Genomic DNA, 1,109,691 nt, shown 5'->3' with positions numbered 1-1,109,691 from the left:
TGTTAAACAATGAAAATTAAAAAAAAAATGAATTTAATCCTAATGCTTCAATAATCCTGATATAAATAATTCAAATATATTTATAATTGATAAGTAAATTACTTTGTAACATTGCTGTCAAATTTTTAAAATTTTAAAAACATTTTTTAAACAATGAGCACGACAAATATTTAACTAATTTAATCCTAATTTTTCAAAATTTTGTTATATATATATTATATATTTGTTAAATAATGAAAACACAAAAAATTAGTCAATTAAATTTTGTAGAAATTCTGAAAAGATAAATCATTCAAATATATAGTAATAAGTAAATTATTTTCCTTAAATTTAAATATTTATGCTAATTTTTATAAAAGTATTTTGAATATACTTTTTAAACAATGAGACGATTTATAAATAAATAATTTCGTTATTCCCTTGCCATGTGTGCCATTTATACAAAATATCGCTTTAATTTTTTGTTGATTATATTTTTTAAACAATAATCCTGCGAAGACAGATTATTCAAGTATACCTATTTATAGTTGTTAAGTAAATTACTTTTTAATATTTCTGTTAAAAATTTTTAATTTTGTTCAATTTATTTTTTAAACAATGAATATATAAATATTATAAACTAGATTAATCCTAGGGAGATAAGTATTCAAATTATAATTGATAAATAAATTACTTTGTTATGTTCCTGCAATTTTTAAAAAATATTCCGTTAAATATTTAAAATTTTGCCTAAAAATCAATCATAAGTACTATTTTTTCAAAGAGACTGAGAAGATAAATCATTCAAATATATTTATAAATATATTTTTGAATATATTTTTTAAATCATGAATACACAAAAATTATTTAAGTTAATTAATTATAATTTTTAAATAATCCTGAGAAGCACCATTCAAATATATTTACTTAAATAAATTATATATAAATATTTATTTAAATAAATTATTTTGTAACATTCCTGCTATATGTTTAAACTTTTGTTAATATATAATTAAATTAATTCTAATTTTTCAATAAATCAGAAAATAAATTATTCAAATATATTTATAATTGATAAGTAAATTAGTTACTGTTATTTAAATTAATTATAATTTAATCTAATTTTTTACAATTTTTTGAATGTATTTTTTAAACTACGAATACACAAAATATGTTTAATTAATTTAATTTAGTTCAGATATATATACTTAAATAAATAAATTATATATAAATATTTATTGAAATAAATAAATTATTTTGTAAGATTACTGATAATTGAAAGTTTTATTAAATATATTTTTTAAACAATGAAAACAAAATTTTACACAGTTAAATTGGTCCTAATTTTTTAATAATGTTGACAAGTACTTTATTCTATTTCCAGGGGTACTTTTCCTCCAATTTTTAATGTAACCTCCACAACATACATATCTTTAATGTATTTAAATTTTGTTAAAATGTATACAATTAACTTTCTGAATTATTCCCAATTTTTTAATTATCCTGAAAAGGTAAGTAGTTCAATTAAATTTAAAATTGCTAAGTAAATTACTTTGTTGACTTTCCTGCAGCCTCTTAACAATTCCTTCAAAATATTATGTTTAGATTTTTAGAAATGTTTCGTAAACAACATTAACACAAAAATTATCTTATCGGAATTTCCCTAATTAATATAATATTATATATATATATTAAATTCATCTCATATTTTTACTGCCTTTTTTATTAAAAAAATGTTAATAATTATATTTATGGAATAAAACGTTCGGTAAACAAATTAATTTTAAGTTTTCAATTATCTTGAGGTAACAGATTAATGTAAAATTGCTTTAGAAATTATTATCTTTTTTTCCTGTAACTCTTGCATGTGATTTCTATTTAAAAAAGCAAGGGGAGATTTTCCTCGAAATCCTAACAGAAACTTTTCCACGTCATTAGTGCGAAGTTCAACCGAGAACCATCAATTGTTGTCTAATAAAAGAACAAATTACTCTAATCACATATACTTTTAATGAAGGAAAAACTCATTCGGGAAACTAATTAGCCACTACGAAAACCGCACAAAAAATTAATTCCCGTCCATTGTTTTAAAGTTGTATTAGGTAACCAATAACGTAGACTTGTTACTAAAATGTTGGATTAAATTGTAAATTTTGTTTTTGACCATTAAAACAGCACGTAAAGTGTGTATAAATAGTGTAGCTGCATAATAAATGACGATTATCCGACAAATTTACAACAATTTACATTTCGAATTATGGTAGAAACAGATGTTAACATAATTCAAATCGCGAAACTGATTAATGTCGGTGCACAAAACCGAGATTAATTTCGTTTACAACGCATTAAACGAACAATTTTTCTGGTGCTCCAGTTCGTTGAAATCTTTAGGGTCGCCGGAAAAGTTCTCGACAGTTAATTGAACATTTGTTTACATATCTTAATAACGTTTTAATTGGAGACCCAAAAATAAAACATGATAGCAGGTGTTTTGGGTATTTTATTAAAAATAACTAATAACAGTAAATTGTATTTGTGGAAGATATTACTGGCTATCTTCAGGTTGAGGCTATATTATTATTTTATTTCAGTAATTGGCAATAATTTAACTAATTATATATTTGACAAATAGTAAAATACTTCCGTTTAATCACATAATGGACGGTTGGTTGCTTCCTGGTTATAATTGACAAAATTGGGCAATTTATTTGCATTACTGAAAATCTTATAAACCATCCTTGAACTCACCAAAAATAATCAATACTCACAAACGGATTGTAGAATATATTTTGCATTATTTTTATATACATTCATGTTTGGCATCCTTGAACCAACTAAACAAAATAACAAAAATCAACGGTTCGTCTATAAAGGAAGTATATTCAAGAGTATATGATAAATATTGCAAATAAGTATTTGGACCTTGTGCTACTAACTGAAATCAAAAACGAAAAAACCGAAAGACAAATAAAATGTGTGTAAATCTCTAATTGGAATTGAAATGTTGAGTTGTGAAGGTCTCAATTCAGTCACGGATCATCGGTTAAATCCTTAACATATGCAACATATCGAGTGTTAATGAACTTGCGATCGCCGGTGGTATAATTACCTTGTCTATAATCTTGTTTAATTATTAATTACATACCCAAAATATGTCACAAAAACAATCGATTGTTGTTCGAACTGCGATGATTGCACCCTGATTGTAATACTGATTTCAGTCGATGCGAATTTTTGGTTATTTTCGGTGCATGTGGGAGGAACAGAATCATCCGGTAGATTGTGTAGGTATGAAATTAATATCAGTGTGCAATTTGCAATAAATAACGAAACGAATATAATAATTTAACCTGGTTAAATGTTTTGAACACGTGCTATTATGATTGTCTCTATTATTCTTATTAATTTAAAATATTCCTTGACGTAGTTTAAGAGGATACTTCTGGCGAGCTGTGACATAAATTAACATAATTTACCATTGGCAATTAATTAGGATTTATAATGAAAGTTACGTAGCAAATTATAATATGAATTAGTTTACTCGGTGACGATGAAAAATACAATAAACAATCTAATTCAATTGGTGTTAAAAGTGTGTTTCATTGCCAAACGTCAGGTGATTTGTTAGTTAATTAATTTCTGCCATATATTCATCAAAAATTATCTCTATTAATAAAGCTTTACCACTTTTTGTACTGCCAGATATAAATTATGGGGTATTAAAGTGATAAAATATCTTATGTAATTCCAAAAAATATATTTACAGAACTTTAAGTTGTACAATTTTAATCTTTCACTCGGGATAGGAATACCAATGTGACCGTTTCAAACATTTAAAGATTATATAAGAAACACCATTTAGGAAATTATTTAATCGGGAGTGATTTAATTTTATTATGATCATTACAATCAAGAAATGTTACCGGCTCATTATTACATTTTATAGCACAAGTTACATCAATTGCTTGAAATTATTTGTGGACAAATATTAGTCATTTTAAAGTGGACCATAAAATTCTATTTCAACATCAAATCATCATGTGCAAATTTTGTGATTTTCCTTCAACTTTTATTGTCTTCGAATCACTGTTTACGGCTTTAAAAAAAAATACGGAAATTTCCTTTCAATTTCAATGCCAAGTACCATTTTAAGATTAAATCGAGTGCCAAAATAACAAGGAAGTCGGCAATATTAAAAAACGCATTTGCAAATATGATTAGAATCAGACTAATTTAATATCTTACACACGCCTTCACTTACTAAGAAAATGCAGATTCGCTTAGAATGCCTCTTCATGTACAAACAACACCAGATGCATAATAATGGCCTGATAAATGGTTGCAGGTCCAAATACGATTTATTAATGTGTACCACCAATTTAAAATACATTTCCTGCAACTTTGTTAATGGAAATGGCTCAGATTTTTCTCCGCACAAAATCAGAAAGTGATAATTCACAGATAGTTACCAGGAAAAAATGGTTAAATGGAACAAAGTCGTGCGAGCCTTTCATGTAGTGTAAGGCGAATAAAAAGAAGTCAATGTTACATTCTCTTATAGACTTGTATGTAATTTGTGTTATATAATCATAAATTTCGCTCATCTATATTATAAATAATCCTGCAGTTTTTAATTTTAATCATTTAACAGACCAGAAAATATTTGAGATTATTTCCTTAGTTCGCATATTTCAAATATTTATTAAAAAACCATGAAAAAAATAATCTTCCTTTAAAGTTTTTATCATTATTGTTAAATTTATTTTTAATAGCTATTTATAATATGTAATAATAACTATTTGAAATGTAAAAGTGTATATCAGTTTTATGAGATTTTAATGCATCTTTTTGTCATAAAATCTTTCATAAAGTCAGATACATAAATATTTTAAAGCATTTATATGATCAATTCAGTAATAAATTAATTAACATCTATTTTTTACTTACTTTTATGGGTATGCATATTTTAAAGTGTTATCTTTATATAAAACTTCTATAGAATCCTTATATAATAATTTTTGAGGTATTTTACAGTATTAAAAATTATTAAGAAACGTATTTTTTTTAGAAATTCGTAAGCAAAAGTTTATAATTTATTACTATTATGAAAAACTTTTATAAAAACCTAAAAAAATTAAATGATTTTTCAGGATTAAAAATATTTAAGAAACAAATATTTGTTTAACAATTCATTTGTAAAAACTTTTAAAATATTACTTTAAGGGAAAATTCTTGTGAAAACCTATACAAATAATTCCTAAAAGCTTTTGCAGGATTAAAAATATTTAACAAACAAATATTTTTTTGTAAATTTGTCTATAAAAGGTTTTAAAATATTATTTTAACATAGAACTTTTAATATAAACCTATTAAAAATAATTTCTAAATAATTTTGCAGAATTAAAAATATATAAGAAACATATATTTATTTAGAGATTCATCTGTAAAAGCTTTTAAAATATTACTTTAAGGGATATTCTTATGAAAACCTACACAAAAATTTTGCAGGATTAAAAATATTTAGAAATTTATCTATAAAAAGTTTTAAAGTATTATTTTAACATAGAACTTTTATGAAAATATATTAAAATAATTTTTAATGATTTTGAAGGATTAAAAATATTTAGTAAACAAAAGATTTTTTAGGAATTCGTCTGCAAATGTTTTTAAAATATTACTTTAACAAAAAACTTCTATAAAAAACTGTTAAAATAATTTTTAAAGAATCTTACAAGATTAAAAGTATATAAGAAACGTTTATTTGTCTAGAAATTCATCTGTAAAAGCTTTTAAAATATTGCTTTAAGGGAAAATTTTTATGAAGACCTATACAAATAATTTCTAAAAGATTTTGCAGGATTTATAATTTTTATAAATTCGTCTATAAAAGGTTTTAAAGCGATATTTTAACTTATTAAAATAATTTCTAAATGATTTTGCAGTATTGCATCTGCAAAAGCTTTTAAATATTACTTTAATATAAAACTTAAAAAAAAAAAAAACTGATGAAGTAAAAATCTTGCAACTTTTATAAAAAATTGTTAAAAATAATTTTAAAGAATTTTTAATTAGACATGTCTAAGAAACTTTTTTTTAGAAATTTGTCTGTAAAGGCTATTAAAATATTACTTTTATTCACATTTTTTATATAAATCTGCAAAAATAATTTTGCAGAATTAAAAATGTTTAAGAAACGAACATATGTTTATTCTCGAGTTCTTATGCACTACACTTAACACCAGAATTCAATTTATGATTACTAATATTTACAATCTTGACCATTTTTGTTAATAATTGCCCAGCAATTACGCTTGGCAAATAGGAAACGGTAACGTATTAAATCCCTTTCATCCCAAACCAATAATTACACGTGCCGAACAATGTTCCGGTTGGAATATCGAAAATAAACACCTGTTGTCCATCAGTACACATTCATTTATAATTTTTAATGTGCGAACTTTTGCAAATTGCAGGATCCATACGTTGGCGAATTGTTTTGCGAAACGGTAAAAAACAAACAACGACGAAGGACGAACAAAAGGTTATTGATATATCGTCCGTTTTCAAAAGAAGGATATATCATTGGTGCAGGTCGGACATTATGCAAATGATTTTTTAATTGCGGGGCATTAAAATTAATATTAATAATTGATAAATGGCCCGCATTCACGACGCACACATCCCCCATGTGCGTTTCAACAGCGGTTACGCAAAATAATTTATTGTCGCCGTACGAATTTCCTCTTTCAGAGTAATTAACACAATAAAAATTGTCCCGTGTGTAAATATTTGGTGGTTAGTAGACACAACCGAAATAAATCATTCGTATCTCAAGTTCATCGTTGATTAAATATGCCGGATAACTGTGCAAATCAGCCGTATCAGCGTCGCAGTGAAATGGTGACATAGGCGTTTGAAGACGATCGGAGGTCATGTACCAGTGGGCCAAGGGGACCTGCGCTTTACTTTTAGATCAACAGACAGATTTTTTATCTACATAATCCGAGGGGGGCTAATCAGATTAATTCGAAACTAATCTGGGTTTCCCCGATGTGTTTAAGATAATCTTAAAATTCATCTAGTCTGATTTCTGAATCCACAATTGAAACACCGATGAAGAAAACATGATAGCAATTGTTTTTCATTCATAAAAATCATTCATGACACATTAAAGTAATAATTCTTGCACACACTTCATGCATTTGCGTTTTACTTAATAGAAAATTAAAGACGAAGTATTGTTTTCATATTTAATTCCAATTGTAAATTTATAGATATTATAATTAAGAAAATCTCCCATTGTTCACAAAGATATTTTGAAACCACTCCTATCTTTTGTTACTGCAATTAACAGTAATTACCATTAATTAAATCAGTTAAGTACTACTCATGTACAACAATATTTTGTATCATTTTTAACCGATTGTCGTTAAAATAACAGAATTATTTTACTACATTCAACCTTGATGAATTCTAATCAAAAATCATTTACAGTTTTTACTGCAAAACATTTACAGAAGGCATAATTTTTTAATTAAAATCTAAACGCATCTAGATAAAACGGTTCCTTGACATGTTTTAGTGGTTGCGTCAAATTAATACCGTTTTTCCCTCAAAAACAAACACAGACGTTATCAAAAGACTTACAATTTGACATTAACATTGATCTACATGATTTATTTATTGCTGACAACTTTAAGTTGTTGTTTTTTAACAAATTCAATATTTCAAAAATTGCTTCAGCTACACAACGATCTCGCCTGATGACTAACCAGTCTTAATTGTCAATTAGTTGACAAAGGAATAAAAAACTTCTCGTTTACAACGCTGCCTTGAATGATTTACAATAATATTGTTACACATGCTACACGACTTCATTAATTACTATATATTTATTCGTTTTATTATGTTTTTTTATTTTGTGTAGTAAAAGAATGTTTACCATAAAATAAATTTCGTTAAACGTTAAACTTTTGCTTTCAAATATTCCTCGAAATTTGCTCACCTTAGGCGAAAAGAAATTTCCGTCTCGTTTAATGTTTGCAAAATCCGCGGCGCCAAAATTTATTGCCAATCAATTATGGAAGATTTTTTTTTAAACGAACAATTTTGTTAAATGATAATACGATTTAAATAAATTATGGTGCATTGTTTTCTTGTATTGTGAAAGTTTATATTTTATAAGTTAAACTGATGTGAAGAAATTCAATAATATTTTTATTCATTGTTCTCGTGTTGACAAAACATTTGCACAGTTGCTGCACATTGTAACAACAATAGTGATTTAAAGGCTTTAAATTGTGGTGTGCAAAATGTTTATCGTTTTATCAGGTGGACTGGATAAATTATTAATCTTGTTACAGGGACAATTAAATTAAATTCCTCGTTAAATATTTGGTTTGTTTGATTTTGAATTGCTTATGTAATTTTCATGTGCGTCGAAAATTTAAGGTTTGTTTGTGCACAGCAATAAATTATCAGTTTTCTATTTTCGGCATTTTCTTCAACCTTCACCTCAGCACCGTTTAATAATTGATCTGAAACTATGTTTAGATTAAACGTTTCTGTTCCTCATCAATAATTAGCGAATGCCACTAAGAAGTCAACTATTTAAAGTCCGGCTCAAGGACAACAAACTGTTTTATTAACAACAAATTTCGGTGGGTACCTATTTGTCCTTTTGTTCGCACATATTGACGGAGTGGAATACGCAGAGCCATACCATTAAAATTAATTATCTCGAACATGAAAACGTAGCATGCGAATATCAATTTTGAACCTATCATTATTATAGTGGCAAATGGTAGTTCGCATTTTCGGTTTTCACTAACAGTTTCGCACTGTTGCAGCTGCCACAGATGACGAGTCAAGGTCAAATGTTATGGGAATTTGACAACACGATCGCCATTAATCACTAATTGTGATTTCGTTGTTGTCTAATTGTAATTGGTTTCGTGTATTTTTGTGACCGCTCAAATTGATCCGTATGGCGCAAATTGCTTTTATAATCACCCACGAGCTCATTATGTACACCTAAATTGTCTGAGAACTTTTTACAAATTCTTGATTTTATAAAATTTATAATACAATTTTTGAAAAATGTAACAACAATAATAATAATGTTTATTATAAAATAAAATAATCGCAATTATTAATAAATAGAAATATATACTATATGTACACTCCTGGACAAAAGTTTGGAAACGCTAGGATTTAATTGTTGAAAATAGCAAATAAATTATAAAAAATAATATAAAAATAAAATACAAAATAACAATGATACACAGTTACACTGCAGTTTATTTCAGTATTATGAAAAATATTATAAGAAGAAGGTTAAAGATTTAGTTTTTTACCAAGACATAATTTTGGAAACCCCTTAAATTTCATTTATATTGACCAGAAATGTTTAGCTTCTCATTGTAGTGCGAATTAGCAGTATTAGTTTTAATCATGACAAAAAGAAAGCAAATCCCAATGATCTTACAAAAACAATGAGGATATGTCTTACAATCGAATTTCTGATAAATTGCATATCAATAGACCATATCTAAAATTGTGAATAAATATAATAAAAAAGTAAATAAAAATACAGTTCTTGAAAGGCGCATAAAGAGTGATATTCATCAAGAATTGCTGTAGGGTAATGTACAAAATTTATACGCCGAGACTGTGCAAAGGAGACAGAGGGAAATGGGACTGTTTGGATAAAACCCGCAAAGAAACCCTATATATCAAAGAAAAATAGAAAGAACATGTTTAGTTTTGTAATAGAGCATATTTCGTGTTCTAATAAAAAGTGGGGGATTGGTGTTATTTAGCAAGTATGTTTAATTTATTTGGAAATGATGGTAAGGGGTTTGTAAGGTGACCAGTAGGCAAATGGTTCCATGGTCTTCACAATCACTGGATCTAAACCTTATGGAATATCTTTGGGATTATTTAGAAACGAATATACGGCAGCACACAATAAAAAATAAGACAGAGCTACTGAAAAGGCTTCAAATGGAATGGCAAAAAATACTTCCATATTTTACTAGAAAATGGGTTGACTCCATAAGCAAATGATTTGCAGCAGTCATACAAACTGATGGTTATGCAACAAAATATTAATGCTTCTAATTATTATTCCTCTTCCTTTATACAGGATATTTAAATTATTTATTATGTATTCATAAATTATTATTATAAACAATTCAATTTTAGGGTTTTCAAACTTTTTTCCAGGAGTGTATATAGGGTAATTTATTTAACTTGTTCATAAAAAGTTCATGAAAAACGGAAATAAAAATTGTTTTAAAATTTTATAGCAATTATAACTTGACTCGAACTGATTTTCTGATTTATTTATTTTGGACAAAATTTTATTTCAGATTTCGCCATAAACTTCATGTTTATGTTATATTCAATGGACTACTATATGAAATTATAAAATGCTATACCTAAACTCAACAGTTTTTGAGTTATTTTTTTTTTCTAAAAATTTTGACAGATTGGTGGTATAATGAAACCACGAATTTTGATGTTGATAAATCAAGGTATACCAAGGCCCAACCTATAAGGAGCCATTATTAGTACTCCAAAATTATATGCTATCCATAGTACAGTACTAGAGTACCAATAAAATCTCTGTTAAATTTTATGCACAGCAAAGTCTTATATCAAATGAAAGACTTTTTAATATTCAATTTAATTATGCTAAAACAGACATGGTGTCACACTTGAAAATAATAAATTTATTGATGTTTCAAGATTTATAAAATGAAACAAAAATAATGAAACCCCGTATAGAATTTGGAAATACTAATAATGGCTTCTTATAGGATAATTCTTGATTAACGTTTTTGCCAAAAATTAATTTTACCACAAATTTCTCAAAATTGTTGGAAAAACTTAAAAACTATTGGGTTTAAGCATGGTAATTTTATTTGAAATTACATGTAAAATTTAAAATCCAAAAATATAGGGTGTGTTCCATTAAAGACAACGAAGTTGATGTGACTTCCGGCGAAAACTGCAATGAAATTTTATTTCAAATTATAAATGTAGCTCAATTCAAGTCAATTGTTAAAAAAATTAAAATAAATAAATATCACAATAATTATAAATTTAAATATTATACAATATAATATGTAAATAGAAATTAAAAAGTATATATTTGAAGTTTATATAATTAAACATTTTATTACCAAATATAAATGTAATAATTATTAATAAGTAATATAAACATTTTATTCACACTATTAAAATGCTTTATAGACATATTAATATTAATTTGTCTTTGAACTTAATATAATAAAATAAAATATGCAAATAAAATTTTAGAAATTTATTTTGTAATAAATATTTCGTGTATTCGTGTAGTTATAAAATAGTAATTAAAAAAATATTGAATGTTGAAAAAATAAATAAAAAAGGGAATTTGTAATTAGATGAATGTAATAAAATATTTATTAATAACATCTATAAATATATAAAAATATTGTTTTTGTCAATAATAATAAAATATTTAGTATCTATAAATATTCATTCAAATAATGATTTACTTAAACACGTTTACATATTCATTAAAAATTCAATAAAGAAACAGTGAATTTATATATGCAGTTAATATAGTTTATTGTAATACTGGTTGCCTATCCGCACCAACCGGTCACTGTCTTTCAGTATGAACGTCCCGGCCACTGGCTACGAGATGTCGCCCGCGCATCAATTTTGGAATTCGAATCCACATGAACCTGTTTGAAAGCAACAATTTTGAATCTTGCAAACCGCTTCGACCATCGAGTTAGACTTGTACGCTGCGTCGGGGGCAGTTGTCTAACCAAAAAGCGGCCGCACGACGCGTGCTTCGTTCCGTCGTGAGCACGTTGTTCTTCACCGCAGGAATAAATAAATATTAACAGCAGGAACTGGCGTAAATTATCCCCTAACGAAAAGGGTTTTTGGTGCGAACATGCTGGGTTGTTGAATGTTGTGTGTCGGTTTGTTGATTGTTCCAAGTGAGTGTGGTGTCTTGTCTTTGTGGAGGTACCCATAGGTAATTGGTTTTTATTTTTGTAAGAGTAATTAATTTTGGCCGTGCGGGCGAGGCGGGTGATCTCACAATGCGGTTGTAAAAATAAACCGAACGACTCGGCACAGGTTATTTCTTAATCTTCTAAATATTTGGACCGAACGTATTCCTGCACATTTTATGTCTTGCACTTAAACATTTATGTCTTTTCGCTTGCGATTTTAAGGTATTCTTTTGTTCTTAAGGTACTCTTGTCTTAATTTTCAAAAAAGATACATTAATAGTTCACGATCATGTTTCTTGTTGCATGCCATTAAATCGTTGCAACATTCTTTGGTGCAGCAGCTAAATAATAAATAAACTTCGGCGTGATGCAATGTTAATTTCATTAATGGATTCTAGATGTTGCGTTCAAAATGAATCGTTTATCTTCTTTAAAAATCGAAGTAAATCTAGAGTATATAATAAAGTACAAATACGACAAGAAGTATATTGTTTTTTTGAGGTGTTTGATGACTAACAATTTCGTTTCAAATTAAAATTCATACTAAGAACTGTAGTGAATAAAAATGTCTAAAAATAGAACAAACTTCTTTGCTATTTTTAGTTGGCGAAAGATTTTCTCATGGAAAAAATTAGCACTCTAGAATTTATTATAATATTATTATAAGTTAGACAAAAAATTATGCTGTCAGAACAATTTAACTTAATTGTCAATGTTACTAAGTATTTTTTTAAATTTATTATAAAATAAAAAAGAATATTTAAATTAGAAATTCAGGAGATAATTTCATCGAATATTTACACCAATAAATCAATTAAACTTAATAAAACCGTTTGCTAACATATTATTGACAACTGAACTTTGCCTTTAATTTCCTCATTGTAAATCTAATTTTAAAAGTTAAATCGGAAAATATATTTTGAACATTAAATAAATGTATTCTTGAACCCAAATGCATTTACTTAATCTTTGTGATGACTTTGGAAACAATCCAATATTATGTTTGTATCTTCCTTAATCCGTTCAAAACTTCACCTTATTCTTGTTTTGCTAAATAACTCATAAATATTTTGAAACAACATTTCGCCTTAACATTGTCTATTTACATAAATTGAACTTCAATTCCAAATACAGATTTATACATGACGAGGGATTTGAATCAAATGAATTTGTTCCGACCGAAATGTCTGCACGTCTGGTAATATAAAATTATCACGAATTTTCGTTTGAATCAAAAAACTACGTGAGCGTTTCCCGTCGTTTCAAATTGGCGGTTTTGGTGATGGATTTAAACTGCACGAATGTCAATAAAAATGGATCGCGAACAGGCTGAACGTTGTTATCGTGATCAGTGACAATGAACAAGACGGTTTTGTTCGTCGATTGAAAAAGCCTGTTCGGATTTATTCAATTTGGTATCGCGAAAATGAAATTGCAATTCTCCGGTGTGAAAAATGAAATTTGTGGCACAGGTGTTTAATGCCCGTTAATTTCCAGAGAAGGTTGTTTATAGTCTGGTGCTTTCGTTAAAATGAACACGTTTTTATATTAAATTATTATTCATATAGGTATATTGTTGTTAGGATGTCACATTCTGATGAATGTTAATTTTAACGAACAGGAAATCCATTGTTGTTTCCTGCAGAATTCATACGATATTCAAATTTACTTATATTAAATGTCACGTGTGATGGTTTAAAGAACAGTTAACAAAAATGAATAACCATTTTAATTAACAGTAAATGAACTTTTAGTTAACGAATTGCGCCATGATTTCGTCCAAATTAAATTTTGCGAATCGGATTCGAACCGGTTATCCTTGTGGAAATGTATAAAAGATTTTTTTGTCAAAATTTGCATTTGTTAAACATATTACATAATATTTTGTCATGATGTTGCTATTAAACTGATTTATTAAAGCGGTAGTAATATAGAAACATTAATTGTCCTTGCAATAAACACGAATTTCAATGGTGAAACCCCCAAAAATTCTTAATTGTCTTCAATTAAATCATAAACTGGAATGAACACAAAAATAATGTTTTATAACGGATCTGATTTGTTTAAATTGTCGGAAAACTAATAAATTTATGTAAAAAGTAATAAAAAATGAATCGATGTGGAATTGTTCTTAATGAAATACAAACAATGTGCTGCAAATCCCATTAACTCCTGAATTTACAAATAGAATGAGGTAAATTATCGCTTTGGGCGTTTAATATTGAAGTAATATAATAACAGGTGGTTTTACAAAAAATTATTTCCATTCCAATTAATATTGCTCGCATTTCAAACTCCAATAAATCACATTTATATAAAATAAATCAAATTATTCGCTCTGCATTTTATTTGATTACCTATTTCCTGTTTCAAATAATTTTAGTTCTTAAAAAAAAAAATGAAAACAAATTAAATTCTTGTCGAAAATATTTTATTTTAATGTTAAATCCAAATTTATCTTAAAAGAGTAAAAACTAATTTCAAAGAACTTTAAATATCTGAAATATTAGTCCAATATTAATGAAAAATATTTTAAGGCAGTAATCAATATTAATTAAAAATTGTCTAGAAATGCCAAAAATATTTTAAAGTGGACATAATTTTGTCAAAAATCTTGAAATTTCAAATATATTAAAATGTCTTCTACTAAATTTGTCCAACATTGATATTTTAAATAGGTTAAAATGTTTTTGTAAATATCTTAAATATATAATTATAATGAGAAATGAAATATCAAAAAATATTTTAGATTGTTTAAAATATTAGTTAAACATTGAAATTTTAGATAGTTTAACCATAAAATATTTTTTGATTTATCCAGATTTTTTTCTCAATATAATTATATATTTTTTATGATAAACATTTTAAGATACATTTAAAAATTCTGACACATTTTAAATTTTTTAAATAGGTTAAAATGGTTTTGTAAATATCTTAAGATATATAATTATAACGAAAAAAAATCATGAAATATCAAAAAATATTTTAGCTTGTTTAAAATATTAGTTAAACATTGATAGTTTAGATAGTTTTACCGTAAAATATTTTTTAATATATCCTGATTTTTTTCTCAATATAATTATATATTTTTTATGATAAACATTTTAAAAATCATTTAATTTTTTTTAAATAGGGAAAATAATTTTAACATTTCAAAACATGATTTAAAATATCTAAAATATTATTTTAACATTAATTTAAAATATTTTAAGAAAGTATCTTATAAAGATATTAAAAAAACTCTACAATATTAAAAATATTTTAAATAATTGAATTATTTAAAAAATATATAACTTTCTATTAATGTTAAAAAATCTTCCAAAATTTTGAAACAATTTTGACATATTATGATTTGTTTTCCAATTTTTTTTCTCAATTATATTTAGACATTTTAATCTTTTTTTAAAAATTATTTTGAAATAGGGAAAATAATTTGAATACTTCAAAATTTTATTTAAAATATCTAAAATATTAGTTTAACATTAATGTAAAATATTTTAAGAAAGTATCTTATAAAAATATTTAAAAAAAGATATTTTGAGATATATTTAGAAATTTTAAAACATTTAAAATTTTTTAAAATTTATTTTGGAATAGAGAAAATAATTTCAACATTTCAGAACAGAAATATCTAAAATAATAATTTAGCATTATTGTAAAATATTTTAAAAAAGTATCTGTAGTATACAATTCGAAACATATTTTAAAATATCTAAAATATTAGTTTTAAATTAAAATATTTTAAATGACCGAATTATTTAAAAATATCTATAATTTTCTATTAATGTTAAATAATCTTGAAACAATTTTTACGTATTATGATGTTAGTATATATTTTAAGTTATTTACAATTTTTATAAATTAAAAAACATTTTAAAATAAATTTTATAATTTTTAAATATTTTAATTTTTCTTTATACATTTTAAAATATGTAAGTTTGTTTGTTTTTAAAATAGAAAAAAAATAATTAATTAATGTAAGTTTGTTGTATGTGTATAATATATGTCAAAAATATTTTAAAATATAAAGTGGCTAAATTATTGAATATTTCCCATTGTTTCACATTCGTTAAATGCCTCCTCCAAGAACTAAACAACAGAAAAATCGAACCCCAATAACCATAAAGCTCATTCGTGTGGTACAATATTCAGTAGTCCGCGTTTTCTTTGTTTTCAAAGGAACTGGAGGAGAAGGTTAAAAAGGTGCATCGGCTCCGCTCGTCGTATTCTAGGCACAAGAGGCACGTTGCACTTGCCGTTCTTTTTCTTTTCACGTTAATAAAAACAAGTCGGGACGATGGTATAATTTCCAATGCTGCAACATCTCGACTTGTGTGTGCTTTTTGTTTTGCATCGTTTATCATTGTAATTCGATCCAAATGAATTAAATCTATGAAGATATCACGTTTGTCGTTGCGTTTCTGGTTTGGTCGTTGCACGTTTTTTGAGTCAACCTGCTTTAAATTGTGCTACGGACATGATTTAATTTTACCTTGAAGAGAAAATCCGGTCTAGACAATTTTCCCATCTTATCATGCATGGATGTGAACGACACGAATTCGGAATGATGAAAACGAAGGTGTTCAGCGTCTAGACTGAATTTACATATAAATAAATATAAATAACTCGTTACGTTTACGCGATAAAATTTTATGTAATTTAAGCGTCTGTCGTAACTCGTCACTTTTGGAGTTACAGCCGACGTGACAAGTACAAAATTATGTTACGGCTCTGGGAATGTTCGTATTTTATTCATTTTTATTTACGAAGCCACGTATGTCGCAAATATCTTAGAATAACTGTCTAAATAATTTAAAGCATGTTTTAAAATGTTGACCTTTACGAAACATTTTGTGTCTTTCGGATCATAAAACATCTGCAAGTTCGATTTTCAGTTCGATCGAGAGTAAAACATTTACGCTGTGTTTTATCGTTGTAAAATAGTATGTGTGCGAAAAGGCAGAAGTTTCCATGTCAATGCAAACCTATTAGAGCACGAGAGCTATTCGAGATAAAGGCAGTCGGAAGTTATTAATTTATGGCGTGTAATAAGACCACACACGGATGTTACGTTGTTCGGAAGGGCTCAAAACTACGGAATGCGTAGTTCTCGTTGTAATTGTCTTTAAGCCGGTGATTCACAACTATCTAATTTAAGGATTAAGCGTAATTTATACGTCAGGGATTATTAATTTGTGGCAACTGCGGTAACATCAAACACTGTTTAGTGAGTTGTTAAACTTTGTCGCTTTATAAATTAATTGATGTATATTGAGTCGTTTAAAATGGTTGATAAAAATTAAGTGAATGAGTGGAATTTAGCAAACATTCATATTATAAAATAGCACTGTGTGAAACTTAAAAAAAAAAATAAATGTTTAGACATATGAGAAATATTTTAATGATTCAAATATATTACTGTATACAAAAGTGTCATAAATATTATAAATATTTTTAAAATATTAGTGAAAAAATATATGTCTTAAACATATCGAATTATTTGAAAATATTAATTTTTTTCAAACAACTTACACTTACAATGATGAATATGAGTCTAAAAAATTCTTTAAAATGTCTTTAAAATATCACAATATAATAACAACATATATATCAAAATAATTATAAAAATTACAATGTTGTGAAATGTAAAAGCCTCTTGAAAACATCAAAGCATTTAAAAATTCCTAAATATAAAGATTTTTTAAAATATATTGTTTTACAATATCAATTTATTCAAAAGGTTTATTACCGTTTTTTTCAAAAATATTACAGTATCTTAAAATATTATAATAATTTAAAATATTAAAACTTTTATGTTAAAATGATAATAATCACTAAAATATTTTAGAGAGCCCTAAAATATAACAATATTTTGAAATATCTTAAAAAGAGTCATTAAAAATATCTTAAAATTTTTCAAAAAACTACATTAACAAAATATGCGAAAGTATCTTACAGTGGGTATCTTAAAATGTTGCAATGTTTTAATAAATTAAAATGTTTAGGATCACAAATATATTTTAAAAAGCTTTAACAATCATTATGTAGAAATATCTTAAAAAGTGTCTTTAAAAATATTAGATCATTAAAAAATATCAATATTTTTCAAAAAACTGCAGACACAAAACAGAAAATATCTTGTTGCAATGTTTTAATAAATTAAAATGTTTAGAATCACAAAAATATTTTAAAAAGCTTTAACAATCACTATGTAGAAATATCTTAAAAAGTGAAAATATATTGAAATATTAAAAATTATTTAAATTATTAAAAATATCACAATATCTTTAAAAAGTATTAGTAGTATTTAGTAATAAAAAATGCTTTGAAAGTGTCAAAACATTTAAACATTCTTAAATAAAAATATTTAAAAATATTGGTGTTTTAAAATATATCACAATAATTAGATATATCCTAAAAATGTCAAAAAAAGAAAAAAAACATGTGAAAAAGTTTTAAAATTATTGCAGTGTTTAGAAATATATTAATTAATATATATTTCTAAAATATCAGATCGTTTAAAAATTCTTAAATAAAAAAATTAGAAAGTATTACAGTGTGTTGAAATATCAATTTATTCATAAGGTTTATTAAAGTTTTTTTCAAAAATACCAAAATATTACAGTGACTCAAAATATTATAATACTTTAAAATATTAAAATTTCAAAAATATTTTTAAAAACTTTTAAAATATCACAATAATTAGAGATATATTAAAAAGAGTCTTTAAACCTCTATTACCTTTTAAAAATATCAAATATTTTTTAATATCTTAGTTTGTACAATATTTTCTAAATTTTCTAAAAAACCCACGAAACGTGAAAATATCTTAAAATGTTTTAAAATATTTCCATTTCTAAAAATATCAAAATATATTCAAAAATTACATTTCTAGATTGCAACATTTAAAAATGTATAAATGGAAATGTCTTTAGTATTTGAAAACGAGGCAATGTCTAAAAATATACAGGAATATCTTAAAAAATATTTAAAACTTTTATAAAACATTCACTAAGTTAAAAAACAAATTAAAAACTAACCAGTAACTGGTATTAAACATTCATTGAAACAATATGATTCGTTCACCCTCCTTAAATAATAAAAGAGCGTGATGTGGAAACCGTGTTGGCCTTGGATGCTGGAGCAAATCTGTGCATAAATAATAATCCGCAGACAACACTTTGTATAGTGCGTTCGAAAATGCACTACACTAGCATTTTTTAGTCTTTGAAGGATTAAAACTGGTCGGTTTTAGGTTGACTGCGAATGTTTGATAAAGTTACACAAGTTAATTCCGGGCTAACAAGGATTTTGGGGGAATTTCCTCTGGAGGAATAAAAGCGACCGTAATAAATCCAGGAATGTATGCAAATGCATCGACCCATTTATTATAAGTGTAATTTACAAGTCGGTTATTATTAACTAAAATCCACACGTCTGCACGTTTTCATTGTTTCGGTGGCATTTTAGCGTGCGTTATTTGCATACGGTTAATTTCAAACAATTTTGCTTTTGTTTTGACGAATAAATATACCGAGTTTGTGAAATCTGGTGCAACACATTCGACGGGGCAAATGTTTGTTCTGTTATTTTTTCTAAAAAAATCCATTGAATATATTAAGGTTACCGTTGCTATTTTGTCTGTACGTCGAAGTAATCAGCACGTATTATTCATATGAACTTCAACATTTATACGTGCTGCATAACTTGTAATTGGATACTGAATTATTTTGTTCAATATCTGTTATTTGTTAGCTTTTAATTTTTGATGGATTTAGCGAATTTTTGAAATTTTACGACTGACGCCAACAATTTAAAAGCTTTTATCTTATGTTTTCTACTATTTCAAATACGTACTAATCTATTATACTCTGTTCCAAGAAATTAACACACCACTTATAATTTTGTAAATAAAGACCATGGGACGATAAGAATACTGAATCAGCCCCAGAAAGGTATCGCGCTCATAATTTCAGGAAATGTTGGTACTCATAAGATATTTCGATGTTGCAAGTTTCATATCTTTATCTGTTACCGTTTCTGAATAAATCAAAAAATACTGAAAATCAGTAAAAATTGTTATTCTCAGCACCTTGTGAATCGATTGATCCAAATACCGGATGTTTTTGAGCATGAGGCTCTAGCAAAAAAATAAGAGCTGTATATGTTATTTTCTTAATTTTGATTTTTAGCCTTGTTACGATAACGATTCGCATTCAACTTTCAATGAAATTATGAGCTTCGGGAATTTTTTAAAAAGGTACGTCACATTAAAAATATTAAAAATCGATTTTTTGCTCATTGGGACTAATGTTATGGCCTGACCAGATCTCAGTTCAGATCTTAACCCAATGGAATATATCTGGGACATTCTTGAGGGATGTTTAAGGGACTATCCTAACCGTCCGAATAACTTAGAGAACGTGGAGCGTCTTTTACTCTAAATTTGGGAGAATTTGGATCAAAATGAAATTTGAACCCAGATTTTTAGTTTGATTAGAAGATGTCATTCGTAGTACAAGTAGTACTTAATACCCCATATTAAGTTCAAATTTTTATTTTTTATGAACAAATTTTGTTGAATTAATAAATAATAATGATTATTGGTGTGCTGCTTTAATATCTTGAAACAGTGTATCATTTAAAAATCTGTCATACGAAAAACTCATTTAGAAATATCGGTAACAGTTTCAATCATTTCAAATTTAATTGACTATATTATCCCATATTTGCGGTAAAAAATGGAATGTTTGTGTATTGAATCAAAGTGAAAATAAAGGCTTTCTATTGTGTGGACTTAATTAACATGTTTTCAAATATACTGCAGAAATTTCATTTTTATGATTATTCGGTACAACCTCTCAAACGTAAATATTGATTTAAATTTAATAAACGTCAGAATTTTTGTTAATAAACAAATAATTTAGTTTAATAAAAATAATGTTAAATAAATGAGTTTCGATTATGAAATTTGTAAATCACAAAGGTGTGTAGATGAGTGCGTTGCAGCTTTGAAAATGCGGTCCACGATATTTTTTCGTATCGGATAAACTTGAACGTTGCAGGAGAGACAGTTCACGGCCGCAGTCATGGTTTCGTGCCTCCGCACCGCACTCGCCTTTGTCGTGTTTTCCATCGGGCACACGTGCATGTAACTAAACCTTTATATGTTGTAACTGCAACGGCGATTCACCCCCATCGCCAGCTGATCGCCACCCGGAAACGGGTGTGTTATGGGTTTTGGCAAAAATTTTTTTCGGTGTGGCGCACCCAATGTTTGTATATGTTACTCGATTAATGTTCTCCCCTTTATTTTAAGTATATTGAACAATTGCCGTCCAATTGGGACAATTACAGCGATTATGAAAGGCCCTTCTTGAAGTTAATGATCAAATCGAGTTGGATGCGTGCGTATGTTTTCGAGTTCGTTGATCTGTCTGTCTGACGGCTCGGTGAAATGCACAGGTTTAATATGCACGATGTCCGTTGGGTGTCATTTCGAAAACTGTGTAGCCATCGATTTGGGCGATTAAATTTGATAGATTTTTAAATTAAGCTTTTTGTACGGTATTATTTTATAGCTATATATACATATATAAAAATGTGTCTAAAAGGATTACAATGTATAAACGTATATCTCAAAATAAATGTTTTTAAATAACACATATAACAAAATATTTAAATATTATGTTTAAAAATCGAAAATAACAATCAAAAATATCTGGAACATGTTAAAGTGTTTTTAAGAATATAACAAATTGTTTAAAAATGTCAAGAATATCTCATAATGTTTTTAATATAATATATATTAAAATATCTTTAAAATATCTATATTTAAAATCGTCAGACTTATCAAGGATATCTAGAAAAAATGTCTGAAATATAAAGTATTTTTCTGAAAATATTAAGAAATGTTTTCAAATATAATTTACTAAGAGGATAATAAATTGCTTAAAAATATCATAAAATATAATGTATGAAAATGTCAAGAATATCTCAGAATGATTTTAAATATAATATACGTATAATAAAGCATCTATAAAATATCAGAACTTAAAATCTGTAGAAATATCAAGAATGTCTATAAAAACATCTATGGACGAAACACAATGTATAAAAATGTTTATAATATCGTAAGGTATTTTTAAGAATACACTAAATTTCTTAAAAACCTAAAAAAATATTAGAATTAGAATTAGAATTATAAAGAATATCTTAAAATATTTTCAATATAATATATAATAAAACAATCAATATTTGATGGCAGAAATATCCAGAATATATATAAAAAATGTCTATGAAAGAATTGTAATGGAAAAGTTTACTAAATTGCTTAAAAATATCATAAAATATTATTATATAATGTATGAAAATGTCAAGAATAATGAAAAATGATTTTAAATATAATAAAATATAAAATGTAAATATATAAAAACGGTAGAAATATCAAGAATATCTATAAAAATATTTATGAAAACATAATGTATAAAGATGTTTAGAATATGTATAAAGGTGTTTTAAAAAATATAAAAAAAATGCTTAAAAACATAAAAATGAGAGTGAATAGAATTTTCAAGAATATCTCAAAATATTTTCAATATAATAAACTATCTATAAAATATTATATAAAATATATTTAAAAATGGAAGAAATATCAAGAATATCTATAAAAAATTTTTATGAATCAAAATGTTTGGAATATCTTACAGTGTTTTTAAAATAAAATGCTTAAAAATATCATAAAATATTAGAAATGTCAAGAACATATTATATATATCTCTATATCTATAAGATATTAATATTTGAAAACTGCAGAAACATCAAGAATGTCAATAAAAATATCTATGAAAGGAAATGTATAAAAATGTCAGGAATATCTTAAAGTGCTTATAAGAATATAATAAAATGTCAAGAATATCTCTAAATGTTTTTAATAAAATACATATTTAATAAAATATAAAATATAAATATTTAAAAATGTAAGAAATAACAAGAATATCTATTGTCAAGAATATCTTAAAATGTTATTAAATATAATATATAATAAAATATCTATAAAATATCAATATGAAATCTGTAGAAATAATATCTATGAAAGAAACCCATTGTATAAACATGTTTGGAATATCTCAAAATGTTTTTTTATTTAAAATCGTCAGAAATATCAAGAAAATCTATAAAAAGTCTGGAATATATTAAGGTGTCGAAAATGTTAGGATTAAGAATAATGGTAGAAATACAAAGAATATCTATAAATAACGTCTATGAAAGTATCACAATGTATCAAAATGCCTGGTTTATATTGAATGTAAATATATTTAAAAATGGCAGAAATGTCAAGAATATCTATAAAAATATCTACAATGTCTGGAATATTTAATAACAATATGAGTAATATCTGTAAAACATGTCTGTGAGAAGGATCACAGTCTATAAAAGTATTTGGAATATCTTAAGTGACTTTAAGCATATAATAAATCATAAATAATAAAATGTGTGATAACGTTAAGAATATATCAAAATATTTTTAAATATAATATACAAGAAGTCTTAAGTCTAGAAATATTAAATATATCAAAAAATGTTATCTAAATTTCATAATTGTCTAGAAACGACTTTAATATATTAAAATGTGTTTGAAAATATCATACTAGCAAATCCTATTAGAAATATGATTAAAACACTTGTTTACTGATGATATATAAATTAAGTAATTATTTATTCATAAGAATTTCCTTATCCTTGATAGAACCGACTAAAAAAAAGCTATTAAAATATTTTGAAATCGTCCCACAACATCAAACTTAAGGAAATACGTTTTTAAAATGTGTGTACACGTCTCCGAGATTTTCTCAGAAATACATAATATCATTTCCCGTCCGTTGTGTATTTGTATTTTTATTTCCGAAGATAAATTTCCCTTCGAAATGAAATATTCACGTGAAAATAAAATTAATGTTATACATCCAAACCTCTAATAAAATCGTGGATATGTGGCAACCCACAAAAATACGTTTCCTGCGGTATTTCATATTTCATTATGAATTAAATATGGCATTAGGAGAGATTGAGTCTGGACGATTTATTAAGGGTTGAAATACATACATATGTATGTGCAAAAGCAAGATGCTGACCGTTTCGATGACTGAACCGCTCTTTGCCAAACGAACCGTGCGAAAACTAGATCTAAAACAATGGCAATAAACCCTAATACGAATGGAGGAAAGAATCAATGCTGTAATAATGAATTCGCGAAGGCAGCTGCAACTTAATTGTATCCACCTGGACAGCTGTTGTACGTCGGTTTGCAAAACCGGCATGCTGTAAAAATTTTAACGCAACACAATTTTGTTAAACGATTTTTAAGTTGGGTATTTTTCCACTTTTTTGGCAGTTAATTGTTTATATAAAACTGTTTGTGAACGTTTGGAAATATAAGGAATATTTTATTTCATTGTATCTAGGAAAGAACTTAATAATATATAATACATACAAGAAACTAGTATGTAAAAATGTGTATCATATCTTAAAATATAAAAAGTATCTACAAATTATCAATATTTGGAAACGTCTAAAATATTTTAAAAACCAAATATTACATTATATAAATATAATATATTGATTAGAAATATTACAAAATATATTTTCAACTTGTTTACTGGTTAATTTTCATATAAAATTCTCTTTAATTGTCTGAAAATTGGAAAAAAATAATTTAAAGTATTTTAAAACATTTAAAATCTGGAAAAGTCAAAAACATTAAATGTGTAAAAATACATCTTAAAATATCTTTGAAAATAAACTCTCTACTAATTATTAATTTATTTATCTCAAATAGTCCTTAAAAACAGAATATATTGATTAGAAATATAACTAAATATGGTTTTCCAGTTAATTGTTTATACAAAATTATTTTTAATTTTAAATTTAATAAAATATCTTAAAATATTATTTAGGGTCTATAAAAGTTAAAATTATCTTAAGATATTTTTAAAAACTTGTTTTTCCATTTTTTTATAGCCACTTGTTTATAACATATAAAATTGGTTTAAAGTATATATAAATTAAAAAAATTGTTTTAATATTTTAATATATAATATAACTTTAAAAATATAGTAAAATAAAATAAAATATTGTCATAAAATATTAGTACCTAAAAATGTGAAGTATAACCTAAAATATTTTAAAATATATATTACACTACCTAGAAATGATAATATCTTAAAATGTTTTTATAAATATAACATATTTATTACGAATATTACAAAATATCTTTTTTCAGCTTTTTACTACTTAACTGTTTATACAAAATTGTTTTTAATGTTGTAGAAATTTAATAATATATTTTAAAATATTTTAGAATATTTAAAGTTAAAAAATATCTTAAGATTCTTTAAAAACTAAAAATATTTTTAAAAATATAATAAACTGTTTACAAATATTCAATTTAGAAAATATCTTAAAAATTAAATCTTACACTACCTATAAATGAAAGTATCTTTAAATATCTTTAAAAGTTAATCTATTAATTATAAATATAAAATATATTTCTCAAGTTTTTTTTCTCGTTTCTTGTTTATATAATATAGTTTTTTTCTAGTATCTTGTTTATATAAGATTGTTTTAATTTATTTATAGATTTGAGAAATATATTTTTTTAAATTTTTCTACAATACTCAAAAATATTTTAAGATATCTTTAAAAATATAATAAAATATACTTACAAGAGATTAGTTTAAAAAAATGTGAAACATAACGTCAAATATATTTAAAATATAATGAATTACAATATTTAGAAATTATTAAAATTTAAATTGTTAAATATATAAAATATTGATTAGAAATAGTACAAAATATGTTTTTTCCAGTTTTTTACTAGTTAATTGTTTATATAAAATTGTCTTGTTTGTTTAGAAATTAAAAAAATATTATTTTTAAAAATATTTTAGAACATAGAAAAGTAAAAAAAATGTTAATACATTTGTAAAAACATAATAAATTATAATATAATATTCCTACAAGTATTTAAAATATGGAACATCTTAAAATATCTTCTTTTTTTTTATCGGAACAAAGAGGGGGAAATCTAGAAGACGTAGTGCCGGACTTTACCGACTAAAAACCCCTCTCCGGGCATAAAATATCTTCAAAAATATGATAAACTATGTTACCTACAAATATGTTATATGTCTTTGCAAATATCACAGCTATGTTAAGAATAATTACAAATGTTTTCCAAAATATTCTTTAAATATAATCATAATTCAATTATTGTTTCTCAACAAAAACATCATAATAAACAAAGGCACAGTTAAGTTTACTAAAACAGGATTAGGTAGTAGTAAAAGTGACATTAATTTGGGCTTGATACTTTGATATTTTATTAGTCTAAGCCGTAAAATCAAACAGTATCATGAGGAAGTCTAGGAGATAAAAGGATGACGTCGTAATCCCACTGACTCGTAAAGACTGAACGAAAGAAGCGACAAGCTAGTTCTTGCAAACAGAAACGATTCATTACCGGTTTTACGACCCGAATCTTGAGGGGGTTTCGAATTGCCCAATTAAATATTTTTATTGTGCGCAGCGGCAAAAATGCTGAACTCAAAGGACAAACAATCGAATGAAGAATATATTTGGAGCTGTGTTTTAATGAAAGTGTAGGTATTCTTCGAGTGTTACGTCGAGACGGCTGACCTTGACCACTATTTTAAAAAGAACTCGAACTTACTTTTGTTTCGTTTTTCGGGAGGTGAACGAACGTGACTATTAGTTCTGTGCGGAGAGACTAATGAACTGTCCCGAAATGGGTCAGAATCGTCTTTGAGGATTTTCCGTTCTTTGTCCGTTTTATCTCTCTTGCGTTGCTTACAATTAGAAACAAGAGCTAATATTTGTAGTTTAAGATGTTACATCGAAACAAACTTCTGATGAAATTTGGAGTGGGAAGATTAAAATGAATGCACATTTATCAACTTTTAATAAATTGATTTAGCTTATAAAGTTGAAAGAAAGCGAGGTATAAATGGGGACTTTGAACCGTGTGGGATTTTATTGTCCAAGGAACTGTCATTTTTAATATATTTCGCAAAAAAGTTTATTAATAATTTATTTTACAGTTATTTCTTTGATGACTGCAACTTTTTAAAACCTTTTAATTGTGTTAATTCTATGGGATATTAAAAGATGCAATCTTTAATATAATTTTATCAGGTTTCATGATGACAAATTTTATTAACTATTTGAAAGGTTAATTAGTGGCTTTTATCCTATTAGTTTTTTATAACACTTATGATCAGTAAGAGCTGTATATTTTCATTGCAAAAATTTAATGATGAATAGAGAATGTATTAACAGCATTTATTAAATTTAAATGAGCAGTTTCTTCTTATTTAAAGTATAAAAATATTTTATTGACATATGTTTCTTAATTAACTTTAATTAAAATTTAAGATCTTTGAATTAGTAACTAGTTATTAAACATAGTCTCATTATTTTGATTTTTGTTGTGCTATTTGTTAGTTTGTTTGTATTTAAGTGAATAAAATTATCAAAAAATAATTTTTGCTTGTGTATATAAGCAACACATAAAACGTTGAAGAAGAAATAAGAAATTTTTACTTTATTTATTTTATGTTTAAAATATATTTAAAAAAATATGTGATTATACTTGATTTTCATATGTTAATAATATAAAAATGTTAAAATTACAACATTTACAATGAACATTATTTGAATAATAATAATAATAATAATAATGAAATAGTAATTATATGAAAAATAACTGACAATGTATAGTCGAACTTCGTTAACTCGAATTTTTCGTAACGCAAATTGATGAAAATTATGTGTAAATTTGAAATGATAACTCGATTTTTTTCTAATAAATCATGGTTCGATTGTACTTATATTATATTTTTAAATATCAAAAATAAATTTAAATTTCTTAACAATTAACTAGTAATTAAAATTCATAAATTATTAAATTATAAAGTTTTATAAATATTTTAAAATACTTTACCGAATCTAATTGGATTAAAATTAAAATATATAAGAATATTTACTTAAAAATGCATGTGAAAGAATCACACAAAATAATCAATATAAAAATGTGAATTACAGTGTATAAACAACTCTGGAATATTTTTAAATGAATTAAAGTAATTTATTAAATTACTTATGAATATAAAAAAAAATATTTAATACATTGAAAATACAGTCGAACGACAACTCAAATCATGATTTTCCACAAAAAAATTGGAGTTATTAAATATAATACATACATACATACAAAGTTACAAATGTGTATTTATCATTTAACTATGACTTAAAATAGATATTACAAGAAATACCGCTAAAGTACATTACTTATCAAAAAATAACATTTTGAAATCTATAAAATATGTGCTAATATTCAGTTTGAGTTATCAAGATATTCGAATAATCGAAGTTTGAGTTATCAAGTAAAAATTACACGTAATTTTTATCCTGGACGCCTCTGCCAACCAATTTACTTTGAGTTATCAAAGATTCACTGGAAGTTCGACTGTATTACAATGCATGAAAATGTGAAGAATATCTTAAAATTACTTTAAATACAACATATAATATCAATATTTAAAAGTCAGTATATCTTAAAAAAAAATCTAAAAAGTGCTGAAGTATCTTGACGATTAACAGTGACTAAAAAAATATTTAAAAATCAAGTTAGATTTAAACAATTTTTAAAGTGCTTTTGATTTGTTGCAGAAAACGTGAATCATTTAAAAGTATTTAAAATAATAATTTTAGAATTAATATTTTTCCTCCGTGAAATAAATGTAATGCCTTAAAAGAAGTTTTTCTAAAATCAGTCAAGGATGCTTAAATTGTAAAATATAGCTGATAAAAGTAGCTGTTCCCAAAAAGTTTTAATTGTTGAAGTTCTGGTACGTCATACTGAAACTTATTTCGAAAAAGTTCTTTCCACTACTTTTATATGAAAACTAGTTCTCGTATGTTTAATCTGAAGTTTTATATGTACATATTATATGAAAAATCGCCTTTTCATGGAAACCCAATCGTTTACAATTTTTATTAAATTTTTCGATGTAAATTATTAATGAAATACGAATGATGTCATAACGTTGTAAATTATACACCGTATAATTTTGCAATACATTGACACTAAATTGCATATTCATTGATTGAGTTGAGAGAAATCAACGTTATTCACTTAATTCGATTCTAAAAAATAAACGTCACAATTTTACATATAAATTATGAATCACCATAGGAAAACTAACGCCAATCCATTACACACACACATGCTTAAATGACTAACTGTATCATTTCATTGTACGAATCTTAAAACAAAGCGAAGGATCGCAGTGCACCGCAGCACAGTCAGCAGCAAATCTCCGTGTTCTTGCATCTTCCCCACCATAAATCCTTGGTGTGTAAGACCTTTACAGCATCAGCTCATTGAAATTTTTAACGTCGGTATGTGAACGCTCGTCTCACCTGCCTTAAACCAGTCGGTGGGAACCATGTTTACCAACAATGTACAACGAATCATCGAACTATTTCTCTTCCAGGTGTCCTGCGATCGGATCTGAATCACGTTATGATCTGAACGCGTGGTGTTATTTTCGACTGGCCAGACCGTTGGATAACGTCAAAGTTGCAGCACGTGCTGCGAAACCACGAATCGATCAGTATTTGTGTTTGTGATAGTGGTCCGGTGTGATGTTCTATTGTTAGGTGCGGTGTGGAGTCGCCGAAATGCCGTCGAAGAAGCAATACGATTTGGTACAGAACGACGACTACGACACGAGGATCCCGCTGCATCCTGAAGAGGCTTTTCATCATGGAATCACCTTTCAAGCTAAGGTAAATTGTCTTTGTGTAATGTTTAAGAGGAAACGGTTAAGAGAACCCTTGTTTGAAAGAGAAGTTGTGTTGCTCATTACATTTCTGGACAGGAAAACGTTTTCAATAGGTGAATGAAAAGATTTCAATATTTTCTAAAGCTTGTGTTGAACAAAACTGTTTTCCAAGCACGAGATTAACATGAAAGATAGAGGTGACTATACATATTTTATTTAAATGAATGTTGTTAACACTTTAGTATTCATATTGAATATATGGATAAGAAACTCAATATTTTCTATTTGTATGACAATCTGTTCATAAAATTTAAATTTCTAGGAACTCAAAGAATCGAACTAACAAAGTAGTTAATTCAAAATTTATGTTGATAAATGTATCCAAAACCTGTAATAATGGTTTTGAAATTTATTTTTGGTACCTGGACCAATGATAAATGTTTTCCTAAAATAACTTATTAAATCAGCCAGACTTAATATACTGAAAGCTATTTTATTATTACATTTTTCAGATGTTATATGAAAGATTAGCACATGTTTCATCTTGCAAATAAATTCGGAGAACTAATTAACAAACTTCCTGCTCTCGAATCTCAAACTTTCCAAATACCCTACCAAATATCCTGCTAGGCTATTTCTAATACCAAGAAAACGTTACCATTAGCGATAGTCCTCACTTTTGTTAACAATTAACGTTACTAAAAGTGTAAATAAGTCAGGTTTGTGTAAAGCAACAACTAACGGATCTTCTGTCTGACCAAATCTACAAAGATGTTTGTTTTAAACTACGTAAGTGTAAAAATAGTATTATAATTTAAGTTACATTTAACCACCCACGTTTCGGTATTCCTAGAACAAACTTGAAGAGACCAGTTTTGAACCATTGCAGGCAGAATATTTGTGGTCGACCTTCCTGTCGACTGTAGTAGAAAATTTACCTGCTTCAGTTCCGAGAATAGAATTTTATTGACAAAAACTGAAACATTTGCACATTTAACGGTCTGAAATTCTGCACCGACGTCCTGAAGTGCTTACGCAATCCTAAACTGGTAATCTGAACACTTTTGACATTGTAGAATGCGAATTTCGCTGAACCACCTAATCATATTTTATTAGCACAATCGTGCAAACAAAACGTTTCGCTGTATGAATTTTCCGGCATAATTCGATGCCGATTCCGGATCGTGATCGAATGAACAGTTAAATGGGAAATATAGAAACGTGATACAGATGTGGATTTTTCTTTGGCACTGAAGAAACTCGTGAACATTACTTATGGCATTTCGATTAATTTATTTCCACAAGATTCAAAGTTATGATCAAAGTGTTCATAAATCCTGATCGTAATCTTAATTAAAATGTAAAGAGAAAGATTCCTGTTTTTGGGGTTTAAATAGGCTCCGGTTTTCCATCAAGCCTCTTTGTACGCCCTCATAAATATTATAATCTCTACAAGCACGTGTTGATGGAATTAAATGATAAAATACAAAATAACCAGACACAATTTTTAGAAATAGAGAAAATGTCGCAGGATCTAAATAATTATGGTAATTGAAAGTGGCCATGAATCTGACTCATTTTCATTCCAATGACACAGTGATGAGGATGGGAGCTAGCAGCATTACAAATTCGTTTATTACAATTCCGATCAAGTCCTGAATGAAACGTTCCTTCCTATTTGGCAGGAAATCAAGGATATTCTCATCACATTCTACTCAGAATCGATTTTACACGTGTTATTAAATCGCGATGCACATACTTACATGCTTTGTGATTAGTGGGAAAACTATTGTTACTCATTACTCTTATAAACGTTTGGGATTTTATAATTATAATATTTATGAGTTTCATTGTCGATTCTAAATTGAATTTCCTCAAAGTTACGGAGACAGTTCTTTGACGACATATTGCTCGGATTTCCATTAAAGTTTTTTGATTTTAATTAAGATTATGTTGGAGACATTAATTAGCGCTCTGTAAGAACTTGTGCCTTAAAGCACTCACGTAAATGCAATTTTATTACGTGACAAAACTAAAATTTATATTCCACAATTTATTTTTTATAATACACATTTAGCCGAATTATGTATAATTAATTTAATGGTTAATGTATGGTTTTATTATTTAAGTTCTGTATCTAAAAACAATTTTAATGAAACTCAGCATCTTAATCCTGCTCTCAAAATAATTAATGTGATTAAAATTTTGCAAACATTTTTTTAATACCTTCATTATTTTTTATATACAGGGTGATTCATCTAATTTATTCATTAAGAGTTTAGTGAAAATATATTTGTATATATGTATATGAATTTTTACAGCAATTATAACTTGAACTGACATAATTTGTTTTAATGTCAATGGAATACCCTGTATATTTTTGGATTTTTAAATTCTATATGTTACAATATTTTTTAAATTATTATTTTTTTTCTAAAAACCTTGTCAATTTGATAGTCTATTACCATTCTCAAATTTTATACCGATGTTCGTTATTCATGTTTAATTTTGTGTATCTTAAAACAATTCCTTTATTATTTTCACTGAAATGACTTGAATTGACAGATATTTTACAAAATTGTAATAATAATGGTCATTATCTTCTCTATGTGTATGAAAAGTAGTGTGCCACTGATGACATTTATTACACCACATTTTTTATAAAATCTCTGTTAATATTCATTTTACTTAAAGAGAATGTTTAAAACAATCGAGGTTTTTTAATTTTCAATTTATGCCCAAAAATACATAAGGTAAGATGCACAAAATTATATGTATACGAACATCTTGTAAAAAATTTGGGAGCTCTAACATTGCCAAATATTAACTGGATTTAAAGACATTTAATTAGTATAATTTAACATTTTATAACAATTTTATTTGCAATTATATGTAGAATTTTAAAAACCAAAAATATATACCTTCAACGAATCTGGAAACGAAATTTTGTTAAAAATAAATGAAAAAAGTAATTCAAGTCAAGTTATAATTGCTATAAAAATTTCAAATAAATATTTTTTTGATAAACTCCAGAAACTTCTAATGAGTAAGTTAGTTAAATTGTCCAGTATATAATTAATTTAATAATTTTTGATATTTATAATTTAAGTTCTGTACATAAAAACAACTTTTAATGAAACTTATAATCTTATTCATAATCTGAAAATAATTAATATGATTAAAACTCTGTAGAAACTTTTTTAATACCCTAAATAATTTTATAATCTTAAAATAATGAGGTTGCTTAACGTTTTTCTTGAAATTTATAAATATTTAGTTAAAATTTATTATAAATAAATTATTTACGCTTGTTGTCATCAATACAAATGGAAATTTTTCCAACATATTAATAAACTGCTGTAACAATATTATATTACCTTTAATCTTTTTTAACATATAAATATTTAGCCAGTAATTTATTATTATAAACAATTTGCCAAGACACAACGTTGTCATCAGTTCAAATAGAACGTCTACAATTATAAATTTTTACGCAACGTGTTATTCAAAGATTGATGATGGTTTGACAGCAATTGTTATTTTGTTTGGCACGTTCAGCACATTTTAATTAATATTTCACATCATCACATATTCTCCCCCTTTTCACCGCCTGATCCAATTTAATTTTGATTGAAACGAAACTAATAATTGCGATATTTTTGTAACCCCAACGTTGCATTTTCAAATAATTGATGCAATTAATCATTGGCTGGTCCACAAATTTCAGATTTGCTTAATAATTTATTATCATTAAAAACTAAACCATTAAATGTAAAATAAAATAAAGTTTCCTAATTGACTTCAGTGTTAATTCGGTCCAAAAACATCTCAAATTAGAATTCACCCGAAATTAAACAGTATCAGCACAGTATTTACACAAAAGCTAATTCAACGAATGCAAAGATACGCCGCAAAGTTAGTAATTCACAAATCCCGTACGAATTTAATTTCGCCTGCAATTCCTTAAGTTTACAAACGGTTTATCGGAGGGTGTAAAGTTTCCTACGAATTTTATCTGCTAATTAATGGGCTAGAGGCAACAGAAGATTATTTTTGTCCGTTGCAGTGGTGCACTTACATTTAATTCGTTTAATTAATAACTAAAATAGATGAAAAACCGACATGATTTTGTGCTGGATAATCAAAGATTCGCATCGGGTACCGTTTTATTGTGCAAAAGAAGAAATAATGGCGCTACGTTGGAAATTAAAACAATGGGAAATTGGAATTAACAACTGGAAGAGAGAAAATAATTGGCAGAGATGAGATAAAGTCCGACATAAAACATTCGGAAGGGCAAGACAAAAGACAAAAGAAAATAATAAAATCGGCAAAGCAATTTACACCGTTGTTTGCAATTTATTTTTTTGATCACAATTAAATATTTTTTAATGACGTTAATTTCAGAACGAGGACGTTGATATTTCAGGCGTTTGTGAATGAATTTATGAGTAACTGTTGCATGTATTGTAAACATGTGTGCATTTTTATTAATGAAAACTTTATAAACACCGAATAAGTTATGCAGAAAACAATCCGTAATCAAAGTATAAACGCGGGAGGAACGCCAAGGTCAATAAGAAACTGCATTCAATAGAAAGTGCAAGTTATCTCATAGGAATTGCGTTGCATGATTTGGATTTTTCTTTGTCCAATAACTCGAAGCGAAATAAAATAAACGCAGCGATTAAACAAACAACTTTTGCTCCGAGTTAAGAAATCTGCGAACGTAACAAAATTATTAATTTCGTACGTTCGAATGATACATGTTAATTTTAATAAATTTTCTTTCACCTTTCGACATCAAATCATACGTCTGTGGAGGAAAAATCAGCAACAAACGGCAAATATAACTGGAAACTTATAATTTGTTCTCTTTGTCAGTCAATAATTGGATAATTGCGCATCTCGTACATAATTTTCCGAAAACCGTTTTTCCATCGCCATTATTAAACCGATTATCGTTTCATTATTCTCCGCAATCAAGATTGAACCGATATCTTGCTGATTGTGGCGCACTAAAATAAATCTTACGCTATTTACGACGGGCTGATTGGTTTCCTGCGCTTTATTAATTGATTGCTTCTAGTAAATGCATTAGCCAGGGCCGCAACGTTTCGTGTTTCGTTCTCGCGAGATTTATTAATGAATTGCTATTAAAATTACGAATGGGGTTTATTGTTAAATTTATGATTGATCGTTTGGCGGCGGAGAAAAATCGTAAACGGTCCCGTTGCCATCTGCAAGAAGTTGGTGAAGTTGAAAAAGTCCGTTTTTTGCACAATAATTTGTGTAATTTATGGCTCACCTATATTTCCCGACGGCCGCAGCAGGATTAGCTGTCGTGGATTAATGAAGTAATTTGTAAAATGTTTCGCGAAATTACTCAGTGGTTAATATAAATCATGTAATATTATAATTACGATAAATATTAGTGGGAATTAAATCTGCAACGTTATTAATTTTGTCACATTTATATCGTTGTACCGTTTTGTACATTAAGGATATCAGATATTTGGCACGACCATCATTATTTGCGATTGTCAAAATAACTTGTTGTTTTATTAAACGTGTTGTCCGATTTTGCGATAAGAACAAATGTTTATACTCTTAAAGTAACGGTTTTAAAAAAATCAGCGTGTAAAAGCTGAAGTTCATGTCACTAAATTGTGCCTCTTTTATTTATTATTTAATTTATTTGTAAAACGTCCTGTAAAATTAATGCAAGAATGAACGTTTTCATAATAAACTGGAAAATGCGTGGAACACGAGCAAAACTGCAATAATTATTTATGATTATATGTTAAATGTTGCTTTCAACTGTTTTTTTAAAAAACGAAAGAAAACGAGTCCTTGAGCGCAAAGTCGTTCTTGTAGTTGGTTCTTTCATATTTTAGTGGTTTTTAGTTAACAAATGCGCTTAATTAAATTGTGGAGATTTAATTAAATTTATCTAACTGAGTGTGTAGGTAAGTCAATTGCAGATGTTGCACACTTTACTAGGTTAATTAATTTCGTTGTAAAATTCGATTCTTATTAAAATATTAATAACCATACGAACATATGATTTACATCGTGTAATTTATTAATGATAATACAATTTATAAATAAATTAACTTATAATTATGAAGTCTTTTAAAATTATTGTTTTTAACTTATTTCGATTTCATGTTTTAAAATATATAATCATTATTTTGTAAAAAAATATTAGTATCTAATATACAAAATATAAATTAAATATTTGTATTTTTTACAATTGAAAAACGTCATATTTAATTTAAAATAACTACACTATATATGTTAATTTGTACCTAAATCAAAATTATTTATACTTAAATCCAATCTCACAGAGATAGCACATATTTCAAAAATATATTTTTAATATAAACTGCGCCACAAAATTATGGAATATTTAATTTAATTAAACAATTTCACGGAACGGGTACCAATGAAAGAAGGCCTGGACAGTGGCGAAAAAGAATAACTTCACCGCAACAAAACCGATATTTAAGAATACAACCCTTTAGACAAAGGTTTGTAACCAGTACTTTACTGGAGCTACAGTTTTCATTGACTTATAACGTAAGAATAAGTCAGGACATCATAAGGAGAAGACTAAAGGAAGGACAATATAACCCCGTACCGTGCTGTAACAGATCCTTATGGTCTGCAACACATCGTAGGAATTGACTAAATTTCGCTCGAGAATATCTTCATCAGGGAGAAGTTGAGTGGTATGTATTGTCTAGTGATGATCATCGTAGAAGAGTATATAGACACCCAGGAGAACGTTACGCTTAATGTAATATAGCTGAAACTTTTGGTGGAGGATGGTTTTTGGGGAGGCATTATTTTGTAGGCATATACGGAACTGGTTGTCATTACTATTTATGTTGCTTATAAGTCATAAATATTAAAATTTTGTTATATTTGATTATTACTCTAATAGCATTGTATTTTTTTCTTTTTCTATAAATATTCATAGATTTTTCTTAAAACTGTATAGTTTATTTTAACATACTTGTTTCATTTTTGTTAATTTTTAAAAGTATTCAATAATTTTGCGGCGCAGTGTATGTAAATGTATAATTAATGTACATAAATTTTTGATATTAATTATATTCTTGTATTATTATTATGTTAATATTAATTGTTACCTTTTGTTTGTTATAACTCCCTGTTGTTCTTCAATGAATTACCACAGTTCATCTAATTTTGATGCTTTATTTTGTTTTAATCGAGACTTGTTGTTTCATAAATTTTAAATTGAATTTAAATTTGAACTTTACCTATTTCGAACAACTTTGGACGCATGCTTTATATCATTAACATGGTAACTTATAATTGACAAAAGGTTCTATTACATCTAACTTGATATCTATACATGAAACGATCCAAGTTTCAAATAATTTTCTGTATTGATCCTATACCATACCAAAGCATAATAATTCCTACACTATGTTTTTTTAGTGTATCTAGAGTCCAAATTATATTTTTATTTGGATGACGAACATATTGTTACCATCTGATCCCATTCTATTGAACTGAGATTCAAAAGTAATTTTCGCCAAAATTTGTATTTAATAATATATATTGATATTTTTGTACAAACTTTAATCTTGTTCGAATATTCTCTTTTGATACCAATGGTTTCTTTATTGAAATACATCCCTTGTTAACTTTGTTCATTCACTCGACGTCTGATTGCTCCATTAGGCACACTGATACTGACTCAATTAATTCATTGTATATTTGTCTAGAAGACAAAAAAGGATTTTATTTATTTATTTTTCTTCTAATTGGTCTGTCTGTTTATAAAAGGAACTCAATTTTCGTTAGGTAGTTTTCTTATTGCATTTTCATATTTGTTAATAACATTGAAACTATTTATCGAGGATATCTCAAACTTTGAGCGACGTCATCAATATTTAAATTTTGATTTTTTATATTAATTATTACTTCTCTTATCCCTGGATTTTTCCCATTGATAGTACCAAAATAATATATATTCTACTGAGAATAAATTCTTACTATTAAGTATTGATAAATATTGACACAAAACGTAAATATTTGAATTTTTTGAATTTTTCACCAATCAAACACCTAAATATTTTTAAATTATTACAAGTCCAAAAAAACTAATCTGAAAATATATTATAAAATGATATTACAACCCCTTCATAAATCATTTTATAATGATGTACCGCCAAAATTAGCTGCTGGTGGTCTCCTTAATGGTTTTGGCTATTCAAGAATCTTCTTTTCATAGCATCCCATTCTTTTTCTATTAAAGCAAAAATGTACATAGAATATTGAAATATTCTGTTACCAATATGCTTATTGAATTAATTTTAAATTAAATTCTTTTATGAAATCAAAATGTTTAAATTTAAATTTAAATCTTGTGCCACCACTCTACATGTAATATAATGTAAAATATATGAATGTGAATATATGAATAATTAACATATGAAATCTAATATTTTGTTGGTTTGTTGTCAAAATTGCAAAAATTAATAAATCTCTCAAATATATAAATATTAAAACAAAATTTTATAATTTTTTGATTAGATTTGATAAATAAATTGTGAAATATTAATTATAATAATAATAGTTTACGAACAATAATAAACATACACAATTAATGTACTGACATATTTAAAGTTATTGAACTTCGTCATGTTAACAAGTATTTATAGTGTTAAACTGTAAAATATTACAATTACACATTTATGATTTAAAAATTAAATTATTTTAATTAATTATTACTTTAAAAATTATTTAATTTTTTTTAAAAAAACATTGAAATAAAAATAAAATTTCATATAATAACAAATAATACATACTTTCAAAACTAATTTTAAACTTTAAACTAATAAATAACTTAATAGCATCATTATTCTATAAATAAATAGTTGTAAGAACATTTCTATTACTGAGAATTAATTTTTATTTGGAAATTGACATAATAGTTCATTTAAACCAACAATATTCCTTATTAAACCGGTTTAACTCAAGCTCATTGTCTTGATTTTATGTACCTACTTTAAAGCCACATAAAGTTGTTTCAGCAATAATTGATTTCCTGGTCTTCTGTGTTTATCAACAAATTCGCGCAAGGTCGCACTAATATTGATTCAAAAGATTAAATTTTGTTCAACTTTGTTCCTTTGAAAAAAACAGAAAATGTGATAAATTAAATTTTATATCTGCAGGCTTTTTAATTCTAGCAGTGTAAATGAACGATTGCCCAAAAGCTCGGAACTAATCTCTATTAATGCCCGATTTAATTTCTACTATCCTTTTGAAAAACTCTGCAAAATTATTCACCTAACTGGAAATTTCAAAGGTCAAAAGATATAAAATGATAAAATATACATTCAAGTGATGAAATATTTTAAAGACACAAAACGCCGAACTTTGCTGAATAGACATCTTGAAGCATCATTAAATGGATGAAAGATTAAAATTCATCAAAAGTGATTCGCTTAAAAAGTTTTGATACGCTTTAACAGTCGCAAAGTCACGGTTTAACTAATATAAACAAATAAAAAAACACAATTCGGTTGTGAACAATTCAACCAGCGAATTAACAGGAACCAGTTAATTGTCCATTAGCATTTTAAAAGCGACACCGAACTTTATTGCATCGCTTTTTTTCGTATCGGAAACAGTTATGCCATGAAATATGTCTACGAAATCCAATACCTAATTTCCTCCGTACGCGAAAAGCGTGTCCGACTATTAAATTTCCTAGAACAGATTTATAATCGCCATAATACGGTACATTTATGCTGGCACAACTTCATATCGTAAATACTCTATAAATTATGCGTCACGAAAGACACAGTTTTTAGTGTCATTTTAACAAATTCGAAACTGCGGTGATGTACCGTAATTATAGTAATCCACTTTAATGCTGGCTGGACTAAAAGGGCCCCTAACAGTCAAGTTATTTGTCGGTTTTCACGGTTTTCACAGTGCACTAAATTAGAACGTGCAAAACGAGGTATTAGTCAGGTGGCCATTAAGTAACTACCTCCATTAAACTCCCGGGAAATCGGTTATGTATACACCCTGCAAGTTTGCCTCATTAATCCCCGGAATAATTGAATGAAGCGCCATTAACACGTTTTGAACATGTCACAGTGCAGACACAAACGATCATAAACTATATTGTTGAAACCGCGGTTGCTGAGTATCTTTCTGTGTTTTCGGCCTGCGGAAAAAGCCGACGAACTTTTCAATTTATTTGTTAAAAACTTTTTCCTATTACGCCCCAGGTCCGCATACTTTATCCCCCCGATCGAACAAAGATTGGCCGGCATCGGGGAACCGTTCGGGGAGGAACACGTCCTAATCTGTAAATTGGGCAAATTTCTCCTCTAAGCCCGACCATTTAAATGCCTTAGTTTGCGTTTCTTTGCCCAGAATTGTGTTAGATAAAAGCTGAAACGAAAATCAGTCACCCGCAACCGTTTTAGGGAACAAGACGAAAATGTAAGGGGAACAAAAAACTAGAGTCTAAATGTCTCTCAAATTTAATCAGTTGTTTTGTATTATAATACATATTATCAATAGAGTTCTTTTTCCGAGGTTGGTTAAAATTTTTACTTCAACTGATACCTCCTTTCATGTCTTTGTGTATAAATAGGGACAAAGTAAAAACGTCCTAATCTATTTGCAACGAGAATTGAAATTCAGGTGTAAGTAACGCCCGGAATACATTTCAGTTGTTACATTGTTTGGATTATGTTTCCTGCATATTCATCGCATGCAATTCAGACCTAATTCCAAACTTCCTGCTAATAAAATTTATGTGCTTATGGTTTATTCAGAATTTTACAATAATATTGTGTTATACAATGTGATTTTTACGTGAAAAATAAACGATAAAAGAAACTTCAGTTTCAGTTAACTATTCGTATTAAATCAGAGTAGAGGAGATAACATGCAGTAAAATTGAAATGGGTAGTAAAGTGCTATTATAGTGAATGTCCTAATAAAATAAATCGTTGGATTTCTGATATGGGTTTTTAAGGGATGAAATAAAACGAAAATGTAACTACATACATTGTTACAATTTTAAACTGTCTGATTGGTTTATCAAAGAAATAAAGTATTTAAATATATTTATTATTATTTAACAATAATATTTAACAGTAATTTAACAATAATATTTAACAGTAATAACATTTTATTGAATAAGTCATTTCTAGCGGGAAGGAGGAATCCAGAGAAAAAGGACATATAATTAATAGCTTAATCTGCTTCAGAAAAGTACTTCACATTGTTACTAAAAAATATGAATCAACACATTCAGTCCAAATAACAATAAACAATCTTCCTATGAAAATAACACCTTCATTTCCCTTCAAATAAAAATTTGGATCTCAGATATACTACAAAACCTTCGAAACACGGTTGAAGATGTTCAAAATTACTTAAAAGATACTCTATTTAAATGAATTTTGATTATTAATTGAAAAGTTCTCGAATTTAATTTCGAAGGACCGTTGCGAATACTTTTAAAAATTAACAAACATGCAATAAACAAAAAAAAATGTTCAAACTTTAGTAAATATTCCATAATTTTACGGCGCAGTTTATTACGCATCACTGTTTATAGACGGTCATAACTTGCACAGGGTACCCAACAAAATATTAATAATTTTTACACATTAAATGTTTGCCATTTTATGAGCAGTTACATTGTCCATTTATTATGTTTAAAATTGAATTTAACGGGGAATTATATTGATATAGATGCAAAATGAATAATAGCAGATAGAATATAATATAATTATTTTAAATAAAATTAAAATATTTTGATTGCATTTAATTAGAGGTGTGCTTTTTCTAATTAACCATAAATAATAATGTATGCTATTTCCCTGAGCACCTCTATATATCTGTTTTTTCTACTAAATAGAAATAGTAAATATAAAAATATTAATTTTTTAATTACCATAGATGCGCATTCACCATTTTTAATATTTACTGATGTTTTTATAGTAGCATTATTAAGTTTCCTTAATCCATTTATTTAGGAACATAAATCTTAATCCCAAACCTAATTTGCTTCCAATATTTTGTGATAAATCTGAACCTTTCAGGAATTTAATTAAATTGCATAAATTATCCTCCTCCAATTTCTTATTATTGTCCCGAATTTAATTTTAGTCGGAAATTAATTATTAATCTGAGCAAAGCGTGCAACTACAACAACTTCAATTCGTGCATCTCCTTGTTTATTTACCATAAAGCGGCAGTAAATTAATATAATCCGCAACGTATGAAGTTTATTACATACCCGAGTTTGTACCAGGAAGCGAAAACGTTTTACTACTCCATTGTTAGAGTGGTTTTTTTATTGATCTAAGTGGCAAGTTGATTATTCCGTTCAGACGTATGTGTCGGAATTTATGAGTGGAAGAGATCATTAGTGTGGTCCCGAAAAAGGAGTCCCGAGGGTGGATTCAAATGATTAGATGGCAAGAGAAAAAAAAGATTCTGCGTCACTTGCAGGATTAAATTCTTTTTATAATAAGATGAAAAAAGTGGAGATTTTAACATCAAATTTATTTTTTTATTTGATATATATTAGATTAGACTATTTTTTCACCAAAACAATTAGAGTATTAATAAATGAACTAAAATTTTAATTTAATTAAGTATTGAAGAGCGAGGAAAATGACGGTCATAAAGCAGCTGCAAGGAAACCTACACGGTTTCCTTTTCAGTGAAATTTGAATAGGTTTCACCTAAATTCAACTGAGTTGAAAAGGGTTTATCGGTATTTGTGCGTAAATCGTGAAACAACGATCCGCGAACTGCAATATAAATATTTTACAAGGTACGTTTTCAGTCCCGTTCGCTTTTCATCGTTCAATGAGGCATTCATTAATTTCGTTTCGGAATTTAAGTTTGATTTTCTTGATAATTAAATATTTATTTTGATTCTCGACTTTTAGAGGGACTTTTTTAATTCAGATAGAAATGAGTTTTGGAAATGGTTATTAATTAATTTCGTAAAACTTTTTTGTGAATTTCTAAATAATTAAAATTTAAATATAATATTTTTATCTGGAATTCCATTAAAAAACTGGATGTAGTTTATTTTTTGAATTTTCAGTATACAGTAGTGGTCATTATTATGGTAACTTTTTAAAGTTTAATGTTATATACTATGGCCGTAACTATTTCACTTAATGTGAACTCTTAAAATAATTTACTAATATTGTTTTATGCTGTAAAAGTAATATTTTTATATTCTATAAAATGTTAATTTATATTTCTGAACATACATATGAATATAAATACGGTACATACACCAAAATAACATTTTTTACAATTTTTGTTTCTCTGTCTGTCTGTTTGTTCCGGCTAATCTTTGAAATGGCTGGACCGATTTTGACGGGACTTTTATTGGCAGGTAGCTGATGTAATAAGGAGTAACTTAGGCTACTTTTATTTTAGAAAAATAAAGTAATGTTGCAATGTCCAAGTATTGTCCAGTACCACGCGCAATTCACGCGTATGCCACCACTGGGTCAGGTCGGGCGCCTCTCATCACTTCTCCCACCAACGATTGATTGATGTTTGATTTGATTGATAGGTATCTTTTATAATTCCACCGATCCGTTCTTCTTATCTTATCTTATTTTAATTCAAAATATTTTGTTACATTTTTACTGATTTCCTTTTTTACCTTTAAGTAATAATTATAAATTCATTGTTAAGGGCTCAATAATCTTTGGAATCTCGAGATCACCGTCTAGAAAACAATTGTATTCAACACGCTGTCGGACGAAGTCGCGAGTACAGCTAGTTTTTAATATAATTTAATAGGTAGCAAAATAATATTTCCATTACTGAAATTAAAAGTTAAATAAAATATCTTTTACTTAAAATTTGTGTAAATTTTTCAAGATAATCAACGATCGAATCCAAGTAAAAGTTTTCTAGAAATACATACTAGGTTTTTGTAACTGTTCAACATGTTTAATTGTTGTATTGTAGTTGTTGAACAAATATTTTTTTAGTCAGTAACCTCGTCAATGTTGAAACAGTACAACTGTCCGAACACTTACACAACGCAACATCTCGCATTAAAAATAAATAGACAACTGCACACCGAGGTGAACGATCGAGTATTTTCGAAAAATCTAAAAAAAATAAAAACGAAAAACTCCAAGTAGGCCCAGTAGTAATTATATACGACGTCGGCGCCGTAACATCTATTTTAAGAGCGCATACACACATGTGTTATGACGTATGACGTCTCCGTTCGCCAAAATATACAGGTGATTGTTTTACGCTACAGTTAGGACGTTTTGTGTATAAATAAAGTCGCTAGTTGCGTCCAGCATCCATTTTATCGCTAGATTGATTGTGAACGTTTTTGTCATCGAGGTAAATTTCAAATATTATTAATACAATGACAGATTGTTATGGGGCAATATTAATTGCAATTAGCCGATTTAATTTTATTACGAGTCATTTTCGTTATTAATTCCATTTTTAGCAGGCAATAATCATTCATCATGACGTTTCTAATTAAATGTTTTGACAAATGTTGTTGGTTTACATTGAATGATTGCAATTTAAAATTCGGTTTAATTACAGGAACTATGCTAAAATTGTACAGTATAATTCTCAGTTAATTTTGTATAATTAAATGAACAGTGATGCTTTTTAAATTATAGATACTCTTTAATTAACAAAGGATTTTATTGAAATGATGAAACTATTGATAAACGAACAAACTGTAAAAAAATAAATCACTGATTTTATTAAAATCAACAGGCAAACAATCAAACAATGTTTTATTGAATGACGTAATCAATAAATCAGTCTATTTTATTGTTGAATGCGAAATTTTAATTTAAAACAAAATTTTATTACTCAAAGCGATTGAAATTATAGAATATTTTATTAAAATAACGAACAAACATTAAAATAGAACATTTAAATAGATTCTAAGAAATAATAAGGAAGAATTAATTTGTATTGTCAGTAGTGAATTCAATCGTTTGGCTGACAAGCATAATGTTTACTTTCAATTACATTAAACAGATGGTCTTTGTGAATCATGTATGAGCACGTCTTTGTTAAAAGTCCTGCCTCACTTTGGACTAGTTTAACCATTTAATTAAGTTCAACGTCCAACAATGATTGCACTATTTTTGTTTTATTTTGTGCCCCACAATCTAATGTGTCTGTGTGTGAGATTTATATTTGAGTTGAGTCGCAAATTATGTAAATTCATTCAGATTACTCAAAGCTGCGGCTTTTGATAAAAATGTGCAAAGCACGATTCAAATGTAATTAGGTCCTAATTAGATTTGCCCGCCGAAAACATATTGGTTTCGAAGTTCTTGCCAGACGAAATATCAAAGGAAGGAAAAAAAGACGTGGATAAGCGGATTACAGGATAACGAGATAACTCCTCGGTTATTAAAGATGGAAGTCACTGTTTTAATATATGTGTTATTAACATTTTGTAATGGTGGAAATCAATCTGGTATGAAAACAAATTATCTGGACAAATTGAGTTGGGATAGGTTGGATATTATCGTGCTATTACGGAATTACAATTTAATGATGCGAATTATACCTGGAACTTAGTGTCAGTTGTACAAAGCGTTTCAGAATGTAATATCGGCTCACTTTGTATTACGGACTATTATTATTCGAATTGCATTCTGTTGCTTGCAACGTCTGTGCTCAATATTCCTGTAATTAAAACTTGGATATACAAAAGCTAATAACATATAATAATTTCTAAACAATTTTTATTATTTCGGAGATTAAAAATAAGAATGAAATTATAATGCAAAATTTTATTATTCAATTATTACAAAAATTCCAGGACGTCACATTAATTCAAAACGTTCAGCAACAAATTTTAGTGTTGTACCGCAATTTCATCAGGGGGGTCAGACATAAAAATGCAAATTTTCGTTTATCATGAATTAAAGACGGAACTCGTCGTAAATCTGGCGGACGTTTTCATGTTAACCGACCCCTTTTTCCGGCGACCGTAAAAGAGAACGTCGCTCGACATAAAATTTTCTGATACATTTTTTTTTTATTTGGTTCGTATTCATAAATTGTAATTTTACTCGACACTGTGTTAAAACAAAACGGAACACTGCTTTTATTCGGTCCGACTGTTGAGATGAGACGTTTTACTGTTCGTTTGCATTAAATTAAAATGTTTCTTTTCTAGGATATGACAAAGAAATATCTAGATCTTGTGTAATAAAGGAAAGGAATTAAAGTTCATGAAATTCATATTACATTTGCGCATTCGCCAAAAATGAAACTTGTCTCAAAACACGGTTCGTCATTTGGAGTGGATAATTTGAATTATTTTAAAAGTTAGAATTCGTTATTACATTGCAACAAATATATTTTCAAAATAATTTTTAATGCATATATTAAACAAAGTAGCATCAACTATAGAACTTTTAAACCAGTAAAGTTTGTTGGGAATTAATAAAACAAAATTAATTAAAATTAAAAGAATAGAATATTAATTGTCAACCCAGCCCTTGCTCTACGAACAGCCTTCAGCTTCCTTGACATCCTCAAAATTAGTGAATGAATAAATTTTTAAAACATTATCAAGCTACTACAAATATTAAGTCTGGTTGGTTTTGAGTGTAAATTTGTCGACCCATACCAGTTCTATTGGATTGCAGTTTGGTGAACATGAGGTCCACTGCAAACGAGTACTTCCAGAATGTTCAAGAACTAAATAAAATATTATTAAATTCATTTAATTTAGAAAATTAAAGACTTTTCTTGGTTTGTTAGAAATCTATGAATAATATATTCTTTTATTTACAGTATATTGGAATGCTGGATGTTCCAAGACCAACAAGTCGAGTTGAAATTGTTGCAGCAATGCGAAGAATACGTGTAAGTATACAGTTAAATTTATATCAATTAAATATTAATTTAATGTTTTTTAGTATGAGTTTAAAGCCAAAGGAATCAAAAAGAAAAAAGTGACAATAGAAGTTTCGGTGGACGGACTGAAAGTGACCCTAAGAAAAAAGAAAAAGGTATAAATTCTATTTTATAATTTTTTAAAATTTTGCTGAGTGCGGATTCCGACTGAAGAAATTACATTATCCTTTTGGTTGAATAATTTCCAATAAACCATTATAAAGAGCTGGATAAAAGGAAGTCACGAAGTCTACTTGTGAAGTAGAGGTTGGCGACAAATGTTTGCTGAAGCAATATTGAATCGTTCCGTGGTTTATTTCATTATTGGGAAAGTTGTTCCATTTTTCCGAGAATGAGATAACTCTATTAACTTTAATGTCCAAACGGACGTATGTTTTTAACAAAAACTAAATGATAAACTTAATTTTTAGTAAATTTAACAATATTTTTCGCCATGTTAAAAACTCGTTGTAAACCAACTCGTGTAAAAATATAAGGAAATACAACATTAAATATAATTAAAACAATTTCGTTCTAAATTAAATATTTTCACCTAAAATTCTCTTGACCACCCACCATGAATTTTAATTACGTTTCACGCGGGACAAAACAAAAGGACCATCACTAAAACAATGTAACATATGTTCCCGTCTCCGGAAAATATAATAATATTTCATGTAAATGTCGCACATGCGAAAAATATACACGACAAGAGTTGGTTCTAATCCCCGGAAAAATTGTGTAGTGACAAAGGGAAGCCTTCGAAATATAAAAGTCACTAATAAAAATTTAGTGTCCGCCATTTGCCGGCGATGCAGCCGTTAAAAGTATTTTCTTGTTCTTTCCGCCCGAATACAAAACTTCCCGCTTCGCGTTTCCACTCGCATTTATCTCACTTCTAGGGATATTTCTTAATTATGTTTATTCAATCGCTTCCCGTTTGTCTAAACAGATTCTCCTTGTGTTTGTCGAAAACCGTAACGGTGGAACGTAGTTTGATAAATCTATCAGAGTTTATAAAAAGGGAGTTAACACAATAAAAGTAATCCCGTATCGAATCGTGGCATTATTGCGTTTTTCTTTGCAGAGAAAATATTGGCTGGATGATGGGAAATCCGTATTGTTGTGCCACCCGATCTACAGAATATTCTACGTGTCGCACGATTCGCAGGATATGAAAATATTTAGTTACATTGCCAGAGATGGATCGTCTGATGTTTTCAAGTGTGCTGTGTTCAAGTCCAATAAAAAGGTAAATAACCATAATTTTCCTTTGTGTTTTTAATAGAAAATAATAATATATTATTATATATATCTAAATTTATTATATTAAAATCATAATTTTCTTAAATATTTATATAAAATTTGTAAAAATATGCTGTAAAATTTAGATACCAGCAAACTTGAATAATCTGAACATTTTATTTTCTAAACAAATTTGCAAAAAATATATAGTCTCTGAATTAAAAATAAATAAATATTTAAATATGTAATAATTTTTTTAAAACAGTTTAATGAATTTTATCATTATTTAATAAGTGAATTTTATCGTAATTTGAAGCATATTTAATTTTTTTAAATATTGTTAATAAATATCTAACATTTTTATTAATCAATATATTTAGTAATTTAATGATTGCTTAACATATTTTTATACTTCCAACAATTTAATAACAATAATACGATTTTATTTACAAAAATTGAATTCAAAACAGTAAAATTTCTATAAAATTGCTGGTTATCTATTTTTAATTGGTATTATTAAACAAATTTACAAAAAATATACTCAATATACACATTGAATTAAAAAAATAAAATATAAATTAAAATATTTAAATATGTGATAAATATAAATGTATTTTATTTTTTAATATTGTTAATAAAAATTCTTATTTTTTTATTAAACAATATAATTTTTAAATAATTTAATGACTGTTTAACTAATTTTTAAACATTTAACAAATTTAATATATTTCTATTATTATATCTATGTTTATTATTTTAAAAATTATTTATTTGCCTAAATTTTAAAATCAAATTCATAAAAGCATTCTGTAAAATTTGGATTCCAGACAAAATTGAATAATCTGAAAACTGTAAGATTGTATTTTCTAGAATTGAATTACTTAAATATATCAAATAATATAATTTCTAAAAAGAATGTATCAACTGTTTATCTATTTTTTAGCGATATTATTAAACAAATTTGCAAACAAAATATATTTAATATAGACAATTAATTAAAAGAATAAATAAAATATTTAAATGTGTGATTTTTAAATATTTTAATTAATTCTATGATTTATTATTAGTTATGTTTATTTTTTATAATATACATTATTTATTTGCCTAAATTTTAAGCAACATTCATAAAAATATGCTGTTATAAAATTTGGATACCAGACAAAATTAATTTGAATTGTAAGATTTTATTTACAAGAATTGAATATTTCAGAGGGTTTATTTTAAAAAAAAAATTTTGCCTCAACTGCTTATCTATTTTTAAACAAATTTGCAAATAAATAAAATATTTAAAAAAGTGATAATTATTTTTTAAATATTTTAATGAATTCTACTATTTATTAATTAACTTTTTATCATTATTTTTACCATTTTTGTATTTAATTTTTTAATATTAAAAAAATCAGTTTTTTTATTAACTAATATTTTTATTATTATTTATGTTTTATAAAATAAATTATTTATTTGGCTAAATTTTAAAGCAACATTCATAGAAATATGCCCTTGTAAAATTTGGATACTAAAATTGACTAATCTTGAAGATTTTATTTACAATAATTGGATTAGTTAAATATTTTAAAGGGTTTATATTTCTCAAAAAATACATTACATACTAACTATTGTTCCTCTTTTAATTGATAAACAAATTTGTAATAAATACATTTAATATTGCTATATAAACCCTAATAAATATAGATACTCAAACAATGGTCATGAAAGCCTTAACTTTTACTACATTTTTTTTAATAATCAATATATTTTTAATGATAATTTTAGGTTTTTAATAAATTTAATATATTTTTATTATTCAAACATTTCAATTAAAGAAAGTTTCACTATTTACTGAGCAGTACGTAGTATAGTACAAGATAAAAAATAAATGACTAATAAATTTGTTGTGCTGTAAAATAATAACAGAGATAGAAACGTTGTTTTGTTTATGTTATAAATTTGCATTAGTCAGACAGATGGAAATTAAACGGTGTACTGAGTTTCAACCGAAATCAAATAAATTTCCTGTGATTAATACGTATGCCACAGCAATTTATTATTACGAATATTGCAAATTACACACGATTTGATATCCGGAATTATAAATACATCGACTAAACATCATTTTTTAGTAAACAATTATCCATTCATGGCGTAGCAAAACAGTTTCGTTTAATTTTAATTTTGTCGCTTACCAGGATTATAAACAGACTCAATTGCGATATGTCCAGAAGATGATTGACTCCTTTTGATCTAAAAAATATATATATATATAATTAGATCCTGGCACGGATGCCTGCAAAAATTAATGAAAGTCAACTCATCTCATTGCCAACTGAGCTAGACGCGGAAATCTCTTCTATTCTATTTATTTGTTTAATGACTATTTCCATTTTTTGGTACAAATATTTTCGGGATTTGTACTAATAAACAAAAACACCATTTGGAAAAAATATTTATGTCCAAAATATATCTACATTAATTTATGATTAAATATACGTTTAATATAGTAACATACCTCTGTTTTTGTTTTGAAATTTGCATAAGAGAAGCTAAAATTAATTGGGTTAACGATAAAATACTAACAAAGTTTCAGTAATTTATTTCAGTGTAATTTATAACTATTATTTTTGTCAACGAAATTTGATTTTCTATAATTTCGATAGTTCAAACATTTATTTTTAGTGTCTGTTGAAACATGCCATCTCTCAAACTCTGTCGACATAATTATCCAACTAAAACGAAACTGTCAGTACGTTGTAATTAAATTTGATAAATTTTAGCATATTTCTCTCAGTAATTTATAAACAATTTTCACACGTTTTACTTCGAATGTGCAACTTATTAAAGTTTTTAACTAATCAAGACTTGAACTACAAAAATAAAATTCAATAACAAATTAGTACCTTTACAAAAAATTAAATATTTTTGTAGATTAGAAAATAGTATTAATTAAATTAAAGTAGGAAATTTCAATAATTATTTTTTTATTGAATTTTTGTGAAATTTCCCATTTGTTTAATACGAATCAATTCACCATCGATCCTCGAGCAACACAAGTACACAGAACAGAACCAATTTTACGTACGCGATAAATTGTCGGTTTTAAGATCACCGACGGAATTCGGTGAAATAAATTTTGCTGAGCAAACAGCGAAATACGTTTGAGGATAGGGCCACCCTCGCATAAAGCATGCACGATACACCGCCGCCACTTCGCACCACCAATTGACCGAGATGACAATTTACGGCACCGTTCAACATGCACAAATCGGACACGCGAATATTTATGGACCGCAATTTTCGGCTTTTCCGATACGGAACACTGTTTTTAAGGGGTGCATGTTAAAGTTGAATTTTTTGTTTGATCTGGAGATAAAATTAGTCCCGGTTTTCGATGCTTGTGTTGAGTGATTTGTTGTTGTCCACAACGTGTTCAGTGTCAGGCGATTCCAGGAAGCTCGTTAGTTTTTTAAAATGGAATGCGGGAGTTTAAAATTATTAAAACCTTCACCGACAATAGATGTGATGGAATTCCGGCATTTTGGCGCCGAACGGACACTGGCAACAATTCATAAGTGACATCTTATAAATAAATTTAAAAAATACATATTTTATATCTCCAGTAATTTATTATATTTACATTTGATAAAATATGATTTCCGTAAAATCTACTCTATGAACTTTATTTAGATACTGAGGCAAATTGTTTAAATTTTTCACAAATATCTTGAATCAATCTCACAAGCTTAAAGGATACATCAATTTATTATATTTACATTTTACATAAAATTTGATTTCTGTAACATTTACTATACAAACATTATTTAGAGATACTGAATTTAATGAGGTTACATATAGAATTTATTCAAAAAATCTAAAAAACAGCTTTATATTTGTTATTTGTTTAAAAGTGTTTAAAAATAAATTAATAGGTCAATAAGATTTTGATATCAAAATCGTGTTAATCTAAATCGATGGCAGTTGGCAAAGTTACAATTAAATTTAATGACGTTGTTAAAAATAATGACGTAGCCCGGAAAAAATATTTGAAACGTCGCCGAAATAAGCACACGACAAAGAAAAGATGTCTCGATATAATTAGCACAGATACATTTTACGCAATAATTGAAACGAATTGTGCAACGAAGTTTGCTACTTTTGAACAACTTCGTTTTCGAAAATATTTTCCAAAAAATTCTTTATTCATCACTGCGCAACAATTTGTTGCTCCTGGTGTCCTGGCTTATCCTTAAATTATAAGACAATGAAAATTGTTGCTTCAAAGTACTGGTTACAAACCTTTGTCTAAGAACTTGGATTCTAAAATATAGGTTTTGTGTGAAAATTATCTTTTTCGCCCCTGTCCAGGTCTTTTTTGATTGGTTATCCGTTTCTTAAAATTCACTTTTGAACTCACCGATTGTGTTACATACCTTATTTTGACTTTTACCTTCGTTGTAAAGAGCAACAGCCACCACATTTTATTTTGAAATATTCCGATTATTTATTTAAAGATTTTAAAATACTGTTACAAATACAAAACTAATTGTTTTATAATTATAAGAAATGTCGATGTTTAGTTTTTTATCCTGTTTAACGAAAAAAAAAACAAATACATCGGAGATAATTTTAGGATACCATATGGAGAAAATTAATAATTAACTAATAATTTAATATAGAGCCTGTTTAAAATTTTATATTAAAAGAAGATATTAAAAACTTAGTAAATATTCCATAATTTTGCAACGCAGTGTATTTTATTAGAGAATATTTTTTCCATTTTGTTTCATTATTTTGTAACGTTAAATTCCAGCGAAATATATAAAGTTAAATAAATATTTTTCCATAACATTTTTATGAAAAAATAATTTTTTAATATTAAAATTGTGCTTCCATAAAAAATAGAGAGGAATAAATTGAAAATGTCGCACCTGCACATGATTAAACAATAGCTTGCAAATGGCGTCGATAAAATCAGCACACTTTTAGTTAACAATTTAATAACCTATGTTTGAACACCTCGCATAAAAAAAAATATTGAAAATTATCGCTTATTACTAGGTGCGTTAACGTTCAACGTATGCTTGAGTGACGGCTCTTGAATTGGATATTAACCGTGAGAACTGCATTATATTTAATGAGAATTTTAACAGCCTGAAAATAAAATCATGGTTTTAATTAAGAACTTCCCATTAATAGTAATAAAGTTCGCAATTAAATGGGAGCGGAGGATTTAATAATTCCAATATCCTTTAATAAAATCCATTATGTTGAACACACTTGCTGTGAATAAACACAATCTTGATTGTGATGCTTCAATAATTTCCAAATTTATAATAGTGTTAACAAAAAGATTCAAAGTATTCATTTAAATTTCTTTGAAAACATTATTTATAGGCTTATTTATAATTAAATTTTTAATAAGTTAAACATTAGACTTTCGAAGAAAGTTGCGAATTGTGGAAATCCTAAAAATAAACACGTGTTCTATTGCCAATTTATTTTTAATGTCGATAGTAGATTTAACTAGTTTGTGATGTTTCATACACCAAACAAACTCTGTCTCTCTATTTGGCGAAAAAATAAATAACTCATTTTTTATCTTGCTGTTACTTTAGATTGTTAAAGTTTTGCTATAAAAATCCTAAAGACAAAAATATTATGTTAAATGAACAGAAAATAAACAAGTTGAACCATTTAAAACAATGACTGTTTTTAAGAAACGCTTAATGGACGCGAAGAGAAGAAGCGCAATGAAACTGACACAAAAAACCATTAAGGAACTCCCACTCTTATATTTTTAATGATCCCCATGTTGTGTTATTGAATTCTGATTACCGAAGTGAAAAAGTGCCCCGACATTGTTTTAAAACTGTTCATAATTGAAATGGTAAATTATTCCAGTCTATCGAGCTGATGGAGGTTGCCTTTAATAACGTTTTTCTGCCGGACTTTATTAATGGCAGTTAAATTGGAATTAAATCCACCCTCACTTGGAATTTGCGTTATTGGAGATATATCGAAATTGGTTTCAACGGAGAGGAATTAATTTCTAAATAGTTTCAGGGACAAGCAATAGATTTATTTTGTTTTGTGTGAATTTTTAAAAATTCTTTGAATTATATTTGTGTAAGATACTAAAAACAACCAAATAAATAAAGAAAATATTTATTCATGAAATTTTATTTTTAAGTAAAGCAGAGTTCTGCTTTACACATTGATGTTAAATTTCCTCAAAAGTGTGTGTGTAATTATTTTATCTACAAATTTACAAAATTTGATTGTATAAATACACTGTACAGTGTGAATAACTTCATTCCTTGAAAATTCATAATACGAATGACATCATCAAAATAAGTTGTAATAAAATCTGTAACCCGTAATAAATTAAACAAAATTTCATTAACAGCATAACTTCTAAACCAGTAGCAAAACTAAAATTCTCTGCGAAATTAATTAAAATTAAAAAATAACTATATTAACCGGTACATTTTTCGAATCAGTACATGATCGTTACCCCCTCGCTCAACGAACAGCTTCCATCCTCCTTGGCATATTCGAAATTAGTGAACGAACAAATTCTTGATTTTGCTAGCTTACTATTCTTCTCTGAGAGCATTAGCAAGCTTTTCCACTTTACGCTGGACGTTTCGATCTGATCCAAATTCTTGAGCAATTGGAATAATAATTAGTTGAATAACCAATTGTTGTCGTGGTACATTTATAGTCCCGGTTTAATATGAGCAACTCCGTATATTTTAAGATATTATCCAAAATTAGCAATTGGAGCTATGTTTTTCTCATATCCCTCCTCACATTCATATCATGATCAAATATCCAACGGAGTGATATAATGGGAACCCAGACTCAATTGTAAACAAACAATTACGCCTTTCGACTGCAGTTTATAGACGGTGATCGTTGGGCCATGCTTTGCAGGCAACCTGATACTCCTTCTTTAACAGAGACTATCTAAAATATCTTCTAGCTCTAGCACCAGCTTCAAGAAACCTGTTTCTGATAGTACACATACTTAACAGTGATTCCAACGGCTGGATATAAAGAACGACCTGTCTTCTGGTCGTAGGTTTTTGTTCACCACCACCATATCGTATATTGACATTATTAATTTGCCAATAATGATTCCAAGCGCGACTTACTACACTTTTTGATACATTATACATTTGAGCTACTTGTTGAGGACTCAGATTGATATCTTTCAAAGTTACAATTATAACGACAATATCTTCAGTCTTTTTGAGGCATTTCACGAACGCAATCAACAGATACATCCACTTTAAAATTTCCTGGAAATTGTGTAATTATTTTATCTAGAAATTCAACACTTGAGAAGTTATATATATATATATATATATATATATATATATATATATATATATTAGACTGTTTCAAAAAAATCGACAAATTTATTTATTTATATTGAAAATCTTGTTGGAAATGGTAAAAAAAATACTGTGAAAGTTACAGCTCTTAATATTAATATTAAGAAGTGCCGCATCGTAAATTTTAATTTCCCGTTTAAATAACACGGGAACGGTGTTGGATTTTGAAATTTTTTAACTCTCGCTAAAGATAATATTTCAAAATGATCAAAACAGATTTTATAGAAAATTTAATGCTCTGCAAAAAATGTCTCTTACAGTTTTTTGATATATTCATTTTTTCAAAAGTTATTTAACATTAAAGTTGGATTGATTTAAAATTTTGACATTTTTCTCATTTTCTGACGCAACCATCAACTTTATGGGAAAATTTTATATGACATTTTTTGTAGAGAATTTTGATATTTTTTACAGATCATAAGTTATCTGCAGAAAACTAAAATTTTATTAAATAAATGTTATTTTACTGCTTAAAATTAAGCATTTTATTTAAATAAATAGATTTTTACTAAAACAATTGAATGTTTATTATAATCAAAGTAGTATGTATATATATATATCGATACACTAACAGACTTTTACTACAATTTGGCAATTTTTTTCTGTATTCACTTATAACTAGCAATAAGTGTTTCACGAAAAATGAAGAGCAATTACAATACTTATTGCTCATGATCTGTAAAAAATATCAAAAATTTTTTCGGACATTGAATTCTCTACAAAAAATGTCATGTAAAATTTTTCCATAAAGTGGATGGTTGCGTCGGAAAATGAGAAAAATGTCAAAATTTTAAATCAATCCAACTTTAATGTTAAATAACTTTTGAAAAAATGAATATATTAAAAAACAGACTTTTTTGTAGAGCGTTAAATTTTCTATAAAAATCTGTTTTGATCATTTTGAAATATTATCTCTAACGAGAGTTAAAAAATTTCAAATTCCAAGAGAACACCGTTCCCGTGTTATTTAAATGGGAAATTAAAATTTACGATGCGGCACCTCTTAATATTAATATTAAGAGTTGTAACTTTCACAGTATTTTTATTTACCATTTCCAACAAGATTTTCGATATAAATAAGAAAAAAAAATTTGTCGATTTTTTTGAAACAGTATATATTACATATTTATATGTTGTAATTCTTTTAATTTCAAATTTAGTATGTTTTCAAATTTTTCTTATTTTAATACTGAGATGTAGTAAAGACTAAACAAATTTTTATTAAATTCTGACCAGTTTATTTGTGAAAATGGCAAAATTGATGAAATAATCAAATCCAGCAATGAAAAAACAACAGCTTAAGTTTTATCAAAAAAATATATTTATTTGTTATACCACTGTGTAGAATTATTTATATAAAAGTACCAGTATATATAAATATAATTTTTAAATAGTTAATCAAAAAAAAATTGCGTGCTATTTTAAGACCGAATTCATCCTTCATTAGCCCGAGACCGTTGTTACCGTTCGAACAGTCAGTTCCGACCTCCAAAAGCGCGAGTTGAAGTCGCCTCTGCAAACTTAAATATAAATTGTAAGTGAAGGCACCGAGGACTAAATGTGTGTTCGCGGTGCCAACCGACGCATCGGTTCCCGGCGTCGCCGTCCGTAATCATCAGTGTGTTCTACCGTCGGTCACCTGGTCCCCGACGACCGGACCGTCCATAACTCAAATCAAACGCCGGCTATGCCAATCCGAGCGGACTGAGCACCAGTGCATGAATTCCGTGTTGCAGTTGTGCCCGTTGGACCTGTACCAATTGTTAACAAGATGCCAGTTTTGGGACGGGTCAGGCACGGCTTCTGTCACTTCGTAAGGATGTACGTACGTGGAAGTTGAGACTGTTTGTGGAAATACGTACGAGTGTGTGGAAATAATATGAGTAGTAACAAGAAAACGAAGATGGTGCGAGCAAGACACACGAGTTTAGAGATGCCGGACCCCGAAGCGGCGCTCAAGAACAAGAAGCAGGACGTGCTGTCGAAAGCCAGAAGCAAGTTCCTGACGCTAGGCGACGCCCTCAAAAATAGAACGACCCTCGAACCGCCGCAACTGAAAAAGTCCATGACACAAGCTACCCTTGAATATTTTTTCAAGCACTCGCACAACAAAGACAGACACCATGTGTATGCCAACACACGTGTTGATCCGAAGCGGTCGTCGCTGCAAAAACAAAATTCGGTCGGTGCGTATCCGATAAAAATAGAGATCCACGTGGAAGACGAAGACGAGTACATGAACACCATCAACCGGTCGCGACCTGCCACAGTTTGTGTTGACAAAGTGAGTGCACGTGACACCGACGCCTTGGCGTTGGAACGGCCGAGGAAAAAGATCTCGTTCCGCGACGATATCATGGGCTACGAGGTGAACGGACAAGGGAATCTGGTCAGGAAGAACGGCACCAATGGGATTCTGCACAGGACGCCCAGTTACGATAATTTCGATTTGGAGGTAACATTAACGTTGGATTGGGCTATTTTTGATCGGCTGCTATTTATAATTTTTTACTAGTGCATTGTGTAAACAGTTTTGAGTATTGCGGCCGCAAAACTGAAAGGTGTGTACAATCTATGTCAAAATGTTATTTTTAATTGCGTTTGCACGACTACGTGATTTTCAGTTTTCGAAAATGCGTACGTGATTTTGATTTATTGAGGCTCATTAAATCCAATGCTCGAATTTAAATTGGGTCATAGTAAACTATTTTAAGAATACTGTGATCATATGGTGACTTTATTTTTGAGAAAAATATACAATATGAGTTACATCAACTCAATTCCATAATATATTTATAGCAGAATGAATAATCCAAGTTTAAAGGTTGTTTTAGTTAGTAGATAAATTTTATAATTCGGTACAGGATTTTATACAACCATACCACAAAGCAAATAACAAAAATAAAGGAATAACAATTCCTGTTATCCTCTTCGATCTTTTAAATCCATGTCCATACTTCCCTTAAAATTCCTGTGTTGCGTGTATCATCTAATATTTCCCGCAGGACTCATATCTAAACTCTGGAGGCTATTTCGAAAGTTTAGTTTTTGCATCCTCATCTCCTTTGTAAGTTTGGACGACCTCCCTTATCAGTCTGTAAATTGTGGTGATGGGACTTGTTCAAAAATAGGTTTTAGTTAAATTTAACACACCATGTTTGCAGAAAAAACAGCTCGGGATCGTGAAAACCTTTTGTTATTAAAATGTGGGTGATTAATGAAGGTGTTAGTTTGGTTTATATTTAAATGAAACTTAAAAGAAATATATTTTGATACTTCGGTATATTTATTCGGACTTTTATAAATAACGTATTTATTTGGTTACCTTGAATATATTTATTTTTTGGTCTAATTAAACAATTCTTTATGATAAACTATTGAAAAGAAGAAATAGAATATAGAATTTATTAGTATTAATTTTTTATGACTAGAAATTCTCCAAATTTATCCAACATTTTCTCTATTTTTTATATTTATTTACTAAAGAACCTTTTATTAATCAATTTTTAAAATTTCATTTGAAAATTTGTATATTTGAAGTTATTATATATTTTATTTTCTGTTATCTATTAATTTCTTATCGATTATCCTTTATTATTTTTAATATTTAGTATCATTATTTGTATCATTCATATTGAATAAACTTTAAAATTTATTTTTTTTATTTTTTATATTCATTTATTTCTTGCTTGCCCATTTAATGTATGGCTTTTTTAATTTAATTTTTCACCTTACGTTCAGACACATATTTAATTTTGTAACAATTTCTTATATTAATAGTTATTAAAACAAATCAAAATTGTGGGAAAATTAATTAAACTTCTAGTAATAAAATAAGGATTTATCTAAAGTTATAATAACTATTTCCAGAGTCAAGCGATGCGGGTGGTGAGAACGGTGGGCCAGGCGTTCGAGGTGTGCCATAAACTATCGATAAATGCACCGGAAAACGACAATCTATACCAGGACGAGCAGGAGACACTGACCCAGGACCTGCACAGCGACCGTTTCAGCGATAACGCCAGCGATAAACCTAAGAAGGGTAAGTGGAGGTTGTTTGTTCGCACGCCCGGAAAATCTCCCTTGAATGCCATAAAACGTATGAATGATCTACTCAGTTCAGGACGTGTCCTATTACAAGTGAAAGCCACGTTTTCTGGTGCGACGTAAAAATTTGTTTTTGTCGTAAAATGAGTAATGGTCTGATTTTAATAAATTACCGACAAGACTTTCTTCGACATATCGCAGATGGTTTGTGTTGCGTTATAAATATAGTAGTTGTAGACCTGGTTTATGGATGCGCTCATAAAACAGTTGTAAAATTGTTATATGATCAGTTCAAATAAACACACTTCCGATTACATTCTTAAGATGTACTTAATACGTGTAATTTTCGTTTCGTGTAAACACCCACGTCTGATCTGTTTATAAAAGTTTCTGATTGATTTAAATAAATCCGACATCATCCATTTTTCGCTCGGCTTTATGATGGATTGTTGTCAAATTTGTTCGCCATCCTTCATTTCGGATTTTAAGGGTCCGTTTATTTTCGTTAGCAAATGTAAACTTAACGACTGACGTTTTTCCCTTGTATTATAACAATGGATAACAATATTTAGATTAGACGTCAGAAATTTTGACGAGTCTACGTTTGATGAACGTTCAGGGAATCCAAGTGTTGCCGAGAACCTTTTAAAACTCGAGATGCTGATAATTATAACTCATCTTGTTCTGTTTTACGTCTCGTTCATTTTCGGCGTCATTTATATTGCCAGTGTGTAAGACAAATATGACAGAAAACTGACTTATTTGCATTTACCTGTTTAATTATCATCAAGTTTTCGATGTTTTTTACTCATTAAAAGTTACGAATTGAACGATGAAAATATTCATGAGGGTATTTTTAGATAACATAATTCACACATCAAAAGCAACCGATGATTGCGCCCCAGATTCCAATAAAACACTGACAAGAAACATGTCGTTAAGTCAACACTTATTCTTAATATATCGATTGGCTTGACGTCAGTTTTGTACTAAAATTAACTTCAACAATTAATATGCAATCCATTTCAGATCTTAACGGAATTAACTTAAAACTGTTTAGACTATTAAAAGGATAATCGTTTCGAAAGTCGTTAAAATTTTTATGGCAACAAATAAAACATTAAATTATTAATGCATAAACAGCTCAAGGATGCAGACATAGTTAAATTTGTATTGAAATTATTTCAATATTCTGTAAAGTTAGACCAGTTTCAGTCTCGAAACTTGTTGGTCACTATTATAAAGTTAGGTGGAAAGTTACTTCGGATTCCTTGTGTCTAAGAACTTTGTTCGAAATCGCATAAATAATTATAGTGGAATTTCTGAGCTTTTAGGAACGATTCCCGTCTAATTAGTTTTTTACCCATAACATTTCATTGTGTAAGAGGAGTCAGAAAGGTAACATAATTTTAACACTGCTAAAAATAAACAGGTAACAATAACGAACTTTTTTTAAAAAACGTAGTAGAAAATCACATTCTGACGTCAACTGCATATCAATTTTTTGGAGACAATCCAATCGGACACCAATTTCATATTCTTTAATGTTCGGTGTCAAAAAACTATTTTCTAAATAAATCGTCTTTTACTACGTAAATGTGTGAAAACAGTAAACAAATGTCTAGTAAAATTTATAATGCTTATTCGATCATCAATTCAAATTGAAATTTTGTTCGCTATTATAAAGCATAATTCTATATTTTATCTGTTAATAAGCTATATTTTTTACCATTTTATATACTGAAATTTATTTATTTATAATTTAAATAATAATATATATTTTACAGAGTGAACTTTATGAAGAATGGAAGAAGGTATTAATTTGAAATCATTTTAACAATCATAACTTGTCTTGAACTATTTTTCTAATTTATGTGAAACAAAATTTCATTATTGATTTAGTCGAAAGTGACATATATATGTATTAGAATGGTTCTTTATTAACGTAACTTTCCAGTGCCAAAAATGGTGACATTACAGACATTTTTTGAAAAAAATCTACTAAAAAACTATAAGATGGTAAATGTATGTAAGAATATGTTTTCATCGAGAAAAAAATTAATATTTTTTAGGAAAAAATTAATTTTAGATTTGAAAAAATGCTGATTTTTGCGGTTTTAGCTTGAAAATTTTTAAAAATTAACAATTTTTATTAAACTGAGTTTTATATCACAAAAAATCAAAAAGTCAATATTTTTTCATATATTTTTAGAATAGAATAGAAACGTAACCTATCCTATTTGTTTTTCTAAAAGTTTATCAAAATAGAATAATTTCAAAACAAAAATTGTCAATAACATAATTTTTAGATTTTTTATGAATTTTTGAAAATTTTGTAATTTTTATTAAATTTATTAAGCTATATTTATATTTTTTTTATGATTTCTCATGTTTTTTTTTTTAATTTCAAAACAAAAATTATCAATAACATAATTTTTAGATTTTTTATGAATTTTTGAAAATTTTGTAATTTTTATTAAATTTAATAAAACCATATTTATATTTTTTTCATGATTTCTCATGTTTTTTTAAATATTCTATTAATAATAATTTACGAAAAATTTTAATCAAATATATTTCAAATTTTTAATATTTCCATTTTAAATAATTTCTATTTTACCATCTAAGTTTACGAGATATATGTCATATATTTATGACCTTGTTTATTAAAAAAAATGTTTTTGTAATTATTTACTTGAAAATCTTATTATTGTTAACACACTATAGGCGGGTAGCAAAACAGTCCAAACTAAGTTGTTGAATGATAACAAAAAATAAGAGATAATTCTTTCAGTTCCGTATGTAAATCAATAGAGTAAAATTTAATTAGAGTAATTTAAAAAGAAAAATATGAAAAAGTGTCATGCTTTCCATTTTTATAGTTCAAAATAGGAAGAGCCACGATTCTAAACAATTACAGAAGTCACATTATAATAATTCTATAAATTTGTAATAAATAAAATAGATGAATCACTCTGTATATTGTTAAACTATTTGATTTTGTTGTTTAATAACAATTTTAATTACAGTTTTAATTTAACAGATAAATTTAGTTAATTATTATTTAGAGTTTACAAAAGTTTAAAAGGCACCACAAATACGAAACATACCATCAATGAAACAAACAAAACATAATACGATATAAACAACGAATGAATACAAACAGAAAAAAAGTAATATAGGTATTGTAAATAGCTTTATCACAGCACAAATAATTTAATAATTTTTGTTTTACTTCTTTAGTTTTTTCCAATACCCGAGAAAATTGATTATAAATTTGAATATAAAACTTATAATTTAAATAATATAAACATTAAAAATTGTATTTGAAAAGTTCATAAATTTTAAATGTAGAATATATTAATAAATGAATAAAATGTGCTTTTCATTTTTAAAATTCATCAAAAATTTTACTACGTAAAAGCGTTTAATAAATTTTATTGAGTCATAAATTCAACAAATTTAAAATTCGATTTAATCGAAGTAAACGTAAAACGCTGTCAAACATGCAGCATGAATTACATGAGTAGTTAAACATTCAGAATTACACGACAAAGACCCGGATTGTAAAACAGACAGTTAAACCAATTTGGGTCAACAGATATCCATTGATTTATCATTGTTTTACGCAAATCTATATTTGCGATCGTTCAAAACAAATATCCGCAACAGATAAATATTTGTTCTTATCTTCGATCACAGGAACTAAACACAAAATTTCATTATAATTTCTGACATCTTCCGCGGTGCGTACTTCCTCTAAAATTTTGCGATGTGTGGTAATAAACGTCTTGTAGTTTACGGTACGGAAAATTTGTTAAGTTGCCTATTTATTTACACTGGCTACATGTTTACATACTTTCCATTTTTAGTGTTTACATCAAGCGCGCTTTATTAAGTTTTTTGATGAAAAATTGTTTATAATAACTGTTGTACGGTCTATTCCAAGCGGCTCGTTCGCCCATTTATTCCGGTCTTTATGGCCCATAACTTTATTCACTTAAAATTATTATTGTTAATTTTACGCAGATTATACACACTCGTGCGTTTTATTTAATATCGTATATTGTTTGTTCTTATAATTTTTATTAAGGGTTATTAAATAAGTCTGTGTTCTTAATTTACTAAACACAGCATTTACTAAATACAGAGAGAAAGAATATTTTAAGGCGGTTATTGTTTAAAATTAATAAAAGGAATAATAAATCTAGATGCATTTTTGACGCAAAGGATGAATAAAAGCCATTTCCTTGATTTATGAAATCGTCGAAGTAAAATACCATTTGATTGAGCTGACCGAGTTTTATTTTTCATTGATTTTATTTATTTATACGTCAGCTTTCATAAAACGGATTGACAGGTTTATTTTGCTTTTTTAAAATCTCTATTTTATCTGTAGCTTTGTATTGAAACTAAAAAAAGTCAACGGTTTAGTGAGTGTTTTTAAAAAATCAACCACAACAACATAAAATTCTTGTTGCTATTTTTAAATGCACTATTAATCATCAACAAAATTTATATGGCTTCAAATATTTGGTGGCATAATTGACGGAACGAATTCTGTCTGTGAAAACATTTCAAGATTCCTTCAGCTTGACTCAATAATCGTTAAAACCAAAACAATAACACATAAAAAATACCAATTTTAGAACAGCAAAACCTCAACCGTAAATGATCGAGATTATTCGCTTTATTGATGATGTAAGGCCTGCTAAACATTCAGAGTTGACTTGACAAAGGTCTGAGCATCGACCAGACAGCTTAAACCTATGCAGGCTAATTGGAACCCATTGATTTATTAATACGTATTGTTCCAATTTATCCTTGGTCATTAAAAGTGGACAATCACACTAATTGGATGATTTATTTGTTTGTGATTAAAACAAGAGTTTTCCCTTCCTGTTTCAGACATAGTGTCAGAAGGTGCGAGTGATAAACTGTCGTTACCACCAGACGACGGCAGCGTCAAGGATTCGTTCCTCGAGCCGAAAAACAAAAAAACACCGCAACTTGATATATTGCCGCCGCCACCTGAAGTAAACACAAGAAAAACACCGCTGGTAAGGATGCGTGCTCCTAATATTTTGCAGGTTTTTGCGCGTCCGTGATTTATTGCGCGAACCTTTTTTAATGGAAGCTCGCGGCGATGACGTCCAATAAAGATGCTTCGCAGGCAAATTTCTAACCGATGTGTCGCTCACACAACCGAACAACGTAATATTAATTACCTGTACGCTAAACTACGTTTCAACGCGCTTCCCTAAACTAATGCGAGCAATTTAGAGGACAATTCTCCGCCGAATTAAACACCGGGTGCAATAAGATTAAAGAGGATTCCTCGAGTCGGACGCCCAGGATATGGCGGGATTAATTCGACTCACCAGTGGGGATTTATTCTTGTGTACATGCTTTAAACGCTGGAAAAGGACAATATGTCAAATGAGGTTCGTTGGTGGGTTTTAATCTAACTTATTTATGACACAAAGAAGTTCGTAAAATGCCCTCGTCTCGCATGTTTCTTTAATAAATTATAGTAGTATAAACTACATTTATTTAACTTAAAATATGCAAATTGGAATAAATCGAGGCTTAATTACTCCTTAAAAGGCGAATTTTTGATGAAAATTTCATATTTTCAAATTTCAAGCATGTGTGGCATGAATGGGACAAATAAAATTTTCCCCTTTGAATGACAATTTTTCAATTCAGAAAGACAAATTTTTATTTGGCCTGCCAGATCATTAATCCGAATTGTCGCCCTGGGGAAAAAGACGACGAATTCCCGACAGATTTATTCTGTCTAGGTAATGATTTTCCGTCGGAACAGAACATTTAACCTATTATGAGCAGTACTGAGCCACATAAAGTTTAAACTTCCAATCAAGTTGGTCTTTAATCAATCTGACGGCACACGATTTTTCAACGCGTCAGCCCGAACGCGCGTCACACAACAGTGACGTCGTGATAAGTGAAACACTAATGTACTTTAAACAGTATCAACGAGAATAAAATATTTTAACGGGAACTGCTGCAGCCTTTTATTTATTTACACTGTTTAAATATTTCATTATTCAATTACTTCTTGATACAGTTTCAGGACGGAAAAATACCATCTAAACAAACTGAATTTTTAAAACGTTTACAAACGACCGACTCGTTTTGCCTTCATTGTGATTATTTTTTAATCAGATATCGGCAGAGACGTATTCATCACCCCAAAGTGATGCTCTTAACAGTGGCGGCAGCGGGGGCAGCGGAAGCGGATCGTTGCCACCCGCGGGAAGCAACCTATCCGCCCATCACGAGCTTCAGCTGATGAAAGAGCAGATGGAACAACAGACGCAACAGACCCAAGCTGCTATGGCCCAGTTGCAGCTCACCATGGAAAAACTGGCTGCTGAAAAGGTAATAAGACTTTTATCCGCTTCTTGCATTAAACGGTCGTTGTTTTAGAGCGCTAGAAGAGAGGCACAGAAGACGATCAACCAGTTGTTGATACAAAACAAGGAACTGCTGGACCACATTGCCGAGTTGGTGGCCAGGTTGCAGCGTTACGAGAACGCGGGCCAACAACCAACTTTGGCCCACATGACGATGCCGCAGGTATGTTCCTAAGATGTCCTGCTGCATGATTGAATGTTGCAAGAGCCATCGATATTAATACTCGTTAACTTATAGAAGTTGCTTAAAGTTTTTCGTTGCATTCGCACAGTAAATCGATATGAATATACTTGTTTCGAGATCCACGTAGTATTACGTGGGATCGGAATCTATTCCGGTTACTCCGTAGACTAATTCAGAATTTAATAAAGCCCGCAAGAAAGTTTTAATCCGCCACGAAACGTAGAGCACTTCAGAAAATGAGTATCATATTATCAACTTTGAGTTTATCTCCACTCCGGTAATGAGTTCGTATTTGTTTATTTTGGCCAGAAACACATCAAAGTCTCACATTTATTTTCGTCCACTGTTTTTTTTTTTCATTTTATTACACCGAATGCAAAATTAAACATTTTTTTTAATTTGGTTTCATTTTGATCAGTTGCTTGTTTGCAATTGTGATCCATCATCTGCAAGTGTTTCTTGCTGTTACACGCCGACACAATAGTGATTACAATACACTCTCGCATGTGCTAATTTGCGGCCTGTGATTTATGTTGCTGCTAAATAAACCGAAATTTCGCGACGCTAGTGATTAGTGAGTGTTTTTTTTGCCTTTTGTTGTTATGCAGGTCTTTGCAAAGCCGGCGGATAACAATAATTTGCTTCTGGATATTTTCTCGAATGATTACTAGGTAATAACCCAATAATTTTATAAACCTTTGATTGCATTTTTTCACAATGTGAAATCATGTAATAATAAATAATAAAATGGAGGTAGAAATGTTTATAATGGAATTTAACACTTAAACGAAATGTCAGTCTAAATTTTTTGTTCTAAAGGAAAAAGTTTTTGTTCTCGTAAACATTCTTACCTTTTTACAAAACTTTGCCGTTCTAACACACATACACAATTATCTTACATTTATTTGAAAAAAGCCCTTATACCAAAGTAATTTAGAAACACAAAGTTTTTCCTTAAAGTGAATGTTATTTAAATTATTCATAGACCACTTGGAGGAGAAAAAAGCTCAAGCTGTGAACGACAAAGTTTTACTTGTTAGCTTCTTGCTCTAAGATTTTGCCACTGATCCTTTATTAATATTCAAGCATGCAATATTAATGCTGAAATTATTTGAAAGTTATTTGATTAAAATATATATAAATTTGTTTTTCAGTCCAAATTAATGTGCACACTTGAATATAAATTTATCAGAGTTTTAAATTTAAAAACTATCTAATATTTGAATTTTATTATTCAGATTTATGTAAACAAATATTTGATTATTTTTATGTCCATCAGCAAAACCAACAACAACAACAACAGCAGCAACAGCAACAACAACAACAACCACAACATTCATCTTACCAAGATAATTCGTATATTCCGGATTATTCCGAAAGTGTCGACAACAGTGCAATGCTTCAAGCGCTCGCAAACCAACAAAACCTTATAGAAAACAGGGCAGTAACATCCTGCCTCCCATCATCCCCCCTGAGAACAAATTTCAACCCTGCAGGCAACGTATTTAACTTCCCGTACCAGCAATCAGTCGAGTCATCATTGGAATTAATGCAAAGATTGCAAAGTCTCGGCGGCTTCAATCCCCAAATGTACAATTATCAAACGTTGCCGTTCATACAACAGAACTTATACAATCAGCAGCCGCTGTTAAACAACAATTACAGTACGTTGCAGCCCGTTCCGAAGAAACTCCCCCAATCCCCGTTGACGGTTCGCCATTCATTCGCGGACGGCAGGAACAGCGAGCCGCGCCAGTTGTCCACCCCCACATCGCAGTATCATTCCCATCAAAATCTATCGCAGTTCCAATCGCCGCCCCAGGCGCAAATAGCGCCCACGCAGCATCTGCAAGTGCAGCAGAACGTACAAAGGGCGGCGAGCCCCAAACCGCAGGAGTCGGAGGCGACGTTCATTAAGCCGCTGTCGCAGATGGGCACGCTCACGACGACCGACAGTGAGGGCAGAGTTAGGGTGATCGTCCCCGTGCCCTCGAATTCTGGCGAGGATGCGGGGAATCTGATGGCTAGTTTGAGGATAAGCGACGACTCTCGACCGATTACCAGGTCGACGAGCGAGAAAGTTCCGAACAGAAGTGAACTGATGTCGCAGGTGCAACGCACCACCTGGGCCAGACACACCACTAAGTGACAGTTGGAGTTGTTTTTCGTCAAGGAGAACTGATTGGGTTTATTTTAGCGAATTCTTGCAGTAATTTATGACTGTATTTAGTATCCGGATAATTTTGTGATAATTTCAGAACGAGATGAATAAATTATACAAACTTAAAAAGTATTATCAGTTTTAGCACAAATTTTAAAAAATACAATTATTACCACATACATATTAAGCGAATAGAGAGAGGAAGACTGAACTCTTGCCCCAATTTGTGTTAAGATTGCTTTAATTAATGCCAAATACTCTATACAAAATTACGATGGTACTAAATACAGATATTACCCAAAATGTATTATGAAATATAAGAACAAGTTACGTATTCGTCATCCGCAATATTAATGTGCCAAAAAAGAAGGATTTGTAATGAGTAACTTAGAACATAGTAACCACCTGCAAAATATTCATATCTCCGTAAATGAATGTTAAACTAATAAATATTATGTTATTTCTTAGCTATAACTTAATAATGAATTTTCAAAGAACTTCTTATTCAATCAACAATCTTTAAAGCTAGAACACTGTTTACAATAAAACTATATGTCGTAGATTAATAAACCTGAAAACTCATATCAGATTAATAAAATGCTTCCATAGAAAAATGTATTTATTTAGAGTTCTATAAAATAGCAAGGCAATTATTTTTGTAAATTGTAATTGTTACTTTAAAGACATTAAAATAGTAGGTCGTTTTAGACTGAACAGAAATTATATCACATTAAAGTTGTTTTTAATTGTGGTGATAAATTAAGGAATAGTCTTTTAATATTCTTTCTGAACATTTCTCCTTTTATTAACTAGTCAATTAAGATAATTAAAAACTGTGGTTATCAACTGGTAATGTCTATTATTTAATATGTATATTACTGTGTAATTTATTAAAACTTTTTTATTGAGTGATGTTTTGTTAAAACTTTTAAATATTTTTTATAGAATTATGATGTATTTTATGTAAATATGTTAAAATACTTTCGTTGTATTAGTGTTAAGACTACATAAGTCAGTATTTATCGATGTAAATAATTTTTTCCTGATATTTGTTCAAAATCAATATATGTATAAATTAATAAAATTTTAAGTATTGTTATATATTTATTTTCCCCAGAAAAAATAATTTAACAACCAAAACAAAATATTTTTATCAAGTATAATTTATAATCCAGTTAATCAGTTTTAATAGTAATAAATTTGTATTTGTATTTCTATAATTTTTTTTTTTTTTTTGAAGAAATAAGTGAATATTATTAAAATTCTGAACTTTTACGTAGATGATAAATTTTAACACTGCAAAAAATCGACCATTTTTCCAAACTACATAATATCTACCAACTTATAAAACGATATGAAATAATAAATTTTCGTAGTACGTAACCGGAATTTAAATCAACATTCGTATTTCCTGCACAATAAATAATACTTTAAGCTCTCGCGAACTATTGTGACATATTAAAGCCCTTTAAATTTATTCACGTGCACATGTATCATAAATATACGTTTTATTTTACGTAACACATGTTCAAAACGACCTCTTAAGATTATTTATCTAAAATAAAATAAAACTTGTCCTTTTTAGTTGAGCTCTACTGCGAAGGTGGAACGGTGGTTCGAACTGTTGGAACCGAATTCGCTGTCGAGACCGGAAAGCGGTTTCGTCTCCTGCCAAGACCCGGAAGCTGAAGATGATGAGCAGGCCATTTTGGAAGGTACAACGAATCTTTTGGCGAAGCTGAGCGCGAAAAAACAACGGAAGTTACTGGGTCTGAAGCTGGGGAAAGTCACCACTTTCTGACGGATGGACCGGGTTCTTTATAGGTTTAGGTTAACACGATTTTAAATGTAGAAGTTTTTTAATTATTGTCGTATCAGAGCTGTTTTGATTGTACAATTAATTATTAAGTTATTTATTCTTTAGATAGATAAAATAGTTTAAGATTCATTCGGAAACATGATGATAAACAATTGTTGTGACTAAAAATGTTCGTTGCAATTAAAATAATCATATTAGTCACTGTTTACATTTTATAATTGATAGGATTAATTATAATTATGTTATGGATTCTTGACTGTCCTTTAATTTGCAACAGTCGTGCTGTTATCCAAGAAAACATACGTCAAGAGGATTGTAAAAGTTTTAACTCTACAAACTTTCCTTATCCCTTTGATTGTTACTTCTCGATATAGGTTTAGTTAAAATTTATTGTCGCAGCACCAAACTTTGTTCATTGATTCGGATTTGCTCAAAATCACTACCACGAAAAACGTTCAATATTTGTTGCTTGTGTACTTTTTTTAAAATATACAATATTCGTATACTTTACATAAAATAATATTATAGGTAATAAAAAAATTCTTGCGTCTCGTATTCAAATATGAAATCAGAAAGCAAAATAACCCCATTTTCAACCTCATATTCGCCCATTTCCATTTAAAACAGAACATACGAGCATATTTGATGTAACGTTTTCATTAAAAAAAGCTTTTGACTTTTTCCTTTTAAATTACACGGATTCCCATGGATTCGTTTGTCTCGTGAGTTTTTTAATGCCGCCAATAACTAATTTCAGGGCACGTACCGTTTGTCATTTCGGGGATATTTAATGCCACCACAAATTTCCTTTCTCTCTTTGCGACTCGGAATGATTTATCTGTGATTCGTTTCCAGAAAAAATACAAAAGATAAATCGCTCGGTTTTTTCTCCGAGATGAAAGATAACATCTGAATTATGATGTATTGAGGCACATTGTAAACTTGCCTCCAAACTGAGCTCTATTTGTTTTTCTCCTTTTTTGTGTAATTTTTTAGTTGCAACAAAAAATTAAACTGTCATGTTTTTAATGTACATTCCGCATTAAAAAGACAAATGGATTAAGATCAAATAATTTACTGTGTTACATATTTAAGAAATATATTTATTAGTTATTAATTTAAAAGTGTACATATAAATATAAGACATCCTTAATTCAGTATTTCACCAAAAATTGTAGATACCATAACATTAATAGAATAATTTGAATCCCATGATTGTCTATAAAATAATGTATATATTCAAAACATTTTAAATCCAATAAAAAGTATGATTTTATAATTTTTGGTTGATGTTTCAACTCGAATTAAATTAATTAAATGTTAAAATTCGTATAATCGTTTAGAATAAATGTGTTAAGTCAAGGCTGATTAAACATACATGTAGATGAGATAGGATGATAGTTAATACAATCTTCATTTATACTTTATGCATGACTGACTACATTTAATTTTGTATTCAAATACATATTATTTCAATGGATATGTGTTTCATTTCACTAAAATCGAACTTCTACATAATTAAAAATCGAAACGCGCGCAAAAAATAATAACGGTCATAATTAAAATAACGCATGTTAAATGCATTATTATTTTAATTATATTATTGCCTGTTTGACATTTTTCAATCCATTTGTGCGTTACATTTTACGAGCCCCTGGCGATGGTTATTAAAGTCCGACGATGGAAAATCAGTAGCAACTTAATTAAATTAAAACGTGTCGTTTCATGCTGGTAAACAAGTTACAGGAAAATGTGTGCTCTCCTAATTATTCTGTCAGTCTATCTATATTCCAGGAATTTATATGGTAGGTATAAAAAATGGATCGATGTTAAGGCATGGTGAAAATTATGTTAAAAAAAAATTAAAATTAATACAATTTATAGCTTGAAACCTTTTAAACGTAAACAAAAATTTGAAAAAGATTACTTCACTAACTTCAAATTGATGGTGAAAATGTTTAAAACATCCATTCATGATTCAGTACTTAATGATTATTCAATCCAATTAGGCGCACAACTAGTTAGGTAATTGAGATATTAAATACCCCGTAAATATCAGAAAGTAATTACCCCCCCCCCACATTAATATAGTGTTTCATGTATAATAGGGGATGCTTTATGCAAACAACGTGTTGCGCGAACCGTATGTGAAATAAACTCATTATGGGGGTGGCTGTCATGTGCACTAGTATTTAGACTAACTAGGTGCAGTTACAAACACAATATTTTAAATAAAAAGTTATCTCAAAGTAAGTAAATCCCTACATGTCACTAGTTTCTATTTAGTTTTATAATCTTTTGTATCACCATTGTTCTATTTTTATTATATTATTATAAATTTTAAAACGCACATTTGTTTCTTTTTGAGAAACATTTCCATTTCATTTTATTTGCATTTCATATTTGTTTTAACTCAGATAAAAACGTTTTGAAGTAAAATCTCTTTTCTTAAACGTTTTTATTATGTTCAATTAATATATACAATACAGTCAATTTAGTCTAATTTTTTAAAGATAATTGAAATAATTTATGTTCTTCACTTCAAATATTTATTTATTAACCCTAATAATTCTTACTTATTTTGAACAAGCTTTCATTTTTCGTTTTAGCAAATAGTATTTTGAATAAAATTTAAGACTTTCCTTGAAGTCACGTTTTATTTAGAAATAAACACTACTTATAAGATTTGAATAAAAAAAATAATATCCAAAACTTGATTCGGCACAATTAAATTGACGTGTTCGTAAGTTTTCCAACGTTCTTATCCAAAAAACAGTGTTGGTTGTGAAAGAAATGTTGACTTACGCATTGTGTTGTGTTTTATGTAGTAGAAAATTACTTCACTCTAAATGTAAATTTGATTTTCAGCCTACCCGTATAAAATGGAACGGGCCACCATATCGCCCGAAGAACCTGCCAAAGGCAAGAGAGAAATTCCGCCAGGAATATTAAGACTGGATTTGGGAAAGCCTAGACGGCTCTCGTCGGAATTTAAGATTCTGACACAGGTAACAAACCAATTTTCGAACGACCAACACGAATCAATCAATTTAGTCTTTACATAAAAATTCCTTGAAAATCTCATTGTGGTTTGACTAATGGACAATCGTCACACATGCCCAGTTATCTTTTGGACATTTGAAAGCAAGACAAAAAATAATGTGTGGCTTGTAATTCAAATCACTCCCACACCGGTGTTTAATTAATGAGGAAAATTGCAATCACAATGGAAATAAATTTTCATGCTTTTAGGAATCTTGTGGCATGCACGCTATCTCCTACATTAATAATCATCATTTCATTACTGTGCTCGGGTGTGGTCTATAATGCTCCCGTTTTCTGTTATTAAAGTTTATCTATCGCGGACACTTTGATCTTACAACCACTCGTTAATGGGTGTGTTCAATTTAAATTCACTCTCGTTTTTATCTCTGGGGGTTTGTGTATGTTTTTACATGGCACAATTTAATACCGATTCAAGGTGGAACTTTGTTGTCCTAATTAAACTGAAGGAATTAATAAGTTTTTTCTATACCACATGTTGAATTAGAACTTACTTCATTGGAATTAATGCAAGATAAATATATGATTGATCTGTCCTTGTCACCCTTTTCGTAATTCCATAAATTGGAGCATCTTCCACGTCGGGACAAACAATTTGTTTTATTATCTCCACAAAAACACTTGGTGGGGACCACGTATTGATTAAAACTTGCATTTTGCAATTACTCATACGGTTTTGTGACATTGTCCTTAATTGCAGGTAATATAATAAAGCTTGGTTAATCAGTGCTTTTATGCAAATTGGTTTATTAATTCCCTTGTCCATATTTCCACGCCGTAAATCAGTCCGCTTTGGAAGGAGTAGCATTCAGACGCTCCGACGAAAAAACTATTAGCTTGGTGTTCATAAGGTGGGGCTGAGATTGAATAAATGCGTGTTTGAAGGTTTTTTTCCACGATTTTGATTAAATTATAACCCTTTATTCTCGCCCCCTCACATCAGTTCTCCGTACGGGGATGTGGTGAACGTTCAGGAGTTAGTTGGTTCCGTCTAGTCGTACATGTAGTTATTAATTGAATTGCGGAAAACTGTGATATTGTTTCAAGTGCCGTGAGTATTATATTTGAATAGGGTGAACGAAATTCGATTGTGTAGGAAATTCGTCGTGTTAATTAATCCGATTACAAGGGTTTCGGCTGCAATATGTCCAAGGAGTGTGTTATTCCTGATTTTGGAGGATCTATACTGAGTGTTGTATTTTATCAGTGAGGTTTCAAAGTGCTGGTTAAATAAGAACAGATGACTTTAGAAGTCAAAAACAAATAATATTCATGACTCACAATGTAGAATGGGAAAATATTAATTTTGAACAAATATTTAATTCAATTTGATAAAATTTCCAAGAAAATAAAAAATCAAAATACAAAATAGAGAGGTTTTTCAGGGTGAACCAACATCTCCCCAACCTTCAATAGATCGATTGTCTGTAACATTTGCGGAAGATTCATTAAAAAGTGACACTTCTACAAAAAACACATTTACTCCAACTCCAGTCAAAATGGACAAAGTTCACTTTCCACAAACCCAAGGTAAGTTATTGGGTTTTCACAAAACTCTTCTGGAAAGTAATTTTTTAAATAGAACGTGAAGACTCGGATGCTGAAGACTATTCAGCAAGTGTAAACGCTATAATACAAAGAAGGGCGTCTACAAGACGGTCGAAGAGAAGGAACAGTAGAAGAGCTAGTTCGCCATTTAGTCCAGACATTCTTCCTGGAAGTGATGAAAGAAGACGTTCTTCAGTTTTCACGACAAGTTCTGGAGAGTACGTATATTTAATTACCCATTGGCATTGCGATAATTGGTAAATTATTTAAGTACTGCCATAACAATGGATGAAAACTTTGCTAATGAAGTAACTCAAGAGGAAATATTCGAGAATATCAAACTCCATAAAGAAGTTTTGAGTAGTGTTAAGATGCAACCTTGGAATATGAGGAAAAAAATCAAATTAGTTGAACAAGCAAAGGCTTATATTAAAAAACATGAAGGTGCCTTGCAGGAAAGACTAGCCCAAAGTCACTCAACTAAAGATATGTTAGCTAGATGGAATATTTACGTTATAAAGGCAAAACAGCAAAGAATATTAATCACAAAATGTTAAATGATGTTATTTGTAGAGATGGCAACGTTGGAAAAGGGAAATGTTAAATCTATCAATGTGGTTTATTCCTTGGGAACTGAAAATTAAGGAAATAGAGTCACATTTTGGTTCAGTTGTGGCTTCGTATTTTACGTTTTTGCGTTGGTTATTTTGGGTAAACATTGTTATTGGGGCAGTTCTTGTATCCTTCGTCGCTATTCCGGAGGTATGTATTTTATTTATTATTATTATTAAAAGTATAAGCGAGGAAATTTGATTAATTAATTGATTACATATGATTTTATTAAACGCTGTTATTAACGCGAATGCTTACTGCATACAAAACAATATTATTAAAGTGTCGTTGCTTGCGAAGCATTATTTTAAATGTTGTGATTAATGCAAATTATTCAGTGAAGAATGTGGTTTAAGATTTTTCTAACTATAAATTGTATCTCTATTACAATATATGCTATAATATTTGATAGAGAGTATATTCCCGATGAAAATGACGTGACATTTCATTTATATCACAGGTAAGTACTCAAAATTTCTACGTGTTTTTAAAAAATAAAAAAGACATAATTGTATCTGTAAACTAAATTGCAGTAGTGACCTTTCGATATGTGATCAACTATTCGTAGATGATCCACAGTCAGTGGATTTATCTAGATTCGATCCAAACCTCCCGACAAAATTTATAATCCACGGTTGGACGCATGGAAGAGACGTTCCATGGGTGGTCGAAATGAGAGAAGGTACGGCCTAAAACTAACCCTAACCTTCTCTTTAAGTTTATTTATTTCAGCCATGGCGAGTTTGAATTTGTGGAATGTAATAGTGGTAGACTGGGCGCCACTCTCCCATTCAATCTACGAGGAAACTCGCGAGCATACCCCCATAGTCTCCAATCAGTTGGCGAAGTTGCTTGATAACCTTTCCAAATACCAAGACGTTCCGATGTCCTCGATTCACTTGATAGGTCACAGCATGGGCGGTCAAATATCAGCGTCCGCAGCCTACAAGATCAAATATCTGACGGACGAAACAATCGGCAGGATAACTGGATTAGATCCCGCGGCCCCGTTGTTCGAATGGCCCGAACCGGAGAATCTGGACGAACTTTTGGATCCCTCAGACGCCACTTTCGTAGATGTCATTCACACAAATGCGGGGCATTTGGGAATGATCCGACCTGCTGGACATGTCGACTACTATCCCAATGGGGGTGATTGGCAACCCGGATGTGGATTTTGTAAGTAGTATTCCATTTTAAATTATTTTATATTTTGATGGACCCAAAATATGTTGTTCTATTGCTTATGGTATAACTTAGTTTTGGAACAGACTTCTAGTTTTTAACGGAGTGTTTTTTAGGGATTTGTTCGCACATGAGGGCAGTGGAATTTTGGACGGCCTCTATTAGGAATCCGTATTTGTTTAAAGCGTTTCCGTACAATTCTTGGGATGAATACTTGACTGAAGATGGGAATGGTTTGAAGGGAGTGCCGATGGGAATTGCCGCCGGTCCTGAAATACCCTATGGGGTGTATTATTTGAAGACCAACAATGAGGAACAAGACTATGTGTTTTCAAAAACCACTTTGTTTGATAGTCGTGTAGACAAAATAAAGATTAACAAGTAATTAAACAACATTTTGATCATTTATTGTTCTGTTAAAACCTCAGTCATTTCCTTATAAACCATATTATTAAAATAATTGCGAAACAATACAAACATGTTTTAGATGTTGACTGCAAGCCCGAAAGAAGCTGGTGCTCGCCGCAAGTTTATCCTTCCGGAAGAGAAATATAGCTCTACGAACTTTTTAACTTTATGGGACTTCGAGGGCGTTTTCAAGTATTCACCTTTGTTTTACGGATGGTACACGAACAGCGATTCGAAATTAAGAGGATACAGAATGCCTTTCGCATATTTCGTGACTGGCCTGTGTGTTTATGCATACAGTTTTTTTGCAACTTTAAGGAAGTAGGTTAAAAATAATAATAATAATTATACGATGTTTAATGTACAAGAATAAGCATACATGAATCAAGGGTAGTGAAAATGAATCGAATACGGATATACAACATTTAACACATTTGTCCAGCTACAACCTGAGGAGATAGCTGGCGGTCCAGTGGTAAATGTGTATAATCCCGTATTTTCGTTTTTTGCTTTTTTATTAAAGTAAGTGTATCCAATATTTTTACCTATGCACGTTTTCACGCACATAGATTCCAAATATTTGGATCTGAGGAGCTCTGTCCCTGATTCTCCTCTTCTGCAAATTTCGGAATTCTTTGCAGCTGGTAAGCCCATGGCCTAATTGTCTTCATATCACTACATGCTGACTGCCCTGATTTTTTACCACAGTGGGGACATGGTGTCTGAAATATAAAAATGTTTGTTAACTATTATGAAAATCAACTACTACAATATTTGGTACCAGTTTAAAAGTATTTTTTCTAAAGAAAAGTCTCAGATAAACTTGCAGTTGGATTGGCTGACGGACAGTATGTTATGCGTATCAGTGAAATAGCATTTTTCAGCCAAATTAAATAAAATATCGACGCATTGTTGTCAGATTTATGGCGGAATATTTATCATTGCTTAATTAATGTAGACCTAATTATTACAATCAATATAACAATACTATTTTTTTCGAAATAGATCAATATTTAGAAATTCCGGTAATTAAGTAAATAAATATACTACTTAGTTAAATCTAATTTTTGTCAACCTGATTTTTATGATATACAAGAAAATAATTGTAGGGTGCAGCATAATTTGAAAATATTAATTAGCCGTGAGTCAATTTATAATTTTTATTAATTTATGATCACATTATGAGCAAAAAACCTTTGAATCTGATGAAATCTAATTTTATTGCTTCCGTTACACTTAAAAAAAAAAATAAATCTAGATAGATACATTATATAATACACACAATATTCAATTCTACCAATAAACAATACCACCAAAAGTAAAACACAATCAACACCTAAACCTGAAAATACCGAAAACAACGATGTATTATGATGTGTTAACTCTGGCAACATTGTGTAGAGGACCAAAGTAATTTAAAGGGCGTATATGCGGAGACCGTCCATCAGCCAATCCAACGCAAGTTTACCAAGTTTCAAAATCCTCTCTTTCCCATTATAAGATATAAATATATAATATATAAAAACATAATAAATATGTACTGACCTTGTACGTTTAAACACGGGCAATTTTCGCTACGCAACTACCTTGTTGACATCTCGAAAATTACTGCGTAGCTAAGCCAAAACTGTGACTTATAAAGTGACTCTCCCTACCACCACTTATACGTATATACACAACACTACATAGGCATACTTAGGAGATTCCCCGAACTATATTACAATCTTATTAACAATTAATATTTGCAAAATCAGTACATAAATATAATAGAAGGAAAAAACTAATATGTAACTGTGAAAAATGTTTTCAGAATGGCCGAAAACTCTCGTATGTCCAAACTGTCGGAGAAAGACGACGAATGCATTTTCTCCTGGAAATTGTTCACGGCATGGGATTACATGATAGGGAATGCTGAAACTGCACACAACCGCGTAGCTTCGATTGTTTTGGGTTTCAAAGAAGCGCTTCTAGAAGAAGCTGAGAAGAAAAAGCAAACCCGAAAGTAAGTAACACAAAAAAGTCTTGAAATTCATAGAACGCATTTCGCATATATGTTATTATAGTTTACAGTAGATTTGCCAGACCAAACACTTAATGGTGTTTGAATGCTGCGTATGTTTGACCTCGAATATTTTTAGCGCAACGAAATGGGTTTAAACAGAGATTGAAATGTAAACTTAACAAAGCGGTTTTAAAGATTTTGTTGTTGTAAAACCATTGAATATTTTCACAGGGCACAAAGTAGAATAATATTATTCAATTCAGATTTATGTACTAATAATTAAAATTTATTATAAAATCGAAACAAAATTATTAAAAGTAAGCATATTTAAAAATAAGATATTAACATATATTATCGGCAGATACGTTTTCTAATTCTCCGCAACCTCAGTTCATGAGTAATTCACACATTCACACGTCATTATGATGTGACCATATCCATTATCAATGCTAACACCCCGTTTTTCAGTTAAATCAATGGTATGGTAGTTCCTATTATTGATAACTTACCAGAAACAGATAAAAAAATGTGTCTTCGAAACAATAAATAATATGCAATTTTTTTACAGAATCTAAAACTATTTTTCAAATAAATTAATAATTGAGACTTCATTTTAGTTGGAAGGTAATCTGTTTCCGAGTACTAGTAAATACAGGAGTAGTTGGTTTATTATCGTTTTCCGCATTTGCTGTTATAATGGTTGTAAAAAGATCCACGGAACCAGAAGCAAATTCGACCGTTTGGAGAAAAAACGAAATTACCATCGTTATGTCCTTGATTACACTTTTTTTTCCCATGTTGTTTGAGGCACTTGGATTTTTCGAACAATACCATCCAAGGAAGCAACTTAGATTACAATTGGCAAGGTAAGAAAAAATGAAAAATATGACAAATGTAATTATAATGAAATAATAACTATATATTAAAAAGAATTTTCTTGTTTTAAAAAATATTATATTAACAAGGTTTTTATGTAAACATATATAGTGTCTATAAAAAGAATTACGTCTGTGAATCCCCTAAACTGAAAAATGATACGTTATTTACATTGTTACATAACAATTATATATAAATTTTAAGCATATAAATTAGGGACTCCGTCATGAGAAACTACAGGTTGTGTTGTGTAATCAGGGTTGCCTAATACTATACAACTTTAGCAAATCGTATTTCTCTATTATTTTTATTTTTAATAAAAGAAATTAATGCATATTTTTTTTCAGGATTATGGTATTAAATTTACTAAATCTGTATTCTTTGATATTTGCCTTATTTGATAAAATATCAGATATGGTAAGGTATACAGTATATTAATTCACTTATCACAAAACAATCGCTATATTATTTTTGTAGACAACCGAACTCCAAGATTATAAAAACTTAACGAAATCTCTTTATACAGCAGAATCTCAATTGGCTTTATCCAATTCAACAGCTTTACAACTAGTATTAAATACATCAAAATGTTATGGAGTTTCTATAAAAAATGCTGATAGTCCACCAACTGTAGTAATTGCTGCTTTAGCCTACAATATTTCCATGACCACATATCCCAAATTTACCCAATTATTTAGTGAAACATTTACAACACCCAGTTATAACGTCACAGATTTTTTTGACATTATTTCCACTACAGAAACATATAATTTTTCAAGTTTAAATTATAACAACACAAATGTTACTAACGAAATTCCAATTTATTTCGACGATTTCACAAACAGTTTAATGGATTACCTATCGTATATTTTACTACCTTTTCTTGACGCCAACAGTACATATATTAACAGCACATTTTTTGACTCACCAAACATCAATGAAACATTTCCCACCGAAACTTATGAATTGTTTAAAGCAACAATTTTACCTATAACAAACATCACAACGGATTTTATAGACGAAAGATTCGACAACGAATTAACTACAATATACGAAGAAATAAGCTCTACAATAGGAACTTTTAAAGAAAACACAACAGACTTCCAAAATTCGACAGTATGCGAAGATGTGCCTTCCAACATTACCACTACAATAACTCCTTTATTGGAGACCAGTATGAACTACACCGCCAGAGCGAGGTTAAGATCTTTGTGTTGGGAAACAATGTTTGGACAAGAGCTCATCAAATTGACTGTCATGGACTTGATAATGACCGTACTCTCTACTCTATCCATAGATTTCTTCCGAGGTATTTTCGTTCGAGTTATGAACCGTTGCTGGTGTTGGGATTTGGAGAAGAAGTTTCCTCAATATGGTGATTTCAAAGTTGCAGAGAACATTCTTCATTTGGTTAACAATCAAGGTATGGTTTGGATGGGGATGTTCTTTTCGCCTGGATTGGTGGTTATCAACATTGTGAAGTTATATTTGATGATGTACTTTCGGGCGTGGGCCGTGCTGACCTGTAACGTGCCCCATGAAATTATCTTCAGGGCTTCGAGATCTAATAATTTCTATTACGCTTTACTCCTAATGATGTTGTTTCTTTGTGTTTTACCTGTTGGATATGCGATTGTGTGGGTTAAGCCGTCCTGGCACTGTGGACCATTTTCGTCATACAACAGAATTTTTCACATTTTTACCCAGACTATTAAAAACACTGTACCCCAACCCGTACAAACAGCTTTAGATTATATTGCTTCACCTGGAATAGTTATACCTCTGTTGGTGCTTTTGGTACTTGTCATTTACTATTTAATCTCCTTAACAGGGGCCCTTAGAGAAGCAAACAATGACCTCAAGGTAAAAATCCTAATGATAATAGCAAAAAAGTAATGTTGCAATATTTTAGATTCAATTAAGAAGGGAAAGAACAGAGGAAAGAAGAAAGATGTTTCAATTAGCAGATAGGCGTAGGCGAAATGGTTCTGGTGGGTCCAACGATCTAGCCAACACTCCGTTCAACAAGTGGAAGAAGCTATTAGGAACGATGCCGAGCGCCAAAAGTTTCGACGATACACCTCGTCAAGAATCTGAAGACGTACCCACGATAAAAGAAGAAAAACCAGAGAACAAAAATAAAGGTACCATTCACATATTTTCTAACATACTCTATTTGATTGGTTTCAGATTTTTTCGCCAAATTGATCAAAAAAGCTTTGGGCAAGTCTTCCACTTCCGACGAAGATCGAAATGCTGAAGATGGAACCGATACAGAACAACAAGATTCGTTGCCGGACGATGCGGTGGTGATGAGAGACAAAAAAGTTCACCGACCTGTAAAAGCTTCCATATCTTCAGGAAGCAATGAATTTTCTTCTATGGTGCATAGAGCTTTGTCGTTGAAAAAATCTTTGGAGAAAGCCGAAACGGTTCAAAATGGCAATGACGAACATAAACATGTAAAAATTCAAGAGTACAAACCACCGACCGTTTTAAAAAGAAAAGATTCAGATTTTAAAAAGCCGCCATCATTTAAAGACATTTTAGAAGAAAAGACGACAACCAGACAAGATTCCGGTTCATCGATTTGGTCGGATAATATACCTGTAATAACCATTAGCAAAACTGAGAGTTGGGAAAATATGTTGGAAGATAAGCGAAAATCTAAAGAAGAATCATCGGCGACCAAATACAAACCTAAAATCAAATGCGTTTTAAAGAAACAAAGTACCGAAATAGACGAAGACGTTATCTGTCATTTCGGAAAAGATATTGAGAAAAATATCGCGGAGCAAACTATAATTCAAACGGTTGCGGAAGAAGAGGTGGAACGATCTGGTGCCACACCTTTTATAACGAAACAGGAGGCGCTTTCGGAAGATCCGGACGATTTGAAAACTGATGAACTAACCGACAAGTCTTCTTCCGATGACACGGAAATAAAGGAGAGCAGTGGTGACACAATCTTGAATTCGCCTTACGTTGTTCCAGATGAGGAAAATTTGAAATCTGGTAATAACAGTACTTCTACTGAATCCAGCTCTGAGTATAAAGAAAAGAGTTTGAATAAGTAATTGTTTAGCGATTATTGTTTAATTTATTCATTACGTATAGATTATATATAAATAAAATTAATTATATTTAAATTTGTTTTTTTATTTTGTCTGTCCAAGAAGAAGAAAAAATGCTGTTATGAACCTCCAAATTTATTGCGAACTTAAAGTCATTTTTTAAATTGAGTTTTAGTTTTCTGTTTAGGTAATATATTACAAATATTTAGGTGATATACTACAAACTGAAAAGAAAATACTTTAGATATGAATCTGAGTTACGGAAGTGCTTTACTGGATTTAAAAATTGAACCTGAGAATGATAGTTCTTCTATTGAATATATAGTATTGGCAGAAAGTAGAGCAACTTTAAAAATATATAAATTGCTACCGTATCTGTATATGCAAATCTAATATAATTTATACCAATTATGAACACACTGTATACTAATCGGTGAATATTTCTTGTATTAAAAATAATTTTGCTAGTTGCAAATCAAAAAACTTCAGCTGACAAAAAGAGCACTTTTTACTAAATATCACTAATCTCTACAAAATCCACAATATTTTTATAATTTCTCATTATATAACAAAGTAAACACAGTTAACATAATGCCTCGTGAATAAAAAATCAATTTTGATCGATTATAACACGTGTTTTACAACAATTTTCAAAATTTGGTAATGTGGAAGGAAAAAATAAAACTAGAAGACCAAGAAAAACCAAAAGGTTTCAGAATAAACAAATTTTATCCCACTCCAAAAAAGATACTTTCCTAAGTTCCAGCAAAATAAAAGATCTACTTGACACAACTTGGAATTAATGTTTCGTCAAGAATCGTAACAGATAGATTATTACAAGAGGGGTCTTCATATAAGAAGGTGAGCCCAAAACCCACTACTATCAGAGAAGAACAGGCGAGCCAGAGTTGAGCTTACTATGGTATGGGGTTGCTTTTCGGGATTTGGAATGGGTCCTTTCTTTTGAATAGAGGGTATCTTGGATCGTTTTATGTATAAAGAAATATTGAGGAACAACATGGTACCGTAGCACACTGTAAAATATTTGAAGCAGTCGCTTTTAATCATTAATATCATCAGTAAAATTAAACTGTTTATTTTTTATTGTTTAACTATGTAATTATTAAATTTAAAAATGTATATTAATTTTTAATATACATTTTTTTTAACATAATAACCAGGACAAAAGTTGAAATTTAACAAAGTTGCTCTATTTTCTGCCACTACTGTACGTCTAAGAATTAAGAATAATTATAATTAGATATGTAATTGTTTTATTTTGTATATTTAAAGAGAAAAAGAAATATAGTACGGACTATGAACAAATTCCTGTCGTAATATAGTTTTATTTTTAAAACTCCCTGAAAATAGAGAAATCGGATGGCCGTATTATAACAAAATCGAGACAAATAAGGAAAAAATAAGCAGATATATATATACTATACTACTATATACTTTGTAAGCTGTTGATTTGAAAACTTTTTGAAAACAGGTAAAAATTTTTTAATGCAGTGATTTTAGTCGGAAGCTTCCAGTTAAGCAGGAAATGAGTTAACGCCAATATCAATTTTTGAGAAGGGGGTTCACAGAGAAAAATGCCTATTGAAAGAAATCTCTAAGTTATATAGAAGCTGAAATACAAATTTTTGAAAGACTAAAAAATTAACTTTCTCAAATTTCAAAAAATTCTCCCGTGGACCGATTTCTTTGAATCAGGATCAAATTTTGAAGATAATCTTTATATCTGATGTATTTTCAAGGAAAAAATCGGCGTCGAAATCGATTACTCACGTGGGCCACTCTCGTCGAAAACTAATGGATCTGCCCATATATCTACAAACAAGAAAAAATATTATCGATATTGTTTTTGAACTTTGAATCCATATTATGGATACAAATTTATTGTTTTTGTAATAAAACTATACAAATAGGAAATTTGATTAAATATTTTCATTTCTAATAAATTCTCGAACATGAACTTTATTTGTTTCGGTGATTAATTTTAAATAAAGTCATTCTTATCAAAAACGACTTCATTTACTACCATAACAATAAAGATAGAAATTTTTGTCATATAGATTACAAATAAAATTGTTTAGTAGGGTTAATTTACACCCCAAGAAACATATGAATATGTAATAGTATGTAGGAGTGTTGATTTGGTTTAAAATTAATTTGTAGCAATTGAGGGCGTATGAAGCAAGATAATTTATCTCATTTCCGTATATGCTTCCTTTGGTAAATAGAGATAATTTATATGTGAATGGCATATCTGTACTGGATTTATGAATAATAAATTCTAAATTTAAATTATTATGTTTCTTCAGGCGTCCATTGTTTAAGTTTGACTTTGCTAAAATTAGCCTGTAAAAATACATCATACGTGCGTACACGAGAAAAATATCAATGAGTTACGAAACTGGACGCTGTAATATTTAAATTTTAGATAAATGAAGACTGTTAATAATTTTATTGTGGGATTTATATATTGAAATTTAGTTCATTGACTTTGGTGATAATTTGATAATTTTTGAACTTCTTTAGATCTATTAGAAAGGTCAATAATAACAACATTTCCCAATTAAATCACAGTTATGGTATTATTTGAATGTGTGACTTTTATCATTATATGAGTAACGACTTTAAAATATAATAGAAAGCATTTGGGCATTTTATTGCCGACAAACGAAGCGTTCCGTCTTTAACACCATCTTTACAGGTCCAAGGTCTGAGGGTGTAGTTAAGGGAAGCGCCCCGCGGGTTTCTTTCGAACCGATGCCCATGAATCCGTCACGTTTCCCTTAAACGTCCGTCCGTCGCATACCAGAGGCTGGCAATAATCTGTGCGGCCAAGTGTTTCGGTCTGTGCCAGCATCTGGAGCTGAAACAGCGCCTCACGTCTCAGTCAACGAGTGCTGTTCTCCCTGGTGATTTCGACGGCTTGAGTCGAGGATGCGTGAGCGCCCGATCTGTTACACTGGTCGATTTGTGTAGGAAAATCGACGGTTCACGCACCCGCTCATCAAAACACGACCGGCATGGCTATTTGAACGGATCCAAAAAATCGGTTTTGTATTGCTTTGTGGGAAACGTGCGATTTAGTGAAGATAGTTTTAGTTGAAATGAACAAAATGTGTTCGGTGGTGTTTTTGACTGTGTTCTCTTTGATCTTTGTGGGCACGATCAGTGGATTAGATGAATTGGAGACCACACCAGCGATCGGCGTTGCAAGCACCGCGTGTTACGACAAATTTAACAGACCTCAGGTAAAACTGCATTTCTGTGCGACATACAGAAAATAAATTAAATGCAGAGCAGTGAACTCAAAAGATTCTATATTTATACGTTTCTTGGTGGTGCTGTGTCGCCCTACTCAAAACAATTTAACTAGAAGTCGAACTAACGGGTCTTTATGGTATCAATATCGGTGGAATGCACTTTTGTATGATAAGAGTTGATTGTTATAATCGACCAAACAAACACGGTCATTGTTTGAAATCTTATTTTTAAATGTAATTTTAAAATTGTTCAAATGTTATATGTACCACATCTTGAATAAAATCTGGCAGCAGAAAAATGTTGAATATACTAGAGTTATAAATAACGGAGGTTCAAGACATGAAGGGATTTTTTAATTGAAGCTAAAAATACATTACATCAACAGCAATAATCTGGAACTGCTTCTCAAAGGAAGGGATATTTATTTAATTTTCTTATTTACATAATTATATTAAAGAATTCACAAATGCTACATAATCATATGTACTCGGTAAAAAATATCTGAACAATTTATTATTACATTAACTAAATATAAACTTTTTAACACAAATAATTTGGTGATTCTTTTTCTAATAGTTGGTACAAATATAATATTTATTCCGGATTGAAGAAAATATTTTAGGGAACGTTGACTTGTAAATGAGATAAATTGAAATTATCACCAGATTGAATTAGTTGTCTCGGTTTTAATTTAAACAATTATACTTGATTAAAAAGCGTATTTTGTTATGTAAAATTTTATTAAAGTAAATCGCCTTCAATTTTCAATGGATCAGTCAGAATAATAATTTGGAGGTCAAAAAATATCTTCTCTATACTTGAGGCAGGTAAGAAGCCACGCCATCATTAAGAAGGCCTATAGGAACTAAAAAATTATCAATAATGTCCTCTTTAAAAAATTATTCACGAAATACAATACCTAACTGAAAAGATCAATGTACTAATTAATCTCTGCTGAATTGTCCATAAATTACTGTTTCTAAGCAGAAAAATGTTGCTAATTGTTTGCACAAATATTTGTACGCATTTAATTTACGAACGTTTACACATAATGTGAAGGTTATATTAATAATATACAACAATTCACTAAAACTATTAAAAAGTTAATTATTCGCATTTTTACTTTATTAATATGTCATGCAACCACATTAATGCACCGAGACGAAAACAAAATATAAATTAACACATTAATTAGATTTCATTAACATTCAGTTTGTTTTGATTACATCCTATGCTGTTCCATTATGTAACACAGACATAATTAATTCACTACTGACTAATAGACTTAAAATAAAATTATACTGATGACTCCATTCACTTAGAAAATTATTTATTTGGTTAGTAAGTTTGTTACATCATAGTTTATGCATTTAATAAGCACGAATCCATTAAATATTTTATTTAAAGCCATAAAGACGGTTTAATGTCAAATAAGATTAATACGACAAGCTAAAAAATACGACCCACATATTACCAAAATAAAATAAAACAAAATAAGTACCGTGCTGCACATTCTGGACAATCCCGTCTGAGGAGAAAGTCTTTCCTTGAATCTGCATCTCGTGTGCGGTTGCAAATGGCACAAAAGCAGGTAGAGGTCAAAAACCCTTGCACGTGCACTTACCTGAATTAATGCTCAATTATTTTACTTGCAACGCCTTCAGTTTTTCTTATTTTTTGATTATCTTTCATATCGACCTATCGATCTCTATTGAAACAAGTCGGCTGAATGGTTTTGTTCATTCAAAAACAACCGGTCGGACATAAAGGAATATGAATCTACCTGTGCGGAAACGATCTCTTAAAACCTTCACATGCATAATACGTTATCGTAATCACCTCCTTCTACCTGTGTTCTCGATTCAACTGTTCATCTCGTACACTTGTTTGCCATAAATACACAGGAATTTATGAATTTCCTCGTCGTAATATAATGAAGAAACCGAACAAATATTTGGAAGTGTTCCTGTTTACATTATGTCAAAACATTCGCATTGTTCGTAAAAGAAACGTTCACCATTTATAAATATGTGACACGATGAAAAATAAAATGAAGCAAATGTGTGTCATACGAACACAGAAATATGATAGCTAGAAACACCATGGGAAGTAATTTAAAGTGACTTTTTCAATTCTGTAATTTAATAAGCCAAGACGCGACGGTTTATTTAAAAGCCATGTTTTTGAACTTTATGGGCGTTTTATTGGGGAAAGGAACTCATAAACTTATAAATACAATTGTGTGCTTTTAATTAAATCAATGACGTAATCCTCCAAACGACTCCACATTCGGTATACATCAAATATAAACAAATGGTAATTAGTTTATTCCTCATTCATAAGGTAATCTGAATACAAAATAAAGTTGCAGTTGGCCTATTGCATTTCAAATAGAACCGTCTGAATAGCTGAATGAGCTATTATATTTTGATGACACCAAAATATGTTGTTACATTAATAATTTCATTAAATCTGTAATTTGAATGTGTTTTTCGCCATAAAATCTGTAGAAATTTACAAAAGTTCAATTACTCTTTAAGCTAAAGAAGATTGACTCATTGTCTCTATACAAGTTCCTGAAGAACTGTAAACTTATCCACCAAATTATTAACTTTAAATAGTGGTAATTTTTATTGCCTATTTGATTATGTGAAAATATTCACCTTTGTCTTATTTTCTTCAAGTAATTTGATGAGACTTTGGACACTGTATGTCAATCTTTTAGAAAAAAGGTTTCAAAAATTCTGAACCTATATCCTATATGGAACATGGTACATCTAGAATTTTTTATTGAATTATTCTTCCCCAAAAAGTCTCCATCAAATTGCTTTTACAACAAGATATTTTAGTTCCGTAAAATTATAAGTTGATGATCACAATTAATTGGTCGATTTGAAATGGAGTGAGCCTGTTTAATGTTGAATTTAAAACTATGAAAGAGACACCGTTTAACGTCAGCGTTCCGAGAGTTGTGGCAGCGTCGGTTTTCCGAGAAGGAGATTTGTTGAATGTTATTATTAATTTGCAGACCAGCAACCGTATGCAAGTAATAAACTGGCGTGGCAGCATTCCCAACGAGCCGCGCCATGCGGTCTCCTTAGCGGAACACCAAGAAAAAAAAACCGCACTCCATCGTTCACAATGCAATTTAAATTGGACGAATTCCTCGTCCCGAAACGAGTTCCAATCATAATCGGTACTGTTTTACAGAAATGCATCCCGACGTTCGAGAACGCGGCGTACGACGTGCTGATGGAGGCGACGAACACCTGCGGCGAAAACGGTGAGATGGAGTTCTGCGTCCAGACCGGAGTTTCGGAGGTCAGGAAGTCGTGCGAGATGTGCTACCCGAACCAGCACAGCGCCAAGTACTTAACGGATTTGCACCGGAACGATCGTCCGACCTGGTGGCAATCCGAGACCATGTTCCAGGGCATCCAGTACCCGAATCAAGTCAATCTGACTTTGAAATTTGGTAAGTCGAAACTTCCACGCTCGCGACAAGTGCAGAGGTGGTTGTGTAAAAGTGGTTTCTTGACATTTGGAAACTGGTAGTTTGGGTATTAATTAACTTTTGACATTTTTGTTTGTCGCATTGTTTTGTGCTGAATTGCACGTTGCAAAGGCCCAACTAATTTTCGCCCACTGTTCCGCACGCCAGCGAATAGATTTATGTATCCTACCGTATCATTCGTTACGATCGCGTAGGTGTATATTCCGGCTATTATTACAAATTGTTGTCCCATTGATTTTCAAAGTTGCATTCGACAAAATGTAAACACAACTAAACTACATACGAATGTGTCATCAACAACAAGGAATATGGCACAAGAAAAATAAACGATTAACATAACCAGTTGTGGCCATATAAAATTAACAATGAGCACGAGATTTTTAATGCCGGTTGCAGCATCGTCCATTTAGGGAAGTGTTTCTGTACCTGCAGACATGGGAAAATGAAAGCACGATCCGATGTCCGTTTATCAAACTTAGCCTCTTAAATATTTTTATAAAAAGTGAAATCATTTAAATGTTCAATAGTAAACACGACTCTTTATTAATGTTTCAGGAAAGGCTTTTGACATCACATACATTCGATTGTGGTTTTACTCACCGAGACCTGAAAGTTTTTATATTTCCAAAAAGACTACTGAAGATGGACCTTGGATACCATATCAGTACTACAGGTAAACACTTTTTGCCATAATATAAATAGTCAAAAAAGTGTATTGTATTGATAATTAACAAATATCATTGTACACCAGTATTGGAGCAAACATCTCATTAAACTTTATCGCCAACTGATAAACCTCTTTCCTGACCTGAATTGCCCGATATGAACATGATTGTAAGAAGGTTTCACAATTAATTAGATTTGCAATTTCCTATTTTCTTATCTTTTAAACTTATCAATCAGATTTAGATGTATAATATTTTACATGTCAAGAGATCATTGAGTTTAAAACGATTAATTCATAACTCAATATTTACACAATTACTTCAATTGAGATATAATTTAGTGTATAACGATTATGAATTCCCTTCTACGGATAATTCTATTCTTTTAACTGAGATGTAACAAACTATATTCAATATTATAACAATTACAACATAAATTCTCAAAAATACCCTTACAGTTATGCAACACAGATTACAGCACGACAATTTTTTGCAGTGCAACATGCAGGGACACATACGGAGTACCAGAACAAACGTGGGCGTCGAGGGGTGAAGAGACCCGAGCACTTTGCAGGTCCGATTATTCAGACATTTCGCCACTACGTGGAGGAAACATAGCCTTCGGTACCATCGAAGGCAGACCATCCGCCTATCAATTCGACAACAGTCCCGAACTCCAGGTACACATTAAATAAAATCTTTCGTAATAAAAATATATTTCGGACACTTACAAATAGGCAATAGTAGAAATTTATATACCAGCACCAAACACGGTAACAATACAGTACATGGAGTCGTTTTCCCAACGCACCGTGGTCTGTCCATCAGTGGAAGTGTCCCAGAAACATGCACTGGCTGTGTGCAAGCCGGATCCGGTTTTCTGCATGATGTTGCACGTGATGATGTACTTGAAGTTCTTCTTCAGTTTGGCCAGTTGGTTCAGACACTGATCGGAGATGTTGGTGCTCCAGATTTTGATGCGGTCGACGTTGTACATGCTGCCGTTCAGCACCGCTTCTAAAGTGTCTTTGATTATTTGCGACACGTCTTCGACGACGAACGGTTCGTTGTCATCCATGTTGACGGGAACTGGGATGTTGTTTTTTGTTTTTGACAAGTTACGTTTGGTGAACATGGCAGCGGGATTCGCGCTGTTCATTGTTGCCGTCTGTTAGGAAATGCGGTCTGAAAGAACGCGACACGGTTTATGTAAACAGACGCGCTACTCCGGAATTATGCAGGCACGCGATGCTTTTATTGATGGCAAAACTTTTATGCGAAAATATAAAATGCTAAATCAGCCAGATTTATTATTAAACGGCATGCATCTTTATGGAGCCATCACAATGGAAGAGTGAGAAGAGTGCAAGAAACTTTAATGCCAAGTGGTGTTTCGTGACATCAGTTTTTATCTTACCTAAACTTTATTTTAAATATTGCACACCGACTATTGTGGGCTCTATTGAAATTATTGTCTCCAGAGCTATAAATGTTCACACAAAAAAGATTACAACTTAGTAAAACGTTTACCTGAATCAAAGTTGTCTGCGTGCCTTCGTAACTTAAAGGTGAACTACAAAATGCCGTGAAATGGGTGAAATAAACGAAAGTGATGGAAAAAATCAGGACGAAAATGGAAATCAATTTTGGTGCCAGGCATCACACGACTACCACCTAAAAAATATGAGCGATGCACGTGCATGTGTAGTGTAGATATGAATAGACCTATTTGACGAATATCCTCATTGTTAATGGCACGAGAACCATTAATCCGAAATTGATTAATTACACCACTAAACTCGCATTTATTTAATTCATAAATCAATTTTTGTTGTTGGTCTTGGTAAATTTTCAGGTTTTCAAAATTAATAGAAATATTTAATAAGTAGAACTTCGATAACTCCTAACAAATTGGTTGGCAAATGCGTCCCGGGTGAAAACTAGGTGTAAATTTTACTTGATAACTCGCATATGTTGTTAACTCGAACTAAAAATTTGGCTCAACCTTCCGTAAGTAAATTTTTTTTTACTCCAGATAAACTCTTCCAGGTTTTTCTTTATCGACAATAACTGTCGCATTGCCTGTCATTCTAAAACCAATAATCGATTGATTAAAATAATGTCGGGAACTCCTACAATTTAATTTATATTGTTCACTAGATTACAATATCCCAAATTTTAAATGGAAGTATATTTTATTAAGAGTTTTTCCAAATGTCTTAAAGATAACCTATACAATGATGATGCTTATGTTTTGCTACTTAACTAAAAATAAAAATACTTTCGTCAAACACAAATAACTACTGACTTTTATGCGTTAAAATAAAAACTTTACATAATAATAATAATATTGATTGTATTATGTATTACATATACTTCTAGACAAAAATTTGGAAACCCTAGGATATAATTGTTGAAAAGAACTGTTAGAACAGGCTTAGTTTTGCAAGAAAACATCTTTCGTGGTTTAACGAAAAATGAGAATTAGTGTTATTTAGTGATGATAGTATGTTTAATTTATTTGGAATTGATGGTTCCATAAAAGATATCAGTTACGGTCAGTTACACATGAAGTGGACAATGGTATGGGGTATGGTTATGGTATGGATCTGTTTAAATTGATATGGCGTTGGCCCTTTGGTCCATATCGGATCGATTAGTTTATGGAAACATATTAAAGGACCACATGCTATCTTTTGCGAAGGATAATATGCCACTAAGGAGGTAAAATACCTCCAGAATTTACCAGAAAATTGACTCTATGAACAAATGATGTGCAGCAATCATAAAAGCTGATGGTCATGCAACAAAATATTGCTTCTATTTGTTTTTGGTTCATTATTCGAAAATTAAATTATTTAATAAGGTTATTATTTTACTTTATATTATTTTAATAAAAGTAAATACAATTTCTAGAAGCATTTCTATTAATTTCTTATACAGATGGTCGAACAATAATTTTATTTAAATCATTCATTGTTTATTAATTATTCGAATAATAAATAATTCAATTTTAGGATTTCCAAACTTTTTACATTTTTATTAATTTCTCATACAGGAGATCGAATAATAATTATATTTAAATAATTCGTTGATTATTAATTATTAGAATAATAAATAATTAAATTTTAGGATTTCCAAATTTTGTATTGTGTATTTCATAGGTTTCAAAGTGTTGAAATATCTAGATTAAATCATACTTACATGATAAATACACATTTATAACTTTCTATGTGTGTATTTTAGTTAATATTTTATTTATTTTAGTTTTCGAAAACTGGAATGGAATAAAACTCCAAACAAGAAGTATTTATTAAACAAATAAAATAAACCAAATTCACCTCCATGCATTAACTACAAGATCCGATTTTATTAATTACAGGAATGGGTGACGGCCACGGAGATCATGATAACGCTGGACCGCATGAACACCTTCGGCGACGAGATCTTCAGCGATCCCCAGGTGTTGCGTTCGTACTTCTACGCGATAGCGGACGTGGCGGTGGGCGCGAGGTGCAAGTGCAACGGCCACGCGTCCGAGTGCGTCGCCTCCACCGGGGTCGACGGCTCCCGCAGGAGGGTGTGCAAGTGCGAGCACAACACCGCCGGCCCCGACTGCAATATCTGTCTGCCGTTTTACAACGACGCGCCGTGGGCCAGGGCCACCATTCAGAACGCCAACGAGTGCAAACGTGAGTTTATAAATCGGTTCTCATTCGAAATTCATCTAGCCGAAATCATCAATTTTAATCAGTATATCAAATGTGTTAATGATTTTGATAATCATCGAAAGAAAACCAGTTCAACAGATGAATGGTCTAAAAATTATACGCTTCTTACTTTTTATTCAACAATCAATTCTTCATTTTCACATCATTGGTTGAACTATCAATTTATTTGCCAATTTTTTGTAAAAAATAAAAAAATCTGCTTAGTCCTTTTTAAATTTCAACATTATTTCTGTTTTAGAAATAAGTAAATGTTATTAATTTCTAAAGTCAATTAAATGTGACGACAGTATAATATCCCATAAATCTTAACTATCGTGACTTAAGACAATATGTAAATTAATTTTCTATTGTAGAAATATTTTTTATTACCTGACAGCTATAAAATGAGCCTAAAATATTCTTGCATGATTTGACACAATTAAATTTGCCCCTTTTTTATTGCACTATATTTCTGAGAAATATTTTAATGGAACTTTTAACAAATTCGTTTCACTAATCTTGATAAATTTTTAGTGTTCTTTTAGACAACGGTTAATATAATATTTTATTCAACAAATGCGGGTAAAAACAGAATACCTGTTTCATTGAAAAGCAAAATTTATAAATAACACAACAAAATATAACAATTTACCAATTACACGAAACCCATTAAAACCCGTTAAAACGTGGGTACATTGGGCAGAAGTATAATACAATGAAAAACAAATAACTAAAATTGTTCATAAAATTGGGACAACACACAATTGTGTGTTTTATATAGTTTTCATTTGCAAATTGCTCTATTTAAATAATCTAATCTCGTATTTCTCAAATAAATTTGATTGTACTTTCCATTGAGTTTGTGCTTCAGTCAATTAATTTCGTATATAGATAAATAATTATTTGTGTCCGTTTATGTAATCAATATAGATAAAAACGAATATTTGATTGGCTTCATTAAACCTCAAAATTTGTAGATAATACACAACAAACAGTGGCGGGTCGTGAGGTTTAATTACACATCCATACAATTCGAAGTAAATTTAATCCCTTTTATACCAAATATAATATACCGAACGGAAAGTGTTCGATCCAACTCAATTTTAAGAGAGACATCATGCATGACAGGGACAGTAAAAATCTCTCAATACGGGGTAAACTTGCTGGTCAACTGTCTCTGTCGCACTTGAGTCTCTCTCAAAATTTAGTAGGGTCAATCGATTTTCGATCTGTATACTAAGACATGGCCAGCAAAATAATTTATTTATTCCTGTATTTTCCGTTAACCAATCAAATTTAATATAACGTAAATAGTAAATCCGCAGTTTTTTGTCCTGTTTTTGTTAAAGTACTCAAATTAGGAATCGTACAGTTTAATTCTTTAACAACAAATATTAAATCATAGCAATTTAAATTGGAAAAGCACATTTACTTAATAAAAAATTCGCCTCATGAAGAGCATTTCTTAATTACGCCAGATAGAAAGATGCAGTATTACAAACATTTTCACAACTGAATCCACCAGACACACACACATGATCAACTAGTTTTTGAAATTGAAGAATAGGCAATGTTCCAGAGCTTGTCGTTTGTGTCAGTGCTGTAGTTATTTCATCGGCTAGAGGCACGCCTCAGTTTCCCTACTATTGAAACAATAGCCCGACCTTAAAGCGCATGCTCGAGAATTTGAATCCCATAGAACCAAATATTCAAGATTTATTTATGAAATGAATTGGTGAGAAGAAGCACATTTAAAAGTGCTTCTGGAGAACTTGTCCTCAAAATATTTATTGAAATTTAATATAAATTTGTTATTGCTTGTTTAATTGTCGGTTTTACAACATATTACTCTTCAATCTTTGATTAAATAATATTCTTTCTATTTTGCAGAATAAAAACATAAAAAAATGTATTTTTTAATATTAGCCTTACGTCAATAAAATCATTTTCATAGGTGAGGCATCGCCTCACCTGCTTCATTTGGCCACTGGTAACATAACAATCATTCAGTGATTTGCCGGGTAAATTAATTTATACAAAACCATTACAACTAACAGTTTAAATATAAGTGAAATGAAAAATGAATAAATCTTACCTAAAATTTGCATAAAACTGGGATAATCAACACACGCATACCAACTTCGCCATTTTTTAAACTAATTAGTCACCGCCACCTATCAATTTCTGCAAGTTTTTATATTTTATAGAATATTTATTTCCAGAATTATTGTCATTGTTGCAATACTCGTTGTTGTTCGCGTTTACGTTGTTAATTTGACAATTTTGTGTGTGTTTAATAGAGTTTTTCAGTTGTAAATTCACTTTTAAATGAGAAAAATTAATTTTAAACTAGTCTCGGAATTAGATGCGCATGTGTGCGTCTTCATTTGTTTATAGACTGATTTTATTTCTCAAATAAATTTGATTTTAAATTACTATTCAATGAGTTTGTATTTAAATTAATTAATTACTTAATACGTCAAAATGTATACTTAATACGCAACAAAACAATTATTCAGTAATTTGGCAACTACATGAATTTATATAAAACCATTAAAACTTACTCTTTATATGTACGATGAAAAGCATCTGATTTAAAATTTGCACAAAACTGGAACACATAACACACGCGTCGCGAATTCGCCATTTTTAAACGAATAAGCCACCGCCACCTATCAAATTATTACATGATTTATTAGAACGCGATATTTATTGCAACAATTATTGTTATTCTTGCAATACTCGTTGCTGTTCACATTTATGTATTTATTATGCTAATTTTTTGTTTGTTTAATATAGTTTTTCATTTGCAAAGAAATTTTTAAATCGGAGAAAAACTGAATTTCTTGATATTAAACTGAACTCAACTAACTGCGCATGTGCACGTATTCATTTGTCTGATTTTATTTCTTGAATTTTAATTTTAAATTACTTTTCATTGAGTAGTTAAAATAATTAATTTCGTAAATTGATTAATAAATTTTTTTTTTATTCATTTAATATAGATAAAAACAAATATTTCATGGAATTCATGGAACTTCAAAAGTTATAGTTAATACACAACAAAACAATTATTTAGTGATTTGATAATTAAGTGAATTTATTGAAAATCATTAAAACTTACATTTTAACTACAAGTGCAATGAATAACAAATAAATTTAACCTAAAATCTATAATACTTGGACATAACACACCCGTCGTGAATTCACCGTTCTCGAACTAATGAGTATTTATCTAACCTAACCTAACATATTTGTTTATGTTTTTAATATACATTTTTAATTGAAAATTTTCTTTTAAATCAGAGTAGTAACGCATGTGCGCGCATTATTTTGTTGTTTGTTTGTAAACTCGTCTGAATAGATTTCTCAAATACGTCTGAACTGAAATCAGGTAATATAACAAGTAATTTAAAAATAAAAGTATTAAATCAAGGAAAAACTAAGTTTAAATAAACAATTGAATTAAATTAAATCCAATAAATGCCATGGTACGATAAGAATAACGAATCGGCCCCAGAAAGGTATCAGGCCCATAATTTCAGGAAATGTTGGTACTCATAAGATACTTCGATGCTGCAAGTTTTAGATCTTAATCTATTACCGTTTCTGAATAAATCAAAAAAATACTGAAAATCAGTAAAAATTGTTATTATCAGCACCTTGTGAATCGATTGATCTAAATACCGGATATGTTTTGGAGCATGACGGTATCTTCAAGGAAAAAAAGTAAAAGCTATATATATTTGTTCATAAGAAACTTAAAAAACAAGTTATTTTTTTAATTTTGATTTTTATCCATGTTACGATAACGATAAAAATGTGAAACTACTTTTCTGAATTCCTCAATTTTCGATGAAATTATGAGCTACGGGAATTTTTTAAAACGGTACGTCACATTGAAAAAAATTAAAACTAGATTTTTTGCTCAAGAATTAATTTCTTTTTATAATTTAACTCTTGACATGATAAAATACAGAACCTTTGCGATTGCTGTACTAGTGAAAACAACAGAATAAAATAGGAATACTTATATAAAAATAATTGTTTTTCATGTAATGAACTCTGATCATTATTATAAACTTTATTTCTAGCGATAATGATTAAATCAGTATAAAATACTATTGTTTATATAATTCAACTAAGTTTTAGAGAATTTAAACTTTAAAGTTCTGTAGTTTTTAATAGTTAAATCATAAAAAGAAATCGATTTTTAAGCAAAAAATCAATTTTTAATTTTTGTTAATGTTAATTCCCGAATGCGCCAAAACATATCTGGTATTTAAATCAATCGATTCACAAGGTATTGAGTATAACAATTTTTACTGATTTTCAGTATTTTTTGATTTATTCAGAAACGGTAACAGATAAAGATCTAAAACTTGCAGCTTCAAGATATCTTATGAGTACCAACATTTCCTGAAATTATGAACCCGATACCTTCCTGAGGCCGATTCGGTATTCTTATCGTCCTATTGCCTTTAATGTTAATTTCATTTCGAATTAGGTTGTTAGTTATTTTTTGATTTATTCAGAAACGGTAACAGATAAAGATCTAAAACTTGCAGCTTCAAGATATCTTATGAGTACCAACATTTCCTGAAATTATGAACCCGATACCTTCCTGAGGCCGATTCGGTATTCTTATCGTCCCATTGCCTTTAATGTTAATTTCATTTCGAATTAGGTAGTTAGTCAAAAACATATAATCTAAAAATTAAATCTTTCTCCTTGAATCAAGCTTTATACTAAAACACAACAGTTTCTATTATAAAGCCATAAACAATTTAAATGTGTTGATGGCGAAGAATAAACTAGCGGTGCATCTCTTTCCCATTTACGTGGGCCTCTCGTGCGTTTCCAACGAGCCGGAGGATGTGCAACGTGAGTCGTTGTCTGTCCCTTGTCGTGTTCGCATCGAAGAGTTCCTTCCTTCCCATGCGGTGATATGTAAATTGCGTGCACCACCAAACGACATCGATCCGCGTTTTCGAAAAGAGGTGAAGTGATTTGCACGTGACAGCGATTAGGTGCTCGACTGATTCAATTCGATAATGGAAATTCAGTCGCGTGTTCACAAAGTTTTTGATTGAGACGTTAGTTCTTCAACTTGAATATTTTAAAAAGTCTTCAACTAAATATAGCTGGGTACCACATACTTAAGTATAATTATTATGTTAACGGAAAATTATGGTTGTTATCAATTGTGGTTTCAAAGCCTGACTGTGCGTAATTTATAATTTTAATATAATAGTTGAAACGAGTTGCTGATTGTTATCCGTAATAATCTACTAATTAACTTGGTAAGAAATATAAATCGGATTCTCCTGTAAAAGGTAAAACCATTACAAATGTTAGCTATACCATTCCCTTATTTGGCACCCAACATGGATTTTTACTAATTATAATAACGGCCAACGTATAAATTATCACACTTCTTAACTATTAAATAAAATTCGAAATATTTCTAATTTAACAAGTCGGTGAGTGTTGCAACAAAATTCCAGTGCCATGCTGAACAAGCATACAGTTATACAGTTATAACACAAAATCGGCTTGTAATAAGCTGACCTTTTACTATTATATGATGTTTTAATACATAAAAGAAGTTATGTGAACGGAATGGCATCCAAATTTCTCTTATTTATCCTCCTGCTGGTTTGGAAGGAGACACAATCAACTACTTGGGATGGTATCATTCCTTGGTATTCTGGAAGCAGTAAGTAATTTAATGGAAATTTCTCTATTATTTTTTTTTTCGTTGTGATTTCTCTTTGTATCCTTATTAACAATTTATAGTAAAGAGAGATTACTGTGAAAAGGAAAACATTTAAGTGCTTCAAATATTAAATACCATGATAATTAACCCAAATTGCAAACAGATCAAAATTTAATCCGCATTAAATTTTATTAAATAAATTACAACTGCAAAATTATCAAACTTACACAATTTGTGTCTGTATTAAATGTCACAACGAATTCTTAACAGAATACATAAACGGGGTTAACTCATTATCAAAATTAAAATATGTAATATCAAGAACCACATGCTGGGAACTAGTTTAAACGGTTGGCTTCAAGCTGCGCCCATTTATACAATACTAATAACACAAACTAAGGAACCGAAGTACCAGATCAGTTGGTCCATAATTGATTATCGTTAAGATCTGGTGTTCACATACTGTTTTAATAAAAATTACAATAGAACCATGAGCATTGTTCATGTACTCCGTTGTTTTTTAGTCGTGAGTTCATGTAGCAATTAGGGTTGGAGTATGTGATTAATTTTAAGATTCGTGACTCATATTTTCTCAACGAGTCCGTTTGCTATAACTTGGGGTATTGAATTTAGTATGTATGGTAACTTATTAAATCCGCCCTTTAATTAAAAAGGTTCAAAACAAAAACCTATGATGAATCATTCATCCTACGATGTACTATGGTATTTTATACAAAGGGCACACCCACAACGACCCACGCGTTATGTTTCAATTTTACTTGAGATACTGAGCGTTTTACCGTGTACCTGTCTGACACGTTGTCGTAAAGTTTCTTGGTCACTAATACGTCCATTTATCAAACCGCACTTTATGGGAACGAGCCGCATTCGAAGGTCCGCCGTGATTGTGATTTAGAAAGTTTTAATATTAAATTCTGATAATAATGTTTACTTTATAACAATAATAAAATTAGTGGCGTTTCGTTCACATGCAAAGTGATTTAAAACGGTTGTTGCCTCATTATCATAAATTTGTAAAACACCGATTGGAATCAGATCATTAATTGACATTTGTGATGAGTCGTCAATAAAGTATCGGCTCTGAGAACTCGTCTTATTACCGGCGGAATGGCCTGCTTCTAAACATGCATCCCATTGTTCATGCACATTCTTCTCCATCTCGAAGACTTCACATTTTGTCTCGTTAATGATGTCGCTTTTTGGACTACGCATCCTTATATGACTATACGGTTCTGACGGCCTTAAACAGTGGATCGTACTTGTACTATCACGTTTTTAGCCGGCTCCTGTGCTCATTAAACCCTGGACATTGTTACTGAAACACCAAGGTCGATTTTTTATGTCGAAACATCGCATTAATTGGCAAAACCTTAACACCGATATATTTCTTTTCCAGAATGTAACTGCAACGGATACTCCAACCGTTGTTTCTTCGACGAGCAGCTCTACAAACAAACTGGACATGGAGGGCACTGTTTGGATTGTACGGCAAACCGCGACGGACCAAACTGCGAACGTTGCAGGGAAAACTATTACATGCGGGAAGACGGTTACTGCGTCGCCTGCGAGTGCAACCAGGTCGGTTCCAGAAGTCTGCAGTGCAACTCGGAGGGTAAATGTCAGTGCAAACCGGGAGTCACTGGCGACAAATGCGACAGATGCGATGTCAACCACTACGATTTCAGCAACACGGGCTGCAAAAATTGCGGTTGCGAGATTGCTGGCTCTTTGGATAATCAACCTAATTGCGATCCTTACACCGGTACTTGTTTCTGCAAGGCAAACGTTGAGGGACAACGTTGTCGCGAGTGCAAATTAGGGTTCTTCAATTTGGATATTGAAAATGTGTTCGGTTGTAGTCCGTGCTTCTGTTACGGCCACTCCAGTGAGTGTACATCGGCCGTTGGGTACTCCAAGTATCAGGTGGAGTCGACTTTTGCCAAAAACAACGAAAGGTGGACCGCAGTCGATGAGTACAACAGACGTCTGGACTCCAGATATGAAAGTGTTAGCCAAAGCATTGGCGTTCAGTCTCTTGGTGATGAACTGGCTTATTTCGTCGCACCGGAGAGATACTTAGGTGATCAAAGAGCGTCGTACAATCAACTAATAACATTCTCTTTAAGAATCGGAGAGTCAAGAGCCATACCGACTGCGAGAGATATTATTTTAGAAGGTGGTGGAGTGGAAGTCTCCAACACAATTTTCGCACAATCAAATCCCATACCTAATATCCAAGTACAAGAGTACAAATTCCGCCTGCACGAACATCCAGATTACGGCTGGCAACCAAGACTTTCCTCCACTGGTTTCATGTCACTTCTAACCAACTTAACAGCCATCAAAATTAAAGGAACGTACGCACCTCAAGGCGTTGGCTTCTTGGACGACGTTAAACTTGAAACTGCCTCCAGAGGAGTGGCTGGAAAACCTGCTAAATGGATCGAAACTTGCAACTGCCGAACGGGTAATTAATCTAAACGTATAATTGTCCAACCAATTAACCGAATATTTTTCAGGATACGTCGGACAGTTCTGTGAGTCCTGCGCTCCCGGATACAGACACCACCCATCCCAAGGTTCGTTCATGCCCTGCGTTCCGTGCGACTGTAACAAGCATGCGGACATTTGCGACTACGAAACGGGAAGATGCATTTGCCACCACAACACGATGGGAGAGAACTGCGAGTTGTGTGCCCGAGGTTATTATGGAAATGCTCTCGGCGGAACTCCTGACGATTGCCTTCCTTGCGGCTGTCCTAACGGCGGTGCTTGCATCCAAGTTGACGAGGAAACCATCATGTGCACAGAGTGTCCTTTGGGATACAGCGGAGCGAGATGCGAATCTTGTTCTGATGGGTACTATAGATCGGAGGACAATAGTTGTGTTCCTTGCGAGTGCAACAACCACATTGATACAAATGGTATCGGAAACTGTAACACGACAACCGGTGAATGTTTGAGGTGTATTCACAACACCGCTGGTTTCCACTGCGACAAATGTTTGCCAGGTAAATTTGCATCATCAAATAATCTTCACGGGCTAATATTTACATTTTTTTAGGACACTACGGAAATCCAATCCTTCCAGAAGGCTGCAAGATGTGCGAGTGTTACCATTTGGGAACACAGGCGAATGACGAAGGATCACCAGATTGTGATCAAACAACAGGCTCCTGCTATTGTAAACCACACGTAGTTGGAAAGAATTGTGACAAATGCGAGGATGGTTACTACAACTTGCAAAGCGGCGAAGGTTGTCAACCTTGTAATTGTGACTCCATCGGCTCTCATAACTATACATGTGACTCCTACACGGGCCAATGTTATTGTAGACCAGGAGTAACTGGGTAAGAACAAAAACACACACCTCAACTTCCATAATCTAACTCATTTTTGTTACAGATTGCGTTGTGACCATTGTGAAACCCTCAAATACGGCTTCTCCACAGAAGGTTGCAAGGAATGTGACTGCGATAGAATTGGGTCTAAGGACTTGCAATGTGACGCTTCCGGACAATGTCCTTGTTTAGAAAACGTGGAAGGACGTAGATGCGATAGATGCAAGGAGAACAAATATGCTCGTCAAAAAGGTTGCATCGATTGTCCTGATTGTTATAATCTTGTTCAGTTTGCCACCCATTCTCACAACAACAAGCTGCAACGTCTCAACGAAATTCTAGACGAGATTGAGCGTAAACCGACTGTTATTGCTGACGACAAATTCCCTGAAGAACTTGACAAGCTACAAGATGAAATTGAGACGTTTTATCACAAAGTTAAGAACGCCACAGGAGACGACAGCATTGTTCAACAAGTTCATGATATAAGAGAAAGAGAAAAGGACATTTCCAGAACGTTGAACGAAATCGACGAAAACATTTACTTAACAAATGACAAAGCACAAAAGACTAAAGCTACGATGAATGAGGCTGAAAAACTTTTGGAAGAGGCTGACGCCAAATTAACTGATGTGTTGAAACACTTCGAATCTGAAGCCAGACAAGTTTTAGAAGACGCCAAAAACAGATCCAAAACCGTTGGGCAACAGTCAGAAAAAATGACTGATATTGCACATCAAGCTCGAGAATTAGCTGACGAACTGGACTCGAGAGCTGATCAGTTAATTTTAAAAACGCAAGAGACTAAAAATAAATCAATTGAAGCTTTGGAAAAGGCGAGAAATGCTACATTCAATCAGCAAAGAGTTGGAGATCAAGCCCGTGAACTCAAGAACGAACTGATTACAGTCGAACAAAACTTGAACAACACCCAGAAATTAACCAAAGAGGTGAGTGAAAGAGCTAAAGAAGTCAAGAAGGAAGCTCTTAATCTTCTTAGTGAAGTGAACAATATCTTCATTCCTCAAATGAACATTGACGAGTTGAAGATGAAGGTCAAACAGTTGGAAAATGAAGCTTATAAGCTTAGCAACATGTCAGATGAAGTATTCAAAGGAAATGAAATGACTTTGGTGGATATCAGAGAGAAATTGATACAAGGACGTTACCTATTGTCGGATGCCAAAGATCAAGAGGCCAGCACAGAACAATTATTGGCTGATTTGAAGTTGTCCCAGGATCAAGCTAACAAATCTGTCACACTTGGTAACGACATAATTAAACAAGCACAAGACTACTACCTCTTGTTCCAAGGTAAATTAGTAACAAAAAGTTAACAATACAAGTTTTAAAACAATAATTTAATTACAGATTTTGATGCACAAACAAAGAAGAGCAAAAAAGAAGCGGAAGATGCTCTAGCAACAATCGACCAAATAGTGGCCATTATAGAAGACACAAACCGCAACATTGAAGAGGGTGAAGCTTCACTTAGAGACGCGAAGGGTGGAGTTGGAGTTGCTCTAACAAATGCCCAGAATGCTGAAGAACTGGCCAAAGATGCCTCAACCACTGCCTTTAAAATCAAGAAGGATGCTGAGATGCTTCACCAAAACGCCACCAATTTGGGTAACGAGGCGAACTTGATGTTCGACAGAGTCAGAAATACTGAAGGAAGATTGAGCACTCTCTTGGAGATCACCAAGAGCAACGATACCTTAATAACCGAGGCTAAAGAAAAGGTATAATTAGACAAATATTATTAATGAATGATTTAACTGATGTTTATTACTATGTTAATAGGTTGGCCGAGCAGGAAAAGACACAGATGAAGCTTCAAAGAGTGTACATGAACTTCTGAACAATGTTAATGCAATCATCAGCGAATTGGAATCAGCACCTGACTTGAACGAGGAAGAAATAGACAGATTCGAGATAGAAATCCGCCAAATCGAACAACAAATAAGGGATGCTGAATTGGAGGAGTCGTTAGAAAAGTTAAGGAATAAACATAAGGAACAAGACGAACTGATTGATCAATACAACAAAGAAATTGAAAAATTAGAAAGAGATGTTTTAAATATTGAACAGATTACGAGATCATTACCGAATGGCTGCTTCAAAAAAATCAAACTTGAACCCTAAATATTATAGCTGAATTAAAGAATTGATCATGGTATTCAAATAGGAATTGTTTTAACCTTTTTTATTGGTCACAGTTGTACAAAACACTTTTCCTGTTTAAATATCCATATTATATTTATACCAAAGAACCAAATGATGTTATGTGAAATACTTTTATGTTTTCTATAAACATTATGTAATAATATTGAAATATGAATGTTTTAAAAGGAACTCAATATCTAATTTTACTATTGTTAATAAATACACTCTGTTGTAATGAGCATCCACTGCCATTGTTTAATTTAGTTAAATTTAGTTTTTGTATTACTTAGGATAGACAATAGGAAACTAGATTTGTCTAAAACGAAATATACAGTTTTTGAATATAAACCTCGTGTGTTTTAATTCCACTGCCACTATGAACATATTTAAACTCTAAACTTCCAATTAAAATTAATTTATTTACATCAACTATATACAAAAAATATATTTAAACGTTAAATCTTATTAGAAGGAACAGTATAACTGAGAGTCCCCGTTTCTGCACTATACAAAATATTATTTATTTGATGCTCAACTTCAGCCCTCAAATGATCATTAAATTTTCTAAGTTTAAACGCAACGTGTTCAACAAATACACTGGTTTCATCACGTTTTGGTCGCAAGTTTTTAATTATGTTGAACACTTCATTAATTCTGGGATCTTCGATATAACTTTTCACTCTTTTCTGTGGTTGTCTATAAGATACGAAACGTTTTCTTTCCATTTTTACAGCTGGGGCAGGCGACTCAGGTTCATCATCAAATTCATCATCTGATTGATTGGGTGACTGATCATACTCCAAGTTATTTTCTTGTATTTCGATTTCGGACTTGACGATTTCGGGCTAAAAATTTTTATTCAATTTGTGGTTCACGTAAGTTTTAAAATTACTTACTGTTTCAGGTTCAATTTTCTTTCTTCCTTTGTTAAGAAATTTCAATGCTTCAAAACCAAACCATGATGTAGCTCTTCCTAAAAGTAATAATAATAATAATAATTTAAATCTAATAATAATAATAGGAACATAATTAAGGAAGGATTTGTCAAAATATGTATAATTCTCATAGATATTGTTACAATATATCATACATTTTAAATGTACACTATAAATTTTTGTTTTGTCTGATGACACATGTAATTCGAAAATAAGGGAAGATAAAAAAATATTTACTTTCAATTTCGTTTAAATTTGACTATTTTCTAATTTAATATTTCATATGATTGTGTCTAATAATTTTATATAGCATTAAAAAGTATCATGGATTCATCCAGACAATGATTAACAAACATTGGAATGATAAAGAAAGTTATCACGGAAAGAGAGTAATAAAAACAACACTGTTTTAATCTTCATGTGAAACATATTTCATGACATTGCATGTAAAATTATATTCAACCTCCTCAACAATTAATGATCAGGTTTGCGCAAGTGCGTTCGAAGCGTTTGCACACGTGCAAACCAACGTTATGGCGCACACCGCGAATTCGATACTTGGCGTCGCCAGCGACCCGAACAAAATGAAATACTCTACCTCGCCTCACTCTCAACGATTCCCTTCTAAACGAGCTCTTTAAACTTTCCATTTTCCTCTTCACCTCGTCCAAATCACGGCCGAACTTTTGTGAGATTTGATTCCATGTCTGCTCCTTCATACTATTATTGAAGAAGTTCTTGTCCTTAGGATTCCACAAGTTCTCGTACTTACTGTACTCCGCGATTAGATCGAGGCATCTGTCGTGGTCCCACAAAAAATCGGAAGGCATTTTCAATGTTCGTTCAAATCGTAGTAAAAATTTAAGTATACAATGCACCAACGTAAATGCGGAATTCGTGGCGACTGGTGTTTGCTCCGTGCAAGCCGTTCGACCGGTACAGAACGTTCGGCGCATGTGTGCGAACAATCTGAACAAACGGGATAGAACGAGGGTTCGAGCCGAGCAATACGTTGTGTTCCTAGCCTCGAACAGTTTTAAATACGAATCTATTATTATTTCTACTTCTAACTGGTTATAGTCGTTAACAATAAATATTCTTTAAAGATATAATAAATGGATGGCAAAAAATCATCTTTTTGGTCTATAACAAGCAGGGAACCAAATAGAATGTTTTAAATGCCTTGTGGAGAGGTTTGATTTTGATCAGGCTAATTAGATATGTGACAATACACAATTATATGATCTCCATTTATTTAAAATATTTCACTGTCTCATGAAGACAATTCCAGGAGAATTATTTTAAAAATATTTCTTTCCGGAGTGAATCACATAAATAAATATTTCAAATATTATCTAGAATATTTTCTGTTAAATATTTACAAAAGTGGGTACTTTATTAACGTTGTCATTTAAACATAATTTTCATCAACCAAACATAAACTGTCAGACATCAAAGTCAACATCACCAAGAGTCATAAATTTTCGTAACACACAATGTTCCCAAGTAAGTATAAAGGCCTCAGACGTGGGAAAACTTTAATGTTGAATTTTTTTAAAGTTTCCCAAGTAGCTTTACCACAAAAAGTGGACAAAGAGTGCGATCACATAGAATGCAGAAATTTAAAATGGAAGATCTGCTGCAAGGCGCAAGGTTGTACCAAATCGTGCACACATTTGAGCTGTTGCATCAAAATGGCACAGAAGGGTTGTCAAAAGTGCATCTCTTGTCAACTGGGATGCTGCCAAGCCCACTGTGTCTGGCACCATTGTTGCAAACACGATTGTAAAAAACCACGCGGCGGTATCCAAGGTTGGGGATGCAAGTTTGGGATGTTTTATGGGTAAAACGTTGTTACTGTTTCAGTTCCTTGTTGCTATGATGGAATGTGCATCCAGTGCCAGATGCAACACATTGGGGACAATTAGTCGCATTTTACGCCATTAATAAACAGTTCTAAAATATTTTCGTTTTATCATTGTATTGAACACATAAACAGTAAAACGCAACTAATTAATTTATATTTTTTTTTTGTAATTTAATGCATCACATCACGTCTGTGTTCTAGATTTTACGCTAATATACAAATATAAAAACAGATACAAAAAATCACGACCCAATTGAACTCGAAGATTAGATTGTAGTGATTTTCATTAAATCGGTGTTGCACACGGTTCCACTTCAAATCGCGTGATATATAAACATTTCATTGTTCGGCTATACAACAGTATTTAAGTCGCTGTTGTCGTATAAACTTGTGTTGATTAAACATGGATGCTCCAAAAGGTGAGATGTGTTCTTTTTTCAAATTACATCTTTCAATTTGTTAAGATTATCAATTAACAATTGTGTAGATAGTTTTTGGTCCAAAACTAATCATGTGATAGTTGGTGATTCGACAATAGTTTTAATCTCAAGTTGACCATGTGTATCAACAATGACAATTAATTTTTAATCTATTAAATTGTTTTAAATTCGTAAAATTTAGTCAATTGAATAACAATTTTAAACACGCCCCTTAAATTATTTTATTTTAAATAATGTTTCTTATTTGCAGAAGGTGATGCTTGCTGTAAAAAAACAGCAGCAGATGCTTGTTGCAAAAAACCAGCAACTCAAGGCACGGAAGATAAATGCTGCAAAACCGAGAAAAAGGAAGGTGACCAATGCTGTCGCAAGAAGTAAATGACTTCACACGTTTTATTATAGACAGTATTCTCAAATATGTACTGATTAGATTATGTATTTAATATAATAATGTGAAAGATAACGTTTAGTTTCATTGTTAAAGTCGAAAATGTCTCATTATTTCAGAATTTATTTGTAATGTAACTATTTTATGCTACATGAGTCACATTACATAATTGGTTATTATTGTAAAATTCTTTATTAATGGGTAATAACTAAAAGTTGTGTCATAGTTTTAGTCTCCCTATTAGTTTCTAACCTTAATAAATATTGTTTAGCAGATTTTTAATAAAAAATAAATACGTATAAGATTTTGTGAAGTTGCGCCAATTCAAAAATTTTAAATTTAATCCATTTATTACCCTGTTCTATTTTATATGTATAGTTCTAAAAAAGTTAATTTTTCATGCGTTTTGTATAGTCAGATTGTTTTAAAATTATACGATATAATTTATTATTTTACATTTGTGGGTATCCAGTCGTAAAGATAAAACAACATAAAAAATCAATTAAATTTAAACAAATAGTTTGATAAACTTCTATTTTTTAATCCAGGTAAGAATTCCTGACAACAAAAATGCATAATTTTATTTAAATAACCGGTTCATCAATACTAATATCTACGGGTGAATCCTAAGAAGTTGGTGTAATATGGGTTGCCTATGGCAGACCACCGGAGTCCAATTGGGAGTGCGTCGGTAAAACAGACAGTGACCCGACATGTCAAAAAACCAACTAAGTAAAATGGTAGAAGTTATGACAAGTTCGGTGTAACGAGTGTGTGCAATTGTGATGTTTACATGTGAAATTTGACAAACTAATTACAATGGGGGACATGAACATAGACATTTCCTTGTTGCCCGAGGACGTCAGGGAAAAGCTGGCCGAACTGGATTTAGAATTGTCCGAAGGTACGAAAAGCCCTTTTGGCAATTCCTCAAACAATGTGCACCGCAATCAATAATTTTAATTTTTAATGAAAACACACGAATTACGTACGACCTGACGGATGGAACGGTACGAATGTGTCCATTCAAAATAAACGTTCATTGTTTACATTTCGGCCGATTTTCCAATCGCGTTTTGTTGCTACTTTTGACGTTAAACAAGTTTCTGCGCTTCCACGACCGTTTTTACCATAATAATTGTTAATGGACACAATTAAAGACGCCGTATTTTACAGGCAATTATGTGTAATTGCTTTAGGGTCAGCCGGAATTTTAGCGGTTATTAATTTTACAACGGTTTTTGTTTGAAAATTTAAGATAAAGATTATTGGGATTGTACCTGTTCAATTCAATCAAGTACACAATGAGTCATGTTGAGAAAATAACGGTACAAAAAACGTTAGAGAGATCCTAATTAATGTGCTTGAGAATTGTATGTAAGGTGTTTTTTGATCACATGTTGCTATTGCTAATTGTAAGGCTTAATACGTTATACAGTAATGTAGAAAAGTACGTGCAGTTGGACAAAAAGTGGAAAAATGATTAATGCATATTAATTTTGAGATAAGATTATTGAAAGTTTTAAAAAATTCAATTAGATTAATTTAAATCATGATTAATAACTTCTGAATGGCCTTGAGGTTGCTCAAAAATTATTACAGATAAATATCTTTAAAAAGCCTTGATTAAACCTATTCCTATAATAAAAGTTTATTTTTTATTTGTATAAGAAAGTAATGTAAGTCTATAGATTATTTTAATCAAACAAGAAGATACAGATACAGTGAAACAAAGCTAATAAATATTATTTTGCAGCTGATGATAATATAAAGTGTATTTTTTTATTTAACACTTGTTACATTTATGTGAAGCATCTAATTGGCTGTTGCATGCATAGTAATGTTGTTGAAATAATACAGCACAATTAGGAACTTATGAACTTTGATTTTAATACCAATAAGAGTCATACAGAATATGTTTAAGAATGAGTAAACAAATGTGTTTGGTAATCTGTACAAATAATAAAATTACATTGTTGTCACATTGTAAATATTGTGCCATTGTATCGAATATAATAATATAGTTTCATATTTCCATTCTTCGGCGTTGACATTGGCGAACGACAACTTGTCCGCAGACCGGACACACAAAAATGCGTCCTCGCACCTGGCGAATGAGTCACGCGATTTTCAAACGTATGAAATTAATTAAACTCCGTGCCGGCTCGCATTCCTCGTACTTATTCTAGCAGCCGAAAAAAAAAATATTGAGGAAAAACTACGACCCACTTTATTACATACTCGATTGGAATTCACACGTCGTCCGAACGACCGAACCTTACCCAACGCTGCTTGTGCATTTCGATGGCGATTCGTGTTTCCTGTCTTCCCGGTAATTCACCGGTTCCTCATGTAAATAAGCGATGGGCGAACAATAACAGAAGGAAGTGTAGATGGCGGCGATAAGCGTGTACGGATGGACGGTGTTTGGTGTTGTGAAAGTCAACGCTCTTGGCCAATTTATTCTCGGTCGTACGACACAATTTCGGGGTACCGAAAAATTGGCACTTCCGCGTGGCATACGCGCGTTTGATGATGACCTGTCTCGCATTAAATTTACGACGGCCGTAAATATCGGTTTCGGGTGATTGTTGTAATCGCGGTAAGGTTCACGTGCCCGGTTGCACTGATTTTATGCGGCAATTTTACGATTTTTCAGCGCCGCAAGTCTGAAGGGTCTACGACCTCGAGGAATAATCAAAGCTTGATGACTGGCTATAAAAGTCGGAAGTGTGTTTCAATATTGTAAATTATCTCGGTGCTCGATTAGTGCACTTTTTGTTTGCTCTTACATTATGTTTACTATTCAATTTATCGCTGTTCTGTTGTAATTGTCAACAAGGTTTTGTTGTTTTGCGATTTTCAGTGTTTATTTTATCACTAAGATCGAGTTTTTGTAATGTGTGTACACAGAAATTTGTTGTAATAAAACCGCATTGATAGAATTATGTCTACCAAATACTATTGTATATTTACAAATCAAAAATCGAAATGCACAAGTGATCTTGTAAATAGTCACCAAAAGTGATATACCACTGAAAAGATTACAGAAACAATGTTTTATATTTTAAGAGGGTATACTGAGTGATTCATTTAAATTATTCATTAGAAGTTTATGGAGAACGGAGAAAGGTATTGATTTGAAATTTTTATAGCAATTATAACTTTATAATTTATTTTGTTGAAAATTTAACTTCTAGAATCGCCGTGACATCAGTTTTATTATTTTCAATGGAAAATTATATTCATTAGAAGTTCATAGAAAACGGAAAAAGGTATTGATTTGAAATTTTTATAGCAATTATAATCTTATAATTTATTTTGAACAAGATTTAATTTCTGGATTCGCTGTGACACCAGTTTTATTATTTTCAATGGATCACCCTGTATATTTTTGGATTTTTCAATGATTCATTAGAAGTTTATGGAGAACAGAGAAATGTATTGATTTGAAATTTTTATAGCAATTATAACATTATAATTTATTTTGTACAAAATTTAATTTCTGGGTTCACCGTGACATCCGTTTTATTATTTTCAATGGAACACCCTATGTATTTTTGGATTTTTCAATTATTCATTAGAAGTTCATAGAGAACGGAAAAACGTATTGATTTGAAATTTTTAAAGCAATTATAACTTTATAATTTATTTTGAACAAAATTTAATTTCTGGATTGGCTGTGGCACCAGTTTTATTATTTTCAATGGAACACCCTGTACATTTTTGGATTTTCCAATTATTTATTAGAAGTGCATAGAGAACGGGGAAAGATATTGATTTGTAATTTTTATAGCAATTATAACTTTATAATTTATTTTGTACAAAATTTAATTTCTGGGTTCACCGTGACATCAGTTTTATTATTTTCAATGGAACACCCTGTATATTTTTGGATTTTTCAATTATTCATTAGCAGTTCATAGAGAACGGAGAAAGGTATTGATTTGAAATTTTTATAGCAATCATAACTTTTTAATTTATTTTGTACAAAATTTAATTTCTGGATTCGCTGTGACATCAGTTTTATTACTTTCAATGGAACACCCTGTATATTTTTGGATTTTTCAATTATTCATTAGAAGTTCATAGAGAACGGAGAAAGGTATTGATTTGAAATTTTTAAAGCAATTATAACTTTATAATTTATTTTGAACAAAATTTAATTTCTGGATTGGCTGTGGCACCAGTTTTATTATTTTCAATGGAACACCCTGTACATTTTTGGATTTTTCAATTATTCATTATAAGTTCATAGAGAACGGAGAAAGGTATTGATTTGAAATTTTTATAGCAATTATAACTTTATAATTTATTTTGAACAAGATTTAATTTCTGGATTCACCGTGACATCAGTTTTATTATTTTCAGTGGAACACCCTGTATATTTTTGGATTTTTCAATTATTCATTAGAAGTTCATAGAGAACGGAGAAAGGTATTGATTTGAAATTTTTAAAGCAATTATAACTTCATAATTTATTTTGAACAAGATTTAATTTCTGGATTCGCCGTGACATTAGTTTTATTAATTTTAATGGAACACCCCGTATATTTTTGGATTTTTCAATTCTGCATGTAAATACAAATAAAATAATTATATCATGTCATATACCTAAATAGCTTTTGAGTTATTAACATTTTTCTAAAAACTTTGACAGATTGATCGTCTAAAATGTGTGTATAATAAAACCATCAATGTTGATGCTGAAAAGTTCTTTTTTGTTATACATGTTAACGAACAACCATCCTGTCAATTATTAGTACACCCAAATTTTATACAGGGTGTTCATTACTTAGTTTTATCTTGTGCATCTTGAAGCATCAATAATTTTAATATTTTTATTGGATCACCATGTGTAATTAAATTAAAAAAAATCGATTGGTGTAGGCATTCCCTATACACATTATAGAATTAATATTAACAGATATTTTACCAACATTTTAAATATAATACTCATTTTTCTATATGTACTGATTATTATTTGGTTTATTTTAAATTCAATTTAAAAAATAAAATAAAGAAAAATGAATAAAATTTTTAAATTAATACAAATGATTTTTATGTATTTTTACTTTTTTGTTAAAATCTCTGTTAATATTAATTTGATTTGGGAACGTATTAAATTTAGGAGTGATAATAAAGTATCTCTATAAGTCGGCTCTTGGTTGATGTATATACCAAAAATTATCTTTCCTGCAGAAAATGAAACGTAACTAACGAACACCCCGTATGAAATTTGAGGGTACTAATAAATCTCCTTATAGGATAGTCCTTGGAACCTTCCGCCTTTAGAAACATTTGTTACACTATCAATCTATCAAATTTTTTTGAAATATATTAACTGAAAAACTATTGGGTTTAGGTGTATGACGTGACACAGATATTTTATTTGCAATTTCGTGCAGAAGTTAAAAATCCAAAAATATGCAGTATGTTCCATAGAAAATAACAAAGTTACGGATGTTTTAAGAAGCACAAAATGGAACTTCAATAACGAACATACTGTTTAAAATTTGGGAGTACTAATAATGTCTTCTGATAGGATAGTCCTTGGTTGACGTATATGCCCAAAATGAACTTTCCAGCTTTACAGACATTTAAATTACATCATCAGTCTGTCAAAAATAAATTCAAAAACTATTGGGTTTGAGTATATGACATGAGATAGTGATTTTATTTGGTATTTCATGTATAATTTAAAAATCCAAAAATATGCAGGATACTCCATTGAAAATAACAAAGTTATGGATGTTTTAAGAAGCACAAAATGGAACGTAAATAAGGTACACTCTGTATAAAATTTGAGAGTACTATAATGACTTCTGATATGATAGTCCTTGGTTGATGTATATACCAAAAATGAACTTTCCAGACATTTAAACTACTTCATCAATCTGTCAAAATTTTTTAAAATAAATTCAGAAACTATTGGCTTTAGGAAAATGATATGAGATAGTGATCTTATTTACTATTTCAGTACTAATAATGTCCCCTTATAGTCCTTGGTTAAAGTATATGTAAAAAATGAATTTTTCATGTATTTATTAAAAATTTGAAAGTAGCAAATTTATTGATGTTTTAAGATGCACAAAATGAAACGTAAAAAACGAACATTCTGAAGAAAACTGTAAAAAATTGTTTCATTTGTTTTCAATAAATCGTTGAGGTAACTAATAAGATGTGATATAGATTATCTTGATTTTTTATGCATACAATGATAAAAATATATTCAGTAAATATTGAAGCATCTTCCTTAAATTTGTTTATATATGAAACATTTTCCTCCATATCATCACAATACAAATATATCCACAAAAGTCTTTCGGTAAAAATGGCAAAACGGCTTTAAACACAAAACTCGTGTCACGGGACGTTCACTTTCGCCATAAATCAACCAATTACCATCAAACCATAAATTGATGCATGTAAATTATGCCCGTGTTTATTACACTGGACACAATGGCACATTACGCAATGATTTATAAATAAAATTAATGAACCTAAATTGGCTGGTTTTTAACAAACTGCAGAGTGTGAACAGAGGCGTCCCAATACTTTTACATTTGATCCATTTTTTTCACATTTCCTGATCCGAAATCGGCTTTAAAACCGGTGCTTTCACGTTTATTTTTAGATTTGTGGGTCGCATGTTTCGGACAAGGAGGAAAGGAAAAAAAACATTGTTGCGTGCTCGAAAATTAATTACAATGAACGTTGATGCAATCACGATGTGCAATGCGATTATCTGTCCTCAACAAAGTTATAACTTCGTTAAAAAATTAAATAACACCACGATGCGATTTCAGTAGAAAATAACGGTGTGCATGAATTTCTTGGCTTCGTCGGTTTTCATCGTCACCACATTTAAATATCAGCGATTAATTCTTATCTGTACCGAGAACTTTATTTACATTCTGCAACACAATTATGAGTGTGCTTTTGAACAAATGTACTGAAGTAATCGGTTTTAGAATGTTATAATTTTCCGTTAACTGGCGAGAAATGTTTTATTCAATGGCACAACACAAGAGTACCGTGAAATTAAATCGTCCATGCATTACTCACATCAACAAAATTGTTCAGTAATTAGACGAATTGCATCACCTGCGTTAAAATAACTCGATTGTTGATTAAAATTAATTACCGTTTCGTGGACAATTAATAAATCTTGGTTTGGATGCGTTAGGTTTAAGTTATTTTTGGCTTTTCTTAAGTAGTTTTTCATCGTGTTTCTGGGTGTTGGCACTTTATTATTTTTAGATTGTTTTCAGTGTTCGACGACATGGTTTTACATATGTTAAGTTCCGATTATAAATTGTGATTATTAGCTGTTGACTTATTGCGTTTTACAAGAATTTATGCGTATGGTATAAATGTACACATTTTATCATTATTCAACGTGATTCATGTTTCTTTGAAGTCGTCCCAATTCACTTCTTTTTATCAGGTATATGTTGACAATATCTTTTTCTACATCCTTGGCAAATTTATTTGCTAGTTTTACACTTAATTAACACTTAACGTTAATTTTGTAGCTCGTTTTTATATTCATTTTACAATTTTCTAGTAATTTGCAATAAAAAAAAATTAATTAACAAAATTAAATATTTTCAAGTTATAAATATATAACTATTGTTCTTTTGTTTTAACATGTTTTACATATTTTTTTCAATTCTTACAATTTTGAGACATTTTTGAATATTATTTTACTTTTTTTTACATTTTTCTATTTTAAATATTTGTATATTAAGGCTTTTTATAATATTTAATAAAATAGATATGTGGTAAACCTTTTATAAATTTTTTAAATTCCTTACTTTTACAAATGTTGGTATTACTGTGTTTATGTTTATATACCGATAGGAAAGTCTTTGTTCCTACTGAATTTTTAGAGAGACATCGTGCATGACAAAGACTGTAAAATATTCCCACTACGAAGTAAATTTGCAGAATTTTATTCTCTGTCATGCATGATGTTTCTCTCAAAATTCAGTCGGATCAAATGGTTTCCGATTGATATATTTAATTTATTTATCAAAATATAATGTAATGTTTATTTAAATATATATCTAAATTTTTCTTTTAAAATCTTTATAATGTAAATTAATATTTCCAAGATATTTAGTGATTTTAAAGTGACACAAAAAATAAGTGTCATTTTTAATTTATATGATTATATCGTACTTGCTGTGAGCGAGATTATAAAGCAGTGAAACACGGCGTAAATTAAATATCGTATATTATATGTATGAGCAATCGTACTCGTGCTAAACAGTAACTAAAAGGAAGAAGAAAAACATATTGATACCAACTTAGAAACAATACATAAAGATTCAGTTACAATTTGGTAATATCTAACACTTGCAAATTCAAATTATAATTTGTAATTTTTCTTTTTTTAAATGTGTACAGTGGTGTGGAAAATAATGACACTTGTCGGTATACAGAAAAATTATTAAGCCAATGTTTTCAATACGTTTTGAAAGGAGTTTATTTGTAAGTTATTTTATGTTCATTGAATATAATGTTGTCAGAAAAAGAAGTTACCATAAATGTAGATAACGAGCACTCTGTATAAAATTTGTGACTACTCCTTGCTTAAAATGTATGCCAAAGGTATATAATATGACATAATATAGTCATTTTATTTGCAATTATATGTAGAATTTAAAAATCAAAATATAAACAGGAGTATTGCATTGAAAATAACAAAGTTGATGTCACTTCTAACAAAACCGGCATTTATATTCAAAGAAAGTAGTTAAAGTTAAGCTATAATTGCTTTAACAATTTCAAATCGATACCTTTTTTCATTTCCCATAAACTTCTAATGAAATAATAAATCTTGCATTTTTATATATACAACCAAACTTATGTGGAATCACCTAGTTATTACGAAAAACGGTATTTCATTGGGAAAAAAGTGTTTTTAAAATAAAAAGCTGTTTATCCAAACCAATTTTACTACAAAACTCATCAAAACAAATTTTATATAGAGTAAATAACAAAAATGTGAATTTCTCAGAAAATAAATTTTAGGGTAAATTAGATTTTAAGAAAAAATAAAAGAATTTTTCTAATTGAATTCTACTTGACATGTTCCCTAATTATTAATTTCTTATTTTAATATTATTCCAAAAGTGTTCAATGGGATTAAGATCTTTCCAACAAGAAGGCCACTCTAATTCAGTTACACCTCCCATTTCCAAACAACTGGCAACTCTGCTGGTATGTGTAGGAGCTTTATCCTGCATAAATAGGAAAGAATCCCCGAAAGCATCTCTCCAGAGGTTTATCTACAGGTTGTAGCATTAAATCCACATACCTTTGATTGGTTAGTGATTGACTAATGAGAATCAAAGGAATCTTCACCAATTATAATGCCAGAATTCTAGTCTCATCCGAAAATAGCATAATTGTCCAGTTTTCATGATAAATCACTAACTTAAGCGGTCAACTTTATTTTGCGCTGATAGTTGTGGAACTCTGTCTTCTGGTAACTAATTCTCAAGCGCGAAGTCTTTTCTTAACTGTTTCGACCTGTAGCTTGCACAGGTTGCCTTTGAAGCTCGGGATAAAATCTTGTGGGATTTCTTTTCGAGCTAAAAAACGAACCTGGTCTTCTTAGGTGACTCTTCCTCTATTTCTCCTGGGCCTATTTTTTGGGTACCCAACTACAGAAGTCTTAACTAGGTTTTTCGAAGTTACACCCTGTGTGACCCCAACAGATTGTGCAATTTTCCTTTGCGACATGCCTTGTTCTGACAGAGCAATAATTCTTCCCCTCTAGACTTCTGTCTACCCCACATAAGGCATTTTAAATAAAATTTGCGAAAATAAGTAATTTCACTTCACTACTCTATATATGGGAACAGTAAAATTGACACTGTAGGAACAAATCTTATCACGCATTTACATTTTTTTTTATCAAAAAAACATTTCCTTTTTATTCATGGCTAACTTTGTTTCAAGAAAAAAATTGGTTCTTATGACTACCAAGTGATTCCATATAAGTTTGAATGTGTGTATATATTTTTATATCTTTTGAACATGTTTTAAATACGTTTTTGTAATTGTTTTTTTTTTCGTTTTTGAAAAATACTTGTATAATAGTAAGTATATTTATCACAGAATAGTTTTTTTAGATTTTTATCTGCCTTTTAAATTTTTAGATTAAATTTAAAATTTTAGATTATAATGCTATTCATTTTTTTTTCAGTGGTTACTTTAACCAAATTAATTAGAATTTTTTATTATATAGTTTTGTCCATTTTTACGTTGTAATTTGTATATTTTATTTTTTACAAGAAACAATATTTGCAATATAATGCAATATAATCATTACTAATTTTTTGTAATTTTATTGTAAATTTTAATATTTTGACAATTGCTCAACGCTTGTTGAGCGGTTGCATTTTCGTCACAATTTATGTCGATAGTCCTCTTCTAATGCGCCGCATCCCAATAAACATTTCATCGTCAGTCGGTCCGTTCAGCTGAACAACCAAAACTAAATCCGTTCCGGCGATAAAAATATAATAGACCGCGTGCGGCGAGACCAGACTGTCCCAATTAAACTTGATGCGTTTGACCCAATAAACCGATATCGATCCGATGAATTAATCATCGTTTTACCCCCAGGATTGTCTAGGAATGGTTCATAACGGTATTTCCTTCGAGAAAAACGATCGAACGTAATTATTGATGTATATTACGGTTTGACACAGATGTAATTTAAAATAACAAATTGAGTCATTTGTTTTAAAACCAGACCATTTTAAACATTAAATAATGATTTAATAACGGACATTTTGGAATCTTGCAAATATAAATATTTACTCCAATTAGCCAACTCCGTATCACTTTATTTACCTATCAGTGGACAGATGATTGAAAACTTTTGGCTGATCTACCGCCAATTTTCCCGCACTACTAACACCGGGTCCCTCTAGTGGACGGTAACTGTAAACGTTAAAACATTCTGCCAATTTTCCTGCTTACACGACTAGAGTTTTCACGTTCTCGACGTTGGATGTCGCTGGCATTCGGTCTGGAGTATATTGTGAACGAAACGTATCGACCAAGGTGCTTTGTTTTATGTTTGAAGGTGTCGTTTTGTTTTAGGTAGATTCTGGAATGTTTATACCGGTTTATATTCTATTCAAAGAATGAAATTTAAATTTATCACAATTTACATAAGGTTTAAAATGAAGTTTGGGTAGATATTAAAGTTTAATTGTAATTATTATTTTAATGAAGATTATTTGCCATATATTTTATTGTGGTTTAAAGAGATTTACTATTTTTATTACAATTATTATTTAAATTTAATTACATTCTTTATATTGTAAATGTAAGTTTGTTTTTTTTTGACATTTATAAATTTTTGTTGAAAAATAATAAAAATTTAATAACATAACATAAAAAGTTTTACTTTTCATTAATCATAATTTTTATTGTTTAATTTATTATTTATTGCCAAATTTTAACATTGTTTATGTAGGATATATAATTTTATATTAAAATCTAAAATAGGGTTTCAATGATAAAAATTAAATTTTAATTAAAATTTTAATTCAGTTTTTAATTTAAATTTATAATATTATTTCAATAAAATTAACTTCATTTTACGCATTAAAAATTTAAATTTTGAATACAACATTAATTGTGAGTTGAATTAAGTTCATAATTTATTTTAATCATGAATTATTATTAATGTGATATATTTATCATAGTGTAAATCCAGTTTTATGAAAATATATAATCAAATTTTTATATAATTAAGTATATAAACTAGTAAAATACTTACATTCTTTATTCTTTAATCCACGTTATAGTTTAATTTGATTTACATTTTTTTAGTTTATTTTAGATTGCATGGGTTAAATTATGTATAATTTAAACTAGGGTTTCGAAAAACATTTTCATGAATATTTAATTTTGATTGGGTGTATTAAATTGCAATTTTTAATTCGCATTCATTGTAATTACTAATTAATATTTAATAATTTTTTGATTTATTACATTATTAAAATTTAAATTTCAAATTCACACAAAATTAATTGTGCGACATAATGGATTTCAATAATTTATATTTATTTTCGCCCTTGCTTTATTTTTATTGTGTTTAATCGAATTTAAAAGTTAATTAAAACATGCTGTAATTAATTAATTGCATATTAAAACATGGCGATACAAAATTTAATCCTATTTATTCAATTTATAGCTGATCTAGTTTGTTTTACACTTGATTAAAGTTCTCATTAATTACTTGTTTATTGAACTTGTTTTTGTTTGTAATACACCAATCAGAAAATGTAAATTTTAATCATCCCCATAAATTCGTGCGTCATGTTTTACATTAGCTTTATCGTCAAGTTTTATACCCAAAATAACCGGAGAAAAAAATTGTGTTCAATAAATTCTTTTACTGGAACATTCTAAGCCATGTAATGTATATAACTTTTATTTTGTTTTCCTCGCTAAAATCACGCAATCAACCGGGACAAATGTGTGTTTGTTTTTATTATAAGGCCTGGAAGGTACAATAACAATAACGCCCGTTACGTTTTCGGATGCGAATGGTTGCCGGAAAAGTGGATCTCGTAAAAACCGGCACCGGTTATCGGAAATCTAATTTTTTGATGGTCGTTTAAAAACGTTTTTAATGGCCGCGTTTTTCATGCCCGTTTCGTTGTTGATGCACTTTTCTTTTTCCTGCCCTAAGAGATTTGAATGGGGCGCAATTCGTATGCAAGAGCTGGCATCCGCGATTCATCTGGTCACCGGTCGTCCTCGGATTTATCATCGTTGTTTTTTCACCTGTGCACTGTGGGATAAGTTTTATTAAAGAGGGTTAAAAATGTATGAAATAATAAAGAAAACTATTCATAGTTTTATAGAAACAGACTATCGTTCATATGTAGAGCAACTTCATTTGTCCTTATAAAACTTGCAGTATGTTTGATTACAGCAATACGGCAGTATAATTGTTTATTTGTGATTTTATTCAAGTATTTATTAATATTTAAAAAAAAATCAAGGGTGAACAGTAGAGGTTTCCTTTATTTATTATGTTATCTAGTAGCATATCCATTATTTTTGATAACTTCTAAATACCTTTTTTGATTGGTTTCAGTGGCTTTTCAATTTAATTGTTTGATATTTTTTTCCAATAATATTGCAATTCTTTATAGAGTTCGTTTAAATTGACATGATAATCTTTTTGCATGGATCGCCTTCTCCACCATGGTTCACAGTAGGTCTACCTTTCATTAATTGGTTTTATCATCCAGGAAATGCCATCAGATGTGAATAATTGGAACCGACTTTCATTGGAAAACAACGGTTTGGTTGCTTTACTTATGAATCCTGTTCGAAATAAAAATTTATATAAATAAAAACTATGCAAATAAATATATCCGTATATGAAGAGAGGTACGAAATGTGTAGACACATTATAAAATTCATTTAAATTAAAAAGAATTGTTCTTTTAATAAAATGATTATATATTGTAATTTGTTCCTCTACACATGAGCGATAATGTATATTTACATTTATAGATTATAGAACCAATTCATCATTATAATATATATATTTTTCAATCTGTTTGAGGCTGGGTTATTGGCGAAATGATCAACGTCAACTTGATCTTCCCTTTCAGAGTTAAGCTTACTGTATATATAATTATTTTTAATGGATATAAAATATTAGTATTTTCATTGGATATAAAAATTGTTAGATTTAAAATATTACTTTATTCAATTAAATATAAAATAAAGCCAAAAATTAAATATAAAATAAAACTAAAAAAAAAACATTTTTCTGTTGAAAAGTAAAAAAGGGAGGAAACTTTATGGCATGATAATTATTTTTAATGGATATAAAATGTTTTAATATTTTATTTCATTAAATCGTGAAACACAAATATTTTAAAGCAAATTCAAAAGAAACATACTTCATCAACTACAAAGGACGCAAATTAATTTTGACCAGATACCCGGGGATCCATCCCACTGTGCCGCGCCATAATTTATCGTTTGTTTAATCGCCGCACTGTTTCGAACAAAAGCAAATTGTCTTTGTAGATTAAATAAATCCGGTCGGCGTCTTCATTTTTCATCCTCCCCGGTCTGTACGTGTGTGTGTATGTGCCGGTCTCGGGGGTTTTTTGACGTTCTGTTGTTTCCGATGAAACCCCGCTCCGAACTACCCACTCGCTTTTTTTCACCCCTATCTCAACGACGAAAATCGATGTCGCGCCAGTAATTTAACTATAAAACGCACGGCGATATTTTATTTAAAAGTCGCAGATTTATAGGGAATTTATCGGCCCGAATAATGCTAAATAACACCCGGGAGATTTATGAATTTTAAGGGGCGAGTTGATTAAATAAATTTATGGTCGCGGTCTACTAAATTAACGTTTTTACATGTATATAAGGTTCTTGTCGTGAAGCACAATTTTGCACAAAACTTTTTAACTCTTAATAAATTCAGAAATGTACATTTTAGGAGTTAAAGTGTGTAAATTACCATTAGAAATTTCATTGTGTGAAGAAAATATACTTATATATGTTGGACATATATGTCTTAGGTTTATTTTTCTGTAGCAATAAAATATCATAAACATGAATTTATCGTGTGCTATCGAAAATCGAACAAAATCGTAAATACATATTTTATTGACTAGGGTCTTTTTTCCATCGCGTTTTGGGGACAAACCATAAAGTTGTTCGGCTCATAAATATACAAAAAAATGGGTGAGGATAAAACTACCATAAAATACAATTCTTCAAATATAAAAATGTTTTCAAAGTAAAAACAGAAACAATTTTTCTTTAACCGAAATATATTTTCCACTTAAGACAAGTGTTAATTTTGTTTATTCGTAAAATTAAAAATCCACATTCTTAAACAGGGTTCGTTATCACTAAAACTTATCTTAATACTTATCGTGACATTTATAGCCTTATAATTAGCAAATGATAATTATCAATCAAACAGAACACGTTTCTACACCTTAATTTTTGTAATTTTTTTTGTTGAATTATTAACATTTTTTATTTTCAGGAGTTAATTAAATTTTATAAATTATAATCGTTAAGTAAAAAATCAGAAATATTAAAATCAATTTTATAATTATAATTTTATTACCTTTATTCTAAAAATTTTTACAGGGATTTTATGTTTGCTTATTTAAATCTTATTATATATTATGTTAAATTTAACGATACTTCAAAAAAACTTTGAAAGAGTAGTTTATTTTGAGTATACTTTTAATTTGGGCATTTTATCAAAATATATTCCTAAATTTCGTCATTCATTCACCATTTGGCAAAAAAATTCTAGAATTATAAAATTTCTAGTGAAATATTCTAAAATATATGAAAATATAAAATTTACAAATTAATTATTTAAAATATATGGAACATTGACATAGAATTAATTAAATTTTATAAATTATAATCATTAAATAAAAAATCAGAAATATTAAGTCAATTTTTTATTTATAATTTTATTACCTTTATATGTTGTGTCAGTCATAAGTAATGTAAGAAATTGATTTTAAAGAAAAGTATTCTAAATAAATTTGTATATTTAAATCTATATTAAATTAAAAACAGTGTTTATACATTTATATATTATATATAAAATGGATAAGACACAAACAAGTAAAAAATTAAGAGACGAAAATAAAATATAATAAACAAGGTTATAAACAGCATTCTAATAATATTAATAGCTTCAAACAATTCATACGAGTTTTGAAATTTGCCTTGAGTGAGATTTTCTCATTTTAAGATTTATCATGTCCCAAAGACTTTCTATGGAGTTCAGATCGGGACTTTGGGGTGGCTATTTCATAAAACACATTATTGAAAGCAAAAAAATCTTTTATAATTTTGACTGTATGCTTCGGTTCATTGTCGTGCTGGAAAATCCATGACAGAGGCATATTTTCCTCAGAATTTGGTATAATACAATTGGCAAGGATGTGTAAATACTGAAACCTATCCGTTATTCAATTTGTTTTTACTAATGGTCCCAGTCCAAACCCAGAAAATGAGCCCCACACCATTATTCCTCCACTCCCATGCTTAATTGGTGTACTTACGGTCAAACATTTTGTTGTCTTGGACGTCTAATCCATCAAATTCCATTTGCAGAAAATAAATTAAATTTACTTTCATCAGAAAACAATACGGTTTTCCATTTTTTTTCAGACCTGTCTAAGTGTGTACAAACTGGCAGCTCTATTTTCTCTTGAGTTTTTTAGCGGGCAATTCTTCCATGTAAATTATTTTGCTTTAGAGTACGTCTTAAGGTACTAACTGACATTCCTAAATATGAATATTTATTCTTAAGATCTTCGGTAATTTTATTCGGGTCCTCCGATGGTCAGTAATGTTGGTTTTTATCGGTCGTTCAGGTTTAGAAAGTGTTGCTACAATTCCGCTGGTGTTAGAATCTTGAATTGTTCTTGACACAATACTTCGATTTAAATTTAATTGCAACACAATTACAATTTGTTTAAATCCTGATTTGTACTTGAAAACAATCAAATTTTTAAATTCATTTGACATAACTTGTCAACTAACTTAGTATTAACTAACCACTATTAAAGACAAACTAAAATTAAATGCAGTGTTTATATATTTATGACTATTTAGGATAAATTATATTTTAATAAAAAATTAAAAACACTAAAATAATTTATTTTGTATTTATTGATGTATTTTCATATATTTAAATTTTTTTAATTTTTCGATTTTTTATTATTATTCGTGTTGAAATTTACAATTTACTATTATTACAATTAATTATTATTTTTAATAAAACTATGATGAGATGTATGTAGAGATAGATACAACGAATTTATTAAAAAAATCTATGAAATTATATACAGGAAAATATTTGAATATTATGTTCTAAATTACACTGATATGTTACATATTTTCAGAATTAAATTTATTCAGCATATTTTGGCTGGCTTCAAAATTTACATAGTTATTATGTAACAAATAAAAATGAATTTTCTGCTGAAAGTTTGTTCTTTATTGTGTTAGCATTGAAAAATATATAATGTTCATAATGTTTTTATTTATTTTTTGAATAAAAGCTTATTTTTTATTAGTGTATTCTATCATAATTTAATATTTTAAATGACCAAAAATAATCAAAACTATCATAAAAATTAACAATCACCTGGATAAATATATTTTTTGTTTAATTCCAAGAATCCCAAGTATTTTACATAATTTATTCCCAGGAAATGCTAGATTTGCCACGACGTGCATTTTATAGTTGACATGCACGCCCATAGAAATCCACCTATGGGAATCTCATTCATAAATTCCGTAATGATTCAATAACAACTCATTTGAATGTATCCGCGAATCGCTGGAACAATGGGCGGATCAAAAAACGGATGCAAATCCGAAAATTTTATAAATTTTCATTTGGAAAGTCGAATTAATCATCTGTTAATTGTATGTTAATATTATGAGCGAATTAATAAATAAATCAAACATATTTATGCCGATGACATGGTGAGTAAAGTAAACCCATCTGTTGACAATTGCAAATTGGATTTCCGGATAAACATGTTTATTAAATATCAGCAGAAAACTGATTGTGAGCGTTGGAAATAATCAAGTATTCCTTTTGAATATGTAAAAGGGCACAAATAAAATATAATAAACGCTGGATGAGCGGCTTGCCTCTCCGTTAATACATCCGTTTTTGGGCCCCGAGCGAAATAAACTCGCGAAAAACGGGCAAAACTCCTCGAAAATTTAAATATTATCGATTCGACCAAAGCCCTTTCCGCCGTACGATATTATTCGAAAACGCAATAAAACTATTTTTATGCGACGGTGCTTTATTAAAATTACGGGAGCCAGTTCGAACCGAATCGCGGCATTAAATTACAACAATGGGGTGGCTTTTAAATGTTTAACGTCGGGTCGTCGGATTTATATCGGATTCGGCTGACGAAACGTGCGCCAGTCTCGTTCGGTCTCGTACTCGGATGTTTTAACCGAATGGGTTTTCACTTTTTTGGTGTCGTGAGGGTGAACAAAAACTCCGGCTGGTAGACAAAGTTAAGTCAATTTTGGTCGTAATTTTGTATATTAAAAAGTCTGGCGGGACCAGACAAAGACTATTATTGAAAGGAATCGCTTTTTTTAATGTAATCGATGGCGTTTTAAAGTAATCGATTATCCCAAGATATAAATTGAGACGGACAAAAAATTTTACAGGGATTTTATGTTTGCTTATTTAAATCTTATTAAATATTATGTTAAATTGAACGATACTTCAAAAAAACTTTGAAAGAGTAGTTTATTTTGAATAAACTGAACTTGAATTTTTAATTTGCGCCTTTTATAAAAAAATATTCCAAAATTTCGTCATTCATTCATCATTTGGCAAAAAAAATTCTACAATTATAAAATTTCTATTGAGATATTCTCAAATATATGAAAGTATAAAATTTATAAATTAATTATTTAAAATATTTGGAACATTGAAATAGAAATAATAAATTTCAATTTAAAAATTCTGGAAAAAATTGAAATTTTGTGTAAGATTATACATGAAAAAATCTAATTTGTATCATAAAGATTCAACAATTAGAAAATTTTAATTTAAAGGTTCTAAAATTTATAAAAATAAAAAAAAATCTAATTTATTTGAAATTTTGAAGTTTAAACATCAAAAAATGTGATTAGTTAACATTAAAATTCAACAATTAAATAATTTTGATTGAAACATTCTTAAATTTATGAAAATTGAAAAATTAATTATATAAATATGTATTTGAAATATAGAAATTGAAAAATTAAAAAATTAAAATTTGAAGCATAAAAATTTAACAATTAAAATATTTTAAAAATTAAAATTTTTGAAAATAGATCATAACAAAAATAATTATTATTAATATTACAAATATTGAAATTTAAAAATGAAGAAATAAAAACAAATTTGCAACAAAAAAATTTAGTAATTACAAAATTTTAATGTAAAAATTTATGAAATTAAAAATATTCTAGAATTTAAAATTTTTGAAAATATATAATTATAAAAATAATTATTTAAAACATTTGAAATATTGTATAAAAATAAGAAAAAACAAATTTGCAGCAAAAAATTTAGACAATTAGAAAACTTTAATTTAAAAATTTATGAAATTAAAAATATTTAATATAATGAAATTTTAATGTTTTAAATTGAAAAAATTTAATAGTAACATTAAAATTTAACAATTATATAATTTCCACTAAAATATTCTGAAATATATGAAAATTTGTAAATTGTTTATTGTTATTTAAAACATTATTTTGAAACATTGAAATTGAAAAATTAAATTAAAATTTCACAATTAAAATGTTCTGAAAATGTTGTAAAAATTTACGAATCATTAAATTTTGATTAAAATACTCCATTATTTAATTTCATAATAATAATAATAATAATAATAAATATATAATAAAATTAATAATTTAAACATTTGAAAAAGTTTAGGAATAGAAAAATTCAACATTTATGCATTAAATTTCTAATTTTAAATTTTTGAAATATTAAAAATGATGAATATCTAATTTATTAAATAAAAATTTAACAATTATAAAAATGAAATTTGTCACCTAATAATTGTAATGTAAATAACACTTAAAATTTCGATTTAATACAATATAAAATGAATAAAATGTGTAAATAAATACGCTTAAAAATAAAAAAAAAATCAAATATGATATAAAAATTTAACATAACTCTTCAATTTAATAATTTAAAATATGTATTTGAATAGGAATTTTAAATCTATAAATTTTCCAAATTTACACAATTTTAGAATAAAAAGGGTTGAAAATTTAAGTATAAAAATTTAAAAAAAAGCTTAATTAAAAAAAAAAATGTATATAAATATGTAATTGGTACTTATATTAAAACAAATAAAATTGTGACAGAAACTCCCGATGTATCCTAGTCGGACGATGGGATATTGCGTTGATCGCGAAACTGTCCCCGTCCGCATTATTCCGAAGATTGCACACAGTTTTCGGATATCCCAGTACCGTCACCGTCTTAATTGACGGGCCCGCCGCCGCCGTATCAGCCGAAAAACCCGAGGGAGCGTCCCCGAAGGCGCCGGTTTCGAAACAATTCCAATCCACTGATTTGCTATTCATAAATCGCTACTTCTAACATATTGTTCTCACTGCGACATGATTACATTTACATACGCATACATATATATGTCGTTCGTGTAGTTCTTTTTATGCACATACATTTGCATTGTTATTGTTGTCGGCCGGTTGCATAATGTGTAACGAATTAAGTGTTGCGTAAAACTGATCGGCCCTATTTTGGACGTAAACAAATGTTACGCAATTCCACACTTATTGATTGCCGGGTCTAATTAATTATTCAATTCGGTGAACGACGCCTTAAGGACAAATATTGGGACGTCTTGTTAGCTTTCAATTACCTTTATTTATCTTAACTGCTCACTTTTAAAACTCGAACGCAAATATTGTTCACCCACACGTTAGAAATATTTCAACATTGTCCAAAAAATACACTCGCTGCAAAATTTTGGAATACATTTAAAAATTAACAAAATTGAATTAAGTATGTTACCCTTCTTATATTTTTTAAATTAATTAGGGATACTGTTTTAAGGAAATCTATGAATATTTATTGAAAAAGAAAAAAATACAATGCTATTAGAAGAATAATTAAATATAACACAATTTTAACATTTCAAGTTAAGTTTATTTACACTAATATAGAGTATTTCCACGACGTGCGTTAATGACTTTTTGGCAATACTTAAAATTAATGTTCTTATGACATCCTGACCAGTGCCTTCCCAAATATTTATGATCTTTTCCTTTAGTTAGTTTAAAATGTTTGGTGGTGGTTGAAGTGCTCTTATTTGTCTTCCCATATTCAATTGGACATAAATCTGGACTTCTAGCTGGCCCGTTGATTAGAGGAATATTTATCTCGTTAAGGTAGTCTCTGAGAATTCTCGTAGTGTGAGGTCGAGCATAGTCATGCATAGACATAAACACATCACTAATAAATGGAGCAAAAGGTATAACATGATGTTCTCTCTAAACTTTCTCCAGCAGTGACATTCTGTTACGTACAGTCGGCTGCAGAATGGCATTACCACCCTAAGGTCGAGTTTCGTTTGCGACCTGAAGAAGCGGGTTCGCATAAATTATCCCCAAATTTACATTTATTTGTATTTTAGTAAGTAACAATTTTGTGTGACCATCTCAACGCAATAATTGTGGAACACTTCTGTAAATTTATGTACATGCCTCCAAACGAATGCCTCCCCAAATCATTATCTAGCTATATTACATACAACCTAGACTTATCACTAAACAATACATGACTCCACTCAATTTCTCCCCAATGAAGGTACTCTCGAGTGAAATTCTATCCGTACGATGTGTTCAGTCAAAAAGGGGTCTGTTACAGCACGGGCTATATTGTCTTCGTTTAGTCTTTCCTTATGGTATCCTAGCTTATTCTTATATTAAAAGTCCATGAAAACTGTTGCTACAGTAAAATACTATTTACAAACCTTTGTCTAAGGGTTTGGATTCTTTAATATTGATCTCGTTGTGATGTTATTCTTTTTCGATCCTGCCCAGGTCTCCTTTCCTTGATGTCGTTTAATCATTAAAATCGGCGGTCGAGTCGATGTTTATGTTAATTTTATTTGTTATTTCCGTTCAAAGGACAAAAACAAATATTTTGGCGCATATAGGATATCGTAGTACCAAAGCGAATAATTTAATATACAGGTCGTTTAAAATTTTATATTTAAAACTTTAGTAAACATTATATTAAATAAACTGCGCTACAAAATTTTTGATAAAAACATATCAAACATTTTTTTAAATAAAATGTACTGCAAAATTAGCGAAGATTTTAATTAATGATAAAATTTAAATAAGACAAACAATAAATTTAAAGAAAGATTTTATTAATAAAAATTAGTTGATCTTCTAAAATATCTACAAAAACAATATAATTATCTATTTTTGATATACTTTGATTTAATTAACTTCTTAATTAGAAATTTATGGAAAACAGAAACTATTACTATTAACTATTACTAAAATTTATTAAGTGTTCTAAAAAATAAAAGGTAATGAAATTTGAATTAGGATAATGTAATTTTTTAACGAAATTATTAATAATTTTAATTAATATATCTTAAAAGGATTGAAATATCAATATTTTGTAAAGGTGTTTAAAAACATTAATTCGAAGATATTCCTTTGGTTGTAAAACAACGGTGAGGTGGTCCATACAGAGATCAGCCATTTTCTGTTCACAAACTTTAGTTTCGATTTTCTATTTTGTTTTAATGCTCACCCAGATGAATCTCAAAACGACGTTTTGTTTTTGTTAGCTTCGAAGTTTGTACTGGAAAACTTCCTGCCAAGTGAAACGAGTGTCTGATTCTTGTTGATGGACTTAAAAACACCGACACTTTTTATATTTTAATATTTACTGTTATTGTGTATTTTATGAAAATTAAAAACGGAACAATTTTTTATTTTTTTGTTTTATTTTTGCTTATTTATGAGAATGCCAATACACACTTATTTCAATATATTTATAAAGAATATAGTTATAAATTTAATATACATAAATCGTTCTAATTTCCTTGGAAAAATGTGTGAAATAGTAAAAGTTTTATAATTATCACTTTCTATAATTTTATCGCATCTGTAAATTAAAATTTACCATTAACAATTTATTTAACCATAACAATAAGAAAATAGGTAATTAGTTCAAAATAGAAATAAACATCGAAAGTTTTGTTTTAAATGCCTAATTATTTATAGTGGTTAAGTGAACGTTTAATTCGTTGTAATTTGATCAGACTAATTATTTTTATTATTGGGTAGTGGTAAATATAATTTTTTATCATTCGTTTAAAATGCATCATAAATAAAATTGGATCTGATAAAATCGTAAATTAAAATTTATGATTTGGTTAGTTTTCGGTTCCCACGAAAATTTCACACAATCTCACAAATCACACGCGTTTAAAAATTGATAGAACGATAAAATCTGATTAAAACAACTTCCTGGGCGAAAAGAAGGTGCCATTCAAGCTAATTAGATGAATAAGAAATGCCGAGTTTTCTTGTTATTTTCCGGGATATTTCCCAATCGGTGAGGAAAGTTTTTTAAATTGCATTATTCCCCTGGACGCAAGGTAGCGAAATGCACGCGGAGGATTAAACAAGTGCAACGAGGATTTCGTCCAATAAGCTCATTTCTAAACAGGAATAAAAATTGTCGTTAAATCCGAACATTGAGAAAAAACCTTGAATTCAAAATAAGAACTAATCAGATAAAACGGGTACAAACATATACTCTAATTTGTATATTTTTTGTATAAAAATATTTAATTAAATTATGCTAATTTTTAAGGATTTTTACGTTGTATAATAAAGTTAAGTAGGATTTTGTTTGTTTATTTTATAATTTTAAAAAATGAACAATATTTTGCTTATTAAAAGATTCTTTAATATTGAATAAACAGATATATTATTTATAGTTTTTAATTATTAAATAAAAAGCAACTTTAGATAAAAATGTTTTGTATTTATTTTAAAAATAATTAAATATTTAATAAATAATTTAGTCTTGAAGTAATTTATCAAATTTTCTAATAATATATTTTTGTGTATAGAAAATATTAATAAAATTATATATATTTTATGTCATTTTTATCTTGCTGTACATTTGTATAAATTACGTAGGGGATAATAAAAATAATTATATATTTTTCAATTGTTAAATAAAATATAATTTTAGAAAATCAAAATAAGCAACGAGCTAAATATTTTATTTACTTAAAATATAATTAAATATTTAATTAATAAACTATTTAGTCTTGAACTAATTTATCAAATTTTTCACAATTTTGTATAAATAGATGATTACTTACTTAGAGGTAATAAAGAAAATGATATTTTTTTAAAATTATCAGATAAAAGAAAAATATAAAATATTTTATTCTCGAAGGTCTTTACTAATACATTTTTATGTTATTGTACATTTGATTAAATTGCTAATTAAGGGGTAATAAAAAGAAATATATAACATTTAATATTAAATAAAAGACAACTAAAAAAATTGTTTTAATTTATTAAAAATAAGCAACTAGTAAACTATTTTATTTAATTAAAAAATAATTAAATATTTGATTTAAAAATCATTTTAATTTTGAACTAATTATCAAATTTTTCAATTTTATTTTTTTATGTATAGGAAATATTAATTAAATTTGTAAACATGTTGTGGTACTTTTATGTTGTATATTTATAATTACTAATATTAGTTAAATTCTGTAATATTTGTGACATTTTTTATTGTTGTACATTTAATTAGGTAACAATAAAAATAAATAGATAACTTATAATATAAAATAAAAGGCAATTAAATTATTAATTATTAATATTAAATTAATTTTAATAATAAATTATTTTTGTTTTGATCTAATTAATTATTAAATATAAGATAATTTTAGAAAATAAAAAAATGTTTGTATTTTTTAAATATAAGCAATATATTAAAAAATAATTAAAAATTTAAATTTTAAAATATTTAGTTAATAAAATATTTTATTGTTAAATTAATTTATCAAATTTTAAATTAATATTTTTGTATTTAGAAAATATTGATTGAATTATGTTTGTATAAATTGCTATTTAATTAGGAGATAATAGAAATAAACATAAAACATTTAGTATGAAATAAGAAATAAAAAAATTATTAAATATTTGATTAATAAATTATTTTGGTCTTGACTTAATTTTTCAAAATTTTATATGTATTTTTTATGTATAGAAAATTAATTAAATTATAAAAATTATATATTCTTTGATTAATAATATTGAAATAATTTATCAAATTTTACATTAATATATTTTTTGTGTATAGGAAATATGAATTAATTAAATTTTGTGAAATTTTTATAGATGTACTTCTGTAATTAATTAGCAATTAATTAATTAAAAGACAACTTAAAAAAATGTTTTGTATTTTTTCAAAATAAATAACTATTTCAAATCTTAAACTAATTTATCAATTTTTTTACAATGTATTTTTTATATAAAGAAAATAATTAAGGATTTTATAGAAATTATCCTAAAAATTTGTAAAAAATATTTTCTTTTATTATGTTTATTGTAAACTAGTAATTTTAATAAAATATTTTTATTTGCAGGTAAGAATAAGTTCCAGTTCAACAACCGCAAGTAAACAGATGGTAAAAACTAATTTAAATTTTATAATAGCTGTATTTTTATGCCGCAATTAACGTTACGAAAACTGTGAAATACACTGGACAACATATGTAAAACGCATGTTTCGGAAGCTACCACTTTATTATTTATATTTTATAGTTTGAATAAATAAAAATGCAGTTTTTTATTTACTTTTTTATAATGTTATAAAATCTTATTATGTGGCTGCTGTTTAAACGGTAGTTTTCTTACTTTAATTCCATTGCTTTACGGATTAAAAATAAGTTTACTAGAAAAACACCAATTATCCACCAATCCACACAAGTTTAGAAACCCTAGGATATAATTGTTTAAAATAAATATGAATAAAATAGAATACATAATAATAATAATATACAGTGTATCCTGCAGTTTATTTTGGTAATATGTAAAATACTGTAAGAAATATAAGACATAAGTTTGGAAATATCTTAAATTTCATTTATTTTGACCATCTACCAGTATTGTTTAGCTTATTATTGTCGTGTACGTTTTAAAATTATTAGTTGTAATCACGGCAAAGCGAAAGCAAATCCCAATGGCCTTACGAAAACAAATTGTAGACTTCAGAAATAAAGGTATGTCGCACAATCGAATTTCTGAAATTATGCACGTTAATAATGGGACCATACCCAAAATTGTTAATAAATTTGATAATTGTGAATCTGTTGAGCGTCGCCTCAGGACTTCGCAGTACGGATACAATTCTTGTTAGGCACATAATACGTGTATCTCAGAAAAATCCCAGATTGACAGCCAGTGATATTCATCAAGTATTACAGAAAGGTGTATAATTTATCCGCCAAATCTGTGCAAAGAAGACTGCGGGAAATGAGGCTGCTTGGGAGAAAACCTGCAAAGAAAGCCCTTATATCAAAGAAAATTAGAAAGAACAGGCTTAGTTTTATAAGAGAGTATATTTCGTGTCTCAGTAAAAAGTGCAGATTGGCGTTATTTAGCGATGAAATTATATTTAATTATTTGGAAATAATGGTAAGGCATTTGTAAGGCAGTACGGTAAATGGTTCCATAAAAAATACCAATTACCGACAGTTAAACACGGGGTTAAAGGGGCAATCTTATGGTAGAGGGCTGTTTCAATCAATATGACTTTGGCTCGTTAGTCCATATTCCCGTAAAAATTGATCCATTTGTTTATGGATCACGTACTACCTTTCGTGAAGGATAATATGCCACTAAGATGATTGTTTCAACAGGACAACGATCCCAAGTATGCTTCCAAGTACATATGTTAAAAGTCTGGTTCAAAGAAAGAAAATTTTTTGCTGCGGCCTTGAAAATCACTGGATCTAAACCTTACAGAACATTTTTGGGATGATTTAGAAAGGAATATACGGCAGCACACAATAAAAAAAAGACAGAGCTACTGAAAATTCTTCAAATGGAATGGCAAAAAATACCTTATTATCAGAAAATTATTGACTTCATGAACAAATTGTGTGCAGCAATCATACAAGCTGATGGTTTATTATTTAAAAATTAAATTATTTAATTAATTAATTTAAGGTTTCCAAATTTATGTCCAAATAAAAAAAGTTTAATTTTGTATAAATTTTTTTTTTATTTTATAATATCTTAATAAAAATAAATATAATTTATAGAAGCTTTTTTTAAATCCCTTTATACAAGATTTAGAACAGTAATTTTATTTAAATCATTTATTGTTTATTAACTATTCAAATAATAACATTCAACTTTAGTGTTTATAAACCTTTATCCAAGAGTTATATTAACGAAACCTAACAGATATTTTAAAAAGAAATTAACACATAATGACCGTGTTACAATTGCAAAATAAAAAACTGGGGGAGCTTGTCGATTTTTTCGCCGTTCCACGTCGTTCCGAGGGTGGAACAGAACGAACCCGACGCGAGCGCGAAATTTACGACCCGGCCCATTTATAACTCCTCGCTGACAGGTCTGCATTTGCACTCCTAAAAAGGAGCGTGTGTGTGTTTGTGTGCACGAACCAAGCGGGAACGAACGCAGGTGGATTTCGACTCGTCGCTCTCATGCTCAAAATATGCACGACGTACCCCACTGCTAAATTGCCGAAAGATGTGAAACGTATAATTTCATTTTTTTTTACCGGAGTTTTTCTCGCGTCGCAGCGACAAATTGTCGCGTTGACGATTTTCGGCCGCGTAAATCTTGCCGTTGACGTAATTGAAATGGAATTTGGACATTTTTACGCACAGTTAAGGAGCAGCGGTCGTAAATATCGTGGTACTTATTGAAAATATCAAAATATGGAATGTTCATGATGTATTATGTACCAGAAAAAGTAATTTACGTTCATGATTCATGTGAATTTTTCTAAACATAATTTATTATTTGGAGTTGAAGATCACTATCTGATTGTGAACATATAATGGATTAAACTTTTATGGATATTTTGGAATAAAAGCTACAAGTTGTTTATTATGTTTATTTTATTCGAGATACATAAAATATTTGAAATAAGCTTTAAATGAAATAGAAATTTAATAAAATAAACATGTCAGAGAATTTTAAGATTATATTTAGGATTCGAAAAAAAAAAAAAAAAAAAATAAAATCGGGAGCATAATAAAATTTGATTTATCTTGAAAATATAAATTTAAATATTTTAATTGTTCTACATTATGCATAATTATTTCATCTGCCTAAATTATTGATCAAATATACAAAAGTCATGTTATTTATTAAATTTGTTTTATTAATTATTTATTTGAAATATAATTTATTATTCGGAGATACACAGAATAACTGAAGCTGCCAATAATAGAAATTTAGTTAAACAATCAAAGGATTACAAATAGGATTAGAAAAAAAATTGAGGTCATAATTAAATACTATTTATACATGAAAAATAAAGCGAATTTAAATATTGTAATTGTATTAAATTTAATAAATATGAATAATTATTTCGTTGAATTAGATTTTGATTATATTTATTTTATGGATTAATTATTCAAAATATAATTTATTATGTGAGGATTAATTGAAAAAAAAAATCTAATTAAAATAGAAATTTGATAAATCAATAAAAAAAAATTGGAGGCATAATAAAATACGAAAAAATAATAATATATGAAAAAATTATGAATTTCAATATTTTAATTGTTTTACATTTAATAAGTATGAATAATTATTTCGACTGATTACATATTGAACAAAAAGAATGGATTTATTTTAAATATTTTAGAATAAAAGCTACAAGTGTATTTTTTGGATATATTAAACTAGAAATTTGATAAAACAATAAATGACGTCACAGAATTTTGGAATTACTATTAGAAATGAGAAAAAAGTCGAGGCATAATAAAATATGATTTATATATGAAAAAATATATATAAATTTAATTTTTTTAGATTGTTCTAAATTTAATAGGTATGAATAATTATTTCATTTGATCAGATTTTGAACAAAAATAATTTATCAAACATTTTTGAATACTTTAGAATAAAAACAAGTTATTAATTATTTATTTTTTAATTAATTATTCAAAATATAATTTATTATGTGGAGAATTATTGGAAAAAACTACAATTAAAATAGAAATTTGATTAAACAATAATTGATTTATCACAGAATTTTGGAATTACTAATACATGAATTATACCTGAAAAAAAAAATGAATTTAATTTTTTTTTAATTGTTCTAAATTTAATAAAAAAAAAAAAATATGAATTTAATTTTTTTTTAATTGTTCTAAATTTAATAAATATGAATAGTTATTTCATCTCATGAGATTTTGAACAAAAATAATTTATCACACATTTTTGAATATTTTAGAATAAAAGCTACAATGTTGTTAATTATAATTATTTTATGGTTTGATTATTCAAAATATAATTTATTATGTGAAGAAAAATTTAAAAAAAAATAACTGCAATTAACATAAAAAATTGTCGTCATAGAATTTTGGAATTACAAATAGAATTGAGAAAAAAATTCACAATTTAAATATGAAAAAAATGTGAATTTAATTTTTTTTTTAATTGTTCTAAATTTAATAAGTATGAATAATTATTTCATCTGACGAGATTTTGAACAAAAGTAATTTATCAGACATTTTTGAATATTTTAGAATAAAAGCTATATGTTGTAAATTATATTTATTTTATGATTTGATAATTCAAAATATAATTTATTATATGGAGAAAAATTGAAAAAAAAAAACTAGAATTAAAATAAAAATTTGATAAAATAATAAATGACGTCGCAAAATTTTGGAATTACAAATGGAATTGAGAAAAAAATTCGGGGCAATATTACTTTAATTTTTTGTTAATTGTCGTAAATTTAATAAGTATGAATAATTATTTTATCTCATAAGATTTTGAACAGAAATAATTTATCAAACATTTTTTAATATTTTAGAATAAAAGCTACGAGTAGTTAATTATATTTATTTTATGGATTGATTATTCAAAATATAATTTACTATATGGAGAAAATTGAAAAATATGCAATTAAAATAGAAATTTAATAAATAGAATTGAGAGGAAAATTCGTGGCTAATAAAATACGATTTATTCATCAAAAAAATATGAATTTAATTATTTTTAAATATGTTCTAAATATAATAAGTATGAATAATTATTTCATCTGATCAGATTTTGAACAAAAATAATTTATCAGACATTTCTGAATATTTTAGAATAAAATCTACAAGTTGTTAATTATATTTATTTTGTAAATTAATTATTAATCTACAATTTATTTCTTGTGGATACATGGTAATAATTGAAAAAAACCTGAAAATAAAATTGAAATTTGAAAAAATAGTTTTTTATTTATTCTCTGGCATAATTTTTGCTATTTTTAATCAAACTTTTATGAATATTCTAAATTATTCATGTTGTTAATTATATTTATTTTATTTATTAATTGCCCAAAATATAATTTATTATTTGGATATACACAGAATAATTGAAAAAAGTTAATAGAATTTTGATAAAATAATCTTGGAATTAATATAAGTAATCCCTGAAAACTTGGGGGAATAATAAAATAACATTTATATATGAAAAGGTATAAAAATTTAATATATATGAATAATTATTTCATCGGTTTTGATTGCCACGACTCTAATATTTAATTTTTATGTAGACATCACACTATCCCTGTAAAAAAAGAAACGTGTAAATGAACAACAAGAACGGAATGTTTAATTTAAGTTTGCAATGTTCCGACATTGTTAGAGACACAGTTTCCAGCGCTAATCGATCGTTGAGATCTCTCGGGCGCGAATCGGACGCGAAACGGGGCGGTCCGCGGGCCGCGAAACCGACTCTGCACGCCATAAGGTCGATTGAACACACATTCTTTCGATGCGAAAAAACAAAAAGGGGGACGAACGGTAAGAAAAACGGCCGCGGGGACCGCCACGGCGCAATTATTGTTGCGCTCGGTGGATACGTGTAAAAAAAGTAGCTTTTCTGAAACGGAAAGTGAAAGCACGACCAACGGGGTCAATGTCTAGTGAAATTGGACGATGCGTATTGTGCGAGGAACGTTGTAAACAAACAAGGTAGGTGGTCGAATTGTTTGCTGGCCCGTTGGGTTTTCGTAAACGTTGGGAAAAAAACATGTCTGCGTTTCAGTCTGTATTTGTGATGTAATTAGAGTTGGAAAAAAATCGCGGGCGTAAAAAATTACTATTAGTTCACAAAAAAAGTATTATATATGTAAATGTATTAATTATTTAAATAATTGATCAAACTTTTATGGATACTCCACAATAAAAGGTGCAAGTCGTTTATTATACTAATAAATTATTCATCAATTAAATGTATTATTATTAAATTTTATGAGAATTTAGAAATATGTTTGAAATATAGATTTCTGACATAGAAAATTATTAATTATATGATTAATTAAAAAATAAGCATAGTAAACAACTGATAACATTTATTCTAAATATCTGTAAATATTTGACCTTTTCTCACGTGCAAATTATTATTATTTTTTTAATATATTTATTTATATATTTTTATTAATATTTTTTATTAATATAAAATTCTGTCATTTATTATTTTACCAATATTTTGTACTTTATTTATAACTCCTTTGAATAGTCTCCAAATAAAAAAAACGCTTTGTAACTTTTATACTCATTATATTCATAAAAGTTTGATTAATTATTTGAATCAGTTCAATTAGACGTAACAATTGTTATATTTATTAAAATTAGAACAATTCAAATACTTAACTTCATACTATTTTTAAGAATATGTCGTATTTTATTATAATTCCGAATTTTTTCCCAACACTTTTTATGATTCCAAAATTCTATGAGATGTTAATATTTTTTTATCAAATTCCTGTATTTCATTTAAAACATTTTTCATTTACTTTTTGTATCTCTAAATTTATAACAATTCAAATATTTAATTTTTTACTGTTTTTAAGAATATAATGTATTTTTATTATACTCCCGAAATTTTTTCCAATATTTTTTATGATTCCAAAATTCTATGAGATTTGAATTTTTTTTTTATCAAATTCCTATATTTTATTTAAAAATTTTTCCAAATATTCTTTCTATCTCAAAAGTAATAAATTATATTTTGAATAATTAATCAATAAAATAAATATAATTATAATAATAACTTAAAGTTTTTTTTCTAAAGTATCCATAAAAGTTTGATCAATTATCTGAATCAGTTTAATTATACAATACGTAACAATTATTCACATTTATTTTAATTTCATACTATTTTTAAGAATATATATACTCCCGAATTTTTCCCAATACGTTTTATGATTCCAAAATTTTATAAGGTGTTGGTTTTTTATCAAATTCCTATATTTTATTTAAAACTTTTTCATTTAATTTCTGTATCTCTAGATAATAAATTATATTTTGAATAATTATTCAATAAAATAAATATAATTATAATAAAAACTTAAAGTTTTTTTTCTAAAGTATCCATAAAAGTTTGATCAATTATCCGAGTCAGTTTAATTAGACGTAACAATTATACATATTTAGAATAATTCAAATATTTAATTTCATATTATTTTTAAGAATATATCGTATTTCATTATACTCCCGAATTTTTTCCCAATACTTTTTATGATTCCAAAATTCTATGAGATTCCTATATTTTATTTAAAACCTTTTCATTTACTTTCCGTATCTCTAGATAATAAATTAAACCAATAAAATAAATATAATAATAACTTATAGCTTTTATTCTAAAGTATTAATAAAAGTGTGATCAATTATTTGAATCAATTTATTTAGACGTAATGATTATTCATATTTATTATAATTAGAACAATTCACATATTTAATTTTATACTATTTTTATGTATATATCATTGACATGTTAATATTTTTTTATCATATTCCTATATTTTATTTTTTTTTAATTACTGTCTGTATCTCTAGATAATAAATTATATTTTGAATAATTAATCAATAAAATAAATATAATTATAATAATAATTTATGGCTTTTACTCTAAAGTATCCATAAAAGTTTGATCAATTATCGAATCAGTTTAAATAGACCCAATAATTAATCATATTTATTAAATTTAGAACAATTCAAATATTTAATTTCATACTATATTTAAGAATATATCGTATTTTATTATACTCCCGAATTTTTTTCCCAATACTTAATATGATTCCAAAATTCTATGAAATGTTGATATTTTTTTGTCAATTTTCTATAATTTATTTAAAATCTTTTTTCATTTACTTTTTTTTCTTTGAATAATAAATTATATTTTGCATAATTAATCAATAAATATAATTTATACTTTTTTACAACGTTCTTCGATTACTCTGTGTATCTCCAAATGATAAATCATACTAATAAAAGAAATAAAATCATATTAATAAAATAAATATAAGAAACAATTTGTTTATTTATTCTGACATATTTAGAAAAGTTTGATCTATTATTGGACCAGTCATCTCAAATGAAAGAGTTATTCGTATTTACTAAATCAAGAACAATTAAAATATTTAATTTTATAATTTTTTATACAGAATTCTTGTTTTATTGTGCATTTTTCACAATAAATTCTATTAGGTTATTGATAATTCAAATCATGATTTTTTGAATAAGGTTTTAAATAAAAACAAAAAATTATATAAAGTGTAGTGAAAAACTTAAAATTTGTATATTCAGTTTTCTGATAAATATTGCATTAAAATATTTTGTGTATATTTTAAAAATTAACTTAATTAATTAAATTGCATTAAACAAACACAATTTAAGAATAGATTTAACGTCCCAAATATTAGAATTTTGGACGGTAACATTTAATTGCACAAGAAGAGATTTTACACGTGTAAAAATCAATAGAACAAGCAACATCATTACAAAACGAAACCCCATAAACGTTCCCGGCTGAAAATAAATTAAAATAGAGCAAGATAAACGTAAACGAGAGAACGGAGAGCGGAATCTCGTGAACAATAGATCACGGCGGCTCGAGTAATTAGCGTTGCGAGTCTAACGTAAAATTCAAGAGCCTCCCTTCCTCCCTGCTAATGAATAACCGACCGGCCCCGTAAATAATTTCCGTTTTGATTCCTAATCCGGACCGCATCGGTGCGCCGCGATTGTAATTCATGCGGGGTGGCACCGGTGATTGGCCATTACGACCACTTTTAATTACCGATCATTGACAGTTTCGGCCGTACGTCCTTATTTATCTGGCGGCGTTCCTAACAGAGCACAACCCGACAATTATCTCTGGGCACGGTCTCGGCACAATTTGCGGGACGCGTTCGCCGCTGTTGCATGCGTTTGTTGGCGTCGTAGCGGTCCCGGAGACGGCACCGCTTTACTTGTTGCCGGGGCACGGAATTCGCTCCTTCAATCGGCCCGGATTGGATGGATTGTGGACGGATTGATGGTATCGCGTTGCGTTTTCTTTTAACGATTGTCGGGAACGATGTGCCGATCGATAAACAGCACAAATAAATCTGAAACTATCAATTTCCCTTCGAACAGGTGTCCTCAAAGGATCAGATCATTTTGATCTTACTTCTGTCCAAAAAAAAACCAAGCATATAATTAAGATTATATTTTATATAAGTTTATTTAATTAAAAATAATAGAAAATTAAGTTAGATTATTTAAGAATATTGCCCTATTACTCTCCTGCACAAAAGTTTGGAAACACTAGGATATAATTGTTGAAGATAGCAATAATAATAATTATAAAAAATAATATAAAAATAAACGCTCTGTATATTAAAATACAAAATAATAATAATAATAATACACAGTGTATGCTACAATTTATTTCAATATTATAAAAAATATTGTAAGAAGTAGGGAAAGACCTAGTTTTTTACCAAGATATAAGTTTGGAAACCTCCTAAATTTTATTTATTTTGACCATCTGCCAATATCTAGCTTCCCACTGTAGTGTGCGAATTAAAAATATTAGCTTTAATTATAACAAAACTAAAGCAAATCCCAGTGTCCTTATGAAATCAATTTGTAGACTTTAGAAATGAGGGTATGCCGTACAATCAAATTTCTGATATTCTGCACATCATTACAGGGACCACATCCAAAATCTGAATAAATTTGACACTTGTGGATCTGTTGTGGATGGTTTCAAAACAGGTAGACCTCGCAGTAAGGATACAATTCTTGAAAGGCGCATAAAGTTTAACAGCCAGTAATATTTATCAAGATTTACTGCAGGGTAATGTACAAAATTTATCCGCCAAGACTGTGCAAAGAAAAATAGAAAAACAGGCTTAGTTTTGCAAGAGAGCATATTTTGTGGTTATTCAGCTATGAAATTATGTTTAATTTATTTGGAAATGATGGTAAGGAGTTTGTAGGGCAGTACGGCAAAGGGATCCATAAAAAATACCAATTACCAACATTTAAAAAGGGAAGGGGCAATGTTTAGGGCATTTTCAATCAATATGACTTTGGCTCGTTGGTCCACATTACCGAAAAAATTGATCGACTTGTTTATGGAAAAATATTAAAGGATCACATACCATTTTTCGTCGTGTATAATATGCCACTAAGATTATTGTTTCATCAGGACAAAGATCCCAAACATGCTTACAAGTATATAAAAGACTGGTTTGAACAAGAAATAGTATTTTACACTACAAGGGAAGAAAGTTTGAGATTCCTGCCCTGCGCGCCATATATAAGATGGCGCGCAGGGCAGACTTAAATTTAAACAATCAGTCAGGATAGATTTCCAATTTTAACAGAAGGAATACGCTGATAGGAGTTCCCAAAAATGGTAGAAATCGCAAGACTAACAGAACCGTGGACATGTACATAAAAATGATTATTGTTCACTAGCCATTTATCAGCGCATTCGGCATAAATCAAGAAATTAACGATGTTATGTATGTGTACTTACGTGAGTCCCTTAAAACAAAGTCTAAAAGAAGACTATGGTGGAAAATTTGCTAAGAAGCCTTTCTTGTGAACTGCACAGATGGACAATGAAAACAATTTTGTTTTCCGATGAAAGTCGATTCCAATTGTTACAAATTATCAATTAATGAAAGGTATAATTCCACGTACACTGATTTGGGGTTGTTTTTCTCAGAGGTGAGAAAAGCTGCATTCCGTACTACGTCGAAACGGCGTAACATCGGGCTCTATGGGCTAATTTCGACCCAAATGTAAAAATTTTGGGCTCAATAAATAACTGGATTTTTCTAAAATAGGGGTGTGTAACTTCACCGTAAAGCTAAACCCCATTCTGCGTTTCAAGGACAGGCCCTATCGAATTCAAAATTTTTGAATGCAGAAATTTCGGGCTTTTTATGGACTCATGAATGGTAAAAAAAAAAATGGATGCTTTTTTTAAATTTTTAGATTTCTATGTACAGTGTTCTTATTGACATTTTAAATAGTTAATTCTATTGATTCCGAAATCTTCTTAATAATAAAATTTCGGACTTCAAAAATAACCCACTTTTTATTTAATTTTTAAGTTTACGAATAATCTGTTACCTTTTTGAAATTTCGAAGTCGATTTATTTTATTAATAATAAATAAATAAAAATTCCTACAAAACAAAAGTGAAATAAATACAAAAACTTTTCAATAAACAACATTTAATTATTTTTAGTCCCCATATGGACTAGTGTATACACCAACCTTTATTAATATTTGACCAGTAGATTTCTGTATTTCTGTTTTTTTACAAATTAAATATATTAGAAAATATGGTGAAAAAATATATTTAATTAAATGCTCATGAAACAACAAATTTCAGCTTCATTAAAATCGTGACCAGAATCGGCCGGTCGATTTGTAACAGAATAGACCTACATAACATGATAATGATTCGAGTTATTGTTAATGTGCAGACAATTACACAAAAAATTAATTTTCTTAAACGAATCTTGTAATTCGATCTCGGTAATTACTTTTAAATTGGCTAAAAAATGATTAATTTACTGAGACATTAGTTGGTTGCGATTAATCATTTCTCTAAATGAAACGAAAGAAATAAAGAAACGATTAAATTTTTTGCCCGACCATTAATAATTTCCTTTTCAAATACCACAAAAAAGTTCCTCATCGTCAGAACGAACGAAATTTTAATAAAACCCGACAACTTTCCGAAATCCTCCTTTACTTTTGTTTTAGTTCCCGAATGGGGGGGAAACGGGTGTTAATGCACCTGCACCGATCAATAATCATCTCTCACGGCAAACAAAACCCTCGAAATCCGTAGTGTGTACAATAAACATCCGCATTTATAATCCAAACAGTTGCTAAACCCCCACACGACCGTAACGAGGGTAATTTAAAATTTAGATCGTCAAAATTCCGATGGCCGCACAAACTCAAACCCAAAACAGGTCAAGAAAAATAATTTCGTCCTGCGATAAATTTTCACGAGGTGAAACAGAAGCAGATGTTACACAGAAGTGAGGGCGAAATAATTAATGCAGTATAAGAATTTCATTTGGCGTCTACCTAATAAATCGCCGTAAAAAGCCGTATTCCAGGACAGGCCAGTTCGTTATCATTAACGCCTATTTTATGTGTGCGTTTTTTTTTTTTATTTTCTTTTTTTCCCATCGATGGCCACGATACGGTAACGTCTTGGGACCGACGAGCTACTGCTCCCAAGGCACACGTTGCCGGCGATCATGTTTCCTTGCAGGATGTCTCGGCGGTGCTTCTAACGAACGTTCTCGTAGACCATTAAAGCGGCACACGAACTGTTAATTTCAGTTCGTACGATATTTACTGTTTTGCCCGGGCCATCTTACGTATCGTTCCGGCCGGAGAATGTGCCCGTAAAGTGCATGTGTCAATTGCTTTGGAATTAGCATACAATCCGGGCGACTGCGCCAGTCGTTTTGAATGAGGGTGGCGTGATGTGTCACTCTTATTTATCCAGAATCCACATTTCATTCAGATAAAACAGAAGACATCCCTCTCATCTATTCCAAAGTTCTAAGGTGGTCAAATGAAAATATTTTTCTTGCCTTGTTGTCTTTTTTAAATCGTGAGTATTATTTAGAAAAACAGTGCTTGGATTTTATGAAAAATATATAATGAACTATTAAATAGTGTAAGCCGAATTGGACAAATGACGATTCAATAAGAAAATCTTTTGCATATCTTGTTGTCTTTTTTACTTCTTTGGTATTTTTCAGAAAAAACAACCAAAATATCACACGTTGAAATCAGAATTGTATTTTTTCCAATTTATCATTTAAACGATAATTTAAGAAAAAAATAAGAATTAATTTTTGTTTTATTTTTTATACTTTTGAAAATATATAATAAACAATCATATGCTGAAAACGAAGTTGTATTTTTTGATTTCCAAATATTTTCCTGGAGTGGCAATTTAATAAATAAATTTATTGTTTAGTTCTAGTTATTATTTAAAAAAACGAGACTAAAGCACTTTATATTAAAGGCATTATTACATTTATTCCAATTATTCATTTATGCGACGATTTAAGAAGAAAATGTTTTGATTTTTCGTTAATTGTTTTTATATTTTTGAAGAAATACAATATACAATCATATGCTGAAGGCACAATTGCATTTCTTCCAATTTTCCATTTAAGCAACTATTAAGAAGGAAATGTTTTGAGTTTTTTTGGTTATTTCATATTTTCAAAAGAATATAAAAAGCAACCATTTGTTGAAGGGGGAATTGTTTTTTCAAATTTCAAATATTTTCTTGGAGTGACAACTTAATGAGAAAAAATCTTGTTTATTGTTTAGTTTTTGTATTATTAAAATAACGTTATTAAACAACCATATATATTGTAGAAGACATAATTACATTTCTTCGAAGTTTTCATTAAGCGACGATATAAGAAGAAAATGCTTTGATTTTTGTTTAATTGTTTTTATATTTTCGAGGAAATACAATATACAATCATATGCTGAAGGCACAATTGCATTTCTTCCAATTTTCAATTTAACAAACTATTTAAGAAGAAAATGTTGTGATTTTTGTATGGATATATTATATTTTCAAAAAAATATAAAAAGCAATCATATGCTGAATGTGGAATTGTATTTTTCAAATTTCAAATATTTTCTTGGAGTGACAACTTAATGAGAAAAAATCTTGTTTATTGTTTAGTTTTTGTTATTATTAAAAAACGTGACTAAATAACCACATATAGAAGACATAATTACATTTCTTCGAATTTTTCATTAAGCGACGATATAAGAAGAAAATATTTTGATTTTTGTTTAATTGTTTTTATATTTTTGAGGAAATACAGTAAATAAACAATCATGAGCTAAAGTCAGAATTTCATTTCTTTCAATTTTTCATTAAATCAACGATTTAAGAAGAAAATGTTTTGCTTTTTATTTGGTTATTTAAAAAATATGTAAAAAGTATCCATATGTTGAAGGAGGAATTGTATTTTTCGAATTCCAAATATTTTCATGGAGTGACAGTTTAATGAGAAAATCTTTTGTTTATTGTTTAGTTCTTGTTATTATTAAAAAACGTGACTAAACCACCATATATTGAAGACAATATTACACTTCTTCCAATTTTTCATTTAAGCGTGATTTCTGTTTATTTTTATTATATTACATTTTATTAAAGCGGTGTAGTTTATGTTGAAGAAGGAATGGTTTAAGCGAAGAAAGTCTCTTGATTTCTTTAGTTTTTAGATATTAAAAGAAAATATAATAAATGTTATAAATTGAAGCAAAATTGCATTTTACCCAATTCTATTGGAATTTGCATACAATCCCCGCGTCTGCGGCAGCCGTGTTATATATACGAGGACAAACTGATGTGTCGCAATTTAAACCGCTGTTATTTTCCCCGAATTCCTAATCGAAACAGATAAAACAAACAGAAGACATTCTCGTCGAGTTCCGGCCCGCAGTTAATGGAGCAGGTGCGGCCAATTGCGCGACCGGTTTTCTTCCAAGTTAACCGGAGTTCGAAAATTCGACAAACTCGGTACCCGACCTAATTAAGCGGTGTGCATTTCGGACCCGAAACTCCCGACACTCCGATGCGGCCGAACCGTAAGGACGTTCCGAACAAAGGGGCCGTACTACAAGAAATTAATTTCGTTTCTCGGAGGCATAAGTAAGTAATTTGTAAAGTGCATCGACGTAATTTACAACGCTATCGATCCACTTGTACACGTACGGTGCACAGTTGGTCTGGAAATTATCAAGAAAACACTTTAAACCTTCGGAATTAGAAACCTGAGTTATTACGATACTACAAGGAGCGGATTCGTTTTGGATGTTAAATTATCCAATATGGATAAAGGCTGATACAATTAGATGTGACCTTATTATGGGCGCCGTTCAATTTGAAGAACAAAACTCGTTAACAATGCCTTCAAGTATTTGAAAACAATTAGTTAAGTGATCCACCGTGACACATATTCACATGATGTGCCCAGTTTAGTCATCTGCTTTACATCTTGATTAATTCCTTTCGTTTCGAGGACAAAACACCGGAAGTATCTTGCGTGTTACCATAGTTGAATTTAATATCCACCTCCTAAACAACAACGGCGATGGATGTGTTCATGTTTAATTAAATTTTACGTAGAACTACTGTAATTTAATATCCAACCCTTTGTTTAAAATCCTGCTCCCAAATTATCTCACACAAAATTTCTTTGCTCTTGCTCAGATATTTTATGAATGAATATTTCTTTTTCAGGTAAGAAATAACTCGTGCATATCATTAACTTGGAATGGCTTCAAAGGCCCGACTGTCGTCAATGTAAGTAATTTTTTTTGTAAAGCCCACACATTTCAAAATGGAACGTTTCCATGTGGCACAATCAAGTCGAGAAAAATCCTGCAACTAGTTTAAAGTTACAGTAAATTCTGTATGAATGTAATCCGGATTGAATGCGACCAGAAATCACGTAAACAATTCAATCAATAACGATTTATACATATAATCCGCTGCAATTTGATTAATCTAGATTTCGAACAGGCAGCCTAGAATTCTGCATCAATTGTATTCGGGTTTGATTGACAGGCAACAGAAGATAGCGAACGTCGGTATCAATACCCAATAATCCTATTACGAAAATGGTATTATTAGTTTTTTTTATTCCAACGATTATGTTCAATAATTTCAAAATTCTAGTTATTAATTTATAATTTGATGAACAATTCCGGTACAGTAGTATTTTTCCGGGAGGAAAACAATTTTATCGTTTTGAATAAATTCATTTTACCATAATCCATGCTAGTTTCTCCTGCATTTTTTGAATATTATGTGAAAAAATTTATTTATTAAATTAAATTATTAATATGTTGAAAGCAGAAATGCATATTTTTTTTATTATTTTTTTATATGTGTGACGATTTAAGAAGAAAATCTCTTATTTTCTGTGCATATCTTGTATATTATGTGAAGAAATAAAATACAGTAAATAACCATATGTTGAAACTGTAATTGCATATGTACCAATTTTTTGATAAAGCGACGATTTAGAAGAAACTTTCTTGTTTTCTGTACATTTCTTGGATATTATGTGGAAAAATTCAATAAACAATAATATGTTGAAAGCAAAATTGCATATTTTTTATTATTTTTTTATTTGTGCGATTTAAGTAGAAAATCTCTTGTTCTCACTACATTTCTTGGATATTATCTGGAATACTTCAATAAACAATAATATGTTGAAAGCAGATTTGCATATTTTTCTTTTTTTTTTTAAACGAATTTAAGAAAATCACCCATTGTTTATTTGTGCAGTTCTCGGATGTTATGTGAAAAACTACAATAAATAACCCTTTATTGAAAGCAAAATTGCAATTTTTCCATAAACAATAATAAGTTGAAAGCAGAATTGCATATTTTTCACTTTTTAAGGTCATTTCTTGTTTTTTTGTGCATTTCTTGGATGTTATATGAAAAAATACAGTAAATAAACCTTTATTAAAGGCCAAATTGCATTTTTTCCATTCTTCTTTTATTTAAGCGATGAATTAAGAAGATCACCTTTTGTTTTTTGTTCATTTCTTGGATGTTATGTGAAAAAATACAGTAAATAACCCTTTTTTGAAAGCAGAATTACATTTTGTCCATTTTTATATTTAAACGATGATTTAAGAAGATCAGCTGTTGTTTTTTGTGTACTTCTTAGATGTCATGTGAAAAAATACAGTAAATAACCCTTTGTTGAAGGCAGAATTGCATTTTTCCCATATTTTTTATATAAGCGACGATTTAAGTAGATAATTTCTTGCTTTTTGTATACTTCTTGGATATTATATTAAAAAATATAGTACATAACCCTTTATTGAAGGCGAAATTGCATTTTTTCCATTCTTTTTTTATTTAAGAGATGAATTAAGAAAATCACCTCTTGTTTCTTGTACATTTTTTGTATGTCATGTGAAAAAATAAAGTATACAACCCTCTGTTGAAGGCGGTATTGTATTTTTTTAATTTTCTATATAAATGACGATTTAAGAAGATAATATCTTGCTTTTTGTGTACTTCTTGGATATTCTGTGTAACAGAAAACATCTACTGAAATTGAATGAAGAATTGCATTTTTTCCAATTTTCTTACTTAAGCGACAATTTAAGTAGAAACTTTTTTGTCAGTTCTTGGATGTCATATGAAAAATTCAATAAACAACTGAAAGCGGAATTACCTTTTTTGTCTTTTTCAATTTTTTTATTTAATAGACAATTTAAGAAGAAACTTCCTTTTATTTCGTTCGATTCGTGAATATTAGTACAAAAAACAATCATATATTGAAAACAGAGTTGTATTATTTTTTGTCTTATTTAAGCAACGATTTAATATGAAAGATTCCTGATTTTGTTCAGTTCTTGAACGTTATACCAAGAATATAATAAACAAGCAAATGTTGAAATCTAAATTTTAGTTTTCCCAGTTTGAAATAAAATCCTTTCGACGGCGCCAACCGTTTTATACGAGGGACGCCCGATGCGTCACTCATCAGGAACATTCCACTCACGTAACTTACAAATTATCAGTTTTGAATCTCCAGTTCCCGGTGCAAAGCCGGGGAATGCGAACATCTTAATTTTTACACACTCGCACAGGTGATCGGAGATCAATACGGGCATTAACACGTCCGTATCGAATCGTCCGGATTTCGAATAATGGGTAAAATTCCTTTCTGCTCCGCTCTCGTGGTAGATTTAATCGACGACCACGTTGTAAATTAGTTTTTTATTTGTTATTGCCGGTCTTTAAAACCCCGCGGGAGACGATTATGAAATGCGTACGTGGTCCATATCCGATCGTGGAAAACAAGATGTTCGATAGATGAATTTTTCTTAGACCGACGATGTTATTTACTGAGTTGCTCGGTTACGTAACACTTCGATTTTCCACGACTGTACGTCGAATTAAAAGGTGTGTAACTTGATTAACTGTTGCCCGTAGATTATCAACGCTATCTAAAATGATCTTACTCGGTACCATTATTCGCAAGTCATTCATCCTCGTTTCTCATTACGGGTTGCATCATCCGATGTGTTGCTGTCTTCATCCGAATGCCCGTTTTTTTAGGACTGTTGAATTAATTTAATTTGCCGTCAGCGGTAAGGGAAAACTAATTACGAATTCGCGAATTGCTCTGAAATTATAAATATAAATTGTTTTAGACATATTTGGATGTGGATGTTTGAAAAAATATGCCTCGTTATAATTTTACGGACTAAATTTGAATTAAATTAATTTTAACGCTTGTTAGACAAGTTTCCGTTCCATATCAGTTAACTTATTTAAGTTTTTAGTAAAACATCTTAAATAATACAATCCAGTCGACTGCGCCAACATTCGAGTCGGCTCCTAATTGGGTAAATCGTCATCAGAAGTGCGAAGTTTACTGTCGTTAATTGGCTCAGCCGTTCAGATTAAAATGATCTCGTTTCAATTACAGCTAATTATCCACCGCAGCAAGCCGCGAATCAAACGTTTTCCAATTAACGTAAACGTCGAATTTAGTCCCATCGTATACATGCGATGCAGCGACGCGAATTTTACGGCGGTTACTTAAAAAACCCACTCGGATCCGTTGGGTCGTCCAAGGTCGCCCGGGTGCCCACACTCGTCAGGAATGCCCGCCGAACAAAGGGCCCGTGGGCCGAAGTGTCTCTTCAATGCCAACCGTCCACCACTGCACCCCATTATCCGTTTTGGCTTTTCGATTTTAAATGATGTGTGGAAGTGTGGCAACGGGAAGCAGGAAACTGCGGTCGTGTGGATGAGTTTGCCAACACACCATTAAGAAATCGTGTTTGTGTACCAGAAACAATGCCACATATCACGATTGCGAACGCAACACACGAAACTTGTTAGCGGGTCGAGGTTGGGCTTTACTTAAGCATTAATTGTTTATGAATTTAGTTATAATCCAGTCGGCAGCGCCAACCATTTTTATCATTGCGGTTAACAGTTGCGAAGGCAAAGACAAATGGATTGGGTGAAGAACCGCTGATAACGTGTCTTGAGGAACAAACGGAACAATTTGCGGATGGAAAACCGACTCATTTAACATGTCGCTTCGGGTTTTGTTTATTTGTGAAACGCCCGGGAGAAAAATGGATCGGTTGAGGTAACTGACGGTGCACGGTGATTTATTCAAAAGGGAACTGATAGTTTGTCTTGTCGTGTCGTTTTGTTGTTGGGCAATGTTTATGTGTTTTATTGTAATTGTGTGGGTTTTAGTTTATAAATGTGCTAGAAAAAAACTAAAAACAAACATATGTTCTCTCTTCATTGGGCAACGGCTATTGCGTTGTAATGTGAACCCGTGTCCGTTTTCTTGAGTTGTTGGAAGCAGTGGAACCTGCATCACGAAGAATATTGATCTCGGTCGTGAACACGTGTTATTACCCGGCAAAAACGTAAATTGATTAATAACTTAATAGTTTCCGCGTTAAATCCGGTTAAAAAGTTTTTCATGAAATACATAGCGGCATACACAAAACGATGATGAAGCAGATACTGAGTCCGCATTACTTGACCACACTTTTTAATTAACCCTAAAACAGTTTAGCGGCTTTGCAGAATTAAATATGCAAATTAACTTTGCGATCACGTAGAGCGTCGCAATTAAGCGCACTAATTTTTCGAAAATATTTGAATTATGCATCACCATTTTCGTCCGAGATCTTAACATTAGATTATGTGAATAATATGGTGTAGTAAAATGTGTTTTTTTCCTCTAAAATAACTGTGAACTGTGTGTAGGGTGATTCATCTAACTTATTCATTAGGAGTTTATAGAGAACGGAAAAAAATATTAATTTGAAATTTTTATAGCAATTATAACTAAGCTTGAACAAATTTTTTTTAATAAAATTAAGCTTCCTGTTTCGTCACAAGTGATATCTTTTCTATTTGAAAAATAACATTGTTATTGATGTTTTAAAATGTAAAAAATTAAACATTCTATATTTAATATGTATAAAATTTGGTAGTATTAATAATGGCTCCCTATAGGATGTTCCTTGATTAACAATAGAAGTATACATATTACTGTTAACAAGAAATTATATAAATATTAATATTAAATAAAATAAGGATATAATATATCACTGCAGATAATATTTGAAAAATTTAAACATTTTATAACAATACAACATGTCAAAAACTAGTACCAAATAGGTTTTCGTCTATACTATAATAAATTTTTTCAAGTAAAATCTGTTGGCCTTTTTCATTGAATATTTTAAGATTTAGATTGTGTGTTTGTATACTTATTTATTAAATAGTTTTGGTGCATAATAATTTAGAGAAAACCGACTATTTTCAATTCTGTTAAAATGGATATGATAATTGTCACCTTGGTGAGTTCTATATTGGTGAGTATTTAATATAAGATTGTATATTGAGTCGATTTTTTATACATAACAAATACTGATAAATGAAATGCTGCTAGAATTTGATGGATCCGAAAGTATTGTTTAATATCTTCCTGAAAAGAAAGACCCAATATGACATTCGGAGCTCTTCTGTGGATGGAAAAAAATCTTTTAAAATGACTGCTGTGTGCCCAAGATAAAATTGAATACTGTTTATTAATGAATGGAATGAGATAAAGTATACAAACTTTGAAACTTAAGTTGTGTAGATTTTGTAGCAAATATACGTTTTTCTTAACAATTTGTGACGTGATTTTCTCATATTAAATGAGGATCCAATATTACTCTCAAAAATTTAATTTATTGATCATATTTCTTAATGTGTCTTCGACTGAAAATTATTTTTTGGGTTTTTTTAGGCATTTAATGCAAGGTTGTTAGTTTCGAACTAAGACTTTACATTAATTTCTGCTTTTTTTAACATATTTAATAATTTTTGTAATTCACTATTCATATTAAAAATGACGTATCATCAACAAAAAATAAAAATTTCGAATCTGGAACCTGGATATACATGTCCTTTATATAAATAAGAAATAGTAAGGACCCCAAGACAAACCCTTGAGGAACACCTATATTAACTATTTCTGATTCGGTCTAATTTTAATTGAAGTATACTTGCTATATTCGAATTGATAGATAACTTCGAATTAACTAAATAACAGATTCATTTAAACCATACAATTTAAGTTTATCTAGCAATATTGCATGAGAAATGCATTCCAAGGCCTTGGTCAAATCACAAAAAAGTACCAACAACATTATTTTGTTCAAAAGTCGTTGTTATACACTCAAATAATATATTTATAGCTCTGCTTGTGGATTTTTTCCTTCTAAACCCAAATTGACCAGCTCCAGTATTACTGAAATAGGTATTCCAATTTTTTAACATCAAAATTGGTGTCATTACAAACATTTCAGTTATGTTAGGCTATCAATTTGTCAATATTTTTGAAAAAAAAAAAATAACTTTTGGATTTAGTTATAGAATATGGTATAGTCATTTTATTTGAAATTAGATATAAAATTTAAAAATACAAAAATATATATTTATATTATATTCTTTTATTAAATTTCAGCAGACAGTGACAAAAAAGTTAAAAGTTATACATAGTTTTATAGATAAATCTTCAAATCTTCATAATTTGGTCTCTAATTTTGAATATCTTTAAAGTTAGAAAATATACAACAAACGTTTAAATTGACGGTATGTCTAAAATTGATAGTTCTGGAAATTAAAGGTAAATATTTTCTTTGTACCTTCGATTGAGCAAAATAATAATATAAAAACAAAACAATTTATTGCATTAATTGTTGTATAACTTAGATATTAATTAAAACTCAAACTTTAGTATTTTTACACATTTATCTCAACCAAGTTGAAATTTTGATAATCATAATCCCATATATGGTTGTTGATATATAATTAGCCATTGATGTTGATACATAATTAGTTAAGAAATTTATAAATTCAGTGGAAACAAATTAAAATAATTCATATTTGAAATATTAGTACTTAAAGTATTTGTATATTAGTACCTAACATTTTATATAACTATTATAACTAATGGACTAAGATCTGTAAAAATTGGTGAAACCTCTGTTAATATGTTACTAATTTTATGTACAGGAAATACTTATACTAATCGATTTTTTTATAATAATCAATATAATTGTTCCAAAACAAACTGGTCCATTTAAAAGTTATTGATGTTTTAACAAAATTAAATGTAAGTAACCTTGTATAAAATTGGGATATAATAATATAATCTACATAAATGCTGATTGCCAAAAATGAACTTTCCAGCATAAAAATAGGTGTCTTTACAGAAATTTTAGTTAGACCCAAAAATTTTAATATACACAGAGTGTTCCATTGAGAATAACAAATTACTTGAAGACGTTTTTAAATTATTTATTTATTATATACTTTTTACAAATAATTTTAAGAAATTGGTTCAGTATCTTTCAAACAATGTTCTAAAATTTTAAAAATTCTAATTTTCACTAAATATAAACTACTTCTAATAATTCACATGATATTCACATAATAATTTCTGATAATTTGAGTGAAATGTATTGTTATATTATTCTAAAGGCTAATTCTAAAGAATAATTTTACAAAATAATCATTTAATTTGATGAAACTATTTTTTATATATAATGCAAATTAAATTAAAGTATTAAATAAATATTTCATACATTTTAGTTATTATTCATGAAAATACTGATTATTAATATATTTAAATTACATTTGTAATGTGTAAATTAACATGCGTCCAATCACAAATTTCAGTTGTGCACAAAAGCTTCGGTTATTTATTACATCAATTTTTGCGCATTATTAATGAAAATAGATTGGACCAGACCAATTCCAACCGGCCGAAATTTAAATTCGCCAAACTTTACTACCAGCGATTTCGAAATAACACAGAAACACACGAAAACCGGGTGCGACCTGCGCGATACGCGCCCGAACATGTAATCATTTCATTAAATATTGATTTTGCGAAATGCACGTAACTCTTTATGCTTGACCAAGCCGTAAACTTCCTTATGCGAGATGAGGTCCGGTTTATCCGAGCGAAATATAGTACACACACAGGTGGAAACACAAGCGAACCGAATTGGATTACCCTTTCGCCAAATCGTCCCACAGGCCCTCCCATTTTTAATCCGCAAAGATGCGAAACGTTTTAATCGCGGCGTGATTTATTTATTTATCTGTTTGTGTGTGTGCTGGAAAACCGTTCTTTCATGGAACAAAACTCGGCGGCTCTTTGAGATCTCGTCCACCCCAAGGATTACCGGTTGTCGATTGAATGGAAGCATGCAGAAAAAGGCACGCCACCCATGTGTTTGCCGCGGCGGCGTTGCAACAGGACCGTGTGTGCCGTGTCGTTTTTCGCAATAGTGTCCCGCTGTAAAACTGAAAAATCGCACCGTAACCGGAGCAAAGAATGCGGGTACGGAACGGCGCAAGTTTAACAATCACACTCGGTGAACAATGATTAGAAAAACGACACAGCCAGCTGTTGTGTAAAAGATCATTAAGAAAATTTGTATTGGCCATTTTGGTCATGATTTTAAATTTTGAACAGTCATTTTTCGAAGAAAACGCCCTTTCTGACGACGACTGTTGCAAGTTTCAACAATTAATTGAGAATTGTATATAAGTAATATAGTAATAATTTTTTATTAAATTTGTTCCTCTTATAATAATATTAGTGTGAAAAATACAATATAGTATATCAAATTGAATAAACGTATACATACATTTTTTGTATTTTTATTTATAATTGTTACAAAAAATCTTAAAAAACGTTGCTTTTATAAAAAAACAAAATTTGATGTTTATAAAAAATAAATATTTGAGCTTTATACCTCTACTACGGATGACAGTCCACATTTTCTGTTGATACTCAAAATTTGGATTTGAATTTCATTTTGGTCCAAATTCGGATGGTTAGGATGGTGCCTTAAATGTCTCTGAAGAATGCCCAGATATGTTCTATTGGGTTAAGGTCTGTACTGTGAGCTGGTCATTAATTCCGACGTCAGCAAGATAATTTCAGACAATATGGACCATATGTGGTCGTGCATTATCCTGCATCAGTAAAAAATACAGCATAATTGAGCCCCCACCAAAGAAGGTGGTATTTACCAAGTTACACTAAGCACATCGTTCATTTAGCCAATTATATACATTTTAAAAAATATGATAAATCGACTGTTTATGCAACAGTGAATATGTGGTTAAAATTTTTCGAATAAGTTGAGGAACATCCTGTATATAAAATTATTCTCAAAATTAAATGTAAAAATGAACACCATGTATAAAAGTTATAATTACTACAAAAATTTTAAATTAACCTGTAAATATAATGTTATTACGTTTACTTACCAAATTGCAATTTATTTAATGAAATATAAAATAAATAAATAGAAATTAAAATTTTATGAACAAGTCTAACACACTAATTATTTAATAAAAGTTGAGTAACTTCATTAAAAATTTCAGTTATATTAAATAAATTAATAATTTAATTAAAATTAAGCATATTTATGAATATTTTTATTGAATAATAATAATAATTAAATAAAAGACAAAAACATTCCTTCAAATAAATATAAATTTTGCATTGAACAGTAGCAACATAATATAATTAAAATTATTAATAAACATTCCAGAATTGTATAGAACAGATCAATACTGTAATTATATAATATAATAATGCAATTGAATTTATATATTAATTAATTCAAATATTTCATTTAATAATGACTAAACAAATATTTAATACGAATATTTCATATAAAACAAATAATAAAATAATTTTAGAAAAACTTATGTATACGGCAATTTTGCAGAAAAACAATGTAACTTCAACAAACATTACAAAGTTTTAAAAAAACAGATCAATACAATAATTATTTGATAAAACTGGAGTAATTGTGGTGGAAGTTGCGATTCATAATTAAAACGGGGACGATTCACCGGGACAGTTCTTAAAGCGCTGATTAAAACTTCAGAATGTGACGCGTTCGATTGAAAAGCTTGGAACAAACATCCTTGTTAATTTTAAAATCGCTCTCCGGTTCTCGTGTCAGTGTTCCACTCGTTTTGCGGAATCCGTTTCCCGTCATCAATGAAAATGAAATTGTACCCGTTTGAAGAACGAGTCGGATAAGTTTTTTTTTTTTGTTGCCTTCTCCCCGTTTTCCCTTCTCATCTGCGGTGCTGCTCTCGCTGTTTGCCAAACGACTTTTGCACTGATTTAAGCAATTATTGACAATTTCAAAATTGAATTGTTGCTGTTGTTTGCCATTTAATTTATGATGGAATTAGAAATTATGTTGGGTAGTCAGTGCCTGTAATTAATCATAATACTAAATTAAAAAATATTAATTAATTTTTCTAAAGAACTTTGAAAGTTCGAAGTTCTGCTATTCGATAATAGATGTGGCTATAATTTTTAAAAAATTTTTTTGATTATTAAGTAAAAACAAAATTATTTTCTAAGATAAACATTATTCTAAATGAAAATCCAGAATCTAAAAGACCGTTATCTGAAAATTGGTTCCTCTCCACTCAATAATTTCAAAGTGATACATGTACTTAAACAAATATTATCTTTAAATTTATTATTATTATGATATAATAATATTATTGTAAATTTTAAATTAATATTAATAATAATAATAATGTAATTTGTTTAATTTTATTTTATAATGCTTAAATTTTAATAACTAAAACATATAAAAAGTTTTAAATTAAGTTAAATTAGAAAAAATGTATCTATAATTTTCAATGTAACATTTGAGGCCTGAGAAAACGGATCTGCTCTGGAATTTGATACTTATAAATTTATTTTTGTATTTAAATTATCGATAGTAACAATGGGTCTGCTAATGTGAATTAATTATGCAATCGACTTTGTATCAACCTAATGGCGTCCTACCGAAAATGTTAATGGATTCGATTTTAGTTTCGTTGCTGCCAAAGCCGTTGACCCAACGTCTGGTATTTTTCACGCATATCTTAACAAAACGAGTCTAATGACGGGATTTAGATTTATTAACGAGAGTGTCGCATTAATTACTTTCTTCGATAAGAATTATTACCTCGACGAACAAATAACAAGGTTCCGGGAGTCATAAACATCTACCACATTCTCATAAAATATCTGAAGAAACAATCATTCTTCAAATAACAAGCCACATCAACGGTCCATGAAAAAATTACAATGATTATTATCGTCCGTTGTTGTTGTTGAACATTTTTATTGGTCCAGAGTTATGATTTATGTGATTTGGCGCTTCGGGAAAAAATCCGTATAATCACAGAAATTATGATACGTCTCGAACGGGTTCAAGGATCGATTGGTACCATTAAATTCCGGCGCCAAGGACGCCTTATTTGAGACAATTAAATTATTCGTGTACATTTAAAAGGGAAATTCTTTTAGTCGTTGAATAAAAATTCTCACGTGCGTCGTTTAGGTGTGCAAGAAAGACCTACCACATTTTTTTTTAATTGGAAACGTTCACGGAGCATCCCCCGAAACGGTGCACGGAAAAAGAACCCGTACAATAACATCGCGTTCGTCGTGAGACGAGATCACTCTCTCTTGTTTTCCCCCCGTCCGCCGTTCGGGTGCACCACAGCCTCCTCCTCTCCGGCCGATGCTCGGTCCGGCGACCAGTCCCGCCGGTCGAACGTACCCACGTACCACGCACGGTACGCCGCGGTTCTCCGTACACAAGTTCCAAAGTGGTGGCCGGTGTAATATTTTTATTTGTATTTTGTGCAAGTGATTTTTGTTTTTTGGTGGTTCTGTGTTTTGACCCGTTCGGATAATTGACATGTTATTATGGTAATTGAGGTTTTGAACGATAACTGGAGGCGATGGATTTTGAAGTACTGCTGAAACTAGCAGTAGAGATTTGTGGTGGTGCCATCATTGTTTTGTTTTGAATTAAAATTGAAAGTTCTCAGTCACATCGCTATTGTTTGATGGTACTATATTTTAGTACCGTGGAACATGTGCTTTTGCTTTCTATTGCGGTGCCTCGATTTTGTTTACTGAAGATAAAAACCGGCTACAATAGTCACAAAAGTATGTTAACGTGTTTAAATAAAAAAGTGCCTGGTACTTTGTACTAAGAAAAATGTTTTATAATTATAAACAGTCATAAAAACAACAAAAAGTATTTATATTTCGTTTTATTATGATTAAAAAAACATGTAATTTAGAAATTTATGTTCAATCAATTCTAGTTTATTGACTTTTAGTTTTGTAAAACTTTTTATTAATCAGTACTCATAAATGTAATTTAATAACAGTAAAATGTGGGTCTATGTTAATGTATCACTTTACTTTCACCGATATTACTTTAATTAGATAATGATAGATAGCATTTGTGCAGCTGTAGTTTACATACTATTGAAGTTTTTTCCACAATTCAGGTGGCATTCACCTTTATATTTCATTTTAGTTATTTTTTAAAAAAATAATCGAACTGAACACGTCGACGTTGTTATATTTAACAAGAGTTTTCTTGCAGTTCTGCGTCCTTTGGGAATATATCTGATGTTTCAGCATCTTTTAGAAATTCCGATAACAACCTACCAAGTTTTAAGACCACTAACTCTAGTGCCATGATTATTAATAAGACAAACTTCACAACAACTTAAATGGTTGTATTTACTTAAAGAGTATAAATAAAGCTTCTAACTATTAATTGCTTGAGTTTAACGTAGTTATTATTTTATTACTGAGATGTTTTATTATTGAAATTCAAATACAGTGTGTTATTGATATTTTGAGAGATAATTTTTGAGATATTCTTGATTAGTGAGATCGTAATATAATTAATTAATAATTAAATCAGTATTTATTTATTTTTGAGCTATTGACTGTCGAAACTTCCAAAATTATAATACACAATTAAATTATTTTTTTATATAATTTGTTTCTTTGATATTTTTTGCAACCAAAACTAGAGGTTGGTTACTTAGTTTTAAGACCAGTAAACTCTAGTGCCATTATTATTATTTTGACAAACTTTACAACTGTGCGTTTATTTTAAGAATGTACTGATATAAGCTTCATTAAACAATTAACTACTTTATTTCTTAAGATTAACATAGTTAATATTTTTTAAGACTTTTTGTTATTGAAATTTAAATACAGTGAGAAATTATTCGACATCAATTTCGTTGAAATAATTTATGATGTAATCTTAACAACGTAAAAATTTTATTTTATCATTATTTATTGTTACAAATATTTTTTGGAACTAAATATTAATAATTTTGATTAATTAGTATAATTTAGGACTATTAAGTCTAGTACCTAGATTCTTAATAAAACAAAGTTCAAAACAATTTAAATGGTTACATTCACTTTAGGAATATATTCTTTAGACAGATAACTACTAGTTATGTTCTAGATATTAACATAATTATTACTTTTTATTGAGATGTTCTACTATTGAAATTTAAATACAAGGAAAATAATTCATTATTGCTTCCCTCTAGATACTTGATGATGTAATCTTGATTAATGAGATTGCAATACAATATGTTGATAAAATTAATTAACGTTTATTTTTATGCTATAATATCTAAAATTATACTACTCAACCAAATAAAACACTTTATTTTATTATCAATTTCTGTAACAAATATTTTTTGAAATAAAAAAATATATTTATATATATTATAATTTATTATTAGTAAGTTTTAAAATTATTAATTCTAGTATTATGATTATTAGTAAGAATAATTTCAAAACAACTTAAACGGTTAAATTTAAGAATATAGTGAAACAATCTTCTTTAGACAATTTAATTACTATTTATTTTCTTGATATTAACATAATTATTACTTTTTATTGAGATGTTTTAATACTGAAAATTAAATACAAGGAAAATTATTAGTTATTGCTTCCCTGCGGATAATTTATAATGTAATCCTGATTAGTAGAATTACCATATAATTTGTTTATAATATAAATTAACAAGCATCTTTTGGCTATTAACTTTTTATGCCACAATGTCGAAAATTATCCCGCTTAAGCAAGATAAAATTATAATTTATTATTAATTGTTGTTGAAATATTTTTTGAAATCAAAATTCTTATAACAGTTTGACTAATTTTCTTGATATTAAAATAATCATTTTTAACTTTTTATTGAAATTTTAAACTTGCTAGTTATTCATTCCCACGAGATAAATTATGATATCAATTTGATTAGTGGTATTACATTACTCTTTGTTTATAAAATAAATTAACATATATTTTTAGGCATAATGTCTAAAATTATACTGAAAAATATTGTTACAAATATTTTTTCAAATCGAAACTTCTTTAATTAGTTTTAAGACCATTCACTGCAGTATCATGTATGTAAGACAAATTTCACCTCAACATAAATAGCTACATTTACATTAAAAATACAATGAAGTAAGCTTTTTTAGACAATTTAACTACTATTTATTTTCTGGACATTAACATAATTATAACTTTTTATTGGGGTTACTTAATATTGAAATTTAAATATAAGGAAAATTATTCATTATTGCTTTCCTTGAGAATATTTATGACGTAATTTTGATTAATAATGTAATACAACAATGTGTGTGTTAAATTTAACTTTTTTATGCTATTTATTTTTTATGCCATAATGTCTATATGAATATTACACAACTAAATAAAAATTTTATTTGTTGTTACAATATTTTTTGAAACCAATAGTTAATGATCTTGATTAGTCAGAAGTTTTAAGACCATTAATTTTAACCAAAATTTTAAAAATTTAGTGAAAGAAACTTCATTAGATGGTTAACTGCGCTTAATTTTTTAATATTAATATAATTATTATTTGATATTGTTCGCTTCGAGATAATTTAATGTCAAAAAGACAAATTGCTTATTAAATACGCGTTAAACATTCATTTTGTGACTATTGACTTTCTTAAAATCTTCCAAAATTAATGATTCTGATTAGTGTGAAATAAATTGGCACCCCCTCAGATCCTGAAAACATCCACCGTCTTCCACCACCACTAGCGTTTTGGCACCGTCATATCGAGCCGTCACAAAACGGTCCAATTAGCACAGGACGTAATTTTATAGAAAAAACGCCACACAATGCATATTCATGGACAATTTGTGCGGCATAAGTTTGTCGTAAATCATTCGCGAAACGCAACAAGTACCGAGAACTTGTAAAAGCAAGGCCTCTCGCGGGCAATTAGAGATAAGCACATGCCATTATTGAAAACAAAGGCCGGCCTAATCTTTTTCAGAGCCGTGCAGAAAATTGTTCATTATTAACTGTACATTGCACGGACGTGTTCAGAGCCTCGCGCATCGCCGAACATCTTTTAAGGGTTGCTAATGGAAACGAAAGATTGTTTGTTTAATCCATTTTGGGTACTTTAAATGACTGATTTCTCGGTAATCCGACCCAAGGTTGTTGACGTTGCTTTTAGGGATTCGGTATTTTTGTTTTTGATGATTGTAGAGCCGGAAATTCTTGGTAACAGAAAAGATGTATCATTACGTGCGGCACGTTACACAGATTGACCGGCTAATTACATATTCTATTATTCGAATAACTGTTATTTACGACTATTTGTTTTCATAATAAAAAGTAAAGGAGACGTATTCTTTCAGTTCCTGCAACGGCCCGTGTGGCAGGAATGTAAGGGTCTAATGAGAATCACGTTTCGCAGCGCACAACATAATTCGATCTTCTGGCACCGCAGGAAGCGCTCGTTAGAAAATAATATCGAACCGAAATCGGTTACGCAACCGGCCTATGTGAACGGTAAAAAGTCAAGGTCGTCGGCCACCGGCAGGAACCGCATTTTTGCCTCGCAGAACCGCACACAAAACGAAAACACTCCGTTTCGATAATTGAGGCTCTGTTTTTGTGTTTTCCTGTTTTCTTTTGTGGCCGGCAAATATCGAATCCCATCGGGACGTGTCGATGAGAAAGCGAAAACATTAGGCACGACCGAATACGTATTAACGATCGTTTTCACTTTAACCGTAAGAGCTTCTGTTTTTTTTTATTCCTAGTCGATGCGAGGCAAAAAGGGCGTAAGTACCACAAATTCTCTGGTCTAATGTGGCAGCGCACAGTGGGGCGATTTTGGCCAAAATATATGAGAACTGTATATTGTTTTATATAAAAAACAAATTTTCATAATTTGAATCCCAAATTTTATCTATAAAATTTATAGAGATAGTTATACAAGCGTTTAAATTGACGTTGTCAAAATTAGTTTCACAATAAGTGTGATATCAAAATATAAAAATTAATCAAAAAAAAGTTCTGAGTTTACATATTTATCTTCTCAACCAAGAAATTGTAAATTATGATTGTTGATCTATATATAACCAGCCGTAATTATTGCATTTGAAAAAAAAAAGATGGGGGTCGTTTCCGCTCTCCTTGAAGGACACAATTTTAAATTTCTTCGTGATAGGGGTAGGTAAACAAACACATTTAAACGTTGACGTGTTTCCGGAATTTTTCGAAAAATTATTCAGTTCCCTTAGTAGTGAATTTATTCCAGTTAAAGTCTCCACCCTGTATAATTGAAGACCACATAATTTACTTAGATTTGAACTATAATTTATGCACAGAGTATGAAGTTTGTGAATTGTGAAATTAAGATTTTTTCATTTACCATGGTAAAAATTATGAAAATGAAAATGAAGCAGTTCATCTTTGGAATTATTTGCTGTAATATTTGTATATAAGTACCTAACATTTTATATAATTCTTTGGTATAAAAATATACATAATTATTTTCCATGGCTATAAAAAATGTTAAATATAAAAAATTATGATCCTGTCAACGAATATTAACGTAAATTTATTTTGCCCACAAACAGGGTTCTTTCACAAATGACACTGATATTCTGTCACCGTTTTCCAAAATCCTTAGCATTAGTTTCTGACTTCTGACTGAGATTAGTTTATTATGCATTCACATTTAAGAATTTTGTTGCACCAACCAACAGAACTTTTACCAAAAACAGATAAAGATGTTTTTTTTTTGAACATTTCAAATGCAAATTTTCGAATTATGAATATGAAAGGTTGCAGCTTTCGTTTGGCAAAAATGACGACTTAATTATTAGAAATTAGGAAATTTATTTTTATATAACAACCGGTAATATTAAATAAATCACTGATTATTTATTATGAATTTTGTCGTAACAGTAAAACACAACATCGAATAAAGTAATTATAGTATGGCAATATTAAAATTAAATGGTAAATAATGTTTCTGCCGTTTAACTGTTCGTGTTTAATATAACAGTGATGGTTCAAGATGTTTTTCCATTTAAAAGCCATAACGGTTTCTAATATCTGGTCGTGAATTGATGTCCTGCAACTTTTCATTATTCAAAACTGTGTATATTTAATAACCTTATTTATTATTGATCCGTTAATGAGAGGTTCGAACTGGTCGAGGATCAAGTCAAGAGGATTGTCTGTTCTAACATACATTCTATGTTAACAATCAGAGTTTATCAATAATTAACACGCCTAATTAACTTGATAATTATGTTCAGATGGTATCAAGGATTATCAGGCTTAATTTTTGTAGAGTGTATATTTAAAATTCGACTAAAATATAATTTAATCAATCATTAAACATAAAATTTAAAAAATTTATAGAACAGAGGAATAACTTAACATTACTCATATTAAATACATATTTGTGTTTAAAATTTCTACATTTCTTATTAGCAATCTGTTTCTAAATTTGCCTCCTTTTATATTAACCGATAAGAAAGCTCGATGAAATTATTATTTTGTTTAAATAAACAAAATAATAATCAGATTTCTCTATTACATGGTATTATTTTATTTACTTAATTATTTAAATTTATGTTATTTTTATTATTATTTTTTAATAAAGAAAACTTAAGAATTCTTTAATTTATTTTTTATCTATATCTATATGAAATCACTTCACAAGAAGCAAAATAATATTTTTAGAATGTTCATATGTTTTTTGTTAAAAATCTTAATTTTTAATTTTTTTATTAATTGCTAAATATATTTGAATTATCTTTTATTTAAAATATTCTATAAACAAACAATATTTCTTATATCAAAAAAAGTCTAATTACATAGATAATTATCAATTTATGATGATTATTTTTTGTAACTTTTGTTAACAATAAATTTGAAATTTATTTAGAGGTATTTTGGTGAGTTCGGTCTGAAAAATGTGTTTTCAAGCAATTTTTTGTAAACTAGTGCGAGATTAAATTTTTGGACCTCATCCATTTCTGCTTTGCAACCCTCAACACTAAATTTGATGAGGAATCTATAATATCAAGAACCTTGAGTCGTTTAACAAACGAACAATAAAACGATCGGAGAAAGTTTTTAAGCACATAAAATGCAACGAACAGCGATGAACTTTAAAGTGTGGAATTAATGCAATCCATAAGTCTTATGGCATTTTCAATTATTCACAGCGGCCTCCATAAATTTAATAAGAAATATGCCTCCGTTACACTTTATGCATGAGTTATAAATATTCTTCGGATGTGCAATTTAAATTTTTTTTCGCTGGGAATAACGTTTTAATATCAGATCACTTCTGTGGGCACAAATACAAATAGGATCCTTTTTTCGAAATGTTGTCGTCCGATCGCCGATAAAACATGATGCGATCATTTTCCGTACGTACCATCGACATAAACTCATTCCAAGCTGGTAATTATGTGCCACGCTGAACCACTTATCTTTCGCATCGGGCATAAATAAAACTGGCACCGTTCATTCCAAATAAGATTATCATTGTTTACGTTTCAATTAATTATGCATTTTATATGGGCATGTGTGGGCAGTTATGTATAATGAATTTTTTCCAACTGAATCACAACAGTCATTAGCAAGTGACAATGTATAATTATGCGATCTGGATGTAATTATCCGTTTCGCTTCGTTATTGTTCCTGTTGTTTTTTTTTTGTTTATAATAAATTGCCGTGTGCACGTGATTTTTATTCGTATTAACGACGCCCATGCATTTTATTAATAGTCCCATCGTTATGCTGATTGAAATGTAAATTATTGACCAGTTTATGGGAACCTCTCGAAAAGCTGGTTCGTTTTTGTTATTAATATAACAACAAATATCCAATTAGGTAATAGTAAAACACGTCTGAATAAACGATCGATTTTTTTCGTGCGGTCGTTAAGTATGTGCCCACATGGTATATCGTAAACTGGATCACCCACACGATTATGGACACACATTTTTTCACCTGGACCACGTGGGTGTCGCGACACCACAGACACGACTTTTGATTTCAGTCAATAATTTGCCCGTGTGGGCAACTAATTGCTGCAAGGTCGGTCGTTAGTTTTTCCATGTGTAAACAAAAATACTACATAATTTGACAAGATAAATTAGATAATTTGTTACTTGCTAAAACCCGATTGCCTTTGAATCGAAGTGGAAAGAAAACCATATCCCGTACTGGTTTTTTACTTGCCTTTTGTTATCTCGAGTTTGAAAACTTCTACGCTCCTTTTAAAACTGAGTGAGTGGAGCACACTCTTAAAACAGAAAAACAAGTCTAGACCTATTAAAAGAATAACTCGCGACTAGTTTTTTATCTCCCCTTCGTACACGTAAATAGACAAGCTGATTTATACTCAGGGTTCGCTGATAATTTTCATTGATAAATTAACTTGATATTTATCTTGACGTTTATGTCTTGATAATTATCAACTGAAATTTATATCAAGATCGTACGTAGGGTTGTGTAATTAAATTTTAGTTTTTTAGAAAACCTTTAAATAAGCGAATTTTGCTAAAATGATCAAAATAATGTTTAATGTATAAGAAATTGTTTTTACTAATTTGTTTATAATTTAAACGTAATATTATTAAAGAAAATTTAAAAATTAAATTGCCTTTTATCTCATAATCTCATTGTCTTGATAAATTATGTTTAAATAACCATATTATTGTCAGTTATGCAGTAAACCAATATGGGAATATAATTGTTTATTAGTGGATTTACGTGTATTGAAATTTAGCCTCCCTTTAGTATCTTAAGTATCATTCGTAGTCTTCATTCTTTTGTATGGATTTTCCAATCAGTTTTGTTCCAAAATTGTTCAACTGGATTGGGGTCTGGGCTTTGTGCTGGCCAAGACATTACACATACTCCTTGAGAAGCGAACTATTCTTTAACTAATTTAGACGTGTGTCTATTATACACTCATGTTATCTTCGATAAATGGAAGCATATTATTCTCCAAAATGTCACGATAAACGAAACGATCCATTATACCATATATATATTAATCAGGGAGTCTATACCAAACCCAGACAAACATCCCCAAACCATAACAGCTACACCACTGTGCCATAGTAGGTGTAGTGTACTTGGAAATAAACCTTCCATTAATTGTTCTTCCCATAAAATGCCATCAGATTTGAATAATTGGAACCGACTTTTAACGGAAAACTGCAAAAATTAGTCTCGTTGCTCTATTTTTTGCAGAAATGAAGAACTTCTTTGTTGATTTTGTCCATGGCTCTGTTGGTCTTGCGTTTGGGAGACCGACTGTAATTTTACTCTACTTTTCACCATTCCAGAACATTTCTACAATTTGATATTTAATTTGTATCTGCTTTAGCTTTAAAGAACGATGTCGGACACAGAAATAAATTAAAATATGAACTGTATTGAAATAAAAGTAATATAAAAATTATATATTATCATAAAGATATCCGTATATACAGGAGGTACAAAATGTTTACACACTTAAAATTATAAAATTAATCTAAATTAAAAAGAATCGCTCTTTTAGTAAAACGATTATTGTTTTTAATTTGATACTCTACATATATGCGACAGAGTGCATATCAAAAATTAATAATTAATTTGTTTCTTGATTTTCCTAGAATAAAAAATTCTTTTATTAATGAAACATCTTATAATTACTTTATAACATTCGTTTTTAATGAAAATTATTTTTTATTTTAAATATTCAAGATTTCATGAAAATAGTCAATAGTTTTTTAACATGTAAAGTTGAAGGTTCACTTGTTTTTTATTGAGAAAACTATATATATGTAGCAATAAATAAAATTTAAAAGTTATTTAAATTATCTTTTATCTTAAATATTTTTTAAATATGGCAGATTTCTTGAAAAATAAGCAAAATAACAATATCTAAAATTGATTACTATATTGTTTTCTTGCCTTTTAAGAACATTTACTTATTTCCTATTAAGAAAACTCAATACTTGTAGTAATAAATAAAAATAAAAAATTGTTAAATTATCCTATCTTAAATAATCGTTTTTTAAAACAAGTAAAATAATAGTTTTTTATATATCACAATTGATAATTATGTTTTGTTGAACATTTATTTGTTTTTTGTTGAGGAATCTTTATATATTTAGTAATAAATATAAATAAATTACATTATCTTTTCTTAAAATTTTTTCAACTTAGCAAGATCTCATTAAAATGGATAAAATATTATAATTAGTTTAAATTTAATAATAATTTAATTTAATTTACCTTTGCATACCTGACTGATAACTATTTTATGTTAAAAAAATTGATTATGATTTTTAGAATCATTTATAATGATTACGAGTGAATATGTGATAGAAGGGTTGCGATTTGTTAACGATTGAAATCTGGTGTGCATTTATCCGTTGTCGATGGGAATGTCTCCGACTTGGGTCAGCGATGCCATATGGCCTGGAGAACGGACTAACGGCACCGACATAAACGCGGCTCCGCGGCCAGAATTGAATTTATAATTTTACACAGATGGATTATTTATTTAATTAGGAATGCCGCGGGGTGGGTCGCCGCTGGCTCGTTCGTCGAACCTGCAACGCGCCACGTGACGGGACTGTTCGATGATTCGAAGACCGACTGAAAGTGAAGAGAGTCCAGTTGCAGGACCGCTGAACCGGCTCGCATGATCCGAACTCTTCATCTCAAATGTTACACACGCCTTTATAATACGATTAAATTATACGTGTTTACAGTTAAATTAACATTTAAAACGGAAACCTCGACACAACAATATTTTTTCAGCAAACAGACGAAAAGCACAAACGGTGCGAAAAGTGCTTTAATCCCAAATCAACAAACGTCCATTTTAACCCCCAACAAGCGTAGTACGAACGCGTTTCAACGAATTTGCATTTCATTTGACTTGCGGAAACTATATTTCTCATTGTTCCAACCTCGGTGATTTATATTTTGGCCTACACTCGAAACAGGACACTCGTATTTGTGGATGCTTTTTTTAATTTGAATGGCTTGTCTTGTTGTCTTTTAAATATTCTGGACAACACCACGCATAATTTGCGCACATTTGGCCTTCCTTTATTTAGATCTAGTAGCATAATCCAAACTTCCAAACACATCATTCATTGATTTCAGTAACTTTTCGCTATAATCGCTCGATATTTATATCTTTTTGCATGGATTTTCCGATCAATTTCATTTAATTGGATTGAGGTCTGAGCTTTGTGGTGACCAAGACAATACACGTACTCCTTGAGAAGCGAACTATTCTTTAATTTACTTGGATGTATGTTTCGGATCATTATCGTGCTGGAAGCCCACCTCAAACTCATGTTATCTTCAACAAATGGAAGCATATGATTCCCCAGTATGTCACGATAAAGGAAACGATCCATTATCTGGCCTATCTTAACCAGTTGACCCAGAAAAACATCCCCAAATTATGCTTCACAGTAGGTCTAATGTACTTGTACCGTCTAGAGATACAAACATTCAAATAATATTAGTGGTCAAAATAAGATATATAATCTATTTAATCTGCTAAATTCAATTCAAAATATCTACTTTAAAAGACGCACAGTAAAGCGTTGACCATCACCAGCTAAAAATGACATTTTTTTCTGAAAATAGTTTAAAAAGGTTTGAACAAGAAACAAATCCAATACAACAAACAAAACAATTTGCTTCAACAAACCTAGTACATACACGTTCCAACGAATTTGCATTTCATTTGACTTTCGGAAACTATATTTCTCATCTTCCCCCTCAGTGATTTATATGTTGGCCTCCACTCGAAACACTCGTATTTGTATCTGGTGTTTTTTCTCATTTAAATGGTCGTGGTCTTTTAAATATTATTATGGGTCCTGTTTATAAACGATCCGGTATCCCCAACGCATAATTTGCGCCGTCGGAAAACCCATTAAACTTTCCGAAGGTCAGATATTAAAACCATTAATTTGAATTGTTAATCAAAAAAATACTACAGGCCATGCATAAAACATCAAGCCAAAGAAATTAATACCGCCTTACTTGACATCCTTATTAAAAAGAATCCGCGATGATTAACGTGTCCAAATATAAATTCAGCCGAAAACAACACCGACATAATTCACGATTATGTCAGTGTGCCATTAGATCCGTCCTCGTGCGAAAATCGAAATGAATCCGGTACGAACGCTTCGTTGTTTTTCCACTCGTTAAATGTAACGACGGTTTTCCGGCAGGAAACGGCAGTTGAAAATAATCGTAAACCCATTTATCGGATGTTGATTTATGAAAAAACTTGCATAAAGGTCAATAAACAGGCAACGTTTGACCGTGCATCCATCTCTCTGTGTCGCCGGCTCGGTGTCGATACGTCGTAACGGTTCCTGCAGGGTGCCGGCAGCCGATCACGCCTCGGATTAACGTTTCGCCAACGTGACTTTTCTAATATTTATTGTGTTTTAGTCCGGTCAAAATGTTCGCAAATTTCATTCAGATTTTTTTCTATTCAAACAAGAATTTTCGTTAATTTACGGTTATTAATTTTAACGTTTTATTATGTTATAAGATTGGATTAATAACTATTTTCAGGTGGAAGGAATTTATATCGTGCACATTTTAAAAACATGTTAAAGGAATGTAATATAACCGTCCAATCATTTCTTAAATGTCAGTTTAAATAAAATTGTTTCGTTTTAATAAAAAACCTTAATTGAGAACCAATCAATCAATATTAATTTATTTCCAATTTGCATATGTACAAACCGAAAAAGTAGACCTGTACATGACACGCTTGTGATTAGTACGTTCAATAATTGACACCGGATTTATATAAAAAAATGTTAATTATTGGCATGCAAAAAGAGTCCTTGAATTGCTAAAATAAATTATCCGTTATAAGACTGCTTATTTATCTAGTTTTCACTTATAAATATTAAACTCATGATGAAAACGAAAGCTTAGCAATGTTTGTTATGGGAATCCCTTACATGAAATAAGAAAAATATGATAAACTATTTGCCAGAATAAAATTTACATCAAGTTTTGTTCTAGTCTTTATTTTCGCTGTTGAGACGTGAATAAGATACATTATATATATATTTTTAACTATTTTAAAGCATATAAGTATTTTTAAATTTGATATACATTTATACAAGATAATAAACTATATTATACACGGTAGATTCAATTAACATACTCATTAGAAGTTTATGGAAAACGGGAGGAGGTATTAATTTGAAATTTTTATAGGAATTGTAACTTGACTTAAACTACTTTTCTAATTTATCTTGAGCATTTCATTTCCGGTTGTGCCGGAAGTGATCAACTTGGTTATTTTCAATAGAACTCACTGTACATTTCTAGATTTTTAAATTAAATATTAAATGTAATTGCAAATAAAATGGCTTTACCATGTCCTATATCTCAACCTAATAATTTTTGAGTTATTATTCTCCAAAAATACCTTTTTATACATTTTTTCGGTCTCTTCTAATGAATGAGTTAAATTAAACAAAAAACTCCGAAACTCAAAAAATGTGTTTATTTAGTTTTCACATAATAATAAACTAACATCATGGAAAAAGAAATGTAAGTTATTGGTACAATATTGATTTTAGGAATTCTGTAGATGAGAATAAGTCATTCACCTTTTTAACAAACCTTCACATATAAAAAAGTATTAAATACTCATTATGTACATATACAAAAGTTCTCCACAGATAGTTGTGATAAATAATAATCTTATTCCACGAAGAAAAAATTAAAAATTCACCGCGAAACTTGAGACATTCGTTTATCATCAACGACATACTATTAATTTATTCTGTCAGTGTTCATCTGAAGAAGGATCAGGAATGACAAATAAAACAAAACAATAAATAACATTTATTACATGAAATTGTATCTTGAAATGAAAAAAAGTTTGTGACATTGTGACCGCAACCCAAATTATCGATTTGTTACACGCCTGGAAACTAACAATTTCATACATAAAAGATGTTGGTTTTATCTTTGTTCTCGTTGAATTCTTAACGGCCATCCATTCCACCTGTTGTTTTTCGAACGAATAACATTGTTTTTTTTTCTTGAGCGGCTACGTTTTCCAGTACATTACAATTGGATGTTGGCAACAAAAGTTTCGCCACTTAACGATCCGATTAGCATGTTCGAAGCAATGATAAAATAATGAACAATAATCTGCCACGCTTTGCAGCGTTATTCAACAATTTTTCCCTCATCTCCGGCATTAGCAATGTACAACGTGCAAACGCAAACATAAATTGAATGGCACGCCGTCCGTAACAATCGCAACAGTGCACAAAACGGTTTCCTATCCAATCGGTACGATGTGGCAAGACGGCACGATATGACTGGCGCAAATTCACGATCCGCCTGGGGCGATCACAGCGAATTTAATAACCCCGGCTCAATGAATAAATTGTCCGTAGGTTCGTCGGAACGGGGCGACTGCCAGCAACGATGTCGCGGCGATAGTGCCATCGGCCGAACGGGCCGTCATCCGACGATCGCGCGCTCTCGATGACAGCCTTCGTGGCATGGCAACGACGGGGCACCGCGCCCACGCTCCCACCGGAGGCCCGCTAGAATGAAACCTATCACCTTCGAGAACCTGCGGCGTCTCGTCGGCGCCGGCAGGAAGAAGAAGGACAAGGAGTCCTCCTTCAAGCGGAGCGACTCCTTCAAACGGATCTCGATCCGGAAGAGCTACCTCGACAGGGGCAAGAAGAAGCACCTGCCCAAACTCGAGGTGGCCACGCAAACCGTAACGGAGGAACTGACCGTTATCGTTGAGGACACCAAGAGAGATTTCTCTAGTCAGGTGGATAAAATTGATCTCAGCAGTTCTGTGAGTGAAACTAACAATGAGCAGTGCGGCGCGAAGGCGAAACCGAGCCCCAAAAGCGGTCCGGGACAAAGTGTAATAGCCTACGGGCAGTGGCTCAAGGGTATACGAAAGGATGACGCGCCAACCCCCAGTGGGATTAAAGGCTCGGAGCGGACAATTATTTACGTGCCTGCCTCCGATGAAATACAACCTCCGGCTCCAGTCATCCGACAACTCTCCTCTTCCCCAGTGTTTAGGAAAAAAACCAAAAACCCGAGTCCAAGTCTGCAACGCAAGGAAAGCAATGATTCGGCGGTGGAAATGTTTCCTTGGGGCGACTCGGTGGATGTCAAGAAGTCACCGTTGATCAGACGTAGGTCAAGACAGTCACCATCTCTGATGCCTGATTCGGGTACGGAAGAGATGTGTTCCTTATCGATTAGCTTGGGTCGCATTTGGATGGATGCTCCACAAGTCATGGCGCCTAGAAGTTTGGAAATGCCTAGACCTTCTAGCTCCGCCGCCCCTGTACACCATTCGTTGGATAGCGCTTTGAAAGATCTAAGAGATGATCCGATTGTCTTGAACAGACTGCAAAAGAGGCCTACGCCTCCGGTTGCTAGGACTTTGTCATCAACTAGCAACAACACTACGTCAACCGGTTTGTTTTCGAGCAAGGATTCAGGATTTTCTTTCTCGATATCAGCTCCAAAACTCAGCGACTTCCACTCAAATTTCGAGCCGTCCACTTCCAAAGGTTTCTTCAGGAAAAAGCGGCCTAAGCCAAAACTTTCCGTTAGCAGAGACGGTTACTTTAAGCGCACAAGTGGTGCCTTAGTAGAAACAAAACGTAGTTCAGTGCGAAGACGAAGCAGCAGGAAGAAAAAGGGTAAAGGCGCCAAAACTAAGAAAGGCAGGAACAATAACAGCACCGTCAGAAGCGATTTATACCAGGTGGTGGTGAGTCGCCCTGCCAGGTCTATGCGGTCCTTAAAACTAGATCCCATGATATTCGTGCCGCCTGAGAAACGAAAGACGGCCATCACCAAGAAACAGTCGTTCAAAACGGGCATGAGGGAGATCCGCAACTTCAACCCCTTCGACAGTTCCATGTATTCGGCCAGCGTGAACGAAAGCGCCGACGAGGGACTGTACGAGAGCCTCCCCGGCGACTTCGACTACTTTTCGGACGAGCAGCCGCTCAGCGGCCGCATGTCGCGGATCAGTCTCAGGGACGACGACTACGACCTGCCGTCGAACGCGTTCCCGTGCCCCTCCGAAGGTTCGATCAGCACGGCGAGCAGCGACGGCGACGGCGACAACGACGACGACGGCAGCTCGAAGTGCGTGTCGCCATACGTGCCGCAGGGCGTGTCGCCCGTTCCCCGGAGGCGGCCGGTGCGCCGGAAGAAGTCCGGACTTTCGCATAAGCGCAGCATAACTTACGTCGTCAAGCCGACCGTTATGAGGGCGCCGTCCACCCTCAGGAGGCCTACGAAAAAGTTAGGTAAGACCGGCCCGAATTATTGTTTCTATTATACCGGTCGTGTGTTTTTCGTTTCGTAAATTGCTTTAAATCCCCATCTGATCTCTTTTTTGTTTTGTTCCATTGTCTCGAGATTTTTTTATTGTAATTATATGATTTTAGGGGACAGGCAAAATGAATTTTTTTGTTCCTATTTTATGGACGTCCCCCAGAAGAGTACTTGCACCCAAGTTGGCTACAAAAAATCAATTGTAGCTGGTTAGAATGCAAGGAAACATTTCTTTCACGTAAAAAATATATTCGGGGCAATTTATTTTCAATTCTTTTTTAAATTATTTTTTACTAGAGTTTTTGTTAAACGTCTTACAAGTATTGAAAGTAATAAAACCATATTTTAATTCACGAAAATTATTTTATTAATACGCAACAAGAAGTAATGCAGGGGAAAAAAGTATATTTTTGCCAATCGTGTTTTGTTTATATTCCTTCCAACATCCCCCTAATTTTTTATACTGACGTAAACTTTAAACATTCTTCTAACATTTACTGATAAAAAACCTCCCTCATCTTTCCCCGTTGTATGTTTTAAATAAAAATAAAATTTTATGATTGTATAATTTTTAAATTTATAAATAACTTCATGTTTTTGGTTGATACAATTCTTAACTAATTGAATAGTATACCGAGAATTTCAGAATAAATGATAAGAAAAGCTTTTGGGCAAAAAATCTAGAAGTTCTTTAAAAGACTTACGATAAGAAGATGTGGAAATGTATTAGGACAATTAACCAATATAAAACCTTACACAAATTCATGAGTAAAAGGCAAAGCTTGTTTGTTCTAATTAGATTATGTAATCTAATGCCTATTTTATCCGTAATTACTTTTTCAGTAAAACAATTAGTGTATCAAGAACTTGTGGTGTCTTGCCTTTTATTAACACGACTACTTAGATGTAACTAATTCTAAACAATAATTTTTAATTCAAAAATAGGTTTTTTATATTAAAAATAAATAGTTGTACTTCTCATATATATTTTTCAGTTCATTATTATTTTATTTATTTAATGTAGATAAATATAAATATATAGAGTGATTCATCTAATTAATTTGTTATAAGTTAATGTAGAATGGAAAAAGGTATTGATTTGGAATTTTTAGGGAAATCATTATTTGATTCGAACTACTTTTATACTTTATTTTTAACAGAATTTCATTTTTGGTTTCGTCGGAAGTGAAAACTTTGTCGTTAACAATGTAACACCCTATATATTTTTAAATTTTTAAATTCTACATGTAATTGCAAAAAAATAACTGTACTATGACCTATATCTATTCCCAATAGTTTTTGAGTTGTTTCTTTTTTTCGAAATTATGATTCAATAAAAATATCTGTACTATATATCAATAGTTTATGTTCGAACTTCGAATTTTACCAAAAATATAATTGTATTATCAGACACAAAGTGATTGATGTTTTAAACTGCACAAAATTAAACTTAAATAACGAACACCCTGTATAAAATTTGGGAGTAATAGTAGTGGTTTATTCTAGGATGGTCCTAGGTTAATGTGTAAACCAAAAATTAACTTTCTAGCTTCAAAATTGGTGACTTTACAGGCATTGTAGTTAGACCACCAATCTGTCAAAATTTTTGAAAAAAAATTAATAACTTAAAATCTATTGGATTTAGTTAGGACATGATATAACCATTTTATTTACAAATGTATAGAATATTAATATCACTTTTGGCTGAACCGGAATTGAAATGGTTCAAAATAAGTTAGAAAATTAAGTTGTAATTGCTTTAATATTTCAAATCAATGTCTTTTCTTGTCCTCTATAAACTTCTAATGAATACATTACGTGCATCACTCTGTATTGTATTGTATTGTTATTTATCTATATCTACCTAATCTGAGTCTGTTTTAATTTTAACATATATGTAGAAACTTTTAACTACAGACAGTTACTCTAAAAGTTAAGAATTTCAAGATAATATTGTATGTACTTGATTGTTTATTAGATAATAAACATGTAAACATGTAAGGAACAATTTTGGCTCCCTTTTGGGGGCAAACAACACTCTTCCGTGCGTCCTACGAACACACGAACACGATTCGAAATTGCAAGAGGCTATCGCCGGATTAAAGATATGTGTAGCATCTAACAACCCGTTATTTCATCGTTTCATGTTCATAATTAATACATTTCGTGAACGTAGCAAATTAATCCCCCGCTAACAATAACGATAGCATCGAATAATGCACCTGGCTATCTGTACGAAGTTAATGTGTACATTTCCGTACAGAACCGCGGACTGGTACAGCATGCACACGAACATACCGTACACACGGGGATCATGCAAAAATGCCATAACGCGCCCGACCTTCTTGTTAATTCGCGAAGATCGGATGCCCGTAGAGCCATTCCCACGCCCCATCGTTCTGATTGAATCGGGACCAGTGAAAGTTTAACGTAACACACGCTCTTTTATCGTACGCAACTATTATTCATCGCGGCGATCGGCCGGCTATTAATTTCGACGATTACGATCGCGTTTATTGGTCACGCACTCGTATTTTTTCCTTCTAATGTCTAATTTATTGATTGGAAAATTATGCAACAGCTAATTGTTGTGGTTAAGTGGAAGTCGAAATTTCGTCGGTTGTTTGTCCAGCTTCCGTGGTGGCTTATAAATTTATAGCCGATTTGGGATGGCGAAGTCGGTAATAAAGTGTTGGAAGATGAAAGTATGCTCGTAACTTTTTTGTTTATAACCCTAACATAATGAATAATAGCCAAAAAGATAGGCAACGATAACTCTTTGCATGTCATAAATATTATTTTCTGTGTTACTGATGGAAGTCTATAAAAGTCAATGGGAAAAATTGATTGGAGCATTTTTTAACTACTCAAAATGAATATATGCCAAAATTCATCAAAAAATGTAGCACATCAAAATATCTGGCGGAATTTCAAAGATACACTGTTCCAAGAAATTATTAATATTTTCAGAAAACGGGAAAAATAAACGAATACTCTCTTTGTATATTTATTTAAAAATGTTGTGTTTCTAAAAAGAATTAAAAATTAACGAAATTAGACTTCATAAAAAATAAAAATTTGGACATGGTCTAGGTTCAAACATCATTGTGATCCAAATTCTCCCAAATTTTGAGTAAAAGATGTTCTACAACCTCCAAATTATTCAGACATTAAACCTCTCCCAAGAATGATCTAGACATTAGGTTAAGGTCTGGACTGTGAGCTGGGTATTAGGCAAATTTTTTTTTCATTGTTTAACACGTATTTTCTTTAAGTAAAAGGTTCTTTTTGTATAGAAATTATTATACGAGGTCAAAACAAAATTTGCCTTTAAAATATTGGAAAAAATCAAGCATTCCAAAAATATACAAGGTTTTACTAAAATAGGTGGTCAAAATTTGAAAGAAATATCGTTTTAATTATTAATATTTTGTAAACACGGGAAAATAATCGTATACATTCTATATATATTTAATTAAAAATAGGTTTTTATTTATAATTGATATAAAAAAATCTTAAAAATATTGGTTTTCTTAAAGCCAGGCCATAGCATTAATTCCAACACCAGTAAGATAATTTTGGACCTATAAAAAGGACATATGGCACGACATGTTCTTCTAGAATGTCCACAATGCTCAGCATTAAGGTTCTAATTATTTATTACCTCCAAGTCAGTAAGAGCTGTTACAGAAATGCCTCCCCACACCATAATTGAGTCCCCACCAAATAAGGTGGTATTTACGAAGTTACATTGTGCATATCGTTCATTTGGCAATCAAAACACATGAAAACGTCTATCGCTTGTGTTCAGGTAAAATCTAAATTCATCTGTAAACAAAACTCACTCCTAATCCGCTTCTATCCAATTCACATGCTATCTAACAACATTTAGCTAGGCTCTGCGATGATTCATGGTTAAGGTCGGGCCTGGAGCAGAAACAACACAGAGTTACAAATTAACTTCCTTAAGATGTCAAATAGTTTCAATATTTATTCGAACCCCTTATACTTTTTCTAACTGAGACTGTAATCTTCTTGTATTCACAAACCGTTGTCTCAAACTTAAAGTCTCAAAATACCATCTTGAGCAGGAGTTGTAGCACGATTTCATAAAATCATCTTGAACAGGAGTTGTAGCACGATTTCTATCCTCACTTGGTCTCCTAGTATGGTAACCAGTCTCCATGTAGCGTTGTAACTCATAGGAAATGGATGTATGGGATACACCAAACCTTTCAGCTATCCTGCGGTAACTCCAACCTTCTTCCACTAAAACACCCACTTGAGCATGCTCACTACGAGTTAAATTTCTAGATTGCCGTTGCATTAAGGATGAATCAAATAAAGGCATTCAAATTCACAAAATGTGTTTAAGAATTTTACAAAAAATGGAATGTTGTTTATTTTTATGTCTATTAAATATATAAAATCAATAATCAAATATTCAAGTATTATTACGAGTCAAAATAAAAGGTATTGAAAATATCTTTAAATTTAATCTAGGAAATTCTAATTATTCACTTTGAAAGACGTCCAGTGTACGTGTCATATGATACAGGTCACATTTTTAAAAGAAACATTGTCTTTTGAGCCATTATTCATTAAAATCGAGATCTTAAATGGACCATACAATGAATTATATCATACATTATATTTTATTAGACACTGGAAAGAATGGAACAGGAATATACATTATTTTTTCTATACTTATTTTATTTATTTTTATGTTGTCTATCATTATTCATCATATTTTCATTATTACAGGGATTTCTATCTTAAGTGAACCATCTTGTATACATCCGTTCTCTTTGTTCATTTTATTAACGACATCCCCATCGGAAATCGGCCCGACTCTAATGTTTAAACTAGCTATAATATTACAAATTATATTCGTATTAACATGTGTTCCGTAGCATTTATTTAATCGTTATTATCTCGGCGTCCAGTTATTTATTAGCAATTTATCGAAATAATTACATCAAATACGAATTAATATTGATTATCGCACTTTAATGGCTCCAATAAATCAGCGAAAGAATGCGCCGTACATGCTGGTCGCTTCCATCGTCCGATATTTCCTAAAAGACGTTGGTTATCCGCTTTTTGAAAAATCCATCTTGCACCTGGCGTCCGCGCAGATTCGCTCCGTTACCGGTTAACGTGTACACTGGTATACTGTTAACGTACCACGTAGATATGTAATTTTTCGCTCAAATGAAAATTACACAGTTACCGACGCCACAGTTAATTAGCCAGTTTTCGTGCACTTTGTCAATGTTCGAGTGAAAAAAAATAAATTGATATTGTATTCAACAATTAAGCCGCGAGGTACTTTTGTTTATTCATGTTTTTTTTCTAAAGGTTGCCAGTCAGTTTTGTTCTGTTGTCGGATTTTTTTCATGACCTGAGGCGTGATTATTAAATGGTAATTAATAATCGACCGCGTCATGTGGGTAGTTGTGGCTGAAGTTTTAGCCACCAAAACTAATTATAGTTGTACTTTAAACAACATGCAAGGTGTTTCAAATTGATTGATTTTGACTATTAGAACTATTTCTATGTCAGCCCGATATAAAAAAAAATTGACTAAAGTATCCACAGCACATTTTTTTTAAATCGTGTCTGAAATGAATATATAAGGATGTGTAATGATTTTTTTATTCATTTATTTGTTTTTGAGACGATTTTTTTTTTAATTTCGAGACAAAATTTGCCTTTTAAATCTAAAATAAAACTTCCCATAAATATTTTTGAGGTACCATATTTCATACAACAATTAAATATATCAAAATTTATTAGAAATATGAATATTTTGTAGGTAAAGATTATATAAAATGTCTAAAATCGTGTATTTTGGAGATGACTGTTTCCGAGATTTAAAAGATAAATTGAAATGTGTTTTCTATTTTAAAAAATACACATTTTATCTGAAAATTTTAAGTAGGTATATTTTTTGAGATAGTTGGCAGCTTTAACATTGTTTCCATATTTAAATACATATTATATCAAATACCTTGATAAGAAATATTCTAGGTAAAGATAATAAATATATACATTTTATATTTAACTTTGGCGGCAATATTAAATATTTCAAAATATTACCTATAAAAAATAGGTAAAGATATTCTATGAATCTCAAATTATGTATTTTTTTAAATAATGACTTTCACCATTTTAAAGGCAACTTGAATTACGGTTGATATTTTAAGAAAATATATTTTTTAGTAAACCACAATATTAAATATCTCAAATTGTGAATTTTTGAAAATAATAACTTTTTCACCATTTTAAAGGAAAATTGTAATATGGTTTTTATTTGAAATTCTGTCAAATTGTGTATTTTGGGAAATAATGAGTTTTTCACCATTTTAAAAGGATATTGAATATCTATTTGAAATAAAAATAATACACTGTTTGTCTCGAAATTTTAAGTTGATATATTTTTTGGTAAAAAATTGATTATATCGACATAGTTTTCGACAATATTAAGTATTTCAAAATTGATAAGAAATATTATATTATAGGTAACGATAATCTAATAAATCTCAAATTGTGAATTTTTGTAAATAATGACTTATTCACTATATTAAAAACGGATTGAATTACGGTTTCTATTTAAAATAAAAGAAATACGCTGTTATCTCGAAATTTTAAGAAAATATGTATTTTTAGTAATAAGTTGGTAACTTTGATATAGTTTCCATATGTCAAAATCAAATATCTCAAAATTTCAATAAGAAATATTTTATATTAAAAGTAAAGATAATTTAATAAATCTCATATTGTGTAATTTTGTTTATCTCGAAATTTTAAGGAGATATATTTTTGGTAAAAGTTTCCATATTTTCCATTATTAAATATCTCAAATTAAGTATTTTTGGAAATCATGACATTTTTTCACATTTTAAAGGCAAATTGAATTATGGTTCCTATTTCAAATAAAAAAATACACATTATCTCGAAACTTTAAGAAGATATATTTTTTGAGATACTGTAATTGTTAGCTTTAACATATGTTTCATAGACGACTATATCAAATATTTCAAATTGTGTATTTTTAGAAATCCTAACTTTTCAATATTTTAAAGGCAAATTGAATTATGGTCTATATGAAACAAAAAAATACACATTTACACAAATATACCAACGATAGTTGGTAGCTTTGACATAATTTACAAAAAATTAAATATAAACGTTAGTACAATTTTTAGAAATCTAATAGATATTTGTATATTCTTAACCGACGTCATAAAAATATTGAGCTCTGGTCACTTAGACACTCGAATAGTTTTGCCCCACCTGGTTAGGAAATACTTATAGCAACCAATTTCGGATTTTAATTACCGAACCGTTAAAATGAATCCATAATCGAACCGTTGTAAAACAAAATAACTGTGCAAATCGTAGATAATTCTGTGTTAAACAGATCGTTTCGAAGGCGCCCGTGAAATATTCTAATTGGTGCGAAATTTCACACACACCGGAGGATTTGGTTGGCGACGCGTAAAACAGTCGCTTTTCTAATTCCGAGCCATGCAAATTCCACCGCGCAGATAAACGATCCGAATCAGCGTAAATCGCTGCGCATCCGAACTATATATATACTATGCGGATTGTACGGTCGCTAATGCCCATTACGATTTCCCGTTCTAGTTTGTAACTGTAAAAAGTGAAATCGCGCCCGCGTTGTTACTTAATCTCCAACTTAAACAATGCCGCGTCGCAATTAGCCTAATCTGATGCGCTGAATTGACCGTTCATTTTTTTTTTTTGCGTACGATTAGGTAGTTGGGGACGGAATGCCCAAATCGGGACGTTTAAAAGTGTTTCCCGTACTAGAATAACGATTGCATAAATGATTATTTAATTAATTTTATTATTGCAGGTGAGTTGGAAAGTGGCTGCTTTGTGGAGTAAGTTAAATGTGGTTTAAATTCGATAATTCTTTTTTGTTCATACATGTTTTTGTAAATAAATTGCATAAACAGTTATATTCTGATTATACTATTACAATGTGTTATTTGAAATATCTATTTTACCGACACTAATGTCAAATTGTGTTACCACCAATGATCATAATTATTGTATTATTATTTTTTTTTCAAATATTGTTTATAATTATTTCTGCTAATCAAAAGTCATACTTTAGATTTAGTTTTATCCTTTGTTCTGGTCATAAAAGTTTCTATTTCTAATTTTTAAGTAAAACATAAATACTTGACACTTTGACATTAACATTGATGAGTAAATTTTTAACTTACTAATTTACCATCAAATATCTTAAATACATATTTTTTAAATATTTTATGCAATGCCATTATTATTTATATTAGTATTAGTTTCTACTAAATTCAAGTCATATGATTGCAGGCATTGGTTTCTTCTCTACAAAAATGTTTTAATTTGGAGTTATAAAATAAAATATAACCATAAACATTGAATAAAAATTATTACTAAATATTTTGACATTAGCATCGGTATAGTAGGTCTCTAACTTAACCATAACAATTCATTATGAAATAATTCTTTCTGGTAAATCAATTTGATAATATTTCTATGAAATAATACAAGAATTAATCGCTATTATCTTAATTATTACATTTCTTAATGTTTTATGTAATGTTATTATTATTTATAATAGTTTTTACTAAATTCATGCCATATGATTGAAGGCATTGGTTTATTCTCCATATAAATATCTTAATTTGGAATTGGAAAATAAAATTTGATCTTAAACATTGAATAAAATAAATAATACATATTTTGACATTAGCATAGATATATCTCTAATTCTCATGAATCTTAATTATTACATTTCTTAATATTTTATGTAATGCAATTATTATTTATAATAATTTCTACTAAATTAAAGTCACATCATTGGTGGCATTGATTTAATCTCTATAAAAAGTCTGAATTTAGGTTTAGAAAATAAAATTTAATCTTAACATTTAATAGAAATAAATTCTAAATATAATGATATTAGTGTCGGTAAAGTATGTTTGTAACTTCCTTACATCAAATAATTACGAAATAAATTATTTCTTGTATTTGAGAATATTTCTATGAAATAATAAAAGAATTAATCGTAATTGTCTTAATTATTATATTTTTTAATATCATTATTATTTATATAATAGTTTCAAGTCACATGATTGAAGGCATTACTTTATTCTCTATAAAAATGTCTTAATTTGGAGTTGGAAAATAAAATTTAATCTTAATTATTGAATGAAAATAAATATTAAATATTTTGACATTAGCATCGGTATAGTAGGACTCTAACAGCCATATCAATTCATTATGAAATAATTCTTTCTGATATAGCAATTTGATAACATTTCTATGAAATAATACAAGATAATCGCTATTATCGTAATTATTACATTTCTTAATGTTTCGTGTAATGTCATTATTATTTATAACAGTTTTTACTAAATTCATGTTATATGATTGAAAGAATAGGTTTATTCTCTATATAAAAGTTTTAATTTGGAATTGGAAAATAAAATTTAATCTTAAACATTGAATGAAAATAAATAATACATATTTTGACTTTAGCATCGATATATCTCTAACTCCCATGAATCTTAATTATTACATTTCTTAATATTTTATGTAATGTAATTATTATTTATAATAATTTCTACTAAATTAAAATCACTGATTTTGCCACATTTGTGGCACTGATTTAATCTCTATAAAAAGTCTGAATTTAGATTTAGAAAATAAAATTTAATCTTAATCATTGAATGAAAATAAATATTAATAATAAATAAGTATTTTGATATAAGTATCAGTATAGTGGGTCTCAAATTTAGGTAAATTAAATCATCATCATCAATTATTGGATGAATAGTCATTTGAGAATATTTCTATGAAATAATACAAGAATTAATTGTAAGAATTGATTATTTGTATTAGTTTTATGAATGGTAACATTGGTTTATTATTTATAAAATTGTCTTAAACTGGAGTTGAAAATAAAATTTAAGCTTAAACATTGAATAAAAATAGACACTAAATAAACTGACATTAGCATCGGTATGTTAGAAAAAGAAATTATTACTTGTATAGTAGTTGGTAATTAAAATATTTTATCTTTTGTTTTTACACTTATTTGTTGAAAAATGCATATTTTACAGCATTCACAACCTTGTTCTTAAAAAGAACGGAACGTTGCGAATGCACGGCAGCGATCAAAACTTAATCGTGGTTGCAGTCTTTGATTCATTTACCTGGCAAACCATAAATACAGTTGGACTTAACTGTTCCTGCGATTGCATTTAAATTTAACCATTTGAATAATTTACCGTCCCATTATAGTAAACAAACCCGATTTTGTAATCCGTAAATTGACTATCGGTTTTCCTGTCGAAAAACAAACCACAACCGAATTGAGCAAGAACTAAATCGCTGTTAGAGAATAAAAAAAGGAACCAGATTTTTTTCGCCTTGTCGTTTTCACGTCGCCGATAAATCGCCGATATTTCCTTAATTTCGTCGTCGCCACCCGCAAAGATCGTGACATTTATTGCCGGGGTATTACGGGGCTCATGTATATGAGCACGGCGAAACGTGAGCTCGTGACGTCCGGACGCAGACATCGCTGCACGTATGGGTTCTTCGTTATTTTCCCATTTTTTTCTCCTTTTTGATTTCGTTGTACAAAAGGAAATGCACAAAAAGAAACGCGGGAGGGAACTTAATTAAAAGGGTTCGTTAGATGAAGACGACGCGTCGCCGAGGACGAGGCCGACTTCATTTCCTCGCCGCATTGTACACATAATGTTATTAAAGTTTCTGTTCTTCTGTGGCGGTTTCGAAGTCTGGCGTGTTTGCGGGTGATTTTAATGAGGAAGCGCTGCAAGAAGGCACCGAAAACGGTTGTGCAATGTACTGACGTTTATTAATCGACTCTCAAATTAATAATTTAACCCGACCATCGAGAACTTATTTTTTCGCAAAATTGGAAACGTAAATCATTTTTATTTATCAGTTTTTTAACAAACATTAAAACTTTCTGCAAGCACTCTCTTACCTTGCATAAGATAAGATAGTTGCCTCAATAAAAGTGTATCTATTTAATATTTTAATATTACAGATAACATATGTAACTTTTACTTCAATTAGAAACTATAATTGAATTTATCTCTAGAATATTGAAAAAACTATTAACTAAAATATATAATTTGTGATATATTAATTTATATTTATTATCTCGAAAATGGAATATATTTTTTAAAATATGTGTAAAAATGTTACAATAAAACAGGCGCATCCACCAAAATATGAAATGGCTATTAAATGTGGCTATTTGTTCCTACGCTATTTTTTCATCGTTCAACATATTAACCGGTAACACTCGAGGTAAAATAATGGACATCGTGCCTTTAACACTTTCGTTCAGTCCTTCAGGTTCGAGCCAGAGAGGTGGAGAGGCGTTTTGTTTCAGCGATGGCATCAGGTGTGGCGAGGGCGTGCGCCATTAAATTGCACAATTTGAACTTTGAACGGGAGATTTCGGAATTTGTTAAGTCGCAAGTTATGCACCGCGATGCGTCTTCCGTCATCCTCGATTTATGCACTTATGCCGGTTGTTTGTTTGCACGATTTTCCTCAATGTTACACCACAAACTAATACTGGCTAAATTTAATTTAAATGTTTTCTTGAATTATTTTGTTTTGAATTGAACACATATTATTTTCGCAAAATGAAAATGAATTCGATTTTTTTATATATATTTTAACAACATAGATAAAACCAGAATCACTTGTAACTTGTCTTGTTTTATTATTTATAATAAAATACTTTTTAGATATAATTTTTGATTTATAACCATTTTTTTATTAAATTTCTTTTATAGTAATATTACAGGATATTAAATATTTTATTTAATTCTGAATTTCTAATCCGTTTTTGTAATAGCATTGCTTTTTTTTTGATAATGATGATTTTTTGATTTTTATCATTCTGAATTCTTAATCATTTTTTGTTTAATTTTGTATATAATATTTCGACTTTTTAATTAACAAATTAATACAAGAAAGTATATTATGATTTGTAACAAGATAAATATTTTTATAATTGCGATTTTCTGATCATTTTTTGGTTAACACTTATAATTTTTTTGATTTTTAAATAGAAAAATTAATCTTATAGAGTTTTTTCTTCAGGATTCTACAATTAATTGTCTCAGCTCTATAATTTGTTAATATTCATTCATTGCCTTGAATATATAATTTATAAAATATAAATAAATATATTGTTGATAATACATAAAATGATGATATTTTAAGTGGTCGAAAAATCTCTTTAAATAGGTTATTTCTTGTGATTTCCTGTACGATAATGCTTTCCAAGTAAAACAGTAGTTTATTTGCTTTTTGTAAGTGGCACATTGTATCCGTACAACACTTTTTATGTTGTAGTATGTCATAATGGGCAAATAAAAAAAGGAATTTCGATTACACATCGAGACACGATAATTAGTTCTACTGCTGTGCCAATAATAAAAATTCCAGACCGTAATTACCCATTACAATTAAAATTCGTATCCACGCCCAAAAAAAAAAGGACTGACATACTATCCCCCTGATATGTCTAATACGTTTAACGCCCATTTTTAAAAAAAAATGCGACCTGGATCTGTCCGCCATCAAATTGATTGCACAAAGGACTAGTTGTACCGAAAACTAGCACGATTAATCACGCGTCGTTAAAATAGTATTACATCTGATAAAGGTGATGTATTTTTCGTCAAGTCGAGAGTTCATTTTTATTAATTTCGGAGTTTTGCAATATAGAATTTTCGTCTGCTGTATTATAAAAAAGGAGGCGAGGCGCTTAACAAAAGACTGATAAATAGTCGTTGCACAATTTATTATTTAGGATGTTTAGAAAGGTGTTCGTTTAATTAAAATTTTGAATGTCGATCGATAAACGGGCAGATTGTTGCCCAACAATTTTTGGCTATTTATCCTCAACATACACTTTTTACCCTTCCTTTGCGAATATTTTAACAATTTAGGGTCTCCCTAATTAGTTGATTTTTGCTACAGGGCTCCAAAAATATTTAATTTGTGAATTTTATTTGTAATATAAACAAACTTTTTTCTTTAAAGGATACCATGTAAAAAAAATATAATTTTTATAATTAATAATTATGATGGTTTATTGTACTGTTACGATGAGGACAAAATAGTTTCTCACTTTTATATATTATTTTTTGGTATATATTTTATATTGGTTTAAATTTAGATTAAGGTCAAAAATGGAACATCCTGTTGTTTCCGTGCTGCTCTTCACTAGATATTAACCCAGTTCGATTTCTTCCGTGTTATTTGTAATTTATGCAGTTTTTCTGTTGCCCTCAATCTACATTTTCGCTCCAATATGCAAATTTATCTAACAATACCAATAATGATAATAAAAGGCAAAACTGCAAAGGATAGACAAGTTTAAACGTGAACAACTATAAACTCGCTTAATTTACAGAAATTTACACACTCACGGTTCTTCTTCCATAAACATTCCATCGTTTATCAGCGACAATTGGAACGTATCCGCTCATTCTCCAATTTTACGACTGTCATAATAACTTATTACATGGTTATCATCGTAAAACTGTTCAACGTTCAATTCGGAAAACGTCCATATGGCAAATATGACGACTGACAAAGGATTATGCAAAGGGCGTCGTAAACTTTGGCCTTTGGACAACGGTAATAAAAATGCAACTGTGAGGATATTGTGGCGGGTCACGTGTCTATATAGCTGACATTAAAAGTCGTTTTATTAGCTCACAACGATGGTTTTTGTTGTTTTGCTGTCTTGCACGGACCCGGCCGTTTTGTACGTACATAATTGCGATTGGTAATTGTCGGTTTAACGATGTTACCAATCCGTATAGAAGTCAACTTTCACCTCGTCTTCGAACATTCCGTTTAGGTACGGAATCGTAGAAAGTAAATCACCCACGTTCCCTCCCGTAAAGTTGCATAACGCCCGTTACGACATTTACGAAAATTGCCTGCGATAAAAACCAAGAAAGCAGCGGCGATTTTTTTTTGTCGTCATCGCGTATACAGAACTAATTCATGTGAACTTTAATTTCACTCGTGCAAGCGTACTTTTTTTATCGGCACGTTTCGATTTTAAGGCTGGAAAATGTCGAAACGAAATAGTTGTACGGTGCGCAATAAAAATAAAATCTTTTATGGACGTGTTTATTAAAGTTTTCGGAGCGGAATTTTAATCTGGAATGGGACTGCTAAATATAAACAATGTGACTTTCAGACTTTAAATTTATATCGAATTTATTTCAGCATGAAACGGTGGAAACTTTCGTACACAGCAAAAATCTCCAACTGATGCGAATTAGTTAATATGCTAGAGGAAATATTGACAAAGGACTCAAAAATATATTATAACAGGAAAACTATATTATAAAGCTTTCTATAATTTTATCTAATTGTAAATTAAACTTTATTTTAAAATATCTTCAAAAATAAATTGTGAAATGCAATTGCAAAAAATATGTCAAACTAAAGAAAATATATGAACAAATATTTTTAATTTAAATATAAAATCTCTCTTAATAGTCATTTTGAGTATATACAAATCGATTTTTTTTAATTTTCAATTTAATTATAACAAAAATACGTCTATGTTAAAAACTTTCGAGGTTCAAAATTGATGGCTTTACAGACTCATTAGTTGGATCATCAATATGTCAAATTTTTTGGGAATAAATTAAAAACTTAAAGACTATTGGGGTTAGATGTAGGGTATGGTAGTCAATTTATTTTAATTACATATAAATTTTAAAAATTTAAAAATATACAGGGTGTTCCATCGAAAATAACAAATTCTATATCACAAAATTTTTATAAGAATCAAAACGTTTTTCCATTCTCCATAAACTTCTAACGATAACGTGACTCGCCGTGTATAAATTAAAGTAATATGCAAATAGACAAAAATTATTTATATATTTACGTACACTTTTCCAAGACAAATGAAAATTTTTTAAGTTACTCTACATAGCTATGGTGTATATAAAAATGACATTGACAGATTTATACGAATTTTTTGTTTATTTATATATTATTTTTACTTACGTTCAGTTTTTAAATTTCAAATATTTTTAAATTTTATTCCAAATGTAAAACTTTGTTTTAATAATTTTACAGCTTGTCAAAAAAATTTATTAAAGACCTAATACAATCAATTCCAAACACAAATTTTTTTAACTATAAACAATTTAATTTTGCTTTGTGCCTATGGTGAATATGTTGTCGGCAAAATTCAATTTATAGTTTGAAAAATGTCGAAATAAAATACTTTTGCATGAAACAAAAACGCCTCGTTCATATTTATGTAATGCACTTTTCCTGTGCTGAATAAAATCTTTCATAAACGTGTATATTAAATGTGAATTTCCTGCACGGAATTTCAATCCGGAACACAACAACAGAACGTAAAAAAATATAACTGTGCATTGTAAAAATTTCGACATGTTTACTAGAGAAAACAAAACATTTAAAAAATCAATAAACACTTCGTTCCTTTATGTGGTTATAACAAATATTAATTAGATATTTCATTACAACATCCGAAATTCAACATGGAAACGATAAATCAAAATTTGTACGCGTAATAGGGAATTCGACACAATTTACTGATCCAGGAAGAGATTATAAAAAGGAGCACGAATCGTTTCCATCTCCGTACATTTAATTATTCAATAAATCCGTTTTAATTATATTGTTCGCGTGAAATTTAATAAGCAAGATTTACCGGAGACTCGAAACCCAATACTGCCACGTGCGCATTGAATCGGTCCAACGATTTAATTCCGCCATTGACAAACAAACACAAATGGTTTTAGTTTAATTGTACAAAGTACGGATTAATGATCCACTGGAAATCATAAGTGTTTTATTTGACTAATTGATTTAATCGTCGAACAATGTCGAGAAAAATTGAATATCCGTCGCACTAATTACTAATTAATTTCGTTCGAAATTGCAAAATTGGAACAACACGTAATTAGATAATTGAACGTTCTGCACCCGTTACATAAATTTACGTCATTTTTATTCATCATAATACACCGAAATCCATTTAATTACGGTTTCGCGAGGATTTTAATAAATAAGATTTACCGAGACAGAAATCTAATTTTCCCCGGTTTCGAATTACTCTCACGTGTGTTTAAAATTAGCTAATCGCATCCGAATTAAGTTCCAAAACTGAACGTGTAACAGAATAATTATTTCACTCGAACTCCTTATTATGTAACGTACGTCTTAAAGTCGATATCAATATTTTATTATCATTAGAGACGACCTAATTATGTCGGAGGGTTGGGGATATTGGAAAATGTGGGTGTTTCTGGCTCATTTCACCGGAGTACGCTTATTACGATTATAAATTCCAAAGGGGTAATTAATTATTAAATAATATTGATTATGGGAGCGAAAATAAAATTAAATTATTTTTTAATAATTTTTTTTACTTTTTTATGTACTTAATTAAACTAATAAAGGATAATATTTTATTTATTTTATTTTAACATTTTTATTATGAAAACTAATTACAGCTTTCGGTAAAGTAATGTAAGTGAGAGTATCTTTGAATTCTTTCAATGAAGCTGGCTTATTTCAGTTAAAAATTCTAAAGGAATAATTGATTATGAATATGGGGATAAAATTAGAAAAAATAAAAAATATTTTTGTCAATTATTTACGTTATTTGTATATTTAATTTAATTAAAAAAACAGTTACAGTAATTTAAAATAAATATGTATTTTTTAAAGTTTAAAGGGGCAATTGATTATTAAATAATATGGGGATAAAAATAGAGGAAAATAAAAATATTTTTTTGTAAATAATTTATTTTATTTGTACATTAAATTAAATTAAAAAAAAAAACGCAATTATAATATTTTAACATACATATGCATTTTTTAAAGTATTTTATAATTTTAAATAAACTGATATCTTTCAGTGAAGCTGGTTTATTTCAGTTCTTAATTTCAAAGCTGTAATTGATTGTTAAACTATAATGAATATGATGGTAAAAATAGAAAAAATTAAAAATATTTTTTCTCAATTATTTATTTTATTTGTATATTAAATTAAAATAAATAAAAAAATTACAATATTTTAAAATAAATATGTATTTTTTAATGTTTTTCTTTTTTAATTTGATATAAACTGACTGACTTCTTTCAGTGAAGCTGACTTATTTCAGTTCTTAATTTCAAAGGGGTAATTGATTATTAAATAATAATGAATATGGGGGTAAAAACAGAGAAAATTAGAAATACTTTTTGTCAATGATTCACTTTATTTGTATATTAAATTAAATTAAAAAACGCAATTACCATATTTTAAAATAATAATTTCTATTTTCTGGAGTATTTTTGACTAATTGACTTCTTTCAGTGAAGCTGGCTTATTTCAGTTCTTAAGTCCAAAGGGGTTATCGATTATTAATTAAATAATATGGGTATAGAGAAAATTAGAAATATTTTTCCCAATTATTTACCTTATCTGTATATCAAATTAAAATTAAAAGTCAATTACAATATATTAATGTAAATATCAAAATTTATCATTTTTATGTTTCTATTGTTTTGTTTTTTATTTTGATATAAAGTAATTATGACGATAATCATTATTAAATAGAATCGATTACAGAAGTTAAAAATTATGGATATTAAAATTATGTTTTACATCACTTATTTTATAAAATTGTTATTGCTTTATACCAATGTTAATAAATAAAATATAAATTCTTAACTTAATTAAAAACTGTACATTTTATGTCTCTAAAATTGTCTTAATGAGAAATATGCAATTTACTTATAAAAATAACGGTTTTCACATATTTCCATTTACTGCTCACTTAACAACTATATTATTTACGATCGTTGTATTATTTTGGATCAGTAGATGTTTATCTTGTGAAAGATGATAAATATTCTCGTATTCTTTCACAACAAAATCAATGTGGTGATCTTGTTACACGGAAAACATTATTAATAATATCGGTAAGTTGCGACACGCGTCAGAAAATCGAAAGCGACTCATTATAAATCGATAGCGTCTTTCTTTCACTGTTGCTGCAGCTTTCAGAACGAACCGCGAAAAAAATAATATTGTATAGAAACCGTTATTTAATAAATATAAAACTAATTGAATCCGTTTCGAATCCGATTGGAAATCGCTTTGCGGTAATTGCACACCATCCATACGGATTAACAGAGAAATCGCACTGCAACAATTAACATAATATAATAACGACTATAATTTATAACAAAATATCGCGTACAGAGTACTTCACTTGGGTATCAGTTTTAATGTTCAATTAGGCGATAATTTACGTTTTCGAGTATGTGAAACCGAAAACGGAATTAAATCGAGTTCCAATATTTCTCACACACGATTCTCCCCGTATATCGGTGATTATTATCGTTTGTGGCGATAAACTTGTGTATGTATGTGTATGTGTATGTACTAATTGACGGTTTGCGCAATTAATAACAACCATCGCATTTGCAAATTGATGCTGTAACGTCCATTATAAATTTTAATTAGGGGGATATTAGGCAAAATTGTCATTCTATTGTTTAACTCGTTTTTTGTTAAGTAGAAGGTTCTTTTTGTACAGAAATTATGTTATGTAAGATCAAAACAAAATTTAGATATTACATTTGCCTTTAAAATATCGCAAAAAATCAAACATTTCAAAAATATACACTGTTTCAAAAATTAACGCACCACATAAATAATAATTGATTATGGAAGCCTTATCCTAGGCTTTAGTGACCATTGTTTCCATATCTACATTTGTTCGGTTTGACGGAATTATCTCCTGACGTTTCGCTAGCACGAGTGGCTGACATCTTCAGAGGTCTCTTTGACATCTGATGGACAACTAAATGAACTTAGACCACTGTTCTAGAAATTTCGTTCTGTTCGTTAATCTTTCTTATTTGTTTAACGATTTTGGTGTTTTTAAGCACTAGTGTCCATATTTTTATTTATTAAGTTTCAATGTTTATTCTCTTCTGTTGAAGTTGTTTCCCTAATCATTCTGTTGTTGTATCCAGTTGTCGAAACAAGCAATTGTGTACCTTGAAACTTTCTTATGATTTCCATCTAACACTTGCATGTTCAGCTACAGCAGACTTGTCTGATTGTCCTAGTTTGCAGTTTCGATTGTGTTCCTTAATCCTAGTCCCCATTGAACATTTTGAAGTACCGATATATACTTTCCCGCAAAAGCATGGGATGCGGTATATCCCAGAAGTTATTTGATGTCCTCTTTTATCTTTGGCAGATCTGAGACTGTTGAATCTTCCTTGTTGGTATAAAAACAGTATGGATGTTATGTTTTAATAAGATTTTTCCGATTCTGTCGGTAACTTTACATATATATGGGAGAAAAGCTTTACCAATCGTGGGCTCACTAGGTGGATGTTTATTTTTATTTATTTACATAGTTATAGGTGGTGCGTTAATTTCTTTCTGTCTATATTGCCGTGTCTTTGATCCAACGCTAAATTTGGTATATGTCACACTAAAATACATACCTACAATTAAATGTAATGTACTTTTTTCATAATTATACAATAGCACAGTTTCTGGGGGACACCCCTCATTCTCGACCTATTTTCCTTCCCATAGAATATTTTTTAAACCTATTTAACTTATAATCTTTGCACAAGAAAAAAAATTTTTCAGTTGTAATGTTGAAAATTTTATTGTTGAATATTTAATGTGATATATTTCCAAAACGATTATTGATTTCTAAAAAACAGAATGTAAATAAAGTAAAGTATCTAAAAAATGCTTAGAGAACATTTTACTAGCTATGAAACTAATTTATAACAATTTTAATTCCAAATAAGTAAAAATTATTTAACATTAAAAATGTAAATTTTAGTGAAGTATCATGTGGGCAGACGAGACAAATAAATTATATATCAGACATGAAGTTTACGATTATTACACGTGCATAATTGATAATTATCTCTGGTACATGCACGATAATATCGAGCGTAAAAGGTATCTCTTATAATTAAATATTTACCATCGTAAACCCACACACGTTCGAGCGCTCCGTTTTGCTAATTATAATTATTGATACAGAAAATCATTTTAATTATGTCAAAATGGCAAATTAACGACTGAAACTAGCACTGCAAAGTTGTAAAACTAACCTTAGGAATCTTTGTATTAGACTAGATTTATAGTTTGTCCTTTCTTTGTTTTGTTCCTCTATTACAAAAAAGTAAAAACAGTTTATTATATATATTATTAGTCGTCTTATTTTGTTAAAACAACAGTTAGTACGTTTATGACATTTAATATTATATAATTTTGATACTTCTTCATATTTAATTTAAATTAAAATTAAAACTGGTTTTTTTAAATAAAAAATATAAATATAAAATATTTTATTAACATTGCTGTTAGTTTATGAATATTTACCATGATTTTAAACAATTTATTTGACATTATTTTTTTATAACAACATAAAAATGTTTCATTATAAAATAAATATATTTTAAATACATACATGTACATTTATTGCGGAAATAATAAAAGTAAAAAATATAACATATATAACAAAATTGTAGTAATTCAAAAATTAATATAAATAAACTTACATAAGGAAATTTAAAAATTTACCATTTTAGTATTATTTTTGTTTTATTCAAAATTACTTTATTTGTTTTAAAATAATATTAACATTTTCCCGAAAACTGAAGGAAATAAATAAAATCAATATTATTTTATTATTTTTTCTTCTATAAGCAAAAAATGATTCTAATGATTATAAAAGTTTTTTCTTATAGACCCATTATAAATATTAATTATTGCCGTTAAACCGTGTGTTTAATTAAGATATCGTGTTAAAGTAAGAACCTTGGATGCGTCAATTAAATTAAGTGTTCGGCCCGACAGTAAAAAAAATGTCTGCGATATGTTAAAGTCGACGTGCCTAATTACTTACAAATTAAGATTTAGTCCCGCCATTTAAGCGGGCAACGCTAACTTTCTTATTCCGGGCGAACAGGACGGAATTTATGTTTGTCGCACGCTTTTTTCCGTCTTTTGGGTTTTTATCTGGGCGTTGCGATCGAAATTGCAGGAGCGTGTTGCCTGTTGTCTTCGGTGGGAAGTGTGTCGAAACGATTATTCGTGAAGGCTGAATTTAAGTGCGTTCAAGTTCGCAACACTTTTTTTTATTGTTCGCGTTAATTGCCCGTTGAATTAATGTTAAATACGGATTTAGGTGTTTTCCTAACGTCGGTCATGTTGTTTTGTAATTCAGTTTTTGTTTTTATTTTTGTTGAAATTGAATTTTCCCCTTGACACAGATTTAACTTGGAAAAAACTGCCCCATACCCAACATAAACATGCTGTTGGGGCCATTTTTTACCTTGATGGTGACAAATCGTCCTACGGTTTGAACAACTGGTTTGCATTCTAGTTAAAAGTTCCGTGACTAAAAATGTGTGTGTGTGTGCTACACAAATTGGGGACAAATTTAAATGCTATTTGGTTTTAAGAAAATTAAATTTTAAAGCTGTGCTCTTAATGATAGTTTGGATAAATTAAATCTAATAATAAATTAAGTGAATTAACTAATCGTAAATTTCTCAATTTTATGAAAACGTTTATCCCAATTTTTAAATTTTTCGTAAAAGTAAAAAATTCAGATTTCATACTTTAATAAAATTATTTGATTACAAAAGGAAAGTAAAATAAAAAATACACAAAATTTTTTAGTAGTTAAAATAAATAGAAATAGTTAAAATTAGCAATTTAGTCTTAAAATTATTAAAATTATAAAATTTATCTAATCGGAGAAGATAATGTTTCAAATTTACCAAAATAAACTAATCATAATCCATTGAAATAAGAGAAAAAATTGTCATATGCCAAGCTATAAAATTTCTGTATGAATATAAATAAATCTAAAAATGTGGTCTAGATTGATAATTTACAACTGCTACTGAAATTTAATTAAAAATGGATCAATTTTAAGCACAAAAATAAAGTGGTGGTGATTTTTTTTTGTAAAACGACGAAAATTAATAAAATTAGCCGAGAAAGTAAACTAAATAAAAATGTATTTTATGAAAGTAGATTAATAATAAAATTGTTCAAATGAGAAAAAATTGTCTTAATTAAAGAAAAATTATTAGTTTATTAAAAAAAAGACCTAAATTAATAATTTACAACAATTGCTAATAAAATTTAATTGATAATGGATCAATTTTAAACGCTAATTGAAACTGGTGGTGATTTTTTTTGTAAAACTATGAAAAATGATAAAATTGGTCAAATTAGGTAGAAAATAAACTAAATAAAAATGTATTAAATTTACCAAAATAGATTAATAATAGAATTGTTCAAATAAGAGAAAAAATTGTCCTAATTAAAGAAAAAATTCTTACTTTATTAAAAAAATATTCTAAATTAATAATTTATACCAATTGCTAATAAAATTTAATTGAAAATGGATCAATTTTAGCTACAAACACAAAATGGTGGTCGACTATTTAGAAAACAATGAAAAATGATAAAATTGGTCCATCTATTCAAAAAAATAAACTAAATAAAAATTTACCAAAGTAAATTAATAATAAAATTGTTCAAATAAGAGAAAAAATTATTAGTTTAAAATTAAGAACAATTTATTAAGTTGATAAAATAGTCAAAATCAATTAATTTAACAACTGTTACTGAAATATCATTAAAGATTTATTAATACTGAAAACAAACAAAAACAGATTGTTTTATTGTAAAATTATGAAAGAAAAGTAAAATTAATTAATAATAAAATTGTTCAAAAAAGAGAAAAAGTTGTCCTAATTAAAGAAAAATTCTTAGTTTATTAAAAAAATATTCTAAATTAATAATTTATACCAATTGCTAATAAAATTTAATTGAAAATGGATCAATTTTAGCTACAAACACAAAATGGTGGTGAATTATTTAGTAAAACAATGAAAAATGATAAAATTGGTCCATCTATTCGAAAAAATAAACTAAATAAAAATTTTCCAAAGTAAATTAATAATAAAATTGTTCAAATAAGGGAAAAAATTATTAGTTTATTGAAAAGTAGTCTAAATTAATAATTTATAACAACTGCTAGTGAAATTTAATTAAAAACGGATCATTTTAAGTACAAACACAAACTGGTGGTGATTTCTCTTATAAAATAATGGAAAATGGTGTAATCTGTCCAATTAAGCAAGAAAATAAACTAAATAAAAATGCATTAATTTTACCAGCGTATAATAATAATAAAATTGTTCAAAATAAGAGAAAACGTTGACTTAATTCAAGAAATAACTATTCTTTAAATTTTCTGTATGAATAAAAATAATGAAAAATTATTAGTTTATTAAAATCAATTTAAAGCACAAATACAAACAGGTAGCGATTTATTTTGTAAAATTATGAAAAATCTAAAGTGAATATATATGTATTAAATTTACCAAAGTATATTATTTATAAAATTGTTCAAATAAGGCAAAAAATAAAAATTAATCAAAAATTATTATTTTAATAAAAAAAATATCAATTTTAACTACAAACAAAAATTAGTAGTGGTAAAATTATAAAATTTCTCTAATTAGAGAAAAAATAAAAAATATAAAAATAAACCAAATTCAATTAATAGAGAAAATTGACCTAATTACAAAAGGGGAATTTAGATAATAATTCTCATTGGAAATTAAACCGTGCCTAAAAAATAAAATCGATCGACATCGCACACACATTTGTGTCCCATATACTAAATATAAAATGGGCACGTCACTCTTTAAAATGTCACACCGTATCTTGCGGTCCTGTGTCGGAATGTCGCTCGGAAGTCGTTAGCACTTGGCGCCCCCTAATAACACTGACCCCCTTCCAGTTTTATGGTTCACCAAAAAGACATTTTGGGCCGGGCTAGGTGTGCGATACATTTTTCATGTGGCGCTTTAGCGTGGCCGCATTAAACGAAATCTATTACCGGCGTATTTTAACCGTACCCGGAATAATTCCAACCCGTAATGCATTGCCGGGTTGTTGGTAACTTTTCGCCATCGTTTGTAATTGACTTCGATTTATCATTGAGGAAACGGTGAAATCGCATCATGTGCGTGCGAGCATGCATTAGTGCCCATCAGAAAACACGTTCCATCGCTTAAAAGGGGAAACACTGAAATTGATTTAAAGAGTTCAACAACTTGCGACTCGGTCCGTCATTCAGTCGCAAGAACTGATTTGTTTACGAAACGGGGCTAAAAATAACGGAGCACGGATTAAGCGGACTTCATTTCTGCTTTCATAATTTTGTTTACCCGCCTTTCGGAAATTGATGAGATACACAACAAGGAAACGGGCTAAAATAAACGCATTTTGATGCAACCCGTATTTCATAAGTTTTAATGCGTTTTGTAATTCTAAATTTGTTGTTGTTGTGCAGTTTAAAACTCCGTTTTACAATTTAAATTTAATTATCTTAATTAAAATCCGACGTTTTAAAAGTGCAACAGCCAATTATTAGCAGGTGGCGGATCCTGTAATTTTTGATATTACGGATTTTCATTTCCAGATGTGTTCTTTTTTTTCGTGCTGGCGTCGCTCGTTAAAACTTCTGCAACTCCGCGAGGCGTGTTTATGATTCATTAGCTTTTGTTTGCATATTTATAGAAAAGTTCGCTTAATACGTGGAATATTGATTGTTACGGTTCGTTTGGTTTTAAGCTCGCATGGTCTTTAGCTTCCTAAATTTTTTTGCCGAATTGTCCAAATGGATATTTCAAATCTCGTTATTTATATGCCATATTATATATTTTTCTGTAATCTTGTCTTTTAGAATATTTAATTTTGATAATTTTACAAAAGCTTTATTTGACGATAAACAAGTATAAAATAAAATAAAATTTGTTACCAAATATTACTATATATAATACTTCTGAAATTTCGTTAAACATTTATCAATTTTAAGAATAAACAAAAACTGTGTATTGTTTTATTATAAAATGGTTGAAAAAATACTAAAATTTATCTAATATCAATTTCTTTTAAATTATTTAATTCTGTTTTTCAAATAATTTTCTAATTACTGATGAAAACTTAACTAAAAAACATACAATATATGTATATTGAAAATAACTACTTTATAACAACTGCTGCCGAATTTTCATTAAAGATTTATCAATTTTAAGAACAAACAAAACGGATAGTTTTTTTTATTATAGGTGGAAATAGTAAAATTTATCTAATACCAATTTATAATTAATTACATGAAAAAATTGTCTAATTACATACTAAAGTGTAATATATTTTTTTTAATTGCTATAAAGTTGTGCAAATTATAAAAAAAATGTCAAATTATGGAAGAATACTAATTTATTAGCAATGGTAAAAGTAACAATTTATTAATTTGATAAAATAGACAAAATCAATTAATTTAACAACTGCTACTGAAATATCATTAAAGATTTATTAATACTGAAAACAAACAAAATTGTTTGTTATTGTAAAATTGTGAAAAATTGTTTGTTATTGTAAAATTGTGAAAAAGTAAAAATTATCTAATACCGATTTTTTTAGTTAATTAATTCAATGTCTGAAGTAAACTTAATTAAACAATGTATCAAACTTTTAATTAATATTTATTAATTAAAACTATTACTGAAATTTCAAAACTGGTGATGTTTAAATGGATAATAAAATAAATTATAAAATAGTACATTATTAGCAGAAACTAGAGCAAGAATTTTAAAATTCAAATAATTTTTGTCCCGGTTATTATGCTAAAAAAATGTATATTAATTTTACTAATAATTATGTGAGCAACATATGCTATTTAAAGTTTTATTAATACAAATAATATTTTAATTAATTCTACTTTTGTAAAATACCCATTATTAGGTTATGAATAAGTTTTAAACACCTTTTTTATGAAAAAGAACAGATGATCAATAATATTTGAATCCATATTCTGCCAGGCCTCCTGCAGAACCGTGAATAAATATTGGTTGATTACTATACTTGTTGTTGTTAACTATTTCCCATAAGTTTTCAATGGGGTTTAGATCGGGAGATTGAGATGGCCAGTTCATACATTAACTTTTTCCCTTAAAAACCACTGCTTCAAATATTTTAAAGTATACTTCGGGTCATCCTGTTAAAAATAATATTTTAGTGGCATATTTTCATCTGAATACGGTACCATGCTGTTCCCCAATATTTCTTTATACATAAAACGATCCATGATACTCTCTATTCGATGGGGAGTGTGGAAATATTAATAGATGGGATGATTGACCGTTAATATTAATTGATTTTATTCAGACATTTCTGTTTTGATGTATCACACATCAGACTCATTTTATTTTCTGTTTATATATTTCTATACACAATACAATATTATATATATATATATATATATATATATATATATATATATATATATATATATATATATATACATACATATATGTATATATACAAAGTTTAGAAAAGCAGCCCCATACCACTATTCACCTGCCACCGTGTGTAACAGTTGATATTGTATTGTAATTAAATTATATAAATACCTAATAGTTTAACTGAAAAGGAGATATAGAATTGATGAAATATTTTTCAAAATATTTTTCCCTCCTATTTTTAAATCATTAAACGAATTTTATTTTTATACATTTATTATTTATTGTGAAAGGATTTTTCAATTTTGCAAGAGTCATTTGTTTTAAAATAAACATTTTTTATTTTCACGTAAATTTATTTAATTTTTATTTTTGTGACAAGTTTATTACGTTAAGTTTCAAAATCAATTGTTATTTTTTACAAATTGAAAGAGAAATGTTTAAATATCTTCAGACTAAGACTAATTGAAAAAGTAAAAAATAAATCGCTTTTATGTAATATTGTGTATTAAACCATTTTCATTTAACAAATCACGTAATTAAAAAAGTCATTAAAATTTATTAGATCGGTCGTAAAGTTTACGATTGGAAAATTATTTGATCAGTAAAACATGTTCACATTACATTTAGAATATAAATAAAAAAGTATTTTAATATTAGTAAAAAGCAATTTAGCGATTAACTCTTTTGTATTTTTTTATTAACCACTCATATTTTTTGTTTCCATTCTCGAACATTGTGCAAACGTATGTAGATTAACAGCGCAAAAAAACGAGACGACAGGATGTGTTTCACGTTTATGCAAATTTTTTCGTTTATGAATATTGATACACGCGTGTAGTTTTTTTTTTAATAATTTTTTGCGATCTTGTAAATTCCAACTTTACATGTCAACTTTGACATTTTTTCCAGAGTTTTCGTATTGGAAAATTGAAATGGTGTTTTTTTCGAATTATCTAGATCATTGATTTGGTTAGGGCAAATAAAAACTTGCCCCGAATATATGAAATAGTAAAAACCTTTTTAAGAATGACAATGGAAGCCAATAATGTGTAATTTAAAATGGAGGTCGTCGCTAAAAATAAAAAGAAATTATGTTTGTATTGTTACTAAAAAATGTATGTTTTGTTGCAGGTAAGAAGAAATAGGTCGACGATCACGAAGACTTACAGAGGCCATATAAATTAGGAAAAAAGTATAATTTAAGTTTTTAACTTGACATAAATATAATGTGTGTTTTTATTTTATTCAATATTAATTTTTTCGTCGTCTGTAAATAACGTTTTTTACACTGCATGAATTTATAATTTATCAATATTGTGCAATAATAATTTGGTGGTAGAAATATGTGAACAATAACAAGAATAAAAAATAAATAAACAATAAGTACTCTGTGAAATTTAACGTGTTGTAATAAATTTTATTTTTAATTCTTTTATGTTTTATTTTAAGTAGGTAGTTTGCTGGGCGCATTCGCCACAATTGACACACGCACAAAGTTAACGTGCGATACCATAAAAAAATGTGGTAAATATCGTAAATAAACACCCGGGAACATTTTGTTTAAATATGTTTCCGTGCGTTCATTTTACGACTCAAGTTTGTAGCCGTTTGCGACTTTCATCCCCCGTGTGTTTAAATGTAACGATCTAATAAATACCGTACTTCACGTGCCGACACAAGTATATCTAACGTTTTTTTATTGTACAGAGTGTTACAAACTCTGAAACAGTTACCAAAAGTGACATTCCTCACTTACAGCATGTCGTCCAAATATATTGTCAATTCAACGTGCTATTTCTATTACTTTAAGCTAATTTAAGAACTCGTAAAATCTAATTTATACGAACTTTTATACAAGGTATGTTCAATTGAATTGTATTGATGTTTATTAAAATTGGACCAAAGTAAAAAGCAATTTTTGAAATTTAAATTTGAAGGACAAAACTGGAAATGAAACTTGCTCAAAATATATAAAAATAATAATTGAAATTAAATTATAATTTCAAATCATTACGTTTTCCCTTCTCGTTAAACTTGTAATGGATAAGTTAGATGAAACACTCTGTACACGGTTTAATATGAAAATTTATTCAAATTTATAATGAGCCTAAAACCTAAATTACTTTTTCCAGTACGGAATATCAGACAGTAACTCGTAGGAGTCAAAATCAACCAATTTGTGACACCCTGTACTCGCGGTTGGAAAGAAGTACGCCGATGAAATTTTAATCGGGGTTTTTCCAATAGTAGTCGAACCCATAAATTCGCTACTTAAAACCGAGTCAATTTCGTAATTACCCCGGGGAACACTCGAATTAATTGGGCCGACACGTGAACGGGTGGCCGCCCTTCGCGACATTTTCGTACGACTGTTTACTCGGGCAAACAGTCCAGACGCCGCGTCGGACAAGACGGCCGAGGCCCCGGCCCCCGTTTCTCATTTGCCGGATTGCAATGGCGTGTTAGAAACGCACACATCCACTTAGAACGTTGCGTTGCGGCATAACGATAATTAAGCGAATAATTTGCATTAAATTACACGGTCACTTATGAAACGTTTGTTGCGCTGCGGGAGTGCATCTCTTTCGGTTAATTGCGAACGTGTTACCGGTGAATATCAACGACGGTTTCTGTGGTAATTGCACATTCAATCGGTCGGAATGTTCTCCATATCGAAATTGGAACGATGAAATCATTTTGCTTACTTATACTGATTAAAAATTTAATCATTGGATTTATTTTTAAATAATTCTTTTAATATTATCAGATTTTCAAAAATTCTCTTATTAATTTATGACATTCCTCAAAATATTTATTATTTATTTCACCTGAAATACTATTTACTGAAACTTTTTACGTTAGATTAAAAGTAATTATTATATTTAAATGTAAACACAATGGAAAAAAATAATGAAAAAAAAAATCAAATACGTAAAATATTAAGCATATGTAATAATATTTAATAAATGTAATAAAATATTTTATACATTTTCATACTATCGCTCATAGAAATATTAATTTTTTCTTGATGAAAGAGTACTATAACAACAATTCGGCAATATAATTGTTTATTAATGGGTTTAGTTAGGTGTTTATTAATATTTGAAAAACATTCTAGGGTCGAAAGTTGAGCAATTTTAAAATAAAACAACCTTTACGTACATTCAGCCTTTCTTTATATAGTATCTATAGCACATACATTATCCTTAATAACTTCTAAATACCTTTTTTTATTGAATTTAGTAGCTTTTCAATATAATCGTTCGATACTTCTTTCCACTGATTTTGAACTTCTTCGTACATTTAAATTTGACCGTCTTTTTGCACAGATTTTCCGATCAATTTCATGGTTTCATGGAAGGTTTTTCAATTGGATTGAGGTCTGGGTTTTGTGTTGGCCATTACACACATTCCTTGAGAAGCGAATCATCATTAACTAACTTAAACATGTGTTTCGGATCGTTATCGTGCTTGAAGGTCCACCTTAAACTCATGTTATCTTTGGCAACTGGAAGCATATAATTCTCCAGAATGTCACGATAAACTAAACGATCCATTATCCAATTTATATTAACCAGCGGGCCCATACCATATTTAATCTTTTAAGTTGAAGAATTTTCTAAAAAAAATCCTCAAGTTTCATTTTGAAAATTTTTAAAAATACACAAAAAATGGAAAATTTTAAATTAATTTACATTATTTTATAATAAAAATGTAATTTGTTTTGTTAAAAATGTTTTAAAACATTTCATTTATGTGGTATTATTATTCTCCATATAAAATATTTTATGTAAACATTTATAAAACGTAAAATTACAATAAACATTTGAGTACTATTCAAATTTGTGATAATTTACATATTAGGATTAAAGTAAAATGCGTTTATATAACTGAAAAGTCTCTCTCATTACAAAACTAATTTACAAAGAAACGTAGAACAAACAGCGCGTTATCATATCCGAATTTCTCATTTTCCCCTCCGTTTATTTTAGTCTACTGTTTGTTATTAATAAAATAGGAGTGCTTTTCACGTTAAAATATATTAACCATTGTTCGAGTTCCTTTTGTCCTTCCGGCTAAGCACAACTTGAAAATTTACTAACGTGTCCCCTTACAATTCATTCAATTACCCTTAATTTATTCTTACACATGTCACTAAAACGATATCATTGTCATCACAGAATTATTAAATACCTACGATTGTTCGTCTGGCAATTATACACAATCAATAACACACAACGTGTAAATTAATTGGGCCGAACTAATATTGCCTTACGTGTGACGATTATTGTTGCTGTAATGGTCCGAATTTCGAATGACAATAGTTTCGATGGGGCTGATGGTGGCGTTTGAGGGTTCGTCCGGATATAAAGGTGGTCATAACACACGTCGAAATTGATTCCCTATTCAATGTCTGCATTTAATTCGGTTAGGACGTTTTCCTGAATTAATTTGTAAATAAAATGGTCGCGGTAGAACTGAATTGAAATACGTTTTCCACGAAACCTATGGATTTTGTCGACTGAAAACTAGAACGCCTCTATTGTTCGTTCTTTTTAAATGTACTGTCAAATTCGTAATGTTGTAAAAATTTTAAAACATTTTCGAAATACAAGGTGATTCACCTTATTTATTCATTAGAAGTTTATGGATTGTGGTCTATTTCAAATTAAATACTAGTTTCAAACTTGTTTTTATTATGTGATAAATATGTTTTTTAATTTATATAATAAAGTTTATTATATAATAAAGTAGGAAAATATTATATTTTTATTATAACTAACCATACTATAAGGTTCTACTAATAATATCAAAATATTATATTAATTTTTTTATACATGTGTATATTTATTTCGATTACTTGAATCATTTGGTTATTTTATTGTCATATTTAGTTTTGATTTATTGTGGACTATTAAAATGGCAATTTAATAATTTTAAGGTAATTTAATGGCTTGTTTAATAAATTCATGTTATAAAACAGTTATTTTAATATGTTAAAATTAGTTTAAAATTTAATTCAATTATTTTATGATTTACCGTTTTTATTTTATTGTAAATTAGAATTAAAAATGGTAGAACATATTTTCATAAATGAAACAATATATATATATATATATATATATATATATATATATATATATATATATATATATTAGCATAATTTAAATGATATATATATCATTATACCATATATTGTATAGCCATATATATTTTAGCATAATTTAAATGAATATTAAAGAAAATGAACATTAAAATTATTTGAATTTTTTCAAATAAAATTTATTAACAACTATAATTTAAATTATTTTCAAAGTAAAAATTATAAAAATTTTATTCCATTATTTTTATAGTTTAAAGTTAAATTTTAATTTCAAATTCGATTTTATTATGTGATAAATATATTTTTTGTTGTAAATAGTTATTATGGAATAAAATAGGAAAATATTATATATTTATTGTAACTTACAAACTTATAACTTAATATTAAATTTTATTATGTTTTTTATACATATGTTATGTATATTTATTTAAATTATTTGAGCCATTTGGTTTATTTTATTAACATTTAATTTTGATTTATTGAGTCCATTAGAACAACAATATAATAATTTTAAAAATAATTTGATTATTTACTTTACTACTATTTACTTTAATAAATTCGTGTTAAGAAAACATTTTATTTATTAACATATTTTATGATTTATCGAATTCGTTTTGTTGTAAATTAGAATTATAAAATGAAAAAATAATAGAAAATATTTTCATAAATGAAATACAAAAATTAAGGAAACTTAATTTTTTAATGAAATTTAAATAAATTCTATTAATAAATAGTAACAAAAGACAAATTTTGCAACATACTTCTAAAATCTTTGATTTTATAAAAAATATTAATTATTAAACTGATTAAGAATTGAATATTCAAATTACAATTTTTAATTGTTATTAATTGTATAAAAAAATTGAGAATGCTAAATTTAATTAAAAAAGTTATAAAATATAAAATTTCCAAAAAGGTTTTATTTCAAAAATTATTTTTTTTATTAAATAAGTTTAAATACTTATTGAAAATTATATATTTTTATATAAAAATTAAATGCAAAAAGAAAATAATTTTTTAATTGATTTTTAAAAATTAAATCCGAAAGGAAAAAAATAATTCTTGATTTTTTTAACCCTGAAATCTTTAATTTTCATACTTATTTTTTGGTTAAAAATGTTTAACTAGTTATTGAAAATTATATATTTTATTAATAAGTAATAACAAATATAATTGTTATTGCAATTTTATAAGTATTTCAAAATTTTTAATTGCATTATTTTATGATTTATTGAATTTGTTTTTATTGTAAATTTAAATTATAAATGGAAGAATAGGAGAAACAGTTTCACAAGTGAAACTAAAAAATTGTGGAAACTGTATGAAATGTAAATAAATACTATTAATAAAAAGTAATAAAAGATAAAATTTGCCAATATACTACTAAAATCTTTAATTTTATGAATACATTATAAAAAATATTAATTATTTAAACTGTATGTTCATTATTTACGTTTAATGTTACATATCTGTTGTCATGTTGTAACATAAATTGCAAATTAATTATATATATATATATATATATATATATATATATATATATATATATATATATATATATATATATATATATATATATATATATATATATTGTGTGTGTGTGTGTGTATATATATATTTTCTTGTTATTATTATTATTAAGTCAAAGAGAGACTGATGTTAAAATGACGAAATGTGGCGGTTATCTTAATGTGTATTCTTAAAATTTCGAAATAATATGTATAATTTTCTTATTACATGATCACGATTCAATTTATATTTAAAATGTCGAAAAATATCAGGCTTTCCAATTATATATAATTTTATATATACTAAATTATCTTTTATTTAAATGTAGTGACATTTCTGATATATTTTGAAATATTCTATAAAATTTCAAAATTAATTGATTGTCACCCAAAATTAAGCTTCCGAAAATAATAATGAAATAGAGCGTATATCCAGTTTTGAAATAATTATAACAATCAAAATCAACCAGTCTGGAACATCATACATATCTTTTCATCTGATATTTAATGAAACAAATTAAAAATAGGCATTTACCAAATAATTGCCACAACGCAGGCGAATAAAATTTTACGTCGGCCGTGCATCATAATGAGCATTATCAAAACGAAAACAGAAAACAGCGGAGAGGCGCAATAAAAAGGAGTAATAATAAATTATGGCCTCTCGCGGATGTATTTTATCAAAAAAGAAAAAGAAAAAAATACTATTTACTTTTATAAATAAGCGCCCACTTTCCCTTAACGTTACTGCTACTTATCTGGCAGATGAGAATCGCGCTGCGAAGTCGGGTCGTAAAATAAAAATGATATTTTCCATTCTCCTGCAACAATACAGCCGCGCCGGCCGCGGCATTGTTTTCCACGCCGGAATATCCCTGTTCCGGTCCTCCCGTGAACCCCGCCCGCCGCAAATGAGAAACAATACGAGTTATAACGATAGCACGAAAAGGTCTCCGCGCCACGCCGTTCTTTTCATGCAACACTTAATTTTCTTACCGAATCGAAAATGCGCCATCCCCCATCCCGCCCCATTAACGTAATTACGAGACGTTCATTCTATTTTTCGCGTCGCTTAATTAAATCGAGGGGGTTCGGTTTAACGTCGAACGTTTTTCAATTCGAAGACGTTCTCGATCATGTTGTTGTTTGTTGCAACCAACGTCAACGTCGTGTCAATGTGACGCGGGTGAGCTCGACGAAACGGCGACAAATATCGCCTGTCTCGCATTTTATAATAAATGAGCGACCGGGCAAATCCGAATATATTCTAATTATGTTCGAACGCCTGCTTTTTTTTTCACGCCCGTGAAATCTGGGTAAAATGCGTGAAATTGTCTCGCATCAAAATTGATGTGCTTTTTTCTTGTCGTGTCTTAGAAATTTCGCATTGTTTCATTTGGTAATTGAGGTTTTTTTGCTTGGAATAATGTGGAAAATGCCTCGTGTGGAATTATCAAAGTTTCAGGTCTTGAGGGAGTCGTTTTAAGATATTTACATTTTTATGTTTCTGCATTTATTTTCTAAGCTTTTTTTGCAATTATGTTACGCTAACTGAATTATAAACTGACCTATTTACTTAATGTTTATAATCATAAAATATTACAGAATTTAAAAACAAAGAAAAGAAAAGTATTAATAATTTAATCAATATTTTTATTAAATTAAATTAAATCTAATAGGAAAATAATTAAATATTAAATTAATTTAGTTAAAAATATTATAAATTGTTAAAAATTAAGGGACAAATCCAAATAAACGAAAAATATCAAATATTTAATTAATAATTTTATTAAAAAATTAAACTGAAATATGAAATTAATTAAAGATTACATAAGACACAAAAATATTGTTTTTTAACATCTTCGCATTGTTCAATTTAGTAATTGAGACTTCTTTTTTGTTTAAATAGTATGGAAAATACCCCGTATGGAATTATCAAAGTTTCAGGTCTTGAAGGAGTCGTTTGAAGATATTTACATTTTTATGTTTCTCCTTTTCTTTTGTAAGCTTTTTTTGGGATTAGGTTACGTAAATCGAATCGTATTTCGGAATAATATAATTGATAATCAATATGTTTAACGTAACTAATTTTAAAAAATATTAACAATCATAAAACTCGTCACACATATAACATAGAATCTGCATATATTTTATGTTAAGTATATATTTATAAATGAATTTGATTACGAACTGGAGATTCAAATTATAATTTTTGCTACTTTTGTAAAAAATCTTAATGTAATTTGAATCAATAATAGTAATAAAAAAATAATGAATAAAAGATAAAAGTACTAAAAGTACATTACAAAAAATTAGATTTATTAAAATTATTATTTGTATAAAAACTTTAGAATGCCAAAATTATTTACAAATTACTCAGTTCAATAAATTAAATCTTCATGAAATTTAAATAAATACTAAAATCTTTAATTTTCAAAATGATTGAGTTGAGAAATTTATGTAACATGTAACAATATTTTGGTTAATTTGTTTTGATAACAAAAATATACATTTTTCTAAAATATTTTACCAAATTAAAAATATAAGTGATTAAATAATGTAATTATTAAAGTGTTAATCATGTTAATTATTAATAAATCCAACAGAAAAATAATTAAATAGAAAAACAACCATTTCTGACAAATATTTCAAACGAAAACAGTAATTACATACTAGTAAAATTTTTGATAGTTACTAATTAATTCCATAAAAAAAATTAAAAAAATACTAAAATCTTTAATTTTCAAAATTATTTTTTAATTAAGAAAGTTCATCTAGTTATTGAAAATCATTTATTTTCTATAAAAAAAAATTAAAATAATTTATAAAAAACAAAAAATTAATAATTTTTTAGATTATAAAAATAATTTATCTAAAATATTTTACCAAATTAAAAATAAAACAAACAGTTTATTAATAAGTAATTATCAAAGTAGTAATTATGCCAATTGATAAAAAATCTAATAGAAAAATAATTAAATAGAGAAACAAATTAGTTAAAATAATTAAAAAAAATATTTATGGTATTTAAGTAAAAAATTATATAGCAAAAAAAAACATTTATATTTCAGACGAAAATTGTAATTACGAACTAGTATAATTTTTAATAATTATCAATTAATTACATAAAAAATTTAGAATAAAATTATATAAAAATTAAGGAATCTTCATAAAATTTAACTAAATACTAAAATCTTTTCAAAATAATTTGAAAGTCATATATTTTATATAAAAAATAAACAAAAAAAATTATAAGAAAAAAAATTTAACAATTTTTTGGTTTAAAAATATAATTAAATTTTTCTAAAATATTTTACCAAATTAAAATAAGTAATTATAAATGTAACAATTATATCAATTAATAAAAAATATAAATAAATAAAAATATTTATAGTATTTTGGAAAAAAATTATATAAAAAAATATTTCAAATGAAAACAATAATTATGAACTAGTATAATTTTGTATAATTATTAATTAATTGTTTAAAAAATTTAGAATCCTAAAATTATGTTAAAATTAAGAAATCTTCTATGAAATTCAAATAACGGTACTAATAATAAAGTAATATAATTTTCAAAATTAAATTAATTATTTTTTGATTAAAAAGGTTTAAAATATTGAAAATAATTAATACAAAACTCAAAAGGAAAATAATTAAATGTTAAAAAATATTTAATATAAAATTAATAATAATGAAAAAATTATAAATAATTAAATATATCAAAAATGTTGTTGGGCAATAATTTAAAAAAAGAACGAACGATAAGAAAACGATTAATATTTAAATAATTTAAAAATTTATAAAACACATAAATGGTTATAAAAAATAATAAACAATTGTCTTATACATTTATTTATTAATAAATTAAATATTATACGAATATAAATAAAATAAATAAAAATAAAAAAAATAAAACGAATAAAATCCGAATAAATGGATTTATTGAAGTAATATTTTTAGTTTTTATTTTCTTAATCCGCGTTAAAATTATTCCTTCATTATTCCCGGCGCGGAAGGATAATAGTGCCTCGTATCCAGTATCAATCACGATAATCGGGCACTAACGACGAGACACTTGACCCCGACTTAACGTATATTTTACGCGCGTGTTAACGCGCCGTTTCCCCCCATAATTCGGCTCCCGTTTTCCATAAGTGACACTAACGCGGATTTAGGTCGATCGTCGTCCTAAACCTCCCTCACATATATAGGTTTCAGGTCGGGGTGGGGGAGGGGGTAGGTGTGAGGCAAATATGCAGTGTTTTAATTAACGTCATAATATCAGGAAAGTCGACCGTTAGGCCGACCATTAACTCCGAGTTAATGTGTTCATTTAAACCGGCTTTTGTTACAGGAACGGGGGGGTTTCGTTCAGTTTTCCACGTGCGCACACCCGGTTATTAGAAGATTGCGAGCCCGGCAATTTTTTATTGTCCCGTTTTTAACGGGCGCCGCGACAAAACGACAGATGGAACTCGCGGCCACGATTTCCGACCCCGTTTTTCCCGAACGACTCCGATTTAATGTCACTAATTAATTTACGTCGGTTTTTGCGTTGTTAAGTTTCGCCGGTGCGGTGGGGTTGAAGAGTTTATGATGAGTGGGGATTGTGCAAGGAACTTGCCTTCCAACTTTCCGCATCAACGTGACGCCCTCTCTGTATAAATCTATGTTTAATTCATACACAATACTACTTGGGCTAATGGATATAAAATTATTCATTTACCGAAAATCTTATACATTGTTCATAATTTATTTCGATTTTTGGCGAATGCGCCACGGTGTTTCACCTTATAAGAAATTAACCCACCACATCAATAATAAATAATTGATGAGTATTAATATTTTTTGAAAATGGTAAAAATAAACGTATACACTCCCTGTATATTTATTTAAAAATATTATTTTTCTAATAAAATTAAACATTAACAAAATTTGATGTTCATAAAAAATAAAAATTTGAACTTTATATAGGGTATTTCTACTTCTATTACTAGTGACAGCCTTACATTTTCTGTTCACACTCAAAATCTGGGTTTGAAATTCATTTTGGTCCAAATTTTGAGTAGAAGACGTTCCACATCCTCTAAGTTATTCGGACGATTAGGATGACCCCTTAACGTCTCCCAAGAATGTCTCAGATATGTTCTATTGGGTTAAGATCTGGAGTGTGAGCTGGCCGGGTCATACCATTAATCCCAACATCTGCAAGATATTTACGGACAACGTGGGCTGTATGTGATCATGCATTATCTACATTAGTAAAAAATTTGAACTTATAAAAGGGGCATATGACATGCCTTGCTCCTCTAAAATATCCAATATACAACGCTCAGCATTAAAGTTCCCATTATTTATCACCACCAAGTCGGTAGGTGCTGTTAAAAAAAGAGAACTCGTACCCAAACTGCTTCTACCCATTTGACATGCTCCCTAGAAAAATTTAGTTGGAGTAAGGTCGAATCTCGAGCAGGAACACATGGTTGCAAATTATCTTCGCTAAGTCGTTGTTGAATAGTTTCCACGGTCCTAGGCAGAGTCAAAATTAGTGACCGAATAAATTCTTGGTCCATAGCTTATGAGGTTGATGGTTTCCACTATAAATTTGTCTTTGCAGACACTCCCATACATGGATTGCAGCCTGGTGCACGAGGGGAACGCTGGATTCGAGTAATATCATGATTTTGCAATGTTAAATTTATCTCTCACTGCGGACAAAAACGAAATTCGGTTCAAATTTTGTTTATTGGTCCTAGGCGCCGATCCTTGGCCCATGATCAGCAGAGAACACCATAAATCCTGATTAACAGAGTATGTCAAAAACGTCTTCTGGCTCTGAGATCAACTTCATGCAACCTTCTTCTGATAGTAGGCAAATGTACACTGATTCCAGTGTCAGCACGAAACCTTATGTAGAGATTGTGTAATTTCATCTAAAAAAAATAACCGGCCGTCTTCTATATGGTATATGTTACGAATTTACTGATAATGTTTCCAAGCATGACTTAATAATGTCTCACAAAGTGTAGCTACACTTGTACATTATAAATTTGGGTTACTTAACATATTGTCAACTAAGATTGCCCCGTCCCAAAGTTCCAATTATATCAGAAAATCTTCGGAAGAAAGTCTCCTTTGAAGAATGACCGAATAAACTGTGTTAAAATTTTCAAAACTCATTTTTTGGAATTAAAAATTTTACAAGAAATAGAATGTTGTTTATTTTGTGTCTATTAAATATATAAAAAGTAAAATAAATTTAAAATACTGACCCTATGAGTTGCAAATATTCAGATAATATTACTGGTCAAAATAAAACATATTGAATATATTTTTAAATCTGGGAAATTCAAATTATTTACTTCAAAAACCGAGTATTTCTTTTCGTTTTTTTAAAAATTACTTGATAAATTGCAATTTTGTTGCCGTTGGTTTAAAAGTAGCAATGAATGCATTGAAGATTAGTAACGTCAAATTCTTCCTGAAACCTATACTGATAAAGAAATTAAGCAATATTTTGTGGACAATTCTGTTGCAAGATGTCAGTTAAAATGTTGCGAAGAATTAACCATCACAAAGAGACTTCAAACAATGAAATTAATCAAAAAGTTTCCTCTTACATACATGAATTTTTATTGGCAAAATTTGCCGAAAGTTATAGTAGTTTAATGTTAAATATTAAAAACGTATTTTACCTTTTCTAGTACTAAAAGTGTATGTAGAAAGTTTTTCTTGCTTGTAAAAATAATAATAATAAAAAATTAATAATACTTTCATAAAATCTGGACACATTTTTCTATCGAATGTGCAGCCAAAATCAACCAATTGGACCACACTGTACAATGAAAATAATAGGAAATAACTAACCTATATTGAAATAATTCCTATTCGAATATGCATTACAATGTAGTATTTAATTCTTTCACGTTTTTAATTAAAAAGTATTATATAATCAATACCTACATAAAATAGAATAAAATATTTAAAGTGAAATATTCGAATTACTCCAGTCCATTTATTATATTAAAAATTTTTACTGCCATTCTCTTGTAATATTGTTATTTATGTATTATAAAATTATTCATTAAAGCTGTATCTCTAATGCTTTTCAGTATTTGTACAATATATGTGCGTTTTTACTGTATTTTACTGTATTTTCATTTTTAAATATTTAGCATGATAATGCAGCACTTTTTCCATTGTGTGTTACAGTTTTATGCTTTCAATTAACTTAAGCGTGTACCGGTCAATAATAAATTAGAGATTAAACAAAAAAAGGAAGATAAAATCTGCGCAACGGAATAAAGAGCTTTAAGAGTGGAAAATTTATGGCGCATGTTAAGGGATTTTTATCGACGAAAATAGTTGTTTATGACTCGAATATTTTTCTAAACGTACAAAATATAATGAAATCGCCAGTGCAGCATTTTTATCTCGCCCCTTCGCGATTTAATTTCGCCATCCAAATTATTTGCTTTTATTCGATTCGTTGTTGATTCTGGAAGAAATCCGGTGATATATTAAATAAACCGATCGCGTTCGTGCGTAGGGAAAAGTAACCCCTGTTCGACGACGGCACAGACAAATAAATTTAAGCAATATGAGATCAAGTGGACCATTAAACGTTAATATAAAGGCGAAGAGGGAAGGTTATAAAAATCATATGCTCACGCAAGAAAAAACCTACAGTGTCTTGTTTTAGTAGAACTGAGGAACGAAAACAATGGTTGTAGTCATTGTCCATTTCACTGTTATTGTTGAACGAAATTAATTAACAAACGTAACAAAATATAAATATTTATGTTCGTTGAATTCATGTCAAATTGTTTACAATTATATGCTTGTATAATTTGCATACTTCAGCAAATTGATTCTGCCAAACAATTTGATAACAGTTAACAACTGGAAAAGTTATAACAAATAATTCAATTCGTTGGATGTGTGGATGAATGTAATAAATAAAACCAAAAATCATTTTTAAATTACATAATATACTGTCTAGTTTGACATGTAAATTTATCACATAAATGATGTTATTTTTCTTTGTTTCTATATAAACGACCCAATTTTTGTTGTTTTGCTTTTATAATAATATCATTATAAATATTATAGTTTAATATATTTCATTATTTATTTATAAATTAAAATAAATTTGTTACGGAATTTAATGTTCTATTCCCAAAATGTTTATTTAATATTAATATTTAATATGGAAATAGTAGTAGTTTTTAAATACTAATAAACAACATTAGTAAAATATTAAACATTATATTGTAATTATGTCAATAATAAACAAATATTTTTCATATAATTTGTATAAAATATAAAAATATACGGGGTGATTCACTTAACTTATTCATTAGAAGTTTGAAGTACGAAGTTTTTATTTCAGATTTTTATATCTATTATAATCTGACTAAATGTACTTTTCTAATTTATGTTAATAAAAATTTCACTTCATTTAATTATTTTTGAGGTATTTATTTTTATCCAAAATTTTAACTAACCCAAATGTTCATTTTTAGCATACCCGTTAATCAAGAATTATCCTATAAGGAATTGTAATTAACACTCTCAAATTTGTACAGAGTCGTTGTTATTTACAATGCATCAAAACATGCTTTATTGATATTTTTAATGGAGCACTGTGTATGCCTAATTAAATTGAATATTAAATCTTTTGATTGGTATAAGCATTCCTTATATATAAACAGAGATTTTATCAACATCTTAAAAATCGAAAAGTATACTCCCATTAGATATTAAAGTATATCTCAAATTATGTATTTTTTGGAAAACTAGGACTTATTCCGAGAAATTTATAGTGTATTTGAAATATAAATGGTGGATATTCTAGTTAGATCATTAATCTGTTAAAGTCTTTCGAAACTCAAAAACTAGTTATGTTATGTGATATACATAATTTTTTTTAATTTAAATAGTTATCATAGAATAAAATGGAAAAATATTATGTATTTGTTATAATCAAAAATGAATATTATTTTTTGACATTAAAACGACAATTTTATCATTTTTAATAGATGTTTTTGTTCAAATTTATTATTTTTATATCATTTTCTTAAAATTTTCCACTTAGTCACCAATATTATATATATTTAGTTTTTCATATATTGTAAACCATCAAAATATCACAAAAGTTTTTTTGCTTTTATTTTGTTGTAATTTAGAATTTAAAATGAAAATATAGTAGAAAATACTTTCATAAATGTTTTTGTTAAAATTTATTATTTTTATATCATTTTCTTCAAATTTTCTACTTAAATTCCCATTTCTAATGGGTTTAATCATATCATATTTAGTTTTTCATATATTGTGGATCATTAAAAAGGCAATTTAATAATTTTAAAGATAATTTGTTGTTTTTTTTTGATAAATTCATATCATTAAAACAATTTTTTTTGTATTTATTATACTGTATTTTAGTCGCATCCTTAGTTTACTAACAATTAATGAAAATAATGAACAACATCAAAAACAAAATACTCTCTGCATTATAAATTATAAAGAAGAAAAATATAAATTTGGTATGACAAATAAATATTGGAACAATGTGCAATATTTTATGTTTAAATGAATCTAATAAATTTGGAAGTTTTATTTTTGTTCCAAATAATTTAATTTATTATGGTTTTAATTTTCCATAAATTTGGCAAAAATTACTCTTCTTTAAAAATTTTAATCAAAATTAAATATTACGTACAATAAATTGCAAATATTCTCTTTTTATCATAGTTTTAATTCAAGAAATTGGGAAATCTTTTAAAAAAATTAATTAATATATTTTTCTTAACAATATAAACATTTTAAAATAAATAAGATTAAATAAACATTATGTAATATTGTAAATTTTATATATTTAATTTGTTATTTTACTACTGCTGTTTTTATATTGGGAAAGTGAATTTTTTAAGAAAGTTTATAAATATATATATATATATATATATATATATATATATACACCTTTTTTCATTTTATCAAGTTATATTTTCTGTAATATTAGTCTTCGTCTTAATTATTTTTTTTACTTTTACTGTTTAAAAAAATTACTTTAATAATAATTCTATATTAAATTATAAAATGCGAAATAAAATTTTTATTTTACCATAACTGATAAATTATTTTTTTGTATTTATAATATTATAAATTAGGATTTAAATTGGAAATATAGTAAAAACATTTTCATGAATGTTTTTTTTTTTTAATTTATTATCATTTTCTTCAAATTTGATATTTAAATATCCATTTCCAATGTTTTTATTATTTAAAACTGGAATGGTTTTAAATTTCCTATTTATTCGAAATTATTTAGTATATTTAATATATATTAAATATTATTAATAATTTTTATATGTATTTTATTGTAAAATGATATCAATTTATAACACAATTCCGAATTAACATTAATTTTTTTTTGTTCAATTTTAACACAAATACATTTTTCCTAATAAAATTGATTTGATTATGTTTTAAGAATAATTAAATCAATCAATCAACGTAAAAACAATTTCCGAATTAGCACGGGGCACAACACAATAGAGAAAACCCTTTGTAACATCGCGAGCATTCAATTAAACCAATTAGTGAGGGCCCGTCGTTGACCACCGGCCAGGCCGAACCCGAAGACGGTTGAGGCGTCGCGACGCGCCGCCCGACTGCACGTGGCGCGCAGGTCGGACAGCCGCGGCGGGGACGCCGAACCCGCCGCCGCCGCCGCCGCCGCCACCGCCACCGTCGGCGCGTTCCCCATCGCCGGTTCGTTCCTCAGTCGCCGAGACGCCGCTCGACCGTCGCTATAGCCGTCGAGATGACACACGTGTCCAATCGACGTGCATGTGTCGCGCCGGCCGCATCGCGATCCGCGGCCGGGAACCGAGTGCTGATCCACCGCGTCCGCCACGGCTGATCCGTTTCTCTTGCAGCGTCGCGTCAGTTAGTTGTTTGTTGGACCTGTTGGAAGTTACCGTTTTTAAAAAGTTGTTGATCATTTTTTCTTTATTTGGAGATAAAATTTTAATGCGACGTTGATGTCGTGCGTTGGGGCACGACGGTGATCGTTGTTAGATAAATTTTTGCACCGGGAACGGACTGTGTGCAGCATTTTACGTGTTGATTAGTGCGTATATATTTCCCATCAAAGGAATTTAGCTACGCGAAGCGCCATTCTAAATAGATAATGTTAATGCGGATGCGTTTCGCATCTTCGTAGACGTTTCACGTATGACTAACTCTTTTATTTTATCAGGAAATTGAGGTGCTTTAAATTAAATTTACAGCATTAAATAGGTGCACATAATTATAATTATTTCGATCGTGTGACAAACTTTAGAAGAAAGGTTTCGTGCAGTGCCAAGTTTACTCTTTGTTACTCAAGTTCTCAAGTTTGTTCTTCGTTTTTGTGCGTTTTGTCCTCGTTAAAATAAAATTAAATGCACTGCCAGTTTGTGTATGTTAACTTTTGGACTTTTTTTAGCAACTATAAATTTAAACTGAGCAGTAGTTTTCTGTATATTTTTATTTATTATACTTTGAAATTTTATTATTTACAAGTTTTATAAACGTTGTCTGTCTCTCTCCAATTAATTTTATCAATTAAGTTATTCGTTCCAGTTTTTTTGAGAAACTGAAATTTAATTAAAGACAATTTTAAATTTATATTGTAACAAATATCATACATACTCCGTTATAAATTATACAATTTTAGAAGTAACTATAATTTTAACAAGAGGCCTCAATCTTTTTGATAAGCTTCATATATTTTATGAATTGTTATTGTTTATTTAATTTCTTGTAGTTTTCATTTTTCATGAATTTTGCAAAAATTACTTTTTTTTTAATTTTTAAACATAATATGCTATTATTTGCAAATATTCTATTTTATCATAGTTATAATTCAAAAACATTGGGAAACCTTTTAAAAAAATTAATAATATATTTTTCTTGTTTTTTTAACAATATAAAAATTTTAGAATAAAAAAAAAAATATTATTAAATAAACATAACAAAATATTGGAAATTTTATTTATTTAATTTGTTATTTTATTACTGTTGTTTCTATATTGAAAAATTGAATTTTTCAGCTCTAATGAATTTTGTTATAACTCACTTTGGAAATTTTATTTTTGTTTCAAATAATTTAATTTATTATTATTATTTATTTTCCATAAATTTTTCAAAAATTACTTTTCTTTAACATTTTTTAACAAATTTAAATATTCTGTTTTATTATTTGCAAATATTCTTTTTTATCATAGTTATAATTCGAAAATATTGTGAAATCTTTTAAAAAATTTAATAATATAGTTTTATTGTTTTTTCAACAATATAAAAACTTTAAAATAAATACGATATTAAATATACATTATAAAATATTGTAAATTTTATTTATTTAATTTGTTATTTTACCACTATTGTTTTTATATTGAGAAATTGAATTTTTCCCTATAATATATATATAAACTACTATTTACATCATTCGTCTTAATTAATTTTTTTACTTTTACCAATTTTGTTTGAAAATAACTGAAACGTTTAGTTTAATAATAATAATTTCATATTAAATTATAAAATACAAAATGAAATTTTTATTTTACCATAACTAATGAATTATTTTATTTATATTAATATATTTATATCATATTTTTTATTGTTCTAATGAACTTTAGTGAAATTACTTTATTTTAACAAATTTCTGAATCTAAATTATAATTTCTAGAACTTAGAAAATCGTTTGAGTTAATTTTGATTTTATTTATTTTAATTACATAAATATTAAGATAATTTTGTTTATTTAATTATTTTTTTCCTCCTCTATACATTTTAGAAATTGAATTAATATAAAATTAATATGAAAATTGAAACAATTAATGTTTGTCTTCAGCTTGTTTTTACAAATAATTTTTAATCAGTCACTTTATGCATTTAATTGAACAATTTTTACAACTGTAATTGGAAAAAACATAAATGTTTTTTAACTTTCCATTTATTTTATTGCATAGTTTAACAGTTATTTACATGTTTGTTCATTTTTGTACAACTTGTTTCATTTCAATTTAATTTGATAAATTAATCAATATGTTTCTTTTTGTCATTTTAAATCGAATATTTTTCAGGTATTGAAAATTTTGTAAATAACTATCATTACTTTATTTGCACGTTATAAATTTGTTCAAACTGTTTCATTTCAAAGTTAATTTGTTTGGGTGTTTTATTATTATGTATCTTCTATTAATTCTCTATGTGATGTACGGATTAAAATTTTATGATTTAAAAATTTTTATCGTTCATATCGTTAAACTGAACAAAATGTATAAAAGAAACTTTTGATTAACTTATAAACTTTTATTACTTTTCCCCATGAATATATAGCGTACAATTTTCATTACAGTCCCACATTAAATTATATAAAAAACACGTAATATAAAAATTTTAATCTAATCTTGGAACAGTTATTGAAGAATTTCGCCAAGAATACATTCATCTTACAGCATACCTGAGAATCTTTATCGATGTCTCAACTAAACTATTTTATATTAGTTTGTAACTTTTGCTTTATCACATAATGAATTTCCAATTTACGATCGACCGGAGAAATTACTGAAACATTATTCCGTTGAATCAGTTTTCTGGTACATTTCACCGAAATTTCTAATATAGAAAGGACTCGAACTTAATGGTATTTGTTGTAATATACGATGCCATAAAAGATCCGTTTTATTGTTTTGTGTTCTTTCTATGAATTATTTTACCGCCCTTGTGTCACGTTGAAATGTTTGGATTAATTAAATGGTCGTAAATTTTTATCCTCCTAACAATAACAATTTAAGTTTCCAGCCGTCGAAAACGTTCCATAATCATTGATTGAGACAATTTTGGTATTCGCACTTTAAATGGCAATGTCGTACACAAAAGACAACGGTCTATATATAAACAGACATTTCGCTTATCTGTTCCCCGCATCCATCTCTCTATTTCCTATTTTAAATACGGTATGGAATTTTAAACTGTGACTAATGAATGAGTAACGTCACCGACACCAAATGTTTCGAAATTTACCCACGTCCATTATGACGATACGAACTCGAAACACAACTGTTTTCGTGTCTTATCAACACTTAAAGCACCTCAATTTCCACATTCGATTAGATTTCAATTGCGAATCGGTCGTTCCGTGTTTTTTGCACAAGCCCCTATTTCAGGTTACCTGTATAGAAAATAATCTACTCCCTTTAGAAATTATATAAATAATTGCACCTTTTGAACCATTTCCGAACTGCGACCGACTAGTTCGTTGAAGTGTAACTGTAATGGAGTGAAAAATGGAGAGCCTAGAAGAAGTGGCGGCCAGAGAGGAGGCCGAGAGGCAGCAAAGTCTCAGAGATCTCGAGCAACTTTACGAGTGGCTCCAGCAATTCGAGGATCCGCCTCCGGCTCCCAGACCACCACCACCCCATCAATTCAGAAACGGTATTTTCTTTGACGCCCTTCATAATTGATTTGACGCTAGTTTTTGAGCCTCTATTTTTGTTTCAGGTATGTTTTGTTCGTCGCAATACTCAAACTAGGGTAAGATAGTTGGAATTTGTGCGGTTCGTAAGTTTGTCTGGACATGCGGCAGGGCGTTGCACCCGTCCTCTTTCGGTCAGTAATTATATTCGCGAGTGCAATTCCGACGAATCTAACGTGCGGGGACTTTCGCTGCTTTATTGTGTTGGGTTGGAACAATTTTCAGGTCAGCACTCAATTTTGAATGTTACACGAATTGTTTTTTGTGTTGGGAGTTGAAAAGTATTGATTATTTGATGTAAGCAAATGTGACAACAGTAAAAAAACTGTCTTAATTAGATACACAGCTGCTTTAACTATATACAAAATTGCTTATATTTATACAGAATTGCTTAATAGTTGTATAAATGGCCTTAACTGAATACTTATTTAAAAATATTACAAGTGGCTTAACTTTATATAAAATTTGTTAAATATTCACAAAATTGTCTTATCTTTACACAGAATTGCTTATTTTTTATAAATTTCCTTAATTCAATTCATAATTGCTTAAAAATATTATAAGCGTCTTAACTTTATATAAATTTGTTTAAAAATTTACACAACTATCTTATCTTCACACATAAGTACTTAAAATTTTATAAATAGCGTTAACTGAATACAAAAATTACTTAAAAACATCACAAGTCTCTTAACTTTATACTTTGTAGAAGATCAATATGTGTATCAGTTACTTGACATTTAATATGTTATTTTCCGGCAATTTGATATTAAGGTTTTTATTAATTTAGAACACAATACAGATACAGTCCTGCCTTAATTTATACGCAAAATTGACTGCGACGTTTCTCAACTCTTTTATTTTTATATGAAATTATCTGAGATTGCTCTTCAAATTTATACAGAACCATTGGGGAAGTTTTATAATTATCTCAATTTTTTATATGAATATTTGTTGAAGTTTCAACACTCCTAATTTTATACAAACCTGTCTACCAAGTTTGAAAACTTTTTAAATTTTGCACAAAAATAGCACAAGTCTCTTAACTTTATATAAAATTGGTTAAACATTAATACAATTGTTTCATCTTTACACAGAATTATTTAAAAAGTTTTACAAACAGCCTTAAGTGTCTTAACTTTATATAAAATGTGTAAAAAATGTACACAACTGTCTTATCTTTACACAGATTTGCTTAAAAATTATTACAAACTGTATTAATTGAATTCATAATTTTTTAAAATTATCACGAGTGTCTTAACTTTATATAAAATTGGTTAAAAAGTTATACAACTGTCTTATATTTTCGCAGAATTGTTTAAAGTTTTATAAACTGCCTTAACTGAATACAAAATAACTTAAAAACATCTCAAGTGTCTTAACTTTATATAAAATTGGTCGAAATTTTACACAACTATTTTATCTTTACACATAATTGCTTAAAAAATGTTATAAACTGCTTTAATTGAAATCATGATTACTTAAAATTATCACAAGTTATAAAAAAATAGTTAAAAATTTACACAACTATCTTATCTTTATACAGAATTACTTAAAATTTTATAAACAGCATTAACTGAATTCAAAAATAAGTTGAAAACATCACAAGTCTCTTAACTTGGTTAAACATTCACACAACTGCTTCATCTTTTCACATAATTATTTAAAAAGTTTTTGAAACAGGCTTAACTGAATGCAAATATTACAACTGTCTCATCTTTAAACATAATTGCTTAACATATTTTTATAAACTGCCTTAATTGAACTCATGATCATTTACATGATGTTTACACTGAATTGCTTAAAAAAATTGTCTTTAAGTTAAAAGTTACACAACTATCTTATAGTTATACAGAATTGCTTATAAAGTTTTATAAATTAATGACTTAAATTATTTAAATATATCACAAGTTTATACAAACTTGCAAAGTTGCATAAGTTTCCATTTAATTATACACAGAATTGCTTAAACGGGCACAGGCTTAATTGTATACAAAATTATTTATTTTCATTCATGTATAGAGACTGACTTAACAAGTTCTATAACTGCCTTAATTACACACATAATTACTTCGAAAGTTTACAACAAACTTTATTTAAAAAAATTTTCAAAAACTGGTTTTAGCATTCTCTATACAGGATATCATACTGTCATAATTGTATACGGAACTGTTTTAAATCGAATATTTAACTTTAAAAATGATCTCATAAATAAATTGCAATTATTCATAATAACTAATATTTAAAATGATCACGTATTAATCAGGAAGAATAATGTGAACGACATCTGTTCATATTTAACTGCCGTTCATCGGGGCTAATCAATATCAATTTAAAAACACTCGAAAGACTCTTTAAGCATTCAATTATCAGAATTCATTATTACTTCGGTCGTCGATAAAACATTTTACGATTTCTTAATGCAATCTCGAACTCGATTTGTTTTCCGTTCCCGCATCGAAACGTAACTAATAATTGAGTTATGATGTGTGCTTCTTTTCGTTTCGCAAAACCGGATTGCAGGTGGAGAACTTTCGATAAACAACAAAATTAACAAGTCAATCCGTACAAACAATAAAAGTCAACGAAATGTGTTTTAGGCTTCGCACCGAGGCCGCCAATTTTCCTTCAAGCATCCGCGATAATCATTTCCGAGGTGATTGTGAAAATGTGGGTTTTTTCATCAAAATATCTTGTTACAAGATTCTCGTTACACAATACACGATAAAATTCACAAAACCCGCAGTCAATTAGTAAACTCGTAGATAATTGAGACAAATATAGTAGTTCATTCAATGACTGACGTGATAAATTTTGGAGCTCACTAGATCTAACAAGTTATTAATATAGCCGGGTAATTAATCAAACACCTCGACGTTGTGGAACACGTCTATTGTAATCAGACTTTTGTAGAAGATCAATATGTGTATCAGTTACTTGACATTTAATATGTTATTTTCCGGCAATTTGATATTAGAGGTTTTTATTAACTTAGAACACAATACAGGTACAGTCCTGCCTTAATTTATACGCAAAATTGACTGTGACGTTTCTCAATCAACTCTTTTATTTTTATATGAAATTATCTGAGATTGCTCCTCAAATTTATACAGAACTGTTGGGGAAGTTTTATAGTTATCTCAATTTTTTACATGAATATTTGTTGAAGTTTCAACACTCCTAATTTTATACAAACCTGTCTACCAAGTTTGAAAACTTTTTAAATTTTGCACGGTTATATTAAGAAAATTTACAACTATCCCAATTTTATACAGAACTATTTACTATTTACTGTTTACTACATTTCACAAATATCTCAACTTTATAGAAAATAATTTGAGAAGTATCACAACTAACCCCCCCAACTATCTTAATTTTATACAAAATTCTCTACCAAGTTTTTTTTGAGAAAGTTTTACAATTTTTTTTAATTTTATACAGAACTGTGAAGGAAGTGTCTTGAGTGTATTAAATATTTACATTAATTGTGTTGAATATTTATAACTTGTTATTTTTTACTAAACTATTAAGTTTCAGAAATATCTTATTTTTATAGAAAATTGTTTGAGAATTATCAAAATTATCTTAATTTTGATAATTCTCACAGTTGTCTTAATTTTATACTGAACTCTGTGGCATGTTTGAAAACTGCCTTAATTTTACATAGTACTATCTAGAAAGTTTTACAATTGTCTTAAGTTTATACAGAATTGTATCAAAGTTTTATAACTGTCCTAATTTTTTACAGAACAATTTAGAGACTTTCAGAAATTGTTTGAGAAGTATCACAATTATCCCAATTTTATATATGATTCTTTAGCAAGTTTAAAAACTGCTACTGAGAAAGTTTTACAATTGTTTTAACTTTATACAGAACTGTTGAGGATCTGTGTTAAGAATTGTGTTGAGTTTTATTCATAACTATCTCAGTATTTTACCAAATCATTAAGTAGGTTTCAGGAATATCTTATTTTTATAGAAAATATTTGGATAAGAATCACAACTATCCTAATTTTATATATGATTGATTAGAAAGTTTCACAATTGTCTTAATTTTATACAGAACTCTGTAGCATGTTTGAAAACTGCTTTAATTTTATATAGGACTATCGAGAAAATTTTACAATTATCTTAAGTTATACAGAATTGTTTCAAACTTTTATAACTGTCCCAGTTTTCTACAGAACTGATTAGTCAGAGTCACAAATGTCCTAACTTCATAGAAAATTAGTATCACAACTATCCCAATTTTATATATGACAGTTTAGGAAGTTTCATAACTGTCTTATTTTTATACAGAATTCTCTAGCTAGTTTAAAAACTTACTTTCTCAAAAGTTGTATAAAATTAAAACAATGGTAAAACTTTCTCAATAGTACTGTGTGTCTCAAGGGTATTAAATGTCTACAGAATTGTTTTGAAGTTTTACAACTGTCTCAACTTTTTACTGAACTATTAAGTAAGTGAGTTTCAGAAGTGTCTTATTTTTATAGAATATTGTTGGAAAAGAATCACAATTATCCTGATTTTATATAAGATTGATTAGAAAGTTTCACAATTGTCTTAGTTTTATACAGAACTCTGTAGCATGTTTGGAAACATCCTTAATTTTACACAGTACTATCGAGAAAGTTTTACAATTGTCTTAATTCTATACAGAATTGTTTAAGAAATTTCTCAAGTGTATTCGGTTTGTAGTAAATTTTACCACTCTCAATTTTTTACAGAACTATCAAGTTTGAAAATTGTCTTAATTTTACACAGGACTGTGAGGAAAATTTAACTGCGTTAATTTGATATACAGAACTGTTTAGGAAGTTTCACAAGGTCTTAACTTTATACAGAATTGTTGTGGACGTTCCACAAGTGTCTTAATTATATTAAAGAAGTGTCTGAAGGTTTCACATCTGTCATAATTTTATGCAAAATGGGGCCAAATGTCTGAGATTTCTGTTGTATACGAGGGTAAAACTGAAAATAAAATTTTATTAAGTCTTCCGTAATATACAGCTAACTCCTTCTCTCCAAGATTAACATCCATACTTTTTTAAATGCAAGAAACATTAACATCCTCGGATAACTGTTTGCGTTGCCTTGTAAAAACGCGTAAAAGGTTCTCCTAACTTTATTCTAGAATTCATATCTTCGACCACTATAAAATCGCTTTACGACTTCTTAATGCAATCGCACTTAAACTCAATTATCTTTGCCGCATAGGCACCTTCACAAATTGTGTTATTAGTTATTCGTGAAATAACTTAAATAACTTAGTTTTGTAAATGGTCGGAGATTTTCCAACAAAAATCCCATAACTAAACGTTGTAATTGTGACGAATGGCACGGACACTTCTGCACTCCATTAAGTTGGCGTTAGGTTTTTGGGGGCTAGGCGAAATCCGGCCGATCATTACCCAAAGTGATATTAATTTAGTGCGATAATTAATCAAACACCTCGATGTTTCGGGCGTTCATCAATTTCAATTAGTCATCCGAGTGCGGATCGATATTCGGATCACACGCTTGACATCACTAAACAATAACGGATTTGTGTCAATGTTATGGGAAAATTTTAATACGGAGATAAATGGTTATGCATATTTTGGTCGTTAAAAATTCTTAGTTTAAGCTTTAATCAAGATGGTTCGTTAACGTATTCGAGGATTATTAAATGAGGAATTTGCAAATGTTGGAAACAATTCATATGATGATATCTTGACAAAAATGTGCATATATTATGCAAACTACTAAAAACACACAAATTAAACATTCCTAACTCTCATGTTTATATACAAAGTCTTTCAAATTAGTTGATTTTGAATGTTATTAGTTATTATGCACGAAAAATATTGTTTTTCATATGTTTTTAACGTTTGAAATAATAATAAACTTCATTTACATCAATATTTTTTTCCAGCATTCTACAAGCTAATTCATACCATTAGAAAACGATTGTGGTTTCTTAGAACTGAACTGAAGGAGGATCAACCTCAAACTTAAACTCCTCTTCAGATTTAAACCGATTATTACGTAAAAAATTGGAGAATGATCCCATTTAATATTTTGAAGCTTCCTATGAGCCTATAATGTGACAGAGAGTCTTGTATTATCTCATTTTTGAGTAAGTTGATCATTTTAAAGAACTGCTTCTGATCCATTCTATACAAATATCGTGGATATTCAAACAGGTGAACGTGCCAACCTAAATCTATAAATAACTAAAGCACATCGTCCTATTAATCCGAATGATTTAAGAACCTATTAATATTAGATTACATCATACTGTGGTTCATGTATAAGGAAGGCACTTGCGGTAAATTGCGAAGTAGCCTCGCAAAGTTCACCTCTGCAACATAATTCGTTAAACATTGTACGGCCAACTAAAATAGATGGTTAATTAATCGTTCAGCTACGGGCAAGAAATTTCGTTAAAACAAGTTATTCGTTGTGGGCCGCATAGATCGATTGGTTAAACCGGTTAAACTAAGTTCGTTCAACCCCGAATTAACCCTATATATTGCAATACAAACATCGTCGTAAAATACGAAACTTGGACGCTCCGAGTCGAATTTGTCTGACTCGGATGCGAACAAATGCGAATTAATTATGAAATATCGCGGCGGTGCAGGTGATTTATTAATTTAAACAAAATATACAGTGGTCTCACAAATTGATTTTGGCCATTTGGGGTATTTCCAAATGAGATTTGGTGCAGCATTAACGTACATGTTGACATCAGTCGAAATATTCATTCACATTAATTGGGATATTCAAGACTGGGCTAATATCCTTTTCACGTATGAGTTGAATTAAATAATTCAACTGGCGTTAGAAACTTTTTTTTTGTCATCCTGGTTTTTCTCATTTTTGGTGATTGTTTTGCTTGTTTTTCTTTAATTTTTAATTTTTATGCAATAAACCTTTATTAATCATTGCTAAGTTGTGTTATTTGCCACTTCCGAACAGTTTTAGAAGGTAAAAATAACAATTTTTTGTCAAAAATACTATACTTTTTGTGACGAGTATATATATATATTTTTAATCATATTTAGAAACATAGTCTCCAATATATGTTTCACCGATGCTAATATTTCAAAATTTATCATCATTAAATTATAGTTCAAGGTCAAATCTTTTTTTTTTCCAAAAATTTTAATTCCAAATTGAGTTATTTAGGTTCATGTTATCTGCGGCAAATGAAAACATATGAATGATTCTTCAGAATGTCACGATAAACGAAACGATCTATTATTTCGTCCATTTTAACCAACGGGCCCATTTCCAAATCATAAAACCTCCACCATGCTTCAAAGTTGGTCGAGTATACTTATACCTTAATAATTGGTCTTCTTACCCATGAAATGCCATCAGATTTGAATCATTGGAATCGACTTTCATCGGAGTTACCTATCCTGTCCAGTTCACATGTTCTCTTGCACAAAATAGTCTCGCTGCTCTATTTTTTGCAAAAATGAAGAGACCGGCTTCTTTTTGTCTTCTGATTTATGCGGGATGTGCTAATAAAAGGGCCGCGAACACCATTTTTATTTTCCTGTCCACGGCTTTGTTAATATTGCGTTTTTTACCACTTTTGGAAACTCCTCCCAGTGTATTCCTTCTGTTAAAATTGGAAATCGTCCTTGAAATGTTCTATTTGTTGCCTACAATTTGTTGTTTAATTTGTATCGATAAATAGGTAACTCCAGACATTTTTAGCTTTAAGGAATGATGCCGGACACAGAAATAAATTATTGGTTGTTTTATTTATGAATCCTACTCAAAATAATAATTTATATAAAAACTATGTAAATGAAGATATTCATATACAAAAGGAAGTGCGAAATGTTTAGACACTTATTAATTATAAAATTAATTTAATTTAATATCTCCTTCCATGTTTCACCTATGCCAATATTTAAATATCTTAAAATTTATCACACATATCGTCAAATTTGATTTAAATATAATTTAACATATCCCCAATTATTTATTTTTGAATAGAAGCTATATTATTTTTAAGACAGGTGACTTATATGATGTATATGAAAGAATCATACTCGTTACGACCAAAATCAACCAATTTGGAACACCGTGTACAAATCTTGTGTGGACCAGTAAATAAATTTCAACTTTCTAATTAAACACACCCCGCGCTTCTAATCTGATAAAGGGCTGTTAGTGAGGGCCTGCAACACAAATACGTTTGTTTCGGCGATAAATTCGACGTTGCTAGCGAATGCAGACCTAATTGAAGTTAGTTTCTCCGGGATTTTCGTGCACCGGAAATCTTTTACCCCGAAACTAAAACATAGTCGGAGATGTGTTTTCGGCTAATGCCGTGTGCGGTTTTTATAATATCATGAATGTGTGACACGGGTTATTTTTTTCTACTTTCAGTGGGTGGGGGCCGGATTATGCGAATATTTTCCGGCTTTTGTTTTCGTAATTCCAGGTGTGGGGGTTTTTAGCTCGGCATCTACTTTACGGCAGGTCGTACGGTAAACTCGGCTTTTTATCGACATGTATCCAGTCGGTTTAACGTTTCGTGAAATAACTCGGCGAATAACAATTACTGACAATTGCCGCGGGTTAAGTGAAATAGCAGCTGCTTTTTAGCATATCTAACTTTGACCTTTCATAATTTTATACATGTACAACGAACGCCTGCCTGGTTTGTTGCTTTCAACGGGACGGAACACCCATTGTTTGTTTTGCTATCTTGTTTCTCTCGTGCTAATTGCATCATAGGAATAGTTTTCAATCGCACAATTTGTGCCTGTCTGTCTTGAATCGTGTGTGTTGAACTGTTGCGGTTTATGACGCTCTTTTATTGCAGAATTCCAACTGTTAGTGAAGGTTTCTTTATACTTTTTTTATTCAACAGCATAAATATATTTTTAAATATCAGCTGTGTGATACACAATATCATACTATTAATTATATTGTAATAAATATATTCAATGTAATAAATAAACTATCCATAATGATACGGTAGTCTATATTCTAGAGGTTTCTTTTTTTTCGCCTTATTTTCTAGTTCTCTGATAGATAGATATTTTGTTAAACTTTTTATATTATTTGCGCCAACATAACATAGAACAAAAAAAGTACTCTTGTTCAATTTTGATTTTGGAGATTTTTGAGATATCACACTTTTAATGTTTGAAAGAAATTAAAATTAACACTTAAACTGAAATATCTCGAAAACGACAGTATTAATCAAAATTAAACAAGAGCATTTTTATTCTTCTAAATTATTATTATTATACGTAGAAATCTTGATAGTTGATAATAGAGTGAAAAAAGAGGAGAACCCCCAAGAATCTACGCTACTAATTGATAAAATTTATTACAAGGAATTGTAGGTATATTATCGTATGTAGGCCAACTTTAAAAATTTTCATTTGTTTGTGATAAAAGTGTGCATTTAAAAATCTATATTATTGCAGTATGTTTGATAACAACAATACGGTAATATAATTGTTTATTAATGGATTTACGTAAATTTAGCTTCCCTTTATTTAGTATCTAGTAGCATATCCATTATTTTTAATAACTCCCTAAACACCTTTTTTCATTAATTTCAGTAGCTTTTCAATATAATCATTCTATATTTCTTTTCACTGATTTCTTTTTGCATGAATTTTCCGTTCAATTTCATCCCAAAGGATTTCTAGGAAAGCTGATGAAGAAAATATAATTTTTTTTTTTTTTTCATATTTCCGTAACTTTTTGTTCAATCCACTTTAAACTTGGTATATATTATCTTAATCTTTGAAGAAAATCAAAGTTAATTAAACAGAAATATTTTAAACGATTTTAGCAATAAAAATTAATCAAAATTACCTTTTAGAGATACCAAATTTAAACAGATTTAAGCAGAAAAGGTTACAGAAATATATGACAAAGAAAAATATGACAAATTTAAATACGATTAAGCAGAAAAGGTTACAGAAATATGAGAAACAAACAATTTTTCAAATTCAAATTTGAGAGGCTGTATTTTCTTCAGGAGAAACTCTAGAAAAACTTTTTTTTAATTAATTTTTAATTTTTTTAATTTTCTTCAATATTGGGCATGTTCAAATTGCTCCCAAATTTTCACTATTCATTTTTGAAACACCTTGTATAAAAAGCAAAATAAATTTAAATTACTGGCCGACTAGAACTGAAAATATTTAAATAATATTACTAATCAATAAAACAAAATTGAAATTTTTTTTAAACTAAATAATCAATTAAAAATAATAAAAAAGTAAAAGATAACTAAAAATAATTCTGTCTAATTTCATTAGTTTTTGACGCAATATCCTCGTATCGAACAATATTCAATGAAATGAAAACCAAAAATGCTAACTAATCGGAAAAAGTTTTTCCGTCGAAAAAAACTAATAACTACTACCAATTGAAATTGCACATACAACAACATATTTCTGTTCCATCAAACTATAAAAATATGATCGGCAATAGACTAGTAGACTTAAAACTGAATAAACCAGCCGAATGAAAAATGTATTCCGTTCCGTAATCAAGCACCAACGTTTTTGTCAGTCAGAAAATGATTTTTAAAACGTGGAATTCCAAACGAAACTTTCGATTCACGTCTGACTAGTCGGTCCCAATCAATTATTTCGTGAGCAATGACATCACCGAGTGAAAAATACAGAGATTCAATAGACCGTGCATTTAACCTATCCAGATCCGTGTTCTCAATTATTCGTCTCCGCTTTTTCGTGCGTTTGCACTTGATCTGCGGCCATAAATCTCGCTCTCGTCCCACGAAAATACACTACACGATATTGTTTCCCCGCATCCGAACTTAATCTCGCACTCCCGCGATAATCACTGTCCCCGGCTAAATTGCATTGTTGAGATTGCCGGAAGGATTGTTAAAAATAAAAAACCGGTGTCCCCGAGGGTGGTTGCAGTTTTTCACCTATCGATCCGGTGTGTTCACGTGTGTTTGAGCAATTGTGACGGTGCGGCGTCGATTTTAAAGTTGGCCTACTTTTATTGACACGCCAAATCGCACAAATCCCGAATTGAGTTATTCCGTTTCTAATGAAATTTTGTTATCGTTGCAATTTTTCAATTTACACCGTTCCCGGTTTTGTTATTTTGTGATGTTTTTTAATTTTGTCTCGTTTCAATTGACACTGCCGGTTTCAACTGGTAAAATTAAATTTATATTTCGTATTTATTATGTTTGTAAACTTATTGATTAAATCTCGATTTTTTTAAATTTTGATATAATTGACTTGATTACTTAATTAACACACCAGTATTTTCTCTCGCCTTAATTTTCTTCAATATTGGGTGTGTTCAAACTGCTCTCAAATTTTCACCATCCATTTTTGATACATTGCTTAAAAAGCAAAATAAATTTAAATTACTGACCAACTATAACTGAAAATAAGTCTACATAAAACATATTGAAATTATTTTCTAATAAAAAATAACAAAAAAGCAAAAGTCAATTAAAAAAGCTTTGTCCAAATTCATTAGTTTTTAATGAAAACCATAAATTAAGTTAAATAATAATACTGTTTTAAGTTATTAAGAGACTATTTTTTATTTTTTGTATTTATATTATTAATTTTATTTTATTTTTTTTTTATTATTTGGACAGAATACAGAATTTTGGTTAATACAACGATTTTTGAGATATCTTTTAATATTAATAAATAATTAAAATAAACATTAAAATTAAAATATCTCATTAATAGAGATATTAAAATGTCATGTATAGAGATGTTTTTAGAGATGTAATGGAACCATTTGCCAACCATTATTTACCTATTACATGGATTTTTATGCACGACAATGATCCAAAATTGTTCAAAATTAGTTAAAATATAATCATGTTCAGGTTTTCAGTTTGCCAGCGCAATGTCCGGAATAATTATAGGCAGAATATATTGTAATTATTTTAATAAAACATAAAATATTCCTATTATGTTACTTTTAATTAGAGGTGCTCATTTCCTAATTAACAATTTACAAAGATAAAGAAGAATGCCATAATTGAAATTAAATAACTATATTTGAATTTATATAAATTAATAAACCTTTCTACATATAGAATAAGGATGAAATAAATATGAAGCTTATTGTAACTGTAAAATGAAAAAAAAATGTTTCCAATTAATAATGAATGAAAAATGATTTAATTTGAATTTTGTTTCATTGAAACTGTTTTATATATCTGCGATGAACGTTGTTAGTGGACGAATACTTTCCAATTTTTGTGTTTTAATTGCCAAAAGTCCCTTTAATTCCGCCATGTTAACAGCAAACTGTAATAATACAACACAATAAATTTAAATTCCAGTTTAATGACGACGATTTAATTAAAACGTAAATTGAATCTAAAATAAAGTTAAATTATAATTAAAGTTAATCTATATAATACCATACCGAATTAATTTGAAGTGTAGCATAAAGTAGAACAAGAAATTCCAATTTGTCCCAAACATAGAACGTATTGTTGGACCTTGTGATATTTTCTAACGAATTTACTTCCATAGATAATCCAACATAAAATGGAATTAGTATTGTAATTAGTCTAAACATGTTTATGCCCACGTTTTATTAATTATAAATTTCAATTACGTTCCTGTTTGATTTCAGTTTTTCGATATCAAATTATTATCGCGTTTCACTAATTACCCAACCCCGAACGGGAAACTAAAATTTAACGGTTACAATTCCGAAATCACATTACATTTTAATGGCAACACAACCCATAGATCGTAAATGTTGCGGCACTCTAATTGAAATTAAACTTAAACGATCTCACACCGTTTTTGTTTCGCATGTGCAAATTAAAACATTACAATTAATATGTCGCCATTTACCGAACTCAAATTGAAACCGTTCCAGAAACTTTTGGGCCGACATCCTCAATTAACGTGTGAAACATCGTACGACTCCGTAGTGGCAAATTGAAGGAGGTAAAAGAAGGCATTAACGGCCGGCAACCTAGATTGCTCGCACAAACCGTCCCCCGCAGGGGTGAAAAGTGCACGCGTCGCAAAGACAAAGGTCCCGACCCCGTCGGAGAGTTATGGGGGTCGTTCGGAACTCACGGACCTTTTCCTTCCTTCACCTCCGTTTAAATTCGTAAAATGGGTTCGATAACCAATCAAAGCCAAAATAATTATTATTTCTCTCAAGTATACAATTAGGTTTATACTCTGTACCCAATAAATTAACGCACTATACCAATAATAATTGACTATTATTAATATTTTCTAAAAACGGGAGAAATAAACGTATACACTCTTTGTATATTTATTTAAAAATAGGTTTTTACTTAAAATCATTACAAAAAATCTTAAGAAATATTGTTTTTCTAAAAAAAATTGAAATTTACAAAATTTGATGTTTATAAAAAATAAAAATTTGAACTTAATACGGACTGTTTCCATCTCTACTACGAATGACAACCTCACATCTTCTGTTCATACTCAAAATCTTAGATCGAATTTTATTCTGGTCCAATTCTTCCCAAATTTCGTTAGAAGACGCTCCACATCCTCTGAGTCCATTTAGGAAGATCTCTTAAACGTTTCTCAAGAATGTCCCAGATATGTTCTATTGGGTTAAGACCTGGACGCCGAGTTGGCCAGGCCAAACCATTAATCCCTACGTTTTCTAACAGAGACTGTAAACTTCTTGTAATCACAAACCGTTGTCTCAAAGTTATAAGTCTCAAAAAACATCTTGAGCTGGAGTTGTAGAAAAATTTCTACCCTGACCTGGTCTCCTAGTATGGTCACCAGTCTCCACGTGCTGTTGTACCATACAGGAAATGGTTTTATAATTTAATACACCAAGAAAATTAAATATCAATAAATATTAAATGAAAAATATTTGATTCTAGTTAAGATTCTATTTTTAAAAATGTCAATTATTATAAATAAATTAATATTAATAAAAATGGTGAAAAAACTTCACCATTAACAATATTCAGAACATTTTTCTAAAAGTTTATAATTTTTGTTGTACAATTTAATTTACATATTTGTTTTATTTAATTATTTTTATATTAAAAAGTACCATTGAAAGTTTTTATAGGTTGGAATATAAAAAATGTTAAGTTTTAATATTGTCTGCGCAATAAGCACATTTCACTGTTATTATTGTTCACCAAAATAAACTCTCATGTGCAATAAACGAACCAGCCGAGAACAAATGCAACTTTTCCTCTATTTATCCATAAAATTCGCCCCATTTTCTCCCGTAGCACAACAGAATCGCGATTCTCCTTCGCATCACTTCAATTTACACTCGAAATACACGATAAAAAAAAGAAAAACTAGCAACTGCGTTTATGAAACGGAATGCCATCCTCCCAGTCAGTAAAAGCATTGTTTTTCGTTCGCTCATCAGTTTGTTCACTTCGTCGCTTTTTCCAAATACCTACGGACGTTGATGGATGTACCTAAAAATAACATTGGGGAACGTTTATTTTTTCGCCCGCTCCCATTAACAACAAACTTTTGTTTAAGCGTGTGTGCGTTTAAATATTAATTGAACGGAAGATTGATGACATTAACGGAACGTTTTATTTACTCCGTGTCCAATTAATAATCGTAATTAACTTACGGCGTGTAAGTGAACTTTTCCGAGCGCGATAAAACTGTTATCTGGCTGAGTGGTCAAAGCTCCTTTACATTTCGCCCCGGTGGAACAACACCGAGTGCCTCGTAAAACGAGGATTTACCGACGCCATCGTTTTCATTCTCTGCCGCCCGATTTCTATGTTAATCAAAAACAATATAAACAGTTTTTTATGTCCGAAACATGATTGGTTATCGGGCCAGTTTTATGAATTTAAAACGGAGGAGCGGGGAAAAAGGTTCGTGACTTCCGGACGACCCTAATAACTCTCCGACGAGATCGGGACCTTTGTCTATGAGATCGTGCATTTTTTATCACTAAACTAAAATAATTTGTTTTTCTATTTTAATATTATTGAAATTTAATTTGCTTTGCAATAATATTGATGCTGGAAAGTTCATTTTTGGCACACACGTTAACAAAGGATCTATAATTAGTGTTTAAACTTAATACCATTTTCCGTTCTCCATAAATTTTTAATAAATAAGTATCACCCTGGAGATGCATAATATTTTAATTTACTAATAATACTTATTGTTGTGAATTGACAAATTTTGATATACAGTGGTGGAAAAAAGTATGTAAATTAGTCATTTTTCATTAGTCTTTTCGGTTTGTTTTCAACGTACTAATGCCTTTGCTTTTCTTCTCAATATAGGAAAAGAATAATTGAACTTTGTGAAAATTATCGAACGCAGTATGTCGTGACAAAAACTAAAATTAAATATTACTCAGAGTGCTGTTTAGAAGATTCTGTATAAATTCCGCACTCAAGGTGTTGTTGAAACTCGACGCAAGCCAGAAGGAAAAACCACTCCCAAGATAGACGAAATTATAAAAAGGCTCTGCCTCAAATATAAATATATATATAAACACAATTTAATCTAGATGTTAGTAGCAGAACAGTGAGAAATCGCGTTATTGATGGGGAACTATATGGCCGAGTTGCAGCTAAAAAATCACTACTATCAAAAAAAAAAAAAAAACAGAGCGTCCTGTCTGACATTTGCAAAATCCCACTTGTCATGAACTCCGAAAAAATGGAACACTGTCCTTTGGAGTGACGAATGTAAATTTAATTTGTTTAGGTTGAATGGTAGAACACTTTTGTATGGCCAAATTCCTAGAGTTATAGTGGTGGAAGCATTATGGTCTGGAGATGCTTCTCTCAATCCCAAGTTGGACACTTGATTGAAGTGGAGGGTAAAATGGATCGTTTTCAATACTGAGACATACTGGAGAAAACCACGTTTCAGTTTGCCAAAAATCCCAAACACACGTCTAAAACCTAAAGAGTGGTTATTAACGAACAACTTAACTGTGCTTAAATGGTCGTCTCACTTCCCGGATCTAAAACTTACTGAGCACCTTTGTGATGTGTCAGACCATCGCATCCAAATAAAAAACATCAAAATCAAACGATAGGGAAACAATGGTAACAAATTCCAGTTGACATATTGCAGAGACTAGAAGATTCTGTGCGTAATAAATGACAAAAAGTAATGAAAGCCATGTTAATTATTTATGAATATTAATAAAATGTTCCATACTTTCTTCCAGACCAAATTGATTATTTATTTAAATAGTAAAAATGTGTGAATATAATGGTCATTGCTATTAATTGACGATCTTGAGGCAAATTAGATTTGTTCAGATTTGCAACAAATTAGAGAAAACATTTGTAACAAGTAAATAAATATTCCATACTTCTTTCCACCACTGTACATACAGTATATACATATATAAATTCACGAAGGGAGTGTTCAAATTTAATATTGTTTTCGTAAAACACTAAAAATTTACTTGTAAAAAATTAAAATAAATGTTTTTTAAATAAATCATATTAAATAAACATTTTATATGAAATTTCAGGGAAATTACTCAGAATTGTTTCTACAAGGTATAGAATATATAAAAAAATGTGTACCTCAAAAAATGGAGAGCTTCAAGATCAAAAATGGAAAAATACATACTTTTAATAATTTTATATATTTATTTCTAAAAAATATTAAAAAAAAGTTTATATAAGAAATTATTTAATTTGATTTAAAATCCTTAAATCTATATGTAAAAGAATAAAATAAGTGTCATTTTATAAATAAATTATATTAAATAAACAACTTATATAAAATTTTCTACAAGATGTAAGAATATTGTGTACATCAAAAAATAGAAAGCTTCAAACTCGAAAATAGAAAATACATTGTTTTAATAATTTAAAATTAAATTATTTCATTTATAAATAATTACAATAAATCATGTATTTTCAAAATGTAATATCAAGAAATAGTTAAATACAAAATTTTTCGAACAAAAATGCGGATTCTGAATTTACTTTATTACATTTAATATATTAATTCTATTCAATTAGCTTTCTTGTTTATCAATATACGAATGTAATTACTTAAATCAATTATAAATCTAAAACCAATTATAAAGTAATAAATATTCCATACTTCTTTCCACCACTGTATGTACATAAATTCACGTAGAAGGGAATGTTCAAATCTAATATTGTTTTGGTAAAACACTAAGACTAAAGTGGTGTAAAGAACGACAACATTGGAATGTGGAATGGCATCAAGTCATCTTCTCTGGTAAATCCTGATTCTGCTTGGGTGGATAGAGTTGGACGACGTCGGGGCGTTATGATATGGGGTCCTATTGCTCATGAAAGTAGTAGACTTTTAGTCCTTATTGGGCGCAACGTTATCTTCTGAAAGTAGTAAAGCCGAATGTTCTTCTCTTCCTTACCTTAATCGTCTCAGTTATCCAATATGTCATCAAAATTGTGGGCCCTATCTTGCCAGTGTTGGTTTCAACTTTTTTGAATGAAGAAATTTGAATCTCATGCCATATCCCCCGAACTTTCACCCATGGACCGTGTTTGAGTTATGATGGGTAGAAAGATAGGTAATTTACCCCAGCTCCCACGGACGTGGAAAGTTCTAAGGCACGAAGTACAGGTTGGAATACTATACCTCTATAGAAAATAGACCACCTCTTTGAATCAATGCCAAGAAGTGTTGGAAAGTGTTTATAATTATTAAAAACATTAAAATTTTAGATATTTTAATTCCAAATTTTAATTGTTTACTACTTGCTATAACTATCTGTGTTTTAACAAAACAGTATTAAATTTGAACACCCCCTGATACTGATAATTTCTAATATTATAATTTAGAATGTTGTTAACATTGCAAAGAAAAAACATGTTATATGCAAATTGTACTTCATTTAAACATTTTCCGACAAAATTTCCATGAAACTGCAACTATAAATGACTGATATTAAAATTCAACACATTCAGTCAAAGCCCAAACAATTAGACATCCCTTTGAGTTCGGTTTGAACGTTGAGTAACGCATCCACTCGAAAGTAACGGTCTCAATTTAAAGCCGGAAAATTTTACATTGTCACGGCGAAAAACGAAAAGTGGCAGAATTGCACGCCTCCCCAATTCAAAAACGGGCCGAGACAAACGACAATACGTCTCGTTTTAAGGACGGCCGTCATTCGTTCCCGAGTTACGGCGCGTCGAACTTAAAACGTGGAATCAAATGGACGTCAATAAAACTATTCCGAAATGAAGTGCTCCGAGATTTCGATGCAGTTTTAACCCGTCAAGTGTGCCGTTCGGACTGTCAGTTCCCCGACCGATTTCCGTTGGTTGATTTCGGTTTACGCGTGATCGATTCGAAATTTCCGGCACGATACACCCTCGGATATTTATGTCTGCCTCGCATTATTTATGCCGTGCGGTTTTCTCTGATTTTTTTGCAGTCTCGGGACGATCCTCTTTTTGCGGATCGTCGAAACAAATGTATCGGAGAATTGAAAAAAATTGCTTTGGATCGAATAATATATGTATGAGGATGAAATGTAAAGGAAGTTTCAACCACTGATTGTGGGCAATAAAAATGGAGTAATAAACATAAAGTTAGATTATTTGAAGATTTGATTTGTAAAAAAAAGTATCAATATAATTTTTTAATTCAATCTTTATAATCAGTTAAATTATATACAATCATTTTCAAAAAATTATTGGGAAATATCCAGAAATTCTTTTCATAATGTATCAGAATATATTATAAAAATATGTTTATTAAAAATAAAAATTAAAAATAAATGGAGAATAAGTGCTTTTGATATAATATGTATTAACTAAACAGTTAATATGAAATTTCAGGAAAATTACTAATAATTACAGGTATAAAAAATGTCTACACAATAAAATGAAGAATATGCATTCTTTTATTATTTTTTATATTTATTATTGGGGAAAAAATTTCAATAACAAATTGTCTAATATCCTTATATGTAATGTGTCAAAAATAAAAATAAGGTAATAGAAAATGTCAAAAAATGAGTACAGCTAAAATAGAATGTTCTAAACATAAAATGAAGAAAATTTAATAAATCATATTAAGTAAACAATTTCTATAAAATTTTAGGGAAGTTACTGAGAATTCTTTTTACAAGGTTTAAGAAGATATAAAAAATATGCTTATCAAAAAATAGAAAGCAAAAACGGAAAACAATATACTTTTAATAATTTTATATATTTACTTCTAAAAAATATTGAAAAAATATATAAAAAAATATTATCATATTTGATTTAAAATGCTTAAATTTATGTGTAAACAATTAAAATAAATGTAATTTATTAAATAAATTATATTAAGTAAACAATTAATATAAAATTTCAGAAAAAATACTGAGAATTCTCTACAAGGTATAAGAAGATATAAAAAAATGGGCACAACAAAAAATGGAAAGTTTCAAGCTCAAAAATGGAAAAATACATTCTTTTAATAATTCTATATATTTATTTCTAAAAAATATTGAAAGAAAAGAAAATTTAAATAAAAAATTAGCTAATTTGATTAAAATCCTTAAATTTATGTTTAAAAATTTAAAATAAGTGTCATTTTTTAAATAAATCATATTCAATAGAAAATTTGTATAAAATTTTAAGGAAATTATTGAAAATTGTTTTTACAAAGTATAGGAAAATATAAAAAAATATGTGTATATATATATATATATATATATATATATATATATATATATATATATATAGAAAATACATTATTTTAATAATTTTTATTTTTTTTTGCCAAAAAATATTGAGAAAAAAGATAATTTAAAATTAAATTATTTCATTTATAAATAATTTTAATACATCATATATTTTCAAAATGTAAAGAAGAAAGAAATAGTTGCATTCTGAAATTACTTTATTACCTGTAATATATTAATTCTATTCAATTAGCTTTCTAGTTTATCAATAGACGCATGTAATTACTTAAGTTAAAGTCAATTATAAATCTAAAACCAATCTCCAATTATAATGTGCGAGCATGTTTTCAAATTGGTTAAACTTTGCGTGTAATATTGGATCGATTTGTGTTCTCCCACGGTCCGCAAGCGTGACATCCAGTTTGTATGTAGATTATCCGTACGACGGACAAAAACCCTCGTCACAAAATGAACACAGGAACTGCCGGCTCCTTCTGCGGCCCAGATCGTAACTCTAGCCGTTTCGGCGTTAAACGCTTTCGTTGTATACAATTTCGTTTAATTAATGGATGCATGTGTTGAATTCCACTATCAAATTTCCAAGACATTCCGTGTTGATGCTCATCGGAAATTGATATCTGCATACTGCACCATATTGTTCGCATTGTTCCGGCCGATATTCGGCGCGCGCCCTTTTGCATTCCCGCCGGTGAAATAATTTTAGGTGCTCGACATGTAAATAGATCTGATTTAGTGCGGTTTTATTTACCCACTTTTCCAAGCCGGAAAACTTTAACCGCATTTCTGCAAATAAGTGAAATGGGGGGAATGGAGAGTCGTCGCTTTCCTTCAAATGCGGCTGCAACTCAATGCTAATACTTTCCACACACCCGGCAACCAAAGCTGGTTTTAATCATTCCTTATGTTTAATGTGACTAACCGTAAGAAATTTAATAATAAAACTTGTCCAAACTCAATATTATATTCAACCAACTAAAAGTATCAAGAGCTTTGTACTGCGTGTAAGTGTGGGGGGTTTGTCTGTTTTTCTACTAGCGCAACATAAACTTTTGTCATTTATTTTTATTGGTGTTTCTTTATCATTCTTTTCGTTCTGTCGACGTTAAAATTGCTACGGAAAGTTCGTCTAAAATCGAACAACTCGGTTTCAAAATTCTACACGCGTAAGTCGATTTATGAAACTGCCTGAATTTTCGATTAAATGTACCGATCGTAAACTATAATGTAAAGTAAATATTATTTTTATGCGAGACAGGTATGCAAAAATACAATATTTGTGGGTCATATAAACATTTTTTTATTTTTAAGATCGTGCTAATTGTGTAAGTTTATAAAAATATACCGTTAGTTTATAAACAACTTTGTTACAGTGACTGTTTTTGATAACTTGTGGTAACACAAAGTTCACCGATTATTATCATAATATTTATGCCTTGGTAATTATCAAGTAATAGTTAATTATATAAAGATCTGTTATTTTCTCAAAATTCATCTAAAAAACGTCCAAAAATGTCCAGAAAATACCCAAAACACGTTTGTTATTTAAAAATATACATAAATTAAACATTAAAATAAAAAGTTTCAGTTCCAAATATTAGAATGACTATTCGTTAAAAATATTTCGAATTATACACATGGGAAATATTTTAAGAACATTCACATTCTTAAATTACTCAGGTACATGTTTTCAAAATTAAATTTATTCAATATGTTTTGGCTGAGTTTAAAATTTATATAGTTATTACAATGTATTAAACAAAAACGTACTCAATTAAGGCTTTCACTAATAATATTTCTCTACGTTGTCTTATAATATGAACTATTGAAAAAGCTCGTTATTCATATATAAAAAACTTTGCTTTTTCTTTCATTAATTGTTGTCTTTTTTATTTTATTTTCTTAATTATGATTATTTAAGTTCATAATTTTTTTTGATTTTTTACAGTAACATTATTTCAAAGCTCCAAAATTAACATTTCACAAAAAATATCATTAATACAATTTTTTATTAATTTTATTACATTTTATATTATCTATATTTAACATTAAATATTTTAAAATTTTGAATTTAATTCACGAGATTTTATATTTGTCATAAAGGAATTCTTTAAAACCCTTGAATTTTATAAAGGAGATTTTGTAATTCAAAAAATTAAGAAATTTTAACAATTATTTTTTAAAAATAATTGTTTCGACATTCTTTAATATACAAAATCTCTTTTAAATGAGTAAAATAATATTTTTGAATATTTTATTAACAATCATATAGATAATAATATAATTTTTATTTTTATCCTATATTTGACATAAAAATATCAGATTTTTTAAAACCCCTTAATTTAATAAGGAAATTTTATAATTCAAAGAACAAAGAAATTTTAAGAGTTGTTTTAAAAAATAATTATTTCAATTTTTTAATATGGAAAATCTTTAATAATAATATTTTTGCATATTTTATTTACAATCATCGGGTAATTATTAAATTTATCCAATATTTGACATAAATATCAGATTTCTCAAAACCCCTGAATTTTATAAAGAGGATTTTATAATTAAAATAATAATTTTAAATGTTTTACTAATAATCAACTGGATAATTATTAGATTTTCATATTTATCCTATAATTGACAAAAGTATCAGATTTTTTAAAACTCCAGAATTTTATAAAGAAGATTTTATAATTCAAGAAATTAAGAAATTTTAAGAATTATTTTTAAAAATAATTAAGTTCTAGAAATAAATAATTAAAATAATATTTTTAGATATATTATTAACAATCATCTGGATAATTATTAATTTTTTATATTTATCATATATACATTTTTTTGAAACCCCGAATTTTACAAACGAGAAAAAATTTTAAGAATTATTAAAAACATAAATCAATAAATTTAAATAATTAAAATAATAATATTGAATATTTTATTAATAAGTATCAGATTTTTTAGAACCCCAAATTTTAAATAGAAGATTTATAATTAAAAAAAATAAAAAACATTAACAATTATTTAAAATATTTTATTGAATATCATCTGGATATTTATCCAAGTTTGATAATTACCCTATATTTAATATTAATATCAGATTTGTTTTAGAATTCCCGATTTTTATAAGTTGGAATAAAGGTATATTTTTTTAAAATAATTAAAATAACGATTTGGAGCAGAATTTTTTAGAAACCTACATTTTATTAATGAGATTTTATATTTGTCATAAAGAAATTTAAATAATTAATTAAATAGTTTTTATCTTAGCGTTCTATAAACGTATTTAAAATAAGTTAAATAATAGTTTATTTATTTTTTTAGTACCCCGGTTTTTATTAATGAGATTTTATAATTAAAAATATTGTAATAAAGCAAATATAAGGTTTTATATCTTATAGCTTCTTTAACTCTGCAACGGCTCATTAAAACACACAAAACAAAACAAAAATATCGTATTTTTTTAGAAAACCCAACGTTAATGAGTTTTTATTAAGCACAAAGTGTCAATAGTGAATAACGAGAGCAAAAGAACCTAATCCTTTGATGTGCGGTAGTTGATTAGTCCAATTTTATAAACGAAACAAGCCACTTCAGCGTTTCCCCATCGATCCAGTTCCGTTCAAAAATCCAGTTTTCACAAACCACGTTGTCATACGGACGTTTCGCCTCCCAGGGATCATCGCAATTCGCACACATCGAAGATCCCGGAGCCCGAGTTAATTCGGGGATAGTTGCACTACTCAAACCGGCGAATAAATTTAGCGCCGCATGTTTACGAGGCCCGCCAACTTTACGGCGTGCAATATTTTCGGAATGCATTTAATTAGGGTGGTGGGGGCGGTCGAATTTATTCGGGGAAACACCGACGTCCCGTTCGGGCGAACAGTGAGAGGTTCGTTCACATTTCACCTCGGCAATAATTCATGCCCGATGCGCTACGTGAAAAGTCCATTACTTGGCCTAGCACGCTGATCAATGTCAAGCCGTTTTGGCACGCTTATCCATAAATAAAACGGTCCCACCTTTTCTGCAGCGGGGTTTTGTTTAAATATTTGTGGATGCGAATTCGGTCGATGCGATGCGAAATTTTACGAAAGGATTACAAATTTGAACGGCACGACTAAATCGGTTTTATTTTTAAATATATCGACATGGAACAATTGAAAATCAATGTTTGTTATCGCTTGTTTAAATAAAATAATAGATCATAAGCGATTTGTTCACGTGGTAAACACTGTTTTATCATATATTATGCGGAATTGATGAGTTATGGAAGTGGGTTTATAGATCTGCATAATTTTGATTTATACCCTCGTGTCCATAAATGCCATTGATTGCTGATTTACTGATTATAAACATTACAAATGTACTAAACTCTTTTTATTTTTTACAGGTATGCACAGGCCTAGAATTCGTAAGAATATTAATAATCAATAAAATTTAATGTTTTGAAATTAACAATAGAATATTGTTGCAATATTTTAAGTAATAGAAATGAGAAATAATACAACTTTGTCGTTGTAACAGTTGTGTAATTAACTTGGAAATCGATTCCCGAATGAAATAATTAACTTCTGGCCCCCTTCGATTTATGCATGCCCGATTTGAATTCGGGATTAAAACAGTTTCGGTTTGATTTCGGCCCCAGATTAATTCCAAGTACTGTTTATGCACGTTTCAGTTAATGGTGGGACATTTATAAAGGGGGATATCTCTAACATCTGGGGACAATTTATGGTGTTGTATTTTTTTGATAATTCAGCAATTAGTCACATAAATGTGAGTACAAAAAGTACTTTATCATTGTTGTTTTACTCCTTTTTAATATGGAAAATAATTTGAAATGAATAATTCAATTATCCAGTCCGAATATGAAAATAAATAAATAATAATAGTTATTATTTTTTAATAATTCGTTATTGTAATAAATTAAAATGTCAGTATTAAATTACTTTTTATTTAACCTAAATCAAATTACAAATGAATTAATATAATTCAGGATTATTATAAATTTATCAGTATGTTATATATTAATATAATATACTAATAAATTTAACAATATTGGATTGCTTTTTTAATTTCAGAGTTTCAGTACGTACAATTTTATAGAAAAAAATTATTAATAAATAAATGTAATTTATATTATATATAATAAACAAATGAAAGAATATATGCCAACTGTAAAAAGACACCCAGAACGCATTCAAATATTTTTATAAAATTTGGTATACCTATTGAAATCAGAAATGATTAAAATTTGAAGTTAATCGGAAAACATATTGTCGGTTTTTTGTTCTTTTTTTCTTCATATCTTTAAGTATTTCAAATAAGCCTAAAGTACGAGACGAGATAATTAAGGGAGTTTGATAGAGGTACAATAGTGGTTTCTGAAGAAGCAGAAATTTTGTTTCGAGAAATAGTGCATCCTGTTGTTAATAATAACTTAAGTCAAGTAATAAATAAAAGAATATAATTATCTATAATAAGTAAATTAAACTATACTAAATTGTCTTTTCGTTTAGAAGTTTATTATCTGGAGTTATTTAGGACAAAAAAGTAAATAAAAATTAATAATAACATCCTGAAAGTTAAATCAAATATACAAATAAGCAGTATAATTTATGTTATGTACGTTATATAAATTAAACTTCATATATTAAACTGGTTGTCAATTTACTGTTTTAGCACGTCCAATTTTAAGGTCACAAAAATTAAATATAAATCAAGTAACAATATACTTTAACAATAATTGAAATTAAGTAACAAATCGAGTATAATTTATATTAACCATAATAAATAAAAAATATATAATACATTTAACATATAAAAATTATATTTAACTACTTTAAATTCCTTAAAAAGCACAAAGAAATTAAATAAAAGCGAATGAAAGCATCCTGCCTTTAACAATAAAACTAAAACAAGCTTCAAATAAAAGAATAAATTGTAAAATATGTTGTAGATTTGCTTTGTAATCTAATTTGATTCAGAAGCACTTATTTTTATATTGTTCAAACCACATTCGTAGTCGAATCGAGTTTCAGTCATATAATATTTAAAAAGGTTATTCAGGAAATGTGCACAAAAGCAAGCTTTTACACTTAAACTTCGACGTCGAAAATTATTTAATTCAATGAAACCTATCGATTCGTTCATATAAAACTTGTGATTCAATTCCCATTTCAATTATTCTGTTATTTTACCTTTTTTGTTCCACAAAATATAAGTAATAATCGGCTGGTCACACGAATTATAGTTGAATATAATGAAAAATCGATATTTAATTAACCGTTCCGACGTCCCGCCTCAAAATTTAATTTAGTTATTAAACGGAACAAAAATAACCACTTCGTTTTGAAAGGAAAAATTAATGTATGACTAAGCAATGTTTAAAGACTCATTGTAACTTTTCTAATACGGATTTCCCGGAGTATATCCGGAGTCATGGAAATTGAAAATATTTTATGGCCTCAATTAAACTTCCAACATATTTATTGCCGCAGTTTCTGCTTTATAGGGAAACTTTTTAATTCGCTTTCCGATATACAACTCGGTCGTTCTTCGCCTTTTTAAAAACACACCGTCGACGTCGACGCCGACTAATATGAAGATATTTTCGAAAATTTTAATTAAACCCCGGCTTATTTAAGATTTAGCCGGCGTGCGGAATTGGCGAAGTTGTGCCCAACAATTCCCATGGAAGTAACTTCACGCCAACATTCGAGATTAATTCGTCTCGCAATTAGTACAACATCAAGAACTAGTTACGAGTTGCAGAGCCATTACGTTTTATAAAGGCCATAACGCATAATGGACAAGAAAACGTTCAATTATTGCGGGTACGCGCCAATCAATTGAACGCACGGCAATAATTGCTGACAGGAAATGTACAAACTGCAAAAAACTCCCAATGAATGTCTGTCAATTCGACACACCTCGTCGTTCTTTTAATAGCGTGATTGATTTAACACTACGCCCGTTGTTGTGTAAGTAAATATCAATTCAGTTGTTAATTCACTTTTCGATTTGCGCAATAATGGATTTGGCGTTCGTCGACGAACATATTTGGACCATTTATGCTCTTTTCGGGCCGACAAAATCGATGGCACGGATCTGTCATCGTCCCGAATCCATCTTAACATCCCATTATCTGATAAGCTTTTTAATAAATTCCCATTGGCAGTTTAGTTAAGAGTTTTCCTTTCCACTGTGCCGTCAATCTAAATTACAAGCGGCAACAAGAGGTTTTAATCAGTTTTCAGTTCCTGCGATGAAATTTTGTGGAATTTAAATCTCTTCTAGCTTAGTTAGGAGTGGTTTTTTTGTGTTTGCCAGTTTCCACGAAATTACGCGTTTAAAGTATCATTTTATGTATCAGTTTTCAGGAGGGAGCAACTTTCGGTTTTCCACCGCAGTTGCTATATGTAAACGTCAGTTTATACAGAAACTTTACCATGAGTATGTACGTTTTTTCGAGACTAATCTGAAAAGTTTCGAATATATGAACGCAGCTTTTCAGTATCGTTTTGCAATATATTTTTGCATTCAACATCATGAAAAATTGATAAAGCACCCTTCAACATTTAAATATCAGTGTATTATGAAAGGAGTATTAAGTTTAAGAATGTTTTATAAATTCAAATATAAATGAGTTTTTAAATTAATGTCTCAAAAATATGCAATTTAGCCTGTTAGGGACTTAATTTTGAACTAATTAATAATTTTAATGTAAATATGCTACAAAAACCTCTTCTTTTTTATGTTAATAACTACTTTTTTATATTTTTGAAAACATTAAGGAAAAATTGTTTGAAAACACCTTCCACTAAATTTATACCACTTAAAGTAAAAAATTTAATGTCTCAAAATTTTGTTCTTTTACTCTGACAGGCAGTTAATTTAGAACTAATTAATAATTTTAATGTAAATATGCCACAAAATAACTTTTTCTATTTATATTACTTACTACTTTTTATTTATATACAAATGTTTAATTTAATGCTCCAAAAATTTATTCTTTTACTCTGATAGGGACTTAATTTTGAACTAATTAATAAATTTAACGTAAATATGCCACAAAACACCTTTTTCTATTTATGTTAATTTCTACATTTTATATATTTTTGAAAATAATAAAGGGAAATTGCTTAAAGACAACTTCTACTAAATTTATACTGTTTGGAGTAAAAATTGTCTAATTTAATGCCTCAAAAATTTGGTTTTAACTCTGAGGGAATTTTGAACTAATTAATAATTTTAATGTAAATAAAATGCCACAAAACACCTTCTATTTTTGTTAATTACTACTTTTTTAATTTTTTCAAAAATAATAAAGAGAAATTGCTTGAAGACACTTTCTACTAAATTTATACTATTTAGAATAAAAATTGTCTAATTTAATACGTCAAAAATTTGTTTTTTACACTGACAGGGTCTTAATTTTGAACTAATAAATAATTTTAATAGAAATATACCACACAACACGTTTTTCTTTTTATGTAAATTACTACTTTTTATATTTTTAAAAATTATAAAGAGAAATTTCTTGAAGACATATTTTACCAAATTTATACTATTTAGAGTAAAAAATGTTTATATATACATATATATGTATATATATTATATATATATATATATATATATATATATATATATATATATATATATATATATATATATATATATATATAATACTAATTAATAATTATAATGTAAATAGGTGAACATTTATCATTTTCTTTCAGTTCAGTTCTCCTTTTTGATTTTTTGAAAATATTTAAAATTTAAATGTTTAGTTGTACAATAGATTTTTTAGTGTTTTCTACGTTCCTTGAAATTATGCGTTTTAAAATATCATTTTATGTATGTATCAGTTTTCTGTTGGGAGCAACTTTCGTTTTTCCACCGCTGTTGCTTTGTGTAAACGTCACCTTGTAAAAAAACTATGAGCATCTACGTTTCTTTTAATCTGAAAAGTTTCGAATATACCAGCGCGGCCTTCACTTAAAATATATTTTTGCATTCGAACAGCAAGCGTACGTGAAAAATTGATAAAGTTCCCTTTAATATGTGAAAGTTGCTGTATTACGAAAGGAGTGATAAATTTAAGAAAAATGTTACATAACTTTCAAGGATCTACCGCACTCACAATAGGTAGAATAAATAACTTCCCACGTCTATTTATCACGAAATAAATCGACCTCCGTTTTCCATTATTGTCTCTAATTTATAACGTTGTCAAACCACCCAAAGTAACGCATCAAAACTCTTCTCGTATCCATCAGCGTTCGCATACTCGGGCCAATCAAAATTTCCAACATCAACACCGATAAACGCGGAGCATTTTCATTACGCACCATTGTTGTTGTGTTTGTGTTTTGCGGCGGGTTCTCCGCCCGTTTAAATTTAAACTATGCCCGGATTTAATTTTAGCTAGTACACGGGCTCCGTTCCACCTCGATTATCTGTTCGAGAGGAGTCTGCCAGTCGTAATTTTTTTTTTTTTTTTTCATCTGACAATACGAACGGGAGTTGTGCAATCTTTCCCGCGACGCGATTATCTTTATTGTGTCTGAACGACTTTAGAATTTGATAAGCCCACTACGTCTTGCGAGTTTAATTAAATTTATCATTAACCGTCATATCACAAGTTGCGACTTCCGCGTTACCCTTGTTTTAAACTAATTAGACAACTCCTGAAATCTCGTATTCCGATTTTTCACTCGTTGTCAGTTTAAAAGCAATTTTTAGATGGCGGGACAGCTTAATTCGGGATGAGCCTTACATTTTTATGTCGCCAGTTATGGTTGGAATCTTTTTTTCCAATTTAAAGCGAAGATAACTTGAATACATTCTTGAACGATCGATGTTTTAATTGGATCTTCCGTGGAATACTGATTTCCTCGAGTGGTTTTTCTGTGGAGAATTCCCATCTTGGTTTTATAGGTCAAACCATTACTTTAATGTAAATTTGATATAGGGTTCGAGCATGACTTTTTCTAATAACATTTTTAATTAAACAATGAAAATTGTACCACTAAATATTTTTCTGCGGCTTCATAAAAACCTCTTGAAAGTATTGATAAATCCTTTTTCATCCAGATTCATTAACCCACTTTTCTGTTGATCTATTTTCTAAATATAACTGGAAAGTTCAAACTTTTATTATTACAAACTTCCGATTGATATTAATAATCTCAGTTCGAACTTCTTTTTGAAATATTAATCCCAGTTATTTTAACTAATAAAGTACTTGAGAAGATTTGGCATTAAATTAATGCAGCAACTTCGCTCCCCCCAAAAAAAATGACCCGAAAGTTTAATAAACCCCCGATTCATTTAAAAATGTAGAACAGCTGTACGAAATGTCCATATAAAATACATTCGTTCTAGTGTTATTGCCTACTTTCTGGATCCCGTATACTTTTCCGCGTCGCCGGATCCGTCGCGGGGGTGGCTACCCCGCTCCCGCCACCGGAAATATATCGTTTCCACTATATCAACCGGATTAAGTTTTAATCCACCCGGTCGTATTTAACCGTCGAAATTACAAATCACCATAGATAATACGAAATTGAATCGTAAAACCGTCCGCGGATCCCAATCAAAATGCCTTCTCCGATATCGCGTCGATAAATAAGAGGATTATTGGGAGCGTTTCTCGGGGAATTATATCCGATATGCGGGAGGACTTTCTTGTGCGGCACAAACGGGGAAACGGCTTCCCGAAATGACAACAAATCACCGCAGACTCGGTGGAGTTTATTCGTTTGAACGGAATGTGTGCCTTTCAATTTCGGAACTGTTGGCTTTTCCACCTGACGTATTAAATTATGGAGAGCCACATTTGGAACTTTTTTTCTGGATGACATAGGAACACTTAAACGGAAATAAAATGGTTAAAATATTACCAAAAAATTTCAAGAGGGTGACAAACAGAAATGTCAATGTTACGTTTTGTCTATTTATAATATTTATATTTATTGAAATATTTAGTTTAATAGCTCAAAGAATAATTGTTCATACTGACATTTTTTAGTAATAAACAATGACATAATAATAATAATTATATCCTTTTTAATAAGTTTAACTTTAGAAAATAGTGACGAAAAGTTGTTCAAAAATGTCTTATTCCTAAAAAAATGTTTTCTTTGTATTCTTTCAAAATATTATTTTTTATTTTAACAGGTATTTTGTTTTTTACCGTACATGTTTCAAATTTACACATTTTATAATAAATAATATTCAGCTTAATGCCTCAAAAATTTTATTTTATTCCGACGGATATTTAATTATTTCCTGTTTAATAAGTTTAACTTTTAATATATGTATTTTAGAAAATAGTGACGAAAAGTTGTTCAAAAATACTTTTTTAAATTTCTTCAGTTTAGGAGAAATAATTTCTGTTCTAATAGTTTTTTCTTTCAAAAAATTATTTTTTTTTTTTTTTTTTTTTTTGACAAGTATTTAATTTTTTATTGTTTATACTGTGTTTTACTGTATATGTATTTTAGAGAAGAAGAAGAAGAAGATTATTTTTTAAACAACAGACATTTAATCTTTTACTAATAAATAATAATGTAAATATGTTACAAAATATCCTAAAATTGTGTAATTTTTACAACTTTTGGTAAATAAGTCTCAAAAATTGTTTAATATAGCTCTTCATTAATTATTATTCAAGCAAAGTAAAATTGCAAAAAAACCTTTTTACAATTTACACTATTTATCGCAAATAATGCTTAGTCTATCTCCTCAAAAAAATTATTAATACATTGAGATCTCCTTCAGCTATAAAATTGGTATCACAACAAAAAATTTAATATGTCAGATCCTGTTTTTACTTTTTAAGAAAGTAAGATATTAACGTCAAACATATTATTCTTCTGACTTTATAACACAATAACTTTCTTAAAATAAATCTGATATTGTAAAAAGCAATTTCTTTGTCAACAAATTAATTTTTGTCAGTTAAGAGGTCTTAGATGTCATTGAAAGATAAATTTTTTTAGATATTTATGATTGACAATCGATTAGTAAATAACATTTTTCTGATAACAGACTTTTTTAACCTAAAACTGTTTCTGTACACAAAAAGAAAGAATATTTATTTTTAAGAAAGACATTTTGTCGTTTTAACTAAATTTTCGTCATGAGAAAGACATGAAACATAGAGATGAACTTAAATTCAATCGTCTGCTACCCCATTTGTGATCCTCACATATTTTTAAATTATTCTTAGTTTTTATACCACATATTTTTTGGTGTTGTGGCAGCTAGTTTTTAATGAAAATGAATGATGTAGTTTTCGGGAAATTTAAACCGAGCGAAATAATTGCACCTTCCACAATTAACCAAAAAAAAACCACTCGTCCGATATTAAAATATTAAAACAAACCGGCCGCAGCAAGGAAACGTCGTGTGCAGGTGCGTTTTATCCGGGTAATTACACGACGAGAGAAAACGCGACATCTGCCCACGCAAAACCGCCGCCCCCGGAAATTTTCCAGCGAACCTTTTCTCGAAACAACGTTCGTCTACCGTTCATTTTTACATAATGCGATTTCGTCAGCGAGTCGCCTGTTTATGGCTGACATAATTCGGTGACAGATTTATTGCAAGTTTAATTCAAAATTCGATTTGCGCCTCATCGATTCCAGATATTCCCGGTTAAAGAGTAAAAAATGGTTTAGTAAGTTTATAAAATTTGTATTTACAGTAATAGATGCGGGATCAACGTTGCAGCTGTTTATGTAATGGCATGCAGCACGTTTTTCCCGGATGCTCGTACATAAAAGCAACGGATCCGGGGTGGATTTTTCATTAAATATTCGACAGAACTGCACCCACGTTCCTCTTTTAATATGCACTTTCGAGCGTTTCCGGTTTATTTGCAATCGAAACGTTGGTTTTAACCGTGTCTGATGTTTCTTTTCGATGTCGTTCGATTTTAGGGTAACGACGGAGTTTTGTTGAATGTGTAATAACATTTTGCCATTGTCAACGAATGCTCTCCCTTCTCAAATTAAAACAGTATCTAAATTCAATTTGGCAGTGAGGTAAATACATAATGGAGGGTAAATAAAAAACTACCAAATACCCACTATTTAGACAAAGTTATTTTATGTCAAGGAAAATGATTATTGTATATTACCCTAAATATTTATTTTGGGTTAATACCACTCAAGTTTATGATTTTTTTCTGGGTTTCTCGTGTTTTAATATATTGATTTATGTCTAAGTGAACATACAAAAAATGGTATTTTTTTAAGATTTCATGATTTTAATCATATTTAATGTTTCATTTGACTATTGTTGGCTTCTAGGTAATGCCATTATTTTATTAAATGTGTAATAACAAATTGCCACTGTCATCATGTCCTTCCTATTTAAATTATAAAATTATCTAAATTCAATGTTGGCAGTGGGATATAAATAATGGGTGGTTAAATTAAAAAAATAGCAAATACTCGCAATTTTCCCATACTTATTTTACATACCTAGGAAGATGGGTATTAAGATGGGCCAAGTATTTTTTTAACTTCTGACACTGAAATATTGGTTCCTATAAAAAATGCTTTCTAAAGGTGAACTCTTTAATAAGGAGGTCGTCTCCTCATCAGTTTTCCATTTTTTCTTCTGTTCCATATGGCAAAATCCATAACTCGCCATTACTTTATCGTACAAAAAATTTCTATTTACATTTTTGTAGAAAATTGAACGTTCTCCAAAAAAGGTATATTACAATTTTTTTATAACTCTTACCATTTAGAAGATATCGGAGGACAAAATTTGAAGAATTTAACAAGCCTAAGAACCAAGCTTTTAGTGGTATATTGGATATTTCCGTAAAATGGGTAAATACTTATTTTTAGTTTATACAACTCAAGTTCATTTTTTCACAAATTCCCCTCTCAAGAAATAGACATACTGAATATTATGCTAAAGGGATTCCAATGTTTTGTTCTAGTTTAATAAATAGGTATACACTGGAAAATTATTCAGGTAGATACTAAAAACATTATTTACCAAATATATGTATATACTCCCACCACTGATCTAATATAAGTAATCAGAAAGTTGTGCATTTTAATATAACCAGAGGTAACCAAAACAGACTCGAAGCATCCTTCAAACGGCGTAAAAGGTCAGGACCAAACGACCGTAAAAAATCTCTCCCACGTAATTAGCTAAATCCTCCACTCGGCTTATCCGGTTAATAAAATCCAGTTGGTTTCTTTTACGTCAACCGTAAGTTTTCAACATGTCCTGCATTTTTATATTCGTGGGACGTAACCCCGTTCGCTTGGTTAGAAGTTTCGCACTCGTTGCAACGATCCCGCGGGAAACTCCTGCAAAATGTTAATAGTCCGTGGTTTCGTTTTTTTTCCTTTTGGTAATCGCGTGTTACGGGAATATTGCCGCTTGTTAACAATGTGCAACATGTTGTCGAATAATTTTAATTAAAACTAAACCAAAATGGGACTTTGATGTTAGCGGTAAATAATCTACTTTAGGCAATTATAATCGACGGTATTCATGATACGGTTGTGTATTATGGATAAAGGATCCTTTGATGAATGTAAAATATATCCGACTTTTACCGGTGCAAAGTTTGAAGTTTTGAATTGCACCCCGAATACAAAGCAGGCTGATGCAACTAAAAGATGTGATGCACAATATGTGAAATCGATTCGTGACTATTTATTCAATGGGCCATCATAGAGCTTCTTTATAGTATTTAATATTTTTAAATCTAGTTGTTATTAAATCTACATATGTTAAGGTAATATGAAAACTGGTGTGTTTGAACTCTGTAACTAAAAGATGTGACCATCAAAAATATCTATATATTCAATCAATGATATAGGAGTGAAGAATCTTCTTTCAGAATATATATTCAATGGTCCATTAAAAAGGTTTCTTTTTAATATTGAAAATTTTTAAGTATAGTTGCGCATAAGACTAGATTTGTTATGAATAATATATAACTGAAATGTTTGAGAAATCTTCCCATTACAACTCTTTATCTAAAAGATATGACCCACCACCTATAAAATCTACTGGTGTCTATTCGTTTAAAGTAGCATCAAACATATCCTTTTAAAATATTTAATATTTTTAATTTTAGTTGAAATAAAACTATATATTTATGGATGATATATAAACTAACATATTTGAATAGTCTTCCTTCAGAACACTCACTAAAAACCCAATGCACCGTCTATAAAATCGATTGATCGCTGTTAAATAGACGATCAAAAAGTCTCTTTATAATATTTAAAACTTGATTTTTTATGAGTAATTTAAAAAATGACGTATTTGAAAAATCTTCGATCAAAATACTTACTTTTATACTGATACGAGTTATTTCTATCGTTTATCATTTTGACTTATCTCAGCAATAAATCTGAACGAATCTCATTTCCAACTATTATTTTACGTTACTTAATGAATCGTTAAAACAACAGGGAAACGTTTTTTCGTGTACTAAAGGACGAAAGCAAAGGTCGCCCATAAACATGACTGGGAAGAGATTTTATGGTCCGTGTAGGAAAACCTCTTTTCTTTAGCGAGGTTATATGATACGTACAGCAGCAAATCCTTGTAATTTATTGGCAGCGACGTAATGAAAATTCAAATATGACATCTTATTTAGTTAGATGGTTTATTGAAATTTATGGCTAGGTGTGCGTTGTACATTTCTGATTATCTTCTTGTCCCTTGTCTCTTGTCTTTCTCCGTAACATAATTATTTTTGGCCACACAATCAAGGAACAAAACATTTTCTGCAAAATTACGTTACTAGATGGTTATTGATATGTTTTGGCTCCGATACTGTGATTAAATACACAGAAAGTATAAATTTTGCAATTGCCTCACAATGACTGTCTATAAACCCCATAGTACATCTTTGGGATTATTTAGAAGGGAATATACAGCAGCACACAATAAAAAGACAGAGCTACTGAAAAGGTTTTAAATTGAATGGTAAAAAATATCTCCAAAATTTGACAGAAAATTGGTTAACTCCGTGAACAAAAGGTGTGTAGCAGTCATACAAGCTGATAGTTACGCAACAAAATATTAATGCTTCTATTTGTTTTTGGTTTATTATTCGAAAATTAAATTATTTAATAGGGTTTTCAAACTTATGTCCAATTTTGATTAAAAATCTATTTTACTTTGTATCTTAATAAAAGTAAATACAACTTATAGAAGCATCTTTATTAATCCGTTATACAGGAGATAGAACAGAAATTTTATTTAAACCATTTATTATTTATTAACTATTATTATTATTTATTAACTGTTTAAATAATAAATAATTCAATTTTAGGGTTTCCAAACTTTTGTCCAATAGTATATATGAAACCTGTATAACTAAAATACGGATTGCTAGTAGCTGAATTGTTTTTTAATAATGAAACGTGCATGTTTATTAATAAATAATAATGGCCAAAACAAAACTGTGCGAAACAACGCTCTTTTCATAAAACCATTCCACAAACTAGTCTCTCAAACAAAAAAATGCGGCGTTAAATTATCATTGTTGCACGTAAAATTCCGGCATATCCAAGGATGGCAGCAAATTACCTATTTATTTCTCTGCTACCGAAGCACCGAACTATCATTCTCGACGAAATAATCCGAGAACTTATGACGTTCTCCCGTGACAATTCCAACCCCGTAAATTCATGTAAATTGATTGCGCAGATACATCTTCACTGCCGGGCATTGTTTTCTTTTACTGCTGCATCCGGCCGCTTTGTATTCGTGGTGCAATCTTGAAACTTTGTTGAAATATTACAATTTACTTAGTCCTGAAATAAAAGCGGGGAAGTCTGTGATCGCAGGTCTTATTAAATCAACGAATTGGAACTTGCACAATTTATTTAATGTCACCCGAAAGTTTTGCAATTACTATAAAACTGTTTACTCACTAATTAAACATATTTACTGAATATAGTTTAATCAGACAGCATATTAATTAGCTCTTTCAATCGAAATGTTACAATGATTAGATGATGTAATTAAACTACTTGGATATTAATGTTTCTGGCAGGTAAAATTGTAATTCAATCACACTTTAATTAATTATGATACTTCCCTTTGTACGTTCTAAATATTCAATGTTCGATGTACAAATTAATTTTGATTAACACACCGCTGTTTATTTGGACGGAGTTAATTAATATTTTATCTGAAAAATTCAAAACGACAACTGCTCCACCAGAAAAACGAGTATTGCATACACGCCAAGTCTGACATGTTCATGAATTATTTAACAATTTGTTCTTTGTTGCAGGCGACATAACTCAAAAAGGATATGAAAAGAAGAGGACTCGACTTTTATCTCCCTATGTGCCTAAACTAAATACAAGTAAGTTTACTCCGGAGTAATGTATTTTATATGTTTATGCCGTACCAGGGAAAATTCTTCTCTGAATTTTTTTTATTTATTTAATAAACCATTTTTTTATGCCGATAGGTAATTCGTGTGCCTAACAAAACGTTGATTCGATTTTGTTAGGCACTTCGATATTTTATCTGGTCGGCGAGTTTTTTGCTCAGGTTTAACATCGAAATCAAATTTGTTACTTTTAATGCCTGGAAAGCGGGGCGCAATTTAATTGGATGAAAATTTAATTAAAATGTAACCCGCTGTTTAAAAATACTGGTTTTTGATATTAGAGGTGCATTAGCGAACGAAACTATAAAGTAGTTGTTTTTTAACAACGGTACAGGATTATTGATTATATTTTAGCCCCATATAATTTATTGTATTATGAGAGATGCTAAAAAAGCTTTTATTAAAATGTGAAACAGTACAAATAGACTACATGGTGGATGAAATAGAACATTTTGTTCACATTTAACATTTTTAAACTTTATTATTTTTAACAAAATGATTCTGGTTTCACCGATGTTCTGGATGTTCTATTGAAAATAAAAAGTTAATGTCATTTCCAGTAAAACCGGAAATGAAATTTTGTTCAAAATAAATTAGAAAAGTAATTCAAGTCAAATTATAATAATTGCTGTAAAAATTTCAAAATAATACTTTTTACCGTCCTCCTGTTGTAGAAAAAAAAATAAATAGCATAATAAGTATAAAAAAGCAACTGTTTAATATAAAATTTTAATAAGAACTTTATCTTTTGTAGAAAAATATGTACATAATAGGATAGTCAAAATACAATCGGTAACCCTGTATATAATCCAGTAACAATAAAATGAATAATCAATATTACCCAAACAATATTACAAACGTTTCGCTCATTTTATGCACTTCACGTATTAACATTAACAAAACTGGGGTGTGTACAATATTGGTGTAATGGTTATACGTATTTCCTGTGTAAAACATCAAAAAGGTCCTAATCCCTTTCAGGAGTAGAATTCAAGCCTATTTACCATACAAATTTAAACTGCACATTAACATAAATTGTTTGCACTCGCGTTAGACGCCGTGTAAATAACCGTATGGCTTATTAATTCGCGAGTGCAAGACCTCGCAACTTCCACTAATCTCTTATTCATATACGGCCTCCCCATTTCCATTTTACGCTTGTATATCGTCTTACCATTCGCTTAACGTCATTTCGCCGTTGCCTTTCAAATGCAAATCGCCGCCGTAAACGGAAGTATTTGTGCACTACAATACGCACAAGTACTTCTGTCGTACGTGCAAAAAAAAGCAATGGTGATTGGTGTCGGGGTGGGTCCTTAGCTGAAAGATGTGTGTGAACTTGTTTAGCCTGCGGCGGTGGCGGCAATGACGCGGGCAACGGAAACGACGTGCCCGGCGTCGGCGGCGGTAACAGCGGCGGCAAACAGCAGCACACCAGGAGACGCACCCAGCGTCGCGTCACCCACAACGAGAAACGTTACCATTCAGGTTCGCGATCACCCTCTCTGTCTATCCCCTGTATACGTGTTCGCTTGCTTTTTATTTATTTATTTTTTTGGCTGTGGTGGTTGGATGTGGTTGGTGGTTGGTGGTTGGTGGTTAACGTTTTTGCAGGTTACCCGGAAGGAGGACTGATTTTATTTTATTTGTTTTGTTTTTAAGTTTTTCCTGTCAATCCGGACATTAAGTTCAAAATGTTTACATGGACGTTTAATAATTAATAACGTGACAAATAAATTAAATAAAGCTAATTAATTCATTCATGTTTTTAGTAAACATTAACGGACAGTTTGTTCAGGATACGGCAGATCTTTGTTTTGCGAAACATATTGTGATATACACACACGTACACGTCGCCAAATGAAAATCTAAAACTTTCAGGGCCGCCCCAGTAAAAGTTTATATTAATATTTGGCTTTCCGAATAAAATTTATTTACATGCAAAATTTGTACGTGCCCATAAACTTTCACGGTATCCGCGCCAGTAATTTAGCACGAATAAAATCGGTAAAAATATATAAAATTTATACTTTATTTGCGCCGTTTGCATTTTTATCTGCTAGTTGAACAAATAAAATGTAATATGTAGGGAACAGTGGTTTACGTCATAATCAAACATGAGAATTATTGTTTCGCATTGTTAAATTTAAAAATCTCTGTTGCAGCATTCGAACAAATCCGGCGATGAAAAATGTAAACCGATATTGAATTAATCCCTTGATCAAACTAGGAAACATTTATTACTATATGTTGAACATTTATCCACTTGAAACTTTAGCGGCTTTTATTTGTTGATGTTTATTTTATTTTTCTTCGTCCAGACTAACAATAAATCATGAAACGGTGTGTATATCACGATTGATTTCGATTACAATTTTAATATTATTTTTCGGTAAATTTTGACCGTTGTCGTCGAATCGCATGGCTCAGTGTGTTGTTGTTGTTGCATGTAGATGTGGGTGAGGGGCCGAAGGAGGCGGCGTCCAAGGAGGGCAGGACAAGTGCTGGCCCGGCGGCCGCCAAGGCCCAGCGCAGGGGCAACAGGCGGCTTACCCGCAACGAAAGCCGCTACCACTCAGGTAAGTCACGGATGCGCTTGTTTCTTTTTGCACCCTTATGTGTGTGTTTATTTTTATCAGTTTCGTTTCACTGTCGTTCTTTCACGTTTCCACCCCCCGTCATAAGTGTGAGTGGACGCCGAAGCTTTATTGCTTGCATTAGTGTCTTGGCTGAGTACTTGAATCGCATTGTTTAATTTCTAATGCACAAAATCGAAGGTTTTTATTTTATTTTTGTTTTGATTTCTTTGAAAAACTGTATTTTTGTATTATAAGTACAAACTCAACTGAAGAGAGGAAGAACGGACGTAAGTATATGTGCCTGAAAGCTTATCACAATCAGTTGTATTGTATTCCACTGTCGATAATACTAAACTTCCATTATAATTTAATCTAATAATCCTACGTAAAAGTTTGTCATCTTTCCTCTGAACATTCTTTGTTGTCTTCCCTAAATTGTTTAACAGAAACATACTAAATTAATTCAAATTGCGCTTATAGAAGTCCGACAAGAGGCAGTCCAACAAGCCCTCGCTCAAGCAATGACAAGACACAAACCGTCGATGCCGATGCCGTCCAAACGAACATCCGTTATGGCCAGAAGCCCGGACCGAGATCGACACGACTCCGGTAAACACTCGTCAACCGTTCTCAACTAACAACAAGTTATAAGCCCGTGTTTGTGTTTCTAGAATCTTCCTCGGATGAAGACAGCATAGTGAACGAGGAGACGGTCGAAAGTACACCAGAAAGAGAAAAGGTGAAGGACAGGAGCACACCGCAAATGTTCCCGCCGCCACCACTGTCCGACACTAGCAGCACGGGCTCGCCGCCCCCGTTACATCACAGGCCCCGGCTGCCGCAACCCAACAACTGGGACCACAGGATCACCGACATCACCGAGGTCATGCAAAACTTCAGACCATGTAAGAAATTTACTCCTAATATGAATGATTTGTTGACATTGTTTTGTAGATTCACAACCACCGGACGTCACAAATAACACCGCACAAGGCGGCAGAAGGGCGGCTGCAGACAGGGTTAACAGATACACGTCATCTGCCTCCGAGGATGGAACAATGGGCACCGGTACTGGAAGGTGGAAGGTGTCAGCGAAAATTCAACAACTACTTAATACTTTAAAAAGGCCTAAGCGACGACCCTTGCCCGAGTTCTACGAAGACGATGACATTGAACTAGAAATCGCCGCTAATCCTAAGGATCCCAACGCCCCAAAACCAGAAGGTTCAACTTTCAATACATATTATAAACGAGTCTTTATCGAATTGTTTTTAGGTGCATGCATGAGCCCTGCGGTTGGAGAGCAACTAGTTGTGCCATCAGGACTTCCCAGAAGTCTAGAGGCCGCAATAACAAGGTACGGTAACGGTACCTATAAAGCACCGGTCGCGACAGTACTCGACCCGAACGGCAAACTCACAACCACCCTCACATACGGCAAACTATTGAGCAGATCACACAAAATAGCCTACGCATTACTGACAAAACAGTTCAGCAAGAACGGAGACACTAGCCTCAAGTCGGGCGACAGAGTCGCCCTGGTTTATCCAAATAACGATCCGATAAACTTCTTGTGTGCGTTCTACGGTTGCCTGCACGCCGGAATTGTGCCCGTGCCGATCGAGGTGCCGATCACCAGAAGGGACGCGGGTTCTCTACAAATCGGCTTCTTGTTGGGCAGCTGTGCAGTACAAGTCGCCTTGACTTCCGAAGCCTGCTTGAAGGGATTACCCAAGACCACTTCCGGCGAAGTAATCCAGTTCAAGGGATGGCCGAGACTGACGTGGTTCGTTACTGAACACCAGGGCAAAACACCCAAAGACTGGACACCGACACCGCGATTGACGGACGAAACGCCGGCTTACATTGAATACAGTACTGATAGAGATGGATCTGTGATGGGCGTGACAATAACCAGGGCTGCCATGGTGCAGCACTGCAGGATGCTATCGATGTCCTGCAGTTACACGGAAGGAGAGAACATGGTGTGCGTTTTAGATTTTAAGCGAGAAGTAGGACTGTGGCATTCAGTATTAACTAGTGTTTTAAATGGCATGCACGTCATATACATACCTTATGCTTTAATGAAGGTAAATCCTGCCAGTTGGATGCAAATGATCACCAAGTACAGGGCTTGCGTGGCCGTTGTTAAATCAAGGGATTTGCACTGGGGTTTATTGGCCACAAAAGATCACAAAGATATTAATTTGTCGTCACTGAGAATGTTGCTAGTCGCTGATGGTGCTAACCCTTGGTCGCTCAGTTCGTGCGACCAATTCTTATCAGTATTTCAACCCAAAGGACTGAGAGCCGACGCCATTTGTCCCTGTGCCAGCTCCAGCGAGGTACTCACTGTTTCTGTTCGAAGACCTGGCCGAGCCGGTAGGTGTTTTATATCATTCACTTTTCTTTTTCTAATATCTAACGTGTTGCAGGAGTGAACTCCACCGGTAGAGGTGTTTTGTCTATGCAAGGTTTAAGTTATGGAGTTGTACGAGTGGACCAAGAGAATAGTTTAACATCACTGACGTTACAAGACTGTGGCCAGGTTATGCCAGGCTGTGTTATAGTTGTAGTACGACTAGAAGGACCATCTTATTTGTGTAAAACCGACGAGGTTGGAGAAATCTGCGTGAACTCAGGTGCAACCGGTACTCAGTACTGGGGACTGCAGGGTCTAAGTAATACCACCTTTAAAGTACAACCGTTGGGAAGCGATGCGAAACCAATATCCGATGCGGAGTATACGAGATCAGGACTGTTAGGTTTCTTAGGTCCTGGAGGGTTGGTCTTTGTTTGTGGGTCAAGGGACGGCCTGATGACTGTAACCGGCAGGAAACATAATGCTGACGACATAATAGCCACAGTTTTAGCTGTGGAACCAATGAAATTTATTTATAGAGGACGAATTGCCGTATTCAGTCATAGAGTGTTAAGGGACGAAAGGATTTGCGTAATTGCCGAGCAACGACCCGATTGTAGTGAAGAAGAAGTAAGGATAAACATTCATGGTACGAAACATTTGATTATAACAATTTCTTGCATTGTTTACAGTCATTCCAATGGATGTCGCGGGTTTTACAAGCCGTCGATTCCATCCATCAAGTGGGTATATATTGCTTGGCTCTCGTGCCTCCAAATTACCTCCCTAAAACACCTCTTGGAGGTATACATTTGACGGAAACTAAGAGACGCTTCTTGGAAGGCACACTACACCCTGCTAATGTTTTAATGTGTCCTCACACATGTGTGACCAACTTACCCAAACCAAGAGAAGTCCATTCAGGTAACTATGGTGCAGTTTCATTCACATGTTATAATTTTTAAGGAACACCATGGAATTTTTTCTTCAAACCAACACACTTTCTTATTTTTTAGTTTTACACTCGTTACAAATCAAATTATGTATTAAGCACATTTTTAAGTTATTTTAGAAATTGATTGTACTTCAGGAGGAAATGATAATCTTTGCTTCTGAATTACAATAGATGATTCAATTTTTTACATTTTATAAACACATTTAACCACCAAGCTGCTCTGTTAACCAATCTTTTTGGGCAAATTAATTTTGTACTACTGTATTAAAAAGGGTTTTCTCTCTTTTATGTGATAATGGCATGCGCAATAAATGGTGGCATTTATGTAATGGTGGGTTTGTGAATTAACAATTGTTTTTATTTTGTATTTTTCACCTTCCACTAGATTCACAACACGCTTTTTAATACCTATATTAAAAATTGTGACTAATACTTTTGACACATGGTATTAATTTCAAATATTAGTGTTTTGGTGGTGGTGGTGACTAAATTTCTCTGTTTATTTATTAAAAGTGTATAAAAGTAATCACTAGTGCAACCCTTGTAAAAGTTGTTTGAAAATCTACAGTTTAATTTTGCACTATTTATTTCTACTTAATATTTTTTTTAAGAATGTCTTTAATTCTATTATACTTTCTTCTGAAATAGATTTTCATATTTGAGTAGTATCCCTATACCTAAACCAATATTTATGAATTACTACGCTTTTATTAAAATCGAAATGCTTCATTACAAAATTCGTCATATCGTAAATCATAATTACATTGATTAAATTAAATGTATAAATTGTTCGCGTAACATAATTTATCATTATTCACAATTGATTGTTTAATAATCTGTGTTTTTCCATTTTTTATATAATAGAGTCGATACTAGATATGATATTTTCTATTTATAAATTACTTATTAGACAAAAATTCTCAATATTCCAAAACCAAAAATATTATGTTTAATTACCAATAACTATGGTTACTATTATTTTTTCAAAATTTACATTTTAATCTGGTACTTCAGTTTTAATTACAAAAAAGTCAGTTTCCATGTATAAATATATCTCTTAAAATGTATATTTATATATAAAATCCCAGCAATATTTTAGTGAATCTCCCCTACAATCACCTATACCAATACTAACAATTTATGAAGCTTCTGCTTGAGTGATGCTACAGCATGTTGTTCCTCTGCGTTTCAGCAACCGACTGTGTTTCAGACGTGGGGCCCGCGTCTGTTATCGTTGGCAATCTAGTCCAAGGTAACAGACTCGCCAGTGCTCAAGGCAGAGAAATCGGCGGATTCCTGGATGAAGATGATTCATCCAAAAAGGTACAAAATACTGCTTCTTCGCAATGTAATTCGATGGCTCAACCCCATTTTTCCAGCAGCAACAATTTATTTCGGAGATCCTTCGATGGAGGGCCCAAGGCACTTCCGACCACGTGCTCTTCACACTGCTGAACAGCAAGGGAACGGCCGCCAAAGTACTGACGTGCCTTGAACTCCACAAGAAGGCGGAACGGATAGCCAACCTCCTGACCGAGAAGGGTAAAGTGAAACCGGGAGATCACGTCGCCCTTATCTTCCCACCGGGTCTTGATTTGATATGCGCATTCTACGGCAGCCTCTACGTCGGAGCTGTGCCAGTTACTATAAGACCACCACATCCCCAGAACCTACAAACCACCTTGCCGACCGTACGAATGATCGTCGACGTCTCAAAGTCCGTGCTGGTGCTCTCGACTCAGGCTGTGATGAAACTGATACGTTCGAAAGAGGCCAGCCACATCGGCCTGTCAAAACCTTGGCCGAACATCTTAGATACCGACGACATTCCGAAGAAGAAACAACCAGCGACTTATAGAGCCCCAACCGCTGAGATGCTCGCGTACTTGGACTTCAGTGTGTCGACGACCGGCATGTTGGCTGGCATTAAAATGTCGCATGCCGCCGTCACGAACCTTTGCAAAAGCATGAAATTAGCTTGCGAGTTGTATCCCAGCAGACACATCGCTCTCTGTTTAGATCCTTACTGCGGACTAGGTTTCGCACTCTGGTAAGCTTAAACAACTCGCTTTTTTTCATCTTTGTAACTTCTGATTGACTTCACAGGTGCCTTAGCAGTATCTACTCCGGTCACCACTCGATCCTAATCCCGCCGTCGGAGGTGGAGGTGAACCCGGCGCTATGGCTGACTGCAGTCAGTCAATACAAAGTGCGGGACACGTTCTGTTCATACGGCGTGATGGAATTGTGCACGAAAGGCTTAGGATCGTCCGTCAACCAGTTGAAATCACGTAACGTGAACTTGGCATGCGTCAGGACGTGCGTTATCGTAGCAGAAGAACGGCCTAGAATTAATCTCACGTCCAGTTTCTCCAAGTTGTTCAGCGCTCTCGGTCTCAGTCCGAGGGCTGTGTCCACGTCGTTTGGATGTAGAGTGAACGTGGCGATTTGCTTGCAAGGTGCTTCCAGTCCAGAACCATCCACAGTTTACGTGGATCTAAGGGCGTTGCGCAACGACAGAGTAAGTTTGGTGGAGAGGGGCAGCCCGCACAGTCTCTGCTTGATGGAGAGCGGGAAACTTCTGCCCGGTGTTAAAGTTATCATCGCCAATCCAGAGACGAAGGGACAATGTGGGGATTCCCACTTAGGCGAGATCTGGGTGCAGAGTGGTCACAACGCTAGTGGTTATTTCACGATTTACGGCGACGAGAGCGAATACGGTGACCATTTTAATGCCAAACTGGTCACTGGTAATACAGGGGAAGTATATGCAAGGACGGGATATTTAGGATTCTTGAGAAGGACTGAAGGCACTGAAAGAAACTGCGTATCCGAAGATACTATTATAAGCAGAGAAAGTGACAACGAATCTGTCGGTTCATCACATCATTTGGTACCTACCGATTCCCCCGAGTTACACGATGCCGTTTTCGTTGTTGGTGCTTTGGATGAGACGATAATGCTTAGAGGAATGAGGTACCACCCAATCGACATCGAAAACAGTGTACTCAGATGTCACAAAAAGATAGCTGAATGGTATGTTAACATTTTAACATTGTTTCAACATAAATTTAACTGACCATGCTTTGTTTCAGTGCTGTATTTACTTGGACAAACCTATTAGTGGTGGTGGTAGAATTGGACGGAAACGAAAGCGAGGCGCTGGATCTAGTACCCTTAGTAACAAACACAGTTTTAGAAGAACATCATTTAATAGTTGGTGTAGTTGTTGTAGTCGATCCTGGAGTTGTGCCCATAAATTCTAGGGGCGAGAAGCAACGCATGCATCTACGGGATGGATTTTTAGCTGACCAATTGGACCCCATTTATGTTGCTTACAATATGTAAACCTGTTGTTAATTAGTAGATTTTATTAACGTTTTTATTATACGACTTTTGTATCAAAAAAAATTGATGATTGAATTGATTTGTTGTAAGCATATCTGCCATGAATTCGTGATTTTTTTAGTTAAGGAATTTAGATTAAAATTTAGTTATACATCATAGAGTAATATATTAAAATTTTTATAAAAATTTCGGCTCAACTGTCTTAACGTCTGAACATTTTCATACGGAATAGTGATAATGTGTAGATGTAAATTATGTAAGCCTGCATGGCTCTAATGTATAGTTATGTAACTTTTGAATTTTCATTGTACAGTTCTATTTCACAATATTTTGCTTTTATTTTGTGCAATGTTACTTTTGTGATTTAATGCGCGACATTTCTTTAAATTATTTCAAGTGAGTGTGTCAAGTCAAAGCGCACATTATTTTCTTTCAGTTTAATTTTTCAAAGAACAGACGGTTTTTATTTTTGACGCACATTAATTTTGCAAGTACAAATTAAATTTCAAATACATCACTTTTAATCTAAGAATCACAGATCATCTTTGGACTTGATACACGAAACATCTTAAATGTAGCTGTGCACTGAAGTGTTTACTTTCAAATATTTTACTCTCTAAAATCAAAATATAAGCCTCCATTTAAAAGTGTTTAGTTTTGAACAATTACTAAAAATAGTACTAATAATAATATTCATCCTATTTAATATAAGAATATAGTACTCTAGTCTCATAAACCCTATTGGCTGCTCTATTTTATTTAGTCTGTTTTATTTAAGCACCTGGTTGTGTATGCCCCTATACCTATTTTTATACTTTTGATTTTATTAGCTTTATATATACATTTTTTTGTTTAATCGAAGCTTTTAATTATATGGGCAATTTCCAATGCTCAATTAGTATTTATGTATGTATGCTTTCTTTGCACAAAGCTCTGTTGCAAGAAGCAGAGTGTGACAATAGTTAATTTTATGTACATATTAATGTAGTGTCTTACAGATATTGATTGTGTATTTCGTTTTACGTTTTAGTTATAGTTAAACAAAATACAAAAATTCTACGTAAATTGTGGACACAGTTGCAAATAATTATTAAATGTATCTTTGTAAAGGTTTGGTGTTTTATTTCAATCTTTTATTTTTTTGATGGTATGTCATAACCTGAATAATATTATGATTAAATCTGTAATATACTTAATTTATCCCAATACATTAACAATGCAATAAAGTGAAACATTTTATGATTATACAAAAATATAATTAATTTGTTAATAACATAAACCACAACTTGTTTTTGAGTCAATTATATTTAAATATGAAACATAAATAACCAAAATATAAATCCAAATTTTAAATACAAATAAATAAATAATACAATAAACAGAAAATAAAGAAAAATTAATTATATTATGAATATCCTAACAATTTAATTTATATTTATTATATTATATTATTTATTGTGAAAAATACGTAATAAAATAAAATTATTTAAACAATTATTTAAAAAAAAGCAAGTGATATTAGTTAATATAAAATCATATATGTTAATGAAAAGTTACTACTACACTTTTGAATATTTTCATGACGCGCATGAACATAAATCCCAATGTTAGCCGATGTCCCGCAAGGGATGACAGATCCCCGTGCATTACATCATAAAACCAATCTATCTGTTATCGACCCGCATATTGATCGGTCGTATGGTAGTACGCGCTTTCTCCCTTAAATTAATTCAGTGGTGCAATACAGAGTACGATTAAGTATTGTTGTGATTAAGCCTTTCTGGATTTAGATTTTTAAGGTAGGTGCCAGTTATTATAAATTAATTAAATAAATAACAATGAAATTAAGAGAATATATTACTTGTTCGAATCCTAATATAATATTTCATGAATAATAAAAAGTAATAAGTTGTGAGGTAACACTATTTCATTAAATATAATATATTAAGTTTTTTAATCCCAAATTTAAACAAAAAAATTTGTATTTTACCTCATAAAATTATTATGAAAATAATTCTTTTATAGAACAAATAAAATTCATGATTTCCGTTGAATTTGAAATATTAATTAATCAACTACATTAATATAAATATTATTGTTTCTTTTTTAATACAGCAATAGAGCATTACAAATTACACGTTAATTTGAATTCGAACGAATGCCCATAATTGATTCTTATATACAACTAAACTAAATTGTAGGATTACCAATAACTTCTTCTGTAAACGTATATATTTAATTTTGATTCCGGTTTCACAGAATTTAGTCCGGCACTACGACATGGCAACGTTGCATTTGACAACATCAAAGCCAGCTGTCATTTTATGGTTTTCAAAAACCGAAAAGTCTCTAATAAGACAAAACAAAACATCAAAACTAGTTGTTTTGTTCAAAACCCAGATAAAATTATAATCGGATTCTTACTTCGATATATTTCGGTCGTTGGCACCGCGAAACCCACCGCATTTAGTTGTTATTCAAGGAGAAAAGTGGGTGTGCATACAAATACCTATTCTGTTTTGAAATGACTTGATGTGTCCACACAACATGGATTCTAATAAATACAGCCCAACAAAAACATATCCAGGTTGTTTACTAATAAATTTTATCTTATCAAATAACCCAGTGATTGGTTTGTAGGTGCTCTTGATAACAATGATGAGCCATATCCAAGTTTATCAGATTATCATGATTATGAGCCCAATCTTGAGTTTGATGACACAGAACTACATCAAGCACCAAATATTTTGGAATCCACAGGTACTCATTTAATAAATCAATGAATCATTAAACTAAACAAAACTGTCTTTAGTTGAATTACTCAACGCTGAAGCAAATGGTATTGTATCACCTGAATCAGATTTTGGGGAAGACAATTTTGAAGACCTGGCTGAAAATTTAGACAGCATGACTTTTTGTTCCACTTCTTATCCAGAGGTGGGACAAGAACCTGCTGAGGAGTTTGCAGAAATTGCCAAACATGGGATTATTGATGTGAAAGGTGATGATTCTGGTGGCAGGAAAATTATTGTGGTTTATGCCTGTAAATTACCTCCTGCCAAAGACATTGATCATGGACTGTTTTTAAGGTATGCTTTACAAATATTTTAAATTAAAATGAATAATAGTATAGCTTAGTCAAATTTCTAGATATTTAGTATATATGATCTAAAATGAGATTTATTTTATCACATAACATATTTCTAAGAAAAAACAAAATTTCAGATATCTGATGCAAACACTACAAACATATGTATCGCAAGATTACACCTTAGTCTACTTTCATTACGGCCTTAACAGTAAAAATAAGCCATCTTTAAAATGGTTGGTACAGGCTTACAAAGCCTTTGATCGCAACTACAAGAAAAATCTCCAAGCTTTGTACTTGGTGCACCCAACAAGTTTTTTGAAATTCGTCTCGCAGCTGTTTAAACCACTGATCAGTGCGAAATTCGGCCGCAAATTAAATTATATTTTTTCCCTTGAAGAGCTCAATACACACATACGAACAAGTAATTTGGATATACCACAGGAAGTTATAGAGTAAGTTTTGGTTTGTGATGTCTGATATGTTGGTTAATGTTTTGACTTTCAGGTATGACCAAAAAATCAATGTTTCTTCCGCAACTCCAACTGAAGCTGAGGAGGCTGTGGAACATTTAGCTACGCAACAATTCGGTGTCACGTTGTCCGACATCAAGATTCATTACAATGTTTCCATTCCGCCTGTTGTTAAACAATGCGTGGAATATCTGGACCAACCTGACGGTAAAAATTATAATTGTGTCTTGTTAAATAACAACGTATGTTTTATTTTCAGCGCTAGAGACTGAAGGATTGTTTAGAAGGTGTGCGGGCATAGAAACAGTGAGAGCTTTACAACAAATTGCTGATAGAGGAGAAGCTTTACAATTCGAAGGTCCTCATCAAGCTGCAGATCTACTCAAAAAGTTTTTGCGGGAGTTAAAAGAGCCTTTGTTAACTTACGACTGCTATGATGAAATACTTCAATTCCAAAGTACGAACTGCGAATCACTCACATATGTTAAACATTAACATTTTATAATTTTTGCAGGTTGGTCCAAGGAGGAACAACTTCGTAACGTACAGATTTTAGTAATGGAAAAGCTGCCCAAAGAAAACTACAATCTTCTGAAATACATAGTGAGCTTCCTAAGCAGAGTAAGTAAAGTACAGACCACAAACATATTGACTGTTATAAATAAATGATATTTAAGGTTCAGGAACGATCCGACTTGAATAAAATGACAGCACAAAACTTGGCTGTGGTTTTCGGTCCGAATTTGGTATGGTCTTATAAATATTCGATGTCGCTTGCATCAATTGGACCTATTAATAACTTTACGGCGTTTCTTCTTCTGCATCACAATGAAATATTCATCATATAGGAGTCCTGTAATAACTGTGATTTTTTGTTTTAAGTTTAGGGTACAAACGTTGTTGCATTTAATCCTATAATTTCAAATTCCTGCTTCTGATATAAGCTTTGGCGTTTCTTACTTGGTTCTAATGACAAATCTTCAAGATGTTTTCTCATGGTTATTGAATAAATTGTTATCTTATTTGGAAGTGTAATTTATGTAAGCGAAAAATTCGCAATGTTAGATTGTGCGACGAGTTTAAAAAAATATGAAATGAGTTTTTTTGAACGTGTCGCATTTGTATAATATTTAAAGTACTGAATGTGTTGCTTATTTTACAAAAAACAACATATAAAGACTTGTAAAAATATAGTTATAGACAAAAAAGTATATAAAATGTATACCAGAACAAATGTAGTAGTTTTGTATAATATACCGCGTACCTGTACATTAACGGAAATCACAAGAAATTTGTTTATGCTGCTTGTGATTACTATTAATGAATGCGTTAGCGATTTTATATTAAAAATAGTTAGTCAAAGTACCAAAGAAAACGTATATTTTTTGCTATTTTTTATTGTTCATAAATTATTTTGCTACATTTGTCTGAATTAATTTTTGTAGGAGGAAGTTAATTTGATTTATTAAAAATTTAACAATCGGAACTGAACTAGAGGTACCTACATAAATCAATTCTGCTACATTACAATTTCTTATAGATAGTGCCATTCATATTTGACTTGATTGTTTTCAAAAGTATATACAGGGTATTGTTAGTCTTGCTGCTATGTATATTCATATCATTTGTTTATAATGTATGACTTTCTCCTATATAAAGATTATTAATAGTTTTTAACAAATGTATGTATTTAATGGCGTAGTTAAGATTTTGTTTTTATATATGGGCTACATATTTTCAATTATCATCTATTTTTGTGAATGATATTTTTATATAAGTTTATTGATGTCGCCTACTTATACTTTTGTAAACATTAACAGACTGATTTAATTCAAATTTTCTATGTAAATTCCTGTGTATTAACAACTGTAAATTAACAATTATTATTATTTTAAGTCATTTTCTTCCGTTAGTTAATACTTCTACCTCCTGTTTTATTAACCATTCCATGAATTCTTTATAATGCTTATTTTTATATGTTTCTTAATATTTATTTTAAACATGTTAATTTGAAACTATCAATAAAATATACAATGTACACTATAATTTGTTTTAAATCTAAAAAATTAAGTAAACAAACACCAAGTCATAATAATAAATCAAACCTATAACCAACACCACTTGTTAAACTATTTTAAACATTTACCATTAGCTAATAAAAGATAACAGCAAGGGGATGGGAAAAGTTTCCTCTTATTAATGGCAACAATAATATGAAATAAAACAATATTTTAATAGTAAACTTCTTGCCAAAATAAATCATTTTATAAATAACAGCACCAGGTTTAAAATAAAATACAGAATAATTATAATTTATTTTGCAGATTGTGTAAGACATCATCCACCTATAAAATATATAGTAAATATTGGTTATAGTTATTAGTATACACAATAAACTAATGCACTTACAGTGATGAACCACCATGATTTAGGTCTGAACATAATTTGGCTTAAAAAGGACATTTCATTTCTTGGACTTATAACATGTAAATGTAGATGTGATATAGCATTGAATGGGGGACAGTGAAATCCTAGAAGCATATTCTCAGTTTCACCCTTTTGCTCAAGTAAGACCTTCTTTCCCTCTTCAACCAGTTTATTAACTAAAAGATATGTTTTTATTTGGTTTATGGAAATATATCTGATGGTAATACCTAATGGAATGTCATCTTTTGTGAGGCTGTTAATATTTGTAATGTGTTTCTTTGGTATGGATAAAAAATGATGTTTAGCTGCAGGTTTTATGTCCTTAAACACAAGTGTTTCTTCATCCTCATAGTATTTGGTACTGTTAGCTTCACCAGTTATAATTTTGCAGAATATACAATTTTGATTCATTTTCACTGAAGTCACAGACAAGATATTGAATATTTTTAGCATATTTATTACAATACGTAAATAAAACTTACCTTTGAACTTCGCTACAGTAGTTCAAGTACAATGTCAACAATATTCTAGGTTATCATTGTTCATCTATCATATTTAAATGGGGGGTTTAAATCGGAACTTCCGATTCGGAAGGTGAATGAAAACAAAACTGCTACGAGATAAATTTTTATTATAATAGATATTCACAATTGTGCTTTTCAATTTAAAATGGCAGTGTTGCTGAAGTTTCCAAAACAAATATTTACTATCAGCTGTTCTCCAGTTTGGCAATAACATCTTCAGCCTAAAATTATGACAATTATAATTATAGTACACCAGTGTGTACACCCTGAATTAACTTACAGTACAAAACCATTGTAATTCAGGTTTGTAGACCAATTTATTCAAGTAGGACATTTGATCAATTGGACTGATAATGTGCAAATGTAAATGTGGCACTGAATTGAATGGTGGACAATGAAATCCTAATAATACTTTTTCCATATCTCCTTGTAAATCCTTTAATGCCTTTTTACTACATTCGACCATTTTTTGCACTATAAATTAGACAAAGTGATTTTTATTTTTTCAACTCAAGTCAATTATTTTACCTAAAGGAATATCTTTTTTTGTAAGACTATCAATATTTTTGATGTGCATTTTAGGAATTGCCAAAAGATGGTGAGTTGATGCTGGTTTAATGTCTTTAAAAACTAAACACTCTTCATCTTCATAATATTTTGTACAAGGTGCTTCCCCAGATATTATTTTACAAAATATGCAATCCTCTTTATTATTGCCTACAATTATTGTTTTAAATACAAATTTAACGTATATTTGCAATATTACAGCTATACCCTTAAACCAGTTTATCAAAAACATATTGATTCACACCGTTTAATAATTTAGACCTAAGGAAAAATCAATATAAATAACATGATTCGTCAGGCCACAAAAAAATGATTGTTGTCAATTGAACAGCTGACAGTAGATCAAATTAACCATACAGTACCTGAATTGTCATGTGCAAATTTGAGTAGGTTATGTATTTGTTGTCCTCATAAACGTCAAAATACCAAGTGTTGATTTTAAACAATTAATATGGAAGAGGACAACTGTTATTTAGAACTATCCAAAGATCCTGTGCGATTCGAGGCAGTGAATCAACTCACCAATGTATTTTTTGATGACTCAAACAAGGATGTATGTTGAATCTTAAGCTTTAACAATATTTAAAAAGTTTGATTTTTGAAGGTCTTTGCTGTAAGATCTGGAGGAGTAATGGGGGTTGTAGTAAAAGGACCAAATAAAGATGATACTCCTTTAAAATTTAGAATGGAGGACCATGGACCAGTTTTATCCATAAAATTCTCATTGGATCATAAAATACTGGCTGTACAAAGAACCACCACCTCAGTAGAATTTATGAACTTCAATGGTGATTCTATTGATACAGAATATGCACAAAGTTCCAAAAAAAACTCCAACATATTAGGATTTGTCTGGACAAACACTACTGAGGTAGCCTTTATTACAGATCATGGTATAGAATTGTACATGGTTTTACCCGATAAGAAAGCACTGAAATATTTGAAGACTAGTTCCATAACTGTTCAGTGGTTTGTCTGGTGTGCACAGAACAAGATTGCCCTTTTAGCTTCTGCTCATGGTTCACAACTGCAACCTGTTGTACTTACTGGTGGATCAATAAGCAAGCTACCAAAAGTTGAAAGTAAGTCACATGTAACTTATGAAAATTGTTATTAGTTAAAAACATTTCAGCTGAACCTGGTAGAATGGCTTTGGAAAGAGACGTTACGTTGGCGACATTGTATGGAGTACCAGCCGTTTTGATTCTTCGCCACCAAAGCGGGCCGCAAACGGCCGAAGTTCACGTACATACTTTAAGTGGTCCTGGTCAAGCACCTGTTAAATCCCATGTTTTAAAGTTGGGCCTTTCTGGCCGGTTTGCCATAAATGTCGTCGATGATCTGATCTTAGTTCATCACCAAGTAAAATTTTCTTAACAAATGTTAAAGGTAATTGTGATAAAATGTTGTTTATAGGCTTCCAGGAGTTCCAAATTGTTTGATATTGCTTTGCAAGGTGAAACTGACGGAAGTGTTAAATATCATAACTCAGTAGCTCCTGCCAGATCTTTTAAACCAGCAAGTCTTGACATTCCTGGGTTAGTTGAACCTCAAATTCATCTCTGTGATCTTTGTATCCTTTTGACACAAACTGAATCACATTACAGTTTTTAAATTAAATATGTACCTTAATTATAGTTATAGATTCGCCAAACTGGGTAGTTTTTCAACCAAATGTTGTGATAGATGCCAAACTAGGTTGTCTTTGGCACATCCATTTATGTTTACCAGAATTATGCCAGTTGATAACTGATTTGAGCATTTGTACACAAGTAGCTTTAAAAAGAAACCACGCCAAAGAAGTTTTGATAAAAGTAACAGCACATTCTCAACTCAATATTTAATCTAATCCCAGTAACATTTCAGATATTACTCCAACAAGCAAGACAAGAAAAACCAGATCTATACAAATTGCAAGAATCCTTTAACAATATAAACAGTGTGTATAGAACTTGGGCGGATGAGGCAGTACAATATCAAATCGCCACTCCACCCAACGTACAAATCACAACGAAAGCACCGCAAATGCCAAGAGTTTTGATCGATCAAGACGACATGTACGACGGAATTTTTGTCAAGCTGGACAACGAGAATGACTTACAAAAACTCGAATGGGTTTTGCTTAGTTATATAACGTCTCTGACCGAATACGGAATCGCCGTGCAACACAATCTCAATGAACTTATGATAACTACTTTGGTAACGAGTTTGAAGGCAATTTAAAAATATTTGTAAATATATATTTTTAGGCCCGGCAGGAAAAATTTACGTCGCTCCAACAACTGCTGCAATACGGAGTGGTCAGCGATTCGAAACCTCTAGCTTGCTTACTGCTGTCTCTCGGTAACATGCATCCGGCAGCATTGCAAATGGCTCTTGATATGCTGGCCAGAATTGACGCGAAAGAAGAAATCCAAGAGGTGTTACTGAGCGAGGGACAGATTTTGTCGGCGCTGAAACTGGCCGGAGATTCGGCGAATCCCCGCAAATTTTTGAACGCAGCCCAAAATGCGAACGATAGCACATTGTTCCACAGTGTACTGTTTCATTTCAGGAACAATACGCAGTTCGCTGCAACTTTTAAAAAAGGTATTTATTCAAGAATGATTATGTTAGAGAGTTAATGGATGGTTTGTTTCAGATGAAAGGCTGTTAAATTTTATACATCATTATACTACTATATTTCAGGACAATTAAATATTATATTATGTAACTTTTATGTGATTTTATACTGCTTGTTTTCGTTGATGTTTGTTATTTAATTTTTATGATAAAAGAATTTTATTAAATCAGTTTTAAACAGTATCCAGGGTTTAATATGTAAAAAATTGATAGTTGATGCTTATTTATATTTCGTATTATTAAACATACATTATGACTAGTGCAAAAAAATCACAACATGGAATATATTCTTTGGTATATACACTTAAAATATTCATATATGTAAAAATTCTAAATAAAACATTGGTATGAGGAAACATTAAGCTCTATCGCCGGTGTTCGTCGAACAGTTTTCGTTAGCCAAAGGATCCAGTTCCGCAAAAAGACTTAACCAGGAAACTTGAGAACCACTTGATTCACCCTTCTTTTTCACTTTTTCATCTACATCTTTAGAAACTTCATTTTCAGTTTTGTTGTTAATAGGAGATTCGTCTAAATTAAACGAATTATCTTGTAAAAGTTTTGATGGCATAAAATCACCACCCAGAAAACCAGAATTTGATGACCAGTTTAAATCCAAAAGCGCCGAACTCGGTTTTGATTCGTCTATAATTGACGGAGATTCTTGTTCAGCTGTTTCAGACGGGATTGTAAAGCCTTCGCCGAGGAGATTCGAAACGCTCTCGCCTTGTAATTCCTCTTTTTTAGACCTGCAATTAAAAATTAATTATATATTATTTGACTTCCAGTTTCCTGTAAATGTGAATCTTACTTTTTTGTTTCTTGGTCCTTTTTGTCTTTTCCCGGTTCATTGTCGGAATACTCGGCATTAAAGAACGTGTTTTTATCCTTGTCAGTCTCTATGGCATGTGCCAAATTGGTACATGCACTGAAGTCATATGGTTGTTGAACCTGATTCAATTTGGTATTGGCCAAACATTGGGTCTCTGCAGCTTTTGTTGCAAAACTGAGAATAACATTCTGATATGGCACTAAAGCATGTGAAAACATGTTACATCTGGCTGCTGCAAGAAGATCAACTTTCTGTAGGCAAGCCAGTGTCAAACTATCAAATTTTTTCTTTGTAGTCTTAACATAAGATTGAGCTTTGCGAAATTTCTCCAATCCATGTCCAGTATCTGGATCTAATTGTGTAGAAGCAGATTTCATCCAACTTAAGGCAGCCCTATATTCTGTTCTGGCCTTCTCCATTTCACTTATGGTGTTCCTGGTGTCTGCCACAGCTCTAGCCCTAAATGTTTCAACTTCATGGTGAAGTCTCACCAATGGGGGCCTAACTGTTAAACGTTGGTGGCCTGTGTATGCCAGAGCTTTTCCAGCTGTGCTCATGATGTGGGCAGCGCTCGAATTTTTTTCAATCTTCCCACATTCTTTCAAATATCTGCCCAACGCGTTCTCCTCTTGAGCCAAATAACACAAACGTTCTTGGTACAAATCTATAACACGTTGCAACTGCAAACAAGTCTCATTTATCGACTTGAACAGCTCCAATTTCGCGTCCAATTCTGCATCCGACGACACAATGCACTCGTCCTCTTTACCCCCCAGCTTTCGTAGCACGCTTTTTTTAGTCACCCAATATTGGTGTTGCATTTTAATAAGTAAAATAAAATAAAAACATACGTCTCAATAAAAACACTTCGGCTTGACAAAACTGTCACTTCGATGTGTTGCGGTCACGCGCCGTTGTCAAATGTCTCATTTATTTTGTCTTCATCTGCGATGGCCTCTAGATTGAGGCTGTTTATTTAAAATAATGGCTACAATATAATATACTACTGACTTTAATGCTATGCATAATTAGATCTTAACTAATATATATGCAAATTTTAGTATTTATATAATTCAATCTATTGCCAAACATTTCTTTTAAAAACAATAAATTCTATATAATGGCAACATTGCTTTCGTTAAACATGCGCACAATTGTCAAACGCATAATTGTGCAGAGGAGGTGTCAAAACCAAAACTGTCATTTATAGCAATAAATAAATAGTGAAGGGTTAAGGGGATAAATTTTAGTAAAAATAACTTTAATGTTATATAAAACAAATAGAATTTGATATTGGTTATCAAAATGTGCATTGGTCTTTATTTATTTGTGCCTTAAAACATAAAATCTGGTTAATAAACATTTAACCTCCCATCAAATTGCATTTTTCGAATGTCTGCCGGGTGGTAATTAAAAAAATTCATAGAAATGGGTTCGGAAAGCGACGATATGATTATCGAGGATGTTGATGAATCATTCCTAAACATTAAAGAGGTGTGTTTGAAGTTATTTAATAAAACAAATAAATCTAATGGTTATTTTATTAAAGATCAATGATGTTGAGTTTGATATACCTCCAGTGGCTCCTCCCTCATTGGAAAGTATTTTGTGGGATATGGAATCAGAGGAGGGCAGTGATAGTGCCTCCTTGCACTCATTCCAAAGTATGACAACCAAATTCCGGTCCATGTTATACCATTGCATCTTACAAGGTTTATCCTCACAAATTTCATCAGCTGGAGTAAATTAAATGGAATAATAAATTTAATTAGGGAGTGAATTTTAATTATTTTAGGAAAGGGCCAATGCAGGACTTCCCACAGTTATAACAAATAGTTTAAAATTTGTGGCTGTTGGTACTTCTCATGGTTTTATCTTAGCATTTGATTCTGAGCAGAAACTTTGTTGGTGTTCACATGATATTGCTGATCAAGGAGCAGTTTCAGCACTTGCTTTCAATCTTGAATCCACAAGACTTCTTGTGGGGTAAGGAAAAAATAACTTTAATTTTATCTGTTTTTTACACCTTCATATAATTAAGGACATTTTACACTGTATTTAAATAACTTTTTAGTTATGAAAGGGGCTATATTTCGATGATAGATGCGACGAGCGGTGATGTAATCCGAAAACTTCCAGATGCACATGCCCCTCAAACCGCCGTTCTACACCTTAGATTCACGTTCGTGAGCAACCTGGCGCTTTGCGGCGACTCCTCGGGTTGCGTATTCATACTGTCGTTTAACCGACGTCTAGGCGTGCGTAGTTGGGACTCGAAATGTTTGTTTTCGGGTGCGCGCGGCGAAGTGTGCGCCTTCGAACCTCTTGTGCAAGGATATGATACAAATTTTTTGAACAAGAACATCCTGGTGGCCATGGCTACAATGTCTAAGGTAACAACCGTTAATCCTCCAACATTCCATAATCAGTTACAAATACTATTTTTAGGTGATTGTAATTTCGGTACGTCCCAAACTGAAGGTACTATTCAGTCAGCAATTGCCCAGGATATCTACATCCCTCCCCTTAATATCGTGGCAACTAGTCTCAGTAGGCAAAACGTTTCAACCCGTGCTGGCGTGGGCTAGAGGAAGCGAATTGCACTACACTAGAGTTCTAACATACGGTCCCAACAACAACAAAATAAGACTGCTACCTTTAAGGAGCGTGCAACTCCCGTATACACTAAATGCATTGCACTGGCTCGGTACCAGACACCTCGCACTTCTAGACACAAGCGAGAACCTACGTCTAGTAGAGGTGCGCACTCAGCGTGAACTGGAGATGCTTGAGGTGGCGAGTGCAGGTTTAGTATATAGTTCCGCCCACTTTAAAGCTCTTGCGGTTGGCGGAGGGGTGAGCGAAGCCTTCGCCCTAGCGGGGGAAAGGGCGTGTTATAACAGTTTATCTAGTCGAGGCAATCAGTTGCTTATCTTAGGAACCAAGGCTGTCCACATGGTGAAGCTGCGAACGTGGCCGGAGAGGTTGTTTTATCTTAGCGAACAGGGACGATGGGCGGAGGCTTTAAACTTGGCTGCCGAGGAGGGGACGAACAAAGAAAAGTTTACGTTGTCGCTCCTTAATAATTATTTGGAAAGTTTGAATCAGAACACGGTCGATCTGCACAGTTTGACTGCCGCCATCAATTGTTGTGTCAGATTAGAAAAAATGTGAGTGTTGTAACACGTTTTTTATCATAATTTCAAATTCTAATTTTTAGCGATATACTCTGCAATGAGTTACTGGATGCAGTTTCAACAGACAAAAACAATGAAGACTGGTACTACACATTACTGACTGATCACATTTGCAGCAGACTGTTGACCATATTAACACCAGCAGTTGCCCAGACCTTAGTTAGCCACTTGGAAAAAAAAGACCCTCAAACATTAGAAAACATTCTCCTCAATTTGGATATCAGTTGTCTAGATCTTCATCAAGTACTAAATCTTTGTAAAAAACATAAACTTTACAATGCCTGGATTCATATCACCACGAAAACTTTAGGCGACTACACCGGACCACTGACTGAATTTTTAGGCGAACTGAGCCCGGATAATCATCGACTCGGCAACACCATTTTAGTCTACGTTTCTTCATGTTTAGCAGGTTTGGGTTATCCCAATGGGAACATACCGGAAGTTGCTATACCAAGAGTCAAGCACGACGTTCTGAGATGTTTGGAGACTGCCCATTCATTTAACGCCAAGCCGGACGAACCGACGTATCCGTATTTAAGAGCTCTGTTAAAATATAATACCAGAGAGTGTTTGAATGTTGTTGGTTTAGCATTTACAGAAGCCGAGTTTTCGGGGGAAATGGGACATTTGCAAAGGCAAAGATTGGTGCAGATACTTTTGAAAATTGTCATACCACCTGAATTTACTGTAAGCAATACTGTTTGTGATATTATGTCAGATTAAAATGTAATTTTACAGGACGGTCAAGTTATAAATTTGGCTTGTTTTATTACTCGCCTGGTAGTATCAAATAATCTACAAATTGATGATGGAATGATGAGCAATTTGATGCATTTGTTAACAGAAACCACAGGTAATTCTCTATCGTTACGCGATCATTCTGAAAAGGAACAATCATGGCTTGAACTACTAAACGGCAATAAATTGACCCATTTGAATTTAGAACAACTTCTTAAAATGGCACTAGAGTCAAAATGTTATAGAGTGGCGGAAAATTTGTATGAACGACTAGGAGATTATAGCAATATTTTAGACTGTTATTTAAAAGACGAAGTGCGTAAATCAGAAATATTTAACTACATCCTAACTCACATAAATACAAGTGAACGCTTAATCCAAGAACAATTTATGGTAAACTTCGCCAAATTAATCGATGTTAACTACAAAAAGACCAGCGAAATAGTGATAGAAAACTATTCGGAATATTTAGAGCAGTTCAATGAAATCTTACAATCCACTCCCGATTTACAATACAATTTTATACACGAAATAGTCTGCAGTGACCTAAAACTACCCTCCCACATCGCCGAGCAATACTTGATCCAACTGTGCGAAAAAGATGAACCTTCAGTTGTAAAATACGTACAGAACAGTACATGCAGGCCGGAACAAGCTCTTCAAATCACTCGGCAATACCAAGTCCACGCGGCAACCGCACTACTTTTGGAACAAGCGGGAGAATGGATGGAATCATTGGAAATCCTCCTCGAACACGATCTGACCGACGATGCAGTCGGCCTTTGCATTAGAGGAGCGGAACACTTGGACAACCAAGATTCTCAAAAACTGTGGCTGAAACTGCTGCAGGAAAAGGGCCAATCCCAGACCACATCTTTGAGGCAACTACTGCACGCTGCGGCTCCCCATGTGCCGCCAGCGCAACTTCTCGAACTCGTTTCCAATGCCAATTTTGGAGATGTCAAGGTTTTGCTGAGGGGGATGCTAAGCGATTACACCCACGATGTAAATATGTTGTCCACGACCCTGAAATTGTTGGGGAAGGACTTGCACCATGGTCAGTAATTTAATAAATATTTAGAGGGTTAATAATTTTAAATTTTTACAGGTTTAGCAAAGGCGTTGTCATTAGGTGGTCGGGGAATTTCCGTGATCTCTTTAATATGTAATCTGTGTCAGAAATCAGTTTCAGTTCAAAAGGAACTGGAGACTGATAGAAACGTTGTAGTTTGGGGTTGTGGTCATTGTTTCCATTCCAGTTGTATAAATGCATCTGAGTCAAATGGTTTATGTCCTCAATGTCGAATGAAAGGAACATTGTTGAGAGCAGTGAAAACCAAAGATATTACCTTTAGTCAAGTGAAACCACATACCAGACCTAATTTAGAAGGTCATTTTTAAAGTAATTGTCTTTATTAGGAAATACCGTATTTATTGTACACTGAATAAGTCAATAGGAAGTAGGTTTGTATAAATATTTTATGTATAAATTTGTGATATTTACATATATTTTTATCATTTGCATAAGAATACCTATACATATATGTACATTTAGGCAAATATATTTATTTATTGTTATCTATAAGAATATCATTAAATAATAATTCACAATTTTCCCAATTTTTAAATGTATATAAAAAATTAAATACGGATTTTCGGTTGGATTTATATATAAAAATACAACTTTTAACTGAAATAAATTTAATTTTTGGTTTTTTATAACATATATTTAATGTGCATTCAAAAGTATAACACAAAATAAAGTAAAACAATGTATAAGGTACATTTCAAATTTCGTATAATTTTCATTCTACTATAATCATTTAAAAAGGTAGAACCATATTATTACGCTTCTTCAGTCTAAACATCACATTTAATCAGACAAGGGTGTGTCAATGGAGTAATCTCTTCCTTTTATATAACTTTAAACATCCGGGAAATGCTCAAGGGTTGTTTTGATTCTGAAACAGACAGAATTAGTATATTAATTTGACACATATAATATAAAACTCACTCAAACCTAAATGTTTAGTATCAAGCGAAAATTTAAAAGTATTTTGTTGACTAAGAATATACAGAAAAAATGGTAACCCATTTCTAAAGAAAAACACTGTTATTTGATTACAATTTATTAGTTATTTTAAGCCAAAAATATTTAAAACAAGACATCATACTATATTCAGCGTAGCATTTGTCTAGAAAATAAAAGGGACGTATAGTTTAATACTAAAAACAACACTATATACATAATATAACGACATTTCCTAGAAAGCTCATATTTGTAAAGAGTATTAATTTCAATTAATGTAATCAATAACACACATGCATTAAACAGTTTCCAAATCATTAATGGCCCACCTGTTTGCCAACACAGCATCTGCAGAGCCCAAGATTTGCTGCAGTATATTCTTCACACCCATGTCTCTAAGCCGGTTCTGCCTCTCTTCCGCTCCGATTTCGCCGCTCTGCGTCAAATTATTGATGCAGAAGACTGCAGCCTCCTGTAGACATGGTGCCGGATGTGTCATGTAATCGATCAACTTCTTAAGTACATCCTCGTTCGACATGATGTGATCCTTTGCCTTTTCGCCGTCGGCTATGTTTGCGAGGATGCACAGCGCTTGTTCCTTAATCTCGGGCGAGTGCGGACCTTCCAGTACCAAAACCACCACTTGCATAACGTGGGGACCGTGTTCTGCCATCATCGCGTCCGCATGTGTTCTCGGAGAAACCAAATTACGTAGTAATCCCAACGTTTTCATGAGAACACGCGTGTCCGAATCCGCCAACAATCTATCAAAGTATAATTGAATGCATTAAAGAATACATGAAAAGTTGAAGTTTACCTGAAAATTTGGTCGGTGCCGAGAGTGGTGAGTATTTGATTTTTGACACGTTGTTCGGCCTGGAAAGCGAGGTTCATGAGCGCCCACACGCCATTGAGGCGAAGAGCGGGATCAGATCTAGACGTAAGAGTAGCTAATAGTTGTACGACTCCTTGCTGCAACATGGGTTCTTTGGCTGGCGAAAATTCCAACAATAAATTGCAAAGAGCTGAAGAAGCGGCAGTTAATAATTCAACTGAAGGTGATCCTAAACAAAAACGAATAATGTAAAAGCCATTTATAAATAATTTAACTAATTTATTACCAGCAACAAGTGTCATAAGTGGCTTCCAAATAGAGTGGTCTTGAAAAGTGGTGCGGAGTTGGTGGACGGATCTGCTGAGAGAGTGTAGACACCGGACGGCCGCCAATCTAATATCTTTATTCTCGTCCACCAACCCCTGCACGACACAGTCCATCAGACATTTAGTGTCGATTATCCTTTTCCTAATATCCTCGTCGTTCGCACCTAGTGATGCGAACACTCTAAATGACGCTTGTCTAGCCGCAGGACTAGAACATTTGAGAAGGTCAACTAATGCACTAACCAACTGGTTACTGATGGCTGCTATCTGTTGGAAATTGCTGTCCACTTCAATTAAATAGGCCAAAGTTTCAGCAGATGCTGCTCTATGTATCTCTGAGTGCTCCACCTGAGCAAACACAAAAAATATATTAGTCAGCACATCCTGTATTATTTAGCTTCAGTCACATCATGTGAATAAAATAATAATTTAATAAAATAGTTTTTTATTGAAAGTTTTTACCGAGATATTCATATTTGTTTATTGAAACAGTACATACCTGACAAAGTCTAACAAGACAAGGTAGTGTGCGATGTGTAATAATAGGATCATTCTGTGAAATTGCAAAAGCCCTGTACAAATTAGTTAAGCATCTGGCAGCTTCCAGCTGCATTTCAATCGGTCTATCTCTGGAAATCAAATTGGCCAAATAGTTGGGTATCTTCATATCTTGGCAAATAGTGTTGGCAATTTCAGCTGCCACAGATTGATTGTTCCAGGACATGGATGCCAAACAGGTGATTACCGGGATCCGTACTAAACTGTTTTCAATAGTTAAAAGTGTGGATAAAACTCTAGGGGCGCCCACTTGGCAGAGAGCATTTTGTTCAGCTGGTGATTTGCATGCACTACTCAAAATACTGGCCACACATGCCTGCCTTTGTAAGCTGTCCTTGGGACCAACAAAACTCAACAGTTTCTGCAGGTTTCCGACGCTGTATTTAGCGACGTTCACTTTTTGATGTGAGAGAGTGCGCAAACAGCATAAGCATGCATCAATGAGTCTAGGCTCATCTTCCTCCAATAAATCTAACAGAATTTGTATTATTCCAGAATTGATTAATAGTTCAATATGATCATCTGTGCCTTTTGCCAGTGATCCAATTGTCACGGCTGCCTCGACTCGCACATCCATTTTCATGTTTTTGTCTTTCAGAAGGTAAATCAATCGTGGCACAATACCCTGTGCAATAACGCTTTCTTTTTGCCGATTCGAGCCAATTACAGAGTTCTTGATGCATATTATGGAAGCCAAACATTTATTGGAGTCTTGGGAGTACAAATCGTCGATGTACGAACGTGTACTTTCTACGTTCTATAAACAAATAGGCTGGTTAATAGGAAGTTATAGGTTAGTCCGACTTACCATAAAAGCAGTAAACGGGTGCATTTCAAATAGCATTATACATAACAGACACAAAAATATATGAATACATTTACACCTAGGCTATGAATATATACATTTACAACTACTACTTTACAATAAATTACAAATTGCCATAAAGCAATTTGGTTTGAAGTTTGTGACAATGCAGGTTAGGTTTGTGACAGATTCATTTTTTGCGCAACTGGCATCGACAGTGTGGCCAATATTCTTGAAACGACGCCAACGGCGTTGCCAAGTCTATTTTCATCGATTATTTAAATAACGACATTAATTTTCCACGACAAAACATACACAATACCTTCACATCTTCATGGATTCTAAAAATTGTTTACTGAGTGAAGTTATTTTATTAAGGGTCCAAAGTACAAATGTTGCAGGAAGGCGGACGGCAACACCGTAAGACCTCCTGCACAAATGTTTATTTTGTTTTGAGAAAACCAAAATAACCTGTTTGGGCCGATGTTGACGTTCGGCCGTACGGTCCAGAATTAGCGAAATGTCCCACAGCGACAGCGAACTGCGAGACGAGGATCGTTTCCGGATGCGGTTGCGGTTCAAGTGCAAGGCCAAGAATAAAATCAACACCCCTGATGATTTCAGACAACTAAAACGTAAATTGCAGCCGCTGTTCCAGGAGATCCGTCTAGTGCAGGCGGCCAGCTGTCATAACACCGAACAGGTGAAGCGGTTGTTGGAGATTGGTGTGAGCCCCAACAGCACTGATGCTGAAGGTAGAAGTGCCTTGCATGTAGCAGTCAGCAAGGGTTATGCCGACATTGTTAAGCTATTGCTTACTCACGGGGCAGATCCGAACAAAAGAGATGTAATTCAGAATACTCCATTGCATTTAGCTGTATGCTTGCATAATTTGTCGATTATTACCATGCTGATTGATGCCAAGGCAGATATAAGATCCATCAATTCCCATGGGAGGAATCCTTTGGAGTTGGCCTCAAGCAAACTCGCCATTTTGAGGAGGGGGTGGAGGGATGGTGCCATTGAAATGCACAATTTAAGATCTGAGATCAGTCAAGTAAGTTTTTAATCATCAAAAATATTTTGTATGTGATATGTGAAGAGCTTTGTTGTGATTACATATGTGTAATAAAAGTTGTATGGAAAACTGAATATTTAATCTGGCCTTGGAACAAATTTATTGGCTTTATCAATATTTTGGTACACTGGTTTATTTATAGACTAATGTTAATTTTAGGTGGTTGATTTGTTGTTGTCACTTTTCTCCAGAGGACTGGAACAACAAATGGAAAAATTAAGTACAAATGATGTAGATCACCTGCAATCAATGAAACTGTCATTGGATTCCAAAAAACCAGAAGAAATGGATGATGAAATGTCCAAACTCTTAGGTGATATTGAAAAGTTTAGAATTACATAATTTATTTTCAATTCATTGTGTTTTACTTCTGAGTGTCCAACAATACAACCTGTTATCAAGCTATAATATATGTTGGTAAAGGCAAACTGTGCATATTTTTCATGACAGCATATCAATAATTTTAAATAATACATAATAGTCAAAACAAAACTTTAAACATCCTATGGTGGAATCAAAATCCATTTTTGGTTTAACTGATTTAAAATACAAACAAGTCAAGATGGGTCAATAATAACGCGACCTTCAAATAATATAATTATTACTGTATTGTAAATAAAAGTGAGAAAGATAAAAAACGATTATTGATAATGCAAATTATACACACAATCATGGGTAACGTGGGAGCGCATATTTTATAACTTCAATAAAAAAATTCACATGTTTTCCTGTTTTAAAAGTCATGTTGATTTTACCATGAAATTTTAAAAAAATATTTGCAATTTTACTAAAACAAATCAAAGATAAGGTTGCTGAAAACCGGATACATTTCTCAATGAGTTGGCCTTCAAAAAAATTTTTATGCTCATGTTTACATCAAGATTCACTTGTTATTCATAAATTTTATAAATACAAATTGTACAGCATAAATATAAATATCATTATTGTAATTATAACTTAATTAATTATTACTTTCGCATCTAGAAACATGCTAAGTAATTCCCATATTACAAGTGTGTTTTCATATTCACATCATCTATTTAAATCTTTAAGTACTATATAGATTTATCTTGATAAGACATTTAGTTCATGTATAATCTAATACTGACATATTATTTTGGGGGATTGTAAAATGTCTTATCATCCAAATATAATATTGATATGAATTATTGCTAAATTAAAAAAATCATAAGAAATAATACCAAAATTAGGTAATAGTTTGCTAGTTTTATTAATATAAAAAATAAATTATATAACAATTGTAAAAATATAACAAGTTTAAAAAGTCAATCATTAGTGTACTGTAAACCGACAACGGAATAAATCTGAATAAAAACAAACATTGTATAATTGAACACATAAATGCTATTAATTTGACACAATACCAATGAACGACCTATTGAAAAATGTTAACTAGTTAAATGCTATCAAGCCTGATCAATAAAGGCTCTAACGTAGATAAAATCACAACCTTTGATTTACTTTTTAAATTGCTAAAGGTGTCTAAGGAATGTTCTAATCAGGGAACCATCACTCTCCCCAGTTCCGGAAATATTTCTGCTTGTATGGGCCCGTATTCCACATGTTCTCCGTCCACTGTAATATATCCCATCTCGTTCATGTCCGGTTCTATTCTAAAGGCGTGCACTGGAATGAGTTCTACGGGTCCGCCGGTCGTTTTCGTAGAGGCGTGCGCCCCTGTACTCAGGCCTAACAGAAAATGCAATACTTGGGACCTTGTGGCGCCACCGTGCACAATCAGCAACCAGATTCTCCCATCGTTGAGCGTAGCTTCGGGTGCGAACAAGCAATCCTCCCCTAAATGACTTTGGTACGACGCGTGGATCATTATAAACCTGCCGTCGATACACTTCCACGTGTCCGGAAGGGGTGCAGTTAGGCACGGTAATTGAGACGCCGGTCCGTAGACGCGGGGTTTCTCCCCGTTGTTGCGGACGTCCCCACTGTCGGCCGTCGATTGGTACGAGCTGCCGGTGGCCGAAAAATAGGCAGACCGTTTGGAGTTCGCGCTGTACCAGGAATCGACGCGCGGCCTTCCCGTCTCCGTTTCCAGGTGCACCTCCTGCGGCAAATCCAGATTGCTCGACACGCTGGCGCTGTTCGAGTCGTTAACTTTCGGCTCCACCAACGGTGCATCCGCCGGCAAGTACCACAGTTTCCCGTTGTAGGTTCTGAGGCCGATTAACCGGGCCAACGACCAGATCGTAAACCGCTGCCCGCCCAGCACCCTGAGTCGTTCGCTCTCGATGTCAATGTCGGACAATAAACCCCAGCCGACGCTGAGGAATGAGAACATGATCTGGGACGTGGTCTCCACCCGGACCAGGTCCATGGTGGTGTGGTGGTTCCTGACGGCTGCGAGGGCAGAGGGCAACGTCGGCGACGACATGTACGGCTCATCACAGTGATGGGCGATGCTGCGTGCCAATCCGTTCCCGGATCCACCCGGAACGACACCGATTGGTATTGTGCGGATCACTTCCGACCAGTCGCTACGTTCGAAGAGGCCGTTGATGACCTCGAACACGATTCCATCGCCGCCGACCTGAAAATGTCACGTTATTATGTGTGTTGCTGTTTTGGGGGATGATTTTTTTACTTAGATTAATTAGTTGCATTATGTAATTATGCATGTACTTTCTCTTGTGACTGTTACAAATTTCGAAACAGGATATTACGTACTAAGTAGGAAAATCATTTTCTAAACGCTATTGTTAATGTAACATTTATTCCAGGACGTACTGCTTAAATTTGTTTCTGATAAGACTTTGTCTACAATTCTTTTGTACTAAATGGATTTATATGACAAATTCACTTCTGATAAAAAAGTATGGTTTAGTCACTATGACACGAATTTATTTGAATGTGAATACCTCATATATTAAACACCATTTGACAAAACAGTATAATCAAACTTTTTATTTATGTATAAAAAATAATTTGGAAATGAGAAATACTTATTAATTTTGTTTTCATTAATGAATATCAAGTTATTAAAAGTTTAACCAAACAAGGATGTTGAACTTAATTCCTTACGGTGTTTATAACAATTTATCTTAACACACGGGTAAAAATACCTGTCTCGAGACGGGCCGGGTAATTTTTATCTTTTTGAATGTACTTACTTTAAAAGCGGGGTGAAATAATTTTAGTCTATTGGTGTACATATGGAATTGCTAGAATTATCTCTTATTTTTTGTTATCATTCAACAACTTAGTTTGGACTATTTTGCTACCCGTCTATAATGTGTTAATATTTGCCATACTCGTTTGTCGTATCTCATCGTTTGTACACTTTGCACTAAATCACATTACAATAATTATTATTTTAATATTCATAATTATTTTTAATTTCAAATGTGGTAAAGTAAATTGAATTTTTCCTATTAATAGACATGCAAATTTTTGTACATAAATAATAGTAAATAATAAATAAATATCTTTTCCAAAATATAGTTTTTTCACCTAATATTATTAAATTAAAGTGGACAACGCAAATTATAATAATAATAATAATATTTTTAATATATTGTAAGTAAATGAAATATTGAAGTTTGTCACTACATTTTTTTATAAATAATTACAATAACACGCTATTCTGAACTGGAAATCATCAAGGTCTGATAAAACAAAAAGCACACTGCAATCAACTCGAATCGACCTCGTTTTACCTGCTACTAGTCTTGTAATTTAAAATTTTATTGTATCATTTGATTAAAATATATTTATCCTGGAGTACAACAATATATTTTTTAAAATTATGGAAAACATTTAGTTAAAGAAACACATTGTTATTATAAACTAATGAATAGGAATTTACACGTGTATCAGAAGTATTAATGATTTTCTGACAAATGTCATTGAGATTAATGGAATGTTTAATAACATGGGTGGGAATTTAAATGAACTTTTTAATGAAAGAATAGATGGAACAAAATTTCTCTTATATAAACAATAATTAGGAGAATCATAAATGAATAAAAAGAAATATGAATTAAATAATCTGATAAAACAATTTAAGAGAAAAAATCGTGTTTATAACTTAACCAAGAACGTTTTATTCATTTAATGAATGTTATATAATATGTATAAACTTATGTAAATCTACAACCGCAAAAATTTTAAAAAACAAACAAAATGGGAAAATCCATTTAAAATTCTTTCTCTTTAAATTATAATTATATGAATAATTTTCTATTTTATTTTAAAATTGATTATATTATATCACTATTATTTATATTTATTTATAATTGTTGTCAAAATTATCAAATTTTAATAAGGATTTCAACTAACTTTACATGTAGAATTAACTTTTAGCTGCTTCTTTGTAGAAACAAAGGATTTTAGACCACTTATCAACCAATTTAATGAACAATTACAGTTCATAGTACAATGACTAACCACCTATTCCATATGAAAACAAATTAGAATCAATAATTAGAACTCACCACAACAATTCCAGTCCACAGGAAAATATTGCAGGTCCTGACGAAATTTCGTGCGAAGTTTGCCTGCCTGGTTATGTGGAGATCATATGGAATTTCAGCTTCTTGTAAAATAGGAACTATTTTCTGTTGGAATATATTTTTTCCCTTCCCAGCCCCACTTTTTGGATTGCACAGGATTAACAACTTCCTGGCCTCTTTATGTTTAGCATTCAAAGTAATATCTGTGATGCTTGAGGCTGTGATTTCATCACCTCTGGTCAATTTTTTTATTACAGTCCTCCATCGTTGTGCTTCTTTGTGATTCTCTTCATACTTGTCAAAGGATCTGAATCTTAAAGTAATAATTGTTCTCTCTCTCTTGCGATTTGAAGCCTTAGTTCCTTGGAAAATATAAGCATATATATACAGATACGCACTCACATCAGAATCATCCAAGTCTCCAGATGTGTCCTCTACCACTTGAAGGCTGCTGGACCTTGGCAGGCTTTTGCAAGCACAACTGTTTGATAGCTTTTTACTCCTCAAGCACCTACAACCTATGATATCTCTTATGGGAATCAGCTGCTCTTTCACGTTGTTATCTGTTTCTTTAATAAGACAAAGGCCTTCTTTGATCAACCTAACTCGGAACACACAGTTTTTCTTGGTGAGTACATAAAAGGTCTCCTCTAAAAAAATTCTACTTTGATTCTGTTCCTCTACTTTGATTTCCATGTTTATCATATTTCGTGTGCCCCGACTTGTTATATTTAATTCACATAATTAAAAATTAAAACGCTACGCTTACTGTGATTCATTCGCGAGCACAACTGAAACAAAAACGGTCGCGTACACTCATTTATAAACATGCTGGGGCAAGTGGGAGATATAATTTGACGTTGCGCACTATAGTTTTTTTAGGCTAGGTCCTGATATCGCAACGGACTTATGCGAAGCGCTGGAACCATTCCTGCGAATTACTGCAGTTGCAGTGTTGCCATCTTTAAAAGTTTCCGACGATTTTCATAAATGTACTTATGTTAATTATTCATTAAATTTATCATTTATAAATGCCTCTTTATGTGTCTTGTGATGGACAAATATAAATAAATTAGTAAATAAGAAAACTTATTTAACAAAACAATATATATATATATATATATATATAACAGCTTTCATGATTCGACAACTACTTTGGGACTTTTGTGGCGTAACGTTGGTGTTCTGTGGTTCCTGTGTTTATTTTCTTTTGAGAACTATGTCAACTCCAAATTTGACAAAATCAGTTTTATCTTCATCGCCTTCTGAAGAAAAGACGGAAGATCCGTCGCAAACGGTACTGAAGCACGCCAGATTCTACGAGGTTTTGCGTACGAACGCCACAAACGGTATACAAGAGATGCACCAAAATAGAATAAAGTCGTTGCGAAAAGAATTAGATTACATTAAAGAAACAAAGTGGAAGTTCGAACCTATCGACAAATACATAGGGCAGGCGTCGCAATAATCGACGATTACAAAACGGACATTTTTTCTTATGTATATTTCAATTTTGGTTTGTTTTTGTGGGAAATTGGGAGTTTCAGTGTGACCAATCTAGCGGCACAAAAAGTTCTTTTTCGCTTGTGCTAAGCGTGTACGGTTCAGTGTGAATAATTTTAACTTCAATATTAGTTGGAATAGAAGCAATACAATATGGCACAGTTCGACTTGACATCAAAACTCGGCCAATATTTGGATCGTCATCTGGTTTTTCCCCTGCTGGAATTCTTGTCGGCTCGAGGAGTAAGAATGACTAATTCTATAGGTTAGAACTGGTTAAAAACATATTTAATTGCAGATTTACGATGAAACCGAGTTACTTAAGGCAAAACTGGAAATTCTCAGCAAAACAAACATGATAGATTATGTGATTGATATCAGGAAACAGCTTTATCCCAATGAGGACATTCCTGAAGAGATGAAAGAGAGACGAACTCATGTCCTAGCTGAATTAACAGCACTGAGGGCTAAAGTTGATACTATCACCAAAATTATGAATGATGATGATGTTATGAAGCAAATGGAGAATATGAGAGATTCCAAAGCTTTAATAGGTTATTTGGAAACAACACATAATGTGAGTGAATTGTTTCTATGTGTTATTTGTCTAGCCTTTTTTATATTTAAATTAGTTCTTTTTAAAATATAATTATAATAATAATTTCAAACTAGAAACAGATTATTTGAAAATATTGCAATAACTTTTTTGTATTATATAAAGAAGATATTTATTAACCAAGTAATAAATATCAACAGAAATCTCCTGTCAAATAATAAGTATATTAGATCATATTCAAATAATGCCTGAGAAAACAAAGGTTATTAAACAAGAATTATTTATCCTCCTCAAAAAAATATGTATTAATTCTTGTTTTAGTTTGAGATTGAGAGTGTGGACAGCTTGTTTAAACTGGCTAGGTTCAGCTACGAGTGCGGCAACTACGCCTTCTCTTCGTCGTACCTATACTTCTGCACGCTGGTGATGCCCACAAACGACAAGGACTACCTGAGCTCATTGTGGGGCAAACTGGCCTCTGAGATCCTCGTGCACGACTTCGATTCCGCATTGGAAGACCTCACCAAGTTGCGCGACTATATCGATTCAAGTCCAAACCCATTTGGCGGAAACAGTTTGCAGTTATTGCAGCAGAGGACTTGGTTCATTCACTGGTCATTGTTTGTGTTCTTCAATCACGTGATGGGCAGGGAAATGATCATTGAGATGTTTTTATACAGGCCACAGTACCTGAATGCCATCCAGACTATGTGTCCACATATTTTAAGATACTTGGCCACTGCAGTCATTATCAACAGGGGCAGAAGGTCTGCCTTGAAAGATTTGGTAAAAGTTATCCAGCAGGAGAGCTATACCTACAGAGATCCGATTACCGAGTTCCTGGAACATTTATATGTCAATTTCGACTTCGATGGAGCCAGGCAGAAGCTGCATGAATGTCAAACTGTCTTGCACAACGATTTCTTCCTCATCTCATGCCTGGATGAATTCGTAGAAAATGCGCGTTTGATGATTTTCGAAACGTTCTGTCGCATACACCAGTGCATCAGCATTGGAATGTTGGCAGAGAAACTGAACATGAATCCAGATGAGGCTGAATGCTGGATTGTTAATTTGATTAGAAATGCTCGTTTAGACGCTAAAATTGATTCAAAATTAGGACATGTAGTTATGGGGGCACAACCTCTCTCACCATACCAACAACTAATTGAAAAAATTGATTCTTTGTCTGTCCGGTCGGAGGCACTTTGCGGAGTTATTGATAGAAAACTTAAAGCGAGAACAGATGTAAAATTATATTAGTTATGATAGACATCTGTTAATAAGTGTTTTTGTAGATCCGTTGGGGTAACCAAGAGTTCTAACTTTTGTATCCTGGATTGTATGTTTCTTATTCTATTCTGTTACCTTATTATTTTTTTCGTTTAAAAATTCTGGACAAACAAATTTTTAAATGGTTTTATATGTAAGTAAAATAAAACACTTTCCACTAATGTGTTTGCTTTCATTGCACTATTAACTATACCATTCAATTCATCTGCTCGCTTGGTTTAATTCACATTTGACTGTGTGTGGTTCATGAATGCATATTTTTATCGTACAATTAAATTGCAGTTAGAAAAATATCACCAAAATTTACCTAATGATAGAAGAGAAAATAACTATAAAGTTACTAAATTACTTTTTCAAAACATTTAGTTGTTTTACATATAGGACTGTTTTAACTTATACCTATTAATTCTGGTTTATGATAATATATAATTTTACAATATATACACTGCGATTAAGAGTATTCAATAACAGGGGTGGCCAAGCTCCTTGATAGTCCGAGCCATTTTCCAAAATTTAAAATGTTTCGCGAGCCGCAATTATATACGCATTTAAAAGGCATTAAAAAAAATTGTTTACAGAAATTATATTTATTGAAAACATATAAATAAAAGTACAAAATATGTGTATTGAATTTAAATATTAAAAATTAAACACATTTATTTCACTTCTCTTGATAACTCTGGAATGAAGAGGAAACTCGGATACATTTATCGAGAGCCACAAATAATCATTCAAAGAGCCGCTGGTTGGCCACCCCTGTTCTCTAACTATAATATATTTAAAAATACTCTTAATAATTTTAACGATGTTTCAGGGCAATTTCAGGATTTTTAAATTTCTTCTCTATTTAGTAAGTATTATATAATAGCAAAGGGTTATAAAAAATAAAATTGGTTCCAAAGTTTTATTAATAAAAACATTTTTTTTAACATAATACCAATATATATATAATGTATTTACCAGTTCAATAAATTAACATACATTTTATTTATTTGCAGTATTGTTATAATTTACTCACACAGCAAATTATTCATCACCTCTTAGTGCTCTATACTTATTCAATTCTGTTGGGAAAGTCCTTATCAATTCCAGTAACATATTGGCCTTAAACTTCCTATATGCATCAATTTTTCCTTTGACCTGTTCATTTTTAGCAAGAGCTTTTTCAATGCAGTCTTTTGTGTATAATTGAGGATTCCTTCCCTGATCTATATAGCTGTAAATGGAACAAATGTAAAATATGAAGATTATGACTGAATTTAATTAATAAATACTTACTCAAAGACTTCTAAAGGTACATGAACATCTTGCACTTGTGATTTGAGCTTGTCAACTTCTTGCAGACCATGAACAAGAGCCTGGCTAAAAGGTTAATTTAATTAGTTAATATTTTAATAAAGAATTATATATTACTTACAGTTTTTGGTTTAAAACATTCTGACTTTGGGGTTGAAAGTCGCTCACTATAATGTGTATTTGACGAACATTTTCTATGAACATTTCCAGTTGTGTTTCCAAATTTTCCAAAGATGAAGCCATAATTTCGGTATAAAATATGATATATCACAATGTCACTTATAGATCTATATCATAATAAACAACCTGATCTTGGATATTTATACAAAACAAAGACAAATCATGAACTACCTATTAAGTTTATAAACTCCATTTATTCTACCTGTCAGGTTGGTCAACATAAAAACAGCAAAATCACTAACTCTGCTGGTATTATCGATCATTTTAAATGTGCTATGTTCAGACATTTGTACATTAAATTTTTTATGCAACCCATTTCACTTAAATATAATTAGATATTTGTAAATTAATGTTTTTGTATTGTGCTAATAAATAATTGAATACAAATTTTATTTAAAATAAAACACACTATTTTTATGTACGTTGTATTTAAAAAAAATATGTGATATTCTTTAACAAATAAAATATAAATTCTAATAATTAAAAGGAAACAATTTATAATTTGTTTTATTTTTATCTAAGTCATTTTAATTGATAAACGAGAATTAACAACTCCATTATTCGAATATGACGAAAGAATCGTGTTCGGAAACATAATACACTTTTTGAACAATTCCTCCTCTGGCATTTCCATGAGACAATAATCTGATCTGGTCAATTTCTTCTCCCGTCTCCTAACATCATAAATGGTGACTTCGTAAGTGTATGTTCCCATCAGATTTGTTCCGATAACTTCAACAGCCCAGAAACAATAGTCCCCAGACCTTTTACAAGAAATCCTGAATATATTATTGTCAGAAATCATAACGCGTTTGTCCAAAAACTGACCATAAATCGACTGATCCAAACGGAACGTCTCGTTAAACCCTTCCAAGTTACCAACAATGAGTTTATCCTTGTGCTCCTCAGACAAATGTTTAACTAACAGATCATAATTTCCATTCATGTTACAGCCACTCATAGGACATCTACACGGCTTGTAGGAACAAGACACTTCATGCCTCGTTATATCACTAGCCGGCGCTTTCTCGTCGCACCCCATATCTTGGTAAATGCATGGATAGAGCACACTGGAAGTCATACCTTCCAATGAATAGTTTCTGGTAGCACCAAATGGAGCTCTGCAACTTGGACACTTGTCCAATCTTGGCCTGCACAGGTTGCAGACACTGTGTCCAGATTGGCATTGGTAAATCGGCGGTTTCATGAACGTTTTGCATACCGGACACTCGAAAAATTGAGCCATTTTTTCAAGTTCATTGTTGTTGTTTGGGAATTTGATTTTGAATGTGTTATGAATCACTTTACCGTCACCCACCACCGACTTTAGAGCGTCCAAGTCCATTACAGTCCATGCTGTTGGATTGTCTGATTCTGTGTAAATGTTTTCATAGGGCTGAATAGTGCTTTTGGATTTTATGTACGCGCAATTAGGTTCCATTGAATGGTGTTTTACTGTGTAATCATGTAAATTATCCTTTCCCTTGGTTGTACACAACATATAACATAGTTTCTTTTCCTTTAAATCTGTAGAGATTTTCAGAAACAATATTGTTTTATTCAAATACAGTAGTCTGTAAGTCAAGGGTTCAACAATATTATGTGTAACATTAAAAACATTCTGATTATGATTGATAATCAACTCACTGTGATCTGCACTGAAATGGTCAATAAAATCTTTATAATTGCCCTGCCACTCACACCCTGAATCCTTCATAAGACATGGCTTTTCACGGAATATGCAACGCGGAATGTGCTCAATAATATGGTGATAGGATTCACGGACTTTGCAACCTTTTGCTAAATATTTGCAATCCAGAGTCAATTGAGAGAGGATGTGATCGAAGCTAGTGTTATGTATTGCATGATGATCTACCAACTTGGGACTGTTATGATAACAATGACAGCAAACGTTACCTAATTCTTTCACTAAAATCACTGGTGGATTTAATAGTTCTTCGCATATTTTACAAGTCAGCAGTCCTTCATTCAAGAGTTCATCTGTAAACTGCTCAAACTTCCCCATTGCCATGTCTACAACAATTAAGATATTTCTATACAGTTTTTTTTAATATATTAGTTTACCTTGTTGTGGTATTTGCGAAAGTTTGTGTTAAAATAAGACGAATTATAAGATAACCCCCACCCGGATAACCCGCAGTTGCGAAATGTGTCTTCTTGTACGTACAATATATGAATATCCTTCAAAGAACAAGAACAAGTATATGTAAAATCCGAATTGTTTTTTAACACGACGATCCAGTTTTACTACATAATGTTCAAGGTTTCAAAATAAAAACTAATAAACATCTTCGCTTTTTTATTGATTTAAATTTCGCGGTGGTATAGTTTAAATGTTGTTATGTTTAAATGTTTATAAATATACTATTAAAAATTCTACATTATATCGCTAAGCAATGTTTAATTCTCACATTTTATTTATTTTTGTGTTTCTCAGATACGAAATGAAAAAACGAATATATAGTGTATAATATAGTAGATTCCTGTTATAACCGTATAGATCGAAAAAACCAAATCGTAAACATAAAAATGTCAAAGTACTGATACAAATCTGCTGATTATATTAATTGTTTCACTTCTCCATAAATTTCTTAGTGTTATAAACAATGTCATTGGAACAAACAGCCTGTGAAGGTAAAGTTACATTTAACTTCAGTGAAGTATAATCATAACCTATAAGTTAGATATAATTGCAGATTTAAAAGCTTTTGAGAGACGATTGACAGAAGTTATTGCTTGTTTACACCCATCAACAACACGATGGAGAAGTATGAAACATTTTTATAATATATTGTACATATTATACATGTTTATATGACAATCAATTTTGGATTCCAGTTGTTCTAGTCACAGTCTCCGTGTGTGTTGCCACAGGGGCTAGTCAATGGATTTTAGACCCGGAAACCAGAGTGGTTTCATTGTCACAATCGTTGATTAACCACCCGTTTTTTATATTGTCTACCATAATTTTAAGTGAGTATATAATAAAAAAGTGTGAACTTGATTTTTGTATGATGGCATATTTAAAATGTGAAAATATTTTTAGTTATAATTTTGTTCCTGGGTGTGCATAAACGAGTGATAGCGGCATCGATAATAACATCACGGACTAGAGAAGTGTTGAGTGATTTCAATATGTCTTGTGATGACACAGGTAAATTAATATTGAAGCCAAGACCGACAAATCTTAGTTGATTTTTGATAATTTTAATTTGTTGTGTAAGATATTAATAAATTTATTATGTAATTATTTTTATTTTCATTACCTACATACAGCCTTTCGAATTCATAGAAACATTACAGTTAGTACAAGGAAGACTATTAAATATACTTGATGCTTATAAAATATATAAATACTTATATTAGTATAAAAATAACAATAAAAAATAAATAAATAAAATTTATATATTATTTTTTGTTCTTTTACTACAAAAAGTATACATTATTATATATATATAAATAAGATATATATATATATATATATATATATATATATATATATATATACAATATAATATAATTGACAAAAATAATTAACTTTCAGAAATTTGAAGGTAACTTCCCGAAAACTTGTCCAATTTTGTACTTTGTAACGATTCCTCTGTAGTTGGAATTTTTTGTATCTTCTGTTTAGTAGTAATTAGAACGTGAAGGCAAATCATGAAACCTTGTACTGCTGTTAATGCAGTAAAGCAGTAATTCAGAAATAAGATGTCGGTGAATGCGTAAGCAATACCGAATATCCACGTTAAACCGAACAAAAAAAACAAATAATTTGATAATTTTAAAATTGCACTTAAAAACGACTTAGTTTGATGTTTCTGATTGGATTTATGAAGTTTATAGATGATCATAAAAAAAATTGTAACATTTATAAAAGTAATTAAAATAGTAGGGATAGTAACTGCCAACTTTAAAGTCAAACCAGAAAGATAACAAAGATGTGATTCAGTTTTGTGATAATTGTCAACTGAAATAGTTGCAGTGACAATAATTCCAATAATCGGCAAAACCCAACCAATTAAACTACTTTTCAATATAATATTCGTGTAATCATGAACAAAAACTATAATGTAACGCCTGTATTGAAAGTACGACAACAAAGTCATCCAGCATAATTGTGCTAACACCGTGTAATGCAAAAACATTCCGGTTAGTACGCAAATCGTACCCTTCCGCCCCAAATTTGATATAATCAGCGCCAGTGGTACTAATATTAAAGAAACTATATAATTTGAAAGTATTATTATGTTTTTTCTGTCTTTAAAATTCTTGAATAAAAATATTGTGCCCATAACTGCAAGAATTCCAACCAGAGATAAAATTGTTCCGATATAAGTGATTATACTCAAAACGAGATCATCGTAGTCATTGTCACTGATCAACATTCCAAAATGTGTCATATGGGTGTAATTACATATTAAATAATCTGTTTCATAATTTAAAGCAATTTCGTTATCAACGCTCCAGGAACCGTTAATGTTCACTTGTTCATATTGTCCATAGAACCAAAAAGCACATGATTGTAGAAACCTTCCATATTTGTTCTGCTTTAGAATTATCATTAGTGGCGATTCTAAAGATTCTTTGAAACCGGGAGCAACAACACTTACTATCCAAGATTGCGGGTCACTTTTATTCCGTTCGTTGAAAAGATTTGGGTTGGAGAAAAATATGAAGATTGATTCGCTGTTATTTTTCGACAATAATTCAGAGAAGTTTGAGAAGTAACCAATGGCTAAAGGGTTATCGTTTATGTGGTCGTCAAATACAAAAGGGTGGGATAACGGTTTTAAAATTCGATCCGACGTTAGCAGCCACCCTATTGAAGATTCATTTATTTGACTTCTTCGTACGAAAAAATAATTCATATCGATTGCTGTATTTTTGTTGAGATAAAATGTGGCAATGTCCAAAGAATTTAATACTATATCAGTAGAGTTCAATGTTATTTGCGACTCCTCCAAAATTTTTCTGTTACTCCCTATTAAATTGTCTACAATTTCAAACATATTTTGTATGTTCTTTTTTTCATCATCTATTTCAAGTGAATTGACGTAATCAGATATAATTAGCGAAGTGTAATGGGTTTGCATCGGCGTTACTTTTTCGAGAAAATTCGATGAAATGTTAGTTAAAGTTTCTATAGCTTGTGTGCTGTTGTCTAGTTTCCATAAATTAAATATGTCTGTGGTATTTTTTGAACAGATTGTGGGATGTCCGGAAACAGTTCCCCAATAAGCTCCTTCACTTAAATTCCCCATACACATTCTGGTCAATGGTTGTTCAACACATGATGCCGGTACTGCTATTTTGCCCAACTCTGTGTCTGGCCACTTAATATTATCTAAAACGGACTTGGATAAAATTTTTAAATAATATAAAACAAAAACATACCAACTGTTTCACCTAAACACATGTTAATTTTTCGTAAGAAGTTACACTTGAAGGTGGAGTTAGAGGAATGACACGTTTTCATCCATTTGATCTCGTCCTCGACGTTAGCAAAATAAAATGGTAAATTAATGTGAAAGAGCACAGTCACATTTGTTTCGATAACATTAATTATATTTATAGGTCTCACAGTGCAATCCTTGAAATATTTGAGGCAATAATATATTCTTAAATCATCAATAAGTTTATTGGTTTCAAATGGGTTTCCTTTCATTTCTATCGAAAGGGCGTAATCCAATTTATTCATATATCCTGTATATAAAACGTTGCTTTTCATGTAAGATTTTGCAAATTGATCTAAACCGTTACACCAAGTAAATGAGTACGTACCTCTTACTACGCTTATATTTACCTTACTTGCTTCATTTATGTTATAAACATTTCTGTATGGATATGTTGGTGTACCACTGTAGCAGAATATTTTATTATTATATGCATTATTTGTATTTTTAATAGAAGCGTAATAATTATTATCTGTACCGGTTACAATTATGCTCAAATAGGATGACGATGTTAATTTTGTTATATTCTTCGAAGTTTTGTATAAACATAAGAATGGTTTCTTCTCTTCACAACTTATAGGAGTTATTATACCATTATCATAAAGAAGACAGTTCCCATTTAAGAAAGGATCACTGATTGTAATCGTTTCATAAACCATAAGACCGTAATCTTCAAATGTTTTCCAAACGAAAGGTTTTAATTTGTCTTCCCGACTGGCTGGAAGAAAACCTGTAAACCTTAAAGTTTCGTAAACACTTATATTAAATTCGAAACCTAAATTTGGACAAGGCACATCATGAAATGCAGTCTCTAATGTAACATTGCAGTACATTTGTTCGTCTATTAGTATATAATTGGATCCCGAGGGACAGTTATTTTCTGGTTTTTTGGTGGTAGTTGTAATAGGTGTTGTTGTAGTTTGTTTTTCGGTGAAATTTGTCGTTGGTTTCTCTGTAGTAGTAGTTAATTTTGTAGTAGGATCTTCTTCCGTTGAAGACATAATACTTGCAGGTGTCGAAAATGTACTCGACATTGAGGTATGTGTAGTATTTTCTGATGTCGAAGATGTTGTTGACTTGGTTTCCCCTGAAGATGTTGATTCTTCAGTCGACGTTGTATCTTCTGAAGTAGTAGATGTTGTGCTTTCGGATGACGAGGATATTTTTGTTGTTTCTACTGAGAAAGATGTTAATTCTTCAGTGGGCGTTGTATATTTTGAAGATGATATTGAACTTCCTAATGTCGAAGATGTTGTGGACTTTGTTTCTTCTGAAGAAGATGTTGCTTCATCAGTCGTCGTTGTATCTTCTGAAGTAGTAGATATTGTGCTTTCGGATGTCGAAAATATTTTTGTTGTTTCTTCTGAGGAAGATGTTGATTCTTCAGTCGACGTTGTATCTTCTGAAGTAGTAGGTGTTGAGCTTTCGGATGACGAAGATATTTTTGTTGTTTCTACTGAGGAAGATGTTGATTCTTCAGTCGGCGTTGTATATTCTAAAGTTGGTATTGAACTTTCTAATGTCGAAGATGTTGTTGACTTTGATTCTTCCGAGGAAGATGTTGATTCTTCAGTCGGCGTTGTATATTCTGAAATAGATATTGTACTTTCGGATGTCGAAGATGTTGCTGATTTTGTTTCTTTTGAAGAAGAAGTTGAGTCTTCAGTCGACGTTGTATCTTCTGAAATAGTAGATGTTATGCTTTCGGATGACGAAGATATGTTTGTTGTTTCTACTGAGAAAGATGTTGATTCTTCAGTTGGCGTTGTATATTCTGAAGTTGGTATTGAACTTTCTAATGTCGAAGATGTTGTTGACTTTGATTCTTCCGAGGAAGATGTTGATTCTTCAGTCGGCGTTGTATATTCTGAAGTAGATATTGTACTTTCGGATGTCGAAGATGTTGCTGATTTTGTTTCTTTTGAAGAAGAAGTTGATTCTTCAGTCGACGTTGTATCTTCTGAAGTAGTAAATGTTGTGCTTTCGGATGACGAAGATATTTTTGTTGTTTCTACTGAGGAAGATGTTGATTCTTCAGTGGGCGTTGTATATTCTGAAGTTGGTATTGAACTTTCTAATGTGGAAGATGTTGTTGACTTTGATTCTTCTGAGGAAGATGTTGATTCTTCAGTCGGCGTTGTATATTCTGAAGTAGATATTGTACTTTCGGATGTCGAAGATGTTGCTGATTTTGTTTCTTTTGAAGAAGAAGTTGATTCTTCAGTCGACGTTGTATCTTCTGAAGTAGTAAATGTTGTGCTTTCGGATGACGAAGATATTTTTGTTGTTTCTACTGAGGAAGATGTTGGTTCTTCAGACGGCGTTGTATATTCTGAAGTTGATGTCGAAGATGTTGTGGACATTGTTTCTTCTGTAGAAGATGTTGATTCTTGAGTCGACGGTGTATCTTCTACTGTAGATATTGAAATTTCTGATGTCGATGGAGTTGTTGAATTTGTTTCCTCTGAAGAAGGCGTTGGATATTCTGAAGTAGATATTATACTTTCGGATGTCGAAGATATTTTTGTTGTTGTTTCTTGTGAGGAAGATGTTATTTCTTCAGTCGGAGTTGTATCTTCTGAAGTAGTAGATGTTGTGCTTTCGGATGACGAAGATATTTTTGTTGTTTCTACTGAGGAAGATGTTGATTCTTCAGCCGGCGTTGGGCTTTCGGATGTCGAAGATGTTGATTTTGTTTCTTTTGAAGAAGATGTTGATTCTTCAGTCGACGTTGTATCTTCTGAAATAGTAGATATTGTACTTTCGGATGTCGAAAATATTTTTATTGTTGTTTCTTCGGAGGAAGATGTTGATTCTTCAGCCGGCGTTGTATATTTTGAAGTTGATATTGAACTTTCTAACGTTGTTGACTTTGTTTCTCCCGAGGAAGATGTTGATTCTTCAGTCGGCGTTGTATATTCTGAAGTAGATATTGTACTTTCGGATGTCGAAGATGTTGCCGATTTTGTTCCTTTTGAAGAAGAAGTTGATTCTTCAGTCGACGTTCTATCTTCTGAAGTAGTAGATGTTGTGCTTTCGGATGATGTAGATATTTTTGTTGTTTCTACTAAGGAAGATGTTGGTTCTTCAGACGGCGTTGTATATTCTGAAGTTGATGTCGGAGATGTTGTGAACATTGTTTCTTCTGTAGAAGATGTTAATTCTTGAGTCGACGGTGTATCTTCTACTGTAGATATTGAACTTTCTGATGTCGATGGAGTTGTTGAATTTGTTTCCTCTGAAGAAGGCGTTGGATATTCTGAAGTAGATATTATACTTTCAGATGTGGAAGATATTTTTGTCATTGTTTCTTGTGAGGAAGATGTTGATTTTTCAGTCGGCGTTGGATATTCTGAAGTAGATATTGAACTTTCTAATGTCGATAATGTTGTTGACTTCCTTTCCTCTGAAGAAGATGTTGATTCTGCAGTTGACGTTGTATCTTCTGAAGTATATATTGTACTTTCGGAAGATGAATAATCTATTGAATCTAATAAAAATGTATATTCAGACGAAGTTTTTGTAAGTAATAAGTTCCCTTGTTTTACGTTAAACTCAGTATTGCTGTTAACCTCGTATAGACAAAGGAACATTTTCCATTCGTCGCAACTAATTGGAGTAGCTGTATTATTTTTATAAAATAGACAATTTCCTTCAGAGAATTGTTCTTTAACAACAACTGTATCGTATACCGAATGACTATAATTTTTAATTGTTAGCCATTTGAATTGTTCAACTACACTGTGTCTGGTTGCAGGGAGAAATCCTTCGAAGTGTAGAGCCTCATATACAGAAAGATCGACGATATATTCCGGATTTGAACAAGGAGAAAATTCTTCTAATTGTGTTTGTATTATAACGTAACAGTATATTATACTATTAACTATGATGTAAGTGGAGTTTGTTGGGCACTCAACTTCTTCTAAAATAAACTCATAAGATAAAAATATGATAATGGTAATTGGTGTTTACCTGTATTGTAATCGAGTTCTTGGTGAGAAAAGGTATCCTCTAAACTACGGGTACAAAAACAATTTAAAGTTAATATAATAATTTGAAATTTCATCACGACTTTCACTCTATTACTTGAGTAAACATCACTAACTCATTCACATACAATTCATATAGTTTTGTTTAGGTAAATAGTACTTATCTTTTTATCGGTACATTATATTATTGGCAAGATACTAATCATTAAAATTATTGATGTTAATTAAAATTATCAAAATTTATTATATCCTGCATTAGTGGTGTCAGGATTTTTTTTATATTTAGAATTTTTAATAATATAACATATAATTACTAAATAACAAAGTAAATATTTTAATTATGTAGAATTTGATGAACAAGAAGAACCTAAAGGATAGTCAGCTAATTCGTAGAGGAAACACATTTCTTAAAGAAATATTTAATAATAATTTTATTTAAAACAAATTAATAAAATAATGTTTTTTTATTATTAAAGTCAAAACATTACTACATCATACAATAATATAATTGTAACATGTATTATATTATTTTTAATGATTCTAATTTTCAAAAAGTTTGAGAGCTACCAGAAAATTTCTCAAATCTTGTACTTTGTAACGATTCACCTCCCGTCGAAATTTTCACTACCTTCTGTTTTGCGGTAATTATTGCATGAAGACAAATCATAAAACCTTGCACTGATGTTAACGCTGTAAAACAATAGTTCACGTACAAGTTGTCGGTGAATGCATAAACAATACCGAATAACCAGGTTAAACCAAAAAGAAAAAATAAATAATTGGACAGTTTCAAAATTGCTCTCAAAAATGATTTGATTTTATGTTTCTGGTTAGATTTATGAAGATTATAGATAATCATAAAAAATATTGTGACATTTATAAACGTAATAAAAATAATAGGAACAGTAACAGCCAATTTTAAAGTCAAATCAGAAAGGTAGCATAGATGTGATTCAGTTTTGTGGTAGTTGTCAATTGAAATAGACGCAGTCACAATGATGCCAAAAATCGGTAAAACCCAACCAATTAAGATGGTTTTAAGAATAATGTTCGTGTACTCGGAGTTAAAAATTATAACGTAACGTCTATATTGAAAGTACGACATCAAAGTCATCCAACATAATTGTGCCAGAACTGTGTAATGCAAAAACATCCCTGTCAAAATGCAAATCATGTTCTTCTGTCCTAAATTCGATAAAATTAGTGCCACCGGTACTAAAATTAATGAACCTAGATAATTTAAAAGTATTATTAGGTTTTTTTTGTCTTTAAAATTCTTATATAAAAATATAGTGCTCAAAACTGCAACAATACCGACCAGTGATGAACTCGCCCCAATATAAGTTATAATACTTATGATAAGATCATTATAGTCATTATCACTGATGAGCATACCATAATGTGTCATATGGGTGTAGTCACACGTCAGATAATCGGTCTCATAAGTCAAAGCAGTTTCATAATCAACCTTCCAGGAACCGTTAATGTTTACTTGTTCGTGTTGTCCATAGAACCAATACGCACATGATTGTTTAAATAGTCCGGACTTGTTTTGCTTTAGAATTATTGTCAACGGTGACTCTAAAGTATCGTCGAAATGGGGGACCACAACACTTACCACCCAAGATTGAGGTTCTACTTGATTTAGTTTGTTGAAAAGTTTTGGGTTGGAAAAAAATGTGAAAATTGCTTCGTCCTGGCTTTGTGATGTCACTTCTGAGAAGTTTGAGAAGTAGGCAATGGCTAAAGGTTGGTCGATTGCATGGTCATCGAATACAAAAGGATGGGATAAAGATTTTAATATTTTTTCCGATGTTAACAGCCATCCGATTGAACTTGAATTTATTTGACTTTTCCGCAAGACATAGTAATTCATGTTGACTTCTTTATCTTTGTCGAGAAAAAGAGTGGCAACATCCAGAGAATTTAAAATCATGTCAGTGGTGTTCAATACTATTTGTGATTCTTCCAATATTGTTCTGTTAATTCCTATTAAATTGTCTATGATTTCAAAAATATTTTGAATATGACTTGTTTCAGTTAGCTTTAGAGAATTGACGTAATTGGATATAATTAGTGTCGTGTAATGAGTTTGCATCAACGTTACTTTTTCAGAAAATTTCGATGAAATGTTAGTTAAAAGTTCTATAGCTTGCGTGTCGTTGTCTGAATTCCATAAATCAAATATCTCTTTGGTCTCTGTCGAGCAATTTATTGGATAACCTGAAACGGGTCCCCAATAAGCTCCTTCACTTAAATCACCCATACATCTTCTGGTAAAAGGTTGTTCCACGCATGTTACTGGTACTGTCGCTTTACCTAACTCAGTATCTGGCCACTGAATTTCATCTAAAACAATTTTTGATAATTTTTTTAAGCACTGTGGGATAAAAACTTACCAACTGTTTCACCTACACACTTGTCAGTTTTCCTTACAACGATACATTGGAATGTGGAAGTCTTGAAAGAATCGCACGATTCCATCCACTCAGACTCAGCCTCCACGCCTTCAAAAGGACCGTATATGTTGATGTGAAACAGCACATTAAAAATTGCCCCATCAAATTTAATTATGTTTATAGGAATCGCGGTACACTTCATAACACAATAATCTGATTCGATCATACCAGAAATATATCTATAGGTTTCAAAGGGATTGATTGTCATTTTTGCCAAAAGCGCATAGTCGTATTCCATAAATCCTGTATATAAAATATTGCTTGTTACATAAGATTTTGCAAATTGGTCCAGTCCGATACACCAACTAAACGAATATGAAGATTTTTTTCTATTTAAATTTACTGTGTTTGTTTCACTTATATCGAAAACAGTTCTATTTGAGAATGTTGATGTACCATTATAGCAATATATTTTATTATTGTATGCACAATTTGTATTCTTAACGGAAGCGAAGTATTTTTCATTTTTTTCGAATACAGATATACTTAAATTGGCTGACAGTGTTATTTCTGTCGTCTCCTCAAATGATGTGTAAGGCATAAGGCATAAGAACAGTTTTTTCTCATGACAACTAATAGGAGTTATTACACTTTTATTGTAAAAAAGACAATTGCCATCCAAGAACTGATCATCGATATTAACCATGTCATAAACCATAACACCATAATCATTAAATGTTCTCCAAACAAATGGTTTTAATTTATCCTCTCTACTTGCCGGTAAAAATCCTGTGAACTTTAACATTTGGTAGATATCCGAATCAAATTCGAAATCCAAATTCGGGCAAGGTATTTCTTGAAACGTGGTCTCTAACGTTAAATAGCAGTACCGTTCTCCATTTATTGAAGTATAATTAAATCCTGAAGGACAATCATTTTCTGGTCTTTTGGTGGTAGTAGGTACTTTCGTTGTTGACGTTATTTCTTCTTCTAATTTTTCTAATCGGGTCTTCTGGATGTCCCGCTTCCAATTACCTACATTTATTTTCTCCACCTTGTACAAGCAAAGAAACATTTTTCCTTCGTCGCAACTAATTGGAGTTGCTGTACCATTTTTATAAAACAGACAATTTCCTTCAGAGAATTGTTGTTTGACATCAACTGTATCGTATACTGTTTGACCAGAATTTACAAATGATATCCATTCGAACTGTTCAAAGGTACTACGTCTGGTTGCTGGAAGAAATCCTTCGAAATGTAGAATATCATATACGGAAAGGTCGACGGTGTATTCTGGATTTGAACAAGGGGAAAAATTTTTTAACTGTGTTTGTAGTGTAACGTAACAATATTGTGTAGAATTAACACTAATGTATGTGAAGTTTGTTGGACATGTAATATTTCCTAGAACAAATACGTATAATAATGGATAATACTGATTGATTTAATTTTACCTGCACTGGTATTTACATCCAAGTAGCTGCGGATGCACTTGCAATAAAATGGTGATATTGTTATGAATAATATAATGATTAGTGATTTCATCATGGAGTTTCACTTTATTCTGGGACAAAATCATCACTCACATACAATTCATAGTTTTGTGTAGGTATGATACTTATCTGTATATCGGTATTATTGACATAATACTAATCATCATTACATATGTTAATTAATTTAATCTAAATATTGAAAATCAAAAGAGCTTTTTATTTAATTTAATTAATTTTGAATATTTTTATAAAAAGTTGTATAAATTTTCTTTAAAGTGAATTGAATAAAACTGTAAACCGCATTTCGATTTTAACCTATTGCGCGAATCCCTTAAAACCGAACGATCCAAAACCGATTGTCGGAGGAGGCATGTTAATACCGATACGGCGAAAACAACAAAAACCAAAAGGTCGTCCGGCAAATAATGTCTTTCATCCTTTTGGCGGTGGCACGCCGTAAATTGTTCATCGTCGGACTTCCTTGGTGCGGGGGGCGCAAGCGCGTGCGGGGGTAGTCGCAAGGACTTCGCCGTTCAACCCCTTAGTTTTGTGCGGATTTCGCGTGACGTCGCAGCGGCCCCGTTACCGCTCCACCAACACACCACCAGATCTGGTCACTGAGAAAAAAAATGGGCAAGAAAAACTCGAAACTAAAGCAGGACACCATCGATCGGCTCACCACCGCCACATACTGTGAGTTTACCACCGTCGACCACCGTTTGTTTCGGCGAACGGTCATTTCAAATTTGGTCTTTGCCATTTTAAATTGTTTGCAGGATTTTGCGTTTTTAAATTTTTGTCGATTAGATGGGTGATGCGGGAGGGAGGTTTGGAATTATTCGAGGGAGAAAATTGAGTGGTCGCTAATACGAAGCACTCACGCAAACTTGAAATATAAATGAAAAGATCCGTCGTTCCACGTAAAACTGTCCACCTCTCGAATAATTTATTTACGACATTTGCATTTGGGGCAAGTGCACTCTAGAGTGCTAAAAAAATAATTCGTAACGATTAAAAATTTAGGAAAAATACCGAGGTTAATGTCACAATGAAAAAAAATGCCCATCCAACTCCGCTGTTCATAACTAAGTAACGGCGAACAACTTTCATAAGTATAAGTGGATATTGTAGTGTGTTTGGGGGGGATTCCGTCGTGTTAATTCTCAGCACCCTTCTCACGCATTATGTATTTTATTATTTACGAGAAATTACGCTTTCGTATCCCGTTGTTTTGCCGGAATGGAAGCAATTTAAACACAGCGGTTTTGCGGTTTATTGGTTTTATTGTTGTGCGGACTTCAGATTTCATATTATCTGATCAATTGGCGTTTTGTGGTCGGTGCAAGAAACGCAACGACCAGGAATGCAGTAGATGGTTCAATCCACTACTGGGACAATCACTACAAGTTTGTACAATGGGCATGTCGTTTTTAATATTTACTTAACTTTTTTATATTCATTGATTTTAAATTTTACTGTCGGTTTTAATATTTATTGCTTATTGTCCTTTTAGTATCGGAAATCAACGGTAAACAGTCCAATACAAGAACTAAACGAATGTGAATTTATTTTTTCATCTAAGTTTCTCTGTTTGTTTCACTTATATCGTAAACTGTTCTGTTTGAGTATGTTGGTAAATCACTATAGCTTATTTATATACTCAAATTGGCTGACAGTCTTAATTGTGTCGTCTTGTCAAATGATGTGTAAATACATAAAAATCTTTTTTCTTTTGATAACAAATAGAAGTTTATCACACCTTTATCGTAAAAAAGATAATTCCATTCCAAGAATTTACCACTGATTTCAATTATTTCATAAACCATAAGATCATATTCTTTAAATCTTCTCCAAACAAGTGGTTTTAATTTATCATCTCTACGTGCTGGTGGAAAACCTGTGAAGCTTAATGTTTTGTAGATAACTAAATTAAATTTGAAACCGAAATTCGGGCAAGGTACTTCTTGAATATTTGTCTACAATGTAAAATAGCAGTACCATTTCCCATTTATTGAAATATAATTAAATCTTGAAGGATAGTTATCTCCTAGTTTTTAGATGGTCGTTGTAGTAGTTTATTTTTTGATGAAAGTTGTCATTCGATTTTCTACAATAGTAGTCAATTTTGTAGTTCTGCCGCCTTTGTTGTTGATAATATTTCAACAACCATAAATTCTGCAGAGAGTAAAAACTACTACAGGGACAATCACTGCAATGAACACCTCGTATTTAACATTTACTTTCCTTTTTTATGATCATTGATTTTAAACTTTACTATCAGTTTACTACGACAAACAGTTCGATACACCAACTAAATGAATCTGAATTTATTTTTACTGTGTTTGTATCACTTACATCGTAAACAGTTCTGTTTGGGTATGTTGGTAAGTCACTATACTTAGATTATTTTTACAGAATACGAAAATACTCAAAGTGACTGATAGTCTTCTCAAATGATGTGTAAAGATGTAAAAATGATTCGTGTATTGAAAACAAATAGGAGTTTATCACACCGTTATCATTTCCATCATTATTTAATAAACCATAAATTTAATAAATTTTCTTCAAATAAATGTTTTTAATATATCATCTCTACTTGCCGGTGAACCTTAATGTTTCGTAGGCAGCTAAATTTAATTCGAAACTGAAGTTTAGGAAGGAACTTCTTGAAACTTGGCCTCTAATTTAAATCCTGAAGGACAATTATCTCCTGTTTTTTTGGTGGTCGTTGTAGTAGTTTATTTTTTGATAAAATTTGTCATTGGTACTCCTGTTCAGTAGTAGTCAACTTTGTAGGAAGTTCTTCCTCCTTTGTCGTTGATAATATTTGTAAAGTCGTATTTCAACAACCAGAAATGCTACAGACAGCAAAAACTACAAATGGGAAAACACTACAACTTTGTAAAACAGACACGTCTGTTTAATATATGTTTTCCTTTTTCATATTCACTGATTTTAAACTTTACTACCAGTTTAATATTTATTGTTCATTGTCATTTTAGTATCGGAAATCAGCGATAAACTTGAATTTTGTATCGGTATATTTAATTTTATTGCAGTTTTATGACACTGGTTTTGTTCATATAAATCACCCAATCAAAACATTTAATATCAATTGAATTTGCAGTAATTTGAATCTGGTAGTATGACCCAATGAAATTCTCACTTTATGGGACAAATTCAACAAAGCAACACGTTTAATGTTAGTAGTTCGAAATTTAAATGTTTGTAAACTTTGTTATAATCGCACGTTTAAAAGCGTCATTAAATTTATTGAGTTATCAAAATCGAATATTAAACTAGTACGTCTACTCTATTCTTATATTAAACGATGTAAAATATTCGTCGCGATGTAACATATAAAATGATAAGTGCACCAGAACGAGATAATGGATATTTCATGTCGTCGTGCACTTTTGTGGCAATTATGGAGTTCTGAGTTTGAATACGATATTTGTTTGAGAAGGATAGTTTAATGAACTAATGGCCACTGTTTCATTCAATATTAACGCGTCCTTCTTTAAACAGGTCGTAATTTTCTTCAAAGAGTTTCTCGTTTAAACTCCACCAATGGTAAATTGTTTACTTACAGTTTTATTAACTTAGACTTTTCTAATTCCGTAATTACCACTAGAATTTTTGTCAAGAACTTTTGGAACAAAATAATCGACAAACTGTACGAGGAGGAGCAACGTGATTAATGATCTGATCCGGTTAAGTGCGAAAATGAATGATAATCTTAACAACATTTATTAATCCTCATACATCAAACTGAACATAAATAAATCCTAGTGAACATGTACATACAATTTATTACTGTTTTTTTTTGTATCACAACAATGAATGGGAAACCCTTTTATAGATTTTACATTAGAACCTGACAAACCCATTCAAAAATCTGGAAGTATTGATCCCACATATTTTTTCTATAACAAAAGCCCCGACTCTAAATGAGTCGATAAACCGGTCTTTCATCCAAATGAATGTCGTGCACATTTTAAAGGGAAATCCGAAATGTCGTTAATGAAATTTATATCCTACATGACTAAAATAATAGAATGTTGTCGTATTCAAATTAGACAAATGAAAAAGTATCACCCTAATACGACACATACACGCAACCATTTTATTTTTGTATATTAACATATTCGCAAATGTTTCTATGCAATACGACAGAACTATTTCTGTTCTCCAGCTGAAAAGATTGACTTGGTGGGGCGGTTTCAGGCAATTACCGCCTCATTGTTGAGCAAAAGTCAGTTAAATGATGAAAGCATCCCTTCCATATGATTAATCTTCGCTGGCTTTAATGTGGGAAAGTGATTGATAATCTTAATTAACCAAACTAATGAAAAGATGCCAAACAAATACATTTCACTCAGAAAAAACGTTAAATTAAATGTTGAATGTAAATGAGTGTCTGAAGGAAAATTATTTCAATTTCCATGTCCATTACATCTGAAATTACTTCGAAGCTTCTTGTTGATTATAACTAGCGAGATGAATGCGGTTTAGTTTTCTTGTTTACCTGCGATCGGTATTTCGAAAATTAAACTCATTTGTAGTCCGGAACGAAACGAATCAAATTTGCCGTCCCAACTGGTTCATTAGGCTCCCCAAAAAGACTTCTTCACCTTGACATAGTAAATTGTCGGAGAAAAACCGATCCGGTAATACAACGATTGCACGAAATAGTCTGGCATTACGAGGTAGGAAATGACCTACACATGCACTTTGGCTCAATCGATACAGAACGTCTTTTTGGATTCGGTTGTGACCGGAAATGGGAACGGATTGACCATCAACGAAATTCCTCCGTCATAATTGGTTGCCGTTCGTTGTTATTGTTTGGAAAGTATAATTTATGACAAGAAAACATATTGTCATCAACTGTATTTCTGTGGCTCATGAGGTTTGAGTCTAGTGAGACACATTATACAGTGTTTCACAACTTCTCCGACTCACTTTAACCACATATACACTGTTACATAACAACTACTAAAAGCCCAGCAGGAAAAAAAAATAAATAATAAATTTTAAAAAATCTCAAGGTTGAAAACAATGGAAATGCGTGCAAAATAATAGCAGATAAATTAATCTATCTATTTTATATAATTATAGCAATAAAAAGATACTTTAGATATTTTAAAGAAAAAAAACCCTATCTTGCAAAGAATTAAAACTTGTGTTTTAAATACATTTTATTATACTCGACTTATTTAGTTGACCAAAATAATTAGCAGTGTGTGCATTTGATAAATTTCCTTGAATATTTGAAAATCATGGGAAGTAAGTGAAATATTTATGTTAATTGAAAAATTTAATTAACTTGATGGGTTTTAATAACGAAAAATGGGCCGTGGTAAACTTTTTACCGTAGAAAATCGAAAACTTATTAAAAAATTAATTTCTGATAGAAAAACTTATAAGTTTCTTAAGGAGACATTACAATCTTCTGCTAAGATTATTAGAAATACTCTGATATGGAAACAACAGTAGGGACGTGCGGAAGAAAACGAACAACTACGAAGAATGGCAAATTAAAGTTGGTTCTTGACTTCTGAGTGCAAATCTTCATGTCGGAACACCAAGAAAAGTACCACTACTTCATATTCGTAAAATGTTTCCGTTTGCCAGAGAACATTTAGTCTGGCCTGTATCAAAATGGTGAAACATCTTATAGACCGGGGGTGGCCAAGCTCCTTGATGGCTGGGTGGCCACAAATAATCCTTCAAAGAGCCGCATGTGGCTCGCGAGCCGCAGGTTGACCACCCCTGTTATAGACTGATGTGAAATAGAATTTTGTGGTTCTCCCGGCACCAGAAAGTAAGTAAAGTAAGTAGGTATGTTTTTCCTATTATGGCACAGACCCAATACATTGGATTAACATTTTTATGTAAAAATTTTGGAGGATATTGCATATTATTTATTGCAAAATTATTTAGAGTAGCCCGCTCAATCTCCCGACCTTAATTTGATAGGCGGTCATTAAAAGGGCTGTATGCGCCGAAAGACTAGCAAAGACTAACTGTGGAATGTAGAACGAACATAGTTTTCGACTTCTTTCAAACTTTGACATGAAGATTTGCACTCAGAAGACGTCGTTCAACTGTACTAGAGCTAACAGAAAGTGATAAATCCTTCTGAATTTGGCTTGCCGAGGTAAACAGCTCAACATTAATTTGCCAGAGTATTTGTCATTCTTATGTAGTTTTCCGCTTTCTAAAGCGGGTCTCTCTGTTTGTTTGCATATCAGGCTATTTCTAATAAACTTATCAGAAGATTGTAACATTCCCTTAACAAACTTTCCAGCAGAAATAATTTTTTTAATTTGTTCTCGATTCTCTGGGGTACAATGTTTACTACGGCCCATTTTTCATTATTAAAACCTATCAAACTAATTAAATTTTACAATTAACATAAATAAATTCACTTATTTTCAAATATTCAAGAAAATTTACCAAATTCAATGTACACACTGCTATTATTTAGGTCAACTAAATAAATAGAGTAAAATAAAATGTATTTAAAAACACGTTTTAATTCGATACAAGATATGGTATGGCATTATAATGGGGGGTCTATCTAAAGTATTTTTATGGTTATAATCTTTTTATTGCTATAATTATATAAAATATATAGATTCGGAGTCATTCGGAAAACGTATCGTCGGATTCTTCTTCTTTTTTCCTAATATCTTAAATATGTCAAACAAGACTGTACTTGGTTTTTGTCAAAATTTGTTTTATTTAGTAATTTATACTAAATGTTTAATATGCCTAGATACGAAGAAGAAATTTTAGCCAATTAAGCGAATTTAATAGTGATAGAATTGTGGGTCTGGATGAAGCAGAAAGTTCATTTCGAGAAATAGCGCTGCGTTTGTACAGAAATGTGGGTATTGTAATGCAATGTTGGCCCAGAGATGCCACAGGGCCACAAGACCGTCGTCTTAAATCAACGCGGATGATTGATGATGAATTTTTTACCGATGAAGGTAGCCCAATTGGTATTTGATCTGTTCATCTCCGTATAAGGTCTTTTGGCATTCGGATTTATCGTCCTTTTTTAGACTTACTTCTACCAAGAAACCATACGCGCCAACGTAGTGACTCGTGTATGGAAGGTCAACAGTGGGATGAGGAATGGAATTACATTGTGTTTAATGATGAATCAAGCTTTTGCTTGAGCATGCACGATTATCATGTGTTAGAGACCTAGAGTAAGATATGATCCTCGCTGTGCTGTGGAGAATCATATACTACGGGTTTAATGGTATGGGGTACTATTGCTTGTGGTGCTTATGGTCATTAGTGATAATGATGCCCCAGCGATATCAGAATGCACATCCACATATTGCCAGGAATACATTAAACATCCTATGTGAATTTACTGCCTTGGCCACCTAGATCTTCAGACACTTCCCCAATCGTACATGTGTGAGATATGATGGGGCGATGCTGAAGGAATTTACAGCTCCCTCTTCCGACTCTTAATGAACTAAAATATCAAATTCACTTCGTGTGGGATGGGAAATCACAAGAAAATGTCGATAATCTCATTAGATCGATGCCACGTCAGTGAATGCCTTAATTAAAGGGTGGATCCGACCCATTATTAGCTTCTGACAATTTATGCTTTAAAAGTTTTGTATACTTTTTAATCAATTATTATTCTGTAATAGGTTAATATTTTTCTAAAAATAATTGCAAGATTTACTTATGAAACGAATTGGCGCGGAAGGGCCCATTTAAAAGTGCCTTTGGAGAACATGCGTACAAAACATTCATTGAAATTTAATATAAAACTATTATTGTTTGTTTAATTGTTCCTTTGATATTATTATTCTTCTATCTTTGTTTGAGTTGTGTTCTATTTTAAAAAATAAAAACATAAAAATGTATTTGTTAATATTCTTATGTCGATAACATCATTTTCATCAGTGAGGTACTGCCTCACCTACTTCATCTGAATAGCCGCCACTGTTTAATTAATATTCATTAGTTGATTTACACACGTCAATTTGTTATTAATGTTATAAGTTGATAGTATCAAAACTTTATTAAATCTTCCATCAATTTATTGGGCAAATAAAAATTTGACCACAAATTTATCATTCACTGCATTACACGTAGCAATAAATTGAATGTCTCAAAGTTGAACATCAAAATGGCGTGTGAAAAACCAGTCATAATAAATTGCAAAAGTAATTATTTACGAGTTATTAATATTTCTCACAAAAAAAAAATACTTGTAAACTTGAGTTTTATTTTGAGACTACCAAAAAAGGCGAAACGGTGTTATGAAAATGAAATACGACGGGACCGTGAAATAGAATCGGGCAATAAATTTAATTGGCTCGTGTTTTGCAACTCTCTTTAAATTTAATTGAAACTGGAGAACACACAAGTAAACACCATTTATTCAGCCACTGGCATTCTAATGGAATTCCATCCGCCATAACTTGTCGTTCTTCGTGCATACATAAACTTGGCCTATTGCGAACGTTTGATTTACGTTTCGGGTGACTGTGTCAAAGTTAACACGACCTGATGTTTATTTAATGAAAACTGAAATTTACGTGCACGTTTCATTGTTTACATTAGAAAAACTATTTTTGTGTATTTCATCCGTTGTGCTTTGTGATTTATCTGTTTGTTGTTATCTTGTTTGCACACATGGTTGATTGTTGAAGTTTTGAGCCTGATGTAAATTAAGCTGTAACCTGTCGGGATTTATCCAGTTCCCAATTTTAATTTAAATCTCGTCTTGTAACACTAATAAATGTAAAAGAACTGTGTTTTACCCTGAAATTTATTACTTTTGATAACTACTCAGAAAGTTTTAATAACACGTAATTTATGTCACAATGTTTCAGGTTAAAACTTTTAATATTTTACTTTACCAAACAAATTAAGAGAAAAAAATTAAATAAAACCGAAGCTGAGGAAATCGCCATTTAATGAAACTGTGCCGTGTTAAAGCGGAACTTTGTGGGGGCTAATAAATTTCATAATGCCACTCGAACACTTTATAAATGAATAAAATTAACGTTCATATTCTTTATCAAGACGTCCATTAATTATATAAAAAACGCTTTAAATTCAGAATTTATACGATAAGGCAGAATGACATGAAATAATTCAGTGTCCGATTTTAATTAATGCACATATGAGAAACAAAAAATACACACAGGAAATACGTGGAAATGCGGATAAAGCCATCTGTCATATTGATTGGTCGTTATCATTGAGATTTATCAAGGGTTTCTGTAAATGACATTGTTCTTTTTAAATATTTAATGTTCGTACGGTTAAAAGAAAAATGCTTTGTCGCATGAAGAACCATTATGTTAGGAATAAAAGGAATAATGTTCAAAAAAGTAAATAAAGGATGAAATATTGCGTGTGGAAGAACGATTAAAATATGTGCGGAGAAAATATAAAAAGGTCAAGTGAAGTTCCTGATGTCAGGATAAAAATTGCACCACCATTATTAAAATTGATAGATGGATTTTTTGTTATGTTTTCCAGATGATCATAATTAACTTTTATTAACTATAAAACTTATAATGACTGCACCGCAAAAATATGGAATATTTTTTATAAAAAATTTTACATGATCGGCATCCCAAAATGTTCGCCGCAATATTTCTTTTTGTCAGGAAAAAACTAAACATCGACATTTCTTGTAATTTTACAACAATTAGTGTTGCATTAGTATCAGTATTTTACGGTTTATGATTATATTTTAAAATCTTTACAAATAAGGAAAAAATTTAAATAAGATAAGAAAAGGACTAAATCGACACAATAGACGATTTCAAAAGTGATTAAATGATTTTACGAAACGGATACCAACGAAGGAAGACCTAGACAGGGTCGAAAAAGAATAACTTCACCACAAGTCTTATATTTAAGAATCCAATCACTTAAACAAAGATTTTTAACCAGTATTTTAATGCAACAAGAGTTTTCATTGACTTATAAGAATAAGCCAGGACACTATAAAGAGAAGACTGAAGGAAGACAATATAACCCCGTACCATGCTGTAACGGGTTCCTTATTGACGGCGACCCATTTTAGGGATCGAGTTTGTTTGTTCGAGAGTACTTTCATTGGGGAGAAGCTGAGTGTAGTCATGTTTTGCTTAGTGATAAGTCTAGGCTTTCTTTAAAGAGCAATGATCATCATAGAAGAATATCGTAAGTCGTTACGCGCAATGTAATATAACATAACTGAAACTCTTACTTCTGGTGGAGGATCGGTAATGGTTTGGGGAGGCATGAGTTTGCAATCACATATGAAACTGGTTGTCATTGCTAGTGTAAGTTTAACAGTGAACCTCATGTTGTATCCTTTGCTCCACTTATTGGTGAAAAGTTTCTTTTTATGCAGGAGAATGCTCTACCTCACAATGGGAGAATTGTCAGGCACTACCTTGACGAGGTAAATATTTCACTAATGAATTGGCCAGCTAAAAGTCCGGACTTAAATCCAATTGATCATTTATGGTGCCATATGAGAAGGCAAATAAGAGTACTTCAACCATCACCAAACACATTAAACCATCTGAAGGAAAAGATCATAATGTCATAATTTTTAGTGTGGGACGGCGTTGTCAAAATGATATTAACGTTGGTGATGGAAATACTCTATATTAGTGTTAAAATTTTGTTATTTACTGCGCAACATCTAGATATAATTGATTTATTCCATTTTTTAGAGAAATATTAATCTATTACGGAATAATAATTAATTACGAAATTAAAGAAAAATTTTAAAGCATAAATTGCTAGAAGCTAATAATGTGTCAGGCCCACTCTTTGATTAAGACACTTATTGAGGCGTCGTGGCATCGATCTAATGAGATTATGGACATTTTCTTGGGATATCTAATCCCCCACACAAACTGAATTTGATGTCTTAGTTCATTAAGAGTCCATGGAGGGCGCTGCAAATTCTTTCAGCTTCGCCCCATCATATCCTACACATGTTCGATTGGGGAAGGATCTGCAGAACTGGGTGGCCAAGGCAATAAATTCACATGGAATATGACTCTCCACAGCAAAGAGGCGATCACGTCTTTCTCCATGTAGCCGTCTTACTAACACATCACCATCGTGCATGCCCAAGCAAAAATGTGAACAGATCGAATACCAATTGACCTACCTTCATCGGCAAAAAATCCATCAGTAATCATCCGCATTGAAGTCATCCTGTCCCATCGGGTCAATAAACGACGGTCTTGTGACTCTGTGGTAGCTCTGGGTCTTCTGGAACCACTTGCCCTACCTCTTCTGCCCTCTTCACTCCATGACTGCCAACATCGTATTACAATACGCACACTTCTGTTCAAATGCCGCGCTATTCCTCGAAACAAAATTTTTGCTTCATCCAGGCCCACTAATCTCTATTACTTAATTCGCTAAAATTATTTCTTCTTTGTACTCTAGGCATGTTAAACATTTAGTATTTAGACAATACGTTTTATGATTGACACACTACTTGTATACCAAATTTTATGAAAATATCTGAATGCGTTCTAGGTGTTTCACCTTTTCATTAAATATTTATAGATTTTCCTTAAAACAATATATATTTTAAAAAAATGATATAAGAAAAGTAATACTTATTTCTTTTTTATTAATTTTTAAAAATATTTCATAATTTTGCTGAGCAGTGTAGTTTAGATAAATCGATTTTATCATAACATCAACACATTTTGAAATGGTTTGATAAATTTTTAGATAATTTTTTTTCTCTTTGAATAGAACAATAAATTGTCGCAAATGTAATTGTTTATAAACTAATAGAAAAGTTATTGTTCGAGAGTAGATAAGATAATCGAGAAATGTGTAAAGTTCGCGGACAATAATGCAGTAACACGATGCAAAAATTGAAAAAGCCAACTTGAATGGCAAACATCAGAAACTCATAAAAAGCAATATTCGCTTGACGCATTACTTGAATATGGACTTTCACGTCCCAACTGGAGCAGAACAGTAAATGTTTGGAATCACCTTTCTTGAATATATGGCATATTTTGCTGAATCGCCGAAAACCTATATATTCACTCGGTGCTATGTGAATCAAAGCAATTTTAAAGTCGTTTGTTGTTACTTCTGGCTTGGTTCACATTTGTGTCATTACATTTTTCCAATACGTTTATCCCGGTGGATGAAATTCCTGCGAATTAATCTTGGAGGGAGGATTTCTGAAAGAACAATGCCAATGATTCCGTGGTCAATGCGACGTGAACCGAGCCCCAAACAGTCGCAGTCCTCTTGTTGTTTTCCAACAGGAAAAAATCCACATCCCGAATACCAACAAGGATTTTTTATGCCGCTACGGGGAAATACCCGTCCTTGTCTGGCTTAATGGAATTGATATTTCGGGGGCAGTTGCAATTGCGTCGTAAATAATGGGTTACGAAGGGGGGGAGGGGTACGCGATGGCATTCCAATATCCTGTGTGCGTCCCGACGGGGACGTTAAAGTTATCCAGTCATATTCGGGTAATATGCGGAACATAGGCCACAGAAAGACGTCCCGCGTATAGATTACACTTTACGAGTTCCTGATCCTTGATCCCGTTCTTTGAAGAGGAAGTTTGAAGTTGCCCGATCTTTTCAAAGTAAGGCACGATATTTTTCTCATCAATGCCGACCCACTTGTTTGTCCATTTAATTACAGTTTTTTCAAACAAAATTTTTTATTAATACACATTTTTCTTTAAGCACGTTGGGTTGTGTTAAAAATTCAGAATCAAATTTTTATTTTCCGTCAACCCTGGAATGAAGATAAAATCAACAAACACTTAATTTCGTTGTTCAAGTTTTGAATTCGCTTTATAATTGTTTCTTGAAACGAGTTGAATTTTAACACTTCCCCCGTTTTATCTTAGTTTCGCAGACAAAAATTATTTGTGCTATAATTTTTAAAAAAGATTGGAATTAAATGAACCTTTTTTTAGAGTTTTGTACTATTTCCAATTAGTTTTAATAAACAATAATAAATAGAATTTTAATAATAAAGCTGTAATAAGTCATCGTTTATTTATTGTAGTGATAATGTAAATATCCATTAACGTTTAATGATCAAGAATAATTTCGAAATGAAAAATATATACAAACGAATCGATTGGTTACATATTTTATTTATAGGACATAATTGCAATAATTTCCTTTGTAAAATTTCACTGATAAAATGTAATTTATTCAAAATCGTCATATGTGATAAAGGTATTTAACCATATTTATTTCTGTTTTTAATTATGTTTTTCACAAAAAACAAATTAAATTCCTTTTTTTATTATTCTTTTGAGAGTAATGTTAAAAATTCTAAATTGATCATTGAAATTGCATTTTCTTACAATTTCGGAACAAAGATAAAATCAATAAACAATTAATTTCGTTGATTCAAGTCTTTAATTCGAGTTTTAATTAGTTCCTGAAACAAGTTAAATTTTAACACTTCCTTCGTCGTATCTTTTTTCCCGGACACCAATTATCAACTTAATTTTTAAGAACAAGGTGAATGAAATGGTATATTTTTGTCAACATTTTCTAAGAGTTTTTGTACAACTTCAAATTAATTTTAATAAAAATAATAAAGATGTATGAGATTCCAGTAATAAAATTGTTAAAGTTATTGTTTATTTAGCAATATAATATAATAATTCAAATAAACATTTAATGGTGAAGAATAATTTAGAAATGAAAATTATATACAAACATTGGTTACATATTTTATTTATGGATTACTTTTTAGATCAAAGTTGAAAATGTTCATAACTCAGAGATGAATCACATTTTCAATCAATTTTGTTCATTGAAATCTTTAATTCAGATTGTAATTAGTTCTTGAAACAAGTTGAATTTTAACACCACCTTAGTATTATCTTTTTTCTCAGACGATAGTTATCAGTGTAATAATTTTTAAAAGATAAGAAATAAATGGGAGGTTTTTTTGTCAACATTTTCAAATTAATTTTAATAAACATATATCAGTAATAAAGTTGTAAAAATAATGGTTTATTTGGCAATATAAAACCTCAAATAAATATTTAATGGTCGAGAATAATTTTGAAGTGAAAATTATATACAAACGTATCGATATTTTATTTATGGGATGTAATTAAAATAATGTAGTTTGTAAAATGCTTTTATAAGTTGAGATTTACAAACATGTTGAATAGATCTGAATAAATATTGAATGATAAAATGTAATTTATGCAAAAACATCGGCAATGATTAATGTATTTTGTTCAATAAAATACAGGCTCAATATATAAGGATCAGTAAAAGAACTTTATCATCACCAATATGGTTAATATGTTTGTTTATTCATTTAATTGTACTTTTTCATAAAATATAAAACTTAACTGGTGAATTCGTTTTATAATTGATTCTTGGAACAATTTTGACACTTCCTCCTTTTCATTTTATTTTCAGAGGCAAGAATTATTTGAGTTTTAATTTTGAAGAACGATAAGAATTAAATGGAAGTTTTTTGTACAATATTTATTTAGTTTTTGTACAATTTCCAATTTATAATATAAATAATAATAAAAAATGAGATCAATAATAAAGTTGTAAAAGTCTTCGTTTATTTACCAATAAAATAATATAGATATTGAACGTTCAAGAATAATAACTTTACAAATACGTATCGATTGGTTATATATTTTATTTATAGAACATAATAATAACATAAATAATTTCGTTGGCAAAATGCATTTATAAATTAAAGTTAAATATGTATTTTATTTTTTGAGAAGTTGAAAATGTTCCTGAAAGAAGTTGAATTTTCAGACTTCCTTTATCATGTCTTTTTTCTCAGACGCGAGTTACTTGTCATAATATATTAAAACAATAAATTAATTACAAGTTTTTGTTCAATATTTTCAAGAGTTTTTGTAAAATTTTAAATTAATTTGAATAAAAATTATAAACTCCAATAAACATTTAATAGTCAAGAATAATTCAGAAATAAAAATTATATATAAACATATCGATTGGCTACATACTTTATTTATAGGACGTAATTACAATAATTTCCTTTGTAAAGTTTTACTGATAAAATGTAATTTATCCAAAATCATCATATGTGATAAAGGTATTTGACCATATTTGTTTCTATTTTCAATAATGTTTTTCACAATTCAATTTTTTTATAGTAATGTTGAAAATATTAAAAATTCAAAATTGAAATTGCATTTTCTCACAACTTCGGAACAAAGATAAAATTAATAAACAATTAATTTCGGTTATTCAAGTCTTTAATTCGAGTTTTAATTAGTTTCTGAAATAAGTTGAATTTTAATACTTCCTTCGTGGTATCTTTTTTCTCAGACGTAAATTATCAACTCAATAATTTTCAAAAATGATAGGAATTAAATGAAAGATTTTTGTCATCAACATTTTCTTGGAGTTTTTGTACAATTTCAAATTAGTTTTAATAACATTAATAAAATAAATGGGATTCCAATAATAAAGTTGTAAAAGTTCAGAGTTGAATCACATTTTCTCTTAACTTCTAAACAAAGACAAAATCAATAAATAATTAATTTCGTTCCTTCAAATTCAAATTAACAATATAATATAATAAATCTAATAAACATTTAATGATCAAGAATAATTTAGAAATAAAAATTCTATACAAACGTATCGATTGATTACATATTTTATTTATGGAGTATTTCTCTTTACTTCGGAACAAAGATAAAATCAATTAACAATTAGTTTCATTTCTTCAAATCTTTAACTCAGGTTTTAATTAGTTCTTGATGCTTCAGGAATTAACTGAATATTAACACCATATTTTTTCTCACACGATAATATATATTAATTTTAATAAAGATAATAATGATATATGAGATATCAATAAAAAAGTTGTAAAAGTACTGGTTTATTTAGCAATATAACAACTCAAATAAATGGTCAAGAATAATTTCGAAATTAAAATCATATACAAGCGTATCGATTGGTTACATATTTTATTTATGAGACGTAATTATACTAATTTAGTTTGTAAAATGCATTTATAAGTTGAGATTTACAAACATGTTGAATAAAACTGACTAAATACTGAATGATAAAATGTAATTTATGCAAAAACATCGGTCGTAATAAACGTATTTTGGTCAACAAAATACACTCATTATACAAGGATCAATGAAAGTACTTTATCATTACCAATTTAGTTAATTTGCTTATTCATTTAATAGTGCATTTTTAAAAGAATATAATTTAACTAGTTTTGAATTTGTTTTATAATTGGAAGTTGAATTGTAACACTGCCTCCGTTATATTTTAATTTTAAAAACAATAATTATTTGTCTTTTAATTTTTAAGAATGACCAGAATTAAATGCAATATTTTTTTAGTTTTTGTTCAATTTCCAATTATGATAATAACAATAATATTTATTGTTATTATCATACATTTTAATGTATGATAATAACAATAATATTAAATGAGATCAATAATAAAATTATATTATAAAAGTCATCGTTTATTTACCAATAAAATAATATAGATATTAATCGTTTAATGGTCAATAATAATAATTATACACATACATATCGATTGGTTACATATTTTAATTACAGAACATAATTACAATAATTTCGTTTGCAAAATGTATTTATAATTTAAAAATATAATAAATATATATTTTATTTTTTAAGGGTAAAATTTCAAAATTATATTAATATATTAATAAAAATAATAATGATAAATTAAATTTTAATAATAATGTTGTAAAAAGCATCGTTTATTTAGCAATATAATATAATAACGAATAAATCTATAAACATTTAATGGTCAATATTAATTAAAATCATATTAAAGTACATAGGGTTACATATTTTATTTATAGGACATATTACAATAATTTGATTTGTAAAATTCATTTGAAAATTAAGGTTTATAAACATGTTGAATAAGCAAAAAAAAAATGCAAATTTATGCAAATCATCGAATGTGATAAACCTATTTTCCTTCGACGAAACACGGACTCAATATGTAAGGATCAATGGAAAAACCTTTTTTTGATATAAAACCTTATTTAGTTTAAAAGCAAAACCTTCGCATAACATAAATAACGTCTTACAATATTTTTGTTCCTTTCCATCATTATTAATGCGGGTTTATTTTATGTAAAATTTAAATATTAAATTTCTGATGTATGTGTTGTAGATATTGTCAAGTTTTATTGGGATCGTAAAAGCATAATGGACGGTAATAATTTTTAAATGGCAGCGTTAAATGTGTATGTGCAGAAAATGAATTTCTAAATGGTGCACTTAACCGTCTTTGTTTTCAAAGCACTGCATTGTATTTGCTGTACAAAGAAAAACAAATCTACTGTCTGCTGTTTGCATTATTGCTATATTCATACACATTTACAAAATAAATTCATACATTAAAACCCAAATGAAACAATTAGGGCTGACTTCATTAATATTTGCATGTTTAGATTTCTGGACATTTTGTTGACTTTTCAAAGCCAGATTTTATGACTGTCGTTTTAATTAAACTTTATACATTTCTGAGGTTGTCACTCGTTTTTATTCCTAAAATGACTTTATATAAAATGAATAAATAACTCTATAAATGGAATTTGGACTACTAACCGCAAACAAATCAGTAGAGATTCATTAGCACAGAATCAATAATTCGGTTCACAAATTCGATTAAAATCGATCGTAAACCAGCACGTATAAATTCACATTGTGTCTGGTTATTCAATGTTGTTATACTTGATGCAATTTCGGTGCATACAAATTGGGAATTCGGTACGGAACGGTTATTTCGGCAAAACGCGATCTAATAATAATGATTTCTATGAATGATTCCCGCCCGCAAATCCGCCAAACGTGCAACAAACAAATTTTATAATGCGATAACGAGGAAAATTACACGTTCCCAAAGTACCACATTAACCTCAACGAAACTTGTACACGCAATAACATCGATGCTACAAAAAAAAAAGCAGGATCAAACTAAACAAACGAAATAATTTCAGGAGCGTGAACTAAAGCTCCGGTCGCTGATAAAAAAAGGGCGGCCGCGTTTTGCGGCAAGACGGAATGTTTTTGCGGCCGATTTGTCCCGGAGGCTTTTTTTTATTCAACACTTTTCCGTCCAACTGGAACGAATGAATTACATAAACGGTTTTTCCGACGCAAACCAATTGGAATTCGACGACGGGCACACAAAAGAATCATTTGCAAATTGCCTCGCGCCCGTTTTCGATAGTTTTAATGGGACGATAACGTTCGACGTTTCGACGTTTAAAATTGTTCAGTTGCCGTGAACGTTTCGCCAATTTGTTTACTCGAAACGAGACGTTTTTCGTGGCCGTACGGCGAAGGAAAGTTCCGCTTTAGGGGGGCCCCAATATAAATAAACTTACGGGTAAAGTTGCGTGAGTGTATGGAAGCTCAAACACAAATTAGAGGGGGATCCACGGAGCTCGCGAGAATTTCAAGTTTCGCGATATATCCACACGTATCGGGGCTGCGCACCGGCTTTTCTGGGGGTCTCTCGTTTTCCTTTGACGATGGAAAAGGTTGGTGGGAGTCCGATATCCTACTAAAATTTAGAGCTTCTCACTAATCAAAGAGTGATGTAAAAGTTGCTTTGAAAAGAGTGATAGAACGATCTACGATATTGAAAATAAATTACACTGCATTGCAGGAAAAAATGTATTAAGCGAAAAAGGACTTTTCTATACTCTAAAATTTTTCTTGGAAGTCGGAAGGATTACTTTTTCTTCAAATTAATACTTGTTTTTAAAATATCAGTAAAAACTATATATTTATATGAATATTACCGTGTCATGTCGTTTTCTTACATTAAATTCAAAGGAATACATTTTTAATGTATTTATTTTTAATCAATAATATAATCACCTTCTTTATCAATAACCTTTTGTCATTTAATGTAACAAATTTTCAATCCTGGACTGATAAAAATCAATTGGTTTGCCACTAAGAAAATGTTGTAGGAATCGGAATAAATGGAAATCCGATGGTGCAATATCGGGTGAGTATGGTGGGTGAGCCAGTACCTCCTATACCAATTCATTAATTTTTTCCAGTGTTCATCCTGCACAGTGTGGTCTTGCATTGTCAGTATTGTTCAGTGAATAAGTCCGCGAATACTCCACCAATTGGTATATGTGTGTGTGTGTGTGTTATTTGTAAAACCATGTTGTTAAATACAATTGTGTTATTTGTATTTAAACTGATCATTAAAAATTATCGGAGTTTACCAAAAATGTAAAAATAACTCATTTACCTAAGTGCACTGATTGTCAAGTGCCAATGTAATTAAACTAAAACATACATGGTTTCCATTGAAAATAGCTAACTTGTTGATGTGTTAATTCAACATATATATATCGAACACCCTGTGTAAAATATGGGAGTCCTAATGGGACCTTTTAGGATGGAGGGGTCTTTGGTTAACGTATATGCCATAAAAGAAATTTCCAACATCGAAGTTTTTGGCTTTACAGATGTTTTAGGTAGATGTGTCAAAATTATTGGAAATTAATTAAAAAATTATAAAAATCCAAAAATATACAGAGTGTTCTATTGAAAATAATAGAGATTATGACGAATCCGATCATGAAAACTGGTTCAAAATAAATTAAAAACATAATTAAAGTGACTTTATAATTGTTATACCAATTTGAGATCAATACCTTTTTCCGTTCTTCATAAACTTCTAAGTAGTATCATCCTGTATATAACTTTTTTTTAGACTAGAGAGGGAAAGTCTTACTAGACGTACTCCTGAAATGGAATTTCGGAGTCTATGCATATAACTTTCAATTATAAGAAATATATACATATACGATCGAAAAAGATCGAAGATTTTAGACATGATTTAATACTAAAATGAAATATATATAAAAATTAGGTCATATAAGTTCTAATGTTAGATTTCATTGATTTCTAATATAAAAGAGTAGTAAATAGTTAAAAATTCAAACAAAAATGTTAAATATATTGAGCTGTATATTTTTCTTAACTAAAAATATGTTGAACTCACGTTATGAACCAGACACTGACTCCTTAATCTAATGATGTGCTCTATTTCGTCCTGAAGTAAACTTCATTCCATGCCATATCTAACTGATGTCCACGAATGTCTGTGAAAGAGAGGCTGCATTTTAAAGTCTCCTGGCAATAAAGTTCCACAGCAATAAATTTAACAATGTCAGAAACAACAGTCGCAATATGAAATCGGGCATTATCCTGTGTAGGATCTAAAATAAAATAGCAAATGAGATAACGAAAATTAATGATAACTAATTACGTTAGAAAGAAGCTTTGCTTCTTCTAAAGTTCTAAGGAGGCTTGATGTTAGTTTGTCATTTGACGCCTTCTTAAATATCTTAAACGTTATTGACTACCTTCTTCTGGCCACGTTCTCCACAATTCTAGATAGTGCTTCGATTCGAATTGCTATGAGTGGCAATTTCCACAGTCATGCCTCTTTTAAACCGTTAATTCGCCCTCTACATACTTAATGTACAGGTAGAGTAGCTCAGAAACTCCTCTCCCAAAATCCAATCATTTTTTGTTAGGTAATGGACGAGTGTATACTCTAAATTTTGTTAAAATTGAACCACCGGATCTGGGAGTTCTCTTTCTGTGTCACTAACTATGAATAAAAATTATTATCATATTTTTGTAATATTTTACGAAATATTAAAAATATAATATAAATTTTACAATATTAAATATGTTGTATTACTTTTTTTTAATTAATCCTGCGTTTAAGAAGCTTGCATATGTTTTTTAATGGTTATTTCAAAAACGAGGGTTAAAAAACCACCACTATTTTATAATTCTGTGGAAAATTTAACATTTATCAAAATCTGGCAGATTTATTCTGTAAACTGTTATAAATATACATGATATTTTGACGAATCATCGTCCAAAATCCGGGCCTAAACAACGTTCCGAAAACTAAAACGAGATTAAAACTTGGGCCGCCGTTTCATCTTGTTTACGGGCCTGGTGTGTTTTTGTTGCTACCGCTCGACCCCGGATTCGATAAATCGAAATAGTTTCGCAAAACTTCGCGAATTTATCGGCAATTATTCGACGGCATGCGGATACATGACACGTCTTTTGGAAAATCAATAAAAACGACACTGTGTGTTATCGTTCGGCGGCGTAACACACACACACACACACACTCGCGGGGATGGGATGCCAATGTGGGTGGCTCCCGTTCTCCGAAACGGCCACATGAAATATTTATTCATGGTTTATTTGGCCACGATCGAAAGTGGCCCAAATGTAAGGATATGACGTTGGGAGTTTTATTTCCAACTATAAATTCGCGAGTGGCGGTGGATCACGAGAGGATATTGCCGGAGGCGATTCGATAACACTAAACGTTTCCTTTTTGGGGCACAACTACAACATTGTACGAAAATATAATAATATTTGTACATTTTGTTTGTTGTCTCGGAACGTGGTGTAATAGTTCAGAGGATAATTTAATGTTCCCGGCAGGAAATATCTGCCAATAAATCTGGGCAACTTTATAAATTGCAAGCAGTTTGTTCGATTTATGTCTACTAATTACCAGAAAGTTATAATCTTGCCTGTTGTTCAAAATATCTAGTTATATCAAACTTATGGCCATCATTTTATATAATCCGCGGTTATGCAACCAAAATTGTAGTATTAAGTTTATTATAAGCAGTTTTAAGGTAACAAACGAATATTAATAACAGTCTATTTATATTTCTACTAATTTTAAAATCATTGTGTCTTGATGAATATCAAGAAATAATTAATTATATCATAATTGATAAGAATATTTGTGTTCCAAAATGTATCCAACAACTTCTAATAGTGCCAGTTTATCTAAAAAACTGAAAAACAAATGTATTTGATATATTTTGCATTGATAAAAAATATATCTTCCATATTATTAATTGGTAATATTAAAAAATGGCAAGAATGCCATTTTTCGTTATTGAGTACATTGTAGTGTATTATTTTTTAAATGATACAAATGGAGCAGAATGATTAATATACAAACAATTTGTTTCTTCATTGTAGCTTTAAAATAATGTAATTGAACAAATCAGTTCCATAACATAATATAATCAATCAATCTGATGGATTCAATTAATACTTTCCACAAATGAAACAAGTTTCTTAGGACTTTAGTATCGGATTTATTATAGAAACGTCACAAAAATACCAATCAAAATATTTGACACGACATAATTCGCCAGCACATAAAATCCCAGTAAATAATCTATTAAACTTGTATGATCGGCCAGGATATTAAAGATAATAACTTTTTTTACTGCACTAATTGAATATGTTACCATCCAAGCATATTTTAATCAACATTCCGTGAAGGTGAAGTTCGAAAATAGCCATATATAAATATTGAGCGTGGTAAGGGGGAAAGGCGTGCGATGGGGTAGGTAGAACAGGTTGTTGGGGTGTTGCACGATCGAGCTTCGAGCCAGATAGAGGTAACTAGATATGCTAATGAATCTAACGTGCCTTCATGATTTAACGATAGTTACCACGTATATCTCTCCCTCTTATCCACGTAACCTGACGTCATGCAGGTTTATTAAGTTAAAGCCGGATCCGACGGGGCCCACCGTAAACGTGTTCCAATTTGATGAATTATTCCCGTAGTCTTCGGATAGTTTTGGCTAACTCGATTAAAATGTTGTTTTGGTACGGGCACATGTTTATGACTGGCGTCGGAGTTTTATCGCATGCAAAAACACGTACAGATTAAATAACATCCCGGTAAAAATATAGAAACTGCTTCCCGCATGCTTGCGACACTATTTCGGGCGGTCCTGTACATTTTTATGGGTTGTAATTGCTTCCAATTTATTCGAAAATTAATTAAATAAGTCCTTAACTCGGAATTAAATTGTACGAGACAGTTTCGTTTAAAGTTATGCGGACTAAAGGCGGCGGTGAAATTGTCCTTTTCAAGTAATTGCATGCACATCCACAATAAATTCTCCGGTGTAAGTCGCGAGAGTGGCTTAATTTAATCTTTTTTAATCCATTATGAATAAGCGCCAGGAAATACGATAAATCACGCGGTGCATTATTTATTCGACGGGCAGGGTGCTGAACGTTTCATCCCGTCGGATTATAATATAGTTTTTTGAACCTAAAAACTTACAGTTTACTGATTGATGACGGTGTTTCCATTTGGTTGATTTTAGTTGTTAAGAATAGTTCCAGACCGGATAGAGGAAGATTGGCTGATGAGGCGGGACATCTCTGTTCGTAATAACCCTTTTATTTATTTTTTGAATTGTCTTGAAATGTCGATAAAATCTTCTACATACACTTTTTTAAGTAGTATAAGATGCCTTCCTCGAAAAAAAGTTTTATCTTAAAATTTCGAGATAATATGGGCAACCATTTTATTTCAAGAAGAAAATAAAAACTATTTTATTTCAAAAGGAAACCATTAAGTGTATTTGCCTTTAAAACGTCGATAAAAATATTATACAAATGCTTTTTTATGTAGTATAAGCTGCTTTCCTCAAAAAAATTATATCAACTAAAAATTTCGAGATAATACGGGCGACTTTTTTATTTCAAAAGGGAACCTTAAGAGAATTTTCCTTTAAAAGGTCGGTAAAGGTCGAAAAAATATCTTATAATAAAATTTTGAGATAATATGAGTGGTTTCCATTTGAAATTAAAAAGTAGATATTTCAGAAATGGTTAGAGGTTCCAATAGGAGATTTGCAGCACTCAACCTTTTAGAAAAATGAGCTAAATTTTTCTTTATATAGTGCGGAAATACTCGTAACAACATTTGCGTTTTATTACCCCTATTACGGGTTGTACCGCTAGAGAATGGAGCCGTTAAAATTTTATTTTGCTAAATAACTCGAAATTCTATTCCAAGTAATAAAACTTATGTGTAAAATTGTTCGTTATAAAATTGAGTGAATCTGCTGCAATAAATTTATCAATCTTGTTTGAATTTCGGCGATTTGTCACCGAATTATTTTATTGCGCAGGTAAATTTATTAGTCCCCGATCTAAATAATTTTCAAATTGGTCATAACAATGTTCCAATTTTCATATGCACACGGACCGCAATAAATCCAAACGCCGCGCGGCTTAAAATAATGGATTTTAATAAATATTCGCCACGTTTGAAACGTCAAAAACGTTTAAAAAACATTAATTCCCCAATCGATGGTAAATAATACAAACAATAGAGCACTCAAATAAAAAACAATAAATAACATAAAAGTTTATATGGATGCTGTAGTAGTGTTTTTCGGGGTGCACACATACACACACACACACGTTTTGGTATATGATGTTGGTTATTCAAATGCGAGTAAAATAGGTCACTGGGGCTTAGCGACGGATTTACTTCCCGGGCATCCGTTTTTTTTCCCAAAACAAAGCTATTAAATGCGGTTCGCCCTCTTTACTTACATAAATTGCCTGAATTTCAAATGATTTTGGGGGTTTTACGACGACTTCGTGTCCGTATTCATAATTGCGACAATAATAAAGATGTATGACACTGGTTGAATGAATTACGTGGGTCGCGGTGTAAAAATTTGCCGTTTTAAATTTAGCCCTTTGTCCCTTTGGTCACGAGTTGTGAGAATGTACAGGGTGTCCCAGTGTGTTTGCTGTTATTAGTTTCTAAACAGAACGAAGAAAAATCGATTGTCTAAAACTCAAAGTTCATTTTGATGTATCTGACCGATTTTACACTAAAAATGAAATGTTAACGATCATTTTCCTATATTTACTGATAGTAGTGTACCACATTTGTTTTGTAACCGACATTATATTACATTTTTGATAAAGCTTCTGTTAATATTCATTGTATGTACAGGGAATGCTTTTTCTGAATTGAAAAGTTCTTTTAATATTTAATTTAATTTTTCTAAAACGTACATTATATTCTATTGAAAATAAAAAATATAATAATTTATAAAATTTGGGAGTACTAACAGTGTCTCGTAAATTCATGCCCGGCAAACATAAAATGAGGGATCATAGTTGTGACATTCCATCTAATGGTTAATGATTAGTTTCATACTGGTGTGTATTATAAGTAAATTGTAAATAATTACGCTATTATGGTTAATGACTAGTTTCATACTGATGTGTATTACAAGTAAATTGTAAAACATTACATTACAGTAGTTTATAAATGTCATTATTGAGATATAGAAATTTTAAATTAAGATTTTTCATAAATGGTGTGAATGTAATAGAAAGAGTAAGAGGAAGTGAATAAATTTAGAACTAAATTTCAATATTTCCTGTAATTTCGATTGTACAGTATGGGACAAAATTAAACCGACTTTCTTTTTGTTTAAATTCTAGACAATATATATTTACGAGACTGATTTTGTTCCATTAAATAATAAAGTACTTAGACCTCATAAGAAATTAAAAGAAGTAAATTCAAAGTAAATGACCTAATTTGTAATATTTCGTCCAGTATCTCTCATTATATATCTTCACATCTTTTTGACATAGACGAGATTAGTTTAGAAATTATTTCCTCGTTTATATTGTTTCAAACATTTTTGATTTGTTCAGTCAAATTTGCTTTATTTGTGATGCAATTTCGTCTAATCCTATTATCTACCAGCACCCACAAGTTTTCTATTGGATTAAGATCGGGAGATTGAGCTGCCCATTTTAAGATATTGATTTTTTGTTGAACAAACCATTCTTTAACAAGTAGTGTGGTAGGGTCATTCTCATGCTGAAATATAAATTTTAACAGCATTTTCCATTCACAATAGGATAGCATGACATCTTCTAATATGCCCATACCGTAAGAAGAGAAACAACCCCAAACCGTAACACTGGCTACACTAAATAAATGTCTTATAATTTAGTTTTTAAACATTTTATTTAATATTTAAGATAGTCACTCTAATTTTGTCCGACACTATATATCTGCTTCCTAAAAAAAATTCCAATATTAACAAAACATTTAATTAATTATACTAATCAAAAAGATTATTAATATTCAATTTAATTATGATGCTAAAACAGACATCGTGTCCCATTGAAAATAACAGTTGGAATGAAAAGGTCAAAATCCTCAAAAGACATCTCCTGGTGGATTCGGAGATAGTGTCGGATTTTTTCCGACTTTAAAACCCCCTCCATAGAAGACATATATGCAGGGCATATATGGGTGTGGTGAACCAGAAGACAGCCCACTGGTATGTGGAGTGGTACTGAGCCCCAAGACTACAAGGTGGATGCAACTTGAGGTTCTTATAGGTCCATGGTTAAACTGTATGCCAAAAGTTTAGCATATAAGTTGGTGAATTTACAGATATTTTAATTAGACAATCAATCAAAATTTTTAGAAAAAATTAATAACTCAAAACTATTTGGTTTAAGTATAGGACTTGGTATAACCATTATTTTATTACATAGTACGAAAAGTGTTTGACCCGTTTGAATATAGAGAAAGAGATTATGCATGACAGAGACAGTAGAAGTCTGTCCCATAGTGGGAGACTTGCTGTTTGTATTGCACATGACGTCTCTTTCAGGATTCAGATGGATCGAACTCTTTTTTACTGTATAGAGTATTTCATTGAAAAGAACGATGTTGATATCACTCGTATTCCATAAACTTCTGATGAATAAGGTGAATCATCCTGTATATAGAAAAGAGAATGTAATTAATGTTTGAATATAGTTCATATAAAAACATTTCAAGAAGTCGTTTCTTAGATAATATGAGTTGTCTAATTATGTGAAGAAAATAGTTTTCTTATCTTTGAATATTTATTTATTTATAATATTTATAATGTATTATTATGTTAAAGCTTGATATATTCGATTCATATCTCTGGTATTATCTGTTATCTGTATTATTTTATTTTCTCTCTATATTATTTTAGTTTATAATATTGTTTCGATAATTTTCAAGAACAATGGATTTTTTTTATTAATGAAACTAATTATAACATGTAATATATTCGTTATCTGTATATTTCAATTCATTAATTAAGATCATAATCATTATTGTAATTTTTATAATAATAGTTAGACTTGAGATGAGATATAATAATTTGTATCTCTGAAACAAATAATATAATACTTTAAAATATTATCCAGATAATTATGAAATTGGGATAATATTTGTTATAAATGACGGACCTTCTAGAACTCTAAGTTATTAAAAAACAATATTAAACAGGTTTCATCAATCACAGATATTAAGGAGTGATTAATCTTGTTCAGATAACAATTTATTTATTTATTGTGTCCCCAATGATGTAATTAAACAAAGATTAGGGACAATTTGTATTGGAGAGTATCGATTGGATATTGCAATTTCTATAATGCACATTTCAACCAGGATATTCGTTAATCAGACCACATGCGGATCAATTGCAGGAATTACACTCGATTAATAATTCGTAAACTACAGTTTCAGTCGGTTGCTAAATGATCAATGAAGACTGAACATTTTTGCATAATTTAAATTAAATCGTTTTTATGTGACATCAACCCATTCCTATCGATTCATTCGTCACTCATAATTAGTATGTAACATTAGAATATGTATGTATTTTTAATTCAGTCTTGAGCATTAAATACCATATCGTGTGCACAATACAATATTTCGTGATGGTCTGATACAAGAACATTGATAAGTGCCTCGTTTTATTTATGCGAGGGTGCAACAATGAATAATTATTAATGTCGTGTGTTCACTAGAGATTGTTCTGTAAGATAAAATACATTAGGAAAGTGATCAATAACATTTATGTATAAATTTGATTAACTCGTTCAAATAAGGGTGTAATTTTTCATGTGTTTCAAATTGTTTCCGATGTTTATCGATTTTGTTCTGATTCAGTTTAATTGCAGTTTAATATAATTGCTCTATTGTAGATTTTAGTTTTTATGTACAATAATAAGTTTACTAAATTATTTTAATAATTGTTTCTTTAAAAATAGTTTTTATTCCTTCAAAATTACGATGTACCTTTAAACCAACTGCATCTATTTTTTTAATAAAATTTTTATATACTTTTTCATTATTCTAATCATTTTATTATTAACTCTCTTTACTCTATAAAATTTTATTCTACCACAGTAATAAAATCAATTTTTAAATTATCAAAGTTGCTTTTACAACTACAATCAAAATAAAACTCTCCATAAACTTGTTAATAAACCATGTTTGTTATGTTAATTAAGACCGAATTACCAGCGTTTCATACAGTAAATAAAAAAGATTTGGAAGTAACGATCTCCCCATTACCAATAATGAATGTGCTTCCATTAAAAAACCGCTGATAACGTACATGAATACATGCAAAATGATTTAATTAAGTTTGTTAATTAAGGGGTCAAACCCTCAGTTAAAAATATCCCTGTTATATGTCACATTTTCGCAAAAACGTTAATTCTGATGTTTGAAGTTGATTGCCAGCAATTGTACCAATTAAAATATAAAAAAAAAAACAGGACTTTGAAGGTAATTTCTCTAGTTTAAACTTCGTCAACAATTAAAACACATCACGATTACACATCGCGTTAAAACATTGCAACAACTCGTTGACGATAATAAGGGTTGAAGTTATATAAGGGAAAAAAGCACGCAACACACGCACCACCAACAGTGTCAGTCAGGAGAACGACACTAGAGAAAGAAAATTGTACGGGGTTAATCTCACTCGAGGCGACCACTAACCGTTCTCACCCCCCGGAACGTTAAAGTCTTTCCTACTAATTTACTTTCTCACTGTGTGCCAATCGGTTTTGATGTTTATGTGGGATTTGCGGTGGTTATGGTATTCTTGTAACAATATTCATTGAGTTTTGCCCCAAATTTAAAGGGAATTTTGAGTTGGACGCTTTATTGTTTTAGAATTTTAGATTTAGTTGAATAAGTGGATTTAAAAAATAAAAGTTATGTGGACGTGGAAATGGACAACATTATTATGTATGGAACGCAAATCCGTGAAATCAAAATAAAACCAGGAAGATTAGTTTGGCGTTCTCTTTGTAGACGAAAAACCATTTTAAAATTTACATAGACACATCGTCAAATCCATTTAACCTATTTTCCATAATAAAAGAATCGTTCTTTTATTTGTAAAATTGCGATGCACATCACATATTCATCCGATTTTAAGACACCACCAAATTATAGTCAAAATTTAATTAAACACGATATATGAAAACAGTCAGAGAGAAAAAAGGAATCCAATTTCCTTCCAGTAATCAATTGATAAAACAGTGTTTAAAAGGGAGGATCTCTAAAAGAAAGTTAATCGCCTTATTCGTTAAGTGGCACATAAAGCCAACACTAATTTTAATGCAGAAATGCGATAAAAAGGCCCAAGTGAAATTTTTATTAATGCATAAGAGCACAACATTAAGTATGGAAGGCGGGCGCTTGAAATTAATTTAAGATTTTGCTGCAAAGACCATTTTCGAATTTACATAGATAGATCCCGCAAAATCCGTCCTCCACGATAAAAGAAACGACACTATTTCATGCCGGAGAAAATGTTTGCGAGAAGCAAAAATGAAATTAAAAATGGCAAAAATTCATGGTTGTTAATTAATGTCACCCTTGTTTTTGGAATGCACAACTGCGGTTATAAATAATGGAAAATTACGTTTATAAAAGTTTCCAAGTCCATCGGGAGCTATTTTCATTAGTTGGAGTGAACAACCAACTTAATAATGACTAATGATTGTTTTAATCTGCTTTTCACAAGTTATTACTCTCACTTAAAATGATAAAACAATACCATTTAATTTATTTTTCATGCGTTTCATTTGAGATTCTATAATACTTTACTTAGAGAAATTTTCTTTCACTAAAAATATTTGGATAATTTGGATTATTTAGATATTATTTATATAGAGTTGATATTATATATATAGAGTTGATGTACAAGTAGGTACTCGTTCTAGTAGTACTAATAAGAAATTAAATCAAGTCAGAGTCAAACGGCTCTAAGGGACAGGATGACAATGATGATTGCTGATGAATTTTTTGCCGATGAAGATAGGCCAATTGGTAATCGACCTGTTTACCTCCAACGCCAACAGTGCGATGAGGAATGGAATTACATTGTATTTAGTGATGCACCACGCTTTTGTTTGGGCATGCACGATAGTCATGTGTTAGTAAAAAGGCGACATGGAGAGGTGATCCTCGCTTTGCTGTGGAGAGTCATATTCATAACACTATGGGCTTAATGGCATTGGGTGCTATTGCTTATGGTAGCAGGTCACCTTCAGTTTTCAACAGTGGCAATAGGATGTCTGGAGCTTTATTTTCATCTCTACAAAAGAAGAGATCTCGGACTAATTTTTCAGCAAGATAATGCCCATACACATACTACCAGGAATATATTTAACTAAAAGTCTCCCATGTGAATTTGGCCACCCAAATCTTCAGACCCTTCCCCAATCGAACATGTATGTGATTACATATACAACTTCTGACACTTTATGCTTTAAGGTTTTTGTTTAATTTTTTAATCAATTATTATTTTGTAATAAAATTGGAATAAATCAATTATATCTAGGTGTTGCGTTTTGTTTGGCACGCAGTATATTTCAAGACACTGATTGACCAAGGTTTAGTAAGAAATGGAAATATAGTGATGGACAAAAAAGAATATCTAAATTTACTGCGGTCGTTATTTACATTTAATTTTGTGTATATCTGTTTCAGTATAATTATATTAAATATTAAAAAAAAATTTCGATTGGTGTAAAATTAATATTTACAGATATATTACCTAAAATGAAAAAATAACGTTCATAATGTTTTAAAAACCAATTTAAAATAACCGCTTCAATTAAATGCTTTGATAATATTGGAAATTTGTTTTTCAGGAAACAGATACTACACATACAACTGAAATTACAGGGAATTTCCATTAACCACTCATTGGTTTACAAAGTTTATAGGAGTGAAATATTGAAATATAGCAGTAAATTTATACACTGTCTTCTTATTCACCACATTTTCATTTTTTATCCAGTCTTAATCTAAAAATTTATATATTTCAAAATATGATATTTGTAAACCAGTATAATGTAATTTTTAATTTAATTGTAATACACACCAGTGTGAAACTACTAATTAACAGACGAAATGTCACAAAAATAAGTTGGTTGACAACAAGTACAATCCCGCATTTTATGTCTGTTGGATTTTAGTATTCTAAACTAATATTTGGATTTACCCCGCAGAATAAAACTCCAACTTAAAGTTTGTTCTTAAGCAAGTTTACTCTTATTAATTCAAGAGAAACTTTTAACGCCATAAACTTTTATGTGAAGTTCAAATCCAATAATATATACGAATTTTTTAAATAAATGTTTATGAAATAGGGAAACTGTACTAAACTAGATCCTTATTGGGCACATATGAAATTTGTTCTGGGAATCTAATAACAACATATTCTTGGCTATATTGAATGTTCCAACAGTTCAATTTTTATCAAGTTCAATTTTATATTTTCGTCTAAAAAAGAATTTCAATATTGGATTAAAATTATCATATTCTTTATAATTCAATAATACAATGATATTACGAACAATAGACATTGTACATTTTCTATATGAAATGCTGTGATTACGAGTAAATTTGCACATATTGTTAATAAAAATATATATTTAATCAAATTATCGCATGTTTCTTTGTCGGCTACATTTATGATTAATTCTCTATAAATACAGATAATCTTTTTTGTGGTTGATTCTAGTCCTGCAATTTTATTACTGTCTACACTTTTGTATCCTTGGGCAAATAGTAAATTAAACTTCATCTCGGTCGGTCTGAAACCCGCAATATGTCTGTCATATAAAAAGAATTGAGAGGATACAAAACCGATTTATCAGATTTATATGTCTCTCACATATTTACCAAAATTGACGTTGTAAACACCACACTTCATTCTCGTTTTTAACACCAGAAATTCTTCATTATCACATCTTATAAATAATACATTTGGTTTTTGTTAAAGGGGCGAATTGCAACATACCTACATGTGTAACAATGTATTAATATGTGTGTAGATATTAAATGTCTCGGTGTAATTATCGCAATGCTCGCTTCGGTAATTCAAATTAATCTTCGCGGTCCATTAAAAGTAATTAGAGGTGAAATTAATATCTACCGTACAACGTATGGTATGAGTTTGCCAACAGGCGAATTTTCCTATAAATATTCAGTCTCCTGCAATCGATACGTGAGCGGTTCAATTAATTATTGACGTGATATTGATTGGCAATTTAAAAAATTACTCTGAATGTTTTATTACCTACATTAAATTTACACTTTTTTTAATATTATTGTTATGACGGTGTTAATTACTAAATCCTTGTTGGTAAATAAAGGGTGGAGTATTAAAATATCGCCTTATTAAAGTTGAATGGGGCCGTTCTCATTTTCCGGCTTGCGGCCGTATCAAAAATGCGGCCCCATTATAAAAATCCAAGATGCGAATAAAGTCGGATAATGGAAGGTTCTTTGGAGGGTCCATAAAAGGTGGGCCACTCGCGAATGCTTAAAAACGGATAATTAACTTTCCCTTTCCCGGGGTACCGAAATATAAAATAACAACCGTACTCCGCAACATGATAAATAGCTTGGTCATAATTGTAATACATACGGCGATGTATAATATTCATATATAATTCATGAATTATAAAATATTTTAAAATATTTTTGTTTGTTAATCAAAAATAGCTAGCAATTTATTATTTAACATATAACACGCTTTATTTGTTTAATAATAATGAATTTAATTTGACTTTTAATTATTTACACTGGGTTTATAATTAATAATAAATTTAAATAATATTTTATTGTAATATTTGTTTTTGTCAAATTAAATAATAATCCAATTCATATTAAATAATAAAATAATAATTTATTATACATTAAAAATCACTATTCAAAGAAATTTAAAATATCTGAAATTGTAGATACATTTAATATAAATCATATAATGTTTAATATAAAAAAATAAATATTTTTAATTCTAAAAAGGACGATTTACAATATTAATTGTGCATAAATTCAAAAAATTAAAAAAAGTTTTAAATATAAATTTACACTCCTGGACAAAAGTTTGGAAACCCTAAAATTGAATTGTTTGTTACTCAAATAGTTAATAAACAATAAATTATTTAAATAAATGACTGTTCTACTTCCTGTATAAGGGATTAATAAAAATGTTTCTAGAAATTTTATTTACAGTTATTAAGATATTATAAAGTTATTCAAAATTAAACTTTTTTATTGGACATAAGTTTGGAAAATTTATTATAGTAAATAATTTAATTTTCAAATAATAAGTCAAAAACAAATAGAAGTATTAATATTTTGTTGCGTAACAATCAGTTTGTATGTCGGCTACACACCTTTTGTTCATGGAGTAAACCAAATTTCTGATAAGGTATTTTTTGTCATTCCATTTGAATACTTTTCAGTAGCTTTGTCTTATTTTTTATTCTGTGCTGCCGTATAATAAGCCTTTTTAAATAATAAATAAATTAAACTTACTTTCATTGCTAAATAACGCCAATCTCCACTTTTAGTTAGGCCACGAAAGCTACTGTCTCTATTCTTCTTTGATAAAATTGATTTCTTTTCGGGTTTTCTTCCAAACAGTCTCATTTCTCGCAGTCTTCTTTCTACAGATTTGGCGTGTAAATTTGGTACATTACAGTAATTCTTGATTAATATCACTGGCTGTCAATCTGGGATTTATCTGGGATATACGCTTTATGAGCTTATCAAGAATTGTATCCACATTGCGAGGTCTGTCTGTTTTGGGATGATTCGCAATAGAACTACAAATGTCAAATTTATTGTACGACATACCATCAATTGAAGTCTACAATTTGTTTCCGTAAGGCCGTTGGGCCAAAATAAATGAAATTTAAGGGGTTCCCAAACTTCAGTCTTAGTAAAAAACTGGGTCGTTTGTCTACTTCTTATATATTTTTTGAAATACTATATAAATATAAACTGCAATAGAGTCTGTGTATTATTATTATTTTGTATTCTAATATTCAGAGTGTTTAGAATAAATTTTAAACCGTTTTAAAAATATAATTTGAATTGAGGAATTCCAAATATAAATATATATTTTTAAAAAATATATTCACTAAATAAGCATATTAAAATCATAAATAATAATTATATTATTAAATATAATAAATATTTAACATAATTAAATTACATATTATATAATAAATATAAAGAATTCAAGACATCTGGAGCAAAATTTAATAGTGAAATTTTTATGATAAAATAATTAATAAATAAAAAATTAATTATTGAAAGTTACAATAAAAAATAAAAAGTGTCTGTGATGTAATATTATTAAATATATATGAAAATAATCAATACGTATATTAATTATTTTATTAAAACTTTTACTAACATTTTAATAGTCGACTTGATGTTTTTACACCGCCATTGTCCACTTCACCGAAACCATTAGCCAAAAGTGCAAACAATTTTAAAAAATTCTCCTCGCAACCCACATAATAACGCGAAGAGTAAATTTGCATGGCCGCCCGCTAAATGCTCACTAATAGCACCTACTAATATTTAACAAGTTGCACATTGCCCATAAATTACGATTAATTGCATTTCTAAAGTGCCACGTAATTACACACCACGCCGATTTTACCCAACTGAAAACTTTCATTTCTGGTATCGTTCGCGTGCTTTAATTTATTTCCATTTGTTTGTTTCCTGTGCAATTTTGCATATAGAATTTCTGTGTGGTTTTCGATAATATTCATTGTTAATTTCGCATGGCCGGAATGGAAAATTGTTTTAGCTAATTATAATTTACGGCGTAACCATAATCGAAGATTAAATAAACATGTACTTAATTAATCTTTGCCTAAACACATCGCGTTGCCGTTAAGCACATTCAACTGAACAAAACGTTGACAAAATTCCACGAAAATCCCTCACACTCGAGCGACTTTATTCCGGTGCACGACTCGTCTATAAGATGTCTGTTTATGTGTGTTTCACCGTAAAGTAAATCGATTGTGCTCGCCTTCGAATTGAATAGTACGCCACTAGGATTAGAGTAAACCAGACCCGAAATAAATAACGCGTAAAATAAAAAGCGGGGACGCAACGAAACATTAATTTATTTAAATTGTCGTTGTAACGACGAAACCGAACCTATTTAATCCGTTTTAATCTTCCGGCACGTCCGGTTAAATGTGCTAGATTTATAATGTCATTTTCGACTTGTAACGTCTAATCAGCTTTCGGGCGTTATGATTAGAAACCGGATTACACGAGATATAAAATGTCTGAGACATGCTTAAAATATGCAGGAAAAGTTTAAAAATATCAACATACATAATTAACAATTTTTTGCTCTTGTAATCACAAATCTTGTTATCGTTTACCCTTTACAAGAGTCAGGTTACCTCGAGGATGGAAAAGATTAGTGATGCATCTCATGCTCCGACACCGGGTGAGTCTAATACTTTACACTACCCCTAACTTACAACATACAGATTAAGGAAATTTGTGATCAATAAAAAGATGCGAAGAATGAAAAATATGGTTATATAATTTTATTTATATTTTCGTCCAGATCTACAGAAATTTTCTGAGTCGACTACAATATACGCCATTCTCTCGCATCATTTCAGCATTACTGAAGCACATTCTCAACTTTAGCAAGTTCAGTCTTGTACGTATGTCCTCCAACACTGGAGCTAATTGATTCAAAAGTTAAGAATGATGTGATGATGATATTCATCGTCTAACTCATAAATACTCTATTGCCAAACAAACTCTTTTGGAAAAGTCAATTTCATAACTATTAAAGATTACTTCATTACGAAAGGAAAGAGGGGAAAGTTTAAAAACCCCTATCCGGGCACCGATCTGAAGATGTTTACCATGTATGATATATCATACATGGGCAAAAGAACGTGTATTTGCATATACGGGGTATGCTGAACCAGAAGACTGGACTGACAAAGATGCCAGCCCCCTGTCAACTGAGTTCGAAAAAACAAGTCCAATCTGAGGAAAGATCCGAGATCTTCCTGGAGATGGATTGGACTTGCAGGTGTTGGATCCGTTAGCTCTCCACTGTCACTGGTTTGTGGAGCGGTACTGAGCCCCAGGACCACGACAAGGTGGATCCATACTTGTCTAGGTTAATTTTTACCTTTCACATGATATGATGTTGAATATTTTTTTACATTTCCACTGTATTGATTAATGAATTATAACTACGTCGATAGCTTGAAATTTTGAACTTTTTTTCAAAGTCTTTGAAACTAATTTCTAAATTTTTTCTTCATCAGCTTGATAATGATTAACTGAAACACCATATAATGTATATTAATCAAGGTTTTAAAAGCTTAAAAACATATCTTTAGGGTACAGTCTATTATAAACATTTATACTAGATTTTTTATAGCTGAATGAAAAAGCTATACATCAACATATTTAGCAAAATGGATGTGTTTTTGTCAAATTAAATAATATGCCAATTCATATTAAATAAAACAAATAATAATTAATTATACATTACATACATACATACAATCACTATTCAGAAAAATTTAATCTGAAATTGTAGATACATTTAATATAAATCATATAATGTATAATATAAAAAAATTAAATATTTTTTAATTCCAAAAAGTACGACTTACAATATTAATTGAAGAATAAATTCAAAAAATTGAACACCAATGTACAATATATTAGAGAGTTTCAAAAAAATCGACAAATTTTTTTTTCTTATTTATATCGAAAATCTTGTTGGAAATGGTAAAAAAATACTGTTACAGCTCTTAATATTAATATTAAGAGGTGCCGCATCGTAAATTTTAATTTCCCGTTTAAATAACACGGGAACGGTGTTCTCTTGGATCTTCAAATTTTTTAACTCTCGTTAGAGATAATATTTCAGAATGATCAAAACAGATTTTTATAGACTCTACAAAAACTGTCTCTTACAGTTTTTTGATATATTCATTTTTTCAAAAGTTATTTAACATTAAAGTTGGATTGATTTAAAATTTTGACATTTTTCAACATCAACCATCAACTTTATGGGAAAAAAATTCTGTAAAAAATATCAAAACTTTTTCGGAGATAAATTATAGGAAATTGAATTCTATACAAAAAATGTCACATAAAATTTTCCCATAAAGTTGATGGTTGCGTCAGAAAGTGAGAAAATGTCAAAATTTTAAATCAATTCAACTTGTTAAATGTTCAATAACTTTTGGAAAAATGAATATATCAAAAAACTGTAAGAGACATTTTTTGCAGAGCGTTAAATTCTCTATAAAAATCTGTTTTGATCATTTTGAAATATTATCTCTAACGAGAGTTAAAAAATTTGAAAATCTAAGAGAACACCGTTCCCGTGTTATATAAACGGGAAATTAAAATTTACGATGCGGCACCTCTTAATATTAATATTAAGAGCTGTAACTTTCACAGTATTTTTTTTACCATTTCCAAAAAGATTTTCGATATAAATAAGAAAAAAAATTGTTCGTTTTTTTGAAACAGTCTAATGAATATTAATCAAGAGATTAAAAGCTTAAAAACATATCTTTAGGGTACAGTCTATTATAAACATTTATACTAGATTTTTTATAGCTGAATGAAAAAGCTATACATCAACATATTTAACAAAATGGATGTATCGCCATATTAATGTTATATTAATGGCTAGCATCTTCAGATTAGACCTCTGAATATGCTAATATGTAAAACGTCTGGAAATAATTCCATTCAGCCGACCTTCAAACCCAAACTAATATAGATATTCAAACAATGGTCACAGAAGCCTTAACCCTTACACTGGATAGCCTTATGTTAAGGTTAGATGGGTCGCCAAAACGTCATTTCTAGCTTACTATTGGCCAACAGCGCATTCGCCAAAATTTTTAAAAGACTGAGAATATACACAACCAAACTTATAGTCACTATTTTTCATAAAAATAAAATGTAAATGCATGGTATGATTTGTTCCTGCAGTATCAATTTCACTGTTTCCATGTATAGTAGTAGTGAAGTTAACTTACTTATTTCCACAAATTATATTTAAAATGCCTTATGTGGGGTTATCAGAAATCCAGAGAGGAAGAATTATTGTTCTGTTAGAACAAGGCATGTCGTAGAGGAAAATTGCACAAACGGTGGGTGTCACATACGATGTAGTTTCGAAAACCTATTTAAGATTCCTGGAATCCTAAAAAATAGGCCCAGGAGAAGTCATGGAAGAGTCACCACAGAATGCTGGACCACTTTTTTAGCTTAGCTTTAGCAAAAATAAATCCTCCAACACCCCATCCCGAGCTTCAAAGGCAACTTGTGTCAGCTACAGGTGTTAGTGTTTCAGTCTAACTGTTTGGAAAAGACTTCACGCTCGAAAGTTACTTAGTAGACAGGGGTGGCAATACTGATTATTAGATTAGCAGAAACCATTTATTTTTTCTTAAAATCTAATTTACGTTAAATTTATTTTCTGAAAAATTCACATTTTTGTTATTTGCTCCATATAAAATTTGTTTTAATGATTTTGTCTATAGTTTTGTAGTAAAATTGGTTTGGATAAACAGCTTTTCATTTTAAAAATATTTTTCCCAATAAAACACCGTTTCTTGTAATTACTACGTAATTGCATATAAGTTTGGTTCACTGAAGACACTTCTCCTTATGATTACTGTAGTCACCATCCACTGCCACAGAATAGTTAGGTGTACTATTACAAAACTGTCTTCTAAGGAACGCACAACTCGCACCGCCAAATACTTGATATCGACCCTTCCATCTTAATTCTGAAGGGTCTGTCCTAGAGGAAATAAATTTGTATACAGAAATCTCTATCAATATCAAAGTTTAACGTTTTGGCTACTTGCCAAACTGTCTCAAAAGCCGTAGTAGCAAATTTCATGAACATGGATACTGTAGTCTCCTTTCTATTGAAACCACTAATGAGAAACTGTTTGTTGTGTAAATAAAATAATTGTACCAATTACTATAAGTATTCTCAGATTTCTTTTATGAATTTAGTTTTTAAATTATACGGCAGGTTTTTTAAATTACGTATATAATATTCAATTGTAGTCGCAGTGCAGGAAGGTGGGAAAACACCATTACAAAATTATAACGATAGTACCTACTCCTTATTTAATACATTCTTTTAGGAGAAGAAATAAAAACTCCCATCTAGTAGATACTAAATAATATGAGGAATACACCAACCTGTCCCAATATAGTGAAACTGCGTGTTATCCCCAGATTTAAGTCAAAATATGCAATAACCGGAGAAATTGGGCAAAATATGGAAATGCATAGGCTCCGAAGCCAAGTTATGACGATGCAATTGTCAAAAATCCAATTGGATTATCGATCCCCCCGATATTTTATGCCGGATCCTCGTGACACCGATGTTCGTTCCAAAGATAGGTGCGGGCGTAGAAAAACAGTAGCAGCAGCAGCATCATCCTTGTCCCGAATCCGGTTTTTTCGTGTCGCCGAGCACGAGATATCCGAGGGGGGAGGCGGGGATGATCAGGTGGCCGTTGTGTGTGTGTGTGTGAGGGGCATTTCGACGTAAGTTGTTTTTGGCGTCCCCGCGGCTCGAGCGCGCCGCTCGGCAGGCGCCAGGCGTCGCGGCGCCCGTCCAGAGCCGTCTATCGCGCACCGGGCGCAATATCCCTTCGGTATACATCTCGAACGATCCGATTAGTGTATTAATCGCGGATCTTTGTCCCCCTCATCCGTCCCCGGATCAGCGTTCGTTTGGCTAGGTGCACGTCGCGGGTTCGGGACGTTTGTGTTTCGGTCGGTGACTTGATGTCAGGGGTAAATGCGTTCGGTTAATTCGTCGAGCGAGTTTCGCCTAATTTGCAGCTTTGATCTCTTTCCGATCGATGAAGAAATTGAGCGAAAATTTGCTCTTTATGAGATTTTTTAAAGAAATTGGCTATTAAAATTTCATTGTCAAAAGAAGTTAAAAAAATAAATATAAATAATAAAAATTTTATTATTTTGTTTTTCTTTATTTATAGTCTTTTAATTTTTTTTAATTTTTGGGAATCTTAAAATTTGTATTACTTTTTAATACTGACTTTTAAATTTAGTAAATATTTATTAATTTTGGATTTGAATTTATAATATGATTTTTATAATTCTTACTTAATTATTATTATTTTTTATTTTCCTGCATAATAAATAAATATCATAAGATAAAATTAAATATTTTTTTATCTAATAACTGGATTTACATTCTACATTTTATTTTTTTTTAATTTTTCAACTTAATGTTTATTTTAATATTAATTGTGAAATATGATTAAATTCTAAAATTTTATAAAAGCTTATATATATCACGATTAGGTTAAGTTTTTACTTAATTTTCATTATATTCTAGATTATCTTACATTTAAGTAATAACTGAATTTATATTCTACATTTTATTTATTTATTTATTGGTTAATTTTTAAAATTTATATTGATTTTAATATTAATTTGAAAAATGTGTAAATATTAAAATTTTATAAACTTCAAGTCTTCGATCAAATATTTCGATTTTTTTTAGTTCCTCTAAATTCTTTTTTTTTATATCCACAACTTTCAAATATATAATTGTACATTATCAAATATTTAGTAAGAATATACAACTTCAAATAATAAATTAATTATAAAATAGAGAACCTAGAAAACTAGAAAATTAAAATGAAAAACTAATAAAATAAATTATACTATTTAAATAATTAAAATAACAAAGTTTATGATATTCTAAAAGTGGTAAATGTTCAAAAAGGCACCAAATAAAACTTGTTTTATAAGAGGATATAAATTTTAAGATTAAATCTTAATTTTAATTTTCCATATATATTTAATATAATATTTTGATTTTTTTATCGAATTTCTCTAAATTCTTTTTCCTATATTCATTATATATAATTTTATAATATGAAATATTTATTAAAAAATATACAATTTCAAGTTAAAAAAAAATAATAACAAATTAAAAACACCAGATAATTAAATTGAAAAAATAATAACATAAATATAAATTAATATGTAAATAATTAAAAAAAAAAACAAAGATTACTTCTATTTTAAAAAATCTTTTAAAGTAAATAAAATTAATAATAACAGAATTTATCTATCTATATTTTTTTTAATTTCTCAGATTTTCAAGTTCTTATTTATTGCATATAAAGTGTAGTTTATAAATATTAAAATTCAATAAGAGTAGGTCAGATTCAAAATATTTAAAAACTTATTTTTGAAAATTCAAATATACCACAATTTTTAGTTAAAAATATTAAAATAAATTTATATATAAAATTAACTATATTTCTATTCTACTAAATGTTTGAGAATTTATTGTTAATTATTTTCTAAGATCCATTATAATAATCTAAAAGACAGTTATTTTTTTATAACTTTGAAAGTGTAAGAATTTTAATTATTTTAATAGAATTTTTGAAATTACATTGTTTCTTCTGAGTTCTTTAATATTACTAACTTGACATCATAATTTTATGCTAGATAAACTCACTAAAATAATTTTACGAGTGTAGTATAGTTTTTGCGCTTTACGCCGATAAATATGCAGTATAAAAATGTTTTTAAAGTGTCGTAAATACCCGACCTTTGAGTTCTGGATCGATCGATCGTATGGTAAAGGTCTGTAGCATTTTCGAAGTTCAATTGCGACTTGCGTTATATATAGGCCCTATTAATTTACAAACGGTGGAAATCGTCCAGGAAATTGTCTTAGGACCCCTTTATTTAATATATCAGGGGAAAGTCCTTTAATAAACCACCCAGGATTATGTGGCTTAATGTTAAACCTTAGGACTAAAATCTTTGTACAAGGTATTTTTAGAACGTTGAACATGTATGTCATTTCGCTTGATTAAAACAGACAAGTCTGAAATGTACAACTTTGAATCTGTTTAAGTATTAAACTTGCTTTTTTATTTAAACAGTATCGATTTGCTCGTACGATAAAATAACGGTAAAGGAATGTAGGACTACAAATATTTATTTAGTTGGAATTGATTCATTTTATTTTCGAATCCCCACCGCTATTTATTTAATTTGATCCGAAGCTTCCATCCCCGAATTGAATCGTGAGGGGCTGAAAAGTAAGTGTTCCCGGCTGAATTAAATCCAGAATTCTATTTACCTATTGCCCTAAAATTCCCCAATGGCACCCGACGCGAATAACGAAATTATATCTATTTGAATGTGTGTGTGTCGGAATTTTTTCCGTTTCATCGAAATTAAAGTTTCGAAATTAATTTCGAGTTTGCAAGCGTGGCATGTAATGTTCGTCGGACCACTTTCCACAAGCCATTCTCGTCCGCATAAAAAGACAACAGCCTGGCGCAATTTTTTTCGGCCGGCAAATTAAACCGCCACGCCACGCCGCCGCTGCCCCTAGATATAATTTGGGGGCGAAAGTGCCCGTATATCACCTCGCTAAAAATGTAGGTGTTCTATTTGTTATTTATTCGTCCATTAGTAAAATTGGGGCTCGAACAAACCGTAGGTTTTTTTTATCTTTCAATAACATGCACAATTAGAGCGAATCTCCACGACGAATATTGAGTGAGGGTAGAAGGCCGCAAATACACATTTTACGAACGTATAATAATATACTCGTATATGTCGATGCCGAGACTGAATTATTGTCTTCTATTCGAAATCCACGTTCGGCATGTCTCTATAAACTTTTATAACTTTCTGCCTCATCTAACATACATACATACATATACTTAGTGACGTAAAAAAAGATACAGTAGTTCAATCTTAAAAAATTTTGGTGTGTAAAATTGTTCATATGTTATATGGAAGAAAAATAATTAAATGTTGAAGGTTACTTATTATACTTTCTGGAGTATAAGTTAGAGTGTATTTTGGGGTACCATTGCTTTTGGTAATAGTTCATCTTTAATTTCCATTGATTTTGATGTACATCAAGGAAATTGACCCTCCAAAATCCAGTTTTCTGACTCTATTTTTTGATTACTTTGAAGTGTTCCCAATATTTCAATGAAAACTTGTTGCTATGTCAAGTTTTCGGAACTTTTCATCATTTGATCTCGTTGGGAACATTATAGATTACAGAATACTTCAAAATTCAGCCCTCTTCTCACAGATTTTGATGTGCCAGTAGTGGCATGGATAAGATATCTCAGAAGAAATTGTCTATCTCATTAATAGTTCTCAATGCAAAATCGTTAGCTTCCTCAGAAACCATGAAATAGGATGTTGTTGGGTGTGGAAGTGTTGCAAGAAGACCAATAAATTCAAGGTATTGCAATTTTGGTGGATGCACCGTTAAACAAATTGTTTGTCACAAAAAAATTGAGATAGATGTTGTTACCAATAAAACTTTGAGGTCTGGAGAAGTTTCCACTGACCAGGAAACTTGCACACGAGGTAAAGATAAGTGAATGACCAGAGGGCGTTACAATTTTGGTAAAAGTGTGTTAATTAACAATGCAAATTGGTTGTCATAAAGGTCTTAATCGGGATAGGGGTGGTTGCAAAAAGAACCTTGAGGTCTGAAGTGTCCAATGACCAATAAAACTTTGAGGTTTGGAAAAGTGTCCACTGACCAGGAGATTTGCATATGAGGTAAAAATAAGTGAATGAACAGAGGGCGTTATAATTTTGGTAAAAGTGTGTTAGTTAACAATGCAAATTGGTTGTCATAAAAGTTTTAATCGGGATAGGGGTTGTTGCAAAAAAAACCTTGAGGTCTGAAGTGTCCAATGACCAGAGGGCGTTGAAATTTTGGCGAATGCGTATCAGCCAACAATGACAGTTGGTTGTCATAAGGACATTAAACAGGCTAGAGGTTGTTACAAGAAGAACTTTGAGGTCTGAGGAAGGGTCCAATGATTAGAAGGTTTCACATAGGGTAAAGAGAAGTCAATGATCAGAGGGCGTTGAAATTTTGGTGAATGCGCCGCTAGCCAAGTGTTCAAGTTGGTTGTCAAAAGGGTCTTAATCAAGATAGGGAGCTTACAAAAAGAACCTAGACACCTAAGATAAAAAAGTCGATGGTGAGAGAGAGGGTCTTGGTGAATTTTGGTGAATACATCGCGAATCTACAGTCTAAGTTGGAATTGAAAATCTAAACACTGGATCTATGTGTTATATTTTTTATTTATCATTAAATTATATTTAAATACTTTGATATTTTAATTAATGTTTTAATAATCAATTCAACTACTGAAATAATTTACGAGTGGCGAAGAGCAATGAATATTAATTAAAACGGAGCGAGAAAAGTTGCCTTTTTTAATTCTAACTTAATAAAGTCATCACGAAGCTTTTTGTGTTCGTTATTTCGAAGTGTAATTGTTTAGAATCGCATTTCGGTTGAATTATTCAACCTAATTGATATTTCACATGCAAGTTTCATCGTTTGAATAATTGTTCGGTTCAGCTGAGGAAATTAATCTTGTCCTTTTCGACAGTTGAATTTTAATTTTCTGTGTGAATTTACTTCTGTTAATATTCTTTATCTAAATATCTATTTCAATCTGCTTGCTCTATATTACTAGGTATTACGTAAGATCTATTTTTGGATTTTTTATTTACATTTATTATTTTATTATTAATGAAAATTTTCTTAATTTTTTTAGAAATGTAGTTTCTCCATTTTGTTATTAAATTTCTAAAAATTCTGCTTTTTACGATTTTTTTAATATCGAGACATTTTAAAATTAAATTAAATTTTAGTTTTTGAGATTTTAAGTTTAGTACATACAGTGGTGGAAAAAAATATGGAATATTTTTTTACTTGTTACAAATGTTACTTAATGTTTTCCCGGATATGTTCAAATCTAATTTACTACAAGATCAATCCATTAATCATAATAAACGTAATGTTCACATGTTTTTACTTTTTTAAACAAAAAATCAATTTGGCGTGGAAAAAAGAATGGAATATTTTATACATGTCCATAAAAAATTGACAATAATTCAAATATTTCAGTATTTTGTGGCGTAACCTTTGACTTCTATCTAATATCTAATCTGCCTGTCTCTGCAATGTGTCAATAGGAATTTGTTGCCACTGGTCCTGTATGATTTCAAGAAGTTCTTGTTTACTTTTGATGTTTTATTAGAATGCGACGGTCTAACACCTCCCATAGGTGCTCAATAGCATTTAGATCGGGGGACTAAAACGGCCATTAAAGCACAGATAAGTTCTTCATTAGAAACCGCTCTTTATTAACTTTAGACGTGTGTTTAGGATTGTTGTCTTGTTAAAATATCCTACGAAGTGGCATCTCTTTCTCGGCAAATTGAATCATGGTGTTTTCCAAGATGTCCCTGTATTGAAAACGATACATTTTATCCTTCATCTGAATCAAGGGTCCAACTTTGGTTCGAGAAAAGGTCCCCAAGCTATAATGTTTTCGCCACAATGTTTAATCGTATGAATTTTGTACTTAAAATCGTATTTTTTCCCCACAAGGTCTCATAAATGTTCTACCATAATGTTCTACCACATACAAATTAAATTTACTTTCGTAACTCCAAAAGACAGTGTTCCATTTTTCCTGTGTCCATGACAAGCAGGATTTTGCAAATACCAGACGGGACTTGTTTTTCTTTGATAGCAGTGAATTGAAACTCCGTCATGCAGTTCCTCTTCAATAAGACGATTTCTCATCGTTCTACTGCTAACTTCTAGATGTCAAAATTTCCTCCGTTATTGGTCAATGTTTTGCGAGGGGGGCGAACCTTTGAGGGGGAGCCTATTTATAGTTTTGTCTATCTTCGGAGTGGTTTGTTGTGGACGTCCTGACTTTCGTCGATTTTCAACTCCACCTTGAGTGCGAAATTTACACAAAATCTTTGAAACAGCACTCTGAGTAATATTTAATGTTTGTGCCACGTCACATTGCGTTAAGCTACTTTCACAAAGTTCACCTACTCTTTTCCTAAATTGAGTGAAAAGTAAACGTGTTTGGGCATTACTACGTTGAAACCGACCGAAAATTTTAAGAATTTAAGTAAATAAAGTAATATTCTAAAAAACGTCAAAAAACGTATCCGATAAAAATAATAAACGGTATTACTAGTATATCGGATGGTAAACACAAACACAGGGGATAAAAATCCAATTTTTAAAAATATTTCATATATTTTTCCACCACTGTATTTCGAACAAATGTCTAAAATTCTTTGCATTTAATACTATTTAATTTCGCAAATTGTTTATTAATATTAAATATTTTAAATTTAAAAGTAATTTTGTAATTTTAAATTTAGAAAATTTATTTTATTTCTGTAATTGGAAATTTAATATATAAAATATTGACTAATTAATCAATTAATTGAATATAAACGTAATTAATAATAACGTTGCCCATAATTAATAGTAAACTGTATGCACTTTACAGCTAAACACTAACATTAGGTACGGATCGTATATCGAGAATTAATTTTATACACCATATAATTTACATGCAACTTAATTATCGATTCGACATTATTAATTCAAGTCAAAATAGGACTCACAACATTACCACCGTTAAGCTCCTTTGTTAAAAGCCTTCGTGTAAACTTAAAATAAATTTTTATGTTGTACATGCGTGTTCGTGAAATTCCTACGTTCCGCATATTTTCGTTGGCCAAAGCAAACGTCATTGCATCGAAATGAAACGAATAAATTCTTGGGCTTAAAACGGTTTTATTGTAAATCATTTTTTCATGCATTCTTTCGTTCAGTCTTCGTCGCCCGGCAGTTCGCACAGGCATTCGTCCTCGACGCCCATCTCCTCGCACTTTTCCATCCACGCTTTCTCCTCGTTACCGCCGCGGAACTGCATCAGTTTCTCCCAAATGTCCTGGCCGTAGCGGCCGACAAACGTGCCGGATAATATTCCTAAGGACAGGACGCACAGGTCCTGAATAATTGCCATTGTTTCGATGCGTTTTTAACTGCGAATTTTGTTATTTATTCCAAGACGTGTGACATTTGTGAAACATCGATTTCAGTTACTGTAGGCAACCATTTATTTATTCCAGACAGTTGACATAATGGGACTATTTTTCATATGAAAATATGCGTATCATCTAATAAGGAAGGGGAAATTATTATTTGAGTTGCGGAACTACATAAGTGGAAAGTTATGAACTCGAAACCTGCCCTATGACCCTCTTATCTGCCGCCCTTAACTTCGAGTGGAGATAAGAACGGAAGAGCGAATAGGAGGAAAGACAGGATGTAACAATTAATTTATAGCCGTCATTCATTTTTAACCATACACACGAAACTATAACCAACGTAATAAACACTGATTTACAAATTTCAGCTTAGATAATTATGGTGCACTGAAAACAGAAATCATATTCTTTTTTTCATTATGCTATTTATATAGAAAAAGTCTAGATTTAATAACAAAATCATATGAAATGAAAAATGTGTTTTTAGAAATTAAATTTTGTTTGAATTCGTTTCGGTCAAAAGAAAAATAACGAACAGTTACAGCTGTAGAAAGTTAAAATTTCGCGTAATTTTCAATTGTCTTGGACTTTTGAGTATTTAATAAATGTTTGTATCCTATTTTTAATTGATAGCAGCGAATCAAGATCGGATAAAAAGTAAAGAAAAACATATTCTACTTTCTGTTCAACATTGTTATGTTTAAACCGATCTTGGTCTATCAGAGCTTGAAATACATGTAATTGAACAAACTATTAAAATATAAAACTTAAGGTTTTAGAATAATTTAATGTTATAAAAATATTCACATAGCAAAATTAATTGAAATTTTGCATTAAGTAAAATGATAAACCTAACAATACTCAAAATTTGCCATTATATACGTAAACAGTTCAAATAAAAAAAATAGTGTGATTTTCTTGTTAGGCACACATGAAATATCCTAAAAATATGAAAGGGAACGTATATATTTTTGCTGTAAACTGGCGAAATAAATCTGGCTTGTTTAATTGTGTTGTTCTTTTTGTTTCAGTCACTGAAAAGGAAATTCGACAATGGTAAGTAAACCTAAACTAACTTAACGACTCCTCGCAATTATGACAAAGTGTACGGTACAGAAAAGTGCATGAATAAACTAGAAAAGTCCTCATTAAAAATGTTTCCCTTGGGATAATTGCATTGCCTTTTTACTGCAATCGATATTTCAACACGGGGATGAGCAATAAGGACAGTCAGGATCGATTATTCTTTGTCATTACTTTTGAGTCGGTTGCATGCAATGAAAAATCACTTCACTCCCAATAATGAATCAATAACTTCTATCTGTTTCATTCTTGAGAAATTGGATTTCCTCGGTAAAATGGAACGGAGTACAAAGCGCATTTTTCACCGGCACAACGATACGTTTTGATATAAACTGATTGTTGGCCAAAGTTCGAAAACAATCAATTTAAGGGTCAAAGTTTGAAGTTGTAAACTGTGTATTGTAATTTCCATTAAGCGATAGGACGATATTAATCAGCAAACAGAGTTTCGAATAATGCCTGCTCGCGGGCTATAAATCATCGTAAATGGGACAAGTAGTTCCGTGACTTACACCTACATGCAAGGTTAAAGACTACAAATGATAATGCTGTACTCATCCCTCGGGTTTTTTTTTCTACGCTTTTCGCATGCTAATAACTTTCCTTCCCAAGGGTGCATTATTAATTAGTTGAGACAACAGAACTAGTTGGACCGGAATATTTATATAATTTGTGATGTTCCAGGCACAAAGGTTTTCTGAAGGACTGTCCCAATGGTCTACTGACAGAACAGGTGGGTACATCCAATTTGCCGTAGCGCTAATACAAATATTTTATCAGTTAAGGACCTCATTCGAATTTGTAACATAAAACCACCACCGAATAACTTTATAAGGGAAAACGAATTAACGGTTTAATTATAACCGTTATCACAGGCCGTTTGCGTGCCGCGAAAATGTACAAGGACGTAAACAATCGAGGACCTTGTGAATAAGGACTAATCTAGATTCGAAGCATTTTAATGACAATGTTGCGATGATTTTTCTGTGCCATAACTGGTTATTATGATCGATTCGGGTGAAAACTAATTACTTGTAAAATGGCTAAAGGCCGAACGTTACCGAAAAATCCTTTTTGCGTTATTCGCTTAGTGAGATGAGAAATGAAAATTTCAATCTTAAAAGTTAATTGCCGTTTATAACGGCAAGAACCGACTAGAAAATTTACAACGGCATAATCTAAATAGGCTTGATACATTAGCAATTTGAAACTTCCCCCAAAAACCACATCGAACCCCAAGAATGTGTCGTCGTCGGTTCATTCATCACGGCCAGAGCCTATTCCCGTTCTAATTACGTGTACAAAGTATAAAAGTTTAGACGAGAAACCCATTTGTTTTCGTTAGCGCTTTTGTTACAACTAGTTGACGCCCGACGACCCCTCGAACATTAGCTTCTTCAACGCGTCTTGTTCTCGATAATCTCTGGCGAAAATAATGGACATTCGCAATGCGAAACGAAGAGACGGTTCGGACGACCCGAACCAACCATCGTAACTCCGCCTTTTATCGACGTCACTGCGAACATCCAATTAGAACGTCTTATTAGCGGTGGATAATCCGAAACAGGCCGAATGGAGATGTCGTGTTAGTTCGCAAACAAACGACCATAAAATATTAAGGTTGCGCAAACAACAAATTAAACAATTCATTAAAGAGGGTTCGTCCCGATTATTTCGCAACGTAATGATATGTGTTAATTTCTGTTTATAGGGCTTCATAAAAATATACAAACAGTTCTTTCCGCAAGGAGACCCTTCCAAGTTCGCCTCATTAGTCTTCAGGGTATTCGACGAAAACAATGTAAGCCAAGAATTCCCGTGCGTTTAGGCATGTGAAATAATTTACTTATTCCCACAGGACGGTTCCATAGAATTCGAGGAGTTCATTCGCGCTCTTTCTGTGACGTCTCGCGGAAACCTTGATGAGAAACTCCAATGTAAGTAACTATTTCTTTTGCAAATGTGGCGCATTCATTTTCGGTTTTTTCAGGGGCGTTCAGACTGTACGACGTCGACAACGATGGATTTATAACGAGGGATGAAATGTACAATATTGTTGACGCCATTTATCAGATGGTTGTAAGTAAAAAAATGTCGTTTCATCCGATCTCATTTCTGAAAATACTCTAGATTATTCCGCATCACATCCTTTTAGTCCTTTTTCGTTTTATTGCATTGTTTTTTCCCTCCGGTTATTGTGATGACCTGTGTTGTAAAAATTACAATTAAACCGTCATTTTCTACTCACCCAAACTTGGGCATAATTTAATCTCCAATGTTGAGGGAACTAATAACAAAAACTAAGATTAAAACAATCCTGGCAAACTTTCGAGTTGGTAATTCGTACGAATTCCGGTCCAGAGTTATTCTAAAGATACGTGACCATAATATACAAACTTTCTGTACACACATTCCACTTGTTTTAAAACTTTGTAGCTTCATTATTCATTTTATCTATTTATGACCAGACTGCAAGAATTTTATTTATTATTTCCTTGCGTTCTTGAACTTCCTTGTTTGCTCTTAACGGTGATTACACTGATATAAATCGTTTTTGAAATTTATAGGGTCAGCAACCGTCTGAAGACGAGAACACGCCCCAGAAACGGGTGGACAAAATCTTCGACCAGATGGACAAGAACCACGACGATCGGCTAACCTTGGAGGAGTTCAGGGAGGGTAGCAAAGCGGATCCCCGTATTGTTCAGGCACTGACCCTTGGGGGCGAATAGCATACGGATGGGGGTATAATGCCCGCAATATGACACCTAAGATGTGAGAGAACCGTCAACGTCGTCTGCCGTTACATCTTCTCATTGTGATGTGATGGTACATGTTTCCAGGTTTTGTTGTCCGACTGAATAAAGACCTGTTTAAGTGTTATTTCGTTTTTTCGGGGTTTTCGGGGACTCAAATTTGTTTTTGGGATGATCACGTTCAATTTTAGAGACTGCATGGAGTTTTGTTTTGTTTATGCCATACCTCCAAAACGGTCGAAAGATGGTTGACGATGGTGGTAGATATCAACGTGACTTTTAAGCTTGCATTTGATAATGGTTTTGGGAGATGAGGTTTTTGGAAATACGCAGTTTAAATTGTTTTCCTATTCTCTTGTATAAGTAAAGTAATTTTAGACAAAATTGTTATTCCTCGTACAATTTTATTCGTTAAAGTAACCATTATAACTTTAGGGGATGAAGGTGTACTTTTAAAAAATTTTCTAATGTATAAGTACAACTTTAACAATAATCTTACATTGTTACACTAATACGAAATTTATTTATTAAATAGGGGAACGTAATATTTTTATATAAATAAATTCTCTAAGGATCTAAGGGGAGAAAAAACCTAAGAACAAATTGCATTTGCATGAAATGGTAATTTTGTGTCACACAATTAAGCAATAGACATTTAAACAACGATTTTTTCAATTAGCATTTAATCCTTCTTGACCGCTTCCACGAGTTAAATGGTGAAGGGTGAAGGCAGAAATACGAATTGAAAAAATAAAACTGCATTTAAATTTCACGGAAATACAAATGAATCCTTATTTAAGTAATCGTCAAACTTTTTTAACCTTTCTTTGAAAACGTTTACAAAATATTTTCCCTAGTGTGAATTAATATTAAGACTTATCGAGTTTTAACTAATGAATATGTTAGTTTTTTGTCATGTAGCATGGATGAATAATGCCTTACATTTCATAAGTAAAAATCTCGTGCCAAATATAAAAGATCTAAGTATTCGTGATTATTTGGTATAGAAATTTAGACGTTTACATTCATGTTGATGTTCATTTTTAACACAAGGATAAAATTCACTTGAGCTGCTTTAGCTACTTTAGATTGGCTAGCTAGTTATATACCATAAATAACTACCTTTGGCCAAATTAATAAAAATAATGAACAAGAATTCCTCTCGTAAAACATAGTCTTAAAATTGATAACTTAATTTAAAATTGTAACGTTTTATAAAAGAAATTCTTGTAAATGATAGAAGACTTCGGTTGGAAAAAATGTTTTTCCATAAAAAATAATTAGGTGCGACGTAAATTACAAAACAATGAAATTTACAACGATGTCTTATCATTTATTTAAACAAGGAATGAGGGACAATCGTATTAATGCACATCTGCGTTTGTATAGTTTTTATGGTGCTAAATTTACTTGTATAGTAAATTTTCTTCTGGGAAAGATAACAAGTCAATTATATTTAAATATAAGAAAACATGCTATTTTAATAGATACCTATTTATATAACATCTAATGATAAATTTATCTTATTTACGTGGAAAATATTCTATAACGTTTATGAAGCTACATAACAGAAATTATTATTATATAACGATATACTTAGATCCTGAAATGTTTTGTAGCAATTTATATAAAAAGTTATTTTCCCCGAGATATTCATCTATATTCATCTATATATAGATAGTTTTAACTCTAATAATTAGGAACTATAAGGATTTTTTCTGAGACCTTCTATCTTACAATTAGTATGTCCGTTTAATTTCGATGATAGTTTGGCATGAGTAGTATCGAACTAGTTTTAACATATTTAAACTTACGTAGATTATCATCCATCGGCATAACTTACAAAATAAAATCGCCTTGACTAAGTTATGTCAACTTTTCAATTAGGTTCAATTTTCGATGATTTGCGATTGATCTTTTGAATTCCTTGAACACCAACCTTGTATGTGGTTTAACCAATGGCCTAATCGAAAAGTTCTAAAAGGACATTGTCACACTAGCAATAAGCATTCATGAGCTGTAATAGCTGCTGTTTTAATTGGAACGTCGAGATTTTTTTCAGGCGTCCTGGACACATTTTGTGAGAACAGTTATATAAAAGTAGAGTAGGATTTCCAAAATATCACCAAATAAGCGGTTTGAGAAAAAATTCCACGAGCGCTTACTTTCTTCTTTGTTGCATTTTAAGGAGCACGAAATATAACCGACCATTTAATAACAGACCCCGGGGACTTTTGTGGTCGAAGACCCAAAAATCAAATTACGACCGAAGGCACAAAAGTTGTAAAAACATTAAAAGTAATCGTTGGGATTGTAAAAAAAGGAGAATAAAGCTTTGAGTTAATGACTGGTCGTGTGTTTTTCGCGACTTCCTTTTATGGTATTGCGCAGAATTTTGTTAACAGTGTCTATTCATCTTCGATCCTCAAAAAAATGAAAATAAAATGTTACTGAGGGGGTCTACTTATATATCCATATATTTTTATATCAGTGTGTCAATAAAAACTTGAATATTTTGAATGAACCGAGGGACATTCCGATGAATAGTCACTGGCAAGTTTGTTACCAACCTTCTGTGATAATTACAATCATTATATCGCAATAATGAATAAGCTGTGTCTTGTATTTGCTGTAGGTTGTTCTCGTTGTTGTTATTTAATTTTTATGCGGTATTTTGGATACTGATAGTTTTAAAAAACGATGCAAATGACATCATTAGTGTGTTTTATATCATCTAACATAATATGACTGTACAAAATAAATAGCATGTAAATAGAATATGTGTTTTATTCTTTATTTCCACTAGGGTGACAAATAAAACAGTGTAACTATATGAAAAATTCTTTATTTTGTAATATTTTACAGATGACCGACATCCTAGAAAAAATAACCCTGACAGCTTATACTGGTTTCGTACAATTCTGAAACTAAATATGACACCTTAATATGTACAACTTATTATTTATTATATTATTTGATTAGGCTATTATGATTTTAATTGTAGGTAACCAAATTTCAGACTTCTTTTTAAAAAGTAATTTCCCGTAGTGGCAAAATTTTGTACGACGGATCTGTACTTAGTAATTATTGTTTAAAAACGATTAATGTGAAATAAATAAATAAATATTGCATATACATCTTAGAAAATAAGTCAAAGAGACGTAATTTTAAGTTTCGTAAATACTGATACAAAATATAATCACTGTTTAGGTTGTTATCACAGAAAATATCGATACCAATTCAGCAGAGTAAAAATTCTTAAACAAATGATTATTATACTTAAACTGCAACGCCTTGCCATACATATTTTTGTGCGATATAGACAGACCACTATTTTACAATAGTTGTTTTATAAATAATGTAAAAATTATAGCAGTAAGGTATTGTTTTATTCCTTTCATTTACAATTGGAATGTTCCTAAATATTATATTATTAACAGGTAGGTATAATTGTGATTGTTACTCGTAAAATAAATCATTTGGCACTAAGATTAATACAAATATAATGCTGAATTATTATCAGTATTTTAGGTTGAAACTTTGGCTTAATTGGCATACTCTTGGAAAACATTGTTGAGATAAAACCTGCAAAAATATACCTTACAACACATTTACACAATCTCTACATCTGTATTTAATAGTTAAGGAATTTTGATTATCCCTGTTATCCAGAACTTTAAAACCAACGAACGTGTATATTCAAATATTTTAAGATACGAATAAAAATACAATTTTAACAGTATTATGAATAGTCTTAAAACATTTATGATATTTAATAATAACGTTGTCAGAAGATTTTAAAATGCCATCAAAATACTTTCTAGAAAAACTTTGTTATATATATACTAAAGATTACAAATCTCCCACATTCATACTTTAATATAATAAAATATATTCACCATGTGTGCTCATAGTACAGTTCGAATTATCAAAATACATCCAATAACAAGATTATTTAATATATACGCAATAAATACACATAATGTTATTGCATTTGAGAAAAGTGTGGTAAAATTCGTTATTGAAGGTATTTTTAAAAAAGTAGTTAAGGTATAAATTTTTGAACATCAAAACTATCCAGTGCTCCAGTCTACAAACTACCAGTTTGTAATAATTCGAAGTTATTCATGTAGTTTGTAGACACAGTCACTATTTCAAACAGTACATATTTCCATATCTCTGACTAATAATATCTCTCTCCAAGCCTAAACAAGTGTATTAAAAATAATTTAAATCTCTCTACAAATACAGGTTCCTCTGCTATCCTAACTTAGTACCGAATTCATGGAGAATATCACAAGCCATATCGATGTTATTCCGCGTAATACCCAACGCTTTTATTACTGAGTCTTTGGAATAACCTTCGCCCACCAGCTTTTTAATATAATCCATGTTTAGGTTCTCATACGAAACGGTCGCCTCCTTCTCCAATGGATTCGGCCTCTTCCTACTCTTGCCTGGCACCTCCAAGTCGATGTTGACGTAAGAAGAACTGTTCCCGATGTGACTAGTTTGTTGCAGTGCCAAATTCGTCTGGCTTATGTTCGGCGTCGTGTTTGACTTGACGGGCGGAATGTTTTGCGGCACGCTGCGATGTGTGGGACAGCTCAAGTGACGCGTTTGCGTCTTGTTTGTCTCGATCACGTTGTCGCAATCGGATATCACGACGCCGTAAATCGTTTCCGGTGGACTAAAACCAAAACAACTGAATAACCATTTTATTAATTAAATGAGCTGTTGCCTACCTGAATTCTGGCGTATTCGTGGTGGTATGGTTGCTGGTGGTGGTGGTGTGCATGTCGAGCATGGAACTGCTCTTGGCTATGGAAGGAACCTCGACGTGAGGGGCGGTCAGATTGGTGACGCTCAAAGCCTCGGTGAGGCCCGGCGGGTGAATTCCGTTGCGCGACGTCGTCGGCAAGTGTTCGTGAGTGGGGCTGCTTTTTCTAGGCGGCAGAGGGGGTGGCACGACGCTTGGCACCACGATGGTACCAGGCGGGTTGCGTCTTATGCTGCGCGGACTGCTTCTTGGCGAAATCATCGGACTCGCCGAAGCCTAATAAAGAAACAGGAAAAAATATCAAAGATCATATTAATATAGTAATCTTTTACAATTATAAATATAGCCATTACTATTTATTTAATGAACTGTTAAAGTACTATTAAAATACTACTGTTTCTTTTATACCATATTTTAAAAACAGAGGTCTTTAAAATTTTTTAAATCAAATCTTTTAATTTTGGAATAATTATATTTATTATATACAAATTTATATTATTTTCACTGTTCAGTAATTGAGTAGTAAGTACATAGTTGCTATTTCGTTAACATTAAAACTTACAGATATTTCTCGTTCTGCAGATTGAGCAAGTGCATGAAGACTAGATGCAGTCGCACACCAAGATTCCTGTAAATAAGTTTAAGCATTTAAAACCTACAAAAATTTTAATAATTAAATTATAGTAATAATCATTAGCACACAAATGACATTAAAATGAATGAATTGTAATTTTTGTTAGCATGTCTTTGGTACAAAACTTACCTGCATATTAAATGATTTTAATGTTTTTTCATGTTTTATTATTAATGAATCATGCAAAAAGCAAGCGTATACTTACCTATTTGCGGCAAATTTAGTAAAGAGCAAGCGAACACAAAACAAATATAATCTAAAGATAAGGAACTAAGAAGAAAATAAAAATAAAACAGCACATTCATTTACAAAATAAATAATTCTATTTAATGCTATATAATATTACATAGTACAGTCTAAAAACATTGTTTACATAATAAAATGTCACCAATATGTTTAAGTTAAGGATCCCGTTTGATGGGTTTTTAATACTCCAATGGTATTAAACAAAAACTCAAAAGAAATACGAAAACAATATATAAAAAATTTATTTTGTTACTTAAAATAGTTTATTGTAAACCATATGATTAGTAGAAATTAAATCACATATGAAAAACGATGGGTCGGACGTAAAGATCACATACATTTAACTAAAACTCCTTTCACCTTTTGTAAGAAGGCAACAATAGACTTTATTGTATGAAGGAATATGTGAACCTAAATTTAATATTCACAAACATGCATTTTCTATTATGTAAATTTCGGTGAATCTGAATAAATACAATATCTAAACCAAATATATTGCATTTTATTGTTCCATATAAAAATAGAAGTTAGTAAAAAAATCAATTCTCTACAATAATATATCACATATACTTTCATCGTGAACGCAAGATAAAATTAGAAGCTGTACAATTAAATCAAGCCAAAAAATAAAATCAAGTTATTAAATCGCATGTTGCAGCCCTAATGATGTGCATCTTCGATCTATACTTAAAGCTTAATATAATGCGAAATTTAACGGTGAAGATCAAAGACACAATTTCATTTTGCAGGTACAGTTTTATTCACAATTTACTGCCGCAGCGTTTTGGTAATTGAGTAAGTACTCTCGTTTGTTTATGGCCTCTTTTACCGCGATCGTGTGTGATGTTCATTGTTAGAAACCTGATTAAACATAAATCAACAATTTAATAAGTAGCAGGCATGGAAAAGTGCGCAAACGATTCGACCAAGTAAAAAATAAGCACAGCCTAGTGTTCGGGGGAGGAAATGAAATGGGACAGACATAGAGAGGCGTGTGTATTGTGTTTGTGTGTGTATGTGCAAGGCTCCATTCACTTTCTGTAATCATTCAGTGGGCACATTCTCAGCACGCTATGAATCGTTTATGGCTACCTCGAGTTCTAGGTCTTCGTCGTCAATCGTTTGAGCGTTCGGCGAACTAGCCGACGACCCTTTGCCCACCGCGCTCCTGTTTTGCGTCTTCTTCGGATCGAAAGGATCGACGACGATCTGTTCGGTGCCCTTTATCTCCGCCCGGCAGAACGGGCAACCCTGACTGCCCTGGCCGTCCGAACCCTACAATAAAAATTCAAGTTAAGGCGTTTTGTGCGTTGAGAATCGGGGAATCTTACGGCTTGCCAGGCGGTAAGGCAGGGCGTGCACAACAGGTGGCCACACGGCTCGATCCTCACGTCCTTGTCGTTCTCCGCGCATATCTTGCACAGCTGGAATGTACTGCCCATCTCGCAGTACAGCTCATACTGTTCCTGCGTGACTGCTATGTGGTCCTCCTGACTAGGCTGCACCGCCCACGACAGATCCGGATTCACCTGCCTTCCATCTGGGTACAAATAACTGAAACCACGCATTTAGTATCTATAATAGGACGATCGAATCGGTCACTCACAATCCCTCCCGAAAACCGTCCAGCAGCGCCTGTATGAGGCTCTTGTTCTGCGGTATCGTCTGCAGGATGTCGCCCTCGGGCGTCACGTAACCGATCGCCCACTGGCCCAGGCGGGTGCAGCTCAATCGGAACACGTAGCTGCCCGCCTTGCTGATGTAACGTTGCAGACGCGCCTTCACTTCGTCGTAGGTCAGGAAGGCCACGTAGCCGGGATGGGTGACCGCGAGGATCTGCCAGTTGCGAAGCAGCGTCGCCCACGGCTGAAATAACCTGCGACAAAATCAATATGAGAAAACGAATACGATTAATTCGGTCGTACCGTTGAAAACTTCACAGTTTGTTTTAGTACATGTAATACTATAACAAAAGGACTGAGTGTACGTTATTCATCCATAATTAAATAGGTACGGTGCATTCGAAGAATTAAATGAATATTAATAAACATCCAACAGGATATTTATGAAACGTGCATAGAATCACTTGTGATGTTTATAAGATTATTTGGAGAATTGTGTGTGTTAAAACTTCGATCAAACGTTATATAACTTTAATATTTTTTACTATAGTTTTTTTATACATATTTTCCTGTTTTGTCACTGGCGAGACAATTATATATTCAGATTTATTTTTCAACCTTTATCGATAAATACTTTCTGTTGACACAACTTTGTTATCAACTCACCTAGTAAAAACGTCGAATTCAAAGTTTGATATGTAATCATTGCATGTAAGGTCTATTGTGGATTTCAGAGCCATCGCCTCCAATCCCGAACTGATTTGGTGTACATTGTTCAGTTCCTGACGAAAAATTTTCCACGGGACCAATGTGCTGCAAACAAAACAACAATTCAAACATATTAGATTTATCTAATCTTTGAGTTTGTATGTAATAAACAACTACATCGGAAATAAAATTTACAATAAATGCTTGTCAAAATAAAAAATGATAATTAAAATCATTAAATCCGTGTAATGGTTTTGATAAAACCAAAACTTCAAACACTTATCGAATGGAGCACATCCGGGATGTTTGTTCCTCATTTCAAGTGATAACGTTACAAACCAGATTTCAATAGTTTTAGTGATTTTATTTACCGTTTTATTAGTATCATGATTTTATTATTTATTTATACATTGCCAATTGACGACGTACAAGTTTGGACTTTACAAAACAGTCTATTGATCTATAAATATTAATTTTTCAAAAAATATTCTTGTACATCTCGTATTATTTTTCAATTTCCTTATTGTCGAATTGATCCACTAAAAACACAATTAAAATTTTATAAATTAATTTTTATTCAGATTCTCATTACTGTGAAAGTTTATAGAACCAAAATCATTAATATGAAAATAAATTGCATAATTTACACTAAAGTAAAAACCACAATTTTAGTTGTGATTTTATTTATTTCAGATACAACTATATAAATATTATGACATTATTTAACCTATAAATTTTAAACGGAATTCACAATTGTTTATAGTTTATTGGTCCATTAATAATCCGAGTATAACTATAAACAATTGTTAGAAATTTCTTGTACATATTATTCTTCGAATTCCTTATTGTCGAATTGATCCACTAAAACACAATTACAAATTTTAAAATATAATTTAATATTAATTATATTAATATTATGACATCATTATTTATTCTTTGTTAATAATCTATTAATTTTTAACTGCCTTCGTAATTGCAGTTTATTGTTCTATTAAGAACCAGGTTGTTAACAATTGTTTAAAATTAATTTTTTCTGTTTTTTTTTTCAATTTTACAAAAATATTCTTATACATATCGTACTATTTTTCAAATTTGTTATTGCTTAACAGATGCAAATAAAGCAACATTTAAGAAATTGAACAACAATTTAAAATTAAATTTTTTATATTAACTTTATTGATATCAAAAATCAACTTTATATAGGGTGATTTCAATAACTAATTCATTAGAAGTTTATAGAGAACGGAAAAAAGTATTGATTTGAAATTTTTATGGTAATTATAAGTTGAACTTCTTTTTTAATTTAGTTTTAGTTAATTTGAACAAAATTTGTTATTTGTAATGAAACATAATGTATATTTTCGATTTATAAATTCTACATGAAATTGCAACTAAAATAGCTATACCATGTTCTATATATAAACCCAATAGTTTTTAAGTTATTAATCATGTTCCAAAAATTTTTACAAATTGAGGGTCTAACCAAAATGTTTGTGGAGTCACCAATTTAGAGCTGAAAAGTACATTTTTGGCAAACACGTTAATAAAAAACACCATCCTATTAGACATTAGTTAATTTTATACATCTTAGAACGTCATTTTCACTAAAATATGATGTATGTTTTGGCATAATTAAACTGAATGTTAAAAAACTTTATATTTTTGGCAATATTACATCACATTTTTGGTAATATCTCGGTTAATATTCATTTTATGTAGAGAGAATTCTAGGATAGTCCTTCTTTTACGTGTATGCCAAAAATGAAATTTCCAGCATTTAAATTGGGGGCTCTACAGACATTTTAGTTAGAGCATCAATCTGTCAAAAATTTTTGTAAAAAGTTACTAATTTAAAAAACAATTAGGTTTAGGTATAGGATAAGGTAAAGCAATTTCTAGCAGAATTTAAAATTTCAAAAATATTCAGGGTGTTTCATTGAAATTCAGAAAGGTGGAATCACTTCCGGTTTATGGATAAGTAAATCATCTTGTATAATACATTTATAGATTTATAATGAAAATGAACATGATATTTGGAAATTTTGTCATATATTTAGATTTTAAATATATTTTTCTGTATGCTTTTGTTATTAATATTATTTTCTGTTTTCTTTGTTTCCAACAGTGATATCTGAAAAGTTAACAATACTCTAAACATTTTTCCGTTTGACCAATCCCATTTGCGCAAAAGAACACGTGCGAAGGTATGCGAAACCGATAACGAAGTTATCAGTCAACACGCGCTCAAAATACGACATTGAAACCGATATTTTTAGATTAATGCACTAATTAACGAACTTATAATTAGCCCTTCCTGTGGATGTTTTCCCGATACGAATCGAAAACAGTGTTTGCGTCTGATCAGACCAACCCGTCGGTAAAAAAGGCGAATCGATTCCGTACAAAAACACGTCCGAACCGAAAAACCACGCTTATTTTAGCGCTCGACACATCGAATGCACAGGTGCGACACGGTTTCGTGTCTGTGTTCACCCCAAAAACGCGGCCCCGACGAGAAGAAAATTAAAAGTTGGCGCCCGTATGAATCGCACGCAGCGCGTGGGCTCATGAATGGAAGAGAGTATCGATCACGTGTTTCGGGAGACGTGAATTCGTAAAATCGCCATTCATTCGATTCTGTAACGCCGGTGTCGAAGGAAATTCGACTGTTGCGGGTCCCTTACAATAGCATTTAATACGCAGAGTTGTCCATGTCGGCTGCATGTTTCCGATATGTAATGGAGAACTACAATTCAATTGTTTAGAGTCTGGCGTTACATTGCACACATTCTGTTTGATTACGAAGCATATTTATTTTATTTTGTGTTCGTGTGTTCGCCACAACATTTTTGTTTATGTTAGATTACAGTCTACGTATTTGTTCAGCTCGGTGAACAGGATAAAATTATAAAAAACCCGTTGACGTTTAAATTCTATACAGATTGGGATATTTGTTTGTTTTCCTTTCATAAACATATCTTATTGAAATAAAAATATTTCTTGATATGAATTGGAAAACTCATATCAGGAAACTAAATGAATTTTATCTTATCATTTCCAAGAGTTTCCTGCCTTGTTCTAAATTTAAACAGTGGCTAACACATTAATTATTTCGCACAACAAAATGCTGAACATATTTTAGTGTTCTATTTACTATAACGAAAAAAATCTACTGTATGTACAATAAAAATTGTATGAATTAAAAAAAAAAACAAGTCCCATTCAGTACTGGAAAACTTAATTGCCTTCATTAATATGACCTCAAGTTTTATTAAACTGTTCACGATTCGAAATATTTTCAGCAAAGTGTAACGTTAACTTCAAAAGTATTTTAAAAACGTGCGGGACGAATGTTACGAAAACGTGTAGGAAGAACGTATTAAACAATTACACTGCTTTGTTTAGTTTAAATGGAAGTTGCTCGCCGGATTTTGTGACACGCCACAAAATACACTAATCACCCAATTAATTTTTGCATGTTTACGTATCATACGGTACAGTTGTATATCTTATTGGACTCAATAATAATCATTCTTATGAAATATTTACAGTTATTGTAATCATTGTTTCAATCTGATGATTAATTATAGCTGTTTCAGAAGCTTTAATGATGCAACTAAATATCCATTTAGAAAATTCTTATAGATATGAAATTTACATAATTAATTAAGTAATTTCCTTTACACAGCTAAAATTGGGCATTGATTAGAAACATGAAATGCACTTATGTTTTATTCAATGATTGAAAGTATAATTAATTCAATTCACATAATTCTTTTAAGGACAAATAAAACTAAAAAGTCTGCTCCCACACCACAACAAAAATGGAAATTGATTGCATAAGTTTAATTATGAAATGATAATGACTTTTGAAAGCTGATACAAATTAATTAGTTAAAATTAAAAATGAACAAACATGATAATGTATTTGCAACAGAGTATACTAACAATAATATGAGATAAATATTGAATATTACCTGTTTCCAAAGTTGTTCTTCCAAAATTCAGCTGCATCTGACTTGGTGATACGGAACTGGTCCCCAGCAAAAACCCCATTTGGAAACAGTGCCTTCAATTCACTTAACATATGACTAAACACTAAACTAAGTTTCGTCAGGTTCCTCCTGTAATGTGAGTTCTCATCGAACATCTTTTCCTTGCCTTCCTTGAACAACTTTATGGCCTGCTTGCACTTACGCATCAGATTAATAATGAATATGTTAAAATGTTCAATACTGTGTAATGCCGACATGTTGTCCTCGTATTTAGAATAAATAAGCCTCAGTCTCTGGTACGTGTCAGGTAATATATCTAATATGAATGGGGGCGAGTTTTTCAGGTTCATTTTCTGGTGCTGGCACAATTTCACCACTTTGTCCATCAGCTTCCATGTCTTGTCCAGGGTCCGTTTGTCAGTCGCGTATTTCGGATGCGTTGAAATCGCGTCTTGTATTTTATTAAAGATCGTAATGAAATTTTTGTGTTGCGTTGGACGATTCCGACCTGCCATGTTGATGTGCGTGTGATACGCCGTTTAATTGAAACGTGTACGTTACGACGTTAGGGTGACGCGAGGCGAATGCACATTTTCACGGGGCACATTCAGAGGGCGGTTAAATAATATTGTGCGGAATAAACAACTATACACGGACGTGCTGCATAAACGGTTGTCATTTTAGTAAGCACTGAAGTTGGCGAGGACGCGCGCACGATCCACACATCCGGATTCAGCTTCTTCCTCTGTATTTACTTTATTTATTTACTTATTCTTACATGTAATAATTTGAACAATTACTACTTGTTAAGAAACAAAGCTTTATTGCCCTTGATGTTCTTTTGTTGCAACTGATTATGCAATTGTTTGTTTATTTATTTAAATTTTTACACAGATTAAACATTATCAGAATGAACTCTTCGGTTCTCATTGAAGTGCGCGCACCTAATTGCGCACCTTTATTACTTTGGAAACTAAAGGTGAATCTACATATACATAGTGAAATATGAGGGTTTCTATCACAGATAACAAGGTGACTCTAGTTTCTGTTTCGTTCAATAATATAACATATTTAAAGTTGGATTAAAATTCTCATTAATTTTTTCAACATTAGGATCAATTTATATTAAGGATTTCCATTAACTATTGAATCATAGTTAAATACTATAATTATGGTATAAAATTATTGCAATTTAACCAAATTTACTTTATTCATAAGTTAATAATAACCGAAATACAAATGGTCGAAACATCATGTTATAATACATGTGTCTAGATTCCCCTTTAATGGTCAAACATCACGTATCCGAAGGTCATTCAGACAGAAAACTTGCCATTAAACGAGATCAAATTCTTCATTTCTATTCTGTGTTGAAACTAGCTCTATTCAAAATTTTATAAATTTGATTATTCGAAATTTTTAACTATGGCGATGATTCATTGCCTCCTATTTTAATAAGTGGAAAAAGAAAAACAAATAGGAAACGAAAATTGCATGGCAGGTTATGTTCAAATGTCAAATTTTATGTGTTTGAAAACAACATAAATTCAACTGATTGATCGCAATGGCTTCGCTGCTAGATGAATTAAACTCGTCGTTGAATTCGAAGAAGGATGATGAAACGGCAGAGATCCTGAAGCGGATTTTGTCGGAACAGACGCAAAATGATGTATCCAACAAAGATGTTATTGTTTCATTGTTGGATGTTGAGAATAAACTTGTAAGACGTTTGTCTTCGGAAGCGATAGCCGAATGGGCTAAACAACAGCATAACAGAGTGATATTCACGGATAAAATTATATTGGATAAGTTGATAAAAACTTTGTATACTGAAATTGACGATGACATTGTCATTCATTCTGCCAGGGCAGTTGCCAATATTTGTTTCGATAATGCTGAAGCTGGAAACATGATTGATGCGGACAATTTTGAAAAAGTCGCTCAATTATTGAACGTCAATGAAGGTAAGAAGTATGAAGTGTTCACAAAGATCAGTGGCATGATGGTCAATGTTTTGACACACAATGAGGCATGTGCGAAGAAAATTTGCAACAACAATACATTCAACAATATTGAGGGTTTGTTGAGAAAGTTCGGTAATGGATCTGAAGACAATGACACAATGGTTACATATTTGCTTAGCATTGTTAACTTACTAGGTGATTATTGTGAAGAGTTGAATGTTAATGTTAATGAAAAATTTTGGAAGAAAATCACAGATGTTTTTAAAGTGTCTCCTAATTTGGAGATCTCTGTGGTTTGTCTGGAGATATTTCATGGACAATCTGAAAAAGGTTTCTCTGATTATTTATTTTATATATACATATGTTTATAATATTTGTTTTTGAAGATGATGTGCTCATTTTGTTGGCAAAAGAAGGTTTTCCTCAATTACTTATTAATCTGATTGAAAAGAACAAGCATGAAGTAAAAGATGAAGACACCAGATCTGTACTAAAAATGGCTTGTGATTTGGTTGTTATTATTTTAACTAAAGGTAATTGTTTGTGCTCATGGTTATTATCATTGCTTTTACATTTATATTTTAGACTATTGTATGGATCTTTTGTATGATGATGGGAAAGGCAGCGTATATCAGCATATGGTCTACTGGGTAGATTCAGAAGACACTGATCTCCTATGTTCAGGAGTCATGGCCATTGGAAATTTTGCCAGGAAAGAGAAGAACTGCATTCAAATAGTACAAAGTGGCATATCCAGAAAACTCATTGGTAAGTGAAACAGTTGATATTATAATTATTCTGTACAAATTTTATACTTGTATTTTAATAGCAACTAGATGTAACTAACTAACTGGATGCATGAAAGTGTTAATTTAATAAAAATACTTTAAATTCTAAATATTAAATCAAATCATATAAAAACTATTGATTTTCAGATCTCTTAAAAGAGTACAACAGTCCTGATAGTGACTTCAAAATACAGCATGCAATTTTAAGCACTTTGAGAAATCTAGTCATACCCCAACAAAACAAGGAGTGGGTACTAAGAGAAGGACTCATTGATATCATTTATCCAATGATTGTTATTGACCAATTCTTGGTGGTTTTCAAGCTTTTGGGAACAATTCGGATGGTGATTGATGGACAAGGTTACCACCACAAAAGCCAAACATAAATACATTTCTAATATTATTTATTTATAGAGTCTACAGCCTTGGATTTGATTTCAAGAAAGGACTTCTTAGAGAAGCTTGTTTTTTGGTACAACAACTCCGACCATCTGGGCGTGCGTGTGGAGGTGCCACGATTGTTGTCGTGGTTAATAAAGAACTGTCATTCTTTCAAACCGTTTCCAACATTGCTCGCAGTAAAAGACACGGTCAAGCCGATTGTTGAATTAATGAATTCCAACTTTGGAGTGATGCAAAACGAGGCGTTTTACGCGCTGCAATTGCTGTGTATCGGTTGTTCTGACATAACGTTGGCGCAAAATGGCAATGTTGAAAAGGGAGACGGAACGAATGGCCTAGCCCAGCAGGTTAACAACGTGCTTATCGGCGACGAGCGGAATAAACACTTGACGGAACAGGGAGATTGTCCCAATGAATTGTCCAAACACTTGTGTGATATGATTATTGAAGCTGATGTTGGGAAACATTTGAGTTTCGTTATTGGCAAGTATTGTGATAAAATGGAGAGTGCGACCATTGATAACATGCTCACTTTGGTTGAACAATTGATCCAATATGATAAAATGATTGAGCACTTGAATCAAACTAAAGTTGATGAAGCTTTGGCCAAAATACACACTAATTGCAATTCACAGGGAACAACTGACAGAGTTAACAAACTGATAATTGCTATCAAAAAGTAACTTTTTTTGATAAATTTCACTGCAGTAAATTTTGATATTTTGAGTATTATTATATTTGCGTTCTAAGAAAGAACTTTAAATGTCTTGTATTATTTTTGTTAAAATATCAATAAAGTTAATTTTCCTATATCCATATGTATTTTAGGATAGGAATTTATTGGCAGAAAGTGAATCTGATTCATAAAGTATGTGGTTCTTAGTTTTATAAGACACCAGTCACTTTTTAAACTTTATAATTACAGAACAAAGTATTATAAAAGTTGCACAACTATCAGTTGTAATAATAATTTTTTGCTTTTCACATACCAATATTATAAAATGCGTTTCACAATATGTAAATAAAACATTGTTCATTAGCAATAGTAATTATTTGATCATCTATATTTCAAAAAATTTTGATACTTCATAATAGAATTCAATTGGATGGATTTGTACAAACAAAATCTTAGTGTACTAATTTTGTATATACGCATTTTAATATATAAATCTCACATTTACTCACATTTTCGCATTTTCACTTAAATACAGACTACTGTGATGCTTTAGACTTAAAATAAAATAGACGTGTGCAATTTATTACTCTTTACTTAAAGTAAAGATTGTTAATGCATTTACAAACAATTATGTAAATTATATTATTCAAAATTAGATTTTAAAATACGTGCATGTACCAAAAATATTGTTATAAAAAATTTAAAGTTTACACTTTCCAGTTTTTACATTATAATATATCAATAAAACGATGAAATTAATTGAAATTTTATTTTTTCTTAAACACTATAGATGTTACAACATTCCCCACTTTCCCACCGAATTTAAATTGCGGAGTCGGTATCGCTTCAACAATAACAAAACTATCTTTAAAATGTTCTTGCAATTCACTTTCAGTCCAATTACAAGACGTAATAATTAAATAACCATCATCTTCCAAACATGAGTGAACGTTATTAATATATTTTCGTCGGTTGTCTGCTGATTCCTTACTTAAACTAATCGCATCATACGTGCCTTTATCGTGTACAATTTTGTAAGTATCTGTGAAACTTTCAGTAATATCGTGTTGAAAATAGCGGACGCTGACGTTATTTTTTTCGGCAATAGACACCGCCAATTTTATGGCCTCTTCCGAATAATCGGTGCCGTACAAATTGCTGTATCCCTCGTTGGCCAATTCGATTAAGAACATACCGTTCCCGCAACCGATATCAACCAATTTACAATCTTTGGGTATTGTGGATTGTTTCTGCAACCATCGAATTATCCTGTCCACTATATCCTCTCCAAACCATATTTCACCTGGGTCTCCATGACTTGTGAAGTTTTTGATTTCGGTCTTGTATCTGCCCTCCCAATACTCGTGAGTACCCAGCTCTGATTCTCCCAATTCCTCCATAACTGAATAAAAAGAATACACTTCAATTTGATTTAGTGGTTGCCTATGCAATCAGAGTCAGGGGATTCCCCTAAGAACGAATTTTTTGATTACTAAACTATGATTCTGATATTTAGATTAAATTTAGTAATGGTGAGAGTTTAATGTGTCTATTGTGTGCCCGTGTATTTCAACGTTTGGAAAGTATTTTTTATTTTATGGATTATAATTTATATTTACATAATGAAGTCATTACTTGGTTATTATAGTGAAAGAGACTAAACATATGCTAAATATTTATATAATTAGTACCAGTTAGTATAGTTGATGTGCTGGCGAAGATTTAATACATACGTTTATTAAACCTATACAGATCTAAAAGCCTTTGATCTGTCTGAATCTAGAGAAAGACATCTCGCACGGTAGTACAATACTATAAAAGTCTCGATTGTAAAGACTTTCTCAGAGAGAGGGAGATCAGACGGATCAAATGCCATTCAATCTGTATATTTATCTTTAGTGTTGGTTTATTTAACTAATTTTTTATTTAATTAAACATTACGCTACATTTTAATTTGAAAAAGATTTTTTAAATGTTGCAATAGCATAAAGTAATATACATTGATAGTTCCCAATGAAATTTGTTTTGTGCACTTGACATATTTCAATTTTCCCGCGGAAATCGTCAAGGTTAAATTGCGAAAATTAGAAGAAGAAGAACTAATTTAAACGTAAATATTACAATTGAGGTTAGTAAATATCAATTCAAAACTGAGAAAATTTAAATCTTAATTCTACACAAAAATGGAAGAGAGTATAGAAAACCTCGACTTGTATGAACTGCTAGAAATTGAATTTACCAGTTCAGTAAATGATGTAAGTATTCAAATCCTATTGGAGATGTAATCTGATTAGGAATTTTTTAAGATTAAAAAAGCGTACAGAAAAAAAGCATTGCAATGCCATCCAGATAAAAATCCAGACGACCCGGAAGCGGCAAAAAAGTTCCACCAACTATCAAAAGTCTTGGCACTGTTAACTGATGAAGCAGCTAGAGCAGCTTATGACAGAGTTTTGAAAGGAAGAAAAGAAGCAGCTTTGAGACACAAGGAACTCGACGGCAAACGACGAAAATTAAAAGAGGATCTTGAAGCTAGAGAAAAGAGCGCTTCTAGTGGTCAAAAGCAAAAATCAGCTGATGAAAAGTTGAAGGAGGAAATTGACAGGTTGAGAAAAGAGGGATCAAAACTAGTGGAAGAGGAGATTAATTATGTCAATCAACAATTGGCTAAAGAAAATGTTGGGACTGGTGCATGGGATAGTTCACAACACAGAATTAAAATCAAATGGAAAGCTTCAAAAGGTGACAACACCAATGGAGGCTATAGCAAAGAAGTGTTGGAGAGGATCATGTTAAAAGTATGGTATTTATTTACTCCTTGGTTGATCTAATTTTGTATTTGTATTTTAGCATGGTGATATAGAAGGTTTAGTGATGTCTAGGGGCAGTGCTTTAGTGGAATTTAAAGAGCAAAGTGCTGCTGTAAGTATTTTAAGTTGTATAAAAAATGTGGGCTGACTTGTCTTGTTTTTAGGAACAAGTTATGGAGTTTGAGATAGGTTTAACATCTAATCCATTGAAACTGAACTGGGTTAATCCTCCCCCAAAAGTGAATAAACCTCATAGTTCTTTAATAAAAGATTCAGATTTTGAAAGTGTAACTTTGATGAAGATGAGGCAAGCAGAAGAAAGAAAACGTTTAATAGAACAAATGATGAAGGAAGATGAAGAAAGTTAATCCAAGATCATGTATTGTTAATATACATACCAGAAAATTTAGTACACTTTTATTTAAAATTATGCCGCTTTGTTTATAAAAAATGACAGCTAGAATAAGGTTATAAGACATGTCAAGGAACTTTTGTAACGTGGCGCTGCTTTTCGAACCCCATAATAGATGTCGCTCACCATGATCGCCACGTTGTTCTTTTATTTTCATGTTATAATTGCCAAAAATTTCATCAAAAAGTCAAAATGACACAAGCACAAAAATTCCAGTGTCATTTAACAATTAAAATTTGGGGAAAACCGTTGAATTTTAAAAATGTTGAATAATTTTGATCCGTCGACGCTTTCTCCTAGTCACGTGACGAATTGTTAACTACCTTCACAGTCCTTTCATCATAATTTTATGGCAGATTCACGATGACGACCCAGCAAATTCAACCAAAACGTGGAGTTATAAAACAAGTAAGTGATTATTTGAATTGGTACAAATTTATTTAACCATTCTGGACATGGGTATACTAAAATGCCTTGATTTTCCACCGAATTTGCGGCGTTTGTAACGAAATTTCGGTTCTGGATGCCTAGTTGGCATCAATATGTTCGTGCGGAATTTTAAATTAACCCAATATTTACAATATTTTTAACTCGACCCACACAAATTCACCCACCCGCACTTAATACCATACCCTTTCAATTCATTATAATCTATTTTTCCAACAAAAATCCACTTAACCTGCATGTGTGAGTTGGCATCCTAATATGTCAGATGGTCCAGGTGACATGCATATTTTACTTTAAAATTCCCATTTTAGATCCTCTCCGGGGATTCTGTTATTATCAGAGGACTCTCTGGAGCCCCGCCGCCGGAAAAACAAATCAACTTCTCCGGTATCGTCGCCCCTAAATTGGCCAGAAGAGCAGGAGAATCGTAAGTTGCTTTAAGTTACTGTAGATTATTTTTAATGCACTAAAATATGACAAATTTATATTTACAAAGATATTACAATCTAACATAATTGTTGGTGTTTCCTTACTGTAGATTGGTTTAGTTAAAAGTCATAAATTTGTTGTATTAATGCATGAAAAATATGCTATAAATATTTGCTTTTGTTCCAATGATTTTAGTCATTTTTTATCAAAGGTTCAAAGTGAAAGTTTGTCTTAATTAGAAACTTCAGATTTATCTGTGAAGGGATTTAATTCATTTATAATGTTTTATAATTATTGTAATTAAATAAATGGGTTTTAAATTTAATTATTAATATATCATTTTTGGAGTTTCTAAACATTGTAAAGGGCATAATGGTGGACCAAAACTCATTTATTTACCTCATCTCAATCAAAAAATTTAATCTAATATTAACACAGTATAGGCGGGCAGCAAAATAGTCCAAACTAAGTTGTTGAATGATAACAAAAAATAAGAGATAGTTCTTTCAGTTCCGTATGTAAACCAATAGAGTAAAATTATCTCACCCCGCTTTTTAAGTAAGTACATTCAAAAAGGTAAAAATTACCCGGCCAGCTAACAATCAACAGTTCTCGAGGCGGGTATTTTTACCCGACCCGCTTATAGTGTGTTAATATTTCTCCAAACATTTCATGTCACAATTTTTTTTAATTATAGAACTGAAACAACTAAAGATGAACCTTGGGCATGGGAAGCTAGAGAATATCTGCGTAAGAAGTTGATTGGTGAAGAGGTGTTTTTCACATCTGAAAAACCACCAAACACCAATCGCGAATATGGAACTGTGTTCTTGGGAAAAGGCAAGTTTTGTTCATGTGTATTGTTAGTAATTATGAGCTTTTAATATGTGATCTTATCAATTTAATTTGTAGTTTCTAAATATGTATTGTTATGTCATGATATGAGTTGTTTTGTTGTTGCCACTGAACAGATAAAACTTCTGTAATTGCACATATCAAGCAAAATAGTCTACAATCACAATGTAATTAAAATCAATTGTTTTGTTAATTATATAGTTGACTATTCATGATTTGTAACGATTTCAAACGTTCCATACGTCTTAATAATTTTATTTATATAAACAGTTAAGCTAATTTAAAAATTCCTTCGTCAATTCAGATTTCAACACCGCCGTGAACATTACCGAGGCGCTCGTTTCCGAAGGTCTAGTGTCCGTGCGCCGTGAAGGTGTGCGACAAACACCGGAGGTGACGCACCTCTGCGAGCTCGAAGACAGCGCCAAAGCGGCCGGCAAGGGTAAATGGGGTGCCAGCCCTGCATCCGAACATGTGCGTGATATCAAGTGGTCAGTCGACAACATGAGAGCGTTCGTCGACAAGCAGGGTTACAAACCGATCAAGGCTGTGATCGAACATGTACGTGACGGATCAACCGTACGCGCCTTTCTGTTGCCTGACTTTTATCACATCACTTTGATGATCTCGGGCATCAGGTGTCCCGGTTTTAAACTGGACGCCAACGGCAAGCCCGATCCGCACGTGAAGGTCGAATACGCCGACGAAGCTAAGTACTTCGTAGAACTACGTCTGTTACAACGCGACGTTGAAATTGTGTTGGAGTCTGTCAACAACAACAACTTCATCGGTACCATCATCCATCCCAAGGGCAACATTGCCGAGGCATTGCTCAAGGAGGGCTTCGCACGATGCGTCGATTGGTCGATCGCGTTCATGCGTTCCGGTGCAGACAAGTTGCGCGCTGCCGAACGCCAGGCCAAGGAGGCGAAACGTCGTCAGTGGAAGAACTGGCAGTCGAACGCGCCCCAAATTACCGGCAAGGAGAAGGAATTCACCGCCACCGTTGCCGAGGTTAACAACGGCGACGCTTTGATGTTGAAGTTGCAAAATGGCCAATATAAAAAGGTGTTCCTTAGTAGCATCCGTCCACCGAAGGAGGCCAACAGGGCCGCCGACGAAGAGGGCAAACCGGTGCAAAGACCGAAAGGTTTCCGACCCTTGTATGACATTCCCTACATGTTTGAAGCCAGGGAATACCTGAGGAAGAAACTGATTGGCAAAAAGGTTCACGTAGTCGTTGATTACATCCAGGAGGCCAAGGACAACTTCCCAGAAAAGACCTGTGCCACCGTCACCATCGGTGGAAAGAACGTCGCCGAAGCCCTGGTTTCCAAGGGTCTCGCACATGTCGTCAAATACAGACCGGACGACGATCAGCGCAGCTCTAAATACGATGACTTGTTGACTGCTGAAAACAAGGCCATTAAGTCTCAATTGGGTGTGCATTCCAAGAAAGAAGGCGTCGCTCATAGGGTGACCGAAATCGACGTTGCCAGAGCAAAAATGGAACTGTCTTCCATGCAACGCGCTCAAAGAATCGATGCCATCGTTGAATTTGTAGCGAGTGGATCAAGATTGAGACTATACATTCCAAAATCTAACAGTCTCTGCACTTTCTTATTAGGTAATACGCAAAGAAATGATAAATACTTGTGTAATCATTTCATGTTTTCCAAATTTTTAGGAGGTATCAACTGTCCGAGAGCTTCCCGCCCAGCTACTGGAACCGCACCAGCTTCTCCCGCTGACCCGTACGGTGATGAGGCTCTCCAGTTCACCAAGGAGCGTTGCATGCAACGTGAAGTCTCGATTCAAGTGGACAGCCACGACAAGGCCGGCAACTTCATCGGTTGGCTGTGGGTTGACAATAACAACATGTCCGTGCAGCTAGTGCGCGAGGGATTCGCCTCCGTGCACTTTACTGGCGAAAAATCCGCGTACGCCAGTCAACTGAAAACTGCTGAAGATACCGCCAAACAACAGAAATTGAGAATCTGGAAGGACTACGTCGAGGAGAAGGTTGAGGACAAAAAGGAAGAGGACAACAAAGTGGTGTGTTAGAACTTACCTTATTGGGCAATTATATTTTATTAAATGTTTTTAGCCGGTAGAACGTAAGGTGAACCTCGAAGACGTGGTGGTAACCGAAGTGACGCCCGAAGGAACGTTCTTCGTGCAAAAGATCGCTGACGGACCCAAAGCAGAAGCGTTGTTCGCCAAACTGCGTCAAGAGTTCCAAGCCAACCCGCCTCTTCCCGGCGCCTACACGCCTAAACGTGGTGACATCTGCGCCGCCCAGTTCACCGTTGACGATGAGTGGTACAGGGTGAAGGTGGAGAAGGTGCAAGCCGGTAACGCAACCGTCCACTACATCGATTACGGTAACCGTGAAACACTTCCCACCACCCGCCTAGCCAGTTTACCCGCCGCCTACGCCAGCGAAAAAGCTTTCGCTACCGAATACACGTTGCCGTACGTGTCGTTGCCCAAGGACGAGGAGTTCGCCGAGCTGGCCATCAAGTACCTGAAACAAGACACGGCCGTGCCCAAGCTGCAGCTCAACGTCGAGTACAAGAATCAAGGATCGTTACCCGCCGCCTCATTGCACGCCGACAAGGGCGACCTCATCAAGAGCTTGATTGAGGAAGGTTTCCTGTTGGTTGACAACATTAAGAGCAGAAGACAGAACAAACTGGTAAGTTAACTGTTCAGTAAAAACACTGCAATTGTATTAATTACGGTGAATTTCAGTTGGAGTCGTACAGAGCCGCGCAAGATGTTGCCAAGAAAGCTCACTGTAATATCTGGGAGTACGGAGATATTACGGAAGACGACGCTAAAGAGTTTGGTCTCGGTAAATAAGGTAAATTACATAATAATTAATTATCAAATTATTAATAGTAATAATGATATTATTGTTGCAGTTTGATGTTCGCGGACCACACAGTTATACCAGAGCAAAATCCTGCATATACATAAGATTAATTAGGTTAAATCGTATTAAGTTAATTAAAACCTAGACTTCCATAAATATTTATATACATACAACATTATTCACCGTCAAACCAACCAATCAAACAATGAAAATGAGCCTTTTAGAAGGTCTGAACTTTTTATTATACACTTCTATGTATACAAGGAATGCAAAGATTTTACCGGTGGCCTTTAAATATCTCTATTTTTTTTTTTTCAAACGCGTTCTATAGGTTTTGGTAGGTAAATGTTTTTAATATATACCTGGCTATTGTTTAAGATTTTATTAATTATTAAAGATAAATTATCAGGAATCTGTAAATGTGGAATTAATTTATATATATATATTTGTGCAATTGTGGTTATTATATTTTATTATTACCAATATACTACATTAATTGGTTGGAATGTATCACTGTAGATAACTATATATTTTTTTGAATATGTATTATATGTGGACATTGATGATGATTTTATAAATAAGTGTAATTTTTGACTGACAAGTAATTTTTTGAGTGCATCTGGTCATCATGACAGACTGGGTATTGACAAGTTATATTGTATAATTTTGTGTACTCTAGATTCCTTTATTTTATTATCCACTATCAATTCTTTTATACAATTTTTTGAGGGAACGGATGTCGAATTGTAGGGTATGGCTCTGTTTATATAATTAAACATACATAATTGTTATGTATTTATTTTATTCCACTTTTTCCTATACACACCTATTTTAATTTGGGTAAGTAAATTAAGTTTGTTCAGTATTAAACATTTATTACATCTAAATTAATTGTGTAACAAATCAAAAAATAATTTATGTCAATATTTTAAATTCGTAAATAATTTTAATTAAACTTAAGTTAAAATTGGACTTTTATTGGAAAAAATAAATCTACAATAAAATATATAAAACAAAAATATTAACCTTGGCACATTCACTCTGAGTTATAATATCACAATTTGTACTATGATAATTATATATATCATTATGGACTAATTTCTATCATACAAATAAAAAAGGAGATCATTTTGTTGAAAACAATTATGAAGGCAATTTTCGTATCATAAAACATTTTTACATAGTTAGTTTATTAACTAGATCTGTCATTTTACTAATATTTAAAATAATTATTACATCATATAGTTTGGACGGAATAAGGCAAGTCATAAATATTTTTCTTTGTAAGTCTAGAAATACTATTAACTAAAAATCTAAATTAATGTAAATCTAATTAGTGATTACGTACAGAATGTTTCTGTTACAGTACTTTTAGTTGTCAGGTGCTCTAAAATAATACATTTAGTCCACTTTCACTTTTCCGACTTACTTTATAAACAAATCTAATTATTGCCTATTAATGTTTAAAATTAATTTCAAAATATTTTAGTTAAAATATCAACATTAAAAACATATTTAGCATTTTTTACGGCAAAAACACAAATACAATGGCATAGACATTATAAAACAGACAAACACTACAAAATAACTGGTTAATTGATCAAAACGAGAAGGCGACCATAGCACGGTAAAGCGTAAATTATTTTTCTCTGCAAATGACATTATTACTCACAGACACAAACACTTAAAAAAAGCCATTATTTTACCTAATATGGCATATCCATATCCAATTTTCTTTGTTCCCATTCTATATGAGCAAGTTGGAATAAGTATTTCATACATGTCAGTTACACCAAGTGTGTATTCAAATACTTTGTTATTGTCCGGATTTATTGGTATAATATGATAGTCTTCACGCAATAAAGCATCAGTGCTCACAATCATTGATTTATGCTCGTGACCTGCAAATATCACTTGCGGTAACATTTTTGCGATTACCTAAAAACGTAAAAATATTACTATGGTATATGAAAAACACTTCAGACTATAGTACTTTTTCAGTAAATGCAGATGGCATAAACATTAGAGGCAAATGACTTAAACCTATAAAGATTTTACTAGTATCATAAAACTCTCTTTGTTTCTTGAATACAGGCACTGAAAGGGACATTCTATTTATTTTAAAAAAGGTGATATTTTTATGTGAAATCAACTCAGGTTGGTTAAACGCTCTCTCGAATCTCCGCAACTTTCTCGGTCGAACGTCATAGTCTTCTCCCCCAATATCGTTGTCTCCTGGCAACCAAATGTGCTGCAAACATAAATTTGTAAGTAGATATATTAATTAATGAGTATAATATTACTCTGACATGTTGTGATTCACCAATAAGAAATATTTTAAAAATCCTTCGGACATATTCATAAAACTCAGGGTCTGTGGCAACATGGCCTTCATCCATTAAGTCTCCTAGAAATATTATCAAATCTGGTTTGGAGAATTGAAGAGCATGTATATATGTTTTCTTTAAGTATCTATCACTGTCCAAGATGCTGAAATAAGTCATTCTTTTTTCTTTAAAGTTACCAATTATTTGAGGGTCAGCCACAAGAAGCATTCTGGTGCATTCTTTTTCATTTTCACATTGTAATTGGTACCAATTGAAAGTGTTTAAGTAGTATACATAAACTTCAGTGTAAACGATGAAACAAAGAATAAAAATTAACCAGAACCAAATGAAAATTTTTTTCCTCTTCAATCCATTTCTAAAATTATAGCTATGTTTACAATATATTTTATAATAATTTAGAACTTTACCTGTACACTCCCATTTTTATAAATTTTGGTATATTAGGAACAGTGATATGAAGAATGTATGTTAATTACTAAAACATAAATAAAATTAATTAAAAATGTTTGTATTAACAAAATTATTAATAGTTACCTTGAAAATAAAAACATCTATGTAAAAATCTTTATGAAGTGATTAACTCTGTCAAGTGTATCTTAATTCGTTACCCATTTTAATTACATCTAAAATTGAGAAAACTCCTGCAATATTGTATCTTTTTAACAACATCCCTTCAGCATAAACTCTTTGTAATTAGTAGTTATCAAACATGGATTTGTTCATATTATACAGCCCACAAAAAGTACAAAACGTTAACGAAAAAACATTAAACGTATTGAAAATATGTAAGTAAACAGAGATTCTTTAAAAAAATACAATAACACGTCAAACCTTTGAAAAATTTGAACTAAGAAACATTTGAGCTACACTTAAAAAGGAGTGTCTGTAGTTCAATAAATTAATTCTGTAAATTAGTGAAACAAATAAATAAATTATTTTTTTTTTGTAAAAATAATATCAAAAGAAGAATCATTTATTAATTAAAACATATAAATTAGTTATAGTGAAAACAGTTTATAACATGGAAAAAGTTTTGATTGATTTTAATACTATTCAAACATGATCATTTATTTTAAATTAACATAAGATTTACATTTTATTATTATATTTAGGTATCATGAAATTAATATGCCCACAATAAAATTAAATAAATCAGAGAGGTAGTTTCAATGCACCTAAACACCTATAACAGACGTCAATGTCGATACGCCATTTTGTAGCTTCGACGAGTTCGTTTGGCATGCATGGTAGCATAGCGTAAAGCAAGTAAGAAACAGTTTTTCTGGTTAAAATGACGCAGTTTCTACCGCCAAATTTGTTGGCGTTGTTTGCGCCCCGCGAACCGATACCATATTTGCCCCCCGCGTCCAAATTACCCCATGAAAAAAAATCCAGGGGCTATTTAGGGGTGGGCGGCTTCCTTCATCATTTTGAGGTAAGTGAATGCGTCGGAAAATTACACGGTGAACAATTGTGTAATCACTGAACATGTGTTTATAGGATCCCAAAGACACACCACCTCCAACAAGGGTGGAAACCAGGGAGGAACGAATTGAAAGGAGGCGTAGAGAAAGGGCTGAACAAGTCGCATATAAACTCGAGCAAGAAATTGCCGTTTGGGATCCAACGGCCAGTGAAAACATCACTGGTGATCCCTTTAAAACTCTGTTTGTTGCAAGAATTGTAAGTTGCAATTAACTAATATGTAGAGCTTGTTATTTATTGCCTTTGTGTGTTGCAGAATTATGATACTTCAGAATCAAAGCTCAGGAGGGAATTTGAAGTGTATGGCCCCATTAAAAAAGTAAGCATTTTATTTGTTGTGTAATGCATAGATTAAAACATTTGTTTCAGATTGTGTTAATTCACAACAGTATCAATGGAAAACCCAGGGGGTATGCATTTATAGAGTATGAACATGAAAGGGACATGCATTGTGAGTAAAAGGAAAACACGCTACCATTACTTCATGTTAACATGTCACTTTTAACATTTGGAACAATCCATTGTAGCTGATCATGCTGTTTAAAAGTGACATGTTAGCCTATTTTTGCGCTAGTTTATGTAGCCAGCAACCTCTGACAAAATAACATTAGTCAACTTGAAATTAATTCAGTTTTTATTTTTTCATACAGTACAGAGCTGCAGGCAACTAGTGCCCCATACTTCCGCTTTTTGCTGGCTATATAGGTTTGTATGTGTGGTAAGAACCCTGCATACAAAATTAAACTGCATTCAGTTTTTATCGCGGATATAAAATTTTTAATGTTATATTTTGTTTTCATTGTTTTTTCTTTTTGGAAGATTACGGAATAATTATTTGATCTTTTAAAATTGCAAATTATCAAAGACTTGCCAAATATATTTTCAAAATCAGTTAGTTTAATGGTCTATTGGTAAGTATTAGTGGTAGGTATATATGTAAATGTAATTTAAGTTGTTAAAATTTCGAAAAATCTACCACTAATTACTAGAAAAGAATGAACTTAAATTGGGATTATAATGCACTTAACCATCATTAGTTTGAAGCTGTAATTTTTTTATAAATACCGTGCGATATTCCCAGTTTGATTGAAATTTTTTGGCGAAATTTAAATGTTTTTAATATAACAACTCTTGGGTATGCGCTTTTCGTAAGTACTTGTGCGCACCAGGTAATAAAAGTATAATGGATCCCGACAAAACAGCAGATTCGGATAATAATTAAACGATTAGACAACTCAATTTTCAATTTGATGATTATTTTGTACGTAAGTAACTAGATGGGTAGGTATATATCTACATACCTATTTAAACTTAGTGAAACGAAAATGACACACGGGACTCAGTGATTATTTTATAAATTCTGAAGGAATTTCTGTTTTTTCTGTTTTTGTTCTTCTGTTCAAAACGAACTAATTTGTCATTCTTAATGCACGGTGAAAACGCGATCAATTTTACATAAAGATAGAATCGAGTTACGAAAGCGGTAAGGTAACAACTCACACCAAGAACTCTGCAAGTTGACTGTTTTAATTGACCATAAATCAGATGTAATATAATAATTGTTGGCAACGTGCAGGGTTTAGTGATACGTTTAGTTGAATTATAGCTGTGATGTGGTGTTGGTTTTACAGCCGCTTACAAACACGCCGACGGGAAGAAAATTGACGGTCGTAGGGTTTTGGTTGACGTCGAACGAGCCCGTACAGTCAAAGGTTGGCTACCCAGGAAATTAGGTAAGTTTAAGTCCGTAAAACCTATATGCCGTCGACTAATGAATGTTTTACGTTTCAGGCGGTGGTTTAGGCGGAACCCGTCGCGGTGGTCCGGACGTCAACATCAAGCATTCGGGCCGCGAGGACAACGAACGCGAGCGCGAACGTTACCGCGTCGAAAGGGAGCGCGAGGAGCGTGGGCTGGGTGGCGGCGGTGGTGGAGGTGGCGGTCGCGATCGAGATCGCGAACGCGAGAGGGATAGGGGCGCAGGCGGCGGCGGTCTCGAACGTCGTCGCTCGCGATCGAGGGAGAGGCGCAGGCGCAGCAGGTCGCGGTCGCCGAGGAGGGAAAAGAGGCGCAGGAGCAAAGAGAGAGGGCTGCGTGGTGAAGAATTCGAGGATGGATTCGAGGGTGGGCGTACGCGTGAAAAGGAGAGGGATAGGTGAGTTTGAATGATTCGGCTTTTAGTTTTTGTAATCTAAAACTCTGTTTTATTTGATCACAGGGATCGTGAGCGTGACAGAGATAGGAAACGTAGACGTTCCAGGTCCAGGGATAAGGATCGCAGTGAGCGCAAACGTGAACGTAGGGAGAGACGCGAAAGAGAACGCGGCGAAAGATTGGAGTATATCAAAACGGACGACGGGGGTGAAATCCGTATCAAGGAGGAACCCATCGATGGTAAGAATTTAATTTTGGTTGCACACTTACAACTATTTATGCACACCAGTTTATTCTACAATCTATCAATATTGGACAATAAATTGGCGTGCATTGCCATTGTGCAAATTGGATTTAGTTAATTCATTTCTTCATCGTTGGATCAATTTTCATCTTTCATTTATCATCAAATCTAATGATTCAACTTAAATCATTTGCTAAATTAATCAGAGACAACAGGGCCCCTAATCTTGAAGTTTAGGTTAGGTGGTAGTATGCGTCTCACACATTCCCATTTTAATTGTTTAATAATATTTCAATCATCAATATTTACTTGGATATTGCAGTTAAACGTCTTATTTATTGTTTTAGATTACCCTGAATTTTCTTACCTACCTCAAAATTATGATTCGAATGCTGTGAAATATGAAGACGAAGATGAACAGAAATATGAACCAGACAACGCAAATGGTGCAAATAGGCACTATGATGACGAATATGAGGAAGGTGAAGCATATTAGTTTTATAAGATTACTTTGTAAAATAAATTTATTGCTTAAGAATATAATTTTTAAGGTAAGATATAATTAAATCCGTGTAATAATGTAATATTGACGTGCTGTTTTTAATTTATAATAATTTCTTAAGTATACAATTTAGGAGCAATTTGTATATAAATAAATGATTTTCTTCTTAAACCTTTTTTTATTTCATTCAAACAAGATCTAAGAAAAAACGCCGTACATTTATTATGTTTATTTAAATATAAAGCTAAATTAGAATACATAGAAAAGAGATAAAAAAATTTGGTGAGTGAACAGTTTAGGCATCGGTTTTGGGGCGTTTCTCGAGCCAGGCCTTAACATTGGGATTTGCAGACGCATTGTCGACGACAGCCCTCAAATTTGGATAGTTAGCAATTAAGTCAGTGCCAGCCATGAAGTTCATGTAATCAATAAGTCCAAGCCAGAACATATCAGCCCAAGTCAACTGCAATATATTACAATTAATAATTGTTATGATTACTAAAAAGTAAACTTACGCGTCCAAGAGCAAAGTGACCATTGTTTTCTTTTGCGATAGCTTCGAATTTGTTCAAGTAGTATGGGATGGTTTCCTTGAACAATGGCTCTTTTAAGGCTTGTTTGATCTTTTCATCGGATTGATAATGATACGCGCCAATTTCTGAAATTCAATTGAATATTGAATATGTTTTACACAACACTTTTTATGTTAATTTAATTATGAACGTGGAAATGGCAAAATTAAATGTAGGCGTGGTTTATAAGGTTAGGATAATTGAATAAGTAATATAATCTAATAATGGTCGTGTAAGTTCTTACTCATGCGGAAATCGTTGATGGTATCTACGATACTGTCGATTTCTAAATCTTCCCAATCGTTGTTGCCCACCAATTTAACTTGTTTGGCAACGTATCTGGCAATGGCGATACTCTGATTGACTACTTTTCCGTTGTGTTCCAAAATTGGCATCTGTCCGAATGGCATTGAAGGTTTGAGTGCAGGCCAGTTTTCCCTTTGGATTCTGTTGTCTTCAAATTCGATGCCGCCATAGCTGAAGAGCAATCTGGTTACTTCAGCCAAAGCTTTGATGTCGAAATAAGTGAACTTGTATGCTGGGGCCATTTTATTTGAACTGAAAAAAAATGGCAAAAATGGTTAGAGTTTGCGTGTTTTTTAAGCTTCAAAAGGTTTAAAATGAAGAGATATTTACCTAATGCTGAGGTCGTTCAGGGACAAGTTTAATTCATTCATTTCGTCACGTTTATCTAACGTTTACTTATGAGTTTAAATCAAGTTTGAAATTATAGCAAAGGACTTGGGTAGCTTGATGTGATGTATTAGAATAAAAAATGTTATGCGAATCCATGACTACAGAATATCTAGCTCATATTCATAGACCACTAAACTAAAATAGGAATTATGAAACGGATAATTTGGCACCTTTGTTTTCAATTTTGATTTGAATACTCAAACGCCATATACATTAACATGTCTATAATCAATAAACTTCTATCATATAGTTTATAACAAATAAAATTCTATTGTTAAAATTTTATTAATTAATTCTTAGTCATTAAACTCCCCAATGTTTATACGGTGTTTGTAGATGCTATCATGTTCACTGATTCAAATCATTGATTATAGTTTTCTTTAATTGATAAGATTTCATGTGTTAAATTATCAAATATTATGTAATAATCATTTTTAGATTGTTAGTTAATGGTACAAATCAACAAAATGATAACAAATAATTTCAGTGATAACAAAAAATAAGATTAAATCACACTGTGATCCATTTAAGATGGAAATTTCCGTCTTATTTATTCATGGATGTGTTAACAGCACGGCAATTTTTATATTCATTGGTTATGATTTTAATTTACTGCCGCAGGCATATAATTAAATCAATTATAAAAGATGCGAAATTTAATGATATCTTAATAATTTTATATATGTCAAAGAATTCAATATAAAAAATATAGTAAGCAACTAATTAACTAAAGTTGTAAAAATAATTAAGAGATTTATTTGAAATTTTCACAGTGATCAATTTTTGAATACTATATTTGTTGGTGTTTATATTAAGAACAATATAAATTAATAATAATAATAATAATAATAATAATAATAGTTTAACATGAAGTAGATGCCGGTTGGCGTTTGGACAGCATCATTTTTCTCAGTATTTATACATAAAACCAATATCGATATATTCATATAATACTTACATGTATTAATTACACTGAATAATTCAATTAAAATATTTTACCTTGAACCTGTTGCTAAGGCGGATACTGCCACAAAACTAACTGCCGTAGGAGGCCGGTTCTATTTATGAACAACAGCGGGAACTGAACACGTATGGAGAATCCCCAATGGAGATAGATAATCTCAGAGATTCTAGAGTTTTGGGAAGGGGAACTAGACAATACACGTTGTCAGATAGGTACATATGTACTGAAATCTGTTATAAGGTAACATATTTTGTTACCTTATAACAGATTATGAAAAATAAAATTTTATTAAATATATGATTTAAAAAACTATTGTGATATGTTATGAAATAGTGAAATTTCTGAAATTGAGATTGTTAAGTTATACATTTCTAGAATTTTCAAAGCTAGATATAACTTATCTAAATTATACACTATATGCCTATGGACTTCACATATGAAGGTCAACAATGTGTTTAAATGTTTATTTATTTTTCAAATAATAAAAACTTAAAAAATTTCGGTGTTATCATTGTGTTATGACAATTATTAAAAAATTTCTATTTAGAATTCAAAAAGTTTTAAAATAGTGTCTAGTCATTTAATTTATTTTTCTTAATGTATGGGTTCACAAGTTTATCTAATATAATATTGTGTTTATTAATTTATTATTTAATTCAAGTATTGATTTATTTATTACACTAGATTACTGTATATAATTTATATTATTTAAAACGTTTAAAAAATAGGCTTGCACAAAAAGTATCGCATAATTGATTTTTGACTAAAAATTATTATTTTTACCTTCTAAAACTATTTGGAAGTAGTAACCAACACAATTTAGGAATGGTTAATAAAGGTTATTGCATAAAAATTAAAGAATAACTAATAAAATAATAAAAATAATGGTAAATCACCAATGATGACAAAAAATACGCTTCTAACGCTAGTTGAATCATTTTAAAATCTGGTATTACTGCCTCTGGCTCTAATGACATCTCTTATTCTGAGAGAAACACCTTATAAGATTTCTAAACTAGTTCATATCCAAATTCTCCCATTCTTCATTTAAAACGCCATCGTATCTCTGCAGATGGTCCCAAACATGCTCGATTGAATTTAGATCTGGACAATTTGAAAAAAAAAAATTGCAATCTTTCGTAGGTAGTCTACAGCAACGTACGGCCGAATGTTGTCGTGCATAAAAACAAAATTGTCGCCTATAACAGGGACAAACATTATTCCATTTTCTTCAAGAACCTTTCTTGTACACCGAGCACTTGTCAGAGATCCACGACAATCCACTATTAACTCGGTATGCCTTTCAAAATATATACCACTCCATATCATAAAAGAACCACCTCCATAATGTTGCGTTCTTCTAATGTTGCACTGAGCAAATCTTTTACCGCGTCTGAACACTGAAGTGCGTGTTTCAGAACTGAAAACTGAAGGACTCATCCGCGAAAAGGATGAGGCGCAGTCCTGAATATCCCAATTAACGTGTTTTCTTGCAAACCTTATTCGTGCCACACGGTGTTCCCTGGATAACAACGGTGCAGTAACAGGCGTTCTATGAGTATGATTCAAAATTCTCTTAACCTTAATTTGAATATTATGGACCCCGGATAAATAGTTTTGCAGTTGCCTGCAAGCTGTGTTTGTATACGTAAATAACGACCATTTACAGGCACAGTACACCTTAAATGACTGAGAATTGGCCTTCTAGTGTTTTCTCATGTTTGTCAAAATCGTTTTACAACCGTTGAAATACTGGATTGGTTGTTTCCATCAAATTTGGCACATATTGCTGCGACCTGCCCGAATACGGCTGTTAATTCTGGTGTTAATTCGATAATTATTTTTTTAAAATGCCGTTTTAAATTTAAATTAGCAAATAAATCAAATGTACTGTACACAATTTAAAAATATAATTAAAACTTTTCACAGTAATTCTGTTTTTTTTTTATTTTTTTAGTAACGTTTTAGAAAGAATTGCGATTAAATTTTAATCTTTTTTCCTTTTTTAAAAATTATGCGATACTTTTTGTGATGAATATAGATAGGTCTATAAAAAAATCCTAATAAAACAGTAAATTATTAATAAATCTTTATTTCAATATAAAGTTACATTAGTAAACATAGAAAAGAGATTGTGTAAAATATTCAAGTATCGGAAGAGTTTACAATTCAGTTTTGGGGCGTTTTTCGAGCCATGCCTTGATGTTAGCATTTGCGGACGCATTGACGATTACAGCCTTCAAATTCGGATGGTCGGCAGTCAGGTCCTTGCCAACCATGAAGTTCATGTAATCAATAAGACCAAGCCACAACAAATCGGCCCAAGTCAACTGAAAAACAAATGTTTCAATTTAATTTCCAGTATAATAGATAATTATAAACAAACTTACGCGTCCAAGGGCAAAATGACCATTGTTTTCCTTTGCGATGGCCTCAAATTTGTCCAAATAATATGGGATGGTTTCGTTAAACAGCGGCTCTTTTTTGGCTGCTTTAGCTGCTTCGTCAGCCTCATAATGATATGCAGCAATTTCTGTAAGAAATAATAGTTTTTATATGCTTTGAACATGTGTCATTTAAATTTAAATTAGGTTTCAATATCCATAAGAATAAAATTCTTACTTGAGCGGAAATCGTTGATGGTGTCAACAATACTGTCGATTTCTAAATCCTCCCAATCATTATTGCCGACTAACTTGACCTGCTTGGCGACATATCTGGCAATGGCCAGACTCTGATGGGCCACTTTACCGTTGTGTTCCAAAACTGGCACCTGTCCGAATGGCATCGACGGTTTGAATTCGGGCCAGTTCTCCTTCTGGAATCTGTTATCTTCAAATTCGATGCTGCCATAGCTGAAGAGCAATCTGGTTACTTCGGCCAAAGCTTTTACATCGAAGTAAGTAAGCTTGTATGCTGGAGCCATTTTATTTGAACTGTAATAGGGAATAATGATTAGTCCTTGTGAGTTGTTATTTTGGAAGGTTTAAATTGGTGATACGTTACCTAAGTTTTAGGTCGTCTAAAGACAAGGATAATTCGTTCATATTTGTCTGACGTTTATTTATGACTTACGAACAAATTTGACAATTGTTATAAAAACTAAGGTAGTTTGATTTAGTACGATAAAAATAGCCGCGAACCCACGATGACAGAATAAGAATTGATCTAATTCATAGTCAAGGACTAACATTTAACTAATAGCAATGAAATACATCATTTAGTTCAACTAGGACAATTGGTATCTCTATTTTCAATTTTAATTTCAAAATCCATTCACGTTGCGTGCATTTGCAATAACTTATAAATCATTACAGGATATGACAAATGAAACATTAACATTCTATTGTTATAATTGTGACTATTAAAATTTTATTAGGTACATGCATAACTGAAGTTATGATCATAAACAATACATTCTTCATTATTTTCATAATATATCTAAATAGTGATAAACAGTACGATACATATTGTTAATCTGTTGATAACAATTATTCAGAATTGATAATACAACATGTGTTTGTTAAATTATCAAATATTATGTAATACTTCTCTTTGAACATATTACAGAACTGGAGAAACATTATAAAAATATTTTGCATAATAGTATTGATTATTATAGAAGAATAAGAGCAAATTAAAATACCTACATTATAAGAAAGTAATAAATAATATCTGAAACAATCGCAGGAAATAATATCCAATTAGATTATTAATTTTATGGATAAATACATATATTATTTTAATTAATATATATATATTTAATTCAATTATTTGAGTCATTTGGACAACTTCTGCTTAATATGTTTATTTTGAAATTTCTCAAAAACTAGTAAGAGTATGAAATAAATTTGAAAATTATTTCACTTAGACATTAAAATATGAAATATTACATACTATAGAAATGTTATAAATTGCATATTGTTTAATTTTTTTCAGATGGACGTTGAATATAAATTTTGTATTTCACATATTTTTTGGAGTAAATTTAACTAACATATGATTTTTAAATTGAACTTAAGTAGATATTATTAAAAAAATCATAAAATATAATTTCATGTTATAAAGATAAGTAATATAAGTAATACGTAATATTCAATATATTTTTCATAATTGTCTGAATATATGAGTTAATTACCCTATTGAATGTGATATAAAAAATTGTATAAAACATGTTTTATTTCAGAAAAAATATAAATAAAACGTTTTATTGAATCCACCGTTCGAAGTCTTTCTAGCTTTTTCAACATCTTCAAACGATAATTTAGTTGTAAACGTTTGTTGAAGAAAATGCCGGCCGGCGATTAGCAAACATGACCTCTCCCACATTTCAAATCTCTGTTTATTCATGCACACCAGAATTACAATCTTTATTTCCAGCATGTTCGAAGATAGTCGTATACACACTGGATAATTTAATTAAAGAAGTTCCAATTTTTACCTTGATCTTGTTGTTAACTGCTCAACTCAAGTTACTACCACAAAACTAATTGCTAACGGATGCCGGTTCTATTTATGAACAGCAAGGAGAACTGAACGCTGAAGAAACAGAGAGTTTTGGAGAGGGGAACATGACGTACCAGAATTAATATATTTTCTTATCAAACCCGTTTAACTTCTAAACAACACTTAAATTTAAAGTGTTTTAACGTTTTATCATTGTTGTTATGACAAAATACTAGAGTATAGAATAGAAGTGCTTAATCATTTATCTATTTTTTTTTCTTGGAGTTGTTCACAAGTTTATCTAATATAATATAATATTGCGTTATATATTAATAATATAATGCACAATTTTAAAATATTGTGTATAAATATTTATAATTATAAAATTTAATTAATATATTAGCTAACTCAAATATTTTACTGTACCGTACGGCACAACTTTTGCTTAATATTTTTATTTTGAAAATTTTCAAAAACTGGTATGAGTATAAAACAACTGGTGCCAAATTTGAAAATTATTCTGTTTAGTTATTAAAATAATAATTATAAATAATAATAATAAAAGAATAATTTATATAATATGAGGGGTAAATTTTTAAATATTCGTGACTATTCTAAAACTTCTGTTATAACCATCTAAAAGGCAAAATAAATATTTACTTAAAGCCTAAATCATGGACAAATATATTATAGATTTTGAATATTTACAAATAGTACTGTCAACGTCGCATCCTGCTGAATCTTCCAATGTGACATAACCGCAAAAGTGGGTTATCTAACCTCACAAAAAATTTGAAAATGAACATCGGTGTTAATCTGTCTAGATTAATTAAACACACGATTTTCCCAAAATTTAGCAATTTAGTGCGAACAGCATTCAGCGATAAATACTTATTGTACACGAATGTGGCCATATCCATCTCATTATCAGGTCTTGGCGATGTTCTCGAACAGAACTACGAAATCCTCACTGAAGAATTAGAAACGTGGGACCCGAAACGTACCAGGATGATGGCACTGTCCGGTTGCGGGGTTGGTGTCGTGTGCCATTATTGGTACCGCGTCCTGGACCGAACTCTACCCGGTTACACGATACGGACGGTGTGTAAAAAAATAGTGGTGGATCAGATGATCGGGTCGCCGTTGGCAATTTCCACGTTCTTTTTGTCGTGTGCCTACTTGGAGGGCTCGTCAATGAACCAGTTTGTTGAGGAGGTCAAAGCTAAGGCTTGGAGGTTATATGCTGCTGAATGGATGATTTGGCCGCCTGCTCAATTTATTAATTTTTATTGGTTGTCTACTAAATATAGGGTGTTATTTGATAACACTATTTCTTTAGGGTATGATGTTTATACATCTAAAGTTAAAAATTGTCAACATGATAGTGATAGAAGTAAAAAAGATCTAAATGCTGATAGCACATAATTGATTTGTAAATGAATTCTAGTTAAATTGTATCATATGTATAGTAATTTATTATATTTGTTTTATACAAATTTTTACATGTATTATATTATGTGACACTGCCAAATTTAGCATTTTCAAGTATATGTGATAAATGTACTATATATATATTTATGATTGCACTTAAATGCTCAGGTTTATATTTATTGTGAAGACATATATATCAATACAAACTATTGTTTGTAATATTTTAATAAATAAAACAAAACTTGGATTCGTTTTTATTTGTTAAACTGTTAGACAAAAATTATATTTAAATGTACAATTGTTATTGTTATCTATAATCATTCAATTTATTTACAAACACGTATAAGTCAACAAACAAAATAAAACAAAAATATTCTCATTAACACCTGCGTTCATCTATTCCCTAACTCTACATTATTCCAAGATAGGAACTATGATTATCTAAAGTGGCAATGAGTCCATCCTCATTAACAACATTAGTTTCATCTGTATAATCGATTTTTTTATTGTGTTTAGTGGTCATCACACCGTTGACTGCTTTCAGAATGGCGTTTCCTGCGCAAATGTCCCACTTCTTTATTGCTGTTATGTGTAAGTATGCATCCGCATTTCCAGTCGCCACTTCCAAAGCTTTATATCCTAGAAATTCAATCATTTATTTCTATTCAAATATTATTTTTGTAAAAAAAACTTGCCTGCTCCTGCAGCAATAATTAATTCAAATTTATTCTTAAAATTTTGCTGGAGGACTTCCTTAATGTTTCCATGATGACTTCTAGAGATGATTATCCTCTTTTTATCTTGTATTGTTTTCTGTAAAATATTTTAAAATGTCAATACAATATGATTCTTTTAAATAATAGATTTACTTGAGTATTCAAATTCTCCGATTTACCCTTCCCCAACCAAGACCAAGAAGTTTCTTTCGCAAATGGTTTATGTATCACTCCAATTATAGGTTCACCTTTCACAGCCACACATACCATAGTTGTGACATATTTATAAAGTTTTTCTAAAATTCAGACTAGGGAATACTTTTATGAAATTTAATTTAATGTATAAAAACCTGTATATTCATGTGTGGCATCCAAAGGATCAATCCACACAGTAACATCATTTTCATTAACAAATTCATCAGGTAGTTGCCCAACTTGAGGATTCATATTTCCATTGAAATCAATAACTTGGTTATTATCACATTCAACATTTTCTTCAGATATTAATTTAATTGTGGGAAAGAAATGCTTGATTGTAGAAACCATTGAACAGTGTGATAGATAATCAGCTGTTGTCACATCATCTTGTAAACCTTCTTTTGTGAGGCCTTTGCTTTTAACATTAAGCTTGTCTTTTGTTGAGACAACCTCCAGGCCACCATTCTCAGCAGATTTTATTGCAATGTTAAGCAGTTGGTGTAAATTAATATTGGTGTCAATGTTCTGCTTGAAACTATCACTTTTAATTAAATACAGCAAAATTATACATGTTAACGTTAATAAAATGAAAAAACCCTTTCGGTTAAGATGAACAGTCCCGCCTAAATTCATCATTCGTTTCTTATCTGCATTTTTTGTGAAAATGTTGTTCCTTAATTAGTAGTCGAATTAAAAAAGCGACAAAGCTTAAGCTTAATTAGATTCTAAAAAAAATTGTTAATTTTTGTATTGTCTCGTATAATGTATTGCACAATTACATACGTTAGTTGCCTAAATTAATTAGTTCATGTCAGATGAAATTTGTAAATACGTGTAGCTATTTGAAAATAAACATAAATGAAGTTAGATATTATTTAAGCAACTCCGACTGAACATTATATAATAGTTCATTTGTCAGTAGTTTAAACGTGTTTAAACAGTGATTGGCTAAGACTAGCATCGTCTGTGTCAAAAAGTTTATTGATGTGTTTTACAGTTCCGTCGTACGTAGCGTTGACGTGGAGGCAAGACAGTACCGCTTACGTGTCAGAATCGTGAACTAACATGGTTTTCAGTTCTGTCGTATGGGACGCTGTTATCGAAGTAGAACAGTAGCGCTTACGTGTCGGAATCGTGAACTAATAGGGTTTTCAGTTCTGTCGTATGAGGCGCTGTTATCGAAACAATAGTTGTGCTAACGTGTCTGAATGATAACTACTATAGTATGCAGTTCCACCGTGAACAGCACCACTGTCGATTAGAACAGTTGCGCTGATGTGTCAGAACAGAAACTATTGTATTAATGTAGTTTATAGTTCTGTTGCATGTGGCGCTATTGTTGACATAGAACAAAAACGCTCCCGCGTTAGAATCGTGAATTAAGGTGGCTCGCAGTTCCACCGTGCATAGCACTGCTGTAGATTGGAACAGTAGCGCTATTATGTCAGAATCATGAACTAATATAGTTTTTTCCGTCAGCAGCTTCCAGCAGAGGTAGTTCAATAGTATGTTAATAAAATGTAAATAAATAATAAAGGGAAGATGCTGCCGCTGCTGAGAAGAACGATATCTAGTTGTCTGTGGGGAATTAAAGAAATACAGATAAAATCTAAAATTTTATTTCTTTCAAATATCATTTCATTCATTCATGTGCTACAACGGTTGTGACGTATTACAAAATATAAACAGTTTACATTAAACTTAAAAAATTACTTGACAATTTAAATCAGTCTACATACTTTACATAATAGAATACTTATAATATAGTTAAGATATGTACTTAATTGAATATATTAAAAATAATATACACATTTTTATTAAGTAAATGAAAACGCCATGGACCAAAATGCACAATTGAATGATATAAAAAAATAAAAAATATCTAGACAAGTATGCCTAAATCTATATATATAATAAAAGATATGTAGTGAAATAAAAGTATATATAAATATACAATAAATATGAGTGGAGTAAAGATGATAATTAAAACAGGGATTTAATGGGTTTACTAATCTAGATAAATAATCAGATCAACATGTATAATTAAGAATGTCTACCTAACTATACATTAAAAAATTAACATTACAACATCAAAAATTTAACGGAATTCATCATATTACTGAACTATTGCTGAAATTAACAGTTGATACGTTTTAAAAATTGCACAATACATTATTACAAAAAAACCTACTAAAGTCCCTTAATTGTCCACGGTTGTGCACATTAGAGCAAACTATATAGATTTATTTATATATTTTCTTCCAACATATACGTTAGGCACGTAGTTTTACATACACTTGCACACTATTTATTTAATTCACTATTGATATAACATAAGACTTGCTCATTGTTGTCCATTTTGGCAGTAACAATAGATATGCAGCAGATGTATGAATAAATAGCTGTTATTGTCTGCTCATCGTTCATGAGCATCCTACCATCGTATATCTTTATCTTTAGTTAGTGTAGTGATCAAAGGAACCCAAATACTCCAAAGCTGCGCGGTAACAAAACTGATATTGATCCTGAAAAAAATTCATTCGTCAGTAAATCTGTGTGGTTCTAAAAGTCTTTCTAAACATACCTCAGTCTGAACCATAACGGGTCGCTGCGTTCTTAATATTCTAGCTGTCTGGAATACGTCAACCACTCCCTCATATTGCATTCGTTCCAAAACTATGCTTAAAGTTATAAATACACCAGTTCTGCCCACACCAGCGCTAAAACAATAAAAATTTATTTACAGAGAACTCCAATGGAACAATTTTTCAATATCCTTACCTGCAATGCACCGTGATTGGCCCGTCCTGTCCAAATTGTTCCTTGGTTTTGTGTACCTGACCAATGAAATCGATAAATCCATCTCCCGACTTGGGTACACCTTGTTCCGGCCAATCTGTAAATTGGAATTGGCGCATCGTGCGAGAGGAACCGTCTCGTGCGTCTGTAACCTTGAACTCCCTCAAGATATATTGTGGCATGTTATATTCGGCGATTGGATCAACCACAAAACATTGATACCTAACTGATCTATCACTAGGCCAGTACTGGTGACATTTTTCCTAGAAAAAAACGTACAAAATAGTGCATAAGAGGCATAAGAATTTGAGAAACTTACTCTTCCCATTTCTTTGAGTTTTGTCAACATGACAATGATTGTGGAATTGTGTTCCCATAGCATTCTCCATAGATCGTCGGTTGTATCTTGCAACGGACCTTGTGTAGCAATGTACGCCTTCCGATAACGATAGCCATCGACGAAACTAGCATTGATATAATCGGACCCTTCCACACCACGCATAGGTTGCAAACAAACTCTGGTACTCTCGAACGGCAAGATATGTACTAATCGGTTTTTGTGCTTATTGCAGGGCAAATTTGCAGTGTTGAAGCGAGTTGAGTCAGTCTTAATGTTTCCGAGCTTCTTGAATTCGTGCTCCATTCCGGTAATATTTTCACCTGGTTCCAACTGCATGAGTTTCTGAATGTGCGAATGCAAATTGCGGGCCGGCACCTCGGTCACACCGCAAATCACCGCCTCCAACAGAGAGTCGTGAATGAAAATGTACTGGTCCTCGGTTTGAACCATGTAATTTCGTTGAGCTCTCAGGCAAGTCACGTGGCCATAAATATCGACTGTTTTCTCGTGGCGCATCCTTTCCAACATTGAATCAATGACTATGAAACATCCCGTTCGTCCCACCCCTGCCGAGCAATGTACGACTATAGGACCGGCATCGGCGGGATTCAAACTGCGCACTCGTCGTAAGAATTGCAAGAACGGTGCCGGATGATCCGGCACTCCGTGGTCAGGCCAAGCTGTAAACTGTAACTGCTTGATTTCCCTCCTCTCACTGTGGCCTTGTCGATGAATTTGGAAGGTTCTGATACAATAGGTGGCCAGTTCTTGAACGTCCGTTATGGAGACGGACATTGAGCCGTAAGTTTCTGTCCCTCTGGTTGGCCAGTATTGGTCGCATTTTATTCTAGTACGTTCTTCTAATTTTGTCATCATTACTATTGTAGCAGTTTTAAGTTCCCAGCACATCCTCCAGAAGTCTGCGAAAGTTTCTTGCAAAGGTCCTTGAGTGGCCACGTAAGCATTGTGTTTTCTATAACCATCGCAATAGTTGGAGTTAATGTAGTCGCTCCCCAGTAGATTGTCCTCAGTAGGTAATATGACTCGACTGTGATCGTAAGCTATTACATTCGCGTATCTGTTCTTCGGTTTGTTTACTTCCATGTTCGAGTGATCCCATGTGAACTGCTGTCCGGGTTCAATGCTCTCGTATTCTTGAGAGAATTTCATGTTGTCATTAGCTTTCAGTCTTTCAATATGATTAGCCAATTCCGAAATTGGAATTGGAGGATGCGACATCATGCCGGGAGTTTGAAAGTTTAACCTTCTCATCTCCACCGGATCGCTCGGTGCCGTAGTGTTGTTAAGGTCGGCGGGGATTAGCGGCCTTGTTACAGCTGCCTGATCTGGAGTTTTACAAGGCTGCCTTCTTTTTCTAAATATAAACAATATCACTAGAATAATGGATAACAATAAAGCTGCTATAATTGGCCCGATGATCCATAAAACGCCAGCCTCCTTACGCTGTGAGCTCACTTTCACGTCATTGTTGCTTGGCTCATTGGGGTTGGGTCGTAGGGGTGGATCGCCGGGGGGTACTTCTCTCATGTCTAACGATAAAAATTCCGAAAACGGACTACTAGTATACAAATGTTTCTGTGGAGTATCCACTACTGCTCGCACAAATATTCTGTATCTTTTACCATGTTCCAACTTGTAGTTATGAAATCCGTCGTTCACTTCGTCAGTTCCAAGGTGGAAGGTATACGGAATATTTCTTTGAGGAAATTTAGCTGCAATATAAGGTAGGGTTCTATCCTCAGGTACCTTAACTATATTTGTGATTAAGTTATCAGTCAGAAATTGATCAGGATTCATATGTATTGTCTGTTTGTCCTCTGGTACTACAACTAGGAAATAATGACTGATTGGACCATATTCTTCTGAAGCTTGAGGTAAAATGATTTGGATCTCTTCTCCATTCACCACTCCGTAGAAATCAGGTTTTACCATCGGCTGAGGAGCTGCCATCTGAGTGGTGACCGTGATTTTGGTCGGTGGACGGTACGAATGATCAGTGGGGATTGCACTAACATTAACATTATAAGTGGTAAATGGGGATAGTTCATTGATTGTATGGGTTTTTACATCGTCGCTAAGGATCAACTCAACTTTCGGTATGATTTGAGTTTGAGTTATTCCTTGTGAATCGACGAACTCCTTGATAGCATCGAATGCTATTTTATACTTAATTGGATTTAACCTAATTGGCGGAGACCATGACAGGGTCATTGAGTGCGTGGTTACTTCGTGGGCGCGCAAATTCAGCGGTACGTCTTCAGGTTTAACTTTAACTGTCACCTTCTCCGATAATCTACCTAAACCATTTTTCATTCTAGCTGCCACAGCAATTGCGTATTGCGCATATTTTTCTAAATTAACTAGGTCGGCAGACTCCGTTAATCCAACGGCCTTTTGCTGCCATTCATCTAAATCTTCAACGGCTGTCATCGTGTAAAAAATTTGATAACCTACAACTTTTCCTCTAGAAGGCACATGTTCCCACCATACTTCCACGCTCGAATCCGACGTAGCCACGGCCTTAACCGACATGGGAGCCCTGCCGATATCTCTGTCAGTTTGGATCGTAAATTTTTCGCTGTTTGGACCAGCTCCTTGATTGGTATACGCTTTGATATGAAACACGTATTCAGTGTTCTCCTCCAGATTGGTGAAAACCGCTTTAGTATGGGACACGTTGCGAATTATAATGTTGTTGTGGTCCATTTTTTTATGGAACTGGATATCGTACTTAACAATTTGTCCGTTGCGGTGATCTTTGGTGGGCGGATCCCAGGTCACACAAACAACATCGGGCGTCTGAAAATGGTGAGTTATGTTGGTTGGAGGTCCAGTGGGCGGTCCTTCAGGCGTGTTCATGGTTTTGATGTTCTCTTGACCTACACCGATGTGATTTTGACCAGCTATACGGAACTCGTACTCAACACCTCGTTCCAAATCGTTTATTCTATAATTATTGTGATTACTTTTTAAATTGTACTCTTTTAACACTTGATCTTTCACTCCGTATCTGAGTCTGTAGCCTTTCAATTCGCCGTACGTTTGTGACGGTCGGGACCATTCCAATTCGATTGTAACTGTTGGTTCTCGTTCTATAATCCTGAAATAATACAATTTTAATAAGTTAAGTTTGTATTAATTGTAATTAATTACTTGATGGTTAGTTCGGGTCTATTGGGAACACCCCCAGGTGTCCGAATGTTAACAGGTGTGCTTCTATCGCCGTCTCCTTTTCTGGTCAACGCAGCCACTTGAATGGCATAGGTTGTGTCCGGTTGTAGGCCAGAGACGTTCAGCTCAAGGACATCATCCCCGAAAACGTCAAACCTCATTGGTTCGTTCAGGAAGTTTCTCCCCTAAAAATAGATAATATATTTTATAAACGAATGATTAAAATTGTTAAATGGTACCTCTTCTTTGGTCTCTTGGACGTGAACGTGGTAACCCAATATGATGCCATTGCGGTCTCTGGTCTGGGGAGGTTTCCAGGAGACTTTGATGCTGGTAGAATTAATAGGGACCACTTTGACATCTTGTGGATCACCGGGCACTGTTAATTAAACATTAGTTAGTACTTTGGAAATTAATTTAAAAATCGGAATTTAATCATGCAGGCACATCACACGTTTTTGTTTTGATTTTCTCACATTCATATTAAAAACCATAAGAAATCCTAAAACATTTGAATACCAACACACGATATATCGGTGAATAGTTACCTCGTCCAGTAAGATAATTGGAATAGGAACCTACTAAATACATTTTACTACACATATACCTATCAGCGTAAAATTGTATATTTTCACCCGCTTTGCTGCTGCTGCTTTTAAAAAACATTGAGAAATGAACATGAGTGATTTAATGTCTCCATATTCATTTGACAAATCAAAAAGCACAAAAAAACTACAAGATTTCTACAAAAATTCTCTACTAGCACACAACAGAGAAAAATACTCACTCCTGATAACTGTGGGCCGCGTAAGGCAAAAAGTCAGAGAAAAAAAAATAGTAAATGTAAAAATATTACATGTTACTATCACGTATCAAAAAAGATTTACACAGTATGTATATAAAAAACTCCGCTACAAAAATGCTTGAAGGTCTTTTCTTAAAAATTATACTCACACACATGTATTGATTATACATAGTCGTAAACTATGGTTGTCAAAAAACTCAATATAGGGATATAAAAAATTTCAAAAAACCGTGTCAAAAAAATGTAAAAAACTCTGTGTAGGGAAAATGGAGCCTTGAAAAGTGTAAAAATTGTGTGACTAACTGTTTTCCATGTTAGTTGAAATCACTTGCACACTTTTTGGATGGTTTCTCGAGTGCCAAAGGCCAACCTTCAACACATGCAGAAAAATTATGGTAACTGCGTTAGAAAAAAATACTTTTGTTAGTTTTGTAGTATTACTGCTACATTCAAAATTATTAATCCTTGGCATGCTGAGCAATGTAGTACTAATTTACTTTTAGTCTACTTAAACTACTTTTAACGTATTGGTATTCAAATGTGAAATTAATTTAAGCTGTGCCATACAATTCGCTGGATGTTATCATTTCACATTAGCATTACTTTTTGTTGGGGAATATCGATAGACATAAATCCACTTACAAGATTATTTTATGATCCGTAATTTTTATTTTAAAGTGTTACTGTTAGTGTGAAATTTTTATGCTACAATATATTTCGAATAATTATAATTTTATTTTCTTATAAAAATAGTAATTATTTGAGGAATGTTTTGTTTTACATTTTTAACACATTTATTTAAAATTCTTATTACTCTAGGAATGTTTATACTCACAATCAATATTCCCCAAGATATAAATTAGTGGTTAATGTATTCTATTCTAAATTGGAATCGATTTTACAGAACCATTATGTTCATAATCCACGTTTAGAATAAAATACTATGTTTATCCAAGCCTTGTTTATGCAGAAGACCCATAAATAACTGAATTTTTAACAAGACTAGGAATTTATGTAAAATGCACACGGAACAATTTCAAAAACTTGTAATGAACATTGCCGTGCACACTTTGTTAATGTTAGTAGCGATGATATTATTAAAAAATTTTTAGTAGGTGGTAAATATCACAGTCCTGAGAGTGTTGTAGTTGATTACGAAAGTATTTATATATTTTTTAAACACAATCATACAAGTCACACACAAAATCGGTGCAAGTGTAACTTTACACACTGAAAATGTGATATAAATGTGCCAGATTAAGTGCGCATGTCACCTACAGTGAGTGAGGTGCCTAGCTTAGGCGGGATGAGGGCGAGGCGGATGCGGACAAGACATAAAAAATGTAACATGTCGTTGCCGCTCGGGAATAGGTCGAGTTAGTTGCATGCTAGGTAATGTGTCTTCTAAAATACGTATAAAAAGGTGCTCGAAATAAAATTAAAGATATAGTAAAATAGTGCCGTTTGTGACTCAAAAAATGTGCCATTGCAATGCATCTCTGTGCGAGTGAAAATCAATAAGCAATCATTACATGTGAACGTGAGTAGCTAAACAATAACAACAAGTAAACAAAATAAAAAATACACAATAACTAGATTTTAGATATACCGAAAAACATTTAGAAAAAAATTTGACGGAAAAACCTCTGTTCTGCTCCTGCAAACGCTTTTGTAGACAGAAGAAAAATACATTAAAAATTCATTATTCTAAAATGTAAAAACATTTGGGCCTCCTCGAAAAAAATCATTTATCGAGGGTCAAAAATACGCTGCAAAAAATCACAAAAATACAAAACCAGCTTAAAAATCCAATCCTGGGTGGGCTGCAATGGTTAAAAAAATTAAGTCACACATACCACTGCGGGTATGTCAAAAACCTACATCTATTAAAAAAAAATTATAGACACTACCCAATTTTAAGTCAATTTCCTTCGTTCATTGTAAATTTTAAATGAAATTACAATTATGTTAATAATTGGACGTAAATTTGGGCAATGGTTATTGACACTGTAAATAATCAAATAAAACAAATAATGAATTAAAAAGTAATGGGATAAAACAAAGGGTTCGGGATAATCATATATATCTGTAGAGCTTACGATCCTTGTCTTGTAAGCTGGTAAATTTGGCAACAATAAATTTTGTTAGTAATTAGTTTAAATTTGATAAATCGATACAAATTTGAACCAAGTGGATCGACCCTTATTGAAGGCGAACATGTCTCGATACCGGACAAATTTGTATTACGACAAGAATAATAAAATATAGTTGACAACAATTTGTTAAGACGGGTATTAAAAACAATCAACGTACCATCTTCATGGGTTCGAACGGTGATGGGAAACGAGATCGGCCCATCTCCAACGGACGTCCCGGCCAATACCCAAATACGATAAGTGGTCCAGCGCTTGAGCTCGTCGAGCTCGAAGCTGGTGGCGTTTAATTTAATCACGGAGGCCTCGCTGTCGGACCTGTCGGCCTCCACGAACTGCAGCTTGTAGTAAATAATGTTGCCGTTGCTGCGATTGGCCGGCGGCGGGTCCCAGCTCACTTTGATGGCAGTCGGACTTACCGGCTCCCCCGCTACGTTGCCGGGCGGAGCGCCCGGTACTACGGCGGCGGTTAGCGTTAACTTAAGCCACAAGCTTATCTGCCTAACTTACTTAGGGAGTGGATATTAAAATAAAAACGGGCTACCTGCTCTGATCATAAATTATCCCTGTGCTTGCACACATGTTTATTCCTCTATTGGGTGCTGCCATTAGGAAAACTTACAATTCCTCTCCATTATCATTAACATTATCATTTTTTGTGTTTGTGAGACATTAACACAAATTTGACACCTCAAGATTGATTAAAGTTTCGTAAATATCAGTTTAAAGTAACTTAACGGAAAATTGTAATTAACTCGCGGTTACAAAAAACTTAATGTAGAGCATTCAGGAGCATTGGCAAACATTGACCCAACCGTATGTAAGTCCCTAAATGCAATATGTAGTTATGGTAATACTTTTAGTCATTATTATCACTTTCTAGACCTACACAAATTTTATATATTTAAAAAAATATTATTATATTAGTATAATACTGTGATTATAATTATAAAATTACATTTATAAGCATAGTATGGGGGGGGGGTATTTGATAGTGGTGATGGAATATTTGAACTAAATTTGAAACTAAAGAAAGTACATTTACCACATTTTATTAAATTATGAAAATATAAACTTATTTTATTATATTTATAAATTAAACATCCTGCGCCTCAAGATCCACCATGAAGTTAAACAAATATTTTTTGAATTCTTTCTTAAGAATGGGCTTCTTTATTTTTCTTAAAAATAATGCAATATGCCTGCCAAATAAGTCCTCCTCATCATCTAAAGGAACAGGGGGTCTTAACGTTATGGGTGGCATAGTAGTAGAACCTATTTTAACACAAGAAAGGCTGTCTGTTAATTTAACCGTTTAACAGTTTTTAAAAATTATTGGTGCCATGCACCTCTCCTTCCAAGATCTTAAAAATTCTTCCCAGTTACGGTTAGGTTACGATTGAGCATGATCCTGAAGTCGATGTAAACAGCTTTTTATAACCGTTTGTAAATTAAAAAAAAAACAACTCTACTAATTGAGCAGAGGTAATCAAGTTTTTCTGATAATCTCTCTTTCGTAATTCATTAAAATATTGTCTTTAATTTTCGACAGGTAATCTATGTATCTAGAACACTCGATAAATGAAAAAAGAATGAAAATAAAATTAAATAAAAGTGAAAGGTGCTTTTTTGCACAATTTACTCAAGGCATTACTTGGTGCAGTGCTTTTAACGAATTAATATCCACTGACAACTAATTAACATGCAATATGCATTGTACAAATAAGATACCACACACTCATCACACATCCATTAAATTATTGGGTTACTTTTTGAAAACTTACACACTCCTATTGTTATAATTCCAAAATTGCATTTCAAAAACAATGCACAAATTAAATAACAATAGTATCATTTTTATCAGTTATTATAGGTAAATAATTCATAGGATGCATTTTGCAGTTATCGAAAATTGATACGCAACCATTACGGGATTTGAAAAAAAAAAGCAAGAAGAAAAACGAATCCGGCACTGATCAATTTTCGTTCGGGCAAAATGCAGCCAGGTGTTCTTATGGGAAATATATAAACGTGTATGTGTTATTGTATCAACAAATTACACTATTGAAATAACATTTTGGCGGGTGTACGGTTGTGTTCGACCCCTCGTTCTTACCATACTGCTTGGTTCGCACCGGAATGGGCGGCGTGGTAGCACCCTCGCCCCTCTGCGATCTGGCCGCCAGCCACACGTAATACAGAGTGTTCGGATAGAGTCCGGTCAACATGTACGACTCAGAGATCGGTATGCGTCTGTGGTGTTTCTCTTTTGCGTACGTATCGTTCCAATACAGTTCGTAACTCACTATACTTTCACCGGAATGAGTCGGTTTGCTCCACTGCAACGTGACCGACGTCTCACCGATATCCGACGCGCGTAAATTACTCGGCTGGCTGGGCACACCTTCAAAACAATTAGAATTTTATATCCGAACGTGTTGATCCGGCGTTAATATATCGTTACCTTGCTGCGTTTTGACGTGAACCGGTGGGCTCAAAGGTCCCGGTCCCACAGATGTGAAGGCTTGCACTCTAATTGTGTAAATCGTGTGAGGTTTTAGCTCACTGATTGTTGTCAACTGATTGTTATCGACTACTTGCGACTCCCACTGGGCCATTGATAATTGAGAATCGGTCGTGTAATACACTTTGTATCCCTGAAAATTACCGGAATTAACTTTTGGAAGGCGTGACTGTTTGAGACTTACAGTAACTTGTCCATTTGGCGTTTCCGGCTCGTCCCATTGGATCACCATGGTGCTGGAACTTAGTGGTCGGACTTGAACGTTCCTCGGAGCGGTTCCCGGTTCTGGAAAAATTATTTCACTTTATAATTAATCATAAAATTAACTTGATTTAACACAGCAAAAAAATAATTATAACATAATATTGTTTTGTTGCAAAAATTTACAACACATGTATATATAAATATACACAACAATCTAAAATTGAAATAATAAAATATAAGTAGCAAATTACAATATATAATGACTTACTGGCACCTCCAAAAGAAGTTTCAGCTAAAAGTAGAAACAACAAGTTATTAAAGATAATCTTTAATGATACATGATGAAAAAAATTCAAAATCTAATCTATATGGTAAAAAATCACAAAAATCAAAAACTTACATTATTTTCACAAAATCCACATGAAAAAATTATTTGTTGGCATGAAAATCATAAAAACATTAAGGAATTAATAGATAATAAAATAAATAATCGACAACATGAGAAATAATAATAAATTTACAGTGTTAATGGTATTTTAATATTTTGTTACATTTAATGAATTTTAGGAATTCAACAAGCAAATATTATTAATTAACACAATACTATTGAACACTGCACTAATTATAACGGGTAATGAAATGTGTTTCGAAACCTTTTGTAACATTATACGATTGTGGCGTATTGGTACAGGTTAAAATACAAAAAAATTTAACTTGTATTACATATATTTGTTAATAAACTTTACCTGTTTCGCCTGTGGTGACGATGGCGGGGGCGCTAGGTGGTCCACGACCAATATTGTTCACAGCGATCACATACATCTCGTATTCGGTGTAAGGACTGAGATTGCGAACAGAGTAGAACATGGTGATGATGCCACTAATTTCACTGAACGCCTGGTTCGCGTATTTCGGCTTGAACTGGATGACATAGTACGTGAGATCTTCAGGTCCGTTGTATGACCAGGTCAATCTGACAGACGTTGCTGCTATTTCTGACACCTTTACGTTTATTGGTGGTCCCGGTAATGCTAAATAATTCAATATTAATTATTAATTTGAATAACGTTGGAAATGAGAGGTCGTAATGCAGGAGGCTAGAAATGATTTGCTTTTTAAAACTTGCCATTGTTTTAAGTGTTGAGATTACAGTGAAACGTACTGATTGTCTGGTAAGTTTTCCTTTAGGAGACTGAGGTTTATAAATCAGTAGATGCACCGACAAAAGAAATTTAAAAGCAATTAAAAACGAGCCAATTTTTAATTAAATTTCAATTAAAAGGATTCTTATTCTCTGTTTGCTTACTAGTTGTTTCTCTTGTTCGTTTCAATTTTTTCTAGATAATGAAAATGCATTTAGCCTGTCCGTAATTAAAAGTTGGTTCTGGAACTTGAGTCTATTATTAAATACCAAATTTAGTATTTTAATAAACAAAAGAGACTGAATAAACTTTCTTTCAGCCTATACAAAAGCTTATCGGACTTTGTTATTCGCAATTCGATTGTAAAATGATAATACAACACCCAATTAAAACAACCAGACTTACATTGTACTTTAACCTGAACATGGGTCTCTATGATGCCGAGTGCGCTGGCCGCCACACAAGTGTAATTGGCCGACTCCTGGATGTTGGTCAGTTCCAGCGTGTTCTTGCCAATCGGCAGCTTGTCCTCGGGCGTGAGCTCCTGTGCCAATCCCTTGCGCCACTTAACGAACGGCATCGGCGATCCGACTGCCACGCAGGTCAAATTCAGGTCGTCGCCCAGTTTTACCTCGTGAACGGGCGGCGGCGGAATCGAGAATTGGGGCGACACCCTTCGCACTAAAACCGATCACATTTGTTATTCGTATGTTGGCAGTAAAGGGATAAATATCACAAATGTTTTCATGTTATCATGGCAAAGTAATATTTAATTGTGTCAAATTATTCAAACGTTCCAATTTCATGGAAATCTCATTGTTTATATTAAAAATAACTCCTGACTAATATCATGTATGATGAATGCATTCTTGATTGGTGAATTTAATTTATAGCACAATTAAATTCCTACATTTCACTCTGTTAGTCGAAAATTCCAATAACTGGAATATGTGAATTAATAGTTTGGAATTTCTCTTTGTCTTTTTGTGATAAAAAAGTGATTTTGTGTTTTCAATAAATTATATCATAAATTTGTTTTATAATTTATGTAAATCAATTAAGATGAATAACAAGTACTGATCAGTGAATTTGAATTTAGTTATTACAATTGTGTTGGATATTTAGATTTTAACATGTTAATTAATACATCACGATTAATATAGGCTGCTTAAATTATAAATTCATTAACACATGAGTTAATTAATAATAACATCCAAGAGGCTTTATTAATAATAGTTAACTACAATATCTTCCATTATAAGAATATCTGTCAGTGAAATAACGAGGTATAAATAGGATTTAACAATACAATTGATGTTTCCCATTGAAACCCTTAAATATTATTTCATGACTCGACATCTGCAACATAAATATCAAGAGATAATTTGAATAAAAACTACGAAACTCACCTTTAACATAAAGTAGAGCGTGCTTCGAATAGTCAGTTCCGATACTGTTCTCCGCCACACACTCATATTTGCCGTGATCCTTTTCCTCGCTGCTTCTTATCTGCAAGGAACCTGGAATATAAAATACAAGACGCATGAGAGATTAAAACCGTACCGACTCGAGTCAACAAGTGCTATTGACTTTCATATGTCTCGGTGAGTTAAATGTTGATATTGTAGTGCGAGTCAACGAAACGAAAGAATACCGGATCAAATAAATATTATTCAAACAGATTTTTGTTTCGCAGCATTGGCAAAGGGCTGGTTACATGTAGTGATACAGTGTGGCTGTTTGCGAACACGCAATTAATGCATCAACAACCGTGTGAGGAAGTCGCCGATGCGGAATCGATCTTGGGTCAACAAGTACCGTCGACACCAATCAAAATGTTTAATGCAGATGGCTCCATGACCGGTCAGACGTTGCGAAAGGACACACCGCAGTTCGGAGGTTAATGGTCCCCGGGGTGCCTTTCCGGAGACTTGCCACCCAGGACATTCGATCGGCTGGAACGCGGTCACACGTCTCAATTAACAGGGAAAAATATCCGGAAGTCGCCCGAAAAGAATCGTCGTTTCTCCACTACAAAATCGATCTTTTAAACCTGTGAACTTTGAACAAAGCCAAAATTGCACGAACAAATAGCGAATAGTCCAATTTTAATTTCGTTGCTATTAAAATAATGGGCGCAGTTGTTGAATTAATGCAGTTTTTAATTGTGATTTTGGCGCTTGTTCCGCGTCATTATCATCATGCTTTTTTAAAACGGGGATTTTGTTTTAAAACACATTAATAAATAACCATATGCCAAAGCGATGGAGCCCTTAAAAACAAAAAGCAAAAAAATTGTATATATATCTGAGATATATATGGAACTTCTGAATTTCAAAATAAGCGGATCACAAAGAAACATTTAAGACATATTTTCTTTATGGCTTATTTTCTTTACCAAGCTTCATAACATTCGCCGAATCTGTTTTGAATCTCCTCTGAACTGTCATAACTTTACAAAGAGATTATTGATTTACATTTCCCATTTATGGTCCATGTATCTATATTAAATCTGATCCTCTTTATTTTAAATCCGTGTATGAAATTCTGTTTTGTGTATTCAACTGTTAATTTTTTAAGTATATAAAAAATATAAGTATAAAGAAAAAGCAAATCAGCAAATTGTTTGAAATCACATTTTTAGAATTATTAAACACATAACAGTTTTATTTTATCTTTCCAGCTGGTTTTAGCGGAGGGCAATAAAACATGATGATTTTTAAGAAACGGCATATTAAAAATAAAGTATTTCATGAAAATTTATAGGTAAATTTAATAAAATAAAATATACAGATTGTAAGTTGCATGTAAAATTTAAGTAAAAGATTTTAATAAAATGTATTTTTTACTTATTTATCTATCAATTATTACATTTATATTTTTATCAAACATTTTACATTGTTATTTTAATTGGAAGCAAAATGTAGATCAATTTTTATATCATCAAAATAATATTGAACTGAATGGAAAATCAGTAACATACAAATTTAAACAAACAATACTTAAATTGGGGATTAAAAGTTTAATATCAATAGTCAAAAAATTTTAATGAATAAATATTTTGAAATAAAATGTATACAGATTTATATATATTGGATTTTATATTTTTTAGAGATATGCTTACAATGTTATTTTAATAAAGCTCCAGTTTGGAATAAAAATTAATAGAATATTGGAAATAAAGAAAATTAAATAAACAAAAGTGATGATTTGATATTTTAATATAATATTGGAGTTATTTATTATTATAATATTTTATATAATCGATTTTAATCTTAACAAATTAATTAAAGCTTACTTATTAAATATTGTTTAACAAAATACATATACACATTATTTTTATATAATATTTATTGCATATAACATTTTTAACAATAATATTTTAATAAAACAGATTTTTTAAATATAAATAGATAATTAAAAATTACATTACAAGAACTGAATATTCGAAATTAAAACATGAAAATAGGAAAACGATTCAAAATGTAATACGTTTAAAATTTTGCATAGAATTCACATATACAGTAATATTAGGCACTAGAAAAAGTAATTTACGTATGGTTCATAATTTATTTGAAAAAAAATTTAAATTATATTTTAACATTTTTGTATTAAACTGTATATATTATTTGAAAATTTCTTCCGTGCTCTGCTTTGTGGTTTAAAACTTATATTCAAGTATTATAATTTATGCGAAATAGCTTTACGAGTTTAAAAATCAGTTTAAAACTATAGAAATGGTATGTCGCATTTGCAATGCGTTTGGAGAAAATGTTCCGATTATTTTCTTTGATAAAGTCGGTTTAAAAGTGTCAATGAATGCGTTGATGACGAACAATAACAAGGTAGTCCTGAAACCGGTACCAACCAAAAAATTAAGCCATATTTTGTGTAAAATCCTCATGATATTTGAAAATAGACTAATTATTAAATTGAGTTGACTCAACAATTAGAAAGCGGCTTTATCCAATGAATTTCATCAACTAGATTTCACATAAATAAACTGCCTGTAAAATGGAACATAAAGGACGTAGTAAAGTATGCATGAAGCAGGAATTTTGAGAAATAGCGGGGCGTATGAACAGAAATGTGAGTATTATGATGCGATGTTGGCAGTCATGGAGTGAAGGGGGAGAAAAGGGTAGAAGAGGTCGAACAAGAGTTTCCGGAAAACATAGAGCTACCACGGAGCGATAAGACCGTCGTCTTAGATTATTGGCAGGGACAGGATGAATTTTTTGCCGATGAAGATAGTCCAATTGGTATTCAATCTTCGAATAGGTCTTTTTTGGTCTTACGTCTAGCAGCAAACCAGAGGCGCCAACGTAGTGGCTGGTATGGGGAATGTAAACAATGGGATGAAAAATAGAATCTCATCGTGTTTAGTGATGAATTACGCGTTTGCTTGGGCATGCACGATGATCTTGCGTTAGTAAGATGGCAACGAGGACAAAGGCCAGATCCTTGCTTTGCTGTAGAGAGGCGTTTAATGGTATGGAGTGTTATTGCTTATGGTAGCAGGTCACTTTTAGTTTTTAATAGAGGTAATATGATGTCTCACCGATGTGTGGATGACTTTTTAGAGCCATACATTCTTCCCTATATAAGAAGAGACTTCGGACTAATTTTTCAGCAAGGTAATGCTTTGCCACATATTGCCAGTAATACATTAAATTTCATAGAGGCCTTCCATGTGAATTTACTGCCTTGGCCATCCAGATATCTAGACCTTTCCCCAATCCAACATGTGTTTGATAATTTTATTAGATTGATGCCAATTAGACTCGCCAATGAGTGTCTTAATCAAAGGGACGATCCGATTCATTATTAGCTTCTGACACTATGCTTTAAGATTTTTGTTTCATTTTTTAATTAATTATTTTGTAATAGGTTAACATTTTTCTAAATATATTTTTCTATATATATATATTCGTTTGAAAATTGTCAATTGTCTCTTTGCAAGCAACGTAATTGACCTTTTTGTTGAATGTATTTGTTAAATGTGGGGACAAGAAGACTAACGATCAAATCTAGAAAATTTACTTAGACCAGACAAGGCGTTATGATTCTTCAAGATCATGTGTCGCATATAAGACTCAAAAGTAATTTCCAAATGTTAAATGAGAAGTTCTTATTGTTACTATCAACTGTTATTTATTTTAGTCATTGTCTAGTTTTTTACTTAATATATGATTTATTTTTGAGTTCAAAACTGAGGTTGATTTTTTCTTCAGTTTCATGAATTTGCTTTTAGAAATTATTCTAAAGAATGTTATCACATTTTAAAGTAAAAAGCGAAATTATTTCTTCTAAAGTTCCATTTGTAAAAATGTCAACCACAGAGCACATTGGAAATATTTATCATCGAGTAAAGAATATTATTTCAGAATTTTAGTTCTCAAAAAAGTAATTGCAAAATAAGTTGGTTAAATCAGTTTGTATATGACGAACTTAGATAAAAATATCATGATACATCATGATATATACTACGACAATATACACAATTGTTGAAAATTTTGTTTCACAAACAACTGTAATTTGGCAATGTCTTACGTTGTGCATCCGCATCCGAGTTATCTGAGTTATTCAAACCGCAAACACTAATAAGTGCACTTCGGAGAGACGCGCGCGTACGGGGAAATGCAAATGTGCAGGTTTCGAATGACATTATCCGAATAAAAAGCATGCGAAAGACATTTCGCAAAAATGACGGTATCATGTTAGTATATATTCTCTGGAGCGGGCTCAGCTTTCACGAGCGCTCCACCTTAACTTATATTCTTTTTCGGTCGCGTACGCCGTGTGCACACGTGCATAATAAAGTCAGGTGAACATTATACGGAATATGGAAGGACCAAAACAAGCTCTCCTGTGAAAATTCAACGCGTCCTTTTTTTCCGGTATAAATTTTAAATTCGACGCCGCGGCCGCGTCCTTTTAACGCGACGCGACGCGACGTAAATCATCTAATTGTGACTCTCCGACCGTTATCTTAATAGATTGTTCAACTTTACCAGTCGAAGCGTAAGGTTCGATGATAAATTAAAGGGCCACCGACGAAATTAAAACGAAACAATACGGTGAATAATTCATCGTGTACATACCTGGCATGTCGTCCCGGATCATATACCGGGGGTTGTTCGTGGTGTTTACCGGAAGCATGTTTTTGAGCCACGTTATTTTCGGCGTTGGATTCCCAGTCGCCTTGCATTGCAACACGGTGTTGTGTCCAATTTCGACCACTTTGTTCGTGACCGGCGATTGGACGATCTGCGGGAAGCCGGGCGGCAGTTTGTCCGCTGTAACAAAGAAAACATTTGCATTAGGGGCGGTGAAAAATTAAAATTTCGTTCGATTATTCCGTAATTTATCGCTGTTCCGTTTGCACATTGTTTTGTTTTGTGTGTGTGTTCGTTGGAATTTTGTATGGTTTCTTATTGTGTGTTATTAAATCGATAGATTGTTTAATATAACAGCGGTTTTTCGTGCTAAGCCGGTAATAAATTCTCGAGTAAATCTATAATTTATGAATTGATTTACGTACAGTGTCAACTATGATGGAAATTTGTTAATAGATTACGTGGTTGGTTTAACAGCTTATTTCATCACCGGCTTATTTATACGATAATAGAACCAAAATAAGGCACAGTTTATCCCTAAACAAAATATTGTCTGGTATTATCGATTGTTCAAATTAAAACTGTTATTGATTTTGCCACAAAATATTACAATCTTCAATTTATCAGACAAAACCATTTAACAGTTTTATTTATTAAGAAATGAAAATATTTTTTTGTCTAAGCAACATAAAATATTTCAGTATACACAATAATTAAAATTGAAACCTATTAAATATGTTTTAACGTGTTAGTAACATAATCGTCAAAATTACTACATAGAATCAAAATATTTTTTTTAATCTAGTTAAAATTGAGCTTTATTTATTTTTAATAGTCCATTAAACAAAATTTGGTCAAGAAAACTTGAATGTTAAATATAGATTAAAAATCCAAGGAGTAATTTAAAATACAGCATAGTTTATGTTTAAGTAACTTAAAACATTTCTGGATAGAAAACACCATAAGCAATATATAATTTCAAAATATATTTGTGCTTAAAATTAAACATAACAAGTACTATATTTATAAAAATAATGAAGAAATCTTGAAAAATAAATATAAAATAAAAATAAATAAATGTCGAGTGTAAATCGTCGCAGTAATTTAAAATTCACCGTGATTTATGTTTAAGCAACATAAAACATTGCAGCACACACAATAGGTAATTTGTATTTTCCATTACCATCGATTTGCGTTTGCGTTTGTCATTTTGATAATATCATCGGTAAGACCGTTAAAATCTCCCATAAATTTGCTCTAGGTGAAATTTAATATATTGACAGTGTTTTTATTTGTTAATTCTCCGAAGTTCAAAGAGTTAAAAAGGATTTTGGTTTTAAATGGAACATAAACGCGGGTCATTTAATAATGCACATTAAAATGCTGTAATAATATTTGCAGACTCTATGTTAATAATTAATTGAGTTATGTTTTATAATTCGTTGATTAAATGCAACTTTTAATGGAACCCAATAATTATACTTTATAATAACATTTAATAATCATGTAAATTGCGATTAATTTAAAATTTTGCTATAAAATTATGTAAAGTTAATGTAAAATACAATTTTGTAACAAATATGCAAATATAACTAATCAAATTATGTGAAAATCATATTCAAAAAACGTTACCGAACAAAATACAATTAATAAAGCCACAAAACAAATAAAAGCAATTAAATTCCCCATTATATATTAGATTATTGTTATATATTATGTATTATATATTAGTTATGTAGTACAAAAGTTAATCGTTATCACTTCAAAATTTAAAGTGTTCAAATCAATGGTTTCTCACTTAATTATGTATATGAATAAAATGTATATAATTTTATGGGTGTATAAATTTTGTTGTAAAATGGGTTTATTATGCAAAATAAAAATGCAATTAATAAAGACACTGCGAGATGCTAAATGAATAAAACAGAAGGGTTTTTTATAAGAGTTATGAAGCGCATTTTAATAATCTGCTTATATAAATACGAGAATTTTTATGTAGTTGTGCGAAATAAAAGAGCACTTAATTAAAGCACTTTACGTAAATGCATTAATGCGATGCAATCAGAATAAAAAGTGCCTTTTTGTATATGGATTAAAAATTCTACTTTACAACATTAACTTTTCATTATAATTATGAAAGCTGGGCGCAAATAAAAATTTCAGGTACGGTTCTGAAGAACTGAAACTGTCGTGGGAGTTCCAGAAGTGCTCCAGCATCAGATGGCATCGTCGTCAGCAAACTGCAATATGGCTGTCATCTGCGTTTTTCAATTTTTAAACGTCAATAAGACACGTCGACGACAATTTGCAAACGGCATTTTTCTTCCCCCGTTTCAAGTACACTTCGATCCGTCTGTCGTCTATTCCTAATAGACTTGCTTTCACGTGTCGTTCACTTTTTTGAGGGAGGTACGTTCAATAATTGTTAATGTCGATTATTGAGGTCGCAGATAAACAATCTACCGTCGTTGTTGTTATCGAAATAAACTCATTATCGAGAAATTAACGACTGGCACTTGAATTTCGTGGGGGCAAAAAACCGACGACGAATCCCAATTTAGCTAAGTAGAGAGGGCATAAAATTGGCTGTCTCAATTCGGTTTTAGTGCGTTATAAGAAGTATGACCGTGCTCGAGTCGGCGAACGGAGGTCGATTGGAAAAAGCAAAGTACGCCGTCTGGACGGCTCATTTCCTGAAAGCTCCGGATATGACCCATTGATTGATGGCAGATCTACCTATCCGCAAGCACCGGATTTACTTAGGTTACTGCGGAGCACACTTTACCTGTTCTGGTTTCGCTTCTTGCTCCTGAACCGCATCGTCCCTCGCTTCCCATCGATAAATAAGGGATGGCCACTTTGCTATATTAATTATTCATCACAACTAATTATTTTAAACGTTTAATGAACAATCGATTACATGATTACAAATGAACATTTTCATGGTGAAATTTTACATAAAATTTGAAAATTTCATTGTTTTTTTTTCTGGGTTTTTAGAAATGTTATCAGAAATAAAAAAAATTTCAATCATATTGAGATGGATATATAGATATTGTGGGACATCTTTAGTTATTTTGAAAATATTGATCACGATGATTAAAACAAATCTGGTAAAGTTTAAGCTTTTAATATTGATATTAAGAGGTGGTGGCTCATCCTGATTTTCTATTTCCCAATTAAATAACACGGGAAATATGTTTTTATTTGGAATTTTTATTGTGTTCTAACAAATTAGCGTGGTGTAAAAATCAATACACATTCTAGTAGGAAATTGATCTTCAAAAAAGGTCTATTATCATTTTTCACAATGTTGACTCCTTTAAAAGTTATTGAAGGTTAAAATTCAATATCAAATGGTATATGATGACTCACAATTTTGTATATTTTATGTCGAAATAGTGGTCCAAAAACAGATCTTTAATAATGAATTAAAAATATTCGACATAATAAAAATAAAAATCTCTGCTATACTTCCAATTATAATACATATAAACTTCTTTTCAACGCTTTTTATTTTAATCGTGCAAAATAACATTGTAACAAGTTCGTGGAATAAAAATAAGAAACTTTAGACAGAATTTGATATTTTATTTTTTTGAGCTACTATTTCGAGATAAAATATATAAAAAATTGTAGAAGTTGAACTTTTACCTTCAATAACTTTAAAATGAGTCAACTTAGTGAAAAATCATTTTGGACCTTTCTTGAAGTACGTTCAATTCCTTACAAGAATTTGTATTAATAATTACAATTTGTTAGAATGTAATAAAATTCGAAATTAAAAATGTTTGCATTATTTAAATGGGAAATAGAAATTCACGATGAGCCACCTCTTACTATTAGGTAATATTAGAGCTCAAACTTTGTCAGTATTTCTTTCATCGTGAACGATGTTTTCAGGGAAACTAAAGAAAAAAAATTTTGTTGAAAATACCTATATTTTTTATCACATATTTTTTTTTGTAATTGCAGGGTAAAGTTTCTAAATAGTTATACTAATAATATTAGTCGTACAATGGTTTAAAATGTTCGTCTATGTTTTCTCTATAATTTAAAAAAAAATCCTATAAAAAATATCGCTTTTACAAATTAATATTACCTTAATAATTGCAATTAATGTATGATATGAAAAATTTATCCTGTTTTTCAGAAAATGCGTATGAAATTTATCATAATTTGTAAACTAGAATTATTTATTTATGTTTGAAAAAGTACGAAAAACGAAGTCAGTGTAAAAAGGTGGAGGGCGCCGCCTCGAAGATGGTTAGTGGTTAATTTGAGCCATGAAGCATATTTATATGACGTGCTAATGGCTAAGTAATGTCTTGACGTACCCCCGACGTTTATTCCTACTTGAAAGCACTTTTAATTTATACTTCAACAGGGCATTAAAATTTTTAATTGTTGTATTTTAGCTACGACCTAAAAGCTTTCGTATTAATGTTTTATTAAAAAAGTTTTAATGTTAATTTGGTGGAGCGTAAATAATATTTATATTTATGCAGGCGGTCCTGTCATATTTCAAAGTGAATTTAATAACATTTACGATTAAAGTTTTGCCCTTAAAATCTTGATAAACTAATAAAGATCATAAATTATATAGCAGTAAATTATCGTTACAATTATCACAATTTCATTATGAGTACACCTGAAATAAGTAATAAAGAAACGCGTAAATTTGTCCAAACACAGTTTGTTGCACGAGCAATATCCGTTGAATGTTTGTTCCGTTATTGGCAAATAAAGTAAAAAGAGTAACTTCTTAAACGTGCAACGAAAGTACAAATACATTCTACATATTGTCTACCATTTCAAACAAATAAGTATCATTTCGTCGTATTTACAAAGATAATAGTTTAGCCGATATTACAAGCGCCGGGCACAAACAAAATGACTAAGTAGATTACGAAAATATAAATGATAATAACTGTACACATTAAACTTCATTCTGTACGTATTAAAAGTCCACGATATTAAATAACAGTAATTTAGCGGTAATCGCGCTGCACCTTTTCTGCATTCAATTAAAAACGGCACACATATCTGCCTCGTAAAAACGCGGGCGCGAAACTACAATGCATAATCCGCTCTATCCAATTTCATGGTACACACTTTTAAATACTTGTTACGAGATTTTTACCCCCCTTTTGTTGCCGCATAACGCGTTCCTTGTTTCTGTGTTATAACTTATTTTGCTGAAATAAACTATGGATTCTTCGACAATGAAAATAATAAAAAAAACCAAATCCTTAATTGGATATAAAAGCACACAAAGCATGGAACAAAACTTGCTCATAAATTTTGTTTAAATTTTATTTACAGAAACAACATTTTCTGTTCGATGATAAATTGAACAAAAATATAATAGGAATTATAACTTTTTACCTTAATGTAAAAATATCAACTAAAAAGCACGATTATTTATTTAAATATGAAAAAACTCCGTAAAATGTTATATAATAAATAATATTAATTATAATTGTGCCACATAATAATTTAAAATTCAAAATGTGTGAGTATTTTAATTTTCTACATTTTACATACTTCAAGTTTATCGTATTCTTTGAGATTATCAAAATTTTTTATGTATATTTGGATTCAAAATAAAAAGCTATTTTTTTTTGTTTTTAAGGCTATAATTTGTTAAAATGAACTAATTTGTTATTTGTGTTTAATTTTAACAATAATTATGTTATCAGTTATTTCTGGTTATCGCTTTATATCTATTTTACTAATTAAAAGTTCAGAAGGGTAATAAATTCTTGTTGAAACTTTCAATATTACAATTTTACTCTCTGTTTTCTTATTTTTAGTTTTAGTTTTATGGTTAATTTTGAAATATTTCAAAGAAAATTACAGGATGCTAATTTTTTGATTATTAATTATTAGTCAAATATATCATTACATTTGTTATTTAGAAAATATTTTTAATTTTTATCTTATTTCTTAATTAGGTTTTATTATTATTTTAGTAATAGTCTGTTAAAATTAATATATCATATGAAAAATAGCCATGTCTTTATTACGTATTCGAAGTACACCGTGATATATGGTATTTATCGTGTCTACCATAATGATAGCCTGAAACAAAACACGCATTCGGCGGATCAATCCGACGCTAGCTGGAAAAATGGCGTAAAAAACATAGCAAAGTCAGCAAGGCATCCATTAAAAGCCCCGTTCTATAGTAGGGCGAGTTAACGAGGTGTGCGATTATTCATAGAGAGAATCCAGGCGGAGTGTCGAGGTTGGCGTCTCGCATCCATTCCGCCATAATAGGAATGTGTTCTGTTGTAGTGGCAAAAAGACAGGAACTAAGAATCGCGATAATGGCGCAAAAAATGTACCCACGTATCGTTTCATCAGGAACGGTCGCGTGTGTTACGTCCCACTCTTCACGAACCGAATACGAAAACTGCATTTTTCACAAACGGGAACAAATCCGTGTATTGCGCGACTGCTGATGGAATCGTCACGTCTAATAAAACCACGCCGATACTTTTGTTTTTTCACGCTCTGTCTGTGTTCTGATGATGGCTTCAAACTGAGGGGATGTAGCTTTTATTGTTTCGGGCTCCTTTCAAAAAATTTTCTGTATTCAAACGTTGATGGTTATTTTGAGTTTCAAACTTAAACAAAATGTTATACATGATGTACCAAATTTGTCGACTTTGGCTGTTACAAGTATTTCCAGATCAGATAGAGAAAATATTTGAAATATCTGCGAAAACATACATTTATGACAACGTGTAATAAAGTTAAGGTTCTTAATAAAGATGACATTTGTTAGCAGTTTTTGTTTGTTTTGTATGCTAAAATTAAAGAAGGCATATTGGTTATGCCTAGATCAGGAGGTTATCGAATCATGATTATCTTTTCCAATGTTTATTGGAGAAAGATCAATATGGCCAGACAATCTTTCAATAGCATCGTTGATGATTTTCTTGTAAATAGGAAACTAACTACAGACAAATGGTATTGAATTATTGAAAAAATATTGTGAATTAGGTGCACAGAAGTCACTCAAAATGCATTTTTTTTAATTCACATTTGTACTTTTTCTCACAAAACCTTAATGCTGTGAGCAGTGAATTATCAAGAATTTTTGGACAAAAGTATGTTGGGAGATAAACATACGAAAACAATGATATTTTATATTTCGGAAATCTGACCTAATAGAGAAAAATCAGTTACAGATTCGAATTCAGCGAAATAAATTACTTTACAAACACTATTTGGTACCTCCAGTCCACAACATTGTATACTAATGTAGTGTTTGCATGTCGGTACCTTGTTATGGTGAATAGATTAGTACCCATCCTGAACTGAATATTGAACTTCATTTATTTCTCCAAGGAACAATCTCGAAAAAGGAGTAATGTCGAAAGAAGAAGAAAGGAAAATAGAAGATAACAACTGGGAACATCGAATTAAACGAATGAATATAGTAGTAGAAAAAGGGTTTGACCCATCTGAATGTAAAGAGGTTCATCATGCACGACAGAGACAGTAGAACTCTGTTTGGGAGACCGACTGTCTCTGTCGTACATGATATCTCTCTCAAGATTCAGATGGATCAAACACTGTTCATACTGTATATGTCGATAGTAAGGAAATAGACAAATAGGATGAGATGTTAAATAAATGGACGATGTTAGTATAGAGGTGTCAATATGAAATTAGACAACACTATGAAGGGAGCCGTTGAATGGTTGGTAAGGCATAAGGGATATGTGCAGTACAACAAAAAGAAAACAAAAGGATTAAGGGAAGGCACCTCTTGAATGACTAGTTAGTTATCCCAAAAAAGGTAAAAATGGAAAAAATGAGCAAGAGAGTCGATTTTTGTATTGAGGTGGTGAAGTGAGGTAGTAGGAAACATGAGGTTTATAGCTGAGGGGCGACATAATCCAAGACGACCAAGACCAATTTAAATTATACCTTTTACCTTAATACCTTTTAAAAATTATTAACTTAATTATAAATAATATGTTTATGTTTATACATCCATAAATGGAACAATAATACATTTTAATATTTGTGTTTTTAGTGAAGATGTTGTTATTTTTCTTTTACGTTTTGTTTTTTTAAATCGGACAAAACATAAAGCGTGAAATTAGATTAGAATATATAAAAGGTTATATGTGTTTGTTGTTTTAGAAGCATTTTTACGAGATGAATAATACGATGCCATTAGACATGCTCTTAGTCTCCATAAAATTCTCCGGAATTCGGAGCGTCGTGTTTTTACAAACTCCACTTTTGCACTTCATTAGATTTCCCCGACCGTTTTTGTTTTATCATTACATTACGTAAATAAAGAGTTCGTTTCAATCCCGTGTTTGTTGAACAAACGTTGTGCACAAACAACCGGATTCTCTGCGAATAATTTTAATTTTCGCATGCGTATAATCGAAAGGGTTTAACTCTGAATTTACCTACGCAACAAAATTTACGAGACTTTGCCTCTGGTAAAAAATAATGTTTGCTAATTTAATTTTTACCATTCCTCCGGGCCTACTAAAACCTATTTTCAATGGTTTTGTAAAACAAGCACGGAGTAATAATTAAAACTAGAAACGAAAAAATGCTCATGTTTATTAAAACTTGACTAATAAATTCCAATAATTACTTTTGCCTTTGAACCGATAAATTCCCGGTTATCTTAATAATATTTAACGGTCTGTTTACTGAATTACTTTAACGGTGATTTAGGTTTTTATGCAGAACCGAACTCTTAGCAGGGTGTAAATTCTGTAAAAAAGGGGCCGGAGATAATATGGAAATCGGGTTTCGCCCTCATATTTAACACCATGTTTTCCATCGCCCCCAAGTTGCAGTTTTTTTTTTTTATTTAATATAATTAACTTTTGGAGTTTATGTGTCTTTTATGGTGCCACTTTCAACGCGGGACGATTCTTAATTTAATGGCGTGAACGGTTCACGGCTATTTAAGGACCAATGATAAAAAATAGTGTGGTTGGCCAAAATGAAGGTGCGATTTAACTGATTAAGTGGAAAGGTGGGTTTAGAAAAAAATGCAAATGTCCGAGAAAAACGAAATCACACACAGGGTTCAATATTTTTCTTTGTGGCGTTTGTTAATTGACTGCTAACACGAAATGCATGTGCTTAAAAGTGTTTAAAAATATTGCCAATGGGACAGAAATTTGCATATTTATAACTTGTGGACGGTTATAAAAATGTATTTTGCAAATCTTTATAAGCTATCGGCGTTCTAAAAAAGTCTATGCTTATAATAAATTTCGGATTATCAATTTTTGATATTTAAAATTGTTTTTCATTTATTTTAACTTTTAAAGAAGGCAGATTAATAATTTACATTTTTTATTTACATAAATAAAATATTAATCAAAGTTGCTATAATTTCTAATTTCATTTCAAAATAAATATAAACAAATTTTATGTAACAAGCTATTTGATAAAACTTTATAATTATTAAGAAAATTTGTTATATATAATTTTATTTATTATCAAATCATTTTTTGTTTATTTTAAAGACATCATGAACTGTTAAGAAATATAAAAAATAATTAATACATTATGAAAGTTGTTACAAATTCCATATTTATAGTAAATTTCTAAAGTTTCAAAATTATTTAAAAAATATATATATTTATAATATTTATTTTAAAGAAATAACATATTGCAATGTTAAAGAAATTAAATGATAAAATAATTTAAAAAATATATATTACAAATCACAATCGTCATTAATAAAGTAACTATTATTATAAGGAATCTAGAAAAACAATATTATGATCATGAATAATTATTTAAAAATAAAATAACACAATGTTTTCATAGAATGAAGTGGTTGACATTATAAAACAAACAAACTTTACCTAAAAATTGGAACTGGAAGAGGTATTTTAGGAGAATTTTGTGGGAATTCAAACAATGAAAACTCTCGTCCTTATAAATGATTTAAAATTATATACTACGATAAATTTAATAATTTTTTTCGATAAATCTAATTTGATATTAAACCACTTATGACTTGGAAAGTTTGTGTGTTAAGGAAAGAGAGTATTGCTCATAAACTCGAGGCGATTTACGTGAAACTTACACATGTAGTTGTGCTCCTTAATTGACTTTTGGACCTTAATCTAAAGCGGGTCTAATAACGTGTATAATTTAATAATTAGTTTGGTTAAGAATATCCGATAGGACACAAGAACTTTATACAAGAAGTTAAATTTTTTACTGGCGAACATACTGATTGAATTTTTATACAAGTGACTTGTTCTATATGAAAATGTTTATTGATTGCGGTCATGCTAAAATATGATCCATAAAAATGTCATTTCCTTATTCGTTCGAAGGTATCAAACATAGATAATGAGTTTTTGTCGATACACGTCACTGCATGTGTCGGATAAATTTATTCAGCATGCAAGTTCCAGCCAGTTGTAACGAATGGCTTTCTCGGTCCGAGAACTAACTGGACTTTGTTCTCTGATTTATATTTTCGCCAGTTACCGTTAAAGTAGATACGAACTTTAATGGACACCATTGATTTATCGTCCGAAACTAATCAAAACACCCAATAAATTCCAAACGTCCCGCTAAAACGAAAAAAAAAAACAAACGATCGACCCCAAACAAAAACAGTTTTGATAAAAATGCATAATGCGGAGCTCCGGGGATAATAAAGTTGGTTTAATAAGATAAAAGGAAATTCCCACTGCCGTTGATACACGTAGATCAAACATACACCTCAATACGGTTCGTAAATCAATTTCTGGGGCGATAAAACACACCTCGCCGAAATAAAATGGGCGCGGGGGAGCCGAAGAATTTGTCGGTTGGGGTCTGGCAGCGGGCATTAAGATCGCGCGTGGTCGATATAAAGCGCGGCCGACTAATTAATTACGGTCCAGCCCCCTTGTTCTCTCCCGCACCAAAACTATCATATGATAACCTTAAGTTATGTGCCCGATACGAAGTCGCATCGATAACAATGTGCTACAGAAATGTAGGTGTCCCGTAGTTAACACACAATTTATGCGGTTATTAATACTACTGTTTTATTTCCGTATTGATTGTTCGATGGGGTTGAACTTAAGTGCTAATATGTAATTGATATTAATATTAAATTGTTTCTGCAGGCGGATTATTAATGGATTACTGATCTGATCTTAGTGGATCGATTAACAGTGAAGATTACAAAATAATTTTTTAGTTTGTGAAAATATTTTGATTATATAAATAAAAATATTTTCTATTAAACTACTTTTATTGAACATTAAATGCTATAATGTTTCCTATAATTAAATTTACAAATTTTCATAAATAAATTATATAACAAAACAATTTTATAAATAATCAAAACAAAAAGTTATTTATGTCTTTGGGAGTACTTATTATTAGAATTAATTTCAAACTAGATTAATTAAAAAGTAGGTGAGTTAATAAGTTCTTATATCATTTAATTATTTTGATTATTACAAATTTATATTTAATAAAATGTATTATCATAAAAATAAATATATATGTTTTTTCAATTTAATAAAATATAAACGGGAAACTGTAAGTTATTTAATTATTTTTATGGTTTAATAAATGTAGAATTGTGAGCCTGCATGAAGCAGGAATTTTGTTTCGAGAAATAGCGCGGCGTTCGAACAGAAATGTGAGTATTGTGATGCGTTGTTGGCAGTCATGGAGTCAAGAGGACAGAAGAGGTAGAACAAGAGGTTCCAGATGACGTTTTGTAGTCTCATCTTCTTCCATACATAAGAAGAACTTCACATTAATTTTTTAGAACACATATTATCAGGATTACATTAAACTTCTTAAAGGCCTTCCATGTGAATTACTCCCTTGGCAACCCGTCAATGAATATCTTAATCAAAGAGAGGGTCTTTCCCATTACTAGCTTCCGATACTTTTTGTTTAAAAGATTATTTTCTAAAAAATTGGTATAAATCAATTATCTCTTTTATACAAATTATATCTTACAAAAAGTATAATATATTATAATTGTACAAGGAACTACTTAGAATCTTCAAATAAGGGTTTTTTGTAATTAATTCATGTCATAGTCTTTTGTTTTATTTACATTTTATGATGATAAAACGACGAATTTACATAAAAAATTATGTACATAATAAAATATATTTTATTTAAATATCTACGTTTACTTTTAAATTTAAGAAACTACACACAGAAAACCAGATTTGTTAGGTTTAAATTTGTGAATTTACTCATATTCATGAAAAATGAAATAATGTGTGCGTTATTATATAATTTAATTTTCATGTATACAAATAAATTAAATTAAATCTATAAAAGCTTTTTGCAAGAATCAACACAAACATTTGTTAAACTGTAATTTAGTACATTAATTAAAAATAATATTCTTAACTAAACAATGCAAATTCTATCAAAAATAAAGGCACTAATTAATATTTAAAATAAATAGTAATAATTAATTTAAATTAAATAATAATTTAAATGTAGTTAAAAAGTGTAGTCAAAAATTAAACGATACTAATATGTAATTGTTACATTTTAACATGGCCAATTACACTGTTAAAAATTAAATAACCTAATTATTGAACCAATTTATTCTAAACAGTAGTGAAAATAAACTATTATGTTAATTCATTAATTTTTAATTGTTAGATTAACACAACATTAAAATTATCTTTTAAGCTAGCCAACGAAAAAGGAAGGAACAAAATATAAAACTCTGTTTATTTGGTAACAAAGCAAAAATGTAGTAATTAGCAATTAATGCCATTTTAACGAGTTTTGTCTTGTAATTAATTCGCGTCATTCCGTAACATTATTTAACATGACATAATAAAGGTACAACCTGAATACATAGCAGGTTTTCATCCCCATTTGGGGGTAAAAAAAATTCCATAGTGCGATCGTTAATGATAATAGTGCTTGTGTCTGTGAGAGGCATGTGGTTGTAATGACGTTGACATTTGAGCTTTGCGGTGATAAAATTCAAACACGCGACAAACAATTATAAATAAAAAAACAAAGATCATAGGGACACATTTCTAATTACTATAAGCCCAGACTGAATAAAAAAGCTCAGCTTATGTACGAACTGTTGGTTTATCTTGCCGGAGACAAAGTCGAGGAAGAACAAGCGGAATCCCACGAGGAAAGTTATATGGAAACAATACACTGACAATTTAACTCATAAAACGGAGAAACGAGATAAAAGATGGCAACGACAAGAGCACAAAATAAAAATAATGTGTATCAGTTAATTTTACTTCGCCGTAATACGTCTGCAAACGGAACGGCAATTATTTTACATTAGACTCCTAACGCAAAAGATAGCGGGGTAACTGCAATATAAAGCCTAAGATATATCGCGAAAATAAGTTTAAATTGCGGTTTAAGCTCATTTTTATTTGAAATGTAAACGTGCAATTTGCTTTTTTCGTAGCCGACGCTAAACACAGTTGCGTTCAAATGGACGCGAACTTTGTAAACGTCCGAAGCGAGATTTGTTATTAAACTTTTACAGATTATGACTCTTTTGCGTTTAATGAACAGCCATTTAATATTTTTTCTTATTAATATGTCCGTCCCTAGCTGGGTTTTGGTTGGTTATCTTTACGGTTGTTTCAAATTGACCGGTCGAAACAATTTCAAATACTTTTTGTCGATGTTTCCATTCGAGCTTTAATTAGAGTCGAACCAATTGTTCGAAACAACGGAGCCATATTCGGACAACGGTACAATATGTTCGTTGGGGGGTTTGAAGTTGGTTAATTCGAAAACAAAAAGAGTGTAAATATCGAATGGGCAAGAAGCCGAAGAGATGATAATTTGTATCAGAAAACCCGTGGGACGAATGGTACATTAAACAAGAAGGCACAATGAGACATTGTCAACAATGGCAGTGTGATAAACCCATTGTGGCCATACAATAGTCCATCAACATGACACTAACAGTCGACCCTAGAGGTGCCCGTACAAAACATTCCTTCCACGACTCAATCCTCTAAATTAAAGCGGCACATGCATAGTTATAAAAGGGAAGATAGTTCCAGTAACTAGATCCACATCTAGAAACAATGGCGGGGGCCGTGAGGGCACTTGCAACTTTGTAACATGTTAATTATAATTCCCAATTGGGCAATCCGGTTGTTTATTTTTTTCGAAATTCCCATTTTCAGTTTACTGCGATAATTAACAGTGTGTAACATATGAATTTGGAAACGACGGATTAAATTGACTCAAATTAAAAACACATCCGATAAATGCAAACAGGAAATTACTTTATAATTTACAATTTAACGCAATTAATTCCGACCGTATTAAAATTATAAACTCCGTACTGCATTTGTTAAACATCACCCAATTAAAACCGTCAAATCGCTTTGTTCTGTACCTACTTGTATTATTCGCTAATAGATTTAATTAAACTGTTACGTGTAAATTTAAAACAAACGTTTTAAAATCGGAATTTTTCCGTTATTGATTTATTCGTCGTCTTCCCCTCTCGCGTATAAACAATGAAAAAGCAACATAAATACAAATTACGCCCAGTCAAACTGCAAAGTAAGTTTACTTGTCTGCTTATCCTAACAGAATAATTTCTCGACTTGAAAATTTATGTGCGACGCCATCGCAGTTATTCATATAAAGTTTCTATAGTGATAAATAGGACGAGGAAGCCGATATAATGGCCCCAGAATTGTGCCTTTGCTGAATTATAGATAACCCAGATATTGGACGAATGCGAATCGAGCCGCATTTCTATAGGTATAGTAAACATTCTATTATTGCGACCTCGTCATTTGACTCGGATCTGATAAATTCGAGAACTGCTCAAGATTTCCATCCAGTGCGGATCACTTTGTGGGAACGCAAACTTTGCTCCAATACAAATTCCAACCGTTATAATTAATAACTGGCTATGCCCGCTAGTTCATTCGTAAAATCTACATCAACACATGACAAAACAAATTGAGGATATTGAAATTCTTAGTGTCGCCAGAGGGTGACATAATTTTTCTACCTAACAATAGATGTCGTCAGTGTTTTTTTTTATTCTTTTGTTTATTTTGTGGACGAACTTTAAATAGAAACTCTCCTAAATGTTAATTTGGGACATTACCTATTATTATATCAAATCTCATAAATATTTGTATTCTAGTTTCTTCGTGATAAGTGCACACAATACAAAAAATTATTATTTCAGGAAAATATTAAATTTTGGTTGCCTAAATGATTGTGGCATGTTATGCTAGTCATTTAAAAAATGGATAAAATAAATTTTGAGAAAAGATTCGACACTGAAATTTCTTAGATTGGTCAAAAAACCATATTACTATTCGAAAATGGATGTCATTACCTGTTAGTTTTAGCTTTTTGATTATTAATATATAGTCAGTTCCTTCATGATGGGTGCACACTATACATAAAATTTTCTGTATATTTATTACACAGTTAAAAAAATTAATTGGATAAATTGTCATGCCGGAAGTTGAAAAAATAAAAATTGGATAATGCATAAACCAGCATTTACATAAATAATTTCTTCTGTAAAGCGTAATTCCATATGGCAGTATCAACTAATTAATATTTGTCTAGATAAATTTGCTAGATAGCGGAGTGATTAAGGCCTGGCAATAAATATAAATGCGGCCCGGTTGACGGCAGATAAATCTTGCAGATATTTGACAAAAAATATTTAAAATAAATCCCTTCCGATTTGATTTATTAGCATCGCCGAAATGAACTACCGAATTTGTGTTTTATTAGTATAAATTACTGGAGATAAAACGTACATTAATCTTTCCGATTTCATATTGGATTATTTCAGCGTTTAGATATATATATTTTTTTTCATTGACAATCCCCGGATTTCGACGTAATTTATTATTCTATATTGAATTAAATCGAGTGCTTTTCCAGCGAACAAGAATTGCAAATGTTTGGAAAATGATTCATTTCGGCCGCTCAAAAAAGTTTCTTAGTCCCGTTATTTATGTTTGATTCTCGTTCATTAACAATCAGTGATAAATGTGTGAATTAGTTAATTGGTTTTAGTTAAATCCTTCAGGTTGCATTGGAAATCGTCGATGTGTATTTTATTAATAAAATTCTAGTTTCCTTGTTGAACATTTGCAGCATAGAACTTCAAAATTTGATTGATTTTAATTAAATTAGTCTAAATTTATAAATGCATAAAGGATATAATGGATTTGTCAGCATAATATAATCTTTTGTTAAAAAATTAAATAGGAGTGCCAGACTAATGAATGAATTTTGAGCAACAATCTATTTTGGGTTCTCAAGTAATTCATCTACAAGTTTTTCATAACTTTATACTATTTTGTGTCCTAAAAACTCAGAAATGATTCTTTCAAAATATCTCCAAGCAGTCAATTAAACATCGTTTAACGTTTTATCAAATTTCTCATCCTTTAGTATTTTTGAGATGTATTATTTCTTTGAGCTTAGCATAACCTTAAGAAAAATTTGTTTAAGGTATTTAATGCATCTCCCTTTATATATAATACATTAACAATTTTTTTTCTACAATTTGAGCTTGATATGTAATGGATGTAACAAAACTTTTTTTGGGATAAATGAAGGGTATATTCTTCACGTTCGCTTGGCCTGAAATAAATTGATCTCTCTTTTACTTTGTAATGGCTTTGTGTTCTATACTGTTCCAAAGATACATAAAACAGCAATACTTAGTAAATCTACTCTAAATCCCTAATAACAGCCCTATGACCTATATATTTAATATTTAACAGACTAAACTAACTAAATTAGTTGATTTTAGTTGAAGAGTAAATCCAAGAAATTCATAAAGAATATAAAGGACAACGAAAGTCATCAATTTCTGATTAGTAAAACTGCAATAGCCTTTTTGGATCGTCTACTGGTAAACTTTTGAAATTTGAAGATTACGAAAGGGAAAGCACAACAAACAGCCGTAAACAACATAATTTATGCCGACAAACTGGTCTAGAAGACCGAAAAGGGAGAGCGCCTGGCAAAGTACACAATAAGAAAACGCACACAAAGACGGACGGCGTCCGGACGTTGATCGGAAGAATGAGTAATGTTCCCGGGCGGTGAGAGCGGCAGTTTCTGGGGTCCGCCGACATAAATCCACTAATTGACCCCCGGCCGCATCTGGCGTCACCGCAAGCGCGGCCTTTCGGTCGGCGACGTGCGATCCCCGTTGCATATCTCGACGGCCGCACCGCAATTCCATCAGGATCACGCGTCCGTTACCCGCTGTGCCGCGACGCCGCAGGACGACGGATTTAATACGGCACGTATGGCATGGATTCCATAAACATGACACTGATTCCTGGACTCCCCCAAACTTGCCGTTTCTTTTGTTGGGGGCTTTGGGGGGAGGCGTGCAGTGGGCGACATTCTACCCGGTTCGAGAACGCATATGAAAATTAAACAGGGCAGATATGCACGTTTTAAATCATCTAAGAGTGTGGGGGTTAAATGGAGGTGGCCGTAGACTGTGCTGTTTTATGTGAAAAGGGCAAATTCTTGAACGGCGAAGGCTGCAAAGAAACCTTGTTCCGGGTTTCCATTAGTGTAATTACTGTTACTTTGTGCCCGGTCTCGGCTCCTACACAAACCGTTATTAGTACAAGACTTATAACCAAAATACACACACTCAAGACTCCAGCCGACATAAACACGCCAATTTTCTTAGAGATGTTCCATCACCATTAGTCTAAATTAATATGTTTTGAGCCAACAATTTTATTATACCCCGTAAAGTTAACTTTAATTTAACATTTTTACATAGTAATTCTAAAAATAATAAACGTGTAGCATAAGGTAAACACATAAAATTGTCGCCTAATTGAATCTGTGCCGTTAATTTCGGTGTAATACGCTAAAATATTACGACAAGAGCTGCTTAATTTTCAATGCAGCAATTAAAATGGTATGAATTGTGACTTAAGGACGTGATGTTTACACTTTTCACATAATTGAGTTTAAAATCGTTCGGCTCGCTTCTTTTTGAATCTGTCTGCCGACGTGTTTGATTGAATTATTTCCGTTCCCATGAACCAAGTAATTAAGAAAATAATCGTTGAGCCGATTCTCACTGATCCATACAGTTTGGAGGTGATCTTAAGTCAGGTATGTTTGGCAAACTAACCGAGATTGGAATCAATTCATCAAATTAATAAAGCAAACTGGAGTATAGTACCCGATTTAATTCATTAATATAACGATGGTATTTATACACATATAAACAGATTAATTTTATTAATTAATTGATGAAAAACAAATTTATTGAAGGTAAATTAAAGTAAGTAGTATTAAAAAATTAAATCCTTTTAATTAAAATAAATGTTGTTTGTACCAGATAAACAAATGTAAAGAAAAGTGGATATTTTTGTTAAAGTTGTGAGTACAGTTAACTCATAAAACTATATATTTTAAAGATACAAAAATTCTTTCTGACAAGCAGATTATTTTTTTAAATCTTTCTCTCATGTAACTGCAAAATCTAATGAATCTAATTTAATTCAACATTAAATAAAATGAAAAATGTTGATTGTTCCATTAAATGATAAATAACTAGAAGGAAAATACATTGTTACATTAAAGAACCAGTTTTTCTCAGACTAAAAATATTTGTGTTGGTTTAAAAATAATAAAATGTAAATATTGTTTGTATTAAATAAATTAAAGATAAATGAACGAAAATTCTGAAAAGAAAGTACCTGGGTAAGATATTCTCATCAAAATTTTATAAAAATTATATTCTGATTTTCTTAAGAGTTAGTTAGAACACGTTAACATAATCAATTAATTATTAATTAAAACAGACAATTTTGAGATATTTCAGTTTGAAGAAAATTAAAATAAACATTAAAATATTCAACAATATATTCTCAAAAACGACTCTGTTAATGAAAATTAATCAAAAACCTCTTTTTTTAAATTGTGCAAAGAATATGAAAAGCTTAATATTTTTCAAAAAAAATATAGGGGCGTAGAAAATAGGTCGAGAAAAAGAGAATCCCAGAATCTACGCTACTATAACAATATAAAAAGTTTATTACACTAAATTTTTAAATACACGCGCGTAATTTAGAATAATACATACCAAAATTAAACACGATTAAATCAAAGACTACAGAAATATGAGAAGACAATTTTTGAAATTGAAACTTAAATAAAAAAAATTAGAATTTCTTCATTATTGGACGTGTTCTAATTGCTCCTAAATTCTGATCACCCATTTTAGAAACACCTTGTATGTATATGTGTCAAAAATATTTTGCGAAACTCGATTCATTCATTCATAAAGTAATTGTTTTATTCTAAATAAAATTTAATTTAAATTAAAATAAATTTGTCAAATATTTTTTTTTTTTTGATTAATCGGAGTCGAAAATTTCGGGAGGTAACGCAATAAAAAATTGAAACTTATGACTGCGTATCACATTCTCCAGTACATTGGAGGTGAAGCCAAACCGTTTGGAAAATAATTCACGCTAGTAAATCGGGCATGGGGAAAGATTAACCGTAATCCAAGAAAATGGCTTTTGGAAGGTGTATTTTTCAGGCCGGCCCCGCATTAACCATGCTTTTGCAATACATTAAGTATTAAAGCCGAACAGATATCGTCCGCCCGCGTGAATATTTCATGCCGCCTTACCACTGTTCATAACGTTGTTTGCCAGCGATATTAGACGTATCAATCACTGCTCCGTGCACGACGATGAAAACTGCCGTGGGTACTCTTGAAAACTTTCAAAATGAATACTCGGCTATGCAGGGAAATTACTGCGGGGATACCAGTCGATATGTTAATATTTAATGGGGCTGATCTCGGTACAAAATAAAAAACGTGCACCCAATTTATGTTGAAAGTTTTTGAGCACATGGGGAAATGAAAATAATTTGCCCGGATTCATAACTGTCACTTGAAACAATGAACGTGCGGAACGCCGTTAAATGAAAGTATAAAATATAAATATAAATATGGGGTGGGAACGCCAAAACTTTCAGAATAATATCGCTTCTAGACAAACAATGAATATTCAGAGAGTTTTAGCATACTATTCGGTCTTTACTTACATTCAATATGGACCATGCATTTATATTAGGGTTATTTGGGTATTGTTAATAATAATACTAATCCCCGTGTAATGCCCAAAGCAATTTGAAAATCAACATAGTTTTGAAATAACGACAGTCGACTCGTATTAATGGTACATGTTTACACCACATTATGGTTTATGTAAATTTAAATAATCATATACCAGCAACCAAAGTTTGTCTATTCTAAACCTACCACCTGCATAAATAATTTATAGAATTTCTCCTATCACAACTATATATTACACATTGCTTTGTGAGAACTTCAATTAAAAACAATCCGGCGACGGTGAGCGTCAAACTTTGCAGCAGAAAACTCAATTACACGCATAAACCGTTTACGGAAACTTTCCCAGTCGGTCTTGTAGTTTATGCATAATTCCGAATTGGTCAAAGTCATAAAGCACGTTAATCCAACTAATTTTGTATGTACAATAATTAAGTCAAATGTTTATTGAGGCATTATCTTGTTGCTAATTAAATTTGTTGCTGCAACTTTTTTTTATGCACCATCTATTATTTGCACAACTAAATATTGATTGAACGCTTTAGATAATAAATCAGATCCGAAGAAAAAGAACTAAATATAAAAAGAGTTGATAAAAATATACTGTTGTTGTTATTAAATCTAACGTTGAGGAAGTATGTGTATCCGGGTGAAAATTTAAAACGCGAAAACGGGGAAGAACAATGCAAGAAAGAGGAGCAAAAGTACGATATATAAATATATGAAAGGCTTTATTTTGTCGGCACCGTTTCCATTTAGTTGTCTAGTATAAAAGAACGTGTTCCATGTTTATGTTCGGAACGGACTTTTTCCTACTCCAGTCCAACGGAGTACTGAATGGAAATATAGTTGTACAACTGTGCCGAAATCGCGTCTCGCCAAACTTTCCTTTGAACTCGGCGAAAATCTTTTTCAGCTCGCCAACCGTATAAAACATTACCGGCAGTAAAAAAAATACGAAAGCCGTTCTGAAATATAAATGCCGAAAGAATGGAATGAAAGATGGTATTTTGAAATGAAGCATGCGGTGCGAATGTCAGATGTAGGTAACAGATATGAAATACTGGCGGCACCCTACTTATGAATGTAAAGTAAAACAGTGAGACGCCTCCTCGCTGATACAGCCAGGACTGTAGCCACGAAAATTTTCTATTTTTGCACCCTTAACGGATCATGAACATTAACTAATTGCAAATTTCTTTAAATATTTACAAATCTTAATTAAAATATTTAGTATATTCTATAATTACTGTTACTCTATCTTTAGTTCACCGATATGGCAACTTTGAATTTAACTAACGGATTGTTGTTTTATTATTTAATGCTTGTGAATTTTTATAAATAATTAAGCTTCAAAACCTTTTTTCTTTATCTAGATGATACAATATGTATGAAAATAAAGCATAGCTATGAAATTTACATAGAAATCTGTTTTACCTTATTGTATTTAATTATAATCATAAAGATGGCAGCACGGATGTTTATTAAAAATATGCAACTAGCCAACAAATAACACCAACTGGGTTGCCTAAGTTTATAATTAACCTTTATAGAAGGCCCCAAATTTTATATTATTAATATTATTATTTCTGATGTCGAAAATACTGAATCTGGTCCGAATTAACAACGATATTGTTAAGCGGCTAAAGTTTGAGGTCGCTTTTAATTGACCTCAATATTCGTTCAACCACGGGGCTAATTTGGGTGGTCGAAATTCCTTGGACAAGGCTTCAACTAGAACTAGAACCGCATCGTTAATAATAACGTGTCGAGTAAGTAACGAAATTACAAATATTGTTTCGAGGGGTTGTACGCAACTATCCGGTTACGGTGATGCGAACCGACAATGACAAATAAGACGTTTAATTTCTCGAAATAATTAAAATCAAATACTGTGCGACTCGAACGAATTTCGGTGCTTTTGTGGTTTATCTATTTTCTTCTCCAGTTATATATATATTTCCTGGGGATTCCTTACAATAATTAATTTTATCTCTTGCACCACTTTCTGACTTGTAATCAGAACAATAAATTACACTTACTATAAATTACTCGGTAAGATGTGGTTTATCTCGAACACATTGTAGCTGACTGCTAAGTGCTACAATTGTTCCATTATTCCCGAAGACCATAAATAAACACTTTTGCGTTCGTTCTACCCCGCGATTCGCTTAGTCCTACCCCGATATCGTTATTAGGCATGGAATTTGGCAAATTGCGCGGAGCCGCAGTCACAGATTCGCCACGCTTTATACGACCATCCCACAAATTATTTGTGTTACAATGCCGATCGTTAATGCCGCCACGATGCCTTCTTTCATTTGGCAGGGGCCGCCTCCGCTCTACGGTCCCCACCTAAATTTGTCTTAATGTAACTCGATTATCGACACAGGAAACATTTAATTAATTCAACGTAATTTAATTATTTATCATGAAAAGATATATTTTTTGTATACGACAAAACTGGACTTTCAGTGATATTAAGAAATTACACAATAAAATGTGAATATTTTATGTTTGTAATAACATTTGAAATCAGAGGACGATTACTAAAAATATAGATAGATTTAAGAAACTTAAGTTACAAAAAATAATTCATTAAGTCTAAGACAAGTTTAGATTTAAGAAATAAAGTAATAAAGACAACAATTTCAATATCTTAATTGATTTAAAAAAATTTCAAAAATTAAGAACATTTTTGTTAAGCCAATAAATAAAAAAGTAAGTTTTAATTTAAAAAAATTGTAATTTTTGTGTTATCAAATTCACATAAATTATCCATTATGTGGAAGTAATAATATGAGAAATTTAGGCACCTAAATTATCCACTGTGAACAAGAAAAAAATGAAATTAAAACTTAATGCAATTATCTCAAAATATCCATCCGGTTTTACTGCTGATATGATATAATGGTTTCATTAAAAGGCAATTAAACTTCGAGTGCTCCTACTGAAAATATTTACAGTTATAAACTTATTTGGTTAAAATGCGATTATTAGATATCACGTTTCTAAAACAATTCGTATTCGAATTCAAATAACCCCTATATTGTTTATTTATAGTCCGTTTTAAAACTGGATTTGATTGTTAAATAAGATTTACGGTTTCCAATAATATTTAATGGGACAAAGTAAAATAATTGGAAATAGGAAAGTGTACGGTATTGACGTCGCGGCGCATCTGGGCTGTTGCGTTAAAATTGACGGCGCCCCGTTTGTGATTCGACACCTGCAGCTGAAGCTGTAAAGTTACGGTTTTTGAAGCTTCCCTTCCCGCGAAACGAGGTAACTTGAGAATTTATTGATTGGAATATTTTACTCCCCCATATATTACACATTAAATAAGTATCGAGTTTCGCGAACGTCTTACGTAATAACGTTAATACTCTATAAATATTTACGCCTATGGTTATAGAAAAGAGGAGATCTAATTTAAAATACATGATCTCACGTCAACTGTCGACGTAACTTTGCGCAATGTATCCATCTACATGTATGGAAAAAGTGATGTTTCGCTGATGTATCATTCATATTTTCCAGTTTGGCGACGCCGTAAATATTCTACGTGCATCGTACAGATTCGTTGCATGTAATTTACCATCAAAATAGATATTAGCTTGTATAAGTTTAGTGTAATTTTACACCCATAACAAAACACTAACTTTAACTAATTAATTTGCAAATTTCATCAAGAAATTCTATACCGCTTGAGAATTTTTAAAAATATATAAATTTCATGTAACTCATTTAAAAAATCAAAATGGAAATAAAATGATGTTATTAAATAAATGTAGAAATCTGGTTTGTTTTTTGTGTAAATCTACTGGCTCAAAGATGGCAGCAGTACCAGTTGCTATTTATACACAACTTGACAAAAAAAAGAACAAACTGAGTTGCCTATGTTTATAATGATTACTAAAAAAGACATCAAATTATTATAAAGATTCTTATTTATGTACAAATTTTTATTGTACTGTTTCTAGTCCAAATTAACAAAGAGATATTTTAAAAACACGCGACCTTACGTCAATTGTCAACGTAACTTTGTATCTACATGTACGGCAAAGGCGAGTTTCGTTGATGTATCATTCATATTTCCCAATTTGGCGACGCCGTAAATATTCACCGTGCATCACACCGGCTCGTTACAAGTAATTTACCATCCAAAACGGGCATTAGCTTGTATAAATTTATTGTAATTTCGGTTTTCTTTATGCACTCGTATAATGACAGATTGTCGTTAAAAAGTAACCATTGCGAACCGCCGTAATAAACCGTCGCAACAGCGACGGCATTATTAATACCGCAACGTTCGCGAGCAGTGAAACATTCTCGCAGCAGCCCGGAGTTAATATGTGTCGGGCCGGGGAGAAATATTGGTCGCGTTTGAATCATATTTTAAAGTCAATTCTATTCACTATTTCGGGAACGTGTACCGCGTTTCACTTCTGATTCTCTTTCTTGCGCCAGTGTCGGATTCAATTTAGTCGGGACGTTTGTTCGTGTTTTTCGGATCTAGTTTTGGTTTTTAAATTTACTTCTTTTTGGAGGTTTTGTATTTCACCGTGAAACTGTACTTAATTATCAATTTATATAAATCTGTATGTTAATATGTCGATTTGAATTCAAGACGTTATTTTAATTAAATCTTGCGAGATTAAAAAGTAACACGTTTTTTAATCATAATGTAAGCTCTCAAACGGTATTAGATGTTATGATATTAAATGTGTTAAAAATAAAATTAAAAGCAAGCAAGCTATCTCTTGACATAGTGGAAATTAATTATTCGTAGCATCTCTTTAATTACTTTTCATAGGAATTTCTTAAATGTTTGAGATGGTTTAATCCTTTCACATGAAAATATTTTACCCCTTTCGTTTTATATTACACTAATGTTGCATCAACCAGCCCAAAATACGCAATAAAAGTAAAAAAAAAATACTATCAAAATTGAAATACTTAAACATTAAATTAAATTGGAACCCTATAGCGATGTAATTTAAATGCGACCATTAAAATATTAATCCGTTATCCTTCTTGTCATTGTTCCAGAATAAATGCAAAAGATAACAATAAAAAGTGTTGCAGCGGAATTAAAAAATTAATTAGTTTCGTAAATTGAGAGGGTTGGTGCGTGTTAAAATTCACGGTTCCTAAACGGACAATTCAATATATCTTAAGTTTTCCAAATTAGAAAATTTAACTGACTGACAAAGCAGCTTCATTAACTTTTTATTTAGACGATTTTAATTCTTCTTTTTTAATTAGTTCTTACAGTATTTTTTTTTAAATACGCAAATCTCCATTAAGATAATAAGAGTTTCGGGATTCTCCTCTAAATTTTCATTAACTGGTTTCTTGCTAAGTTTGGGTGTTTGTTGGTCTGTTCATTCCAATTTTCCCTTCCACCCCTTTTCAGGCAAACGTTCACATCTAAATCATGTGCGTTTCGTACTGAATTAATGATGTAATTGTTAAAAATTATTTGAATATTTATTACTGATTCAAGTAAACGGTAAATAAATGGAACATTCAACATTACCAGTGTATCTAGTAGCAAACAAGTTCGCTAATTTCGATGTAGTTTAATGGTGATATTTGATTAGTGTGGTTTGCCAATATTAGTTTGTGAGTAGTGTAAACATGAACTGAAACTACACACAAATTCATAGTTTAATTGAAAAATGTTTAGTTAAAATGTTTTATATGAATATTTCATAGAAAATCATTAGTTTGAACTGAGAGAAAAGTTAGTACAAATTGTATTTGATAATCCAAGTCGAGATTAAGTTGTTAAATTCTCGCAGTAACTGTAGATGTGGAGGGGCTTAATTGTTTCATAAGTACGACGAATTATGTTAAAACTCCTTTATTGAAGACACTAGTTTCGGATTCGAAGGACTTGCTCCAAGTTCCTATTACATTAGGGACATGAACCTCTTTGCGAAGTCAAACTTCAGAATTGTTAATACCTTAATTACTTAAAACGTTATTATCATCACTAGTGCCCTTTTTATTATTTAAATGAATCATTTCCTCTATACAATACAGTCAAAGGCAAGGAGGGATTAAATGAGATTTACATTCAATATCGTAATATCGACTGAGAGAAGGTTGGGGAAGTTCGTCAAGTTTGGATAACTAAAAATCATTGTCCAAGTCAATCGGACCATGTAAATTCATCACGAGGCCCGACACAATTTGCATGTATTCAGATCCTGGCCTAAATACTTGTTTTGCTAAATAGTTGGGGAGTTTTCCCGTCTAATAGTCGGACTATTATTTCGTTCGAGCACAATTCACCCGCCCGGACCGATTCAATTCGGGTCGGCCATTGAGCAAATCTCTTTGTTATTATGAAGATTCTCATGTCTGTTTCTACAGATTTGGATTAATTAAATTAACTTTTATTTATGGAAATAATATCGTTACCATTGTAATTTAATACGAAGAAATGCTGAAAAGCTGTAAGATAACTGTTTAGTAACAACTCCGATAAGTATAAAAGAAAATTAAATTAAAATAAAACTGTATGTAGAAAAAACTATATTCTGATTGAAACAATATGCAAATTAAATTTCTAGAAACAACTCGAATATTTTTATAAACTACGGTCATTTTTGTATTTTAAAACTAGAAATTTTTATATTTTGATTATAAAAACTATTTTTCAAGGAACAACTAAAATCTAGTCTAAACCTACTTGGAAATAATTCAGAAACAAAAATATGAACGGAAGACTTCTAAAAAATAACCCGTTTTTGTTTCTTAAAACAACATGAACAACTGACATAATAATGAATAGAAGAATATGATATAAAACTACAGTTGTATGTAGAAGTGCAAGTATATTTTAATTAGAAAATGCTAGAAAATAGCTTTTTTGTATGACAAGACGACTTTTATAAACTAGTCAGTTTATGACATAGAGTGAAATTGAAGTTGAATGAGATTAAAACCGACATTCATATGTTTTTTTGCGGGCAACACTCAAAGTGATTTCTAAAACTTCAGAGTCGCGTAGCAGGAAATCCCTTGAAATATTAGCAAGCCCGGAACTTGTAAACTAATCTGCAAGTAGTGGACGGCCATTTTCCGGTCATGTCACAGTCCCTTTGAACTAGAATTTCAAAACGGTTTTGATAAAAGTCCCCTCTGAAGTCGTAATGTATCAAATTTTGATAATCTCCGAATAATTTCGTGCGCAAATTGAATTTTCAGACGAGACGAATTATTGTTAATCGCTTACCTTCGAAAACGACCAACGTGGCCTCAGCACTGACAGCATCCCCCACTCCGTTCTCGGCCACACATTCGTAGTTGGCGTCATCCCTGCCGGTCTTAACGGGGTCAATACGAAGTAGCGCCGATCCGTCCGGAAAATCCTTCACCTGATAACGAGTTTGTGAACCTGTAGAAAAAAATGGTAATTTGCAATCAAATTTGATATACTTTACATAAAACTTCGCATTCGTCTCGAATAAAGCGGGAGGAGGCCGTTTAAAAGGGCGGATAATGATTGGATAAAAAGTCGCATAATGATGCCCGAGTTAAGAAACTCTCAACGGAAAAAAACCACCCTTCACGAAACTCCGACAATTAATTAACGCAAGAGAAAAACCATACTTGGACGAAACTATTGTCCGATTTATATGCGCGGCGTATATTAATTTTCTAAGGCGATGCGGCCCCGGAAAATTGTTGTCAATTCCGCCGAACAAGCGATAGAATCAGTTTAATTAGCTTGATTCATAATCTCTGTGGAAGTTTCGCTACGAAACCTCAATACAAATGTAAAGCACGTATAAACTTTGCGGTTTCCTTTCGGAGAGCTGCGGAACTCGGCTCGATATCAGCCAGGCATTTTGTGCTTTTAGGGGTGCATCGGCTTTTTCGATGTACCCGGAATTAAACTTGTACGATTGCATGCTGAATATCATATTGCTGATTTAAAAAGACACATTGTTAAAATGATGTTTTGCTGCAGCACATAAACCGTCTTCGTTCGCAAATATTTTCGTTTTCTCATGCACAAATTTTATAACATTAATTTAGTTCGAGTTTAAACAGTGAAGTATTAATACTGGTATTTCAGTTTTTGCCTTCAAAAGATTCTTTTAAATGATGGAATTTTGGATCCTTATGCTTTCTAATATCTTCTACAGGGAAATTTCCAATTTCGATAAAAGCATGTAACAAACTATTTAGGATATTCCGCTGGTACGAAGAAAACTTTTATGTACTAACTAAAGTAGAGATAATTTATGTTAAACTCCTGGGTATGTTTAATAAATTTTATTTTATTACATTGGTTTTGTGGCTTCTCTCTATGAATTTCACTTTAACATGCCCAGGAGTCTTTCAAACTTTATATTATTATTTCGATCACACAGTTAAAACTTCCACCCTGAATTTTATTTACTTACTTTTATTACAGGTATTTGTTGAATGCACCAAAATATTTTATAAACTTACTTTATACATAAAAATTGAGTAAACACTCATATTGTATGTAAAATTACTTATATTTACATAAAAGAACAAATTTAAATTCATTTTATAAACTTTGCGCTAATATTTTAAGACTGAAATATTCAAAAAACATTAAACATGGATGATTCAAATAAAACAAACGGAAGTTTTAATGTAAGGAATTAAAATACAAGCTCAACATTTTTGCTTCAGTGTATTTTTCACATTTAAACTCCATTTGCAGTGCTCGATTTTTTCAGGGAACTGCATTAAAATAGTGAATGTTACATGGAAAGAAACTGCAATTCATAGACGGTAAAGAATATTTTTCGCTTTTAAATGTACGAATTGAAATTCATGTGTGCTCACGAATCTTACGACCAATTTCAATAGGAGTAAACTTTGTTACTTCACTAAGAACACTTTTGTGTAGGTTGCAGATGAAATTTCAGTCAATTTTTTTGTAGATATGCTAAAATTTTAAATATGTAAGTGAGACATTGTACACGTAAAGAAAAAAAATATAGCGTAGTTCATATATATTTTCAAAATTTCGAGATAATTTGTCAAACATAATTGAATTTGGCTTTGAATGTCGGAAAAATAATCTTTTCGTTTAATACAATTTGTGATATATATTATATTATTAAAATATCTTTAGTTAAGATGATTAATGTCGAGATATTTAAAATTACCATTCATGAAACATATCACATAACATGTCTATTGATAAAACTGGTCTTTAACTTAAAAAAAATGTCAGGAAAAAAGAAGGATGATTATTAAGTAATTTGGTAGTGTACAATTCAAATTTGTTGTCAAAACTGGTCTAGTCAGGCCTAGTTATTTTATGCCGCATGATGGTCACAAAGAATAGAAGTCTTGGAAAACAAAGGACTTAAAATTTCATATGCTAAAATTAAATAAGGCACATTTGTTGATTTTCAAATCAAAAAGTTATTGAATGATGATTATTTTTCAAAATGTTTATTAGAGAAAGAATGTGCAGCCTGACAATTCTGCTCTGTTTTGTTCTCTTGGGAACAAAAAAAAAAATGATAACTACAGACAAATTGTTACTGAATTATTAAAAAAATATTGTGAATTAGGTGCACGATCAATCAAAATACATTTTTTGCATTCACATTTGGAGTTCTTCCCACAAAACTTGGGTGCAGTGAGCGATAAACAAGGAGACCGTGCTCATTAATATTTAATGAAAGTTGAAAGAAAATATAAAGGATTTTGGGACAAAAGTAAGCTGAGAGATTATTGTTGGACTCTAATTTGTGAAATTGACCCAGAGAAATACAAACGATGTTCATACACATTTTTTTTGAAATTTCCTTTATTTACGATTTTTTATAAAAAAAACGAAAACAATGATTTTTTATGTTTCGCAAACCTGATCTGATAGATAATAATCAGTATCCAGTGTAATTTATATGAAAATTATTTTGTGAATTTTTAAAATACAATTTTTTATTTTTAAAAATATTAAACTACTTTTTGTTTCACGATCGACAATATTAATTATCTCGAAATTTACCAGTAATATCTTGGTTAAAGAAAATTTGATATATTAAAAATTACAAGTTTTTTATCAAAAAAGTTATTATACTTATTTTAATTTCTCAAATGTTAGTTGAGTTTATTTCAAAAGCGGGCAATTATCCAAATAACACCAGTCGATCTTTCTCTAACTAGAAAAAATGTAAAAGTAAGTAAAAATGTATGTATCTAAATATTTAAATTGAAGGAAGATTATAATTCAAATATAGTGTAATAAATATAACTAAATTTTATTTATTAAAAATTTATTAAGTGTTCATAGAATTTAAATTTAATCAATAAAGTTCTAATATGTTCAATTTTACTTGACAACTTACACATTTGGGCAAAAGATAAAATTCTTCTTCAGCTGAAAAATTTGTGACTCTAGGTGTCAAATAGATCTTAGATACACTAGTTGTGCAAGAAGCAAGAATTAAAGGATGATGGAAAAGGGTAGCAATTAATGACGGTTAGGTTAGGTCCGTGCATTATCAGATTAAATGGGAATCGAAACGTTGATGCAATTTCTTTATGCAAGTTTTCTAATTCGCGTGGAACTGATAAGCGCATATTTCGCGCTCAGGGGAACAATTATCGGTTTTTGTTTGGATTGCTACTTACTGGAAACTTTCTTGCCGTTCTTCTTCCATTGAATGACGGGAAGCGGGTCACCCCTGGCGGCGCAATAGAAGGCGGCCACACCGCCCGCCTTCACTTGCAAGTTACGGGGTTTGGTTGTGATTTCAGGTGGGTCTGGAAACAAAATGTACAATATTAGTTACGATGGTCTAGTTTCACAAAGAAAGCTGAAACGAAACGGGTTTATTAAAAATTGACATAAAAAACACAATTAAATTTTATTTCGTGGGAAAGACGGAATTCCAGTCCAATTAATTTGTTTAATCTTGATACGAAAATTGATTCTCGAAAAGTCCTTTATTAATTCACTTGTAGATAATAACTTACACCTAATTATGTTGAGCCACACGCGAATAGAACATTGAACAATTGTAATGTTTACCTGCCGTAGTATGATTAATTACGTTTCTATTAGGATTAATTACTCTTTATGATAACGTTGTACCACTATCTGATCATTTACTTTGTGTCTGGGTTAGAACGTTATTGGTAATTGGTTTACAGTGCCTCCAGCGGTAGATTTGTCACTTTTTTGTCACAACAATAATATTTTTGCGAATTTCAATTAAACCAGACAAAGTGAAAACTCGTGTCGAATTATTCAAATGCGGAAGGAAAACACGTTTTGTTTTTATTATAAAACATGCAAAGACGAAACGATTTCAAAACATTTTGGCCCGTTAAAAAATTCAGCGGGGATCTAATACAATTTTCATTGGCGATTTAATGTAATTCTTTATTTTCAACGCATAGTCTTCGAGAAAAATGCGAATTTGGCCAACGAATCGGAGTATGATAATTTATACGGCGAATTTGATATGAATATGTACTTAGAGGGTGAATAAAAATTGGGGATTTGAATACATTACTTATAATTCCGTTCACGTTATACAGATAACATTACCGCAGAAAAACACATAATGAAGACAGATGCATTTATAATTGCTTTCTATTAATTGGCATTCGAATTTATTTAAAATCCACAGGTATGAAATTAATCTAATGCCACCGTAGTAATTTATATGTAGATTGTGATAAATGCCAACAATAATTCATGTACACATTAGTACAGAAAATGATAATTTATATTAAAACTGATGAAGCGCATGAATGATGGTTGGAATAAAATGCAATTTCAAGTTGGGTACGAATGAGGGCTGATGATTATCACATATCGAACTACTGATATTTGTGTACATGTATGTATTGTGTTACGATACGACCAAAAGAAACTAGTCCATTTTAACTTGAATAATACAACGCTATTTTTATGTTGAAAGTATTTGTTTTTGGTACTGTTTGTTTTAAAAATTTAACGACTGTCATTTATATAAATAGTTTATTTCATATTTACATATCTATTTGACGAAAGTTTTTAATTTTTAAAATTTATAAAAAGTTGATGTTCTTGGATAAAAACGCCTGATATAGAATAAATGGAACAGTTTATACATTTTTATTTAACATTTGCGAAATAAGATTTTAATATGTAATAAATTTGAGTTTTATATTTAAACATAAACACAATTTTAAATGATATTAAAATTTTAACTTGTAGATAAGACAGCATAAATTTATCTTAGTGAAAGATTACAATGTTGAATACAAAAATTGTTACTTTGTATTCATTTTTTCTGTCCTAACATCCACAACATAATTAAAAGCCTCCTTAAAAATCGTTATTAATAAATAATGTTGTCCATTTTAAACTAAACAGTAATTCATGTTGTTATCGATTGTTTTATGACAATAAATTATTTTGTCCTGATACTCAAATGCTGAATAATTTAAACTTCCTCATTAACTAAATTATATAAATTTAGAATATATCAGAAATTTATCTCTTTAAGATATTTAAATAAAACATTATATGGAGTAACTTACTTGACTCATTTATGAGAAGCTTATAGGGACTAAAATAATACCATGTACAATTTTAGACCTATTGCATTTTTAATCAATTTTCTATTTTAATTTGTTTACTCAGTTATTTTTTAAATATCACAAAAAGTGACTAACTATTATTGTAATATTGAAAAGTCATCTAAATGTTTCCCATTAGAGACTACTAAGAATATTCCGGGATTAGGCACATAGAACCACCATAAAACTTGATCTGTTGATATACATTCCAATATTTAATATCTCAATATTTACAGAAGTAAAGAACCCTCTATATAAAAATCGTTAGAGAAAATAAGATATTTCTCAAGTGTATTACATAGAGAAGAAAAAAAATCTAAGACAAAGGTTAATGTAATTAGACACGAGTTGTTATTTAAAACAAATTAGCTTAGGTACTATTAAGCAAAGTGCTTCGTGTAGTTCAATTAGGTATAGATAGATTAGCTTAATTAAAATATACAAGTTTTTTCTTGTTGGCATGTCTCCCGCTATCTACCAACTTAATACGGTTAATTTTCTTATACCTACTAATGGTTTGTTTTCTTTTGGGCGACTTCGTTATTTTTTCTCGTTTCTCAGTGAACGAAGACAATGAAATCCGATATGATTTTGTTAATTTTACTCCGCCGCACAAAAATATTCATAAGCGATCATTAATTTCGACAATTTTCTAAACTATAATTACAGTTAAAGCAAGAAACTTGTTTTGTTTGCGGTGTCGTTAAGGGAAAATAAGAAAAAATATTAAACTACATTTGTTAGAGGAGTCTTAAAGCCGTCATTATTATGTAAAATCTGGCCGTTCGGATTATTGTTGTATTCAAAGTTTGCGAGTCGAGATTTTCGACTTTCGCGACTTCATTATCAGCACGAGAGACGTAAACAATTGAAAGTTCCGTAACTCGGCGTCTGAGCGAATTTTGTGGAAACTCTAATAAAAATCATTAAGGTGGAAATGTTGTATCATTTGAAGGCATTTATCAAAACGTCCCGTGACAACGGGCGCTAATGCTTCATTTGCAAGTCGAATGATTGTATTTAGTAATTTATTTTATACTCGGCCACAAATTAAAACACTTTCACGGTAGTTTTGAGGGGAGGTAGAACAGGGCGAGACAGTCGAGGCGTACGAAATTATTATTCACCTGACTTTGAATAAAGTGTGGTAATTAGACATCGCTAGTTTACATAATTGCACCCCTTGCTCCGCACGGCGACTGTCAAGTTTCGAATTTTCTGTCTCTACGCGTTCTTTACGGGCACAACGCACGTTGCGCCTTTGATTAATGTCACGTAATGACACGGAAAATTGCCAAATTCGCACGAACAACTAAATATTTTACGTCCTCAATTCACTCGACTGTTTCTTTGTTCTTGCCGGATGGTTAAAACTCCACATCTTACTCATTAATTTCCAGCATTAATAAACAGTTTCGGGGAAAATATTTTCCGTCGTTAAAATTGTTAATTATGCAAATTAAATTTAATAGAGAAATAGTTGACACCTGTGGCTGTTGGTACAGCAGTAAAATCCTCATCCTGCAACTGATTGCGTTATATGGCGCAGGTCACCATAAAAAGACATCGAGTGTGCCATAATAGTGGGTCATTTTCTGTTTGTTTGCACATTCTACATTGACCTTTGATGTTGCCATCAAACGACAAAACGAACATACTGGTAGTTAACGCAAATATAAATTACTGGAATGTTGGCGCTGGTGTTTATAGTCAGGCTACCTCTCTCTTTTTTTACCTTATTACAAAGAGGCAGTTTAATGCATTTTTTATTAACTCCCTTTTATCACCAGGTCCGGGTCGATGTGTATTTTTGTTACGTATCAACACCCTCGTGCGGACGTTTTAATTGAAATTTCCACTCGATTTTTTTTCACAGTTAAAATAATTACGATGCGGATCGTGAATTTTTTAAAATGTCGAATAAAAGCTGTAGTCGAAAATATTACTCGCAAACTCGTTCAAATAAGCTGTTAATAAATTATTTTCGATCAATAAAGATAAAAAGTTTGATATCAAACAAAAAGTGAAAGGTTCAAGACAATCGATAACAACATTAATTATTCTCTCACAGATTACATATTCTAACAAGATGAAATTTTCTCTTAGTATCGAAAAATAAAGAACGTGATTTAGTATATTTTTAATATGCTAAATACAAAAAGGCCATCAGATTTTGTCTATCAATTCTTTGAATTACTTACTAATTGAATATAGTAGTGGTAAAAGGCTTAAGTAAAAAAAATGTGGAGCCATAATGTTTGAATCAGTCTAACCTAATCGAATTACTTTCGAATATTTTATTCAAAAGCCATCTATGAATATATGAATAATATTTTTTAATAAATACTATGAAATTTAATGACTATTTTGAAGTAAAAAAGTAGCCAAGAACAGTTGAAAAACCGTTGGTCCAAAATGGCTGAAAGCCTGTGATGTTATTAATTTGAAACTGTTTCTGATTTTGACACAAATCAATGTTAATGTATAAATCCTCCACAAAATACTCAAATTAATCAAAAAAAAATTGACAACTAATTTATTATCTCCTTAAATACTAAAATTAAAATCGCATTATGACGTAAATATTTATGTATGAAATACGGTGGTTGTTGTGCACTCCCCTTACTAATAAAGTATGGGGAGTGCGGTTTCTGTCCACCATATTGTGTGCTACTCGTCACACTGTATACAGGTGGTATGAGACCGCTCACCACTTTTGTTAATTTATACAATCCACCGCTGAATTAATTAAAAGATTTTTTAATTATGAACGCCGGCACTTTTTGATTACTACCTACGACTGTGTACGATATAATAAAAGAATGCGAAAACATTTTGGCAAATGCAGCGATATAAAATGGCTGCAAGACAAACGATACTTACGAGTTAAATATTGGATGTACGTGTTTAATGTGGAAAAGTTTCCTGAAATTAAATGCAACCGGTTATTGTTTGTTCGGCGTTTTAATTGTCCCAACGAATCGGTCAATAGAGCCATTGTTTTTTCTTACAAACGGTCGTTTTCAATACACAACATAAATACACATTTTTTCAGAGCATAACAATAAAAATACAGACGTTAAGTTGGCAACTAATTATAGTATAAAACATGTCTGTATTATACACAATCCAATCACGAACATAATTTGAATATATGAAACAGAAAATTGCATAATAATCAAATAGTAAATATTACCTATAAATGTTTATATTAAATTTTTTATTTACAGTTGACATAAATTAACATTTTTGTAGTATATTTTATTTTTAATAGTTTCACAGTACAAAAATGTTTACCCTTTTTATATTAATATATAAATATATATAATAATAATAATATATTCATATAGTTTTCAATTGGCGTCATTTACACGATCTTTCCATTTTCCTTAATTTCGATTTAATTTATGTATTAAGATTTATTTTATTTATTTATCCGCAGTTAATTGGAATGATATTACATTTTTTAAATATATATTATTTATTTAAATTAAATTATTTATTCAAATTAAAAATGATTAATATCATGAACGCATCCGCCAAAATTAAACACAAATGTCGCATCCACCATATTTTAAAAAGTACTTAGCGTCTTCGTTATTTTAAAGAAAAAATATACTTGTCAGTAATAAATTATTGTCAGGGACAAATATTTCAAAAGTAGCAGCTAATTAAAGTGAAGGACTCGTTTTTGAATTAGTGGCAACAGTTTCATTTATACTTAACCGAGTTGAAGAGCTAATAACAAGATACGATTGAAGTAGTTGCTTTTGAAATGTGCTCGATCTAGTTATGAAAGCACATAAAAGGATGTAAATGTACCGGTTGAAAAATGTGTTCTATATTAAATGAGATGTACACGTATATACATGTATACAGGTAGATATTTCGTGCGAAGACAATTCAGTTGTGTATCTCAGGACAAAGAATTTATTTATCGGGCTCCCAGTCACTTCTTTTTATGAAAACATAAAAACACGGGGACGCATCGATGTTTTTGCATGTTTATGTAATACAACAGTTGTGCCATTAATTGGCATGGAAATTTGATTTTATGGTCCGTGCCGGCCATGCATAAATCATATAATAATTACATTGTTGTATTTGGGGAAAATACTGCGAGTGGGGGTCGTAGGCGAGGGGGTAGATGCGACCGGTGGCGCGCTAAAGCGTCGTAAAAAGCCAGGTGGTCCCCCATCATGAAATCATGATGTGAACAGCTTCCGCTATTAAAAATCGCTTTTAAAAACCGGCAGCCTTCCGCGTCGACTGCCAACTTTATAACCCTTCCGAGGCCGGACTCTGCATAAAATCGCAGTCACGGCTTCCACCCCCGTCCGTCCTTTCGACGGCGACGTAACGACCGAACGCGCGACGATAAAACACAATGGAAAACCAGTTCGCGCAGCACAAGACGTTTTATCTCGGACGAAACAATTGCGAGTGTCCCGGCGAGTCCGTAAAAGGTCTGAATAATTGTTTATGGCACCGTCTCCGATTTACAACGCCGTTCTTCTCGTGCAATTAACGAAATGGCTTTGCAATCGACCCAACGATCACAACAGCTCGACACTTGTTGGCTGTCTGAACACTTCTCCCAATTTATCGCCACTTGTAAAGACAATTGGTTGATTTTGACTGTTTTGAGTATTATTCAGAGCTCACATATTTTATAAAGATTGATGTTGTGACGATCTGTGATCTGAAAGATCTTTTTTATAATATGAGATATATATAAGATAATTTAGAAATTTAACTCGCGTTGTTTTAGTGGAAGAAGGTTGAAGTTACTACAGAATAGCCATACATCCATTTCCCATATGTTACATGGGAGACTGGCGACCATACTAAGAGACAAGGTCAGGATAGAAATCGTGCTGCAATACCTGTTCAAGGTCTATTTTTGAGACTTTTATCTTTGAGACAAAGGTTTGTGATTACCAGAAGTTTACAGCCTTAGTTAGAAAACGTAGAAAGGTTTCGAATAAGTATTGAAATTATTCGTCAAAGATTTAGGGAAGATAATTTGCAACCTCATGTTCCTGTTCGAGGGCCGACCTTAACCGTGGATCATCGCTGAGTCCGGTTATATTTAACCAGAGAACACTTTAATTGGATAGAAGTGGATTGGGAACAAGTTCCGTGTACAGATGAATCTAGATTTTTGCCTGAACACAAATTATAGATGCGTTTGTGTATTTCTATGGCCGAATGAAAGATACTTACTTAAAGATACTTTGTAAATACCACCTTATTTGGTGGAAGTTGAATTATGGTGTGGGGAGGCATTTCTTTAACAGCATGTGCTGATTAACTTAACCTTAATGTTGAGCCTTACATTTTGGACATTTTAGAAGAACATGCGCCATATACCCCTTTTATAGGTATAAATTTTTTACTAATGTAGACATATAGCCCATGTTGTCTGAAATTATTTTGCTGACGCTGGAATTAATTTTATGGCTTGGTTAACTCGCAGTCCAGACCTTAACCCAATAGAACATATCTGGGACATTCTTGGGAGTTGTTTAAGAGACCATCCTACCCGTTCGAATAACTGACGAGTATGTGGAGCGTCTTCTAGTCGAAATTTGGTAGAATTGGGATCACAATGAAATTCGAACCCAGATATTGAGTATGAACTGCAGATGTGTGAGTCATTCGTAGTAGAGGCAGAAAAACCCCATAAGTTTTTTTTTTATTTTTTATAAACACAAAATTTTGTTAATTATAAATATAATCCTATTCTTAAATAAATATACAAAGAGTGTATACGTTTATTTTCCTTGTTTTCTCAGAAAATATTAATAATAATCTATTGTTAATTTTTTTACTTAATGAACGTTGGCAAAAAAATTGTTCATTTTAATGATCAAAATAAAATTTAGTTTAATATTTTAAATAAACTAAATTACTTTTTCCATTATCTAAGGTTTCAGAAACTATCAGTTCTGAAATTGGTTTCTCCTATTTGGTCCGGAAATACTCCTAACATCTAAAATTAGCCCCCATTAGCGCATCCTGTACTAAAAACTTAAAACTACTAAAAGTGTCACTTGATAATTAGCAAAACATGCATAACATGTAAATTAAACGCAATTCCAGAATAGAATTGCAACATTTTAATTGCACATTAGCCTTGTAAAATAGTTGTTGCACAATAACAATTCGACTCAGCATTTAAACGAAACACGTGTAACTAGTTCCCATAAGTAAGTTTGAACAATCGTAGAAAATAGGGGCCCGTCAGATTTGACAAGCGAATGCTCGCAATTTAACGATCGTATGATATGTTAAAGTTCGCATACCCTTTTTCGTAGTTGCGTGCAATTAAAACCCACGGCGGAGCGAAAAGTCAAATCCTCGCAATTGTTGCAGAAGTTTTTGTTCGTTTCGCATGACAAATATCGTTGGTCCCGCCGTTCATAATTATTACATTAATTTTCCGTGTAGCACACATGCTCAAAGTTCTCAATTAAAATACGGACAGACAAGTTTGTTTCGTCCGGTTAAATTGTATACAAATTCAGTCACGTACTTCTAATCAATTTATATTTTTATCCTGCATTTATTACGTTATGTCCCCTTGAGCAATAATATCCTGATTTATTGACGGCAATGAGTGGCCATAAAGTTTATTCTCAACCGATAAACCAACATATACCAAGAAACCGGCGCAGCAATCTTAAAAATAGTAAGTAAAAATTCGTTTACCGTTAAATTGTACAGTGGTTGGAGGCGAATCGAATCGCTAGTTTTATTGCCCTGGAGGAGATCAATTTATGGGAAGGAAAAACCGAAACGTTTTTAGTGCAAAATTAAATAATTCCAGTTTATTTTCCCATGGAACGCAATAAACTCTTGTTAGTGGCTTACGTGACAGAATATTTTTCAATTTCTGTCTCATTTACTGTAAATTATTTGTTTTGTACATTAAAAAAATAATTTTTTTACGTTTTAGCAAAGGACATTACGCATTCACCATTTTTATAAAAAGTTTTATTATGTGGAGTATTAATGTAAGAGGCATTTTTAAACAAACAAAATTACCATTTTACAATTTGTAACGAGTATACGTCAATTAAAATTGTTGTTGTTTTGTAAAACAATTTTATATTATCAGTAGTAAAACGTAATTACTGTTACGACCAGTAATAAGTGCAATTAAAAGGTTAATGAGCCAACTTCATTAAGTAGAACTGAAAACTATGTATGATACGAACTACTAAACCGCCAATCAATAAATTTGAATAACAATTATGCAGATCGGCAAATCGACAACAGTAAATGTATTTTGTTTTGAATACGCATTGTACATAATTAATATTATTAATCCCGTAGATTAGCAATATTAAAACAAGTATTTAATTTAGAAGCGCCGAAACGGATTGTGTGGAATGCAACAACTGTAAAACATAAATTCGTGCTATATCCTCAAACGAAGATACTCGGGAGCGTTTTAAAAGTTAATTCTTTAGGGACACCTGAGAAAGGGAGCTGGCAACCGTCTGAATTAAGATTGTTAAAATTGGCGAAATTCCTCGGATGCCGAAGCGTATGTTAGAAATAAGAGCCGACAAGGAAGGGTAATTGGGTAATTGTTCTCGAAGCAGGCGAGTAAACCCTTACGCAACAATGGTTTCTTCTTGTAATTAGTGGGCAACCGGTTTGGCGAGATAGAGCCCTTTGTCCCCGTTTTGGAGCAGACAAGAGATCCATTTACAAACGCCCAATTACCGCCATGCACTTCGCCGCCGAGTTACAAATCAACTAATTATTTGCGAAATTAGTCCCCGCGATCGATAAATACATAAAAGGATGCTTATTAATGAATGGATCCCGTGAACCTATTGTTTGTTAATTAGATTAATACGCGAACTAATGTCATTTCCGTTGCTCTCCGCTTTTTTATCATTGTGAAAACAATTTTGTTAATGTATTTATTATTACCGTACAATTATTTTTAATTTGTGACTGAAAAAATTTAAACTGCACTGCATAAATATTGAAGGTTTTGGTAGAACAAATTGTAATTTACAATAATCCAATTCATTTGGTTAAAATTTTAAAATCAAAATTGAATATAAAAAAAAGTTGGAAAAATCGAAGTATATTAAATTTTGTATTTAATAAAGTTTTAGTAATTGTGCCTGTGTAATATCAATAAAATCATATCCATCATTTTATTAGAAAGATATATTATATATTATTGTATTAGATACAATATTTTAAATCATGATTTAATTTTTGATAAAAGAAATATTGTTTCTGAAATTTCATTTAATAACTGAGTTGTAAAATTACTACTTACTTCATTTCCTTCAAATGTTAAGTTTATATAAAGTCTATTTTTCAATAATAATGGGCAATGACATACATTCAAGCATCAATATCCTATTGTGAAAAAAATCTCTCCTTTAATTTTCGTAAATAATCTTTCAACAAGTTTTTTGATACTATCTAAAAATCTACTTTATAATTAAAATTACATTCCGTGTCCGTTACATTAATCAGTAAAGGCAAAAATTTGATTTAGAATCAAATAGTTTAATAACAATTTGTGAAAAAAAAAATATTGTATATTTATGTTCATGTAATATTGTTTAAATTAAAAGAAAAACACGCGTATACTGTAACTATTTTATGAAAAAGGAAGATAAAAATTTATTGAACAAAATTTTAAAAACAACAATTGTTTCAAAAAAATGAAAAATTTATGTCCTATGTTAGGCTTTACAGCGTATAAAAATTGAAAGACCAATTACACTTTTTCTTAATATTTATAACCTGTAAAACAATTTTGTTGCTTCCAATTCGTACCTTTAAATTGAAATTCAAGTATATTAAGATAAAAATTTCGTTATAAATTAACCAATTTCATGAATTTTTAATTAAATAATTTCATGATGTTTTATTGAAACATAAATTAATTTACCATTAGCTATAACATAGCTTTGCAGCGTCAAAGTTTCTATTAACAAACTATAACATATATTAGTATTCACCATATTTAACAATTAAACGCATTCACCAATTTTGAAACAAGGAATATAGAATACATATTCGAAATTAAAGTGAATATAAGTCCCATAATTTTTAATAAAATAATAACACACTACAATTCCTCTTTCGTGAAATTTGTATTAAAATAAGAAAAATGAAGGACAGTTTTTAATCTTGTCCACCTTTACTATATAAAAAAAAACTAACAAAAGCTGAAAATTTTTTTTCTCTTTAAAACACAGCTTGACCATTTGGCGCAAACGACTATACATCAGTTCGTCGTTACGCGAGAACGGTAGAGATTAATGGCGCATCGCAAATGAAAAATTCCAAAATGATCTTCATAAGAGAACAAACAGGTCGGGGTTGCGGTTACTTATATCAAGCGGACGAGCGCCGCAATGAGACGAAGATAAATGATGTTTCCCCGATCACAGATTATCGAACCACCTGTCAGGCGAAATGTACAACGCCGGCATTAAATCACCGGCAAAGCAGTGGCCGCATCTGCCCCGCCGTGTGTGTACCGTTGGATATTTTTACGTGGAGTCACCCCCTAATTGATATATGGCACTGCAGGGAGGCGTCACCGCTATTGATCTCTACTTAACTTGTCCCTTGTCCTCTGACATTTATATTTACAGCTCCGCTTTAGGGGAGTGACCGCTAAATTTCAAATGTAAACATTTTTTGCGCCCCCTCCCCCCAACAAAATTAATACAATAATAAATGCAACCAGCGCGTTTGGGCGCGGCAATAGATTGCAAAACATATTGCTCACCGTGAAGATGTTCGTTTTCAATCTAAATTCAAAGTAAGAGTGAATCAAGTAGCACTTCGGCCTCATTGTTGCGTTGGAGCGGGTTGTGTTCCTTAATTATTTTCAGTCGTTATGTTTCAGTGCTTCGTGTGTCATTAGTGTATGCGAAATATGATAATGCAACGCGACTCATGCAAACATCTTAACATTAATTTATTGCTGGTTGCGCACCATTTTGAAATGGCATATTAGTTATTCATGGAGTAGTTTATGGACTCTTTAAAAAATAATAAAAACTAATAGTTTCCAGACTGGAATTAATGACAACTTTATACGGTTTATTAGAGTGCGGTGCTTAAACCGGTTATATTCGAAATGGCCTCTTATGCAGCCACTAACGTTATATGAGTAGTTTACGTTCGAAAAACTTTAGTCTATTGTAATGCACTCCGCTAAAAAAACAACCTGTTAGTTCAGCAGAAAAATGTATCTGATAAGAACCGAAGGGTGCTAAAATTTACAGTACAGTTAGAGAAACTGTCGCATAATTTGTTCTTACGTGAAATGGCGTATTAGTTAGCATTAATCCGGCACAGTCATGGGCTATAATTATGATTCAAGGACGGGCCATTTCATCGCAAACGCCTACACTAGTATTTATGAGAGCCATCGAGTTGCACATTGCATTACCGACAAATGCATTATCATTAGCAGTCTAATTGTTTTCCGACCTATCTATTTACTCGATGAGCTAATACGCATACGTGATTAACTTAATCATGCCCCAACCAGTTTTATAATCCGCCAAGTGGCCATTGAACAAATTCCGATATTGTACCCAAAATGTCGAACGTCATCCGTTTAGTGTGGATTAATTTGCGTTTGCAGCAAAATCGAGTGGTGACGGATCGAAAATCACAGTAAAGTTCAGTTTGTTTTTCGTTTTAATTAAAGTTCTTATTAAATCCGTAGGAGACAACGGCGGATATATATGGCCGGGGAGCGAGACGTTGAATTATGTGTTTCCGAAAGCCCGCCACCTACGAGACAATGCTGAAGAATAACGTCACATTATCTTGCCTGATCAAACGGCCGTTGTTTATGACAAGGGTGGTAAAGACAAAAGGCTCAATAAAACACAATAACCGACTCGTAATTACGTCCGTAAGAAATTATAATTGATTTATTATTTGCAAATTTTTGCGTAACAAAACAAATCTACCTAATGGATATTTAAATATGCATGCGTTCATTTACAAATGCTGTTTACAATGGAAATAAAATTTGCATGACCGACATTTATCATTGTTTTACAAATTTGGAAAATCATAAAAACCGACAATGATTATAACGGTAGTTTTATTGTAATTAAAAGCCGCCCCGGCCGCGTCCCGTTGCGTATTCCATAATCGAATCGAATAAACAAACATAGAAAATTGGACGCACCGAAATCCACACCCTCGATTTAAGTGGAATCATTAAACAACATTCAATATCCGTACAAGAATCACGCTGATTGGATTCAATTTGGATGCTGCGAACTTCGCCGTATCTTGTTTACTGGAATAGCCCATTCAAGTGGTGCTAACTATATCTGGGTGAGGAGTTAGATCTCTCGCCGATCAAGTTCCAGATAACGCAATTTAAACTCCATAAATGCATGTATAACGGGCGCAAGAGAAAACCAGATCTTACGATTCGATAAGAATTATTTCAGCTTCGAAAGTGTTATTTCTATTTCCTTATTAAATTACCATAAATAAAAAGACTCTCACTAAAGTAGTTAAATAAATATTGGTTTGTTCTAATGATAAACATAAAATAAACAGAAAAAATGCTGAAGTAAGTATATATAGAGTGATTTTAAAATTGAATATAAGTTTGATCAATGGAAAAAAGTAATATTAATTAAAAGTCGGAGTAATGTGATTATTTTTATAATGGTTAAATTGTAAATACTGTTTTGTTTTAACGAAAATTTTGCACTAAAAAGAATAAAACTATGAATAAAAATACTGGAATCATGGAGGATTTGATTGATCGATTATAAGTTTCATTACTAGAATTATAAGTTTCATTACTAGAAAAAACAAAATTTTCACAGTAATCGAAAGACAGTATAACAAGAAGAAATATCTATAAGACGAATAAAAGAATTAGATTTTTGAAGTGATTTTTAAAATAAATATAACTTTGAACAATGAAAAAATATAAAAGTTCAACACTTCAATGATGTAATGAAATTTATAACAAATAGAAAGGAGAGACGAATTAGAATATTGCAGAGATTTTTAAAATAAATTTAATTTTAATAATGAAAGAATATAAAAATTCGATACTCCAACACAAATGCTTATAAAATTTACAACAAAAAATTTTAATATAGAGATTTTTAATACAAATATAATAAATATAAAGACATGTATTAAATATTTTTAAAATATGAATAAATTATTTGTAAAATTTACAATAATTAAATGATGGAAATGAAAGTTTTAACAATCTTAAATAAAAATTGAAAATAAAAACAAAATTTCTTATTTGTGTTTATTTTTAAAACTGACTATAAACACATTTTAAAATATTCAAGATTGATTGATTATGATATTTTACTTCGCATAATAATCGTAGAGTCGTCAAAATCAATATGTTCCATAGAAAACCAGTACTTCCGACGGATCCCTTTTAGAAAATATTGAAACGCGATTTATTCCGCATTAAAAACAGCACATTTATTACAAAATAAACGACTCCGGTTCCTGACACATTAATCGTCACTCTTTTTTCGGCATCCGCATCAAAAGGCCGTTTCGGTCTCAATAAGGTTTCATTCGCAGTTTCGGAAAATATAAATACATATCTATTCACATATCAACGATTTGATAAATGAATTAAGGTGAATGGCGACGAGGGGTCGTTGTGAATGGGCGATCTGTCTGTCGGTGGAAACGTGGACGATTCCGGGCATTTTTCAGCCAGACCCCTCATTCCAAACTTGTAAATGGTCCGCGATCCGGCACGAACTTTCAGTTTATCATGTGATTGTCGGCATAATTTATCATTTCCTATTTTGAAATCTCGAGCCGGAAAGGAAATGTTAAATTTAAAATAAATTAAATATGACGTGGAAATCTATCAGGCCGAGAAAATAAATTTGATTTTACGCTTTCGGACGTTGGATCGGTTTCGTTTATTGATCCGGGACTGTTCTTATAAATTTTTAGTGACGTTTCGAGTTACGGTTACTTAATTTCGTTAACCGTTGAAGTGCTCCTTGTTCGATAACTTGTACGGACTCCGAAAATTGTCTTGTTTCAGCCTGAAAAGTTTTTTCAAGCACAAAAAAACGAGGTCGGACATTAAACAATTGAACGGTTTCATAAATGCAATAGTTGGACAATTTAACGAAAAAAGTAATTTTATATTTCCATATTCTCTAGATGTTTTGGACGAAACAAGAAAACGAACAAAAATCTTACACAGTTTGAAGTTATAAAAGATTCCCTTACAAATATTTTTGGCTATAGAAATATATTTAGTATCATGAATTGGATAAATAAATAAATATAAGTAATTTAACCGAATATGTGTAAAAATAGATGGGCCAAAATATCGAATATTTTTTTTTAACGACACTGATAAATTGGTTCCTAGATATTTTTGTCTTTGTAACAATTTTTTTTTACTTCTAAATTTTATAACTCGTATATAAATAAATATTATAAAATACGCATATATTTTTGTAGGAAATTAACGTTCTACAAAAAAGACCCTTGTGGTTAATCGATTACTACATTTAGAAGATATTCGCTCAGAGAGAGAGCATTTTTTAAAGGTGTCTAGGAATCAACTTCTCAGTGTTAGAAGAAGAAAATAATCGATTTTTTTTGCTCACTTCACTTCATAATCGATTAGTTATTTTCATAATCGATTAGTTACAATTGCTATGAAGATTTCAAATCATACCTTTTCTGTCCTCTATAAAGTTTTAATGAATAAGTTAGGTAAATAGATTAAAATGTTATTTTTTCTCTACAATTAAAAAAATCTTGAAAAGTAAATATGTGCTATCGTGTACTCCAGTTTCCAAAATAATATATTTTTGTTGTCATTTCCCATAAAGTTTTCGGTGCGCCTTGTAAGTTTTGAGGTAGATAAACTGGCATCGTTTTGTGCGCATAAAGTAGAAACCGGGCATCGGATACAATTACGGTGTGCTTACGCGAGACGATATTTCAACGGCACGGAGGCATTATCCCGCATAACTCATCATAATAATAAGTGATTCTAATATTTCGCGTGGAAGTTTGCAGGGGGGCCAATAGTAAACTATCCGAGAGCCGGGGACAGTCGTATAATCCAATTAAAATAGGCCGCCGGGGAGCCATGTATGACTGTTATCTACCTAAGCTACAAACCATTAATAATTTACACATTTAATGTCGGACTAAACTGCGCACCAGCCGAATTCTCTCTTCGGCCGGGCTTTCAACTTCGACCGGAATGCCGCGAGCATATTTAATAGGTTTAATTCCCCACCCGATGAAACGTCCGTAATGTCTGTTACAATCGGATGCACTTTTGTATCGCGGATAAGTGATATCTGATTTACCGGCTTCGGTACGGAAAAATGTTTTTGTGCGTCGCCTTTTTTTTTATTCCATTATCGGCCGCGCACCGTCCATATCCTTTTACAGGATGGGCTCCGACATGATCGTCGAAAATTCGACAAATTGATTTTAATGAATGTGCATGTTTTTTTGGGCCTGATGACATTCACCGTCAGTCAGTCAAAACGTTTTTCGGCCGTGATTTTCGTGTTTTACACTGCTTTTCCTTTATTTGTTGCACGTGAACGTTTCAAATAAACCATTGACAAAGAAAAAGGGACTTTAATAAAAATATGAAATTATAATAATCCGTTTTTTTCTTAGCTTCTTTGTTCGAGTACTTCCAGTTGTCGTCCGCATCATACCTGAAAAAAACAAAAATATATATTTAGTAAACGTTAAAAATAAAAACATTTTTAAAAATTGATTATAAAATACTTTCATATATTTTTTAGGTCGTAAACTTAGAAGAAAAAAGGAGCAAGTCTTTGATGTTTATAATATACTGTTTAAATATAAAATAAATTCTAGTTTTTCTATAAAAATATAGAAATTAACTTTAATTAATTAAGAATATTTTAATTTTTTATTTCATAAATTTAATGAAAATTAAGTTTTCAAAAATTTTTATGAAAATATTTATACTTAAGTGTAACCAAATTAATTAAAATTGTTTGAAAAATAGTTGAATCAAGATTTTAATGTTTATATTTATAAATTTAAAAGAAATATGTTACAACATTAAAATGTTGAATAAATAAATAAACCACAAAATGAGCCATTAAAGTTAGAAAAAAAGTTTTCTATAAATTTAGAAATATATTGAACATTAATAGATAAAACAAACGCAATTGCTTTGTTTAATAATATGAATTATTACTTCCACTTCTTCATGTAATCTAAATTGTTTGAAAAATGAATGTTTATATTTTTTAAATTTAAAAGAAACACTAAAAGGTAAAACAAATAAATAAACAAAATGAGCCATTAAATTTAAAAAAAAATAGTTTTCTATAAATTTAGAAACATATTAGACATTAATAGGAAAAATGAAAGCAATCATTTTGTGTAATTATAAAAAAATAATAAATTAAAATTATTTGAAAAATAGTTGAAACAAGACTTTAATGTCTATAATTTTATATATTTACAAGAAACATTTTAAACATTAAAATGTAAAATAAATAAAAGATAAAATGAGCCTTTAAAAATCTAAAACTTTTAAAAATTTAGAAATATATTAAACTGTAATAGAAAAAACAAAAACAATATTTTTAGTTACTAGTTTTACTTACTAAAATTAGTCTATACAAATTTTTCATGTTCAAAACTATTTCAATTTAGAATAAAAATTCAGCTAATTAAACATTAGTTGATTGTATTAAAAGAAAACATTTGGACCATTAAATAAATAGTAATATAGACATAAGTATTACACGTTTATATTGTAAATTGTTGTAAATTACAATTTTTAATATGATAAAATAAACGACACTAAAATATAAAAGTATAATATGTTTTAATATCATTCGTGGAAAACAGGTAAGAATAATATTTAATAAAAAATATTGGATTAAGCAATTCAATGTCATTAAATTTATTCAGCAAATATCAGATTTAGCGTCGCATTAATGTGATTATTTATAGTTTTTTGTTTTTTTTTTTGTGATGTAAAAAAGGCCCATTCAAATATCAAAATACCTATATGCAATTAAACCTTAAAAGTTATTGTCCATACATTAAAACGTCAGTAACACAATAACCAAATAAAATTTGTTTCATCCCGATTTTATGGAATCAAAGCACCAATCAGCAAAATTTCCTGATTAATTATTTATCGATTGCATAATTTAATACGACAATACATTTTTAAATTGATCACGTATGCAAACGGCAATTTGTAAAGGTAAACTGCAATCAAAACAAAAACAGTTCGGTAGTTTTTCCGAAAAACATTTTAATTAATGGCAGCGGAACCGTTTTAGTTATAAACAAAATGATTTAATTAACAATTTAATGTTGCGCGTACGGGCCGCATGCGGAAGCCGACGTTGCGCGCACACCTAAAATTTCCAATTAATATAAAATCTTCCCCGTGTAGAACACACATCGAGGACCTCCCCGATAGGCATTATCAGGAAAATTATTGATATTACGGTTCAACAACGGGTTTCGGTCGCTGTGAAATAGCACCGCGGCACGAACATCTAACCCACACATACTCTTCGGTTGACACTTCGCAGGCTATAATCTATAACCAACACACGAACCGCCCGCAATTAGGTCCCTTAAATTTCGCACGGGGTGTATCAAGATCTGGCGCGACCGGAATTTCTATCGGACGTATTTGTATAACTGGTTCGGCAACCACATTTGTCTTCGCACCCCGTGATTATTTCGTTTTGAATATGCAACAAGAAATACATTAATTATTCATTTTTGCGATTCCCTCGCGTTTCAATCTCTCATTTATTCACGAACCATTTGTCTTAATATTGAAATTTCATTTTACTGTTATTGTTTTATCTAATTCATTTTTGCATGCATTTTTCACTTTTATGAAAATAAATTATTTGTTGAACAACAATTTAACAAGATTTTTCTCTTACATTTTATAACTTTTAAACATATAACCTTCTAATTGTGTGATATAAAATTCACATATTGGGTTGTTCGGAAAGTAATTTCGAGGATTTAATTGTATTTTTTTACTTCCAACTTTACACTTAAGTCGTATAATTTTTATATGCATTGAGAGTCCATATAGCAAGACTTCTACGCAGAAGTTTTTGGTTGGTGTCCTTTTAAATATGGAGAGCGATAAGCAGCATTTTCGACATATCTTACTGCTACAATTTATATGGATCCGGCAATTTTGATGTCAAAGAGGCATTAGTTGATGCGAATCGGCGAATAACAACACGTGAGATTGGATTGAGGTTAAATTTATCAAATTCAACAGTTTACGACCACTTGAAAAGCCTGGGATTATCCTCGAAGCTCGATGTGTGGGTTCCTCATGTTTTCACAGAGAGAAAACAGTGTCACCGCATTGACGTCTGCGATTCGTTTCTCAAACGTCATGAAAAAGATCCGTTTTTGAAGCGCATCATCACTGGGGACGAAAAATAGGTTGTATACAATAACGTCAAACGCAAGAGGTCAGGGAGCAAAAAAGATTAACCAGCTTCAACCATTTCCAAAGCCGATATTCAACAAAAAAAGGTGATGCTGTCTGTTTGGTGGGATTTTAAAGGAATCGTTTTTTTTGAGCTTTTACCGGATAACACAACCATTAATTCGGAAGTCTACTGTTATCAGTTGGACAAACTGAATGATGAACTTCTACAGAAATGGCCAGAAGTAATCAACAGGAAAGGTGTAGTGCTTCACCAAGATAACGCGTGACCTCACACAAGTTTGGTCACTCGCCAAAAGCTTTTACAGCTTGAATGGGATACAATGCCACACCCACCATATTCTCCAGACCTGGCACCATCGGATTATTATTTGTTCCGGTCACTCCAAAATTTTTTAGACGGTAAAACCTTCACCTCAAATGAGGAGGTCTAAAACCACCTCGATCAGTTTTTTGCCAGCAAAGACCAAAAATTTTATGAGCGTGGAATTATGCTACTACCAGAAAGATGGTAAAAGGTGTTGGACCAGAACGGCCAATATATAATTTAATAAAGTATTTGTTTATTATACGAAAACTGTCTTTCATTTCCACAAAAAAAAAAAAATAAATTACTTTCCAACCCAATATAATATGGATAAAATTAATATGAATATAACAAATTTATAAAATGATGATGTACGTTATATTTTTCTTTTAATATGTTTTTGATCATGATTCTTTAGAGACTTGCTTCACAAAAAGTAAAAATTAATATGGATATTAAAACTTAAAAATTATTTTTTATGTAAATTGTATTTTTCTTAAAGTATTTTTAATAATTCTTTAAACTTTACAATTTTTCATAAACAAGTATAAAATAATGATGTAAATTATATTTTTCTTTTTTATTTCTTTAATATGTTTTGTGATCATGTCACATTACAGTTTTGGTTACATAATACACAGACAATAAAAAATTAATATGGATATAAAAAATTTAAAAAATAATGATGTAAATAATATTTTTCTTTTTCTTGCCTCCTTTTATTTCTTTTTGATCACGTCACTACAGTTTTTCTTACATAAAATTCACAGATATAAAAAATTAATAATATATAGTATTATAGTATATAATGCAGGATAATGCAGGACCACATACAGCTCATGTTATCCGAAATGGCCAGCTCGCAGTTCAGTCCTTAACTCAATAACTCGAAATTTGGGATAATTTGGACCAAAATGAAATTCGAAACCAGATTTTGAGTATAAACAGAAGATGTGAGGTTTTCAATCGTAGTAGAGGTTAAATTAAGTTCAAATTTTTATTTCTTATAAACATCAAACTTTTGGAAGAACAATATTTTTAACATTCCTTGTTACAATTATAAATAAAAACCTATTTTTAAATAAATCTATAGAGTGTGTACGATTATTTTTCCCGTTTACAGAAAATATTAATATAATATTGTTATTATTATTGATTGATAAACATGTAAAATTAAAAAAAGTAAGTAAAAAAAATTTGTAAATATAGTTTAATATTAATTAATGTCATTATTATAAAAAAATACAAATGCTACATTTCTAACGAGCAGTAAGTCAACGCAACAAATCCTAAACGTTTTGCTAACAACAAATAACTGCAATAGAAGCCAAAGCAGCAAGAACATGAAACAGAAACGTTCCGTGCAATTTTCGTAATCTGTTACGAGCATCCGCTTATCAGAAAATGTGTATTGCACGTCCGAGAACGTTTGTGCTCCACTGTCCCCCATGAAAATGCGTTTGAAACACCATCGGCTGTTCAATGGTCCGCAGAGATAAATCTGCGATGCGCTATCTCAATCGCGTTGATGTAGGAAGTGATGTCGGTGCTTGCGGTCAGGTCATAAAGCAACGAACAGAAACGAATAGGAACGCAATCAGCGAAACCTTCCCTCGGCGAGCGTGGGTGGCGGTGGGCCATATCACTAATCTAATAGATCCATTTGTCCTACCTAATACACTGCCAAACCTGAAACGACCTTTATCCGAACGACGATAAGATTACTCGAGTGCTTTTATACAGTTTTGCACGTAATATGTTTACCGGACAATCGCGGAATTGGAAATGTCATTTCCGCTTGTGGAACAGGGCGAGAGTGGCCGTTTTAAAAGCACCGACTCGAATTGATGTTAAGATAAATAAAATTATATCTGACTTTAACACAAACGTCCGACGTCCGAACGAACTAATATCGCTTAAGTGGACGAATCAACAAAACGGGAATCGATAAACTCAACGTCTCTTTTACGTTTCGTCCTAATACACCTTTATCGAACGATATGTGAAATTGATCTTCAATATTTGTTTTAGCATTACTTTTAATCGTTTACATTTACTTCATTACACTAAAATAATGAAAAATATTTCGAAAAATAAAACAATTTTTTATTACTTGTTGTATTCCTATAAAATCTGGTGATTCAAAAATCGCAATCCATTTAAAACAGTAAAAGAGCGAATATTATATAGTTCATTTTACTTATTTTACAGTTATTTTATACAAAATTATTTTTTTTTGTAATATTCTTAATTAATTAAAAATATAAACAGTATTTTAATGGTAATATCTTTATTATTATTTCTTTTCAATAAAAAATATTGTTTTAGAATCAAATGGATATAAAAATAGAGTAAATAAAATATAAATTTGTGTTTCATTCAACTAGTTTCATTGCAAGTGACAGTTAAAAAATATAAAAAAATATAAAACGTTTCATCATTTTTTAAAATAAATAGTCTAAATTTATTAGTTTTCCCTTTGTGAAATTAACAATTTTTAATAAAAATATTGTGAATATTTTGTCAAGTATAAAGGCTCTTTTAAATGTCAAATTTATAGAAGAATGTATAAGAACTAATTAGTTCTTAACTAATAGTTATTATTTAGTTTGATAGTTAATATAAAAAACCACAATTATTTGAAATAAAGTAGTAAACAAATCAGATTTTTCTTTGCCAAATTTACAGAATCAAATAAATTAATTTCCTTAATTCTATTCTTTAATGAATTAAAATTTTAAATAACTCCTAATAGAACATTTCCCAAAAGGAACATAAGAAATCCCACAAAATTCTTCATCAACCATCAAATTTTTCTCGTCACGAGTCGGACATAAAATCTGGCCCGGCAAAATTCATCGCAAATGGGGTTTCGCGTTACACCCGGTAAAATGGGTGGGTACATTTTGAAAATTAATTAAATCTTTTATTCATATAAACAATGAAATGTCCGCCGAGGGAGCCGGCAGTAAAATTAAAGATATCGCCGGGGATAAACAGGAGACGATCGTTCGCGAAACGTTTGAGCGTGCATTTCTCACGGTGTCTCGTAAAATCCATATTGCCTCGCTAAATGGATGTTAATTAAGTTTAATAAAAACTTGGTTTCAGATTTTTCATTTAGATCCGCCGCCGGCGACTGCCGAATTAGTTTATGTGTGAGTGGATCTACCCCCACGCTCCACCCTGGTTTGCGTCACCGACTCTTTTTCGACGGAAATTAAACTCGAGAATTAAAATAATTTTGTATGGACGTTTAATTGCACTCGAAACCAATTATAATTTTGCTCTACGATTCGATTCCGGGTCAAAACGGACATGATGTTCATTTATTTATTTTTCTTTCTTTTGTTTTGTTCACAATTTGGTTTAGCTCGTCTAAAACTTCTTCGCTTCAAACTAGAGAATAATCTAACTTCATTGTTTGTATTTATTAAATTATGACCAGTGGCATAGAAAATGCAGTGGTCTAATTTTAACAAAATTAGCTGTATACACTCTTCCATGAGAGGACAAATATGATTATATATTCAAGGCGTGAACAGCGAATTAACATATCAGTTTAAAAGGAACAGTATTCTGTGATTCATTTCATATTACAACGTAGTTAGTCAATATTGATATGCTGTAGAGAAGAACATTTTTGGAATGAGAAATAGAAAGAGGTTGTCTTCAGAGAGTCTCATTGTTTGGCTATGCATGACAGTCGGAAGTATTAGAAGAACTGGAGAAAGGTGTGAAGAAGTATCTACATTGAATAGAGGAAGTTATGGTATGGGGTTTCATTGCATATGATGGTAGGTTACCTCTTACTAATTTTTATTAGAGGAAATTTAATCGATCAACGATAAATCCATATAACTCAATTTGCGCTTTACATTAAGATCCCTTACAATCCGCTTTTCGAACAGGATAATGGTTGGAATGTCTCCAACATTCTGATGCAAATTTGTTGTCATGGTAAGCAAGATATATAAACTTATCACCAATTAAACATGTGTGGAACATCAAAGACAACAAAATTCGATATGAGGTACTTCAAGACGAATTTGACCTCAATATGTCAGTGTTAAGGCACTGTCACTAAATGTCTAGATTATCGTATAGGTCCATAGGTCCAGCTTACTGTTAATATATAAATACTTATATTATATAATATATTTAATATTTTTGTCCGCATTTTTAATTATTTACTCTTCTTTATTAATCTAAAATGTATAACAAAAATTAATGAAACATAACTACCAGATCCATTGTCATTGAATATATTTTTGTAGTAACTAAAGATGATTTTGACTCATTATTTTCAAGTTGTAATTTTTTACTTGTGAAAACATTCTGACATTCTGAATCAAAGAAGATTAATTTCTGAAATACGTACATTGAGGCTTGCTTTGTATCCCTTCATACGCGATTTTTGTTCCTAGCCTCATTATAACAATGTCAAGTATAAACTTGCAAATATTTAATCTTAAATAAGCACATATTCGTGCATTGTTTTCTCGCACAAACCGAACGGATTACATGTTACGCCGTGAATTAGGGCTGTTTAGTTTAAATTCGCCGTTAGACCTGAAAGTTTTCCGTTGTTTAATCCACCCCCCGGTTGGAGGGTAGAGGAAGCTTCTAAAGAGCTGCAAAACTCCGTTTGCATTTAATAAAATTACCAAGGAAAAACACAATGCCGATATTTAGTTTCCATTCGGACGCACATGTTCAAACTTTACAAAGAGGATTTGGGTAATTTGATATACCACTTTTTTCTGCTGCAATATTGTTGAAATTGGCATTTTAATAATAGGGAAATGTTTTATTAAAGGCCTGATCCTCGATAAACGCATTAAACCATATTTTTACATAAAACACACCCTTTAAATCTATTAATCATTCCATCCAAAGTTATAATCCTTAAAACAATATTTATAGCCCTGATTAAATATGTATCAAATGGTAGTTCGCGTGTACAGTAATAAGTTAATTCGTAATAAAATTAATTACTCCCGAAGGATTAACAGTCCCTCGGAGACAAAATGGGAATTAACTTGAGTCTTACAAAGCTTTGTGGATGTGCACCTGGAAATTTAAAGAAGTCACAAATAATCAAACAATCAATTCATACAAATGTTATATTAGTGGGTTTTGTGGAATTGAGTAATTGCGCCCTTCGGGCCAATATGTCTCGACATTAGCACCCACGTAATTTATGTTCAATATGATAATTCAACTGGATTTCGTGGTACAGAATTTAATACTTAATGATTAAGGTTTAATTGGCGTTTTATAAACTAGAAATAATTTAATTTATTGCCATTCCGTGTGTTCCATTTCACGGGAAAAAACGCGATGGGGTGGCACTTCTGGATGTGTTCGTAGAAATTTTCGTTGCACGGAAAAAAAGTAATGATTTGAATATTACTTTAGAACTCATATATTTTCATCTTCGCTTAAACTTTATTGCCTCGGAAAGCATATGTTGCTCCCTCCCTAAAGATGACCCATTTATTATTAATATCAGAATTATATGAAACAATAAATCATATTTTTCTTCCAGTTCTTTAATATATTTCATGGCGTTATTTTACTATCTAATAAAAATAAGCTTTAGCCTTCATATATATAAAAAAAACTTTTAAGGCGGCGTCTTGATTCGGGGAGGGAAAGATTAATGGCTTCCGAACCGAATATGCACACACATTTTATATGGGCCCCGTTCCTCATGTGTGAAATGCAGTTTTAATAAATCCGCGCACGTTCCGAGGTACCGTGAAATATTTTGGTCAATGAGCTGCGAAACTATTGTTCACCATGAAATGATTTAAACCGATTTTTGTGTGCGTTCCCACAAAAATGTGAATTATCCTTGGTGCGAATACGAGACAGCGACGCGGCTAGAGACCTAATACAAATGATCAATAAATCACGTATTATGTTAACGAAACTGTTTTCATTTTGTATCGTGACCGACGCTATGCAAACGAAAGCCCCACTCAAACCATACCCGTAATTACCGACCCCTAATAGTGATGTAACGCACGCTTTCTTATAGTTTTTTTCGGTCGGATCGCAGGGGTGGAAAAAAGGTATTGCATGGCATTCACACATTTGATCCCTTTAAAATTCGTCCCCGTATTGAATGTCATAAATTCGATGTAATTAAAAGTGCATATTAACCCCTGTAATGGCTCCAGATAACCATTTGTGTTTTTTCTTTATTACAAACGAACGCACGCCACTCTGTCGTGTTCCACTTCAAAACGTAAATAGGATATTAAAATGAATTAAACGTGGCCGTTCTGAGAAATGAAACGTTCCTCGGGATTGTTTAACCTAAAAAATTGATTTTTTCCCCGAGCGAAAAAATGTTTACACCAAAAAATTTGTCCGAGTATTGTGTAACTAAAGCCGGAATCGAGTCGGAGTGGAGGAGCTTTAAAAGTTTTATGAAAACCAATTTCACAATAAACGTTATCTGAAAGTGTCTCCCGGTTTACTTGGAAAATAACTTTGCAAATGTTCACTTAGTTTATTTCGTTATCATTTCGATCGACATTTTATAGAGACTTATTTGTTTTTCGATGTTACACTTATATTTATTTTTCCACTAGGATAGTAATATAAATAATTTTTACCTCGTATAAACAGTTAGTTTAAAAGGTGATTATTGTGGTGGTAGTCAACTTTTCTATCTCTCATCATCATAAAAATTACCATGCACATTAATTAGATTAATTTCGTAAGTAATTTTTTAATTAAAAAGCTAATTTTGACCTAGAGAAGAAACTTTATAATAAAAATACGTACATGAATACTTCTAATTTTTAATTTATATTTATATAATATTTTACAATATACAACGTAATTACCACTTTCGCAATCTAATATAAATATACTTAAAATAGATGTATGTATAAGAGCCATTATTTTTTTCATTTTTATTACTTGAAATATGTATATCACAAAAACTTATTTTACAACAGATATTATTTTCATCAATAATAATATGTGCCTAATATTTCTAAAAATAGTCGAAATAATGATTTAATTCCAACTAATATTTTTAATAAATATGAAAATTTATTATTTTGAATTTTTCATTAATATAAAACCCGATTAATTCTATTATCACTTAAGTAATTAATTCCATGTTAAAATTAATATAATCAATTATAATTATTATGTATAATCAAAATAAACATTTACATATAAAATATAAAAAAAAAATAATTTATTTAGAAATGTAAAAAGTTTGTAACTTCAATTGATGTACCAATAATAAATAAATTAATAATTAATTAAATTTTATGAAGTAATTTGATCTTTTATGTTTAATATTATTTTACAATCTAATTTAACTTAATTATAATTTCTGTGATTAATAAACAAAGTGAAATAGATATAACCGATTTAAAAAAATCTATTAACAATTAATTCCAAATAATTAGCCCAAGGAAAAAGTTAATTAATAGTAATTAAAACCTCATATTAGCTTTTTAAATTAAAATTTTATAACATGTTTCAAATTTCTTCTTAGATAAACAACTTAAATTATGAACAAGTAAACTTATTATTATTAGTGTTAAATAATAAATATTATTTATATAATTATTGTGAAATGTCATAATAAAATATTATTAATTCCTTGAAGAAAAATAACTTAAATCGTACTTAAATAACTTAAACTTGCAAAAACCTTTGAGTTTAATATATTTTTTTAATTACAAATATTTAGAAAACCACTAAAGAAAATTTGTTGTTAGCGTTTGTTTGCAAAAATTAATTATTAAATTAAGAGTTAAGTCATTTTAAATTAGTTTTTAATTAAATTTTTATAGTATAATGTGGCTATTAAAATGCCTTCACAGAAAAAAAACTTATATAGTGAAAGATATAAAAAAATAACTAGGAAGGAAACTAAGAAATAAAATTGTAATTTGTATTGGTACAAAGATATTAATAAATAAAACTCATTTTATATTATTAGCTTTCATAATTAAAATTTTATATATACATATTATTATATAATTAAGTAACAAATTTAATTTATATAATTTTGAGTTTTTATTATTATTTATTTTACAAGCAGAGTTAACAGTAATGTAAAATATTTTGGAGTACATTGAAAAGAAAACTTGGTAAAATAAAGGCAATTTGCTGGTCACAGCCAAACCGAAGTTAGACATAATAACTTCGTTAACCCGAAGCAAATGCATATACAACAGTTAACCGCCTTAATTAGCAGCTCATTGATTAAGTCGTGACACATCCGGGCCGTTGTGAAGCAGCCGCCGCGAGCCTTATCGCCACACCCCGACAAAAGAACCATCGTCCGTCCGGAAGGCTCCAGGTGAAATATCCTGGACGGCTAACGAACTTAAGATTCCGGCGTCGCACGATCAGTTCCTGGGGCCTCGTGGACGTTATGACGAGACGTTGCCGACGCCGATCGTTTGCGGTGCACAAAAGGGACCGCCGGAAACTACGGTCAACCGTTGGAACTTCGCTTTGCATATCTCAGCCGTTCCGATAAACCCATTCACGAACTGGCTACGCCGATAACTGCACTAACGAATAATGGACCAATTTATAATGGTCCCCGATCCAATTTGGCGGTGTTTTGCGAAATAATTATTTCGGATGTGCGAATAAGAAAATGGCCAGGGTTGAATCCGTTTTCATTATCTTTAATGCCCGCGCGACGCGTTACCGGCGGTATTTATGGTCGCGCGGGCGGACAACTAAAATTAATTAAAACCGGATTTTCACCTACGCTAATTTGCTTTATTTAAATGGCAGTCCGATTTAGCGGACGCGGATTATTTTTTCAATTATCGCGGCATAAAATTCTCATCCCGGATTATGTGCACCTATAAAATAATTTTGAGTAAATTGAAAATTACGGCCGGAACGATATTAAGTTCCCATTCGGGGTTTCCAATATAAAAATGCGGTTGGAGATTCGGTATAATTCTGAAAAATTACATTATAAGTTTCTACTTCAAAATTATTCCATATACTAAACTTACTTTATGAACTTAATATTTTTTTATTTTTGGTATGGAGGTCTGGGTTCTAAATTAAAAAACTGGTTATAAATATATTACAACTCTCAAATTTATAATGCTATTTGTTTTAGTTTCTAAAAACAAATTACAAAATTCAAATGTATTAAAAAATCTTCAAGTTTAAATAATAAAATACATATAATAATAATAAAACATATATATATAGACAACGTCAAAACTTTCGAACCCTCTCGTATGGGCGCATGCAAATTGCAATTTTTTGACATCGCGCAAAAATGTTCAACGATGTTTTCGTCTATTTTTAACACGGCATTGATTAAAATTTCTCACAATTTGTATCTACTTGTCGAAAAAATCCACCAAATCAAATTTCTGATTTTGATAGAGCCTTACATCAACAGGGTTGGTCAAATCACCGAATTTCAACGACACTTGTTATATCTAGATTATCTGTTATCAGAATAGTACGATTATTAGAGAGAGGAAATGTGTATAGAAAACTAGGTGGTGGACGTCCAAGAGTAGCAAATGCAAGGGAGAATCGTTATATAGCGAATTTTGTACGACGCAACCGTAACGTTCCAAGCTGTAAGAACACAGTTTAGAAGAACCTACGGTAGACTGATTTCTGCACATACAATTCAATAAGGAGTTGCTGATGCTAATTTACGATCCAGACGACCATTAATAAGTGCCTAGACTTACTAGGCAACATGTAGCTCCAGAGCACATAAATTGGTTTTTAATGCAGTGGGGAACGTCCTTTTTTCAGACGAGTCCAGATATGGTTTGATGAGTAGTCCTATTTCAGGGAGGGAAGAGAGACTAAATCCACCCACAACTCCTCAGGAGCCAATTGTAACAATTCAAGACGAATGGGCCTACGTTTCGCAAGAAGAGATCAAAAATTTAATTATTTCAAAGCCACAGCGGATTAATTCTTAATTCTTCAGAACAGAGGAAGACATGCAAAATACATATGTGTACTCTTTAAAGTACATTATTTTGCAAACTTATAAATTTCACAAACTATATTTTCGGTTTTAGTTTAGTGTTAAACCAAACCAAACAAACAAATATGTTATTCTCTTTTATTCCAAAAAATAGTAGTGGTTCAGGAGTTTTGACGGTGAGTGTAGTATAATTACAGCAATTAAAAAAAAGTGATATTGTGTTAGATGATAAATATTGGATAATACGAATCAATATTTAGTTTGGAATTATATTATATATTAAAAAATAATAATATGATTACTATATTTTAAAAAATAATTGAATACCAACAAAAAAGAAATAATTATTAATTAAAAACATATTTAATTGTATAATTAATATTGTAATTAATACTTTAAATTTAATATTGCATGTCAGATCTTTTGTCCCTGTAAAAGATTTCTTAATTAATAAACTTGCCTGGTGTTAAGGTGATTTAAGAATTTAATTAGTGTGGGGCAATGATTTCATCGAAATCAGCTCCACGATCGATTAAAAATATCGCTGCATTCTGGTGCACTTGAGAAGAGATATGGTTGTAAATATTTTCTTGAGAATGTAATTAAACTTTTATTAGGATTTTAGAGCGGCGTTCCAATTTATTGCCTTCCATTACGGGAAAATTCAAACACACTAATCACCAGTATCATATTTCCTCCCCCATTAAAAAATTACAACACAGCTTTCGCTAGTGGTAGTGAATTCGGTACGTTTTGGTAAATTCAAGACAGATTTAAATTTTTAATTAGCCGACCGGAATAATTTGCGATGTGGCGAGCGGGCACATAGATCGCATTAAGTTATTGGGTGCATTCTGGTGCACTGGAGGAGAGATTGGAATGAAGAGGTCCATTCCGGACTCGGGGGAACATTAAGTGTACTTTATTTGGCATGTGGCTGGAGGTTACGGTTTAATATCTGCGGTTCGGCGGTCGTCATTCATTTCACTTACCCGGTTACTCCCCCGAGCCTATTGCTTGCTTTATTGCTGTTCCCTTCACTCTACATTACACACTAATTTATTACCTTTCTCTGCGAATGTCATCTGTCTTTCCCTTTTTTTATTTCGCTTCTCCTCGCCCGCGGAGTTAACACTTATTAAGAGCATAACTTCCGCACATCTGTTTTCTTACCATCCCGGATCCCTGCACGAATTCGAAAAGTTCATAGGAGAGTAATCTGGATGTATGAACAGTTTGATTTCTCTTTTTATTTAGCATTTTTTCTGTCAAACACGTATTGACTTTTAGCATTGAATTTTTTGTCAAAGGTTAGGTTATAATTTCATTAACAATTATGAATTTTAATCGAACTTTTTTACATGTGTGAGTTTGTGTGAGCTCGTGCTCGGATATTAAAAAGGTGTTTTTAGTGGAAGTGGCGTAATATTTGTTACTTTTATGATGCGTGGTACAGTTTTAGATATTTAATTGTACATATAATTGCATTAGATTCTTGTATTAGCTATATAATAATCTATGCAATAGTCAATAAGATATCTTCTTTTTTCGTTTAAATGTAAATTTCAACCAAAAATAACCTAAGGAATTGGGTGAAAGATTTTTTAAAATAATTTTTAAAAACATGTCAATCACAAAAGCAGGTCAAATCACACATTTGAGACATTAATATTTATTTTATATTAAATGTCAAACTTACATGTTTTTAAATAATCAAATAAGAAATTAAAAAACTGTAATTTCTGTAAATATTTCCGAAAGTTATTAATAATTTGAGAGAGACGTTATTTAGTTTACTTTTAATCTAAAGTACCCTTTTTCATTTTAATTTTGGGTGTATGTCTCTTTTAATTTCAAGTACTCCGGGTATACCAGACGGGTTGATTTTGTTTGTTATAAGTATTTCTAGATAGAGAAAAACTCAATATTTTAGCATATTGATAGTTTTCATGAATATTTCAGAAACGGTTTTTGTGACAGCCAAAATCAACCATTTTGAGACATACTGAACATAGCTGTCATTTTATAAAAAAAAGCACATTCTAACTTAACTTAATATTGTTTTTTAACACTGAGGGAACAATGCAATCAATTGTAAGTGGGTCCGTTCATTTTGTGCGAGACTCCAATAAAAAAAAACTAATGAAGGGTGTTGGTTTTTTGTCCGCCGTGCCCGGAAACGTGGGGGTTAAACGCGGAGGAAATAAAGCACAGGCGACAGATTTCGGTTCCTTCTGGTCAGAATGTATAGATTTTTTATTGTTGTGCGTTTGTTTTACGTGACGTCGCAGTGTCAAGATGTTCCCGGAGGCGTGCCGTCATTAATCTTGCACCATTCCACCGATCCCGAAACAACGTTGATCCCGTAATCTGTGTCCCGTTGGATTTATCTCTCTTTGTCCGTCTGTCGGTCGTCTATTAAGATCCGGTCGTGTTTCGTCTTTCGTCGGTGCGCATTTTTCACGCCGCCCGCCACCCGAACCGGCAACTCAAACCGAATGAATAAGTCAGGTGGTGCAACCCTTAAACTATTCATTTGCCCGCCTCGTAATTTAATTTTGTGTTTGTGTGCATTAAAGTGGCGCCATCAAAAATCGACTTAATGAAAAACACTAAATAATAACGACCCCATAAAATCCCGATAACCGCCTTTAATATTATTCTGAAGAAAATATTAACAGCCGCATAAAAAAAATGTTGATGAAAACTAAGTTTTATGTAACAATATCTTTTTTACGGGGTCCTTTTTTAATGCACGCTTCTGTTGCGAGAAGATGGATGCCCGCACACTCGAATCCGTTGTCGGGCATTAAAATGCATTAATTTTTTCACCGACGAAAATTCACGTGTGTGTGGGAGCCTCAAGATGCATTGTTACGGGGATCTAGAGATAGCAACAGGCGTGTAACACATGAATATTTCATCGTGTAACACGGTTCCAACATACATGCTTTAATGAACCACTTATTATACGTGCCGACTTCAAAATTCTATTTGCGGGATGATGAAATTTCAACGGGGCATTTCCGTGCAGTGGTGTTCGGAAAATGGAACGTAATTATACGAAATATTAATGTACTGATTTAGGAAGAAACAACTAAATATTAATAGGAAAGTTCTACTTTTAATTTAAGCGCATCTAAATTGTATTGAGGGTACTTCAAAGGTTACTAAAATTAAATATAAATCTTTATTAAAATAAATATTAATATTTTTAAATGTGCTCGTGGTTAATTAAAATAATCTATTTATTACTGAACAGTAATATTAAAAAACATAAAGTGAATTGAAAATATTTATATAAATAGTAAGTGATACAGCTTTTTTATTAAAATAGCTCAGCTCTATATAAAATTTTAATTTTAGAAATTGCGAGTATGTTTTGCAATTAATTAATATAATATAAAACCGTTTGTTTGCCTTTTTATTTTAAGGTAAATATGAAATGTGTATATATATATTTTATTGAGATATTTTTAATAAATTTAACAACTAACTTTAACATAAAGTATTTAAAAAAATATTTTTAAACAGTCTTAAGGTTAAAAGCTAGAATTATAGATTTTCATTATGTTGAACAAGTTAAACAAACAATAAAAACAATTTTTTAAGATTATTTAAACAGATTTTATATTTTGTTATGAGTGATTATTTTTTGAAATAACATGTTTTTACTTTAGAATAACAAAAAATTTTTAAAACTTTAATTTTAATCATTTTGATTAATATTATTTATTTATTTTAATAAAATTTATTATAATGCATTTAGAAATAACAAAAAGTCAACTTCTAAATGACATTATATGTATTTTTTTTTAATTCTAGATCAGTGCCCTTATATGATTTTAGAATAACAAATGCCTCAAGATGATTTTTAATGACATAATTTTTTAAATAATTCTGACTAATGCTATTTATTTTACAATAGCATCGACAAAAGTCGATTTCTTGAAATAAATTGATTAATGTTTATTTTTATCTAACAAAATTTCAACCTAATAAAAGAACCAAAATTTGTTTTAACTTTATCATTTACTTATCAACATTACAAATTGTTGACTTGTACAGTGAGTGGTCCCCTTTAAAGGCCAATTTTCGATGCAGCAAGGAAAATAATTAAGTTTTCCCCGAGTATCCGAATCGTAAGTGTGAGGCCTGTGGAAGTTTTACGAGTTTCTGCCGTTCGAAATCGAGAAAGAATCAGTGAGGGAAATATAAGATATATATTGATAATGAGATATTGAAGAGATAAAAATGATATAAAGAATGGATTTTGTGAGGTAGCGAAGTAAAACAAGATTAAAGATGCTTGGAAACTATCCCTGCGGACAAAAACCTGGAGGGGGTTGAGGGGTTGAACGAAGCGTCTGAACAAACTTCGCCGTTATTTCGCGCGGTACTCACTAGACAAAATTCTATTTTCACATAAAACAGTTCCCGCGGGATTCTCATCTAATCATATATCAATCTCTTTTATTCGTCTCACTCTATATCCGTCCCGTATGTAACACCTGACTTTTTGATCATTTTTTCTTAAAGGCTAGAGTTGTAGTTTTAATTAATGGTAAAAAGAGGATGTTGACATGTGACTTGAACGGTTGTAATTGTGCATTTATGGAAGATTGGAGGAGTCCTGGTGTGTTTTAATTAATAGCAAAGAGGAGGATGGAAGAAAATAAAGGAAATGATGTCGCGGAGTAAACTTGATACATATTTCAAATGTATAAATCCTTATGGAAGTTGAGAGTGACGTGATTTGTAACAGTAAGACAATTACGCCTATTTTAATTTAATCTCGTTCTCAATTTCTAACAGCTCGAGTCGCTTCTCGGTACAGCGGAATTCGCCAAGTTTTAATACAGTCAATTAAAAGACCATTTAGATTATTTTAAGTGCTTTTTGCATATTATTAGGCCTGCGCCCGTAAATCTGTCTGAAGTAATAACTCTGTAAGGCGCCCCAGCGACAGATGCGACAAATTGTTTTATACAAATTAGTGTATTCAAAGTAAAGTAATATAAAATTCAAAAGTTAATCTTGGCCGAGATTGTCGTCCGTTTAACAAAGTCCTACACTTTCGGCGGCACATAAAATGAGTTATAACTTTTCGGGACATCGTTGCGTTTTACCCTTGAGGGATGCGTGTTTCTTCGTCCAATTCGGTTCACCGCAAATTCAATATTTACATCGAATTTCGTGCTAGTTTTTACGGTTGATTTGTTTTAGGCAATTAATTTGCGTCTAACACAATTGACAATCCGGTTTAAGGTGATTAGTTCGTGAGCAACCGTGTAGAAAATTAGCATTTTCAATAAAATCGCTCTCCACATGATAAGGGTACGGGTAAACACTTAATTTGCCGCCGAGAATACAGATTGCCGATATTATTTTAATTAACGCCGAAAGAGGAATCATTGTTTGCGTTTCGTATTTTCAAGTAACAGGATTATCGAAACTAATTAGTATAGACAAGATCCGAATTTATTGCAAAATCTGATTTATAAACAGCATTCGATGGCAGTCTGAAGTGGATGTTGGCTAATCAAAGATATTTGGAGCAAAGGCTGTTTTATTTGCCTTTATAAACAAGGATTGTTTGAATTTTTTTTCAGCTAAAAGATTCAAACGAAAAGATCTTAGGCTACAATGTACAAAGGAAAAATACAATTTAAAATTTATTTTTTTTCACTGATACGTAGATTGTTAATTGAAAAATTGGACATTATTAAAGTACATTTTCATTTAAACATAAACCCCAATACCTATTTATTTCGTGTAATGTAAAAACAACAGATTTTGATACAATAGTCAAGTACAAAAGAATTATTATAATAAAATATTTCATAATGGATAATAATTCTGAAATTTTAAATAAAATGAATTAAATTTGAATTTGCATACAAAACAATATTTATATAAAATGGCATGTTTGTATATTTTTCATATTCTTTGCTTTTACAATTTCAATTTATCTATATTTTTAAATATTAATGCTTTGCACTTCTCCAATTAAAAATACTCTTAATTATTGATTTATTATGGTTTTATTTCAACTCAACTCAACTCAACAAAATATTAATTATTATTTAATAAATCCTAAAGATTAAAAACAATAGAGACCAGCAAAAATTGAATAATAAAATGTTTTCAATTTTTCTTATTAAATAAAATTACATAAATATAGAGGCCACTTCACAATGCAATATTACTGTAAATTAACGATTTATTTATGTGTATATTCGCATGAAGATTATATTATTTATACCTGGAAAATAAATTTCGCATGTTATGAAATAGTCGTTATTATTTCATTTAATTAATATAGTAAAATATATATTTCAATTATGTATAATTTTAATTGAAAAATATTTCATGAATATGTGCCAACTGTTTTATTTATTATAAAATATTTTTTCGTTTAAAGGGTTTTCCATGTACAGATTAGTAATCAAACAGTGTAGTCGTTTTTAATATTTACAATTACAAAAAAGCAAATAAAAATAGGAGTTACATAAAAGTATTTTTGTTTAATTTCATGCATTTTTATGAATAAAATTATATACATTTCAATATCTACTCCATTGTCTAATAATAATAACATCAACATTCAATCAACGAAATTCAAGAATTTAAAGGCGTCTGTGAATCATGCATTTTAAGTGATTGATCATTTTAAAATTCAACAAGAACAAGTATATTTAATAAACTGGTCTACACAGTAAGATGTATGTATGTATGTTCAGTCTCGTAACCAATGGTATTATTATTATCAAGATCAAAACGTAGGTAAATCGATTGGCGTCATAAAAAAGAAACATATATTAACATTATTTAATAGTTTGCATATTAAAATAATCTTGATAATAACAGTAAAATATTAATTTTTCATAGAAAACCAGTTAATATTTTGCTGTACACTAAATACATGCGGTGCGTATATTGGAAAAATCGAAGGGCATTCGCAAAAATGCGCACATACCTTCGTCGGTTTCTAATGTGATATTTTGGCAATTGGTGAAATACCCTATAATAGAGAGGCACACGTAAGTATACCAGAAATGAAGGGCAAACTCCATAATCAAGGTAAACTACTGTATGAGAACTAATGATCAGATGAGAACTGGGAAAATGATGACGATGACGATGACGATAATGACGTGAGACACTGTAACACAACAAAGACATGCTTGTAAAACAAATACACTAGTAGTATATATCCGTGAGGGGTAAAAATTCGTCGGTGTAGTTAGTATGGCGGTACAAGATAATATCGGATAATTGCTCGTGTGTCTATTGTTTCTTCCACATGCGATAATGCTTATCCGAGTGGGTTTAATTAAATAATAGTGCACGGGAGCACAAAGGAAGATTCGTATCGAATGGGATGTAGACTGGCATTAAAGTTCTAAACGTTTTCCCGTTAAGTTTGATTTTACTTTTGCATACGAAACTATTATAAAATCCGCACAAAACGTAACTGCCCGTTTAAAAACAAGTGTAAGCGTCTAATATCATGGAAATGAAGCCGTTATTCCCGGGCACGATGTCCCGTTATATAGGAAATGCGATCCGATCGCTGGAATAACGTGAAACAATGTAGCAACGGTGTCTGAGACCGCGATTCTCGCAGGAATTGCCCGGTCGGGTGTGGATTTTGGTTCGGGAGCTATTTTGTTGTTATAACCGTCATTTGCATTACGATCCGGAACTGCGGGGCCCCGCCAAGACAATGACACACAATGGCCGAATGAAATTTATCGATCTACCTCCCCCTCCCCCAATCCCTTAGCATTTATTTCAATTCGAAAACGCTGGATTTTATTTGCTCGACGATCAATTTTTAACGCAGCGAACCACCAGCTATGCATTTATTTATGTTTTACTGCATTTAAATGTTAAACAAGTGAGAAATAAGATAGGAATGCCAAGAAGTAGGTGACACATACAACTTCTGTTTTGTGCAGTAAAATGAATAATTAAAAATTTAAATAAAAGAAAATAATAAATTAAATGATTTTATGGTGTTAACTCTCTTCCAGTTTTATATATTGTAATTTAATTTTTTTTTAAATTCATTCCATTAAATTTAATAATTTACAAAATATTTTTGTAATTAGCATGAATAAGAAAAAGACCGTTGCTACAACACTAAAAAACAAAAAGATACAGATTTTATCAAAGATAAATATTATATTCCAATATAAAAATATTATTTAAATAGTACAAATTAATTAAACATATTTAATTTTGATATTAAAAAATGAAGGAGAAACTTCACACATGACAAATAATTGTTCCGAAATAAAATATTAAAAATAATTGATATTTACTCAATATTTAATATAAAATACCATAAATTTGTTGAATATTAATTAAATAAAGATAAGGTAGAATACTAGTATAAAAGTATCACTTTAATAAACAACACATTTTTAAAAATGTATATATGAATATGGCACGTAATTAAACTGAAAACTTAATTATTAACCAAAATTAGTAGGTAGACATGGTGATACAAAATTAGCAGGGCAATAATGAATTTATGAACATCGCACATAAAAGTTTATATTTGCCATTCTTTAAACATTTCAATAGTCATTTTTTAAAAGTATATTTTGGAAATGGATTTTGTAGCGACCACTAAAAAATGCTTTTATGCCTTTCGAGAGCACTCTCAAACACATACATGAAAATTATATTATTCACGTGGTTGAAATTTTACGGGTATGAATAGTCGAAAATGCAAAACTTTAATTAACGAATATTGTAACATAAGTAATTATTCATTTGCAATTTCATTTTTAATAACAGTGCAGTTTCTTGCATACGTTGGTAATGATATAATGCATTATTTCATGCGAGATGCACGTTGCAGCCTCTGTAAGCCTCAGGCATTAATTAACAAAGTCAGACGTCGTATAAAAGATGTAACTGTATCAGATGTCAGTCAAAACACAACCAACAACACAACAATTGTGTATAAAATATTAACGCATAAAAAACAATAAATCAAATCTTATCCATAAGCAAAGATAAACGATTATAATTTTCGTATTAATTGGACAATATACAGCGAGCTCTACTTCAGCTAACAGCTAGAATTAATTTAGTCAATTAGCTAATCTACCCATCAATCAAACACACGGTGTTCGTTGTTTGCTCTGGTATATTTAATATATTAGTCTGTTTTGTTTTAATTTCCTGAAGACCCATCACAATAAATAAAGGAGGTTATTTATTTTGTTGGGCTTTATTAATACGATATTATTATTATGATTTATTGTGCTGACGGATCGAACGTAATTATTTATTTAAAAATTACAGAGTATTAAAAAATGTTTTGTATAATTTTCTATAATATTTCTCTACAATAACTATAATCTTATACAATTAATTATTGTATTTATCAATTTTTATAAAATAATAACATGTAAATATTCAAATACTTTTATTCGTTTAGAATGTAAAAAAGGCAACTTTTTGCGTTTAACAACTTCAAAAAGGTATAATAGAGATTTACTATTACTGATAATAATCACTGTGAATTTTTACTTCATAACTTTTTCCAGAGCCCGACAGATTTTTAATGGAAAACCTATTCGCATTGGAATTTTAAAATGACACAAGCAAACATAAAATAATTTATGCCCGTTTTACATCAGAATGCTTTCAAAAATTCCGTCCTCGGTGCGTTGTTAATTTTAACGTTTATTTGCTTTGGAACTTTATGGCTCACCTAAAACTAAATCCTTACTTGGATTTGCAGTTTAATTAAACGCGATCGATTCGATTTTTTCGTTGTTATATTTTTATTTCGTGCTTTCGGTTTGCGGTTATTGTATTTGGTATCGGTTAAATCTTATCGTGGTCAATGTGTCAAATGTTTCGGTATTAATAACATATTCAAGGGAACAAGTTATTATTTTGGTCTAGACGTATTACGATTTAATTCCTTGATATAAAATTTAATAGTCTTATCGATGCTATAATTATATGAAGGTAATTATACGGTTTATGTAAAAGAATCATGCGATTAATTTAATAACAAATGGAATATTTAAATTATTACGACGATTATTATGAGGTTTCAATTACGGACATCATAGATTCCACTTTTAATGTGCCTCATGCGTTTTTATTCTACGATAAAGCAATTCAAACATTCGATAAAAACAGTTTAATTATACCAGGAGTCATTTAACTGAGGAATTAATTGACAAGCATTAATAAAACAGTGACCTTTCTTCATAATTAAGGTTTAATATGATACGCGTTTACTTTGAATACTATCTAGATATCTAGGGGTCGTATATCATCCCTTATCGGACAATCATCATGCGACCAGGAACGGTGGTTTATTCATAATTTTATTGTCAAGCATAAAAAATAACACTTTCATATTTCTCGAGGAGTTACAATCAAATTTATGGGCGCTGAAAACTAAAACATTACATCGAGAAATTTAAAACAAAAACACATATTTATTTTTTTATTCAGTAGCCAAAATCCTATTAAATAACGTTAATGAATGTGAAATATTGCTTATTTTTTAAATTAATATCCGCTCTTGGTATTTTGCATAAAAACCACAAAATAGAACGATTCCACATTCAAAATGAAAAATTCATTATTTACAATAACCACAGCGACAATTTTGCTCATTTAATTTTAAGGGCAATTTATACACAATGCGGCAATTCGACATCTGCAAAAAGGAATTTAATCAATTCCACATAAACAAGGCATCTGCTGAGTGCATTTAACCCCCTATAAAATATTATACCTAGATGCATAATGGATGTTTGCCTTTGTATATACATACTTTCAGTTCGCTATTTGACATTCTCGTCTTTCGCAAACAATATATTCGCTACCGGTAACCGTGTAATTCAGTAACTTTTCACAATTACGTTGACCGCAAAGGATTTAGACGTTTCCTGTGCGATTCTGTTTAAAAATAGTCGAGGTGATTTCGAAGTTTTCCTTTGTGTAATCTGCTTAATTTGAAGCAAATGTTGAGAATGTCAACATTGGAAATTATTGATTAGGGATTTTACGATGAGTACGTTTACATAAATTTTAAATGTTTGAACACTAAAAATATTGAATATCATTTTATTTTTTTCCCTTAAAAGTTTACCATCAGAGATTGTATTTTTTAAATATTCTTTGAACTAAAAAAAAAATAATTTTTTAGGTGTATTTGTTTCTAGGTCACAAATATTTTAATATGGTTATTTAAATATTTTAATTGATATATAAATAAAAATTGAACATTATATTGTATTTTGTTTAAATATTAATATTTAATTTTCAGAATTCTTTTCGGCACTAACCAAATCAGATTTTCGCTTTTAATCCGGGATGTGTGATCCGGTCGGGACAACGTTCTAATCGCGGCACTCCATGTAGCAACGTGATTAAATTTTACAGATGTACGCCATTAAAACTTAATAATTTAATGCCGGCATGAATAATACAAAGTTGTCGTTCAGCAATATCGCTGCAACCGCTTTTAATTAAATGTTTATCACTAAACGTATAAGTGATGTATGGCATAAAGTTGAATACAGTTTAAGTTTTAGCCGGCACGTTAAAATTGAAGCATAAAAACGGATATTAATAACCGTGGGGTGGCGACGACCCGTCGAGTCGTCGGTGTCGTTGTCGGAACGGGGGCGGTTGTGGAGGCGTTCGCAACATGCGAGTGTGTTGTAGTTTGATTTACGTCCGTCCGTGCATTGTGAACGGGGACTGAATGGCGCAATTACTCGAAAGATGGACGCAGCACGTCTGTTGTTCCGTCTCTTGTACCGCACTCCGGGCATCCTGTTCCGCGTCCGCGTCCGGGGCCCGCACCGCTGAATTTACACGGGCCGAAAACACTGTCCCGCTTCGAAAAGTAAATCATGTATAATATATGCAATAACATATATCGGGACGGGATACAAGGAAAACGCCACGAAATATTTAAAGAAGGCCGGATGATCAATAAACCACCACGACGCTGGAAACGGTCGGAACAAAACGTAAACTTGAGCGAACAACAAAGTTTCCGGTTTGAAATTTTATTTTCTAAATTCTTTTAAATATTTAACGTCGCTTTATCGCAGAGCTGTATTTACCGGAAATAGATGTAATGTTAGTATTTTATAGATCGCTCATGTGACTTTTATTTCGAAGATGTTACCGAGAAACTTTTGTATAACTGGGTATTGTTTGCATTAATAAAACATTCGGCACGTCCCTATCTTTTTCTAACTACAGTATTATTTTATAAAATATCGGACAACTTCAATAAATTGGGGACAACACATACGTTTTTGTAATAAGTAATACCCATAAATTTGAGGAGCATTTTTCGAAACTGTTCCCACCGCAAACAAATGCGCGTGGTTGTATGACTGCGAATGCGAATTCTGATGTCTATGAAATTGTGATGTTCGAATTTTGCGATGGAATTGTTGGCGTTGTTGCCGCGGTCCCGCTTCAAACCCTCTTCGGCTCGTGAATATTTGTTGTTCTGTTAATTTGCCGGGGCCACTATTTGTGCAGACTTAAGTTAATTAAATAGCGAATTGTAATTTAGGCGAAGGGCAAACATTTGCACGGTGTTATGCAGGTGATATTCCTGAATTCAATGATAAAATTTACCTTTTTTAATATATAAGATTTTCTTTTTTCAAGGTGTTCGCGTGTATTTTTAATGACATTATTAATCTTGCTCTATACCAATACTTAATTATTATTCATTCAAAATCCATAATTAGAACTCTGATTTAAGAAATGGAGTCAATTGTTAGTTATTAAAATACGACTCTTTTAATGAATATTTAAGTATATAAAATCCTAAAAATTTTAAAGACAAACTTATAAAATAATTATCATTATCCGATAAATTTTAAACACATACTCACTCTTGCATAAATTAAATATGTAATATGTAATTGTAAAGAATCTGAAAATTTTTTGGAGTGAAATTAAAAATGTTCAAGGACATGAAAAATTCACCTAGCTTTAAAATATTAAAGAAAATTTTTTATAAAAAATTATCAAAATTAATTAATTAAAAATAAAAAGATCAAATATACTTAATTAAACTTCACTAAGGAAAGAAATTCAAATTTAATGTAAGATTTATTAAGATTTGAATAATTTGAAGATTAAACATTTTTTATTAAAAAAAAAAAAAATTTCATGATATTTAACATGATGAAGATTTATTCAAAAAGATTTTGAAGAGAAAAAGTATAATAAAAAAATGTAATAATTTTGGAAATTAGTAAAGAAATTAAAAAAATTTTATAAGATCAAAAGAAAATAATAAAACATTTACAATTTTAATGGTAAATTTAAGAAAACGAAAAGTATTTGAAAAAAAAAAAAAAATGAAATTAATTTTATTTTTTAATTTATAATTTTAAAACTTCTCAAGAACAAATTTTTAGAATATCAGTAATGGAATAAAATATTTTTTCACAATGTAAAATTTATAATTTTGAAAAATTCAAAAAATTTGAATAATATGATAGTGACAAAATTTAAAAAATTCTAAATTTTAAAATTGAAATAAGTAAATAATAATAATCTTAAATAAGAAATTACAAAAAAAAAAAAAAAATGAAAATTTTTGTAGAAAATTTATGACAATAAAAATGACCATAAATATAATAAAATAATAATAAAATAAATGAGAAGCTAAAAATTTAAAATTTAATGAAAAATTTTATAATTTTTAGAAACATTTTCAGAATTTTAACAAACAAACTTAATAAAAAACAGAAAGGAAAACGTTTACAAAATTTGAAATTTGATTAGAAATTGCAATATTTTAAAATGTAATTTAAAAAAATGTATTTTATATCTATAATATTTGAGATTGGATTGCAAAGAAATAAATAAATTATATTAATTTTTAGGTTACTAGATATATATTAATCTATTATATAATAACTGATTAATTTTTGTGTATATAAATAGTTTAAAAATTATGCCAACATTTTTATGGAAGTAACACTTGAATTGAACTAATAACGAACAGGCATTGACCGAAAGAAAAACGGCTCGCAATTAGCATAACGCAGCATGAACTGCAATAAATTACAATGCAAAACAGATCCGTTATTTAGGCGTCGGCAATCAAACCGTTCTTGTCCCGCGTGCACCATCCACTACGTCCGTGTATTTATGTAGTGTAGTATGCTAATATTTGGCCGACGTCTGTTTTGTTTGGGCACGAAAATCTGGCCGGCATAACACATCCATAAGCGTCCTTCCGCACCACACCGCCAACCCTTGGTGTTTGTCGGGCGCGTCCTAAGCGCGAGCGTCCCGACGCAAGAAATTGAAAGCAGACAGTGTCGCAGCGGCTCGGACGCCCGGGGCGTGTTTCTCTCGGATAGGAAGTGGTTTATTGTAGGGTAAAATGGATGGCATAAAGAAAATTGAATAGCCCAACGAAAAAGCATAAAAGGACACATACCCGGGATCAGTTTTTAACTTAAATCAGATCCGTGCGCCCCGCCAATTGACAGATTGTGTTTCTAAGCCGCCTACCGAAATGTAATCCGCCCGTTTATAAAGTTAGTTCATCAACATTTATCACTATCGCATCGAATTTATAAAAGAGCCCGGATACGTGCCCTCCTTTCGAACGCGAATATTGAATAGATATATCGTTATCGCTCACTAAATTTCCCTAGGATATTTCAAACTAACACTATCCCCTCATTTTTCACCCGTTTCATTCACACACACAACGTCCCGGGGATCGCATCGAACAGAACATAACAAAAACAACACGTGTGCAAGTGCAATTTCCAGATTTATGCTTACGAGGGCGCCAAAAGAAATTATTTTAAAGCACCCGTTCAACTTCAACGTAAACCGATTAATTGATCAATTCGGCCTTAAATAGCAAACCTTTATTTTTTACATCTGCTACAAACAATAAATGGAAACCGATGTGGACGGCTTTTATGAGCGAGGTTTTTTCATAAAATATTATTGACCCGAATAAAATCGAGAAAGATCGTCCGTGGGTCAGATAACTTTTCTTTTTTTATTAACAATAAAACATTTAACAACATTTATTAATAGATACCGAGTATAAAATTTGGCCATGTTTTTTTATGTCGCGTCACTTCCAGATTCTTTTATTGAAATCCTCATGAAAAAAATACGGCAGTAATAAATGGTTTAATCGATGTGGATATCATTAATTTAATGTGAAAAGATTCATATTTTATTTTAGCAGAATACGTTTTTCTCATTGACACATCAAAATGATCTATGGCGTCGACTATTCATTAATATTATTACCTTTACTCGTTTTTACCTATTCAAAAAAAAACCGTTTTCATTTTAATGGCGCTGCGAAAATGAAACTCGCCTCTCTTTGCACTGGCGTTTTAATATATTAATTTCGACCAATCAATTTCTTCTCGCTAGCACACGTGAAAGATAAACAATCATTATCGATTTATTAGTCGAATTGTGGGGAAAAAACATCAAAAGGAAAACGAACAAATTGAATTAGAATTGTTGTCCAAAATAAATAATCGTCTCAAAAGGACCAACGTGGAAAACGACTGACTAACCAAATTATATATATATATATATATATATATATATATATATATATATATATATATATATATATATATATATATATATATATATTTATTTCAACATCTCATGACTTTATTTCGGTTTCCATCGCGACACAATGAGATTTCCACTTGAAACCCTGGATGTTTACGGAACAACTACGGACAAGGACTCAAAAGCCGTCAAATTAAATAATATAATTTTAAATAATACCTAAAACAACGTTTCCATTCCGTTCCCGGTAAATTCCTTCTCTTCCGGAATTAGAATCGGTCAAAACTCGGGGTTTGTAAACACTTCTGCGTGATATGAATTGTTACTGGATCTTTAACGTAACTAATCCTTATCTGTTTTGGCCAATCGGTTTTAAGGGGCCGCATAAAATTTAACTAATTGCCCCGATATTACATTTATAGTTGCCACTTACCCTTAATTAAATTTCGTAGGAGCTCATTATTAATCCAGGTAGAGTTTTCTTTGAATTGGACTATTTTTCGACATTATTTAATTGCTTAATCCAACTTTGTACGTTTGTTAATAATTTATCAGTTGATGCTAATTAATTATTTACTATGTTACCTGTATTCCGAATGTTTAGGTGCTTGAAGTATAACTCACCTTCTCCGTGTCCAGTTTTTCGAGCTGTAAAAAACAAAAAATAATGAGTATTTTAAAGCGATTACGTTGATAAAGGTTCAACGAATCAGGCCGTTGAAATTCAATCTCAATACTCAAATTAGTTTCGAAGTAATAAATCAGGAAACAGTTTGGTGATTTCCGAAAATTATTATAATAATATTTTAACACAAATAACAGTGTTTGTTGCACGACATTGGCAAATTAGGTCAGATTTGTACTTTTTGGAGTGGCGGATTATTGGATTATAATGAAAAAGTGGTTTAACAAAATAAACCCGGTTGCAAACAGGGTCAACGTGAATTTGCCGACATCACGTAATAATTTCCAAGCCTCCGAATGCTGAAACTGAAATAAAAAAGCAACGTTCGTCGATAAAACCTTTCCATATGAGTTTAGTTTGTGTAAAGTAGTTTATAAATTAACGGCGACTGATTAAATCTGGTTTGGACTTTATTAAGCTCAAAAGTTTTTAATTGTATTACCGGCTAATCCCGGTATATCGCGTTTTCGAGCAAATATATCTTAGGATCGATTCTCGCTAAGTTCACAGAGAAAATGTTACCTTGTGCCAATAGGTTAATTTTGATCTTCCATAACTGCACAACAAACAATTTTTGCTATGACATATTTAACATTCGATGATTCATATGTTTATTTTTCAGTACATATTCTAAAGAGTGACATGTTTCAAAAATGGTGAATGCGACAATCAAATTGTGGTACCAGCTCCCAATATTAAAATTTAAATCGAAAAAACAAATTTTAAAATTATAATAAAAGGTTGGTGTTGGACTAAATTTTGGTTACTGGTTTTATGCGTATCATATTGATTTAATAAATTAAAAACAGAAAAACAATTATTTATTTTGCATAACTGAAAAAATATTTATATATTAACGTTAGAAAAACGACTCATTATTCAAATGTTGATGAATAAAAATGTATGCTTTTAAATAGTAAATAATTAAATAAATATATTGGATACATTTATGTTTTAAAGTGGTAAATGAACACTTAAAGAAACATGTTTAAAAATTGGTGGATGCACCACGAGTTATTAAGTTATTTGAAATTATAAATGTAAATTTAAAAGGAACGTTTCCTAACAAATATTGTTGATATTTTTATTAAACTTTGTTTGCATCTTGTTTTATTTGTATCATATTAATTTAAATTAGATAAAACACCCAGTTTTATATTTACCTTATAAAACGACTCATTAGAGTTTGATGTTTAAAACTTTATGGCTGAATAAATATTTTCATAAATTTTAAATATTCTAAAATGCTTAATGTATATTTTAAACACGTGTTGTTTAAAAAAAAATGGTGAATGCGTAAATAAAAAGGTATCATAAGTTTCCAATATTAAATTCAAATCGTAAATATAAATTTATATTCGTATAAAAAAGTTGATGTTTGATTAAACTTTGTTTACAGCTTGTTTTATACGTATCATATTGATTTAAATAAATTAAAAATAGAAAACAGTGTGTTTTGTACAACTGAACAACAATTTGTTTTTTAATAAATTAGGTTTAAATATGGTGATTGCCTTGTTTAAAAAAATGGTGAACGCGTGAAAAATGTTGACTCTTTTATAATAATTCTCATCCATTTTTGTTCCTATTATATGTCTTATTATTTAAAAACGGTAAATAACATGTGTTTCGAATATTGATTTGAATTTGAATGAATTTGACTATTAAATTTAAATCGTATATATATATATATATATATATATATATATATACACATATTTTTAAGTCGCCTTTCGAATCAAAAATGTGGATAGTTTATTATATTTTGTTTATGTAGTTTTAAATAAATAAAAAATTAAAAAACACACATTTCTATCAATAATAAAAGCAGTACATTGTAGGTTAAAATTGTTTTAGTGGTGGTAAGAATTTCTAAGACAATAAATCACGTTAATTGAAATCCGATTCTCATTTTTGGCATTATCTTGAGAGGAAATAAACGTTTAATTTCGAATCCATATGAAATAAAGACAGGTTTTATTGTGCGGTGGATGCACAGACGTAATTGCTCTAAACTAATAAAATTTCTTTCCTATTTCCAGAACAAAAATTAAATTTTAATTAAACCGGCTCAACCCATAAAACGAAATTGAATTTTATCGTTTATTTATTCCATAAACCGGATATTATTTATCAGAAACTGATGTAATTCGAAACCGTATCTGCGCAATAAAACTGGGACGGCTCCGGAACTTTTTGATTCGGGCCTCAATATATGAATGGTGACAAATCCTCATTTCCAATTTAAGATTTCTGCTGCGGTATTTAATAGTTCTTGTATAACACTTTAATCCAAATTGAGTTTGTCTTCCGAAAGTTTTCTCTACCGCTGCGCTTTTCCCCCTTTTATTTCTTCGCCGCGGGGCTTTTCTCGTATGTCTCGGAACTTTTAAGGGATGATACTAAAACGGATTCGCTTTTGACCATTCTTTCGTAACACAACTCGGACAGCTACAAGATTTAAACCTATGTCATTCCTGCGTTCTCTTAAAAGATTAAAATCCTTTCAAGGTTTCACGATTCGACTGCCCTACGCATATACCGTATCAAATTCAATTTTTCTATAAATATCTGAATTGCAGATGTCCTTATCTTCAAAGATCCTCTTGACAACGGATTATTTTTGAGACAAGACATGATCAAAGAAATTGCGGGACACAATACAGGTTTACGGTTGTTCAAATTTATGAACAAAAAAGGGTTAGTATATGAACCGATAGAATAAATGGCGCAACAAAACAATTACAAAAGCAATTTTTTAGTCCGGAGCAAAAATTAAATTATCAGATAAAGCCCATCACAATTAGAAAAGCGGTTAATTCACCGGAAAAGTAACGATAGCGTTTGTTTACACGAGGGACAATTTTCTCCCGCTCGAACATGAATAATTATAAAGCAAAGGTAAATGGGGGAGAAAGCGAGGAGGAACGAGTAGGAGGAGGAGTAGGAGGATGAGGCGAAAGAAAGAGTGGCGTGTTCGGTCCAAGATGATGGAACGGAGTGTGTTCTTTCGTGCCATTGAAGTCGCGACTAAAATAAGCCAGTCGGGGACCGAACGCCCGCTATTTTGTGTTTCACTGATGTGTTGCACGAATCCTTTGAAAATGCACGACACAATCTTAATGATCTGGTCGGGGTCTAAGTTCCAAGTGTGATAAGAAATGTAAATTAATTCCCATAACATGAACTTCTTTCATATAAAAATCGGCTAAACAATGAACCCTTTTCACCGCTTTGACACCGCCAGAGATATAATTACCTGTTCTTTATTGAAATTATTTGCATAAAACGGCTCCCTATTGTTCCATTTCAATTTAATTTACGAATATCACAATCCCATTCCCGGGGCAAATGAGTTTACGGCCCGGATTAAACCTTACACTCTTTATCTTTCGATTTTATTATTACACAAATAAATACCTTGCTTCGGGATTCATTATTAATCTACCCGTCTTAACACAAATATGCTCTTTTTGTTTCCCCCTCATTTCACACCCTCATCCAAATGCTTATTCACTCGTGAAATCCTTAAATATTTAAAATTCAAAGTATTAAACATCAAAAGTTTGTTACAATTTATCAAAATTTAACAACGCATTTATTTTTAAAGTGGCTCTTAAGATTTTTAAGAGGTATTCGTTATTTGAAAATTACTCAAGTTTTAAATTGAAAATTTGACTTTAAAACTATTGTTTATTTAAAATTTGTACATTATTTTTGTATTTACCACGAAATAAATAATAATAACAAACACATTTTTATAAACTAATTGATTTAAATTTGTAACTTTAATTTGTGTAAATAAATATCACAAATGCATATTTAGGACAATATTTTGTGGTTATAAATACGATACCACTGACAGTTGTTTGGTTGTATCATCATGAAAAATAGCAAAATATAAAATGGTTTTCCAGCTTTTATTATTGTTTGAATGTGGGATATTTTCGTCGTAAAGTTTTTGATGTATGCGGCAGTTTCATTTCTATATTTCTTCGGTTGCTACACAAAAATATAGACATAAAATGTTCTATTAATAATAATTCGAGTATTACATCTGAAACATTGACTCGACATTGAAGGAAATAACGAAAAACAATATTTTTCTAAAACAACACAATGGAACAGACTTAAATCTAATTAAATTACAACGCCATTTGGAACAAGCACTAAATTTTAAAATTATATTTGCTCGATCCATGAAGCCGGTAAAATATTCAAAAAGTTGTGCATTTCAGCATTAATAAACGAAAAATCCGTGAAAGGTTTTGAATCCGAGAAATTTAAATATTGCACGGGACGTACTGCAAAGTAAAACGTAACCTACTTACGTCAGTGTGAGATACAAATCACATTTTATTTTCCCCGAGCCAGTCTAGTCCATATGCATAATTAAATTACCGAACTTTAATATCCCGAAATAAAATACAACCAAAAAGATAAAATTCGGTTAATTTGCACCTTCGGGTCTTAATTCCTATTTAATTGAGAAACTGAAGGCGAGATTTTAAAATTTGATACGAATTTTTCAATAAAAATATAAACCAAACCAAAATATTCACAATTGATTTACTTGGATTGAGTGTTCTATATATATTTTCAGTTGTATTATGTGATGTATGCGAACGGCATTCGTATCAGATCCTGAAATACATTCATCACAATGCCCGTCCTCTTTCGAAAAGAAAATATCCTATTTTAAATTCAATTGTGTTTCAAGTGTACATTCCCTACATTGGAAACTGTTTGCACAATATTTGTTTAAAAAATATTCATGCACTTAGATAAATATTGGTCTTTCCATATCCTGCTCTTTCGCGTAATGTATTTTTGTTTTTGTATGGCGCATGAGACCGGGCCGAAGTTACCTAAAGAGGCAAAGGCAACACGCAAAATTAACTCCGACAAAACCCTCAAACCCATTTCTAATTATACGTACTTAATCAAGAGAAAACTCGAGAAAAAATTACGGACATGATATTAATTTTAATTTGTCCAAGCTAATTGTTATATATGTATGCTACATTTTAAAGCTTGTATGAGGACCAAGGGACAATTTCATCAAATGTCTCCGACGAAAAATATGTTTTTATTTTATTTTGAAAGAGAGATAAAACTTGTTTTGTACAGTTTATTCAAAAGTTTCGGTGCATGGAATCAAATATACGTTTGGCTACATGCTGTGATTTTATAAAAGAGGATTCGTGTTTTGGCTGATGTTCAAAAGAATATTTCATCAAAAATACCGCTTTATTCACCAAGGGTAAATATTTAATAAATTTTAAATAACAAAATACTGAAATGTTAAAAACAATACAAATGTTAGAATACAATAAATTGTTAGTTAAAAATTGACGGACTCAAAATAGAACTTTACTCTAACTATAATACTATGCAAGTATTTTATTTGTCAATAATTTAATTAGTAATCACTTTGATATAAAAAAAATTTTTAAAAAGTAAAATATTTTGCAACAAATGTTTTAATTAGATACATCCATTAACAGGGATTAAAGAAACTTTTAAAAGATTAATATTAATGAGTATGATATTAATTGAATATTTTTCAAATGTTTATGTTATAATCGTTAATTATTAATAATTGCAACTGAAAATCAATTTAATCCAAATACATTATCATTTTATATTACATAAAAATATAATTAAAATTGGAGTTAATTAATTTTTAAATTGATATAGAACCTCCTGATATTAATAAAACCAATTATTTATTCTTATCTGTATTGAGATTGATTCCTGATTCGGTGACCCTGTGAGCATCTTGGCAACTTACCTGTAACAAAAGTATAAAATAGTAAAATCGAAACAAAAACAACATTCCAGACAATATAAAATATTTAAAGATCGATATAAAAACAATTTTGCGTACATATTATTAGCAGGAATGTTTAATTACATCGTTCTATTGAGCGAAATCCACACAAAAGGCGACCTAGAATGTGCGATGCATTTATTTTCCAAGAATCAACATCGCATAAACGCCAATCGTTAAGGCTAAAACCGGGTTGTAATTATTTTTTGCGTCTGTACAAAATCAATTCGATCCATCTCCTCCAGACTTTGTCTTAATACCGGGTTTCCCTGCAGGTATTAATCAGTTTAGAGAAAACCATGATTCATGCAGGACGTAACCTAGTACTGTCAGTTATTCAGAGTGTTTAATGACGTAGTTGTGATTAACTATGCCGTCTATATTAATTTATTAGCATTACCTTACTTTCCACCACTATTCATCATGCGCACGTATTGTATTTACCCGAACCAAACAACACCGTGATATACCGCTTTTCATATGTTTTCGATTTGGTACTTTTTGACGGTCATTCATCAATGCTGCGTACAACGAAAACTAACGTTAATTACGACACATGTGTATACAAACACTTCGGAAAAAAACCATCATTCAACGATTGTCGAAAGAAGCTAAATGGTAAAAGGGCAAAACACGTCGAAACCGAATTAACATCCCCAATTACCTGGGCGATTAAAACCAATCGTACGACTCGAAAAATATTCTCCAACGCACGGACCATCGGAGGTAGTATTCAGGAACCGCAACGACAATTACATTTTATTATCGAATATGGGGACCGAAATATTCTGTTGACGTCCATTAAAACAAACCGGAACGCGCAATTAAAACTTGCCTGTTAATTGTCTGCAATAAAATCGGTGGGTGTTAATTCGCCCCCCTTATGTATAAAACGTAAATTAAGTTTTCCGTGTAAAAAAGTTATTAGCATTGGGAAAGTTAAAGAGTCTTAATTCCTCCAGAAACTACTTGACAAAGGTGTAAATGTCCTCGAATAAATGTTTAATTGCATCTCGAGGTATTTAAATTACATAAAACAATAGAACAACTACGATAAAAATATGAGGGAAAATAATTACAACTTTACACAACATCATTTATTCAATTTGGTTAATTCTGCAGGTCTTTTAATTAGTCAATATTTGTGCTAAATAATAAACTACGAGCTAGTTAAACTAGACAATATGATATAAAAACAGTTCCCTTTCCCCAAAAATCACAATTTAAATGAACTCGGTTTTGGGCGTCGAGACAACGGCTTGACATTGACGCTGTAAATTATGGATATGTTCGATGTCATTAGAAGTCTTTCTATCGACGTGACGTTTGTTGTTCGGACGCCGTGTCAGCACTGTTCCTGCTAATTGACAGCGAGGGTGAATTTCACAATGTTTACATTAAGCAAAGGCAAACACTGCGCTCGATGGCGTCACCCTCCTTGGAAATGTGCCATCCACCGTTTTTATTTTACCCAACTTTTTTATTCTCGAAGTGCACAATCAGAAACTGTATTATATCAATTCAGTGACTGGTTGTTTAATAGTGTAATTAATTATACTTGTCCCATTAATTTGGGTTCGATTTCGTAAATCACCGCAACCTAGTTAGCTACCCCAAAGGATTATTTCCAAAGCTGATCCCGAGTTGCCGCAAAGTACTCTAACTACCCGTTAGGCCAATGTCCAGCTAATTACTGACTAATGCCATAAAAAAGGATTTAGGCATCCGGTAATTTTCTATACACGGAGGCGTTTTCTTTTAAGACAAAGAAATTTTAATATAAAATAGTCCGTTCTCCACACGCTTTTCGTATAGAACGAAACGGGATTAACGTAACGGAATATCTGTATAAAATAGAAGCTCGGTTAAGTAGTGCCATTACTGCATCCGAATTGGTATCCCATCTGGTGCAAGTCTATAATGTGCATACGAGTGATTAAACTGTCTGATATAATTTACACCGAAACTACCTGTTTGCCATGTGAAACATCGGTCTTGATATGGATGAAAACGTCTATTCGTAGAGCCGATAATATTATACATAATATTAAAGTTGCCATCATAATCAGGGTATTAATTAATTTGCTATTATTGACGAAGTGCTCTGGTTTATTGAATTTGTTGTTTAATTGGTTCTGTCGTTAGGATTAATGGTTATTTTAGTTTTATCATGGAATAATAATTGGTTAAGTGATATTAGTTTCTTTAATATGCAATTAAACCATTTTGTTTTATAGTTCAAAGTTTATTCTTGTGAAATAACAAAAAAGTTGTTTTGGTTCAAAATAATAATTTTTACAAAAATAAAATGTAACAAAAATTACATTTATTAACTTCCTTATAATCAATATTTTTTTAGAAAATGTTTAAACCTAAAAAAATATGCTTTTTAGAAAATTTCGTTATATTACATAAAAAACAATATTAGAAATTAAACAATCTGATTATTTATAATATACTAAAATGTTTTTTAACTTGAAAAAATTGAAAGAAGAAATTCAGCGACAATTAAAGATAAAAGTATTGGAGGGATCAAGAAAACAGTTTCGCTTTTGGCCAGATCGATGGTATATTAAATTTGAATTTATATTCGACGATATTCGACTAACATATTACGGGAGATCCGCCAATAGGGCACCTTTCGCCCCCGATGTGTCACAAAGTAAATTACAGTGAAAGGGATTCCGTGTCATCTGTCACGGTTGGAAAAGCCCGGCAGCATCAAAAGAATAATCCCTTTATTTTTCTTCAATCAATATTTCCGAAGGCATTAATATATTATTTCTTGTGTGAGCTTCGAGATAACGATTTTGGTATTTCTGACAAACCCTCAGCCATTACGGACGTGGTGTTTCCTCTAATGCTCTTAGATTTTTACAGAAGACGGATAAACAAACGTCTCCGCTCATGTACGGAATAATCTATGATGTAATGCGATCCCATCAGTTTTATTTCAGTTTTCGATGCGCAACCGGTAACTTAATATTATCGTTGCAATATTTCTTTCCACAGGAAATCGATACAATTATAACCCGATATAAAAATAAAACACGACTAAATATTTTATCGTTGATCATTTACCATTTTCTCGACAAGAAACGTTTCTGTAATCATTTCTGATCCGATTACGTGACATAATTAATATCTGATTGCATAATAGAAACATATTTAGATTAAATAGAATTAGAAATTAGAAGAACTGCGAAAATTACATTGTGACATGAAAATTATTTTAACAATTACCCACATAATTGCGTCGTGTTTTCCCCTTATTAACAAATTTGTTTATGGTTTTGCGCCAACGCACAAATTTGTAACGTAATTAATTAACAGTGGCCGTTAATTAATAAGCGACCAAACAAATGGTGCTGTTTCGGCTTTCAGACACCGAAAATAGACGTGCACCTCTCCATACGACAAAACCACATAATTACAACGTCATTTTTCGAACGTCGCACTTTTTGTTACGCCTCGCGATTCATAAAAACGATATATTATGAAGTAAAACCCTTTAGAGATACACACACGGCCGAGTAACATGCATTCATTTGTCAGCGTAAGCCCGAGATTTAAGCGGAACGTTTTCGTTTTTATGAAGTACGAGAAAATGGGATTTAAAAATAAAGTTTAATTATAAAATCACAGTTTCCGTGACAAATGAGGAGCTTTTGCGGTTTTTGTTTTGCCCGGTTTGTTTCTGAATTGAAAAACAACCGCATATAATAATTGTAATAGTAGTTCTGTGAAAAGTTCCAACAACTATAATCTCGTTCACAATTTAATTAGTTGCAACCCGTTATCATCTGCTAACTGGATAAATCGGTGAAAAAATTGAAAACGTGAAAGAAATAGGAAATTTAATTTCCGTAATCGTGTTTAATAACAATTAATTTTATTTTCTCTTTCCTTTAATTTGTAGATCCGTTCGTAGTTAATTGCGTTACAGTTTGTAGCTCTTGTATTTTGTTTTAACTGATTAACTAATGCAATTATGTTCGATTGGTGGACTAAAAGTTATTAGAGCCGAATGGAAAATCGATATCGTGTCTCTCCAAAAATGCTCTCGATATGTGAGCTTAAAAATTTATGCTGTTTCCAAACAATAGTCGATCTCAATAAAATAGTAGTTGGCGAAGTTTTTTAATAACGTGTATTTAAATGTCTATAGATCATTTTAAATGAATCCAAGCCAAAGGTGCAGATAAATTAATCTAATATATGTCTTGAACAGACGCCGGAAAAAGGTTTAAATGGTCAGAAAGTAAAGGAGGTAAAAAAAATAATCCTAAAAGAGTAACTAAACTATCATTAATCACTAGCTTATCTTGTGCTCATGACGTCACTTGGACCAAATTCTACACAACTCTCGTTCCGTGCTGAGGAAAATGGGAGACAAGTAGACATTAAACGACGCAGAGGTGACAATTTCGAGCTAATAGTGTAATTGGGTGCAAAAACCCACATTTGCTGCCATTTATACGGAAAATCCCCCGCTCCAATTTAAGCTCCTATTGAGCTCAAACATCTTTGAATTCCTGGTAATTCGCTAGTTTTTTGCAATGAAAAACCGTAATTTCCTCGTTAAAAAAAACACCTTTAATCAGACAGCACCACCACTAGTATAATTCACCGTTTGTGCCAGCTGAACCAATAATTCTTTTCCTGCACATAATTATATTTTTATGCCTAGTTTAATTTGTAAAAGACCAGTTTACGTAAAATAGAAAATTTACGAGGGGCGGTTTTAGCAATAATGGAACTAAATGCAAAACGATATTTTTTTCACGTTTTTGACACGCCATGATGTGTTTAAGACAAGTGATAATAGCAAACTGGCGTGACTTTACTTTATTGATTTCATTAACCTTAATAATACAGGAAACGGCGGTAACATATACTTTGCCGGAACATAAAAGTGATGTAATGATAGTGTTTGAGACACCAAATTTTTGTTCCCAATGTTTTTTATATTCGATAAAAATCCATTAATTATAAATGTTACCATCATTCTTAATGTCGACAGTTAGAAAAGCAAATTTAATGTATGTATATAAAATTGATCAAAACTTGCATAGAAAATATAGCAAAATAAACAATTGCGTTTATAGTTAATGACAAATTATTTACAAAGAAAAAATAATTTTGCCAATTATTTTATAAAAATATTTAAATTCGGCTATATTTTTTAACTTTGTTTACGATAAAATGTTTAAATAATTGTCTGTTTTCTACAAGATAGCATTTTGTCTGAAAGTGGTATTGTGGAGTAAAATGTCTAATGGGAATTAATTAAGAATTAATTAACAACAATTACTGTATAAAAATAATCGAATTGGATTTATTTTTACTAGGACAAAACAAATTTTTCTTATATCAGATATTGGCAAGAAAATAGTTCTTGTAAAAAATGTTCTAAAGCCAATTAATTATCAAATAATTAACAATATTTTTATATATAAAAATAATCGAATTAAACTAGCAAGATATTATGGGAAAATGATTCAGTAAATAAATGTGCAATAGCAAGTTAATTAGCAAATAATTAACAATTATTTCCTGTATAAAAATTTATCGAATTGGACCTAGTTTCCAACATGTTATTTATTCTGCTAACTTTATATAAAGTCAATAAAGCAACGGTTTCAAAATGGTTTAAAGCAAAAAATTCTCAACGTAATAAAGTTTACTTAATTACCAATTACTTCGCGTATAAGAAAGTGTCAGTTTGCACTTTTTATAAAATGATTATTTTGTTATAAATATTAAATAAAAAAATAAATTTTAAGTAATTTATTCCTACACGAACTATAATTTTTTATAATTTGTTGCCCCACTCCTTCAGAGAGCTAATTAAAATTGCGACCAAGAAGTTTGTAAATCACAAAGCTGTGCTTGCCTAACTGCAGTTATGAAATCTCGATGCAATTTTTCAAACCGGACCCGGCCTGCGGAACGTCTCGCAAACTTCGTTTCGAATTATTGCCTGCGGCGTTATCAAAACCGTAACCGGAACTGGATTCGCGTTACCGGGTTTTGGGAAATCGCAGGTCCCGCCAGATGTCGCACTAAATGCCGGAATCGGAAACCTGCCGCGGAAATTGGACGGATCAACCCGCTCTACCCCCGTTTCTGCATACCAATCAACGGGACCGATATAACGTGGAATAAATATCTTAATGCGATTATCGCGGCAACTTGCCGAGTAAATATTGCGTTCCCGCGTTAATTAACTTCTCCATCCGTCGACAACCGACGCCAACGCGACTTTACTATAACCTGAGGAACGTATTTTGAAAAATGATTTAAAAGCAACACGGCAAGGTGTCGAATCGATCTGGATATGTGAAAGGTGAGAGCATTAATCCACGCGGATTATTGAATACGAACGATCGACGTTGATCAATATAAATAGGGAGATTTTGATTGCCCACCCTAATTAAATCTAATTCCGTGGCCCTTTCAATTCGGTCCACGTATCCGGCCACCTTTCAAATACAACTTATGATATATGGCCGTGGCGTCGGGCACTGTAATTATACACCAAAACCTTAGACCGACCGCCGCTAGGCACAATGAATATTCATTACGTTTCGGAATACCCACCCCCGCGTGGCGCTGCACACGGCCTGGAATACGTTGGCTATAGCCGGGACTGGTTGTGTGCAACGTCAAGTGCAAGGCGAAACAAAAACTGATACTTCCTCATCGGAGATTGTCTGTTTTACATGTTGTTTATTGCGGTGGAAGAATTCCAGTTTGAAAAATAAAAATATTTGATACGAAAGTCGGCAGAAGATTCCCCTAACGATGTCAAATCTGTCAAACGGATTTAAATTGATGCTGGTATTCATAGAAAATACCGCGCAAACTGCCAATAATACCCAGGAAAATTCGCATATCTTTGTGGAGGGAAACATGCAGTTCTATTATGAATAGCAAATACGTTGTGAAACGGATACGGTTGTACATTGTGAGTGGAAATAATTATATAAAATTGTGGTGCTGCGAAAGTAAGACACCATTAAATATAGCAATTTAAAAACCCCATTTGAAAATCGTTTATAACTTAATTGTTATTCAGAAAATATGTGGCGTAAAAACTCTTAAATGCCGTTTACAACGGCGAATATAATTGCATAAATCACACAACTGAAATTGTTCAGAATAGATGAAATATGCGCAATGTTGTGCGGCCGATTTAATTTCAAAATTTAATTATTCAATTCCAACTATTTGTGTATATAAAATAGTTGATCAGGAAATGCGTATTATGCTATGTAACGTATAATTATATAAACAAGAAATAAATCAATTTCATAAACATGAGTTTGTAATGAGATTAACCGTTACATCAATATTCCGCTCCCGCAAATCTATCCGTCATAAATCTAGTTGTGCGGCATTTGCTTTCGCCGCAAATTTGTTTCTCTAGCAAACATTCAATAGATTTTTTATTATTTACGTAAATGACTGTTTTATTATTATTTCATATATCGGGCTTCCAGTTATAGTTCGAATTCGAAGAACGGGTAAATAATTATTGTCTGTATAAAATGTTATAAAACATGTGATTAAAAAACGATAAAATTGATATAAAGCAACTTTAGAAATTTCTTTTGCCTTGATAAAAGTACATTTGAATATCCCTATTATTGTCAGTTATGCAATAATGCGACTCAATAGTTTTGTTTTAACGAGTTCAGTTAAATATTTATTAGTTGTAAAAAATTCAGGGGTCAAAAGTAGAGTTTTTCAATATAATCGTACGTTATTTCTTTCAACTGATTTCAAACTTCTTCGAAGAGTTCATTCAAATTAGATAGTTTTTTTACATGACTTTTCCAAACAATTTTATGCCAAAGGTTTTCAATTGGATTGGGGATTGGACTTTGGTTTCGCCCAGACATTATACTTACTTCTTGAGAAAAGAACCATACTTTAACTAACTTAGATATGTGTTTCGAATCGTGAATGAAGCATATATGTTAATTCTCCAAAATCTCTTATTAAACTAAGAAAACCATCTCCAAATCATAACGCCTCCTTCACCGCGCTTCACAGTATGGTACTTTATATCATGATTTATACGAGATGCACTGATACATGGGCCGTGAACAACAATTTTTATTTTCCTATCCACGGCTCTGTTAGGTTTATGTTTTCTATCATTTTTGGGAACTTTTGCCAGTGTATTCCTTCTGTTAAAATTCGAAATCGTTCTTGAAATTATTGTTTTTTTTTTTTAAAAAAATTTAAATTGACTGCAATTTGACTCTACTGTTTACCATTTTGGAATTTTTCTACAATTTTTGTTTAATTTGTAGCGATAAAACGGACACAGAAATAAATAATAAAATCAACTGAATTTACAATTTGGTCGCTTTACTTATGAACCCTGCTCGAAATAAGAAGTTATATAAAAATTATGTAGTATTATTATTACAGTATAAAATATGCCAAAAATTCTGATTAGAATAAAATATTATAAAATAAATTTTTAAAATAAAAAATAAAAATATATTTTAAATTAAATATATAATAAAACATCTGTATAGAAAAAAAGAGCCTCTTTTAATCATAAAAAATATTCATTCGAACAATATAACTAATTTGACTACCTTTAGGTCCCTCACCACATATTCTGGAAAATAATAATTACATAATAATGGTTAACATGAAATAAAAGAGTATTCTAATAAATCTAAAAAAATATTGATACTTAAAACTTCTTTTCATACCATTGTTAATTGGTTTTAAAGTTATAAAAATAAGTGAAAAAAAATAAATCATTCTATTAAACCCATTCCAGAACTTAATAGTTATTAAATTTCAATAAAATACTGATTTTTATTCAAGATATTTTGAAGCCGAACGTGAAGAATGAGCAAAGTGCCCGAAAGGATTTACATATTGAAAAGCACCTTCTCAAACATTCGCCGAATCGCCGAGCAAATAAATCCCATAAATAAATATCTGCTTGGAAAACACGTCGACCGAATTGTGCGTCCGTTTTAAATAAAAACCTACTTAATTTTTACACGCCCGAACGCCTTCCTCCGGCCGCAATAAGCACACAGACACACACACACTCCGAAAATCCAACTGTAGAATAGGTCGATAAAAGATTCCAAAGTCGGGTTTTCGACGGGCCGGATTTCGGGGCATGCATTGCAAGTTGACGGTGCATGAAATGAACAGGGGCCGCATCCCTCTTACACGCCATGCCGTATACCGCGCGGTGAGTTTCAGACATTGTGACGTATGAGTTTTTGCACAGCTCAATAGCCTGAAAGCGACCGGCTTTTCGACCCGGATTCCTTACACATGTAAAAGGATGACGCGCGTTTCTTTTGCTAAGAGACAGGACGACTGCCGTGTCCATCTTTAACGGCTTGTTTATCCAACGCTGATACACATCTATTTCTGCCATTACATTCGGATTTTCCACTGCACGACTCTTTGTGTCGGTTAATTGGGGAATTAAATATAAATACTGGCCCAGTTTTAACTCGATTCTTGTCGAACGTGGTTGTTCCTTTGTGTCCTCCAAGTTAGTTAAGGGAATCTCTTCCTGGTCCGTTGTGACTGTATAAGCTAATTTGGTTACTCGAAGGAAGAAAGAAAATAATAAAAATGAAGGAAGTGGATAATTTAAAAGATATGTTTTATTTTAGAGGATGGTCATTACCGAAATAAAAGAAAAATTGATCAAATAAAATCGAGAATCGTCAATATTGTTAAATATTATTCAAGTGATGAATGAAGATAGAAAAAGAAAGAACAGTGAAGGAAGAAAATCATGAAATTCAACTTTTTCTTTATTTAATTAATTTATCTTAGTACTCTATATCTGTTCTTTTTAATTAACACAGTTGAAACAGAAATAGAGAAAATGGAAACATTTAAAAAAGTGCCAATTAATGCCAGAAAATGAAAACTAAATATGGAGTATCTCATATTAGTTTGACATAGATAAGATTATATTGGAAATTATTTCCTGTCTATATTGTTCAAAACATTTTTGATTTGACCAAACAAATTTGTTTTATTTATGATACAATTTACTCTAATGTTCTTATCCACAAGTTTTCTATTGGATTAAAATAGGGAGATTGAGCAGGCCTCTTTAGTCCATTGATTTTTTGTTGAACAAACCATTCTTTAACAAGCTTGGTAGTGTGTTTGGGGCTACTGTCATGTTGAAATCTAAATTTTAACGGCATTCGCAATAGGGTAGCATGGCATCTTTTAAAATGTTACGATACACAAAACGATCTATTTTGCCTTCTATTTTGTGAATCTGGTCCATACTGTTAACGGAAAAATAACCACAATCCATAACACAGACATCTCCATCTTTAATAGTTGTAACATATTTTGGACAACTCAACAACATCACATCGATGTCTATGAGAGAAAAGAAGTCTTGCTTCTCAATTCGTTTTAGAAAGACAGTTTTTTTTGCTGAACATCTTCCTGGCAGTTCTGTCTCCACTACTCGACGTTGTATTGTCCTCGAAGTAATGGGCTTATTTCCTAAATCTCTTAAAATTTGAGTTGCGAACTTCCTTCGATTATTTCTAATGAGCACTTTTATGCGATGATCTAATTTGAGGAAGATTTTCTGTTTTGCCCACCTCGTTTTCGATTTTTCACACTTCTCCACTCGAAACCTTGTAATTAGTAGTACTTGTTTTGATACAAGAACTGTTCGCTTATAACTTTTTACGATCTTCGTGAATTACATGTCACAATAATTTTTTAAATTCCGCGACAAATGTGCTGAGAATGATAATCATAAAATCATATTTCCTTTATAAATTAAACAAGATATATATTTCCTCTATAATTAACAAAGTGGTGTCCTTTCCAGAAGATTTAGTTTAAACATATCAAATAACATAATACTAGATAAGTGGAATGAGAAATAACTGAAAAATGATCGCAAGAAACTCAGTTCTTCCGAATTCCTGAAATTAAATAATTCAAAGTGAAGTAGCTGAAGCAGGAAGAAGATCATAAATCACAAAACTTGTTCCTTAATCAAAAAATAGGTCACGAAGTTGCAATTGCATTTCCACCACCGCCAAACAACGAACACATCTCGGCACCAAACTGCACAGAGGCAAACAGTGGATAATATCGTTTAGACGAAATTAAAATCGGCGGTTGTTGGAACTGTTCCCGCCATGGTTTCGGTGTATAAAACGATTGCATTAGCATCGAAACGTGTGATGGCCCCCAGGTGCGTGTTAACTTGCTATCGATTGGCGAACGTCCGCCTTCGGCGTGGTCACGCCACCATCGAACCTCGGGTAGTAATTTTTCGCATGCCTTTACATACCTTTAGCCAACGCTAATATTCGCAATTGTACACCGGACTATTTTTTATCTGCAGTTATGTATAATTCATTGTTTCCCGTGACGGTTCCAGTCGAATTTAGATGTCTTGTGGTTCGTTTGGCTTTGTGAACTAATTATACATTTTATATAGGCATTTCCTTACAAGGGGCTTGAGAAAATATGAGAATGGGGCCGAGGGTAAATGTGGATTTTGCTGCAATTTAAATAACGTGCGCAAACTTTATTTCACCCTTTAACCTTTTTCATATTTGCATTAAACTCCAGTACTAATTTGTTCAGTTCCTTTTATAATTAATTATGGATAAGGAAAGAAATAGTTTAATGGCCTATACGTGGTTCAGGCATTTTTGTCAATAATATTTACTCATTTGGTTACTTAATTTATATATAATTGAATGGGTTTTAATTTTCCAAATGTATTAGAAATAACACTATATTAGTTTACTGGAATAACCACTTAACTAATTCAAAATATTATCATTATGTTGGACAGTCAATATTAATGTTAATTATAATAATGGTACAAAATGGTCGAAATAACAATTTACTTTGTTGGTAAAACATAATTTTAAAAACGGTCACTCATGTTCTTATTAGATTACTAAACGCTGTGGTCCCTAAAACAACTAAGAAATTTTCTCTTTACTAATTCGATAATCTTAAAAACACATCTGAGATAAAACAATTCTTTTATAGAACATTTTCTGATAATGAGGTTTGTCACAACGAAACTGGTAAAGTTGCCACATTGATTTTAATATCTTAGCTAAAATTAAATTATTTTATTCGTAACGGACTTCTCTGCTCTTGGTTTTAATCTATTTTTGATATACTAAACATTCACACAAAAATTATAAAACAATTTATTGAAAGTTAATGTAACGTAATAATATTTAATTAGGGTCCATAATAGTCCATATATGTCCAATAAATTGGCCAGAAAGTAAAACTATCAAACTCAGGTAGGCAATTTGGCAACTTTCGTAATTTAATAACTCTGTAAGGATCGTTCGGAACGAAACCGCCCTTAAATTACTATAAAATAATATCGCACAAGGTATTTTAACTGCAAAATTATAATACTAAATTGTTCCATAGTTTTTTTTACTTTGTATCTATAAACTCGATATTAAATTTTTTGCTAGCTCAACAAAAACATATTTCTAACCCCCATTCGATCTAAATTAAATTATTTCCTAAAATGTACCATCTGAATAATCACTGGAACGAGAAAAAAAAAAAAAAATGACGAAAAAGCTCTCAATCATGGTAATACCTGCATACAAGAATTCTAAGTATGAAAATGTACAGGTTGAATTATTGATTAAACGGGGGTTTGATATAAAACATGAAATGAAATTTGGGCCACACTTCAGTTCGTACACACGTTGGCACTTGTCAGAGAAGATGAGTTTCATGAGATTTCTCAGGGGGGGTCAGATATTTCGTATACATATTCTTTCCGCACATTTTTTGATTTTGCATGTACTCGTCATAATTGCTTTTGTTTATTATCATTAAAATTATGTTAATCGATACGGCTGGTTGTAAATTCGATTGGGAAATTATTATATCTGTAATGTTTCGTTTAATATCCGATTTGGTGGATAAAACACGAATAGCGTGCGCACGGAATACTCCTACAACAAAATAATGAAGTTTGAAGCTCCGCAACTACGCCTTATTAAAAATGCATATCAGATTTATAGGAAGTCGACGAAATTTCCGTGAAAATTTCCAGAGATAATTCCGTTACAATCTACCGAATAAGCCTTTTAAGAGAATTTACAGGAAACGCCATACACGGTGGAAATTTTATAACTCGTGCAATTAATGCAGATTAATGTAAAATGTAATCCTACAATTCAATGTATTACTATTCCGGGGATCAAATATTTCTCCCACTAGTTTTGCATGCATAAACAATAATACCAGACGACTTATTTACATATTGTTAGTGGATCCTGTTGGAATTTCAGATGGGATTTTTATTTACATAAATATTACGCTCCTCCGCGCGTTTCCATAAACGTGTATTTTGTTAATAAAAACATTATATGCGTACAGTGATTGACTGAGTAGCACTCGCACTTCACTTTTTTAACTTTAGCCAACATTTTTACAACAAGAATTTAAGCCCAACTCATTTATCCAAGGTTCTATATAGATCATAAATTATTTTTCCCACTTTTACCAAAGAAAGTTAAATTATAAATTCAACTTGAAAAACCTTATTATAAAATAATCATATTTATTTTTTGAACAAAAATTATTTTAAATTAAATTTCTATTTTTATTTTTAATTATATGTTCACGAAAGTAATTACAAAGAGAATATTTTTTATTATTAATTTTATTAATATATCTATCTATCCCTCGTATGTAGGGAAACTTTAGAAATCTTCATTTGTCTTGATAAAAGTGTACGTTTAAATATCCATCTTATTGTCAGTTATGGAGTATGTCTGATAATAACAATGCGGCAGTATTGTAAGTGGGTTAGGTTAGGTATGAAACGTTTATTCACTTAATAATTATAAAATTAACTTAAATTAAAATCAATCGTTCTTTAACAAAATAATTAGTTTTATCATCAAAAATAGTCAACAAATGTATAACGAATTTATAAATTCAGATATTATGAAAATCTTATTATAGGATTATTTGTTAAAGCAGTGTCAAAACAAACCGAATTATCAGATTTAATAACACAATAATAATTTTTAATTATTTTTTCAACGATGTGATTATAAAGAGTACACTTTTATTCCGTTATCAAACAATATATATAACCTTAAAAATTAGAATTAATTAATTCAATTAGAGAATATATCAATATTTATTATTAGAAAGTCCACATACTAAATTGAATATGAAGTCTTTGTGCTAATGTCACAATATATATTGTTCATTGACTATTTTCTTTTGTGTTTAAAACCCTACCACGTTAACTACAGTTATTACAACTTCAAAAGTTGTTGAAATTACAACAAACGACCGTAGAGTTTGAAGTGCAAGTGCACTTTAGCCGCCCCCGCACAGAATTAACGTTCCATCTTCAGCTCACCAAAAAAAAAAAAAAGAAAACTGTTAAGCCGTAATTAATTGTGAGAGTCGGGCACGAATTAGAGTTGAATTAAGTGCAATGTAATGGTGGTGGCACTCAAAATATTTCAGCAATTTGGGCCACGTGTGTGGAGCGTTGCCCGGCGCTCCGGTCAGGGAATCTACGACCGCATATAGTCCGGTCGAAATTTTCCACCGGATTACCCGCAAAACATTGTGTCGTTTGGTCGTCGACGGAAAAAAAAGCGGGAGAGCGTGGGATTGATTTTTCAATTCGGACTCAGGTTAAATGTCACGGACGCTGATGATTGCTCTCGACTAGGAATTTTTTCGCAGTCATTATACACGGAGAATTTTACACATATTTATTGTTTAAGTTTCGTGATTTACATGCATGCGCCAGTTTTTTGCTGTTTAATGCGGAAATCAATCCGAAATGTCTATGTTAGAGTGTATGAGGCATAAGTTGAAACGCGGTAACTGAGCGGTAAAACACCGAGTGGCGATACAATGGCCTTTTTTCAGTCGTTAACCATTTTGTCTAGGACAAACGTATACATTCTCATTACGGAGCGCTCGTTTAACATTTCAGATTCGCCGCATTATTCTGGTATTTGGTCGGGCAAAAACTTAAAATGAAAATTAAATTCTCCGGAAGATTAATTACAATCAAGAGAACATGTACCGAAATGTTCCGTGTGTGTATGTGTGTGTGTTTATGCACATGTCTGTGTGGAGTGAGTCAACAAAAACACAATGGAGCGGGGACAAAGGGCCGCTGCAAACAACATTACCAGGTAGTTAAAATAATTAGAAAACGAGCCTCGATGCGAACCGGACTTGTTTAACATATACAAGCGTTGAAGTGAAGTTGCATTTCGCAGTCGCTAATTGACTAGTTTTTTATTCAGCTGCATTATGCCCGGGAACTCATCAAAATTATGACATTTACTATCTAATTACTTTCCTCTGCGACTCTGTAATTTTATATAATGGCGGATGCGTTATATTAGGATGTCATTTTTCAGTTTCCTGAAAGCAAAGTTTGAAATGTTGAAGCACATTTATTTACATGTGTTACTTAACAAATGTGTCGCGAAAAATAAAATAAAAAACTAAGTAAAACTCCCGAGTTAATATTTCTCCCCCCGATAAATTCGTTTCGCATACGCTATCCTTGTCAAAAAGACAAATAGAGACCATAAAACATTTTTTGTTTGTTGTACGTGCGCAAAATACCCCCTTCTCAATATTGATTTAATGTCGTAAATTATGTTGCAAGTGTAATGCTGGTTTCCATTTTCTTGGCAATTTTTCATACCGAAACGTTTCGACTTGGAACATGAAAAATGCCGAACTGACCTCGACCTTTCACCGATAAGAACGGTGACCCCTGATTTTAACCGGCATTTTCTTGCAACTTACAAGGAATGTTCAATATCTACGTCAGTGTAATTTATAATTTAACGGTGCTATCTTACTTTTATCGGACCTGTAATTTTCGAAACGCACAATTTATAACATAATTTTGGACACATAAAATGTGTCTTATTGTTGTTAAAATTTGAAAGATAAAATGGAAATTGTTCATGTCTTATTAGACAGATTATAAATCAGACTATTGAAAATTTATTTAGATTATCAGAATTAATCAATCTTATGTAATGAAAATATGTTATTAATTAATTCTAATTGAATTATCCACAACTTTAATTATAATTCTAATTAAACCATTCAAAATTTACTTGGAAAAATAATAATTTTTTATGTTAAATATAAAGTAGAAATGTGTTCAATACTAATTTACTGACTACAGTTATATACAGCTTCAATTCTAAAATAAATTGAACCGACCAAGAAACAAACCAATCATTAAATAAAATAGTACTCAATACTAATTTGTTTATTTAAATTATTCTTAGTGGAGAATTTTTAATTTTATTTAATAAAAATAATAATTATTAATCAAAATTAATTCTAACTGAATTATTTAACGTCATCAATTCTAATATAAACAAACCAAAAGTATTGAAATATAGAAAAACATGAATAACAAATTTAAATAAAAATATTTAATATAATATATTAAATTATTAAACAAAATTAATCCAACAATTATTTAAATTTGAAATTTAGATAAACGAAAGACATAAATAAAATTTTGTTATATTGATAAAAATGTAATTGTTACACAAAATAATTATAAATTAAATTATCCAGCCAATTCTAATACAAATCAAACAATTCAATTATTTGAAAAAGTTTTATATTTCAATATAATTGTTTAGATTAAATATAGATAGATAAAGGTGATTAACAATTTCTAATCATAATATACAATTAAATAGAATCGTGCCCAACACTAATTTGTTTATTAAATATTGATAACAAAATTACATGTATTGGGATTATTCAGTTACACAATAGATTACAAATGTTAAAATTAAAAACCAAAATAAATTGTTTTCCTTCAGAGTCCGCCGCTTTACTGTACAAGAACATTTGACAGTTTCTAATCGAATTATTCAATTAAATGAAAGCGTGTTAAAATTCATGCGAAATGTTCGTCAATTACAGTTGACATTGTCTCCGATAATCTTGTTGGAAAAACTAGTTCCATTCAATATTAATTTGATTCGACAAACAAATGGAAGTACGTGCCTTGTTTTGTGTTCGGGGCTTTTAAATATAATGAAAATGGTCGGTGCCGATATTGTAAAAATAAACACGGATTTCGAAAACTTTTTTTTATTAATGCGTGAATTGAACGGAATCAGAATAACTTTGTTACGGGCATTTTCCTGGCTCTATTCATATACTCTTCGGTGACAACAAAAACGATACAGGCACGAATCAAATTACGCCTCAAACATTGTTTGTTATTTTACTTGTACGCGTGTGTTTATTTAAATCGTTCACATTTGATATTTTTTAATAATTTATCTCCGCACAAACGCGTACTCATTAGTTAAACGAACCGTGGGCTGCGTTAATTATCAAAGAGCTCGGGCCAATGTGGCCGAAATTTTATCCAGAAATGAGTTTTTCACGTTTCTTTGTTGTTGAAAGTGTCGTGCGAAAGGTTGCACGGCGATTTAATAAAAGTTAAGGTGCGCAAACGCCACACCATCCAAATGTTGAGCGGGCACGCAACGTTCATGTGGCGGGCGGCATGTTCTTGGACAAACTGACAATTTGTATATGCCCTTTTTCAACTCGTTCGTTACCGATAAAACCGCGAATTCGATTCCATTGTATTCCGTATATTTTTATCCCTGGCTGCTGCATTATTCATACGTGCCGGCCTTATTCTCGTTTTAGACGAAAACTTTACTTATTTTTATTCCTTACTCTCTTTTGTATATTCTGAATTATGTTTGATTTGCCGTGGAATTTCGACGTAAACGGCTACGAAAAATCAATTGCTTCCTATTATTTCGAATTCTATTTGAATAATTACACCGTTTTCTATCGTTCCCGATTTTAACTGATTTCGATTTTAACTTATAAGGATGAAACATTTGTTTGATAAAACTTATTAAATTATTTTTAAACTGATCACAAACCAAGTTGTTGACAGATTGAAATTGTCATCAAATTAATTTTAAAATGAAATAAGGTTTTTAAAACTTTGAATATGTACTGATTATTTACCGTATTGGCCATAATACCTGGAATTTCTTAATTTTCGATACGATAATACAAATATTATTAATGTTCTAAAATATAATAGACATATTGTATACTATAATGAATAGCTATTTTACCCATTCTGTATAACACATTAAGAATTGTATGAAATTTAAATTTTTTTTGTTGGACAAAAAACTTGGATTTTCATTTATACGCCAAAGTCTGTTAATAATCTCACTAAAATGGGTTTGGAGTTGCGTAATAAAATATTAAGTTTTTTTAAAAGAGATATTAAGCAAATGGAAATTTTGAAGCGATAGAAGTGACATATTAGTATAGTTTCAGACAGATAACTAAAAACGACCCCACGTCATGATAAAAAAAATTGTACGTATTGCTGAGGCCGACCCATTCTTATCAGGAGTCCAAATTTCCTCTGTTATGAACCAATCTGGGCCATCTGCGATTTCTACTAGGACCATATGTCGAAGACTTTTGGATTCTGGCTTAAAAAGTTGTAGGCCAGCAAAGGAACCACTTCTATGAAAGAAGAACATTGCATCCAAACTAAAATTTGCCCAAGACCGCATAGAGAACACAATGGATTGGTTCGTTTTTAGAAATATCTTTAGTAATGTTTTAGAGCCATATTTATTTGGAAAAATGCTAAAACACGCTCAAAATTGGTTAAGGATTGGTTTTTAACGGAAAAGGTCTAAGTAATAAAGTGCGAGGCACAGAGACCCGACCTTAACCCTATTGAGAATCTTAAATTCTTAAACGCAAAATCAGCGGTACTAATATTCGAAACAATATCGATTTATTTGAAAAAATGTGTGAGGGTTGGTATTCAATGGAACAGAAGCAAATTGATAAACTGATTGAATTCATGCCAAAGAGATCTGAAGGAAAATATTAATATAATATGACAATAAAACACTTTTTTTATTTGTTAAAAAATAATAAAGCATTTTATCTAGCTATATTTATTTAAAATAATTCCCCAAGTATTATGGCCAATTCTGTATAAAATGGTTATGATTATTCAATGAAAAAAAATTATCCAAACCAAGTCAAATAGTTGATTTATTGAACGTATCTTTAATTTCCTATCAAAATATACAATTATTAATATAATAATAATGAATAACAATAAATATACGTATTATTTATTCATTTTTGAAAAAATATATTTTTCGGAGTAAGACTTAAGAAAAAAAAATTACAATTATTATCAATTTTGTATTTCATGAGAAGATTAACTCTTTTTAAAAATTACTCTGTACAAGAGTAATTTTGTTGTTAATTAACAAAAGAATTCATTCGAAAAAAACTAATCACAAATCATACATTAAATTTCTTTGACATCAATCATAAAGTGGTTTTTTATTGACTTATAATTATTTTATCAATAGTCAATAGTATTCAAAGACACTATAAAGTAGCGATAATAATATACCAGAGTGATATGATATCTAATTAGGTATTTCAAATTGTCTTAAAATTATTATTGTTAAAAATAGATAGTTACGTTAACACTTAACTTCAAAAGAAATTAGTACCATTAAAATATGTTTATTTAATAATCGACTTAAAAAATAAAAAGTTCATAAACTTATTTTATTGCATCTAGCTTTAATTAAATATTTATCATACTCTGGTTCATTTGTTTAAAACTAATAGTGGTTAAAACATACACGAAGTTGCATAAAACTTTCACAACACACACGGGGTTAAAATATAACGAACTTTCTGAATTTTTAATTATTTAAACACGAATACATCGTTTAGTTAACAAACTGGGGGCTAAATTTTACGGCAGATTTTAAAACTACATATAACATAAAAAACAACCATTAACCTGTCTTATGTATTTAAATTTTATAACGTTAATAAAAACCGAATGGGAAGTTTTGCCGTCATGAAAATAAAATAAACTGTACAAAGTAAATTCGAGCACTTTATTTTGACGTGTCGTAAAGACAATTTCATTAAAAAAGTACACAGTTCGAGCAGTTAAGATTGAGATTTATTTTGGGAGGACGACGACGCACTTTTCTCAGTTGTCTTACTCTTCCGCGGCAGATTTCCCTTGAGGAACGGTTTAATTCGATACGAGGCCTAATTGCATAAACGCCAAATTAAGATTGAAGATTCGACATAATAAATTCACATTAATAAAAATTTTTTAGTTGAACAATGTGCACACAATTTGGTAGTTTGCACGCCCACATTTACTCAGACCTTTAAACAATTCATGTTGTCCCATGTTTGCGTACGAGGTACAAACACACGCGTTTATACGTCTGTGTTTAGTTTGAATTAGTCCGAATCTTTGTGAATTTACGATTAATTAATTAAAATTTATCACCGCATTTTTATTGGCATAATCATTCATCCGTTTAAATAAAATATTACCTGCAATGTTGGTTAATGGTATTGGGATTAACCCCTGGTGGGATATTTTATACTGATATAACCCTTTAACGGTTTATAAACCTATATATACATTCACGAAGACCCTTAAACTATTCATATAGCCTATGTTTGTACGTTTGAGCAAACAGACGAATCCCTCTTTGCTTTTAAATACTGCGGAACGAAACGTGCGCTTTTTGTGAATAAACCATCAATTGGATTAATTAATCTTATCTTGGCCTTTCAAGATTTATTATTTTATTAAAAAACTTGTGCAGAAATTTAAAAGAGATAAATTGCCGGTTTTATCGCTACGTAAATTAATAACCGTTCTTTTATGATCAGGTGTAAAATAGAATTTAAAATTGTGTATCGCACAATTAAAAAGAGTTTATTAAATCCGCCGTGAATATATAAATCTCCGATATAATTACATTAAATATAAAAGCGGCGAGAATGATTAACATAATAATAAAACGAACCTCAAAAATTTAAAACTTTAATGTTACGGTTTTTAAGCTTAAGGAATTTATGAAATTAATCTCTTTTATGCATTAACTCGCCGGCATGATCGATTTGATGGAGTTACCCTTTAAAACGGGGGGTGGCCATTTTGTGTCTAGATTCATCCAATATTAGGCCAATATATTATGATTAAATTTTGCGCGGTTACCCGAAGTTTAGCATGCCATTTGTGACTGTTAATTAAATTCATTCTATAAATTATAATTAAAGCCACGGCTTTAATTCAATTATCCAACAGAAACAACGGTTTATCATTATTGTAAACATTTTCATTGCGGGCGTTTTATGAATGTTAACGGAAAAAATAGGTACGTAAGTTTACAACGAAATAAATTTTAAATGATCGGGAACTAGAGTCGGGTCTTAATTAGTTAATGCGACCAACAGAAGGTTGTGTTGTGTATTCAACGAATGGACGTCCCAATGTCAACATCAATTACTTTAATGATTGTTATTGCAGCGACCGGCCGCAGAGAACAAAGACAAGGAAAAACATGTTCGTTTTCATTGAACAATTTCCCCTCAGGAAACATTATTGTTTTGCTTCGAGAGCATTGGTTTACAGAGCAAAGGGTTTGGCGTTTTTCTAATTTACAAGTAATTTCTTTCGTTCCGTGTGATTAGTGCCGTTTGAACTTTTCCGAATGTGTGTTTCGTGGAACAATCCGGAACCGTTTTGAAAAATACATCCGCCTGAATATTATTTTCTTATTCTCTATATAAAAATGTCATTAAAAGGAAACACCTTGAGAATGGGAAAATAGGACTCGGTGAAATAATAGAATTTCTCTGTCTAGGAAAACTACATCCGGTTAACAACCTCGGCTTTATGTATCCCAGGTGTTTTAAATTCTGAAATTGTTTGTGAGTGAAATTCACTTTTTATTGAACGAGTTTTCTTCAAATAAAATTATCTTAATTTAAATTGAAAATTAGCAAAGTAATTTCTCTACCCCTTTTTTGCTAAAGAGTTGTTTAATTCCCCACGTTCAGATTATATCTAAATCTGCATTCGCTGGATTTTTAATTAAATTTTATTTCTTTCCGACTAATATGTACTACATAAAATTAAATGCTTTTATCCTAAGTGACAATTTACGAAATAATTATTACAATTTTTAAATTGAATTTTGTAATTTCCAACATACATAATATTAAAGAAATTTTTAATGTATTTAATTTATTGGCTGAAATTTGCAGTCAATAATAATTATAGTTTTCCATTAAGGCACATGAATAATTCAAAAATCATATATTTCATTCTTAATATAGTACGTCAATTATACAGTCCGACCTGGAATACAATTTGATGTATTTTCTAGTCTCTATAAATAATTTAATGGAACTAAAAGCAAATCTATGTGCGACTGTCAATTAAATTCTGCCGGTAAATAAATAACGGTCTCACTGAGATAACGTAAATTATTAAATATATATTTTTAATTTCACTGAACGGAGATCGATAACTTTAAAATACGGGGAATTAAATTCGTTAACAGGAATATAATTTTAAATAATATTGGGTTTTTGCAATAGAAATTTTATTTACTTAACAGATTTTCATTAAATTTTTAATATAATATAAACAAATTGACGTCGCATTTTCCATTTTATGAGTATAAAATTTATCAATTTATGCGATATTTATAGATAACTGATTTTTTAACAACCAATACGTTGCTTATTGTTGATAAATGTATAATAAAAAATGTAATAAATATTTGAATTTTTTATTGGATATATTAATAAAATTTAAATTTGAATTTTAAACTAATTCAACTGAAAATATATAGTAAAGGAATAATGAAAAAGCTACAATATGGCAAAACAATTTTGTTAATTACATTTTATTACGTTAAATTTGGCTTTGTTTTAGATATTCTATTGTGTTTTGTAATGAATAAAGCAGAAACACGCAATGCAATTTTTAAAGCGATTAATTACAAAGAGATTGGGTTTTTTATAATAAAAATGAACGCAATTTTTTTAAATGGTTGATATATCCTATTAATTTAACAAAATACTGGTTTTCCCATTAATAACATTTTTATTTACAGTTTATACAATCTGTACAATAACTGATTTCTTTAAAACAATTATTACATTATTTTTTGTTTGTTTAATATACTATTATTTATCCTTTAATCTACAATCTACAAAATTTATTAAATTATAAGCAAATTACACAATTTAATTGTTTAATTTAATGTAATTTTATAATCAAAATGATGATGGATATTAAAAAATTAATTTTGGCGTCTGATTTTCGGAAGCATATCAAAATCAATTTACCGAATAAGTTTTATCTCGCGACTCCATGAAAAATTGTACGGTAATTTTGAAGTGGATGGAAAACGGTCGAAATTAACGAGTGGTGAATAATTTATGGGGCACTTAGTCGATATGGGTCCGTAGTTCGGGACGGCCGAAATTTAGAGCGGCACGACGAGTCCTATTTCAACATTCATGTATTTATTATTCTGGAGGTAACCGCCAGTCAACATTAGGTTGCAAACAAAGCAAGTAACACACGTCTCCGACATCCGACAGCCTCTACGTTCCGTTTGGCCTCTTAAAAATTTACCAATAAACGACCCAGATTAATAATTTAATCGCCTTTTCACTCTTTTCGATTCGATTTGTTTTTTTATTGATCCGTGTTTAAAATTACAATTAAATTTTATTTAAAATTAATTATGGCAAGGTTCGAACGAGGGAAAAACCTGTTTTAAAACACCCTCTAATATCGAAACAAGTATAGAAACATTCTTGAGGGAGAAGATAATTTAATTTGATAAGGGATCCTTACAAAGTTTCCATGAAATACTCGAAATCAGATTTTTTGTTTGGTAACAATTTTTACGTTCTATAAGATCTTGTCTGGAAGTTGAGAAAGTTTGAACTTATCAAAAAATATTTACTTCTACGCTCTTATTATATCGAGTAATCATATTCGTTACTTTTCGACTAAAAAAGTTGTTTACAGACGTTGTTAGACTATTAACTATTAAGTTACAAATAAATGTTTCAACACGAATATAACTTTGGTCGTCTTATGGTAACGAAAAATTGGACTTTGCTTTAAAATAACGGCATCAAATTTTTAGAAGCGATGTTTCGTTTGTATGACTTGCGGCGTTGCTGTTTTCAACACAATAAAAAGGTAAGTAAAGTAAAACTTTCGAGTGAAACTTGGCGAATAATGCGGAGTTGTTTTGGGGGCCCCGTATTAGTTTTGCAAAGGAGTAACTTTTATCAAACGATTCGTTTCTGATAAAAGTGGTCGTACCACGTCACGAATTACTTTAAATGCAAAACAACGAAAACGTTTCAGTTTAATATCTGGAATGATATTTCTACAAACACGCTGGAGAATGCGAAAATCCGGAATAAATTTGTCTACCGTATTCTGAATTTCATAATGTTCGGCTTTAAGCTGCTCCTCACTGCGATTATGTTTACCGAGTTTGCTACCTCTTGGTTTTTCGCTACGGCGACAAAATATGGTCGACTGCCACTGGACTATTTTTAGATAAGTTTTTTTATTGCGGACACAAATTGAATTTCACTTGGATATGGAACGAAGATTTTCCTCGGTAATATAAAAATTTATTTTCACCTATTAGAGCCGTTTCTATCATTTATCACGCCGCACGAAATTATATTGGAAGGCGTTATTGAAGTGACATCACAACACAAACTAATACATTTTAAAATACCACATTAATTATAGAAGAATTAATAGTTTTCAGCGGCCATTCAAAATGGATATTTTTAAAAATATATTTTTCATTTCTATCGATTTATGGAGGGTAAACATAAATGTCTACTTAAGTTAATTAATGCCTTTTTAATTATTAATACACTAACAATAGTTAGACTTCCGTAAATAATGCACACAAACAATAAAAATGTCAAAAACGGGTAATTTTACAGAATAATGAGCTTTATAAGTTTACTTCTTTAATCCATGTCTAATAATATAAATATAAGAAATCTGATTTAATTTTAAGGTTAAAAAATCAAAAACAAACTTCATTTCAACAAAGTTTACTTTGTTAAATTTACTTTACATTGAAAATGTTTTTTTAATGTAATAATGTAACATAACTTATTTAATAAGAATAATATAAAACAAAATTAAAGCAAAAACTACTTTTTAAAACGAATTCGTTTCGGAAACAAATTATAATACAAATATATCAAAATTTATTAGAAATAAGGTGGATGCGTAAATTTTCAATAAATTAAAACTTATATGTAAAAAATAATTACCTTCATATTTTATAAAACCACAAACGTAACTTTCAGTCACAAATCACAAGAACTAAACACTTGAACGTACATAATCTAATTAGACCGTTTCAGTAAGAATACATTTTCAGTAGGAATACAAACAGAAAACAAAGATACATTTTTGTTACAAATGTTTTCTTTTGGCGTCTATTGGTCGACTCGTGGAACAATTCGTTGGCTTCGTAGAAATGAAATAATAAAAAAACAAGACTTACCGTTCGAGAAGACTTGGCCTGTCACGAGAAGCATCACGATGGTGGCCAAGATTTGAGCACCACAACTGGCTCTTTGCGGCATCATTATCTACCTGTATAAAAAATAGAAAAATAATATACCAATATACCAAACCCCTTCAAATGCGTTGGAAGTTATCCTTCAGGATGAAAAGTTATCACAGGTACACTTATAAATTAAACACTACGTTACTGATGGGAGATTTTAACAAACACACAACAAATAAGAATCACAGATTAATTATGAGTGCCAAGTGTTTATATGAAAAGATGCGGTTAGCAGTTCGAAGAACGAAAATTTCAGTTACACATTCATAAGTGACATTAAATGCGGTCTTCAACAACACCGATAAAACTCTAGAAGCGATGAAATATTGATGGGACTCGCTACTCCAGCACCCGTTCCCCGAGCCGTCATACTAAAACACCGAACTTTGCCAACGCGAACTTTCTTCCGATGGTTCGAGATAAAGTTATTGGGATTGAGGGAGGCTTCCATCTTTCGACGTGGACGCGGAACTCATCGACACGCGTTCGCGTAGCCCTTTAATCGTCTGATTGGCATGCATTTTCCATTGGTCCCTCGCACGAACTGTGGCAGTCATCGGTGGTGGCGGCGGCAGCGGTGACGGTGGCGGGGTGCGGCGTCGTACCGAGAAACAGATTGGGAGTCAGCGAAAGACTAAACGTTGTGTGGCCAGTCGAGCGACAACCGAACCGTCGAAAACTATTTTCGTACACGTGCTCTCACATACAGAGTGTTCCGGCTATACGGGTGCGTGCTTCTTTCGCCGGTAGCGTGGCCACTACTGACGCGTGTGCGGGGCCCTGGACGCTCGAGCGCCGAAACACGGCGTCGCGACGTTCAGTGCGCGCCGGCCTACGTCTTATACATGCAGATGCAGAGATTAGCATCTCAAGTAGCTACCATTAGCCTCAACTAGATTGGATTTCGATTATATCGTCTAATCCCCGATGGAATAACCTGACGATTGGCATCGCGCTGTCGGATCGCCCGATGCCGGAGGAACTTTGCGACGATGTGATGAAATAATGCCTTTTTAGCTCGGCTTTCTCGCGTAAACGCGACGGGGATTATTTTGTTGCAAAGTACTTTCGAAACTGTGTCACGTTTAAACATTATGTTCGCAACATGCTTTTTAAAAAATGATTATTATTAATTGTGTGTGGTCGAAGTTAAACGTGATAAGATCTTCATATGTATGTACCCACGTTTAATGGTAAGTGTGTGTTTATTTTACAATATTCTTTCGTTTGAATAAAAATGGGTATATAATACATATATGCTTAAAGAATATTGAAATTATTACAGCAAATATTGATCCAAGAACATTTACAAAACTTACCACTTCAAAATTACTATATAGTGAAAATAGAATATACATGTTGAATTATTTGTTTTATGACATTTAAATTTCGATATCAAGGTAAAAAGGCATTAATACTTTAACAACATCGCTAATGGAATCGAAACTTTTATGTCAGGTAATATAACATAAATTGATTTTTGAATGCATTAATCTGTACATTAAAAAATATTATAACTAATACAATCTTTATAAATAAAATATTTGAAATAATTCAAAAAGCCATTATAAATAATAATGAAAATAAAAAAATATGGTGAATTCACACCGTTTTTCAAAAATGGTGGATGCTCTTCCTATTTGAAAATGGTGGATGCGCAACTTATTTGTACAATTGGCAAAAGTTTTCATATGGAATTATCGACAAAACAAAAAAATCTGTTTTAATTAAACCAACAAAATTAATTTTGAATAAAGTATATAACACAAAGGGATTAATACTTTTTTAGTTAAAAATAACATCGCTAATGGAATCCAAACTTTTACATCTGATGATACAAAAATTCATTTTTGAATATATTAATTTGATATACATTTATTGAAAGGATATCTAAAAAGTTTTCATTAAGGATTATTAAGATAAGATTGCTTGGTAAAAAGTAATGTTTTAAAAATTAACAATTATATATTTGAAATAAACAAGACTAATTGGGGTCGGATCTATCGAATGAAATTTTTACTTCTGACAAAGAAGATTGATTCTTGATATTGATAAGTATGCGTATGTGTATTCCACCACGGAGCAAAGTGGGAACTTACTGTCTCTTTCAAGATTCGGACAGAGTAAACGCTTGTCAATAGTATATATATATATATATATATATATATATATATATATATATATATATATATATATATATATATATATATATATATTAGACTGCTTCAAAAAAATCTATTTATTTTAATAAAATGCTTAATTTTAAGCAGTAAAATAACATTTATTTAATAAAATTTTTAGTTTTTTGCCGATAACTTATGATATAAAAAATAGAAAAAACTTTCGGAGATTATAGGAAATTGAATTCTCTACAAAAAATGTCATATATAATTTTCCCATAAAGTTGAAGGTTGCGTCAGAAAATGAGAAAAATGTCAAAATTTTAAATCAATGCAACTTTAATGTTAAATAACTTTCAAAAAACTGTAAGAGACATTTTTTGTAGAGCGTTAAATTTTCTATAAAAATCTGTTTTGATCATTTTGAAATATTATCTCTAACGAGAGTTAAAACATTTCAAAATCCACCTTTCCCGTATTATTCAAACGGGAACTTAAAATTTACGATGCGGCACTTTTTAATATTAATATTAAGAAATGTAACTTTCACAGTATTTTTTTTACCATTTTCAACAAGATTTTCTATATAAATAAGAAGAAAAAAAATTGTCGATTTTTTTGAATGTCTAATATATATATATATATATATATATATATATAGTATCGCTCATATGTAGAGCAAGAGTTAAAATCTGCATTATTTTAGAAAAATAGTTTTTAAAAATACTTTAATTTTGCTTACTAACTAAAAATTGAATCAATGAAAAAAATGAACTAGATAGTTCATGTCTCGAATTTATAAGATATATTACTGTCCAGACTGATAATATTTCTGGAATTGTTCATATCGAAAACAAAATATTTTATATTTCTATTTGTTCTACATAGGAACGATGGTTTATATTACATTTATTTCAAAATAACAAAATAATAATTTCATCTTAGTCTAAATAATTGAATAACACTAATGTTCTTTAATGCTTGTCAATTTTTATTTGAATTCATCAGTAAAAGAAGAAATATTAAAGTACTTTATGACTTGAATCGATTGAAATTTTTACTTCCAGCACAACAAATATCTTTATATATAAAATTCATTTATTGAAAGTATATATATAAAAAATTTCATAATGAATTATTAAAATAGCATAATTTAAAGCAAAATATTAAGCTTCAATTATCATTATTTTACTTTTTTATATTTCATTTTTATTGAAATTTGTTAATAAAACTAATATTTTTTAATGATTGTCGATTTTTATTCATCAGTAACAGAAAGTACTTTTTCTTCTATCTTTAGTTTATTTTACATCGTTTACATAAAATTTTTCATAATTAAATATTAAAAGAGCTTGGCTTCTAGTTAGTAAAAACGTACCTGTAAAAATTTATTAATTAGTTTTTTAATTTATTTTTATTTAATAATACTTAAATATAAATAAATAAAAATAATGTTCATTAATGCTTGTGGCATTTTATTATAATTCAAAAGAAATAGTAAAAAGTAAAATACTTTATGACTAATATTGATTTAATAATTAAACTTCCGAGACTCACGAACACAACTTTAACGTATAAGTATAACTGAATTGAAAAACATTACATAAATCCGCAAATAAAACATGTTTAATTGAAGTTTGAGCGCTCGCGACTCCGGATCGTTATTAAAATGTTTTGCTCGCGCGCTCCACATGACTGACTTTCTAATTTACTCAAAACCTGCCAATTATCAGGGCGGTGTATAGTAGATGAGCTTATTGTACGATTCGATTGTTGTGTAGCAGATTGGAAAATTAACTCGACTGGAGGTGTGAAGCAACGACAAACTCCTTCCTCATAAACTAAATCACCCCGCTGACTGATAATTTAATGAGAGCAAGCGCAGCAGGTCTGAACTTATTTCCATATTAAGCTTCGTCTGCATTGTAAGTGCCGCCGCCGTTAATGGAATTTGGTCGGGGTACGCCGGATACCGCCATTCCGTCGCACGAAATCCCAACCGAAACATCCATCTGTGTCTTCGGTTTATTCACGATAAAAATAATAAACGACAATGCCAATGGAAAAACGCACTTAATTAGCCCGAAACAATGATAAACTTCTCGTCGGACGTGAATAAAAATAAACAATTAAACCAATTATCTAAAGCCACGCCACTCGGATAATAACTCTCTAATTGGCTCAAAAGCTATTGATGCGATTTATTGTAATATTTTCGTTCATTGTTGCGTTAGATCCGTCGTTAAGAGGAACTTTTTAACAATGGCGTTTAATAAAAGAAAAATTTGTAAATAAATTTCAGAGCAAAAAAACTTATCTTCATGGAAGTTATTAACTTATTCGATGGCTTTTGATTCTCCGCTAAAGCGTCTGTTTTCAAACCGCCGAATAATTGGCAAAGTTTTCCATCGGACAAAAAAATCAATTTAAATTCCACATTAATTAAATGCAACAAAATAATTAATTAATTAACATTATCGTAGTTAAAAGTTCGAATCGATTTAAATTAATTGTGCTTCTTGGCAAGTTTGAATTTTAAATGTGCAACTTTTGTTCCTGATTGATGGTAGCTTTAAGCACATGCATTTTGCCTTAATGTCCTTTCTTCAGATTCTTTCACGAAAACGCTTAATTTTGACGTTAAATTTAATCGAATCTTTGAATGCATGATAATACAATATTTCCACCAATTTAATTTCACAAAATCTATTTAAATTTTTTAATAAAATAAATAATTATACGCTTATAAATATAATTTAATTCAACATAATAACAAACAAATTTAAGATATATATTGTTTAGTTTAATAAAATTATTTAATTTTTAATTAAATTTAAAGGATTAGAATAAAGAATTAAATCAATTTTGTATACCGAAATATTATATGTAAACATTTTTAATAAGGGTCTCAATTTATGTATAATAATCACTACATGGTAATTAATTTCATTTCATATTTAATTAAATAATTTACTATAAAACTAACTTTGAAAGACACAATATATACCCACTGACAAAGAAATTGCAACACCAAGAAGGGGTATTCAAATTTAATATACTTTTGGTAAAGATATTAGATATTATAGCAAGGACTAAACGATTAAAATTTGGAATAGGTTCTCTCATGTAAAGTCTATTTTTTACCATAATTTAAAAAAACCGTGTTATTCGTTTTCTCTTGTTATTTTAAAAATTAAATTAAACTGTTATGGTTGGATACAAAAATCGATGTTTAGTAGTGTTAAAATACCTGGACCGTGTACCGAGTACGTGAAATTTATAGCCAACTAAGTGAATTTTAAAGAGTTCGAATTATTGGCCTATGGGAGGCAGGTTTTTCATTTCAAGAAATCGGTAATGGCACTAACAGAAATTCAACTACTGTCATGAGATGTTGTCAAGCGTGGTCTGATAACGCCCAAAATCGTACAAACCCTTGTGAATCAATCATTATTAACAAAATTATTAAAAAAAAAATATTCAAAAACTGATATTTTATTATATTTCCAAATTTTAATCATTTACTAGAACATCTATGTTTTTACAAAACAGTTCTAAATTTGAACACCAACTTACAATTTCTTTGTAAGTGAGCATATAAAAAAATATTCAGAACATAATTATTTTCTTTATTTTATTTATTATCTCGTTTAAATTATTATTTATACTATAAACAAAAAGATGTGTTATGTAGAAATAAAAAATATATATAAAAAATAATTTATTATATGTTATACGATAATTCAAACTAAATAATTGAATATTTTCAAAAAATAAAGAATTTCAAATTTATTATGGTATAAAATATAATAAATAATTGAAGCAATAATAATTTATTAGGTTATAATACTAATTAAATAATTTTATAAAAAATACATAACTAATGATTTTTATAAATAATTAAAAACTAAAAGAATATAATAATGTCATTTATATTTAATAAAATAAATTATTTTTTTATATTTTTTTCAACTTATTTCTATTAAATTCAAGTGTTTAGTAAGTAATAAATATTTTAAAATCTTATTGTATTTAAATTAAAAATAAAATATCAAAATATTTATTATATTTTCTGAAAAATATATAAATCTGTAGAATTTTTCTATCTAATATGAGTCGTTAATGTTATTTATTCCTTATAAAATAAGTTATTATTAGTCTATATTTTTGTAAAACAATATAATAAAATGTATAATTTTGTATTTCATAATCTTTAGAATTTCAATTAAATTTAAGTGATTAGTGAACATGTAAATTAAATCAATTCTCTTTAATTAATTCAAATGCAAAAGCTTGAGACTGAAGGGCATTTCAGGAAACAGCTTACATTCAACAATCCGTGGAGAATAAGATAAAATTAAAAGAAGCAGGAATTAAGGATTCCCGAACAAATTAAAATCGTGATCCATGTGCACACGTGTATAAATATAATGGAAACGTGTGACCGGTTGAATGTCAATTAAAACGTCCGTCCGTGGATGAAAACAATTATAAATTTTCCCGCGGACTCGTTTTCGTTTTGCGGATGAAACTCCTGAAGCCGAAACTAGTACAAACATCCGTCCTTATCTCCCGTAATGACATACCGTGGCTTCTGCTTTATCCACCTGTGTGCAGCTATAACTGAATTTGGAATTTACATGCCGTTCCATAAATACCTTTATTGGACTACTGTTGTACGGTTCTCAGTCCGTCTGCGGCTCTTTGTCGGGGGGCACCCAGCTATTCGATACGGACCAGGAAATGTCTAAACTTGATTATAATTGCCGTTTATGGAAAGGCCGGGGCACAATACTCCCAATGATTTCATTCCTGCCGGCTTTGCCAAAGGAACAATTGCATGACTGCGTCGGAATTCGGGTTTAAGAAACTTGCCATCTTTCTACTTTATATTCCGTTCCTACTCGCTAATCATAAATATTACCTGAATGTTACTTAATTAAATAATGGGCCGGTGTTATTAATGAAAACGCAAATTAGTTTATACATTTGGCTGGTTAATAGCTTGTCGCTAACAACCAGATGAAAGATTTATTAATTAATCAAAACAACGGCGACTGATGAAATGTTAATTACTAGTTCACAGCGTGATGCCGAATATTAGGACGAACACGAATTATTAAATTGTGTCTTAAATCATTCACATACATTGTAGCATTTTGCAAAATTCAAACGCTGATAAAAGCCATTAAATGCGACTTCTAATGCGGTTTGCTGAGTCGTGGCTAAATCCTTAATAATTAGAAGCCGTGTTCGGGGCAGCGACTGACAATAACAGGCCGTGTTCTCGCCTCTCGACAGAAACTTTAGTTTATGTTAAATCATTTACGAAGCGCCCCGACGGGATATTGTCGTTTAACCAAACGCATGGACCGCGCAACAAAACCGGATCATGATTGAATGTGGACCTAATATGATTAAATGGATGCTTTTAGGCCTATTAAGTTCTGTGTCCGATCATAACACAATCATGTTATGTTTCTTTCCAGACAGGAATTTAATATGGAATAGTATTTTCGTTATGAGCAATTAATAACGGTACGCACGCAAATAAAAATAAAAATGTACCTGGAAATTTTATGAGTATATTGAAGGTTTCAACAAATCAGAGTTAAATTAGAATTTTATTCGGTTGAACTTATTAAAGTCATAGAAAAATTAGAATATTAAATATGTTTTCATTTACAGGTTTAATATCCTAAAAATTGAGTATTATTTAAAATATACTTGATATTTAAATCAAAAAATGGTATTTACATCTTTTTTAAACCTCTCTTGAAAAGTAAATTTCCTTATATTTCAAATAAAAATAATTTCAGTGAATAAATACGAATTATATTTCATGTTTTTATTTAAAAGTAAATTTTCACTCACGTTGATTCTAAAATGGGTATTTACTTATTTTAAAAAATATTGAATGGTATAGAAAAGAGGATGAGAAAAAAGGATAAATCCCCAGAATCTACGCTACTGTATCACTATGTAAAAAGTTTATTACAATTAATTGTTGGCATATATTTTAGGATAATACATACCAAATTAAAACACGATTGGTCCAAAGATTACGGAAATATGACAAAATAAAACAATTTTTGAAATTTAAATTTGAGCTGTATTTTCTCCAGGAGAACTATAGAAAAAAAATTATATATATTTACAGAATATTTAGCGAATTATTACAGTTATTTAATTGTTAGTTTAAATATTTATGAATTAATTTTCAAAATGTTTATGTATATTGATTTACATAAATAATATCTATAAATGTAATCTATAATTTTACAAGTTCGTTAATTAATTAAAACTATTTACATCAAATAAAAACCCAATATTATTAACATAAAACAGTAAATTTAAAAACAAAAATAAATGTTAATCCCAGAAATCCGGAACGTGCAAGGATATTTCGAGTCTTCCCATTGTTCTGGATAATAAGGTTAGTTGAGTTAAACTAAAATAATTGGCTTTGACATTTGAATTGTGACAATATTCAGCCTTTACGAGTGCTTTATAGATGAAACAATTCCGAAATGTTAATTACAAGATCTGTCTCTTTCACAGACCCTCCAAATGTCAGCTGGAAAACCGCTTTTATTATCCGTTTTTCAGAAATCTAAAATCAGATATGGCTGGTATAATTTATTAATTATTTAGATTTTCCCGATCGGTCCGGAAATCTCATTATAGTCGAAACTTACAAATAACAAATGAAATTTTTGCGGTGTTTATCCGATATTAAATTATCCCGGCATTTATTGCCGTACAGATTTCGGTTGCATCGATTCCCAACGGAATTTAATTAAAGATTCAATATTTGTCCTGCGTCTGTTTGTTTTATTGTTCCATTGGATATGTTTGCCGTGCCAGCTGCTGCGTAAAGTTACAAAATATTCAAATTTTATATTGGCCCCTGTCAATTCTTGACCATTCGCTTTTATTTTATACGACGATTATGGCACAACGGCGTCGCGTGATGTTCCTAATATTCCACGATCTATAATTGTGTTATCCTCGAAAAAAGACCGAATTCCCGACGTAATTATTTATTTATGATGAAGTTGGAAAAGTCTCCGTTGAAAAAATCGACTGCTAATGGCATGAGAATGTTGAAAAAATGTTGTTAAATAAATTACAACAACAAAACCCGAAAAAAAATTGGGGCTGCGGAGTTGTGAAAGTTAGTACTACATTATTTAAGTAAAGTTGTCGTTGGCAACAACACCGGAACAAATAAATGGTGGATGTTTAAAATAATCAACAGACTTTCATATTTTAGCGGCACCTCCATAAAATTCCTTATAACAGTTTTGCTTTAGCTGCAACCACTATAAATAAGCAGAAAATGTCCTGGCAGGAACAATTACAACTTGAACATGTTCCATTGAACAGGAGGTATGTAGGGAATAATTGCTATGCCGGCAAAGGTTACTATAAATTCGGGATGCAGCCGTGGAATTAAATATTTAAGGGACGATAGAAATACGTGGAAAATCGATCGCATATGCATTATACGACATTGATCGTAACTCTCAATAACCGAAATGAAATATAGGCGATACGTATTGAAGTGACTTCCGACTCCCGCTATGTATTTTCCAGGTGAAATATGGAAGGCCTTATTTTGGATACGACGAATTTGCGGAGTTCATTTTTATGGCGGTCGTTTCTTAGATTTTTTATGTTTGAACAACGGCAAATAAAATGTTTCCTCTTTGATTTTTTCAACGAAGGAAATAAATACATTTTAATTATTAATTAATACTTCAAACGCTTAAATCATATATCATTCTTCATTTAATTATTTAAACGTTTTTTTTTTTTAATTTATCTTACATATAAATCATTTTAACGAGTAATTATGTGCAAAACAAATAAAACTATATAATGGGCAGTTTAATATTAATAATTTTTACATCTTCTCAAACACTTTACATAAACAGTACACACAAACGTATTAATACATATTCAACTCATAAATTAACCACAAAATTAAATTACCCAGCTAATGAAAACACCCAACAATCTAATTTTAAGGTTATGTTATTGTAATGTAAAGTAAGCTTTTACCCACCCTTTAAAACATACAAAACTTTCCTACGCACATTCGTAACTGCTTTTATAACACACACGTGCAAATATTAACGCAAACCACAAACAATCAGCCTCAAAATGATCAACAATTCGTTCATTCTATCAAAAAAATAAACAACACTGTGTCACTTTATACGAGACGCAAACTACCTGCCAACAGTGTACATGAATTTTTGGGGTGGGTTCTGGTGCAGTGGACCAGCACAACAATCGCCCTAACGTTTTACCTGATAGGGGACCGATTGACCATTTCCGAAAAGTATCGGAATTACCAGCCATAAATGTACACAATATTGATACTTTCCTAATTAGCAGCCATCCAAACTAATTCAGTATTCTTCGTGGTCCATTAGTTCAATTACTTAACAATGTTACGTTGTCCTTTGGCTCCCGGCAATCCTGACATATTCTGTTAAACATCAATACGCATCTAGGCTGGTACATATCCACAATCAGCTACCTCATTAATTTGACTAAACACACACGAGACATTGTTCAAATGCAAACCTGTATTAAATTTGCAACAAGATGATAAGTTGTCGGAAATCTCAGTCTGGTCACTTGTGATATAATCTATTCATCAGTGGAATAATCTATGTATGTGATAAAATATTACGATACATTACCAACATGTAAAATAATTTTCATTTAATATAATTTATAATTAAAAATTACTGATAAAAATTGTACCATACCAAGTCGGACATCTCAGCCTGGTCACTTATGATATAATCTACTCAACAGTGGAATAATATATGTATTTGATTAAATATTAACACAATGTATAATGAAAAATTATTGAAATTTGTTATATATTGATTCTAAAGTTTTACAAATTATTTAGTAAATAAAAATATTAGTGAAACAAAAATAATGTAAAGTTATATTTATACTATAGTAAAATTAATTTCTATAAAATATATTGATAAATATTACTAAAACCTAAATATAAAATGCAATTAATGAAAAATTTGAAGAGGATTTTTATAAATAATTCTGCATTTATTTTTATTATTATAAAAATGTACATTTTCGAAAATCATGTTTTATTTTAATATTATTTCTGTTTTCTAAAAACTTAGTTTGCAAATAATAAAAATACAATATAGTGAAGAAAAATATATATTATATTTGAGACAATTTGTATAAAATTAGAAATACAATTCCAATTCATTCATATCTACTTTATATGACATAAATGTACATTTATGTATATTGAACATGTTAACATCGTTTTTTTTCAGTCTGGCCGCAAGTGATATTATAAATTAGTAAACAGTAATCTAATTACGTGTTTATCTTCATGTAATCAACATTTATCTATACATTTTCCTTCTATTGATGCGTTTGGGAGTAACCGTAACATGTTTTAACTAAATTGGATATTCCAATGTGGATTTTCACTCAAACCGACATATTCAGACTGTCCAACAAATAAACCTCACAGCGGTAAACTGTTGCATTATTCCTCTTTGTAAAATTATGAGCGCACATTTTTGTTTACGATCGTCAATGAATGAGACGCCATTCGAAATTGGATGGATGTTCTCTGTAGCCTTAATTGCTATAGACTAATGGTGAAATTCGGTTCGATTATCTGATGAAAGTAGGATAAATGTTCGGCGGTACCAATATATAACACATTACTGATCTCCAACTCAGCCGGCAAATTTAATGACAATACAATTGGAAATATAATCCAAACTCGATGGAGTACGGGCGAAAAGAAAAGTTTCAAACTGGAACGAACTTTGACATTGGTATTATTCTTGTAGGGCGTGTTTGTTGGAACCGAATCGTCGATATTCTATATTTTAAACAACAGATGGGACGCCAAAATCTGAAGTCGAATGCAACTAATGCACGGTTCTGAGTTTAACAAGAAAGTGGGGGAATAATAGTGCATTACACAAAGTTATTATACGTCGGGTGCGGTTATTGATTTGGTATTAGCACAATTGACGATCAGATAATTAATTGTTCTTCACCGTTCGATATTGTTGCATTCGGAAATTGAATTATTTCACCGCGACAAATAAATTCCGAGTGTCTGCGTTGCTTTGAAGGTAATTCGACTCGAATGCGTTTTAATAAAAGCCAGTTTCGCAGATAAAACGGCACACGTATACACCATGTATAGGTTCTTGAGCCGAAATAAATTATTCAATAGAGTGGCTACAAAATTATTATAGTCGAAAGTTTTTGTTCGCAAGATAGGAGATATTTACGTGCAAATTGCTCTACGGTATTGAAGTGGTTCTGCATAATAGCACAACGTACCCCGCTCTATTTGCCCGGTCTATTCAGCCTGCATATATAAACTATTGCAATTAAAAAGACGCTCAACAACTGCAATCCAAACAGAACGGCTTTTATTATATGGCTTTATGCATATTAGTTTGATCAGTATTGCATTTTTATGTCGGGGGGAGCTTTAATAACGGAAACAAAGGAATTTCTCCTTTTTAATGCCTTTTATGTGCTTTTTCATTATAGAATTATAAATGTCAACGCCACACGAACGAAAATACGACAATTGCAACTACATATTGTTTTATATCGTTACGGATATTTATTTGTAACCGTTCTTTTGTCAAGTAAATCAAATCGTACCTTGTATTGATGTGTTTCTCCCATTAATACTTATCTGTTGGATATGCCTACACAAATTCTTTGAATTCTTTTGTGCTTGTTTATCTCTACTCCGTTTATCAACTACTGTTAAAACTGTTTTTTTGCATTTAGCACATTAAAATTATCAAGAAATATTAAAAATACCAATAAAACACTTATACAGTTAACTGTCTACATTCTCCTTTTTTATTTCGTTATTTAATTCATTCCTAACTTCTTCTTTATCTACACAAATTAGGAAACTCCAATAGTTATAATTATAGTAATATTCAGGGTGATTCACTTAACATAATCATTAGAAGTTTACAGAAAACGGAAAAGTGTTGAATTACAGGTTGAAATTATATATTTTTTAATACATTAGAAAAGTAGATCAAGTCAAGTTATAATTGCTATAAACAATTTAAATACGATTTTTTATAGCAATTATAACTTGACTTGATTTACTTTTTTAATTTATTTTGAAAAAAATTATTTCAACCTGTAATTGCAAATAATATGGCTATATTCTATATCTATAACCTTAATAGTTTTTGAATCATTTATTTTCCAAAAATTATTTCAGATTGTTTGTCTAACTAAAATGTAAATTCACCAATTTTCCTGGAAAGTTAATTTTTGTGCATCTTAAAACATCAATTATTTTATTTTCAATTTTTTTCCGTTGTTATTTTTTTTCCATTAACAGAGATTGTGTGAAAAATTTAATATAATGCTCTCATGTACATGTTAATGTGTATGTACGAAATGAAAATGTATACCCGGTGTCAACGAATCCGTTAATCAAGGCATGAGCAAGTAGGCATACATTTTATTTTAAATATCACAATCTGATCGAGAATTTACTTTACCAGATCTCATCTTGAAATACCGAGTCCTAGAAGCTATACCTCGTCTAATGGATTCGTTGACACCCAGTATTTATTAATGTATTAGTAACAAAGTGTTTATTTTCTACTTTTCTTTTTCTCACAATATAAAAATGATTAATTTCATATTTTTTGATTATACTTATTAATAATAAACTTTAATAAATTGTCATAATCACATTCATAAACTAGGTAAACAAAAATATCAACGAAAGAAATACAATGTTCATAATAAAAATTATTTGTCTAAAATTGGTTCAAAACAATTTTGTAACTTCCTAAAAGGTACAGAAATTCCTGAGTTATGACAAACAAATTATGCCTTTTATAGCTCAAAATACCGAAATAATTCTCTAAGGCAATTTTATGATTAAACACGTAGCGGATAATCGTTTGTTTATAAACAACAATATTTACTTTAAGTGTATACATTCTATGGACGTACCAGTGAAAAAGATAGATATTTAAACCATCCACAACGATTTCCCAAGTAAATTGAAAGTGTGTTTCCTGCTAATTTTCAAATACGAATTGATCTCGCCAACCGACCGAACAAAAGCCATCCATTAACAACAAATTAAACGCAGTTGATCACAACGGTGCAGCGAACAGCGCAATTCGACCCTTTGTGAAATGCAATCGACGAATAACTACGACAAAAAAAAACTATATTGCACATACAGACAAAAACAGTTAGGTAGAAACTTTTGCCAATTGGCCATTTCAGAGATAAAAGGTATCTAATAAAAGTGGAAGTGTTGTTCGGAATGTTTGCTCGATGGTCTGTGAAGTAATATAAAGGTTCTCCCTGTCAAGTTTCAATGACACAAGGAAACTGTCGTGCCTAAAAGAACAGGACACCCCCAGAAGGATATCGAATTGCAACGGCTCACTCGGTTACATCTCACAAATGAGGAATCCAGTTACCTTTCGTGACGGTTAGTTGCAGGACAATTAAAACTTTAGAGAAAAAAAGTAAAACGATACATTCGGCGGATTAATTAAAAGGCGTCGGTAGTAAAAAGGAGCAATTTATGAACGTAATTTTATATTTAAATCAAACGTTATATAGGTGTATGAACAATGCCAGTAAATTAGAACGGTAATTCACAACTTTATGAGAAAACTTCAAAAAGATCACTTGTAAAAGAGAGCAGATGAAAAAAGAATACGCCATAAATTAAACACGGCTCTGCCTCCCGCACCTAATAAATATTTATGGACATAAGTATATTAAAAAAGTTATAAATTCAAATTTCCATTGTTGCAGTTTATTTCTGTCTTACTCTCATTAATTTATGCACACATTAATTTAAAAACGGGAGAGAAGAACTTTTTTTCCAGGGGCCCGGACGAAATTTGTTCACCTACAACTTCACTCAATATGCAAATGGGGCAATTTTAACCACTGGACAGTTTTAGGAAATGAATTAATGATACTGTCGTTTATCAAAACGTTCAGGTTTTTAGGGTGCTGGTCAACATTGTTTTAAATATTCACTTTCGAATTATTCTATTTGTGTTATTTATGGGAGGTTGGTAAAAATTATGAAGTGGCAATTAAAGTTTAAAATTAATAAAAAATTCTATTTTCTTTTTTATTCCGTTCTTATATTTTTACTTAATGTATCACTAATAAACAATTAAATATTTATTTAACAAACATTTTTGTCAGATGGTGTACCTTATAACTTGATTGATGTCAATTGAATTTAAATATTTTTATGATTTAAGTAAAGTTAGATAAAAATGCCTGCGAGACTGGTTTTGTCGAATGATCTTAAAAATCTTATTGTTTCCAAGAACAAATCAGGACTTAAACAAATTTTAATTGCATCCCAAATTAAACTAAAATCGACGCATTGCAACAGCACTTCCTAAACCTGAACGACCGAGAAAAACCAGCAATACTGACGATCGGAGAACATCCAAAAGTGACCCGAATAAAACTGCCGAAAATCTAAATATTCACATTTGGAGTGTCTGTCAATACCATACGGCGTAGGATAATGCAAAATAATTTACATGGAAGAAGGTCCGCCAAAAAAAACGTAATTTCAAGAAAAAATAAAGCTGCCAAATTCCAGTTTGACTGACCCCAAAAAAAAGTGGAAGACCGTGTTGTTTGTTGATGAAAGTAAATTTAAAAACATACCTTTGTTGTGGATTTTTCAGCACGATATTGATCCGAAGCATAAAATCAAAATTGTAAAAGACTTTTTTTTCCAATAATGTAAATCTCATGAAGTGACTAGTCCAAGACCTTATCTAAACCCCATAGAAAATCTACAACAACAAATCTACATGATGAATCTTAAAATGAAGAAAGCTGTCTCAGGCAAATTTCAAAACTCAGATGAATTATTTGAAGCTATTAATATTATTTAGAACTCTGTTTATAAGCAAAGGATTGACAACCTTGTTTCCTCTATGAAAAGAAGATTTTATTTAGTATTTTATTTTATTACTTTACTTTTGACTCCGCCTTTTATTTTATAATACTACAGTTCTCATCCATTTAATTTTAAATTATATATATTATATATATATTTTTAATGTTAGGTATAATTTAAATATACAAATGCATTTAAATTTTTTTTACTTTAAAATTTTTTGCTTTACTTATGGTACTGTATATAAAACTAAGTACAAATTGGACTTTTTTCTATTTTTTGTTTATTTGTAAATAGTTTATCGTTTACAATTTTTTCTACTTATTAATAAAATTTAGCATTTAAGCTTTATATTATTAAAAATATCAGTATCCCAAATTTAAAAATAATAATCAATTTAAATAAAAAATAGTAACTATTTCAAATAAAAAAATTGAATATTTTGGAAAAATTTATTATTAATGTCAATAAATCATTTTATAAAATCATTAAAAGAAGAGACTATACAATAATATTCTAATATTTTGTGAGAAAATTGTGGATCTTGTTAACATCCGGACGACATAAACAATATAAACAAAATAACTGAAACTGACTATTCAGTGTGCCCGACTGGAGTTTGTGAGTGTGTAGTTTTGGAAACAGTCGTAGAAAGAGCGATTATGCGCAATTCGGCAAGTTTAACATGCCCACTTCTTAATAATATCAGGGAGCCGGTGTTCCATAATGCGTCCGGGCTTATGCCGACGCGGCGGTGGCTGTGGCGGCGGCGGCGGCGGTCCGGGGGCGCAAAACCAGAAAAGCGGACGATCTCGGACGTGTAACGGGGCCACGTCCCCTCCTCAGTATTCCGCCGCCGAACAAAGACTCCGGGCCCCCCGGCTACAAATTGACTCTTTGGGAATTTCATATGATATTTCAGTAACCGTACCGTTCGTGTTGAAAATACTCTTTCATGTGACTTGTTTGTAAACAGTTGCCGTGTTTACTTCCGACAGGGGAAAACAATGTTTGACTTATGGAATCTTCAGTTCGCGTTTTTTTTCCTTCGACAATCATTTCTTGGTGTTTACATTTTATTAACGGGCGCATCCGACGTTTTAATCGATCTTGTAACACCGGTTCAAGAGAATAATCACAACAATCACTTGAAAGCGTTTCGAATTAATGTACGATAATTTAATCCGCTGTGGTTTATCATTGGCTGAACGAGCAGAATTTTGATAATGGCAAAGTCACAACTTTATAATATTCCCAAAACATCCTCGGCTTGCTCACTCTCTTAACTTTTAATGTACCGCTTGCCTTAGAACTTGGGGGAGTTATTAAAGTGTTTAGAGTTTAGCGTCAATAACTTACCAAAATGTGTCAACTATATTTACTGAAATTATTACACTTTGTACAAATTACTATACAGTGGAGCCATTTCTTATTAATGTTTCAAGTTCACTCTTACGTTGTCCGCATTTACGTCTGTTTCTGCTAATTAAATGATTTAATTAGAAGGAAAATTTCAATCCAAAACACGACCTTCTATTGTTCTATTTACAAGGAAATTATTTTTGAACATTCGTAATTAAATTCAAATAATCCTTGTGTGTTGAAATGCAAGATGATACAAGATTAATTTCAGTTAATTACTGAACAGAATTAGACAGAGAAGTGAAATCCTCCCATTTCCTGAAATCTTTCTGCCATCTGTCACAAAGTTACAGAGTCAAGTAAACACGCCTTCACTTTATCTAAAAAAGGAATTAAATGCAAAGTTCATTATGTATACACATTAAGTTCAAAGTATGCAACAACTAATGGCTTCTTTTTTGTTGAAATAAAGCTCTCTATAAAGTTCCATATCCATGAACTTCTTTATTACCGAACATATTTTCCAGTTGTGCAGAAAAGGCACGACGGGGGACCTTTCTGCATATATTTATTATTAATTAGAAAAATCCAGGCACTTAGTTTTAATGCTTTTATTTAATTTATTAAGCTCTCGTCTGTGTGCTCTTCTAAATAGATTTTTCATTAATTTTAAATTGTCGAGTGCAGAGCATGAAATGTAATTTAAAATTTTCGATCTGGTTTCGAAAGTTACAAACAGATATTACGAATATTAAATTTTCATAGTTCCAAAAATTGGCGAACATAATTGTAATTGTGATCGGCAAACAATTATTTGGTGCTCCTGAAACGCTGATATTCCACAGGGAGAACTTGAATTGCAAAATAGCGGAAACGTACTATCAATTATCTGTTCAATGCATCTATAATAGCCGGTCAAAAAGCAAATGGGTGTCGATCAAAAGCAAATATCTAGTTTTAGATAAATAGTAGGGATAAAAAGTTGAGACCTTCCAATATTCCAAACATTTAAAAATCAAAACACGCAATATTTGCCAATTTTTATATTACCACGAAAGTTACGATGCCATTAAATGCTGTTGTGGCAAATTGAGGTTTTATTCATATTTATACTGCCATAATTTACTTTTTAGTCGAAATCATAAATTTTTATATTTAAGTGTAAAAGCATATTTCCGAAATTTATGGCGACGCCTGCAAAATAATTCTCTCATTGTGCATAAAAATTTTAAAGTACGATATTAAAATAGCCTACCTTGAGCTTTCCGGCCAATCGAAAATATAAATCAATAAAGACCTGCCAAGAAATTATATGGGCCATATGAAACATTCACTTAATGGAATGGCGATTGCTCGAAATACCGAATCCGGAGTTTATGATCGACATAACACGAGAACTTTAATTTGTTCAACAATTTGGGACCGCATTTTTATTAAAACCGCTTTAATAAAACTACGCCAAGTTTAATAAAATGGCCGTAACTATTTTTAAAGTTTATAAAATATTCAATAACTTGTAACAGTTTCTATTTACTGTTTTATCAATTTTCAACTCATTATTATTATTATTCCAAACTAAAACTTTTAAAAACAGCCAACAAAAGTTTGGTTCCACATTTAGGGGGTGAATTTGTTAACGGCTTTGAATGTGTTGTGAAAATTGCGTTATCGTTTATGCGGGAGCTCATTAGGATAACATTAAATCGAAATCGTATACGTCTTGTGTGCCGTAATCATGTGTCAGAAAATAATAAAATCCGACCGACATGCATAGCACGGCAGGAATTAGCGCGAGAAAGGTCTGAGGTTTCCTGCGATCGCGTGTCGCGAATTACGCCTCAAAATTTTTACGTTGCGAATTTTCTCAGCTCCAATTCCGATTAAGTACCAGAAAAAGTCACCGAAACGTCACACAAATGAAAAAACAACAACAAAGTGAAATTTAACGTCTAAAACAAATCCCAAGGACTTCTTAACTTCCAGTCAAAGACTTTTTTAACGGTACGTCCAACGATACTCCCGACGCGACGCCGGAAAAGTAACCTTTTTTCATTCCGGCACATAATCTCCGTAAAAATCTAAAAGTTTTAAGTGTGGACGCCCGGCTCATATATGAACCTGCGGGGGAAAGTATAAAACTATCATGAAGTGTAATCTCTTAAATAAACCCCGCGTTCCATCTAAGTGTTTTTCGCAATAAACTCTCTCGGGGGAGCGAGACCGACAACCCGCAAAACTAACCCCCACGCATCATTTGGATAAATTATTCAATATATTTGGCTTTATCCCAAGTTCCCTTAATAATTCACCTAATAATGTCCTGCCTAAATTTTTAAATACATTTTTTAATAATTTTTTTAAATAAATATATAAATACTAATACTAAAAAATTATATAAAAAATATTAATCTGTACTTTTTAGACTTAAACATTAAAATCAACTTAAGTTTAATTCGAAATTTGTCATATATTTTAGTAACTTAAAAAAATTCTATTTTACTCCACAATTTTATATCACAAATTATGTCAAAATCTATTTTTGCAAAGTCTATGTTGTTTGATAATAAAAAATGTTATTTTTAATTTATTTTAACTGAAAAATGTTACGCTAAAATTATGAACATCTTGAAAATATGTTAAGTCCTTCGAAGCAATTAATATTTAAAATGCCAATAAAAAATGGTTAAAAATTACTATTACTTGAAACTAGTTTATTGACTTAAAAACAATTCAGTGTAATTAGTAATTTCTTGTTCATTTTAGTTTATTTTTCACTTAAGAAAAGTTCAATTTTACTCTATAATTTATATAAAAAATTATGTAAACATGCACTTTTGCAAAAATAAATATTGTTTGATTATAAGAAATGGTATTTTTAATTAATTTTGACTAAACATATTTTAAAATAATTAACAATCATAAAAATATGTTAATTTTGAAGCAATAAATATTTAAAATCCAATGAGAAATTGTTAATAATTACCTTCAAACTAGTTTATTAACATAAAAATCATTTAGTTTATTTCTAATTTAAGAGAAATAAAATTTTAATCTATATGAAAACATGTAGCTTTCCTAAACAAAGATTGAAGCAATAAATATTTAAAATACCAAAAACAAAATGACGCTCGAACTAATTTATTGGCTTAAAAATCACCTCGTATAAATCGTAATTTCTTGTATATTACAGTTAAACTGCAAGTATTAAAAAAAAAAACAATTATAAATTTAAAAATTTACCTTAATTTTTACATACAAAGAGTACATTTTATTTATATTTTGTACCTGTAATAAAAGTATACCTTATTTAATTTACGAGTTAAATCTCAATTACACCAAATAAATAAATAACAAAATCAAATTTTCATAGAAATATTAGCATCCAGTTTTTAAATAACTGGATGCTAATATTATTAACCAAAATTATGTAATTTATTTGATATTTATTTTGACGGCAATAAAGCAAATTTTAATATCATCAATTACTAAATAAATGAACTAATTAAAACGATAAACATTTAAAATACCAATCAGTAATTCAATTTACAAAATACGTTACAACTTATTTACAAATTGTTGAGAGGAGTTCTTTCGCTTCGATTCCTCGAATTCAATAAACTCGAATAAATCCACTAAGCCGAAAAACGTTGTCCGTATTATTTCAACAAGACAATCGCAAAGAATCAGCCGTTTCACATTTTAAAACGAAAAATCAATTTCGCCAATAATCTTCCTCTAATAAAGTACATTAATTAACAACGAATTGCTCGAATCAATCTTGGCACAGTTTTAATCATCTAATGGCACGTAATTTGTTATTGCCGGAATAAATTTTTTCACATTCATAAATATGGAGATAGTTTAAAGGCCATTACTCAACGTCAGAATGGCATTTTTGTCAAGTCGCCTTTTCAATTTTATGTCGCGTTCGTTCGTACATTTGTTTCTGCCTGTGCGCAATTTATAAATTCCGCTTATTAAAAAGAGACACCTTTTGTCAGATGTCTGCAACATCTCCGGAGTTGTTTTATCCGGAAGTGAGTGCAAAACATAATGGAGCCGGGGGTCGCATCGATTAACGCAAGGGAAATATTAAGGGGTTGTTCGCAAGGCGGAAAATTATCCAAACTAATGAGATTTTAATTTTAATATTTGTAAAACTGCACGACAATCGTATATTAATCAGAGGTGAATTTTTCGAAATTACTTTTTTATCGTGGTTTTATTTTTTATCGTTGCATCTTACATAAATCTTTCCCTGAGGTTGTACACTGTGATTAACATAAAATACGTGTTGGAAAACTGTGAATATGGTGCCATAAAGAAAAGTCAATAAATTGTATCGGTTTCGCTTAACAAATCATAGATTAGATCGCATCGAATCTCACGGCTCGTAAAAGATAAACAAAAGACATTACGTCCCCGTAAAGTTTATAGAAAAGCGTAATAAAATATAATATACATTTGAAAAAAAGGATCGAATAAACTTGTACAATATATCCGCAGAGACGAGATAAATTTAACGGGGATGGCCACGGATGTTTCCAGCCAATACACATCAAAAGTTGGGGTCTTGCAGTGAACTCGGGAACGACCTTTTCAAAGTGTGTCCCGATGCAGAGTGCCGCTCGGGGAAGCATTTCAAAATCTAAGTTTGTTTTATACTGTCCGCCCTTCATGGCTAGGAGAGGACGTGGAGGGACGAGGGTGGTTTGACTGCGGAGACGTTTCGCTGACTTGTGCGCCAATCACAATAACGACCTGGAAAACAGAACCCAATATTTTCCTTGCGTTTAATCGCCTTTTGATGAACCGATAACCGAAGATAAATGGAGACGATCTTTCCCAGTGTTTTTTAGTTTTCCACCGGAGGGTGGCAGGTGTGTTTGGCGGGCGGTAAGTGTTACGACAATAAAACGCACATCCCTCCATAATATATAAACCTGGGCCTTTGTTGAAAGTCAGTTTTTTCGGTCGGCTTCGAGTGTTTTGTTTTTATTTCCTTCCCGTAGTATCGGGCGCAAACCGCATCCGGCACAATTTTATGCCGCCGGATGAATCCGGGGGATGTGTTATAACGTCATACACAGATTATCGGGGAGAACCTTTTTCAAAAACTGTAAAGCTGGAATGAAATTATATTTTATGGCGGCGCGCTGCGACTCTCTCACTGTGTGTGGTATTGTGTTTTTGTTGCGCGCCGCGGCGTTGGTCTTCCTCGACTATAATCATAAAGAAAATGTTTACGACTCGTCGGGCCCGTCGCACCGCACATTCTTCCGTACACATTGTAAACATTTCAGTTTATATTTGCTTCAGGTCTATCAATATATCGTTGTCGAATAATTTTCACCTTCAACAAACCAATTATTTGTTATTTACTGAGGGCTGGCCATTTTTATTAGAGCTCGGCATTTTTAAAATGAGAGAAAAATATTCAAATGTAAGTGTAATCGTTCAAATTATAATCCTTGAATTAGAATATACAATTCAAAAAATACTTAAATTATTCGAATATCCAAATATTATAATTATTCCAACTGATTTCGAACCTTGCATGTTATGATTAAAGTAATTATACTAAACATACCACGTACAAAAACAGAACTAAATGTAATTTTAACATTAATTATTTGCTTTTATAAAATTTGAATATTTAAATTATTCTAATTGAAGTGTAGACATATTATTATTAAAGTAATGACAGTAAATATAATACAAAAACTAAATTTAATTTTAATTTGGTGAGTATACATTTTTTTTCGTGCTTCCAATATAACTATTAAAGTAGGAAAAATAAATATAATAAAAATAAAACAGGATTTTTAAGTAAACTTAATTTCAAAATCGAATAATCGAATATACCGCATTTATAAAATTCGATTTATTATTATTCTGATTATTCAAATTTGATTTTGAGCTCTAAATTTTATTAATAAAACAGGAAACATCAAATATAACAACGAAAATAAAAACAGAACTTAGAATTGAACTAAATAAGACATAAATGAAAAAAGATTTTTAAATAAATTTAGTTTTAAAATCAGATATTAAAATACAATTAAAATTATGAATATACAAATTTTGAATTCCGGGCTATAATTTTTATTTCCATGTTACAAAGGTTACAATTACAAACAAAAATCAAATTTTTACCTAAATTTAGTCTGTTTATGAGTTTAAAAAGTTGAGGTATGTCATCAAAACAAATTTACAAAAGCATCCTTTAAAATTTTTGGTAACAATATAAAAATAATGTTTAACTAAAACTGCTATTTGGGAAAATAATTTACAACAAAATACTATTTTTCGGTAATTCCCAGTGGAAATGTAACTACATGATTGTGTCCGGAACTTCAACAAACTAAATACGATTTGCCATGAAGTCATGTCTTTATACATTATTATTATGTAAATTAATAACATTATGCATATCGTACGTTATATTAATACGTGTCAAACATGCAATTTTATACTTCCACATTCAACTTCTCCACCATTTTTTCCGACCTTGAGTTTGCCTAATTAATTATTAGCTTTATCAACCTACTCCTTAATTAAACTCCGAACAGTATATTGTAAAAAAACCCGTGATAACTTTTCTATTTTTATTCCCACCCACAAAATACTTACAGAGGTGTCACTTCTTTCGGTGAAATCTGCAACAAAAAACATTCACATTAGTAAATCATAAATAATGCCGGCAAAAATACTAAACCGAGCTTCGAGCGCAATAAATCGCAAAGGGGAGATTTAAGTTTCACGGCTGATTAAATAAAAATCCATAAACTGACAGGACCTAAATAGGTGCATTAATTTGCCTGTGAATTATTATCAGCGATCATCACTTTTCGTCGATTTAATTTTCTTCAACACACCCACACTAATGAGCCAACGGTGTAGAGTTCTAATTTGATGTTTGTGAAATTAAATCGAAACATTAGACTCGTGCACTGTAATCATCAAGTAACAAAAATAAAACTTAATTCTGTTGTAATTTTAATCCTATTTTTGATAAATTAAAAAGCGTACACGACATAAATTTAGTCCAGACAAAATTAATGTTTGCGGATTAAGATTATTTCATAAGGTGTTGTCCCAAAACTGAAGAAAACACTGTGAAAACAAATCCTACCGTCTTAATTTCATAGTGTACGGATTTATAACCGGTGGTTTTATTATTTAAAGCAGTCAAACATTGGTCTAGTTTTAATTAAATTTAATTTATAACGAGTACGGGCAAGATAATTCAGCTTTATTAAAAGTTGCGAGCAACGGGGATTCTTTTCAAATACAATCTGGGAACGCCACCACGTGGATTACAAGACACACAACCAAGCAAACGTTATATGAACTTTGTTCAATTTAATAATTTTCTTGTTGTCTCAGGGTTTCACAGTTTATTAAAACAATTTTGTACCGGAATTATTTTTAATTCTCACAACAATTTACACGCCCAACTGAGATTACATAATTACTGATTAATGGTTTTGTATTTTTCATGGTCTAAATAATTTAACGCATCAAAATAAAACAAATGTTCAGTTTTACTTGTTCATTTGTTTTTATCATGCAGTTAATTAACTACTCATTATTAATTGTTCAATATTATTATTATATATATTAAAATTCAATATTTGAATACAAAAGGACAGTAAATTAAATTTAATTGAATAAATTTCCGTTTAAAATGAATAAATGATAAATAAAGTGCTGGTGTCATTTCTAAAAAAAGCTTTACAAGCAGAAAATTAACAAATGTTTGTGTACCGTTAAAAAATAATAATAAAATTTGATTTTAATTTGTTTGTTATGAATGATATTTGTTGTAATTGCTGGAAATTTATGGTTTTTATGTAGTAAGTATTGACTATATATTTTGTAATTAAATATTATATTATATGTTATTGCTGATTATTTTATAAAATATATGTTTAATTACAAAATATTTAATACTGAACATAATATAGATTATATAATTTTTCGCTTTAATAAATTTATTTATATAACATACAGTTAATTAGACGAATTTTGGGCCGGTAATAATTGAGTTAGTAAAATAGTGAATTTGCGCATTATTATTCAGTTATTCAATAATTTAAATTCATAGCAATCTCTGGCGGTGGATTTCGGTATAGGAATAGATATGTGTCAACCTGTGCACATAAAATATTATGTATCTATTTGGTAAATGTTAATATTTATGAAAAGTGACACAATTCAGTTGCATATCAGAATTTATTTGACTGTCGTAATGTAGCAAACAATATATTGTGTCGCGGCTGAAACACGGATCCTACGAATGTTTATTTTATTCGACGGAAAATAAATAACATTTTGAAATAACGTGGAAATCATTCCGTGGTACGTTTGGAAATCGTTTACCATATTTAAAAGGCTTTAGATAAACTTGCAAAAGGAAAGTCACGTTCTATGCTCATTGCCTCACGTGTGTGGATATTCATATTGTAATGTACAAGTTCAGCGTTTCCAAACATTTTCAAAATATTCCCGTGAAAACATATAACAATATTTAGAGCCCTTGAGGATTTCCCTTATTTCTTCACACCCTTTACTCACTTTGAATGTAGAGAACGCGGACTGCCGTTTCGTCGCCAAGCGTGTCGGGCATAAAAATAAAAAAAAAAAACGCATGAACGGCCATTTTTCATACCGTCGCGAAACGTTTGCGACGATATTTATTATGTTGAGTGCGCGCATTTCTTTAATTGAATTCTGGAGGAATTCTTATGGTAATTAACTTCGTAAAACGAAAATGCACGTCCAAAACATTTTTTCCATACTATGTGAGAATAACACGCAAAATTTCATTTTCACTTGATATTTTTAAAGACAATATTTGTCACACAACATCGGAACAAGATTATTAAAATCTATCACATTTTAATATACAGTGCGGCTCATTCGAAAGTAGTGCATTTTCGTAAAATTTGTATTTATGGACAAAATTTCAGTAAATAAGTAATTCGTTAAGTCATGAAAATTGAAGAAATTATACTAGCAAATGTAACTTCGGATATACCAGATATAGTAAGTAATCCCAGAAAGGGTTATATACCAAAGGCCATGAGACGATAAATATACCGAATCGGCCCCAGAAAGAGATCGGGCTCATAATTTCAGGGAATCTTAATACTAATAAGATACTTCGATAGTGCGAGTTTCAGGTCTTTATCTATTACCGTTTCTGAGAAAATCGAAAAATACTGAAAATTAGGAAAAAATAATTTTCTCAGCGCTGTGTGAATTGATTGGTCTAGATGCCGGATATGTTTTGGGGAACGATGGTAGCTTTTCTGAAAAAAAAAAATGAGAGCTACATCGGTTCACAAGGACCTTAAAAAAATGAGTTTATATTCTTAATTTCAATTTTTAACCATCTTACGATTACGACACAATTATGAAACTATTTTTTTTTGAATTCCTCGTTCAATTTCCGATGAATATGTGAGCTTTTGGAATTTTTAAAAAAAATTTAACGCTCTACAAAAAATGTCTCTTACATTTTTGTGATATATTCATTTTTTTCAAAAGTTACTTAACATTAAAGTTGGATTGACTTAAAATTTTGACATTTTTCTCATTTTCTGATGCAACCATCAACTTTATGGGAAAATTTTATATGACATTTTTTGTAGAGAATTCAATTTCCTATAATTTATCTCCGAAAAAGTTTTTAATATTTTTTACTGATCATAAGTTATTTGCAGAAAACTGCAACCATCACGAAAAATGAAGAGCAATTCGATACTTATTGCTAGTTATAAGTGAATACAGAAAAAAATTGCCAAATTGTAGTAAAAGTCTGTTAATTAGTTCGATATATACTACTTTGATTATAATGAACAATCAATTTTTTTAGTAAAAATCTATTTATTTAAATGAAATGTTTAATTTTAAGCAGTAAAATAACATTTATTTAATAAAATTTTTAGTTTTCTGCAAATAACTTATGATCAGTAAAAAATATCAAAAACTTTTTCGGAGATAAATTATAGGAAATTGAATTCTCTACAAAAAATGTCATATAAAATTTTCCCATAAAGTTGATGGTTGCATCAGAAAATGAGAAAAATATCAAAATTTTAAATCAATCCAACTTTAATGTTAAATAACTTTTGAAAAAATGAATATATCAAAAAACTGTAAGAGATATTTTTGTAGAGCGTTAAATTTTCTATAAAAATAGGGTTAAAAAATTTCAAAATCCAAGAGAACACCGTTCCCGTGTTATTTAAACAGGAAATTAAAATTTACGAATGCGGCACCTCTTAATATTAATATTAAGAGTTGTAACTTTCACAGTATTTTTTTTACCATTTTCAACAAGATTTTCGATATAAATAATGTAACAATCTCTGACATATTTAAATAACATTAAAAATCAGCCTCTATTTAATACATAACTTTAAAATATTTACTTTTAATTTGAATACAAACGAAATGCATAAAATAAAACATAAAATAGGTAATAGTATCTAGTTAATTTTTTTCTTACTTCAGACTGAATATATTTGCTAAAAACAGAGAAGAGAAGTTCACTTTGTACAGTTGTATTGTATCGTATAATCCAGCGGTGGAAAAATAGTGGAAATGTTTGAATATGAAAATGTAAACTGTGTAATTTACAATAATTGGATATATTACGGAGTGGTATAAATATCGCAGCAGGTAAACTCAGTGGAGAATTGTAAAAGGCCCGGTACAAGCATACCGCATTACTATGCAATATTTTCCGGTATAAATAGTGGTGCAGCGAGGATGGTCTGCACGAGAACGGGGGTGTGGGCGTCGCCGCGTCCCAGGACGAGTCTTTATCTTCATATAGTGACGGTCTTCCTTTACCCCCGATGCATATCTACGCTATCGGTTAAGCTTATGGTTGACGTTTACTGCCTCTAAACCAGGCTTTAAATATAATCCGGACTTAGTCTTATTCTCTCTTCTCAACTTACTAAAGTCTTCCCGGATTTTCCGGTGGCCGTACCTACCCGCTTGGATCGCCTGCGCCGAACTTTATGTTGCGGCACAAGACGAATATTGTTGCGAGGCATCGCTACTCGTTTTGTTTACAGTACGAAATTAAAATTTTCCTCGGTACAAAAATCGTAAACTTACTAAAACCAAAAAAAGTTTATATTTTTCTAAAAATTATTCTGACACAAAAATGTAAAAGCTGTACTATGAATGATATTATTTTACTTTCGAAAATAGAATTTATAAAATACTTAATACGAAATTATTATTTTTGTCGTTAAAATGTATTAAATAATTTACAATGTGTAATCAGATTACTATGTTTAGTATATAAATAAATGAAAATACAATTTAATCTCTGTTAATTAAATATTTTTAGTCCTTCAGTTACGTCGACACACAATATATATGTTTTAATATCATTAAAAGTCAACTTAATGTAATATATTTTAAAAATCGTGTATAATATTTAATGTAAATTAACATTTTAAAGGAAATGCCGTCAGTTCTTGTATCTTATGCAATTATGACTTGTTATCTTAGGTTGAATATTACTTAAATTAGGTTACTAAAACAATTACTAAACAAATGAATGAAAACAGAATTAAAATCTCTTTGTTAATTAAATATTTTTTATTCCTTTATCTCTCCCCCCTTCTTTCCGAAAGTAGAATATAAAAAATACTTTAATTTCCTTTTCCATTAAATATATTTTTTGTTAATAGGTATATTTTGGTGTTTCGAGATTACTTTATCTTCGTTACTAAAACATTCAGTAAAAATTTTCACTGATACGGACGTAGCAACATGTAAAATAAAAAAGAGGATAAAGTAATTAAATTTTTTGTTCTGGAAAGGGGTATTCCCCAAGAATATTAAAAGGCGAGACCGTTTTACTAACTTAATCATAAAATAACGCTCATTTAATAATTATTATAATACAGTCTGAAAGGTATCGTAAACACACGATTTAATGGAATACCTAATGTTTAATAAATAAAATTTTATTATTCCGTAATGTCAGTATAAAATAAATTAACAATTTAATTTAATAAAACAGTCAGACGTTCATAAAGTGAAATTAGTCTATCAAATGTAAATAATTTAATTTACAAACCGAAAAAAAAAATGATAGACGTTATCAGTATTGATTTGAATTAAATCATTTAGTTTCGTTTGAATTTTACATTTTACAGGTTTGTTTTTCGTACCGATGGAAACGCAATAAAATTGGTTAAAAACGTTGATTTTGTTTTGGGTCCCGGTTTTATTTAATTATTACCGGAACTGATGTCGGTCCATATTGGATTTTTATTATTTATACCCAAAAATCGCACCCGAACCCGCACATTAAAGATCACGTATGAACGGCAGTTTTTTCGATGCCGATCACGAACCTAATGTGTAAAAGTGTAATCCGCATTCGGCGCCGATTCCGCAGGAATCTCGCATACCCATCCAATATTGACACATTATTTACCGGCGATGTAATTTCGCGGCATCGAGTGCCGACACCCCGACTGCCGGGGAACTCGACGCGATACGGGGGGGCGTTTAATCGAGTGAATAATTAACGGCGAAAGGGGTGGCGCGCCCGATAAGTGTAAGGTGTGTGTCGATATCGACGGTGCGTGGGGGCGGAACCGGGCACATACAAATGGCAGTTGCCGGGCATAAATTACGCGCCGTGTCCACGTGCAACACGTACACGGGCCGAAAGGCCCGGAATGCCGGGCATAACGGCCCGACCGACAGCTTGACGAATCTGACGCCCTAAATTTGCAGGAGAGCGCAGTTAGCTGCCGAACATGTACGGCGTATTCGACGGTGAATGCAGTTAATGTCCACCATCTTCGAGCCATCACTCCTGAATTGTTACTCTTTGCGCAAAACTCTATGGACGACCGAATATTTGTTACAATATTGGGTATGGTCCATTCCATTTCCAATCAACTGGGCCCTTCTAGTCATAGTTTCAAAGGTTTGTTTGTTATTTGAGCTCTTCTTTCTTTGTCTACTGAAATATGTCACTGCAATGTGGAAATAATTAATCAAATATTAGTTATAATTCTTTATTTAAAATAAATGTCCTAAGGAAAAGTAAAGAAACATGCAATTTTATTTCCAATTTTAATTTTCAAAACATGCCCTTCAACGAAAATAAAGTTGTGTTCATATTTTTACAATAATTTATTTTTGTTTTTTTTTTTGATAAAATATTTTAAACATAAATATCATAAAATTAGTATTAGAATTTTGTCTCTTATTAGAGTTACTAATTTTGGAATTTTTAGATTCTTGGATTTAGATCAATTTAAAAAAAAATCTCAACAATTTTTTTGTTAAAATCTATCAAATATAAATGCAAAAAATTGAAATATTTCTTTTATTAGATTTGGATATTTTAGAATTTTTAAATTCTTGAAATATATCAGGTCTATGTTTTAAAAAATACTAAACAACTAAATATAAATGTCAAAAAATTCACCCAATTCTCTTTTACACAATACATACGTTTCCAAAAAAGTCGTGCGAAAAGAGAATTAGGTGTAAAAAAATAAAAAATTCTTGTTAGAGGCCACTTAAGAATTTACTTCGTCATTACATACATTTTATTTCATTGAATATACTATAAAAAATAAATTATACTTTGAAAATCGTGTTAAAACAAAACTAATTCGCGTTAAAAAGCAAATTATATGTGTTCTATATATATATTTTTAGATTTGGATTATTATTTTTTTTTTGATATAAGAAGTCAATTTTAAAAATATATATATATATATATATATATATATATATATATATATATATATATATATATATATATATATATATATATATATATATATAAATTTTAAATATTTGTATATTTTATATATTTCATTTTGGTTTGATGATTATGGAATTTTTAAATTGTTGAAATGTAGCAATTGTTAAAAATTTTAATAATTCCAGGACAAAAAAGCTTTTTTATTTCAAATATTCAAACGTATATTTTATATTAAAAAACACAGTCTTTGCTTCTAAATACCTTTTTATATATTTAGTATATAATTAATTATAAGAATTATTCTTAGCTATGATAAAACGAGATTTCTAACAATTTTCGAGATAATTAAAATTGTTATCTATAAAATATAGAACATAGAGTATTTTTAACGTAGTCACTAATAAAAAATACTGTTTTCCATGTTTCATACACAACAATTTTAATTATAAACCTGGTTTTATTAATATTAAAATCTTAAAATTCATCAGAAATATAGTTTTATTCTTAAATAAAAATAAACAATATACAATGAGTTGTTAGCATATTGCTGAAGAGAGTGTACTATTCCATACATTTTAGAAAAAGTCTGATGTAAATTCGTCAGTTTTTCATGAAATTATACGCGTTGGAAAAAAAATCAATGGAAAAAGTCGGTGCTTTAAAAACAAAAATGGCCCCAAGCCGGCAGATTATTTTTTCTCTTGTAATAACATATTCCAGTTCCAACCAAATACAAAATCATGTCGAAAGTGACTGGTCGATTTAAAATGGAACAGGTCATCCGCAACATTCACGGTTAACATCTAAGGATAATTTTTCAGGGCTTTACAGAAATAAAGAGGAAAACTACCTACGTACATCCTGCGTTAATTAATTAAGCAAGCTCAGTGAAAACGAAGGCAAAAGTCGAAACATCATCCATCTTACATAAACATTTAATTACATTACATAATAAGGCTTAACACCAGTGTTAATTTTTGTCGGGGCGCGTAATTAAATTAAGATGATGTAAAATTGCAGATCTCCGGAGTCCCTCGCATCCTTCATAGGTTTATTTGTTTCGTTTTGGCCGTAGGCGCGGATAATAAACGGGGACGCGAGGCCTTCTATATGAGCCCTGAAAAGGTGCGAGATAAAGTTGCCTGTAATTGCGAAACCTTGTTTTATACTTGGCTCCTTCATAACGCCAGGTCCTGGTTGGCTTCACGCCTTCGGGCCTAATCCGTGACATGCACAGCTAATATTAGTTCGCTTTTTATACGCGCCCGTAACCTCTTTATTACGTTTTTTAATCATTACTTGTGTACACCACGTAAACTCTTTTACTTTAAATTCAATAAGGGCGGGCTTCATAACGCTTTTGTTGCCCGGCTCTTGCACTAATAAATCTCATTAAGGTCTTTTATTTTTAACGTGAACTTTCGAATAAAAGGGAAATTTCATTATTGTTTGGATAAAATGTTTCAATATCTAATTTGACGGCAAACGTTTTTAAATCTTACTTTTTTCCTCTGCATCTTCCATCCACCTACCTTTATAACCCTCCATTAGCGTATCACAAAAACTTTCTATGTAATTAGACCAACATGCTTCTCCAAGTACAGTTTTAAATAAAAATCTTTGTACTTTGTCTAAATTGCATTGAAAGAAAAGAGTGAGACACCAGAACAACGTTCCCATAAAGCAAACGTTTGAACAAATTAATAAGGGGAATTTTTCAGATGGAATTTTATCGGATACAATGTTAGAGCCGCAAAAACCGACGGAACGTTATCCGAAGGAAAATCCAATTAAAAGTTAACTTAAATTACTTTGGGCAAGTTAACAAAGATTTCGTTCCGATAAGTGCAATAATCTTCACGTATCAAATAATAGTTTCGGGGATTAATTATTGTCAACGGATTTCATCGTTATTGATCTTGTCAGGGTTTCCGCGGACAAATCGTACCCGGATTCTTTGACGACTTTCGGCCAGGGAAAACAACTAAAAACAACAGCTTGTCACGGAACATCTGCCCATTCTCATGTCGTTATTGAAATTATTCACGGGCGTCTGCAAGACTGTTGTTTACTATTCATTTTAACGAAGGACATTGTTATGCTAAGTTTTTAATGATTGCGAGAATACGTTTAAACTGTTTCTGGATTTAGAAACTATCGGCATGCATCAATGTACGGAGTTAATTAATTTAACGGCTAATTCCCATCTGATATACGTTCAACGGGCACAGCCCCTTTTCAAACAGGCCTTAATAACGTGGCGGGGGGATGATTTAAGTAAGTGGCCGGGTTATGGAAATTTCAGGTAGTAATTTTCTGGAAGCGTAGAAGCATAAAATACCAACATATCAAATCAATTGACCACAAATCTTACGATCACGTCCTATTAGAACGCCGCTAGTGGTTTTTATTGCGTATTTATTCAGAGTGCAATATATTTATGTATATATTGGCGCATGCATATAAAATGCCAAAAGATCGTTTCAGGTTCGACTTTTTACCCTTCAGTCGATCGCTAACGTTTAGTGCACATGTTTTCTACGTCGGGAGTATAAATACATTTTATTTGCATACACTTTTTATTCATATTAGTAAATATTTACTTTATTTTATTTTGAAGTTTTGGTAAACACAGTTTTTTACATATTTTATCTATAAAACGCAGTAAATTTTGTTTAAGAAACTTTATTTTTATTATAAGAAATTAATCAAATAGATGAAATTTTAACGACATTTGTTTGAAAACATGTTACACCTTCAAAATTAAAAAAAAAAAACAGTTCATTAGAGAAAGCATCCTTTCAATATATATTATTATGCTGTTCCATCAATAAATTATATTTTAACAATAAATGTAGTAAATTTTATTTGGGGTTTTTAATTACTTAACTTTTATTGGTAAAAAATAGTCCAATAATTTATTTATATATACACTCCTGGACAAAAGTTTGGATATAATTATTAAAAATAGCAAATAAACAATAATTATAAAAAATAATATTAAAATAAACGTTCTGTTTATTAAAATACAAAATATTAATAATAATACACAGTGTATACAGCAGTTCATTTTAGACTCAATTTTTTACCTAGACATAAGTTTGGAAGCCCTTTATATTTCATTTCTTTTGATAATCTACCAATATTGTCGACGAAAGCAAACCCTAATGGCCTTGCGAAAACAAATTGCAGACTTTAGAGGTGAAGATATGTCGTACAGTCGAATTTCTTAAATTTTGCACAGCAATAAAGGAACCATATCCAAAATTGTGAATAAATTTGATTCTTGTGGTTCTGTTGTGGATGGTCCCAGAAGCAGGCAGACCTTGCAGTACGGATACAATTCTTGATAGGCGCATAAAGCGTATATCTCAGAAAAATCCCATATTGACAGGCAGTTATATTCATCAAGAATTACTGCAGGGTGGTGTACAAAATCTCTCCGTCAAAACTGTGCAAAGATAACTGCGAGATATGGGACCCCTTATACCAAAAAAAAAAAATAAAGAACAGGTTTAATTTTGCAAGAAAGCATCTTTAGTAGTTCAACGAAAAGTGGGGATTGGTGTTATTTAGCGATAAAATCAAGTTTAATTTATTTGGAAATGATGGAAAGGGGTTTGTAAGGCGATAAGTAGGCAAACAGTGCCAATGGTATTAGCCCGTTGGTGTATATTACATGGAAACATGGATCGATTTGTTTATAGATTAAAGGACCTCAAGGTACCTTTCGCGGAGAATATCAATCATAATTACGCTTCTAAATACATAAAAGACTGGTTCGAATAAGAAAAGTTACATGTTTCGCCAACATATTTGTGATTATTTAGGAATATATGGCACAATAAAAAATGAGAGAGAACTACTCAAAATACTTCAAATGGATGGCAAAAAATACCTTCAGAATTTACCAGAAAATTGGTTGACTCCATGAACAAAAGATGTATAGCAGGCATAGTTACACAACAAAATATTAATCCTTATACTTGTTTTTATATTATTATTTGAAAATTAAATAATTTAATATGGTTTCTAAACTAAATTTCTAAATAAAATAAAAATTTTGAATAAAATTCTATTTACAATTTATAGAAGCATTTTTACAATTGAATGAAGGGTACTTTGTAATTTAAAAATAACTTTGTTTTTATCACTAAAACAAATATTTATCCTGAAGAATGAGTATTAAATATAATTATGAAATGCAAGGTTTTAATGTAATATATAAATGGGGAATTTATATAATTTCATGGTAAACGTTATTAATTTTGAGAGACTTTTTAAGGATTAATAACGTTTCGATAAAATTCTTGGCGAGTCGATTATAAAGAGGTTGACAATTCGTTGTCGTTGTAATTCAATACTTTCTTAAATTCCTTGTAAATTAATTTCCTTCAAAATTGAAACATAATCTTCGGGAGCTGCAATAATCTAGGTATTTATAATTTAAGCAATTCCGTTATTAAGAAAATTATTTCAGAAACCGAATTTGCAACTTAAGTACGGAATAATGAAAAAAGTTTAACGCTCCGAAATTTTATATGCGATAAGTGGAAACAGGAACAATATTCTTATGAATTTATATGCAAAGTTTGGAAACTTGGGCAGTTGCGGACAAAATAATTAACCGCTTTATATTAAAATTACTTTTTAATCCGATGTTATAAATTAAAGATTGTATTCGAATCGAATTAAAAATTCGTTGGAGTCCTTCAAAAAAATACAAATTAAATTTATCGCAAGATGGGATTTCTCCCCTTTACAAATTAATTAGAGATTTTGTTTCGTCCACCTTTTACAACTTTTTAAATTACACCACGCGTATTTTAATATTTTTGAAACTGGTAAGGTTATTGAACGTTTAAATGTACGAATTCGTGCAAACACACGGATCGCCGAAAATTTGAATATCTAATACAAATTTCCCGAATAACTGGAGACGGGCAATTCGGGCGGAAATAACCGGTTGCTTAATTCGCCATCAAGTGATGGAATTTTGTGGCTGAGAGGTGACAATAATACCGGGGAGGCTTTCGATGAATTATGCAATGAACAAGCTTTGCTAATCTGTGGTCGGAGCTGAGCTCCAGACTTTACTGTTCCCGAGGGCCGAGAGACGTGCCACTGACGTTCCAGCCTGTGGTGGCTTTTTAAATTGTCATTTCAATGAAAAGGATTAAGAATGTCACGAGACGTGCGAGAAAAGTGTTGCATCGACGCCGCGAAATTGGTTAGGAAATTAAAAAGAAACAACGGTGAAGTAAGAAATTAGGAAAGCCGTGCGATACATTAGGTATATGTAAATAACAGGCGCTGCTCATTATTTAGTAAAGATGCTTTTACCGCATGTCTTGGTCCGTGTCACTGCCGCCACCTGATGTCCCGATAAAGCCTCCCCGACACACTTTTAGTACTTACGTCTTATTTTTATTGCCCGCCTTGTAAATTAACGCCCTCACCGGGAAAAAGGTTCTCTACCAAATTACTTTATAGATCTATATAAAAGCTTATGAAAAACTTTTTTATGTACGTATAAAAGTGTGCCAGCAAACGCTGGACAAACGAACGAGTAATTGAAAAGTTTACCTTTATGTCAAAAACAATAATCACTGTATGGTATACATTTATTTATTGTATATTTTATTTACTTTTATTTATTTAAAAAATACTCACATATTATTTCTTTTAACGTTTTTTATTTGAATAAAATAAATAGCAATGTCACACTTTTATTAAAAAAAAAATACGCAACAAAATTGTTGAATTCAAATTAAAATATATTAAAATTTAATGATTAAAAGAAGTTTAAAAAGAATTTATTTCCTGTATTCACACTTTAATTATAATCAAACTGAATACATCATCATTTAACATTTACAAAAATTAAATCTTGTTCAATAAATTGTTGCAATACAATTTACATTTAGCAATTAAAATTTACCAAAAAAATGTGTCAAACACGAAAGTAGTTAAAATAAAAATAACTAAATTTTTTCTTATTTTGAGATAAAATTTTATGTTAAACTGCACTTGTTAAGCATTAAAAAATGTTAAAAATTAACTGCTACTTTTGTAATTTCATAAAAATATGAATTCAATTTGTACAACTCTGTTCTAACGAAACATTTTATCCATCAGATCCATGTTCTTTTTGTTTATTGCAGGATTTATTTTTAATAATAAGGCTTTCACAAAAACGTGACAAAAACTGGGCAGGTTTAAAAAGTAATTGGTAAATTTATTTTCAATTATTGACAGAAAAAATTATGCTTGTGTTAAATTATTCTTTTCTTTCGAAGAAAAAGTACGTGGATTTAAAAGTTACCTAGTAAATTATTTTGTTTTATCCACAAAAAAATCATAACTTGATTTTCGTTAAATTATTGTCTTTCACTCTTATTGTTTTATTTTGATCAATAAATGAAAAAATGTAAAAATATAACATGCTTTTATTAAAAGTAAACAGGTGGCACCCAAGTTTTTATATTTTTCAGGATTCAAATTTAAATATTTTTATGTCAAATACATTGTTGAGCGCTAAAAGAAATGATAAAGGGAGAAAAATTCCCCAAAATTATTTTTCTTTACCTTCTGCAGCGGATAGTGACTGATTATACCATAAAAAATATGTATTTAATTAATACAAGGCAGTTTTAACGAGACATTTTATCCATCGAACCCGTTTTCCTTTGTACGAAACGTCACAAATCAGGTTGAGAATCGATTCCCGTCATGGACAAAAGACGAAAACCTTTGAAAAAATACACTAACGGAGAGAGAGCGGATACTTTTTTGCCGGCCAACTAAATTATCCAAATAATGAGGGCCGTAGGAAGATGTGACGAGAACATGTGTCGCTGAAAGCCGTTAAAACAGTCCCGGATCTTTTAGAACAATACCTTTCGGTCGGGGGATCGCGAGCTTTTAAACTTCTTACTGAAGGAAAGGGGATGTTTACGCTTTCAACGATGCACACGCCGTTTCGTGAACGCCTTTGATGAGTTAAGTAATTAGAAATTTTTACAATACTGCGTATTGTTCGACCCGTTGTTATGCATCATTTGTGCCCTGGGAAATTACAGAGCTTTTCTTTGTTCTATACGGCTCATAAATAATTTAACTGTTAAACTAATGGATGTGTTGATAAGGGTATTTATCGCGACGCGAACCTGTACCCCGTATCGACACATCATAATTACCCAGTTTTTTATGCGTAGCTCACATTGACAAGGTTTAATAACCAATGGACGTCTAATTTATATTATTATCGTATATATTAAATAATTATTCAAACTACAAATTACGCCACAGTAAATATTAAAATAATTAAAAGCTTCTTGATACAAAATATACCCTTGAGGTCTCGGTATTAAAAATTAATTGACAACCAAATATGATTATCTCGAACAAATTATTTTGAAATTGATATTATCTCCAGGATTAAAATTGAATTAGCACTTTTTATCTGTGTCGTCTTTCATACGACAACGATGAATCCTCATTATATTTCACCTGTAAAAAAACTGAACGAGCAACTCCAGTGAAAGAAATTATTTCAAGAGATAATTTGTGGACAAATATGCGCCGTCTGGAAAATTCCATCAAAAATACTTTTTCGGACATTAATATTTAAATACACTTCGTGACATCTCTTTTTCAAGTCACCTTGGTAATTCCTGCGAAAATAATTCCAGCAGCCAGACGCCCCCGCCATATTTTAAAGTGGGAACAATGCAGGAAAAAACGGGACGTTGTATTTTTATTCAAAACAAGTACACAATTCGACTTTTCGCAATTTTAAACTACAATACTTCGACATTGTGAAACAGTCAAGTGCAATAAATTCATTAATTTAATTATAGAGCATACTTATAAAAAACAGGAAACATGTCATTTTGAGATTATGAAATGAATACAAATTAGATTATATACTGTAACTGTGTAAAAAACGCAACACCCTGAACGTATTTATATATTTTTATATAATTTGGTATACGAGTAAGTACCTATTGAAATAAAAAGAGATTAAAATTTGAAATCAATTGGAAAACGTATTGACGGTATTTTGTTCTTTTTTCTTCATATCTTTAAGGTATCTGAAAAAAGCATGTACATAGTGTTTGCAACAATCTGTTTTATTTAGTAATTTATACTAAACGTTTAACATAACACTATGAATTTAAGTGCTATAACTTATGGTAGCAGGTCACCTTTAGTTTTCATTAGTGGCAAAATGATGTTCTAGCGACATGTGGATGAGGTTTTGGAGTCTTATTTTCTTCCCTACGTAAGAAGAGATCTCGGACTAATTTGTTTGCAATATACTGCCCCTCCACATATTGCCAGGAATACATTAAACTTCCTAGAAGCCTCCCATGTGAATTTACTACGTTGGGCAACCAGATCTTCAAACCTTTTCTCAATTGAACATTTGAGGAATATGATGGGAATTCACCGCGCCCTCCACGAACTCTTAAAGACGTCAGATTCAGTACGTGCGGGATGAGATACCACAAAAAATGTCGATAATCTCATTAGATCGACGCCACGATACGTTAATAAACGTCTTAATCAAAGAAGGGGTCCAACTCAGTATTAGCTTCTGACAATTTGTGCTTAAGATTTTTGACTAATTTCTTAATCAATTATTATTCTGTAACATATTAATATATATTTTTTGAAATTGGAATAAATCAATTATATTTAGGTGTTGCGTTTTCTTTGTACGCAGTATATCTCGAAGTAAACGAAGTAGAGATGAAATTTTAAGTTAAGATAAGTCAGTTCTTTAAATTGATGTGATTATTATTAATATGCTTAATAAATAAAATAATAACTTTATCCTATTCGACTGTTCCTCAGTGCATATAATTTATGGAACAAATTCGCAAGTATAAAATTTAATTAGCAAAATTAAAGGGCAATAAAGTTTTGGAACTAGAGTTAATAAAAAGTTAGTCTCATCCTGGATACTAATATTACGTTTGTCTCCTTAATTACGGTCTCTACATTTTAATCAGTTTTCCGCCGACCTAAACACACAACAAAGGTTGACCAACTAAAGTGTAAACTTTTAATTAAAATACAAACACAATCGACAGAAGCGAGCCGAAACAATTATATTATTATTGTAATTTATTCAATTTACTTAGGCTACTTTGGTGCTATTAATGGTCAAGGCACAAAAGTCGAACAATGTTCACGTAAATACGTATAATAATAACAACAACAAAGTTTAATAATTTAAAGAAAATAATAAAATATGAAAAGGTCAATGAAAATTGCGAGGAGGAAAACTCCCCCGCTATATAATAAGTATAATTTAATTTTGGTAAATTATTCAACAGTTCCGCAAGGTTTCCTCAAAGGAAAACTCGGAAAACAAACGTTTCATGATAAATAACTGTAAAAGCACTACCGGATTTGTATAAGGCAACAAGGCATAATGTATAGGTTTCATTTTCCCACGGTTTTGCTCCCGAAACATGGACCGAATGAATTATGGAGGCGGCGGGATTAAAATGTGTATTTGTTACTTGTATAAATAATATTCGTCGAGTCGATCGATTAAAATTAAGATTTATCGCGGCGCCGGAGCACATTTCAAATCTGGGGGGGTTTAGTGTCGGATCGAACGCTTCCGAGAACCCGAATGAATGAATTACGTGGCATTAATTACTGGTGCGGTGCAGGAATAGAATTCAGGTAGATAAAAAATGCAGCGGAACGCCCCGGAATATTTTTACATGGAAATCGCCGGACTGTTTACCATACTCTGCCGGTCTTATGTAGGCTTTGTGTTAGTTTCGAGTAAATACGAAGGTGATTTACACCGGAGGGACGAAAATAATCATTGACCGAATTTTTCGCAGTGTGTGTGTGTGTTAGGATCTGCGATATATTTTATTTGAAGTCCGTTCAATTATGCCGGTCGAATCGGGCAAACGAAATTAATTCGGTGAATTATCGCAAGTGTAACACCGGGGCGACGAAATGCGAAATGAATATTTGAAAAAGGCGTGCCGGCAGCTTCCTCATAAAACACTGGAGAGTGTCTGCCAATTTCAATTTCGCATGGAAGTTCGGAAAAGCCTGGCAGAGTGGATGGCTTGTCTATTAGACATATGCAAAACGCGATCCCCTGTCCCTGTGTTCTGGGCAAACTGCTTTGAAAACCAAATGACAAGCTCGAGGATAATTGAAGGACTCGCTGCCCGGAGACCCGGACACGCCCTCCAAGATTATTGGCGACATTCTTAACGGGATTTATGGCCGGTAATCAAGCCAACTATCAGTTAAAAAGTATATGGAGCAAGCTAAGTCATTATAACCCGTGGAAAGGAGGACCAAACGCTCATCCACTCCCCGAGATTTTATAACGCCGACGATTGCGCAAACTTTATGGCTTTCAATTATTCACTTAGTATCCGTTACTTACTCCAGTTTTTACAGATAAATCCGGATTTATGTCTCCGAGTCGCACGGGTTAATGTCATATATAATAAATTTTGAATTAAAACATTGTCGTCTCCCTCAAAATGTTACTTAAAGCATTCCCAATCTTACTAACAAAGGACAATTTTATAAAATCCATCAAAGGATGAAAACGAATCACAATTTTTAGGTTATTAATGAATAACTTAGAAGGTTTTCAACAGAAAATAAGTCGAAACATACCTAACTGGAAATGTCCTTCATTCAAATTGTTAGTATCTTATGGATAATTATTTAGAAAGTTCTTAATATTAATTATATGTTGCCTGTAAAAAAACGTAACACTCACATTAAGGTATTTTTATAAAATTCTACTAGTAGGTACCTAGAAGTAGGAATGATTATAATTTGAAGTCAATTGGAAAACGTATTGTCGATTTTTGATAGAGGTAGAATAGTGGGCCAATATTAAGTAAGAATTTCGTTTCGACACACAGCGCGGCATTTGAATAGAAATGTGAGTATTGTGATACGATGTTGGCATGGTTGTCATAGAGGGCAGAAGAGGTAGAGCAAGAGATTCCATACGATTTAGAGCTACCACAGTCACAAGACCGTTGTCTTAGATTATTGGTCCTAACAGACAAGACGAGTTCAATGAGGACTTTTAAGACGTCAGTGAGTTCGTCTGAGATGAGATACCAGAAGAAAATGTCGATAGTCTCATTAGATCGATGCCACGACGCGTTGAGTGTCTTAATCAAAGAAAGCGTCCGTCACATTTTTAGCTTCTGATACTTTCATCTTCATGCTTTAAGATTTTTGTTTATTTTTTTAATTAATTACTATTATGTAATTGGTAATATTTAAAAAAAAATTAAATAGACCAATGTTAGGCGTTTTTTGTACGCAATATATACTAAAACAACTAAAAATATAGACATTAAATATTTAAATTTATTTGTAACAATATATGGCACTGTATCAATGATTGAATGATATAAATAACAAAAATTAAATTATTATATAATTGAATATTTCAATATTCAAATATTCAAATAAAATTTATTATTTATAAAATATTATACTGGGTGTGTTCTGGAGCACAAACAAACAAATTGTTACATTTTGAACAAAAAACTTACGAAATTTTAAATTAAAAACATTCTGATAGTCAGACTTTCTAAATGTTTTTCATGTTTAACAAATATAAAAGAATTTGAGAAAAAAATAAGAAATTAGATACTTTGTGTTTACAAATTCATATTACCCAAAAAGATATTTTAAATTCATCTTAAGAGTGTAAATGAATTGTGAATTATTTAAAACTCTTACAAGATTTGACGTAAAACAACATGAAAGCAATTTATTGCTAAGTAAAAACTAATAAATTTTGAACAAAGACAACTTTTAAGTATTTAGAAATCGTGAATTAGTCAGAATGTTGGCAAGATTGGATAAACATAGCAAGATAATTTGATTGCGGAAATAGTTGTTGGAGACAAGAAATCTAGAATTCATCTGAATAATTTCTGCATTAGCTAAATGAGTTGTTCGCTAGACATCTTAATTTCGCAATTTGCATTATCTTATTCATATTTATTTGGCCCAGTTCCCGTTTTCCCCGAGCACCAGATGCTGAACAAACACAGACATTACACTTATTATCTGGTTGGATGTTTAGTTTTCTATAACCGCATCCACTGTTTACATACAGCTGTTGGCTCACGGCAGCACGGGGGAGTTGATGTCAGGGTTTAATTAACATTTATGCAGAACTCGATGTACATGTGTAGCACTCGTATTCCGGTCCGAACTTTAACGACGTCTACCAAGATAATATCTTGTAAAAAGGGGGAGTCCAGAGGCAGTTGCATGTCGAGTGGATGGAGAGTAAAAAAAAAAAAATAAAAATAAAAACGCAGACCTCCCGAGCACGTAACACGAATTATTTTTGTACGTCGATTAAAGAAAACGACTTCGCCAAAATTTATGGGTTCCTCGGGGCCGTCAAGGGGGTAACGGCCCCTGCTACTATTTAAACCATTCGGACCCATTAGAAATTATGTCGTCGTTATCGCGGCTCAAAATGAAAAGAACAACGGTCTACGATGCAATCAGCAGTTTTACATGACATGTTTACTGCTCGCAAAACGGGATTTTTGTTTAATAATCGTTTTATATACGCGACTAAATCATACATTATTATTTTTAGTAGTTTAGCTAATTACATTCGGGTGGTTTGTGGATTGGCTTACCTGAAACAAATAAAAAAAACTCGTTGAAATTTATTTATTGATGGGATTTAAATAACGTAAAAATAAATGGCGATGGGATATAGTTGGATCCATTCGAGATTTTTATGACCTCTAAACAAAACATTATGTGCTTTAAAATATCGCTATTAGATTTATAGCACAACTTTAACCTTTTTGCGAAATAGGACAAACATATTTAAACGACATGCAAAACTTCAAGTCCAATAATATTTCATTGGGTTATTTTTTTAGTATAAAAAATTTTTTACATTTTATATAAATAACTATTATTAATATGGAGACAATTTATTCAAAGTTAACTGCCAAGTAATTTTCTATTGAGTGATAATAAAAAAACTGACAGCCAATAAACTTGTCGTTATAGTGTAACAAATGCAAACCTTTTCATAAACCTTAAAATATTCTGATACAGTGAGTTAATAAATGTCCGAAATATATTACACACATAAACCTTTTTAGTGATAAATTCCGCAATAACGGCAGCCATACTTCATATTATAAAAGAAATATTTCGGGGTGGTCTTAATATACTAAGATAAAACACACCTTATAAAATGTATCATTTATTTAAAAAGTTAACCTATAGCTGACACCATTAATCTAGATTGGGGACGTAAAAAATTTATATTCACACTATCCCCGAACTTAATTTCAGCTTTAATAGAATAAAACAATGTACTTAATTAAATGTCACATTATTAAAGAATAAGAAAAAGAGAAAAACGTGAGGAAACTTTCACTTATTCAGTTACCGAAGTATATGTTATTAACATAAGCCCTGTTTCCATTAAATGTATCTCAGTAATGGTGTAAATTGGGTTATTAAGGAGTTTATTCAACAGAGGCAATAACATTAAGAAAACCAGTATTAAGCAGCCCCTTTCCCTGAAAGTGGCATAACTTTCCTTCGGATTTCCTTAATATGGATGATTATCCCCTGGAAAACTAATGTCCGGCCACATGCTTATAAAGTTAGATCCCTTACTTTATCTCGAACTTATATTCCTCGGTTAATTGTCGGGGATCATTGAAAAGACACTTTGTCAAGTCGATTTTGGTCCAACATATTTTAATTAAAACTGTTGATTATTTTAACATTTATTAAATTAATAAAGTATTCTGACAAAATTTATCTAATAAACCACTTCATAGATATTTAAAAAAACTTCCCCTTTATTATTATTATGATTATAATTTGTATTAAAAATATTAAAACAAATATCTGAAATATTTTTAATTATGTCATAACTATAAAAATCGAATATATCAGGAGTTATTTAGATACGTATCAATTTGACATTTCTAAAAAAAGAATTTTTTAGATACCAGAAAAAAAATTTATCATTCCAAATGGCGACGGCGTCGCGACAGAATCGATTTTTTTAGGCATTCGAATATTCATACTAATAAAAACATCCAGTGACACATCCAAGAAAAATGGTGGTGTCTTCCACTTAAGCGATTACAAAATGCCTTTTCTCTCCAGTTTTTTTTTTTTCAATTTTCACATGCGTGAAATAATCATCCCCATTTCTTTAATGGCTCCACAAAAAGCTATTACCGAGCGGAAATCGGATCTTCGGGTCCCGAAAGAGGAGAGAGTTATTCACGTCGGCTCGTCCAAATACAACAATAACAAACGCCTATTTTAAATTACTGGGCGCATACGTGGTCCCTTTTTTTCGGCAATGTGGGAATCGTTTATTAGCACAAAAACCGGCAAACGGAATTATTAGATCAAAGAAATTAATTTCCAACGGAATGGAATAAATTACGCGAGTACATTATGTTTCTATTTGGCAAATGGCGTTAGTTCGGAATTACCATCTCAAAAGGGCCGATATGGAACTTGTTGCACCTTTGTTTCTTCGCAAAGCTGTATAACTCATGGCTCCGCGCGCATTGTTATTCCCCACATTCAAAATGATTTCACATTCTGTTTGAGTAGACGGTGGATTTTAGCCAGCCGATACAACGTATATCTGTTTGTATTATAATGTATAAACAGATAAACTATTACACATGCCTCACCCTCAATTTATTTACTTACCAATGTGCAAACAAGGAAACTATTTTATTGATACTGGTTTATTCTTGAGTTTGTGTTTCTATATTACTATTATACAACGTTTTAATTACCTAATTGAAATACCAATTGTTTCTAATTAAGTTAGAAAACTTGTAGATTTCTAATCAATTTTAAATAAAAAAAATTATTATTAAAATTTAATCAAGTAATATGGAGTATTTTAACAGTTACTATCTAAAACACGCTTATAAATTCATAAGCGAGTATACACGAATTGAAAGTACAAAAACTTGCAAGTGTGAAAAAGAAAAAAAATTTAAAAAGGTGACTTTCTATATATCATCCATGAACGAAATTAAATAAGACTTATTTGGATCATTTTCAAGATTGAATATGTATAAATAAATGAATATAGACAATTTTGTATATGTAAAATATTTCTGTCCAAAGCAAGTCTTATGTACGATGGAAAATTAATTACAAATAACGCAGAACTCCTTCAAGTTATTATAATTTATAATAAATTCGTTATCTATTCAAATTGTTACTATTTTTAGCATGGTTGCTTTCATGAAATCGTTTATGAACGAGAATAAATATGACTTACTTGGATTATTTATATTATAGTTTAATATGCCTAAATAAAATTATACAGGAAATTTTGTGCATGGAGATAAATTTGGAATAAGTAACATCTATTTTAATTGTTTCTGGCCAAAATAAGGCACTTAAATACTTACCTACGATTGAAAATTAATTATGAATTACTCAGAATTCATTCACGTTTTAACAAAAGTAAAAAATACAGATATTTTCAAACTGTTACTATTTTAAAAAGGGTGACTTTCATAAAATCGTCTATAAAACGAAAATAAATATTTGATTATTTTCAAAGTTTGATATACATAAATAAAATAATATAGAAAATTTTGTACATGTAGAGGAATTTTGAATAAATAGCATCTATTTTAATAGTTTATGTCCAAAGCAAGAAACGTAGAAACTTATATACGTTTGAAATTTAATTATAAATTACTCAGAACTCTTTAAGTTTTAATAAATTTTTAAAAGTATCAAATATAAAAAGATTTATAAATAAATTTGACGTCTATTCAAATTGTTACTATTTTAAAAAAGATGACTTTCATGAAATCATCTATGAACGAAAATAAATATGACTTACTTGGATCATCTTCAAAGTTGGATATACATAAATAAAGTAATAGAGAAAATTTTGTGCATGTAGAGAAATTTTGAATAAGTAGCATCTATTTTAAATGTTTTTGTCTACTCTTAAAAACTTATGTACTATTGAAAATTAATTATAAATCACTCAGAAGTTTTAATAAATTTTAAAAAATATAACGAAGTTTTCAAAAATCAAAGTTGTCTATTCAAATTATTATTATTTTAAAAAAGGTAACTTTCATGAAATCGTCTATGAACAAAAATAAGAATGATTTACTCATTTTTAAAGTTAGATTTGCATAAAAAAATATAGAAAATTTTGTACATGTGGAAAAATTCTGAATAAGTAGCATCTATTTTAATTGTTTGTGTTCAAATCAAGACCCTTAAAAACTTAACTACGTTTGAAAATTAATAATTATAAATTACTCAGAACTTTAAAGTTTAAATAAATTTTTAAAAATATACTTAAAAGCCATGGGACAATAAGAATACCGAATCGGCTTCAAAAAGGTATCGGGTTCAATTTCAGGAAATGTTGGTACTCATAAGATACTTCGATGTTGAAAGTCTCAGATCATTATCTGTCACCGTTTCTGAATAAATCTAAAAAATACTGAAAAACAGTAAAAATTGTTATTCTCAGCACTTTGTGAATTGATTGATCAAAATACCGGATGTTTTGGGACATGATAATAACTATATTTGTTCATAGGAACCTTAAAAAAACGAGGTTGTTTTCTTAATTTTGATTTTTTAACATGTTTTTGAATTCCTCATTTAATTTTTTTAATTGAAATTATGAGTTTCAGGATTTTTTAAACGACACGTCACATTGAAAAATAAAGAATAAAAAACGATTTTTTGCTCAAAAATTGATTTCTTTTTATGATTTACTCTTCAAATGATAAAATACAGAATTTTGCGATTATGGTACTAGTGAAAACAACAGAATAAAATATAAAAATAATTGTTTTCCATTTAATGATCTCATATTATTATTATAAACTTTATTTCTGTCTATAATAATTAAATCAGTATAAAATACTATTGTTTATATAATTCAACTACGTTTTAAAGAATTTTCACTATCTTTTAACTTTATCATATCAAGAGTTAAATCAAAAAAAGAAATCGATTTTTGAGTAAAAAATCGATTTTTAATTTTTTTCAATATGAAATACCGTTTTTAAAAATTCCTGAACCTCATAATTTCATCCAAAAATTGAGGAATTAAAAAAAATCGTCTCATGGCCTTTTCAAATATCAAATATATTCAAATTATTACTATTAAAAAAGACGTCTTGCATGAAATCATTTGTGAAGGAAAATAAATATGATTTACTTGGATCATTTTCAAGATTGGTAAAGCATAAATAAAATAATACAGAAAATTTTGTATAATAAAGTTTTTATAAATACTAAAATCATATAAAAGAAATTAAAGAAATCAAAATATTGGATAGATATAAATAAATTGGGGAAGTCAAGAAATTTTTAATTAAAATTTTCATTTATTTTTAATCGTAACTGTAAGAAAAATTATTCTTTAGAACGGTTTCAAAATTATATGAACAAAAAATAATATGAAATGCATTTATTTGTTATTTAAATTAAAACAAATGTAACAAATCATCTTAAAAAATGGTTGCCGTTAAAATCACTATGATTAGAAACATAAATTACTATCGTTCAGGTGAATTATTTTTGTGTCCCGATCTTGGGTGAACCGCAGGTCTGAGCGGGTCGAGGGACGACACGATCGACACTGGGTGGTGGGTTAATAATGACGTACAAAGAGAGCCATTGTGGCGGGTATGCGTCCGGACGCCTCGTGTAAGACGTTATAAATTGCACGCGGCGCAAGTAAAATTGATACTTCGTAATTTCACCTCTGACCCCGGTTCACCGGCTCGGTCGATCCGTCCCCCCTCATCAAAACAACGGATTCCGAATCCGTTCGAAAATAGGGAGCACTTCGCTTTCCCGCCCCCGCACACCTGAGCGGTATTCCAAATATTCGATATTAGGCTGGTAAAAATATTCGATTATGTTTCCCTGCAATTTCCGTGCAGCAATATTTTTAATAAAGGTTTTTCCTTTGTAATACATAAAAATACAACAGTAAATATGTTCAAAAATTTGTTGTTGGGAGTAATAAATTAACAATAAGAATGACAATCACAGATCTGGTTGGATTTTGCGTGAGTGTTGGGTGAATTATCGGCGACAAAGGTCCATAAATCTGTTTCGCGAGTGTAAATTCGTTGGTTTATTCGGTCGGCGATATTAAGAAAAATGCGAGCCGAGGGCTGCGGCTTTTTACCCTCGCCGCCTCTCCTGAGACAAGTTTCGAATACATATATTTCTTTGTCACCCTGTTGCATCCAAGTTATACACGAAATATTCCCTAAAATAACGCGAACAATTTCCAATTAAAATCGATACAAATTGGGAACTGGAAATGAATGTTTTTTTATTTGTGTAAAAAAGTTCACAAACGTTTCAATACAGACGCAACAATTTTTATTGGGAAATCGTACGTGCAGCGCAGTATTTGATTCACATTGTCTACAAAACCCGAACGGCAGAGAATAAAGCCATTCATTCAGTAACATAGTTACGATGAACTTCAAAAACAAAAAAAGCCAAAAACGAAATACATAAAAAGGGGTGGCCCCGGGCGAGCCGGGGCTGAAATTCGTGCTCCATGATATGACAATATTAAATAGTCGAACAAAAACGAAATTACGGAGCGATCTGCGGTCGTCGAATGCCACACGTACGGTAATTCCGGACATTTGTTACTGTTGCACAGCTGTAAACAGCGCGGCGCGGCCGCCAAAAAATAAAAACGCCGTCGTTCCTTGGTTGCCGCGTTATATAAATGATATGTCTTAATTGAGACCGCAGGGCGCCGCTGCTCTCCCGACCCTCGGTATCTCTCCGCCATTACAGTTATGGCCGTTATTGCTGTTTGCATTCCGGCGGCTTTTGCCCATGTATAATTCCCCGCCACTTGCAACACAATTGTTTTTTATTGATGGCCTTAATTAACTCCCCCGGAAAAATCGGGAGGATTAACGCCGGACTAATGCTTCCGGAAAATTTTGAATTTTTTCTGAAAACCTTCGTTTGCAAGTCAGTTAAGCCAGCAGTGCAAAATTTCAAGTTGGATTATTTAGTGCTGTGTTGCATTTGCCTTTTACGAAAAACTTTAAGCTTTAAACTCGCAGAACAACATTAAAAACAAAGCATTACGTTAAAACATTAAAAATTTTACTTCAAATATTTAAAATAAAAAGTGATGCTTATTATACAAGGTGTTTCTATATTTTATGATCAATATTTGGGAGCAGTTAAAGCCCCTTCAATTATGAACAAATTTTAAATAAAATTATTTTGTAAAGTTTCTCTTGAAGAAAACGTAACCTTTCAAATTTAAATTTCAAAAATTATTTTTTTCTTATACTTCCGTAAGTATTTGTATGGTATTTCATCCCAGACGAACTGAATCTGACGTTTTGGTTCATTAAGAGTCCGTGGAAGGCAATGTAAATTCGCTAAGCGTCGCTCCATCATATCCCACACATGAACCATTGGGGAAAGGTTTGGAAATCTGAGTGGCCAAAGTGCACATGGGAGGCTTCTACAATAGGAAGTTTAATGTACTCATGGCAGTATATGAGATCTCTTCTTATGTAGGGAAGAAGATAAGGCTCCAAAACGTCATCCACATATTGCTGGGACGTCATATTGCCTCTAATGGAAACTAAAGATGACCTGCCACCAAAAGCAATAGCACCCCATACCATTAAACTTGCAGTACTGTGGAGAGGCCACCTCTTTCTCAATGTCGTCGTCTTACTAACGGACGACCATCGTACATGCCCAAAACAAAGACGTGATTCATCACTAAACACAATAAGATTCCGTTTCTCATTCCACTGTTGAGGTTACATACACTAGTCATTAAGTTGGCGCCTATAGTTTGCTGTCAGAAGTAAAACCAAAAAATCGATAACTCCTTAGCCCAAAAGACCATATACGGAGGGAAACAAATCGAATACCAATTGGCCTCCCATCATCGGCAAAAAATTCATCAACAATCATCAGCGTTGAACTCATTCTGTCCCTTAGGTCAAATAATCTAAGACGACGCTCTTGTAGTTTTGTGGCAGTTCTGGAACTTTGAGTTCTACCTCTTCAGCCCTCTTCACACCATGACTGCCAACATCGCATTACTCACATTTCTGTTCCTCGCTATTTTTCGACTACTTCATACAGAACCACTATTCTACCGCTATCAAACTTACTTATTTCGGCTAAAATTATTTCTTCTTCTTACCCTAAGCATGTTAAACGTTTTAATAAAACGTTAATAAAACAAATTGTATAAAAACTAAGTACACCCTTGTTTGCGATACTTTAAATAAATGAAAAAAGAGAAGCAAAAAAACTAGAGTAGATATTAGGAACTTCTCTTTTTCTCGCCCTATTTTCTGTCACAAGATAATTTTTATCCCCTTTATATTTGTTACCCAATTTAGAAGAATAAAAGTACTCTTAATTAATGTTGATTAACACAGTCGTTTTTAAGATACTTCAGTTTTAATGTTAAAATAAAGATTAAATCTAACATATCTAAAAAACGGTTGTGATAACCAGTATTAATCAAAATATGAAAAACTTAATAGTTTTAAAACATATTCACTGGCATGAAAGAACCCTCCAGACTTTGCGCTACATCCGTAACAATAGAGGAAAACATTATTTAGATTTTCTTCATTATTGAACTGTACCCAAATTTTGACCAACCGTTTTAGAACCACGTTGTCTTAAATTATTGTCATAACTTCTAAAAGGTAAAGATATGAAGATGACTCTTCTCTCTAATACCCTATAAATAAATTTTACACCAGTAAATCCCATTTAAGATTTAGATTCTTACTGATATTGTATAGTAATTTTAATGAACTTTCTGTTTGTTAGTTAACAATTGTATCAGGATTCAACATAAAAAATATAACGTCCTCGCAGGCAATAAATCGAATCGTCGACTTTTATGCCAGGTACTCCATCACAACGCTAATGGTTAAAGTGTCGGATTCCAGCACCGTAACTGCTAGCACAAGACCCGGAAAGTTCCGATGTAATTGTATGTTAAGGTGTACATAAATTCTCGGACTGCAGAAAAGATCCAAAGCCTCCGAAATGATTTGTAACAGTGAGACGTGAATCATCTCCAGCTGGGAACAACCCCGTTAACTGTAACGGATCACTCTCTGTTCGGGCGAGTTAGTGTCGTCTTGATAAATACACTTTCCTTAATTGATTACTGATCTAATTGTAGTGCCCGAGGGCGGAGGGACTACGATTCGAATCAGATTATCTGCTGTCGGTGCACCTGGGGCTATTTTTCTACAACACTGCCAGCAGGTATCTTAATTACCAGGCCATTATTGATGATTATGATCAACAGAGAACGCTTTGTTATGGTGGGTAACAACGTTACGCCAACTTCCCTCTATGTACACTACGTACACGAGAGAATCAAAACCACAATGCATCTATTGTGTATTTTGAGTAACTAAATACTTCTAATCACCCGAATTTCGGTTTCGCATCAATACGTTCATCGATACTGTAAAAGAACAGCTAAACTAACCACATTGTTCCAGTTCCGTTATTAATAAATCACACACTCGTTTTGTCAGGGATAATTAAGCGAAGTTATAGGCCGAATTATGAGATAATTAAGAATTAAATTAGACACTGGAAAAATCCCCCAAAAAGAGATTAATTAATCTTATTAATGTTTATGGGCCTAATGCGGTCATTAAAAGTTCCCTCCGTTTATTAAAAAAGTGCAATTTAAGCACAAGTTATTATGCATGCAACATTTTTTCTTGTGTATCCGCGACAGTGATGAGTATTCCTCCATTAGGACCGAACGAACAAAACCCGGACTCCTTTTGTTGTGTATTACTGCGCTTATGGAAGACAATGTTCAGAGTTATTGTGGCACGGCGCTAAGTGTTTTAGTTTTTGGTTGGGAAAAATCGTTCTTTACGATCGTGTAATCGTCTTATAAGTCGGCGCCTGTGTTAACATAAAATGATCATGAGCAACGTTGTTTAAATATAAATTGAATTTTATTATAGCTTTAAATCATTTTTTAAATTATTTTCACTGGAACAATCAATACAAAATTTTTAAAAATATTAATAAAACAATTATTTTTGAAAGATTTAAATGTTCAGTTAAATGTGATATTTTACATTGAAAATCCTATCTTTATAAATTTCTTAAATTTAGATATATTTTTGTTAAAAAATAGAGATTAGAGATGAACAACTTATGTTTTATAACTATAATAATATTTTTTTGAATTGTTCTACAATCTGCTGTAAGAAGAAATTGGTAATTCCTTTAAATCAGATCTTGAGAATCTTGAGATATAACATATTTGAAATTTAATATTTATTTTTGGAATTCACGACTTGTATCTGGCATTTTAATGGATTTTTCGGTTATACATCTCATAATTATAAATTTCTGAATTATTATTAAAAAATATTAATATACAAAATATTTCAAATCGGAGTTTTAAAAATTGTTAAATATTAAAAAACTGCCTCGTTTTACCTCTATGTTTTCTAATTAAACACAAATATTAATTATTAATTTATTTCAAAATTAACATTTTTTTCGGGGATAGTTTAATCCAGGATTTAAAAACTTTATATATTAAAAACCCACCTCGCTTTTATCTCTGTGTTTTCTAATTAAAACAACGCAAATTTTAATTATAAATTTCTCAGTTATGATTCATAGTTACAAAAATATTTTTCGATTTAAAAAAAAGTGTTAAAAAATTACCTATTTCTATCTCTGTGTTTTCTGAAAAACCACTCGATTTTAGTGCCTTAAACAAAGCATTTAAATAAATAAAATAAACAACAACTCTATTCAACTAACTGTTGCAAATTGAGTGAAGTGTATTAGTACAATTGCTGTTAAAATACCAAGAGTGGAAGTACAAATAAATGAATAACATGTACGTCTAACATCAAAGAGTTAATTTAATCACATTTCCAACACAAATGCAATTTTAAGTTAGAATTTGCAAAGAGCATGTTTCCGCTGACACATATCAAATCGGTTAAAGTGGAACAACAATAAAAGCGTTAAGAAGGCTGAAAAGCGTTCAACAGTTGGACACACACTAACACACACGATCGGCGTGCGATCCACTCGTCTGACTGCCATATATCAAACGTCCGGTGCCCCATTTGAGATAGGGCCCCATCTGGGTGTCAAACGGCACGAAATATGGCGTCGATTAAAACTATTAATGATCATCAACACACTCCGCAACGACAACTATTGGCAATACGACAGTTAATGGCGGACGTCGCATAAACAGTGCAGGTGAATTTCGCGTTGCGGAAAGGTATGATGTATGGACTACACGGGATTCGTTTTCGGGCTCGGTTTCACCGCGATCAATTAGCGTGGCGAGGAGAGAAAGGACCCCGCCACCATTTTTTATGCGCCACTACAAAAAACGAGCCGACATTTAAATGTAATTGCCGGTGTTCACGAGCCGGAATTTGCACACTTTACTGCAACGACCGATTTATTTTCGAAGCGCAAATATCATTCTTTTCGGCCATATATACATGCCATTTTTTATTGCTTAGTTTTATCCAGAACAATAGTCTAGTTTACCCGCACTACTGCTTATACCGAGTGATCCAATAGTGGTGGTTACCGCATCTTTATATTAGGAAACCGTCATCTTCAAGGTGATGCGAGGATATCTGAAAACCTGTATTTAGGTAAATAAATAATAAAAACGAAAATAACTGTCTTTTGACACTAAATAAATACTGGATACAAAATCAACATATATTTAATACAAATGGATATGAATATCTGCAAATTTATCAACAATTCTCATATCTTGTACAAAATGTATAAAATTCCAAAATTATGGTTTTATGTAATAATTTATTAGAAAAACAATAGTTAAAACTAATATCTAAAATGAATACTTTTAATAGATAAATTTTAAAGAAAAACTGATTTTCAGTGGAGCAGCTAAACGCAAGCAACCATCTTAGAAACTATCCTTTAGGTTTCTGTAAGAATCACTTTTATTAATAATGTTTACAAATACTTGATGAATATGTTCACAGATTTTCTGTATTTGGACATCATATAATTGTTTATTTTTAAGTTTATTTCATACGTTATTAATATGTCAATTTCCCAAAAATTAAAAATATGTAAAAAAAGTTTCGATTAACAATTTATTAACAACCAATCGAAACCGTTTAAGAAATAAATTTGGAAAAAAACTGATTTCTGTAGTTAAATCCAAACAACTACCTTAAAAACTTAAAAATATTTTTTTTTCTTTCATTAATATTTTATTTTTATATAAATATATCAATATCGTCACAGATTTTCTTTATTTGGATACCCTTTGTATGTTTATTTTTAAGTTGATATCTTATGTTATTAATATGCCAATTTACAAAAATTAAAAATGTGTAATTAATTTTACTTAAATACTGGACCCATTAATATCAATATGTATATTTTAAAATATTAATTGGATAGTGATTATTTATATATGGGAATTTTTTGCCAATTTTCCTCTCTTATGTTTAAAATTACTTTCTGAACCCGTTTAATAAATAAATTTGAAAAAAAAACATAATTTCTATGATATCTTATATGATAAATTGATATCATATGTTAATGATATGCCAATTTACAAAAATTAAAAATGTGTAATTAATTTTACTAATACTGGACCCATGTATATTTTAAAATATTAATTGGATAGTGATTATTTATATATGGGATTTTTTTGCCAATTTTCCTCTATTATATTTAAAATTACTTCCTGAATCCATTTAATAAATAAATTTGAAAAAAAAAACATAATTTCTATGATAAATCAGTAGAGAAGATAAATTGAAGCAACCATCCTAAAAACTTAAAATATTTTTTTCAGTTTCTTTCAAACTCACTTTTATTAATAGTATATTTTTATATACTTGCATAAATAGTCAGAGATTTCCTTTATTTGGACACTCTTTAGATGTTTATTTTTAAGTTGATTTCTTATATTATTAGTATGAAAATTTACAAAAACCATAAATGTATAATTAATTTTATTGAAAGATTGTTTGGTTTCCTACAGGATCACTTTTAGTAATAACATATTTTTATATATCTGATCAATATAATCTAATTTTATTTTTAATATATCAATTTATTAAAATGAAAATTGTGTAATTAATTGTATTTAAAAACTGGACACAAATTTTATAAAAATAAAATGGATAGTGAATATTTATATCTGGGAATATATCGTCATTTTTTCCATTATTACGTTTACAATAAAATACCTTAAGATTCAGAAGATTTCATGTAACACAGTAGTTAGAAACAATAGTCGAAATAAATAACACAATTTTTTTGAGATCAGCAAAGAGCCAGTAGTCGCTGGGGGCTAAATCTGGAGAATACGAGGGGTGGGGAAGCAAATCAAAGTCCAACTCGTTCAATTTTGCCTTTGTTTTCATGGACTTGTGGCTTGCTGTTTTGTTCCACTGAAAGCAATCGCGGCACCCACTCGGAAAAAACTTTTTTCATGCTCAATTTTTCATGAAGGATTGTAAATACGCTTCTAGATGATATCTGTGTTATTTCTGCAATGTCACGGACCTTCACTTTGCGATTTTTCATTATGATTTTTAACACTTCACTCACATTTTCCGATGTAACGGCTTGCAATGGCCTACCCGAACGTTCCGCATTGTTTGTGTCCGTACGACCACGTTTAAACTCAGCATACCATCGACAAATCGTTGGTTTGGATAGAAAGGAGTCCGGGTAATGTTTTTCAGACCATTGCTGGGCTTCTACGGTGTTTTTACCCGTTAAAAAACAATGTTTTATCAACAAGCGAAACTCACTTTTCTCCATTTTTCAAACAAATTACAAAGTGAATTTACTCTAACCTCGATAACTCTGCTGTTTGTGGTCAGATCGACGTAAAATTTTTACACGTTTCATGTAAAGGTTCGTACTCTAGGAAAACGTGGCCTGTTTGGTACTACTAGGACCATTTCTGGGTTAGTCTCGGTACCTATTGAACGATGTGTTATCTTAAATAAACCCCTTTAATAGATTAATTTGAAAGAAAAATTGAAGTTAATAGAGGAATTAAACCTTAGCAGCTAACTATTTTCTAGGCTTTTATCAGAATCACTTCTATTCTATGCCTAATCGATAACATTTTTTCTATTTGAACACTCTGATGATGTATTAATTTGATTTTAAACGTTATCAATATATTAATTTGTTAATATCATTCATAAAAATTTAAATGTATAAAGGATATTCACATCATCAAATTTATTGCCAATTTTCTATTCTTATGTTTACAATTGCTTAACATCTAGAAATTGTAGTTCCGTATAATAAGAAGTTATAATTTAGTAGTAAAACAATAGTAACTATAATGAGTGTTCGCCTGAAAACAAACATGGAAAATATTTACATGTAAATAGAACGGAGTGCATTGCAAAGTAAACACCTAGAACGTAAGTGTAAGCAATAAGAAAATGCAGTAATTCCCATACAGAAAAAGGTTCTGGAGGCGAGTTAATAAAAAGTCGGTGCGAGACCTCGCCTCCCAAATCCTAGCTAATATAAAACTGAATAAATCTGAAATATCAGGAGTAAGAAAAAGTGTAACGGGCGAGTCTTCCGAAGGGCGTAGCACATTATAACGGTTTATATGAAAAGACATTACCGGGCCGCCCCAGTTTCGCTCCGGTTTTGCGGCGTGCGGAGGCATTCCGCCACGACATCCATCTTGATACCTCTGGGTTAAGGGAGACAGCATCAGAAACAAAACGGGGCTCGCATAACGCGTTATTGGCGCACCACCCCCATGTATACATATACCCCACTTTGATGGAAATTGTGTTTTCCACAAACATATTGAATTTAAGACGGAGAAAATTTAATCAACGTCATGTTTTCTTTTTGCCGATGTCTGACGAACGTGAAACTGGCACGGTCCTTTTAGGCGGAAAGGAAAATATAAAAAATGACGACACGAACGTACTTAATTTAATCACTCGCACAACATACACATTAAACTCATTGTTCTTATCTAACTTATAACGCGATTAGGCTGTAAAAAGCTTTTCAACGTTAAATATGTTCAAAATTTTATGGTTCTGTCCTATTTTATCTCGTTTAACTGATTTTTTATTGCAATCTCCATATTTTATATTGGACAGTAAAAAGTTTTTATCTCAATTACAATTTTCAAAATCAAATATGTTTTTTTATTCTAAATTTGTTCTATAGATCATCATATTTTCATCAAATTTTTAAAATGCTCTATTTTTTGTTATAAGTAACTTTTATTTAAGTAACTAATAGTTCAAATATTAAGTAAAATTTATTAGTAAAAAATGTAATATTTTATCTCATTTAAGTTTCAAATGATAAAAATACATTTGGGAAATATAGGTAGAAAAAAATATATATTATAATATTTCTACACTCAATGACAAAGAAAATGCAAAACCAAGAAGAGGGCGTTCAAATTTAATATTGTTTTGGTAAAACATAAATATTATAGCAAGGAGTAAATTATTAAAATTTGAAAATAAAATATGAAAGATTTTAGATTTTTTTTAATAATTTTGTTAATAATGTTAACAACTCATCTTGGCATTGATTCAAGGAGGTAGTCTATTTCCTCTTGAGGTATACCGTAGTATCCCAAGCTACTTGTACTTCATGTTTTTGAACCTTCAATATTTGCGGGGGCTGAAGTAAATTTCCTACCTATTATATCGCAAACATGTTCTATGGGTAAAAGGTCGGGGGAACTGGATAGCCCATCTTTTCAAAAAAGTTTAACTCTAGTAACATGGGGCAGAATATTATATTGTTAAAATATTAAATCCCTGAGCCGATTAAGGTAAGGAAGAACTTACGGCTCCACTACTTTCTGAAGTTAACGTTGTTCTGTTATGATGTCTTTAATAAAGGCAAAATATGACTAAATTTCATGAGTAATAGCACCCCATACCAAAATGCCCATTGTTTGGTGTACATGTTGCTTAACATCAAACTAAGGTTGACGTCTTTTTCCCCGACGTCGTCTAACTTCTTTTCGCCCGTTATATCCACTCAAGCAAAATCTGGATTCGTCAAAGAAGAAGTCATAAGTCTTAGACGTCGATCTTGAACTTCACATGTTCCTCTCAGGTGCCTATCCTCTCTGATTTTGGACATTATCAAATTACGCTTGATAACATCTCATAACAGTAGGTGGATTTCTATTAGTATGATTACTGATATCTTGAAATAAAATATCTCCCTCCCGTAGACCAATAATTCAGCCTCTTTTAAATTCACTTAGCTGTCGATAAATTTCTCATACTTTTGCTCTAACCATTTTAATATTACTAAACATCAATATTGGATCCTACCAAACAGTTTAATTTTTTAAAATTAAAAAAAAAAATGAATAACAAAATTTGTGAATTGTTGTAAAAAAATTTACAAGAGAAAATATATTTCAAATATTACCAAATTTTAATCGTTTATTTCTGGCTATAACATCTTGGTATGTTTTACCAAAACAATACTAAATTAACACCTTTTATTAGTGCTGCAATTTCTTTGTCATCTCTTTTTTTCGATTTTTAATAACATATTTACCTTTTAGTATTTTGAAAACAACAAAAAAATAATTATTTTTTTTAATTAAAATATTTTAAGCACCTTGAATAAATTGATAAAAAATACATTTTTTCAATATCAAAAACGCTCGAGAAGAACTTATATATAATATTATTATATAAAAATATTTAATATTTTATTGTTTAATAGTTTATTACTCATTTTACGACACATATTAAAAAAGAAAAAAATATATTCATAAAAAAGAATTTACAAAATTTTAGCATCATTAATTTTTATGATAAAATAAATCAGATTAGACAATTTTAAATCAAATTTCAACATATTTAAGTGACACGCAATTATTCTTTCCTTTTATACATTCACCTATATCACACATTCAAAAATGTTAATCAACTCGTGTGCATTTTTTAATAAATAAATCAACGAAATTCCAATTTGCAGCTGAAAATATGCAGGTGCCTAAGTAATACGTGTCAAGTGATATTACATGTTAATACCGCGGATTTATGTTTTATAAAACTAAAACCGTGGATTTATAAGCTACGGTAAATCAAAATCAATTTAAATGCAGATCAATATCAGTTCGAATTTTGGACGCGGGCGCCATTACAAAATATAATAATTCATAATTAATGTTGAGAGTGTTGTTTTATATACATGAGCATCGAATATTTAATAACAAAATAAAAACAAATTTATTACGATTGTAATAAATTACAATCCCATGTTAGTATTTAAATTGAAAATATTGGGAACATTATTTTATGTTTCCTGTGTACTATATAATTTAAAACCAGAATATATGTAGAAACATATTTTACAACTGATAAATTTTATACCTATTATATTCGAAAAAAAATCGTAATAATTTTCATTGTAATGAAATTCAATTTTCTGTTACAATATATAATTTTATTCTTTGTGTAATTAGCGCAGTTCGTTTAAATGTAATTAAATTCAATGATTGACATTTGTTATTTTATATTTTTGTTCAATCATAATAAATAATTAATTTTTTGTTGGAAATATTAAAGTTGAAAACGAACAGTATACTACACAAACAAGAGCATGTAAATTTGTTACATGATACAAACTTTGAATGTATTCTAGTGTAGTATACTTTGTGCCTCTAGACAAATGCAAACTTTAAAAGGTTATTCATTTGTATAACATACACATTAATTATTTTATTTGCAGTGGCTGAACGAGATGATATCCATGTTTAGTGAATGTTAATAACAGTAGTTTGTAGCGAGTTCAGTTTTTTTAATGATTTTCAGTCGAGTGTTGTTAATTAATTTCATAAGGAAAATGAAATTTATGAAATCGTGTTGTGTATACATGTGATGGAGTATAAAACTAGAACTATGTGGTCGAAATAAAAAGGAAAAGGAAAATTTCAAACGACATAAAACGAAAACGTTCCCAGCATCACAACGTAATGAAATAAAATTAAGATCATTAAATGTTACGATACGGTAAAGCGTTATTATGGTTGTAGAAAATGGCGTTAATTTCATACGTTAATAGATTCGGCTAATGTTGGCGCCCAAAATGGCAACTACACCGTATATTGTCCAATTAGTTCAAGTACAAGTTTTATTTGGGTCCGTTAACTACTTTGTGTCGAATTCGATGCGAGTCAAAATAATTTTTCGGTCGATCCGGCTGAACAATGAGGCGAAATAATTTTCCGGTACACTGAAATCCGATTAAACAAGACACGGGCAAAATGATAGCAGGTTTCACCTGAAAGGAAGTATATTAACAATTCTGCCGTCTACTAATCAGATTGCTTACTTGCCACCTGCAAAATTGCCATAGAATAATGGTCCGGATTCGCGATATAAGCCGAGCCTAAGAACAATGTGGATGAAAGATGATGTTAAGGGATGGGAGCGGGGATTAGCGCGGCAAGAAAATGAAAGGCTAGAATAAAGTGTTCGCAGATTAAGGGATGAAGTCTGCGTAAAATGATACCGGGACAGTTTTGTAAGCTCACTTTTAACGTTTCCAGTAAATTTTACATGAATCTGAATTGAACAGTTGTTCGTTAACAACTGGAACAACACACTGATAAGCGCTCGGTTGTCGCTCGAATGTGAAAAGTTTCGTTGAGAAATGTCAAGTAAACCAGGTATTATATTCAACACACCGCCCGGGCAATAAAATTTTATCTCCATACTGTGTATTCAGATTAAACTGCGCAATCACAGATCTTTAAATGCTGCCGTTCACATTTTAACGACTCTTTTCCACCGCATTAAGCGTCCGTTAAAAAACCACCCCGCGTTAATTATTCAAAATCTAATTGAAACACACACACATAATCCGTGCAGATTTTCGCCGACCTTATTCGGAGTCGGAGACCGTAAGGTAAACAACGTTAGGTAGGAATCTGATATGGATTAGTTAAATCCTGCTTGGCGAATTAACTGGATGAGGCGCAATGATACTTAGCTACTAAGAGGCGGGAGGGTTGCGCAAATATTGGTTTCGACGGGAGAATATTTGTTGGGGTGAAAGGTGTTTCCCGATATGTGTCGCTGCCGGAAACATTTTCGTACAGATTCATCTCGGCTTAAGTAAACACAAATGACGCACAAAAATAGGTGAAACATTTTTATTTTTTATAAAAAATTGCAAATCGAAGGGTTTTAGTATCACCTAAAGCTTTTGTAAACTCTAGTCTTGCTACTCAACTACAGATGTCATCTCTCGTACCAGTACGGTATTGTCGACAATTTATATCATTTTGTACAAACCCTTTTAAATTTTTCAGATCAAATGGGTCCCTGATGTTAGCTCATATTTTAAGCTATAGATAAGTCAAATTTCATCAAAATCTGTCGTCAAGTAGTTTCCATGTGATACATGCACACATATCTGCTCCTTTAATTTAATATCATCCGTGTGGAGCAATTATTTTATACAACACAACAAACATCATCCAGTATAGATGTGTTAACAATAACACACTATTTATTAATTATTTTTTAATAATTGTAAACGTCAGAAAGGTCAGTTTATATAAATTGGAAAATTTATTTTTGTAATCCGAAGTAAAAACTTTTCCGATTTCCTGCCGTTGAAAATTGAAATGTTTATTATTTTATCGTAATACCGAACAGTTTTTTATGCAAGTAACAAATTGTTTCAATTCGCTTTAAAAAATACAATGTTGTTTCCATTTCGGAAACTATGACATCATGAATATTTAGGGCCCTATATCGTTCGATGGGTCCTCTGGGTTCGAAGTGCGAGTTTAAACATGTAACATATCCCCTATTCTAGCCGTTATTAATTTTCTTGCCGTTTCAATTTAAAGTTTCGACGGGGCGATGAGAGAGCGACGAGTTTTTCCTCCGCTTTGCAATTTTTGTTGTCCTAATTCGTCCCGTTGTCGGGAGTTTGAATTGATAGCGATCCAAGCTTCGGCGGAATTGTTTTCTGTAATTGGTGGATGGCTGGGAGACTTGACTGAGAAGAGGGTAAAGCTTATACCTTGTCAATTCCAATATTAAACAACGCATCCGCACAAACATAGAGCAAATCGAACCTTTCAAGGCTTTTAAAGCTTATATGAATAGATTCACTGATAATATCTTTCGATTTGTTTTATGCTGTATTTCGCTTTTTCTTATTTTACGGAATGAGCGCGCTGCGAAAATTCGTTGTGGCAGGCACTTTGTAGACCGGGGAGATATTAATGTCGCATTCTCAGTCAATCATCATCAGGAGCGCGTCTAATACAAAGGAACGTGGAATAGAGAAAATAACGGCTTTTGAATCCGCGGTAATAACAATCCGGAACGCTGAAACTTTCAACGAAGTATCGAGTTGCTGCTACTTACAAATTCCGAACAACTCACCTGAAAAAAACAAAGTGAAAACATTATCAATCGCTAAATGATCAAAGACATTGTATAAACAATTTATATCCAATCAATCAATCGGTTTTTTATACAGCCCGTTAGCATAAAACTCCGGGTGAAGCGCCTATTGAATCCGTGTTATAGCGATTGGGAAGTTCGAGAGGAGGGAAATAAATGGAAATGGATGAGAGTCTGAGAGAGTACAGCCGTCAAGAAAGCTTAAGCGTAGATTAAAGAAATTGGCGGGCGTAGCAATTTTGCAGTCCGTATGTTGGTTAATCTAGCGGTAAGGGGCCATCGAGTTAACTGAAGCAGGGCTTACACCTGTTAAATACTCACAATGTTCCCATCCACCGGCACCGTTCCGCCCATCCCCGACGAGGAATTAACCGAATGACATTCTATGCAAGTTTATTAACTGTTACTCAAGACGACCTACTTTTCGGAGACACTGTGCGGCGGTAATACGGCACTACTAAAACCTAAACTAAAACAATAACAAAGGGATTTAATTACTTTCACGCGTTGCCGTTCACGAAACTGTATACGACGTAGTCGACCGCTAAAACCTAATACCTCGGCAATTCTTGAACTCGGATATCGCATGGCCACTTTAACATACGAACGCGTCCAATTGTATTTCGGTGGATGCCACTTTTGTCTATCTTGGAGATCAAACTACGTTTAACTCAAAATCCTCAAGATCTACACAGTTCCAAGAAATAAACGAATAATATTTTCTAAAAACGGGAAAAATAAACGTATACATTCTTTGTATATTTATTTGAAAACAACTTTTTATTTACAAATGTTACAAATATTGATTTTCAAAATAAACATAAAAATGAACAAAGTTTGATGTTTATAAAAAATAATAATTTGAACTTAATATGGGGTATTTCCACCTCTATTTCCACATCTTCATCCACGTCTTCTAAGTCTCTTAAACGTGTCCCATGAATGTCCCAGGTATGTTCTATTGGGTTAAGGTTTGGACTGCGAACCGGCCAGGCCATAGCATTAATCAACAAGATAATTTCGGACAACATGGTCGTGCATTATCCTGTATTAGTAAAAAATTTGGACATATAAAAGACGCATATGGCACAACATATTCTTCTAGAATGTCCAAAATGTAACATTTAGCATTAAGGTTCCTATAATTCATCATCACTAAGTAGATACGTGCTGTTAAAGAAATGCCTCCCTACGCCATAATTGAGACCCGACTAAATGAGGTGATATTTACGAAGTTGCATTGAGCATTACTTTCATTAGGCCGTCGAAACATACAAACGTGTCTATAGCATGCGTTCTGGCAAAATATAGACTCATCTGTAAAAAGAACTCGTTCCCAATCCGTTTCTACCCAATTGACGTACTCTCTAGCCAAATTGAGCAGGACTCTTCGATGAATAACGGTTAAGGTCGAGCCGTGAGGTTATTATATCTTCCCTAAGTCGTTGTCGAATAGTTTCAATACTTATTCGAACACCTACTACTTTTTCTAACTGAGTGTATAAACTTCTTCAAGTCATAAACTGTTATCTCAAAGTTAAAAGTCTCAAAAAACGGTCTTCAGCAGGCTTTGTATCACGATTTCCTGATCTGGTCTCCTGGTATGTTCACAGTCACAAATGTATGGGATACACCTAAACTTTCCATCTTGTACTAATTTACCAGAATCGGTATATTTCAAATAAAAAAAAAACTATTAAATTTTTTAAATTGGCAAACAATCAAAACAATCATTTGTATTAAAAAAAACGGTATTTGCCACAGAAACAAATGAATAAAGCGATGTATCGTGCCAACGAAATTGTTAATCTCCCTAATGAAACCAATCGCAGTAAACATTATCAAATCTCCCCCTCGAATTTGGTGGTAATTAAAAAAAACTACGCGTTCATCAAATAACAAGGCAAGAATTCGGTTGGGGGGTTGGTGAAATGTAGTTTCCATAAAACACGATGCAAACTCTGAAGTACCCCTAAATTAATTGACTCCAGGCATGAAAGGGTAAATTATATTAACTCGGTGGTATCTTGATGGAGGCACAAAATATAACTGTACATCGGGAGTGACCTTTTATGATTCCTGTTATATTGGAATTTATTTAAATACATTTATTTATTATACTGAAGGTTTAGGGTAAATTTTAATTGACCCATTTCATTTCAAACCGACCAGTCCATTCTGGTCATGATTCTAGATTTTCATGGGACTGAAATATGTTGTTAATGGGCCATTTCATTAGATAATTATTTTTGTTTTTAGATTATCCATTGATTTTTATTTTAAACAAAGATAATTTCATTAAAATCTATGGAGTGCAGAGTTTATAATTTGTACCTTATAATTAAACCTGAATATGGATTTTGTTATTTATGTTGCCAGAACTTTTAAATTTTGTATTCATCGAAAACTTATTTATAACTCGAAAAGTTGATTGTTCTAAAAAATCTGATAGATATGGTAATAATTTGTATTAGCGAAATAAATGAAATATGACGTTTATAAATGGGGTGGCGCCCGTGTTAAATTTTAATGAATATTAAACAGGCCCACATCATTTATAATATTTATGTTAATTTTTACCGTCCGCTAAATTGAAATGCATCGGGTCCGCGCTAAAATCGATACGGCCGAAGGAATAATTTCAGGTTCTCATGATGCCGCTGCAGTATTTTAAATTAGTTTCACGAGAAAACGCGGGACTGGGAAAGTGCAAAGTGTTTCCCGGGGACATGAAAACAATGATGTCGGCCCGGGAAGCCATCTGCTACCCACGCCGTGTATCCGTTGTTTTAACATTTGTACCCGAAATTCTTACATATCAAAATCCTCCCGTGTGAACTTTACAATGACCCATTTCTATTGAATTTATGGAATAAATGTGACCCAAATGTAAATCGAGGTGATTTTTTTGCGGAGCGCACACACACAAGCTTTCATTACTATGCAAACGCGAATTGAGATTGAAAAAGGAGTCGACACCATTATATTATGTCACATTTTTGTTAACCGCAACCGAATCTTATTAAGGCGAATCACTGTCTGCACATTGTTTCTGAAAATGACAGGTGAGGTTGTGCGGCTCGTTGTTCATAGGCGGATTAACAAGTACTTCACGTGGGGTATTCATGGAAGCCGGTTAATGCAGGGTGGATATTAAATGCAGCAGAAACTTAAATTCGTGGTATTAATTTCATTAGCGTCAAATCCCTGCGGTTTCAGCACACAGACTAATTAACTACATTATACCGAATTGTGTATCGGTTGAAAAATTACTTACTTGTACGCTTGATTTGCGGATAATCAAGCTGTTTTTCCAATTAGGCTTTTAATCTAGTTTTTTTTTAGTTAAACGTGCCCGTCGGCGATTACACCGTGTTTATATTGAAAATATTTGAAAATTATTGCTGGGGCTTTATGCATCAGTTCACACTACGGGTTTAATAATTGTTACACCGGGGGATTTAATAATTCATTTTAAATTGAAATACACTTTTTTTCTGATCAATATGTTAAATAAATGTTATTACTAATTTCATAGTTTAACTATTCACCGTAATTGTTTTGATTTCCCCTTTGGGAAAATATTGGATTGTGTTCCTATCGGTCATTTTAATCTGCACGTTTTGATATATTTGTATAAAAAAACGTTTTTTAAACTTCACCCGGCTAAAATAAAAACAGGAAAAAGTTAGACTCGAATATAATATGAATTTTATCGTAGGAAAACTCTATAGGATACGAAAAAAACAGCATAATTAAGCAAAATTTTTATTTAGTTAACATATTTTGTATTGATACAAAATTCAAACAACAAATTATTAAAATACTTGCTAATACCAGAATTTTATAAAATAAGTATAATTCCACAATAATTTATATTGTTTTGACTAAAATCTAATTAACAGCTTATCCAAAAAAAACTACTTAAGATTTGGTGTATTTTTTCCTGCTCAAAATCGTTAATTTTCATTAGATTTCTTAAAATTAAAAATTTCAATTTTATAAAATATATTTTTTACTCCAATCACCATTTTTATTTTTTATTGCTTAAAAAAGAAGTTAAATAAAAATTTCAACTTTTATAGATATGTAATTCCATCTAAAAATAGTTTTTAACCCGATTTTAATTAATAATTTCTGAAGAAAAAAAAATGAAATTAAATAAATAAATATTTAATATTCAATCTCATGTTTTTGTTAAATATCTATAAAATTCATAAAAATTAGAAAAATTAAATTTCAAAATTAATAAAAATGTTAAATAACTAATCAATTAATAGCTTTTATTATTAATACTCCAGTAAAATGTTTTTGTATATTTTTTCCTGCTCAAAATATCATTAATAATCATATTAAAATCATAAACACATATTTAGGACTAATTAATTAATAACTTATGTTTAGTAAAAAATGTGATTTTATCTAAAAATAGTTAAATTTTAACTAACCAATAACTTTTAGAAAAAACATCCATTTAAATATTAGTTAGTATAAATTTATACAAAAATTAAATTAATTCAAAATTTCCTAAAATATGTGATTCTATTTAAAAATATATTTTTAATCAATTTTAATTATTGAATAGCTTTTATATGAATTTTAATTATTTAAATTCGCAATACTTATTATTAATTATAAAGTCATAAAATATATATCACTGAAAATAATTTAATTTTAACCTAAACCACTAATGTTTATTTCATTTTATTTCCATTTCATTCTAGAAATTATAAAAACAATTAAAAAATATTTTATTTTATACAATGTGTATCAATTTCCCCAATTAATTAAATGTGGGATAAGTTTTTCAATAAAAGATTTAATAGTTCCACACATTAAGAAAGATGTGAAAAAATCAATCAAAAAATTAATTAATACTAACAAATCTTGAAAATTGTTTAAATTAAAATGATTATCAAAAATAACTTAATTTTGAATATAAAAATAAAAATAAATAAAATTTTATTTCCATTTTATTCTATAAAATTAGAAATCAATTAAAAAATGTTTTATGTGTATCAATTTCCCAATTAATTAAATGTGTCAAGCACAAAAAATGTTTTTGAACCTGTATTATTAAAGGTGTCAAGTGGTTATAAACTGTTGACTGTCATTGCATCATATTAAGCAATCTAAACTTCTCCGTCGCATGAACCACGAACGCACAATATAATTTGTCGTCCGTCTCAAAATTTTGACGGCAAATGAAAACATTAACGTCACCGAAGTTGAAGGGCCGCGCTCAACTTCTAATATATCAAGTTAATTCTTCATATCTGATGCGTTCGCCTACCCTCACATCTGGAGTGCGCAGAAAGTGGTTCCAGAACAAAAAACATGTCAGCCAACGATACACCCCTGATAAATGTCTGTTTCGCAATTCATTAATCACACTCAGATTCAACCCAAAAACGGAGGAGAATATCTATTTAATTACCCATTACTTAAATTAAGTTGTGCTCCACATAATTATACAAATGGTGTTCTTGATGGAATTGCTTAGGTGAAGCTGATGTTATTCAGACAATTAACCCGGAAAAATCACTATTAAAACACTCCACTCGTTCCCCAATGTTTTACGATTTCGACTGAACTCAATTATTTCTAAAAATTAAGTTCTTAATACAATACAATATTACTTAATTGTAAGCGGGAAAGGGGTTAAAGATTTTAAGTGAGCCATGTGACATTGTGAAACCGCACCGGCGAATATTACGTTTAAAATGGTGGCTCTTTCGCACCTGTTCCATTGTACGAGGGCAGTAAAAGTGGCGGCAAAAAGCGCCCCTAAAATTTCAGTTAACAGCAACACCATGATTCTCCGGAGTTCTCCGCCCCGCGCGGCGAATTTTACGATTTCATGTAACAGTGGTTACTGCACTAAAAGCTGTATTAGGAAACCGAGGGCTTTGCAACACATAAAACACTAATCTGTTTCGCGGAACACATTCGCTAAACGTATATTACATAAAAAGAAACCGGAAAGATCGCCCGAGATAATGCACAGACGACACACAGCTTCGGAGGGTTAGTGCAGCTCGGGTTCCGCGACCTACACACGCGTATAATATTTTAATGGGCCCATTAGTTACTCTTTGTCCCAACGCTGGATTTACTCTACCCTCTATAAATATACCCCCGCTTGTTTTTTACCTTAACCGTTTTAAATATTCATATTTTCATGAAAATTCTTAATTGTGTTTTATTAGATGGAAAATTAATGAAACTGAAAATGATTAATGAATTAATTTGATTAACGAAAATGAATAACTTTCACCAATCTCATTTAATTTATTTATTTTCAAATAAATATGCAATTTTCGAATAATTATTAAAATTTTCAGTTAAAGATTGATCAGTTCCATATATTAAATATGTAATAATATTATATCTGCATGAAAAAATTTATTTATTTAATTTATTAGTTGAAATATTAATAAATCTTGAAAATTGTTTAAATTATGAATGATTATGAAAAATAACTTAATTCAGGCTTTTCCATTTAATTTATTTATTTTTCAATGTTAACAATTTTCAACATTTCACAGTAAGAAAAATAACACATTACAAAAATTAAAAAAAATCATTAATTTTCATTGAAATTATGAATATATAAAAAAATAAACTGCCGGAAAAAATAGGAAATATGGCTAGTTCGGTTACAGAAATAAAATATAATTAATTCCTTTTAAAAGTCTAACAAAAAAATTAAACAAATTTAATTGGAAAATGAATAACTTTGAAAAGTATTCGGTTAAGGTGGTGAAAATTCAATATCCCTTATTTTTAGCCGGCAGTTTAGAAGAATTGGTATATAAATTTGACCTTTCCAACATAATTTATTCATTTTTAAATAAAAAATTCTTCTAATAATTCTTGACATTTTACTGTAAGCGTAACCTAATCCAAGTATTCAACAAAATGTCTGTGTAAATTGTTTAATTTTTAATGAAATAAAGTTCGTATAAAAGTTCAACTGATAATTGTTTTACTAGATTGAATATTAATTTAATTAAGATTTTTCATTTTATTTATTTATCTTTAAATAACAAATTAAAAAAATTGTTACTCCTAACATATTGCAATAAAAATTTTAAAAATAATAAAAAAATAGGTGTAAACCTCTTAATTTTAAACCAAATTATATTTGAATGAAAAAATCAATAGGAAATGCGATTTATTGTATAAAATATTAATAAAACTTTAATTTTAAGTTTAAAAATTTGGTAACTCATTTATTTAATTACAATAATCAGTTCCAGAAAATATCTGATATATTTTCGTCAGTTTTCAAAATTTTTGTCATATTGCATTAAAAGGGTCAGTCGAAAAAACTGAATTAATATCTGGAAACAGAAAAGCCTTAGGTGATTTTATTTCGGTGAAAAAAATATGTTCACCGAAAACTCAATAACACACCCATGGAAATAAAAAATCGGAAGTAAAATAGAATTGGACCAGACACTAACTACAATTACGAATTTTTAAAAATAATCAGCCGATTTTCATACACATACATACAAATAATGTTTAGAATTCGACAACATAATTTAGTTGTGCGGAAACATATTTCCATGAACCTCCCAACAATAGATGAAAAGCCAGCGAAATCCCCGGAAAATGATATCACATGCAATTTATTAAAAGCTTGATTTACAAAAGGGGAGCGAAGGCAAATAGGGGAATATTGGCGGAAGTTAATAACGCATGAAAATTTACGAATTGTACAAATAAAACGGGAGAGAGCAAGAAGTCTGTCGTCAGGTAGCGCGAACCTGATCGGAAAACGAATTTTCCCAATTTCCATATGTGTATCTAAAATACTCCCCTCGGCATAATAAACGATCCATTCAAAAACCAATATACGATTGATACGCTTTACTTTCTTGTTAACGCTATAAATGTGTGTTGAATATAACTAAGGACCTTCATAATCCAAGTGTTGGTTTAAAATTTTTAACCGTAAAATCAATGAGTTTTCCGCAGCCAAAAGCGTAAAGACTAATTCGCTCCTGGAAGTAAGAAAAACAAGAACATCGACGACTGGAACAGAGCAGATCGAAAGTAAACAGGAGATGCAACTTCTGAATACTAATAAGATAACAGGGTACAAGTACCGCCTTGTAGGATTTGTTGGGGTAGAATTAACACGATAATTTGCATTTTAGTGTTGGTAACTTTCTGCAACTTTAATACATTCTAATTCATAGTATTTACGGTGGCTGTCGTTTATAACTTTTCTGAATACGGTTCGCGTAGCTTAATTGACTCAGGTTACTTTTCGGCGGGACGCAACAAAAGATGGAAATTTCGATAACAATTAACCGTCGAGTGGCGCGATACAATGGTGCCATTTTGAATCTGGAATCCGTTCGGATACAAGGAGCCATTTCACCGCCTTACAAAAAGACGAAATTGAATTATCCCCCGAACGTGTTTGCTCCACTTATATTTAAATCCAAATAACGGGAAAGGATAGAGCCAAATCTGGAAATACACTCGGATACATGTTGTAATGGGAACTGGGGGGAGGACGTATTTGAACAATAGGACCCCTTTTGTAGTCGGCCGTTTGTTTTTCAAATTAAATTACCAATAATATTTTGTTTGAGTTTTTGTTATTTATCAATTTCAAATCGGAAAACACAATGGCAAATTTCGGTTATAATGCAAAACAAAAAGTATCACAGTTTTATAGATATTGAATGATTTAATGTGTCCACTGTTTTTAAATAAAAATAAACAATGTTATATTTGAGTTAAATAAAAAACAAATTAAGTTATGTAAAATTCAATATTTTCAAAATTTAATAGGAATAAAATTGCGATTAAGTTGAAACAAAATGTAAGATAAAATTAATTAATTGTAAAAGCTATTAAGTAAATAAAATTACATAAAGGAAAATAAATTATTTCTTGTAATTAATTTAATAACCTTTGGGAATATTGTATATCTAAATTATTAACGTTTACCATCCAACTTTTGTAGAAATGTAATTTAAATTAAAAAATATATATAATTTTATTTAATTGGCTGACAACCTATTTTCCAATTTCCAATTATTGTAATGTAATTTAATAATTTTATACGAGTTTAGAGTCTTAAATTATTACCATACCAATTTTTGAAGGTAAAAATGTAAATTTAATATAATAGAAAGAAAAATGTAATTTATCCATGTAATAAATTAATTTTTGTAAAAGCTATTAATTTTTTAAAATCAAGTCAAAAAATATTTTTAATTGGTGTGGAATTTGGATTGCTCTTCCAAATTCTAATTATTGTGATGTAATTAATATGTTTTTTAACATTTTATAGACTGAATTATTGACATTACCTTACCAACTTTTGTATAAATGTAATTTGATGATAAAAATGGTGAATTTAAAATAAAATATATATAATTAAAAGGAAGTATAAAGAAAAATGTTATTTTTAGAAGCCTAAATTATTGGCATTTCCATACCTACTTTTGGAGAAATGTAATTTGAAGGTAAAAAATGTAATTTAAAAAAATCTAATTAAAATCCCAATGACTATATTTACTGAAATAAATTAATTGGTGGATAATCTATTTTTCAAATTCCAATTATTGTAATGTAATTTTATAATTTTACATTATTTTATAAACCTAAATTATTAATATTACCATACATCAACTTTTGTACAAATGAAATTTGAAGGTAAAAAATGTAAATTTTAAAAAAATATATAATTAAAATATAATACAAAGAAAAATAATAAAAATAAATAATTTGCTTATCCAATAATATAACTTTAGTAATAACTATTAATTATTTAAGACAAAAAAAATATTTTTAATTGGTATAAAATCTACCAAATTCTAATTATTGTGATGTATTTAATATTTTTTTTTATATTTTATAAACCTAAATTATTGGCATTACCATACCAACTTTTGTAAAAATGTAATTTGGCGGTAAAAACGATTGATGAATCTAAAAAAATATATATAATTAAAACTCCGATAAAAGATAACTGACTTTTTCTGCCAAATTTTCTTATAAATATTGTTCACTTTTATATTTTTTATATGGTTCAAATTGAAGAGGCAAAATGGTTAAATTCTCGAGGCACTTTACTACCACTAAGAAAGTATCACAGGCATGTTAGATTTGTCACAGTTCCGGTTTTTGGAAAGCGTGGTACGTGCGTGTGCAGCGGGCGCATCAAGACGGATCGGCGAACAGAATGGGACGGTTGGAAGCGGCACTTATCCCAGCCGGGGTCCAGATGGCCGGAGCCCATTACCGGACTGTTTGGTATGGCGCTCCGATATCGGGGCCGCGTCCTCTACTTACAAAACACTTACATGCATTGCCCGTCTCGCATTACCAGGAGTCGATGGGGGGATTTTCGCGACTGGCTCACGGTGGTTTTCTTTAAAATTAACGGGCCCCGAAAATCGATGGACGTGAATGACGGACGTGTGAATGCGAATTGGCGGGTACATCGGTCAAACGGGACGGACGTATCGAATGAATTAAACATAATTATCAAAGATCAGCAATATATTTTATGGACAAAGCGTCGGGGCGTCGGAGCGGCGGGCAAAGGGTCAAACGCGGCAATCAATATGGATGCTGTCTGCCGCGTGACAATGCATGCATTGTTTATTTGTTGGTATTTTAGTAATGATACTGACACATTTCGCATGGAATTAATTAACCTAGAAACAGTTAAAATTGCTTGATTGGTGGAATGTTTAATGATGCTGTGGGCTAATAGTGTTCATTGTTTTGTTGAATGACCACGATCACACATTTGATAACACACCATAGAATATGTTGGAATCTACGTTTTGGCTACAGTTGCCGGAACAATGGATGAATTCGGTGCGTCCGACAAACACAATTGTTAAATGAAGCCTTCAAAAGATCCATTATCATACTTATTCAATAGTGATCATTCAGACCGATCCATTTGTCGCATCGCCAACATCGCGTTACATATTCAAAAACACTCAAATCAATTTCGCGATATTTATCAAATGGATATGCTTTCATTTTAAGCTTTTTGTATTTTTAATTGCCAAACCATATACATCATAAATAGTTTTAAAGTAAACACACATTCCAATTCGTATTTGCTTCGGTTTTTGTGATGTGTTTCTACCAATCGTATTTACTTACCATATATTGGATTTAATAACCACGAATTAAAGGTCACCTCTTATTTACATTCAGCTTATTTACAGACAAACTAAAAACAAAATAACAACTTTAATTATAGTTATGCACTAAACTCAACTATTTATACAAGTACACGAATTAATCTGAAGGCTTCAAATTATAATTATATTTGATGAGCATTCACACTCTGTAACTAGTGATGAAATCGAGCAAATCCTGTGAGATTCAGAAGACTCTTCTCTTTTTTGGTCACCTTAATAATCACCGATTTTCAATTTTTGAGCATTTTTTGCTTATTTGTACCAACGAAACAAACATGATGCCACAAAAACTCCGCTTCCAGTTGATCTAGTTTTATTATATATTGGCTGAAAATTAGTAAAGGATCAGTTTCAAAGCAATCGTTAATCCCATCAGATTAATTTTCATTATGTTTAACCTATAAAAGGTCAATTTTAACTATATGTTAAGTTCATTATTTTATATTAGTTTTAGTTCTGATGCAGTTGAATATTTGATTAACAACATTGCAAGCGTGGTTGATGATGATAACATTTACCCATCCGAAAACAAGCTTGGTACAATAATGATAACAATTCAATTCAAAGTTTGAAAAAGACTTAATCCAGATCATTATCTACTGCACATTATGCATATAGTTCTCATTAAGCAATCTAAATAGGGGCATTATCCATAGGGAAAAATCGAACGTCAATAATGATTCCAGTGATGAACTTTTTTGATTAATCAATAATGTTATACAGTAAAAACAGACTTTTGGTCGAATTGCAAAAAGTTAAATGGAAAATACCTATTGGAATAAAGAATCAAATGAATATTATAAGATAACAAAAACATTTCGCAATAATTGAATTTCCAGTATTAAATCAGTTTTGCATGGGGGAATTCCCCGCCGATTCCAATTTATGAGAACAATGTGGTATTTTTCTAGCGGCGAGGTCTGTGATTAAATTTAGCTGGTCGACTGCGCGATTCCTACATGCAAGATAATTTGAGCAAGGGTCATTGTTTGCGAACAGGTTAGCTATGAAACTGACCACAAATAAACGGCAATGCCCGTTCCCGGCTATAACTTTCCGCCGGTGTTGACAAACGTAGAGGCTCCAGTAATAACCCACTTCGGTTTTGATGTATTTCAATTTACGTTAGCTTAATTTAATTCCCGCGATATTGCTAAACCAACATCATTAACATCATAGGTTCGGCTACGGATTACTATATCAGATCAAAGCCGCGTTTTGTGATCGTTTTGCGGAGTACTTCTTTAAAAGGATTAGTCACTGTAATCAACTTTCAACCGGGACGACTCTAAGTGGAATTTCTTTTAGACCGCCGCTAAAATATATACCATTAGACCCCGTAAAAAAATTAAACCGGTGATCTCTAATTTGATTTCGACTAACTTTTACCAGCGTTTTAAATAGGATTGTTAAGCAAACTTTAGGAGATTTGTTTAGTGCTCAACATCTTACTTATTAATGACCGACCATCTCAGCTATAACCTCAGCTAACCCCTTTCTTATTGTACATACACTAAGGCAGGCATATTTTTTCTACATTTTGTGAGCCTTAATATAATTATAAAAAATTGACTAAAATTGAAGAACAAATTTTATAAAATCATAAAGGACAATTTTAAACAATTAATCTTCTTAAAATTATATATTTTTATTTAATTAAATAGATTTTTACTAAAACAACTGATTGTTTATTATAATAAAAGTAGTATATATCGTTACACTAACAGACTTTTACAATTTGCAATTTTTTTCTGTGTTCACTTATAACTAGCAATAAGTATTGTAATTGCTCTTCATTTTTCGTGAAACACTTATTGCTAGTTATAAATGAATACAGAAAAAAATTGCCAAATTGTAGTAAAAGTCTGTTAGTGCAACGATATATATTCTGCTTTGGTTATAATAAACAATCAATTTTTTTAGTAAAAATCTATTTATTTAAATAAAATGCTTAATTTTAAGCAGTAAAATAACATTTAATAAAATTTTTAGTTTTCTGTATATAACTTATGATCTGTAAAAAATATCAAAAACTTTTTCAAAGATAAATTATAGGAAATTGAATTCTCTACAAAAAATGTCATATAAAAATTTCCCATAAAGTTGATGGTTGCGTCAGAAAATGAGGAAAATGTCAAAATTTTAAATCAATCCAACTTTAATGTTAAATAAATTTTGAAAAAATGAATATATCAAAAAACTGTAAGAGACATTTTTTGTAGAGCGTTAAATTTTCTATAAAAATCTGTTTCGATCATTTTGAAATATTATCTCTATCGAGAGTTAAAAAATTTGTTTATTTTTTAATTATTAAGTAAAACAATTTGTATTCGAATTAAAAAATGGAAAAATGACAATTTTTCCATGAAATGGAAAAATAATATTTAACAAATTTTATACAATTTAAAAAATCATAATTATAAAGTACAATTTAATAGTTATATAGTTATATACAATTAACAATTTTAAATTTAATTTTTTATTAAATAATTTAATTATTAAGTAAAGTGTTAATAAGAAGAAAAAAAAAAAATAAATAAAATAATAAAATAAAACAATTATTATTAGGAATAAGAATTAAAAGTGATAATTTCTATATTAAAAGAAAAAAATTACAAATATAATTTAAAAAAAGTACAATTTAAGTTATAAGCAATTAAGGTTTTTAATTTATTTCTTTATTAATTTTTATTTTATAAATTAATTAATTAAAGAAAATTTTAGTGGATACTTATAATTATAAAGTATATTCTTTTTTCAAATAAGTATGTAATTACACTCCTTTTAAAAGGTAATAAATAATTTAAACCCCTAGTCGAGCTGTTTAACATCTCTAATGCTAATTAAAAGATAAGTCGCGAAAAAGTTGAAAGCAATTCTATAATTGAATTAAAAAATATTAGCATTAAATTAAAATGTTTTAATAAAATAATGAAGGTTCTTGCTTCTTAGACTTTACTTTTGACTTGATAATGGCAAGTAATGAGTTCTAAAGCAATTGAGTTATTTGTCTTGGGAAATATAGCTACAAAAGCGCCAAAGTCAGAAAATTGCCGCCAGTCTTCCCCCTTGATAAAATGAATTTTTGGCTACGTGTAAGATTTTACTTTTACATAATTGCTTCCCCCGCAAATTTAAACTTCGTAATTGCAATGAATACTTTTAGAACTATGTATAAAATAAAATACGAACAATAACGTTATTCATTTCGCCATTTAAAAAAACATAATAATTTTCCGCCTCGAAATAGAAATGGTAATCTGAAATCCAACCGGTGGACAATAAATAATAAAATACCAGGAAATAAAGTGTACCGGGGATGTTGTAACTTACAAAAATAAACTCATGAATGTCATACAAATTAAACCCTCCGATTTGTTTCTGAACACGTTCATGCCACCGGCTACAAAACAGTTCAGAAATAAAATTATTACTCTACACTTAGCCGCGTTCCAGTTTATACGGAACCGTCTAATATTTGTGTTTGGCGTCGTAATTTATTGTTTATCGAATCAATAAACGGCAAACAATTTAACAGTGCACCACACAGGTTTACTTTTCCATCGGTGTGTGAAAGGACTCGATTATGTTGTCCTGCAAGTGAAACTCGCCCCCAGAAAAGGGTTCTCCCGCAGTCAATTCCAGAAGTTGGTGTAGGCAGTGACCGTATCGTTTTCTGCACCGCCCACCCACTTAGCTCCCGCTCCCGAGAAGCTTCTTCAAACACATTAGTGTTCCTTGAACGTTGCAATCGCTCTTAAACGTCCGCTCCTTAAATTATGGTCTCTGTGTACGACGCCATCTTTCAGATTAATCCCCGCCGCCCCCGAAAAACATCCGTGACCCCGCGTTTAAATATTTCACTTGGAACTTTACGATTTGCGCGCCAAGAAACCGAATCCAATTAGGGCCGTTGCTCTTCTCGTGCTTTTGCACTCTTCAAACCTCCGTGTGCACTGCGGAACGGCGAGCCAGTTTTTACCTATCGTCTTATTGACGGGAGCCGCTTCGACACAGACGCAGACATGGAAATGGGAGAAAGAAACCAAAAACTGGTGAAAAATATAGTTTGTTTAAAGCGGCACTTCACCCCCTCACCCCCCTCCCCACACCTTCGCAGGTGCATTAGCCGATTGGCCATATTTCAGACGAACGCCGTCACAAAATTACATCGGAAAGGTGTATCTGCAACGCAATATATTCACGTCGAGTCCCGTTATTAAAAACCACTCATGTGTCCGCGATAAAAAAACGACCCTAATTGATTAAAAGTACCATTTTTTTGGAATGTGACAGTCGGACGTTCCGCAAGTGTTAAAATAAACCATTTTTAGTGATCCAATCAATTACAATTTGCTCTTAAAATAATTCAAACACCGTCCAACACCGTCCGGCAATTTCAGGTACTTATTGAATGCCCCCGTTTGATTTTGTATAAAATTCATATAAAATAAATTGCGGCCCGTCACATAAATTACAATGTACCAATAATTAAAGTCATATAAATATTCGACGTGTTCGCTTTGTTGTTTTTAGTGGTCGCATTTTTTCGGAAAAAGGTCCGACTGATTGAAATATGTCCCCGGTTCGCAAAAAAAAAATCCCGTCAGTAAATTACGCAGGAAAAGGTATATCTGTAGCGCAGTAATTTACACAGTAGCGATATTAAAAAATACTCATACGTCCGCGATAAAAAAGCCGCAATTGATTGAAAGCATCGGGTAAATTTTGTGTTAGTATTGCCCTGTCTGAAATGAATCATTATAGAATCAAATATACAGATATGTATTCAAAACAAGAAAATGTGTTTTGCAGTTTTGTGCAATGCCATTCGATACGGCATGCATTATCTGCATATAGGATGGAACGAGATGCTTTTTACGGCACTTTTTTATTATCGAGTTTTCTAATTTGAATATTTGTACTCGTGTTCGCCGTATTATTTTATGGTAATACGATGAAACTGCGAATTTTTCCAAGATACTCTATACAGATTTTTGACGAAGTAGAAAAATAAACTACATATAATGTACTTGCATATTTTAGAGTTAGTATTAAATTAAACAAATTATAATTCCAGGTGGTTCAATAATATTAATATTTTTATTCGGTACAATAAGTATAACATGAAAGTCAATGGTGGTGGAACAAAATAAAATTAATGTAATAAATTTACTATATAAGAAACTATGTGCATAACAATGTACCTAAAAGTCAAGATGGCCTAAACTCCTGTCTAAAGTTTTACACATCCTGGTAAAATATAAAGAACTTATACCCGTCTCGAGAACTGTTAATTATTATCGGGCCGGGTAATTTTTACCTTTTTGAATGTACTTACTTTAAAAACGAGGTAAGTTAATTTTACTCTATTGGTTTACATACGGAACTGAAAGAATTATCTCTTAGTTTTTGTTATCATTCAATAACTTAGTTTGGACTATTTTGCTACCCGCCTATAGTGTGTTAATATTACTAATGTTCTAAAATAACTATTGAAAATAGTGTTTGAAACCTTTATTTATACGTCTGAATGTGTTAATAACCTCATCAAAATTGGTAAAGGCAAATTTGTTGGTTTGAAGTAGCGTAAGAAAATATTAGATTATTATAAAAGAGGAGTTGAACAAGTGAAAATTTTGAAGCGTTTGAGTTAAGGCCCAACACTATTCCGCAAATAATTCGGAAATGTGTATATAGTCAATAGCATATTAGCACGTGATAAATCATCAGGTATGTCACGAAAAGCCACCTAACGTCAGGATCAAAAAATTGTTCTTCGAAACAAGAACATCGCAGTCAGACTAAAATTTGCCCAGGAGCACTTAGGGTGTACAGCGAACACCTGGAAAAGAATTGTTTGGAGTGATGAATCCAAGTTTAACCTTTTTAACTGTGATGGTATTGTTCAAGTTCGACGTCTGAAAGATGAACGATTAAATATAAAATACATAAAGCCAACTGTTAAACATGGATATGATTGTATGGGGGTGTTTTCCTTCATACGGCGTTGGTCTAATTCACCGTAGAGAGAGCATAAATGGTTAAGCGTTGGTTTTTAATGGGAAAAGTCAAAATAATGAAACGGTCGGCACAATGTTCCTTAACCCTATTGAGAATCTGTGGGTAATTTTTGAACGCAAAATGAGGGTTACTAATATGCGAAACAAGGCCGATTTATTTGAAAAAATGTGTTGATTTACATTAAATGAGAGGCAAATTGATAAATTAATTGAATCCATGCCCAAAAGATGTGAACCAATTATAAAAATCAAAAGATACCACACAAAATATTTATATGGTATGATAATAAAATAAATTTTTAATTTATTTAAAAAATAATAATAAAATATTCCAAGTATTTTGTCCAGCTACATTTTCTTAAAATAATATAAAAAAATAACTGAAACGGCACAATAGTTTGAAACATACCTAAATGCACTACTAAAATTATTAACATATTAAATATTCAACAGGTACTTTTTAAAATAAAATGTTCAAAAATTAATATTATAGCCATTACTATATGTATATATTGTGATCAAAATTAACCCGTATAAATACACAGTAAATTTTTACAATACTTACTACAGAATACAGATTTTATAAGAGTGATAAATTGCAATGTAATTTTATACTTTAAATTAAATATGAAACAGAATAAAGGAAATGAAGTTCTTTAAAAATGCACATTTTAGAAGAAGCAAACTAAAGGAACAATAGTATGACTGCATGTTTTAATAAGTCGGTACTAAATTAAAAATGAAGTAATCTAGTGAAACAGTAAATTTTTCAAAATGCACTAAAAGATTTTAGTTACATATTTGGAAAACTCGTTTATCAACGGCATTAAGTTAAAAATGAAGCGAGCCCGAGTGCAATAAAGAACATAATAAACTACACATAATCCATTTACACCGGGCGAATCCGTGCGATTCCGGAATGCGGAGTGGCCGGGGTTTTCTGAGAGAGAGACGACTTTTTCCACAATCTTAGTTTAATTCCGTTTTTATCGCGGCCCTGAATTTTTCGCGTCGGACAATAAATTTGTCTAGGCGGCGCGGGTTTTCCTATTTACAGCTCTGGTTTATTACCTGACCACAAAGAGCGGCAGGATCGGCGCCAACCGACGCAGGACTAGGTGATACGGCCACGTTGATAAGCCTGATTTAATTTTGCGGCCATCCTGGCCGGACATCGGCGCTTGATCTTGTTTTACATTGTTGTTTGTCCGCCGTTCTCATTCCACCTAATGTATATGTATGGTGCGCTGCCGGTAACTGTTATTGGTTCTACCTCGAAGAGCAGCGCGACCATTTTCATTAATCTGATTTGCGATATCTCCTATTTTCATTCGAATTACCTTTACGCCCTTTACGTTTCCGATACTAAACTTTCCCGCCACTGATAAATTCACACCGCTCACTGTTTTATGATTCTCTATCGGCCTCCTATCTCAAATTGTACCTGAACACCTTTTGTACACTTTACAAACAAATTAACTACACTCATAAATATAAAAGAAATGCAAAAAGTGGCAAGTATGGCATTCCCGTGAATATGAAGAAGCTTATTAAAATTTTGTAGTACTATTATTTCAAGTTTTCAGTATTAAAGAAAAATAAATTATCCTAAATGTTGATACCAGATTTAATCTACACTTAAATTTAGTTTAAAAGAAGATAGAAGAGAAAAGAAAAAGAGATGAAATTAAAAAACATAATTATTTTAATATAAATTAATTTTATAATTATTAAGTGTCTAAACATTTCGTACCTACCTTTATATACGGTATCTTTATTTTTACAGTTTTTATATAACTCTATTTCGAGCAGGGTTCATAAGTAAAGCAATCAAATCATATATTCAATACAGTTGATTTTATAAATAATTTCTGTATCCAACGTCGTTCCTTAAAGCTAAAAATCCCTAGAGGTGCCCATTTGTCGATAGAAATTAAACAACAAATTGGAAGGAAAGTTCCGGAATGGTGAAACGCAGTGTAAAATTGCAGTCGATTTAAATTTAAAATTGGTCATTTCGAGGATGATTTCCAGTTTTAGTAAAAGGAATAACCTGGGAGGAGTTCTCAAAAATGGTAGAAAATGCAAGAGTAACAGAGTCGTGGACAGGAAAATAAAAATGTTTGCTGTCATTGTGTCGTTGAGCAAATGAGTAAAGAAGGCCTTCATTTATGCAAAAAAAAAAATAGAACTGAATGGGACAGATGGACAATGGAAAACATTTTTTTTTTTTTCGATGAAAGTCTGTTCTAAATATTTAAGTCTGATGGCATTTCATGGGGGATAATACCACTTATTATGAGGTATACCTATAAGAGCACTAAGACTACTGTGAATCACGGTGGAGGAGGCTTTATGGTTTGGGGATGTTTTTCTGGGTTTGTGGTGACAATGCTTCAATTTTTCAAAGATAACATGAGTTTAAGGTGGACATTCCATCATGATAACGATACGAAACACTCGTCTAATACAGTTAAAGAATGATTCGCTACTCAAGGAGTAAGTGTAATATCTTACCCAGCATAAAATCCAGATCCTAAAACAATTGAATACAATCTATGAAAATTTAAAATCAGTGGAAAAAAATATTACGATTATGAATGAAAAAAAAGAAGTTTGGAAGTTAAGTTATTAAAATTACTGGATGAGCTACTAGATAGCTAAAGAAAGGCTAAATGTACGTAAGATTGTTTTATTTTTTAGTTCCTCTACTTTTGACCCTTGAATTTTTATCGAAATAATAAATACCTAACTAAATACACCGATAAACAATTATTCCGTTGTATTGTTATCAAACATACTGCATATCTGACAATAATATGAATATTTAAACGTACACTCTTATCAAGACAAATGAAAATTTCTAAAGTTACATATGAGCGAAAGTGTACATATTTATTATATATACAAATAGAGTGGTTTATTTTTTGGTAGTTGAAAATACTGTGGTTGATAAAAAATAAGATGAATTATTACGACTACGATCTGGTGTTGAAATTTTAATGTTTAAAGTTCGAAATAGGGAGTGGGAAAAGTAATGTTGATTGAATAATTGAGTTCAGTTCCTTTTTCTTTCGAGCATTATCGTTAAACACAAATAAAATCCGTGTAGTGATGTTTATTTGGACGTATTGGAGTACGAATATAATGAGCCTTTTAGTTCCTGTGTAGGAATTCCGCCTAGATTTTATTAAACACAATTAACCCCTAATGGAAAAGTTTCGTTTCGTAAGTAACAAAGGTAGAATCGATATGGCGCTTAAACAACATAATTATTCATGAGGATATCATCGAGTCATTATTTATGTTTTGCTAGTCGGAATTAGAATAATTACGGCGATTACATTTCCTGCAACAAATCAAAAACATCGGCGGCTGGCGGGAGGGGGTGAAAATGGCGGAAAACAGTGGCATTGTAAGCCCTTAATATATCAATATATCCTCCTTGTTTTCATCGACTTGCGGTCACCGGCAGTAATACCCTGGGCAACCATTATTTAATCTTGCGGTCACCCCACGTTCTCCACTAACATTGGCCTATTGTTGCAGGCACAATATACTGTTCCTGTGCCTGCATGCTGCCGCCGTTCCTGTTGCCGGGGCCGCATTGAATTTCGAAACAACCACGGAATTCTGAATTCTTAAAGGTTGTACTTTAAAATATACTCCCAACTGATCCATTTAACGTTAAGCAATTTAATTTACGTTTCTCGATAAAAATCTTACGATAATGCTGTGTAAATTGATGTCAGGAGACTAATTGCAAACAACGTGCCACCTAAATCATATGCCACATCAAATACATACAAATAAAACACACCATAACATAAATTAATGCCCGACAATGGAATAGGTAGAGCTGTTTACACGCATTATTAGTAGTATCTGGTTGCAGAAACGCGAGAGCAAAACCCCGTCGTACAAGAACACTTAATCCTCACATTTGCTCCAAGCGAATAATTGGAAGGAAAATAAAAATAAAAGCTGAACTAGCCCGGAGGTAAAGTAAATGCTTCCCAAACAAAGTATCGGTCCAAACACAGAGTAAACAAAATGGAAATGAAAATTTCATGTGCAACTTACAAATCCACTTTATTTTTTCGTTCCAATCCAACAGCCTTTTGCAAAGGATGATAGTAGCCAATAAACTATAATAGTCCATAATTAATAAAAAAAGAAATCAACCTTCCTTCCATCGAGGAAGGAAATCTCCGTCAAATTTATTTCGTTCCGATAATCAAATTACGATACTTTTACAAGCAATTCCTCCACCGAGCCAACTTCCGAGTTCGTATTTAAACTTTTCGAATAACGCGAAAGAAACTGTATTATTTCCCCCCCGGTATAATGAAAACATATTAAGTCTTAACTAGGAAATAATTTGGAGAAGTTCAGTTTTGGGATTAAAGTTTTCTTATAATTGGCTCGATTGTGAAGCCAAATGCAATTCTGGCCGAATTCAATTCCGGGGTCGATATGTCGAAAAACTTTTCGGACGGTTATTTTATCAATTTGATAAAAAAATACTTGTTGAAATGTTGAAATTAATTAAAACGCAATCATAATGGAATGGATACATGTTTTAATTTACATTTAACCCTTTTTCGGTAATGGTTTTCGGGATGAAAAAAATTAATTAGATTTTATTTACGCCTTTTCAGTTTTATGTATCAAGAGCGAAATTCAATTTGGCCAAATGATTAATTAGTACAATTAAAAGTACAATTTTTCACAGCCACTCGGGATTAGTAACATCATCCAATCTAAGTAACTGTTGTTTTAGTTCATTACTTTGTTAAATATATGAACGTCCCCGTTACCAACCTAAGAGACGTAATCCAATTCAGTTTGTACAATTAATTAATTGAACTGATTTACTTAACAGAATAGTCGGTAATGAAATTCAAAGACACAAACGTAGCTAATTAATCAAATGTTCAGCATGAGCGAATCAAATGTTTGGTTTATGGGAATATGTAGATATGGAATTACATTTATTTGCAAATGGATCTCTTGGCAAATAACGATTACCATAACTATGTTTATTGTTATAATACACAAAATCGTTGCGCAAAATGTTCACAACTGAATTATAATGGACAACGATGCTCACACCCGTTTTATTTCATTTACAAATTGTCCTGATTGTTTTAAATGGTTTTTATTGTTTTAATACAAAAATGTTTTTGTATGGAAAAATTAAAATGTTCGTACAAAATATATCCATTGTATATTTTGTATATATTAGCTCTTTTGTTTCAGATTAATATAAACATTTTTTTAGAAACAAAATAGAATAAATCTAACAAATTATCTATTTTCCATTACATAATTATTTTAATGTTACTGTTAATAATAAAACCAATCAAAAAGTTAATACAAAAATACTTAAAAAAAAACATATGTTAAAACAAGACATGAAGTGGTATCTCGTTTAGATTTTTCAAAACAACGTATTGATTACTATATGTATCTGCCATCTATCCTTAAGGGTAGTTAGTTCTCCACCCGTTTAAGACAGAATTCTTTTATTTAAACCACAGTACGTAAAATAAAATGTATTATTAAATTTATTTGTTAGTAATTTGCTTTAGTTAAAATTTTTATCAATATTTATCAAAAATTATCATTATTCGCAATTACAGCAGAAAACTGCAATTTATTGATTTCTCAGCAACAACTATATCTTAATCAAAATTGATTTTCCACAATTTCCACAATACAGAACACTGTTTCAACCCCTGTACTAAAATAGAACCCTTCCAGTGTGCAGATTTCTGCATTTCATCGATTTTCCGAAAGGTCAATTTTCCTAAATTTTCCGCAAGCAGAAAACTACCACCAACTAGCGCCATCTACAGGATTCACTTGGATTCAAGCAGGAACACGAGTCCTACAAAACAGGAATCGATGACCCAACATGAAGAGCCATCTGCTGCATAACGCAGGATTCTATTTGTGAAAACCAGTTCCGCCCACAGATGGCTCTTAAAATGCACGTTGCTTTTTGCGATCGTGTCTATTAAAGATTTATTACGTTGTGATTTTCGTGTTTTTTATGATATTTTGTATACATTAAGTATCATCTTAAATGACGTGAGGTTGTCATTAATTTAAACTTATCAGATTTTTGAATTAATATCCACAAAATTTAAAATAAACAATATTTCTATTAAATCTGGACAAATAAAGTCCTTATAATAATAGATATTAAGTATAAAAAAAATTATAAATTATTAATATGGTTAATAAATGTATAAAACAAATAATGAACAAAATTATAACAGACCGTTAAACATCCAAAAGAGCATTCTCCAAAATAAACTACTTTTATAATCAAAATATTAAATCTTATTAAATTTATAACTAACACAAAATATAAACTAATGAACGTAAGCATTCGCGTGGAAAATGCAGGCGATGAAAATTGTGTGCAAGATTTTAATGATCCCAGTAAGCGTCTTATTTACGCGTTGGCGAAATACATAATTCAATTTTGCTTTAGTGCAACTGCAATGATAAATAAAAGCATTATTAACCGCTGTTGGTAACAGCAATCCTGCAATTCTTTAAATATTATGCACACACATAATGAAGATTAATCCGTGAAGCTAATTTCGAGTTTGCTTATTTGTAATGAATGCCGGGCGGTTTAAAAACACGGGAAACGAGAAAAGATAATTAATAGCGTGTTGAGCAGCGAACATTTAATTGTACGGTTTTATTTCGTTTGCGCAAAAATGGGAAAATATAAGTTGAGTCAAAATTGTACATAATTAATTAACAATGATAATATACATTGGCATAATTTATCAAATTATCACCCTTTAGATTAAGTGCAATTTTCGTAACGTAACAAATCGATTAACTTAATTAAATAAGACAACACATTTTACAACTTTCCAAAGATTCTATTATTATAAGTATCCGACTACCTTAACCCGTTTCCTAAACTTGTTGAACAATATTGCAAACTTTACAAACTACACAAAACTTTATACTTATAGTAAACAAATATAAAGTTCATTTTAATCGTGTTCATTATTCAAGATATTACTCTCAATTACCCCTTTTAACCCTGCACCGTGTTTTGTTGTCGTAGTAAAAAACCGTCGATACGAAAATTCGAGCGAGGAAAATTAATTTCGGACCCTTTTCAAAACCTTTCTCGAGGATCGAGCAAAAAATACTGCTACATATTCCATTATGTCCATAACAATCCGCAGAAATAGTGTCTGAAAACCGACGTGAATAGAAATTGTGTTGTGATGAATAATGAACGCTGCAAACAGCGAAATTAACTTCTAATTTAATTTAATAATGAGAATTGCTGTGCAAGTAAAATATGTATGAACACATAAAACGGAACAATTATATAATACAACTTGGTTCCAATAAAATAGGACAGGCTTCAGCAGAGCTGTTACTGGTATATAATTAAATTTTATTTTTGTTACAAAAATTGATCATCTAGTCAGTAAATATTTAATAAAAATTTTAATCGACGGTGGTTGATTTGGCCGTATTTCAAGAGTAGTAGACAAAACTGATTAAGAGTCCAAAACTCAATTTTTGACGAAAACACATTTTAAAATACCTAAACCGAAACTGATATATTTACGTAAATCGATATTTAACAGATTTAGAAGAGTATAATTACTTTTTTATTGATATTTTAATAAACAGACTTTTACTTACATAGAAAAAGTAAGTAGACTTCAAAAAACATTTTAATTTAACATAAAAGTCAATATTGAATTTTCTTCTAAAAATCTTTTGCTCAGATATAAGGATAACTTTAATTTGTTTAATAAGAACTGATAATAGATGAAAATTTTTTTAGTATGCACACATTAATGATTAGATATATTAAATTGCATAAATAATATATTCTAATATTCTATATAAGGAATCATGTACCACTACAAATACAAAATCTAGACGTTATAATTCATTCATAATTATGGGGAAAGATCAAATGATATGAGACAGTCCGGGATATACAATAAATTACCAAAAAAAAAAAAAAAACACGGCTTTTGAGTGAAGATTGATTTCAACCTAAAATTATGAATATGAATTCTACGAATATTAAACAGATATGAGAACTACCAATGTGAGTGTAATAGTGAAATACCTAATGATAAGTCTCTTGGGCTTAGTGGGAATACAAAATAATTCGGGTAATACTATTGCAGTATTGTATATTATTAATATTATATAAAAAAGCATATCACAAGTTGTTGCGACTTTAGTGACCGAAAATTCCATAGTACATACTGGTTTTAATAATAAATGCAACACTGAATTTGTTTAACAATTTTAATAAACTTTTTAGAATATGTATAACTTTTCGTGAATTACGTGACTTTTACCAAGCCCACATTATTAGTATGAGGAAGGCCGGACTATCACAGGGGGTAACAAATTTAAACTTAATAATTGAATACTGCATTTACACAGAACGTTATGGTTTAGGGTGCAATAGCTGTTGGGAGTAAATCACCCATCACAGTACTATACAACGCCTGAATAATCCAATATTTTATCAAGACAGTTCCCCCAAGAAGCCAATGTAGTGGTACTCCCATGGCCCGCAATGTCACCAGATTTAAATCTCATCCAACATATTTGGAATGTTATCGGTAGACCACTCGGTTCATCACCTCATTCAAATTATACCTAACCGAATACAAGAGTCTATTCAAAATGGTGGCGTAACCACACATTATTAAATAAGTCGAACAACTTTCATTGTAATGTAACCAAATTGTATTCTGAAAATTTTATTAATATATATATATATATATATATATATATATATATATATATATATATATAATATTATTCATTAAGATCAGTATAGGATTAAAAAAAAATTAACCTTTTAAGTCAGTACTTCTTTATCTAGTAATATCCAAAACATCAAAATAATTAAAACATATAGTTACTTAACTTTCACAAATTCAAATATTTGTAGTGCAGTATAATATCCATTTTGCTTATTGACAAATTTAAATTTCCCTGCTGTTTTTATTTACTTACATAACGAACGAAACGATAAAGTCTCGTTGTTGACATAGTTTTCTAGATTATAATTTAAAAAGGAATGTTCCATCATTAGGTTACAAAGACAAAACAGCTAAAGAATGTGAAATATTTTGTCGTCATTAGTTGAAAGCTTAAAAGGTATTTTAATATTTGTCCTTTTGTTTCAAAAACTTTGTATTTAATAGAAAATTTAATAATCCCTTTTAATAAGTAGAATTCAAACAACTTTTAAGCACGTAGTTCAAATGAAGTAAAAGGGACAAATGTATAAATGAAGTAGATTATTCAAAAATTGGCTGTCCGCTGTAGAAAAACGTGACCGAAGGATCGGCGGTACGTACAGGAAATTGCCACTCAAAAATAGTTGAGATGAACCGCAGCACGAAATAAATGTACCGACCGTCGAATAATTAAATTCGCTCTTCATTTAAGCCGGAAATGTGGAATTCCGCGTTGTAATTCGATTCTTTATTGTAATGAGGCGGCTGGCGCGATCTTAATTACGTCCTATCCGAACCGTCCCGGTCATTACCATTTCAATACCGTACAATCAGCAAACGGAACATTTTTCTAAGCGAAATCGATAACCTGACCTCATGTCACGATAGTGTCTGCCGTTGACATTGCTGAGGAATTGATTTATTATTATTTATTGTGATAGTGCGGGGAGGTGGAGGGTTCTTTATACACATCGGGCGCCTCGGTAAATCACCGCTCCACCGACATACCGTACCTTTTAGTCAGATCTATTTGTTGATGATGCATACGATTACTATTACGGTGTGATGCGGACTAAATTGAATTTCTGTTCGACATGCGATAACCGACGACACCGCACATAAATTATTCACAATCCGATGATTATATCTGGCGACCATTAACTTTGTATTAACACCTGGAACCCGTTCAATTTAAGAACGAAGTTCGCCATCGAATTTGTGTATAATTGCGACATGGGTATATTTTGGAAACAGCTCGTTAGAAGCAACATTTCAATCACCGCATAAACACGTTTACATTTGCTCCCTCGCTCAACACGATACGCACATACCTGACACGTTTTCATCGTACACCTCGAATATTTATGTAAAAACAATGGAGGCGGTAAATATTTTCCATTTTCCTTTTTTTTAATTTAAGTAACACCAATCTGCATAAATCTGCTCGTTACCGCTCTCGAAATGAATCATGCATTATTCCCGAGGACGTTGTGTTAAACAATGACTTTCCCACGTGCCTCTTAAAATGCCACGTAATTAGAACGTCATAAAGACACGATTATCTCGTGTCGGATGCGAATTTTTTCAGCATTAAAAAGGAATTGGTAATTAAAAACCAGCCGGTTATGGCGCAAAAATACAAACAAAGGCGGAACACGACGTAAATGTTTTGGCCATAAACTCCCTAAAAAAGATGTGCATCAATATTCTTTAATGTGTAATTAAATCAATTTTTGTCGACATTCCTTAACTTAACCAAAATCGGATTATTTGTCATTTTGTGTTACCCTGAAAACGTCACGGAAATGTGGCTAATCAAATTTGTTTGGGGTCAATTTCGAAAGAAAAACGTCAAGCTGTAAAGCACGGAAACCAGACGTTGATACATTTATAAATTTAAACCGAACGTTTTAATTTGCCGGACGAAAAATCAAAGTAAAACGCCTGTCAATCCGAAATCAATACACAACAACACTTTCACGCGTAAACAAGAATCGAACATTGTTTTAATATTCCGCATACATATATAGAATTAGGGAAAAATCGATCGGGACTCACGAAACGGCAGACAGGCTGGCAGGCCGTAAAGGGTCCCGGGGGCATAATTGAAGTGAAAATTGGTTGTGTGTACTCACCGTGAGAAGCGTGGACGGGGTCCGACGCGGCTCGACACTCCTCCCTGCGACACCTGCAATTAATCAAAACGTCACATGTTGTACGGGCATTATGAATACATATTCAGACCGTCGACAACCCTTCTTCCCAAACAATTATCGCCACTGTGGTAATCCGCAACAGTAAAAACAATGGTACTATTATTGTTGTTATTCTAATTAATTACGGTGAGGCTTAAAACGGATTAAATGAACAACTATGTGTGAACAAAAATGGGATTAAATAACTGGAATTTTTAAAATATCTGTATCGAATGTTGAAATTTCTAACTGGAATTCAATCACAATAAAACAAGTCACAAAAAAGGATAGTCCATTAGAATAATTTGAACTCTACAAAGCAGAATAATAATACATTGAATATTAGAGTATTGTAATCTTTAAATTCGAGTAAAGTAGTAAATATTAGTTTAAATAAAGTTTAAATTTTACAATTGGGAATAATTAAAATAATTAAATATTCGAATATTTGAATAGTCAAATTATTATATATTGCAAATTAATTGTTTACAAGCAGAATAATAAAATATTGAATATTATTAGTATTTTGTAATATTTCAATTCGAGCATAAGAATATATATAAATTTTTCAAATTTATATTATACGACAGAGAATTATTAAAATATTTGAAGATTTGAATTATTAAATGTTCTAAATTTATGTCCGACAACAGATAATAATTAATATAATTAAATATTCAAGTTTTAGAATATTCAATACCGTAAATTTGAATTCTAGAAAAGAGAATATTTCGAATATTTAAATATACAAACAGTCTAATAAAATATTGAATATTTAAATTCGAGTATAAAAATATTAAAATTCCAAATTTAAATTTTACTATAGAGAATTATTAACATATTTGAAGATTTGAATTATTAAATATTCTGAATTTGAATACGACAATAGATAATAATTAAAATAATTGAATCTTCAAGTATTAGAATATTCAATACTGAAAATTTAAATTCTAGAAAAGATAATAATTCGAATTTCAAATAGTCAAATTATTAAATATATTGCACATTATTTTTTTACAACCAAAATAATAAAATATTGAACATTAGTTTGTAATAACATATGGGCTGAAATGTTCCGGACCTAACAAAGAAAACACGTTTTTTTTTATTCAAAATTAGCTTTATTCATCAACGTAATCTCCACGCAATCATTCCAGCACCGCTCCAACATTTCAATACCACTTTTGTAAAACGATTTATTTTGTGCCTCAAAATAGGCCTCAAATTCAGCGATAACCTCTTCATTCGTCCGAAATTTCTTACTGGCGATCATTTTTTTTTGTGGTCTGCGAACAGCCAGAAGTCGCTGGGAGCCAAATCTGGCGAATACGGTGGATGTGGGAGCAATTCAAAGTTCAATTCATGTAGTTTTGCCATTGTTTTGATTGACTTGTGACACGGTGCGTTGTTTTGATGAAACAAAACTTTTTTCTTTGTCATATGCGCTCGTTACTTTGCATTGTCGGCCTTCAAATGCTCCAATAAAGCTATATAATTCACTGTTGATGGTATTTCCCTTCTCAAGATAGTTGTGCTGTCGTTTTGGACGAGATTCACCAGTTGCTGTCCACTCAGATTAGGATCGTTTTAAAACACGACCAAACACTACTCAGAATCATCAAAACGTTCTTGTTTTTAGTCAACAGAGAGCAAACGCGGCACCCACTTTGAACACAGCTTTCTCATAGTTAAATGCTCATGCAATATAAAGTCAACACGTTCTTTTGATATATTTACGATGTCAGCTAACTCACGCAACTTCACTTTTCGATAATTCAAAACGATTTTGTGAATTTTTTTGATTGGTGTTACCGCCTCATTTGGACGTTCACTGCATTCTGCATCATCAGTGTCCCTACGACCAAGTTTGAAGTCAGCAAACCAACGTTTTATTGTTGTTTCGGATGGAGCGGAGTCCCCGTAACACTTTTCAAGCCATTGCTTCGCTGGAACTGTATTTTTTCCCATCAAGAAGCAGTGTAAAATTAAAACACGAAATTGTTTTTGACCCATTGTTTTGAAAATAACAAAAGTAGCGTCACTCTTAACATAATAACTTACCAACTAATTAATGGAATATCATGAAATTTTAACAGCAGTCTTTTACGGGTTGGTACTACTAAAGAGGTGAATGCAATAAAACTAGCGCCTTCAATGTGTTAGGCCGGATATTTTCAGCCCATGTGTTACTTAAAATTTTTACAATAAAGAATAATAAAATATATATTAGAATTTTCGAGTATTAAAATTCTAGAAAAGAAAACAATTCGATTATTTGAAAGTTTGAAAGAATAATTAGAATAATTAAAAAATCGAGTAATAGAATATGATATACTTTAAAATTGAATCCTAGAAGAGATTAATTTGAATATTTGAGTACTCAAATAATTAAATATTCTAAATATTTGAATATTCGAGTATAAACTTATTATGTATTTACATTTATGATTTATATAAAAGAGAATAATTCAAACATATGAATATTCAAATAAATAATAAAAATTATTTTTTTACAACAAGGAAAAAATTATATGTTTGAATATTTGTGTATTAAATTATTAAATATTCTAAATCAAATTTTTAAAAAAGATAGTTCGAATATTTGAAGAATCAAATATTAAATTGTTAAATAATAAATTAAATTTTTACAACAGAGAATAATTTAAATATTTATAAACATTTATTGGTTAGAATATTAAGTATTTTAAATTACCATTCTACAAAAGAAAATAATTCAAGTATTTGAAGATTAAAATAATTGAATACTCAAGTATTAGAATATAAGGTACTGTAAATTTTAATTCTATTCAAATATTAAATATTCTAAATTAAATATTTTATTAAAAATTCTAGAAAAGAGAATAATTCGAATATTTGAATATACAAATAATTAAATATTTTAAATAAAATTTTTACAAAAGAGCATATTTTAAATATTTGTATATTTGACTATTAAAATATTAAGTATTCAAAATTAAAAATACAAAAAAGAATAAGTGAAATGTTTGAAAAATTAAATAACCATTCGAATATTTCAATATTCGTGTATTAGAATATTAAGTATCCTAAATTAGGATTGTACAAAAGAGAATAATTCAAATAAAAGATACAATAAAATATAATTGAAAATATGAATATTCAAATAATCAAATAATCTAAATTTGAATCATATTAAAGATAATATTCGAGTATTAGAATATTAAAAAGTAAAACAAATTTTCAAATAGTTAACTAAACTAGTAATTTTCTTTTATAAAAATTCGAATTTATAATATTCAAATATTCAACTTGAAATCCGAGCCATTTTAGATACTTCGAGAAAGATTAAACAAACAAAGTATAAAAATGGGCGTGCGCAAATACTTGGACGCGATTAAAATTTTTCGCTGGTCGTGCAGGAAAACGAGGTGCCGGCCACGAGGTCCTTTTCACACCTCGTGAAAATGTAAAGACTAATCAAACGGCATGAATCATTAAACGGCGAGGGTGCGGGCTTGCCCCGCTTTAGCCATCGTAACAAAGAAGCGCCTCGGTTCGTTTGCCAATTTTAAAAAAAAAGAACCGAATGGTTTCAAAATGAGGTTGTTAATTAAAAATAGTGGATCGAAATTATGGTCGATGGAACGGCAGAACGTGTGCAAAAGTGAACCCGTCGTGTTGCGGGCACGCGAATTTTCTCATCAGCCGTTTGTTTTAAACAATTACCTTCAAATTGCACTTTACCGTTTGCAGTTTCTTTATTACCATCCACTTCGACGTAAATTTAGCGGGGTGGTCGTATTCAGATGAAAGTTTCATTCTTCCGTGCGCCACCATAACTCAACCGTACGTTTTGAGGATGGAGCTCGACTTTATCAGTTATATGCCCATTTGAGAAAATTGAGTTTCTGATCTAGTTAGTTTTTCGTTGTTTGATATTTTCGCGGATGCATTCGTTCCTATATCGTTTGCATGTGTGCACTATTGTTTATGACGAATGAAATCTAATATAATAAAATTTTGTATTTCGTATGTTTCACGAATTGGACATGGTAGTTTTATGTGTGTGTTTTCATGTTGGAGAATAAAAATCTGCTTTTCCCGAGATTTTCTAACTTAAATGAGTTTACATTTGCACTTGGTCATGATTTTATATTTATATCAAAGCTAATATTAAAAATAGTTTTGACGACTTGAGTCATTTTCGTCATTATTATTAAAGCGAATTTTTCTGTTGAATTATTAATATTTAATTTTATAATATTTTATGTTCCTTCTAAATTACAATGAATTTTCTTCGGGTTTAAAAAATGTCCTTGATGAGAAGTTTTAAAGATTTAGATTTTATTGTGCAGGATATAATACTATTTACGTTAATTAAGAAATGCACACCTCTAATTAAATGGAATTGCTTAAATTACTTAAATACTTAAATTAAATTAATATATTTTTATTAAATATTGTATACTTAACCAAAAAAAGGTTAATATTATGTTGGGGGTTCGCCGTTTGTAAATGGCGAAGCATAAATTCAACGAGATATCGACAACAGTCGTTTCAAATTAAATTCCACGGCTCTTCAATTAATAACCACAATTCATCTAAATTTGATGGTTTTGGTGTTTTAATCGGGACTTCATGTCGTTCCATACGTGTTTCAAAGTTTTTGTGGTGTATCTAGGATCAAACCTTTTATTTGGACAACGATGATAATTAATGCACTGCCACAAGAAATTAACGCACCACACCAATAATAATTGATTGACAACATTTTCTGAATACGCTAAAAATAAACGTATACACTATTTACTTATTTAAAAATACGTTTTTATTTATGATTGTTTAAAAAAATATTAAAATTAACAAATTTTAAACTTAATGTCGGGTACTTCCACCCCTAGTACGAATGACAACCTCACATATTTTTTTTCATACTCGAATTTCATTTTGATCCAAATTCTTCCAAATTTTGAATAGATGATGCTCCACATGTTATTCCGATGGTTAGGATTGACCCTTAAACGTCTCCCAAGAATGTCCCAGATATGTTCTATTGGTTTAAGGTCAGGATTTCGAGCTGGCCAGGCCACGGCACTAACCTCAACTTCAGCAAGATAATTTCGGACAACATGGGCTGTATGTGGTTGTGCATTATCCTACATTAGTAAAACATTTGATCTTGCAAGAAAGCTTCTTTCGTGGTGACCGAAAAGTGGGGATTGGTATTATTTATGGATGAAATTATGTTTCATTTATTTAGAAATGACAATAGTTTTGTAAGAGGACTAGTATGCAAACGGTTCCATAAAAAATATCAATTTCGTACAGTTAAACACGGAGGGGGAATGTTATGGTATGGAATTGTTTCAATCTTTATGAGGTTGATCTGTTGGTCCATATTACCGAAAAAATGAATATATTTGTTTATGAAAACATATTAAAGGACTACATGCTACCTTTCGCACAGGATAATATGCCACTAAGATGGTCGTTTCAACAGGACAAGACCATAAAAGATTGACCCGAACAAGAAAAAGTACAAATTTTACCATGGCCTTCACAATCACTAGATCTAAACCCTATAGAACATCTTTTATTATTTAGAATTGGTTGGCCGCATGAACAAAATGTGTAGAGCAGTCATACAAGCTATTAGTTATACAATATTAATGTTTTTATTTGTTTTTGGTTTATTATTCGAAAATTAAATTATTTCATAAGCAATCTTAGGTCCAAATAAAATACTTTGATTTTGAATAAAATTCTATTTTACTTTACATCTTAATAAAAGTAAATACAATTTATAGAAACATTTTTATTAATAATTTTACTTAAATCATTTATTGTTTATCAACTATTTCAATAATAAACAATTTAATTTTAGAATTTCCAAACTTTTGACCAGGAGTGTATATACTTGCAGACTACTGTACTTCTAGACATACTGATAATGTATAGTTCAATTAATTCATCTTTAGTGAAGGTAAGAAAGTATTTCGTTAACTGATGTTGTTTCTTGTTATTAATATTGTAAATCACTCTTCCGGAGCATTTTAATTTTTTAGCGATGTCGTGACTAATACTTATACCTTTGACATTTCATGTTAATTAATATTTCTCTCTTCTCTGGAGAGAAAATCTTTATTTTTCAAGTGAATAGCTTTTTTTGACCATGAACATTTCATAGCTCTTCCTTCTGCCAACACACATTTAAATAAAGACAGTAAACAGTAATGTAACATTTTCAAAGCCCTCATTTGCTCATCCTACAACATAGAACTGCAACTTCAAAAATATGAATGAATAATTGGATAAGTTAGCGGAGATAGGAGAAAAAAACGAAAGTTGGTTTATTTTCCATCAAATTGAACAGATAGCGAACGTCTTGTTCATGTTGATGATGCCGCCTGTTAAGAATACATTTAATTAATGAGTTTCGCTGCAGAATGATCAATTATTCAAATAATGTAAAACTCCAATCAAGATAAATCCGAAACAATTAAGGCGGGAGTGCTGAAGTTTGATGTAGAGCAGAAAGGGCGAGTCGCGAGTAAAAATGAATTGTTAACGTTTGAAAGCGCCAGACAATGGATGATGCGACATAATGAATTTAGTTTTCGGGCGGGAGCGAGAGAAATTGGTAGATAAACTGAGAGTCGGATTGTAGTAAAGTGTGGGACGGAGTGGACCGTTAACCCATTATAAGTTGGCGCGGCATCCAATTCGAAGTAAGCCACCCGAACATGAGGACAGATCTGTGTGAAACCGGCAGCTGACGCGTAGCATGCCCTTTAGAAAACCAACGAATTTTATAGGCCATCCGGCCCGGGATATAGGACATGACAGGCCGGTCAAATGGAATTTGCCGCTGTCACCATATTTTACTCAATCGAGAGAAACTTTCGCTATGTATGCGACTTTTTTTTATTACTTGTAACGCCTTTTAGCGAGCGTTGTCCGTGCAAATCTCGAATTCTTCGCCTCCCCGGTTCGTCGGCGGATTTGCATTAATCGAAAACCAATGGCAAGAATTACCGAGGGATGGGATAATCCAAAAAGTTTTAATGTGGCGTTCGAACCGGTTTACTACATCATTTACCATCTCATCATCACGATTCGATGCAGAAAACCCATAAAACGGTGATCTACTAGAAAAGTTATGCGGCTCGCACTTTTCCTTGTTGTCAGTAATATAACCTTAATTTGCGTGCTAAATTGAAGTTGCATAATTATTAAACTTTTTATACACAGCCACTAAACTGAAAAATAATATATTATTATTTATTATCCCCCTATCATTCTAGAATCTTCAATTTTTTAATCTTACCTCTCATATTTTAATTACAGTCCAAAATAAATTGTAAATATTATAAATATTTGAGTTAAAATTTATAAGAATACGTAAAAGATACCAGTCTTTTAATTGTCTCTTATAAATTCATCTTTACTTCAAGTAATAATCTGTTAAAATGAATATATCAACTTAATAATGCTCTGTTTATTTTTTTATTCACAGCTAATAAACTGAAAAATAATAAGTTCTGGTTTATTATTTCCCTTGCTTATTAACTAGTTCAATCTATATTTATTATTATGACAAATATAATTAAAATTATTATGTTATTATTACTGGTTTACTTGCTGAATTGAGTTCAATTTTATTATAAAGTAAAGTAAAAATCTCTATTAAAATTCTTGTAACAGAATTTTACAAGTTAAAATTGTAACTATTAATTAAAAATTTGATGATATAATAATAAAATAATAACTAAATGCTTCTTTCTTAGTTTACTTTGTTTTTTAATCTTTCTAGAACTTTCTATATTTCAATTTCTTAAGTTTGCCTCTTATATTTTAATTACAGAATAAATTGGACATATTATAAAAATTTGAATTAAATTTTATAGAAATGCATACAAAATACCAGTTTTATGTTTTTCTCTTATGGTTACTTTTACTTCTAGTAATAGTCTGAATATATCAACTTTCTATTTTTTTACCAAGCCAATAAACTGAAAAATAATATGTTCTTGTCTATTATTTTAATACTCATGATGGACATTGTCAGGAAAATTTGCATTTAACTTGTTCCGATAAGATATAATTTTTAATTTAACTAAATGTTTTTAGCTTACTTTGTTTTTTAATCTATCTAGAATCTTCGTATTTCAATTTTTTAATTTTGCGTCTCATATTTTAATTACCGACTGAAATAAATTTTAATATTAATAAAATGAAAGGAAAAAATTCTGTGTTTATTTTTCTAAACCTAGTAAAAAATATAAATATGTTACGTCAGCTTACTTGTAATAGACTTTTAAAACTTGTCAAGAACACATTCTTAACTACTAAAGAGAAAATTGAAACTACTGATTAAAAGTATGATAAGATTTTATTTTCAATTTAATAAAACTTTGTTTTTAATCTTCTTTCAGTTTTTTATTTTATCTTCTTAGGACCGATATTTTCTTTTTTTTTTTAATTTTCCTTCTCAATCTTGAAATGTAAATTATAATGGAATACCAAAATTTTAATTATTCAACCATAAATTTATCATATTCAAAAATCTATGCAAAAATATTAACGATGAGAGATGATTCGAAAAGTTTTAATGTGGCATAATAAACAGTTTATTGCATCATTTACCCTTTCATCTTGACGCATAAAAGCTTTGTTATGGTACGTAGTATTAAATATAATATTCAATACGTGTAATAAAAATTATTAACGACCTAACAACATTCTGTTTTTGTTTGTACAATTTTATTATATACAATTAATTTTTTAGACTGCCACTTAGAAACATACTTCGATTTAACACCTAACATTAATGATTATTGGAACAGACGAATGAAAAGACCCTCACGTAATACGACAGCTGAACTTTATATAACACGAAATAAAGAAATTAGGAATTAATCAATTTACTGCTATGAAATTCAGATTCTTAATTACAACGTTGCAATTTTCTCACACGCCATTAGGCCCGACAAAAAAAGAGAGAAAATAATCGTAAAACATTTTCGAAGACTGCAAAATCCCGATTGGAAATGGAAAGAATCAAGACGTGTGAATATCAAATTAGGCAAATATCGATTCGATCGGTTTTCGCTTAGACATCTAATAAAGTCAAAGCAAAAGTTTCGCACCGCAAATTTAAATTCAGGCGTGGCGTTCGCCGCTATTTTTCCATTGCGATTCCGATCGGGTCTATTTATATTGAAAATTCCGATGTTTTAATTGAAAAGCCCGGAAAGAAAAACTATCGATTCCGGACGACATATATCAAGAGCTGCGGCCAATTTATTGACGGGGAAAACGAGCCTTCGTCCCCAGATTACTTTCCGGATCTTTCCGGTTAAATGGTTAAGTCCTTTCTAAGATGTACGGTCCGCATTAGCGCAGATCATTCGTTTCTTTTATTATTTTAAGAACTCAGTTCTCAACTAAGGCCGCGAAGACGGAAATAAGCGTCCAGGTGCTCTTCGAACTTAAGCGCCTTAAATAATTAATTGTGTCGTTTCGGCGAGACAATTAATTTCTTAAAATAGAACAGAGGACCAAGACAGATGGCGAAAATATTACAATTTTATTCATTGGTATTTACGTACAGTAATAAAACATCAGCCCGTATTAAATATTTAGGCGAGGATCGATCCGCGTATGATCACAATAGATATAGTTTATAACACTAAATGAATAATCACCGGTGCTAATAAATTATTTACATGGAAATCGATTCGACTGCAGAGTATACTAGAATTACAATATTTTAGTTAAAACCGTGCATAAAATAAACGTGCACGATAATATCTACGATAATGTACTGAAGTATAATAAGCTTTAATAGAAAGTGTGCGGAGGGTAAAAAAATTACATTAGGGGAGGGACCGCTCATGTGCTTGAATTATGACATCAAATTTAAAATCTGCGTCCTACGACTCCTAACTTTTTGCCACAACTAAACCAAACTAAAAAATTGGTGCATATTTAATGTCGGGTTCGTTCCGAAACTTTTTGGAGTTCATTGGGAAAAAACACATCAATTTTAGTAAAAGGACAAATTTAATAGAAACTAAATTGACAAATGATCAATTCTTCTTCTTTTGCGTTATGTTATAATTAAATTTAGTTGTAACATTCACATTTTAAAATGTAATGAAAAAACAACTATTTTATTAATAATAATTTATATTTAAACTTTAATTAGGAACATTTTAATAATATTAGTAAGTCGAAACGAATTTTTTTAACAACTTTACTCAAACAACTTATGTATAAAATCTCTAAAATTAAAAACAGTCAAAGTGTCTAGGGAATACTTAAATATTTTTAAATTATTGCAATAAAACCAAGAAACCTTATGTGAAAATATAATGAATTAATAAACGTGGTTTTTACTAACTAAATAAAAAATATACTGTAAAATCTTATAACCTCTTCAAAAATTAAAATAATAACAACCACCAAATATCTAAATATTTATTAGGTTATTTATAATAATTGTATCATATTTGTTTTGTTTGTCCTTTAGATTGTGCCTTCCATAATAATAGAAGTATTTTTATAAAAATTTGATGAATATTAGGCCAATAACACAAGATGTACTAAATTGCCCAAGAATATGATAATTAGTAAAAAAATATTATTTTTGTATTAAAAAATTGTTATACAGTGCCTTCTTTTATATTTAGTTATGTTACTTTGTAATTTATAAATTAAATTATTTTTAAAATTAATTTAATTCGATTTTTTCCTAGATAATTTGACTGTGTATATATTTCACTGCTTTAATCAGACATTAAAATATATTCTGTGATAATAATTAATTTTATTATAAAACAAATTTAAAAGCAATAATTGTCACATTAAAAAAACCTACACAAATGATCAAACTTTGATTTATGCTATTTAGTAATCAAATTTAATTATAATGTTCAGTCATAGAAATTTTTTTATTTAAAATGCTTTATGCTGGAATTATTATTGTTAGATATGATTAATTTTAAAACATATATTTTAAAATTTTAGTTTATCTGCAAAAATGTCAAACTAAATTACACTATACAAAAAATATGATAAAGAATTAAATTTAGTTACAACGTTCAGTTAAAAAAAATTATAATTAAATTAATTAATTAACATATTTATATCCATAATCAGTAAAATTTGATCGAAAACAATAATTATTGTCAGATATTTTTATTTTTCTTCACAAAATTCAAAATTATATTTAATCTTAACTTTCAGTTTCCTAAATTTAATCAAGAAAAAATCTACTTTACCTACAGAAATGTCAAATATTTAAATTTTCATATCTTCAATTAGCAATTAAAACTTGTTTTGAAACAATAATTAATTATAACATAAAGACATATTTAATAGTATCAATTATTACATTTGATAAAGAAATCTACTTTATCTACATAAACGTCAAATATTCAAATGTTCACTTTTATTTTATCAGAATAAAATTTATTAATAATGTGTGGTTTCCAAAATTTAATTAAGAAAATGACTAGTCGGGGAAAAAGTATATTTCCTAGCTTCAATTGGAGATTAAAATTTGTTCTGAAACATAGTTTTGGTGAGCGCGGCGTTATTCACAAAGGAATATTTCCCGATATAGTAAATATAAATCCTTGGAGAGTTGGCGAGTAATTGGCCGTTCTCTATATCTATTATTTTATACAGGAAACTGTATAAAACACATTGGAATTTTATTTGAGAATATAGGAGGAGAATGTTGAGATAGAGTTGCAATAAAAGGGCTATAAAAACAGATCAGCCAATAATCTAGGGAATTGTATATTTATGTGCCCGGCGAATTTCTAGTCGCAACTCGTAATATGAAAGCATTTGAATATCGTGTTGACAACGCCAATTAAAACAGTTTTAACCCCCGGTTTTCGGCCAGGCCGGTAATAATTCTAAATCGTTGCGTCATAATAAAGTACGGCGGCATGTAAAATACAACAAAGGGCCAGCTTTCTTATGAGCCAGGCACACGCCATAACCAAATACGGACTGATGAACCCGAAAAGGGTTTCGGTTAGAGGTGTCACATAAAATACGGAACATGTGTCTGTAATTTGTTTGTTTCGTCCTTTAAAATCATGAGGATCAACGGGAAGGGAAGTTTCAAGGACGGTGACTCGAAATCAATGTTCCGCAAGGATCACCCTTCCTATTAAGTTTACGATTTGATTCTTCCCTCCAATCGAGCGTCTCCCCTTTCCATGCACTCGATAATAAATAGGTTGTTGCACCTACCGAAAAAATCACCCTTATTATGACACTCCAGATATACTGTAACCTTGAGAAGCGTTAGAAACATCAGATTATCAGTTTGACTTTTATGGAAGAAATACGAAGTTTTTATGGTGTCAGATAACTTTATTCTTATAAAATGTCAGTCCTTTATAACGTAATAAAAGTTATGTCACTGTTATAGAATTACTAACGATACAAATTATAAATATTATAAAATATGGAGATCGAAACAGCTCCAAAATTCATACAATATACAATGCTTCAAGAACCACACCACACCATTATTATTTTCTGAAAACGGGAAAAATAAACGTATAATAATTATAATTGTTACAAAAAATCTTAAAAATAATTGTTTCTAAAAAAATTAAAAATTAACATAATTTAAATTTAATATAGGGTATTTCGACCTCTACTATGAATGGTAGCCTCATTCTGTTCATACTCAAAATCTGAGAATGTGGGAACTGGACTGCGAGCTGGCCAGACCATAGCATTAATCCTAACGTCTGCAAGATAATTTCGGACATAGGCTATATGTGGTAATGCATTATCCTGCATTAGTAAAAATTTGGACCTATAAAGAAAGATGTGGCATGACATGTTCTTCTAGAACGTCCAAAATATAACACTCAACGTTAAGGTTCACATTGTTTATCATCACCAAGTCGGACGTGCTGTTAGAAAAAAAAGCCTCGCCATACCAAATAAGGTGGTATTTACAAAGTTACATTGAGTACGAACGCGTCTTTCTTTCATCTCAGTTCAGGCAAAATCTAAATTCATATATAAACAGAACTCGTTCCCAATGTGCTTCTACACAATTGACGAGCTCTCTAGCAAAATTTCTAGCGGAATTTCTTGGATATTTGATTTAAATTAATAACTTTAAGAAAGATTTAAACTCATTTAACTAATACTCTAATATTCTAATATATTTTTAAATATTTAAGATTTATTTTTAGAACTAATTAAAACCTATACAAGGTGATTCTACTTATACATTACAAGTTTATGGAGAGAAAAACATGGATTTGTAACTTTTGCAGCAATTATAACTTGATTTGACCTATTTACTATAATTTATTTAAAACAAAATTTGATTTCCGGTTTCGTCGTGTCATCAAACTTATTATTTTCATATATGTATATATTAAATTTTTTAACTTTTCAAATGAATTACAAAAATTTATATTAGAAATAAATGATAAAAATAATTACATGTAGTGATCCAATAAGAAAGATATTTATGGTAAGATATCAAAAATATAATTTAAGTCTTCAAATTTTCATTTATTAAATTACAAACATGTTGTAGTTCTAATTGAAAAAAAGTAAAATGAGAGTGGCAAATTCATATAGTAAAAATTCAAAAAAAAAAAATAATAATAATCGTAATAAAACATTATCAATATATTTTTTGGAATCACCATATATTTTTTAACACAAAGATAATTTAATTTAGTTCATCATTTCAAATGATAATTAAAAATAAACGTATAATAATTATAATTGTTACAAAAAATCTTAAAAATAATTGTTTCTAAAAAAATTAAAAATTAACATAATTTAAATTTAATATAGGGTATTTCGACCTCTACTATGAATGGTAGCCTCATTCTGTTCATACTCAAAATCTGAGAATGTGGGAACTGGACTGCGAGCTGGCCAGACCATAGCATTAATCCTAACGTCTGCAAGATAATTTCGGACATAGGCTATATGTGGTAATGCATTATCCTGCATTAGTAAAAATTTGGACCTATAAAGAAAGATGTGGCATGACATGTTCTTCTAGAACGTCCAAAATATAACACTCAACGTTAAGGTTCACATTGTTTATCATCACCAAGTCGGACGTGCTGTTAGAAAAAAAAGCCTCGCCATACCAAATAAGGTGGTATTTACAAAGTTACATTGAGTACGAACGCGTCTTTCTTTCATCTCAGTTCAGGCAAAATCTAAATTCATATATAAACAGAACTCGTTCCCAATGTGCTTCTACACAATTGACGTGCTCTCTAGCAAAATTTCTAGCGGAATTTCTTGGATATTTGATTTAAATTAATAACTTTAAGAAAGATTTAAACTCATTTAACTAATACTTTAATATTCTAATATATTTTTAAATATTTAAGATTTATTTTTAGAACTAATTAAAACCTATACAAGGTGATTCTACTTATACATTACAAGTTTATGGAGAGAAAAACATGGATTTGTAACTTTTGCAGCAATTATAACTTGATTTGACCTATTTACTATAATTTATTTAAAACAAAATTTGATTTCCGGTTTCGTCGTGTCATCAAACTTATTATTTTCATATATGTATATATTAAATTTTTTAACTTTTCAAATGAATTACAAAAATTTATATTAGAAATAAATGATAAAAATAATTACATGTAGTGATCCAATAAGAAAGATATTTATGGTAAGATATCAAAAATATAATTTAAGTCTTCAAATTTTCATTTATTAAATTACAAACATGTTGTAGTTCTAATTGAAAAAAAGTAAAATGAGAGTGGCAAATTCATATAGTAAAAATTCAAAAAAAAAAAATAATAATAATCGTAATAAAACATTATCAATATATTTTTTGGAATCACCATATATTTTTTAACACAAAGATAATTTAATTTAGTTCATCATTTCAAATGATAATTAAATTACTCTAGAGACTAAGAATAATGTTTGAGAAAATGTAATAAAATACATTAACATTAATTAAATTATTGACAATACAAATAATTAAAAATATTGGGGGAAATAAAAGAGCATGACGAATAAAAAATGACAATAATAAGTTACATATAACTCTAAAAAATTATATTTTTTTAATTTAATAATTTTAAAATATATTTTTAAATATTTAAATATTCCATACATGCATAAATATTCAAACATATTAAAAATTGTTGATGTCACTATAAATTTTGGACCCAATAAAATATCTATAAATATATTTAAATAGGAAATATTTATTTCTAATTTAAATACTTTTATAATATCCTATTTTGATATAGCATTACAATCAGAATAAAATATTTCAAGATACGCACTGATAATATTTTTTCACATCTTCTTATAAGTTGTCTCCAACAGAAAAAATCAGCCTCATTATATCGCTCCAGAAAGTCTGTAACCTTGAGAAGTGTTAGAAACATCAGATAATCCGTTCGACTTTTATGGAATAAAGGGACAATCTTCATGGCGTCAGACAACCAGATTCTTATAAAGTTTATATCGGGTAGATCGAACACAGGTGCGAGTCCCGGATATATAACATAATAAAAGTTTCGGCGTGGGCGCGACAAAGATGCAACACGATGTCGGATGTGCGGCATCGTTTCCATTTTATTTGTATACGTTGAAAATAAATCAAAATCTCGTTTGTCGCCTATTGATTATTTCATAAAATTGTTGTACACGCACTTGCCAGTGAAGTTACAGCTGGGCTTTATCGGATCGTGCATTTTTTTTTGGACCTATTTATAAAACCCAACATGTGGCAACGATAATGTGAAACTGTTAATTAAACGTCCCCAGAATATTGTTTACAATTACATTAGATGCTGAGAAGTTGATTTTTGGCCCTCATTAAGAAACTCCCTTGGAACGTTAGTCCTTCACTTTGACTTGTGTACATTGTTCGGATCAGTAAATTGGGCATTAACATTGTTTAATTAAGAACATACATTTAACACCCGCATTCCGAACAAGAATGAAATTGTTGCGAGCGCTAAAGAATGTTTTGCCTCCAAAATAGTTGGTACAAAACTAAAACGATTTGTCAGAATCAGTTTTTAAAACAAGTCTGCTCTTTAAATTAAAGGGGACAATAAAGTCTTTTGTTACTATATGTTTTTAGTCGTAAAACCAATGTAATAAAACGGGCGGGTCCATTAAAAATGCATACAAAGAAAATGTCATTTACATACAGAAACGCAGTTTTATTTAAATGTGAACCACCGTAATTAATAAAATTTACATTCGCAGTGTTAGCAAGGTTGCTAGACATCCCCAGACGGCGAAACTACAACTGTGTCCAAGAAGAAAACCATAATACACAATAAAGTAATTTAATCCAACTAAAAGTTGCAAGAAATACATTTTCTAGGGCCCCTATTAGATCCGAAGTTCCCCTACATAAATTCAGGGACGAAATTGCCAACTAGTCAATTTTTACAACGGGGCGTTCGACAAGTTGTTTCGAAACCGCCGGGGAAATTTAATATCGGGAATAAAATTAAACCCGCATTCGGCCTAAATGAAACAATCCCACGCGAATTCTTTTGCAACGGCGAATTTAATCGAATCATCGAGGCGTCATACACAAAAATCACGTACTGCATGTTTCTATTTTTCGAATTATTTCGTCGATTTTAGCTCTTTATTATTATATTATTAGAATTGTTGAAATACTCGCCCCCCACGCGATTGGCTTATGTAGAAACGAACTCCCACGATGAAATGTGTCCAGGTTGGGACAACAGAACATCCACAGTTTGAAGGTTTTATGCGATATTAATTGGACCGATTTGTCTGACAATAACACGAAATAGATTTCTGAACAAGGGTCGACTCATGGATTAATCCCAATGTCTGATTTCAACGGTTTTCATCGGGTAACATAAATCTTTAAAAAGGGTTTGTGTGGTGATACGTATTACTGAATTAAAAGCAACAAAACACCCCTGTTGTCATGTGTACTTTGTTAAATATGAATTTTTAACCTTTAATGCATATTATAACTTGTACCACAATCAAAAGTTAAATTACCTACATTACAAATTATACATAATATAACATAGAGATTAAAAATTCAAGAGAATTTTAATAAATTTACAAAGACATAACGAATATAAAATATAAAAAATAAGTTACAATTAAGACAATTGGTTTAAATTGGGAAATATTTTATGAAATATATTTAAAAATGTACTTTAACATTCATTTCACTACATATTCGAATATTAAGACACATATTTTAAAAGTGTCTCATAATTGGTCAAAAAATTCTAATTTAAAATGATTGTGATATATAAATATAACTCGGAAATATTTATATTTAATTTAAATATAAATCTATAGATAAAGTTATAATATAATCATAATAAAAGATAAGATACGAATAGGATAGAATTCAGATCTAAGTTATTGTAAAAATATTTAAATAATACATAATAATTAAAAATAATCTTAAAATTAAAAGAACACAAAATAGTAAAAACTAACACCAAAAAATTATTTTATTTTAACTGAACATTAAAGTATTCTAAACATTTATTTGAGTATTTTTTTTAATATCAAACAGACTGAAAAGATGTTCCCAAATATATATTCAATCAGAATATGTACTTTTAAATACCTAAATACCAATGACAAATATTTCTAATATTTACATTTTTGACAAATATTCTTAAGTCTTATAAGATATTCATTGATTTATTAGTGTAACTAAGGATGATGATATATGTAGTACAATAAAAGCTCAATAATTAACATTATAAATTATACATATTATAAAATTGAAAAATAGAAAAATTGATAATTAAACGTAATTCTCGAAAAAATTTATTGTATTTAGTAGAATTTAAAAGGACATGAATTTAAAATACCAAAAATACTTATTATATATTATTTGTTATAAATTCATAATTTAAATTGAATCGCAAACTTGATGTATTATATACAAATATATAATATAATATATAACCATATAAAAAATTGAACATTCAAATATTCTGTACATAGTCAAATATTCTTGTATATACTAATATTCAAATAAACTGAAAATAGATGTCGCTCTATAGTATTTTTATTATTTTTAAAAGTCTGTGCATTTTTTGATCAAAAAACTTTAACAGACAGTTTATATTTTATTTATTTAATATTTATTTTTTGTATAAATATATTATTATTCATACCACAATTCTATGTAATATATAATCATATTATAATCTTATAAAGATATATTTGTTAATATACATATTTTCATACCTTGGTAGTAGTATATATTTTTTAAAAGAGAAAAATTATTAGTTTATTAACCCCAAAATTAATTCCACGGCCAACTAGACCGACATTCGCATTATTTCATTAATTTTCAAATCGATTAAGCAATTTACAAAACAAACAAATCAGAAATTAAACCCCAATCACCGTATAAACAATTCACATGTTCCAAAACAACAACAATATAAAAATACATAACCAACAAACTGGTCGACTTACACTTATTCACGCCGCAAATGGGCAATCATCCGTTCCAATCATCACGTCATCCGACAACAACAACATAAACAACTGACAAACGCGACACACCGTCCAAAATTCCGTTTCCAAGTCAAAAAACTAAAAAAATCACCCAACAACTGACAATCACTCCGCCACAAGAGCCGCCATATGCGTTTAGGGGACGCGAGACACGCGCCATCTTCCTCAGCGGTCGCGTACCTCTTCGAATTAAAGATCTGCATTCGAAACCGTTCGGTTGACTTGACGGCGTTCCACGCTACATGTGTATGTGTGGGACATTTAAATTATTTATCCAATCAATATGGTGATGTTTCGCTGAATATTTCAGCGAACGTGTTTACCTGTCGCGGTAATTACCCAACGGTTTTCGCACCGACAATTCGTTCAAATTTAATACGAGAATTTATTTATGTCGTTTTGTTATGTGGGATTTAATTGCTAAACTTGTTAACAGCATCTTTAAGGATCTGACAAGACTGTTGTAAACTAACGACGTATTGTTCTCTTTAAAATTAACGAAATTAATGAACCACACTGTACATACATTGTTTTACAATTTATACACGTTTTTAGAGAAATTATAAAACAATAATTGAAACGGATAAATAATCTACATAAGATTCCGAAATTACTCTTCTAAAAGTAAAACTGCATGACTCTCCGTGACTTCTCATAAGAGAATTTAAAGTCTATAAATATAACAAATATTTTTCATGAATATTCCCAATAACGAATAAAACATTTAATGTATGAATCAAATAAAAATTTACCTTAATTACCCATCGTAGATGTGGCTTAAGGTACTTTCAAAAACTATTTCTAACAACGTGTTAAAGATATATGATTATTTACTCTGTTTCAATTATTAGTTTGATTTGTATTAAATGTATATAAATTATAAAGGAATACTTAATAGATTGAGGATGTCTTCTAAACTGAATAATCACATATATAGCAAATCCGAGATGAAACAATTGAATGAATCGCAATCGAGTCGACCATTGACTTGTAGCAATCGAGATTTAGAACCATATTAAATTAGCAAAGTGTAGTTCGTAAAATTTATGTCGATAATGAATGACTCACACTTTTTTTCAGTAATTTGTTCCTCTTCTATTATTTTATTATGTATATAAAAATTAGTCTAAATTGTCAAATACTATTTAACTGATATTATTTAAATATAATTTACAAAGTGATTCACGTCTCATCTTATTTATTAGTTTATGGTGAATGAAAAAATGTATTAATTTGAAATTTTTATAGTTTGACTTTCTAATTTTTTATTTTGAACAATATTTAATTTAGTACACATGGGATATATTTATACCAATCGAAAGGTTTTTTTAATTTTCAATTTAATTATGCTAAAACATTCGTGCTGTTTCATTAAATATAACAAAATTATTGATATTTTAAGATGTACAAAAATAAACGAAAATAACGAAAATCCTCCATTAAATTTGGGAGAACTAATAATGGGACCTTGCTATTATTAGTACTGGTTAACGTGCATACTAAAAATTAACTTTCTATCATCAAAATTATTAGATTTATAAACATTTTAGTTAGACCATCAATCTGTAAAAATGCGTGAAAAAAATCAATAACTCAAAAACTATTTTGTTTAGGTATAGGATATGGTATAGCCATTTTACTTGCAATTACATGTAGAACTTAAAAATCCAAAAATATACAAAGTGTTCCCTTGAAAATAATAAGGTTGTTTCACTTCTGAAGAAACAGGAAATGAAGTCAAGTTATATATTTTAACGTTTCAGGAACTTACAGGTAAATCACTCTCTAAATAAATACATAGTTCAATTAACTTTTCTTATGTAGAAATTAAAATTAAGAATAACAGAGGCAAAACAATATTTTTTTATATTTACATTATTTATAAATAAGTAGTAATATAAAGTACTAAGGTGTATACTTTTATTTGTATATTTTATGATAACAGATTATCTCCTTCCATCCACAATATATGCAAATAAAAAGGTGTTTACACGAATATTTTGTACGTAACTGAATAATAATAAATTGACTGCAAACTAAATTCATTTAATTGGTTTCGTAATGTAAATTTATATTTATCTATACAAAATTAAAAGCCTCTTAATGAGTAATACTAAATTGAATGTAAACATATGAGTATGTTAATAGTCCAACATTATTAAAAATAATGTACATATTTTACAATCTATTTACAAATGCTTTTAATAATCACATGTAAATAAGTTATGAATAATATTTAACATTTTGCAACGAAATAATGAAAATACATATTGTATGAATAATATAGATAAATGCATGATTTTAAACTCAGCTGTTTCATTATTTCTTTTTTAAATTTTGAAGACTAATTAGATTTAAGAAATGTAGATTTTTGTCCTTCAATAGAAGTGTGGTTTTTGGCAACGCCGCCCCATACAATTTATTCCGTCGAAGATTCCGCTATGCTACGCTTCGCATCGGGGGTTGAATAGTGGTAGAACCATTCTTGTCATTTATCGATTTTACATCCAATCACCGATTTCCCTACACTTGTAAATACATCGGTATTTATCATCCGCCACAATGTTCGGCACAATGCGCTTCGAATCGTGGGACTTTCGCATTTTTATCTTTGTATAACCATCCGCCGTTTGATGTTTTATTGGGTTTTTTCGCTGATTTCTTTCAGCTGCAGCAGCGGCAAGAATTCACTGAGCTCAAAATCGAATCAGAAAAACAAAAATTAGTCGACAAGACAAGAAACACATTTCGGTTTCGGGTGGGTGAGGAGGAGACACAGAACTAATTAAGACTCCCGACACATCCGGACGTGTACAAGTCTCGCTGCTCTCCCCATTGATCGGGAGTAGTGCTCTCGGTTTATTTGGAAGTGGATCCGTTGTCCGAGTGAAGGAGCTGCGACCACGAGAACTAATAGAGAGCCGTAGATTAAACATGGACTTTTCTCCGGGCTTCTCTTAAAAACTTTTACTTTGGAGAGCGTTAATTAATACCCGGCTTATTACAGCATGTTTTTCTTTTTGATGAAGCTTGTATGTGAGGTAATTTGCTGGAAGGCATAAAGTTTGCTTGTTAGTATTAATTATGGGTTTGACAAAGGTTTTAAAAAATCATTAGGTTGATGACCCTATAATAAATCGTCGTATTGATTTTTTATTACAATCGTTTCTTTCTTTTGTATTACACAATCTCCTCACAATTCTTTTTATTTGTGACTCCCATTAGGCATTCATCAAAAACTATCGTGAATACGAACAATTCCAATGTAATAATTTATTAAGTCCTTTGATTGATGACCAAACAAAAGTAATCTCCTTACAAATAAAATTGTTTGTAAATATCATGAAAACTAACGAATACAAAGCTGCGACATAAAATATTTAAAACCCGAATGATCCATCAATAAAGTATGAAAATTCTGGGGAAACGCACATATAGACAGAAAATATTGTAAAATAGTTTGATCGCATAAATTCGGTGACATGCATTGCAACTCGAAAACTTGAATATCAACGCCCGGCGGATATTTCTAAATTATTCAGAAATATTCCAAACATCTTGTACGAACAATACTTGTTTGTTTTGATAGCGTGCCTTTCATCTCCAATGTGTAAATTATAGCAAAGTTTGTTAGTGTTGCGAAGTTCTTCTGTGAAAGTTCGCAGCTATTCACAGCTGAAGGAGAGATAAATTACGAATCTCCAAAGAAAGATTGCATTCTGGAGATAAACCAGGGAATGGCTCTCCATCTAGTCCACTATGATTGAATAACTAACACGTGTACGAGACAACATGTGTAGATTACGGAAATTATCACCCTTGTGAATCACATAAATTATGTCGGTTGTATTTGTTTATGCGTATGTTAAAACAATTGATCATGTGAAACAACAATTTATTTTAATGTGATTTTGCTGCAATGTTATAAACATAATTTGATTTTATATTTATTTCGCATCCTAAAAATACACATTTTGGCATTGTGTACAACTTATATTTTAGTTTTTAATATTTAAATTTTTCCCAATACAAATATTTTTATTACAATTATTGGAATTTTATTGTTTCATTCTCTTTTGTGTTTGCGGCTTTTTTGTAATGTTGCCATTAAATTTATTTTGTTATTTATTTTTTATAAATTCTACATTTTTATTTATCACCGGAAATAACTTTATTCAATATAAATTACAAAATATTATCCAACAATATCAGTCAAACAAAAAATACCAAACTAAATACGATTTACATAATTAATCTTCAGACTTTTCAATTGTGTTTCCACTTGCACTACATGATCGGTCTGGCATCGGTTCGCAGTTTCAGAATTGGATTCCCTTTTCTTCTTCTTCTTCAACCAATTTCCCTCAGGACAAAAATCTAGCTCTCTCCGTACATCAAACATGGAATCTTTCAACCACTCCTCCTCCTCTTCGAGAACTGTAAAACTTGAATCTTTCATCGATTTCTTCCTTGCCGGGCCGAATTCATCCTCATCGTCCTGATCGAAACTGAGCCTCCTCCTTGTGACCGGCTTCCCTTTCCTTGTCCTTTTCATCTTTCTAGATGGAGCGTCCTCGATTTCACAATTCAACAGGCGGGCAGTATCGATGTTCCACAATTTGGTTTTGGTTGGGGTGTTACACTGATTATATATTAATTATTATATTAATGATTATATATATCATTTATTTTTCGTAATTTTTGGTGCAATTTTAATGTTTGGCAAGTATATTGTAAATTAAAGTTGCACCAAAATTAACACAAAAATATGCGTAATGTAATTTACATGCAGTTGCATTAACAGTTTTCCTGAATAATCTACTTACGGCAGTTTCGATGTGTGAACCGTTCATTGTAAACTTTCGAATAAATTTCCCTCCAACACGGACGCTGAACTGGACAAAGTTTGAGTGAAATGTGGACGTTTTATGTTGGTATTATTTGTACCTACATATCTTTATTTATATTCAATGATTTTAAATAGAGATGAATTATTATTTAATTACTAAAGGTCATTTTATACCTATGCAAATATTGAATTTTGATTAGATTAATATTTAAAATGTTTAAAATAAGTTTAACTTAATCCTGTGAATTTACATAAGAAATATCTGAATATTAAAATATTTTAAAAACAAATATCTATATTCAATGACAAACTGATTAATTGTTTAACTGTAATATTGTAAATGGTTAATATTTTATATATTGTTTATATGGATAACAAAAATTTATCTAGTATTTTATAACATATATGGAAATATAAAATAAATAAACATGAAATATTAAAAACATGTATCTGAAATATAAAATGCAACATATGAATGTGTTTAAATTGATTTATGAGAGATTAATCAAACTTTTCAACATGCTTTTAAATCCCAAAACTCATTCGTGTTTAATGAATGCAATAAACAAAATGGTATTATAATAAACACGTTTTTTATTTTGAATTGTTTCACCCACACAATTTTTCCAAAATGTTAAATAATAAAAAATATTTATGTGGACTGAACAAAAAAATTCCACTTTTATCGAATATCCTGTTATTCACATCCACTTTCCGTTTAACAAAAGAGTTAATTCCGATCACATATAAATACACAAAATATTCCAGTTCATTTTCATTCAATTTAAACTTAAAATTGAATCGTTTAAATTTTAGGCCAATTACTCTGAATTAACTTGAAAAATTATGCAGAATACAATTTCTTAATAATGTAATTTAAAGTTTGATTCATTTGAACATTTTCTCATGTAACATAAAGATTGAGATAAGTAATTACTTCATTTAACTTTGTGAACTTTTCTAACAACGTTTAAAGAGAATGAGAAAAAAGTGAAGTAATTTTTCTTTCAGCCATCATAATTACAGGTAGATAAAGTTCCAGATTATTTAGTACTTAACAGTTTTAAATAGGAAATTGATTCTGAGGAGACTTAATATTAGCCTGAATTTTAATTCTAAAATTTCTTAAACATATTTCTTTTGTAATATTATTTTTGGATATAAATTTAATTGTGAAGAAAAGCTAAGCAATTTTTTGCTGGGTTATATTAGAACCAGTTTCTCAAGAACGTATAATAACTAAAGGAAAATAAAAACGCTATAAGCGAAAAGAATGTTAACAGTACGTACGCTTACACATTCAGCGGGACTATAAAATTCCCTTTTTAAAATTACCCTTCCGTCGCTGCAAAACCCTTAGAACTAACGAACAAAGCAATGGAATTCGAGTCAAAGAAATGAATTTTAAAATACTGGCCTTTTGGCAAATTGATAGGAAAGAATATCCAAGCTGCAACAAAAGGCCATAATTATCTTTCAAAGAACCGTTCTTATTACTTAATCGCATAGTTTTTACTACTGCGAATTTCTTACTTGAGATAACCCATTGAACCCGAACAATCAACATGTTTGTGTTGTTTAAACCTTGATTAACCCGAACACTTCGATATTAAACACAGTTCTGATAGTGTCAAGCCATCAGAGATAACATTAAAGGTAACATGCAAGTTTGCGATTCAAATCTAAGATTTAATGCTACTGCAGTCATATAACAACATTTGATCGATATTAGAGTGTCCAGAAAATCTGAAACGGGCGAAACTCTTGAACGTCACGTGTTAACAATATTAAACACGCGATTGCGGTGAATTCGCATTTATTCACAAACCCGTACCGTTTGACCAGTCCGTATGACAGATAAACATATTTGCATTACTTAGGTCAACGTTTTCATAAAATTCTGTTATCGTCAATAAATTATTAAATTTTGTTTAGAATATTTTTGACTCTTATCAAACATTTAAATGACCTTATTAATAAACACTTTTCGTTGGTTAGAAATATAAGAAACACTATTCATTGCTTGAGTAGTTCGCACTACCATCTTTCGGACAGTAGCCATACACAAGTAGCTAGTACAGATTTCGATATTATTCCCCTCCAACATTTAATTTTGAAATTTAATATTTAAAAAATTAATATCAACTAAATACTAAAGCGACAAGTAATGTACATATATATAATAGAAAAATGAACAAACCAAGTTTTAAAAAATCAAAATCCGGCTCTAGATTATATTGAGATTCTGGGTAAGCAAAACACGCGGTTACATATTTTTTGACGTGTAATAAAGTTGATCTGAAAAAATAACGTTGTCAAAAGCAAACGATAAACATGTTTAGAACGGAGTTGACTTTATTTACTGCCGGCAATTTTGTTTTATATCTTAGTCCGACACCTCGAGAAGTGAGAGCTCTTATGTCAACTCGTTCAAAGTGAAGGTGGAAAGTAAATAAATGAAACTCTTCAATTTTCTATTATAACCTCCCTAATAAAAATATCGGAAAATGTATAACGAGAAGGCCGTTCGTTTCTGCAACACGATTTTAAATTACGTAGTTCGTAAAATATTATAATTTTCCCAATTTAAAATTCGAACGAACGTACATTTGTTTTTACCAAAAAATCGCATAGGTGGAACGTAAAACGGGTCGTTTGTGAATTCTAATAACGATAATGAATTCACGGGTTCTCCTTTATTAAATGATTGTCTCAACAAGCTGTGTATTTTGTTACAAAGTTTGTGATTTACATTTACATATAATTTAAACTTTAAGAACATGCCGCTTTGTTCCTAGTTTTTAATGCAATTATGCGAACCTAGTTAGCTAATTTCTTTGTTGTACTTACTGACACTAAATTTATACAAATTAAATTTTAATTTGCATTTATACGAGTCTGTTTTGTATTAAAGGAATTAAACAATTTACGTATTACTAAATATATATTTATTTTAAATGTGGAAAATATGGAAATTAGTTTTTCAATACGTTTCCTTAGCAGTAGACTCTATTTGGAAGTAGTTATTCGGAATTCTCCGAGCATCGTTTTTAAATTAAGCTTATTGGCATTCAGAATTTATACTCATTTTAAATAAACATGAACTCGTTTCCGAATTGCTTATTCTGCAGACGGTTTAACCAAAATACAATTATACATTCGGCAACACCAAATTAAATTACAATCTATACTTTATACATGGAGATGAATATAAAAAATTTGCATGAAAATATCTGCTCATCCTGTTGTTACTTACCAATTCGATCAACTTCTAGATCTGAAAAAAATAGAATAATTAGAAAATTCACTAAGCATTTAATTTTTATATTATTGTGAAAATTCGAATTGATCTATTCGGTTGAAAAGTCGGTGTGAGCAACAACAAGTTTATATGAGGGCTGCGCCCCGTCATATTCCTCAAATGTGTCCACACAATCTTGGCCATTGAAAACGGCACCATTGTCCTCGCTCGACTGCAGGAATCACAATGGCCGAACTTTCTAAATAATCAAATATAGCTCGGGGATGATTTTACCCACTTGCAAAAGTCCTCGAGTGATACAAGTCAAGAATGTTGCTCGATAATCTTAGCAAGCGGGTTTATTTGCGGGCGGATTAAGCGCGTAATTTTGCAGGAACGTGACAATGATGGTGCATTATATTCGAACGTTGCCAATTTATCGATACTGTTATGAGCAACACCGAAACTCCGATTAAGGATTCGAATCGTTGCCGCAATAAATTCATACTATACCCACTTTCCGTTCTGCCAATGACTGTGGGACGATTTTAATTCAGATGCACAGAATGCAATACAAATTCAACAATTGCTTTCAATTTTAATTAGGTAGGTGGGTATAATTTATTAATCGATTGTGAAAGGGGACGCTTAAAACATGAAAAAGCGACTTTATAAGACGCAGTTATTAGTTCCCGTGTAAAATGCGAATTTCAAAAAATCATAATTTTACGCGAGCAAAAAGAAATAAAGAAGTGCCTCTCGAGATAAGTGCACAATGCAATCCAGGTTGGAGCGCGGCTCTTGTGCTCGCACTCACATCACAAAGGACATTTTATCCGTCACAGGATAAAAAGGCCATATGAATCATTTTAAATTTATAAAAACCTTTGTTTATTACGTCCGTATTGACGATGAGTTTACGACCGGCAAAAATTCGACGAAATTCGCTTAAGTAGAATTGTTGTCGGACAAACACTGAAACCGTAACCGTAAATTGATAGAAAAGCAATATTTCAACCGAATTGGAAACGTCGACTTTTCCCAAGATATAAGTATTGCCAATTAACTTTTTTCCTTGAGGAAAACGTATTTTTCTCAGAAAGTTTATCTTCCACAACCTTTACTGCTTTTAATTAATCGCTACCACTGTCTACAAATCTGATGTTGAAAATAATTTATGAAATAAATAATAATATTATTGTTCATATTAAAAAACAAATCAAATATTATAAAACATATAAAATATATAAAATATAGAATATACGGAATATACAGAATATACAGAATATACAGAATATACAGAATATACAGAATATACAGAATATACAGAATATACAGAATATACAGAATATACAGAATATACAGAATATACAGAATATACAGAATATACAGAATATACAGAATATACAGAATATACAGAATATACAGAATATACAGAATATACAGAATATACAGAATATACAGAATATACAGATTATATAGAATATATATTCTATATAGAATATATAAAATATATGAACAGAATGTACAGAATATACGGAATATATGGAATATACAGAATATGTAGAATTATATCTTGGTCAGCACAAAGCCCAGACCTCAATCTAATTGAAAAACATTTGAGATGAAATTGATCGAAAAATCCATGAAAAAAGAATGTAAAATTTGAATGAACTTTACGAATTCATTGGAAAGAAATATCGAACGATTACATTGAAAAACTACTGAAATCAATGAAAAGTTGATTAGAAGTTATTAAATATAATGGATATGATAAAGATAGATACTACTAAGTTTGTTTTATTTTATAGTTGCTCTACTATTGACCCTTGAATTTTTTTCTAAAATTAATAAACACCTAACTAAACCCACTAAAAAACAATTATATTGCCGTATTGTTGTTATCAAACATACTGCATAACAGACAATAATATGGATATTTAAACGTACATTTTTATGAAGACAAATAAAAATTTCTCAAGTTGCTCTACATATGAGCAATGTACACTACATTTATATAATAATTGAGTATTATGTAACAATTTGTATATACCAAAAAGTTTGTTAATGGGAATTATAATTTTTCCTCAAAAGTAAATCAAATCAACATTTTCATTATATTCTAAAATTACAATGATCCCGTTATTCATCAAATACAAGCCATGCACATACATAGATAACATTCCTTGGCTTTTACATATTGACGTAATTCCTCAACGTAATTCAATATGAATTGCGACTGAACGGTGAATGCAATAAACGGGGGCACAATATAATAACATACACATTTCAGAGAACGTTTTCTGACCAGAGATGCTATTTCACCCGGGAACATGCCCGCTATTGCAAGAATCGAGCACCATGCTCCATTAATTATATGGGGATTAATCGACAAGGTTTTGCCTTACAATTAGATTCACCATTTCTTGTGTTGGAATTTGATTGGTTGATTTTTGCCAGCTTATTTTTATACGAGTGGGTTTTAATACCATCGAGGTTAAACGGTGTGTTTCATCAAATTTATATTAAATCCGCAATTCATTTGATAACAGCGTATTAAGCCGGGCTTTGCCGAGAGTTAATCCTGTAATTTCCAACACCTTCCACATTTATCACGCCGACAAGCCGGCCCTATTATTCTTTTCCTAAATTGCTTTAGACGCATTTACTTATCACTCCAACTCCTAAATTGCATTTTTTAATCACATAAATTAAAGCGCACCTTTTTATAACCAGGGGATGCACTAAAGAGCCGGAGTTATGTAGTTTTAATCGATTTTTTTGCCCAATAAAAATTAAATTAATTAGTAGAAGTAACAGCTTCTAATAGTGATAAAAACTGTCGTATAATACTAACTATATTATAATTACTAAATTAATACATATACCCATTGATTGAATTTATTAGAATATTATTACTGATGTCACTGTATTAATTTAAACTTAACTGTAATTTTTTTTTGAAGTAAATAAATTAATTTGAATTTTCTAAATTAAATAAATAAAAATATTTTGAATATGTTGTATTTTGACCAGTACTATTATTTGAATGTTTACAGCTCTAAATGATCAGTATTTTACTTTTTATGTTTACATAAAAATAAGCAAACATTCAATTTCTTGTAAAATTATTACAACATTAAAATATTGTTAAAAATTGATTCTGAAACATAACTTAGAAACCGTTATTCTATCAAAATTTTTATGAATATTTATTAAAAAACTATTAAAATCGGCAGGCATTGGGCATTCGTATTCAAATATCTTCATTCCATCTAACATAAATGGTTAGAGTAATGTTGGGCATTTTATAATATTTATTTATTTACGAATTATATAATTTAGAAGTAAACAAGAAATTTAAATTGTTAAATTCTTCAATCTTTGACTTCCAATATCATCTAAACGATAAAAGTCATAAAAAATAATAAGAGGCATTTTTTGTAGAGCATTCAATTTCCTACAAAAAAATATATATAGAAATTTTTGGTATGTTAAAGTAATGACACATTTTTTAAAGGTGTCTAGGATGCAATTTTTCGATGTCCAAACTCGGATTCTGTTTTCGACTTTTTAACCTTGTATATTTTGACAATTCTGGATTTCTGGGACAATTCTCGATCAGAATTAATTAGGCGAAAAATTTTGTCCTAGAGAGTTCTAGAATTTTATTTTTTCACCCTTTTGCTTAAGTTGGTAATGGGTGGTTCGACCCATGATAAACACTATTCGCTCTCTTTTGACTTTAAGTGTTAAAGGGTTAGGACGTCTATATGAGTAATAAATTATTGGTGTGAAAATTTATATTTGTTATATTTTTTAGTTAAAATTATGCCTATGCCTTATATAGTTATTATAGTTCATAAAACGTTGTCGAAATAATCCCGATTATTATTATGTTTATTTGTTTATGTATATGTATGTTTTTTTATTTGTATTGTTGTTGATATCTGATAAAAAGTCTCAAAAATTGAGATCAAGAGGGAATTGGCTTCAGTATTCGATAGAGCGTCCACATGACGATGAATAATAACTAAATTTATTTAATTTGATTAGTTATAAATATCTGTTATAAATAGTCAAAGTCATTATAAGTCAATTTGCATATATTTTAAACAAAGATGTAAATAAATCACATTTGTTATTTTTATTTGTCTTTATTTGTGGTCTTCCTTAATTATTCGGTTCTATGCATTCAGTATCACATACAACGAAGTTCCTAACTACTCTAATTGATCAGGTGATCATTTTCTTCATCCTTTTGTAAATGTTAATGATAATCTGGTTGGTACTATTACAATCTGTTGTTTGCACTAGAAGATGCCTTAAATATAATTTTGGATTATGGTAATCTGAGTTAATAACAAGTTACTCAAATGTATAATATTTCACAATGGCTCTTGAAATCGTTTTCAATAAAACACGATATCAAAAGAATACATTTTCTAATTATTTCTGCTAGAAGGAACAGTATATTTTATACAGAAAGAAGTATATTCTAGACAGTAAGGTTGTCTGTCATCAGAATGTTGTATGAAGTTGGTATTAAAATCAGAAGACGTTTTCGGCACCTGTTAAATAGGTTAAATAACATCGAGTTACCCTTAGAGCATGTGCCTTTTACCACCGCCTTTGGCGTGAGTTTCTTTAGAAACAGTCATGGAGTTAAAAACTTACTCAGACACTGTGACCTCCATATTCACCAATCTGCCAGTCCAATTGAACACATATGGGACTGACTTCAAATACAAATTTACAATCCAAACCATTGTCTTCAAAATTAAGAGGAGCTTGCTATTACTCTTAGCAAAGAAAGGCGAGGCGAGGAATCAAGTGGGACCGACCTTGTACTGATTGGAAAAATTAGTTTCTACTTTTACTTGTTACTTGCTATCGTAATACTAATAAAAATATTTACTACATATTTCAGTTGCCTATTAAATAATTAGAAGGATTTGTTTTTATTCGATAATCTCCATCAATAGCTATTACTTCCTCCATGTTGTTTTCGAATTATTTTATTATATTACTTAAGGGCTCCATTAAACTATGTATTTCCTCTTTAAAATGTTTGTCTAAACAATTAAAACACAAAACATGGACGATAAATAGTCCAATTAAAGCGTTCGAAAGCGTCGTTTAAAACTTGAAGCAGAAATCGATTCGAACATTTTCACGTCAATAAATCACAATAGAACCTAGAAAATTGGTATACAGTGAATTAAATTGAATAATATAAGTGTCTGGTATTTGATAAATGCTGATGCCATCTCCATTTCATCGAGTTCCCGACAGTTCGGGAGATTTTATCATCCTTATCTGCGCGGAGAGTTGACAAAAGAGGAAATCGCATGATAGGATCTAGTCATTACGATGCTTAGAAGGAATAACACTGCTCGCCACTTTCCCCCTTTACGAAATGGAACTACTATATTTACATATCGCGTTAAAAAATGGGGAAAAGATAAGTCCGGTTATTACATGCATTGTTCGCCAGCCCATTTTCAAGGGACGGATATTTTTTTGCAACTCCGCATGCGTCCGTAATTTTAACAACGCAGTTAAAGAAAACCTGAAGTCGTAAAATTAAAGAATTGCAGAATTGTGATTGGACTGGAAAAACGATAATTCGTATGGAAGTAATATAAGTGGCAACATCACATGGAACCAATTTGTTACAGTCAATAAAAGCACAAAGTAATAAAGCAGCCTTTTATATCAGTATAAAAATAATAATTGCCATTTGATACGATAAATCTCTCAATAAAAACGCGCTACAGCATGTACCATGTACCATCGAATTAACCGAGAAATATTAACCACCGCCATAAAAAAAGAATTGCCGTTTTATTTTCCTTTCCGATGGACTGGAAACGGTTCATTTTATTAATCCTATAAATGTCACTTTAGTTTAATACAAAAATAAAGTAACCATCTAGTTTGGTCATTATTACCTGAGAACGAAGAGGCAAAAATCCACAATTAAATCAGATTTGTCGATGACTTAAAACTGAAATTCAGCAGGAACGAGTACATCGATCGGTTGCCGGCAGGAGGTCACGTAAGTGGCAGTTTTATGACGTCACAAAACAGTCGGAGAAACGCGTCCCTTTTGATCATTCACTCAATACCCCTCAATGGAACGAGGGTGGAGATATAAAGGTAGAGTCACATCCCCGACGTGTGAACGCGTAACGATAAGTCTGCGAACGACGAACCTCGGAAGATGCGTCGCATTTCTTCCGGGCCAGGTTTTTTATTGGGTCTTCCCGTTGATGCGGGATTAAGCGCTAAAACGGGATTTGTGCATGACAACCGGCAAATGTTTACGAGCGCGTTATAAAAAACTATTTATGTATGAACCAGTGTGTAGCAACAATGCGCGATAAAATTTATTATTTCCTGGAGTGCACTCCACGCTAAAGGGGTCGTTAGCTGAACAAGATTTGCAACAAACGAATGCCGAGCCGAGCGAAAAGTAAATTCAGCGGGACGGCGAATCGATCCGACGTGAGGTCAGTTTTGACGTTACGTCGGGTACGTGGGACACGAGGGGTGGACCGAAAGAAAGACACTCAATGAAAGTAGTTAAGGGGCCGGATAGTAAATGTGACCTTACCTTTATATCAATCTTGTTCGCCAATCGGATCTCTTTACGGGGACCGTCGCCGCATAATGAATACTTCATAAGGAAATCCAGACACGTTGCTCGATAAGTCGCTGCCGGGATGTGACGTTATATTAAAAACTTTTATCAACTTCCTTTAAGGGGGCTCTCCTGTATGAGCACCAACTTTTTTTTTTATTGAGATCCTACTCCTGAATTAAGATATATCAAATTATGATAATAGTTTTCTGGCAGGAAGCGTGGCTTCTTTACCATAAACTTTTTTAGATGTACAAAATCGAAATTACATTAAATTTTACATATTTATAATTGTAGAAAATATTTAACACGTTGAAGACCACATGCCCACCGGCGAGTCACTACGCAGCAACATTACCGCGTACTCACGGGTAATGACTATTTCAAATTATTGTACACTTTAAAAAAATTTTAAAAATTAATATGCGTAATTTACAATAACTAAAATGCCAGTCCATGTGTGAGAAAGACGATTTTGGAATGCGGTCTGCAAGTTTTATACAATATGAACAACGGATTCCGTTTAAACATAAAACAATATAAAAAGCGTGTCACAAAAACTATACAGCAATAATTTAATGAAAATTTTTGAAAATACTCTTCGGCGCATTAAACATATTTTGTTCGTGTAAAAAATTAAGATTTCTTATAGAAAAATTAATTTGAAAATAATGTTTCAGGTTTTTTGCTTGAAATTTTTTATACTTTTTTTCCAAAAGTTTATTTAAAATAGTATATTTTCAAAAAAAATTCGAAATCGTATATTATCAAATTTTATTAAAATGAGGTTTCATATTTATTTCATAAAAAATCTATATTTTTTCGTATATTTTTTTAAATTATTCTATTTTTAGGCGTGGTGGAGAACTTGTCAATTACAAACAATCACATTTTCTTAGAGAAAAATTAATTTTAAATTTGAATAATACTGATTTTTTAGGGTTTTATTATATATTATTATTATTATTGCAGAGAGCTCATCAAAAATAGAATATTTTGAAAAGCAAAAAAAATGTCAATAACGTAATTTTTCAATTTTGAATGAAATGAAATCTTAGAGAGAGAAAAAATAATTTTCAATATAAAAAATACTAATTTTTTAAGTTTTTTCTTGAAATTTTTATGAACACGTATATTAATTCAAACTATTTTGTTTAAACAAATTGTTTAAAACGAAATATTAAAAATTTAAAATTTTTTTCAATCAAATTTTTTCGTAAATTATTGAAAATTAAAAATAGAGTACTAAAAAGACTATAATATTAAAAAAAAACTATGATTAAAATATTATGTTACTGACAATTTTTTTTTAAATATTCTATTTTTAATGAACTTTCTGAAAAAGAAAAATAGGCAAGAAGTATAAAAAAATCTTTATAAAAATTTCAGAAAAAAAAAACATTAAAAATCAGTTCAAATTTAAAATCAATTTTTCTATTAGAAATTTTGACCAAGACAGGATCTTTGTCACGCCTAAGAAGAGAACATTTAAAAAATATGTAAATATGAAAAAATATTGATTTTGTGATTTTTTATGATATAAAACGTGAAACCTCATTTTAATAAAAATTGTTAAATTTTCAAAAATTCATAAACAATTGAAAAATTACTTTATCGATAATTTGTTTTTGAAAATATGCTATTTTTGATGAACTTTTTTAAAAAGATAATAGTCATATAGTATAATTTTTTTTTTTATACAAATTTTAAACAAAAACTGCAAAAAACGGCATTTTTTCAAAATTAAAGTTAAATTTTTCTAAGAAATATTAAATTTTTAACTATAAAAATTATATCCAATCGAGATGTTACATTATATTAAAAACATTTAGGGGACTCTTGCAGTATGACGGTCAATTTTTTATTATTAAGATCTGATTACCCAACTAAAATACATATAATAAGTTTTCCACAGGAATCGTTCATAATGAAAAATTAAATTTTATTTAGTGTTTAACACGAATTTGCGTAATTCAAAATTAAAGTAAAAATTTAATAGTTAAATTATATTTATGACAACTTCACAACAATATTTTTTTTTCACCAGGTCTATTTATTTTTATTTATTTGTTTTTTTTTTCATTTATTTGTCATTAAATATGAATTTTAAATTATTCGAAATAATGGATACGCTACTATTATAGATACTAAATAAAAAAAGACTAAATCTACGTAAGGTAGTTTTGTTTTATAGATGCTCTACTTTTATCCCTTCATTTTTATTTTCAATATTAATAAATACCTAACTAAATCCACTAATAAACAATTGTATTGCCGTTTTGTTATTATCAACATAATAATATGGATATTTAAGCGTACAGATACATCAAGAAAAACGAAAATTTGTAGTTGATCTACATATGAGCGATAGTGTACACAGGGTGATTCATCTTACTTATTCATGTTTATGGGAAAGGATAATAGCTTTGTAAAAGGTGACACCAATTAATTTATTTTAGGAAAACACACTTAACATGTGTGCCAATAATGAACTTTCTAGCATCAAAATAGGACATGGTATATATATTTTATTTGAGATTACATGTAATATATTTTTTTATTCCTTATAAACTTCTAATGAATTTTTTATTACAGTATACAAAAAAGTATATGTACACATTTTTAATGATTTAATAGTTAATACTGATACAAGTTAAGGTATGTTTATGAACCCTTTAAAATTAAGGTCTTACTAAAATATACACACATAAGCAAGACCCAGACGCAAATAAATTATGCCACATTCATCACTGACGTACAAATCGATTCCCGCATACTTAGATTCCAGCTAGCTATTCCCACCCTTATATGTTGTGTTTGAAGCGGTAATGTAATTATTTAAAAATGTAATTTACTTACACAAACAGAGGGGATACATTGTATGCAAATTTCACGCAAAAAATATCCTTTGAGCCCAAACAATAATACTAGCTCTATTGATGAAAAATAGTGTTTTTTTTGAGTAAAAATCACTCCATTTATGTATCAACACGGAGTTACATTTGTATAAGAGAGGAATAAAAGTTTTACGGCCAATGATTAATTATAATGGCGGCTAATGTTTGAAGCCGAAACTAAATCACGATTACTTAACAAAAAGCAAAAATATGTTTTTCCTGAGGCGTAATAAATATTAATTAGATGTGGGGCACATTTTACCCGAATAGCTTTGCACGTAACGGATTACATTTCGACAATAATTTCTTCTGGCGTGTATTCGCTACTCCATTATGTGTTTATCACAAAGGGTTGCCGTTAATTATGTGATTAAAAGTATCGACCCTAATTTACACGAATCAAGGAATATCTCAATTATGGTTCCATTGCGAACATGTTCCTGTTTAATGGTCTTTGGCTCATAATATCTTTAATGATAGGTAAAAAAGGTTATTCGTTTTCTGTTTTGTTTTTTTTATTATTGGAAATATTTAAAAAAATTTAATCAAGGTTTATTTTATGAAAAAAAAATTATATATTTTTAATTAAACATATGTTTTTGTTCGATGAAAAAAGTGATCTAAGCTAAGCTAAAATGTCAATAAAAACCTGTTTAAAAATTAATAATATTTTTTAATAAATAAATTAAATTTATAAAAAAGATACTTATTATTAATTAATTAAACAATATATTTAGTTTTTATATTAAAAAATAAATGTGATTCTCTACCACATTTATTGTCTAAAATATAAATTATATTTGTATTTTTATATGAATTAAATGTCAATAAAACAAATTTTTTAAAACTAATCCAAATTGTTTATTTGGCGGGCGTTTCAAAGCTATTACTTTTTCAAATATGTTTTTACCGCTAGATAAAAAAATTCAAAACAATGCTTTATTATTAGAAAACGATTTAAACATTTTACTTACTTTTTTGATTTTCTCGAGTCACCAGTTCACAATTATACGTTTTTATTATTTAAGTGAACATTATTTAAGTCAATAGGGCACTTAGTAAGATTTAGGGTGGTATACGCCACACACAAGCAGACATGTAAGGAGACAAAGAAAAACATAGTGTACGTAGAAGGCCTGAACAGGGTGGACCAAGCTGCACCACCGACAGGCAGGACCATTACTAGAAGTTCGCTTAGAAGAGTATCCCTCACAGATCGCCACCGACGAGACATTCTATGAGTCTAGGTATGGTTTACATAATGATTCCAGACGAGTTAGGACGTGGAAGATAAGAAATCTGTCAAGGCATCGCTAATTTGTCAAAGAAGTTCTCGCTTGATAATAGTAACAGCAACATGATCAGTAAAATGTACAGAAGAGACATCATCACAATTATTATTAACCCCTTTTCTGAGGAGTTAAGAGCGGAATTTCAGTTTTTAGACAACAACGCACGTCCTCACACGGCACGAAGTTTTCTTAACACGATCTTGAACTTGAAATTTCGCATCTTTCTTTGCCATCGATGTCACCCGATCTAAATCCCATCGAACACATGTAGGATATTGTTTAAAAGGCGTTCGATGCTCATGAACCGGCTCCTACTACACTTTTTCAATTACGGGACTTCTCAAAATATGATTGACAACTTAATATGAAGCATGCCTCAAAATCTTTCATTTTACCATTAAATTTACTTTAATTTACTGAATTATATTTTATTTGTGTAGAAATCAAAATACTTTGAAAATACATATTTGACCATTTTTAGTCTTTCCTCTTTTTAATCGAATTTGCAATGTCCCCTTATTTTTTGTCGGCAGTTTAAATAATAAATATTAAATAAATGTAAATAAAATTAATTTTTTAAACTAGTGTCCAAGTTTGTATTTATGTAGTTATTAAGTGTAATTGTTAATAAAAAACACATTTTTTTAACACTTTCTTTACAAATAATTGTCATAACATTTAATAATTTTAGAAACATCTATATCTATAAATGAGATACTATTATCGAATAAACTTCGTTCAAATAAATTTCAACCCTAAGCACATATTGTCGTAAAGTATGCTTATTATTTAAAGTACGTTGTAAGGTGTATATTCAGGCATTTACTATTTATTTTTAAGGTTACACTTTGTTTCAGGACGTTTACGTGACGTCCAAAGTTGCAATAAACCTCGTTTATATCTTTACAACCCTAAATTTTTATTAACATAACCCCGAATAAAACTAATATAGTCCCTTTGGCAGGTGCGTTTATTGCATGCATTTAAAAATTCCAACATTAAGGTCCCTTATGCCCGACAAAATGGAGAACGACCGCCGTAATTGTCAACCATAATAATTAAATAGTTTTCGTTCCAGCATAAAACGGAATTACGAGTATTTACAGTCACAGTCTCATATCAGATTATGTGATGTGGTACGCCAATGTGGCGCTTTATCGGTGCGCACAAACGGAAAATCTAATTCAAATATTTGAACGGGCACATAAATCGGTCGGGACAGAATGGGTGCCGGCATTTAAAGTTGAACCAGACGTTAAATACTTAATTTCAAATTTAATTTCAGAAAATTCTACTTGACTGTTGGAAAATTCATCTACTGAGACGACGTTTTAATCACAGAGGTAAACAACAATACGTGTAACGTTCTGTTGCGGAATAAAAAGATTTTTGATTTTGGTTTATTTAATTTTAAACAAGCGCAGCGTCTTAAATTTCAGCGGCATTTCCGCCGCAGTCGATAACAGTCGGATGGAAGATAAACGGTTATTGGATATTTCGTGCGGTGTAAGAATCCGGAGTTCGGCGACACTTTCCCCATTCTTCGACGAAACATTAAGAATCCTTTCCATCTGGCGTCGTCTGACACAACCCCCAATAAAATGTTATATGTTTCTTGTTGACATTTTCCCGCACGAGATTGCTTTATATACATTTTTACACGATGATCGAAAAAATTTAAACTGCTTTATTATTTGTCTCAACGCCTTCCCTTTAACATCTATGTGATATAAAACAAAAAAATTCGAATGAATATTAAAAAAGCCACATGACGGTTGAGCTTTGCAAATTCAGGCCATAAACGTCCTCCCCCTCGTCCTTATTTGTTTCGGCGTAAGCCCTTTCGCTGGAAACAATCCGCTCCAGTATATTTCGAGATCTAGCCTCCCCTTTTTCCAATCCATCTAGTCGATTTCATTTGGATGCTGATGAACGTATACGAAACTGCATTAGGCAAACTGGGCGAACGGTCTAATGCGCTCCCGCCTAATCTTTACGGCCAAGCCAAACGACAACGATTCGAACCGTCGATGTTCTTGATGGGAGATAATCTAGATCTTTGTATAATTAAACTATAGATTTTAGTTTTTTTTTTAATTATCTTATAACTAATTTTAATAAAAATATTAATTTACGAATTTTCTTAAAAAAAATTATATTTGTTTGTTTATATGAAAAAATTAATTTAAAGTTAAGAAAATAGTCTATTTTTCTTTAGAAAATTTACAATTGACAAAAATATTTATTTATTTCTTAAATATTTAATTTAAATAATTAAATACATTACATATATGTAATATTTTATTACTTGAATATGTATTTCTATATAATATAAATTTTAAAGGTACTTAAAATTTTGAAAAGAAATATATCTTTATTTTAGTTTTATGAAACTAAATAATAAAAAATTATTACAAAAATAGACCAATTTCAAATAGAAAATTATATTTATTAGTTTGAAAATTTTTGAGAAATACCGTTTTTGTGTACTAAATAATAAATTACTGTAATTACTGAAAAATTATATTACTATTACAATTTTTATAAAAATATAATAGAACATTTATTTTATTTTTGAATATTTGAGAAAATATTTTTTTTGTATTTTATATATTTTTAAGATATGTGTTTTTTAAGAATGCATGGTGATTCACCTAACTTACTCATAGACATTTTAATTAGACCAACAAACTGTCAAAATTTTTGAACCAAAACTATTGAAGTATATAGAACATGGTACAACCATTTTAATAAAAATTACATGTAGAATTGAAAAATTCAAAAATATGTAAGAGTTTCCATTGAAAGTAAGTTGAAATTTTGTTCAAAATAAATTAGAGAATTAGCTCAAGTCAAGTTATACCAACTGTAAACAAAAAAGCAACACACAGCAAGAAATGATTAAAATTTGAAGTCAATCAGAAAACGTACTGTCGGTTAGATTTAAGATATCTCAAACAAACGTATACTTAGTTTTTGTTACAATTTGTCTTTTTCAGTAATTATACTAAACGTTTAACATGTCTAGAGTATGAAAAAGAAATAATTTTAGCCAATTAAGTGAATTTGATAGAGGCTTGCATATAACGTTTCGCGAAATAGCACACAGTTTGAACAGAAATCTTAGAATTGTGATGCGATGTTGGCAGTTAGGAGTAAAGAGGTAGAACAAGAGATTCCGGAAGACCCATGGCTACCACAGAGTCATCTTAGATTATTGGCCCTAAAGGACAGGATAAATTCAATGTGAGTGATTGCTGATGAATTTATTGCCGATGAAGGTAGACCAATTGGTATTCGATCTGTTTACCTCCATATAACGGTCCATGGAGTTATCGCCCTTTTTTGAACTTACCTTTAACAGCAAACCATAGCCGCCAACATAGTGACTAGTGTTTGAAACGTCAACAACAGAAGGAGGAATGTAATCATATTGTGTTAGTGATGAATCACGCGTTTGCTTTGGCATGGACGATGGTCATTCGTTAGTAAAACGGCGATGTGGTGAAAGACGTGATCTTCGGTTTGCTGTGGAAAGGTAGCAGGTCATCTTCAGTCTTCAAACCTTTCTCCAATCGAACATGTGTGAGATGTGATGAGGCGACGCTTAAGGAATTTACAGTTTGTCTGGGATGAGACACCATAAAAAAATGTCGATAATCTCATTAGATTGATGCCATGATGCGTCAATAAGTGTCTTAATCGAAGAGAGGGTCTGACGCATTATTAGTTTCTATGAATTTATGCTTTAAGATTATAAATATAGATTTTATTTTTTTAAATAAAGCAAAAAAAAAAAATAAAAATAAAATTTTACACATTTATAATTTAAACAATTCAATAAATTTCTATTAATTTTTAGATGAATCACGTTGTATATTCGTTGTAACAAATATATTCTCAAGTTATTAATACATGTTAAGCTTTATTATTCTGTTTAAGTTAGATAGAACACTTTGTTTGTTCTACAAAAAATTTGAATATATTTTATTTATTATTAAGAATGTTGTTCATTTAATATTAAAGTATATTATTTAAATAAATATTAAAATATTGAAAAATTATAAAAACGCTATTAACTGAAAAATGTGTTTTTATATTATAATGATTTTTTTAATATTGAAAAACAGAAATTATGAGTTTTGTTCTTCAAAAAAGTTGAAAATATTTTACTTATTATTAAAGGTGTTGTTCATTTAATATTAAAATATATTATTTAAATTAAAATACTGATAAATTATAAAAATGTTATTACTGAAAAATTGTCTTTTTTACATTATAATGATTTTTTTTTAAATTTACGATGGAAAATTAGTTTAAATATAAATACGAGATCTAGATGGACAACTCAGGTATATATCATAATAATCCTCATTAATAATTTCAAATTTTGGTGGATGCGCACTTTATTTACAAACAAATGGCAATGTTTATTCAATATAATGTAAGTGAACAATTTTCAAAACAAGTCAAAGCAAATAGCAATGCAAATAGATCCATCCAGAAACAACCATTAATTCTTGAATTTGTTTGGTTCTGTGTTGTTTACATGGACCGTTTCTTTTGACGTTAAAGCTGATGTGTTTTCAGCAATCGATTCTTGGACTTTTGCCGTTTCCGATAACTTTGTTCCCGAAACTTTGGTAATCTCTCTGAAAGTTTGTCTCTCACAGTACTTACATAAAAGAACGGTGGTACAAATACTACTTTCACAATAGAATTTCACGTTAAGAATACGATCAGTAATTAATTTTAAATTTGTCTCACCAATCTTATTTTTAATTAAATATTGTTTTGATTGTTGTTTAAAAACAAAAGTGATTGAAATAATGTGTGATAAATTATAAAACACATTAGTGTGATTTGGTGTTATTTAAAAATTAAATATGCTGACACAGATAACACAGTTAAAACCATATATGAATAAGCGATGAATTTTTTAGTTACAATAAATATTAAATATGTGAATGAATGAATGAATGGGATAAATTGGGAAATATCATCTATTTATATGCGAAATATATTTTTAACGTTGGAAAAACATAAAATAGGTATTTGTAATTTTTATTATATTAAAACACAGTATGTATAAAGTTTCTTGAACAATTTTTCGAGTAGACAGTATAAAAAACAACTAACTTTAACTTAGTTCAAACTTTAATTTACTTACACAGTTGTTGTACAATGAAGTTTTTCCGTTTAATTTATATAAAGTATTTATTTGGCGATAACCATTTTTAATTCTATAGGATCAATTGTCCCGAAATTCGGATACCCCGAATAGTTTTACAAACTTCCCCCTTTGTGTTAGTTGTCTAAGTAGAGATTATGCTAAAACTTCTCGTGTTAGTGAAGCATCTGCCACATGTTTGTCTACATGGATTACCATCCTACATATATTTTAAGTAACGCGTCTAAACATGTGTCACCGAATTAAATATTTGGTGTATGGAAATGAGGGTTATAATTTATTAAACTTTATAAATAATGCATCAGTTCGATCATTGTTTTTCGGTGTGAAAACTCTAAAAAATGGAATAGCGAGTAAAAATGAATTTTGTCGGCGTTTATCGCATTTAACGGCAAATCAAAATTGAAACAAGTGGCAATATTGGATTGTAACACGCCAATAACCAACGCGTATTTGTTAGTTAAATTACCGGATATGTTTCCATAGGTATGCGATCGTATTCCTTATTAAACAATATATCACTATTAAATTTATCGGTAAATAGTGTTGCGTTATGAAATCTGGTCGTGTAACTTGATCACATTTCGCTGGGCAGTGCGCCATGCATAAATCCGACACGCACTATTATAACTAATTTGATAAGCCTTGAACCAATAACTGTAAACATTACCCGTAACCACGTACACCACGTTTAAGCCTAATTGATTCAATTATCCATACTTCGATCCAACGTACTTGTTCAGCTCAATGTTGCACTTCATTTTTATTATTCACGCTAATCACATCAGTTCGTGTACAAAAAATTAAATTATTATTCATTTTTCTCCTGATTTATTTACCTTTACATGTTTCACCCATTTTTATTAAAACTTCATCAGACAATATAGGTCACATTTTAATCAATAATCAACCTAATAACTAAATCAATATTTCTTCGTTGTTTCAGCCTTTCAGCAATTTATTAAATCGCATTGTTTATAATGTATTTTTCATTAAACAGCTCGGTTAATTACCCTCTAAATTGAATCAGTCCCTTGACTTGAAAAATATTAAATTATTTCTTTAATACTCAAGCGATAATTAGCAGAATATCCTTAGCGTTCGTTTACGTAAAATAAATAAAAAAATAACCGAAACCCTCTATTTAATTAATGAAACGCTGTTTACATCAAGTTTGTGAAAGTTGAACGATTCACCCTGCAGCTTTATAATTAATTAAAATTATGAATTAGTTCAAAACGGGCACAGTTTTAGGGATAACGTATTAATGAGAGGCACCAGTTAAATCTAGACAATATCATTATGAAACTTGAACAAACAGAATTAAATTAATTATGACAATTTAAGTACTCGGTACCGTTCATTAACAAGTTTCAGTTCTAAGTCGCTTAGCTCCTGCGAGTATCATTGTTATCCTTAGTCTGTTTTTGTCTAGATATAAACTGTAAATACTTTTAGTGTAGCTCGAGTTCACTAAATTCCTTTAAATTATACACTGGATTAATTTTAAGTTACACCGTATTATGTGAAAGCAACTAATTAACCAAAAAATTAGCAACGGACCGACGTAAACTTTAGTCGGATTAGCAAGTCCAATGAATATTTAATACAGTTGTGTACATTAATAATCTATATTTATTAAAGATGGCTTGTGTCATTACAAATCTAATTAAGACGTGCAATTTACCGAGTCGAGCCTGAATTATTAAAGACCAATTTACCTTTAGGGAGTTAATAAATTGCACTCGCTCCAAAACGGTTTTAAAGAAACGGATGTCACATCGGGTACATAATTTCATAAATATTCAACGGACTCGGCACAACATATATGATTCAAGATCTGGGATTATTTAGGCACTAATAAAAGTCACAAAATCTGAATTATGAATTTTATATAGTATCATTAATAATTTAAATGTAAATTTTTTAGGATTATTCCATTTGAAATGGTACCAAGGTATTTTTGCCACGATTTCATTTATACATTGATGGAATGAAATATGTTTCGTAGCAATCACATTTGTTGCTCTGCCCTGCCACAATAAATACATTTCCAGTGCCAAATGCAAGTAACATTCAAGATTTTCTATTATTAGGTTTGCTATTATTAGGTTTGCTATATATATATATATATATATATATATATTAGGGTAGATCAAAATCTCCTAACACTAAAAAACTGGTCCCTAGGCACTTTTAAAAATGCTTTCCAAAGATGAGCTCTTAATTTTAACAGAAAGTCCCTCCTCATCTCAGTTTTACATTTTTTTCTTTTCAGTTCCATGTGGCAAAATCCAGATCTCGCCATTACTTGATTACTAGAAAATTTATATTTATATATCTTGTAGTAAATTTAAAAGATTTATCAAAAGTCTATTAAAACCAGTACGCATTGGTATTCGAATACGAATATCTTCTTAATGGTTAGAGTAATCGATTAACCTCAGAAGATCTTTTTTGTAGAGCGTAGAGGAAAAATATGTGTTGAACATTGTATAATATTTACTTATCTATGAGTTATAAAATTTCGAAGTAAAAAAGAAATTTTTATTAAATTGACTTTGACCTCCGATATCTTCTAAATGGATATGGATTTTGCCATAAGGGACTGAAGACAAACAGAGATGTCTTCCTATTAAAATTAAGATTTCATCTATAGAGAGCCTTTTTGTAGGTGTCTAGGAACTAATTTTTCAGTGTCGGTAGTTTAAAAAAATAGGCAGACAATAATGTATGTATGGGTAACCGATTTCGACATACATAATAGAACTAACTTCCTTGAAAATTTAAAGCAAATCGAAGAAAAAAGTTACAGCCGTCTAAAAATAGCGATTTTTGAAAAATCGATCGGCTTTGGAAGTGAGCAGATATCAACAGAATACACCTCCACAAAAAAGTCAGGAGTTATAAATTTTGGAATGAAAACTGAACCCTTTTATGTTTTTGCTTAACGATTTCATTTAAAAACATATTTGAATGCTTGCCAGAATAAAATAGGGAATATTTCTGTATAATGTATGTTTTAAACGAAGACACTTTGATATTTTTGTTTGATGATTTCATTTAAAAATATATATGATTTATAAATATATAAATAAATTTATATTAATGATTGTGACAATAAAATAGAGAATGTTTCTGTGTTTTCTCCCCACAAGCTTTACAAATTTGTATATTTTTGAATGAAAACTGAACCCTTTTAATGTTTTTGCTTGACGATTTCATTTAAAAACATATAGTTTATTTTATTTGAATGCTTGCCAGAATAAAATAGAGAACATTTCTGTATAATGTACGTTTTAAACGAAAACACTTTAATGTTTTTGTTTGATGATTACATTTAAAAACATATACGAGAACTGAACATTTTAATATTTTTACCTGACGACCTGATTTAAAAATATATAATTTAATTTATATTAATGATGAAAACTGAACGTTTTTAATGTATTTGATTTCATTTAAAAACATATAATTTAATTTATTTAAATGTTTGCCAGAATAAAATAGAGAAAGTTTCTGTGTTTTCTTCTCACAAGTAAAATAAATTAAATTATGTTTTAAACGATTATCTGATTATCTCATTTAAAAACCCCTATTTTAATTTATTTCAATCCTTAGGTTATTGTTTTTCTCCCACACATATTAAAATAAATTTTCCAATTTTTTTGTTGGTTTTGAATAAAAAATAAGTGAAAAAAATCACTTAGGTCATTTCTTCTACGTGAAACTAGTAATTTCTCATATTACATATTAAGATTTATACAAAAAGTTCATTAAATGCGCTCTGCTTAGTAATTCGGCGGCATCTTAAACAAGGTCCATTTCGGATGTTGCGCCCCAATTAAATTACGGGCGCTGCAAAACCAGGACGAGAGAGAGACTGCGCCATTGAAGTAGACAGATTAAAGTTTATCGTGCAAACATACATGTATATGCAATGGTGGCGTTGCGCGAGCATGGACTTTAATTAAAAATAATCAAGTTTGTTGTAGAACAGGAGAGCCGAGCACTGTACGGGAGCTAGTTTTTACAAGCCGGTCCTCCCTTGTCATTAGGACGCATGGGATTTCCGCCCCGGCTAATCTACACTACAGGCTGCAATTTACCCCCCCGGATTAAAGTATGATATATAACGTACAAGTGCCGCCGTTATAGATGTCGGTCCGGCGTGTTTATGTTCGATGCTGCCGTGTCATTTTCAAACGACATGCACGCCCGATAATTGACTATTAGACAAAAAATACAACGACATTATTTATTATCCTGTTTGAATAGTTTTAATTATCCGCAATTTTAATTTGTTTAATCAAGTAATTTTATACACATATTTTTTTATTTTTACTAATAAACTAACACTGATATTTGAAAATTTATTATTAAACTAGTACAGACATATTTAATAATTAATAATTATAATTTCTAAAGGTTTTTAAATATAATCTGCAAATCCAATAAAAGCCATGTTGTTTTCAAGCTTCCAGTCAAATATTAATTCAACTGACAACAAAATATTTGACATGTCATCGTATAATTATTATTAATTCAAAATAGAACGTAATGAATATTTCATAAATATTTGTATCTTGTTTATTAAATGAACGACCAATGCTAATTTATAACACACTAGTTTTAATTAAAGTGCATTAACATGTTAATTAACATAAATGCTGAAAGAAAATGTAAATACGAACGAAGTTGATTTTACAATAAAACATTTTTTAGTGTCAAACATAAATATTTGAACTGTTGTAATATTTATTTCATGTACTCGAACGTTCCGAACATTAAATTCAATATTTGATATTAAATTTTCGTTATTATAAATTCATATTTAATTATGGAGAATTATAAATTATTAAACAACGCGAATTATGGTAATTATTATTTATTCGATTCCAACAATTTTAATATCAACTCTAATTACGTTCCATCATCGCTGAAATTTTTAAAAATGTCTGTTCAACCATTACAAAAAAACCATTAGCGAGCTCTTTTTCTAATTAGTATAATACACAATTCCAAGTCTTACGGAAAATACGCTCCAGCAAATGGTTATAGTGCCATTTACTTTTGAATGGCCCATTTTTATTAAACGTGCATATTGTTACTTCCCAGCTCTGCAGATATTTTTAACTGCATTGTTTAGTACCGATAAAAAATAATTAAGCGTTAAATATTTTAAAATACAGTAGTTTTATTTCTCGTATCTGTGGACTGGAATATTATATTCCTCTCTACATTAAAAATTGCAGAAACCCTCAAGCGCTAAGAAGCAGTAAGAGCTTGAATCATTATACCAATTACTGGTATATGTAAATCTTTAATCTTCTTTCTAATTAAAAATAAATTGCAGTTTATTATGTTGATGAAAGTCATTGAAATTATATGGTTGTTAGATCAATTGGGTTTACATTTTAATTGAGATATATTTTAACTAGATTCATGTTTCCAATCATCAGATATGGCCAGTCATATTATCTGGTCGGATGGTCATTTTACACGAGAGCTAATTATAGAACCAGATTACATTATACGATATAATAAATCAATTTACGTATACTGATTGCAGATTGGATTCTGGTGGTCATTCTTATCATTTATATTACCAACATAAATGTATAATAAATATTAAAAACTTATATCACTGTTGTATTTGGGATAACAAACCAATAACTTTTATTACCTAAAATAATGTTATTTATCAGCGTTACACATACCACACGGTTTCCAGGACTTCAATTTTATCTCAGGGGATGATTCTACAGGATATTTAAAGTCTTGTGACACCCATATTGTTTTATACAAAAATTATTAGTTTTGCAGATCATATTTTTTCTGATTTTGTGTCCATTATGTTTTTCCTATCGATAACCGATACATCAACCTAAAGGTAATAAATGGAAAAAGGTTATAAACAATTTGTATCCAAAGTATGTAGTAAATTAAAATAATGAACTTAACATGTTTTCTAAATTCGCAAATAATTTTTTTAAGTGATGTACTGAAGTTCTACAAGGCTTTTTTTGAAAAACAGTGACTGCGTGGCACTTGTCAAAATGTATACTAACTACAAAAAAGAATTGTTTAAATGTATTTAATTATTTTGACTAAATATCTCTAAAACTAATAATTTTTGGATAAGGCAATATAAGGTTCAAAAATATCCCTGTATAGTATAATAGAAAGAACTGATGGGAACATAGACAGCCAAAAGTTTTTAAATAAAAACACGCACTTTACTGATTATTTTTATAACTATACACCAATTGTAAAATAAGCTGTCTCAAAGCATTGTTTAGTGGGAGAATTATTGAAAGCAAAAACTCAGAGTTGAAGTGAAACTCGTAATCGAGTTATAAAGCCAAAAAACACGGCGGGATCATTCAGTTTTATATGGTGTGGTTAATGATGTTCGGCTTGCGTCCCTTCGAGGATTCGCAGCCCTTCAAGAAAAGTTATTTGACTGTCTTCGTCCGCTAACTACCCAAGAGAAGCCCCACTAAGGTCAATTCGCCTATCCGGGCTTTAATCCCTTGTTGTGAGAGATACAAGGATCTTTTGATTTACGCTTACTTTTATTTAGGTGCCGACTGATAATAACGCTTAATTTCCTTTGTTCCTTCGCCGCTTTTCGCATTAAACTGGAGGGAAACCTCAAGAATTAGAAAAATCTTGTTAACGTCAAAGTAATAAATTTTCCCGACTAAATTCTTAAATTTTCGCCTGTCTAATACACATAACCCAGAGAGTCTCAATGTTAGAAAACTAAACCCCAATATTTTAATTATTAATATGGAATTTATTAAGGAAAATCCGCAACAGATGGGGCAACTGTGGCCACACCAACTACAGGCAACCAACATTGCCCCTTGTTTATTAAGAAGTAAATAATCATGTTTAAACATTCAATAAAACAGGGTCTATGTACAAAATCAATATTAGTCAAATACAATTATACATAGAACCCAATTGGATCACTCCCGCCTGCATTAAACGAGTTTAATTAACCACACGATAACCAAAATTTAATTAACCAATAACCAAATCGCATTACCTTTAATTGCACATATTATTTATTAATTTAACGATCGCCGCGACGCAGTTACGCTAACGCTAACGATCTTGCCGGTAATCCACACAAACGGCAACGACAACGTTACTGATTACATTGCATCGTTTATGCCCGCCAAGTCTGTGTTCGCACTGTCAACAACTGCACCCGTTAATTCGTGTAAACGGCAATAATTATACACACTTATTGTGCCTTTGTAAATTCGCACGTGCGAATTTATGCGAGCCACAGATGCGGTTGATCTTCCACCGAATATATTATTGTGTACTTGCGACAACCTGATTTACATTTCGTTGTTTATTTATATTTATCCGAGTTCATTAAATGTTAAATATTAATGTTTAATTTGCCATATAAATCTGATTAAAATAATACAAAGCTTACACACGTTCGAACGTTACTAAATGAATAACGGTACAATTCATGTAGCTGATTAATTATTGCCATCCAATCGAACATACATTTCTTGTTTCAAACCAGATCGGACACGGAATTGAATATTCTATAAATTGATCGCATTAATTTCCTTTGCAACACTATCCGATTGCCAATATCTAGTTATAAAGCCAGATATTGTAATTTTTCATTAATTACTACATGCGATTTTCGACGAAAATGTTTGTCTGTTTAATAATTTACTTTATGATATCTATTCCTTTAAAATATTCTATCGAATACAATGCTGTACAATGATATTAAACTGCCGGCAAAAAATAGGAGAGATTAATTTTTGTCACCTTAACCAAATACTTTTGAAAATTTTCTTCTTTAATAAAAAACGTATTTATTTGGAAAGCATTTCAACACTATTATTTTTTCAAATATGTTCTGAGTATTTACCATTCAATAAAAAAATTCAAAATAATTTCTTATTCCTGGAAAACGGTTTAAACATTTTAATTATTTTTTCTTTAAGTGAAAACTTCTTTACCCGCGTTGGGCACTTTTTGGTAGGGGAAAATCTTCCCGTCACCGACATGCTCGTCCTTCTTTTGTTAATTTGGCTGGTAACCTCGGTTACTAGACCAACAAACTATGTGTTTGTCGGCGTTTCATGGGGTACCCGAAAACTAGACCTTAAGAATAAAATCCATCCATTCTTTCTTAAAAACTACCCCGATTATCAAGTGTAAACAAATCCTTCAGATTTATTTACACACACACCCACACACACACACACATATATATATATATATATATATATATATATATATATATATACATATATATATATATATATATATACATATATCAAGTGACCAGTTGTATATATTTTGGTTCCTATTACAATCGAAGGAGGGATGTTTATTAAGCAAAAGTAAAACACACTTGTTTTTATAATGTCAACAAAAGTGTGTAAACTAAAAATTAGCCTTTCTTTACAAATAATAATAGATTTAATGTATTTTTAGAAGTGAAAACTTTTTTAGTCGCGTTGGGCACTTTTTGTTAGAAAAATATTATGTGTTCGCGTCATTGACATGCTCATGACTGGCGCATGCGCATGCTGAGCGCCTTTGACACTTTTTGGATGGGTGAAATCTCGTGCATTCACGTCACCGACATACTTATACCAATATATTTGTAGCTATACAGTTGACGTATAGTAATGTAAATATCTTATAAATGAAATTTAATGGATTTAGTCAAAAATTTATTTAAATATAATATATAATACTTAGATAAATTTGAATCAAACATTTTCATTTCTTTCTTTAGTTACCATAAGGCTATTGTATCTTTTCTAGAACAAAATGAAACAAAAACAAGACAAAAAGTCTAAGTATTATTGAAATTAATGATGACAATGATGCAATTATTAACAATTAAAATAATGTTAAAAATCAAGTATGTTGAAATATATTTAAGTAACTACAAATACTATCCATAAATAATATAATTGAATATTAATTGTTATTTCAATTGAATTTTATTTATATTTTATCACGACCTTGTATCCGTAATATATTTAAATAATAAAAATGCATAAAATTGTTGCTCGGAGTGTCAATAGATGTGAAAACCAAATTTTAATAATAAAAGTTCTAAGTTTTCACTTCAATCGGCAGTCTCCTGCCAACATTCAATTTTTTTTTCCTGGAGTAGTCTCGTTCACAATTATGTTTTTATTAATTGCAGAAAAAGAATTGTTTATATGGACAGTGAGATGTACGGAGGAGACATCATCACAAACATTATCAACCCTATTTCCAAGGAGGTAGAAGCGGAATTTCAGTTTTTAGACGACAACACGCGGTCACGAAGTGTACTTAAACACTATGAGGGAACTTGAAATTTCGCATCTCTATTTACCATCTATGTCATCCGACTTGAATCCTATCGAACACACGTGGGATGTTGTTCAAGGGCGTTGGATACTCACGAACCGGCTCCTACCACACTTCTGCAGTTACGGGATGTCTCACCTCAAATATATAATGATATTTCTCAACATACCATTGACAACTTAATTCGAAAAATGGAAGCTCACTTTGCAATTAAATTTACTATAATTCTTTATTAGACTTGCACTGCATTGCTGAATTATATTTTTAGTCTTTCCTCCTTTTAACCGAACTTGCAATATTTTTGCCGACAACTTATTTAAATTTTTGAATTAATTCGAATTTTCACCTACATATTTAACTACGCATCATTAAAAAACAATTAAAATTAACGTAAAAATCGCCCAATAAATTCTATGTTTATTCGAGGTAAAAATCATTCCGTGAAAAATGTATTTAAAAATTTTATTTAAAATCATCCCCAATTAAAAATATAAAATGCAATAGATCCTTTGACAATATATTTTTCAAATAAAAATGCCGTTTATTAAAACGGGAGGCCGAAACCGATTTCATTTCCACTAATAATATCGAGTTGATTTTGCACAAAATAAACGGGGGCGCATGTTAACGCCGACAATTTCAGAGGTCATTAATGAAAACAGTGCCGAACACAACTGGACATGAATTATTTATTAACCTTTTCAATTGGACCTGGTACATTCCACCTATACACTCCGTCAACTAAAATCAACCTTATAATCACAATTACATCCATTTGAACTTAATGTTCGTTATTAATTCAGTTCGTCGTGTACGTATCCCAGATTTTAAGTCAAATCAAATTCACACATTTTCATAGAATAGTATATGTTTGTTTATGTTAGATGTGGCGTGTTTTTGTCACTAATATTTTGCATAATATAAATAAATTAACACGTTGAATATTGATGTGTGTATTTAGGACACAACTAAGGCTTGAGATATCAATATTCAAACTTTATAAATAATAGAACACCCTAGATTCTCTGTACCTAAATTATTCTAAAACATAATTGAATAATCGTTTTTGTTAATTGCAATTTTAATCTTAGCAAACAACTCCCTATATACTATAAGGCTTTTAATTTGACCTGTTAATTTTGAGGTCTTGGTTTTACGCAAGCAGATACTACGCTGTTTTCCAATTAGTGTTGCCTTCCATTTAGATCTTACGATAAATACTGCTTTAACCTGGGAGCTTAACCTAGTGCACGCCGTTTTACATTAGGAGTAGTTTGTTTTCGAAACTCGTTAAATTTAACATAAAAGCTCCAGATTCCGGCATGAATATTTTAATTTGCATAAGATCTATAACATTGTATTTTTGAAAGGAGGTTTTAACAGTTTTATTATTAATCAGAGCTCAGAAAACAACTCCATCCTTTTATTAAAATGTTTGGAAATAATAATGCAATTCAACAGATGGTGACACTATGCTCAATACAATCATAGACAACCCAAACTACATCATTAGCATTTATCGCTTATTGATTTATAGAATTACTTATTAAAATGTTGTAGTATAATCCTTTAGGATCGGAATATCTTTCGATTTTTTAATGTCGAACTACTTTTAATAGCCTCATTTCTAATAAACTTTAATATTTAGAGAGCTTCATTTAATTAACGTTTTACTGCCGAACATTACAAAGTCCAAGTTACGCTTGTACATACGGAACAAAGTGTGTTTTAAATGAGTATTAAACTTACGTATTAAAATACTTGGTTGAAGTAATTTCAAAATGTGTTGTTACAATTTATGGGGCGTGTGTGTCTTAAGAAACTTTTTGTTGTTTAATCTCGTTATGACGTTAATGTACAACTGCATTCGTTTCGAAATATGAATATTAAACGTGTGCGCAAGTTTATAAAGTAATTTGTTTTGAAAATCCAGGAAATGCGGCGCCTAAAAACTAGGTCGAAGTTTTTTTTCAGTTGAATGTTAAAAAGCGATATTTGAAGGGTAAGAATTTCCTTCGAACAATACAGGAACGTTGGTCAGGACGTCTGGAAGGATGGATATTGGAATCTAAGCTATCTGAAAACAAGTATTGATTTTGTGGGAAGGTTAATGACTTTCTGGGAGAATATTACAAATATTGTGTGCTGATACAGACGAACGACTTTTGTACGGGTCATATTAAATGCATGATATTATTAATATTAATGCAAATTAGCTTGTTCGGTCAACTTAATTAACCGCCTGGAGTAACTGATATGTAGATCTTGTTTATTTAACGTTCTGCCTACTGCATATACATTTTCGTTGGAAAAAACTTTTTATGTTTGATTAACCAAATTTATAATATTCCGCAGGTTGTTTGCGGAATTGGAAAATGAAGCCGGGTAGATTGTTATTCCGATAATTTATGTAAGGAACTTTGACACTGTCAGTTATTGGCAATTCACCCTCAGAACTTTCAGTATTTATTCTTTTAATTAAAACAGCGCTTTTTGCGTTCGAGACTTCTTCATTTAGAAACGTTTCGGTAGTGTAGTTTAATTAAATTAAACGTGGAACAATTCTGCTTAGACAGTAATCAACTTTGGATTTTAAAAAGTGTTCATTTTGCTAACGTCCGCCGCTTTTCCCAAGACAACGATCAATTTGTTCACCGTATCTTTAGTGTCGCCCTTTTTATGTTCCCCTTCTCTAACTGAATCAAATCTGGACTATCCAATGACGTGTGTCCGCAAATCGATTACACAAATGCCAAACTCAGTTACATCCAGGAAATAAAATAATTACTGGAGCGAATTTTGAAATTGGGGATACGTCACTGTTTTATATTCGCAACATGAAATTATTAAGCAACCATTCGGTATTAAACACGTAGTTGCTAGTCGGCGAGTAATCTTTGGCAGATAAGGCGAATTCCCGTCACGCACCCATCTCGAACGCGCGTCTGTGTCTTAATATAATCCAATTAGGGGAGCACGGGGTGGCGGTCGAGTGTAATGAGCCCTAGATTAACATCGAGTGACCCGGCACCATTTTCATTTGCTTTTTTTTCAAAGACATTTATTATTTAAGGGGCGATGAAAACTTCCATTTTTAAATTGGGTCGTTCCAGTTTAAGTGGCACATGCTTAATTTTTGATTAAGCAGAGTTCGTTACACGTCCTCATGCATTTTAAAACGATTTTGTTCCGGATGTTTATTGTCATGTGGTAAAATAAAATCGATATGTTATCGATTCATATTACACTCAAAAGTTGTCTATAATATGAATAAAAAAATAGTCATTACCCTTAATCATTAAAATTGTGGACTTTTGTAGAGCATTTAAACACAAAAAATCATAGTCCATCTATTTATTTATTATTATTAATATTTTCGATATTTTACTATATTTTTAATTTGAAATATTAATTTAATTTTACTGCACCAAACATCGCATTATAGTTATTTCTCATTTTATAATATTATGATTAATAATAATTTTAAATAACTGTTTTATAAGAGCTAAATGCAACTTAACAGATGACGTCACTTTACTTAATCAAACAATAGGCAACTATATCTATATCTAATTAGAAAAACGGCCTTAAAATTATGGTACATCAAAAACTAGAAATGAATTTTATCATGTTGAATTGCGACTGGTCGGTCGATCTTAAAGTTGCATCAATTCGCAAGAGACCAAATTATTAACATGCATTTATACAAATTATATTCACGTTAATGTTTCTAATTAATGTAATGACAGGCGTGGCCAAATGCAGCCATATTTTATACATCCCAAGCAGTACATAACTCATGTCCGTTCCCCGTACATGGTGCACGAATCACTTAGGACCAATTGATTTCTCGTCATTCTAGAACTGTGCACTCAATTATAATACGCATAAATTCTAGCACCTATACAAGGCAATTAACGGCCGAGTAGTATACATGTGTGTTTAATGTTGCACAAGGTGGGATTTGCTGTCGGAAATGTGAGACTAGATGACGTCTGTTGATTCAAGAGGCGTTGTCAGCCGAGACCAGTTTGTCGACAAAAATATCAGTGACTCCCTCTAATTATTTGACCTAATCAATCCCTTTTCTAACCTGTATTGTAGTAGTGTTTCCCTTTGTCCGTCACGAACAGAAGTCTGTTTCCATTACAACTGATTGTCAATATTACTCAATTAATAGTTAATAAGACAATAAATCGGAACACTCGAAGCTTGTTACACGAGTAATCCGGCATGTCGAATTATAAGCACACACAAGTGATTAAATTAGGGGCGGATCTATGGCCGGGGGCGCGACAGGAGCGAAGGAGCCAACACACAAAGACCTCGCCGTGGGGAAAGTTAAAGAAGTATTCCTGTGATTATGAAAAGATGTTTGAGATTACTTGAACCGCCTCAGGGCGGAAATTTCAAAACCCTCGAGCCGACCGTCTCCCAACCAACCGCTCCGGGATCTATTATTAATTTGTTGGCCGCACTAAATGTTCTATCGATGTTTTTAAGCACTTAAATTCTACTTGAGTAAAAATAGTTTACTAGGAGGTTGCGAATATTGATTTTGTGTAAAGAACATTTATTTATTTATGTTCGAAAAATATAATTAATGTTTGTTGCCTATTGTTCCCTGAGGCACACTGGCGCCATCTGTTTAATTTAAAAAATTATCCTTTTCTTTTTTTAATTTTAATTAAAAAAACACATCAAAGATATTCAAATTTGAATATGTATGTTAAATTGAATTGGAATTATAAATTTATGGCGATGTTTTAATATTTAAAATTGTACATACAAAGTGGAAAACAGGCATTAAATGATACATTTATATATAGAATAACAACATGTAATATCATTGTTATAACACTATTAATTGTGTATTAAAACACAAAACCATTTGTTTATTACAATGAACTCAAAACAAAACGAATTTCATGGAAAATTATAGTAATAACAAATAAGGCAATTTAAATATTTAATGTGTTATATGAGTAAATGGACCATATTTCTGTTATTTAAAAAATATTACTAATAATTAAATTAAAAGGATATTTTATATGCTTTATGATATTTTTAACTATTTATTTTATTAACAATTATTCTATTAAAATATTGTATTATTTACGATGTTTTTTATTGGTATAAAAACCACATATTAAATTTCAGGTTTCTATCAAATATATTATATTTTTTAATATTAATAAATAAAAATACAATGGTATTTCATTTTCTTGAATATTTCGTAATACAGAGTGAATTTATATTAAATTAAATTAATTAGAACTGTTTTTATATAGTAAAACAAATATATCGAAAAAAAAAAATATAATAGAAAACATATATAAATTCATCAACATTTTCAATAATCTTTAAATGGACAAAACATTTAAAAAACAATAAAGTTCATTAAGAATATATACGGAGTTGCCTACTTATTGTTAGAGCAAACTAGCGCTAACCATTAGCAATACAATTATGCCTTATTTATTTGTATTTTTCATCTTTCCTTATTGTGAAAATAATTAAAAGTAGATCTAAAAAGTCTCGTTGCTTGTTCTGTATTGTGTAAATAATTTTAAAATATAGGTAGGCTTGGGGCTTTGTAAAAATAATTGTAAAAAGTACCATGAATAAAAACGGTTTGATAATAAGAAGACGCTTGACATAATCCAAAATGGGACAACTAAGATGATGAAATTGTACTCAGCGAGTGGATGTGTACATAAAAGACACGAAATGAAATTGAACCTGTAATGATCTGAAGGAATGAGTTGCATACTTTGGCTGGAGAGAGAGAATAGTTGCGGAATAATGCTGGAAACGGCCCCGTTTCAACACGAATGCTAATGTAATGTCATGCGGACGACCGCGCAACACTAAATTCTTATCTGAAATGCGTTTCGCCAGGAACCATTATCATCCGTTCCAGAGATGTGACGTTACCCTTAGCCCTGGCGACCTTAATTAGACTAAACACGTTATGACAATTACCTGTCATAAAATGAAATTAAACCAATTTATTTCCAATTGACGCTCGGCCTAATTAAATTTTCCGAAAACCGCAACAGAGCGCTGGCAAAGTGTACAAAACCGGATGGACCGTTGCGAACGATTATTGATTTTATTATCCATCTTTTGGCACTCAAGGGACGCGTTAATTAACTAAATTTTAAATGTGATTATCGGACAGACTTTGCTTCATGCCTAGTTAAATGTAGCAAGTACCTTTCAGCGACGTTTTAAAATTAATTGAAATGTTTTATTCAAATGATTTTAGAAAATCAAATTTGTAAGATCATAAAACGCGAATGTTTTATTCATCGTATAAAACTTCCGCGTGGATATGTAAAAGAACATTTTCATATTACAAATTACACGATTTGGATTACTTTTCCAGTTTATTTTATTTCGTTCAGAAAAAATCCTATTGACCCGGAAAAACCAACTGACAAAAACATGATGAAAGCACAGAACCAAAGCGAGATTGCATTGAGGATCAAATAATAATTAAGAACCAGCGTTCAAAACATATCGATAAAGGAGAGGCAATTTCATATTTATAGTGAATTAGACCTCCTGGAGATGTCGAATGGGAAAAGGGCGCGTTTCGTGTTCAGTAACAAAAGCAGAGCAAGAAAGAATTCAGTTTTCATTCGAGTTTTTTCCTTTTTTCTGAAAGAATTCAATACACAATTTTAGAATTTTGTTATGTTATACAAGGAATTATTTTTACATTGAAAATAATAAAAGTGGTGTGAAGGAATATACCAATTTTGAAAAATTAAATTAAATTAAGGATAAGTAATATGATAAATTGATCAGAAAAAATTAAACATATTAACATATATCTACCAAAGTATAGATTTAAATATACATTTTTATACAATCTATACTCGTTGATTATTTGTGACTTATGTAAAAATTAAAACAGTAAAACCTAGGACAAAAGGCAACGAGGTCGATATACATTTTTATTTTGACTCTGTCCATGAAATGACAACAAATTTTTATCGCCTTTTCTTAAAATCATGCAGAGAAGTTATTTATCAGAGACTGGCAGACATCGTACTGTAGGAATGCTTCAGGCTGACCCAAAACAAGTTGATGCTGCCGCTGCATTTAGTGTTGACCAATCTGTAGTGTACAGACTCTATCAGTGATTTCTAGAGCATAAACATGTGTGATCGGCCTAGAAAAGGTCGACCAAAAGTTACATCTGACCGGTAAGATAGATTATTAATCAGCACGGGTAGACCCAATAAGAATCTGCACATTTCTTTAGACAATACCTGATTTTGGTTACTAAACGCCATATAATTCCAAGGTCAGTTTTAAATTGGTTAAATGATGCAGGATTTCGTTGCAACAGACCCGTAAGGCGACTACCCCGCTTGCCCATCGTACAGCGAGAGCATTGTGGCATGTAGAGTAGAATTCTGTGATGTTTACAGATTTGGAGTATTTAATGATAGAACGTCAGTACAAGTTTGGTGACTTCCAAGTCCAAGAATAAATCCACGTTAAGTGCAGTAAGTTCTGCCATACCAGGGTGGGTCCATAATTGTATGGGGTAGAACGGAGTTTTACATCTGCAACTATAGCATAATCGATGAAATTTATACAACAGACATTATCCATAACATTATTGAACATTATCGTTGAAATTTGGAATCAAATTTTTAAACGATAACGATAGACTGCACAATCTTAGAGTTGTGCAATCATTTAGAAAATGGCCAAATAGAGCGTCGCCTGATCTGATTTGCATAGAAAATACCTGGAATATACTTATTAAGATAATTTCTTCTAGAATTATGGAAGGCTTTGTATACCATATCATCTGAATGACCTGAAGTATATTTTTCATTTTATATGTGTGAACAAAATTTATTTATATTGAAAAATAATTTTTAAATTGCCCTTAGTTTAATTTCTTATTAATATTTGTTTCTTTTATTACAGTTCTACTATTACAATGTTAATTTTTAATAAATAATCATTTACCATTATGCTTTTTGCGATCCATTTATTTAAAGATTCCAACTGAAAACTGAACTAAAAACTGAGAAATACATATTCACTAACTCAATGTGAGGCAGGGAATATCACTTAATATCTAAGATAGAAGGTTAATATGTTGTAAAACCGACCATTAAATAAACAATAACAGTTTTATATTAAAATTTAAATGAATATTTTGTGAGCATGTTCCCAGAGGCACATTTAAATGTGCCTCCTCACTCCAATTCGTTTCATAAGTAAATCTTGAACATTTCTATATTCGCGCATGCGCTTTAAGGTTAGGCATTGTTTCAATGTTAACTCCAAATACCGACACAAACAAAGTTATTTTTATTATATATATCGGAGAATTAATATTAAGATAAATAATAAACAAACTAAGCAAAGCGTAGATACCAGTGGATAGTTGAGTGCAGCCTTGGCCGGATAATCGATTTGTTCTTGAGTTGGGAAGAGGAAATTCAATTTTGAACATAAGGAATGCCGTTGACGTGGTGGTTTATTTATTAAATAAAATTGTATTTCTAGTTCAAATTACTTGACAAAGTATTTGTTATTAAATAATTAAACCATCCAATTCCTAATTTAAATAGTTTAACAAATACGGAACAAAAAACCGCAGATTTACTGTATTTTGACACGATAAATTTTATTGCCTAACGGGAAGTACAGTAATTAATAAATAATTTTGTTAGCCATGTCTCAAAGGGTAGTGAAGATATTTCATATAAATAAATAAAATATTGTTTTTGCCTCACGAGCCGCCACTGCAATCATTTAAAATATTCAAGGAAACTACTAACAAAAAAATTAACATTTGAAGTATGTGTTATATCAGGTGCCTATCAGTTATTCTTGTATAATAGCGCCATCTTTTGAATAACATGTGGTAATAATATAATTTCTTATAACACAAGTGATACTAATTTTGCAAGAGTAAACATGGACCTAAGGTAATTATAGAGAATAACTTGATTTTAATGAGTGAATTCAGATATCTAGACTTCATTCACGTCAATAGGGGTAAAATTAAAGTTTCGTCTGACCGTATCTTTTGGCAAAAAGCGATGCGGCGACCAAATTACGCGGAGCCATGCTCCGTGAAGACGTCCCGACATAACTCTGCACTTACGGCATGTAACCAAGCTCAAAAGCGGCATATACATTTTCCCAGAAGTATCGTATACTGTTCAAGAACGGTCACTATCTCTGGCTCCGGCTAGTTGCATAAGAGGTATCAAGCTACATTGCCTATCCAAGACCGCTATAAAAGTCCTCATATCAACCCCAGCTGTTATCAGTTGCTAAACAGCTATCAAACGGCGTACATTCACCACTGCGAACATGACATGTAAGGTAAGTGGGAACGATACGAATTGCCGGTCCGACACACACACGACATTGCGATTATTTGCACTCCGTGTTTTATTACAATGCTCTTGTCGCATTTGGTTTCCATTTCTCCACTACCGTGGAATTATAGTGTGCAATTTTGTACAGAATCATTTTTTTGTTGCAGATAATACTTCTGGCGGCTCTCGTGTCGGCGGCTAACGCGGGTCACAGCCAACAGGTGGGCTACACCACTCAGCAGCACCATCCGGTGGTGGCCCAGGTGCAGACGGTGGTGGCGCCTCAAATTCAAGTAGCACAAGCGCAGCATGTCGTGCCGTTGGTCCAAACGCGGTTGGAGCCCTACGACCCCAACCCCCAGTACAGTTACGCGTACACAGTAAACGATCAGCAGACCGGCGACTCGAAGAGCCAACATGAAACCAGACACGGGGACGTAGTCAGAGGCCAGTACAGTTTGACCGAACCGGACGGTTCCAGGAGGACGGTGGATTACACCGCAGATCCGCACGGAGGGTTCAATGCGGTGGTGCAAAGGACCGTTCCCGTTGTTGCCGCTCACTAAGTCATTTTTTGGAACAGGGTTATGGACGCTTTTAATCGTTTAATGTCTTCGTGTAATATACTGTCGAATACTGAATAGTTAATTTGTACATTAATAAATGTATTGTAAGTTTTAGTTTTGGGTTTTATTCGCATGCACTTAAAAATAAATCGGACACCAGCAACTTTAACTCGTTGGTTTTAATCAAATGATGACGGCTTACAGTTTTCAATTCAGAATCATTACAAGAGAATGTTTGACAACTCTAAAATTACTCTTCGTATTTACACGAAATAAACTACTTTTCAATGAGCAACATATACTTCTGGACAAAAGTTTGGAAACCCTAGGATTTAATTATTTAAAATAGCTAATAAATAATAAATACTACACAGTAGTATACTGTAGTTTATTTTAAAAAATAAGTGGACAAAGATCCAGTTTTTTACCATGATCTAAGTTTGAAAGGTCCTTAAGTTTAATTTATTTTGACCATCTACCAGTATTGTTTAGCTTCTCATTGTAGTATGCGAATTAAACATATTAGTTTTAATCACAGCACAACGAAAACAAATCTCAGTGACTTTACGAAACCAAAATATAGTCTTTAGAAGTGGGAATTTCGTACAATCGAATCTCTGATATTCTGCATATCAATAAAGGGATCATATCCAAAATTGTGAATATATATGACACTTGTGGATCTGTTACGGTGCGTTCCAGAGTAGGCACTTAAAGAGTGTATCCCAGAAAAATCGCAGATTGACAGCCAATGGATTACTACAGGGTAATGTACAAAATTTATCCACCGAGACTGTGCAAAGAAGACTGCGGGAAATGGGACTGTTTGGAAGAGAAAACGCAAAGTAACCCCTTATATCAAAGAAACATAGGAATAACAGGCTTAATTTTGAAAGAGAGCATATTTCGTGGTCTAACGAAAAGTGGAGATACGTGTTATTTGAAATGAAGAGATTTGTAAGGCGACCAGTAGGCAAACGGTTCTTTAAAAAATATCAATTACCGACAGCTACATATAAGGATACAATGACATAGCATCAATCGATATGGCGTTGCCCTGTTTGTCCATGTTACCGAAAAAATTGATCGATTTATTTATCAAAACATATTGAAGAACCACATATAACCTTTCGTGGAAGAACAAAAAAAAATACATGATCTTTACAATCACTGGATCTAAACTTAAAATAATCTTTGGAATTATTTAGAAAGAAATATACAGCGGCACACAATTAAAAATAAGACAGAGCTACAGAAAAGGCTTCAAATGGAATGACAAAAAATACCTCCAAACTGATGATTATGCAACAGAATATTAATGCTTCTATTTATTTTTTTATTCGAAAATTAAATTTTTCAATAAGTTTTCCAAACGTATGTCTAAATAAAAAGTTTTATTTTGTATAAAATTCTATTTTACTTTATTCTATTTCTATATGCATTTTTATTAATTCCTTAGACAAGATATCGAAGAGTAATTTTATTTAAATCATTCATTGCTTATTAATTATTCGAATAATAAACAATACAATTTTAGAATTTTCAAACTTTTGTCTAGGAGTGTAAATTATTTGAATTAATTCATTGACACTTTTAACTTCTTCAATTTAATTAAGATAGGCATAATAGAGGTCTTTTGTCAACACCGAAATTTCTCTTAATATTTTACGAGCAATAAACAATTTTTCAATGTACAACATGAATTATTCGAATTAAATCGTGGGTTTGAAACAAATTTTTACCAGTTAGCCGGGATTTCAATTTGAAAAGTGCTTAAAACTACTTAGAAGTTTGAACGCAGCCATATGGTGGTCTTGCAAACGATTCATTTATTATTTTCTCAAAAAGTATGAGATTAACAAAACTTTAATTACTTTCGTGAATATCCATCAATCACCAGTCCCTAATACAGAAATGGGACAAGAGATGAGATAATTTATTAAAATGTTAACGGCGCAATGCACTTCACAAAAGGAGGAAATAATGTGGCCAGACAAGGAGATTTATAATTTGATAGTTTAATTTCCTTTAAGAGCAATGCAAATTAAACAAAATGAACATTCTCATATTATATTATCACTTCGAGATTCATAAACTTAAATTTAAACGTAACTGTTAATGAAAACTATGCAAATATTTGCAATGTGGGTTAGTTAGAAATTTTCGTACCATTCAATCTAGCTGCCTCACATTTTAACCATGTAAACTATTTTAATTTATATACGTTTTATGAGGTGACTGATGTAATTTAAATTTTAATTCGTTGAGTAATTTCAGAATTTCGCCGTTAAAGCGAAATATTTTAATTCGCATTCTAGTGAATCATAAAACTGAAAGGGAATTAGTTAAAACCATTGTACCAAAATGTTTTTGCATTAAAAGAATTTTGTACGGTCAAATATTTCAGTTCGATTAAATAGTAAATTGTTGATGTGTGGAATTGAAGATTTTATATTTTAATGATGTCCAGATTTACACGTTTATTACATTTTTATTTGATTGAAATAATAAATGCTTCGCAATCACGCAATATGTTACGCTTTTAAGCTTTTGATGAAATTTTGTTTTTGTTTGGACAACACAACATAACATTTTCCTTTTTAATCTGAAACATTATTGGCTAAACTTTAGACAGTATAGAATTGTAAATAAATTATGGGAAAATTGGAAGTAGCACAATGGCATATAATTAGAAAACACCTGGTTTCAATTTTGTTTTGGAAATCCACTGGAATGACTTCGTCGGAAAAGTTAGAATTGTTTTGTTTATCGTCGTAAAAGTTAAAATAAACCCAACTTTAATTTCAATAGTACGCAGCGGGTAACTTTAGATGAATTTCAAGTAACTTTCGCAGACAATTTGTACTTTATTCCAAATTAACTGTAATTTCATTAGAGCTTTGTTAACGTTCAAATGGAAGTTTGTGTGTATTGAACTGATATCTCTATTTAATTATGCATGAAAATCTTCTGTTATTTTTTATATTGCGCAAGTTTTAATTAAATCTGAAACTTAATCAAAGACAAACAATCTCGTCTGTCAAGTCCAATAAATCAAAACGTAAACTCCCATACACACACAACACTCCATATAATTCAGTTAGTAAACTGTAAATTCATTAACAAGTTAAGTGGCCATAAAACTATAACTTGCACAGCAACCAGGAAGTTATAGAATGTGGGCCACAACATGCGTACGTACCTTTTACATCATTAAGGCCTTAATATTCCTACGCATATAAATTAATTATATTTGGTAATTTGATTACATTACAAACGAGAAGTATCATCGCGTTATTATGACTTTAGTCCTGCTGCTCCGGGAACGGTCAACCCTTTAAACAATTTAATATTGTATCAACCCCTTTGTACAATGTCATAAATGATGTTTAACTCCCACACGAATATTCCGCATGTTGGATTTTTATTTTGAGACATTAACCGGTGGCGTTATAAAATTAATTAATCAATATGTCTGTCGGATCGGCCGAAGAGTTTATCATTCATTAATCGAATGTGCGAGATACCGAACATTAGTCTAGCCATTGTCTCAGCTGGGTTATAAATCGTCTCGGGTAGTTTTCGTGTTTATCCCTTGTCTTGTTAAAACTGACCGAAAAAACCACCGACAATTCTATTCACCATTTTAATTACTAAACTATTATAATGAAAGTTTTACAGAATCTATTTTTTAATTATTTGCTTCTTAATTAAAATAAATGTATTAATTTAACTGAATAATTTATTATTAGTTTTTATATACATATAATATAAAATTTATTTTTATAAAAACTAAATAAGAAATAGCTTATAATATTCTCAAAATAAAATGACAAATATATTTTCTACTAAAATTTAGTAAAGTAAAGAAGTTTTTCTCATACAAAGTAATGCACAGTCTTGAATTTGTTTAAAAATAACTTGATTATCATGATAATCATATTTGGAGTCATTTTTCCTCCCCTGTTATTTATAAATTGCCATTCGTTATGGTAATTTATTTTCGTATGACAAAATTTATCTAAGCAACGTTTTCCTTTTATTAAGGAAACTGAGCCAAGAAATCCAGATTATAATCAAAAACCAACGAAACTAGGTTGTATCCAAGTGCCAATACGAATTACATCAACTGTCTGCAGTTAGATTCATCCATCTTGCAATAATCGATGCTCCCGATACTCTGCTAATTGACACAGATTAATTCTGCGACCAACTAGGTGTTAATTTCCATATTTATGTCCAAATCGGTTACACACGAATGGACAATCTGAAGTGTGAGACTAAACGAGCCGGTGGCTTGGAAAAGAGTTCGACTTCGAGAACTTGTGATTGATGGATGTTGCTTGAAGTAATTAAAGTTCAGTTTGTATTTTAAAAGGGTACGCTTGATGGATACGACTGTCCCATGTCAAAGATTATAATAACACTACCTTCGTCCCCTAAAATATTATCTATTCATATGATTTCTAAAACTTTTCATGTTTGTATTTGGTGCTCGAGTAATTATTTATGTTTTGTGTAGTTTGACGTTTATTAAATTTATAAAAATGCTCAAAAGTTTAGAGAATAGGTTTTAAATTATTATAACCATAAAATAACAAAAATTAAAATTAAATAGTATTTACAAACTCTATTATAAAAAGAACTTCCAAATATACACAACACTAAAATACTTCTAAAATACAAATTAACAATTTTAATCAGAACACAATATTTTTAAAATTCAAAATAGAAAATTTAAAATAATATTAACACAAAAAATAATAATTTAAATTAGAAAATTCAAAATAATATTATATATAGATTTTTAAATTATTATAAATTGATATATAATTTTGACAATTGGAATTCAACAAAAATTTTTTTTAAATAAAATTTTAAAGATTATTTAAAAGATAAATATTAGATAGTTTTAATAATGTAAAATGAAATCTCAACATACACAATACTAAATTCTTTTTAAAATTTTTAAAATGTAGTAACCATCGATTTTGAAAATGTTTATGATTTTCAACAATTTTTTATTAAAATTTTTAAAAATATTAATAATTTAATTAAAAAAATTTATTAATTCTATAGTTATTTCTTTTTAAATATTTAAATATGTAATTTATAAAAATCTTAAAAACTGTAAATGTCAATAACAAATTACAAAATTAAAAAAAAAACTTAATATTCTTCAGATCGCAATATTTTTTAAATTCAAAATAGAAAATTTAAAATAATACATACATATATACATAAAAATAATATATATATAAAATATAAATACTAAAATAGTTTTAAAAATGTAAAATGAATTAGAAAATTTATTTATATTAAAAATTTTATGATTTTCAACAATTTAAAATATTTTTTATTTGATTGAAAGATATTTTTTTATTCAAAAACTTTACTTAACAAAAATACAATATTCCAATTTTTTAAATTTTTAAATACTTTTTAAAAAATGCAAGAATCTGAATATATCAAAAGTTGCCAAAAACTCTTAATATTAATAACAAAATTAAAAAAGAATCTTAACATTTCTCCATAAATTCTGCATAGAAAATTTCAAATTTTTTTAAATGTAATAACCATAAAATTATGGAAAATTTTAACACAACTTGAAATTTGAAATATTTTTTTAAATAATGTAATTAAATTACATTAATTTTGAATAATGGTAGTATCAAATAATTACTTTGAAATTAAAAAAGATATATATTAGACTTTAGTATCTGGAGAAATCTGAGAGGCTGAAAAATCCGTAGGTCAAATCAGTCGTGTTACAGCAGAGAAAATTATTTCAACAGCAAATGTTTCGGATGTATTTTAAAAATAGCCGAGATAAATCCTGCGAAGCGAAATGTATTGTCGCATAAATATTTACAGGTTCAACCGATTGAAAGAAATTTGTGATGCGCTAAGGAATAATCCAATTCAGCCAAAAAAAAGGAACTAACGTAAGTTTCTTGGGTCGCTGCGATGAAATCGCGTATCGAACGTAAGAATAGCTTGTTGCGGGGCTTATTTAAAAAACGTCTTAGTTGGTATTGCGCTTTCATACGATACTCATTTTTATGCGTACAAAATAGAAAGTATGATCAAAGGAACTTCGAACTTTTGTGTAACCGTATCATAAAGGATGTGAGAGCCGAACAACTTTTAATTCTAGATATTTTATTTCTTGGCCGAAGTTCGGGAACTTTTAAGAGGTTTATAAAAAATTTAGGTGTATTAAAAAAGCTCTTAAAATATTTTTTCGTGTACTGATCGAAAATTGTTCAGGTGCGCAGCCAATAATAAAAGGGACGCGTGCAATAAATGAATTAATCAACAAACGTGAACGGAATTGAAATCGATCCACGTAAATTTTATAAACAATCATGCCGCACACACCAGCAACATTTAAGGATATAAACAATATGCGATAGGATCACAGATGCACCGAACTACGCAAAATGCACGTCAATGCGCAATTACACCTCCGCAAATAAACTGAAAATTCGGTAATCAAATTATAATAAACAATTTCATCCGGTTTGAAAACAATTTGTGCACGCTGATGCAAATAATTTGTTAAGATTTATGTACACAAACGAATTAATACCTATACTACATTGCGAATGCGGTCTACTATATTGTCCGTGACTATTTTAATTCACCCCTTTATAGTTGCATAAATTTCGGGTAAACATCCTGAAATAACGTACAATTTTCAAACGTGACGTATTAATTCTTATTTTAACTGTTTTAATGATAATTATTGAGGTAGAAATTAGAATGCTAATTGTAGTGGACAATTTACTAATTTCTGTTGCAGACAATGCTACTATTAAAAGCAAGCTGCTAAAATAAATGGCACAATGACAAAGAAACCTCAGCACAGTGGTAGATCGTTTGTGTTTCTTGTACCTTTTATGTTGTGTAGTTCAGAAGCTTTTTTGATATTACAAACATTACCATTGAAATATATACATTTCTTGCAAATTAATATTTTAAACATTAAATAATTGTAGGTGTGAAAAAGTTATTGCAAATATAAACAAATTATACACAAACAATATCTGAATGATTTTATTAAATTCAAAAATCTCGAATGTTTTGAAATGAAATCCCCTAAGTAGAGAAAATCTTAAATATACAAGGCTATATTTCGGACAGAAACTTTAAAATATCTCGAGTAATTAGAAAAGAATATCTACAAACAAAATTTTACGATTTCCGACAGGTTAGTTAAGGATTAATTTTAAACACATACTAAACTAGTCACAAGGAAATAGGTATCAATATTTAAAATATAACAATTCGCATATTTTTTGAAATAACCATGTATAATTTTTTACTCATTATTTACACACATTACAGTACATTTTAATGTTACAAAAATTTCTTCATTTTTTTAATATCTGTAGAAAAAATAAAATAATAGAAATTTATCATAAAATTCTTAAGAAAAGACTCGTTTAAATCGCGAATAGCATAGTTTTTTTGGTCGTCTTCACTGTACTCTTGGAAGACCTATTGTACAAAGAGGACATCTCAATCGAAATTCACTTCTGCAAGAAGGTCGATCGCAGAGGTACGTGGCAAACTTGCTCCAAACAAATCAGTCGGTTATTAAAATTGTGGAATCGGTGCACAGATCAGTCATAGAAGACCATTTACTGCTTGTCACAGACTGGTTCAGATATCACATCAAGAGCGAACAAGAACAGCATGCCAGTAAGAGAACCTTCACATTATAGCCACAGGAACACATTTATCTACTCAAACGATGCGAAACAGAATTTAAAAGCCAATTTATATTAAGATCAAATGATACATATTTGAATATATCTGTGGCTCGAAGAAGAGCTTTTTTGAGGTTTTCTTCCAAACAAGATAATACACACACTGCCAGAGTTGTTCAAAATATCTTAGAAGAGCATAATTTGAAGGTTACGGAGTGGCCAGAGATTTGTTCTGATATGAGTCCGATAGAACATCATTGGAACATTTTAGAGCGACGCATCAGACATCTGGCACCCGCAAATAACCTCCAAGAATTAGCTCAATAGCTTCAGAGAGAATGGAACAATGTATCTCAAGACCAACGTTGCGCTGAATTTGGAAGAAGTAGAGGAGGACATAATCGCTATCAAATATAGGGATATCTTTAATTTTTGGATATTTTATAATGTCTAAGACTAAGAGAGAATAAGAGAGAAAATTAATAAAAGTAAAATAAAATAATCTACTAATCTACTAAAAAATAACAAATTTAAAGATATTCTATAAATATTTTTAATTTTATTTATATATACATTTCTTGCAAATTAATATTTTAAACATTAAATAATTGTAGGTGTAAAAAAGTTATTGTAAATATAAACAAATGATTTCCGACAGGTTACAAAAACTTCTTCATTTTTTTAATGTCTGTAGAAAAAATAAAATAATAGAAATTTATCATAAAATTCTTCAGAAAAAACTCGTTTAAATCGCGAATAGCATAGTTTTTTTGGTCGTCTTCACTGTACTCTTGGAAGACCTATTGTACAAAGAAGAAATCTCTATTGAAATTCACTCTGCAAGAAGGTCGATCGCAGAGGTACGTGGCAAACTTGCTCCAAACAAATCAGTCGGTTATTGACATTGTGGAATCGGTGCAGAGATCAGTCATAGAAGACCACAGACTGACTACTACTCGAGAAGATCGACATTTGGTTCAGATATCATATAAAGAGCGAACAAGAACACATCATAGTCACAGGGACACATTTATCTACCCAAACGATGCGAAACAGTATTTAAAAGCCAATTTATATTAAGATCAAATGATACATATTTGAATATATCTGTGGTTCGAAGAAGAGCTTTTGAAGGAGGATCTGTTGCTGTTATCTTTTACTTCAAAACAAGATAAAACACACACTGCCAGAGTTGTTCAAAATTTCTTAGAAGAGGATCTGTTGTTACCTTTTACTTCAAAACAAGATAATACACACACTGCCAGAGTTGTTCAAAATTTCTTAGAAGAGTATAATTTGAAGATTACGGAGTGGCTAGAGATTTGTTCTGATATAAGTCCGATAGAACATCTTTGGAACATTTTAGAGCGACGCATCAGAAATCTGGCACCCGCAAATAACCTTCAAGAATTAGCTCAACAGCTTCAGAGAGAATGGAACAATGTACCTCAAGACCAACGTTGCGCCGAACTTCGAAAAAGTAGAAGAGGACATACTCACTATTAAATATAGAGATATCTTTAATTTTTGGACATATTATAATGTTACATTAGTTACATTAATTTAAATATTAGCGTATATTTTCATTTTTGTTACGCCCTATATATATTGTATTGGATATATTGTATATGGAGAAATATAAAATATTATAATTCTTATATATATATGTATATTCTACATACTTATAATTAAAGAAACAACAAATTTAAAAATTCTTAAACATGTTTAAAATGATTTAAAATTTAATTAAAATATAATAAAAAATATTAAATTATGATATTTAAATATCATATTCAAAGTCATATACAGAAAGTCAGAGAAGCGTTTAGCATAATACTGAAGGAGTCTAATCATAACACTCCCATTATACGTAAAATTTATGGCATTTGGCATATAGTTGATACAGTTTTATGACTATTTGTCTATCGAACTTTTACTACTAAGATTGTAATAAAATTTTAAACAATATGATTATAAAATTTTATTAAGAAGCATGTACGTTTTATTTTTAATACCCTCATTAAATATTATTATATCAACGAATCTAGCAAAATATTTCTATAATAAAATGTGTGTTAAACTTGATTTATTACTTGACTTTGTAACTACCGCATAATCCTGATCAATAAAAGTTCACAGCACTTTCCCAGTTTTAAAATAAATCTCCCGTCAACGCACCTAAATAAATTCCAGAATTCATAATAATATGTAACAGACGTACGTTAGGCGTACGTTTCGCATGACATTAAAGTCCGTGATCCAGATAGTCAATTAATACGGCCCGAATAACAACATTTCGTGTAACCGGGATATAAATTTGAGCAATTAAATGTAATACTCACCGATTCGCAGCGCAAATTTACACGGGCTGCTTCATTGTTGCCGTGTTTAACCTGAAACAAGTGGCCCCTTTAAAATCGTAACTCGTTACGTGGCGATGCGGATTCCGAAAGACCGAAATGCGATCATTAAAGGAACGAACTAATTGCACAAAACTGGCTTTGATTTTGATGCGGTCTCGAAAAAGTCCGTTTGTTTGGGCGCACTTGAAAAATCGGAACTCGTTCCGTAAAAACCGCCCTCAAAGATATTGTTTCCAGTCTGCAATCTGCCGGTTTAACAAACGCTAACTCGTTGGTTTTTTTTGTTTTTCGTTATTTTTTTTTTTTTAACGAAAATTGCCCCCGTTTGTTTTTTCCCCCACATGTAAATCGTGCATTTCGTAACGGAATGATTCCGATTGGCAAATCGGGTTTAAGGGATTTTGCCAACGAACCTGGATAAAAGCGTTCGGTTTTTTCGGCCCAACAAATGAAACGGATGGAAATGTAAATGTAAATTAGATTACGAATCGATACGGAACGGTTTTTCAATTATGCCACCGTGTTCGGTTGCTGTCTTTTAAAAATGTGGTGGATGCACCGAATGCAACGCGAAATTCGAAAAATTAGTGAGGTCGTATGGCCGTTCGGACCGTCGGTTTCATTCTATATGCAAATGCAGAGTGCGGGGGGCGGAATTACCCCTCGCAAAACGATACGACTCGGTGTTTTGCATGTGTGCAAGTTTTTACCTGCGACTCGCCACGACAGGACGAAAATACAGTTGGGAACTAAAGCCATCATCAACAGCTGTTCACCCCCAACAAACTGTGATATCACCAATAAACACCGACGGCGTTGCCATGACGACGGCGCCGACGCCTCCGACCGGTTTTCTAATCGCTTCCGGTGAGGATTTATGGACGTGTCTTTGGAAAATCCATTTCTCTATTGTACGCCTTGGTTTTTGGACGAACAAAATATCACAAAATATCAATAATTAAAGAAATACTCAAATAAGATGATAAAAGTTTTTATAATAATAAATCGTATAATGTAACGTATTAGAAAAGAATGAAAAGTATTTTAAAAGATTTAGTATTTTTATAGAAAAATTTGCATAATTAATTTGTGAAATATCATCAAATTATTTATAAGTGTCAATAAAGCAAAAAAATCATTTTAAATATTAACATAAAATAATCTAAAATTTAATCCGAATTTACTAATTATAATATTATTTAAGTCGTTTAAATTATTTAGGAAGAATTCACAAAAAGTGATACAGATACCTTTATCTATTTTATACTGATTAATTACAAAATTACTTTGAACATTTAAATAAAAAATTCAATATATATATATATATATATATATATATATGAATGAAGTGGTAGTAAAGGCAGAATCATTGAAAAATATTTATACGCCTTTTTCTATAACAATTTTAAAACGTAAATATACGTATATACATCATATTTGTTGCTTTAGCATGCCACAATAATAGAAGAAGAACTTCTGTTATTAGGTTATATATAAAGTGTGTATTAAGTTATTAACTTAATTTTATAAATTATTATTATTATATTTGGGTGGAACTTCCGACACTGAAAAATTTAAAAAATGCTTTTCAGGAATGATTTTTTAGCAGGAAGGTCCAGCTCATCTCAATTTTCCATTTTTTCTTCAGTTGTATGTGGCAAAATCTGTCTTGTTTGATTGTACAGAAAATGTCTATTTACATTCTTTGTAGGAAATTGGACGCTTACAATTTTTTCATAACTGACTGTTTTGACTGACAAAGTTTCAAGAATTTAACAAAAAAAAAAAATACTTTTTTACTTCTAAATTTTATAACTCATAGATAAATAATATTATAAAATGCTCAACATACATTTTTGTAGAAAATTGAACTCTCTACAAAAAAGGTAGTTAGTCCATTACTCTAAAGATGTATAAGATTAGTTTTTAAATTTATTCATTTAAGTCATGAATTTTGACACAAATAATGTATCTTTATTTAATTCAAAAATGTATTTTTAAAAATTAATTAATATGTAATTATTAAATAATGTATAAAGTAGTATTTAAATGAAAAACTGTTCATTATTAATATTATTACTAAATTACCAAATAAAATATTGTACAGAATAATCAAACGTATAATTTAATAAAATTTTAAACACTTTACTTTAATATTAGGAAATAGAACTTTCTATTATCTATAATAGTCTAATATTATTATATATATAGATAACTGTTCAGATAAGATAATATGAATAATTTATGAAACATAATGTACATAAAATTTTGCATAATTTAAATTCAAAACGTGAAAAAAAAAAGGAATATTAAAATTATCTACAATTTAATATGAATATCTGTTTAAATTAAAAACTTATTAATCAAAATTTTATGCAAAATCATTTAAAAGTAGTTTTCAGTAGCAAACTAAAAAACTTATGTATTAACATAAAACTAATATTATTTCACACGTTATACATTAAATGACTTAATTAATATAATATAATCGTTTATGAATAATTTACAAAACATAATGTCTAGACAATTTTTTGTAATTTGAATTCAAAAGACTAAAAGGAATTATAATTAAATATAATTTAATATTAATATCTGTTCGACTTCGAAACTTATTAATCAAAATTAATTTAATTTAATTAAAAGTCTCTAAAAATTGTTTTTAAATTAAAAATTAAATAACTTATATATTGAGAAATAAAATGCATAAATATGATATTATCTTAAATATTATTTTAATTTACCTAAATATTATTAATGAATTAATATTTATATTTCAAAAAAGACAATTTTAAATTCAATATATATTTTTTTATCTAATTCACAAAGATAAGTTTATATGATCACGTAAATTTCAGTTTTTGTACCCGTCAAAAGCATCTCAGTAAAATTTTTAAAATATCTGATAATAAAACCCATCGACATGTTCTCATACGATTCGACACTTAAAAGGAATGCCTCGATATCCTCGTAAATATTGTAGATGGGACCAAATACGCCGTATAACATTTGAAAGGCGTTGAAGCTTTAAATTTAATATTATTTTCAAGTTATAGCATTGATGTCGTTCGGCGAATGTGTACCAGCCTTAACCAGAATGCAATTTATGTGACGTTATTGATACTTGTTAAGATTAGATTCCGCCTTTACAATATTGATTCTTGCTTCGATGCATACTTGCCACACTTTTAATTGGAGGGGTCGAAATAGGAGCAAATCCTAAATTTTACAATAATCTATTGAAAATTTTGTGTACAGGGTGTCCTAAATTGGATAATTTTTTATATCCAGACCAAATATATTGTCACAATCCACAAAGAACAAGCGTAGTAACTGTTTTTTCTATTTTTTATACTTTTGATAAATAGTAGAAACTTCCTTGAAACACTTTTTCTCTCAAAAACCTTTTATTTCAAATAGAAACTATAATTAATTTACACTTTAAGATATCGCACCACACACATTTGAAACTTTCGATATACATGACTTTGTCCCCCGATATCTTCTAAACGGTAAGAGATATGAAAAAATTGTAAAATACCTTTAGAGCATTTAATTTACTACAAAAAATTTAAACAAAAATTTTCTGCACAATCAAGTGATGACGAGATATAGATTTTACCATATAGGTCTGAACAAAAATGGAAAAAATGGAGTTGTCAAGTAAAAATTACACAAAATTTTCACCCTGGACTGAACCAATTTGCTTCCAGACTGTATAAGACTTTTATAATACATCATATATGTTATGTTTAAAATCTACGAAGCAAATATACACTGTTTTAAGAAATTACCCCACCACACCAAAAATAATAGATTATTATTAACATTTTCTCAAAACAGAAAAAATGAACGTATGTATATTAATTTAAAAATAGATTTTTATAATTGTTACAAAAAATATTAAAAATTATTGTTTTTCTAAAAAAATTGGGGGTTATTTCCACCTCTACTACAAATGACAGCCTCACAGGTTCTCTTCATACCCAAAATCTATGTTCAAATTTCATTTTGGACCAAGTTCTCCCAAATTTCGAGTAATAAATATTTTACATCCTCGGTCATTCAGACGGTAAGCATGGTCCCTTAAACGTCTCTCAAGTATGTCCCGATTAAAGAGAAAATGACTAACCTAAACATGGAACAATACTCGTAACTGATATGTATAATATATAATTTTTTAATGAATTGATCTATTTATAGTTGTAATGGTTCTAATCGGGGAATCATCTGAAATTACAAAAGTTACGAAGAAATGGCCACGTGATTGACTAAGATGAGTAGGAACCCTTGTTGTGTGTGATAAAAAATTAATTACAAAACGTAGTAAACTCATTCTGAATGTGTAGAATTGTATAATAAAGGAGGTCCACAAATAATAAAAAAAAATTTACAAATAGGATTTATTGACAATTTTTGGCATTTATCAATATCCATGTTTGTACAAATATATAATATACACTTGACTTTACAATAAAAATAAATATCAGTGTAATGCGTCTTGTAATAATTATTTGTATAACTAATCAAATTAAATGAATCGACAATGATTCGAAAGTTTTAAAATTAAGAAAATATACTCTACATTGAATCAAACTGAAAGAACACAGATATTAGTACAAATGAGGCATTGTTAACAAAGTAATATATACAAATTCCTACCTAGATTTAGATAGGTATCGCACGTCCTAACAGTTCGAACGCCTAAACAGAAGAGAGCGAATCACACCACTAGTCCAAACCTTTTTTACAAACTTATTACAGACTTGCATAAAGATGATTGGGAACTCCGACAATCAAAAAATAATAGTATTAATTAAGTAGAATCCCTAAATAATACATAACAATATTAATAATATACTTAATATAATAATACATATTTAAGTATATCTAACAATAACAATCTTCATTGGTTTTTTTATACAATATTTATTCGAATGGTCACCCCGGCGACTCTCGAATATTTGCCGAATTGAACAAAGATGACGTCAAACACGAACCACTACATAGTCAATTAAACTGGTAAATTTATATTGATTAATTACTGTATTAACTATACACAATTGAAACAAACTTTTTCTAACGCACGATAAATAAGCATAAGATTACAGTTTGTGGTCCTTGTGCTTCGAAGCTCAAGGAAATAAAGTCCGCATTCAGTTCATAAAATAAATGAAGTCAAATCCCACTTGTGAGTATTAATGTGCGGGTTCTTAATTCGAGTGTACGACTAATGACGGCCAATATTTTTGTACCAGCCCTCGATAAAACGTGCCATTCGCCATAATCGCGGCGTTTTTTGTCCTTGAAAAATGTCCCACTATTAAACTAAATGCGATTTAAATGGTCCTTCGACCCAACAGCTATTACCCTTTCAACCGTAATGATCGAATTCATCTAGATATGCGACACACATTCGAACAACTGAATTTCTGCAGACCGAATTTAAATTACGCCGTTTGCGTAAATAATTCGGTAATATTGTTCAGTGAGTTCTCCATTACGGCCGACCCTATTACCGGTCATTCTTCGCACACCGAAACCCGTTCGAATATTTCGCGGATGCACTGCACCACCACGGAAAGTTCGTATTAAAGGGTTGCGAGATATTTGTGTTGAGAGTTGAAAACAAAACCGCGGAACTGGGTGGTTAACGGGATGAAGTTGGTGCGGCCACGTCACTTGGTTTGACGAGACTCGTTCACATTCGAACTAGGATTAGAAACTTGGATATGTCAATAAAACTAGTTATTCCATTGTGCTTTTGTCTTAATACATAAATTAACAATTATTATTAAAATTAATACCAATTAGTAAGAAGTACATACGAATATTTTTTAGCCAAAAAAATCTATTATTTTTATTTTTATTTCCGACATTGAAAAATTAGTTCCTAAACACCTTAAAAATGCTCTCAAAGATGACTCCTCATCTCAGTTTTTCATTTTTTCTCCAGTTCCATATGGCAAAATCCACATCTCACCATTACTTGATCGTACAGAAAATTTATATTTCCATTTTATATTTTCTTTTCATAATTTTGCTCTTATCACAATTTGGTATCGTGATTTAATAATTTTCAACGGGTTTATTAAAACTAAAATAATATAGTTTTTAATATAGTGTTGTGATTATTTGTGGTTTACCTAAAATATAATAATATGTAATTAAAGTATTTTAGTCAATAAAAAAGCATTCATTGTTTTGTTTATAATTTTTAAATTGTAATTATAAATTCTACAACTTTATTATCTTTTAATTTGCAGTTTCATAATTTGTAATTAAAAGTTATAAATGTTAGTATAACTTATAACATGAGAATATGCAATCGGAGTGCTTTATATAATATAAAATAAAATTATTTTATTATTATTTTATTTTATTTATATAATTTTTTTATTTTATATAAATTATATATATATATATATATATATATATATATATATATATATATATATATATATATATATATATATATATAATTTCTAAGTAGAAGTTTTAAACTATGTTGTGCTATAATTTGTATCATAATAATATGCAATTAAATATATATTTTTAATTTATAAATATATATTTAAGTTATATTATTTTAATGGATAGATAAGGATTATTACATAATTTCTAATAAGAAGTAATAAATTATTTTGTAGTGCTTTATATAATTTGTAATTTATAATTGTGGAGACCTATCGATAATGAATGATGACTAACGCTGAGCTACGTAACATGTTGAAGACAAGTCATTCAAACGGCAACACTTGCATAGTAAAGACTGTGTTATAATTAGTGTTATTATTTAATTATTATATTATTGATACGTATTATTGTGATTTGAATAAACAAGTTTGGTTACCAAAGTACCAGAGTATTATATAATGCGATTACCAGGGAACCACAAGTGGCGACGAGGATTTTATTCGAAACAAGGTAGTAGAAAACATCAATAAAAAGTAAATAAAGGGCAGAGAACCTTAATACGAGTGGCTATAAGCCAGAAAGAAAGAGCAGAGAACCTTAATACGAGTGGCTACAGGCTAGAAACAAAGAGCGGAGAACCTTAATACGAGTGGTTACAGGCCAAAAAGAAAGAGCAGAGAACCTTAATACGAGTGGCTACAGGCCAGGAAGAAAGGGCAGAGAACCTCATTACAAGCTGCTACAGGCCAAGGAAAAAAAGGGCAGAGTACCTAAATATAAGTGGCTATAGACCAGGAATACGAGTGAGGAAAAGCCACGAAATATATCAAAACAAAGACACGTGAAAAACAAAATAAATAATATTACGTAAAATGACGGACCCAGGAATTAACCCATTCCTATGTGACAACATTGACAAATCGTCAATCCGATCCGAATGGGAAAAGTGGTTAGGTTCGTTAAAGTTATACCTAGATTCAGAAGAAATAACAATTCCTTCTAGACAAAGAAGTAAATTACTACATTTGGGTGGACCACAGCTTGAAAAAGTAGCTTATAATATTCCTGAAGCAATTATTGTGTTTTTGAAACTTTTGTCAACAAACTAACCAATCACTTTTCGCCAAAATAAAATTGAACATTCGAAAGACATATCCTTCGTAACATCAAAACGGAAGAAGAAGACAATTTTAATAAATTTCTCTTGAAGGTACCTAATCAAGTAAACAAATGTCATTTGTTAACAATGCGAAAGAAGCCTTGGAAATAAATATAAAAGACAAAATTATTGATACGTGGGCCTCAGTAGACCTTAAGAGGAAATTGCTAGAAAAAGAACGAACATTAGACGAGGTAATTCAACTTTGATTGATTGAAGAAGAAATAAAGGATCAATCCAAAGACCTGGATACCTCAACGGATTGATCAAGTATATCTGGAATAAACGTTATTAAAATTAAATTTCAATAAAACACATGTATTAGATGTGGAAGAAAGGATCATGTAGGAAGTTCGTGGAAATGTCCCGGCCGAAAAGAAAAATGTTACAAATGTGCTAAAGGAGGACATTTTGCTACATGTTGTTGATGTAGAAAATTACTACGATTACCAGGGTACCACAATAATCATATATTTTAAAACTAAAATATACATATATTGTATTGTATATAATTTTTAATTATAAATTTTACATAAGAAAATACATTTATTGTGTTGCAGTATATATAATTTCTAGGCGAAGTTTTAATTTCTTTAACATAAGACTAGCGTTATTATATTATTTCTAACTAGAAGTTGTAAATGGTATAAGTTGTATCATAATAATATACAATGAAAGTATTTTATCTTATTTTTAACTTATAATTACAACATAAGAAAATGTCCTTAGTATATTTTTTTAAACTTTTAAGGTGCAGTTATATTTTTTAACATATGGATAGTGTTATTAAATAATTTATAATTAGAAATTATAAATTATGTTGTAGTATCACTTATAACATAAGAGTGCAATCAGAGTGCTTTATATAATTTTTAATTTATAATTATACATTTTATATACAATATTTTAGTAGAATAGTAATAATTTTTTTTAACGTAAGGATATTGTAATTATATATATAATTTGTAAGTATGAGTTATAAATTTCATCTATCATAACTTTTAAAATAAGAATACAAGCAAAGTAAAATACATTTTGTGTTGTATATAACCCTTAATTCGTAATTATATTTTTTAAACATAAGAAAAGAGCTTAATATAATTATTAATTTGGTTATAGCTTCTATACGCGCATCCGCCAAATTTTTACTTAAGAGGAATTTAATTAGAAATTACGTGGAATATGTGCAAAATAAAAGATGCAAATAACTCATTCGAATAAAACCAGGTAAATATCGATTTATCAAAGGCATTTCAGTGTAAGTGAAACGTTGAGGTTTTCGATTCGAGTCGGTGTAGTAAAAACAACCGTCTCCAATTATTCCTTTAAGTAATATTAAGCGTACGGAAGAGAGGGAAATCATGTGGTAAGTAAAACCATTTTAAAATGTCTGCATTATTTCCTTTGATCTACAAGCTGTCTAATATACCTAGAGCACAATGGAGCTTTTTAGTGTGCACCTTTCGAGTAAAGTGCGATCCGAGAAACGAGTGTTTTCTCTTTATAAGCATTTAAAAGGGATAAAGATTATTTTTGCTAGGTTAAACAGAAAAGTTTCGAAACAACGGCGCCTTCTTTATGAAAACTTTTCCCCTTCGGTTACTGGCGGGTAACTTCTTTTTTTATGTAATTGTTTTCACTTTACTAGATGAGACAAAACACCAAAGACAACCGCGTTTACCGCAACCACCCCCCGAAAAGTTTCCATATTAATCATCCACTGGCCAGGCCCGAATTACTCTTCGGGTTTTTACTTTAGTCCTCGCCTGGTGTTTTACGAAATTGCCTTTTTGGTACGTTAGAATTACACAACAAAACAACAATGTAAATGATTTTAGTTACTTTTTGTTAAAGATTTGGGTGCCAGGAATATTTGTGTGCTTAAGAGGTATTCACTCAAAGTTTTTACGACATCTTCCTTTGATTTACATCTGAGTTTTATTCGATCATTCCGAATGTCTTATGAAATACGTGTGTAACGTGGTTAAAACCCCTGAAATAACGTGGCAACACATGCTTCCATTGCCTTTTGATTTTATACCCTTAACTTTATAAGTAGATCTGAAAATTACAGTTTTTACTATTGAGATAACAAAATTCATTTTTCTGCAGCACTTCTCAGAAAAAAATATATTTTCTTTGCAAATTCGGTTGTAAATAAAACAAATAGTACAACGAATTTTACGTCATGCATAATAAACTACGTCAATAATTAAATAACGTTTGATTAAATATTTAATAGCAGTTTCACCGTGTTTAATCAATGATCGAATAATACGTAAATAATTACGACACATAAATTAATCTAGTAAAAGGTTATAAATAAATTGCCTCTAAAAACGAGAATTTACAAATTTGTCAACTGTCACGTGTTCCACTACTGACAACGAGTGGTAATTCCCTTTTTTCTAACCGTTTTAGAGCTTTCACAGCCATCATTATTCTTTAAACACGATAAAATACATCGTTTAAAAAAACATGCAGGTTGCAGTCTTAAATAATGAAAATGATACTGAGTAGAAACGTATATGGGGAATACAATCCAGACATTAAACCGCTTGTTTAGGAAAATTGCCGACTTTTCCACTGTAGTAGATACATCTCTTTTACTGCATTTTATAGCGTTAATTTTTCAAACCGGAATAATTTTCAAGTGTTCGTCTTTTCACATGGGACCAACTTCACTCAACTTTGAAACAGGGCGAATCTTGCGATTTATGGCGGATTCGTGTTAAATGCAACGGTCGCGTTTAATTAAGTTTTCCAAATTTCTTGTTTACTAGTTTGTGGTAAATTTTGAAAAAAAAAATACGGTCTCGGAAAGTCGACAATAAAAGTTAAGTGAAAAAAGATATATTCCGGTTTTGACTTATTATCCTATAAGGGGATATTGTAAGTGTCCCTTAAATCTTCCTAATCACCCCTTCTGGACAAGCCAAGGCAATTTCAGCCCTCATTCTTAAACGGCCGTCTTCCCAGATTGGGTGCTTCTCAACCGAAAATAGAATGTGTTAAATTGAACATAATTTTTTTTTGTTACTGGGAGTCTTTTATTCAAAAGGATAACAATCTTAAGCCCAATTACATGTTTAAGAAATAAGATGTATTATATTGAACTCTTCTTTATAACCAGTTATTATTAAAAAACATTTTAAGATTATTATAGATGTATCATATAAGAACAATTAACAAACAACTCATTACGTTAAACAGACAAAAACTATTTTTGTTATTCAAAATATCAGTACAAAAAAACATATTATTTTAAATTGAACAAACTTTCTTTTTACTTTATGATATAATAAAATAATTTATGTTATAATCAGAATATTCTTATGCTTCAGGAATCATATGTTACCATCATAGATAATAATTAACAAAATATGTTTTTTCTAACTGTGTAACTGAATAAAAGATAAGAATATAAAAATAATTTATGTTCAATTAGATAATTCTTCTAATTCAAAATATTTAGAAATAACACTATCGCTCATATGTAGAACAACTTCTTCGTTCATTCAAATTTCGCAGTCTTTTTGTATAGATTTTCCGGTCAATTTCATACCAAAGATTTTTAATTTGATTGAAGTCTTGGCTTTCTGCTGGCCAAGACATTACACGTACCTCTTGAGAAGCAAACCATTCTTTAACTAACATTGACGTATGTTTCGGGTCGTTATATGTTGGAAGGTCCACCTCAAACTCATGTTATCTTCGGCAGATAGAAGCATATGATTCTCCAAAATGTCACGATAAACGAAACGATATCTTAACTAGTGGGCCCATGCCAAACCCAGAAACACTTCTCCAAACCATAACGCTTCCTCCACCATGCTCCACTGGGATTATACGTTTCATTAATTGATCTTTTCTTGCATGAAATGATGGGATTTGAATAATTGGAATCTATTTTCATCGGAAAAGAAAATTGCTTTCCATTGTCTATCTGTCCAGTTCACATGTGCAAAAAGTAGTCTCGCTGCTCTATTTTTTAGAAATGAATGCTCTATTTTTTTAAAATTGAAAATCGCCCACGATATGATGGATTTGTTTAAATTTAAATCGACTGCAATTTTACTCTACTTTTCACCATTACGGAACTTTTCTACAATTTGTTGTCTAATTTGTATCGACAAATGGATACCTTGAAACATTTTTAGCTTTAAGGAACGATGTCATACACAGACAGAAATAAATGATAAAATCAATTGTAGTGAATATAAGATTTGGTTACTTTATTTATGAGCCCTGTTCGATATAAAAAGTTATATAAAAACTATGTAAATAAAGATATCCGTGTACAAAGGGATGTGCGAAATATTTAGTCACTTAATAATTAAAAAAAATAATTTAAAATAAATAAATATAAAATACTTAAATATATATAAAATTTATTAAAAAAGGATAATATAAAACTATAGTTAATTTATGAAAAGAAAATTGAAATGAAATAAATTATATTATTATGTTATGTTGTATTGTTTTAATTATTTAAGAGTCATATATTTCTAGAAAAATTTTATTAAATAGTTTATAAAAATTAAAACATTAGAACATTTCTATAAAATTATTATTCTAAATGACAGTATTTAAAAAAATATATCAAATATGTTTTAAAATGGATTTGTGATAAGTTAAACTATTTTATTTAATAAAATATTTTTATTACAATTAAATGAATAACAATTGTAATTATAATTTGTCCAATTTAAAATGTTTAAAAAATATATAATATTTTATATAAAAACACAATCTGTAATTTGAACAATTTTTTTTTAATTAAAATGCTCAAGTGATGAAATATTTATTCTTGTTATTCATTTATTTTCCGGTGTAAGCAAAGTCGTAGTTAACGTAAAAAAATGAGCCCAATTAAAACGAAATAATACTTCATTAAAGTGTGAATTTTTCTGTCCTAAAACACACAAAAGTGACGGAGCAGATACTCATATCTACGTCTGGGCGTTCGTTGTATATCCGTCCCATTGTTTATGAAAGGGCGACGCGTATTTTCATCAGATACTCAAAACGCGATCGTGTTTTCGTCGTGCCAGACACCGCCACACACGACAACGAATTTAATTGTCATCGTTCAACCCCGGCTCATAATCGTAAGAATTTTTCATCGTGATGTTGGCCATTTTTAAAATTGGCCGAGCCCGATTATAATTCATGAGGCTGCGGCGTAGCAACGTGCATTTTAATTCGCTGTATCTCTTCATAAATTCCGATGGTCGTTAATAAATTTAACGTAACAACTCAATTTGTTCGCTAATTTCGTCACGGTACACGGAATGGCGCGCGCTGGGCATGTCTGATTTATGGGCCCGCTCCCGTGGTGGAAGTTTGGGGAAACTGGTCGAGACTAAGGAGGTTTTATGATACAGCGCCGATATACGGGAACAAGTGCTACAAATCCCTTACCTTTCGAATATATAATTTCACTGAGCTTCTCTCCGACGAATTTATGCTCTCCCCCTAATGCACGCTTTTTGCGTTTATTTGTCTTATATGGCGGTATAAAAAGTACGGCGAGGCGGAAGCTATGTTTTATATCGGGAGCCGGACGACTTCACGGCGCTCACAACTTCCGTACCGCGTTGAATAAATGACGCGTTCAACTTGTACGTCAAACCACGATAAAATTTATTCCTTGCATAACATTTTTTTTTTTGGCTTGTTTCTGTGTTTGTTACGTGCAGATTTATTGGGGCAAATTAAAATGTGAAAAATGTGGGAGGCGTTTAAAAAACGTTTCCCCACTCACGATTTCATAGTATTTCGAATGTAATAAAATTTCTTTAAGACCGTTGGAAGAACGTGCCTCTCTTTCTCTCGACAAGATTCCTTTTAAAATTTTACCTACCGAAATTCTTTGACATGGAGCATAAACGCAACGGAATTTTAAATATTTGAGGTGAATAAAAATTTAAGATTAATTTTAACTGAAAGAATTTTAATATATATTTTATGAAGATGTTTAACAAGATTTATTTTCATGAAATTATTTCGCAACGACATGTTTGTTTTGCATTATATTGCAAATGAAATTTTCCAGATTCAAGAATTATAATGCCAGCAAGAAATAAGGGATATCCAAAGCAATTTCTTTTTACTGGTAAACGATTTAAGCATTTTAGTTATTTTTCCTATTTCCACAAGTCATCTGGTTCACAATTATACCATCATTATTTAAGCAAAGTTGAAGCCAATAGGGCACTTAGTATGCACTTACAAAGTGTGTTGCATCATCCAAAATGTCCATCTTGATACTTCGCCGATTCCACGCCGCCACTGGTAGAAGTGTATCTATTAGAACCATTCGAACTTCCCAAAGTCGGTTTATCGCTTAGAAAAGTACCCATCACTGATCGCCACCGATAAGACAGGGTGCGGTGGACGAGGGAGAGGTATCATTAGGTGGCTGAATGGACTCTGATGAGTCCACGTATGGTTTGTATAATGATTCCAGGCGAGTTAAGACGTGGAGACTAAGAAATCTTCCAAGACATCGCGGATTTGTCCAAGAAGTTCATGCTTTTAGAGGTGACTCAACAATACTTTGGTGTGGTCGCTCTAGGTCGTCCAACGCCATTGTATATTTGTGACGGCAACATCAACAGAGAAATTTACAGAAGACACATCGTCACAAAGACTGTCAACACCATTTGCGAGGAAATAGGAACGGAATTTCAGACAATATAAAGGAAACTTGAGATTTCGCTTCTTCCTTTGTTATCGATGTCATCCGACCTGCATCCCATCGAACATATGTGGAATCTTGTTCAGAGAACGTTAGATACTCATGAACCGGCTCTTACCATTCTTCTGCAATTACGGGGTGCCTTACATCAAATCAGGATCAATATTTTTCATGATACGATTGACAATTTAATACGAAGCATGTCTAATCGTATTCAAGCTACTGTGGAAGCTAAGGGTGACCCTACAAGATATTGAAACGTTTTTCAATATATTTCACTTTGCAATTAAATTTACTTTAATTTTTTTAGACTTGTAAAACGCGTCGCATACTGAAAGAATTTTAATATATATTTTATGAAGATGTTTAACAAGTTTTATTTTCGCGAAATCTTCCAAGGCATCGCAGATTTGTCCAAGGAGTTCATGCTTTTAGAGGTGACTCGACAATGCTTTGGTGTGGTCACTCGAGGTCGTCCAACGCCATTGTATATTTGTGACGGCAACATCAACAGAGAAATGTACAGAAGACACATCATCACAAACAATGTCAATACCGAGAAGATAGGAGCGGAATTTCAGACAATATAAAGGAAACTGGAGATTTCGCTTCTTTCTTTGTTATCGATGTCATCCGACCTGCATCCCATCGAACATATGTGGGATGTTGTTCAGTGAATGTCAGATAGTCATGAACCGGCTCCTACCACACTTCTGCAGTTACGGGATGCCTTACCTCAAAACTGGAACAATATTTTTCAAGATACGATTGACAACTTAATACGAAGCATGTCTAGTCGCTTGAATAAGCTATTGTGGAAAGATATTGAAACGTTTTTCAAAATATTTCACTTTACAATTAAATTTAATGCAATTAAATTAATTTTTTTAGACTTGTATTGTATTTAACAATTTTCAGTCTTTCCGGTAGTTTATTTGAGAATGCTGATTAAATAAATATCAGAACCTAACAAGCAATCCATTAATTTGTATCCCACAATTTGTGGACAATTTATCAGCTGTGGAAAGGATTTTTATCTCCGTACAACAATTTACTTGACGATTAATATAAAATAATGACTTTCTACCCATGGAAATTCGACGTAAAAAGAACCATTAATTTTTATTATGAACGTTGTAGCAATGAGTGCTTCGAAAATAAAACACTTTTCCATAATGTTCCTAAAAATAGTGTCTCACTTATTTTTATTTTTTATTGTTTTATTTTTAAACAAGAACTAAGTGAATAAAAACATGGTGAATTAGACAAACGCCATCAATAGATAAAATAGACGGGAAGGTAAAATTCCGTTTGCGAGAGCTAAATACTTTAAACGGATTACGTCACGTTGCATTTAAGTTAAAAGCTTCGCCGTAGTTTAAAATCTGCAGGGTACACATAATTCTGAATTAAATATTTATTTATACTTTATTCCATCCGGATGGCTTTGCCATTATGAAATTTTGATTGGTTGATTGGAACTATCAAGAAACAAACCGATTATTAATAAGGACTATTTTTCAAATAATTAAATCATCATCCCGGTTTCCATTCGAATAATTACGTACAACATGAAACCATTTGGAAATACTTTCAAAGGCACAAACAACTTTTCATTTTCTTATCTCTTCCTGGCAAAAACTGAGATTACATCTTTTCTCTTTAATTTCCTGTGCAATTTGTCTGTTGCGCGTACAAATGTTCTTTCACTTGAATAAATTATAATTATCGGGGAACGTCTCATAAATAATGCTATGAGAAAATATAAATATAAAACGGTCTTTATTAGAATAATTTGATTTGCGTGACTATATTTTGTATAAGTTCGATGATTTTAATTTAAATCTCAAGTCATAATTTTAAAATGAATCCTCAAAGCAACGGATTAATCAATTTTATTTATTTTAGAAATGTTAAAAAATACTAAGTTAGATTAAGTTAGGATAGGTTAGATTTTATTGATTGATTAAATTAGATTAAATTATATTAGGTTAAGTTTAAGGTTAGGTCAGATTACATTAGCCATTTGCTCAGATTAAGTTGTATACTATATACCAGGGATGGCGAACCTTTTTTGATGTCCGGCCACAAAGTAAAAAAAATTCTTTTTTAAATAGGTAACGTGCCACAATAAAATTTCATTCGAAATATTAGCTTGGTGAAACTATATGTAAGTATAATTAAATAAACAAATAAAAGTAATTCTTCTATAAACAATTGTTTTTAATGTGATTTTTGTTGCTGTGCACAAAATGATAAAGATTTAATATCTGATTCATATTTCAATGCACATCTTTATATACTTCGAAAGAATTCATGCGATATTTTAATAATAAAATGTGTAATTTGACAGTTCTAGTTAACATAAAAAGATAGATAGATATTCAGTACTACAAATTTATAACATAAATTATAAATTAAGTAGATTAATAATTTTTAATTCATTTCTATCAAAAAAGATAAAAAGAATAATTTTGTTTCTGTGCGTGCCATCTAAATTTTCAAACGTGCCACTTTTGGCACACGTGCATTGGGTCGTCATCCCTGGTATATTCTAATCGTTACTCTAAAGGTTTTAAATTTAAACTATCTATGAAACAATAAAAATTATAGAAATTATAAAAAGTAAAGTTAAAATATTCATAATAATGCTATAATTGTAAGAAGTAATTTGAATTTATGTTAAGTTAGGTTATGTGAGTTTAGGTCAGGTTAAAGTAGGTTAGGGTACATTTGATTATTATATTAATAAAGTTAAGAAATGTTGTAAAATGTATAAAAATGTTTGTTATAAATTCTATAAATTGTAAAAAAGCACGTTATATTATAAACGTATTAATAGTTATAAATATTATATATTGTGTGTGTTTATTGAACAAATATACAGCTATTCCTATCAACTTTACTTTTCACATATTTAAGTTTCATCCAACTATAAAATTATGCCCAGAAAGGTCTGAATAAAATTGTCAGTTTTAAGATAAATTTATATTGTAAATGAATATATCCATTTATGGCAGATGACAATTCGTAATTTACCAGACGTTGATAATCAAAGTTGGAAATCAGGTCGACGATATTAATTAAAATGCTACAATATTAAGTGAGCTTGAAAGGGATTAGAAGCGGGCTTCTTCCAAAGTCACCGCTTGTTTAAGGGGCATTAATGGAAACACAGGAGGCTTTCGGGATTGTTATTTTACAAATCTAATTTAAACTATCCGGACGCCATCAAAAGACCCTTTTATGCCTTATGGAGGGGTTTATTTATTTCGAATTTGCATGCCCGCGGTTTGATATAGGGACGTGTTAAAAATGCGGATTACATTTTAAGTCTTTGTTGTTGCAACAAATGCACCTGAGGCCTTCTGACATGTGTATCCGCCAAATTTACGGTGCCGTTTATATTCAGACTGTCGCTTTTTAATGCGAGACAAAAATAAAAATCGGGTTTGGGTTTATGCTTAACGTGGATTTGAGGTAGTGGCAGAAGTCACGTCAGTTCCAAAGTTAATATCGTTTGGAAAGGTCCAGTTATGCCTAGGAAATGTCTCCCCAGATATACAATTGTGTATCTTTTGCGACGCTCATTTCTTTCAAGATATATGTCAAGGAATATTCTGGCGCCGGTTTCCGAGCCAAGAACATTTCCGATTTTAAAATTTTATTACCGAATACTAGGGTGAATAAATTTTGCATTACTCTAAAACACCGTCATATTGTTAAGTTGCAGCTCTTTATTAAAATTGCGCATATCCTCCACAAATGTCGATGATTAAAAACTAACTAAGTAACAATCCTCAGTTTTATGTTATGAAAAAACATAACATTTTCTAAATTGATAATTTGTTATACTAATATAATTTTTTTAATATTATACTAGTAGATATTATTTTAAGAAGACGTAAATTCAATATCAAATTTCAGGTGGTTAATTTAAGGTTGCTAGTTCACAAAGACTGTGGACCAAGTCTGTTTGTTGCCAATGATATTCGCAACATGTTCAATCGGTTATAACTCTGGATATCGTACTGACCATAATATCTAATTTACATCGGAATACTGGAAACGCTCCAAAATAACTCCAGTAGACATCCAGCAAATGAGGTACCACAATTTCCTAGAAGTATTTCAGAGCAGTCAAATGATGTCTAATGAATTTCTATACGCAATGACATTCCAGACTATAACTCTTGCTGTTATTATACAGACAGACCTTTCCAAAAAATGTTTATATCTTCTTTTTCGACAATGCCATCGTAGACGTGAAATTTTAAAATAACAATGTTGATGGCGTTCACGACCTTCAGATTACTCTCTTTGAATAATGGCAAACAGAGCTTCGACTCTACTCCATCCAGAAGGCAATTTCTTTTAATCCAACAATTTCAAACTCAGTTAGATGATTAAAATTTGCACGTCTTCGTATTAATGGAATCTGAAATCAATAACAAAAGAAGAAGAAGAATCAGAGACAAAAGAATTCGTCACATAAAATACATGTTTTATATTTTTGTTCTGAAAGTTATATTATAGCCCGGCCAGCTAGATGTCCTGACCTTAACCCAATAGAACATATTTGGGACATTCTTGGGAGACGTTTAACGGACAGTCCTAAGTTAAAATTTTTATTTTTTAATATTATTAAATTTTGTTAATTTTTAATTTTTTTAGAAAAACGATATTTTTTAAGATTTATTGTAACAATTATAAATAAAAACATAATATATAAGTATACGTTTATTTTTTCCGTTTTCAGAAAATATTAATAATAAATTATTAGTAGTGTGGTGCGTTAATTTCTTGGAACAGTGTATATGATTGCCAATAATTAAATATAAACTTTTAGAACAAAAATATAAAAGATATATTTTATGTGACAAAGAATTTTTTTTACAATTCTTTTGTCTGTGTTAAATTCATATAATGTAGACATAATTCTATTTGTTTGTGACTTAAGAATTCTATCATTGATTTCAAATTCCATTAATAAGAAGACGTGCAAATTTTAATCACATAACTGAGTTTGAAATTGTTGGCTTAGAAAAAGTAGGACTTGCATTTGTAGAAATTGCCTTATCGTGCATTAGTAAAAAATCCAAAAAAGGTTGATAAATCCATAGGCCAAAATACAGCAGTGATCCGCGTTGATCCTTAGGGCCAATAATCTAAGACGACGGTCTTGTGACTCTTAGGGAGCTCTGGGTCTTCCGGAACCTCTTGCTCTACCTCTTCCGCCCTCTTCACTCCATGACTGCCAACATCATATTACAATACTCACATTTCTGTGAAAACGTCGTGCTATTTCTTTAAAAGAAATTCCTGCTTCATCCAGACCCACTATTATATTTCTATTAAATTCGCTTAATTGGCTTTCATTATTTCTTCTTCATACTCTAGGCATATCAAATACTTAATATAAATTACTAAATAAAACAAATTGTGACAAAAATTAAGTTCAGGCTTGTTTGAAATACCTTAAAGATATGAAGAAAAAGGAACAGAAAACCGATCATACGTTTTTCGATTGACTTCAAATTTAAATTATTTCTTATTTCAATACTACCTTACCTACTTGTTAAAATATCTGAATGCTTCGTGGGTGTTTTTACAATTAGTATACATATTTTATATATGTTGTCCATAAGTTTATATTTATTTATTAGTAATTGTAACAGAGCTAGAAAACCATTGTTTGATGGTTTAGTTCGGGGAATTTCAAACCACTACTTTGTTTGGATTTTCACGAATTTTTCAGATTTAAATGGGTTTTCTTAAAATTAATCTTGCATATTTAACTATAAAAAAGTCTTAAAATTATACAAAAGTTATTTAAAAATATTCTTGTTGTCGTTGTGTTGTCGCACAGTTGGTTCGTAATTTAAATGGCTGGATTTCTACATGTCTTTATGTAGAACTATTTAATAAAATATCCTTAAATTAAATTAATTAATTAAAAAGATTAATATATTACCCCTACGTGAAATCTTAGAGAATCGTAATTCTGTTCCTTTTATTTATGTTTTTACAATATTGGTAAACTTAATTGATTTTTAAATGATTGAAAATATTTGTAAGTACAATGGTTTTTCCTTATGCAAACAATATCGGAATTGTATTGTATTTTATTTTGAATTACAATAAGGTTTTTTAGACCAAGTACATTAATATTTAGATTAGGGTTTCTTATAGAAAAAAACTCTTAAATTAGTTTGGCAACAATGTTGTGAAAAGGAACATTTGATAGTTCATCTGATTGGTTGAAGTAGGATCGTTGTTGAAGACATTGTGACTCTTAAGGGTCTTAAATCACCACCTACTTCACCCCCTTCCTAGAATCCGAATTTATAAAAACTCTGGGATTCATTTATTTTGTTAGATTTTTACCAGAATTCAAGACCGAGGTTCTTTTAGTTATTTTTTACTTACTGTTCATCAAATCAATAGTTATAAATATTCGTTGAGTTCAGCCTTTTTGCCAAGTATATAACTAATTCTAAATGATTCAATTTTTATATTTTTATTTGTTTTGTTTTTGTTTTTCTTATATTTATTTGTTAATATAGTTAGGTTGTTTTAACCTGAGTTTTTATTAGTCCTGAACTATAAATTTAAGAACAGTAAAACAATGAGTAGAAATTATCTAATATTTTGGTTTGGTAAAAAATGTGAGTATAAAGTGTAATACATCAAGTTAGTTCAACGAAAAAAAAAAACATCGTCGATATCTTGTGTAAAATAAATTGCTCCCTTTAACCTGTTCTAACGAGTCTTTCAAAAAGACTTTGGTTTTACCGATTTAATATCTATTTAATTGAATTATCATCAGTAACTCGTTACATAATCACATTATTAATACTTTTTATATTGAATTAAATAAAGTTTAATCTCATTTTTATATTTCCATAATATTTTTTTAATTAACAGGATTTCCTGTACTAAACGAAAGCCTTTAAAATGCCTTCCCTTTCATAATTCATAAAGACATCATGAAAGTATTTAGCGGGCATCTTTAAAATGGACAGAAAACACGACAAACCGGGACTAATTAACATGTAAAAAAGAATGTGATGGCGGCCCTATAATTTGCCTGTAAACATGTAAAACAGCAGAAAATCATTAAGATGTAGACCACAACACAACACTCCGGCAATAAAGATATTTCGGGCTAAGGTTGGAATCGTTTTGTAGAGATAACCAATCTCCGACACGTCAGGTTGCGTGCGGCTGAGGCGCCAACTGGCAAATCAAAAAACTTTACTTTTGAATTGTTTCATTACTGTCTACATCACTTATCCCGCAGAAATTACACAGCCGACCGTTCTAATGGACTTTCAAGTAGCCAACCGCACACACGAACTCCGCGCACACGTGCAGGTACGCTTATTCAATATTATATTGTTGTATTGCTCGCAGGAAATCCGGGATCGATGGAATTAATTAAACCGCGTCGTCGAGATCGACCGAAGATTTGTGCTTATTGCGCGTTGTGTCAAACCGATACTAATTAATTGGCTGGCGCCCACATTAAACGTAATCTTAAGGGTGCAACGCTTGTGAACCAGTTTTTTGTGTGTTACAGTATCAGTATCGTACATTTCGAGCGTCAGCGGTGACGGGCAACACACAAAATACATTACTCTAATTGTCCTGTCAATATATATACGAGCGCACAAGGACGGGATTAAAAGCAACGTCGCAACGTGCGGATTCCACGCACGTGCACCTTACATCTACCTTGTTTTAAAATTGGGAGTGATACGGGAACTGTAATTGACAACACACACCGTGCAGGTTCGTGCGGTTTTAACACAATAAACGGGTAAATTCAAATTAGCGTGATAAACCGAGAACATTCTTCCACTTGTAATTTTAATTACTTGTAAAGTCATTATAAATTGTTAGAACAATTTGCAATTACGGAAGTTAGGTTTTTTATAATTTATTAAAGGATATTTAATATGTTTGAAACAAACTTTTTATTATCTACATAATGTGCCGTTTTTAAAATGAAACTTTTGGAACTCGATTTTAATGAACAATAACTCAAAAATATCTTTTTTATTTTAAAAATAATTTTGTTGTTCAATTTCAGTAACCTTATTATGTCAAACTAATATTAAAAACTTGTTTATGTTTAAATATCCATATTATTGTCATATATACAGTATGTTTTAGTGGGTTTAGTTTAGTATTTATTAATATTTGAGACAAATTTATAGGTCGAAAGTATATATATTATATGTATATTAGACTGTTTCAAAAAAATCGACAATTTTTTTTTTTCTTATTTGTATCGAAAATCTTGTTAGAAATGGTAAAAAAAAATACTGTGAAAGTTACAGCTCTTAATATTAATATTAGGAGGTGCCGCATCGTAAATTTTAATTTCCCGTTTAAATAACGCGGGAACGGTGTTCTCTTGGATTTTGAAATTTTTTAACTCTCGTTAGAGATAATATTTCAAAATGATCGAAACAGATTTTTATAGAAAATTTAACGCTCTACAAAAAATGTCTCTTACAGTTTTTTGATGTATTTATTTTTGATTTTTTATTTTTTTGTTATTTAACATTAAAATTGGATTGATTTAAAATTTTGACATTTTTCTCATTTTCTAACGCAACCATCAACTTTATGGGAAAATTTTATATGACATTTTTTGTAGAGAATGTAATTTCCTATAATTTATCTCCGAAAAAGTTTTTGATATTTTTTACAGTTACCCGCTGAAAACTAAAAATTTTATTAAATAAATGTTATTTTACTACTTAAAATTAAGCATTTTATTTAAATAAATAGATTTTTACTAAAAAAATTGATTGTTTATTATAATCAAAGTAGTATATATCGTTATACTAACAGACTTTTACTACAATTTGGCAATTTTTTTCTGTATTCACTTATAACTAGCAATAAGTATTGTAATTGCTCTTCATTTTTCGTGAAACACTTGTTGCTAGTTATAAGTGAATACAAAAAAAAATAGTCAAATTGTAGTAAAAGTTTGTTAGTGTGTCAATATATACTACTTTGATTATAATAAACAATCAATTTTTTTAGTAAAAATTTATTTTACTGCTTAATTTTAAGCAGTAAAATAACATTTATTTAATAAAATTTGTAGTTTTCTGCAGATAACTTATGATCTGTAAAAAATATCAAAAACTTTCGGAGATAAATTATAGGAAATTGAATTCCCTACAATAATGTCAAAATTTTAAATCAATCCAACTTTAATGTTAAATAACTTTTGAAAAAATAAATATATCAAAAAACTGTAAGAGACATTTTTTGTAGAGCGTTAAATTTTCTATATAAATCTGTTTTGATCATTTTGAAATATTATCTCTAACGAGAGTTAAAAAATTTCAAAATCCAAGAGAACACCGTTCCCGTGTTATTTAAACGGGAAATTAAAATTTACGATGCGGCACCTCTTAATATTAATATTAAGAGCTGTAACTTTCACAGTATTTTGTTACCATTTCCAACAAGATTTTCTATATAAATAAGAAAAAAAAAAATTTGACGATTTTTTTTAAACAGTCTAATGTATATATTATATGTGTATATGTATATGTATTTTATATAAAATTAAACAACCTGAGGTACATTTAGCATCTAGTATCATACACATTATTTTTAATAATTTCTAAACACTTTTTCATTGATTTCAGTTGCTTTTAAATATAATCCATCGATATTTCTTTCCACTAAGTTTGAACTTGTTCGTAAAATTCATTTAGATTGGACAGAAGTTTTCAATTGGATTGATGTGTGGGTTTTCTGCTGGCCAAAATATTACACGTACTCCTTGAAAAGCGAACTATTCTTTAACTAACTTAGATGTGTGGATCTTTGGGATATGGAAGAATATGATTCTCCAGAATATCACGATAGACGAAACGATCCATTATACCGTATAACTTAACCGGCAGGCACATAACAAACCCAGCAAAACATCTCTAAATCATAGGGTCTCCTCCACCATGCTTCATAGTAAGTCTAGTGTACTTGTGGAATTATACTTTTCATTAATTGGTATTCGAAACCATGAAATTTCATTAGATTTGAATAATTGGATCCAATTTTCATAGGAAAACAAAATGTTTTCCATTGCCCATCGATATAGTTCACATGTTCTCTTACTAGTAGTCTCGCTGCTCTATTTTTTTGCATAAATGCAGAGTCTTCAACAGCAAGCAATTTTATTTTCCTGACCATAGGAACCATAGGACTGTCAGTCTTGGGTTTTCTACCACTTTTTAAAACAGTGTATTCCTTTTGTTAAAATAAGAAATCGTCTTCGAAATGATCGATTTGTTCAAATTTAAATCGATTGCATATTGATTGATTTTACTCCGCTTTTCACCATTCTGAAACTTTACAATTTCTTTTTTAACCTCTAACCATTTTCAGCTTTAAAGAACGATGCCGGACACAAATATAAACTCTACTCGAAATAAAAAGATATATAAAAACTACATAAATAACACCATGTGTAAAGGGACGAAATGTTTCGACACTTAATATTTGTTAAATTAAAATGAATAATTTGTTGCTTTACACATGACCGATAATTTATAAATATCATTAATAAAATGGCATAATTTTGTAGTATTATTCACATTTTAAATTATATAAGATATATTTAATAAAAACAATGTAAAAAATTATTCTACTTATAAAATAAAATATATTTACAAAATAAAATATAAATTGCGTAATTTATATATCGTTATAAATTGACAATCAAGTTATTATTATTAATTATTATATTAATTTATATTAATTTAAAAAAATTAAAAATAAACAGCTTATCTTTAAATAATTAAGAATTTTGAATACATATTAAAAATTGTAAAGATTTATTTAATAAGACCTGAAGTAAATTGTGTTTCACACGAAACAAGATACAGAAGATTACCAATTAGTTCATGCGAAACATCAGCACTTATGTAAGAGTTTACAAATATTTGAATATTAATTGCGAAAATTTCAACTTAGTAATTAATATTTTACAACATTGTTTGCTTGATTTAAATCCGGTAAAATCGGAGTGAATATAAATCCAAATTAATAATTACAATGGAAAACTTCATCAATTAATTTACTTACAGTTTGGTACTCTTAGCTGATATTGGAAAAAAAACCTAAATAAAAAATTTAACGTTAGTTAGATGTGCATGTTTCATTCACAATTTATGACATTTGGAAAAAGGCCGACAAGAGCAGAAACACAGCAGTACAAGTAAAATAATAACGAGGGTCAAATACATATTTTAAAAGGGACGAAATAAAACAGAATATGAACATAATGTTTATATTAAATTCCCCTACGGCCTGAGTCGGATTTATTTAAATTTTGCAAACGAAATAATAAATTCCAAGTTAATTAACAAACTTACCTGCATTACGGCACTAAATAAAAGGCAGTTAAATCGTGTTTCATTTTTGAAAGTTAAATTTACATGTGCTGAACAAAGTTTTGATTTTAAACAATTACCCAACACAATAACTCGCGGTTTCGGTTTTGCCGTTAAGCGTTCGGGCTTAACCGCAATTTACTAATTGCATTTAGTTTTTAGCCGGCATTAAACGCGAATATGCGTTGTATTAGTGCAAATGTTTGAGTAATTAAATTTGTGTGAGCATTCGAAATTATTCATTCCGCAAAATGGGTCAAGAAAAATTAATTAAGCACTAAGCCGCATGCAGTTTCCTCCGTTGCATTCGGTAAATTATATAAACCGCGGCCAAAAAGTTTTAATGGCCGGAAAGATAATTCAAAATCGAATAATTAGACACTTATCCGAGAAACTGTATCCACGTTTTTACGTTAGTTCACAACAACTACTAAACGTTAATACCACAATCTATTACACGCCGATGATTTTACGGCGGCACTTCGTTATCTGTACTGTTTCTTGTTCTGGCAATAAATTATAATACCATACACATTAATGACCATTTATATCGGCAATAACGATCAGCACGGCATTAGTTTACACCTGTTATAAATGCAGGTCCGGTATCTATCAACATTATCGAACCGCACACTTGAATTGTGGAAATTTCACCAACGTGCTCCACCAAATTATTGTCTCCAATATTCATTATCTGAAAGCGTTCCCAACTTAATTACCTTATGTTGGACGCCTACAAAATATTTTAATCACAAGTATACACAATTTAATTACTGTAATCACAGTCTCAAAGAGTTAATTATTATTAACTATTATTGTTTTTTCTATGCGCTTCATCTGCTCTGTTTTCTGTTGACAGTAGTCAGGACATTGAGGAATGCCAAGTAAGTATATTTTTCTTTATTATTTCCAAAAATATTTTCTATCTGATCTGAATCTGAGAATACACATATTATATCTGTATGAATTCCTTCTTGGTCTTATTATTTTTACTTCAAATTTCATATGTTGCGATTAAATTTTTGTGTTAATAGGGACGATGTTTATTTTACTCTATTAAATTTAAGTGATTAAATCTCTTGTCATTTAAAACTGTTTCCAATATATTTCCGAATTATATAAACAAGAACACTTAACATTTATTTTAATAAACTAGACATATTTATCAAAAATACAAATAACAAAAATTATTTACAAAAATATATTACTAAAAATTATTGGATAGTTTTGCGGCTTCACTCTAGATGTCGCCAGTAGTTAATTTTTATTTTTTTGATTTGATTTATCGTTTTATTTAAGATAAGAATTACTGTTTAGATAGATAAGCATTATTATATAACAACTTCGTTGGGAGAGACTTTTAGATTACAACTTTGTTTATGTTCTCACGAATTTTTTTAGATTTTAAATAGGTTTTCTTAAAACAAATCAAAAATGATAAAAAAGTCACAAATATAAATTTTAAAGTCTACTTAATCGTTATATATTCGTTACTCGATTTTAACACGTTGAAGACCGCATTGCAAAATCGTATTTCACTCATAGAGACCATGCCGGTAACGTATATTGTTTTTCAAATATTTCCTTAGTATACAATAATTTGAGGTAGACATTATTTAACCCTTAGATTTACAGAATCGATTACTGTACATAAATTGTATTTAAATCATCCCCACCGGTGTACAAGCGGCCATGTAAAACATGTCATATGTCCACCCGTGAGCACGCGAGCCGGTAATGTTGTTGCGTAGTGACCTGCCGGTAGGCATGCGGTCTTCAGCGTGTTAAATACATGTGATTTCTATTTGTAAAAGAAAAACTGCTTTTATTCAATTATTTCTAAAAACCAAAATAATGTACGTGACAAAATTAAAGCGACTCGAGTATTTTATAATGATATTTATATCTTTCATACACGAATATTGTGTTTAAGAATAATGCCTCGTGGTCAACATTTGTCGGCGAATTTAAAAAATAAAATTGTGGCCTATATTCAGTAAGATCGCAAAAAGTTAATTAATTAAAAGGTTAGGTGGCCGAAACAGGAAAACCTCTGGAGCATTAGGTCGTCTCCTAAAAATTCATATTAGAAATAAGGATGTCCGCAATTCATATTTAAAGAAATTTAGGAGAGATAAATCAATTAGTTCGAGTGCAATTCAGCGTCGGTTAGTGGAGGTAAGACTTCTCTTTTTAAGGGACGTTCTGTTTTTTAAGGGACTTAAGTCACCATCTACTTCTTCCCCATCGTTAAGTTAAACCTTTTTGCCAAGTGTTTAAGTTCCATTTTAAAACAATTTTAAATTTTTATTTATTATGTATTGCTTTTTCTTAGATAATTATTTGTTAATATACTTAGATTATTTTGATCTACGTTTTAATTAAAGTCGGTTTGGTTGGAGATGTAAGTATTGTGTGTGATACACATCACATTTGTTGAACAAAAGTTGTTTATTGAAAATAAACATTAGAAATATTGAAATTAATTATTGAATAAAATTTGTGTAGACAAATATCATCGATACCGCGTGTAACCCATTACAATTATTTTTTGAAATTTCATTAAAATCAGACAAGCAGTTTCTATGTGGTGCAAATACACAAAATTCTCCATAGTATAATATTTTGTTATTATTTACCAAAAATTATTATATAACGAACGCAAAATGTTTTATTTTAATATTTAATCAAATAATACAATAACGACAAATTGTTTGTTCTATTTTATATTAAAAAATGTTTTATTGTGTACATTCAAACTTTGTTATCAACATCAAAAAATTGTATGTATTTTTTAAATCCATAAAACCTTCTACAATTTCAACTGCATGAAAATAAAATTACAGCAATTTACTCTAATAAAATTTTTATTGTGCCTATGTTAATGGAAAACATTTCGAATATAATTCTACCAAAATTTTAAATCGACTGCACAATATTGGGCACACGTCAATAGAGCCGGCAAACAAAATTTTAATAATGTTTATGCAATTTTAAACATGGAAATTAGTGCCCTAAGCCAACGAGTAATCAATTAATAATCAGGTTTCCTGTGCCACATATTTTTTTTTAACTGCAAACGTTAATTACAAAAGAAAATCCATAATAAATACAAACAGTTTCTTTTTCCTTCGTTCGTTCAATCAAAAATAACAACAGCAACAGAAAAACATAATTGTTTAGAATCGCATGTCTGAACGCAAACAGTCGATAGAATTTTTCCCCGCCATTAATAAACAAATAACCCAGCATATTTTCCCCGTTTCCATCCAAACAACGTCGGGCCCTGAATCAAGTTAATTGAAGAACACATTACTTCCTTGTAGCCGGTGGTATTTTATTAGCCTTTTGTGGGCTCTAATCAGTGTATTAACACTCCAGTGCATTTCAGTTAACCAGAATCTTTTCATTACTGTTTTCCGTGACATAAAGGGATATAAAGCTTTTTAAAACAGGAACAAAAAAAAAATATAATGCCTGTAGTTACTAATGGCCGCCATCAATTACTTCGGGAGAGGAATCGGGCTAACGAGTCTTTTCAGTTTAATTAATTATGTCTTGGACGATCTTTATTTGGTTTTTGGCAATTAGGGGTTTTTGCGGTTTAACTATTGAAACCGATACCGATATGTTTCGGTTGCTTCCAGCACCGCTGGATTTATTAATTAATTAGTTGCCGTAAACTAAACAGTTTACGTGAAGCAAACCGAACGTAAACAGATCAACGATTATTATCCCGTGTCTATTCGAAATATTCCAAAATTTCTAATGCGCTCTTTAACATACAGCCGCCCCCTTGGGAGACGAGCGCTTCGAGAAATGCAGATTATGCAAATCCAGTTTCCTTCAGTTTCAGGATTCCGAGCTTATAAAGCTTAATCCAGTCGTCATAAGGCGCCATATCGTATGTCGTACGAATAAGGAAATTATGTTTGACTTTACAAACATTAACTAACTGTACAGACGTGTGCGTTTTATTGACAAGATTCATTTTATAATTTCTTGTACGTATCAAATCAGATTTTATTAATTTAATAAATGAAATAATAAAATGCCTGCTGATGTTGGTCTTGTTATCTTTTTTGATAAATATTTCCAATAATAATAAATAAATTACCTTCAATAAATGAATATTAATATATTTTGATTTGAGTTTCCATAACAATTTTTCCACGATATTAAATTTAATTAAATATGTTCTGACTATAAAAGCACTTTAATTATCAAAAATGATCATTTCACGATAATTTTATGTTCGATTTAATTGGCATGAATTAAAATTTTAAATAAAATTTATAGCAAAGTATTCGTTATTTTTCTGCTTTTAGTTTAATGTAGTAGGTTTGAAATAACATTTTATATTAATATTTTTTAACAAAATTAACAACTTAACAAATGTTTTTTATATGTAAATTTTAAACAATTTTTATAGGCATTTAGTTTTAATTGACACGTGTTATTCATTAATTTAATAAAATACCATTAAACTTAATAATAAAGTCACCAATGGTTAACACCTAGATAATACCATATTTATGTTTTTGTGTCCATTATTTTACCAGAATTAACTTTGATGATGATATATACTGTACCTGTCATAAGTAAAGCAACAAATTTATTTTTAAGAAAAAATTCAAAATACATTTGTATATTTAAATTAGTTCATGCAATTAAAAACAATATTTACCTACTTACCTTTTATCAGCTATATATAATTGAGATAAAATAAAAGGATAAGAATGTAGTATTATAGTAAGTAAAACAAGGTGTCAAGAGAATAAAGCAATAAAATAAAATACCTATGTTTTTAATATTTATTAATATTAATTAATAGCTTCAAACGATTCATCTGAGTTTTGAAATTTGCCTGAGTGAGCTTTCCTCGTTTACAACTTTCGCTGTATGCTTCGTATCATTATCGTGCTGGAAAATCCACGACAAAAGCATATTTTACCCTGTATACAACAACATACAATTGGTAAAGATGTCTAAATATTGAAACCTATCAATTATTCCATTTATTTTTACTAACGGTCCCATTCCAAACCGAGGAAATGAGCTCTACACCATTATTCCTCCATTCCCTGCTTAATTGTTTCATGGATGTACTTAGGGTCATTTTGTTGATTTTCATCTTAAAACAATACAGATTTTCACTTTTTTCCAGACCAGTACAAACTGGATTTTGGCAGATCATTTTTTTTTTAATGAAAGGTTTTTTGGCGGCCTTCTTCCATGTAAATTAGTTTACCTTAGCCTAAGTCTTACGGCACTGACAGACACCCCCAAATGCGAATATTTAGTCTTAAAATCTTCGGTAGTTTTATTTTGGTCACTTTTGGATGCTATTACAATCCTTCAATCACCAGTATTGTTGGTTTTTCTCAGTCATCCAGGTTTAAGAAGTGCTGTTACAGGTCCTCTGGTGTTAGGGGCTCGAATTGTTCTTGACACAATACTTTAAATTAAATTTAAATGTAATGCAATTAAAACTTGTTTAAGTCCTGATCAGATTTTTAAGATAATTCAACAATGTTCGATCTGCAAGCATTTTTATCTAAGTATATTTAGTATTATCTAACCACCGTATGCATAAACTACTAAAAACAAGCTATAATTAAATGATTTATTAATATAACGGTATTGTTTTACTTTTGACTCCTCAATAAATAAAAAAATACAAAAAAAACCTTATAAAAGCAGATTATGTTTAATTTCAAGGGTGACATCAAGTTATATATCTGACAAAAATATGGTTTCTTGATAACATCCTATTTGCTTAAGTTTTTATTATAATTACGTTTATTGCTTTACTTTTGACTGTACTATGTGTCCACGTTTTTGCAAGATGTGTAGTTTTTTTGTTTTCTGAAATAGACCGATTCTAGTAATTTATTACAACAACAAACAAATAAAAATTTGAAGTTCATATGGGGTATTTCTATCTCTTTACTTCTGTTCATAATCAAAATCTAGGTTCAAACTTCATTATGGTTTGAATTTTCCCAAATTTCGAGTAGAAGATGCACCACATCCTCTAAGTTATTCAGACATTTAGGATAGTCTCTTAAACATCTCCCAAGAATATCCCAGATATATTCTATTGGGTTAAAATTTGGACTACGAGCTATCCAGGACCAGATCCAACTTCAGCAAGATAATTTCGGACAACATGAGATGTATGTAGTCGTGCATTATCCTGCATTAATAAAAAAATTGGACGTATAAAAAGGACATATGACACCACATGTTCTTCTAGATGGTATAAAATGTAACGCTAAACATGAAAGTTCCTATTATTTATCACCACTAAGTCGGTAAGTGCTGATAAAGAAATGTCTCCCCACACCATAATTGAACCCTGACCAAATAAGGTGTATTTCTGTAACCATTAGTCCAATTATGTTTAAATTTGGTATGTATTATCCTAAAAAACCTACCTACTATACGATTCAGTAAACATTTTCCTTAATGATACATTAACTGAGATTCTGAGAGGTTTTCCCCTTTTTCTCCCTATTCTCTACGTCGCTAAATATTTTTTAAAACACAGTTTTTCAAATTCTTTGTACGATTTAAGAAAAAAGGTGCTCTTGATTAATAATAATTATCACAGCCATTAGATAAGATAAGATACTCACTTTTAATGTTTGAAGAAAATTAAAGTAAAATAATATACCCTAAACTAGGATATGAGATAATACTGAACTATCTTATTCAATTATAATAATGAATTCAACAAAAAATTCAATAAAGAAAATGTTATCACTAAGTTTTAGAAAAGTAATACTTGAATTGCAGTTCATTTTAAAAACATTGCGTAACTGCATAAACTGCACAGGAAAATAAATTTTAAAATAGAGTTATAACGTGCTCCACATTTTGTTAGTCGAAGCGGAGAGGCAGCCAACCGTCTTCTCCATGTTGTTTTAATAAATAATCAATTTGGGACTCTGAAAATGGTTTTGAAATTGGGTTAAAAGACGGCTTATAAACGTACGGTGTCCGTGAGTAAATCCATTCAATAACTCAATGAAAAATGCCATTTTTGCACCGCATGCGATGCATTATTTAATCCGATGGTAGCGAGAGAATTTTATTTGCCGGGATGCCCTCATATCCGGTTTATTATGTGTATCACAGGCGACAACACTAACTCGCCGAATTATTTAAATTACTTTTCATTATGAAATTTAAACCGGGCGCACCCCGAAGACGGGATTTACATAAGGCCGAAAATTCACAAAGGGACCCGGAACATCTGATGTAACAAATTTCGTTGTTTGCCAGAGGAAGAAAATAATTAGCTTGTAACAAACAGGCCGGATTTTCACATCCAGGTTTTCAAAACACGGAAATTATCGTGGGCATTAATCATAATTTTTCAGGGATTTATCGCAATTAACTTTTAATGGGAATTAATTTTATTAACAGCGAAACAGATTTTCTGGAATATTTTTGTATTATTTAGAGTCACGTTTGAAAATTAAATTTTTATCTTAAAAATACAAATTCATTAATTGGACCCTATTTTACAAATAAATTTTAAATTCATATATTTTTATTCAAAATATGCGCATTCACCATATATTTCAAATACAATTTTTTGTGAGAATTAATATTGCCAAATAATAAAACAGATTTTTAAGTTATGTTTAATGTTTTTATATATTATGTCTAGTATGAAAGTAATATTTTACCTTAAAAATTTTAAGATTTCAATTAAATTTTAAAATAATAAAAATATTTGGGCATCCACCTTATTTTTAAGATAGAAATTCGGGAAATTAGTATATTTTAGATTAAGTTTAATAATTTAACATAAAATTAATGTTTTAAAATTATAAATTAAATATAAGATTCAAACACTATTTAATTTTAATATATGAATAATAATTACTTATTTTTAAAACATAAATTCAATAAGTTATGAAATTTTTAACAAATTCCTTATTTAATGGTAATTAATTTTGAACAGGAATAATATTTTCACTCCAATTAAAAAAAAAAAAAAATTAGAAATGGTTTTTATCTCTTTTATATTATGTTTAATATTATATCATGGAATTAATGTTTTAAAATTACAAATTTAAAATTCCAACACTATTTTTCAATTTAATTTTAAAATATGAAAAATATTTATTAAAAACCTTTTATGCACATCCACCATATTTTAAAAAAATAAATTCAACAATTATAAAATTTTTAAATGATTCATCACTTTATTTTAATTAATGTTGAACAGGAATTAATACTTTCAATTCCAATTAGAAAATAAATTTTTAGAAATGATTTATCTTTTTTATATTATATTTGATATTTTAACATGGAATTAATATTTTAAATTAGAAATTTATGACTTACTTCAACACTATTTTTCAGTTTAATTTTAAAATATAAAAAATATTGTTCTAAAACATGATTTTGTTCGCGCTTTCACCATATTTTTAACATATAAATTTAAATTTTCAAATAATTCACTATTTTATTGTAATTAATTTTGAACAAAAATTAACAACATATTTTCAAGTCCAATTACGAAAATAGAATTTGGGAATGGTTCTTTGTATTATGTATAATAATTTAACATGAAATTAATACTTAAATTCACAAATTTAAAATATCTAGTTAGATTTCAAAATATATTGCGTCCATTTTATTTTTAAACAAAACTTCAACAAAACATGAATTTTTCTAAATAACAATAATAAGAAATCGTATAATTTAAAATAATAAATATATTCTAAAGATACCATATTATTAGACCTTTCACATTTTTATTCCAAACATAAAGTTCACGTTTACTACAACATGATTTATATCCACGTGTCCATAAATCACATTCCCGTTAGAATCTAAATTATATAGACAGAGAAAAACAATTATGTAAATAGTAATATTGATTTTATTGTTGTTTAACGTTCACATGGTATTCTTGATGTTGATGCGTCCGCCCTGCCAGTTTCCTTCCGAACGCGGAAAATTAATAATGTTAAAGCGACAAAAACCCCGCAACAATAAATCCGACTGTCGAACTTCCATTGAAAATTTAATTAATACGTGAGCCCGTAATTGATTATTGATTATTTTCACGGGCAAAATAAAAATTATAACCTAATCCGCATTTAAGCGCCTTAACCGCAATTAAAAATTGTGTAAGTAAAAAATGTCACAATATCAGCCCGATTAGACTTAATCCAGTCCAACGGTGTATTATGCAAAAATATGTAAATGCACGACTAATCCAACATATTTGTGGCGTTTTGTTGGTGCCGTCGAAAAACGGTTTTTTTCACGCAGAACGGCTAACGAATGCAAATTATTTCGGCGTAATGCCCTGATAAATTTTGTATGCAGCCTCGATATCTACGAAGCTTATTTGTACTACGTGTTCCTATTTTTTCTTTGTTTATATTCCCCTTAATTTACTTCGTTTACTTATTCACGATCATTCCAATTATAATTTTTTCGACGCAAATTTATAACGTCAAATAAATCGATGAAGCGATTTTTTGCACGTACTACAATTCGAATTTCGGGGTATCAATCTCAATTACGGTTGTGTTTAATTGACACATTTTCCACACATACACATCTCACTGCTCTCGTGAGAATCAAGGGCTTTGATTGGTTGTGCAACGGGGTAATGTGAATTAAAATTAAATAAAATATATCTTAACGGCACCCAGTAATAAACTGCCGGCAAAAAATTGGGGATATTGCAAATTCGGTTAAAAGGAGGATAGTTTAAAAATTGACAAATCTGCGATACCTTGAAAAATTTATTGACTTCCACGTTCCATTCGACCACCCAACGTTGAATCTTTCTCGCCCACCGCACCATGTCTTGTCGGCGACGATCAGTAAAAGATACGTTCTAAACGGTCTTCTAGACACTAAACCATCTTCGTAAACTCAATTTCGGATGGTTCTAACAGATTCTCTTCTACCAGTGGCAACGTGGTATTGGCGGATGTTGTGATGTCCTTTCTTGCATTTTATGTAATGTAACGGTCTTGCCAGACGGTTATGCACCTTAGTCTATCCTGTCCAGGTCTTCTACGTTTGTCATACTTTGTAATGGATATCGCACCAATAATGTAAAGTCATAATTATGAGCCGGACATCAAGAGCAAATGAGAAAAACAACTAAAATGTTTAAATAGTTTACCAGTAATAAGAAATTATTTGAATTTTTTTATTGTGTGTTAAATAATAACAAATTTTCAAAAGTATTCGATTAAGGTGGCGAAAATTCAATAACCCTTATTTTTTGCCGACAGTTTAATAATAATATTTTTAATTGGTAAAAAAACACATAACATTATCACAAAAGAGAATATACAATAAAATCAACAGAAAATTACTGGACAACGACGATGTATTTATGTTTCGGCTCTGTTTGAAAATTGTTAGGCTACAAACATTAGACATTAAGGTTTTATGAAAACATCCTGAACACACAAAGTTAATTATAACTTTATTTATCATTGTTTATATAAATACCTCTTTCAATTTCAAATGTTTTTTCTTCACATCATTAAAAACTAGAAAACGTATCTTGAATTTTTGCTTTAACAACAAACAAGCGAATCATTTCATTAATTTACCCAGATAATCTTATAATTTATTTTCGGGTCCGGCCGTTTATTTAGTGTAAGCTGCGAATCCCGATTACTATCTTAAAATTCTATTAAAAGGGTTATGAGTTACAGTCGTTTATGCAATTTAATTTCGAATTTTCGATAACTCAGAAATTTACAGGTGCAATTTAAATAACATCCAAGTTTGTAATCCGGCTGCGGCGGCGGTTGAATTATTTATTATAACTTCTGTATTTTGTGATAAATAATTCTTTTCGATGGAAGAAGCTTTTACTGTTCTGTCTCTTGTCGTGTTTCAGATCGGCGATTTTAGTCGTTTACGTGTCGCCGAAAGGAATTATGATTAATGTCGGTTACTGACACAAAAGTATCCCCCTGTTAATTTCAGCGATGCGAAAATCATTGGTAAACAATGAAATTTATTACGTCGGATGTTTTAGGACCTGTTAAATTCGGGGTGGGCTTACGTAAATTGCATTTCGGGGGTGTTCCGGTTAAATTTTATAATGAAAAGTAAATTTAAGTAAATATTTTCGAAATTTTGAATTGTTGTTTTAAGTATAATGATTTCTTATAAAAACATCCGAAATTTATACAGAATAAAATTATTGATATTAAAATTACCGAGAAAAATGAAATATAAAAATTAACCAAAGTATAAATACTAAATTGTGTGTTTTGGAATTTATGAATGTAGGATGTCCGAAATTGGTTAATTTTGGAATATATTAAAAACAAATTCGATTATAAACAGATATTAAGAAATAATGAAAATAAAGAAATACTAACAAATACTATTATATTATACTAATATTAATAATTTTTCAATTTATTAAACTTTATAAAAATAGCAATGTGAAATTTTGGTTAAATTTATAATTATGAAAATAAACGATAAATATTAAGTATAGTTACTGTATAATCGTATCGTAATTATGAAACTTTATAATTATATCTTTTAAATTAAAATTTAAAACAAACTTCACCTTCGATTTTAACAAAAAAATATAAAATTATAAAATGTATGAGAAAAAGTTTAATTTGAATTAGTAAAAAAATATTTATCATTCTATATACAAAAAACTTTACCTTCGATTTTATTAAAAAATATTAAGTTATAATTAAATTCAGATTAATTATTAAAAAATCGATAGCTAATATTTTTAAATTGAACTCTTTAATTATTAATGAATTATGAATGAACTTTTTACTATAAGATTTTATTTTGCTTTTATTTTATTATAATAATTTATTTCATTCATTTCATATTTTACTGTTATTGTTTATTAATTTTTTAGTATTATTTTTAAAATTTTTATATAAGAAAAAAGTATCATTCTATATACAAAAAAATTGTTTTACTAATTTTTAATTATTATTTATTTCATTTTTCCATCAATTTTTATATTTAAACATTTTAAAACGGAATTATTATTTTATTATAATGTTAATTTTTTATTGTTTTTAAAACATTTCTAATTTGAACTTTTTAAAAATATTGTTTTATTATTTTTTTTATTAATTTCTAAATATATTAAAATTTAATTATATAGTTTATATGTGCATTTAATTTTATTTTTTATATATTAATACTTATATATAATAATTATTTTTTTAATTTTCCCAAACAACTTTTTCTTATAATTACTTTCTTTTATTTATTATTCTTAAATAAGTTTCGTTTAGTGAATTTTTCTATTAATTTTCAATCTAGAATATTTTTTTATTGAAGTTATTACATTATTAACTATTAAAAACTTAGAAAGTTTTATTATTGGTTTTTATTTTGATTTATTACATTAATTTTTATTTATGATTTTTTTAATCACAGTTCAAAATACTCTTAAATAGATTTATTAATTATTAAAATATTTTTAATATTTTATATTAGGATTTATAAATATTTTTTAATTTTCATTTTTATATAATAACTTTAGATTATTATTTGTTGAACATATTAAATAAATAAACTTAAATTGAGAAAAATTAAAAGTGATTTATTTTTTTTAAATTGATTCTTAAACTATTAAAGAATGAAAAATTAATTTATTGATTTATTAATTATTTTTCACGTTTTATTACAATTTTTAATTATAAAATATGTCTGGTATATGTTTTTGTTTTTATTTTATTTTTAATTATCTTTTTGTTATAAATATTATTATATTTTTAAATTATAAATTATATATTTATTTATATTAATTATATTAAATAATTATAATTAATATGAGAAAAATTGTTCCTGAATATTTTGTACCATTGATTTATTTTTGTACAAATAATTTGTTAATAATTTCATGTGTAAATAATACAAAAATCCAATTTTTATTATTATTATCAAAATATTTAATATCTAATACTATATATACAAATTTAATAAAAAATAGTAAAAATACAGTTTAAGCATTTAACTAACTAATTAATTGTTAAACACACAACAAATGGAGGACGCATCCCGAATTTATAATGTAAAACGGTACAAATCCAAAATGCGAAACAGAGTAAATCAGAGAATTCGTTTATAACTTATTAAATGGATAGCAATTCCACTGACATTTTGGAAGAAACGTACCATTTAGTAATTCCGCTTTAAATTCCGTTTACACAATGGGATGCCAGTTGCAGCTTGACTAGTTTGTCTACTGTATTTATCGTGTATTTACATAAAATGAAATTCACAAATGGCGAAGCCTCCCACGATGAATGACTCGTTCACTTTGTTCATTCATGTTCATTCGCTACGCTAAATCCGCGCGATTTTGCTCAGTTATACATTATGTTGTTCATTTTTTTTTATGGAGTAAAAATATAAAACACTTCGTTCACATACAGACACGGAATTATTCGTAAGAGTGGCGTTACAGTTAACCCCTTTGAACTGCATCAAACGCGTAATTAAAATCGATCGGGATGTCGGCAGGTTCGACTAATACGAAAATATTTTCCCTTATTTGACTCCTAACGCTCTTATTAGAGCGGCCGATGTTGATGTCGAGGAAATTGGATTTTCAAAAGAATTAAAATATAAACGGTTTTCTACCTTTTATCAGATCAAAGAAAATTAACTCGAATCTAGATGCATTCGGGAGGGTTGAAAATTTATTTAGATAAAAGCCAACGAATTAAAAAAAAATCATTCCACCATTCCATCATTCAAGTTTAATGGGCGAAATATTCTCTTTTGTAAATCGACTTACCTGAATTACCTGACGCAATTTAACTAAAATAGATCAAAGGATAATAAACTGCAAAATTATACAATTATTATTATAATTAATGCATCAAGACACAATAAGAAAATAAATTTGAAACCGAGCTGATGAAATAGAGCTATAGATCTTAGTTAAATAACGGACAAAGATTGATGGATTATACAAAAGGCGTGATAAAATAACGTCGCCGAAACTCGCCGAAGATTGAGGTACTCGAATTAAGAACGGCAATCGTATTGTCCAATGTAATTATCTTTGAAACTTTCCCCGTTTTCTAATTAAGAATATTTTAATCCCTTTTATGGGACCGCGAAAGAAATAAAACATTCATCTTACGTTTAAGGCCGCTAATTTAATATATTCGGGGAGCTAATTCGGTTTCGGACCGTTTTAGGTCTTAATTCAATTGGAATTGTGTCCTTGCGTTGAAAAAGTAATTTTTATAATTGTCTATTGATTTTTAAAAATTTTGAATATACAAGTATAGGTACTACTAAGAATATTTATTTTTAAAGAGTTTTTAAGTATGTTACTTATTTCTAAAATTATTATTAAAAAAATATCTAAGATGTTTTAAATATTAAGTTTTCAATTTCACTATATTAAAATTACATATTATTTTAAAAGTTATTTATTAAATTATAATTTTTAAACATTATTTAACCAATATGTTTTAATTGTTTATTAAACTATTAATTATTAAAGAATGACTTTTTATTAAAACAATTTTTAATAACCTGTTTAATTAATTTAATGTGTTTTTTTAATTATATATCTAATTTCAAATCATTCATTCAAATCATTTTAAGTTTCACAATAAATTATTAATTATTAAATTATGAAAAAACTAATATTTTTTTATTTTACTTTTTAAAAAAAACATTTAACGTTTTATTATAACATAATATATATAAATTATTAATTATTAAAATTATATTTTTATTTATTTATTCCTTTATTTTATTAATTTTTTATTAATATTCAAAATTATTTATATTATTAGTTATCAAAAAACGTTTTTTAGTTTGCTTTTTATGTTAATGTTAAAATATTTTTATATTGATTTATCGAATTATTAATTATTTTATCAATTTTCAATCAAAAATATTTTTAAATTGGAATATTAAATTATTAATTAAAAAATATCTTTGGTATATGTTTCTATTTTACTTTTTAATTTTATCAATTTTTTATTTTTGTTTGCTGAATTTTTCTATAAATTTCCATTTCTAACAAATTTTAAATAATATTGTTAAATTATCAATTATTAAAAAAGTTCAATGTATTATTAAAATCATTTTTTTTATTTTAAAATATTTAAAATAAATTATTAAAATTATTAATTGTTAAAAAAATGTTTAACTTTTTATTATTATGTAGTATATGTATAGTTTTATTTATTTCAATAATTTTTCATTACTGTTTCTATTAATTTCCAGTTTTAAATATTTTGTTTGTAGAGATTTTTGACGTTTTAATATACAGTTTATATTTCCTTTTTTATATCATTTTAAATTTCATTAACAATTTTTAATTTAAAATATTGAATTAAATTGAATTATTAAGTTACTAATTTTTATATAAATTTTAACTTTTAATCATATTTTAAATATTAATTTTAACAATTATTCCATCAATTTTCAGTTTAAATAAAATGTTTTAAATCGGATTATTAAATTATTAATAATTTAATTATTGAGTTTTTTACTTGTATTTTCTTTTTTATATTCATTAAGCTTTTTATTTCCATATTTTTAAATTGGATTATTAGACTATTAATAAAGTAATAAGAAATAATAAAATGTAGTATTCTACCTTACATATAATATGAACCAATTTTCAAGAATTCCTCAGTATTTTTAAAAGTAAAATGACAAAATCGAAGGGAAAAACTGGGAAAAGCGCGTCGGTTTTGGTACGCGAACCGGTCGTTAATTCCATCGGACCCAAGCAACTGTAAAGTTTGAACCGAATAATGTACTTACCGATAACCGGGCGGTGCAGCTGGCACTAATTGATTGTAAGTGGACATTATAGTTGCCTGCAGTTCTCGCTCTTGTTAACACATTATTAGCTGCCGTTTTTATCGCTCCGATATTCTATTGAATATTCATGGTAATTCGGTGCTACCCACGTCTTAATTGACGGTATGCAAATCGATGTTTAATAGCTTCGGTCGCTGCCAGAAGACGTTCCCCGCATGTTTAGCAACCGCACCGTCTCTGTTTAAAACTGGTCAGGTTTGAGTGATTTATTAATTGGCGGGGTTCGACCCTAAAACGCGGTTTCACAACTTCACCGCCCATCTCGAAATCGCTGTAACAGAATTTAAAGAAGCTGTTGTTTAATCTTTTAAACCACAGTTGATTTGTTTGACTGTGTTACGAAATTTTAATAATTAATTAAAATCGACAAGCTGGTCTGGAATTAAATGCCAATTCATAGAATCAATTTGGTGAATTATGTGCTGAATACATGACCAAATAATTTTTAGCTTCCAAAAATATAAGAGGTCTCTCCTTTTAACTTTTGAATGAAAGAAAATCGAATAAAAATCATATGAAATATTGTAAATCTATCTAAATTTTTCCACGCAGTTAACATATCTATCCAATACGATTTTGCTAACTAGGGGAGTGGTTCCAAAATTATTTTCTAAAACTGCCGGCAAAAAATAAGGGATATTGATTTTTTGCCACTTTAACCGAATACTTTTGAAAATGAGCCCAGGTATGGTTTAGATTGTGATTCGAGATGTGTTGTTTGTTATATTGTTAAACTTTTAAAAGGTATCGTATTGCTTAATTATATTTTATTTGTGTAAAAATCAACATACTTTGAGAATACACATTTTGATAATTTTTTGTCTTTCCATCTTTTAACCAAACTGACAATATCCCCTATTTTTTGCCGTTGTATTCTCTTTTTAATTAAAACAGACAGTCAAAATGTTCTTTTTGTATATTTTGACAATAAAATAGTATGACCTCAACATTCAGCTCACACTAAAGATAATTGGTGTGAAATGTTACTGTGAGAGAATTGTAACTTTACTTACCTACATCTAAATAAATGATAAAATAATCAATTACTTTTGGAAAACAAAGTAAGCATCACATGTTAAAATCATTGTGAATATCAATCAAAGAAAAAAGCTTTTATAATTATAATTTTACCTGTATAAGCTGTTTAAAAACGAAATAAATTTAAACATAACTTATTCTTATTGGAAACTCGATTAAAACTATTCCTGTTGACAAGTTTTATTTAATTTATTTAAAGTATTCATTATCCATAAAAAATATGAATGTTGTTTAGTATTTATATTGTGTCTCAAAATGAAATTCCATTGAAACTTATTCGAAATTTTAACGGATTACTCAAAAATCCTGCTTTAAAATCACACAAATCAGTCAGACGCAATTTAAAACGCTACCCGACACATTTACAGAATAAATACAATAGAAAAATCCGTGAAAACCGGCGAAAAACAGCAGAAATAACGTTTCAAATTTGTTTGTTGGTTAATCTGCCCGTAAATTCTATTAAATTTTCCTTTAAACTTGATTAAAAATGTATAAATAAATTAATTTATCAGTCCATAATTTTTAAAACAAGTTCAGTAATTTTGTACAATATGCTAAACTGATTGAAAAAAGTTAACCATAGTAACATATTGTGACCAAAATATAAATTTAACCGTACATTTTGAAAACAAAAACCTCAGGCATGGTGAGTGTCAATCGCTATTTAATTATTCAGTTTGATTTTAAAAAATTAACATCCAATTTCTACTGCCATTACTTAAAACCACGTATGTATGTATGTTGGTGAGTACCATAAAACGCAGACTAAAAATAGCTGGTCTCTATGGAAAAAAACCAACAAAGAAGCCATTCATTTCCGCAAACTATAGAACAGAGAAATTACTATTTGCAAAGAGACAGACGGGCAATGATCTATGAAAGTCGGTTCCAATTATTCAAATCTGATGGTATTTCATAGGTGAAGACCAATTAATGAAATGAGAAGGCGTTATGGTTTGGTAATGTTTTTCTAAGTTTGGTATGAGCCCACTGGTTAAGTTAGACGGAATAATGGATTGTTTTATTTATCATGACAGACTCTAGAATGATATGCTTTCATTTGCCGAAGGTAACATCAGTTCCTTCCAAACTTCCAGCACGACAACAATCCGACACATACGACTAAGTTAATTAAAGAATGGTTTCGTTTCTCAAAGGGTACCTGTCATGCCTTGGCCAGCACAAAACCCAGACCTCAATCCAATGAAAAACTTTTGAGAAGAAATTGATTGGAAAATCCCTGCAAAGAGACTGTATAATATGAATGAACTATACGAAGAAGTTCAAAATCATTCAAAAGAAATATCGAAAGATTCCCATATCCAAAATTGACTTTGTCCAGAAAAAAATGTAATTCTTAATTATCATTCAATCTATGCATGCATTGAGAGTTTAATTCTATATATCTTTTAACAAATTATTCATTAAAATATAATTATAAATAAAAATGTAAAATAGGTGTTTCCCTCTTAAATAGGTCACACGGAATACTTAAATAAAAAGAAAATTAAATTCTTATATTCATTTAAAATTAAATTGTAGAAAAATATTAACGAACTGAATTTTAAATAAAAAATTGTAATTTAAATACATATAAATTGCACATAAATTTTCAATCATCGCATTTTAAGGACTAAACAGTTTTGACAATTTTAAAATAAAATTCGTCTCTGATTTTTTGTCAATGTTCATAGACATTTTTCTGTTTGAAATGTAAATGGGTTTTGTGTTTAGTCTAAACGGTTTGTGTAATTTTAATGAAAATTTGTTTAAGAAATTTCATTTGGAGGTACAATTTTTCACTTTGAGTACATAATTAGGAAATAATTCCGAACCAAATACTCGAGAACCCCCTTACCTTCATTATCAATAAAGTTTTTAATTGGATACATAATTAGAACACAATTGGCACATAATCAGGCACATAATTCTGAACCAAACCGCATTCAAACTGAAATGAATGAAAGGGGATGTATCTTTAGACCTACAAAACTTCTCCATTTACCATTAAGGTCGAATATAATTTCGGTTACTACCCGTGAAAGACCTTCCGCATTAAAATTCGTTTTTCCCTTTTGTTTTTAGCGGTGCATAAAAATCGGGCGCGTTTCATTTTTACGATCGGCGGTGTATTAAAACTTAAAATAAACATGGGACACCGTGCTGAATTGTAATTGCGTTTTTGCGGACCGTTTAATTGCAGTCAGATCTGTCGCCAGATTAATTTCCATTTTCGTTTGAATTTAATTGGTATGATGCCGTAGAAAATATCCGTTCCAATTTTACCTGGCGTTATCGCGTCGCAAATAAATTATTATAATAAACGGAAGACGCATTGGCTTCCTTGTTATTGGCAGCGACACCGATATTTATGGCCCAGTTTCATTTGAATCTTGTTTGCATCAATTCCAACTTGCCATTATACAAATGGCTATATTCTGGCGCATTTGTTATCGGTTACGAAAAGAACATTCAATTTTGCGTTTCCACGAAATGTATTTATAAACACATGTATATAGTATGCGCAACACATATTGATAATCACCTATTTTAAATGGAAAATGTATACCAAGCATTCCAAATCTTAATTTTCACACATGAAAACCATCAAGTTTGTTCATTATAAACACTCAGTGCTGCCAACTTCAGTGTCAAATTTATTATGTGGATAATTACACTAATTTTCACAAAAAAAGCATCACGTTTAAATTCAAAAATGTTTTTTAAAAATAAAATATATATTTTTTAACAAAATCAAATTTCATATTACATTAAAGTTGTTTTTATTTAAATATTTTAAACATTGAGGGAGCTAACCATTCGTGCTAGCGAAACGTCAGGAAATAATTCCAATAAACATCAACCAAATATGATTCAAATATAAAATAATATATATAATAACCAGAGATATTTCTCCTTTTGTAATATTTCTGAGATGTTTCACTGTTGTTTCATAAACAACAACTTTGTTATACACAGTTTTCGTGTATTGTTAAAACTGTTCTAAGACTATGTTTAAAATATGAATGTCAAGTTTTAAAGAAATTAATTAGTTAAAATTTGTCAAATCGACCACCTTATTTAATATGAGCTGCCTTTTAGATTCAAAGTGAATTTCAATAATACGGTTAAAAAGTTGGCTAATTTATAAACTAATTCTATAGTATCTAAAATAACCAAATGTCTGATTATTTTGATGACAAATTATTTTTAAACTAAAATAATTACGAAAATTAGTTGGTTTAAAACACAAACTAAGAAAAGGTGCCAAAGTTCACTGTTATTTCATAAACTGTTTAAAGTATGACCGCCAAGTTTTCAAGAAATTAATTAGTAAGAATTTGTCAAATTGGCTACCTTAATCAATTTGAGCTGCCTCCTAGATACAAAGTTTATTCATGAATTGTATATATTACGGTAAGTGTTTACTTGGCTACTTTATAGACTTGTTGGATAGTATTAAAAACTAACCAAATGTGATTATTCAGTTGGAAAATTAATTATGTTTCAACTAAAATAGTTGATTGGTTTCATAGTTGTTAGATAAAGTGTGAACATAGCACACAGTATATAATAATACATAATAAAAAAGTCCTTGATTAATATAAATAAACTAGCCAATCCTCTAATTAAGGAAAGTAAAACAATTCTTTGTTACATTGTTATATAAAAATACTATTTGTTGGATAAAATATAAATTAGTTATAATTATTATTATTATAATTATTATTATTATAATTATTTCCTCATCTTTTATGAAAAATTGCATGAGATGATGCGTTTCCCTGTAAATCAGATTTGCCACATAATAATCATTTTTGATACTACTGTTAAGATCTGTTTTGGATATTCTCTTTATGCAATCGTATTGCATTAATCACCGTTATTCATAAAACTTTTAATTCATTTTAATAACAAATTTCACAAGACAATAGTAAACAATAATATATGTTACAATACTTACCATAAACATAACTCCACTAAAAATTAACCAGAAGATTGGTTAATTGATAATAATATTGATTGATATACGAGGTTAAGTGGTAATAAGTTCTAGTATTAGTAATCTAAATAATAAAAAACATCAGATTCTTCAGTTTCTTCATTCTTTAGTCTGAACATTTTTCAGTTTATTCATATTCCTCAGATTCTATAAATTCTTCAAAATATTCAGATTCTGCAAATTATTTACATTTCTTAGATTCATCAGATTTTTTATCTTCTTCAATCATTAATTTTTCAGATTATAGATTATTATTATTCAGTTTATAACTATTTTAGTTGAACTTTAACTTATATTTTTAATAGAAACCTTTTAATATTAATATTTACTACTTGCAGAAAAGTCTTCCATAACCTGTGTTCCCCGGACATGAATCATGCTAATTTTTGATAAATTTTATTTTATATTTCTATTTACACAAATGAATATCAACATCAATTGAAAAAAAATATATTTACTTTTTTCAAATATTTGAAGAAAAAATTTTTTTATATAATTTTTTTAAACTTAATTATATTGTTATATAAAAACAACGTCAATTTGAAAGTTTACAAGTATGCAAATTGTGGTTGTGATAACATTAATTATGCGTTTAAGTGTTTTTTCTCGCCCCAGTTAAAGTTGCAACACAAAACTTTATAATTGTCGGACAACGGCGATCTGATAAATGCAATGTATCATTTTCTACTTGGAATTGCGGGGGCATATGCGAAGCTAAAACAAATTTAAACCCAAATTGGACACAATGCAGAACAATTATATTCGTTTGTGATGGATTTAAAATTAATTGCTTTTAGGGATTTTCGGGTTTTATACATCATGTTGTCCTTTTTAATTGCATCCCGCTTATTGTTGGTCCTTAATTCCCACACACGGCTTGATAATTATTGCAGGCGTTGTTACCGGAAACGCGCTGCAACATTAATCGATATTAATCGAAATAAAATGTGTTTTACGTCTAGGTGTTGTTAAAAAAATTTCCATATTTTAGATTAATGGAAATGAAGTGAGGCCATTCATCAAATCAGCACAAAGAATAGTATGCGGAAATGGATATCCGACTAATGGAACCTTTATTTATATCCACTCCGTATATAACCAATATTTTAAATATTTCTAATTGAGCATGATTTAAATTTTGTTGAGTTTAAGGGAGGGTTGTGACGCGCCGTGGAGTGAGTGGCGTCGGAAAATGATTTGAAAGGATCTCATATATGTTATGACCTCCATCCCGCCACTTATCTCCGATCTCCGTCCTGCGGGGAAGAACCGCCGCTACATAACGTAAAAGGTGTAATTTATTTGCATGACGCGTGAGGTTTTCCTTATCTATTCACGCAATTTTTATTAGAAAATCCCCCCTTGTAAAGTGATTGTGTTACTGTGCATTGATTTCTTAATGTAGTTAATGGGTTTTCTTTTTTAAATAACAATTGTTAAGAATAACATTGTGGTCATTGTTAAAGTGTTTAATTTGTTGTTTGTCAACCATCGAGTAAAACTGCAAAATGTACATTTGATAATAATATGTTTTTGTTTATTTTTTAACATGCGTTTAGTGCATCCTATTTAAATGTTTATGAAATAAAAACATCCAGCAATCCAATACATTTACTAGACTAATTAGACGCAATAAATTACTATTTTTGGACAAGTGATTTTATTTTTATTAATATAAAATAACTATAATTAATTGTACCCATATAAACAAACTAAGCCGTTCAATTGTACAGACAGAATACTGAAAATATATATCAATATTGTGTCACAGTTAATCAAAAATTTCTCTGCATTGTACACATAATGAGTGAGTGACAAAATTTATGTTGCCGATTATAAATATGCAATTATAGTTGCGCAATGAGTTTAACATTTAACAAAAATTTAATTATTCAGCATGCGGTTGTTTTACAAATTTTTACTGTTCCGGATTTTTCGTGTCATTGTGTCAAGTCCACAAATCATGAACAAATTGGAAAACAAAAATATATGGGATGATGTTTGTTTTATTTTATTTGTTATTTCTGTCGACAAATATTTTAAATGCTAACTATGTACAGAATGTTAAAAATATAATGTAAATATTTAAATGTTCATAAAAAAATAAAGAGTATAAATCAGGCCACCTTGTAGGCTATAATACAGGTCCATTTCTTCATATCCATCCATGTAAAAATATTTTGGCTAACTGCAATCAAATGAACTAGAGAACCATTATACTGGAACCAGATTTGTTGATTTTGATCTAAAGGAATATCGTCTATTGTGTTCTGCAGAAAATTTAGGTAAGCTTCCATTAAAAAAGAAATTTTCATCAGTTCAAATTTGAGTTTTATAAAAGTTAACAATTCCGTTTCAGGTGAATAGGACCTTTTTTGTACAAACAAGGACGAGGCCCTTCAACCTCTTTGCAAAGAATCAACTAATGGTGCTTAATGACCAAGTGGATTTAAAACTTGGATACGTGATACAGATAAAGTAGCTCCCCGGTAAGAGTTCTATGAACAAGAGGGGCACTAATTCCTACCTCAGCTGACATTCTCTGCACACTCGTCTATGGATTTAGCAGTGTTACAATTTCTTCAACTGCTCTAGGAGTACAGATAGATCTTGATCTTCCAAATGAGTAGCATTGTTTGCCCAATGAACCTGTATCACGTAATCTTTGGCGAATATTATTACTCTTATACTTTACGCAATTCTTTTAATATCCAGTATAGGATTGTACCAACTTTTTTATCTAAGTATGGTATGTCAAGTTTACAAGATTTTCTTCAAGAAATATTTAAATCTGGTAATATACTATTTTTTTATTTTTTATTTTTCTTTTTTTTTAATATATTTATCCTCAAATAAAAGAAATAATAATAATAATAGAGTAATTGTTGTAATTTATTTTCAAAAAAGTTATTTTGTATAATTCAATATACGCTTCTGGACAAAAGTTTGGAAAGTCTAGGACAGAATTGTTTAGAATAGCAAATAAAGTAATATTAAAAACAAAATAATAATAAATCACAGTATATACTGTAGTTTAGTTCGGTATTTAAAAAATATAATAAGAAATAGACAAAGACCCAGTTTTTTACCAAGACATACATGAAGTTTTTAAATGCCTTATTTTCATTTATTTTGACCATCTACCAGTATTGTTTATCTTCTCATTGTAGTGTGGCGAGTTAAAAATATTAATTTTAATCATGACAAAGCGAAAGCAAATCCCAATGGCCTTACGAAAACAAATAGTAGACTTTAGAAATGAGGGTATGTTGTACAATCGAATTTCTGAAATTCTGGACATCAATAAAGGGACCATATCCAAAATTGTGAATAAATTTGACACTTGTGGATCTATTGGGGGTCGTTCCAGAACAGGCAGACCTCGCAGTACGGATACAATTCTTGATATACGCATAAAGCGTATATCCCAGAAAAGTCCCAGATTGACAATCAGTGATATTCATCAAGAGTTACATCAGGGTAATGTACAAAATTTATTCTCCAAGACTGTACATAAAAGACTGCGGAAAATGGGACTGTTTGGAGCCCGCAAAGAAACCTCTTATATCAGAGAAAAATAGAAAGAACAGACTTAGTTTTGCAAAAGAGCATCTTCCGTGGTTCAACAAAAAGTGCGGATTGCTGTTAATTAGCGATGAAAGTAAGTTTAATTTTTTTTGGAAATGATTGCAAGAGGTTTGTAAGAAGACCAGTAGGCAAACGGTTCCATAAAAAATACCAATTACCTGCAGTTAAACACGAAGGGGGAAAATGTTATAATATGGGGCTGTTTCAATGAATATGGCGCGGCCCGTTGGTCCATATTACCGAAAAAATGGATCGATTTGTTTATGGAAACATATTAGAGGACCACATGCTACCCTTTCGCGAAGGATAATGAGCCACTAAAATAGTTGTTTCGACAGGACACCGATTCCAAGCATGCTTCCAAGTACATAAAAGACCGGTTCGAACAAGAAAAAGTACAAGTTTTACCATGGCCTTCACAATCAATGGATCTAAACTCATCTTAGGTATTATTTAGAAAAGAATAATAAACAATTTTAGGGTTTCCAAACTTTTGACCAAAAGTGTAATTTAATTTAAATTATTTAATAATTTATATTTTTAAACTATTTTAAATTATTTAATAATTTATAAATTTAAACATTACCTTCCAATAGTTTATTATCTTTTTTATATGCATTTAGTTAACATTCTTATATCACAACATATGTCTCGATAAAATCAAAAAAGACGTCAGTAAATCAATGGGTGCATATTTCATGCGTTTTTAAAGAATAAATGTGATTTTCGCAATAAATTTCCGTTTATCGAGAAGCAAATCGCGGGCCCATATATTCCATACGAAATGATGGTAATGAATTCAACACTAAATTATTTATGCTCTCGTGGAGACATAAATTGTATGGTGGATTCAATTTTGCAATGGTAAAAGGAAGTTTTTATATGGATGACATTTCCTATACTAGACACACTTATCTATACCCTCACTCTGGCAGATGTATGTGCTGGATCCCGAATCTGTTTATAGATTTTCCCCGAATATTTCCATTCCTTTTCGCATCGCTTTCCTAGGAGGCACGAGTATCTATATCATTCACGATATTTGTGAATGTGTATATGTTTTTTTTTATTCATTTGATTTTCGCAGTGACAAAAACAAATTTTTTCTCCGATCATATTTTATACAATACGTCTAGGGCTGAGATTAACTTTAAAATCGAGTATTCCCACATAACAAGCAAAATTTATTATCAATAAATTGAATACGTTCAAAAAAATCTATAATACATACATTGTTGTTGTGATCCACATTTAATAATGGCAAAAATAAAGGACGAAACAACCGAAAAATATGTAACGATATTCATCAAAACGAAACTTTATTACTCGCGGCCCCGGTTTAACGAAAGCCATTTATATTCAAATATCTTTAAGTAAACAAGTTTCCCAAATCTCTTATAATCGCTACATAACCAACTAATTTGCAACCCATTTCCCGTGCGCCGTCTGCTATCGGGAAATTAATTTAAATTCATCGGTTCGTCACTCAAAATGGCCCGAATACGTGTTCGAGAAAATAAATGTCGCACTTTTTATTTAACTGTAATTGACACGGGAAATTAATTAGTTTGCCTAATTAATCAGTGTTTAATTTCTAGATCTAAGATCTACTGAGAGTGCATATTTTTATCGATTTTGTGCCAGCACAAATTATTTCATTTATTATTGAAATTTTAATTAACTGTCCGCATATTAATATTTTAATTTAAAATAATATATGCCAGAAATTATAATTAATTTTAATATATCAGTTAAATAATATAATATTATATAAATTGTATTATAATATAGGACCAAAACTAAAATGGAAAAGACCATTTTTGATTCGAATGTAGTTCTTTTTTTGTAATATTGGTATAATAATATACAATACTTGTATAACAAGCATATGAAATGTTTTATGTAGTCTCTAATGCTGCTGCTGATAACATTTTCATGATATTAGTTCACATAAAATTATGCAACAAAACTTTTGTTGTATAGTTTGTGTATGAGTGGATTTGTTTACATTTCCAGAGGTTAAATTACAAGCATAAACATTGTTATTACGTTATCACAAATAATGTTAAATCTGATTAAAACATACATCAACAAAATCATAATTCATATATTTATTTCCACCGACATTTACAATTCTTAATACTCTATTAAAAATTAAGTTTTGCAATTTTGCCATAAACATTATGCGGTAGATCATTAATGTCAGGCGTAATATTTAAAATGTCAGGCTTAAAATAAACGCAATCAATAAGACGTGGTATTTAGTTTATTGGTGCGTAATTATTCGTGTGAAATATAATCTAGCTCATCCGAAATTGTTTATCGAATTTACGATTTTATGTAAATGCATCCTACCCACAATGCGGATTCATAAAATTTTAAGCATAAAATATAATAATTACTCGCGTATTCATTTTATCGATTTAATTTATAACTTTGAAATTATTTTATTTTTAGCCGTGCAATTTATACGTAAAAATGCCGCGCGAATTCGGAGTATTTTTGCATTTATAAAAATCCACTGTGTAGCCAGTTGCATTCATAAACACGGATTAATTTCAGTGTACCATAATATAAATAAAAATGTAATAATTTTTCATTTTTATTTCTTCATATTTGCATATTTGTTGTCAAACTTTTTAATTGCAATTTGCCAGTTTTGTTTGTATCTTGAATGGAAATTAAAGTTCTGTTATTAAAAATACATAATTTTATTCTGTGAATCCAAATAACAAGGATAGATCGATATAAAATCCATAAACAATACGACCTGAAAATGGCGGATGCGCCAGTGTTAATTAACATAATCCAATTTCTTATATAAAGTTTTGTACAGTTTTCATTTAGGAAACCTTCTTCACATTCCAAAAGTTACTATCAGTTTCATGTAAACCCCGAAAATTTATTTTTATTCTCGTGTTTCAGGTGACTTAAATTAATGTGATAATAATCTGATAATTTTATTAGGTTACTCCTTAATTGGGGAAGATAGCGTGTATGTCACACATTTTTGTACGATTTTATCGCAGAAGATAAATAACTATACACAAGGTGATCGAATGTATGACAAAACTATAATTTGTTACATGATGAAACCTCACTATTTAATTTCAACTTCTTCATTACCATTCATCATTAATATAGGCCGAAGGGATGATGTGTATCTAGTAAATTAATCCCTGCAGCATAAACTTTCCCTTTTTGTAATCAACGTAAATAAACGATGAGGGTTTGTCGAAAGGGGCATAAAAATCCACAAAACAAAAAATACCTTGCGCTACAAACTCTGTGTGAATAATTCACAATATCTTTCCGGCGCATTCACCATTGTCAAATGGGAATTCCTAGATTAACACATTATAATTAACTCATTCTAACATGAACAAAGTCATCAGTCCAAAATGTTTATAAACTATAAAACTGTGAAGCATCTTACCGAAAGAAACGTGTTTGAACCCGTCGACAACTTAAAGAATCCAAACTTCTAAAGTCGGTTCACAACGACACGCATGAGTCCACATCACAAAACCACAATCTTACCGGAAACCACATCAGAATGGTGGCAGGTCGAATAATAAAATCGGCGCGGGAAAATCGGCCGGCCAGCTTGTCACCATGCAAAATGGACCTGGTGTTTGATCAATCGTGGGGGGGTGATTTTTGGGGAGCGCGACGCAGAGACCTACACCGCGATAATGCCCTCGGCACAGTGAAGCGAGAGCCTGATACCGGCATGCGATCTTTACCCCATGTGCGCGACAGCGAAATTTCGGTTGCCTGTGCCGCTGCCAAGCGTGCTTCGCCTTTTTCCCATTTTTCCTTTTTCGCTCCCGTCCCCGACCGTTTTAAAGCCCCCAATTAAAATTTTTCGATTGGACACCAAACTGATTATCTAACATGTTTTTTATTTATTCTTTTATACCCTTTGAGTCCAAAGATTTTCGACAATAATCTTCTATTGTACTTTTCCAGTTCTAGCTATGTTATTATTAAAATTTTTAAAGTAACAAATAATTTCATAAATTTGTACTACAGAAAGGTTCAAATTTCTAAAAACGTTTGTATATACTAGCTTGTTTATTTCCTGCCACTCTTTTTCCACTATTTCACTTAGGAAAAACATACATGTTAATTACGTGTCATTAAAGTATACTGAAAACATTTTAGTGACTGATTGAACATAATGATAATCATGATTCCATTAAACGATAGTAGAATCAGTTTCAGAATCAGAAGTTCTAAGGTGCAAAGAATGGTAAATGTGCTAACTTTTAATCTTATCACCATTTCTAACAAAACAAGTTCATTAAAGCATTATAATGACTTTTCAAATTACTGCTCCACCATTAAACACACTAAACAAACACCTTTGAATCCATTATACTTACATATTAAATTTTGTACATCCAATTTTATAATAATTCAAATAATTGTTTTGATTATTTGTAGTAATTGAAAATATAGAAATTGTATAACCGAGTGCGAAAATGTGACGAAAATTGAATTTATAAATAAAGTAACAAGCTCAACTATTTTAGTTCCAAAATTAGTTTATATAATCTCGGAAACAAGACAAGCTTATAATCCGCCATTTCATTTTATTTAACATGAGCCCTTTACTTGTAACACTTCCATTTAATATCTTGGGAAACTTTAGACCAAGTTTTTATGATCAGTTTGGAAACTGGTTTAATATTCATCGAGTTCTAAATTCTTGCGCAAATTCCACCGCTTAATAACACGCCATCAAAGAAAATTAATTAAAACTGGATAAAAAGATTCAAGGTAGATTAATTGTCAAAAATCTTATAAAAATAGTTTTTTATTGAAGTTTATTTAATTAGTTAAAAACTTAAGCACTGAATAATATATATTATAAAGTTAATCATTTTCGTTCATTATTTATTCCGTATTATATAAAAAAATTTTGAATTTTCTTTATTTACAAGATTTAACTTGTCTAAAACAGATTTTTTTAAATATTTGAGCATTTTTTCTAAGAAATACCCAACAGAGTGCAAAGGGTAACTAATTGACACAAACAACATCGTAAAATGTACCTGTGACAAGATGGTAAAATGGGAAAACCTTTTTCGCAATCTCGGCCAATCAAAGCGAAGAAAAGCAGGTAGCAGCGGATAAACTAATAACTTTATGTCATTTAAAAATATTAACAGAACAAATTTACCCTGTGTTGTTGCAGTTTCATTGTTTCATCATTTTATGTGTGACTCCCTTATTTACATCCAGGTAAACATAAAATAAAACACTCATTACTATTTCTAACAATTTAATAACTATAGTTTATTTTGACTTTAACAAATTAATTCCCTTTGGTTTTAATTTACTCCTAATAATATTTTCTTTTGTTTTAGCGTCTTCAACTTGAAGTTTCTTGTGTCTTTCAACAGCAAAATCGATTTCGCCACTCAGTTTTATAATATCCTCAGCAATTTGCCTCTGCATCTCAATTCTCTCCTTCTGTCCAACTCCATAAGGCGTAAGCCTTCCATCTAAAAAGGTATAGTCAGGCCCATCAGTTAAAACACCTCTTGTGTTTGGATTTAGAGGTAAGCCCCTTTCTTGTCGCCATTTCTGATTAAGATTAACAACTGGTGTTGAACTGATGAATCGATAAGCAACTGGCAATCCTACAATATAATAATTTATAAATTATTTCCTCAAATCTAATTGTGTTCCTACGGGATATTTTGAATACTGTATTTATTTGAGAGTGTAACATTTTTACTTATTTGTAAATTTTTGACACAAATTATATTTTTTTGGTTATAAAAGTTTTCTAGGTTATGTCATTGTAGCCAACTATTAGACAGAACACAGCAACTGTTATTGGTGGAGTTGGCAACATTTTTTCTAAAATTTAAATTAAAAAAACTAAAATTTAAATAAACAAAAATGCCTGTTTGTTTACATAATTTAGTTCATTTTCGTTGTGTGTATGGGGCACTCTCTCTATTATACTGTTTTATTATATGTGTCTTATTTTACTATATCATTATTTGCATGTCAATATTTCTTTACTACCTCAGGTTATCCCTGTACGAGGGTGAAAGAATTACTTCCTTATTTCAACAAGACACCATACAGACAAATATGCACTTTAGGGGATATTTCATTTTTTTCTATGTATACATATGATTTTGACACATAAACGTCAAATTATTTTGGTAACCTCAATATACCAAAATTTCCCGTGGATATTTTTAGAATCTCACCTGTATAAATAATCCCCGTAGAAAATAGTGAAAATTACGCAAGTTTCTTCATAAAATTGGCCAATGAATTTCACTGGTCTTTGACCTTTTACCCGTTTATTTACTGTCATCATGGCGACCTTCCCAAGTAAACGACCGACAACAAGAAGATTGAATTTTCGACCTACAACAAGCGATGCAAACATCGATCAACGTGGAACCAAGCCTACAAGTGAACCTACTTCAATCAAGGAAATTTTTACATTAATGGTGCTTTATTGCTGCAAGAAATCCTTATTTTTCAACACTAATCTTAAGGTTGCCATTTACTTGGGCGCCTTATTCATCATTTCCCTTCTTGCTGATGTGTTTACCGTTCCGAAAATATACCTGTCCCGTTCAGATAACATTTTCAACAGACTGTTTGTTAAATTTGCATGGGGATGGAATTTAATGCTGCTTGTACCTTTTGTTTTGTGCACAACCTACATTTACTGCTGTGGCAAAAAATCTAAAATCATCAGATATCATCTATTGAGGATAGGAGTTGCCACATTCTTCTGGTGGTTTTGGACCACATTCTTCAACTTCATTGAAGCCTCCTTCGGCAAGTGCAACAATGTTAAGTTCAATGCTAAAGGACACTGTCTACAAGCTGGACACATCTGGAATGGATTTGATTTGTCAGGTCATTCATTTATTTTAATCTACGGCAGTTTAGTCCTGATAGAAGAGACAAAGTGTATGCTCAACTGGGACAGCATTAAGGACCACATCAGACTTGAGGAGCACGCTCGCGCGACGAAAGACACAGCCCAAAGTACCAATCCTTTAAGGTACCTCACTGATGTTGAATTCAAGCAACTGCAGTTTAATTATGAAAAGTACACACCTTACATAAGAATACTATTCATAGTAATCACAATGTTTCAAGTCATGTGGGATGTGATGCTTGTTTGTACAATGCTTTACTACCACATTATGATTGAAAAATTCTTAGGTGGTGCTTTTGCAATTTTAACTTGGTTCTTCACATATCGAGTGTGGTTTGCACACCCCAAGTTGCTTCCAAAAATGCCTGGAGAAGGGGAATTTAAATATATTAAAAAAGCGACGAAAGAAACTCTACCCCCTTCGAGGAGAAGGACTGGCAGTTTAGTAAATGGAAATCAAGTGCCAATGTTCATGGGACGTCAGCTTTACACAGCAAATGCAGAAGGCGATGGATCTGGGAGGTAGCTTTAAGTAAATGTAGAAAATTGCAATCATATTGGTGCCTTTACTTAAATTTTTATTGTTTGCATTTTATTAATTTCTTGTTGATTTTTTATCATTTATTTGTAAATGTACAAATAGTACAAATTATTGCCGGTATATTGTTTTATGTTATTGACTGGTTCATTTTATATTGGTGTAAATAGGTGTGATCTAATTTGAAATCATTACAATATTCTAATACTCTATTTATTTATATGTAAGTTTTCAATAATAAATAAGCTTAAATATTTAAAAAAAGTTTGAAATATTATCCAATCATTTACATAACATTGATACATTTTTATATAAGCACTAGAAGTGGTTCAAACAAAAAATAATGTTAAGGGCTATTAGACATTTTTCTACTATTCAACCAAATTGTATTTGTGATAACAATGCAGTTGTCTGTAGCCAAAATTTTACTTCCTTGTAATGTTATTAATGACAGTTATGTAGTTTTTTTACAAATACAAAACATTTTGTATTCAAGGTATGTTTGTAAGGTTGTTTCTTAATTTTAAGGGTTGTTGTATATTTTTGTTAATATACCTTTAAAAATCGGATGTTGCTTTATTTACTTCTAAATCTAAATATTTAAGACAACTTATTTTTTATGACAAGTAGTTTAATGTTATTAAAGTGAAATTAATCAAAATGTTTGAATAACTGATACTTAATAATTAAGTAAATAAGAAAAGCATGTAAAATTCAAATGTTTAATGTATCTATACAAAAATATTGAGATTTATAAGAAATGCATCGAAACTTAAACCACAACAACAACAACAATTAAGATATAAATTTTTTAACAATAAATACTCCTCCAATGATTACAGCGATAAGGGTCGCAACACTAACGCCGATCAGTATAGGCGACGAGAATATTAATTTAACGAATACGAAAGTGCCAGGTATAGTCTTTTTATAAGAGTCTCTTTCCTTCACTCTCTCATAGTAATTGGCAACGTTCGGCCTTTTGCCATCGGCCCAGAACCGATTCTCCAAACCTATTTGGCTCAAACGTTCCAAAAGTATGGTCAAACTAATGTCTGCCACAGTAAACGAATCCGAACAAAGCCACCAGTTGGATTTATCTAAAAACATTTGAACAGTCTGAAATCATTAAATTACTATTTTGTGGACATACCTCCAGTATGAGTGGCAAGTTCTTCCTCAACCTTGGTTAATACTTCGTCAACCTGCGCTAGAAGTTTCAGGAATTCATTTTTATCCACTATTATCTTGTGTTTTTCATCTTGAGCGTCAGCTTTTTTCAATAGCATATCTTTGGCATCTGGATTTTCTTGGGCGTACTTCCTTAAGTTACTACTACTATTCTTCTCAGCATCTGAAAAAGAATCATTAATTTTATACACGTATATAAATATAAACAAATATTTACTTGCTAATGCCGTTCGTACCGGACCAATAAAAGGTATTCTAGGATTTTGAACTAACTCAGGATGGAACAAAGTTCCCATGGTTATAACGTTAGCGGGCAAAGAATCCAGAAGTACTTTAAACGACGACACTTTCTGCCGCACCTCTGATCCCTTGTTCATTGGTATTAATCTCGGAGTATCACCTGAAAACAGTTCTCATAATAAAACCACTCAAGATATCAAAAGGACCACTTTACCATTGCTAAAGTTATCCTCTAGGTAATCAATAATTCGTCCGGAATCAGGAATAATTTTTCCGGTGTCCTGCAACACGGGTACTTCCCCCAAGGGATTTATGTGAAGAAACCACGGTTTGTACTGTTCACCCTTTGCTATGTCTATTAGGTGACTGTCGAAGTGCAAATTCTTCTCGTGCAAAGCCATTACCACCTAAAAATATTGTCAATTCAATTCTAAATTAAATATTCAAAATAAATTAATTATTCAATAATTTTAAAATTATTCTATTCTAATTATTAAACCTATTATTTTAATTATTTCATTTACTCGTTTTTTGTAAATATAAAAATTAATTAGGTTTCCCACTTAAGCGAACATATTTTTACGTTAATATTTTAATCTCAGTTCTCATTAATGATTATATAATTTGCTTTGGTAATGAAATTTATCTTATTAATTGACTGGTGAGTGGAAAACCTGAAGAACATCACGTAGATACTAAACAATTGTTTAACCATTTGTAAATAAATTTAATGTAACTTGCTACATACATAATATCAATTTAATTTAATATTATAATTTGAAATTTAAATTTATAATTAACATTATACAAACATATGTAATAACTTTTAATGCATTTTAAAAAATTGATTTAGAAGGTCATAAAAGTTGAAATCAAATATCGTTTTATTGTTGTTACCTGAATAAATCAGAACATTTTTATTGATTTATACGATTATCTAAAAATGAGTGTGATAAATTTATTTGATTTTGCTCTTAAGTAGATAATTACTCACTTTTGAAGTGAGGCATCACTATTAAAATTACTCTATAATTTAATACATTTGACTTTTCGAGTAAGAAGTATACTTTACCTCCTCAGAGAATAAATAAGTAATATGTATATATTACATTATATTACATAGTCTAGTACAGGGGTGGTCAACCAGTTCGCGAGCCACACGAGCCACGATAAAAGTACCCGAGTTCCCTTTTCATTGTGTTTAATTTTTAATATTTAAATTCAATATACATATTTTGTACTTTTATGTTTTCAATAAGTATAATTTCTGTAAACAAATTTTTTTAATACCTCTTAAATACTTATTTAATTGCCGCAAAACATTTCAAATTTTGAAAAACGGCATGGACTATCAAAGAACTTGGCTACCCTTAGTATAGTATCATATTCAGAGTCTCTGCAAACTTAAGTATTTACATAATAATAACTATACAGAAGAATGGTATTGATGGTGGTACAACAATGTAATAATAATAAATATAATTATAATCTTATATATTAGACGTTTTTATGATACGTAAATTATCTATTTACGTTAAGAATTATAAGTAATTATAATACAATCAGATCTCAATTGTTGTGATTTCTTATAATTTATCTTATTAGATAAAATATTGTAAATTACATTATTATTTATTGAAGAATAATCAATCAATTTAATACTATGTCAAATGTTTTCTTTAACATTTGTATAAAAATTGTATTAATAGAATTAATTAAATACACCTCTGTGACAAATTGAACTATTGATTTTAATTATATAAAATATTATACGTATTATATTGTGTATATACAAAATATAAACAATGATAGAAAGATTCTAATAAGACAAAGCATACTACAGAATGCTTATTTTGTACCGGTCGAATAAACCTTTCATCGGAGGTTTAAAAATATCTCCCATACAACTCTCATAAGATAAAACATAAAAAAATCGGTAAAACAAAGGACGAACTGCCTTGATCCCGAGACAAAACCCAATGTTTACATGCGATAAAAGTGAATCGCGAATTGAAAAACGGAAAGTTAGGTTATTCGCTACGGCCTTGTCGTCGCGTAATCGCACATCGATCAAACAATTTACCTTTTGGGAGTAAAACGAATAGAGATTCTGGTAAAGTAGCAGGCCGTTCGTGTGAACCTTCGCATCTCCGGGTTGCGTCGACATGTCTGCACTCACACAGCTCACTTGGTTCACTATGAACAAAAATGCGAAATGTCGTTTACGCAGTCCCGCAATCAAGGGCATCGTCTGCCTAATAATTCGATAGGCCATCACGTGACGTAAACACAACTAAATGCTCTTCGATCAAGAATTTATTGTAGATTTGCACCGATTTTAATTGTTTTATGCACACTGATGTCATGTGAATGCAACGCGATTCTTGACAATCATCCAACACGCAGGGTTGGATTTAAATTGGAATTTTCGATTATCTTTGAGTACTAACCAAGGCGCCTCTTTTAAGATTTATTCGTTATTTTCAGTATTGTTCCATTGCTTTTTGAATTTTTTCTAGCACTGTAAATTAAATAAAATTACATATATACAAAAACAATTTTATTATACAATTTGTATATAAAATATACAAAAAACATTATTTTACAATAAAACAAAATGTAACATCAACAAAATAATGACTATCCAACCATAGTTCTCTTTCGTCCTCTGGCTCTGACATCTTCATATTTGGCTAAAACTTCCTTTTGTCCCTTTTTATACTGCATCTTATATCCTTCCAAAATAAATGGAAACATGTACTCAGCCTCCTCATGAGTGCTCAGCAGTGCTCTCTCCAATACATACAAATCAACACCTTTATCTTCTGCACCAGACTCCACATGTGACAAACCAAAATCTATTAATGATATTTGTAAATTATTCAAGTCTGTGAAATTGTTCTCTCCATTTTTATTAATTAGCAAAATATTAGATGAAGTTAGGTCCCCATGTACAATATTATTGGCATGTAGTTTACCCAAAATTTTGCCCAGTTGCAAGGATAATTCTTTAATTGTGTCCTTTGAGCTTGAAGAATTGATAAAGTCTTTAGCTGTAATGCTGCACTCAAAATACTCCATGTATATAGTTCGTTTTTTCAAGTCCACTAGATATAATGCTGGAGTTTTGATCCCTGCGGATTTACATCGTAAAATCGCACGACTTTCAGCCTTTATTCGTTCTTTGGTTAATGTTGCATCCAGTGAGGGAACTCTGTACTTCTTCTCGAATCGTTCTTTTATTATTACTGGTTTTCCTAAGTAACTTCCTTTGTATAGCTTTGCTTCTGCACCTTGTTTCATTAATTCGAATTCCTCCATTTGAGTTTTCTTTTAAAAATGCTTTCTCAAAACACACGAATTTTATAATATTTTTCAGTATAACCAACTATGACTTTTAAAATTAACTTTTATACACGTGAGGACCATTACTTAGCCATAGGGAAATCTAAATCTAAAAGTTGTTGACCCTTGACACACAATCCTTTGTCTGACGTTTAAATTTAAGGTTATGTTTATTTAAAATTTAAATTTTCTATCACCAAAACACTTTTCCGTAATATTGAAATAAAATGAGTACGAAACGAACAATTTACGTTGGCGGTTTAGCTGAAGAAGTAGACGAAAAAGTGCTAAACGCCGCATTTATACCGTTTGGTGACATTGTCGACGTGCAAATCCCATTAGATTATGAGACTGAAAAGCACAGAGGATTTGCTTTTATTGAATTTGAAAATGCAGAAGATGCTGCGGCCGCTATAGACAATATGGTAAGATTCTCAAAGATTTACGGCAACATGTACTTATTTTTAAATTTTAGAATGATTCGGAACTGTTTGGTAGAACTATCAGAGTAAATTTGGCCAAACCACAAAGAATAAAGGAAGGGTCAACCAGACCTGTTTGGTCTGAGGATGCATGGTTGCAACAACATGCTGGTGAAACTATAAAAGAAAATTTGACAGAAGATGCAACCCATGCTGAAGGATCAGAAACAGTTAGTTATAAAATTTAATATAAAATTGTGTTACAGTTTCTTGATTTTTAGAAGTCAAAACCACAAAAGGAAGAAAAGAAGAAGAATCCTCAAGTGTATTTTGATATTAAAATAGGGAAAACTGATGTTGGAAGAATAACAATGATGCTACGAGCTGATGTTGTGCCTAAAACAGCTGAGAATTTCAGATGTTTATGTACACATGAACGTGGATTTGGTTTTCAGAAATCTACATTTCATAGAATCATCCCTGACTTTGTATCCTTTCACTAATTAATCTTAATAATTAAGTTTCCTAGTAATTTAATCCCTTAACTTGAACAGATGTGCCAAGGAGGTGACATAACAAACAACAATGGAACTGGAGGAAAGTCAATTTATGGCAGGAAATTTGAAGATGAAAACTTTGAACTAAAACACGTTGGACCTGGCACATTATCTATGGCAAACTCTGGACCCAATACAAATGGCTCTCAATTTTTTATATGCACTAGCAAAACAGACTGGCTTGATGGCAAACATGTGGTGTTTGGACATGTAATTAGTGGAATGGATGTTGTGAAGAGGATGGAGAGATGTGGTTCAAAGAATGGAACTCCATCACAGACAGTTACAATAGATTCTTGTGGAGAACTCAAATAATTAATTTTTAAATAAATTTCTGATTTTTTATTAATATATTTGATTTTATTTGATAAAATCAATAAATCAAACCAATTTAAAAATATAAAATTTTTATTGAAATAAACAAAAGTGATTAAATAAGTATATAAATTTACTAATTATATAAATAAAAATTAAAAAACATACATAACAAATCCGGTTTCGTTCACTTTTTAATTGAACTATATTTATCTCCCAATGAAGAAAACTTCTACACAATACGACGTGTATTAATTTCAATTGAAACGGATCAGTTACTCTCCCATCGTCCACTTTCTTTAGGAGATTTCTTCAGTGGAAATAATTATAATTCTATTAAAAAGATCACAAAAGCGAACTGCTAAATATCTTGAATAACAAACGAATATACAAGAATTTTGGGAACAAATAATTAATTGTAGAAGTTACCCAATCAATTTCTATTTCGCGTTACATTTGTAGAAGGTTTATAAAAACAACAATATTAGAGTATACTAGTAACCTTCTTCAGTACTTGGTAAATTTATCGTAATGTAATATGTTGGAGTAACGCCAAAGAAACAAAAATTACGTTGTAACTTTCCTAATAATAGAAAATCCATCTTCATTCCTGCTAACCTTCCAATAATGTGGAGTGGTTTGAACACGAGTGAGAGTGTTCAAGAAGTCCTCGTCGTGCGTGATGATCAGTAACTGGAAGTTCTTTTCGTTCTTCCGGTTTTCTATTAGATTGACCAGAGCGTCGCTAAGACTAAGAATATTCTGTCGATCCAAATTGGTGGTGGGCTCATCCAACGCCAATATTCCGCAGTGTGAACTGAACGTCTCGGCTAACGCCATACGAATAACCAGACAAGCCAAAACTCTTTGACCAGCACTACAACGGCCTCTCATTTCGATTTCAACACCTTTTTTCACCTGCACGACCTTATATGAATAAGATCTTCTTTTGACGTTCGTTCCAACTGCGTCTTCAGTTTGGATCTCGATGTAGTCGATATCATTACCTCTGTAGATCGCACGCCATAATTCACGAATGATCTTGTTGATGTGTTTCATTCTGTCTTTGTGGAATTGTAAAATAGACTTCTCCAAAGCCACAGTGTACTTTGTCATATCCTCTTGAAGCATCTCGGCAATTGTCAGCTCGTAATATTTTTTCTTGTAATCCTTGTAAGCGTTTTTGTTAGCCGGTTTATTAAGTTCTGCCTTAAACTCCTTTAATGTTCGCGACAATTCTTCTTTACGGCCGTGTACGTTGTTAATCTCACGGTTGATCAAGTCTCTCTTTTTTAACAGGCGTTGTTTCTCTTCGTCAACAGATTTGTAATTGTGTCCACCGATGTTGCCGCGCAATTCTTCAATCTCCGTCTTAACTGTTTCTTCCTCAGCATGTTTCTTTCGAAGTAATACATTGTCCTCCAGTGCTCGATAATTACTCTCTCGTTTGGCCAAGTTTTCTTTCTTTTTTGACACAGCATCAAGAAGTTTAGTTTTAGTTTGAATAAGATCGTTTTCTTTTGAACTGATTTGATCTAGTTCTCCTTCTGCAGTTTGAAGTTTCGCATTGTTATTCTTTTCCATGTATTCTTGTATTGATTTTTGCAATTTTTCTATATCTTCAATAAGTCTTTTCTGAACTTGTACTTTGTTTGATTCCTCAGATATTAATTGCTTGTTATTCTTCGACAATATTGCTTTTTTCTCACGTATATCTATCAAATCTGCATTCAAGGTCTTTTCAGTTTCATTCAGTGTTTGTATTTCCTCACTGGTAGCGTTTAAAGTTTCTTTATATTGGTCTAATTGTTTTTCAGTAAGAGGTATTTCTTGTGTTGAGGCTTGCAAGGACATTTTCTTTTCTACCAACCTATCTTTTTCCTGTCTCAAGTCGTTGTATCTTTTTCTGTGTTTGTCCAGAGCCCTCTTACTCGTTTCGCATACATGTCTAAGATTACTTAATTTTGCATTAACATCATCCATCTCCGCTTCAGTTTCTTGTCTTGTACGTTCGGAATCAACGGAAACAATTTTTTCTTTTAAATCTTCAATACTTTTCTCTGATTTGGTAATATCGGCGTCGTATTGTTCAATTTTAATTACATCCGACATAATATTCCTGCACAGCTCAACATTTTTTTGTGGTTCCTCAATTTGAGCTTTGGTTTCTTTTAAGTCCGAAGTTAATTTCTCCAGCTCTTCAGTAAATTGATCCAATTCCTTACGTAATTCTGGCAAAACTCGTGTTTTCAATCGCATAATTTCGTTACTTGTAGGCTTCAACTGTTGCAGTTTGTTATATAAATTTTCAGATGTTTTTAGTTTGTTTTGTGCGTGTTCCAATTTCGTTGGGACGTCCTGAATTTTTCCCTTTAGATACGTGATAATTTTCTTGATCATGCCCTCCTTTTTCGTAAAATCAGTGCTACATATCGGGCAGCTGGGAGATTCGCTTTCAAATTTTTGTATATAGGACTCATATACAAGTTTAACGTATCTATATTTGCCCTTTTCTTTCTGCCAGTTTTCTTTTTCAGTCTCCGTTTTGTTCAACATATCATCCAGTTCTACTCCATTACACAGTTCATGCAACTGCTTCTCTTTGTCGGCCAAGTTCAATTCGTTCTTTTGGATGTCAGATCGTTTGTTTTTAATTTCTATTTCCAACGTTGTAATACGTTTCTGCAGTTTGGTAATTTTATCGTTCAAATTTTTAACTATAGAATCGTCTCGTTTTAGAATCTGACTGATTTCATTGTGCAAATCAGCATCAGGAACATCTTCCTGACAAAGGTTAAATAAAGCTTCTTGATGTTTACCTTTAAGTATATTCAGCTGTAACTTTTTCTGTGCTATTGATTCTGTTTCTTTTTCAATCATTTCTTCAGTTACGTGATTCTGCTGTAAAATCCTATATTCACTTTCAAGCATCTCACGTTTACGTTCCAAAATCACAATTTCGTCACTCGCATCGTTGATCTCTTTATTAACTTTTGCTTCGTAAGCAGTGTCATTCATCGCCAACAAGGAGTTTTGCACTTTTTCAACATCTTCGGAAACTTTAGTCAGCATCGTGCGCTTTACAGTTAAATCCTTTAGTTTATTTTCGCATTCTTTAATTTTATCTTGACATTGACGAATTAACGTGTTTTTAGAGGAGATTTCTTGTTTCGTTCGGGAATGACTAGCCAATAGGTCATCAATTTTTCTTTGCAACTCTACTTCTTCCATTTCTTTGTCCATCACAAGGTCATCCAATAATTCTTGATTTGTTGCTAGAGCCGATTTAAACTTATTTATGATAACGTCTCTATTATCCTTTTCGGGATTTTCAATTTGGAACTGGTTGATAGCTTTATCTATAAGATTGTCTCTCTCCTCTATTCTCAAAGTGTTTTGACGCTCCTCTTCTTTAATTTGACCTATGTTGACTTGTAATTTTTGTATAACTCTTCTCAGTTCAATAACTTTTTCCTCAATTATAACTTTCCTTTTCAAAATTTCGTCAATGAGCCTTTCGTCGTTTTCTTTTTCTTTAGCAAACGATTCTTTCTTCGCCTGAAGTTCTTCATCAGTACCCTCGAATACAAAAGAAATGCTTTCCTTTAAAGTAGCCTGGAAATCACTTAATCCTTTTCTTTGTTCTTCTTTAGTCGCTAACTGTCTTTGGAGAGCGCTTAAGGTTTCTTCCAGTTCCCAAATTTCCCTAATCCTATTTTCAATCGGCACCAAATCCTCTTTTTTCTGCTCCACTTCATTTTCTATATCAGCAAGCTGACGTTCGCGATCCTTTACCTTACTTTCTAATGAATGAACTCTATCTTTATTCTCTTCCTTTGACTTCAACTCTACCTTCTTTAATTTAATATCTTCCCCTCTGGCTTTAATTTGCTTCCTCAACGTTTCAACACATTTGTTGTACTTAACTGCGTCGAAGATTTCATCAAACCGCTGTTTCAACTTTTGCCCCTCGTCCAGAGGCCATGAAGAATTTTCCTGGTGACAAAACAGTACGTTGTTCAAAATCGCCTGCGAGACATTCAGTGCCTGACAAACATAATCAGTGACATCCACGCCCCGACCAGCCAAATCATGTACAACTGATTCCCCCTTTTTCTGCAATTTGAGCTGAACCGCCAAAGTTTTGAACGAGAGGACTCCTGCTTTCAGGACAACATTCGACAACCTACAAAAATAATTTATAAACAGCTGAAAATAACAACAATAGCAAACACTTACCGCCCAACCGTTATTGAATTTCCATCATGATCAAAAAATTGGAGTTTGGCACATCCTTTGGTGCATTGGTGATTGGTCATCTTCGGATCATTTAGAAATCCTCTGCCATTGGAGGTACCGGCCGGCAACTCACCAGTGCAGGCATATTTAATGGCCTCTAGAATTGTCGTTTTGCCACAGCCGTTTTGTCCGAGGAACAGAGTAACGGGCGTCGAAAATGTGACTTGTTCTTCGTTCCCCGGTCCGAAGCTTCGCACGCCGCATATGTTCAATCTGTACAGCACCGACATTGTTTATCTGCAAGAATTAATAATTTTAAAGTTCCTTTTTAGTAGTCCATTTTCAATTCTGATGTTTGACTGCTTTATCAAGAGTGTAAACAAGTAAAAATGATACACTTTGTCCCAATTCAAAACATATGTTTTCATTACATCAAAATTAAAATAAAGCATGGTAAGTTTTGTTACCATGACAACATATCAAGTGTCACTCGACTAAATACAAACAAACAAGACAACATAGTAAACTATGTCTAAGTTACAGGTATGACTTTCAACATAAAATAATATCAAAATTATGTATAAAATAAATTATAGGAAGACGTGATCAGTTTGGTAGAATTCAAGTCTCCAACACGCTTCAACCCACGACCAAGAAGCAATCGAGTCGGTTCGCCTTCAGTTCAATCGACTTCGTCACGAAGCCATGACGAAATAGCCAACTTATTCTCGGTCAAAACAGACGCGACACACAAAAAATTCGACAAACAAGTGTCGGATGATTTGGAAAGCCTTCCCACGACCGAACTGTCCGACGATGTGTTCGTTGATTCCGTGCCACAACGAACAAAATCGTACAGGGACAAGATCCGAGAACGGTTCAATGTGGTCAAAAGCAAAGCGGGCACGACGAATATACGAGTCGGATCCAAGAGCGGGAGCAGGGAGAAGCTACTCGTTCAAAGGATGAGGAAGGAGAGTGGTGATCTGGATGCCGAAATCGAGAGTGTCAGGCAAAGGTTCAGTTTAAACAAGAGAACCTACTCTGAGACCAGGTTCTTTTCCGACCAAAAATCACCACAGAAAGTACATTATGTTATTTGTCCTTGAAATATTTTCTATAAAACAATATAAAATTTTAGAAAACGGGTGAGGAGGGAAAAGACGAACAGGACGAAGAGAAATCTGAGGATCTAATTTTTGGACAAATTGGAGAACAATATGAAACACATTTGAATGAATCTTATGAAAAAAATATTTTCGTACCAACCAGGTATTATATTAAATTTTATGAAGGAATAAATAATTTTTAATAAATCGTTTCAGCAAACCCCTTGAAATTATTCGTAAGCTAGCGGACGAAGAACCTAGATATTTAGAGGAAGAAGGTTTATTTAAATGTCAAAGAAAGAACGTAACAAAAAGCCACATAAACCTTCTAGAACAACGTTTATTATCAGTAGAAGATAAGTAAGTACTCTTACAGAAAACAAACCAGTATATCATGTTAATATTAATTTTAGAAAATGGTTTAATTGTGAAGGAGAATTAATTTTGCAAGAAAGTCCTTTACTGAACACATCGTTGCGTGAAAAGAAATTCATAGATGACCCAAATATTGCAACATTTACATTGCCATCAAGTAATATAGATTGTACCGAAGTTGTGACTATCGCAGATTACAATTTAGAAGTAATCCTTGACAAACTCGAATTCGAACATCATCCTCTCTTCAGTCTCGAACACGTGTTTGAAAAACGATTAAAAAAATTGTATAATGATTATAAAACAATCACTGAAAATAACAGTTTGTCGAGGGTACTAAGAAAAATCGACGCAATACGACAAATAAAACGTAACTTGGCTAAAATTGAAGGCGAAAATCTAACGCAAATCAGTAAACACACCCAAGAAATTAAAGAATTACGAAACCTCGCATACGAAGAAGGTAAAGCAGCTCGTAACAACATCCGCGCAATTTTACAAACCTGGAAAGCCATAAAAAAAATCAGGGAGGTAAAAGGTCACAGCAACACCTCGATAAAATTATCAATTAAAAAGGAATCCGTCGATCGTGATGCTGAACAGGCTGCACTCGACAAACAAATAGACACAACAGTAAAAGAACTTGTTGACGAACTGAAACACGACTATGAAAAACAACTCTTAACGTACAAAAAGGAATTGCAGAGATGGAAGGATGAGGAAAAGCTTGATGATATAACAACAGATGAAGATCCACCTAAAAAACCCATATACAACGTTGACGAAGAAACGCTCAAAAGCGACATTAAAAGACAATTCGACGAATGTTTTAAGGCGCCTGGTGAACCAATTTTAAATTTTTTTCTATCAGACAGACACGAAATTACAAAAGACGTGACAGACGGACGTGAAAAAATCAGACGAACAGCGGTGAATACCACAAAAGTTTACCTGAGAGTTTTATGCAATAAGATAGAAGTTTGTAAGACTGAACCTGTGGCTTTGAACGAAAGGTTTCAGTTGAAACTCGGTGAAGCTTTCAATATCGAATTGAGAAGTGTGCCGAGGCAACTTACCGTGGAAATAATCGAACAGCCGAAGAAGTTGCACAAACGAAAAGTATGTGAGGTCAACCTAGACATACCCGATAGAGATAATTTTAGGGATCGTTTCGCGACGCAACATTTCGACAGACAGGAACTCATACATTACAAACACGAAGGCGTGGGTAGTGGCTTAAAGTTGTCAGACACCTTGGGCGATTTTAACTTTAATCTCACCCTCAACGAAACCATAAACACGTCAGGTACTTTAACCTACACAGTAAGAAGAGCACATCTTCATCCCACAACAGAAGATTTCAATTCATTCGATGAAGTGCTCCACGATGTGATCGACAAAAATGGCACCATAAACGTGGAAAAGTTAACCCACTGGGTTACGACAACTTCTCCAGACCCGCAAGATCCAAGGAACTCGATTTTATATGAATACATAACGGGCATCGACACCGAAGTGTCGTATAGAAAAGGGAAGACGTTCAGATTGAGTCCTCATATGAGGGATTTCCAGTTCTGCGACCCGAAAGAGTTGGAAGACAATCTCAGATTAACAGTATTGCAGCTGAGGAACCAGCACGAAATAGAGTTCGACGGAATGTTAATTCCGAATAGAGTGAAGGAAATTCCTTTTAATATTTTAGCTGATTACAAAAAGAGGATCGCGACGGAAGACCGAATCAGCTACGAGGACGACGATGATGCAGACTACGAGAGGCAACGCATCAACAGCAAGAAATATTTAAGGCAGATACACAACAAGATCTTTCAAAAGTGTAAAAGTTCAGATTGTAACTTATTATATGAAAACGTGGTTAATGAAAAATATCTACCATATTTTGAGTAAGTTATTAATTTTTAAATAACAAACTTGTGTGAATTTACAACATTATTTAAGGCAAACTGTAAAAGTATTAATATCTAACTTCTTCAACTGGTTTCGTTGGAAGCCCGAAATGCCTCAACCGTTGCCCAGGGCAATAGGGCACAATGTCAAGACTGATGTGAAAGAGAGATCTGTTCAATACACGGAACAAGTTAATATAATTTTTAAAATAGGTTCTGGATTTAATTTTAAACTGAAAAGTAATAATAATGTTGAAAAACATGCTAGACCTTTCTTGATAATAACTCACAATGACTTACAAGTAAACTCATCAATAAGTTTAGGAGAAACTCCAATGTGGAATGAAATTATTAGTATACCAGTAGAGTAAATATTAATTTAGTAATTTAGTTACAATTTAAATTAATCAAAATATAATTTTAGATCTACCCACATTGATTATCTAAATCCAAACTCACTAAAGGGTATTATAACCATTAACGTATATAATTCTGAAACAGAAGACTTGGAAAATGGTGAATACAACTGGTTGGGATTTATAGATGTACCACTTGCTGCAGTGTGTTGTAACAACAACGTTAGTACCATCAACATTCCATGATAAATTAATCAGTAGTTTAAATTTCAGCTATCCGGAAGATTTAAAATAACGGAACCACACATCTTTCAAGATATTGACCACGAAAAGGACAAACTTAAATCTAAATCATCCAAAACTGCCAAAGCTCCACCAGATTTTAAATACATAGACATGACTATTACTCTAGAACCTCCAATTCCAAAACTAACTCCAAACATGGTATATTTATTGCTTTACAAAAACCGCCTATAATCAGATTAAATTCCAGGGTGATTTGGCATCGAACGACGCGCCATACATGCAAGATCACATTTTGAAATGGAACGAGATGTACAACACAAATTTCCCGCAAAGAAAATTCTCGGCTTTCGCCATCGACGTGCACAACAGAACGAACTGCATAACGAAATATTTGAAGCCGTTAGAACCGCCTCGGATCAGCGAAACATTGGACTTTGAGGCTGATCAGTGTGCCAGATTTGTGTCTTTGATTCCGTTTACTGACTGCAACCAGTTTTATAACAACGTCTGGCTGACCACAGAGGTAAATTCGATAATTTATTAATTAAACCACAAGTGGATATTTTCAGGAACTCTTAAGCGTTTCGTTGGGGTCAATGGTGGACCACGCTGTCGCGTTGACTTGTTATCTAATGGCGTTAAAAATGGATGCGTGGCTGTTGTTGGGGTTCGGGGTTCCTCATGGTTCCACAGCCTATGTTTTAGTCAGAGAATATCAACAGGATGTTCCTGTATTTTACATATATGACGTTAGTTGTTGCGAAAAGTATTTTATTACGGACGAAAAGTGTCCTTTACAAAAGATTTATAGTGTGGCCAACGAAAATAATGTTAGTTGTCGTTTAAATTGATTGAATGTATTTGTATTAACATATCTTTCAGGTTTGGGGTAATATTCAAAGAGGTGATAATATTCAGTTGACAAGGTTCGATTTTAATAAGAGATCTGATTGGCTGCCGTTGTTTAGTGGTGAAATGTTGGCTCCAACAAATTCGGTAAACTTTAAAGTAGAATATAAACCTAAGTTTGGTGTGGAGTATTTGGAAATGCACATAGAAAAAAAGATTAAAAAGAGAATTTCTAAACTAAGAACATTAAATAGAACGATATGGAGACACAATACATCACATTCTATCAAGCAAATACTCAAAACACTGGAGTTGACCACTATGTTTGATAAACATAGTTCTGATGTTCTTTCAGAGATACTCCCAGCTTTATCAGATCAAAAAGTAAGTATTGTCTTTAAAAACAATGTAACATATATTAATTTATATACTTCCAGGTAAATGGATTCATCTTAAATATTCCATACAGTGAGATTGGTACAATTCTTAAAATAGTTGAAAATAGTAAAATACATGTACAAAAAGATCGGAATATTGAATTTGCAGTTACAGTTTATATTCATTGTTATCCTGGTCAAGTATTATCAATATGGTTATGTGTAATTAGTTTTGACAATACATAAAGGTTTACTTACTTTAATATAATTATTTTATTTTGTGACCTAATATATAATATAAATCAACATGGATTAATTTTTTTAAATTTTATACTTTTACAATTTTGATTAATACAATGAAGATAACAAGGAAAACTAACTGTCATGAATAATTATTCAGCTCTTCGGTTTCTCTAAAGTTGTGGACCACGTACATTGATTATGACATGTTTACACTGAACTCAGATGTAAAGTCATATATACCTTTATATTTACTATAATAATCTTTTTCTTGTTCTGAAATCATAAGAAATTAACAAAGAATTTTCGTTAATGTCGGTTAAATCAAACTAAGCACTAATAACATGGGGTGAATATAAAATAATATTCCATTTTTCAATACATTCTATACATATATAAATTACAATCTTACCTTTTAGTTTACTTAATGTACTTAATGAGAACACTTGGAATTCAAAATTTTGTTCATTATAGAATAAACACACTTTGACACTTTAACAACCTAATGGAATGGTACCAATATACACAAATACACAATTAACATATACATTTACTTAAAATATACATGTTAATACTTTAATTACAAATTATTTTTTGTATTTTCGATAAAAGCAAAAAATATTAGGAGGGAAAATGTTCATTTGATTAGATGTAGAAGCTAGTGCTTCAGATAACAACACTCAAATATTTAATATTTTAAAAAAATAAAATAAATATTAGATTATAAATGTAAAATTAATCCTGAACATATTTTAAACAAATGACATACATCCTTTTATTTAATATTCATAATTTTTGTCAAGCTCTTTTATACATACTGGTTGGTGAAATGTATGGTGTCTAAGGCGCCTAATTCAAAATAAAGAGCCATGTGTTTTTCGTAGGTTATATTCCGAAGTTTCTGTGCGACTGCGGTTCAAGATTGTGCATATTGTGTGTTTTTAGATGAAAATTATGCTATACCAGGACATATTAATTACAGTCTATAAACTTAGAGCATGAGTAAGTCAATTTTATTGTATATCAATTCGCAAATTTTCCAGTAATTACTTTTCTTTCTAATCTAGGTGAGGATACAGATTACAGCTCTGAGATTGAAAGCAGTAAGTCAAGGCGATTAAAAAACAACGCTGTAAAAATGTCGTCTAAAACTGTTGGTATAAAACTAGACAAAAATAATTTAACAGAACAAAAAATCAATTTACACAATACCAGTACTGAAGAAATCAATAGTAGTTTCTTAAATAGCCAAGTTATTTTCAATTTTGATGGAACTGTGAACATAAAACAAGAAGAAGGCTGTTCATCAGAAGAAAGATTGACTAGTGAAGGTACACATAGTAATTCCTTTCATTGTAATGAAATACAAACTCATAACTCAACACACGATACTTCATCACAAATCCATGTGACTGGTAACTCTTATCAGTTAAAAGGAAATCAAGGTATTGTTGGAATTTGCTGTTAAAGAAATAAGTATTAATTTATTGTTTCAGAATCTGCTGGTGCTAAAATTTTTGAACAAATGAAAATTGCAATGAACATTTCATTGTCTCCTGTTAAAAGTGAAACATTTAGTTTGACTGATACACATTCTTTGGACAGTGGTATTTCACCTGTTAAGAAGAATAACAGAAGAAAACTATCACTAACAAAGAATTTGCAATCAAATAGAGATGATTATTTGAAAAACACAAAACTGGAAAATAGTAATAAGAATGAAGAAAAAAATTGGAAAAAATCAAACAAGCTGAAAAATTTACAATCTCAAGATTTGTTCTCAAGTTCCCAAGTTGAAACGGGTAAGATTTTTACTATACTTTTAACAATATAAACTAGTTGTAACATTTTAGAATATGGAAGTGTAAATGATGAGAATGAAACCATTGAATCACCAGATATAGAAATAAATTGTTACCAGAAACCTGTTGAAACAAGTGTTACAAAGAATCAAAATTCTTACAATACACAAAATACACCTGAACAAACTGACATAACTAATATTGAAAATATTGATGAAGCTGATGAAGATCTCTTAATAACAAGCTATCAAAAACCCAAAATGAAAAAGAAGAAAAAGAAAAGCAAACATGAAAAAGAAAAGGATATATCAGTAGAAAATATTTTAAATACATTAAAACAACGAATTAATTTGAGTGAAGTTAATGACTCCATAACTGTTTCTGAAGAAGATGTAGAAATTACAGGATTTGAAATAAGAAGTATAATTTGAAGTATGATTAAATAATTATTTTATTGAGTTTGTTTTTTTTTTTTCAGAAAAGAAGAAAAAGAAAAAGAAGACTTCTAAAGATGAAACAGGTACAGTCTCACAATTTGTATGTTGATTTTTATACATTAATAACATTTTTTATTTTGCAGTTGACGTTCGTAAAAAGAAAAAGTTGAAAAAGAAAAAAAAATATCTTGAATACAATGACAATTCAAAAGGGGATGTAGTGGTTGTAGAGGAAAACAATCAAAAGAAAAAAATTAAAAATAAGTCTGTTGATATTATAGATATATCCAATAATAATGCTTCAGAAATAGATCAGAAGTCAAAGAAGAAAAGAAAATTTCTTGAAAATATTGATTTAAAGGAAGTTGTGGAAGTTGTAGATGAAAACCTCCCAAAGAAAAAAAAGAAAAAGAAATTAGTTGATAATGATGTGGAATTACATCTAAACAAGTCAGAGAAGAAAGATACAATGCTTGCATATGACCACTTAAAAAAGAAAAACAAGGCTGATAATAGCATACAATTAAATCTAAACAACTTGAATGAGAAAAATAAATTACATATAAATGATTCAATAGAAAATGAGGGTGGTTTAAATGAAGTTACTTTGAAGAAGAAAAAGAAGTCTAAAAAGGAAAAACATCTTGAAAATGAAACATTAAAAGAGGTCGTAGATATTACAAATGAAAACAATGGAGACACTGCAACAGATAAAGCCCTTGATAAACTTCTTCAGAATATTCCAGAAGTAAATGTTACAATTGAAGAAAGTAAAGATAATGCTAATCTAAGTATAAATGCATATAATAGGTTTTTTGCCATTATCTAATTTAATGTTTTAGTTGCTGTTTCAAAGAAATCAAAAAAGAAATCATCTAAAAAGTCATGTGACATTTCAGATCCAGATTTACAATTGAAAGAATTTTTACCAAAACGCAAGGATACAGTTACAGATACTTTACAAACATCAAAGGACCAATGTTTAAATAAAAATGATAATTCATTACAGAATTATTCAGCCCTTGATAAACTTCCTCAGAATATTCCAGAAGTAAATGTTGAAATTGAAGAAAGTAAAGATAATGTTAATCCAAGTATAAATGCATATAATAGGTTTTTTGCCTTTATTTAATTTAATGTTTTAGTTGCTGTTTCAAAGAAATCAAAAAAGAAATCATCTAAAAAGTCATGTGACATTTCAGATCCAGATTTACAATTGAAAGAATTTTTACCAAAACGCAAGGATACAGTTACAGATACTTTACAAACATCAAAGGACCAATGTTTAAATAAAAATGATAATTCATTACAAAATTATTTAGGTAAGATTTAATGTAATTGTTTATTTTTCATTACATACTATAATCTGTTCACATAAAGATGAAGAGAAAGATGCAGATGATGTGGAACTATCTTTGATGGATTTGATTGATGTTACTGAGGAGGAAAAGAACGTAAGTAAATTAATGTGACCCAGAACTAGCTTATCATTATAATTTACTTATATCTTAGCATCTGAGATCACTGACAATACTGCAACCAAATATTGTACCACCATTACATGAAATTACTCTAAACAGTGCTAAACTAACTCCAGAAATAAAAGATCAAATAAAAGCATTCAATTTGAAAGTTAAACTTGGTCCTTATACAAAAACAGAGGATGATCAAATTAAACAAAACTGGACAAATTTTTGTGAGGTAAAATATTACATTTTTTTCTTGAAATTATTGTTAATTCAATTAATTTGTAGTTGCATGGTATAGACCTTAATCCAGGCCCATTTCTAAAATTAAAGTCATTGAAATTTTCGCGAAAACAAATTAGAGGGTTCCTACAAAGTTTAGGTCAGGGATTAGATAACAGGCCATTAAATAGTATATATATGAGATTCAAGCGTATGTTTATTAAAGCTGTCATCAAAAGTGGACAGTAATAAAATATAGAATATATTATTTCATTCATTTATTAAACGTTTATGCATTTTAGATTCACAAAAGACGAGGACAATGAAATATTGAATCACATAGAAAATGGTACATCCAGAACCCCGTATCACGATCTCTCCAAGCGGTTAAATAGGGAGAGATTATCAATTGAAAAAAGATATAAATATCTCACCACTCACCGACCACCAAAAGAGAACATTCGTGTGGTATGGGATTCTACAATGGAATTGGCATTGGTCAATAGAATGCTTAAAGTCATTGGTTCCAAAGATATCAATGATTTAAGAGATAGAAAATTAACGGGCGAAGAGTGGAAAAGAGTTGCAAAGAAACTAAATTTTGGATCTGACTTGAGGCTCAAAAGAAAATGGGCCACCATATACACACAAATCTTTATGACAAATAAAGTTACCTCATACAGTGAAGTAAAAAAACAAATAGTACATAGGTAAGAAAAAAAAGTCATTTACCTTTTAAATATTCAAAGTTATTTTTTAGATTACAAAAGAAAAAGGTGGCAGACTGGAGAGAAGTTAAATGGAATGAAATAGCAAAAAAATTTGAGGGTTTCACTGCTGACAAAATATATTCCATATTTAAAAATCTGGTTTATAATCATGTGCCACCTCAGTTTCAAAATAATATAGAAGGTATCTTAAAATATGTTTGTTTACTCATTATGTTTCATCTGACAATTTTCTTTTTTAGATTGTTTAAATTATCTGGACGATTTTTATATTAAAAATGGAAGGGAGTTTCCTTCTCATTCACATGATACATCATCAGTTCTTGACACATCAGTTGGTCATCAAGTCTTCAGCTAAAAACTGTTTAAATGAAACAAAATATTATGTATTCTTTGATTTTATTATTTTAGCACATGATCTACAAATTAATAAAAAAATAGACTTATACAGTATTTTTATACAAACATTTCCAAAACTTTATGATGATTTTGCTTTTTGCTTTTTTAAAGTACTCTCTTTTGCTTGTTCATATAAAGGCATTAACTTGCCTTCCTTGGCTAAAATTTTAAGTATTTCAACAATAAGTGGTAAATAATTATGTTTCCTTCTGATATTTTCAATTTGATATCTCTTTCTTTTATTTCCTTCTTCATCAATTAGCAGTCTCAGTCTGGAAATTTCTGCCTCATGGGAATCAACATCCATTCCACCTTCTTCAATTTGTTTTTCCAAAACTTGTATCTGACGTTCATATATCATTTTTCTGTCACTGACAATAGCCATTAAATTAAAATGAATCTCCCCTTCACTGTATCTAAAACCAACATTCGTGTGACATAAAGCAAAAGAAATTTTAAATTTTACCTTTGAATCCTTTTTTCAATTATTGGTCTAACAACATCAGTCCATTCAGTTTCTGAAGGAATAGCTCCCAAATCAATTGGGCCAGATTTTAAACCATCAAGTTCATAAAGTCTACCATCAATTGGAACATAACCCACAAAGTGAAAAACATCCTCACTTTTATTAGACATAGAAGGATCAAATTCAAAAAGTTGTTGCCTTGCAAAGGAATTGTGAACTGATCTTATAACTGGTGAATTACTGATGGTTAGACCTTTCATGTTAGCATCAAATCCTTGACAAAAATCTTTTAATTCACTTAATGTCGTGCCAAGTTTCAAATCTGGATGACGACAGTTGAGTAATATGCTCAAAATTGCTTGGGTGGCACAAGCATTTTCTATAACTTGTTTTGCAAAGAATATTTTTTCCAATCTGCTGTCTTGGACTATAGATCCACTTGGGTCATCATCCTTTGTCCATTTGAATAGAAATATCAAGCCATGAATTGGTCTAAAATTAAACTGTGGTTAGAACATAAAAGTAACTAATTCATGATGCATACTTCAAATTTTCAAATTGATCCCCATCTAAACTCCACAATTCTTCCACCTGGACTCCTTTAACACCTATAATGAACAGTTAAAATTATATGTAATATAAACGTGTTTGATGAATTACCGAATTCACGTATTAATTCAGTGAAAACTCCTGGATCGCTCTCAATCAGACACCAATTTCCAGCACTTTCCGTCATAATTGAAAGTTTATATAAAACCGGTGAACAAGCAATATTATTGTGGCTAACCTAGAAAGCCTGAAAATTCCAGGAATCACTTATTTTGACAGAGTCTTGTTGTCAGTCATATGTTCGTTTACTAATGCGCTTTTCTATTTTAAAGTATTAAAGGACGAAAGATACGTAGCTTACCTTATCTGAAACTACGAAATTCTATCATGAGCATGCGCTATTAAAACATCAAGCCAATCACAATCCTAATAGTTGGCATGTAAGAATAGCAATATTAATGACATTTCTTTCTAATGAGAAAGGAAACACGTAGTATAGACGCAAAATTTATATGATTACTTATGACTAGCGACAAACAACGACTAATTTAGGAACTATTTTATGTAATTTTAGTGCTTCTGTCAAATTTGTGTTAGTAAACAATCGATAAAAAATTGCATTCGATCATAATCAAATTGATAAACAGTTTACTTAGTCGACCCAATTAAAATGGCAGATTCTAATGATAATTTGCCTCCTGGCTGGGAATGTAAAGTGGATGCAAAGAGTGGAAAACCGTAATCTATATTCATCCACAAAAAATGTTCATATTAAATTAAATTTCTCGTAGATATTTTGTTAACCACTACACAAAAACAACGACCTGGGACGACCCGAGACCGTCGCGTCGAATACAACTACAAGGAACTCCAAGACATTTCACAAACATGTCTGTGGAACATATTCCGCTCCAGGTAAATTTTCCTCGCACAATTTCACAGTTCATACGCACCGTTTTCCTTGCACGCTGCCGTGGATAATCACATACAGCACGGATCACCTGTCATGGGTTGGAAAAGTCAGAGTCCTGCTTTTCAAAAGCTGGGACAATACAGTCCCAGAAGTGTTCCGTTTCAGGTACAAAAAAGGTTTACAATGCACGTTGTTGTGATAATTTCAAAGTGATTCGAATGTGATAAATGTGTAAATGTTGCAGGAAATGCGCTCAATTCAGCGCATGAGTCCATTGAGTGTTAGAGGGAATAAAGTTCAGGATAGTTCTCTTACAATTTTACCTGATGCTGAAGATCCGGTCACTAAAATTAATGCTATGTTTCCAACTGTTTCTGAGACACACATCAAAATGCTTATGAAGAAGTAAGTTGCACATGTATTTAACAATTGAAAAATATAATGGAGTAAAGGATCAATTCAATTTGAGATTTGCTTTCAGTGTTCTGATTCTTGTGACTTTTTCATGCACATATTTCTGTCTTTGGTACTTCCCACATATATTTGTTTACATACACGATAATTTCAGAATTTTAGGCTTCTACCAGACCTTTCACATTTGTGTACAAACATACTCTTTTAATACTACAATTAATACGTTTATAATATAATCAGTAGTTGTATAAAAAAAGATCACGCATAAATAGGCTGTTTTTTTCGACTAACCTACCCAATCCACGTTCTCGCTTAACGTACTAACGCCGGCGCCCGTTTCTGTTTCTCTTTGCTATCCACAGGTACCACAGTCGGGAAGCGCTTGTAATCAGCGCGCTCCAGGTCGAGAAGAATCCGATCACCACGCCCGGGCCATTCGCCACACCGCCGCCCCAACGCAATATCTACGGTACACCGCCACGCGGCAGCCCCGCGTGGCGGCGGCCGGGCAGCGGGAGCGAGCGCGCCGGCTCGCCCCGCAACTCGCCGAGGCCGCATCCGTCGCCGAAGCTAAAGCTAAGGTCCAGCGCAAGCACGCACACATTCTTCCTTACACATTTGTTTCGTTCGTACCTTATTATTTTTTAGAGTTGGGACCGTTAATATGTACTTATGTTTGTGAATTATTACTTGTTTAATTTAGCGTTTTACGTTTCAAGTCGTAGATTTGTTTTCGATTAGTTTTACGGCAGTTTTCTTTGGGGCATGCCACCTTTCACTCACTGTTGTGTTTCGTTTCCTTTGTTTTCAGCTAGACGTAGCGCATCGATTATTTTCCAAAACCTCTTATCGAAACTTCACATATTGATTTAATATAGTTGCAGGTATATGAAGTCAATCTTTCCGCAAGCTGAAGAAACAATCATTCTGGAAATCCTACAGAGCAACGACAACAATATACAGAAAAGTTCGGAAGTTCTAAAGGACATGGGTTTTGAAAAAAAAGATGCGGTTAAAGCTGCTCAACAAAAAATGGAGGCGAAAAAAGAGGAAGATAAGATAGAAGAAATAAAAGAAGATAAACCGCCAACGCCACCACCTATTTTAAGAACGCTAGAGGAAAAGGAAGCCAGTAAGTCATACAAGAAAATTACTAGCCACAACTTCTTTCTAATCCATTTTCAGTGAAACAGCAGCTAAAAGAAAAATACAAAGACGTCCCTGATCATTTAATAAAAATCGCTTTGGAAAGTGTTGATTTTGATGAGTCTAGAGCCAGTCAGATTCTTCAAATTATGGTACAAGAGGACAGAAAAAATGATGAGAAAGTCAACATTGTTCAAGTGGAAGAGTAAGTTACAATCATCATTTGATTAATCAGTTTCTATAAAACATATTTTAGGACAGAGGAAATTTCTGAACTTGATTCACCAGCTCCATCAACGATTCCAGTTTCACAGAGTCGATTGTCTCTAAAATCTTTGTTAAAGTCTGAGAAAAACGACAAAGATAAGCCTTCTTTCAATAGGTTGTTACTTGCGATTTATCATTTTAATGTCTTATAAAAACTGTTCTAATTTCAGAGTAATTGAAGAGGGTAACAACGACTACAAATCGTGTTACCTTGGTAACACCCACGGTCACAATTCAGACATTGTTAAAGGTGCCAACGAATCACTTTTATTGTAAGTACATTAACGAATAATAAGTCACAAGTACATCAGATATTTCATTTTAATTACAGAGAAGATTATGTAAAGTGGCAAGGACCGAATCCCGGTTTGAGGAAGGGTCCGCAAGGTCTGGCCAAAGGTTCTAATAAATCGTTGCTCTCCAATAGATCTTACAGAGCTTGTGGCCAAAATCCAGAGCTTAGGAAAGGGCCAATGTTTGCATTGGCTAAGGGTAGCATAGTTTCTCAGATGAAATCACTTATTGTTGGTGATTCGCGGGGAAAATAGGATTTGTTTATAATTTACGAGACGGAAGGATATTAATGAATATCAATGTGCAATGTTTTAATTGTGTATTATTGTATGATTGTTTTAATGTTTGTTGTTGGTTTATTTCGATGAAAATACGAAAATTTGTGAAATTGAGTGTGCAATATGTTAAATTTTTGTTTCAAATCTTATAACTGAAAGGGATATCAGAACTTCCAACGTTTGCTATAATTAAGTTGTTGGTTAAGTAACTATAGTCATTCAAATAATCATTACATACATACAAATGTTTATAAAACTCTTACCTAATATATCCACAAAAATATTCTGGTTTATAATATGTAAGAACATTCCATTTCGCACTGTAATTTAAGACAAAAATTTAAAAATCGACAAACTTCTGGATGTTATGATCAGTTAGTAGAAGTAGTTTAGATTGTAATGTATCTATGTTGTTTCATGTCTTCTATGTACCTGCAATCTTTATGAAAATTATTTTTGCTACACATTTTAAAAATTCTTTCACTATAAATGTAGTTTCTCTAAAAAATGCTTATAACTATATTTTCTTAATGTATTCTATACAAACGGTGAATCTAATGGATTAGATAAATGAACAATGAATCACTAAGATTTTTGTCAAATTATTTGAAAAATAGAATAGGCCTAAATAGGAAATTAGATGGTAAGATTGTGGTAATACAAAAAAACACTTCAAACTTGGTGATTACATTTAATTAAGGTTAAATGATAATTGCTATAGTGAAGTGGGTTAAATATAGGCTGTGGGTCGTAAAATATGCCGCCCTAAAAATACTTAATAGTTTACAATCATGATTACATGTTTTTGCCATGTTAAACTAGATGTTTAAAATATACCATATTAATAAAAGAAAATTTAGATGAGAAACTAGTTTATTGGACAGCAATTTAGTTTACTGCAGAATTGTAATGTACTGCTCGCTGTTAACTATTTTTACAACATTATTTTTGTATGTATCAAAATTATGATGTACTGTGCATGAATAAAAAAGTAGTAAACAATAAAACGAATTAAAAATGTGTTTTTATGCCCCCACACCTTTTTTATCACATATTCCTTAACAATTCAAACAATTTAATATTAACCATATTTTATTAACTTAATTATGTACAAACTGTATAAAATAAAAATACAAAACTTAAAAAATGTATAAAACTACGTTGAAACTTAAAATTTATAATGAATGTTAAATACACATTTAAATTTCATCCTCATTTAAAAGCATGTTAGGAATACCATTGTTTATGGGAAATTTCCTTCCTGTCTCAGGACAAATAAGTTCACCATTAATAACGTCAACTTGCAGCAAAACATGATGCACCTTCTTCAAAAAGTCTTGATCACTTTCATAATTTTCCACCAGCTCTTTTGGTAGATCATGACTTTGTCCAATGCTTTCTATGGCATTGTACAGCACAGGATAGTCGATTTTTTGCAGCATTCTGGACACGAATTCAGAATTGAAGTCTACCTCCGTCACTCGCACATCCGCTGCCTAAAATAATGATTAAGGGGTTTAATAATGGTTTGTTTATATCCTTATATTATTTACATTAATTTTTAATGGAAATCCCACGTTGACACCTTTCATGCACTTGGAACTTAGGAAATTGTGAGTAATCAGCTTCATTGTTGTGTGTTGTTAAACGCTACAAATTGAGTAAACGATTGTTGTTGCAGTAAAATTTTACGCATGCGACAAACATCAAATGTCAAATGGATCTTAGGTTATGTTGAAGACTCGCAAGTATCATTATTTAGATTATTACATGTTTAGATATACGTTTGAAGTGATTTGTTTCATTATTATTATACAAATATATTGTTAGGGCAACTTTTAATTAAATTATGAATTAATGATGATTCAGTTTTAAATTTCCCGCCTGTTTAATACATCCGTTATTTTTCAAATAAGTGTATATTTTATCATTAAACTAGAAAATAAAGCATGAATTTTGTTGTTTATATTTGTTTCTGATTAAAGTAATCAAAAAATTATTGTTAATAATTGAAATACTTTAAATTTAAAATACAAATAATCATTTGTTAGATGTTGAATTGATGGTGACTTCCGTCATTTTCTAGTGATCCGCTGACAATTTTAGTAAAACGAAAATCCCGATACGACGCCAAGACGCCATAACAGGTATTTAGTAATATTTTTAATTTCTGGTAATATTTGGTGTTGGCGCGTGAAATGGAAAACGAAGTAGTGGAACATACTATCGACGACGAGTCCCAAGATTCGGAGATCAACGTGATCCCCGTTCAACTAGTTGAACCCTACGAGAGTGTAATTCTTTCATCGCCTACGAATAGTTCAAATATTTCTAGGGGAAAATACTACAAACAAACTTATCGCCCGGCATGGGAGGAAATGCCAGATTTTAAAGGTAAACATCAACATTCGCAACGCGAATTGTGATTGACCTTTTGCTTTTTTAGGGTGGCTAAGAGGTGTCGAGGGCGAACCGACCAGGGCATATTGTATTTACTGTCAGAAAACGTTGCATGCTCATCGTTTAAGTCTGTTGAAGCACACTTGCACTTTGAGGCATCAAAAAGCAGCTCAGCTATTCAACGTTCGAAAAGTAGGTTTTAGTCATCCATTAATTAACTAATTGTTGGCTTGAATCTAGACAAAAAAAATGTTATAGAAATGTTTGGTTAATTATTGTAGGTTATATAATTAGTTTGTTTACTTCTTTAAAACTTACCACATATGACATGAGGTAGCATTAATGAATCATTCATTCAAAACATAAATAACATTACCCTCAATTTTTAAAATTATTTTTAGCAATTAGAGGAATATTTGTTTTAAACTTAAAATTAATGCTATAAAATTGTTCAATAATTGTAACAAAAGAACTTTTTTTACTTTAATTAATCTCGTTGAAATAATAGAAAAAATAATATAGTTCGCTAAATAATAAATAACTTCTCAAAATATATTAAAATAGTCGCATGTATAAGGATTTCTAAAGTAAAATATATTATAAATAACTATCCTAATTCCAGAATAAGGATAATTCCAATATGGAACAAGAAATCCATCAAGTCCTTCTTCAGGACACCAAGGACATGATAACTCAAGAAGACATTGAAGGTGAAGGTGAGACAATCGTGGAATACGCTGAGACAACAATGGAGGACGCTGACCAAGAGAATGAGGAAATTGAGGATGAGGAAGATGGTGAAGAGAGCGTGCAATTCCGAAAGGTGATAAAACCGTTCATCTGTAACTTATTGCAAAATAATAGCTTTTGTAGCAGTTTCAGACAAATCAACTCTCTATATCAAAGCCGCCGATTTCAACGCACGTAATCGACACAACAAGGGGATCCCCTGTTTCTGGACTTCAGGTCAGTTTGTACAAACTGATTGATGGTAGATGGACGTACATAAACGAAGGCGTGACGAACACGTCCGGTCGATTTTCACAATTTTTGGATCGGTCGGATTTCACACCCGGAAGATACAAGTTGCATTATGATGTGGACAGATACTTTGAATCCAGGAGGCAAGAGACCCTCTATCCATTTATTGAAGTTGTTTTCGATAGTGCTTTGTATTCTGATCACTACCACATCCCAATGTTATTGAGTCCTTTTGGGTATTCTACTTATAAAGGTTCTTAGATAGCAATTAGTTATGATTTTTTCAAGAGAAATGGTTATTATGAAACTCAATTTGAGTACAGTACTCTTGAATTATTGCAGTAGCAAATTCAATGCTAACATTAGTATATTTATAAATTAAGGACATGTAGGATATGAAATTACTAGAATTTTATATCCTCTATGAGTTATTGACGTTTAAAATTAAATATTTGTTACATTGCTGAATGATTTCATATAATTTAATTGCTGTTTTTTAATTTTATTGTAATTAAGGGTTTCCATTGTATTGTTAATAAATCATTTTCAACTAGGTCTATGTTTCATTATCATATTATTTCAGTTTTTTTTGGATGTCATTTTGACGTTCGTCATTTGTAATCTGTAAGTTCGTCACCTATAAATTTTTAATAAATTATGTCACTGTGGCATTTAACTAAAGGCAAGTTGGAGTGCGCTACTTTTATTTCGTCTAAAGGATATAAAATTTAATTACAGACTCTGACAAACCCACCAAAACACATCAATATAGTCTTTATGGCATGCACGTTTGTCCTTACACGCACCGAGTGAAACTTATCTTGAACGCAAAGAAAATCCCCTATGACATGGTCAATATAGATTTGCACAATAAACCAGCCTGGTTCAAAGATATCAATCCCGAAGGTATACGGGAAATTGGACGTCAAAGTTTATTAACACGTTAATTTCAGGAAGAGTCCCCGCATTGGATACAGGTAACGAAATACTGATTGAAAGTTTACAGATCGCGAATTTTTTGGATAGAACACATCCAAATCCGCCGTTGTATTCGCAAAATCCGGAGGTTGCACGACAAGAAAAAGATTTAATATTGAGGGTCGAATTGTTGATTCACCTGTGGAACAGATGCGTCTTTCAAATGGAGGAACTGAACGTGAACCAGTGGATAACGAAATTCGTGCCGCATTTAATCGCACTTGAAAAAGAACTGATTAAAAGGGGCACCAAGTATTTCGGCGGTGCCAAACCGGGAATGGTAAAATCTTCATTAATTATAAAAATATTTAAAGGTGACCCACTGAATTCTTTGCAGATTGATTACGTGTTGTGGCCGTGGGCAGAAAGATCGGAATGTGTGAATATGTCGCTAAAAACGACAATGCCGATAAACGTGTTCAACTTTCCGAAACTGTGGCATTGGAAATTGGACATGTTGGACGATGAAGCTGTTAAGGAAGCATTTGTCGGGCCGGAGAAATACTGGAAAATCGCTGAAGCTAAACTTACTGGAGCCATACCAGATTATGATAACACATTAATATGATTTACAATTAAAATATACAGATTTACAAGTGACGAAATAAAATTATAATTAAAATAACGGATCAATTTCTTCCACCGAGCTTAAAATATATAAATCTACAGTTTTTGTTAAATCAAATGTTAATAACTATATATAAATTTTTAATAATTAATAAGGTGATATGAAATGATACCTTTAATTGCTGCTTTAGTCATTCAAATAATATATTCTGGTCTAATGTGGCGCCACCTAAAACAAATACGCTGATTTACTAGTTTCTAATTGCAAATGCCTGTTAATACAAGCCTATACCTTAATAATTTAAAACATAATTTACAGAGTGCGGTGGCTGATATCAGCTTCAGTTTTAAAAAAGCATAGGTTACCCAAAAACAACAACACAAAATAGTAAGTGATAATTACAATTTAATCTTAGGCAGTATTGTATGAGGTTAAATTGTGCTGATGTTAGCAACCATAAAAAACAAGCATTTTTTAAGTTTGCTAATAGTTTTTTTTTTATTACGCTGTATGTCTGTGATTGACTGGTTTTTAATAAATAATACACTTGAAAACACAGATATATATTTGCTTAAGTTTGAATAAATCCAACATATCCAATATCGAATGCACAAATTTGAATCTTAAATAAAACGTTGAGAGTATACGTGGGCGCGGGAAAGTGCTGCCGTTGCAAATCAGACGGCGCTCAAGAAAATCATGGCAGAAAATGGCGTTCAGTGACTTTTAGCACATGTCATTTTTCTCCGGTAAGCAAATATTATTAAATAATCGCCATTTGTTTCATAATAAAACGGTAGTCGGTGTGTTTGTTTGTGATAATATAAAAGCCACAGATACGCCCTTTTTATACGTCAGTTTTTGTGTTACGTGACGTAAACATTTTATAATGCAATATTCCTAATGTCATTTCTAAATGTGCTATTTAAACAATATACGGCCGTTAATAAGACTGCCGGTTTCTAAAATAGGACGACATGCCGTTCCTGGTGTATTTTTGGATGCGGAAATTGATGATTGACATTAATATTTTTTAGGACCATCCATAGTTTTTTGGCTTACTCTGAGTATCATTCAGGAAACATTTGTTTATTAACTGATTCCGTAAGTATAGACATATTGTGATATTATAAATGTATCTATATGGTTGTATTTGTGTGCACATGTCTTTCTAAAATTATCTCTTGGATTCGGGCCAACATTTTCATTTAAATGTCCTAACAATATTTGTACACATATACCTATTCACTTCTCATTCTTAGATTCAGATTACATGTTGTTATTAGCACTGAATGTTGTTTTGCAATCTAGATGTCATAACAATAAAAATATTGCTGATAATATAAATACCAAACAAATTGATTTTATATGTAATCTATATGTGTATATCTAAACACACAGTTGTTGTTGATTTAGTGAAAGGAAACAATTGTTATTTTTAGTTATTAATTTAAAAGTTTTCAATAGGTAATATTAATCTAGTATTGTTATCTAAACATGGACAATTTATTGTCAAAATCTTATGTATAAAAATAACTTCAAAAATGTCAGTTTTTATTTTTGATAAATGTCATCAATTACTGAGTTTTACTTTACCATGTTTTTAATATTTTTTAAGACATGTTTCCATTATCCAGAATAATCAAATATATATTTAAATTCATAACATGTTTAACCAGATTCATCCTCTTCTTGTGTGAGGTATGACATTTTGTTATTGTTCTACATTGCACCATTTATTCTTAACTTATGAATATTTAAATTAATTTCTCTAACCTTCACTCCTTGAATAACAATGGATCCATGTAAAAATGACAAAAATAGTACATAACACATTGTTAAACCATCACATTGTTTTGTTTACAGAAAATGGTTTGCTTCCAAGACGAGTCTTCTGTGGAGTGCACAGTATGTGACACTATTATGGATGGAGGCAAAAAAAATACCACTATTACAATTAATCCTGATACACAAGTCTCAACTTTATTTAACAACATTGCTTCTGAATATGAGTACAACGCGGAGGATATAGAGCTTGTAATACAAAACAGAGAGAGAAACTCAGTAAGTTGTTTATTTTATATCTAATTTCTATACATTTCTTAAAATTGATCTTGATTTTACTTTAAATTGATAAGCTTTTATTTTAATTTAATGTAGGTAACAGTAGAAATTGAGAAATTTGTCAGTTTTAATAACTCAGTTTATAATCTGTATTATTATTCGATATTTAACTGGTATTATTGCATTTGTTTAGATTATACTTAATAACTTCAAAGACAAGACAATAAAGGAGGTTGGCGTGAAGTGCCTGTCTACGGAGAACAACGAGATTTACATAAACAGCCTGAAAAACAAAAGCATGTACTACGACTGTCCGAACGAGGACGAGTTGCATTTGGGCGCGTCCGCGAGCCCGACGACCGGCGACATGCCGACCAGTTCGTGCGAACCGCCGCCCGTCCTCATTAACGACTTCTACGGTCAATCGTCGAAGAGCAACCATCTGCGTCCTGTCGTCGTCGACACACCCAATTACGTCGGCCTAGTTAACCAAGCTATGACCTGCTATCTGAACAGTCTACTGCAGGCCCTCTACATGACCCCGGAGTTCCGTAACGCGCTCTACAACTGGGAGTTCGACGGCCAAAAAGAGGAACGCTCCATTCCATACCAGCTGCAGAAGTTGTTCCTGAATCTGCAGACATCTTCGAAGTCGGCCGTCGAGACCACCGATCTGACCACCAGTTTTGGGTGGCAGGGTAGCGACGCTTGGCACCAGCATGACATCCAGGAATTGTGTCGCGTTATGTTTGACGCCCTGGAGCACAAGTTCAAAGATACCAAGCAGGCGGATCTCATCAACAACCTGTATGAGGGCAAAATGTTGGATTATGTTAAGTGTTTGGAGTGCGGCACCGAGAGCTCACGCGAGGACACCTTCCAGGTTATACACAATTTTTATTTTTATTTGTTCAGGTGTTGAAACGTTTTAATTTGCAGGATATACCGTTGCCGGTGAGACCGTTTGGAAGCACGGTGGCTTATAACAGTGTGGAGGAGGCGTTGAGAGCTTTCGTCCAGCCGGAAACGTTGGACGGCAACAACCAATATCATTGCGAAAAGTGCAACAAGAAGTGCGACGCGCACAAAGGTCTCAAGTTCACTCAGTTCCCATATTTACTCACCTTGCATCTCAAGCGTTTCGATTTCGACTACAACACAATGCATAGGATCAAATTGAACGACAAGTACGAAATGTCACCGATTATTTCCTTAACAAAACTTTTACAAATTGTTTTTGTGGGTTTCAGGGTTGTTTTTCCGGAAATCCTCAATCTGAATTCTTTTATACCAGCATCAAAGCACGAACACGAGACAATAGAGGACAGAGAGGCGGTTGTTAAGTGCGACGACTGTAGCACAACGGATTCGGGATCAGCAGACGACGAAAGTTGTCAAGGTACGGATGTCTCATCTACCGTCAACGGTCCCGACGACAACTGCGCCGACAGCGATGAAGGTATGTCTTCAAAACCTTCATCACTGACTTATTTTAACGTATTTTATCTCCAGGTATTGATGTTAGCTCTGGCACCAACGTAGACACAGAAGCCAAAGGACCGTACGTATACGAACTGTTCAGCATCATGATCCATTCTGGAAGCGCGTCTGGCGGTCACTATTATGCCTACATCAAAGATTTCGACAAGAACAGATGGCTGTGTTTCAATGACCAAAGCGTCAGTGCGGTAAGTCTCCATTTCTTTTCGTAACACACAAATCTAACACTCTCATTTGAACAGATAACTGAAGAAGACATAAGAAAAACGTATGGAGGCGGGCCGCCTAGGGGCTACTACTCGGGCGCTTACAGTTCCAGTACGAATGCTTACATGCTGATGTATCGGCAAATAGACAAGGCACGCAATTGTCGGGCCATGGATGTCGATTCGTTCCCGCCCCACATCAAGAAACTGTTGGAGCACATGCGCCAGAAGGAAGAGGAGGATCGCATCTCCCGCGAGAAGGAGAACGACATGGTAAAATTCAACGTTTTCTGTTTCCATCCGGAGACGCACAATATGGACGAGTTGAAGATCAGCATGTACACTGATTCAACGTTGGCCGAGCTGGCCTATCACGCACGTTATAGATTTAAACTCGGCGATCTCGTTGCCAACGATGATTGCAGAATTGTCATTTATAACAAAAAGAATGATAGCATCCAGTGCAGCTTTGACTCGGACGATTTACGGTTATGTGATATTAGCACCAAGATTAACATGATGTTCACGGACTGGATGTTAGAAATAAAAAAACCAGGTGCGTTTAAATCAGCTTGCGTCAGTGCAAATCGCTTACTATTTTTGTTACAGGCGAGAAATTCGAAAAGTTCAAAAACGGAGGTATGAATATGAAAGTGTATCCCGTTAATTTGGATACAGAAGAGGTAGATGAGCCCACGTTCATTCGTGTTGATGTGGATGACACGGTGGCTGACGTAAAGCGCAAACTTTCTTTTCTCCTAAATGTCGACGCTGAGTACATAAAGGTCGCGATGCACCATCAAAACGAGGACCCAATATTCTTAGATAACAACGAGACCACCGTTCAGTTTGATATCAAAAACGACTACAAACTGTTTGTTACCTTTGCTCACGAGGACGAAGACAAGGCTGTGTTGCACGCCAAAATGCACAGGGTTATCGAAAAGTTCGGTTGTTTGGTTAGTTTGAATGTTGTTCTTCCTGAAACGGATGTCGGTAAGTTTCTTTATTTTTTATATAATAAAATATTAATATTTAAACATTTTAATCTGATAAAAGGAATAAAAAACTCTTTAAACGTCAAGATTTTATAAGAGTGGTAAATCTGGACTGTATATTGCCTCTAAAATAGATTATAACCAAAGAAAAAATTCTTTGTGTATTACTCAGTTTTAACTAGAAAATTTTAAATAAAATTTGTTTATTAGTTTTCAATAAATAAATAAATTGTGTTCAGTGGCTAGCAAAGCCAAATGGGAAGTTTTATATGTCTCCCCTTCCTAGAGCTTTCTTCCACTTTCTTCAACTTTGTGAAACTATTTTTATCATGTCTAATATTAAATAAATCCTGAAAAGCATGTTAAAAATGTAGTATGTATAAAATTTAAATATTATACTATTAAAAAAATTCAAAAGTTTCGAAACAAGTTAATTAATATTCCAATGTATTTTCTCTCGAAGGCACCTTGGAGTCATTGTCCATACCATCATTAGACTTGAATCAAAACCTGGACAAACTGGAGCTCACGAACAGCGAGAGGGGCACAAGTTCGCCGGGTTTGCGCATCTCACCGCAACCGAGCGGCGGTATGTGCGACGGTTTCGGCGACCAAAGCAACAGCGAGGACAGCAGCCTGAGCGATAGCGATCGCACTCTGGTAGGCGACGCGCCAGGTGAGTGCATCGGCATGTTGTCTAGCAGTTCGAATTCGCCGGCCGACCAGCACATGGCCTCCCCGTCCGATCCGGCCGAAGACACGTACAACTACGAGGTGTTCGGCAATCCGGCCGAGGACAACAATCATTCGGAGGAGATGAATTGGGACGACGAGGAGACACAGGATGCCCACAAGTTCGACTCGCAAGAGTTGCTGAAGCCGCAGAACTACTATTTCAAAGTAACAAGCGTCATACATCAGAACGATGCCAGCGCGAAGGATTCGACGGTGCGGTGCGTACGAGTGTTGGCCGATCGTCGCATGACTATGGAGCGGCTCAAGAAACACTTGGAGGTGTTCGTACGCGTGCCCGTCGAATACTTTAAGTTGTACAAGATGTACGGCAGCAACGAGGATGAGTGGTCCTCCCTGACCGATTCGTTGCGCTTGTTGAAGGAAGGAGAGCGTATCGTTGTCAAATTGGGTCGTGTGCTCCGCAAGGATGAGTACAACACCAAGATTTACCATTTGAAACTCGACAACGAGCCTAACAACTTCCTGTTCGACCATATCATTGCCAAAGGACAGGTCGTAAGCGCCGTCAAGAAGGAAATCCTAATTCAAATGAAAAAGCAACACATGCTGGACGTGCCGTATAATAAATGCAGGTTGCGAGACAAGAGCTGGAAAAAGCCAAGGAAGGTGTATTTGGACCATCAGAAGTTCGGCGACGACATAATCTTGACGAGTAACATGGAAATCTATCTACAGGACCTGCCCGACGTGGAGACCGTCACGTCCGACACACAGGCGGTCGTTTTCATAAGACGGTGGTACCCGTCCACTCTAACACTCGGCAACCTCACCGAGATTAATTTGGAGACGTCGCACGTCAACGAGCTAAGGAAACGTCTGTCGGAGGTGTCCGACATTCCGCTCGAGCATGTAGACTTCGCTCACGTCAAATCAGCCTTCCCTTGTGATATGCACATACTAGAAATAACCGACGAACTCAACTGGAATCCAAACGTGACACATTGGACTCAGTGGCCTCTCAACGCCGACGACGGTAGCGTGTTCTTTTACAGGTCCGTAATTTTTTAACATAATCATATGTGTATGTATAACTAATAATGATTTCCACACAGAGACAACAGGGAGACCTTGAAGGAACTCACGCCGGAGGAAAGGAAGGAGATCAACCACCGGGAGAATTCGCGATTGGGCAGGCACAGTACGAAGTCGCCGGGCAGAGAAAGAGCACTGAAAATTTATTTAGATACATCTCCCTGCAAATTGGAGGATAACTGTATAGACTGACATGCCAGTAAACCGTTCACTTCATTGTTTTATTGTATATTAAGTTAACCATTGAGCCTGCAGGACTTCATCAATTTGCATGTTTTGCGCGAAAGTATAAATTTTGAAACTGGATTTTGTATATATGTAACATCAACTAATGTTTCACTTTTGAAATTTATGGTTTCTATTTAGCTTTTGTAAGAATCAATAAAGTGATGACTGCAGGACTATTATTAGTAATTGGGGTATGTAAATAGTAGAATGAGACCTGTCTATATGGATGTTTATAAAGTGGCCTATAACACCATGTGCAATTTAGTACTCCAATTTTTTGTCTATATTTATTGCATTGTTTGTATGTACTTTTTGTTTAATGTTGGTACAAATAAGTTAGATTTTGTTTCATTTTTAATATTACTTCCTTTGGTAATATTATAACTATTTATTACTTTTAATATATTTTTGTCAATGAATTATACGAAGTGTTTGTTTTTGCGTTTTTTATTATAAGTACCTACATTTAGATTTGTTTGATTCGAATTGTTCACAGTGTTCTTTATTTCTATCTCAATGCCTTTGTACGTATTAAAAAATACCCTTTATTCATTGTTATCTACTACAGGACATTCAATAACTATCCTACAAATCATTTAATAAATAAACTCAATGGCCTATATACGGCATATTTATTAATTTCTGAATTTGTCAACGCTTTTCATATACAGCTACTTTGTATAGATATTTATTTGTGACTGATCAATAAAGCAGTTTATCTATTTTGTTATTTTTATTTGTGTTTCTTCCATAACTTATAGCAGGTGCTTATTTTACACGGTTTTTGATATTATGTTCAAAATATGTGCATATTGATATCCTATGGACAAATATATTGTTTGTAAGTTTTGTCTCAAACTGTGGTTTTCTTGAAGATCTACTTTATTCGCTAGTTCGTGCTATCCTCTTATTAAATGCAAAATTTGCAAATCATATATTTCAAATCTCTGTCCGTCTTTCATCACATGGGAATATTTGTTCATAACACTGGATAATTTATGTAGTTTATTCAATATGGAGAACGAAAAAAGGTTCAACTTAATCGTATAAAAACCCAATGGTTTTTGAGTTACTAATATTTTTCCAAAAATTTTTACACGTTGATGGACTAACTAATGTTTGTAATGTCACCAAGGTCCATCCTACATGGAGCCATTATTAGTACTTCAAAATTTTATACAGGTTCGTTATTTACGTTTAATTTTCTGCTACTGAAACCTCAATAACTTTACATTAAAGTGTCTGATTAAAATCTTTTAGACTTCGCTTCTTTTGGAAAATTTAAAAACATGATAAACTCCTAATTATTAATTATTAAGACTTGTCTGTTTATTTTGGTCCATACTATTACCTTTTTAGTTGTTTTAGCGCAATGAATTGGGAACAAAAGAAAAATTATGGTTATTCATATTATATGTATGAATAAATAAACACACTATAAATATGAAGTCTTTATTACAGCATTTAATGCATCTTATAAATAATTTTCGATAAAAATCTAGTGTTTAAAAATATATCACACTAATCATCTAAGCTCACAAATTGCATTTATGAGACAATGACATTTTCGTAATAGGAATAAACATTTCCTCTCGGTCTGTACAACAAATCCTTATGTTAAAACAAGATTCGATGATTGTACCGCATCAACTAAAATACAAATTTACACGCAATTTTGTACATCACAACTAAATCCACATAAAATTTCGTCATAAATAAACAATTATGTACACAATTTACAATTCATACTAAAAGAAATAAAAACCATTCCGTGCCTCCACAATCATCGCATCAAACATAATCGGAGGGAACAGTGACGTTTTCGCTGATCGCCGCCAACCTGGCGTTGTTGGGCCGCCTCGATTCGCCGGCGCACGTCTCCCAGGGCGGCATCGCGACCAGCCCGACCACCTCGTACGCCCTGTCCGGCACCGTCGTGACGGACAGATCCGAGTAGTAGGCGCTGCTGGGTGCGCTCGACGCCGCCGCCTCCGGGTCTGTGTACGCGGAATTCTGATACGCCGGACTGTTCTCGCCGTCCTCGCCCGACGAACTGTCGCGGTCCAGCTCGGCGTACAAGGCCTCGCCGACGGTGTTGTACGTATCCTCCATGTGGGTGTAGTGGTTCTCGACCGGCGACGACGGCGGATTGTCCAGTTGGGAGGGCGTGGGGGCCGAGCGGCGGGACAGCCACGACCACACTCCCGTCGCGTTAGGGTTGTTCGGGAACGTCGATTGTGTTATCGTGCTTATGGTCTTATCGTCCGGTGTGTTGATCGGGGGACGCACGCTCGGATGTCGTTGCATTGGCATGCTACCCCTTTCTGTTTCTGAAAAAATGTCTAACATTACAATTTGTTGCGCTTTAAAATCATTTCATACCCACCATTTGCTTCGGAGTTTTTCAATCGTTTACAATGCAGGACTATTATCATTACAATTGCTCCTATTACTGCTGATACTAACGAGACTATTACTAAGGTCAAAACCCATCCTAGTTCCCCTGTTGACTCTGCAAAAGAAAAACGACCATTAGAAACCTATAAATAAATAGCTTTTCAACGCTTTCGACGCTACAAATAAATATAAAGTTGATTCAAATTACTGATTAATAAATACCACGTTTTCTTTTATAATTAAAATACATTAATTTATGGTATGATCAAATCCCCTATCGTATTTCTCGTTCTGATGCTGCAATTAAGATTGTAGAAACGATCAAATGACACTGCAACAAATTCAACATACGTGCACAATTAAAAGTCGGTATTAAATATCTAAGATAGGCATAATAAAAATGTTTCTTTTAAATCGTAATCAAGTGGAATTATTCTAATAAATTGGATACACATATATGGCAACCAACAGACAAATATTTCCATGTCTTTTTATGATGTGAAATATATCCAATTAACTGGAAATATTATCCCGTCCCAACATAACGATTTCGTTTCATTTTGACTTACAAAAATGGCAATTAAATACACTTGTAAAAAGCAAATATTAAAAATATAAAATTATGAGTAAGTGGTCCTTGAGGCTGGTATGTATTTCAAACGATTCGTTACAGGTTCTTGTTGATTGTCAATAATTTAAACATAAAAACAAGTTTCTATTGGGCCCACACTATCTAGAAATTAAATGTCAGATTCTGATACCGCTCTTGTTTACTTAACAATACAACGACTCAAATACAAGGACCATAAACGTTATTGTTGTGTAAACTATGCTTGAAAATTACCTTCTAGATACACAAAGATGAGCTATATTAAACTTATGATAATTTTTGTTACTTTCAGTTAATTATTATTTGTAACCTGAAAATTGCTACTTCATATCTCCGGCTGATGGTTTAAGAAATATAATTCTTACACAGTTTGTGATAAGACAGGTTGTCGGTTGGCAATTAAAATACCGCATAACAGGAAAGCAATCGCTGGAGGTGTTAATCGTACTGAGAAAGCATTGTTTATTCGATGACTATTATTGTCCGTCTGCCCTTGCATAATAGAGTTATTCAAAAAATATAATCGGCTGTGTGTTCGGCATCAAAAGATAATTTAAAAAACTGGTTTTCTGCCTGTAAAAAGAGGTAATCGTTTGTAAGACCTCATGATATAATAATCATGGACGGCTCTTAGATGGCCGAAACCCGTGTAATTATCCCTTCTTTTGCCGCTGCTTTGGCCACAGATATCATTAAAATTATTCGGGTATTTTGTAGTGTTAGATCTTTATAAGATAATAAAGATACATCCACGGCACCGCAACTTGTAATTCCGAGAAGAAACACTCTCATGGTGGTTAACGACTGATTCCATTGCTTTCCTGTCTCACACGAATTTCACTTCATTAAATTTATTGATATTTGTTTAAAAATTTGAAATATTTTACATAATATTATTCATAGTCCGTTTTCAAGCAACATTAGTGCACAATAAGTTAAATGACTCTGTGAAATTGTGTTTAATTCGAAGTTGTAAACCTGAATAGTCACAATTTTATGGTTATTATTTCTAATTTTTATGATTTTGTTTAGTTTCATAATTTAGCTTGGATTTTTAAAGAAATTATTAAAAAGTTGGTGTCCTAAAGTTTTCATTCAGTCATTTGAACTTTATAAAGAATTCACCGGTTGAATGCAGATGTTTGGGCAAGAAATTGATAAATAAGCCATAACTTCAAGTTGCCATTTTTAATTTGAACGCCATGTAGACGTTACCATATTGAGACATTTAATTATACACACTGACACCTCAAAAAAATGATAATTGCAGTGCTATTAAAAGCTCATTAAGTAATTAACGACAGGTGTGGTCCAACCAATTATATAATACGCAAAATGTATCAATGTGCAAGTGGGATTTAGTAATTTTTCGAATTACCTAGAGCCGTTTCCAATGTGAAGACATTGTTGCCGTTCTGCCATGCCCACGAGCACAGGTCGCAGGTGGTGAGTCCGTCCGGGGTGGCGGACTCGTCCAGAAACAAAGGTCGGGGCGGCGGTGGTACGAAATTGCCGGCGAAAAGACCACCCTCGCTCGCGTCCAATGGCAACGTTAGGGTGTCGTCGTCGAACCAGCCCTCACCGCTGCGGTTGCTACCACTCGGCGCAACCACGGACACCTGAAACAGAAACGAATTTTAAATGCGTGTTTCGTTTGTTTTTACATTCAGTCGGAACAAAAGTAAATATAAAAGTGTACTTCACATGGTGTTTTAGTCATGGTTACTTGACTCGCTTAAGTATGATATGAATAGAAAATATTTAATTTGAAACGTTTGGATGATAACAATTATGGTGGCTTCTCACAGTGCTTGACAATTTTTTAAATTGGTGCGGTTTGGGAAACGTCTTGGTTAACGACAAAAACTGAAGTGCGTTTAGTTGTTAATTTTCTTCTAAGAAATTGAAACCATTAAATTTAATGTAAAAGTAATTAACAGTTCGAGGGCACTCTCAATAATGGATTTTACGACGGTTAATTCGTTTCAGAATTACTCGGAAGGAAAAATAATGTTTTTTACCCGTTGTTATTTAGAACAATTTCACCGATAATTAAACTAATACCGGAGACCAAAAGTAATTAAAAGCAGCGGCGATAGTTTTCCGTCTAAACACATTTAATTGAAAAACTAAACAAAAGGAAGGAAGCACACCCAAAAGGAGATTTATGGCGACCAATAGGGCTATCGGACCGACTTCCTCTCATTGTTGCTTAATGGTTTATTTTCCAGTAAACTGCGTAAACAGCCATTAAAACCGACAGCTTCCACGATAGATGCGACGTCGTGGAGATCGGCGTTTTAAATAATCACCGACATTATTCAAATTGATAAAACAATAACGCAATCTGCAAACGCAGCGTAATAAACTGATAACGCATCGGACTTATTTAATAGTATGTATAAATCTCGATTATTTTGCCTCCGACGAATTTACGATATTAGATTACAAACACCTTTTAGATCGGCGCAAAAACGGGTACCGGCACTTGTGCCAATCTGTTTATCTCGAAATTTTTCATCGCCGATGCTGCTTTATTCCCTTCGGGTGATCGGAGCCACACTATTTTTTTCCAGGAGGCCTATCGGTGTAGAAATTCTTGTTTAAATATTTATTGCATGTGTGTGGGGTGCGGTGAACGCTTTATTTTATATATGCAAATTAGCATTGTTCTCCCGTTTTTTATTGCCGGTTAAATTATATGCTTATCTCGAATTAATTCGTTCGCGATGATTGAGTTAATGGTTTGAGACACACAATTTTTTACGTCGTTTGAACTTTCAAGGCCATAATCATAAACATTGCAGGTATATATGGATAAAAATTGTTTTGCAACCAACAATTACATTTTTCATTTGGGTGCATTGTTTATTATTGGAATTAAGTATTTAACATGAGTTTTTACTGCCATCTTTCCGACAATAGCCCTAAACAGGCTTTCATGATTAACTATTTTTTTATGATTTAGACTTGAAGTGGCCTGATTTTTGAATGCTCACAATTACTAAAACAATAAAATTATGCTTACTTAGCTATTGTTCACATTTGCCACATAGGTTATGAAAATATTGCATGGAGTAACGGTGAAACAGTAAAAAAGAAGATTCGAAATTTTAAATGGATTTTCACCTCTTTCATCCTATGCTCTAGATATTAATCCATGTGACTATCATTTACTTCTATTATTGTCCAATTCTAACGTAATAAACTGTTAAAAACTGAAGTTGGATCTTTTTTTCAGTCCCAACCAAGAATTTTTTCTCATGACATGTAACGTTGGCAAAAAAGTGTTCATTATAATTTTCATTATTTTGTTGATTAATATTAATTTTAAAGTATTAGATCTATCATTCTTATATTTTTCTTTGTCAGCGTTAATTCTAATAAGAAACCACAGAGTACCATTATGAGAAATAATTCAGAATAAGTAATATTTATGTTACTTACTCCAATTTATTACTTTTGGACCCTTCAATTTATGGTTCTTCAGCCCCAACCCAATATTTTTTTCTCATGGCATGTAACGTTGGCAAAAAATTGTTCATTATAATGTTCATTATTTTGTTGATTAAAAGTAATTTTAAAGAAAGTTATATTATTTTAAAGTTAAACGTTAATTACTTTTTCCGGCACCTAATACTAACAGCTAAAATGTATACATAAAAAAATAATGAAGACTTTGTTAATATAATTAGAAAACTAATCATTCGTGGTTTAGAACGCCACATTATTAGACATTTTCCTGTGAAAGGTATTTTTAAAACATGTCGATAATTTTGCACCTGATTATTGCATCGCCATTCACACACATTTATTAGATATTTTTATTATCTCGCATTGAAGACACCTTTTCGTAATAACGTACGCAACATGCTTATGATATTGCCGAGTTGCTGAGTTAAATGATTAAACCGGCAAAAGTAATAATAAAATAATTACATGTCTGTTCAAGTTATTCACATAATTCTATGAAGCGTCCATTGCATATTTTTCCCCGTTAAATTATAGTAATTAGTGCATCGGTACATCCATGTAAAATCGAGTAAAAATGAAGTTCCTATTGTGCAAAATGTCTTATTGATATTCATCTTTGCCGTACAGGTCTTCAGCGGTGAACAATAACAGTAATATTGTAGTTAACTTTCTTAGAACTTATCTATGTTCACAACGGTTATTTTTTAATAATTATTTTATGCCACATTCTCTGAGCCCCGGATGAGATTAGATCAGCAATTAAATGTTTGTTTCGGTATATTTAATTACGGATTTCATTCCGCGTGTCAGTGGGTCATATTGTCATTTGTATTTGTATTTTGGATTCACACAATCTTGATACTGGCCAAGATGAATTGATACGGCGCAGCAAATGGACCGGGAAATCTAGTGCTACGATTAATTGTGGGAAGGTTAGATTTTAGATTACAATTAAGAACAAACCTTATCGAAATGTCCACCAGGTCGAAAAACACAAACGGTAGATGGTTAAACACAAAGGAATCATTAAAAGTAACCGAATTATTAATTTGATGTTACACCGACAGTAACATTCTTAACCACATCTGCTTTGTGAAGTATTTTAAAGGAATTCAGAAAATTGGATCCTTGACTACAAAATAAATTGAACGAAGACCAAAGATAAATATCAGCATTGTGATATAATCTCTGATAATAAAGTAAGTTTTTTATTGTGCGGTTGGAAGGGTACAAATGAAATGTTACACTCTAATTTTTTACATCGACAGCCAACACGAAAGATTAATTAACTTTAATTGTAAAAATCAACAGTGCCAAATAAGGCAGGAGATAAAAACGAGCGCCAAAACAATTTTCCTAACAATAACCGTCCATTAGATCGTGTACTTAAGAGTCCTTCGAACCTTCCAAGTATAATTGAAATGATAAAAACCATATTTCTATTATAGACCTGTCAAGGCCAATGAAAATAAATACGATACCTTTATTTGGTATTATTGATGTAGAGTGCACAATACAAGTGATTTCATAGCATGAATCTAGTTCATTTATGGTACACGCATTGTAAATATTGACAACTCATTTTCGTTTTAAAAACGACTCGGTTTAGATGTTCAGATTTTAATTATTCTCGTGGAAGTTCCTCCCGCTCGTATTATTGGTTTACGGTCAATCGAAGTGCTTAGTCACTCGAGCCGGATTTTTATGGACAATTTGAAATCGACACTTCACAGACAAAATAACAAATCAAAAAAAAAAAAATAAAATGAAAAATTCCTGTTCACACGTGGGAAGCGACCGTATTATGTTACAATAAAAACCGAGAGCTGGTCCGATTGTGATAAAGATGTGGTAATTATATGGCATAAATCATATCTGCCGTGATCAATCACGCACTCGAATGGAGGATAATGACTTAATTTGTCTGTCTTTTCGTATGCCGAATGTTCGTGAGTCGAAAACAATGACCGCCTTGTGATAAACGATTCCACCTTTTCACTGCGATCGGTGCCTTCGGAGTGGCCCCCTTCCGACCTTCGATCCGTGTCAGCACCACGAAAACATGCATTGCTGTTATTTATAATCGGCCACTACAACGTTTTCTACCTAGGAAACACGGGGCGATACAAAACCCACCAAGAAGTCGAACCAAACCTCACCTAAAGATGAAATATTGTCTTTTAACCACATCAGTTCTACTATACCTTCTTATATATATTTTTTCAGCATTAATTCTAATAAGAAACAGAAGAACATTATGGGAAATAATACAGGTTATGTAATATTTGTTATACGTACTCCAATTTGTTGTCCCTTCAATTTATGGTTATGTATAATATAGAAATTGACTAATAATTCATGAAAGTTAAAATAAATTCTATTTATAACTTATAAACAAAGTTTGTTTGCAAACATATAGATTACATACAGCGGGACACCCCCATAAAATTTGCAATTTTCATTCGATTTTGTTAAACTTTTTTTTTAATTCGTAATGTATATAAAATATACACAGTCAAAGTGTCTAGGGAACATCTAGAAAAATCGAATTAAATTAAATTAAAAAATAATTCCACTTATAAATTATAATATAACCTAACTAAATAAATATAAACACATTTGTTAATGCAAAAAATATTATTTTTTTACTATTTATTGTATTTCTGGGTATTATTATTATTATTATAAAAATACTTTTATTATTATGGAAAGGCACCATCTAAGTGACAAACAAAAATTAAGAGCAATTGGGATGGTAGTGGGTGTTGTGAGTGTTATAAGCAGATAGTGGAGACGGTACAGTGAGAATAATGACGTAAAAGAAATACATTCAGGTCACAGTAGGATAACTATCCCGGTGCAAGACCGCTTTTTGCTTTTGCAAGCTCGGAGACACCCGGAAATGAAACCCCCTAAGCTAAGACAAGAGTTTTTTAGGACCCACGATGTGATTGTGTCAGCTCAAACCATCAGAAGCCATGTCCGATAGCAAGGTCTATTTCAGAGACAACCTTTAAGGGTACCCCGATTGTTTGGGCACAAGAACGACCTAATTGGGGTTGTAATGATTGGAGCCGTATTCTCTTTTCTGGTGAGTCAAGATTTTGCTACTGCTACTCATATTCTGGAAGGATACATATTTGGAGAGATGGGTAACGTGAGGTCGTAAATTTTGGACGAGGTTCAATGATGTTACTGGCGGAAGAGCCGAGCTCTTTTTAATGAAAATCACTTTGTTATCGCGATAACACGATATGTATGGGATGTTTTGAAAAGAAGACTTTTGAATCTCAAAAAACATTATGAAGATCACCAGCAGCTAATTTTGGCGGTACATGAGATATGTCGAAATGTGGTCCAAAACCACAGTATGCTAAATCGTAAACAACCAGAAGGTCCGACTGGATATTAGTTTTTAATAAAAAAAATAAATATGCCATTATTTTTATAAAAAATATATATTAGTGAACAAAATATATTTTTTAGAATAAAACCAAAATCTTTTGAGGAAATTTTTAGGCATGAAAATTGAAGAAATAATGCTAGCAAATTTTTTAATGAAAATCTAATTATGATTAAGCACCTCCTAAAATGGGTATATACTAAATTTCATATATAAAATTATGCACATTCATAATTCTGTGGAATGATTGAATTATGAATTTAATTTAAGTACTACTTTAAGTAGGCAAAGGAATAAACTGTCAAAAATAGTACAAGTCGTTTAAAGGTAACAAATTATACGCAACCATGAACTTCATAACTTCATAAAAAGATTATTGTAATTTTCTTAGCACAGCTTTTAACTCAACTTTAATAAATAAACAAGGAAGTGAATTGCAAACAAAAATGCATTATTCTCGGATCGTTAAAATAAACTAAAATAATTGCCGAGCGTGTTTTTGTCTTGAAAGTAATTTATAATTAGCCACATAAAAGACTTCGAACTGTGAGAAAGTTGTAGGTTTATGTAAGGTAAAGTAAACATCCAGTTTCTGAAAATGATTTTTACGTAAACAAGACAATTATTTACTCTGCAATTATTTGCGAAGTATTAAAGTCAGTTATTATTTATGGTTTCATTTTTAGGAATGTTGGCCTTAATACTACATCACAACACTAAATAGGCTAAATAATATTAAAATAAATTTTTATTGTGAAAATAATGTTAATTCTGCATAGGATTGATAGCACAAAATCTAAATCGATTTAAAATTATTCAAATACAAACAGTTAGTGTAATGTAACGGTTGTTTTGTCGTGGGTGTATTAATATTACAATACTCGAATACTCCATTACCTTACAAGAGAATTTAATTTTAACGTCATGAATAACGTCGCTTGAAAAATCTATTAATATTAATACACCTCAAATAATTTAAATAATACTGTTTGTCCGAACAAAAAATATATTAATCTTCTGGGGATTATTTAACGGTTGTAACCGAGAAACAATCACAAAGATAAGTGATGTTTGATTTGCCTTAATAGGTGTAATTTAAATGCAAAAAGATATCTATCAATACTTGTTGGTTTTATTTAACATCAATTAAATACAATCAATTCTTCATTTACATTTAAGGAACATTTAGATGTTTTCACGGAAATCGAACTTGGTATGCCATTAACTCATTACTCAAGTTAATAAAAACCATTTGATGACCGCAATGAAGACAATTTCCCCTTAGATGCACAAACTGTTAATTTAATTTACGATTTAGAAAATAACCGGCATATGCGATTGAACTTAATTACACTCGCGGCTAATCGAATCGATTTTTCATGTTTGAATTGCGCCAGGTGCTAATTTCAATTGACGGAGCCAACTTTAATCGTGTGAGAATTGTTTCGGTGTTCATACCGGGGGGAATTCAATTATTGTTAATGGTAGATGTAAAAAATGGATAAATTATTCGACGTCTAAATAGATGTACGTTTGTTGTAAAACATTAGTGACAAAACAAGTTTAAAAAATAAGCTTTAAGAATGATTGATTGGGTGCTATTGGTGTCTACACACATCCGTGTTTTATTTAAAAGGTCAATAAGCGGTTCCTTTTCCATGACAGTCAATTGAATTATTTTAAATAAATTACACTGTTTTATGCTACGTAATATTTTAGGTATTACACAATTTATAAATTTAAATTCTAAAATAAACTTCGAGAATTCAATTCAAATTTGTTAGGAAACTTAGAATAGCTTATATTTTTTTTGAAAACATCTCTCTAATATCTGATGTAAAAAGATACAAAATACAGAAGCACATAATCGTTTGCAGATTCATATTTAAAACTGAAGATATCCAAATAATATTTTGGTAATTGTTTAGAATCGCAGTACTACCTATTTTTCGAAATCGAAAAAAAAACAACAATTTTTCATATATTTATTAATAAATTAATTAATAATAATCTACTCTCCGACACAAAAGAATATGTCTTGATTGAGTAAAAAAATTAAGGTTTTTCAGAAATTCAGATAATTTTAAATTTGAAAAAATGCGGATTTTTGTGGTTTTTGCTTGATATTTTTATAAGAAAAAATGTTTATACTATATGCTTAATTTTTTCAAAAAGTTAATCAAAAATAGCACATTGTAATTGTTGATAACGTATGCTTTCCGTATTTTATGAGTTTTTGAAAATTTAACTATTTTTATATCATAAAAAAGAAAAAAAAAATTAATATTTTTTTCACATTTTTGTTTAAATGTTCTCTTTTTAGGTATCACGAAGAACTTGTTTTGGTCAAATGAAAAAAAAAATATATATATATATATAATTTCTTAGAGAAAAATTATTCCTTGAAATATTTATTAAAATTTTTTTGTGCTATCTACTTATTTTTATCTGAAAGTTCATAACTAATCTAACCTTTTTTTTGTTTTCAGAAAGATCATCAAATATTGACTAAATTTAGTCAATAAAAAATGTAATATATCTGTTGATGGTAACATAGAAATTGTTTAAAAAGGAATACTAAAAATTTATATTATTTTTTTCAATCAAATTTTTCGTAACTTGTTGAAAGTTAATAAAGTATTTAAAAAAATACATGAGAAATCATGAAAAAAATATTTTTTATTACATTCAAGTACAAAATTTTTAAAAATTCATAAAAAATTGAAAAATTACGTTATTGATAATTTTTTTTTTTGAAAATATTCTATTTTTGATAAACTAAAAAAAAATAGGCACACAGAATAAAAAAAAATTCATAAAAATTTCAAGGAAGAACCTCAAAAATCAGTATTGTTCAAATTTAAAATTAATTTTTCTCTAAGAAATATTGATTTTTTTCAATTGACCAAGACCGAACCAAATGTATCTGAAATGGCACGTTGTTCTTTATGCCTGAATGCTACCTTGGCAAAATATAAGTATAAAGTAGTTCACAAGCTAACCCTTCCAAACTGACCAATAAGAAAAACAAAATTTGTTTGTCACTCCATAACAAGTTTGAAGCTTGTTAATATTAAGTTTATCGATTGTAAGCAGTCAAACCAATTTATGTGATATCAGTGATGTTGGTACCACCAGTAGCCATTTGCAAAAAAGTTTTTTCTTAACAGTAGTTTCTTTAACTTCTTATCTAATTGACTAGAACTTCAACTTACATCGTTTTATTATCCAATATAAGCATAAAACAAGTGATGCTAGATAAAAAAAGTCCATTGCGAAGAGACAATATAGAAAAAAGTTTTAGCAGGAATGTTGTACGATCAACCATATAAACAAATACAACGTTTACTCGGGTAAAAATAAATATGCAAAGCTGTATGTCGATGCGAGTGAAGGCAAAAACTCTTAAATTATATCTGGTACGGTGGATGTGCACATAAAATGATTTCTCTTGCTGTGTAGACCATATGCAATAAGTTGTCTTTTGTCGTGCATCATCACAGAGTGTTTTAGTTCGCGTGACGAGACCTTATTTATTTTATTATATGCATGTTGCAGTACGTCCCTTTTATGTCAATTTTTCCGCAGATCGTGCTTTCCACCGCGAACCGTGAGAAAGTGCAGAAAATTGCCGACGGTTGTTTCGTATTAATTGTATTTTTTTATTTCGGTCTTCGGCTCATTTTTATTATTATAATTTGTCCTGTTAACAAGCCATCCAAATGAATTTAATTATGATCCGGTCGATTGAAGAACAGGAATATCACATCAATTATTGGTAATTTGACATTATGTGCTTTTATTTTAAGTAATTAATAATTGTTGCGCCACAAAGATCACTTAAGTCCTGACGTTAAAAAATCGTGCACACAATTCCGCACTGTGTTGTAAGAGCGGGTCATTAAAAAGCTTAAATAAACAATAAAGTCTGTGGTAAAGTACTTAAATAATTTTGAGAAGTGTCAAGTAAATTAATACAGTCATTATATTGTTGAATATCGTGCCCGTAATGTAACTGTTCATTACTCCACACTGTTGAACTTTCACACTGTTCTTATAAAAGTTCATTATAAAAATTATTAATGGCTGCTTATTTATTAGGAAATTAAATTTTAGTGCAAAGTAATCGTTTAAAAACGCTGCACTCACAATCATTACAAGCTTTTTAAACAACAAATTCTTTTCTTTAGTTTTAACAACAAAAATGCTTGCTTTTTGTAAATATAATTTATACACAATCAAAGTGTCTAGGAACACCTGGAAAAATCGAATTAAATTTAATTAAAAATAATATAAATTTATAAATTATAAAATAACATAACTAAATATAAAAGAAGATACTGTATAACACATTTTTTTAATACAAAAAATAATGTTTTTTTTTACAATTTATTGTATTTATGAGTACCCGTTGAAGGGTGCAATTTAGTATATCTTGAATTATTAACCCAATATTCATAAAATTTTTACAAAAATACTTTTGTTATTATGAAATGGCAGTGACAAACAAAAATTAAGAGCAATTGGGATGATAGAGGGTGGATCATCACAAAATAAAGCGGCTCATCAGTTGGACACATCTGTGTGCCACAAGCAGACTGTGGAGACGTTACAATGTGTATAAATTAACGTAAAAGAAAAACATTCAGGTCGCAGTAGGATAACTACCCCGGTACAAGACCGGCTTTTGCTTTTTCAAGCTCAGAGACACCTAGAAATAAGAGCTCCCGAGCTGAGACAAGAGCTTGTTAAGACCCTCGATGTGATTGTGTCAGCTAAACCTGTCAGAAACCGTGTCCGAGGGTAAGGTCTATTTCACAGATGATCTTTAAGGGTTGAATAAATATACCTTCTTTTTTAATACATGACGGCAATGATTCATACCACAATAATTCTTAGAAATTACGTTTTGAGTTAGAAAATCGATAAAAACTAAAAAAGTTTATTTTGTCCTATTTTTATTCAGGCAATAAATTGCTCACTCCTATTTATCAACTTAATAACAAAGTTTGTTTACAAATATTCACAGGTTAGAGGTCATTCATTAATTACGTAAGGACAATTAGATTTAGATTTTAGAAAATCTTTATTATCATTATAAGTAAGACTAGACTTGAAATAAGTTCAAAGAATATAAGTAACAGTAAAAGCTGGTTCAGTTTAGATCAGCATACGTTGTCCGGACTAAATGGGTTGGCAAACCATTCTGCCCAATCGGAAACAATTGGTATCATCAGATGCAGCGGTAGATAACACTTCATCTGGTCACTTTGCTACTTCCCCACTAGTTGGAGAATGAATAAAATTGTACATTAAATGGCTTTTATTTAATCTAAAATTTAAACGTTGTGTGATAACATAGCGGTTGATTGAAGCACTTAATGAACAAGAAGTTTCTAAATAATTTTAAGAAGTGTCAAGTATATTAATACAGTAATATTATTGTTTAAAATCGTGCCCGTAATATAACTGTTCATTACTCCACACTGTTGAACTTTAACACTCTTCCTATAAGAGTCAATTATAAAAATTATTAATGAGTATTTATTTATTAGGAAATATAAATATTTTAGTGTAAAGTAGACGTTAAAGTACGTCTCAGTTATCACCGTCGCGATCATATTCCGCATTCCATGTAGAGTCGAATTCCAATTTATCGTATAACAAACAAGTTAATTAGTAATTATTATTCGGTCCAATAAAACGATCCTCTTCAACAGTTAACATAACCATAAAGTTGTAGAATACAAAAACAAATCTTCACAAAGTCGTGCAATGCGGATTATTAGCTGGAAGGCTAAATGTGGCGGTGCACTTCACCAACAGTTGAGAATATTCAAATCGAATTCCTTTTGCAGGGGATGACGTATGCGAGATAATAAATTTGTGCGCCGTTTCCGTATCGCGGTTCATTCGAATAAAATTTAAAAGGCGAATGGAAAACACTACACTTCGTTAGGCAGAAGGTATTGAATTTTAATGAAACATTGTAATACTGTCACATGTTTCACGCGCCGGTCCATGTTCAATCAATTGTACGGGAATTTTTACGGGGGCGAAAAACTTCTAAATAAACGCCGTCCGGTATAATACTTCCATTAAGGCGACTGATTGTGTGGCTCGGGCTCATTCTTTTTTGTCGGAAGAACGTTAATGGTGTTTCTATACGGCAATGTCTAACAGCAATTGTGGCTTAACGATGGTAACATGTTGAAGTTATTAATTCCTAATGGCGTTCAATTAAGGAGATTTTAGGAGGTACTTCGCTTTCCACATTATACGGAATTATTTAATTAGTGCGTTTCTCTTATTTTTAACGGAAATGAAAACATTTTCCACATGTCATCCGAAAACGAAAACAATTAACCACGAACAATGCACGTTCATTTTACGGACAGTGTACGGTTCATTCAGTTCACAAATTACTTCATTACCAATTAACAATATATCATGAAAAGATGTTTAATTACCGCTGAAAAATTCCACGTCCCCTGAAAGCCATGAAGGTGGCCACATAGGTGGTCAGGGACCACCGCAATGTCGCCGTTGACTCGCATGTCGTTTTTATGAGCGTACGAATGAAGGGTGAACGCCAGCAGGTTTTGTGGTATTTGTAGGGGTTCCGGGGTGGATTCTTTCATTTCGATCGGTCGCAATGATTATTTGCGGAATGAACGTAACAGGATATTTTATTTTACAAGCCGGTCTACAGGTTTTTTTATTTTTTTAATGCACAACAGGAAGTTGCGAACAATAATTATGGATTTTTTGAATTCAATAAATGTTAATGTAGCACATAAATTGACTTAAATCGATCCGAAGTTGTTTTTCCTCGATAATAATGATAATGATGAGTTCATAAAGTGGTTAATTATAAAGATTCTGTGATTATAAGTATGTTTCAATTATCCAGGGAGATTTATAGCCCAGGATGCGATGTAACAAGAAAAAAACATAATTTAGTAAGTAGATTGAAGTACTTTTTCTGATTAAATAAAGTAATAGAATTCAAAAGGCTAATAGAATTTTTTTATATTTGTGGGATAAAATTTGTTTGTGCATTTTCATTACAGGGCACAGTGGGATGACCTGGGTAAAATTAAAAAATAAAACTACAAATTCTCATAATTTTGTCTCAAAATATCTATAAAATTGAAAGATATGATGATTATATGATTAGATAAAGATTTCAAAATTCTTTATCTAAGCAACGTATAGAATAGTTTAATTCATCAAAACTAGATAAATATATACTCTTTACACTTTGGTTTGGAGAAAATAATAATATATACAAAATTGTAAAATATGTGTGATATTACATTAAAAATTGTTATTAGTATTTGATGTTTTAAGATGCCCCAAATTAAAAATAAAAACGAATACTCTGTATAAATTTTAGGGGTACTAATAATGTTTCTTTAAAGAATAACGATACCGGTCATAAGTAAAGCAACAAATTATAAGAGAAGAAAAAAAATATAAAAACATTTGTATATTTAAATTGGTACAAAACAATATTTATACTTAAGAAGAAACAATGTTGTATCACTTCTATAGAAATAGAATTCCAAATAATATTAATAGCTTCAAACAATTGATCTTTGTTTTGAAATTTGGCCGAGTGAGTTTTTCCTCATTTTAAGATTTATCGTATATGTTAATTTGTAAGGATCTTTAAATATTGAAACCTATCCATTTGCACTCGTGCAACCTGGAGTTTGGCAGCTATTTTTCTTAAAATGAAGGGTTTTTTGGCGGGCCTTCTATGCCTTAACCTACGTCTTACGGTATTGACAAACACCCTCAAATGTGAATATTTAGTCTTAAGATCTTCGACAGTTTTATTCTGATCACTTTTGGATGTTCTTACAATCATCCGATCGTCATTATTGTTGATCGTCTAGGTTTAGGAAATGCTGCTACAGTTCCTCTGGTGTTAGAAGCTCCAATTGTTTTTGGCACAATATTTCAATTTAAATTTAAAGGAGAGGCAATTAAAATTTCTTTAAGTTCTGATCTGTACTTGGAAACAATACGATTTTTAAGATAATTAGATGAAGCTCGTCCTGCAGGCACTTTTATCAAACTTAAAATTAACTAATCACTGTTACTACAAAAGACAAACTAAAATTAAATGATTTATGACGGTGTTGCTTTACTTTAGACTGTTCAATTATTTAAGAACTGTATAAAAACGTGTTCAAATTCAATTGTGATATCAGTAAAGTTATAAGGTACACTATCTCTTAAAAATATGGTTTCTTCATCGTATTTTTATTAAAATTATGTGTGTTGCTTTACTTTTGACTAGTACTGTATATGTCAAAAATAAAGTTTAAAGCATCCATCAATTTATGGAAATATAAAAAATAATGAGGAGTATGTATGAAAATAGTATATGTTATATATAATTGTTTTTCACAGTTATAAAAATTATTATAACATAACTTTATTTAAACATAAAAGCAAATAAAAAAAAATCACGATCATATGTCACCTAAGAAGGACACAAATAAATTTTGGCCATAAACATCGGGTCCCACAGTGCGAGGGAAAAATTTATTATGGTCCATAATGAATGTAATCTTTAGCCTCAAGTTCCGAGCCAGATTTTAAAATTATAATATGCGAGTTATATTTATGAAACACCGATTTCGAGTTATTTATTATTATATGCAGGTCATAAATATACCGTAATGGCAACATCAATTTTTTGTGTTAATTTAGAAAAAATATTTTCGTTCAGATCAATAATTATACGTTTTTTTCATTTCTTTGGTTGAAAGTGGCACAAGAATACAACGAATTTACTGAAATTACACGGTAAATATGGAACAATTACTTGTGTGTAATGGACTGTAATTGTTTGCTGCAGGAATATCATTAGCGTAGGAACAATTGCGTCCTTCGGACGAATTTTTTCAAGAAGTTCCCATCAAACAGATCGTTTAATTGTATATTGTTCCTCAGGGTAAATTACACAATTGTGTATTTTCAACGAAAATATTTCCGATATTAATTACAAGTCAAGGCTTGATTACCCGAGTCGAATCGCGTTTGAGGATTGAAATAATAAATAATCCGGCTTAATTACGTGTCCATTTATTCGAGTGTGTAAATTTATTATATTATTATGGAAAGAAAGGAGAAGATTACGGTTCGGCGCAACGTTTGATGTCGGGTTAATGTAAATCTAATAACGGATGCGAACAATTTGATGGCAATAAAAATTTTAAGTGCGCCTCTCGAAAACGTCCAAATAAATATTATGAAAAAAATGTACTGACGCAGATATGCAAATCGCACCGGAAACGTAGGTAGAATCAATTAAAACTTATCGAGACAAACGGCCCGTTTAAAATTATTATTTTCACCAGCTTTATTAGTCGCAGAAGTCAAACAACGTGTAGATCGACAGATAAACGTCATAAATAAAAATTAACTGCTCGAAAAAACGGATGCAGACGGATTCGTGCACTTTTAAATTAGGCCGTTGATAATAAATTAATTAAGTGGTCAAAAGTCCTTTTAATTAAGGCTGGTCAGTTATCTGGCATATTTAAAAAAAAAACCGATTCCGTCCCAATTTTTTTTCTTTGATATTTGAATTATTGCGTGGTGTTTTAAGGACACGATAAAGCAATTAACAACTGAATAACATCGTTAACAATCACAGTTTCCTGATATTTTATCGGTCTGATGGTGGAACGTTAATTAAACGCAACATTTTTAAAAAGATAGGGGTAATTAACAAGACAATCATTAAAATATAAAGGCATTAATTTAATTTTTTTGAAGTTAAATTGTGAAGTGTTAAAAATAATTATGAAATAAAAACATTTTTGAGTTAGTTTATGAGCTGTTGCAAAATAATTAACATACATGAAAAAACTACTTTAAAGCACTTTTAATTTAAGCTAATAATAAATTAATTAATTGTAAGCCTTTATAAATGAGAGTATTCAGTTATTAGAATTATTTTAAAAACCTATAGGATTTTTTTGATATTTAAATCAGAAATTGTCCGTATTGTTCTATCTAATTAACAATTAAATAACATCGTCGATAATCATAGTCTTTTAATACTTTATCAGTTTAATGATAAAATATTATTTATACTTAAAATTTAATAAAAAGAATATATGTAATTAACAAGACAATCATTAATTTAATTCACCAGTTTTCTTTAGTTATTTTATGAAGTGTTAAAAATCTTTTTAGTATAACATTATTTATACACAATATTAAATATAGATACAAATCGCTTATAAATAGGCTGATAATAAACTAATTAATTAGTCATAAGTTTTTTTAAGTTATCAGAATTATTTTAAAAATTTAAAATTGAATTACCATTTTTTATATTTAATTTTAAATAGATAACAGTTTTCCAATAGTTTATCGGTTTGCTTATAAAACGTTAATTATACAAAAAATTTATAACAAAAGATTAGATAATTAACAAGGCAATCATTAAAATGTAAAAGTATTTATTCATCAATTTTTAATGTATAAAAACATTTATTTAACATATTAAATATAAAAACAACTTAGTAATAAACGATGCATACGGGTTCCTGCACTTTTTATTTAAGCTGATAATAAACTAATTAATTAGCCATAAATAAGTCTTTTTAATTGGGTCTGCTCAGTTATCAAAATTATTTTAAATACGAATTGTTAACTTTTTCTTTTGATATTTGAATTGTTGTCTATGGTGTTTTATGGAGGTAATTAAACTGATTAATAAATAGTTAAGATTGTTAGTAATCACAGTTTTCTGGCATGTTATCGGTAGAAAGATAAAAATAGTTAATTATAAATGTTTTCAAATGATTTAAAAAGTATTAAGCACAAAAATCAGACGGATTCCTATACTTTATATTGAACTGTTAATAAACTAATTAACTGGGCAAAACCTTTTCTACTTAACATTGTTCAGTTTTAATATTTAAATTAATGATATTAGTTTATTCATTTTTATCGGCATATGATAAACTTGACACTTTTAAAACAATTGTTGTGAATTATTGACTGGGGTTTTTAAGGAGGTAAGAAAACTAATTAACAAATAGCTAAGACTGTTATAAATGTTTTCAAAATCTTCTTTTTTGTTAATTTAGTTTATGTGGCATAAAAAATATTTATGCACAGTATTAAATATAAAAATATCCTACTCTTTAAATTGGGTTGTTAATAAGTTATTAACTGGACAAAATCCTTTCTAATTAACATTGTTCAGTTATCACAACAACAATTCAATTTGAATACTATTTTTTTAAGATTTAAACTATTGATAGTGGTGTTTAAAGAAGTTATACAATACCATAATTAACAAGTAGATAATATCGTTAACAGTATTAGTTTATTCATTGTTTATCGGTTTATGATAAACTTGACACTTTTAAAACATAATTAATAAAACAATCGTAAAAAAGAACTACAGGTTTTTCAAACCTCGTTATAAATTTATGAAGTGTTATAATGCATATTAAATAAAACGACATTTATGAACTATAAATTCTCCATTTTGTTGTATAAAATTATATATACACAATATTAAAAATAAAAAAGGATGCAGACGGACTGATAGGATAAGAAATTAATTAATTGGGTAAATTAATAAAAAACTGATTCGAATACTGTTTTTTTTGACATTTGAATTATTAACTGCAAAGTTTTAAGAACGGTATAAACCAATAAACGAATAAATAACATCCTCAGTTTCCTGATATTTTTTACCTTTATGATAAATATTAATTAAACGTGACATTTATGAAAGGTATAATGAACAAGATGGTCGTTAAAAAATAAAAGATTCGTCAAGCTTTTTAATCCTAGTTATCGAGTTGTGAAGTGTTAAAAATACTTGCTTTGGATTAATCAACATAAAAAAAAACTATTCGATACGATAAAATTAATTTATGTATAATATTAAATGTTTAATGAGCATTGAAAACTTGATAATTATTAATACAAAGGTCACTACATATTTTTTATTCGAACAAAGAAATAATTAAAATGAATACATTAATTCTGAAATTACATTTTGATTTGTGTTTAATTAAAATGGTGTTGTTTATAAAAAGCTTGGACATTTTCAGTTGAATGTTTATTGAAAATTGAGAAACAATATAACATTTAATGACGAATCGTGCATCTAGTTAAAAGCTGTTGTGATTAAACTTTTTCATTGAATATTAAATATTCATGATGCCTGTCAATTTAATAGTTTTAACGGTGTAAGTATCAACCCGAACTAATATAGCTACCAGGTACAATAATAATTATGTGGTTTGTAATAATTGTTCGTCACAGTCTATAGAATCATTTTATTGGCATATAACCACAATAATAATAGACGAGAGTGAATGAGACTTTAAAACATACAACAAATTCTTCTTTTACAGTTAGTTTTGATGTCTTTCCTCTTCCACATCGCCGATTTAAAATGTTAATTAACACTCAATTTCGTCTAATGTTTTCGAAACGACTTTCAATAGCAATCATCGATATTTTTTGAACACACGCAAATATGTCTCTGTCAACAACATAAAAATAATTAAACCGGATTAACCAACAAAGAACTGAATATTTATAAAACGGCAACGGGTTAATTAAGTCATAAAAGTGGTACATTAAAACACAAATGAATTATTCAAGATCGTATTTCGAGTGGTGTATTTATTAAAGGATAATAACTGACGGAAAACAAAAGGTAATCCTGTGAATGATGGCAAAAACATAACTGGAAATAATCGATTTTATCTTTGGACATAAAGATGCAATCTCAAGTACAGGATGTCCGTCTGGTGAAATTTAATGAGGATTTTGTGTGCAAGGAATTCGGTTTACTAAAATTACATCGGATTATTGGCGGCATCGGTAAGAAAGATGATTATCGCACGATACACGAAACCAATCAAAATTGTTTACTTTAAAATGTTTAACAGCGAAACACAATGAACTAACTAATTAGTACCAACGATTTTTGAGTATAACAATTAAATTATGTACATCTTAATTTAAAAGTTTTATACGTTCTTCTGTTAATTAAGACATTATGTCAGGGGATCTTAATTAATGACCTAATATAAAAAATAACCATACATGGTCTAAAGAAATAGATAACGATCAAATTAGTGTAACAAACTTATGAATTAGCATAAAATATAATTATTTACAATTATATTTCTTATACCTTAACAAAATGATTTACGTTCTTTCACTCCGGTAATAATTAGGTGTGAAGTTCGAGCCTGCATAATTTATTTCGTTTTTATAATCACCAAATAGTTGTATAATGATTCGTGTAATTAAATACAAAAATTGATATATCATCAGATATAACTAACAATAACTATCTGGAATCTGGAAAAGAATTGGGCAATTAACTATAATTTGAAATGCGATGAGTGTGATAATTTATCTGGGGGGCGTAACGGTGAACGAAATTTTTACATTTCATCGCACTCCACCAGTTGATGTTTATTATAAAACGTGTAGGTACGTTTTCGCCACGATTCCCTCAAACGACCGGGGATTGAGCTCTTCAAATCTAACATTACAGTTATTAAACCAGCAGATATTCTACGCGGAAAAAGTGTCGTCGTCGGTCGTTTGGAAATTTCAAAGATTTAACACGGCGTTCGTGGCTCGGGGCGACGGCGCAGAACCACGGGTACGACCGCAACAACAGTGCCTCGTTCCTCGTTCCTCGTACCTCGTCGCTGATGAAGATGTCTCGCGTTGGCAGCTCAAGGTCGGTGCCGAGCTTCTGCTTATCCACCGAATAAAATAATAGGTTTCGGATAACTTTTATAACCGCGCCCGAACTAATGACTCCGCACGAACCCTTCTTCTGCTCGCTCGTACCTGCGAGCGGCTCACGAAACATCTGCTTTGTTTCGTGGTTTCGGTCGGTTCTTGTAATTCCGTTTTAAGTGGATTAGAATGAAGTGAGTATTGTAATGAAATTATCGGACATGAAAGGTACAAATTTAACTTTTATTCGTTTCGTGTGAAGATTCTTCGAATGCGGCAGATTGAAGGAACACACATAACATCTTAAAAGGAAATTAAAGAATTCATTTGTGAAACAAAAATGGTTATTTGAAGTGATAAACTGATAAATATAAATTTCAAATAAGAAACTTGATTTTTTAAAGAAAATTAAATAAATTATTTGTAAAACAAATTTAAAACTAATTTAATTTTTGTGAATCAGTTAAAAGCACTTCAAAGTTTAATAAAGAAACCTATGAGATGGGGACTGAAAATACATATTATAATTTGGAGAAATTTGAATATTTGGAGAGTTATGATAAGATAAATTGAAGAAATATTAATCCCACATACAAACTTGCCACCCTAAAAAATTAAAGAATTAATTTACAAAATAAGTTAAAACTAGCCTAGTTTTTGTAAATCATTCAATTTTGAAATTTGAATATTTGAAAAGTGGTCTGATAAGATAAATTGAAGAAATATAAATCTCAAATAACAAACTTAATGTCTTAAAATAAAATTAAAGAAATAATTAATCCTAAAAAATATTAGATAGATAGATTGAAGAAATATAAATCCCAAATAATAAACTTAATATCCTAAAAGAACATTAAAGAATTAATTAATCCTAAAGAAATATTAATGAATTAATTTACAAAACAAGTTGAAACTAGCTTAATTTTTGAAAAATCAGTCAAGAACACTTCAAAGTTCAATCAACAAACTTAAGAGATGAAGACCAAAAATATATATTCTTGTTTGGAAATTTGAATATTTGAAAAGTGCTCTAATAAGACAAAACAAATATTAATGAATTAATTTACAAAACAAATTGAAACTAGCCTAATTTTTAAAAAATCAGTTAGGCACCTTCAAAGTACAATCAACAAACTTAAGAGATGAAGACCAAATATATATATTATTGTTTGGTGAAAATTAAATATTTGAAAAGTGTTCTGATAAGACAGCTTGAAAAAATATAAATCTCAAATAACAAACTTATTTTATTATTATTTTATTTTTTATTATTTAATGAATTAATTTACAAATTTACAAAACAAGTTGAAACTAGCCTAATTTATAAAAAATCATTCAGGCACAAACAATAATATATATATATATATATATATAGCTTACGTCATCATCTTCACCGATGGACCGATGCGACGGGCTCACATCTATTTAGACTATTTTGTTTTGTAAACAAATCTGAAGGATTTGTTTATATTTGATAATCGGGGCAGTTTTTAAGAAAGGACCGGGCAGTCAAGCTTTAGATGTCGAGGGTTAAACTACGTTTGTTGTAATAAAGCGTATTATTGTGAATTTAGTGTTTTAATCAAACTAAAAAGACAGATTAACAGTCGCTAATCTATCATATATATATATTATTGTTTGGTGAAATTTGAATATTTGAAAAGTGGTCTGATAAGATAAAGTGAAGAAATATAAATCTCAAATAACAAACTTAATATCTTAAAAGAAAATTAAAGAATTAATTAATCCTAAAAAAATATTAATGAATTAATTTGCAAAACAAGTTGAAACTAGTCTAATTTTTGTAAATATGTCAAAAACACTTCAGTTCAATCAACAAACTTAAGAGATGAAAACAAAAAATATGTATTAAAGATTGAGAGAATTTGAGTATTTTAAGTTCCAAATTAAACAATTCATTTGTGAAACAAAAACAAAACTTGTCTAATTTTAGTAAACCAATCAAAACAGTCCCAAAGTCCAACAATATATTGAAGACAACTGAATGCAAAAGAAAATATTATTGAAAGGTGCATAGAAAATCAATCAAATAATCTTAGCAATCAAAATGTTTCGACAAACAAACAAAAGCCGAAACCCCGATTGTTTCAACTTACCATAAAATTTCGACCTGTTTTGACATGGCAGACAACAACAAAAAAAGCGTTTTAATACAAATGAAAACGGTGCACCAAAAGGAGAAACAAATGGATCGCGGGAGTGAAAAGAGTGAGGAGCAGGTCCCATTGTTGACTTTCATGGGGTTTTAAATATTGTATTATCGGACATAATAATCAGAAGGCAGAATGGAGTATGAAGGACGCCGCTCGGTTGCTGTGTGGGTGATTCTGGTCCATTGGGGACATATCTTACGTTGGATTATATCAGATTTTTATCGAACGGTGTACACAATGGCCGGAGGAAAGGTATCCCATAACTACGACTATTCAACTTACGACAATACATCGTGAATGTGCAGTATCTTTGGTAGAAAAACAGGAGATATCTATTGTCCGGTTAGATAAATATTACCCGGTTCTCATCGCCTTCGCCAAGCTACCAACCGTCATTATATCATTCTTTTTCGTTTTAATTTATTTATTTTCGCCATTTCATACCTCTTTTTCTCTAATGTTACTCCGTATTGTCCTAGCCCTCATGTGCATTTTTAGGAGACATGAAGACGTCCTAGATGAAAAGCATGTCATATCACAACCTGTGTTTATACTAATAGGTACCATTAAGTCTGTGTTACTTTCACCTAATAAATGAGTGAATAAAATGAGACGTCTCTTTTGTTTCAATACTTTAACAGTTGATAAATGTAGAATATAACAGTTACATACCATTCTTTATGTTGTTTAATCTATTAAACCGTTTAATATTTAGTCTTCAATCAAAATAATTTTAACTTTTAGTTAAATTAATTAATTTATATTAAATACATTCTACATTATTTGAATATTCTTTTAATGTTTTTCTTTTTTCTTATTTTATTTTTTAATTTCTTTAGATTAATTTTAATTTAAATTAATTTTCAAAAGCTTTCATATTTCATGGTTTATTTATTTTTAATAATTTTTATTAAAATATTATATATACAGTCGTACTTATGTGTAATTTTTATTTGATAACTCGAACTCGAAACACTTTTTAGACTTAGCATTATTATCTTATATATAATAGAAATAATTAAATATAAAATCTGTAAATTTAAATGATATTATATCTTCAAATTTTTTATTAAATTCCAAGGTTTCAAGATATAATTTTTATTATAATAAAAATTATGAAAAGTGAATATATATTTTATATTTCTTAGATTTTATGAGTTAATATTTTATATTCCATTTTATTGTTCCATTAAATTTTAACAATTCTTAAATTATTCATTTAATTTTAGTTATATTCCAAAACTTTTATAATTTTTTAATTTATCATATTTATTAATTTTTAAGAAACCAAAATGGTTTTATGTTTTTTGGAGAATTTCAAAAATGGAAACATTTAATTAAAAATAATTATGTGTAATAAGGTGAGACAAAAACTACTACTCTACTACTTTCGACGTTGAAAAATAGGCTCCTAGAAACCTTTATAAAATGCTCTCCAAAGATGAGCGCTTAATTTTAATACGAAGATCCTTCCTGAGTTTTGAATTTTTTCTTGAGTTCCATATGGTAAAATCCATGTCTCATCATTACTTGAACACACAGAAAAATTCTGTATTTTTTTTGAAGAAATTGAACTCTCTACAAAAAAGTATTTTCCAATTTTTTTATAACTCTTACCGTTTAAAAGATATTGCAGATCAAAGGAACTGAAGAAAGGAGGACCTTCTTATTAAAACTAAAGCTCATCTTTGGGGAGTATTTTTAAAGGTGCCTAGGAACCAGTATTTTAGTGTCAGAAGTTGATTTTTTTGTTCAACCCTAATAGTAGAGTTAAATTAAACAAGTTTAAGTATAAAAATTTAGTTTTTAAATATGTATTTTTAAATCTCACAACTTGAAAATTAAAAAAAAATGACTGCAATTAATTTTTACTGATACTGATATAAAAAACCTCAGTATAAAATTGAAGGCAGTTAAAAAATTAAAGGCAATTAAAAAAAATTATATCAACATTAAATCCACAAAAGAGAAACATGCTGGTTCGAAAAATTTTATTAAGTGCAATTAAATGAAAAATTCGTGGCGATCGTAACGAGCTCATGATATGTTTATTGTGGCTTATAAAATTTTTAATGAACTGGATAGGTTTATTAAACAGGAAAACCCTATTGTGTCCGCAATAAAAACAAAACCGTGATGGGGGTATTTATGAGGACCGCGTCGTATTATTTAAACGTAATAAAATCTAATTTTCCCCAACGAGCCTCGTAAACTTCATCTAGTTAACGGACAGAATGGGTTTGATTAGGCTTGAATTTACCCCCCGGCGCTGAAATATGACCGCCGCATCTCCATAACGTATCGACATTATTTATTGGATTGTGTCAGGTGGAAATGGACGTGTGATTTTTGTTTCGTGATTAGATGTATTAATTGAACGTGTGGTTTCGTTATCGGACATGTGCGAGCAACGAAATTGAGAGATTAATGCCGGTCGGAGGCAGCTGGATTTTTAAATTAAAACGAGATGGTTTATTAATTAGACCTAATCTTTTTGACGTTCATCATTTTTGTGATGTTTTAAGGCGGCATAAAAAGTTTTTGTTTTAATTATATGTGTTTTCGAAATGTACATTAGGCTTTATGTTTGTAATAAATAATGTTGTTGAATATGAATTTAGTCGGTGCAAAAACGATTGAACGAAAATTTGCAATTTACATTTGCAAAAGATACTGTCATTTTTATCATGTTTTAAGAAGATACAATGTATATGAATGAGATTTTATGTGCTTTCGAAATGTATATTAAGCTTTTAGATTGTAATAAATATTATTGTAAGTATGATTTTTGTAGTTACAAAAACAAAAGAGAAAATTTGTAATTTACATTTGCAAATGAGTGTTTAACTGCTTAGTTTTATAAAAAACGCCACCTTCAATTTTTAAAGTTAATTTGAAGTATCAACAGTGTACTCATGTCTTCTTACTTGATTGATTTGATTAAATTAACATACTGTAATATGCTGTTTTTTTAGGTGTATTTTTGTGAGTGAAATATAATTTAAAGCTTAACTGATAAAACAAAAAATTCAAAAATAAATAAATACATTAATAATTTTTATTTTGTTTTTTTTATATTTCTATATGCTAAATACATTATACAATGAGGTCAACCAATAATTCAGAAGTAAATCTGTAATACCTATTTTTTATAAGAATGTCAAATCTTTTAGTAATAAAAACTACTTTTATTAATTTGATCACATTAAATAAATCATTCACGATATCTCATTACAGGCTTTTTACAGCTTTACTATATGTGTATACATAAAAATGTAGTCAATGAAGTAAATAAAAACACAAAATTCCATAAACTCAAATATGATTTATCTAAGTGGAATAAAGTAATTTAACATTTGTGCTAAATTTTAAAATGAAGAAAAAATATACCATGAGATCATAAATAGTATTATAAGGGCAAGTAAAATTTTGGAAAGATAATATCTTGTTTTAATTAAAATGAATTTTTTAGTAATAGACAGTTATCGCACCATTCCATTAAAAATAGGTAGTTGATAATATTGAATATATCAATATTAAGGTAAAATTTAGTAAGATTGAAACATTTTGCAGTCTATATCTTGCTACATTCAGAAGATTTAAGAAGATTTTTTAGAGCATCCTTCTATATATAATTGTAGTAAACGAAGTAAAGACAAACATAAAATATGATAAACTCAAATATGATTTATCTAATTGAAATAAGAAACTTAGTTTTAACTTAACATTTTTTTTTAAATAACTATAAAATGAAAAATATAATAAGATCGTAAACAGTAAAAAGTATTTAAACCGCAACTAAAAATTTGGAAATGGACTAAAAATTTTTTCTGTTACATAATCACTTAATTGTAATACCAATTTTTTATTCAAATAATGATTTTTTAGTAATAAACACTACTTTTTGTAAATCACATTCAATGAATTGCTTACAACTTTGTAACAACTCATCCGATTTTAGCCGGCAAAAAGCATTGAATAGAAAATAAAAATATCTTTCAAATGAGCTAAGGGACTAAAAATTTTTTTTGTTATATAAATATCTAATTGTAATACCAATTTTTTTATATAAATAATGAATTTTTTAGTAATAAATACTATTTTTTATGAATTTTATCTCATTCAATGAATTGCTCTTAAGTTTGTAACAACTTTTTAAATGAGATATCACCATTCCACTAAAAAAAGGTACTGAACAATTTGAAATAAATCAACATTTTGGCAAAATTTAGTTAGATTTACAATATTTTAAATAATTTTTATTCGAAGTGGATATCTTGTTACATTCGGAAGATATAAGTAGAGGACATTTTACAGTTTCTCTGAATATAAAACTGTAGCAAAAGAAATAATCAAAATCAAATATGATTTATCTCAAAATATTGTAATTACGATTTTAATCAGGAAAATATGATCCATCAGAGAATAGAAGTACCTTTCAAAGGAGGTATTATAAGACCACCCTTTCATTAAAGACATAATTGATAGTGACCATATGGTACTGGACAATTTGGTACCTAACAACTTTAAATCGAAATTTAGTAGGATTGACAACATTATACACTTTCATTCAAAAGTTATCAGGGGTACTTTTTAAACTTTGTGTATAATCATACTATCATAAAACTATCGGCCCCATGAATAAGTCTCATCAGTTACATAACATCCCATCAGTTTGCAGCTGAAAGTGAGCAAATCTAGTTAAAGCGAAGTGGACGATCCATCCACCCACTTCTGAAATCCCACACTTAATTGGACGAACCGAGATGCTCATTGTTTGGATATGTTAATGGCATTTCGTTACATGCACAACTTTCTATCGCATTCAAATTGGATTTTTCTACGGGATATCAGTTAATAATATCGTAAACCAAGTCGTGGGCTTTTCCTCCGATAATTGTTAATCGAAAATAAAACGATAATTTCGCAGTTATGATGAATCCGATAAACTGGCCACGTCCGTGCGTCCGTATCACGAACGTAATGGCGAAAACCTCTTTATGTATCTTATGTATTAATGTAAAAAGAAGTGCGGCGTTTTGCGCTTTTTGCCGCGTACACGATAATAAATTAATGTACAGTTAATTCAGCGGTGTTTGTATAGGGTACGACCCGGCACATGCTTTGTATACCTGTAAATCTTCGAGTATGCAAAACGTTGTTTTTATGCAAATTTGAATATTTCCAATTTTTACGAAGCCGCGTTTTGGCATATCATATATTCTCGAAAATTAATATAAGGCGTTAAGCGAATTCCTTTTGTGTGTACAATGCAATTTTATACGCGATCATGAATTACGAATAATTTTTGCATTAATATTTATGAAGTGAGATGACTTTGAAATATTGCCTTTGTCTTTTATTTTCCCATTTCGGCAATAAACAATGTTATTAAAATATGATGAGTTCGAACAGGTTCAGTTTATTTTGTTTTATGGTCGTGCCATCCGTTTAAAATGGCGAACAGAAATAAATCTGAATATTTAAGGAAATAACTATTAACTATAAATTAAATTATACATACATAAATAAATATTTGTAAATTTATACATTGAACTTCTACATTTACGCAAATTCTTATAACTGGTAAAAATTAAATATTTATTTTCTTACAAATTTAAATATTACTAATTAATAATAAACTAAACATTAAATTTAGAGTCAAACTAAAATTGTATATATAAGAACTGAAAACATTTTTTTGATATATTAACATGAATTTCAATGAATTGCTCATGAATAGAAAATAGAAAAATCTCTCAAATGAGCTATCACAAGACTAATCATTTTATTAAAAAAGGGTCATTGGACAATATAGTACATATCAACATTATGGCAAAATTTAGATAACATTTTACGTGGTTTTTATTTGATATCAATATCTTGCTACATTCAGAAGATATAAGAGGAATACTTTATACAGCATCTTTATATATAAAATTGTACTAAATGAAGTAAATAAAACCACAAAACCATAAAAATTGATAAACCTAAATATGATTTATCTCAATGAATTTTATTATATTTTATATTTAATATAAATAACTTGTTTATAATATCTTTTATCTATTTTTATTTTAATAATTCAATTTTAAAATTATCAGTGGTAGATAAAACTTAAATATTTAATGCAAAGTTTAATATTTTATGACTAATTAGTCTTGAATTTGAATTAGAAGTGAAAAAAGTCATTGAATTATTACATTCGTCCCAATATTGTGAGCTTTCCAGAGTAGAATATTTACAATATAAATAATAATTTTTAGAAGCATTTAAACAAATTAGTGATCTATTTTTTATCATGAATTGAACTAATATTAACAAATATTAAACATTTGAATTTAAAAATCCTAAATTTGGTTACATTTTCTTTTTTTTTAATTTTACATAAATAAATAGATATTTTAAACCTCAGTGATGTATTTTAATAAAATACTAAAATCATAAACAATAGATGAAACTTAATTATAATATCAAATTTGGGTTTCACTTTTTATCTTCAATTGAAGTCTCCGCTTTTAAATTAAAATTTCTAAATCTATTTTATACAATTAAACAAATTACATCATCAGAAAAGTGAATACTGTTTAAATAATACATTTCTAAAGTTATGAAAAATATGTAAATCTTAAAGCTTAAATAAAAACTAATAAAATAATTCAATGGTGTCTCTAATTAGAATTAAATCTAATCATTTTTAACAATTATAATATAATTTGTAAACGATTAAAATTAATTTGTAACAAATTAAATAGAGGTTTCATTTTTTATCCATAATTGAAGTCACTGTTATTAAATTAAAATTTCTAAATTTAAACAATTTTTTTTTCATTTTATAGAAATAGATAAATTACAATACTTTAAATTTCATCCAATTTTTTTAACAATATATTTTTAAAATTATGAATAATAGATAAAACTTAAGTAAATATTCAATAAAGTGTTTTATTTTTTTATAAACTGTACTACTCATTAAATTATTGTATTAATTAAAGAATTCAAGTTTTTAAATAGCATATTTTTAATAAAAATAATCGAAATTTTAGTAACTAGAACATAATTAAATAAATGAGGGTTTCATTTCTGATCGTCTGTTGAAGTCTCCTCTAAAACTATATATTTTCTCAAATTACATAAAAAGACCACATATTTAAAATATGTTAAAATTCCACTAATTCTATTTAACTAAATGAATTTATAAAATCTAAAACGTCAAGATTTACAAACACAGATAAGAGAACTGACGAATTGAATATTGTTGTCAATGGCAAGTGAATAAAATTCATCGTCGACTTGATATATCAGATATTACGACAACAAACTCAATTTATAAGACTTGGATCTGTCTTTAATAGATACGTTTATCTGATATAATCTTTGCTTCCATCCAAACAAATGACACAGCCATAAATAATGCAACTGTTCAATCTATGACAATATGAACTGAAATATGTAGATATACAATATTATAATTTTTATCTACATACCTTTTTTTCATAGAGGAGTGCATTAATTTAAATAAATTAGGTGAACAAAAAATAAAAATTAAAATACGACCTCAATTGTTTTTAAATTTTAGTTTAATGTAAATAGCACGTTTCAAAATTACTATGTATATAAAATATTTATAATAAATAATAATTACGTGTAGTTTGTTGTAATATTGTGTAAATAATTTTGTACTTCAGAAGCTATAAAACAGAAATCTTATTAGAATCCATAAGATTGTCAATGAAATCTATTTAAGGTAATTTCATAAAATAAACCACACTTTTAGTAACATTTTGTTAAGATGTTTAATATTTTTAAAATTAAAAAAAGCAATTCCTGAAAAAATACTGAAATTCATTATTGATTTTTTTAAGAAAATTTTCAAACTACACAATTACAGATATTATTGATATAATTTGTATTATTTAATTAGAAATTGTAAATTAATTAGAAACATTAATTAATTTAACAATAGGACAATTTTAGTTGTTCTTATTAGATTCTTATGTTTGTATTCTTAAGTTTTTTATAAAAAAATTAAAGCAATTAATTTGTACTTAGTAAAAGAAAAGCGTTTAAATTAAAATAAATGTGTTCATAATTAAGTGTTACGTTTGTAGCATAAACAGTTCCGCCTGAGCTTAATCCGTAATCGTTTCCAATGTTCATTTATCGTTTTCACACGATAGTTTTGCCAGGTCGACCGCAAAAAAAACCTGGACACTGAGCGGACGAAATTAAGACGTCGCACCTCCCACGAGACCGATCAGAAATCGACGGGGCAAAAAGTCGTCGCGCGACCCCACAAAACACGACCAACCACCTACCTCATCCATTATCGCCTCGTACTGTTGCTCCGTACCGTCACTTATCCATATTCGCACTGATCGCACCGAATCACACCAGCACAATCGACGGCAGCAATCCTACAGTTAAATGTTTTTTTTCTATTCAGACTCCGGGACTTTGAGGCGCACTGCTGCCTCCGCGACGTACCGATCGGTTCTTGTGCGCGGCGCGGTACCTCCGCCGTGCGGTCGGTGCTACGGTCGTTTCGGTCGTCCTCCGAAACTGACGTCACTAACTGGTTGGCGCTCTCGAGGTGGCCCGATATCACGGGAGGCCGAAGGCAACGATGCGAGTGGAAGGACTGACTCTCCGCTATTCCGCTCCGCGACACAGTGGGATGGCTTCGGCCAAAAAGGATTGAGAAAAAGTATGAAAATTATGCATGGTCTTATAGATGAAACTTCCAAGTTAAAAAAATTAAATATCTGTAAAATTGAGAGAGGAACAATCGTTTAAAGTGATGCCTGAAAACGATGGGAACCAAGAATTTTGCATAATTTTGATCGACTTTAGAAAATACTGAAAACTATATCAATTTCCATGCAGAAAATAATTAAATTTAACCAAATGTAAAATGTAATGTAAAATTAATTAGAGACTTTGAGTAGCCATAAGTTTTACGTATTTATTTCAGTCAAGCTCAAATTATGATGGTCCTAAGAATCGCATATATGTTGTTGATCCATAACGAGATGCAACTAAAAGTTATTATGTAATTTAGCTTTATTAGATTATTTGAACCGTTATATTTTCTTAATAATCTACTCCGAATAACCAATATCAGAAATCATATTTTACTTTATTTTACTGTTTTAAAGGAAAAAGTAAAAAAATATGATCAATTTTCTTAATTAATTATTATTATTTTTAAATTATGTTATGAAGTAAAAATTTTAAAATTGTACAATTTTATTTAATTTAGATTAAATTAATATTAATTGTTTAAATATTTTTTCACATAAATTTCAGTATTTTGCAAATTTAGTGCTTAATTCAAATTTATTAATCAATTAAATTTAAATTCGTCATATTAATTCTAACAAAATTTATTTATTTCAAGTTTCAATAATTTTTAGTAACATTCCTCAAGTTAGGAAATAGTTTATTTTTTAAAAAAGTAATGTTAAAATAAAATATAAAATAATATTAAATTAGATGTAACCTTATTTTAATTAATAATTTCTTTATTTATTTGATTGGATTTTACTTTACTTTTTACAACAAATTTTATCAGATAACCTGAATAAAAAATGTAAATTTAAAATGCGAGAAATATAAAATAAATTAATTATAAAAATATTCTTTAGAATGATTTAAATTCGATTAATTTGTATATTTTTGTCAAATTATGTTTTTTAATTATTATAGTAAAATTTGTAATTATTAATTCTGTTAATTATTAAGATTCTATATTTTAAATTTAAATTAGAAGTTGATTTAAATACTGTTACACATTTAAAATTTGAATTTGTAAAATGAGATTTTAATTAATATAAATTGAATTAATTTTATACAAATCAGTGTTTAATTGAAATTTATAAAATTCAAACTCTTAAGTCATTCATAGTTTACTTAATTTATATTTAATGTATAGACAAAATTTTTGAAGTTCCAAAATAGTTTGTTTTTCTTATAGTGATGTTAATATTTTAAAAATTTATAATAAATTTTCTACTAATTTTAAATGATTTAAATTTATTTTATTTAAATAATTTGATATTATTATATTAATTTAATTGAATACAAATAGTTTACAAATTTTGTCAGATTTTAAACCAAGTAAAAATAATTTAAATAATAAAAAATGGTCACTAAAGCCTCAATCTTTACAATTCAAATAATGTTATATATTACATAAATTTTTATATTTAATTATTAAATTGTTATTAGTAATTTATTAATTCTGTTAAGATTAATTTTGATTTATATTATTTAATTATTAAATTTCATAATTATATTAATTATATTTAGATTAATTTACATTGAATTCATTTTATACAAATCAGTGGTTAATAGAAATTGATAAAATTCACAATTTTAAGTCATTCATAGTTTACTTAATTTATATTTATTAATTTATAGACAAAATTTTTCATAATTTAAAAAATTGGTAATACATTTTGTACTAATTTTAAATTAAATTTAAATTTCTTTTATTTAATTAAATTGATTTTTTTATTCTTAATTTAATTGAATACATTACAAATTTTATCAGATTTTAAACTAAATAAAAATAATTTAAATAATGTTATGTAGTACACAAATTTTTATATGTAATTATTAAATTAGTTTATTTAATTATTAGTAACCTATTAATGCTGTGTAGGTTTCAATTTGTTTCAAATTATTTAATTATTAAATTTCATAAATTATAAAATATTTTTTGATTTTATTTGTTTTATTAGATTTTATTAATAAGTTTCTCAAATAATAAATTATTTTATATTTTTCTAATAACGTTGTTAATCATATAAAACTTTAAAATAAACTTTGAAATAATATAAAATTAGAACTTATTCTAATCAATTAAATTAATATATTTTTAGTAATTTAACTAAAAATTACAATTTAATTAATGCTATGTTGTACACATAGATCTATATTTTTTTATTGTAAAATGAGTAATTTATTAATTGTGTCAAGGTTGATTTGTTTATTTGTTCCAAAATATTTAATTATCACATTATTTACAAACTATAAAATAATATAAAATAATTACTAATAATTTAAATAATGCTGTGTACTACAGACATTTCAATATTTTTTATTAAATTATAATAGTTTATTTACTTATTATTGTAAAATGAGTAATTCTGTCAAGGTTTTTATTTTATTTGTTTTAAAATATTTATGTATTAAGTTTCACAAGCTATAAAGTATTTTCTGTTTTTCCATTGCATGAGAAAATTAAATTTAATACAAATAAAAAAATAATAACATAGATTTTTAATTTTAATAAATCAATTAAATTAAAATAATTTAAATTTCATTCATTATTTAATTTGTTTCATATAAATATCTTTTGCAAATCATTGGTTGATACAAATTTATTGAATTCATAATTTTATATTGGTCAAAATTTATTTAATTTTTATTCACTAATTTGTTGACAGTTTCTCAAGTAATAAAATATTTTTTGTTTATATTTTAAAATAAAATTTTAAATAATACAAAATTAAACGTGTATTATTAATTAAATTATTAAATACTTTTTTATTAATTTAATTTTTTCAACTATTTTACAAAATTTATTAAATTCTGGAACAATAATTTAAATTTAATTTTATAATATAGAAATTTTAATTTAAAATTTAAACATAATAAAAATTATTTTAGAATATAAAAGTAATAAATATTATCTTTTAGCAACGTTCCATCCCATAGTGCGTGGGTCCTCCACTAGTGTTTACACGGATCGACGTATGCAGTTTCATTCGTTATCGACGTTTTATGATTTACAGGATGCGTCGTCGTCGTCGTCACCGTCAACGTTTCTTTGTTTTTCCGTGGTTTTATTTAATTACCCCGCAGATAATAAAAACGCGGTGCCAATCGATAATTGCGTTCGTTAAGTGCGACGGTCGTTGAGTTTCGCGATGCGCCGCGGTCCAATTAAATGTGTAACAAACGCATCTTGTTTAACCTACAGCGACGATCGAAAGAATCCGATCTGTTTGAATGTCGTCGAGTACCGTCGGGCAAATTGCTTTGGGGTTGCTTTTTATATTATTTCGTTTGGATACGCATCGGAAAATCGGTGGGTTTTTGCTTTAATTAAACGACGATTCGTTTTAGACTTATCTAAGAATGTGAATTAATATCGAATGGATTATCTATCGGCTGTTGACAAATTATTAGTTTTGAAATTTACATAATTAAGATTGCGGACAATAAATTCTTTAATGGAGTGATAAAAGCATGCTCGGTATATTGCGGAATAAATATTCCAATAACAGAGTAAATAAATATACACATTAAATATTTATAATATATTATTATTTCATTTGATTTGTTTCAAGTTAATGTTAGTTAACAGTATGTAGTTAATTATGTTGTAATTCCTTATATAGAGTTGTTTGGAATATTACTGCAATTGTAAGAATTATTTTTATATATTTTTTTATTATTTTTACAAACCATAAATCTGAATAATAAAACTTTTATTGGACTTAATAAAATACATGTTAAAAAACTATATTCGTTACTTTTAAATTGTTTAAATGTTAAATATTTGTAAAATTAATAAAAAAAAACTTGAAACAACATTTATATTACAAATTCAATTAAGTAAATTATATTAATTAAAAACTTATTTTAGATATTTTAAATTGAAAAATTAATTAATTAAATTTAAATTTCTAAGTTACAAATAGAAAAACAAAAAATATTTTATAATTAAAATTATTCAAATTGAATGCATTTTATGCAAATCAGTGATTAATTGAAATTGATTAAATTTATAAACTTACCTCATCCAAAATTTATTTAACATATGTTAAATAATTTATTGACAAAGTTTGTAATAAATTTTGTTCTAGTATTTATTATATTACATTTAAACATCCTTTGATTAATTAAATTGATATTTTTTATTAATTTAATTGTATACAACTAGTTTACAAATTATATTAGATTTTAAACTAAATAAAAATAATTTAAATGATGTTATGTAATACAGATATTTTTATATTTAATTATTAAATTAGTTTATTTAATTAATTTAATTAATTATTTTATTAATTCTATCAAGGTTAATTTTGTTTCAAATTATTTAATTATTAAATTTCCTAAAATAATTTTTAATATAACAGAAAAATAAATTTAATTAATACAAATTTAATTTAGAATCAATAATTTATTTATAAAGTTTTTCAAGTAATAAATTATTTTATATTTTTCTAATATTGTTTTTAATATAAAATTTTAAATGTTTGAAATAATTTAAAATTAGATTTAAATTTATTTTAATTAATTGAATTAATATGTTTTTATTAATTTAACTGGATTCTACTACAAATTTTGACAGATTCTAAAATAATTTATTTAATTATTATTGTAAAATGACTAATTTATTAACTCCGTCAAAGTAATTTTATTTGTTTTAAAATATTTAATTATTAAGTATCACAACCTATAAAAAACTATAAAATTAATAATAACTTAAATAATGCTATAATAGTACAGAAATTTCAATATTTTTTATTAAATTAGTTTATTTAATTATTATTTTAACATAAGTAATTCTGTCAAGGTTTTTATAAATAACATAAACATATTTTGTTACTTTTAAACTTTTTCAATGTTAAATATTTGTAGAATTAAAAAAAAACAACACTAAAATTTATATAATAAATTCAATTAATTAAATTATATTAATTAAAAACTATAAATTTTAAATCTAAAATTCTAATTAATAATAATATTATCTAATTAATTAAATTTAGATTTCTAAAATAAAAAAGGAAAATAAAAAATATTTTAATAATTTATTAAAATTTTTACGTTCTAATATATATATATATATATATATATATATATATATATATATATTAATAAATAATACATTTTAGTTGTGTCCAACAGAATTAACATTAACTAGACACAACAACAAATAAATATACATGTTAATAAAATAATACATCCTAATTAAAAATATCATCGTAATATTTGTTAGCATTCCTGCACATTTGGAAAACTGAACTTATCAGTAGAACATTGGTTCTATGTCTTGATATGGTGAGAGAAACGCTGCTTTATGAATTAAGTCTTTTATATTAAAATATACACAGTCAAAGTGTCTAGGTAACACCCAGAAACACTGAATTAAATTAAATTAAATTTAGCTTTTAAATTATAAAATAACATAAATAAATATAAAAGAACATATACATTTTTTAATGAAAAAAAAGTTAAAACAGTGCAATTTAGTATATCTTGTGTTATTGACACAATGTCTAGCAAACTATTTAGACTTTAATCTAATAAAAAAGTACGGGATGCTGTGAAAACAAAAATTTAGAGACGTTAAAAACATTATGGAGACCACAAGAGGTGTGATTAATTTTTGAAGGGATTGTAACATCATTTTACAATATATTTTTTATTTAATTAGTAAGAAATACTTGTTTTTGATAACAATATATTTATATATAGTAGATTCAAATATTCTCAAATATATCAAATATCATTTACATCTGATAATATGACACAGTTTAATTTAATTTAATTTAATCAATCAATTTAACCCCAACATAATTCAACCAACTCTAACCGAAACCAAACTAACCTAACTAATGTAAACTAACCTTACTTAACTTAATTAAAAGAAATTTAGCCTTATCTCTTGTATTACCATAATTAAATCTTATTCAGAATGTAAATTGCACTGGTACATTAACATTATTAATTAGACGGTCTATCATGAAACAATTTATATCCGGTAAAAGCACATAAATAATGCACAATATGAACGAATCCGATCCGATCAAAATGGAATGGAATTGAATTGAATGAACAACGCAAATATTCCGAATGCAAATCCGCTTGGACTTTGTCGGAAAGTCACGCAACTTCTTTCCTTAACTAATTAAATTGGAAAAAACCCCTTCAGTTCTAAAATATGCGTGGCATTTTCGTTTTGTTCAGGAGCCTTTTGTAACTGCATTCTCACATGGGATCTTTATATTCTTCCTATCCACTGTTAAAATTCTTCCCTTCTACTTGTTTTAGATTTATTTGGATTATGTTTAATATATCAAATTTAATTAGACTTTAAATGTATCTAGTTGGTAGTTAGTTATCACATGTTGCTGAATTGTAATAAAATATTTATTGTCGCATAAATCAAATGTTAATTTTCTCTCTGAAGCACTTTAATGTACTAATTATTAAGTGTAAATTCTTGACTGCAGATATTAGTAGTTAACTGTACCGTATTTCGGTACATCATAAAATTGAACACGGCTAATTATTGGTAAAAGACGTTCCATCTTGATAAATAACATAACGGTGTTGGGCTGTAATCGAATTAATTAATATGAATTTATTGTATTAATTAATCGAATTATAGCATATTGAATGTATCAAAATTTATACTTTGCACACACCATTTACTTACGAAGTTTTACCGTTCATTTTTTAATTGTCTGTGAACAATAATTATTGATGTGTTGGAAATGTAAAAGATATGAAATTTGTATAAAATTATACAGATGTGGACATTAGTAGCAACTTTTTAAGATGTTAAATATTTTAGCCATAACTATTTTATTAATGTAAACTCTTGTAATAATATACTATATTATAAAATTACTATATTCTTATTTTCTGTATTCTGTATTTTTCCCTTTACGTTAAAACTTTGTATAATATTTCGTTCGGAGATTGGGACGGGCAAGACAAAACCTCGTTGTTTTGGTATTATGAACAATAAGCAAAGGGTTGTTCATAAATCCCTACTCATAAATTAGTCTAAGGGGGCTTATGTCAGAAGAATTGAAGCACCCCCATTACATAATTGAGCCGCCACTATGTTTTACTGAGGGTACAACTAAGTTTTTGTATAATTTTGCCCATGAAGGATGCCTAACCATCATTTTTTAATAAATTAACATTAGAATGTATTTTAACATTCAAATTACCAATTTATTGACTTTATTTCAAGTTTTTCGAACTCAGGCAAATTTTTTCAGTTGGAGTGTTTCTCTAAATTTTTTAATAATACGAAACGATTGTCTTATTTAGCCGTAAACTGTTGGCCATCTCTTCCTGTCTCTCTCGGACTGGGTAGTCTGAATTATAATTTTTCTTACTTACTTACTTATATTATAATAAGCAAAAGACTGTTAGTATATTGAAATTTATAGAGAACAACGAAACACTATAAGCATAAAATTTTGTCATAATTTAATTTAATTTTAAAATTTTAACATTAATTCTTTAAATTAATTCTTTTTTTCTAAAATTCTTTGTCATTAGCTTTAGTTTAATAGTTTTAAAATGTTTAAAAAATAGATTTTATCTTAATAATTTATTATAGTTTATATAGATTTTATTTTTTAAATATTTGCCAGTTTAGATTGTTAAATATTTTGTAATTGTAATAAGTTTTTATAAAATATTTAAAAATTGAAAGTTAAAAACTGCAATAACTTTTTGTACAAAATTTTTAGAAATCCTTTATACACCAAAATATTTTTGACTACTTTCTATTTTTGGTTTGTTAAAGAAATAATTATTTTAAAAGCAATTTCAAATATTATAAAATGTTAATTAAAAAAAATATTAACAATGAAATTTTACCAGTTTAGATTAAAATAATTTTCTATTTTTGGTTAAGACATTAATTCCTTTATAAACAATTCCATACTTCATTTTTTTTTGTCAATAGCTTCAAATTTTAAAATGATTAAAAAACAGTTTTCATTGAAATTATAAATATTTGCCAGTTTAGATTACAGTGTCTCTTTCTATTTTTGGTTTTAAATATCATTTGGTAAACAATTTAAACTATTATACAAATTTTTTATTTGATTTTGCTAAAATATTTTGTAATCATAATATGTTCAATTTTCAAATTTTTTAAAAATATTTAAAAATTAAAAGTTTAAATCTACAATAATTTTTTGAACAAAATTTTAAAAAATCCTTTATACACCAAAATATTTTTGCCTAATTTCAATTTTTGGTTTATTAAAGAAATAATTATTTTAATAACAATTTCAATTATTATAAAATATTTTTTTTAAATATATTTTAAATTAAAAATATTCTTTTAATATTTTTAATTTTTTTTCTAAATTTCTTTATTATTAACTTCAATTTTCACATTTTAAAATAGTTTTTATTTTAATAAAAAACATTTGGCAGTTTTGTTTACAGTGTCCCCTATATATATATATATATATATATATATATATATATATATACTTAATTTCTATTTTTGGTTTGTTAAAGAAATAATTATTTTAAAAACAATTTCAAATATAAAATGTTCCTTTATTACATTTGCTAAAATGATTTGTAATTAATTATAATTCTCAAAATTTTACAATGTATTTAAAAATTTAAGAAATAAAAATTTACATTAATTCCTATAATAAAAGTTTCAAGAATCTTTTTTTAACATAACAATAATAAATTAATGCTTTTAAAAACAATTCTAAATATTATAAATTGTTTTCTAATTATTTTTGATAAAATAATTCATAATGTTAAAATTTTACAGTAATTTTTAATAATATAAATAAATGTATAAAAAATTCCTTTTTTTATACTAACAAAATATTAATAAAATAATTCTTTTAATGTTTAATGTTTTGATATTGTTTTTGACATTTTAAATGTAAAATTTTTACAATATGTTTTCATTATGTCTCAAAAAAGATTGGGAGTGTGGATTGTGTGGATTAAAACAATTCATCTAAAAAATAAAACCCTGTACCACTGTACCACTAAAAATTTTCTGCAAAAAAAGTGGAGTAAGACCGTAATAAAGTGGAGAGTTGCATCGAGACGGTTCACATACACACACACACACACACACACATAGCCACAGAAATCGCTTCGTAAAAAAGCACTTGGTGGTTGTTGGGGTTATGTATAAGCGCAATTAAAATTGTTCTTTGTCCGAGAAACTACCAAGTATTCCTTTGTTTCGGGGAATTTCGTCGAGTTATGGCGCTGGTTAAGTGAAATTCCCCACATATTAGGGTGTTTAAAGGCCTGTCGATGTTTAGATAAAAGATAAAAACCGCACACGGCCGTCATATATTGTACGGTATGCAACGACATTAACTCTCATTTAGGTACATAATGCATCATTAACGTTTGCTGTGCTACGATAAAATAGAGCCTGTTCGGCGACTAGGAAAAAATTATTACGACCGACGGATTCCGGTTAAATGGAGTAGCCAATCGATTCTACTTAACTCTTTTCTATTTCGTTGCTTACTGTTAAACGATGTTCGATTCACAACGTGTGATTGATCGTGAACATTTTCAGGATTTATTAAATCAAATTGATTCTACAAGCATCGCTCAATAATAATGCACTTCCTGGGTACTAAACGTGCCATTATCTATTGAAGATTAACGGAACCATCATGAAAATTTAATTAATACACCAATTAACGGGCTTGTGTACATTTATCACCGCCAAGTGGTTATTATCAATTGTGTACAATGAAACATTGCTTATTGATGAGCTAGGAGAGACGCAACACTGACGGATTGAGTTAATTAGAATTATCTTTGGTTTAAATTATGTAAATTTTTTATCAGACAATAATAAAACACACGTGAGGTATTATATAGGCGTGATTGCGATCATCTAGGAGTTTTAATACATAAAAGAAGATAATAATTAAAGTGAGGGCCATTAAGTGAGTTACCAGAGAGAGGAGCCGTCAATGCCGAGTTATATACCTCCAGTTAATTACTTATTTAAGATATAACCCTGCATGTTTCACAATTTGCCTTTTATCATCCGTCGTGAAACGAAAACGAATCATTTCTCACACAGATGTGTACGCACATAAGTATAAGTTGTTAATGATGGTAAATGTAATTAATTTATGTGGTTTTTCCATTGATAATTGGTGCAATGTACGGAATAAGTAACATGGTCGGGTAATTGATGGCGGGCAATCACGCTAAATGTAACATGCGTTTGACAATAACTTATTTAAAATTCTTCTCCCATCAGCCGGATGAATTATGTGAGAAGTAATGAGATTTTATAACGTCGCCGATAATTTATTTGAGCAGCTGCTCGTGATATTTATTGTAAAAGTGTTTTCGTGATCATATTGCATGCAACTATTTTCATGCGCCGATACAAAAACGCCACGACGAAGTAATTGGATTTGCAATTAATTTATTACGTGTGTGCATCTAAAGATGTGATTGTTTGAAAAATTTATTATTGGTCTGGACGTTTTTTCAACTGTCTGGAATTGGATTACTGTAGCGTGTATCATGGGTTAAACCACACACGGACAATGTTATTACTTCCATGTTGATATTGATCAAGGTGTAGTAAATTGAAACAATAATATTAATGGAAATAAAATTGAAGAAAATTGAAACGTTTTAATTTTTATTGGAGATCCGTCAAATATACAGTGTGTTTAATGAATAATGTAAAATAAAAGTGTAGTAGTATGAACCATAATAAACATGGGATCCCAAATAGTTCTGGTTTGAAATTACTTAATATTACAAACAAAAATGTTATAAAAATTGAAACTGTTTTCTATTTCTATGCTGTCACTAAATATTTATTCGAAGAACTTTTAGACTTTTTCTACAACCACCATTGACTCAGATTTCTTGTCATTTTGAATTTATTCATAGCTGCAGTTCCTAGAGGCTATTTACAGAAGTATCATAGATTTATATCTGTAAATATTGTCACACCTGTGACTTATTAGGGGTTGGGGAGTAGCTCAGATAAACACAGAATCCAAATATACACCAAATACTTTATTAACAAATACTAACAATAGGAAACAAACAATATATAATACTTATTCTAACTTACGCTAAGAGCCATCTTTATGGATGGGAATGACACTAACCCCTACATGATTGTACTCCACCTTCTACTCATCTTACTATTCTCTTCTCTCCTCCAACTTTTCTACATTTATATTTTAATTAATTAAACAATACATTAATGTTTACTAACACATGACCCCGATGATTCCCTTATTCAGCACGTAGTACAATCAGAACCAGTGTCAAATATAATGTTACTATAAACAATAATAATCATTTGGGAATGCCTTATTGTCCGTATGTGACAATATACTGTCTGCAAAAAAAACACCTAGAATAATTGATTTATTCCAATTTTTTTATAAAAATATTAACTTATTACAGAACTTACTTTTTCATTAAGACACTCATTGAAGAGTCGTGGCATCCATCTAATGAAAATATCGACATTTTTTTGTGTGAGTCTTAGTTCGCTAAGAGTCCGTGGAGGGCGCTGTAAATTCCATAATATCCCACACATGTTCAGTTGGGGAAAGGTCTGAAGATCTGGGTGGCCAAGGTAGTAAATTCACATGGGAGGCATCTTGGAAGTTTAATGTATTCCTGGCAATATGTGGACGTGCATTATCTTGAAAATAAGGCTCCAAAACGTCATCCACATATCGTTGTCACTAATTTAAACTGAAGCCGTCCTGCTACCATAAGGAATAACACCATACACTATTAAACCCATAGTGTTATGAATATGACTCTCCACAGTAAAGCGAGAATCACGTCTTTCTCCACATCCCCATCTTATTATTATGGTGCACGCCTAAACAAAAGCGTGATTCATCACTAAACACAATGTTATTCCATTCCTCATCCCATTATTGACGTTCCATACACTGGTCACTACGTTGGTGCCTATGGTTTACTGGTAGAAGTAAGTCCAAAAAAGGGAGATAAATACATAGTCCAAAATAACTTATACGGAGGTAAACAGATCGAATATCCAGCGGTAAAAAATCAACAGCAATGATCCGCGTTGACGCATCCTGTCCCTTAAGGCCAATAATATAAAACGATAGTCTTGTGGATCTGTGGTAGTTTTAGCTCTTCCGGAAGCTCCTGCTCCACCTATCAACATCGTATTATAATACTCACATCTCTGTTCAAACACCATGCTATTTCTCGAAACGAAATTTTTGCTTTATCCAGACAAAATAAACTTGAATGGTTCGAATCAGAGTATTTTGCAGTCTAAAATAAAGTTCCTCCCTTTCTTATCCATTTACGAGGAAATGGTTTGTTGGTTGAAAGGAAAGTAATCCTAAAGATTTTGGTACTCTGCTAAAACTAAAAAGTATCACCTAATTGGTTTACTGAAATAATTGGACTAGAACTAGAAACATGTGCTCTATAGTACCCATTCAAAAGTTTAATGAAAAATGTGTCAAATTCATCAGCTTGGGGATCTTCATAGATTCTAAATATACGAATTATGAAAATTAATATTCTATTTCGGATAAACCTAACCACATCTGTAAAAAGAAGTTTGGAATGAAGACGAAAGTTCTCCAAATTAGAGGAACACTGACTCTTACCTCCGCCCACATTCTCCGGACACTAGTCTCTGGATTATGATCTACTTGTATGTATGTATCATAGCAAGAGTTGGGCACTTTTAACCTATATCACCTGCGACAGTTTATTTCATAAAATTTTATTTATTATCTATTACGAGTTTTTAGAAGTTAATTAATGATAAATAAGAAATAATCTTCCAACCCTCTGAAATTTCTGAAGTCTATTATTCTTATTTTGGTCTATACTATTATCTCTACAATTGTTTTACCATCTTATTCGGAATTATATATAAGTTTTACAACATATTGCTACAATAGTCGATAATATTAACTGAGCCTACTTAACGCAGGATAGCAAAAAAAAAAAGTAACGCATGGCTGTGCCCCTAAAGTGGTTTTTTGCCATAAACAATGCGCCGTGCATCAAATTGCGAATTAACATCGTCCCCGTATAATTGCCCGTTTTTATGCACGTTAATTAAAAACTAATCCAGCAAGAACTGCATCACGAAAAATATCACGTTTAATAAAAATGAAAATGAAGTGGTAATGGCTTTACTTCTATTATGGTTTAAAGTGTAATGGCGTCAGAGATGCCATAAAACATAACTAATAACGTCATAACGACGTTGTGCAAAAATTTATAATTACCATACACATTTCACAATTATTCTATGCAGGTTTAGCACCGAATAATATTAAATTTGTTATGTACTTTTTTTTTAATTTCAAGGTATAACACTGTAATAGGGTATATTAAATAAATTATGGATTGTAAAATTTTATTTGTAGTTATGGAATTTTTTAATTTAGTCGTCTGTTTTTGGTTTTAAAACGATTCAACTTGCATTCATCAAAAGGCGTGAAAAAGCTTGTTTCTACATTGTTCACAGACAAGAAATGTTCAGAATAAAACATGTACTTTTTTAATTTAAGATATTTTTGACAAGTTCTTGAAATTGTCTTATTATTTAATTATATATAAATTTTATTTATGCTAAAAAATTTTATAACAGAAATTTGGTAAAAAAATATAAATTGTTAGATCTAAAAATTTTAAATTATCATTTTCGTTTAAATATAATATTCAGATTTAAGTTTCAAACATTTATTGTATTATGATATTATTAATTTGATTGTTTAAATTTTAAAAATTGTCTTTGAATTGTCTAAATACACATTTTTTATAAATATTTGCTTATGTTTGTGTTTAAAGTTTAAAATAACTCATATTTCATATAAAAATGCTACTATAAATAAAATAAATATTAAATTAAATTTAATATTTATTAATATAATTTTATATATATTTTCATTAATAATTTAAACATCATATTAGTTAAAAGCAAATTCAATATTTTTTAATAGTATGTATTTTCGATAAGGATATAATTTTATCAAAAATTATCAAATACTTTATATACTTACTGTTATACTGTTTAAAAGAAAATTGAATATTTTGATGATATGATACTATAAATAGAATTAATTTAATTTAATATTTATTTTAATTAATAATATAAATAAACATTATATTAGTTAGAAGCAAATTTAATAATTTTTAATAGTGTATATTTTGGATAAGGATATAATTTCATCAAAAACGATATTTTAGATAAAATTAATTCAATTTTATATTTAGTTTAATTAATAATTTAATTAAATATTATATTGTGTAAAAGCAAATTGAATATTTTATAATAGTGTGTATACTCGATAAGGTTATAATTTTATCAAAAATGATACTATAAGTAGAATTAATTTAAATTAAAATTTATTTTAATGAATAATTTAATTAAACATTATATTAGTAGAGCAAAATTAATATTTTTTAATAGTGTATATTTTCGATAAGAATATAATTTTATCACAAACGATATTTTAGACAAAATTAATTCAATTTTATATTTAGTTTAATTAATAATTTAATTAAATATTATATTGAGTAAAAGCAAATTGGATATTTTATAATAGTGTGTATTCTTGATAAGGTTATAACTTCATCAAAAATAATTCAAAAATAGAATTAATTTAATTTTATACTTATTTTAATTAATAATTTAATTAAATATTACATTATTTAAAAGCAAATTCAATATCTTTTAATAGTGTGTATTTTCGATAAAGATATAATTTCATAAAAATGTGACTTTTAATAGAATTAATTTATTTTTATACTTATTTTAATTAATAATTTAATTAAACAATATATTAAATTTAATATTTTTTAACAGTGTGTATTTTCGATAAGGTTATAATGGTAAATAATAAAATTCGTAAAATAATCAATTGCTTAATTAGTTTTCCACATGCATAAAGAATGTAACGTGCGATTAAACAAAACAATTTCTTACTACCTATTCAACTAATACATCATTAACTGTTTCGTGCCGCATTAAACAAATCCTGCAAATTAAATTTCCATTTAAAGACAAATAACAGGATTTTTCACGACCGCCAAGAACAAAGAAATCTTCGGAAAATATTCCATTCCAAACGTTTTAACCGTTTTTCTCGTAGCCATAATGGCGTTTAATTACCATACAAAGCGGCGTAATTCGACAATTATAAAACAATTATTACTGTGAGAAAACCGTTTTGTGCATGAAGCGTATGTAAACAACGTACATACCTAAAATATCGATACTGTGGTAGGTAAAACAAAGGAGACGGTACGTGAGACCCACCACTTATTCCGCGGATAAAGATCGTTATATTCGCATTACGGGTCGCCTCTTATTGCATTTCGCCGCAATCTTTTATGTTTTATGATGTCTCAATCATCGCTCACAGAACCAATCAGCTGTACCGTATAAAAATAGGCATTTGTTGTCCGCTCGCACTGGCACGGAACTCCCTGCGAGAATATCGCCGACTAAGCATTACGACACACAGCTTCGGACCTCGTGGAGGAATTTCATCGGATCGTTCGACTGTACGGCGTGCCCGAAACACTTTTTAAACTCTCTCGGGAAAATATGGATATGTTAATTAACTCACGAGCCGACGTGAATTATTACGACCTTTGACGTAATTAATTATTTCGCTTTCCCAATTGAACGGGCCGGCGTGGTAGGAAAATCCGATGGTTGCGAGCGAATTTCGTGGCGGAAACGTCACTCAACAAGAGTCCCGACGTATTAATTGTGCACGAATTCCGGACAATATGTACAATGACAGTTTTATGGTGGTGCATCGCCGTGTCATTACCCAGTGGGTTTGATCCGTGACTCTCGTAATTAGGTTTAATTATGTATGCCAGACTGACTGTCGTAAAAGTGCGAGTGCATATGTTAAATCTGCAAATGAATGCAACGAGAAAAAAAATTACTGCAGATATGTACGGACTGAATAATTCAGGTTCGCTGAAGAGTTAATCTAGTTAAACAATGTCAAACTCTTTAAAACTTGCACATGCACCAAGTGATTTGCTGTGGAACAGATTAGACAGCCTGTTTGTTGTTTTCCGTCCTATTTCCACAATTACAACAATTTATGTATTAATTAAATAAATCAATCTATTTTTTTTTATTATAGTTGCAATTCTAGAAGTTTATAAATACAAAAAAAACTTATTTTAGTGAACTAATTAGTCTATTTTTTATTATTAATAAATTATAAATATCTGTAAATAAGGAAACAAGATAATAAACATTTTACTTTACTCAGTGATTTTTGAAACCTTTAAATCTGAGAATATTACATATTTCCTTTTTTTGGTTTATAAAAAATTTAAATTCTGGAGTCTAGACATTTTATATTTTTATATCCTTAAGATTGTTTTTTATTTTCTGAATATTTTCTCCGTCTTTATTTAGGCACTACAAAAAATCCATTATCACAATTCTATTTACTATTATTTTATTATTATTCAAATTATTTTCACTGAAATTCTAGAATACTATGTATTAACTTTACTTATATATTCTATATATACTCTTTACTTTTGAGTCCACGAGTAAAAATTAAACAAAAAATTTAACTTTGAGTTTTTACAATTTATACATATTTAGTTTCTAAATTTTATATTCTAGAATTTTACTGACATATTATAATTTTATATACTTGAGATTGTTTTTTATTATCTGAATACTTGATTGAAACATTTTCTCTGAATTTATTTAGGTATTACAAAAGTTCATTATTATTGTGTGTATTTTATTATTAATGAAATTGTAAAAAAGTGTGTAAATACAATTTAAACCTGGAAACAACACTTTTAAATTTATAAATTACTCTGTTTCCTTTAAAATATTTAAATTGTAGAATACTATATATTTTCTTTACTTTTGGGTTCATGAACATAAATTAACGAAAACATTTGTTTGATGTTGTTTCTGTAATATACACATTTAGTTTCTAAATTATAAATTCTAGAATGTTTTAAACATTTTATATTTTTATATACCTGAGATTGCTTTTTATTATCTTAATACTAGATTGAAACATTTTCTCTGACTTTATTTAGGTATTGCTACACATTCATTGTGCAGTGTTCTATTTGGCCTTAAATTTACTATATTTTATTATTAAACAAATTGTAAAAATATATATAAATTCAATTGAAACCTGGAGACAACATTTTCCCGAAAATTCTATAGACTCTTTCAAATTCATTATCAGTAAACTAATTGGCATTAAATTTACTATAGTTTATGACTAAATAATTTGTAAAAATATGAGTAAATATAATTTAAATTTGGTAAGTAGATTTTTAATTCTTTACATAACTCACTGTTCTTCGACTTTATTTAGACACTATAAAAATTCATTTGTTAGTGTTCTAATTAGTCTTAAATTTTCTATATTTTATTGTTTAACCTTTAAAACAATATTTTTAAATTTTTAAATTACTCTATATTACATATTTTCTCTACTTTTTGAGTAAAAATTAAATGTAAAAATAAAAATTGAATTGAATTTCTATAATATACATTTTGTGTTTAAATTTTAAATTTTACAATCTTAATAACATATTATATTTTTATATCTTTGAGATTGTTTTTATAATAATATAATACTTGATAAAAACAATTTCATTTAGGTGCTACAAAAAATTCATTCTAGTCTTAAATTTAGTTATATTTTATTGTTTAACCTTTGAAACAAGATTTTTAAATGTTTATATTACTCTATTCTCATACATATTTTCTTTACATAGGTTTCATGAGCAAAAATTAATCGAAAATTTTAAATTTGAATTTCTACAATATATATTTTATATATTAAATGTTGCATTCTATTTTAAATTTTTATATCTCTTAATTTCTTTATATAATTTATTAAAACACACTTTACATAGATACTACAGAAAATCCATTGATAGTTAGAACTAATTGGCATTCAATTTGCTATTCTTAAATTCAGATTATTGTAAACGTGTTTAATTTGACCTAAACGCAAAAAATCAATAATTTCTTGAGTTTGTGTAGCATTGAAAACTTGACTGGATGGATCTATTACATTTCCAATATTACTGAACCAATTGCAAAAGTAGGTGTAAACTTAATTGAATCGTAGAGAGTGATTTGATTTATAATCCGGAATCCACGTCAATGAACAGATGAAATAATTTAAATTCAAATACCATAACACGAATATCAATGCAGTAAATCTTGATTAAGTTAATCCTGTTTACAATAAATCGAATTAGATTTGAGTAAGATATACACCTAATTGGGAGTGGTCAAATTAGACACCCGAAAGATATTACGACATGTTTTATTTATTGCCTTCTTTTGTGATGGGAAATTTATGGATTTCCTATTATTATATTTTGTATACAATCAGAAATGAATTTTGTACATCTATGTAGCACTCGTATTAATGATCACGATGTTTTATTTCTTGTCGTGGATTTTTTTTTTGTTAAAACACTTACGGAGATGCTTCATGCATGAGTCTTGGCAGTAAATTCTCGATAGTCATTTTGAAATAAAAATGCCCGGTCAACAAATTGTTCTTTTGTGGCCGGCCGGTGGTGATGGTAGTGGAATATTTGTAGTAAATCAAGGCATTATTGTCAGGAATATAATGGCGGCACTGTTCCACTGCATAATAGTACCCGATTTACATATACCAGTTCCGTGGTATTGTGACCCCATAACATGTTCATTATGTCCATGTTTGAGTCTCGTTATGGTCTTACTATATGGTTCTATGGCCGTCCGTTCCGATATTTGATGGCGGAATTATGGCCGCATCGCATGTTATTCACACTACCTGATCCTTGGCAATTTTCGAAACAATGGGCAGTTTATACTACTAAGATTCTATTGTATTTAAAACAGATTATTTCCTTTCGACCATAAACAAATCTTTATGATTCGCAATTCGTTTAATCAGATCTCATAAAAAAGAGTCATCCAATTGTAATGGGTACTTGATGATCTTTTAAACCTTTTAAATGTTAAATTTGTTGAAATCTAGATTTATTTAAATATTTAAATTGTGTGCTCAGTACTCCCTAAACAATGTAAATTAAGTAAACAAAAATTGTTGAAGTTGTATTGAAATGTTAAAAAAATATATTTCTTTAAAATGTGTTCAATTTAATTTATCTTCTTCAATCTTCTTTTTTGTGCTACAGATTGAAACATTCTTTTCATAATTAAATCGAGACAAAGAAGTCTTCTATTTTTGTGTCTACAATTTTTTTTAGAACCCAAAAATCAACAATCATTTTTGGTTGTAATTCGAGAGCAAAAATAGAAGTGAACAAAATTTAAACGTAAAAATTAATTTAAAAATTCTTAGAAGATTTATATTTCTTTAAAATGTGTCTAGATCATTTTATCGCCATGAAATCTCCAAACATTTTTGATTTTCTTATGTACTGTAGATTGGAACACTCTTAATTAATGTATCTCTTCTACCTTTCTATTATTAAATCAAGTGAAAGAAGCATTTCATTTTTAAATGTCAATTATATTCATATCTTAAAAATCAACAATTATTTTTTGACTGTTATAGACTGGAACATTATTTTTATTCTACAATAAATCAAATGCAAAAATAAGTTTAAAAAAATTTTGAAATTCAAATAAAATGTAGCTTCTTCTCTATTACTTTCTGATTTTTTTCTGTTCAAATAATATATTTCTGAATAATAACAAAATTTGATTTCGCTTAAATTATATATTGTAACAGTTTTCTAATAATATTCTCCCATTATCTCATAATCGAAGTGTAAAAATGGAAGTAAACAAATCAACATTTTTCTTTCGGTTCAAAAACATATCTCAGGTGTACCTAAATCAGATGTAATCTTTCCACTGGGTAATCCGTTGTAGCCAAACAAAAACCCGTACATTGTTTCAATCGTTACGTGAAGACATTAAGCACATCCATTCAAACGTAACAAAACGAGTAAAATTAAATTCTTTATTCTGTCACCGAGTGATAAATAAAATCCCATACGGTTCACCGTTACACGCCGACAAAACGTAATTGTTAATGGCTTATAAGTGACAAGGAGGAAAAAGTAGCGTGAATACTTTAAAAAACAATTTATCTTTCGGTTATAAATGGTCGTACTCATGCCTGACATCTAACCATGAAAGTGTGGAAATATCTTCGATGTTTTGATCTTCGATTAGATCACGAGATCCGATCGAACGTGGCGTGCCTTACTCAACCGACGTGTCCGCTCATTTGTTGCGTAGGTGATCATTTTCTAATGTGGAAAAAACGTTTTAATGACTATTCATGAATCGATTCAATCACGCAATGGCGTTTTTAATTCGGCTGATAAATACATAAAATGAATTAATTAATGCATGATTCGAATGGGAATCGGTCCTGATTGGAGAAGATTGAGCTTCCGTGGTCGTACGTGTTGGTCGATAAGGCCGATCATGAAGTTCTTGTAAAAAGATAGCGACTGTGACAATTACCATATATTGTTACGCATTGGTCGGACGCGGCAAATAATTCAGATAGCATTATTCAAATTGAATACGTTATCGGACACATCCTTATATATCGTTGATAAACGTCATGTAAATTAATTAAGGACAATTAAAGAGGATTTCAGTGTTGTTGCACTGATATCTGGATTACGGCTCGGTTTGGTGGGTAGATGCTGTTCGATCGATTGGGGTATTCAGGATTCTGATTCTGATACTATTTGCATAACCAGAATCAGAAGGGATAAAAAGCTATCTGCGATGTCTTCGCATAAAACAACTAGTTTTTACACTGCAATAAATTTATGCTCTTTCAAAAAGTTTTATACTACTAAGAATTATATGGACTTTTTACATTTTTTTGTAGCCATGCACATTTACAATAATTAAGACGTCCGCAATTTAATTAATATCTTACAAACTTGCTGATTTTTATTAATTATTTATTTGTTTAGATTATTTTTTCTATATTTTTATTTTGTTTAATTTCACTGATTTATTTAATATTTTCTAATTTTCTGTATAATAATAGTAATTAATTTTCATTTGTTATGGTATAATTTTTGAAGTTATTTCCCTTAAAGAATATTGTTTTTAAAAAAATATAAAAAAATTATTTTATTTGCATTTTTTGGAAAAAATATTAAATTTTTTTTACTTTAACTTTATTAATTATCATCTTTCAAATTTTATTTTTGAATTTTTTATATCTTTTAAAAAATGTCAAATTTTTAAATATAATAAAATAATATACTAACTATTAAATTGTTTGTTCATTTTTAATTTTCTAGACAATTTTTAGAAGTATGGTTTATATAAGTCATTTCAATATTGTTTTTTACATTTGTTAGATTTTATTTTTGAATAACTTATTTTAAGAAAATACAGATTTTCTAATTATAAATTATTACAATTATTTATTAGCCTTAAATTGTTTAGAATATTGTCTCATATAAATAACATTTTTAATTTGTTTTAATAATATTTCTTAGTATTTCTTGGAAGTAAATATGATTTATTTAATTTGTTTTAATTTTGATTATTAATTATCATTTTTCAAATTTTATTGAATTTTTTATATCTTTTAAAAAATGTCGAATTTTTAAATATAATAAAATAATATACTAATTATTTATTTGTTTATTTCTTTTTAATTTTCCAGGAATTTTGTTTTGAAATATGGTTTATTTAAGTCGCTTCGATATTGACTTTTTACAATTTTCAAATTTTATTTTTGAATAATTTATATCAAAAAATACAGATTCTCTAATTATAATTATAACAATTATTTATTTGTTTTAAATTATTTTGAATTTTGTCTTATATAACATATTTATTTTATTTTAATTATTTATTCTTAGGATTTCTTCGAAATAAATATGATTTATTTAATTTGATTCAATTTTGATTATTAATTATTAATTTTCAAAATTTATTTTTACATTTAATATAAACATAAAAATATCGACTAAATATAATAATTATTAAATTATTTAAAATTATTATAATTATAATAATTTGGTTAATTTAAGGTTTTGTTGTATACATTTTATTTTCGATAATGATATGATATTTGTTATAATTATAATAATTATTTAAAATTATTTACAATTTTATATAACATAACTAATTTTATTAGTTTTTCTGTGTCAAAGTTACTAATTTTCTAGACATTTTTTCAATTTTGCTTGTTAATTTACATTTATCAGAAATTATTTTTGAGTTTTTTACGTCTTTTAAAAATTACTTATTTTCTTATAATAATTTTAACAATTATTTTTTATTTATTTATAAATGTTTAGAATTTAGCCTCACATAAAATTTATTTTTTATTTTAATTATTCATTCTTGGCATTTTTCGGAAATAAAGGTGATTTATTTAATTTTTGTTGATAATTTTCATTTTTCAAATTTTCTTTTTAAATTTTTTATGTTCTAAATAATTTCGATCTTTTAAATATAACAACAGAATATAATTACTATCATTTATGTATTTAAAATTATTTTGATATTGTTTTCTTTAACTATTTTCACTTATGTTTTTTATTTTATTATTATTTTTTTTTTTTTGATATTCTAGACATTTTCTTAATTTTGTTTATTAATTTGAATTTTTCAGAAATTATTTATGACATTTTTTACATAATTGCAATTATAATAGTAATTATTTATTTATTTAAAAATGTTTTGACGTTTACATTTTATTTATTCTTTTATTTTTTTAGATAAATGTAATTTATTTTTGAGTTTTTCAAATCCTTTAAAAATATCATCTTTATGTAGCATATTTTTAATTTATTTATTTATTTATTTTTTTTGAAATTCTATATTCTATAAATTTTTTATTTAGTTATTTTTTTAGATTTTTTAAATTTTCTTGTCCTTTTTATACGTATGGTTTAAGTTCGATTCTTTTTTTTAAATTTTTAGTTATTATTTTTGAATTTTTTATATTAAAAAAATATCAACATTCTATTATATTTATTATTTACGTTTTTGATTATATGAGATTTGTGTTTTCAATTTTTGGAAAGATGATTTATTTATATTATGTTTATTTTATATATGTTTGTTTATTTGTAATTTTTATTTTTAATTCGTTTTTTAATATAAAGATTAAATTGTATTTTTATATTTTTATATTTTATAATATTTTAATTTTAATTTTTTTTTATAAATTTAATTAATTGTTTTGATATTTTTATTTATATATTTTTTCTTTTATACCATTCAAATATATTTTGATAAAATTACATTTTTATATTTATTTTTACATGCTTCTAACAAATTTCAAACTTTTTAAATTTACTTTAGCTTATAAAATATTTCAAAATATTAAAGTTTATAAATCTTAAAGCAACTTTTAATGTATTTAATGTCTTTATTTACTAAAGAAATATTAAACCCAAAGCGGAAAATAAACAAACACCAAAACGACTTGATTGTCTAAGTTTAAGGGTCGTAACTCGCATGAACATGCTAATAAACAAGTCATCACGTGGAGCCGGTCACATAAAATTAACCGCTTAAACACCGTTTAGAAAAACCTCCCGCTTTATCCATATTTATATAGTAATTACGACCTGTGAAGATATAAAAATCATCCCACTTTCGTCCCAATTAACATATCTCCAAATATTTTACAACTATGCAAATGAAAGTCAGTTCCATTTCTGTCGCAACATTAAATTAAGCTCGTATGAAAAATTGTACGATAATTTTAATGCCGCACAACTCACCAAACTAAACTACTATGTAAATAATGCGTGGGCCGAGTGGCTCGCAACATCGCAACTCTTGTACGTAAGTGAGTACAAAGGACCGTTTCGATGAGCTTTTGTTCTCACGCTCTCTAAACAAAGATTTGTCATTCACAAATCAAGATCCGTACAGATAAATCGATCCGGTGTTCAATTACAATTTCGGTTCATAGACTGCGGCCGGTTCCGTAAGTGATGGACGCGTTCGGTTTTGGTAGTGGAACGTCGGGTTTCCGGTAAAATATTTCATGCGATTGGTGATGGATGTCGGGTGTCGAGGACGCGGCGACGTTTCCGCATGAAATCTTTATCTGAATTTCGTCGGGGAATTCGTTTCAATTGAAGTCGCCGCCGTATGTCCAGTTTTAGAAATATCACGGCTGTTCGTAACACACTGCATTTATTTTTGATACATACTTGGTTTTGTGCATCATAGGAAGGTGAAATTTAACCCAGATAAATGTCAAGTAATAGTAGAAATGTAGATTAAGTATTTCTCAATCCATTTGAATGGTCCAATCAAGCCTTATTCTTGGCTCTAAGCTAGTTTGACATCATTTAAGGCGAATAACATTATCAGTAAAATATATTCCATTCTGTGTAAAAACAGTTCCACCAATCTTCCTGTTACCTTGGGAAACTTTCTGGCCATACCGAGAAGCTAGTTAACTTATGACTCTTTTATCTTAGGTGTATACATGCAAGATTCCATAAGATATTTGAAAGAGTTGAGAATATGCCGCTTCGGATATTCTTAAAGGGATTGATTGATTTTTATATATTTATAATCATCCATATTTTTCAGTAATGCTGTACATTATGAGATTACAAATGCAGTTATTTAGGATTTGAAGGAAGGAAAGCGGGTAAATGGCTGTGATGGTGAACTTGTGAAGAAAAAATAATACACACACTTTACACATTTTATACCTTTACACTATACACACACCTTTTTTATCTATTTAGATTATTCCTCTACTGTTGGTGTTTTCCCTGAACCTCTTATGATTATATAAAATTAACCTTATTCAAATATAGCATAGGTTGATTACCTGGAGTCTATTTAAATGAAGTGATTATAAATGCAGTCTGTTGTGGTCTGGAGGAAGATAAGAGGGTAAGTGGTGTGTATCATTGTCGACATAGGAACATGCAGTAGATCTGAATTTTCAAAGAATAATTAATGCACTCCTTTTTACACTCTACATATTTTCATTGTGCACTCACATTATTTCTTCATCTATTTAGACTATCCCATAGTGATGACATTTTCCTTGAATCTGTATGTTATGAATTAGGAGTAGTATGAAGCATTTCATCCACTGGTGCCGATGTCTTAGCTGTATAAAACTAATCTTACTTATTCTCGAGGAAACCTAAGGTTTAGTGGATAGTTCCAATGCCTTAAATGTAAGGTGTATTGGAATGATGTAATTACCAATGCAGTTTGTTGTGGTTTGGAGGAGGAGAAGACGGAATGTAGTGTGTTTCACTGTCGACATAGGAACCTGCAGTAGATATGAACTTTCAAAGAAAAATTAATACATTATTTTGTACATTCTACTTATTTGGGCTGTGAATTCATTTTATTTTCTCATCTATTTAAATTACCCCTCCACTGATGATATTTTCCCTGACTGTTTCCCTGAATGTAATGATTTTGGAGTAGTATAAAGTATTCTTCCCACTGGTGTCAATGTATCAGCTGTATAAAACTAACTTTACTTATCCTCGAGGAAATTTAAATTTTTAACCGGATAAACCCGATACATCGACAGTACATTACGAGGTAGGTTTAATGGATAGTTGTAATACCTTAAATGTGTATTGCAATGATGTGATTACAAATGTTGTCTATTATGGTTTGGAGGAAGAGAAAAAGGAAAGTGGTGCGTATGATTATCGACATAGAAACCTGCAGTAGGTTTGGATTTTCAAAGAATAATTAATACACCCTTTTTGCACTCTACATTTCTCCACTGTGCAGTCACTATATTTCTACATATATCCCTCTACTAATGATATTTTTCATGAAACTGTTTGTTATGATTGGGGAGTAATTTGAAGCATTCCACTCACTGGTGTCGATGACTCGGCTGTATAAAAGTAATTTTATTTACTCTTGAGAAAATCTAAGTTTATTTAGGATAAACCCGTTATATGGGCAGCATATATGAGATAGGTTTAGTGGATAATTTCAGTATCTTAAATGTGTATTGCAGTGATGTGATTATAAATGCAATCTGCTGTAATCTGCAAGAAGAGAAGAGAGAAAGTGGTGTGTGTCATTGTTAGCTTAGGAATCTACAGTTCCAATACCTTAAATGTGAATGTTTTGCAATTGTGTGATTACAAATACAGTCTGTTGTGGTATGGAGGAAGAGAAGTGGGAAAGTTGTGTGCATCATTGTCGGCATAGAAACCTGCAGTACTTCTGTTCTTTCGAAAAATAATTATAATTAATACACTGTTTTCTACACTTTACATATTTCCACTATGCTTTAACTTTATTTCTTCGTCTGTTTAGACCATCCCATAGTGATGACATTTTCCCTGAATCTGTATGTTATGAATTAGAAGTAGTATGAAGTATTTCATCCACCGGTGCCGATGTCTTAGCTGTATAAAACTAATCTTACTTATTTTCGAGGAAACCTAAGGTTTAGTGGATAGTTCCAATACCTTAAATGTGAAGTGTATTGGAATGATGTAATTACAAATGCAGTCTGTTGTGGTCTGGAGGAGGATAAGAGGGCAAGTAGTCTGTTTTATTATCGATATAGGAACCTGCAGTAGATTTGAACTATCAAAGAAAAATTAAGACACTATTTTCTACATTTTACATATTTGAGCTGTGAATTCACTTTATTTTTTCATCTATTTAGACAATCCCTCTACTTATGACATTTTCTCTGACTGTTTTCCTGAATGTTATGATTCAGGGGTAGTATGAAGCATTCTACCCACTGGTGTCAATGTATCAACTGTATAAAACTAACTTTACTTATCCTCGAGGAAATTTAATTTTTTTACAGGATAAATCCGATATATCGACAGTACAATATGAGGTAGGTTTAGTGGATAGTTATAGTACGTTAAATGTGAAGAGTATGGCAATGATCTGATTACAAATGTAGCCTGTTATGGTTTGGAGGAAGAGAAAAGGGAAAGTGGTGTATATGATTGTCGACTTAGAAACCTGCAGTGGGTTTGGATTTTCAATATACCCTTTTTACACTCTACATATCTCCACTGTGCACTCACTTTATTTCTACATATATTTAGACAATCCCTCAATTGATGACATTTTCCATGAATCTGTACGGTATGATTGAGGGGCAGTTTGAAGCATTCCACTCACTGGTGTCGATAACTCGGCTGTATAAAACTAATCTTACTTACTCTAGAAAACATGTAAGTTTTTCTGGATAAACCCGTTATATGGGCAGCATATTATGAGGTAGGTTTAGTAAATAATTTCAGTATCTTAAAAGTGATGTGATTACAAATGCAGTCTGCTGTGATCTGTAAGAAGAGAAGAGAGAAATTGGTGTGTATCATTGTTGGGTTAGGAATCTACAGTTCCAATACCTTAAATGTGAATGTTTTACAATTGTGTAATTACAAATGCAGTCTGTTGTGGTCTGGAGGAAGAGAAGAGAAAACATTTTGGGCTCAGGAACCAGTAGTAGGTCTGGACTCAAACATTAATACATATAGACTTTTTTATACTCTGTATATTTGCACTATGCACTCAGTTTATTGCTTCATCCACTATTTAGCCATTCTACTAATGAATCTCCATGATTCAGAAGTAGTGTGAAGATCGATATAGATATGTGAATGCGGAGATCAATTACATTTTCAGGTCGTAGATCTCGGCGGGTTCCGTAAGTGTTGAACGTATTCGGTTTTGGTAGTGGATCGGCGAGTTTCCCGTAAAATATCCCATGCTATTTATTCTTGATGGATGTCGGTTACCGAAGACGGCGACGTTTCCGCATGAAATCTCTATCTGAATTTCGTCGGGGAATTCGTGTCTGCAGCAATTGAAGTCGCCGCCGTTGGATTTCCAGTCGGTTTCCGTTACGTTACGTCGGTGTAGGCGCGCATGGGCGTAATGCAGAAAATTCGCAAATATCATAAATTATTAAAGGGTCAAATAAAAAAGCGCTTAACGACAATGTTCTCTTTGTATTTTTTTAACGGCAATGAATCGTATGACTCGTCCCAACACTCCTTATTTGGCGGTCATAATAAATTGCGCTTTTTTAACGGCGAAAATAATCAGAACCAGCAGGTAGGAATCTCGTCTTGGAAATAAAATCATTGCAGCGCCGGATTAGTGAAATTATTGCGATATAATCCACGGTTTACATAAGTGATGGGTATCGCGGACCGGGCGAATATTATTCGACTCACGTATGCAAATTAAATACTAACAACTTATGCACGAGTAATTAGATATAATTAATTGTCGGTTAAGTGCTTCAAGTCGATTTCGTGTTACACATACCGAGCCAAAAGAAATATTTCAATTAGTGTTTTAAATGGAATCATGTTTTTTATAATTGAGTCACAAAATATTTTTTCTTTTATTTTTGCCATTATCTAAACGAGTTTGTCGTTAGTGAAATCTGGTTTTTGATTCGACTCATTTTCAGTCACGTTTAGCTCATTTTATTTCACATCTTGTTTCTTATTTTTGATTGATTTTTAAATAATTTTATATATATGAATGAGTTCCTTTTAACAATATACTACTAATATTTTTTTTAGATTTAGACCTCTTGATTTTGTGTTAGAATAATTTAATTTTAGTATTAATTGAATAAATCTAGACTAAATTAAATTAAAGAAAAAAACATTGAATTATTTAAAATTTGTCTAAGCTTGATATCTTTTTATAAATTTATTTATTTATTTTAAAATTTTACAGTGGTTAAATTGTTTAGAATTTTAGGACCTCTTGAAAATTTTATTTAACCTTTGATTTTTTTTTGAATTTTTGAAAAAATTTGATAAATATTTTTATAAATTCACGGATTTTTTTTATTTATTTTCAACCCTTGACATTGGAAACATTTTTTAGATTATATACATTTTTTACCTTTTGATTTAAAATTATTGGGAATCAAAATTTCAAATTATTGTGATTTTTTAGGTTTTCTTAAAATTTTTATTAATTTATTGAATGATAATTTGTGAAATGAGTTTGGTGGAAATAATATAAATTGGTTCTTTACTTTACTACAATTATAGAACTTTTGAATTTTGAAATTTAGATTTAGAATGAATATTGATTTATTTTTTTATAAATTCACACATTTTTTCGTACCTTATTTCTTTTTAATGTGTAAAATTTTGTATAATTATTTTTTTATTTTTTATTTAAATATAAATTATTGACATTCAAAAATCAGTGTTTTTAGATTTTTTGGTTTGGATTTTTAGTGTTTGTGTTGCTTGGATTTTTTTATTATTTTTTTAATTGACCTTAAATACATACGTCCAGAATATTTTAAGAAATAAACGAAATCAATGTGTCGGTGAGTACCATAAAACGAAGACTAAAAGAAGCGGGTGTCCATGGTAGAAAATCAGCAAAGGAACCCTTGATTCCTGCAAAAAATATGTTTTCCGATGAAAGTCGGTTCCTGTTATTCAAATTTCATAGCATTTCATGGATGAGAAGAGCAATTAATGATACTAAATAAAGGAAGGCTAAATGTACATAAGGTTGTTTCATTTTATAGTTGTTTTACTTTTGATCCTTGATATTTTTTCAAATATTAATAAATACCTAACTAAACCCACTAATAAACTATAATATTTATTACCGTAATCTTGTTTTCAAACAATAATATGGATATTTAAACACACATTTTTAACAAGACAAATGATAATTTCTAAAGTTGCTCTACATATAAGCGATACTGTATATTTATTTTTATCTATTTCTGATTCTTGACATTTTTTGCACACAAATGAAAGTATGTACATATTTATTCGACTAGAATTGAAGAACATTTAAATTCTTTATTATATTCAGATTAAGAATTGAGAATCTTGGCATATTTAAAAATTGTCCGAATTTTTAATGCATTATACATGATTCCTAGCCTAGAAATAATATCTAAATTATTGTTACAGCTTACTCTTTTGAAATTACTTTTATATATATACTTTTTAAATTTGAATTAGTTGAGGTTTCCATCTGTTAAAAAACCCTAAGGTATCTTTTATTTAAATTGGTTTCACCCACAAAACTCGAATAGGTTATTACTGAGTTTCGTAATTATTGTGGTTGATACGAATAGAAATGAAAAATTGTTTCCCATCGGTTAAACGCACGCAATATTTATATCCGTTGTAATTTCCTGTTGTTCCTCGTTATAGAAGTGATCGTCCAATTGCAACGTGTGTTTTTACATTACAATATTTTATTAAAGAAAACACTAATTGTTTACATATCTATGTAGATATTATCTGGAATAAAATTACCACAACATTAAAAATAGACGAATAGTTCTCGGAATGGACGGATGGTAATTTCAGGAATGCGCATGCATTATTTTATCTACAATGACACCTTAATTATATTCTATTTGTCAAGAATATTCCTTAATATATTGTACCGTTGTTTTATTGTATTATTAACGTTTGAATTAATGACTAGGAGGTATTTCTTTCTGGAAACTTTTGTCAGTTGCATTTCAGTTTCAGTTATGAACAATGTTGGATTTGGATTATCTTAAAAATTATGTCTTTATATAACTGTTGTCGAATGAAATTGGTTGTTACTAGGATCAAGAATGAGATTATGAATTTTCTGGTGAGAATTATATGAAACTTTTAATTGGTAATTCAGTAACTCGAATATATTCAAATGAACTATTTCCTGTATCCTTCGTTTCAGACATGAGAGTTTCGACATCTGAAAATTTATTTATCTCTCCAACGTTTGATTTACAGGAAGTCCCAAAATTGAATGCACAAAAATTAACCACATATTCTTGACCCCAAAATAAGCCGATAGGCCTTCAAAGTTTGGCAACTAACAACTATTTCGGAAACTAACAAAGATAGAATAATGAAATTTTGTACAGTTACATAACTTTTTATGTCTAACAATATAATTTATGATGATAATGATTTAAAAACTTTACTATAGGGGTGTTGGAAGGGGTAGGTTTATTTTAACTTTGATATCACAATATGAAATTTTAAAAGTTTTTTGTAAAAGTAGTATTCTTGTTGGACTTCGATAGCATGCACTGATTTCAAGAAAAATCCATTTTGAAATTTCGCCTCATTAACTCCAAATGATCGAATATTCTAATATAATATTAAATATGTTTAATTGAAATATCCTGTATACAAATATTAAAAAATCAAAATTTGATTTAAAATTTTATCAGATCAGTTACTGCTTACTATTACAGTAGTTGGAAGAACATTTGAAGACCTGTATCTCTCTTAGGAAGGATAATGGTATATAGGTAAACTGGTTTAAATAGGCTTATTTTGAGCTCAAGAATATGTATGTGAGTAATTTTTTTTGAACCAAATCAAATTTAGTCGTTGTTTAATAACTTAAACTTAACTTAAATTATCAATATCTTGACTGTAGTTTAAATAATATGAAAATTATTTTATTAGAAGGCATTCCAAAAATGGCAGAAACATGTAGAAAACATTTCTAAATCAAAAGTAATAAAGGTAATCCACTGCTCCCTTCTACAAAAACAAAAATCATTATCCCACAACCTCTACCTACAAGGAAAAACAACTTCCTAGGTTAGGCTTAAGTGGGCCATAAAAATTTGAGAACCCACCTAAAAAATGTGAGTTAATTTGAAGAATGTGACTTAAGTTTTTTTAAAATCTTTCGAATTCTGTTCAACTTTCTTCCATTCATTGTACACATGATCTTATTTAAATTTTAACATTTGCTTTTATTTGTAAGTTGTACACAATCCCATTTAGAATACAAAGGCCCAAATCTAGTTAAAAATGAATAATTCATCCGAATGAGACAGTTGATGTATTCGGGCTGTAGGAAGAGCAGTTTTAGAAGCCAGATAAATGTTTCGGCGGCGTTTTTTGTGGCCGTGCTGAACCTGCGTATAGGAAGTGATTGTGATTTAGTGCTGGAAAACGCGGAAACGACGTGTTGCATTGTGCACGAGTGAACCCTTAAGTGGGCGCCAATGAACACACCTTTTGTTCGTCGACGTCGACGGACGATGCGGAGCCGTGCTTTCCTATTGTGCGCTCGTTACATTGCGATTAATTAAGGAGGTAATATTAAACTATCCTTTCTCATGGTTTGTTTTCTAATTTCTTGTAGGTATAGAATAATTTATTAAGCGTGTTGTGTGGGTTCACGGTGCTCTGTCGCATTCCACCGTTCGCCTTCCAACGCACAACGGAACACCGCATGATTTATGCCGGGTGCCTCCGGGAGACACATAAAATGCCCTTTTCTATCACTATTATCTCACCATCTAAGCGGAATAACACATCCCATACACTCACTTAGGCCCATTACAATACATCCAATTCTGGTAAACATATTTTGCACCGTGCTTATTTATTATTATTTAACTGTTCGACCGATCCTAACAACGAATTCTATCGGCAAATTAATGAGTCGAACGCCAACAATACTGATTTCCCAAGTTTTTTACGCACCGCTCTAACGCCATTATTCACAGTGAAATTTCCAGTTTATTGCCTGTATTTTTTTCTGCTTTAAGTGATTTTGAATAAATTACACGAGCGGTTATTTTATTCGTTTTATTATTTTGCAGGTTTCTTTCGGTCAGGTCTCATCATCATTACGACTTGGATCTTCAGTCTTGTTGGAATTCATGAATGCGGAGATTGATAATTTAGTACGGATGTTTTCTTTACAGTAAATGTTAAATTATATTATAAGAAATTAATGTTATACTCACATTAGATTAGACTAGTTTTATTTTATGGACTTGAACTAAAACCACTTGAATTACTTCCATCCTTACATAAAAATATAAATAATTATTTTTAATTTATTTTTTTGTACAATCAATCAATAACAATCATAAATATTGAAGAGGCTGTATTGTATTGAATAAAATTTAAAACTAAGTGACATATAATTTCAAGATACATAATAGACTGCAAAAATATTGGAAATTTATAAAAATCGTTTCTCAAGGAATTAAAGAATTGAAAAATATAAAAAAGTTGAATAAGAAAAAGTTAAAAAGGTATAAAAGATAATTTCTAAATTAATTCTAGTGTAATAATCTAGATTTTTAAAATTAGAAAGATAGAAATAAAATCAGATAATTGTAAACTAAATGTAAAGAATATTTTGGAAATATTTAACTAAAAATATCTAAAAAGAAAGGAAGAATATAACAATTTTTAAGTTTGTTCAGACAAATCTAGAAAAAATGTTTTTTAAGAATATTTTATAAAATACGAAAATCTAAATTTTAACAATAATAAAGTTAAAAGTGTAACATTAAAAAAAAAATTAATCAATTTAGTTTTAAAAATCACAATTTTGCATAATAAAATATATTAATGAGCAAAATAATTTCATATTCACAAAAGGTACATCAATGTATTATGTTTATAAATAATACAAAATATGAAAGTACATATTTTGTTTCAAATTTCAAAAATTTTAAATATGACTAAAAAGTTTTGCAAGGTTTTTAAAATATAAAAAGGACAGGAAAAAAAATAGAATAAAAAATTAAAAATGTTGAAAATTTAGAAAAACTTGTATTTAAAAATTACATATTAAAATTAATTAAATATTTTTATTTTATTAATTTTCATAAACAGAAGATGTTTTATAAGGTTTTTAAAATAAAAGAGGACAGCAAATAAAAAAATAGAATGAGAAATTTAAAAATAAATAAAGTATTCAAGAATTTAGTTTCTAAAATTCCTAATTAGGAAAAAATATTGGATACAACCTAATTTAAAAAAAAAAAAATAAAATTAAAAATGTTACAACAAATATTTTTATTTTGTTTATTTTGATAAAAAATATGTTTTACAAGGCTTTTTAATTATAAAAAAGAAAAAAATAATAAAATGTGAAATTTATAAAAAATAAATTATTGAATAATTCTATTTCTAAAATTCTAAATTAGAGAAAAATATTGAAAAAAATTGAAAAAATAATTAAAAAAAATTCTAAATTATTTAGAAATTTGAAAATTTTGAGAATTTTCTATTTGAAGTTATATATTTTCATTTTGTTTATTTTCAAAAAAAGATGTTTTACAAGGTTATAAAATATAAACGAGGACAAAAATTTTCAATTAGGGAAAACTTTCTTAATTATTTTAGAAATTTGAAACTTTTGAATAATTTCTATTAAAATGTTGCAATTAATAAGTTAAGCATTTTCATTTTGTTTATTTCCATAAAAAGTAAATGTTTTACAAAGTTTTCAAAATATAAAAAAGGACAGGAAATAAAATAAAAATTTAATGATATAATTTAAAAATAAATAATGTGTTGAAGAATTTAATTTCTAAAAATCCAAATTAAAGAAAAACATTGGATGGAACAAAATTTGAAAAATAAACTAAAATTATATTTTTATATTATTTTAGAAATTTTAAGTAAAAAAATTTTGAAGAATCCATGTTAAAAAGTTACATAATGAAATTAATATAAAAATTTGGAAGCACTTACTTAGAACAAATAAATGAAATATTTTCATATTCACAATACATAAAATAAAATTCATTGAGAAATTTAAAAATAAGTGAAGAATTGAGAGGTAAAATATAAAAATTTATCTATTATATCTTTAAAATAAATTTTAGAAATTGTTAAAGATATTAAAGAATCTGAAAATTTTGAAAAATATATATTAAAAAATTACTTGATGTCAGTGATTGTAACAAAAATTTAAAATAAAAAATTGTGATAAAAAGAACAGAAAAAGAAACAAGCAATGATAAATTATAAATATTTATAAAGTATAAATTAATTTTTTTTTAAGAAAATTGAAAAAATACAACATTTTGAGAAACCCCTAATAAACAGTTACGTAAGGAATTATATAAAATGAAATAATAATAAAAACGTTAATGTTTCCTGAGAAAGTTCCATCTGTGTACCGATAGCTGAAATTACATAAAATTTCCACAACCACAGTATTAAATCTTACAAGATCAAAATTGATTACATCTACAAATAAGATATTTTTCTTGATCTTGCACGCGAAGCTGGTAGTACAAAGCCAATCGAAACTAATTAGGAGGAAACACTATTAATTCCAATTCGCGGTAACAGGACTCGGGAAAATCGAGAAAACAAAACAAATTTATGGTAACCATGTATAATTAACAACGTGAAACGTTGAACCGTTAGCAACAATGTTACTGTCCTAGCTCGTGAATCATTTCGCATGGCCAGTTCCTTAATCGATTCTTGTAATGGTGCAAATATGTTCTGATGACTTATTCGACAGGACTATTAGAGGGAGTGTTTGAACGTGTTTCGAGTGTGCTACTGGCACAACCAGAAGATAAATTTAATCACCGAATCGTTCGGCTAACGAGTAATAAAACGGTTGTGATATTCGAAAATACACATGTCTAAAACTATGTCGTATAAAATTTCGAACGCTGCCTTTTCACTGTAAACGTCCAATAAAAAATCATTTTCACGATTAGATTATCTCCGGTCCCGTATAACGATGTTTTTATTTAAATATTTCTTATAAAAGCGTTTTATCGTCGAGTATTTTAATGATAAACTATTTGTTTTACGACCATTATATTCTATAACAGTTTCGTGGAGTGTTACATAAACAGCGTCCACTCCAATTAGGGACGGATTTAATTAAAATTTTTCTATTCGATTTTTTCGTGGCGTATTAAAAATGTCCGGAGCGTTTGTTTGGTGGAACGTCACGGAAAAAAGGAACGTTTCAATCTGAATACCAATCTCGAAACTGGACGGCAATAACAATGAAGACAAAGTGTACAAGGTTTTATTATTGTAACAAATATGTTCATGAGACTGTTAAAAGTCTTAAGTAATTGCTTCTTTCCAAATGTTAAAGGTATTTCACCGGTAATGGACCCATTTTTATAAACAAGTTCTCGTTTATCCGTTTTTATTGTGCACATTCGCCAACTTGGAAGTCGAGATATTTAAACGATTGCAATTAACTGGTTCTAAACTGAATTTGTTGCGTTATTATTAACAATGTAATTGACAGTTATGATGGTGATTTTGATAACAAGTTTCGTAGCCCGTTTAGAAAAATAAAATTGTCTGGTTCTGGTTTTTGTGCGACGAGCAAAAACGGACGCGTTTTACGATTGAAATATTAAAACTGAGATTGCATATTAATTTAGTTTTATGTTGACAGTTTTGTGAACCTGCATGTTTATGTTTGACCGTGCTGTTTTTAAGGTGCGATAATCAACTTTAATGGCATCGCATTCTTTATCTTAATTATCCACTGCAATGACACCGAAAACAGTTATTTTTCCGGGTTATCTAAACAAAAATACAACAATATTTTTATGTTTTAAGGTTATAAGATGGTTGTCAGGAAAGCCTACATTTGACTTTTTGGAAAAATCAATTTTTCTTTCTAATTTACCAATATTAAAGGTGTATTTAAGACGTTAAGATTATTTATTTTGTCTACATTTGCTATTTTTTATAATTCATTCTTTTCGTCATAATTTTTAAAATGACTTTGAAAGTCATTTTCCAAAGAAGATTAGATAATATAAAGACACAAGAATCTACAGGACAGAATTAGAGATTCTCTTCAAAAGTTAACTTTGGGATGTGAAATGGAATGAGGTCGTCTTTAGTAATAAGTCCAGATTTCCAGATTTTTTTTTTCCCTGCTTTTACTATTTAACGAACAACTGGTGTTATAATTTAGAATGCCATAGGTATTATAGTCTACTCAGTGATACATTCAGGAAATTGTGGATATTCACATACTATTTTAGTACTTTTCCAGAAGGATAATCCGAACCTCACATTGCAAAAGTTACTTTTAAGCATTGATGAAAATTTATTGTCATGATAAGCAGGTCCTTATGTCCAATTGAATCCGTGTTAGATATCTAAAGAATAGAGTGGCATGAAATAAGGTATCTCACGACGAAACTGACCCCCTCATTAAATTAGTGATAAGGCCAGTCTTGGTGTGTTTCATTCATCGTGGATATTCGCCTGATTTTGCGTCACCTTTAATATTTACTGAATATAATTTGACTGCCCAGCAATACAACCAGAAAATTGTCGACATCTCAATGCTATGACATCCAACCCTGTGAATCCAACAGATACAAGAGACCTTGTCTCTTGGCTGTCTAGACCTCTGCGTCTCTTTGGGACATCTTTTCTTTACTATGAAGCGGTTAGCTACAAACCTCTTTTACTTTTCCCTTCTCTCTATTTTTCTAAACCTATATGGTTAACTACTCTTAGGCCATGATCTTCGGATCGGTGCCCTGAGAGGAGTTTTCGAAGGTAGTGTCGGTTAGTCCGACACTACCTTCGACTTCCATCAGAAGGTGTCTTGTAGATTTCCCCCTTTTTGATCCAATAAAAAAAAATCTCAATGCTACTCTACTTTAGAACTCTTCAAAATCTATTTTTCTAGAAGAATAATGCTGAACCTCATATTACAAGGGTTACTTTTGAGTGTTTCCTTATGACCGATTGAATATGTGTGAGATGTCTTAAGAGTAGAGTGGCATAGAATAACACCATCTCATTAGTTCAATGAAAAAGCCAATCTCTATATGTCTAGATTATCGTGGAGATTCAACTGTTTCTGAGTCACCCTTAATTTTTAGTAGAGATAATTTAACTGCCCAGCGATACATCCAGGAAATTGTAGAACTCCATGTGTTATCTTATCAAAATCCAGTTTTCGAGAAGGATAATGCAGAACCTCATATTCCAAGGATTACTTTTGAATGTTTCCAATATTTTGATGTAAATTTATTGTTATGGGTACCATGATTACGGACCTTGATGATCAATTGAATATGTGTGAGATATCTTAAGAGTAAAGTGGCATGGAATAAGATATCTCAAGACAAAACTCATTAGATCAATTGCAAGGCCAGCCGTTATTTGTCTAGATCATTGTGGAGATTCAAATGATTATGGTCACCTTTAGAGATAATTTGATTGCCCATCAAAATATACAGGAAATTGTGAAACTCCACATACTACTTCACTACCGGTCTCAACCTCTATTACCCCAAATTGAACACCAAAAATCAATTATCAAATTTGATCTATGTATTCTACTTTCTATGTCACTGGGTATATTTAACCGACACATTATAAATATTAGCGTAGAAAACGTCGATAAATCAGACGTTAATTAAATTTCTAAAAATATTACAGAACTCGGTGGTTTAGCCTAACGAAACACTAGAATGTGTAAAAGGCAAGTGTCAATTATTGCGTGGCTGGAAGGTGTTTGCTCAGCGGGGGCAAAGGATGTGATTTATAACACGGCCGCACATCTACACACCGTAATAAGCAGCGACCTTATACACAACATTTCTATATTTAATACGTTTCAAAAACAATTTCGTGTCGAATTCTTCGAACGTTAAACGCGGTTCATTAAGTCGATAAATTCCCCACGATCTAACGTCACTTGGCGAAACATTTGAAAAAGGGGTCTGCTTTGCATAATTATAAAATGTGGCCGTCCCCGTAATATGATTTATAACGTGCTGATTTTTACGTGTGTATTTTTTCGAAAGAAACGACAAGTGTGAATGGGTTTAGTCGTTTGAGTTATGTACGTGTTTGTCTTAAATGCGGACACCGGTTTTATTTGAATTTGTTATAATCCCGATCTGTGGTGTCTTCATTTCACATCATTCCGGTAGCACGGACCGTGTGATTTGCATTTGATAAATATAAAAGTCGGCCATTAACCATACGTATAAACTTTATAACTCGTAAAATGAACGCTTTACAACGCTTAACTTTTCATATCTTTTGATCGCATTAAATAAATTATGTATCAGATTACGAAAAAATATTAATCGGGTTTACGCTCCACATTCACCATATTTTTAATTATGTATTATTGCCGAGGTGGTACTTATTTATTTTAACGGGCGAAAATTTCGGATGTGTACGTTGCATAAATTAATGTCACGTTAAAAGGTCAAGGTTTATTGGACCGTAATTAAAACGTTTAGGTAATTCTTAAAATGTACTCAAATTATCTAAATCTACAATCAAATTACTTGTTTCAGTATAAATTTATGTAGTATATATAAATATTTATTCAGTTCCACGGACAGATGGCTTTCGAATTCCTTTTGAGATCCCCCGAAAAAATGTTACACCGATAACAATTTTCTTGGTAAACTGTTATTGATATAAATTATTTGATTTCTGGTGTTTTGGATAAAATCGAAATATAAACTTTGTCCTTTAGGTTGAAGTAAAATAATGTTTTTATTGTTTTAATGCTTTACAAGAAATATTCCAAAAATTCTTTAATGTATATTTTTATTTTAGACCTTACGTAACGTAAAGTATTTTAAAATACATTGTCCATCTTATTTAAATAAAAGAATGTAAAGACTTAAAATAAAACTTTTCTTCATTTTTTAAAGTTTTTTCTTTATTATTTAAAATATTTTAAATCTGTTTAAATATACTGAACTTGAAAATTGTGCAAATATATTTCAAATTTATTTAAAAAAAGTTTATTATATTTTAATATTTTTTTCTAATCCCTTTTTTATATTGTTTAAAATTTTTGAAATTTGTTTAAATTGAAATTAAAAGATTCACTAAATATATTTTAAATAAAAATATGTATTTTAAAATTATTTGTATATGCTGAAAAATTTACAATATTATAAAATATTCTAAAATATACTTTTCGTCATTGTTTCATTAATTAATATTAAAACAAAAGTAAAGCTTTGAAATATAACTTTACAAATAAGTTTTTTGATTGTGATATTCAAACTTGAAGTTCACTAAATATTGTTTAAATAAAATGTGTTTTTTAGTTTATTTATTGTAGAAAATTTTACAATATTATAAAATATTCTAAAATTTACTGAAACTTGAAGAAGATTCACTAAATATATTTTAAATAAAAAAGTTTTTTTTCTAAAATTTATTTGTATTTTATTATGCAGGGAACTTTTCAGTAATATAAAATATTCTAAAATTTACTCTTCATCATTGTTTCCTTAAAACGAAAGTAAAGTCTTGAAATAAAACTTTGTTAACATATTTTTTTCATTGTTTAAAATATCTGAAATTAGTATAAATTTCGATACTGAAACTTGAAGATTCACTAAATATATTTTAAATAAAATATGTTTTGATTATAAAATTTATTTGTATTTATATATGGAGAAAATTTTACAATAATATATAATATTCTAAAATTTACTTTTCATCATTGTTTCATTAAAACAAAAGTATTGAAATATAACTTTGCTAATAAATTTTTTGATTGTTTAAAATATCTGAAATTAGTTTAAAATGTGATACATGAAATATTTTTAAAAATTTACTTTTTACTATTATTTTATTAAAACGATAGTAAAGTACTTAAATATTGAGAAAAGTTGAAATTATAAGTAAATGTAATATTGAAAATAGAATTGTAAAAATATTTTATATACTATTCACTATAAATAAGAATATAAATAAGATGTTACGTTTATACATGTTCTAAATAATACATATAATTTTTAAAAAATTAATTTAATAATAATATAATAATAATATAATAATATAATATAATTTGTAAAAATTTCTCCAAAGCTGAAAAATTTGACCAAAAACATTTTAAAAGTGAAACCATTTAGTTGTTTTGATTTGTTGAGACAAGAATTTCCTACTCAGCCTATTTTTAACACAAAACTTCGCTTCAGAAAACAAACAACCATCAGAATTATTTGTATAATCGGCGTGCACCTTCGAAACGGTAACTTTAAATATAACTTCTGTTTATGTTGGAACAAAGTGAATGAAATCGGAAATCGTAATCAGAAACAGTTAATTATAAGACGTCGTCGAAGTCGCTTACATCTAAGCAATTACCATAGATACGAACGTATTTTGTGCCGCCACATAATTCTCGAATTGACAGCTCATAAAGTATGATTTATTCAACGGCCGGTATTTTATTAGCCGACCATATAAATTCAATAAATTTTCAAGTGGTGCCGTGAAAAATTGCCCCGCAAATCGCAAAATAGAAATTGCACTGCGGTTTTCGCATCGAAAACCTAAAAACGTAATAAATCAGCACGAACTGGTCGCCGGGATTCGTGCAACTATTTTCGGCATTCGCTTACGCACCATGCAAAACAAGGCGGAAGACTTCTTGCGAAAAGAAATTTTCTGGTTTTCTGAACGAGTCACGTTAACGGCCCGATGCAGTATATAATGTTTAGCATAGTTTAAATTGCATCCAGATAGTTGCATTGTTACAGTTTGCAGAATCTATAAATATTTAATTAGATTATTGTCTTGCACTTGCATAAGAAAACCTGAGCCGGCCATGTACTAAAACTTATTTACAATGTAAGGCTCTTTATCAATTTGCTGACTTCACAAAGAAAAGATTTTCTAATTATGCGACTCGAATTCAATTTAGATTTCGCGGATAAGGATAAATTATATTTCGTTATGGGGGAACGAATGGCTTTTCTGCAAACTGTTCAAAATGATAAATTGTGTGATACGAATCGGAAATCTACGCGTGGGTCCAATATTTCAATGTTGATGTGCTTCGTGATTGGACTCACCAAAAATAAATAAATATTTCCTGTGATATTTTTTTTAAGCACTACAATACGAATTTCGAATACAGTAAAAAATAAGGTACGTACTTACAAGTAATAATGTTTAACTAACTAAAATTGTATCTAAAAAGGGAACAAGATATTTTCTTTTCTTTTTCACCAGTATTGAGTCAGATTTATAGTTTTGTAAGCTGCAGTGTATTTTTTCATTAATGAACTCTGTTATGATCTACAATTTTTGAAAAATATTGAGAATCCTAAAACTAATTTATATTTTCAAATTTTTACTTTAAAATAATACTCATTAGAAGTTTAAGGGAACAATTTTTATAGAACAAAATCCGTTTAATTTTGTGTATCTTAAGACATTAATAAGCATATTTAAATAGAATATTAAAAAACTTTTCAATTGTAATAGTAAAAGCATTTTCAATAGAACATCCTATTTTCAATAGAACATTCTATATATAATTGCAAAGTAAATGGTTAAACCATGTCCTATACCTAAACCCAATAATTTTTGAGATATTACTTTTCCAAAAATGTTGACATATTGTTGGACTGACTAAAATTTCTGTAAAGCTATCAATTTTGAAGCTGCAAAATTTAATTTGGATGGACATTAGCCAAGGATCAACTTGGTCATTATTAGTAATATCAAATTTTATACAAGGTGTTCATTATTTCGTTTAAATTTTGTGTATCCTAAAACATTCATACACATAATTAAAAAGATTGTTAAAAAACTTTCTTATAAAAACTTCCTATATTTAAAATTAATATTAAGAGAGATTTTATCAAAAATGTAATAACTGAAATAACTGAACATTATAATAATTAATAATTGACAATTTTTTGTCAATGTTTTTCAAGAAAATTCTGAGACCTTGGAACTAAAAAAAGGACCAACCTTAGTTTTGATCTCTTTTCCAAATTAAAAAGATTATTATGTAAATAAATGGACAATGACAAATATAAATAGTAGTATATAGTAGTACTTATCATTTAATATTTTGAAGCCTCCTTTGAATGTCTAATACGATATGATTGATATCTTACGTTGTCATAAGGGGGCAGAACACCTTTTCTATTAACTAAAGAAGTTCCTGAGTAAAATTTTCATCAATTTGATCAATGTGCGAGTAGTAGAAAGTTGTATTGATCGTTCGACCTCTTGTCCTAGACGCAGTCCACCATCACACTTAAAACTTAAAAGTATTGTTCGATCAGATCTAACACATCGTTCAATAAGTCCCGAGGCTAACAACGAAAACAACATTTTTTTTTCAAAAATCATTTTTATTCATCAATATAACCTACTTGTAGAGTGATACAATCGTTCCAACGCCTTTCCAACATTTATATACCATGTTTATAAACGGATTTATCCTTAGCTTCAAAATAGGATTCAGTTTCGGCAATGACCTCCTCATTCGAGCCAAATTTTTTCCATGGAGCATTTTTTTGAGATCACCAAAGAGCCAGTAGTCGCTGGAGACTAAATCTGGCGAATACGGGGGTGGGGAAGCAAATCAAAGCCCAACTTGTTCAATTTTGCCTTTGTTTTCATGGACTTGTGGCTTGCTGTTTTGTTCCACTGAAAGTAATCACGGCACCCACTTGGAAAAAACCTTTTTCATGCTCAATTTTTCATGAAGGATTGTAAATACGCTTCCAGATGATATCTGTGTCATTTCCGCAATCTCACGGAGCTTCACTTTGCGATTTTTCATTATGATTTTTAACACTTCACTCACATTTTCCGGTGTAACGACTTCCAATGGCTCACCCGAAGGTTCGGCATTGTTTGTGTCCGTACAACCACGTTTAAACTCAGCTTACCACCGACAAATCGTTGGTTTGGATGGAGAGGAGTCTGGGTAATGTTTTTCAAGCCATTGCTGGGCTTCTACGGTGTTTTTACCCATTAAAAACAATGTTTTATCAACACGCGAAACTCGCTTTTCCCCATTTTTCAAACAAATTACAAAGTGACTTTACTCTAACCTCGATAACTCTGCTGTTTGTGGTCCGATCGACGTGAAATTTTTACACGTTTCATGTAAAGGTTGGTACTCTAGGGAAACGTGGCCAGTTTGGTACTACTAGGACCATTTCTGGGTTAGTCTCGGGACTTATTGTGTTGTGTGTTACAAGTTTCAATCCGTTGGAATATCTTAATTACGTTGAACTATTTGTCCAATTTTTAGATGGCTTATTTCTGAATATATTGATGTATTTCTTCGTTGCTACAGGTTTCAAGACAACTAGTGCACCCATGCTCAAATTTAAAATTCACAATGAGTATGAACAGAAGATGTGAGGCTGCCATTTGTAGTAGAGGAGGAAATACCCAACATCAAATTTTGTAAGTTTTTATTTATTTTTTTTTAATTTTTTTCGAAAAATTATATTTTTTAATATTTTTTGTAACAATTACAAACAAAAACCTATTTTTAAATAAAAATATAAAGAGTATATACGTTTATTGTTCTCGTTTTCAGAAAATATTATAAAATAACCAATTATTATTGGTGTGGTCCGTTAATTTCTTGAAACAGTGTATATTTATGGTTTGTATATAAATTGCTTACGAAATTAATTCTCCTAATGTTAATGTAAGATAAATATTTGATGCTTAAAATAAAATAAGGAATCCGCCGTCAAATAAAATATGCTAATACTCTTAAGCGTTGAGGATTTACAATTAGACGTGGAGCCTTCATTATTATAATCGAGGTGTCATGTCACATTTCAGATTATTTAGGCTGTCAGTTCGCATTAATTAATTATTATTTTAATTAAAACTTTATCGACAACCGGCTGTACAATATAAATAACGAAAGATGTAATAATGCGTTCATATCTGTCTGTCAATTAACCGGGCAACGAATTTGATTAAAAACCGTTTGATATTCCAACGATTTAGATAGTCGGTTGCCATTCTCATCACCCTCCACGTTATTTATTCGCTAAAGATCCAAATGCGACCTTATCTGACTGAAAGGCGCAATGTATAGCACAAGTGGCATAGTGTAGATGGTTTTTATATGCGAATAAATAAAGTATTTTTAATCTGATTATGCGAACAAGACCGGTGTTTATGCATGTCTCGTTTAAGCAGGTACGCCGTTTCATATGTCACTTTGCATAACTTTAAGGCGATTACGCAAAATTCACTTTTACATCCTTCAACTCTTCACGAAAACATTATACACAATTATCAAACATCTAAATAAACGCGGGGAAAAATCGCCATAATTTACCTGAAACCAGTTTGTAAATCGGAATGTTGTAATCCGGTAATTAAATACCAGATATCGATCCTTTTAATTGATTATTAATTTTTCAACAATACAAATTTTAATTTAATTAAGCGCTAATTTTTTTGCCGAATCCAAAGCCCCACTTATAAATTCTGACGGTCGATAAGATCTATGCAAATTGGTTGTAAAATCGCCGATAGACGATGCTAAAATGAGATATCAAAAATGCATGGGAATCATAAATGTCATTTATTACATTCCCCGAATAATTAATTACCAATTAAAATTACAAAAACAATCCGAAATGTATTATATTTCTTATTTTATTCAACCACCCGTAAAACAAATCATAAAAGTAGACGAATTAATTATCGTGGTAAGTTTACGAAAACATTGTTTGGGTGGCGTAGTAAAAACTCCTCGAAGTTATGTATTTTATATTAAAAAAGGTTTATAACATGATTGGGTGTAATTTGCAATATGTTATGCCTTATCTTAAATAATTTATTGACTACGAGCACATACTTTTCTATCTTGTTAAGAGTCTGTGTAATGTATATTAAATATTTAATATCAGCATAAGCTCGGATGTTGTTTTGTAGATCTTATTTGCATTTCGATGTCCCATTCTACAGATTCAACTGACACGACTGGATATGCAGCATAAATTTAAATTGTGCTTCTTCAACTCTGGTAGCCTTTATTACAGATACCATCTCATGAATATCAAAGATAATAAAGAAATAATATATTACACATCATTAAGGTAGCTAAAATTTAATTAGAGTCCTGTTCTTATGTAAATCCCACAATTAATATTATTTTTATTTACATTGTAAATCTGCTTTAAGAACGCACAAGCATGATATGATAAATGTTTTGGCATTTTCGTGCTTTATGTTCCGGACAAGAAGATATTGCTGTAGATGTTATTTGGTAGTGTGCGAATTTTTTAAATAGTATTACTTTTATTTCATAACGTTATTTATTACAGTATATCTACAATAACAAGGTTGTGAATATATTAGGTACCGGAAAAAGTAATTTACGTCAATTTAATATATCATAACTGTCTTTAAAATAGCTTTAATTCAACAAAATAATTACCTTAATCTTAATCAACAGTTTTTTTACGAACGTTCTACAACTATGTTTATGTCCCGTGAAAAAAATTCTATAGTCCATGTAGGCAATTTACGGAATAATATAAACTAATTTAGGTGTGTTATAAGCACGTGATAACAAACTTCTTATTGATCAGTTCGAAAGGAAAAAGTTCACGCCTACTTAAATGTTGATAGGGTAGCATTCACATTTAAAAAGTATCATGTACTGGTAAACTTGCAGTTTTGTTGGATGTCAGACGGTATGTTATACGCAAATGTGACAATTTACTCCAAAAGAATATTTTTTAAATATATGTCCAAATTATGTTTGGATATCTATATAGTTAGATATAACAAGAATAACACATGGCCGTTGTTTACTTCACTACACACCTTATATGAAAGAAGTGTAGGTTCTTGTAACTGAAGAAAAGATCAATCTCAGTTTTGTTACAATTAAACCTTTTATATAAATATTAGTAAGATGGAGAGGGGGAGGTGGTCTTGTTTTTCATGACCCTGGTCAATTTGTGAGCACTGGACAATTGTATTGATTATTTGGTTTCTTGGTCATAATGTAAAATTCCAAGGGCAATCATGGTCAACAGAATTTTTCTAGTCTTAAAACTATTTTTAAATATTGTTTCAACAAGTTTACAAGCTTCAACTCCATTATCCAGAGCGGCAAAAATCGTTGTAAACAACCTATTTTTCGACGTGTGTGATAATACGATAGAAAAAAGCTCATTTACATTGTATGTAAGTTAAGAAATGGTAATGATCAATAATCAATCATTGGTTAATTTATGTCCAACAAGTAACAATTGAATTCACCTTCTTAAACTCAAAGAAAACTGTTTTAAATAGAATTACAAAAATAAAGGTAATTGTTTAGAATCACGGTTACACTTTTGGCTATAAAAAATTGATATATATTTTTTTTTCAAAATATTCCGCTCCTCGGCGTTTTAAATAATATGGTTTGATAAAGTAAAAAAATTAAGATTTCTCAGATAAAAATTAATTTTAAATTTGAAAAAAAAAATGGATAATGTAATTTTTCAATTTTTGATAATTTGACAATTTTCATATCATAAAAAATCAATATTTTTTCATATTTAAAATTAACTTTAAATTTGTACAATATTGATTGAAGTTTTTCCACGAAATTTTTATGAAAAATTTTTTTTATACTGTATGCCTATTTTTATTCCGAAAAAAATAGAATATTTTCAAAAAAAAAAAACACGAAGTAGAAATCTAACCTATTATCTATTCTACCTATCTATTTTTTTAAGAAAGTTCAACAAAGAATATTTTAAAAAAATGTTCACATACAACACAAACATTTTTTTTCTTTCAAATTTGTAAATATTTTAGCAAACAGATTTTCAGTTATTTATATATAACAAAAACAATTATTTTTAATAAATAAGATCATAAAACTCAAAAAATGCATGATGTAATGCATGTAGAAAAAACATCTAACGCCAACGGATATCTCCTAAACTTTATCTATTTATGGTAAAATAGAAATTGTTTAAAATGGAATATTAAAAATTTGAATTTTTTTTCAATAAAAATTTTTTGTAAATTGTTATTAATAGGGTAATAGAGTATTTTAAAAATAAAGTATTAAAAAAAATATGAGAAATCATGAAAAAAATATAAATATTTTTTTATTAAATTTAATAAAAATTTCAAAGTTTTCAAAGATACATAAAAATCTGAAAAAATTACAACAATTACAATTACGTTGACAACTATTTTTGATGAATTTACAAAAATAAAATCATAAAAAGTTCAAGGAAAAACGCCAAAAATGATCTATTTAATATTATTTTTTTTACTCGATCGAAACATACTCTTTACTGCACCGGAGTAGAATATTTATAAAAAAAATTGTCGGTAGCTCAGTTTTTCGATTTTTATGGCTAAAAGTAGGTGGAGCCGGGATTCCAAACAATTACCAAAATAAATAAATAGAAAGTTTACATAAAAACATAAAACATAAAAAGCTTTTAGTTTAATTGAAGAATTTGTTCAAATACATTTAAATCAATTATTCAGCTAATCTTTAAACAAATAAAAGGCTTATTAAACATGGTGAAAATGTTTAAATATTTGTAAAATATGATTATTGCCTTTTAATACATTTTGCTACTAACATTAACTCCCACGCGGAATAAGATATATAATCTTAAATGTTTTATAAATGCTACCGATGTCATTGTATACGGATTCTTATCAGCCATATTAAATTTCCATATGATTTTATATGTACATATTCACATAAATTACATTCAACGCTTGAATAACATTTATCAAAAATTACCAGAATAATTTTTAAAAGATTATAATATGAATTTCATACCGTTCCATCTCAAATTTCAAGTATGAATATGTAAATGTGAATAATTTAATGTTTTTAAAATAAGCGTTCAATAATAAAATTTTAGATGTGGAGATAAAAGCTAATAATTATCATCAAAGCTAGAAGTAAGGAACGGCTTTCGAGTTCCCGGTTATCGGCAGTAACAGAACAATCTACTTATTGTGGGACAGTTATATCTATTGTACGAACCGCATAATATAAATTAAGCTATAAACCACCTAAGCTAATTGCATTTCACTTGCAAATCAGTCGAACGAGATTGTCATTCAATGTGCAGTTCGGTTACCCAATGTGTTTATTTATCGGTCCGATCGTCAAGTTGAACCGGCCTCGTTCTCTTCGTTCCGTTTCTTTCTGGTGTCGCAATAATAGTAATGCAGTCCGCAGAACGACGGACTGGAATGTTCCCCGGTTTTATCTCGACATCCATTAAACGTAACGATAACTATTGGTTTAATATGGCTTGGCGATTTTAAAATATTCTAAATATTCGTGAACGTGTTGTCGGAGCTGATTATGCGAAAACATTTAAAAAAACATTCATTAATGTCGGAATTGTGGCTCGGACGGTTCGGATTAACTAATTAAGTACGCATTTGCGTTTTCAAAATATGGCAATGCGACATTCGGTTTTTATCTGCGGTGCTTATTTGCGTTATTAAATGGATTTTATTAATTAATATTTTGATGGCTTAATTAAGTTGGAGAATGAATTATTTATTTGCCTGTGTTATCAATTTAAATAGTTTTGATTTAGGAAAGTTTATAAATTAGTAGTGATGTCACAAATTTTATTATTAAAGTTTGTCCGCCATTAATATTGTTACTGCCATTCATATTTTATTTTAATTATTAGTCATATTGTCAAACTTTATGTATTATTATTTAAAAATTTGGAAAAGTTTTCAAATAATCATTTAAGAATTGTATGTTTAATTTTTGTAAAAGTATGTAGAAAAAGAATTCAACTTACCAATTATTATTTAAACTATTATGCAAATAGCATAATAAAATTAAAATTAAATTTTAATGCCTTTTCTAAAATTGATTTATTTAATATCACAGCTAAATTTATTCATTTTGATTGTTGCTAATTAAAATTGTTAATAAAAATTTACAAGCAACAATAATATATACAGTTAGGATTTCAGAAGTATATATTTTATTATATATAATGACTATTGGAACATCTATAGAAACTATGAGAAATTTGATTAATAAATGAGGAGAGTTCTGTAAAATTCACAGTTTTCTATTTGTTTGAAATCGATCATCGCTTGATGACGTAATGGTTAGAGTCACACACCGCCATCTACTAACAAAAATTTACCTCATATCAAGCTTTGATCAAATAAGTATAGATGGAGCTAAAAGTAATTTACAGTTTGAAATTGTCCCAACACTAAATATCGCAAGTGGTAAATTTCTGACTGCACCATCTACTGTCAATGAATTATATACACTTACTCACATACAATGCTTTGCTTGAATGAGTGTAGATGGTGCTAAAAATTTTACATTCAAAAATAGTATTTTAAATCGGTCAAAGAACTTATTCTAAAATTAACCTGAATGTTGATTTATATGTTTAATAATTTTTTGTATTTTCATCATACATATTTTAGTATTTTTATCTGTTTTAAATATTTTTTTATATTTATGTTTGACTGTTTAATTATCGTTAAAAAATAATTTTTAAAGCTTCTGTTTAAAAAATTATGGTTTAAAAACTTTAAATATTTGTTATTCAAAATGTTTTAATGTTTATGCATCTTATTTTATTTTTTTCTTTATGTTTTTATTCAATATTTTATAAAGTTAAAGTCATTAACAAACATTAATTTAATTAAGTCTGATGTTCAAGACGTCTAGTCGGAAACAATTAGTAGAATGAACTTTGGAGTATATAAACTATAAATAATATATACAGTATGTATTATGCATATATTTTACAAATTTCTAGTTTGTAATGTTGCTTATCATGCGAAGTTGTTAAGGTTTTTAGTTTGTATACATATTTTTTAATTAATGAATTCATTTGCAAATATATTAAATATTTTCAGATAGAATAGATTCAGATATAGATAGTTCAGATACATTAAACTTCTCCAAATTTCATATCTATCATAGTATTGATTTTCGAGATAATATCTAGATAACATCATGGACTTCCCATTTTATATATTTGATATTTGTCAAAATAAATCTGTGGTTTTTAATTTTTTTGTTATAAGTAAAATCCTTTTTTAATTCGAAATTACAATGATGTAACTATTTAAAATAAAACTGGCCAAAAAGAGGCACCTAAAAATTAGTTAATTTCCTCAAAAACTGTATCGAAACACAAACTTCCAACAAAAATAAACTTGGCACCGCGCCACCGAACAATAAATTAAATTATTTTATCAAACAACGCCGAAAATAGAGGATCGGAACTGAATTCCCGCAAAACGGTGTCATTGCTTCCGCAGAACGCCCAATGCACGATGTGACCTGCACATGCGTTCTCGCACGTTGTAAAATTCAATACCATCGCTGACTCATACTTTCTACTAACACAAAAAAAAAAAACTCGAATTCTCCAGGTAAGAATATACGCATCGTGGAGGTAACCCGTGATCGGTGTGGCGCAACCTCTTGTAACCGGCGAACGTGATGCCGGTCTCGAAAACCGATTGGGAATGAGCGTACGGTTTCTGGGAAAATTATCCCCCCAAAGCATGCGCACGTTCCCCAACGATTCATGTGGAGCTTATATTGTGGACTAAAGGTCACCTTGAGTCCAGTCTGCATTCGCATTTTCAAGTTTCAGCTGTTATCAACCACCAGTGCTTCAAACCAGGTAAGTGAGCTTTGACAATTCTCACAATTGGATCGGCCTTTTTCAATCACTTTATGCATCGTAATTTCTAATTTGTGACTATTGCTTATTAAAATAATTGTTGCAATTGTAAAATTTAATTGATCGTTGTCGTAATTGCTTGTGGACGTTGTAAGTACAAAATTCCCGCGCAACAAAAGTTATAAAGTTATTGTAGTATCTAACGTAAAGTAGGATATTTAGAGTGCATTTTTTTATATAAAAATCTTTGAATGTATCATAAAATATTCATTCTTAAATTATTAAGAATAGTTTGAGTTTTTTGGCTCGGCTACAATTTTTTAATTCATGCGATGTATTTTTTGTTTAGACGTGGAATTTGCAATAAATTTACTGCTAGAAATAATTTTTATTTAGACAGTTCTGCGACCTTCAAATAACCTTTAGAGTGACAGCAAGTACAATTATACCAAAGGTTATTATACCTGCAAAAATAATTACAAGTGCATAAGGTAAAAATTATAATAAAACCATTTGTGTTTGAATGAAACAAATATAAATTTTAATATTTTTGTTTACACATCTGAAGATTTTATTTATCCTTTGAAGCTTTTTTTAAATTCACATATTTTCTTTTCCTTTTTATAAAATTAATATATAATTATTGAACTAGCAGAGGTCATGTGCAGTTACCTAATGTTTAATTTTCTACGTTTATAAGATTTACGACAAATTTTTATGGAAATAATTTTATTATATTATTAAAAGATTGTCGTTTAGCTTTAGCACATTAAATATAATTAAATTATTGAACTGTCGCAAATTTAATTGTTTAAATTTCTCATTATACCACATTAAATTTTTAAACTAATTTTAAGATGTACTAATATAATGCGTGTATTAATAGTCTGTAACAAAGTGAAACTACATAAATGTTTAAAGCTTGTGTTGCGGTTTTTATTATTTTGTGAGATCACTATCTAAAATTAAATAAAGTACTATGGGTTTTCCATTTTTACTTATATTGCACCTTATCTACAAATATTTAGTTTCTTGTAACTGATATTATTTGTATAGTTATCCTATGAAAATGAAACAGTAAATCTTAAATAATTTTATTTACTTATAACTGTAACAACTGAATATTTAAACGTGACATACATATTACATTAAGTCCTCGTCTTCGAGGACTTCTAAAAGTCTTTTCCTTTTCATCCGTCTTGTTACCGAGTCCATTTCCTTCAACCTTGCAACTATGTACTCACCCAAAGCTTCATCTGCTGATTTTTCAACTTTACAACTTGTGTTTATAAGGTCTGATACGCTGATTGAGTTATCGATTGAAGAACAATTATTTTCAGTTTTAATTTTCTTCGAATGTCTATCTGCAAAACATCAAACACTTACTTTAGTTGAAATTATATATTTTTGGACCAACCTTCATCTTCCATCGCCGATTCGCTGCTTTGATTGCTCTGCAGACTCTCCTCATGTATGAACTTCCAAGGATCCAAAGGATCTGACGTTTGAATCGACAGAAACGTCCTAAAATTTCCGAGGTCAATTACAAATTATTAAATCCATAAGCGCACAAACTTTCTAGCTTTGATGTGCTTCTGCAGAAAAGACAAAGCATCGTAATATTCCCATTTCGTGGAACTGGAAGCTTCTGTTTCGGAAGAGGCGTTTTTGATCTCCCGTCCCATGCGATTGCGTAGGTTCGTCCATACCCTCTGACAATCCGGGGCTGAAATAACAGTTTTCCAGTTGTCACAACAGAACGTCAACGACGATAACGTTATCGTTTTCAAAGAACATCTGTTCTGACACCTGTCAAAGGGTGCGTGTACCTGAATAGCCAACAACGGCCGCAATCTGATTCCAATTAATGGCCTTTTGAGTGTTGTCCTTAAAGTGCCTGTCGCTCCTGTCATACAGAGACGGGTACTTTTTAACCTCGTTTATCAGGTGCAAAAACTTGACTGAAACAGCGGAACACCGTTAAATTAAGCGTTACCGGCGGTGCTGTGTTAAATCAATAGTTCCTACACACCCGACATTTTCGCTTTAACGTGTCAGCTTCGCTCCGCAAAATTTTCCGGTCCCGTTCTGCGTTGCACTCCGCAGGAAATCTATAAACGCAAGAGACAGCGTCATGTATAACAAATTCTTACGCTACGTTTGCGCTCGCGCACGGTTTCTCGAATGGAGAGCCACCAAAATAAATAATCATCGTTCTCTGCAAACCAACAGATGCATTCCTGGTGCATGTGGAGGTATTGTTCTCAAAGCGTAGCACATGCTGACCGAACATTTTTATTAGTTAATTAAATGGATGATGAAGAAGGATAATTGATTTTAATGGACGAACTGACTTGTTCCAGTTTCGACTGACGAAATGTTGTACGAACAATTTTTGTATTTGATCTTAATAAATGTTTACACAGTTAATTAAGAATTTTCGCTCTGGTAAATCAATGTCGATATACCAAAAAACAATGGAATTTAGTATAGCTTTATCTAATCATGATCACGTTAATTTCGATTTGATTAATCTTTGACCTCCCGTGCTGGCAAAACGTTTTTCGGGGGTCTAAGATAAGTGTAAAAAGTCAGCATGCTTATTTACAAATTAAAATACATTGCGATAGCTGCAGTGCTGGGTTACAAATACTTATCGCTACATTGATTTTGCGCGTCACTCTGTCGTACACACCTCCAGATAGGTGTATCTAAACAAATATTTACAGCCGGTATTTAACCTTATATCAAACGTGCAATTTACCCAGTATAGTATTGACATACTTGTGTTGCCAAGACATTGTTTTCAAGTGTGTCAAGTTGACAACTTTGTGTTAATTTGTGTTCTAAATTTTCAGTAAATATGGCCACTAAAGACGCCTTGATGACCAAACTGGCCGATAAGGCCCCAGTATCCGGCGACAGGATTACCGTCGTCGGCTCTGGGCAAGTAGGCATGGCCATCGCATTCGCCCTTCTCACACAAGTAAGTAAAAAATAAACTCGGCCAGTCAAATTTTTGACTGATAAATCACTTCCAGGGTATTTCTACCGACATCGTCCTCATCGATATGGCTGAGGACAAGCTCAGGGGTGAAATGTTGGACTTACAGCACGGATCCCTCTTCCTGAAGGGGGCATCCATAAATGCCAGCACAGGTAATGAGACGCCTCCATTCAAAGTCCAGGTCGCGAATTAATTTGTCTTTTTATTTCACAGATTACTGTGCTTCGGCCGGATCCAAGATCTGCGTCGTGACCGCCGGCGCTCGCCAAAAGGAAGGCGAGACCCGCCTTAACCTGGTGCAAAGGAACACCGACATCATGAAGGGTATCATCCCGCAATTGGTGAAGAACTCACCCGACACCATCCTGATTATCGTCAGCAATCCTTGCGACGTTCTCACCTACGTGGCCTGGAAGGTGAGCGGTTTGCCCAAGAACCGAGTCATCGGTTCCGGCACCAACTTGGACACGTCGCGATTCAGGTTCCTGCTCTCTCAACGTCTCGGCGTCTCCCCCAACAGCGTGCACGGATGGATCATCGGCGAACACGGAGACACCAGCGGTAAAATCCTATTTTTTTTAACGTTTATTTGGGAATATTGACCATTTATATTTTTCCAGTTCCCGTATGGTCTGGTGTAAACGTAGCTGGCGTGCGACTTAGGGAGGTCAATCCCAAATTCGGTACTGAAGACGATCCAGAAAACTACAAGCAAATCCACAAGGACGTAGTAGGTGCTGCCTACGAAGTAATCAAACTAAAGGGCTACACCAACTGGGCCGTTGGTTTGAGCGTCGCCCAAATTTGCCAGAGCATTTTGAAGAATACCAACAATGTTCATGCCGTCACCACTTCTTTGAAGGTATGTTGCGGATTTGGTTTTCATTCGAATTGATATGCGGACAGACTCATTCATTTGAAAATGCATTGGTAGATATTTCAGCATGTTTTTCTGCGAATTTTGTTGAGTGACGTTTATTTATTTATGATTGTAGCAGGAAATTTTATGAGTCTGTAAGCAATTATTGCGAAAAATATTACTAGGAAATGCTTGGTTGATTGCTTTATAGAGTGCTTGAAATTACTAATTTGAAAATTGCCTTATTGATTGAAAAATATTAAAACAGAAACAATATTGTTAAAAAACCTTTATTTTGTCTTCCATTTATGTTCAAGCCAATTAAATTACATATACTGTTATTAAAGAGTTCACATTGGCATGTGCATGTAGCAAAAACCAGTATATGAATATTACAAACATTAATACGGATGATAAAATATCAAATTTGTAAAAGAACCTTTATTTTGTATCTAGACAAACCTGGGCACTATCTATAAATAACCAGACATTATTAATGAACACCTTTGTATTTCCCAGGGAATATATGGAATAGAAGAAGAAGTGTTCTTGTCAAATCCCTGTGTTATGGGAGTTAATGGAGTGACAGAAACGCTCGTTATGAAATTAGGTAACTCTGAAAAGTGCAGTCTGCGGTACAGTGCAAAAGTTTTACTTGACATGCAAGGCAATTTGAAGATGTGAGAATAACATATTTGAAGAAACTATCATTTGATATTGTATGTTGGATAAATAAATATTCACGACGAATGAAATTTCTTAATATTTTTATACAAACTGCACTAGAAGAATATTAAATATTTACACTCACACATTATGTGTGGTAATTACACAGATAATTAATTAATTCTTTAGAAGAATGGAAGAGACAAAATTGTGTAGCATTTTAATACAAAATACACTAAAGATTTAATAATAATTAAATAGTACACAATAGTTACACTTGCACGTACAATTTGCAAAATATTTTTTCATTGGTAAATCCTACCAACTCTCCATTGAGCATCTCCGTTCTTCTGTAGTAATATAACAATAATTAAGATACAAGCACAGTATTTTTATACAAGTTGCACGAAATTAAGTAAACTCACTTTTATTAAATAATACTCAAGTAATTGCACTCACACATTTTGCACACATTTACATTTGATAAAATTAACAGCGATTCTTCTTTTATTATTTAACTAGCAAATTCTGTTAATTCTGCATTGAGCATCGCCGTCCTTTCTTCAGTTGTAATACAAAGATGAGTGATAGACTCCTTGAAGGAATAGAACTCTAAAATTTGTTTTTGATTTAAAGTAACAGTGTCCACATTATTGTTCCTCTTCAACAACATTTTAACAAACATCTGTTTGGTTTCATCTTCCCACAACTCCAATACTACTGTACTTCCATATTCCGGAATAAATTTGGGAAATTGTGGATTCAATGCCAAAACTAAGGCAGCAATTGTATAATCGTGTGCTGAATACATAATCATTTTCTTGTTTTCATGCTGGAAATTATTTATAATTTCGTTGAGCAATGCTCCAATCGAAGCCTTCGATAAAACCTTGTTGCAACTCGGAATGCTTATCAAATCGGCACTGTACGAATCCAACGGTTCTGGATAAATTTGTTTTGCCCATTCCGGAAGCTGCAGACCCAACGACGACTCAATAAACAGGGTGTCTCTAATCATGAAGGCCTCAATAAAATCTAAACACAATATGAATTATTATAATGCAGTTGTTAATGAAGCTAAATTTTACCAATTTTTGCCCCCACATTTTCTTCGTTCAGTTGAGACAATACATCCACATATTTCGCTGCCAGAATATCCTTAAAGAAAGAACGAGCCACCCTCTTGGCCATTCTCTTGAAACTCTCCGGAATCGGATCCAACAGAGGTTTATCCGTGTGAATTGGAATGGGTTGCCAATTCAAGTCCTTATTCCAAACGTCGTCACCCACTGGTGGATACAGGCCGGCCAGAACGCACTGTGCCGACATCAAACAACGGTCGACGTCGTTTGATATCACCTTCAAGTCATCTGGTGAATACGTCTTCGGCAGTAGGTTGTCGTAGTTGTTGCGCAGCCATTTCCCCAACTCGTAGGTGCATTGTTTGCCTTTCTGCAAATTATAAACTTTCAAGGTAAACGCACTCAAATCGTTTATTGAATTCGTACGTTATTTTTATCTATTGTATTAAATGTAAACAGTAGATCTGTCAAGGTTGTGATGGAGTGCTGTTAGTTATCTGCCACAAGTGGGTCATAACAACTAAGCAATACTTAATAATTAATATTTCTTACGTTAGTCAGTTGTCCCGGTTTATTCTGTTGGAAAATGATTTCCCTGTGAGGGTCTTTAGGATAAGTCTTGAGCGGTGTCCTGTGGCCATGTCTGAACACCTAAACAAACAACACCATTTAACAAACATTAAAATTGTTTGTAACGTGTTTGTTACTTACCACTTGAACCGCCACTAATTTTAAATTATTCGTACTCATGGTGATAACCGTTGGTGTTTACTCGTCGGTTGTTTAGTGGTAAATAAACCTGTGCACCGCCGAATTATGCTTTATACGATAATGTACTTTAATCTTCGATACGTCATTCAGATTTTGCGCGAGCCCCCTCTAATTTTTTATGACTAACGTGTTATCAATTATGTTATTATAGAGTAATAATAATTGCACCATTACTTGCTGTTTTACGTTCGAGTTACGCAGCAGATTTCTAGTTGTTGACCGAGATTTGGTTTTTCGAAAATTGGTTTTCAAAAATGACATGAATTCTGGTCAGAATAAATAATTCATTAAGGTTATCTATTTAAATTAACTGCAAGAAATTCATACATGATTTCGTTCGCACATATTTAAAGATAGATAGATTTTTAGTCATTTGAAATATTTGTGTCACTTTGATATCTGTCAGTCTTCGAATGGGTAAATGCTTCTTATCTGAAACCATATTATAGTTTGGCTTAAATAGTTTTAATAGTTTCAAGGTAGTGAGTATTTAAACGATATAATTTTTTGAGCACTTTCTTATTTGCCAATTTTTTCTGTTTTTATATATACATGGTGATTAAAATTCATGTATGTAATAAAAACTCTCAGTTATTAAGATTGCTCAATTTTACATTTTTTACAAATATTTTCACTTAAATTACATAAATTATTATTGTTTGATCATTACAGATTAAATGCTTAAATTTCTTAATTTATATGTAAATTTTGACTAATCTTTTTGTCAAAATGTAAACATTTGTGGGGAATTCTTCAAAACGTATCAACTAGAAACGTGACAAACTCGTGTTTTTAAAACGTTTTATACTTTCAATTATGGAGGAGATTCACATAAATGTTAATAAATTCAATAAATTTTTTTATAATTGTAATGCTGCAACGGAAACAATTTATATTTCAACAAAACCTTGAATTCTCATAAAAATTGACACACATTGACTGTAATTGATAAATTATATTTTATTAGTAAAATCATATGAATGAAAGTAATGAATGTAAATATACAATTGGAGATTTATCATTTTTTGCCGGAAAATGACTAATGGAAAAAATTACGTATTATATTTTTTATCAAACATGAATATTTGATATGTCTTTGGTATAATACAATCTCTGTATTTTTTTAATATATTTTGTGATAAGTACCTATACAATTACAATAACATGATAAGTCAATTTCTAAAAATAGCCATAATTTCTTTGTTATAAATAATATAACTGTAAAAATTAAAAAAAAGTGAAGTGAAACAATATGAATTAATTATTTATTAAATCACCATCACGAACAAACGTAAATGTATTTCAACCGGAAATACATTTACAAAGAGAAAACGAAAGTGAAATAAAACCGTCAACCAAGTCCCCACCATTAATATAAAAATTTGCGGGATTAGCAGTGGCATTATGTTTTCATCTTCAGGGCTACCACGGCATCGAGAAGGGCGTATTTTTATCAGTACCGTGTTCGTTGGGAAAAGACGGCGTGACCAATGTTGTCCATCAAGTGTTGACCGAAGAGGAACGCGCCCAGTTGCACAGATCGGCCGAGGCCATCGACGAAATCCAAAGTGCTTTGAGGATTTAAAAATGCAAACGACGGTTGCCACAATTTAATTTTGACTATGCGCGCCTGAAGTATTATTATTTTTAAGTGTTCATTGTATTCGTTCAGTTAGATGATTCCTTTATGTGATAAATCTACCTCAAGTAATAATTTTAGGACTCTGATATTTTTGTAATTGATTAATGGCGAGTCTTGCTAACTGCACATATCACTAATTGCCTGTCAAAGGATTATTTTACACTGCTATTTTTATAAATTAATTTTAAGCTAAGCATTTAACTCACTTAATTTCCATCGAATGTGATAATATTCTTACAATAATGACTATTTATGACTGTTTTTATCTGTAAACATATTTTAGTTGTATTTATATTATGTGTAAGTAAGTGTATCATTGTGTTCGTCTTTTTGTGTTCCTATTATTTACGTGCTTAACTTATTATATGGAAATTGTGAAATCAGTATATGAAATAAATGCTTCAAAGACCACAGTGTGTTTTGGGTTCCTAGAACGTGAATAAAAGCTGAAGGAAACGTGTTTTATTATACATTCCCCAACTTATATCTCGGGGATTTCACATTTTAAGTCGGGGATTAACGCAATTACATTATTGAAAGCACAAAATGATATCTTGTGCGTATTTTACATCGTTTAGAAACCATAAAAATATTTAACAACGGACGTACTGATTAGTTAAGTGGAAGACAAAAAACAATAATTTAACCATTTAAAACCAGTTTTTTGCACGCAGAGAAAGCTTATTGCATGTTGCAGCTGAACTTTAGCTCTTAAAAAATTTTAATAATTTTCCAGGGAACTCATGGTTTGGAACACGACGTGTTCCTCTCGATCCCAGCTGCTCTTGGTAAAACGGGCGTGACGGAAATCGTAAACGTCCCCCTTCAAGAGAACGAGCTGCAACAGTTGAAGGCTTCAGCTGAAGCCATAGAAGAAATCCAAAATGGCATTAAGTTTTAATTGATACCAAAGATTATTTATTGTAACTTAGTAACACCAGTATCTCTCTTCAGCACAGTATGTGTTTAAAGTATTACCTCATTAATGTAAGGCCAAAAATGTGTCCGTATATTTATTGTGATTATGTTTTATGTTGTCTGTTTGTTTTTGATTAGGTTCAATTCTATGTACCGTTGACTTTAGTTTTTATTAAATTATTCTATATTTAGAGTTGGTTGTATTAATTTGTCCCGACATCAGTGGTCAATATTTATTATGAATCAACGATGTTCAGTAAATTCAAATTTGTGATGTTTATATAACAAATATTTACTTGTAGCATAATCTGGGTTGCCTATCTTGCAGGTTACTTATCTCCATGTTAATTTAAGATTTATCATGGATTTGAATAAAACTATTTTTTTATCAAAGGGGGAAAGTCTTATAAAAGACTAAAAATCCCTTTTCGGGTACCGATCCGAAAATCATATCTAAATGTCAGACATACATGAAAATTCATGTAGGAATGACAGACTTGGATTATCTGAACCAGAAAACGTAAGACTGGCAAAAATGCCAGCCCCCTGTCAACTGAGTTCGGAAGAGCAAGACCAATTTCAGGAAGATTCGAGATCTTCCTGGGAAAGGATTGGAGTTGCGGGGTTGGATCCATTAGCTTTCCACTGCAACTAGTTTGTGGAGTGGTACTGAACCCCAGGACCACGACAAGGTGGATCCATCCTGAGAAATAAAACTATACAAAATAATTTAATTTATAAAAATCCATACGATACAACCCAAGTTTATTAAATTAATGAATACAATTTAATGTTAGGTCCAGTTTATAAAATAGTTTTGTTGTTGATAAATGAAAGATGTATTTGTATTAATCCAGACAAAACAATGTTTTAGATTGAATACACTATTTAAGTTGAAAAACAATACCGTGTTTAGTTGGTAAAATATAAATTAGTTACATTGGAATTAAGAAAATTAACAGATTGAAATTAGTGGGATTCAATGAATGTTTGTGTGTTGTATCGGGATTCCGCAAACCGAGTAAATATTCAATATCTAAACCGAATGAGAAAAGTTTACATGGATAACTGAGTACATAATTATATATAACATGTACTAAAATTGAAAGGATTTTTCACAAAGATATATTTTGCCGTAGAAAACATGTTGTATGTTTATATTTTCTGCAAAACAAATCCCATACCTTTCTATTTGGTAAACACAATTTCAAACTCAACTAATTGCTCATCTGGATATGTGTTAGACTATCAGATTTTATTTGTTGAATTATTGGCAATCTATTGACAAAATGTGAACTGAACAGTTTAACTAACATTAAAGCGAAGTGGATTTGCTTAAATCGATCGCGTCTCCCTCGAATGTTGTAAAATAGCCTTAAGGATGTATTTATTGTCGAGTCGTTGTGAAACTTATTATGTCAGTATAATTACAGAAACGGTCTTACAATTCAATATCGCTTGGATTTGTTAAATGTATTCAAATCATCTTTTATGCATATTTCTGTCGCCAATTTATAGAATTGAACCCAATTGGCTTAACTGGATATCTATTGTTGGAAATTTTGCAATTTTACACTTGAATGAAAGGTCGAGAATTGTACGGAAATAAAACTGTTTGAATTTGAAACAATATATGCAGCTCATTAATTAAAATTCAAATTTGTCGCAAATAATGGAATAAACAGAAACACTTTGGGGCATTATAAATGAGGGTAATTTCGTTTTTGAGGAAGTTTTGTGTTTAACGCCCCGAAGCAATTTTATATTGACACTCGCAACTTATCAAAAACTTTAAGTATCAATATGAATGCAAATAGGTGTATTTTCCAGTTTCCGAAAATATTAATTTTTTTGCCATTGTTATCTTTAAAGTTTGAATCACACATAAATTGTTATGATTTCGTGGGAACAAAGATAGATGGGTTTTATATTAGGATGATGACTTTTCGTTTTTCGTTTTTAAGAATCGTTAACGTAAATTTCCCATAGGACGTAAACATGATCCACATCAATTTTTATTATTGCCACTTGTGAATTGTTTTTGCTACGGACTACTCAATATTTATGCCTTTAAATCTAATCACTATTATACAATAATATTTATTTTATACCGAAAAACAGGGGGTTGTTATGATACAATTAGGTGAAATTAATTGAAAAATTAAAACGGGGCATTTGATGATGTTTATTAGACGATAAAAAAATTAATTCCATTAGGAAGGAAAGGAATTACCGGGTTGGTGCCAGGAAAGAAATCTCAACACACATTTTACTGCCGTAATGAAAATTTAATTGGTCTGTTCCTGACATAATGCCTCACGTTTAATAGTTATTCAAATTTCACCGGTTCACTTGGTAAACACACTTACAAAATTGATACATTAGGAATGCAGAATGTATTTATTTTAGGACCGTTTTATTTTTTACTAAAAAATTCTCTTATCTAATTATGGTGGGTGGAAAAGGAAATTCAATTGGAGTGATTGAAAACTTTGAATGAATAAAAAGAAATAATCGAATTCAAGTCACAGAAAACCTTTTTCAACTAATAAAAGATGCGATAAATATTATTCAGGGATTGGCCAATTCGTTCGTCTGTTGAAATACAAAAACTCCCTTTTTGTGGAATGCGGAAAACTAGGTAAATCGAATTGTGTTGAATGTTTCGGGATTTGACTACATTTTAGTCTAGTTTTACGTTTTATGCGTTGTTAAGGACTTATTAACCCAGTCACACCAACATAATGCACTTCATAAAGCGACTTTGACGCTTGTTAACTATATTATTAACGGATGCAGGAAAATATATTTCTACAAGTGACTGCAGTTACTTAATGAGAACGAAATAAAACTTCGTAATTAGTTTTATAAATATTTAATTAACCTAATTTTATGATGCAAACAAAACATAGTTCACCGAGCAAAATTTGTTTAACTATAGTTGAGAAACTTCCATGTTCGACATGATACAATCGAATGTTCGACATTCGTATTAATAATTACGGTCTAATCAAGAGACTCCTAAAAAATCCCCGGGGAATATTTCATTGTTAACGTTGAATTAATAGTTCTGTACGTTGCTCCTCCAGCTATTAATTGATTAAAAACAAAAATAGCAGGAATAATATCTGTGTTAGGCAGAACCAAGTTAAATTATGAACGTATTTTATTTATAAATATAAAGTGATGTTTTAATAAAAAGACAAAAGAAGCTTGCAATAAATTTTGAATGAAATCAATATGGCTTTAAGAATGTAGACTCTTTGATAAAAGTGAGGAGAGCCCAAAACAATTTTAGGCAATGTAGTTGTCATAAATAAAACATTGAAGTCACTCAAATCAATTTATATATTTTATTTTAGGAAATAGATCTTTCCTGTAATAGAAAATTCGTTGCAAAATTGAAACTACTTTCACATGCTGAAAAAATAACAATTACAGTTATTATTGAAATGCTAATTATTAAAGGGTAAGGTAACAATTAAACTTATATAAGCAATTACTTGTAAGTTACAAAGTTATACAATTATTTGTTTTTCCTCATAATCATTTATTTTATTTCTAGAGAAAAATAATCTTTATTTTTGCAAAATATGAAATCACTTTCATATTTTGCAAAAATTTTTATTTTTTTGATAACCACATGCAAGACAAGAACATTTCTTAATATTATTAAAAAATAATTCGAGAGAATTAATGAGTGATTTAATAAACAACTTAAATTTGATTTTTTCTTTTTAAGGAAAAATAAAACAACCAATTAATTTTAAAGTATTAACTGACGATAAAATTATAAATAAATGAAGTAGTATTTATCATTTTTATAACATAAAAGTAAATAGTAATTTCGCAAACAATTTAAATTAATTCTCATGTTAATTGGAGTAATCAATCCTTTAATTAGTTTACAATAAATTTAAATTGAATGGTTATTTTAATTTTTTGTAACAATATCAATAATTAATATTAAATTTTCCCTCTTCAGAAAAATAATTGTTAATGTAAGTGTAATAATAATTTTAGCCCATAATAGATGATCAAAATAGCAATAAATGCAACAGATTTGCACAATAAAATACATAATAATACAGTGTTTAAATTCACTAATTTGATAATATGCACGCCATGCGACTGACAATTCAAAATTGTTATTCATTAGGACCGAAATTACCGTATAAATGTTGTATATTCGTAAAATTATTCATATAAAGTTCGTGCATATGTACGCACACCATGTATGGAACAACCGGTGCTCGCGAGCAATTTATACGTGACATGAGAACTGAACAACGTAAAAAACTTTTTTTTTTTGATGTGGTAAAATTTTATTTTACGCCGTCGAAAAGTCTCTTTAATTATCTCGCAATTAAACTGCTGGGGTGGGACGATCGGATTCTCTTAGACACTGGCAAATTTGTGGATTCCTACGATTTGGAATTATATTTTCTTTACATACGTTGAAATGGGGGAAAACTAAATTACTGTGTTTACTTGACGAGTTTCTAAAAGCTTCTTTATACGAGCATTACTTTGTTTACAGTTATTATCTTCATAATAATAAACTTGTTAGTGACTTGACATAAGTAGGTATATTTTAAAATTTCTGCTCATACCCCAAACATTATGTTTACAATTCGTTTTCACAGTATCGATATTAATGCCAACAAAATAAAAATTAATTAACATGTAATTAATTAAATAAATACTAATAAGTGTTTATTAAATTAAGCAATTGAGGTTCAATATATTGATATTAATACTAATAAAATAAAATTAATAAACGTGTAAATAAGTCAACAAATGTTAATAAACATTTAATAAATTGGGCAATTGTATACATTATTAATAAAACTCAATTGGTAAAACTAATAATTAAATTCCTATTGGATTGAGATTTTGAGGGCTGGTTTTCAAGTACGTGTTGCGAATTTGTTACGATTTCGCACCCACTGCAAATAAGTAAAATAACTCCGATTTATGGATTTTTTATTTCTTTACTTTTATATCTTGGCGTAAAGTTTGTTAAAAGTCTTGTCCGTTTTGTTGTTATAAAGATTTATTTTTATAGCAATCGTGTGCTAAAACAAGATAGTGGAAGTGTGGCTTAAAAACGTATTTATTTTTTTTATAAAATTAACATATACATAAAATTGTTTCGACAAACCAGCCAGAAACAAATTTTTCAACTTCCATATAACTCTCGAACTTTGCATCCTCCAATGAGTGCCATATTCAACGGAAATGTTGATGAGGGGAGACAGAAAAACACTAAGTGAGGTAGAACTTCAACTGCTAGTTCAATAAAACATGTTATTCAAAATTTTTTGAAGCTTTGGACGGGCCAAAACATCGACCTTGAAACTTTAAATTCAAGTTTCTACGATTGTATAAGATGAAGACTTACCATCATAAGCTTCTATCAACGTTTTTAAAATCAAACAACTACGGTATTGAAAGTTCAATTTGGTTCTCCCCCGTTTCAATTGTTCGCAAACAACAGAGCAATAGCGATTAAGCTGTCAAATATTACAAACAAATATCAGATTGTTCACAACTTTTTCTTGAACTACATATCCTCCAGTGAGTGCGATTCAGAGAATTCTGTGGGTGAGGTTGAGCTTTCTATTTGTGGTGGAGCAAAACTATTCCGCGGTATTTGCTCAAATGCCTCTAGTTTTCGTGCGATAAAACTAATAATTCCACATTCTTATGATTTTCTTAATATTTTCATCAGATATATAAGATGAAGACTTATCACCATTATCAAAGACAGTAATGCAGTTTGTTTCTTTCCTTTTCAATTGTTCCAAAACAACAAAGAAATAGCAACTAAACTGTCAAATATTACAAATAAATATCTGATGGTTCAAACTACTTCCTCTTGCATATCCTCCAGTGAGTGCCGCATTCAGTGGAAATGGTGAAAATCAGATGGAGCTGGATTCGGAGAATTCTCTGGGTAAGATTGAGGTTTCCATTAAATATACGGTCAAACTTTGTTGTGGAGTTAAACAACTCCATGGTAATTGCTCAAATGTCTCTAGTTTAGGTGCAGTAAAACCAATAATTTATTTATGTTTTCTTTAACATTATTCATCAGAAAGGTTTCGAATCACTCACTGAGATGCGTTGAAATAAGGATTTTACTCTTGTATAAGATGAGAGCTTATCACCATAAGCTTTGGAAGATTATAGGTTTGTATAAAAAGAAAAGTTATCACCATAAGCTTCTATCAACTTTTTTAAAATTGAACAGGAAAAATATTGAAAGACAATAATGCAATTTGCTTCTCCCCTTTCAATTGTTCAAAAGGACAAAAGCGACTAAACTGTCAAATATTACAAACATACATTAGATGATTCAAAACTTCCTCTTGTGTATACTCCAGTAAGTGTTCAGTGGAAAAGGTGAAAATCAGCGAGTTCAGAGAATTCTCTGGGAGAGGTTGAGCTTCCTGTTAAATGTAAGGTGGAGACTTTGTGGCGGAGCAAGACAACTCCATGGTATTTGCTCAAATGTAATATATCTAGTTTTCGTGCAATAAAACCAAGAATTCTTCATTTTTTCAAAGCATGTATGTTTTCCTTAAGTTTATTCATCAGAAAGATTTCGAATTACTCACCGTGATGCGTTGAAATAAGGATTTTACGGTTGCATATGATGAAGGTTTATGTTATGTTTATGCATAAGCATTGGAATCAAATTTATATGTTTGTGTAAGATGAAGACTTGTCACCATAAGCTATCAAAGTTTGTAATATTAAACATCAAAAATATTGATTATCGATAATATATTTTACTTTCTTCCGTTTCAATTGTTTATAAACAACAGATTAAACTGTCGAATGTTGCAGAATAAAATCAGACTCTCCAAACTTCTACGTAATTCTTGAACAGTGCATCTTCCAATAAGTGTTATATTCTGCGGAAAAAGTTAAATTTTTAACATCTTTTATTTTAGAAACGAAGCCATATAAGGCCGAGACTTGTTGTGGAGCAGGAAAAATTCACAATTGATTTCAAATTTAATTTTTCATAACGTTTTTTATCAGGAATTTGTCACCGACTTTAAAGCTTTTGGAATTAAAATTTTACACTAGCATGATATGAAGACTTATCACCATAAGCTCCTATCAACGTTTTTCAAATCAAACAGTATACATATTGTATGACGATAGTGCAGTTTGCTTCTCTAATTGTTTAACAAACACTCGAAAGTAACAAAGCTGTATCGATTAAATTGCCAAATGTTACAGAAAATATCAAAAGCTTCAAATATCATATTTGACAATTATTTGATAGGGTCTTTCCAATCTATTGCCAAGGGCTATCTAATAATAAAAACGAACCACACATATAGAAATATAAATTCAACTTGTTAATGAAATTTGTTAATAATAAAACGTAAAACCTAATTTAGTATATATTTTTTACTTTTTTCACATTACATTCCAAAAATTTTGGTATGAGGATATTTATTATTAATAACACCTCAAACCTTTTTATAAAAATGGAAATAAAACGGACATTCAACATTTCATATTTCACATTAATTTCTAAATAACTCCTTCCACACAAACGTCATAAACTTGGAAATGTGACCGTCATAAAATTGTTTATTACAAGCATATATTTCAATTAAATCGTCTTCGAAATTGACAATAATCGTTACTCCAAATGCATTAATTAATCATAAATTAATGTGCGTATGTTTAAAATGATTTATTAAAAATTCACGCATTGTTTTGTCTAAACAGAACGTGCGAAACAATTCGGCCCTTGACATGCGAATACATCAAGCGTCATTGTTGGGATTGATGCTGAAAATGCGGATTAATCACACCGTTAAAAACTATGTCGCATTTTATGCTTTGCAATTTATCTGATGGTACGAAGTTTTATTAGTTCTTATTAATGGTAATGCAAGTTATAAAAAGGTTTTCCTTGTTTTAAACCGACGTTCATTATTGTTGAATACGAAAATCTAGAAATAACATTATTTTAAAAGGAGTTGTTTAAGAAATGATTAAAAGTGTAGGAGTACTAATAATTTGTTTTTCCTTAATTTGAGTGGCTTAAATATACCAATTGCCGGAGACTTTAAATAAAAACGAGCAAAATAAATCTAATATTCATAAAGTTCCACTTTTAAACGTACTAATTGAGTCAAATTAATAATCTCGTGTTTTCTTAATATTTTCTCGGTATTTCAAACGTTCATTTCAAGAAGTGGATGCCCAAAATAGATATTCGAAATAATTTTTTTTTATCTCGGTACAAACCCGATAAAACTTCGCCGCACTCAGCTATATTAAAAAGCGGAATCCTCCGGATTGAAGTTAAACGTTTAACAATAAGGAATAAAATAAAAAAGGCGGCGCGTAAATAAATGAGGGGGGAGGGGTGTGTACGGTTATTAGTTGTCGGCGAAGGGGGGCCACTGTTACGGGGGTGGCCGAATGTGGGAAGTGATAGCGGCTACTCCTTCTGATTATTTCGCATGATTTGGGGCGCATGTTCAACAGGCGATGCCGCCGCTCTTTACTACACGCGAACCCCCGCGAAACTTTGTTGTACATTCATACAGTTGCAGAACTGTCAAGCTCAGAAGAGGTGAGTTCAATGTTTGGTCGCATGTTATCCGTTCTCTTACACCACTATTTTATTTATTTATTTTTGTTAACACCAATATTTGCAGTTCGTATGTTATTAAAAGAATTTTTTTCTAAATTTTAAAAATTCTTAAAATTAAAAAAAAAAATTTAAATTGTGACATTTTTGTATTTTGCCTAAAAATAAATAATGTTGTTAATATTCCCATAAATTAGTTCATTTTTTATATATTATGTTTTAAATTAATGTTTAAATGATTAAATTTTTCAAATTAGTTATGTAAAAAATATGTTGGATTAGTTTTTTATTATTAATATCTACAGTAATTATTCAACTATTCTAAGAAATGTATTTAACAATTTAAAATTAAACTTATTTTTTATAGACTAAAATTTTATTTTTTTAGAACAGTGTTATTATTTATTGTTAATGAATTATATTCTAATTAAGTAAATATTTTTCAATATTCCCAATTATTTATTTATTCACAGCAATTTATAAAATACATCGATTTTTTTAAAAATAGTAATTTTTATTTAAATTATACATAAACATTTAAAATATGTTTTATTAAAATAAAAACTGTTATTTTAATGGTATTGTTTGTATTTGTAATACAAATATAAAATATGCTTTAAATTCTTGAAAAAATAAATATTTTAAAACAAAAGCAAAAACTGTTTTATTATTATTAAGTATCCATTATATATTTTATACATTTTATATATTTTAAAAATAATTTAATTAAATATTTTAAAAATATTCAGATATATTTATGTCGGAATTCAAGAAAACAATATTTCGTTGAAAATTAATTATTTCAAGACTATTTTAATATTAAAAATTATGAAATTAAGTTTATAATAACATTTATAATTCTTTCTTATAATTTTCAATTTCATATATTTCTGTTTTCTATCATTTTAGTTTATTTTAAATTTAAAATAATTAAAATCTTTAAATTTATTTTATATTAACAATATAAATAAATAAAACATTTGTTTGTTATAATCAAATAAATCAAAGGTCCATATTATTCAATATTTGAAAATTTGAAAGCTATTAATAATAATTTGATTATATTTTAATTATTTAATCAATTATGTACACATTAATGAATTTTACTAAGAAATTAAATATTGGTACTGCCTTTTTACATTTTACAGTTAACATTACTATTTCTTAGTATACTTATTAGAAATCGGAAAAATTATTTGAATAAATAGAATTTGATAATAATTGATAAATTTAACCAAAATTGTACTGGACAAATATTTTTTATTTAATATTTGCAATTGTACAAAATATATTTATTATAGTAATAATAAAATATATTGTGCATATATTTCAGTTTTATTTTTCAGTTTTTTAAAATTATTTTTTTTGAACTTTTATATTTCAAAAACATAATTTTAGTATTAAATATTATAATTAATTATGATTAATATGATATTTTAGAATTTTATAACATTAATTATTATTTAAATTTTACTCATGTTTTTGTGAAAAAAATTATTTGTTTTTAAAAATAAAATAATTTAATAATTTAAAACATTCGCCTTTTTTTTATTTTTTTTTTTTAATTTTTTAATATACATGTATGTGCAAAAAATGTAGTTTTTAATTTAATTTTATTTACAAATATAAAAACTTTTGAACTCATATTAATTATATGAATATTAGTTAATATGTTTATAATTTATTTAAATTCATTTACAATTATATTTTAAATTATATTTAATTACTTAATAACTAATTGAATGAACTAATACTATATTAAAATACCATTTTTCTAATTGGAATAACAAATTTATTTTTAAGAAAAAAAAATCTAAATACATTTGTATATTTAAATTAATGCATGAAATTAAAAACGATATGTATACTTACCTCATATCAGAATGAGAACTATAGTATTATATAATAAAACAAGGAGTCAAAAGTAAAACAACAAAATAAAATACCTAGGTTTTTAATGATTTATTAGTATTTAGTAGTATATTCACTCTATTTTATTACTTCTTAACATCTTGTTTTCATGGAAGAAACAAGGTTATCAATGTCTTGCTTATAAACAGAATTCTATAGATTTTTATGGGGTTTAGATCGGGACTTTGGGCTGGTCACTTCATAAGATTTACATTATTGGAAGCAAAAAAGTCTTTTGCAACATTGGCTATATGCGTCGGATCATTATCGTGTTGGAACATCAACGACAAAGACATATTATGCTCAACTTACGCATGCATACAATGTGATGGATGTCTAAAAATTTAAATCTATTCATTATTATATTTATTTTTACTAATGGTCACATTCTAAATCCGAAAAATTATCCCCACACCATTATTCCTACAGCCACATGATTAATTGTTCTCTTGGTGTACTTAGGGTCAAACATTTTGTTGACTGGACGTATAATCCATCGAATTCCATCTGAAGAAAATAAATTAAATTTACTTTCATCAGAAAACAATACGGTTTTCTATTTTTTGTTCAAGCTAGTTTAAGAGCTTCAATGTAAAATGGAGTTTTGCAGCTCTATTTAGCCTACGTCTTATGGTACTAACAGATAGATACCTCCAAATGTGATTTATTTAGTCTTTAGATCTTCGGCAGTTGTATTCAGATGCTCTTACAATCCTCCGATCGTCAGTATTGTTGGTTTTTCTCGGTCGTCCAGGTTTAGGACAGTTTTTCTAGTATTAGAAATAAGAATTGTTCTTGACACAATACTTCGATTTAAATTTAATTACGAAGTTGTGCCGTTTTGTTTTCTTCATTTAAATTTTACATATTTCTTGTTTTAGGTAAATGTCTTAATATAATGAAATTTAACTACCTACGCAATTTGAAGTTCTCAAATAACTCGTCAACATTATCAAACTTGCATTATTAGGATATTAATTTAATGTATTAAATTAATATCTGAAACTAGGCAATAATGAAAACTTGCATTATTAATATAATATGCTATAATTATTAGTGATTAAAAAGGTATGAAACATCCTGAGTATAATACTTTAAATAAACGTTTATTTTCCGTTAACAACCTTAATTATGCAAACTTAAACAAGAATAAATATTATTCTTTTGTTAAAATTTAATAATTATTTGTTTTTACTATTACAACAAACTTCGCCGTGACAATTCTAGTTGCACAAACAATGTAAAACATACGTATGTTGTTGCATAAGTTACTTTCAAAAACTAAAGCGTTTCAAACAAAAGTGCAGACTAAGGAAAGGAGACGTTCTGAAGTTTCTCATACGCATTTACGTTATACGGAATTACTATTAGTTTTGGCGAAATATAATAATAGGAAGAATATCTGTAGATAAGAAATTTCTTTACCTTTTTTCGTATACTTTTGTCCGGACAATTAGAATTTATTAAGCCGTCAAACATAATTAAACAAAAGAAATTTAATTAGAGACTTTCCAATTGGAAGTGCAATAATTTTCTGTCTGATTTCTGCTTTAAATAGCACTCTCAGTGATTAATTAAAAAGATAAGCCTTTTGGAAAAAAGCTTATGATCGACTGAAGTGGCTTATTAATATCAGATTAATCTTGTCCACATCGAAAGAAAACGCGGAAAAGGGGGAAAGATTGAATAAGTACTCGATACGACTTCTTGCACTAACGAAAAATAAAACAAAACAACCACATTAATGGCAGGATGATTAATTTCTATCGTGTTTGTTCCGAAATATGTATTCAAATTAGAAAAGGTCTTCAAGACGTAATGTATATAGACACACGATTTTGAGATGGGGCTTCTGATAACCTATAAATCTTGCGTAAACAATGCTTGCGAATATTAACTTTAAATTGAATTTATTTTCAATTTACTCAATTTTTTGTACCTTCGGTGCATGTTTATTTAATGTTTTATGTTTATTTTAGTCTAGTTCTAATATTTTAATAAAATGTAAATGAAACGTCGTTTATAAAAATATTTAATCGATTTTAAAACTGTTTCATACGTTCGTCAAATGAATCGAAATCAATAGCACTAAATTTTTTAGTGTAACGTCATTCAGTTGTCAATTTCTGCAATAACAAACAAAAAAATGATCCAAATCAATACAAATATAACAGGATGTAGAATAATCCTGATTGAATTTCAACGTAATATTTATGTGTATTTTGCTTTAGTTAAAAATAACTGTCATTTTAATAAAGAAAAACAGTAAAATATTAGTTTAAATTAAATCGTATTATTTTACTATTTTAAAAAAGTAGATGCAGGATAACAAAATTAAATTTTTCTATCAGATAAAATGGGTAAATTTTAATAAATTATGTCACAAAGGATATTCATATTAGGTTATTTATAGTTCATAAATTTCTTAACATCTTGAACATTTTGCAGCAAAAAGGTCACGAAGCAAAGGGATTTTTTGGGTGAACATGGGAACAATATCCAGTTTCAAAAACTATCGTGGGTGCTCCGGAAAATCAAACATCAAACGGAGCAAATTAATTGACTTTATGCAATGTGGATATTAAAATTTTCTTGTATCACAGCGTGAAAAATTGTTGGAAATTGTTAAATAACCCATAAAATTGAACTATTGACCTAGTTTCTAGTAACAAGAAAATCCTTTGTAATAAAGAAAGAATAATAATAGAATCTAATAAACTTTATTTTATTATTTATGGTTCAAATATTTCTGGACACAAATCAAAGGGTTTCTTGGCTATGAGAACAATATTCACTGTGAAAAAGCAGTGTAGATGATCCATGCAATGAATTGGGATAAATTAATTAACTTTTTGAGAAATTAACTAACTTTTTGAGATATTTAAATTTGTTTATATCGAAACATTAAAAAATAGTGGAAACTTTTATTCAAGTGATACTAAGAACTGATAAGTGTTGTCGAATTTCAAATAAATTCATTTTAATAAAGAATAAAACTAAAATATTATTGTAAGGTAATTGAATTAATTTTTATTCAAAAAATAAATACCCAATATAATAAATTTTTTTTTGACAGATAAATTTTACGTTTGTTAGATATAATATTTCAAAGAATATTTATAGATATTGTGTTATTTATGGATCATAAATTTCTCGACAACTTGAGGAACACTTTCTGGTAGAAAGCACACAAAGCAAAGGGTCTTTTGGCTGCGGGAACAACAGTCAGTTACGAAAAATAGATGCTTCAGCCGACGAAAAATCAAACAGAATGAATTAATTTACTTTGTAAAATGTAGTTATTTAAATTTTCTTGTTGAAAATTTTATAGTAGTGATAAAATTGAACTATTGGCCAAGTTTTTAATATGAAAAAAACTAAATTTAATAAAGAAAAATACTAAAATAATATTGAAGCTAATTGTATTATTTTTTTGTTCATAAAATAAATACAATAGTGGTCAATAATATTACAACTTTCTAAAATAGTATATTTTAGTCATAATTTTTTTATTTAATGTGAATTGGTATTAGTATTGTCGTTTTATACAATAACTGGACACAGATATTGAAACATTAATTTTCAAAAGGCTCTTTAATGATTAAATCCGTGTTATTTAGTTTAACAGTAATACTTTGTATAATATTTTTTTCGTTTTCCAATGTTGGCCTCCCTCTATGACACAGACTAACAGATCACTTTCTAAATATACGAAGTCTATGTTCCTTCAAACTGCTTGAATTGCTGTGATGGGTTTATTTAAAATTTTTATGTTGAATTTGAGACAAAACATCGATGTAATTATTTAATGAATAAAATTAGATTTACTAGTTGCATAGTTGGCACAAAAATAACAATAAACATTACAGTAAACCTCATGTTTTTAACAAATTTTAGTAAGTACCAGTAGTTACGGCCACTACAGTACATAATAGTAATATGATATAAAAAATTAATTTTTTTGTCTTATAAATTTTACTTCATGTTTCAAAAAATTTTTATAGATATTGTAATATTAATATTTCATAATTTTTAAAATTTTCTATTATCTCTTCTATCTTAAAAATTGTTAAGAACTTTTATTTAGTCATAAAAAACTCATTTTAATAAAGAATAAATATTATTTTAATGTAATTAAATTTTTCCAAAAAACGAGATAATCTATTACTATCGCATGTAGAGCAACTTTAAAAAATTTCATTTGGCTTGATAAGAGTTTATGTTTAAATATCCATATTATTGTCAGTTATGCAGTATGTTTGATAACAACAATACGGCAATATAATTGTTTATTAGTGGTTTAATTAGATATTAACTAATATTTGAAAAAAGCGTCAAGGGTCAAAAGTGGAACAACAATAAAATAAAACAATCTTATATTTAGCTTTCCTTTATTTAATATTTAGTAGCTTGTCCATTATCTTTAATAACTTATAAACATGTTTTTCCACTGAGTTCAATGTAAATCGTTTGATAATTCTTTTCATTGATTTTGAACTTCTTCGTAGAGTTTATTCAAATATGCCAATCTGTTTGCATGGATCACTTTCATCCCAAAGGTTTTTTTCAATTGGATTGAGATCTGGGCTTTGTGCTCGCTAAGACGTATTCCTTGAGAAACGAACCATTCTTTAACAAACTTAGACGTGTGTTTGGGATCGTTATCGTGCAGGAAGGTAAACTCATGATACCTTCGGGTAATGATTCTCCGAAATGTCACAATAAACGAAACGATCCATTATCACGTCTATATTAACCAGCGGCCCCATGCCAAACCCAGGAAAACATCCCCAAACCATAACGCCTTCTCCACCATGTTTCACAGTGAGTCTAGAGTCCTTGGAATTATACTTTTCAATAATTGGTCTTCTTATCCAAGAAATGCCACACGGTTTAAGTAATTGGAACCGACTTCCTTGCTGATTTTCTACCATGGAGACCAGCTTCTTTTAGTCTTCGACAGACTAACTTCGTTTATTTTTTATTTATGCACTGAATTTTTAATTCTGTCCACGGCTCTGTTAGTCTTGCTTTTTTCTACCACTTTTGGGAACACCTTCCAGTGTGTTCCTTCTGTTAAAATTGGAAATCGTTCATGAAATGATCGATTTCTTTAAATTTACGCTGCTCTTCACCATTCCGGAACTTTTCTAAATTGTGTTGTTTAATTTGTATCAATAAATGGAACGATGTTGGCAACAGAAATAAATTTTAAAATCAGTTGTATTGAATATACGGTTTGGGTGCTTTACTTATGAATCCTACTCGAAATAGTTATATAAAACCTATAAAAGTTTTTTCCGTCAGATAAAAGATGTTTAATTAAGTTTACAAAGAATGTTCATAGATATTGTGTTATTTATGATTCATAAATTTCTCGACAACCTGAAGAAAAGAAACAAAGCAAAGGGTTTTTTCAGTTATGGAAACAATATCCAATCAGTCTCATTGCTGCCAGTGCCCCAGACGAAGAAAAATCAATTATGATGAATTAATTTTCTTTGTATAATATATACAATTAAATGTTCTTGTGCCTCAGCCTTAAAAATTGTTGGAAACTGTTGTTGAAGAGGTAAAATTGATCCATTAACCGAGTTTCTAGAAACAACACGGAAACTTGCCTCACAGTTGCAAAGTTAACACATAGAAGGTTTGCACTATTAATACGAAATAATATTTTGGTTTCACTGTTAAAAATGTGTTATTATTCACGTTCAGGGAGTAAAGAACAGCTCGCGGGTACGAATGACATACTTATAACTGTTGAACCTGAATAAAATTGTTAATTATTAACCTTTGTGCATTTTCCGAGTTTGTTACGTGTGATCCCTTAAAGGTATTCCAGCACATAACATAATAATGCATAAGTAGGTAACGGTGTTATTTCAGGCAGACCGCATAAAATATTCCCACATCACTGGTATTATTCCTTTTCCAGGAATAATCCTGTTTGTTACTCGGATGTATTTTTTTTAAGGAAACGAATATGCTTCGACGTGGCTTTGTTGCTTTAAATTGGAAATTCATTGGTCACATGGAAAATATTTTTTTTCTTTTTGTTTCATGTAAATATACATATTCAATTCCACGTGCAGCTTTCGCATTATTACTAAAAATGGATGTATGCATATGCATACGTCTCCAAATTGTATTTTACAACGGCAGTCAACGGAAACCAGAGAAGCAAGAAACCGAATAAAAATAAAATTTATGGAGGCAAGATAAATCGATCCATTTTAATATGTATAAACAAGCATTAGAGCATTGAAAAGCTTCGCGATGGTTCGAACGCTCAATTTTCAGCTGGACCAAACGTTAAAGCACCAAATGATTACCTATTATCGGATTTGTTCTGCGTTTTAACCAACAATCGATATGATTTTTGTGGTGGAATGTTCGGTTTGAAAATACATCAAATCTGTTGCATTAACTATAAAAATAAAACCTGAAAATTGTTTACAACTAATTAAAACAATTGAAAATTTGTTTCACATGCCTGCCACAGCAAATATTTAACGCTCCATATGAAACTTCGCCTCCGGAGATTTCTCGTAACATTCAAAAATAATTTTAGCTTAACTACATCAGCTTTCGTGCATATTATCTCCAACGATATTGGAAAATATGGCCCATAAAATGATTATTTTGTTGAAAATTTCTCGGTTTACACACTTTTTAAAATTGTACCAAAAGGTGTAGGTTTAGAGCATTATAAAAATTACAAAATCATTCGGTGATTTCCATACATAAAACTAAAACGGATAATCCAATTTCAGATTTAATGGAATGTATTGTTGGCAAAAAAACAGCAGTTTTATGGATGGAACGAAATAAAAACGACGTTTAAACGTAAAAAGTCACTTATTTTCTGTATGACTATAATTTTTTGTTCTAATAACTGTAAAAACAAAACATAAACTTGGGAGTTGAGCGTCACATCAATTTTATTGTGGTTGAAGTTAAACAATTGACATTAAAAGGCTTAAGTTCTAATAGGAAACCTAGAACAGAAAATAACTTAATTTTGGCAGACTTTCGAATTAGGTAAATCGACTAGATTTCCATATAAATGGGAATAGATAAGTGGCATTCCATACATCCAAAAGAATACTAACTGAATTAGTGAAACCCTCTTTCACCTTATCTTTTCAATTTCATGAGTTCCCAGATAAAAATTTTTACTTCGTTAATATTTCACTCCAATCAAATTATTACAATCCGTTTCGTCATGTACAAATATAGTTTCCGATTTTCATAAAATATTTACATAATTTCATTACGACCTCTAATCATCCACTTGGATGTAACTTCGACATTAGCTGATTCGATGCGTAACAAATTTTGCGGGAAAGTTGCTTCGAAAATATTTGACAAACACACTCACACACACACACACACACACACACATCGTTCATGATAAACTCGCTGGCAATTCTTCGGGGATCTCTGTAAGTGACTTCGGTATTTGCATGGGGGAAGAATCGTTCCCTAATGACACACGTAACTAGCTCTTAAACCACCACGAAACTCACATGTCGAGATTTTTTCAGAACACGAAACATATTTTTTTCCGTTTCGCATCGAGTTATGCGACGTCCGGCATAAAATTAATTATAATGACGTGAACTTTGGATCCGTAAGATTTGTTTTGGGACTGAAAAGTTCGCACCTTCAACCCTCATAATTGCATGTGTCAACAAAGTTGAATTTCATGTGCAACCCGTGCAAATCAAATTGTGCACAGGGTGTTACAAATTGGTTGTCTTTGGATGTTGCGAATATTTTCAGAGCAGATGGAGAACTAACTTGAGTGACCTTAAATGTTGAATGCTCTGAATTGAATTTAAACATCTATGACTGGTTTTGGAGATATTTACGAAAATTTACTTTATGTTTTCATCTTGAACAAACTCTAAAAACAGCCTACAAGCTTTTTTATATAGTATAAAATACTCACTAAAAATATTTCTACTTATAATTTTGAGATGTGTTTTATTTTAAATTTAAAATGTCTGGAAAAAATCAAACTTTATAAAAATATACAATTTCTTATATATTCAATTATTTTTTCCTTCCTCCGATACTTCTAGTAACTTTGGAGATATTTAATATTGTTGTCTATGAAACAAAAAGGACATAATTATTTAATTTATTTATTTGATCAAGGCTAGAAGGATTCTTCAGACATTTTTTACGTAATATCAGATACTTACCTAAAAATATATCTACTTGAAATTTCTAGATATATGTGTAACTTTTACATTTCAATCTAAAAGCATAATTGAATTCGACTGTCTAAAAAAATCACAGTTTCCAATTATCTTTATCTAAGATATAACGATATTTCTAGTAAATTTAGAGATATTTATATATTTATACTGTGTTTTTTTTCAGGAATCCTTTACGTAATATCAGATACCTTAAAAATATATTTACTTAAAATTCGATATATAGGTGATATGATATAACATCAAGTTTTCCAATAGTAATTATTCTTATATATGGAGACATTTAATTAGTGTCTATGAAACAAAGAGAACATAACTGGTTATTTAATTTATTTATTTGACAAACGGTAAAATAATTTTTCAGGCATTTTTTACATAGTTTTAGACATATGTGCAAATTTTTAATCTGAAATGTAACGCATAATTGAATACGTCTTTAAAATTTAAAATGTCTGGAAAAATCAAATTTTAGAGTCGAATTCAATAAATATCTGAAAATGACCAAGCTTTCCAAAAATATATAATTTTTTATCTTTATCTAAGATATAACTATGTTTACAGTCAATTTTGACTATACTGTATATAAAACAAAGAGGACATTTTTTTCAGCCATTTTTTAATTTAAACGAAAAATATAATTGAATTTGTCTTTGAAAAAATATATAATTTGGTATTTATTTAATTATCTTTTCAAAGCTATATTTGATATTTCTGGTAAATTTCTATGTAATTAATATTATTGTTTATAATGATGATAATTTATTTTTGATAAATGCTAAAAAGTTTGTTTTGTGTAATATAAGTTATTTATCTACAAAAATATATGTCCTTATAATTTTGAGATATGTAATTAATAACTAAAAAATAAGCTGTTCCAGTCTGGAAATAATTCTTAACAGTCAAAGACAACCAATTTGGGGCACTCCGCACCTTTGAATTCAGAAACACATACAGTTGATGTATTAAAAATGTTCAGCGCAAAAATACAAAATACTCTACATAAAGTTATAAATGTTGAACTGGGATAAAAGTGACTTTAATGTGAGTACTTTTATGGCGCGATTATTTTCACCTCTTAGATATTCGGTCTTTACCTTTATGGCTCTCAACACCACTCCTGCTTACACGTGATGAAAATCCAAATTATACATAAACTGTGCTCCCGACCCGTATTTAAAAAATACTTAAGTAAACAGTTTTCACCCTGTTCGATGGGGTTGTTCCGCCTACAAAATTAATTTCTGACTGTTTGAATTCTATGAACGACAGAAACAATTCGACACCTACTCAATCGGATTAATCGAAGATAGGTATTTGTGTTGGGCCTGTTGTGCTAACGCAGGTGTTAATTACCCTTAATTAACCGACACGTATTAGTCCGTTTTCGAATCGACGACCTGAAAAATTCCACGTGTGGAAACGTACTAAAATTGTTCCTTAAAATTAATGGACGTCATTGTTTAACAGTTTCTGGCATCAAAATGGAGGCAGGGCCTTTTTCTCCATGTGTGTGACATTATAAAAGGTGTTTACAAACAAAATACGTGGGGGTTTCTATAAATATATCCGCGATCTTTTAAATTATAGGTCACTTATTATTAGTCGACTGTAAATTTATTGTACAAGTGACAATTAAAAATATATTATCATGTTAATTTAAACACTTTTTGCAATTAATTAACAAAGTGCAATAAAATTGTTGTTAATTAATAACAAGATTACATCGTGGTCATGTTATGGGGAATTGATCAACCCTTTTTATGACCTACATAAATAAATTTTCTTTGTGAATTATAATTGTGAAGATACAATTCCCTTAACGACACGTAATTTGATATTACTCAAGTGTTTTGAAAAATTATTATTTACTTTAACTTAATGCTTTTCATCTTAATTCATTGTAAATTAGCTCGTTTTATATTACGTTATAAAAGCAAAAAAAAAAAAACATTTTTTTTAATGTGTAGGCAAGTGCAATTAAGAATGATCAACAATAGTTTGTATCAAAGTGTACCGCATCTGATTTCTGATTCGTTACTCAAATACAAAGTCTCTTTGTGGAGTGTGTCGAGTCTTAAACAAGAAGGATTTAACCAAACAGTAAATTCGAATTTGTTGCCATAAGTTTTATGCCAACAAAACTTTTCTAATATCGCACACTAATTTTTAATTAAAACCCGCTTAAAATCCTCGATAGTGTTAATTTATTATTTACCATTTCCTCCCTTTTGTTTCAAACTTGTTTTATCGATTTGTGTAGTTATATTAGAATGGTGAATAATACTTGTTTTGTACAAATCATTGTGGATGAATTCGACTAATGAATTTCATAACTGAAAGTTCCTTAACAAAGTTTTCAAAGTCAATAAAGTGATGAGAGAATTCGTACTTCCACCTCATGAAATACACAATAATATAAAATTTGCAAACAAATGATTCGTTCAATGTAATAAATACGGTCGTGAGACTAAATGTATGTAAATTATTAATTTGATTGGCAAGTTGAAACGTTATCGGTTACAATCGGATGTAGAATATCGATTTTCAATACGTGACACCAGCATGACACGGAATTTTGTCTTTAAAAATTCAAACTTAAACTAACTACTGTTTTTTTATTGTTATTGTTATATTATTTTGTTATACGTTATTTAGTGGATACTCATTCATGTTATTTGGTACTTCATTGTCTTTATTTAGGTTTTCATTAAATTGTTTTACTGATACCAACATAATCTAACATAGTATTAATTTACTATTAAATTAAATTAAATTTAGGTTCGTCACTAAAATCTATTCGTCCCCCTTGTTCTGTGTTCTAGTATGTGATTCTAAGCTAGTCAAAATTAGACTTTCACATTTTTATTATAACGCAGAATTCATCTTTTTGATCTGGAATCAAACGAACCCCTTTCCACTAACCATGTTCTCACAGTATTTGAACTAATTTCAGCTAGTCCGATTTCCTTCAGGTTGGCTTTATTCTCAGTTAACGATAATAATGGATTGTTCTTTGATATTAGTATTATCCTGTTAAGTTAATAATTAATTAACTTGATTATTCGATATTCTTCATTCATGTAGACAGTGAAAACCCATGAAAAATGATTGATTCTTTGTAATTTTTATTGTATAGGTAGCATCTTTAAATAATATCTCCTTCCTGAAAAAAGAAAACAAAAAATCAATTTAAGTGGATATTTGAAAATGGTCTTCAAAAACTATATTGTACAAAGAGAAGGTAAACAAAAACAAGCAACAACATGTTGCTACAAAATAAATAGCAATTAAAAGTAATTGGTATGCAATGTTCCAATTAAATCACTTTCATTTCGATTTTCACGTTCAAATAAGATACGAATTTTTTTCTCCTCATTTATTTGGTTTTCTTCTCAGAACATGTGGATGATTAAGGTGAAATGTTTCACTGAAGAACTGAAATGGAAACGAGATATATAAGCTTCAGGCTGATTTCTTATACAAGAGACTCTTACAGATAAAAAATATATAAAATCGTATACTAAATTTTCGTTTATTTTTATTTTCACCTTTTCATTTTTTATACAATTGGTTGTAACTGAAAAATCGTTCAACTAAAAGTGACTGAAAATGGTTAAAAATTATATAAAATTTGAATTTTCAGCATCCTTGACTTGGTTGCTTGTCTTTAGTCAAAATGAATTAGATACCGAAAATTTAATCATTTAACTATATGGTTTTCTTTTCAGAAAATGTGGGTGACCAAAGTAATGAACGAGGTAAAAGGTTTCACTGAATAACTGAAATGGAAAGAAAATTTTTATATGATATTTCATGTTCCACACACCGGGATTACCTTAAAAATGTATACAATAAAATGTGTATATGTTTGCTATATACATTGACATGGATTCAATTGTTTTCAAGTTTCAAAACATACTCCAAAGTTATATTTATCTAAAAACATATGGCTTAAGATTACAATTAAAATAGTTATAAACTTGATTTAAAAGTTTAATTAAATTAGAGAATTGTTCAGCTTTCTGGATTAATCAAAATCCAATTTCTATATGTAGATTTCCGCCGTTTTTAGATCCATTTGTATGAAAAATCAACAATGTGACATCAAATATGCGATGTATAAAATCACTTTATGGATTAACATTACACCGTAATAGAATAATTAATACTCTGTTAGTTATTCATTTACATTTAAATTATTAAGTTGAAGTTGACTGGTTAAGTGCTGGGGCTTCAGAAAACGTATCCTACACAGTTTCTCGGGTACAGATTTAATTAAAATATAATATTACGTGTTTTAAATCGTCCGGAAAGCTAGTATTAACGTAAGAGATTTAATAATAATTGCATACGTTTAAATTTACATGTATTTTAACACGCGAAACGTTAATAAGACCGTGACAAATCCAAACTTGTTGATTATTCGACGTAGGTGTCCGTTCTCAAAATCCTTTTCACGTTGGCTGCATGTTTTTTATCGTACTAAATTGTGTTCTTTCAAGCCGTGCTTAAATGCGGAAATGGAAAGTTCACCGTGGAAAGAATTTAATTTAATACAAAAATAATCGGGACTCCGTTCTCACATTGGGTCCATTTATTGGTTCGCCTCGAGGCGAAGCTACAATATTTGTAGTCACATCCAATATGTCTTACGAAATTCTAATTACACATTATTTACTCACCTACCGTCTCCGAAATCTTCGGTGGCGATTTGTCAATAATTCGCCGTCTAATTGTAAAACTTTGTGCACACATGAAGTTTCATTAATCCAACTGTATTCGATTCGTTTTCATCCGCATAGATTTAATTATTTAACGTTGCCATTCAACTTGAATATATTTACTTTTGGGTTTTAATAGGGAATTTAATAAACTTCGATTCCGTCTATTATTAGGCTTGTCAAAAGACAGGAAGCTTACCAATAAATACCACAACACTTTCTCAGAAACTGGATGTGCATTGCGACACGTTTCGGACGAAATGCCGCAGGATATTAATGTTCTGATTTAATCGGAAACGGGGCCAGTTAATTAAGTGATACATATTCGATTTATAATAAATATGTGCGAACAACGTCAATTCGAAATGTTTATTTCAAACTGAATGAACACAAAATAAAACGGGTGTGAAATAAAAATTTACAGGTTAAATTTCTAGAGATCTTTAAAGTTAAGTTAGGTATTAATTCACTGAAAACTGAAATTCTTTAATATTACTGAATTTATATAAATTTATATTTTTTTATAATTTAATTAGACCTTTTAGACTAATTATGAAACATTTGAGTTCTTTTGATAACTTAAATTATCCTTATTTAAATTGATTTCATTATTAATTTATTCAACTTGATTAAGTCTAAAATTTAAGATATAATATAATATTTTATTATATTATAATGTTTAAATTTCGTAATATTTTTATACTTATATTTTTTTATTATTTTAATTTTTTATTTTCTTTTCATTACATGTTACTTAATTCTAAATTATTAAGAATAAATATTTTATAAATTAAATTTTTAAATTAGCTTTTTTTTGTTTGTTTTATTCAATTTGTAATACACTATCAAGTTTATTAAATTCTATAATTTAATTTTTAAAGGTGTTTCTAAAATTAGTTTAGATCCTTTAAAATTTTGTTATTATTAGAAATTTTTTAAACTCTTTAGGTAATATTAATTCATTGAAAGTGTCTTTAAATTTAGAATTAAATATATTTAAATTCTTTATTATTATTTTGATTAGGGAAAATATATATTTCATATACTTCTTCTGGAGACAAATTTATCAAATATACTTTTTGTTTCATTTTCTTTAAATGTCTACTTTTTTAATTTATATTAACTTTTCAACTTCTTTATTTCTAACATTTTTTTATATTAACAGTTTTCATTGTTAATATATATCATATATTTTTAAAATATTTTATGCTTTACATGTTTTTATTTTTTAAATTTCAAATTAGATTTTTATTTATGTGTATTAAATACTATATTTTATGTTGTATAAATATTATATAAATTATTAGATATATTAGACTTGAATTTTTTAGAATTTTATACTATTTTATTAAATTAAAATTTAATTAATTATTTACGTTTATTACGTTTTCTGTAATAAATTATGTTAAATGTTAAAAAAAATAAATTTTCTATTTTTAAAAGTTTTATATTCTTTAAATTTAGAATTAGAAGTTTTATTAGAATTCTTTTAAATTCTTGATTTTTTTTATTTTATTATATATTTCTTTATTTTATTAATTTTCTTATTTACAATTTATTAGGTATATAGACATTTTTATTAGATTATATTGTTTAAATTTCTGTATAGATTTTTCATTAAATTTCATTTGAATATTTTTTAAATTCTTTAATATTTTGTTTTTTTATATATCTATTTGTCTATACTATAAAAACTGAAAATTGATTTTAAAATTTTTTGACTTAATATTTCTATAATTTTTATATTTTGGGGCTCTACCTGATTGTTTAACAAATTAAAATAATCATAATTTTTCAACTTATAAATTCTTGAAGCTAGACATAAATAATAAAATAAAAATTCAAAATTTACATAAATAGTAAAATTGTAATTTATGCGCTACACAACCATTATACAAATGAGTAAAGAATATTGAGTGCACACGCTTCGTTCTTGATTAAAAATGCGATGGAGTGAAACTGAAAAATAAGCCAGTCTAAAACAACTAATAAAACCGTATTACAAAAATAGTGAACAAACTTTGCAGAAACCCTTAGTTTTTAAACTGCGTTTCATATATTTAATGTCTGGTATAGAAAACAACAGCCGTTTTGCAAGGGGCAAAGCAAATTAAAAACGAAACACAACGCCCTTGTCATCTATTTTAATATAACACCGAAACGATCTTTACTATGCTAATTTAATTGTTCTCCCGCGAATTGTAGGTGTACGCAACTAATTAAAAAAATAATCTGATATAATTGATTTAGTGTAATCGTTATAATTATATTAATATGAAAATTAGACCCAAATTAATTTGTATTGCGATAAAATGCGATAAAATAAATTCCGGGGGCTAAAAGGATTTAATTAAAAAGACTCTTTTGGTTTAATTAGTATAAAAATTTGTTTTAAAACGATTGTGATCGAAAACACAAAAAGAAACAATACAATAAATTTAATTAGCAGAGCGGAAGAATACTATAAAATCGCAGTCAACTAAGTTAAATGAGAAAATCGACGCAATTAAATGAATGCAAACCTCTTTGACATTGACACCCCGGTGTAACAAGATATAAAATATAAAATGTCTGGTGTTTTGTCATATCTAATGGTGCACATTTTAATAAACCATTAAATTTTGAAATTTTTATCTGTGCACAACGTATAAAAAACAGTAAAAATATAGAAATTTTCTTATAATATTTTTATGATAATTTAAGTGTACTAAATGCGAAAATCGCATTCTTTTTTCATTCTATTCACCACATTATGGTGACCATTAGTAAGTTGGTGAAAGTCAATAAAAAAATAAATAAGAAATTTAAATAATTTGAAAAATGTAAAATAAAGAAATTTAATTTAAGACATCCAAACAATTTAAAGAATTTTAAAAATAAAATAAAAAATATACTTGACAAATTTAAGTCTTCCAAAGTCTAAAAACAAATAAAAATTTTAAAAAAAACTGCAAAAAATTTAAATAAACTGTGAAAATAAAACAAAAAATATATTTGATAAATTTATGTATTCAAATCTAAAAACTAATAAACTTTGGAAAATATATAATAAATATTGTTTAAATATTGGAAAAACCTAAAGAACTACAAAAATTTAAATAAACTTCAAAATTTATATAATGTAAACAATGAAATATTGTAAATAGTAACTAATACTAATAATTAAATAAATAAAAGATCAAACAATCTGAATATTTTGAAAATAAATTCAAAGTAGAAAGAATATAAAGAATTTAAGGCACCAAAACAACCTAAATGATTTTGAAAATAAAATAAGAAATATATTTGATAAAATTATATCTTCAAAATCCAAATACAAATAAACTTTGGAAAACATGAAAGAATTAAATTTAATAAAATGGATATAATAAAAATTGTTTAAATATTGGAAAAACCAGAAGAACTACAAAAATATAAATAAACTTCAAAATTTATATTATGTAAATAATGAAATAAATGTGTAACTAATAATTAAATAAATTAAAAAAGCACAAAAATATAAAGAATTAAAGTCATCCAAATAATTTGAAAAATTTTGATAGTAAATTAAAAAAGCACCAAAGACAAGGAATTTAAGGTAAATTGTCTAAAAAATTTTAGAAATAAAATATTCAAATAATAATAATAGTAATCAAATCTAATTTAAATATTAACAATATAAAGAAGGAAAACAATGTATCGAACGATTATTATTTAAAATATAGATAGATATCATATATTATTTTTACAGCTTTAACTTAACTAACAAAACCATTTCAAAGAAAAAACCGTTTTAGCCGTTCAACATTTTCAGTTTTTTACAATATTAAACGTCTCCATTTCAGTAATGTTTTTATATATTTACGACATCCATAATTTTATTTTCGTATGTTTATAGATAAATATAAAATGAAAATGCTTTTTTTGATAAATTGCGTGGGTATAAAATTCTTGGTTGGCGGAAAACAGTGACGGCAGAATTGCAGATAAACGCATTATGCCCACAATGTAGGTATTAAAGGGCCGGTGAAGCAGTGTGATGCCATAGTGTCTTATCTGCTCTCAAGTTTAATGTCATAACAAGCATCGGATAATCCGTTTTCGATTCAGACGCACAATACATTTCGTCCAATATCACTGATAATGGACCACGTAATAGATTCGTGTATCCGATTAGTTAATGCCAAAAATTCACCACTAACCGCTTTTATATTGGGTTACCGGGTGTTTTCATCAGTTTGAGGATATTATCTTTCACAACTGGTTGCTGTGAATATTGTAAAATCGATGTTGGTTGTGATGTGGCATTAAATTGTAACGTTTATTTGTTTTAAAGTATTAAATTGTCACATTTAAAACAATTAAACTGCAACAAAACAACATAATGATAATATTTCTTTTCGACATAAAACTGAAATTTACACTGGGACATAAAGTCGAAATAAAACCTGACAATAAAATAATGTTTGAACAACTTTTTGACACTAATTTCATAAAGCGTTTCCTCAGCACTTCCACAACATAAAAATGGATTCCCCACACATTAGATTATGTGTGGAAAGTGCTGCATTTCTTTTATTGTCCTTTGTAGGTAACAATGTTACAAATCTTTTCATCTCCATGTCTTAAACGATAATCGCAGGGAACCTCGGAAAGACGTCAAAAAATTACAAGATTATCTTGTAATAACATTTCTTGTACTCCGCGTAGTTTTATTCGGAAGTGCAAAGTTAGAGTTAAATGATTTACGTCCAAGCCTTAAATAATTATACCCTTGAAACGTAACTTTCTTAGTTTTGATTTATGGTCGCGAAACTTTTTCCGCCTTCACTATAGTTTTAACCCCAAACACCCCCACAAACACCTACATGTGGTTATTTTTGTTTTTAATAGAAAAACTAACGAATACAATAACAGTTCATTTCTTTTTCTCATCTTTCCCGCCTTTCTCGCCTTTCTCGGTTTTGGCGCCTTTATCGCCTTTATCGCCTTTCTCGTCGTCTTTGATTTCAGTTATGTCCCTTACTTTCGGCATGGCCTCCTTGGGTTCTTCCTCGACGACGGGATCAATTTTCGGTTCGGTCCATTCAAAGCTCGGGAACTTGGTCATGTCCTCGTTGGGCGCGCGTTCGAATGTCTTGTCGACTTTTTCCAGTTCCTGCTGAAGCATTTTGGTTATCTCTTCCGACGGTTCCAGCAGTTCCCCTCTTAATAAGATCAATTTTACAAAAAAACGATTTGTGTTGTTTTTAACTTACTTGGATTTTTCGTTGTACTCCCTGATTTTGTCGACGAACAATTGTTGAATCGGATCAGTGGCTTGGCAGAAATTAGCAGCGACTCTCATTTTTGTACATTTGGACAAGAGTAAATTGAAATCTTTGTAAACGTTTAAAGAATTCATTTAAGAGCTGGTAAAAATCAATTAATTCGAGTAAAATTATTTCGTTTTGACAGTGACACGGTTTTGCTTGATGTTTTCGATATTGTTGTTGCCAATTTTTTGGCAGATTTGAACGAAATCATACGCTATATTTCCGTAAAAAGTAACCTGTGTAAGTTGAGACATTCAGATATCAAACGGTTGTTTTATACCGGAAATATCACTTATTGAATGTCAGCCGGAAAATTATACTTCAAAGGACGAGCTACGTCCTGAATATTTTCAGGAATAAACTACAAGACGATGTAGTTGTCTACTTGATTTCAGCCTGCTTGGATACTATATTCCTCCTTTATTAAATTACATCACAATAGTATTATTTATACTTGACATATTTCCATAAATTGAATGATTATTGGGGATTTTTCGTGTGTGACGCAGTTAAATAAATTGATTGATTATTTAATATTTGTATTCCAAATCGTATATTTTTATCGTAAAAGAGAAAATATGAAGGTATATGCTAATAACCAACGTTTAATCGGATTTGTATACAGAATGTTAATTAATAATTCTGAAATTGAAAGATAACACTTCGTAAACCATTACATGGACACAGTTTAGTACACATTGTAAATTTCAATGACCCTTATTGTTTAGTGAAAGTGACACAGGATTAAAGTTTTGAGGAAATTTAATTCTAACATTATTTATTATAAAACCATATGCCAGGAGTGATATAACTGAAAAATCTTTTTAACTTGAAAAATGTAAAGAATCTGACGTATAACGGATATTATTTTTATTATTAGTATTAAAAAAATCTTTAAAGACTCTAAGGATTAAAAAACAAATGATCTTAAAAAATTCAACGATTTAAAAAGATAATAATTGGACGAATCTAAGAAATATTTTATTACTTACAAAATTAAAATATAAAATAATCTAATATTTCACAAAATCAAACTACAAAATAAACTAGAGAAGCAAATTTAGAGAATTAAAAATACTAATAATCAAAATTTTTATTGAAGTTATGAATACTAAATAAATAATATTTAAAATATTATAAATATAAAAATCTAAGGAATTTAATGAATTTAAAGTTCTCTGAAAAAAAGGATTTTAAAAATTTTAAAAGATTTTAAGAACTTAAAATATAAGTAGTTTAAAATAATCTAATAATTAAAATGCAATTGATCTACAAATTTTAAGCTAAGAAGTATAAATAGTACTAATAATAATTTAGAGTAATTCTTCACTATTACATTCAATTCTTCTTTTAGAAGCGGAGCGGATCTTTTTTTTTGTTACAGTAATTCATCATATTTATCAACGATTCAATAACGTTATTGTCATAGAAAAAGCGTTAATAATCATAGATAAATCGCAAGTCGTGAAAGATAAAAGCCCAACGAACACGAACACATCTTATTCCCATGTGATCCTGTTCGTCCAGTAATAAATCGAAATTTTGTGCGTTCGCACAGACGATATCGTGCAATGATAAATGAGTTTTAAGCTTACACGCCATCAAAATACTAGTCAATAATGCGAATGTACACCGTGTTTGTTGTTACCTTTTGCTTCTGCCAATTTTCAACTGTTTAATATCATAATTGCATTGATTTGGTAATGGAATAACGAGCTGCAGACGCAAATATACTATTACATCATTAAAATATTGCTCCCATCGAATATGGAAATGGTCTGAATAAAATTGACTTTTTAAAACTTTTCTTCGATAAGATTAAACATCCTTTAAGTGTTTAAGTACTTTATAGAATATGTAAAGCAGTTTTGTAACTATAGAAATTACCCGACGATAAATGTCTAATCTTATACCTAAGTTCAAAAAACTTCCTAACAACAGTCATTTTTGTTTTGTTGCAGTATGGCGTTCCATCATGCATCGATATTTTTCGCATTGATATTCCTATGGTTAATATTAGCAAGTGGAAATGCCTCCCCCTCCAGAAGTCAATCGTTAAGGTCGATACGAACGATCAAACAACGAGCGTTCAAAGATATGGACCTATTAGTTGCAAGGGGTTATGGCAAAAGAATGCCTTTGTCGACGGCGAGATCATATGGCAAGAGAGCGGTTAACATGGACAACGTCAACAAGTATGTAAATTAAAAATATCCGTTTTTTTATTATTTAGATTTAAGTTTATCATATTTTACTATTTTCTCTGTTCATCCTTTGACACAAAAAATAATTTGTGTCTCTAAATCGAAGCAATAAAAATAAATATTTACATACATGTTTTCCCAACTTTCAATATGTTTTGATGTAAACACAAAAAAAAAAAGAAAAGGATATCATAAACCGTCTGTCGGATTCGAAATTAAATTCCACACGTTCATTACAAATTTATTGATATATGTTAAACTATTATAAAAGAAGTAGAATGCAACATTGCGTGATTACAATGCATGTATAACAATTAGTTTTTAGCCAGTTCATTGCACACATAACAGTAAACTAATTAATCTAAAAAACTACTCGAATAATTAACCATTGACATGATCTAAATGCAAACAAAATGTAAGTTACCGGAAAAAGTAATTTACGTTTTTGGTCCATGACTTATTTAAAGAAATTTTTATAATTTAAACATATTTATAATTAACTTTGTACATTTATTCATGCTTTTTCTAACTATACTATTTTTTCCCACATGTATTTTTTTTGGTTAAAAATGTGTTCAAGTAATAAAATTTATACAGATTTGCTTTATTAGTTCAAAAATCGGCTTGATGATGAACAAAGTCGTCCTGAAACTTGTACCAACAACACAAAAAGTTGGGAAAATGGATTCCTTAAATTAGGACGAGTTTCTTTAGTCAATAAGAGATGTTTTGCTTCTTCATGACAACGTACGACCACATTAGATTCTAAAAATAAATTTGTACCTCTTGTTTATTTTGATATACAACTTTTTACGCAATATACGGTTTAATTCCGAAAAAGTTAAGACTGAGGTTCATTTATACTCCAATTCCTCTCACCCATGAACTCTTCTCGTGGCATGAATTTACTTCTAAAACTTTGGCAAAAAGTGATTGATTACAATGATGATCATTCTGTTGAATAAACTTGTTAAACGTTAAAGGCGTAAATTACTTTCTCCAGTACCTAATATTAAAATTGGAGCGTTTAATTGTGTCGCACCTGTTGATTAAATCGCCAATCAAAATCTAATGTTGGGAACTCAAAGGTGCCGATTTACATATTGGTATTGCCGGCTACTTACCATTAGCAAAATTAGGTCCTGTTCAGAAACTGTGATTAACAAATGAATAATCATTATGGAATGCCGATTAATATTTAGACGGTCAATTTCCTTTATGACTGAGGTCCGAAACACTTTGCGATTATGGCTTTCAGGCATATTACAGCTTCGAACTAATTAATAAGTTCGTCAAACAAAAATTTCAACCTAACCGAAGGACGCAACAAATATTAATTTGAACGAAATATAATATACAAACAAACCTCAAACAAATTGTATGCATATTTGCATATCTCCCGTGAGTTGACTTTTAATTAATTGTCAATTAGGCCAGTAAAACCCTTGGCGACTCTAAAATCATGTAAATTATTGAAAAATATTTAATTAAAGAAAAACTGGCAATGTAAAACACCGAATGTTGATTAATTTGATTAGTGCAAATGTGTTTATATGGAATGGTAATAATACATCATTTTCATTAGTTTTGTCAATGTATTACCAAGCGAAATTTTATTCATTAATCTTACGACATAATGATAGACCTAAAGTTTCTGTTTTAATTATACGTTTGAACTTTCCATTTGATTAGTTCATCGGAATTCCTCGAATCGTGCATCAACTGCAACACATTTAAAATGGTTTTATTCAAAATTAATTGTGCCTGTAAATCAAATGAATATTCGCTGTTTTTTTATTATTTTTTTAGGTTGAATCGATGTTAATAGAAATATCTGCGGTTCAAGTAATAAATTAACTGGAAAAACATAAAACCAATGATTTTTAAATCAAGTTATTTGCATTTTTTGACTGGGATATGTTTTTAACCGTTTCATTTAATTGGATTCAATCCTAAATTTATTTAACGTTAATCACAAACGTATTTATGGCAATTTATATTAGCGGCAGTATATATATTTTATTTTTGTATCTCACACAAACTAAAAATACATTCTATTTAGTAAATATGGACTATTACAGTGAACTGAAAAGAACGATTATAAAATAACAACTGTGACCTTTTATATTAAATTGGTAAAACTTACCAAAGAATAACCAACAATTGTTTTAATGAAGGTATTTGAAACTTTCCCCGAACTAATTTAGTCAATTTTTCTGCTCCATTCATTATTAAAAATGTTGGACTTCATCGAAAATAAAACTTCCAAAGTACTGAAGTGCCAATATGAACCAATTAACTACCACTCTTGTTCGTATATGCGATTAAAGAGCGTAAAAATTCGAATCTTTGATTTTTAATTGGGCGAAAAACTATTTCGCACCACTCCCTTTGCACCAGTAAATCGTGTAGTGTGAAATTGCTGCTGTAGAGCAATGCAAATTACGTTTATTTAGTGAATTACTTACTGTCCGGGTAAATTTACTAAACGGAACGAATCACTTGCACAGCACATAAACAAACACCTTCAAAGGACCGATGCGAGTCTGTGCGTCTGTTGTACATTCCCGTTTTAATGAATAAATTAATGGGATCAATTGAATAATAATAACCTAATTAAATGTTTTTTAAAATGTTTTCAGTTTTCTTCTGGAATGGTTGGAACTAGAGTCACGTATGCGGAACATGGGTTACCCGAGGAGTATTCGCAAAGAGGAGGACATAATAATACCAGAATGACTTATCCATTAGGTCTCTTCAATAATTCTTATTATTGTGATCAATTCGTCAGTGTTGTACCCCCTAAACTTATGTACAATTCAATTATAAATTGTAATGTTATTAAAAATTATTCTTAGGATAAATATTCTAGAGTCTGTTTAATTTGTGTTGTTTCTTGTGTTTGCATAAAGACTATGTATATTTTAATCAAATTAGTACCTAAATAAATGAAGTTATTAAACGCGCAGTTTTCTTGTTCGACTTAATTATTTTGTGCTTTCAACAAAATATCAAACTATGGAAACTAATTTTGTCTATAAGGTAAAGTAAACAAGGTGCTGTTATTATAAAATACAGCTTCACGGATTCAATTGTTATTTTATAAAAGAGGATTCACGTGGGATTAAAATTATATGTCTAGACTGTGCTTTTCAATACACATTTATTTTTAATTTCACTTAACAAACTGAGTACAACAAAATGTCATTAAAATTTAAACGACAAACATAAAAATTTACTGAAACAATGCTTTATTCAAAACATTTAAAGTGATTTTTATTTTGCATACATACTTAATTTTTATATTAAAATACGTTCATTTTAGAGATTAATGCAAACAAATTATTTGAAATTGTGAATTACAAAATAAAAATTTTCATTATGAAAACTAATTAATTTAACATGAAATAAATTAAGTGGTAAAATTTGAATTTTGTACCATAGGCAACCCATGCTACAGGTTATTGTATTAATTAATTTGTCAATTAATATATTTACAGTCATAAATATTTAACACTGCATAATTAGCTGTAGCTGTATTTAACTAATAAAAATAACTAATAAAGCGCATAAAATAAATTAAAATAAATATTAAGAGTAAACGTCAATAGAACCTAACCTCAAATTACACATATTTGTAAATAATGTCTAATAAAAGTGATATTGAGTTAAAAAACTTTTTCATATTCAATTCTAAGCTTGGACCCAAAGAAGGGGAGGTAAATGGATCAATTTTTAAAATAATTAACGCCAATTTATTAATTACCTTTTCCAGGAACTGAAAAAAATCATTTATTACTACCCACCAACAGAAAATTCCGAACAACAAATTAAAAATGTTGGACTAGTGGAGGGTATAATACAATTTACAGAGTAATATTTATAATTAATTAGTACTTTATTGAATTAATATGACAATTTTATAGAACATTTAAACCTAGTTCAGGAGTTAAGTCCTTACATACTATGAAACAACGGCAGCTTTATTTCCAGCCTGAAAAAAACTATTGGATGGTTATGGTAAAATTAATATTTAATATATTAGTATATAATTAATATAACAAATTTTAGACTTTAACAGTTCCCACAGTTACAAAAGTAAAAGACAGTACAAACTCCATAGAATATTTAGAAGATGACATTCAGGATAATGTTTATGAGGCTGTGTTAAAACAAGCTTATTTAATGTACAGACTGTTTTGGGGCACATTTAAACATACATTAGAAAAACATGACTTTGCAATATTGAAGAGTAAGCTGGAAGTTTTCTACAGTGCAGTAAGTACAATAAAACTCAAGTACTTTGAGATAATTGCAAATAAAAATGATTTTAGTATCTTAAAACTATGAAATTGGCACACTCAGACATACTAAACATATTTTCTGGAATACAGTATTTACCTTTAGACATGCAAACATTTCTTAAAGTGCAAAGTTTTATTAATAGTTTAGAATGTAATTTTAAATATATTATACATTCAGCTTTCCTCTACAATGATCATCTGATTTGGTAAGTTGAATGTTATTTTTTTATGTGTGGCTGATAAATAATACTTTAGGAGTGGAGTTGAGCCAAATGACATGAAGACAATTTATCAATATCTTATTGGAACATTATTGCCTGCTAATATGGAAGCTGAATTGCAAGGTGGATCAATGCCAAGAAATTGCAGCTCCCCATTTGCATCATTGCACCATGGCAGATTTATTACTGGTCCCAGCAATTTAAAAAATGCCAAAACTATAGGAAAAGTGCCGAAAATTTATTTATATGGGGACAAAGGGTCCTCTATCTATCACTTGGTTGTTTACAGAGCCTTAAGTGCATCTATTTGTTTGTTTGTAAAGGGTGATGAAGAACTAACTTTGAATACATTTAAAGAGTTGGATGAGTTTATTAGTCCTAAGTTAACTACTATCGTTTCCGACATTGCCGAATATTGTTCGAAGCAAGTTTTGACGCCCTCAAGTATACCGGAAAATTCTCCCAGGTTTATTTATTTTAACAAATTGAATTTGGCTTATAAAAGCACGGCGCATTTAGATAATAAACAGACCGGAAATATAGCGTGTACGAAGGAGTCGTTGAGAATTATGGCTGATATGAATAGCAAAAAACAATTATTGGGGCATTCTGGAGAAGTTATTGTAAAAACTATGAATGATTACTGGGTTGTTGGAAAAACATTCAATGCTAGGGAATTTTATATTGCCATTAATCAGAAGAATGTTAGTCTTATTGACATAAGTGGTGCGTATTGATGTTTTAAAATTCGATTATGTATTAAAGTATTGAATTTTTCAGAGGAAGTCAAGAAAATTTGTGATAATGAGTTAAAAGGAATATTTTTCCATCCTATATAAAATATGGATAATTTAATATCGATATTTAAACCATCAAATTCACGTTTTCGTGAATGAAAAATTGTACTTGTTTTATAAGGTAAATCTGAATTGATTATGTAATAACATTAATAACATACAAGTAAAATCCTATTTAATAAAAGAATTGTGGTTATTTACTTTATAATCGGTGAACGATTCTCGTTAAGTGTAAATGAAATTGTAGACATAAAAATAATCTTAATCTTTATTATTCACCATAACAAAAAAATAAAATACATTCTAAACCTACAAATAAATCACATTATTGCGTTTTCTTGATTACATTACACGATATAATCAATAAAACTGATCAACCAAGAGAGGAAAGTCATTCCAAAAATGTAATAAATAAGTCTTACAATTATTATGTAGTGCATAATACAAGCTACCATAATATAAGAATTAATTTTTGGGTTCAAATACCAATTCGGTGTGCGTTTGTGCAAACAACACGTTCAGCTGCGAGTCAATACCGACGTTCTCTACGCGAACGACGCGAGCTTCAGACGCTTTAGGTTCTTTTCTAACAACCGCCAGTCCGCAAACCCTCATCAAATGTTCGTCGTTTTCTGTAGAGGCGCCTCCAGTTCTTGCCAATTTAAAGTGGCACATCACGTCGATGTGGATGTACTTTTCGATCGCGAACTGACCGGAAGCTGTCGGTACCTGAAATCAAGAATTTTTAATAAATTTTCATTTGGGGATGGCGTTTAAAGACTTACTTTTTCCATTCGTTCTTCCATTTGCGGTTTGTCGGCCCTGAAAACGGTGGCTTCACCTAAAATCTTGTCGCTCGCTTTGACCACGAACGCCAGTCCTTTTCGCACGGCTCTGACTTCGAGACCCAAACCGTCCGGATGATTGTCAGACCATAGGTAATTGTCAGGAGAGACCAGAGAGTCCGGTTGGAATGTCAAACGTTTGGCGTAGCCCATGCCAATGCTCAAGAGTTTCAGGGCACGTCCGTCGAAGAGGTGTTCCTTTCTGTCGTTCGGTCTGACCTTGTAGTAGAAGCCTGGGATTATTCTCGGGTCCACGTACGTTCCTAAATAAATAAAAGTGTATTATTAGATATCTATAAAAGAAATTTTAATATTTTCCTGACTTACCTACAACAGGTATTTCATAGTGCTCCAATCCGGTCATCGTGTACTTGGTGGGTACATCATTGATATCACTTCCTCTGACTGTGCATCTGCGGTGAACCTTTTGCATTCCAGGCACCAAATAATACCTTTGTTTCTTAATGGTAACATTAAGAACCTTTGAGATTTCGGCGGTGGCCTTGCTCCTTGTTTTAATGGAAACCACAGTGCCAGAAAGTGGCATCGGTTTAGCTACACCAGTTTCAAAGAATTCAACTTTACCAGTAAACTTGACATTTGCCCTTTTTTCGACATTGTTTTTAATAAGAGAACTACCTATTTCTAATTGAGGTCCCTGAAAGAGTGAGCATCATAAGTAAATGCAATCAAACTGCGTGATTCGTGATATCAAAGACTTACGACGCCCAAATCTGCTTATCTGTTGATATTTGGGTGGCAGCATCGAATGTCCTGGTTTTCTCGTGTTCTATTAACAATAGTTTTCGAACATAGGCGCATTGGTGATAACACACAAAAATAAAAAATCAGTAATGAAAGATTGACTGGTCATTCTAGAAGCTTTATGAATCTGTGCTTGGCGAATAATATTTAAAATAAACATAATGCAACAGATGTGTGTGTTCACAGTAATTTTGTTTGATTAAAACCCTTCAATTACCTTTTTTATTTACCTAAATGCTTTCGGGTAAAGTGTAAATCATACAAAACTACTGCGTCACATTTTTATCGAACACCAAATGGATCTAGAAAGCGTACTTGACAACTCCCATAGTGACTGTTATTGAGTTTGATGTTTTTATCCCTAAATGAGACGAGATGATTATGACCAGCCAACGACCAAATCGTGATTGCTAAGGACAAGAAACAGAACGTTATGCTTACCATGATATTCAAGATTTCCAGGGTGCCTTGTGCTTCGTGATTCAGATCAAAAATAGTGAACTTGTCGCCTTCGGACATGACCTCCAATTCAAAGGAATATCCCTCTGGTCGGTTATCGCTCCAGAAGTAGTTCTCATTGTCGTTTAACTTGTTATCGTCAGCTTCGAACGTGAACCTTCTGGCGTATCCTCTACCGATTGATCTTAAAGTCAGGGCACGGTTGTCGAAAAGGCATTTGTTGATGGTTGATTTTTTGCCGACGGCTGGTAGAGGCCTGACGCGGTACTTGAATCCTGGTACGACGCGTTGATCTACGTAGACACCGATTACAGGGAATTGATGCGGTTCAACAGCACAGATTGTGTAACGGGCTGGTAAGTCACCTATTGTAGATGCATCGAGGGTTAAGCTTTCATATCTTTGTTCTTTTACCGGTGTGGGCTTCGCAGACTCCTGAACAAAATCAGAAAGTTCCTTATTAATATTTTGTGTCACAGGAAATAGTACAGGCATGTTCAATAATAATTTGTCTTGCTTTATAAAACTTACATTAAGGTCTAATAAGTCAAAAACAATTTTATCTTTGCCGGCTCCGTAATAGTCGAAACACTCAAACATTTCGCATGTGCAATATGCTGACATGAGGAAACGACTGGTGCCAAATATAAGTTGTGTCTTGATAGATCCTTAGGTAAACACATGCTAATTATAAACGCATTTTTTGAACAGGTTCCAGCCCTTGAAAGCCAGACGCTGGCAATATCGATGAAAACACCGCAAATCATCAATCATTTTCCGTTTTAATACATCAAATTGATCGAACGCTTTTAATGTTATTGCGGTGGTGTAATTGAATTGGTCGCGATCATTCTATACTAACTTTTTGTTCCCAAAATTCGGAGTCGCTCTCGACGTCGCTGCACGTGAATGTGGGCGGAGCCCTTGGTGTAACGCATGATGACACCGACGATACGTTCCTTGAGGCCTGCAACCAAAACAAAACAATAAATTATTTCTTTCTGAGATCAGGGAGTTCAAGTGAAAAATATTGCCTGACTTTGTAGGTCACATGTTGCAGTAAATATCTTTCAAAACCGGAGCGAAGGAGATAATATTGATTTTTTAAATTCGAAATGTGATCTATGTCTAAATTTAACGCGGAACCAACCGCTAGAAACGATTAGACTGTGGCGCATAATTAAGAATCGATTTTGTCATCACCGATGCTATTTGCGTCCGCACGAAGCAATGAACCGTCAATCTATTCGCGTGCCTTTTAGAACTTTCAATGTTGAAACGCGTCTGGCAAGTTTTTTATGTGTACATACCTGGCGGGGCAGAGTTAGTAGTTCCTCGGTGACGGCTTCCTCGAAGAAGGCGGACGATGAAGATCCTCCACGTCTCAGTTGGTGCCAGTGGCGTTGCATGGCGTCCAACTTGGCTTCTTCTTGAGCGGAATGAGCGAACATTTTTCTAAACATAACGTGAATATTAGTAATCTAGGTCACAAAACCGTTACATGTAATTTAATGGTGAAATGTGTGCTTTTTACTTTTAATCTGATCGTGATAAGCTTTGCAAACATTCGATACATCAAGAACCAACAGTTGATAATTCTTATATCAATATTCTGGATATAACTGGCTCTTGTTGTTACTTCATTAAAATTGCTTCCGGTATTAGATTTCCTACATTGGGTAAACAGCAAATTTGCAGCCTTGTCGGGCGACAGATGAAATAAGTTATTGAGATTCGATTCCATCTAAAAATAAACCCAGTGGAATTTTACCACGAATAAATTATTTATTTGAAACGTGAGACAAATAAAAATTGCAGTCCGGTTGTAGTTGGACTCTCATGCTAATTAGAAGAAAGTTTGCAACTGATGAATTGAAAACTAGTTTATTACCATGAAAAAATGTTTGAATTTTAGTATTAGTTTGTTATTGTTTAAGTAGTCTACGATAGCAAAAACAATTTGTTTATTAATTATAAACAGTAGTCAATTAGAAGTGCACTTATACTAATTAATGTATTATGAGATACTATGTGAATGAGATGCGTCATTAAATTATGGTTTATCGGTAATTCCCAGTTATGTTACATATTTCCGAAAAACGTTGATGAACTTAAGGACTTTGGTCTAGACAGAGAATTACATAATTTTAAGTGTGATAATTTTAATTACTGCATAGGCACTTTACAGTAATTAGAATTTATCTATGGAATTTACTTTTAATTTTGTTGATCAGTAAAAAATACATTGAACCCATATTTTATGGAAAACAAATTACGGAAAAATATTAGATTTTATTTTACTGGAATTTTATCTGTTGATTTATGAAATAGACATAACTTGGACTAACTTTAACAACAAAATCTATCCCGTTTCTAATACCAATTGAAATGAATCAATAAATATAAATAAATATTAATAGTTTTAGTTTCTTCAGAATATGCATGGAATACTCATTTCAAGAATTTTCAAGAACCTAGAAACTGGATGGCATTCAAAATGTGCCCTCAAGCAATAAAGAAGACCTGTAATCCTTTATTCTTAGACTGAACTACCTGTAAAGGTATAATTTTACCTGGATCACGAAACTTAAAAATGGTCACTAAGAAGCTATTTTTGAATAGCAAATGCAAAAATATTTTGTCTTTTTTAGAAAACCATGTAAAATTAGAAGTTTTTCAAGATAACATCTTGGCACTGCATTCAAAATGTATTTTTAGATGCAGCGCTGGACCAATTAAGTGAAAGTATAGAACATTCTAGAAGGGTAAGAAAGTCAACGCCCTTTTGTCTATTGAATATCCACTGTTCCTATTTAGTTAATTAAGAATTTTGAATTAACACAACCCCTAATGTAGAAAATCTGAGTAAAATTTGAATGTTTAGTGTTACTAGTGTTACTAGTAAATAAAATTATGTTGCCCAAGGTCGATAAAAAAGGGCAGCCACATGGCATTGATTTTCCGCAAACCGCACCCTTCCGCAACCAACCACCGAAGCCACCAGAACTCACCTTCTCCAATTAATCAAAGCACAAATCGAAAAACTAACTGTAACACTTGAAAACTCAGTATGCAAATCACTTCTGTTAATTGTTAAGTGCACTCTTCGACGCGCTGAGCTGAAATAAAGGTCGCTTTGAAGCCGCGCTGAAGTATAACGGAGCTGTTCCGAGTCGACTGGACTACGATTGGCCCGAGCTCCGTGTCCACGCTTCGCTCACGTGCATATGTTTGTAAATAAAATTGTGCGAATTTCGCTAACGAGAAGAAAAAAATGCAATGATTTGAACCCCGTGACCCCCTTCGCCAAGATAACTGGACCCCCTGCATGGGTTTGATGTTTTTTTAATGAGTCGGATTTTGCGTCAAGGAAAAATATGAGAGACAAAACGTTATCGAGGTCCAGTTTCGTAATTTTTACATTACATGGTGCAATAGATTTATTACGGTTAATTCAGTGTTTTTATTCATTTTTGATTATTGAGATGTTTTATTTATTATTTACATAAATTTGTGTTAATATATTCAATTAACGAGTCTTAATTGAAATAATTGTGAACACGTGGAATTTAATGCTTTAGAATAAATGCGGATCTGTTTGTTTGTCAAGAAAACTGCACATTTTACTCGGGTAATTCTTATCGCGTTTTCAAGGTAAACGATAACGAAACAATTTCAGAAATATGTGTAGGAATTCTACGTAAAAGTCCGGCGAAATTTGAGAATTTCGTCCTACACTTTGATGTTCAAAGTTTGCACTGATTAGTGTGTTTTAACTGAACGTCAATGGATTATTTTTAAATTGCTTTGGTCAGTTTATAAATACGTAGGATTTAAAGAATGTTCGTCCTTACTTTAAAATATCGTAAAACGTAAATCAACAAATAACATTTGCCTGTACATATAGTAGCAACTTTTTAAAATGTTAAATGTTTTAGTCATAAATCTTTTTTTTTATTTAATGTGAACTGTACATTTTTTTCTGAATTGTGCTGTATATAGCAATTTTAATTTTCAAAAGAATTTCAATTATCAAGTCTGTGTTATTTAATTTAACATTAACACATTATATAATATCTTTATTGTTTTATACTCGACCATTTTACCAATAAACGACAAGTAATTTCAAGCTTCTTAAATAGGAGTCATGAGTATATTTAAATATGTAAAATTTCCAATTTGGTACTAAACCTGATGCCCATATTTATTTTATAATATACCTGTACATAAACCGGTCCTTGTGTCTTTCTATAAGATGAAAGGGAGACCAGAAGCAGAGATTCTTCCCCAGAGCATAACTGAAACATACCGTGTTTTACAGTGTGTGCAAGCAAATTATTATGTTGTTCTGTTTTTAGAGGCAAATGGGAATCGCATCTCTACATTTTTTTGTAGATGGCAAAAGTCTATGGATAAACATTCTTCTAATAGTTCCTAAACTTGTCATTAAAATTTGTAAAATCATTACGTCGAATTTGGTAATAAATGTGATCCCCCATATTTTTGATAATATCCTTATACATAAACCGGTCCTTGTGTCCTTCTAAAGATGAAAGGGACCTATGCCAGAAGTAGAAAGCATCCCCACACCATAATTATGTAGTTTTGTTTGTAACAGCAAATGGGAATCTGATCTCTACATTTTTTGTAGATGGCAAAAGTCTATGACCAAACCTTCTTCTAACAGTCCTTGAAGTAATTTTATCAAGTTTCATTTCCTCCCGGTTTCCTTTAATTTGAGTTGAAGGTGTGATTGAAATTTGATAGAAAAATTATTCAGTTACAAATTTTTTTTCTAGTTTTTCGGACTGGTGCAACAACCACAAATTGTAACAAAATTAGGAACAATTGACTTATTTAGTTGTAAACTGTTAGCAATCTCTTCATGCCTTTCTTATCATGGTAATGCAGAATTATATTATTTTTTACAACGAATGATATAGTTTTACTATGACCCATTTTTAGGCCACTGTTATGTGGTCTAAAAATGTGGAATTGATTTTGGAACGTTATGGATATTGATGCATGCAAATAATTAATCATCCATTAAACATTAATTACATTTCTCCTTCAATTTCCAAAGAAAACTCATTAATTAATGTCATTCTCTTCACTTGATTAGACTTTATTAAAATAGATATTCATTTGTGCACTTAATGCAATTAAATATGTCAATTTCACATTATTGTTTTAATATTTTCCCTGATTATCTGATTGGTTTTATACACGATAAGCAATTAATGGCAAACAATTTTTACTGCGAAGCTTGACAATGGTACAATTCCGTTGGCAATTTTTCTTGATAAAACCAAATGACGCCGTAAAATAAGTATTTTTCAAGTGCGGTACACGTGATAAATATTACAATGGTATGTTCAATTACTTATTCATTACGACATACCAACGTGATCATTTTATACTTACCCGACATTGAAATATCTTTGTTGATTTGGTTGTAGCCACATTTTGACACTTGTCGAGTCGTCTGTGAAATGTTTATGCTTAAATGTCAATAAACTGTTTGATGTAAACTTTTTTATATTTATGAAAATGAATTTCACAAGAGACAATTTCGTTTCCCGTAAAATCATGATGCGAAAGGAACGTATTAGGTTTTATTGGATGGTTTCAATCATGGATCTCACTAAAGTCTGTTCAATGTTAGGGGTTAATCGAATAAGATCCACCCTTTGATGTGCTAGCCGGTAAATTTATTTTTTAGATTGTAATCACATAAAATTGGTTCATAAATTTTATATCAACATAAAAAATCCTTTTAGTGCATGTAACTAACTATTCGTGACACAAAGACAATGGACTTGACCCCTGTTTACTGAAGTGTATTAAAGTCCCCGTTTTGTTACTTGTCCATTGGAAGTTAATAAACAAGATTTAATAAAGGAAATTTACATGTAATTTGTTTTATACTTTTATACTTAGACATTGAATCATGCTCAGATTAAAATAAGTCAAAGCAAATGTTTTTTTTTTTTGTTATTTTGTTGTTACAACTTAAATTAGCATATGTTTGAGATAAATATAAGTTTGATTCTATATTTAAAATATTATCAAAATATATGGCCGTAGCTAAAACAATTTGATATAAATAAATATGTTTTCCCATTTTCCATTTCAAACAAACCTATCAATTATATGAATTGATGTGGTTTTAGTGGTAATAGGAATTTTTATTACAAACACAATTTACATTCTAATTGATTAAATATTGCGTATTATGAAGGAACTATGAACCAATTAATCTTAATGAAGATAAGCCAAGGTGTCTTTTGCTAAATTAAAATGTAAAAATCATCTAATAATAATAAACAATTAGTGCAAAATATCATAATTATTATTTAAGCGTTTAGTGACCCGAATCATTGACGTGAATAGAAGTCAATAATGTTGATAAGATTCCAAAAGCGTTTGCGTATTTTGATTGAACTTTATATAATTCAAAAAGCACGATTTAGTTTCATGAAAAAATAACTTCCATTAACAACGTAATTATGACCAACTACGTTTATTAATATTTCTTGTGTATTTTTAGCTGACAAACATAAAATTGGCGCCTGGACATACAAACATTCACATCGGAAACAGAAATAATTTAGTGTTTACACGTGCGAATATTGTTTACAAAATCTAAAGTGCATTTCTATTTATCAATTACATAAATTATCGAATAATTCGTCGGTTCTATAAATGTTTATTTGATCATAATGGATTAATTTTTTTAAATTCCTCAATAATCGGTATGTATAATAAATCGACTGCGTCAGTTGAAATTAAAAAGTCAAAATGTGTAAAGTTGTCAAGGAACAGCTTGTTACTGATATTTGGCAATTTTTCCTCCAGTTTTTCCACGTTCTAAAATCAGTATTCACATTTATTTTTCTTAAATTTAACGGATAAATCATTAATACCTTCGGTGTGGAAAGAATATCGTCTACCCCACAATAAATTCCAATAGGTGATGAAATTTTCTTGATACTATAAGAGGGTGGATCCTTATTACCATACAGTTTTAAATTTTCCTCGCTTCCGTGATCGTATTGACAGAAACGCCCTACAAATTTATGTTGGAGGATATTTTAAACCATTTTTCAATAAATTTCACCTGATATATACTCCTGGGCATAATGTAAAAACTGTTTTACTGAGCCTCCGGCAGGGAATGTCTGTTCGCTCCTCCCATACACATCCTGTTAAAAAATGGATAATTAATATAATTATTTCCTACATGCGATTTTTTGTGAAGGTTAGAATTGATGTCAGCGATAGTAGAAATTTACCACTTCAATTTCTTCCGGTTTAAAATTCATCAGGTGAATGATATTGGAACAAAGACCAGATAGTTGTCCTAAATCAATGCAAAACGCTCTATCCTTTGATGGTTTGAGTTCTCCCATTCCAACCTCCGAGACCAATTTCTAAAATTCAAATTCAATCAATTTGAAACTTTTGAATTAAAAATTAATCACTTTTATTCCGTTTTCAACGAAGTGATTGACAAAATGTTCATTTTTCTTCGTGGATAAAAATGCTATGGGTGCGAGGGCAGCCATGGCATGAAAATAATCGTTGTATTCAGGTCTCAGCGAATTCAAAACGAAATAAACGGTCGTTCCCTGAGAGTGACCCACGTAAAACAGTTTCTGCTCTTTGGTGTAACTTCTAATGTAGTTCACTTTGCCCGCCACATCAAAAAGTGCGATTTCGTGCCAACTAAAAACACATCAAACCTTGTTGGTGGTTGATTATTCAAAGCGATTGGTTACCTGAAATTCCAAAAGTTTGCATCCTTGTCGGGATCCATTCGGATGTGTTTCCGGGAATGTGCAGATCCCCGGGCATTTCCCATCCAAACGTCGTAACCGTTATCGGCCAACATAAACGCCAAGCCCCTTTCACACCCTAAAATAACAAAATTTTCCGACGAGCCCAACAAACCGTGCATCAATAGTACAACTGATTTATTGTTATCTTTAAATTGGTCATTTTTTCCAAATGGTATCCTGTGTAGGTCCAAAAGATATCCGTCCTCTGTCTGCAAGTTTGAGTGCAACTCAAATGGATAACCGCATGTAGTTATGTAGTCAGACTGAAAGTTTTCGGAAATAATTTTTTGAAACTACTTTTAATTGTACTTACAATTGAAAAGTCTTTCAAAGTAACAGGATCACTATTTGTAATAACAACTTCACTACGAACGTAAGTTAAATAAAGTGTTAAAACATAAACCCACATCTTTCCAATTCGAATTGACAAAAATTAAAACCTTTGAAATGTATGAGCATGCACGTACATTTACGGTTGGGTACCCATAACAATTTATATATTAGTGTTTTAAAAAAATTACATGTAATTGCAATTAGTTTGACAGGATAAATGAGTACTTATAATATGTTGAATTAGTGATGGAATAATATCAAAAGATTAAATCTAATAAAATATATTTTAAAATTTAATATAAATATATAAATAATAAATAATAAAATAAAATATTAATGGTTATATTTTTCTAAAATTTTCAACAAATCTGGAATAATAATTCCTACTAATTTACTTATAAGATAAGTTATATGTCTGAAGTTTTTGTCTTGTATTTCAAACCGAATCGGTTTTTGTAACTCATTAACCAAACGATTAATCCCCTAAAAAATTATGTTACAGAAATACTTCTATGATTATCTACATTCTAGTACCTTAGCAGGAAGAATGAAATCTAATGGATGGTAAAAAAGTGCCATTGGAGATGTTATATTACTAACGTAATATGCTGGTGGTTCTGGTGTTCCATATTCTCTTAAATTCCCTCTTAGTTGATAATCGTATTGTTGAAGTTTACCTGTTATATGGCAATTGATATTATTATTAGGTATATTTTTATTTAAAATTTTTTACCTGACGCATAGAATTGTGCGTAATGAAATAAAACTTTGGTTGAACATCCAGATGGAGCATGTCCTAATGCTGTTAATATGGCCTCCTAAATATAAAAAATGATATTTTAATATTTGGATCTTTGATTTTAGTTTAGAAGATATGAACGGTATGTAATCTGGGTTGCATATACAATGCACAACAAAATCCCTATAGTTTATATTTAATTCATGAGACTCATTTAAAAAACCAAAAATTTGCTCACTGTTTTCTCTCCAAATTTTTTATTATAAATAAAACTTACATTGTCATAATACTCCTTAAAGTCGACCCCATAATCTATGAATTTGAGAACAAGTTCACAAATACTTTTTATACCAGGGCTCAAATTACAGGCTTCATTTATTCCTTTTAATGTACCTTTAATATGTGGCACAAAATGAATGTTGAAAAAATCTATCGTTAAATGCTGAAAATGATAAGTTAAAGAACATGGGAACACACAATAAATTGGTGGTACCTCGAGTGTATGAACATGTTTCTTGAGAAACAATAATAAGGGCGTATCTGTTTCGTTAACGTACAACGAAGGTGCCAAGTGAACACCCAAATTAACTTTGTCATTGTATTCAACTCTTGCGGCCAACGCCATAAACATTATGGTTGATCCTTGGGAGTGACCGATGACTGATAAGCTCTTGGTGTTTGTCACGTTTAAAATATAATCTATACTTGCTGGAACATCATAATAAGCCATTTCAAATAAACTAAAAAATAATTACCATTATAATGATTTTACAATGTAACATTTAATTTACGTGAAGTTCCAATATTCTCTATCCTTCGTTGAGTCCCACTTAAGGTGTCGATTACTGTACTCGTTTCCTCTGGGATTCATAATCCAAACATCGTAGCCGTTCTCAACTAATACGTACGGAATCGACAGATTTCCCATAACAACGTAACATTCCGAAGAAGCGCACATTCCTATTAAGAACATTATTGGATTTTTGTGTTTCAGTGTCGAGTTTCTGGTGGAAGAGATTCTTTGACCTATTAACACGTAACCATCTTCCGAGATTATTTTATGTGGTTCCACTTTGTAACCGTCCAAAGCTGCAAGTTCCTCCTAATATTTTGTAGTTTGAATAGTTTAATGTTTTGTTGTACTTACCAATGATTTATTAATTCTGTCCTCGGAGTATGCATTGCATAAAATACCAATGGTTAAAAATTGCATTATTATTATTATTAAAAAGTTGCGTCCAATCTATAAAAATAATAGTTAATTGAAGTAGGTAAAGACATAATTAACTATAAGTGAATTGTGACGTTTTCTGATAACTAAATTAAAATTGTGGGTGGATTTCTAAGAGAAAATTATTTTCCTTGTAGTTTCAATTAATTTTTGTATACTACTTCAGAAATAAAATAGTTATAAACAATTTTTATGGTAATCATTTAATAAAGAAAATTTAAATAGAAAGAGGTTTGATAATTATTCAAATCGTGTGTTCTGTGTATCGTTCATAAGAACTCAACAAAACGGTTCTTAATATAAAGCATAACATACATAAACGTTAAAAAATAAAGTATTGTAGTTACTCACCATTATGGTCTTCTAATATATCTTGTAATTACTTTATTAAAGAGAAATAAATTAAATGGCTAGCTGTTTAAAAATTATTAATTATTATAAAAAATACTGAAGGTACTGTGACAATCAACACGACTATAAAGCGAATTATTCTTACGATTGTCTAGCACTTTTATACATTTAATTAATAAATTGTCATTGAATTACTACGTAATTTGCGCAAATTGGCAAACATGTTAATTTTTTTATTGAAATATGTGACGTTTCTGCAAGTATTAAAAAATCTACCATTCATTTATTTTTAGGTTTTATTGGATAATTATTAACAAAAGAAATTTGCGTGTCAAATTTTTATTGCTTTTTCATTAGTTCAAACATTTTTGAATACACTAACGGAACAATATCTTTGGCCAAAATGAAATCAAGATGATTGAAGCTTTGGAGTGGTACCAGATATTTCAGAACAACATTCGGAAGTAGTGCGGCTAAATGTTCAACGTCCTACAAAAACATCATTAAAGATTTGGAGATGAAACAAAATGATATCTAGTACTTTTTCAGATACCAGCCAATCGTTATTGGCATAAAATAAAGCAACTGGAGCTGTTACTTTAGATAAATCATACTGTGGTGGTTCTGTTTGCCCATATCTTTCCAGATTTTCCAGATATCCATAGTCAAATTGTTGAAACTTGCCTGAAACAAACTTGATAATTGATTGTTTTCTTAATGTGTAATGAAGAAATGTAAGTGAGAATATTAACCAGGGGAAATACGACATGAGCCAGCAAACATTCGAAATATGGGTTCGACGATTCCTTTGTTAAACATTTTGCATGCCGTGTTGAAGATGTTGTCTATAATAACAAACAAAAAAACAAAGACATCAATTCGATTGTTAAAATAAATAGAAATTTGTGCCTGTGAAATCAATCTAAAAAACAGTGAAACAACTGTGAGGGAAAGCAAAAGTGGTCGACAAATATTTTCCATGTACCTGTACTGATTTCTTGACCGTAGTGAGAAAATTGTTTCATAGACGATCCAGCAGGCGAAGTTGCCAATAATATTGGTAGAGTTGCCTGAAAAATTGTTATTTTTTCAATGTTTTCAAAATATGTTTGTGTGTTTACCCTATCTAATTGTTCCGAGTCGTAGCCAGCTATTAGAAACAAGATGTTTGCACACAATTCTTGAATAACTGCTCTTTCTTGACACAAGGCTTGACCTGCCAGACTCAATATATTATTGGTTGGCAAAAACTCGTTTAATCCTATAATTCCTGTTAGTGCCTTATAAAAGATATATCAATTAATTTGTCATTTGTGATTTACAAAGTCATACAGTTAAGCCCCTTTCAAATCGTGCCAGTACTTGTATGGCAGGATGAGGGAAGTTGCTCATGAAGGCGACCGGAGCCAACGCCATCATCAATTTAATGTTTTGATTGTATTCAGGTCTTTCTGAAGCCATGACGAAAAACGCCGTAGTGCCCTGCGAATGTCCCACGTAGTACAACTGTGTTTGATTCGTCTCCTCCAAGATGTAGTCGATTTTGGCCGGTAAATCGTACACGCCAATTTCATGCCAACTATCATAAAGATTATTTAGCTAGCTAACCACATTTGTGTACTTGAACTGACCTAAACTGCCAGAACCTGTCATCGCCATCGGGTTTCAGATGCGTGTGTTTCCTGGAGTGCAACGTTCCTCTCGCGTTCCCCATCCACACATCATAGCCCTGATCTGCCAATAAAAATGGTAATCCCTTCTTCGCCCCCAGGACAATCCAATTCTCGGCCGAGCCGAGGACGCCGTGCATCAAAAGGACGACGGGCCGCTTTTCAGTGGTGTCCTCGTCGTCCCTGCCCCTCGGTATGCGCTGCATGTCCAGGAGATATCCATCTTCGGTTTCGATGTTCACGTGCTCTTCTACCGGGTAGCCTAGATTAGAGATGTATTCGGTCTGTTACGAAAAATATGGGGTTTTTATATAAAAGGGTATGGTCTCAATTTCTGTCAATTAGACTTGGTGATAGTATAAATTTATAATTCCTGAGACATCCATTATTTGTAATGTATCATATTTCATTAATAGTGTCAATGTTCTATGAAAGGTAAATCAATTAACGAAATGACTCAAGGATCTATTGGACGAACTTAGTGTAAATTTGTTATGATGATTCTCTATCAATTAGCTAATTATGACAAAAACAATTTATATAAATATAGTAAATAATAGCCTACTATTTTCAAAGCGAAACGGTATTGATGTAATTTATTTTATTTTCATTTTTTCTTCTTATATTAAACGTCAATTTGTTTTCAGATATATGAATATTATACAACTTTAAAATATATTACATTGGAGGTTACGTAAATGTTCAAACAATTATTTACAGGTAATGAATTGTACAATTTTTCAATGTCAATATTATTTTCGGTCTGCGATTTCCAGAAATGAATATGGGAATCCATGCAATAAATTTTAAGTAAATAATAATTATAATAGTGTTGATAATCAATTTATTATTTCCTGGTTGTGATATAAATGTTCATAGGAAAAAATGTTTTATTGTATGCGCAGAACTAATTTAAATTTGTTGTACAATTTAACATCAAAATTTAAATTTATTTGCATGATATATAGAGATTAACCTTGTAATTTTAATAGCGTAGATTGTAATATGAAAATATTTCCTAAAATTTAGTTCTAAATTAGCAAAAAATCAATCAAAGGTTTTGGAAATAAATAAAATTGTTTTTTTATTAAATTATAGAATTATTATTATTTAGCTACATTGATAATTCTAGTTTCAGTATGTTTAATTTAAATTTTTTTATTACATTTATCGAATAATAATAAAAACTTTTTAATATAAGACTGTTAATGGCACAGATGTTTAGTAACTATTCAAACAAATTAATAAAAATTTAATAATTTATTAGTTACTCCAAATCAAAATATTTCATTAAAATTAATATATATTTTTTTTATAAGATTATGGTAAATTTTAAAATTTAGTTACAAAATAGTTCTGCTATTAATTTGAGAGTAACATGTAATACCACTATAATTATTCTGAATGGTGCAAAAATTAATTAACAATATAGTTTCAACATTATTTTTACTGTCGTTTTCATATTAATTTGGCAAATTATAGTTATCAAATAATAGTTAATAGTTAATGTACAAAAGTAATTTTTGACCAAGGAGCAAAGTGTAATTATGTCTTTGGTTAGGTACTCACGATTGAGAATCCTATTGTAACGTTTTGAAGAAACGGGAAAAGTAGTACTATTGACAGAAATCCACTAAAGTTATTTTTCATAGTTCATACGACACGATAACAATTAGATAGAACACATCCGATTTTGATCTAACATTAATAAAAGTCAAACTCTTATTAATCCAATGTTTTAAATCTCACACTGTGAAATCGCAAAACTTATTTATCGAACATACAAATTTACGACCACAATTAAATATACCCAACGTCAGCGATCAAAATGTGTAAATTGTACACAGGCAACATGTTAGTAGTTTCTGTGATCAAACGTGTGGCTTTTCATATCTCTATGCAAGTTGCATACACAATTTTTAAATTATTTGTTTTCTTCCTATATGTGGTTCAAAACTTGGTTTAAATATTTATAATTTATAAGGAAAAAAATTAAATTTTATTTTATTTTAAAGGATACATTTAAATTTCAAAATATATGAACATAAAAATATTTTCAAATATATTAAGTATTGTGCAACAAATAATTATTTAATAAAATTATTAATAAAGTAATATAATTTGGATTAAATTTTTATAATATTTTAATAAATACATTTGAAATAAAAAATATTTTCAATTCATAGCTACAGTCGTCTTTAAAATATACACAGTCAAAGTATCTAGGAAACACCCAAAAAAATCGAATTAAATTTAATTAAAAAATAATTTAACTTATAAATTTCTGGGTACCCGTTATTGTGTTATTGATCCAATATTCATTAATCTTTTATAAAAATACTTTTATTAATATGGAAAGACATTAAGAGTAATTGGAATGATACAGGGTAGATCATCATCTGTGAGTATAATTACGTAAAAAAAGACATCCAAGCCGCTTTGGCAAGCTCGGAGACACCCAGAAATAAGAGCTTCCAAGCTAAGACAAGAGCTTCTTAGGACCCAGGATGTGATTGCCTCAGTTCAAACCTTCAGACACCGTGTCCGAGGAAAAGGTCTATTTCAGAGACGACCTTTAAGGGTACCCCGATTGCTTCCTGTAAATCACGCTGCTCGTTTAGCTTGGGCACAAGAACATCTTAATTGGGGTCCTAATTATTGGAGCGGTATTCTCTTTTATGATGCGTCAAGATTTTGCTACCACCTAGATTCAGGAAGGATCCCATTCTGGAGAGAACCTAGAAACCAAGCATGGCTACGACATGTTCGTGAGGTGGTCAATTTTGGATGAGGTTAATTGTTTTGGGAAGAAATTAATATTGGCGGATGAACCGAGCTCTTTTTAATGGAAACTACTTTGGACCAGCCGTTAATTTTGGGGGTACAGCAAGTGTGGTGAAATCTGAACCAAAATTTACTCGATAGGCTGATATTGAGTATGCCAAATCAATGTAGGACGGTCATAAACAACCGAGGAGCTTAGTTTTGATTAATTAAAAAAAAATAATTAATTATTATAAATAAAATAATAATTATTATTTGGGTATTTGATAGGAGATATTATTTTAATTTTTGAAGGGGTTGTAACTCCATTTTATAATATATTTTTTATTTAATTAGGAAAAAACACTTTTTGTTATTTTATTAAATATTGCACACGAAATGATTATCTAGTCTATATAAAATAAATCTATAGTTACAATCCTTAATTTGTAAGTTATATTAATAAATACATTCTACTATTTTTAATTGTATTTTCGGCTCTATTATTAATTTGACATTAACATTTAATTTTACTATTATAATAACTCTGAATTGTGCAAAAATTGATTAAAAATATCATTAATAAAAATATTTTATTGACGTTTTCAATTTAATTTGTCAATTTACTTCATAGTAATAATTATCAAATAATTTAAAAGTTAATGTACAAAAATATTGTTCGGGCAAAGAGCAAAGTGTAATTATACTTTTAGTTAGGTACTCACAATTGAAAATCCTAATCCAACGTTAACCGAAACGTTGACATTAATTTGACACTGATATTCTAAAACTTGCAGCACTAACACGAACCCACCAAAGATATTTCTCATCGTTCGTACGACACGACAACAATTAAATAAAACACATCCTATTTTGGTCTAACAGTATTCAATGTCAAAACCTTATTTATCCGATGTTTTAAATCTCCCACCGTGAAATCGCGAAACTTATTCATCGAACATGCAAATTTACGACCACAATTAAGTACACAACGTCACCGATCAAAACGTGTAAATTGTACATAGACAGCATGTTAGTGGTTTGTGTGATCTAACATGTGGTTTTTCATGTTTCTATGCAAGTTGCATACAAAAATTTTAAATGACTTGCTGCTTTTTTCTATGTTGTTCAAAGTTTGCTTTAAATATTTACTAATTTTTAAGAAGGTGGATTTAAAAACTGTAAATATTAAATATTTATTCTGTTTTTTATATTGCAATAAAACAATTGGAGTTTATGTGTTGTATTTTTTTAATACTGATAATAATTTTGGATAAATTATTGTCACCAATCTGCTAAATAAATATGTAACATGTTTAAAATCTTTGTCTTTTACCATCATTGGAATTGGTTTTTGTAGTTCCCTAATTAATCTATTAATACCCTAAAATAAAAAATACTTATCAATTAATTCACTGTAGTTGTAACATGGTGCTTACTTTTAGTGAAATTAGAAAATCGTTACTACTATAAAACAAAATGTTAGGTACTGTTATATTGCTAACAAAAAATTGTTGTGGAAGACTAGTACCATAATGTTTTATATTTCCCAGTGGTCCATAATCAAAGTTTTGAAACCTCCCTACAAAACAACCGAATTAAACCATAACAACCCCTAAAACGTCAACAAACCATCTCTAATCAGTTGAAAATAGTGTGCTACCAATTTGGTGGGCAGTCCTGAAGGAACGTGACTCAAGACAACCGAAAAAGCATCCTGCAACCCAAACGTAAATCAGAAATACAATAATTTTAATCGAACGCTTATACGTCATCGTAATTTTTATCATAATCGGCCCCGAAATCGATGAAAATGACGAGATATTTGCAAAGGTGCTTGAAACCGGGCCCTAAGGTGCACAAATTCTCCAAACCTTTCAGCTCCCTCTCTGCGTCCGGCATCACGTGTATGTTCAGCACGTCGGCGAACACGTGCTTAAGTTAATTCCAATTAAATTATAATAATAATTAACGACGATTAATGTTAGTTACGTATAAAAAGTTGGCGTGTTTGGCGAATGTGTCCAAGGATGGGATGCCGCTCTCGTTCAAATAAACGGATGGGGCGCAGTGAATGGCAAGATTGATTTTGTCGTTGTATTCGAGTCTGGCAGCCAGAGCCATAAATAATGTCGTCGATCCTTGAGAGTGTCCCATTGCTGATATTTTCTCCTTCTTCGTCACGTTCAAAATGTAATCTATCGTTGCTGGTATGTCGTAGTAAGCCAGTTCAAACAAACTAAAAAATATTTATTTTTTTAGTGCTTGCAATTTAGTTTTGATATTGTTAAGTAATGGGATCATTACTATTTAATTTTACTCAATCAATCTGTCATCTTAAAATAATATTTCGCATTGATAAGTTAGATTTAGACATTTGTGAGTTGTAATCAAAAGGTATAAATGTAAAAATACTTTTATTCCATTTTTAATATATCTAAAAAATCAAATTTTAAACAAAATATTGTGAAAATATCTGTTTTACCAGCTTAAATTTGGCTATTGTCGGGTAGATGGCGGTTCAAATTTAAAAATTTACAAAGCTGCTTAATTTATTGTATTTTTAATATGTTAAGGTTACTTAATTGTAAATCAAACTTTTAAAATAATTATCTTGTTATACTACTGGGCAATGAAACTTATTTCTCTGCTTGGCTTTTATTGTATATTTCTATTTTCGTATTTAATTATACATTTATATAATTGTTTGTCCATTATTGAAAATTATTGATATTGTGTGAATGTACAATGTTAGTTCTTTATAAATCTTCTTTGACGTAAATTCCATGTAATGCATTTCTATAACCACTCAATCAAACAATATATCTGCCAACATTCAAATAATTGTTTTGTTGTTAATATATCTCTTTTATAAAATTTATAAGTTTAAGAAAAAACTTACCTAAACTTCCAATATTCGACATCTTTGTGACTGTCGTACTTGAGGTGGCGGTTGCTGTGTTTGGTGCCCCTCGGATTTACTAGCCAAACATCATAACCATTATTGGCTAGAAAATAGGGAATGGAGTGATTGCCATCCATTAATATAAAAACATCTGAAGTTGCACTTAATCCGGGCAATATAAAAATGGGATGTTTGTTTACTGTGGTTGAATTTCTAGGACTGGGTAAACGATGATTGACCAAAATGTATCCATCTTCAGTGACGACTTCATGTTCTTCTGCTCGAAAGCCTTCCAAAGCTGCGGCTTCCACCTTCAAATTGTTTCAGGTGGTGCATATAAATATTAAAATAATTTGTGTTGTACTTACAAAAGGGAGGCGAAATCTGGCTTGCTCTTTAAATAAAACGCTTACGGATAGTTGTATTTTTATCAATAATATTAGGGTTGCAATTTTAAAATTCTGAAATGAGCCAATATTATTTGTGATGCAACTATTACGTGGTAAATTTTACCATTATTGGTTGATGACTTCTATTAATGTGTTGTGTTAAAGTGTCGATGAATTTGTACAATACAGAGTAACAATAAGCAATCAGCAAAAATATTATGTTTTTATATGCGACTTACTGACAATCATCGATTATAATTGAATAATAAATTAGAAAATTAAATTCCTAATTAGCTAAATGTAGTATCTATTTATTATCACCTGTGTGGCATTAAAATGTGTGTAATTTTCGATTAATTGAATTAAACCATCTTAATAATATTAGTTACTTACTGCAATAAATGTGTTAATTGTTATTATTATAATGTTAACCTATTTTAACACTTTTATTAACATATATTTTTTTTTAATATATTCTAGATATTAATTGTGTTTTACTTTGGTTCTAAATTTTCAAATAATTAATAACAATAATAAATATAGATAAACAATAGAAAGTAATCTTAAAACAAACGTATATATTAATTTATATTTCATATTTTAATAATTAAACTATTCACAGTGAAAAAGTGTTCGTAACTTTTTATTTAATAAATATATCGAAATGAAATTTTGATCAGTTATAGCTACACCAATATTAAAACAACTGAATAATAAATTTTACAGAATTTAATCATTGAAAAGAATGGCGTATCAAAAATGAAAATATGCGCTAATATTCAAATTAATGTAAGACTATTGATGTAATGATTGCATCATGGATTCATCTTTAAAGAGTACCTGACTCCATTGGTTCATGTTCCAGTTAATGTGTTCATTAGCGAAGTTTCTTCTCATTCTCATGTGTGCTCCAGTTAACTCAGCCACAATTGCTGCACGTCTTGAATTTAAACAGAGCACAGTGAAGACGACCGATAAACAATGTTATTCGCGAATTAAATTAGTCTATTCTGAATAATTTTTTTCATAAATTTCAATGATGATTGATAATTTCAATTATTTTAGTTTTTCTACAGATATAAGAAAATAAAGAAGCTTTTGTAACATTAAAATGTACTGTAGTGTGTAAATAATCTGTACAATATTATACATACTTATCTCAAAAAATATGTGAACTGTTTGTATTTTAAATATTGATACCTATTTCATTGTAATTAATTAAGTTGTCAAATATAAACACTTTTGACACCTCTAATTTGGCAATATTATTAAATATTAATACAATATAATTTAAAAGTTAAACATTTACACACAAAACATGTAAACCATAATTGTTTATAATTGTTTCTGTTAATTATTAAATTGTAAAAGATTCGTTTTAAAATTATCAGTTCAGATTTTTATTTTTTAATAGATTTTACCAAAAATTTAATTGTAAATTCAAAAATTCCATTAGAGTGTGTTAATGTTAGAGAAAAGAAAAAGGTGTTAATGTGAAAATTTTATAGTAACATAATTAACTTGTCTTGAAGTACTTTTCAAATTTATTTTGAACAAAATTTTACTTTCATTTTTGTGGAAAGTGATAACTATTCTTTTCAATGAAAAACGGCGTATATTTAAATTTCTATAAAAATTTCAAATCATTACCTTTCTTCGTACTATATAAACTTTTAATGAATGTAAAATATTTAAATGAATATATATTTTTTTATTATTAATATATTTGTATGTAAAGTTTTTGAATAAAATTCAAATCAAATAATCATAAATTATGTTATACATATAAATTACTCTTTTGTTTTGTTACTGAATATCAATGTTCGTAATTCCGATAAATCAAATAATAATTTAAATAAAAAAGTATAAAAGTTTTATTGAAAGTGAATAATAAAAAACAAAAGCAAAAACATGTGTTTAACGATATGTAATTATGTTATTTTAAATTTTAAGTAAGAATTGAGAACTGGATAAAAAACAAAAGTTAATCAGTTGAAATTGAAAACACTTGTAAAAATTGAACCTTGAAATTTTAGTTAAAATGCAATTAATTAAGTTGTTGTTATATTCCATTTCCAAAATGTTATGTATAAATGTTGTAAATAAAACAATATTATACATTTTATTTTTTATTGAGCAGTGATTTTATATTTATAACATAAAATAATAATAATTTAAATAAAAAAGTATATAAGTTTTATTGAAAGTGAGTAAAAAAAACAAAATCAAAAACATGTGTTTAACGATATGTAATTATGTTATTTTAAATTTTAAGTAAGAATTAGCAATTGAATAAAAAACAAAAGTTAATCAGTTGAAATTGAAAACACTTGTAAAAATTGAACCTTGAAATTTTAGTTAAAATGCAATTAATCAAGTTGTTGTTATATGTCATTTCCAAAATGTTATGTTTAAATGTTGTAAATAAAACAATATTATACATTTTATTTTTTATTGAGCAGTGATTTTATGAACAGATTTATAAGGGGATCGTAAACTAGTTGCTTAACATCATCGGCCATTATAAAATCCAAATGGTTGAATGACTTCCTTGGAATTTTGTATTCCATAGCATTTGGCAATTGTTTCGATAAATACTTCACTGACTAAAAAAAGGAAATGTTTTCTTATTAAACCAGATTTTATTTTACTTACTCTTTCTGACGCAAACCAATCGTCTAGCGAATAAATATTTACAACAGGTGCAGTTGACAAACGTAAATTGTATTTTGGAGGAACTGATGAATTATATTTTTGCAGATTTCTGGTAACTCCGTAATCGTATTGTTGGAATTTTTCTGAAAACCATCCTTCATTATTTCTTGCACCACAGATAACAAATACAGGATCTTACTTGATTTGACTATTTGTAAATAATGCAACATCTGGTACACAGAAATACCTGATGGTGAAGATCTGAACATCAAAGGTATAATCATCTGAAATATAATTATTCAATAGGTCGAAGAAATAATGAAATATTCGATACCTACCGGGTTAATTTTACTCAAATCACCTCCACCTCCAATTAATAAATAGCTATCAAAACACATATCCGGTATGTGGGGAGGAGAGCACAACATTTTCACTTGTAACTGCACAATTGGAGGAAACATTTCTATCATGTGAAACTCCTTCGCGAAATTCTAAAAACTTCCTTTTGAATAATCACTAAGATTTTATTGATTAATGTTACCTCAATCACATCAATATGGTCGCTCAAAATCGTCGCCATATAATTCTTGTTCAGATGTAAAAAAACAGCAGGACCAAAAGTAGCCGACATTTGTATTTTATCATTGTATTCAGGTCTTTCGGAGGTCAATACGTAGTAAATAGTTCCACCTTGAGAGTGTCCGATGTAAAATAACTTCTTGTGATTCGTCACGTTTAAGATGTGATCTATATTCGCTGGTAGATCGTAGAATCCAATTTCGTGCCAGCTACAACCAACTCTCAGATACCACCAATAAATCATACGAAAACAATTACCTATGTTCCCAAAATTTGGTGTCACTGTCAGGTTTCAGATACTGATGTTTCCTGGAGAAGAAGTTTCCCCTTGTATTCATTAGCCAAACGTCGAAACCGTTGTCAGCTAGCTGATAAGCTAAAGCTTTTTCTGGACCTAACATTATAAAATTCTCGGCGCATCCACCCATTCCGTGCACCAACAGAACCGGTTTTTTATCACTTTTATCCAAGTATCTGCCGTGTGGAATTCGTTGTGTTGTCAAGATGTTTCCATCTTCTGTTGTTATCGTATGTTCTTCAAATGGGTATCCATGGTTTTCCACTAGTTTCCTCTGAAGTATACAAAAATTAGTAATCATAATTTAGTACTAATGGTATCATACCGCCGGAATATCCACAGTACCACCTACTGTAAGAATGCAAATTACGAGTAGTATTGAATTGGCTTTCATTTTTTTACTTCTTGAACCCTTTACCTGTGAGGATCTGTAATGTATATATACTGTAATTTGCTTTTTGAAGACATAATAATAGTATGTACAATTAAGTTAAAATTATTTTAAAAGGTTGCATGTCCGGCTAATTATACTAAAGAGTTTTCCATATATTTTACTAATTTCGTAGAATTTAATTAATACAATAATATATTATCCATTAAAAAATTTACAATTTTTTATTTACACTTTAATTAATAATTATACGTACCAGTAAATTGAAAGTAATTAGATAGCACTAAAATATACATTTACTATCAAAAGTTGTTTACAACGAACAAAACAAATATAAATTAATTTATATATTAAAAATTTCTTACCAAGCACAGAACTCAGAAGACAACATGTTTTGCAAAACTACGTTGGAATAAAAAGAATTGAATATAAATTCTTTTATTATTAAACAGTGTAAGCTAGTTACATTCTAATTAATAATAACTCATTCACTATTCTAAGAATAAATAATGGCAACAAGAATTTAATTGTTTATATAAGTTGACTATTTTTTTTAATAAAAAATATAATTATATTATTTGTCAAAATTTCAGAGCCTATTTAATTATGATTAATAATTTTCTTTAAAATTAAATTTACATTATTACATTTTTTTATTATTGATAATGTTTTTTTCCGGTTAGTACATAAACTTCTTTGATGTAATAATATACTGAAGTAATTAATTATTAATTACTAAGGTAATTTATCAATACTTTATAAAGTGCTTTTTATTATTCATTATATAGGTAGTTTTGTTATTGTTAACAAACAAGATCGTTATGTTGGGAAAGAAAAGGTACATTTTTTTGATATTTTTATTTTACACTGTATTTGTATTGTATTTCGTTGGTTAATAGGTATTTTTTGAGGTAAGTTTTTAATTTGTCTCTTCCCATTTTCTTGGATCAATTCAATTCAAGAATAATTTCAGTATTTTTATTAATACTATTACATTAATTTTTATTGTTATTAGTATCTCTTTAGTCATTTACAAATTGTGTCAAAGAATTTATTAGGCATTTAATAAAAAAGTGTGTGTTTTTATAAAATCAATAAAATAACAGTACATATGTGTATTTTTCCCAGAGCGTTGTTGACTTGGTATTGGTAACCAACTATATAATTAAATGCAACAGTGGTTGCCGATATTTGAATAATATACGTATCGCCCTCTTTCATGAAATTAATTTAATTGATATGTGTTTAAAAATGAAATATTAAACATAAAATAAATAATTTTGGTTAAACGCATATAGTTAATTTAAAAGCTGGTTGTTGATATTATTTTTTTTTCGATATTACATAACATTTTGATGTGTGACTACTAAGGTAAAATGAAATTTTTGAAAATTGAAGAATCAATTTTAGAACATTAATTTTTATTATGTTAAGGATTTTGTGAACGTATTTATAATATGATCGTAGATTAGTTCCTTAACATCATCAGCCATAATAAAATCCAAATGGTTGAACGTCTTCCTTGCAATTTTATATTCGAAAGCATTTGGTAATTCTTTTGATAAATATTTCATAGACTAAAAAATGAAATGTTGTGTTCTTGTTAAACCACATTGTACGTTACTTACTCTTTCTGATGAAAACCAATCTTTCACGGAATAAATATTCAGAACCGGTGCAGTTGACAAACCCAAATTGTATTTTGGTGGATATGATGAATTATAGATTTGCAAATTTTTAGAAATTCCGTGATCGTATTGTCGAAAACATTCTGTAAAGAAACATCTTTAATTACAACTTACACCAAAACAACAATCTGAATTACTCACTTGATTTCACATTTTGTAGGTAATGCAAAAACTGGTACATAGATATTCCGGAAGGTGAAGATCTAAATAAAAATGAAATAGTATCCTGCAATAAAATAACTAAACTTAATAAAGTCTGAAGAAATATTTTTTTATCTAATACATACCGCTTTAATTTTAGTTAGGTCACCCAATCCACCACCCAACATTTGATAACCTTCAAAACACATAAGTTTAACTTCTGAAGGAGAACACAGAGTCTTCAATTGCAACTGCAAAGTTGGAGGTACCATTTCTATCATGTGAAACTCTTTCGAAACGCTCTAAAACGAAAGTTCTTATTAATAACGCAATTATTTTTTAATATTTAAACTTACCTCAATAATGTCGGTGTATTCACATAAAATTGTTCCAATATTATTATTGTTCAGGTGCAAAAAAACCGCTGGTCCCAGTTGGGCCGACATTCGTATTTTATCATTGTATTCGGGCTTCTCAGAAGTCAATACATAGTAAATCGTTCCACCTTGTGAATGTCCAATATAAAATAGCTTCTCGTGATTCGTCACGTTCAAAATGTAATCTATATTCGCTGGTAGATCGTACATTCCAATTTCGTGCCAACTAAAACATATTCTTAGATTTCATAAATAAACAGCAGGAAAACTATTACCTGTGCTTCCAGAATTTTATATCGCTGTCGGGATCTAAATGCTGGTGCTTTCTGGAGAAGAAGTTGCCGCGTGCGTTCATTAACCAAACGTCGAAACCGTTTTCAGCTAATTGATAAGCCAGAGCTTTTTCTGGTCCTAACATCAGAAAATTTTCGGCACATCCTCCCATTCCGTGAGACAATAATACTGGGTTGTCGTTATTTTTATTCGAATTTCTTCCGTGTGGAATTCTTTGCGTTTTCAAGATGAATCCGTCTTCTGTGGTTATTATGTGTTCTTCAAATGGGTAACCATTGGTTTCCACCAGTTGTCTCTAAGGTGCGTAGACATTAATAATTATACTTTAAAAAATATTAATAGTAATATACCATAGAGAGTTCTGAAGTACCAACTATTGTTAAAATACAACTTACAAGTAGTACTGAGTAGGTGTTCATTTTGTAATATTGGATGACTTGATTCGTTTTTCTTTCAATATATGTGTATATACTATCTTGATGATTGCTAATAATAACAATTTGGTGGGAATATAATTAAGTTAAATGTATTTTGAAAGCTTTTATATCTGGATAATTACAGTATTTTTTGTATATTTTTTAGTATATAATTAATACTTTATTTACTCTAAAATTAAATTTTATAAATGTTCACTTTTCTTTATCATTTCAATTAACAATTGTGTAAACCAGTATATTATAAGTAATTAAGTGGTACTGACATAAATATTTGCTCATTGAATATTACTGAAATTTAATTGTTTACATTAAAAGCATGGAATAATTTTTATAGTTTATAAACATGAGCAATTATAGTTAAATTTATTTTCTATTTAATTCACCTTTCAACAAAATATCACAGTTTTTTATTGATAACAATAAATTATGTTAGACGATATAATGAAGAAATTTTATTTATTAAAATTATTTTACAATATTTTGAATTCAATTAAATAAATAAGGGTTATAAAAGGTAATGAATTTTCTCATTCATCAATGTATATTAATGTTTAATTCAGTAAGTAAATTATTTATTGTACATTGCCAGTACTTCAAAAAATTTTGGGTAAATGCTGACAACATATTTGCTTAATATAAAAGCCAAATGCCTGAAATTAGGGTCTTTAATCTCATACAAAGTGGGCTGTTGAAGTGTGTCAGTCAATCTCTTTAATCCCTAAAAATAAACTTATTGAAATAAAAATAATAATAATTTAGATCTTTTAATGTTTTTACCTCTTGAGGTAAAATTAGGTCGTGAGGATTGTAGAACAAGAAACATGGTGTACTGATTTGACTAACATTATAAGCTTCTGGATAAATAGATTTGTACCGTTTCAAGTTTTCATCTGGTCCATAGTCATAATTAGAAAAATTTCCTGTAAATGTAATTTCGAATATCTATGAATTGATTGATTGTTCATTTACCTGTGTTATACATCTGCAGGTAATGGAACAAATTTTTGGTGGAGACTCCACCAGGCATATTGCTCAACAAAGCAGGAATCACATTCTTAAAAGTGGGTAGTTAGTTAACTAATTAATGAATTTAAGGTACCATACCTCGTCGAACATTTTGTCTACATCAGCACCATAATCAATAGTTACTACGAAGCCGTAACAAATCTCTCTAAATCCTTTTGAATATGCACATAATTCATCTAATCCGTTAAGCATGCCACGAGCAGTTGGTACGTACTGAATGTTCAAGACCTCCCTCACCAGATGCTCCAAAAATTGCCAGTGCTTGGCTAATATTTGTAAAAGAATAACTTTGACCCCCCCAAGATAACATGAAGGTGCAAAAGATACGTTAAGTTTAATTTTCTTATTGTATTCTGGGCGGCTCGCCAACGTAACGAACGTTATGGTCGATCCTTGCGAATGTCCCAAAGTTGTTATTTTATCCACTTGGGTTACGTTTAAGATGTAATCTATGGTTGCTGCCACATCATAAAAACCATATTCATGAAAGCTGAAACAAACGTTTGGTGGACGAAAACTAGTTGTTAAAAGTTTACCTGAAGTCCCAAAACGATTTGTCTTCTTCAGGATCCAGTGAAGTGTGATTCATCCCATAAAACGACCCTCTCAGATTCAACAACCAAACATCGTAACCCTGATCGACTAGTACAAAACCCAAAGAGATGTTTCCAATTAACAGGAAACATTCCGAGGTTGCACTCGTTCCAGGAATTAATAGTATGGGATGCTTGTTTACCACCGACAAGTTTTTTCTCGAAGGTATCCGGTGGTGAGTTAAAATGTAACCGTCTTCGGTGGTTACAACGTGTTCCTCTGCTTTGTAGCCGGCTTTTTCAATTATTTCCGTCTAAATATTATTAAAATGGTGAGCATGTGGCGAATTAGTGGCGTTAACTTACAGATTTTAATCCAACTAGAGGATCTCTGGAAGATACTTCCTTGAAAATTATGCACCAAGCTATCAAATGTAGAAGCACCATGTTGCTATGGGTGTTTAAGCTGTACACATTTTAGTAAATTAAATAGTGTTTTATTTGTAATCGATGTTCACGTTGTTGTATTCTGTTATACTGTTATTAACAAAAGTTTATTTCTTTTCAAAATTATAATTGAAAATTTAGGTTTGTAGATTTATTATGTTTAAAATTGTTGTTTCTTTTTTGTTATAATTGGGATATTTCTAATATATTTTTGTTTGATCAATTTTGGAAACATTTGTGAACATATTTTCATATGTATTTTTCATAAATTGATATGAATAATTTTGGATGTCGGCTAAAATAAGGGAAGCATTTGTTGTTATTTATTTTTATGAATTTTGGTATAGGAATGTAAGATAACAGAATTCTAATGTAGACGTTTGTTTGCTGTCACAATTTAATATATTAATTACTTTTAATACATGTACATGTTTAGTTCAAGGAAATTGCTATTGTTATATACACATAAAAGAAATTGCACCGTTATCAATAAATTGTCATTATCTCCAATGGTTTTTATGAACTATATTTCTTGAAAATCTCCAATACTTTGTTAAACACCAATATGTCTAAATCATTCGCAATTATATAATCTACATGTGTAAATTTTTCTGCAGGAACAATATTGAATTCTACCACATTTGGTAAAATGCTGACCAATTTCTTCACATCCTGAAATAAAATTACACCAATAAAGCAGCCAGAAAAATTTTATGTATGATTTTTACAGTTGTCTAATTATTATTCATTTTTTGAAGTTTTGAAGTTAATAGCAAAAAGTAAAGTACGAAAGACAACTTACATCTATTGAAGCAAATAAATCAGTTTTGCTACTAAAAATATACGTTGCCACCTTCATATTTTCCAGATCATAAAGGGGAGGTAAAGTCGAATTGTACAGTATCATGTTTTCATTTGGCCCATAATCGAATTGTCTGAATGATTCTAAAACATGTGAACAGAATAACTAATTGTCACTGATCAATTGTTGACAATAAACTGTTACTATTACCATTTAAAGGAACATGAAAACAATTCTATTTAAGGTTTAAACGCACATAACTATTTCAAGTACGTACTTAACTGATAGGCTTGTGAGAAATGTTTTATTTGACCTAAAGAAGAGCCCGCCGGCTCAGTTGCTGCTAGAATTGGTAGACATTCCTAAAAAAATGGATCAGAGATCGTTTTAAAAGTATAATTTGTACCTCACCATGCACATTAAGTCAGAGTCTCCAACAATCATATTCAAAAAGAAAGCAAACAATTTCGGTGCAATTGTAGCCAAAGCTGTGCCCATAAATCTTATTCCAGCATTGTCGATCATCATTTCATATTGGTTTATTATCTTGAAAAGCTCCTAAAATCGTACAATTCATAATTGAAGGAATGAGCTAGTGGAGAAGAGGTACATAAATAAGGTTTTGTGAAAGTAAAGAACTGTTGAGGAGAGGATGTCGAAAGTGGTCAAAGAACACTGCAGGTGCCAATCCAACGAAGACGTTAATTTTTTCCTTGTATTCAGGTTTTACGCTGGCCATAACTAAGAAACTTGTTGCTCCTTGCGAATGACCCAAGTAGTGCAGCTTCTGGTAGCCCGTTTTGTTCAGCACAAAATCTATCGAAGTTGGAAGATCGTAAACGCCAATTTCGTGCCAGCTAACGGAAAAACGTTTGTTTGTATGTTAATCGTTGACCTTGGTAATCGAATAAATTACGTGAAATCCCAGAAGGATTTGTCCCTATCAGCGTCCAAGTGCCTGTGTTTTCTCGAGTGCATCGATCCACGGGCGTTCGGCAACCAGACATCGTAACCGGCATCAGCTGCCATAAATGCCAGAGATTTTTCTCCTGTTGTCATGTAATTCTCGGAAGTGCCCAACAGAACGTGCATCAATAAGACGGGGGTTCTCTTAATCGACGATTTTCGTCTTCTACCGTAAGGAATGCGATGCAGTGTTATTAGGTAATTGTCTGGAGTTTCAACTTCGTACGATTCGAACGGATATCCCATTGATAAAACGAAATTTGCCTAAAAACAACAACAAGTTGTAACACGTGTGGATCAAGGTGTAAAAAAACAATTTGCTTAAGGTTAAGATATTTACATATTTGAAAGTGTGTGCAAGTGTCATAACTTTACTTTTTTACATGGCTTAAACTTTGTTTAATAAAATATTTATCATCAAATTTTGATCAGAACTTTTTTAAAAAGATCATATTATTAATCTCTTTAACTATATATTATTTAAAGCCTAAAGTAATTTTATTTTTTGAGGGAAAATAAGAAATTAATTACTTACAGTATTAAATTCGGTATTGCTAAATAACTGACCGATGTTGTACGATGAAACATAGAAAATGAAGCTGGAAAAAAATAAGATTGTTTGCAACGACATTGTCACACACTGATTAAGTTGCTCGTCTATTTAATTATACGATTTAAATGACTATCATTTATAATATATCCATTAATAATTTTATTGCTGGTGGAACGTTTGTACGTGTTCATTTCAATTATTTCTGTCAGTACCAATAAGAAAAATAAAAATAGTAAAGTAGATCCTACTATAAAATCGTAACAAATGGATTCTAAATTATTTTATTTATTCATATTTATTTTAAATTATCTTTAATAGTGATAATTATCCATGTCATATTTGATTAGTGTTTTAATTGAACAATTTATTTAAAAAAATAACTGCACAAAAAGCCTTGTAAATCGTTTTTCAGACATTTGCAAAAACTGGAAATTGTTCATAACAACGTAATTTTCATTACGATGATAAGATATTTTGCGTAATTTTGTATAATTATGCAACGAAGATTACACCAAAGGATATTTTTTTGTCTAACTCAATATTTTTAAATTGTCTTATTTGAAAGGGTGTATTTAGTATCTATTAACTGTTTTTGTAGGATTTGTATTTCTTTGACGTGTTCATTTCACATACAACAAAGTATTATTGTTATTAGTTTTTCTTTAGGATGTATTTTTAACATGTACATATTTTGAAAACTTATTTAATAAATTTAATTTTAACATTGTTTAAATATTTTCGGAATAATAAAACACAAATTATTTGTACTATCTTCTATATTGATCACATATATTTAAAATTCTATTATTCACTAACTTATCTAAGTGTTTGGCGGCTATAAAATCTAAATGACTAAATTTTTTAACTGGTATGGTGTAAAATCCTCCGACGTTGGTCAAAGTATTGGCCAAAAATTGAACGTCCTTCATGGATGCAAAATAATCCATCTGAGATCTGAAAATATAAATCGGTATGTCCATCTGTTTCACGTTGTACAATGGAGGAAGTGTACTGTTATATCGCCGCAAATTTTCTTTTTTTCCATAGTCAAATTTCCTAAACGACTCTGGAAAGATTTGTTTTAAAAATTTTTACGCTATTATTAAGTTTTTATTACTTAATTTATATCCTTGTGTAAAATGTAATATTTGTTTGGATGAAGCTCCTGCTGGTATAGTCAAAGAAAGCATGGGTAGACAGCTTCTGCTGAACTCATCAGATTCTCCAAAGACATATAACAGTACATCTATCAACAAATTTGGATAAACTTTAGCAATCGCAGATATGAGATATCTGGAATCTTGTCCTTTTCCCAAAAACTCATGCATGTTTAACCTAATTAGTGACTCCTAAAACCATCAAAAAACATTATAATAATAATAGGTTGTTTAAGAGATTGTTTTACATATATAGTGGGGGCTTCTTGGATTAAGTCATTAAATCTAATGTGATTAAAGTGCTTGAAATAAACGGCAGGTGCCAAGGCGACAAAATTGGAAATCTTCGCTTTGTACTCGGGTTTTTCGCTGGCCAGGACAAACAAAACGGTGCAGCCTTGTGAATGTCCTACATATTCCAAAAATGGGCTTCCGTTCTTCTTCAATACGTAATCTATAATTACTGGCAAGTCGTACACTCCAATCTCGTGCCAGCTGAAAGTTTCAAATTATACAAAACATTGTTCAATTTGTTCTTGTTATCTATAATTACCTGAAGTCCCAGTAAGATTTATCTTTGTCCGGATTGAGGTGCTTGTGTTTCCTGGAATGCATGGTTCCTCTGGCGTTAGCCAGCCAGACGTCGAAACCAGCTTCGGCGGCCATGAAAGCCAGAGATTTTTTGGTGTCGCGCAGCATGAAATTTTCAGAGGATCCGAGCAAACCATGCATCAGCAATAATGGTGTCCTGTTGGTTTTTTGGGTGTTGTTTTTACCATAGGGGACTCTGTGAAGGGTCAACAAGTAGCCATCTTCGGTTTCCACTACGTACGATTCAAGAGGGTAACCCAAAGCTTTAACGAATTGATCCTGAATACATATATAAATGTATCACAATATACAATAGTATTAATTAAAATAATTTTAAAATAAAACTTATTTTATAAAAATATATTAGAATCAATGAAAATAATTTTAAAAAATAGTATTATAAATTATTTTTGAAAAATTAAATTTATAATGTAATAATAACTCTTTGTAAAAAGATTAATTTTTTACATACTAAAAAAAATGAAAAATATTAGTATTTAATCAAATATTGTGTTTTAAAATTATTTTGAGAATAAAAATTATAATATCTATAAAATATTATTAAATCTTACTAATGACACATTATTTTTAAAAAATTAATTAATGTTGCAAAAGCAAGAAAAAAAGAAACAATATCAAACAATAATAAAAATATTTAAGATCTATATAAATAATTTTAAAATCAAATAAAATAAACATTTAATTATTTTTAAACAAATTATTTTAAAAAACTTAGATATTAATTTAAAATTGTTATTAAATAACATAAAATTATATAAAAATAAATAATATTATTTATTTATTTAAAAATTATATATTAATTGTAGCCAATTTTTTAAATAAATTTTTAAAAATATATTCAATATTGAATATAACACAACAATGAATAATTTTTCCATTATATTGTGAAAACAATTTGAAAACGAAATAAATTTATGAATAATATTTTAATTAACTATTAAGTTAAAAATTTTGATCATTAAAATTAAATTTAAAAGCAATTTTTAGACAAATTTTTCCGACTTACTGTTTTAAAATTGTCTGGATTATCCAAAATATATCTAAATACTGATTTATCCACTTCACAAACCACTAAACTAAAGGAAAATAAATATAATACTGCTTGTAAATTCATTGTTAGCACAATGTCAGTTACAAATCACCTTTTTGGGTATTTATACTGATGGTTAACTAATTACATACCGTTGATGTATTTCAAATTAACTGGGAAAAAATGTTGAAGGAAGTCTTAGAACATCAGTGTTTTAAGTTTTTGTTCACATTTTCAATTTATAGAAATGTACGTTTTTTTATCACTGCAATCGTGCAACAACAATTAGGAAACATATTCATTTACAAATATCTATTTTTTTCAATTAAACAATTAACTAAATTAGTTGTGCTTTTAATGCTGAAAATTCTAAAGTCTAAGTGCACTTACAGTTTGAAATTCCTTAGAGTCGAGAGCACTTTGAAATGTTATTTCATTTTGACTGTGAACTAAACTGGCGAAAATAATGCAGAGCACCGCTTTGTACATGATGTTCATCATTGTTGAAATAATGTGCGAGACTCGGAGCTGTCAGATGTTTATATTGTCACAGATCGTTCCTTAAACTTCCGCAAGTTTCATGGTACAAGTTGTTTGATACTTGATTTATTACATTTAGTTTAAATGTAGCACATCTATTAAATTAAAAATAATTTAATTGCACTTAATCATGTAGAACATGGGTCGTTATTGCCGTATCATACGAATTAATTATTAATCGAAGTAACCAAATTTAGATTTATATAAATATTTTTACATTGACAAACAATATGTTGTTTACAAATTTTATTCTTGATTAAATTTAATAACCTTTAATTTGTTCGATGGTATTTTTATGTCTAAATAATTTGCCAATCATAGTAGTTAACATAAATGTTTATAATTTGCTTATACGTTTGAACACAGACTTAAAAATTTATTTTCATTAACATTGACTACTATTTACTCATTAACCTGTTTTTACTCTTTAATATTATACTCGAAAAAACTGATTACAGATACGCACTGAATTTTATTAATTGTGTTTCGTGACAGCATGTTAAAAATTATTAGTTACTTCCTAAGTGTTATAAATAAATTATAATCAATAATGAGGTAAATTGAATAATAAATGTATATTATGCGTATTTGTCCTAAGAGGTCACCCCTAAATAAAACAAGATTCTATCTAAACAAAAATATTTTCGTGAATCTTAAAAATAATAAACACGCAATAAAAAATTTAAATTAGGTACAAGGAAATTATTTAAATTACCTCAAAATTATATATAATTTTATTGGTAACTAATAAGATCATTAACAGTGAATGATAATTTAGAAATTATTACAATTAAATTTGATCTACTCTTATTTACACTGTAACAAAAATTGTATTCTATGTATTTTTTTAAATAAAAGATTTGATTTATTGCAAGGTTTATTGATATTTGTTAATTATATTAAAAACATCTTTGTATACAATTTTAACAGCAATTTTGGCGAACAAGAAGTCAAAATGTGAAAAATCCTCATGTGGCACCTTGTACAAATTTACAACGTTCGGCAAAATGCTCACTAAAGTCATAACGTCCTAAAACAAACAGAACATGATCAACTTTTTAATTAGTTTACGGCATTTACTTACCTTTACAACATTTAACTTGTCATTTTTAGAATAAAATACTGCTAGTGGTGTTGTTATATTTAAATTGTATTTCGGAGGTTTTACACTGTTGTAAACTTTTAAATTATTATCTTCGCCATAATCATATTGTTTAAATTCACCTTAAAAATCACATTTTATATTTCATTAAAAAGTTTGATGATTTGGTGATTACCTGACACAATAAGTTGTGCATAATGTAAAGATTGTCTAAGTGAAGATCCTGCAGGAAATTGGGAAATCATTACAACAGTTGTGTCCTTAAATAAACAAAATTCTAATTAATGTTCTAAATATTTTCTGATGTACCAAACCTGATCTATTAAGGAATCATTTCCAAGAACAACGTTTTTAATGTACATGCAAGCTTGTTTAAAAGAAGAAGATAAACAAAAAGTTTTAAGAATATCTCTAACCATATGATTTGGTACTATTCCGATAAGTTCGTATCTATTAGTCCTTGCACCATAAGCCTAAAACAATCACTTAATAATGTTCATTTGTTGAATTAAAGCGGGTCACCTCAAGAGTTTTGTAATGCGGAGCCACATTCTTCAGAAGAGGAAACTCCATGTGCTTCAGCAAAACCGAAGGCGCCATCAGAACGCACAATTTTACTTTGCTTTGATACTCCGGCCTTTCCGAGGCCATCACGAAGAAAACTGTGGTGCCCTGAGAATGTCCCAGGTAAATGATCTGATCGTGTTTCGTCTTCATCAGTATGTAATCGATTAGGGCCGGCAAATCGTACTTCCCAATTTCGTGCCAGCTACAAGAATACAATGTTTGGTTAAAAAACCTTTCCGAGTAAAGTATGCGAACCTGAAAAACCAGTAGGAGATGTCAGTGTCCGGATTTAAGGTTTTGTGCTTGCGGGAGTAGAGATTGCCTCTGCAATTCGGCAACCAAACGTCGTACCCTTCGTCTGCCAACAACAGAGCCAGCGAATTACGTCCCATGCTTAAAAAGCAGTCGGAGCTCGCCATTAATCCGTGCACCAGCATTATTGGAGATGTATTCGTCTTAGGTTTTGTCTTTTTGGACTTCAACCTGTACGCATCCAATAGGTAGCCATCTTCCGTTTGGATTTCATGTATTTCAAACGGATAACCGTACTTCATCAGCAGCTCCGACTGAAATTAATCATCGTTATAGTTAATTAAAAGGGCACAAGAATAATTAGATATCAAATTCGAAAAGCCGGTGTTTTAATTAATCAATTATTAATGGTGAAAATGATTTCTTGGTGGTTAGAAATGTTGCGTTGGTAATTGCGACTTTTCTTATTTTTTGTTGTCGTAACTTGTACTTATTAAACTTTTTTTAATTACAAGACCCATAAAACAATTTTTATACTTTAACATTACTATCATTAAACTAATTAAACGTGTTTTTAAATTTTGCCATTCAACTGGTTTGTTTGTCAATATGTTTATAACAAAAATAAATATTTTGGTTATAATGTCTTTGTGAAATATTATTCATTAATAATACAAATTGCGAGACTACCACTCATTGCAAAAAGTCGACTGGCATCTTAATGATTGTTATTTATCCATCACTGTTTATTGATATTAATTATTTTGTTGTTTTGCAAAAAGTATAAATAAAATTTAAAGTTATAAATGTGTAAAAATTAGTTGTTAATTCTGTATTTTATTATTTTCTTGTTTACAATTAGGTTAATTGTGTTTTAAAATATGTTTTACATTGCTATTTAATTAAAATTGTCAGTCGTCTAGTTAATAGGCAACCGAGTTTACATTAATTACTTAAATCAATTGAGGGTTCAGGAAATAAAAAAGATTAGGACATTTTTAGAAATTCTGAGATGAAGCTTTAAAATTAGCTAAGTTACTAAAAAAAAACTATGTTAATATTTTATATTTAATGGTGGAGAAACATTAAAAAATATATGAATCAGTAGGCTTGTTGTTAAAAAAATTCTATTAGTTAATTTTATATTCATTTTTCATTTTACTTCCACATCTTTAAGTACTGATAATATTTTGCACTTTTAAGCCCTTTTACTTTATCAGACATCAATTAAACCACATATTTATTTTAAATATATTTATAATACTTACTGTAGATAATCCTGCATCTTTTGGATCCTGAGCACAAGTACAAAGATAATTATGAATTAATACTAAATTTGCAAAAATATAATTAATATTCATTATTTATTTAAATCAACGCAGAATTATAATTTTCAGAAGCTTGTCAGTCAAACAAAAATAAACAATTAAAAAAATATTTTTCTTCAGTTTACATTTATATTGGATGTGATGGACCTTTGAGCTTCGCTTAGTTTTTATTTTTTTAGTTTTAATGGTGATTAAATTAAGTTAATAACATGCAATTAGAAATTTCGCAGAGTGCACAGTGAAATTTTACCAGTATTTATTTGTTTTTATTGAGTAAAAAGTGTCATCAATTGAAATATTTTTAAATTTTCATATTTATTATTTCTTATTAAATATATTGTACTTATTTTGTTTTATTATATATTTTATAAATGTCTTTTGTCTATGGCACAATTTTATCCGTTCATTTTGTTTCTCTTTAACTGTGCGATATCAATGTACATCTATCTATAATTAAAATATTAAATATAATCAATAACATGAATATTGAAATTTATCACATAATATACATTGAAAAAAATATCCATAAAGCACATTTGACGTCAGTCAGTTTTATTCTCATAACCTTCTATCAATTTGAGTACTTCCTTGTATACAAAAGGAACAACATCTTTTGCCATCACGAAGTCGAAATGGGTGAAGAACTCATATGGTACTTTGTATAATTTAACCACATTCGGCAGGATTCTGGATAAATTTTCAACGTCCTAAAATAGGAGGAACGTTAATGATAATATTTAAGAATGTTACTGTATTTACTTCAACATCATTTAACATGTCGTTTTTGGCGTAGAACAGTCCTATTGGAGTCGTAATATTTAAATTATAATAAGGTGGTGTCTTTGAATTATATCTTTTCATGTTAATTCTTTTACCAAAGTCGTACTGTTTGAATTCTCCAGAAACAATGCTTTGGGCGTAGTGCAGGAACTGCCACGCCGAAGCACCCGCAGGAATCTGTGCGTAAACTATTGGTATTGTTGCCTGAAAACTACCAAAGTTAGTTAAAACAACACAGAAGTCAAAATGGGATAATTACAGGTTCAAGTTGTTCGGGATCTGAACCTATAAGCATGAGTACCAACATCCTGCAAACGTACTGCATCGGTCCCGGTAACTGGCACATGTAACTGGTCAGACCTCTCGCCACATTGTTGGGGATGAACGGTATGAACTCGTACTGGTTCAAAGCCGACACCAAATTCTAGAAAAGGCCCTTTATTGACGTAAAGACTGGACGGTGTGTCACTTACGTGCCAATATCTGTAATATTTCGAAACAGCCCTCAGCATGGGTTGCTTGGTGTGTTCGAGGAAAACAGACGGGGCCAGAGACATGCTCAGCTTCACCTTCGATTGGTATTCCGGCCGTTCGGACGCCATTACGTAAAAAACGGTGGTGCCCTGCGAGTGTCCTCCATAAATGATTTGGCTTTTGTTCGTCGTTTCCAGTATGTAGTCGATCATGGCCGGCAAATCGTACTTTCCGATTTCGTGCCAACTGCAACCAAACGCTCAAGTTTAGCAGATTATCAGATAAGTCGTGTGCGATTTAAGCCTTTAGTAATGTTTCCATTTCAGGAAACTGATAATTGTAGTCTAATCACTGTTATTGTTGGCGTCCTTGGACAACATCGTACCTGAAGTGCCAGTAAGTTTTATTGTTGTCAGGATCAAGGGTGACGTGTTTTCTGGAATGGAAGTTGCCTCGGCAATTCGGCAGCCAAACTTCGTAGCCCCTGTCCGCCAACAAATAGGGAAGAGATCGTTTAGGCCCGACGATTATGAAGTTCTCTGAACTACCCATCAAACCATGAACCAGCATGACGGGGGGTAGGTTGGCGTCGGTACGGTTAATTTTGGGGAGAAGTCGTTGCATCTTCAATATGTATCCGTCCTCTGTCACCGTTTCATGTTCTTCTCCCTCGTAGTTATATTTGGCGAAGGTTTCCATCTGAAAATTAAAATTTGCCCTTGTCTTTGAACTTGTATGAAAATGAATTATTTCAGAGAAGCGATAAAAATCATGAATAATGCATTAAATGTTATTTATGTTTAATAATAGTGCCGTTAATGTTCATTAAAATTTCATCAAAAACATCATTAAAACTTGTAATTGCTATGGTCATTGATTCAAATGGATTTAAGATGGGATTTTTGGCACCATTTAAGTTTGACAAACGTGATCATTTTGCAAATTTCATCACAGCTTTTGTTAATACATCACTATTAAATTTTTTATTACATAAAAATGTCATAAGCTTGACCTTGACCCAAGTAAAATATGTATAATTTAAATATATGTATATAAATATTATATTTTAATTATATAACAAAATAACTGACAGAAAAAATTACTTTTATTTTAATATTTTAAAAAATTCTTATAAATGGATTAAAAATAATGAACTGCTTTATTTTTCTATAAAAATGATTTCTCTTGATCTGTTAAATTATTTTTTTATATCATAATTAATTATTAATATAATTATTATGATATAAGTTAAGCATGGACCTAAAATAAAATGTATAATTTAGACAAAATAAAATTATGTGTTAAATTATAAACAGAAACTGACTAAAAATAGCGTGAAATAATCACAAATATATTTTTTTTAATTTGGATATATTTATTTTTTTAGAGTAATATTTTAAATAGTATATTATTTTTTTTAATATAATATTTTTAATTTTTTAATCTTAATATTATAAATTGTATAACTTTTTTTTATTTAACTTTTAACTAATAATATATTTTTTATTTTTAAAAATTTTTCTAAACCATTAATTTTATTTTTTATGTAAAAAATTAAATTTTAAACAATATATAATAATTTTAAACAATATAAAAATTACCAATTTTTGTTTAACTTGTGAGTGTCGTAAATAAAATGAATAATTGTCTTTATTATTAATAATTTCATCTATGTCTACTAAACAATTTTTTTAATTAAAAAAATAAATGAATTGCTTATTTATTATTTTAGTAATTAAACAACAAATTAAAATGTCTTTTCTTAAAGGGAGAATAACAAAAATACTATTTTAAAGCATTTTTAAAATAAACAAATACCCTACTTACAATTGTCAAATAAGCATCACTCGCTTCTTGTGTAGCACCTAATCCCAAATATGTGACAAGAACCAAAAGTGCTAAAATAAATTTATGGAATGAATTAACACCGTGCATCTTTCCCACTAATTGAACAATCATAAACAATAGACTAGCAATGTGAATCCGGTTTGTAAAACCAACTTTATAATATTACAGGCAAATTTCATAAAATTCACGAATCCAATTCTATTATATAGAATGAAAAGAACAGTGCGTTCCACCACTTATCACCGGATTGTGACGAATAAAATCCAGGGATTTGCATAAACAATTTTATTTTCGTAGGCACGTGGACAATATTTCCGGTAACATGCGACAGGTAGAAAACAGATTTATAGATAAGTTTAATTATCGTTTATGTTCTAATACACGTGAATTTCAACACAAATTACGATCAAATTTGCAAGGTAATTATCGATCTCGAATTGTGATTTATTTATGAACTAATTTGTTTGTTTGGTTGCATTTTTTAACTAAGTATTATTTTTTAATGCATGTATTCAATGTATTTTTTAATAAGAGTTAATAATAAAAACGACAATAATAAAAACAGCTTTAAAAAGTGTGTGATTATAAAAATTTATTGACAGTAACTAAAACTAGAAATTTCTAGATGTATTGGCCGTAACATATTTAAAATGAGATTATTGACACAAAGTTTGATAATTTGTAAATTTTATTTTGTTAATTGATCAGCACCAAATTTTTTACTGTAGGGGGAAACTGTTGTAATAAAGTAAAATAAATTAAAAATGATTTTTGTGATTATATTTATAATATTTAGAGATAATAAATTATTTCTCCTTTATAAATATAATTTCGATATATTTATAATAATTTTTAATTTTAAATTTAAAAAACATTTTTTTATTTCTAAATTGTTTATTTGGACGTTTGTACTTTGATTTTTAAATATATTATTTTTAAACTAGTTTTTAGGATGTACGTTTTGGACAATAATAAAAACATATTTAAAATGTGTAGAAACACGATTATTTATTACAAAATATGATACCAAAAATGTTACCATCGTCACTGATTATAATAGATTGGAAAGGTATTTTTATATTTTTTATGTATTTCTTAATTTATCAGTACTAATTTATTTTATGTAAAAGCTGTTATAATATAAAGTATCCTTACACCAAATAAAATATGTAAAAAATAAAATGCTTATTAACTATTATTTAGATTTAGATAATTTTTAATTAGTGAATAATAAAATTGTCTGAAAAAATTTTTTATACTAGTATTTTTTAGAATTCTTATTAAAATTTTTTTAATAATAAATTGTTTTGTTTTTGTATAAAAATAATGTCATTATTAATCTTTAAATTACTTTTTATATTATTTGATGATATTATTAAGTTTTTAATTTTTTAAGCTTAATATATTAGATTCCATAAATTTATTTTAATAACAATGTAATTTTTTGTAATTTAAAATTGTTATTTTTTAGCTTTATATTTTAAATTTTATAGATTATAAAAAAATAAGAAAAATAAAAATTTTATTTTTTTTAATATATTATAGTATGTATGAATAACACAAAAGAAATTATTGAAAAATTATTTTTAATTTTTTTTATTTAAATTATAAACAATATACACAATATAAAAAATAATTTATTATTCGGTATTTAGAATTTTTTGAGAATTAAAAGTACACACTAAAAATGATTTTTATATTATTATATTTATAATATTTATAGATGATATTGATGACTAATTCATATTTTTACAGTCTATGCATACTAACTTTTAATTTTAAAGTTTGATTACTTGTAAATTTTATTTTGTTAATTCATCAGTACAATTTTTTTGTGTAGAAAATTTTATATTATAAATATATATTTTAATAGTTATTATTAAGATTTGAATTATTATTAATTTTTTAATGAAATTAAGTAAAAGTATACAATAAAAATACAAATATTTTATTTTAATATATGCATAATATTATTTAATTTTAAATATTCAATTCATTGATCCATCTCAAATTGTAATTTGTCTGCACTTTGAATTTAATTTATATTTAATATGTGTATTTTAATTAATTATTTTAATACTAATAATATATAATAAATTGATAAAAAAAAAGAAATTTTCTGTGAATACATTAATAAGATTGAATAAATTATATGCATGCACAAAACAATATAATAATGATAAAATTAAAAGTATTTGTTGTTCAATGCAATCATTTTTAATTATACGTCATGATTGGACACTAATTGTGCTCACTGATTGTTACCAACATTGTTGCATAATATTATTTATTAACGTTAATTTCGTATAGTACTTTTAAACATTTGAAGTATTTATAATTTATTTTTTTGAGCAAACAAGGACAATATGTACAATCCGGGTTTACAGATGTCCCATTTTCATAATTTATAAAAAAATACATAAACAAATAATAAGAAACCATGTGACGTACGGAATATTAGCTGGAAGAACGAAACGTACGTGATGAAACTTGTAAAAAGAGGCCTACAGCAGAAAACAAACATGTTTAAAATGCGTGCAACGCACGTCGATAATGCATCTTTTAACTCGAGCAAGTCATTGCTGTGTTCTGTTTGTTTTCGTTGCGAAGGGAAAATTTTCATCTAGTCGTAACTGGAATTTAATTTATCATTAAATTAAAGTGGAATTATGAACGTAAATGATACCGGTCGGATAATTGATACTCATGCATCGTCGGTTTTAGAGTTTTTCTCAATACATTGGAATCTGAGGAGGAAGTGTTGATTGATCGTTGATTATCACTCATTAGTTTTGTTATAAAATTATTTACGTATTAAGTAGCTTTAAACAATAGGTTCCTATAAATAGCATTGGAATTACATGTTTTAAAATAATTTATCGTTGTCATTTAACAAAATCGACGTGTTCTTTAACGGTTTCATTTATGAGTAAATTTACATATTCGCAATGTAATTTTCATATTAATTTATAAAAATTATATTAATTATGATCATTATTAATTTTAAAAATTAACATCTCAAGTATACACATTATTATTCTTATATTTCTTGTTTCCTGAAATTATTCAGATTCTTTAAGGACTTATTTGTATAATTTCTTATTTGTTATTATTAACCATTATTTTATTGAAACGTATCAATAATTTAATTAATTCGATACTTCGGCGAATTAACTGACTGCCTCATTACAGAGAAAGACATACAGAGAACTAGAGTATCTCTGGTTTTCAATATTACATTATTTTGCAATTTACAAATTTCAATAAACTACTTTTTTCGTTTTAGTTTCTTTTTAGTTTTCTATTCAGCAATGTTACACCAAACCAAACAAACAAATATGTAGAATTAATTATAAAATTTTATTCTCTTTCATTCCTAAAAATATTAGTGGGTCCAAGAGTTTTAACAGTGTATGTAAAATGATAAAAAACACATAACAATTAATTATTAATTTAAAGTCACCATTTTATAATTAATACATGTTAAAATATAATGAATATTAAAATTTTAATTAGATAATTAAAGACTTAAAATATTCAACTTTTTTATTAGGCCAAAAAAAATATATTTCTAAACATTTTTTACTATACATATATATATATATATATATATATATATATATATATATATATATATATATATTTTGAATTAAAATTAAAGAAATAACTAAATTTTTCTAGTTATCTATTAATTATTAATCATTGTCTATTTTCTATATTTTCTTTTCACAACATATCCTGCAAAATTTAAAGAAGGCACTGGACTATTATATAAATGATGATTTTTACACAGTCTTTTCTATGATAAATACTTCAAAATAAACATTTTGAAATAAATACATATTGAAATATGAAAAATTTAATTGAACAATTAAATATTTTACATATTTATTTATTCATACATCATTTTGACCATTTTTAATTATTAATTCAACAACTTTTTTATTACAAAGTTTTACAACACCTCTGGCTATTATGTAATCGAAATATAAATATTTATAAACGAGTACTTTAACTACTTCGAGTACATTTATTTATAGACAACATTAAATTTTATATTAGGCATTTAAATATACATATATTTTTTAATTTAGAACTAATTTAAATAGAAACCAGTAATAACCAAGTTATTTTTGTTGCCTATGATTGGTGAATTATCTTTATTATTTTTTATACAGTATTCCAAGAAATTAACGCAGCACCTATAATTTTCTAAATAAATTTTTGTATTTAAGTAAATAGTATATTGTTTGAATTAGTGGAAGTAGATTGAAGTTACCGCAGAATATCCGAAATATATTCTATACATCCATTTCCTGTATATTACAACGGTATAGAGACTGATGACCAGTGTGGCCATTTCGGAAACTGACTTTCTGGGGTCTAAGACCATTTCGGAGTACACGTTTTCGTTTATTGAAACACCAGTGGTGACCATACTAGGACACCAGGTCAGGGTAGAAATGGTGCTAGAACTCCTGTTCAAGATCATTTTTTGAGACTTTTAACTTGGAAATAATGGTTGTGACTACAATGAACTTACAGTCTCAGTTAGAAAACGTAGAAGGGATATCGAATAAGCTTTAAAACTATTCGACAACGACTTAGGGAAGATAATTTGCAACCCTGTGTTCCTGTTTAAAGCCCGACCTTAATTATGGATCAATGCACAACCCGGTTGAATTTTGCTCACGTCAATCGGGTAGCCGCAGATTGGGGACGAATTCTGTTTACAGATGAACACATTCGATATACGCATTCCTGTGTTTAGACGGCCAAATGAAAGATTTATTCAGTGTAACTTCGTAAACACCACTTTATTTGGTAGGGTCTTAATTCTGATGTGGGGATGCATTTCTTTAACTTCAAGTATCGACTTGGTGGTAATAAAGAATGTGAACCTGCTGAGCGTTAAATTTTGAACATTCTAGAAGAATATGCACGACCACATACAGCCCATGTTGTCCGAAATTATCTTGCTGCTATGACCTGGCCAGCTTGCATTTCAGACCTTAACCAAATAGAACATATCTAGGTCATTCCCGGGAGACGTTTAAAGGACCATCCTAACCTCTGGAATAACTAGAGATAACTTTTTAAACAAATATGCAAAGAGTGCATACGTTTATTTTTCCGGTTTTCAGAAAATATTAACAATAATCAATTATTATTGGTGTTGCGCGTCAATTCCTAGGAACAATTTCCGGACAAAATTTGAAGAAGACACATTTCTTATTAATATTTAATACTTTATTTGTATTTAATTGATGTTAAATAATTTATTAAAACGTTTGCAGTGTTTTTTTACCAGACTTCTCTTTAAAATTAAAATAAATGATTTAACATACTTATTCGGTCATACATCATTTTGAGCATTTTCAATTAATTCAACAACCCTTTTATTACAAAGCTTCACAATATCTTTGGCCATTATAAAATCGAAATGTGTAAAATTATGATACGATACTTCATAAATTTCCAATACATTTGGAAGCTGTGTGCCCAAATGTAAAATATCCTGAAATTAACACAGGAAAAAACATGAAAAAGGAAAAATAAAATTGACTTACTTCTGCGACTGCAAGTTGATCACCATGTGAATAAAATAATGCTATTGGCGTCGATATGTTGTTCAGATGGTAATGTGGTGGTGTTGGTGAATTGTAGAGCTTCATGTTTTTAGCCGTACCAAAATCGAATTGTCTAAATTTTTCTGGAAATTGACAGTGTTGTACATTAAATAGATTGTTAATACATTTTAACTTTTACCGGAGATAATCCCTTGAGCATAATGGTAAATTTGATTTGTCGATGAACCTGCCGGTACTTGACCAAAAATTGTGGGATACAAATTCTAAGAAAATAAATTTTATATTTTTACACAATTGTTAATAATAGAAACTTACATAATCAAATTGTTCGATATTTCCAAAAATAAGAGTCAGGGTTCCCATACAAAACTCCTTCATCATTTCTCGTTTGCAAAGTGCTAACAAAGCTCTCCTTAATGTAGAATTATTTATAAAGGGTACAAATTCATATTGATTCAGAGCATCCAACAAATTCTATGGTTACAATTGTTATGAATACTTAATCGCTCAATTAAAACGTTTACCTTTACGGTGTCGTATATGCTGACGAATGGACGAAGTAGTGGCTGAGCAAAATGCTTCATAAAAACGGCGGGCGCCAACGAAATGCCCAATTTAATTTTCGTTTGGTATTCCGGCCTTTCGGACAGCATAACGTAAAACGAAGTACAGCCTTGCGAATGTCCAACATAAAAAACCTGCTCACTGTTCGTGGTCACCAACATATGATCGATAACTGCCGGATGATCGTACTTTCCAATCTCGTGCCAGCTATAAAATTATCACCAAATTTCCATAAAAATCATAAATAACTCAATACCTGAACTGCCAAAATTGTTTGCTCCTATTGGGATTTAGACTGCGGTGCTTTCGGCTGTGCCAGGACCCGCGACAGTTTTGCAGCCAAACGTCGTAACCCAGATCCGACAACATGTACGCCAATCCCCGTTTCGGACCTGCGATAACGTAATTTTCGGCACTGCCCAACAAACCGTGCACTAACAGAACGGGAAGAGGTTTTTGTTCCCTTTTTATTTTGGGCAGCACCCTGTACACAGTCAGGATGTATCCGTCTTCAGTTTCGATCTCGTGTTGTTCCGATTCATAGCCGTATTTCGTGAATTGTTGAAGCTGTAATCTACTGTTTTGAACTGGAAATTAATTCGTCTTGATACTTACTATTGTCAAATCTGCGTCGCTTGGTTCTTGCGAAAGACATTGTAAAATAATTGGTAGAATGATAAATAGTCTTGTGTACATGATTCGATCTAAAAAATACTTAAAATTGTATGGTGGTCGAATAAGTATATTGCGAAAATGCATTTCCAAATATATAAATAAACAGCCATATGTAATTATTTATGGATATACATACAAATGGATAAATAATTAAACAGCTTAGAATGACTTAATATCAAGAATTATGTGAAGATTAGTACTTTTAAAAAATGAACTTGATTATTAGGTTCAAAATGTCATTTTTTGGTTATTATTAAATGCAACCGTAAGTTACCTTTATATTCTTAAACCAAATGTAGCCATAATTGTAATATGTGTATGTTTTAGCACTGCATATATATTAAAAAAGTACTAATTAATATTTATATATTAGTTCTAACAAATACCGATTTATATGGTATCAGTAAGAATTATCTAAACAGAACAGGTGTAAAAAACGTGTCAAAATTTAATGCAGAATTATGTGAATAAATGCTAATAAGTGGTTAATAGCTTATGCATGTTTAAAAGCGAAAGTGTCGTCTCAGATATCTGAAACATAAATGAAGCTGAAATAAAATAAACAAATAAAGTCAAAAGCCGAGTCACTCACGTTAATATTTGTCTTAAAATTTATATCCCCTTGCTGAAAACGTTGGCATCAAATTGGGATTCAGGATGAAAAGTTGCAATGGTGCATTTATTAGTGGTGGGATGTTCTTGTACCAGTAGGAATTCCAGATTGCAATTTCAATTTGTCACATAATGGTAAACTATTTCTGATGTTTATAGTTGAGTTTTCATTCTTCCTCATATTTTCGTCTATTTGATTTATCTTTAGTATGAATCTCAATATTTATGACAGAATTTTACATTTAGTTGAATAATTATAGTATAGATCTCTTAAGCGGGTATTCTAGTGTAGAGACATGAATTTTAGGTGATTTTTAAAGTGTCATAAAAAAGGCAAACAATATTTTTACTATCCATTTTTTATAAGTTTTTTATTAATGTTACAAGAGTAAAAATTAAAAAAAGTTAAAAATTTTAAAAATTAGCAGCTGATGAAATGGGGATCTCAAAAAATTGGCACATGACCATATCCACGATTCTAACCCTCCTAGCAATCTGAAATGAAAAAAAAAAGATTATTAATTTAGAATAATGTCGCAATTTTATCTTTTGGGGATGAGGTTAGTTCATACTCGAGAGAGGTCTATAAAGAAGATTCTCTGAAAATTTCAAGTGAATCGGTTCAGTAGAACTCGAGAAATCGTGGAAATTGAAAAAGAAAGTATTGAGAAAAACGCATTTAAAGTTTGGCGTAAAGTTATTCGCTATCAAAGTCATGAAATGATATGGTATACTATATTTATTCAATCTGCCATTCCTGCTTCATACATCGGATCTTCTTCGACTTCGAAAAAACTATTTTCCGCGTTTCTCTCTTCCAATCGAGCAGTTCTGGCCTCCTTTGAAGCGTTGGATGTTCGTATTTCGGAGCGGTCAATCCAGGCGTTGTCTCGTCTCACAGCAAATGAATGAGCTTCCGAACCAATTTTCACTCTCATAAGCGTCATCATTTTTTAAAATAGGAATGAAACCTTCATTAAATATGCAAACAGCAATATGTTGCTGCTCAATTATCTAAGCTCCGGAATGAATATGTTTTGGCGCGAAAGACCAAATCAACGAGTTTAGAGACTCATTATTATTTTGAGTTTCTGAACCTAAACATCGAGTTAATAATTCCTCTGATGAAAAACTCTCATAAATTGGTTTAAATAAATAAATAAATAAATACCCGGCCGAACCCATTTGGATGCTGAGCCAGTAAAACGCCTATATCTCCGAAAATAATTTAAATTTTCAAAAATATTCTTGAATAGTTAAACTTTGAAAATATGAAAAAAAATTGATTTTTTTGAATTTCTACACTAGAATACCTCCTTAAATAGTGAAAAATTCATCATCTTACTAATATTTACATATATAAATATAGTGGAAGCTCTCATACGAGTTTCTTTCAGATATTTAAAATTTGCTTTTACACTCTGGAACATCAACTAGATTCTTTGTATAACAAGTTTCTAAGAAATAATTACGGGCAAGTATGTTTGCAACGTGTGGTTTTGATTCTTGTGAAAAGTTTAAATGCTATTGTTTATTCAAAATTAACAATGGTAACATATATGTCTCACAAATGGGTTTTAATTTGTATGATACTAATATAAAATATTAAACTGATTATAGTCATTATAATAGGAGTAATTGTATTTATTTTTCCAAAAATCATAGTGCAAATTAACATAATATTATTTTCTTTTCATTGACATTATTTTATAATAAATATTTTAGATCGTGACATAAAGAGCTAAAACATCTCATAACATTATTTAGAACTGTGTCTCGATTATGAATGGCTCCGAATGTTGCTCATGCATGTGTAGAAGGAAAACGCCGTCTTAAATATCTGAAATATGAATGAACCTGAAATAAAGCAAATAAAATTTTGGCCATGCTACTTACGGTAATAAATGTCTTGACATTTATTTCCATAAAGCCCCCAGCTGAAAACACTTGAGTCAAATTGGATTTGAGAATGACAAGTTGCAACGGTGCATGTATTGATGGTATAATATTTTTGTACCAGGAGGAGTTCCATACTGAAGTTCCTATTTGGCACATCTGAAATAAACTGTACAGTTGGTTTACGGTTTGAATAATTGTTTATTTACGTGATGGTGAACCATTTCTGAACCAACACAATAGACAGAAAGTTCTAAAGATATAACGTAGATGTAGAAAATACCTCTTAAAATTACTAATAAGCTTATATTCTTCCTAAAAAATACATTGTTGGGTAATGTTTTAAATGATTTTCAAAATTTACCCGTCTAAAATAATAAACAACTCAAAACAAGTACTTAAAGTACAAACAATATATTGGGCAAAGAAGGCAAACGTAACAAATTGTTTCATATGAGCCCATTGTCTAAAAATATAAGTATGACAAAAGTTTTATTAGACTACAAAACTTTTCTTACTTGGTGATGACATTATGCAAATCTACACTTTCTCCAATTTGCCTGGCAATTTTCGTATTGTCAGCTTCGCTTTTGATATTCTCGTAGTCGATTGAGAGGAATGAATGTGAGAGTAACTTGAGTTGTACCAACAAGTCACAGGAAAAAGTGGCAAATAAAACATCACAGACCAACATATTGGTTACCAAATTAAAATCAGTAAATAATTGCAATGGTATTAAAACTGGTAAAGGCCAACCTTCTGGTATATAACAAGTAATTGGCAAATCAATAGTTTCAGAAAAAAACATTTTCATTGAATAAATTGCAAAAACCATGTATCCCAATACCACAAAAAATAAGGTTGATCTTCTGATGTAGTTGGTAGTGGATTTACATTCTTCCTCCAATTTTTTGCCCAATCTGTCGATTTTCCAGTAATGCTTCCGGTTTTCAATGAACCCTGAGATGTGATTTTGTGCTGTTATTATGGACATCATCTTACCAGAAGCCTTGAAAAAAAAAATAACTTGTGTGGTGACACTTTGTATGTGTAAAATATAAAATTAAACATCCAGCTTCAGTTGATCACTTATTCCATTATTTCATTATAACTTCCTTCCTAATAATTCTAGATATTATATATTGAAACTTTTTAAATCTTGACTATGATCACTAATAATTAATGGGAACTTAAACATAATTATAGAAATTATCATTTTGCATAATTATTTATTTCCTGAAAACTCTTATAATACACTTTTCTTCTAATTTATAAAACATATTCATTAATTAAATTTAATATTAAATTAAATCTTTTAATACTCACATGTAGGAACATTGTAAAAGCTTCCAAAGACTCGGATAACGTCTCCATGTCTTTGTAAACCATCAAAACTTTGATTGAATTTAAAACCCAAAAGAAAATGGACAAAGAGCAGTAAACAAAGACATACAATCTCGTCCATAAATTTTGATGCATAGGGTTAAGACATGCCACCTTCAACATGGTCCTACCCAATTTCCACGAATCCAACATGTTTTCGATTATTAAGCACTAAAATTCAGGAAATGCTTTATATAAGTGAAATAAGTTATTAATAACTACAGTGTTAGTTAATCAATAGAAATAACTACTAATTATATGATCAAGTTGATTAAAAATTTATATGTATAACACGATGTTGAGAAATTAATAATAGTTTTAGACTCATTATTCATTGGGTACTAATTATTTATTTAGATAGACATGTTAAATATTACTAGGTTTTATAAACTTAATCTAAAGTTATGTCCCTCGTGACACGTTTATTTTTGATAAATTTATTATAAATTCCGTAATTATTTCCAATACTTTATTAATACTAAGAGCAAATTGAACAGTGAACAACAATAACTTCTTAATTAATTAGAAAATTATTCACGACTTCGAATATTGCTCATGCATGTGTAGAAGGAAAAGGCTGTCTTGAATATCTGAAATATGAATTATTACATTAAGGAAAACATTTGGCACAGACACAGACTGTTATAAATGTCTTGACATTGATTTCTATTAAACCACCTGCCGAAATCATTTTCGATAAATTGGACTTGAGGATGACAAGTTGCAAACGTGCATGAAGAGACGGTATTATATTTTTGTACCACGAAGAGTTCCATACAGATATTCCTATTTGACACATCTAAAATACAAAAATATTACTCAATAAAAATACCGAGAAACGTTTTCTTTACGTGATGATAAACCAACTCTGATTCAATACAGTAAACACTCAATTCCGTTGAAATCACATATATGTAAAAAATTCCTCTCAATATTACTAAATAGCTAATGTTCTGACTAAAAATAATATTGTTTATAAATATTATAAAAAATTTATTATTGTAACTCACCCATCTAAAATAATAAACAACTCGAAACAAGTACTTAAAGTGCAAACAGTGTATTGGGAGAAGAAAGCAAATTTAACAAAATGTTCCATGTGACTCCATTGTCTAAAACAGCAATTTTTATATAAAAATCTTTATTTTCACGGAACACCTACTGGGTTATAACATTGTGTAAGTCCACGTTCTCCCCGATTTGTTTTATAATCTTGCTTTTGTCAGTTTCAGTTTCAATACTTTCGTAGTCGATTGAATTGAACGAATATGCAAGTAATTTAAGTTGTACTATTAAATCGCAACAAGCGGTTGCAAACAAAGCATCCAATCCCAAAATATTCGTGACGATATTAAAATCAATAAACAATTGTAATGGTATAAGAACAGACAAAGGCCAACCTGCTGGTATGTAACAAGATATTGGCAAGTCGATGTTTTCAGAGAAAAACATTTTTAGTGAGTATATGGCGAAAACCATGTAACCCATCACTACAAAGTACAAGGTGGCTCTGTTGGTGATGTCCATTATACGTTTGCATTGTTTTTCTAACTCCACACCGAATTTGTCGACTTTCCAATAATACTGTCGTTTTTCTATGTAACCCAATATGTCATTTTGTGAAGTTATTAACGACGTTATTTTACCGACAGCCTGAAACAATTACGGCGATTGGCCAAGGTTTTAATTTGTCAAAAATTAAGATGTAGACAGATAATGAAAGCTTCTAAAGCTTCGGAGAAATTTTCCTTATTTTTGAACATCATTTAAACTTCAATAGCGGACAAGATCCAAAAAATATACCCATGACACAATTTGAAAAGACGTAGAGTTTTGTTGATAAATTTTGATGCTTTCGATGAGGGCATGAATTTTTTTTTGGCTTCATTGCACAAATCGGTCATGGTTTTAAATGTAGTATAATTTTTTAAATTGATTTATAAATACCACGCGACTCATTAATAAGTTAACAGGTAAATTACCACTTGCAATTAAAGTTTAGTTAATTAAAAATGTATCCAGAATACTTTGTCTGGTTATTAAAATTAATTGTACACGATTTCATTAATAGCGTATAATTTGTGAGCAATTACAAAATATGTGATTGTAACACTTACATGTAAAAACATGGTGAAAGCTTCCAAAGCTTCAGACAACTTTTCCAAGTTTGTGTAAACCATGTACACTTTTAGTGAAGTCAAAACCCAAAAGAAGATGCACAAAATGCAATAAATGAACACATATAATTTTCTCCAGAAGCTTTGATATTTTGGATGAAGGCATGATAATTTCAACATAAACGACCACAGCTCTTCCATAATTGTAAATTGGTAGTGTTCAGCATTTGCCGAATTTTGATTATTTAAGTACTTTAATTAAATATAAAAAAATATTGTCTGTAGGATAATTATAACCTCCACGTTAATTAAATATTCACTTTGATGATCAATTTCATTGCATGTGTAAATTACCGGTGCATATTTTTAACAGCAAAAACACACCGATCACGCAAATAATTAAAAATGTAACGATAAATTTTTTCTATAATTAAAAAATATATATATTTTGACGGCGAATTAAATGAAACATAAAACTTTTAGAGTTTCAATATAATTTCTAATAAAATACCACGGTTATTTTATTATAGTGGTTGTAATATTATTCTGTGACGTTCAATGAGCTCGTAACATTTTCCTGCGGGACCATTACCGCTTCTACTTATCCGTTATGCCCGGATTTCCCAAAGGAAATTAATTAGAATACTGCCAGGATTTCGCTCCCAATTACATACTTTATAGAAGAATAGAAAAATTGAACTAAAATCGAATTGCATATTTTAAATACAGGTATCGACTATCTTTAGTTAATTAACTGTAGTCATTTTTTGATATTTCCTTTCAGTTAAATACGAGTGTATGCAACCAAGATTACAAGTTTATTGATTTAAATTATACCCCGAGGTTAATAATCATTTTCAGTTGATCAATTAATACTGCTAATATATAAATTTAGTCTAATTATTATTATGAATCTTATTTTAAAAATGATTCTTTAAAGAAATAAAAATACACGAAAAATTTATAATTAATTTAAAAAACAATTTTGAGTTAATACAATTAAATTTGTCATTATTATTTTATTGTAATTAAATAAATATTGTTTTGTCCATATTTTATCACCTGAATTATCACAATCTTCCGGAAGTTTAACCACAAGTGTTAAATAATAACTGTCCTTGAGATAATGTAATAATTCACACAAATTAAAACAGTTTCATGCCACACATAAATTATGCATCGTGGGATTAATACATATACACATCTCGTTTTTGACGCAGTGTTTCAGTGCACAATTTTAATATACTTATCCAAGAAAGCCTTTCATTTTCATCCGCAGCTCAAAGGATGCTTTTATCAAAGTCTTGTTAAAAAGACGCCTCAAAATAACTACTTCGGTGGCTCGAGGAAATAAACTCGAACCTCTTCGAGGCGTAAAAGCATATATGTATTCTTTAGGTTAATCCAAAAGTACGGTGGAAATATATGAAATATTTATAGATCTCAATACAAATGTATTAAGATGTTTCAGATGTGAAACGTACATAAATTTATGATGTGTTTACTGCGATTTTACGAGTAATTTATGAGGTCGATTTCGGTCTTGTACACAAACGTAACATTGTCTGTTCGTCGATCGGAGATATTATAAACGTATTCGAGATGAATTTCCTGGAGATTGCGTCAGTCCAATCAATTTTCTATGGAGCATTCAAGCTGAACAACATAATGTCTTCGTTAGTCACCGTTTGAGCTTTTTGATGTGACTTGGAAAAGATTTACAAATGTATACAAACGAGTGTTATGTTAACGAGTAATCTTGTTAAATTAATTGTATTGTGGCCGGAATTTTTATGTTTTCTTATAAAAGTTTATCGATTGCTCCTGTGAAAGAACACTCTGTGCCTCGAGGCCAAGTATAATTACATGCTTTTTAAAATAACCTTATGTACGATTATGCAAATGCGGCTCATACTTTCCAATTTTGCTCCGTATTGATTCGTAGATTAGTCCGTCAGGCATGACAATTATTTTCCAGTTCTCCGTAATAGAGAAAGGGAAAAGAATAGACTACATAAAACAGTTTAATGTATACTATATATCGATTGTTGGGGGGATGAGTATAACTTAACGTTTCGACGAAGGGACTATTATAAGACGTCAGGATGTCTGCATCAATCTTTTCCTCAAATATTCCACCGTCCACACATATGAGAAACTTGAACATTCTGCTCGTATTTCACGACGATTCCGTTTATTACATGTGTTGAAAAATTCAACGCACGCTTTGCTGTAAATAATTCTAGTGGAAAACACATATGAACACGATTAACTTCTATTAAACAGTTCAGCTGGACGTAAATCACAGGAATGCGTTACTAATTTATGATTTATTATAATTTGCCGTTTTAAGTGGTGCCATGCGTTAATAATTCGGTAATATTTCTGCGTCTGAAAATTTATTAACACAAGTGTGTTAACAACGGCTGAAAAATTATGTTTTTGTTCACAAGTTGTTGGTGTGTATGTGAAACAAATATTTGCCTAGGCGAAATTATGAACTTGTGATTTATTTATAGTAAAATCAACAAAAAGGGGTAGAAAATTGTGTAAACAGTCGAAAACGCTTATTCGGAAATTTAGTATTTAAGCGGTTGGTTATCACTACGTTAAAAGGACGAGAACACAGTGTGTGACGATCGTAGCGATAAAATGTTGCGGCCTCCTGCTGGAACAGAACGAGAGGAAACAGAAAAAATCACTCTCGTAAAATGATACAATGAAAATTAATAATTATTTATTTTTTATCTTTAATTTTTCTATTGTTGAGTCATCTGGCTAAAAACAAATTATATATTTTGATATATAATTTATTTTTAAATATAATTTATTTAATTTTAATAAAAAATAATGATTATATTAAAACAGTTTCTTAAATATTAGAAACAACCAATTTCTGAACTATATTTTTGTTATTGTTGTTTCTTAAATTTCTTAAAATAACTTATTACATAAAATAATATTTTTTAAAATATATACTAAACAACTACTAACATAAATTAAATAATAATAAATTTATGGTAATCTAAAAGGACACGTATAAGAACAAATATTAATATTTTGTAAATAACAAACATATTATTTCAGATTATACTATAGTATTTATTTTGTATTGAAAATAAATTTACAACTTTGTTGTTGTTGTTTGTTCCCTGAATTGTTAAAAAAATAATTATTTAAAAGGTTTTCTTATTTACTAATTAACTAATTTTTTGTCATTATTTGTTCTTGAAATTTGAATGTGTTAATTTAAACTTTTTCCTTAAACAACAAATTATTTATTAGATAGTTTCAAAAACATTTAAGTTATAAAAATTAATGTCAATGATTAATCATAAAAAATAATAAATATAATTTTCAATAAATAAGTTTTGTTAATATATATATATATATATATATATATATATATATATATATATATATATATATATATATATATATTATATTAATGTGATAAATTTTTAAAAAAATTTATTGTCTAAAATGCTTTATTACTTCTCTTTTCTAGAATATAAAAATTTAAATACTACAAAAATTAATGCAAAAATAGGAGAAAAATTAAATTAAAAAAAAAAATTATTAAAAAAATGTAAAATTTATATTTTTCAATTTAATTTAAATATTTTAATTATTTAATCTGATATATATGTTTTTAAGAAGGCAAAATTATTAATTAGATATGCATATCTATTTCTATTTTTTCTTAAAGAAACTAATTATTTCTTTAATATTAGTCAATTTATATTTGTTAAAATTGAAAATTTATTATAGTTTTTCTTTTGTTTATTTAAATAAAAAAGTAAATTATTTTAATCTTCTTTTTAAATTACTTCTTGAAACTAATTTTCTAATTTTACTATTTATTTCTCAACATTCATTTTTTTCCTTAATATTACTCGACATATTTTCTTAGGAAGTATGTCACAAAATGATATATTTAATTTTTTTAATTAATATTAAAGATTTTCTGTAATTTCTATTTAAAAAAATAATATTATTTTATTTTTTGTAATCTTGGAAATAAAAAAAGACCCCTTCATTAATTTAATTTTTTTAATTATTTCTGATATATGTGTATTTAAGAAGGTAATATTATTACTTAGATATGCATATCTATTTCTATTTTTTCTTAAAGAGACTAATTATTTCTTTAATATTAGTCAATTTATATTTGTTAAAATTGAAAATTTATTATAGTTTTTCTTTCTTTTTTTTTTAAAAATAAAAAAGTAAATTATTTTAATCTTCTTTTTAAATTACTTCTTAAAACTAATTTCCTAATTTTACTATTTGTTTCTCAACATTCATTTTTTTCCTTGATATTACTCGACATATTTTCTTAGGAAGTATGTCACAAAATGATATATTTTATTTTTTAATTAATATTAAAGATTTTCTGTAAAATTAATATTATTTTATTTTTTTAATCTTGGAAATAAAAAATGACCCCTTAATCTTAATTAAATTAAAATTTAATTTAATTTTTTCTTTAATTCTAGTAGTCTTTTATAATTTATTGAAATAAAAAAGTAAATTACTTCTTAAATCTAATTTTCTAATTTTACTATTTATTTCTAAACATATTTAAACAGTTTATTTTTTATTTTAATATTATTTAATTTTTTATTTTAAATATTTCCTTGTTTTTTTTTTTAATTGAAAATATTATAAATCTGCTAAAAGATTTTTTATTGAAATTACATATGTACTTTTTAATAATCACTAATTTTTATTCTATTTTTCTCTGTATTATTTATTTAAATTAAAAATTTAATATTTATTTTTTTCTATTTTTTAAATAAAATGAAAAATATTACTTATCTTTTTAATAAATTATATTTTCATTTTTCAAGATTTAATATTTTCTCTAAAGTCTATATTTAATTAAAAATGTATTGTATTTTTCCAAACTCCTAAAACTATTTATTGCAAATAAATTATTAAAATCGAAAACAATATGTATTTGTTTAATTGTTTAATATTCAATTAATTACATTTTAAATATTTTTTTAACAAAATTTACATATTCCTAATTTGTAATTTTATTATTTTTTTACTTATTTTAAAATATTATAATAATTAATTATTATTATAATAGTATAATTTAATCAACATTTTAAATGTGGTAGTTTGCTCCTCCGCCATTTTTAACAAATTTCCATATTAATCATTTAATTTTCTTTTAACAATTTCTTTCTCATTTTGATTTTCAATTATTTTATTTATTTAAATATATTTTTGATAAATTTTGTAAACTTATTAATTGAATTAACTCTTTATTTAATTATTAAATCGGAGTATATATATACATACAGAAATATTTTATGGCATTACCACTATATAAAAAAATAATTCATTTCAAAATTAAAACGAATTTACTTGGACTACCAAAGTGATTGTTGTGCACAAAAACATAAAATAAACAATGGGAAGAGAGCGTCGTCGACGCGTCCGTCGCGAGTGCGGGAACAAAACGTCGCGTCGGCCGAACAACGGGGGCGAGAGCGTGTGGGGTAGAGCGTGAGCCCGGGTCCCCGATTCCGCCGCCGCCGCCGCCGCCACCGCCGCGCCGCTCTCCCTGTTCTCCCACTCCCGCTCCCGTTTCTCTCCCCCATTTTCGTAACGCCGGTGGCTCGGTGCGTTTGCGCGAGCCGCCGCTACCGCACACATCCGCCTTCTTTGTCCAACACCGGCAGTAGAGAGAGTCGCCATGCCGTTGCGACGATAGCGCAGTCACATCTGTTGCACCTAAATATACCGCTGTCCGAGAGATACCTGAATATATTGACATTTGACGGTGTTCCGTAGTCGTGCATCGGTCGTACGTACGTCGTATGTCGGTCTGAACGTTGCGTACTCTACGAGAACAAATAAAAAATAAATAAATAATAAAACAATGGCAGAGGACGAGCTGAACGACGAGGGGTGCGACATAAACACCAAGTTCGGGTTGCGTTTACGCGGACGGAAGGGTGCGCTCAAGAAGAAGAACGTCTACAACATCAAAGACCACCGATTCATACCCAGATTCTTTAAGCAGCCGACGTTCTGCTCGCACTGCAAAGATTTTATCTGGTAAGTCCTTACGGCCGGTGACCGTTCAAGCCCCCTCTCACGCACAACATCCGAAAATTAACAAAATTGATTTTCGTTTCTTCCGTTCATCAAACAATGCCTACCTGCCCATTCATTGCCGTTTTCCCCGACCTGCACGAATCGATAGTGGTAAACAATTGTCTGTTTGATGACCAGGAAGGCCGATCACAAAAATGCAGTAGTACTCTCGTTTTTCTAAAAACTTGTTGCGATTTTTCATTGATCAACCGGATCTGTGTTTACATTTAACCGCTGGAACCTTAAAATACTCCGTAACATAAACACAGTTACGCTCCAATAATAAATTATTAGCAAGTGTTTCGAATCGGCGATTTTAATAAAACAGGAAACAACGTACGTGTTTAAGCTGTATTTTATCTATGCAAAAATAGGAACGTTATTGATAAAAGTACGTTTGTATGTATGTATTATTTCAGTATTGTTAAATTAGTAGTTACGATTTCAAGGTTGGCTCTTTTGCTGGTGCTAAAAATGTAACACGCGTTTTTCTCTTTTTTCTACGTACGAATACCCGAAATAAAAGATAGTTTTTGAGCCAAATTCTAATTTATAAAAAAAAAACCTAATAGTATTAATAAAATTTGACAAAGATAATACCTATTAATAAATACATATTTTCAGTTTCCTTATTTTAAAAGCCTTATAAATTATTACAAAGAAAATAAATTTATATGCCTAAATTTCCAAAATATTAAAAAAAAATAGGAACAAATTGTTTTTATTATATTTTGACTTATTAATTATATTTTAATTATATATTGTTGTATTTACTTTTTCATTGTAAAAAATTTTTAATTTTTTTTTTGTTTTGTTCTTCATTTATTAATTTTATCATTTTTTTTAAATAATAAATCAGATTTTTTTTAATTTCTTGTTTTATAATCAATGTATGCATTAGTCCCAAATATTTATAAAATTTTCTTCATAATAAAAAGAAAAAAAAAGATAATTAACTAATTTAATTTTCTTTTTGATATATTAATTATATTTTACTTTTCAATCATAAATTAAAAAATTAGAAATCTTTTGTTTAAACTAAAAATTGTTATATGCTATGTTTATTTTAATTTTTTATTAAAAAATATATTTTCTCACTAAAATTTAATAAAGAAAAAGCATAAAATTTTCAGATTCTCTTGTTTTAAATTACGTAACTTATTATAAAAAATGTTGAAATAAAAAAATTTCACATACTTTACTTTTGAATTATTTATTAAAATTTAAAAAAATCTTTATTTTTATTTTTAATTTTTTATTTAACAATATTATTTTCATTGTAATTTAATAATAAAAAGCAAAACATTTTCAGTTATTATTGTTTTAAATTCCTTAATTAATTATAAAAATCGTTGAAATAAAAATATTAATGGATAAATTCCAAAAATTTGTAAATTTTTTTTATTTTTTTCTAATTTATTAATTATATTTTACTTTTCAATCATTTATTATTACAAATATTGTTATTGTTTATTAACAAATAAATTTAATTTAAATTTTTTATTTAATTTATTTTATTTATTAATAAATTAAACTAAAAACTGTTATATACTATTTTAATTTTATATATAAGGCATTATTTTTTTAACTGAAATTTAATAATAAAAATTCATGGACTTTATATTGTTTTAAATATTTTAAATTATTATAAAAATTGTTGAAATAAAAAAAATTTATAGCCAAATACTTTTGAATTATTTATTTAATTTTTAAAAATCTTTATTTTTAATTTAATTTTTTTTATTTAAAGTAATATTATTATTATTACTGTAATTTAATAATAAAAAGCAGAAACTTTTCAGTTATTCTTTTTTAAATTCCAAAAATTTACTTTTCATTTATTAAAAAATTATAAATTTTTAGTTTACTGTAAAAATTGTAATATACTATAACAGGGGTGGCCAATCTGCGGCTCGCGAGCCACATGAGGCTCTTTGGAGGATTATTTGTGGCACTCGATAAATGAAACCGAGTTCCCTTTTCATTCCAGAATTATCAAGAGAAATGAAGTAAATGTGTTAAATTCAATGCATATATTTTGTACCTTTATTTAAATGTTTTCCATAAATATAATATCTGTAAACAAATTTTTTTAATACCTTTTTTGCATACCTTTGGGCTTTGGCTATGACTATCAGAGAGCTTGGCCACCCCTGTACTATAACATAACACATTATTTTATTACTAAAATTAAATAATAAAAATTCATTCACTTTTCAGATTTTCTTGATTTAAATTTTTTCAGTTATTGGCCAAATACTTTATTTCCAAAAAATTATAATTTTTTCTTCATAATAAAAAAAGGCAATGAATTAATTACTTATTAAAAAATAAAATATAATTACTTGTCTTTATTGAAATTTAATAATAGAATTTAAGAAAATTCACTTCTTATTTCGTTAAATTTCTTAGGAATAAAAAGGAAAAAAAGAAACAAATGTTTTTACAATATTCTATTTTTGATTTGTTAATTAAATTTTAATTTTTAATTTAAATTATAGTTAAATTAATTGTGGATTATATTTAATTTCACTATATTATCATAATAAAATTGTTCAAATAAATAAAATTAAATAATGATTTGTGTCTTTTTTTAATTAATAATAGGTGACATTTTTTTACAGTTTTTTTTTTTATGAATATTATTAAATTGCTTTGTATTTCGAACTTATGTTTTCGTTTTTTAATGAAGACAATTTATTAGTTAGTCAGTTAATTTTATGTTGGTTGTACTATGAATTTGTTTGTAGTCTAATTTTTACTTAATTTGCTTTTAATTAAACAAATAATTAAATATTATCTAACATAAAGACCCTAAATCAACCGCAATTAATTAATTGAAGACAATTTTATTTAACTTGAACACTTTCGTCATGATTAAACATATTGAGCTAATCGTACTATTATGTCATAATCTTTAAATTGGTGGCAAACATCGCTCCATAAATCTTGGCTATTAAAATTATTTGCCTTGAATAGTCCCATCAAATTTGTTTTGACGAATTGTTTTATAAAATCTTTCAAATAAACAGTTTCAAAAATTGAGTCTTGACATAATAAATTAATTTTGATACTCACATATCAAACAAAACAACTATTTTTAAATATATACAGAAACTTATGCTGAAAATGATTCCTCGATGTAGTTGTTACTGAATCTCGACTTTAATTGAATTATAATAAATTATTAATATTTTGTATTTTATTGTTTAATCTAATATTTCCAAAAAGGTCTTAGTAGTGAAAACAAATTTGAAAATATAAATATTTGCTTCCACATTACTACTTTCACTTTTAGGAATTTGGAAATAAAAATTTATAGTAATTAAACTTAAATGGAAATCAAAATTTTTTGAAAATTAACTATTCTAATTCTAATTCTAAATCAAATTTTTTTGAAAATTAACTATTCTAATTCTAATTATAAATCAAAATTTTTTGAAAATTAACTATTCTAATTCTAATTCTAAATCAAAATTTTTTGAAAATGAACTATTCTAATTGTAAAACACTAAATTTTGAATAAACCTTTTAATTTAATCATCGATTAATCTCTTTTAATGTACAGTTTATAATTATTTTTAAAGTAAAATTCATCTTTTCCACAGAATTCTCAAGGTTAACCTTTAACCTTTTCAGCTTAAAAGACGAATGCTTTATATTTTTTAGAATTATCATTTTTTTATTATAGAACTGTCTTTAAAAAATGAGGAAAATTTAAAATAATTAGAATATAGTTGATGAATAAAAATAGCTAGTGTAGTAATTTAATGTGATTTTAATTAAAGTAGACCATTTCGTCTAGGATAAACACATTGAAGTAATCGCCATATTATGTCACAGTCTTAAAATTGGTATCAAACAAGACACCATCAATCTTGGTTATTAAATGTGGCTTGAATAGATGCATCAATTTAGTTTTGACGAATTGTTTTATAAACCTGTCTAACTTCAAAATCCGAGCTTTCGTGGCGGTGTAGCCTTCCATTGCTGAAATAATAAATAACTAAACTATTAGTGTAACAAATAAAACGACTACTTTAAATAAATACAGAACCGTATGCTAAAAATATTCCCTCGTTGAAGTTGCAAAGTAGTTACTTAAAACTGGACGAGTTTAAAAATTTATTAGACGTGAACTCAAGGAAAACCGTTCGCAGTTTACACTCATGTACCGTTAAGTTTTATTTTGTTTTTTTTTGTCCACTTCCGCGATGCTTGAAAATGGTTCCGTTCCTTTTCAAAATTGGGTCAGTGTTTCTTGTTTCTTCCTGAGCAATTTTTGCGGTCCTTGATGCTGCCGATAAAATTTCACAATTACATGAAAACCTTGACGAATATTTATTTAAATAAAAATAAATTAACATTATGTAAATCAGCTAGAAAAAAATATTATTCGTGGACTGTTTATTAATGAGCGCAACTTTGTGTAAAGTTGGCCCCGACTCTGTGATTGCTAATTCACATAGAAGTGGTTTGTTTGCACATACCCGCAAATAACTAATTCACCGTTCCAAATATTGGATCTCTGACTCACTGCTTTCGTGCAAAACTGTATTATACTCTCTTTACACATAATTTACACATCATCAACCGACGGGCAACATTTTAACTCGTATGTTTTATTTGTACTTTCAAGATTGGCAGATGATAATCAGGTTTACACGATCAGGAATTTACGCTGATGCGGTGTTTACCTGTGGACTAATTAGTTAAACATCTTAGATGATTGAACACGCAAATGAAGGCAAACTGCATTTGTGTATTTAAACAATTTGCATATTAAAATATATTTTACTGAGATTGTTATGTGTTAATTTATGATTACGCATTTTGAAAATTAACATCAAATTGAATTAATAAAAATATTTTAACTCATTTAAATAATTTCATTACATATTGTCTTAATTTGCACAAATCTCATTAATAAATACAAATTCTAATTAATTTTTCTTAAGGAGAATTTGGATCATTTTTGTTTTGGAGACGATTCTAAATCTTATTATTAATTTGTAAGATTTTAATTACATAGTTAATTTAGATTTATTCTTGAATTACTTATATGGAAAAAGGTTTGTGTATCAAGACATCGGCTTGGCTTAGAAAATATTTTTAAGATGACGTTTGTGTGGTCTAAGACTCCTAAATTCATTTTCCTTCTAATTTACCAATTAAAGGTGCATTTAAGACAACTGATTATTTATCTTAAGAATATTAGTCATTTTCTCTTATAATTTTTTTGCTGACTGTCTTTAAATAAAGAGGTGTTAACATAAATACATAAAAGAAGAATTGCTCTATCTTCTACATTTTATAGAAACTTTTAATTTTTTGACATCAGTTACTAGAGATAATTTTTTTTTCGAAAATTTGAAATGAATTGAAATTTTTTATGAGTAAAAACATTAGAAGGTAAAAAAACAATGAAATTAGTGCTTGCTATCTACTTTATTACAAGAAATATAAACACAAATATATAAAATATTTTGTATTTCCTTCATGATAGATGATATGATAAAAGTTTTTGGATAATCATTCTATAAGGAAACATTATTAATACTCCAATATTGTTTTTATTATAATCTTTTTGCTGTGTGTCTTTAAATAAAGTGGTGGTAACGTTTTAAACATTGAAGTAGGTAACGTCAGTTTGGCTCAACTGAACACAATAAATATAATACTTAAAAGAAGAGTCGCTTAGTCTTCTATATTTTATAGAAATTTTTAACTTTTTGACATCAGCTACTAAAAATATTATTTTTTTTTCGAAAATTCCAATTAAATTATAATTTTTGTGTAAATGAAAACATTAATTATTAGTACTCCACCATTTTTTAATTATAATCTTTTTATTATGTGTCTTTAAATAAAGTGGAGGTAACGCCTTAAACATTGAAGAGTATAACTCCACTTTGACTAAACCTAACACAATAAATCTAATCATAAAAGAAGTCTTGCTTAATATTCTACATTTTATAACTTTTTGACAGCAAAGAAATTATTTTTTTTTATATTTCAAATGAATTTTACATATATAAAAATTTTAATTCGTAAATTATACAGAGAAAGAGTTGTCAGCCTCAGCCTCATCTTAGAAAGTTAAAAATATTTTACACGCTTTTTTCATGGTTACTTTTAAAAATAATATTTTTTGTACCACTACTTTGTAGTTTATTTAGTGACACAAATTCCTGATAAATCGACTTAGAATTATTATCATATCAATTAGTTTAGGTGTTATACAGGGTGATTCATCAAACTTATTCATTACAAGTTTATGGAGACCAGAAAAAGATATTGAGTTTTTATTTTATAGCATTTATAACTTGATCTAGTTTTCTACTTTATTTTAATCAAATTTTTATATTCGGTGTCTCCTTAAATAAGAATATTAACTTTGTTGCTTTCAATGGGACACACTGTAGATTTTTAGACATTTATATTTTACATGAAATTGCAAATAAAATGACTACCTTTTTTCATACCTATATTCAATTAAGTGTAAGGTATTAATTTTTTTCCAAAACTTTTGACAGGTTCATGATCTAACTAAAATGTCTATGAAGCCTCTAATTTTGATACTGGAAAGTTTATTGGTATACATATTAACCAGGAACTATTCTTTTAATAGTATTTATAAAATTGATGCAATATATTTATGTTTAATTTTGTGCATTTTATAACAAAACAACAACTTTATTTTCAATAGAGGACTATACGTGATTTAGCATGTTAATATTCATTTTTTGTATAAATATTTATATAAATAGAAACATTTTTTAATATTCAATTTATTTATGCTAAAACTTGCATGGTGTTCCGTTGAAAATAACAAAGTTATTGATATTTTAAGATAAACAAAATTAAATGTAAATAACAAACACAAAGTGTAAAATTTAAGAGCACTGATAATGACTCCATATAGAATGTTTACATATACTCCCAATGAATAACTTATTCACCCTATGTATCATCTATAATGAAGGTACTGCAATATTTTTGTTTATATCTCTGGTAATAAAGAAGATAGCAAGATACTACTTTCACCAATTGTTTACCTTTTAATGTTTTTACATATATAAAAATTTCAATAAACCTAATTCGTAAATTATACATTATGCAATTTACGAATTAGGTTTATTTCAGACATTTGATTAATTATTTTGGGAACATTTATCATATTTTTTAAAATAATCCACTTGTATCTTTTAAAATAAAGTGGTGGTGAACACTGAAAATATAAAATTTTATTACTTCAATTTGGCTGAACAGATATTTATAAACTTTATAAAAATTAATCTGTCTTTGATATTTTCTAGCTTTTTTACATGGACAAATTTTGTGATGTGGAATTATTTGTGGTTTGATAAAAATATAATCTGTACTAAATTATCACTAACAGCAGTGCCTGAAAACAGATTGTACAAATTTATGCCATTAATAAACATAATTTTTAAGTAACTTTTCTTTTATGTTGGGAACAACGGTTCTAAATTTTAAATTCGTGAGATTCTAATTACTCGACGATTCATAATTGCTATTTACAGAACTGAAGGTAATTACTACCAAATAGTCCCATTTATTCAATTCTAGTGACGAACACTTAAGCTAACGGTCCCCCGTCACAAATTCACCTGTCAATTTTCCATCTCATTATGTATTAATTAAGCGGCGCCCCCAATTAAAAAGTTCGGGATTTAATTACTTTTTCCGATTACCGTTCGATTTTTATTTGTTAAAATTAATGTCGGAGTGAACGCCTTAACTGTTCACTTAGCAGTCAAGGTGAAAAATTACGTCCGACATAAAGTGGAAATTAAACTCTGGGACTTACTCTCGACATTATTATTTCGCATTGTTGCAGGATTTAAGGGACCACTTTAGAAAATGAATTAAGAATAGTTATTTTTGTATGAAGTGAACTTTTCGCTCGCCAGCTTTCATTAAATTGCAACGACGTAACGATAAATTTTAAAGTGGAAAATCAGGCGGACGTCAGTTTCAGGGCAAAAGTTGCGGTTTTTATTTTTATAAAATGGGTAGATTTAATTGAAACGATGCTCAGTTCTACGAACAATTTCCATCACGAAAATATTTAATTAAAATATTTTGCTTAAAATATATCCAGGACTAAAACTTAAAATTAAAATAGAAATTTAAAAATAAACACCTCGAGTACTTTGCTTTAATAATTTTGTCTTAAAAAAGTTAAAATAAAAAATAATCTCAACAAGGATTAATTATCAAATAAAAGGTACATTTAAGACATTTGATTATTTATCTTAAGAAGAGTGGCCATTTTTTTATTTCTTCTTGGTTTTTCTTTAAAATACAGTGACGGGAGCACGTTAAGCATTGAAAAAACTAAAACTTTATATTTTCTTTCTTTCAATGTCAAAATTTTCTACACAAGAATGCTAGCTATTCTAATTTGTCACTAAAATTCATTTATAAGTCCATCGAAGGATTAACATCAGATGTAAAAATCAAATTTAATGTCAAATATTTTGTATGTATAGTTATTTCGTCGAAAAAGGTATTTTTCAATATGGTATTTTTTTAAAATTTAATTGCCAATCTTGACTGAACCAATAGCTAAACTACAGTACAGGCTTATTAATTGTTAATTGATAAATTCTTAATATTTAAGGTAAATATAATTAATTCAAGAATATAACAAATATATGATAATAATAATTTACATTTTAGATTCACGATTTTATTAATAGGTTAAGAGACTATAATAAAATTAACCATTTGACAATTGGAACTTCTCCCTCCAATTGCTTGCAATGCAAATGAGTCTTTTATTGATCGTATTGTTACATGCAACTCAAAATATGTTGATTTCAACAATTCTCGCTGACTACCTATTAACAGCCCTAACTATCAACACAACTGTCTATTGCTTCCAAATTAACCATGTTTATGAATAATTTGCTCAGAGACGACATTCTTTGGTTAATATAAAAGACCACATACCACATTAAAGACCCAAAAGAAACTTCAAAATGTTAAATATGAAGTTCTGCTTATATATCGTATTGCCTAGATATGTCTCCATGTGATTATTATATATTTTTGTTATAATTATTTTATGAAATTAATGGTTTAATTCTGAGGAGTCAAGTCATGTTGATGTTTTATTCAGTTACCAGACTACAGGCATAAATTTGTAGGAAGTTGACAATAATCATATTTTGTTAAATAGTGCGAAAATGTAGCCAGTAAAAATTAAGAAATGTAGTGTCTATTTCAATCCTAGTGTACAATTTAGAGTAACTAAAGTACAGAATTCTTAATCCTTAAACACGTAATGTTTTAGATTAATTTATTAATTCAAGAGTATAACAAATCTATGACAATAATAATTTTCATTTTAATTTTATGATTTGTATAAATAAATAAGATTAAATGACGATAACATAATTAGGCGTTTGTCAATTGGAAATTCTCTCCTCGCTTGTAACGCAAACGACTCTTTTATCTTGGACGATGGGTTGAAGCTGATAAATTTGGAGGAACAGTACCTAAACATATCTTAACTCAAGACTTTAAGGTGGACTGGGAGTAGAGTTTTATATACTGACTCCCTATCAACAGCCCTAACGATCAACGCAACGGTATATTTCTTCCAAATTGACCATGTTTATGAATAATTTGCTCAGAGACGACTTTCTTTAGTTAACAGAAAATATGTTCTATTTTTTCATAACTACATAATACCAAATATCACATTAAAGACTCAAAATAAACCTCAGAATGTCAAATAAGAAGTTCTACCTTATCCACCATATAGTCCAGATGTGTCTCCATGTTACTATTATTTATTTTTTTCATTGTACAAAATTGATATTTTCTTCAGATACCAGAACCCACATTTTTTTTCGAGGCATGAATTTGTTTGTAGAAAGTTGATAATAATGGAGATCATATTTTGTTAAATATGAGTGTTTTAATGAGAAAACAACCAATAAAAAATGAGAAATGTACCTCCCTGCTAGTGTATTTCAGTCTCACTGTGTAATTTAGTGTTTTATTAAACATAAAATTGTGTCCGTTAATGGATAGTAATGGTGAATATAAAAAGCATTTGTTTATTCACAATTGTATGTTGGTTGGTTATTTGTCCTTGCTCTGTTTAGGGTATCAACTAATGATTCATCCTCGTTTTCTCTAACACTCCTGCAATCATCACCATTTTCGGATATTTTAGACTCCTTATTAATTTGGGTAATTTTGCTTATAACTTTGTTTTTATATACTGAATCATTGCGTTATTTGGGAAATAATATGTTTTATATGTGATCGACATAGTAAAGCCGTCCTTAAACTTCACCGTGAACAATTTTTATTTCAACAATAGGAGATTCTTTCATAACTCCAATTGTTGGAAATACATACAAGAAACGAATAAAAAAATGTTAAGTCATATTCAAAAGACAATCAACTAAAAACCAATGAATGCTTGAATAATCAAGACTTAAAAATTTCCCCACGTATGCAAATTGTTTCAAATTGAATATTTAATAGTAATTAAATTGAATACAACTTGATTTATTAATAATATTTCACATCCGCTTCATTCAAATAGTCGATGAATGGAAAGTTCATGGTTAATAACAGGACTTTTATAAATAGATTTTTCCATCGTCGCTCAAATTGAGACTAGCAAATTGATACTTTTGTTATTGCGATTGATAAAATCACAATTCCCCTTTATTGACTTGTAAATTTAATTTCGAATTTGACACGAAACATTCGCATTATCGACGTGGCCGCCGAAATAATATAATTTCACGAACCTGACCGAATAATTGATGGCCGAGCCATTTCTCAGTTGACGGCGACAATTTACGAAAGCGAATATAATTGTAAATTAAACAACCACATCAAGGTATCCGAGGGCGAGTCCCGTCTGCCGTGCGGTATAAAAATTTTCAATTCTTCTCCGTCGCCCATCCCACCGTGGCCCGTCGCACGGACGAAAGAAACCGGGACGGGAATGTTAAAAGAGTGGAAGTTCAATAAGCGGCAGAAACAATTTCCTTGTCGAAATGCGGCCACATAGAAATTTAATAAGTTCGTTTATATTCACGGCCCCACTTCGTGTCTAGTTCAATTTTAAGTGAGAAGACTCGGCCCAATAAATCAAACACAACAAGTGGGAGGCACTGTAATGAAAACCCGTCCGAAATTTCACCAGACAATTCTCCGTGTGTTATGTCAACTTTTGTCGGAAACGTAAATCAAATTTTCGTTTCGACTCCGTTATCATTACGTGCAAAAATCGTATTCCGTACCGGAGACGAACATTCGCCGTTAATGTGCTTTTAAACGGTTCGGGTCGTTTTGTTTGATGACGAGTTGATTGCGAATTAACGAACCGTTTTCACATTTTTATGATCACTTTTTGTTGGCAGTGAGTGAGTGTATTCTCTTCTCTTTAAAATTACTCGTATTCGACAAAATATGGTCATCAGTATTTTCATTTTACTACAAACAAATTCATGCCTCGAGAAAAAAGTCTGAATTATTGGAATTGAAGAAAATATCAACCTCCTCTTTAAATTTTCAACCATTTATTACGTAAACAATTGAATATGAACTCAAGCATTAGACACTTGCTTTGATCGTTGGATCTCTTGCATCAACATGTAAACATCTTTCTTGGATTCCACTAAGTTTACAAGTTTCAACCTATTGTCCAGTCCAGAGAGAATTGTTAAAATCAATCCATTTTTTGTCGCGGGTAACAACTCAATCAATGAAAGGGTAAATTTGTGTTCCAAAATATGAGAAAATATTTTGTTTGCTCTTGCGAGTATTTTCTTTTACCTTTAAAATTACTTATATTCATCAAAATATGGACACCATTATTATCAACATCCTTTAAACATATTCATGCCTTGAGAAAAAATTCCAATTTCTTGAAACTGAAGAAAATATGAGCAGCAGTCTTAACTTCCTCTTCAGAATTAAACTGATTATTACGTAAAAAATTGCATATAAATCTTAAATAATAGTCACATGGAAACACATCTGGACTATACGGTGGATATGGTAAAATTTCCAATATTTGACAATTAAAAGCTTCCTTGGAGTCTCTAATATGTCTTACGTCGTCATTAAGAAGCAGAACATCTTTTCTGTTGACTAAAGAAACTCGTCACTGATTAAATTCTTCATGAACTTGATCAATTTTCAAGCATTATACTGTTGCATTGATCGTTAAGCCTCTTGATAGGTAGTCAACATATAAATTCTATTCCCAGTCCACTATATAGTCCTCAAATTTTTTCTTGCCTTAAGGTATATTTAGGTACTGTTTCATCAAGTTTATCAACTTCAATCCATCGACCAGACTGGCAAAAATTGTAGATATCAACCCATTTTTAGACGCATGTAACAATACAATTAATTAAAATGTTATTTGTATTGTAACAAGTAAGAAAATTATTTTATTGGATCTTATGGGTATTTTCTTTTAATTCTCTTTAAAATTATTTAGCAAAATATATAATTGTTGTCAATTTCCTTTAAACATATTCATGCCTCGACAGAAAATTCTAAGTAGTTGGAACTGAAGAAAATGTGGACAGCAGTTTTGACTTTCTCTTCAGAATTAAACAGATTATTACGTAAAAAATTGCACATAAATCTTAAATAATAGTCACATGGAAACACATCTGGACTATCCGGTGGATATGATAAAATTTCCAATATTTGACAATTAAAAGCTTCCTTGGAGTCTCTAATATGTCTTACGTCGTCATTAAGAAGCAGAACATCTTTTCTGTTGACTAAAGAAACTCGTCACTGATTAAATTCTTCATGAACTTCATCAATTTTCAAGCATTATACTGTTGCATTGATCGTTAAGCCTCTTGATAGGTAGTCAACATATAAATTCTATTCCCAGTCCACTATATAGTCCTCAAATTTTTTCTTGCCTTAAGGTATATTTAGGTACTGTTTCATCAAGTTTATCAACTTCAATCCATCGACCAGACTGGCAAAAATTGTAGATATCAACCCATATTTGGACGCATGTAACAATACAATTAATTAAAATGTTATTTGTATTGTAACAAGTAAGAAAATTATTTTATTGGATCTTATGGGTATTTTCTTTTCTCTTTAAAATTATTTAGCAAAATATATAATTGTTGTCAATTTCCTTTAAACATATTCATGCCTCGACAGAAAATTCTAAGTAGTTGGAACTGAAGAAAATATGGACAGCAGTTTTGACTTTCTCTTCAGAATTAAACAGATTATTACGTAAAAAATTGCACATAAATCTTAAATAATAGTCACATGGAAACACATCTGGACTATCCGGTGGATATGGTAAAATTTCCAATATTTGACAATTAAAAGCTTCCTTGGAGTCTTTAATATGTCTTACGTCGTCATTAAGAAGCAGAACATCTTTTCTGTTGACTAAAGAAACTCGTCATTGATTAAATTTTTCATGAACTTCCTCTTCAGAATTAAACAGATTATTACGTAAAAAATTGCACATAACAAACTTAAATAATAGTTACATGGAAACACATCTGGACTATATGGTGAATAAGGTAAAATTTATAATATTTTACCATTTAATGCTTCCTTGGAGTCTCTAATATGTTTTACGTCGTCATGAAGAAGCAGAATATCTTTTCTGTTTACTGAAGAAACTCGTCTTTGATTAAATTCTTTATGAACTTGATCAATTTTCAAGCTATACACTGTTCCGTTGATCATTAAGCCTCTTAATAGGTAGTCAAAATAAATTCTATTCCTAGTCCACTATGCAGTCCTCAATTTTTTTCTGGCTTTAAGATATGTTTAGGTACTATTCCACCAGATTTATTAGCTTCAATCAGTCTTATTTGCGTTGCGAACAAGGAGAGAATTGCCAATTGTCAAAAGCCTAATTTTGTCATCGTACAAATAATTAATCTAAAATTAGGTATTGGTCACGTTAAGATTGGCAATTAATTTAAAAAGTAAAATGTCACGTTAAATTAAGCCTTAGCCTTTGCAATAAAATTAACACACAAATTTTAATAAAAAATACATTTTACATTTATCATTGCTCTCCATTAGGGTAAATAATTATATGTTTAATAAAACACTATCACACTGTGAAATTGAAAAAAAAACACACACTAGCAGTAATGTACGTTCCTACTTTGATAAACTAATCCCACTGCTAATATGTAAATCGAATTGGAAAAAAATAAAAATTACAAAATTATACGTTTGTTTATGCACCACATATATTTTATCCAATAAATTCGTTAGGTCAATAGTGGTTCGAATAATTTCGGGCCATTAAATAAATAACACAACAACGTTGCCGTTCATTATTTATTTAGACTGTAAAAAAACCAACAATTGTTAATATCGATCGGAAATGGATCCGCGGCCGGTTTTAAATTGGGTGAAGGTTTTCCAGTCTTCTTCAACCTTGCCCAAAAAATTCTCCTCCGTGACATTGTACCAAGATTTATTCATACATTTAATTTATTTACTTTTAACTCGGGCTTATAAAAATGTTGTTGTCCCCTTCAAATGAAATAACTGTGTTACCGGTTTTTTGTGTAACTTACCCGTGACAAATCCCGAAAGACTAAAACGGGATATGGATTAAAATTTTATGTAAACCGATCCGGAAACCGGAGTGAGTTTTCGTGTAAAACTGAATATTTCAACTCCGTAGCTGGATTAAATTTTATATTGGACTTGTAAAAAAATATGCGAAACTGCACAAATAACTAATTTCAGTTTTTCATGCACAAGATTGTGGTCATTAGCGCCGTTAAAAGTTTTATTTTATCAAACGCGAATTTCCATATAGTGTAAGGTTCACGATTTTAATAAAACCGCAGGATTATCATAATAAATCATCGGAGGCATTCGTTAGTTACGAACTAAATCCGTTGCGACCGTTTTGTTTTGTTTCCCTCACAATTTATTGGACGTTTAATACGATTTTTATCCCTTCGCAGTGACAGATCTGAATTTTTATGCTTAAATCCCTGCCGCATCTAACGAGCAGTACAGGGTGGATTTTGGCTGTTACGGGTGTTTTAAGACCTGAGGTGTCAATAACCCAATTGTGAAAAAATTTAACTCAAAAATGTATTAAAATTTCGAGAAATTATTGTCTATGATACGACAATATTAATGGTAAATTTCAACATGTTTTAATGCTGACTTTGAAATTTATGAAGAATAGAATTTTTCTTACGTGGTTTGGAAGATATACACATTAGGTATTTGAAATCTCTATTGTCCTCTCCTGTACAGTATTTAAAGCTTTTTTTGCTAAAAATGGAAATTTGTTATGAGTAAATTTAACTGACTTACATGTGACTAAAAAATACTTATAAAGGAAAATTTTGAGCTAACCTGAGAAAGAACTAAATAAAAATGTTAATTTTTATAATTGATAAATTTTTATATTTATTCTCGAGTTTTATTTAAATCATATTTTTTTTTTAATTATTTTTAAGCTGAGTTTAAAGTTTATTTTTAAAAACTGGATATTGATGTATAGTTGTTGCCACAATTATAGCAACTTATAAAATATATTAAAAATGTACTACGAAAATTGTGAATTGATAAAAATTTTCAGGGTAATTGTCCTATAAATAATTTTTCAAAATATTCTAATCTTCGCCGCATTCAAAAATATGTTTTGATCGAGCAAAAAAATTAAGATTTTTTAGAGAAAAATAAATTTTAAATTTGAAAGAATTTAAATTTTTGCGGCTTTTACTTAAAATTTTATGATTTTTTTTTTATACAATATGAATACTTTTTTTTTCAAAACGTTTATCAAAAATAGTACATTTTCAAACAAAAATTTGTCGATAACGTAATTTTTTATTAATTTTTTAATTTTTTATGAAATTGAGGTTTCACGTTTTTATATTATAAAAAATCAAAAAATAAATAGCTTTTCATATATTTTCTTTCAAAATATTCTATAATATTTTTTACGCGCTGATTAACTTGTCTTGCTCAATTGAAAAAGATTAAAACATCTTGAGTAAAATTAATTTTTAATTTGAACATTTTTCTAAACAAAATTTTTTCGTATTCTATGCCTATTTTTTTCAGAAAGTTCAAAGAAAATAGAATAATTAATAAAATAAATAAATAAATGAAAACCCAACCTAACCTAATCTAACCCATTTTTTTCAGAAAATTCATCATAAATAGAATATAAAAAGAAATATTCTTATTTTTTTTTTTTTATTTTTTGTTACTCTATTATTAATTTTCAATAATTTATGAATAATTAAAAAATTTTCAAAAATTTATAAAAAGTTGAAGTTTTTTCACAAAAATTTAGAACTTTTTTTTTAATATTTTACTATTCTATTTTTGCTGAAAAAATTTTTTTATAAAATTTCAAAGAAAAACTTCAAAAATCAGTTCTTCAAATTTAAAATTGATTTTAGTATTTTGATTTTTTTGAAAAAATATTGATTTTATGATTTTTTATGAAATAAAACGTTAAAAATCAATTTAATAAAAATTGTTAAATTTTATAAAATTGAGATATTACGTTATCAACACGTTTTTATTTATTTTTCATAAACTTTTGGCAAAAATAGGTATATAACAATTTTTTTCATAAAAAACTATTATCATTTTCAGTTTTCTTAATTTAAATAATTAATGCTTCTTCCTGAAATTTAGAAATAATAAAGTTCAAAGATAAGTGTGTGAAATAGATTTCATAAAATTAAATATAAATATGTTTAGTAAACTGTTAGTAATTCATGTATACATTAAAAATAAACATTTGAACTCACAAATTATTTAGCTAAAAACATTTAAACACAAATTTTCAAAACAAAATCAATAAATCCTAAACACTTTTGCAACTCAAACTAATATATGTACTCTGAAATTTGAGAATTAATAAACTTTTATAACTTTTAAATGAAACATTTGATGGGTTATAAAACGATAGGCTGCCAAAATGTAATACGTATAATTTTCGGAACTGTGAAACTTTTACTGCTGTTGCGAACTCGTTAATTACCCAACAAAATGTTGCTCGAACATTATTGAAACAGTGCATTTCATCAGGAGGGACAATGGAAAACAGAGAACAACATAAAACATAGATTAGAGCATTGTGTGATTTCTGACAAGTGCAAACGTCAATAGTAATGTTCATATTGTACGAAGTCACATCGGATACAAAGACATTCAGCAAATGTAAAATCAATATTGCAGACAATTGTGCTCTCCATAAATCCTTACTGATTCCCATTTTCCCTTCTTTGATTTCGCTCCTTATTTTACCGACCAACAATAAAACAGAAATGCTAAGTTGTAACTAGAGGACATATTTAATTCAGTGATTCGATTTCGGTTCATTTTAACTTGTTGCGACCGGTACTCAGTAGTCGGCATTCGATTAGATGAAAAACCCTCGTTTGTGACAAACTCGATCAGTAACGGGAAATATTGCCTCTGGTTTCACGAGAAAATTCAATCAGAACGAATCGATTTTCCTCTTATTTAACTTTCTAATTAAAAGTTGCTTGTACTTTTCGAATTGCGAGTGCTAAAATTAATTTCAATTTGCATCGATACGATCATTTTACTATTGTTAATTACTTTTTTGTTCTTTTTCACAATAAAAAGAGTTTTAAACAAAATCAAATTACAAAAATATGTTACAATTATAACTGTTTTTAAATTAACTTTAGTTTAAAACATAACATTTTTAAAAGAAAATAATTTAAATTAAAATTTTGAAATTATCAAAAGAGTACATAAAAAAATGTTAACAAATTAAATTAAAAAAAAATGAATATTTATATTAATACCCAATTTTATTTGTTTATTTACAGTTTAAACAGAATCAACTAATTTAAATAAATAAAAAACACAAACAGACAAAATAACTTTAATTTACAATATAAATAAGAAATAAATTAGTTAAACACAAATATTGAACTTACTGAGAATTTCTATTTCAAAATTGTTATGTTTTTTTGTAATTTAAAGAATTTGAGTCTCATTTTTAAATACAACATTAATTAATTAAATTTAAAAAATATGATTATTTATATTAATTCACATCTTTTGCAAAACTACTAATTTATTTATCCATTTCGTTTAAAGTTTATTTTAAACAGAATCAAATAAGTTAAATAAATGAATATTGCAAGCAAGTAAAATAACTTAACTTAACAAAATAAAGAAGAAATTAAAAATCTCATTTTAATTAAAACATTTAGTAATCAAATTAAAAAGTCTAAAAATTTATGTAAATACCAAATTTAAAAAAAAAAATGAATATACCCACAATAAAACTTATTTTAATTAGATAAATAACTAAATAAATAATTAAATAACTTAGGTAAATGAAAATTACAAACAGACAAAATTTCTTTAATACCCAACATAAATAAGAAATAAATTATTATAGTGAAATACAAATATTGAATTTACTGAACATTTCTGTTTCAAAATTATTTTTTATAAAATATGAAGAATTTAAGTATATTTATAATTTTTAAATAAACAACTAACTAATTAATTAAATTAAAAAGTAAAAATTTATATAAATACCAAATTTAAAAAAATATATTATGTATAAATTAAATAAATATTATTTTATATTCCCAAAGTAAAACTTATTTTAAACAGAGTCAAGTAAGTTAAATAAATGAACGTTGCAAACAGCCAAAATAATTTATTTAATTTACAATATAAGTAATAAAGAAATAATTGAATACAATTTTTAATTACCGAGAGGTATTTTCAAAATTATATTTATTTAAATTATAATAATATCCAATTATTAAAAATTAATATTTATTTTAAGTGAAACCTCTGAAAAAATTCGCCTAAGAGAAATATAATTAACTAATTTATTAAACAACTGTAAATGATAAAAAATAAGACAATTTTAACAGTTTAAAATAAAGACATTATAAAAGAAGATAATACTCTAGAAAAGTAATAAAGAATAAAAGATTAAATCAAAATGGTTGATTTTAATTAAAGCACTAATTATAAAAAGAACAGAAAAATCTAACATTATTAATTTTTATGTTCTTATAATTAATAAAAACAGGTAATTTTTTATATCTCATAATATTTGATAATAAGTATGCGGTATATAGGTATCAAATATAATTAAAAAAAATATCTGAGTAATTTAATTAACAACATGCAATATAAAATTTCTATGTACATATTAATATCCCGAGGTTGTAGCTCCAAAAACAAATTAAATTTCAGCCCGTAATCAATGAACGAAAACATAAGGAACATCGGTCAATTTTAATTGTTTTAATTGGAAACACTGAACTAATTAAACGTAATTCAATGAGACAGAAACAATAAAACAAACACTACTTTAACATTAATTAACATTGTGTGTGTGTGTGTGTGTGTGTGTTGTTTTGGGACGGCGTCCAAATTAATTCGGTCGAAAAAATTTCATTTTACACAGGAGACATGTTTTCACACTTCACCCGCACAAGACTAATTAACCGAAGATGTTTCGTACATTTTTCAACGTGTCATCTAATAAACGACCTCAAATTACGACAGAATAATAATAATAATTAATAATTCGAAAACACACAAACAACAAACATGTGAATTGTTTTAATGAGCTCGTCTTGTAATTGCAGACATTCAAATTCCGACACGGATTACGGGCACCATTAAAATATTTCACGTTATTCAAACGGTGATTAAGGTCCTTTTCGAATAACTCCCCCCCTCCTCACCGCCATACGAAATCCAATTAATCCAATTACGACGCGAATTTCAAACAAGCAAAACCGTGAACACGCAAGAACGACCAAAAGCGTCCCGTTTCGTACGAATAACACCGTCGACGATTGGATCAACCGCCGCCGAAAATGGGGGCGCAGATTCTTGTTGCGGGACGGATTGAAATTTTTTGATAAAACACCCCGCCGACATGGCGTGTAGATACGCTTGAAATTGACTCGACTATGGGTTCGGAAGAGATTTGGAAAGTGTAACGGCGTAAACGAATGAACGAGAACCCGTAAAATTGATATAAGTAAACAGGAAATCAATAGCGATTTAATGGCGTGCGGAATTATGCGGATTTAATTTTACTACGGGGGGCAAATTGCAATTTATCAAGTGCCGATCGTGTTAGATGGGGAATAAAATGTGTGCAATTTCGCATTTCGTAACTCATAAACATTTTTATGCCGCTTCCATTTCATTTAGTGCATCTTATTGAATTTATTTATAAGGTTATGTGTATTATTTGCATGTTTTTAATGTAAAACTCTCGGAGGTACTAAAATATGGAATATTTAAGAGAATTTATTGCGTTCATCTATCATTTTATCTGTCGTATCTATTTTATTATTATAATGGATTAAAAGGTTGAAAAAAAATCGAGTTATTCATAACAACACTGCGAGATAACTAATGTTTAACAAGATAAAAAGCACATTGAATCTATTTTTGTGCCAACAAAATTAGTTGCGAGAAAAATATTTATGTTCTGACCAATTTTCATAATTATTTGTTTTAATTTTGAACAAACTCCAGGAAATTTCATATTCTGTATAAATTAATTGTAAAAAGTGTAGATAAGAAAATATATAAAGGAAATGTTTCCATATTTCTAAGACTTCTGAAACCATCAAAGTTTAATCAATACTAACATCTCTTGTGTTTTGATAAACGGCTTCAAAAAATAATTAGAAGATTATATTTCAGATAAGAACTGTCTTTTTCTATTTACTAAAAAAGATCTCTGTAATTTTTAAAAAAACCATTTTTTAAATTCATTCCATCAAACATTTTTGTATTTCTGAATATTTAATTTTTTGAATATTTCAATTTGTATTTATATTTCTGTATTTTTAATATCTTAATTTTTCAATTTTTTATATTATTTTTAGATTTAAATTTCTGAATCTGTGAGTTTTTGATATTTTGAATTTTTGAATTTTTTGGACTTGAATTTTTGATATTTTGAATGTTTGAATATTTCATATTTTAATTTTTTTAAATATATTATTAATATTTGTGTATTTAAATTTTTTAATTTATTCCATCAGACATTTTTGTATTTCTGAATATTTAATTTTTTGAATATTTCAATTTGTATTTATATTTCTGTATTTTTAATATCTTAATTTTTCAATTTTTTATATTATTTTTAGATTTAAATTCCTGAATCTGTGAGTTTTTGATATTTTGAATTTTTGAATTTTTTGGACTTGAATTTTTGATATTTTGAATGTTTGAATATTTCATATTTTAATTTTTTTAAATATATTATTAATATTTGTGTATTTAAATTTTTGGATTTATATTTTTGAATATTTTTGAATTTTAATTTTTTGTATATAAATTTTCGAATATTTGAATTCATGAATTTTTTATAATTTAAATTATTGAATTTTTAAATATATGAATTTTTGTATGTTTGATTTTTTTTTAATTTTTAGTTTTTTGATATTTCGAATCATTTGTATTAAATTTGAATTTAATTTGGTAAATAATTATTAAGAAAATAGTTTTTTTTTCATAATTGGCCCATTTCATAAATGAATTTTTAAATATGGGAATTTTTAATATATTAAATTTTTAATTTTTTGAATTTTTGAATCTATGATTTTTTTATATTTTGAATGTTTGAATATTTAATATTTTTATTTCTTTATTTTTTGAATATTTGAGGTGAGAAAAGCTGCAAGCCACACTTCGCCAAAACGGCATAACATATACATCGGAATTTCGGACTCTTTTTGGCTACACCCCGCACTTTAAAAATAAAAAATCAGTTATTTTTGAGCCCAGAATTTTTACTTTTGGGTCGAAATTAGCCCAAAATTCCTATGTAATTGTTACGCCGTTTTGGCGAAGTGCGGGGTGCAGCTTTTCTCACCTGAATATTCGTGTATTTGAATTTTTGAATCTTTGAATAATTGAATTGTTGTATTTTTGGATTTAAATTTGAATTCGTGAATTTTTGAATATTTTTAATTTTAAATCCGTTAATTTTTGGTAATTTAAATATTTTTTAAATTTTTGAATATGTAAATTTTTGATATTCTGAATTTTTAAATTTTTGCATTTTTCAATTTTTGAATTCTTTAATATTTAATCATTTGAATATTAGAATTTTGTATTTTTGTATGTTTGAATTTTTGAATTTTTTAAATTTTGATTTTTTAAATTTGTGTTTTTGATATTTTTTCGAATCTTTCTATTTTTGAATTTCTAAATATTTGAATTTTTAAATTTTCATTTGTTTTAGATTTAAATTTCATTTAAGCAAATGATTATTAAGAAAATAGTATTTTTTCATAATTGGTCCTTTTTATAAATCCCCACAAATCAAATAAATTTATAAATTAATAAAACATGGCAAATTACTCCGATGAAATTGCATCGTGCAGTTTAATAATCCTGAAGCTTGATGGGGTGCCGGAACATTACACAAGGGTAGCTAACGAGAAATTAGGGAAAATTGAATTTCCGAGTATTAGGAAAACTAATTTAGGAAACTCTTTTATCAAGATCCCAACAAAACGAACAAGATAAGAGGTAAAATTTCCAATAATCGTAATTCCTTAGGAAAATTGCATTTTCACCTGGCAGTGTGATTCGTACAATCCGGCCAAACGAGACGGCATAACCGCAACAGAAAAATTTACATGCCGAACTCATCAATATGAATGGAACGTTACAGTTGCAACGAAAAATATTCAGTTTTTCCTGACCAAGGAAATTTATTCAAGGGATAAATTTCAGTAACGTTGCGAGGGTTTCGAGTAAAACTCGGATTATCAATTTCACTACATTAAAGTTGTAGGAAGTTTCTAGTTTTAATTTTTTGTCGGATGCTGAAAAAATAGTTAAATTTATAGTTTAAGTTTGTTTTGAGTGTGGAAACTGTTCATGCAGAATCTCCGAAAATGTAAAAGTTTTATAATTAAATCTTTAATGTTCAAAACTCATATTTACTCGATTTCAAAGAAACTGGTTTGTAAAGAATGTGGGATAATGAGTTAATTACTAGAATTACAAATTTACTCTCAAGGTCTAGTGCTAATATCAACGACTACACAAGATTAATGGCGACTTCCACATTTTTACAATACTTAACAAGGAAATTTGTTGTGGTTTTACTTCCGGATAGAATCTTGTTACTATAATTAAATGAGGAAAAGATGACTTGAATTTTAAATTATGATTCAGAAATGTTTCCAACCACATAATGTAAATGAAAGCAAAATGTTAATGGCAATAAATGAACAATTATTCAGCAACTTTTTTTTGTAAAATTTGCGTATTTTCCCATTGACATTTAAACAATAGCTATTGTATGCTTATTTCGATAGATTTTTATATGTTTCTTTTACAAGACAATGGATTACAATTACAATTATGTATTTATTTTTAAATAAACTAAATAAAATTAGTGAAGACAGGTGATTCTTTGTTGTTACTAATTTATTATTTTCTTAATTTCAGTCGTAATTTTTTAAAGAATGTATTTAACTGGTAATGACAAAACTGTATGAAATAACCACCGGATATGAAATAAATTAGAAAAGCAATTAAGCAAGTTAAGTTATAATTGTAAAAATTTCAAATCAATTCCCCTTTTTCATTCTCCATAAACTTAATGAATAAGTTAAATAATATAATAACGTTCGATTAGTGTGGATTTTATATATACCATATAATTTTTATAGTAGGTAGGTCATACATTAAAATTTTAAAACTTACCTAGGAAATATTAAAAATAATGAAATAAATATGTTTAAAAAAAAATAACTAAAAGGAAGTATCTAATCTATAATTTAAAAAAAATCTAGATCTATAAATATAGAACAGGAACATGTTCAGTTAGTTTTAATTTTATATTTTATTAGATTGATTTTATGCTTCTTTAGACAATAAATTAGATTAGATTTTAATGTTCCATTGATTTCTATTTTATATTGTACTAAATAATTTTTCAAATGATAAATTAAAATTTCAAACAAAGGAGTTGATGGTAAAAAATCTAAAATTCTAAAAACTATAAAAAAATATGTATCTACAAATGTTGAATAAGATAATAAAGTTCAATTAGTTTCGATTTTATATTGTATTAAATAATATTTATTCATTTTCAGGGGACAAATTAAAATTTAAAACTTTTCAAAGCATCAAACAGAACTAAAAAGAAAAGGAAAAAAGCATCTAAAATTTAAAAAGAATGTATCAAATCTATAAATATGGATGTAATTGGATATGTCTACAACTGTTTTTGATTTTATGTCTTATATGTTTATTTTTATATTTCTTTAGACAATAAATTAAATTGTGAGGCTTTGATTTTCTAGAAGTGTATAAAAAATGTTCACTTCTTGCAGTACTCGCGATTTCGTCCGATAGCGTGTTGAATACTATCGTTTTCTAGTCGGTGATCTCGAGATTCCAAAGATTCTTGAGCCCTTAGCAATGAATGACGCGTTCTATCTAATTGTAATCGTTCATTCCTCTCAGAGCTACTCTCATTCGACCTAGAAATGGACATCCGTAATCTTCAATTTGTAAGACGACTTTCCCTATCTTGTTCAGATTCATTTTCATGTCACAATCTTTGGCTTTTGGCCTTTCTCATGTTTTTAGAGAGATTTGTCTTTCTTTTAGGCATAACTAAATATTAGAAAAAAAAACAATTATCTACGTTACTAACTAAATAAAATAATCTATAAATAATTTATCAATTTCAATGTATATCTGAATATTGAACACAAATGTACTTAATTTATAATTATTTATAATTATTACATAAAGGTAAAAAAAGAAAACAGTAAAAATGTAACAAAATATTTTGAATTAAGATAAGATAAGGTAAGAAGAACGGATCGGTGGAATTATAAAAGATACCTATCAATCAAATCAAACTATCAATCAATCGTTGGTTGGAGAAGTGGTGAGAGGCGCCCGACGTGACAGCCCAGTAGTAGCCTAAGTTACTCCTTATTACATCAGCTACCTCCCAATAAAAGTCCCGTCAAAATCTGTCCAGCGATTTCAGAGATTACCCGGAACAAACAGACAGAGAGACAAAAATTGTAAAAAATGTTATTTTGGTGTATGTACCGCATTTATATTCATATTCATGTAGTAAAAAACGGTTATTTCAATATTACAAACAGACACTCCAATTTTATATATATGTATAGATGTATAGATTAAATAATATTTATACTTTTTCGGACAACAAATTAAAATTCCAAACAAATGAGCAAGAAAATTTCTAAAATTATAATGAATGTTTGGTTCGTTTAATGTTCAATTAGTTTCGATCTCATATTTTATTAAATAATTTTTATACTATTTTAGAAGATAAATTCGAAAGATTATGTTGTTAATTTATTTTATAATTTTATTGATTTGAAAATAAAAACTTTACTTTTTAATGAAATTGTTCCTTGTAATTCTTAACAGATATTTTTTAAATTTTCGATACTTATTAAAAAGATCTATTGATAATTTATTTTTTTTATGTTTTATTTAATTTATAAATATTTAATGAAATTTAATTTTCATAAAAATTTTATGTGTGAATGCTAAGTAAAAGTAGTATCACATGTTGAAACTTATTAATTTTAACAATCAAATGTAAACTCTGTATACGTATTTCAATTTTAAAGAAGATTTCGTTTTATCTAAAAACAAAAACACAGAACATTTCACCTGAACTCCAACTTTAGCGGCAGTGATCCCCGACAAACCCTTTCATTTCACGTCTGCCCGACTCCGAGATAAAATAAACCGTGCGATGCAACAAGCATCGGACACATCGCGATTCGGAGTTCAGCTCGGTGGAAAGCTCGCTACGAAAACGACGTGATCGATGCAAAGCGTATGCACGTAGTTTCGAACGGAGTGAGGCATGTATGGAAGCGGAACGGTGCGATAAAGCGGCCGCACGGCCCTTTTCGTTGGGTCCGGCGTTTCGCATTTTCGTCGCTCTCATCGCCCGACGAACTTCGAACCGGCGTATTCGCGTCGCGTTGACCTATCCCCCGACGACCTTCACGTTCAGTTTAATCCGACCTAATCATTTCGACAAAGTAATTTCATAATTGAATTCTTCTACTTCGCTGCACGTATTTCTGATAGTAAAAATAACGTTGTGATCAATCTGCCGTGTCGCCTATCTCTTTATCTCATGCGGCTTAATTGAACACTCCAATATACGTTTATGTATTATAAAACCGGGGAAGGTTTTTGGGGAAGTTCGGCTCACTTTTTTCTTTCATTAGTATTAAAAGGGTCTGTTCGTTTTTTTTTATTTTTTGATTTATTTCTTTTATTGTTTTGCTGACAGATATGATAAATCTGCTTTTTTGAAAATTAGCGATAGATAAACGTCAGTAAATTTCAAGCAAACTTAAAAATGAATTGTAATTACTGCAGCTTTTTTTAAAAATCCTTAAAAAGTTTAAGTTATATATTTTGATTAAATAAATTTGATTAAAGTTCATTATTTTATTAAATTACATGATAAACTCACTTATTAAAATAGTCGAATTCAAATAAAAAATTTGGATATTTTTTGTGTTTTTGAGTAAAAAAATTTAATTCCAATTTATTTATTTTTTTAGAAACTGGATTCATACAATTAATTAAATATTACAATTTTAAACAATCTGGCCTAGAATCTAGAATATGTTTAATATATATTTTTTTTTATTTGTATTATAATAAAATTGTAAACTTTTTATTATAAAAATATTATAACATAAAATTTGGCCCCTTTAAATATTTTTAATAGTTAACAATTGTTTTTATCAATTTGAGTATTTTTAAAATGTTATAAACAATATATACAGTGTAGAAGTCATTTTTTTAATTACATGGTTAACCTAAATATATAAAATGTATAAAATATTTAAAATATAAAATTTAGTTTAGCATGTCCAAAAAATGACTTTTTAATTAAACAAAAATTTGTAAAACCAAAATCGAGATTTTTTAATAACTTGATTAACTCAAATATTATTAATTATAATATTAATTAGTAATCAAAATAAAAAAAAGTAATTTAAAAAAATTCCAAATTTTTATTATAAAAAAACTTAAAATGTAAAATTTAGTATTAGTAAATATGTTGTGTCAAAAATTTCAGTTTATTTTTTTAAATATATTGTAAAAATATTAAAAATATAAAATTTTATTTTTTCTAATTTTAATTAAATAAATTTTATAATTTGTGACAGGAAAATCGATATTTTAAACAAATAAATATATAAAAATCTAAAATTATTATAAAAATTTTTAAATTATAAGCTTAGAGGTGATATGCCAAAAGGTTCTTAAAATTATTTATTATAAATTAAGAATTTTCACAAAGATATGTTTTTAATATTAATAATTTTGACAAAAGTCCAAATTAAACCAGTGTAAATAACAATATTTAAAATATAACATTTAGTTTTTACAATATATGATAGATATGTCAAAATATTCAGTATCTATTTTTTCTTTTTGACATGTGAAGAATTGTCCGAAAAATTTCTAATTAAACAATTTTCATAATTTTATACAGTTTTTAAAGTCAAAATCATTTTTAATTCAAATATGTTTTACATACATATGTGCCATAAAATCCAAATATTAAATTAATATTCTCTTTATATTTTTTTCTAAATTAAAAAAATCGAATATTTTATTTGAGTTAAGTATGTATTTGTGCCTCTGAATTATACAGTATGAATCCTCTTTTTTGTCAGATGAAGAATTGTTCAAAAAATGATCTTTTTTATTAAATAAATTTCACAATTTTAAACAAGGTTAAAATTAAGAATTTTTAATTTGATTAAATCAAATATATCTTTAAAAATATGTTATAAATTCCAGTATATATTTCATTTTTGTTGTAAATTGTCCAAAAATATGTTTCTAATTAAATAAATATTACTGTTAACTATTACTGTATAAACAATCGTATATTTTAATTATATTAGGAATTATTATAATAAAAATATTTAAAATATAAAATTTAGTCTTTATAAACATACCAATAATGTATCCTTTTATTTTTAATAAATGAAGAATTTTCTAAAAAATATATTTTTAATTAAAAACTAATTAATTCAAATTTTATTGTTTTTATAAATTTGTATATCAAAAATCGAGTATTTTTTTTAAATAACAATTGCTATAATTGAAAATCCAAAAAAGAATAATGAAATATAAAAATCCTTTTAAATTATACACACATTAAATTAAATTTATTATTTCAGCTTTTGTAATTCAAATGAATGCGATGTATATTTTATGATATTTTAGGAATATCCAAATTATTTTAATTTAATTAATTAATATTATTATTATTGAATTATCCTTGTTAAATGTTTATTCGCTATAAACGAAATTTATAATTTTATATTTAAAAAATACAGTATATTTTTGATAAATTTGGAATGCGTAACCAGGTCTATTTTTTAAATTAAATAAATTGATTAAAAACATAGAATAACGTAAAATACACTAGCACAAGTAAAACAGTTGGAAAATTTAATCAGAAAAATCATCAATGGCATTGTTCTTAGGCAATGCTTGCTTTTAGCTTAATCGGCTGGCAGACGGAAATGAGAAATTCCCCATCGAGTGGCATTCCCAGAAATTGTATCCCACAATCGTCACACCACTAACGTATGTAACCGCTAATATGATTGGATTTATAGGAAATTAGCAAAGCCATTTCTCTAATTAACTCTAACCGAATATATTGGCGTCCGAAATGCATTTGATTCCCTCTATCATCGCCGTTTAATTAAACTGTTGCGGAAACGTAAACCTCAAAGCAACCTCAAAACTAAGCGTCTGCAACAAATTAACAAATGTTCATTTCACCTGCAAAATTGTACCACATTATATTCGAATTCAAACGAAACACTTCGATTTCAGTGAATCGATCCCCGGTCGTCTGGAAAGTGCGCCAAAGTCCGAAATCATTTCGCAATTAGCGTTACTCCGTTTCGAAATTAACGTTTTACTAAATTGATTCCCTATTTCGCGAATTCTGCCCGTTCAATCTGCGTGCGTTCGAAACGTTCGCGTGGTTAATGCGGTTCTTTTCTTTCGCTAACGACTAATGCGTATCGATCGTGGCGAAAATTGATTTAGCTTTTTACGCCGAATTGAAATTATCCGTTTTGTATTCGTAGTGTGATGTTTGTGCAAAATAATAACAATTATAAAAAACACATCGTTACGTGAGGCATTGGATACTGCGAAAAGGTTTTCGGTGCTTGATTACAACTTTAAATCAACAAAAGGTCCTATTATCTATGTAAATGGTGCAGTTGCGGGCGTATGTGGAACACGAATTGGATAATACATTTTAAATTTGGGTCAGAATTAACATCGTTGCAAGTGGAACGGGTGGAACTGACGAAAAGTTTTGTTAATTATACAAAAAATCATTTTCTGCATTTTGAAACATTCATCTAATCATCACTTTAATCAAGAGGGAAAACAGTTCGTGGTTTTCTAACTGTAAATAGTTTATGTTTGTACCTAATTAATTTTGTTTGTTTTACTTTTTCAGGGGGTTCGGAAAACAAGGGTATCAATGTCAAGGTAATTATACTCTTATATTTCTATAACTTTATTGCTATAAATAACTTTTTTTCATTAAATATTTTCATTATATTTAGAATTGACACTACAAATTCTCAAATTTTTATATTACCATCTAAACTTTAAGACATAGGGGTGAACAAATTACACAAAATCTCTGATTATAAGTTTAAATTTAAAATTCTTCTGATAATTTAAAATTCTCGTGTATCATATACAAAAATAAATAAATAAATCTATGTTGTGCATCATCTATAAAGAACCTTCGAGGTGATAAACAAAATTCTTTATGTTATAAAATTACATTTAAAATTCTTCTGATAATCTAAAATTATTTTAAGTAATATACTATATTGTTTATTTATAAATTATTCAAATTTTTTATTATTACTATAGTTTTCAAGTATTAATATTATATTTATTTAAATAAGATTATGCAAAAAATAAGTGAACAATAACCAAAACAAAAATTGAAAAATATTTATAAAAGCATTAAAATTTTGATATTTAGATATTTATTTAATTTTAATTAACATTATTCCTGTGATATGACACTTTAAAATGTTACAAATTTATATAGTGTATTATGTGTATAAATTTAAGATCATTTGAGGTGATGAACAATTTACAAAATTCTTTGTATTATAAGTTTACATCGAAAATTTTTTATGTATAATCCTTTTATATAATATGGAAAAAATCTATATTTTTATAAATTATTCCAAATATTTAGTGCTACTATTGTTTTCAAATATTAATATTATACTTATTCAAATAAGATCATAATTTACATATAAAATAAACAAAAAATAGTAAATTAGCAAACAAAAATTAATTTTTAAAAGCAAAATCAAATTGTTGATATTTGGATTATTCATTTTTATTTAATTTTAATCAACATTATTCATCTGATATGATACTAAAAGGTAAAAAAGATTATATTATTATATTATGTAAATTTTAAAAATTTTATATTATTTTTTAATAAATTATTCAAAATTTTTATTATTGTTTTCAAATATTAATATTATATTCATTTAAATAGGATTATGTAAAATAAATAAAAAATAGTAAATAGTAATAAACAAAAATTAAAAAATATATTATAAATATAATATAATTTATAAAATTTTGATCATTAGGTAATTCATTTTTATTTAATTTTAATTAGTATTCTTTGCATATGCCATGAGATGGGAAACAATACATAAAATTCTTTAAATTATAAGATTGCATTGAAAAATCCCCAGATAATTTAGAACTAGAAAATAACCAAAGAAATAAATAAACCACTATTTATGATCAATAAATTACTAAATTCTTTTGTTGTTACTATTTTTAAATATTAATATTATTTTAATTTTATTAAAATTATGTTATGTAAAAAATAGTATGTAAATAAAAATATAAAAATGTATAAACATTAAAATTAATCTTTAGACCACTTTTATTTAATTTTTATTAACACTATTTTCTCTTGATGTATGTACATTGAAATACATAGATTTATATACATGACAATATATAAAAGATTATTTAGATAAGATTATTAATTTTAATAAATATTTTTATTAAATTTTTATTAGTATTACTTTCTCTTGATGTAACTCATAAATTTACTAATACTTATGTTATAAGATGAGAAAAGCCGCACTTTGTCAAAGCGACATAATATATACATGGGAATTTCGGGCTCTTTATGGGCTCATGAGTGGTCAAAAGAAAAAAATGTGGCTCAAAAAATAATGGGTGTTTTTTAAATTTTAAGTTTCCTTTGTATTTGCACTTTTCTCATTGACATTAAAGGGTTAATCTGCCGATTCCGAGGTGTCATTAGTACTGAAATTTTGAGATTTTTATGAGTTAAGTTCGGCTCATTTTTCTTTCAATTTCTCACCTTATGTTATATAGTATCTTAAATTTATATACATTGACAATATATAAAATTCTTTAGATTCTTTAAATAAGATTATTAATTTTAATAATATTTAATTTATATTAACATTTCTTTCTCTTGATGTAACACATAAATTTACTAATACTTATGTTATATATTATCTAAAATTTATATTCATTGACAATATATACCTTTTTTTAGATTCTTTAGATAAGATTATTAAATTTAATAAATATTTTTATTTAATTTTTATTAACATTACTTTCTCTTGATCTAATACATAAATCTACTAATATTTATGTTATATAATATCTAAAATTAATACATTAAGATACTTTGACAATTTATAATTTTTTTTAAATTATTTAAATAAGGTTATACTGAATTTTTTTCAAATAATAATTTATACATAACATTACTTCCATTGTGATATATACATTTTTCTATGACATTTTCAATTTTTTTATAGATCCTTTTAGCTATTCTACATGGTTAATTAATTTACTAATTTTTTACCAATTATTAAGTTTTACGAATTTTTTTATATTTCATTCAATATATCAAATTATTTATTTATTTTAAAGAAAGTTGATTTAAAACTAGAATAATTTTTTTCATTTTCATTTATTGAAATATTTGAATTTTTTATTTTATGTTTGTAGCTACTCTTTTGAAAATTTATATTATTTCAACCCTTTATAGTTTTTTGTTATAATTATATTTTGATTGTATTTATTGTAATTATTATTACTAGTATTCCGCGCATTCGCCATTTTTTAAAATGAAAATTTTTATTTGACAATTACGTTCTTAAAATAATTATTAAAATTAACGTTTCTATATTTATAACAAATCTGCGAGTTATCTAATCAAAATCAGGTCTATCCTTTCACGGATCGGCAAGGATCGCGATCATGCAACGCTGGTAACTAATCCAGTTAATATCGACGAGAACGCACACAAGGCCCCAAAGGGACATCGGCTGCCCTCAACCATAATTCAACACACAAAATCAATAACGACACTTTTCCATACCGCCTGTGGTATTTTCGTTTGTTGTTGTGCTCATACGTCATTATGTTATGGGGGTTACGGGGGATGTGGTAGTGACATTTACCGTAACACGGAACGCTTCCGCTATTTCGGTTTCGTCTGCGTTCCCCTCCAAAATGACGTGCGGCTATTTTGAGAGAGCGCCACGAAAAAAAATTTATACAATGACATTTCGACGTAAACCGCTTCCGAAGGATTGAAACGAATGAATTGTATCGAAACGACTGTTTTAAATCTGAGCGAAACAATCCACGAAAAGATATAATCGACGAAAGAACAAAGAATCAGTCCTCAATCGAACACAAAGAACGTCCTAATTGTGTTTACCAAATTAAAAACACCTCGTTCAATTTAACTCGAGTGTTTCGACGAAAAATAGAAGTCTCTTAGAATTAAGTTATCGCAGTTCGTTAGCACTCGACAGTCTCGTTGAGAGTTTATCAAGTTTTCTATATGCACTCCCATTGATGTCAAAACGACATTTATTCGCTGTTTGTTTTTGTTGCTTCCTCACTTCACTCGCAATGTTCGTTTGCGTTTGCTCTTTCGAACGGTTATTGATGTTAGATTGTGGACGTTGACTTTTGTATTGGATTTCCGTGCGAATGTGCAAATGTTTCTCGTGCAGATTATAAATTCGTCGTTAATGTCTAGAAAAACACTACGTTTTATTAAATGTTTGTTTTCTAAAAGGTAAAAGGGAAAAGAAATTTGTATTACTTACTAAATTATACAAACATATTATTTTTTTATATAAACTAGTCACAATGGAATAGATACCAATATTTAAAATATAAACAGTTCGCATATATTTTGAGATAACCATTACACATTATTTATACACAATACAGTACATTTTAGTGTTACAAACAACTTCTTTATTTTTTTAATATCTGTATAACTAAAATAATAGAAATTTATCATAAAATTCTTCTGAATAGACGTTTAATTCGCGAATAACATTGTTTTTCGACCGTCTCCCCCATGCTGTATTATGAACAACGATGCTCTTGGAAGTCCTAGTGTAAAAAGAAGACATCTCAATAGAGTTGAAGTTTTAGGGACTTTGTATGTCTGCATGAAAGTCGATCGCAGAGGTACTTGGCAAACTTTCTCCAAACAAGTTAGTCGCTTATTCACATTGTGGAATCGGTGTCATAAGACACTGGTCGTCAGAGACTGGCTACTCCTCGAGAAGATCGACATTTGGTTCAGATGTCATCACAAGAGAGAACAAGAACAGTTCGCCAGTTAGGAAACCTTCATTTTATGGCCACAAGGACACATTTATCTACTCAAACCGTACGTAACAGACTTCATGAAGCCAATTTACATTCAAGACGTGTAAATGTTTCTGAATAAACTAAAGCACACAAGAGAATGAGAAAAAACTTTGCTAATGAACACGTTAACTGAAACATGAACCAATGGAGTCAGGTTCTCTTTACAGATGAATCCAGGTTTTGTTTAAGATCAAATTATGCATGACAAAGAGTCTATAGACGCCGAGGAAACGATATTTGGATACAACTATGACTGAAAGAAGAGCTTTTAGAGGAGGATTTGTAATGGTAAGGGCGGTATAACTTCAAACCGACATATAGACATTCACGACTTGGCGAACAGTTCCTTAACGGCCAGGCGATACTTTGACGACATTCTGCAACCTATCGTTTTATCTTTCATGAATTACTGTGGGCCATGTTTTACTTTACAAGATAATGTAACACTCCACACTTACAGAATTGTTCAAAATTTCTTTGAAGAGCATTATTTGGGCGTTATGGAGTGGCCATCGAATTCTTCTTCAGAGAGAATGGAACAATGTACCCCAAGACTTGATCCTTTAGTTGATACAATCAATGCGTCAACGTTGCGTCGAAAGAAGTAGAGGAGGACATATTCACTATTAAATATTGGAATATCCTTAATTTTTTGACATTTTATAATGTTACATAAATTTAAATATTATTGGATATTTTCATTTTTGTTATGCCCTTCTTTCTATATTGTGATTAAATTCTGTAAAATTTATTATTCAGTTGTTTTCATACGGGTATTAGCTATATATGATCAAAATTTCATTTCGATTTACTCATTAAATAAAAAGTTACAAACACTTTTTGACTAAATAATAATAATAAATTTAATTAAACTTTTAATAATATTTTATGACTCTTTTCAATTTTCTAGATTATAATATGTAGGAATATTTTAAATCTGTTTTTGAATAACTTTATATCAATTTTTTCGTTTATGTCTTGTGTTAATAATACAAGTAATCTATTTAATTTAATTTAATTTTTGCCTAATTTCAATATTATTTCTTATGCCTTTTTAAAATTAATTTTGAAATTTATATTTACATTTATTTTTTCTATATTTTAGTAAATTTTAGTTATTGAATAGTAAATTTTAGTTTTGAATTTGAATAACTTTATAATATCATTTTATATGAATTTTTTATTTATTTTTGTGTTGTTTATAAATTTTTTATTAATTTATTGTAATTTAAAATTTTTCTAATTTTCATATTTATATTATTTGCCTTTTTAATTTATTTTAAATTTTTTAGATTATTTCTATATTTTAGATTACTTAGATGTTTTAGATTTTTTATATACGTTTCAAAATAATTTTGTATCAATTTTTTTTTTCATTTTTGAGTAATAAAAGTCTTTTTATATTAATTTCTTAGATTATTTCTGTTTTTAGATTATTTAAATGATTGAGAATATTTTATGTTTTTAGATCATTTTTTATATATTTATTTTTTGTATTAGTTATGATATTTTAGTGATACAAGTAATCCATTTAATTTAATTTAATATTTTCTTAATTATAATATTATATTTTCAATTTTTCGAAACTAATTTTGAATTTTCATATTTATTTATATTTTTAGATATGTTTTAGAATAATTTTATATCACTATATTAATTTTTACATTTAAATACTAAATAAAATGTTTAAAAACTAAATTACAAAAAATTAATGTTCGGTACTTTTCTTTTAGTTCATTTATGTCTCACATATTTTTCACCTTCAGTAGAAGAGAAACTGTTTTTGTTCAATTATTTCTAAAAACCAAAAAAAATGTACGTGACAGAATTAATGTGACTCGAGTATTTTTCAATCGTATTTATATCTTGCATAGATGAATATTGTGTTTATGTACCTCGTGGTCAACATTTGTCGACGAATTAAAAAAATAATATGAAAGTGGTCTATAGTTCAGGAGGATCGCAAATGGTTATAAAAGTTGTGGTATCAAAAAAATTAAAAGGTTTCATGGAAGTGTGGAGAGTCGAAAACGTGGTGGGCGAAATAGAAAACTTTCAGAGCATTAGATCGTCGTATGAAAATGTCTATTAGATATAATCCAAGGATGTCCGCAATTCAAATTTGAAGAGATTTAGGAGATAAATCAACTGGTTCGAGAACATTTCAGCGCTGGCAGTACTGACAGGAAGAGGTAAAGCAAAAAACTGTTTCTTTCAAAAAAGAATCGAGAAGTAAGACTTCTTTTTGCTCATTGACATCGGAACTGGACAACAAGAATTAGAAAAAAGTAGTATTTTTGGACGAAATGATGGTGGACAGTTTCCGTAAGAACTGTAGGTACTATTAATCATGTTGGGTCATGATTTGGGATTGTTTTTCCGCTTACGCTATGGGCCCGATTCACAAAATAAAAGATTTAGCCTTTTCTTTTGTGAATCGGGTTGTTTTTCGTATCGTAACATATTAGAAGATGTTAGGCTTGCTACCCTATTGTGAATGAGAAAAACACTGCAAATGTTAAGGGATGGTTTGGCGAACAAAAAATCAATGTTTTAAATTGACCAACTCGATCTCCCGATCTCAGTCCAATAGAGAACTTGTGGGAGATTGTAGATAAGAAGATTAGAGCAAATTACATCACAAATAAAGCAAATTTGTTTGAACAAATCAAAAATGTTTGGAACAATATAGACGAAGAAATAATTTCCATTCAAACTCGTGTTAGTGTGAGGATGTTATAGAAAGTAAAAGATGTTGCTCAAAATATTAAATATTTTTAAATTTTTATAAAGGGTTATTAAGAATTGTTAATTTTCTGGTTTTATTTTTTTATGTCATTGTTAGCATGACACTTAAATAATATACTTTATAATAACCCAATTTTGGAGTGACATCATGCCATACAGAGGCAGTAAGTCTGTTAATTTGCTCCATGGTGGGAATTTTATTCACCCTCTCTCTCTCTGTCATGCAATAGTTTCAAAGGCTTTCCAATCGTCTGTTTTATTATTTAGTGGTACAAAAATAAGTCTCGTAAGTGTATATTGTCGCTCTAATTTTGTCCGATTTTGTATATATTTTTAAATAATTGTATATAACTTTATTTGATTTATTTTATTTATTATCTACTTCAGATTGTATATTTAGATATTTAATGTAATTTGGAGTTCTAACATAACAAGCATCGCAATTATTAAAATCAAGCGGTATGAATTCACAGTGAATCGCTTAATTGTGCATCAAATTTATGTTCAAATCGCGTGGCAAATTGTATCAGTGAATGAACACAAGGTGAATTTGGTACCGCATCAATGATGCATATTCTCAGAATCCAGATATATGAATCTGATTACAATTTGCCTTCAGATTATACAGATTCAACTGCACACTAACAATGTATTGTATAGTCTTGATTAAATTTAATCGCAACTCTCCAAGAAACGTCCCAGTAATCTTATTCAATGTTATTTGTGTCGTCACTGTACGAGTTCAATGATTAATGCTTCCAAATTGGAACAAGTCCAAAATGACGACCGACCAAAAGGAGCGTGAGGTGATAAATGAGCGAAGCAATTTTTTTTTTTTGCAAGTTTCCAGATAAATCTGAACAAAAATACGGTCGCGGAAACACTTGTGATATGTGAAAGTGGGTTTTAACATAAAATCGTTTCTTTTGTTTCAGTTTGCAGTTTCGTGGTGCATAAAAGGTGTCACGAGTATGTTACGTTCACGTGTCCCGGCGTCGACAAAGGAGCTGACTCAGATGTAAGTAGATAATTGCACACTGAAAGAACAAAACGGAACTTTTTACGGTCCAACTCGAAATTCACCCCTCGAATTTAATCAGAAACTTTCTGTGTCTTTTATTATTTCATCACAACACAACACGGTACACCAAAAGTCAAGGTTAACCGATAACCAATTAAAGATACTGTTTATCAAGACGATCTAAAATGTGCATAGTTTGCGACAAACTCGGGAATGCGCCGGAATTTCTCCGCCCGCCTTCTGGAACTGCGACAATGGGGAAGTAAGATGAGGTCTTAATTCCGAGAAACAACAATTTTACGAAAAGTTTCGGACGAAGTTTTCCCCACACACACACAGACACACACACAATAGGACCTAAATACACACTCCCGTCGTTTTCCCCCAAGTCCAAGCGGTGTTTAATCAGCAAACTTCGTCGCAAAACAAGTTTAAACACACTCGGAAACAGATTATGCAAAATACAAACTCAACTTTTTTTCCATCCTTTCGCATACAATCTTATCATAAATTTGTCGACACAAACTAACATCGTGTGTTTGTGTGTCTTGTTAACCGCTTTTTGTCTAGCTGAAATGATTTTGTTTTCTAGGACACGAGAACAAGACATAATTTTAAGGTGCACACATACTCATCTCCTACATTTTGTGACCATTGCGGCTCACTACTTTACGGGGTCATACACCAGGGAATGAAGTGTACAGGTAAACACGCTTCATCACCCCCTTTCGCTTTCGAAATTGCACGTGTACTCTTGGACATTCGGCATGCATGCATCCCCCTCGATTTATCACGCTTCGTTTTTAGTTTTTGGCTTGTGATAATTATATTTTAGTATCCTTAAAAATACGAATTAATTTAAAGTTAAACGAAGGAGTGTGTGCCATTTTTCACTTCGTCTAAAAATATGACGAGGTATTGTGACGCTAAACGTTAAATGAAAAACGATCATTTCAATTAAAGCTCAATTTAAAATCGTATTGGTTAATAATAAAGTGTTGATTGGAAATGTTAAAGGTCAAATTGTAAAATCACAACAAGTGATTGCGTTTTAGTCGATCGAGGGTAAAAAATGAAGCAGGTCAAACTTTTCGACACAATATGTGTCGCCGAATTGTTTACTAAAGTACTGAACTGTTGAACTTCGAGCAAATAAGGGATAAATTGTCTGGAAAGTTTTCGGGGTGTTCGGTAAACAATACGCCGCATCCGTCTTAACTTCCGCGACATAATCTCCTTGTAATGTGGCGAGTTTTCGGTTACCGTTACAGGAAATTTGCATCCAATAACTTAAGACATTAAGACGCCACATTTTTGTTCCAGTACTCCTGAAACTTCAGTTAATACTAGTTGATGATGACGATGATGAAAATTGGGCACACAACTCATAAAATACTATTGAGAGGACGAAAATTTTAGATGCTTTTAAGACGAAGAAGGGTGGATATATGTGTTATTAAAATGTGTAACTGCTGGATTAAAAAAAAAATTGATATCGTTTAGCTGTTAGTGTGGTTTTGTGCGATTAGACAGTTTTTGTACAACCCTGAATCGCAGGTCCAGTTATGTTACGATGGGACAAGTAAAGAACATGTCAACCAATCGAGCTGCGCCGCTTTCGAAAATGCCAATGCCCAACCAAAGTGCCCATGGAAAATCTTGAACAGGTATCAAAATTTTCGGAAACGACAAACATACGTTCATTCTTTCTCTGATTAGTCGAATATTTTGAAAATTTTTTTTTTTAATTTTTGTCGAGTTTTTAAGTCCACTCTTCTGCAATTTTAATGTTTTTACAGGTGAGTCTCTCAATATTATAAATATTTTGATGATGTGTTTGTTTGAGAAAATGAATCCAGGAATTTATTGAATTGTAGAACAGCTTTCTGAAACAAGCACCGAAATCACAGTAATAAATACACCATAAAAATAATCCTTAAAAACGAAAATGAGTTTTTGATTAGCCACAAAAGAGATGAGAACCTCTTCTTAAATTTTGTAATGATCTTGTAGAAGCTTGTGTATTATTAAGAACTCTCCATTTATTTAGAAGCTTGAGCTTTTCCTAGTAAGAGTCTAAAGGGCATGGAGAACATTGACTTATGAAAGCTGGTTGTGCTCAATATTTTTATACACATTTTGGCTTGTACATTGCTTCTCTTAATTCACATATATCCATGCCACCTTAAATATTAAATTAATTATAGTTAACACGACAGAAATTGCTTAAAGCTTTCACTAATCGACGCACAAAAGCTTTCATATACTCAAGTCTCTAATTTTTACCCTCACTTGCAAATGACTAAAACTCGATTTTTTTTTAAACTTAAATTCTTTAAGATCTACTACTTGGAAAATCTGTCCGTATCTTCCCATTTTCATCTTAAAGAATGCGACAAACGACCTGACACTAGTTAAGTTGGACAGTTAATTATAAAGCTGATGTGTTTCAGCATGTGACATGAATGTTCACAAACGATGTGAAGAAAGCGTTCCTAATTTATGCGGTTGTGATCACACTGAACGTAGGGGAAGAATCCAGTTGAAGATTAATTGTACAGGCAATAAACTCACCATTGAAGGTTTGTCTCGTTACAGTAATTGCACAGAAAAACAATGATGAATAATTCAACACAGCAACAGCTTGCAGTTGATCTATTGGCTACTTTCCAACTTGTAATTGAATAGAAACTGGTCATTAGAATTGAGTTTTTGAGGGCAATTAGCCGTTGGAAACGTAATTGAATAGTGGAATTAGCAGGTGACTGTGTCGGACAGTTGTTTTTCTTGCAAATGCACAATTCGTGTAATAGCCTTAATAACGAACTAAAATCAAGTTTAATTGTTGTAGTTAGACAAGGTCGGAATTTAATTCCCATGGACCCGAACGGTTTAAGCGACCCTTACGTAAAGCTCAAGTTAATTCCAGATTCGGACAACGTGAAAAGAAAAACAAAAACCATCAAGGCCTGTCTGAATCCCGTATGGAACGAAACAATAGTTTTGTACGTTACATTATAAACTTTCGCAAAAGTTCATATAAAACGACATTAAACTTTTTGGTCGAGGAGTTAGCGCAGCTGTTCCGAATTTACTTTGGAGCCAGTTTTGTAAATCGCGGCGAATTGTTTCGTTTAACCCATAACTTTTTTAATAAGCTGCCGCCTCCTCCGCCAAATTGGAAATAACGGATTTCACGTTCAGTATATCATTCAATATAAAACTTGTTTTGAAGCTACGTTGCCCTATTTTTCTAAAAAAAAATTATGATGACAGCGACCTGAAGCCAGAGGACAAAGATCGTCGATTGCTGATCGAGGTGTGGGATTGGGACAGAACATCCAGGAACGATTTCATGGGCTCCCTGTCGTTCGGCATTTCGGAAATCCTGAAGGCTCAAGCCGACGGTTGGTTCAAGTTGCTCACGCAGGAAGAGGGTGAATTTTACAACGTACCGGTGCCGGAGGAAGGGGTCGATTTGGTTGCCATTCGGTCTCAAGTCAGGGTAAATCCTGCTGGATTTGATACCATGTTTTTTTTTGGCTGACTATTTCAATCCTTACAGAAACCGTCGATTCCGAAGCCGAGTGTTACGGCAGCCAATAAAGATGTTCCGCATAATATGGGGAAGAAGGATATTATTAGGGCTAGTGATTTTAATTTCTTGATGGTTCTGGGTAAAGGTTCTTTCGGAAAGGTAAGACTTTCGTTGAATGTTAATTTATTCGGCACGAAACAATTTACAACGTTGCGTGTCTGGAAGATATTCTTTAGTTAATCGATCCAAAATCACTTCGTATAAATATATACTTTGACTTTTGCACGTCATTTTATTCCATTCATGGTTTAAGTGCAGAATGAAATACTATTATGTGTTTTTTAATAGATTTTATTTTAAACATTCATTCGAATTGAAACGAATCACAAACTGACAGACATAAAATGAAATCCTTTGATGTTATTTTTATGTAGTTTAATTTTTTCTCAGAAACGTATATTAGTTTTTTAATTCATTTGTATGTTTTATAAAACATGTCCCTGTGTATCTTGCTTCAAAGCGGAAACAGTTTAATTTACTCAGTTTATTAAATTACATCACAAAAAAACAAAACAATTAATTCACCTATTCGATTGTAGGTGATGTTAGCTGAAAGAAAAGGAACGGATGAGTTGTACGCCATAAAAATCCTGAAGAAGGATATAATAATCCAGGACGACGATGTAGAGTGCACTATGGTAGAAAAACGAGTTTTAGCTTTATCCAGTAAACCACCATTTTTGGTGCAATTACATTCCTGTTTCCAAACTATGGTACTATGTCTAAAAAAATGTAAAACACAATCAAATGATCCTCTTTTTTATTCACAGGATCGTTTGTATTTTGTAATGGAATACGTGAATGGTGGAGATTTGATGTTCCAAATACAACAGTGTGGTAAATTCAAGGAACCCGTCGCAGTGTAAGTTAATAAATTATAAAACTTAAAACTTCAATGTAAAATTAATATTACTCATTTACAGATTTTATTCGGCGGAAATAGCAATCGGATTGTTCTTCTTACATAGCAGGGGAATCGTGTACAGAGACTTAAAACTTGACAACGTACTTCTTGACCAGGACGGTCATATAAAGATCGCCGATTTTGGCATGTGCAAAGAAGGAATAACTGGCGACAAAACTACTAAAACATTCTGTGGTACTCCAGACTACATTGCTCCAGAGGTAAACATATATTCTATGTCAATTAACTGTAGTAATGAGTAAATTCCAGATTATTTTATACCAACCATATGGCAAATCAGTGGATTGGTGGGCTTATGGTGTTTTACTCTACGAAATGTTAATTGGTCAACCACCTTTCGACGGCGAAGACGAGGAGGAGCTTTTCGCAGCAATCACAGACCACAACGTCAGTTATCCCAAGGGATTGTCCAAGGAGGCAAAAGACGTCTGCAAAGGAGTAAGTCTTTGATCTATAAACCACCAGTTGGATTAACACGGTTGTTACAGTTGTTGACGAAGAACCCGAACAAAAGATTGGGCTGCAGCTCCCACGGCGAAGTTGATGTAAGAGGGCACGCCTTCTTCCGACGGATAGATTGGGATAAAATCGAAAACAGAGAGGTGCAACCTCCGTTCAAACCGAAAATTGTATGTCTACAATGTCACATTGGAACAAAACCTGACTTGTTAATGTTTCAGAAACATCGCAAGGACGTCAGTAACTTCGACAAACAATTTACGTCGGAGAAGACGGATTTGACGCCGACGGATAAGCTATTCATGATGAACCTGGATCAGACGGAATTCATGGGATTCTCGTTTCTCAATCCGGAATTCGTGCAACATGTGTAAACTGGTACTTAAGTATTCGAAAATTTTTAAAATTAATGTGTAATTCAGTCCTTTAATATAAGCACAATTTAAAAAAAAAGTGTGTATAAAAATGTTCGCTCGACTAAGAGAGTTTTACAGTTAAAGCCTTTCCAGTTGACCCAAACTGCATATCACAGTTTAACTGTAAAATTATCTGTTTAATAATAATTACGTATTAATATTATTAAAAATAATATCAAACATATCTTAACGAATACTCGTATGTAAGGTGTGTGTTATTTGTTACACGGAACGTTTTGGCCAGACTATAATTAATGGTCCAGTTTTTGAGATACGAAATACTTTTTCCTTTTTCTAAAAGTTCTATTTACTTTCTCTGTGTTCTTTGTGCTTGTTTTACCAACCATAGAAATAGCCTGTAGTACTAGCCCCCTGAAAACATCTATACGAACTCCTACAAGCTGTTAAAGTAAATGAACAATGAAGATTTATTGATGTTGATTAATTTAGAATAGGATACACTCTATAAAGAGTGTTCATTTAGAATTGCTACGCAAACATTCCATAACTGCAAGTGTGTTATTTTAATTGTTAATGATTAGTAGTAGCAATAACATTCCATAGATTTTAGAATTTTTATGCATCGGCTGAATTGCATGTTAATTTAATTGTATAGAATTGATCTCATTGCGTATTTCAATGTTCAACAGTTTACAACTCTTAGGTCCAAAATATTCCTTCCATATAACTTAAGACTTTGACAAATCAAAATGTTAAATCCAGTTCGATCAACTTTGTAATTTCAGATGAACCTAACAATTGCTGTAAATCTTTTTGATGTGCAACATTTGAATATGCAATGAGAAGCAATACAAAAAAGTTTAGATATTTGATATTGCCTCTACCTTTGACGACTGTTGCACTACAATTTTAATTGTAATCATAAGGTAGTTGTTCACGTATCTTTCTTACAGTTCTTCCAAAGTCATTCAATTGACGTGATTAATATGTGTTAACTTTATATGCATTTAAAATATTTAAAAGTAATTTGAACGCTCATTTCACATTACTCCAACAAGTACAATCGTCATACTCACATACACAGGAAAAACTACAGGTAAATTAATAACAAAATGGAACAGTTTGTTTTACTGCGTATTAAAGTAATGTAATGAGCGTGAACATTTTCCCCAAGTGAGTGATAAAATTTGATGTCAATCAACCAAATGACACTGTATTAATGTCGCATCAATCTTAAAGTCCACATAGATGTAAACATAGTATTTTGATACCTGTTATAGCTAGTAATTTAATTACAAAGTGCCAACAAATTATTTTGCATATTCACATTTATGAAATGTGAATATACAAATCTAAATTAATATAAAGATGCCGCGAGATTTTTTGGACACGTATAAATCGACATAAAAAAGCAAATCTGGTAACCAGTTATGATTTCAATGTAAATAACTATTAGTTACGCGACTGTGTCCATAAAGTTTTGCAACTGTAAGTTTAAGGCTTGTACAATCAAGTATTTCGTGAGAGAAATACTATTTTGAGATTGAGCGACTTTAATGATGACGTTCCTCCAAATACTCGTGTACTCTAGTACTCACTCATCTTGATGCATATTTTATATAGCTGTAGTTATATAAAAATAATAATGTATTAATAATGTAATATAGGTGTTTCGATTCATACTTCTAATAATAACTTTTCTATTTAAAACAAAGATAAACTATATTTTAATTTGTATTGTTTAGGGATCTATTTAAAATATCACACTTTTTATCTCAGTGATTATTTACTAGTATTATTTTTATATGTCCCTTTGATTATTCGAAAATCTTTGATATTTGACACAGGTATAGAATTATAAGGGCTCAATTGGTTCTACGTCTGTAAAAGTATGAAGAAAATTTTCATTTTAGGGACACATTTGCTTATCTGTGCTTATTTATGAGTATTATTGTAAATCCTTTAAACCTTTAATTTGTTATCGTCATAGTTTAAGATTGTTACTATAAATACGTTTATATTTTAATCGAATAAGTTCACGATATTACAATCCGCTGTTATTAAATAAAATACATCAGTTGTTAACGAATATATTCCGTAAATTGCACTTCAGTATTAATTATTTGAATAAACGAAGTAGATACTATAGATTATTTTTTACAGGACGATTTAAAAATTTACCAACAAACTGATATCAAAGAAAACTCTGACAAATCGAATAGAAAATACTGGAGTGGATTTATAATTTTAAGTGCATGCAACATTCTAGTCATTTTTCATAATTGCTATCTAGTCTCAATTAAACATTACATGGTCTAAGTGATCTTTTTGATATAATATGTTTTATTGTTAGCATCTGAATTGTATTATTCTTATTGTTGTAATCATATTGAATATACATGTATTGTACAATAAACTGTACACTATAATTAAAGTCATTTTTATTCAAGATAGTACCTAATTGGGTATATAAAATAAAGAACAAAAATTTGTATTTACAATAATTAACAACAATATTAATTAATTTTATAAAAATATGTAGGCACCTCTATCATTTATTTAATTTAATTGATACTTAATACTAGAGTGCTCCTTACATTAACTCCGGACAGATAATCTTTAACGTACTCATAATATAATTATCACCAAACTTGTTTGTTAGTCACTATATCGTTACGTCAGTGGTTTTTCGGTTTCTGTAGTTCTCTCCTCTTCTGTCAATTTATCCCGATAACAAGAACATATAGAACGTACAACCTTCACTTGGCAATGGTAACCTGCGATTAATTCAAAATTAATTATCGAATAAGGACAAAATTGAAAAGGAAACACTTTTGTCGTCTTTAACTATTTATCCAGCAGAGGTAGGAGTGAATAATCCGGCCAAGTTGGCCAGGCAATTAGTGATGGACATCTAAATTCCAGCATATTGATGTGAAGTATCTAGATGATTGACTTTGAAACCTGAGTAAAAACCGCCGTCGATACCGATTGTCTTCAACCATCTGGCACAGACTGTGGAGAAGGCGGCCACCAAGGTAACGGTCAGCCCATACTGATCTGTAGATTAAATTACAAATTCAAGTTTTTTGTAATATAACAAGTTGCCAAGACTCGGCAACGTGGTTATTGAACATAGGTGTATTAAATAAAAGACAAACATTTTGTAAAAATTTGTATTGATCATAATAATTTAAGAAAAAAACATACTTTTATAAAAATATGTACATACTTCTATCATTTATTTACTGTAAAAGATACTTAGTACTAGAATTCTATTTACATGTATATTAATTTCAGACAGGTAAACGACTGTCTTCACCGCACTCTAATATAATTATCACCAAACACTAACAAACAAGCTCAATCATGTTTGCGTGGTTACGATAGTGGGTTCTTCGGTTTCTCTAGCCTTCTCCTCTTCTGCCGGTTTGTCGAACGACTGCCTTTGTCCCGATGAGAAGAAAACGTAGAACGTACAACAAGCGGCGTACACACCCGCCGCCGTTATAAATACCACCCTCCACTTCGCAATTGTGGCCTGCAATTAATTCAGAATTAATAATCGTTTTCATGAAGTTTAAGATGAACCACTTACGCCGCCTTTAACTATGTATCCAGCATAGATGGGGGCCAAAAGTCCAGCCAAATTGGCCAGACAATTAGTGATTGACATCAGAATGCCAGCATATTGAGGAGAAATATCCAAATGGTTGACTTTGAAGCCTGAGTAAATACCACCGTTGAGACCAACTCCGATCGTCACCAGGGCGACGGTCAACCATCTGTCACAGCCTGTGAAGGAGGCGGCCACCAAAGCAATGGCCGGTCCATACTGACCTAGATATAAAATTACAAATTCAAGTTTTATGTAAGTCGCGGTGAGTTGCCAGAGCTTACCAATTCCGTTAATGATTTTTCTTACGATGGTGTGGGTAAAGTACGGTTTGGTTAACATCCAATCAGCAACGTGGCTAATGAATATTGAAAATAGCCACATAGCAAGATATGGTAAAGCAGATAAAAATCCATTCTGAAAAATTGAAAAAAAAATATTTTTCTAGAATCTTACATAAGTAATGCGTTTTATTTGATATCGTCATACTTTAATAATAACTATTATTCAGTCGAGTCATGTGCATAAATGATAACACAAACATGGCACCAGTACAACAATTAGTCTTAATTGTTTACTAATATAAACGTCTCGATTGCAAAAAGTTGCTGACAATGTGCTACAGTCAACAAACAATTATGAAATCTGAGAGGTGAATACACCTGATTATTTACATGCCGTTTTGAGGCTGCTAATAAAATAACATGGACGTGTTTGGAATTTCGCAATCCACACAAAACTTTATAGATACAATAAATTCCTATAAATCATTTATTACGATTCAGAAGTGTATTCAATGTCAAAGCATTCAAGATTTAAAAAATACGAAGAAATTAACACTATACAATTTTTATGACACTTATCAATATTGATTTAAGTTAAGCAAGCATGATTACAGTAGATAGACTATCAGCAACGGATTGGTTTACCTATAATTACTTAGTCCATTATGACTGTTAAATTGTTCTGATTGGTGCGGTCGCACAAATAAAATGCGATATCGATGTACGTGCATAAAATTCGAGGAATGTCAAAGGAATTTTTCTGATCCCTATCGCGGAACAAAATACTTAACCGGCGAAAAAAAGCCATCAAATTAACGTCGTATCACGGCGTTTATTAAAGTTCCGCGATATCCCGTATACATAACAATGATCTGTGTTGTCTTTCCTAAAAAACCTTGACCTCGATTGACGTCGACGATATACAAAATGTGCAAAGAATATGATAATAGAGCCAATTAAAACTGCCAAGTTAGTTTATTTTATTAACTGGACTATTTAATTGTGCCGATAAGATCGACATTAACGGTCAACTTACATCTTTAATACTGAAATGGAGGACTTGTTTCATGTACGTAGGCAATTCGGTCATCAAGGTTTCGTAGCCGTAATTGTGGCCCATGTGTGCTATCAGAATGGCCCAGAACGGCATCGACTTCAGAATTGCCATCCATGGAATCGGAGGAATCTACAATTGAAAACAATAGTCAAAATGAAAGTTTTTACAAATTAGCAAAATGGTTACGTTGTGTCCGATGATGGCACCCAAGGAGTTTTGGATGTATTTCCGTTCTTCCAGGGTGATTTTCTTGCAAGTCTGCGGATCTTCGTAGACCAAGAACAGGAAGGCGATGCACCAGACGGTACCGACGGCTCCGAAGACGTAAAAAATGGACGGCCAGCCTCCGGCGGAAATAGACAAGAGTCCACTCAGCGGCATCGATATGACGGTTCCGAATTGGGCACCTAAAATCAAATATAATATTTGTGATGATACAAGCTGAGGCTTTGGAAAATTTTTGTTTATAAACAAAGATTTTCCGTTCACAAATATTGTTTGCCCGTGATCTCGAATAACTGTTTGTATTCAATCAAAAGGAAAAATTTTATAGTAAATACGAATGTTTACGATTAATCAACAGCGTTGCAATCAATAAACTGTTGCGCAATGAATGTATCTTGAGCAATTGAGGTAAAATTCGAAACAGTAATTTGAACCCACACGACGTAAATCGGAGAGTAAGAAGATTTTGATTTTCTCGGAAATGTTTTATTGGCGACACAGTACCACACTTTCAGGTGGTTCGGAGCAGGTACCCAAAAATGTTTTATTGTGTCCATTTCCAAAAGGATATTTTAAATTCTTCAATCTGTAACTTGTTTTAACGATCGTTTTGTGGGTTTGAAACATTTACGTGTTTGAAGGAATTAAATTATCCTTTGGACAATGAGCAAGATTGAAAGTAAAATCAGAAATGTCTTGCGCTATTCTGATACATATCGTCTTGTAGTCACAGTACTTTTGAAAACTTTAAAACTTGCTCTGAGCTTCTATTAATATTATAATAAATCCATCCAGTAACTTTCAGTCATGTAAACCTTTCACAAAACCTCGCACGAAATAAAAGACTAAAATCTACAAAAATTTAGAACACATCCTACATACCAGTCCACAAAACAGTAATAGGAAACATTCTTATAATAGTATAAAATTTCGGAATTGCAGAAATATAATACCTGCATATACGAAAGCACCCAATCTGCTTCTCTCATTAGGGGGAATCCACTTAGCCAGAAGTGCGTGTGTACATGGGACAATAGGACCCTGACCAGAAAGGTACAATTGAAAACCTATACAAGGTACGAAAGTGAGAGAACCGCATCATTTTTGTCATCGGGGAAAAAAGTCAACCATAACATAACGACGGCCACCAAAAATAAAAAAATAACTCTGGGAAACGGTTGCGACAAAAACGTGGGCTCTCACTTTGTACTTGTCGCAGTCGAATACTCACCTCGCCAAGGCCCTGAATAAACCTGACGGCTACGAGCCAATAGATGCCCCACTGGGCCGCCACCGGCACCAAAAGGCCGAATACCGAGTTTATTAGCATACCAATGCCCAGGAAGTAGATGTTACCGTACTTCTTGGCCAGGATGCCGAATGGGATCTGGGTGATTACGTAGCCGTAGAAGAACGAGCTCAGCACGTAACCCTGCACGTCCGTGTCCCACACGAACTCGCCGTCTGGCTCGTTCTTATCCTGGAAATTAATGTTTCATAAATTTCAAGAGTTAATTTCAGTAAGTTGAATCAAGTCTAAAAGCGCTGCATCGATATTTTAATTTATCGGGGTCTTCAAAATAGAAAAGCTTGAATCCATTTGATAAATCATTGATAGAAATAATTAGAAGACATAAGTAGGATACAATGTTTTAAAATTATTTTGATAATTATTCAGGATAATCAATGTTTTGGAAATTACAAGAATTTAATTGAATTTCAGCATATTGATAAGAAGTATAGAGAAGCTGTTAATTTATTTTATTGGTGTCTTAAAAATTATCTACTTTTAGTCTCTGTGATACACCATTAACATAGATTAAATAAAAATATATTTCTTCTAAAATTTATTGGAATATTATTCAGGAAAATAAATATTTCTTAATTCTGAAGAGTTAAACCCAATTTCAGCATAATGGTTTCAAACTCAAATGCTGGGACGTTACTTTAATTTATTGGGGTCTTAAGAATAGATAAGGAAGAAGAGATTGTGTCTCTTTGATACATCATTAATAGAGATAATTGGAAGACTATGAACGACGCAATTGCATTATCTTTGATAATCTTTAATCTTTGAAGATTTAAATCTAAATAAATTTATGTCGTCCTCCGTCAGAGTTACTAACACTCTCAGCTAATTAAACTGTCCAATTAATATAATTAAAATTCACCCCTCTGTAACAAAACACTTTTCATCGCCCTTTTTTCCCGACTAAGATATCAATCAGCTAACTAGTCATCACCCAGCAAATCAATAAATCCAGCTTACAGTCGTTGTGGTGACAGCCCCGCACTCAAGATCGATGGGATCTGATTCACTGGAGTTGCCGCTGTGTTTCTCGTTGACCGCGGTATGATTGACCATCGCGACTATGGCGACCGACATGTTGGTTCGCATTATGTACGCATTGGCCATACCGAGGAACAACATGAATGTCACGAAGTGTCTGGCACCGAACAGTCCTGAAACAAGAAAAATAGTTTATTTATTTGGTGATCTCACACACTCATCGTGACTGCGAATTGAAGCGAGATGACAAAGGGATTATTGATTGTAATCAATTTGTAGGTCAATAAAGTTGGGTGTTATTAAATCGGTCTATTTTTGGGTCGCAAAATTAGCGTTAATTAAACTGTCCTTGCGTCGCTGTTTATTTGCAAGCAGGAAATCCGAAATGCAAAATCATCCTGTTCAGATGAAAAAATTATTGGTTTGGTGATCAGATCGGTGATAACACATTGATATTTATCGCCATTTTGTGTTTGTCATGGTTGTTTGAAGGAATAAAAAAGATACTTTGTTCAACCTAATTTTAAAATAAACAAAAGGATTTTGTTGTAAAGCCAGGATTTACACTTGTGTTATTTAATTTAGTTGAGGTTTTAATTAATTCTAATAATAGATTTTAATAAAAAGATATTTATTAACGTAAAAATTTGTCTCATACTAAATTTAATGATTTACACGTGATTTTAGTATTAAAGAATTTACTGTTGTATTATCTCAATTAATCGAGATTTCTGATAATAGATCTTAATGAAAAACGCATTTAAGATTAAAATTGATGATAATTTATACGTGATTTGTATACAAGATGTAGAATTAACACTTGTATTATATAAATTAGTTGTAATTAATTCTAAAAAATAAAATAGAAGTTAAAATTTAGTAAAAATACTAGTTTTAATCATTTAATTTGTTTTTTATGTAAACTTAGACATTATACTTTGTTCAGGTTTTAATGAATTTCAATAATAATTTTAATAAAAAATACACGTATCACAAAAAATTTTATAAAAACATTTCTGACACTAGCTTTAATGATTTACACGTAAAAGTGAGATTTCAACTGTTATCTAAATTATTTTATATTTTAATGAATTCTAATAATAAATTTTAATAAAAAATACTTTAATTAAATACAAAATTTTGTAAAAATTTGTATTTACACTTGAGGTTTTAACAAATTCCAATCAAAATTTTAATACAAGATATATTAATTACATCAAACATTTAGTTTAATATTAGCTAATTTACACGTGATTTTTGTATATAACATAGGATTTAAAACTATATTATTCAAATTAGTTTATATTTTAATTATTTTTATAATAAATTTAAAAAAAATTAAAATTAAGTAGAAATTAGTTTTAATGATTTACATTTGATTTAATGTATTTCCATAATTTTATTAAACGATAAGGTATTAAATTAAAATTTTAATAATTTCTGTCGCTAATTTTAACGATTTTCAAGTGATTTAAATTTTAAAATGTATTATTTAAAATATTATCCTAATTAGTTTATATTTTAAAGGATTCTAATAACAAATTTTAATGAGAAAACGTATGTATTAAATTAAAAATTTAGTAAATTGATAAATTCTACACCATTTTAATGTAAAGACAGAATTTATACTCACGTTGTCTTTATTACCATCTAATAAACACATAAATTAAATTAAATAAATAGTAAATTTTAATAAAATTCGCTGATGCTGGATTATCTAGTTGGGTTTCATGAATTCTAATAATATGTTTTAATAATAAATACATTTATTAAAGTGAAAATTTAATATTAATATGTATGGTGATTTACTATAAATGTAACATTTGCGGTTTTATTATCGAATTTAGTTGAGGTTTTAATTTCTTAATAAGTTAATAATCTGCCTTTTAGTTAGTTCTACTGATATGCACGTGATTAAATAGGGTTAATAGACTGACACCGGGGATTTTCCTAATAAATAATATAAAATTAATTTCAAATAATAAGCATTAATAAGAATATCATGGAAATAAAATAAATCTCTGTCGTTTTATCTTTTAATCTGACCTTTGTTATAGTGTCTCGTCGAATGATATTTTATAGCATGATGTTTTGTCATAAAGTAGTTACATAAAAATTGTTGTAAAACTGTTATCTATAGCTTTAAAGTATCTTTTTGGAAATACATGTTCTTTATCATGTTAAAATTTAATTCTGTTTAAGCTTATCGCAGATTAAATGACATTTAAAAGAATTACAAAGAGGAAAAGGTTATTATGTCTCGAGTTACTTAAATAATGCCAATTTATTTCTGTTCCGGGAAACTGTACAGACTTCCCAAAACGATAAAAACCGAAATCAAGCAATTAGGAGAAAAATATTAAATTTTCATATCTTTCACGTGTTGTTTTCGACGTGTTTTCCATTGTTTTTCCAAAAAAGTAGATTAGGTTACTGTTTCTTTTTAAATCGTATTGTTGTTGAGTGTTTGACATTTATTAATAAAAAAATAAGGTCGATCCAACCCAATATTCAAATGATACACGTGCAAAAAATTGCCCAATCATAGTTTCAATAATCTTATGCTAATAATTGACCGAAAAATGTACTATCTAATATTAATTTTTCCTTGAAAATCTCGCTGAAATTGAGCAAGTAAATGAACGTAGTTGTTGGAAATTGATTAAATACAAAACTGATATGCATATTCTCTGGAATTTGGACTTCTTTCACTTTTGCGAAGCATCTTTGGACCCAGACACGAAGCAAACAGTCCATCGCTAATTGTTTTAATAAGAAACGTCCCGTTTCTTAGCGGCAGGTCATTAAGGTGTTCAAAAAACTGGGTATAATAAATTGGATTCAGGTAAAGGCCCGGGCGGCGCTTTCAAATTCGGCGCCAACGCAGCCAAGGTTGCGGAGAATGCCGGCGTCAAGAGCACGTGGTGGACAAATGGAGATGCCAATAAATAATGCGGACGGTATGCCAATTCGAACTCACCTTTCTTCTTTTTCTGCACCACGTTACCGTTCTCCTGGTCCAGCACATGAGAATAGTTGACGTTGTTGTAATTGCCGTTTTTCGCGTTTCCGTTCATTTTTGGTTATATTTATAGACGATCCGCTGACGTAAAACGAAAATTTCTACGGGTTAATGTTACTGCTGCATGTCTGTCTCGAGTTGGTCACGTTCAAAAAACAGTCCTCAGTTCAATATCAACACTTAAAAACTAGTTAATAAATTAAATAACGCGGGGTTGTACTTGTTTTCGGTATCGGGGGGGCGCGAAACAAATTCGACGGATTCGAGTGGTTTTAGGAACTGAATGTGAATACTTGCGGTCTCACACTTTCTTCAGTCTCTTCCGTTTTCGCGACAACACCAGAGTAAACAGATTGTATAATAATAGCTTTAAAAAAATTTTCATAATCGATCATTCATACTAATTTGTGTGGTGCGTTAAGAAAAAAAAATGTCCACCCGATTTTTGCGTCGATTGTCGTTAAACTTTTGGAGAACCGGAACACTACGAACACTGGCACACTGCTGTTGGTTTGATTTTTCGAAAATATCGAGTTTTGATTTTTGTCACAGTTTGTGATACTAATGCATAGAATATTTATAACTAACTGATATAACTCGAGGATCCCCACTACCGGCGTCCAGAACCGTAACGCGAGTATTTTCGAGGTGCGCCGTCAACATGTGCTTCGCAATGTTCCTTCTCACTCTGGTCGCTTTGAAAGAGAACAATTTTGTGAGTCCAAAGGTATATGAAATTCGTATAGGTTAGTCGGAATAATGTGAAATATTTGTGCTAGAACAAAATTTAAATTTGCGTCAAGTTACTTTTGATAAATAAATACGTAAATATTGTCAAATCATCATTTTTTTACATATTTTCTATTAAAAAAATTATTTACTTATGTTTAATCTTTAAACGATTTTATACAATTTCTAAATATTGCATATTTATAATTAAAAATAAATATTAAAATCAAAGTGCAAAGTTAAATAAATGAAAAATTAAAAATTGTTTTATTTTTAGGCTAATTCATAAAATTTTTGTATAAAATATTAATATTTAATAACATTTACTTATTATTTTTACATACAAAAAAATCACATATATATTTTTTTATAATTTTAGTTATTTTAAATTTCTGATTAATAATAAATAATGAGATTAAAGACAAAAGGCTAAATAAGTGAAAAGTTATAAATTTCTCTCAATTTTATGTAAAAAAATAATATTTGTTAATTGTTTCATTTTTAGGCAATTTCATAAAAATTTTGTAAAATATTTAATATTTAATAATATGTAAATATATATTATTTTTAAATACATAAATTGATTTTTTATATAATTTTAGTTATTTTAAATTTGTGATTAATAAATAATAAATAATAACACCAAAAAGCAAAGATTAAATAAGTGAAAAGTTGTAAATTTTTCTAAATTTTAAAAATATTTTTAAGTAAAAATAAAAAAAAATATATATATATTGTTTCACTTTTAGGCAAGTTTATAAAATTTTTATATAAAATTTAATAATTAATAATATGTATTTATTTATTATTTTTACATACATAAAGTGATTTTATATATCATTTTATGTATTTGAAATAAATGATTAATAATAAATAATAAAATCAAAAGAGCAAAGACTAGATAAATGAAAAGTTATAAATTTCTCTAAATTTTAAAAACATTTTTAAGTAAAAAAAATAAAATATTTATTAATTGTTTCATTTTTAGGCTAGTTTATAAAAGTTTTAAATAATAAATATATTTTCTCTTCATTTTAAAAACATTTTTAAAACAATATTTATAGTTATAGATATTGTTTTATTTTTAGGCCATTTTAATATTATTAATATTTAAAAACATTTATGTATTATTTTGATATATGGTAGATAAAAATCACATATACATTTTTTAAATACTTTCAGACATTTTAAATTTATAATTACTATAAAATCAAAATACTAAAAATTTGTAAAATATAAATATTTAATAAAATTAAGATTTCATCATTTTCAATAAAAAATTAATATTTGCTGTTCTTAGATATATAAATCTCAAATTCATTTATTTTTATATATTTTAAATTTATAATTAATAATAACAATAAAATCACCAAGGATTTAAATAGTAAAGTAAAAAGTTAAAAATGTTTGTATTTTTAAAACATTTTCAAGTAGTAAAATTTGACGTTTATTTTAATGAAATTAAATATTTAGTAGTATTTATTTATTTTTTATATTCATAAGATTAACAAATACATTTTTTACATATTTCTAAATATTTTAAATTTAGAATTAATCATGCATATATTAATATTTAACGACATTAATGTTTTTATGTATTTGTTACAATCAATCCATCTGTGAGTATTTAATGTTAAAAAAGAAATATAGAATTTCATAAAATATATATTGCTTATATAATATTTTATTAAATATTTTGCAGTAACAAATACCTCAAAAAAGGTCCTAAATAGGAAAAATTATTGTTAACACAATTTTAAACGTTGTTACTGGGAACCACATAATCAACAATTAAGTAATTAAGAATAATTCGAGTAGTTATCGATGAATTATCCGGTCTACAAAGTTTGTAATATTTTGATTTCCTTTTCATAAACAATTAAGTTGTTGATTAATTCATTAATAAATAAATTCCGGGAAAATCGAGAATAACAAACTTGTGTTTATGTGATTAAATCAAAATCCTGGAGTGGTCCACTAATACAATAATTAAAAAGGAGGACCACTTTTAAATAAATCAATTGTGTTTCAAGTGGTTCTTGTTTCAATAGTAAAAACTATGAACTTATTGTTGTTTATGTTTTATTTGAGTGGCTTCCTTTATATCTTAGTCAAATACATATAACAAAAACATCAGAATTTTTTTATTTATAGTGTATTCAAGGATTAAGTGTGTGCAATAATTGCAAAGACTCAACCAATGCACCGAAATGTAAATATAAATAAACATTTGGAAATTATTCAAGTCATTTTACCAACAATAAAATAAATAATTAAAGATTACAGACTATTAATAGTATCTGACTAAAACAAAAATTCAATTTTAATTGATTTATTTTCTTCATCTTGCATGATTTGCATTGATTTAATCAGTAACTGAAACATCATCTTTTTAGGAATCGATACAATTAAATTTCACGTACTGCTCCACTTGATAAGTGCATGATTTTAATAACATCGTGACTGTTAGAAAATAAAAACAACTGATTTTTGAGTGATTTTCACGTGTTTGTCTATGTAAATCAAGCAATATTTTAATCACAGCAATTTGTGTGTTTGCTAATGTTATACAATCTATTCAAAGCATCAAAATGCAGCAATATACAAAAATTTTTAAGCAAATCCTTTTTTAACATTGCGTCAATATTTGCGAATTTACACAAGTCAACTTTATGCAAATATTATAATCTAGGGAACATGACAATCGTTTGAATCATAGGATGTAAGCGTTAAAATTAAAATTTAAACTAAAATAATATTTTCCAAGCTACAATCGAGTGACGATTAAAATACTTAATTGGAAATATTATGTAGACCTTGGATATAATGCCAGGTAATTAAATTGAACGTTCGATTATTGTAATTGAACCGATTCCCGGGGGACTTCGTTAGTCGTTTGACAAATTAATTAAACGTCTATTATAAAAACGTGATAGGAAACGAGCAATTTCCGTGATCGATTTTTCGTTTTGCGAAAAATTAAATGAAGCACTTGATCATTGTGATTGTTTTGCCATTGAACGAGATCACGAAAATGATGTACTTGTGTGCACGTGGCAAAAATTTGCGCCCACAATTAATTTTACCTACTAGCACGAGAGTACCGTACTTGTGCAATATTCTATAACGATGATACATTTCGGGTACAAAGTGCACCGATTAAATTAGTTCATGAATGGCAGACGGTTTTTAGAATCGACTCGTTAATGTGTGGTGGTCATATGACTCAAAACTCAAAACTATTTCTTCCAAATCGTTTAAATATTTATACATTGTGAAATGTTTACTTGTTTTATCTAGGAAACTAATTTTTTTTGTTAGAATTTTACGTCGGTCTATCTAAGTAAATAAATTTTGATAATTGTTCTATAAAATTAGTAAATTTTATCGTAAAAAAATCTACTTATCATTTTTCGAAACACTGCAAATCATATCTATATCATGAACAATGTATTTTTTAAAAATCATTATTATTACAGAAAATTGATCGATTATATAATGGGCGAAAAACTATTAATTCTATTTATAAAACTGGTTACAATTATAGAACGTGTAATCGCAACCGTAATATTCAATTGGAGTTAATTTCTCAATCGCATTACAAATTAAATCGTCTACGTTAAACATGAGAGTATGTGAAGCAACGTTTTATTTTATAAAATTATTAATTTGGTGGTCGAGTTGCGTGCAAATGGTTTGAACTGGTGCCAATTTTTTGAGAGTCATGAATGGATTTTATATAAGAAGTTGTAAATCAACAAAACATAAAATTAAATTTGGTAGCCACGTGTTCAAGTATTTTCCGAAATAAATTCGCATTTATTCCTCGAATAAATATATTTTTTCTATCATATGAGTTTCATCTTATATGAGCAGCACGTTTTCAAGTTAATTTGTATTATGAACGAGTAAAACCGCAAATACTGTGTTTAAATATATGGCCTTGACATTACGTAAACTGAGCATCGATAAATAATTAAGTTTTAAACAATTCAGTCAATTTTAACTTTATTTTATTTAGAGGAGCGTTAAAATTCAGCTGGCAACCCGAATACATCAGTGTAAACTGGGTTGCATATGTATATATTGTCATAAATGCTCAAATAAATTGTCGCAACTGTATGCCACCTATAATACATTGAACTCAATTACTGAGTGCATATAACTAAATTGTAAATAAAGATTTCTTGTTTGTTATCATCCATATTGGTAGTTTGTAATTAAAATACTTTTATTAATAATTAAATACATAACATAATCATGAATCTTAGTACACATAGGAAGATGAATGTTATTTTTACATTTTGTAAAATTTCTGTTAATATTTATCTTCTGTGTAAGAAATACTTGTATCAATCGAAATTTTTTTTAGTATTTAATTTAATTATGCTAAAACATAAATTATGTTCAATTAAAAATAACTTATTGATGGGTTAAAAAGTATAAAATTAAAGATGACCTCTTATATGATAACTGGTTAAAGTGTATGCCAAAATTGAGTTTTTCAGCACCAAAATTAGTGACTTTACAGACATTTTATAAACCAGTCTGTCAAAAATTGGTAAAAATTAATAAATGAAAAACTATCAAAAATATTTCAAATCAAATTATAATTGCTATAAAATTTTTAAATCAATACCCTATTCGTTTCTCCATAAAATTCTAATAAATAAGTTATGCCAATCCTTGTATATATTTATTTTTGAATAATAAAAAAAATAATAAAATATAAAATTTTTATTATTTTCTTCGTAGGGATATAATAATTATGTTTTTACAATATACATATAATTAACAACAATTCTAAATTGTATAAAATTGGTTCTAGTTTTTTTATAAACAATAATTAATTATTATTGCAGTCGCAGTTGTTGTTAATTTGGACCACATTCAGTTTACTAATGAGGTGTTATAAACAAAAGATCCAACCTTGGCATTCATCAACGCTATTTTTCTATTATAGTCGTTTAATATTCGATTGCAATAGCACTACACGATTTGTATTACAATCAACTTTGATCTGAAATTAATCAGAGAATTTAACCCACTTAAACTAGGTGTGTATTCTTTTACAGTCTTCCAATTAGGAATAAAAGAAAAGTGTATAAAAATGTATTAGACACATTTTTAATTATGAGATAATTTACATAAGAAAAGTAAGCATTATGTTCACAGGAATACGTATAAATTACAATATATTAGAGTATCATGAATAGTTAGTTTTTATTTCAGTGTGATTGACCTTATTGATTAATTAAATGTTATTTATTGTCAGATATAATTTGATACGAAGCGACGAACACATACTTATTAAATTTTATAACAGGTTTGCTCGAAAACATTATTTTTACGTCTGAGAACAGTTACTAATCGATTTTGATTCAACAAAGTGACAATCAATAAACTATAGTTATAATAAATTGACCGTGAATGAAAAAGGATTTCTGCCAGCCACATAATGGTGATCGTTCGTACAATTTCAGTTTCGCGGAGAAAATAACCCGAGTCGACAGGATAAACAAATTAATATATCCGACACAATTTCCCCGTATTTACTTGCGGGACATTTCTATTGTTTAATTGAGACAAGTGATAAATTACGGTGAGTAGGTCGCGTTAAGCACGGAAACATCTCTTGACTGATGGACGCTCATTACGTCGGAATGATTTACTGATGATTCCGATCGGTTTTTCAAAACGTCCATTTCCGTCTCTGATATATTCGCACAATGAGGAGAGAGGAAGTGATTTTCAAATGGACTGCGATTGGGGACAAATCGGTTTGATGGCTGAGTGATTTTTAATCAAGTCAGACGTTGCGGCGATTCGCTTTTAGTTATCCGCGAATTCCGTGACGTTTTTCAGCGAAACATTTTCGACGACCTAGAATTTTATATTTGCACGGTGAAAAATGGGTAAATGGGAAAAGGAAACTTTTACGTGGGCGCCGGTTAGACATTTACCTACGTAATCGCGGATCACGATTTCGGACTGTGAATACTTTTTTACTGGAAATAAATGAAATACGTAATATCTGAAATTCGAAAATAAATCATTTTTTTAAATAATCCTGAAATAAAATTGAACAGCAAAATAATGACAAAAAATGAAAGAAGGAAGGGAGAAGAGAACAGAAAAAGAATCGAAGGAAATTATGGATAATAAATAAATCTGTTGTGTTGTTTTTAAACACTTCCTCATTCTTTTAAATTTCAGTTAGGCTTGTTTTAGTTTTGGAACGTGTCCAATTCTTTTTTATGTTGATTTACATCATTTATCTAACTATCGTCTCTATTTACACAATTTACAACTAAAACATTATGTGCGTTATGAATAATTGGCGTCTGGAAAAAGTAAATTGGTAAAACCAAGATTTCTATTACATTACTAAGAACACTAATTTGAACAACAGTGCAATTATAAAATCTGGCATTTTATTTTACTATTATTTAGCAAGACATCCAAAATAATTGGTTACTAAGAACATTACCGTTTTATTTATACAAACATTTCAATAGAAGACTAAAAATAAAACCTGCACACTTATTTTAATTAAATACTGTTGTTTATTTATAGTAAGCTATTTAAAAAATGTTTAATTAAAGAATAAATAGTACTCCCAGATCTTTCCCATATTTGCTTTAATTTATCATGTTGATAACAAAAAGTAGAATTGGAATTGTTGTTTATATAACTTTTCCAATTTTGTTATTTTCCACACACATATTGTGTTCTCTTTAAATTAGTGGAATTAGCCAATAAAACATGTTTAGCTATGTTGTTTATGAATTTAATACATTTATAACGTGAATTTTAGTTTAAAGTTGTAATTAAATATATATGCAAGATATCTTAACTAATGGTCATAGATAAATTCTATATTCAAGAGGGGAAAATTGTGTGAATTATTCAAAAGTTAATAACAACTGAACTAATTTTATTTTCAATGTTATTCAGTGACATATATATCCTAGTATTTCTGGTAAACGGATCTTTTTTTAACAAAAGTTAAATGTTTATTATTATTTTGTCTCCTTGATTTGTATGATTTTGAAGCAGCATTTTTACGAAATTTAGAAAAAAAATGGATATGTTTTATTAAATCTTATTTTGGTTACTTTGAGATACATCAATATTATTGTTGTACAAAATTTACTTTTATCTAAAAATAATTCGGATAAAAAAATAAAAATTGAAATATAGAAACAACATATTTTTATTATTAGCTATAAATTTGATGGTGCAAACTAATACATATATTGTAAAGTAGTAAAGTAGTGGTTTGTTTATTGATAATTAAATTTTATCCTTTTAATATATACTTATGACTACCCCCAAATGTTTGTACGTAAACCATTGATTTTAACGACTAATGCGTAATTGACCCCAAAACGTTTATATATCCTTGTAAAAGGGTTTTTTTTAACACAGGAAGTTTTTTATTATTATTATTATTATTATTATTATTATTATTATTATTAATTTTTCTCATTATATTGTTGTAGAGGTAATTCATCTGATATTTGGCATACTTAAAAACCGTTATAACTCTATTATATTAAATATATTAGTATTTCATTTAAATATTGTTTATCTTAATTGTATATATAACCAGAGAAACAGTTTTTGAGTTATTTGGATTTAATATATTCTATTTACAACCATATTCACCACACTTTAACAAACTATTAAATTAGTATTAGTTTTAGTATTCACTAAAAGTTACAATTTTATTGTTAACTTAACAGTCTATTGTCCGTCTGAGAGGCAATTACAAATTTACACATTAGGTTATGTTTATTATTATAGGCATTGTTGTTGTTACTGTTGAAGTAGGTGTAATATAACAATAATAAGATTCAGGATTGGGTTGATCTTGTCAATATAGAGTGTGGTCCATTGCCCCATAAAAATTGTATTTTTTGACAGATTTTGACAAACTTTTTGTTCAATAGTAAAGCATGAGAATATGTACTTGTAGACAAAATTTTTTGGCCCAAAATCAAAACCTACTGGATCATTTTTAGTCATGAAAATTGAAAAAAAAAAATACTCGCAATTATTTTGTAAAAAAATCTATCTACACTCCTGAAATGAGTATATAACAATTTAATAAAAAATAATGTCCATAATTCTGTTGAAAAATTAAAAATCATATTCTTATAAATTTATTTTTTAAATCAAGTAGTCTCAATAATTGAAAAAAAAGTTGGTTAAAATCGGACAATAAATACACATTTTATGAGGACTTTCAAACGGGCCACACTGTATAAGCACAGAATCTATCTGACACCTCCTGAAGAAACTGTCAATAGAATAAGAACAGTTAAATCTAGAAGTTATTTAATGCATGAATTGGTTGCACGAATTCTAAACTTACTTGTTTGAACGGTATTGTACTCCAACATTAATTTTTCTTAACATTCACTTTTATGATTATTAAAAACGATTGTGTTTTACTTTCTATAATATTATTTTTAAATATATTGCAACTAGTAAAATAATTACTTCATTTTAGATATAGTTGGCTGATCTTTCCTCTTTCTATATTGATCAAGGTAGGAAACATGATTACATATAAAATTATACAAATTTGTGAGGTTATAGTAAAAAAACCTTATTCCGAAAATGTTCTTTTACAAGGTGTACCAACCTAAAAATCGGTTTTATTTAAAAAACTGATTATTTTTGGACTACAATTTTAGCCTAACATTGTTAAATTTTATTCTATTGAATCAATATTAATAGGCTTTCGAACAAGAAATTTGATAGACAACTAATTTTTTGACAAGCAGTAGATTTGTTACTCAGGTTTGTCAGATAATAAACAATTCGACGTCTAAGACTTATGGCTTTCAGAGACTGATTTTCGACAAATAGATCTTTGGCTGATGAGTGATTAGAAGAACAAGGTTATTTGGACTGCAGCATTATAGGCCCCATCTTGTGCTACCTCTGACTGCTGATCATGGAAGGCAACGACTACAGTGGTGTAGAGAACAACATCATTGGAATGTGGAATGGCATCAAGTGGTCTTCTCTGATTAATCTCGATTCTGAGCCGGGGAGAAACAAGTCAAGCTCAGTTTAATGTTGAACGACATGTACACCGAACAATTGGCGTTATGGTATGGGATGCTATTGCTCATGGAAGTAGGTCACCTTTAGTCTTCATTATAGTAGGAGGAAGTAGTGGAGCACTATGTTCCTCCTTACCTTAATCAGTCAAGGGATTCAATATTTCAGCAAGTTAATTGACGGCCCTATGTTGCCAGGGTTAGTTTAAACTTGTTTGAAGAGACCCATTTGATCCCCCTATCTTTCACCCATAGAACATGTGATATGATGAGTAGAAGACCACTTCATTGAATCAATGCCAAGACGTGTTGGGGAGTATTTAGGTAATTTCGGTGGACAAAGTGTTAGTGAGTTTATTGTTTTTCCAAGAAAAAATATAATGGTTTCAGCATGAGGTACCCCTTTAATCTATAACCAAATAGTAACTAAGCCCTTTGAGTTTCACCAAGTTTTGCCCAAAAAGACTTATATACATACAAGATTTATATGAAAGTTACTGAATAAAATCGATAACGACCTATATAAATTTTTTAAAAAAATTATTTACGTAACGCATTAAGTGAAAGTATTCGGTTTGATCTAAATATAAAATTGTCTAAAACAAAGAAACGAAAATGTATGACCTACACGGTTAAATATAGCGAAGTATTTTTGGTGGAAAATCCTATTCTTAAAATAACCTAGCGTAGACATGTAATTTGTATACTCTTTACATTTGACAAAACCAGATTTGACTTGTTGTTGTATAAACAGTAAATAAATAAGTTTAACTCTATGTGACTAAATGAACATTTTGGCAATCTCCAAAAATTTGTTGCAATTTTTTGGGGATTGTTTCGAAATCGATTTCATGGCTTTAATAAATCGTCCCTTTCAAATGTGACCTTTTCTCCAAACATGTTATTAGCACGTGCGTAAAGATATTTGGCAAAAAATATTGTTCTATTTTGAATCAGCATTATGCATGCGGTCTCATCACTATATTTACATATTGTACTTTGTCTCTGTGTCTGTCTGTCCGTCTGGTCTTCCGACAATGTAGAAAACCGCAGGAGTTTCAAGGAAATAATTATAATAAGTTATCTATAACTGAAGTAATTTACACGCCGGGCAAAATATTTTACGTGACCTTTTCCTCGAGTGATTAAAAACAAATTAATTCAATTGTAACAAGGATTTTGTACGAGTTTTTGTTTATATAACTTAACCTCAGGTGTTGTTTTTACAATTATTGTTATTATACCTTCATGTACCATAATTATGGGTATAAAGTGTAATTATTTTGGTTATATGAATATTTTTGCAACAACAACGAACAAAATATTCTGCGTTCTTTATTTTTAATATTAACAATTCAATGACACAAAAAGAAGACACCATTAAAAATATCTAAAGTATGATTGAGTGCATTTTGTTCGACATTGATCCCGTTCGCTTTATTGGAAAATAAGACGTTCAAGGAAACCGCGATAATAAAACCGAGGTACGCCTGAATTATTATTTAAATATTCGCATCGCAAGTGCGAACCACACTCGGAAACGTTTCGAGCGTTTTGTTGATTTATTTTAAGTATGCACTTAAATTTTTGATGAGTATTTATTTATGTTGGACCATTGATGAAAAATGATTGCTGTTTTAGTTTATAAACAATAAAACGTCACCTGACAAATAGTTAATCGATATACTATTCTGATTTTATGAGCTTTTGCCCATACAAAAGCCACAAATCACGGATGTAATAAATAACATTGATTCAAGGCAATACATAATTTATGATGCCTGTACGTAATTAATAATAATTTTGCGTTGGACTAATACTTTTTTTTTCCGAATGGCGAAATTTAAGGAAGTGCTGCAAAATGAATATGTTAATGGTTACAATAATCTAACGACAACATGCGAATAAATTTGCATTAACTAGTAGTAAAAGTACCGGTTTTAATTTGATGAAATGTTTAGCATTATTACAACCGTAATCAGAAAACGTGTAATTAGTTTTTAATTCCATATTTACTGAAATTTCATTGACGGATGTTGTTTTTTTGTTGTCCAGAAATTGATTTTATGAGGATCGCATTAACATGTTTCAAATGGAACAACAGTAGCGAAAGTCGTAAATGTTTGTGTGATTTAATTAACCGCAGATTAAACCATAATTTACGATGGGAGGTGTCTATAAAAGTATAGTTTCTGTCACGCGAACAATGTTGTAAAATAGTTGTTCCAAACCCAAAAAATGTACAAACTAAAATTCAAGGCTAACAATTAAGATAAATATATGTTAATTATATATATTTTTTAACCATGTATAATTTTTTTGTTATACTTAATTATAAAAAATACATTGTACATGTACTACCAGACGGGCAAATAATGGAGGTTATCGGTGAAATCTCAGAAACTAGGGTACAGAAAAAAATTTTTAGTAAGTATGGTTCTCTAAATATTTTTAATGCCTAAAATGGCCACTGAAGAACGAAAAATTATTTTTTTTGTATAATTTACCTTCTTGAAAAAATCTTCAGTGTAGATAGATGTCGAAAAAAAGACTTTTCTTCTATTTTGTTCCTTTTATATCCTTATTACATTTGTAGCTGTTAATATGATCTATAAAATTGGCCAATTCTGTGATTCAATTATTTTCTTATTAAAATCCTTTCATAAGTAAACTCCATTTTGAATCAATAAAATTAAAAAGTTAGTTCAAAGAGTAAAAGCTTTTTATGCTCTCTCTTTTATATCTTATAGAAATTAATAATTTTTTTACATAAGCAACTATCTACAACTTTTTTCGAAAATTCCAACAATAATTTTAATATGTAGGTAAGTAAAACATAAGAAAACTAAAGGAGTTTGTGAAATCTTACCATCTTCTTTGTGTTCAGAGATACAATTAAAAATATAAAAGATATTTCGTAGACCCTCATCTATCTACAGATGACATATAACATATGTTATGACACACTTATTGCTAAAACTAACTGAAATGGTAATAATTCTACAGAATAAATAATTAATTTAATGCCTCTATTAAAATTAAATTAATATGATTTTATTATGAATCACCTAATCTGACATGCTTAAATTTTTATTTGTGAGATTAACATTAAAGGCCGCATTATTCTTGGTGAAACTGAAAATAAGGTTTCACTGATTTTGTAATAAACTGTTATTAATAATAAATATTTAAAAAATCTTAAGCGTATTAATTAAATAATTAAATTAATCAATGAATTTAGGGTAAATTAAAAAATTGATGACATTGATAATTATATATTTATTAATTTTTGAATATATAAAAACTGAATTCTCCTTATTCTATTCAAAATTCGAGTTATGAATTTGTTCCTGCAAGGATAGAAGAGAAACATGTATATTCATGAAAGTACTTAGAATTGTTGTTTTAGAAGGAAGGGGTAGAAATCAGATTTTTGATGTTTGGAAAACATCGATAAGATTTTCGTATTGTTTGTGTCATTTATTTATGGTATATTCAATTTGTTTACTGCTGTATGATTTTGGAGCAGGATTTTTAGGAAACTGAAAAAAAAAAATAATATGTTTTATTGAATCTTATACATCAATATCATTATTAATTATTATTGTACTAAATTTATTTTTATTCTTTTAACCGATTATCTACATATAATTCCGATAAATAAATAAAAATTGAAAATTTTAAACAACATATTTTTATTGTTATAAATTTTATGGTGACAACTAATACATATATTGTAAAATAGTAAATTTAAAACATTTACATACTTATGACAACTCTCAAATATTTTTGCGTAAATCATAGATTTTAACGACTATTTCGTAATAGACCTTAAAATGTGCGAAATTCTGCTTATTTATTCGATTTTACATCAAACTTTTCCAATTTTATCCAGAGAGAAAGTGATATATGTTCTTGAGTGCCAGAGAAGGAAAAGAAAGATATGGACAAGCTTTGCATTTTTCAGTGCAATGCGGCATTCAAATGTGTCTGTTAGAATCGGAGTTTTAGAGAGAAGAATATTGAATTTTTGATGGTTAGGGGACATATTCAATTTTATTGATATCTGAATCACTTATTTATGATATATTTAATTTTTCTTCATAATTGTAAATATCACACTAGTTTACAACAAAAATGGAAACGTGGATTTTTGTATTTTTATGGTAATTTGGAACATCTTTATAATTTGTATATTTAATTATTATTGTTTTTTTCATTTGGGGCATACACCTAGATAATGGTGTAAGTTTTTTGATTTAGCATTTTAATACGCTGTCCAGTATAAACACAAAGTTGCGTTCAAATTTCATAAATTTTTTGACTAATTCCAGTTATTTTTCCCCGATCTCTCGATTTTAATCTAATAGAAAACTTGTAGGAGATTGGGAATAAGAAGATAAGAGCAAATTGCATCACATATAAAGCAAATTTATTTTGTACCAATAACAAATATTTATAACAATATAGGAAGGAAATAATTTCCAATCTAATCTCGTTTATGTTAAAAAGATGTGATGAAGTTATAGCCATTAAGAAGGACTGGACAAAGTATTAAATATTAGGCTATTTACATAGGATTTACATAAGAATTGTTAATTTTCTGGTTTATTTTTATATCATCGTTAACGTGACATGTTTCGTCAATAAATAACATAATTTATATATGTATGTGTGTTTTATTATTTAATGGAACAAAAACCAGTTTCGTAAGTATATATTGTTTAGTATTGAATGAAAAAGAAAGTCGCTCTAATTTTGTTCGATACTGTAAGTAATTAAGTTTACACATACATTTAATAATTAATTATTCAAAAAATAAATATAATATAATATCTTAAGATCTACTATACACTTATAATATTCACATTTAACACTATTAAAAAATAAGATAATAACATTACTAACTTATTTATTGTGCACATATCTGATTATTTTTTAAAAACTATTTTCAATAGAATCCCGTTTGTAATAACAAGAACCCTGACTTATTTCTAAACATTATTTGGCAAAATGCCAATTAGCAGGTATTAAACACGTGCAAATAAAACAATTGTCGATTTTTATTTGCAACATTAAAATGCTATCTTAAACCGTGTCAAGTTTATTATTTGCATAAAGGTTAACGTCAATATGCCGTAATTGTTTTTTATTATTTAGTAAAAAACTGGAATCGGACGTCAGATTTCGTTTTGGTTTGAATCGAACGAAAATTGTGACGCTTAAGGATTTTCGGGCGTGTCTTTCACGATGCGTGTTATTTCAGTAGGTTTTCGTATTAATTTGCCCGCATGAGTCAGACCTTCATTTATTTTAGTAATTGCGATACGACAAAAGGTGACGGCGTAAATGAATTATACATTTTTAAGGATTGTGCTTTATCGTTGTTCACAAAAGTGGACTGTTTTATGGTAATTTATTCATCTGCATGACACAGATTTTCAAATAGCAATGTTCAATCCTTTCAATCGTCACATTGATGAGAAAGTCATTAAAATCAATAGACAGTAAAAAAACACTTTCACATTTTGCAATTTTCTTTGTTTGCAAAAAAATGCACTTCAAATAACGTTTATTTACCAAACGCGACTCACTAATTGTAAGATGAATGCTAATGAACTAAATTAATATTAATGGATGGCAATTTGCATAAATCCATTTGAAGTGTGCAAGAAAAAATGTGTCTGAAATAACTTAATCGAATTGACGTTGTAAAATTTCCAGTTAAAAATAAATTAACATAATATACAGCTACATATTTAGTTCTGGGATGTTCAATAATTCATCATAGTGTTGTACGTAGTTGTGGAAAAATAATAACACATTAACAACATAAAAATCATAGTTTCAGAATTATTAATTGTCGTAATTGAGGAATTTGATCCGAGGACGAATTCTTACGTTCATTTCGCTTCCCATTCATCATTAAACCTGTTATTAGCTGGACAACAATCGCAATGGTTTTTTTAGAGTGATTTAATGATTTTGCTAAAACTTACGTGAATTTTTCGTATAAAAGTATAGTGTCATACCTGAAAATAAAAAACAAAAGGTTTAATTATAGTATAATTATTACTAATGCAATAGAATTTAGATAATTAAAACAATGACTTGTCAGGGAAAAGTTTGACTATTCAGGATTTCGAGTTATCAAATAAACTACAAAATTAGTATAAATGTACAGGGTAGCCAAGTAGTGGAAATTACTATAGGTGTAGAGAAAAAATATTTTTAATAAATGTGACCCTGAAAAAAGTGGAAAATAATTTCTAAGATGACCTTCAGTTATTTGTCCAACATCTTACAAATCAATTTTTCTTTCCAATTTAGCAGCTTAAAGTGTATTTAAGATATTTTGTTATTTATTTCTATAATATTTGCCATGTTTTTTATTAAAATATGTGTACTGCTTCTCTTAAAATAATATAATAAATAATAAGTCAGTGAATTATCAGATATTTTTGAAAATTTCAAATGAAATTGAATTTTTTTTTTACTTTAGTAATTGAATGAAGTAAATAAATTTAATATAAAAGACTTTTTTCAGTTATTTCAATATTTTTATATTTATATATACAGTGGTGACCATAATTATAGCAACTTAATAAAATTTATTAATTTAAATTGTACTATTTGAATTGGATACCAGTCGCTATAATATTTATTTTTTTTTTACTTTTTTATATTTTAATCAATTAATGTATAATTCGTCAAAAAATTATCCAATCTCATTGACAACTGAAATTAAAGCCCATCTAGGAAATGGGGCTTGCTGAAATTAGTTTAAAAACTGTGAGATGGGGGTTCATTTCACCTCACACCTTTAAGAAAAACCCTGGTTTCTACTAAAGACGTGAAGTCCAATTTTGACTTGCTTAGGATCACATTCACTGGACCGCAGGAGGATATGAATAGTTTGTAGTGATGATTTAATTTATATAAAAGTGTTTTGCTTAAGTTAAGCATCCTACAAAAAGAAAACTACATAAAAAATTTGTCGTTCAAGCAGTAAAACATGGTGACGATTCAATTATACTATGGGGATGCTTTAATTCTTTTGGTGTAAGTCCCCTTGGATTGATTTATTTACAGGGATATATTAAATAACAATTTGCTTCCATATATTGCGGAAATAATGCTCTTAATAAATATGTTTCAACAAATCCAAAATTGTCACAGATTGGTTAAAAGGCCAAATCGTCGATATTTTGTGTTATCCGTCCCAATCTCCAGAGATTAACCCTATCGAAAACATCGGAGATCACGTTTGTAACCAAATTTGACATAAACATTTTACAAATTTAAACGAACTCACCACAGAAATTCAAGATGCTCGAAGGAATATAGACTTATCGTATATTCTGAAAATGGTGTCACGAAGAGGGGTAAAATTTTAAAACAAAAAGATTATTATACAAAATGTTGATGTTAAATTATATAACACAGATTTAATCATTAAAATTCCTTTGACTACCTTAAATATTAAATTAAGTGATTAAAAACAAAATTATAAAACATTTATTTATGCCCGCTACTTTATTACATTTTAGTTCGTTTATGTCCTACATATTTTTCACGTTCATTATTTCTAAAAAACAAAAAAATGCGACAAAATTAAAGTGACTTGAGTACCTTTCAGTTGTATTTAACATATATCTTTCATACATGAGTATTGTGTTTACATTAAGAACAATACCTCTTGGTTATAAATTATTGTGACCTATAAATCAAAAGGTCGCAAAAAGTTATAAGCGAACAGTTTCTTGTACCAAAACAAGTGGTATCAAAAACAACTAAAAGGAAAATCGAAAATAAGGAGGGTGAAACAGAAAAACCTCCAGAGCATTAGATTTTAAGAAAAACCCTTTTTTTAAAAAAAAGAATCGAGAAGTAAGACTTCTTTTGGCTTATAGGAATCGAAACTGGACAGCAAGAGATTGGGAAAATTACTATTTTTGGACGAACCAAAGTTTAATATTTTTGGTGATAGTGGACAGTTTGTTCAGTGCCCTTAAAATAGTAGACTTAATCTAAAATATGTTATAACAACTATTAAAAATGGAAGTGACAGTATTCTGGTTTGGGGTTGTTTTTCCGCTTACGCTATGAGTGTGATTCACAATATAGAATGCAAAATGGATCGTTTTATGTATAACCACATATTATTATTATTGTCATGTTACCCTATTGTGAATGTAAAATGCTGTTAAAATTTCTCGTCTATGCCAAAAAGATGTTATAGCCAATAAGAGGTACTGGACGAAATATTAAATATTGAGCCATTTACGTAGGATTTACTTTTTTTAATTTTTATGAAGAGCTCTAATTTTGTCGTCATAAAAATCGTTAACTTTTCGGTGTCGTGTTTTATGTTTAATAATAATTTATATATGTGTGTTTTATTATTTAATGGAACAAAAATGAGTCTAGTAAGTATATATTATTTAATATTTAAACAAAAAGAAAGTCGCTCTAATTTTATTCGATATTGTAGGTTCAGCTCAATTCAGAAAAAGTCAGGTAACATATAATAAAAATATAGTAGCTTTTTTTAACAGTGTTAAACAACAATACCATGGTATAAAAGAGTTATGGCTAAAATAGTTGTAGTTAAAAAGCTGTTATGAAAATGACCATGACTGTATATACAAAAATCCAATAATGGAATTAGGGATTCTTCCAAAATTTGGTCTTGAATTTAGTGCCAAATATTATATTCGAATAATCAAGTCAGACGAATTCAAAAGTAAAATTTAGGCGAATTCTTACCTTTGACATTATGTCCACCAATTCAAAGTTCGACTGCATTTATAATTATAGTGCGTATTTATCATTTTTATAAATTGCAAAATCTTATCTAAATTTTGGCGAATGCTCCGGGCATCTTTAAAAATAATTTTTACATAATCCATAAACAAACTTGTAAAAAACACAAAGTTCACAAAGTGATCTGGTTAAACACGTATTTATTCAAGGTGATTCAACTGTGCCGTGAATGTTAAAAAACGATGTAATCAGATAATTTCTTTCCATTTAATCACGACCGTCATTAAATCAGTCGACAAGGTACAAATGCACTATTGCTCGCTCTGATATGAAATTATTTAATTATTCCCCATGAAATTTTACATTACTTGTTTACTAATATTTGAACGTTGTTACAGTTTTTAATGAGTTTAAGTTAACGTGAAAATCACTAATAGCGGTTCTAATAATACAATCAATTTTAGTGCCAAACATATTGATAATTAAAATCCGTCGAAAAAAAAATTACGTATCTGAGTCATGAGACGAATGTACGTACGCATTTTCGTAAAACACTGCCAAGGTTTATTTATATTTATATGTACAATCAACATATTGCCAGTTAAAATCGATGTACGAGTTGACCCATTTTAAAATTAGATCTGTTGTTAATGATAATTATCTTGGTTCGATAAGTTATGCAGTTAATATTTTAATGCATATTGATTTTATTGACACTTTTGTGGTGTTTTTAAAAATTAACTTTATTCATTTATTTCAATGTCACAAACGTGAATATTTTTGTAATCACTGTAAATTATGCACATTTCAAAATAGTAATATATTTTATAGTTTAACTCCATACTAAATTTAAAAAGTCATTATAACTTATCAAATTAAGGAAAAAAATTAATATTTTTATAATAATCAATTAAATAATAATTAAGAATCTTTTATCAATTTTGACATAAAAACTTAAGGAATTTGAAACTAATTAGAAGATAAATTAAAAATAAAAAATTAAACTTAAATACTAGATAAATAGAAAAATGTCACAAAGAGGTGTATTAAGTAACTATCAATTTTTTTCCGTTCATTTTCATATTCAATTTGTTGTTATAACAGTTTTTTGCATAAATCAAAATTATTTCTCCACAATAAAATTTCTTTATGAAAACATGAAAAACAATTTTTTCATTTAAATAAATCTGATATTTCATATTTTATTTTAATTATAAATATTTTTTTGAATTTCTATTGCTATTTTTTAATTATTGTTTAAAAAATTTAAGATTTTAATATTTAATTAAATGAACTTCATTACAATTTAAAATAATCATTTTTGAAGACACTTTCAATTTCGTTTTGGTAAACTTACTTTATTCTAATATCTTTTTTTCATTTTTGTTCAAATTTCTAAGAACAGCAAACATGTAATGTAAAATTTCATTGATTCAAAAAAATTTACATATATTACGAATATATTAAATACAGATAATATAGATAATAATTTTTTATATGTCTCTAAACTATTTTTTTTTCGTACTTTTAAGAAAACATTTTTAGAAATGTGGATGTTTTCGATAGAACAAATATTCATTAGTTTCATTATATATTTATCATTTAATTAATTTAATAAGTTTTCAGTAATTCAGTAATCTACTAAAATTTAAAAGAATCTAATATATTTAATATTTTAATATTGTATACATTAGATTATTTATATATATTTAAAAATTAAATTAAATACTTCTGTTTTCATTTTATAATTTTTAAAACAAATATAAATTGTAATTTAATTATGAATATTTTTAAACTTTTAATTTTCAAAGTTTTTAATATTTAAATTAATAATACTTTAATAAAAACAATATTTTTATATTTTTATTAATTATTTCTAAGCCAACAAAAAAAAAAAACAAATTTTATTCCAAGAATTTTTTTTATAGATATAATAAAGCCAGATGATATATATTAAAACTCATTAATTTGAAATTGCAAAAAAGTTGAATTATAGAAGCAATTTTTTAAATCTTTATTGAAATTTAATTGGACCAGATCAAAAATCAATGGTTAATTCATGTTTCAGAACAGGTGGTTCGTGAAAGTTATGCATACATTACCATTTTTATCTGCCAAAAGTACAATAAAATTGGTAGCACGTATATTAAATGCAACAAGCGATTTCGTTAACTTTTTAACGTCGTTTTATTCTTTAATAAGTGCATTGTGCACAACTGATACCCTTAAAATATTTTTATCATCCATTGTTTTATTATTTAAGAAAGGTTAATCGCATTTATAAAATGTCGAACGTGATTTATCTCCCATGTAGGAATACAGTAATAATATGCAAATTGGTTTTCGACATTCCAAGACAATAAACTGTATTAATAAACTATATTGTGATAAATTAAATTTCAAAAATTAGATCTGTACAAACGACCATGAAAATCAGGATTGTTACGTCAATTAATTATTTTTTTTTTGATCTTGGTAATTTTTATTAACATTCCAGTTTGTAAATCTCGTTCTGCATAATTGTACATTATCAGGATATTGTTTTATTGCATGTGAAATCGCATTCGCAGACAATAAAACATATCGTAACTATTACAATGCATTTCAAAGGACTTGTGAAATATTTATTGTACTCGTTTCACCGATGACCATAATTAAAATTTTATACTTATTCATAATTATTATTAATATAATGATTAAAAATATTATAATAAATCATTTAATAATCATGGGATGACAGCATTTATATTAGTATTCAAATTAATTTAGTGAAATTTAAATGAAATGTGGCGTATTGCAACACACAAATTAAAATAATAAACAACTGCTTAAATAATTCCAGACTTGTTTGGCATAAAATGTCAAAAACAGTTTCCTTTATTATAAAGGATTCCTTAGATTATTTGTATAAACTCATTGTTTTAGATAAGAAACACATTTTAAATAATATATATTTTATTGCCCTGTACCTATTTTCTATGTATTTGATTCTGGATGTAATAATAAGTTAGATAAATGTCTGTTGTCGTGATAATTTTAAAAGTACACATAATGCTTTATTTATTTTAATGATTTAAAATAACACAACGTTTATTACAGTTGTAGGAGCATAAAATTAGGTTATTATTGTACAACTATATTATTTGGAAAATAATTGGAATGACAAAAATTATTTAATTATACTAATTTATAAAATAGCTTTCAAGAGCAAAAGTGTAATTATGTTACTTCATCTTGTCTGCCTAAGGAATATTAATTCACATCTAAAATGTCGGTTATTCAAGTGTAGCAAATTAATTTTCTTCTATACTTTGGAATGTTAATTGTATGAATAAATTTTTCAATTATAAATATATTGAGACTTAATGGAAGTTCGTTAATTATTAATCTGAGAAATGATAATAAAAATGAGTCTCAATGAAAAATATAATTAAATTTCTTACATAATACTATAACATTTATAATTTTGTATTAACTGTGAAATAATTGAATATTAAAAAACTGAAATTTTCAATAATATTTCAAATAAAAATCAAATAAAAACATATAATATAATAATTTATATCATATTTAAATAATATATTAAAAAATATAAAATAATAAATCGTAATATATAGAGTTTATGAGACATTTGGAATAACAGAAAATATATTTAATGAAAAAAAAAAAAACGCTTTTAAAATATTTAATTAATTTTTTTTTCTATTCTCATTAATACATTCGAATTAAAATTTATTTTGTTATTTATTAAATATACATTATTTTATGGTTTAGAGATCAGAAAAAATTATTAATTATTTCTCTCATTAAAATAAAAAATATTATTTAGATAATACAAAATACAAAATAATTTTGAAACACAAGAAACAGATTAATAAAAAAAACTAATCATAAACATTTTTATATTTTATTATTTATTTATTTTAGGAATTATCAAAAAATAAAAATTATAAAGAAACTTATTTTTAAAATATTTTAAGCTATTCCTTATCCTAAAAAAAAATTGTGAAGGGCACAAAAACCAATATAAAGAAAAATATCTTACTCTTTAATATATTTAAAAAATATATTTGAATTAAAATTATTTTTTAAATTTATTAAATAGAAAATAAATTTTATGGTTAAGAAATCAGGAAAAAATTATAATGTCTTTTTTAAATTAAAATAATATGATTGTACAAAGTAAAAAGTAATTTTGAAGCAAAAGAAATACAAATAAGGAAAAAAAATCAAAAACATATATTTTTGTGATTTTCAAAAAAAGAAATTTGAAACTACAAAAGATTTATTTATAAGGAAAAATACGATTTTAAAAATTTAAGAAATATTTTAAGTTATTTTTTATCGTAGAAAAATATTTTCTAAAGATAAAAAAATTGTATAAGAAAAAAATTATTTTCCCCTTTAATACATTTAAAATATACACTTATACATATACATTTCAAATATACGTATATATATATATGGATTTTAGGAATTAAAATTTACTTTTAAATTTATTAAATATACAATAAATATTATAGAGATTTAGAGATTAGAAAAAAATATTATGTGCTTCTTTAAATAAAAAATAGCTTGCTAAAAAATAAAATTAATTTTGAGACACAAGAAATACATTAAGAAAAAAAAAGAGCCAAAGAAGGGTAGAAACACAAATATAAGAAAAAAATACTTTAAATTAATTTAAAAAATATGTTTGAATTAAAATTTATTTATTAATTTATTCCTTCCTTTTTACAAAATATCAAATAAAAAGAAATTTGAAATTGCAAAAAATTTTTAAGACTATATTTCATCCAGAATCCAGAATAAGTAATTTTAAAATGTAAAATATTTGATACCAGAATAAATTATTATTTGTTGTCTAATACATACACAATATCTAATACACAAAATATCAAATAAAAAAAAATTGATTTTGAATTGAAGTTTTTAAAATTATATTTTAAATTAGAACAATAATTTTAAAGGGTAAAATATTTATTTTATGTTATTTTAAATTTTAAAAACTATATTTTGATCTAGAACGGTAATTTTAGAGGGTATAATATTTAATATCAAAACATATATTTGAATATTATTATATAAATATTTATTAAATAAAAAATTCTTAATTAACACATGATTTTATATTTTATATTTTCAAAAAATAACAAAAATAAATTTTGAATTAAGAAGATCAAAGACATTTAGGATATAAAATAGTAATATAAAATAAATAATGTAATAAATAATTTGTATAAAAACTTGAATGACAGAATAAAGTTAATTATAAAATTTTGGCAGCAATAAAGCTATTAATAGCTAAGAAATAGGTAAACTGTGCTATGTAAAAATTTGTGAACTATTTATAATTTTCAAATTGATATATTTATGTATATGCATAAATATATGAAAAATAGTTGAACGTATTGTAAAACATGTTCTAATAGTACAATTATCAAACATTAATTATTAACTAAAAGTGATTATTTTATTTATAAATACACTACAAACAACAAATTAACTTAAAAATGTTGCACCTATAGAATGTAAATAACAACACTTAGGTTTGGAAAAGATTATTTTTATCGCCGTCTGTTAAAAAGCACGTGGCACAAATGTAACAAAAATAAACTAAAAATTTGAACTTACCTTTAGGTTTATCATCATCATAATGCGAGATCTTTTTCTCCAAGTCAATTCCGTTGCTGTGTCCCATTTTCAAGCACAACAAACGAATGGAATGTTTAACGATCAACAAACGATAAAATATTTAAATGAAAAAATATATATGTACGAATATATATAACCAGGTACTCAGGGTACTATCACAAGAACAGAAGAGTTGGCGGTCCAACGTGTTTGAGTGCAAAAGCCGGGCGGGCTGTTGATTTGAAATTGTAAAGGTGTGCGTCGAAGGCGGCAGCGCGCACTGGCCGCGCAAACAGGTGGATGGTCACTACCGCTTACCGCCACCGACTCTCCTTTTACGCTTTTATCCCGCTACCACGTGACGGTTGCGACAACGCGTCTTTTATTTTAAAATTTATTCGCCAACTAAAAATCACGGTTCGGACGCGAATCGGCGGATAAGAGGCCGTGCTAAATCACCTCCGGCCCGAGCAGACTAGACGACTACTTTCTATTTAATTGATCGCAGCCGATTCACTTCCGTTGTTCTTCTGACCAGCGGCTTCCACAACGCCGACGAAGAATCTAGGTTTTTTCCTTCGTTTCGGCATCGCATCGATTTTGTTTTGCGATGTGGTACGGGAAAAATAGGTTGAAGTTTCGTTTGAGCTGTCAACAATCATTTTTCTTGTCAAGACTGTAATAACAAATCGTTATTAAAAGTTCACAGTTCAATATTAATAATTAATTTTTAATTATGTGGTTTCACGAGTTTTTTAATTACCAGAATTCAATAGATGACTTTTGAATAATGAATAATGAATAATATTTTATTAGAAAAACGTCTACACATATTAGTTTTTGAGACATAAATTTATTTTTTAATTGTAAAATACTTTTTATTAATATGGATTCATATTTAATTTAGATTTTTCCAAGAAAACTAATTATTACCAAACGTTTTAAAATAGAAATAATTAATTTCTAACTATGCAATTCTCAAAATTTTTTCACATTCACGAGAATTCAGTATCTAATGTAAAATAACATTTTCATGGTAAAATCGTTGACAAACGGATCTATTAGGTTTCTGAATAGTAAATATATTTTTTAATGGTAAGTTTACTATATAATTTTTTGTATGAATGTGATTTTAAATAATTTAGAAATATTTCGTTTTTTATTTGTATCTTGAATTCTTAAAAATTTGATTAACTATTTTCAAGAATATTAAATAAATTTTTATACAGTAAACTAATATTTCATATAAAACATTAATTTTAAATATTTTGCTATAAAAAAAAATTATGAAAAAATCTTGTTTCTTATTTTTATTATTTAATAAATTTTATAAGGCAATCATAATCTAAAATTAATTTATTTCCAAAAAATTTGCCCCCGTAATATTATTTACGTAATGTAATTTCAAATAATTTAAAAATTTTCGGTTTTTTATTTGTACCGTTAGAAAATTTGAATCAGTATCTTCAAGAATATTATCAGAATTTTGAACAGTATACTTATTTTTCTTACTTTTTTATTATCTTATTTTTATTTTTGGATTTTACTTCAAAACATTAAAATTTAATTTAATTAATTAATATTTTAATATTTCGTATAAAAAATTAATTTTAAATTTTTCTATGAATATTTTAACATAGTATAAATAATAATTTTTTAGAAAATCTTGTACCTTATTTTTACAATTTAATAAATTTAATTTTAATAATTTAATAAGGCAAAAATAGTCTAAAATTAATTTATTTCCAAAAATTTGTCCACGTAATATTATTTTATTAATGTAATTTTAAATAATTCATCATTATAAAATTTGATTCAGTATTATATTATATTGCTAAAATTTTGAACAGTTAAGTAAATTTTTCATATATTTTTTATTATTTCTAAATAATAAATATATTGTTTTAATTTTTGGAATTTGCCTTAAAACATTCAAGAAATTAATATTTAAAATATTTTATATAAAACGTTAATTTTAATTTTTTTATGGATATTTTACTATAAGCAATAATTTATGAGAAAATCTTACACCTTATTTTTACAATTTAATAAATTACAATTTTCAAATTTATAAGTCACAATTAGATTATATAAAGAAATTTAAATTTGAATTTTGAAGAATACATTTATTTTTCAATAATTTTTACAGATCATTAAAATATTCACAAATAAGAAAACTAAATTTAAAGGTGTAATTACAAAAATTAATTTTAGTACTCTGAAAATTCGATTATATGGGTATTTCTAAAAAGTAAATTGTGTATGATGTGCAATAATTTATAATTATAGTATAGTATGAAGAATAAAAATCGGTCCATATTTCAGAAAATTAATTTAAAAAAGCTGAATTTTCATTAAACAATTATCAAAAATCTTTTTTTTTTTTGTCAAAATCTTCAATAAATTTTATTATAAGCTTTATGTATTCTCCACTTTTTTCTAATGTACCTACAAGTAGAATAAATCATTCCCGAGAGTTCTAAAACATAAATAATTAATTTGTAATTATGTAATTTCTAGAATTTGTTGTAGAATCTTCAGGAATTTTGTATAACGTTACCTCGTACATAATATAACTTTCTACGAATAAAGACGTTGAACTTTGTAACTTCTAAAATTTATTAAGTTCTTTGTGTAATACATTTAATTTTTAATAGTTTGTAGAAGATTTTTTTGTTGGTATTTTATCATTTTTAAAAGGAGTTTTCTTGTTCCTTTGCCTTTGACCAATTATTTTATTTTTAAATAATTTGTTGCATAAATTTATTTTACATATTTTAATATATATGGTGATAAATATATCACCAAATTACTTCAAAAATTGAATTAGTTTATTCCTTATGATGTGTCATTAGAAAATGATTTTAGTTATTCAAAAGTATTTTACAGATGTTCAACAATAAATTTATTTTTAAGTAATTCTAAAAAATATTTATTTAAGAAACAAATTCTATCAGTAATTTAAATTAATTAAAGGCGGAATACAAAAGAAATTAATATTTTTTATAGCACGTGTAAAAATTAAAATTCAACATTGATTGATTTTACTAATGCAGACAGTAATTCTTTAATCACACAATCGGCCTTAATCTTTATATTGTAATTTACAGACAGATTATTCTAATCACAACTAATCTATTTTATTTAATACCTTCGATATAAAGATTAACAACCATTTTTATGTGTTGTTAAGCAAGGGAACATTATCAAAGTTCTAAAGTATGAATTAATAAATGTAATAAAATTCACTTCGTAGATAACAGTTTAAAAAATTAGCAAGAAAAATTATCATTTCTATTAACTATGATTCATTACTTAATTAGAAACGGTACTTGTAAATAATAATAATTTATGTTATTTTTATAATTTAAAAATTTAGATAATTTAAACAAGTTATCATGTAACATTGTTACTTTCAAGTGATTTATTTAAATGTACGTCAAATTTAGTTGTAAAAGTATTTACGTTAAACCTACACGAGAAAGCAACGTTTTAATTTCGTGACAATTGATAAACAATCGGATTTTAAAATTTATCTCGCAGTGATAATATTTATTATATTAGATAAACCAATTTAGATTATTTTTTGCACGATCACCTTTATCCAACCCAAATAACTTCCTAAATAAATATATTTTTTTTATATTTATTTGACAATTTGTAAATAAGATTTTTTTGTCGTTTATTTTAAATCACAATTTAAAAAAAAAATAAATAATAAATGTATAATCATAATAAATATTTATGCAAAACAAACCGAGACTAAGAATTATTCGGTGCACGAAAGAATTTTTATTAAATTATGTAAATTGCATTCTATTTATACTTTGGAATTTCTGTGCTTAATGAAATTCTTTATTTATCCATAAAAATAATTAAGAGCCAAGGATTAGGGATTTAATTGAAAAACATTTTGTTGGACCCAGATAAATCAAATTTAATCGATCATTTATTGATTTGTCTTTAATCTATATATCTAGATATTGTTTAAAATGTATTTATTTATTAAACACACAATTACAGATTATATGTTAGTAGAATTTAATCCTTACACTGCCAAATTTTCTGACAATTTTAATAATTATAATGTAATTAATAAAATTGTCAGATGGTTGATTAAAATTAATTTTTACTTAAACGCAATTTCTAGGCGTGTAGTTTGTAATTATGAGATTAATAATTTCATTTGAGATTTATAAATTTTGATAACAAATGTTATTGAAATAAAAATATCCATTTCCTTTACTTTGATCTCACGTATAAACCAAAATCTGTTTATTGAACCACACATTCTTATTATAGAATATTGCGTTACTAAATTTTATCTGTCTAAAGTTATTTAAACGTAAAACAGATTACAATAAATTCGTTTGGTTGTCGGTCACGTTTTATAAGGTGTTTTCAGTGATAAACATGTTTACTGAAAATCGTATCAAGTACACACCGTATAACATTCGAAGAATTTTTCACATCACAATCTACATTGTTTTGTTTTTATGGGAATGTTTTAAATAATTACAAGATATTTGGTTTCGGCATTGTTTAATGTACCATTCATGTAGTTCTTGCCAAACAAACACTGAGACCTCAAAATAAAACGTAGACGTATAATTATTCGGTATAAAAATATAAATGATTGTTTACGTAAAGTAGACTAAAAGAAATAAAAAAATATATAATTAAAAGTGTGACAACGCGACAGTAAAAATGAACTTAGATGAATACTGATCAGATATTATTAGATACATGTATTAAAAACAAGTCTGCTAATAAAAGTTTGCATTAATAAAGTATTAATTTTTATTGTCATTAGGTAAATTTCCTACACCTACAACGACATATACAAATTTCACAATTCCGCATTCAAATTAATTAACTGAGGCATATAATAAATAAGCGAAGTTGCAAGGCATTACACTTAAGTAAGCAAATTTGTTTAAAAATTTCGCAAAATTAAACAAAAGTATTAGTTATAAAAACCGCATGTAAACTTTGATTAATTGAATAAATAAAACCTTGAAAATCCCACGTTTAATATGATTAAAGATATAATAAGATTCTTTAATGAGTATCAAGGTCAAAATTAACGGTGAAAAAGTTAATTGAATCCATTGATTTACTCGTGTGTTAAAAAATTATCGAATATATCTTCATTATCAGATAAGAAATCGTTGTTCGCATTTTGTAAGTGTTAAGTCGTGTTAATGAAATTTTCACGATTTTACTGTTAATCAGTGCGAATTTTTTATGCATATATCACCTATGTTGATATATGACATTTAGTAATGATTTGCGTGCAAAACTCAATAACAATGATTGTTATTTATTCTAAATTGATATATCATCATTACTACTAATTTCGGCCTTAGGTAATAAACATTTTTGGAATTATTTTTTATTGATTATTAATATTAAGCGCCTCCACCATTTATTAATTTATTTTTTTTATTTTTATTATTCTTCGTGTTAATTACAATCAGTTTATTTATTAACCTTTAAGATATTTTTTGCTTTCTTAAATTATTCACATCCTTAATAATAATTCGTTGTTGAACTGTGGACACTCTTGACATTTTAAGAGTGTATTTTCCATTCAGTACTTTGTATTTTAAATTCTAAATACAATGAAGATCTTAAAATCCAATTTAAGAGGCATAATCCTTTAATTATTCTGTCTATATATGTTTACCAGTGTTTAATTTTCATTAAAGATAATTTTTATCAATATGTAACCTTGTCAAACCAACATAGTTATTATATCGCCCTAAGTAGAATGTTGGAGAATATATAAAAGTACTCATTAAACTATGATCCTGTTTTTTAAAAGTTTACCCCTCAAAGTAGACTATTATTAAGTACTAGCTTTAGTTCGTCCATATTAAAAGTTTGGTACTATTTATGTATATCAATATATGTAACCTGATCAAACTAACATAGTTATGATATTGCTGAATATATAAAAGTGCTCATTAAATTACAAGTTTTTAGATCATCAGTTCAATCAATATACGCAACCTGGTTAAGCCAACGTATCTATCATACTGCCTTAAGTAGTTGTTGAGATTATAAAAATATATATTAAATTACTATGGGATAGTGTTTTAAGAAATTTACCTCTCAAACAAGAATATTGTCAAGTACTACCCCAAATCATTAATTTTAAAATTTTAGTAATAATTGTTAATCAATCGTGATCAAACCAATATAGTTGTAACACTGCCTTAAGGAGAATATTACTCAATATATAAAAGTACTCATTAAATTACTAGTCTTGTTTTTTTTAAAAAAAAATTTTCCCTTCAAACAAGACTATTATTAAGTTTACTGATTTTAAAATTTTAGTACTATTCATTAACCAATATACGTAACCTGGGGGTCTACCACGAACCCGAGTGAGATATCTCACCCGGTGAGTTAACTCACTTATGACATCAATGTGGCAACAGCGCATTTCGTCTTTGTTTACAATATTTTCTCCACTATCAAGTCCAAAATAATAAAAATAATTGAATCATTGTATCAATAAGTTATTACTTGGTAATAAAAAAAGTCCAGGAGAACTTCTACGAAAATCTATGAGATATTTTATTCGGATCGAATGACGTTATTCTTGTAGGGGTGTCCAAACGCCTTTTACAATGCCGGTGACTTGTATTACAGGTGAGATATCTCACCCAAAACCGGTGACTTTACACGGTTGGTGTTGAGTGAGTGAGATTTGTCACATTTTGCGTGAGTTCGGATTATGTGGATTTCTTGATATATATTGATACCTTGAGTGTTTTAAAGACATTATTATATTTATTTACATCAATTAGGAATATATAAAGTTTTAAATTTAGGTTAATTTGTCGTGAGTTCAAGTTGAATGTTTTGTTGATATTATATATTTTTTTGATCTATTATGACCATGTTACGTCAGTAGCAATAAAAAATATTTGATATAAAATAATTTTATTAGGTATTAATAAAACAAATGATTTGATTGTGTTTTCAATTAAGATTGTCAAACCTTAACGAATAAAATTTAATTTATACTGTACAATGTATCATATAATTAAGTGAGGTAGAATTTATTAAGTTGTGTGGGGTACTAATAGATATCTTTCATATATTGTTGAAATATTCCATCTATTTATAAATCCTTAGCTCAACACCAAAGGTTTACCTGTGTAAGGTAAATTTAATTTTATGCTTCATTTGTTAATATATAATTTGAAAATTGTAGCTACTTGCAGCTTTGTGTTTTTATACCTCAGTTAGTTTTCAAGTAGATATCATATGTAATTAGTTTCCCATTAGTAATTGCTTCAAAAAGTAAAAAATACATTGATATGATAGATACATCAGCTTAAGTTATTAACACTCAAGATAAGAAGGATATCTTCTAAATGTTGAAGGGTTAAACATTAATAGAAAAAAGATAAATAGTAAAACTTAATTGTAAGTACAACATTATAATGTATATATTCTTGTTTTTTCTGAAAAATATAATTTCCCAGAAATCACAAAACGTACTGTTTGCACACATGTAGCATTTGTACGAATTGAAAAGATATCAATCCATCAATAATTATGCTTACTTATTAAAGACATCATCAATTATTGACAAAATTGCAGATATGTGGGACAACTCTAGATATTTCAAATGTCACCATACATCCTGGAAAATTAAATTGCATTGAAAATGTATTTGGGCACATACGTTGGATTGGAACGAGAGAACAATGACAAGATTGGATTTTAATCAAAGTATCGGCGCTCTTTTTCTATATATTTAGCTCATCTCTCAAGAAATTTATGGGTACCATTCCAAACAAGAACATCATCTTCCATTGAACTCCATTGATGGCGTTACCCATTACCCATTATTTTTTACCTTTGAAAATTTCAAAATATATTAATTTTTGATTGTGATATTTTTTCGTTATGGCGTAAAAGCATCATGTCACGTAGTTTTTCGTTATTCCTTCAGTTTGTGTGAAATGGTTTACCGAGTAACATTCAACTCCTCCACCATCATTTGTTGTATTTGTATATATTTGTCCAATAATACTTGTAATTCATTTTGAAACTTCTTTGGTCGATTTTCGTATTTTTTGACAATAACATTGAAATCGCCACTTAATGGTTACAGCACGATTGCCGTAAGTCTCGATAAGAATTTAATCACTTTCCTATGCCTTTCTCTTTGATTAAACAAAAAAAATATCACAGACCACAAATGCTGTTTATTTGGCTCAACATTCGTCATGTTTACCACGAAAAAAAATATCTTATTAATTCATAAAGAACTAAATGAATATGTTGTATTGTAGCGGGGAGTCCTACCAACAAAGCAGTTGTTTGCGATTATCTTTTGCTTCAATATGTTTTATGTACGGACTCTTGATAGAAAAACATTTCAAACTTGCACACCTAATAAACAAATTGATAGTATTATATAGTAGTATATTTTAATGATTAAAATATACACAAACCTTTCTTTAACCATTTCAAGTTAATTAAACATTATTTTTTGCACTTGTATGAATTTTGTTTGGATGTCAAATTTTAAATTTGTAAATATAAATTAACCTAAAATTTGAATTCCCCTAAAATTTACCAAATATAAACACGAAATGCGCTGTTGCCACGTTGATTTCAGAAGTGAGTTAACTCACCGGGTGAGATATCTCACTCGGGTTCGTGGTAGACCCCCTGGTCAAGATAACGTAGCTATCACACTGCCTTAAGTAGTTGCTGAGAATATAAAAGTATTATATTAAATTACTACTTGCCTTTGTTTTAAGAAATTTACCTCTCAAATAAGAATAAGCCCTATATCATTAATTTTAAAATTTTAGTAATATTTGTAAATGTATTCGTATCAGGTTACATCTATGTAACCTGATCAAACCAATGTAGTTATGATACTGCCTTAATGAGAATATTACTGAATATATAGAAGTACTCATTAAATTACTACAGTCTTGTTTTTTAAAAATGTTTGCCCCTCAAACCAGTCCATTATCAGGTACTAGCTTAAATAACCGATATTTAAATTTTAGTACTATTTATTAATCATGCTCAAGCCAACATAGCTATCACATTACATTAAGTAGTTGCTGAGAATATAAAAGTATTTATTATTTACTATGAAATTTACCTCTCAAACAAGAATAGTGTCAAGGACTAGCCCTAAATTATTATTTTAAAATTTTGGTAATAATCATTAAATTACTTGTTTAATTTCTAAATTAGTAACACAAAATTAGTAAAATTCAAATGAAGTATTGTTTAATTTTTAATTTTTTACATTCTTCAAATCTTAAGTGTGCAGAATTTTAATTATATTATACTGATTAAATTGACAAGTTCTAAGAAAACTTTCTAAAATTTCCAAAATGCGCAAACTTCATCCACTTAAATAATTATGGACAACTATATCGTCACACTGACGTTAATAAATTGACTCAGCCAAAAGGCCAATTTAATGCCATTAAAAAATTATCAACAATCAAAAATTATCGCACGGTACAAACACTTGAACATTGTTATATTCCACGAATTTAATATCTAATTCCAGACAATCTCTAAAATAATTATTAGATGCAATATAAAAATAACATATGTGAAGTGTTTTGTTTCTATTGATGTTAAACTTACGTAATATTTTTAGATAATTTTATTCGATTATGAAACTGACGAATTGGTTCCTTCCTATGTGTATAAGCATTGAATTAGGAAGTTTAATTTTTATAAATTGCATTAGTCTTAATTTGGAAACATCCTGTCATTATGTGGGCGTTTGTTTTGGACTGCCCTGATTTAATTTACAATTCATAAATCATTGAATTAGTGAAATTTAGTAGTTTATTTAAAAAATTCGAAATTATACCATTTGTTTCTCCGTTTAATGTGTGACATCATAAATAAAAACATGAAACATTCATGTCACATGCGTTGAAATTTGCGGAATCCTTAAGGTTGTTACGACGTCGATAAACGAGGTGAAGGATTATTTTCTTATGCATTTCCTTGAGGTTATACACAATTCAAATTTGTATTTAGCCAGAAATCGTATCTAATAAGTTAGTCGAGTGCGCCGCTTGAATTTTATATACTCGAAATTATCTGTTAATAGAACTGTACACAATAATTAACATTGAACTTGTCCGTGTAACAGGAAGGAAAACTTCGTAACCTCTGGCCGTTTCTGGATGTTTACGCTCTGCGACGAATACAAATTAATTAATCTGGAATTGCCTAGAATTAAATTTCTCTTTTTGTCGATTAAATACGACATTTGGTTTATGGCTTGGTGCATATTTGAGAAGAACAAACAAAAAATTGCTTATCATTCAAATTTTTACTACTTCATGGTTTATTAGTGACATTGTGGAATTATAAATATGTGTGTCAACAATTATGTTTAGTTACCGTCTTTGTGTCAATCTAATTGTTTAGCGACTTGTTCCTAAACCACTTTACACTTGAAAATGCAAATTGTTGTTTTAATGATTAAAACAACAATTTACTTTTCAAAACTTAATGTAAACGGACTGAGGAAATCATAGTTTTGGTCAATTAAGTCAAATAAATATTAATAATTCTTGTTGTTTTATCTAAAGTAGTTTGTTTCATCTGGACTAAGTCAGAACAACAAAAAATAACAAAGGTTAAAAAAGAAAATAAATGGCTGGCATAAGTTTTTGTTGTGTTATAATTGAAAATAGTAATCGTGTCAATTTATATATATCCCAAAATGAAGGATTTCAAAAATGTCCAAAAGCCCAGCAACAATAGGTTGAATTAAAACTGAACTTTTAGAAGAAGAGAGAAATCCACACATAATTTGACATTTCCCGAATGCGACTTTTGTTTGTACGGCATCGGAACTATTAAAAAACCAACCGTCGAACTAATCGAACACATAATACGGACGCATTGGCCCATACATTGTGTACTGTGCAAGAAAGTTTTCAATTCACCTGAAGATCTGTTCACCTACGGTAAATGCACACCTACTATAGCCGTATACAATTCACCAACGGTTGCTGAAAACAACAAGGAGTACGACTCACCACCGATCGCCGCACTCTTCGGTAAAAACGGAACAGGAAAGAAATATTTGGAGGTTTTGAAAAACCTTGCCACCAGCACATCCATGCAAGTTAACGGGGATACATCAGTAGAAATAAATCTTTTCATTCTCAGCAGTGTAAATAAGACTGGAGGTGATAAGAACAACTGTGAAACTCCCAATCAGGAGTTAAGCAAAAGGAAAGTTACATTTTGTGAAACTGTAAGTGTTGAATATATTGATCCTGAATAGTCGCATAATCAACCTAAAGGTAACACACACAACTAATTAATATTATGCATAATTACTAGATTATATGTCAGGGCAAAATCAACAACATAGTCCAGCCAAAAATGTCAGTTCACCAGGTAAAATATTACTTATCTGTCGCCGTGTTTTATTACTCGAATTATCTTATTTATTTTACAGTAATTGTAAAGCCAACCATCGATTACCAAACTGCAAACACCGAATTAATCGAACTGAAAGAGCCAGAAAATAATGTGGAAGTTGATTTACAAGAGGACGGAGCCGGAAGGTGCAGAAGAACCAGAAGAACCGGAAGAACAAGAAGAATCAGAAGAACAAGAACGACAAGATCAAGTACAAGAACAAAAAAGTAGGTTCTCCAAACTGCACACTATGGGAAAGTGGATTCCTCGGCCGATCATAACGATGAAATAAACAGCTTTAAAGTGCCCCAGTAATAGATAAGTTCACACCTGCTTCCGCGAATTTAAATAAAGTAACAGAAAAAAGTAAATCTATCGGAGTGCTGGCAAAAATATTTTGATCTTCATCAGCTTCATTTGGTCGTTTGGCCTCGAGTTCCGGAGTATCAGTATAAATATATACATATACATATCCATCAATATTTTTGCCAGCACTCATATTGAAACTTCTGGTGTGTTTAAAAATGTATTTAACCAAAATTATATGTCGAACGAGAATCTGACAACTATTAAAACGGAGGTCGATAAGTAAGCATCTCATGAACAATTGTCTTCTATAAAGTGTATTCCGGTGATGATGATGACTCGTTGACCAGCAACAGAAAGAAAGCGAAATTTCAGAAATATTCCGATATTAAGGGCAGGAAACCAATTAGAGATTTAAATGTATCTATTCCGGCGAATTGACGCCCTTTAAAGGTGACATCTTTAAAAGAAAATGTTCCAGAGGATCCGCCAAAGCAGATTAAAAAAGGAATTGATAGATGGACACAGACTGATTTTGTTTACTTTTACCTATTTACTATTTAATTTTTATAAAAGCCCACTAGATGATTAAACGTATTGTTTTATTCAACAGTTTTTTGTTTTATACTATTAAATTATAAATAACAGTTTTGACAAAGAAACACAAATAATAATTATTAAGATCTTACAATTTAAACATTTAAATATAGGTTATTTAAGAGAATTTTGAATGGTTGTGATAAATAATTTGACAATTAAAAATAATTACTAGATACTTGTTAATATTAACACTAATTACAATGCCTGAAATATCCAGGTTTTCTAGTCTTTTTATTTTAAATAGTATAAATATATTCAAAATCTTCCATAGTAAATACAAAAATTTAATTCATAATTAACTTATACGATTTAATACTAGTAAACTTGTTAATATTAGAAAAGACCTTCAAATAGAAAATATGTAAATTCTTTTTGCAAAACAATTCGTTAATTGATAAACAATGGTCATCACCTGGTTTGCTACACAGTTTATGCCTATTTCCTGTTCTCAATTAGAGCAAATAATAACCACATTAGAAAAGCGATGCGATATTAATAATAAATAATTTACAAGGTACAATTAGAGAAGACAAGTAAAATTGAGCATACAAGGGTTTTCAGAACTCCACATTTAAATAAAAATATTCACAAAATTCGGTATCTTAGTGACGAATGACAGTTGTCAAAAGTGTACTGACACGGCATTACAAGTTGTTTGAAGCTATCTCATAATCCTCAAACAAAATGTTCCGAAACCAATACGACAGCGACGTAACGATATGGAGTCCCCAGGGCCGCCTCCATCAAGTGGAATACGCTATGGAAGCAGTTAACTTGGGTTCGGCGATTGTCGGTTTAAAAAGTAAGACTCATGCTGTCCTAATCGCTTTGAAGCGAGCATCCTCTGAATTGTCCGCGCATCAGAAAAAGATTTATACCATCGATAATCACATTGGCATTACAATTTCCGGTTTGACCGCTGATGCGAGGATGTTAAGTAGATACATGAGGGTTGAGTGCTTGAATTATAAATATTCCCATGATGATTATTTTCCATTGGAGAGGCTGATCAATCTGTTGAGTAACAAAATGCAAATTTGCACTCAGAGGTATGACAGGAGGCCTTATGGCGTAGGGTTTTTGATTGCTGGATATGACGACAAAGGCCCACACATTTACCAAACTTGCCCATCAGCCAACTACTACGACTGCAAATCTATGTCAATTGGAGCCAGATCACAAAGTGCTAGGACTTATTTGGAGAAGAATCTGAATGAACTAAAAAATGCTAGTCTGGATGAATTAATCAAACATGGTTTGAGAGCGTTGAGAGATACTTTGCCACCAGAAACCGATCTTAACAACAAGAATGTTTCAATTGGTTATGTAGGGAAAGAACAATCCTTCAAAATTTTGGATGAGGAATGTGATCCCTATCTTGCAATGATCCAAGGTGAGGAGAGAAGAGGTGGCAGTGGGTCAGCTGAAGGGGCTCCTCCAAGGGATGATGCAGGAGACCAAGATCCTACACAAAAGTAAATTTGTAAATAAGTTTTATTTATATTTTTTCTATATATTTGTGTTTTGCAGAGGTCCTGCAGAAACGATGGATACAGACTAAACCTGAATGATTTCGTTAACCTAGCTCTACTACTCGTTGCTGTTGTTTGAACATTTCTTAAGCTTTTATAACTTTGTATCATTAATTTAATAAATATTTGCTTATATAATGTTTTATTTCAGTTGTTCATATGTGAATTCAATTATACTAGACTGGTTTTAACCTATTATTCCTTCCCTTAGTTCTTTTAGTTTACTATCTAACAAAGACTCATTTTGCTTAAACATAACCATCAGCAACAGTAATAACTTATTATTAAGAACTTCTAGCAACATCTTGTGAAACTCCCTACTTTTCACATTCTGTAGGAGTTGTGTTCTTTAGTCACCCTTAAAAACAATTTATTAAGAACAAAATTGTAAACTTACTGAGCTATAGAAATAAACAAGAGGGGTATCTTCCCACTGAGGATGTAGGTTAATTCTTGACTTTTCTATACCTGTTAAAACAGCTTCATTATGTTGAGGGAAGGTGACCAAATTCACAATGATTTAGGATTTTACACCAATTCTAATACTTGTTCATTCACATGTAATTTTTTGCCTAAAACAGTTAACTGAAATATATTTCAATAAGTTAATAATATTAACCTTTTCCTTTTTCTTGTCCTTCCCTCTGGCTTATTGTCTGTTAAATGTGAATGAGGGTTTGTTAATCTTGTTAAACAATGCACTTTTTTCATTATTAAAACTATTTAAAGTTCCCACTATAACATTTACAGAGGAAAACTGAATTTTGGTTTATTTAAATATTTATTAATAATCGCATTAGCTTTGTATAATTACACAAAAAATTAACAAAATTGAATTTTGTTAAACACTTTTAGTACAGTATTACAAAAAGTTAGGTTATGATTATTAGATGTGACAATCCCGCACATATTACAAGTAATATGGGTTGCCTATAACTGGTCCTTAAAATGTATATATATTTGTATGATAAAATTCAATAATTAATTTCAATGTAAGATATACAAATAAAATAAAATATTAACAAATTAGAAATTATTTATCGTTAAAGTATAAAAAATGAATGAATCAAAAATTATTTTTTTTATATTATAATACAAATAATTTAAGAATTATCAATTATATTCCAATGTATATCTAAATAATCTAATAAATTAAATTAGATTAATAAAGATTAATACTAGTAATGTAATAATTCAATAAAGATTCATTACAGCTTTTCATCTAATGTATTAAAATAAAAAGACAAACATTCGTTTAAGAATGATCAACATCAATTTGTCTTATTTTATCTAGAAAAAAGGAACGATGATAAAAACCATTCGTGCTAATAGTAATGGTCCTCTCGAACAAAAATGCGCAGGACATTCGTTGGAATTTCATCATTGTTTCGCGTGTCCGTAGTTTTTGTATCTTCCACCGGCGCCCATTTATTTTATTTGGGAAATGTATGTCTTACATATATCTTTTTGTCCGAGGGGTCATTATATAAATTGGCGGTCTGCTAAAAATAATATGTTTATTTGATTACAAGGGTCCACTGTTAAGTTTTCATTAATTTTTTCTTCCTTTTGTTTGCTTGTTTGTGTGCGTGTTTATTTTAAACGTCTTTACGTTTAGTTGTTGGTCTACCAAATTCTCGAAATTCTCTTCAGATGTAGAACACGATGCGCTCGATAGTGGCCCACAGCTACTCGAGCTTTCTTTCACCAAATTAATCGAGATCCGACCGATAACGGGCGTTTATGTTTACATCGTCAATAGGATAATTTGGTCCTCCCGTCTCACCTTAAATTTATGCAGTCGCGTTTCGTAAGTAATTTATTCCACGTTTCACTGATCGGAATCTCCAACGTACACACTTTAAGGTAAAGCCGTCCGAGGACGATAACTATTTATTTTCAGGCATAATTAGATGGTGCGTTGAGTAATCGGTCCGGTGTGAGTGGCATGTTGATCGGATTAAAGTTCCGACACAAATTTTTGATAGTGTTTAACAAGTGTTATTATATCGTCTTAAAAAATATTTTATAACTACTTTGGTATCAGTCTTTATCATGATAAAATTGTTTCTAATCTATATTTGGAAGATATTCAGAAAATTGTAATTTTATAATGAAATTCTTCCCACACATAAAGGATTATATCCGATTCTGTGAGTGCAATATTTACATTAATAGATGTAGGTGGGTAATTTGAGACAATGTGACTTAACTGCGACGTACCAACAGGCCATACTTAATCTTTTGTATCTGAACGACTCAAATTATGAATGCTTACTTATTCTAATTTTCTTGTATCTTAAATTTAGTATCAGTCTTTTAAATTTAATTTGTATTGCAAAAAAATTGTTTATAATGTGTATTGTGTGGAAGTCTATGAAATTGTAATTTTATAATCAAATTACTACCACTCTCACACACAAATAATTATGTATAATTTTCTGAGTGCAACATTTAATTCAAAACAAATAAGTAAGAAAATTGATGCAATGTGTCTTAATTAACAGTTGGGACGAAAAGTTCGTAGGCTATCATAGAAAATTTTTTTTTGATAGATTTGATTTTATTATTCAATATAGTTGCTATCAAGGGCGATACAACGATTATAGCGGTCATATAATTTTTCTGTACCATAAAAATTGTATAGAAAAATCTCTTGAGATCTGAGAACAGGAGAAAGTCGCTGGAGCCCAGATCTGGAGAATACGGTGGATGCGGAAGCAATTCGAAGCCTAATTCAAGCAATTTTGTCGTCGTTTTCATTGATGTGTGACACGGTGCATTATCTTGATGAAACAACACTTTCTTCTTCTTCAAATGGTGCCGTTTTTCCGCAGTTTTGTTCTTCAAACGCTCCGATAACGTAAGAGTCGCTGTTTATGGTTTTCTCTTTTTAAGATAGTCAATGAATATTATACCATGCGCATCCCAAAATACTGATGCCATAACCTTGCCAGCTGACTTTTGCGTCTTTCCATGCTTTGGAGTCGGTTCATCACGTGCAGTCCACTCGGCTGACTGTCAGTTGGACTCCGGTGTGAAATGTTGGAGCCATGTTTCACTCATTGTCTCATATCGACGCAAAAATTCGGGTTTATTACATTTGAACAGCTCCAAACACTGCTCAGAATGATCAATTCGTTGTTGTTTTTGATCGATTGTGAGCTCGCGCGGCACCCATTTTGAACAGAGCTTTCGCATACCCAAATATTCATTCACAATATGTTCAACACGTTCCTTTGTTATTTCTAGGGTCTCAGCTATCTTAGTCAACTTCACTTTACGGTTATCCGAAATTATTTTGTGGACTTCTTGGATGTTTTCGTCGGCAACAGCCTCTTTGGGGCGTCCACTGCATGTATCGTCTTCGGTGCTTATTTCGCCTCGTTTAAACTTAGCAAACCACGTCTCTCTCTCCTAATTATGTTTATCAAGTCAAGCCTTGGCTTCAATAGTATAGTAGTAGTAAAAAGTAATGCCTTATTAACACACGAAATTCCTTTTTATTCATTTTTTCAAACTAATAAAATTTGCTTCACTCAAAATGCTATAACGCACAAACTAATGGTACGACAGTTGTCAAATTTACACACGTGTCTTTTAAAGGTTAGGGCTAACTAAATATAATATGGATTTAATACTAGTAGCGCCATTTGTATGTCAGCCTACGAACTTTTCAGCCCACCTGTTATGATGTCAACAGGCCAAATTTTATCTTACTTTATATCTGAATGCTTCAAAATATAAATGTCTAGTTATTCTAAACTGCTTTGAACTTAACTTTTGTATATCTTTTAATTTTTTATTGTAATTAAATTGTATCTAATGTGTATAGTCAAGGTATTTTATAACCAAATTACTTCCACACACACACACACACATACACACGCAAATAATTGTATATAATTTTTTGAGTGCAACATTTAGTTCAAAAGAAATAAGTAAGTAATTTGGTGCAATGTAACTTAACTATGAACTGGTAAGATCATACTTAATGTTTATATCTGAACGTTTCAAAATATGAATGCTTAATTGTTCCAATCTATTTTTAAGTTTAGTATAAGTCTTAAATTTTTATTGTAATTAAATTGTTTCCAATGTGTATTGTCAAGGGTCCTATAGAATCATAGTTTTATATTGAAATTATTCCCACTCACAACAAAAAATGTTTAGTTCAAAACAAGTAGGCAGATAATTTCAAAGAAATACGACTTATCCATGAAGTGCCAGCAGTCATACTTAATGATTTGTAACTCAAGGATTCAAATTATGAGTGCTTAGTTGTTGCAATCTGAATTTTTCATCTCAACATAATAACGATACATTATGTGTGAGTAAAAATGTGATAAAATATAGTTAGACACCATAAATATAATTGAAAATGTTGTGGTCGGATCCAGACTGCGTAGTAAGTTCTCATATTTCATGCAGTCATGGCTTCAGGTCGTCCGGACGCGATTAAATTTTTAAAATTTTCGCTCTATGAGCCACGGAAATATAATATATTGTGTCGCGCGAAAACATAATATCGAATATTTTTCAGTTTCATACACGAAACCGGCACGTTATTAAACGTGCTAAATCATTTACGCTTTAGTGGCGTTTTGTCGGATATATCACAAGTTTTATGGGACCGCGAATACAAAAAAAACCGATGATTTTATTGACCGGTGTGGATAACTGGACAAGTTTGTTTTTAAATTAAGCAAGTAACGACGTAGAAAGCGTCGAAGAAATTGATCTTGATCATAGCGGTGGTTACAAATAAAACTCGTTTACATATCGGGTAATTATGGGTCTACGGTCACGAAGATTTTAACGCCTTTGGCTCGGCAAGTTCAAGACACTTTAATCCAATGTAATTATTAACGACGTGCTCCTTCAGGAAAAATACCGTAAACAACTCGTTTAGCGTCAAACCTCGTGACAATTAACGTCGAATTACTGCGTTTGTACAGATTTACAAGTTGTAATTTTAGTCAAAGACGGTTTGGATCAAATTGGAATTGTCGGAAGAGATTAATCAACTTGACATGATGAAAACGTGCATTTTTACTTGGAAAAAATACAATTCTTTGCAATTATTTATTAATTAAATAAAGCACACATCAAAGAGGAAACATAGAACATAAATGTTGACCAGAAAACTAATATTTATTCTTCATTGGGAAATGCATACTTCAAATTAAATGCAATAAACATATTCTATATGTTATATAAATTAATTACTCCGTATTCTTTCTAAAATTATGAATTGTGTACCCACTTGAAAACGGCATACTCATAAAATTTATTTTGTTGTTTGATTTTAATAATTTTTTTATATATACATCATTGAATTAAACACCTCTCAAATGGGTATAGACCAAATTTCATAAAAAATATGCACAAAATCATTTATTTATTTATTTATTTTTAATCAAATAGGCATAAATAAAATATGGTGATTTAATTTAGATTTAATTACGTTCCAAAGGTTTTCAATTGGATTTAAATCCCGATTTTAAGCCGGCCATTCGAGAATTTCAACATGATTTTCAACAAATTTTGAACTATAATACTTTGGATGCAAGATTCGGATCATTATGATGCATAAAAATTCGAGTAATTGGTAAATTATCATTGGCAAATGGTTTCAATACTTATCTTATTATATCTCTATAGGTATAGGGTGTCAACGAATCCATTAGACAAGGCATAACTTCTAGGACACCCGGTATATCATTATGGGATCTGGTATAGTTAAATGGTATGAAGAGAGACAAATTTTCGCACATTTTTACTTATGTAATCGTAATCGTGTAAATGTAATCGTTTCCCGCCTTATTAAGAAATTTAAAGAAACTAGCCAAGTGGTAAATACGAAAAATTTTGGCTAAAATCGAAAAACTTGGAAGAAAAGCGATAATGAATAATTCGTATATAATAATGTCAAAAAGCAATCTCATTGTCAACTAAAATTAAAGCCAATCTGGGGGAAATGAGACCTGCTGAAATTAGTTTAAGGATTGAGAGAAGCTGGTTAGTGGATAGGGGTTCGTTTGACTCCAGACCCACAAGAAAAACCCTGATTTCTACTAAAAATGTGAGTCCAATGTTGATTTGCTTAGGATCACATTCACTAGGCCACAAAACAATGGGGTTGAGTAGTTTTAATGACAAGTAAAGATTTAATTTATAAAAAAATGGTTCTCCTTATATTAAACTCCTAACAGAGTTAGAACTGCACAAAAAGTTGGTTATACCCACAATGAAACATGGTAGCAGTTCAATTATGTTATGGGGATGCTTCAGTGCTTCTGGCAGCGTGGGATACAGACTGATTTACGTACAGGAATATATTAAACAACAATTTGTGTTACAACATGAAAACAATCCCAAATGCAAATCCAAATTTGTGACAGAGTGGTTAAAAGATCAAAGCATCGTTTTTTGTCTTGGTTGTCCCAATCTCAAAACATCAACCCCATAGAAAACATGTTTCGACAAATTGACGTAAATGTTTTCCAAATTTAAATGAATTCTCACAGCAATTCAAGAAACTTGTGTAAAAATTTACACACAATCGCAATGTCTAGTGATAATTTTGTTTTTGGTTTAAAAATTTAGATAATGTGGTCATACAATATCTTTATTTTGGGCGGTTTACAACTGACAGTAAATTTTATACTTTTATTTATTTCTATTAAAATGAAATGAAACATTCTTTCGTTGATAATTTTTTTGAATTCTCCCTACAAAGCCATTGTTTACCTTTAATTTTAAACGTGTAAGTCAGTATAGTGCTAATTAACTAATGGAGAGAAGATATTTAACTAGAGAAGACATAATAAGGGTAATGGGGCCTTTGGAGGAAGGTATGATTCAAACTCAGGTTGCGGTGGAAATGGACACTACTCAATGCGTGATTTCACCACTCTATGCACGATATAGAGAAGAGGCAGATGTCAGGGACAGGCACCGGAGTCGCTTTCATATTATAATTTTATTCACGAAGATACCCTACTAAGACGGCTGCAAATCATGCTCCAGCAAGTACATAATGTTGCAGTTTTTACTGAAACTATTTCGCCACTATGAAAACAATCTATATAGTTGTGGATAACTTTGAGTGTTCAACTTCTCTCATGGGAAAATCGTGGTGTTCAACTATTGTGGCCACAGAAACGTTCTTTGTGGTGAAATGAAAATTAGGCAACCGTGCTTTCCTGTGATGAAACCCGGTTTGGAATTTATCCTGATTCTAGAAGAGTGCGTATGTGGAGAGAACCAATCTATACAAACCGCCTTTGCAATGGAAGAACTGACCACATTTTGCTGGAGAGCTTTTTAACGGGTAGACCACACGAGTATCAGATTCTGGCACCAATTGTCGTTCCATCTTGCAGCAGTGATTAGGCCCAATTTTATTTACATGCATCATAATGCCAGATTACACACTTTAAGGATTGGAATAGAATTTTTGGAAAACAACATCATTGATGCCGATACAGTCCCAGACCTCATTAGGCACTTGTGGGACTTTAAAGAAAGATTCCTTGTATGAAAAGGCCAAGAGACAACAAAAGAACTCTTTTTTTGGCGCTTCACTGTGCTTGGATTGAGATTCTCCAATAGGACATCGACAATCTAATTCTGAACATGCCCAAATGATGCAGAGAAGTTGTCATGAATCGAGAAGGTCATACAAATTATTAAACCAGTTTTGTTAAGTTTTACAAAATGGTTTTGGTTTTTAGTTTTCATACATTTTCCCACATTTTTAAAATATTCGTTTTTTAATAAACTTTTGTTAGTATTCAATTTTGTGTATTTATATTCAAATTAAATTAAAATCGAAGTTTATAATAAAATTACCGTATATATTTAAATTATCCCTAGGTGTAGATATGTAGTATATAAAATGTCGGACACATTATACAAAGTGTTAATATTAAATTAAAAACCACAGATTTGATCAATAAAAATTTCTTTCAAAATTAAAGTTGTTATATTTATGTCTGGTTAAATTCAGAAAAATATATGTAACATTTTATAGAATATTGTCGTTTTATAATACATTATAAAACAACAATAGCAAAAAACGAATAGAATATTGAAATAATTGTTTTACTAACTGTACAAAATTTTACGTTATTTTACTGGCCAACATTGTATGTTAAAAACCTTAGGAAGATTAAGATCTTTGTTAATAACAAATAATTTTTATTGATTATTATTTTTGTGTGAACCTGAAAGAATAGTAGCAGGAGAGTAACACTTATCTTTGTTGGTCCATCAACGCACCTTACATTTCCTTATTTTATATAACATCAAAAATCCGTATACATTTAAAATTAATTCTTAACTAAATTTAGACATTTGACAGTGGCTTGGGTTTCCATTCGGTTTTACATTCGGTTGTTATTTAATAGACACTTATTGACTGACTAAAGGATTCTAAATTGTTAATTTCCATTAGATTATCCGATTGTTAGCAATGAGAACACCTACACAGGTGTCAGTGCGAAAAATGTACGTCAACAATGGTTTTTCGTCTAAAACACAAGGTAATAACAAATTAAATAAAAAACTATGCTCAGGCCCCAGTTTTAAAACAATATCAAACGGGAATTAGTTAAATAAAAGCGTATTTCTACGTTACCGCCACCGTTAAAAATTAATCACATACCGGTCCGCGAGCCGACCCTCCCAAAAAAGAGCCCGAATCAGAGTAATTACCGAACCTATTTATTTTTTATTAACCGTGCAAATACGGCGACCTGAAAAAAAATGTAATAAAACTTGGAATAAATCCGCCATATTGTCTCCAACGATGTCCTGCAGCGCACGTCGCAAAATGTCCCGACATCCGTGGATAATTGAGAGCGATGTAATTTAAGAATCCCGAAAGTGAATTAATAACAATATTGTTTTAGAATTGGTTTTTTGTGGAAATGGAAAATTAAATAATTGGAATGTTGCGCGTACCGGGCCGGGAGCCATTTTCATATTTTTTACGCTCGGGAATCTAGTTCGTTGATTTTAATTATGTTTTAATAGTACGGAGGAGACCGTCTTTGCACCGCTTTCGGATTTACCGTCTCGGTATTTTCAAGATTTTAATTCACATTTTTATGTTTTAACTTGTTGTTTTACTTAGGCAAATTTATATTCAGTTGTTAGAATCAAGTAGGTTTTTAAGCAGAGATAAACAGGTTGATAAAATCGGACAAAATTAGAGCAACATTTATTTAAGCCCGCTACATTCTCTTAGTTCATTTATGTTCCACATATTTTTTACACTCAGTAAGAGGGAAATTGTTTTTGTTCAATTATTTCTAAAAACCACAAAATATACGCGACAAAATTAAAGCAATTAGAGTATTTTTCAGTCGTATTTATTACATTATATGTTAGGTTATATGAGAGTTGTTGGAAGTTGAGGAGAATCGAAAACGAGGTGAGCGAAACAGAATAACCTCTATAGCATTAGAGCTATGCTAAATGCTGAAATAATCCAAGGATGTTCGCAACTCAAATTTTTATATACTAAGGAGATAAATCAATTACTTCGAGGACAATTCAGCGTCGATTAGTGGAGATAGGGCTGACAGGAAAACGTTAAGAAAAAACATGTCTTTCAAAAAAGAATCGAGAAGTAAGACTTTATTTCGCTTATAGACTTCAGAGCTGAAGAGCAAGAGATTTGAAAATTTTCGGACGAATTAAAGTTTAATATTTTCGGAAGAGATGGTAGAACAGTAGACTTCATCCAAAATATGTTATAACAATTATTAAACATAGAGGTAGCAATGTTATAGTTTCAGGTTCTTTTCCGCTTTCGGTATGAGCCCGATTCACAAAAGAGAAGGCAATGTATCGTAACATATTGAAAGATTCCATGCTACCCAATTGTGAATGGGAAATGCCGTTAAAATTTTTGAATGATAATGATGACCCCAAATACACTGCCAAGTTTGTTAATGAATGGTTTGTTCAATTCACAAATAAAGCAAATTTGGTTGAAGAAATAAAAAATGTTTGGAACAATATAGAGGTTAGGTTAGGTTAGGTCTATGCTAAAAAACTCTGAGGATGTTATAGCCAATAAGGGATACTGTACAACATATTATTTATTTACGTTAGATTTAATTCTTTTTTTTTTTAATTTTTATAAAGGGTTGATCTAATTTTGTCGCGATAAAATTGTTAATTTTCTGGTTTTATTTTTTTATGTCATCGTTAACATGACATGCTTCGTCAATAAATAACATAATTTATATACTTGTTTTATTATTTAATGGATAAAAATTAGTCTCGTAAGTATATATTGTTTAGTATTTAAACAAAAAGAAAAATGCTCCAATTTTGTCCGATACTGTATTTTTTAATATAGTTCAAATTAAATAGATTAAACGCATCGCACGATCGTTTCCAGGAATCACAATAATCGGTATTTGTTGCATTTCTATTGGTGTAAACACGCATACCGTTGTGCATTTTGAAAAAAATTGACGAAGTTTAGACGGGTCCGCGGTTTTTTCTGTGTGTTTTCTTATAGCGTAGAAATTATAAATTTAAAATCACACATTTTTAAAGTTGGCTATGGATTTATAAATTGGATAGGGGTACCGAGTATTGTTTCCAAATCTCATATTCTGATTGGTCAACGGTTACAAGTGTATTATTAAAGCATTTTGATGAAGTTAAGACGCGTCCGTGGTTTTCACTCGGTATTTCGACAATTTTCACGATTTTATTTATTGTGTACACTCTGGAAACGTATCCTGTGGTGTTTTATGATTCTTTTGACTGATATATGTGGATTTTATCCCAGGTTCTTATGATAATTTGAAGATTATGACAGGATTTTGTGAAAATTCGGGTATGCATTATGGAGACTTTTTATTACTTTAGTTTAGGAATTAATTTCATTTATTTCATTCATATCATTTGAACCCATTTAAATATAACTCCTTTATGTACAAATAAAATTGCAAAATTTTTAACAACGTATAGTTGGCTATGAATTTATTATAGCAGCGACTAAGATATTTAATTTAATAATTAAAAAATTTAAAATATTAAATTAATTTTATCTGAGTGTTCTTGACAGATAAAGTAAACAAATAAATTAGATGAATTAGTGATTTATTACCTGAATATTAGGGTTTATAATTCAAAGAAATATAATAACAATTGTCAGATTGATATCATATATTTTATAGTTGGCTATGGATTTTTAATCAGACAGGGGTACCGAGTATTGCTTTCGCGTCTCGACGCAATAGGCTGCATTCAGATTGGTCGTCAGTTACAAGTGCGTTTTCAAAGGATTTTGATAGTTAAGACGCATCCGCGGTTTTCACTCGGTTTTTCGACAATTTTTTCGATTTTTATATTGTGTAAACATGTCATGTGACGTTATATGTTTTTTTATTGATATCTGTGAATTTAACTCAGGATTTTATGAAAATTTAATGAGATTTCGGGTATGCATATTGAGATATTTTATTAGTTTAGTTTAGGAGTTAATTTTTTTGAGGAAAATTGATATCATGAATGTTGAATTAAACAGCACTTTTTATTATTTGCACCAATTTAAATATAATTCAAATATGTACAATTAAAATTGCAAAATTTTTAACCACGCATTTTTATAGTTGGCTGTGAATTTGTTATGGCGGCGACTGAGAGATATTCAATTTAATAATTAAAATATTAAAAAAATTAAATTAATTTAATTAAGTGTTTGTGAAAGTTAATAAAAATAAATGATCTATTATCTGAATATTAGGGTTCATAATTCAAATAAATAGAATAAAAATTTTATGATTGAAATCACATTTTTTATAGTTGGCTATGGATTTCTAATCAGACAGGGGTACCGAGTATTGCTTACGCGTCTCGATGCAGTAGGCTGCATTCTGATTTGTCGTCAGTTACAAATGCATTTTCAAAGGATTTTGATAGTTAAGACGCGTCCGTAGTTTTCACTTGGTTTTACGACAATTTTCTTCAGTTTTATATTGTGTAAACATGTCATGTGATGTTATATGTTTTTTTATTTATATCTGTGAATTTAACACAGGATTTTATGAAAATTTAATGAAATTTCGGGTATGCATATTTTATTAGTTTAGTTTAATAATTAATTAATATTCAATTTAATAATTAAAATATTAAAAAAATTAAATTAATTTAATTAAGTGTTTGTGAAAGTTAATAAAAATAAATGATCTATTATCTGAATATTAGGGTTCATAATTCAAATAAATAGAATAAAAATTTTATGATTGAAATCACATTTTTTATAGTTGGCTATGGATTTCTAATCAGACAGGGGTACCGAGTATTGCTTTTGCGTCTCGACGCAATATTCTGCATTCTGATTGGTAGTCAATTACAAGTGCGTTTTCAAAGGATTTTGATAAAGTTAAGACGCGTCTGCGGTTTTCAGTCGGTTTTTCGACAATTTTCTCGATTTTTATATTGTGTAAACATGTCATGTGATGCTATATGTTTTTTTATTAATATCTGTGAATTTAACACAGAATTTTATGAAAATTTAATGAAATTTCGGGTATGCATATTTTATTAGTTTAGTTTAATAATTCTTTTTTTCTGAGGCATATTAATATAAATATTGAATTAAACAGCACTTTTTATCATTTGAACCAATTTAAATATAATTCCAATATGTACAATTAATATTGCAAAATTTTTAACCATACATTTTTATAATTGGCTAGAAATTTGTTATGGCGGCGATTGAGAGATATTTAATGTAATAATTAAAATATTTAAAAAATTAAATTAATTTTGATTAAGTGTTTGTGAAAGTTAAGAAAAATAAATTAATTTGATGATTTACTATCCGGATATCAAGGTTCGTAATTCAAATAAAGTAAAAATTTTAAGATTGAAATCACATTTTTTATAGTTGGCTATGGATTTCTAATACGGCAGGGGTACCGAGTATTGCTTTCGCGTCCTGTTAATTTCTTCTACTAAATGTATATCACAAAGGTTTTATATTGATATGTCATGTGTTTTTAATATTTCATATAATTTTATTAAAATTTGTTTTATTGCCTCGGTTTTGTAAATATATCATATGGTTTTTGGGATTTCTTTAGGATTTTTGTGAATGAAAATTTGAAGAAATTTCTGTTTATTAGGACGGGAATTTTATTTTATTGTTGTATTGTACTGTTGTACAATAGGCTGTGGATTTGTAAATTAACAGGTTGTGCATATCCAGGAATCATCAAATGCATTAATAACAAATTTTTTGAAGCGACTGCTATTCTCTCTTCATTGGTTTTAATAAATTTTTCTGTTGGGTGTGATTTGTGTGATTTAAACGTGGACTTTATAAATTTATTATATTTTTATACATTAAAATATAATAATAATACATGTTTTAAAGGTACTATTTACTAGGGTAGTTTGGTATAAAATTTCGTTTGAGACAAATCATTTAAACGGATTGACTATGAAAATTAAAAATTATATTTAATTTGTTTATAAAATATTAAAAAAATAAATAAATTACCAATTTAAACTAACTAATAAAAAATAATAAAAATCTGTATTCTACATAACTGATAGTGGTGGGTAGTTTTAACTTTTTTTTATAAATATTTTATTTTATTATCACATAAGATGGTCGGTAGGGTCTTTCTATTGAGGAATTTCTAAATTTTATTTAATTGACACATAAGATGTCGGTAGTGTCTTTTTATTCAGGAATTTCTAAATTTAATTTTATAAAAAATAAAATTATATTTTATTTTTTAAGTTATATAATATTTAATATAAAAGAAAACGAAGTAAATTAATTTAAACTAATTAATATACTCAAATACAATAAAATGGATATACGATATAAGATATCGATAGTGTCAGGAAAGGACAGTGACAGGAATTTCTACAATTAATTTAATAGTATATAAAATATTAATCTTTATTTTTGTTTCAGGTATGTACTAAGTGATATATTATGAAGGTTTTGTATTTTGCATGTTTTATGTATTTCTAATTTATACACACAGGGGTCCTAATAAGATAATGGTTTATCTATAGAAATTAAAGATAAAAATTTAAATAAACTAAATCTCACGAAATTTTTCATTGTGTTGGTTTTGTAAATATGCCTTGTTGTATTTAATTTTTTCTCTAACTAAAATGAGTAATTTTCATCTCAGGATTTTTGTGAAATTTTAATGAAATTTCTGGCAAGTTTGTCGGAGCAATTTAATTAGGTCAGTAATTTCGATGTAATACAATTAATTTATGGTTCTATAACAGGAGTGGCCAAGCTCCTTGATAGTCAGAGCCATTTTTCAAAATTTGAAATGTTTCGCGAGCCGCAATTAAATTTAAAACGTATGTAAAAAAGATATTAAAAAATTTGTTTACAGAAATTATATTATTGAAAACAAATAAAAGTACAAAATGCGTGTATTGAATTTAAATATTAAAAATTAAACACATTTATTTTACTTCTTTTGATAATTCTGGAATGGGGAGGGAAGGGGTACATTTATCGAAAGCCATCCTTGTTCTATAAGAACATTTTCTGAATATTAATTAATAATAATAATTGATATAAATAACTAATATGTACAATAAAGATTTCAAATTTTAAACTATATTTTTATAGTTGGCTATAAAAATATATATATAATTCATTAATTAAATATGAGAACAAATAAATTAATTTATATTATATGCAAAGTAGAATTTTGGAGAATTACTTTAAGATAATAATTGTTACAATTCAAGATAATTGAAATAACTAGTTGAAACAAAACTAATAAGCAAAATTGTCGTACGAAAATAAGAAAATGTAACTGAATTAGCTTTAGATCAAAAATTATAAATTGATTATTTTTATTTTATCGTTTGTTTTCTAATATAACTTAAATGAATACAAAATGATTTTTTTCATCATTAGATGTCGGTAGTGTCTTAGCATTAACAAATATTTTTGCTCCGTATATAAAAATAATAAAAATTTAAGAATCTAAATTCTTAAATTTATATTATAAATTATGACGTTTGGCCCATTATAGAAAGATAAATTTCACTAACCTCAAGTAAATTTTTTAATAAGTACTCTAGGTATAAAATTCAGTGAACACCATAAGGTATATAAATTCGATCCCGAGTGTTATATTATTATTAAATCGTTTCAGACGCGAGTAAACCTATCATTAAACAAATTATCGCGTTCACAAGTCGTTTCCAAAAATAACCGTGTAATAGTAACCGCCAATTAGCTTCGACGACCTTACATAAATCTACGTTGCTACGTATAACTGCGAGTTTTACTCGATATATTGCCGACAGTTCCATATTTATGGGCGTCTTCGGTTAAAAATTATATTTGTGTAAATTGCATATTACTTGTAAGAACCCTTCGCGAAATTGCTTCGCCCATAAAATTATTCATTTTATCTTCTTGTCCTTAGTAGGTTTTAAAACATTTTTTTCGTTGTAGTTGTATGAACGTTTTAAAAAAGGTGGCACAGTATAAAATGATGTAGTGTGACTTAAAATTTGGGAAAAAGCCTTAATACATTATATTAAACTGATAAACGATTTTGGAAATATGGAGAATTATTTTTTATAAGTTATTAGACAACTGTACCCACTCTAACACAAAACGAAGAACGTGTTGAAATAAGAATTGATTAAAATTTGAAGACAATCGGAAAAGTATTGTTGGTTTTTTGTTGTTTTATTAATTCCTTTAAGACAATGGTCGTTAACCAGCGCTTCGCCACCCTCTTTTTAATAATCTATTCTAAATGTTTAACATGCCTACATGAAGAACGAATTTCGTTTCGAGAAATAGCGTGGCGCCTAAATAAAAACGTGATGTGATGTTGGCAGTTCATGAAGCGAAGAGGGCAGAATAGGTAGAGCAAGAGGTTTCGGGAGACTCAGAGCTACCACAGAGCCACAAGAACGTCGTCTTTGATTATTGGCCCTAAGGGTGAGTTCAATGCGGGTAATTACCGATAAATTTTTTACCGATGAAGGTAGGCCAATTGTTTACCTCCGTATAAGGTGTTCTGGCCTACGGAGTGTATGGAACGTCAACAGTGGGATAAGGAATGGAATCACATTGTGTTTAGTGATGACGCGGTTACTTGGACATGATGGTCATGTGTTAGTAAGATGGCGCCCAGGAAAAGACGTGATCCTCGCTGTGCTGTGGAGAGGCATCTTGTGTGACGCCCTAGCAATATGTGAATGACGTTTTGGAACCTTAACTATATAAGAAGAGATTTTGGAGTAATTTTTCTGCAACCACTCCACATATTGCTAGGGATACGAGTAAATTCGTACAATAAACTTCCTAGAAGCCTCCTATGTAATTTGCTACCTTGGCTACCTAAATCTCCAAACCTTTCCCCTATCGAACATGTGTGGGATACCCTGGAGCTACACTTAACGAATTTATTGCGCCTTTCATGGATACTCCATGAACTAAGACGACAGACACTTTATACTTTATGATTTTTATTTAATTTTTTAATCAATTAATAGGTGTTTTTTTGCACGCAGTATACTGACTAATAATAATCAACATATTTTAGACCCATAAACTTACTTTTGACACCCAGTATTTGGGTGTAACTTTGAGTCATTAATGTCAATAAACAATTATATCACTGAATTTTAAACGGTAAATAATGAATGAACCGAAAAACACGAGTAACCTCCGACCAGTTACCATTTTGATCGTTAATTAATACTGACACGTACCGAAACAGTGAATGTAAATCACGTTTTTTATTTATGCGCATTATTAGCCGTATAATTTCAGAACATACAACGGCATGTTACCAAGTGTAACTCATTTCTGTATAGACTTATGACAAATCGATCTAAATACTGGATTTATGATGGCAAACAAATGTAAAATACAGGCTTTCTAATTCGACGCGAAACGATAAATTTTGTTTATGGGTACATAGCGTTCACGTTCTGTTAACACTAACAGTAAATTTGAATTTATTAATTTAATTGATCCGTTCTTAAGTCGGAACGTAGCCTTTGTTCTTGTTCGGATGTTTAATTTTAAACAGCTTACCGCCGGGGAATCCCATTTATTACGAGCCAACGCCAAAAAATCTGCAGCACACAAAAATATAGATATTTCAGCAACATTTTTCATATTTTCATCATAAATAAATTTTAAACTTCACGAGTTTTGTACACGTATGAAACGCAAATGATTTATTTACTTTGATAAATAAATGTGGAATGAACTTTTTATTATATCAATCATAATTTCACGTTTTTGCCGGATTTTCATATGTGGAGTGCCGCTCTAAATTAATAATTACATTATTTCCGCAAAATGACGGAATTCAATTTATCGCATTAAATATTTTAAATATTCTCGGTGTCGCTGATCCGAACTGACAGTTTTAAATAATTTCCACTTAAATTGTTTTCGTTTTGGTCTGCACCACTCCCAAAATCCGTTGTTCACATCGAACACCTTTCAACGTTCATTTCATTACCGTCAATTTTTATCTGTCCGCATAAACAAAATAAAATTGATCGACCAAAATTAAATTCGGCCCAACAAACTATAATATTCCGCTGTTCGTAAAAGCGATTTGGCCGCTTTAACCGCACGACCCCGTTTGCAGTCGAACTTCAAAAACCCTTCGCTTAGGCGGAATCCTGGCCCCAAAACCAGATTTCGTTCGAGAGGCTGTTCGTACACAATTCGATGAACGTTCAATTGTATTTGGCGAATCTGCATAGACCGAGAAGGATCCGGGTTCATTTGCATCGGAAAATCCGAGCGATGCCAATAAGCTGCGGCAAGAGTGACGTCCTCTCGATGGAAAACTCGAATTCCTGCTGCGGAAATTAGCGCGCCGATACCCACATGCCTTCCGTACCAGCTATTTCGATGTTTCGGTCGGCGAAAATCGTTTTTTTTTTTTTATTTTTCTGCCGCAACGGAGGATTAGAAATTCTTACGTTTGTCCAGCAAAGTAAACATTGAAAGTCCCCAAGTAATATATTTTTACACTTCATGAGGAAAATATTCCTTGAAAGTAGAAAGTATCTTATATTGTTTTATTTTCTTAGAGAAAAGATGACTTACATGTTCAAAACTTAATTTCCCTAAAACGTAAATTTTCGAATTTTGATATATTTGTCTTAATTTTAGATGTGTCTGAAATTCGGGATTTTCACTCACTTGGTATAGGTTAATGGTATGGAGAGAGGAGAGTTTTGAACTATTTTTCACTTTTCGGTTACTTCAGGTTTCATCGGAAATGGTTCCGTTTTAGGATTTTTAAATGCAATACCCTGTATATTTTTACATTTTTGAATTTCTGAGACAAATCTCCATCACATTGTAACATTAAAAAAATATTTTACGCCTACTTCACTTTTAAAATAATTTTTAATATTGCATCAAGGTGGTCGTGACCGGACGCAAATTAATTTAAAGACAATGGCTCTATAAAAAAATGGATGTAATTTTTTATTTTTCATAACCTGATCGAGAATTATCTTAGAAATCCAAAAATGTAAAAATATTAGGGTATTTTATTTAAATGTTCGAAAACGGAACCAGAAGTGAGAAAATTCTCCATTTCCCTACACTAAATCTCATATTGATATACCGAGTGTCCTAGAAATTATAGCTTGTCTAATGGATTTTTTGACACTTAGTATGTATATGTCAAAAGAAAAAATTTAAAGAAGAATATGGTAACTTTTTAAAATATTTACATTAAAAAAAAATACGCGAAGAAATATGAAATAATGATACTCTATAATGATTGTCAACGTTTCACACAAAATTAAGATTTTATTTTTTAAATTATATATTAGGATCTCTCTTATGTCAAATCTTAAAATATTTAATAATACAAACAATAAAACCTTAAACTAACGCTTATTCAACATACCTACTATGTAATAAAGTTTCGAACTTTAATGTAATTAAATTATTTCCATTAAATAAATTTTCAATTTAATAAAAATATTTAAGCAGAAATAAATATTTTAAATTTATAGAACAGGTACCTATTGTACTTTTGATATTAATCATTTTTTATAACAATTTCATCAGAACAGTGAAAACATTGTTTATTTTTATTTAAATAAATTTAAATATATATTGAAAAAACAAAATCAATAAAATATAAACGTTACATTTTAAAATTGCTCTTGACAATATTAAAATGTTTTGATATTGTCATATCAAGATACTGCAAAATATATATTTTTTAACATTGGATTCCATATCTAAAATATAAAAATTATTTCATGTTCAAAAAGTTTTATATGTACAGAGTCATTTTAGGTGATTTTTGACTATTACTATTATTTTCAGAAGCAGATAAAGAAAATCTGTCTGTCCAGAACTGATTAAAACATTTTTGAAAACTGACATTTGGCAGGAAAATGCTTTTTTATGTATTTTGTTCGATTTCGAAATCATATTTGCCATTAAACTTTTTAACATTTATTTTATTTTTTTATTTTTTAAAAAACAAATTTTATGTAATAATTATTAATTTTCAAATGTAGCTCCAACAACGTATGATATCACAGAACATATAAGGAAATTATTTTGTAAATTTTTCCTACTAAATATCCTGAAATTTATTCAAAATATTATTGTAATTTAGTTAAAAATAATTTATAAAATGTATCACAAAATATATAATAATTATATTTTTAGAAACTCGAAGCAAATTGGTTCAGTTTATGGTGAAAATTATGTGTAATTGAAGTCTTAACTCGATTTTTTGAAGTAAAAAATTCTTTAGCCGCGTTTGACACTTTTGGTAGGGGAATATCTTATGGGTTCGCGTCACCGACATGCTCGTTCTTCAATTGTTTAAAGGTTGTTTAGAAACCAGGGAATCGTGTTGATAGTGACACACGGGCAGTGTGCTGGGCGCCTTACACACTCTTTGGATGGATAAAATCTAAATAATATGAATGTATATTAATTAAAATTGTATTTATATTTTGTCATGATTTTGTGCAGCCAGTAATATATTTGAATAATAAAAAACCACATAAACATGCATATAATTGTTGCTCGAAGTGTGAATAGATGTGATAACCAGATTGGTGTTTTATTACTAAAAGTTTACTTCTATCGGCAGTCTCTATAACTGCCAATTTTATTTTATTTTTCTTAAAAGTCATGGTTCTAGTTATCCGATTGTATATACCAGAGGTGGCCAAACTGCAGCTCTTTGAAGGATTATATGTGGCTCTCGATAAATGTACCCTTTACATTCCACAATTATGAAAAGAAGTAAAATAAATGTGTTTAATTTTTAATATTTAAATTCAATACACACATTTTGTACTTTTATTTATGTTTTCAATAAATATAATTTCGGTAAACAAAATGGCTCGGACTATCGGAGCTTGACCACCCCTGGTATATACTATATAAGTGTATTAAAAATGCATTTTGAAAGCTTTTATCTTTTGTCAAGAGACAAAATTAAATTATTGACACTTCTTCGACAGTCAACTTTAAGTATTACAGAAACATCTAAAAAAAATTAAGTTCTGGGACTTACTTCAGTCAATTTTTCTCAATCTGTTCTAGATATACACATAATAGTCGAAATAAATTAATTTGTAACATTCTGTATATATTTATTTAGTATGGAAGTGTCCAAAGAAAGTTTTTTCATTGATAAATAAACAAATCATTTATTTTTTTTATATTTTAAAAAATGTATCAACTAATTTGAAACACTCGGTATATACAAATAGAGTAAATAAAGTACTCACAATTGGAAAAAGGAGTCCTCTTTCAAAATGTTTACGCACCGTGAAAAATTAATAATTACCATTATACCCGGACTAAAAATCCGTTTAAACACATCCAGCTTTTGTCCGCATTGTTCGTTCAGCACGCCAATTATTTCATCTTGACAATACGATAAATAAAACGGTAGATGTTCGGGGGGTTCCCGCATTTCGTTGTGCAGTGCGTGTAATAACGTGCGTGTGTTTGTTTGCTAGCCAAACAGAGAGCGGGTTTTATTTGCGCGTTACATTAAACAACAGACATTAATCTAATTATTTAGTTTGTGATATATTCGCATTAACAACGAATTTATTTGTCTGTGTAAATATCTCGAATGTATGTAATACCTTTGAACTTAACAAACTATTAATTAATTAATATTCGTCATAAAGGATGAATTTGAAATTTTTGTTTGCGACCCCAGTGAAATGTTGGTTAAACTAACTGTCTGTGGTATAACTTAATCCACCAATCAGGATTACAATATTATTATGTAGTATTATGTGTCATCCCTTCGGGATTATCGTATGGATTGATTGATTGGCTGTTAATAATGTCATAATTATGACTTGGAAGTGCGGTGAATCGGTCCAATTGGGTCTAATCGTGTGTTTTGGATTATATTCGGCCGTTCGATCATTACATTCGTCTAATCCTCTTATCAAGGATTATGTAATAATTAATTAAGTAAATAATAACAATTATTTACATGTAGGAAATTAGTATTTTAAAATGTAAATTATGCACGGGGGATATATTGTAAACATAGTTTTGAATTTAAACATTTACTATCCGCCAATAAACATTTTCAGGCCATCCATCGACATTTCATATCCCCAGGGCTACACAACTAATGCCTAGCTTTTATTGAAATAATATAAAAGGTTTTTTATAGATCAGTCCATTTGGGTTGTTTACATGAACAACGAGCCAGAGGCCAAAGCTCTTATCCGCATCGGGTACATTCGAATAAAAGACATTTACATTTATCCGCCCCCCCCCCTTGACCGCATGTCACCTTTACAACAGGTCCTCTCACCTGTTTCCCCAAAAGGAAAAGATTCTTAATCGTAAGACCTATTGCGAAATTCTGCTGGGCCCTTCTGTCGAATCGATAACCGCTAATCAATTGATTGATAATAATATTTGGTTCGAAATGCCTTCTAAACGGTGCTCATTAATGTTCGGATTCCTGGATCGGTTCGATGGTTATTAAACATGATCCCTCAATTACGGTCATCTACAAAGGACAATGTACATACGAGGGCGTGCAAGTTTACGAGACGAGTTACAAGCATTATCATGTCCATGCCTTTAGTTACGTAATGGAAATTACGCTCTGTGTATGATGGAAAGTTGTAACAGTGACAATGAGATATTTTAATGGCGCTGCGAAGCAAAGGAATAGAGATTGCATTTAGAGTATCATGCGGTAGCTCCACAATCTGACCGCGGGGTCCTTTATTTATGGGGCTGTAAAATAATAAAAATATGCTGGCGAAATGCGTTTTAAATCGGGAACGCGGTCACGCGTCACAAACATATTTCTTTAAGCAGAAAACTGTTTCTGTATAAAAAGTACGCTATGTTAAATTGCTAAGCGATTTAACAGGGAAAGAAATACAAAAATAACATTTTTAACCACAATTAAGGTTATTCAAACTGTGTAAAAAATTCACAGATAATTACATTGCAACTTCTCAAATTCGATACTTCAAGGTTCATAAAGTAAAATTCGAGTTACAGAAAATTTATTATATTACTCGTATATAAAGTTTATTATGACATAAAAATATATATTTCGCGTATGCGCTCAAGGATATTTTCGTGTCATACTAAAAATAATGTTTTAATAATGTAAAATAAAATAACAGGATTTATAATTCGAATACTATGGTTAAATTATCTTTTGCATCAGGAATATGACTTCCTAATATAATAGGATTTAGTTTTCGTTCATTTTAGTTACGAGATCATCTCATCATGTTAAATTATTATATAATATATTAATTAATATATAGCTTAATATATATTTTATGAAAAATACTTAAGGTTATCTCAAATTTAGTATTAATTATTAGAATATTATTTTATTCTATTATGTTAAATTATTTTAACAATATTAATATTTTTGTAAAATTTTGACGACTAAACAATTAATTTAGACGTCGTCGAAAATCGTTTTATTCGACTGAATTTTGAGGGAGACATCATGCACGACAGAGACAGTAAAAGTCTGCAAATTTACTTCGTAGTGGGAATCTTTCTGTCATGCACGATGTCCCTCAGAATTCAGTAGGATCGAATCGTTGAATATTATATAATATAATTTATATTATTATGTAATACAATTGATATTTTAAACTTTAAATTTAGTGAATTAATTGTGACATCTTAAATTATTTTATATTAATTGATACTACCTTAAATTTTTAATAAATTAATTAATTAGATAGAATCGGATTAATAATATATTAAAAAATATAATAATAGTTACTTTATCTATATAAATATATTTTTAGAAATTTGAAATTTATTCAGTTTATTTTTGACACCATAAATTATTAAACAATAATTAATATAAAATAATTGCATCTTAAATTAATATATGTTATATAACAATATTAATATTTTGACATTTCATCAATTTAAATTGTTGTATATTAATTATTGTTAAACTGGTATTTTTAAATATATAAAATTAAAATAATAATTTATTAAATATCTGAAAACTATTCATTAATATAATTTATAATATTATATAACACAATTAATTAATTTTGTCAATTAATTATGATATCTTAAAATATATATTAATTAATACGATTAATATTATCTTATATTTGGTATTAAGTTCACTAAATTTCAAAAATTTTAATCAAAGTAATTTTTATTGGATAAAGTAATTTTTATTAGAAATAGTTTAAAATATTTTACTTTTTAAACTATTACTCCAATTCTACTTAATTAATTTTGATTTCTTATTGCATAATTATTAATGTTATCTTAAATTTAGTTTAATTAAATTAAATAAATCAAAATAAAATATTAAAACTTTAAAAAAATAATTAAATATAATAAAATAAATTAATGATTTATTGAAAAATGTTAATATTTCAAATGAAATATTTGAAGTATATTAATTAATGTAAAAATAATCGTATTGCATGTAATTTTCTAATCATTATTAATACATGAATAATATTTATTCAATAAATACTATTGGACAAAAATTAATTAAATTATGAATAATGTAAGAAATATATAACTGAATTGAATTTTTTATAATCAATTTTATAACAATGCAATGCAAAAAACTATCTTCATTTCAATATAAATATATGCTCAGATACAAATTTTTCTTTTATTTCAAAAACCAATTTCTTAGATTCAAATATATCCCGTTTCTTCACATTCATTATATTCAAAACATTAACATAAATTCCATTACATCCATTTATTACATTTTAAAATGGATCTCATTGCTGTTGAATAATTTGCAATTTGTTTACTTCATTTAGAATTAAATTGAAAAACACAGCAGGACAAAACTCTTCTGTGGGGAAAATATTGATTTGCTTAATAAATCATCAATAGGAAAATTTAACTGTTCGATACTATTAAGAAACATTTTTTTGAAATTTTTTCTATTAATGATCTTGTTTTGTTCTATTTTCCATAAATACGGTATCTAAATATGATTAATGATTTTCATAAAATTATTGACATTTGCATACATATATAAATATTGGAAATATTTTGTCCTTTTAACTAAAAATGTTATAGCAATTCGTATAATTCGCATTTTATGTAAGAAGTTTTGTACTCCACAACTATAGTTTATTAAGATAAATCAGAAGCTAAAGCAGTACATTAAAATTTTAGAGTAACTCGGCCAAAAGGGACACATTTCTCAGCAGTTATGATCTTGAAAACGAGCCCATTAGTGCTTTTAATGTGTGAAATAAACTAATAAGGGTGGACTAACTTAATACACGTTAGGGTCACATTAACCCAAAACAAACGAAACAGTTCCCAAACGTGCACTTCGTTTTGGACATCAAACAAACCATCGATTTTTCGTCAGTTCAGTTTTACACCTGACAAACGAAAAATAAACTAAATTGGAACGAAACTATTAGAACTAGCCGCACATTGCAAATTTACTTACACAACAATACGTTTCGCATGGGCAATTTATAATATTATTTCTCCTCCAATCAAAACTGTACTTCTCGATTTACGGTGTTTCAGATTTAGTTTGTTGATAGAGCTTAGCCATAGGAAACACGAAACGGTTGCGGAAACCCATTGAAAACGCGGGCGCGAAAAACACCCGGACCGAAAGCGGTCCATTAGCGATTTTTGCATAAGCCAATTGTTTCCGTGGGGGCGGCATTGTTCACCCCATGGAACGGGTGCGTTTTGTTCGCCCGTTACTAATTGCGTAATGGATGTGTTAAATTGAATTCTAGAAGGGACGTTATTAATAATAGTACGGTCAAGAAAATGCTTCCTGATTTTGTTCCTCTGGAGTGTGTCTAGGTGACGGTCCGGTGACTACGAATTGAGGAGAATAGCCGAGTATGGGGAATTTTGCGTCGAGTGTGCGACTAATAAATGTTGGCCTGCCTGCAATAAACTGCACTTCAACAATATGGTAACGCTTTCTTTGACAATCTGGCAACGATCCAGCTTGTAGGAGCCATCCTATTATCGTGTAAGGTGTGTGAGAGGCCTCCAAGTTCACACTCACCAGATATTCAATTTGGGGGATGATTTCGTGTACAAGCGACACAAAAGCGCGGGGATTCAATAGGAAAATAATACGATGGGATCACTGTTTTTGTGAAGCGAACGTGGAACGTGATTTTTTCTTGAATCAACATTTTCAATAGAGAATTGAATACAAAAAGTCGGGATATAAAATAGAAGTATTTGTAGTAAACGTAGCTGCCGAATCGTCTGGACCGAATTTATTGTTACGCGGATAATCTCTTTTGATTTAATTTATTGGAAAACGGTCCGATATCACACATATGAATTACAACTTTTAGTTCTCCTTTCCGTTATATTCGCGCTGGCCGGCACAAATTAAAATATATGTACCAACTTCGCCGATAAAATATCAACATAAAGTATTTTTGCGTTCGGTAATGGAAGATATTTCGGCTAATAAATTTTCGGGTTTATTCAAATCGTGCCATTTCATCGGTTGCTATTATTCCTTCTATACACTCATTATATTAACTAAAACAACCGCAATAATCACTTCGAAACGATAAATAAGTGCATTTAGTCGGGCATAATTTGTTGGCCGTGGAAATTTGAATAAAATCTCTCCATTTTAATTTTAATTGATCGAAACGTGGCTTCAGATCAGATAGGACATAAACAAGTAATAAACATGCTTAAATACAAGCCGATGCTGCGATAAATACTTGTTTTGTGTGCTGTTCCAAACTGCTACCAATTATTTAAATGTTTATTGGAGATCATATCTCAGTGAAATAAACTGCATGTATTTAAGCGTTTAACAAGTTTCAGTGTTTAACTGTCCAAACCAGTCTATAATGATTAGATAAAGAAAATGGAATCGTAATAAAAAGCGTCTTTTAAGTGGCACATAAAAATAACTAAACGGCGTCGATCTCCATTACAGATCTGATTACCATTATTTATTACTTTATTTTTTTCACTTATGTTATGCAAAGTAAACAGGCTTAATTAATATTAGATACCGGAAAGAGTAATTTACATTTTTTAAATTTATTAAAATATATTATCAAAATATATTTTAATAAATAATGTAATCTCCTGAATAAATAAATACTCGCCATTAAACTGATTGAAAGAAGTATAGTAGTATTAACAAATTTCGAACAAAATATAAATTTAATCATACATTCTTATACGACCTGTATATGACGATTATTTGTGAATAGAAACGTTAAAATAAAAACAATAAAACCCTTAGTTGATGTGACCGCTGCATTTAATGTTGACCAATCCATAGTGTGCAGACTCTATAAGCGGTTTCTAGAGATCCACCTAGAGAAGGTCGACCAAAAGTTACATCTGACTGGGAAGACAGATTATTAATCAAAGGAGCACGAGCGAATCTAATAAAAAACAGTACACTTATGAGACAAGATCTGATTTTGGTAACTGGACGTCATATAAGCCCAAGGACAAATCAGTTAAATGATGCAGGACTCCGTTGCAGGAGACCCAAAAGGGTCATCTTGTAGCAAGATTAGCTTGGTGTCAGGAAAGAGAATTGTGACATGAAGAGTGGAATACTAGTGATGTTTATAGATGAAAGCACATTTGGGGTATTTACTGATGGAAGGTCAGTACGAGTCCGAAGACATCCAATTCAAAGGATAAATCCGCATTATGTGTAGGAAGTTCACATATATCAAGATTCTAGGGAATAGAACGGAGCTCTACATCTGCGACGAATAGCATGACTGGTGAAATTTATGCAACAGACATTATCGATAACATTGTCGAATATGAACGATGAAATTTGGAACTGAATTTTAGATTTGTATATGACAACGTTAGACCGCAAAGAGATAGGGTTCTCTTTAACCACTTAGAAAATGCCCCAATTATTACTATTCTACTAATACAATTTTAAGTTTTAATAAATAATCATTGAATTCTAAATTAAGGCAATATGCTTAACTTTTTGCGATCAGTTTATATTGCTATTGCGAGTTTGTCGGCTTATTTAGTTTGCCAAGAATGAACTACAATAGTTCTAACACATTAATGTCATTTTTTTGTTACATCCTGTATGACAAAGGCACAACAATAATATTTTTGAACAGCATAAACTTTAAAGGTACTTTTGATTGACATCAATAAAATGAAACTTTTACGAAAAAAAAAGTTTGAAAGTTTGGACAATATGGTTTTTATTAAATTATTTTATATGTCGTTTCATTATGATTTTCCTCTACTTTTATGCACTTCCTGGCTCTAAGAATTGAAGATTGTTAGACCTTCGAGAATGCTCCAACATTAGTCCTTATTTCGTCGCAATGAAAATTGACATAAACTAAAGATTTATTAAATTGTCCCATAACAAATCTAATGAATTTAGGTCATGTGATCGAGGATTTCCGAGGGCGTCCATTATGGGCCCGTATTTCCGTTAAGAAGGCCGTAGGAAAGAAAATTATACTAACTTAGCCTCGCCCGAATATTCTGGGACACTCTATATACAAAATATACAAAATTTTATTAAAATACTGATCGTATATTCAAATAATATTACTGGTCAAAATAAAACAAGTAAAATAAATATCTTTTAATTTAATTTATTTTACAACAGTTTTTAACAATATAATTCTGAAGAGAAGATTAAAACTAAGTATTTGAACGGACGCAAAAAACTGTGATTATAAAAGTGATTATTTGAATAAAGGTTGCTTTAAAGAAAGTTAAGTTAAAAATTAATATTTTAATAATTAATTTTTCCCTGCTTTTTTCGAGCAAAATGGGTTAGAAATAAAACGAGTGCTTTTATAAATATTGAAAACGAAACCTGACAAAATTAACCCTTCATCCGTGATACGTGCATAAAATTTAACGCACAGGCAAATTAATTATGCACCTTATAAAACGAGTTTGATAATTACGTCAAAGTAATGTTCAAACGAATTTCGTTGAGGAATGACTCAAAGAATTTCCCACCAGTAAGTTTCTCATGGAATTTTTCAGCATTGAATAGTAAATGCATTGTGGTTATTCAGTATTCGGGATCCATTTTCGAACTACAGTTCAGAAAGCGTATTATCGATTGCATTTATAACCAAAATTATACGTTAAATAGCTCACAATACTTTATACAATTTTCACTACGACCAAATAAAGAAAGGCGAAAACAAAATTTTATGGATATGTCGAATAAATTTTAATCATCCATTAATAATAATTAATTATTTGTAGTACTTCGTACATTATAAAAAATTAATAATTTATTTCAGTGTTCTTTTGCATATTTTAAAAACACCATTTACTGTTTTATGCATATATTTTTTAAATCTTTATTTAAGTCCTACATAAATTATTTACAACTCATCCATCTTCTCTTGTATGATTTATATATGTGCATTTTAATAATTAATTTTATCCGGATTATCAATTATTTTAAGTGCTTTATGTAAGTTTATTTAAGCTACTAGGATAGTTTATTAAAAAAAACTATTTAGAAAAATAAACAGGGAGATACATAAGAACATGTTTATCTATGAATACTAAATTTACGTTAATTTTGTTTATTGTTTGCACTAAGCTTCTTCGGACAGTTTTACAAACTAAATTATTATGAACTAAACCCGACAAAATTAACTCATCATCCGTGAGCAGGAACTGTGCAAAATATGCACAGATTAAAATTAAATTATAAATTTATAATTAACTGGATCATATAATTAATTGAAAGTAGCGATAACTAGATAGGATATAAAAATAAATAGCTTGTTTAATACAGATTCGTTTAATTTCAAACTTATCGCATGTTGTTCAAATTATTAGTTTGTTAATTAAGTTTATTAGCAATGTGCCACAGATGCGTGGGACTCAAATTCGATTTTCTCAAATATCAAATTGATGTTAAATTATGTTTCGTAGTAAATTATATATTAAAATTTCACAAGTAAATTTAACTCCAAGATTAATCTTTATTTTCGGAAAACCGGTGCATAATTATGATAGATAATTATCTATAACTTTAAACGATCTGAGTTAAACAACCTGATTTAAATAACATCATTCTATTAGAACGTTTAAGCACACCATGAGGTAAACCGTGTTCATAATAGTTTATAAAACCATTATTAAGACATAGATGGTTTATGATCTACATAGAGAACGGAACCCCGAACGACCGCGGCCCGCGGTGCAAAGAGTATTAAATAAACTTAATGCGATTAATCAATGTCACGTCAGACACCCACTGAAAACTTGACTGAAATGAGATAATGAATATGTTTTCGCCCACCATTACCACAACGAATCGCTGGAGCGTTGGGTGCCACGTTTTAATCTGATCATAATTCAAAGCTTCGTCACTAAAATATAAAAAAGTGAACCACCACTTATTTTAGTGCAATAGATAAATATATAAAATTAGTTGTCAGTTTTTGTCAGTGAGTGGAATGATATAATTGAAAATGATTAATTTTAACATGGATACAAACCAAAGTAATAATTAAGTTTACCTAATAATTAATATTTATTTGTAAATAATTATTGGGAAATTTTACTTGTTGGTTTAATAAATAGTACATAAATAATAATTACTCAGGAAATATAAAATTACTGTTTAATTTTTAGATAATGCTTTAAATTTACAACCCAGTTTTTCATTTAGTGATCATAAAATCATTTTTCCAAATTTTACATTTGTAAATGTGAACTTTCATAGATAAACCATAAGCCCCCATTTGAATTTACGTTGAAGTTGAATGGCATTATTTATTAATAATAGGCCAATAATAGTCAAAGCTCTAAAATGTGTTTATAAAAGAAAAATAAAAAAAATAATAATCATAATAAAACAATAGTATTTTGTTATCATCGTTTCAATACTTTCGGAATACAATTAGTACACTCATTCACCAAATATAGAATCGAAAATTTCATGTAGGATAAATGAATTGTATCCTCTAATCCGTAGTAAATTTTTGTGTTCATTCGTATTCAAATAATGTTTAAATTATTTCTGAATATATATATATATATATATATATATATATATATATATATATATATATAGGTCTGAGAATCGGCCAACATCTATTTTTCATCCCCCTAAATGTTAGGGGTAGTCCACCCCTAATTTTTTTTATTTTTTATTTTTTAGACAAAATTTTTAGTTTCTATTTTTTTATGATACAACATACAAAAATACATACAATCCTAAATTTTCACCCTTCTACGATCAACCATTATCAGGATTTCTTCGACGATATATTGGGTATCCGTATGGACATTTGTGACCGTATCATTGGTAAAATCTTTAGGGAAATTTTTAGTACATTTTCCATATGCCATGCAAGGCGATGAACTATTAAGAGTACCACATGGACCATGAATCATGTTTGTTGTAACAATAATAATAATAACAAAACAACGTTTGCCGGGTCCTATTAAATAAATAAAAATATTAACTTAGATTAAATATATTCATAATTATATATTAATTATATCAATATTTTTTACAAATTTTGTAACTCTCAAAATTTGTCATACACTCGCCTAAAACATGTATATAATCCATAAACGTTTTTGAGTGTCTGCAATAAAAGTTTGTAATTATTAATGTTTTTTAATATTTAAAATTATTTTATACCGCTAATAACATTCTGTAATCTACCGTAAGTAATCCGAAAAAAGTAAAACCTTCAAAATGTTCAGACCAATGGATAAACAAAATAAAAAGTCTTCTGTTACTTGAATTCCAATGCAACCAAGGACTAATCTTTAGCAGTTCATGATATTCTATTAACTGAAAATTTTTGTTTAAATATAATACAATAGGGAGTTGTTTTTTACCTTATCCCTTAGAGTCTGACCTATGAATACGAAACCAAAAATATTAATTGTTGAGGTGTTTATGAAACAAACCAAAGGTCTAATAAAGCTAATCGCAGAATTTGCCTAATAAATTATATATTTTGATTAATCATATTAAACTAATAATAATCTACTTACTTGGTACATATGGAATATTGTTAGAATATAAATAATGACCGCATTAGAAAAAACTATTAAAATCATAGACTCCATTATTGTCTTAAGATGTTTTAATAGCCTAAAATATTAAAACATGTATATTTATAGGGTATTAATAGTCACTTACAATTTAATCTTTTGATAGAGCCATAAGGATTTTTTTAAGTGTTTATCAATATATTTCTGATACGATTCATTACTAATTTTGTAATTAAAACGTCTTTCGACAATGTTTTTCTTATACATGTAAATTAAATTATCAATTTCAAGAATAATTAACAGGCTTCCAGCTTGAAACACAATAATTAATTGAGTGGAAATATTTATAACGAATAGAATAACTGGAAAACTTATGAAAATAGTTGTGTTTCTGTTAAAAAGTTGAGTAACAAAAAAGTATTTTTTATCGTCGTCCCAACATTTCAAAAATGCTATTCCTCCTGCAGTAAATGCAACTTCGCAAACAATTATAGCCGAAATATAAGATCCGAAATTTCGGTAAACTTTCAGTGATTTGGTGTCGAGTTCTGAAATCCAGAGTAACATTTGTTTATTCCTCATATATAAAAAAACATATCCCATTAATATCTGAAATTTTTTATGAAATATGTACTGTTATTTTGATTTTTAAAATATAAATGCAGCTTACGTAAACTAGTATAGCAGCGGTAAGACTGTAAACATTAAAAATCAAATTCATCACTATCTCTATACATATACATGTTGCTACAATAGCAAAACATGGTAAATCTAAGCTTTTATCATTTAATACAGACTTTAACAATTCCAGTAATAAAATTCCTATAAAAAATAAGAAACATTAAAAGAAAATGTTGGAGTTTATTAGCTTCCTGTATGTACATACCATTATGTTTTGGACTTGAATTCGCAATGCATTTGTATAAAATTTTATATTTCTTGAAATTAATTAAATATTGGAGTATTAACTTAAAACAGCATTTAATTTTATTATCCATGTTCTGACATTGGGCCTTCTGTTAAAACTTTCACACAAAGTAATTATAATCTCATTTACCTACTGCAAATGATAATTAGTAAGCTCTTATCTTTTTATAGTTGGGGAAAATATACATATATAAAAAAAACTATTAATATTTCATATGTTGTTTTTAATACTAATTTTTATGTTGTTAAAAAATTACAAATATATCAATATCGAAGTTCAACTACAAAAAAATTTAGATTTTGTAAAAAAGTTTATTGAAATTGTCAAAATTGTAACATTAAAAGTTAACCAAAAAAATTATGGAAATAAATTGAAAATATTAAAATATTACTCCTTTAAGGATCAATGAAAAATTGATATTTTGCATAATTTTTAAATTTTCGTTAATTTGGCTACAGCCTATCACGTTGAAAAAATAAGTTTTTGTTCTTTCACTGAAGGTTATAAATCTATAAAATTTTACATTCTTGATACGAAAAATATCAAAATTTGAAAATTTTATTCCAAAATTGAAAATTTTAACAGTTTTATTAATGAAAATTAATAATAAATAAATAATAATAAATTTTAAGATTATAATTATGAAAATTTGAAATTTAATTGAATAAGAAAAATATTGAAATAAATTTACATCATTAAATTACTCTAACAATTATGTAAAAATATAACTTTTTAAGGCAAAATTATTCAAACTTATTTTGTGAAAGAAATAGAAAGAAGAAAATTCGTAATAAATTCAATAAATTTGAAATTATTAATGGCGAGATTACAAGAGCATAAATAGTAAAATAAATTAATTTATTTATTCAATTTTTTAGATTTAAGACTTTAAGAATACAGTGAGGACAATATGTAGTTAAAAAAGCCTAAGTAAATAACAGAACGCCGCATAAAGAGGAGAGTGTGGTGAAGTTTGCGGCCGCCCCCGTGAAAGGCTGGCGGCACGACGTGGATGTTTCTGGCTGTCATTTATGGGTTTTGTTAAATTTTTCAGATGTCGATGCTCGGCAGCTTTTCACATTCCCCGTCTTAACCGGCACTGGGAGTCGCGTGTGCGACTTAAATCCATATTTCACGGGAAATTAGCCTCCCTCCGCAATAAAATATCCTTTTTGCGGCGGCATCGCCTTGACAAACGTAAAATGATGGCGTAAACGTTGTTAACTTGATCAAATTTCGTTTTATTTTGTCGATCCGGGATGTAGTCGCATGCGTTGTGTATCGGGAATTAAAGTTTTATAGTGAAGTTTAACTTGGCTCCAGTTTTATGTGGAGACTGATCACTATCAAGAATTTATGTCGCGGTCTCTGGAGTGTTGCGTTCGGATGGACAGGAAGACGTTTTTATTCGCGTTTAATAATTGAGTAAACGTTCACTGAAGACGCGACTATATATATTTATTTACGTCGACTAACGCAACTATAAATGGTGCAATTGCATGTCGAGACTGCTGTAATCAGTTTTCCACAGAGTTATGATTCAGTATGTCAAATTACAAAATGTAATTTTAGAATGAAGAGTAATTTGATACTTCTGAATACCCAAAGTGACATCATTAATATGTCGTACTGAAATTTCATTTTATCAAAAGTTTCGCAATGAAATACGATGAAAAAACAATTTTATTGTAAAATTGCTTTGAAATTCAAATATTATATATTTAATCAGTATTTTACAATATTGCAGTAAATAACTTTTCAGAATTCAATAACATTAGTTAGGCAAATTGATTGTAATAGAGTAATATGTAAAATACAAATATTCATGAGATATTGCAAAACATAATGAGAAATTACTGAACCATTATTGTGTTAAAAATATTATTTATCAATACAATAAATTCGACAAATCAAATTGGAATCTATTAACATAAATTGTTAGATAAAACTTGTTTGCGAAGAATATGATTCGTGTCAACAGTGTCACAAATATTTGTATTTAAAGCGACGTTTTTGACTTTAAAACTTTTAACAATTATTACATAAAATATTTTAAGAGAGAAATCGCAATTTATGTTTATCTATTTTCGATGCGAAGAGCGAGAAAGTTTAATCCACATTTCACAATAAACGTCGCCGATAAAAAAGGGCATCCTTGAAAATCTTTCGAGTCGGTGAAGTTGTCAGATATTTGATGAATTTGGCAGACGAGCAATTTACGATAAAGCCAAACAAAAATATTGAAATAGCAAGTTTTCAGACGATTTTTTTCCGTTAGTTTTAAAGTGCTTCATAATGTGAGTGGGGGACTAAATTAAATGAAGCGTCCGATGCAAAAATGATGAACGTCATCAAAACATTATTCGTTGTAAAGTGCATTTTAAGTTTATGTGTTGGGTAATGTTCCTAAAATTTTAAAATTTCTGATAAAAGTGTAAAAATAAAATTGGTTGAAACTTGTGAATAGTTTCTCGAACTAATGATAAAGTGATTAAAATTGTAATGTTAAAAATTCTTATAAAAATACGTATTATAAAAAAATTAAAAGGAAAGTAATTTGTAAAAAAATGCTTAAGAACAATTCGTTAGTTAAAGATAAGAACAACTAAATGTAACTTAATGGTTGGTTAATGGTTTTATCAGCTATTGCAAAATTATTTCAAATACATAAAAACATATTTTGAATGCAATAAAATTTAAAAAATGTTTAAACTGATGAAAGAACAAATTTCTGAAAATATGTAAAAGTAAATAATTAATTGAAAAAGTATTGATTTTTTAAAATTATTTCAAACATTTTAGAAAAATGTAATAAAACAATTTGTTTATTTTAATGTTTTTAAGCTTAATTTTCTAAATATAAATCAATAATCTTATTTTTTCATTTAATTTGTTAATTAAAATTTTTCTAATTTGTCAATTTTTTTAAATTTAAATTTACAATTTCATGTTTTTAAGTTTGATTGATCAATTTAAATTTATAAAACTTTCTTTTTTAAATTTCAATTTTGTTAAATTTAAATATTTTTTTACTTAGCATAAATTTAAATTAATATATTTTTGTTTAATTTAATTTGATAATGTTTTAAGCTTAATTTTTTAAATTTATAAATCTAAATTTATAATTTTAAGTTATTTTAATAAAATTAATTAATTAATAACTATAATTTTTATACTTACGAGACTGATTTTTGTTTCGACAAATAAAAAAATATATATGAATTATATTATTTATTTACGAAATATATCACGTTAATGATGACTTAAAAATATTCCAGAAAATTAACTATTTATTTAGCAACAAAATTAGAGTGACTCTCCATTAGGGTTAAAAAAAGTAAATCCAACGTAAATGACCTAATATTTCGTCCAGTATCTCTTATTGGCTATACCATCCTCACATATTTTTGACATAGACGAGATTAGCTATACCACTTTAAGACTTTAAGAGATTTTTTGTTGAACAAACAATTCTTTAACAAATCTGGCATTGGCATTTCCCATTCACAATAGGTGGCGTGACACCTTGTAACATGTTTACAATACATAAAATGATACATTTTGATTTCTATTTTGTGAATACATACATCCATTTTGCTTTTCTCTTTGTGAATCGGGCCCATACCGTAAACGGAAAAACAACCCCAAACCATAACACTGCCACCTCCATTTTTAATAATAGTTAACATATTTCGGATGAAGTCTACTGTTCTACCACCACTTCCGAAAATATTAAACTTTGAAAATTGTAAATTTCCAATTACTTGCTGTCCAGTTCCGATACCTATGACCGAAAAGTTTTGCTTCTCGATTCATTTTTGTAAGACTTGTGCTGTACGTCTTCCTCGCAGCCTTGTCCCCACACTAACCGACGCTGAATTGTTCTTGAACTAATTGATTTATCTTCTCTAGTCTTCCATGAACTCGAGAAACCTTTTTATTGTTTTTGACACCATTTGTTTTGATACAAGAAACTGTTGGCTTGCAATTTTTTACGGTCTTCCTGAATTATAGTAATACAATAGTTATACAATAATTTTGTATTTCTAATACAAATACAATATTTATGTATGAAAGATAAATATGACTAAAAAATACTAGAGTCGCTTTAATTTTCTGGCGTACATTTTCTTGGTTTTTAGAAATAATTGAATGTACTGTACTGACGTGAAAAATGTGTGGGACATAAATGAACTGAGAGAAATAAAGTAGCGGGCATAAATAAATGTTTTAATAATTTAGTTATTAAAGATTTTATTTAATATTTAAGATAGTCTCTTTAATATATTAATTTTTTTAAATTTTGTAGATTGAAATTGCTTGTTATTTTTTTTTCTGTTTTTTTTGATAATTTTATTTTTTAATTAGTTTAAATTTCAATTCTATTATATTTAAATTTTTAATTTTTTTATTTATCATGTTAAATTTCATTTATGCATTAATTATTATAAATATACATTATAAATTTAAATTGCATGCTGTTTTATTTATTAATTAATTTGTCAATGGCTATTTTGTTAA

At 30.1% G+C, this 1,109,691-nt stretch overlaps 74 protein-coding genes and 6 long non-coding RNA genes across 122 annotated transcripts; 33 read left to right on the top strand and 47 right to left on the bottom strand.

The window, feature by feature from the left end:
• Nucleotides 1-11,790: 11,790 nt before the first annotated feature.
• LOC109607020 (carboxyl-terminal PDZ ligand of neuronal nitric oxide synthase protein) lies at nucleotides 11,791-68,910 on the top strand. Of its 2 annotated transcripts, XM_020023549.2 has the most exons (10): nucleotides 11,791-12,019; nucleotides 29,576-29,870; nucleotides 46,724-46,795; nucleotides 46,849-46,941; nucleotides 47,913-48,077; nucleotides 59,335-59,506; nucleotides 64,420-64,571; nucleotides 65,701-65,916; nucleotides 65,965-66,114; nucleotides 67,415-68,910. In XM_020023549.2, the coding sequence occupies exons 2-10, from the start codon at nucleotides 29,763-29,765 to the stop codon at nucleotides 68,282-68,284; spliced, it is 1,998 nt and encodes a 665-aa protein (XP_019879108.1). In that variant the 5' UTR covers nucleotides 11,791-12,019; nucleotides 29,576-29,762; the 3' UTR covers nucleotides 68,285-68,910. The 2 variants fall into 2 exon arrangements, with proteins under 2 accessions (XP_019879108.1, XP_049818843.1); XM_049962886.1 differs by lacking the exons at nucleotides 11,791-12,019; nucleotides 29,576-29,870; nucleotides 46,724-46,795; nucleotides 46,849-46,941; nucleotides 47,913-48,077 and adding an exon at nucleotides 57,040-57,919.
• Nucleotides 68,911-72,987: 4,077 nt separating this feature from the next.
• On the top strand, nucleotides 72,988-83,050 carry LOC109605951 (transmembrane channel-like protein). The gene is made up of 12 exons (XM_049962881.1): nucleotides 72,988-73,123; nucleotides 74,564-74,708; nucleotides 74,761-74,944; nucleotides 74,998-75,247; nucleotides 75,300-75,488; nucleotides 77,011-77,252; nucleotides 78,742-78,933; nucleotides 79,551-79,799; nucleotides 80,157-80,226; nucleotides 80,287-81,672; nucleotides 81,722-81,953; nucleotides 82,000-83,050. The coding sequence occupies exons 1-12, from the start codon at nucleotides 72,998-73,000 to the stop codon at nucleotides 82,884-82,886; spliced, it is 4,152 nt and encodes a 1,383-aa protein (XP_049818838.1). The 5' UTR covers nucleotides 72,988-72,997; the 3' UTR covers nucleotides 82,887-83,050.
• On the top strand, nucleotides 75,594-77,655 carry LOC126264525 (pancreatic lipase-related protein 2-like). The gene is made up of 4 exons (XM_049962880.1): nucleotides 75,594-75,798; nucleotides 75,872-76,020; nucleotides 76,071-76,517; nucleotides 76,640-77,655. The coding sequence occupies exons 1-4, from the start codon at nucleotides 75,683-75,685 to the stop codon at nucleotides 76,906-76,908; spliced, it is 981 nt and encodes a 326-aa protein (XP_049818837.1). The 5' UTR covers nucleotides 75,594-75,682; the 3' UTR covers nucleotides 76,909-77,655.
• LOC109606063 (uncharacterized) lies at nucleotides 77,271-78,705 on the bottom strand. Its single transcript, XR_002192038.2, has 2 exons — nucleotides 78,477-78,705; nucleotides 77,271-77,653 (listed from the first exon to the last, which is right to left on the bottom strand). It is a non-coding gene; the product is annotated as an uncharacterized LOC109606063 (long non-coding RNA).
• A 2,749-nt stretch (nucleotides 83,051-85,799) lies between the features above and the next one.
• LOC109606801 (laminin subunit gamma-1) lies at nucleotides 85,800-105,640 on the top strand. Its single transcript, XM_020023343.2, has 11 exons — nucleotides 85,800-86,149; nucleotides 89,373-89,637; nucleotides 90,232-90,349; nucleotides 90,838-91,021; nucleotides 93,724-94,033; nucleotides 101,188-102,258; nucleotides 102,311-102,802; nucleotides 102,856-103,141; nucleotides 103,197-104,446; nucleotides 104,504-104,874; nucleotides 104,936-105,640. The coding sequence occupies exons 1-11, from the start codon at nucleotides 86,006-86,008 to the stop codon at nucleotides 105,275-105,277; spliced, it is 4,833 nt and encodes a 1,610-aa protein (XP_019878902.2). The 5' UTR covers nucleotides 85,800-86,005; the 3' UTR covers nucleotides 105,278-105,640.
• On the bottom strand, nucleotides 91,041-91,526 carry LOC109606811 (dynein light chain Tctex-type 1-like). The gene has a single exon (XM_049962844.1). It carries the CDS (start codon nucleotides 91,498-91,500, stop codon nucleotides 91,093-91,095), a length of 408 nt encoding a protein of 135 aa, XP_049818801.1. The 5' UTR covers nucleotides 91,501-91,526; the 3' UTR covers nucleotides 91,041-91,092.
• Nucleotides 105,641-105,724: 84 nt separating the features above from the next.
• LOC109606518 (uncharacterized) lies at nucleotides 105,725-107,154 on the bottom strand. The gene is made up of 3 exons (XM_020023063.2): nucleotides 106,832-107,154; nucleotides 106,195-106,271; nucleotides 105,725-106,143 (listed from the first exon to the last, which is right to left on the bottom strand). The coding sequence occupies exons 1-3, from the start codon at nucleotides 107,061-107,063 to the stop codon at nucleotides 105,754-105,756; spliced, it is 699 nt and encodes a 232-aa protein (XP_019878622.1). The 5' UTR covers nucleotides 107,064-107,154; the 3' UTR covers nucleotides 105,725-105,753.
• A 482-nt stretch (nucleotides 107,155-107,636) lies between these two features.
• LOC109605940 (uncharacterized) lies at nucleotides 107,637-109,003 on the top strand. The gene is made up of 4 exons (XR_007547228.1): nucleotides 107,637-107,739; nucleotides 107,794-108,045; nucleotides 108,100-108,519; nucleotides 108,791-109,003. It is a non-coding gene; the product is annotated as an uncharacterized LOC109605940 (long non-coding RNA).
• A 51,860-nt stretch (nucleotides 109,004-160,863) lies between these two features.
• LOC109606636 (disco-interacting protein 2) lies at nucleotides 160,864-271,881 on the top strand. Of its 7 annotated transcripts, none has more exons than XM_049962373.1 (14): nucleotides 160,864-161,021; nucleotides 174,925-176,829; nucleotides 261,424-261,498; nucleotides 263,982-264,107; nucleotides 264,588-264,716; nucleotides 264,779-265,012; nucleotides 265,062-265,331; nucleotides 265,383-266,489; nucleotides 266,543-267,099; nucleotides 267,162-267,393; nucleotides 268,617-268,747; nucleotides 268,807-269,474; nucleotides 269,531-270,460; nucleotides 270,520-271,881. In XM_049962373.1, exons 2-14 carry the CDS (start codon nucleotides 175,083-175,085, stop codon nucleotides 270,770-270,772), a joined length of 6,459 nt encoding a protein of 2,152 aa, XP_049818330.1. In that variant the 5' UTR covers nucleotides 160,864-161,021; nucleotides 174,925-175,082; the 3' UTR covers nucleotides 270,773-271,881. The 7 variants fall into 7 exon arrangements, with proteins under 7 accessions (XP_049818330.1, XP_049818328.1, XP_049818332.1 ...); XM_049962371.1 differs by having other exon boundaries at nucleotides 268,804-269,474; XM_049962375.1 differs by lacking the exon at nucleotides 263,982-264,107 and adding an exon at nucleotides 262,876-263,016 and having other exon boundaries at nucleotides 268,635-268,747.
• LOC109606128 (sphingosine kinase 2) lies at nucleotides 192,344-296,385 on the bottom strand. 2 transcript variants are annotated; one of them, XR_007547148.1, is made up of 3 exons: nucleotides 295,344-296,385; nucleotides 292,149-293,440; nucleotides 192,344-192,353 (listed from the first exon to the last, which is right to left on the bottom strand). XR_007547148.1 is itself a non-coding variant. In XM_020022703.2 (2 exons), exons 1-2 carry the CDS (start codon nucleotides 296,064-296,066, stop codon nucleotides 292,394-292,396), a joined length of 1,770 nt encoding a protein of 589 aa, XP_019878262.1. In that variant the 5' UTR covers nucleotides 296,067-296,385; the 3' UTR covers nucleotides 292,082-292,393. The 2 variants fall into 2 exon arrangements, 1 of the variants encoding a protein (XP_019878262.1); XM_020022703.2 differs by lacking the exon at nucleotides 192,344-192,353 and having other exon boundaries at nucleotides 292,082-293,440.
• On the top strand, nucleotides 204,216-204,753 carry LOC126264435 (uncharacterized). The gene is made up of 2 exons (XR_007547149.1): nucleotides 204,216-204,388; nucleotides 204,455-204,753. It is a non-coding gene; the product is annotated as an uncharacterized LOC126264435 (long non-coding RNA).
• LOC109606194 (rho GTPase-activating protein 1) lies at nucleotides 273,079-276,228 on the top strand. The gene is made up of 8 exons (XM_020022757.2): nucleotides 273,079-273,359; nucleotides 273,413-273,532; nucleotides 273,585-273,861; nucleotides 273,998-274,315; nucleotides 274,368-274,540; nucleotides 274,593-274,790; nucleotides 274,848-274,954; nucleotides 275,011-276,228. The coding sequence occupies exons 1-8, from the start codon at nucleotides 273,305-273,307 to the stop codon at nucleotides 275,179-275,181; spliced, it is 1,419 nt and encodes a 472-aa protein (XP_019878316.1). The 5' UTR covers nucleotides 273,079-273,304; the 3' UTR covers nucleotides 275,182-276,228.
• Nucleotides 276,630-277,304, bottom strand: LOC109606553 (adenosine 5'-monophosphoramidase HINT3). Of its 2 annotated transcripts, XM_049962378.1 has the most exons (4): nucleotides 277,243-277,304; nucleotides 276,988-277,176; nucleotides 276,743-276,936; nucleotides 276,630-276,678 (listed from the first exon to the last, which is right to left on the bottom strand). In XM_049962378.1, exons 2-4 carry the CDS (start codon nucleotides 277,169-277,171, stop codon nucleotides 276,640-276,642), a joined length of 417 nt encoding a protein of 138 aa, XP_049818335.1. In that variant the 5' UTR covers nucleotides 277,172-277,176; nucleotides 277,243-277,304; the 3' UTR covers nucleotides 276,630-276,639. The 2 variants fall into 2 exon arrangements, with proteins under 2 accessions (XP_049818335.1, XP_019878655.2); XM_020023096.2 differs by lacking the exon at nucleotides 277,243-277,304 and having other exon boundaries at nucleotides 276,988-277,236.
• On the bottom strand, nucleotides 277,375-278,170 carry LOC109607076 (adenosine 5'-monophosphoramidase HINT3). The gene is made up of 4 exons (XM_020023612.2): nucleotides 278,059-278,170; nucleotides 277,813-278,001; nucleotides 277,565-277,758; nucleotides 277,375-277,505 (listed from the first exon to the last, which is right to left on the bottom strand). The coding sequence occupies exons 1-4, from the start codon at nucleotides 278,081-278,083 to the stop codon at nucleotides 277,470-277,472; spliced, it is 444 nt and encodes a 147-aa protein (XP_019879171.2). The 5' UTR covers nucleotides 278,084-278,170; the 3' UTR covers nucleotides 277,375-277,469.
• Nucleotides 278,269-280,656, top strand: LOC109607068 (regulator of MON1-CCZ1 complex). Its single transcript, XM_020023593.2, has 8 exons — nucleotides 278,269-278,404; nucleotides 278,456-278,933; nucleotides 278,984-279,213; nucleotides 279,268-279,424; nucleotides 279,496-279,665; nucleotides 279,718-280,050; nucleotides 280,101-280,440; nucleotides 280,493-280,656. Exons 1-8 carry the CDS (start codon nucleotides 278,303-278,305, stop codon nucleotides 280,546-280,548), a joined length of 1,866 nt encoding a protein of 621 aa, XP_019879152.1. The 5' UTR covers nucleotides 278,269-278,302; the 3' UTR covers nucleotides 280,549-280,656.
• Nucleotides 280,680-282,211, bottom strand: LOC109607057 (islet cell autoantigen 1). The gene is made up of 2 exons (XM_020023584.2): nucleotides 281,285-282,211; nucleotides 280,680-281,222 (listed from the first exon to the last, which is right to left on the bottom strand). Exons 1-2 carry the CDS (start codon nucleotides 282,124-282,126, stop codon nucleotides 280,832-280,834), a joined length of 1,233 nt encoding a protein of 410 aa, XP_019879143.1. The 5' UTR covers nucleotides 282,127-282,211; the 3' UTR covers nucleotides 280,680-280,831.
• On the top strand, nucleotides 282,496-286,821 carry LOC109607094 (vacuolar protein sorting-associated protein 8 homolog). The gene is made up of 8 exons (XM_020023621.2): nucleotides 282,496-282,799; nucleotides 282,855-283,046; nucleotides 283,101-283,291; nucleotides 283,380-283,698; nucleotides 283,754-284,475; nucleotides 284,526-285,192; nucleotides 285,244-286,300; nucleotides 286,352-286,821. The coding sequence occupies exons 1-8, from the start codon at nucleotides 282,734-282,736 to the stop codon at nucleotides 286,642-286,644; spliced, it is 3,507 nt and encodes a 1,168-aa protein (XP_019879180.2). The 5' UTR covers nucleotides 282,496-282,733; the 3' UTR covers nucleotides 286,645-286,821.
• On the bottom strand, nucleotides 286,928-289,969 carry LOC109607128 (armadillo repeat-containing protein 8). 2 transcript variants are annotated; one of them, XM_020023661.2, is made up of 6 exons: nucleotides 289,800-289,969; nucleotides 288,933-289,748; nucleotides 288,394-288,781; nucleotides 288,090-288,336; nucleotides 287,602-288,036; nucleotides 286,928-287,204 (listed from the first exon to the last, which is right to left on the bottom strand). In XM_020023661.2, the coding sequence occupies exons 1-6, from the start codon at nucleotides 289,833-289,835 to the stop codon at nucleotides 287,168-287,170; spliced, it is 1,959 nt and encodes a 652-aa protein (XP_019879220.1). In that variant the 5' UTR covers nucleotides 289,836-289,969; the 3' UTR covers nucleotides 286,928-287,167. The 2 variants fall into 2 exon arrangements, with proteins under 2 accessions (XP_019879220.1, XP_019879212.1); XM_020023653.2 differs by having other exon boundaries at nucleotides 288,090-288,781.
• On the top strand, nucleotides 290,177-291,227 carry LOC109607117 (ankyrin repeat domain-containing protein 54). Its single transcript, XM_020023641.2, has 2 exons — nucleotides 290,177-290,853; nucleotides 291,034-291,227. Exons 1-2 carry the CDS (start codon nucleotides 290,317-290,319, stop codon nucleotides 291,214-291,216), a joined length of 720 nt encoding a protein of 239 aa, XP_019879200.1. The 5' UTR covers nucleotides 290,177-290,316; the 3' UTR covers nucleotides 291,217-291,227.
• Nucleotides 296,386-296,856: 471 nt separating the features above from the next.
• On the top strand, nucleotides 296,857-299,700 carry LOC109606086 (eukaryotic translation initiation factor 3 subunit E). 2 transcript variants are annotated; one of them, XR_002192042.2, is made up of 5 exons: nucleotides 296,857-297,107; nucleotides 297,163-297,441; nucleotides 297,742-298,668; nucleotides 298,719-298,846; nucleotides 299,528-299,700. XR_002192042.2 is itself a non-coding variant. In XM_020022660.2 (4 exons), the coding sequence occupies exons 1-4, from the start codon at nucleotides 297,018-297,020 to the stop codon at nucleotides 298,743-298,745; spliced, it is 1,323 nt and encodes a 440-aa protein (XP_019878219.1). In that variant the 5' UTR covers nucleotides 296,857-297,017; the 3' UTR covers nucleotides 298,746-298,874. The 2 variants fall into 2 exon arrangements, 1 of the variants encoding a protein (XP_019878219.1); XM_020022660.2 differs by lacking the exon at nucleotides 299,528-299,700 and having other exon boundaries at nucleotides 298,719-298,874.
• Nucleotides 299,655-300,394, bottom strand: LOC109606504 (mediator of RNA polymerase II transcription subunit 10). Its single transcript, XM_049962379.1, has 3 exons — nucleotides 300,131-300,394; nucleotides 299,992-300,075; nucleotides 299,655-299,929 (listed from the first exon to the last, which is right to left on the bottom strand). Exons 1-3 carry the CDS (start codon nucleotides 300,250-300,252, stop codon nucleotides 299,740-299,742), a joined length of 396 nt encoding a protein of 131 aa, XP_049818336.1. The 5' UTR covers nucleotides 300,253-300,394; the 3' UTR covers nucleotides 299,655-299,739.
• Nucleotides 300,395-300,669: 275 nt separating this feature from the next.
• On the bottom strand, nucleotides 300,670-302,471 carry LOC126264434 (uncharacterized). Its single transcript, XM_049962377.1, has 2 exons — nucleotides 302,275-302,471; nucleotides 300,670-302,223 (listed from the first exon to the last, which is right to left on the bottom strand). Exon 2 carries the CDS (start codon nucleotides 302,219-302,221, stop codon nucleotides 300,707-300,709), a length of 1,515 nt encoding a protein of 504 aa, XP_049818334.1. The 5' UTR covers nucleotides 302,222-302,223; nucleotides 302,275-302,471; the 3' UTR covers nucleotides 300,670-300,706.
• A 162-nt stretch (nucleotides 302,472-302,633) lies between these two features.
• Nucleotides 302,634-303,460, top strand: LOC109606479 (nuclear envelope phosphatase-regulatory subunit 1-like). 2 transcript variants are annotated; one of them, XM_020023028.2, is made up of 4 exons: nucleotides 302,634-302,844; nucleotides 302,895-302,978; nucleotides 303,049-303,183; nucleotides 303,257-303,460. In XM_020023028.2, exons 1-4 carry the CDS (start codon nucleotides 302,817-302,819, stop codon nucleotides 303,403-303,405), a joined length of 396 nt encoding a protein of 131 aa, XP_019878587.2. In that variant the 5' UTR covers nucleotides 302,634-302,816; the 3' UTR covers nucleotides 303,406-303,460. The 2 variants fall into 2 exon arrangements, with proteins under 2 accessions (XP_019878587.2, XP_019878594.2); XM_020023035.2 differs by having other exon boundaries at nucleotides 302,637-302,844; nucleotides 302,907-302,978.
• A 283-nt stretch (nucleotides 303,461-303,743) lies between these two features.
• LOC126264648 (adhesion G protein-coupled receptor L4-like) lies at nucleotides 303,744-305,540 on the bottom strand. The gene has a single exon (XM_049963326.1). The coding sequence runs from the start codon at nucleotides 305,478-305,480 to the stop codon at nucleotides 303,744-303,746; it is 1,737 nt and encodes a 578-aa protein (XP_049819283.1). The 5' UTR covers nucleotides 305,481-305,540.
• Nucleotides 305,541-306,539: 999 nt separating this feature from the next.
• Nucleotides 306,540-310,059, bottom strand: LOC126264647 (uncharacterized). Its single transcript, XM_049963325.1, has 3 exons — nucleotides 310,023-310,059; nucleotides 307,059-307,626; nucleotides 306,540-306,753 (listed from the first exon to the last, which is right to left on the bottom strand). The coding sequence occupies exons 1-3, from the start codon at nucleotides 310,057-310,059 to the stop codon at nucleotides 306,540-306,542; spliced, it is 819 nt and encodes a 272-aa protein (XP_049819282.1).
• Nucleotides 310,060-310,202: 143 nt separating this feature from the next.
• LOC126264646 (uncharacterized) lies at nucleotides 310,203-310,829 on the bottom strand. The gene is made up of 2 exons (XM_049963324.1): nucleotides 310,650-310,829; nucleotides 310,203-310,481 (listed from the first exon to the last, which is right to left on the bottom strand). The coding sequence occupies exons 1-2, from the start codon at nucleotides 310,827-310,829 to the stop codon at nucleotides 310,203-310,205; spliced, it is 459 nt and encodes a 152-aa protein (XP_049819281.1).
• A 3,294-nt stretch (nucleotides 310,830-314,123) lies between these two features.
• LOC109606118 (frequenin-1) lies at nucleotides 314,124-367,230 on the top strand. Its single transcript, XM_020022696.2, has 7 exons — nucleotides 314,124-314,240; nucleotides 361,645-361,669; nucleotides 362,381-362,429; nucleotides 363,408-363,497; nucleotides 363,555-363,633; nucleotides 363,687-363,775; nucleotides 364,264-367,230. Exons 1-7 carry the CDS (start codon nucleotides 314,177-314,179, stop codon nucleotides 364,426-364,428), a joined length of 561 nt encoding a protein of 186 aa, XP_019878255.1. The 5' UTR covers nucleotides 314,124-314,176; the 3' UTR covers nucleotides 364,429-367,230.
• Nucleotides 367,231-367,281: 51 nt separating this feature from the next.
• Nucleotides 367,282-377,428, bottom strand: LOC109607009 (E3 ubiquitin-protein ligase CBL-B-like). Its single transcript, XM_020023539.2, has 8 exons — nucleotides 376,420-377,428; nucleotides 372,401-372,547; nucleotides 371,719-371,988; nucleotides 371,444-371,666; nucleotides 371,205-371,387; nucleotides 369,795-369,860; nucleotides 369,198-369,508; nucleotides 367,282-369,142 (listed from the first exon to the last, which is right to left on the bottom strand). Exons 1-8 carry the CDS (start codon nucleotides 376,950-376,952, stop codon nucleotides 368,713-368,715), a joined length of 2,163 nt encoding a protein of 720 aa, XP_019879098.2. The 5' UTR covers nucleotides 376,953-377,428; the 3' UTR covers nucleotides 367,282-368,712.
• A 207-nt stretch (nucleotides 377,429-377,635) lies between these two features.
• Nucleotides 377,636-380,403, top strand: LOC109606760 (GTPase-GDP dissociation stimulator vimar). Its single transcript, XM_020023305.2, has 5 exons — nucleotides 377,636-378,731; nucleotides 378,788-378,934; nucleotides 378,987-379,169; nucleotides 379,337-379,549; nucleotides 379,604-380,403. Exons 1-5 carry the CDS (start codon nucleotides 378,002-378,004, stop codon nucleotides 380,272-380,274), a joined length of 1,944 nt encoding a protein of 647 aa, XP_019878864.2. The 5' UTR covers nucleotides 377,636-378,001; the 3' UTR covers nucleotides 380,275-380,403.
• Nucleotides 380,404-381,022: 619 nt separating this feature from the next.
• Nucleotides 381,023-383,756, bottom strand: LOC109606752 (EEF1A lysine methyltransferase 2). 2 transcript variants are annotated; one of them, XM_049963287.1, is made up of 2 exons: nucleotides 383,616-383,756; nucleotides 381,023-381,669 (listed from the first exon to the last, which is right to left on the bottom strand). In XM_049963287.1, the coding sequence occupies exons 1-2, from the start codon at nucleotides 383,644-383,646 to the stop codon at nucleotides 381,035-381,037; spliced, it is 666 nt and encodes a 221-aa protein (XP_049819244.1). In that variant the 5' UTR covers nucleotides 383,647-383,756; the 3' UTR covers nucleotides 381,023-381,034. The 2 variants fall into 2 exon arrangements, with proteins under 2 accessions (XP_049819244.1, XP_019878852.1); XM_020023293.2 differs by lacking the exon at nucleotides 383,616-383,756 and adding an exon at nucleotides 383,476-383,613.
• Nucleotides 382,211-383,486, top strand: LOC109606742 (dnaJ homolog subfamily C member 17). Its single transcript, XM_020023281.2, has 4 exons — nucleotides 382,211-382,522; nucleotides 382,574-383,065; nucleotides 383,118-383,189; nucleotides 383,242-383,486. The coding sequence occupies exons 1-4, from the start codon at nucleotides 382,451-382,453 to the stop codon at nucleotides 383,443-383,445; spliced, it is 840 nt and encodes a 279-aa protein (XP_019878840.2). The 5' UTR covers nucleotides 382,211-382,450; the 3' UTR covers nucleotides 383,446-383,486.
• Nucleotides 383,756-388,889, top strand: LOC109606731 (staphylococcal nuclease domain-containing protein 1). 2 transcript variants are annotated; one of them, XM_049963286.1, is made up of 8 exons: nucleotides 383,756-383,897; nucleotides 384,248-384,363; nucleotides 385,063-385,205; nucleotides 385,525-386,847; nucleotides 386,908-387,272; nucleotides 387,328-387,918; nucleotides 387,975-388,086; nucleotides 388,148-388,889. In XM_049963286.1, exons 1-7 carry the CDS (start codon nucleotides 383,853-383,855, stop codon nucleotides 388,083-388,085), a joined length of 2,694 nt encoding a protein of 897 aa, XP_049819243.1. In that variant the 5' UTR covers nucleotides 383,756-383,852; the 3' UTR covers nucleotide 388,086; nucleotides 388,148-388,889. The 2 variants fall into 2 exon arrangements, with proteins under 2 accessions (XP_049819243.1, XP_019878828.2); XM_020023269.2 differs by having other exon boundaries at nucleotides 386,908-387,275.
• Nucleotides 388,890-389,054: 165 nt separating this feature from the next.
• On the bottom strand, nucleotides 389,055-390,439 carry LOC109606279 (uncharacterized). Its single transcript, XM_049963288.1, has 5 exons — nucleotides 390,402-390,439; nucleotides 390,252-390,349; nucleotides 390,092-390,195; nucleotides 389,805-390,036; nucleotides 389,055-389,747 (listed from the first exon to the last, which is right to left on the bottom strand). Exons 1-5 carry the CDS (start codon nucleotides 390,407-390,409, stop codon nucleotides 389,614-389,616), a joined length of 576 nt encoding a protein of 191 aa, XP_049819245.1. The 5' UTR covers nucleotides 390,410-390,439; the 3' UTR covers nucleotides 389,055-389,613.
• Nucleotides 390,440-391,654: 1,215 nt separating this feature from the next.
• LOC109606933 (U1 small nuclear ribonucleoprotein 70 kDa) lies at nucleotides 391,655-395,002 on the top strand. Its single transcript, XM_020023455.2, has 8 exons — nucleotides 391,655-391,881; nucleotides 391,947-392,129; nucleotides 392,188-392,250; nucleotides 392,301-392,382; nucleotides 393,563-393,664; nucleotides 393,723-394,086; nucleotides 394,150-394,325; nucleotides 394,677-395,002. Exons 1-8 carry the CDS (start codon nucleotides 391,738-391,740, stop codon nucleotides 394,823-394,825), a joined length of 1,263 nt encoding a protein of 420 aa, XP_019879014.1. The 5' UTR covers nucleotides 391,655-391,737; the 3' UTR covers nucleotides 394,826-395,002.
• A 43-nt stretch (nucleotides 395,003-395,045) lies between these two features.
• LOC109606907 (glutathione S-transferase) lies at nucleotides 395,046-397,247 on the bottom strand. 3 transcript variants are annotated; one of them, XM_020023446.2, is made up of 4 exons: nucleotides 397,099-397,247; nucleotides 395,648-395,961; nucleotides 395,347-395,489; nucleotides 395,046-395,294 (listed from the first exon to the last, which is right to left on the bottom strand). In XM_020023446.2, exons 2-4 carry the CDS (start codon nucleotides 395,949-395,951, stop codon nucleotides 395,127-395,129), a joined length of 615 nt encoding a protein of 204 aa, XP_019879005.1. In that variant the 5' UTR covers nucleotides 395,952-395,961; nucleotides 397,099-397,247; the 3' UTR covers nucleotides 395,046-395,126. The 3 variants fall into 3 exon arrangements, with proteins under 3 accessions (XP_019879005.1, XP_019878999.1, XP_019878993.1); XM_020023440.2 differs by having other exon boundaries at nucleotides 397,058-397,184; XM_020023434.2 differs by lacking the exon at nucleotides 397,099-397,247 and adding an exon at nucleotides 396,040-396,196.
• Nucleotides 397,248-399,139: 1,892 nt separating this feature from the next.
• On the bottom strand, nucleotides 399,140-401,658 carry LOC109606160 (glutathione S-transferase). Of its 2 annotated transcripts, none has more exons than XM_020022736.2 (4): nucleotides 401,505-401,658; nucleotides 399,686-399,999; nucleotides 399,454-399,596; nucleotides 399,140-399,393 (listed from the first exon to the last, which is right to left on the bottom strand). In XM_020022736.2, the coding sequence occupies exons 2-4, from the start codon at nucleotides 399,987-399,989 to the stop codon at nucleotides 399,226-399,228; spliced, it is 615 nt and encodes a 204-aa protein (XP_019878295.1). In that variant the 5' UTR covers nucleotides 399,990-399,999; nucleotides 401,505-401,658; the 3' UTR covers nucleotides 399,140-399,225. The 2 variants fall into 2 exon arrangements, with proteins under 2 accessions (XP_019878295.1, XP_019878287.1); XM_020022728.1 differs by lacking the exon at nucleotides 401,505-401,658 and adding an exon at nucleotides 400,070-400,125.
• A 589-nt stretch (nucleotides 401,659-402,247) lies between these two features.
• On the top strand, nucleotides 402,248-403,185 carry LOC109606216 (mpv17-like protein 2). The gene has a single exon (XM_020022780.2). The coding sequence runs from the start codon at nucleotides 402,308-402,310 to the stop codon at nucleotides 402,932-402,934; it is 627 nt and encodes a 208-aa protein (XP_019878339.2). The 5' UTR covers nucleotides 402,248-402,307; the 3' UTR covers nucleotides 402,935-403,185.
• On the bottom strand, nucleotides 403,178-404,740 carry LOC109605920 (putative inositol monophosphatase 3). 2 transcript variants are annotated; one of them, XM_049962542.1, is made up of 5 exons: nucleotides 404,638-404,740; nucleotides 404,007-404,579; nucleotides 403,810-403,952; nucleotides 403,636-403,753; nucleotides 403,178-403,579 (listed from the first exon to the last, which is right to left on the bottom strand). In XM_049962542.1, the coding sequence occupies exons 2-5, from the start codon at nucleotides 404,488-404,490 to the stop codon at nucleotides 403,350-403,352; spliced, it is 975 nt and encodes a 324-aa protein (XP_049818499.1). In that variant the 5' UTR covers nucleotides 404,491-404,579; nucleotides 404,638-404,740; the 3' UTR covers nucleotides 403,178-403,349. The 2 variants fall into 2 exon arrangements, with proteins under 2 accessions (XP_049818499.1, XP_019878074.2); XM_020022515.2 differs by lacking the exon at nucleotides 404,638-404,740 and having other exon boundaries at nucleotides 404,007-404,620.
• A 717-nt stretch (nucleotides 404,741-405,457) lies between these two features.
• Nucleotides 405,458-749,215, bottom strand: LOC109605910 (tyrosine-protein phosphatase Lar). 3 transcript variants are annotated; one of them, XM_049963666.1, is made up of 22 exons: nucleotides 749,010-749,215; nucleotides 649,990-650,010; nucleotides 623,288-623,340; nucleotides 555,444-555,469; nucleotides 531,276-531,367; nucleotides 499,865-499,888; nucleotides 453,902-454,033; nucleotides 450,504-450,665; nucleotides 423,118-423,312; nucleotides 418,423-418,533; nucleotides 417,419-417,694; nucleotides 416,618-416,902; nucleotides 415,852-415,952; nucleotides 415,608-415,800; nucleotides 415,260-415,547; nucleotides 413,304-413,600; nucleotides 410,425-410,564; nucleotides 410,168-410,370; nucleotides 406,973-410,114; nucleotides 406,636-406,916; nucleotides 406,439-406,574; nucleotides 405,458-406,379 (listed from the first exon to the last, which is right to left on the bottom strand). In XM_049963666.1, the coding sequence occupies exons 5-22, from the start codon at nucleotides 531,358-531,360 to the stop codon at nucleotides 406,311-406,313; spliced, it is 6,120 nt and encodes a 2,039-aa protein (XP_049819623.1). In that variant the 5' UTR covers nucleotides 531,361-531,367; nucleotides 555,444-555,469; nucleotides 623,288-623,340; nucleotides 649,990-650,010; nucleotides 749,010-749,215; the 3' UTR covers nucleotides 405,458-406,310. The 3 variants fall into 3 exon arrangements, with proteins under 3 accessions (XP_049819623.1, XP_049819622.1, XP_049819624.1); XM_049963665.1 differs by lacking the exons at nucleotides 649,990-650,010; nucleotides 749,010-749,215 and adding an exon at nucleotides 641,843-641,987; XM_049963667.1 differs by lacking the exons at nucleotides 413,304-413,600; nucleotides 649,990-650,010; nucleotides 749,010-749,215 and adding an exon at nucleotides 641,843-641,987.
• LOC126264692 (uncharacterized) lies at nucleotides 470,478-484,934 on the bottom strand. Its single transcript, XR_007547361.1, has 2 exons — nucleotides 484,704-484,934; nucleotides 470,478-470,580 (listed from the first exon to the last, which is right to left on the bottom strand). It is a non-coding gene; the product is annotated as an uncharacterized LOC126264692 (long non-coding RNA).
• On the bottom strand, nucleotides 646,116-646,779 carry LOC126264645 (uncharacterized). The gene is made up of 2 exons (XM_049963323.1): nucleotides 646,711-646,779; nucleotides 646,116-646,526 (listed from the first exon to the last, which is right to left on the bottom strand). The coding sequence occupies exons 1-2, from the start codon at nucleotides 646,735-646,737 to the stop codon at nucleotides 646,116-646,118; spliced, it is 438 nt and encodes a 145-aa protein (XP_049819280.1). The 5' UTR covers nucleotides 646,738-646,779.
• Nucleotides 684,702-685,411, top strand: LOC109602155 (larval cuticle protein A2B-like). The gene is made up of 2 exons (XM_020018482.2): nucleotides 684,702-684,735; nucleotides 684,899-685,411. The coding sequence occupies exons 1-2, from the start codon at nucleotides 684,724-684,726 to the stop codon at nucleotides 685,295-685,297; spliced, it is 411 nt and encodes a 136-aa protein (XP_019874041.1). The 5' UTR covers nucleotides 684,702-684,723; the 3' UTR covers nucleotides 685,298-685,411.
• A 1,631-nt stretch (nucleotides 749,216-750,846) lies between the features above and the next one.
• On the bottom strand, nucleotides 750,847-751,420 carry LOC109602449 (39S ribosomal protein L52, mitochondrial). Its single transcript, XM_049963673.1, has 2 exons — nucleotides 751,277-751,420; nucleotides 750,847-751,224 (listed from the first exon to the last, which is right to left on the bottom strand). The coding sequence occupies exons 1-2, from the start codon at nucleotides 751,314-751,316 to the stop codon at nucleotides 750,878-750,880; spliced, it is 387 nt and encodes a 128-aa protein (XP_049819630.1). The 5' UTR covers nucleotides 751,317-751,420; the 3' UTR covers nucleotides 750,847-750,877.
• A 390-nt stretch (nucleotides 751,421-751,810) lies between these two features.
• Nucleotides 751,811-753,605, top strand: LOC109602450 (acyl-coenzyme A diphosphatase FITM2). The gene has a single exon (XM_020018811.2). It carries the CDS (start codon nucleotides 751,921-751,923, stop codon nucleotides 753,025-753,027), a length of 1,107 nt encoding a protein of 368 aa, XP_019874370.2. The 5' UTR covers nucleotides 751,811-751,920; the 3' UTR covers nucleotides 753,028-753,605.
• Nucleotides 753,606-753,747: 142 nt separating this feature from the next.
• LOC109602461 (ganglioside-induced differentiation-associated protein 1) lies at nucleotides 753,748-756,833 on the bottom strand. The gene is made up of 5 exons (XM_020018823.2): nucleotides 756,554-756,833; nucleotides 754,685-754,877; nucleotides 754,448-754,630; nucleotides 754,193-754,393; nucleotides 753,748-754,139 (listed from the first exon to the last, which is right to left on the bottom strand). Exons 1-5 carry the CDS (start codon nucleotides 756,743-756,745, stop codon nucleotides 753,835-753,837), a joined length of 1,074 nt encoding a protein of 357 aa, XP_019874382.1. The 5' UTR covers nucleotides 756,746-756,833; the 3' UTR covers nucleotides 753,748-753,834.
• Nucleotides 756,834-757,015: 182 nt separating this feature from the next.
• On the bottom strand, nucleotides 757,016-757,912 carry LOC109602463 (EKC/KEOPS complex subunit TP53RK). The gene has a single exon (XM_020018826.2). It carries the CDS (start codon nucleotides 757,789-757,791, stop codon nucleotides 757,111-757,113), a length of 681 nt encoding a protein of 226 aa, XP_019874385.1. The 5' UTR covers nucleotides 757,792-757,912; the 3' UTR covers nucleotides 757,016-757,110.
• Nucleotides 757,913-757,950: 38 nt separating this feature from the next.
• LOC109602462 (peptidyl-prolyl cis-trans isomerase E) lies at nucleotides 757,951-759,143 on the top strand. The gene is made up of 4 exons (XM_020018824.2): nucleotides 757,951-758,240; nucleotides 758,291-758,467; nucleotides 758,519-758,725; nucleotides 758,792-759,143. The coding sequence occupies exons 1-4, from the start codon at nucleotides 758,043-758,045 to the stop codon at nucleotides 759,107-759,109; spliced, it is 900 nt and encodes a 299-aa protein (XP_019874383.1). The 5' UTR covers nucleotides 757,951-758,042; the 3' UTR covers nucleotides 759,110-759,143.
• A 41-nt stretch (nucleotides 759,144-759,184) lies between these two features.
• LOC109607577 (DNA repair protein RAD50-like) lies at nucleotides 759,185-769,458 on the bottom strand. Its single transcript, XM_020024050.2, has 3 exons — nucleotides 769,217-769,458; nucleotides 763,349-763,645; nucleotides 759,185-763,295 (listed from the first exon to the last, which is right to left on the bottom strand). The coding sequence occupies exons 2-3, from the start codon at nucleotides 763,636-763,638 to the stop codon at nucleotides 759,677-759,679; spliced, it is 3,909 nt and encodes a 1,302-aa protein (XP_019879609.2). The 5' UTR covers nucleotides 763,639-763,645; nucleotides 769,217-769,458; the 3' UTR covers nucleotides 759,185-759,676.
• On the top strand, nucleotides 763,877-769,004 carry LOC109607576 (coiled-coil and C2 domain-containing protein 2A). Its single transcript, XM_049963322.1, has 12 exons — nucleotides 763,877-763,891; nucleotides 763,945-764,433; nucleotides 764,490-764,620; nucleotides 764,674-764,817; nucleotides 764,871-766,733; nucleotides 766,789-767,103; nucleotides 767,161-767,314; nucleotides 767,366-767,536; nucleotides 767,586-767,861; nucleotides 767,908-768,168; nucleotides 768,221-768,571; nucleotides 768,625-769,004. Exons 1-12 carry the CDS (start codon nucleotides 763,877-763,879, stop codon nucleotides 768,808-768,810), a joined length of 4,356 nt encoding a protein of 1,451 aa, XP_049819279.1. The 3' UTR covers nucleotides 768,811-769,004.
• Nucleotides 769,459-769,677: 219 nt separating the features above from the next.
• Nucleotides 769,678-773,905, top strand: LOC109602464 (uncharacterized protein MAL13P1.304). Of its 3 annotated transcripts, none has more exons than XM_049963669.1 (14): nucleotides 769,678-769,806; nucleotides 769,872-770,135; nucleotides 770,301-770,606; nucleotides 770,658-771,026; nucleotides 771,085-771,126; nucleotides 771,187-771,834; nucleotides 771,886-772,137; nucleotides 772,189-772,365; nucleotides 772,424-772,497; nucleotides 772,556-772,744; nucleotides 772,798-772,976; nucleotides 773,034-773,441; nucleotides 773,492-773,643; nucleotides 773,702-773,905. In XM_049963669.1, the coding sequence occupies exons 1-14, from the start codon at nucleotides 769,803-769,805 to the stop codon at nucleotides 773,815-773,817; spliced, it is 3,180 nt and encodes a 1,059-aa protein (XP_049819626.1). In that variant the 5' UTR covers nucleotides 769,678-769,802; the 3' UTR covers nucleotides 773,818-773,905. The 3 variants fall into 3 exon arrangements, with proteins under 3 accessions (XP_049819626.1, XP_049819625.1, XP_019874386.1); XM_049963668.1 differs by having other exon boundaries at nucleotides 769,872-770,249; XM_020018827.2 differs by lacking the exon at nucleotides 771,886-772,137 and having other exon boundaries at nucleotides 769,872-770,249.
• On the bottom strand, nucleotides 773,842-775,375 carry LOC109602465 (ubiquitin carboxyl-terminal hydrolase isozyme L5). Of its 2 annotated transcripts, XM_020018829.2 has the most exons (5): nucleotides 775,235-775,375; nucleotides 774,985-775,120; nucleotides 774,869-774,932; nucleotides 774,325-774,816; nucleotides 773,842-774,274 (listed from the first exon to the last, which is right to left on the bottom strand). In XM_020018829.2, exons 2-5 carry the CDS (start codon nucleotides 775,058-775,060, stop codon nucleotides 773,938-773,940), a joined length of 969 nt encoding a protein of 322 aa, XP_019874388.1. In that variant the 5' UTR covers nucleotides 775,061-775,120; nucleotides 775,235-775,375; the 3' UTR covers nucleotides 773,842-773,937. The 2 variants fall into 2 exon arrangements, with proteins under 2 accessions (XP_019874388.1, XP_049819629.1); XM_049963672.1 differs by lacking the exon at nucleotides 775,235-775,375 and having other exon boundaries at nucleotides 774,985-775,164.
• Nucleotides 775,376-775,457: 82 nt separating this feature from the next.
• LOC109602451 (uncharacterized) lies at nucleotides 775,458-779,049 on the top strand. Of its 4 annotated transcripts, XM_049963670.1 has the most exons (10): nucleotides 775,458-775,611; nucleotides 775,665-775,788; nucleotides 775,865-775,951; nucleotides 776,031-776,191; nucleotides 776,563-776,781; nucleotides 777,085-777,332; nucleotides 777,386-777,551; nucleotides 777,603-777,728; nucleotides 777,784-777,885; nucleotides 777,945-779,049. In XM_049963670.1, exons 1-10 carry the CDS (start codon nucleotides 775,544-775,546, stop codon nucleotides 778,159-778,161), a joined length of 1,518 nt encoding a protein of 505 aa, XP_049819627.1. In that variant the 5' UTR covers nucleotides 775,458-775,543; the 3' UTR covers nucleotides 778,162-779,049. The 4 variants fall into 4 exon arrangements, with proteins under 4 accessions (XP_049819627.1, XP_049819628.1, XP_019874372.1 ...); XM_049963671.1 differs by lacking the exon at nucleotides 775,865-775,951; XM_020018813.2 differs by lacking the exon at nucleotides 776,563-776,781.
• LOC109602456 (multifunctional methyltransferase subunit TRM112-like protein) lies at nucleotides 778,863-779,903 on the bottom strand. Its single transcript, XM_020018819.2, has 2 exons — nucleotides 779,739-779,903; nucleotides 778,863-779,681 (listed from the first exon to the last, which is right to left on the bottom strand). The coding sequence occupies exons 1-2, from the start codon at nucleotides 779,814-779,816 to the stop codon at nucleotides 779,385-779,387; spliced, it is 375 nt and encodes a 124-aa protein (XP_019874378.1). The 5' UTR covers nucleotides 779,817-779,903; the 3' UTR covers nucleotides 778,863-779,384.
• Nucleotides 779,904-780,295: 392 nt separating this feature from the next.
• Nucleotides 780,296-782,119, top strand: LOC109602454 (uncharacterized). Of its 2 annotated transcripts, none has more exons than XM_020018816.2 (4): nucleotides 780,296-780,579; nucleotides 780,632-780,777; nucleotides 781,208-781,408; nucleotides 781,459-782,119. In XM_020018816.2, exons 1-4 carry the CDS (start codon nucleotides 780,384-780,386, stop codon nucleotides 781,825-781,827), a joined length of 912 nt encoding a protein of 303 aa, XP_019874375.1. In that variant the 5' UTR covers nucleotides 780,296-780,383; the 3' UTR covers nucleotides 781,828-782,119. The 2 variants fall into 2 exon arrangements, with proteins under 2 accessions (XP_019874375.1, XP_019874376.1); XM_020018817.2 differs by having other exon boundaries at nucleotides 780,297-780,579; nucleotides 781,462-782,119.
• Nucleotides 782,120-782,148: 29 nt separating this feature from the next.
• LOC109602455 (pyrimidodiazepine synthase) lies at nucleotides 782,149-783,167 on the top strand. The gene is made up of 4 exons (XM_020018818.2): nucleotides 782,149-782,248; nucleotides 782,305-782,472; nucleotides 782,520-782,824; nucleotides 782,882-783,167. The coding sequence occupies exons 1-4, from the start codon at nucleotides 782,224-782,226 to the stop codon at nucleotides 783,110-783,112; spliced, it is 729 nt and encodes a 242-aa protein (XP_019874377.2). The 5' UTR covers nucleotides 782,149-782,223; the 3' UTR covers nucleotides 783,113-783,167.
• Nucleotides 783,168-783,239: 72 nt separating this feature from the next.
• On the bottom strand, nucleotides 783,240-783,642 carry LOC126264693 (uncharacterized). Its single transcript, XR_007547362.1, has 2 exons — nucleotides 783,404-783,642; nucleotides 783,240-783,340 (listed from the first exon to the last, which is right to left on the bottom strand). It is a non-coding gene; the product is annotated as an uncharacterized LOC126264693 (long non-coding RNA).
• LOC109602458 (ubiquitin carboxyl-terminal hydrolase 47) lies at nucleotides 783,640-790,619 on the top strand. The gene is made up of 11 exons (XM_020018821.2): nucleotides 783,640-783,861; nucleotides 784,150-784,216; nucleotides 784,979-785,176; nucleotides 785,370-786,059; nucleotides 786,116-786,363; nucleotides 786,427-786,635; nucleotides 786,689-786,864; nucleotides 786,919-787,438; nucleotides 787,492-787,878; nucleotides 788,344-789,628; nucleotides 789,689-790,619. The coding sequence occupies exons 3-11, from the start codon at nucleotides 784,982-784,984 to the stop codon at nucleotides 789,858-789,860; spliced, it is 3,882 nt and encodes a 1,293-aa protein (XP_019874380.2). The 5' UTR covers nucleotides 783,640-783,861; nucleotides 784,150-784,216; nucleotides 784,979-784,981; the 3' UTR covers nucleotides 789,861-790,619.
• Nucleotides 790,620-791,334: 715 nt separating this feature from the next.
• On the bottom strand, nucleotides 791,335-824,253 carry LOC109602453 (uncharacterized). Its single transcript, XM_020018815.2, has 4 exons — nucleotides 824,037-824,253; nucleotides 794,282-794,522; nucleotides 792,283-792,408; nucleotides 791,335-792,226 (listed from the first exon to the last, which is right to left on the bottom strand). Exons 1-4 carry the CDS (start codon nucleotides 824,043-824,045, stop codon nucleotides 791,688-791,690), a joined length of 915 nt encoding a protein of 304 aa, XP_019874374.1. The 5' UTR covers nucleotides 824,046-824,253; the 3' UTR covers nucleotides 791,335-791,687.
• A 51,232-nt stretch (nucleotides 824,254-875,485) lies between these two features.
• On the top strand, nucleotides 875,486-884,858 carry LOC109600935 (L-lactate dehydrogenase). Of its 3 annotated transcripts, none has more exons than XM_020017127.2 (6): nucleotides 875,486-875,720; nucleotides 878,579-878,706; nucleotides 878,762-878,879; nucleotides 878,941-879,288; nucleotides 879,348-879,589; nucleotides 880,106-880,341. In XM_020017127.2, exons 2-6 carry the CDS (start codon nucleotides 878,584-878,586, stop codon nucleotides 880,268-880,270), a joined length of 996 nt encoding a protein of 331 aa, XP_019872686.1. In that variant the 5' UTR covers nucleotides 875,486-875,720; nucleotides 878,579-878,583; the 3' UTR covers nucleotides 880,271-880,341. The 3 variants fall into 3 exon arrangements, with proteins under 3 accessions (XP_019872686.1, XP_019872684.1, XP_019872685.1); XM_020017125.2 differs by lacking the exon at nucleotides 880,106-880,341 and adding an exon at nucleotides 884,484-884,858 and having other exon boundaries at nucleotides 875,487-875,720; XM_020017126.2 differs by lacking the exon at nucleotides 880,106-880,341 and adding an exon at nucleotides 883,526-884,158 and having other exon boundaries at nucleotides 875,487-875,720.
• Nucleotides 876,799-878,572, bottom strand: LOC109600936 (uncharacterized). 3 transcript variants are annotated; one of them, XM_020017130.2, is made up of 5 exons: nucleotides 877,753-878,572; nucleotides 877,550-877,681; nucleotides 877,296-877,446; nucleotides 877,138-877,244; nucleotides 876,799-877,084 (listed from the first exon to the last, which is right to left on the bottom strand). In XM_020017130.2, exons 1-5 carry the CDS (start codon nucleotides 877,757-877,759, stop codon nucleotides 876,864-876,866), a joined length of 618 nt encoding a protein of 205 aa, XP_019872689.1. In that variant the 5' UTR covers nucleotides 877,760-878,572; the 3' UTR covers nucleotides 876,799-876,863. The 3 variants fall into 3 exon arrangements, with proteins under 3 accessions (XP_019872689.1, XP_019872688.1, XP_019872687.1); XM_020017129.2 differs by having other exon boundaries at nucleotides 877,296-877,831; nucleotides 878,416-878,572; XM_020017128.2 differs by having other exon boundaries at nucleotides 877,296-878,572.
• LOC109600934 (testicular acid phosphatase homolog) lies at nucleotides 880,664-882,658 on the bottom strand. The gene is made up of 4 exons (XM_020017123.2): nucleotides 882,046-882,658; nucleotides 881,887-881,985; nucleotides 881,341-881,704; nucleotides 880,664-881,287 (listed from the first exon to the last, which is right to left on the bottom strand). Exons 1-4 carry the CDS (start codon nucleotides 882,082-882,084, stop codon nucleotides 880,767-880,769), a joined length of 1,023 nt encoding a protein of 340 aa, XP_019872682.1. The 5' UTR covers nucleotides 882,085-882,658; the 3' UTR covers nucleotides 880,664-880,766.
• Nucleotides 884,859-893,183: 8,325 nt separating the features above from the next.
• Nucleotides 893,184-918,623, top strand: LOC109600928 (uncharacterized). Its single transcript, XM_020017114.2, has 3 exons — nucleotides 893,184-893,279; nucleotides 915,413-915,646; nucleotides 918,298-918,623. The coding sequence occupies exons 2-3, from the start codon at nucleotides 915,414-915,416 to the stop codon at nucleotides 918,392-918,394; spliced, it is 330 nt and encodes a 109-aa protein (XP_019872673.1). The 5' UTR covers nucleotides 893,184-893,279; nucleotide 915,413; the 3' UTR covers nucleotides 918,395-918,623.
• On the bottom strand, nucleotides 913,006-913,670 carry LOC109600927 (ATP synthase-coupling factor 6, mitochondrial). Its single transcript, XM_020017113.2, has 2 exons — nucleotides 913,395-913,670; nucleotides 913,006-913,343 (listed from the first exon to the last, which is right to left on the bottom strand). The coding sequence occupies exons 1-2, from the start codon at nucleotides 913,538-913,540 to the stop codon at nucleotides 913,055-913,057; spliced, it is 435 nt and encodes a 144-aa protein (XP_019872672.1). The 5' UTR covers nucleotides 913,541-913,670; the 3' UTR covers nucleotides 913,006-913,054.
• Nucleotides 918,624-919,276: 653 nt separating the features above from the next.
• LOC109600926 (vacuolar fusion protein CCZ1 homolog) lies at nucleotides 919,277-921,164 on the top strand. The gene is made up of 7 exons (XM_020017112.2): nucleotides 919,277-919,374; nucleotides 919,431-919,528; nucleotides 919,582-919,675; nucleotides 919,727-919,933; nucleotides 919,990-920,165; nucleotides 920,215-920,906; nucleotides 920,961-921,164. Exons 1-7 carry the CDS (start codon nucleotides 919,300-919,302, stop codon nucleotides 921,017-921,019), a joined length of 1,401 nt encoding a protein of 466 aa, XP_019872671.1. The 5' UTR covers nucleotides 919,277-919,299; the 3' UTR covers nucleotides 921,020-921,164.
• A 63-nt stretch (nucleotides 921,165-921,227) lies between these two features.
• LOC109600939 (uncharacterized) lies at nucleotides 921,228-926,215 on the bottom strand. Of its 2 annotated transcripts, XM_020017133.2 has the most exons (7): nucleotides 926,058-926,215; nucleotides 924,357-924,501; nucleotides 923,909-924,013; nucleotides 923,029-923,481; nucleotides 922,150-922,480; nucleotides 921,763-922,085; nucleotides 921,228-921,706 (listed from the first exon to the last, which is right to left on the bottom strand). In XM_020017133.2, the coding sequence occupies exons 2-7, from the start codon at nucleotides 924,495-924,497 to the stop codon at nucleotides 921,443-921,445; spliced, it is 1,617 nt and encodes a 538-aa protein (XP_019872692.1). In that variant the 5' UTR covers nucleotides 924,498-924,501; nucleotides 926,058-926,215; the 3' UTR covers nucleotides 921,228-921,442. The 2 variants fall into 2 exon arrangements, with proteins under 2 accessions (XP_019872692.1, XP_019872693.1); XM_020017134.2 differs by lacking the exons at nucleotides 923,909-924,013; nucleotides 924,357-924,501; nucleotides 926,058-926,215 and adding an exon at nucleotides 923,578-923,785.
• Nucleotides 926,216-929,739: 3,524 nt separating this feature from the next.
• Nucleotides 929,740-931,531, bottom strand: LOC109600932 (lipase 3). 2 transcript variants are annotated; one of them, XM_049962535.1, is made up of 7 exons: nucleotides 931,016-931,531; nucleotides 930,828-930,963; nucleotides 930,531-930,774; nucleotides 930,342-930,479; nucleotides 930,167-930,251; nucleotides 929,973-930,115; nucleotides 929,740-929,916 (listed from the first exon to the last, which is right to left on the bottom strand). In XM_049962535.1, exons 2-7 carry the CDS (start codon nucleotides 930,938-930,940, stop codon nucleotides 929,764-929,766), a joined length of 876 nt encoding a protein of 291 aa, XP_049818492.1. In that variant the 5' UTR covers nucleotides 930,941-930,963; nucleotides 931,016-931,531; the 3' UTR covers nucleotides 929,740-929,763. The 2 variants fall into 2 exon arrangements, with proteins under 2 accessions (XP_049818492.1, XP_019872680.2); XM_020017121.2 differs by having other exon boundaries at nucleotides 930,828-931,150; nucleotides 931,201-931,531.
• Nucleotides 931,532-931,548: 17 nt separating this feature from the next.
• On the bottom strand, nucleotides 931,549-933,692 carry LOC109600933 (lipase 3). The gene is made up of 8 exons (XM_020017122.2): nucleotides 933,542-933,692; nucleotides 933,107-933,202; nucleotides 932,751-933,061; nucleotides 932,453-932,699; nucleotides 932,237-932,401; nucleotides 931,954-932,038; nucleotides 931,755-931,897; nucleotides 931,549-931,703 (listed from the first exon to the last, which is right to left on the bottom strand). The coding sequence occupies exons 1-8, from the start codon at nucleotides 933,542-933,544 to the stop codon at nucleotides 931,554-931,556; spliced, it is 1,200 nt and encodes a 399-aa protein (XP_019872681.1). The 5' UTR covers nucleotides 933,545-933,692; the 3' UTR covers nucleotides 931,549-931,553.
• Nucleotides 933,693-933,864: 172 nt separating this feature from the next.
• On the bottom strand, nucleotides 933,865-938,931 carry LOC109600929 (lipase 3). 4 transcript variants are annotated; one of them, XM_020017115.2, is made up of 8 exons: nucleotides 938,700-938,927; nucleotides 935,173-935,495; nucleotides 934,874-935,120; nucleotides 934,663-934,821; nucleotides 934,527-934,611; nucleotides 934,294-934,386; nucleotides 934,083-934,225; nucleotides 933,865-934,030 (listed from the first exon to the last, which is right to left on the bottom strand). In XM_020017115.2, the coding sequence occupies exons 1-8, from the start codon at nucleotides 938,802-938,804 to the stop codon at nucleotides 933,881-933,883; spliced, it is 1,305 nt and encodes a 434-aa protein (XP_019872674.1). In that variant the 5' UTR covers nucleotides 938,805-938,927; the 3' UTR covers nucleotides 933,865-933,880. The 4 variants fall into 4 exon arrangements, with proteins under 4 accessions (XP_019872674.1, XP_019872677.1, XP_019872675.1 ...); XM_020017118.2 differs by having other exon boundaries at nucleotides 935,173-935,473; nucleotides 938,700-938,846; XM_020017116.2 differs by lacking the exon at nucleotides 938,700-938,927 and adding an exon at nucleotides 936,781-936,958.
• Nucleotides 938,932-939,208: 277 nt separating this feature from the next.
• On the bottom strand, nucleotides 939,209-942,129 carry LOC109600925 (lipase 1-like). Its single transcript, XM_020017110.2, has 8 exons — nucleotides 942,109-942,129; nucleotides 941,248-941,273; nucleotides 940,877-941,190; nucleotides 939,967-940,213; nucleotides 939,745-939,909; nucleotides 939,607-939,691; nucleotides 939,414-939,556; nucleotides 939,209-939,358 (listed from the first exon to the last, which is right to left on the bottom strand). Exons 1-8 carry the CDS (start codon nucleotides 942,116-942,118, stop codon nucleotides 939,209-939,211), a joined length of 1,140 nt encoding a protein of 379 aa, XP_019872669.2. The 5' UTR covers nucleotides 942,119-942,129.
• Nucleotides 942,130-943,709: 1,580 nt separating this feature from the next.
• On the bottom strand, nucleotides 943,710-945,624 carry LOC109600924 (lipase 3). The gene is made up of 8 exons (XM_049962538.1): nucleotides 945,557-945,624; nucleotides 945,126-945,228; nucleotides 944,761-945,074; nucleotides 944,465-944,711; nucleotides 944,262-944,414; nucleotides 944,123-944,207; nucleotides 943,924-944,066; nucleotides 943,710-943,874 (listed from the first exon to the last, which is right to left on the bottom strand). Exons 2-8 carry the CDS (start codon nucleotides 945,192-945,194, stop codon nucleotides 943,713-943,715), a joined length of 1,173 nt encoding a protein of 390 aa, XP_049818495.1. The 5' UTR covers nucleotides 945,195-945,228; nucleotides 945,557-945,624; the 3' UTR covers nucleotides 943,710-943,712.
• A 482-nt stretch (nucleotides 945,625-946,106) lies between these two features.
• LOC126264464 (lipase 3-like) lies at nucleotides 946,107-948,386 on the bottom strand. Of its 3 annotated transcripts, none has more exons than XM_049962540.1 (7): nucleotides 948,042-948,386; nucleotides 947,673-947,986; nucleotides 947,377-947,623; nucleotides 947,167-947,322; nucleotides 947,021-947,105; nucleotides 946,820-946,962; nucleotides 946,107-946,746 (listed from the first exon to the last, which is right to left on the bottom strand). In XM_049962540.1, exons 1-7 carry the CDS (start codon nucleotides 948,108-948,110, stop codon nucleotides 946,660-946,662), a joined length of 1,101 nt encoding a protein of 366 aa, XP_049818497.1. In that variant the 5' UTR covers nucleotides 948,111-948,386; the 3' UTR covers nucleotides 946,107-946,659. The 3 variants fall into 3 exon arrangements, with proteins under 3 accessions (XP_049818497.1, XP_049818496.1, XP_049818498.1); XM_049962539.1 differs by having other exon boundaries at nucleotides 946,109-946,768; XM_049962541.1 differs by lacking the exon at nucleotides 946,107-946,746 and having other exon boundaries at nucleotides 946,842-946,962; nucleotides 947,021-947,082.
• Nucleotides 948,387-948,601: 215 nt separating this feature from the next.
• Nucleotides 948,602-950,137, bottom strand: LOC126264142 (lipase 1-like). Its single transcript, XM_049962537.1, has 6 exons — nucleotides 950,054-950,137; nucleotides 949,691-950,001; nucleotides 949,233-949,644; nucleotides 949,098-949,182; nucleotides 948,906-949,048; nucleotides 948,602-948,846 (listed from the first exon to the last, which is right to left on the bottom strand). The coding sequence occupies exons 1-6, from the start codon at nucleotides 950,132-950,134 to the stop codon at nucleotides 948,697-948,699; spliced, it is 1,182 nt and encodes a 393-aa protein (XP_049818494.1). The 5' UTR covers nucleotides 950,135-950,137; the 3' UTR covers nucleotides 948,602-948,696.
• Nucleotides 950,138-950,523: 386 nt separating this feature from the next.
• LOC109600923 (lipase 3-like) lies at nucleotides 950,524-952,556 on the bottom strand. The gene is made up of 7 exons (XM_020017108.2): nucleotides 952,438-952,556; nucleotides 951,853-952,166; nucleotides 951,547-951,793; nucleotides 951,348-951,494; nucleotides 951,214-951,298; nucleotides 950,937-951,079; nucleotides 950,524-950,806 (listed from the first exon to the last, which is right to left on the bottom strand). Exons 1-7 carry the CDS (start codon nucleotides 952,531-952,533, stop codon nucleotides 950,651-950,653), a joined length of 1,188 nt encoding a protein of 395 aa, XP_019872667.2. The 5' UTR covers nucleotides 952,534-952,556; the 3' UTR covers nucleotides 950,524-950,650.
• A 663-nt stretch (nucleotides 952,557-953,219) lies between these two features.
• Nucleotides 953,220-959,430, bottom strand: LOC109600921 (uncharacterized). Its single transcript, XM_020017107.2, has 12 exons — nucleotides 958,984-959,430; nucleotides 957,719-958,029; nucleotides 957,419-957,665; nucleotides 957,211-957,369; nucleotides 957,072-957,156; nucleotides 956,879-957,018; nucleotides 956,678-956,824; nucleotides 955,645-955,782; nucleotides 954,166-954,482; nucleotides 953,861-954,107; nucleotides 953,573-953,804; nucleotides 953,220-953,521 (listed from the first exon to the last, which is right to left on the bottom strand). The coding sequence occupies exons 1-12, from the start codon at nucleotides 959,074-959,076 to the stop codon at nucleotides 953,223-953,225; spliced, it is 2,415 nt and encodes an 804-aa protein (XP_019872666.2). The 5' UTR covers nucleotides 959,077-959,430; the 3' UTR covers nucleotides 953,220-953,222.
• A 144-nt stretch (nucleotides 959,431-959,574) lies between these two features.
• LOC109600930 (lipase 3) lies at nucleotides 959,575-962,351 on the bottom strand. Its single transcript, XM_020017119.2, has 6 exons — nucleotides 962,125-962,351; nucleotides 960,683-960,996; nucleotides 960,297-960,543; nucleotides 960,083-960,247; nucleotides 959,803-960,027; nucleotides 959,575-959,750 (listed from the first exon to the last, which is right to left on the bottom strand). The coding sequence occupies exons 1-6, from the start codon at nucleotides 962,254-962,256 to the stop codon at nucleotides 959,586-959,588; spliced, it is 1,248 nt and encodes a 415-aa protein (XP_019872678.1). The 5' UTR covers nucleotides 962,257-962,351; the 3' UTR covers nucleotides 959,575-959,585.
• A 5,087-nt stretch (nucleotides 962,352-967,438) lies between these two features.
• LOC109600919 (lipase 3-like) lies at nucleotides 967,439-969,215 on the bottom strand. Of its 3 annotated transcripts, none has more exons than XM_049963070.1 (7): nucleotides 968,916-969,215; nucleotides 968,557-968,874; nucleotides 968,261-968,507; nucleotides 968,052-968,210; nucleotides 967,915-967,999; nucleotides 967,716-967,858; nucleotides 967,439-967,663 (listed from the first exon to the last, which is right to left on the bottom strand). In XM_049963070.1, the coding sequence occupies exons 2-7, from the start codon at nucleotides 968,667-968,669 to the stop codon at nucleotides 967,502-967,504; spliced, it is 909 nt and encodes a 302-aa protein (XP_049819027.1). In that variant the 5' UTR covers nucleotides 968,670-968,874; nucleotides 968,916-969,215; the 3' UTR covers nucleotides 967,439-967,501. The 3 variants fall into 3 exon arrangements, with proteins under 3 accessions (XP_049819027.1, XP_049819025.1, XP_049819026.1); XM_049963068.1 differs by having other exon boundaries at nucleotides 968,557-968,867; XM_049963069.1 differs by having other exon boundaries at nucleotides 968,267-968,507; nucleotides 968,557-968,867.
• Nucleotides 969,216-980,708: 11,493 nt separating this feature from the next.
• Nucleotides 980,709-1,026,523, top strand: LOC109600937 (protein kinase C, brain isozyme). 2 transcript variants are annotated; one of them, XM_020017131.2, is made up of 14 exons: nucleotides 980,709-981,058; nucleotides 1,010,703-1,010,734; nucleotides 1,018,651-1,018,733; nucleotides 1,019,329-1,019,440; nucleotides 1,021,190-1,021,318; nucleotides 1,021,588-1,021,741; nucleotides 1,022,013-1,022,241; nucleotides 1,022,302-1,022,433; nucleotides 1,022,874-1,023,047; nucleotides 1,023,105-1,023,196; nucleotides 1,023,258-1,023,459; nucleotides 1,023,509-1,023,697; nucleotides 1,023,748-1,023,888; nucleotides 1,023,940-1,026,523. In XM_020017131.2, the coding sequence occupies exons 1-14, from the start codon at nucleotides 980,880-980,882 to the stop codon at nucleotides 1,024,090-1,024,092; spliced, it is 2,001 nt and encodes a 666-aa protein (XP_019872690.1). In that variant the 5' UTR covers nucleotides 980,709-980,879; the 3' UTR covers nucleotides 1,024,093-1,026,523. The 2 variants fall into 2 exon arrangements, with proteins under 2 accessions (XP_019872690.1, XP_049818985.1); XM_049963028.1 differs by lacking the exons at nucleotides 980,709-981,058; nucleotides 1,010,703-1,010,734; nucleotides 1,018,651-1,018,733; nucleotides 1,019,329-1,019,440 and adding an exon at nucleotides 1,020,291-1,020,403.
• A 734-nt stretch (nucleotides 1,026,524-1,027,257) lies between these two features.
• LOC109600938 (putative inorganic phosphate cotransporter) lies at nucleotides 1,027,258-1,059,026 on the bottom strand. Of its 2 annotated transcripts, none has more exons than XM_049963913.1 (9): nucleotides 1,058,796-1,059,026; nucleotides 1,031,547-1,031,740; nucleotides 1,030,509-1,030,757; nucleotides 1,030,231-1,030,318; nucleotides 1,029,239-1,029,459; nucleotides 1,029,032-1,029,181; nucleotides 1,027,996-1,028,128; nucleotides 1,027,694-1,027,935; nucleotides 1,027,258-1,027,636 (listed from the first exon to the last, which is right to left on the bottom strand). In XM_049963913.1, exons 1-9 carry the CDS (start codon nucleotides 1,058,860-1,058,862, stop codon nucleotides 1,027,463-1,027,465), a joined length of 1,518 nt encoding a protein of 505 aa, XP_049819870.1. In that variant the 5' UTR covers nucleotides 1,058,863-1,059,026; the 3' UTR covers nucleotides 1,027,258-1,027,462. The 2 variants fall into 2 exon arrangements, with proteins under 2 accessions (XP_049819870.1, XP_019872691.1); XM_020017132.2 differs by lacking the exon at nucleotides 1,058,796-1,059,026 and adding an exon at nucleotides 1,034,548-1,035,171.
• A 7,980-nt stretch (nucleotides 1,059,027-1,067,006) lies between these two features.
• On the bottom strand, nucleotides 1,067,007-1,067,495 carry LOC126264728 (uncharacterized). The gene is made up of 2 exons (XR_007547389.1): nucleotides 1,067,276-1,067,495; nucleotides 1,067,007-1,067,213 (listed from the first exon to the last, which is right to left on the bottom strand). It is a non-coding gene; the product is annotated as an uncharacterized LOC126264728 (long non-coding RNA).
• A 4,036-nt stretch (nucleotides 1,067,496-1,071,531) lies between these two features.
• On the top strand, nucleotides 1,071,532-1,072,828 carry LOC109603037 (proteasome subunit alpha type-1-like). Its single transcript, XM_049963914.1, has 2 exons — nucleotides 1,071,532-1,072,633; nucleotides 1,072,689-1,072,828. Exons 1-2 carry the CDS (start codon nucleotides 1,071,843-1,071,845, stop codon nucleotides 1,072,717-1,072,719), a joined length of 822 nt encoding a protein of 273 aa, XP_049819871.1. The 5' UTR covers nucleotides 1,071,532-1,071,842; the 3' UTR covers nucleotides 1,072,720-1,072,828.
• The last annotated feature ends 36,863 nt before the right edge of the window (nucleotides 1,072,829-1,109,691 follow it).

Source organism: Aethina tumida, chromosome 2 (genome assembly GCF_024364675.1).
Source record: "Aethina tumida isolate Nest 87 chromosome 2, icAetTumi1.1, whole genome shotgun sequence".
Classification (NCBI taxonomy): Eukaryota; Metazoa; Arthropoda; class Insecta; order Coleoptera; family Nitidulidae; genus Aethina; species Aethina tumida.
This window is presented reverse-complemented; position numbering and strand designations above follow the sequence as displayed.

What these genes read in the sequence shown, in the direction of transcription:
- LOC109606801 (XM_020023343.2), top strand. Translation starts at nt 86,006, where the DNA reads ATGAACAAAATGTGTTCGGTGGTGTTTTTGACTGTGTTCTCTTTGATC. An exon ending in CAATCTGACTTTGAAATTTG is followed by an intron (nt 89,638 to 90,231) that starts GTAAGTCGAAAC and finishes TTAATGTTTCAG; the next exon opens with GAAAGGCTTTTGACATCACA. An exon ending in AACTTGCAACTGCCGAACGG is followed by an intron (nt 102,259 to 102,310) that starts GTAATTAATCTA and finishes AATATTTTTCAG; the next exon opens with GATACGTCGGACAGTTCTGT.
- LOC126264142 (XM_049962537.1), bottom strand. Translation starts at nt 950,134, where the DNA reads ATGGTGCTTCTACATTTGATAGCTTGGTGCATAATTTTCAAGGAAGTA. An exon ending in CTCTAGTTGGATTAAAATCT is followed by an intron (nt 950,002 to 950,053) that starts GTAAGTTAACGC and finishes AATAATATTTAG; the next exon opens with ACGGAAATAATTGAAAAAGC. An exon ending in AAATCGTTTTGGGACTTCAG is followed by an intron (nt 949,645 to 949,690) that starts GTAAACTTTTAA and finishes CGTTTGTTTCAG; the next exon opens with CTTTCATGAATATGGTTTTT.
- LOC109606553 (XM_020023096.2), bottom strand. Translation starts at nt 277,213, where the DNA reads ATGCTAAAAATATTCAATATCTTGTCTGTGACTTCAGTGAAAATGAAT. An exon ending in AAAAGATGACATTCCATTAG is followed by an intron (nt 276,937 to 276,987) that starts GTATTACCATCA and finishes CATATCTTTTAG; the next exon opens with TTAATAAACTGGTTGAAGAG. An exon ending in AATCATGGTGGTTCATCACT is followed by an intron (nt 276,679 to 276,742) that starts GTAAGTGCATTA and finishes TATATTTTATAG; the next exon opens with GTGGATGATGTCTTACACAA.
- LOC109602450 (XM_020018811.2), top strand. Translation starts at nt 751,921, where the DNA reads ATGGCGACCTTCCCAAGTAAACGACCGACAACAAGAAGATTGAATTTT.
- LOC109606279 (XM_049963288.1), bottom strand. An exon ending in AGAGCGTTTAACCAACCTGA is followed by an intron (nt 390,196 to 390,251) that starts GTTGATTTCACA and finishes TGTCCCTTTCAG; the next exon opens with TGCCTGTATTCAAGAAACAA. An exon ending in ATATGGATATGCCATATTAG is followed by an intron (nt 389,748 to 389,804) that starts GTAAAATAATGG and finishes TGTCATTTGCAG; the next exon opens with AGAAAAATAATTTACGCTTT.
- LOC109602464 (XM_049963668.1), top strand. An exon ending in AAGTTCCCAAGTTGAAACGG is followed by an intron (nt 770,607 to 770,657) that starts GTAAGATTTTTA and finishes GTAACATTTTAG; the next exon opens with AATATGGAAGTGTAAATGAT. An exon ending in ACTGGACAAATTTTTGTGAG is followed by an intron (nt 772,745 to 772,797) that starts GTAAAATATTAC and finishes ATTAATTTGTAG; the next exon opens with TTGCATGGTATAGACCTTAA.
- LOC109607576 (XM_049963322.1), top strand. An exon ending in CAAAACTAACTCCAAACATG is followed by an intron (nt 767,537 to 767,585) that starts GTATATTTATTG and finishes ATTAAATTCCAG; the next exon opens with GGTGATTTGGCATCGAACGA. An exon ending in GTGTGGCCAACGAAAATAAT is followed by an intron (nt 768,169 to 768,220) that starts GTTAGTTGTCGT and finishes CATATCTTTCAG; the next exon opens with GTTTGGGGTAATATTCAAAG.
- LOC109607128 (XM_020023653.2), bottom strand. Translation starts at nt 289,835, where the DNA reads ATGCTATTTGAAATGCACCCGTTTACTGCTTTTATG. An exon ending in GGCACCGACCAAATTTTCAG is followed by an intron (nt 288,037 to 288,089) that starts GTAAACTTCAAC and finishes ATACTTTGATAG; the next exon opens with ATTGTTGGCGGATTCGGACA. An exon ending in GATGCTGTGTTGGCAAACAG is followed by an intron (nt 287,205 to 287,601) that starts GTGGGCCATTAA and finishes TGTCTGTTTCAG; the next exon opens with AATCAAAACAACCCTTGAGC.
- LOC109605910 (XM_049963666.1), bottom strand. Translation starts at nt 531,360, where the DNA reads ATGATGCCGCAAAGAGCCAGTTGTGGTGCTCAAATCTTGGCCACCATC. An exon ending in AGGCCAAGTCTTCTCGAACG is followed by an intron (nt 499,889 to 531,275) that starts GTAAGTCTTGTT and finishes TGTTTTTTACAG; the next exon opens with CTCGAAAAACTGGACACGGA. An exon ending in CGCCAAATGGACAAGTTACT is followed by an intron (nt 415,801 to 415,851) that starts GTAAGTCTCAAA and finishes GGTAATTTTCAG; the next exon opens with GGATACAAAGTGTATTACAC.
- LOC109602461 (XM_020018823.2), bottom strand. Translation starts at nt 756,745, where the DNA reads ATGGCCTATCGAATTATTAGGCAGACGATGCCCTTGATTGCGGGACTG. An exon ending in AGAGGATAACTTTAGCAATG is followed by an intron (nt 754,631 to 754,684) that starts GTAAAGTGGTCC and finishes AACTGTTTTCAG; the next exon opens with GTGATACTCCGAGATTAATA. An exon ending in GGTACGAACGGCATTAGCAA is followed by an intron (nt 754,394 to 754,447) that starts GTAAATATTTGT and finishes ATTCTTTTTCAG; the next exon opens with ATGCTGAGAAGAATAGTAGT.
- LOC109600939 (XM_020017133.2), bottom strand. Translation starts at nt 924,497, where the DNA reads ATGTTCGCTCATTCCGCTCAAGAAGAAGCCAAGTTGGACGCCATGCAA. An exon ending in TACTAACTCTGCCCCGCCAG is followed by an intron (nt 924,014 to 924,356) that starts GTATGTACACAT and finishes TTTTGGTTGCAG; the next exon opens with GCCTCAAGGAACGTATCGTC. An exon ending in TGGAAGAACGAATGGAAAAA is followed by an intron (nt 921,707 to 921,762) that starts GTAAGTCTTTAA and finishes TCTTGATTTCAG; the next exon opens with GTACCGACAGCTTCCGGTCA.
- LOC109603037 (XM_049963914.1), top strand. Translation starts at nt 1,071,843, where the DNA reads ATGTTCCGAAACCAATACGACAGCGACGTAACGATATGGAGTCCCCAG. An exon ending in GACCAAGATCCTACACAAAA is followed by an intron (nt 1,072,634 to 1,072,688) that starts GTAAATTTGTAA and finishes TGTGTTTTGCAG; the next exon opens with AGGTCCTGCAGAAACGATGG.
- LOC109606504 (XM_049962379.1), bottom strand. Translation starts at nt 300,252, where the DNA reads ATGGCTTCATCTTTGGAAAATTTGGAAACACAACTGGAAATGTTCATA. An exon ending in AATGTTTTAAACCAAAAACT is followed by an intron (nt 300,076 to 300,130) that starts GTAAGTAATATA and finishes TTAACCTTTTAG; the next exon opens with CCAGGCTCTTGTTCATGGTC. An exon ending in GTACCTTTAGAAGTCTTTGA is followed by an intron (nt 299,930 to 299,991) that starts GTAAGTATTTAT and finishes TTCCATTTACAG; the next exon opens with CTATATAGATCAGGGAAGGA.
- LOC109600934 (XM_020017123.2), bottom strand. Translation starts at nt 882,084, where the DNA reads ATGAGTACGAATAATTTAAAATTAGTGGCGGTTCAAGTG. An exon ending in AACCGGGACAACTGACTAAC is followed by an intron (nt 881,705 to 881,886) that starts GTAAGAAATATT and finishes TATAATTTGCAG; the next exon opens with AAAGGCAAACAATGCACCTA. An exon ending in AAATGTGGGGGCAAAAATTG is followed by an intron (nt 881,288 to 881,340) that starts GTAAAATTTAGC and finishes TATTGTGTTTAG; the next exon opens with ATTTTATTGAGGCCTTCATG.
- LOC109607094 (XM_020023621.2), top strand. Translation starts at nt 282,734, where the DNA reads ATGGGTTCGGAAAGCGACGATATGATTATCGAGGATGTTGATGAATCA. An exon ending in CACAAATTTCATCAGCTGGA is followed by an intron (nt 283,047 to 283,100) that starts GTAAATTAAATG and finishes TAATTATTTTAG; the next exon opens with GAAAGGGCCAATGCAGGACT. An exon ending in GGGGAAGGACTTGCACCATG is followed by an intron (nt 286,301 to 286,351) that starts GTCAGTAATTTA and finishes AAATTTTTACAG; the next exon opens with GTTTAGCAAAGGCGTTGTCA.
- LOC109606907 (XM_020023434.2), bottom strand. Translation starts at nt 396,080, where the DNA reads ATGAATGAATTAAACTTGTCCCTGAACGACCTCAGCATTAG. An exon ending in CTGAACGACCTCAGCATTAG is followed by an intron (nt 395,962 to 396,039) that starts GTAAATATCTCT and finishes ATTTTTTTTCAG; the next exon opens with TTCAAATAAAATGGCCCCAG. An exon ending in CATCAACGATTTCCGCATGA is followed by an intron (nt 395,490 to 395,647) that starts GTAAGAACTTAC and finishes ATTGAATTTCAG; the next exon opens with AAATTGGCGCGTATCATTAT.
- LOC109600919 (XM_049963068.1), bottom strand. Translation starts at nt 969,059, where the DNA reads ATGCATTTTCGCAATATACTTATTCGACCACCATACAATTTTAAGTAT. An exon ending in ATATCGAACAATTTGATTAT is followed by an intron (nt 968,000 to 968,051) that starts GTAAGTTTCTAT and finishes TTATTTTCTTAG; the next exon opens with AATTTGTATCCCACAATTTT. An exon ending in ATCAACTTGCAGTCGCAGAA is followed by an intron (nt 967,664 to 967,715) that starts GTAAGTCAATTT and finishes TGTTAATTTCAG; the next exon opens with GATATTTTACATTTGGGCAC.
- LOC109602454 (XM_020018816.2), top strand. Translation starts at nt 780,384, where the DNA reads ATGGAAAACGAAGTAGTGGAACATACTATCGACGACGAGTCCCAAGAT. An exon ending in GGAAATGCCAGATTTTAAAG is followed by an intron (nt 780,580 to 780,631) that starts GTAAACATCAAC and finishes TTGCTTTTTTAG; the next exon opens with GGTGGCTAAGAGGTGTCGAG. An exon ending in AGAGCGTGCAATTCCGAAAG is followed by an intron (nt 781,409 to 781,458) that starts GTGATAAAACCG and finishes TAGCTTTTGTAG; the next exon opens with CAGTTTCAGACAAATCAACT.
- LOC126264647 (XM_049963325.1), bottom strand. Translation starts at nt 310,059, where the DNA reads ATGTGTTTCCTCTACGAATTAGCTGACTATCCTTTAG. An exon ending in ATTAGCTGACTATCCTTTAG is followed by an intron (nt 307,627 to 310,022) that starts GTTCTTCTTGTT and finishes TTACTACTTCAG; the next exon opens with AAGATACAACGTCGACTGAA. An exon ending in ACTACTTCAGAAGATACAAC is followed by an intron (nt 306,754 to 307,058) that starts GTCGACTGAAGA and finishes CAACATCTTCAG; the next exon opens with GGGAAACCAAGTCAACAACA.
- LOC109607577 (XM_020024050.2), bottom strand. Translation starts at nt 763,638, where the DNA reads ATGTCGGTGCTGTACAGATTGAACATATGCGGCGTGCGAAGCTTCGGA. An exon ending in AATTCAATAACGGTTGGGCG is followed by an intron (nt 763,296 to 763,348) that starts GTAAGTGTTTGC and finishes TTATTTTTGTAG; the next exon opens with GTTGTCGAATGTTGTCCTGA.
- LOC109606194 (XM_020022757.2), top strand. Translation starts at nt 273,305, where the DNA reads ATGTGTCCACACAACATGGATTCTAATAAATACAGCCCAACAAAAACA. An exon ending in CCCAACAAAAACATATCCAG is followed by an intron (nt 273,360 to 273,412) that starts GTTGTTTACTAA and finishes ATTGGTTTGTAG; the next exon opens with GTGCTCTTGATAACAATGAT. An exon ending in TAGTGAGCTTCCTAAGCAGA is followed by an intron (nt 274,955 to 275,010) that starts GTAAGTAAAGTA and finishes ATGATATTTAAG; the next exon opens with GTTCAGGAACGATCCGACTT.
- LOC109606086 (XM_020022660.2), top strand. Translation starts at nt 297,018, where the DNA reads ATGGCACAGTTCGACTTGACATCAAAACTCGGCCAATATTTGGATCGT. An exon ending in AATTCTTGTCGGCTCGAGGA is followed by an intron (nt 297,108 to 297,162) that starts GTAAGAATGACT and finishes ATTTAATTGCAG; the next exon opens with ATTTACGATGAAACCGAGTT. An exon ending in ATTTGGAAACAACACATAAT is followed by an intron (nt 297,442 to 297,741) that starts GTGAGTGAATTG and finishes TTCTTGTTTTAG; the next exon opens with TTTGAGATTGAGAGTGTGGA.
- LOC126264648 (XM_049963326.1), bottom strand. Translation starts at nt 305,480, where the DNA reads ATGTGTATGGGGAATTTAAGTGAAGGAGCTTATTGGGGAACTGTTTCC.
- LOC109606118 (XM_020022696.2), top strand. Translation starts at nt 314,177, where the DNA reads ATGGGCAAGAAAAACTCGAAACTAAAGCAGGACACCATCGATCGGCTC. An exon ending in ATGGTCTACTGACAGAACAG is followed by an intron (nt 362,430 to 363,407) that starts GTGGGTACATCC and finishes TTCTGTTTATAG; the next exon opens with GGCTTCATAAAAATATACAA. An exon ending in CCTTGATGAGAAACTCCAAT is followed by an intron (nt 363,634 to 363,686) that starts GTAAGTAACTAT and finishes CGGTTTTTTCAG; the next exon opens with GGGCGTTCAGACTGTACGAC.
- LOC109606160 (XM_020022728.1), bottom strand. Translation starts at nt 400,110, where the DNA reads ATGAACGAATTATCCTTGTCTTTAGACGACCTAAAACTTAG. An exon ending in TTAGACGACCTAAAACTTAG is followed by an intron (nt 400,000 to 400,069) that starts GTAACGTATCAC and finishes TCCCTATTACAG; the next exon opens with TTCAAATAAAATGGCTCCAG. An exon ending in GTCATTTTGCCCTTGGACGC is followed by an intron (nt 399,394 to 399,453) that starts GTAAGTTTGTTT and finishes TTTGTTTTTCAG; the next exon opens with TTGACTTGGGCCGATTTGTT.
- LOC109607057 (XM_020023584.2), bottom strand. Translation starts at nt 282,126, where the DNA reads ATGCAACACCAATATTGGGTGACTAAAAAAAGCGTGCTACGAAAGCTG. An exon ending in AAGGACCAAGAAACAAAAAA is followed by an intron (nt 281,223 to 281,284) that starts GTAAGATTCACA and finishes TTTTAATTGCAG; the next exon opens with GTCTAAAAAAGAGGAATTAC.
- LOC126264525 (XM_049962880.1), top strand. Translation starts at nt 75,683, where the DNA reads ATGTGGTTTAAGATTTTTCTAACTATAAATTGTATCTCTATTACAATA. An exon ending in ACATTTCATTTATATCACAG is followed by an intron (nt 75,799 to 75,871) that starts GTAAGTACTCAA and finishes ACTAAATTGCAG; the next exon opens with TAGTGACCTTTCGATATGTG. An exon ending in GGTGGTCGAAATGAGAGAAG is followed by an intron (nt 76,021 to 76,070) that starts GTACGGCCTAAA and finishes TATTTATTTCAG; the next exon opens with CCATGGCGAGTTTGAATTTG.
- LOC109602456 (XM_020018819.2), bottom strand. Translation starts at nt 779,816, where the DNA reads ATGAAGCTGATTACTCACAATTTCCTAAGTTCCAAGTGCATGAAAGGT. An exon ending in GATTTCCATTAAAAATTAAT is followed by an intron (nt 779,682 to 779,738) that starts GTAAATAATATA and finishes TCATTATTTTAG; the next exon opens with GCAGCGGATGTGCGAGTGAC.
- LOC109606742 (XM_020023281.2), top strand. Translation starts at nt 382,451, where the DNA reads ATGGAAGAGAGTATAGAAAACCTCGACTTGTATGAACTGCTAGAAATT. An exon ending in TTACCAGTTCAGTAAATGAT is followed by an intron (nt 382,523 to 382,573) that starts GTAAGTATTCAA and finishes GAATTTTTTAAG; the next exon opens with ATTAAAAAAGCGTACAGAAA. An exon ending in TGGAGAGGATCATGTTAAAA is followed by an intron (nt 383,066 to 383,117) that starts GTATGGTATTTA and finishes TTTGTATTTTAG; the next exon opens with CATGGTGATATAGAAGGTTT.
- LOC109600935 (XM_020017125.2), top strand. Translation starts at nt 878,584, where the DNA reads ATGGCCACTAAAGACGCCTTGATGACCAAACTGGCCGATAAGGCCCCA. An exon ending in ATCCATAAATGCCAGCACAG is followed by an intron (nt 878,880 to 878,940) that starts GTAATGAGACGC and finishes TTTATTTCACAG; the next exon opens with ATTACTGTGCTTCGGCCGGA. An exon ending in CCGTCACCACTTCTTTGAAG is followed by an intron (nt 879,590 to 884,483) that starts GTATGTTGCGGA and finishes ATAATTTTCCAG; the next exon opens with GGAACTCATGGTTTGGAACA.
- LOC109605951 (XM_049962881.1), top strand. Translation starts at nt 72,998, where the DNA reads ATGGAACGGGCCACCATATCGCCCGAAGAACCTGCCAAAGGCAAGAGA. An exon ending in TCACTTTCCACAAACCCAAG is followed by an intron (nt 74,709 to 74,760) that starts GTAAGTTATTGG and finishes TTTTTTAAATAG; the next exon opens with AACGTGAAGACTCGGATGCT. An exon ending in CCTTCGTCGCTATTCCGGAG is followed by an intron (nt 75,489 to 77,010) that starts GTATGTATTTTA and finishes AACATGTTTTAG; the next exon opens with ATGTTGACTGCAAGCCCGAA.
- LOC109606479 (XM_020023028.2), top strand. Translation starts at nt 302,817, where the DNA reads ATGTCATTGGAACAAACAGCCTGTGAAG. An exon ending in GGAACAAACAGCCTGTGAAG is followed by an intron (nt 302,845 to 302,894) that starts GTAAAGTTACAT and finishes CCTATAAGTTAG; the next exon opens with ATATAATTGCAGATTTAAAA. An exon ending in ATTGTCTACCATAATTTTAA is followed by an intron (nt 303,184 to 303,256) that starts GTGAGTATATAA and finishes AAATATTTTTAG; the next exon opens with TTATAATTTTGTTCCTGGGT.
- LOC109607009 (XM_020023539.2), bottom strand. Translation starts at nt 376,952, where the DNA reads ATGGCAGGTCGGAATCGTCCAACGCAACACAAAAATTTCATTACGATC. An exon ending in GCCTTACCGCCTGGCAAGCC is followed by an intron (nt 371,388 to 371,443) that starts GTAAGATTCCCC and finishes TTTTTATTGTAG; the next exon opens with GGTTCGGACGGCCAGGGCAG. An exon ending in ACGAATACGCCAGAATTCAG is followed by an intron (nt 369,143 to 369,197) that starts GTAGGCAACAGC and finishes TTTTGGTTTTAG; the next exon opens with TCCACCGGAAACGATTTACG.
- LOC109600925 (XM_020017110.2), bottom strand. An exon ending in AACACGCCAACTTTTTATAC is followed by an intron (nt 939,910 to 939,966) that starts GTAACTAACATT and finishes AATTAACTTAAG; the next exon opens with CACGTGTTCGCCGACGTGCT. An exon ending in ATTTTCTAATTTCACTAAAA is followed by an intron (nt 939,359 to 939,413) that starts GTAAGCACCATG and finishes TTTTTATTTTAG; the next exon opens with GGTATTAATAGATTAATTAG.
- LOC109600929 (XM_020017115.2), bottom strand. Translation starts at nt 938,804, where the DNA reads ATGAGAAATATCTTTGGTGGGTTCGTGTTAGTGCTGCAAGTTTTAGAA. An exon ending in TTGGATTAGGATTTTCAATT is followed by an intron (nt 935,496 to 938,699) that starts GTGAGTACCTAA and finishes TTTTCGTAACAG; the next exon opens with ACCGAATACATCTCTAATCT. An exon ending in ATTGGCTGGTATCTGAAAAA is followed by an intron (nt 934,031 to 934,082) that starts GTACTAGATATC and finishes ATGTTTTTGTAG; the next exon opens with GACGTTGAACATTTAGCCGC.
- LOC109600937 (XM_020017131.2), top strand. Translation starts at nt 980,880, where the DNA reads ATGGCAGAGGACGAGCTGAACGACGAGGGGTGCGACATAAACACCAAG. An exon ending in ACAAGGGTATCAATGTCAAG is followed by an intron (nt 1,010,735 to 1,018,650) that starts GTAATTATACTC and finishes CTTTTGTTTCAG; the next exon opens with TTTGCAGTTTCGTGGTGCAT. An exon ending in ATTCCTGTTTCCAAACTATG is followed by an intron (nt 1,023,048 to 1,023,104) that starts GTACTATGTCTA and finishes TTTTATTCACAG; the next exon opens with GATCGTTTGTATTTTGTAAT.
- LOC109602463 (XM_020018826.2), bottom strand. Translation starts at nt 757,791, where the DNA reads ATGGAGGAATTCGAATTAATGAAACAAGGTGCAGAAGCAAAGCTATAC.
- LOC109606811 (XM_049962844.1), bottom strand. Translation starts at nt 91,500, where the DNA reads ATGAACAGCGCGAATCCCGCTGCCATGTTCACCAAACGTAACTTGTCA.
- LOC109600938 (XM_020017132.2), bottom strand. Translation starts at nt 1,034,644, where the DNA reads ATGAACGGAAACGCGAAAAACGGCAATTACAACAACGTCAACTATTCT. An exon ending in GGGTGCTTTCGTATATGCAG is followed by an intron (nt 1,029,460 to 1,030,230) that starts GTATTATATTTC and finishes ATTTGATTTTAG; the next exon opens with GTGCCCAATTCGGAACCGTC. An exon ending in TCCATTTCAGTATTAAAGAT is followed by an intron (nt 1,028,129 to 1,029,031) that starts GTAAGTTGACCG and finishes TCAATTTTTCAG; the next exon opens with AATGGATTTTTATCTGCTTT.
- LOC109600928 (XM_020017114.2), top strand. Translation starts at nt 915,414, where the DNA reads ATGGCGTTCCATCATGCATCGATATTTTTCGCATTGATATTCCTATGG. An exon ending in AACATGGACAACGTCAACAA is followed by an intron (nt 915,647 to 918,297) that starts GTATGTAAATTA and finishes AAATGTTTTCAG; the next exon opens with TTTTCTTCTGGAATGGTTGG.
- LOC109605920 (XM_049962542.1), bottom strand. Translation starts at nt 404,490, where the DNA reads ATGATGAATTTAGGCGGGACTGTTCATCTTAACCGAAAGGGTTTTTTC. An exon ending in CGGAGAATTTGAATACTCAA is followed by an intron (nt 403,754 to 403,809) that starts GTAAATCTATTA and finishes AATATTTTACAG; the next exon opens with AAAACAATACAAGATAAAAA. An exon ending in AATTATTGCTGCAGGAGCAG is followed by an intron (nt 403,580 to 403,635) that starts GCAAGTTTTTTT and finishes TTGAATTTCTAG; the next exon opens with GATATAAAGCTTTGGAAGTG.
- LOC126264645 (XM_049963323.1), bottom strand. Translation starts at nt 646,737, where the DNA reads ATGAACGGTTCACACATCGAAACTGCC. An exon ending in GTTCACACATCGAAACTGCC is followed by an intron (nt 646,527 to 646,710) that starts GTAAGTAGATTA and finishes ATATATAATCAG; the next exon opens with TGTAACACCCCAACCAAAAC.
- LOC109600921 (XM_020017107.2), bottom strand. Translation starts at nt 959,076, where the DNA reads ATGAATATTAATTATATTTTTGCAAATTTAGTATTAATTCATAATTAT. An exon ending in TGCACAACTTATTGTGTCAG is followed by an intron (nt 957,019 to 957,071) that starts GTAATCACCAAA and finishes GTGATTTTTAAG; the next exon opens with GTGAATTTAAACAATATGAT. An exon ending in TACACAAGGATATAAATTAA is followed by an intron (nt 953,522 to 953,572) that starts GTAATAAAAACT and finishes AAATCTTTCCAG; the next exon opens with AGTCGTTTAGGAAATTTGAC.
- LOC109600926 (XM_020017112.2), top strand. Translation starts at nt 919,300, where the DNA reads ATGTCTAATAAAAGTGATATTGAGTTAAAAAACTTTTTCATATTCAAT. An exon ending in TTGGACCCAAAGAAGGGGAG is followed by an intron (nt 919,375 to 919,430) that starts GTAAATGGATCA and finishes TACCTTTTCCAG; the next exon opens with GAACTGAAAAAAATCATTTA. An exon ending in TGGAAGTTTTCTACAGTGCA is followed by an intron (nt 919,934 to 919,989) that starts GTAAGTACAATA and finishes AAATGATTTTAG; the next exon opens with TATCTTAAAACTATGAAATT.
- LOC109602455 (XM_020018818.2), top strand. Translation starts at nt 782,224, where the DNA reads ATGTCACTGTGGCATTTAACTAAAG. An exon ending in CAAAGATATCAATCCCGAAG is followed by an intron (nt 782,473 to 782,519) that starts GTATACGGGAAA and finishes CGTTAATTTCAG; the next exon opens with GAAGAGTCCCCGCATTGGAT. An exon ending in GCGGTGCCAAACCGGGAATG is followed by an intron (nt 782,825 to 782,881) that starts GTAAAATCTTCA and finishes AATTCTTTGCAG; the next exon opens with ATTGATTACGTGTTGTGGCC.
- LOC126264464 (XM_049962539.1), bottom strand. Translation starts at nt 948,110, where the DNA reads ATGAACACCTACTCAGTACTACTTGTAAGTTGTATTTTAACAATAGTT. An exon ending in ATAAAATTCTGGAAGCACAG is followed by an intron (nt 947,624 to 947,672) that starts GTAATAGTTTTC and finishes AATATGTTTTAG; the next exon opens with TTGGCACGAAATTGGAATGT. An exon ending in CCTACAAAATGTGAAATCAA is followed by an intron (nt 946,963 to 947,020) that starts GTGAGTAATTCA and finishes GTTTCTTTACAG; the next exon opens with AATGTTTTCGACAATACGAT.
- LOC109600932 (XM_020017121.2), bottom strand. Translation starts at nt 931,296, where the DNA reads ATGTGGGTTTATGTTTTAACACTTTATTTAACTTACGTTCGTAGTGAA. An exon ending in CTTTGAAAGACTTTTCAATT is followed by an intron (nt 931,151 to 931,200) that starts GTAAGTACAATT and finishes GAAAACTTTCAG; the next exon opens with TCTGACTACATAACTACATG. An exon ending in GCAAACTTTTGGAATTTCAG is followed by an intron (nt 930,775 to 930,827) that starts GTAACCAATCGC and finishes ATGTGTTTTTAG; the next exon opens with TTGGCACGAAATCGCACTTT.
- LOC109602462 (XM_020018824.2), top strand. Translation starts at nt 758,043, where the DNA reads ATGAGTACGAAACGAACAATTTACGTTGGCGGTTTAGCTGAAGAAGTA. An exon ending in CGGCCGCTATAGACAATATG is followed by an intron (nt 758,241 to 758,290) that starts GTAAGATTCTCA and finishes TTTAAATTTTAG; the next exon opens with AATGATTCGGAACTGTTTGG. An exon ending in ATAGAATCATCCCTGACTTT is followed by an intron (nt 758,726 to 758,791) that starts GTATCCTTTCAC and finishes TAACTTGAACAG; the next exon opens with ATGTGCCAAGGAGGTGACAT.
- LOC109602453 (XM_020018815.2), bottom strand. An exon ending in CACATTGGAAACGGCTCTAG is followed by an intron (nt 792,409 to 794,281) that starts GTAATTCGAAAA and finishes TTTCTTTTGCAG; the next exon opens with AGTCAACAGGGGAACTAGGA. An exon ending in GAAAAACTCCGAAGCAAATG is followed by an intron (nt 792,227 to 792,282) that starts GTGGGTATGAAA and finishes ACATTTTTTCAG; the next exon opens with AAACAGAAAGGGGTAGCATG.
- LOC126264434 (XM_049962377.1), bottom strand. Translation starts at nt 302,221, where the DNA reads ATGGCAATGGGGAAGTTTGAGCAGTTTACAGATGAACTCTTGAATGAA.
- LOC109600933 (XM_020017122.2), bottom strand. An exon ending in AACATGTTCATACACTCGAG is followed by an intron (nt 932,402 to 932,452) that starts GTACCACCAATT and finishes TATCATTTTCAG; the next exon opens with CATTTAACGATAGATTTTTT. An exon ending in TTAAGGAGTATTATGACAAT is followed by an intron (nt 932,039 to 932,236) that starts GTAAGTTTTATT and finishes TTTTATATTTAG; the next exon opens with GAGGCCATATTAACAGCATT.
- LOC109600923 (XM_020017108.2), bottom strand. Translation starts at nt 952,533, where the DNA reads ATGTCGTTGCAAACAATCTTATTTTTTTCCAGCTTCATTTTCTATGTT. An exon ending in AAATCCTTCTGGGATTTCAC is followed by an intron (nt 951,794 to 951,852) that starts GTAATTTATTCG and finishes TTTTTCCGTTAG; the next exon opens with CTGGCACGAAATTGGCGTTT. An exon ending in ATTTATTTGCTTCAATAGAT is followed by an intron (nt 950,807 to 950,936) that starts GTAAGTTGTCTT and finishes ATTTTATTTCAG; the next exon opens with GATGTGAAGAAATTGGTCAG.
- LOC109600927 (XM_020017113.2), bottom strand. Translation starts at nt 913,540, where the DNA reads ATGAATTCTTTAAACGTTTACAAAGATTTCAATTTACTCTTGTCCAAA. An exon ending in GAGTACAACGAAAAATCCAA is followed by an intron (nt 913,344 to 913,394) that starts GTAAGTTAAAAA and finishes GATCTTATTAAG; the next exon opens with AGGGGAACTGCTGGAACCGT.
- LOC109606518 (XM_020023063.2), bottom strand. Translation starts at nt 107,063, where the DNA reads ATGCCTTCCGATTTTTTGTGGGACCACGACAGATGCCTCGATCTAATC. An exon ending in ATCGTTGAGAGTGAGGCGAG is followed by an intron (nt 106,272 to 106,831) that starts GTAGAGTATTTC and finishes TATTACTTTTAG; the next exon opens with GAAGAGCTACATCATGGTTT. An exon ending in AGAAAATTGAACCTGAAACA is followed by an intron (nt 106,144 to 106,194) that starts GTAAGTAATTTT and finishes AAAAATTTTTAG; the next exon opens with CCCGAAATCGTCAAGTCCGA.
- LOC109600936 (XM_020017128.2), bottom strand. Translation starts at nt 877,633, where the DNA reads ATGACAGGAGCGACAGGCACTTTAAGGACAACACTCAAAAGGCCATTA. An exon ending in AAGCACATCAAAGCTAGAAA is followed by an intron (nt 877,245 to 877,295) that starts GTTTGTGCGCTT and finishes CGGAAATTTTAG; the next exon opens with GACGTTTCTGTCGATTCAAA. An exon ending in ATCGGCGATGGAAGATGAAG is followed by an intron (nt 877,085 to 877,137) that starts GTTGGTCCAAAA and finishes GATGTTTTGCAG; the next exon opens with ATAGACATTCGAAGAAAATT.
- LOC109606752 (XM_049963287.1), bottom strand. Translation starts at nt 383,646, where the DNA reads ATGAAAATAAAAGAACAACGTGGCGATCATG. An exon ending in AGAACAACGTGGCGATCATG is followed by an intron (nt 381,670 to 383,615) that starts GTGAGCGACATC and finishes CTTTTTATTCAG; the next exon opens with TTATGGAGGAATTGGGAGAA.
- LOC109606128 (XM_020022703.2), bottom strand. Translation starts at nt 296,066, where the DNA reads ATGATAAACATGGAAATCAAAGTAGAGGAACAGAATCAAAGTAGAATT. An exon ending in TGTGGACTGGAATTGTTGTG is followed by an intron (nt 293,441 to 295,343) that starts GTGAGTTCTAAT and finishes TGACATTTTCAG; the next exon opens with GTCGGCGGCGATGGAATCGT.
- LOC109600930 (XM_020017119.2), bottom strand. Translation starts at nt 962,256, where the DNA reads ATGATTGTTCAATTAGTGGGAAAGATGCACGGTGTTAATTCATTCCAT. An exon ending in GTGATGCTTATTTGACAATT is followed by an intron (nt 960,997 to 962,124) that starts GTAAGTAGGGTA and finishes TTTAATTTTCAG; the next exon opens with ATGGAAACCTTCGCCAAATA. An exon ending in ATCCCGAACAACTTGAACCT is followed by an intron (nt 960,028 to 960,082) that starts GTAATTATCCCA and finishes GGTAGTTTTCAG; the next exon opens with GCAACAATACCAATAGTTTA.
- LOC109606731 (XM_020023269.2), top strand. Translation starts at nt 383,853, where the DNA reads ATGACGACCCAGCAAATTCAACCAAAACGTGGAGTTATAAAACAA. An exon ending in AACTGTGTTCTTGGGAAAAG is followed by an intron (nt 385,206 to 385,524) that starts GCAAGTTTTGTT and finishes TCGTCAATTCAG; the next exon opens with ATTTCAACACCGCCGTGAAC. An exon ending in TCTCTGCACTTTCTTATTAG is followed by an intron (nt 386,848 to 386,907) that starts GTAATACGCAAA and finishes CCAAATTTTTAG; the next exon opens with GAGGTATCAACTGTCCGAGA.
- LOC109607020 (XM_049962886.1), top strand. Translation starts at nt 57,344, where the DNA reads ATGAGTAGTAACAAGAAAACGAAGATGGTGCGAGCAAGACACACGAGT. An exon ending in CAGCGATAAACCTAAGAAGG is followed by an intron (nt 59,507 to 64,419) that starts GTAAGTGGAGGT and finishes TTCCTGTTTCAG; the next exon opens with ACATAGTGTCAGAAGGTGCG. An exon ending in CCCACATGACGATGCCGCAG is followed by an intron (nt 66,115 to 67,414) that starts GTATGTTCCTAA and finishes TATGTCCATCAG; the next exon opens with CAAAACCAACAACAACAACA.
- LOC126264646 (XM_049963324.1), bottom strand. Translation starts at nt 310,829, where the DNA reads ATGATTTGCATTTTGACAGGGATGTTTTTGCATTACACAGTTCTGGCA. An exon ending in TACCGATTTTTGGCATCATT is followed by an intron (nt 310,482 to 310,649) that starts GTGACTGCGTCT and finishes AAATCTAACCAG; the next exon opens with AAACATAAAATCAAATCATT.
- LOC109606216 (XM_020022780.2), top strand. Translation starts at nt 402,308, where the DNA reads ATGAACATCGGTGTTAATCTGTCTAGATTAATTAAACACACGATTTTC.
- LOC109606636 (XM_049962369.1), top strand. Translation starts at nt 175,083, where the DNA reads ATGAAACCTATCACCTTCGAGAACCTGCGGCGTCTCGTCGGCGCCGGC. An exon ending in CCGATTGTAGTGAAGAAGAA is followed by an intron (nt 267,100 to 267,161) that starts GTAAGGATAAAC and finishes CATTGTTTACAG; the next exon opens with TCATTCCAATGGATGTCGCG. An exon ending in ACCAAGAGAAGTCCATTCAG is followed by an intron (nt 267,394 to 268,616) that starts GTAACTATGGTG and finishes TCTGCGTTTCAG; the next exon opens with CAACCGACTGTGTTTCAGAC.
- LOC109607076 (XM_020023612.2), bottom strand. Translation starts at nt 278,083, where the DNA reads ATGTTTTTGATAAACTGGTTTAAGG. An exon ending in TTTGATAAACTGGTTTAAGG is followed by an intron (nt 278,002 to 278,058) that starts GTATAGCTGTAA and finishes CAATAATTGTAG; the next exon opens with GCAATAATAAAGAGGATTGC. An exon ending in AATTACAATGGTTTTGTACT is followed by an intron (nt 277,506 to 277,564) that starts GTAAGTTAATTC and finishes TCATAATTTTAG; the next exon opens with GCTGAAGATGTTATTGCCAA.
- LOC109602458 (XM_020018821.2), top strand. Translation starts at nt 784,982, where the DNA reads ATGGTTTGCTTCCAAGACGAGTCTTCTGTGGAGTGCACAGTATGTGAC. An exon ending in CACGCGAGGACACCTTCCAG is followed by an intron (nt 786,060 to 786,115) that starts GTTATACACAAT and finishes TTTAATTTGCAG; the next exon opens with GATATACCGTTGCCGGTGAG. An exon ending in AGGATCAAATTGAACGACAA is followed by an intron (nt 786,364 to 786,426) that starts GTACGAAATGTC and finishes TGTGGGTTTCAG; the next exon opens with GGTTGTTTTTCCGGAAATCC.
- LOC109602449 (XM_049963673.1), bottom strand. Translation starts at nt 751,316, where the DNA reads ATGTTACACTCTCAAATAAATACAGTATTCAAAATATCCC. An exon ending in TACAGTATTCAAAATATCCC is followed by an intron (nt 751,225 to 751,276) that starts GTAGGAACACAA and finishes ATTATATTGTAG; the next exon opens with GATTGCCAGTTGCTTATCGA.
- LOC109606933 (XM_020023455.2), top strand. Translation starts at nt 391,738, where the DNA reads ATGACGCAGTTTCTACCGCCAAATTTGTTGGCGTTGTTTGCGCCCCGC. An exon ending in CGTGAAAAGGAGAGGGATAG is followed by an intron (nt 394,087 to 394,149) that starts GTGAGTTTGAAT and finishes ATTTGATCACAG; the next exon opens with GGATCGTGAGCGTGACAGAG. An exon ending in CAAGGAGGAACCCATCGATG is followed by an intron (nt 394,326 to 394,676) that starts GTAAGAATTTAA and finishes TTATTGTTTTAG; the next exon opens with ATTACCCTGAATTTTCTTAC.
- LOC109600924 (XM_049962538.1), bottom strand. Translation starts at nt 945,194, where the DNA reads ATGAAAGCCAATTCAATACTACTCGTAATTTGCATTCTTACAGTAGGT. An exon ending in GTACTGTGGATATTCCGGCG is followed by an intron (nt 945,075 to 945,125) that starts GTATGATACCAT and finishes TGTATACTTCAG; the next exon opens with AGGAAACTAGTGGAAAACCA. An exon ending in TTTACAAATAGTCAAATCAA is followed by an intron (nt 944,067 to 944,122) that starts GTAAGATCCTGT and finishes GATGGTTTTCAG; the next exon opens with AAAAATTCCAACAATACGAT.
- LOC109607117 (XM_020023641.2), top strand. Translation starts at nt 290,317, where the DNA reads ATGTCCCACAGCGACAGCGAACTGCGAGACGAGGATCGTTTCCGGATG. An exon ending in TAAGATCTGAGATCAGTCAA is followed by an intron (nt 290,854 to 291,033) that starts GTAAGTTTTTAA and finishes TGTTAATTTTAG; the next exon opens with GTGGTTGATTTGTTGTTGTC.
- LOC109602465 (XM_020018829.2), bottom strand. Translation starts at nt 775,060, where the DNA reads ATGACGGAAAGTGCTGGAAATTGGTGTCTGATTGAGAGCGATCCAGGA. An exon ending in GATCAATTTGAAAATTTGAA is followed by an intron (nt 774,817 to 774,868) that starts GTATGCATCATG and finishes GTTTAATTTTAG; the next exon opens with ACCAATTCATGGCTTGATAT. An exon ending in ATTGAAAAAAGGATTCAAAG is followed by an intron (nt 774,275 to 774,324) that starts GTAAAATTTAAA and finishes TGTTGGTTTTAG; the next exon opens with ATACAGTGAAGGGGAGATTC.
- LOC109606760 (XM_020023305.2), top strand. Translation starts at nt 378,002, where the DNA reads ATGGCTTCGCTGCTAGATGAATTAAACTCGTCGTTGAATTCGAAGAAG. An exon ending in TCATGGACAATCTGAAAAAG is followed by an intron (nt 378,732 to 378,787) that starts GTTTCTCTGATT and finishes TTGTTTTTGAAG; the next exon opens with ATGATGTGCTCATTTTGTTG. An exon ending in CATATCCAGAAAACTCATTG is followed by an intron (nt 379,170 to 379,336) that starts GTAAGTGAAACA and finishes ATTGATTTTCAG; the next exon opens with ATCTCTTAAAAGAGTACAAC.
- LOC109602451 (XM_049963670.1), top strand. Translation starts at nt 775,544, where the DNA reads ATGGCAGATTCTAATGATAATTTGCCTCCTGGCTGGGAATGTAAAGTG. An exon ending in TGGAACATATTCCGCTCCAG is followed by an intron (nt 775,789 to 775,864) that starts GTAAATTTTCCT and finishes AATCACATACAG; the next exon opens with CACGGATCACCTGTCATGGG. An exon ending in CCAGAAGTGTTCCGTTTCAG is followed by an intron (nt 775,952 to 776,030) that starts GTACAAAAAAGG and finishes TAAATGTTGCAG; the next exon opens with GAAATGCGCTCAATTCAGCG.
- LOC109607068 (XM_020023593.2), top strand. Translation starts at nt 278,303, where the DNA reads ATGGAAGAGGACAACTGTTATTTAGAACTATCCAAAGATCCTGTGCGA. An exon ending in AACTTATGATAACTACTTTG is followed by an intron (nt 280,051 to 280,100) that starts GTAACGAGTTTG and finishes ATATATTTTTAG; the next exon opens with GCCCGGCAGGAAAAATTTAC. An exon ending in CGCTGCAACTTTTAAAAAAG is followed by an intron (nt 280,441 to 280,492) that starts GTATTTATTCAA and finishes GGTTTGTTTCAG; the next exon opens with ATGAAAGGCTGTTAAATTTT.